Here is a 996,961-nt window from a genome sequence, read left to right on the forward strand (position 1 = left end):
AAACCGAGGAAGGGAGGCAGCAGGCAGAGACCCTGAGCTGATCTGTCTGGGCCAAAGCTCAGGATGAAGTCTATTTACACTCAATTAGTCACTTAAAAAAACAACAGTCTCCACTGTCCTTCCACCTGCCACTGGGACTGGAAACTGTATCCCCACAAGGTCACAGTGTCTGGTTATGTCAGTCAAGGGCAAAGGGGGTGAGGGGCAATCAGTCAAACCATTAGTTTTAAATAGGCTAGCAAATTTAAGCTATAGGTGTGTATAAAAAGTCTGCATTGTTTTAAATACCAATATTTTGTACTCTTACCCCATTAGTTCCAGCTTAAAAACTTTTAGTGTCATTTAAAAGCATTCTGAACCAAGTCTACACTCCTTAGTCTACCTCTAAGGCTATGCACATCTGCACCCAACCATTATCTCATCTCCGGCTTCTCCCATCCCCACACACTCCTCCGTGCCCAGCACACACTGTTCCCTCCGCAGTCATGCCTGCCCTCTCTACCTTATCTGATGAAGACCTTGAAAAAAAGATACCTCCAAATCCCCGCTTGGCTGCTGCCTCTTCTGTGAAGTTTCCCTGGTCTTTGTAGGTAGCCCACAGGACTTGAAGCTAACCGGGAGCAATCCAGCTGTGGCGCTTTTGAGTGCTCTGTTATTGTTTGTCAAATTACGGAATAAAAGCACTTACACTCTGTTGTCACATTTTGCCAGTTTGTTGTCCTAATGAGCTTTTCTATTACATGGTCCGGATTTTTCATCTGTAAAACTGCCCTAGAGCCTGACCCATAGAAGCTACTTAACAACCACCACACACACCTGTGGTTCCCATCCCTGGCTGCACATTAGAATCAGCCGAAGGAACTTTTGAATCAGCCTAGCACCAAGTCCCACCTGAGGACACCTAAGACTGTTTGGGGTGGGCCTGTTTATTAGCATTAGTATTTAAGCACCCTGTGCAGTCAACAGTTCAGAACCATTGTTTTATATTTATCAGGAGGATGCCTCAGCATCAAGTGAGAAATTCTGAAGACAAGAGGATGGTGAAAGATTATAAAATTAGCTAAATGTTGATGAGAGGACAGAGGACTCAGGATCTTTTTGGTTTTGTTTTGAGACTTAAGAGAGTATTAATGAAGACTCAGTTTTTAGCACCAGGCTATAAAAAAGAAAAATGAAACAATACCAAGATTTAATTTAATGATTCCCAGTCCTTTGAATTTTAAATTTGGGGAAAATGACAAAGCTGCCAACTTATAATTTTGATAATAAGGACATTTTTTAAAAGACCTAATGGCCATACACTGTCTGCATTACTGGGGCTTCCCAGACAGAACTAGTGGTAACGAACCCGTGTGACATAAGGAGACTAGGCTTTGATCCCTGGGTCGGGAAGATCCCCTGGAGAATAAAATGGCAACCCACTCCAGTATTCTTGCCTGGACAATCCCTTGGACAGAGGAGCCTGCTGGGCTACAGTCCATAAGGTCACAAAGAGTCAGACACAACTGAATTGACTTAGCATGCATGTACACATCTGCATCACAACAAACTGTGGAAAATTCTTCAAGAGATGGGAATACCAGACCACCTGACCTGCCTCCTGAGAAATCTGTATGCAGGTCAAAACGCAACAGTTAGAACTCGACATGGAACAACAGACTGGTTCCAAATCGGGAAAGGAGTACATCAAGGCTGTATATTGTTACCCTGCTTATTTAACTTATACGCAGAGTCCATCATGAGAAATGCTGGACTGGATGAAGCACAAGCTGGAATCAAGATTGCCAGGAGAAATATCAATAACCTCAGATATGTAGGTGACACCACCCTTATGGCAGAAAGTGAAGAAGAACTAAAGAGCCTCTTGATGAAAGTGAAAGAGGAGAGTGAAAAAGTTGGCTTAAAACTCAACATTCAGAAAAATAAGATCATGGCATCTGGTCCCATCACTTCATGGCAAATAGATGGGGAAACAGTGGAAACAGTGACAGACTTTATTTTGGGGGCTCCAAAATTACTGCAGATAGTGACTGCAGCCGTGAAATTAAAAGACACTTGCTCCTTGGAAGAAAAGCTATGACCAATCTAGATAGCATATTCAAAAGCAGAGATATTACTTTGTCAACAAAGGTCCAGCTAGTCAAAGCTATGGTTTTTCCAGTAGTCATGTATGGATATGAGAGTTGGACTATAAAGAAAGCTGAGCGCTGAAGAATTGATGCTTTTGAACTCTGGTGTTGGAGAAGACTCTTGAGAGTCCCTTGGACAGCAAGGATATCCCACCAGTCCATCCTAAAGGAAATCAGTCCTGAATATTCATTGGAAGGACTGATGCTGAAGCTGAAACTCCAATACTTTGGCCACCTGATGCGAAGAACTGACTCATTTGAAAAGACCCTGATGCTGGGAGAGATTGAAGGCAAGAGAAAGGGACAACAGAGGATGAGATGGTTGGATGGCATCACCAGCTCAGTGGACATGAGTTTGAGTAAACTCCAGGAGTTGGTGACGGACAGGGAGGCCTGGCGTGCTGCAGTCCATGGGGTCACAAAGAGTTGGACACAACTGAGCGACTGAACTGATGCATCTGCATTATTACAAAAAAGAAAGAACTTTCTGAATAAAGGATAGTCCCACCCATGAAATGAAAGTGGATGACTATATCAACATGTACATTTTCTTTCTTCCTCTTTTTCTCCATTTCAATGCAGACTTTGAAACTTTACTTCTGAATCTGGCTACCTGACCAGAGTGCATTCAGGAATCACTGGACTATTTTACACTTTACCAGGGGCAAAAAGTATAGATCATATTTGATCTAATCATCAACAATTTTCTCCAACATGCCCAACTCAATGTGCTCAACTAACTGAAGATGGTTTTCTCTTATTCTATATTTAATACAGAAAGAAAATATACAGCTCAGAGAGAGAGTGGCAAAGGAATATGGAAGAGAGCACCAAAATAAAAGTAGGTACCAGATTTGTATCCATCTCTGTCAGCAACTAATGTGTGTCCTTGGACAAATCCAGAGTGGCAACATCTTGAAATTCATCTCTGCTCTTACTAATTTATTATTGGCTTACCTGATTCCCAAAAGGTCATTGTTTTTGTAAATAAAGTTTCTAAAGAACTGATGAAAGAGTGAAACTTCTGAATATGTTTTTTCTTACGCATCTTTTAATTATAACATATTTATACATATTGTCATAGAAAGTGTGGATAATAAAGAAAAAGGGGAGAAAAGTAAACAGAAATTAGTTGTAAGTCCTGACACCGAAAGATAATATGTTGGCAAGTATTCTAACTTTTTACTTCAATCAATATTTCTATTGTGGCTGAAGTTTGGGATAAATTTTTCAGCTAAGGAAACTGAAAAGTAACTTACTAGCACTAACCAGAATATTCCAACTTCTCAGACAGCTTGTGTGTATGATATCTGTGTGATAATCACTCCAATTTTTTGATAGAATTGCAGACAGAGGGCCTGAATGAGCCTTTCCAACTATAAGGTTCTCAATGCAGTCCACATCCCATCATTCAAGTTAGCAAGTCAAAAACATTTTAAAGGCAGTCGAGAAGGTCAGCCTGGTGAGCAGTTTAATCTGCTTTACACCTTTCCCAGGATTAGTAATAAAACTGCTTGTGGGAGACCATGGTTGAGAGCTTGCTTGTTCATAACAACCTTGGCCAGAAACTTCAGGGTTGGGATTGGGTTCATTTGTATAGTTCCCAAATTGCCCTGTACATGGTATTAATAAATGATGTTGAGTAAAATAAAAAGTTAAGGATCTGTTATCTATTTGCTTATCTTATAAAATTCATTTGCTTATCTTATAAAATTCATTTAGCAGACTGTAAACTTCCTAAGCTTAAATATTTTCTGTATACGGTCATATACATCATGTGTGCACGCTCCATTGTTTCAGTCGTGTCTGGCTCTTTGTGACCCTATGGACTGTAGCCCACCAGGCTCCTCAGTCTATGGGATTCTCCAGGCAAGGATACTGGAGTAGGTTGCCCATGCCCTCCTCCAGAGGATCTTCCCAACCCAGGAATTAAACATGCATCTCCTGCAATGCAGGCAGATTCTTTACCCACTGAGCCACCTGAGAAGTCCCATATACTTCTTCACAGGCATTCATTCAACATATGAAGGTTGGATGAATACATTCCCTAACCACTGTAAAACTGAGTTTTCTAAAACCATTTTTTCTAAATTATGTATGTTTGTTGGAGAGTTTTTAAACATTAACATTTTTTAAACATTAACATTAATGTTTTTAAACATTTAACATTTCAGCGTTTGATCAATGGGTATGTTTTATTTATTATATACTACATTTGGTTATATATATATATATATATATATACACACACACACACACACACACACACGGGCTTCCCAGGTGGCTCAGTGGTAAAGAATCTGCCTGCCAATGCAGGAGGCTCAAGAGACGTGGGTTCAACCCCTGTGTCAGGAAGATCCCCTGGAGTAGGAAATGGCAACCCGCTCCAGTATTCTTACCTAGAAAAATCCATAGACAGAGGAGCCTGGTGGGTTACATACAGTCCATAAGGTTGCAAAGAGTCAGACATGACTTACGACATATATATATATGTCAGATCAGATCAGATCAGTCGCTCAGTCGTGTCCGACTCTCTGCGACCCCATGAATTGCAGCACACCAGGCCTCCCTGTCCATCACCAACTCCCAGAGTTCACTCAGACTCACGTCCATCGAGTCAGTGATGCCATCCAGCCATCTCATCCTCTGTCGTCTCCTTCTCCTCTTGCCCCCAATCTCTCCCAGCATCAGAGTCTTTTCCAATGAGTCAACTCTTTGCATGAGGTGGCCAAAGTACTGGAGTTTCAGCTTTAGCATCATTCCTTCCAAAGAAATCCCAGGGCTGATCTCCTTCAGAATGGACTGGTTGGATCTCCTTGCAGTCCAAGGGACACTCAAGAGTCTTCTCCAACACCACAGTTCAAAAGCATCAATTCTTCGGCGCTCAGCCTTCTTCACAGTCCAACTCTCACATCCATACATGACCACAGGAAAAACCATAGCCTTGACTAGATGAACCTTTGTTGGCAAAGTAATGTCTCTGCTTTTGAATATGCTATCTAGGTTGGTCATAACTTTCCTTCCAAGGAGTAAGCGTCTTTTAATTTCATGGCTGCAGTATATACATATATACGTACACACACACAGACATACACATACATACACACAGGTATATATATACTTATATATATATACATACATATACACACAGACTTGAAACCACACCCATCTCAGTTTCTAAGACCAAGAAGACCATACTTTGAGGAAATCCTCCTATTCCCACAACTACTTTAGCTACCCACTTCTGCAGTTTGTGACCTATTATAGTGCTCCATGCGGCTGACTTCAGTAGCCCATGTGACTTGGCATATCTACTAGCTGGGACTGATATCTTCCTTTTTTTCCATTGCGCCACACATCTAATGATAATCTTTAGTAAAGAGTCTATAATGGCTCCTGACTCTGCTTCCTAAATCTTAATTGATGATCTAAAATAACAACTCCAAGTTCAGTTTATTTGTAGTTTGTAGTATCTAATCTATGGCAAGGCAGAGAGATTACTGTTCACCAAGTATTCCCTACGTTCCCCTATATTTCATAGCCTTCCTTTCAATTTGGTTAGATCATGTGGCTAGTTTCAGCCAATGGACTCTGAGCAGAAGTGGTATGTATTACTTCTGGGTCAAGGAAGTTAAGAACCAGGGTAGTGGTTCTCCATTGCCTCTCTTTCCTTGCTGAAGCATCTCAGAAGCCATGTGTTCCAGACAAGAAGCTACAAGTTGGCAGAGCCACTATCAGCCTGGACCCCTGAGTAACTAAATGGAGAAGACTCCCCAGATCCCACAATTGGGTTTAGTGTGTAACAGGAGAAATAAATTTTGTTGTGTTAAGCCAAAGAGATATGTGTTGAAGTGTGTCTATTACAGCAAGCAGTAGAGTTGCAGAACCTAAATTAATGTATTTCCTAAGTGCAGTACTTTACAAATACCTTTTTAAAAATCTTAGTGTCATTGAGGTAAAAACACTTCCCTCCTCACTAATTATCCTTTTTCTCCAAGCACCCCAGCTGACTGCCCATTGACCAGGGTTGTGATGGATATTCAGATATATCATATTATGTTGGATTTCCCCCAGAATGCTTTAGTGAAAGTGTCGATGAGATGAAGGGACTGAAACAGTGGATCCAGGACTTCCCTGGTGCTCCAGTGGCTAAGACTTTGGGCTCTCAGTGCAAGAGCCCCAAGTACCTTCCCTGATCAGGGAACTAGGTGCCGCATGCTGCAACTAAGACCCAGGGCAGCCAAATCAATAAATGGATATATTTATTTAAATCTTAAAGATACAATGCTTTTTTTTTTTTTTTTTTTTTTTTTAAAGGATGTGTTTCTCCATGTAAATAAAAACTATGGAAAGTCTGGGGCGGTCGTGTCGTTCTCAGGCTAGAATCTACTGTATTTCTGAACACAGTAGAAACACTAAGTTGGAATCACTTTACTACTTTAGCATGGCTTTGTTGGCTACCAAATAACTAATTTTGTCACCACTGTAAGTTGAATTTTTTTAAATATGGGTGTTTCTTGGAAAAACTGCTGCTTCTTAAGAGAAAGACATTCTGCCCCAGTCCACTCCGCATCCTTTTTTGCAGTCTCTCAGCCTAGTCTTGAGCTCTAAGAAATGACAAATGATACAGGAGCTGATTTGCAAGGTGGCTAGGAGAAGTGCATTTTGTTCCTGTCAGTTAAAGAAGGGGGACTCATGTTGGGCATGGTATTGTGTAATTCTGTGGCTCCACTCAAAACCTCTTAGGATAAACAGCGTGGGAACACGGGATGCTGAAGTGGACTGCGGGAACATGTTGGCTGAGCATGGCTTTTAAGTGCTTGGCCTAACAATATTATTAATAACAGCTACCACTTACAGAGTACTTACAGGGCTAAGTGATTTCCCTGAATTGGCTCATTTGATCCTCACAAAAATCCTCTTTAAATACTGCTATTATCCCCCATTTTACAGACTAGGAAACTGTGGCCTTGAGGTGCTGAGTGGCTGTGTGGAGGTCAGAAATCCCTTTACCTGTCCCTTGATGGAGTATGAACTCAAAGCCGGGCCTCCAGCCACTGCTCCATAGGAGTGGCCCTGTGAGGCTGTCTAGGAGTCCAGGCAGCCACTGAGCAACCTGCCCTCCTAGCACTGCCAGCTCAGCGCCTGTGCAACAGAGGCAACCCCTGAGGTGCACACGACCTCACCCAGGCACCCAGGCCCAAGGCTCTTGGCCAGAGAGGAAACTGGCTCCACCAAGAAAGGGAAGGCACGGGAAGGCTGCAGGCCAGGAAGGCGAAGCAGCCTCTGGGGCAGAAAGAAGGATTCCTGGCACTCGATGGAGAGGAGAAAGTGACAGAGAAGAACCTCCAGATTAGGTCTCCAGGAGTCCAGAGGCCGAACCACTTCCAGGCTGTGAGAACATAGGAATACCACTTTCTGGTATGCCAAAGCCTCTCACTTAATTTCAACAAGAATATTTTTTAGAGAGAGGAGAAACGAGTGAGGATACTAAGCTCCTAACAGGTGGGTGCTGAGGCAGGGACTCCGGGGCGCAAACCCGTGTCCGTGGCGCTGTCCCCCACCAGCTACTGGGAGACACTCTGCACCTTCATCATTCCACATCCCACAGTGCCATCTACGTCACTCCGCTGTCACAGCCAAGCCTGGGGTGGCTGGATACAAAGTAACTCCGGAGAGACCTCCCTGAGCAGGGGCTGGGCTCAAAGGGATGGAGCATCAGCTGCTAAACTAACTAAAGTTGCTAAACTAGCCCGGTGGTTGTTTTGTCTTTTAGTGTGAATTCACCAACAGGTTGTGGATGCCTCTGCAGCATGTGAGCGAGTCTCTTTCTGAAAGAATTCACCTTGCTGAAGGGCTGATGTCTGGCAGAGAAAACTCACAGGGCTCAGCTGGCTTTGACAGGAGCCTTCCCTTCCCTGCTCGGTTGCCTCCCGGAACCCCACACCACATGCCCCCACCTACCCCAGAAGAGCCAGCCAGGCAGGGCCTGGGGCTGGCATGGCCTCTGCAGTCCAGGATCCTGAGCCCAGACTTCCCTCCTGACCCTCCCTGGTGGACATGACCCCAGTGGCCTGTACAGATGGAAGCAGGGAAATCAGCCAGAAGGTTCTGGAAACTGGCAGGCTCCCTCCCGGACAACCTCTGCTCCGTTCTGAAAATGTGCCTGCCTCTGGCGGGGTCCAGCCTGAGCGTCATCACCAGCCTGGCATCAGCCATCATGTAGAAAGGGTCATTTCAGGGAGGATGATCCCAGATAACTGTTACTCTAGCAGAAAGCAATTAACATGTGGATGGGACATTATCCTACGTCCTATGGGTTTGTTTAAGCATCACATCCAACTCCTTGCTGCCACCTTTCTCAATATGAATGTACTTAGTTTCTGCCATGGTCATCCCATCCTCCTCGACTTGGATCTCCAGTGTAAAGCCAAGGACATGGGAGCAGGCATAACCCATCCGGTTGCCTGGGCGGTTGCTTTAGCCAAAATGAGCCAGTGTTCTTACGGAGACTAGATAGGAATTTATGTGATACATTTTTAAAGAAAGTTTGATATATTTTAAAGAATATATAGTCCAACATGAATACTTTAACAAATGACAAAAGGCTTCCCTGGCTCAGTGGTAGAAAATTCACCTGCCCATGCAGGGGGACACAGGTTCAATCCCAGGTCCAGGAAGATCCCACATGCCAGGAGCAATTAAGCCCATGTGCTGCAACCACTGAGCCTGTGCCCTAGAGCCCACGCTGTGCAACTAGAGAAACCACTGCAACAAGTAGCCCATGCACCGCAACTGGAGAGTAGCTCCTGCTCAGCACGGATAGAGAAAAGCCCGCACAGCAAGGTAAACCCGGCAGAGCCAAAAATAAATAAACAAACCTGTTTTAATGAGGAAAAGTATAAATAGCTAATAGGCATATAGAAAATGTCCAGACCTCCTAGTTATTGAAGATGTGTGAGACCCTATTTTTCCCTTTCCAAATAAGCAAAATGAAAGCATGGAGTCCCCCGACACTGGCCTGGGTGTGATAAGTGTGACACTCTCTCTGGGAGCATAAACTGACGTGAAGTTTCTGGAAAATATCTGACAGCGTTTATCAAGAGCCTTAACAATGCTCCGTGCAGATGAGCGGACTCTAAAGCAGGGCTGTGGGAGCCAAGCAAGTGTGAGTCCTGATCCCACCATTCCAGCTGTGTGCCCACGGACAAGCCACTTTGCCTCCTTTACGCTTGTTTTTTCCAGTATGAGAACAACGGGCGCTTCTCCCTGCCTCACAGGGCTGTTGTGAGGCCGAAGGGAAAAAACAGAGGGCTTAATACACAGGGATGCCGCAGTGGCTGTTATTCTAAATTCTCTTTGAGCCAGTAATCCGGACTGTCCCAAAGAAATAATCTGACATGTAGGCAAAGATTCATGTACAAAACATGTCTATCCAGTATTATTTTTTTTTTGCCCTTCCTTGCAACCCCAGCATGTGGGGTTCCCCGACCAGGATCAAATCCATGACCCCATGCAGAGGAAGGGCACAGTCTTAACCACTGGATTGTCAGGGAAGTCCCTCCAGGATTGTTTATGATCATAAAAACAGGGACACAATGCATCCAGCATTAGGGGAAACGTTAAGAAAGTTATGGTCCAGACATGTGGCTTCAGATAGAAACTCAGCTGATAGCGTATGATACGCCTGGCTCTGTACCTTGCTTTTTTTCACTCAACTGTTAACATTCCGCAAATTCTGTGTCTGTAGGGTAAGTGCCTAGCATTGGGATTATTGAATCAAAAGATGTGTATTTAAAAATGTACACTTATGGCCAACTTGCCCCACAGAGGTTCCAACGCACTCTTGGACAAAGATATCAGAAGGGCTGTTTCTGAAGCTCTCATCAGTGTTGTCAACCTGCGTTCTTGGCCAAGGTGAAAGTGGTATTCTATTGAAATTTCAATTTGCATTTCTTTTATTGTGAGTGAGGTTGAGCACCTTTTCATATGTTTAACAGCCATTTGTGTTTCCTTTTCACTGAATTGTCTGCTTTTGGCCTCACTTTCTATTGAGTAGTAGGTCTCTTTTTTTTTCTTCATTTAGCCCTTCAGTTGAAACATATGCAAATTTTCTCCTCTGGTTTATCACTTAGCTTTTAATTTTTTGTGTGGTTTTTGCCATTCAGCTTTAAAATAAAAAACATATTGTCAAGGTTCTAGGAAATTGCTCTTTCTGTGCTGTGACACGCTGTATTGTCCTAATCCATTGACTCTTCTTGCTCTTTTTGAGCTCCTTGAGGGCTGGGACTGCGAATATCTGCTTCATCACTCGAACCCCTGATAAGCACCCAAAAGAACCTGTTCAGTGATTGTGGTTACACTTAGTGAGTAAGTGCCAAACAGCTGTGCCTCCTAGGTAAATCTGCATAGTACACAAGGGAAAAATATTCTCCTGCCCTATCCACTTCTGCCACAAAACAGTCATGGTCAACTTGTAACAAAATGTGTGAATTTCAAGGTATTACCCCAGCCTCTCTGGTGGCTCAGACGGTCAAGAGCCTGCCTGCAATGCAGGAGATCAGGGTTCAATCCCTGCATCGGGAAGATCCCCCGGAGAAGGAAATTGCAAGCCACTCCAGCATTCTTGCCTAGAAAATCCCATGGACAGAAGAGCCTGACGAGCTCCAGTCCAAGGGGTCCCAAAGAGTGGGACACAACTGAGCAATTAACACTTTACTTCACCTCAGCCTCAGATGTTGGCAGCCTCAATATTCAAGGTCACACTGAGAGTTGACCAGTCCACCCAGCCTCCCACCTGGCCCAGCCCCAGCCCACCATCCAAGTGGGACACAGCCCCTCAGGGACTCACTGTGCTGTGGCTCCCAGATGAGTGGGCTGGGGCTGGGGGTGGAGGCAAGTGCTCCCCTACAGGGCCTGAGGCAGCTTCAGAAGACTCTCTACTCTTCTCAGGGACCTAGGAGGAAAAGCAGAATTCCTTTCCAACAGCAAAGAACAGGACCGCCCAGACTGTGCTATGCAAATGATTGACTCCAATCCATAGAAAATTCAGAGCATTCCTGGGCTGACAAGGAAGAATCAAGAAAATTCAACATTAAAAAAAAAAAGGAAAAAGAAGAGTGTACAGAACAACTGTCCACTTTTGGCAGAGGTGGGTCAGGTTGCTGTCAGGGTTTCATTCACTGCTTGCTGTTCAGGGGCAATATTGGGCAGAGGCAGAAAGTTGCACCTTGGCCCCACTGATTTTATTTTGCAGCTCAGCCACTGGTATTGTTTTTTTCTAACAGCTATAATCCAAGAGCAAGGGGCATCGAAGGGCTGTGTTCAGGCATCCAATTCTGCTTTACTCAAATGGTTAGCCTCTTCTTCCCAGAAAGCCTGATGGAGCCACTCTAAATAATGATCTCTACCATACCAGAAATATTGGAAATATCTTTCTATCTTTACATACCCTAAAGGCTTTTTTGGGCAGGTGGCGTGTCGGGTGCAAAGGTGGCAAGAAGAAGCACCTGAAGCAGCCCAAAAAGCAAGCCAAGAGATGGACGAGATGAGGCATGCAAGCAGAAACAGGAGGAGCAGCTACTGCTGCTGCTGCTAAGTTGCTTCAGTCGTGTCCAACTCTGTGCGACCCCATAGACAGCAGCCCACCAGGCTCCCCCGTCCCTGGGATTCTCCAGGCAAGAACACTGGAGTGGGTTGCCATTTCCTTCTCCAATGCATGAAAGTGAAAAGTGAAAGTGAAGTCGTTCAGTCGTGTCGGACTCTTTGCGACCCCATGGACTGCAGCCCATCAGTCTCCTCCGTCCATGGGATTTTCCAGGCAAGAGTACTGGAGTGGGGTGCCATTGCCTTCTCCAAACTAAAGGAGCTAAAAGCCAAAGTCTCAGAGAAAGGCCCCCTGGCCACAGGTGGAATCAAGAAATCTGGCAGAAAGTAAGCTGTTCCTTATGCCTGAGGCAATGATGATTCTTAGTCCCATTCCTGTTTAAATATCTGGATTGCCTGCCATAACATCTATTGCCATCTATAGCTAGAATGAAGTGTTGTCTTGGAATCTATTGTATACTTAAGAGTAAACTTGTGTGGAAAAAAAAAAAAGAAGGCTTTTTTATTTTTATTTTTTTGGCCATATGGCACAGCTTACGGGATCTTAGTTCCCCAATCGGGGATTGAACCCAGACCCTGAACAGTGACAGCAAAGAGCACTAACTACTGGACAGCCAGGGAATTCCCAAGACTTTTTAATTTTTAACTTCTTATTTTGAAAAAAAAAAAAAGTAAAATTTACAGAAATGTTGCAAAAACATTTCAGTGAGCTCCCAAACCCTCCTTATCTATTTTCACCAATTGTTCTTATTTTTGCTACATTTGCTTTACCATTCTTGATGCAATATATTAGGGGGTTTTCCCTTGTGGTTCATCTGGTAAAGAACCTGCCTGCAATGTAGGAGACCTGGGCTCAATCCCTGGGTTAGGAAGATCCCCTGGAGATGGGAAAAGCTACCCACTCTAGTATTCTGGCCTGGAGAATTCAGTCCATGGGGCTGCAAAGAGTCAGACACGACTGAGCGACTTTCACTATTCACTATACACTATATACCATTATTATCTTTTTTTAAATTATCTTTTAAATGAACTATTTGAAAGCAAATTGTAGACTTTTACCCCTAAACATTTTCATCTTTGCTGTTAACAGTGAAGACATCCTCTTATAATCACAATACAGTTATTAAATTCAGAAAACTTAACATTGTTAAATTACTGATATCTAATCTGCAGTGAAACTCCAATACTTTGGCCACTTGATGCAAAGAACTGACTCATTGGAAAAGACCCTGATGCTGGAAAAGATTGAAGGAAGGAGGAGAAGGGGACGACAGAGGATGAGATGGTTGGATGGCATCACCGACTCAATGGTCATGAGTTTGAGTAAGCTCCGGGAGTTGGTGATGGACAGGGAGGCCTGGCGTGCTGCAGTCCATGGGGTTGCAAGGAGTAGGACACGACTGAACGACTGAACTGAACTGACCGGAATCTGTAGTCCACACTCAGATTTCACTGAGATTTCACTGAACTGACCGGAATCTGTAGTCCACACTCAGATTTTACTCAGCAACGTCTGACTCTTTGTGATCTCATGGACTGTAGCCCACCAGGCCCCTCTGTCCATGGAATTTTCCAGGCAAAAGTACTGGAGTGGGCTGCTACTGCCTCCTCCAGGGGATGTTCCCAACCCAGGGATTGAACCCGTGTCTCCTGAGTCTCCTGCATGGCAGGCGAATTCTTTACCACTGAACCACCAAAGAAGTCCCTCAAATTTTGCTAATTGTCCACATAAAGCCTCCAACAGCTCCTTCTTTACCAGACCAGGATCCAATCTTGATTGCATTTAGTTTTTCTCTCTTAATTTCTTTTAATATAGATGAGTTCCTCCACCTAGATTTTATGATCTTGATGTTTTCAAAGATTGCTGGCCAGCTGCTTTGTAGAATTTCCTTTAGTTTGGGTTTTCTGATGTTTCTCTATGGTTAATTTCAGTTTATACATTTTTTATAAAAATATTTTTAAATGCTCATGATTCTTGTATATTATAACCAAATTATCAAATGAGTCATATTTTGAAGCAAGTTTTTTCATTATAGTTCATATTCACTTGTGGCTAACTTCTTAAAACATTATTTCTTATATTTTTGAACTATCTCCTTTTGGTAATTTTAAACATGGTAATTTTTTTTGTTGTTGTTTGCATTTAGTATTTGTTCTTTTGAACACAGATCAGAGAGTCTCTCTTGCTGGTTCATTCTCTGTCAGTTTTGTTTTTTATATCTGTTTATAGTAGGGATACTGACATTTTATTTTGAAATAGAAGTCATTCCTCCCATACCATACCATGCACGCATGCATACGTGTGTGCTAAGTCGCTTCAGTTGTGTCTGACTCTTTGTGAGCCTATGGACCATGGCCCACCAGGCTCCCTGTCCTGGGATTCTCCAGACAGGAATACTGGAGTAGGTTACCATGCCTTCCTCCAGGGTATCTCCCCAACCCAGGGATCAAACCAGCGTCTCTTCTGTCTCCTGCATTGGGAGGTGGGTTCTTTACCACTAGCGCCATCTGGGAAGCCCATACCACACCATAAGTCTCTCTTATTCTCCTTTGTATCCCTTTATCTAGCAATAATACCTGGTACCACTCAGGAAACCTCTGGGAAACACTGGTTGGATGAATTTAGTGGCTACATACTGAATTTTCTGAATCCAAGTCCTATACAAAAAATAATTTTGGTTTCTATTAATTACTGTACACATTGAGAAGTACAGGAATTCAAGTATTACAGTTTAACAAAAATGTCTTCTACTAATGATTTAAGTGTCTCAATCTTAGTATGAGCCCAAAGTCCACCATCTTTGGCTGAAATTCTGCTTGAGTCCTGGTACATTTGAGGAGGGGGTGGGGGTTGAGAGTACTCGTGGTCTGAAGGCAGGCTCTGGGGAAAAGCCTCTTTATAGAAATGAATGCAGAGGCAGGCTGGAGGCTTTCAGGCTCTCCTCAAGGGCACCAAATCTTGAATGTAGAGAATTTGACTTAGTTACTCCTTGGTCTGAACCTTATAACTTGTAGTATGGTCCAGCTACCTTAACCTGAAGTTCAACACACCTGCCATTGAGAATCTGCCCACTTCTCCAGGCTCAGGCTCTCCCTCTGCCACGTTCCTCTGTCAGTAACATGCTGTCTCCACCTCCTCCCTGGAGTTTTGATACTTGGTTAATAGAAGGAAAGAGGCTCAACTTAGAATCCTATAAATTTATATCATAATGAAATAGTTTAAATTTATCAATTTGGCAAAGACAAGACAGATTAATTATATGTAAGAAAATGACAAAATAAGTACTTTTATATACTTTTCATATTTTACAGCATGTTTAAACTTAAGCAACTCAACTTCTGGGATTCTTTCCTATAAACATACTTGCACAAGTGCAGAAATAAATATGTAAAAGCATGCTCACTGTAACCTTTTTGTAACAATGAAAAGATGGAAACTGCTCTCTCAACTGTCCACCCATAGGGGCTGGTTAAATAGATTACAGCAAAGCATATAGTATAATATAATCTGATTGTTAGAAAGAATAAGATGGATCTACATGATCTAATATGGAACCTGTCAAAAATATATTGTTGAATGGAAAAACAATTTGCAAAGCAGATTAAATATGGTTATTTATATTGTATAATATATTCACAGCAAAAAAAAAAAAAAATCTGAAAACGTTCACCAAACTGTGAACAATGATTATTATCTGAGGAATGTGGGATTTTGGAAGGCTGTCACATTCTTTGTACATTTGTGATGTTTCAAATTTTTATAAGAAATATTATTTGAAAATCAGGAAAGAAAATAAAGAATTGAAAACCTCACAAACCAAAAAAAAAAGGTAGTGTGTGGGGAGCTGGAGGAGGTCCAGATGCAACAAAACTGATCATTTGCTGACAACTGAGGCAGGTCTATAGGGGTTCCTTGTACTTTTGCATGTGTTAGAATATTCCATAATAAAAAGAAAAAAAGGAAAATAAACACCCCAAATCCTAGGACAGGCAGGTGAAGAGGAAGCACAGCCTGTGTCAGTTGGAAAAGGATAGAGTTCCACAGAGTTCATTAAACACCTGTGTTTACATTTCAGTAGGTAGAGAACGAGATATTGTTAACTTTTTTAAAGTATGAAAACTGATTTTAGATAGATTACTTGGTATAATTTGGTTGGAGGAGAGAAGCATTACAGGTAAGGAGACAGACTAGTCATAGAAATCACTTTGCTACAGTTCACTTTGCTACAGCAATAAGGTAGAAAGGAAGGGTCTGTTAGAGGTGCGATGGAGGCTGCATGAAAAGTCATGGTGACTGCTGAGGAGTGGGGAGGTGAGAGAGGAGTGCCACGTAACATCTCCGTCCTTCTTCAGAGCCCCTGGGATGCTGCTGGGGCCAACAGACCCAGACAGAGATCAATTTCCTAAGCGCCAGCTTTCATCCACTTCCCCATCAGGGAAACTGCCCAACCTCTGCAGGGGCCTTTTAGCCAGCTCTTGCCTGGCTCAAGCGTGACTGGAACAACTGGCCTCGAACTTGATTCCACTATTTCCTCTCCATTTCTCCCAACACCACCTTCCACTTCTTATAGGGCTCCCTAATGGAGAAGGCAATGGCACCCCACTCCAGTACTCTTGCCTGGAAAATCCCATGGATGGAGGAGCCTGGTGGGCTGCAGTCCATGGGGTCGCTGAGGGTCGGACATGACTAAGCGACTTCACTTTCACTTTTCACTTTCATGCATTGGAGAAGGAAATGGCAACCCACTCCAGTGTTCTTGCCTGGAGAATCCCAGGGACGGGGGAGCCTGGTGGGCTGCCGACTATGGGGTCGCACAGAGTCGGACACGACTGAAGTGACTTAGCAGCAGCAGCAGCAATGGGCTATGCATGCATGTGTGGGCTAAGTCGCTTCAGGTTCTTTATCACCAGGGCCATCTGAGAAGCCCCTAATGGGCTATAGGAGTTAGCTGAAGGATTTGTTTTCTAATGTTCATTTATTCATCTAATGTTCATTTATCCACTATCTTTAAGTAGGGGGCTTCCCAGGTGGCACTAATGGTAAAGAAACTGCCTGCCAATGCAGGAGACTTAGAGATGCAGGTTCGATCCCTGGGTCAGGAAGATCCCCTGGAGGAGGAAATGGCAACCCACTCTAGTATTCTTGCCTGGAGAATTCCATGGAGAGAGAAGTCTGGCAGGCTACAGTCCATAGGGTCACACACAGTCAGACATGACTGAAGTGACTTAGCACGAACATACATCTTTAAGCAGCAACGAGACCAAGAGCGGAGCACACACAGTAATGAACAGAGAAGACGTCACTGGTCTCCTGGTGCCTACAGTTCATTCTTCCACCATCACATAAGTAGCTTGTTTGCTCTCTCCTTTAACTATTTATTATTATTGCAGTAAAATACATACAACATAAATTTTACTATTCTAACCACTTTTGAGCATACAGCTTTGTGGCATTAATTACATTCATATCTTTCAAGACTGATATTCTATACCTATTAAATAGTAACTTTTTATTCTACCCCTCCCCCCGGCCCCCAGCAACCACTGTTCTACTTTCTGAATCAAAAAATTTGATTATGGGAGGTACCTCGTATAAGTGGAATTAAACAACATTTGTCTTTTTATGTCTGGCTTATTTCACTTAGCATACTGTCCTTAAGTTTCAACCACACTACAGCATGTATCAGAAACTCCCTCCTTCTAAAGGCTGAATTAACATTCCATTGTACATATATACCACAATTTCTTGAACTGCTTCCACCTTTTGACTGTAGTGAAAATGCTGCTATGAACATGGGTATACAAACATTTCTTTAAATCCCTGCTTTCAAGTTGTTGGATATATACCTAGAAGAGGAATTGCTGGATCAAATGGTAATTCTATTTTTTAATTTTTTGAGGGACTGCCATATTGTTTTCCATAGCAACTACACCATTCTCACCAACAGGCCAGCACAAGAGTTTCAGTTTCTCACATTTTTACCCACACTTGTCATGTCATTTTCTTGTTTGTTTTTAGTAGCCATCCTAATAGGTATGAAGTGGTAGAAAGGGTTTTAAAATACAAAAAATTTTTTTAAACTAATATTGCTCAAGCATATTATTTTCAAGTCAAAGGTTATTTTCCTCTCCTATTAAGCCACCTTAATCAGAGATAGAAAACTCTGAGAAGGACCAGCAGTTGTAGAACCTTTTTTCCAGGGGTCTAATTCTGCTATTCCGAAAGCAAGACAGCTGGAAGGTTCAATTCACTCAGTACAGGGCTGTCCTTCAGCTTAGTTCCCTCATCTATATAACAGGAATAATAAAAGTATCCACCTCATGGAGTTATTATGGAGAGGCAATGAGTTAATTAATATAAAGCATTTAAAACAGGATTTGACATATTGTAAGCTCTGTACAAACACCTATTAAATAAAATAATAAAAAGTTTTCCAGTTTTGTGGATCCTTTGGAGGTGCTGTCTATTACACTGGAAAGAAACATGAACTGACCAAGCCTTTACCGAAAGCCTGTGTCTAGGATTGTTCTGGCCACTGGGAAGGGACATGGGAGATGCCCCAGGACTCCCTAGGCCTGTGGCTACTCAGTAAGAACAGTTTCTGAACTTCAAGTTTCAGCTTCTCCAGAATTAAACACACAACAGCTCAGTTTGCCCACCACATCTGGGTACTGTCCTGGGCATTTTCTATGCCATTTCTAATTTTTCCAACAACTTCATAAAGTAGGGATTATTAGTACCAGTTTACATATAATGAAATTAAGGCTCTGAGAGGTTAAGTGACTTGCCACCATGATGGGGAACATGGTGGGAGCTGAGTCTAGGAGGGAGGCAGGGCCAGTTCATCCCAGAGCTTGAGACCTCCAGGGCTAAAGAAGATTCATCTTTTACTTAGCCCTTCCACATGCCAGGTCCAGGTCAAGTCTTCATACATGAGACTCATCATGACACTCACCATTCATGGAAGAATTCTTCCAGGGAGATATTTTTATAAAGAGGAATCTGAGGCAGAGAGTGGCTAAGTCATTGGTTAGCAAAAACTGGGTTCACTGCAAAGTTTTCAGATACCTGGAAGGGTGGCTAAGCACTGCCAGAGGTGTTCAAAAGGAGACTTTCTGCATCAAAATCACCTGGACTGCATATCAAAAATGCATATCCCTGGGCCCCACTCCAGGCCAATCAAATAAAACTCTGCCTAGGATTTGGAAGTTTCAGTAAAGCTTTCCCTGGAGCCTGGAAATAAGAATACAATTGCCCACAGAGAGTTAAACCATGAAATCAGCATTTAAGAATCCAGGCAAGATATGCCAAGTCACCTCTGAGGGGACATATCAATCTTCCCTTTCCCTCTTAACACCAACCAGACTGACTGTATTAACAAATATAAAGGAATAATGAACAGGAGAAAATATCATGACCTCGGCATAGAGAAGCACTTCTTAAACAAGATGCAAAAAACATGAGCCTTGAAAGAAAAGAACTCAGATATTCAACTGTCTAAAAATTAAAAACTTCTGTACAACAAAAGATGTCATAAAAAAAAAGTAAAGACAAGTCAGAAAAGGGGAGAAGATATTTGCATTACATATAATCAACAACAGATTGTGTATAATCAACAAAAGATTAGTATCTAGAACATATAAAAAATCTTTAAAAAATCAATTTAAAAAGAGGGAGGAATATCTCTGTAGAATAGTGATCAAAGGACATGAACAGGCAATTAGAAGAAAAGCCTAAACCACAAATAAACATGTGAAAAGGTGTTCAATTTTACCAGGGATAGGGAAATGCAAATTAAAACCACAAAGAGATATTTCACGGACTGGTGAGGCTGTGCAGCAACTGAAATTTCTACATACACTGGGAGCCAGTGTAAAATGGGATGTGCTCTTTGCAGAGCAGACTGGCAATAGCTAATAATATTTAAGAAGAAAATACCCCCGCAATCCAGTAATTCCCTTCCTAGAAAAATTCTCCCACATGTGCTCTAAGGGACAGATTTTTAAATTTCCACTGTGGCATTTTGTATAATAAAAAAGGAGGTAGAGAATTCCCTGGTGGTATAGTAGTTAGGACTTCATGCTCTCACTGCTGAGGCCCTGGGTTCAATCCCTGGTTGGGAAGCTAAAATCCCCACAAGCCATGCAGTGCAGTCAAAAAAAAAAAAAAGGGCAGTGGGGGCGGGCGTGGGGGGGAGAGAGAAAAACAGAGACAGTTTAAATGTTCATTGTTAACCTAAAACAAAAAAATAGCCAATTATTTTTTACCAGCAAAATGGGTTTATTTAGGAGCAGCTAAGAACTGTAATTCAGGACATGCAACTATGGGGAACTATATGCAAGTCCAGTAAGGCAAAGGAGAGGAAACTTACAGAGGAGAAGGAAAAGTTGGGAGGGGATGTTAAAAACAACAAGTTAATTGGAGGAAACAAATTTGAGGGAGGGTGGCTTTTCATTGGCTGAGTTATGACAGTCTCTCATTGGCTGAGCTGTTGCCAGGCAAGGAGAAAATCTTTATTCTTCCTGCTGCTGCTGCTGCTGCTGTCGCTTCAGTCGTGTCCGACTCTGTGCGACCCAATGGACTGCAGCCTACCAGGCTTCTCCGTCCATGGGATTCTCCAGGCAAGAACATTGGAGTGGGTTGCCATTTCCTTCTCCAATGCATGAAAGTGGAAAGTGAAAGTGAAGTTGCTCAATCGTGTCCGACTCTTAGCGACCCCATGGACTGCAGCCTCCCAGGCTCCTCCATCCATGGGATTTTCCAGCTGGCACTAGTAAAGTCATGCTACTTTCTGCTGGAGACACAAGGTGTATTTCTCCCTGATGGGATTTGTGTTGACTTGAGTGATACGTGTGTGAGAGGTCCTCTTCCTGACCTCCTGACCCGATAAATACCCAGGTGGGTAATATGGTAGTTCTATTTTTTTATTTTTTTGAGGAAATTCCATACTGTTTTCTATTGTAACTGCATCAATTTACATTCACATCAACACTGCACAAGAATTCCCTTTTCTCTACATCCTTGCTAACACTTTTTATCTTTTTCACAAAAGCCATTCTAACAGGTGTGAGATGATATTGTATTGTGGCTTTGGTTTGCATTTCCCTGATGACAAGGGATATTGAACACTTTTTCCTGTATCTTTTGGCCATCTGTTTATCTTCTTTGTAAAAATGCCTGTTCAGAGCCTCTGCCCATTTAAAAAATTATATTGTTTGTTTTTCTTGCTATTGAGTTGTATGAATTCTCTATATATTTTGGATATTAGCTGCTTATGAGAGACATGATTTGCAAATATTTTCTTCCACTCAATAGGTGACCTTTTCATTTTGCTGGTGGTTTCCTTCGCTGCTCAGCAGCTTTTTATTTTGATGTGGTCTCACTTTTTGATTTCTGCTTTTGTTGGTTTTTGCTTTTAGTATCAAATCAAAAAATAAATCACTAAGACAATAGCAACGAGCCTGTTTTCTAGTAGTTTTATGCTTTCAGGTTTATATTTAAGCCTTTAATCCATTTTGAGTTAATTCTTGTGGATGGTGTAAGGTAGTGGTCTAGTTTCATTCTTTTCATGTGGCTGTCTGGTTTTCAGTTCTTAAAAGAGATCGTCCTTTCCCCATTGTATATTCTTGTCTCCTTTCTTGTAAATTAACCGACTGTAATATGTATGGGCTTATTTCTAGGTATTATGTTACATTGATCTATGTGTTGTTGTTTTTAATGCCAATACTATACTGTTTTGATTGCTATAGCGTTGTAAATACAGTTTGAAATCAGGGAATATGATACCTTCAGCTTCGTTCTTCTTTCTCAAGGTTGTTTTGGCTATTTGGGGTCTTATGTGTTTCCATACAATTTTAGAATTGTTCTGGCTCCATGAAAAATGCCATTGAAATTTTGATAGGGATTGTACTGAATCTGTAGATTGCTTTGGTAATAAGGATAATTTAACTATTAATTGTTTCAATCCATGACCATGGAACGTCTTTCCATTTATTTGTGTCTTCAATTTCTTTTCTCAGTGTCTTATAGTTTATAGTTTACAAGACTTTTACCTCCTTACGTATATTTATTGCTAGGTATTTTATTCTTTTTTGAAGCAATTATAAGTGGGATTATTTTCTTAATTTCTCTAATTGCTTATTATTATTGTTGTTTTTGACTGCCCCCATGGAGCATGTGGGATCTTAGTTCCCTTGCCAGGGATTGAACCTACACCCCCTGCACTGGAAGCATGAAGTCTAACCACTGGGGCTGAGGAAAGTCCCCTGATTACTTGTTATCAGTGCATGGAAATGCAACCTGTTTCTGTTTTTTGGGTTTCTTTGGCCACACCACACAGCTTTTGGGATGTTAGTTCCCTAACCAGGCCCTTGACAGTGGAAGTGCAGAGTCTCAACCCCTGGACCACTAGGGAACTCCTGATTTCTGTATATTGATTTTGTATCTTGCAACTTTACTGAATTCATTTATTAGTTTTAACTTTTTTTGGTGGAGTCCTTGGGGTTTTCTATTTGTAGCATTATGTCATCTGTAAGTAGTGACAGTTTTACTTCTTCCTTTCCAATTTGGAAGACTTTTATTTCTTTTTCTTGCCTGATTTCTGTGGCTAGGACTTCCAATGCCATGTTGAATAAAAGTAGTGAGGATGGGCATCCTTGGCTTGTTCTTGATATTAGAGAAAAAGCATTCAGCTTTTTACCACTGAGTATAATGTAAGATATAGGTTTGTCATATATGGCTTTGCCTATGTTGAGCTATGCTCCCTCTATACTCACTGTGTTGAGAGTTTTTATCATGAATGGATGTTGAATTTTGTTAAATGCTTTCTGTTCATCTATTGATATGATCATATGATTTTTATCCTTCATTTTGTTAATGTGGTGTGCCATATTGATTGATTTATGGATGTCAAATCATCCTTAAACCCTTGGAATAAATGGTACTTATCATGGTATATGATCTTCTTTAAAAGTATTTTTTTTCCTTATTAAAAAAAATTTCTTTGACTGTGCTGGGTGGCATGTGGGATCTTAGTTCTTAGACAAAGGAACAAACTTGTGCCCCCTGAAGTGGAAGTATGGAGTCCTAACCACTGGACCACCAGGGAATTCTCTTTTTAAAAAGTCTTCATTTTATTTATTTTCAAATTAATTTGATCCTTTTAATTATTGTTGAATTTGGCTTATTGATATTCTGTTGAGAATTTTTCCATTCTATATTCACCAGAGATAGTGATCTGTAGTTTTCCTTTCTTGTCTTTGGTTTTGGTATTTTTCTCATTTCTTAAGGTGAAAGGTTAGGTTATTAATTTGAGATCTTTCTTCTTATTAATATAGGAACTTAAAGCCGTACATTTCCTCCAAAGCACTGCTTTCATTGCATTCCATAAGTTTTGGTATATTGGGCTTTCATTTTTATTCATCTCAAAGTATTTTGTAATTTCCCCTGTGACTTCCTTGACCTACTTGTTGTTCAAGAGAATATTTATATTTTCCACATATTTGTGAATTTCCTAAATTTCCTTCCGCTATGGATTTGTACTTTCATTTCATTGTGAAATGAAAATATGATCAGAAGCATATTTGTATGATTTCAAGCCTTTCAAATTTATTGAAAAAAATTTTATGGCCTAACATATGATCTAATACTGGAAAATATTCCATGAGCACTTGAGAAGAAAGTGTATTCTGCTATTGTTAAAGTATTTTATAGATGTGTGCAAGTTCATTTATAGTGTTGTTCAGGTCTTCATTTTACTTGATCTTCTACCTACTCTTTTCATTATAGAAAATAGGATATTAAATTCATCAACTGTAATGACTGAATTGTCTATTTTTCAATTATGACTATTTTGCTTTATGAGTTTTGGGGCTCTGATAGGTGTATATTTATAATTATTATGTCTCCTTTATATATTGGTCATTTTTTAATTATGTAATCTGCTTTGACTTTAGTAACAATTTTTATTATAAAGTCCACTTTGTCTGACAACTATATGGACATTTCAGCTCTCTTTTGGTTACTGTTTGCATGGTATGTCTTTTTCCATCCTTTTTCTTTTAACTTATCTGCACCTTTGAATCTAAAGTGTATCTCTGGTAGACAGTACATAGTTAGTTCTTTACTCTTTTGGAAAATCTTGGCCTACTGAGTGGAGTATCTAGTCCATCTACATTCAACTACCTTATAAGGTAAGCCTTGGGCTTTCCAGGTGGCTCAGTGGTAAAGAATCCACCCGCCAATGTAGGAGACTCAGGAGATGCAGGTTTGATCCCTGGGTTGGGAAGATCCCCTGGAGGAGGAACTGGCAATCCACTCCAGTATTCTTACCTGGAAAATTCCATGGACAGAGGATCCTGGCAGTCCATGGATTTGCAAAGAGTTTGACATGACTGAACAACTAAATGAGCACAATCCCACACAGGTAAGATTTACACCAGTCATTGCTATTTGTTGACTATATGTCTTATTATCATTATTTTTTATTTCTCTATTTCTCCATTACAGTCTTCTTTTCTGTTCAGTAGACATTTTCTAATGTTCCATTTTAATTTCATTTCTTCTACTATTTTTTTTGAATTATTTTCTTAGTGGTTTCCTGAAGACTGAAGATGTTTCACATCTTGAAACAATCCAGTTTGGAACTGTTCCAAGTTAATTTCAAAATTATACAAAACTTTGTTTCTACATAGCTCCAATTCCTCCCCTTCCTTTATGCTATGATTGTCAAGCAAATACATCTTTCTATAATATATGACCGTCAACATATATTTTGAATCTTTCACAATTAGTTTATAATTAGTGCTTATGTAGTTGTCTTTTAAATCAGATTGGAGAGAAAAATGGTTACAAACAAACTATACATATATACTGTCTTTCATACATACTTATTTAGTTACCTCTTCCAATGCTCTTTATTTCTTCATGTGGATTCAAAGTATCCTCTGGTGTTCTTTCATTTCAGCCTGAAGAACTCCTATTAGTATTTTCCATTAGATAGGTGTGCTACTGACAGATTCTATCAGTTTTTGTTTATCTGAGAATGTCATGCTACTGCTAAGTTGTGTCAGTCTTGTCCGACTCTGTGCAACCCCAGAGATGGCAGCCCACCAGCCTCCCCCGTCCCTGGGATTCTCCAGGCAAGGAGACTGGAGTGGGTTGCCATTTCCTTCTCCAATGCATGAAAGTGAAAAGTGAAAGTGAAGTTCCTCAGTTGTGTCCGACTCTCAGAGACCCCATGGACTGTGCCTTCCAGGCTCCTCTGTCCATGGCATTTCCCAGGCAAGAGCACTGGAGTGGGGTGCCATTGCCTTCTCTGAGAATGTCATAATTTCACCTTAATTTTTTTTGCTATTTTAATCTAACATTGTATTTTTTCTTACTGTGGCAATATATACAGAACATAAAATTTATTATTTTAACCATTTTAAAGTGTACATTCTGTGGCATTAAGTATCTTTACATTATTGTGCAACTATAACCACCATCCATCTCCAGAACTTTTTCATCTTCCCCAGTTGAAACTCTGTGTCCTTTAAACACTAACTCCTCAATCCCTCTTACCCAGCCCCTAGAGAGCACCACCATTCAACTCTGTCTATGAATTTGCCTACTGTATGTACCTAATATAAGTAAAATCATACAGTGTTCTTCTGTGTCCAGTTTATCTCAGCATAATGCCTTCAAGGTTCTTCCACAGTGTGTGTCAGAATTTCATCTGTCTGTATACTACATTTTGTTGTCCATTTATCTGTTGATAGGGGCTTTCCTTGTGGTTCAGATGGTAAAGAATCCGCCTGCAATGCGGGAGACCTGGATTCGATCCCTAGGTTGGGAAGATCCCCTAGAGAAGGGATAGGCTATCCACTCCAGTATTCTGGCCTAGAGAAGTTCATGGGGTCGCAAAGCCTCAGACACGACTGAGCGACTTTCACAGCTGTTGACAGACATCTGGTTTGTTTCCACCTTCTGGCTCTTATGATTAATACTACTTGAACATTGGTATACAAATATCTTGAGTTCTCTCTAATGTTTGAAGGATAATTTTGCTGGATATGCAATTCTTGACTGACAGTTTTTTCTTTTAGAACATTGACTATGTGTTCCCACTACCCTTTGGCCTCCATGGTTTCTGAAGAGATGTTAACTGTTGATTTTATTGAGGGCCTTTTGTATGTGACTGTGTATTTTCTATCATGCTATTTTCCAGGTTCGCTCTTTATTTTTTGTTTTCAACTGTTTATTATGAGTCTAGATTTGAACCTCCTTGAATTTATCCTATTTTGATTTTGTAGAGCTCTTGGTTATGTAGATTATTGAATTTTTTCTCAAACTTTGGAACTTTTGAGCCACTATTTCTTCAAATATTCGTTCTGCCCATTTCTCTCTCTCTTCTTCTTGGAATATCCTTATGCATATGTTGATATAATTGAAGGTTTCCTACAGGTCTCTGAGATTCTGTTCTTTTTCTCCATCATTTTTCTTTCTGTTCCTTAGGTTGGATAATTTCAATTGACCTATCTTCAAGTTCTCTGATTCTTTTTTTTTTTTAATAACAACTTTATTGAGATATAATTTACATATCACACAGTTAACCCAAAGTATACAATTCAGTGGTTTTTAGTATATTCACAGAGTTCTACAACAATTACCATAATTAATTTTAGAATCTTTTTTATCACTGAAAAATAAATCCTGTACACATTAGCAGTCACCTGTCATTTACTCCAAAGCCTCCAGCCATGGGCAACCACAAATCTATTGTCTTTCTCTGTATATTTTCGTACTGTGAACATTCCATGTCTTCAATTTAAAGGGTTTTGAACAATGGATTTGGCATTGTCACCATACCCAGCCCACCCCCTGCCTGAGTTGATTCGAGTTTTCCTTAATTCCCCCATCACAGAGATACAGGTTTTCTGCCCCTTCCTTTTCCTCTTCCTTTATCTGCTTTCCTATTCTTCTCATCCATTCCTTGACTTCTTTTTCCTCTTTGCTTCTCCTCCCTTATTCCTCCTCTTTGCTCCACACTTTAATTCCACTTCCCTACTCTCTCCCTTGCTCCTCCCACATCTGCTCTAGTGAGGCAACATGACTTAGTGAATATGCTCAGGTTCTGGCAGCAAGAAGATCTAAGTTTGAATCCCAGCACTGCTGTGTGAGTTTGAGGATGACTATTTGCTCACCTGTAAGATGAATTTCGGAGAAGGTAATGGCACCCCACTCCAGTACTCTTGTCTGGAAAATCCCATGGACAGAGGAGCCTGGTAGGCTGCAGTCCATGGGGTCGCTAAGAGTCGGACACGACTGAGCGACTTCACTTTCACTTTTCACTTTCATGCATTGGAGAAGGAAATGGCAACCCACTCCAGTGTTCTTGCCTGGAGAATCCCAGGGACGGGGGAGCCTGGCGGGCTGCCGTCTATGGGGTCGCACAGAGTTGGACATGACTGAAGTGACTTAGCAGCAATAGCAGCAGCAGCAAGATAAATTTAATAACAAGGAACTAGCAGTGTTGTGGTAAGGAATAAATGAAATAATATATGCAAAGAGTATTACATGCTAAAGGCTCTATATTGAAACATTATCTTTGTTCATTAATATAATATTATACACCATTATTTTTGCTATGAATATATTATCGTTCTTTTTCTCACTGTTAAATATTTGTATAATTTACTATCCATTGTTTTAAAGCATCTAATTCTTCTGTTACTTAGCCTTGATCCTTTTTTCTCACTTAATGGCATATGGTCCCTGTCTCTTTATTTTTAATTTATTTTTTAAAATATTTATATTTACTTGGCTGCACAGGTATCATTTAGGCATATGGGATCTTTTAGTTGTGGCATGTGGGATCCAGTTCCCTGACCAGGCATTGAACCAGAGTCCCCCTTATGTTGGGAGCACGAGTCTTAGCCTTTGGACCACCAGGGAAGCCCCCCACTGTCTCTCTGTTTGTATCCCCTCTAATGTGGAGCTCCTTCAGGACAGACCATTTGTTGTTCACCATCAGATGCCAGTGAACAGTGTCCAGACATGAAAAGCACCTAAAAAACACTTGCTAAAAGCCAAATGAATGAATGAAAGAAACTCTTCCCACTCTGGGACAAAAGGACATATCCAGAAGGTCCACGATTTCTGTTTTTGTTCTTGTTTCCCAGACCTCACAATGGGGCATCAGTGTCTCTGTTTTACTATTAGCTAAGGGCTGAGCATGCCATTATTTACTAGAAGTTTAATTTAAATGAACTTGCTGCTTTACTGAAATGTAGCCAAAAGGAAACTTTTATGCCAATATCATAAGCTGAAAAGCCAGTATCACTTGTCTTTGTTCATTAACATACACATTTGAATTGTTCCAAAGTAAAAAAAAAAAGAAATTCTTAAAGAACTATTTCAAACAAATAAAACAACCCCCCTAAAAACAGATTCCTTTCTGTATCCCCTAAAGTGATCTTGGGGACCATATTTTGGGAAATATTACTTTTCATGAAGCATTTTTCCACATCCAACACACTGGCCATTTACATGACATATGAGAATTTCTGATTTTTTCCTGTCCTCCTTCCCCAGGGTTGAAATGCTATATCCTATGAAAAATGACGTTTTTTTTCATTTCACCTAATTTGAATTTATTGGGGTCAACTCAGGATGGTACAGTGGAGCCACCAGGCTTTGCTGCCAGATACGCGTTCTGCTGCCCTTGGGGGCTTGGCCCTTGATTGTTCTTATTTCACTGCACTCCTCTGTTGCTCACCCCTGGGTGAAGTTGCCATGACCTGCCTCTGAGCACATGAGATTTTTAAGATTTCTAAATCTGATTACCCAAAAAGATCTAGATAAGGACTCAGATGAATACTTGGGCTCACTGGGGGGAACATTCATTATTATGTACCATGCCATTGTTTCCAATTAGCCCTGGATTTGTGTTTTATGTTATGGAACATAAAGTATCTCTAAACATGCTAAGAGAATTTTTTCTTGTAAAATATCCTTCATAATTATATCATTGCTGCTGATTTATAATTTCCATTATGCACAAGTTTGCTGAGAGGTTCATAACTCGGCTTTAGTTTCCATAAAGTGCCTTTTTGGCAGGTGGATTGTTGAATTGGATGCAAATCCTATCTCTATATTAAGTGAAAACTTGTTAAGTCACTTTATTTAGATCAAGGAGAGATTTTGATCTGTTTTTGGAGAGGGTACAGACACTTTTTGATCTCTCCACTTCTGACAGTTATAGAAGGCTGTTTTACAAGGAGAAACTCAGGAGGTTTGCGTTCATCCACAGGAATAAGTAATGCTGAACACTGGAAGGCCCTCCTCCTTCTGGGATGCAGAGGAGCAGAACTGCTGGGCCACAGGGAGCTTAGCACCTGTTCTCCTGTGCTCTGCCAGGGAAGAGATGAAGCCTGCCTGTAACTGTGTCCTCTACCTGGGGTCCTGCCCTTCATTCTGCCCCCACTCCCTGGCCCTGGTCACCATAGTTCAGTTCTGGCATGGAATGGCCACAGCATCATTAGTTCTCGCCTCTTGCATAATTTGTTTGGAAAATCTCTGAGGTCTTTGTGAGAGGGACAGGGCCTCTGGCCAATCAAAGTGTCTGGTTACTCTGCCAGTGTCCCAAACTGGCAAGTGACTATGGCAAATAAAACAGTCACTAATCATGAAATATAAAATCTAAACATTCCATCCAGGGAATCCCCCAGAAGTCCAGTGGTTAGGAATCCATGCTCTCACTGCCGAGGGCCCAGGTTCAATCCCTGGTTAGGGAACTAAGATCCCATAAGCCATGAGACATGATTTAAAAAAAAAAAAAAAAAACAAATAAATAAAAAAATTAAAATTCCTTCCAGACTTTGAAAGACTACGAGCCAGAAAGTTTTTTTTTTTTTTAGGGGGCCAGTGATGTCAATGATAAAAGTGGTTTTCTGCTTTCCTCATGTAGGTCTTAAGTGGGTGAGAAGGGGAGGGTGGCTCTGACACCTTCTATTTGCATCTGTCCTTTTGAGCACTTTTGTTCCTGGTGACAGCAGCTCAGTGACCACACAAAAGAGCAGAGATACTGCCTGTGATCTGAGTCGTACATCTGTGCTCACATTTTGGTGTTTACACAGAGTAATTTCTATGAAGAAGAATTCGCACATTCCTCATTAACACACTAGTGATTCCTTCTCCCAACTCTAGATGCCAATGACCCATGTTTCAGGAGGCTGTGTTTACCTGGGCTGGTGCCTTTTGTCATTCTGTTTCATCTTCCTGGAAAATCCACTCCCTGTTTCAACTGCACATCTCAGACACCGTCTTTTTCAGGTTGGTTTTCCATCTCTCCCTACTTTAAACACCCATAGCACTCTGTGAGTCTCTTGTAGCGCTTCCCTGACTCTGATACTGGGGTTCTGTGTGGCCTGCGGTCTCTCCCCACTGGGCTGCTGTGTGCACCCTGCAAACAGGACCCGTGTCCTCTCACATCCTGTATCGCAACCCCCATCTCCTCCCCCAGAAGGCTGAGTACATTATTTGTTGAATTAAGCCAAATTGCATCTATCTTTGTTTTCCTGTTTTCTATTTTTTCCCTCCATTTGAAACCTTAGCTTCAGTCGTCACTAGTTCCTGGATATACCTTCTCTTTCTCCTCTTCTACCTCTTCATTTGTTGAGCATTTAATCTTGTACCTTCTAAGTGTCAGGCACTGGGCTAGGCACTGGGGGGTGCAGAGGAGACAGTGTTACAGTGAACAAAACACTGTTTCAGGCGCCAAGGAGCCCTGGTCCAAGGAGAGGGATGGGGGCGTGCAGAGGCAGACTTCAAGAGGGCTGAAGGTGCAATGGAGAGAAGCCAGGGAGGGTTTCTCAGGGTGCCATGTCTAAGCTGAGACCCTCTGGCATGCTCATGTATTCCCTCTGCCTGGACATACCCTTTAACCCCGGGACCAAATCCATATGGCTGCCCTCCTCTCCATACCCTTGTCCTGGACGTGCCCTCCTGGTCCTCTGACATCTTGATGTCTCTTTTCATTGTCTGAGGCCATTGGCATTTGTCCTTGACATTTTCCCCTCATTCTTCCTGGCTTGGTTCTCAGCTCAATGCAGATGACTTTGAACCTATGTCTCTCAGCCTGCTGGATCCAGCCCTCTGGAAATTCTGCTTTCTCAAACTTTGGCACATTTAGAACATGGTATTTTCCTTTTGAATCCCAGTTCCTGAGACATTCAGAGGTTTTGGGCTGGAGCTGGGGAGAATGCAGGCTTTTTTTTTTTTTTTTTTTTGTCTTTTTACATAACCTGCTACAAAGTTTGCCCTCGTCATGTTCTCCCTCTTAGACGTTCTTAGTGGTAGCAGAAGTACAATGGCTGGGCTCAAGCATTGAATTATGAGTATGAGACCCTTCCAAGATGTTATGTGACTGGTAATGTTTCTGACAACAGCTGTTTTCCCAGACCGGGCCCTAGAATGAGGACATGTGGGGCAGTAGCCCCAGCCAGCTCATGATAGACCTGTAGATGGAGTGGAAATAACCTTGTTGTTATAAACTACTGAGATTTGGGTTGTTGGCAACATACCTTATCCTGACTAGCACCCTGCTATGTGGAGTGAAGTCATATTTAGCACCTTTTCTATTTCAAGCATGCATTTGGGTTTTATAATAGCTCCCATATCCATGTCCACAAACTGTGTAGATGAAATTCCCTAAAGCAATAAGTTTCTCTTTAAACAATGGTTGAAAATATATACACATTGATGTCACTTGTTTTATACAATCCCTAGCTCAGTTGGTAAAGAATCCACCTGCACTGCAGGAGATCCTGGTTCAATTCCTGGGTCGGGAAGATCCCTGGAGAAGGGATAGGCTACCCACTCCAGTGTTCTTGGACTTCCCTTGTGGCTCAGCTGGTGAAGAATCTGCCTGCAATGCAGGAGACCTGGGTTTGATCCCTGGGTTGGGAAGATCCCCTGGAGAAGGGAAAGGCTACTCACTCCAGTATTCTGACCTGGAGAATTCCACGGACAGTCCATGGAGTGGCAAAGACTCTGACATGACTGAGCAACTTTCACTAACCTGTGTGAGGGGCTTCCCAGGTGGCACTAGTGGTAAAGAACCCGCCTGCCAATGCAGGAGACAAAGAGATATGGGTCCGATCCCTGGGTTGGGAAGATCCTCTGAAGGAGGGCATGGCAACCCACTCCAGTATTCTTGCCTGGAGAATCCCATGGACAGAGGAGCCTGGAGAGCTACAGTCTATAGGGTCAAAGAGAATCAGACATGACTGAAGCAATTTAGCACAAAAGCACACAACCTATGTGAAATCAGAACAGGTTCCACACTTAATGAGTAAATGCATTAGGCAGGAGCCACACTTACTGTCGAGTTTGCCTTAAACTGCAGCTGTCTCTGCTGTCACACCACACACTGCATCCCATGCGCTGTTCTGAGTCTGCATCCATAGCACACGGAACCGGGCGGCAGCCTCGGGCTTTTTCGTGTCTGCTGTCACTCACTTTGACAAGTCAGAAGTGGCGTTTCCACCGGTGTCAGCCCCTGCAATCTCTCTCATTCCTGTCCCAACCTGCCACCGGGTCCAACCTGCCACCAGAGTTCCAAGTCAGAAGAGCTCCTAATGGTCACACCTCTCAAACTCCAAGACAGAGAAAGGGAAACCAGGTGGGCCCACTTCTAAGTGGCAGAGGACAGACACCTCGATTCCAGCCAAGGTCCGTCCTTGCAGATCCTGTTCCCTCAGCCCTGGAGACTGCTTCCTTTGCCTGAGGCCGGGTGGCTGACATCCCATCTTCAGGGCTAGTCTTCCTACTGCGTAACCCAGCCCCTGAGATTTAAAACTGCAACCAGCTCCTCTCACCTCTCTTAACTCTGCATCTTCCTCGCCTAACATCTTGCTCCATAGCACTTAGTTCCTTACAACATCCATCAGTCAGTCCAGTCGCTCAGTCATGTCTGATGCAGTCACCATTTACTAATTATTGTGTTTATTCTTTTTGTTCCTCCACAAAAGCACTGACATTTTTGTCTTTTGGGGGGAGGGTCAGTCTTAATTCGAAGTAAACAGAATAGTGGCTGGCACACAAAAAAAGATGCTTACTGAATATTTGTTGACTGAATGAACAGGGTAGAGCCAGGTACCTGTGATTTTGACAGGATCCCTGAGTGAGTCCAAGCAGAGTAGGGTAGAGAACTACTGTCCCATAGACCCTAGTTCACTGCTGATGTGTAGTAGTTCTTGCTCTTTTCTTGACAAGGACCTAAGTGGCCAAACACGTTCTGGCTTATTCCTGCTTGTCAAGGACAGCATTCCTCCCACAGCTTTGGCAGAGCAAGGAAAGACGGTGCTATGGGAGCCCGTGATGACTGCTTTTCCCAGTGCTTGTATTCTAAACGGACACATACCGAAAAAGAACAGATCATGGTGACACAGAATAACTCTTAGTGACTAGTAAGTTTGGAATGAAAGTAGAGAATGCATTTTTTTCTCCTAGTTAAATTTTTGGAGCAGAGGTCTCCCTGGCTTCCTGAGGCTGTCAGGAGAGCTCCTGATGCCTGTTGTAGTATTGCTCTTGTCCCAAGCATCTGAGTAGCGACAAGGAGACACAGTGCCATGACATCATCTGTCCTTTGCAAGAGAAGACACGTCATAGTTGGCAAGCACGTAGACTCTATTTATAAAAACACTTTACTTAGATATGATTGCCATGTAAAAAAAGCTGTACCTACTGATGTATACAACTCAGTGAGTTTGGAGATAAATATACACCCCTAAAACCATCACAACAATCTAAGCCATAGGCATATTCATCACTTCCCAAAGTTTCCTCTCACCCCCCTTATTTTTTTATTATTATTATTTTTGTGGTAAGAACACTTAATGTAAGATCTATCCTCTCAGCAGTTTTTGAGTAAAATATTGTCAGCAGCAGGCACTGTGTTGTGTGGATTTCCAGAACTTATCTTCATAACTGAAACTTTGTAACCTTTGACCATCGCTTCCCTATTTACCCCTCTTTCCAGCCCCTGGCAAACACCGTTTGACTCTGTGCTGGCTTAGATGGTAGAGAACCCAGCTGCAATGCAGGAGACCCAGGTTCAATCCCTAGGTCAGGAAGATCCCCTGGAGAAGGGAATGGCTACCCACTCCAGTGTTCTTGCCTGGAGAAGTCCATGGACAGAGGAGCCTGGCGGGCTACAGAGCAGGGGTCACAAAGAGTTGGACACGACTGAGTGACTAACACTTTAACTTCTACGAGTTTGGCCTTCTTAGATTTCACGTATAAGTGATACTATATGGTATTTGTCTTCCTCTGTTGGGATTATTGGAGAAGGCAATGGCAACCCACTCCAGTACTCTTGCCTGGAAAATCCCGTAGTTGGAGGAGCCTGGTGGGCTGCAGTCCCTGGGGTCGCCAAGAGTCAGACATGACTGAGCAACTTCACTTTGACTTTTCACCTTCATGCATTGGAGAAGGAAATGGCAACCCACTCCAGTGTTCTTGCCTGGAGAATCCCAGGGACGGGGGAGCCTAGTGGGCTGCCGTCTATGGGGTCGCACAGAGTCGGACACGACTAAAGCGACTCAGCAGCAGCAGCAGTTGGGCTTATTTCACTTACCATAATGTTGTCATAAATGGCTCCCTTTCTTTCTTTTTTAAAGGGTGAATAATATTCCTTCAGCTGTATATACCACATTTACTAATCTATTCCTCCATTGATGGACATTTAGATTGGTTTCATATCTTGGCTCTCGTGAATAATGTCGTAATGAACGTGAAAGTGCAGGTATCTCTGAGATGCACATAGACTCTGAAGAAAACTTTAAATTCTTTTTAATGTTTTTAAAGAGTACCATTTGTTCATATTTTGGGGTCTGATTTGTACTAGTCTTGTGTATTTTTAATCTGTTTTCCACATTCATTCCTTGTGTGTGTGTGTCCTTAGTTACTCATTTGTGCCCGACTCTTCACAATCCCATGGACTGTAACCCGCCAGGCTCCTCTGTCCATGGGGATTCTCCAGGCAAGAACACTGGAGTGGGTTTCCATGCCCTCCTCCAAGGGATCTTCCCAACCTAGGGATTGAACCCAGATATAGGCGGAATCATCTCTACCATCTGAACCACCAGGAAAGCCCAAGAATACTGGAATGGGTAGCCTATCCCTTCTCCAGAGGATCTTCCTGACCCAGGAATCGAACTGGTGTCTCTGGCATTGCAGGTGGATTCTTTACCAGCTGAGCTACTAGGGAAGCCCATATTCATTCCTTATTTTTTCTTTAATCAATAGACAATTTTTTAGAGCAGTTTTAGATTTATACTAAATTCAGCAGATAGTAGGGAAAGTTCCCATATATGCTCTTCCAGCACACACAGTTTCCCTTATAATTAGCCTCTTGCATTAATGTGGTATACTTGCTAAAACTGATAAATCAGTATTGATACATTATTATAAACTGAAGTGCATAAATTACATTAAGGTTCACGCTTTATGTCGTATATTTTCTATGGGTTTTGACAAATGCATAATATCATGCATCTACTATTATGCTATCATAGAGAATAATTTTACTGCCTTAAGAATCTCCTGTGCCCCACTCATTTCTTTTCTCCCTTCCATCCCCAAACTCCCAGCCACCACTGATCTTTTTACTGTCTCTATGTGTGGCAATGAAGCTACTCAGTTGTGTTCGACTCTTTTGTGACCCCAGAACTGTAGCCTGCCAGGCTCCTCCATCCATGGGCTTTTCCAGGCAAGAATACTGGAGGGGTTTGCCATTTCCTTCTCCAGGGAATCTTCCTGACCTAGGGATTGAACCCGGGTCTCCCACACTGCGGGCAGACTCTATCATCTGAGCCACCAGGGAAGTCCCTACTGTCTCTACAGTTTTGCCTTTCTCGTAATGTCAAATAACTGGAATCATATACTGTGGTGCCGTCTCCAACTGGCTTCCCTTACTTAGCATTCTGTATCTCAGGTTGTTTCATGCTTTTTTTTTGAGGCTTGATCAGTCATTTCTTTTTATCACTGAATACTATTCCATTTTACAGATTACTGTAATTTATCTGCTCACCTTTTGAAGGATACCTTGGTTGCTTTCAGCTTTTAGCAATTATGAATAGAGTTGCTATAAACATTCATGTGCATAGTCTTACCATACTATCCAGCAGTCACACTCCAAGGTATTTAACCTCATGAGTTAAAAACTAATTTCTGCAGATTTCTGTGCAGACATTAGTTTTTTGTTTTTTTTTTAATAGTCAAATCTTTATTTAAAAATCCACTCTGCCAACTTAGCGTTTTCCACCAACTCAAGGAGCAGAAACCTTCACAGGCTTCACAATTTTTTGCTTAGGTGCTGCCTTTGTGGGAGGCTTTGCAGCAGCCATCGCTGTCTTTTTAGATGCTTGCTTAGCCTTTTTTGCTTCCTTGGCAGCCCTGATAACGTGTTTTCGTTGAGCCTTCCTAACTTCAGGTTTCTGATTCCTCTTGGCCATTATATCAGCAAGAGAAGCACCAGTTATGGCCCTTTGGAATTTGACTGCACGGCGAGTTCTTTTTTTTTTTAATTTCTTCCGACTGTCCCTTTCTGTGTTTTCTTCTGTAGAGGACAGTCCAGTTGATCTGACGAGGATTCCTCTTGGAAAGGAATGCCGACTCACATTTTGCATTAAGAAACTGGAAAACCTTCCCGTCGGTCCGGGCGTAGCGCCTCCCGTGTCCTGGGTAGGTCTTGTACCCGCTGAGACTGCACAGCTCGACCTTCATGGCTGCAGTGGTGGGCCAGACATTAGTTTTTAACTCCTGAGGTTAAATACCTTGGAGTGTGACTGCTGGATAGTATGGTGAGACTATGTTTAGCTTTGTAAGAAAATGTCAAACTGTATTCCCAAGTGGCTATACCATTTTGCATTCCCACCAACAATGAATCACAGTTCTTGTTTCCCCACCTCCTTGCTAGCATAGCATTTAACACTGTCTGTTCTTTGGATTTTGGTCATTTTTAAAGGTGTGGAGTTAATTTGCACTCTCTAGTGACATGATATTAAGCATCTTTTCACATGCTTATTTATCATTTGCATAACTTATTTGGTGAGGATCTGTTCAGATCCTTTGATCATTTTTAAACTCAGTTGTTTGTTTTCTTATTGTTGAGTTTTAAGAGCTCTTTGCATATTCTGGATATAATCCCATTCTAGGTATGCATTTTAAAGCTGTTAAAATGTAACAACTTTATTGAGATATAATTTGCAAACTTTACAATTCAACCTTTTAAAGTGTGTAATTTAATTGTTTAATATATTTAGAATTGTGCAAACATAACCACAACCAATTTTAGAACATTATCACCTCAAGAAAAAACCCATGACTATTAGCAGTCACTCCCCATTTCCCCCCAACACCTCTACCCTTAGGCAACCACTGCTTTACTTTCTGTTTCTGTAGAGTTGCCTATTCTGGACATTGCATGTAAATAAAATCATATAATAGGTGATGTTCTGTGAATGGCCTCTCTTATTTAGCATAATTTTTAAGGTTCATCTGTGTTATAGCTTTTATCAATACTTTACTTCTTTATATGGCTGAATAATATTCAATTGTATGTGTGTATCATATTTTGTTTATCATTCATCAGTTGATGGATATTTAGGTTTTTCCCACTTTTTGACTATTATGAATAAAATTGCTGTGGACATTTGTATACAACTTTTTGTGTGGACATATGTTTTCATCTCTCTTGAATATATACCTAAGAGTGTAACTTCTGGATCATATATGGTAACACTGTGTTTAACTTTCTGAGGAAATGCCAACTGTTTTCCAAAATGGCAGCACAATTTAATGTACCACTATCAACATGTGAAGATTTCCATTTCTCCATATTCTTGTCAACACTTATTACTGCCCATCTTTTTATTAAGGTCATCTTAGCGAGTGTGAAGTGGTATCTCACTGTGATTTTGATTTGCATTTCCTAATGACTAATGATGTTGAGTATCTTTTCATGTATTTATTCACCATTTGTATGTCTTTTCTGGAGAATTATTCTCTGTCCATTTTTAAGCTGAGTTGTTTTTCTTTTTGTTATTTAGCTATAAGAGTTATTTATATATTCTGGAAACTAGACCATTATCAGATCTACAACTTGGAAACATTTTTTCTCACTTGCTGCATTGTCTTCTTACTTTCTCTTTGAATCACAAAAGTTTTTAATTTTGAAGAAGTCTAATTTGTCAATTTTCCTTTTGTTGCTTGTGCCTAACCCAAAGTCTTAAAGATTAACACCTATGTTTTATTATCAGAGATTTATAGTTTTAAACTTTACATTTAGGTCAGTGATCAATTTTGAGTTAATTTTTACACGTGGTGCATGAGAGGAAGGGGTTCCGTTTCATTCTTTTAGATGTGAATATCCAGTAACCCCAGGGTCATCTGTTGAAATGACAGCATGTAGACTCTTAATGAAAAAGCGAATGTTACATTCGAAAGAGGCAGAAGAAAACGTAGCCAGTTCTTCTGACTTCATGTTTTCCTTTGGGGCCACCAAAGTGATGGTGAGTCACTCTGGTGATGAATAGTCACTCTGAAGTCAAGTGCTATGGTGGCCATGACCAACTGACCCCATCTTTCAAGGCTCATCTCCTCTATTTCACACCAATTTCCTTCATCTTCTGGCGCACTTAGAACAGAACAGAATCTCCATGAAAGGTCCTGATAGGTCTAGCCTGACCCAGTCTTTGAGTATTTCTCATGGAATCCTGGATCAACTGCTGCCCTCTCTCTGTTTAGATACCTCCTAGTAAGAGGAAACTCACTAGTTTCTAAGTTACAAAGTGCAACTGGTGGATGGCTTGATAATGATAATAATAGCAACACCAACACCAACAACTATTTTTTTAAGCCCTTTAATTTTGATGATACATCATAGTTTAATTCTTCTAACAACCACTCTCTTGTTTTCCTGTTGCAGCAACCCTGGAAGCAATGTTTGGAAATGGTGGAGCGATAAGGTGAGAGGTGTCTGAATGCCTAAATTCACTGCAGGGCAAATAGCTACTTTGGCCTGCATTTAACCTTGCGTGAGCAAGATACAAACTTCATGTTAGGCCTCTGAGACTTCAAGGTTGGTTTGTTCTTGTAGTGTAGACTAATCCCATCCTGAGCGTTAAAGCTGAGTACTGTAACTGCTTCCATTTATTTTCCTCTTGATAAGAGTTCTGCCTTCTAGGGTTATACAGGTGTACACAAGCATATGCCACGTAATCTCAGTTTCTGATACTTGCCATGTTGTTTTATTTGTTATTGTCTCCTGTGTGCTGATCTCATGGCACTGATTAGTTATAATCTCCTTAGCAGGTCAGAGATTATGTTTTATATTTCTTCTTTATCCTGGCTGCTCTAGGCACAAAATTAGTGCTAAAGCAGTGCTAGTTAACTGTTGAATCTATATTACCCATGAAAAACTATTTATATTTACTCTGGCTTTTAAAGGTTAATATTAATTAGACTTTTAAATTCAGTTGAAGGCTTTATTCTATTTATAAGTCTAGCACATTTTAGTGATTACTTTAAAAATAATAATTTGGCCCCATTTATAGATTCCATTAAATACTTTGAACTATTTAAAACAGCATTTATAAATGTAATATACTCTATTTCCTTTTAAAAGTATTTCAATTATTTAACTGATAAACCCTTCCAAGTACCTAAGCAATTTTTATAAATCTAATAAATTAAACAAATAGATATGGTGAACTTAATTCTTCTGAAATGTTTCACTACTATATATAAACTTGGTAATATTTCTACTTAAAAATTATAAATCTAATCAATTACCTGATTACACATTTTTAATACAAACACAAATTTATAGAAAGTTTGAAAGTACAATTTAAAGAACTTTTTTCCAAACCATTTGAGAGTAAGTTGCCAATCTGATGCCCCATCACTTCTGAATATTTAGTGTGTGTTTTTCTACAAACAAGGACATTCTCCTGTGTAACACAACAGAGCCATTAAAATCAGGAAATGAACACTAATATATTCACCATTAACTCCTCAGACTTCAAAAGAATTTTGTCCATAGTCCTAATGATGTCCTTTATAGCACACAAATCAAACTCAGAATCATGTGTTCACTGCTAGCCCTAGAATCATTTCTTCCTCCAAGAAGCCATGGAAAAAGTAGTGTTTAGAAGCCAGGTTCTGGGCCTTAGGCAAGCTCTGTGCCACTGGGGTGATGCTGCTCTGGGTCCTTGCAGTAGATAGAAATAGAGGGAATTCTAGCTTCCATTACATTTAATATGTTTCTCTATTTGACTCATACCTAAGTACACAATTAATCTTTCCCACCTGGGCTACCTCTTCTGTTCTCTGCTGAGATTCTGACGCTCTACCCTGAGCTTCTCCTACAGGGCTCCCCACTCATCCTGCTGGGGCTCTGATGCTCTGCCTTGGGCCGCTGCAGCCCCTCACTCTTTCTGAAAGCACGACCAATTCTCGTTCGAGGTAGCTGTGCCCTATAACGTTGGCACAAACACTGAATTAGTGAACCAGTCTTCAGGGAAATACAGAATTAGGTTCCCGAGAGCCTCTGGTCATAATGGGTTGTCACCTGATCCATACATACCTAGTTTTATGTGTATTTCTGTTTAAAGTACTTTATTTAATAGATACTGTTGATTCACTAACATTGAACTCACAACCAATGGCACTATAATCCACTCCTGCATGAAATTTATCTTCATGTTTTCTCTGTGAGGCACATCAGAGCCTTCTTGCTCTCAGGAAGAGTGGACAGCACTTCAGCACTACACTTGAGGAACCGACCATTTTAAAAAGAGAAAACAGCAACCAAAGGGGTAAAAATGGAAGAAGTTGGCACTTAATACAACCAGAAAGGACACTTATTTAGAGTTGAAGCTGAAACGAGGAGGCATCACACTAGCTTGTTCAGCCTCAGCTGAGAAGGTGAGCTTGTGGTGACTCAGACTTTTCACCTTTGTAACCACTCGCCCAGGCTCACAGGAGCCAGCTGCACAAGCACTTCCCAACCCCACATTCTGAGCCTCCACCAAGTAGTTTGAAATTGACCATGGTGAGTGTATTTACACCACAGAAATCTGCAAATGCTACAAGCCAGGGCTTTTTTTTGAGAACTGGTTGTTAAGCTTTAACCATCACACCATGGCTGGAACCCCATTTATAGCTGCTATACCGATAACTTCAAAACCCCAAAAGGGACAACTCATGTAGCCAGAGACCCTTCCATCCCCTACTCACAAAAGTCTCCAACCCTTCTATCACTTGTGCGGATACTGCCTTTCTTTGTCTCTAAAGAGTGGTCTCCAACCTTTTTGGTACCAGGGACCGACTTTGTGGAAGGCAATCTTTCTAGGGACTGGGGATGGGGGGATGGTTTCAGGATACTTCAAATGCATTATGCTTATAGTGCACTTTATTCTAATCTAATGCTGTTGCTGATCTGACCAGAGGTACTGACTGGTCCACGGTCCAGAGGTTGGGGACCCTGTCTTAAAATATGTAACTTTTGGAATTCCCTGGTGGTCTAGTGGTTAGGGTGGCTTCCCTGGTGGCTCAGATGGTAAAGAATCCGCCTGTAATGTAGGAGACCCTGGTTCGATTCCTGGGTCGGGAAGATCCCTGGAGAAGGGATGGGCTACCCACTCCTGTATTCTTGGGCTTTCCTGGCGGCTCAGCTGGTAAAGAATCTGCCTGCAATGCGGGAGACCTGGGTTCAATTCCTGGGTTGGAAAGATCCCCAGTATTCTTGCCTGGAGAATTTCCATGGATTCTCCTCCCCCAGAGGGGCCTGGTGGGCTACACTCCATGGGGTTGCAAAGAGTCAGACATGATTGAGTGACTAAGCACAGCACAGCACAGCCAGTGCTTAGGACTTCACGCTTCCCACTTCAGGGGGCACGGGTTTGATCTCTGTCCGGGAACTAAGATCCTATATACCACACGGTTTGGGAAAAAAAAAAAAGTAACCTCAACTCTAAAGATTTACTTTGATGGATTCCCGTCTTCTTTCACCTTCCTAGGACTGTGCAACTCTTACAACAACGGAAATAAAATCTGATTGAGTCTAGGCCATTTTTCTCAGCTTTGTCCCATTCAGTCATGACCTTCAGGTCATTCTACTTCCCCACCCCCCTTTCCCCAGCATCCAGCCCGAAATCCTCATGTTATAAACTTTCCTCATTTCTTTTTTCCTGTTTAGGATCCAGATGAAGGCTCCTTTTGCAGACAAGCCCCCTGGCTTGACAGCTTGGAGCACAGGCAGCCCCTCCCCCATCTGCAGGTCTCCTTAAGCAGAGTGAGCCAGTTCCCTTAACACCTGGCACCAGCATGTGGACAAAGAACTCATGCTGTTGTGCTGAGCCTGGTGACTTAGGCTGTAAAACTGTAGTCCAAGTTGTTAAACCCAGATTCAGGTAGACAGCCAAACAGGGCCAAGGCTGCCCTGAATCTGGGTTTTGGCAGACAGAGCAGTTTCCCCATCTGTGGAGCCTTAGTGTGGCCTTTCTCTCTAGGAGGCAATGCCAGTATAATTTATTGGGCCATAATTGTTGAAAGGAACAGTCCTTCAGGCCATTCATTCAGGCCAAAAATGTTTCTTTATTGAGCATTCTCAGTGTTCTCAGCCTTGTGCTATGTGGGGCGTGCATGCGTGTGTGTGTGTGTTGAGGGGAGACTCACAAAAAAAGGCCAAGATCCAGTCCCTCTTCTGTAGCTTACCAGTCAAGCAACAACAGAAAGCAGAACATGCTAAGGCCAGGTAAGTGGTAGAAACAGTAAATGCTAAAGAATTTAAAACAAGAACTTCTCACAGTAGACTTGAATTTCACAGGGTTTTAAGGATGAATGGGATTTAGTCAGTGAATGGCAAGGTGAGGGCTTCTTACCTGGGAGATGAGCTCATAGAATGAGTACAAAAGGTCCTGGGACACATCCAGGGAGTGGCAAGTTGTAGGCAGAGAGTTCCTAAGGTGAAGGCCCCTGGGGAAGTTCTCCCGATGGAAGAGCTGAAGCTGTGGGCAGACAGGAGGTGGGAGAGAACCTTAAATCACAGGCAAAGGAGTGTGAACTCCATTCTGCAAGAAAGAGGAAACGTTGACAGTTTTCAAGGAGAGGAACAGCATGATCTGGTGTGTGTCATATGGAGGCAAAATTGAGATTTCAACTCTCACCATTGGAGCTATTTTCTCTAAGAGGAGCTTTAGCAATATGCCAAGGTTTCCAGGCTGAGGGGGTCACGAGTGAAGGACAAAGGCTGAAGATATTTCCAACTTCCAACTGTGCTCACTGGGTTGTTCTTCCTGTCCAGTCACTACCTATAGAATGTGTCAGATATAATAATGTGATTCATATCAATAACAAAGTACTAAGTATATAACTGTAAAAGTAATAAATGTAGGTAAAATTCATTGAACAATTCCTATGTGCTAGACCCTGAGCTAAGCATCCTATAGGTATGATTTTGTAAAGTACTCATGTTAACTCGCTTTAGTAGACACTATCATCCTCATTTTACTTAGAGAAAACTAAAGCACAGAGAAGTGAAGGAATTTGCCCAACGTCACACAGCCAGGAAGTAGACGGGGAAAGATGAGATCCCAGCAGTGCCTGGACTCTGCCTACACTGTACGTATTCACTTCTGAAATGAAACACTTCCTCTATGGAGCAGTCCCCAGGGTATCTGGGCAAGATGGCAAGTGAGGGCTGGATATCAATCCAGGTAGATGACTTAATAAGTGGCTGAAGGACCAGGTTCAGAGGGGGCTGGGGAATGAATTCAGAATGCCTCAGAGGGTAGTTTCTAGTGATGTCACAGCCTCTAACTGTTCAATTACTTTAGTGTGGAATTAATTGATTGCAAACTGATGGCCCACAGGACACTTGTTCTATAGATACTTTTATCCCATATGCTGGTAAAAATAGTCTGTGTTTTGAAATCAGTAGATTTAAAAAAAAAAAAATCCAGAATTCCAGATTTTAAAAGAAGCTGGTGATCAGGTCATAGTGTATTTGCATTCCTGTAGAGCAACAGTCAGCTGAAGTAAGTAGTAGCTGCTCCTCTGCCAAGGGACTCTTGTTCCCCTGTTCACAGAGCCCACATCACTCAGGGTGTACACTTAAAACCAGCCCCATTGATCCACTTCTGGGCCTCTACAGGTATTTGACTTTTGAAGTCGTGATGACAGATGCTTTCCCAAATTATCACAGATGAAGTGAAAGTGAGAGGCATAGCAAGAAAATGGACAAAAACATCAAGATCCAGAAAGACCTAGTTAACAGATGTGCATCTTTAATAGAGATAAACGTCTTGTAATTTTCTATTACAAGATAAACCTTTAATAGAGATAAATGTCTTGGAATTTTCTATTAAAGTGACTGCATTAGTAGGGACACAGAGATATGGCTTAACAGTAGTAAGTTTAAGAAAAGCCCCACAAGTTTTAGCTGATGAAAGCCTCAATGTGAATCAATAGTATAATGTGAGTACCAAAAAAGGCTGTGATTTTAGGCTATGTTAATAAAAGTATAGGACAAATATTTGGCTTCCCTGTAACAGGGATTAGATGTACTGCATAGCCTCCCAGGAAGAGTATGAATTAATTTCACAGAGTAGAGCCTAAGTGAGGAATGACATTGGCGGAGTGTTAGGAAGCTGCTCAAAGCCACTCAGAAACAGAAGAGCTGTTCAGGGGCTAGTGTGTTCTCTGGAAACTGGAGTGTTCAAGCATGAACAGAATGACCACTGGGTAAAAAATGGGGCAGCAAGAGAACCATCAGAGGATGGTGGGTCTTAAAAAAAAAATCTCAGGTCCATTTTGATGCTCAACATTCCATGGTTCCAGGTACTAGATGTCTTTTTAAAGAAAGGAAAACGAGTATTAAGCTATTTGTGCCATTTCATATGTGGGTGGGTACTAGTTTAGAAGAAAGCACTGGTTAACTGTGAAAGCATATGGCAGTATCTCTGAGAGCCAAGCAGGCCCTGCCCTAATCTCATCCCCTGAGGTCTTCAGATTAAGTTGGGCTGAAGGTGGCATTTTGTTCCATCACCTGGGTTTGTGGGATGGCTGAACTTGCAATGGAGACATGACACACACTGAGGAGAAACAGAGGTTTTGAAGAATTGACAGCTGCCACGTACAACAGTTTGCCAGTCATTGAGGGGCACGGGTCGGGGTGGGGGAGCTGCACAGTCTCAAACCAAATCTGGAAGTCTGCTCTCTGACAACACTTTGTAACCGCTGGGCTAGCAATGAGCCTGTAGTATCCAATACACATAATCAGCACACAGGAGGTGATGCTCTACAGTGGAAAAGAACACAGGTCCTGGCGTCAGACAGCCTGGGTTCAAAGCAGGATGCAGGTTACTCATGTGTAAAAGGATAATAACACCTATGTACCGGATGATTTATATGTATATGTGTGTGTGTGTATACATATAATGTGTGTCTGTATTTAGTAGATGATCAACAGAAAATGACCAAGGACTTATTTTTCTTTACAGGTATTTTTAAGACCAGACTTGTTTTTCTTTTTTCATTCTATTGTGGGTTTTTGCCTGTGAAGCAGCTTAGACTGTAGCAACTTTGGCACTTTGAAAAAACACATGTTGAGGAGACTGGATGGAGGGATTAGAAGATGTGAGTGCACATTATGGGTAGGATCAACCCCCCACCCACATGCAGAGAGCACTGGCAATCTTAGTAAGAAAGCCCTTATTCGCCACCCAACTCAGTTATCTCCTGTAAGAGGCACCCCAGGAGGAATTTCTGTCACCGGCTCCTCAGAGTGTCACCTTTGGGTCCTCAAACATGCCAAGCATATCTCTAGCCAGGACTTTTTTCTTGCTGTTTCTTGTGCCTGAAACTCTTGCCTCAGATATGTGTGTGACTCAACCTTCATTCAAATACTGCCTTGTCAGAGGAAACTTGTCTAAGCAGTCTATCTAGGATAGCATCTTTCCCCTTGTCCTGATTTATCTTTCTTACCCTGAAAACCACATGATACATGATGTAATTATTTATTATTGTTCCTGTCTCACTAAGTGTGTGCTCCACGAGAGCAGGGAGCCCATCCCCGGGACCTGGAACTTGTTGGTATATATTAGGTCTCGAGGAACATTTTTTGGGTCGTGTGGTTTACAATGGCTTCCTCGATAGCTTTATTGCTTCCCAGAAAAAGTCTACCCTAAACCACCCTGAGATCACTCTGAGTAATGGATCTGTAGCCAAACAGCAATTCCTACACAGAGAACACTAACCACTTGGCGCTGGGACCGGCCTGTTTTGTGCTTGGCTCTTCTACCTTTTGCTTCTCTGCTGCTGCTAAGGCTAAACAGTAATGGGCAGAGACCGAGAACAGGAGCAGGGGCCCCTAAAAGAATGAGACACTGATTCCCATAATGGGGGACAGGACCAAGTGCCCTGCTTTTATAGAGCCACACAGAATAATCCTTGCTAATAGGCAGGACTTACCATCCTCTCTTTCAATTGTCCAACTGTCTAGCACCACAGAGCTGGCAAAGCTGTTTATAGATAGGCTTTGATACCCTATCCACAAAGTCGGTCCCTGGTGCCAAAAAGGTTGGAGACCACTCTTTAGAGACAAAGAAAGGCAGTATCCGCACATGTGATAGAAGGGTTGGAGACTTTTGTGAGTAGGGGCTGGAGTCTATTTTGACTGCACCACTGAAGGTAAGACTTGAGTGTGTCTCATCAATATGCAGCCACTGCAGTTCACTCACATGGAAGATCATGTTTACTCCTCTGGCCCTCTACAGGGCTGAGTCCATGGAAGCAATTCTTCATCAGCAGTTCCCATTCTATCTAAACTTGTATTTCAAAGCTGTGTTTGGCATAGAGATAAACTTAACTGGTTTGAAGGGTGGCTTTGTGTGTTGGCATTTGGCCTTGCTGGGCAGTGGGAGCTTTTGAGCTGACAATTCAAACAGCTATCTTCTGATGGAAAGTGGTCACATGGATAGGGCTGTGGGTCAAATGAAGAAACATTTTTGGATTAATATGAATGGAATTTTTTTTTTGCATGACGTTGATTTTAAAAATCTGATAAAAAAGCAGCTCACAGGGTGGGGGAGTGAGGGCTGAAAAATAACATTTGGACTTTAAGATAATTAACTCAGCACTCAGCTATCTTATGTATCCTCCATTTGTCCTTCACAACTTGCAGCCTGTGCCACACGGCAAGCATTTCTCCTTGTCACTAGGGCTTGCCGGCTCGGGCACAGAGAACGGAGTGCGTCCCCCCTGGAAACTCCTTTCCTTCAGGATGCGGGGTGATGGAAATGTGGTGAAAATATGTGTTTGGTGAGTCAGTGCATTTACTGCCCATTTACTGAACCAGAAAAATGGCTGAGGCCCAGACAGGAGACAGGCGGAGATCATAACCTTTTATTAAGGACCTTCCGGCAGGTTATAAACCAACTCTGGAGAAAGCATACACACCTGTTTCCATCTTTGTGACTCACTCAGTAAGATGGTGGGTCCAAGAGTCATTCTCCTGGCCCTAGAAAGTGCCTGGCACAGGATACTCAATAATGGTTGCTTAAAAGAATTAAATGACCACAAAACAGAATTTCAGAAATGGAGGGACTTCAGAGATCGAGTCCAAGAACCTGATTTCATAGAGAAGTGTGTGAAGAGCTGAAATAATCTGCCTAAGATCCCATAAGGCTGACAGCTACCAACAATCAGGGCTTTTGGTTCCTTGCCAGACCTTTTTCCACTAGAAAAACAAACATTTCAGAGCTGGAAGTGGTCTTGGCACTCGTGAAATTGCTTTATGTTTTGTGTGTCTGTGTGTAAATGTGAGTATGTTCTGGGTCACAACTGATTTCTTTCAGCTTGTGGTATAAAAAAAGAAAAAAAGGAAGTTGTCTTTCTAATGCTCTCATTTTACAGATGAGAAGACTGAGGTCCACAGTCAGGACTCTGGGGTTCTCCTGAGTCAAAGTGCCAGGCTCTCCAGAGCTTAGCCAAAGTGCCTGTTGGGAGGAGAGACTATGTCACCCGATCACAGTAAAACACTCCACGAGGACCTTGAGCTTGTGGCAGTGCTTATTAGCACAGTCAGTGCTCAGAAAGTGTTGAATGAGAATAGTACTAAGGGTATTTTGAGGTGGGCCATGTAAAGAACAGTTACAACATTACAATGTCAAAATACACTTTAGCAGAACACTTACATCTAAATGTGTTTCCAACTATCCAGGCTGTGTACATTTATTTCAATATGCTGTTGCTGTTCAAAATCCTTCTGAAAGCTTTCCTTTGGCATTTCCTCCTGAGTTCTTGAAGTCCTATAAAACCAAGGTCCCATTACTTTAGAGCCACATCTTCTTTTTGACCTAAACACAACTTTTCCAGTAAAATTTCCTGTCATGTTCATCATATTTATTCAAAGATGTTTATTACATGTCTTTTGTAGGCCCGTATTACTGACTTCAACTCTGTATGAGCAGAGCATATTCACTGAATGCCAGGCATTGTGTTTATAAGTACATTTTATAAATGATTCATTTGATCTCCCTCAACAACTTTAAAGGGTCAGTATAGAAACTGAGGCTTAGAGAGAGAAAACCGTCCCATAACACAAAGCTGGGAAGAGATGGATTTACATCCAGGTCTGACTTTAGAGTTCAATGGCTTCAACATTCTGGTATTTACCAAGTTAGAATGTACTCTTCAACATAATTTTTAAGGGCTCTGTGGTATTCCATTGTACACATGGACTGATGTACCAAAACAGCCTTCTTCTGTAGAACATTTCTATTATCTCCATTAATAACTTTTTAAAAATTCTTTGATGAATATCCCTGGATATAGATCTTTACACGTGTCCCTTGATCTTTTCTTCAGAAGAAAATTCTAGATACATGTTTTTAAGGCTTTTTAACTGCCTTCTGCAGTATATGAGGTCATTGCTTCCCAGTAGCTATACTATTTTCATTACTGTCAATTTGGGATATATAAAAAGATAACTTCATATGTTTATTAGTGAGGAAAACATTTCTTTTTTTCATTTGTATTCTACTTTTATGAATTGCCTTTTGTTGCATTTTTTAAAAATTGAGATATATGTCTTTTCCCTTCTGTTTTGCACGTTTTTTTCTTTTTTTAATGATTTCATTTGTTTTTGGTTGCACTAAGTCTTTGTTGCTACACGCAGCCTTTCTGCAGTTGTGGAGTGCAGGCTTATCCTTGTGGTGACTTCTCTCGTAGAGCACAGGCTTCAGTAGCTGTGGCACAGGGCGTGGTGGCCTCACAGCCTGTGGGATCTTCCTGGAGCAGGGATCAAACCTGTGTCTCCGGCTTTGGTAGGTGGATTCTTTACCACTGAGCCACCAGCGAAGCCCTGCAAGAGTTTTTAAAATTAAGGACATTTAGCCTTTGTCTACATTTCATAGTGCCAACATTTTATCCTTGTTTGTGGTTTAGCTTTTCATTCTTTTAAATTAAATCTGTTTCAAACTTTTATGCAGGCACATCTACGTACCTTTGATGATTTTTGCTTTGAAAAACATTTATGACTCAAAATTATATAAGCACTTTCTATATTTTCTAGTTATTTTCTTTAAGGTATTCTAAAAAGTAACTCATATTTGAAAATTTATATTGATGATTGGTATGCAGTGGAAACTCTAGCTTAATTTTTCCAAAGAGAAACCAACTATCCCAGAACTCTTTGCTTGAATAATATTTTCCCCCTCTGATTTTTAAATTGATATATCTCATTGTATTAAAGTATAGAGCATAATGATTCAGATTTGTAAATACTGCAAAATGATCACCACAATGAGTCTAGTTAACATCCATCACCATAGGTACAGATTTTTTTTTCTTCTGAAGAGAACTTTTAAGATTTACTCTCTTAGCAACTTTCAAGTATGTAATACAGAATTATCAACTATAGTCAACATGCTGTACGTTACATCCCCATGACTTACTTATTTTATAAATTGAAGTTTATAAAGATCCGTCTAGTCAAAGCTATGGTTTTTCCAGTAGTCATGTATGGATGTGAGAGCTGGACTATAAAGAAAGCTGAGTGTCAAAGAATTGATGCTTTTGAACTGTGGTGTTGGAGAAGACTTGAGAATCCCTTGGACTGCAAGGAGATCCAACCAGTCAATCCTAAGGGAAATCAGTCCTGAGTGTTCATCGGGAGGACTGATGCTGAAGCTGAAACTCCAATACTTTGGCCACCTGATGCAAAGAGCTGACTCATTTGAAAAGACCCTGATGCTGGGAAAGATTGAAGGCGGGAGGAGAAGGGGACAACAGAGGATGAAATGGTTGGATGGCATTACCGACTCAATGGACATGAGCTTGAGTCAGCTCCGGGAGTTGGTGATGGACAGGGAAGCCTGGCATGTTGCAGTCCATGGGGCTGCAAAGAGTTGGACACGACCGAGTGACTGAACTGATGACTGATGATACCTTTTAACCTTCTTAACCAATTTTACCCACTGCCACTCTACCTCTGATTTAAATGCTATTTTTATCATATACTAAACACATGTATATACTAATACTTACGTCTGTTTCATGGCTTTAATTTTACTGATCTGTCTAGTCTATGCCAAATCTTGCTTCATAACGAATTTAAGAATTAAAAAAGTAAAATATCAGTTTAAGGTGTACAACTTGTTGATATGATATTCGTATATGGTAGAAAATTATCACAATCAAGGTAACTGACATAGTCGTCACTTCACATAGTTACTTTTTTCTTTCCTCTTCTCTTTCATTTTTGTGGTAAGAAAACCTAAGATCTACCCTCTTAGCAATTTCAAGTGTAAAATACAGTACAGTAACTACAGCCACATTGTTATTCGTGTATTTATCTTTTTCAATGTACCTTGGTAAAGTTTTGTTCTTTCCTTCAGGTAGATCATCATACATTTAAAAATTCTTTTTAAGTTTATTCCCAGTGATATATATATACATGTACATACATGCAAATATATATGCACACATATATCCAGGGATACCTTGGAGATACTATGCATTCAGTTCCAGACCACTGTCATAAAGTGGAAGTCACAATAAATGAGCGACATGAATTTTTTTGGTTTTCTGGTACATATAAAATTACATTTACATACTATAGCCTATTAAATATACAATAGTATCATGTATAAAAAGTACGTATCTTTATTAAAAATACTTTACTGTTAAAAAGTGCTATCATCTGATCCTTGCGTGAGTAGTAATCTTCGCTGGTGGGGGGTCTTGCCTTGATGCTGATGGCTGCTGACTGATCAGGGTGGTGGTTACTAAAGGCTGGTGTGGCTGTGGAAATTTCTTAAAATAAGGCAACAACAAATTTTGTCACCTCACTGGACTCTTCCCTTCACAAATAATTTTCTATAGCATATGTGCCATTTGGTAGCATTTTACCCACAGTAGAACTTCTTTCAAAACTGAAGTCAATCTTCTCAAGCCCTGCTGTTGTTGTATCAAGTTTATGTAATAGTCTAAATCCTTTGTTATCATTTCAAGTTTTATCCATTAAGGTTTTATCATGAGGTTGCAGCAATTCAGTCTCATCTTTAGGCTCTACTTCTGATTCTAGTTCTCTTGCTATTTTCATCTGCAGTTACTTCTTTTATTGAAGTCTTGAACCCCTCAAAGTCATCCATGAGCAAACCAAATCCTCTGAAACTCCTGTTAACGTTGATATTTTGACTTCTTCCCATGAATCACAATGCTTTTAATGGAATCTGAAATGGTGAATCCTTTCCAGAAGGTTTTCAGTTGACTTTGTCCACATCCATCAGAGGAATCATTATCTACTGCAGCTATAGCCTTACAAAATGTATTTCTTAAATAATAAGACTTGAAAAGTCAATTACTCATTGATCCAAGGACTGCAGAATGGATGTTGTGTTAGCAGTCATGAAAACAACACTAATCTCTTTGTACATCTCCATCAGAGCTCTTGGGTGATCAGGTGCATTGTCAGTGAGCAACAGTATTTTGAAAGGAATCATTTTTTCTGAGTAGTAGGTCTCAGGAATAGACTTAAAATATTCAGTAAACCATGTTGTAAACAGATGTGCTATCATCCAGGCTTTGTCTTCCACTTACAGAGCACAGGTAGAGTAGACTTAGCATCATTCCTCAAGGGCCCTAGGACTTTCAGAATGCCAGATGAGCACTGGCTTCAACTGAATGACACCAGCTGCACTAGCTCCTAACAAGAGCCTGTCCTTTGAAGATTTGAAGCCAAGCATTGACTTCTCCTCCCTAGCTATGAAAGTCCTAGGTAGCATCTTCTTCCAATAAAAGGCTGTTTCATCTATACTGAAAATCTGTGGTTTAGTTTAGCCACCTTCATGAATTATCTTAGCTACATCTGCTGGCTAACTTGCTGCAGCTTCTATATCAGGACTTTCTGCCTCACTTTGAATTAATGCTTTTATGTTACAGAGATGGCCTCTTTCCTCAAACCTCAAGAACCAGCCTCTCCTAGTTTCAAACTTCTCTTCTGCAGCTTCCTCATCTCTCCCAGCCTGCACAGAATTGAAGAGAGTTAGAGTCTTGCTCTGAATTAGGCTTCGGTTTAAGAGAATGTTGTGGCTGGTTTGATTTTCTATCCAGATCACTAAAACATTCTCTGTATCATCAATAGGCTGTTTTTCTTTCTTATTATTTGTTTTCTCCGGAGTAGCACTTTTAATTTCCTTCAGGAATTTTTCCTTTGCATTCACAACTTGGCTAACGTTTGGCTAAAGAGGCTGAGCTTTCAAGCTGTCTCAGCTCTTGACATGCCATCCTTACTAAGCTTAATCCTTTGATTTAAACTGAGAGAGGTGACTCTTCCCTTCATTTGAACAGTTAAGAGGCAATTTTAGGGTTAGTAATTGGCCAAATTTCAATACTGCTGTGTCTCAGAAAAATCCAAGAGGAGGGAGAGAGACGGGGGAATGGCCAATTGGTGGAGCAGTCAGAACACACAAAACATTTATCAATGAAGTTCAGCATCTTACATGGGTGTGTTTGTAGCATTCCCCCAAACAATTACAACAGTAACATTCAAGATCACTGATCACACATCACCATAACAAACATAATAATAAGGAAAAAGTTTGAGATATTGTAAGAATTACCAAAATGTGATGGAATAAAGTAAATTGCAATAAAACAAGGAATACATTTTTATGTATTTATGTAAATTATGTATTTATGTAAGTTTTAATATTTATATGTATACATTTTATGTATTTATATAAAATTTCTGTAATTGCTACTTGAATGGGATATGTATCTTCTCATTTTATTTTCAAATGGATTATTGACAGCGAATACTAATTTAGTCTTTCAACAAATACTGTGTGCTAGGCACAGTGCTACATACCAAGATTATACTAGCACATGGTCTATGTACAGTATTTATAAATTGTGAAGTATTGATCACCATCCTTGCATTTCTGGGTGATGATGGTAGGATGGAATGGAATGTTATGGAATGCTTGGTGATGGAATGTTATTTTAATATATTGTACTAACGGATTAGATTTGGCAGTATTCCATTTGGAATATATGTTTATAAATTCCATATAAGTAGCTTAAGTCAGACTAGTCTGATCTGGCGTGTGTGTGTGTGTATTTTAACTTCATAAAATAAGTTGAGAATCTTGCTTTATTTCTATAGCTTATATAGCACTGGAATTAAGTGTTTCATTCTTACTCCTTGACAATCACATTAAATCATAAAGTTCAAAGTAGAAGATTAGAACTGAGATAAGGCACTGGTTTCTTGAATCTCAGACATTTGAAAGAATTTATAAAATTGGGCGAGAACAGAGATTTGTACAACAATAATTCAGATGACAAGAAATGTATTTCTTGTTTTGGTTTGGTCCCCAAATGGGATAACAGTGGTCTTGTATGTTTACTTCCTGAAAGAGCTAATTTTTTTCATCCAGGGAAGACACCAAATATGCTCTCATCCTACAGCTGTTCATACTCTCTGCCAGTAAACACGTGACTGATGCTTTGGGACACGAGTGATCGATTTGCTATGTATGAGGTGAATAGAAAATTCCGGTGATGAACCTAGGGTCAAAAAGCAGCATGATCGTTGTTTCTTTCTCAAAGAATCTCTCAACATCATATACAAATTAGAGTCACACTTCTTGTCTTCATTTTCTGAGTCCTTGTGAATTTGTACAATTGTAGTTAAATCTATCAGGCCAGTTCCATCCCTGCTGCAGAATCCAATACACAACCAGGCACTGAGCCCCAAACCCTGATTCTGAGATATAATATCAGTTCAGTTCAGTCGCTCAGTCATGTCCGACTCTTTGCGACCCCATGGACTGCAGCACACCAGGCTTCCCTGTCCAGCATCAACACCCAGAGTTTACTCAAATTCATGTCCATCGAGTCAGTGATGCCATCCAACCATCTCATCCTCTGTCATCCCCTTCTCCTCCCGCCTTCAATCTTTCCCAGCATCAGGGTCTTTAAAATGAGTCAGTTCTTCAGATCAGGTGGCCAAAGCATTGGAGTTTCAGCTTCAATATCAGTCCTTCCAATGAATATTTAGGACTGATTTCCTTTGGATGAACTGGTTTAATCTCCTTGCAGTCCAAGGGACTCTCAAGAGTCTTCTCCAACATCACACTTCAAAAGCATCAATTCTTCGGTGCTCAGCTTTCTTTATAGTTCAGCTTTTACATCCATACATGACTACTGGAAAAACCATACCTTTGACTAGACGGACCTTTGTCAGCAATGTTTCTGCTTTTTAATATGCTGTCTAGGTTGGTCATAACTTTTCTTCCAAGGAGCAAGTGTCTTTTAATTTCACAGCTATAACCACCATCTGCAGTGACTTTGGAGCCAAAAAAATAAAGTCAGCCATTGTTTCCACTGTTTCCCCATCAATTTGCCATGAAGTGATGGGACCGGATGCTATGATCTTAGTTTTCTGAATGTTGAGTTTTATGCCAACTTTTTCACTCTCCTCTTTCACTTTCATCAAGAGGCTCTTTAGTTCTTCTTCATTTTCTGCCATAAGGGTGGTGTCATCTGCATGTCTGAAGTTATTGATATTTCTCCCAGCAATCTTGATTCCAGCTTGTGGTTCATCCAGCCCGGCATTTCTCATGATGTAAGTTAAATAAGCAGGGTGACAATATACAGCCTTGACGTACTCCTTTCCCGATTTGGAAACAGTCTGTTGTTCCATGTCCAGTGTTAACTGTTGCTTCTTGACCTGCATACAGATTTCTCAGAAGGCAGGTCAGGTGGTCTGGTATTCCCATCTCTTGAAGAATTTTCCAGTTTGTTGTGATCCACACAGTCAAAGGCTTTGGCATAGTCAATAAAGCAGATGTTTTTCTGGAAGTCTCATGCTTGTTCGATGAATCAGCCGATGTTGGCAATTTGATCTCTGGTTCCTCCGCCTTTTCTAAATCCAGCTTTATAATATAATCCTGCTCATAATGTTCTTCTTTATATCCCTGAATGTGTTTTCCAGTTTTTTAATTTATGAGCCTTCTTACCTTACCTGAGAACCTTTGCAGCACTGGGGTTCTGAAATCCTTTCTAATAGCTATTGTATTCATTTTCTATGGTCATGTAGCAAACTGCCACAAACGTAAAACGAGCTCCATTTATCATCTTACTGTTCTGTAGTCAGAAGTCTGGTAGGCTTGGCAACGTACGTGCCTCCAGATCTCAAAATGTCAAAAATCAAGGTGTTCACAGGGCTTTGTTCCTTTCTGGAGACTCTGGGTAAGAATCCACTAGCACGTTCACTTTGGTTGCTAGTGAAATATGGTTCCATGTTTGTAGGGCTGAGGTCTAGTTTACTGTCTGGCTGATAGCCTGGAGCCCCCTCAGCCCCTTAAGTTTTCTGATATTTCTTGTCACGTTGCTTCTACATCTTCAAAGCCAGCAATGATGCACTGAGTCTCCACGCTTCAAGTCTGTCTGACTTTTCTTTCTGTTCTCTGCTTGTAAAGGCTCATGTGATTAGACTAGGCTCACCCAGATCAAAGAGAATAATCTCTTTATTTTAAAGTTTGTAACCTTAGTCACATCTGCAATGCCCTTTTACCATTTTATATAATATACTCATATGTTCTAGGGATTAGGGCGTAGGCATCTTTGTGGGATTATTATGTTTATCAAAGTTTTTTTTTTCATCTCTTTATTTTCTACACAGGATATTTTGGAATCATCATGTCCCTTGAAGAAGACAATTCCATCCTTTTGGAAAAAATAAAACTACTGCCCACATCATGCCCCAAACTCACAATAGACATCATGCTTTCAGCTTATTATCATAAAGCTGTTTGATTCTGGCATCAGGCTCATTTGGTGGATTTAATATTTGAGATCACCAAATATTGACACACCATTAAGTGGCACTTGATTAGAAAGCTCGCTGCTGTCTAAATTTTTCCAAGGCCGTGATCTGCAAGATGCAGAGGAAACTCTGATGTAGATGGTGGGCAGAGTTGGGGATGGCATTCTTAGTGATGACAGGAAAATCCTTAAAGGCACAAATTATCCAAGACATGAATGTAATTTATATATGCAAGCTGATTTTAGATAATTTAATTATTGCTTAGCAAATGTAAATGGAGTATTTAAAATCTTTCACACATATTTAAAAAAAAATCCTGCAGTCAAAAAATTCCCTCTAATATATTTTTATTACCTATAGCATTTGTTCTACGTTAACAATTGAGTAAATATTCATGGAAAACTTCATATGTAGGGTAGTCATATAATGAGCACCACTATGCTCTCCTATCTACCTTTGGCCCATACTTTGCACCAAGCTGTGTTTCTCTGAAACAGCACTGTCCAACAGAAATAGAATGCCAGCCATATATGTAATTTTTCACAGCTTTTTTTGAGACATAATTTACATACCATAAAGTTCACATGTTAAAGCAGATGATTTAATGTTTTTCAGTATATTTATAGAGTTGTGCAATCATCACATAATCTAATTTTAGAACTTTTTCATCATGTCCAACAGAAAAGTTGTACCCATAAGCAGTCACTTCCCATTCTCCCCTACACAGAGGCCTAGTCCACTGTTAATCTACTTTCAGTCTCCAGAGAATTTCCTATTCTTGACTTTCCATACAGATGGGATCATACAGTATGTGGTGCTCTGTGATGGCTCTTGCACTTAGTATAATATTTTTAAGGTTCATTAATATTGTAGCATCCATCAGTACTTGATCCCTTTTTATGGCTGAATAATATTCCAGTGTGTTATTATAGCATATTTGTTTATCCATTGATCAGCATATGGACATCTGAGTTGCTTCTGATTTGGGGCTATTTTGAATATGCTGCTATGGAGCATTCTTTATGTAGAATGTGGATATGTAGAAGTGAAATTGCTGACTACAGATAACTCCATGCTGTGTCAAAAATGGCTGTATCATTTTATATTATCAACACATATGCAATTTAGAAAAGTTTTATTGAGGTATAATTGATATACAATGAAATGTACTAATATGAAGTATATAATTTGGTAAGTTTTGACATGTATATATCTGTAAAGTCATAACCATAATCAAGATAATGGTCATAAGCCATCACTCCAAAATTTGCCTCATGCCTCTTTGAAATGCATTTCCCCCATCCTTCCACACTCCATGACCCTGTTATTCCCAAGCAGACACTGATCTGCTTTCTGTCACTATGGTTTAGCTTACAATTTCTAGAATTTTACATAAATGGAATCACCTTTCAACAGGCTTTTTGCAGCATAAGTATTTCAAGCTTCATGTGTTGAACAGATCAATGATTCATTCTTTTTTATTGATGAATAGCATATATATATTTATATATATTAATTTGTCCACTCATTACTGATGGATATTTGGGTTATTTCCAGTTTTTGTTGGTGTTCAGTTGCTAAATCATGTCCAACTCTTTGTGACCTCATGGACTGTAGCATGCCAGGCTTTGCTGTTCTTTGCTATTTCCAAGAATTTGCTCAAACTTATGTCCATGGAGTTGATGATGCTATCTAACCATCTCATCCTTTGTCACGCACTTCTCCTCCTTAGGGCTATTACACATAAAGCTGCTATGAACATTCATGTATAAGACTTTGTATGGACATATGTTGTATTTTAGGGGGGAAAATACCTAAAAGTAATATTTGGATTATGTGGTAGTTACATATCTAACATTTTAAGAAACTTCCAAACTTCTTTCCAAAATGGTTAGATTTTATATGATTCAATGTGACTTTCTTTGAGCTTACCCTACTTAAGATGGCTGATTTAAAATCCTTGTCAAGTTTAATGTCTGGCTTCTTCAGGAACAGTTATATTATATTGACTGCTTTTTCTTCCATGTATGGGCCATACTTCCTTATTTCTTGCATCCCTTAGGGTACAAGAAATGGGACTCAGGCAAGTTAAAATGCCACAAAGCTTACTGTTTTTATCAGGATGCTACTGTTTTTCTTAAAAAAAAAAAAATGCTTCCCAAGCTGCTTCAAGCTTTTGATTACCATCCAGAGTTCTGAAAAAGTTGATTCTGACAGTCTTTGCCAGTTTATAGTTGCACTTTTAGAGGTGAAAGCTTTAGGTGTTTCTTACTCTATTATTTTCACTGATGTCACTCCTCTAAATTTTAAAGATCTGGTTTACTTTATACTTGCAACCCTACTCTTCCAATCAGCCACATTTCAAGTACTCAATACCTACATATGGCCAATAGCCAACATGTTGGACAGTGTAGGTTTATAAGAAAATTTCTAAGCAGAGTTATTTAAAGGAATATAAATGAAAAGTAAGGTCTTTAATTGCTTTTTTATACTTTGCCATGAAACGGTTTTCATGGCAAGGTAGGGACCCTATGAACCACAGGTTGCAAATAATAATAGCTACCACTACTTAAGCACTTTACTTAGTGCACGCAACACTTTAAGATGTACATGTATTAACACTTTCATTCTTTATAATAACCTAATGGAGTAGATATTATTGTGCTTTAAGAATGCAGAAAGCAAAACATTAAGAAGTTAAACAACTTACCCAAAGTCTCAAGTTAAAAGGTGGTAGAGCCCAGGTGCAAACCTTGAAAGTCTGGTTTAAAGTTCATGCTGTTAGCTACTACTCCATGCTACTTAGCAGACCTTAAAGGAGGAATTCAGAGAAAAATTATTTTGGCCAAAAGAGGATAGGATGGGGAGGAAATAGTACTATATAGAATATTTAAAAATTAAGAAATTCTAATAGACACTTATAAAAAAACATATTCATTGAGGGCTATAATATATCTGTACCTAACCTATTACTTGATATTTAGTAGGCCCCACTCCAGTACTCTTGCCTGGAAAATCCCATGGACGGAGGAGCCTGGTAGGCTGCAGTCCATGGGGTCGCTAAGAGTCGGACACGACTGAGTGACTTCACTTTGACTTTTCACTTTCATGCATTGAAGAAGGAAATGGCAACCCACTCCAGTGTTCTTGCCTGGAGAATCCCAGGGACAGAGGAGCCTGGTAGGAGGCCGTCTATGGGGTTGCACAGAGTCGGACACGACTGAAGCAACTTAGCAGCAGCAGCAGCAGCAGATACTAGATACTTTTTACATGAATTTAAAAAAGTATGAATACTTAGTGAATATTTGTTGAATAAATGAGTTATTGTTGCATATACATACATTACACTAGGTTTTCACAAATGGCTCACTCCAAGTCATTTTTAAAGGAGAGACACTGAAGCTCAGAGTTGTGGAATCACTCCCCCTCTCTCACTAGCTAGTCAGTGCAGGGATTAGACTAGAGATCAGTCCTCAAATTCCAGATCTTCTACCCTCGACCTTTTTCTGAGTTCAAAAAGGATCAGAGTTACAAAGGATAAAAGCTTATTCCATATCACATGATCAGGTTTCATTTATGTGCATGCAGATTTTGTGACTGGGGAGGGGGAGAGAAGGTATTTCAACTGTGGCAATCTGGATACTCTTTTCACTTGCCTACTTAGTAGTCTTTGAAGAATGGAGCTAAAAAGAAAGGCAGGGAGAGTTCAATTATGGAAAACGTGAGCAGAAGTATAACTGAAGGAGGAAACAGACAGAACAGGCTCCATCTTGAAAGCTGGACTCCGTCTTGGGCTGGACTGGGCACTTTGAGCTATATGCCCAGTATCTGTGGAAACGACATACCAACTGGAAAACCAGGCCCCCTGGATGGAAGAGCCCCAGGGCTTGTACCTAGACTCTCTGTTGCCTAAAAGAATACCCTAATTATCTGTGTAACCAAATAGAATCATACATTCTATTATGCTTATTGGGGTATGACCACAGGCCTATTGATAATTGTCCACTGTTAACTACCTAGGCTTAAGGCATATGAATCAGGGATTAACTCTGATCATATCTTTCTTTTCCTTTGTTCACACTAGTTTCAGGGAATTTAGGGAGGTGGGTTTGGGCACGTACACTTAGGGTATATAAGGTTTTCAGAAAAACTGGTCAGGGTCCTTGGCTAAGAGGAGACTTTCCTTGGGCCCGCCGGTGGAATAAACTGCACTCCACTATCTGCACTGTCCTTCTGAGTGAGTTTGTTTCCCAGAACGCGTGGCTACAACATAACCAGATAGTAACAATTAATAGTTGTTGTAGTAGCGGATATCCTTGGTGACCCTGCCATCTCTAAGCTCTGACTCACTGCAGAGATCTGGAGAACTGAGAAAGGCCTTCCTTGAGCAAACATTTATTAAGCATGTACTGTGTGGCAGTGGATAGTTCTACCTTGCTGCTAAGTCGCTTCAGTCGTGTCCGACTCTGTGCGACCCCACAGACGGCAGCCCACCAGGCTCCCCCGTCCCTGGGATTCTCCAGGCAAGAACACTGCAGTGGGTTGCCATTTCCTTCTCCAATGCAGGAAAGTGAAAAGTGAAAGTGAAGTTGCTCAGTCATGTCTGACTCCCAGCGACCCCATGGACTGCAGCCTACCAGGCTCCTCTGTCCATGGGATTTTCCAGACAAGAGTACTGGAGTGGGGTGCCATTGCCTTAGAAGAAGACATATACACCAATAAAAATCGTATGATACATTGTGATTGTATAAACTACAATAAGGAAATCTGCAATGTACTTTGAGAGGAAAAAAAGGATGGAGCAGGAACTAATTGCCTGGGAGGTTTACAGAGAACTTTTTAAAGGACACACTTATTCCAGGAGTGGAAAGGCTGAATCGAAGAATAGGTGTGTTTACCTTTATACGAAACTTCCATGCCTTTTGCCAAAGTGGTTGCTCCATTCTGCACTCTCACTGGCAGTCGGGCTTCACATCCTCTCCAACATTTGGTGTTGTCATTTAAACTTTTGACTTCTGAGGTTGGATTCTTACACATGAGTAGTTGTAATGGGAAAACAACAATCTGCATAGAGGCAAGAGTGCAGTTATAAGGCATATTTGGGCTCAGGTGAAGGGTTATAAAGAGGGATGGCGGTGGGAAGGCTGTTAAAGTGATTAAGGGTGGATGGCCAATGACCAGACCACGGAGTGTGACTGTTTCTTCTTAGGAAGGCAACCCCCGTGGTGAGAGAGGACTGACTAATGGCCAATAAAGGGGAAGAACTAGAGTTGGGCAAATTAGTTAGAGATGATGAAAGTCTAAACCACACCTGAGAGCAGGAGGAGGTGAGGAAGAGCTTTAGGAGAGGTAGAACCGACAGAACTTGGTGATCAGTTAGATCAATGGGCAAGGAAGGGGAAAGTTGGGAATTACTTCTATTAATGGAGATAGAAAAAGTAGAAGTAGACTGGGCTGGGGAGCTCAAGAGAAGGGGAGCTCTGTTTTGATAATCAACTTGCCTGCAGAATATCCCAAGGGGCTGACCTATATAGGTTTTGAGCCTAAAGCTCGGAAGGCGGTCGGGGTTAGAAACAGAGATTTGAGAGTAATTAGATGATAGGTGAATTCGTGGCAGTCAAATTGAACACCTAGGAGGAGCTTATAGTGACAAAAGGCTTGTGGGGGTGGAGGCACCTTGACACAAGAAAAGGACAGAGGTGTTCTGAAAGCACGCTAAGAAGAGGAGGTGAAGGAGGCAAGATAATGAGGAAAAAGTGGCTGGGTGAAAGCTAAGGGGATAAGAAGTCAAGAGAGCATGGTCCTCCAAGTCAGATGGTAAGATGAGGTAGGATGAGGACTGAAAACTGGCTGTTAGGTCTGACTATTAGGAATTTTCTGGTTATCAGGAGAAGGGATGCTACAGAGAAGGTAGGGGCAGATTGCAGTGGGTTTAGGAGTCTGGGTGGGAAGAGGTCTGGTTGGTGTTTACAGAGGTACTTTGTGAATATTCCAATAGCTAGGTGGGTTAGGGAATGAGGAGAGGGTGTTCCATACTCAGAAGAGGAGCTTGGAGGTTGCAAAAAGCCCCAAGAAACCTTGCAGCAGCCCAAGGATTGGCTAATTTTGTCAGAGAATTCATGTGAAACTTACATTTTGAAGTAAATAATATGTGGTTTTGCATCATGTGCTGTTTTACCTTCTTCATGAAATGTTGCTATCAATCATATTTAATCAGCAAGGCAGAAACAATCCAAGTGCCCATCAACAGATGATTGTCATCTGTGTATTCCATACATAATGGGATATTATTACTCATCCATAAAAGAATGAACTATCGCCATTATATCAACATGGATGGACCTAAAGAATATTATACTTAGTGAAATAAGTGACACAGAAAAAAATGAATATTACATGACACCACTTACATGTGAGTCCAAAAAGTAATGATAATACAAATGATATTCCAAACAGAAACAGACTCACAGTTATAGGAAGCTAATTTATGGTTACCAAAGATTAAAGGTAAGGGGAGAGAAAATGAAGACTATGGGATTAACGGATACAAACTGCATAAAATAGATAGGCAGCAAAGATTTACTGTATAACACTGGGAATTATATTTGATGTCTTGTAATAATCTATAATGGAAAATAATCTGAAAAAACATATAACTGACTCACTTTGTTGTATACATGAAACTAATACAATATTGTAAATCAGCTATACTTATTTAACTGATTTTCCTATTTAAGGAAAATCCTATATTTTTTTGAACATTAGGACAAATTTCAACCATAAGGAAACATTGAAAAGTATTATACAGCAAACATCCACTTCCTTCTATATTCTACAACTAATATTTTGCTATATTTGACTTATCACTTATTTACCCATTTATCTTATTACTTGATGCACTTCACTGTAAGTCAGACATTAATACACTTCATATCTATCAGTATGCACATCATTAACTAGAGTTCAAAATTAGCTTAGTTTGTGTGTGAGAGTTTCAAAAACCACACAGCTTAAGTGGGACATTCCCTGAGTTTCGACAAATGAATATACCTGTGTAACCCCTATTATCGGAGTAGGCAATGGCACCCCACTCCAGTACTCTTGCTTGGAAAATCCCATGGACGGAGGAGCCTGGTAGGCTGCAGTCCATGGGGTCACTAAGAGTCGGACACGACTGAGCGCCTTCACTTTCACTTTTCACTTTCATGCACTGGAGAAGGAAATGGCAACCCACTCCAGTGTTCTTGCCTGGAGAATTTCAGGGACGGGGGAGCCTGGTGGGCAGCCGTCTATGGGGTTGCACAGAGTCGGACACGACTGAAGTAACTTAGCATAGCAAACCCTATTATGACATCACTGTCAGCTTAGAAAGTCCCCTCATTTCCCTTCCCAGTCAGTTTCCACTTCTCCCCTCTCCCACAAAGCAGCTCTTGTTCTGAACTTTCGCGCTGCAGGTTGGTTTTACCTGTTGTAGAACTTCATACACAGGGAACCTTACAGTATGCACTCTTTTTCGTATCTGGTTTCTTTCACCCAGTAAAATTTTTTGAGATTGATTCATATTGTTTTATCAGCAGTTTCCTTCTTTTGCTGAGTATTATTCCACTGTTTGACTACACCACCATTTTTATCTCTTCTCTTGCTGTTGGGCAACTAACCCAGTTTCCAGCTTTTGGCAACAATGAATAAAAATTCTACAAATATTCTAATACAAGTCTTTATGCAGACATATGCTTTCACTTCTCTCATATAAATACCAGGAGTAGAATGGCTGCAGCAAAGAAGAGGCGCATTTAACTTTTAAGTTTCTTAAAACTTACCCGTTTTTTCCCAAAGTGGTTGTTTCATTTTACACTCTCACTGGCAATGTTGCTTCACATCCTCTCCAACATTTGGTGCTGTCATTTAAATTTTAGTCATTTTAATGCAGTAGTTATCTTACTGAGGTTTTAATGTTTATTTGTCTCATGACTAATGATGTTGAATACTCATATACTTAATGACTATTCACGTATTTTCTTTCATGTTTGTCTTTTCATTATTGAATTAGTTTTTTAGTATATTCTGGATATAAGTTGTTAGATATATGTTGTATTTTATCCTAGCCTATAGCTTGTTTATTCATATTCTTAATGGTATCTTGATGAGCGATAGGATTAAGTTTTTTTGAATGTATCAGTATCTTTTTTTCATGGTTAGTGCTTTCAAAGTCCTCAACAAGAAACTTTTGCCTATCCCCAAGCTGTGGAAATATTATTTCCTTATAGAAGTGTAATAGTTTTAGCTTTTATTACAGCTGTGATTCATTTTTAATTTTTATGTATGGTGTAAGGTAAAGGGTCAAAGGTTCATTTTTTTTACCCCATAAAGGTATCAAGTTGTAATAGCATTGTATATTGAAAAGATTTTCCTTCTCTCATTCAGTTGCTTTGGTGCTTTTGTAAAATATCAAACCACATATTCAAATTTATTTTACTATTGATAAAATTGTCTCATTCTCCTATTAACACTCTCTTACTCACTATTCTCCTCATTTTGAATTGAGAAAACCAAGGCTTAGGGCAGTTCAAGAACTTGACCAAGGGGACACAAAGTGAAGGACTTCTGGAACTACTCAGTTCAGTTCAGTTCAGTTCAGTTGCTCAGTCGTGTCAGACTCTTTGCAACCCCAGGAATCACAGCATGCCAGGCCTCCCTGTCCATCACCAACTCCCGGAGTTCACTCAAACTCACGTCCATCGCGTCGGTGATGCCATCCAGCCATCTCATCCTCTGTTGTCCCGTTCTCCTCCTGCCCCCAATCCCTCCCAGCATCAGAGTCTTTTCCAACTAGTCAACTCTTTGCACGAGGTGGCCAAAGTACTGGAGTTTCAGCTTTAGCATCAGTCCTTCCAAAGAACACCCAGGACTGATCTCCTTTACAATGGACTGGTTGGATCTCAGTCCAAGGGACTCTCAAGAGTCTTCTCCAACACCACAGTTCAAAAGCATCAATTCTTCGGCATTCAGCTTTCTTCACAGTCCAACTCTCACATCCATACATGACTACTGGAAAAACCAAAGCCTTGACTAGAAGGACCTTTTGAATCATAAAGAAACTGTTCACATTTTAAACCTACTATAGCCAGTGAAAATATTATTAAATGGACACTTTTTCTGAGGGTAATGGAGTAACAAAAATGAGTAAGTGCATGTTTTTATATTTCAATACAGGTGGTATTTTCAGACTGCTAGCCAAACACATGCTTCTTTTGTAGGCTTGTGTCTATCTAAAATGATCTAGGACTACCCGGGTGGTCCAGTGGTTAAGACTCTGTGCTTCCACTGCAGGGGGCTCAGATTTGATCCCCGGTTGTAGAAGTGCCTCGTGCTGCGTGGTGTGGAAAAAAAAAAAACACTGCCCCCAAGCCCCCAAATAATTATGCCCCTAAAAACCCAGACAAAATAAAACAAAATCCCCCCCAAACTCATAAAAACCCAATCTATAATATGCATCCTTTTTTTTTTTTAGAAAAGATACAGAATTATAACAGTTGCTTTACATAACTGAGTAAGAACAATAGCTTTTAGCAAAGGTTGCTTGGACTTTAAGATAAAGAATGTATTTCTTTCACCCTGATCTAAAATCAGAATTACTCTTCCGTGATTCACAGAAACAATACTTAAAGGTATATGCCATGAAGATAGATATGAAAATGAGTTGTTGTTGAGTTGCTAAGTCTTGTCTGACTCTGAGACCCCATGGACTGCAGCACACCAGGCTCCTCTGTCCTCCACTGTCTCCTGGAGTTTGTTCAAATTCATATCCATTGAGTCATTGATGTTATCTAACCATCTCATCCTCTGACACCCTCTTTTGCCTTCAATAAAAACTAGAAGAAAACTCAATAGCCACTCTTGTTTTTCTCTTTCTCTCCTCTTCTGCTATACTAATACTTGGGCACCCAGCCTGTTTCCAAATGTTTGGTATTGTTTTCTTTTCCACATCATGGCAGCAGTTTTCAGGCAAACTTGATCACCTGCTGAGACTAGGCCAGCCTCAATAATCTAATTCTCTTACGCAAAGAAATGCATGTGAGTCCGTTCTAATGAGGTGGATGAACCTACAGCTTATTATATAGCGTGAAGTAAGTCAGAAAGAGAAAGAAAAATACCACAGATGGTACTGACAGTCCTACATACATGACAGCAAAGGAGACAGAGACATAAAGAACAGACTTTAGGATTCAGTGGGAGAAGAGGATGGGATGATTGGAGAGAATAGCATTGAAACATATACATTAGCCTATGTAAAATACATAACCAGTGTGAGTTTGATGTATGAAGCAGGGCACCCAAAGCTGCTGGGTGGTCTGCGACAACCTGGAGGGATAAGGTGAGGAAGGAGGTGGGAGGGGAGTTTAGAATGGAGGGGACACACGTATAACTATGGCCCATTCTTATTGATGTATAGCAAAAATCATCATACTATTGTAAAGTAATTATCCCCAATTAAAGTAAGTACATGTATTTTTTAATCTAATTTTCCAGATCACCTAGGTTCACCCCTGAGGCATGGGTTTCCTATGCCCACCCAATTCACCCAACTGTAACAAGCAAATGAATGGCTTGTAAAGACCATCTTTTCCCAGATTCAGGAAAGCAGCCTTGTTAAAACCATTCATACATAATATCCTTTAGGAATGTCACAACCAAAGCATTTATATTTTCATAATTATTGGTTTGACCAAAAAGTTTGTTTGGGATTTTTCTGTAACATCATACAAAAATCCCAAATGAACATTCTAGCCAACCCAATACATAAAATGAGAGTCACTCAACTATTTGAAGCCAACCTGAGACCAGAACCCATGTTTTCTTGACAACTTCACTATCCCTTCCCCCATTCCCAGTCCTGTATGTCTTCCCTCAGCTATCTGTTAAATCAAGATGTTATAAAGGGGAACTAGGTTAGCTATTCATCATTCCAAGATAGAAAAATTTAGCCAAGAGAAGAGGATGCCTGACAGCCAGTTAAGAGGCAGTTTTCTTGAGACCTGGTCAGCAAGGCTAGCAATTATTTTTCCCTTGTCCTTTAATAAAACAGAAAACTAAAAAAAGTATGCCATAAATCCAAGAAAAAAAAACACACATCCCAATGACTATTTTGCTAATACAAGAAAGTTATGTGATCTGTGTGCATGTTAATCACTACCAGAAAGCATGCTTCTGGAACCTCTTAAAAATAGTGACTGTCATAAAAGTCTAGCCAGTGAGTGGTACTTATCAATAACCTTGGGGTAAAGGACTTTCTTATCAAAAAAAGAATAGGAAAGGTTTATCAGTGTCAGAACTACTGATCTAAGAGGAAGACATTCTGTAGTAGTTTTAATATGATAAAGATACTCTAACACTCAAAAACTAATTGTCCTTGAGAGACAAAGTTAGAGGACTTTGATTTCAAAACTTACTCAAAGCTCCAGTAATCAAGACAGTCCCGATTGGCATAAGGATAATATACAGACATACAGACTAATGGAACTCAGAGTCCAGAAATAAAACCTTATATTTATGGCCAATAATTTTTGACAAGGGTGCCAAGACCATACGATTAAAGTGAAAGTAAAAGTGTTAGTTGCTCCGTTGTGTCTGACTCTTTGTGACCCCATGGACTGTAGCCCATCAGGCTCCTCTGTCCATGGAATTCTCCAGGCAAGAACGCTGGAGTGTTCTTTCTCCGGGGGATCTTCCCGACCCAGGCATCAAACCTGGGTCTCCTGCATTGCAGGCGGATTCTTTATCATCAGGGAAACCCCAAGACAATACAATAGTGGAGAAACTAGTCACTTCTAACAAGGTATAGGGACAACTGCATATCCAGAAGCAAGATAATTAGACCTCCCAACTCAAATATATGCAAAAACTATAAAACTCTTAGAGGAGAATATAGATGTTAATTGTTCATGACCTTGGATTAGGCAATGGTTTCTCAGACATGAAACCAAAAGCACAATTGACCAAAAAAAAAAAAAAGAGAAACTGGCTTTCATACAAATTAAAAACATCTGGGGAATTCCCTAGCGGTCCAGTGATTAGGACTCCATGCTTTCACTGCCAAGGGCACGGGTTCAATCCCTAATCAGGGAATTAAGATCCCTCAAGCCATACGCGTGTGCACGTTCGTGTCTGACTCTTTGTGACCCCATGGACTGTAGCCAACTAGGATCCTCTGTCCAAGGGATTTGCCAGGGAAGAATAGTGGAGTGGGTTACCATTTCCTCCTCAAGGGAATCTTCCTGACCCAGGGATCAAACCCACGTTTCTTGTGTCTCCTGCATTGGCAAGAGGATTTTTTACCACTGGTACCACCTGAGAAGCCCAATCACAAGCTGCAGAGCCCAGCCAAAAGGAAAAAAAAAAACAACTATGCTTCACAACCCAAGCGGTGGAAGACAATATTTGTAAATCACATGACTGATAATATACAGAACATACAAAGAATGCTTACAACTCAACAATAAAAGGACAAACCACTCAATTTAAAAATGGACAGTACAGTCCAGGTTTGATGCACAATACTGGATGCTTGGGCCTGGTGCACTGGGACGACCCAGAGGGATGGTACAGGGAGGGAGAAGGGAGGAGGGTTCAGGATGGGGAACATGTATATACCTGTGGCAGATTCATTTTGATATATGGCAAAACCAATACAATATTGTAAAGTTAAAAAATAAAATAAATTAAGACAAAAAAAGAAAAATGGGCAATAACTTTGAATAGACATTTCTCCAAAGAAAGAAATCCAAATGGTCAGTAAATACAATATCATTAATAAATAGGAAAATACAGATTAAAAACACAATGAGATATCACTTTATACCCTCCAAGATGGCTATAATCAAACGAGAGTAGCAAGTGTTGGCAAGGGTGTGAAAAATTGAAACTCACAAACCTTTTCAGTGAGAATGCAAGATGAGGCAGTCCTTTTGGAAAGGTCTGGCAATTTCCCAAAAAGTTAACCATAGGATTACCATGTGATCCAGCAATTCCACTTCTGGTATATACCCCCAAAGAATTGAAAACATACATCCATATAAAAAACTTGGACATGAATGTTAATGACAGCATGATTCATAATAGCCCCAAAGGGTTAACTGGGTCATTAACAACTGAAATGTCCATCAACATGAATGGATAAACAAAATATGGCATATGTATTCAAAGAAATATTATTTGGCAAAAAAAGAAGTACTAAAAATATCATAGGATAAGTAAACTTTGAAAACATGCTAAGTGAAAGAAGCCCGACACAAAAGAAAACATTATTATATGACTCCATTTTTATGAACATCAAGAATAGGCACATCTAGAGAGACAGGAAATAGATTAGTGGTTATCAAGAGGATGGGGATTGAATTGGGAAGAAAAGGGTTTCCTTTTGGGGTGATGAAAATGTTCTTGATTTAGATATTGGTGATAGCTACACAACTTTGTGGATATACGAAAACCTACTGAATTGTATACTTTAAAATAAAAAATTTTATGGCCTATGAATTTTATCTCAACAATGATAAAAAAGATTAGCACAGGAGACCTAAAAGTCTTCTTAAACATAAAACAAAAACCTGAACACTTTTCTATGAATTCCGTTTTATAACTATGATTTTCTTCTTCTTCAGTAACAATAATCATAACAATAGTAGGTTCTTATTAGACTTGTAACAAGCATTTTGTACCTAGTATCTCCTCTTGAATCATCTCAATGACCTCATACATAGGGGTTATGATTCCATTTTATAGAAAGGAAATTGACGTTCAAGAGGCTAAGCTCTTATCAAGGTAAGTAAGTCTGACTCTAGAGGTTCCATTTTTTTAAGATTTTTTGGGGGGTGGGGGGTATGCTACCCAGCATGTAGGATCTTAATTCCCTGACCAGGGACTGAAGCTGTGCCTCCTGGAGCAGAAATATGAAGTCCTTACCACTGGTCTGCCAGGGCATTCCCCATAAGTTATATCATACCATTCCGTCTTCCTGAAAACAGTGGCTTACTGGTCTCCAATACTAAGTTATTTTTTGATGTGTTATGTTGTTTTTTCTATCTCCATAAACAGATCAGCTATTTCAGGACCCAGGATTAGACAGTTATCTTTCTTCCTTAGTTTGCTGAGTACAGGACAAAGACAGAAAAAAAGCCCTTTATGACAAGTTTTTATTTGTATCAAATACAGAGTACCATAAGTAAATATAAGATTATGACTTGAATATTGTAATATAGCTTATAATTTGGCAAATTAATTATCCAAAATTTATTACATGTTTGAGTACACACTGATGAACTTGCATAACTTGCAAAGATAAATATTTCTGCACCTTATTTAACCATTTGTCATGTATATATGTGGTACATATATGAACACATGTGTGTATATGTGTATAAACACACTTCTGAATTAAATATATTTGTATAAAAGCTAAAGATTTATGTATTATCTTTAATTCCTTTAAAAAATCTATTATATTAAATTGCATCTGCATTCAAAGCAGAAATGTAAAAAAATGATCACTTTGCTTAGTACACATGAATTTACAATGCAATGGAAAATGAAACAAAAATCAATTGAAATACTATATTTCTGTTTAATTGACATTTACCTGGCACTATCAGACTATGGAAATAAACCTCCTACTTTAGGTTGTTGAGAGAACAAAGATTCTATTGTGCATTACTGTACCCCCTAAATTAAGAATCAACATTATTATAGTAGGAAAGGTGGCATTTCATTTTCTTTTTTATTAATATGGGAATTCTCAGGAAACAATCAGGGCAGTGTCTGTACTCCTGGGATGCAGTTTCATGCTTTTCCATCAGTGGAAGTCTGGCTTCTCAGGAAAGGTGCAGCCAGTCCTCCTAATTATGACACTTGCAGCATAGTGGCCAGCACGGACGCATTCAGTGAGAGGCTTGTCAGAGACCAGCTGAGACAGAAAACCTGGAACACAGACAGAAGGGAGAAACATGAGTACTGTGTAATAGCATCAGAAATGTCATATGGTCAGAACAAAATATGGTCTACATACCTATGCCTTTCTTTAGTCTTGATAGTGAAGTGTCAAACCTCCGGGGTTAGAGGGTTCTTCCCTAAGAATTCTTTTAAAGAGCTCAAGTTGGGACGTAACAACCCATCATCAAGTCAGTCTAGTCTTTCTAGGCATAAACGCTCATGCTTTCCTTTAACTTTGACAATAAAAGGTTGTAAGAAAGAATTACTGGCCAAATAGTATTATCTTTGGTCTTTATAGCTGAGAAATTATGAGCTCTAAATAGGTTTAGAGCAGAGCTCTAAAACCTCTGCCTATCTCTCTAAATTCCTTCTGTATTGCTGTTATTCCTAGAGAACTGTTATTTGGGAAAAACTCTCTCATCTGGATATCTCTCCAAGAACAAATCTGAGAGTTGAAAAGTTATGAAGGACCTTTTATATACCTTTTTCACTCCCAGAAGTATCAGAGAAATAATATGTAGAGTCAAGCACCATGGATCAGTTTGACATTAAAATAAATATGATTAAATAACAATGCTGAGGCCTTTTGCTTCCAATCAAGATGAAATAAAAGAATCAGATTTACCCTTTCTTCAGAAACAACTTTAAAAACAAAGTATATGAAACTAAGTTTTTCAAATATAGTACATCAGTCACAAAAGATACATGAAAGAAGGGAAACAAATGAGGAAAACTACCAGGCCATGATTCATGGAAGGAAAACCCAGGCAGAGCCTGACAGTTACCGAGTTAAGAAGATGGAAATAGGAATCAAAGTACGATAAACATTTACACAGACTGAGAAGGAAAAAAAAAGAGGAGAGACATAAATGGTCACTACTGATAATAAGAGACATCATATCACCATAGCATCTACGCACGCTAAAAGGATAAGGAAACGTTATTAACAACTTAATGCCAACAAAGTGTTATAGAACTATAAGGTGTTCAGATTTGACAAGTAAGACAAACTTCTGGAGATACACAATCTATCAAAGCTCACTCAGGAAGAAACAGATAATCTGAATAGCCTTGTGTTTACTAAACATTTAATTTTAAAATTAAAAAGCTTCCCATAAAGAAAATTCCAGTTCAGATGGTGTCACTGCTGAATTCTACCAAACATTTAAAGAAGAAAAATAATGCCAATGTTATACAAACTCTAGAAAACTAAAAAGGATATTTTCTGACTCACTCTTTGAGGCCAGCTTTACTCTGATAGTATAATCAGAAAAGATGCAAATATTTTAGCAAATCCAATCCAACAGTATATTTAAAAAGATAGTAATTCATGATAAGGTGAAATGCAAGGTTGGTTTAACTTTCAAAAATCAATCAATGTAATCTACCATATTAATCAGGAAAATCATAAGGTCATCTTCATAGATGCTGAAAAAGCATTTGATGAAACCCAAGATGGATTTCTAAAAAAAACTTTCAACAAACTAGTAACAGAAGGGAACTTCTATGAAAACCTTGCAGTTAATATAATTCTTAATAGAGGATGATGAAGTGTTTCTCCCCTTAGAATTGAGAACAAGGAAAGAATGTTTGTTCTTAAACGTTGTAATGTAGACTCTAGCCCGTGCATTAAGGCAAACAAAAGAAAGAAAAGGCATCAAAATTGAAAATGAGGTAGAACTGTCTTCATTTGCAGATGGCATGACCACCTATATCTATGGTTCTCAACAGTGGCAATTCTGCCTCCTGGAGAACATGTGGCAATGTCATATTTGTGCCAGAGGGTGCTAATGGCAACTAGAGGGTAGAGCCCAGGGATGCTGCTAAATATCCTATGATGTCAATAATACCCAAACTGAGAAATCCTAGTCTATCTAAAAATTCCTATGGAATCTAGAAAAAAGTTAACTTGAACTACTAAGTTAGTTTAGTGAAGTTGCAGGATGATGTAAGATTCCTATACAAAAATCAACTGAATTTTTGTACTAGTAATGTGTGTATATATAGCAATTGTACATGCCAGCAATGAACAGTTAGAAATTGATATTAAAAATACTCTTCACCATACTACCAAACATGTGAAATACCTAAATCTGACAAAAGCTGTGTAAGACCTCAACACTGAAAATGACAAAATAATGCTGAGAAAACAACCCAAAACAAACAAAAAACAATGCTGAGAGATAAAAAACAAGCTAAGTAAGATGAAGAGCTATAAACTATTCAGAGAACAGAAGACTCAATATTGCTATCACCTCTACTGATTCAATGTAATATCAACCAAAATTCCAGCAAGCTTTTCTAAAAGAAACTGACAAGCTGATTCTAAAATTTATGTGGAAATGCAAAGAATTTAGACTAATTAAAACAGAACTCTGAAAACAAGAGTACTTGATTTAAAAATTTACTATAGAACTAAAATAATTTAGACACTGTGGTACAGGCATTAAAATGGACAAATAAATCAGTGAAACTGAACAGACAATCCAGAAATAAACTTACTTCTATATGGTCAACTGATTTTTATAAAGGTATTAAGCAATTCAATGGAGAAAGGATAATCTTTCTTTTTTTCCATGTTATTATAATAGACTTCTTTTTAAACAAATGTTCTTAGAAGAGCTGGATGGGCCATATGTGAAAACATAAAAAACACATACACTACTACCCTTCTTCACACCAACCACAAAATTAACTTGAAATGGATCATAGGTCTAAATGCAAGAGCTAAAACTATAAAACTGAAAAGAAAACTTATGAGAAAATCTTTGTGATTTTGAACTTGCCAAAGATCTTAGGACATAAAAAGTGTAAACTTTTATGAAAGAAAAAATAATTTTGACTTTGCTAAATTAAACACTTTTACACAAACATTTTAGTGAAGAAGATAAACATGTCAAACAAGCACAGGAAAAGATGTTCAACATTATTATCTGTTAGAAAAATGCTAATTAAAGCCACCATGAAATACCACTGCCCATCCCTAGAAAGGCTAAAATGAAAGAAGACTGACAAAGCAAGTGTTGGCAAGAGCACAGATGAACTGAAACGCTCCAGTACCGATCGCCTGTGCGTGTGCTCAGTCATTCAGTTGCGTCCGACTCTTTGTGACCCCATGGACTGCAGCCCGCCAGGCTCCTCTGTCCATGGGATTCTCCAGGCAAGAATACTGGAGTGGGTAGCCATTTCCTCCTCCAGGGGATCTTCCCAACCCAGGGACTGAACCTGAGTTTCCTGCGTCTCCTGCACTGGCAGGCAAATTCTTTACCTCAGAGACACCGGAAAGCCCAAAATACGGATTATGAGACTATAAAGTAAGACTCTTTTTGAAAACAGTTATCGGTGTCTTAAAACATACACCTATCAAAAGACTCAGTCTTTCTATTTCTGGGTATTTAACCATGGTTTGTATTTGAATGTTCAGACCAGCTTCATTTGGCATAGCCCCAAATTGGAAGCAATCCAAATAGTACGGACGCAGTAAATGTGTCCACAGTGATGGTCCATGGGTGTATACATATGTCAGCATTTGTAAAACTGTACACTTTAAACATGTGCAGTTTATTGTATGTCAATTATACTGCAATAAAACTACATAAAAAATTGTTGTAGTTACAAATACCATAGTCAACAACAGAAAAACCTGGGGCTACTTCCCCTCTAAGGAAAACCCAAGATGCTATAGCAGTACTCTACGCAGAAGAACAGATGATAATGAGGAACTGTTCTGTAGCCAGACTTTTAGGCCTCATCGGCCCTGGGCAGCTGAGGGGTTAAGGTTAATTTAAAAGCTGTGGTATAGTGACCTGTAGAGAGCATTATAAGAGATTTATGTTCTTTCTCTTCTACCATTCTGACCACACAGGCTTCTCCCTTGTCAGATTTGGGGAATGCTGTATCCAATAAAATAAATAAGTACGCCCAACCAAAGAATAATTAATTTGGTTAATGGAGTGATGTATTTTGAAGACATTTGCTTAGAATGTGAAATCATTCTCTCAAGAGGTTTAGTAAGAGTATTTTATCATTGAGTTTTCAGGTAACAGTCAAAGGTCAATATTAACTTTCAGCCAAACTGTGAGACTAAACGGTTCAGCCCACACAGTGAATGGAGCAGATGCCAAATTCAGTCAGATCGGCTTACAATGGAAACACGTCTATTAGAAGACTTATAAGGAACATCTGTTTTCCTCATTCCTCCTGGTATGTTCTTTCTGAGAAAAAGAAAGCTTGTGTTTATGAAATATTTTTGAGAAGCATAAGTACCAGCATCCTCTTTATAATAGAAGAGCTAGTTGATGATTGAAGTGAAGTCCCCTGAAGAGACATTTGCTTTGACAAGTGGAAAACCTGGATGGAGAAAAAAAGCTTAGACCTTTGCCCTGAGTGAATATCAGTTCTTTAACAAACTATTTTTAATTCTAACTGAGATGAACTACAGATGTTATATAATCAGTTATAAGTTGAACCTTCATAAAGTAGCTGATATGAGTCTTCACAAGTTGTACAAAATAGTTTAAAAAAATAAAGAAGCTTATATTTAAAGAATCATAGGAAATTATTTCATAATAAGAAACATTCCCAAGATACCTTTTTTATTGCATAAAATATACATAACCTCAAAGTTACCATTTCAACCATTTTAAAGTGTACAATTCAAGGCATTAAGTTTATTTGCAGTGTAGTGTAACCATCATTTCTATCAATTTCCAGAATATTTTCATTATTCCAACAGAAACTATACTTTTATTAAACTCTCCATTCCCTCCCACCCCTGGCCTTTTGTATCTGCCTTAGTTTGCTTAGCATAATGTTTTTCAGTACAATTTTTTTAAGTTTAGATTTTTATTGTTAGCTGACCTAAAATGTATTTTTTAAAAACTACATTTGGAAATAATTTCGAATTCAGAAAACTTGCCAAAAGAAAGAAAACTTGCAAACAATGCCAATAGTATCCATACATCCTTTACCTGGATGTACTTACTGTCAACATTTTGCTCTTTTTGGGCCCATCTTCTCTTTTTTATACAAATTTCTCCACTGAACTAATTGAGAAGAAGTGGCATTTGTCATGCCCTTTACCTTTAAATCTATCTATGCATCTTTCCTGAGAATAAGGCTAGTCTCATGGATAACCATAGTCATCGACTTCAGTAGTACTGTTAGAATACTGTTATCTAATTGCCTGTTCATATTCCAGTTTTGTCAATGACCCATTAATACCCTTCATAGCATTTTTCTTCCATCTAGGATAGAATTTAGTCTAGGATTTGTCATCTTTTTAGTTTCCTTTATCTTGAACATTTCCTTCGACTTTTGTGACAAGGACATTTTTGAAGAATACAGTCTTCCCCTACTCCGTATTTAATAGAGTAATGCTCATTTTGGTTTGTCTGATATTTCTTCATGATTAAATTCAGATTATGCATTCCTGGCCAGAATACTAGAAAAATTATGTTGTGTGCTTCTCAAGGGTATCACATTTAGGAACACATTGTGTCTGGCTGCTATTCACTGGTGATAATTTTGATCACCTGATCAAGATGTCCTACTTCTCCACTGTATAGTTATATTTTTCCCTTGCATCTAACAAGGAGTCTGCTGGTAGACACTTTAATACCATGCAAATATTCTGCTCCCTATAAAGAATCCCAATCCCTTCTCCCAAATTTAGTATTCACTCATAATTCCTAACTGAAGCAACTTAAACCATGATGATTTTCTAACTCCAGCACTCCCTTCACATTTACCTGTCAGCTTTCAACATTCTATATGTAAGAGCTTATCTCTTATCTCATTTACTATTTTTCATCTATTTATATATCAATAAGGAGGCACAGACTTTTATTTTTTAATCAATAGTTTATAATTCAATACAGCTCTATATGGTGCTCAAAATGTCCCAGTTTTTACCAGTGGGAGCACCTACAAGCTGGCTCAGGTGCCCTTGGATATGCCCTCATAGTATCTTTGAGTACTTCCTTACTTTTTGGAATTATATTCTTGGCTCATCTTAAACCCACCCTATCTCAGCCTTAGAACCTGCCATTTTCCCAAGGATACCTATTTCCTATTAGGGTAAAATGGTATTAGAGACCACAGTGTGGGAGGTAGGTGCATTCTTTGCTTCTAGACCCTGACAGCAAATGAAGCTAGGAAGTATGTACTTATACACATGTACAGATACACATACACATACATACATACACATTTATGTACGTATTATGTGTACACACATAAATGTGTATGTATGTATATACATGTGTACACAGACCTATTTTAGATATTGAATTGACACCAATACTTTCAGTTCCAATCCATCCTTATAGCGCTCTTTCTTACCTTTCTCCAGTCCATTATTATGATTCTGTACTTTTTTCCATAGTGAAAACCCTAGCTTTCAACAATATCAAAATATTTATTGGCTCAGTTTTATACTATCTCCAAAATAGCTTCAAATTGCTTCACTACTAATTTTACAAAACCCCAAATCTATTAAAAACAGTTTAGAATTGGTTTGCTGTTCTCCAATGTGCTCAAATACTGTGTTCAGTACGCTCTTTACATTGGTTCTCCTTTTTACTCCACTTCAGAATTGACAGGTTGTTGCTGAACCACGAAAGACACCGGGACTCTTGGCCTCCAGAGAAGAATTTAATCCGGGGCCAGAGACGAGGCTTGATCGCTCAGAGCTTTTGTGTAATAAAGTTGTATTAAAGTATAAAAGATAGAGAAAGCTTCTGACATAGACATCAGAAGGGGGCAGAAAGAGTACCCCCTCACTAGTGTTAGCAATGGAGTTATATACTTTTAATTAGCTATTACAGTGAATCAAAAGAATGTCTGGAGGTTGTAAAGACCTTACTAGACCCACTCCCATAATTTACATTTTAAGATAACAGGATTAGCCTGAAGGTTTTTTCCAGAAACTGTCCTCAAGCAGGATACATTATTGTTATATAATCCTAAGGAATGTAGAGGGAAAAAATGTTTGTCCTTTCCTCCTCCTTGAGAATTCCAGACCCCTCTCTCCTTGGGAACCCCCAAACTTCTTATCAGCCTGCCTAGGAACTGACTCTTTCAGAATGGTTCACTTACTTAAGACCGAAAAAAATGTGGGGGTCACGATTTCAATTTTCATCCCTCACTTTCATCCTTATTAACTTAATATTTCTTTAAACATATGTAGAATATTAAAAATTCTAAAAAAGGTATGCTCAGAGAAGTGTCACTTTCTTTTACCCTATGTTCTCACCATTGGAGGTACCCAATTTCACTGTTTTTTGGTTTGTCTTCATGAGAAATGCTGGACTGGATGAAGCACAAGCTGGAATCAAGATTTCCAGGAGAAATATCAATAACCTCAGATATGCACATGACACCACCCTTATGGCAGAAAGTGAAGAAGAGCAAAAGAACCTCTTGATGAAAGTGAAAGAGGAGAGTGAAAAAGTTGGCTTAAAGCTCAGCATTCAGAAAACTAAGATCATGGCATCCGGTCCCATCACTTCATGGCAAATAGATGGGGAAACAGTGGAAACAGTGGCTGACTTTATTTTTTTGGCTCCAAAATCACTGCAGATGGTGGCTGCACCCATGAAATTAAAAGACGCTTACTTTTTGGAAGAAAAGTTATGACTAACCTAGACAGCATGTTAAAAAGCAGAGACATTACTTTGCTGACAAAGGTCCGTCTAGTCAAAGCTATGGTTTTTCCAGTAGTAATGTATGGATGCAAGAGCTGGACTATAAAGAAAGATGAGTCTCAAAGAATTGATGCTTTTGAACTGTGGTGTTGGAGAAGACTCTTAAGTCCCTTGGACAGCAAGGAGATCCAACCAGTCCATCCTAAAGGAAATCAATCCTGAATATTCATTGTGGAAGGAGTGATGCTGAGGCTGAAACTCCAGTACTTTGGCTACCTGATGCGAAGAACAAAGGACTCATTTGAAAAGACCCTGATGCTGGGAGAGACTGAAGGCGGGAGAAGGGGACGACAGAGGATAAGATGGTTGGATGGCATCACCAACTCAATGGACATGAGTTTGAGTAAACTCTAGGAGTTGGTGATGGACAGGGAGGCCTGTTGTGCTGCAATCCATGGGGTCGCAAAGAGTTGGACATGAATGAGCTACTGAATTGAACTCCTGTATTTATTTTTGTACAAGTAAGCAGATAATCTGTGCATTTTATTTCCTCTTTTTTTATTACAAAAGGAGTGGCACAGAATATATGCCCTTTTTTCACTTAAAATATCTCCTGACATCACTGCATACTAATACATAAGAGATTTTCCCCATTCTTTTTTACAGCTGCATAGCAGCTTATTGTATGGATACACCACAGTTCATTCACTCCATCTCCTATGTGTGAATGTTCACCAGTTTTTAATGCTTTGAAATTACAAATAATTCTGTAATGAATAACATTTTGCATGTGTGCTTTTGTGCTATTGGGTGTGTGTGTGTGTATCTTTTGGGTAAATTTCTAGAAGTGGCATTTTTGGGGTTGAAGGATAAATACGTAAGTAGTTTTGTTAGATACTGCCAAATTCCCCTTCCTTGGGGTTAAACCTTTTGCATTTCCACTAGTAATGTTTATGAGCACATGTTTCCCCACAACCTCAATAACAGAGTACACTGTCAAACTTTTGATTTTTTGCCAATCTGATGGGTTAGAAACATATCTCAATGTAACTTTAATTTGCATCTCTCTTACTATGGGTGAGATTGAAGACCTTGTTCTATGTTTAAAAAACTAACCTCTTTCTGTGAATTGTTTTTTCTGATCTTTTGCTTATTTTTCTGTAGAATTTTTGGCTCTCCCACCCCAGTTTTTTAAAGTTCTCTGTATTTTTAGGATATTATTTCAATAAAGTATTTTTAGGTAGGAAAAATACAATATGCTGTGAGTATATACAAATACTGTGCCAGCAGGTAAACAAAGTGCTTATTCATGTTTCATTCACTGAATGTGATGAATTACAAAGACTGCAGCTAGCAGACACTACAGCAGATAAATATGGCTTGCAGATAAATTAAAAAAGAATTTTGTACTGTTTCAGTAAAGACTCTGGGCCAAAGAAGAAGTAAAATTTTAAATAACTGACTTGGCATGGGTGTTCAATATGAAAAAGTACTTTAGAAGCTCTTTGTGGGGAGGCCATTAGCTTATGGTCCTTGTCAGTATATCATGTTAAAAATGAATGGTAAGGCTCTGTGTATATGCCTCGCAAAACAACCATGAGAACAGGAACAGGAGGCATACAACTGGTGAACGAGAAACAGCAGTACAGGTTTCCAAATCAAGAACTCACATGCTGAGGCAGTGGTTGTCCCTTTTAACTTGAGTGCCTTCTCTCTGTGACTCTTAACCTCTCTTTGATCCTTTCATGGATAGGCTTACTCCAGGGCCTCTCCCACTTTTGGTCACGTCATGGACCTTAGGTCTCGGGCTGCTGAGGCACAGTAACTGAAGGCTTCTCACTGACACTGAATTTGGTTTCTAGGGCTCTGAATCTTGGAGCAATCACAGACCCAGAGTTCTCAGAATAAACCTCTGTCCATTAACAACCAGAATGGTTTACTATCTTCTGGTTAATTTCATGTGGACTTTTCTTTTACTGCTGTTAAAGAGAGTGGTCAATTTTAGCATTCAATCAGCATGAATTCAGTGTCTGAGATGAGACCTGACACATAATTTAAACTGTGCTGAAAGGAGTACTAAGTTTTTTTTCTCAAAGCACAGAGAGGCGTGATGGCTAGTGTGGGCAAAAGGCAATGAGATTTCCTAGCTCAAGTTGTCCATTCCATGTAGTTACTGTAGAAAACATACAACATGTAGAATTTTCTTAGTGTCATCCACAGAAAACAGAAATACTGTCAGTAATTATGAAAGTCTTAAAGACACGTAGCAGCCAGGAAAATTTTAGAAGGAAATGAATGAAATCTACAAGTCAGTATTTTCCTTTTCATATATAGTTCCTTTACTAATATTTTTCGTGGTGGCTGGAACTAAAAACCCAGTAGACTCCATTACTGTTCATTCAACATTCACAGTAAAAACACAAGTTAGGTTTTCTGATTATCATCACATATGGCTATATGGTTTATGTAAAAAAAAAAAAAAAAAAATCCAACAATTTGAAGAGGTGACCAGTTAAATCCATGCGACGGAATTATAGAAAGCAGTTAACTAAAATGAGTTAGATCTTCATTAAGCTGCTATGAGACAATTTCCAAGATAAAAGTAAATGAAAACTCAAGTAAGCCCTGTATACTCTCATTTGATGAAAACTAGGATATGTATACATATACAAACTTGCACAAACACAGAATATTTATGGATGGATTCAATAAATACCAGCAACCAAAGCTACCTCACAGAGGGGAATTAGAGGCCTGGGGTGGAAGCAATGCTTACCTTTCATTACATATAAATATAGTACTTCTATGATATATATACATTTCCTTTTTGTGCTGTTGTATTTTCTACTGCTTACAGGTATTATTTCTGTAATAAAAACTTTATTAGAAACATTTTCCCATATCTTTAAATATTCTTAGAGACCATGCATTTTAAATGTAGATGCAGTATAATTTACTTAATCCTATTATTGGATATTGCTGGGAGGGATTGGGGGCAGGAGGAGAAGGGGACGACAGAGGATGAGATGGCTGGATGGCATCACTGACTCGATGGATGTGAGTCTGAGTGAACTCCGGGAGTTGGTGATGGACAGGGAGGCCTGGCGTGCTGCAATTCATGGGGTCGCAGAGAGTCAGACATGACTGAATGACTGAACTGAACTGGACTGATTACTGGATATTTAGGTGTATTTCTAATTTTTTTTACTACTATAAATAACATTGTAGTAAATATCTTTATAACATTTTAGTAACACTTATTGTGCACAATTTAAAATTTTAATTTTCTTAGGATATATTTCTTGAAAGGTAATTAATTTTTAAAATTTATTTATTTATTTAGATGCATCAGATCTTGGTATATGTGGGATCCAGTTCCTTGACCAGGGATAGAACCCAGGCCCTCTGCACTGGGAGCTCAGAATCTTAGTCACTAGACCACCAGGGGAGCCCCAAAGGTAATTAATTTTAAGGCTTTTTATTCATATTGCCAAACTCCTTTTCAAAATGATGTTATTAATGTATATACCCAACAGCATTCTTGCTATAAAAAATCTGTTTGATAATTTAAAAAGTGAAAGGCCGAATTTTGTTTTAACTTACAGTTCTTTGTTTATTAGGGAGGTTGAAAACTTTTTTTGCTCATATGCTTACTAGCCATTTGTAGTGCTTCTTTTTATGAGCCGTCTGATGACAGCTTTTACTTGTTCTCCTACCAGAGTATTTCTCTTCTATTATTGATTTCTAAAAGACATTCTTCCAGTTTGTCTCCTACTTATGTTGAGAGTACTTCCTGTTATTTTGTCACTCGCCTTTTATTTCTATTGCTACATCGATATATTTATCTTTTAATAGTTTTTTTCACTGAATTTGGGTTGAGACAGGTCTTCATACCATGAGTTCAGATAAATATCAGCTCATATTTTCTTTTAGTTCACTTATGGTCATTCAATTATTTACTCCATTTAGAAATTGAGTGTCATGATTGGTAGTAACCAACTTTCATTTTTCCCAGACTTACATTTTTGTTCCACCACCATATTTTAAGTAATCCATCTTGTTCCAAACATTTTCAAACATTTTATTTTGAAATAATTTTAGGTTTACATAAGAGTTGCAAAGATAGTAGAGTACATCTGTACTCATTCTGATTTTATTAAATTCCTACATGTGTTTCCCTCCATTTTTACTCTTTGGTCAGATCTTTGCAATGTATTTTAGAAACATGTTTATTCAAAACAGTAAAAAAGCAAAATTCTTATATGTCTGAAGAATTATGATCATTTCCAGATTTCGGAGATGATTTTTACTTCCTGTTTCCTTTTATTTCCTAAATATTCTATAGTAAGTAATATTACTTTTATAATCAGAAAAAAATCAATAAACATTTTAAAGGATAACATGGAACATTTAATTATTCAGAAAATGTTTATGAACAACTCATTCAAGAATTTCAGCTAAGTGATGTTTTATTCTGATAGTTTTCCATTCATGCTTTTAGAATTTATTAATAATTGTAGCCACTTGGGAACAGCTTTCTGTAAAGTAAATCAGTATGAGTGTTAAGTACAATGAAATTGGTCATTATTCTCAGAAGGATTTCTCAAGAACTAAAGATCTTCACTACCTTCTATATTCTCAGGTTTAGGGAAACACAGGCAGTGTTAGAGGAGGCACCTTAGAGAGTTTTTGAGGCAACCTTAGTACAGTATTTCTTCCCCACATGAAGACTGCATTTGTAGATGGCATATGCCAAATACATCAGTCTGCATCTTTTGAAATGGAAATTCAGGGACCAATGCTTCCTTAGCAGGGATTCTGGGAGAATTCCTGCCAGAATTAAGCAGAAAGGTTCACTGTACTTGGATAGAGTGGTCATTATGTGATATCAATCAGTTCAGTTCAGTTCAGTCGCTCAGTCCGGTCCGACTCTTTGCGACCCCATGAATCGCAGCACGCCAGGCCTCCCTGTTCAGCATCAACACCAGGAGTTCACTCAGACTCACGTCCATCGAGTCGGTGATGCCATCCAGCCATCTCATCCTCTGTCGTCCCTTTCTCCTCCTGCCCCCAACCCCTCCCAGCATCAGAGTCATTTCCAGTGAGTCAACTCTTCGCATGAGGTGGCCAAAGTACTAGAGTTTCAGCTTCAGCATCAATAGAATAAGCTTTTTTAGTACAAATGGTGAGATCACTGGCCATAGGATACTGGCCTTAGAATCTCAGAGCACTGTAACTGATAAAGTTGGGAGACTTAAGGCACACACACAAACTGAAGATACTAGTAAAATGAGGTGGGTGGGAGAAAGGTCTTTCCATTTTGGCCTTTTTTTTTTTTTTAATTTAAAACTCAACAGTAAGTACAGGGCTCCTATATACACTCTCATTGCTACATCCCTTATTTCCCCTATCATTAACGTCTTGCATTAGTGTGGTATGCTGTTAACAATTAATGAACCGATAATGACTCACTGAAGTACATGGTTTATATTAGGGTTCACTTTATGTTGTTCATTCTATAGGATTCAAAGACATATTAAAAAAGAAAATGTCTAATGATTTGTTACACACCATTACAATACTACATAGCATAGTTTCACTGCTCAAAAAACCCCTGTACTCTATCTATTCATACCTCTCACTCCCTCCTCACCCCTTGACAATCACTGATGTCTTTACTCTCTTCATAGTCTTATCCTCTCAGTAAAGGATTCATACAATCTGTAGCCCTTTCAAATTGGCTTCTTTCATTTAGTGTGGTATGTCTGAGTTTCTTTTGTGTCCTCCTCATGGCTTGACAGCTTGTTTCTTTTTATGACTGAATAATATTCCATGGAATGGATATACTACAGTTTATTTATCCAGTCATCTACTGAAGGACATCTTGACTGTTTATAAGTTTTGTCAATTATGAATAAAGTGCTATAAACATTCGTGTGCAGGTTTTTATGTAGGTATAAGTTTTCCATTCGTTTGGGCAACCAAGGAGCACAATTGTTAGATCTTACAGTAAGAGTGTGTTTTTTAAGAAAATGCCAAACCGTTTTCCAAAGTGGCTGTACCATTTTGCAATCCTATCAGCAATGAATGAATGAAGAGTTTCTGGTGCTGTACATCCTCACCACATAGTCTGCACGTACAAACTCAAGATGCTGCTTAATGATATGGGTGAAAGAACGTCTTTTTTCATTAAAAAATAAATCTTAATACTTACTTAAAACTAAAAACCTCTCAAAACATGAAAGTATATGCCTTATGTCCTATAATCACTTATCTATTTCACTGCTCACAGTAAACTTACTATATTTTATGTATGTTGTCTTCAAAGCCACATGATTCATTTTAGACACTGATGGTATTCTCCACAGCTTTGGTTCAGATCCTTGAGGACTAGGTCAATGAGCTAATGAATCATTTGCATTCTAGATATTTATAATACTATGCTTTCTCTACTATCTTCATCGCTCATCCCACCCCAACTCATCATCAATGTTCTTTATACATGAGTAATATTGAACTACACACTGTATGGTAGTGATGAGTTAATCACATAGTTATTAAGAGATAATATGGGAATAGTAACATAAGTTATCATGTAATTACCTTTGTTCTCAGAGGCATTACCATGTAATTAAAGCAAACCTGATAATAATATTTTACAGCAACTAAGAGTGCTGAATTTTATATTCTCCCTGTCCTTTTCTTTGTGAAAATTTTGCTGTCATTTCTAGGTCAATTTGATTTTCAATATTTGGTTATTTTCCATCTTTCTTAGGTATCTACACTTCAGTGATGATTTTATGTGCTCTCTTAGACTGGTCTGCTATACCTTCTAAACCAATGGTTATCAGATATATGCTTCCACACGGCAAATGAGACAGTCAACTTAAAAGCTGTACTTTTATTTTTATTACCCATGCCTGCTCTAAGAGAGGGAATAAGCTATAAATTAAAACACTGACTAATGTGAATCCTCAATTTATTAGACTCATGCCACTATCACGCTAACACTCATATACTTATACAAACTTGTATAAGAAGCAAATGAAAATAAAAACCTAGAATGCTATCAAAAGTATTTTGATTGATTCAATCAACCAACAGCTACTGAATACCTGCCATTACTAGGTAAGGTGCTAGACATCAAAGGATTCAAAGATGGATAAAACAGTGTTAATCCTTGAGGATTTTACAGTTTTTAGGAAAGCCATATAAATACTTTAAAAATAATCCTGGCAGAAGTGAGTAACATGAATTCACTAGGAAAGAGAGTGCTGGCAGAGAGATCACATAGGCATCTCCTTCAGTATTCTGGGAGTGTTTCTCTAAGTGCTGTTCCTATACCAGCAGCTTTAGCGTAACCTAATCCCCATCCCAGACGTTATCAAATCAGAAACTCTGAGGACAGGACCCAGCAACTTATCTTTTAACAAGTCTTCCATGGGTTTCTGAATTCTAATGCACGCTCAAGTTTGAGAACCACAGGTCTAAAGTGACAGATAATAAGGGTAGGAAGGAGAATAAACAGTGATTTGATGTGGGTGCTGATGAAAGTTAAAAAGTTAAGAACAATTCTGTGGCTTAAAGCTTAGGTAACTGCGTAGAAAATGAAACAAGGGTTATGCCCCAGGCATACGTATGTATGCTCAGTGTACGTCAAACGCTCTTCATCGGAGTCTCATTGCTACTCCTGTGGAGAAGCTGCATTTCACAACACTTTCAGTAAGAAATAGCAGTAAAGATCCTAGGTAGGACATGACAAAGGCACTGTTATTGGAGACACTGGACATCCCAACTAGGCACTTTAGCAAATCAAATTTAGACATCTACTGGGTAACTTGAGTACACTCTGTGAAATCTTCCTGGGAGCCTCTGGCTTGTATGCTATTGCCTATTAACACCAGGAACTGATGTTCAGGATTATGATCCTGAGAATCAGTTTTCATATTCTGGCACTAGAGGTAAAGAACCTGCCTGCCAATGCAGGAGATGTAAGAGACGGAGGGTTCAACCCCTGGGTTGGGAAGGAAGATCCCCTGGAGGAGAAATGGCAACCCACTCCAGTATTCTTGCCTGGATATTCCCATGGACAGAGGAGCCTGGCGGGCTATAGTCTCTGGGGTTGCAAAGAGTAGTATACAACTGAGCATCCACACATTTATAATAGCAAAGTTCAATCTTTTTTTTTTGCTTTTTCACTTTTATTTATTTTTTAAAAACTTTAAAATTTTGTATTGTGGTATGGCCAATTAACAATGTTGTGATAGTTTCCCGTGCACAGTGAGAGGACTCAGCCACACATATACACGTATCCATCCTCCCTCCAACTCCCCTCCCATCCAGGCTGCCAACAAACAGAGCACAGTTCCATGTGCTACACAGAGGTCCCTGAAGGTTACCCATTTTAAATATACCAGTGTGTACATGTCCATTCCACATTCCCTAACTATCCCTTCCCCCTGGCAACCGTAAGTTCATTCTCTAAGTCTGTGAGTCTGTTTCTGTTTTGTAAGTTAAGTTCATTTCTATCATTTCTTTTTAGATTCCACATATAAGGGATGCCATATAATATTTCTCCTTCTCTATTGGACTTACTTCACTCAGTATTCACTCAGTATGACAATCTCTAGGTCTATCCATGTTGCTGCACATGGCCTTATTTTACTCTTTTTACTGGCTGAGTAATATTCCATTGTACATCTTCTTTATCTAACCTTCTATCAGTGGTCATTTAAGTAGCACAGTTTAATCTTAGGTGAAGGTGCCCTGATACTAAAGTATGGTCTAACCTGCTATTTCCTGACTCATTCCTTTTCTGACAAAATCCCTCAATAGCCAAGTTCTTAGATATACTAAGTTTATTTGATGTAGGAGGTAAGTTGGTTCTAACTATGTGTGTGATTAACTGACTTTATATCATACAGTGAATATTTACTGTCTATTCTCTGCCAGGTACTGTGGTGGATCCTGAGGATACATTGGAGAATAAGACACATAGAGACCCTATTCTCTTAAAGCTTGTATTTTAATGGGGGAGATTTTTTAAGAAGCAATAAGTCAGTGAGTAAGTTAATAAGTAAGATAATTCCAGAGAATGTTAAGTGCTATTAGGAAAATGACTGTGTGCAGCAGTACAGAAGAGTGAATGGAGCCATGTCAGACAGAATGATTAGAGAAAACTGTTAAGCTGAGACTGAGGATGGCAAAGACACTGCCATGCAAAGTAGGGAAGAGCATTCCAGGCCAAGGGAATTCCAAGTACAAAGTGTCTAAGGCCTGAAAGAAGGCTTGCATAGCTAGAGCATGCAAGCAAAGGTGAAATTTATGCAGATTTTCTTCAGAATGTTTTTTTAAAAGTGCAAAACCCTTTAAAATGTTTACTAGTTGTATTAGTTTCCTTACAAACTAGGTGACCTAACATATCAGACATTTATTCTCTCATGGTTGTTGTGGCCAGATGTCCAAAATCAAGGGCCCATGATCCCTCCAAAGGCTCTAGAGGAAAATCTCCCCTTGCCTCTTCCAGCTTTGGGTGGCTATTGGTATTCCTTGGGTTATGGCCACATCTCCCTGTCTGCTCTGTCCTCACAGTAACTTCTGCTCTGTGTATTTAATCCCCCTATGCCTCTTTCTTATAAGGACATTTTTGTTGTAATTTCAAGCCCACTGAGGTAATCCAGGATAATTTCATATGAAGAGCCTAAACTTAATTACATCTGTAAGACCCTTTTGCCAAATAAGGTAACATTCCAAGGTTCTGGGGATTAAGATATGGACATATCTTTATGGAGGTGACCTTTAGCCCACTACAGTCTGCCTTCTGGACCCCAAAATTTATGTCTGTCCCCTGTGCAAAATATATTCACCCTACCCTAATATTCCCCAAAGTCTCAAACCTAAAGTTTAAACTCTCGTCCAAACATCATCAGTTCAAAAGTCCCAAATCTCATCTAGATCATCTAAATCAGCAACAGGTCAAACCCTGGGGTAAAATTCCTTTGCATCTGTGAATCAGAGAAACAAGACATCAACAGGGCTCCTGCTTTCCAAATGCAGTGGTGGGATAGGCGTATGATAATAGTTATAGACATTCCTATTCCAGAAGGAAGAAAATGGAACAGATATAGAAAGGAGTTCCTTGTCTTGACGATTTTCAGAATTTGGCCAGGCAGAATTCCCTCCCCTGGTGGCTCAGATGGTAAATGCCAAAGACCTAGGTTTGATCCCTGGGTTGGGATGATCTTCTAGAGGAGGGCATGGCAACCCACTCTAGTATTCTTGCCTGGAGAATCCCATCGACAGAGGAGCCTGGAGAGCTACAGTGCATGGGGTCACAAAGAGTTGGACATGACTGAGAGACTAAGCACATGGGAAGCTACTGTAGTAAGTAAAAAACAGGCCTGAGTTAAAGTGGTAGATCTGATAAAGCAGAAAAACAGATGGATTTGAGATGAGTTGATATGAGATATATCCTTAAAACTGAGTCAAAAGAACTCACTGAAGGTTTGAACAGAGGGAAAGGAAAATATTGAGTATGATCCCTAGATTTCTAGCTTAAGATATAAGGTGTTTGATGTTTCATGTGTTGTGTGATAGATGGATCATGCTGTAGGGAACATTTTCAGAACTCTAAGTACGAGAAAAAGGGTAAAGACAAGGCATGTATGTACACGCAGCCCTTTAAAGGCTCCATCCATCACCCTTTTAAGAAAAACTGCTTAGGGAGGGAGGAGGGAGGAGGGTTCAGGATGGGGAACACATGTATACCTGTGGCGGATTCATTTTGATATTTGGCAAAACTAATACAATTATGTAAAGTTTAAAAATAAAATAAAATTAGAAAAAAAAAAAAGAAAAGAAAAACTGCTTCACCTTCAGCATTGTTGAGGTGGTCAGTTGATGTATTTTGAGCATACAAATCAACCCCTGGATCAAGGCCAGGACATCTGACCCAAGATATTCTTCCAGTGTCCTATTTATGAATGGCACAAGAAGTAAATTGAGCTAACCTGGTGTTCTCTTTGAGGAGCCAGAATGGAAAAAAAAGAAAGACCAAGAAGGAAGAAGCAGAGATACAGTGAAGCTGAGTAACATTAGTGCATAAGCACTGGAGTAAAGATCCATGAATTTCTGCTGTTGAGGTCTCTAGAACTGTTGGGTTCTAGAATCATCATCTGGCTCCATTCTCAGCAAAAACCTGTCCAGTCATGGTTCTTGCTTGAGATTCCTTTTATGACAGGTAACACTTAATGAGTCCTTACTAAGTATTATGTATTGTGCTTTGTAAACATTGTTACATTCAACCTTTACAATAACCCAAATGAGAGTTACTTTGTCCTCTGTTCATAGATGTGAAAACTGAGGCTCAGAGATGTCAAGTAACTAGTTCCACAACTAGTTAATGGCAGAACCAGGACTCAAATCCACATCTTTTGACCCACTGTCTTAACCACTATGTTATAATGTCTCCTTTAATGCTAATGTGCTTCCTTAAAAAACAATCCTTATTCTGAGCTAGATGAAATGGGTTTCTGTTCCTTTGACCAAAGGAGTCAGATGAAGCCAAAGTATGGCTGCCCTACTAGATCCTGCACCACTCCCTGCTTCCATGACAACAAGCTTCCTCATATAGCTATCATTCTCTAGAAACGAAGAGAACAAAATTAATTACTGTATTGTAGGGATTTTAAAATATAAAAAACAGAATGATATATTATAATCATAAATCTATATCCTTTCCTTTTCCTCTGTCTTTGACTACTTCAACATAGAATAAAGATGGAAATACAGCTGTGAAAAATCAATTTCTTCCTCTACCCTCTGAAAAATTAAAAGAAGCAGCTCTAGTGGTGCCCAGTTACATAACAAAATTTTACAATCTGCTACTTCAAGGTTTAAAAGTTTAACTCAGGGTAGAATTTGGCTTATAACTATATAGCATTTCAAAGGCAAAGAAAATGCTTCAATATCTTTCACTGTTTTTTTGACAGAGTCTGTTACTCCTAGGCTTTAGAAATGGTCATTCCTTAGATATCATCATTTTAATGAGTCATTTAGGTAAGCTGGGCAGTAGTGCAAGAAAGCATGAGTTTCTTATAAGGCAGCAAATAAATGACTGTAGATGATGGGGAAAAGACTAATTAAAAAAATCTATAATGGTAAAACTTATTTTTGATAAATTTTCAGTTTATGTTCATCATCCTAGGTATAATTCATTTCAACTGTGACTTTTTCTAGTCATTTGCAAGGAGGCAAGTAAAGTATTTATATGACCACCTTTTATCAAATTCAATAGCTCATATAGTTTTTATAGAAGGTAAGTAACTTCTTAATCTGACTCTTGTCTTTTTCACAGTTGTGCAATCAACTTTTATCTTCAAGATAATGACTTACAGCAAGCTAGAATATTTTAGATTCTTCTTTAATGAAGGAAGGTATTAAGAAACAAGGGTGGCATTTACAGTTTTATGCGTCCAGGTCATGCTGCACTACAAAACCATTTAGGTTTACTAAAGATGCTAACTGGGTAATTTTTTTCCTTAATAGGATGTGTTTTAATTACTTTCTAATTGCTTTACTGTTTCTTTAAAATTGATTTTTCAGAAAGACCACGTATGTCTGTTGATATGAGTACAGATCACTGTCTCCTTACATTGTGTTCTAATGTTAGCTTAAATTACAAGAATGAAAAAAAGTCTGAAAAACCCTTAGCCATTAAATTTATATATTTAACAAGTCACGACCTTGAAATCTTGCTCTATCTGAAAGCACCATTAAAAATGCTTGATTATTATTACTAGAGGAAATTTTAAATAAAAGTTAATTAAGCTACAAAACTCCCAGGCGGTTAACTGATTTTAGGGGCTAAATTTCTGGTACTTCTAATTATCCTCTGATGGCTTTACTTAGTGTCTCACAACCATGACAGATGACAATGAAAACCTGCAGTGAAATTCATCCACCCTGACACTGTGCTAAGCACCAGCTTCTCCCTCTCCAAGTAAAATCAATACTCTGTTTGAGTAAACACATTTACAGCTTTATTAGGATGTCTTGCTTGTTCTGTAACAGCTACTTGAAGCTGTGGTAACAAATCGACTCAACTCAGTTAAACCTAGAGAGCTGGGTAAGAGGCCCATCGATAAGGTTGTTATAAAAATAAACTGCAGGAGATCAGAAAGCTGGAGCAAACAGTCTGGCAAATGTCAATATTTTCCCTTACAGAGGATGACAAAAACAGTGAGATCATGTGGAAAGCCTTTTTTTCCCCCTTAAAAATGTCTCTTGTTTCAAATGGATGAAGCATTTCTACCTTTTGTGCACAACTCTTCCGAATGAAATTTTTACCTCCTAATTCCCATGTGCATTTGAATAGAAAGCTGATGTAAATACTTGATATTTCTTCTGCCTTTTCAGAATCTTTATTTTCCTTTATATTAAGTGGCTTATTTTGGTCTTCATTGACTTTATAAAATAACCTTATTCAAGTTATCTGGAATACCCATGGTGATTCAGTCTTACCTTCTTTTTATTAATGAAACAAAACTATCACCAAAATTTGGGAATTCACAGCGTTCACTCTTGCCATAGCATCTGAGACCTGATGTTCTACCTTCCAAATTAGGTCTTCCAAATTAACGTATTTAACAAGAGCAAACACTGTTAGCTATAGACAGATGACACAACCTCCTGATGAGTGGCAGTACATAAAAATGTCTGCTACCTATTAGGAGCAAGCCTCCACAGTGGCTACAGCTCTACCAAACAAGAACTCATATACCCTCTTTTAGATGTTCACAGGTTGCTCAAAGAACTAACATATGGCAGGAAATTCCCACTTCAATTTGGCTGGCTTAGACTACCCAGATGTGACAAAGTAATGGTTTCCCCCTGCTGAAAAAGCCTGAGACAGAAGCTTTTTTTTTTTTTCCTTTCATTTTCTATGTAGTTTAGTTAGTAAAATTTTGTTTTGACTTCATATTGACTACCAGCTAGTCATGAACTTAAACAACTTGTGACTCATATGTTAAAAAACACAGATTTTTCTGGAAAAAGGAAATCAACAAACATTAAGTTTTGAAATAACTTAAAAAGCTACTGTGCCTGTCAGGGTAAGGTCTGACCTAGCAGATATTTGCATAATGAAAACCAAAGCCTAAGTGGTGTCAGATGGTGTAGTGACTGACATGGACAGGAAGTCAATTCAGAGCGAAGGTTCCTTTATGATAGCTCAGCACAATATGCTCTCCCACACAAAGACAGCGACTGAGCAGTATGGTATAATACACAGGCAGTGATCAGTGCTGTAACAATGAGGATAACTTATTTCCTCTCTCTGGTATCTGAAAATGGAAACTTGTCAAACTCTATTAACATGGTGTGGGATATTACATTTGAATTATTAAAAAAAAAAATCCCAAACCAAGAAAACCTTTCAGTGCTCCTAATTCAGAAAATAAGCTCCTAAAGAGTACCAGAAAGCAGTATGATTTACTTGTATGGATAAGGTGCCCTTACACCCCAACCCCTTTCAAAATACTGCTGTAATGATCATTACTCCTTATGGAACAAAAACGTACACGATGAGATTAGAATCTGAATTCTAAACCTAACCTGTGAGCTCTTGATGTGGTTCCAAAAATAAAAGTTTAGCACATGCTTCTCTTTATTGTGAAAGCTTTAACATCTTGGATACCCACACACCAAAAACAAAAAAAACCTACATCAAAGGCTTCTATCCATTTGGGGTATTGACTCTTGACCTATATATTTCCAAAAGGCGTACTTAACTGACAACTTTCATTTGGCTTATGAACATATGTAATTACTGGATCATGAATTAATGAATTAGGAGATCTAGCTTCTAGTATTGCATATTTGCAATTAACTCCCTTTCTTTGGTCTCACTTTCCTCATCCATCAAATGGGGGCTTTTTAACAGATCATGTTAGGTTTTCATAACTAACATCAACCCATTCAAGGGAACTCTTTTATGAACTGCTAAATAAAATGTGGATAAGGTCATATGGGGGATTTGTTTAACCTAATTTCATTTTGATTCAGATAAGACCTCATTTGAACATGGTTTCACTATTGAAAACAGTTTGAAAACCTGAAAACCAGGAAACATGATTTAAAAAAATACTCCCTTTCAGCACTAACATCTTAAGCAATAATAATTAAAAACAAAAAGGCACATCAGGACAAAGTCATAGCTGTGGGAATAAGGAGATGATAGTAAGATTATTTATGCTTCAATTCATATGCAAGATAAGTAATTTTGTTACTATTTAACTCAATTCAAAAACCTGTGTTTGATCAACTGACAATTCTTCACAGCAGGGTGGTTTTAAAATTCTAAGAGCACTTGATGACAGAGACTGGTTTTAATTTGCCATTTATTTCATGGGCTAGAAATAAAAGGTACATATCTTAACTTCATAAAACGTCAATGTAAACTAGATAATTAAATGAAAAATAAATTAAGATCCTGTGTTCATACCACAGGTTTGGGAACTCATATCTGATGGGATAATAGCTGTGAATTTAGTGATCATGTCGATAAATTTTTGTTTTATTCAGACTTCTGTTGACAGTAAACAGCCATCTGACAACAGAGGTTAGACTTCATACAAGTTTTCATATAGTTTGGATGTTGTTTCTAATAATTTATTTGATTATACTAATAACAAAGCCAATAAAGGCACACGGTAACAAATCCAAACATTCCTGAGACAAGATTTCCAATTGAATTATTTAGCTTTGTGAAAACTTACTATACTGCTCCTACCTTTTTTTTCATTTTGCTATTGACTGATGAAATTTCTGTCGACTGGCCCCAGTCTACAGACTAGTGGTTAGAAAGGCACTTTGGATATCTCTCCTCATTTGGAGGGGAAGACGAGGATATACTAATGGAATTGAGTATAACAAAACGATCAGAGTTAAGAACTTTGCAGTCAAACTTTAAGTTCGAATCCTGGCTTTCACTGTGACCTTGGGCAAATTACTTAATCTCTCGAACCTCTGAGACTAGAGGAACTCCCAGTTGAGCCTGGGCCCAGCTGTCAATTCACAGATTTGTGGAGCTAAATAAATGGTTGTTTTTCAGGTCACTAAGTTTTGAGGCTGGTGTGTCACACAGCAAAACCTAAATGATACTGGCTGTATGAATCAGACAGATAAGGTAGGTAACACTGACCAAATCCATATAATAGCAGCATAAACTGCTGCTGGATTCAAATTAGTTCTATTTGACTCACAAACGTTAAAAGTTGGAAAACTTACACACATAAATTTTGTCATGTCACTTCTAAGAAAATCAACTTCAGAAAGTTTTGCTTAGGATATTTCTTCTGCCCTTTTCCACCAAATGAAATCTTATAAATACCAACGCTGTTTCCTTAGAATAAGCATTTCTCAATAGCCTTCAAACACAGGAAATGTAAGGTTGATCTTTGGGCTTCCCAGGAGACTCAGTGTAAAGAATCCACCTGCAATGCAGGAGACGTGGGTTTGATTCCTGGGTCATAAAAGATACCCTGGAGAAGGAAATGGCAATCCACTCCAGTATTCCTGCCTAGGAAATCCCACAGAGAGAGGAGACTGCCAGATTCTTTTTGGAGTCACAAAAGAGTTGGACATGACTTAGCAACTAAACAATAACAAGGTTCATATGTAAGTTTCAGGATCTGATAGCCTACACGGCTCAGCCTGTCTCTAAATTATCCAAATGGAAGACAAAGTCCTTTGGATTCCATTATCTATTAACAATTGCTTCTAGATGGAGGCCATCCAAGATACTATATCTTTGAGGGAACATTTCTAATGGTGAGAAATTTCAGACTTTATCCTAAAATCATCCTGTATCCCATGTGAATGAAAGTTATTTCTCTTTTTTGTTAAGGCTTGAGGATCATCTTTACCTCTTTAGACAAACAAAGGCTTAAATAATCTTTGGCAAGGTTCATGAAATTTGGTCCTGGTCCAATGTCAGCTTATTGAAATCTCTAGATGTGAAACATCAGCATAGCATGTCATGAAGAATCCTAGGACTGTGCAAGGTGTGAATCTCTTTTCCCTTCCCCCTTGCATGAACTTGAGCTGATGTCTGTGTTGTGTGTCAAATTCCTAATGACCAAGTCTGGTGTGCTGCCATCAGGGCATCACAAAGAGTCAGAGACGACTGAGCAACTGTACAACAACAAATGGCCAAGTGTATTCTATTCCTCATTTAATGGTTTTAAGGGAAACTGCTTAAGAAATTGAACACTAAAGACATCCTGCTAGAGATAAAAGACAGAGAAGGGATTGTTGTTGCTGTGGGACATGGTAGGAATATGCAGCAATCTTCTCGGTTACCATGCACAAGTAAATCTTCTGCATTCAGTGCGTCATATGAAGGTTTTGGTTTTTGAATAAAGAAGTGTGAGAAATGATATATTCAACATGTACCAAGCTATTTTCTAGTCCTCTGAGTTGATAGCAAAGGAAGGGGGTTGTGCAGGAAAAAAAAAATCATAAGAATTCTGCATCACTTCTTTGTGTAGCATAATGAAGCAGCAGTTTAGAAAAATGGGAGAGTAAGCTATTAATACAAATGTTTGGGAACAAAAGGCAAGGTGAGAATAGAAAATACAAACATAATTTAGATTCCCTATGGTTTTTAGAAATATAGACAGGTGCTACTTGAAAAGGAAGTAGTATCTCTGCTCTAGAAACTTAAATCATTTAAAAAAAAAAAACCATCTTTTCTGAACATAAGTTAGAAAGTGAAGTTAATGCTCCTGTTTATTAGATGAGAAATAGGATAATTATTTACAGTGTGATTGCTAAGTAGCTTTAAAAGTTATTTGCATATTATAGGTAATATCTTTTAGGAAAATTCATTTTCCCTGCAAAAGCTGTCATGGGAATTTGAAAATAAAAATATTAAAGGCAGCACAGTTACTCTACTATCATTCCAAATAAACTGTTCTAAGCTATATATGGCTTTTAACCATTATTTAATGAAGCTTTTTAAATCCTAAGAATGCTGGCCCTTGAGTGAGGTCTCTAGTCTTTTATCTGAGAGTTATATTAATATATATGTGCCTGGGAATAATCTGTCAAAGGTGTACTCAGTCTAAAAATGATTAGCAAATCTAGTCCATATTCCTACAGCTGCCATGAAACATGACTAAATCATATTAGATTAACACAAGCTGGTATTGATAGCCCACTGGGAACATATTGATTAGGTCCCCTTTCATGGTATTTGTTATGATTTTTCTTCTCAGTTTCATTTACTGGGAAGACACAGGGGAAGGGATTTCACTGGGAACAATGACAGTGCCTGTCACAAAATGTTCTCAATGTTTCCATTTGTTACTATGGCAGTGACAAAGAGGGTTCCAAATGAAAAGGCAGACCTGCTGTGACAAAGCACAGCAGGACAACAGGAAGAAATTTTCTACTGACCTGGGAAATTAGGAAATCATACTTAGAGATTATAGAATTGTCTCCATTTCCAAGGGTACAATTGTAGTGCTTGGGCTTTTGAGGGAGAATGTGAAAAGGGCAGTTCCATCAGGGCTGGCTAGTGACACATAAGAAAAGTGCTTAAGATCTACAAACAGAACAAGGAGGTATGCTTGTAGAGGTCAGAGGTATTTGTCACTGTCACTAAACCCTTAAGATGGAACTATGAATTTAATTTATGTACATTTGGGGTAGTCATTTTAAAATTATACATCAATGATGTAGTCATGTCCCTTTTATGTGGCTAATAAGAATACATGGCACTCTGGTATTGTGATATGCAATATCACCACATGGTAGGTGAAGTCATCATTTATCTAAGAACTTAAATTTGGGACTGGAATACAGTTATGCAAATTCACAAAAGAAAGAAATGCTTTTAAGCCAGCAAAACTTGAAAGTAATAGGAGGAATATTTTAACCATCTAAAGATAAAATGTGTCAATCAGAAAGGAGGTATATTAATCAGGCAATAAAGCACAAAAAAGAAACTACATAACACACGCAAATGTTGCCACTGCCTCTCCATTCATGTTCAAGCCAAAGGAGTATGCTTTCCCAGGTACAGAGATGGAAGTAGGGGATTTTAACCAATGGATTTTTTACTTTTCAAACTAACAGACCATCTCTATTGTAAGACAGATGCATCAGCCTGGTGCTGTTAAACAGTTGGTTCATATAACTCCCTCCATTCAGATTCCATGCTGGCCAAGCAAGTTTATGATCTGTCTTTCAGTACCTCTGTAGCGCCATCAATTCCACTGCTTAGCAAGAAGTTCCCGGTTCAAACTCACCGGGGATTCCAGTCCTTTGATTCTCTTCCCTTTCTCCTCTTTCTTTTCTGCAACAATCTTACCCTAGAGTTCTCAGAATCCCATCAGATAACAAGAGCTCCTGTTCAATAAATGAAGTCATCGATGCAGACGACAGGAAAATTCTCTTCGGCAAAACCAATTATTATTAGTAAGGCTGGTCTGTGGTTCTGAGTCCTAATGATGAGAATTCCCTAAACGTTTACAGAAGCAGAACAGTTCATACTGCCTATCTCTGCTAATTTCTAGCTATGAGACTTTGGGCAAGTTACCCAACCCTTCTGTTTCTCAGCTTTATTATCAGTAAAATGGGGTTAAATATGACTTATCCAGGAGCTTTTATGAACACTAAATGAGTTGATACACGTAAAGTGCATAGGATATCGACTGGCTTGGGGCACTACATGTCACTTATTGCTATTACTGTATTGCTTGACTTAAGTAAACAGAATGTGCTGAACTAGCCAACATTAGTATTCTTTGTTAAGTGAAGTGAACCCGCTCAGTCGCGTCCGGCTCTTTGCGACCCCGTGGACTGTATCCCGCCAGGCTCCTCTATCCATGGGATTCTCCAGGCAAGAATACTGGAGTGGGTTGCCATTTCCTTCTCCAGGGGATCTTCCCAACCCAGGGATCAAACCCGAGTCTCCCACATGGCAGGCCGATGCTTTATCCTCTGAGCCACCAGGGAACACTTATTAAAATTCTTATTAAAGAATTCAGGGAATTTAATAACTCTTATTAAAATTCAGGAAATTCTTTGTTAAAATAACATTATTTATCTCATTGCATGACTCAGTCTTTCAGGATCTGATTATCTTGTGAAGCAATGAGAGTAGGTTAAATGAAAAAATGGATACCTAATTGAGATATGCAGATGACATGATCCTTATGGCAGAAAGTGAAGAACTAAAGAACCTCTTGATGAAAGTGAAAGAGGAGAGTGAAAAAGTTGGCTTAAAGCTCAACATTCAGAAACGAAGATCATGGCATCTGTTCCCATAACTTCATGGGAAATAGATAGAAACAGTGGAAACAGTGGCTGACTTTATTTTTGGGGGATCCAAAATCACTGCAGATGGTGACTGCAGCCATGAAATTAAAAGACGCTTACTCCTTGGAAGGAAAGTTATGACCAACCTAGATAGCATATTCAAAAGCACAGACATTACTTTGCCGACAATGGTCTGTTTAGTCAAGGCTATGGTTTTTCCAGTAGTCACGTATGGATGTGAGAGTTGGACTATAAAGAAAGCTGAGTGCAGAAGAATTGATGCTTTTGAACTGTGGTATTGGAGAAGACTCTTGAGAGTCCCTTGGACTGCAAGGAGATCCAACCAGTCTATCCTAAAGGAGATCAGTCCTGGGTGTTCATTGGAAGGATTGATGTTGAAGCTAAAACTCCAATACTTTGGCCACCTGATGCGAAGAGCTGACTCATTGGAAAAGACCCTGGTGCCGGGAAAGATTGAAGGCAGGAGGAGAAGGGGACGACAGAAGATGAGATGGCTGGATGGACATGAGTTTGAGTAAACTCTAGGAGTTGGTGATGGACAGGGAGGCCTGTTGTGCTGTAATCCATGGGGTCGCAAAGAGTTGGACATGAATGAGCAACTGAACTGAACTGAATTGAGGTTTTATCAGTAAAGTTCTGCCTAGTTTCAGCCTGCCTTCCACTTTCTCTATACTGATTTCAACAATCTGTAGTGAAATCCAGGGTATGATGAAAGTGAATCAAGCGAGGAAGCTGCCAACATATTACAAAAGAGGTTGGCAAACCATAGCCTAAGGGTCTGACCCAGCCTGTGGTCTGCTTTTTTACAGTTGGAGAGAGAAGAAAGGTTTTCACAGTTTTAGAGTACTGTAAAAAATGAAAAAACAAAACAAGAAACAAGCCAGAAAACAAATGAGAAGAATATGCGATATAGCCTGTATATGGTTTGCAAAGCCTAACATATTTACTACCTGGCCCTTTAGGAAAAAAAGTTTGCAGGTCCCTGTTCCACACTCTTTCCTTTTTATTTACCTCACTGTACCCCAACCATAAGTATATACTGAGCTTGAGTAAGAAAAACAAGATAAACAGGCTGAAAATCCTCGAAGAGCCCAAGTGCTTTGATGATATAGTTTATTTATCACTCTAACCATAATACAAATGGGTACTGGCTGTTCCTACTTTCCTATCCTAAGAATGACTTTTCTCTTCCTCAGGAAGTCTACATATTCCTACCTTGTACTGGAAACATTATAGGAGGTTAGGGGTCTATGGAGAAGGCAATGGCAACCCACTCCAGTACTCTTGCCTGGGAAGTCCCATGGATGGAGGAGCCTGGTGGGCTGCAGTCCATGGCGTCACCAAGAGTCGGATGCGATTGAGCAACTTCACTTTTCACTTTCATGCATTGGAGAAGGAAATGGCAACCCACTCCGGTGTTCTTGCCTGGAGAATCCCAGGGACGGGGGAGCCTGGTGGGCTGCTGTCTATGGGGTCACACAGAGTCGGACACTACTGAAGCAACTTAGCAGCAGCAGCAGCAGCAAGGGTCTATAATGGAATTGCTGTTGCAAGGCTAGGAAACCCAGGTCTGAGGATCAGAAGTAGTGGCTAATTAGGCCACCATCATCATATCATCATCATTATATTTATGGTGGCCTCAGGAAGTACCAAACTAAATAGCAAAGAAAGAGAATTCTAACTGTTTTAAGTATTTTTAAATGCTTAAATAATACACACAAAAGTTATAAGTTTATAAGTTTCTGTACTAAGATTACTGGTTTAACCAATTTTTAACCAGGAAATCAATAGTGTCTCCTTAAGGTATTACAGAATTTGAACCAATTCTGGATAAGGTGTTTTTAGGTTACATGGTATTAGATTTTACATGGTATTAGACTTCTGAAGCAGCATGGAATAGAAAAAACAGCTGCAAAATACTCTAATCAATGGTGAAAACTTTCAGAGCAAAGAAATAAAAGATACATGAATGACAGCAAAGTAGCACAGTATTTGTTGAATGCACATGTACTCTTTCCAAAGAACAGGGCATGGTGAATGCTACCAGTATTATGGTTAACAGTTTAAGACTAGTAATGAAAAGTTTCAAAGAAGGAAACATGAAAAATTCATGCTAGTGAAATAGAATATTAAAATAAAAGAATATAAATATTTTAAACAATACTAAGTTAAAACCGTTACATAATCTCAAATAAGTTTCCCACAATTCAAATTATACTCCAAGGAAAAAAGGACAAGGGTCAGTTCCATTTACCTTTCTTTCTTTGATGTTATGAGAACTAAAGATCAGGAGGGACTCTTCTGGGCTATCATTCAGGAATCTAAAGCTTTCTAGAGATCTTAACCTAGCTTAACTACACTTAGCTAGAAGGAGTTCAGAACTTATGAATCAGATTTTACATCAACCTAAGTCAGGAAGCCAAGTGAAAATGAAGTTGCTCAGCTGTGTCTGACCCTTTGCAACCCCATGGACTGTAGCCTGCCAGGCTCCTCTGTCCATGGGATTTTTCATGCAAGAATACTGGAGTGGAGTGTCATTTTCTTCTCCAGGGGAATCTTCCCGACCCAGGGATCAAACTGGGGTTTCCTGCATTGCAGGCAGACCCTTTACTGTCTGAGACACCAGGGAATCCCTAAGTCAGGAAGCCAAGACTCTGCCAATTTTCTTGATTTTATTTTTGACTACTCACTCCAAAAAAGACTTAGCTCTTATAAACATCCAACCATTGTTTTAGAAACAGATGATACAATCAAAGGATATAATCCAAAGACATCATTCTTAGTTATTAGCATACTATTAATATTCACAACTTGTTTTAAAGAACAACAATGTGTTAACATTTCAGCTAGAAGGGCTATGAATATACTATGTACTATACTTGATGCAGCTTGTTTACGCAATATTCTGACAGACACAATTAATCTTGTGAAAATGACTGGGCTATAGCCTAACAGTAAATTACCTTTAAGCCCAAAATATGTATTTTTCTATAGTAATATACCCTTCATAAAAATTATAGAAGCATATGGAAAAAACACCAGGAGTTAATTCTTTAAAAGAAGAAATTAAAAGTTATTAAATTAAAAAATCTTGGCCATGTGGCAAAGATAGGGTTAAAGGAAATGTTTAACTTATAAGTAAGAATCATATAAATGAGTCTGTACCTCCAACAAATGCATCTCCAGCTCCATTGGTATCAACAATTTCTGTCTGGTCTTGATCCAAGACAGCAAAAGCGGTGACTTCACTTTCTGCAATTAGAGCCAAAGCAAGGCAGAATGACTTCTCTTTGTAATACTCAATATACAAAGTAACCCAGGAAAGCTTAAAGCTCCTACATCATTCAAAGAGAGAGATGGAACACGAGGTCCATATTCTGTACACGAGCACTTGGGAACCAAGGTGAAAAGCCAGCTGTAAGCAATGTGCTTCTGGTAATTTTCAGCACACAGATGCCATGTGTTTTGTTAAGAGTTATACTGAGAGCGGTTCACATTTTTGAGGAACGATTGCAAATGGCAGCAGCACCTTTTTGGACGGAAAAAATACTTGAACAGAAGCTATGAACTAAAGGAAGTGCTTTTAAGTACTATATCATGGGTCTCTAACAAAACATCAAGCCTGGCCTACAATCCTGCCAGTGAAATCCTATTGTTCAGTCCCTTGGTCATGTCCGACTCTTTGGAACACCATGGACTACAGCCTGCTAGACTTCTCTGTCCATGGGGTTTTCCAGGCAAGAACATTGGAGTGGGTTGCCATTTTCTTCTCCAGGAGATCTTCCCGGACCAGGGATTGAACCCTCAAACCCTCATCTCTTGCAATGGTAGGCAGATTTTCTAGCACTGAGCCACCAGCAGAGCCCCGGCAGTGAAATCTTGGATATAGTTAAAGAGCTATAAATTTAGAAAATAGAAATAATGAATCTTGGGTGTTTCTGTATAGAAAATCACAATGGCACAATAAAAATATAACTACTGTTCTGAATAATACTTCATGCCAATGGCAAGGATTACTGATATTAGTTGGTTTATTACAAATAACCTAATCTGGTTACTTTTTACAAAAGAGCCACTATTTCCTCCAAACTATCAGTCAAACAACAAAAGGAAAAGCTACCTCTGCCTGGGCAGAACAAAAGGGGCAGTGCAATGAGCTCTTGTCTTACAGCAGTCTGGACTAGGGCTTGGTTGTTTTGACTACAGAGTAACCGAATACACGACTTTAATCCTGGCAGATGACAGTGGAATGACATTACCGTAGTCTCCCTTATCCACAGTTTTGCTTTTTGTGGTTTTAGTTACCAGCGGTCAGCTGAAGTCTAATGGAAAATTCCAGAAATAAACAAGTCATAAATTTTAAGTTCCATATCATTTTGAGAACTGTCCCAATTTATGCTGCCCTGGATGTGAATCATCCCTTTGTGTGATGTATGCCTCCCATATATCATTCAATAGCCCCCTCGGTTACCAGATTGACTGTCACTGTACTGCAGAGGTTATGTTTAAGTAACTCTTATTTTACTTATCAGTGGCCAAGAGTAGCGATGCTGGAGATTTGAATATGCCAAAAAGAAGCCATGAAGTGCTTCGTTTAAGTGAAAAGGTTTCTAAGATCTACAGTAAGAATGAATCTTCTATCTGTGAAATTGTGAAGGAAAAAGAAAATCTATGCTAGATTTGATGTTGCACCTCGAACTACAAAAGTTACGGACATGACTGAGTGACTGATCACACCCACACCCAAAGGAAGGTTACACAGATTCAGGAACAGATCTAGACTGAAAAATATAAAAATTACTGGAGAGGCTGAGTCTGCTGATGAAGAAGTTACTGCCACATTCCTGACAGTGTTAGAACTGATTAAGGAGAAAGGATACCATAAACGCAAGTCTTCAGTGGCAATGAAACTGGGCTCTTCTGGAAGAAGATGCCCAATAGAAGCTACATTCATAACAGTGCAAAGAAGGTACCAGGGTATAAAACATGGAAGGACAGATGAACTCTGACTATGTGGCAACACTGCAGGGCATGTGATAAAGTCCAGAGTAATATGTGGAGTGTGCAGGACAAAGAACTCACTTGCTCTCAAAAACTGTCAAAAAGCAGGGGTGACAGTCGCCTCATTTATTGGATGGTTTTTTTACTCATGTTTCATCCCACAAGTGAAAAAATATTTACAAGAGGAAAGGTTGGAACTTAAAGTCCTATTAATAATGGATAATGCACCTAGTCAACCTGAACTGTTATAAACATGAAAATGCTGAAGCTAGAAGTTTACAACTTCAAATACAACTTCACTGCTTCAACCCCTTGACCAGGGCATCATTCAGTTTGTCAAGGCCACATATACCTTCCTGGTATTTGATAATATTCGATCAGCAATTGATGCAGACTCCAATCTAGACACAATGCCATACTGGAAATCATTCACTATTACGGATACAATAATATTCATCAAAGCTGCAGTGGATTAATTAAATTAGAAATTGTAAAGGCCTGCAGTCATGAGTGATTTTAAAGGCTTCCTGGGAATCAACAGAAAAGTTAGGAAAATCATTTACACAGTAAGAAGGATTTGCCAAAATGCTTGATGAAGCAGCAGAACACATAGAAAACTATGGAGAAAGAAGTGTTACTAGATGAGAAACTGTAAGAAGTTGTTGAGTCATCAACAGAGAAAGAGAAAGATTACAAAGAAGAGAGTGAAACAGAACCAGCAATTCAGATGATACCAAAATTTGCTAAAGTCTTTGAGATTACACAGACTTTAAAGGATAAAATTAGGGAACAAGATTCTTGGATGGAATGCAGTATTAAGTGTTACCCTTATTATTACTGAAGGATTCAACCACGGCAGCAAAACTTTGATATGTTAAAAAGAGACAACTTCCAATTACCATGTTCTTCTAAAAGATTTCAGTGAAACAAACACAAACAAAAACAAATACCCTTCAACTATCAAGGATCCCCAATGATGGACATCGTCTGCTGTTGACACCCAACCATTGACATCATGGCTTGATATCTTCCTTCTGATGTTATCATCAGAAGGTCAATGTTAGCTTAATAATACATCACAGTATGTGTCATTCATCTCACCTCATTTCATCACACAGGCACTGAATCATTTCCTGTCATCATAAGAGGGGTGAAGACCGTACAATAAGATAACTTTGAGAAAGAGAAAGAGACCACATTCATATAATTTTTTTTGTTTTTGGTTGTGCTGTGAGGCTTATGGGATCTTATTTCTCCAACAAGGGATCTAATGTGGGTTCCCTGCAGTGGAAGCATGGAGTCCTAATCACTAGACCACCAGGCAATTCCCATACCATAATTTTTATTACAGATTATTAACTATTATATTTTATTATTAGTCATCGTTGTAAATCTCTTACTATGCCTAATTTATAAATTAAACTTTATCATAGTTACGTATGCACAGGGACAAAAAACATAGTATATATAGGGTCTGCTACTATGCAGGTTCAGGAATCCAATTTGTTGGAACATACCCCCTGCAGGTACGGGAAGCTACTGCATTTGTGATGAAATCTGGCCTTGAGGACATTTGTAAAAGACTGAATAGTGCTTTTTATTGGTGTCTGGAACTTCTCAAACCACAAATTTGCATCCTTTCTGGTGACAGATGTGGCCAAAAATCTGTAACCTTCAATCTCACCTAAGATGAACAAGGAGAGAAAAGGAGATCTTGGAAACTTAAAGGTCTTAATGAAGAACTTAAGACTTTCAAAAAGCATGTTCTGCCTGCTTTTTGCTACCTGCTACTAATGGATACTTTCAGCAAGAGATAAACAATGTTAAGATAATGAGAAAAAGATCCTCCTGGAAAGACTGATACTCCAGAAGAGGACTCATTCACTTAGTGATCCCTATGACTATAGATGCTAAGAAGACTTCATGTTAGACGTATCTATCTAAAAACTCTAAGTACTACCTTTCCACACTTTATAACACGAGACATACATGAAGTTGACAAGGTTTTGATTAATTGGAAGTTAAGGCATAAATATCCAGGATTAAATTTCCTAGGGAGTATGTAGTATAGACTGCTATACAGGCCAAAAAAAGAGATATAAGTAGAGTTTATTGGAAATAATTAGGAAAGGAAAGGGCGACAGTCTGGTTTATGGAAAGGTCTGTACCATAAATATTTATAAAGAAATCTGATTTTATTACTTCCAAGTACAAGTCCTACTATAAAGGGAATTAACAATTATAAACTAGAACGAATAGGCACTAAACAAGTAAAACGAGCTAAGTTAATGACACCATTACAATTTATAATAGGGTTACATTATGTAATAATATAACATGTCTATAAAACATTTTAGGTAATATAAGAATTAATATAAGAATTAATTACTGGATTAGAGATTTGAAAATAATTATCAATAAATGGTAAGTAAGCCACAATTAGATATAATTCCTTGATTTCCTATTTAAATAAGTTATTGATTTTTAATTGGATAAATCTTTATGAATAAAACCTAATTCACAATGGAAGAGTTTATCTGAATTATGTTCTTAAGAATCACGACTTTTGGTCTACATTAGCAAAAATTCTAAGTGAATGAAATTTTACTATACTTTTTCTGGATGTATGTGTAGATTCTTAAAATCTTTTATCCTTAGGTGTCATGTGAAGTTCAATTTCCTAAAACAAAGTAGAAATATTTTCTACTTTTTGTACTTATTAATAGAAATAAATATGTAAGAATATTAAGAATGTATAGAGCGCTGTCATAAATTGGTATAGACGTAGTCCAGGCTCTATTATCTGCTGCACCGTGTGTGCTCAGTTGCTCAGCTATGTCCAACTCTTTGCGATTCCACAGAGTATACAGCCCACCAGGCTCCTCTGTCCATGGGATTTTCTTGGCAAGAAAAATGGAGTGGGTTCCATTTCCTCCTCTAGGAGATCGTCTCGACCCAAGCATTGAACCTGCATCTCCTGCACTGGTAGGTAGATTCTTCACCACTGAGCCACCTGGGAATCTTTTATCTGCTGCATACGGAGAGCTATATTATGAGAACTCTTTTCAAAATAATAACCCCCCAAATTCCAAGACCTTGAATGGTGTTTCAAATTATTGAAAGGGGATTAAGCAATGTTCAATAATATTCAATTATATTTTCAGTAAATTCTTATTTTGAAAGACAATGACCTAAGCTGTTTTAGACAGCTATTTTTTTTAAAAATCCACAAACTAAGTAAATGGTTTTTTGCCAGCATGATCTATTTCATAGCCATCTAGTCAATTTATTGCATGAAAATACAAAGTATTTAACTAAATCCAAAGACCCATTTATACGCATGGGCATTATTCAGCTAATGAGGCCCAAGAAACTCACATTACTCTACCTGGGACCTAGTTTTCAAAGGTGTGAAATGGGTCTGGAGTAGCTGTGGGAAAAGTAGTAAAAACAGCCGTTTGCCTTAGTTATAGAAAAATGACACTGTTAGTTCTGATCAAGTACGAGCTTAAGTGCTACTGTCTCTCAATTCCTCCCAATTTTTTTTTATAAAGTGAGAAGAGAAGGGGCTGGGAATTATTATTATTTTTAATTGATTTATTTTTAATTGAAGGATAATTGCTTTACAGAATTATGTTGTTTTCTGTCAAACCTCAACATGAATGAGCCATAAGTATAGATAAATCCACTCTCTTTTGAACCAACCTTCCATCTCCCTCCCCATCCCATGGGAATTATTATTATTCCTATTTTCCAGACTTCTACAGTACCACAAAATCATGTGCTTCCCTAAACAGACAGGAAACAAACACTAACAATTCAGTTGATACTAGATTTGTTTAGCGTCAGTGTCATTTATTAGATAAGACCTTAGGGTATTTTCACTCAGAACAATCAAATTTAACATACTTAAAATACAAAGCAATAAAAATCAAACATTCTCTGGACAGTTTATACAAGCAGATAATTTACTCCTCACTTTACTGTGACATATGCCTTACTTCTCAAGCACTTAAGAGGCCAGTCTGGCTAGAATCAACTATAATGTTAAGTCATTTATACTAGAGATGGTAGTTCATACAAATGCCAAAATAGCTAACTCAAAAATAATAATACAAATTCAGTCACTCAATGCCACGCAACCAGACTAAATGTTCCTGTAGCTTTACCACTACAAAATGAACTATATATTTTAGCCCTATACACAGAGTGCCAAGACAGTTAATATCCTTAGGAAATTTTGTTCAAGGAATATTAAAATGCAATGTGTTGTCACTGTATCACAAATGTCACCTCTAAGTTGTAGTGAAGATAAACTGAAAAAGACAGAAAGCAGGATAAGAAGTAGACAGGCAGATGGTTTTCAGCCATAAAGTAGACTGTAGTCAGTCGCCACTTTTGCCACTGCCTCTTGATGAGCATTACCAGTCATGGAAAAAACTGATGGCAAAAATTTCACCAGAAAGTGATAAGCACTACTGTTTAAACATCTGAACTTCTAAGATTCTTTGCTTGTTTTTTATTAACCTTTTTTTTTTGGTGGGTGGGTGGGGGGCTGTGGAGATAATTTGAAACTGGGCTTCCCTGGTGGCTCAGTGGTAAAGAATCCATGATGTGGATTTGAATCCTGGGTTGGGAAGATTCCGTGGAGAAGGAAATGGCAACCCACTCCACTGTTCTTGTTTGGAAAATTCCATGGAAAAAAGAGCCTGTCGGGTTAGTGTCCATGAGTTGTAAAGAATCAGACATGACTTAGCGACTAAAAGACAATTTTAAACTAGCAGAAAAGTTTGAAGAGAAATACAGAGAATGTTTATTCAGATCTATCAGTTTTACATTTTGTCAAAATTTATCAATCCTCTGATACGTATGTATATACACATACATACATATTTTTATTTATTCTTTCAGGTCATTTGAGCATAACTTGCATATATCATGTCCTTTATTCCTTAGTAATTCAGTGTGTATTTCCTAAGAACAAATATATCCTTTAAGGTAACCATGGTATGGTTGATAAATTTAAAAATTTAATATTGTTATTTCCTCTAATCTATATTCCATAATTGAATTTTATTAACTGTCCTAATAGGCTTTTTTTTTTTTTGGGCTGTTCCAGGTCTTAGGTGCAGCACTCAGGATCTTTACTTGTGGCATGCAGACTCTTAGCTGTGGCATGTGGGATCTAGTTCCCTGAGGAGGGATCAAGTCTGGGCCCCTGGCCTTGGGAGCATAGCGTCTTAGTCACTGGACCACCAGGGAAGTCCCTTAATGTTTTTTATAGCACTTTTTTTAAATTCTATAAGATGCAGTCCAGAACCACACAATGCTTTTAGTTATGAGTTTTTTTTTTTTTAATTTAACCTTTCAATTTTTACTACAGATAATATATAACCTATAGACCCCAAATATTAATCTGTGAAAAGAAAGACATGGTATACATTCCACTCCCTAGTCTCTCCCATTTCCCGTTTCTAGTCCTACTATTTTCCAATCTGGTTATCACTGTTATTACTTCCCTGTATATCTTTCCATAATTTCTCTACGTACACACAAGCAAAATACATAGTTATTTTTCTTCTTTTTATTTTAAACAACAACAACAAAAGAATAACACTATGCAGCCTGCCCTGGACTGTGTTTTTTCACTAGGTGATCTTTCTATGTTGGTAAGCAGACAATGTCCCCATTATTTTTTATGGCTGCATAATAGTCCATTAAATGGACATACTATACTTTACAAACAGTCCTTTACTGATGGACTGTTAGGCTGTTTTCAATCTTCAGTTATCACAATGTTTCAAAGCACTAATGCTTTTAAGTAGACTCTAAATCTAATTATTTGACTTAATAGCCAACTCAATAATATCATTCCTACTTTATACTGGGAACTGACACAAGGAAATTAAGTTGTTAAACAAACAGCATGAAATATGCCTGTGTCACAGAATAGGAAAAAAAGAGAATCTAGGAAATATTTAATTTTTCTTTTCACTGTGATACACAAACCAGGATATGAGCAAAGACACCCTGCTCAGACTGCTCTAATAAACAGGATAATGAAACAGATGACAAATTCTGCTAATAATACAGATTTATAGAACACTCCTAATTAACAGGGACTTTTGGGGGAATGAAGAACTCTGGGCTAATTTAATTTTCTGATTAAAGAAAAAGCAGAAAGTCTCTTTAGTTGGAAATCTTTCTAAATGTACTAATATAATAACATACCATGACATCCCTGCTTTAATTAGTTTAGTTTATTGAACTCAAATGAAAATTTTCTTTGATAATAGAGAATCTTATAGCACATGTTAATGTTATTATTCTGAACATCAATCCTTATTGTAGTTCCAAACGTATAAGTGCTTTCATGAAAGGCAGAATAAATGGAATGATGGCAAGTACACTGCATTAGGACTCAAAGGGTCCACTGTTTGAGTCTGGTTTTGGCTCAGCTACTTTACTCAACAAATACTTATTAAGAGCTTATCATCTGTCAGGACCTTTGTTAGAGAGGGAGAATACAGATGTGAATAGGACAAATAAAATCCGTGCTCTCACAGGATCTACATTCTAGTCAGGATAGATAATATATAAATAACACAAAAATGAAGAAGATAATTTGAAATACCAATAAATTACATTAAGGAAACAAACAGGATGAAAAAGTATGACTGGGGAAGAGAGTTAATTTAGATGGGTGCTACTTTCTCACTGAGGAGGTGATGTTTGAATTGAGACTACAGTAGCAAGAAGTAGCCACATCAGGGGTAGAATACTCAATATAGAGGACCTGGGCTATAAAAAGCTTGGTTACCCTCCATGTGTGGTATTTTGTTATATCAGCTCAAATGGACTGAAATATACATATTAAATGATAATTATCATATTAAATATCACATACACATTAAAATATGATAAATGTAGAAGTTGTCATTTTACACCGGGAGAAGAAAGTTTGTTCAACAAATTGTGATGCAACTATTTAGTAACATTCTGGAAAAAATACAAACTTGTAGAATTATTTTTCTATACCCCATAGTTCATATATAAGTTCCCTACCTGAAGTGTGCTTTATCTACCTTTGATTGGAGAAGCCCACTTATCCTTAAAATTTTAATTCAAGACCCCCCCCCACCTTCCCCTTCTCTCTCTTGCTGAGCAACTCATCCTTATAATTAGGTGAGATTGATCAAGACAGGCATCCATGACAAGGGGGCTTGGAGCCATAGTGGGCCAAAGTGATATTAGAGGTGAAGTAGAGATGAAGAGGCGGTGATCAAGACCATGTCCAAGAGAAAGAAATGTAAAAACAAAAACTGGTTGATTGAGGAGGCCTTACAAATAGCTGAGAAATGAAGAGAAGCGAAAGGAAGGCAAAGGAGAACAGGAAAGATATACCCATTTGAATACAGAGTTGCAAAGATTAGAAAGAGAGATAAGGAAGACTTCCTTGGTAATCAATGCAAAGAAATAGAGGAAAACAATAGAATGGGAAAGACTAGAGATCTCTTCAAGAAAATTAGAGATACCAAGGGAATATTTCATGCAAAGATGGGCATAATAAAGGACAGAAACAGTATGGACCTAGCAGAAGCAGAAGATACTAAGAAGAGGTGGCAAGAATACACAGAAGAACTATAAAATGGAGAAGGCAATGACACCCCACTCCAGTACTTTTGCCTAGAAAATCCCATGGACGGAGGAGCCTGGTAGGCTGCAATCCATGGGGTCGTTAGAGTCGGACACAACTGAACGACTTCACTTTCACTTTTTGCTTTCATGCATTGGAGAAGGAAATGGCAACCCGCTCCAGTGTTCTTGCCTGGAGAATCCCAGGGACGAGGGAGCCTGGTGGGCTGCCGTCTATGGGGTTGCACAGAGTCGGACACGACTGAAGCGACTTAGCAGCAGCAGCAGCACCAGCAGAGATCTCTTCAAGAAAATTAGAGATACCAAGGTAATATTTCATGCAAAGATGGGCATAATAAAGGACAGAAACGGTATGGACCTAGCAGAAGCAGAAGATATTAAGAAGAGGTGGCAAGAATACACAGAAGAACTATAAAAAGATCTCAGTGACCCGGATAACCACGATGGTGTGATCACTCACCTAGAGCCAGATCCTGGAGTCTGAAGTTAAGTGGGCCTTAGGAAGCATCACTATGAACAGAGTTAGTGGAGGAGATGCAATTCCAGTTGAGGTATTTCAAATCCTAAAAAATGATGCTGTGAAAAGTGCTGCATTCAATATGCCAGCAAATTTGGAAAACTCAGCAGTGGCCACAGGACTGGAAAAGGTCAGTTTTCATTCCAATCCCAAAGAAAGGCAATACCAGAGAATGTTCAAACTACTGTACAATTGCACTCATCTCACATACTATCAAGTAATGCTCAAAATTCTTTAAGAGGCTTCAACAGTACGTGAACTGTGAACTTCCAGATGTTCAAGCTGGATTTAGAAAAGGCAGAGGAACCAGAGATCAAATTGCCAACATCCATTAGATCACAGAAAAAGCAAGAGAGTTCCAGAAAAACATCTACTTTTACTTTATTGACTATCCCAAAGCCTTTGACTGTGTGGATCACAACAAATGATGGAAAATTCTTAAGGAGATGGAATTACCAGACCACCTGACCTACCTCCTGAGAAATCTGTATGCAGATCAAGAAGCAACAGTTAGAACTGGACATGGAATAACAGACTGCTTCCAAATCAGGAAAGGAGTATGTCAAGGCTGTATATTGTCACCCTGCTTATTTAACTTATATGCAGAGTAAGCCAGGGTGGATGAAACACATGATGGAATCAAGATTGCTGGGAGAAATATCAGTAACATCAGAAACACAGATGACGCCTCCCTTATGGCAGAAAGCTAAGAGAAACTAAAGAGCCTCTTGATGAAAGTGAAAGAGGAGAGTGAAAGAGCTGGCTTAAAACTCAACATTCAAAAAATGAAAATCATGGCATTCGGTCCCATCACTTCTTAGCAAATAGATGGGGAAACAATGGAAACTGTGACAGACTTTATTTCTTTGGTCTCCAAAATCACTGCAGATGGTGACTGCAGCCATGAAATCAAATGAGCTCGCTCCTTGGAAGAAAAGCTACGACCAACCTAGACAGCATATTCAAAAGCAGAGACATTACTTTGCCAACAAAAGTCCAGATAGTCAAAGCTATGGTTTTTCCAGGAGTCATCTATGGATGTCAGAGTTGGACTATAAAGGAAGCTGAGTGCTGAAGAATTGATGCTTTTGAACTGTGGTATTGGAGAAGACCCTTGAGAGTCCCTTGGAATGCAGGGAGATCAAACCAGTCAATCCTAAAGGAAATCAGTCCTGAATATTTATTGGAAGGACTGATGCTGAAGCTGAAGCTCCAATACTCTGGCCCCCTGATGTGAAGAACTGATTCACTGGAAAAGACCTCAATGCTGGGAAAGACTGAGACAGGAGGAGAAGGGGATGACAGAGGATGAGATGGTCGGATGGCATCACCTACTTGATGGACATGAGTTTGAGCAAGCTCCGGGAGTCGGTGATGGACACGGAAGCCTGGTGTGCTGCAGTCCGTGGGATCACAAAGAGTTGGACATGACTGAGTAACTGAACTGAACTGAGTAGTGTTATGGGAAAAATTGAGCAATCAAACATTGATGGCTTTCTCCCTCCCTCCATCCTTCCTGTCCTTCTTTTCTTGTGGTTTAGTCCTAATCACTGCAGTAGGGGGATATAAGATACTACTGGTATTCTAAATGGACCCCTTTCTAAAACCATGTATTTCTTCCTGAGTATAACAGTAAAGATTTTCAAATGGATATGGATGTACAAAGCTATTCTCCATTATCAATGAAGATGTTACTGATACCATTACTTCTAATCATGGGCTTTCTATTGGTAAGATTTCTTTTTGAATTGCTGGTGGTGGCAATGGTAATGTTGTTAAGTTTGCAAAGGAAAAGCTGTATCAGATATGAGGGAACCAATGGCTCCCTTTTTATCCTATGGATTAAGAAATCTTAGAGCAAGAAAGCATTAACAAAATATCACTAATGTTTAGTGCAATCTGGTTTGCAGGGATGATAATGCTTTAAGGTAATGTCATAGGTTTAAAAGGAAACAAAAAAAATTAAAGTCTATTCTATACAATAAAATTAAACTTCCTCAAAGTATGGAGTGAATTTCAGAGGGCTCCCTGACAAATACTGATAAAAGTTATGAGTTCTATTTACTGTCCAATAAACTAAATTGGATTCACAGATCACTTGACTACTTGGAGTACAGCGATAAACACTAGTAAACAACAATTTTGTCCAATTTAAACAGAACACTTTTCTTTATTGAGGCATTTACCAATCTCTCTTGCACTTAAAAGTAGATTAAAATGTATAAACGTATGGTTAATTACCTGTTTGAAGAAAACCTCTCAATTACAATATTTTATATTGCTCTTTAAGCTTGGTTATACTCCTCACTACTCTTTATGAACAGAATTTGTAGCATCAGATTTTTGAAAAGTTGCAGGAATAGTTTAAGGATCATACTCATACCTATAAGTAGATTAAAAAGAATGGCACAACCCTATTAAAAAATGATAAAGACCCTCTTTCCAAACAGGCTTGTGTCTGTCATCTAATACTGAGCCGATTACTGCTAATGCCTCTTAGAACTGGTTCTACTAATAATCCTTAGTTGCTGCTTCCATTTTCCTGTCCAAAGTGTCATTCTAAATGTCTATTACTCTTCTGAAGTCACCAAATAATTTTCACCATGAGAGGATAGAACAGAAGCCATTAGGTGTCAGGTCTTTATACTTTGCTAGTTATGTTAAACTACTAGATAGTTCTTCAAATGATACAAAAAAACCCCCCAAAACCCAGCATCTTTGTTTCTGAGACTGGAAGAAGATGAGAGATAATTCAATTTAAGAAAACCATCTTGTACAGCTGCAGCGGATACTATTGATACTCTAGTTTATGTAAATGGCACCTGCTAGACTTGGTCTGTTTACAGCCCACAATACCACTTATACTTCCTCAGATGACCCAGAGACAAGATACAAATTGGCCAGGCTGTAGATGTCAGTGCTACAAGGCTGGTGTCCTTAATTGTGTGGGGTGTGACTTCTTGACATTGGTTATATCTGGACAAAAGAAATTTAGGCCTTGCTATTAACAACAACAAAAAAAAGTCTCTGTTTTAATACTGACAAATTGCACTAGTATTCCCAAAGAAATAAAGAAGCATCAATAGGCCAGGTATGAATTTATTCACCTATTTTAATAGCACATTTTAGTTAATGTTAAGTAAATGTTCTCTGTGAGCAACATTTGCATCAGCAGTTTAGTTTTTATTTTACCATAGTGGTAGCTGATAAGGAAAGGGAAAAGCCTTTATGTTTCGCATGAAGCACATTCTGAAAGCTTAGAATTTGAGCATCTGTGGCTACGGTTCACATTTTCTGGTAGTGATGGCAATACCCTTAATATGCTGAGAGTGAAGGGAACACATACTGGATCATATAGGTGCCTTCTACCTACATCCAGGTACCCTGGTTTGAAAGGTATGCAGACAGAAACATCTTTAACACCTTCAGGGAAAGTCATGGGCACACGTTTTCACATTCTTTACAGAATAAATGCCATTAAGAAATATGAAAATGTGAAGAGCTTCCCTAGAGGTCCAGTGGTTAGGAATCTACCTGCTAATGTATGGCACACACAGGTTCAACCCCTTGTTGGAAAGATCCTGTGTGCCATGAGGCATCTAAGCCCAAGACCTGCAACTACAGAAGCCCATGCAGCCTAGAGCCTGTGCTCCGCAACAGGAGAAGCCACCACAGTGAGAAGCCCACACACTGCAGCTAGAGAGTAGCCCCCACCTGCTACAACTTGGGAAAGCTCATGCACAGCAATGAAGACTCCAGCAGAGACAACAGTAATTTCTTTAAAAAGAAAGAAAATGTGAACATTTTATCTAACATATTCCAAGTCTATGAAGTCACTCTAGACATCATATAACAAGTCTTTCTTGATTATATGTTTATACATTTAGTGGGAAGAAATGGAGATAATTATTGAAATGTAGCAGAAACCCATTATTAGGTACATAATAAATATTTGGTGATTGACTAATGGTAGAATTAAAAGACTTCTAAGCTAGCAAACAAATACATTTTCTCATAAAATAATTTTTAGATACTATTTTAATAAAATAGAGGAAACTTCTGTATTTCTCAAATATTTTCTTAGTGGGTACAACAGGGATTACAATTAACATTCTAAATATATAACAATCTAATCTGAATTGAAACCAAATTAGTTTCAACAACACACAAAACCTATGCTTCCATATTGTTCCTTTTCCCTATTATGATGGTGCTACAGTTGCATCTTATGCAGATGTGTCCATTAACATATATTTATAATTACTGTTAAATGTATTTTTTAAGTCATGTATGAAACAAAAGAGGAGTTAGAAACTCAAAACACAAGAACACTGGCTATTCACCTATGTAATTCCCTTTACTGGAATTATTTCTTTACATGGCTTTGAGTACTGTCCAGGATCCTTTCATTTCAGCCTGAAGGATTTCTTATAGGGCAGGTCTACCATTAATGACATCCACTGGATCATCGAAAAAGCAAGAGAGTTCCAGAAAAACATCTACTTATGCTTTACTGACTACACTAAAGCCTTTGACTATGTGGATCACAACAAATGATAGAAAATTCTTAAGGAGATGGAATTACCAGACCACCTGACCGGCCTGTTGAGAAATCTGTATGCAGGTCAAGAAGCAACAGTTAGAACTGGACATGGAACAACAGACTGGTTCCAAATCAGGAAAGGAGTACGTCAAGGCTGTATATTGTCACCCTGCTTATTTAACTTACATGCAGAGTACATCATGAGAAATGCCGGGCTGGATGAAGCACAAGCTGGAATCAAGATTGCTGGGAGAAATATCAATAACCTCAGATATGAAGATGACACCACCCTTATGGCAGAAAGTGAAAAGGAACTAAAAAGTCTCTTGATGAAAGTGAAAGAGGAGAGTGAAAAAGTTGGCTTTAAATTCCACATTTAGAAAACTAAGATCATGCCATCCAGTCCCATCACTTCATGGCAAACAGATGGGCAACAATGGAAACAGTGACAGTCTTTATTTTTTTGGTCTCCAAAATCACTACAGATGGTGACTGCAGCCATGAAATCAAAAGACACTTGCTCCTTGGAAGAAAAGCTATAACAAGTCTAGACAGCATATTAAAAAGCAGAGACATTACTTTGCTAACAAAGGTCTGTCTAGTCAAAGCTTTGGTTTTTCCAGTAGTCATGTATGTATGTGAGAGTTGGACAATAAAGAAAGCTGAGCGCCGAAGAATTGATGCTTTTGAACTGTGATGTTGGAGAAGACTCTTGAGAGTCCCTTGGACTGCAAGGAGATCCAACCAGTTAATCCTAAAGGAAATCAGTCCTGAATATTCAGTGGAAGGACTGATGCTGAAATTGAAACTCCAATACTTTGGCCACCTGATGCAAGGACTCACTGGAAAAGACCCTAATGCTGGGAAAGATTGAAGGCGGGAGGAGAAGGGGACGACGAAGGTTGAGATGGTTGGCTGGCATCACCGACTTGATGGACAGGAGTTTGAGTAAGCTCCGGGAGTTGGTGATGGACAGGGAAGCCTGGTGTGCTGCAGTTCGTGGGGTCACAAAGAGTCAGACACAACTGAGCAACTGAACTGACTGACTGACCAGTAATGAACTCCTCTAGCTTTTGTTAACTGGAAATATCTTAATTTCTCCCTCATTTTTGATGTACTATTTTAACAGATATAAAACTCCAGTATATATAAGCCCTTGTTTTCAGATGGTGAATTACAAATTACCAAAAAAGCTAACCCACCAAGTAGATTTTCCATGATTCACATTGCCTTTTAATTTACTGAAGGTCCAGGAAGATAAAATTGTAGTGTGGGCAAAGATCAATGTTGAACTCAAGCTAGGAAAGCTTTTCAGAAATTGGTTGCTGATTGTACTTTGATAATTAAATACACAAACCTATGATCCTTTTAGGCTCACCTAATTAGTATCAAATGAGTTTACTTAATTATAGTTGTAAATTAAATGCACAGGGTTTGCCTCATCTCAAATAATTACATGTGCATTGTAATGTGAATTATGGAACATTAATTTTTAGTTTATCGATTACTCCCTAAACAGAGACCAGGACTCATTATGATAGAGTTATTATCATAGCAGTTTTGATAAATAGCCCCTAGAAAAGGTTCTGAATAATGTTTGCATATAAGTTCTTTAAAGGAAAGGTGTGCAAGTGTCAGAATTGGCACTACATATTTACACAAAGCCCCAGCATAGACAGATGTTTTCCCTGAGGTATTTTAAGTGAGAGACATATATATATGGATATGCATGTATATCTATATATATATGCATGCGTATAAAATCTCCACTCTCATTCTTCAGAGCTAGAACTTTTTCAAAGTTTATAGCAGAGGTTGTAACTACTTAAAACTTAAAAAAAAAAAAAAAGTTTCTAGGCATAATGTTATGTAATTACAGGTCAAAGCATTACCTCCAGCACATCCGTTCTTGGAATCCCTCAGGTGGAGGAAATGATAGGTCAACTGTCATGTTAAGAAAGCTTCAGTTATGTTCACTATACCCAGACCAACCAAAAAATGGGACAAAAACTCTATATATTCTACTCTGTGGATACTTCACTATAGCAATTTTTTTTTCTTGGAGAAAATATTCTAAATATTGAAATGTTTCAGACCTAATTTCATGAATAGGCTTCTGGTTTTCCTCATACACAAAATAAATCTAAGTAAAAATATGAGATTTTCTTGTTTAAAAGATATAAACTTTTCAGACCAGTCCCTTGCCTGACTTACTTCAAATGTACCTCTTATTTTTCACATTTTCCTGCTCGTGTTTTATTATGAGACAACTCCCACTGACCACACCAATAACTGTTACCGGACTTATATTATTTCCTCTCATTTTTCTTGGCTATTTTGCAGTGTGTGCCAAAAGAAACTCCCTGCTTCCGCAGAGCTTGAAGAATGCACTTGGTTGCTTGCTACAAACACTCAAATTTTGCTCATTAGGGATAGTGATGTTATATGGCTTCAAAAAGCAACAAAGGCGAAGACTGAACAGATATGTCAAGTCTTCCTCTGCATTTACAATTTCTAACTTTGGCCACCATAGTTTTTTTCTCAGTATACTTGTAGTTTTCTGCCATTTCTCCCTTTAAGTATAGAGACTGAGAGGAAGACCTCAGCATAATAATTCTGTTTTAATTCAGCCCAATTTTGGCCTAAAGCAAACATCTAATTACTTGTGATTAATTCTAAAGAACATAACCTACTTTCATGTTCAATGGATCTATGTTAGAATCTAACTAGTGGCTTCCCCTCATTTTTCACTGCCTTTCAGTCTTTTCTGTGTTAACTTAATCCCCAAAGTGACTGAAAAATCATAAACTGCCATTCTCCTACTGCACAAATTATCTATATTATACAACTCACATTTCAAAGGACTTACATTATTAGTCTTGAATTGTGTGTTCAAATTCAGATTGAATTCAGACCTCTCTGTGATAAATGACAAGATGCATGAGGGTTGCCTATGTAATCTAGGCAACCATAATTATACAATTATTGATGAAGTTCCTGTTGATAAACAATGCAAACATTAGGAAATACTATTTTGCAATTAAATGGTGAAGAAAGCTGTTTATTGCCTTCCATTCTCTCCACTGTTAATAAGATTGAAGTTGCAGATGTTCTTGTATGCTGCATTGATGTTAAATGGTGCATGATGCTCTAGGTGGTTCCCATAACCTTGCTTTGTCTACTATGAACTGACTCAATTGATATGATAATAGAGAAAAGAGCTGGGCTGAACTGGCACAATTTGCATAGCCTTGAAATTTGCGATCCTTGGACAGCCAACTGCTCCTAAAAGTTCTTATTCAGTTGTCATTGACAACAATGTGTTAGACAAATAATATTTTGGAATTAATCACTCAGGTGGGGACATCAGTTTACTGAAGCTTTTATCCCATCAAGCAAGTTACTCATCAAGGCATTTCTAGAGCTAATGACAGGGGATTTTATGATAGTCCTTGGGATCATTTACTATTAGATTTAACACAAAGAAAGCAGACATCATTCAGGGTGTCACAAAACAGTAGAAGCACTTACAGCTTTTTGACACAGGAATTATATCTCATAAAGCCTGTATTTTCATCTCATTATTAAATAAATGTTATATTTTAGAGTAAGGAATAATAAAATCCTGATGCTGCTCAATACTTTCCTCATTTAAAAAAATTATATGAGAACCCATACAAATATAGTAGCAATTGGTCTGATGCATGAAAATAAAAGGACACGTTCAGTTCAGTTCAGTTCAGTGTTAGAGAACCTCAAACACTGAAGAAAATCCCAATACATCACAAAAACATTTTGAATAGTAATAGGAGAACAACTAGAGAAACACTGTAACTATAAAAGAGGACTGAGAATCTCTGAGTTTAGAATTTAAGAGCATACATGATGAATGAAAAGATAAGAGACAGTACATATATCTTTGGTGGGTGGACAATGAAACAATCAAGAAGAGAGAAGATGTGCAAATAAATGGGGAAAATGTTATTTAAAGAATAAAAAAAAAAACATAAAAATAAAAATCCTAGGAAAGCTAGGATGAAAAATTTAGTGCTAATGAAGGTATAATTCAAAACAAGAGAACAACTGGGCTATGCTGTAATACCGAGAGGTCAATATGAAAGATTTAACTCCCTGAAAAACAAATTCCATTATCACTACTGGGAAAAGAGGTGGGGTGAAGGAAGTTAGAGAACACCAGATGAAAGAAACTGTGCACACACAGAATTATGTTTTAAAGAAGGGCAATGCAAGTGGCTTTTAAAACAAACCCCACTCTCTACTTTAATTTAAGGTTTAAAGAATAGCATGTTCTGACTTTTTTGTTGTTAGTGTAATTTATGATAAATTTAGGATATAACCCCAAATTACAATAAGACCATTAGTTTTATCTCAAGAAGACTAGACTATATTTCAAGAAGACTAGAATATAAACCCAGGACGGAAAACGGGTCCACGGATACATCGTATTCACTGCTCCTCCTTACTGGGCTCATTCCTGGGGGGAACTATTATACGTTCTGTAATAAGGACTGTACTTCCTACCTGATTATTATCAGGCCACATGACTTGCTTCAGCTAATGCAATGTGAGGGGAGATGATGCAAGAGATGTAGCAACTACTGTGTAGTATTTCATCATGCCTTTACCCCTCTAATGCAAATAACATGTCCCTGATTGGGACTGCCCTTCCGTGTTGATCCCAGACAGGAGAAAACGTGGAGGAGGGCCTCAGCTACCAAGTGAAGAAAAAGAATGCAAGAGAAAAAGAAATATCTATTATTGAATGTCATTAAGATTCTGAGGGTTATTTGTTAGTAGGCTGCTGCCTTAGCCTAACCTGGCTAATAAATATATATATAAAAAGGGTAGCACTGCATTATTAATCTTAACATTTCAAAATTATGAGATGAAGACTACAGAATAACTGCTTATTTGAATTTGATAACACCTTCACTGTGTCTGAAATGAAATGCAATATCAGATTAAACATTCAACATGTGTTCTAAAGAGCATCTGGATAAATGTGGTACAGACGGTAAAATGTGTCTATGAGGATGCCCTTTCACGGTTATCTCTGCTCCCTAACAGTTTCTCTAGCAACCTAGAAGAATAGAGAAATATTAGTATGAGTTTAAGCAGGTTTTAGGGGCTTCTGATAGTAAGAGATTAAGCAATTTGGACCAACCATCCCATGAAGAAGAATTAGAATGGGCAAAAAATATCCTTAAAATGTGCTTGAAGGTACTGATGCCCTAACAAAAGAGTGAAGAATTACCAGGGTAGGACATAAGGGATAATAGAGCCCAGAGAGGTGAGTCTGATGTTTGATATTGCTGGAGGACAAAACTTGGAATCTAGACCCTATAAAGTGAGATGGCCCTCCAAAGAACTGCAGGTTTAGGGTATACAGGAGGTAGACAGGCCTAAGCAATGGACTGTGGTTTATACTCCAATCATCTAAATACCTAAACTTAGATCAAGATGCTTCTAGTATGCCAGTGGACTCGTGCTTGCCAAAAGAAAACACGAATTAGCCTATACCTCAAATTATTTCCACAAAGAATTTTCCAAATACAAAGTCTCAAACACAATAAAAAATAGTAATATAAGAAAAGCAAGAAATTAAAACCACCAGAAATTATACAACAGAAAGTAGCCCCAAGTGGTCCAGATAATGAACCCATCAAACAGAAACTCTGAAATGACTGTACTTACTGATTATAAGTTAAAAACTGAAGATTTTAGCAGAGGACTATAAAGTATGAAAAACAGATAAGAATTTCATTGGTTTAAACAAAAACTGAAAATAAGAATTCAATGAATACTATTTAAAAGAAACTCAGATGCAGCTTACAAAAGAATCAGTGAACTGGAAGATAGGTCAGAAGAAAATATCCAGGATGAGACACAGTGAAGATAGGTAAGATGGATTCTACATAGCTACTGAAAGTGAAATTAGAACCAATGCAGAGATTTATAAGAAAGTAAATTTCTGTTTAACAGAAAGAAGAATTTTCTAACAATTTAGGGTTTATAAAACCAAAATGAACAATCTGCTAGGCAGTGCATGTTTTAGAAAGGATTCTTGAATTGAGTTGGGAATGAAATAAGGTGCTTCCTATGCCCTTCTAAAGACCTTAGGATTTTATAAGAATTCAGAGAAAAAGTACAATATAATCCTATATATATAAAATTATGTACTGTAGGCATGCAAGCACTCAGTAAAAAGATGTCTGAAAGGATAAGCACTACATTCTTAACATCTGTTGGCTGAATGGGGAAATTTCAGTTGACATTTTATGTATGAAAATATGCTGAGATTGTTATTAGTAACTGGGAGATATACTTTTGGGTTCTCGGACATATACAATACTTTTAAAGATTGAGGACCCCAAATGCCATTTGTTTATGTAAGTTATATTTATCAATACTTACTGTATTAGAAATTTTAAAAGAGGGTGGAAAAGTTTATTAATATACCTATTAAGTTTTAACATATTTTTATAAAAATAATATATTCCAAATAAAAATATTATTGAAAACTTGCATTTTTGCTAATCGCTTTAATGTCTGATTTAATAAAAGACAGCAGGGTTTTCATATCTACTTCAGTATTAAATCTGTTGCTGTATTACACATTATGCACTCTCTGGAAAACTCTACTGAAATTGAGTCATAAAGACAATGTCTTAGTATTATTGTGAAACAGTTCTGCCTTCATGGAAGACACTCTGAGAGTGTCCTGGATACCTCCAATGGGTTCACACCTTGAAAACTGCTGTATCAAAGTAACGGCTATAGATGTTCCTATGCTGGGATGGTACAACTGCTCATTCTGGACAAGCTGTAACTCAAAGAATATGTCAGTTCTGCTGTGCTCACAGCTGTGTTTAGTGGGATAGGCCAGTAAAGAGTTCATGCTCTGCAGCTTAGAAAGTAAAAGATCCCAAGTGTTTAGATGAAAGCAAGCTGGCTGAGAAGAATGTTTTAGACTTCCCTAGGAGAAGGCATGGAGAAGGCAATGGCACCCCACTCCAGTACTTTTGCCTGGAAAATCCCGTGGACGGAGGAGTCTGGTGGGCTGCAGTCCATGGGGTGGGTCGCTGGAGTCGGACACAACTGAGCGACTTCACTTTCACTTTTCACTTTCATGCATTGGAGAAGGAAATGGCAACTCACTCCAGTGTTCTTGCCTGGAGAATCCCAGGGAGGGGAAGCCTGGTGGGCTGCCATCTCTGGGGTTGCACAGAGTCAGACACAACTGAAGCGACTTGGCAGGAGAAGGCAATGGCAACCCACTCCAATACTCTTGCCTGGAAAATCCCATGGACGGAGGAACCTAGTAGGCTGCAGTCCGTGGGATCGCACAGAGTCAGACACGACTGAAGCGACTTAGCAGCAGCAGCAGGCAGATAAAGTATCACTGTACTGATCCCTTTATATAATAATAGGCCTGAGTTAATTAACCCAACCTATGATTTCTTTGTTGTTACAGCAAACAAAAGTATACAGTTTGCTATAAATGCTAGACAAAGTATACTGGATGAGGCCTAACGTGGGAGAACTAACAAAGGTCTCCAAAGTGATCATACTCTGATTTCCATGTTGGAATCCTGGTAACCTAAGACTGAGATATATAAGCCCAACACAAGATAGATGGAAATCTGAAGCCTGCCTAGCATGGCAGTTGGCCTTTTCTAGAAAAGTGCACACACACACACGGTCTGAAGTATACACTACCATGAAAGGACTGATTTAGCCTATTTTATAAGAAACGATATTAACAGGCTGTTGAACTTCTCTCCTACTAGGTTGACAGTTTTGAGGATTTTAAAGAATCTAGTCACAAGTATTATAGATACCATTTCTTCCTTAGTTGGGAATCACAGGGCTCCTCTACTCCAGATAATTTACTATAATAGTTTGATGACAAGGTATTTTATCCTTTTCTTCCAAGCTGTTAAACACTGACTTTGAAATATCGTTTTATTTACTTATTTTTATCTTAGTTTCCCAACCAGGGAATGAAACCAGGACATGGCAGTGAAAGCCTGGAATTCTAACCACCAGGCCACCAGGGAACTCTCTGAAATACCATTTATGTTTCAGTAACCTTAAAAGTAAAAAATCTGAGAGAATGGTCCCTCTGATACAAGGTTTATGTTGTAGCCCCCTAAGAATTCTTTTAATACTTACATTACACTAATAAATAGAGCAGGGCTTCCCTGGTGGTCTAGTGTTAAGGATCTGCCTGGCAATGCAGGGGAAGATGCCACACGCTATGGAGCAACTAAGCCCTCGCACCACAACTACTGAGTCAGTGCACTAGAGCCGGACAGCTGCAGCTGCTGAGCTCCTGTGCCTAGAGCCCGCGCTCTGCAACAAGAAAGGCCAGCTCAGTGAGAAGCCTGCACACCGCAATTCGAGAACGGTTCCCACTCAGCACAACCTGGGAAAACCCGCATGTAGCAATGAGGACCCGGAGCAGCCAAAAATATATAAATCTTAAGACAAAATCTAGACCAGAGGTTGTCCAACTCTGGCTTATGGGCCAGATCTAGCTATTTCCATTTGATTATGTATTGTTATATAGGGATACTTTCAAACTAGAGGCAGAGTTAAACAGCCTCAACTGAGATCATATATCTTGACCCTGTACAGAAAGGTTGCTGACTCCTGATCTAGACATATAGACCATTAGAGCAATCTGGACACAGAGACCATTAGAATTGAAAGATACAGTAGAGATTTTCTCGTCAGTCCTTTCATTTCATAGTTGAATAAAATAAAACCCAGAAAATAAAAAAAGCAGCGCACTGAGCACACAGAAGACGAGTGGAAGCTTCCTGGCACATGGAATTCCCACTTTGCTATTTTCTAGCCTACTCATTCCACACTAGGAATGCTCTGCCTAAATCAAGAGTCCTGCCGAGTCTCTTAAAAGCCACATATGGTCTTGGCACAGAAATTGTTTTTTTAACACCTGGGTAACCAGGCTGTGTAGGTCCCAGGAGCACAGCAGTGCCCTTAGCATCAGCTCTAGCTAACCCCTGAGGAGTCAGATCTGAGACAGAGCTACTTTCAGGGCCCTGCCTCATTAGTCCCTGCTGCCACCAATCTAGCTCAGAGAAAATTGATCCTTCCCTCATGTCTGCTGAACCAAGGCCAGTCTTGGGGAAAGAGGTTTTGTTCATCGAGGATTTGTTAATTAAGTCATCACTGTACTAATGAAACCCCAGAGCTTCAGACACTAGTAGTCTATATTACTTTAGGGTAACTAAATTTGTATACTTAATTAAAAGGCTTGTGTTCTTTTAAAAACAACATAATTTTAAAAATATATAGAAATAAGATATGGAAAACACACAGTACTTATCATCTTACCCCCACCTCCAACATAATCACTTTTGCTGTTTTGACTGTAGTGGCAGGTAATTTAATATTCTGATTTTTGTATACTATTGAAAAGTCCTCAAATTTTAAGTAATGATGTTTCACAAAATGAACAAACACTTTGCATTGTTCATCTAACACAATATGTAAGGATAGTCTAAAATTGCAGTATCATTTTTAATGGTAGCCTTAAGTAAATAACATACTTTATCCATTCCATCAAGTTTTGTTTAATTTTTACTATTATGCATAAAAATGATGTAACTGTTTTCACATATAGTCTTATTTTGATTAAATTTTAAGAACTGAAAATACTGTATTAAAGGATATGAATATTTTCACTTATTTGTATTTTAGTAACATTATATAGGCATCTGATTGACTACACCCCCAAGCATCAAATACCAATTCTTTTAAAAGATCCTCTTATATCACATATCCTCAGTTGATCTTTTATCAGAGTCCTTATGTACTCTAATACATCTATGTTCTACCAATAGAATTAACCTTTAAAAACTAGAGTTCAAAGAAAGAAAAAAAGAAAAACCAACCAACCAACCTAGAGTTCACATTAGTCTCAACCACAATTAGGATGATGGACTTTCCTGGTGGCTCAGAGGGTAAAGAATCTTCTTGCAATCCCTGGGTTGGGAAGATCCCCTAGAGAAGAAAATAGCTACCCATTCCAGTATTCTTGCCTGGAGAATTCCAGGGACAGACGAGCCTGGTGGGTTACAGTCCATGGAGTGGCAAAGAATCAGACATGACTGAATGACTAACACTTTCACTTTTCACAGCTAGTATGACACTGGGAGAAAGCCATTAATAGTTCAGTTTTTTTTTTTTAAAGCTCATTAATAAAAGCAAAAGTGTATAAAGGTAAGAAAAGTATTTAAAGTATTTATTATGATCTGGGGCACTTGAGACATCGATCTTTCTGCATCTCTCATAAGGAAAAACTACTCAAACTAAGGTGGTACTGATGTATTATAAAACCTACTTGAAGGACAATTTAAATATCCAGTCCACAGAAATACATTCTCAAAAAAAAGAAATTATCCAGAATCAGCCGCTAGGCTTCCTCTGCCCGTGGAATTCTCCAGGCAAGAATACTGGAGTGGGTTGCCATTCCCTTCTCCAGGGGATCTTCCCGACCCAGGGATTGAATCTGGGTCTCCTGCATTGCAGGCAGATTCTTTACCACCTGAGCCACCTGGGGAGCCTCAGCACAGATTCACAAACACACAAATCTATACTTAATAAAGCATATTATCTTAAGACTCTAGTTAAAAAATTACCACACTCAATTCATTATAATTCAGGTAACCTAGATTAGTTCAAATTGTGTATATCCACTTAAAAATGACTAGATCTTTTAAAATATGAATAATGGTGCTGCTGCTGCTGCTGCTGCTGTGTCGCTTCAGTCGTGTCCGACTCCGTGCGACCCCATAGACGGCAGCCCACCAGGCTCCCCCATCCCTGGGACTCTCCAGGCAAGAACACTGGAGTGGGTTGCCATTTCCTTCTCCAATGCAGGAAAGTGAAAAGTGAAAGGGAAGTCGCTCAGTCGTGTCCGACTCCTAGTGACCCCATGGACTGTAGCCTACCAGGCTCTTCCGTCCATGGGATTTCCCAGGCAAGAGTACTGGAGTGGGGTGCCATTGCCTTCTCCGGAATAACAGTGCAGGATCCCAAATATTATATCCGACCATTCTAAGATTAATTTCTTTTAATAACAGCTGCACTAAGCTATGATTTGAGACATACTGAAACCTATGGCTCGGAACCCTCTACTGGAGTTTTTGTACAAGGACAAATGTTTCCTAGAGCAAAAAAATTCAAAGAAACACTAAGAAACTAAAAATGCATGCATGCATAGCTGGGGCAAATTATGAACAATATACAAAAAAGCCAAGTCCCAGTTGGTACTTCTGAGGTACCAGAGCAAAAGCAGGGTAGTGCACGTGATCCCTGCCCACAGCACCACCAAGGGGCTGGGTAGACCACTTAAGCCACCCCTTGAGCCCCAGCCACTGCCCCTACCCTCACTCCATTAACAGGACCAGCTCACCCCCACATTGGGCATTGGGGAGAGATAAAGGGAACTTGTTTTCATTCCCTGTGCTGCGGTATGAGTCCTAGTAAATCTTGGCCTGAATTTCTCCTCTGACCTCTTATCAATTTCTATTGATTAAAGAGTCCAAGAACCTAGGTAGGTAACAGATTGACATCCAGTAAACTGCACATATTAAAGTGTATAATTTGTTAAGTATGTAGTATATATATGAAACTATCACCACAATCAAGACAATCAACATATCTATTACTTTCACAATTACCCCTTGTGTTTTTTAATAAGCTTCTATCTCTTTCTGCCCCCTAGTTCTCAAACACTCATAATGGATCCATAGTATCAAAGTTTGATTTGGATTTTTAATCAATTATTGTGTAATTTTTCAGGTAATACTGACTGTAGTCAGTGGATTGTGTCTTCAAAAATGGATGTGTAACCTGAACAATAGAGGTTCTTTGTAGGAAAATTTCTGAGCTACAGATTCATTGGACCAACAGCAGATTCGAGCATCTGCTAAATGCCAGTCTTCTGTGGAGACTGCCAGCCTTGTCATATATTAACACATAATTATAGATCTAGCATTAGCTGATAATTGGTGGTTCTTGAAACAACAGTATTTTAAAACAAATGAAAGAGGAATTAATTTGATAATTTAGATCCAAACCTTTGGAACATTTGTAACAGTTCTGTTTCTCATTTAGTTACCCTATTTCTTTTCTTCTGAGTTAAGAAAAATTCAGGTAAATTTTCTTTTATTTTACATATTGTAATTTTGAAAAAAAAACTATGCCAATGGTCAATAATCAATTCTAGGTTGTTTGTTGGCTTTAAAAACCTATGATGAGTGTATGATATTCAGAATTTCACCGATGAAACACATTTAGTGTTCAAACATACATAAAAAAAATACTCTCTGGGTATTTCAGGTACACTCAGATGAAAAATATCTATAGGCTGCATAATTCTTAACATGGAGTTCCCATTTGTATTATCATTCTTCTAGTTACTCATACTCTTCTTAGGGTAATTTTTGCCTACTTACGTTGTCATGGCACCTTTTGCCCTTGGCCATGGAATCCTTCCTTTGTCTTTCTAGCTCCTCGTGCCTGTGGCTTCGCCTGGACACACAGACATACTCTGCCACGTCCTCAGTGCAAGATGCTCTCCTCTTCTTTACTTAGGCTTTTGCTCGCCAAACTGCAAATACTCACCTAATGTTTACTCTTGTATAAAACATGTATTAGACTCTTCCATATAATTAGTTGATTCCTCATCCTGTGTCCTTAACCCCTTAAGCATTCATCTGTTAAAACTCTGATTACAACAAACTGTGATTATTTCTCTATACTTCTATTTCATATATTGTGAGTTCCCTACCCAGTGCCTGGAACATAGTAGGTCCTCAATCCCTGTATATGGAATAAATAAATTTTATTACCTTCTTTCTCATTAAATTTCCACCATTCTAGTTCAAATGCTTATAGGTACACATCTGAATCGTTGCTTCCAAACAAGTCTGCCTGATTATAACCTCTCTCTCCTCCATTTGATCTTATACACTAGCATGAAATTATATCACCTAAACTACTGTTCTTATCACACGAGTCCTCTGCTCAAAACTCTTTTAACAGCTTCTTACATCCTTTGAAGTTGGAGCCATCTAACTGCAACCTTAAGTTAAATATTTTTTTTCTCTGTCATCTATTAATTTTCCTTACAAAAACTTTACACTAGACAGATAGGAAATACTTGTTTTCTCTGAAACATTCTGTAATAACTGTGTTTGCTACATTATTCTTTAACAACTAGGTTTTCCACTGATTGTACCCCATTTGAAAGTAAACTTTTTATTGAAGTATAACACATATTTAAAAGGGGTATAAACTGTAAGCCTGAGGCCGGAAGTACTGACTCTAAGACTAAACGGAGACAGAGAGGCTTCCAGGCAACCCTAACAAATCCAGCTTGCAGGCAACACACTAATTGAATGCAGTCATACAAGTGACTACTGTCAAGACCAGTAGAAGAATTGCTCACTTGAGCCTATTCTTGATTACAGAATCATTAATAAAACTTTTTTTTAAGCTACTAACTTGTCAGGTGGTATGTTATGTGGAAACATTCCCTTCGTGAAATTACTAATCCCCTCCAAAGATAACCTGACTTCTATCTCCAATGACTTGAAGATTTTCCATTCTCGTTTGACCCTCAACACTTCTGATGAGAAACCTGCAATTATTCATTGAATGTTTCCTCTGTATGTAATGTGCTATTTTGCTTTAGCAACTTTCTCTCTTTATCGTTTGTTTTCAGTAGTTTTATAATATGTTTAGTTTTGATTTTCTGTGTATTTATTCTGTTTGTGGTATACATTGAGCTTTCCAAATCCTTAAATTCATGGTTTTAATCATGATTATGAAACGTTCAACTATTATTCAATCAAACATTTCTCCTGCCCCATTTTCTCTCTCCTTTCCTTCTGGGATTTTAAATACACATACACTAGGCCCTTTGATATTGTCCCACAGGTTACAGAAACTCTGTTCATTCTGTTTCAGTCTTTTTTTCTCTCTGTTCCTCAGACTTGATAATTTCAATAGATCTGTATTCAAGTTTGCTAGCTCTTTTATCATCTCTAAATTGCTCAGAGCAGGTAGTGAATTTTTAATTTCGGAAGCTGTACTTTCAGTTCCAGAATTTCTATTTTTAAAAGCTTCTATATCTCTGCTGAGATTTTTCTAATTAGTTCATTCATATGAGCATATTTTACATCTTGGAGTATACAGTTAAAACAACTGCTTTAAAACTCCTATCTGCTAATTCCACATCCGTGTCATTTCAGAGCTTGTCTCCATTGATTGTTTTTGCTCTTCAGCGTGAATGTTTCCTTGTAATCTGAGATTATATCCTGAATACTGTGCACGGGATGTGAAACAGAGGTTGGGCAATCTATAACCAGAGGGACAGTCATTTACTTTTCTAAATAAAGTTTTAGTGGAATGCAGCCAAGTCCATTTGTTTACAGATTTTCTATGGACAGTTTTGCATTACAATGGCATAGTTGAGTAGTTTCAACTAAGACCACAAGGCAAGGCCTACAACTCTATAAAATATTTACTCCTGCGCCCTTTAAAAATAGTTGGTTGACCTCTATTGTAAAGACTGGTCATTTACGTATCTTTGAAAAGGATTAATTTTTTTTTTTTTTAAGTAAGCAGTTGGTGGTGGTGGTTTAGTCGCTAAGTCCTGTACAACTCTTGCAACCCCATGGACAAGAGCCTATCAGGCTCCTCTGTCCATGGGATTCTCTAGGCAAGAACACTGGGGTGGATTGTCATTTCCTTCTCCAGGGGATCTTCCCGACCCAGGAATGGAACCTGGGTCTCCTGCATTACAGGCAGATTCTTTACCAAGCTATGAGGGAAGCCCATAATTATTATTACCCTATTTTTTAAATGAATGTACGGAAAGGACAAGACTTTAGTCCCCAACTTGTGGCACTAAAGCAGCGGCAGAAAGCAGGAAATGGGTGTGGCTGTGTGTCCACTAAGTAAGCAGTTAAACTTAGCTAAACTCAAATTCTAAACTCCTGGTTCCAGCAATGGACAATAACAGAAATTGTCATTCAGTTCTTTTAGCTTTGGTTGAGCTCCTGGAACTTCTCTGTATATGTGTAATTCAGGGGTCATACAAATCTCTTCCTTCTCCACAACTGCAGGACCTTTATGCAGAGTTTCAGGCTACTTTTCTATGGTTCTTTCCTTTCAGGAATTTCTTTGCTCACTTTCTACCTGATGTAGTCACCCCAAACTCTTTATCTGCTCCAGAAGTCTGTAAGACTGCATGTATTCTCTTTCAGTTTCCACCTGATTTTCATTGTTTTCCAGTATCTCTCAGTAATTTTTTTTAAAGAATATTTATTTATTTATTGGTTGTACTAGTCTTTGTGGTTGAATCAAGTTTTTTCTTAGTTGTGGTGATGAGGGGATACTCTCTAGTTTTGGTGTATGGGCTTCTCACTATGGTGACTCCTCTTGCTGCTGAGCACTCTAGGGCACATGGGTTTCATTCGTTGTGGCTCAAGTGTTGTAATAGTGGCTCCCAGGCTGTACAGCACAGGCTCAATAGTTATGATGAACGAGCTTAGATGCTCTGCAGCATGTGGGAATCTTCCCAGACCGGAGGTCAAACCCACATCTCCTGAAATGGAAGGTGGATTCTTCACCACTAAGTCGCCAGAGAACACCCTGGTATTTTCTTTTCTAATATTTTTCCAGAGTTACAATTGCTACCTGAGAAAGGATTGGTTTGATAGGAGCTATTCCTATCTACTCTTTTGAGTCTGACTACAATTGGTAGGGCCTCTGTGAAGTAGTATGGAGCAATATCCAAGTTATATACTTCAGTGATAAAAGCAAAGTGCAAACGAGTATCAACAGTATGCCACCTTTCACATGAAAAGAAAAGGAAATAATAACATTCATGTATCTGTTCCTTTGGGCATAAAGAAGTATAAAAATGAAATGTCCATCAACCAATGAATGAATAAATAAAATGTGGTATCTTCCCGACTCAGGGATCGAACCCAGATCTCCCGCATTGCAGGCAGACGCTTTAACCTCTGAGCTACCAGGGAAGCCCATATTTATACAGAGGTACATTGAATAGCACCCCCCCAAAATTCACATTCATTTGGAATCTCAGGCTATAACCTTATTTGGAAATAACATGTTTGCTGATTATTTAAAATAAGATCATACTAGACTAGAGTCGGAGAAGGCAATGGCACTCCACTCCAGTACTCTTGCCTGGAAAATCCCATGGATGGAGGAGCCTGGTGGGCTGCAGTCCACAGGGTCGCTAAGAGTTGGACACGACTGAGCGACTTCACTTTCACTTTTCACTTGCATGCATTGGAGAAGGAGATGGCAACCCACTCCAGTGTTCTTGCCTGGAGAATCCCAGGGACGGGGAGCCTGGTGGGCTGCTGTCTATGGGGTCGTGCAGAGTCGGACACGACTGAAGTGACTTAGCAGCAGCAGTAGCAGACTAGAGTAGGTCCAAAATTCAGTGACTGAAGTCCTTATAATAAGAGGTGAAGTGAAGTGAAGTGAAAGTTGCTCAGTCATGTCCAAATCTTTGCGCCATGGACTATACAATCCACGGAATTCTCCAAGCCAGAATACTGGAGTGGGTAGCCTTTTCCTTCTCCAGGGGATCTTCCCAACCCAGGGATCGAACCTAGGTCTCTTGCATTGCGGGTGGATTCTTTTTTTAAAATTAATTTTTTAGAACTGAAGGATAATTGCCTTATAGAATTTTGTTGTTTTCTGTCAAACCTCAACATGAATCAGCCATAGGTATACATATACCCCTCCTTTTTGAACCTTCCTCCCATCTGCAGGCGGATTCTTTACCAGCTGAGCCACAAGGGAAGCCCAATAAGAGATGAAGATGCAGAGAAATACATACAATAAGTACACGTGAAGACAGAGGCAAAGACTGGAGTGATTCAGCTACAAGCCAAGGAATGTTAGCAATGTTGAAGATTAATTGCCAAGAGCTACCTGAAGCTAGAAAGAGGCAAGAAAAGATTTTTCCCTATAGTCTTTGAACGTGGCCCAACTAATATCTCTACGGCTCTATATACTGATATCTGGAGACTTCTAAGTTTCAGAACTATAAGAAAATAAATTTCTGTTGTTTAAGCCATCCAGTTTATGGTAATTTGTTATGGCAGTCCTAGGAAACTAACATGTCATGCAATGCAATATTATATGGCAATAAAAAGGAATGAAGTTCCTTTAGAAAATTAAGGAAATGAAGCTCTACTTTTAGAATTTTAGAGATACCAAGGGAACATTTCATGCAAACATGGGCACAATAAAGGATAGAAATGGTATAGACCTAGCAGAAGCTGAAGATATTAAGAAGAGGTGGAAAGAATACATGGAAGAACTATACAAAAAAGATCTTAGTGACCCAGATAATTGCAATGGTGTGATCACTCACCTAGAGCCAGACATCCTGGAATGTGAAGTCAAGTGGGCCTTGGGACGCATCATTATGAGCAAAGCTAGTGGAGCTGATGGAATTCCAGCTGAGTTGTTTCAAATCCTAAAAGATGACGCTCTGGAAGGACTGCACTCAATATACCAACAAATGTGGAAAACTCAGCAGTGGCCACAGGACTGGAAAAGGTCAGTTTTCATTCCAATTCCAAAGAAAGGCAATGCCAAAGAATGCTCAAACTACTGCATAGTTGTACTCATCCCACACTCTAGGAAAGTAATGCTCAAAATTCTCCAAGATAGGCTTCAACAGTACATGAACTGAGAACTTCCAGATGCTCAAGCTGGTTTTAGAAACGGCAGAGGAACCAGAGATCAAACTGTCAACATCTGCTGGATCACAGAAAAAACAAGAGAATTCCGGGAAAGTATCTACTCTGCTTCACTGACTATGCTAAAGCCTTTGACTGTGTGGATCACAACTGTGAAAAATCCTTCAAGAAATGGGAACACGAGACCACCTGACCTGCGTCCTGAGAAATCTGTATGCAGGTCAAGAAGCAACAGTTAGAACTGGACATGGAACAATAAGCTGGTTCCAAATTGGGAAAGGAGGACCAGAAGGCTGTATACTGTCACCCTGCTTATTTAACTTATACGCATGGTATATCATGCGAAATGCTGGACTGGACAAAGCACAAGCTGGAATCAAGATTGCCAGGAGAAATATCAATAATCTCAGATATGCAGATGACACCACACTTAAGGAAGAAAGCAAAGAAGAACTAAAGAGCCTCTTGATGAAAGTGAAACAGGGTTGAAAAAGTTGGCCAAACACTCAACGTTCAAAAAACAAAGATCATGACATCCAGTTCCATCACTTCATAGCAAACAGATGGGGAAACAATGGAAACAGTGACAGACATTATTTTCTTAGACTCCAAAATCACTGCAGATGGTGACTGCAGCCATGAAATTAAAAGATGCTTGCTCCCTGGAAGAAAAGCTATGACCAACCTAGACAGCATATTAAAAAGCAGAGACATTACTTTGCCAACAGAGGTCTGTCTAGTCAAAGCTATGATTTTTCTAGTAGTCATGTGTGGATGTGAGAGTTGGACCATAAAGAAAGCCGAGCGCCAAAAAATTGATGCTTTTGAACTTTGGTATCAGAGAAGAGTCTTGAGAGTCCCCTTGAGTGCAAGGAGATCCAATCAGTCAATCCTAAAGGAAATCAGTCCTTAACATTAATTGGAAGGACTGATGCTGAAGCTAAAGCTCCAATACTTTGGCCACCTGATGTGAAGAACTGACTCATTGGAAAAGACCCCGATGCTGGGAAAGATTGAAGGCAAGAGGAGAAGGGGACGACAGAGGATGAGATGGTCGGATGGGATCACTGACTTGATAGACATGAGTTTGAGGAAGCTCCGGGAGTTGGTGACGGACACGGATGACTGGTGTGCTGCATTCCATGAGGTCACAAAGAGCTGGACATGACTGAGTGACTGGACTGAAAAAGGAATACTGATAGATGATATTACATGGATAAACCTCTAAAATACCATACTAAATGAAAGAGGACTGATATAAAAGGGAATGTATTGTTTGAAAGTATTATATATTGAGAATATAAATTTAAAAATTTACAGCAAAAATATATTGTGTATATCTTTCCATGTTAATAAAAACACCTTCATTACTAAATCAATTTCTGCCATATGGATGTATTAATAAATTAAAAAACTCATAAGACAAAAGGCATAGATAGAGAGACAGGTTAGTGGTTGCCTAGGGCTGAAAGAGAGAGGAACTTAGGAAAAATGGTATGTTTTGGGGTGAAGAAAACTGATTGTAAATAATATTAAAAGTTGACTGTAGTGATGATTGCACAACTTTATGAATATATCCCCAAGACAAAATTACACATTTTAAATGAGTAAATGGTATGGTATGTGAATTCTATCTCAATAAACTATTAGGAAAAAAAGATGAAATACAGGAAGAATAGTCAGAAACTAAAGAGCTCTGCTGCCTACTGGTGGGTACAAAAAGTATGAAAGAGAGTGAAAACTGGAATGTGGAAAAAAGGATGAGTGGGGAGAGATACTTCACTGAGTATGTAGTCATGGTAACTTTCAATATATCAAAAAAAAAAAAGTTAACATGAACCAGGATGTGCAGGGAAGTCTCCAGTGTTGGACTGAAGTAGACAATACCAATATGAACCCATATTTTAAAAATACATATACACAGATATAGAAGTAGATCAGATCAGATCAGATCAGTCGCTCAGTCGTGTCCAACTCTTTGCGACCCCATGAATCACAGCACGCCAGGCCTCCCTGTCCATCACCAACTCCCGGAGTTCACTCAGACTCGTGACCATCGAGTCAGTGATGCCATCCAGCCATCTCATCCTCTGTCGTCCCCTTCTCCTTCTGCCCCCAATCCCTCCCAGCATCAGAGTCTTTTCCAGTGAGTCAACTCTTCGCATGAGGTGGCCAAAGTACTGGAGTTTCAGCTTTAGCATCATTCCTTCCAAAGAAATCCCAGGGCTGATCTCCTTCAGAATGGACTGGTTGGATCTCCTTGCAGTCCAAGGGACTCTCAAGAGTCTTCTCCAACACCACAGTTCAAAAGCATCAATTCTTCAGCACTCAGCCTTCTTCACAGTCCAACTCTCACATCCATACATGACCACAGGAAAAACCATAGCCTTGACTAGACGGACCTTTGTTGGCAAAGTAATGTCTCTGCTTTTGAAGATGCTATCTAGGTTGGTCATAACTTTCCTTCCAAGGAGTAAGCGTCTTTTAATTTCATGGCTGCAGTCACCATCTGTAGTGATTTTGGAGCCCAGAAAAATAAAGTCTGACACTGTTTCCACTGTTTCCCCATCTATTTCCTATGAAGTGGTGGGACCGGATGCCATGATCTTCGTTTTCTGAATGGTGAGCTTTAAGCCAACTTTTTCACTCTCCACTTTCACTTTCATCAAGAGGCTTTTGAGTTCCTCTTCACTTTCTGCCATAAGGGTGGTGTCATCTGCATAGCTGAGGTTATTGATATTTCTCCCGGCAATCTTGATTCCAGCTTGTGTTTCTTCCAGTCCAGCGTTTCTCATGATGTACTCTGCATATAAGTTAAATAAACAGGGTGACAATATACAGCCTTGACGAACTCCTTTTCCTATTTGGAACCAGTCTGTTGTTCCATGTCCAGTTCTAACTGTTGCTTCCTGACCTGCATACAAATTTCTCAAGAGGCAGATCAGGTGGTCTGGTATTCCCATCTCTTTCAGAATTTTCCACAGTTTATTGTGATCCACATAGTTAAAGGCTTTGGCATAGTCAATAAAGCAGAAATAGATGTTTTTCTGGAACTCTCTTGCTTTTTCCATGATCCAGCAGATGTTGGCAATTTGATCTCTGGTTCCTCTGCCTTTTCTAAAACCAGCTTGAACATCAGGAAGTTCATGGTTCACATATTGCTGAAGCGTGTTTATATATTCACACAGTTTTTAATCTTACCACAGAAATCTAAAAATAGAGACAATCCAGTAGAAATGAGAATGGCCAGTGCCAATAAAAAGATCAAAGGCTTCTTAGAGAAATGGCTGATCCCATGGCTAGGGCTAAGTACAAGATGATCTTGGAATATCTTGTGTGAGAACATAAGGAAATAAAGAAATGATAGGAGCATGTTGAAAGGGCACAAGAGACAACCTGGAGGTGCTTCCATTGGCCAAATCTAGAACTATCTGAGCAACAAATAATGATACTAATGAATGTGCATCCACAGAATAAAATAAATATCTGTAAGCCCATGCTGATATAAATAAGTAAATGAATAAACAAATGGAGAGAAGAGAAAGCTCCTTCTGATGACAGAATTCCAATTAATAAATATATGACAAATAATAAAAATTAAAAAATCATTATTTGGCTGATACTATAGTAATCATTATTACTAATCAATCAATGAATGTTAAAATTTGAGGGCAAAAGTATAATGGGGGGAGGGGAGATGAAAGACACAATCTCAAAGTATCATCCCACAAAATACTTTGTTGATTAAGAACAGAAAAACATTAATTTACAATGGAGAAATGTGAGAGGCACCATCTTACGTAAGTAATCAATGTTAATGTCACCACCAATGAGGCAAACGCGTATCATATGCCTCCTGATATGATGTACTGAGGAGAGCAAAATATTATCTGTGTGGTATTCTTGCCTAAAATGCGTAATGTGAATTTTATCTTGAGGAAACAGTCAAACTCAAATTGAGACATTCTACAAAATAGCTGGGCAGTACTTTTTAAGAGTGTCAAAGTCACAAAAGACAAAAGAAAGACTGTAAAACTATGCCAGACTGTAAGAGAATAAGAGGAATTGACTAATGACTAATGCAATGTGGGATCCTGGATTGTATCCTATGCCAGAAAAAGAACATTACTGATAATTGGCAACATATGAATAAGGCCTGTAGCTTTATTAATACTATTAAATCAGTATTAGTTTCCTGGTTTTGATCATTTTACTATAATTACACGAAATATTAAAGTTTAGGAAAGCCGGGTAATTAATATATGGAAGATATCTATTATTTTTAACAATTTTGCTGCAGAAATTGAGAAGTTAAAAACTTAAGACCAATGCTGTTACAATCATCCTTGTGTATAAATCTTTGTGCACATGCTAAATTATTCCACAGAATTACTTCTTATAAGTAAAGATACTGAGTCAAAGGTATACATTTTTTAAAGATTTTTGATATGCATTTCCAAGCTATCTTCCAGGAAAGTTGTACAAAATTTCTCCCACCAGCTGCTGCTGCTGCTAAGTCACTTCAGTCGTGTCTGACTCTGTGCGACCCCATAGACCGCAACCCACCAGGCTCCTCTGTCCCTGAGATTCTCCAGGCAAGAACACTGGAGTGGGTCTCAATTACTTTTCAAATTTCTAAGATGTACCAGATGATCTCTAAGATCATCTCTAGTTCTTATTTGCATCAAAATCTTATTTACATTCCACAAGTTAGTTTACATGTTCCCTTTAGAATATATTGTTTCCATGATCACTAGTATAAAATGAATTCATGCTTGCATTATTTCTACAGTGTATTTTTGGGTAAAATTCATATAATCCTTTCTTATTCTGTTTTCTAGTATATATCTCACCTGCCTTACTCAAGAATAAGGTCTGCCATAAAGGCCGTTTATCTTTGTTTCCAACATTACCTCAGCACAGTAGGTTACACACAGCAGTGGTTCCCTTTAGCACTGTAATAGTTCAACAGGTTCCAAGTTGCTTTCTGCCATGACATGTTCAGACAGCTATCTGCTGACATTTTAAGTCCTGATTTTGCTTGCATGAGGTCCTTCTTCATTTTGCTCTACTTATATCTTTGCTAGTTTTTTGTAGTTTAGGTTGCATTTGCAGAGCTGGGTACCAAGTTTCAGCTAATTCTAATAAGGGTAGGATACTTGTCAAGAGTAGAACATGGACTAACAGACATTCAGATGTAAGCTGTGGTGGCCCAACTGTGACCACAAATCTTTTGTTCTATCTTAATAAGTTGTCTTCTGCATCAGTCAATCCTAAGAACTAAACTGAGATTCGGTCTAGATTCCCTATCTTTAGCCCTGAGTATTAGCCTTCCTAACACTCTAGTCTCTATCTTCTAAATCTAGATGGCTTTCACTCCAAGGTGTTTGCTAGGAATTTTAATATGTGCCAGCTCCTGGGAACCTTCCATTTTAGAAGACCAATGCAGCTTTTATTGGAGAAGGAACTGGCAATCCACTCCAGCATTCTTGCCTGGAGAATCCCATGGTTAGAGAAGCCTGGTGAGCTTTCAGTCCATGGGGTCTGAACTGGAGTCTCCATCTCCGAAGAGTCGGAGATGACTTAGCAACTAAACCAGAAGCTTTTATATAAAAATAAACCTCTGTGAATGACACTGATTGACTCCTGAGAAACAGTTCTTCCATTTTCCTGCTACCATTCCCAGCTCATATAATATCTTAGTGGATTCATACTAGAATTCCTCAGGCTGTTGTACTCCTGTGGAGACTATACCCAAACTGACTTGACACCAGATTTGCTATCAACTTGTGTAACCAGGACATCTTTTTTAAACATCTGCCTCATCTGGGTTAAGTATTTTTTAGTTCTTATTGACTTGGCTTTCCTGAGTTTCCTATGTAACTGATCTACTGTGCCTCCTTCTTGGATCATTAATCAACTTCCCATAATTTAACTTACAACAGTTTTGGCTTGTGAATTACAAAAACAGCACAAGAGGTCAATGCCCAGAACTCTCTGGTTGGCATAACTCATCTGGAGAAAAATAATCATCCAAACAGTATCTACTTAATATTTCTGTTTTCCTCTGTTACATAAAATTCAGAATAACTTGATAGACAAAGCTATGCTTTGAAGCTGAATTCAGACTACCATATACACGGGAACACATGGAAAGCTGAGTTGCAAACAGATCCCAGATTAAATGTCAGTACTGTCAGTGGTGACAAATGCCTCCATGCTTTACAGATAAGCTTACAAGTGGCATGCTGGATTGGGTTCTTGCTATCATGTGTCAAAGAAACCTATTGACTTTCTTTATGATCCACTTCTTAAGTTGATATACCAATGAATATCAAGAAGTTTACTACAGCCAACTGTTCCATTAAGGTTGAAAACACACACACACACACACACACACACACACCTCCTTCTCTCCCTCTCCTCTTTCTCTCCTTCCTCCCCCTGCCCCGCCCACCCAATAGTTTTCTGTACTTACAAAACATCCAACCAAACTTGAATATAGAGATTCTTTATAGAGTAGTATAATATAAGAATAGAGATTGATGAACCTGAGGTCATTTCAAAAGAAATCTTTTAAAATTACTCCCTGTGTCAAATTTTCAAAGTAGCTAGAGTCCAGGTTCTAAAAAGTTTAAATCTCTATGGATTTGCTATGAGGGCTTAAGTCTAAATGTGTCAACAGATTCCAGAATAGTTGACTGGAAAACTGTTTATTTGATCCTAACAAATTACACTTTTGATCTTTCAAATAATCACACTACAATTTCTAATTTATGGTAAAATCTACTGCAAGATATGGAAAGTGAAGGCCATGGTTTACTTTCTAGAGCTCATGAGCACATTCAGTACAAATAGCAGTTTAGATTGAAATAGGAACCTTGCTAAGGGAACTATATAATTGTCCCAGGGAACTACACTTTTTTTTTTTTTTAATGGGTACGGCCCGGCGCGAGATTCATCCCTACATTCTTCAGAAAGAAGGCCCTTTGCCTGGGATGCCATCTCAGCTTTAGGAAAAACCAGGCATAAAAAGTGCTCGGAACTACACTTTTGCCTAGACCTCCATCCACTGTTCCTCACCTAACTTCTTAAGACCTACACATCCTCCTCTAGGTATCTAAACACCATCAAGAGGGAGTAAGAATTTTAAAATAATTCCTTCATTAAAATGTGAGTCTCAGAAAGAAATGTTCTACAGAAAATTCAGTGACAAAGATTTATCTGAAAAGTTTCACAAAAAATCTTCTTTGAATCATAGAATATACATTATACATCATATAAATGTAGACTCTTCAGTGAAGACATATTCCTACAGGCCTACATTTTAGGTGTCTCTACCATTCAGTTCTTTTCCTAAAAAAAAAAAAAAAAAAATTTAAGTGGTTATTTATGGCTATGTTGGGTCTTTGCTGCTGTGCATGGGCTTTTTTCTAGTTGTGGCGAGTGGGGTCTACTCTGTAATTGAGGTGAATGGGATCCTCATTGCTGCGGCTGCTCTTGTTGTAGAACATGGGCTCTAGGCAAGCAGGCTTCATTAGCTGTGGCACATGGGCTTACTTGCCCTGCAGTGTGGACTCTTCCCAGGCTAAGGATCAAACCTATGTCCTCTATATATCAAGGTGGATTCTCAACTACTGGACCACCAGGGAGGTCCTACCATTCAGTTCTTAAAACCCTTAAACCAAGAATATCTCCTGGAAATGGAGACATTTCTCAAATGCTACCTGCTGCTTCTATGTGGGTTTAAAAATGGGAAACATATAGCTTATCTTATTTTAAACACTATTTTGACCTTCTATATCCAACTTACAGTAATTATTATTATCAGAATTTCCATCATTTTATTAACAGAGACAGTATCGCCTAATTCAGTATAAATTGCAAATTTTATTAATGGGTTACTTATATTTTCCCTCTAATTTAAGGGAAAAATGCTTAATAAAAACCAGGCCAGCAGCAATTCTTTTTGAGAGCACTTTAGTATAAACTTTCTTCATGACTGAATTCATTAGCCTCTTGCATTAGTCTTTGTTTATCATCTTTAAACCAAGCCAATCTTTATTAATTTTCTCAGTTTATATATAGCTCCTTTTCTCTACGATTTTTCTAACCCTATCAAATCTGTCTCAGTCTAACCCCATGGGATTGTTCATCACTAATACGTTTTAGAGGGATTATCGCAGCTTTTATTCTTTGGCATTTAATTAAAAAAAAAAAAAAAAGGATCTTCATCTTTAGTATTTGTTGATCCCTCTGAAACAGAGCTTTATAAACAAATGTAAGTATAGTTCCTTTCTTTTACTGAATTATGATAAACTGACCACAAAATGTTTCTCAGCCCAAATCTCTTTCTTCTCAGTATGTACTTTAAGCACTTAATCATGTCCTGTGCAGTACAGCATTCAAAGGCCTATTACAACTTACCATTTCATGCTTACCCACAACCCATCTCCATGATATGTAACTTTCTTTGTGATACATCATACCCTTTAAGGCCTCTTTGCCTTTTGATCTTAGTGCTCCATTAACTTAAATTCTTTTGTAATATCAACTTGCCAAAACTGTAAGTATTCTTCAAAGCCTAATTCAAACACCACTTCCTCTGTGAAACTTATAAATTTCTTCATTCTTTATCCTATAAAAATCTGCTCATAAAAGTTGTATACAACTTCTCATGTTGTATTAGTGGGCTGTGTCTCTTCTAGATTCCAAGAAAAGGAGATTTTGTCTTATTTTATCTCTATAACTACAAGTTTTGACATATAGAAGGCATTCAATAAAATAACCTTGACTTGAATTCGTTTGTACTGCTACTTTACTGTTTTAATCTATCGGTATCTTGCCCCTCCAACTTGTTCTTCTTGGAGTTAGATTCTCAAGACTTAAATTCTATATTATCCGGCATATTCTTAGCACATGATTTGTGAGTTGGAAAAAATGTCAGAAATAACATAAATCCAAAACATCAACCAATGTAGTAATTCATTTAACTAACTACTTTCGTTTAAATATCTATAATGACTTCCATGACCACATTGACTGGTTTACCCAGGATAGTCCTATTACAATTAATAGTACCCCCTTCCATTTCCAAAAGTATGTAAGTTTTGAAGACAAGTTTTACGGTTATTCAAATAATGAAAAACTATTTCCTCACAAGTACTGGACAGCTGAACAAGCCCTAATTATTATACGTTTTGAATTCTGAACCATGTGAATGTACTGCTTCCTCACAAGGCATTTAAAACATTTTTCCCTTTGTTATAGGTGAGTATGGGTGAAATTCTAGGAAATCATTAAGAGTACAGCCAAAATGCATTACAATGAGTAAATCATATGAACTAGGAGTCCCTACCTTTGGAATCTACTGCCTGATGGTCTGAGGTAGAGCTGAAGTGATAACAATAGAGATAAAGGATACAATAAATGTATAGTGCTTGAAACTAACACAACATTGTAAAGCAACTGTCCTCCAATTAAAAATAAATTTTTAAAAAGGGTTCATCTAAATTTTAATATATGGAAATTAAAATTTATGTCAAAGAATATTAATAATTAAGGTTGTAGAAAATTAAAAAAAAAAAGGACTGCGCTTCAATCATCCCTAAACCCCCACCCCGCCCCTGGCCATGGAAAACCTGTCTTCCATGAAACTAGTTCCTGGTGCCAAAAAGGTTGGGGATTGCTGATATTAAGTGCAAAATAATGAGACAAAAAAATAGGCCACTTTCTTGGGACAAGAAAAGCTCTAAATATAGGAACTTAAAATAGTTTGATAGAAACAGGGAAAAGCTAAATAAACTTTATGGACCAAGATTAAACAAAGGGGGAAAAGTCCTCAGGAATACTGGCTGCTGTAGGGCTACTTTAAAAATCAATGATGCAAAAATGATGTGAGCTTCTTAAGACATTTAATTGGGATAAACTGTCTGATCCTAATAATAGGAACAAGGCAACAGTTAAGTCTGCATTTAAATAAATTTTTCATATTAAATGTAAAAACACTTTATTCCTTTTAACTGAGGAAAAATTTAGCTGTTCAATTATCTGAATTATACTTATCTGCTACCCTTCCAAAGATCTTTATCTGAGCCAAAAACTTGCATGTGGTGTTTAAGCCAAAATAAAATTTTGCCGCCAAATTATAATGTTCTGAAAACTGAATTTTGGTGTCTAACTGAACTGCAGAAAAATAACTTACTGGGTATAATCAATAATTACTCTGAAAAATATTTGGTAATATACTTCTTAGGTAAATATCCATTTGTATACTTTCAAGAGCTTTAAATTATAGAAATTGATTATATATAGTCTTAAAACACAACGGATACATTCTCTAAGAATTATTTAAGCTAACGTCTATCTATCTAGGGCTTCCAAGTGACTCTAAGGTAAAGAATCCGCCTGCCAATGCAGGAGACACAAAAGACATGGGTTCAATCCCTGGGTCAGGAAATGACAACCCACTCCAGTATTACTGTCTGAAAAATTCCAAGGACAGAGGAGCCTGGTAGGCTACAGTCCACAGGGTTGTAAAGAGTCGTACATGATAGAGTGACTGAGCTCACTATCTATCTATCAGTGTGTAGCTAAACATACCCATTCACATACATGAAATGCATTTATATGTACACACTCTTTTTCATCAGAATGTTTTCTAGCTCTAAGAGGTTCTAACTAAAGAGTATTGGAGGGTATTTGGGAGAAACTCTAAAAAACACAGTATGGACTAGTTCATACACAGATGCTTTCTTAGATTAAGGGGCCCCTGGGTGTATTCCTACATGAAGATTTATTGCTATTGATCTTACAGTTAAGTGTGTAATGGGGAAGGAGACAGTGATCATTTAAATAAACATTCTGAGGTACACTGTGAGCCAGGGTTTTTCCAAACCGGGTGCTATCCATATTTTGGGTCAGATAATTCTTTGTTGTAAGTTGCTATCCTGTGAATTAAAGGATATATAGTGGAGAAGGCAATGGCACCCCACTCCAGTACTTTTGCCTGGAAAATCCCATGGACGGAGGAGCCTGGTAGGCTGCAGTCCATGGGGTCGATACAGTCAGACACGACTGAGCGACTTCACTTTCACTTTTCACTTTCATGCATTGGAGAAGGAAATGGTAACCCACTCCAGTGTTCTTGCCTGGAGAATCCCAGGGACGGGGAAGCCTGGTGGGCTGCCGTCTATGGGGTCACACAGAGCTGGACACGACTGAAGCGACTTAGCAGCAGCAGCAGCAGCAGCAGTGGCATCTCTGGCCTCTATCCATTAGATACTAGTAGAATTCCCTAACCCTCCTCTACCTATTCCACTGTGACAACCAAAAGGAAAGAGAACAACTGCTCCAAGTTGAGAACCACTGCTGTAATAAATACATGAGGCACCACAGTACAGAATAGATTACACAAGATTAAGAATCAAAAGGTTAGGTTCTAATCCAGCTGTTTTTGCCTCTAACTTTAGTGTCATGGGGAAATTACCTAATCTAGCAGTTTTCAAAGTGGATTATGGAGTGCAGTATTACCAAATCAGCTAACAACCTTACATAACAAATAGATCAGCCCTCTTAACTTTCCAGGACCATATACTTTTCGAATTTATAATAAAAAGATATTTTTTAAGGACATTAGGTTCTATTGCTATTGCTTGTAACAAACCAACTCATACATCATAAACAACTAGAACAGTTGAAAAAAATTTTTTTTAATTTTTAAATAAATGAAGGTATGAGAGCTGCCAAAGTAGCCAAGACTTGATGGGACAGGACCTCTGAGAAAAGAGAACCTTAAAGAGCTATCTTGATGTGCTAAAAGTTGACTTTCTCCTTCAGGGCCTGGCAATTCTTGGTTCTGGTGAATGGCTGAGATTCTGGGGAACTGGCTTATGCTAAAAGGGATTCCCCTTAGCTCAGCTGGTAAAGAATCTGCCTGCAATGCAGGAGACCCCTGTTTGATTCGTGGGTTGGGAAGATCCCCTGAAGAAGGAGTTCAGTTCAGTTGCTGAGACATGTCTGATTCTCTGCTATGGACTGCTATGGACTCCACAGGCTTCCCTGTCCATCACCAACTCCCGGAGCTTGCTTAAACTCATGTCCTTTGAGTCAGTGATGCCATATGACCATCTCATCCTCTGTCATCCCCTTCTCTTCTCGCCTTCAACCTTTCCCAGCATCAGGGTCTTTTCCCAAGGGTCAGTCCTTTGCATCAGGTGGCGAAAGTGTTGGGGCTTTGGCTTCAGCATCAGTCCTTCCAATGAATATTTAGGACTGATTTCCTTTAGGGTTGACTGATTGGATCTCTTTGCAGTCCAAGGGTCTCTCAAGAATCTTCTCCAACACCACAGTTCAAAAACATCAATTCTTCAGTGCTCAGGTTTTTTATGGTCCAACTCTCACATCCATACATGACTACTAGAAAAACCAAAGCTTTCACTAGACGGACCTTTATTGGCAAAGTAATGTCTCTGCTTTTTAATATGCTGTCTAGGTTTGTCATAGCTTTTCTTCCAAGGAGCAAGTGTCTTTTGATTTCATGGCTGCAGTCACCATCTGCAGTAATTCTGGAGACCAAGAATATAAAGTCTGTCACTATTTCCATTGTTTTCTCATCTATTTGCTATGAAGTGATGGAACCAGATGCCATGATCTTAGTTTCCTGAATGCTGAGTTTTAAGCCAGCTTTTTCACTCTCCTCTTTTACTTTCATCAAAATGCTCTTTAGTTCCTCTTCACTTTCTGCCATAAGGGTGGTATCATCTGCATATCTGAGGTTATTGATATTTCTCCTGGCAATCTTGATTCCAGCTTGTGCTTCATCCAGCCCAGCATTTCACAAGATGTATTCTGCATATAAGTTAAATAAACACGGTGACAATATACAGCCTTAAAGTACTCCTTTCCCAATTTGGAACCAGTCCATTGTTCCATGTCTAGTTCTAACTGTTGCTTCTTGACCTGTATACAGGTTTCTCAGGAGGCAGGTCAGGCGGTGTGGTATTCTCATCTCTTGAAGAACTTTCCACAGTTTATGGAAATGGCTATCTAATCCAGTATTCTTGCCTAGAGAGTCCCCATGGACAGAGAAGCCTGGCAGACTACAGTCCACAGGGTCGCAGAGTCAGACACAACTGAGCGACTAAGTGCACAAGAGGCAACAGAGCCAATGGAGTTTCTGGCCATCTGCAGGCCTGGTGAGACTACCTGGAGTGAAGGCAATCTGAATTGAAGTGTCATGATCATGAAGGGGAATACAGTGGAGTAAGACTGGTACTCAGGGGTTTTCTCCTTTGAGGTATCTGCCAAATTTGTAAGGCAGCAGGACAAGAGGTCAACAGATTAAGTAGAAGATCTCTAAAAGGCAGAGTAATGTTTTTGGTAGTTATATGGTGCCAAAGAGAACCTACTGGAGAGTAGGGATCCTAGCAAATACCCCAGGATTTTTGGAGACCTGAAGAATTTCAGGAGTCGGGTGGGGGGTCGGGGGGGGTGGGGACAGAAATAGATTGAGCCTTATAAAAACTGCAACAAACCCTTGTGTTGGTTCACTTTCTGATCTAGCTTTACTCTAGCTGCCTTCTACAAAAAGACAGTATCACCAACAGAAATGCTATAATTTATTAAGGATAAAAGAAACAGATCTACAGATAACTGAGATAAAGCTTTTGGACATGCAGTTTACTTTTACTATAATTAACATGTTTGAAAAATTAATGACAAGGTAGAGGATAACATTATAAAACTAAGATAAATAAAAAAGAAACAAATAATTTAGAAAAAGAAGAATGTGATTACTGAAATAAGGAAATCAACAGATACGTTGAAATGCAGATAGGAGAAAGCAAAAGAGATAGGATTCGTGAACTAAATGCTAGGTCACTGCAAAACACACAAGCTGAAGCCTGAGGGAAGAAAAAGGATAAAAGATACAAAAAAGGTAAAAAAGACATATGGGACACAATGAAAAAGGCCCAAGATATGTGATTGGTCTCTAATTGGAAAGACAAGAATGCAGTATCTAAGAGATAATTACTGAGAATTTCCCCAAAGTGTTAAGCAACATTAAGAAGATGATCCAGAGTCAAAGATGAAAGAAGCACTAAAAATCCCAACAGGATAAATACAAAACCAAATACAAAATTAAAGTCAAAGAACTGGTGGTTCAGATGGTAAAGCGTTTGCCTGCAATGCGGGAGACCTGGGTTCGATTCCTGGGTTGGGAAGATCCCCTGGAGAAGGCAATGGCAATCCACTCCAGCACTCTTGCCTGGAAAATCCCATGGACGGAGGAGCCTGATAGGCTACAGTCCATGGGGTCGCAAAGAGTCAGACACGACTGAGCGACTTCACTTTCACTTTCACTATAGAGAACAAACTTATGCTTGCCAAGGGGGAAGGATCAAAGTCAGAGATAGTCAGGGAGTTTAGAACTGACGTGTAAACAATGCTAGATTTAAAATGGATAACCAACAAGGTCCTACTGTATAGCACAGAAAACTCAGCTCAGTGCTGTGTGGCTACCTGGGTGGGAGTATAGTTTGGAGGAGAATGCTGCTGCTGCTGCTAAGTCACTTCAGTCGTGTCCAACTCTGTGTGATCCCATAGACGGCAGCCACCAGGCTCCCCCATCCCTGGGATTCTCTAGGCAAGAACACTGGAGTGGGTTGCCATTTCCTTTTCCAATGCAGGAAAGTGAAAAGTGAAAGTGAAGTCGCTCAGTCATGTCTGACTCTTCGCGACCCCATGGACTGCAGCCTACCAGGCTCCTCCATCCATGGGATTTTCCAGGCAAGAGTACTGGAGTGGGGTGCCATTGCCTTCTCCTGGAGGAGAATGGATACATGTAATATGTATCACTGAGTCCCTTTGCTGTACACCTGAAACTATCAGAGTATTGCTAATTACCTATACTCAATACAAGATAAAAAGTCAAAAAACAAACAAACCTAAGTTAAGGTCAAAGAGAAATCCCAAAAAGCATTAAGAGAAAATGAAAATATGTTCAAAGGACCAAGAATAAGACTAATTGTGGCTTCTCAACAAAGACAAAAGAATCCAGAAGATAATGGAAGGTGATTATTAAAGAGCTCAAGTAATATAACCCAGTATATCGAGTTCCATAAAATAGAAACATTTTCAAGCAAAAACCAAAAGAATTCACACACTAAGTGAAACACTAAAAGGGGGGCTGTTTAGGCAGAAGAAAAATTATGTAATAATTTGTAAATACTTAGATGAAAACATAGAAATGCAAAAGGGAAAGAAAAAAATGGAAGGAGTATATTCAACTGCAAAAGATAACAGTATTTTGTCACTACAAGGCATTAAGATATATGCAGAATTAAAATGAATGAAAACAATAATACAAAAGATTAAAAGGTTTAGATGGATTTAAAACGTTCTAAGATCCTACTATTTTTTTTTTTTTGTATGAGAAGTGGCAAAAGTTATGGTTTATATTTGACTTTAATAGGTCAAGGATAGATTCTGTAATCTTTAGGGTACACATTAAAGATATACCACTGGCAAACATATAGAGATAGAAATGAGAATTAAAAACACCTGATTAATCCAAAAGATGCAGGAAAGGACAGAAAAAAGAAAACAAATATGAGAAAATAGAACATGAATCCAATTATATGAGTTATTTATATTTAATATAAAGATTCCAAAAGATAAAGATTGTCAGAATTGCAAAACAACAAAAAACTATATGCCAACTGCAAAAAAATCTTAAATTAAGACCAAAGAAAGGTAGAAAGTAAAGGAATAGACATACACCAATGCAAATAATAACGCACAGAAAGTTGGCATATTTACACTAATAACAGATACCACAGACATTGAGGCAAGAGGCATTGTTAGAAGTAAAGAGGGACATCTCAAGATGATAAAACATTCAATTTATCATGAAGATAAAAGAATTCTAAACTTATATACAGGACTTCCCTGGTGGTCTACTAGTTCAGAATTTACCTCCCAATGTAGGGGACATGGGTTTGATCCCTGCCCTGGGAGACCCCACAAGCCTCAGAGCAACTGAGCCCACAAAGTCTGCATGCCTAAAGCCCATGCTCTGCAAGAGAAGCCACCACAATGAGAAGTCTGTGTTCCACAGTGAAGACCAGCTCTCGTTCACCGCAACTAGAGAAAGTTCATGTATAGCAAAGAAGACCCAGCGCAGTAGAAAATAAATAAATATATAGTAAACAAAATAACTTATGTGCATGTAATAGGATACCTTCAAAATACATAAATCAAAATTTGATAGCACCAAAAGGAGAAATACACAAATTCAACTCAGAGTAGGACTGTTTAATAAACCTCTCTTCATAACTGATAAAACAAGCAGACAAAAATAAACAAGAATATAAATGGTCTGAACTACAAACTTGACAAACGTGACCTAACTGTATATATAAGGCAATATATAAGAATATCAGCATTTACATCTTTTTAATGCCCAAAGAATATGTATAAAATTAACCGTATGGCATGCAGTAAAAACAAAATTACAACAAATTTTGAAGAACTAAAATCATCCAACATATCTGATCACAATAAAATTAAACAAAGTCATAAACAAAAAGATAATTAGGAAATCTCCAGATATTCAGAAATTAAGCAAAACTTTCTAAATAGCTTAAGGATTTAAATTTCAAAGATGAAAATTAAACTAGATAATTGAGAAAAATCAATGAAGACAGACTTGATTCTTTATAAGAATAATAATAATTGATCAACCCTGTGGAGGCCATCAAAATGTGCCTCTCAGATCTGCCATGGGCCATAACTGACCGATGGAACTAGCTATGTTCTGAATCCATCACTGCTTTCATGCTGGGTCCATGCTTCCCAACAGCAGGGGACTGAGCACAGCAGGAAGGCAGTGGAGTTTTTGTTTTTTTTTTTGCTGTCGCTTCATTTATTTATTTTTTGGCTGTGCTGGGTCTTTGTTGTTGTATGGGCTTTTCTCTAGTTTCAGTGAACAGAGTCTACCCTCTAGTTGGGTCGTGCAGGCTTCTCACTGCTGTAGCTTCTCCTGTATAGAGCACAGGATCTTAAGCATGCAGGCTCTGGGTTGTGGCATGCGGGCTCAGCAGCTGTGGCTCCCAGGCTCTAGAGCACAGGCTCAGCAGTTGTGCCACATGGGCTTAGTTGCTTCATGGCACGTGGGATCTTCCTGGACCAGGGACTGAACCCAAGTCTCCGGAACTTGGCAGGCAGATTCTTTACCATTGAGTCACCAGGGAATCTCTAGAATCCTATTCTTGAGAGGTGGGACTCCGTTCGACAGCCTGGCTTGATGAGCAACTATGGATTGAGGAATCCTCACTGATGCTGTCAAAACTTTACTGTATTACAACCTAAGCCTCTTCCTACTTTCCTTCTTTCCTACCTACTTTCCTTCTCTCTAACACAGGGAACAGACCTGCATCAGAATTTGACAGGTCTCTTTGCCCCCTCTGACTGCCATCTTATTATCCTTCACAGGTGTTTCCTTCAATAAATCTTTTGATGTTTAACTTCATCTTTTCAAAAATGTAAACAATTAATTATCTGTGGCTGGCTGGGTCTTTGTTGCTGCCCACCAGCTTCCTTTAGTTGAGGCGAATAGGGGCTATTCTCTAGTTGCGGTGTGCAGGCTTCTGTTTACAGCGTCTTCTCTTGTTGATGAGCACAGGCTCCAGGGCACGCAGGCATCAGCAGTTGTAGCATGCCGGCTCAGGAGCTACTGTTCATGGTCTCTAGACCACAGGCTCAGTAGTTGTGGCACATGGGCTTAGCTGCTCTGAGGCATGTGGGATCCTCCTGGACCAGGAATCTAATCTGTGTCTTCTGCATTGGCAGGTGGACTCTTAACCACTGGATAACTAGGCAAGTCTCTCTAATTTCATCTTGGCATCTACTTCTTGGAAAATCCTAACTAAAGTAAACTTCTAGGAAGTGATCAAGGAAAAGAGCAGAAATTTAATTCCAAGATCAAGAATTTTAAAAACATTATAAATCCTATAGTAAGCAGGAAGGTGAGAGAATAGTATGAATGATTTTATGCTAATAGATTTTAATATTTAGATGAAGAAAATTCCTAGAAAAAGCACAATTTATCAAAACTAGCATAGAAAGAAATGGAAGCTACACATTCTGATTCAATGAAAGAAGCTGAATCTGCAATGAAAAGTCATCCAACAAAGTACTTCCTAGGCCAGGACATTTTGAAGGGTGAATTCTTTATAATATTTACATAAAACTAACATCAGTGTAATAAAACTCCTTTAGAACAGAAAAAGGCGCTTATCTAATTCATTTTATAAGATCATCATAATGTTCCTACCCAAAGTAACAAAATGTTACAAGAAAGGAAAATTATAAGGCAAACTCTCTCTAAGCAACACTGCAAAAATCAGAAACAAAACATAATTAGATCAAATCCAATGATCTAATAGAAGAATATCACAATTATATTGGGATTATCTCAAGAATGTGAAGGTGGTTTTACCACTCCAAAACCAAGCTATAATTCACACATTAAAAGGAAAAAAAAAAAGAAAGAAATCATACAGCAATCTTAATAGATCAGGACAGTTATTGGATAAAATGCAACATTCCTTCATGAATAAAAAATAGTCTTAACAACAATAAAATTCTTAGTAAACTATTACTGGAAGGAAACTTCCTTAATCTGATAAAGAATATCGACAAAGAGAATATAGCAAATATCATTTTTGATGAAGTGCTGAAATGAGACTTCACCTGTTAGAAATGAGACAAAAATGCTCAAAATAACTATTTCAACTGTATTTATATTTGATATGCTGTACTGTGCTAGATAATACAGTTGATAAAAAGTCTGAAAGAAAGCAAACATCTGTGGGACTTCCCTGGTAGCTCATTGATAAATAATTCACTTGCCAATGCAGGAGACACTGGCTCAATCACTGACAGGAGAAGATCCCCCACGCTGCGGAACAACTGAACCTGTGTCCTAGAGTCTGTGCTCCATGACACGAGAAGCCACCGCACTGAGGAGCCCACACATCATAACTAGAGAGTAGCTCCCGCTTGATACAACTAGAGAAAGCCCATATAGCCAAAAAAAAAAAAAAAAAGTAAATATTTGGGAAAGAAGCAAAATTGTAAATCTCTAAATATTCACAGATGATATCGTTATATATATAGAAAATCCTACAGAACCAACAGATACATTACTAAAATGAAAACAAGGTCACTATAAAAAAAATCTATACATCAATAAAAAACAAGTAGAAGCTGAAATCTAAAAGGATGTCATTTAAAGAGGGGAAGCAACTTAGCAGCAGCACCAGCAGCACTAAAAGACAAAAAACCTGGAATCTTACAAAGATAGATATTATAAGATGATTACACTGAAAATAACAAACATTTTGAGAACAATTAAAAACCACTTAAAATATCAGAGGGAAATACTCTATGGATTAGAAAACACAATATTATAAAGGTATCAATTCTCTCTAGCTGAAATGCAGATTCAATAAAATCTCAAAAAAAATTCTATTAAGAATTTGACACAAAAAATAAAACTTGAGAGGAGGTGATAATAAACAGATTCTGGAATTTATGTGGAAATGCAAAGGACCAAGAAGAACCAAGAGAGTCCTGAAGAACAAAGTTAGAAAGCTGATAATAATCAGATAATAAAGGTGATTATATAAACTAAGTAAATGACAATGTAAACCAGTATAAGAATAAAGAGACAATGGAATAGAATAGTCAAGAAAAAGAATCACAGATACAAGATCATCTGAAATATGACAAAGGTATCAATTTAGTGCAGTTAGGAAGACGATGATGGGTCAACTGGTTATTCATATGGGAAAAATGAATGAATCATGCCTTCTGGATCACATCATATACAAAAACTAGCTCTAATTCTAGATGGACTGTGGATCTACATGAAAACTTTTTTTAAAATAAAACATTAGGAAAAAATAACAGGAAAATATGAAGACATGAGCTTGGCATATGTAAAGATTTTCCTCAAAAAAACAGCAAAGTTTATTTACCACAGAAGAAAACACTATAAATTTGACTATATTAAAATTAAAGGCTTTTCTAAGATACTTGCATCCTAAGGTTCACTGCAGCACTATTTACAACAGCCAGGACATGGAAGCAACCTAAATGTTCATCCAAAGAAGAATGGATAAAGAAGATCTGGTATACATACATATATATATATATATAATGGAATATTACTCAGAGTAGTCATAAAAAAAGAATGAAATAATGCCATTTGCAGCAACACAGATGAACCTAGAGAGTGTCATACTGAATGAAGTCAGAGAAAGAAGGACAAATATCATATGATATTGCTTACACGTAGCATCTAAAAAAAAAGCGTACAAATGAACTTATCTACAAAACAGAAATACAGTTACACATGTAGGAAACAAAACTTGGTTACCGGGGGAAAGGGCAGGGAAGATAAATTAGGAAATTGTGATTGGTATAACACACTACTATATATAAAATAGATAACTAATAAAGATCTAACTGTAATTGAACTCGATTCAATGCTCTTTAATGGCCTTTATGGTAAAAGAATCTTAAAAAGAGTGATATATGTATATGTATAACTGAGTCACTTTGCTGTACAGCAGAAACTAACACTACAGTGTTAATCAGCTATACTCCATTAAAAATTACATTAGTTTCAGGTGTACAACAAAATGATTTGATATTTACATACATTGTGCTACAGGAAATAAGAATACAAAATAGAATTTTACAGTAAATAAATAAAGGCTTTTCTAACCAAAGACTTGCATGTTGACTGTAAGAATTATAATCAATAAGACAATCAAATAAGCACAAAAACTTAAAAGAACTTCACAAAACTAGATATTCAAATGTTAATAAGCAGACGAAAATGTGCCCCACCTCATTACAATAGGAAAATTTTAATTAAAAGCACAATGACATACTAGTATATACTCACCAGAATGACAAAACTAAAAAGATGGATAGTATCAAATGCTGGTGAAAATGTGAGGGGGAAAAGTCATTCTATATAAATTAGTACCGTCAGTTTGGAAAATTCTGAATTGTTAACTATGGTAGTGGTTACATAAACATATGCATTTGTCAAAACACAGAAAGTGACACTATAAGGAGTAAATTTTTTACTTATTTAAAAAACAATTATCCTTCAGTTAAAAAATAAATTAAAAAAAAAACCCAGATATGAAAGGAAATCAAAGTAGAATACAAACTCTAATAAATATAACTATTACAAATGAATAATGTAACCATATTGAAGTGGATGGAATAATAAGAACTAACTTAGAGTTACTTTTGGATAACACCATCTTGACTGCAGGGAGATCAAACCAGTCAATCCTGAAGGACATCAGTCCTGAATATTCAATGGAAGGACTGATGCTGAAACTGCTATATTTTGGTCACCTGAAGCAAAGAGCTGACTCATTGGAAAAGACCATGATGCTGGGAAAGATCGAGGGCAGGAGAAGGGGATGACAGAGGATACGATGGTTGGATGGTATCACTGACTCAATTGACATGGTTTGAACAAACTCCGGGAGTTGGGGATGGACAGGAAGGCCTGGCGTGCTACAGTCCATGGGGTCACAAAGAGTCGGACACGACTGAATGACTGAACTGAACTGAACTGACTAGATACCACAGGGTCAAAGACAAAAATAACTGTAAACTAACACTGTATGTCAAGGATATGTTTCACACAAGGGTATGGGAAAGCAATTAAAAACTACTTTGTTGTTTAGTTGCTAAGTTGAGTCCAATTGTTTTGTGACCCCATGGACTGTAGACTGCTAGGCTCCTCTCTCTATGGGATTCCCCAGGCAAGAATACTAGAGTGGGTGGTCATTTCCTTCCCCAGAGGCTCTTCCTGACCCAAGGATTGAATATGCATCTCCTATATTGGCAGGCAGGCTCCTTACCACTGCGCCACCAGGGAAGCTCAAAAACTACTTTAGGATAAAAAAAATAGTAAGTATAGCTTATATAACAAAACCAGAAATTTCAATATCAGAGTGAGAAGTTATAAATAAGGAAAGGAAGACGGTCAGAAAGAACTTTATTGTGCCAACAATAAAATGGAATCAAAGGTATCAGTCTGAACTCATGGAATTTAAATATATACATGGATAGAGAAATAAATATAAACAGGTGTAGAGTCATGGGTCAGAGAAGGCAATGGCACCCTATTCCAGTACTCTTGCCTGGAAAATCCCATGGACAGAGGAGCCTGGTAGGCTGCAGTCCATGAGGTCGCCAAGACTCGGACACGACTGAGCGACTTCACTTTGACAGGACTGAAGCGACTTAGCAGCAGCAGCAGCAGCCAATCTATTTGTAAGAGGGCCTAGAAGCAATGATTCTTAAGTAGCAATGAGCATATCTAGTACCCAGATTTGGGTTTCTAAAAACATGTGCTAGTAAAAGGAGCTGGGGTTATTTGAAGAAGTAGTTGAACATCTTATGTTGTGAAAAAGGAAGGTAGTGCTTAAAAAAGTATGGGGACAGAGCAGGATAAAAAGCCTATATATTGGGTGATTCTATTTTAAAAAGAAGCAAAACAAATTGTGAGCAGTAGAAGTGAAAATAATGGGTAAATTTGGTGGGGGTAATGATTTAGGAGGGGAGTACAAGGTGTGGGTTCTAAAGCGCTAGAAGGGTTCTTCTACTTGATTTGATGGTCACTGGCATAGGTATGAAAATCGTAGGTATGATGTGCCAACATAATGAAAATCTGAACCAGTTGTGTATCCGTACTATATTTCAAAACAAACCATATAATCTATTTTATATTTTGATTACAGTGGCTGTTCCATGTTAATTGGTAAAATATATGTGCATTCTACCATATGTAATCTATACCTTAATAAATCTGATTAAAGGTCCTTTAAAAATAAATTCTATGATGAGGAGAACATTTGCCTAGTGTAGGCTGTCTTCCATTTTGCTTTCTAGCTTTGATAGAAAGGTGGGTGTTCAAAGAAGTCTCATTTCTTGACAAGCCTGAGATCACTAAACCATACAAACCATGCCCCAAAGATAATACTTTGTCAGGAACAAGACAGTTTCACATATGTCATTTTAAATTATTTTGAACCTCTGGATTAAAGAACTTTGTCTTTTGTGGTTACAAAACATTTTAAATGGAACATGAATTAATAAGTTACCTTTTTACGTTAATAGTTAAGAAAAATACATATTGTGTAAAACCTTATCTGGTAAGAACTTTTTCCTAAGAATGCCATGCATAGATGTTCGGAAAGAATGCTACTTAATTTGTTCCATCCACATCATTACCAGTACCTATGCCAATAAGAACAAGATTTAAAATTGGTTTGGCTGTAGTGGAGAACATTTTCAAAGTGATTTATAATAATCTTTTATAGCAGTAGCAGTTGTGATGATGTGCTGACATTATTCTTTCAGCTGCTGAGATTGTTTTTCCTTTAGAGTTCGCATTTTCTTTTGCACACCTTCTGTGCTTTATGCCTACCAGAATTGCAAATCACACTGAGCTTTTCTTAGAGAGTAATAGACAGCCTTGAGTGTTTTCAAAGAACATGAAAACTTAACTAGCAAATGGGGTGACAAGTTTAAGGACTCAAGAACATGAAAACAAAAAACTTCAATAACCCCATTTACTCATAAGAAAATGACAAAAGACACTATGATGTGTCTATCCTAAATTACGAACTTCCCAGAGGCAGGAGACTATTTAAAGTAGTATGTATATAGATTGCTTTTTATTGTGGATGAGTCCTTGTTACTTTGTGATTTATTGAGAAGGAGAAGGATTCAACAAGGCCTGACTTATTGAGGCATCAGATGCTTAGCTGCTAAAAGATTTTGTTTCCATTATCCCACAGGATCATAGAACTTGAAGCAACGTTATCAAATCACCTAATCCAGTGGCTCTCAAAGTGAGAGAAGAGGATAGTAGCATTGCTATATCACCTAAGGGGCTTCCCTGGTGGCTAAAACAAAAAAGAATCCGCCTGCAATGCTGGAGATCTGTTTAAGATTCCCTGGGTCAGGAAAATCCCCTGGAGAAGGGAATGGCTATTCTAGTATTCTTGTCTGGAGAATTTCATGATCAGAGGAGCCTGGCAGGCTACAGCCCATGGGGTTGCAGAGTCGGACTTGACTGAGTGACTAAGTGCACACACATTATCACCTAAGGGAGTTTTTTCAACAAATTCACAACCTTGCACTTCTCTTCCCCCAGACTCTATCACCTCCATTCTTATACATCTTCTTGAGGATATATATTCTAACTCCTCACAGGGATGTATCAGGTTGAGGGGAAGGTGTTTTTATGAAGGGAGGGCAATATTTACCAAAAGCCCATTAGGTGATTCTAATATAACAGCACCAGTTTTCCAATTGAGAACCTCTGACCTAGTCTGTTTTTTTCTTTTAGGGCACAATTACAATTCAAACAGATCAGAAAGCATTCTGGAAGTATTCAGAAAAGTCTACAGCTTATTCTTCAGTGTCCCTATTTTATTGTCTCATAACAGCTACTGTGTAAAATGTGTTATTTTCAATTCAGAACAAAAGTCCTATTGCTTCTTCCAATTTTCTATGATATATTTAGTACAGAAACTTGGAAAATCTTAAACTTGCTATGAAGATATAAATATGTATATATGTGCATATATGTACATATTTATACATGTGTATGTAGAAAATCTTTTTTTCCACTACAATCCTTATTTTAGTAAGATTATATTTATGTTAATATTTGAAGACCTTATTAGCAGCTGCTTTGCGGTAGGTAATCTTCAGTCTTAGTTTTTCTAAAGTTTATAGACACAGAAATGATTTCCCTAACCTGACTCCCATGTTGCCAACAGGTTCATTCAACATTTATTAAAAGGATCAAAATGGATAGAATCAACTTTTCTTTCCTGCCTTCATCCCTAGTCTCTTGCTCATTATTTTCCAGTCCCTCTCCAATCCCCTCACTCCCCAAAAAGCTCAGAACTCAATTAGCCTGCAAGCAATGAACCAATGATTACTATGTGACAAAACCTCTGGGCTGGAAGGATAGAGGATGGATTCCCAAATGAAATAGAAGTGACCAAAAACAAAACAAAACAAAAAAAAAGGAGTAAGTGGAAAAGTCTTTAGATTCACAAGCAATTTATGGAAGAGGAATTCAAAGAATTACATTTATAATATAAGAGAAAACAGTTTATTGACTCTATCTCAAAAGGAGAAAGGTCTCCAGAATTAAATACCAAGAAACTAATTTTGTTACATTATTGCTAAATGCCACAAACTTAGCAATGATCATTTAAAAGTACTCTACAGCACAAGGTTTAAGGAACCATGATTCCTAATTAGTGTTTTAATAAGTGTGTCAGCATTGCCTTGTAACATTCTGGAATGTCACTTACAGTAAATTAAGGGATACTTTCTTTCCCCATCTTCCATTAGTATTTTAATGCTAGGAGGTGGGAAAAAGCTGATCCATATTCAAGAGGGAAGGAGGAAAAACAATAACAAATTGGCATCTCTTCTGTGAATTGCCCCACAGGCCAAGCATTTTTATGTTCTTAATCATTATTAAATGACTTAACATGACACCCAGAGCCTGGCAAATGATTGCATCCTGACATAAGAACGAATTACAAATGAAATGAAAGATCAAGCCGTATTAGAGGATTGCCTCTGGGAAATGAAAATCTTTAATTCTCTTTTATTATTGACATTTATTTGGCTGCCATGAATAACAACACAGCAAAGAGATTCAGCTATGCTTCTGCATTGAATAGCTTATCCCAGGGCTCAAAACTGCATTAACATTTATCATGTTTGCTTTTGTAGCTGACACCACTGAACAGATTCTCTATCCATCTTGTATTTATCATGCATTGCAGATATAGTGCATCCTCTAATTTAAGTTCATTTTCATAGAGTAGGAACAGCAAAGATTAGCCAGTGTCTTTCCTCAAATAAATTCCTGCTGGTAAGCATCCCTAAGCATGGTTTAATAGATTTAATAAAGAACAAAATGAGTTGACAAGGAAATTCAGTCATAGGAAGGGGAGGCTAATTTTAAAGGTTTCAATTTTGGGAAAATTGTGCAAATTCACAATGAGGAAGACACTTGTACAATATGTAGATCTGGAATATATAAAGCCTTAAAATAAATGTCTCCATAAAGAGCAACAAATTGCATGTTTTGAATCTGAAGGCAGTATACCAGTTCCTGTAAGATAAAAAAATCTGCATGTTTTTCACTTTTCCAAAAAGAGTTCATTGCTAAGACAGGAAGAGGCCACATGGTATAGGAAGACAGCAATCCAGGTAGTTATTATTAATGCAGGGCTATCTTTTCATGACCCTTTTCTCCCTTGTACACATTTACAACATAGCTTTTCCTGTCACAACAATTAAAGATTATATACTACCTGGTGCCTTTGCTTACATGATCCTCTTTGACTGGACTGCCCTCCTTTCTTTAAGTTTCTCCCAAAATTCAAGACTTAGCAAGGATATCAATGTGTCTTAGGAAAGGTCCTTAATAACTCTGAATTTTGTCTGAAAAATTTTTTTTTTACTTTTCTTTCTGTTTCATTTACTTTTAATTATGGAGACTTTAAAACATATGAAGAAGTGGAAGTAATAACATAATAACCATCCCCCATATATCCATCACCCAGCTGCCACAATTATTAACTCATGACAAACCTATTTCTATAACAGTTATAAAATAGATGGCTGAGTAAAAACAGAAATGAGGTTTTCTTCTTGAAGTTTAAAAATAAGAAAGTAACTTATTTCTGAATTCTACTTGCTCATAATCAGATAAGTTTATTTTATTCAAGCATGATACTTGGTAAGTAAAATTTATTTATTTATCTATTTTCAGGAAAGACATTTCTAGACTGACAATATCTCCAAAATTTCAAAACAAATAAACAAAATCAAAGTGGATTTACTCAACTGAATTTTAATAAATATAAGTTCTTGAAAGATTTTTTTACTGGGAGAAGACAGCTGTATTTATTAAAATAAACAATAAAAGGTACATTTTTACAGACATAGAACAAACAGTCCTCAAATTTGCAAAGGACCACAAACTACCCTGAATAGCAAAGCAATCTGGAGAGAAAGAATGAGGCTAGAGGCATCACACTTCCCGATCTCAAATGACATTACAAAGGTAGAGTAGTCACAGCAGTACAGTTCTGCAGAACAAGACACACACACAGGCCAACGGAACAGAACGGAGCCCAGAGACAAACATGCGCATAAAGTCAATTCATTTATGACAAAAGAGCCAAGAGGACACAAGAGGGAAAAGATAGTTTCTTCACAATAAGTGGTATTGGGAAAACCAGACAGCCATAGGCAAAAAGAATGAGACTGGACCACCATCGTGCAACATACATAAGCATCACCTTAAGGTGAATGAAAGACTGGAAGCCAAGACTTGAAATCAAACAACTGTTAGAGGGAAACAAAGGGAGTAAGCCCTTGACATTGGTCTTGATGATGAATTTTTGGATTTGACACCAAAAGCAAAGGCTAAAATAACAATAATAAGTGGGAGTTAAAACTAAAAAACCTCCTATATAGCAAAGGCAACTATTAACAAAGTAAAACGCAACCTACAGAATGGGAGGAAATATCTCCAAGTCATATACCTCATAAGGGGTTAACATCCAAAATACATAAAGAACTCATACAACTCAACAGCAAAAGAGCAAACAATCCAATTTAAAAAGGGACAGAGGATCTGAACATACAGTTTTTCAAAAGAAGACAACAGATGGCCAATAAGTACACGAAAAAGGTACTAAAAATAACTACTCATCAGGAAAATACACATCATGCTTGGGGCTGGTGCACTGGGACGGCCCAGAGGGATGGTATGGGGAGGGAGGAGGGAGGAGGGTTCGGGATGGGGAACACATGTATACCTGTGGCGGATTCATTTTGATATTTGGCAAAACTAATACAATTATGTAAAGTTTAAAAATAAAATAAAATTAGAAAAAAATAAATAAATAAAACACTTTAAGAAATTAAAAAAAAAAAATTATAATGAGGTATCATCTCAGACCTGTTAGAATGGCTAAACTACCATAAAGATAGGAAATATCTGTTGGCAAGAATGTGGATAAAAAGGCACCTTTTTGTACTGTTAGTGGAAATGTAAATTGGTGCCGCTGCTATGAAAAACAGTATGGAGGCCCTTCAAAAATAAGTAGAACTACCATAAGACTCAGCAGTTCTACTTCTGCGTCATGAACGAAACAAAAACACTAACCCAAAGAGATATCTGCACCCCCATGTTCGCTATAGTGTTATTTATAATAGCCAAGACATGGAAAACACCTATGTGTCCACTGATAGACATTTAGGATGGACAGACTTCAGAATGGATAAAAATAATGTGGTATATATACATCAGCTCACGCATGTGTGCACACACACGGTGAAATATTATTTAGCCACAAAAAAGGAAATGCTAGTATTTGAAACAATATGAATGAAACTTGAGTACTCTACACTAAGCAAAGTAAGTCAGACAGACAAAAACTGCATGATCTCACTTATATGTAGAATTAAAAAAATAATAATAAAAAACTCCAAGTCACAGATACAGAGAACAGATTGGTGGATGCCAGCAGCAGGAGTTGGAGGAGGGGGTGACAGTGCGTAAAGTACATGGAGGAGATTTTAAAAAGAAAAATGTACACTGCTTTGAGTAATTTATAATAGAAAGTATATAACATTTTAAAATAATGATTAATCTCCATAATACCGGGTTTTCCCCACAGCTTCCCCACGTACCTGTAGCCAGTATGGTGTCCTCTCTCCCTTGGGTGAAAATCACAATTCGCTGCCTCTTTGAGTTGACTTTTGGCAGAGCCTGTGTCTTTCTGGCTATTTCTTTAATGTCTTCAGTCTATTAATAGAAAGGAGGAAAAATATGCTCATAACCAATACAATAAACTAAAATTTTATAGTAGATTAAGGATTTAGTTTCTCATGCTCAAAATAAGAGAGACTTGATCATAGAATTACATAAAAATTTTAACTACATACAGAAGTAAACAGAATAGTACAACAATCTTCAAGGAACCTATCATCAAGCTGCAATGATTTGAAATTTATGATGAATCTTATTTCTATTTATCTACCTACCTTTCATATTATTCTTAAGGAAATCTCAAATACTATATAATGCCACATGTAAAATGCTTTATTATGTATTTCTAAAAGGTAATGATTCAAACATAACCATCTATTATATTAAATTTTTAATTAATGATAATTCTTTAATATCAACAGAAGTCAGTTTTCAAATTTCCAATTAATGAGAGATTTGTAAAAAAGAGTATTACTGAATTATTTTAGAGGCTTACAGAGAGAGCATAATTATGCTGATTCCGGAAATAATGCAGTTAATATAATAAATTTTTCAAAGAACTAAAATGAGATGCTAACCATTTTCTAGAGACTTAGCTTTTTTAAAGATAAAGTTTAAAAAAGTACAAATTAGTTCTAGAAACCCTCACGCTGTTTTTCATGATCACACAGGCTGCAAAGTTTTACATCATAAATGTTCTGTCTTGAAATCTAATTCTTGAGCTATGGGTTAGATTTTTAGAATCATGTTTTCAACTTTTTTGAATTAAAAAATGTATTTTCATTAGCTTTTTAAAAAACTAATTTATTTTTCTGGTTACGCTGGGTCTTCATTGCTGCGTGCACGCTTTCTCTAGCTGCAGTAAGCAGGGGCCATCCTCTAGCTGTGGTGTGCAGACTTCTCACTGCGGTGGCTTCTCTTGCTGTGCAGCACAGATCTAGGCACACGGCTTCAGGAGTTGTGGCTCCTGGGCCTAGAGCTTGCAGGCTCCAGTACTCGTGGCAGGTAGGCCCAGCAGTTGTGGCACGTGGGCTCAGTAGTTGCAGTGAACAGGCTTAGCTGTTCCTCGGCTTGTGGCATCTTCCAGGACCAGGGGCTGAACCTGTGTCTCCTGCATTGGCAGGCAGATTTCTTATCCACTGTACCACCAGGGAAGTCCTCAACAATTTTAGATAATTTAAAAACCCATGTTTGAATTCAGAGGGCTGCTAAAATTGTGCAGGGTCTGGAGTTTGTTGGTAGCTTCTTCTATCACTGTGCAAAGTTTAAAAAAGGTATGGAGAGAGAAATATATACCAGAGTGGAAATATATCTAATAAAAGAAATTAATTAGGATATATAGGACAGAAAAATTTAGGTAGGCAAAGCAGAAAAGTTACAGTGGCTACAGACAACATCAGAAACCATTATGTTTTTAAAGGTATGACAATCTTTAGTGAAATATTTGTATGCTGTTTAGTCACAAAATACTTAAGATTCTGGATGATATATGAATCTAAGCTTCTCCTAAACCTAACATCATGATTCCTGAGGACTGCTATTTCTGAAAAAAAAAAAAAAAAAAAAAAATTGTCTTTTGTGGTTGGACAATGCTGCTGACCTTTTAAACATGCTGACTATTTCACTTTTGTTTGCTTATTTTAGAAAAGAACTATGCCTGAAACTCTGATAAGATGAGAAAAGAAATTCCCTCAGTTTGAGGGGAAAGACTATTAAAAATGACCAGTAACATTTGAAAGTGAAGTTGCTCAGTCGTATCCAACTCTTTGTGACCCCACGGACTGTAGTCTACCAGGCTCCTCTGTCCATGGGATTTTCCAGGCAAGAATACTGGAGTGGGTTGCCATTTCCTTCTCCAGAAGATTTTCCCAACCCAGGGACTGAACCTGGGTCTCCCGCATTGTAGGCAGACACTTCACCGTCTGAGCCACCAGGGAAGTCTATCCCCCCAAATGACAATGTCTTATAATAATAATGCTTCTAATAAATATATACATTAAAATTACATATAGTATTCAAATCTCTTTACTACAGACATATTTCACTAATATAAGATTTTTGCTTATGATTGAGTACAGTTCATTTTTAGTGAAGATAGGAGGCAAACTCCAGAAAGATTCACTTTACCACCTTAGGAGTAGAATTTTATGCATGTACTGGATGGTTTTTAAGTAGAGATCCTTCTTAAAAATGGTATAAGGAATAAATTAAGAGTGAGATTTGGTTGCCTTATACCAACCCTGTGAAAAAAGAGAATGTTTTGTGGGAGTTTTGGTAACCTAATCAAAGCAACATTTTTAACCTGCCTCAAGTTAAACCTTATAAAAACAGCAATTCAAGATTGAAACAAACTTTTCAGATATAAAAGATAAATTTTCACAGAAAGAATAAGCTTTATTCTATTTGTATCCATATCTATACCTTCATTGTGCACCAAATCAAAGTATCCCACACTAAGCTTTGAGGAGTCATTGTTTTGCCCTCAACAGATGATTCCCATCTAGTATAAAAGCTTTTCTTAAAACTTCAATTTTGTCTTCCTAACAACATATATTTCGAGTTCTGTAAAACTTGAAAACATGAACCTCTTCCTTATCTCCTGGTAGTTCTTTCTCCCATATATCTGCTCTAACATATCTTAACAGAATGATGAAATTACAAGGGATTTTAGAGTATGACACAACTGGATTTACTAATTTTGATGTTGTTGTTCAGTTGCTCTGTCGTGTCTGACTCTTTGCAACCCCACAAGCTGCAGCACGCCAGGCCTCCCTGTCCAACACTCCCGGAGCCTACCCAAACTCATGTCCAATGAGTCAGTGATGCCTCAACCATCAGTGAGATCCAACCATCTCATCCTCTGTTGTCCCCTTCTACTCCTGCCCTCAATCTTTCCCAGCATCAGGGTCTTTTCAAATGAATCAGCCCTTTGCATCCGGTAGCCAAAGTACTGGAGTTTCAGCATCAACATCAGACCTTCCAATGAACATTGACTATAGGAAAAACCATAGCTTTGATTATATGGACCTTTGTCAGCAAAGTAATGTCTCTGCTTTTTAATATGCTGTCTAGGTTGGTCATAGCTTTTCTTCCTATTTGTGTGACCTCAAATAGTAAATTTTTATACACAGAAGATCTGTATAAAAAAGATCTTAATGAACTGGATTACTACAATGGTGTGGTTAGTCACCCAGAGCCAGACATTCTGGAGTGTGAAGTCAAGTGGGCCTTAAGAAGCACTGCTGTTAATAGAGCTAGTGGATGCGATGAAATTCCAGCAGAACAATTCAAATCCCTAAAGGATGATGCCATCAAGGTTCTGCATTCATTATGTCAGCAAATCTGGAAGACCCAGCAGTGGCCCCAGGACTGGAAAAGGTCAATTCTTATCCCAATCCCCAAGAAGGGTAGTACCAAATAAGATGCTAAACACTGGACAGTTGTACTCATCTCCCATGCTAGTAAGGTCATGCTTAAAATCTTGCATGCTAGGCTTCAGCATTATGTGAACCAAGACCTTCCAGATGTCCAAGCTGGGTTTAGAAAAGGAAGAGAAACTAGAGATCAAATTGCTAACATTTGCTGGATTATAGAGAAAGCACGGGAATTTCAGAAAAACATCTATCTCTGTTTCACTGACTATGCTAAAGCCTTTGACTGTGTGGATCATGATAAACTGTGGAAGGCTCCTAGAGAGAGAGGAATACCAGATCATCTTACCTGTCTCCTGAGAAAACTGTATGTGGGCCAAGAAGCAACAGTTAGAACCCTTTACAGAACAAGTGATTGGTTCACGATTGAGAAAGGAGTACGACAGGGCTGTCTGCTGTCACCCTGTCTGTTTAACCTATGCACTGAGCACATCACGAGATATGCCAGGCTGCATGAGTTACAAGCTGGAATCAAGATAGGCAGGGGGAAACATCAGCAACCTTAGACATGCAGATGATACCACTCTAATGGCAGAAAATGAAGAGAAACTAAAGAGTCTCTTAATGAGGGTGAAGGAGGAGAGTGAAAGAGCAAGCTTAAGACTAAATATTAAAAAACTAAGATCATGCATGGCATCCAGCCCCCCTTACTACATGGCAAATAGAAGGGGAAAACACAGAAGTAGTGACAGATTTCCTCTTCTGGGGCTCCAAAATCACTGTGGATGGTGACTGCAGCCATGAAATCAGAAGACGATTGCTTCTTGGCAGGAAAGTGATGACAAACCTAGACAGTGTGTTGAAAAGCAGAGGCATTATACTGCCGACAAAGGTTTGTATAGTCAAGGCTATGGTCCTCCCAGGGGTCATGTACAGTTTTGAGGGCTGGACCATAAAGAAAGTAGAATGCCAAAGAACTGATGCTTTTGAACAGTGCTGCTGGAGAAGACTCCTGAAAGTCCCTTGGACAGCAAGGAGATCAAACCAGTCAATCTTAAGGGAGCTCAACCCTGAATACTCACTAGAAGGACTGAAGCTGAAGCTGCAGTATTTTGGTCATCTGACGCAAACAGATAACTCAGTGGAAAAGTCCCTGAATGCTAGGGAAGATTGAGGACAGAAGGAGGAGAGGCTATCAGAGGATGAGACAGGCTGGATGGCATCACCGACTCAATGGACATGAGTTTGAGTAAACTCTGGGACTTGGTGATGGAGAGGGAGGCCTGGCATGCTGCAGTCCACGCAGTTGCAAAGAGTTGGACATGACAGGGCAACTGAACAGAAAAGCAGGTAAATATACCTCTCTGAAACTCCATTTTCTTATCTACAAAACTAAGACAATAGTAATTGTCTTAAAAGATGTTGAGAGTGAAGTATGCTAAAATTGGTGGGCAAAAGTCTGAAGAGAAACAGGGTATTTGCTTAGTCTTATAGTATCTCCCTCTAAACTTATTCATTACAGAAGGAAAAATAGAAATGCTAATAGTGAAGAAGGTTGACAGACATCCCTTTACCCCAGGGATCAACTTTAGTGATGCTTAAATTAGTGGGTAAAATGGGATATCTACACAGGTATCACCCCCAAGATATTTTATCAACTACAATGGGAAAATACTTAACTTCATAGAGCATAAATACCACCTTAACCTAGTGATCACAGTTAACATCACCAACAGTAAGACATTGGGATATCATGTATATCCCTGTTATGATGCACTGATAAGGGCACAATGCTGCTGCTGCTGCTAAGTCGCTTCAGTCGTGTCCGACTCTGTGTGACCCCACAGACGGCAGCCCACCAGGCTCTGCCCTCCCTGGGATTCTCCAAGCAAGAACACTGGAGTGGGTTGCCATTTCCTTCTCCAACGCATGAAAGTGAAATCGCTCAGTTGTGTCCGACTCTTTGCAACCCCATGAACCGCAGCACACCGGGCTTCCCTGTCCATCACCAACTCCCGGAGTCCACCCAAACCCATGTCCATCGAGTTGGTGATGCCTTCCTACCATCTCATCTTCTGTCACCCTCTTCTCCTCCTGCCCTCAATCTCTCCCAGCATCAGGGTCTTTTAAAATGAGTCAGCTCTTTGCATCAGGTGGCCAGAGTATTGGAGTTTTAGCTTCAATATCAGTCCTTCCAGTGAACACCCAGGACTGATCTCCTTTAGGATGGACTGGTTGGATCTCCTTGCAGTCCAAGGGACTCTCAAGAGTCTTCTCCAACACCACAGTTCAAAAGCATCAATTCTTCGACGCTCAGCTTTCTTTATATTCCAACTCTCACATCCATACATGACTACTAGAAAAACCATAGCTTTGACTAGGTGGACCTTTGTTGGCAAAGTAATGTCTCTGCTTTTTAATATGCTATCTAGGTTGGTCATGAATTTCTTCCAAGGAGCAAGTGTCTTTTAATTTAATGGCTACAGTCACCATCTGCAGTGATTTTGGAGCCCCCAAAATAGTCTTCCACTGTTTCCCCATATATTTTTGCCATGAAGTGACGAGACCAGATGCCATGATCTTAGTTTTCTGAATGTTGGACAAACCTAAATTGAGGGACATTCTACAAAATGACTGACAGGCAGTCTTCAAAAGCATGAAGATCATGAACAACAAGGAATGCGTGAGAAATTGTCTGATAAGAAGAGACTAAGAAGACAAATATATGCAATGTGTGACCCTGGACTAGATTGTGGAAGAGAAAAAAAGAAATTAGAGGAAAAACTGGTGAAATGAGAATAAATTCTATAGTTCAGTTACTAACACTGTACTAATGTTAACTTCCAGGTTTTGATCATTATACCTTGGTTCTGTAAGATGTTTACATTAGGGGAAGCTAAGTGAAGGTATCCAGAAATTCTCTGCACTATTTTTGCAAATTTTCTGAATCTAAAATTGTTTCAAAATAGAAAGTTTAAATAGTTTTGTGTGTGTGTGTATGAGGAGGAAAAATAAGGTAAGTGAAAGAGCTGAATGTAGTATTTAGCACATGCCAAGTACTTAATAAATATTAATGTATTTCCTATATTTACTGTCATTTAAATATGCTCCAAAACTGTCAAATCCTAAGTTGCCTGAAAATCCCTAGAAAGGACCTCAAGAATTTTTTTTTTTGGCTGTGGTGGGTCTTCAGTGCTGCCCATAGGCTTTCTCTAGTTGTAGCAAGTGGGCTCATATTTGTAACACATTTAGTTGCTTAGTTGCTCAGCAATAGGTAGGAACTTCCTGGACCAGGGATCGAACCAGTGTTCTTGCATTTCCAAGAGGTGGATTCTTAACCACTGGCCCACCAGGGAAGCCCTCTGAAGAGTTCTGAGTATTGAGAATTCAATTATGTTATCCAGTAAGGGAGGAGAAAGAGAAAAAAGGAAGAAAAAGTAGAAGGAAGCTCACAATTTAAATATGAGCCATGTATAAACAGCTATGAGCACTCTAAAATACTCATTACCTCTTAACCAGTCTAGACAGTATGTATTATTACTATGTCCCTATTTTATAGATGCAGAAAGCAAGAGCCATGTATATAGCTCTAAAATATTCATTAAATCTTAACTACTCTAGGAAATAGGTGCTATTACTATATCCCCATTTTATAGATGAGGAAATTGAGTCACAGAGAGGTTAAGTAACTTCCCAAGGTCATAAACATACTAAGAAGTGGAGCCAGGACTAGCATCCACAAAGTCTTGATTCCAACACTCTTCCCTGTTATCCACAGATCATACTGCGTCTATGAATTCTGGTTATGTGATTTCTGTTGTGATCACAAAACTAAAGCATTTTCACGTTAAATAATTATATGGAACAGTCACAAGTCACTGCTGATCCTGCATTTAAACATGATATTTTTCTTAATTATTCTGGTTTGTATTTTACCCTAGTGAATTTCAACTTCTGAATTTCCAGATATTTCTCATTTTCCAAGGTCATTTGAAAATCTGATTTCCTCCTCCAATATGTTAGACTGTGAGAAAGAAGTTTAGTTTATAAAGATTACCAGATTCAAGACAGCTGAGCTCAGATTCTGATTCCATTATCTGTTAGCTATGTGACTCTGAACATGTTATGTAGTTTATTTTTTTTCTGTTCAACTGATATGGCAATACATGCCCTACCTACCCCTCCAAGGTTTGTATGAATATTAAATGTATTAATGATATGTTAGAAAATGTTTTGTAAACTTTGAATCATTTCATAAATGTCAAATTATGCTTTTATTGTCATTGGTGGTCACACACTTTAAATTTAGCATTGTTTTCCAAATTAATATATTGTCTTCATTCCATTTTTAACAAGCTGATGATACAAATGTAAAAGAATACTGTCACCACCTATCTACTCCTATAGAAAAGCAAATATGGTGTTCATACATATCGCCCCATTTAATCACACATATTCTGCTTCGTGTAATAATCAGGGTGGTCATACGATGTGTCAGTCTCCATCCTGTCTCATACCACTTCCTCGCCACTCATTCCATTGCAGGTGCACTGGCCTCCTGTCACCACCTGGAGTGCACAGTACATTATGCTCTCTTGTGTCTAAAGTCCTGCGAACTCTTGTTCCCTCTGTCTGGTTTGTTTCCCTGTTGCTTGTTTTGCTTTTTTCTGTCATAGCTAGATATTTGTGTTTTTTAGTTTTACTTCCTCAGAGAGTCACTCCAATGATCAGAGTATCTAAAATAGGAGACTCCCACCTTTTCCTTTACCGTACACTTTCATTATTTCTATCTTGTTTTCAGGGTCTATCGAAGTGCTAGGCACAAAGTAAGTGCTCAGCAAGTATTTGTTGAATGAGTAAGTGATTAAATCAAGAGAATCACGACTATTATATCTCTTTCTGTTAACTGAGTGCTTTTTTAACTGTTATCACTTGGGACTCAGTCACTTAGGGAAGCAGCACTGTACTCTATCAACAAACATGATCTAATTTAGTGTCTCATTTCCAGAAACTCTTGGCGATCGTTCACTGTGCATTCTTTCTATTTGTGAGGAACACAGGAACATTAGAAAAATCTTGGAGAACTTTTGGTAATCAATACCTTCTGAAACTCTCTGTGGACTTACTATCCAGTGCTAATCAATGGAAGTTTCTGTGAGGATGTCATGATCTACATCTGTCCAATATGGTAGTTACTATCTACATAGGCATGCACTTGAGATGTGCCTACAGACTAAGGAACTGAACTCGTAATTTTATTAAATTTAAATAGCCACACATGCCTTGTGGATGCCTATTGGATAGCACTTTCAATACTTTCTTCTCTCAGTGGTATAAGATGATAGAGCTGTCATTGGTCAGAGAAAGACTACAAGCCTGGAAGTCTCTGGGCAGAGTCATGGGCTGCAGGGAAGTGGGAAAATGGAAAAGGATTGCTTTATTTCCTCTACGGTTAGAAGTATTATATTTTAGAGCTCTAAAATAAGAAAATTAAAATTTGCTGCTTGGAGTAAAACCGAGTAACTGATACAGTAGAAAAGGTGTGAATTCTCTTCATCGTTTGGCATATACTCTATTGCACTGAGAATGAGAACACAAAGAATAGTTTTATTTAGGTTTTGGAGGTATGTTCTTCACTTTAATTTAAATCAATTTTCAATAGTGCTTTTAAGAGGTTTCATAATGAAACATATTGCTAAGTGCCTCATTTCTATTTAGGTTCTAAAAATACAAACCTTTAATCGGTTCAACTTAAGATAAGGTTGGTTTAAAAACACACTGCAGTCTGAACCGATTTTTCAAAATAATAAAAGGCCCCGTGAAACTTTTTACACCAAGAATTGTCATTTTAAATTCTTAGCAGGTCTATCATTTAAATCAGGCACTATGCAATTTTCCCTCAGCCTACATATATATATATATATATATTCGTCTCTCTTCTGCTTTGTGCTCTGGCCAGTTCCAGTTTTTATCTCATTCTCCAGTGTACTCCTAAGCTGCTGCTTCTTACTGAAAATTGCCCAATTCACTTTAAAGATTAAAGATTTTTTTCTTAAAGAAAGATTATCTGAAATTTGCAGAGAAGCTAACCAGAATATCATAAACAATGTCACTGAGGATATTTCCTGATGATAAACACTGGTTATTTTTAGAGGCATTTGGACTGGTCTCTTAGCAGACAGATCACTAGTGGCAACACTCGGTGGCTTTGGGAACTGATTGGGATTTATAACAGAAAATGAAGGTAGGACTTACGGGAAGAAAAAGTGCCCACCTTTCCTTGCTCTTTAATTTTTTCACTTCTCTCCTCTCATTCACGTCCCAAATTAAGAGGTAAAATTAAAGTTGGGAGGAAATAGATACAGATTTTGTCTAGTTTGTCACAAGACTTGAAAGCACTGACACATTCCCACAGACATTAAACTGTTAAATGATTTATTCTTGTTTGAGTCTTTAAAAATACTGAGATTCAAATCTATGCTTTCATATTACTATCTAACCAACGAAGGAAACTTCAATGACATTTTAAAATCATTCAGTTTCTCTAGATAGCATTCAGTACAAGGATTATATTCTATTAAAAATACCGACTTCGGGGTATTCTAATCAAGGCTCTTACAGATTCTGAAATACTTATAGTATTTTAGGGAACCCATGAAGGGATACATCAAGACACTGTATGCTTTATACAATCTAACACATCATTGTCAAATTACCAACTGAGTTTTGCTATGTCAGGAGGTAATAAGGTATACTATTATAATCATCACTTTGTTCATATGTTGTAATCAGTTATGGCAGATTTATGGTAAAAAGAAACAACTTTAGAGTCAATAAGTAAGAACTAATGGAAAGGTTAATATGGTGCTGGTTAGTAGAAAATAGAAAAGTAGCTTGTTGCTAAGACTGAATTTAAACCAGGCATATTCAAAGCATGTAGCTCAAAGGGACAATAAAACTATGAATTAGTAAGGTTTAATAAATTATTAAAATTATTATCAGGTACTACAGAATCATTTGTTATACAACATGTTACATTTCTAAAAGTGGTTATTTTTTAGAACTGAAATACATTTCTAAATGTTAGCACATAAAATAGGACACAAATTTATACTCTATATATGTTTTATTTGAATAATTTTTATGTAACAACAGAGAATATAAATTGTTAATACTGAAATTTAGAATCAGTGAAACTTTTAAAACATGACTTAAAATATTTACTTATAGTTTCATGATCAAAACATTTGTCTTTCTAAATTGAACATTCCCCTCATTACATTTAGCCCTCTACAGCAATTGCCAGTTTGGGAAATTACAAAGGGAAACTTAAATTAGATAAAAATTACTTGGAAATCTTTATTGCTTCTTCATGTGACTCAACCTTATATTCATGAGAATATGTTAAAATAAAAACAGGAAACTCCCAAGAAACGATGATAGTTTCCATTAATTGAGCACTATGAGGCAGCTTCCTGCCTTGATAGTTTTTATATAGGACTTTGAGAGCAGAATACTTATACCACATGCTCACTATCTTCCCCCAAGAAAAAGAAGCACCTTGGTTGTCAAGTCCTACGACATGGATAACATACACATGTATCACTTTGTTGCTTAATAACGAATCTGTCTTTAGTACATTTAAATAACATTTCCTTCACAATTTTATAAAACACCTTTCTCTAAAGAGTTCAAAGTGAGCTTACTAATATATCCAGTCAATGCTCACAGTTTCTGTACATGGTAGACAATACTGAGTATGCAAATAAGGAAAGAGTTTCTATATATTCCAGATCTAGTCAGGTTAAATTTAAAAAAACTTACATCCATCAAACATTCCAAGTTGCTATATAGAACATAATATTCTACAGAGTTCTGGCTAAATAAATATGATAGTCATAAAAATCACACACTCAGTTAATCTCTGTCAGTTAACCTGGGTTTAGATTAGTCAGTGTGTCCCAACAATCCATTGGAAGGTAGATACTACATATGTAAACACATGGTCTTGGCTATTAATTTTGCCAACAACAACTATATGGAGTTTGGAATCTCAACAGGATAATATTTCTATAAGGAAAACAGAATTCATTATCTGAAAATTAAATCAATTATCAATTTTGTGTTTCAGAAAATGTATATGTTTTATGCTATCAAAGAAAAGAGGAAAAAGAAAAAAAAGATTCAAACAGGAAGTTCATATGAGAAGGATTTAAACTAGTCAGTTCCTAACAACAGTTAAGTATAACCTTTGGAAATTAATTTACATAATGATAATCTACATGTGGTAAGGTTGAAATTATTTAAATGACATTATATTTCACTATTTAGTGTTGCTCCACCACTGCTTTAGCAGTGAATTCTTATGAAATGTAATGCAGCTAATGAGGTAGCTTTTTAACTGAACAAACTGACAGGCCCCATATCTGCAGAGGCAGCTTGAAACCGTGCCCAACCTCTTGGCTTCCCAAGAGGCTTTTCAAAATTCAATAAATAACATCTGTAGGCGATGTTGGGTGCAGACCTAGCAGAGTGCGTCATAACACTGTGCTGGCAGAACAAAGAAACCATGACGACTGCCAAGTTTCCATGGCAACTGCTGCGAGGCTCTGAGAGTATAATAGCACATCAATCACTGTCCAAAAGAACTTCATTATCAGCTAGAAAAAACCTTTAGGATCTGTTTAGTGTGCAATTGTGGGTTAACTCACCTCAAAGCCTTGCTCTCTAGCAAAAGTGGCAGCTTCCTGAAATAAAAAAAAGAACAGTTAATTATAAAGTGCTAGGTAATGAAGAAATAATCCATTTTGAAACTCATTCAAACAGTCTTCTTTTTACACAATTATCTCAATATACTCACATAGTTCAATTTTTATTCTTACACGGAAAAAAAAGATTTCCTTTTTCCTTGGCATAAAAAAAAGGCAGCAAATGTCAACACACTTCACAAGCTGAAATAAAGAAGATGTACTACATATTTTTACTGTAGCTGTCACCATGAGTTCAGATGTTTTGACCCCGACAAAGAAAATCATTTGAAACCTAAGGAAGATGCTGATGGTTATGTTTTTAATTAAAACAATACCTTTCAGAAAACTCTTCTGTAAGAAGAATGTTTGCTAATAAATGTATAGATTAGATTCAGAAAACCCACCTTTTGTAATCTCTGATGAAATTTATTCAGGCAAAGGTTATCAATGGATGCTCAATTCATTAGGTTAAAGAATGATGGGGAACTGCTTATTTCATGGAATCGAAGTATCAAAGATCATATGCTGGTCACGAGGAGCAAAGTATAACTTTACAGCGGAAGAATCAAGCAGTCATCACTTTAACCCAGTGATCAATCTTATTACCTAATATTCTGATCACCAAATAGTCTGTGGCTTCTGTCATAATGTAGTATAAGGTACAGAGCACCATCTATAAAGTTTTTAACATGAATTAATCAAAACTTTATTCAATAACTTGTAGTCTACAGGAAATATATAGAGGATAGAAGAACAAGTTAAATGATACACTGAGAAGGCTAATAAACAAATCCATAAGGTAGGACATTAGACAGGACAAGTACCTTGGTCTTTGTAGTAAGTCAACATCATGATAAAATGTACAGGAGTAATGTACAGATTTTAATCGGAAACTGTTTTGAACACACCAGTTATAAAATACATTTTGGGTAAGTTTGATTATGAAATGGAAATCAAATAATATTAGGAATTATCAACTTGATATGAAAAAATCCTAGATTTTCAGGTGTATCCTGAAGTATCCTGGGATAAAATGGCATGGTATATGTAATTTATTTTAGAAAACTTAAAAACAAAAAAAAGAAAGTGAAGCAAAAATGGCAAAATATTAATGTATCTAAATGTATTCAGTATTACTATCTTTTGCCTGTTTGAAAATTTGTGTAATAAAATGCCTACCCCCTCATTTCTCTCTGATTTAAGATGACAGGGTAACAAACGCTGAATATTTTTTAAAATTTAGTTAAAAATTTTTAAACAATGTTTTTCTAGATATTAAATATATCTTAAGGGCATAATCTGATGAACATTATTATATAATCTAATGCCCTTATAATAGGCTATCAAATGACAAAACCACATCTGTGTAACCAAATCCTTTCCTTTTCTTCACTCCCTGCTTTGTGCATATATTTTCATTTTAGTACTGATACAGAAAATGGAGGCAATATTACTTTTCAATTCCACTTCCCTCTTGAAGATGGAAAAAAAAAACTGCAGACAACTGTCAAGAGTCTCTACATCTTAACTTACATTCCTCCAAAATTATCTTTGCCAAGAGATATTAATAGAAGGATGGGATGTGAGCCTGAGTAGTGAGCAGATCCAACTTAACTAAAATGACTGCTGCACCAAACCATGTAAGGCAGAAACTACAGTTAATGTCTCCAGCACAAATCTGGGTACTATCTACATGTTAAGGAAAACACAGAGAAAAGAAGTATGTATGCACTTATCGTCCAATATACTAATACCATGTAAGTTTAAAGAACCACTCTGAGGGTCTGAGAAGATTGAAAAATACTATTACAATCAAACACTGAAGTTAATAGAAAGTGATAAGCTGAAAGTACAATTCCTTAGGCTGTTCACTAGAGAAGCATCAAACTGATTGAGTTAACCTTAGTTGATACAGATAAAAAAATTAAATCATGATCTTGACAACTGGTGTAAGGATGGTTAGCCTTCTTGACAATTTACTTACACCAGAATCTTGTATACCAGACAGTCAATAATATTTACTAGCTTGGATGTCAAGGAAAAGGATAGGGTTCAAAAGATAGCAATGTAGAATTTTTCCAAGTTGTCCAACTCAAGAATTAACCAAGCTAATTCTTATATGAAAAAAACAATAAAATAGCTTTGTGAGAACTACTTATTTATATGGAGCTTTATCAGAGGCATGAAAGAAACCTAAAGGACTGTAAGACAAAGTTAATATGACAAGTCTGTACAACTAAAATTGTACTAAGACATAAAGACTCAAAAGTCACATACAGTAGATGTTGCCTTTTTAATGTCCAGTTTTGCTCCCCAAAGTAAGACGCAATAGACTGTGATCTGTTATGGTACAATAGAACTGACTAATTGCAAGAAGGCACATTTACCAATGTCAGATCATTATTCTTCAACGAAACTGAGCCCTAGGACTCTTCCACATCTGTAAACTATTCCAAGCACTAACGTATTTCTGACTGAGGAAGGACATGCTGAAGAAGTCTATTCAATTTTCTATCTTAGCGCCCCCTCACACAGGTTTGCAGAGCTGTGCCCTATCACTGAAAAGCTAAGCACTTGTTCTATAGCTTAAAAAGATCTTATCTCCTGACTTCCTCCCACCTTCCTTTGATCTTGGGTTGGTGCCCCCAGTCAATCCATTAGTAAAGGCAGCTGGCTCACATCACTGCAGACTTTCCCACAGCTAACCTCTGATCTGAAGGTGTCTGTAGATACAACGATGGAACAACATTTATTTTTCCCTCACAGCAAAACAAATAAAACAACACAGAGGAACAGTTTGACCCAGTAAGAATCTGAAGGAGAATTTTAGTCCTAAGATTCACTGCATGGAGGGATAAAAAGAAAAGGCATTAGGTCAGAAATCAGGGAAGAAAAAAGGCATAAAGGGTGGGCAGAACAGTAAGGCAGGTTCCAAATATCAGGGGTAATTCCAAGTGAACTGATCACACTAAACTGAAAAGGACTTTTTAGCGTGCCTTCGCAGTAAAAGTGAGAAAAGAAAACAAGCAAGTCCCCATCTGTGCTGCCCCAGGGCGCCACGTACTGAGTTTCACAAATCTAATGAAGCAGTCAGGTTAAAATCCAACCGCAGAGTGGATGTGACATGTGGAGAACAGCTAGGGTTAGAATAGAGGAGCATGGCGGTTCCTAATGCAGGTGATTATCCATGTGATAATCATTATATTTACAGGCTTTCCATTTTAGATCTGACATCAAAAATCACAAAGGAGGAGGGATTAAGGAAATAAACAACCGACACAGAGGCTTTCCTGCTCCCCTGAGAGTGTAGCACTTTCATTCATGCATGACAAGCAACAAAAGCAAAACGAAACAGGCCAGGAAAGAGTATTTCTGAGAAGGCTGGATTTCACATTAACACTACTTTCCATTTTGATAACTTTCACTATTATTCAGTTTCTCACACAGGTCACAATTTCAAAATCAGTTCCCATTGTTGTCTAAGCTATAATACAGTATCATTTTTGGTTTACAATGAATGATACTCACATATGTCTTTTTACAACAACAAAGTCATTTTTTTCCTTCCTGGAATTGAGTGTTGTGAATAAAATGACATATAATTAAAGTCTTAGGCTCTCATCTACACCACGCTATTTAGGATTTGCAGTAGGCTCCCTGCTTCACCGACCAGGCTAAAAGGATGAAACAACCACCAAGTACAGGTTTTGAGCAGAGGTTTAAAAAATAAAGCTGAAATTCATGGTTAATGAAAACTATGGAATACTTACATGAAGAACTATTTAAAGGGATTAGCAAACCACTATTAAAAAGCACCGTTCTCAGGGTATATAGGAAAGGAAGGAACAACTCCAGTGTGTGTCTGTGTGTATGAAAATACAACAATTTCCTTTATATCTAAGAAGAAAACTATTTTCTTTGCATTTTGCCTGATAACACCTTGATTTTAATTTATGTAGAATTATCTGTAGTCACTGTAAAACTAAAACCATAAGTAGGCCATATTGTTATTCTAATTATTTGTTACTAGTTACATTGAAATACAAATGATTTCTGTATTATTGGCCTTATATCCTGAGACTTTGCCAAATTAACTTATTGCTTGTAGGAACTATCCTTTTCCTTCAGGGAAACAAGATGTTCCTACTACCCAAACCACAAAGTTATTTTAAGAATTTAGCAACATGCCTTAAAATCCTCTCTCCATGCCTTAAAATCCTCTCTCTTTCCTCCAGGGCAATCTGAAGGGTGTAACTACTAACTACCCACCACTATCTTAGCTCATAACCCTTGCTCTCCTACTTCTGGCTCTACATTTCAAGGCACTGAACACATCTCGAGCTATTATCTGCTTGCTTATGTTACCACTCTGTTTTTTGATATTGGACACGAGGGATCTTGGGTGTTGACTGAAACTAACTTAGGACCAAAGAAAGATAACTTCTGACTATCCACAGAAGGCAGCTCATCCATTCAAAACAAGCTATTTTGCTGCTCCAATGCAAACAGGAAGCAGAAAACTCACTGGAGTTTGCATGGTCTTCACTCAAGTCATAGGAGTCCAACCAGAGCTCTGGGAAAAGCCAAGGGAGAATGGAACCACCAAACAGTTCTGCTATTTTGTTTGTTCATCTCTCCATCCAACTAGTATTTACCCTGCAAGGATAGTTTTAGGCTAACAGATATTATAATGCTAGAGATACATCAGTGTTACAGCTGTTATACACCTTATTAGACTTTGACTTGCAATATTTGAAACAATACTGTAAATCCTAAATGGTATGGTGTACATGAGAGTCTAAGATGGAATGATATCTATGTCTGTCTCTATATAAATCTATGTATAAAAATCTCTGCATATAAAGAATATTCATATATTTTTATACAATTATATGTATGAAGCCTTTTTTGAAGGCTTTAAATGCAAGATAGTACTGGTCAGGAAGCAGTTACAGCCAAATGGAAAGAGTAGTTGGCTTAGAAGACCTACACTAAGGTTGTCATTTTATAGCTCATTTGATATGTAATCTTGGGCAAGTCACTCAGTATATATTAGTAAAACTGAGGCCAACAAAACTGACTGGATTATTACTAGGAATAAGGAAAATATTTAATGTGAACTATAAAATCATATCACCTATGAAATTCAAGCTTTTGGTAAAATCTTAGGAAAATTTAAGCAAATGAATTTCAGAGCATCCAGAGTACATTCCATGATTTGTCCTATCTGTGGATCATATGTGTATGTAGCAGGAAGCCTCTAAATTGGTTGCCTACTGTGTAGGTCCCTAACTGGTGGTATTCAAGTCCTTGTAAAATTTCCTCCCCTATGTGTGTTGTCTGGACCAAGAGACTCACTTTTAACAAATACCTGACCAAAAGTGATGGGATGTCTTGTTTGTTCGTTCTCTTGCTCACACGCTCTCTCTCAGCTCTCGCTCTAGGGGAAATAAGCCGCCATGATGTGAGTTCCCCCATGGAGCGGCCCATAACTAACCATCAGAGAGGACCTAGGGCTTGCTAACAGCCACGTGAATGAGCTTGGAAGTGAATCCTCCCCAAGCAGTGATAGGAATACAGCCCTGGCTGACATCCTGACTTCAGCCTTGTAAGAGACTGAATTGAGAGGCACCAAACTAAGCTGTGCCCAGTTTCTCTATCCACATCTTATACATGAGGAACCTAAGCCTCTAAGAGGTTAACTAACATGGTCCAATTCAGAAAATCTCTCTATTCAGATTATGCTAATCCTTAAAAAAATCCTCGCAAAAGTCAAACCAAACAAGCAGGGCTAACAGATCAATCACAGGTGAGAAAATAAAGGAAAGATAATTTAGAAACATATTATCTAAATGGTTTTCTATACTTGATTGTGATGAACCATTTCTTAGTTGTAGCAGTGATACACCTCTGAGTCATGCTGACATTTAATGATAAAGAACTATCTGCTGTTTATTTTTTTTCCCTAAGTCAGCTCAGTTAAGTTGCTCAGTCATGTCTGACTCTTTGTGACCCCATGGACTGTAGCACTATGAAGACTTATATTACTTAAATCCTAAAAGATGATGCTGTAAAGTGCTGCACTCAATATGTCAACAAGTTTGAAAAACTCAGCAGTGACCACAGGATTGGAAAAGGTCAGTTTCCATTCCAATCCCAAAGAAGGGCAAAGCCAAAGAATGTTCAAACTACTGCACAGTTGTACTCCTCTCACATGCTAGCAAAGTAATGCTCAAAATTCTCCAAGCCAGGCTTCAAAAATACATTAACTGTGAACTTCCAGATGTTCAAGCTGGATTTAGAAAAGGCAGATGAACCAGAGATCAAATTGCCAACATCTGCTGGATCATGGAAAAGCAAGAGAGTTGCAGAAAAAAAAAAAATCTACTTCTGCTTTATTTATTACTCTCAAGCCTTTGACTGTATAGATCACAACAAACTGGAAAATTCTTCAAGACATGGGAATACCAGACCACCTTACCTGCCTCCTGAGAAATCTGTATGCAGGTCAAGAAGCAACAGTTAAAACCAGACATGGAACGACAGACTTGTTTCAAGATGGGAAAGGAGTACGTCAAGGCCGTATATTGTCCCCCTGCTTATTTAACTTATACGCAGAGTACATCATGTGAAATGCTGGGCTGGATGAAGCACATGCTTGAGTCAAGACTGCTGGGAGAAAAGTCAATAACCTCAGATATGCAGATGATACCACATTTATGGCAGAAAGCGAAGAAGAACTAAAGAGCCTCTTGATGAAAGTGAAAGAGGAGAGTGAAAAAGCTGGCTTAAAACTTAACATTCAAAAAATAATAGGCTTATGGCATCTGGTCCCATCACTTCATGGCAAATAGATGGGGAAACGACGGAAAGAGTGACAGACTTAATTTTCTTGGTCTTCAAAATCACTGCAGATGGTGATTGCAGCCATGAAATTAAAAGACACTTGCTCCTTGGAAGAAAAGCTATGACCAACCTAGACCGTATATTAAAAGGCAGAGACATTTCTTAGGCAACGAACACCCCAGCTATGGTTCTTTCAGTAGTCATGTATGGATGTGAGAGTTGGACTATAAAGAAAGTTGAACATCAAAGAATTGATGCTTTTGAACTGTGGTGTTGGAGAAGACTCTTGAGAGTCCCTTGGATTGCAAGGAGATCAAATCAGTCAATCCTAAGGGAAATCAATCCTGAATGTTCATTGGAAGGACTGATGCTAAAGCTGAAACTCTAGTACTTTGGCCACCTGATGTAAAGAACTGACTCATTTGAAAAGACCCTGATGCTGGGAAAGACTGAAGGTGAGAGGAGAAGGGGACAACAAAGGTTGAGATGGTTCGATGGCATCACCAACTCAATGGACGTGAGTTTGAGCAAGCTCTAGGAGTTGGCAATGGACAGGGAAGCCTGGTGTGCTGCAGTCCATGGGGTCCCAAAGAGTCGGACACAACTGAGCGACTGAACAGAACTAACTGATACTGCTTAAGCCTCTAAATATTTCTTCATGCTATCCTTCACACTGTGAGTTACTTTTACCTTATACTATTTACAAAATGTACTTTGTACTTATTTATAAAAATATTTACATATTTTCCTATGAGACTGCATTAATGGTATACTACTTTTAATATTAAATTATTTGTGAAGAGTAAAAGTTTTAACTTGTAAATAAACAAAGGCTGGAGAATATTTTTAAGTAAATATAAATCTGAGAAACCCCTTTTAAAATGTTTCATTCATGAAAATATCTGTACTGGTTTTTCAAAGAACATACAACTTCTGGGAGATTTTCAACCTGTGCTCTGGCATTTATTACCATATGCTTCCTGCCTGCAGAATGCTGAATAGAAATATTATTTAACATTTATTGAGTGTCAAAAACTCTGTGGGGCGATGTATAAGCTATAAAGACAAGCATGGCCCCTATCCAATGATAAAAATTAAACAGTGTATAAAGTATACCTTCATAAACATGACTGAAAAAAATTACTTAGCTGAATTATAAGCCAAATAAATTAGGTTCAGTTTAGAACATACTTAATCCTTTCACAAAATGATTTACTAGGTGATGTGTCTGTTTTACCACGGAAAGCTGTTCATCACTCCCACTGTTATGCATATTTAATGATGGTAGGTAAAGGAAAGCAAGTTTAGGAAATGTATTTCATCAAAATTTGATTGACTAGCTATTTGGGCTAACTTGTAGAATAATCCAAGTCTTTCAGCTGCTAAAAAAAAAAAGGAGAGGTGATAGGATAAGAAAACGATTAGGGGAGTAGGCCTCTTATTGGGTGTTTTATTTCCATTTCTAGTGAGATACCACGTGCGAGGCATAATGAAGACACTCTACAGGTGTCAATTATTTTCCTTATTTCATTTGATCCTCATAAAAATCCCATAAAATAGGTATTTTTCTCCTTTCATAAATAAAATCTGAAGGTTCAGAGACATTAAAGTACATATCCAATACCAAATAAAATGTATTCATAATAGCTGGCATCTGGATCTGATGATTTCTGAATGGTTTGTGCTGGTCCGCTACTGATGAACTCTTTTAGCTGTTTTATGTCTTTACCTCATTTTCATTTCTGAAAGATATTTTTGCAGGGTATAGAATTTGAGATTGACAATTTTTCTCTGAGTTTCAGCTTGTACTGTTTCAGATGCATTCTTTTTTTTTCGTTCTGGGCTCTAGAACACAGAGTCAATAGTTGTGGCACGTGGTTAGTTGCTCTGCAGCAGGTGGGATCTTCATGAATCAGGGATCAGACCCATGTCTCCTGCATCAGCAGGCAGATCATCCCTGAGCGACCAGGGAAGCCCTCAGATGCATTCTTATCTTTGTTTCTCTGTATCGAATGTATCTTTAAATATCTGTTTTAAGATTTTTTATCACTGATTTTATGCAATGTGATTATAATGTTCCTTGGTGTAGTTTTTTTCCTTGTTTCTTTTGTGGTTTGTTGAGCTTCTTTGATTTCTGGGTTTATAGTATTCTTCAAATATGGAACACTTTCACTCTTTTTTACTTCAAGTATCTTTTTGTTTCTCCTCTCCAGGACTCCAAATATATATGTTAGGTCACTTGAACTTGAGCAATCCCTGTATTATGCTATTAGTAGAATACTTATAAGTTTTAAAACAGACATTTTTCTTCTTTACTGCATTACCAGTGAAGAACTGAAGGGCTATGGAGACCAGGCTACAGCTTGTTAACCTTAAGATAAGTAAAATGTATCTTTAGACAGATCTTACTTCCCTCATTTACTGGAAAAAGAAAAAAATCTAAAACTTAAATCACTTACATTAATAAAAAACAGTAAAAGACAAGATAAATAATTAATTCTTACAAGTTTAGATACATGTTTATGTGGGGAAATGAGAAAGGTATTACTGATCAGTGTTAAAAATTAGATCAAAAAAGGAAAGGAAGACCTTAGGATGGGGAGAGATTGGCATTTTTATTAAGTATCTTTTATATAATTCTTTTCTCTCATATGTGCACCAATATCCTTTATTTTTTCTATATTTCATGCATTAAGCTTCTTAAAGTTCCTAAGCTTCCTATCACACCTTCCTAAGGTCAAGGTGTGATAATCACTGCTACATAGATTCCACCCTCTATGGCCACCCTAATGACCCTAACAGCAGAACCTATCATAAAAGCTCCTCTATTCTTTGAGTCTCTTGGTCTTTTGAGGGAGAAGAGGAAACAATCAGAAATCATAATAACATTCACAATCCAAAATATTACTGATTAACTTAAAAAGAAACTTATAGGACCACATTGTGACTTAATAACATAACAAAAAATAGTTAAAAAACAAACAAAAAAACCCATCTAATTAGCTGCTGAGAAGTATCTAATATCCTACCTCTGGTTGGGGATGGCGGTCAGGGGTGGAAAAGGTAGTTCTTCCTCAGGTCATAATTTTTAAACTACGGATATGTATATAACACATTCCATCCAAGTATCACCAAAACCCAGTATTATTTTCATTTTTGCCAGTTGACTCACAATAATTATGCAGAAAGTATACAGAAGCACTATGCCTTAGAAACAAGTCTAATATAGACAAAATTAGAATTTTCATAATGGCCACTGGGAAGAACAAGGTTAGGCATGGTGGTAACAATCAATACAGGTCTCTCAAGGAAAAGAAAAAAGAAAGCGAAGAACACACCACCACCAACAAAAAAAACCCACAACAAAAATGAAACTACATAGAAGTCAAAGGAAAAAAAGTCAGGCTATTAAAAAAATAATTACAGAAAGATGATAGGAAACACCCAACATAATATGTATCTCCATAAATATTTAACTGAAAGCATAACTCCCCTACCCTTCCTCTAGGATAAATAGGTTTAAAAAGATACTTTTGAAAAGCCAGTATTGCATTTGATAGTGAAATGGGAGACAATCATCTTAAGTCTACAAATTAGAACCAAGAGATATTTATCTACCTTGAAAACCTTTCTTTTTTTTCCTTTTGGGCCACCCCATGTGTGATGGAACCTGTTGTCCCCTGCAGTGGAAGTGAGGAGTCCTAACCACTGAACTGCCAGGGAATTCCCTTCCCCCACCTCCTCCTCGCAACCCTTTTGTCAGAATTTGAGACAACACATTTAATCCAAGTGCTTGCCTATGTGCTTAGGAGTCTCTGTAACAAAGTATGAGTTTTCATTAGATACCAACAACACACTGGGAAATGAAGGTAATTCAGCACAGAGGTAGTGACAACGTAGGGCATTTTTATTGTACTGAACATTATAAAGTGATGGGCTGACAAATGGGATTTTTGTTAAAAGTATTTTTGACTTACTGTACATAGTATTATAAATCGGCTTCTACCTATATCCATTTCAGAAACTTTTCCCATTGGTCACCAATCCTGGCTTTCTCCTTCACCTTTCTGAATAGGACTTGATCCCTTTTCTAGAGTGGTGAAGGATTTCTCCATAGTGTAAAAGTTAGGAATACTTATTTTAAGAAATATTTGTTTTCTATTTTAAGAACAGCCATTTCCTTCTGTTTCTTCAGAAACATAATTTTAATCCCTGTCCAAATTTCTTTGCATCACCAATTAGTCTTCATTTCCTGAATAAATATTTTCCCTCTTTCTAGTCTTTGGTCAGTCTTCCCACTTACTCCTACATATTTAAGCCCTCTTGCTTGCATTTTTCCAATTTTATTGGATAATTTAACAGATGAAAAACTGAAATTCTTTTTTTTTTTTTGATGCTTTAGAGTGTGAATTTTTCCACCCTCTCCGAGAAACATCCCTCCCTACTTTTCTGTTACATATATATCATCTTTCCCTTTCTCTCTCACCTTCCCTGTTGCTTATCTTCAAATTCATTAACTTCCCTAAACGTAGTCTTACCTAGAAATTCAACTATCAACTTTTCAATCTTTCCTCTCTTCACATTTTTTAGGGGTAATTTCCTTTATTCCTTTCTTTTGGTATCATCCTCAGATATACTTCCTCACTTCGAGAGTCCCTTTGACATTTTCTTTCTCTTCACATTTGACAGCTTCCAAGTTCTGCCAAGTACATTTTATAAGCACAATGCCTATACAGTCTTGTCATTCTTACCCACAGAAACCTAGGTCAGGCCTGTATTATCTCTTGCCTAGATTGCTGCTATAGTCTCTTAAATGCATATTTGAATGCATCCTTAAACCCAATCATTAGATCCACCTTCCTAAATATCAACTCTAATTAGCCTTTGTTCAAAAAGCTACCTACTGCTTCCTGTACTTTAACTGATAAAAGTTCCAAAGCCTGACTTTCAAAGGTCCTCCATAAAGTGTCCCTACTTTTTCTTTCTAGCCTGATCTTTTACTATTCCCTTGTACATGTACCAGATGCCACTCAAACTAGAATACTTGTTATTCTCTGAACATGCCTCAGGCTTTTTTGCCTTCATGCTACTTTGCACATGTAGGCACTAAATGAATTAGAATACCCTTCAACCACCCTTGTCAAAATCCTACCAATCCCTCCAGGGTTAGTTCAACCATCTTCTTAATGGAAGCCTTCTTGAATTGTTCATGGTCTTTCCTTCCCATCTCCAGAAGTGGCTTTCTGCACTGCAGAAGAGTTTTGCTAAAATTGTAAAGGTTTCTTTTTTTGGCAGTTATGTACAGACTGGAAATAGTTATTTGTATAGACAGCTTATCTATCTTACTAGATTATAAATTCTTAGCACAGAAACTTCTTTATTTTATCTCCTCAAAACATCTAGTATATTGCTCTGCCCAGAACAGATAGTAAATCTTTGTTGATTTACCAAATGATAAGGACAAAGCACTCACCTACATTAAGCAAAGAAGAACTACCTCTACATTAAATCAATGACTTGATTTGTTGTGCTTCATACTTCTGTTTTAGAGATCTTGGTGCTCTGTATATTTCTCTGTTATTTCTTACGCTGCTTTACAATTTATTTACCTGGTGTATTTTCTCCTCTAGCTTATGAGTTTCTTAAGAACTAATTTTTATATCGTATCTTAGAATTATGCCTCACACAGAGTATGAATTAAATAAATGAGAGCTGGAATGAGTTAAGCTGTTTTAAAAGAAACATATTTTAAAAGGTAAAAGATCTTTCTACTCATGTATATTGAGCTTATCTGGAATGAAATCTAAGATTTGGCCAGCAAATTGCTGGCCTTATGTGTTCCGTGACAGTATTCATTTAATCGGTATATCGTGCTATTTCTGCAGTTGTCCTGCTCTGGGAAGTTACCATTAAGGATTTTGGCACTTGTCTCTTTCCAAGTATGACACAAATAATCACGGAAATAGTTTTTCCTGGAAGAATGGTTAACTCTGAAATATTAAACTATGTTTTCAAAGATAGGCACAGTCTAGACGTCACTGCCAGATAGAGGATATCAAAGGGTCTAATACAGCTCAACAAAGATAAGCACCAATATTTATAATGGAAGTAGCAAGAACAGCTACAAAGAAAACCAACAAAAATAACTAAACAAAATCCACAAAACAACCTCTTCCATACAGATTAAATAACAGGGATAAATAGCAAGTCTCAACTCAGGTCTGAGGACTTGATAAGTTATCTACTAGGTGGTTTTATGATAAGCTACTATTTTACTTTGCTGACATATGTGATAATTAGAGAATTTATAGCACATGGGATAGAAATAGAAGTCTAAATGAGCTTACAACCAGCAACAACCCATTATGGTGGATTCACAACTTTAAAATGGTATTTTTTTCCTTTAGTAAATGAATGCTAATACATCCAATGTAATACATATCATTTTTCACTGTCAGTGCACATATCATTATAGATAACACCCCATTCATGTGCAGTTCAAGACCTAATGTTAAATTTTCTGATTTCAAAAGAAGAGAAACTGATCTTCATAAATTGATCTTATGTGTTAAGTTTTCCAAGTGTTAGCTGCTTAATCATGTCCAATTCTTTGCAACCCTATGAACTGTATGTAGCCCACCAGGCTCCTCTGTCCCTGGAATTCTCCAGACAAGAATACTGGAGTGGGGAGCTCTTCTTTTCTCTAGAGGATCTTCCCTTCCCAGGGATCAAGCCAGGTCTCCCACATTGCAGGTGGATTCTTATCCATCTGAGCCACCAGGGATGCCCAAGATTTCCAAGAACAAGATCTAATTTATATAGTGAACCTTTGGAAACAGAAGCTAGAAGCAATGATAACATACCTAAAAACTTCATTGTGAAAGGAATGATCTGAGTTACACTTCTAATTAACAGGCACTATACCTCACAAAAAAGGAAAGTCAATTCTTCACTAGACAGAGCAGATTAGACATGGTTTGGACACAACAGGGGCCTGCCTGAGATGTGCTCACCAACTCAGAAGAGTCTGGTAATTAGGCAATATTGGATTAGCAGTTGCAAAATGAAGGCAAGGAGCACATTGCTATATCTCTCACTTCCACTTCAAACAGAGTAATTCACTATATCACTGCCATGGTTAACATTCACTTGGACAACCAACACTAAACAGTAGATTTATTATTATAGAGATTTTCAGTTATCAATAACTTCTCTTCCTACTCTGATACCTTTACATTCAATTCAGTTCAGTCGCTCAGTCATGTCCGACTCTTTGCGACCCCATGAATCGCAGCATGCCAGGCCTCCCAGTTCATCACCAACTCCCGGAGTTCACTCAAACTCATGTCCACAAGTTGGTGATGTCATCCAGCCATCTCATCCTCTGTCGTCCTCTTCTCCTCCCGCCCCCAATCCCTCCCAGCATCAGGGTCTTTTCAAATGAGGCAACTGTTCGCATGAGGTGGCCAGAGTACTGGAGTTTCAGCTTTACCATCAGTCCTTCCAATGAACACCCAGGACCGATCTCCTTTAGAATGGACTGGTCGGATCTCCTTGCAGTCCAAGGGACTCTCAAGAGTCTTCTCCAACACCACAGTTCAAAAGCATCAATTCTTCAGCACTCAGCTTTCTTCACAGTCCAACTCTCTCATCCATACATGACCACTGGAAAAACCACAGCCTTGACTAGACAGACCTTTGCTGGCAAAGTAATGTCTCTGCTTTTGAATATGCTATCTAGGTTCGTCATAACTTTCCTTCCAAGGAGTAAGTGTCTTTTAATTTCATGGCTGCAATCACCATCTGCAGTGATTTTGGAGCCCCCCAAAATAAAGTCTGACACTGTTTCCACTGTTTCCCCATCTATTTCCCATGAAGTGATGGGACCAGATGCCATGATCTTCGTTTTCTGAATGTTGAGTTTTAAGCCAACTTTTTCACTCTCCTCTTTCACCTTCAAGAGGCTTTTTAGTTCCTCTTCACTTTCTGCCATAAGGGTGGTGTCATCTGCATATCTGAGGTTATTGATATTTCTCCCGGCAGTTTTGATTCCAGCTTGTGCTTCTTCCAGCCCAGTGTTTCTCATGATGTACTCTGCATAGAAGTTAAATAAGCAGGGTGACAATATTCAGACTTAACGTAATCCTTTTCCTATTTGGAACCAGTCTGTTGTTCCATGTCCAGTTCTAACTGTTGCTTCCTGACCTGCATATAGGTTTCTCAAGAGGCAGGTCAGGTGGTCTGGTATTCCCATCTCTTTCAGAATTTTCCACAGTTTATTGTGATCCAGGCAGTCAAAGGCTTTGGCATAGTCAACAAAGCAGAAATAGATGTTTTTCTGGAACTCTCTTGCTTTTTCCATGATCCAGCAGATGTTGACAATTTGGTCTCTGGTTCCTCTGCCTTTTCTAAAACCAGCTTGAACATCTGGAAGTTCACGGTTCACGTGTTGCTGAAGCCTGGCTTGGAGAATTCTGAGCATTACTTTACTAGCATGTGAGACGAGTGCAATTATGTGGTAGTTTGAGCATTCTTTGGCATTGCCTTTCTTTGGGATTGGAATGAAAACTGACCTTTCCAGTCCTGTGGCCACTGCTGAGTTTTCCAAATTTGCTGGCATACTGAGTGCAGCACTTTCACAGCATCATCTTTCAGGATTTGGAATAGCTCAACTGGAATTCCATCACCTCCACTAGCTTTGTTCGTAGTGTGTTTTCTAAGGCCCACTTGACTTCACATTCCAGGATGTCTGGCTCTAGCTGAGTGATCACACAATCGTGATTATCTTGGTCGTGAAGATCTTTTTTGTACAGTTCTTCTGTGTATTCTTGCCACCTCTTCTTAATATCTTCTGCTTCTGTTAGGTCCATACCATTTCTGTCCTTTATCAAGCCCATATTTGCATGAAATGTTCCCTTGGTATCTCTAACTTTCTTGAAGAGATCTTTAGTCTTTCCCATTCTGTTGTTTTCCTCTATTTGCATGATCGCTGAGGAAGGCTTTCTTATCTCTCCTTGCTATTCTCTGGAACTCTGCATTCAGATGCTTAAATCTTTCCTTTTCTCCTTTGCTTTTCGCTTCTCTTCTTTTCACAGCTATTTGTAAGGCCTCCTCAGACAGCCATTTTGCTTTTTTGCATTTCTTTTCCATGGGGATGGTCTTGATCCCTGTCTCCTGTACAATGTCAGGAACCTCCGTCCATAGTTCATCAGGCACTCTATCTATCAGATCCAGTCCCTTAAATCTATTTTTCACTTCCACTGTATAATCATAAGGGATCTGATTTAGATCATAGCTGAATGGTCTAGTGGTTTTCCCTACTTTCTTCAATTACCCTCTGCTAATTAATAGGTAGACAGTAATTTATTTTTCTTCTTTGAAAGGATGGCAAGAAAAGTCAAGATTCACAAAAAAGCAACGGTACATTCTTAAGAAGCAAACTACATAAACTGCATATATGAAAAAATACTAAAATCAAGTTCTATAAAATCAAGTTCTATTTAAGGCTTTTCAGGAGCATCCTAAATTCCTCAGTGTATTATCACGCACAGCATCTGAAAACATAGCTGCCACAGAACATGGCATAATTTTATGTGTAACTGCATAAGAAAAAAAGCCCTCATGTTAGTCCCTCCAAAGCAAAATATAAACATTGTATATTTTACAGTTTTTGCATAAAATGTGAAATTTGGTGACTGTAATAGGCTTAGAACAGGCATTTCATAACAGGTATTTTGTATCTCCAGCCTCTATGTAATCACCATGACAATGTTAGTCAGATACTATTGATTGCTGGATAGGCATGGGAGTTGTTGGACTTCTCTTGGTTCTAACGACCTGGACAGATTTTTGACTACCTATTGTAGGAATATAGGGAGGGTAGCAATCCCTATCTTTCATAAGAAATTTAGCAACCCTATCTTTCATAAGAATTTTTAGGTACTTTTTATTTCCAAAGTTATAAGGCACTGTGCAAGAATATGAGGATTCTGTGCAAGAATTAGGAAGGATAGGAGGGTACAGAAAATGACAGGTGTGTCCTGTCAGCAGCAAGTGGTCCAATTTGGGTGGATCAGAAGGTATGAATACAGGACTCGAAAGCACTAAGATTTGAAAGGTAGATTTACACTGTAATGAGTTAGTAGACTGGATTTAATTCATTTAACTATGTGGTAGACGGAGGAGGTGAGAGATATTATAGTTTCTGAGTGGATAGGCACCCTAATTAGGACTACACTTTAGAAAGAGTGATTTACCTAGTGTCAATATACAGACTGGATATAAAAGGGAAGACAGGAGAAGATTTTTAGATGGCAGATCAGAGAACAGGTGATGAATACAAAATAATGTAACTCAAAGAGTAAAGTATAGAAATGACAAGTTACAAAATATACACAATATAATAAATTTTGGGCAAATCTTTTTATTTAGGCTTTCCTTCCAAGTTACATAAAATAATGAAATAAAATCAAAGAATCCTGGACTTGGAATCAAGAAACTTGGATTCTAGTTCTTTCTTTGTCTTACTTTGCCTCTAGTGTGACTGTGGGCAAGGCAAACTCTCTGTTTCCTCATCTTGAGGATAAGAGGCTTAATACTTTCTAAAGTCTATCTAAGTCTAAAATTCAATTACTATACAAATGAGTTTTTGGAAGGTCCCTAAGAACTACAGAAAGCCTATTAGAGAAAGCTCCTTAAGCAGAAGGTCCAGAAACTCTACCAAGAAATGACTGGACTAAATCAGTGAGATTTAAATATCTGTCAGTTTTTACTGCTTATATCTTTTTGCTAAAGGTAAAGCAACATTTTATAAGACAATGTGGGGCTTCCCTGATAGCTCAGTTGCTAAAGAATCCGCCTGCAATGCAGGAGAACCTGGTTTGATTCCTGGATTGGGAAGATCCGCTGGAGAAGGGAAAAAGCTACCCAGTCCAGTATTCTGGCCTGGAGAACTCCATGGATTATATGGGGTCACAGAGTTGGACAGGACTGAGTGACTTTCACTTTTGGAGAAGGTAATGGCAACCCACTCCAGTATTCTTGCCTGGAGAATTCCATGGTCAGAGGAACCAGGCATGCTACAGTCCATGGACTCAAGAGTCAGACACGACTTAGTGACCAAACCACCAGAAGGCAGTAAAAGATTCATTCCTTCTTTCTGAAAGCCAAAATTCAAGACACCTTTTGCCTTATTCATGTATATGAAAACAAACTCTTGCCAAGAGAAACAAATTGCAAAATACAGAGGTTGGAAAATGTGAATCATCACTGGTATTAAAATCAACATTTAATAATTATGTTGCAGTTTCAAATGACTGCTGAATCCCACTAGGTTTAAACATAAATTTAATAAGAATTTATGACTGCATGAATGGCATTTAAATGTATTCAGAAGTAGAAACAAGAACCATCTGATAGAGAAGTGATGGTGGTTAAAATGAAAAGAAGGTGAAAGTAAAGACATAAGGAGGCCAGGTGAAGGAGAGTAAGGATGTAGAAATAGGCTGCAAGTGAATGTACACTGTAGTACACTGAGGCAAATGCTTACAAATTTATCTTTTGTACTATGCATTTTCATACTGTATGGATTCTGAGTTAACACTACAATAAAAGATGGGACACCTGTCATTTAAAAAGCAGAAATTATTTTAGCAGAACTTTATGCCAAGTTCTTAAGGATTTTTAGAACATATGGAAATATGCACCACATGACTGAAAATAACAATTTGGCCTTTATTTCACATCCAATTTGGATTTTAGTTAACCGTTTTCTAAAGTTTTTATCTTATTTTTAATCATATTCATTAATCTGAAAAACAGAATTACAAGTGGTGCCTTATTAAGACAAGATTTATGCTTTATTGTTGATATGATCACTTGTTTAAAAATCGCCAGTCTCATAATCAGCAATCTTGAATTGTTAAAATATTTAACTCTCTCCTTCAGTTAGCTGGGAATAGTATAGAACTCAACAAGCCCATAGAAAGGATACAGTAATGTTCCTGGAGTTAGGCTATATTCTAAGACCCATCATTTGACTTTCCAGGCTCTAATCTGCCCCCTCTTCTTTTTGAACTCCTCTACTTTCACCTGATCTTGGGGCTCCCAGGGATTTAAAACCATATTTTAAAAAATTCAGGGCCTCACAAGGACCTTTTCTCTCCATGCTACCAATACTCAGCAATTTTCTAAGGATCCTCGGGCACAAAATAGGGAAGGGAAAGAGTAAAAAGTCAATCTTGAAGGGTCAACAGAAAATATCCAACAGAGAAAATTAAATATAAGCTACTAAAGCTACCAACCTTAGCCAAAACTTTCATGCAGAGGAAGCAGCAGAGCCGCTGAACTTCCATAGCTAACGGCTAGGGATCTCAGCAGAGCCGATGTGGACAGAAGATAGAGGGTGGAGATTGGTGGTAATTCCCTGAGTACTATACTTTGTGTAAGAACTCTGGGTAGGTGAAGGAAAGCACCCCAATAATGATGTGTGCTTAATATCCCAGGAAAGCAATTTAAAATTGCACTAAATTTAAGGAAAATAAGATTCAAGCGACAACTTTTTGGGTGGAGACAAATGTGAAATTAAGGAGTAAGAATAAAACAAACACAGAAAAGCCTACATCCAATACAAAATAATGTTTATATAACCAAGAACATGAAGGTATAGTACATAAAAATTGAGAAATATATATACCAAAATGGTGAGAAAATTCAAAGAGCTTTAAAAAAATTAGAAGGGTTTGTTGGAGAAAAAGGATTTCTCTGCTAGACCCTGAAAGATCATCCTGAGAAGAAAAACAAAGTAAAAGCATAAAAATATGAAGTATTATAGAATTGTAAGAAAATCACAGGATGGGGCACATGGTCCAATAAAGAGAACAGATGAAATACCATTAACTTTCCTAGGCTTGAGAACGTTTTCAGGTTTTGAAAATTAAAGGTAGAATGTTATCCAGTGTTTCCTTTTTTTCAAGAGGCTTTCCTCCAAATTTTGATGGGCTCATTGAACTTAATATTAATAGCATTTTCTGGGAGATTTCTGATTTTGGCTTTTGACTCTAAGCAAACAAATGTGAGAAGCCAAAGCTGTAGAAACAGAGAGATGCCTGGGGAAGTTGATAAGTGAAATAGATTGCTTTTCTGGAAATACTTGTTAGGAAATTATTACACAACAGCATCCACTAAAGTGGTAGCTTTCAAGGTTTCTTGACAGCAACCACAATAAAATATTCACTTTACTTTGTAACATGCCACACACAGACACAGGTATACATGTATTTACATAAATGTACATTCTTATATCTTTATACTTACTCCATTCAGAACTGGTAATTTTGTCCCATAAAGTGAAACTAAGAATATCATTTACAGAGTAACATGGGCCTTTGGAACTCAGACTTAAAAGTTCCTTGAGGGCATTTTATATTGATTAGAGCATAATAAGTGCTCAGTATACTCATCCATCCTTTCACTTACCACTATGTACCAGGAACTAATAGCAACTCAAAATACAGAAGAAACTATTAAGCAGGATCTAACTAAGATTTGGTGGTGTGAATGAAGAAGGAATCTTTAAAGAATGAATAATTTAGTGGGTGAATAAAAGTTAATACTACAGGTCAAGGCAGAGGGAAAAGAACATGAAAGAAGTCTGAGACAAGAAGAGAAATAGGTCAACAGTTTTTAAAACTGCAAATAGGCCACCGTGACAGGAGATTGGTTAGTGGAAAGATGGTGTGATGGATTCTGAATTTTGTTCATGAAAAAAAAAAAACAAAAAACCAAATCCTCAAAACACAACAGAACCAAACAAAGAAAAAATGGTATCTGTTGAATATAAAACCAAATACAGAAATCAAATTTAGTTTTGCCTTTGACCTGGTTTGCAAGAACAGCTTTAAAGTTATAGAGCATAAAATATAATTCAAGTGTACTTGACACAAAGAAGGCTGATTTAATTTCTTGCCAAAGCAGGCATTTATTGAAAACACATGTACCACACTAAAAAGGATCCTAAAATTTTATGTGCCACATTTGATAAGAGATTTAATTTATATTCTGGAATTTAGCTAGAAGCCTGGATTAGTGATGCAGCAACATAATAAGGACTTCAATTTTTTTTAGTTATGTTGTATTCACTTGGTCACTGGCAGTTTCAATTAGTTCAAACCAATATACCGATCTCAAAACAAAGGTTAAAGGTCAGGAACAATGAGACTAAGAGCATGAAATGAAAGAATCAGCCTGCCAATGCAGGAGGCTCAGGAGATGTGGGTTCCATCCCTGGGTTGGGAAGATTCACCTGGAAAAGGAAATGGCTACCCATTACAGTATTCTTGCATGGGAAATCCATGGACAGAGGAACCTGGTGGGCTACAGTCCATGGAGTCCCAAAGAATCGGACATGTATGAGTGACTAACACACACACACACACATCAGGAAGTGGCCAAATTAAAAAACAAAAACCATGAATCACGTCTCTATACTTTCCCAGTACAGATACTTTCCATAATTAATGCTGGTGTTTCCTGTATCATTTTCCTACTAGACTATCCATCTTGCTCACCACTGCATCAAGAGAAGTGTTAGGCACATAGCAGTCATTTACATATTTTTGAATTAATATACGGTCTTTACGGACCTTAAATGGGAGGTTATGCAAGTACTCAAGAACATCATATATACACTGCTAGGTCGCTTCAGTCATGTCTGACTCTGTAAGACCCCAGAGACGGCAGCCCACCCGTCCCTGTGATTCTCCAGGCAAGAACACTGCAGTGGGTTGCCATTTCCTTCTCCAATGCATGAAAGTGAAAAGTGAAAGTGAACTCGCACAAGTCGTGTCCAACTCCTAGCGACCCCATGGACTGCAGCCCACCAGGCTCCTCCGTCCATGGGATTTTCCAGGCAGGAGTACTGGAGTGGGGTGCCATTGCCTTCTCCATCATATATACACAATTAAGCACACAAAAAAAACTCAAAACCAAATTTCAGTTAAACTTTAATTATACACCATAATATCAAAGGGCAAACTAGGGATCCAGTATAAAAAATTACAAGGAAAAGGTAGCAGGCAAGGCAATGGAGAAATATTAAAACTGTGTCACTAATCCTTATGAGAGCACTTAAAACATGTTTTTAATCCTCCAAAGAGGACAAAATTCATTCTCATAAAAGCCATCTCTACAAATTTCATTAAATATCCAGATTTTAAGTTGTATACTCAAAGAAACATATATATAAGTACCAAGATCTCTCATATATAATAATATTACAAACTGACAATTGAACTAAAAATGGAGTATTTTCAGTGCTCTATCTACACTCTTAGATGAATCTTGCAGGGCTTTAGGTGAAAGACTAACTCAACTAAAATATATCCCTAAATGAGATGTTTCAAGTATTAAAACAAAATTAAATTTCACAGTCTTTCTGGGCCTTAGATTTTACACCTGCAAAATGAAGGGATAGACTGATTACTTCTTAAGGAGATCTATTTTAAGACTACCAACAAAGGTTAGTTTCTGAGTGTGAATGGTGCTAATGTAAATGATTCTTGAGGTTACCAGTTGTAGGGGAACTATTATTTTTGTGAATTACAGCCAAGATAACAATGATTGCTTAATTATGTCTAAATGATTCTGATGGCTGACACGACTGAAGGGACTTAGCAGCAGCAGCAGCAGCAGCAGCAGCAGCAGGGGCACATCATCTTGCTTAGGCTGAACTATTTTTCCCAGTTATTCAACCAAGCACTAATCTATCTGCTGCTGGGATGGAATTTTGCAGATGAAATTAGAGTCCCTAATCAGTTAAAGTAAATCCCAAGTGGGACATAATCAGTGAGCCCTACAAAAGAGAGCTTGTTGTTTAGTCACTAACTTGTGTCTGACTCTTTTGCGACTGCATGGACTGTAGCCTATCAGGCTCCTCTGTCCATGGGACTTCCCAGGCAAAAATATTGGAGAGGTTGCTAATTCCTTCTCCAGGGGATCTTCCCGACCCAGAGATCAAACCCACATCTCTGGTATTGGTAGGCAGACTCTTTATCACTGAGCCCCCAGGAAACCCAAAAGAGAGCCTAGGCTTTCCCTAAACAGAGACTCTATCCCACATACACCCGTAGGATTTTAACCTGCTCATCATCTTCTGTTCTTGAGTAGACTTTAAACTTTAGTCAGCCTTCAGAACTGTATAAGCCAATTCTTTGTAAGAAATCCATATTATCTATATGGTTCTACTGGTTCTGCTCCTCTGCTTCAATTTTGATTCATATAATGACATCACATAATGATGCTGTATAAGCTACAAAGAGTGAACACTTTAAAATATTTTAACTGTTCCCATCAATTTCAATGAAATGTGTAGATATGAGGAGTAGACACATATACAATGTGCAGATAAAGGGTGTATTCAGATGTCACTCCAAGGTGTACAAAGGTAAACAAACCTAGACTCTCATGGTTCATCTTCTCCCCAGACTTTTAATTTTTTCATTGTCTCTCTCCTTCCCTATCCAAAACTAAGATGAGGAGAGGATTAAAATTTATTCACACTGAAGTATTAATATGTGACAACACTTGGTATTTAAAATTTCCACAAGGTACGTCTACTTTAATAAAAGTGAAAGCTTCAACACAAAGGAGTATCTGGCAAATGGTGAAATAAGCAAGCAAATAAGGATATTCTCCAACACATATAAATTCACAAACTCTCAAATGACCACGTATTCTGTCTATCTATAAACTGGCTACCTCCAGGTATCTTTTTTTTAATGATTTATTCATTTTGTGATTCTAGAAATGATCACAGCCAAACCTTTCACACCAGTAACATTTTCTTACCATATATTACTTCTACAGAAGAAACTTATACTTTTTATCATTCTGTATTATTTTGGTTTGGGTAGGGAGTCTTTGTATATTATCGGGCAATTATCATTTTATTATTTAACTTTTGATGTACTTATGCCATATATTCCAAAGAGATCATGAGCTTCTTGAAGAGAGGGTTACAACTCAGACTTAAAAAAAAAAACACACAAAACACAAACCAACTAGTGTTTTTTCTTTTAAGAGTGTAGCAATAAATCAATAAGTATTTATTAATTTGATAATTTGCAGAGTACTATGCAAAATAAGGATAATTGTGGTTTGTCTCTTATCTAAAGGAATTTTTTTCCTGTTTATGAGAAATGCTAGTACTCATGTTTTCATAATAAGACCATAACTTGGAAAGACATACATGTTTTAGCCACAAAACTAAGAGTAAACATAAAGACACATAAGAGACAAAATCAAATTTCAGAAAAGGACAAATCATTTGTTCCATATAGGTTTTTACTTTGGCTTTTACATGTTACATGTTACCTTAACTTTAAGGCAATATTCAGAAATGATTAGTAATAATTCTTCAGAATTTGATTATGTTACAAGTTACTCTGCTTTACCACAATATTTAGAAGAAGCTGCTAGTCATTCTAGAGACTGTGGTCTATTGCTAGCCTAAAACCTCACTGCTGGAAGTATGAGGATATTCCTTGATTGTGCATGCAGTACTGACCAATTGTTTCCAGACACTTGGTATGCGATAGGACTCGAATGATTAGATTCTGAAAATAAGTGAATAAAATGGATACTTTAGACCCAGATGAATACAATACTAAAATTTAAAGGTTATAAGCTAAAAAGGAAAACCAACAAATGTGATTACATACAAATGAAAAATTTCCATATATAAGCAAGCACCAAAAATAAAGTGAAAAGACAAGCTGTGAGAAATATTTACAAGTCAGGAATGTATTAGGTATTATTTCCCTAAAAAACAAAGCGGGGGGGGCACGTGGATAAACACTGTAGTAAAAAACGCATCATTCAAAAGCAAGCTGAGCAAAGAATTTGAGAGATGACAGATTAAAATAGAAATGGCTCTCAAACTTATGAACTTCAACAGTAACTCCAGAAATGCAAATTAAAACAATGAGATGTCACTTTAAGTTGATCCTTTTGGCCAACCTTAAAAACACACTTAAATTCGGAATATGATTTGGCAGAAACTCTCAGGAGGGCAACTGGAAAAATTTAATATAACTAAAAATCATTGGCAATTCTACTTCTAGAGATTGGTCCTATAGAAAAACGCACACTTAAGTACACAGACATATATTCACTACAACACTATAACAACAACAAAAAAATAGAAAACACCCCACCAGCCTTCAATAGGAAAACAAACTATAGTGTATGCATACAATAACATGAGTACTATAAAAAAAATACCAAAGAGAAATCAGTACTAACAGGAAAAGAGGTCTATGTATTTTGTTAGGCAAAAAGCTTTAAAGCAGAATTACAGTGCAACCTCATTAAAATGAATATTAAAAATACTTTTCAAGATAAAATAATTTGGAAGGGATACCTAAAATTAACAACAGAGATTATCTCACGAGATGTGGTGGGATTGTGACAGAGTTTCCTTTTGGCATTATCTAGTTTTGTAAAACCCAATTTCTAAACAATGAGTAAGCAAAAAGAAAGTTCAATATAACCATGACATCCTCAGTCATTTGTTCTACCTTGTTGTATACTATTTGGGTATCTGATACATAAAGTTTATGTAATACTAAATCACATTTTTTAAATTACAAGGGGGATGAAAGGGCAAACGCAAATATACCCTCAACATATATCCCATCAGTAATAGGTAGTCAAATATTGATATATATATGCTTATTTAGCTTTTTTTTGGGGGGGGAGAAGGCAATGGCACCCCACTCCAGTACTCTTGCCTGGAAAATCCCATGGACGGAGGAGCCTGGTAGGCTGCAGTCCATGGGGTCGATAAGAGTCGGACACGACTGAGCGACTTCACTTTCATGCACTGGAGGAGCAAATGGCAACCCACTCCAGTGTTCTTGCCTGGAGAATCCCAGGGACGGCGGGGCCTGGTGGGCTGTTGTCTATGGGGTCGCACAGAGTTGGACACGACTGAAGTGACTCAGCAGCAGCAGCAGCATTTAGCTTTTTTAATTGACTAATTTGTGTCTGAAGATCAATGATTCACCTGCTACAAACTTCAGTCAAGAATATAAGGTAAAATAGGTGGAAAATTAAGCACTACGTTCCTCTGTTATTTATGTGCTGTGTTCAGTTGCTTTAGTCATGTCCTACCCTTTGCGGTCCCATCAACCGTAGCCTGCCAGGGTCCTCTATCCATGGGATTCTCCAGGCAAGAATAATGGACTAAGGTTGCCATGCCCTCCCCTAGGGGATCTTCCCAACCCAGGGATCAAACCTGCATCTCCTGTGTCTCCTGATTCTTTACCTGCTGAGCCATCAGGGGAGCCTCTACTATCTTATATTATAGCTATTTCTAGTAGTTTCAACAAAGAACTTTACAAGTTTTTAATTCATACTTCCAGTGAAATAGGTGTAATGCAGCTGGCAGCTCATGTAGAAATTCATTTTCTTATTTTGTACGTGTTAGAGGTTGTTACAGAGCAGCACCATTCTCTAATGTGTCATAGTTCTTGGGACTGTTGAAAATAAATATCTGGTAAGATCCAGAGTAACAGGCATGTGCTCCTATTTTATTTCTGAGGTCTGACAGCCTTCTACATACTCTAAAGAATGCAAGAGTAGGGGAGAAGTGGGGACCTGACAGCATCAATCACGAAATCTAAAGTCCTTTTTTTACAGATACACTGCGGTGTAACCTACACTTAAATCTCACAGAGCAATTAATGGTCCTAAAAGGGAACTAACTGCATGCCTCCAGCTGTGCCTGGCATCCTTCTCTTCTCAAATTCTAAAACAGACTCCATTTTTTTAAACTTAGTACATAAAAGAAGACAGTGGGAGAAAAGCTAAGATTGGATAAGGACTGGTCAATAAGACTGAAAAATGTTTCCATGAATGCTATATACATGCCCCTCGGTCAAATCTTCTGAGTAGTAGTGATGCTCCATAGAAGACACTTGGTTAAATATACAATAGCAGAGTCCCTGCTGGTCAAAGCTAGTGAAGCTGTTCTTTTAGTTCAGTGGCAAAGAATACAAACTATATAGTACAAGAGAGGTTGGAGACTTGAAATACTCTCCTGCCAACTGCTTTTTACTTTGAAAGATTTCTAAATCAGTGATAAGCTATCTGCACTGAGAAGGGAATGGAATATCCTCTAGTTGTATATGCAGTCCTTATGTACAAAATAAGCATGGTTCATATGGCATATTGCTGTTCTCTATTTTAGAACTAGCACAGGAACCATGTGATGTGTTCATTGCTATGGTAACTACATTTCAGTGGCGAACAGAGCAAACAGGCATGTAAAACATGTATAAGTTGTCAATATGTAAGTAATTGCTGCCCTGGAGCTGCAATAACTTAAATTCCCTTGTTGCATGACTTATCAGAATAAAACTCTACACCTTCTATTTTTTTTTTAAATCACATTTAATAAGTGTTCACTCTCTCTAATGCCTGTTCCGTTCAAGAAAACAAATGAATATTGTCTTTCATCCTAGGGTTTTAGTTGCTTCATAAAGAACTACTGATATAACTATTGCTACCACTATTACAGATCTAGGCTTCTAAAAAACAAGTGCAACGTCCTATGTGATTTAAGGCTGGATGAAGTCTCAGTCTTGGTCAACAGGAAAAATGCTCCGACTATCTTCTCTAGGGTTTTGAGTCTACTGTTAGGACCAGCTAGGTCAAGTTTATAGTTGATTATAGGGGAAGAAATCTCTGATTTGGCACCAGTGTTATTTAAATCTTCCAAGTGCTTTCTTACCAGAGCAATCTAGAAAAAAAAGATCATCCAAAGATTTTGACTACTTTTAGAACAGTCTTATTGTCCTGTATTTTAATGAGATATTTATAATATTGTATACTTAATTTTAAACTTTCTGTATGATGTCACTTAGGAATGTAAACCTTAACAAGTTTCTCTGACAATTCTCTCTCCCTCACCCTTTCCCTTCCTCCCTTCCTCTCTTTCAATCCATCATTCTGACTTTGTGGTGTTTTTGCTCAGTCCCTAAGTCATGTCTGATTCTTTGTGACCCCATGAACTGTAGCACGCCAGGCTTTCCTGTCCTTCACTATCTCTTGGAGTTTGCGCAAATTCATGTCCATTGAGTCAGTGATGCTATCTAAGCATCTTATCCTCTGCTGCCCTCTTCTTTTGCCTTCAATCTTTCCCAGCATTAGGATCTTTTCCAATGAGCCGGCTCTTCACATCTAGTGGCCCAAGTACTGGAGTTTCAGCTTCAGTCCTATTAATAAATATTCAGGGTTGATTTCCTTTAGGATTGACTGATTTGATCTCCTTACACTCCAAGGGACTCTCAAGAGTCTTCCTCAGCACCACAGTTCAAAAGCATAAGTTCTTCAGCACTCAGCCTTCTTTATGGTCCAACTCTCACATCCATACATGACTACAGGAAAAACTACAGCTTTAACTATACAGACCTTTGTCAGCAAAATGAGGTCTTTGCTTTTTAACATTTTGTCTATATTTGTCATAGCTTTTCTTTCAGGGAGCAAGTGTCCTTTAATTTCATGGCTGCAGTCACCATCCACAGTGATCCTGGAACTCAAGAAAATAAAATCTGTCACTGCTTCTACTTTTCCCCTTTCTATTTGCCATGAAGTGATGGGACTAGATGCCACGATCTTAGTTTGCTGAATGTTGAGTTTTAAGCCACCTTTTTCTTTCTTCTCTTTCACACCTTAATCAAGAGTCTCCATAGTTTCTCTTCACTTTCTGTCATTGAAGTGGTATACTGTGCATATCTGAGGTTGTTGATATTTCTTCCAGCAATCTTGATTCCAACTTGTGATTCATCCAGCCCAGCATTTTGCATGATATACTTTGCATAAAAAATAAACAAGGTGACAATTATACAGCCTTGTTATACTCCTTTTCCCATTGTGAAGCGGTTCCATTCAAGGTTCTAACTGTTGCTTCTTGACCTGCATACAGGTTTCTCAGGAGATAGGTAAGGTGGTCTGGTATTTCCAATTTATCAGCTTGCTGTGATCCACACAAAGGCTTTCACATAGTCAATGAAGCAGAAGTAGGTGTTTTTCTGGAAATCCCTTGCTTTCTCTATGATCCAATGAATGTTGGCAATTTGGTCTCTAGTTCCTCTGCCTTTACTAAACCCAGCTTGTACATCTAGAAATTCTCAGTTAACATACTGCTGAAGCCTCGCCTGAAGGATTTTGAGCATAACCTTACTAGCACAAGAAATGAATGCAATCGTCCAGCAGTTTGAACATTCTTTGGCATTGCCTTTTTGAGGACTGGAATGAAAACTGATCTTTTCCAGTTCTATGACCATTGTTGAGTTTTCTAAATTTGCTGGCACATTAAGTGCAGCAGTTTAATAGCATCACCTTTTAGGATTTTAAGTGCTCAGCTGGAATTCTATCACCTCCCCGAGCTTTCTTTGTAGTAAGGCTTCCTAAGTCCCACTTGACTTCACACTCCAGGATGTCTGACTCCAGGTGAGTGACCATACCATCATGGTTATCTGGGTCATTAAGACCTTTTTTGTATGGTTCTTCTGTGTATTCTTGCCTCCTCTTCTTAATCTCTTCTGCCTCTGTTAGGTCCTTACAGTTTCTGTCCTTTATCATGTCTATTCTTGCATGATATATTCCCTTAGTCTCTCAATTTTCCTGAAAAGATCTCTAGTCTTTCCCACTCTATTATTTTCCTCTACTTCTTGCATTATTCAAAGGCCTTCTTATCTCTCCTTCCTATTCTGGAACTCTGCATTCAGTTGAGTATATATTTCCCTTTCTCCATTGTTTTTTGCTTCTCTTCTTTCCCCAGCTATTTGTAAAGCCTCCTCAGATAACCACTTTGACTTCTTGCCTTTTTCTTTGGAATGGTTTTGGTCACTGCCTCCTGTACAATGTTACGAAGTTCCACCCAAAGTTCTTCAGATACTCTGTCTACCAGATTTAATCCCTTGAATCTATTAGTCACCTCCACTGTACAATCATAAAGGCTTTGATTTAGATCATATCTGGAGAGCCTAGCAGTTTTCCCTACTTTCATCAACTTAAGCCAAAATTTTGCAATAAGGAGCTCATGATCTGAGCCATAGTCAGCTCCAGGTCTTATTTTTTCCTGACTGTATACAGCTTCTCCATTTTTAGCTACAAAAAATACAATCAATCTGATTTTGGTATTGGCCATTGTGTGATGTCCATGTGTATAGTCATTTGTTGTGTTGTTGGAAAGGATGTTTGCTATGACCAAAGTGTTCTCTTGGAAAAACCCTGTTAGCCTTTGCTCTGCTTCATTTTGGACTCCAAGGCCAAACTGGTCTATTTTTTCAGGTATCTTCTTAATTTTGCAGTCCTATCCCCTGTGATGGAAAGGATGTCTTTCTTTGGTTTATGAGACAGCTAAAGGGATCTCACACCAATGACTTAAATTATGCTTTTATATAATACACACTTCGGGGTTCTTTTATAAAGAATCATATTCTGTGGGAAATAAAACACTGCTAAATAAACAAATACTAATACCAAGATGGACTTCTGAAAAAACCCATCAGAACTGTTTACTATTCATAGTAAATGACAATGTTATAAGCTTAACCACATCTTATAACTTGCCATTAACTTAGACCTGGAGGTTGTTATTTTTTTTTAATTGTAATAAACTTAGAAACTATAGTATAATTTTATTGGAACTTGGAGAAAAAATACAGGTTAAATAAAGCAGGTTATATTTATAATCAATACATTTTATACATACAACTATCATACATAAATTAAGTTGGAAAGACAATAAACTTGTGCATAAAAGAGTAATCCACTTTCTGCTATATCAGCAATAGCAATGTTTTCTTCAAACTCATTGGTTCAGTTGCACCATACAGAGCATACTGATCTTCAGACACCAAGAAATGTCTCGAAGATCCACTTCATTCTACTGTGTTAAAACTTTCTACTCTGCAGCTATTGGTATAAGTATATAATTCATATTCTACTATAAAAATGCAAATCATATAGCTTACTATACTTACAGAAATAGAAAGTATTTCTAATGGTATCTGTATTTCCAAGTCATAATTTCAACTTTGTTAGAAGTTTTACATATATGTGAAGTCACTCATGATTTTGCTGATTTAACTACTACTACAGATTGTAGTTAAAGGATGAGAAAGAGGGTTAAGAAAAAGGGACCAATTTTTTTTTCAACAATATTATATAGCAACATAAATTAATAAATTTTAGCTACATATAGCAACATGGATGAATATCAGAACCATTTTACTGAATGAAAAGAAAATTCAGGAGACTACATTTATATCATTTCTATAAAAATAAAACAGAACAACAATATATTGTATAAATATATACATATGTATACATACACATATATATTCCAGATAATGTAGAAGTCAAAATATAGGCAGTAGCTTTGGAGGAGACTGAAAAGAGTTTTAAATGTATCAGATGAGGAAAGAAGCAGAGGCATTTACTTGTAAGATATACGTTCTATACATTCTTTGATAGATATTAATTATTTATAATGAGAAAAAAGGAAAAGAATAAGAAAAGAAAAAGAGTAAACTGATGTATAATTACTCTTTTATGGGCAGCACATCACAGTTCACGTTTTACCACAAGCAAGCATTAGAGAACAGAGTGTAGGAGGCTACCACAGGAAAGCAACCTGTTTCACTAAATAGAAGACCATACTCAATAAGACAAATAATTCATGCTTTTTCATAGAGAATATTTATCCTATTTGCTTATATAACCTGTCATATGTAAGCATATGTAAAATAGCATTAAAAAGAACTGTTTCTTTTTTCAGAAACAGTTGGGGATTTACTTTTCCTGTTAAAAAATGATGAGACTTATTATGAGAGATGCTTGCTTGGCTTGCAATTGGCTGTCATTTATAGCACTTTGTATTTTCTTGTAATTGAGTTATAGTTTGCAAACAACAAGATGTACCCGTCTTAAATGTTCACTCAAAACAAGATATAGAACATTTCCATAATCCTAAAAAGGTCTCTGCTGCCCTATACCAGTCAATATATACTTACTGATTTATATCAGATAGCTTTTGCTTATTTGGATGGATTAATACAGAGCACAAATATTATATTATGGATCTTACTTCTTTGAGATTTATCCCTGTGGTGGGGGGAGGAGTAACAGTAGTTTATTCCTTTTTATTGTTGAGTAATATATTACTGTATGAATATATCACATTTTGTTGAAAAATTATCCTTCTGATGGTCACCTATTTTCTGTTATAATATTTTTCTGCAAGTCATTTTGTGGACATATATTTTTGCTCTCCTTAGGTAAGTAACTTGCTGGGTAATAGGGTAGATGTATGGTTAAGATTATATATATATATATAAACCCTTCCAAGTAGTTTCTTAAATTTGCGATACTACCAGCAAAGAATGAGAGCTCCAATTGTTCTACATCCTTTCCAACACTTGGTAGTTCTTTTAATTTCAATCACTAAAGTTGGTGGGGAATGGTATCTCATTGTGCTGTTGATTTACATTTCCCTAACGATTAATGATGTTGAGCCTCTTTTCAGATCCTTATTGGCCATTACATTATTTCCCTTTGTGAGGTGTCTATGTCTTTTGTCCACTTTTTTCCTCTATTGTGTTTTTCTTATTTGTAGAAGTTCTTTATATATACTATATACAAACCTTGTCAGATACATGAATTGTAAATGCTTCCGGGAACTTGCAGTTGGCCTATTCATTATATTTATGGTGTCATTTAAAAAAGAAAAAGCAGCTTTATTAGGATATCAACTTAATTGTAAAAGTCACACATTTTCAGAGAACAGTTCAATGGTTTTTGCAAACATTTGCAAACATCACAATTCAGATTTAGAACACTTTCATTAGCCCCAAGAGATATTTCCACCTCCATTTACAGTCAATCTCTTTTCCACCCCTAGTTTACTATTTGAACTGCTTTAGGCATAGAAGACATTTTCAGTTAATGAGCCATTTAAAAAATGTAAGTAAAAATAAAGAACAAAATGTCTTTATTTCAAATAAATTTAAAATAATAGCTCCTAGCAGTGACTTATGAAAACAATTCGTATTAGGTTTGTCTAACATTACCACCTAACTAAATCTTTTCAATCAATGTAAAAAATTAGTGGAAAGGGCTAAGGTATCTCACTATTTAACGAGGATAAATGTGGCATATTTCATAGTTGGCTAGGAATTAAAGAGTAGGGGAGGAAACCAAGTTTTTTCTAACCATTAAAAAGACCCTAAAATATGTATGCAACATATATCTGAATCTGTAAGCCTAAGGTATGGATACTTACTAAGTAATAGGCAGAAGATCAGAACAAATAAGGATTCAAAATGTCTTCTAGCTTTAGTTAAATGTAGGTTTCTCTACTTTTCATATTCTTTACAGTGTGGAAAAAAATTACACATAACCATATTTCCTTCCACTAGCCTTCCCTGCCAAACTTCTCATAATTCTTAAGTCCACTTTGTACTTTATCTTTTCCCTTTCATTAATGACGTCTTTTGATGAAAAGACCTTAATTTTAATGATTCCAACTTATCTTTCTTCCTTGTTAGCACTTTAGCACTTGGTGTCTTTCATCAGGCATGGCCTATTAAGACCATATTTTCCTGAGTTCTTCTGGAAGCTTTACTGTTCTATATTTATTTACAATCCATATACAACGGATTTTCGGTGTAAGGTAGGAATCAAAGTTAACTTTGTTTTACCTGAACATTCAGGAGATCGCCAGCACCATTCTTTCCTCTCAAGTTGCCAGTGGTGCCTTTTTGTAAATTAGGTGACTGTACATGTGTGGGTCTATTTCTGAACCCTATCCTTTGTCTATTAGCTTATCCTTAAGTCAACTCCACACTATCTTAAACATTTTATATAGGACTGTGTAGACAAAATGAAAACTTTACCTAAAATCACTATGTAACAGGAACTAACATAGTCTTGTATGTCAATTATACTTCAAAAACAAACATACAGAGAAATACATAGAAAAAGAGACTAGATTTGCATTTACAGAGGCAGGTGGCATGGTGGGTGGGGACAGAGGGAAAATGGGATGAAGGAAGTCAAAAGGTACTATAAACTTATACTTATAATATAAATAAGAACTAGGGATGTAATGTACAGATAAATACAATGAACATTGTGGTATGCTATACACAAAAGTTGTTAAGAAAGTAATTCCTAAGAGTTCTCATCAGGAAATTTTTTTTCTATTTATTTAATTTCATATCTATATGATGATGAAAGTTCACTAAACTTACTATGATAATCATTTCATGATGTATATAGGTCAAATCATTATGCTGTACACCCTCAGTTCAGTTCCGTTCAGTCTCTCAGTCATGTCTGACTCTTTGTGACCCTGTGGACTGCAGTACGCCAGGCTTCCCTGTCCATCACCAACTCCTTGAGCTTGCTCAAACTCACGGCTGTAGAGTCGGTGATGCCATCCAACCATCTCATCTTCTGTCGTCCCCTTCTCCTCCTGCCCTCAATCGTTCCCAGCATCAGGGTCTTTTCAAATGAGTCAGCTCTTCGCATCAGGTGGCCAAAGTATTGGAGCTTCAACTTCAGCATCAGTCCTTCCAATGCATATTCAGGATGGATTTCCTTTAGGATGAACTGGTTTGATCTCCTTACAGTCCAAGGGACTCTCAAGAGTCTTCTCCAAGATCACACTTCAAAAGCATCAATTCTTTGGTGCTCAGCTTTCTTTATAGTCCAACTCTCACATCCATACACGACCACTGGAAAAAACATAGCTTTGACTAGATGGGTCTTTGACGGCAAAGTAATGTCTCTGCTTTTTAAAATGCTGTCTAGGTTGGTCACAGCTTTTCTTCCAAGGAGCAAGCGTCTTCTAATTTCATGGCTGCAATCACTCTGCAGTGATTCTGGAGCCCCAAAAGATAAAGTCTGTCACTGTTTCCATTGTTTACCCATCCATCTGCCATGAAGTGATGGAACCAGATGCTATGATTTTACTTTTCTGAATGTTGAGTTTTAAGCCAGCTTTTTCACTCTCCTCTTTCATCAAGAGGCTCTTTAGTTCTTCTTCACTTTCTGCCATGAGGGTGGTGTCATCTGCATATCAGAGGTTATTTTTTTTTAAAGGCTTAAAATGTATTTTAATAAGTTCATGTTGCATTATTTCATTTCTCAGAAAAACTTCAAAGGTATTAGGGACAAATCAAACATGATACACCAATAAAAAATGCACAGCATAACTACCTAAGATAGGCAAAGCTGAGAGCTACCGTCTGACACTCAGCATACAGCAGCCCTGTTCTCAAGATTGTACTAGGCCTATCCAGAAAGCTGTGAATGGCAACATCACAGACACAAAAGGGCCATTTCTGGGTTGTCCTTACCCAAGAAAAAGATGGAGGCAAGTTTAACACAAGATTTTTTAAAGATACACTAAATGAAAATCTCTAAAAGAAAATGTCTTCCTTGGGACATGAAAGGGTAATATATGGGACATAACAGAACCGTATGTATGTTGTATGTCACCTCTGTGGACATGTGCCTGAATTCCCACCTGGGAGTGATTAGAACAGTGGGGCCAAGGTCACTGGGGGATGTTTGGTTTTTGTGGTATATGTGGCAGGATCTCTGGGGTGAGACATTGCACTAAGTCGTGTCCGACTCTTGCGACCCCATGGACTGTAGCCTGCCAGGCTCCTCTGTCTATGGGATTCTCCAGGCAAGAATACTGGAGTGGGTTGCCATTTCCTTCTCCGTATCTGAGGTTATTGATATTTCTCCCGGCAATCTTGATTTCAGCTTGTGCTTCATCCAACCCGGCATTTCTCATGATGTACCCTGCATAAAAGTTAAATAAGCAGGGTGACAATATACAGCCTTGACGTACTCCTTTCCAGATTTGGAACCAGTCTGTTGTTCCATGTCCAGTTCTAACTGTTGCTTCTTGGCCTGAATACAAATTTTTCTGGAGGCAGGTCAGGTGGTCTGGAATTCCCATCTCTTTAAGAATTTTCCACAGTTTGTTGTGATCCACACAGTCTAAGGCTTTGGCACAGTCAATAAGGCAGAAGTAGATGTTTTTCTGGAACGCTCTTGCATGAACCAGAGGATGTTGGCAATTTGATTTCTGGTTCCTCTGCCTTTTCTAAATTCAGTTTGAACATCTGGAAGTTCACGGTTCACGTACTGTTGAAGCCTGGCTTGGAGAATTTTGTACACCCTAAACTTATATAATTCTGCACGTCAATTCTATCTCAATAAAAATAGATAAGTTTACTTAAAAAGCAATTCAATTACATTTGAGTATAACTCATTATAAACTAAGGTTCAAATGTATATTAATAAGCAACAAGATGCAAATTAAAAAGAGTAATATTGCTATTGAAAGTGAAAAGTGAAAGTTGCTCTGTTGTGTCTGACTCTTTGTGACCCATGGACTGTAGCGCACCAAGCTCCTTGTTCCATGGGATTCTCCAGGCAAGCATACTGGAGTGGTAACTTTTCTCTTCCCCAGGGGATCTTCCCGACCCAAGGACTGAACTCGGGCCTCCTGCATTGCATGTAGAATCTTTACGATCTGAGCCATGAGGGAAGCCCAACATTGCTGTTAGTATTTTCCAAATCAATCCACATTTACTCTATCCCTATACCAATCTATTGAACACAACATACTTCTGTCAAAGCATGATCTAATAATGTTACTATCACTGCCTTAAAACCTCTAATATTTTTCTGTTGTTGATGCAAGGTGGTAAGACCTGGGGAGTGGGGAGCAGTTACTAAGTCTATTGCAATAATCCAGGAAGTGATAAGAGCATTATGAACTAGGAAGAAGTTAGAAGAGGTGGTATCAGGTAATTAGACTTTCAATATAGACTGACCGTAGATTCAAACACAACTATTTTGATTAAGGCGACAATGGATACCAAAGCTCCTTGACTGCAAACCACTGGATAGATACCTCTGACCTAAAATTTCCACTTCAGATTTATAAACTAAGAATGACAACTAGACATAAACGTCCTCAAAGAATCCAGAAATAGTCTCAATCTTAATGTACATGGCATATCTATGGCTATTAAAAGCTCCATTATAACTTCAATGAGTTAACATATAAATATACCTATTATAGGTATAAATTATACCTCTTTGTGACAGCCCAAAGAGAGTTCTATAAACTCAGGGGGAAAATTAATGAATGAAGGAAAACTTCATAGAATAAATTACATCAATCCCTCGAGATACAACATGTCCCTCGAGACACAATGTAGAGACAACTCTACATTCATCATGGTCAGGTATTTAAGAACACACCCTTATTTTATATGAATTCAGAACAAAGTACTTTCTCTCCATAATATTTAAGTCTGTACTTATAAATTAAGAAGTACTTTAATAATGTCTGTCACTCCCACTAGACTATAAAATCCTTAAGGGTAGGGACCATATCTGTTCTTATTCAACTAAGTATCCCTAATATTGGATATGTAGTAGACACTTAATAAATCACTATGAAATAAATGAATAAAAAAGGGAGGAAGTTAAAAAATTTTTGTGAGGTTTTCCAGCATCATGGAAATTTGATCCTCATCAACTTAGTTGTAACAGGTAACTCTTGTTTAAAAAAGAAAAAAAAGAGTCCCAGTTGTATTCATAGTGAAAATTCATTTATTCATTCAGAAAATACTGAGTGTCTACAGTGTGCAGATACTGTTTAACGGGTTGGAAATACAGCAATGAATGAGACACAAAGCTTTCATCCTTGTGGAGCATACTCCATTCTTGCATTCATTCAGTGGCTTTCTGAAGCCATTTTTTCTGTGTAAAACATCTTTACTCTATACCATGAAGGTTTCCTGAACATTCAATCTTCTGATATGCTTGCCAGGTAAAATACTAGATTACCAGTTAAATTTGAATTTCATATATGCAATTAATTATTTTTTAGTTTAATTATATCTCTAACATTGTGAATTCCATCTGAAATTCAAATTTAAACGGACATCTTGCATTTTCTAAGCTGTTTCTCGCAATCTTGTTAATTGGTAATTTTCCCCCTTTCCAAATTTCCATTCTAACTATGTTCAGGATCACAGAGTTTAACACTCAATCATTGTCTTCTGTAGGAATTTTGTTTTGTTGCTACATGTTATAAGCACTTAAAAAATACTTGATAGATGAAGAAGACAGAAACGAAAATTACACTGAAAATTCATTTACAGAGATGTTCTTCAGAATGGTACTTGCAATACTGAAACAATCAGAAACAGTAAAAACGTTCAACAATACAAGATTAATGAAAATAAATGACATTATACAGCAACCTAAAATGATAACTGAAAGAACAATTAATGACACTGGAAAATAATGAAAGTTTAATGCTAAGCGGAAAAGGAGAAATAAAGTTACAATAATGGAAGTAATTTCAATTCGTTAAAACTTTGCATATGCCCAACAGTTTGCTACATTCTTTACAAACGCCAATATCATGACAGGAAACACTAAGGAACTGTTTCAGATGAAAGGAAACCAAAGACATAGGACAAATAAAGGTAAGGCACAATCTTGAACTGGGTCTTGGAGTAGGGAAACAAAATTACTAGAAAGAACATTCCTGGAAGACAAGAAAAATCTGAATATACGCCGAGTATCATATGCAAAAAGAGAAGACGCTCAAAGCTTATGGGAAAAATTTATTTGTATTCTTCTTACAACTTTTCTTAAATTTGAAAATCATTTCAAAATAAAAACTTTAGGGACTTCCATGTGGTCCAGTGGTTAAGATTCTCTGTTCACAATGCAGTGGGTCTGGGCTAGATCCCTGGTCAGGACCCTAGATGGCACATACCTCAACTAAGAGTCTGCATACCATAATAAGATCCTGAATGCTGCAACTAAAAGATGCCACATGCCACAATGAAGACTGAAGATCCTGAGTGCCACAACTAAGACCCAGTGCAGGCAAATAAAAAGTAAAAAAATTTTTAAGCTAAAAAATATGTATGAAAAAAACACTGTGAGGAACACACAAAAATTGTTTAGAATAAGTAATGCTGAAATGAAAGTTAATTTATCTTTGACTGTTTCTACATTTTATTCTCTATATGAGCATGCATTATTATTATAGTTGGAAAAGAGTTAAAAATCACTTAAAAGGTGGTCTGATAAAATATATAGTCCATGACTTGTTAATTTGTCTTATTTATCGACTTTCAGGATAAAAATTTATTTTTAACATATTAAAAAAAGATCATTACAAAATAAATTAGAAGACTGAACACATTCATTTCTAAGAATGAAGGTTCCCAAAAAGTATCCGATCATCTGGAAGTTTGTCCATATTCTCTCCCACTTCTATTTCTACTCTTCTCTCTACTATCCAAGATGTTCTATTTTCTTACAACACAGCTTTTCTTAATTTTTAAAAGCTCTACTATAAAACTAATCTAGGCATGAGTAATCTTTTTAGAAATGTTCCCTGGACTTGTTACCTATTATACAAAGAGATAAAGGGACTATGATAACTAAATCAATGACATCATGGGAGTAATGTTCTGATTGTTTATAACAAAAGAAAAAGAAAATACAGAACTCAGTATAAATCTGAGAATAGCTAGACAAATAGAGATAAAAATATTTAAAAATTTTTTATTTGGAGTAATAAAGTTTGGTTAAGTTCTACAGTACAGCAAAATGGATCAGCTATGCTGCTGCTGCTGCTGCTGCTGCTAAGTCGCTTCAGTCGTGTCTGACCCTGTGCGACCCCATAGACGGCAGCCCACCAGGCTCCCCTGTCCCTGGGATTCTCCAGGCAAGAACACTGGAGTGGGTTGCCATTTCCTTCTCCAATGCATGAGAGTGAAAAGTAAAAGTGAAATTGCTCAGTCGTGTCTGACTCTTTGCGACCCCATGGATTGCAGCCTATCAGGCTCCTCCGTCCATGGGATTTTCCAGGCAACTGTACTGGAGTGGGTTGCCATTGCCTATACTTATACATATATTCCCTCTTTTTTGGATTTCCTTCCCATTTGGGTCACCAAAGAGCAGCTATACAGTAGGTCCTCATTAGTTATTTACTTTATACATAGTATCAACAGTGCGTATATGTTAACCCTAATCTCCCAATTCACCCACACCCCCTCTCCTCCTTGGTGTGGGGTGAATTGGGATCCTCTACAATTCCCTAGGGCTTCCCTTGTGGCTCAGCTGGGAAAGAATCTGTCTGCAATGAGGGAGACCTGGGTTCTATTCCTGGGTTGGGAAGATCCCCTGGAGACGGGAAAGGCTACCCACTCCAGTATTATGGCCTGGAGAATTCCATGGACTGTATACGCCATGGGGTTGCAAAGAGTCAGACTCGACTGAGCAACCTTCACTTTCACAGTTCCCTACTTCTGTGTCTCTATCTCTTCCTATGCTCTTGCCATACAGATATTAATATACTAAAATCACAATTTAAAAGGCCCCTTCTAAATCTTCCCCTCTCCTAAAGTTTCCACTTCTTTCATTTGTTATTTGAAAACTAGTGCTAAGTACCATTCAGTTGTGACAACATTGCTTCATAGGTTTGTATCTTTTCACCTATTTTATAGCTGGTCTAAATTGTTCTGAGCAACAAACAGAAGTTCTACTGATTTATTTTGTGGTATTCCTTGTAGTGCATTTTAGGGTTCAATATATCAAGAAATGTAGACTCTGACTTTACATAACAAATGTGAAATTTGATTAGGAAGGAGTAAACTGAATTTATCTCCAAGCCAGAATTGCCCCCTTGAAAGAGGTAGATACTGAAGAGGTCATTTTTAAACTAATACCATGCTGAGAGAAAGAAAACTTATGTTTCCCTGTGCTATAAAAAATTAATTTTGTACAAATTATCAACCCTATTTGGCTTGATGTTGTAATAAAAGAACTTTACTTGTCAAATTAAATATTCCACCTTAATATGACTAATTAGTACTAATATGAATAAATTAGTACTAATATCCACTCTATTAACATATGTCTCCACACTTAATATTTAGTTTCATTCAGGTCAATTACTGAAAATACACACTGCTTCTTAAAAGGTATTTTTCATTATAGTTCAAAAGGAATAGTAACATTTATAACAACAGTCAAGGGGGATACCATATCTATTTGGCTTAAAAATATCTAACATCAATCCTATGAGCGTCATATTTTTGAAAAAACATTAGGACACTCTTCCAAAGAAAAAGAATTAAAAGTTGGAGGAGCCAATCATTTCCTGAGTATAGAAAAAGATGATACGTTTAAATCTTGTTTCTTAGGGAGCAAAATCTGACAAGAGGGAGCTGAAGTTTCAGTTCCCTTGTCTCCCTTCTCTACACTATGAACTGAAACCAGAGAGTAACAAGAGGGCTGACAAAATGCTTCTGGTGGAAACTATGGTCCCCTGGGCTTGTGAAGTTAGTACAGGGTTACCACAAAACTGAGGCTCTTAAAACTATTCATATGAACTGGGACCCCTAAGCCAAACCTGAATTTCATATTGTGAAAACATACTGCAGATTCTTATTTTCAAAAAGTTGAGAGAAAAAGGATGGTGATAAGCAAGTGACTGTGTAATAGCACTGCTGACATTCTAAAAGGATTTTACAATACAGATGTAGAACACAGTGCCTGATACAGAATATTCTCTTAATAAATAGTGGTCAAATTGAAGGACAATATTTAATTACCTAAAAATAGTTTAAATGTGTCAAATATAGCCTAAAATAGCTAAAAGTTTAGTTTGGGGGATTCATATTTATGACCAATTCTTAAATTCTAAATCTTCCTAAGATCAAAAGTAATGATTAAAACAAAACAAACAAAAAAAAAAACAGCGGTTACTAAGCAGGAAAATCGTATTTAAAAAGACAACCATTTTATACAATTTGCAAAGATTTAAACTCCCAGCAACGGGGGAAAAAAAACCTCACCCATTCATTTATTAAATGTTTAGTAAACGCATATTATTTGTTAGGTGGTAGTACTATAATAATGAACAGAAGTCTACTGTGAATGAATATATTAGCGTAAAAGAAAATAAACATGTAATTACTAAACTATGCAAGTGTTAAGAAAAATGTGTTATAATTACACATAAAATATCACTAAATCAAATTTTTAAAATGACTAAGTGAATTGGGATGGAGGAGAAGAGGAGGAGAAGGTAAGGGAAGTAATGCAAGTTTTAATGGATAATTAGAAGTTTGCCAGAAAGAATTAGAGACATTAAAGATAAAGAAAGAAGGACTGAAAGATGAAAAAACATGAAGGCAAAAATTAAATGGTGCACTCTGGAAAATCTGAGCAGTTAGGAAGTTCAGGAGAAAGAGGGATTTGCAGGAGAAAAGAAAATAAAGATAAAACTATTAATATATAATGAGGATTCATTCATATTCATTGAATGATTTTACACAAGCAAAAATGAGATGTAAGTCTTTAAAGTTCATATCTTAAGAAATGATCATTTTTTAATTTACTGGATTATTTTTATTGTGCTAAAATAATAGGCTGATAGGTGCTGAGTCAATTATAGTCTTAATTCAGTTTAATTCTTGCAGCAACCAACTTTTTGAAATAAGGCTAAACTCTGACCCTTCTAATGAATTCTATTTGATGGCAGTGCCTTAAAAATAGTCAATAACCAAACATTAAAATAACTCCATTAGAAACAACATTCATGTATACAGCTGTTGTGAGTGAAAAGTATTCCAAATGTGGACATTAAACATAACCATTTTAAAAACATCAAAGCTAGGAAATTACTGTTGATAACATACTATAGAACCTATTAAAAATTCCCCAATTATCCTCTTAATGTCAAACAAGAAAGCTACAGAAAAAATTTAAGCTGAGTCAAAAAACAGACATTTTAAAAATTCTAAAAATAGCTGTAGGCTCCTTTATATGTCATATAAATTTAGCTTTTATTTACAAGTCAGTCAGTTTCATTATAATTTTAGTCATAAGAAAATATTAAAATTCATTAAGCAAAAGTTTAAATATTGTCATTGCCTTTATATCATGGCATACCAGACAAATAATACTATAATAGTGCCACATTTATAGAACAGTAATTAAAACATTCTTTGGCATTGCCTTACTTCCAAGCCAGGCTTCAACAATACGTGAACCGTGAACTTCCAGATGTTTAAGCTGGTTGTAGAAAAGACAGAGGAACCAGAGATCAAATTGCCAACATCTGCTGGATCATCAAAAAAGCAAGAGAGCTCCAGAAAAACATCGATTTCTGCTTTATTGACTATGCCAAAGCCTTTGACTGTGTGGATCACAATAAACTGGAAAATTCTGAAAGAGATGGGAATACCAGACCACCTGACCTACCTCTTGAGAAATCTGTATGCAGGCGAGGAAGCAACAGTTAGAACTGGACATGGAACAAGACTGGTTCCAAATCTGGAAAGGAGTACGTCAAGGCTGAATACTGTCACCCTGCTTATTTAACTTATATGCAGAGTACATCATGAGAAACACTGTGCTGGAAGTAGCACAAGCTGGAATCAAGATTTCCGGGAGAAATAACAATAACCTCAGATATGCAGATGACACCCCCCTTATGGCAGAAAGTGAAGAGGAACTAAAAAGCCTCTTGATGAAAGTGAAAAGAGGAGAGTAAAAAAGTTGGTTTAAAGCTCAACATTCAGAAAACGAAGATCATGGCATCTGGTCCCATCACTTCATGGGAAATAGATGGGGAAACAGTGGAAACAGTATCAGACTTTATTTTGGGGGGCTTCAAAATCACTGCAGATGGTGATTGCAGCAATGAAATTAAAAGACGCTTACTCCTTGGAAGAAAAGTTATGACCAACCTAGATAGCATATTGAAAAGCAGAGATATTACTTTGCCAACAAGTCTGTCTAGCTAAGGCTATGGTTTTTCCAGTGGTCATGTATGGATGTGAAAGTTGAACTGTGAAGAAAGCTGAGCGCTGAAGAATTGATGCTTTTGAACTGTGGTGCTGGAGAAGACTCTTGAGAGTCCCTTGGACTGCAAGGAGATCCAATCAGTCCATCCTAAAGGAGACCAGTCCTGGGTGTTCATTGGAAGGACCGACACTGAGGCTGAAACTCCAATAACTTTGGCCACCTCATGTGAAGACTTGACTCATTGGAAAAGACCCTGATGCTGGGAGGGATTGGGGGCAGGAGGAGAAGGGGATGACAGAGGATGAGATGGCCAGATGGCATCACCGACTCGATGCACATGAGTTTGGATGAACTCCAGGAGTTGGTGATGGACAGGGAGGCCTGGCGTGCTGCGATTCATGGGGTCTCAAAGAGTCAGACATGAATGAATGACTGAAATGAACTGAACTAAAAAATTCAAATAAAAAGTAACTGAAATCCTGAGTAACACAGAAAAGCATTACTGCCTAAAATATGATCATCTCCACAGCAATTCAAACCATTTCAAATCACAGAATTTTTTTTTTTTTTTAACAAATGATGAGTTTAGGAATGATTAAAAGACCTTTCATCCTTACAGAGGCAATGTAGTTTGGTGATGAGAGGGAAATGAAGGGAGGAGGTATTTGGTGGGAATCAGAAGAGAAAAAGAGGAAAGGAAGGAAAAGATGCACAGAACTTACAGTTAAATAACTTTTGGCTCTTTCCAAATCCTTTCCACAGCCTATCTTTACAACATGTCACTGACATTAGAAGACTCCCTTGTGCTGTAGTAAATCTCATTTTTTTTCCAGGTGAGTAAAATACATCAGAAAGACCCTGAGTAGCAAGTTAAATCTAGAAACTGAGCAGCATTGCAATGCCACAGCATCATCTTAATTGAAATTTCATTATCCTTAACAGAAAATAAATCAGAATCTTATAAGAGCACCATACGTTTTAATTTTTATGAAGGGGTTATGTATCTTCTCTGAAACATCATTTCCTATTTGCCTGGACTGACCTTATAATAACCTTAGATTTTGTCTGTATCATAGGCTCCTCTCACTTTCTTTGCTTATACTGATAGAAAAGAGACAGGAATGGAAAAACCTATACAAACAGTCAGAGGAAGGTGACTTCCATGTTTCCTTGGAAGAAACTAGACACTTTTGTATACTTAAAAGGGTAGGATTACCATTTTAGATACAGCCTTATTTCCCATATTCATGTTGGAAATACCTTAATATGAGGAAAGAAAAGACCATCTCTTACATTGTCAGAATATGGATCTGGTGACAACCTGGCTCTCTGAAAGTGTTTGGAAATCATGTTATCTTAAAGAATTAATTTGATAAAAAGATACAAGAACTCAGAAAGGAATTCTTTGAGGATAAAATGTGCACAGACTTGAGAGAGAAAGGAAATTTTCCCCCAAATTAAAAATAATACCTTTATAAAGATAGTCTTCTAACCAAACAGAGACTACATGGATGACGATGTATGCCTGTATAGCACTTACTATATTTGGTGCACATAATTTAAAGATTTACACAGATTTTCACATTGAAATTGCAAATGACGTCTTTGCATAGACACTGACAGAATACTTCAGATAAGATAGAGTTTACCAAAAATTATTTACAATTAAAACTATTTCTGTTTTCCAATTCTTATTTTTTATAACGTAATTTAAAAAAGAAAAAAAAAAAAAAAGAATCAATGGCTTTTAGAAAGATTGTTGTTGTTTAGTCGCTAAGTCATGTCTGACTGTTTGTGACCTCATGGACTATGCCTGCAAGGCTCCTCTTGTCCATAGGATTTCCCAGGCAAGATTACTGGAGTGGGTAGCCATTTCCTTCTCCAGGGGATCTTTGTGACGCAGGGATCAAATCTGTGTCTCCTATATTGGCAGGTGGATTTTTTTTTTAAACCAGTGAGCCACCAGGGAAGCCCATTAGAAAGATAAAGAAGAATTATGTCAATAAAGGTCCCCTTCCTTTCCAGGCAAAAAGAAGAAAAAGTTAGCCTATTCCACCTAGTTTAGTAAAAAAATGATCAGGATTTAAGCTTAGAAAACATGGATTGAAATAACAAAAGCCAATTTTACATTTCTTTCAGTGTCCTGATGCATCAAGTAGCATTCCTGTTTTTGGCTGCACATCACTGACGTAAGATGATTTAAGAGCTAGTAAGCCACAACAAAAACTACAACAAAAAAGTGCAGAGCTGTATTTATTATTTTATAATTCATTGATTGATAAAATATTTTTTTAAGTTAAATCATCACTTACAAAAGAGAGTCATTTCAATTTTCCTGGTCAGCACTAGAGATTTTTAATATACTGAATCCTCTGTAGGATCCATAGGTTTAAAATGAATTTCCCTGTAAGAAAATGTACAGTGTGGGAATATTGCCAGCAAAAGGATGGATGAAACCGAGTAACACATAATCTTTATAAATAGAAATCATCTGTGAGATTCAAAACACTAGGTCTATGAGGAGGAGTTTTATCTAAAATGTAGCATTCTTAATATCTATGAAATAATGTAACTGAATTCTTCTGCCCAATTTTCTACCTGTATTTCATTATTTAAACTCTATCTTAAAGCACACTGTACCAGTAATGTGACGTTTCACTGTGGAATTAAGTGGTAACTCTTGACAAAGCAGTTATTATCATGAGATAATTGACCTTATTTGAGAGTTAAGTATCCTGAAGCAAAGTTGAGGGTACTTAATCCTGGCAGGTTAATTATCCAGTGATTACAGAGACTTGAAAGGTATTATTCTTAAGAACCATTTGCAAGATGACACTATTCAAAAAAAAAAAAACAAAAAAACCTTAATTTAATAAAAATGAAAACAAGAAGAAAAATCAAATTCTTTAGTCATGTACTGCTAGATAATGACTACAAAGCAGACTGCATTAGCAGGCATCAATGAATATAATTACCTGCATGCAGAATGTCCTTCATTAAGCTGATTACATGTGACTCTAGGTAACAAATGGTTGTGGCTGAAGGGAAATGCTTTAAACTTTGAAGATGTCAGAAACAAATTAAAATACAAACATTTAAGTAATTTATATATTAAAACTATCTTAACAACAACAACCAATAAATTCAGGTGTGCAGTTTAAAAGTACAAAATGCAATTCAACAGATTATCAATATTTTTAATTGAGGTATCATAGAAATTTATCACTATGAATTTCTAAAAGTAAATCACACAAATCAAAATTACAATGAGATAATGAGATGCTACATTACACCAATAGGATGCTACTGCAAAAAAAAAAAAAAAAAAAAAAAAAGGAAAATAACAAGTGCTAGCAAGGTTGTAGAGAAACAATAACCCTTGTGCATTGCTGGTGGGTATAAAACAGTGTACCTGCTGGGGAAAACAATTTGGTGGTTCCTCAAAAAGTTAAAAGGAGAATTATTAGCATATGACCTAGAAATTCCACTTCCACTTATCCAAAAAGCATGAAAGCAAGGACTTGAACAAATACTTGTTTACCAGCATTCACAGCAGTATTATTAACAAAAGTCAAAAGGTAAAAACAAACTGAATATCCATCAACAGATGAATAAACAGACAAAGGGGAAACTCTGATACAACACTGATGAACTTTGAAAATATGTTAAATGAAATAAGCTGGAGAGACAACTATGGTATGATCCCACTTTTTGAGCTACCTAGAGTAGTCAAATTCATAGAGAAAGTAGAAATGTGATAACCCAGCACTGGCAGAAAAGAGGAATTAGCAGTTATTGTTTAATGAGTACAAAGCTACTGTACTGGAAAGATGAAAAAGTTCTGTGACTGGATAGTGACGATGATTGCACAACACTGTCAGTGTACTTAAATGAATTATACACTCAAAAATAGTAAATTTGTTATGTACTTTTTTACCATGATAGAAGAAAGAAAAAAAGTCACATCAGTTAATACTTTATACTTTCTTTTTATCATATTAATGGAGCACTGGTATTCCTGTGAACACTTGTACTTTGTTTCAGAATGAGCTCAACCGAATATTTTCAGATATCCCTTAGAGAAGAATATTCTTTTCCCAGGGCATATCAGACAGAGAAAAGAAATAGTAGAAGTAAAAGAAGGGGGAAAATCTAGCTTATAAAACATTATAGTCAAGCCTATTAACAATGAAAAAGACTATTGAAAGTTAATGTTTGGGACTGAAATATTCTAGATTTCAGAACAAGGACCTGCTGATTTATAACAAAACTGGTCAGTGTTACTGAATATCAGAATGATTCATTAGAAAATGAATCCATGGTTTTTGAAAAAAACATTCTTAGGTTATAAGGAAAATTTTAAAAGATCATCTAGTATTTCTATATAAATCCCTCACTTTACCTATCAGGAGAGGAAAGGAACAGTGGTTGGCTAATAAATCAGCAAATTGACTAAATTTAAAATTTTTAATTGAAAAAATCTATCGACATTTTCTTAATACATATAAAGATACATCATTTGTTAATATTTACAGTAGGGTCAAGGATTTCAGTGTATATATGCTGACTGATAGTCCAGAGTCTATCCTACAGAATCAGATCCACAATTCTTAGTTCATGAATTCCACTTTCAGTTTCTTTAAAGCAGAATCAAAACTTGAAGACTTCTATGAAACACCCCTGAGTGCAGATATTTATGGGTTCTTCATCCTTTACTCTTTCAAACTTTGTGTGCTCACACCTAATTCAAGAAGCTTTTTAAAAATTATTATTAATTTAGTGTTGGCGCCACAGGCTCTGTTTTGTGTGCAGGGTTTCTCTAGATCTGGTATGGGCTTCTCTTGTTTCAGAGCAAAGGTCAGAGGTATACGAGCTTCAGTAGTTGCAGCGAGTGAGCTCAGTAGTTGTGGCACATGGGCTTAGTTGCCCCGTGGCTTAGGGAATCTTCCTAGACCAGCAATCAAACATTGGCAGGTGGATTAACTATTGGACCACCAGGGAAGTCCTCAAGAACAATTTTTTAAAGGAATTTGTCTTTATTGAGTTTTGTACCTGAACTTAATTCATTAAATTAATTCACATTTCAAAACATGAACTCCTTATTGCCAAATTCAGACTTAAATTGAAGAAAGTGGGAAAAACTACTAGACCATTCAGGTATGACCTAAATCAAATCCCTTATGACTATACAGTGGAAGTGAGAAATAGATTTAAGGGACTAGATCTGATAGACAGAGTGCCTGATGAACTATGGACGGAGGTTCGTGACACTGTATAGGAGACAGGAATCAAGACCATCCCCAAGGAAAAGCAACATGGCTTTCTGAGGATGCCTTACAAATAGCTGTGAGAAGAAGAGAAGCGAAAAGCAAAGGAGAAAAGGAAAGATACACCCATTTGAATGTAGAGTTCCAAAGAATAGCAAGGAGAGATAAGAAAGCCCTCCTCAGCGATCAATGAAAACAATAGAATAGGAAAGACTAGAGATCTCTTTAAGAAAATGAGAGATACCAAGGGAACATTCCATTCAAAGACGGGCTCAATAATATTTAACTTATATGGAGACTACATCACGAGAAATGTGGGGCTGGAGGAAGCACAGTGGCTGACTTTATTTTTTGGGCTCCAAAATCACTGCAGATGGTGATTGCAGCCATGAAATTAAAAGACGTTTATTCTTTGGAAGGAAAGTTATGACCAACCTAGATAGCATATTAAAAAGCAGAGACATTACTTTGCATACAAAGGTCCGTCTAGTCAAGGCTATGGTTTTTCCAGTAGTCACGTACTGATGTGAGAGTTGGACTATAAAGAAAGCTGAGCACCAAAGAATTGATGCTTTTGAACTGTGGTGTTAGAGAAGACTCTTGAGAGTCCCTTGGACTGCAAGGAGATCCAACTAGTCCATCCTAAAGGAGGTCAGCCCGGGGTGTTCATTGGAAGGACTGATGCTGAGGCTGAAACTCCAATACTTTGGCCAGCTCATGCGAAGAGCTGACTCATTGGAAAAGACCCTGATGCTGGGAGGGATTGGGGGCAGGAGGGGAAGGGGACGACAGAGGATGAGATGGCTGGATGGCATCACCGACTCGATGGACATGAGTTTGAGTAGACTCTGGGAGTTGGTAATGGACAGGGAGGCCTGGCGTGCTGCAATTCATGAGGTCGCAAAGAGTCAGACACGACTGAGCAACTGAACTGAACTGAACTGAACTGTATTTTATAACTGCATAAAAATAAAATTATTCAAGTCAGTCAATCAAATAATTGCAGTAAAAAGGCTTAGGAACAAATAAATTGACTCTCGATCAGAAAAAAAAAAATTTGTAGGAAAAAAAAGCTGGTCGATCAGAAAATAGTCTAAATAGCTTAACATTTTTTCCTTATTCACTTGGTACTACTTATGATGTTTTAACAATGGAACAGAGGGTGCATGTTTTTCAAGAAAGTTAAGTGAAACTTGAGAGGCAGAATAGTAGTACTCCAAAGGACACCTTCAACAGTACATAACAAAACCTCAGTACAGTTGACCCTTGAACAAGACTGTTTGAACTGTGGAGGGTTCCATACAGGGGCAGATTCTTTTCAGTAGTAAATACTGGACCACTACTCGATCTGCCTTTGCTTGGAACCTTGGGTGGGGAGCCAACCATAAACTATAAGCAGAATTTTTATTGCCTTTACAGTTGGCACCCCTAACCTTTGTGTTTTTCAGAGGTCAATGGTACTTACTATGAATCAAGCCAAAACTTCCCGTGCATTAGAAAACCAGCCACAGTACTGATGTGCAAATTAAATGATGATTATTGTGGATGCCCAATGTAATTTTAAAGTATTATTTAATGATAAAGTATGATAATTTAAAATAATCTGTCAAAATTAAAAGTCAGGACTATCAAAATACTCCTCCTCTGACTTGATACTGCCCTTGAAATACAAGGGATCTTTCATAGAAATAAAAGAAATTTGGTATGTGGTGAACCAAACAAAAAATTGGCAATTCATTTTTTAGGGGAGATACCTCAACTTCCTTCACCTATTTCATGTCTTCATTTTAACACTGATTCTTTAGAGCTTTTTATTTGAATAACTCAAGGTTAATTTTCTCCATTTTTAAACTTATGTAAACAGAATCACACAGTACATATATTTTCAAAACAGCTGTATAAGATATAATTCAAATATAATTATCTGCACAAATTAAAGTATCTAATGTTTTGACACAAGCGTGAAGTCCTGAAACCACAACCACAATCAAGATAAGGAATAAATTCATCACGTCCATTTGTGATCACTGCCTCACAGCATAACTCCTTCCCAAGCAACCATGAATCTACAAATTTTGAATTTTCTAGAATTTAAATGGAATCATACAGAATGTAGTTTTTGTCTGGCAGCTCATCTTTCACTCAGCATAAATATTCAGATTGTGTTGGTGTATGTATATTCATCTGTGTTGGTGTATGTATAAATACATTTCTTTTATAGAGTAGTATTCTACTGCATAGATATATCACAATTTATCTAGTCACCAGTTAATGAACACTATGTTGCTTCCAGACTGAATATAATAAAAATTCCTATAAGCATTTGTGTATGTGTCTGTATGCATATATATTTTCACTTCTCCTGGGTGTATACCAAGGAATAATACAGCTAGGTCAAATGGTGGGTATATATCTAACTTTATAAGACACCATTTTTTCAAAGGAGTTGTACCGCTTTACATTTTCATCAGCAGTATCTGACAGTTCAACTAGCTCGTGCAAATATTTGGCATGGTCAAACTTTTTAATGTTGAACACTTGAATAGCTACTGTATGCTGTATTCAGTTGTATTTTGTATGGCTTGAAGCTTACTTTTTTGGGTATGGATATTCAAGTGGTATAGTATAATTTGTTAAAAAGACTGTTCTCTACAGAATGGCTTCTGAAATTTTGAAAAAAAAATCAATTGTTGGTCTAATGGATCTATCTGCCTATCTTTATTCTATTTTAGCATTTTTATCAAGGAGTATTTATTTTGATACAGTTTCTTTTAAAATTATTTTTAATTGAAGGATAATTACTTTACAATATTGCTTTGCTTTCTGTCATACATCAATATGAATCAGCTATAGATATACATATGTTCCCTCCCTCTTGATGAAAGTGAAAGAGGAGAGTGAAAAAGCTAAAACTCAACATTCAAAAAACTAAGATCATGGCATCCAGTTCTATCACTTCATGGCAAATAGATGGGGAAACAATGGAAACAGTGATAGACTTTATTAGCTTGGGTTCCAAAATCACTGCAGATGATGACTGAAATTAAAAGATGCTTACTCCTTGGAAGAAAAGCTATGACCAACCTAGACAGCATATTAAAAAGCAGAGATATTACTTTGCCAATAAAGGTCCATCTAGTCAGAGCTATGGTTTTTCCAGTAGTCATGGATGGATGTGAGAGTTGGACTAAAAAGAAAGTTGAGTGCTGAGGGACTGATGCTTCTGAACTGTGGTGTTGGAGAAGATGCTTGAAAGTCCCTTGGACTGCAAGGAGATCAAACCAGTCCATCCTAAAGGAAATCAGTCCTGAATATTCATTGAAGGACTAATGCTGAAGCTCAAACTCCAATACTTTGGCCACCTGATGGGAAGAACTGACTTACAGGAAAAGACCCTGATGCTGGGAAGACTGAAGGCAGGAGGAGAAGCGGACAACAGAGGATGAGGTGGTTGGATGGCATCAGCAACTCAATGGACATGAGTTTGAGCAAGCTCCAGGAGCTGGTGATGGACAGGGAAGCCTGGTGTGCTGCAGTCGATGGGGTCGCAAAGACTCAGACATGACTGAACAACTGAACTGAACTGAACCTCCCTCTAGAATCTATCTCCCACTTCCCACCCAGCCCACCTTTCTAGATTGTCACAGAGCACTAGTTTGAGCTCCCAGAGTCATACAGCAAATTCCAACTGGCTAACTATATTACTGCGATTCATGGGGTTGGAAAGAGTCAGACACAACTGAGCGACTGAACTGAACTGAACTATATTACACGTGGTAGTGTGTATGTTTTCATGCTACTCTCTCCATTTGTCATACCTTCTCCTTTCCCTTCTAGCGTCCAGAAGTCTGTTCTCTATGTCTGTAGCTCCACTGCTGCCCTGCAAATAGGTTTGTCAGTACCATCTTATGCATTCCAGATATATGCATTAATAAACGATATTTGTTTTTCTCTTTCTGACTTACTTTATATGATAGGCTCTAGGTTCATCCACCTCATTAGAACTGACTCAAATGCATATCAGTCTCATCTTATGCATTCCAGATATATGCATTAATAAATGATATTTGTTTTTCTCTTTCTGACTTACTTTACTCTATATGATAGGCTCTAGGTTCATCCAGCTCATTAGAACTGACTCAAATGCATTCCTTTCTATGGCTGGGTAATATTCCTATATACACACACACACACACACACATATAATATTCCTATATATATATATATATATACACATACACCACAGTTTCCTTATCCATTCATTTGTTGATGGATATCTAGGTTGCTTCCATGACCTAGCTATTGTAAACAGTGCTGCAATGAACACTGAAATACATGTGTGTTTTTCCAGTTATGATTTTCTCAGGGTATATGCCCATAGTGGGACTGTTAGATCATATGGTAGTTTTATTCCCAGTTTTTTAAGGAATCTCCATATTGTCATCCACAGAGGCTATATCAATATACTTCCCACCAACAGTTTAAGAAGGTTCCCTTTTTTCCACATCCTCTCTAGCATTTACTGTCTGTAGATTTTTTAATAAAGGAAATTCTGACTGATGTGAGGTGGTATCTAATTGTAGTTTTGATTTGCATTTCTCTAATCATAAGAAATGTTGAGCATCTTTTCATGTGTTTATTAGCCTTCTCTATGTCTCTGGAGAAATGTCTGTTTAAGTGTTCTGCCTACTTTTTGATTGAGTAGTCTGTTTTCTGGTATTGAGTTGTATGAGCTGCTTGTATATTTTGGGGATCTTTACTCAGTTGTTTCATTTGCTATTATTTACTCCCATTCTGAGGGTTGTCTTTTCACCTTGTTTATAGCTTCCTTTGTTGTGCAAAAGCTTTTAAATTTAATTAGGTCCCACTTGTTTATTTGTTTTTATTTCCATAATTCTAGGAGGTGGGTCACAGAGGATCCTGCTGCGATTTATGTCATACGGTGTTCTGCCTATGTTTTCCTCTAAGAGTTTTATAGTTTCTGGTCTAAAACTTAAGTCTTTAATCCATTTCAAGTTTATTTTCGTGTACACTGTTAGGAAGTGTTCTAATTTCATTGTTGCACATATAGCTATCCAGATAAAAACCATGTGATAATCTTAACAGATGCAGAAAAAGCTTTCAGCAAAATTCAGCACCTATTTATGATTAAAAACTCTTCAAAAATGGGCAGAGGGCGAGTTACCTCAACACAATAAAGGCAATGTATGATAAACCCACAGCAAACATTATTCTCAATGGTGAAACACTAAAAGCTTTTCCTCTAAGATCAGGAACAAGACAGTGATCCTGAACAGTGTCCACTCTTGCCACTATTATTCAACATAGTTTTGGAAGTTCTAGCCAAGACAATCAGAGAAGAAAAATAAATAAAAGGAACCCAGACTGGGAAAGAAGAAGTAAAACTCTGTTGGCAGATGACACGATATGACTATACATAGAAAAACCTAAAGATAATGTTCAGAAAAGTCATGGGATACAAAATCAATACACAGAAATCACTTGCATTCCTATAGACTAATAATAAAAAATCAGGAGAAATTAAGGAATCAATTCCATTTACCACTGCAACAAAAAAGAATAAAATACCTAGGAATAAACCTGCCTAAAGAGACAAAAGAGCTGTATGCAGATAACTGTAAGACACTGATGAAAGAAACCAAAGATGATATAAACAAATGGAGAGGTATCCAAGTATCCATGTTCTTCCAATATTGATTGGAAGAATCAATATTATGAAAATGATAATACTACCAAAAGGAATCTACAGATTCAATGCAATCCCTATTAAATTACCAATGGCATTTTTCACAGATTTAGAACAAAAAATTACAATTCATAGGGAAACACAAAAGATCCCAAATAGCCAAAGCAAGCTTGAGAAAGAATGGAGCTAGAAGAATCAACCTTCCTAACTTCAGACTACACTACAAAGCTACAGTCAATACAGTATGGTACTGGAACAAAAACAGAAAGACAGACCAAACCCACACACCTATGGGCACCTTGTCTTTGACAAAGGAGGCAAGAATATACAATGGAGGGAAGATAATCTCTTCGATAAGGGGTGCTAGGAACCTGCCTATCTTTAGGCAGGTGACACACTGCATTGACAGCTTTCTAAGTCCTGACGCCATGTAGCGCAGGTCCTCTGACTTTTTTTCAATCCTGTGTGACTATTCAGTCCAATGTTTTTCCACATTAATTTTAGAATAAGCTTGTTGACATCTACAAAACAAACAAAAAAACCTGTTGGATTTTAAATTAAATTATGTTGAATCCATAGACCAATTTGAGAACTGACATCTTCACAATTGACTCTTAAAATCCACAAACAGGCCTTCTCTCTCCACTTACTTAGCTCTTTAATTTTTCTGAACAATATTTGGTAGTAACTGGTACACAAGTGTTGCACATCTTTTAATTTATCCCAGAGTATGTTATACATCTTTTTGGTAATGAAAATAGTGATTTAAAATTTCTGAGTGTTTGGTGTTACTATATAAAAATACAAGTGCTATTTGTGTGTTTATCTTATATCCCACAACCTTGCTGAACTCATTTTTATTTCTAATATCTTTGTAGATTTAATAGGATTTCTATAAAGACAACCATTATGTTTAATAATAGAGATAATTTTTCTTCATTCTTTCTAATCTGGATATTTTTCATATGTTGTTAACATTGGCTAAAACATATATGACAATGCTGAATAGAAGTGGAGAGAGCGAACATCCTTGCTTTGTCCCTGATATTAGAGAAAAGTACTCAGTTTTTAATCATTTAAGTATGATGTTAGCTGTATATTTTTTGTGAATGTTTCATATTGGGTTGAAGAAGGTCCCTTCTAAGTACTATGAGGGCTTTTTATCAGGGATGGATGTTGGATTTTGACATCTTCTTTTATGTATCTACTAAGATGGTAATGCTTTTTATTTTTACTAAGTTGAACTATATTGATCAGTAAATCAACTGAATATTCCTGGTCACAATGAAGTATCCTTTTTTTGTATTATTGGATTGGGTTTTCTAAAATTGGGGTGGGGTGGCAATGTCAAAATCCAACATCCATTCTAGAAAAAAGCCCTCAGTATTCTGAATATGAATAGAAGGAAACTTCATACCAATACAGGGGACCATATGCATGTTGGGATAATATTGTTATAAGGGACAAAAGAAGACACATTCTAGACTAATTTTGCCCCAGAGATGTTCTAAGTACTCTATCTGAAGCCCATGAATTATGATAAGAGTCTCAATTCTAGCTAGTACAATAAGGATGGTTACAGGCTGTCTGTGCACTCTGAAGATTATGCCCAAAGATCTTCTCAAGTGTTGGTTTTTTCCCTCAGCCTTCATTAGTTTCCTCATGGCTGATCAGTACTCAGCTCAAAGACTTGGGTGGGACTCCGCAAATCTCCTGTGTTCTTTGTCTATGTAGCTCTTTCCCTTCAGGTACTGTGAACTGCAAACTAGCTGGCTAGCTGTTAGACTTCCCAAACTTGCAGCTCCATTTTCTCAACTGAAAGAGACTGTTGAATTCTACGTGGGTTCTCCTCTGCAATGAACTGGGAACCCTCTTCAAGTGGTAAGCTGGGTTAATCAAAGGGCACACATCCTATGAAAGAAAAAAATGGCACTAGGTAGAAAATAAGGGCCAAGTGTATTTAGTTTTGGCTAGGTATTGGCATTTTGAGGATTTATATTAAACACAGTAGATTTGGGGGAGAGGTTTGAGGGATAAAGAGGTGGGGGGAAGGACAGAGCAATCCTGAATGTATACGCTGAGAAATATATTTCACACTTCATTGCAATTTATAAGTTAAATGCCCCCTTTTTTCCCTAGAGAACTGAAAATAGTTTATTATTACTAGAATATTTGAGGAAAACAAAGAAAGATGAGATCAAAGAGATAAATCTTATAATACCATATTTTTTATAATCAAATATGATATCATTTTTATTTATCCTTATTAAATTTCATCACTTAACTGGTATTTCTAATCTATTAAAATTGTCAGAAGTCTCATTTTGACATTTAATTTATTTGATAATTTATTAACATGTTCCATTATTTGCATTCTCTATATCTACATTATCCACAAACACAAGTTTACCTGAATCATTTATAGTGAAGCATATCAGTATTAATTTGTCAGAAGAATTTTTTGAGACTGGTTCAATAATTATCAAATATATCAAATTGCCCTATATCCAATATTCATTATTCTATAATCCATATTATGACAAATCATCTCAAATATACTATATATGTATATCACTGCTTATTGGACTGTCATACAAGTACTACATATCTAGTGAAATGAATTCATATGAATAACAATCATATCAGAAAAGTTAAAGTCATCCTGACATGATTTGGAGTTCTGTTGTTGTGTTGTTTGGTTGTTGTGTTTGGCCCTTTGCGACCCCATGGACTATAGCCTGCCAGGCTCAGGATTTTCCAGGCAAGAATACTGGAGTGGGTTGCCATTTCCTTTTCCAGGGAATCTTCCCAACCCAGGCGGAGAAGGCAACGGCACCCCACTCCAGAACTTTTGCCTAGAAAATCCCATGGACGGAGGAGCCTGGTAGGCTGCAGTCCATGGGGTCGCTAGAGTCGGACACGACTGAGAGACTTCACTTTCACTTTTCACTTTCATGCATTGGAGGAGGAAATGGCAGCCCACTCCAGTGTTCTTGCCTGGAGAATCCCAGGGATGGGCAAGCCTGGTGGGCTACCATCTATGGGGTCGCACAGAGTCGGACACGACTGAAGTGACTTAGCAGTAGCAGTCCCAACCCAGGAATCAAACCTGCATCTCCTGCATTGCAGGCAGATTCTTTACTACTGAGCAACCAGGGAAGCCCTTTTTGAGCCATGTAGTAGCTTGTAATTTGACTACTTCCTCTTCTAGGTAAGGAAAAATAATTTCCCTAATAAGCTATACTAAGTTCTAGTCAAACTTTAAAGTTTACTGATTTGTAGAATCAATTTTTAAAACTGTGATAAAATGTACATAAGGTAGTAAACTTTTACCATTTTAACAATTTTAAGTGTTAAATTAACTGACATTATATTCACAATGTTCTGCAATCATTTCTACTATCCATTTCCAGAAGTTTTCTGTCATCCCAAACAGAAGCTTTGTACTCATTAAATAATAACTCCTAATTCCCTTTTCCCCTCAGTGCCTGGTAACCACTGTTTTGCTATCTCTCTCTGAGTTTTTCTATTTTAAATACTTCATTTCAGAGGAATTCTTATAGGAAAATCCAATATGTGTCTGCTTGTACAGGTAGGGCTAATTTCACTTAACATAAGTGTCTTCAAGGTTCATTCAGATTTTATCATGTATCAGGTAAAAGATTTTATTTAATTTATTCTGTATTTTACCAAAATCCATTCCTTTTAAAGACTGAATAATATTCCACTGTATTTAATATATCACATTTATCTATTCAACCACTGAAAAACATTTGCTTTGCTTCCAACTTGTGGCTACTGTGAACAATGCTGATAAACACTGGTGTAAAAGCATTTGAATCCCTGCTTTGAGTTTTTTTTTTTTTTTTTAATACTTATAAGTGGAATTGTTGGATCATATGGTAATAGTAAAAACAAAGAATATGGCATCTGGTCCCATCACTTCATGGCAAATAGATAGGGAAACAATGCAAACAGTGACAGGCTACTTTTTTGGGCTCCAAAATCACTGTGGATGGTGACTGCAGTCATGTAATGAAAAGACATTTGCTCGCCAGAAGAAAAGCAATGACAAACCTAGACAGCATATTAAAAGCAGAGACAGTGCTTTGCCTACTTCGCCTACAAAGGTCAATCTAGTCAAAGATATGGTTTTTTCAGTAGTCATGTATGGATGTGATAGCTGGATAATAAAAAAGGCTGAGCGCTGAAGAACTGATGCCTTCGAACTATGATGCTGGAGAAGATTTTTGAGAGTCCCCTGGACAGCAAGAAGATCAAACCAGTCAATCCTAAAGGAAATCAACCCTGAACATTCATTAGAAGGACTGATGCTGAAGCTGAAGCTCCAATACTTTGGCCACTTGATGCAAAGAGCCAAGTCATTGGAAAAGACCCTGATGCTGGGAAAGATTGAAGGCAGGAGGAGGGGATGACCGAGGTTGAGATGGTTGGATGGCATCACCGACTCAATGGACATGAGTCTGAGCAAACTCCAGGAGCTGGTGAAGGACAGGGAAGCCTGGCATACTGTAGTCCATGAGGTCACAAAGAATTGGACATGACTGAGTGACTAAACAACAACAATGGTAATAATTCCCTGTTTAACTTTTTGAGGAGCATCGAATTGCTTTTCACAGCAGCTGCATCATTTACATTCCCAGCAACCATGCACAAGGGTTTCCATTTCTCAACATTCTTGGCAATACTTGTTATTTTCCATTTTTTGACAATAGGCATCCAAAAGGGTACCAAGTAGTATCTCATTTTGGTTTCATATGCATTTCTCTAGTGATCATTGATGGTGAGCATCTTTTCATGTGTGCTTATTGCCAGTCTGTATGTCTTCTATGAAGAAATGTTTAAGTCCTTTGATCATTTTTAAACTGGATTGTTTCCTGTGTCGAGATATATTTGAGTTGTTGAGATATACATTAATCCCTTATCAGATGTATTTATTTTCTTCCATCCATGTGTTGTCTTTCACTTTCTTGATAGTGTCCTTTGATGCAAAAAGGTTTTTAATTTTAATGAAGTCCAATTACTTTTTTTGTTGATTGCACTTTTGAAGTTTTTTTAAACAATAAAGAACATTTTTATATTATCAGCATTTTCTGCAAAACTAATCATTCTTAGGCCTCTATTCTTTTCTATTCTCCTATATCTCAGCCAAACTTTCAGCACTGCTCCTTCATTCTGTAAATGCGTTCCATCATTTTTACATATGTTTTACAAATGTGAGCTCTTATTAAACAGCTTTCTGTATGTTCTCCAAGCTTTTTATTCTTGTTAAGGCTCTTCTTTATTTTCCTTTTAATTAAGGTCATTTGAGATTTTAAAGTCATAACTGAATTTTTGCTGGTATTCAACCCTCTCAAGTTTTACTTTCCAAACCTCATTCTTTAGAATGACATTTATCTTTTTTAAAAGTTTTAAAGTTTGTCTTCTTAAAGTCTAAGTATTGCCATTCTACTGTTTCTGACTATAAAGGACTCTGGATTCAAGTATCAACTTCTCCCAAGCACTCTCAGACTGCTATACTAATGACCAACTCGTTAACATTATTTAAAGAGTCTAGAATAGCACTTTTCTTAAGAGCTTCCTGTACCTAGAAAATAACATTGACAATACGGAAAATCTGAAACATAGATTTCAGTCAAATGAGACCTCTAGCAGATACCTAGGAGATCAAGGTTTTTACCACTATTTTTTCCCATTATGTCAGTTTGTTGGTCGTTAAGAATGTAGCATGTCCTTCAATTGGTTAAGGGCCCTTAGAAGATATCCACACCATATGATTTCCACACCAATAACCCACAAGTTACTTCCAGGTCAAATTTTATGTTATTCTAGGCAGACAATATAGTTATTTTATTTAGATATAAAATTGGTGAATATAATCAAACTAAGTTAGAATCATAGAATCTGAATCAGAATGGACTTCTGAGGTAATTCACACAACTTCACACATTCATAAAAGGAAGATATAGCAAACGTCTCCTTTTTTTCTATTTCAAGGATTTTTATAGTCCACAAGTATTTATGGATTTTTATAGTCTACAGGTAAGACAGAAGGTATGAATATTAAATAAGAAAAAAATTTTGTTTTTCACTAAAGTTTGAATGAAAGAAATTATAATCTCGATTAAACACATTTAACTACAAATTACAATATACAACCATATAGTCATAATTTATTAAACTGACTCAAGACCTTGAAAATGTACTTAACTTCATAAAACATTTATTTTAACTAGATATCACGTATCTTAATCCATGAAAATTTCAAACAAAAACATTATTTTACAGTTCAGAAAACAGTTTATGTTAAGGGCTAAGGATTAGGGGAAGGCTTGACCGACAAAGATGATGAAAATGTTTTTTATCTTTCTTATGCTTACAAGTCACATAACAGGTATACATTTGCAAGAGCTCACAGAAATGTTATAGGAGCTCATAGGAGTGAATGTTACCATGTGTAAATTATCAACCTGAACAACCAAATTTTTTAAAAGACTAATTGTTTATTATGTAAGGAATTAGTATATTCTAAAGGAAATACTGAAAATAATGAACTATATTGGACCAAACTGAGGCCATTTTACTGTGTAATTCTCAAGTGTACTTATGCAGTTATTTAAGTTTTTATTTATGTATTTCTAAACACATACACAAACAGAAACCAAAAGCAAGGTACTTTTATCTAAAAAAATTACTCACCATCTCGTTTCCAAAAAGTATGTCAACAAAAGGCATAACTTTCATCAATGATTCCTTGTAGAACTGACTAATAAATGGTGCAGACAGATTCAAAGTGAAAATTCTGTTGTTTTCAGAAGCATGGTGAGCCACTTTTAAAACCGACTCTGGAGAAACTGTGAGGAAAAAACCCTGGGTAAAGAAAAAAAGGAGAAATTAGAAATGCTATCTCCACAGAATCATTCTCAGTGAGAATACAAGTAAATCTATACAAAATACAGATGAATCACAAGCTGGAATCAAGACTGCCAGGAGAAATACCAACAACCTCACATATGCAGATGCTATCACTCTGATGGCAGAAAAGTGAAGAGGAAATTAAAAAGCCTCTTGATGAGGGTGAAAGAGGAGAGTGAAAAAGTTGGCTTAAAACTCAACATTCAAAAAACTTAGATCATGGCATCTGGCCCCATCATTTCATAGCAAGTAACAGATTTTTTGCCCTGGGCTCCAAAATCACTGTGGACGGTGACTGCAGCCTTGAAATTAAAAGACGCTCCTTGGAAGGAAAGTTATGACAAACCTGGACAGCATATTAAAAACAAGAGACATCACTTTGTCAACAAAAGTCTGTATAGTTCAAGCTATGGTTTTTTCAGTACTCATGAATAGATCTGAGAATTGGACCACAGACAAGGCTGAGCGCCAAAGAATTGATGCTTTCAAATTGTGGTGCTGGAGAAGACTCGTGAGAGTCCCATAAAATGCAAGGAGATCAAATCAGTCAATCCTAAAGGTAATTAATTTTGAATATTCATTGGAAGGACTAATGTTGAAGCTGAAGCTTGAATACTTTGGCCACCTTACGTGAAGAGCTGATTCACTGGAAAAGACCCTGATGCTGGGAAAGATTGAAGGCAAAAGGAGAAAGGATTGGCAGAGGATGAAATGGTTACGCAGCATTAACAACTCAGTGGACATTAATCTAAGCAAACTCCACAAGACAGTGAAGGACAGGGGAGCCTGGCATGCTGCAGCCCACGGGGGTCACAAAGAATTGGACATGACTGAGCAACTTAACAACACCAACAACATACATAATACAAAAGCCTCTACAAGTGAAAGTGAAAGTGAGAGTTGCTCAGTCATGTCTGACTATTTGCAACTCCACAGACTATACAGTCCTGGAATTCTCCAGGCCAGACTACTGGAATGGGTAGATGTTCCCTTCAATAGCAGATCTTCGCAACCCAGGGATTGAACCCAGGTCTCCCTTATTGCTGGCAGATATTTTTTTACCATCTGAGCCACAAGGGAAGCACAGCCTCTACAATGTAAACCTTAAAAATGCAATTATAAAATGCAAAGCAGGAAACTATAGCATTTGATCAGAGAAAAGTTTATCATATGAGTAGTGTATGCTTAATATGTGCCATTTCATTAGAGAAGAAGAGTTACCTTAAGTTACAAAAGAGCTATTGAAATGCTCACTTATAATGAGAGACTAACGACATCCCTCTTGCAAACTCAAAAAGTTTAAAGAGAAAATAAGATTTTGAACATTAAAAAATCAACTTTCTGGCAGAAGTCATGTGTACTGGGGTATATTTTTGAAGGGTATCTCTCCCTTAAAAATCTTGAAGTATTTAGAAAGAACTTTATAATTATCTCTTACTAAAGTATTGCTAATAAAATTATAAGAAATATGTTCTCCAATCAAAATAACATAAAATTTTCTCATCATTTAAAATTCTAATCCATTAATTCTTTACCAATATTCAACTCTTTAGAAAGGTAACATCATTTATTATTAGGTAATATCATTTAATCTTTTCATCTTCATTTTTTAACCAAATACCATGTCACTTGCAAACTATGAGCATTCAAGCTGCTTTGCTATTTTTGTCACTTGGAGAATTAAGATGAGCAGTGTATATTGCATCTTGTCTCCATAGTAATATGGATGTATTTGCTCTTTAGTCTTTCATTTAATGAGGAGAGTTTAAAACTCTCCCCTCCTCCTAATTCTCCCCAAACTGTTTCAGCATGAAATAAAAACCTCCCAGAGTTAGCACTCTGCCAGCTGTGGATTAACCACAGACAGCCATAGAATGGTCTACATAAATAGTAACCTGGTCAAATAATTAGGCTTCTCACCAACTTCAGACTGAAAATTTGATCTGTGCTAAAATACATCTGATTGTAATTTAAGGTACAGAACAGTATGCCCCTGGAGTTTAAATTTGGCCTCATTCCAAATGTGTGTATGTTGTGTATGTGTTAACTTTAAAATGCAACATAAGAGCATGTGATGTGGACAGCAGAATTTCCATTTTGTCAATTTTACAAAGAATATACAAAAAAAGGTCAGTTTTTAATTGAGGCAAATTCACAATTTAAATTAATTCCATTTTTTGAATTGTTTCTTGTTTCTCTTTAAGTAAATATTTAGTATTTGAGCAATTATGGATTTGTGCTCTGTTAGAGTGCAAAGACCTAAAACTGATGCCAACCATAATTTTTCTTTCTTGATTTATATCCATTGCTAAGCCACATGTTTCAGAGTATAGTATCACCAAAAATAAAAACAGTGCCAGTATAAATTTTTTTTTCAAGTAACAGGTCTGTAATAAAAACAGACCAATAATTTAGAGAGCTATAGTTTAGAAAAACACTCTATAGAATCAACAAAACTCTTGTAATATCCTAATTAGGAATTTCAGTCAGCACAACAGTTAGCCCTGCTACTCTTTGGCCATAAGAACAATGAAAAGCAAAGCAGATCCTAACTCTTAGAGACTGGCTAATATTAATCAGAACTGAGGGTGAAGTGAGACAATTTTATCCATTAAAATGAAAACTGAAGCAGAACAAAAAGGCAGGAGGAAAAGGAATGGGGAAGGCCCAAGGCAGAGCCAAAGAACCTTTTTTTTTTAATCAGAGGCAGATATAAAATTTGGAAATCCCAAGTATGCAGATTTGTCAGTCAGCCACTCTGAGGATTTCTCAGGGTAGCTTAAATATGGGGGAGTGTAAGGAACTGAAGTGTTTAAAATACTAAAAGAAAATAAACTGCTCATTTAAAATCACATCAAAAATAATATACCCACAACTAAACTTAACCAAGGAGGTGAAAGAGCTATACTCTGAAAACTATAAATCACTGATGAAGGAAAATGAAAGATAATACACATACAATAAAGGAAAGATATTCCATGTTCATGGAATAGAAGAATTAAAAAGATTAAAATGTCCATATCACTAAAACCAATCTATAGATTCATTGTAATCTCCATCAGACAACTCAAAGCATCTTCTACAGAGCAAGAACAAATAATCCTAAAATTTATACGGAATTATAAAAGATCCCAAATTGGCAAAGCAATCTTGAGAAAGAAGAAGAGAGCTGGAAGAATCTTGTTCCCCGACTTCAGACTATACGACAAAGCTACAGTCATCAAAACTGTATAGTACTGGCACAGAAAGAGAAACATAGATCAACAGAAAGGAATAGAGGGCCCAAAAGAAACTCATGCATTACGTTTAATTAATCTATGAGAAAGGAGGCAAGGATAAACAACGGAGAAAAGACAGTCTTTTCAATGACTGGTGCTGACAAAACTGGACAGCTACGTGTAGAAGAAAGAAATTAGTACATACTCAAACATCATATACAAAAATAAACTAGGAATGTATTAAAGACCTAAAACCTAAATGTAAGACTGGATGCCATAAAACTCCTAGAGAACAACAGAGGTGAAATACTCTTTGACAGATATTATTGCAATTTGGGGGGAATCTGTCTCCTAAAGCAAAGGAAATAAAAGCAAAACTAAACAAATGGAATTTAATTAAACTTAAAATCTTTTGTACTGCAAAGGAAACCATCAACAAAATAAAAACACAATCTACGGAATGAGAGAAGTTTGTAAATAATTGACCAATAAAGGGTTAATATCTGAAATGCTATATAAATAGCCTATATACCTCAATATCAAAAATATAAGCAATCCAATTTTAAAAATGGGCAGAAGATCTGAGTAGACATTTCTAAAGAAGATATACAGATGACCAATAGGCACATGAAAAGATTCTTAATCATTAGAGAAATGCAAATCAGAGCCACAGTGAGATATCATGTCACATCTGTCAAAAGGGCTGTCATCAAAAGGTCTATAAATAATAGATATTTGCAAAAATATGGAGTAAAAGAACAATTGAACATTGTTGGTGGGAATGGAAATTAGTACTGGCACTACATAAAACAGTATAGAGGTTCCTCAAAAAATTAAAAATAGAACTACCATATGATCCTGCCATTCCAGTGCTAAATATATATTCAAAGAAACCAAAAACACTAATTCAAAACAATAAAAACACTCCAAAGTTCAAAGCAGCTAAAAGCAACTAAATGTCCATCAAAAGATGAATGGATAAAGATTACTCAGCCATAAACAGGAATGAAATTCTGCCACTTGCAACCATGTGGACAGACCTAGAGTGTATTATACTTCATGAAATAGGTCAGACAGAGAAAGACAGATACTTTTTATTATCACATATGAATGTAATAATCATAGATATAAAAAGACAACTGTGGTTACCAGAAGTGGGGCAGGGCAAGATGGCAATATGGGATTAAGAGATATAACCTATTACGTATAAAATAAATAGGCTGTAAATATATGCACTGTACATGACAGGAAAATGAGCCATCATTTTCTAATAATTTAAATGAAATATAAATCTATTAAAAAATAGAATCAGTATGTTGTACATCTGAAACTAATGTAATATTGTAAATCAACTATAGTTCAATCAACAAAATACATAGAATATAAAATCATTGTAGTAACTTAATGATGAGGAAAGGTTGCTAAAAATCACTATATTATTCCTGCTGATGGGAGTGCAACTGACACTTTTCCAAGAAAATAAACTGAAAATATTACGAAATATAAAATTCATATTCTTTGATGCAATAATTCTAAGAGTCTACCTCAAGTAAATAATTCAAAATATGGAAAATATTCATTTAGGAACACATCAGTATACTATACATGTGACTTAAACATAAATATTCAGTAATAGAGGAATAAGTAGTCAAGTAAGAATTGGCATATACACCCATTCTAAATTTGGCTATGGATCACTTAAAATGTGGCTAGTGCAACTGAAGAATTGAATTTCAAATTTTATTTAATTTTAATTTAAATATAAGAAGCCACATGTCGATAATGAGCATATGAAATGTGGTTAGTGTGACTGTGGAACTGAATTTCTGATTTAATTTTTTTGAAATTTCAAAATGGAAGGAAGGAAAAATATTCTTCTATTAAACACATTTTTATTGTTTTGGTACGGTTACATTTCATTTTGACCATTGACAATTTAGTGACTGTGCTGTGTTACAAATGTAAAACAGATACCAATTTCAAAGAAAAAAAGATTAAAAATATAATTAATAATTTTATATGAATATGTGTTGAAATGATAATTATTTTAGATATTTGAAGTTAAATATATTGTTAACATTAATTTACTTGTTTCTTTTTACATTTTCAAGGTCTCTACTAGAAAATTTTAAATTATGTGGGTTTTATTGTATTTCCACTAGATAATGCTATTCTAGAGAATACTTTGAAGATATTAAAAGGGAAATTATGAAGCAAAGCGGCAAAGTGGAAAATGTTTATGCCACACAAGTGTTAAATGAAACAGAAGCTATACAAGCAGTATATGCAAAATATGGTTATAAACTATATTATATCAATAGGAAAAGAATCTACTAGGGAATACTCCAAAAGCAGATATGGTCAAATTTCAGTAGAAAAATTATGGGTGCTTTTCATGTTTTTATTTTTGAAATTTTGGTGAAGTGGTTTGATCATTCTCTTTAAAAGAGGGACCTCCCTGGTGGTCCAGTGGTTAACAATCTGCCTGACAATGCAGGGGACAAAGGTTTGATTTCTGGTCCAGGAAGATCCACAAGCCATGGAAGAGCTAAGCCCCTGAGCCACAATGACTGAACCTGCGCAGTCAGAAGCCACAGCTACTGAAACTGCACCTGCCCCCGCCGGGCCCCCGCCCCAGGCCTGTGCTCCACACCAAGAAAAGCCACTGCAGTAACAAGCCTGCTCACAGCAACTAGAATAGCTCCCCCTCAACGCAATGAACGTCTTCACGTACCAATGAAGACCCAGCGCAGCCAAAAATAAATAAATAAATATTTTAAAAAATAAGAATATACCATAACATAAAAATATTTGGACAACTAGAAGCCCTACCAAATGCAGACTAGCACTGATGAGGGATGGCTGAGAGTACCAGATGCTGTATCTCAAGATGTACGACTGTTGTCTGTTTTAAAGAACATAATTAGTCTGTTTTCCACACCATAACGAAAGTGCCATAGTAACACTAGTCAAGACTAGTTGAGAGAATGAATAAATAAGAAGCCAAAAAAAAAAAAATACAAAAATCATACAGCGTGTTTTCTTCCTTTTAATGGGTCCTATGTGTTCTGCAAACCTCTTGGAGTATAAAATGTATTTCCTTGTAGGATCAAGTATGAATTATTACAAAGCATAGTTGCTATATGATTGTAAGAAAAATACTGACTTCGACCAACATTAGGATAATGTATAAATTGTTTACAATTACAATGCTATGATATGCACTACTTATAGCAACAACAGGAAAAGAATCACTAAAAGAAGAAAGTCAGAAAAAATATACTAGTGATGCTGTAACGCTTATTTTACCATTGACTAAATGTAACCCAACAATGGAACAGGATAATTCACCTAGTTCTTCCCGCCTTTTGGCTCCTTTGGGAAGCATAAATAAAATCACTCATCCCACAAATACATTAATCTTTTTCAGGATTAAAAAAACATGAACAGGTGAAAAGATGTCAGGTTTTCTTCCATACGAAATAAACACCTCCAAAAGCATGTAATAGGAGGAAGCAATAGTAGAAAGAACATGGATTTCAGGGAGATACATGCAAGGATATTTAACACAGCTTTGCTGAAAGTAAAAGGAAATGTGAAGCATTCTGAAAGTCCCTTTCTAGGGAAAAAGACACAGAAAATATGGTGAATACATACTATTATACAAAGATATAAAGTAATATACTAGAAACATATGCATCAGATTGTGTATAGTTCATCCTTTTATATATTGTGTACAATAAACACACACGTGCACACACGTAAAACATGATGATTCATTTTTCAAGCATGCAAGACACATATCAAACACATTGGAGTATCCATAGAGTGAAGAAGAATTAGGAGAGATCAGGAATGATAGGGAAAAATAAACTAACAAAAAAGAAGACATACTTAAGAAAAATAATAATAATTTGTCAAAATCTGAGATGGATTCACTCAATGCTCAGAGCCAGAGGTTAAATGAACTAGTATTCAGGTATGACTTAAATCAAATCCCTTATGATTATACAGTGGAAGCGAGAAACAGATTTAAGGGACTAATGTGATAGACAGAGTGCCTGATGAACTAGGGACAAAGGTTCATGACATTGTACAGGAGACAGGGATCAAGACCATCCCTATGGAAAATAAATGCAAAAAAGCAAAATGGCTGTCTGGGGAGGGCTTACAAATAGTTGTGAAAAGAAGAGAAGCAAAAAGCAAAGAGAAAAGGAAAGATATAAACATCCGAATGCAGAGTTCCAAAGAATAGCAAGGAGAGATAAGAAAGCCTTCCTCAGCTATCATGCAAATAAATAGAGGAAAACAACAGAATGGGAAAGACTAGAGATCTCTTAAGAAAACTAGAGATACCAAGGGAACACTTCATGCAAATATGGGCTCAATAAAGGACAGAAATGGTATGAACTTAACAGAAGCAGAAGATATTAAGAAGAGGTGGCAAGAATACACAGAACTGTACAAAAAAGATCTTCATGACCAAGATAATCATGATGCTGTGATCACTCACCTAGAGTCAGACATCCTGGAATGTGAAGTCAAGTGGGCCTTAGAAAGCATCACTACAAACAAAGCTAGTGGAGGTGATGGAATTCCAGTTGAGCTATTTCAAATCCTGAAAGATGATGTTGTGAAAGTGCTGCACTCAATATGCCAGCAAATTTGGAAAACTCGGCAGTGGCCACAGGACTGGAAAAGGTCAGTTTTCATTCCAATCCCAAAGAAAGGCAATGCCAAAGAATGCTCAAAATACAGCACAATTGCACTCATCTCACACTCTAGCAAAGTAATGCTCAAAATGCTCCAAGCCAGGCTTCTACAGTACGTGAACCGTGAACTTCCAGATGTTCAAGCTGGTTTTAGAAAAGGCAGAGGAATGAGAGATCAAACTGCCAACATCCGCTGGATCATGGAAAAAGCAAGAGAGTTCCAGAAAAACATCTATTTCTCCTTTATTGACTATGCCAAAGCCTTTGACTGTGTGGATCACAATAAACTGAGGAAAATTCTGAAAGAGATGGGCATACCAGACCACCTGACCTGCTTCTTGAGAAACCTGTATGCAGGTCAGGAAGCAACAGTTAGAACTGGACATGGAACAATAGACTGGTTCCAAATAGGAAAAGGAGTACGTCAAGGCTGTATATCGTCACCCTGTTTATTTAACTTATATGCAGAGTACATCATGAGAAACGCTAGACTGGAAGAAGCACAAGCTGGAATCAAGACTGCCGGGAGAAATATCAATAACTTCAGATATGCAGATGATACCACCCTTATGGCAGAAAATGAAGAAGAACTAAAGAGCCTTTTGACGAAAGTGAAAGAGGACAGTGAAAAAGTTGGCTTAAAGCTCAACATTCAGAAAATGAAGATCATGGCATCTGGTCCCATCACTTCATGGCAAATAGATGGGGAAACGGGAAACAGTGTCAGACTTTATTTTTCTGGGCTCCAAAATCACTGCAGATGGTGACTGCAGCCATGAAATCAAAAGACGCTTACTCCTTGGAAGGAAAGTCATGACCAACCTAGATAGCATATTAAAAAGCAGAGACATGACTTTGCCAACAAGGGTCCATCTAGTCAAGGCTATGGTTTTTCAGTGGCCTTGTATGGATGTGAGTGTTGGACTGTGAAGAAAGCTGAGCACCGAAGAATTGATGCTTTTGAACTCTGGTGTTGGAGAAGACTCGAGTGTCCCTTGGACTGCAAGGAGATCCTACCACTCCATCTTAAAGGAGATCAGTCCTGTGTGTTCATTGGAAGGACTGAGGCTGAAGCTGAAACTCCAATACTCTGGCCACCCCATGCAAAGAGTTGACTCATTGGAAAAGACTCTGATGCTGGGAGGGATTGGGGGCAGGAGGAGAAGGGGACGACAGAGGATGAGATGGCTGGATGGCATCATTGACTCGATGGACGTGAGTCTGAGTGAACTCTGGGAGTTGGTGATGGACAGGGAGGCCTGGCATGCTGCGATTCATGGGGCTGCAAAGAGTCGGACATGACTGAGCGATTGAACTGAACTGAACTGATACTTAATTTAAAAACAGTCTTAGTACTTCTTATGTAACCTGAGCTATGTAACTTCCCTAGGTTTTTATCTATAAAATGGGAATACTAATGCCTATTAAGGTTGTTGTGAAAATTAAATGAATGCTTCATATAATGCCTGGCTTGAAGCATGCACTCCACACATATTAACATTTTATTAATATTATTTCTGCAGTAATATCAAGAGCGTTACAAAGTTTTGTTTTTCTATTAATATTGAGTTCTATTTTATAGCTCTTAGTTATAATGCTGCTCAAAAATATGCTTTTAAACTTGAATATAGAGCTCGGTATTTCCTTTGAAATACAAATACATAAAACAAAATCCATCATTCCCTTTCCAAAAGCTCCTTGCCTCCTATCTCTCCTTGATTTAATCATCCTATATCCTGCTGACAGATTAATCACCCCAATCAGTCTTCTTTTACTAGCAAATTAAATCCAAATGTCTCACACCCCAGCATTCAAAGCTCTCCACAATAATATTCCAACTTGCAGAGTATATCAGCTGTAACCTTTACTACTCTACAAGGTATGTCCTTCCTTCACTCATATAGAATGAATTGCTTCCCCCAAAATAAATCTTCTTAGTCATTATGGTTTTGTTTGTTTAAAATATCCACCCCCTCTACCTGTTGGACTTTTACCCCTCCATCAAGGTCCATTTTAAATTGAACATTCATCCCACAAAGTCATACTGCATTCCTACCAACAGATATACTCTTTCTTCTTTGAACCTCCATAATATATACTATAAAATAAATAACCAAGACTATTTATTTTACTTAATAATTTAAGCAATTTATATTTGTCTTACCTAACCTGATTGTAAAGTTAAGGTTAAAAGTACTTTTTATTACTGGAAGAAACACAAGCTGGAATCAAGATTGCTGGGAGAAATATCAATAACCTCAGATATGCAGATGACACCACCCTTATGGCAGAAAGTGAAGAGGAACTCAAAAGCCTCTTGATGAAAGTGAAAGTGGAGAGTGAAAAAGTTGGCTTAAAGCTCAACATTCAGAAAACGAAGATCATGGCATCCGGTCCCATTACTTCTTGGAAAATAGATGGGGAAACAGTGGAAACAGTGTCAGACTTTATTTTTCTGGGCTCCAAAATCACTACAGATGGTGACTGCAGCCATGAAATTAAAAGACGCTTACTCCTTAGAAGGAAAGTTATGACCAACCTAGATAGCATATTCAAAAGCAGAGACATGACTTTGCCAACAAAGGTCCGTCTAGTCAAGGCTATGGTTTTTCCTGTGGTCATGTATGGATGTGAGAGTTGGACTGTGAAGAAGGCTGAGCGCTGAAGAATTGATGCTTTTGAACTGTGGTGTTGGAGAAGACTCGAGTGTCCCTTGGACTGCAAGGAGATCCAACCAGTCCATCCTAAAAGAGATCAGTCCTGGATGTTCATTGGAAGGACTGATGTTGAAGCTGAAACTCCAATATTTTGGCCACCTGATGCAAAGAGCTGACTCTTTTGAAAAGACCCTGATGCTGGGAAAGATTGAGGGCAGGAGGAGACAGGGATGCCAGAGGATGAGATGGTTGGATGGCATCACCGACTCGATGGACGTGGGTTTGGGTCCACGTCCAACTCCGGGAGTTGGTGATGGACAGGGAAGCCTGGCGTGCTGTGATTCATGGGGTTGCCAAGAGTTGGACACGACTGAGCAACTGAACTGAACTGATGGGGGTTTTTGACTACATGGGATGATGGCACCATTACATTCCCACACTGATCAAGGGTAAACTCTGTATTTTCTGGTGTCTTCCCCTGAAATAAGAACATATAACTATTTTCTGAGGTAAGCACTAAATCAAGGCTAGTTACCTACCTACATATGAGTATAAAACTCAGTTTTAAAGGACATAAGTTATGTTGTGTTAGCAGTTGCTGCTCTGTCTATACCCTTTAGTCCCACTCAGTATTTCTCCCTAGGTGCCTCTGAGGATAATGGCTGTAAACAGAGCCTTTGGCCACCATAAGGTAGGCAGGAACATTTAGTTTTTATACCGTGAATATTCTTCTGTGTTGGAAAAATTAAAATTGTCAGTGGTAAAAAGCTAACAAAAATTTAATAGTTTTGAATTTTTAAAAATGAATCATAATAGTGATAGAACCATAGGGTTCACAAACCAGGCAACTGTGGACTAGCATTAAAATACAGGGTGCCTTCTTTTAGGTACTGCAGAAAATAACCCTCTTTTAACTCAAGCTCTGGTCTGCTTTTTGGGAAATTACTAAAACAAACACCTGCTATGAAGCTATGTTTCTTTGTTGTTATTTTAATGCGTAAGTAACAAGTGGAGTAGTATTTCACCTAAAATATTTAACCTGATAAAAGATAATAAAGCAGCAAGTCCCACTTTTAAAAAAGTGGCTGGACTAGAAATTCAGACATTTCAAACTCTGGTCTATGTTTTGGACAAGCTACATGTAAATATTTGAGTGAGAGTCCTAATGAACTTCAGTTTCTTCATGACAGGAGAATGGGTAGATGATCTTGAGAAGCCCGTCCATGTCAAAAATTCTGGAATTCAGTTAGGTTTCAAGTTACCCCATTTTTTTCCTAATTGAGGTGAAATTTACATAAAATAAAACTAACCATTTTAAGGTGACCAATTTAATGTCATCTGGTATGTTCATAGTGTTGTACAACCATCACCTATATATAGTTTCAAAACATTTTCATCACTTCCAAAAAGAAATCCCATACCCGTTAAGAAGTAACCCTACATTGCCCCTCAGTTCAGTTCAGCTCAGTCGTGTCCAACTCTATGCGACCCCATGGCCTGTAGCACACCAGGCTTCCCTGTCCATCACCAACTCCTAGAGCTTATTGAAACTCATGTCCATCGAGCTGGTAATGCCATCCAACAATCTCATCCTCTGTCATCCCCTTCTCCTCCTGTCTTCAATCTTTCCCAGTTTTAGGATCTTTTCCAGTGAGTCAGCTCTTCACAGCCCCTAGCTCCAGAAAACTACCAATCTATTTTCTGTTTTTCTGAATTTACCTATTCTGGATATTTCAAAAAATGGAATCATACATTATGTGATCTTTTATGCCCAGCTTCTTTTACTTAGCATAACATATAGGAAGTTTACTCATAGTATAGAATGAATTTAGTACACTGATTCCTTTTATTGCCAAATAATACCATATTGCATGGATATAATACATTGTGTTTATATATTTATAGACATTTTTCTTGTTTTCATACCTGATTTTAAAATACCTTTGGAAGCATTAAATAACATAAAAAACATGTACATATGAAAAGTGTGTTTTAAAAAACATTTGAAGGGATAGTCTGAAGGAGTCCCTTTCATCCAGAAACTGATAGGTCTCAGTGAGCTAGAAATGTAACTTATTATAACTGCTGATTCATGTAACTAATTAATTGAGGGTTTAATGAAAAATTAAAAATTCTATCTAAGATTAAATTTTACGAAACACATAGATCAGGCTCTGAAACACAAATACTAGAGAACACAAGTGATCTGTAAGAACCTATGGTGAGACGATCGTTCCTTTTGGTTATATTTTGTCTTGAAGTGATCCTCTGTTGTTACTTTAATGCAATGCAAACTAGTGATTTCTCCCCATTACTTCTGGACACAGTTGTTGTAAATCTGAGTTTAGAAATGATGAAGATGAAACTACGTGAAAATAAACAACCGCTTGCTTATTTCTATAAAAGTGCTTTATAAATGGAAAATGACTAAGCTGAAAGCTATTGCTTTATCATTCTAAGTGGTCGGTGTTTCTATTTTTGATAAAAGCCAAATTTCAACCCATCTTCTGTGACATGGCAAAGAGCTAAACTGTCAGTAAATGCACTTATATTGACCCTGACATTTTCTGCTTAGGTGTCTCCAGTACGTCAATAGGAGAAGACCACTTTTAGACTTGAATAATTGCTTTATAGCTGAAGCCAACTCAGATTGCTGCTGGATTGGTATCTATCCACTCATAACAGTAGTACAAGTCATCAGAAAGGTGTGGAAAGCCCATGTTGCTAGATATGACAGCTTCATCACATCAGAAGCTTTGTATATTATTTAAATATTATTTTACATATTATATTATACATTACTTGTCTTGGCTGTTATCAAGTTACACGATCTGACATAATTTTTAAAATAAGAAAACTGACTAAAATGCATTTTTAACAGACATAGGACAGTAATTCTCAAAGTGCAATTCCTGAATCAGCAGCTTCATTAACAGCTGGAACTTCCTAAAAAATGCAAATTCTGAGTCCTAACCTAGACCTATCGAAAGAGAAACCATGGGATGGATGCAGCAAACTGTGTTTTCACAAGGCCCCTTGTGACTTTGGTGCATGTTAAAATACAAAAACCACCGCTCTGGAATAATGAAATACCTACTCATTGTTCTTAAGACTTCTACTCCATCACAGAGAAACTCAAAATCTTTATGAAGATTGGAGAAAGGGAGATTGCAGCAAAATATAAAACTTGGCCGTAGTGAAATAAAGTTATGCTTTTTTGTTCCAAGAGGTAACTGACTATTATATCTAGATTAAGAAGATATCATAATTAGCTTCCCTGCAGCTGTGGCATAGGGCTGAACACACACTGGGCTGCAGCTATGGCACTGGGCTGAACTCAAATTACATCTGAGTAATTTCCCATGGAAATACGGTTCTATAGTTAGAAAGATTTGATCTATAAACCCATTCTGCAGATGTGGAAACTACAGTCCAGAGAGGTTGCTCTACTTCCCTAAGGTCATACAAATAATCAAGTGAGGAGGTGCTTGCACTCCAGTCTACTGACTCGTACATCTGCTTACTTGTTTATATGCTCCACAGTCACACTCCATAATTAATGAAGCAACTTTGAGAAAAAGGGTGAGGGAAAATATCACTTAAAACAGGTTAAGATTGAGGGAAAAAGAAATACATGGCACAGGAGTCTTGAATTGGCTTGAATTGGCTCTGAACTGGGTTCTAAGTTTCTTGAGAGCCAAAGCTAAAAGTAAGACACTCGCTTACCTGGCTTTCATTCTTGAAGAGATGAAAAATGCTACTTTCGTATAAGAACTGAGAGAGTCAATTCCTAGGCAGGTTGATAAGAAGTCTGGGGATCCCTGAGGAGAAAGAGGTCTGGGGCTCTTGAAGCGGAGATAGGGGTCTGGGGTTCTCAAGGAGGAGGAAAGAACAAACTTGGGTTTTTTTTTTTTTTCCCTCTACATTCCTTGGTCTTAAGTCACATAAAACAGTTTTTTCTTTAAGCCTGGAACTGATGATTAGACAACAAACAACTCAGTTTAAAATCTGTACTAAGGATTATATAACAACAATGTATCCTGCTTGAAGACAGTTTCTCCTTTCTAAAAACCTTCTGGCTAATCCTGTTATTTTAAAATGTAAATTATGAAAAAAATAAAAAAATAAAATGTAAATTATGGGAATGGGTCTAGTAAGATCTTTACAAACTTTAGACATTTTTTTGATTTAACATCTGCTGGATCATAGAAAAAGCAAGAGAGTTCCAGAAAAACATCTACTTCTGCTTCATTGACTACGCTAAAGCTTTTGACTGTGTGGATGACAACAAACTGTGGACAACTCTTTAAAGAGATGGGAATACCAGACCACCTTACGTGCTTCCTGAGAAATCGGTATGCAGGTCAAGAAGCAACAGAACCAGATGTGGAACAACGGACTGGTCCCAAATTGGGAAAGGTGTACGTCAAGGCTGTATATTGTCACCCTGTTTATTCAATTTATATGCAGAGTACATCATGAAAAATACTGGGCTGGATAAAGCACAAGCTGGAATCAAGATTGCCAGGAGAAATACCAGTAACCTCAGCTATGTAGATGATACAACCTTTACAGAAGAAAGCAAAGAGGAACTAAAGAGCATTTTGATGAAGTGAAAGAGGAGAGTGAAAAAGCTGGTTTAAAACTCAACATTTAAAAAATGAAGATCATGGCATCGGGTCCCATACTTTCATGGCAAATAGATGGGGAATCAATGGAAACAGTGACAGACTTTATTTTCTTGGGCTCCAACATCACTGCAGATGGTGACTGCAGCCATGAAATTAAAAGATGCTTCCTCCTCAGAAGAAAAACTATGACAAACCTAGAAAGCATATTAAAAAGCAGAGCCATTACTTTGCCAACAAAGGTCTGTACAGTCAAAGCTATGGTTTTTCCATTAGTCATGTACGGATGTGAGAGTTGGACCATAAAGAAAGCTGAGTGTTGAAGAACTGATGCTTTTGAACTGTGTTAGACAAGATTCTTTAGCCCCTGGGACTACAAGGAGATCAAACCAGTCAATTGTAAAGGAGATCAACCCTGAATATTCATTGGAAAGCCTGATGCTGAAGTTGAAGCTCCAATACTTTGGCCACCTGATACAAAGTGTCAACTCATTAGAAAAGACCCTGATGCTGGGAAAGACTGAAGACAGGAGGAGAAGGGGATGACAGAGAATGAGATTGTTGGATGCATCACTGACTCAGTGGACATGAGTTTGAGCTCCGGGACAGGGTGAAGGACAGGGAAGCCTGGTGTGCTGCAGTCCATGGGGTCGCAGAGTCAGACACGGCTGAGCAACTGAACAACAGCAATCTTTAGGATTTATATGAAGTAAATGCTAATATAAGGAGATGTACATTACTGTTCTATAACATAATTTGCTCAAATAACATTTCTTCAGAGGTCTTCATCAACTATTGTACAAAGTATTACAAACTCCTCAGCCTTGTCATTTCTGCCTGGCTTAATGCATTTATTTTTAAACATACTATCCATCACTATGTAACATTATATTATATACGTCTTTACTTTCTTTCTTTCTTCTACTGGAATGATATATATATGAGAGCAATAACATCTGCTCTGTTCATTACTGCATCCCTAGAAGACTTCACATACAGAGATAAAAATATTTTAAATCCTTTTTGAATGAAGGAGTCTAGAACTTCACGTGAAGACAAGCAGGGAAGAAGAGATGGTATATAAAATTAAAACAAATTAATTTGAGAAATGCCAGGTAGTTGAAGCAGTAGTTTCCATGTAAGTCTTGTCTCCCTCTGAAATATTACAGTGCCAGCATAGAAAAATAAATCTACCCAAACAACATGTCCTTAGCATAAGATGAGAAAAACAATGCCTAAAGTAGAAAATAACTGCAAATAAAAGAAGGATCACCATATACCACTGCAAGATTTTCTTATATTCATGCCCACCTCCATTCTACCATGAGGCCTTGTGGAGAGCAAAGGTAGTTTGACAAAAAATATTGGCTAACAAGAAAGCTGGTAACTGGGACTAAGGTCAACATAAAACCACTGTCAGAAAGATGACCTCCATCCTAAATATGAAAGTATTTAATAGGTGTCCAGGTAGATCAGAGGAGGAATTTAAAAGCACAGAAATGTGAAGGGCCATTCTATGAAATGAATAATTTCTAAGTGAGGAAAAAAGGTAAAAAAAAAAAAAAAGAAGAAGTCCCTTTGCCAACTGAGTCATGAAAAGAATAAGAATCAAAGGGGTAAATTTTTAGAGTTTTGAAAGACAGCACAAAGTAGGGAAATTCATAATCCCTAATCCCGTCTGAAACAAATCCACTGAAAACAACTCCTGTCTCTCCCAGTGCCTCCACAAATTTACTAACAAATTTGCACTTTGACCTACTGATGGAAGAGGGCACTATTATACCAAGAGTTATTTAAAGGACCATAATAACATACTCACTCTCTCTCTCTCTCTCTGAATAAGAGACAGAGGGACAAATAGCAAACTGTTAGTGACAGATAGTAACAAACTCCAGGAGATGGTGAGGGACAGGGAGGCCTGGCACGCCGCAGTCCATAGGGTCTCAAAGAGTCAGACACTACTAGTGACTGAACATCAACAACGATAGCTGCTGCTGCTGCTGCTAAGTCACTTCAGTCATGTCCGACTCTGTGAAACCCCATGGACGGCAGCCCACCAGGCTCCCCCGTCCCTGGGATTCTCCAGGCAAGAACACTGGAGTGGGTTGCCATTTTCTTCTCCAGTGCATAAAAGTGAAAAGTCAAAGTGAAGTCACTCAGTTGTGTCCAACTCCTAGTGACTCCATGGACTGCAGCCTACCAGGCTCCTCTGTCCGTGGGATTTTCCAGGCAAGAGTACTGGAGTGGGGTGCCATTGCCTTCTTGGCAACAGATAGCTAGGAAACATCAAAAGTGAAAATCAACATGTATCAACCAAGGGAAGTGAAAGTAGAAGTCGCTCTGTCATGTTCAACTCTTTGCAACCCCAAGGACTGAAGACCACCAGGCTCCTGTGTCCATGGAATACTCCAGGAAAGAATACTGGAGTGGGCTGCCATGCCCTTCTCCAAGGGATCTTCCCGACCCAGGGCCAGGTCTCCTGCATTGCAGGCAGATTCTTTTGTTTGAGCTACCTGGGAAGCCCCTATCAACCAAGGAAAGCTCCACAAAGGAAAACCAACCATGAATCAAAAGAAAATAATTTAGTACCACAAAAGGAATTAATTATACTCAAGAAAGCATTTGAAGATATGAAAACCTACCATGTAACTGAAATTTAAAAACTAATAAAAATTAAGAAAACAAGAAAAGAGAGTGGACTGAACTCAATAATGAAGACAAAAGACAAAGACAGGTTGCTTAAGAAAGAATAAACTCAAATGAAAATGTAATAAGGGACACTAAAAAAGGAAAAAATACGGAATATTAAGAGAATGATAATGAAATAAGTAAAAAGAGAAAAAATAATGGAAAAAGAAGACAGAAAAAGGAGTAATAACATTCACACTGTTTGAATCCCTAAAAAAAAGTACTAGTAAATGGAATTAATTTTTAAAACTATAATCCCAGGAAACTTCTGAAAAATAAGACAGATCTAAATCTAAACATGGAAAGAGTCCATCAGATATCTGGGCAAGTTAGTAACACAAGAACAACCTAGAGATATATCAGAGCAAAACCACTAAATTTCAAGAATAAAGACAAACTCCTCCAAACATCTAGTCAAATAATGTATAAAAGGCAAAATAATTAGAGTGGTATCAAACTTTTCAAAAACAACACATAAAGCAAGGCAACACTAGAACGGTAAACTTCAGAAATCTCAATGAGTCAATCAAAGATTTTTATGTCCAATTAAGGTATCCCTTAAATATATTAAGACTACAGAAAAACTGTTTCAACACAGAATTTAGGGTATTGTGTACTCACGAGTATTTCTGAAGAATTTTTTACAGTTTTAAAATGGGGCTAAACATTAAAAAAATATATACAGGTACATCTGTGACTAAAATAAAAATAAAGATGAAAGACTAATGTACAAATTTTACATTGGGAGAAAGTAGAAATAATGTAACTAACAAAGGAAAGAAAAGACAAACACAGAAGGAAATATATAAGCTCAAAATAGGTGACAGATGAGAGTTAAAGGGTATCAATAAAACCAGATAAACCAGATAGTAAAAGGTTAAATAAGACTTATAAAAGAAGATAAGAAATTGTGGAAGTATAAAGGTAATCACTAAAACAAAAGTATAAATAAACTCAGTAAACACACACAAAGTATTTAATTTTTAATTTAAAAACCCATAATTTTGTTTTTTTCATAGGCAAAACTTACTAACTGAACTGAGTGATCATTCAAAAGTCATTTCTTCTCTCAAAGCAGGACTACACATACTCAAGGAACAATAAATGTCACCATTTCTGATGATTAATAGTAAGTGATCAATAAATGCATATGCAAATAAGATAGATCATTATTTTTGGCAAATGTTAATAGTATGTTATTATTTTAATCTGGAAATGCTGCCAAAATTAATGCCATACTTTTGCCCTGATCAAATAGAATATTATCTATCTTCAACCATAAAATATTATTGATTCTTTTTTCTCCTTCACTTTGAGGATGCTGTACTAAGAAGGAGTGAATTAGGCTAAGGGATCTCATGATATTACAGTTAAAAATCATACCCAGAGGTTGTTCGATTCAGCTTGAGTTATGCATATGGATACTTTGATATTTAAATATGACCTTCTGTCTCATTTCTTTATCCTCCTAAAAAACCTGAAATCTGCTTCATTCTTTGGAGAATCACTTTCAATAAAATAACAAACAATTTACCCAATTAAATTGTAAAAGTAAGATACCCAAGGGAGAAAGAATGCATTTGCTTGAGTCTATGGAGATGTAGCATCTAGCAATCCAGAGGCTCTCATGACTTAAACAGAATTGGTTTGCTTGATCCTAGTAGTCAGTGGAGGCTTCTGGATTTCAACATAGAAAGCTTTATCAATATTACTGATTCTTAAATACTTATTTATATGAAGTAGATTATTTAAAATTCAGACACTAAGGAAATTTTCATTTATTATAATCATTTCCAATTATTCACAGACTTTAATGAGAGAAAATGGAAAGATATGGAGTTGGTTTTAAGATAGCAATTCTGATGCCAGAGTGTAGACATTTCTAATGTACATTCTTTGCCAAAAACTACCTCAAAATAATATAGAGGAGAAACTAAAACAAAACACCTTTGTAAATAAAGGTAGAAGAACCTATCACAGGTTACAATATCTGAAGGCAGAAAGCATAAAGAAAAGTAGTACCTAGGTGAGCAGAGTACAGAAAGCTACAGTATAAATGCTGGCAGATATATTAGTAAGAAACAAACTACTTCATCCAAAGAACCCTGTGAAGTTCAAAAAGTGGTAGAACCACGTATCTAGTGGGGCTGAAAAATTGGGGAAATGACTTAAGAGTTGTACTTTCAGATTCCCATTCACATCCCACAGAACCACACATTCCCTTGCCTCTGAAGGATAATGGAGAAAGAACTATGAAAGAACTACAAGGGCTCAGATTCAGGAACTCCCAAGTAGAGAGGAAGACAGGATTCAGAATGAAGTGCTAGGCTGAAAATGGGCCAAGGTGAAGGTGATTATGTGAAAATTTACATACTACAAATTGTCAGTCCTTAAGACACTTTCCCTGACTAGCATTCAGGTTCAAGTTCACTTGAACAGAAAACTGGAGGATCAACATTACACTGGAGAAGCTATGAATTGTTATTGTTGTTTAGTCTCTAAATCATGTCCAGCTCTTTTGTGACTCCATGCACTGTAGCCCACTAGGCTCCTCTGTCCATGGGATTTCCCAGGCAAGAACACTGGAGTGGGTTGCCGTTTCTGTCTCCAGGGGATCTTCCAGACCCAGGGATGAACTCCTACCTCCTGCATTGCAGGCAGGTTCTTTATCACTGAGACACTGTGCTGGCACAAGCTACCTTTCCCATGACAAAGTGGTCTTTTACTCAAATACTCTAAGATCAAAATGTCTCACTTGTGTAAAGTCTAATGAGATATTTAGCACATCATTCCTAAATATAAATGGACAACCAGCATGACCAGATATTTGAGAAGAGTCTCCAACAAAAAGTGAAGCTATAAAAAAGGAATTCAAACGAACAGAGAAAATGCTGCGGGTGGGGTGGGTGGAGGGGATTGAGAGAAAAATAATGAGAATAGTAGACAGACATTCCAGGAAGCCAAATTTCTATCACATATTCCAAAAAAAAAAGAATAGAAAAATTGAAGGAAGGAAATTACATAGAACAGCATTTACATTTGCATTTTAAAGTGCACCAAAACTTTCTTATTGTCTAGATTTCCAGGAATCAGTGAGTTAATACAAGGAACTAAAAGAGACCTCTGTCATTATAACATTGTTAGGGAATTTTTAAAAATCAAAGATAAAGATAGATTATAAATGCTTGTAGAGAAAAACCAGATCACAAACAATGGCTTACAAAATAAATGAACTTAAACTTCTCAAAAGCAACATCTGAGTGTAGAATATAATAGAGCAAATATTTCAACATTAGAAATGAAATATTCTTTCTAGAATTCCATATGCAGCCAAACTATTAATCTAGCATGAGAGTAAATGGTAAAGACTGAAGTATTTAGGTTCCAAATATTTATCTCCCTTGTATTTTTCTCAGAAGATTAACAGAGGATGTGTACCTTTCAAATAAAGATTTAACTAAAGAAGAACTCATGAGATTCTAGAAACTAAGGATTCAACACAGATCAGAGATGAAAGGAATTTCAGGATAATAGTGAAGAAAAGGTAAAAAGCTTGAAGCAAAGAAATGAAGGGCCTCAGAAATGAGGTCTTCAGGAATAGAAAAAAAAAAAAAAAAGACTACTTTCTTTAAAATACAAAGAATATAGCGTAAAAAGGAGGGGGGTCATATATTTTAAGGGAAATCTTTGAATGTAAAAATGTTTTTAAAGGCAAGAAGGCAAAATCCTAGTAACTGCTGAATCTTAGTAATGGGTAGATGTGGCTACATTACATTATTTTTGCAATTTTGTGTCTTTGAAGACTTCTGTAATAAAATAAAAATTTAAGGAAATGGAATATAGCAAATTAAATCACATTTTATTTACTTAACAAAAACTCACTATGTATCTTCTGTCTACAAGGCACTGTGGACAAAAGGCTGATCTTTGTCTCAAGTTAGAACTATGAAGACTTTTATAAATAGCTTTGTAAACAGACATCTTTTCCTCATGTTCATTTTAAGCAATTTAATATTTAATTTAAAAAAACTTACTACTAGAATTCTATAGGGTTATTATTTTGAGTGACTAAATGTGTCATATTTTTGAAATAGACATTACATTCCATAGAATTACATAATTCATATAAATAAGTAAAATTTAATCACAGATCTATGGGTGCAAATATGGTTGAATAGCTGATATCTCAGTGTGTACAACACTACTTCCATCCTGGGAAGCTATCTGTGAGTTAATAAAAGAAAAATCAACAGAATTTTCAACCTGGAGGGAGCACTAAAAATTACTGAGTTCAATCCTAACAGTTGAAAATTAAGACAATTAAGACAAAGATGAACTGATGCCCAAGGACAAAACAAAAGCAAAAAACTTCGTTATTAGGCAGAAATGAATGTATTGACTGAAATCTTTGAACTTTTGGATCATTTCAATTAGAAGATTGACAGTAAGACACTAGATCAGAGTTTTTTCTTGTTATTTAGTATTAATATAGCACTATGAAAATAATTTTAATTATTAGGCACTGAAGCTTTGTCCTAATTCAGCAACATATGCTGGAGATCATATACTACATAGGGATATAATATCTCTGCTGCTGCTGCTGCTGCTGCTACTAAGTAACTTTAGTTGTGCCCAACTCTTCCTGACCCCATAGACGGCAGCCCACCAGGCTCCCCTGTCCCTGGGATTCTCTAGGCAAGAACACTGGAGTGGGTTGCCATTTCCTTCTCCAATGCATGAAAGTGAAAAGTGAAAGTCAAGTCGCTCAGTCTTGTCCGACTCCTAGCGACCCCATGGACTGCAGCCTACCAGGCTCCTCCGTCCATGGGATTTTCCAAGCAAGAGTACTGGAGTGGGGTGCCATTGCCTTCTCCTATAATATCTCTGGTACCATCTAAATATACAGAGAGAATGTAAAAAGACAAAGGACTGCATTTTCAATTGCAATTTTTTTCAGTATAATTAAGTTTGTGGCTTTTTGTAAATCTCTGACGATATTTTATGTGTTAACATAGTTTTATGCTATCATTAATTATGTAATATATACCATATGTTGAACTTTTTCAAAATTACTATAAAAGTATCTTTTCAGAAACACATTGATAAAATCAATATTGAAATGAATTCATAAAGATTTTATTTTGTCAAACATTTTTATCTAATTTGGAAAATCTTTTCTAACACAATTAAAAATGCTTATATTCCTCCTTATTGATATATTTTCCAAATATAGGTGCTATGAATTTTAAAGAAACAGAATGAATTTTTTTTTAAGTAGTAAGGATTCTTATTGTCAAAAAATACAAACATAACAGAAGACACAAATAAATTAATTATTCTGATCATTGTAGACTCCAGGGCATCCCTGCAGGAAGGTCAGCTCAGCTCCTTGTGTAGATACAGTACTCTCCAAAGCAAATGACAGAAGGAATGGGAGACGGTGTTCAAGACAATGGTTGTAAATGTACCCAGTGAAGAGAAATGGTGGTTTCCCTAATTAATGGAAGGAATTTTTAAGTACAGAGATTATGACTGGAAAAACAATTCATTTTCAGAATAATTGGTTAAATGCTCCATCATGTTGAAAAATATGGGTTAAAATTTTATTGTAACAAGGCAACATTAATGTGGGCCATTGTAATCCAACAAACTTATAGAAACTCAAATCATTTTACATGATTCTTAAAGGAATTTCTAAGAGCAATTCAAACCCCAGTATATTATTCCAATTTACACAAGACTTTTTCTCCCTGACTTTTGGTGGTTTCAGTATGTTATATATATTAGCTGTGTGTTAGGCCTAAAAAAACAAACTATGAATTCCATTTTGACAAGTAAACTGGAAATAGTTTTAATTCTGAGTCTGTATTTAGTAACTATGCACAGAACTTAGGTTGATCCAACTGGAGGATAATCAGAAAATTATCCTCTCTTGTTCTAACTGTGGTGGAATAATAGCAGCATTTTCAGGATTATATATATATATATATCCCTGTTTCAAAGTATGACTTAGGAAACAGAATGCTATCAAAAATAAGATGGATATAGAAAATGAAGTCTTAAAATCAGAATTTAATTCAAATCTAAACATTCTGAAGATTATTTTCCTATATAAATACACACATACACATTCAAATCCACTGGAGGTACTACATGTATCTGTGCCCTTCCCCAAGTCATTATCCCAGCTCGCAGTGTCTCCTTTCCCCATTTCTCTAATCTCTATCCAAAAATCATGAGCTTTCTTTACGGATGCCAATTTGTTAAATTTCTCTGAGTAGTATTACTGTGACACTTAAAAACACTCTGCAAAGTATATTCTTACCTGTCTCTTGAGCTGAAAGCTATGCTTTATATCGTAGAACTCAGTACCTGATTGAAAACATGACTAAACAAATAAGCAATGCTCTATATGAACTTCTAATATAAAATGTAAAATTACCTTCTCTTTGAGTCAAACTACTGCACTGTGAACTCCTCAATGGCAGTCCAGTCTTAACAGTCTTACTCACATTTTCTTAGAAAAGGGCCGGGTTATAACAAACACAACAACAGCAGGAGCAACAGCAGCAGGTACACTTTTTAAAATACTTGTATGTGCTCCAAATAGATTAACTCATTTAATCATTACTAAAACCCTAAGATATAGGTATTCTTATTTCCCTATTTGATACCTGAGAAGACTAAGGCATAGATATGTTAAATGACTCATCAAGATCATGTAGTTGGTAAGTTGTAAAATCAGTATAAACCTGGATAATCATAGAGATTAGCTACTTTACTACAACACCTAAATGTTGAATACAATCTGATGGTCAAAGCTAAACAATGAATCCCAGTTAGATAACTTAAATGACTTTAATGTTTTAAAAGGTCAGTTTTCATTAGCATTCAGATGTGAAATAAAAGGGCTTCCCTGGTGGCTCAGAGGTTAAAGCGTCTGCCTGGAATGTGGGAGAGCCAGGTTTGATCCCTGAGTCAGGAAGATCCCCTGGAGAAGGAAATGGCAACCCACTCCAGTACTCTTGCCTGGAGAATCCCATGGAGGCAGGAGCAACATTTTTTGGATTTCTCCATTCCCAGTATATAAAGTTTAGAAAATTATTTTTTAAAAGTTATCAAAAGGGAAAAAACTCTGCCATAGAAACTTGATTTCTAAAAAAGTAACTCATAAAAGTTAAAAAAGCATATTTAGTGTATTAATTTATTATTATAATTGCTACCATTTTTTAAAATGTGTTTTTTCCCCTGCAGAGTATTCTTCAATTTTCCTGTTTGAAAAAATAACAAACTGGGATTTCTTCAGTAGTCCAGTCCTTAGGAATCTGCACTTCCAATGTAAGGGGTGCAGGTACCATACCTGGTTGGGGAACTAAGACTCCACAAGCTGCATGTTGCAGCCTCAGGCAAAAAGCTCAACAAACTTGTAGAAAAAGTTGAAAGAAAAGTGCAATGAACACTCCTAGAGCATCTATATTTACAAACGGGAACATACTCCACAAACGACTTTTTCCCCCCTTGAACTGCTGGAAAATAATTCCAAACATCACGATCCTTAAGTCCTTCAGTATTTCTCTCCATAAAGATCAAAAACATTTTACTATATAAATATAAGATATAAGTGATATAATAATATTATCTAACACACAGTTCATAAAAAATATTAGAATATTTTTTAATCATTTCAAAAATGCTCTTTGCAGCAAGTTCCTTTCCTCTACTGAAAAATTTTGGATTCAGGTTCAATCAAGCGCTGTATTTGCTTGTCAAGTCTCTTCACTGTCCCTAATTCTGAAAGTATTCTCCCACCCTCTCCCCTTTGTCTTTAATGACAGTGACATATCTGAGATGCCAGGTCACTGTCTTATAGAATGTTCCACAGTCAAGACTGGTCTGATATTTCAGTGTTTTCAGTTCAGTTGCTCAGTCATCTCCAACTTTTTGCGAACCCATGGACTGCAGCACGCCAGGCTTCCCAGTCCATCTCCAACCACTGGAGCTTGCTCAAGCTCACGTCCATTGAGTCGGTGATGTCATCCAACCATCTCATCCTCTGTCCCCTTTTCCTCCCACCTTCAATCTTTCCCGGCATCAGGGTCTTTTCCAATGAGTCAGTTCTTAGCATCAGGAGGCCTAAAATTGGAGTTTCAGTTTCAGCATAAGTCCCTCTAATGAATATTCAGGATTGATTTCCTATAGGATGGACTGGTTGGATCTCCTTGCAGTCCACGGACTCTTAAGAGTCTTCTCCAACACCACAGTTCAAAAGCATCAATTCTTTGGTGCTCAGCTTTCTTTATACTCCAACTCTCACGTCCATACATGACTACTGGAAAAAACATAGCATTGACAAGATGGACCTATGTCACCAAAGTAATGTCTCTGCTTTTTAATATGCCTTCTAGGTTGGTTGTAACTTTTCTTCCAAGGAGCAAGCGTCTTTTAATTTCATGGCTGCAGTAACCATCTGCAGTGATTTTGGAGCCCAAGAAAATAAAAGTCTGTTACAGTTTTTATTGTTTCCCCATCTATTTGCCATGAAGTGATGGGACTGGATGCCATGATCTTAGTTTTTTTAATGCTGAGTTTTATGACAGCTTTTTCACTATCCTCTTTCACTTTATCATGAGGCTCTTCAGTTCTTCTTCACTTTTTGCCATAAGGGTGGTATCATTTCTGTATGTGACATAATCTGATATTTCTCCTGTCAATTTTGATTCCAGCTTATGCTTCATCCAGCCCTGCATTTCGCATGACATACTCTGCAAAAATTTAAATAAGTAGGGTGACATTGTAGAGCCTTGACATACATCGTTCCCAGTTTGGAACCAGTCTGTTGTTTCATGTCCAGTTTTAACTGCTGCTTCTTGACCTGCATACAGATTCTCAGGAGGCAGGTAAGGTGGTCTGATATTCCCATCTCTTGGAGAATTTTCCACAGTTTGTTGTGATCCACACAGTCAAAGGCTTTGGAGTAATCAGTAAACCAGAAGTACATGTTTTTCTGGAATTCCTGCAGTTTTTCTATAATCCAACAGATGATGGCAATTTAATCTCTGGTTCCTCTGCCTTTTCTAAATTCAACTTGAATACCTGGAAGTTCACAGTTCACGTACTGTTGAAGCCTGTCTTGGAGAATCTCGAGTATTACTTTGCTAGCGTGTGAGATGAATGTAATCGTGTGGTAGTTTGAACATTCTTTGGCATTGCCTTTCTTTAGTATTGGAATGAAAATTGATCTTTTCCAGTCCTGTGGCCACTGCTGAGTTTTCCAGATTTGCTGGCATATTGAGTGCAGCACTTTAACAGCATCATCTTTGAAGATTTGAAATAGCTCAACTGTAATTCCATCACCTCCACTAGCTTTGTTAGTAGTGATGATTCAGTGTTTTAAAGGTGATGTAAATAGGTGATGCTTTGTATTTCTCACTGTATGCCTTGGGAAACACACTAAGTTATTATTAAAGATGCTATATTGAATCACTTGGTTGGGCTAACTTCCTAAGTTTAATATGAGGTTATCTTATTAAATGATAAGATTACAGTGTGAAGTCACTCGATCATCTCTTGACTCTTTGCAACCCCATGGACTGCACTCCATCAGGCTCCTCTGTCCATGGCCTCTATCATTGGAATTCTCCTGGCAACAATACTGGAGTGGACAGCTATTGCGATCTCCAGGGGATCTTTCTGACGGAGTATCCTGAATTGCATGCAGATTCTTTACCATCTGAGCCACCAGAGAAGCCCTGGCATATATATTCAGGAAGCACTGATTATATATAATGACTAAAAATTCTGCTTGGTTAAAAATATATGATTGTTAGATAAACAAAGTAATATGTTGACTGTGAAAGACAATTTTCTGTTAGAGCTTCAATGTACTCTTTAAACTATTCTATTTCATCCAAATTTATCTTTGGAACTTCCCTTACTTTCATTATTGAAGACCTGATAAACCTCTTCACCTTGGGACACTGCTCAATACAGTGAAGTCTTTCCCAAAAGATCTGACAGGAAGCTAAACACAATACTGATAAATATGTAATTTATTTATCTTATATTAGATAAAATTTCTCAAGAGCAAATACTATCTTTAGCATGTACAAAAACTAGGTTCTACTCATTTAATTACTATAACAGGACTTATGATAAAATAGAGCTATCCCTTTTTGAATATTTTTTAAAACATTAATCATTTGAGGGTTTTGAATTTTCATTATGCTACAATAATCAGTGTTTATATAGTGTTACCCTGCTTATTCAACTTATATGCAGAGTACATCATGAGAAATGCTGGGCTGGATGAAAAAAAAAGCTGAAAGTAAGACTGCAGGAAGAAATATCAATAACCTCATATATGCAGATGACACCACCCTTATGGCAGAAAAAGAAGAACTAAAGAGCCTCTTGATGAAAGTAAAAGATCAGAGTGAAAAAAATTCACTTTTAAAACACAACATACAGAAAACTAAGATTATAGCATCTGGCCCTATCACTTCATGGCAAATAGATGGAGAAACAATGGAAACAGTGGCAGACTTTACTTTCTTTGGCGCCAAAATCACAGCAGATGGTGACTGCAGCCATGAAATTAGAAAACACTTGCTCCTTGGAAGAAACGCTATGACCAACCTAGACAGCATATTAAAAAGCAGAGACATTACTTTGCCGACAAAGACCCATCTAGTCAAAGCTATGGTTTTTCCAATAGTCACGTATGGATGTGAGAGTTGGACTATAAAGAAAGCTGAGCGCCGAAGAATTGATGCTTTTGAACTGTGGTGTTGGAGAAGACTCTTGAGAGTCCCTTGGACAGCAAGGATATCCAACCAGTGCATCCTAAAGGAAATCAGTCCTGAATATTCATTGGAAGCACTGATGCTGAAGCTGAAACTCCAATAGTTTGGCCACTTGCTGCAAAGAACTGACTCATTAGAAAAGACCTTGATGCTGGGAAAGATCGAAGGTGGGAAGAGAAGGGGATGACGAAGGTTGAGATGGTTGGATGGCATCATCGACTAAATGAACATGAGTTTGAAAAAGCTCCGGGAGTTGGTGATGGACAGGGAAGCCTGGCGTGCTGCAGTCCATGGGTTTGAAGAGAGTCCCATATGACTGAGAAACTGAACTGAACTGATTCAGTGTTTACAAAACTACTTTATGAATACAAGGCAATAATAGGCTTTTCTTAAACCATGAAAACTAATCGTGAATAAAAATCCAAATGGATTAGGAGTATCATATAACAACAACAACAACAAAATTACCCAATGGCAACCATAACAAAAGAGGCTATTTGGTAAGCTTAAATATAATAAATAGGATATCCAAATTTGTGAAACATGAATTACATGAATTCTTACCAAAAAAGAAAAATTTTCATGGTTTCTGAGAAACATAATAAAAAGTACCCATTATCAATACCAAAATGTGCTGGGAGGATTATATTTGTTACTTCTGTCACCAAAATCCTGAGAGGGAAATTTTAGTATTTTATATTACAGATAAAGAAAATCAGACTAACAATGATTAAATAACTGCCTTCACACAAATAGCTAAGTTAATACATGACTGAACTGCGACCTAAACTCAGATCATATTTCAAAGGCCATAATTCATATCACTCAATTTCCCAAGGAAACAGATTTTGATTAAAAGAATATGTACATACTTATGATAAAATCTTAAACATTTATTGAAAGTTTTTACCACATTTATTGCAACATTTACCACATTAATAAAAATGAAAGACTCTTATCTGTTGGTGTGCTTTCAGATTTTGTACTCTATTCCATTATCATCACAGCAATATCAAAATTACTATAACTTTACATCCAAAATTAACTTCTGCCATTTTGTTAATTTTTAAGAGTCCCGGATACTATAAATCCTTTGAATTTCCAGAAGCATTTAAGAATCAGTTTGTCAATTTACACACAGATACATTCCGTGTGCTAGGGTTTCTACTAGAATTGCATTGAATCTACAAATGAGTTTGAGAACTGACAATACTGAATCTTTATAATACAGATTTTTAATGCAAAAACAATGTTAAAAATGTACCTTAGTTTATTTAACTTTTCTTTTAGTTCAGATTAGATTGTTCGCTCAGTCGTGTCCGACTCTTTGCAACTCCATGGACTGCAGCATGCCAGACCTCCCTGTCCATCACCAACTCCTGGAGTTTACTCAAACTCATGTTCATTGAGTGAGTGATGCCATCCAACCATCTCATCCTCTGTCGTCCCCTTCTCCTCCCGCCTTCAATCTTTTCAAGCATCAGGGTCTTTTCAAATGAGTCAGTTCTTCGTAGCAAGTGGCCAAAGTATTGGGAGTTTCAGCTTCTGCATTAGTCCTTCCAATAAAACACCCACACTGATCTGCTTTAGGATGGACTGGTTGGATCTCCTTGCAGTCCAAGGGACTCTCAAGAGTCTTCTCCAACACCACAGTTCAAAAGCATCAATTCTTCGGCGCTCAGCTTTCTTTATAGTTCAACTCTCACATCCATACATGACTACTGGAAAAAACATAGCCTTGACTAGATGGACCTTTGTTGGCAAAGTAATGACTCTGCTTTTTAATATGCTGATTAGGTTGGTCATAACCTCTTTCCCAAGAAGTAAGCATCTTTTAATTTCATGGCTGCAGTCACCATCTGCAGTGATTCTGGAGCCTAAAAAAATAAAGTCTGACACTGTTTCCACTGTTTCTCCATCTATTTCCCATGAAGTGATGGGACTGGATGCCATATTCTTTGTTTCCTGCATGTTGAGCTTTAAGCCAACTTTTTCACTCTCCTCTTTCACTTTCATCAAGAGGCTCTTTAGTTTTTCACTTTCTGCCATAAAGGTGGTGTCATCTGCATATCTGAGGTTACTGATATTTCTCCCGGCAATGTTGATTCCAGCTTGTGCTTCTTAAAGCTCAGCATTTCTCATGATGTACTCTGCATATAAGTTAAATAAGCAGAGTGACAATATACAGCCTTGACGTACTCCTTCTCCTATTTGGAACCAGTCTGTTGTTCCATGTCCAGTCCTAACTGTTGCTTCCTGACCTGCATACAGATTTCTCAAGAGGCAGGTCAGGTGGTCTGTTACTCCCATCTCTCTTTCAGAATTTTCCAGTTTATTGTGATCCTCACGTTCAAAGGCTTTGACATAGTCAATAAAGCAGAAATACATGTTTTTCTGAACTCTCTTGCTTTTTCCATGATCCAGCAGATGTTGGCAATTTGATTCTGTTTCCTCTCTGCCTTTTCTAAAACAAGCTTGAACATCTGGAAGTTCACAGTTCACGTATTGCTGAAGCCTGTCTTGGAGAATTTTAAGCATTACTTTACTAGCGTGTGAGATGAGTGTAACTGTGCTGTACTTTGAGCATTCTTTGGCAATGCCTTTCTTTGGGACTGGAATGAAAACTGACCTTCATCTTATTAATTCAAACTAGTGGAGGTGATGGAATTCCAGTTGAGCTATTTGAAATCCTGAAAGATAATGTTGTGAACGTGCTGTACTCAATATGCCAGCAAATTTGGAAAACTCAGCAGTGGCCACAGGACTGGAAAAGGTCAGTCTTCATTCCAATCCCAAAGAAAGGCAATGCCAAAGAAAGCTCAAACTACCACACAATTGCACTCATCTTATATGCCAGTAAAGTAATGCTCAAAATTCTCCAAGCCAGGCTTCAGCAATACGTGAACTGTGAACTTCCAGTTGTTTAAGCTGGTTTTAGAAAAGGCAGAGGAACCAGAGATCAAATCGCCAACATCCACTGGATCATGGAAAAAGCAAGAGAGTTTCAGAAAAATATCTATTTCTGCTTTATTGACTGTGCCAAAGCCTTTGACTGTGTGAATCACAATAAACTGTGGAAAATTCTGAAACAGATGGGAATACCAGATCACCTGACCTGCCTCTTGAGAAACTTGTATGCAGGTCAGGAAGCAACAGTTAGAACTGGACATGGAACAACAGACTGGTTCCAAATAGGAAAAGGAGTACATCAAGGCTGTATATTGTCACCCTGCTTATTTAACTTATATGCAGAGTTATCATGAGAAAAGCTGGGCTGGAGGAAGCACAAGCTGGAATCAAGATTGCTGGGAGAAAGATCAATAACCTCAGATATGCAGATGACACCACAGTTATGCAGAAAGTAAAGAGGAACTAAAAAGCCTCTTGATGAAAGTGAAAGTGGAGAGTGAAAAAGTTGGCTTAAAACTCAACATTCAGAAAATGAAGATCATGGCATCTGGTCCCATCACTTCATGGGAAATAGATGGAGAAACAGTGGAAACAGTGTCAGACTTTATTTTTGGGGGCTCCAAAATCACTGCAGATGGTGACTGCAGCCATGAAATTAAAAGACGCTTACTTTTGGAAGAAAAGTTATGACAAACCGAGATAGCATATTCAAAAGCAAAGACATTACTTTGCCAACAAAGGTCCGTCTTGTCAAGGCTATGGTTTTTCCAGTGGTCATGTATGGAGTGAGAGTTGGACTGTGAAGAAAGCTGAGTGCTGAAGAATTGATGCTTTTAACTGTGGTGTTGGAGAAGACTCTTGAGAGTCCCTTGGACTTCAAGGAGATCCAACCAGTCCATTCTGAAGATCAGCCCTGGGATTTCTTTGGAAGGAATGATGCTAAAGCTGAAACTCCAGTACTTTGGCCACCTCATGTGAAGAGTTGACTCATTGGAAAAGACTCTGATGCTCGGAGGCATTGCGGGCAGGAGGAGAAGGGGACGACAGAGGCTGAGACGGTTAGATGGCATCACTGACTTAATGGACATGGGTCTGGGTGGGCCCCGGCAGCTGGTGATGGACAGTGAGTCCTGGCGTGCTGCAACTCATGGGGTCACAAAGAGTAGGACATGACTGAGTGACTGAACTGAACTGAACTGATACTGTGTAGGATCGCCCAAGACAGATGGGTCACGGTGGAGAGCTCTGACAAAACGTGGTCTACTGCAAAGGGAATGGCAAACCACTTCAGCATTCTTGCCTTGAGAACCCCATGAACAGTATGAAAAGGCAAAAAGATATGACACTGAAAGATGAACTCCCCAGGTCCGTAGGTGCCCAATATGCTACCAGAGCAGAATGAGAAATAGCTCCAGAAGGGGCTGAGTCAAAGAGTAAATAGTACCCAGTTGTGGATGTGTCTGGTGGTGAAACTAAAGTCCAATGGTGCAAAGAACAATACTGCATAGGAACCCGGAACGTTAGGTCCATGAATTAAGGTAAATTGGAAGTGGTCAAATAAGAGATGGCAAGAGTGAACACTGGCATTTTAGGAATCAGTAAACTAAAAGGATAGGAATGAGCAAATCTAATTCACATGACCATTTTATCTAGTACAGTGGGCAAGAGTCCCTTGGAAGAAATGGAGTAGCCCTCACAGTCAACAAAAAGAGTCTGAAATGCAGTACTTGGGTACAATCTCAAAAACAACGGAATGATATCAGTTCACTTCCAAGGCAAATCATGCAAATTCACAGTAATCCAAGTCTATGCCCCAACCACTAATGCTGAAGAAGCTGAACGCTTCTGTGAAGACCCACATGACCTTCTAGAACAAACACCAAAAAAAGATGTCTTTATCATCATAGAGGACTGTAATGCAAAGGCAGGAAGGCAAGAGATACCTGGAGTAAAAGGCAAGTTTGGCTTTGGAGTACAAAATGAAGCAGGGCAAAGGCTAACAGAGTTTTGCCAAGAGAATGCATGGTCACAGCTAACACCCTCTTTCAATAACTCTACACATGGACAACACCAGACAGTCAATACTAAATTCAACTGGTTATATTCTTTGCAGTCAAAGATGGAGACACTCTATACAGTCAGCAAAAGCAAGACCAGGAGCTAACTGTGGCTCAGATCACGAACTCATTGCAAAATTCAGAGTGAAACTAAAGAAAATAGGGAAAACCATTAGGTCATTCACCTATGACCTAACTCAAATCCCTTATGATTATACTCAAAATTCTCCAATCAAGGCTTCAACAGTAATGCTCAAAGTTCTCCAAGTGAGGCTTCAACAGTACGTGAACCAAGAACTTCTAAATGTTCAAACTGGATTGAGAAAAGGCAGAGGAAACAGAGCTCAAAAGGCAACATCTGGTGGACCAAGAAAAACCAAGAGAGTTCCAGAAAAACATCTACTTCTGCTTTATTGACTATGCCAAAGGTTTTGACTGTGTGGATCACAACAAATAGTGGACAATTCTTCAAGAGATGGGAATAACAGACCACCTGACCTGCCTCCTGAGAAATCTGTATGCAGGTTAAGAAGCAACAGTTAGAACCTGACACAGAACAACAGACTGGTTCCAAATTGGGAAAGGAGGACATCAAGGCAGTGTATTGTCACCCTGCTTATTTAACTTATACTCAGAGTATATCATGAAAAATGCCATGCTGGATGAAGCACAAGCTGGAATCAAGACTCCTGGGAGAAATATCAACAATCTCAGATATTCAGATGATACCACCTTTATGGCAGAAAGTGAAGAGGAACTGAAGGGCCTTTGATGAAAATCAAAGAGGAGAGTGAAAAAGTTGGCTTAAAACTCAACATTCAGAAAACAAAGATCATGGCATCTGGTCCCATCACCTCTTGGTAAACAGATGGGGAAACAATGGAAACAGTGACAGACTTTATTTTCTTTGGCTCCAAAATCACTGCAGATAGGGACTGCAGCCACCTTGCTCCTTGGAAGAAAAGCTATGACAAACCTAGACAGCATATTAAAAAGTAGAGACATTATCTTGCTGACAAAAGTTAGTTGCAACAAAGCTATCATTTTTCCAGTAGTCATGTATGGATGTAAGAATTGGACTATAAAAAAGCTGAGCACCAAAGAATTGATGCTTTTGAACTGTGGTATTGGAGAAGACTCTTGAGAGTCCCTTGGACTGCAGGGAGCTCCAACCAGTCAATCCTAAAGGAAATCAGTCTTGAATATTCATTGGAAGCTCTGCTATTGAAGCTCCAATACTTTGGCCACCTGATGCAAAGAACTGAGTCATAGAAAAGACCCTGATGCTGGGAAGATTAAAGGCAGGAGCAGGAGAGGACGACAGAGGATGAGATAGTTGGATGGCATCACCAACTCGATGGCCATGAGTTTGAGCAAGCTCCAGGTGTTGGTGATGGACAGGGAACCCTGGTGTGTTACAGTCCACAGGGTCGCAAAGAGTCAGACATGACTGAGTGACTGAAGTCAACTACGATTATGTAGTGGAAGTGACAAAAAGATTCAAGGGATTAGATCTGATAGACAGAGTGCCTAAAGAACTATGAACAGAGGTTCATAACATTGTACAGGAGGCAATGATCAAAATCATCCCCAAGAAAAACAAATGTAAGAAAGAAAATGGGTGTCTGAGGAGGCCTTATAAACAGCTGAGAAAAGAGAAATCAAAGGGAAAGGAGAAAAGGAAAGATATACCCATCTGAATGCAGAGTTCCAAAGAATAGCAAGGAGAGATAAGAAAGCCTTCTAAATGAAAAATGCAAAAAAAAAAAGAGGAAAGCAATAAAATTGGAAAGACTACAGATCTCTTCAAGAAAATTAGAGATACCAAAGGAACATTTCATGCAAAGATGGGCGAAATAAAGGACAGAAACTATATGGACCTAACAGAAGCAGACAATGTTAACAAGAGGTGGCAAGAGTACACAGAAGAAGTATACAAAAAAGATCTTAATGACCCAGATAAGTACAATGGTGTGATCACTCACCTAGAGCCAAACATCCTGGAGTGTGAAGTCAAGTGGGTCTCAGGAAGCATCACTACAAAGCTAGTGAAGGTGACAGAATTTCTGCTATTTCAGAATTTGAACAATTTCAAATCCTGAAAGATGATGCCGTGAAAGTGCTTCTCTCAGTATGTCAGCAAATTTGGAAATCTCAGCAGTGGGCACAGGACTGGAAAAGGTCAGTGTTTATTCCAATGCCAAAAAAGGCAATGTGATAGAATGTTCAAACCACCATAAAATATTACTCATATCACATGCTAGCAAGGTAATGCTCAAAATCCTTCAAACTAGGCATTAACAGTATGTGAACTGAGAAATTCCAGATGGACAAGTTAGATTTAGAAAAGTCAGATGAACCAGAGATCAGATTGCTAACACATGCTGGATCATAGAAAAAGCAAGAAAATTCCAGAAAAACATCTACTATTACTTCAATGACTATGCTAATGCCTTTGATTGTGTGGATCACAACAAATTGTGGAAAATCCTTAGAGAAAATTCCTCATTTTACCTGCCTCCTGAGAAACCTGTATGCAGGTCAAGAAGCAATAGCAGAACCAGACATGGAAGAACAAACTGGTTCAAAATTGGGAAAGGACTATGCCAAGGCTGTATACTGTCACCCTGCTTATTTAATTTATATGCAGAGTACATCACACAAAATGTGAGGCTGGATGAAACACAAGCTGGAGTCAAGATTGCCAGGAGAAATATCAACAGCCTCAGATACACATATAACACCACTCTAATAGCAGAAAGCAAAGAGGAATTAAAGAGCCTCTTTATGAAGGTAAAAGAGGAGAGTGAAAAACCTGGCTTAAAACTCAACATTTAAAGAACTAAGATCATGCTATCCAGTCCTATCACATCATGGCAAACAGATGGGGGAACAAGGCAAATAGTGACAGCCTTTATTTTCTTGGGCTCCAAAATCACTGCAGATGGTGACTGCAGCCATGAAATCAAAAGATGCTTGCTCCCTGGAGGAAAAGTTATGACGAATCTGGACAGCATATTAAAAAGAAGGGACAATACTTTGCCGACAAAGGTCCATATAGTCAAAGCTATGGTTTTTCTAGTAGTCATGTATGGAAGTGAGATTTGGACCATAAAGAAGGCTGAGAATGAAAGAATTGATGGTTTTGCATTGTAGTGCTGGAGATGACTCTTGAGAGTCCCCTGGACAGCAGGGAGATCAAACCAGTCAATTATAAAGGAAATCAACCCTGACTGATGCTGAAGCTGAAGCTCCAATACTTTCGCCACATATGAAAAGAGCTGGCTCATTAGAAAAGACCCTTGTATTGGGAAAGATTGAAGGCAGGAGGAGGAAGAGGGGACGACAGAGGACAAGATGGTTGGATGGCATCACCAACTCAATGGACACGAGTTTGCGCAAACTCTGGGAAATGATGAAGGATAGGGAAGCCTGGCATGCTATAGTCCCTGGGGTCGCTAAGAGTCGAACACGACTGAGCGACTGAACAAGTAATGAACACTGACAGAGACTCTTGGAATTCAGTAGTGATCAAGTCAGACCAAATCTCTTCATTATTGTTATTTTCATTCTATGGGATGGAGACAGACAACAAATAAATAAGAAATACATACACCAGACCATAGAGTAATGAAACTGCATAATGTAAAAGAGAGTTACCAATGAAGAAGGAATACATCTATGTGAGTATGTGGATACTTCAAAGCATCATCGAAAGATGTAAGATAATGAAGCAATGACCATACTCTCCTCAAGGAAAGAAAGTCTAGCTAAGAATTTTATTTGTGACTAAATTAACATGTAAGTAAAACTGAAATGACAACTTTTTTGAACATAAAAGAATTAGAGGAATATAATGTCTATGTGATTTTCTGAAGAAGTTGCTGAGAATAAACTTTTGCAAACCAGAGATGACTACTATTAATAAAAGTCTGGCAATGAATGTTGACTCTTTTTAACTATTAAGAAAAAAACAAAAAATTTGGGTGGATGAGTGGTTTTGGTTATAGAACAGAATGTAAATGTTATAAAACCTCTTTATGGATGCTTTCTCTCTCCGTAATTGAGAGTGAATGGTGAGAGACAGTGTATTAACTAAGATTTCCTCTTCTTTCATAGTCAGGGGTCAAGGAGCTTCTGAAAAGCTGATGAACCATGCAACTGTAGTCTACATTTGCTTAAAAATACAAAAGGGGGATGGGAACACTGTAAGAAAAGAGATTGAGGAATTTCTAAGAATCAACAGTTAATATCTTAAAAAAATTAGTTTATGTGATGTTACAGATTACAAGGGAATCATCAGAAGAAAAATATAAGCCTAAAAATTTATGGAAAACAAACACATACAAAATAAACCAGAGTGCAGGCATGGGGTTTAGGGGGAAGAAGAGACCACAGGAAAGATTTAAAACAAAAACAAAACAAATAACCTCAGAAACAGAAAGAATATAAACTGACAGAACTCATTTATAAAATAACTATTTTACATAATAAATATGACTGATTTCACACTACAAGAGTAAATCTTAAATGCATTTTGCCAATGTTGTTGTTTAGTCATCAAGGTTGTGTCTGACTCATTGAGACACCTGCTAGGCTCCTCTGTCCATGCGATTTCCCAGGCAAGAATATTGGAGTGGGTTGCATTTCCTCCACCAGGGGATCATCCCAACCCAAAGATCGAACTTGCATCTCCAGCTTGGCAGAAGGATTTTTAACCACTGAGTCACCTGGGAAGCCCAAAATGTAGTATAAAAATGCGATAAGTATGTACAGTGGAAAACTGTGTGTTAAGTTGCTTCAGTTGCGTCCAACTCTTTGTGACCCTATGGACTGTACCCTGTCCGGCTTCTCTATCCATGGGATTCTCCAGGTAAGAATACTGGAGTGGGTTGCCATGCTCCCTCCAGGGGACCTTCCCAACCCAAGGATCAAATCAGTGTCTCTTCCGTCCCCTGCATTGGCAGGTAGGTTTTTTACCACTAGCACCACCAGTGGAATACTATTCAGTCTTAAAAAAGAATAGAGTCTTATCATATGGTGCAGCATGGGAAACTTTGAGGATATTATTCTAAGAGAAATAAGCTAATAACAGCAACATAAAAATACAGCATGATTCCACTCATACCTGGTATCTAAAATGGTCAAATTCTTAGAAATAGGAAGTAGCATGATAGTTGCCAGGAGCTGGGAGAAGAGAAGCTGTTGCTTAATGGATAGAGTTTCAGTCTTGCAAGATGAAAGAGTTCTAGAAATCTGTTTCACAAGAATGTGCTTACAGTTAGTACTACAGCACCATACACATAAAAATGGTTAAGAAGATAAATTTTGTTAGGTGTTTTTGAACACACACATACAAGTCAAAAAAGCTAGATGATAAACACACACACCTTATTTGGATTATGATTTGAATAAAACAATTATACAATGAAAATTATTTTTACTGAGATGATATGAAAATTTTAGCATGGACTAGATATTAGAACACACTAGGGATTACTGTTAATGTTAAGATATGAGTGTAGGTAATGGGAATAGAGGAGTTCATTGTGCCATTTCATATCTGTGTATGATTTTAATTTTTCCATAATATTTAAATAATTACACTTTTTAGAGCTGAAAACAACTTTATAGATAATCCTATTCACCTTTCAATTTTATTAGTAGTACAGGTCTAGAAAGTTTATTAAACTTGCACATTATATAAACTAGTGACAAAACTATGATTAATATTTGAAACACAATTTGCCATCTAATGCTCTCTCTAGTATACAATACTGACTCCTTCATAAAAGCTCTATCAAATGAACACAGAATATATATTATACGTTTCAATGACAGCCTCTACAGCTAGCTAAAATACTGAGAATTGTCCCATTAACAATTATCACTAAAAACTCACATGACAGTATGTCATATTTGAGAGTATTGTTAAACATTCCTTTGAAGATTTGGAGAACACAAGTTTATTAAAACTCTGAAATTCAAGGATCTTTGGTTCATTTTTTTTGAGTTCCTTACCTCAACAACATCAAAAACAGCCCAAAGCTGAACCTAATAATGGGTGGCTTCAAAAATAAGAATGGCAGTAAGTCAGTTAAGGTACAGCCTTTGACTTGAGAAGGTGAGAGCAGGCTCTTTTTAATGAGGTATAACAACTATACAGCTACCCACTTTCCTAATGGTCTTTTAATCCCACTAGCTATACCAACACCCACTCCCTCTCCCCAATCAGAATAACTGACCACTTGGGAACCCTGAATAGAAACAGCACTGAATGGAAAAGGGCAGTTGGAAAGAGAAGTATAGTTCTACTTTAACAGAGTAATAAAATACAAAAAGTTAAGAGGAGGAAATTGCCCATAGAGTATAGTGCAAACTAATGAGGAAATGTGGTATAATACAGGACCTGGGTTTAAGAACCAGCTGTCATTGTCAACAGATCTAATCTCTGTCTAGTGCCATAAAGAACAACAGTGATCAATTAAGACTTCAGACTCATACGAAAGTAACTTTTTATATAAACTGTGATGCCAGGTTATCAATAAGATCAGCTGATGTTTAATATATAGTTTTAAACAAAAATAATAAAATTAATACTGTCCTTACTAAGGTGTTTTGTCAGGAAAACTGCTTAAAATAGAGAAAAACAAAATAGATTTCTTTTCCCTTATCTATCTTCTGATTTTTGCTTTATGTATCTTTGTTTCTTTCTTTGGTGTCTAATGGTTTATGATGTCTATCTTCTCTGTGAATTGTACCTTATTAAAAATATTAATCTCTGTGTCATTAAAATGAATTTTTAAAAAACCCCATAAAATAGAAAGTGAAAAATTGTCCATAATCCCACTTCTTAGAGATAACAATAAATGGCTTTACTAGTAATTCTCAACTACTACAAAAGAAAAAAAGATTTAATATATTATTACTCTATAACTTTTATTGTAATGTAGTACTCAATGTAATATGCCAAAATTTTTTATTTTATTCTTTTGGATTCTGAGTTATCTATGACTGACAATCTGGACTGTGGAATCAAAGACAGAAGGCAAGTCCTGGAGATACAGATAATTCATAATTTTTAGTTAATATTTGTTGCGGCTTTATGTACTATCAACTCAAAAAAGAAGTGTCCAGAATGGAAGTTTATAGTTTTTCACTGTACAAAGTCTATAGTATGCTCGTAGCTCACACTTTCTTTGATTCATTAAAATAGTGATATAGGGACAGAAGGTTATTCAAAAGGTAAAGAAAGAAGAAAGAAAAGAAAGTGTTAGTCATTTAGTCTTGTCAGACTCTTTGTGACCTCATGGACTGTAGCCCTCCTCCTCCTCTGGAATTTTCCAGGCAGGAATACTGGAGTGGGTAGCCATTCCCTTCCCCAGGGGATCTTCCTGACCCAGGGATGGAACCCAGGTCTCCTGAATTGCAGGCAGATTCTTTACTGTCTGAGCCACCAGGGAAGCCCGTTCAAAAGGTAAAGGGACCAGTAAAAACATCTATGAATTTTAATTTAATGCTAAAAGATTAATGTCCTTTCTTCAGTGAAGTTTACTTTCACTGAAATAGTATTTATAATAGATAAAATATGTTTTTAAAAGAGATGGGTAATACTATGCTGGATCAATAACTTATACTAACAAAAAGGAAAACTTTGACTTCTATCTTTTCCTTCTACATTTTCCAAAAATATCTAAAATTTAAAAAATACAAACAAAATCATATACATTCACTTATCTTACCTTGGTAAGATCTCCAATTTTAAAAATTAATTTCTTTTCTTTATCTACATTTGTTAAACTGGATTGAGGATTTCATTTGTTGCATGTAAATACTACTAAATCACTAAATGTCTCATGTAACAGATAATAAATGAAGACATGACATTTCAACTAATGAAGCAAAGCCATTTATCTTGAAATTTTCTTGCTACAGAAAGAGGAACCTTTAAACATGGCCTTAAGTTTGCAAAAATCAGCAAGTTTAATCTATCCACTTTCTTTTGACCTTTACACTCAACCTCAAAAAAAATGTTCAGCAACATAAATTCGATCTCAAAAGGCTGCTGCAGATCTCATTTTCTGCTGTTTTTCCATTAGGTATTTATGGGACTTGCTAGTGTTACAAGGGACTAGTAAAACGCCAAAGTAATCCTGCAGTTCCTGTGTATGAATTCAGCTTTTCCCTTTGAGATGGTAACTTTTTTGCCTCTTGCCAAGACCTTTTCAGAATCGAATATAAAACTAAGCCTATAGGTATAATGTGCTTTTTTAAGAGGTAGGATGGATGAGTTGGGACAAGGCATGGGGAAAGAACATTAACTAGGTTTAACAGTTCAACTATTGAAATAAAATAGTTTTTAAGCCATTAAGGTAGCTTGTTACACATCTGTACTAATTGAACTTACAACATGATCACACAAGATAGAAACTGAATCCAATGATTCTGAAGTTTGAAGATCTCAGCTGTGTGCACGCCCTCTCTTAACTGCACAGGAAGCCAGCTGCTTCCATTTATGAACTGTATTGAACACATGTGCTCTAGTATACCCATGACATAACGTGTAACACTATACTTTCAAACAAGTTTGCCAAGAAGGGGGAGGGTGTACAAATACGTTAGTAAGACAAAAGACATTATATATACTTATTTTTTAAATGTTAGTAAGAAAAGAAAAGAAAAGAACTTCAAGTTGTATTTCCATTAGGGTGCCTCATATTGCATCATAAAATAGAAACAACAGAATCAATAAACTAAAAAAGACCAATTTCTTCATCGTAAATATACAAATTTATCAAGGTCTAAGTCTAAACTAAGTTTGAGACAAAATGAAATATTAAATGACCTATCACTCATTCACTGTGGACAAGGGACTATATTAATCACAGGCCACTGGGCTATGAGACTAAAACTTCCCATAGTTTGTGTAAAATGGAACCAAATTCTTCCCAATTCCCTTATCTCAGTTAATGGAATTTCCATCTTTTATCATGTAAATAATATATATAATACTTCCTTCTTTCTCTCATATCTTACTTCCAATCCAATAGCATATTCTATTACATCTACCTGCAAACTATACTCAGAACCTGACCACATCTCACCACTTCCATTGCCAGCATCCAAGTTCATGCCACCTTATCTCTTTCCTGTATAACTGCAAAGCCCTCCAAATTAATCTCCCAATGTCTATCTTTGTCCCACTCAGTTTCTTGTCCACAAAGCAGCCAGAATAATGCTACACTAAAATAAAGTCAGGTTATGTTGCTCTTCCACACAAAAGCCTCTAAAGACATTTTATTCGTTGAAAGTAAAACAAAAATAAACTCTTTACTATGGTGTGTAAAGTCGTTCTCAATACGCCCCTCAAATCTTTGCCTCTGTAACTACATCTTCTACTTCTTTTCCCATTGCTTACTCCACTCCAGCTGTATTAGTCTCCTTGCTTCTGAAATATGCTATGCTCCTCACTCCTCTCAAGTATACTGTAGATATACTTGGTATCCATTTCTTGTGTCTAGATTGTTTTTATCCCTAAGATGTATGTGACTGGCTCATTGAACTTCTTCAAACTTTATTTAAATTCTACCTTCTTGGGTGAGGCTTTCTCTAATGGGGCCATTTGAAAGTACAAACACTCTCTGCAGACCCAACACTCCTTTTCCATTTTATTTTCCTCTATACTTCTTATTACCATCTAATACACTATATATTTTGTTTGAAGTCTTTATACACTAAAATGTAAGCTCCTTGGGGACAGCAATCTTTATTTGTTTTGGTCACAGCTGTATTTTCAGCACCGAGAAAAAGTGGCAGATACATAGTAACTCAGTATTAGGAATGAAGTAAACATATAAAACAATATTTAAATTTAACTACATTTGTCATGGTAAGGTATCTTTTGAAATTATTTCATGTACCTCTTAAAGACAAATGATTCAAAGTTCATGAAATATTCTCTCAAGGTATGACAGAAACAATTTAAAACAAAACTATAATATAATATCATTCCATAAATTGTTTACAGATTCTTACTTACATAGAGCTAAGAAAATATTTATGTACTGCTGTTAAAAAAGTGAAACTTTCTAAAACTAGAACACAAAGGACTCAGGAGAAGCTGTCACATATAAAATATATCCTAGGTATATTCCTGAAAATTTTCTTGCTAGTCATTTTTAGTACAAACTCTCTATAACTTTGGAAGCATGCAAATAACTCTTATATACAAGAATCTTTGGGTATCTATAAGAATACATCAATTCAGAGTAATCATAACAGTAACAGTACTTTCTAATTATGTAAAGACCATGAAGTGTTGCTCATGATTTTTCTCTTATATTTAGGATCTATATGTTGGCAAGTAAGAATCTAAGAACATTCTCTTGAGTTTTTTAAGTATTTCACTTACACTTTACCGAATTCTTTGAGGATTAAGGTGGTTGAGAAGGATGTAAAAAAGATAAGACCATGATTAAAAGGTACTGGTAAAGAAAAAAACAGAATAAACACAATGTCATAAGCTGCAAAACAGAGACTTACTTGCAGTTTTCTAATAACCATAGGAAAAGGAAAAATACACTGAAAAACTGAAAATACTGAAAAGACTAGGAAATCTGTATAGAGGTTCCTTGTTTCAAAAATAAGACAACAACATCACTTAAGGTAGAAATTTCTCAAGGATTTCTTAGAAATATACTTTTCCACGTTCATGATATTTCCAGGAGAAATATCAATAACCTCAGGTATGCAGATGACACCACCCGTATGGCAGGAGGTGAAGAACTAAAGAGCCTCTTGATGAAAGTGAAAGAGGACAGTGAAAAAGTTGGCTTAAAACTCAACATTCAGAAAACGAAGATCATGGCATTCAGTGCCATTACTTCATGGCAAATAGATGGGGTAACAATGGAAACCATGACAGACTATTTTCTTGGGCTCCAAAATCACTGGAGATGGTGACTGTAGCCATGAAATTAAAAGACACTTGCTCCTTGGAAGAAAAGCTATGACCAACCTAGACAGCATATTAAGAAGCAGAGACATTACTTTACCAACAAAGGTCCATCCAGTCAAAGCTATGGTTTTTCAGTAGTCATGTATGGATGTGAATTGGACTATAAAGAAAGCTGAGCGCCAAAGAATTGATGCTTTTGAACTGTGGTGTTGGAAAAGGCTCTTGAGAGTCCCTTGGACTGCAAGGAGATTCCAATCAGTCACTTGTAAAGGAAATCAGTTCTTAATATTCATTGGAAGGACTGATGCTGAAGCTGAAACTCCAATACTTTGGCCAACTGACGTGAAGAACTGACTCACTGGAAAAGGCCCTGATGCTGGGAAAGATTGAAGGCAGGAGAAGGGGATGACAGAGGATGAGATGGTTGGATGACATCACCAACTCGATAGACATGAGTTTGAGAAAGCTCCAGGAGATGGTGAAGGACAGGGAAACCTGGCCTGCTGCAGTCCATGGGGTCACAAAGAGTGGGACATGACTGAGTGACTGAACTAAACCGAACTCATGTTTATTTACGAAATCTGAGTCATCACTTTCTTGGAATCCAGAAGACACTTTGAGACTATCACAAATTCTTAAATCTGTGAATTATGAGGAAGTTAATTAAAAATACTAAATTTTGTGTTTCAGTCATCTTTCTTTAATGTGTATCTCTAAACTTAATCAGTTTCTATCTTTATAGTAATCTACTCTTCTCATTTAAAGGTAAGTTTTCAGAAAGAATCCAAATTCTCATTAGTTCAGAGGGGCAACTGACATTTGATAAGCTCTAGGGAAGAAAATATGTCACATGGATGCTAGATAGTTTACTAGATTCATTCACGACCTAAAATCGTGGCAAATGTGAGTCAAATTATGAAAGCTAAATTTGTGATGAAAGGGCAAGAACTATCTTGTTCTTTCATTTTGAAGTAGATGACACACTCAAATATGACTGAACTGTAAGGCTCTACTTGGTAGCCAAAACACAAAAATTACTTTGATTTTTGAAACTAGATATGAACTATACATTATTTAATAAATTACTTCCCAAAACTTCAGAAGTTAGTTTTAGAAGAAATTGTGGTCTCTGCATATTTTTTAAAAATTATTTTTCTTATACTTTTTTTCTCTATAGATCAATCTACAGAATTATAGAAAAGTTCTTCAAATGTACTCTTAAAGAGATTTTATTTTTCTTGGGAGTACCATGATAAAATAGGTTTTTTTAATCTTAATATGCTGTATAACGTCATTTTTCAAAACTTAAAATTTTTGTCATGTCCCCATGTCAGTAATATAGGTAATTTTATCCAATATCAATAATACCATATAATATAAAGCCATGTTTTAAATTTGGGAGTGCTTAGGACATCGAGTTCTGATATAAAAACAAAACAAATAAACCAAAAAGACATACAATGAAGAAATTAGACTCTTCTCAAAACCTGTAGAACATTTGTATAAGATTTAAAACAGACATACGCTTTTAGAGTCAAGAACTTTTAAACACAACAGTTAATCCACATAATAATTCAACAAGCAAGATAGGTTCAAAGTTCTAACAGATACCATATGCAACCTGTAATAAAACCCAAGTTAAGATATTTTCAAGCAACAGGATAGTTTTATTTTCCATTTGGGCTATTTTTAGTTAATGGGCTATGATACAGCACTATAAAATGCTGTAATTATTGTGTAATAAAACTCTAGTACAGATAAGATATTTTACTATTAGTTAGGAAGCCATGATTTGGGGAACAATATTGCAAAAATATTTTTCTATATTTACTATAGAAGATAGTGCATAATGAATTTACCACTAATTGTAAAACGTCATGAAGTCTAGTTAAAAATAAATCTAGCTAAGAAAGTAGATGAAACAGCAGGAGGTTATATTTAGCCAAGAAAATGTGTGAGTTCCAAACCATCCTATTATATTGCATACCTGCTATATGTAAAGCTTTGTGTCAGGCATAAAGGGGATATGTGTTTGGAAGATGTTATACTATTGCAATATGAATTACCGAAAAAACTAGTACTCAGGGAAAGATCAGAGATGTATCTAAAATAGTTCATATTTTAAATTGGAAGGAAACAGTTAAATGATGTGCAAATAGTACTGTCAGGATATTTTTCCTTTCCAAAATAAAGAATCAAAATCTTTGTTCTGACAATCAGAACAATGGAGGACTACATAAACCATTCAGACTAGGAACGTGAGAAAAGTTTTAAAATGGAATTAATGTGCAGATAAAATTAGATGTTAGCTGACTAAAATAAGAAGTATATTTATTGTTTTTTTCTAGGAGCTTTTGAGACAAAGAAACAAGTGTCTGGTAACTGAATTCAGAAAAGTTGGGAACTTAAATGGCATTATTAAAAGGAAATATCATTTTCTATTTCTGGCTTCTCAAGTTTAGAGTTGGTTTACTCTAAGGATTTATTTTAAGTATTTCTTACCTTAATCACATAAGATATTCTGTAAATTTAAAGACAGAAAACTGGCAACCCCCTACCAGCAGTATTTCAATATTACAACAGAGTCTTTTATTAGAATCTCAGTACTCCTAATTCATTCATCTGCTAGACAGAACTTCCTGGCTAACAGTCCATTGTGATGACATAATTTCTGACAAAGGCATTCTCAGTAAAATAGAGACTACCAGGAGTAATCATTACAGTTTTAGTTTAAATATTTTCTCAAGCTATTTGTAATCCATGGAATAAAAGGAACACTTCACTAGAACGTTCACATCATATTATGTTACCCTGAAGTAACAACTTCACAGAGAAAAAGATACAACAAACAAAACTCTTTCAGATTTCACCTTTGTTAGGAACAATTTTGCTTATACTAGTCACTGGCATAGAGTGTTTAAACTGTATATGGCAGGGATAAGGCAAATAGAATAATCTGGCACTACAGATGAAATGGAATAAATTACACTGAATATAAAATCATAACTGAAGTTTTAAGAAAAATAAACCATCCTTGAATAGAAATCTCTTCATTATTAGAATTATACAAAACCTATTGGGGTTCATGTACATTTAAAAAAACTACAATCTTTTTACACGCATGCATCACTTTTTTTTCAATAGCAACAATAGTACATGTGTTAGGTAATAAATGAGTCAAATCAACAACAAATTAGACATACTAATACCTGAAATTTCACAACTATAGAATAGCAGACTCATAAGCACAACAAATGAAATAAGCTCCACCCTTCCCATTTGCAACAATCAAAATGAGTTTGTGTACATGTGAATATTAGAATTATACAGTTTATGTCAAAAGGACCTTTTGGTACACAGGTATCACAAGGCTTTGTTTTTTCCATTAAAAAAAAAAAAACAAAACCTGCTTTATCTGGAAGAATAATGTTCGAAGAGCACTTAATACCAGGTGTTCTTTCACAGTATTTTCCCCCTGGGGTAGGGGAACAGTTAGATAGCCAGAGAAACAGATTCCAAACCCAAATCTCTTCCCACTCCAGTACTCTTGCCTGGAAAATTACATGGACTGATGAGCCTGGTAGGCTACAGTCCATGGGGTCACAAAGAGTCGGACACGACTGAGCGACTTCACTTTCAACACATGGAAACTAAGCTAGGGGAAAAACAAATCTGCCTCATTTTAGCTGTGAAAATGTTTGACTCTTGGGTATAGAGAGCTGATTTTTTGTATTGGTATTTTCCAGATAGTGTCCTGCTGAACCCTAGTGTCTCCTGATATGTAAAAACATGTTCTGTGAAAAAAGGGTTTTGTTTCACAGTAAAGAAATCTGTTCAATTTTTGCCTATCTTTACATTTATTTTCCCAGCAATTTGGAAATGAAACTCTTCTTTCATTTAGGAAAAACTGCTTTTCACTATATGTTAAGGTAGGGTATATATGTGTATGTTTAAAGAAAAAAATCTTTTAATCAAGTTTCCTTTATCATTTCTTGATATTTCTCATGTTAAATCCTAACTAATCTAAAGAATTCTATGGTTAGGGAAGAACCACCAGGTGGTCTGTAGGCTGGTCCCAGAAGAAAGGTAGATGAGTATTCAGAAAGAAATATGAAGGAAAAAAAAGCTATTTAGTTAATTGCTTTGGGAGCTGAGACAAATGGGAGCTGATAGTACAGGTGTGGTAAATGGAACAGCCTGTACCAATCTGAAACTAGATGACCTCATTAGATGTACGGTACAAAAAAATTTCAATGCCAAGCTGATGATACACACCTTTCTTTTGGAATAGGTCTCAATGTACTCACTCCTGAATGACAGAAAAGAGCACAAACTTAAAAACTGGGATGTGGTGGAAACATGAGGAATCTGAGGGATAAATCATAAACTAAAAATTATTGGTCATCATTTTTAAAAATTATAAGAATTCTGTATTGAAATGTTTACAAACAACATTTACTCCCAATTTTATAGCCAAGAAAATGTGACATACTCCTGATATTTTTCAAGCCAGTTTGAAAGACAAGGTCTTAAGCTGATCAAAAGAACAAGTTTCTAAATAAACAATCTGTTTTTCTAGGAAAATAATGATCTGGGCCAGTGTTTCAAATATCAGTCCATAAATTCAACAGATATTTACTGGCTATGTGCTAACTACTGTTTAAAGGGCCACAAAACATTGCCACCCTTCTCATCACAAAGGTTTTTTAGTCCTCAAAAATATCAAGCATGCTGTACTGTCCATTCTATCTGCCTGGAACATTCAGATATATACATGATCTTCCCCTCAAATAATTTCTGTCTCAAGTAAACATCCTCTCCTTAAAGAGATCATCCAAGAATATCATGTTTAAAAGAGTACACTACCAATCCCTACCTATCAAGTGCTAATCAATTTCCCTAATTTATTCTTTTATAAAATACTTATTGTCATGTGACTTCCATAAACTATTATTACCACCTGATATATATATAATATGCTATATGTGTTGGGCCCTACCCTCTTTCCCTGCCTCTCTGGAATGAAATATTACTGAAAGCAAAAATTTGTATATACATATGTATATACAAATATATACATGGTATCTAGCACATAGTATGGACTCATTTAATATTTGTTAAAAGTGTAAATATTGTTAGGATAACAAAAGTACATTAAATGGAACTGATGAAGGAAGTGATGATTGAGACAAAATCTGATGGAACTATAGAGTTAACTAGGTAATGGAAGGTAAGAATATAAGAACTGTTTTATCAGAAAAGAATAAAACCTGAAACAAGTCCAGTGTGGCTGAAACTCAGAACACTGTTTGAAAACAGGCAAGAGAGCTAGGTAGAAATCAGCCAAGGAAAGGCCTCTTTTGGATGTCAAAAAGATGCTTAAATTCTTGGTTAAAGAGATATGCAGCTAAAATTAAAAATAAATAAATAAAAACCTTGGGGAAAAAAGAGATTTGCTTAGAGGAAGAGGGAGATAATAGTTTTGTGCATCTTAGAGTCATGCCACTGCAATGCAAAGTAACAAATCATTTCAGAAATATTCCTTTAATTTAGATTAAGCAACATTTTTTAAAAAAGAAAGTTAAATATTTCCTATGATACACTAATGAAATTCACCTATGAATAATGAAATCAAACCTGAAGCTTCTGATCATATTGTTCAAATTAACAAATCACTTTATTTCTTGTAAAAATGAGAATGTCAACTCTCTGAAGTGTTCCTGATCAGCCAAGAAATAAATTTTATCTACTCGATATAACTTGACCATAAATCCAAGAGTTAACTACATTTTCTAAATCATGAGCTTCCTTTGTACACAGTTCTACTTCAATGAAGTATAAAGAACAGGTTGTTGGTTTTTTTTTTTTAAATACAAAAACACTACTTGAAAAATATATTTCTTTTAACAACTCTTTGATTTTCTTTTTGTTGGGATTCAAATTCTCTCCTTGGTATAGCTTTAATTTTGGAATAAACCTGTATAAAATTTAACATAAAGTCTGAAAAATAATAAAAACATCTTCATAGTAATATTTGGAGAAGGCAAAGGCAACCCATGCCAGTACTCTTGCCTGGAAAATCCCATGGACGGAGGAGCCTGGTAGGCTGCAGTCCATGGGGTCGCAAAGAGTTGGACAGGACTGAGCCACTTCACTTTCACTTTTCACTTTCATGCACTGGAGAAGGAAATGGCAACCCACTCCAGTGTTCTTGCCTGGAGAATCCCAGGGATGGCGGAGCCTGGTGGGCTGCCGTCTATGGGGTTGCACAGAGTTGGACACGACTGAAGCAACTTAGCAGCAGCTGCAGCAGCTGCAGCAGCAGCAGCAGCAGCAGCATAACAATATTTGCCAAGTGTTTCCTGTGGGCCACACAATGTTCTAACAACCTACACATAATTATTTTATCCTTATGAGATATGTATTATTTTGAAGTGAAGAATATGATGTTTAGAAGTTAACTTGCCCAAGAGAACACAGCTAGTAATCAGTGATACTTGGATTTATATCCTGATAGTTTAACTTCAAGGCATACTTTCTCAACCAAAATAATATATTCTTACCTTAGCATGAAGTTCCTATTAAGTGTCTATTATTTTTACACATATTTTCAAGTTAAAAAATGGAAAACATAAAGAATGTCTCTATAAATGAATATGATATTTCAAATACTGATAGCAATACTTTGACTTTTCCAAGTTACCTGAGATACACTCTAGTGATGGTTTCTTTACATTAATCAAGTATACTAACAAAACAAATTGAATCAAGTAATGTAATTGAAACTTTGCTACTGACAGATACCACTTTTTGCCACACTGCATGATAATGTGGGAACTTGGTTCCCCAACCAGGCATCCAGGGATCAAATCTGCATCTCTTACAGTGGAAGTGCAGAGTCTTAACCAATGGACCACCATGGAACTGTCGAAAACAACAACTCAATAAATAATCTTTTAAATGGAGGAGGAATAAAGAAATGATACCAATGATTCCTAATATTACAAATAAAGTAAAAAGATTTTAATTTAATCAATCCAATAAGAGCATTCCTTAAGACTCAGGTGGTCTTCAACATTTCTTACTTCTGATGTATTCAAAAAAGGTCCATTCACTGCAAAGGTTAAGGAGCGAACACAGGCAACTACTAGCTATGAGAAAATTTTAAGATATTAATATAGCTCTAATTTTGAAACAAACTTGCCTCATTGAAAAACAAAAGTTTGAAATATATGTATGTATATATATACACACACACACATATATATGCTTTTGCTTTTAGCAGTTACTAAATAATTTTGACCTCCAATTCCTGTCATTGTTCTCCAGATTCATGCTTCTATTATGAATATCCATATACTTAAACAACTATTTCAAAACAAAAAATTTCATTAGTCCTTTAAAATTGTTAATTAAAATACTGTTATTGAATTACAAGTTTATAAATTGTTGCTTTTTATGAAATCTATCAATGAAATGGTTGTTTCAAATCTTTTTTTTAGGGTTTTATATGTTGGAAAGGGGAGAGAAATGAGAAGGAAAGGAAATAACTATAAAATGATGAAGTAATTTTGAAAAGCAAAATCACTGAAAGGCCACTAATAATTTCAAGTGAAATGCTATATAAAAGCTTTTAAATGCCTTAAATTTGTGAAAAACTACCCAGGAGATCAACAAATTCACATCAATGAGCTGCATTATACTAATAAGAGACCCTTGGCCTCTAGCCAGAGAGAACAAACAAAATGAACCATTCTCACATGGCTGCAAATTATCCAAAAGGAAGAGAAAGAGACAGAGTCAAAGTAACATGTTTGTATGGTGGGAAAAAGATCAAAAATTGATCAGTCCAAGCTGAGGTAATTAGAACCATAGTCAACGAGATGGGGTGCATGTTCTTAGTCCTATAGAAATGAATCTTAAATGCTGAACAAATTAGCTATTCAGTATTTGGATTCTTGCTTTAAAAAAAAATTCATAAAACATCTGGATGGTACCAGGTGTTCAAACTTTTAAAAATTAGTAACTTCTTGACCCTGTAAGAAATTATCTCGTTTGTGTGATTTTCAGAAAGATTTATAAAATTTGATTTTTAGTTAAACTTATCTCTGTTAGCATGAAACTAATCACCTGCTCCTATGTTGAACTATGGTTTGCACAAAAAGAAAAATAACTGCAAAGTGAAGACAATTTAAAAATCAGTGTATCTATCTGATAAAGTATCTTTACATACCTATAAAGCATAAAGCTTACATAACTTTTTCTAAATTCTATTATAGTAAAAACCTCCATACCTATCACCATCATCGTTGTAAACTTGAGAGGTTATAGTAACCAAAAACAAGTTGAGAAAAATTCCTAATAAGTCTACGGCAACAGGCAAACCAGAAATGTGTCCACTGTTTGTTCAAAATAAATTCTTTTAATTTAAGAGCTATTCTAATCATCATTAAGTGTATCTGGTAAACTCAAACGTTTATTTTAAAAACTTGTGGCCAGTCATCAGATAAACTGGAGTTAACATGAATATGGTCACCCACAATCAGCTGGCCAGGAAACAGAGTTCTTAAAAACCTCTGGAAAGAATTCTTATTACTACTATTCTGTAGCAAAATCAAGCTCTCATTTATAAATTTCCCAAAATACATCTGAAGTATTTTATTTCTATATCTATTTATAAATTCATGGTTTTATAGTGTTGAAATAAAAACAGAGGTTATATGCCTAATCTCATTTCTTCCTACCACATTCATGTGTGTTGATCAATTAACTACAGACCAACTTCAAACACTGTTTTAGAAACAGCAAATCATTAACAGCTATAAAGCAAGCAGCACCACAAAGCTTTACAACATAAATTCAGTACTTTAGAAGCTGTCAATAAGTAGAAGGAATGACTAGCTCCACATTTCAGCTAATGATATAACCAAATACAGATAAAATTATAGGTTAATCTGAAAGTTTTAAATTCATTTATCTAAAATATATTTTTCATATTTTGTCAACCAAGTCCATTTCCTCAGTTGCAAATTTACTAAAACAAATAGTATTAACTCAAGTTAAGGTGTAGCTTTCTTTTAATTATACACAGGTTAATTTTTGTGAAACATATGTCTATACTCTGAATTATAGCTGATACACCGTTAATAAGCAAAACAGGCAATTGAGACGTTTAATCAACGTATTGGTTCTGATCAAGTACTTTCAAGTTCCTTTCCCAACAATGCCACTTACAGGAATAAGTAAGCAAATAATCTCTAAAATAATTCATTTTTATACATTGAGTTATATTATTATTCTTTAAAGAATACAGTATTTAGTTTTCTTTTTACTTCCATTCTTCCTGGCATTTACTCCTTCATTTTAGGATGGCTTGATCAATCCTTTATTTCTTCATAAAATGAAAAATAATTACATCCATTTGTGTCAAATTCGTGATATCCAGTATAGATGGAATGAAAAACTCAAATAGTCACTTTAGTAGCTTTGCTATATATTAGGCCCCCACTCTCACCTTTTTTTTGAATTGCTAGAAAAAACAGATCAGGTCATTTGTTAAGAAAGAACTGCATATCTAGATGTCACCTCAGAAAAACAGGTTTCATTTCTAAATTTCTGGTCATATTTCAACAAATAGATATTATATTCATTTTTCATCATTAGCATTTTTGTATATATCTATGATCATGTGATAAAAGCCACCAGTATTTGCCAAGGAAGAACACAGGTAGCAAATTATTCCACTGGATAACAGACACTGCTTTTATTGTCTCTTTGGGAAAAGGTGGAAAAGTAAATATACTGTTTTGCATTTTGTTACCTAGTTTTCAGACAAGTTTACTGAGTAAAATAAACAATAAAGCAATGTTTCACATTCTAGCAATAAAACCACTAAAAAGCCATCAGAGTAAGAAATTCTTTGATCCCTACTGTTTCCCACAAGAGACTCTCTATAATATCCAAATGACTAGATATTATAAAATGAGGATAAACTCAAAAGAAAATCATTAAATAAATGGAATTAGTATTTTACTTTTTCCACAAGATCCCGGTAAAAAATAAATTTAAATAGCAGTGGAGCTGTACTTCTTAAAAATTTTAAAAGCACAAAAAAGTGAAAAGATGTCCAACTGTTTTTTCCTTTGACATTTTTCTGATACTTGGTTAGAAGTGAGAACAAAATGGGAAATAAAACAGTTTCTAGGTACTAACAGGTAACTTTCTGCCTCTTGATGAAGGTGAAAGAGGAAAGTGAAAAAGCTGGCTTAAAACTCAACATTCAAACAACTATGATCATAGCATCCGGTATCATCACTTATGGCAAACAGATGAGGAAAAAGTGGAAAGAGTGACAGATTTCATTTTTGGGGGCTCCAAAATCACTGTGGATGGTAACTGCAGCCATGAAATTAAGAGGCCTACTCCTTGGAAGAAAGCTATGACCACCTAGACAACATATTAAAAAGCAAGGACATCACTTTGCTGACAAAAGTCTGTCTAGTCAAAGCTATGGTTTTTCCATTAGTCATGTATGGATGTCAGAGTTGGATCATTAAGAAGGTTGAGTGCTGAAGAATTGATGCTTTTGAACTGTGGTGCTGCAGAAGACTCTTGCAAGTACCTTGGACTGCAAGGAGATCAAATTAGTCAATCCCAAAGGAAACCAACCTGAATATATACTGGAAAGACTGACGCTGAAGCTAAAGCTCCAATACTTTGGCCAAAGAGCCAACTCACTGGAAAAGACCCTGATGCCGGGAAAGATTGAGGACAGGAAAAGAAAAGGGTGACAGAGGATGAGGTGGTTGGATGTCATCACTGAGGCAGTGGACATGAGTCTGAGCAAACTCCAGGAGATAGTGAAGGACAGGGAAGCCTGGTGTTCTGCAGTCCATGGGGTTGCAGAGTCAGATATGACTTGGCAATTGAACAATAGATGACCGATTTGTTATAGGAAAGTAAAAGTGAAAGTCGCTCAATTGTGTCCAACTTTTTGTGACCCCACGGACTGTAGCCCGCTAGGCTCCTCTGTCCATGGAATTCTCAGGGAAGAATACCAGAGTAGGTTGCTATTCCCTTCTCCAGGTGAACTTTCTGGCCTAGGGATCGAACCCAGGTCTCCTGCACTGCAGGTGAATTTCTCACCATCTGAGGCACCAGAGAAGCTCTATAGGAAAGTAAAAAGATAGCACAGTTAATTAATCTTTAAACCATTTAGGGGAAGTTTAAAGGTGGCCTGGTGGTTATGATTATAGACTTCTACTGTTTTGGGCTGAGTACAGTCCCTGGTCAGAAGCAGAGGGATGCAGCAAAAATAGAAAACTTTAAGCCATTTATACAATAAACCTTTAATCCCCACACAAACAGTTTTCCTTTATATTCAACTGCTTTCTCATTACACAGAAAAGCATTGAAAGATATCAACCAGAGAAACTTTATAATACTTTAAAGACAAAACAAACTTGAAATATATAAAAGCACAAACACTGAGAATATGTTTATTACTTCTTATTCAATTACATTATATACTTTAAACATAAAAAAGTCCACATAATACACAAAAATAAAGAGGAAATACCTTGAATTTGCTATTTCTTTCACCAAAATTTATCCTCTATGATGGTTTTTTTAATGAGATCAACTTGGCTAGGCTACAGATTCCAGTTTTTCATTCAAACATTAATCTAGGTGTTGCTGTGAAGGTATTTTTCTGATGTAATTAAAACCCCTAATCAGTTAACATCTCATAAGGATATATTCTGGATTATCTGGAAGGGCTGGACTGAATCAGTTGAAAGGCCTCAAAAACATAGCCAAACGTTTCCCTCACAGAATAAATTCCACCTATGGAAGATAGCTTCAGCCCATGCCCATGGAGTTCTAGCCTGGTGGTGATCATTCTGGTTGCCTGTCCTGTAGTTTTTTGACTGCCTAGCCAGTTTCTACAAGGATAAAGGTCGAGTCCTTGAAATTTCTCTCTCGATCTCTGTATGCATGTGTATCAAATGTATCTATTGGTTCTCTTTCTCTGGTTGAACCCAGACTGATGAAAATCTCATTCCAAATCACACAATTATTATACTCAGACATTTTCAAAGAATGTGTGTCTCTGCTTTTCAACTGAAAAAATGGGCATTTTATCAATTAAGGAAACCAATATACATTATTGAAAGTGAGTATATAAAATACACAAGTCTGAACTGCGCTGAATGTGTCTAACAATTCTTGGCTTAAACATCAACTTTCAATGAAAGGGGCCTAATCATAGAGAAAAACTGAAGAGGAGTTCTAAATTGTCAATGAAAACTTTATTTTATGAACAGAGCACTTCACTTGGCACTGAGGTGTGTTACAAGGAAGGAGAGGACACAGTTTTAACATAAAACCTGCTTAACACCTGGGGTAAGACAAGAAGCCTAGAAAATTTATACAGAAGAGGAAGTGGCATATAATGAAACTTATCATATGCCTGATAAATGCTGCCTCACTTAATGCTTATAATCTAATGAACTAAACATTATCATTTCTATTTCCAGATAGGAAAGCTGAGGTTGAGTTGTCCAAGGTCATATAACTAACAGGTGACAGAATTAGAATTTGAATACAAGCCTATCTAACTCTAGGAGATCCAACTTTTTCTTCTGCACTACAGACTCTTAGAAGGAAATGATTATTAACAGCATTATGAATCATTCATTGGGCAGTTAACATGCGTTAGGCCATTTTATTAAGCATTTTTATATATTTCTTTTTTCTTTGTTTCTTTCTTTCTTTTTAGGCCATGCTGCCTTGAGGGATTGTATTTCCCTGACATGACCCGGGCTTTAGTCAGTAAGTGTGAAGTCTTAACCACTGGACTGCCAGGAAATTCCCATGTATTTATTAACTTTTGACAGCTTTTTGAGCGAAGTGCTAACATCACCTCCATTTTATTTATTTATTTATTTTTCACCTCCATTTTAAAGATGAGGGAACTAAAGCTGGAAATTGACAGAGTAGTAGGATATTAGCCAAATCTTAAAGTGCATCTTCATTCAGCATCCTAGTATTAATGAGTAGCCTGTAGCCAATTTCTCCTACAATCTTCTGGCGAATACGGAAACAGAAAGATGTTTAAATAAAGTTAGCAAATAGTATAGCTAATAAGTTAATATTCATTATGAACATAATAATAGATGTCTGATAGAAATTATTACTGGAAGGGCAGATGATGTGAAATGCTTTCACTAAAGCATTAAGGAAACAAAAACAACACCCCAAAGCTTTCTCAACACAAATGAGGAACATGAGGTGTTTTGAGAGCAATCACTTATACTTTTGGCTTATAAAAATCAAGGTAAAAGTATGCTTAAAATCATTGTAGTATATAAAATAGAGAAAATAATAGTTGATGAAACAGGTTTAAAAATATCTCAACGTATTTCCAAGCTCTAAAAGCAACAAGAAACTGAAGAAAAGCTGAAGCTTTTTCTTCTGTATTTCATTCATTTTACATATTTGGGAACCACTAGCATAAATGGTTAAAAACAAATGGACAATTATCTAATGTCTCACAAGTATTCTTCCAAATTAGTCTTATACCACATTTCTCCTAAAAAGATTTCATGGTCCCCAAATGCTTATACTTTTAACCATGAAATATAAGGTCCTTCCAACTTTTATATTTTCTACCATACTCCATTTTTCTACCACAACCTCCTACCCATTCTTCCATATACAACCTATCTTAGCATTTCACAATCTCTTCCAGAGGAGAGGTTAACAAGCTCTCTTTGGGAAAAAGGCTTGAGTGGCAAACGAATTTTAAGAGCTGCATAGCTCCCTCTTACAAATTCAAAATGAACATTAGCATATTAAGGAGGGGGGAAGGTTGGAAGGATTTCTGAGAAATAACTTACAAAAAGGTTATACAATTAGTGGCAGGATGCCCCCCCTCCCCAATTTCAAGTAATTAATGAGTAAGGAGATAAATTATCAATCTTAAATCAGTATAAAAGAAAAAGTTAAAGCCCTTCAAAGTATGTACCATCCATTTTATGGTTCATCTGGCAGAACCTATTTCCAAATTCTTTACTGGGTTTTGCTAATCTACTATTTAAATGTAATAATAATAATAAAATATTTATGCTGTATGCTTTAATTAATTCAAAATCACTATTGAGATAACAAAGCAAATCTTTTATGTATTTTTATTTAAACAGCTCTTTTTGAAAAGGTAGAAGTTTTAAAAATGATAGTTCAATGACTCAACTGCAATTCCTTTGAGAGAGGAGAGCAGTTATAACTCTTTCATTTATACTTGACATTTTCCATTACCCTTTCTTAGAATTCTCAGTAAACAATTACTTGCACTCACTTTATGATTTAGGTATAAAGCTCAACAGCCACTTCCTCTAAATAAGGAAACCAAGGTTAAGAGAGGTTAAATGCCTCAGAGCAGATCAGAGGTGGGACTAGCTATGTGACTGTGGGGTTCTCAGGAAATAATTTACTCTTTCCTTCAAGCAGGTGTAAACACACTAGAGCATGTGATATTACAGACATTCCAAGTAGCTTCTTTTATATTTCAACCACTTTTGTTCACTCAAAGACACTTAAAATATGGAATAATAGTGGACAAATACATAAAAGAATGAATAGAAAAGCATGTTTAAACTTATATATGAATTAGTAGTACTACCAACAGCATCTTACTCTTTATTAAATTTTAAAAATATAATTGCCACTTAGCTATAAACTGGAAAATTCTTCATCTGAGGAATGAATAATAAGAAACATGAGGTGTTAATAATGAAATTAAATGTAGATACATTAATGATATTCACACTTGTTATTAAGATATTAATCACTCTATGGGGCAGCTGATTTTAATGGAAGGTTTTTTCAACAGAGGCTATGTATTACATCTGTAATTTTCATGTGATAATAGGGAGAGAAAAAAACTTTTTTGGGGCAAGTGTATAAAAATTAAATGTGCATGCAATGAACTAATTCTTTAGAAAAATACTGAACAACACATTTACATCACTTTTTACTTTTATTTTTTGAAATTAGTAACTATGCCATTGAAGAAACTAATTCTACCAGGATATTTATTCTCAATGTCTTATTACTTCTTTTCTAATCCATATCTTTAATATTCTGTGTGTATATGCCCTTATAAGCAGAAGTTATGAAAATTATTATACTCTCACACAAAATGGATCTTGTGATTTCTGGTGGGAAATAAAGCAGTCAGACAAATGAACCAATACAGGAAAAATGTCGTATTTTTCATGAAAAGTAATGGATCAGGATTAATGACCATCACCTCTTTCTCTTTTTGCTGAAAAAAAAAGGATGTAAATCCCTTAACTCTGAATTTCGAAGGAATAACTTCTTTTAAAAGTTCCGAGGTGGCGCTAGTGGTAAAGAATTCACCTGCCAATGCAGAAGATGCAAGAGATGTGGGTTTGATTCCTGGGTTGGGAGGATTCCCTGGAGAAGGAAATGGCAACCCACTCCAATATTCTTGCCTGGAAAATTCCATGGACACAGGAGCCTGGGGGCAGAGGAGCTACAGGCCATGGGGTCACAAAGAGTCAGATACAATTGAGCACACAAACATCAGTTAAATGGAGATTTCCTTGTGGCTCAGACTGTAAACAGTCTTCCTGCAATTCTGGAGACCTAGTTTTGATCCCTGGGTAGGAATGATCCCCCAGAGAAAGCAATGGCTACCTACTCCAGTATACGCGCCTGGAGAATTCCAAAGAGGAGCCTGGCAGGCTGCAGTCCATGGGGTCACAAAGAATCAGACACGTCTGAGCAATTAACACAACACAACAAAATCAGTTATATGACTGGGATGAAACAGAAGACCCATGAGTTTATTTAACTCCCAAACATGTGTTCATCACAAAACAGACAAATATTTCCCAGTAAAAGTGTAAAACCTCAGAGCCAGGATTTATCCTCAGGAAAGAGGCTTTTCTTCCTCCTCTTTCACTGCCTACCTAAATAATGCTTTAAATTAGTTATATTAAGTATTTATGAAATATTGTGGGGAATTAACCAGCTTTTGCACAGGGTGATAATTCCTGTGGTGAAATGCATTTTAAGCTCTAAACAACAAAATTACAAATATACTTTGGCTATACTGATCATTTGCTCACATTGGATAATCTGGCAAATGACTGACGAAGGGCCAAAGAGATCATCATATTAACAGTCAGGTCACCTGCACATGCCTGAAATGGAGAGGCAAGTGACAGATGTTCTACGAAGTTCTGATATGAACTCTTTCCTCAATGGATTACCAATATTTGACTCATTCTAAGTACTACAGTCTACTTAACCAATGGGACTACAGAGAATAAATAAATTAACACCACCATGGTTTTGATGAATAAATATAATAACAATAATACTTTTACATTATACATTTCTTCAACGTGCCCCTCTCTAATTCTATGCCTTTAATACAACAAACAAGTATACTTCTAAGTACGAATGTTTTAGATACTTTGTTCTTAGGTGTGCCAACAGGTCTAAGTAGTCTAAACATTCTTAACATCATGTTTTGTTTTACATTTTACTTTTTAAATCATAGCTTTATTGAGATCTAACTCACAGACCAGACAATGCACACATTTAAAGTACACAATCCAGTGGTTTTAGTACAGTAACAGAGATGTACACTCATCATCACAGTCAATTTTAGAATGCTTCTGTAACCTCCGAAAGAAAGCCTGTACCCAGGAGTCAGTCTCCATCATCCATCACTATCTCCCCAATCCCCATAGTTCCCCTCCACATCCTGCCAGGCAGCTACCAACCTAAATTCTGTCTCTTATCAAATTCTGGAATTCTCATATAAGTGCAATTATGCATCTATGGCATTTTGTAAATTGCTTCTTTCACTTAGAATAATATTTTTAAGGTCTCCGTCCATGGGGTCACTAAGAGTCGGGCACAACTGAGCGACTTCACTTTCACTTTTCACTTTCATGCATTGGAGAAGGAAATTGCAACTCACTCCAGTATTCTTGCCTGGAGAATCCCAGGGACAGAGGAGCCTAGTGGGCTGCTGTCTATGGGGTTGCACAGAGTTGGACACGACTGAAGCGACTTAGCAGCAGCAGCAGCATGTTGTAGCATGTGCCAATATTTGATCCTCTTTATTGCTAAATAATATTCCCTGGTAGCTCAGCTGGGTAAAGAATCCGCCTGCAATGCAGGAGACCCCGGTTTGATTCTGGGTTGGGAAGATCCCCTAGAGAAGGGAAAGACTATTCACTTCAGTATTCTTGGGCTTCCCTGGTGGCTCAGCTGATAAAGAATGCACCTGCAATGTAGAAGACCTGGGTTGGGAAGATCCCTTGTAGAAGGCAACGGCTACCCACTCCAGTATTCTGGCCTGGAGAATTCCATGAACTGTAATCCATGGGGTCACACAGAGTCAGACACAACTGAGCAACTTTCACTTTCACTCCAGTGTATAAATTCAAAGATTATAATACATTTATCAGTTTATGGACATGAATTATTTCTAATTTTTGACTATTATGAATAATGCTGCTACAAACATTTGTGTACAAATTTTTACATAGACAAAAGTTTTGATTTCTCCAGGGTATATATCTGGAGTGGAATTGCTGAGTCATATGGTCACTCTATGTTTAGCCTTTTAAGGAACTGGCACACTCCCAGCAGTATTTCATGAAGTTCCACTTTCTCCACATCCTTGTCAACACTTGATGATCTACCATTTTGATTATGAAAATGCTGCGGAGTGTGAAGATGAATCTCATTGTGGTTTTGATTGACATTTCTCTGATCCTTAATAAAGCTGAACACTTTTTCATGTTCTTATAAAAACCTCTGCTTTGAGTATATGTACGTGTATGTGTTTTCAGAAAGTAGACGTAAGGCCTTGAGTTTACAGAGCTATAGATTAGTATAAGCTGATGGAATTATACTTGTTACTTTTCACAGATTAGCTAGGGGGACCCTCACATATACTAAGTAAGCATTTGTCAATTTATACTGCCAGATCTCATTCTTCCTAAAAAAACTGGTAGTCCAATAAAGACAGCACCCATGTTTTCTACATCTTTGTACCTGTCACATTACTTAACAGAATACACACAGTAGGCAGACTCAATGAATAATGCTTCAATTACTAAATTTAACATGACATCTCATACTAATTTCTCAAAATCCTCTAAGATAGAATGGATAGTATTCAAACTCCTTTTGAAATATGATAATCACAGATAATTGTACTTCGAATTAATGAGACAACAACAAAACTCCAAATTCCCTAATCACAAGTTTAATGCTCAGTGTATCTCGGATTGGGCCAGAAATTCTTCACATTCAGATGATCTACATTTTAAACTATTCATTTCAACAACAAAGCAATGTCTGTATTTTGGTTTATGAGCATGAATAGATAGTTCACTTATTTTAAACAAAATGAACATAAAACTAGGTATCATCTCATTAGAATATGGTAAAGCTTTAGCAATTTTCTCATTAACTATGAAATAGGTGGTAAGTAGATTCTTTGTTCCTGTCAGGTATAAAAGGCAGGATCAGGAAATGACTGTCTACTTCTATAAATCTATAATGAGGCCATGAGTTCCAGTCCCAAATCTACCACTTACTAGTTGGGTGATCTTGAGCAAACTATTTAACCTCTTTTAACTTCAGGTTCCGTATTTTCCAAGTGAAGTGTGACAGATGCTCAGTCATGTCCAACTCTTTGTGGCCCCATGGACTGACTGTATAGTCCTTTGAATTCTCCAGGCTAGGATACTGCAGTGGGTAGCCGTTCCCTTCTCCAGGGGATCTTCCAAACCCAGGGATCAAACCCAGGTCTCCCACATTGCTTGCAGATTCTTTACCGCTGAGCCACCAGGGAAGCCGCATTTTCCAAATAGGTAACAGAATTTAAAACAGAGAAGTATCAAGGGGAGTAAATATGTAATGTATTACTGTGTAGTAAGATGTGTTAAAATAAGCTATTATTATTCAAGAAAACATTGTAAATATGTCCAATGTGGAATCAGTTTTGAAACAAAATACATTCTTCAACCTATAACAAAGTACTAGGATTAATCTAAACATCTTAGCCCAGTGGGTAGGTGGCAGAAATGGAAAAAGACGAACTTTTACTTTTTGAATTACCTATTATTTGCCTGCTTTATATACTCAACGTCCATAATAACACAAGTAAACAAATAACTTTGACTATTAAACAGAATATGTTGTTATGAGGAAAGTATTTATATAAGTTGATAGAAGACTTTATATGACCTAATAACATGAATTACTAATACCAAATATAAATGGTTATAGGAAATTATACATGTCTATATACTAAAATTAAGTCATATTGATTCGTTTAGAGAAGCTGTGGTTATTTCAAATTGGGACATTAATTTGAACACTAAGAAAAAATGTTCTAACATTTAATTTTATGTGATGCCCTTAATATGTTGTCTTGATTTACTGTGTATTACACACTTTATAAACATGAAAACTGTATTTGCTGAATTAAGTAAACAATTTCAATATGAAGGAGAATTTTCTCTTTTGGAAGCCAAGACAGATTATAATCCATTAATATATCTTTCAACAAAAAGGATGAAATCTTCCACTGGTTAGGCTGATAAACTCTTTCGTGTCAAAACTAAGCCTCTTTATCATGATAACCCAGAATAATGGTCGGCTGCTCTAGGCACTTTATCTACTTTACAGATGAAAAATCAGCTCTACTTTCATGGAATTAGATTAATGCCATAACAGGAAATACTTCTAGGCCTGAACTTGCTTCATGCCTTCAAAGCTGCCTGTAAATTTAAAGTACTTCCTGAACTCAAAAGATAAGACAGGAGAAGGAAAAAGAAAAACAGTACAGTGACCCTTTTACTGAAGGAAAATATTGCTTCCTGAAAAAGCTGTTGAAAGCTGCTTGCTACGGGCATTATGCTCTAGAAAGCCTAGGGCAAGGTGGTTTTAGTTGAACATGGGGATTCTGGGCATATATCAGACAGCTGCTATAAATCTGTTCTTTCTATAATCCTTTTTGATAAATTTTAAGTCATCTTGGGAAAAGCCAAAGTAATAACTTTCTCAGCTTTTAGTAAATTCAAAATTACTCACTATTTTACATATAACATTTTATAAAGGATTACAGTTTAACACACTTGGAAAATGCTGACCCTAAGCTCTAGAATTAAAATTTTGGTTCAGAATGTGTGCCAAAGGCAGCAAATTTATCTGACACCTAATTGGGCAGTCTAACCTAACAACAAGAAAAAAACAAGAGGCGTTCTGTGGAACATATAAAAGGGTTCTTTAAAAGGTGATCACGATAGAAAGTTGAGAGTTTTTATTCAAAAGACTCATACTTAGGGAGAAAAGAACACTGACCAAAGGCACCATAGGCATGTGAACATGCCACATGAAACCGAAGACACATCAGTAATATAAATGATTATATGATCTAAAAAAGGGAGAAAGGAGGGAATAGACCCACTATAAAACAACAAAGAAACTCAAAAGAGATACAGTATCTGTTGTATCTCTTTTATATATTTATATATATATCAGTTCAGTTCAGTCGTTCAGTCATGTCCAACTCTTTGTGACCCGATGGACTACAGCACGCCAGGCCTCCCTGTCTATCACCAACTCCTGGAGTTCACCCAAACTCATATTCATTGAGTTGGTGATGCCATCCAAACATCTCATCCTCTGTCGTCCCCTTCTGCTCCCACCTTCAATCTTTCCCAGCATCAGGGTCTTTTCAAATGAGTCAATTTTTTGCATCACGTGGACAAAGTTTTGGAGTTTCAGCTTCAACATCAGTCCTTCCAATGAACACCCAGGACTGTTCTCCTTTAGGATGGACTGGTTGGATCTCCTTGCAGTCCAAGGGACTCTCAAGAGTCTTCTCCAACACCACAGTTCAAAAGCATCAATTCTTCGGCACTCAGCCTTCTTCACAGTCCAACTCTCACATCCATACATGACCACAGGAAAAACCATAGCTTTGACTAGACAAACCTTTGTTGGCAAACTAATGTCTCTGCTTTTTAATATGCTATCTAGGTTGGTCATATCTTTCCTTCCAAGGAGTAAGCGTCTTTTAATTTCATGGCTGCAATCACCATCTGCAGTGATGTTGGAGCCCAAAAAAATAAAGTCTGATACTGTTTCCACTGTTTCCCCATCTATTTCCCATGAAGTGATGCATACTGAATATAAATTAAATACTCAACACTGTGCTAGCCGCCAGAGTTAATGTGGTTATTAAGACAGGCAAGAACTTTGTTTACCTTCTCATCTAGTTAGGATCTTAGGAGAAATAAAGATAATTACCAACTGAGATGACTCAAAAAAGGTAACAAATATGATTATATAATGAATGGGGAATATGTTACATGTATGTAATAACAAAGGCAGGAAGAAGCAGCAGAAGCAATCTTACACAGGTAACCAGAAAGTGTCTTGCTAAAAGAATGCTATCTGAGTTGAAAGCTGAAGAGTATGCATGAGTCGGCTCTTAGAAAACGTGACTCAAGAGCAGGGATCCCCAATCTCTGGGCTGCAGACTGGCACCTTCATCAGATCAGAGGCAGCATTAAATTAGAAATAAAGAGCACAATACATGTAATATGCCTGAATCATCCAGAAACCATCCACCTAACCTCTGATCCAAAGAAAACTTGTCTTCCACAAAATCAGTCCCTAAAGCCAAAAACGTTAGGGAACACTGGCCAAGAGTATTCTAGAGAGAAGGAATAGGAGGGAAGGACTTGAAGAAGACAAGAGTTTAGGTGTTTAAGAAATGGTCAATGAGGGAGGAATGGAATAAGATGATATGACCGTTAAGAGAAAGCAATAAAACATGTAGGATCTTATATATCATTGCATAAAGCTCAGACTTTATTCTATAAGCAACTGGCAACTATGCAAGGAACTTAAGCAGTAAATGACTTATACTGATGTGCATTTTAGAAAGATAACTCATATTATTCTGTGGAGAATGGTTTAGAAAGAGTTAAAAGGTAAAACCGGGGAGACCAGTTGTTGCAGTAGGCCTACAGTAAAAAAATAAAATACTAAAGTTTTATAATAGAAAGGTAGTTGCAGATACAAGAAAAACAGATGCATTCCTGATAAACTTTAAAGACAGATACTTCTTGAAGGAAAGGGAATAAACAAGGATGACTTTTAGGATTTGGCCAGAGAACATTGAGCCAAACCTTATAGTGATGCCATGCACAGAAATGTTTTAGATGAAAGGGAGAAACAAGATCAACGGTGTTTCAAGACTACCACTGGCATATATCGACTAACCATTGGGTATTGCTGCTGCTGCTGCTAAGTTGCTTCAGTCATGTCCGACTCTGTGTAACCCCACAGACGCACCTCACCAGGCTCCCCCGTCCCTAGGATTGTCCAGGCAAGAACACTGGAGAGGGTTGCCATTTCCTTCTCCAATGCATGCAGTGGGTATTACACTTGGAAATTAGAATACGCCAAAAAAATTCATTTGGAAATCACAACTCTCTATGAAAGGTATTTATAGCCATGAGTATGGCTAAGTCTAACTATGAAGATAATATATAAGATAAATGAGAAAATTTCAGAATGTATCAAACTTTTAAATATAATGGCCCCAATTTTCCCTCTCTTTACTGATTAAACATCATTTTCATTGCTAATGGGCTCTTTTCCTGTTTTTCACTTTATTAGTATTTTCAGATAATATTATCTATTCTGATTACTTTTTAAAACAAGTAGGTTTTAGGTTTAAGTCTGTATTATTTTCTATTTCATTAACTTCTAATTTATGTTTATCATATCCTTTTCCTCTCCCCACACCCCCCTTACTGGATGCCTTAAAATTCTCTACATGAGAAATCACATCCTATCTTCAAATACAATGTCTTTAGTCCATTCAGACTGCTATAAGAAAAAACCAAAGACTGAGTGGCTTGGAAAAAACCAAATGTATTTCTTACATTTCTGGAATTTGGGAAGAAGATGAAGTGTTTGATGAGGGCGTGCTTCCTGTTTCATAGATGGGCATCTTTTCATTATGTCCTTACATGGCAGAAAGGGCAAGGGATCCCTCTGGTGCCTCTTTTTTTAAGTGCACTAATATCACCTGTGAGGGCTCTGTCCTCATGGCCCAATCACCTCTTAAAAACCATACCTCTAAATACATTGAGGATTAAATTATTAGCAATCAACATATGAATTCTGAAGGGACACAAATAGTCTACAGCAGATAGTTTTACTTTCTCTTCTAGCTGTCCATTATTTTTCCTGCTTAATTGATTTGATTAGTACTTCTAGTACAACATAGAACAGAAATTTGCTTAGTCCTACATTGATAAGATTTGCACCCATTTTTTTCCCTGAAAGTTTTATAATTTCCTTTTTACATTAAAGCCTGTGACCCATTTTGACTTGATTTTTATATAAGGTATGAGGATTTTTGTATAAGGCTCATTTTTGGACCTACGAATGTCCTATTTCGGCTGCAATGTTTTGAAAAGACTATCCTTCCTCAAATGAACTGATTTTATGCTTTTGTCAAAAATCAGTTGAACATACTTATATGGGTCTTTTAATAACTTTAAATTATAACTTTTGTGACTTTCTCCTTGGTTGCTCTAAAACTTAGAATATACATCTTAATTATATCTACCTCAGATTCACATTAACTTAATTCTAGTAAGATATAGAACTTTATTTTTGTACATCTCTATTTACTCCTCTCTCTTATGCTATTATTATTACATATTAAGCCTATATGTATGTGACAAACCCAGGAATGCATTTTTATATGTATTATTTTATATAATTTTATGTCTTTCAGAGAAGAAAGGAGAGCTAGTAGGTACTAGAGTGGGTTGCCATGCCCTCCTACAGGGGATCTTCCCAACCCAGGGATCGAACCCAGGTCTCCTGCATTGTAGGTGGATTCTTTACCATCTGTATTCTGGTCTCTAAATCTTATTGGTGTTCCCTTTTATGTGATGACTATTTTTTCCCTTGCTTTTTTCACAATTTCTTTTCTGTACTTGTTTTTCAACATTTTGACTATTACATATCTTTGCATTTATACCACCTGACATTCAGTGAAATTCTGAGACATGTAGATTAATGTTTTTCAACAAATTTAGGAAGTTTTCAGTCATTATTTCTTCAAAAATCTTTTCCTATTTTCAAACATGATAGTAATTATTAGTATAAAACTAGGCATCACAATATTTCTATTCTCTGCTCCTGCTGCTGCTAATTCGCTTCAGTCGTGTCTGACCCTGTGCGACCCCATAGACGGCAGCCCACCAGGCTCCCCCGTCCCTGGGATTCTCCAGGCAAGAACACTGGAGTGGGTTGCCATTTCCTTCTCCAATGCATGAAAGTGAAAAGTGAAAGTGAAGTCGCTCAGTCGTACCCGACTCTTAGCGACCCCATGGACTGCAGCCTACCAGGCTCCTCCATCCATGGGATTTTCCAGGCAAGGGTACTGGAGTTGGGTGTCATTCCTTCTCTGATTTCTATTCTCTAACCATGTGATAATGGATAAGGCATCTGAACTTTTTTCCTTTCAGGTGAAGAGCCAGTTATTCATAAACTAAATTCATTATACCATTTATTTATAATACTGGAGTGGGTAGACATTCCCGTCTCCAGGGGATCTACCCAACCCAGGGATCAAACCTGGTCTCCTGCATTGCAGGCACATTGTTTACCATCTGAGCCACTAGGGAAGCCTCAAGGAACCTGAATTTTTTTCTCCATTTTCTTCCATGTAAAAAGGAATGAATTATAAAAATTATACTCTGCCTAACTCACTGGATTCCCGTGAGGACCAAAATAAACACCTAATAAAAACAACACACAAAATATTAAATAAGTATAAAATTTCCTCCAACAATAAAGCCTTCATCTATATGCCTTTGATTTCATTCCATCTATTAGTTATAATTCTTCCATTTCCATCATCAGACTTCTATCATATCTTATTCAGATAATATACAAACTCAGATCTATTATGTCTTTAAACAAACTTTTATTCTCATCCAACACTCTTTATGTAATCTGTCTACTATCACTATCTCTCCGGTGGAGTCCATATCAAACTCTTCGTGGTGAAAGCCAAGTTGGATTTTTAAGCCACTCCAATATGAACTCTAATATGGCACTACTGTGTAAGACTTGGGAGAAGGCAATGGCACCCCACTCCAGGACTTTTGCCTGGAAAATCCTATGGACGGAGAAGCCTGGTAGGCTGCAGTCCATGGGGTCGCTAAGAGTCAGATACAACTGAGCGACTTCACTTTTCACTTTCATGCATTGGAGAAGGAAATGGCAACCCACTCTGGTGTTCTTGCCTGGAGAATCCCAGGGACGGGGGAGCCTGGTGGGCTGCCGTCTATGGGGTGGCACAGAGTCGGACATGACTGAAGTGACTTAGCAGTAGCAAACTGAAGTAACACTGCTGACTAATGTTCTTGTAACTAATGTCTCTTAGTCCAGGTCAGGTTAATGTAGATAATGTAGACAATCTATTCAAACAAAGATACTGTATATGAAATCTTGAGACATGGAGAAAACAATTATATTCACAGAACTGATAAAGAAAGATCATGAATTTATACAGCTACATCTTTATCTGAAAGAGTAAAAATCCATTCTGAAGGAGATCAGCCCTGGGATTTCTTTGGAAGGAATGATGCTGAAGCTGAAACTCCAGGACTTTGGCCACCTCATGCAGAGTTGACTCATTGGAAAAGCCCCGGATGCTGGGAGGGACTGGGGGCAGGAGGAGAAGGGGACAACAGAGGATGAGATGGCTGGATGGCATCACTGACTGGATGGACGTGAGTCTGAGTGAACTCCGGGAGTTGGTGATGGACAGGGAGGCCTGGTGTGCTGCGATTCATGGGGTCGCAGAGTCAGACACGACTGAGCGACTGAACTGAACTCAACTCAACATTTTGCTTGTTAAATGCACTACTGTCCTTGACAATTCTGGATAAATGATATATCACTAAACAAAGTTTCAGCAATACTAACTGCAATTGCCACAAGGGAAGCCCTCAAAGCCAACTGATGTCTCTTACTCCAGGTGAGGTTGATGTAGTCAGTAAAGTTTTCATCCTACTACATTCCTATCTATTCAGAAATATTCAGTAATATTTCATTGCTTTAGCACAGCATGATAAATCACCAATTTCAAATTTTACCACTAATTTATACTAATAATCAATTTTGAGAAGTCAACAATTACCTTAACATACTTAGCAAGTGTAAAAATCAGTAAACAGTTAATGAATAACTAACAAGTGATTTTAAAAAATCATTCCCTATACTTAATAAGATTATATCCTTTTATATTACTATTCACCTTTTATTAAAACCACTCCATAACCAATGCTATTTTCACATGTCTAATAATACTGCTGCTGGTTTACTTTTGAATGAACTACATTCTAGCCTCCTGCTGTTACTGAGAAATGCAGGTCACGTGGTTTTTCCCCTCATGTCAACAAATGATGGCTCAATTAGGGAGATAAGTATCTACAGCCCTCAGCAGAATCTTCAGTCCATTCTCAGCAGTTTAGAAAAGCACTCTGGTTAGCATTAGAGCTAAGAAAAGGAACACTTATAATTCTTTAAGCATTCAATTAAATTTTTAAGTTCAAGAGTGGCTACTGAATGTTTCCAAACACAAACAGTATGGAAGCAGACTTTCATCATGAATGAGTACTCTAAAATCTGTGTGTATGTAAATTTTTTAATGAAATGAGACTATGACATTTCTGATACACTGTTTGCAGTATAAACAATTATGGATGATCCAAATTGCTCATTTTCTCATCAACAGAATATGTCAGGTTGCTAATAATGGGCAGTATTTGCTTCCACGGAACGAAAGGACTTCAAATTAAACGACATATAGAGATATTCCTGACTTACTTTGTAAAGCCTTTCAGGAATGCAGAGTAGAAAAGAGAATCAGGGAGCTGAAAAGGTCCCAGAGTAGTCAAATACCTAAATTATTTAATATTTATTTCCTCTTTTCTAAAAATTCTACGTAACTAGATTTTTCATACCTGCCCTAAAAAATTAGAAATACATTCATGAAAGGGGGATGGTTAAGGATGATTCATTGCTACAAAAGTAGCAAGTCAAGAAACACCTGGAGTAACAGGCAAATTTGGCCTTGGAATACAGAAAGAAGCAGGGCAAAGGCTAATAGAGTTTTGCCAAGAGAATGCACTGGTCATAGCAAACACCTTCTTCCAACAACACAAGAGAAGACTCTACACATGGACATCATTAGATGGTCAACATCGAAATCAGATTGATTATATTCTTGGCAGCCAAAGATGGATAAGCTCTATATAGTCAGCAAAAACAAGACCAGGAGCTGACTGTAGCTCAGATCATGAATTCCCTATTGCCGAATTCAGACTGAAATTGAAGAAAGTAGGGAAAACCACTAGACCATTCAGGTATGACCTAAATCAAATCCCTTATGACTATACAGTGGAAGTGAGAAATAGATTTAAGGGACTAGATCTGATAGATAGAGTGCCTAATGAACTATGGACTGAGGTTTATGACATTGTACAGGAGACAGGGATCAAGACCATCCCTATGGAAAAGAAATGCAAAAAAGCAAAATGGCTGTCTGGGAAGGCCTTACAAATAGCTGTGAAAAGAAGAGAAGCAAAAAGCAAAGGAGAAAAGGAAAGATATAAGCATCTGAATGCAAAATTCCAAAGAATAGCAAGAAGAGATAAGAAAGCCTTCCTCAGTGATCAATGCAAAGAAATAGAGGAAAAGAACAGAATGGGAAATACTAGAGATCTCTTCAAGAAAATTAGAGGTACCACGGGAACATTTCATGCAAAGATGGGCTCGAGAAAGGGCAGAAATGGTAGGGACCTAACAGAAGCAGAAGATATTAAGAAGAGGTGGCAAGAATACACAGAAGAACTGTATGAAAAAGATCTTCATGACCCAGATAATCACGATGGTGTGATCACTGACCTAGAGCCAGACATCCTGGAATGTGAAGTCAAGTGGGCCTTAGAAAGCATCACTATGAACAAAGCTAGCAGAGGTAAACTTAATACAAAGTATCTATATAGAAAAGCAGAATATATTAAGAAGAGGTGGCAAAAATACACAGAAGAACTATGCAAAAAAGATCTTCATGACCCAGATAACCACGATGGTGTGATCCTTCAACTAGAGCCAGACATCCTGGAATGCAATGTCAAGAAGGCCTTAGGAAGTATCACTACAAACAGAGCTAGTGGAGGCGAAGGAATTCCAGTTGAGCTATTTCAAATCCTAGAAGATGATACTGTGAAAGTGCTGCATTCAATATGCCAGCAAATTTGGAAAACTCAGCTGTGGCCACAGGACTAGAAAAGGTCAGTTTTCTTTCCAATCCCAAAGAAAGGCAATGGCAAAGAATGTTCAAACTACTGAACAATTGCACTCATCTCAACATGCTAGCAAAGTAATGCTCAGAATTCTCCAAGCCAGGCTTTAACAGTACGTGAAATGTGAACTTCCAGATGTTCAAACTGGATTTAGAAAAGGCAGAGGAACCAGAGATCAAATTTCCAGTATCTGTTAGATCACAGAAAAAGCAACAGAGTTTCAGAAAAATGTCTACTTCTGCTTTATTGACCGTGTTTCACAACAAACAGTGGAAATTATTCAAGAGATGGGAATACCAGACCACCTGACCTACCTCCTGAGAAATCTATATGAAGTCAAGAAGCAACTGTTAGGACTGGACATGGAAAAACAGATTGATTCCAAATAGGGTAAGGAGTACGTCAAGGCTGCATACTGTCACTGTACTTATTTATCTTATATACAGAGTACATCGTGAGAAATGCCGGGCTGAATGAAACACAAGCTGGAATCAAGATTGCCAGGAGAAATATCAGTAATCTGAGCTATGCAGATGACATCACCCTATGGCAGAAAGCGAAGAAGAACTAAAGAGCCTCTTGATGAAAGTGAAAGAGGAGAGTGAAAAAGTTGGCTTAAATCTCAACATAAGATCATGGCATCAGGTCCCATCACTTCATGGCAAACAGATGGGGAAACAATGGAAACAGTAACAGACTTTATCTTTTTGGGCTCCAAAATCACTGGAGATGGTGACTGCAGCCATGAAATTAAAAGACACTTGCTCCTTGGAAGAAAATTTATGACCAACCTAGACAGCATATTAAAAAGCAGAGACATTACTTTGTCAACAAAGGTCCACCTAGTCAAAGCTATGGCTTTTTCCAGTAGTCATGTATAGATGTGAGAGTTGGACTATAAAGAAAGCTGAGCACTGAAGAATTGATGCTTTTGAACTGTGGTGTTGGAGAAGACTCTTGAGAGTCCCTTGGACTGCAAGGAGATCCAATCAGTTAATCCTAAAGGAAATCAGTCCTGAATACTCATTGGAAGGACCGATGCTGAAGCTGAAACTCCCAATACTTTGTCCACATGATGCGAAGAATTGCCTCATTTGAAAAGACCCTGATGCTGGCAAAGATTGAAGGTGGGAGGAGAAGGGAACGACAGCAGATAAGATGGTTGGATGGCATCACCAACACAATGGACATGAGCTTGAGCAAGCTCTGGGAGTTGGAGATGGACAGGGAAGCCTGGCATGTTGCAGTCCATGGGGTCGCAAAGAGTCGGACACGACTGAGCGACTGAACTGAACTGAAAATACATAGCTGCTTGGAGCCACTTAAAAGCACACAACAAACCCATATAACAATAGATACTGCATATGAAATCTTGAGACATGGAGAAAACAATTATATTCACAGAACTGATAAAAAAGATCGTGAATTTATACAGCTACAGCTTTATCTGAAAGAGTAAAATTTTAAAGATGCTCTTACTCAGTATTTCGTTTGTTAAGATGTAATACTATCCTTGACAATTCTGGATAAACGATATATCACTAAACTAAGTTTCAGCAATACTCATTGCAATACTAAATTTATACAAATAAAAAACATGTTTATTGTTTATCACTATTGCCATTACAATGATACCTGTAAATAAGGAATATTCATACCACCTTTTAGTAAACCATAACAAAATCAGAGAAGCAATATAGATTGTTTCAATATATTAACAAATCTATAGAAAGGTTATGTTGAAGTTAGGAGTTGTGTTAGTGCTGACAGGTCATAAAAGAGAGAGAAAGGCAAATGTTAATACTACCTATTCAACAAGAGCTCAGGAACTATGGACAATGGACTTCACATTTTCAGGTCCTAATGAAGAGATGAAGTTATCATGTGCACATGCTACTAAAGACTGAAAGTCTCTTTCTTCTGATTCTATGTCATCACAGAGAAAATATTGAGCTCTAAATGCAAATTTATCTATGGCTAGAGAATATGCAGGTTCAGTTCAGTTCAGTCGCTCAGTCATGTCCGATTCTTTGCAACCCCATGGACTGCAGCACACCAGGCCTCCCTGTCCATCACAAACTCCCGGAGCCCCAAAAAATAAAGTCTGACACTGTTTCCACTGTTTCCCCATCTATTTCCCACGAAGTGATGGGACCAGATGCCATGATCTTTGTTTTCTGAATGTTGAGCTTTAAGCCAACTTTTTCACTCTCCATATTCACTTTCATCAAGAGGCTCTTTAGTTCTTCTTCACTTTCTGCCATAAGGGTGGTGTCATCTGCACATCTGAGGTTATTGAGATTTCTCCTGGTAATCTTGATTCCAGCATGTGATTCATCTAGCCCAGAATTTCTCATGATGTACTCTGCATATAAGTTAAATAGCAGGGTGATAATATACAGCCTTGATGTACTCTTTTTCCTATTTGGAACCAGTCTGTTGCTCCACGTCTGGTTCCAACTATTGCATCTTGACCTGATTTCTCAAGAGGCAGGTCAGATGATCTGGTATTTCCATCTCTTTCAGAATTTTTCACATTTTATTGTGATGCACACAGTGCAAGGCTTCGGCACAGTCAGTAAACTGAATCATCCTTCCCTCCTCTCTCTCTCTCATATCCAATAATCAATCTATCAAAAATATATCCAGAATCTGACCCATCTTAAACAGCTCCACCACTAGTGCAAGCCACCATCATGTATTTGCCAAATATTATTGTAAAAGCCTGCTTATTGTTCTCCCTGGCTCAAGTTTCATCTATTTTCCTTAGGAGTTACAATGAGTTTTCAAATATAATACAGAATATGCCACTCCTTTACTCAAACTCTTTTAATAGTTGCCTGTTTCATCTTAGGAAAATTTAAAACCTTACATATCTTATAGATTTGACTCATAGCTGCCTTTCAGAGTTCATCTGCTTTCATTCTCTTTGTGGTGTGTCTCAATGTCCTCCTTTGCTGTGCTGTAAATACTATAGGCATATTCCTTCCTCAAAGCCTCTTAACTGCTCCCCTCTGCTAGAAATGTGCTTTCCTCAAATAGCTACATGGCATTTTTCCTTAATTCCTTCAGGCCTCTTCTCAATGTCACCTTGCTGCTGCTGCTACATCGCTTCAGTCGTGTCTGACTCTGTGCAACCCCATAGACGGCAGCCCACCAGGCTCCCCCGTCCCTGGGATTCTCCAGACAAGAACATTGGAGTGGGTTGCCATTTCCTTCTCCCAATGTCACCTTACCAGCAAGTTATTGTCTATTCGGTTTACTAAGAGATATGAAGGGATGGATAAAGCTTAGAAGTAGCTAAGAAAAATACAAATATAAACAAATGTTTATAGAAACTTTTTTATAATAGCATCACACCTGGTGGGCTGCAGTCCATGGGGTCGCTAAGAGTCGGACACGACTGAGTGACTTCACTTTCATGCACTGGAGAAGGAAATGGCAACCCACTCCAGTGTTCTTGTCTGGAGAATCCCAGGGATGTGGGAGCCTGGTGGGCTGCCATCTATGGGGTCACACAGAGTCGGACATGACTGAAGCCATGTAGCAGCAGCAGCAGAAGCCACTTAGAGGTCTTCCAATGAGTAAACAAACTTTGGCATTTCGTACCAAACTATGTATTAATAAAAGAGAATGAACTATTGATATATGCCAACAATCTAGATAACTCTCTACAGGATTCTGCTGAGTGAAAAAAGCCAATTTGAAAAGTGAAATACTGTATGATTACATTTATACATTCTTGAAATGTCAGAATTACAGAGAAAGGTTTGTGGTTGCCAGGGTTAAGGGGGTATGTGAAGGGGTTGGGATAGAAGCTAAGTGGGTGTGGCTATAGAGAGACAACATCAATGGTATATAATAAATGTCTACGTCCCTACAATTCTGTATGCTGAAGCCCTGATTCTCAGTGCAATGTTTCTGAGGTAAGGCTTTTCAAGGTAATTAAGTCATGAGAATGGAAGCCTCATGAGAAGGATTAGTGCCTTTCTAAGAATAGACAAGAGAGACAGTCCCTTCTCTACAGCAATGTAAGGCTACAGCAAGAAGGTAGCCATCTGCAAGTCAGAAAAAGACCTTCATCAGAACTCAACCATGCTATGCTGTCACTCTGATCTTAGACTTTCCAGCCTATAGAACTGTGAGAAATCAAATCCTATTTTTAAGCCACCCAGTCTGCAGCACTTTCATATAGCAGCCTAAACTAAGACCATGAGAGATTCTTGTGATGGATCTGTTTGGTACCCGGATTATATTACCATCAGTATGTTGGTTGTGCTATTGCAGTATAGTGTTTTGGGGGAACTGTGTAAAGGTATATGAGATCTCTTTATATTATTTGTTACAATGACATAGGAATTTTCAGTGATCTCAAAAGTTTTATTTTTTTAAAAAAAGAGGGTTGGACACAGGAGCCTATACAATGTGTTCAAATTCAAGGTTGGTCATATGCTAGCTGTGAGACCTGGAGTAAGTTAAGTAACATCCCCATGTTTCTGTTTCTTCAACCATTAAATGGAGGTGATAACAGTGGCAATATTCACAAGGTTAATTAAGGGAAATTAACTAAAATACATAAAGATCTTAGAATGGTATGTGTCACTACACAATGGTATGTGTCACTACACAAATGTGATCCATTATTAACAATTCTTCAGAGAACATTTTCTGCTATATTGTCTATTATAAATACAATTCTTATTCACAGTTATGTTCTAAGTGCCTAAAACACCGTCCAGCACATGATAAGCACTTAACAAATGAATGGTCCTGAGAGATATATTTGCTTCCAGTGCACGGATAAAATCACTCTTCTGAATATCCAAGTTTGAGAATATCACATGTCAAAACTTTCTTTTTATATTTGTATAATTTGTATAATTGATTATGGATGACCACAAAAATTCTCCTCTGCATTAGAGAATTTCTCCTCCTTTCTTTCTCATGAAATCTGCCTTGGCTTAAAATCCATTTGTATTATATCGATCTTGATTGAAAGAGCTGATGGATATATTGTTAATCTCTTCCTTCTCTATCTCTATAATATTACAGATATGAATAATGATTAATAAGGCCACTAGTCTTATAAGTTTATAGGTTTCTTCTAATAACTCTAATGATGTCTTTTATGCATACAAAAATTGATTGGAATTAATGGAAAGAATTGAGATACTTTGCTACAAGTTGTATGTATTAACCATAGAGCCAGCCTTCTGTAAATGTAGATGCAGAAATACCTTGATATTAATACCTTGATATGACAAATACCTTGATAGGACTGACTGTTCCATACCATTTTATATAAGGGATTTTAGCATCCAAGGATTTTGATGTCCTTGGAGGGGGATATAGTTCCTGAACCAATTCCCCACAGATACTGATTATGTATCTATAATATATAGATACTAATTATATATTAACTATAATTATGTATAAGTAGGTTAAATCTCAAAGAGATTCTAGGCATCATAATTTAATGCTTTAAGAAGCATAAAGTCAGTGTAATAAGATATTTCACAGTTAACACAAAATCAGTTTCTTAGTTAAAAAGTTTGAATAATATTCACTAAAAAGATTGGCTAATTGTCAGTTGGGACTGTACACTATCTGAGTCCAATTTAAGATGGTTTTCTCAATTTCTTCTCAGTAACCAAAGAATTTTGTTGTTGTTAAGTTCCTAAGTTTTGTCCAACTCTTTGAACTGCAGCATGTCAGGATCCTCTGTCCTCTCCTAGCTCCCGAGTTTGCTCAAATTTATGTCCGGTTAGTTGGTGATGCTATCAAATTTATGTCTTGTTAGCTGGTGATGCTATCAAACTCATCTCCTTCTTCGCCTACCCTTTCTCCTTTTGCCTTCAATCTCCTTTTGCCAGCATCAGGGTCTTTTCCAAAGAGCTGGCTCTTCGCACCAGGTAGCCAAGTACTGGAGCTTCAGCTCCAGCATCAATCCTTCCAATGAATATTCAGGGTTGTTTTCCTTTAGGACTGACTGGTTTGATCTCCTCGTAGTCCAAGGGACTCTCACAAGTCTTCTTCAGCATCACAATTTGAAAGTATCAGTTTATTGGCACCCAGCTTTCTTTATGGTCCACCTCTCATATGCATACACGACTACTAGAAAAACCACAGCTTTGACTATATGGGCCTTTCCCGGCAAAATAATACCTCTGATTTTTAATATACTATGTAGGTTTGTCATAGAGTTTATATGAATTTTCAGTTGGAAATAATTTCAAATGTAGAAAAATTCCAAAAATAAAAATTGTACAAAAACCCCATATACCTATGCTTTTTACTCAGGTTCCCCTGTTAACATTTTTATTTTATTTGCTTTATTTATTTGCACTTGTTAGTATTGTCTTTCTCTATTTGTGTGCATTTTCTAATGTTTCCTGGTTATTATGTTGAGATAATGCACTCTAGACAGCATATTGCATAGGCGACATTGTGTCCTCTACATTGGCCATCTGACTCTCATTGGTGATAATTTTCATCACTAGGGCTTGACATCTCCGATGCATTACTGCAATTTCTTTTCAACCCTACAACTAATAAGCATTCTTTGGGAGCTACTTTAAGACCATGCAAATATCCTCCTCCTCATCAACCTGTTGCCTCTACTGATAATTTTTACTTGCTCTAATTTTTACCCTGGAAGCTGCAAAACAATGTCAGGTTTGTTTTCAGTTTTGCTTTTTTCCAACTCCACGACACCGGCCACATCTGCCATTCAACCTGCAGCATTCTACTGTAAGCAAGATACCTTCTTTTTCTTGTTTTCTTTCTTTTTCTTCCTCCCTCCCACCTATGATTGGCATAATCTCACAAAATTCTTTTTTCCCAATGGTTCATAATTCATTATGGTATTTAATTATTTTGATGCTCAAATTGTCCCAAATTTGGCCAATGGGAGACCTTCCAGCTCTTTCCTATATAGTTAAGATAAACCATCCATCATTATTTTGAATGCTTCCTTTGTGACGTTATACTTGGCCCTGGAACCTGCCATTTCAACAAGGAGTCCTGAATTTTTTTTTTAAGTGGTGCCGTGGGTTGAACTGTGCCCCACAATAAGATATGTTTAAGGTCTAACTGCTGGTATTGCTTGTGAATGCAGGCTTACTTGGAAATAAGAGTTTTTGCAGATATAACCAAGAGGAGACTACCCCCTATGGGACCTAAGCCAATGACTGGTGTCCTTATAAGAAAAAAGAAATCTGGACATAGAGAAAATGCATGCGACAATGGAGGCAGAGACTACAGCTATGTTGCCACAGGGCAAGGAACTTCAAGGATCACAGGCAACCACTAGGAGCTACAAGAAAGGCATGGCAGAGATTCCCCCTCGGCGCCTCTAAGATCAAGACTTAACCAAACCCTGCCAGCACATTGATTCTGAACTTCTAGTCTCCTGACTTGTGAGAGAATAAATTTCTGTTGTTTTAAGTTTCTGGTAATTTCTTACAGCAGCCCTAGGAAGCTAAAAGAATGAGATATGGTGCTAGCTGTGTCATTACTACCTGAGCAACTTTCTTCCTTTGTCCACTTGGCAAGAGCACTAGGGCATAAATGTGTATATATTCACATAAACAAATATATAAGTACACACACACACATAAGTCACTTATACACAGGAATGTAGATATTTACACAGACACCTCCAATCCAATCCATTCCCACAGCATTCTTTTCTGTCTTCTCTTATTCTGTACTTGTATGTCCATTTTTCCACAGTGAAAATACAGGCTCCAAACAATATTAACTAAATTACTCATTCACTCAAAATAATTTCAGCATTAGCTTGCTCAAACCACCAAAATAAACAAACAGAATAAAGAAAAAAGTTCAAGATTTGTATGCAGTACTGTTTGCCTCTCCCATTCTGCCCCAAACTGAGGATGCTGCTGCTGCTGCTGTTGCTGCTAAGTCACTTCAGTCGTGTCTGACTCTGTGCGACCCCGTAGACGGCAGCCCACCAGGCTCCTCGGTCCTATCATCCAATATTGTGTTAATAAATTACTTGAATTATTCCTCCCTTCTTTCTTCTTTACCTTTCAGTATACAGTATTCATTTGACTTCTGATAACCAATTATGTTCATTTGTTTTAGTATGCTTAGTTTTAGATCTGCTATCTCACTGATATCATTTTTCTTTAACCTGTTGAATACACAGCAGTGGTTCAGTTGCTGTCATGTCCAACTTTTGTAACCTCATGGGCTGCAGACCACCAGGCTCCTCTGTCCATGGGATTTCCCAGGCAAGAATACCAGAGTGGGTTGCCATTTCCTCTTCCAGAGATTCTTCCCAACCCAGGGATCGAACCCGTGTCTCCTGCATTGCAGGCAGATGTTTTACTGCAGAGCCATCAGAGAAGCCCTTTGAATAGGCAGGATATTAACACAATTTGAAACTATACCAAAAAATAAACTCCAAGAAGTGTCATGTGAGACCCATATCTCTTCCACCACACTTTCTGCCACATATGGATTACTGATTTTATTGTGTTCTGCTTTACCCTTCCTGCATATATGCATGTTTTATTTTCCCTTTTTCTTACACAAAAAAATAACACTACATGTGCTCTTTTGTGCTTTCATTTTGTATCTTATTTCCTGGATATCAATTCATTTCTATTTATAAAAAAGCTGCATTGTACTCTATAGTGTGCATGTACCACGGTTTATTCAATCAATCTCCTATGATTGGTCATTTACATACATTCTAATACTTTTACAATTATAAATACTGAAATAAATAATCTTCGCAAATTATTTTAACATACCATAAGGCCTGGATTCCCAGTTTAACTAATTCATATTTGTGAAGATGTTTTTCTTTACTCTTGTGTAATGGGGTATGGGCATCTTGTGGAGGAATTTTTAATGACATGAGCAAACATTCCTTAAACATTAAGAAATAAAAATCATATTATGAAACAAGATATAGTATGATGCAAATTATATATAAAAACTCAAAGGGACACATGTATGTACAAAAAGATAAATGTGTAATGGGATTATGGGTGTTTTAATATTCTTTGCTGTACTTTTTGTATGTCTCAAGTTTAATGTAATTGTCATGCATTATGTTTATAATACAAAAAAAACAATAAATTATATTTGCAAACAAGAAGTTCTATTTTTGGTAGTCAAACTGACTTTAGGTACCATAATAACAAAGCCCTTTTGCTGAAAACAACAAATGATGAGTTAAAAATCAAAAGAAAAGAATCTTTTTTGTTTTGAAATGCATTGCTAGGTTGACACAGAACACTCAGAAAGCTAAAACAAAGTAAAAATGGAAATCCAGGGAGGTAAGCAAACAGCCAAATGTCTTTCATTCTAGAGACATGTCAAATTCCATGAATTGAGCTTTACTTTTTACAGCCATGTGCAGAGTTGGCAGCAGTACCCTGGAAATGACTTGTGGGAGCAAACTGTACATATCTCTTCCCAAATTCATGCTCACTGACCTCACATTGGTAGTCTGAAATTAGTTGTAACATAAAACTGAAAAATACTGCAAATCAAGACTTTTTTTTCCCTCTAGATAGCAAGTTTTAAAATCCTTACCAGCACACTACTGAACCTAAGGTTTAGAAAAGAAATCTTAGGTAAACTGAAGATAGGGAGACTACAGATCTCAACATAAAGCTGAAACTCTAAAGAGTTGCACACTTTGAGTGTAAGAGTGAAACAGAAGTAAGCCTATCCCAGAGAAAGAGGCAGCAAGGAAATATGCTTGTTTCAAACTTGCTGATGGGTGAAGGTAAAAATATCTTTCCTGAAAATTTAACCACAAGCCCACCCTCATAGAAGTTTAAAGGTCTAGAACTCATACTACCTATGCAGCCCACAAAACTTTAAGCCTAAAATTTATCTGAATGTGTCTCCATGTTGACTGTATTCCTAGGGTTTTGGCAGATTCCCATGCAAATCCTCTCTCTGGAAACTCACCTTCATCTCAGCCTCAAAAATACTACAAATAATGAATGTGAGCTCACACATAAAACATAAGGGAGTCTGAGCAAGAGCCAGAAGAAACAAAAACAACAAAATCAGAACTGCAAAAGATTTAACTATTAGGCTAGGCACAAAATAAAAAGTTTAATATATTTTAAAAAATAAAAGAAAGAAGTACAAACAGGAGAAAGGAGTCAGAGTTTACCAAAATGATGAAACAAGAAGCAAATCTGAAACAAATAAAAATGAAAAATAAAGTTATGTATACTAAAATTATGGAAAATTAGTATCCATACTAAAGTTATGGATACTAAAGGAGAGGCAAAACAGAATACTAGACACTATTGAAGACATAATCAGAAACATCAGAAAATACATCATAATCCGGAAAGTAGCAAAGACAAGACAGGGAAATTATGCAAGTGATGAAAGGTTTTGCGAATAAGTGATCAGGGATACAAATATGGTTAAATTATCAAGCCCACAGGAATAATATTCATAAAACTCAAGATAATGGTTACCTTGGGGCTGGAGAGAGACAGGGGATCATAAGGATCAAATAGAGATTTAAAGATACTGACAAATTTCTGTTTCCTAAGATGGGTGATAGGTATACAGGTTAATTTTTATATAAAGTTTTATTGGGGAATAATTTTAGATATATAGGGAAACTTCAAACATAGTTAAGAGTTTCCAGATGCTCTTATTCCAGTTTGCCCTAATGTTAACATTACCATGGTATATCTGTCCAAAGAAAGAAACCAACCTATTGTACTACTATTAACTAAAGTCCACACCTAATTCATTTTCCTTTTCTGTTCTGGTTCCAATCCAAGAAACCACTCTGTGCTTAGTTGTTATATCTCTTTAGTTTCCTCTTATCAGTGGCACATTCTTAGTCTTTCCTGATTTCTTCAATCTTAAAGGTTCTGAGGAGTACTCGATGGTATTTCTTAAAAGTTTCCATCAGTTGAGATTAGTCTGATGTTCTCATGATTGGATGGGGGTGGAAGAATACAAGATACTACAAGTTTATTTTCCCTGTTCCAGTCACAGAATCAGCCATTTCTCCAAAGAACCCTGGGTTCTTTCAGTGGAGAATAGTATTTTTCAACACAGGTCTGGGTGCTGAGTATGTCTGTTGCTTGGGGTATCACTGCTTCTAAGCTTTCTTAGTTGACAGATCTAGGAAATATATGTATGTACACTAACTCATGTACACACGTGTATCTGTAATTATTTCTATATATTAAGCTGAATAAGAATTCATACTATTATCTGCAACTCTAACTCAGTACCAAGAGTTTATTCTAGTTTCCCTCCGACCCCGGGTTATCTTGTATATCTTTAACATCTCTCTCCGACAGTGAGAAACCTGAACCCCACCATCCATCATCTATTTCAATAGTTGTCCAACTCCAGTATATATACAAAGTGGGCTCAGAATTACTAACTCATACGCCTGTAAGAAACAAATCTGCAACTACAGTGCTTCTATAGTGCTCCTTTGTATGTAACTTAACGTTTTCCAGTCAGGACACCATTTCCCAAGTTACTTATGTCAGCTCCTTTTTTCTGTACCCTTCCAGTAAGGTAATATTATATATCTGGAACACAGATTCATCTCTCAAAGTCTGTCCTAATTCTAGGATTCCTTACATTAAAAAATATTTTCACCTTAATTCCTTGTGATGTACAGTTCTCTGGGCTTTAATAAACGCATAGCGTCATGTACCTACCACTACAGTACCATCCAAGAACAGTTCTATCACGACAAAAATTCATCTCCATGTCTTCTGTAGTCAATGATTTTCTTTGCCCGACATTTATAATTTTAATATCTCCATAATTAAAAATCAAAGTATAAGAATTAAAACTGATGATTCTTCACAGAATAAAACACAAAAGTGTGAGGAAAGGCCATGCTTAAACGTTATGGGGGAGTGTTTACATTGTATCACTTTAGAGTTCTAGACTGGAGAAGAGACATGAGATCAACTTTGACATTTTTCATGGTTGGGAGCTGGGGTCTAGTCCCAAGCACCTATTTTATACGTTTATAAAGTATTCTCCAGGGAAAGACTCTGTAAGCTTTGCTCATACAAATGTTTAGTATTGAACTGTAAATGGTTAACTAGAGAGATATTAAAACAAACCAACCAACCAACACCACAACTACAGTGTAGGGACAATAAACTAGAAAGCCATCCCACAGACTATTCAAATTTGGTATATCAATCATGTGAATATTCGATTTTAGTAGATTTCAGAAGGATAGCTCAAGTAGACTGACAGTTAAGAGAAAAATAATAATAAAAATCTTCAACTTGTTTATTTGTATCCTCTCTTTAAAAAATCATGCAGTACAGGAGTTTCCATTTAATTTACATTTAGGTACTTAGTTAAGTTAGTATAGATTTCGTATACATTTGATTTCATATACAAACTGTATATGAATCATGACCCCAAAGGCACTGTTATCTGGAGATATGATTAACTATATAGGTCTAAGCAGCACAAGTCACTTGCTGGCAGTGTTATTATCAAAGACTTTTTAGCTTTCTCCCCCTGGTGGTAATGTATGCATTAACACTTTAAATAATATTTGGATAGACTCTTAATGCTTTATGTTTATGGCTGCTACAGTCAATTATAGGTAGCCAATTTTAGGATAAGAGTGGATTTAAATGAAATAGAAACAGATCTCAAAACTCTTCTAAAGGAAGCACTTTTCTCCTATACTTCCTCTTTTGCCCCCCCAAAATGCAATTACAACCATTACATCATTGTAAATTACATGCTGGAGTTATCTCAGTAGGTATCTGCCAAATGTAAAACTTACAGAAGGTATTCAATGTAATAATAATACTTTATCATTTTAATTACAAACTCTTAAAAAAAAACTCCCTAAAGTGTACCAATTGGGGTGGTCCAAATTAACAGTAACTTAGTAGCTCAAGGGTAGTAAAAATAGATTGAACTACCAAATTTTATCATACTTATAGCAGCTGTCTTCCTGCCTCTAGGAAGCTAAGTATTTAACAAAGCAGACAGCTTGGCACTGGCATCTGATTAGCAGTGTGTGTATTGTCAGATAGAATGTGCTTGGCTCTTTTGTTTCAGGGTTTGATTAGAAATCTGGAGAGCAGTGGCATCATGTAACTTTATTCTTAAGGTTGTAAAAGGTAAATAAACTGTGATGCTTCATCTGTACATGAAAGACTGATCAATGTCATTCTGGTAATATACTTTATCAAATTCTAGAAAATGTAAAGGAATTCTTTGTCTATATATAAATACATCAAACATTTATTCAAATAGGCAGATCTTAAAATCTTTTTAGTTAAATATTTTATATATTAAAAATAGTTTTACAAGAGGGTCTTTGAAGCATAATGAGTCCTATAATTAAAATACTGTTGGTGGAGAGGAGGATTAGTCATTTTAAGCACATAAATACAAGATTCTATTCCTAAAATTATCAACAGTATAAATGAAGATTCATAAAATTTTTTTAAATGCCTATAAACATCTTTATTGGGAAAATAACGCTTTCTTGAAAGAATAATATTGTTTTGATGCAGATACCCACACATTAAACTATAAAAGGGTGACTCTCATTACCTTCTCCCCACAAATTTCTTTGAAAATTTATTACAAATGATTGTGCTTATTGGCAGAGTTCAAAATCAGTAGAGTCTATGCAAACAATCTACTTCAATGAGAAGTACATTCTTTTACTCTATCAAATCCTTCAGAGGTAATCGGACTAGATGTTTTATTCAACAGGGCTGAAGAAAATTGTTCTACAATAGGTTAATTCAAAATGGCAGCATAGAAAATGCATCTGTCAGTGGGGATCAAATTACAGGGCAAGCTCCTCTCAATGCTTAGAAAAACAAGTCTGCAGTTCTACAGATTATGTGCCTGTGTGTGTTTAAAGGGGTGGGAAAGGAGCTAAATATCTGAGCTAACCTCCAATTAAAGTCAATCATAAAAACAGCCAATTTAATGAGTGCGGATTTCTTTGGGTAATTATAACACCAACCACTTTTTTCTCTTTTAAATCTGTAATTCTGCCTTCTTGTTATTGCTTGCTTTGTCATTAATCGCCTCAGGACCTTGATTTCCTAGCAACAGACTGCCACCAAACATTTGGCTCCTGTTCAACATTTTCTTTGTGAAAAATGGCACTGCTGTTGCCGCCTGGGCTGCTGCAGCTAGACTGGCTGTGTAAGTGCTCTAATAATGTATTCTACTGGAAAAAAAAAAAATCACATGATATGGGGTGCAGTGACTGAGCTCAGTTAATTACTGAGCTGGGAAGTTTATCTACAATCAAAAAGCTGTTGAGGAGAAGGAGGATATAAGGATTTAAAAGGTGCTCCTTCTATTATCAATAATTTGCAGGTGAAAATTTACAAAGAAATATTTTATTCTTGAGTTGACAGGTTTCTGTTTAAGTTTATTTAGGAAAGGGTACACAAAAGGCCAATGTCCCTCAAATGCTGCTTGGCAAATTCTTTCTCCACAAAACGTGTGTTTTGTGAGTCCCAAACACACAAAAGAATCATAGAACAGTTTGCTGCAGTTTTAAAAAGGAAATTAATCTATGTATCTGTCAGTTGTTTCCCTTCTACTTAAGGCAAAAATCATATGTATACGTAAATATACTATGAGATGAGAGAATGAGGTTTTCATTCACAATATGAACACTAGACATGATAAAAACAGAAAAAGATGATACTGTGTTTTGATATATTATATACCTAAATAACTATTGTATAATCCATGATAAGAGAAAAAAAGATGCTTATCATTATTTTTGAAGCAATTCAATTAGAACTGAAAGAAACCAAACCTCATAATTGGAAACCCAGGAAAAACGTAGCTATTTTCTCATTTTTTACTTGGTAGATTTATCAAGACTCTCCATGCCTTAGAAATACTACTGCCTCCAGAATGATAGTTATGGAAATTAACATGGCATGTCAGATATGGTTCGCTGCAACCTTGCTTTAGTTCTTAGAAACATGGCTTTATAGGACTGGAGTGTTTCAGGATTGCTGTCAGGATACGATAATTTAATAAACCCAAGGGTACACTAAGTATTATGGAAGCATCTGTGAAACTAGTAAGTTAGTGGACATGATCGATTCTCACCCATGTCTACATACTGTATTAAAAAAACCTTCCCACAAAGCATAGTCCCAATTTGGCTCATATGAGGAAGCAAAAATGTTGTGGTCTATCTGAAAACATCACAATGGCCACTTTGGCAGACTGAATGAATTAAAGATATTTGAATAATTTTATAGAATTCTGTTCTTCTATCACTGGCACTAAACTACATCATTTCACCACTGGGCACGATTCTCCATTTTAACACCTTTTTACAAAATCTAAGTCTTGAATGATATAAGAAAACAAGCATATAGACACGACTAGAGAAGCTTTAGAAATCCAGAATGGACATTTTTAATATGGAACTATAACTGGAATTTTATATCACTTCATTCACTATTTACTAAACAGGGGTTACTGACCTGGGCTCCATTAATTAGGAAAAAGTCTTCTTATATCCATGAACTATCAAAAACTCTACAAAAATTTTATGAGTAAATGTATCTTTCTGGAATGGTTCAAAACTCAGAAAAAATGAAAATTTACTATACTAAGCAGATACATCTGCCTGAGAAATGCTGGTCTACATTTTTAAGCGAAATAATATTTTAAAGATTTAATTTAGTTTATTATCACTATCAAATTAAATAAATATTAACCTTAGAAGAAACTACATATCTGTAAAAATATTTATTTTTGTAGGATGAATAATGGAATATATGGGACTCTTTTAGTTTGTATATATATGTCTTTCTGAAAAGACTGAGCCAAGATATTTTTGGTGGGTTACTATATATTCATATTTTATTTTGATTGTGACTACTTCTGTCATGTTCCTTAAACTTAACAATAACAATATAAGTTGGTCCTATATTATTTATAGAATGAAGTAAGAAATAATAATTTGAAAAATAAATACATAAAAGACTAGTCAGGACAGCAGGGTTAAACAGAGGTGAGAGATTAGACAAAATTTGTGTTTGGGCTAAAGGTATTTATAGGGGAAGATGTGAGATAGAAAAGTGTTCAAGGGTTTATCAAAATTTAAACAAAAACTTGTGCCAGTAATCTGTACATGAGGAATGCAATTTGGAAGAGTATTAATCTATCTTTTAAAACATCTTCAATTATTTAGGATTTGCTAATGCTCCTAATTATATTAGGACAAAGTCAGTGAAAAAGTTAATATGAATATACCAAGGCATAGGGAGAAAACACACGATAGACATAAGAAGTTAGAGTCAAATGAGCCCTGTTACGTAGTTTAGATGGAGAAGGCAACGGCACCCCACTCCAGTACTCTTGCCTGGGAAATCCCATGGACGGAGGAGCCTGGTAAGCTGCAGTCCATGGGGTTGCTAAGACTCGGATACGACTGAGCGACTTGACTTTCACTTTCCACTTTCATGCATTGGAGAAGGAAATGGCAACCCACTCCAGTGTTCTTGCCTGGAGAATCCCAGGAAGGGGGAGCCTGGTGGCCTGCTGACTATGGGGTCGCACAGAGTCGGACACGACTGAATTGACTTAGCAGCAGCAGCAGCATGTAGTTCAGAAACCTATACTGATCTGAAATTATACTGATCTGAAATTGGATGATAGCAAATATGAATCTAATAGGTCTAAGTAAGTACTGAAAAGGAAGAAAACTTTTCTCATGTTTTCATCCCACTTTACCAAATATAGTTTTTAAAGCTTCACCTACTACACATCATCTACTCAGATCAGGAAAAAAAAAAAAATTAAGTGCTATTGTAAAGAACTGACTCCAAAACATTTAATATTATATTTAGAACAAATAAATGAGCACAAAAGATTAAAAGCCACTCTTTATAGAGTATCTGGCAAAGGAGAAATAGGTAAAAGGAAGAAAACAAAGAAGACTTATTATGACTTCTACTATGTGTGTTAAAGAACAAAGAAATAAATTCATCATCTAATTAGGAAAATTATATAATTTATAGCCATAATACTTGAATCATACAAACAATTATAGAATATGGATATAAAATTGAATACTGAAACCATGGAGAGTAACTGCGAACGGGTACAAAGTTTCTTTTTGTGGTGACGTTAAAGTTTTAAATTATAGTGATGGCTGCAGAACTCTGAATATATCAAAACTAACAATCACCGAACTGTACACTTTAAACAGGTGAACTTTACAGGATATAAATATCTCAAAAAAGCTGCTATAAAGAGATTAAGTTTTATTTATCCATTGTAGAAGAACAGACACAGCAGAACATACGGCTTAAATCATATTAAGCTAGAAAGAATGTACAATAAAATATGTTAGAAAAAAGATATACATCTACAGATACTAGACTGTTTATGTCCAATTTATATACAATATCAAAGACGTGACAACTAGCATGTAAAAATGTATACTGTCATCACAATGCTTGTAAATTTCCCCTCTTAAACATGTTTATTAAAGAGATTTAATAAACATTTTCTCAAGCAATTGCTGATTGACCTGAAATATAAACTGAAGCAGAAACACTTCAGCAGATGGTTTATTAATTCATTTGGGGTTCTGTAAAAGAACCTACTGTCTAAACAATTAATTGTTATACATATGGTAGCTCGGTGATAACAAATCCACCTGCCAATGCAGGAGACGCATGAGACACAGGTTTGATCCCTAGGTTGGGAAGATCCCCTAAAAGAGGAAAGGGCAACCCATTCCAGTATTCTTCCTGAGAAAATCCCATGGAAAGAGGAGCCTGGCAGGCTACAGTTGCAGGGATCACAAACAGTTGAACATGACTGAGTGCACACACACCCACATATAAGAACCTACTGTCTTAACAATTAACTGCTATACATATGTTTATTTTCTTACCTTCTAAGGCAATTAGCACACAGTGTGCTTTCCAACATCACATAAAATTCCAAGACTTAATTATAAAGCCACAAGTTTTAAACACAAATACTTTCAATCTTTATCTTTCTATCTTTAGAGTCCAAAGCTTCTTTAATCAATACTATCTTACCTCTACTAAGCAAGTAAAAAGATTATTCTGTTTAGTTGAAGATAACTTTACTTTAATATTCCATATATTCATCCCCCTACTATAGAGTTTTACTTTTGATGCCTGCTAAAAATGAAACTCAAGAAAAATTATAGGCATATAGGAGTAAACTGGCATTTCAGGTGGTGCTATTGAAACCACCTGTCAATACAAGAGACATAAGAGGTGCAGGTTCAATCTCTGGGTCGGGAACATCCTCTGGAGGAGGGCATGGCAATCCACTCCAGTTTTCTTGCCTGGAGAATCCCATGGACAGAGGAGCCTGGCGGGCTACAGTCCATAGGGTCACACAGAGTCGGATACAACTGAAGCGACTTAGCACAGTACAGGAGTAAATTGCTCAACTTGAAGAAAATATCTCTATATATTTTTCACAAAGTATTAGTCTAAGAAGTGATACTGTTAGAGTTTAACTTGCCAGAAAAAAATTCTAGACAAACTGAAAACAAATACAAATAGAATTTCTAAAAATCACATTCTCATTTGAAAAATGTTCTAGTATGAATCAAAGATTCTCTCTAATAAGGAAGAAGCAAGAACAGTAATCATTTGTGTGACTCACTGGACAGATAGAACATTCAGAAAATTTTCTCAGCTTAAAAACTGAACTCCAATGCTAATGTTTAAGAAGCAAAAGAATTAACAGTCTTTTTCTTTCTGTCTATCCTGTATCCAAGTTAAAGATGGATGTCTTTTACCACACAGTTGGGAGTTTTACTTGAAGAGATGTCAAATTGGTCCATAAAACTCTAAACTCCTGAATGACACAGATTCATGTGTACAGCATCCCCCTTATATGTGGAGAATACATTCCAAGAATGTCAAGGTATACTCGAAATTGCCAATAGTACTAAACACTTTATAGACTACATTTTTCTCAGCATCACTATTCTTGCACTTTGGGGCCATTATGAAATACGGGTTATTTGAACACAAGCACTGCGATACTGCAACAGCTGACCTAATAACTGAGATGGCTACTAAATTACTAACAGGCAAGTAGTGTACAGTGCCGATGTGATGGACAAAGGACAGAGCAAGACAGCGCAAGACTTCATCATCCTACGCAGAATGGTGCACAATTTAAATTTATAAATTGTTATTTCCAGAATTTTCCATTTACTATTTTCAGGCCAAAGATGATCATGGGTAACTGAAAGCACAAAAAGGAGAACCACAGATAAGGGTTGGGGGTGAGGTGGGGGGGACTACTATACTAAATGTCAGAAATTATACACAAACGTGTAATACTCCAGATAAGACAGGGGAAAATGTTTCTTATTTTATATTTTGACTTTATAAATGTTAATAGTTAATGTCACCTATGAGGACATTGTAAAAAAAACTTTTAAAGCTTAAAAAGTCATAGTTACTTCCTAATGAAGTCAGTGAAACAAAACAGAACAGTATAGTCAAAACCTTTCAATATAAAAATTCAGGAATAGGACTTCCCTGGTGGCACAATGGATAAGAGTTTCCCTGCCAATTCAGGTAACACAGGTTCAATCCCTGCTCTGGGAAGAGCACACATGCCATAAAGCAACCAAGTCCGTGCGCCACAACTACCGAGCCCACACCCTGGGGCCCAGGAGCCGCAACTACTAAAGCCCGAGCAGCTAGAGCCTGTGCTCCACAAGAAAAGCTCGAAAACTGCCACTAGAGAAAGCCTGTGTAAAGCAACGAAGACTCAGCTCAACTTAAAATTGAATTCAGAAAATTTTTAAAGTTTCTAAAAAAAATGCAGGAGTAAAACCAAATGATGGTGTTTAATTTGACCAATGCAATGGGAGTTTCAATACATAAGCACTGAAAAACTGCGTTTAGAACACCGATAAGATGAAAAGAGATAGTTCAACCATCCCAACTCCTTAACTAATGATCTCAGAAGATTATGACAAAGATTAATAAATTTCAAAAATGCTTTGACTTCATTCATAGCTAAATGTTTTATAAACAGCTTATTAAGTGACTTATTAAATCAATTCTTGCATACAAAATAGCTTAAATTCTTTTAAAAAATACATTTATTTATTCTATCAAAGTTCATTCAGTATATTAGCACATTTTTCAGAAGATGATATTACAAAGGCTTTTTCTATAGTATAATAAGTGTATGCTAACGAGTTTAAGTGTCCATACTTGAGCAAAATTTTTCTATTTTCACCTATCCAGATATTTTGGGGAAGGAATATAAATCTCACATATATATATATAAAATATATTACTATATATTAAACTAATAGGTGTCTTTCATTCCTTTGTACATTAATTTCTATTAGGTTACAATTACAACACAAATTCATTCCTTTTCATTAGAATCTCTCTCAAATTTTTTCACAACATTACAATATTAGATGACGCTAAATAGAGTATAATCAAAATGTCTTTAAAATTCTAATCATGTTATACTAAGTGTATTTTTTTTAGCAAATGTTATCTGAAGAAAACCAAATCCTGAAAAAAAAAACAGCAATTATCTTATTCCATTATACATTCATTCTAATTTGCTATTCAACATGCACAGAAAAAATTTCTAATATGTAAAATCTCAAAATTATGATCTCCTAGACTACATTTTTTATAATTTATCACACTTCATTTTTTTTTGAAATTACAGCATTATTTATTTTATTAAATTTTGAACACATAATTTAAAATTTTGTTTCTTTCATATATTTGTTTCTTCCCGTAGAGCTGATTAACAAGGAAGAATTTTAATACTATCTTCTTTTTTTTTTTTAGGTTTAATTTTATTTTTAAACTTTACATAATTGCACTAGTTTTGCCAAATATCAAAATGAATCCTTCATTTTAATGACTTTAGTTATTGCTTTCACAATATCAACAAAGATATTTAATTGTAACTGAGTCCAAGTAACAGTTCTATTAAGATAAATTATTACTAATGGCGTTATTAAGAATTTTAGTAGAAAACGCAACCAGGCCGAACGAAGTTACGACCTAAATAATTGTCACTGAATACTAGTTGTCCATTATGTGCAAAAGATCCTATTTCTTACCATGTATTAACTCTATTCCTTTTCTCTAAGCATGTACACTTCTTCAAACCATGTTTCCTCCAATCATCCATAATCATATCTCCCATCATTCTAGAAGCAAACCTTCAGATCAGATCAGATCAGTCGCTCAGTTGTGTCCGACTCTTTGCGACCCCATGAATCACAGCACGCCAGGCCTCCCTGTCCATCACCAACTCCCGGAGTTCACTCAGACTCAAGTCCATTGAGTCAGTGATGCCATCCAGCCATCTCATCCTCTGTCGTCCCCTTCTCCTTCTGCCCCCAATCCCTCCCAGCACCAGAGTCTTTTCCAATGAGTCAACTCTTCGCATGAGGTGGCCAAAGTACTGGAGTTTCAGCTTTAGCATCATTCCTTCCAAAGAAATCCCAGGGCTGATCTCCTTCAGAATGGACTGGTTGGATCTCCTTGCAGTCCAAGGGACTCTCAAGAGTCACCTTACTAACACTTAAAACCTTACCTTCACAAAAAATATATTACCCAAAATGGTAAGACTGTAGGCTGTAAAAGATCTATGATAAGCCATTAAAACTGAAAACATCGCAGAAAGAGGAAAATATGCACAGGAGTCAAAGGATAATTCAAATTACTGGCCCTGCATTCTCAAACAATCACTGACAGACTATGATTCACTGTTTTTTTTTCATTTATAGTGCTTCATTTTCAATCAGTAAAAAAGAACACACACACGAGGTGACTCAGTTTACACGAAGTTAAGTAACATGGCACTGGAAGCTTTTGTTAACCTATTTCTTAAATATCACTTTGATCTCTAAAGTTAAAAATTCTCCCTGTATAAGCCTAAACTTGCAAGCTGATTAGTGTTTTACAATGTATTTGACATACAGAAACTTTTTCTCATTAAGAAGTCTTCAGAAATAATGCATAAACTTCTATGCAAAATCCCACTGTACTCACAATGCAAGCCAAAACACTACTAAGAATTGACTGAAAATGTTAGAAAAATTACCGTAACATCTTAATTACACATGGATGACAGTTATATATTAGCTAAGAACTTTTACATTTTTAAATAATAAAATACACAGCTAGAGAATTTTACAAAATCTAGAACAATAACTTACAGAGTTTCCTAGGCTGAATGAACCTTAAAATTGTTCAAATTCATAAAGAAGCTTAGGTAATCTTGCAGAAAAATAAAAGTCATCTAAAAAAAGGAAAAACAAAGCCAGGAGATTTCTAATTCTAACCAAGATGAAAACAATGAGAAATGGATTTATAGTCCCATCTTAAACAACTATAATAATGAGCAAAACATATCAAACAACAACTTTGAGAAACTGGACAACAATCATATGACAGACAAGATCAAGTGATCTCTACAATTTTTAAACTTAATTACTAGAGATAATTTCCAGGTTGCAGTCAAGGCAGAGAGAACCTAAACAGAGTCCACTAGTCTGCGATCAGAAGACAGCCATTTGAAGAAAGAGGTACAAAATGAGAACTTGAGATCTGCAAGGCTTTCCCATCAAGTCTTTAGCATATGTGCATGAAGAAAAAACCCAATGTCAAGGTAAGAACCAGAAAAAAACACGACAGAACTTGCAGACAAGAGTATTAAAACCCGTATTATAATTATATCCCATAAGTTTAGAAATGGAGGTAATTTCTAAAATTTCATACCTTTTACTCAGGTAAAAAGTATGAACATGTAGAGTAAACAGAGCAGGAGTTAAAAAGGCCCATTATCAAACTTACAAAGGGAAAACTACAATGTCTGAGATAAAAAATACATTGGGTGGAGAGAACAAGATGGTGGAGGAGTAGACAGATGTGAAGTACATCTCTCTCCACAGATACATCAGGAATACACCTTCCAATACAGAAGTACATGTGGAACACCAGCTGAGAGCAGACAGGAGTACCTCACCAGCGGAAAAGAATATATGGAACCATGTAAAACTCAGCAGGACAAAGGAACTAGAGGGGAAAACACGGGTGTTACTAGGACTGGACGTGCCCTCAGTGGGTGGAGGAACTGAAGCAGGGGTCCAATCCCCACATCAGGGCAACTGTCTGAGTCAGAAGAGAAACATTTAAGGCTGAGAGTGAAAAAGATTATCTGCAGCCTAAATGGAATGAAAATCAGACAGTCCTTGCCACAGCCACATGTATCCCAGACAGGGACACAGGTCCCCTAGAAGGTGAAGCAGCTGGGAGCCGGAGCTTAGGGATTGTGGATGCAGCAATCCCAAGGCAAGGGCTGCTGTTGACTGTGGACAGATGGACCGAGGAGACATGAGGGAGGAGACTGAGGTAGGAAATGCCTGCGGATGAAAGCCAGGCAGCCATGGAAGCAAGGCAATACTGCTGAGTGACACACAGTGGGTAGAGCCACCACCAGAGCCTCTCTCCCCACACGCCAGCATTGGCATCTGAACAACAGAGAGGCTGGCCCATCACGGGCCTGACACACTGAACTACAGAGCAGGAGCCCCCCTTTAAGTGCCTGATGTGCCGATCTACAGAGTGGGACCCCAGCCATGGGGGCCCCTCTATCTGCCTGATGCACTGAACAACAGATAAGGACCCCAGGTAGGGGAGCCCTCTAAGTGCCTGAACAGGTAGAGCTATGGAGAAAGACTAGCCAAAGAGATCTTCTGATCGTCAGCTACCAGAGGTTCAAAAAAAGGCTGATAGGGCCGTAACTCCAGAGGCTGAGGTACTCCGTGTCCCTGCACACTTGGAGCCACCAGGGTCCCCATGACCCAAGCAGCTGCACCACCTTCATGTTCAACCCTCACTGGGCAGAGCCACCACAGGCAAAAATAAATGTCTTGCTTCTATGCACACAGGGTCACTTTGGTCGTGTCCAACTCTTTGCGACCCTCTGGACTGTGGCCTGTCAGGCTTCTCTATCGGAGGGGTTCTCCAGGCAAGAACACTGGAGTGTATTGGCCAGTACTGGTTGTCATACCCTTCAGGAGCACTGTATTTCCTGCCGCCCTAACCGCCAACTCCTCTGAGTACCTGGTGCTGCCAGAACCCCTGCGACCCAAGCAGCTGCACCTCCTCCACACCTGGCCCTCACTGGGGCAGACCCAAGTCCTCCAGGGCAGCCTCGGGAGCAAATCCCAGTGGACAACCCACATGCAGAGGTGGAAATAAAACCACAACTGAAACCCAGGGCAATATGGCTAAGGAAGAAGACCCAAAACCTTCCCACCAGCTGTACAAGCTACAGATTAAATCCACATGATCAACTAGGCAGACTCTGTGTCTACGGAATATATAAAAGAAGACTGAGAGCTCTCACAAAAAAAAAAAACACACTAGCTCTGATAGCTGTGGACATTGGAGGCAAGAATACACAGGAGTAGGACCAGATTAGAATCTGAGCTGCCCCCACAGCAGGTCCAGAGACCAGCACAGTGTTGGAGGGTATCCTAGGGAAGTGAGGTGGGCTGTGACTCCCAGTGAGGCAAAGGACTCTGACAGCAGTGACTCCAGAAAAATTTGTTATTCTTATATTCTGACTTGTTCTGTAGTGTCTTTTGGATTTTTTTTTTTCCTTCACTGCTGCCCACTTCCACTGTAGTTGTCGATTTTAAGGGCACTATGAAGTCTATTAAGCTTTGAGTTTTTTTTTTTTTTTCCCCCAATCACACTTTTTATTGTTGTTATAAACCTCTGCCTCTGCATTGGGCTTTTGCAGTTCTGTGGAGTTTTCCTTTTTTTTCCTTTTCTTTTAATTTTTTAAAACCTATTATTATTTTTTCTACATTCAGTCCTTTGTCTGCTTTTCCTACTGTTCTTTTCCCCTTGCAGTTAATCTTTAATGTATATAAATCTTCATGTACCTCTATTTAGCTTTGCATATCTATTCTTTCTTTTCTTTCCTTTCCTCTCAACATATTTGCTAGTTTTGCTTTCATTGCTTTATTCCCCAGTCAGCACCTTGCTTTAGTTCTGTTTTCCAGTTTGTGCTTTAGCTAGTTTTTGTTATTAACTAACAGATATAATTTTTGGTTTCCTTTCTTTGCTGGGTCAATCTATTGTACTTTATTTTTGTAGGACTCTTTTGATTTTGCTTATGGATGGATATATATATGTGTATATTCCATTATTTTAATTATTATTATTTGCCTGATTTCGTAACCATCATTTGTCTGGGGATCATCTTTGGTTTCTCGTTTTGGGGTATGTGTTTTAATCTCACTTAATGCCATAACAAACCACTTGTAGAATCTTTGCTCCTGACCAGAGATCAAGCCCTGAGCCTTTGGAGTGGGAACACTGACTCCAAGGCCTGAGACTACCAGAGAACTAACTCTAGGGAGTATCAAGTAGTGAGAACTCCCACAAAGGAAACCACCTGAATACAAGACCCAGCATCTCACAACCACCAGTAGCACCCTGTGCAGGACACCTCATCCAAACAACAAACAAAATGAAAATACAAACCCAATCATCAGCAGACAGGATTACCATGTCACCTAGCCTTGCCCATCAGAGGAGAAACAAAGAAAAAAACTCAGCATAAATCTTACCCTATGTGAAGCTTAAGCAAGCCACTGCAACATCCTTAGTGGGGCAGAAAGCAAAAAAAGAAAGAATTCAACCTTGAAGCCTGCAAAACAGAGACCTCAAACACAGTACATCTAAAAAAATAATAATAATAATGAAAAGGCAGAGAAATACTACACAAACGAAGGAACAAACCAGAAACACAGACGTCCAAATAAATGAAGACAAAATACACAAACTACCTGAAAAAGAATTCAGAATAGAATAATGATAGTAAAGATGATTAAAAACCTTGAAAACAGAATGGAGAAAACACAAAAATAAATTAACAAAAACCTAGAAGAATTAAAGGATAAACATACAGAGACAACACAATTACTGAAATTAAATTACTCTAGAAGAAATCAATAGCAGAATATCTGAAACAGAAGAACGAGTCAGTGAGCTGGAAGATAAAACGGTGGAAATAACTTCTGAAGAGCAGAAAAAATTATGAAGAATGAAAAAAACTGAGGACAGTCTCAGAGACCTCTGGGACAACCTCAAACTCACCAACATTTGAACTATAGTAGTCCCAGACGAAGAAGAGAAAAAGAAAGGGTATGAGAAATTTTTTGAAGAGATTGTAGTTGAAAACATCCCAAACATGGAAAAGGAACTAGTCAATCAAGTCTAAGAGGCACAAAGAGTCCCATACAGGATAAACGCAAGGAGAAACATGATAAGACACACACTAATCAAACTAACAAAGATTAAACACAAAGAAAGGACATTAAAAGCAGCAAGGGAAAAGCAACAAGAAACATACAAGGGAAACCCCATACATTTAACAGCTGATCTTTCAGCAGAAACTCTGCAGGCCAGAAGGAATGGCAGGATATATTTAAAGTGCTAAAAGGGGAAAATCTACAACCAAAATTACTCTACAGGCAAGGATCTCATTCAAAACTGATGGAGAAATCAGAAGCTTTACAGACAAGCAAAAGTTAAAAGAATTCAATACCACCAAACCAGCTTTACAACAAATATTAAAGGGACTTATATAGTCAAGAAATACAAGAGGAGAAAAAGATATACAAAATCAACCCCCAGACAATTAAGAAAATGGTAACAGGAACATATATATGTATAATTACTTTAAATGTAAATGGATTAAATGCTCCAACTAAAAGAAACAGATTAGCTGAATGGATCAAAAACAAGACCCATATATATGCTGTCTACAAGAAACCCATTTCGGGCTTAAAGACAGATATAGACTGAAAGTGAGAGGATGGAAAAATATATCCCATGCAAATCGAAAGCAAAAGAAAGCTGGAGTAGCAATCCTTATATCAACAAAACAGACCTTAAAATAAATATTACAAGAGATAAGGAAGGACACCACCTAATGATCAAGAGATCAATCCAAGAGGAAGACATAACAATTGTAAATATCTATGCACCCAACACAGGAGCACCTCTATACATAACACAAACACTAACACACAAAAAAGGAGAAATTGACAGTAACACAATAATAGTAGGAGACTTTAACACCCCACTCACACAAATAGATAGATCATCAAAACAGAAAATGAATAAGGAAACACAAGTCTTAAATGATACACATGAGATGGATCTCATGGCTATCTTCAGGACATTCCATCCATATGCAAAAGAATACACCGTCTTCTCAAGTGGACATGGAACATTCTCCATGATAGACCACATCTTGGGTCACAAATCAAACCTCAGTAAATTTAGGAAAATTGAAATTATACGAAGCATCTTTTCTGACCACAGGCTATGAGACTAGACATCAATTACGAGAAAAAAACTGCAAAAAACACAAACATATGGAGATTAAACAATATGTTTCTAAATAACCAACACGTCATGGAAGAAATCAAAGGGGAAATAAAAAAAATTCTAGAAACAAATGACAATGAAAACATGACAACTCAAAACCTCTGGGATGCAGCAAAAGCAGTTATAAAAGGGAAGTTCATAGCAATACAAGCCTATCAAGAAACTGAATAGACAGCCTAACTTTACAACTAAAACAACTGGAAAAAGAAGTCCAAAAAAAAAAAAAAAAAATAGCAGAAGGAAAGAAATCATAAAGATCAGAGCAGAAATAAGTAAAAAAGAAATGAAAGAAATGATAGCAAAGATTAATAAAACTAAAAGCAGGTACTGTGAAAGATAAACAAAATTGACAAACCTCTAGCCACACTCATCAAGAAAGAAAGAGAGAAGACTCAAATCAACAAAATTAGAAATAAAAAAGGAGAAGTTACAACAGACAATGCAAATATACAAAGGATTATAAGAGACTATTACAAACAACTATATGGCAATAAAATAGATAACTTGGAAGAAATGGATAGATTCTTAAAAAAGTTCCATCTCCCAAGGCTGAACCAGGAAGAAACAGAAATTATGAACAACTAAATTACAAGCATTGAAATTGAAGCTGCAATCAAAAATCTCCCCAAAAATGAAAGCCCAGGACCAGATGGCTTCACAGGAGAATTCTATCAATAATTTAGAGATGAGCTAATGCCTATCCTTCTAAAACTCTTTCAAAAAATTGCAGAGGAACATTCCCAAACTCATTCTATGAGGCCACCATCACCCTGATATTGAAACCAGACAAACACTACAAAAAATAAGAAAACTACAGGCCAATATCACTGATTAACATAGAAGCAAAAATCCTCAACAAAATTTTAGCAAACAATTCAGTTCCTTTCAGTTCAGTCACTCAGTCATGTCCGACACTTTGTGACCCCATGGACTACAGCACACCAGGCTTCCCTGTCCATCACCAGCTACTGGAGCTTGCTCAAACTCATGCCCATTGAGTCAGTGATACCATCCAATCATCTCATCCCCTGCCATCCCCTTCCCCTCTGCCTTCAATCTTTCCCAACATCAGGGGATTTTCAAATGAGTCAGTTCTTCACATCAGGTGGCCAAAGTATTGGAGTTTTAGCTTCAGCATCAGTCCTTCCAATGAATATTCAGGACAGATCTCCTTTAGGATGGACTGGTTTTGGAGACTCTTGGAGAAGTCCAACACCACACTTCAAAAGCATCAATTCTTTGGCACTCACCCTTCTTTAGTCCAATTCTCACATCTATACATGACTACTGGGAAAACCATAGCTTTGACTATATGGATCTTTGTTGGTAAAGTAATGTCTCTGCTTTTTAATATGTTGTCTAGGTTGATCATAGCTCTTTTTCTTCCCAAGGTGCAAGTGCCTTTTAACTTCACGGTTGCAATCACCACCTGCAGTGATTTTGGAGCCCCCAAAGCTAAAGTCTCTGTTTCCATTATTTCCCCATCTATTTGCCATGAAGTGATGTGACCAGATGCCATGATCTTAGTTTTCTGAGTGCTGAGTTTTGAGTTCAGTTCAGTCGCTCAGTTGTGTCCAACTCTTTTCAAACCCATGATCTGCAGCACACCAGGCCTCCCTGTCCATCACCAACTCCCAGAGTACACCCAAACCCATTTCCATTGAGTCGATGATGCCATCCACCATCTCATCCTCTGTCGTCCCCTTCTCCTCCTGCCCTCAATCTTTCCCATAATCAGGGTCTTTTCAAATGAGTCAGCTCTTCGCATCAGGTGGCCAAAGTATTGGAGTTTCAGCCTCAACATCAGTCCTTCCAATGAACACCCAGGACTGATCTCCTTTAGGATGGACTGGCTGGATCTCCTTGCAGTCCAAGGGACTCTCAAGAGTCTTCTCCAACACCACACTTCAAAAGCATCAATTCTTCGGCGCTCAGCTTTCTTCATAGTCCAGCTCTCACATCCATACATGACCACTGGAAAAACCATAGCCTTGACTAGACGGACTTTTGTTGGCAAAGTAATGTCTCTGCTTTTTAATATGCTGTCTAGGTCAGTCATAACTTTCCTTCCAAGGAGTAAGCGTCTTTTAATTTCACGGCTGCAGTCACCATCTGCAGTGATTTTGGAGCCAAAAAAAATAAAGTCAGTCACTGTTTCCACTGTTTCCCATCTATCTGCCATGAAGTGATGGGACCAGATGCCATGATCTTAGTTTTCTGAATGTTGAGCTCTAAGCCAACTTTTCACTCTCCTCTTTCACTTTCATCAAGAGGCTCTGTAGTTCTTCTTCACTTTCTGCCATAAGGGTGGTATCATCTGCATATCTGAGGTTATTGATATTTCTCCCAGCAATCTTGATTCCAGCCTGTGCTTCATCCAGCCCAGTGTTTCTCATGATGCACTCTGCATATAAGTTAAATAAGCAGGGTGACAATATACAGCCTTGATGTACTCCTTTCCTGATTTGGAACCACTCTGTTGTTCAATGTCCAGTTCTAACTGTTGCTTCCTGACCTGCATACAGATTTCTCAGGAGGCAGGTCAGGTGGTCTGGTATTCCTATCTCTTTCAGAATTTTCCACAGTTTGTGGTGATCCACACAGTCAAAGGCTTTGGCATAGTCAATAAAGCAGAAGTAGATGTTTTCCTCGAACTCTCTTGCTTTTTTGATGATCCAGCAGATGTTGGCAATTTGATCTCTGGTTCCTGTGCCTTTTCTAAAACCAGCTTGAACATCTGGAAGTTCACGGTTCACGTACTATTGAAGCCTGACTTGGAGAATTTTGAGCATTACTTTACTAGCATGTGAGATGAGTGCCATTGTGTGGCAGTTTGGACATTCCTTGGCATTGCCCATCTTTGGGATTGGAATAAAGACTGACCTTTACCAGTCCTGTGGCCACTCCTGAATTTTTCAGATTTGCTGGCATATTGAGTGCAGCAGTTTCACAGCATAATCCTTTAGGATTTGAAATAGCTCAACTGGAATTCTATCACCTTCACTAGCTTTACTTGTAGTGATGCTCCCTAAGGTCCACTTGACTTTGCATTCCAGGATGTCTGGCTCTAGGTGAGTGATCACACCATCGTGGTTATCTGGGTCATTAAGATCTTTTTTGTATGGTTCTTCTGTGTATTCTTGCCTCCTTTTCTTAATACCATCTGCTTCTGTTAGGTCCATACCATTTCTGTCCTTTATCGAGCCCATCTTTGCATGAAATGTTCCCGTGGTATCTCTAATTTTCTTGAAGAGATCTCTATTCTTCCCCATTCTATTGTTTTCCTCTATTTCTTGACGTTGATCTCTGAGGAAGGCACTCTTATCTTTCCTTGCTATTGTTTTGAACTCTGCTTTCAAATGGGTATATCTTTCCCTTTCTCCTTTGCCTTTAGCTTCTCTTAAACAGAATTCAACAAAACTGAATTAGTTTACTGCCTTGAGAGAGTTCCCAGCCCACTAAGTTGAGGAGATAGAGCTGAGAATCAAGGAAGACCAGAGCAGGCAGACATCAGAGGCCAGATATCCTAGAAGAAAAAGCTTTACAGAGAATCCCAGAAATGTGCAGAGGGTTTGCTTTTGAACATTCACCAGACCAGAGCCCAAGAAAGAATGATCTAAAAGTATTACAGGGAAAAAGATTATACAATAGTTAGGCACACAGACCTCTGGAAATGGTATTTATTTCCATCATCTAGAGCAAAAAAACTCATAATTAACAGGGCACTGCACCAAGTATAGATAAATCTTGCTTCAGTCATAGGGATTATTTAGCCTTAGAACAGGGTTTCTTAAACCCTGGCTGTACTGATGTTTACCACTGGATAATCCTTTGTTGTGTGGTTCTGTCCCATGTATTGCAGGATGTTTAGCAACATTACTGTCCTGTACCTACTAGTAGCAATCCTTAGTCATCACAATAAGAAACTGCAAGTGTCCTAATACAGAAGTACTCCGAGACCCAGTAGGAGGTGATGGATGTTGAGGCAAAGAACATATTTAAAGAAATAATGGCTGAAAACATTTCAAACGTAATAAAAACCATAAATCCACAGCTCTAAGAAGTTAATCCCCAAGCACAATAAACATGAAAAGAAAACTAAAACTAAAAACTGAAGCACAATAATCAACTGATCAAAATCAGCAATAAACAGGAAATCTCTAAGAGGAGACAGAATCAGGGGTGTGTGGCATGTGACATCCAGAGAATCAAATTTTAGAATATCAGATTTCTCATCTAAATAGCGCAAGTGACAAGACAGTACAGCACCATTTTCAGAGTACTAAAAGACAAAAACCTGTCAAACTAGAATTACATACCTGGCAAAAGTTTCTTTTAAAATGAAGGTGAAATAAAGACTTTTCAAGCATAAAAAAACAGAACGAATCCATCATCAACAGACCAAAACACATGTAATGCTAAAAAATGGTTTTCAGTCAGAAGGAAAATCATACCAGGTGGAAATCTGATTCTAAACAAAAGAAATGAAGAGCTCTAGAAATGGTAATTAAACGAACATATATACATTTATTATTTAAATCACTTTAAAAGATATTTGATGATTTCAACAAATATGTTATAGTGTTTATCACATGTAAAACTATAATATGGCTGTGTATGGTAAGCGAATAATGTATTAATAAAGCTGTTTTCAAAAATAAACACAAAATTAGAAAATAAAATGTGTTACAGTAATAGCATGAAGACTAGGAAGGATGAAACTGAAGTGTACTACTGCAAGGTTCTTATACCATGTGTGATGCCATACAGCATTATCTGAAGGCAGATTACAATGTTTTAAATATATATAACATCTGAATCAATTGCCAAAATAACAACAACAGAAAGTTAGAGATATTAAGCCAACAATGGAGATAAAAATACTAGATTAACCCAAAAAACAGGAGAAAAGAGAAAACAGACATTAAAGAACAGATGGGACAAATATCAAGATGAAAAACTCAAATCTAACCATATAATAATTATATTAAATGGGAATGGTATAAGCATTCCAATCAAAAAGTAGACCTTGTTAGGATGGACAAAAAATAAGACTCAGTAGCATGTTGCCTATAAGAGATCCCCTTTAAAGAGACAAATAAGTTACAAGTAAAAGAGTGGGAAAAGATATACCATAATATCAACAGTCAAAAGAAAGTTATATTCGTTATACTAATATTAGACAGAGTAGAACTGAGGACAAAGTATATTATGAGAGATAAATATTTCAAAATGATAAATGAGTCAAATAATCAACCACATCCATTTATGCCCCTAATAAAAGAGTTTCAAAATATATGAAGAAAAATCAGAATTGCAAGGAGGAATACAAAAACACATAATGGTAGTAGGAGGAAGATCCTTGGAAAATCTCTATATTTAGAAAAAAAACAACACATTTCTAAATAATCCATGAGTCATATACAAAAGCCAAAGAGAAAGTAGAAAGTATTACAAACTAAATGAAAATGAAAACATATCAAGATTTGTGAGAGACAGTCAAATGAATGCTTTGAGAGAATTTTACAGCACTAAATGTCTATAGTAGAAGAGAAAAGTCTCCAATAAATTATTCTTCCAAAGCTGGAAGCGGGGTGGAACAGAATGAAGGAAGAGGAGTAAATGAGTGGCAAATGAAATTCAAAGTAAACAGAAAAAAAGAAAGTAATAGTAAAGAACAGAAATAAAAACCAACCTGACCTTACACTTCCCATAAGAAATGTTAAGGGACAATGAAGAAATGTCCACAAGGCACTTTGTTTCATGAAATATTACACCAAACAAGGTGTCATTCACATATAAAAACAACATGAAAATAAGCTCAAGAAGAGAGTTCTTAGTCTTTCATTGGTTGGGAAATGTTTAATGAATGCAGCCAATTGAGGGACAGTCAAAGTAAACAATAAAGGAATGAGGTAAATGGAGTAAAGAAATGGATGGTAATCACTTAGATCATTTAAACACAGAATAAGTCTGTAACAATTATGGTTATAGAACAAAATGTAAATTTTTAAATATTTAAAATATAAAAATAATTATAAAAAACCAAGAAGGAAGATGAAATAAAGCACTAATTTGCTGACTTTTCACAGCACATTAATATTGCTTAAAAAGAAAACACATGGTTTACAAAATTAATGGCTCCAATCTCATCTTTTTCATAAACCTTTCCTAAATATCACAGTCTTAGAGGGCGACTGTAACAATATTTCTTTCAATAAACAGACATGTCAATCTGATTCTAAGGTAAAGAGCAACTAAGGTTTATGTTTTAAAAAATCAATTAGCTACTAATATAACCAAGAATTCCTAAATATCTACTAAGAATTTGGTTTAAACATGGAAAATTTGAGTTTATATACCATAAGTGGGACAGTTTACACTAAAAGAGAATACTGGTGTATGCATATTCTATACTTCAATTTTTTATAAGACAAGTTTTTGCTTTCAATTATAGATTCAATGCATTATGTGACAGAGAAAATGAGGAAAAGTTTTAAATTTTCTTAATGCTTCTGACCATTAATAATTCATGGAAAAGTGAGGAAAAAGTCAAGTATGTAGATTTAGATTATTTTGTATAATGCAGACAGACATTTTACTTATGGAAATATGCTGGATATACTGAACCGCTTCTTTAGATCAAGAACCTTTTGTATTTAAAAGAGCTCCCACAATTTCAACTTGTTGAACCTCCAAAGTTTACGATGATGATGTGAGATGACTACAAACCCCTTTAGAACCTGAAAGTGTTAGAAAGCCCATTTGATTTCTTGAAATAAGTACAGATATATCTATCAACTCAATCTAAATTTGCAGTTTTCTAAGACTAGACCGGATACTCTGAACACAAAGGAAATTAAATATTTAAAAGAACAGCTGAAAGTCTGTAGAAATAACATTACATTTCTGAAGAAATATCACAGATTTTAATGAATAATAATTATCTTCTTAGTTGTTAAGCAGGATAAATATTTGTTGAATGTTCACCAAGAATATATAGCATTCTAAGTATCCAGTATGAATCTACTATTTCCAGAACTATTTAAATAGCCAACTCTGAACAAACAATAGATTTACCTGGCAGTGTGAAAGAGCATTCTTTCACGAAATTGCTGACACAGAAACTAAGAGATAACAGCTACAAACAGATCAATCAACTGCAATCTGTTTTGATACTTGTTTCTGGCTGAATACACCACACAAGTCTCAAAAGTAATTCAATTGTATTATTTAGACCAAAACTGATCGCTCTACACTTTATAAAAAACTGTACTCGAATAACTAGTTAACACTACTAAAAAAATTCCATCTACCCAAAGTTGGCTAGATGTATTACAGTGTATAATTGCTAGAATTATTTGTTGGTTGCAAATAGGTCTATACTGCTACAAAAATTTCATTCATACAAAATTGGCTAGATGTGTTATATGGGCATAATCATTAAAATTATGAGTTGTTTCCAAGTTAGCTCATAACTTGAGGTCCAATTAATATATTGACATACCAAGAATTATAACTGTCAGGGTAAAAATATTTTGTATCATTATATATTGCCAAATTTTAGTCAGTAAATATAGCATAAATAACAACAAATTTTAAACCATGTGCTCTTTGACTTTCAAATACAAGATGGTTTAAGATAATGCATAGACCCCCTTACAGCTATACTACAAACACTTGCTACCAAGACATTAATGAAAAAATGAGACAATTTTGAGAAATAAAACAGAAGATAACACAGAAAATTTTTTAAATTTTGAGATGGTTTTCTTACATAATAGCAGAATACATAATGTGACTTTCCTCTATATAATCCTCTCAATGTAAGCATTTACTTGACAGCTATAAAAGGGACAGGATTTGCTATACAGAAGAATCAATACCAACCTTGTAAAGCCTACAGCAGAGCACATAAACATGCTGTAGGAGACATTAACACTAGACTGAAAGAAATAATTATATTTTCAATAAACATGTTCTTATTGGATAATCAATTTTTTACACATCTTACCAGCTGTTTCACAGCTCAGGTAGTAAATGGCAGCAGCTGTTATATCAAAACCATATATGCATATGAAGTACTTATAATTTTCAGAGGTATCTACTTATTTTTCATCAGTCACATTTAACTCCTATTAAATAAAAACAAGATTTTCACAGGGTGATTAATTCAGGAGAATTTTTATTACAGTCTTATTTTAGAAATGAATTCTTAACCAATTATTTTTATGTCAGAAGACTTAATAATTGAAATTACATGCTGCCCTTATTCTGATATTTAACAGATTTGTCATGATCAATGTCTCTGAAATATTAAATTAAAAGGTGTCATGGTAATTACTATGGAATAAATACTAATTAAGATTTTTTAGGCAAATAAGCTCTAACTGTTTGCAGTGAACAATTATATTACTAACATTTTCCCACACAACGCATGCATCATTCATATGCAGCCTATAAATACAACTGGCTAATTTCCAGAATTACTTCCTTAACATTTAATACAGAATTTGACACTTGGTTAAAAACATCTATATGTAATGTATCCAAAAGGAGGTACACTTAAAGGTAAATAATTCAGATTATGTTACCACAGAATGATCATATTTCTGTTCTTAATTTTTAATAGTGAGCCCAAAATATGCTTTGAAATGGGTATATAATTTGCAGGATGAGACAATTATTTTTAAATGTACATCAACAAACAACTATAATTTATAGTAAAAATATGTACCAGAAATTTGAATTAGTCAAATACTTACTGCTATATAATAAACTCTTGCTTTGTCTACCAACATCCAGTTTTTCTCCATATCAAGATGTTTTTCCTTTTTGTAACAGTTGGCAGCAGCAAGATTAGCTACAAGTGATCTAAAACAACAAAATGTAAGTAGGCTTTTACTTACAGTCTTATTACTTATTTACTTAATTATAATAGTTAATTATAGAGTTAACTATTTTTGAAACTTTTGTTTTCATTTTAATTCTTTTTTAATTTGTTTAACACCAAAAACATTTTGTATTGAAGTATAGCCAATTAACAACGTTGGGACAGTTAGAGGTGAACAGAGAAGGGACTCTGCCACACATACACATGTATCCACTCTCCTCCAAAACCCCCTCCCATCCAGCCTGACACGTAACACTGAGCAGAGTTTCATGTGCTATACAATAGGTTTGTGTAATTATCCATTTTAAATATAGCAGTATATACACGACCTTTCCAAAGTCCTTAACTATTCCTGGACTATCCCATGGAACCCCCACTCCACCCCACAACCATGAGTTCATTTTGTAAGTCTGTGAGTCTTTTTTTGTTTTGTAAGTAAGTTCACTTGTATCATTTCTTTTTAGATTGCACATGTAAGGGATGTCATGTGATATATGTCCTTCTCTGTCTGAAATACTTCACTATGACTTTCATTTTAATTCTTAATTCTTCAAACTGCTGTATATTGATTTTACTAATGTTAATTTTGTTTTAAAAATTTTGTAAGACATCTTGGTTACCTTGATAAAAACACAGACATTAATCTAAATATCTGGTATTTCGAGAAACTAGCATTTAAGCTTCCTTTTGATACTAAAATGATAAAATTATCTACCCTCTACATTTTAATAGTTCAAAACGCAGGTAAGAAATAGCTACTATATAGTGATACAGAAAAAATACATATGCAACGAAAACCTTCAGTTTTCAAGTATCAACAGAATATCCATTGATATTTAATGCTTTAAAAGCCAAGCATGAGATTAATTTTGTAAAACACACATATATATGTAGACCATATTTACTATGAGAAATTAATTTGCAATTCATTACATTTTATGCACTATAATAGATTTAAATTACTTTTTATAGTTTAAAACTCCCTGTGCTGGTCCAGTTTTGAAGCTGAAAAATCTAACCACAATACTACACTTAAAATTCTGCTGCCAAGTATCACATACAACTTTTTATTATTGTCCAACAATTAAACTTAACACAATAATTGTTTACATTATAGACAAAAATACTTTTCCTTTCCTACTGATCCAGAAATAAGAAAAAACAACTTGCCAATTTTTCCAACTTTTTTTGGTAACAGTTGTGATTAAAAAAACAAAAAGAAACCCACAAATATATCATCACTTAAGATTTTGATAACATGGTTAGATTCTCTTTTGAAAAAATCAATTATCTTCAAAAACATATTTCTACTCACCCATATGCCAACTGAGTGACTAACTGAAGGATACATTCTGTTTATGTTCAATTGGATTAATGAAAATAAGCATGACGTGCATCAATACATGCATATACAAAATAACTATATTATAAATTAAGAATAACCACTCAATCTATAAAATATATTTTAGAAATCATGACTCCTGCAAAATTTTGGCATAAAATGCTTACTAAATAAAAGCAAATACTTTTAGTATGAGCTACTAAACTCTATTCTGATAATAAAACTACTCTTCAATAGAAAACTAGTCCTCCAAAAGAAAATACACGTATTCTTACTATCCAAGTGTATCTGGTTCAGAGTTTGGAGAAAAAGAACCTGGGTAAGAAAAATACTGCCTTAATCTGAGTTTGGGATAGTAGAAGTAAGAGTTTCTAGCTCTATTTAAAAGTTTATCCAAATTTATTAAGTTCTACAACTTGGAAAATGAGTTAGATTGCAAAGGTTTCCCTCAGTTTCTGACTTCCAATATTACCTAAATAATACTGATAATGCAATTCATATGAGTATATAAATTAAGCTGCTGACATCTGGAAAACCTTGTATTATCACAAATACTCTTTAAAAACCCACCAGGCCTGCACTCCAGTTGCCCACAGTGGTAACTCACTCATTAACACCCTGTTGACTCTTCTCCCATCTGGTGAGCTTTCTTTGCCCCCTCATCTGTGCTCCCTTGTACCCTTTCCCAAATACTCTACCTGCACCAAAAGCCTTGTCTCAGGGTCTAATCTATTAGGGTCTGTTCCCAAAACTTCTCAAACTGAGGTACAGATGTAGCTATCTCTTTCCCCTTGGATGATATTATCATCCATGAGCATGAAATCTAGAATTCTGGTGGCATAAAAAAAAAAATAACAACATATAAAAACAATTTAGCAATTTTACTGTAGCTTGAGTGGTAAAACAGGCAAAAGCTGATCCATTTCTCACTAACAGGAACTCTCTGCACCTGCCTACTAAAGGTAATTTTAGAAAAACTGAAAAGAGGAAAGGTCTAATTAAGTATATCTCAATATCTCAACAATTGATGGTTTTATTTATTACAAATACTATTTTTTGTTGGTAGGAGAACTTTAATACTTTTCTGTAACTTTATTTTTAAAAATGGCTTTGGTACCATAACTATTTCTGAAAGTTTTATTTTAGCTATTTCATGACTACTGTGTAGAATATTGTCAAGTTTTTAATACATGTTTGTGAAGTCAAAAGTGTGCAAAAATAAATGAGGTAAAAAGAGGGAATGGAGCAAGGGGAGGAGAGATAAGGTAGGAAATAAGGAAAAGAAGACAAGAGGCAAGAAAGAAGAAAAAGGGAGACAAGAAATGGGGGAGGACATACTGCATTTCTAGCTATAAGGTATGTGAAGTATCGAGTGAATTGTTATTTTAAAAGAGATCACCTTTGTGGATTCTAACAATAACAAAAAAAATCATTTTTTTCTTTTCCAATGGAGGAAAAAAGCTTGTGCTGATAAGCAACATGGTAATGTTGATGTTAGCAAAGCATGAAGGTACAGAAGATACACCCCGATATAACTGCAAAAGGCACGGAAAGAAGCAATGCCTGGCAGGCTCTGACAGACAGCATTCAAGTTCATAGAAAGAAAAATCTTCTGATAAGCAAAGCTGTTTAGAAATGTAATGGCTTGTTTTTTGAGTAGTACACTACCCATGACTGAAGTTGTTCAGTATGGACAGATAACTATTTGCCAGAACTGCCTTAGATGATGTAATCCATAAGAGACTGCATATAATGTAATATTTTATACATGATAAAATACATAAAAATATTTTTATATATATTAAAATATATATATAAATATTTATTTTAACATTTCAATCTCAGGATATGTTGAAAAGGACATTCTTCTTAATGTCAGGTTGGCAAGAACCTAGCTATAAAACATTGAATAAAACGTGCTTCATTCTTAACTCTAATTCTCTGGTGGCTCAGCTGGTAAAGAATCTGACTACAATGCAGGAGACCTGGTTAAATTCCTGGGTCAGGTAGATTCCCCAGAGAAAGGAATGGCAACCCACTCTAGTATAATTGCCTGGAGAATTCCATGGACAGAGGCGCCTGGTGGGCTATAGTCCATGGGGTCTCAAAGAGTCGGACACAACTGAGCAACTAACACACACACACATAAAAAGCACAGGCAAGAACACATGATCTCCAAATTTCCATTTCATTATATTTCATGGAGACAATAGCAGGTTCAAGAAAGGAAAAAAAAAAAAAACTTAAGGAAAAGTGATATAAGGAAGAAGGGTTTATTAAGTATTAAAACCATTATAAACACGAAGTCTAAATTCCAAACTCAGATTTGAACTCAGATTTTACCGGCGGTTAAACAGTCAATTGGTACAGAGCTCGCCTTCAGAGAACACTGACCTGTTGCCACCGGTGATGCATGCAGCACAAGTTCCTGTTGGCTGCTCATTCTGTTCATAGTAATGAGCATCCACGTGGGCTTCAGCAGCTTTTTTCTTCAGGATCTCCCCAAATTTATCTATCCCAATGCATCCAAAAAATGTTGCTGCTTTGTGTGGCTGCTGAATCATCCACTGAAAAATGGAAACATAAATAATTTTAATGGGTCAGAAAAATGGAACACATAGTTCAGTATTCTGCCATGGGTGGTGGCATAAAATGGTTTCTTTGTGAGCAGCTGTTGCTGTTATGAACAGAATTCTATTCTTGTATCACCACTTATGATAACAAATTTGATATAACTAGAGAAAATCTTAATATACTTCTTTCAAGGAAAGAAACAGAGCAGAGCAATTGATTAAGAACTCAGAATCAAAGTCATATAGAATGTTAGGTTACTAATTAGTCTTAATACAGAAAAATAATACCAAGTCCAATATAAGTAGTGAAGCATTGTCATTAAAGTCCAGAATCTATAATGAATACCATGTGGGTTCAAATCTTGCCTTTGCCACTAATTAGCCCACCAGGCTCTGCCGTCCCTGGGATTCTCCAGGCAAGAACACTGGAGTGGGCTGTCATTTCCTTCTCCAATGCATGAAAGTGAAAAGTGAAAGTGAAGTCGCTCAGTCGTGTCTGACTCTTCCCGACCCCATGGGCTGAAGCCTACCAGGCTCCTCCTTCTATGGGATTTTCCAGGCAAAAGTACTGGAGTGGGTTGCCATTGCCTTCTCCAAATTAGCTGAATAAGTAATAGCATATCACTTAATATTTCTATGCTTCACTGTCCTCATCTATAAGTGGCAAATAATTATATCTCATAAGGTTGCTGGAGATTAAACTAAGTAATTTAATGTATATGTATTGTTGGACAAGGTACACAGCATACAGTATATGATGTATAGCTGTTGGTGTCTCTGTTATATATGTAATTCATATATGTGTGTGTATACATATATATATATACACAAATATAAATGCGAAACTATGTTCAGGTCTAGTAAGTTGCTTTAAAGACAACTTACTTATTCAGAACTAAAGAGTATTACAAATTCTAATTCATTAGTCTCATAAACTTTATTTGCTATAAATTAATGACAATGTCTTTTAAAATGAATACTTTCTCTTGACTTGTTATCTTTTCCAATTAGGCTACAACTCCTGAGGTGTTTAACACTTGTATTAGTTACAAGAGTCATTTTGTTACTGTAAACATTTATTTTGTTTCTACAACTTTTTAGCTAACTACTCAATACACAAAGTCAAGATGTCAAAATCATACCATATTCCCAAATATTTGGAGGAGAAAAAGAAATGCATGTATCAATATATTTAGTGTAAAACGGATGAGGAAAGTAAAAAAAGATAAAGAAGAGAAATCTGTAAGATAAAGATACACTAACTGTCTAATGATTTAGCAGTCTAATTCTACATATAGGGATTTATCCTGAAGATCAGTTCAGTTCAGTTCAGTCACTCAGTCGTGTCCGACTCTTTGCAACCCCATGAATTGCAGCACACCAGGCCTCCCTGTCCATCACCAACTCCTGGAGTTCACTCAGACTCATGTCCATCAAGTCGGTGATGCCATCCAGCCATCTCATCCTCTGTCGTCCCCTTCTCCTCCAGCCCACCATCCCTCCCAGCATCAGAGTCTTTTCCAATGAGTCAGCTCTTTGCATGAGGTGGCCAAAGTACTGGAGTTTCAGCTTTAGCATCATTCCTTCCAAAGAAATCCCAGGGCTGATCTCCTTCAGAATGGACTGGTTGGATCTCCTTGCAGTCCAAGGGACTCTCAAGAGTCTTCTCCAACACCACAGTTCAGAAGCATCAATTCTTCGGCGCTCAGCTTTCTTCACAGTCCAACTCTCACATCCATACATGACCACTGGAAAAACCATAGCCTTGACCAGACGGATCTTTGTTGGCAAAGTAATGTCTCTGCTTTTGAATGTGCTGTCTAGGTTGGTCATGACTTTCCTTCCAAGGAGTAAGCGTCTTTTAATTTCATGGCTGCAGTCACCATCTGCAGTGATTTTGGAGCCCCAAAAAATAAAGTCTGCCACTGTTTCCCCATCTATTTCCCATGAAGTGATGGGACAAGATGCCACGAGGATACATGTCCACAAATACAAAACAACATATGCCTAAGTATTCTTTGAGACATTATTTGTTATGAAAAATTACTGGGGAAAAAATGTCCCTCCACAGAAGGCTGGTTTAATAAAATATAATAAATTCAATCAATGGAATATAAAAATAAAAAAAAAAAAAAGACAAGCAAAAGTATTTGAAATACAACAAATATTTAAACGCAATGTGTAATCCTTACTGGACGCTGGATTGAAAATAAAATCAAACAGCTATAAAATTATTAGAATAATCACTGAAATTGGAATATGTATAATATATCAGAAAACAGTATTGTATAAATTCTAAATTTCTGAAGTAGAGAATAAATAATGGCTCAGAAAAAATATATATATTTATGTAAAAAAAGAGAAAGTGAAAGCTAAAATGCTAAAAGTTGTTATATCTATATAATAGGTACAAAGAAATTCCTTTTACTTCTCTTTATACTTTTTTGTAAAAAACCAAGACAGCATATTAAAAAACAGAGACATCACTTTGTTAACAAAGGTCCGAACTGTCAAAGCTATGGTTTTTTGAGGAGTCATGTGCGCGTGTGAGAGCTGGACTATGAAGAAGGCTGAGTGCCAAAGATTCGGTGCTTTCAAACTGTCCTGCTGGAAAAGACTCTTGAGAGGCCTGTGGACTGCAAGGAGATCAAACCAGTCAATCCTAAAGGAAATCAATGCTGAATATTCATTGGAAAGACTGATGCTGATGCTGAAGCTGAAAGTTGATACTTTGGCCACCTGATGTGAAGAGTTGACTTATTGGAAAAGACCCTGATGCTGGGAAAGACTGAAGGCAAAAGGAGAAGGGTGCAGCAGAGGATGAGATGGTTACATAGCATCACTGACTCAATGGACATGAATTTGAGAAAACTCTGGGAGACGGTGAAGAACAGGGGAGCCTGGGATGCAACAGTCCATGAGGTTGCAAAGAGCTGAATATGACTTAGTGACTGAACAACAAATATTTTTCTGTAAGTTAGAAAATTTTTGAACTTAAAGGAAGGGACAAAGATATTATGACTAAATCAGTCATTAAATTTAAAAATAATAATTTAAAATTAACTTATTCAAACTTTGATGATATCAATTTATTAAAATACGTCAACCTCATGAAGCATTTTAATATCTTAAAATGCATCAATAGCCATACCTAATAGATTTTAAACCACTCTTAGGTAAATTATAAATTTAACAACAGAAAATACCTGTGGGGTTTTTTTAATAATTTACTTTTACTCATGTAGAAGCATGAATGAATGATCAACCATGTTTGCTTTAGGTAGTGAGATAAAAAAGGGAAAGTCAATAGCAAATTTTACTCTGATCATTTAAATAACTTAAAATGTCATTAAAACATCAATGATAGTAATCACAATTATAAGCAAATTTCATATGTTAAAAACTAGTCTGAAAAAAGGGGCTATATCACTTCACTATGGAGGTTAAATCTGATTTATAATTCTTCCCTAATCAGAATTTAAATAAATTGAAATGTTTCCATTTCAAATCAATATTACTTTAACCTTCAAAACAAAAAGAATGAACAAATAATAGAACTATTCAGCAGGTTATGTTATAATTCCACTATTGAATATTTCATCATAAGCAACTGGCTAATATTCTGGTAATATCTGATATCAGCATACTGACAAAGAAAAGAACTTTACTCTTGGATCAGTTATTTCCACTTAGAAGTTAGCCAATCTAAAATGAGAGTTTAGTAAGCCAAAGTAGACACATAAAAGAAACAGAAGCCATGCTCACTGCTAGAAAGTATTTAGTAAACTACCTGAATAAGTCAAGATGTTATAATCAAGTAAGTTGGAAAAGATTAAAAAATCAATTCTTAAACATTTAATACATGTATACTAGAGAATAAAATGATGAAAATAACAGTCCCTAAAACAAAGTCAAAATCATTACATTCTCAGTGTTTCTACAAGAGATTCAACCTTCAGTCATAACTTGATTCAATCATTACTGCTTTTTTAAGGGCAAAATAAACTGCCCCCATTTTTTGTTCCTGTAAGTACAGTACATCATTAAACACATATCTTTAATTTCCAACCTAGCTCTGAGGGAGAAGCACGGTTCAGAATTACCCTTGTACTATAATTAACTAAAAAGAAAATCAAAAGGGGAAAACTATACAATTTTAAAACAGTGGCCAACAGGAAGAGCTGCACTGCAATCTTTGATAGAAAAGACTCAAGGCAAGCCCTGACATCATGCAGTCTCTCTGCCAGTAAGCAATTTACAGACTATGGTGCAGGGAGGAAGAAGACAAACACAACCTGGCATTCTCACTGAAATGAGCAGACAGAGGCTCAAGGAGAGTCAAGAGACTAGAAATTTTGCAAAAGAGTTTCAAAGAGGAATGAGCTGAAATCCATGTAGAGTAATTACTGAGACTTTGGCTGGGGACCAATCTGTGCATGTTTAAGGAATATCTGAGATCACAAAGAATCTCATATAAATGCTTTAGGATTAAAAAGTGACTTTATCAAGGTCTCAGGAGTCAGTTCAGTCCAGTCATTCAGTCGTGTACGACTCCTTGCAACACCATGGACTGCAGCACGCCAGGCTTCCCTGTCCATCACCAACTCCCAGAGCTTACTCAAACTCATGCCCATTGAATTGGTGATGGAATCCAACCATTTCATCCTCTGTTGTCCCCTTTTCCTCCCACCTTCAATCTTTCCCAGGATCAGGGTCTTTTCAAATGTCAGTTCTTCACATCATGTGACCAAAGTATTGGAGTTTCAGCTTCAGCATCAGTCCTTCCAGTGAATATTTAGGACTGATTTCCTTTAGGATTGACTGGTTTGATCTCCTTGATGTCCAAGGGACTCTCAAGAGTCTTCTCCAACACCACAGTTCAAAAGCATCAATTTTCGGCACTCAGCTTTCTTTATAGTCCAACTCTCACATCCATACGTGACTACTGGAAAAACCATAGCTTTGACTAGATGGACCCTTCGTTGGCAAAGTAACGTCTCTGCTTTTTAATATGCTGTCTAGATTGGTCATAGTTTTTCTTCCAAGGAGCAAGGGTCTCTCAATTTCATGGCTGCAGTCACCATCTGCAGTGATTTTGGAAATCAAGAAAATAAAATTTCTCACTGTTTCCAGTTTCCCCATCTATTTGCTATGAAGTGACAGGACCCGATGACATGATCTTCATTTTTTCAATCTTGATTTTTAAGCCAACTTTTTCACTCTCCTCTTTCACTTTCATCAAAAGGCTTTTTAGTTCTTTTTCACTTTCTGTCATAAGGGTGGTGTCATGTGCATATCTGAGGTTATTGATATTTCTCCTGGCAATCTTGATTCCAGCTTGTGTTTCATCCAGCCCAGCATTCTCATTAAGTATTCTGCCTATAAGTTAAATAAGCAGGGTGACAATATACAGCCTTGACATACTCCTTTCCCGATCTGGAACCAGTCTGTTGTTCCACGTCCAGTTCTAACTGTTGCTTCTTGGCCTACCTCTCAAGAGGCAGGTCAGGTGGTCTAGTATTCCCATCTCTTTAAGAATTTTCTACAGTTTGTTGTGATCCACACAGTCAAAGGATTTGGTGTAGTCAATAAAGCAGAAGTAGATGTCTTTCTGGAACTCTTACTTTTTCAATGATCCAGTGGATATTTGCAATTTGATCTCTGATTTCTCTGCCATTTCTAAATCCAGGTTGAATATGTGGAAGTTCACGGTTCACATACTGTTGAAGCCTGGCTTGGAGAAGCCTGACTTGGGAGTCAAGATCATTATAAAAAAAAAAAAATCTAATGTGATTCTATATACTACCAAGGAACAGCTGAAATTTAAAATTAAGAAAACAATGTAATCTACAATAATATAAAAAAATGAAACATACTGGGATAAATTTAAGAAAACGTGCAAAATCTATACAGAGAACACTATATATGTTTGCTAAAGGGGAAAAATACCTATATAAATAGAGTGCTATATAATATGTGTATGGATTAGGAAAAAATATGTATACACACACACACACACATTTTTGGCCATGCTGTGTGGTTTGTGGGGCCTTAGTTTCCTAACCAATAGACTGAATCTGGTCACTCAGCAGTGTTGAGTCTTACCACTGGACTGCCATGGAACTCCCCAAAACTCAATACTTGTTAAAAAAACAATTCTCCATTAACAGATTCAGAGAGCCATTGCAAATCCTAATCAAAATCTCAATATGAGGATTTCCCTGGCGGTCCAATGGTTAAGAATCTCCCTGCCAGTGCAAGGGACAGGGGTTCAATCCCTGGTCCTGAAAGATTTCACACGTTGCAGGGCAACTAAACCCATGTGCAGCAACTAACGACGCTGCCTGCCACAAGTACTGAAGCTTGCTTGCCCTAGAGCCATACACCCCAACAAGAGGAGACATGGCAGTGAGAAGCCCGCACACGGCAACTGAAGAGCGCCCCACTCTCTGCAATCAGAGAAAGCGTGTGGGCAGCCCTGAAGACCCAGCACAGCCATGAACAAATAAATAAAAACAAACAAAAAACTCAATAGAATTTTTAAGGATATATCAAAAAGCTGGTTCTATCAATAGGAAAAGGAGAAGTAACTAGAACAGTCAAAGGTTAGGAGGTAGGCAGTGTGACAGAAATTAACAGTGATTTAAATTCCAATGTCTTCACATACAAAATGTGGATAATATAACCTGTGATCTTATAAGGATGCTTTAAGAATTAGAAATAGGCTTAAAAAACATGCACTTTAGTTCTGGAAATGATATGAAATAGCTCTTACTATACTGTAAGTAACTACACCTAACAGGAGAACCAGAAAGTCATCACTGTTAACTTTAAATAAACACATGAATTAGTTGAATACAATTTTGAAAGCAATAGTAAAGATACCATGTTACCAGGAAACACCCAGGAGAAAGATTAATTGCAGCTGAGAGGATCAGAAGAGCCTCCCAGGGATGAGTGGTGACATGATCAACTAGTCTGAAGGATAGGTATAATTTTCAAAAATAGCTATAAACTGGAAAGAAAACAGAAGCATAGAGCACATGCCTCCTTTACTGTGTTAGGAAAAAGAAGTTTTATTTATTAAGTAGTTAGTTCTAAACAACATAGTATTTATTTCATAACAATTCAGTCCCTGTTGAGCACTACAAAATTCTCAAACCTTGGAATCAGACTGGTCACCACCACACTCATTTCCTGTCTCACAGTGATTTTTGAGCAGTGCTTTTTTTTTTTTCCCCAATCACAGAAACCCAATTTTACAAAGTTTATGACACCACCAAAAGAAAGATTGCAATCCAATTTTAAAATGGAAGTATCTGAAGCAAGTGGTTTGTACTATGTCTAATAGATATCACTGTTTCCCTAGAAAATTTAAAATATACTGTGGAACCAAACTGTGTCCACACAGATGAGACCTTGCACACAGTTTGAGAAATAAGAATGGTGTTAATAAAAATAATGAGAAAGAAATAAAGGAAAATAAACATTTGTCAATTAGAAATATAATTACAGAGCATTATGTGTGAGGATGGTGTTATCTGCATATCTGAGGTTATGTCATCTGCATATCAGATACGGAGATGACACCACCCTTATGGCAGAAAGAGAAGAGGAACTAAAGAGCTTCTTGATGAAGGTGAAAGGGGAGAGTGAAAAAGTTGGCTTAAAGCTCAACATTCAGATCATGGCCTCTGGTGCCATCACTTCATGGCAAATAGATGGGGAAACAATGCAAACAGTGACAGCCTTTATTTTCTTAGGCTCCCAAATCACTGCAGATGGTGACTGCAATCATGAAATTAAGACACTTGGCTCCTTGGAAGAAAAGCTATTAAAAAGCATATTAAAAAGTAGAGACATTATTTTGCCAACAAAGGTCCGTCTGCTCAAAGCTATGATTTTTCCAGTAGTCAGTTACGGATGTGAGAGTTGGACCATAAAGAAGGCTGAGTGCCAAAGAATTGATGATTTTGAACTGTGTTGTTGGAGAAGACTCTTGAGAGTCCCTTGGACAGCAAGAAGATCAAACCAGTCAATCCTAAAGGAAATCAGTGTTGAATATCATTGGAAAGACTGATGCTGAAGCTGAAGCTCCAATACTTTGGCTACCTGATACGAAGAGCCGACTCATTGGAAAAGACCTTGATGCTGGAAAAGATTGAAGGCAGGAGGAGAAGGAGACAACAGAGGACGAGATGGTTGGATGGCATCACTGCTTCAATGGACATGAGTCTGAGTAAGCTCCGGGAGATGGTGAAGGACAGGGAAGCCTGGAGTGCTGCAGTCCATGGGGTTAGTCACAAAGAGCTGGACATGAGCGAGCAACTGAACAACAACAAGTATGTGAGGAAAGAGACTGATGAGAGCAAATATCTAGGTGAGATCATTAAATGCCACTTTAAGAAGTTTAGGCAACATTCTATAGGTAGAGGGTGCACAGGAGGGATTTTTAGCAAAAATGAGAGGATAAGAGATGATATCTCATCAGGTAAGAAATCAGGAGGAGGAAATTTACAACTGGATTTAAATAGGAGCTGAATAAATGACATATTAAGCTTCACATCAAGAGACTTAAACAAGACATGCAAAGATTTCTATTAACTTCACCTATCAGATGAATTTTCTCTTTGTCACCTAAATGTAATATTTAGGACAATATAAACGACAGTGATGCTCAAGAACCAGTCACTTCTAAAATAATGCTACTTTAATTCAATCCATGAAGAACGATGAAGAACAACACCTAGATACTAAAATACTTGCAAGATAAGCCTAAAGATAAAAAATTTTGTAAGAGAAAACCCAATGAGGCATTTCAAGAAAACCATAAAGCACAACTATTAGAAATTAAACGTCAAAACTGGGAAATAACAGCAACAAAGCAGATTGCAAAGGGTGATGAGGAAATCAAATTGAGGTAGTTGGTTAGGAAAACTGCATATATCACAAAGCTTAAAGGATTGATTCTCTGAGATGACTGCTATGCTACCAAGTGAGTCAGGGTGAAACAAAATTTTCATAAATATTATCAAGAATCCATTCTTCTTCAATGACTAATACTATTCTCCTGTCCTGCCAAAGCTGCTTCATTTGCACCTACTGGTATATAACCCATTAGTAAAAACTGATTCCCAATAATCCTACTATTATCCCCCAAATAGGTTTTTAGTTATTTCTGTTGTTGCTGCTAAGTCACTTCAGTCCTGTCCGACTCTGTGTGACCCCATAGACGGCAGCCCACCAGGCTCCCCCGTCCCTGGGATTCTCCAGGCAAGAATATTGGAGTGGATTGCCATTTCCTTCTCCAACGCATGAAAGTGAAAAGTGAAAGTGAAGTCACTCAGTCATATCCAACTCTTAGTGACCCCATGGACTGCAGCCTACCAGGCTCCTCTGTCCATAGGATTTTCCAGGCAAGAGTACTGGAGTGGGGTGCCATTGCCTTCTCCAATTTCTGTTGTTAAATATGTGTTAACATCTATTTCTCTGAAGAGATTTTGGGAAACTTTGGCCTACTAGAAAAATCAAACAAACAAGCAAACTTTAGACTCAGACCTACGTAAGTTCATTTAGTCACGTGATGATAAATTATATACTTTATGAAAAATTATATTTCTTGTAGAATTATTATGAGAATTTAATAAGATAATGAAAGTAAAGTGCCTAAAGCAGTACCTATTGAAGAGTACTAGTGAGGACAATAACAGTACACTGAGATATAATAAAAATAAATTTTAGTGTAACTTCATTTAGCTCATTTGACAACTATTTCTGATCAATGAACACCTGCTGAACATTACTGTAGTAAATAATAGATAAAGAAACAATTCTCTTTTTAGTAGACTTGTTTTCGTTTTCCGATCCCCGAGTATTAACCAGCCTGGAATCTACTCTTCCGATCCTATCCATTTTTATATATATAAAGTGTGACAGCGAGTGAGCGAGTGAGCAAGAGAGAATAAGAACGTGACTGCAGCACATAGGAGTAGCATGTATGTTAGGCTTTGTGGAGTGACCAAAGAAGATATCCTAAGGGTAATTTAAGAACTTGAATCCAAACGGAAATTTGTAGGAAATAAGGGACATGTGGGTATGGGTCGGATAGTTAATTTTCAGCAGCAGAAGAATGACAAACAGGCTCAGAAGCAAAACAGAGACTACTGAAATTAAAGAACTAAAAATAAATTCAGTATTCCTAAAAGGAATTTTGTGTAAATGCAGTAAATGAAGATAAATCAGCAAAGGTCTTAGAATCAAAATGCTTATAATCTACTCTTTAAAATTGTATTCTAAAGATACACTATTTTCTAAAGCACACAATAAATGTAAACTGGATAAGTCCATTTGGAGATATCATTAATAATAAACCATTAGTATGGGTTAAAGGTTTAACAGAAGATGGAGTATAACTTTGGCACAGAATAAAATTTTAACTATTCTTTTAATCACTACTATTGTAATTATTATATGGGTATCAATAAGACTATTATTTCTAAGGTGAATTGTTAAATACTGAGATTATTAGAAAGGAGTTTGAATTTTATTTTCTAATGAAATTTGTGGCCTATCTGAGGTCCATGGGCTTCAATCAGGTCAAGGTATACATGAGAGAAAGCAGGGAATCCATGAACTCTCTGAAATATAAGGAAATTCTGATACATTTTTCAGAAGATAGGATTCACAAATTTCATTAGATTCTTAAAAGGGATTAGACCACCCACACCAGAGAGGACGGAGGGGGAAGAGGAATGGTGTAGGGAGAACACAGATATAGCTAAGGTAGATGCCTTTTTCTTTTCAAACATAAGGGTAAGAAGGCTATAGGACAGCAACAAATGAACCAAGAAAACCACTGATCCAAAACTATTCATCTAAATTTTCAAAAACATTTTTAAACAATTTATATTATTTGAAAATTGTTACTCAATTTCTTCACTTATCAAAAATAAGTAGCCCAGATTTATTTCCAAAAGACTCTAAAATCAGATGATAAAAAGATAACACAGGACCTGAATACAGTGCTGTAACAGGATTCAGGTTTTTATTCAACAAAGGTCTTTGGGAAATAAGATTTCTACCAAACAGATAATTTATACTCTATTTCTATGTTCTCCCAAGATTTTAAAAATTAGGCCTACCTTTCTTTTATTTTCTTGCCATGCACAATTAAGTCTTACTTTTAAGTCAAAATAGAGATGTCTTACAAGGAGAAATTTGATTTGTTAAAAAAAAAAATCTTACAGAAAAAGTCTTCAGAAAGAGAATTCAATATAACATTTCCATGACATTACCTGAACTTGTTATATTCCCTTACAAAGTGAAATGATGTTGTAAATATATGTAGCCAATACACTGAGGGGGTTTAAGACACACTACTCCAAGTTATGGCATAGTGGCTAAAGGAATTTGAAAAAAAAGGCAGAAGCAGGAAAATGATCACTCTTACCATCCCTTTCCTCTCCTGAAACAGGTCATACAACCTTCATGTGTGAAGCGCCCTCCCTGTATCTGAAGGAAAAGAGCACCTTTATCTCCAAAGACAAAGGGACACTGAGAAGACTCCTAATAAAAAGACCTTGCTACATTTCCTCAAGTTAACACTTGCTCACACTCTCTGACCTATTGTATTTCTGCAAGATTTCCCTTTCTTCATTAAAGCTACCTACACAGGTCAAACTGTTTGCTTGGATCTTCATTGCCTTAAGAAAGCTCTCACGTCACATACAATTTATATTAAATAAATTTGTATGTTTTGTCAGTTTGACTTTCAAACCTAGCCAGGGACCCTATGAGAGTCAAGGAAAATTTTTCATCTCCTACAATTGCCAAGAAACTTCAAAGTAATGGAGATAGTAGCAACAGCTGCTCTAGTTTAAAGGACATTTTATTTATCTATATTTTCTACCATAATTTAAAAATGATGTCTAAAATCAGTTTAATTTTCCCCATATAGTCTAAATACTTTCCTCTGACAACCTAAGAAAAAACTGCAATCAAAAAAAAAACCTCAGCTAAAAAGCACTATAATTAACGGACAATGTTGTTCAGTCGCTCAGTCATGTCCGACTCTTTGCAACCCCATAGACTGCAGCACGCAAGGCTTCCTTTTAGAAACAAAAATATAATTGAGGGTTAAATTAGTGGGCCCTTACTTTATGTTAGACAATATGCTAATACTTTACCTACTTATGTAATCTCAGCTAATCTGAACTACCAAGCACGATATAGATACTTACTATTCCAATTTCACAGATGAGGAAAATAGGTCAGTGGCAAGTTCCAGTCTGGATTATTTTAGAAGGTGTACTCTCAATCACTACTCTAGATATAAGAAAGAAAGTGAACTAAAGAAAATTTTACTGGGAAGAGTGTCATCAGTTCTCAGACATGCAGCCAGCTTTGAAAAGAGTAACCTTGAATAAGTAACTTAATCTCTCTAGCTTTCACTGTTCCCAATCGTAAAAGTCAGCAAATCATGATGCTTTTCTAAGATATCCATCACTTCAAACTACAAAAAAATATATATATTCAGTATATGAAACAAGAAAAAAAATCACCACAGAAGCTAACTGTGGCCAATTAAAACTGGGACAGAAAGGTGAGGAGAATAATAAACTTTTGGAGAAAAACCACTGAGGGTCTTTAAAGGTAAAAATGTCACTCAGATGTATTCGTGCAGAAATTCTACAAAATCTTCAGAGAAACAATCCAAATAATAACCAAAGAGCAAAAGAAGAATTGAGAAAAATCCTCCTCCTTTACGATTTCTAGCATACATGTTATAGAAAGAAAAATCCCTCAAGGCAGTAAACATCTGCCCATCAACGCTTATCAGAAGCAACATCAAAAACATGAGGCAAAGGTCAAGTCAAAGTTTATTGACAGTGATGAACTACGACAGCCTCGATTAAATTACCCCTTCTTTCAAGGTGTGTGTGATCAAAGCAGCAAAGATATTTTCACTCAGTCACATAACAAGCTATTTGTTGAGATTGAAACATCTGGTCAATATCTCCAAACACTGCAATTTCATGCACAGTTAGCATTAGGGCACATTTCTTCTCCTCTTCTTACGGGGTCCATAAGGGTGGCACATATGGCTGATCATTTCATTCGAAAAGGATTCAATTCAAGGCATTACACACAATCGTCTGTGCTTTATGGTGTTTTAAGTCTACCTGCCATCGTTTTCCATCATCACTGCTCACTGCGGTTCTCTTCGACTATAAAAGCCTGCCAATATGACAGAGCACTTAAAGCTTAACAGCCTTCCTCCACTGGAGTTAGAAAGCATTTAAGGCAAAGGAATATATAAAGTGGCAGGTCATTTTCTATTGTCAAAAACTCCCAATATATTAAACTATTTACCATTTAAGCAAAGATACAGTACAGGTTAGAAAAGTAATTTTTAATGTCAAATTAAATGCTTAACTTTCTGTATGACAGATCCATGAAAGTATACTGTTTTGGTATAGTTTTAACTCATAATAAATTACTTTAAAACAATATTATAGGACTATTTTATTAATTTTAGTAGGGGATTTCAGAATTTTTTTTACAACTTGCCAAAGAGCAATTCTATACTAAGAGAATAGGGATGCTACAATTTTATCAGTTTCCTACGTTGAAAATTTTCCACTTGAAATTCATCCATTTGTTGTCATGGTAACAGGGGGGCCTTCCTTATATACTTACAGTAGTAAACCTGAACTCACACCATAAAGTTCTCTTTTATCCTTTTCTTCCTTTAAGATAAGGGCTTCAAGGGGCAAAAGGGGTGGGGGTAGGAAACATCTTTAAAGCTACTATTCACATTCCTTTCACACATCATTGTAACAAGCAGTGTAACTAAATGACTACAGCTATCTTCTGAAACATAAGGATTTGCCTAATTTTAATAACAAAATGAATTTCAAGGAAAAACTTTCTTCTAGTGATAAAGAATTATGTATGATTACCTTACAATTAGCAATATGCAATGGCTGATTAAACAAGGAGAGCAGCAAAATAACAAGCCAATAAAAATCTAAGTTAGGTGTAATGTTCAGGGCTGGTAACTCTGGCATATAAAGTAAATATTTTGGTTGTTCATTTGTGCATTAATCAGTCAATCCAACCTGAAGTACTTACTGAATGAGTCTATGGGGCAGACACCAGACTAGTACTGAAACACAAAGTTAAACAAGTTAGAATCAGTTCTTACCTCAGGGAGATACCAAAGAAAAGAAAAGAAAAGAAAACAAACAAATGCAAAGCAAATAAAACAAAAACACTGAACAGAGAAATAACTCTAAGAAATGCCAAAAAGGAACAAAACAAATGGCTGAGAAGGAGAAAGGCATGGGAGAGAGAAGCAAGGAAATAATTTACCTTAAAATGGGCCTGCCTAAGGAACAAGTTGAGACATAAAATACGTAAGTACGCTAAATAGGCAAAAAGTGAGGTAGGGGATGGGGACCCTTCCAAACAGGAAAAGAAGCAAGTGCAAAACTTCTAAGGCACAGAAGTTGGCATATATTCAAGAAACTGAAGAAAAAATTGTTTATAGTAGCTAAGTTTTGACACATATGTAGGTTCCAGATAATGCACACCTTATTGGCTATGATAAAGACAATAAATTTTATACAGAGTGCAACAGAATGTCACTGAAGTGTTTTAAACAACAAAGCAAAATTATTGAATTTAAATGAGAATCAATATTACTATTACATATAAAGGATTTTTAAACCATAGATAAACAGACAGGCAATAAAGATATCAGTTGTGTGTCCATGCTCAGTCAGTAAGTCGTGCCCGACTCCTTGAGACCCCATGGATTGTAGCCAGCCAGGCTCCTCTCTCCATGGGATTTTCAGGCAAGAATACGGCAGTCAGCTGCCATTTCCTGCATCTCCGGCATTGGCACGTGGATTCTACACCACCGAGCCACCTGGGAAGCCTAAAAGATATTAATTAGGATGGTATAATTCACGTCCTGCATCCAGCCCTTTGGAAAAGCTAATTGCTTCTATTCTCATTTTATTTCCAAATTTTAACTACTTTTTTTTCCCCCCCAAGAACTTTTAGTTGATTTCACTGCTACCACTCATCCAAGTTACCATAATCTCTTGCCTGAACTGTTGCAAAACTTTGCTGATGTCTTTGCCTCCTTTCTTGACAGCCTCCTTTTAAAACGTACATCAGCAAATGTCATTCCTTTGCTTAAAACCCTGTAATGCTCTTCGGATCACTCAGTAAGAAGCCAAACTTCTTATATTAGTCTGTGAGGCCATACAGGTTCAAGCCAATCTTCTGTACCTCCTATTCCCTCTCTAACCTCATCTTCTGTTACTCTTCATATCCTGCTGCAACCACAATGAACTCCTTGCAGGATTCTGAAACATGCCAAGCATGCTCTCCCTTAGCAACTACTGACACTCTACTAGACTGGACTTTTCCAGTGAGCCAGATTTCCCAGTGATTCCCTCATCTAAAAATTCTTTACACAAATCTAAACAAAACAATTCCACACACACTCTATTTATAAAACATTCCTTTTGTTCCAACATTCCCAATACTCTCCCAATTCTCTTTACTTTTAATTATTTGCTTTTATAAAATTTAATAAACAGAAATCTCAGTTAAAATAAGAGTGTGGAGACCAGTAGGAGGAACTGGTCCTTTTCTTGCCTGGCAAGAGGTCAGCCAATGAGAAACTGTTATCACTCAGTCAATGAAAAGTCACTTATTTTGACCTCTCAGTTCCCCCAATGGGCTCTTCTTTTACTAAAAACTCCCAATTTATTTTCACTTCCTTAAGAGTCCTCCCTAGGGGCTGAGTGGTAAAGAATCTGCCCGCCAATGGAGACATGTGTTCGATCCTTGATACGGGAGGATCCCACAGGTCTCAGAGCAACTAAACGTATGTACCACAGCAACTGGGGCCGTGTTCTGCAGGCTGGGAGCAGAAACTACTGAAGACTGCGGCGCCCTAGAGCCTGAGCTCTGCAGCAACAAGAGAAGCCACCTCAGTAAGAAGCCTGCGCAGAGCAACTAGGAAAAAACCTGCACACCAATGAAGACTGAGAACAGGCAAAAACACAAATAAATAAAAGAGTCCTCTCCTCCTTCCTTTGTAGGGACCTGCATAAGGCTTGTCATGGTTGCAGATCCCCAGTTACGATAGTTTGTTGATCCTGAATCAACACATTTTTCCTAAAGAAAAGTTTTTAAGGTCAACACCTAACACATTACATTATTTGTATGTCTTCCTCCCACTAAAATAAGTTACATGGAGGTTGTTGTGGCTGCTCTGTTGCTAAGTACAACTGCTTGCAACTCCATAACCTGCAGCACACCAGGCTTCCCTGTCCTTCACTCTCTCACAATAGACATGAGTTTGAGTTAGTCAGTCAGTGATGTCATCCAACCATCTCATCCTCTGTCACCCGCTTCTCATCTTGCCCCTAATCTTTTCCAGCATCTGGGTCTTTTCCAATGAGTCTGCTCTTCGCTTCATGCAAAGAGCATGGAGTTGCAAGGAGTTGTAACTCACTGAAAAGTACATGGAGGTAGAATTTTTATTTGTTCTGCTCATCAGTGCATCCTTAGAAATTGACACATAGTAGATATTCAATTTTCAAGGAGAAAATAAGAGAAACCAAGGGAAAATTTCATGCAAAGATAAACACAATAAAGGACAGAAATGGTATGGACGTAACAGAGCAGAAGATATTAATAAGAGGTGGCAAGAATACACAGGAGAACTCTACAAGCAAGGTCTTAATAACCCAGATAAACATGATGGTGTAGTCACTCACCTAGAGTGAGATATCCTGGAGTATGAAGTGAAGTGGGCCTTAGGAAGCATTACTACAAACAAAACCAGTGGAGGCGATGAAATTCCAGCTGAGCTACTTCATATCCTAAGAGACTATGCTGCTGAAGTCCTGTACTCAATACACCGGCAAATTTGGAAAACTTAGCACGGGGACATGACTGGAAAAGTTCAATTTTCATTTCAATCCCAAAGAAGGAAAACGCCAAAGAATGTTCACACTACTGTACAATGGTGCACATTTCAAATGCTAGCAAGGTTATGCTCAAAACCCTTCAAGCTAGGCTTCAACAATACATGACCTGAAAACTTTCAGACATACAAGCTGGATATAATTGGTTTATGTTGTAATTATCCCCTTTGTCAAGAGAATTGGTTTGAGGGACTTCTTCAGCTTTCACATTTGCATGTTACAATGTGCCATGTCTTGAGTAGTACATGAGTAATAAAAAAATAAAAATGGAAACAAAAAAAAAAAAGAAAAGAAAAGAAAAGGCAAGGAACTAGAGATCAAATTGCCAACATCCACTGGATCATAGAAAAAGCAAGGGAATTCCAGAAAAAATTTTACTTCTGCTTTACTAACTATGCTAAAGCTTTTGACTATGTGGATTACAACAAACTGTGGAAAATTCTTCAAGAGACGGGAATACCAGACCATCTTACCTGCTTCCTGAGAAACCTGTATACAGGTCAAAAAGCAAAAGTTAGAACCGGACATGGAACAACAGACTGGTTCCAAATTAGGAAAGGAGTATGTCAAGGCTGTACATTGTCACCCTGCTTATTTAACTTATATGCAGAGTATATCATGTGAAATGCCAGGCTGAATGAAGCACAAGCTGAAATCATGATTGCTGGGAGAAATACCAATAACCTCAGATATACAGATGACACCATCCTAATAGCAGCCATGAAATTAGAAGATGCTTGCTCCTTGGGAGAAAAACTATGACAAACCTAGACTGCCTTTAAAATGTATTATTTCACAACTGTAACTGGTACAAACACAGAAAGAAATCAGTGGGGGATAAAAAAGAGTTTCAATTCAGACTCATGTACCGATGGCAACACAGTATAGGCTACAGATGATATTTCACTGAGTTGGGGGAAAAGGGGATTATTCAGTACACTGATCTAGGATAAGAATACAGCCTTTGGGGGTAGGAGTGATTCCTTCCCCTTACACTTAAACCAAAAACATGTAAAAAATAAATAAATAAAACCAGAAAATTAGAAAATCCAGCGACTTCCAAAATAACTTTAAGACAAAGGCAGATTTCCTTAAGGCAAGAACATCAAATACTATAAAGGAAAAATCTGATAGCTGTGACTTGATTTAAAGTTAAAATCATTATAGAGAAGCAAAGAAGTGTGTGCATGCCAAAAGGGTAGAGAGAGGTCAGTATCTTTAATGTACAAGGCACTCTCAAAAATAAGTACGAAAAAAATATGCAAGGTTGTGATAAGGATGGTGCTTCATAGAGTAATGCTCATACATATAAGGACTCCCCTGGTGGCTCAGTGGTAAAGAATCCACCTGCCAATGCAGGAGACACAGGAGATGCAGGTTCAATCCCTGGATCAGGAAGATCCCCTGGAGAAGGAAATGGCAACCCACTCCAGTATTCTTGCCTGGGAAATCTCATGGACAGAGGAGCCTAGAGGGTTACAGTTCATGCGGTCATGAAAGAGTTGGACACAACTTAGCAAACTAAACGAGAACAACACTACCAGTGTTCTATCAGTATGTTCAATTTCTGTTTCTCAATTTGATACCTTGGGCTTCCCAAGTGGCACTAGTAATAAAGGATCTGCCAGCCAATGCAAGACACACATGAGACGTGGGTTCAATCTCTGCTGGGTCAGGAAGATCCTCTAGAGTAGAAAATGGCAACCCACTCCAGTATTTCTGCCTGTAAAATGCCATGGACAGAGGAGCCTGGCAGGCTACAGTCCATGGCACCACAAAGAGTCAGACACGATATAAGCAATAATACACGTTCCTTTCATTTAAGTAAAGAACACTAGCAGTCTGTACAGAATAAGAATAAGCAGCACTCTGAAAAAAACAAAAGAACTCTTCACTGGCTTTCAAATCTGCATTAAGGAGGCCACTGTTGATGTTGATAAAATTTCCTGTTCCTAGTGAGGAGGCCATACGTCTTTGAAGAAGGTACTCTTGACATTCTCAACATACTGCTGAAGTACTTAGGCAGTTCTAGCCCCTTTTGACTGACTCTAATACGAGACTTTAGCTTTGAGCCTGTCTATCCAGTGAGTCTTAGTGGTAACAACTATATCATAGTCCCAAGTGCAGATGTGAATCAAAGGACAGTTTTTCAGGCATATATGTATTTCTGATAGACCTACATTTTATCCCACCTGTACCTACACTTACAATGAAATATTCAATAGCAATGAACAATAAACGGTATTTTTTGCACAGTAACATCAGATAATTACAGAGTAGCACAAGATAATTAAAATAGACAGAATTGGGGGGGGCGGGGGAAGATTTACATGCAGAGATTGCAAGGAGACTCATTCAGATCAGATCAGATCTGATCAGATCAGTCGCTCAGTCGTATCCGACTCTTTGCAATTCCATGAATCGCAGCACGCCAGGCCTCCCTGTTCATTAAGAACTCCCGGAGTTCACTCAGACTCACGTCCATCGAGTCAGTGATGCCATCCAGCCATCTCATCCTCTGTCGTCCCCTTCTCCTCCTGCCCCCAATCCCTCCCAGCATCAGAGTCTTTTCCAATGAGTCAACTCTTCGATGAGGTGGCCAAAGTACTGGAGTTTCAGCTTTAGCATCATGCCTTCCAAAGAAATCCCAAGGCTGATCTCCTTCAGAATGGACTGGCTGGATCTCCTTGCAGTCCAAGGGACTCTCAAGAGTCTTCTCCAACACCACAGTTCAAAAGCATCAATTCTTCAGCGCTCAGCCTTCTTCACAGTCCAACTCTCACATCCATACATGACCACAGGAAAAACCATAGCCTTGACTAGACGAACCTTTGTTGGCAAAGTCATGTCTCTGCTTTTGAATATGCTATCTAGGTTGGTCATAACTTTCCTTCTAAGGAGTAAGCGTCTTTTAATTTCATGGCTGCAGTCACCATCTGTAGTGATTTTGGAGTCCAGAAAAATAAAGTCTGACACTGTTTCCACTGTTTTCCCATCGATTTCCCATGAAGTGATAGGACCAGATGCCATGATCTTCGTTTTCTGAATGTTGAGCTTTTAGCCAACTTTTTCACTCTCCACTTTCACTTTCATCAAGAGGCTTTTGAGTTCCTCTTCACTTTCTGCCATGAGGGTGGTGTCATCTGCATATCTGAGGTTATTGATATTTCTCCCGGCAATCTTGATTCCAGCTTGTGTTTCTTCCAGTCCAGCGTTTCTCATGATGTACTCTGCATATAAGTTAAATAAACAGGGTGACAATATACAGCCTTGACGTACTCCTTTTCCTATTTGGAACCAGTCTGTTGTTCCATGTCCAGTTCTAACTGTTGCTTCCTGACCTGCATACAAGTTTCTCAAGAGGCAGATCAGGTGGTCTGGTATTCCCATCTCTTTCAGAATTTTCCACAGTTTATTGTGATCTACACAGTCAAAGGCTTTGGCATAGTCAATAAAGATTAGTAGCTGAATTATATCATCATCAAAATAAAAATATTATTGGGCACCTGCCATGGAATTATACACTTATTAATTCAATAAACTTATATCAAGCTCTTATTATATCGAAAGTACTCTGTGAGGGAACACAATCTCAAATTAAGACCTTGAAGAGTTCAAGTCCAGTGGAAGAGGCAGCATGGAAACAGAAACAATGAGTGTTATAAAAGATGTAGACACAAAATATTCTGAGAGAAGCAAGAAGTTTGGGGAGTAATGAGAAAGTCAAACAGAAAATGACAAATAAGCTGGTTCTTGAAGGCTGAAGATCTTATCAATTTGAGAACAAGAGAAATAAAGTAAGTTATACACAAGAGAAACATATGGGCAAAAACAGAGGGAAACTATGTCCATGGCTTACTCAGGGGATTAGTAAAACATGGGTTCTATAACAGCATACTTTATAAAGGACCAGCAATCCACAACACGGAAAAGCAGGCTGCAATCACTGAGCTACATGACAAAAATGTATTTTAGTAAGACGATTTTGGCAACAGTATCCAGGAAACTAACCAAAAAATATTGAGAGACAATTCACCATGGGTCTATCATGTCTCTGTAGGTCGTATCAGATTTTGTTTTCTCTTTTTAAGGATGTTAATATAACAAAGTCTTCAAAGATAAAGATAGTGGCTTTATGTCAGGGTAAAGGCTGGGCGAGTTTCAGGGAACATATTTAAAGATTGTGATTTCTTAAATTCAGGATTCTTCAATTGTGATGCAAGCTCTGTGAACACAGCTTCTCCTCCACATTGCCTCTCAGTGACTGAGGAATCAAACAGAACTAATGAGAATAGAAACTTAATGCTGCCTGCATTGTTATAAGTAAAAAGAAAAAGAAAAAATCCTTTGTCTCTGAGCCAGGAGCTTCTCGGCCTCTGTTAACAACTAAGAAGCTGTGGCAGACCAATTTGCTAGCCTGCAAGAGGTATAAAATCCAAGACATTTCACAGTTATTGACAAAAAGAAGAGGATGATCAGGAACAGGATACAGGAAGACCGATTAGCTTGCTATGCAGTACTGAAGAAGAGAGACAAGGATCTATTCTCAAGAATTCTAAGGAAAGCAGGACACAGATATAAAGAAGGGTTCTTCTGGAGGCCAAACGGATAAGACGGGGGACTGATTTTGAGTTCACGTGTGCTAAGTCACTGAAGTCATGTCTGACTCTTTGTGACCCTATGCACTTGTAGTACTCCAGACTCCCCTGTCCATGGGATTCTCCAAGCAAGAATACTGGGGTGATTGCCTTGCCCACCCCTCCAGGGAATTTCCTGACTCCGATCAAACCCAGATCTCTTATGTCTCCTGCATTAGCAGGCGGGTTCTTTACCATTAGCGCCACCTGGGAAGCCATGAAGGCCTGTTTAGTTATGGCAAATGAAGGACAGGGTATGTTGAAACTGACTATAAAGTCTCTAAGTGGATGACTGAGTGGGGATTACATTACTAATAGAGAAAAACTATATGCAGAGTACATCATGAGAAACGCTGGGCTAGAAGCACAAGCTGGAATCAAGATTGCCGGGAGAAATATCAATAACCTCATATGCAGATATGCAGAGGACACTACCCTTATGGCAGAAAGTGAAGAGGAACTCAAAAGCCTCTTGATGAAAGTCAAAGAGGAGAGTGAAAAAGTTGGTTTAAAGCTCAACATTCAGAAAACGAAGATCATGGCATTTGGTCTGATCACTTCATGGCAAAAAGATGGGAAAACAGTGGAAACAGTATCAGACTTTATTTTTCTTCTGGGCTCCAAAATCACTGCGGATGGTGATTGCAGCCATGAAATTAAAAGACACTTACTGCTTGGAAGGAAAGTTATAACCGACCTACACGGCACATTCAAAAGCAGAGACATTACTTTGCCAACAAAGGTCCATCTAGTCAAGGCTATGGTTTTTCCTGTGGTCATGTATGGATGTGAGAGTTGGACTGTGAAGAAAGCTGAGTGCCGAAGAATTGATGCTTTTGAACTGTGGTGTTGGAGAAGACTCTGGAGAGTCCCCTGGACTGCAAGGAGATCCAACCAGTCCATTCTAAAGGAGATCAGTCCTGGGTGTTCATTGGAAGGACTGATGCTGAGGCTGAAACTCCAATACTTTGGCCACCTCATGAGAAGAGTTGGCTCATTAGAAAAGACCCTGATGCTGGGAGGGATTGGGGGCAGAAGGAGAAGGGGACGACAGAGGATGAGATGGCTGGATGGCATCACGGATTCAATGCACGTGAGTTGGGTGAACTCCAGGATTTGGTGATGGACAGGGAGGCCTGGCATGCTGCAATTCATGGGGCCGCAAAGAGTTGAATACCACTGAGCGACTGAACTGAACTGAACTGATATAAGAATATAGGATGAAGTACTATGTGAGAAAACTAGAAAAAGGTGAATTTAAACATTTGGAATTAGGAGAACATTCTTGTAGAATATCTACTGGTATATTGGAAAAACCAGTTTCTAGTACCACAAAAGGTCACGAATACTGAAAAAGCATTGAAAATGAGCTATTCTTGAAACAGTCTGCAGACCCTTGGAAGACCCTAAAAACATGACAGGGTATTCACAAAGTCAATTCAAGTTTCAGACTATATGAAGATATTATTTGCATTCTTCACTATGCTGACATTTGCTTTTAAAGTGCAAACTGCAAATGACGGGTAAACTCTTGGTATCTAAGATAAATAAAGGAAGTGGAGCCATAGCACAGTAGTCACTGAATTCTTCACAACCTTGTGCTCATATTAAAAAGATACCAATTTATTAAATGAACAGCATGGGTAATATATTCAATAATGTAATACCTCTGTATGGTGACAGATGTTAACTAGTCTTATCACAGTGATCCTTTTGTAATGCACAGAAACACTGAATCACCAAGCTGAGCACCAGGAACTAACATAGTGTTATGTTGTTCAAAAACAAACAAACAAACTCATAGAAAAAAAAAACATCACATCTGTGATTATTACAGGTGGGGGAGTGGTAGAAGGAATTGGATGAAGGCAGTCACAGGCACAAACTTGCAGTTATAACATAAATAAGAGTATTAAGGATTTAACGTACAACATAATTAACAGTGCTATTTTTTATATATAAAAGTTAAGAAAATAAATCCCAAGAGTTCTCATCGCAAGAAAACATTATTTTTTTTCTTTTTGCATTTAGATGAGATGATGTTCCCTGAACATTTTGCAATAATCATTTCATGATGTCTGCGAACCAAATCACTATGATGCACACATTAAACTTATGCAGCGCTGGAAGTCAATTATATTTCAATAAAATTGGAAGGAATTGTTTTCTTTTTTAAATGATACCAATTTAAGAATTTTTTGAAGCAGCAAAAGTTATCATTGTTATTAAGCACTAGCCTTTAAATACACATCTTTTAAATGCACTGTTTAAGAAACTGGAAAAGTATGAATGAATAAAATGGTTTCCTAAGGAAAAACTCTTGTGATGTTGAGTTTCTACACGAACTAAATTGCTTTCTTTAGGAAAGACTACTTTGAATTTAAATAATGATGGACAGACAAATGACAGTTACTAAAACTTGAGTATTTGGCAGATAAATTCTTAAAAATGAAAAAAAGTCAGCCTGTCACATAAAAAAATTAACTCTCAGGATTTATTCTTAATAATGAAATTTGAGCTTTCAACTGAAAATTATAATTGTATAAATCACATACTCACCACTGTGAGATTCCCAATACATAAAAGACTGTTTTCTCGAAACTGTGAGTGATACTGACAAATGAGAGACATTTTAAAACATTTGAAAAATCTGGATAATTTAATGAATAAAAACTATGCAAATGAATAATTCACCATAGTAAAAGTCACACGTGTGAAGAATTTCTATACAAAGAGTTAAAACGACTGATGGATACATATATCTTTTAACACACTATCTTTGTTGATATACAGTCAACACATATATAATTTATATTTAATGTGAACAATTCAATAGAATTTGGTATATTCAGAGCAGTGCAAGGATCACCACATCAATCTCAGAACATTTTCAACACCCTAAAAAGAATCCCACATCACTTAGTCACCATACCCCTAAACCCCCATTCCCACAAATCCTAGGAAACAACCAGTGTATTTTCTGTCACTATAAATATGCATATTTAGGACATCTCACAGAAATGGAATCATAAAGTATGTAGACTTTTGTGAGCAGCTTTTTACGCTTAACACAATGTTTTCAAGATTCAGCCACATTGTAGCATGAATAAGTATTTCATTTCTTTTTATTGACAATATACTATGGTACAGATATTTCACATCTTGTTTATTTATTCCTCAATTGGTGGACATGTGGTTTTCTCCCACTTTTTTGCTATTATGAATAACACTGCTATGAATATGCATGTACAACTCTTTATGTAAAGATATATTTCCATCTCTCTTGGGTATATACCCGGAAATGTTGAGTCATATGATAATTCTATCTTTAGTCTTTTGAGGAACTGAGAGACTCTATGCCAAGTAAGCTTCACAATTTTGTAATCCTACCAGCTCAACATCCTCATCACAATTTTTATATATGCTGTGAGACAGGGTACGAGTTCATTTTACTGTATGTACCTTCTGCAGCATCATTTGTTGAAAAGGCCATTCTTTCTCTGTTTGATTCTCTGGATATTCTTGTCAGAAATCAATTAATCGTAAAGGGATAAATTTCTTTCTGGACTCTAAAATCTGTGCAAACTAGATTGGATGAAGATACAAACATAATTCACTGGAGAAAGAAGAGTTTTTAAGCAAATAGAGCTAGACCAGTTCGGTTCGGTTCGGTTCAGTCGTTCAGTCGTGTCCGACTCTTTGCGACCCCATGAATCGCAGCACGCCAGGCCTCCCTGTCCATCATCAATTCCCAGAGTTCACTCAAACTCATGTCCATCAAGTCGGTGATGCCATCCAGCCATCTCATCCTCTGTCGTCCCCTTTTCCTCCTGCCCCCAATCCCTCCCAGGATCAGTCTTTTCCAATGAGTCAACTCTTCTCATGAGGTGACCAAAGTACTGGAGTTTCAGCTTTAGCATCAGTCCTTCCAATGAACACCCAGGAGTGATCTCCTTCAGAATGGACTGGTTGGATCTCCTTGCAGTCCAGGGGACTCTCCAGAGTCTTCTCCAGCACCACAGTTCAAAAGCATCAATTCTTCGGCACTCAGCTTTCTTCACAGTCCAACTTTCACATCCATACATGACTACTGGAAAAACCATAGCCTTGACTAAACTGACCTTTGTTGGCAAAGTAATGCCTCTGTTTTTGAATATGCTATCTAGGTTGGTAATAACTTTCCTTCCAAGGAGTAAGTGTCTTTTAATTTCATGGCTGCAATCACCATCTGCAGTGATTTTGGAGCCCCAAAAAATAAAGTTTGACACTGTTTCCACTGTTTTCCCATCTATTTGCCACGAAGTGATCGGACCAGATGTCATCATCTTCGTTTTCTGAATGTTGAGTTTTTAGCCAACTTTTTCACTCTCCTCCTTCACTTTCATCAGGAGGCTTTTTAGTTCCTCTTCACTTTCTGCCATGAGGGTGGTGTCATCTGCACATCTGAGGTTACTGACATTTCTCCCTGCAATCTTGATTCCAGCTTGTGCTTCTTCCAGCCCAGCGTTTGTCATAATGTACTCTGCATGTAGTTTAAATAAGCAGGGTGACAATATACAGCCTTGACATATTCCTTTTCCTATTTGGAACCAGTTTGTTGTTTCATGTCCAGATCTAACTGTTGCTTCCTGACCTGCATATAGGTTTCTCAAGAGGTAGGTCAGGTTGTCTGGTATTCCCATCTCTTGAAGAATTTTCCACAGTTTATTGCAATCCACACAGTCAAAGGCTTTGGCATAGTCAGTAAAGCAGAAACAGATGTTTTTCTGGAACTCTCTTGCTTTTTCGAAGATCCAGCGGATGTTGGCAATTTGATCTCTGGTTCCTCTGCCTTTTCTAAAACCAGCTTGAACATCTGGAAGTTCATGGTTCACGTATTGCTGAAGCCTGGCTTGGAGAATGTTGAGCATTACTTTACTAGCATGTGAGATGAGTGCAATTGTGTGTTAGTTTGAGCATTCTTTGGCATTGCCTTTCTTTGGGATTGGAATGAAAACTGACCTTTTCCAGTCCTGTGGCCACTGCTGAGTTTTCCAAATTTGCTGGCATACTGAGTGCGCACTTTCACAGCATCAACTTTCAGGATTTGAAATAGCTCAACTGGAATTCCATCACGTCCATTAGCTTTGTTCGTAGTGATGCTTTCTAAGGCCCACTTGACTTCACATTCTAGGACGTCTGGCTCTAGGTGAGTGATCACACCATCGTGATTATCTGGGTCGTGAAGATCTGTTTTGCACAGTTCTTCTATGTATTCTTGCCACCTCTTCTTAATATCTCCTGCTTTTGTTAGGTCCATATCATTTCTGTCCTTTATCGAGCCCATCTTTGCATGAAATGTTCCCTTGGTATCTGTAATTTTCATGATGAGATCTCTAGTCTTTCCCATTCTGTTGTTTTCCTGTATTTCTTTACCTTGATCACTGAGGAAGGCTTTCTTATCTCTCCTTGCTATTCTTTGGAACTCAGCATTCAGATGCTTATATCTTTCCTTTTCTCCTTTGCTTTTCGCTTCTCTTCTTCTCACAGCTATTTGTAAGGCCTTCCCAGACAGCCAATGCTTTTTTGCATTTCTTTTCCACGGGGATGGTCTTGATCCCTGTCTCCTGTAGAGTGTTATGAACCTTCGTCCATAGTTCATCAGGCACTCTGTCTATCAGATCTAGGCCCTTAAATCTATTTCTCACTTTCACTGTATAATCAGAATTACTAGACAGTTACATACAAAAATTTCCATCCATTCCTCACCTGTAAAGAAAAATACTTCAGAACGGATTATAGATCTAAATGTAAAATCCCTTACCAATGGATTCTTAAATATACAGCTTTAATATAAAACTGACATTCTATAAATGCTAGTGGTATTATAATTTTTTACCATTGGAAAATTAGCATTCCATACACAGATAATAGTATATCATAATGACTATAATTTTCCCCTATTGCTGAATGTTTACCTTGTTTTCAGTCTACTTTATTATAAAAACTGCCTTAATATATTTACATATTCCTTATTTAAATATCTAACTACTACTATAGGATACCAAAACTAGGAATTGCTGCATCAAAGATTATGTGCATATAAAATGTTTTAAAATGCTGCCAAATTGCTCCACAATAAGGTATACCTAGTTTTCACTCCCATACAAAAGTGTATAAAAGTATCCTTTGCTTTTCAATCTCCCCACACTGAATTCTGATCAAATTATTTACAACTAAGTGATACACAAATCTGGTGACTTCTTGCATTTTTATTGCTAACTGGGTTGAGGTTTACTTATTAGCAATTCATATTTCTTCTTATATGAACTGAATTACTCATCATATCCTTTGTTTACTTTTTCAGTTTGGCTTTGCTTTTCTTAGTGCTGCCAAAATTCTAAGAATTGTTTAAGACTTTAGGAACATTAATTCTTTGACTGATAAATGTTGCAAATATTTTCATTTCATCTTTGTTTATTACGTATTTCACCTACCACTTTTTGAATTTAATGTACTTTAAGACTTACAGATTAGAAACAACAGTGAGAAACTGACAGAGAAAGATAAGCCAGTAAAGGGTACAGATAGCTCAAAGTTAACATGAACGAAGAAAGAGTGCTATTTATTTGTCTTGAAAGCCAATGTAAGAAAGTTTTAAAACTGAGGAAGTAATGAACAAATGAAATAACCCTGAGTGGGTCAATTAGAATTCATATTTTTAAATGGTCTCTGGTTTCAGCCATTATATTATTAGTGATTTCTGTAAAAAAAATAAATAAATAAATGTTTCCAAAGAGAGATAAAGGTTAAAATCTTAAAAGTGGGAGGTAAAGCAGTGGTGATAATGAATATAAAGTCTTCTACCTAGACTAGGGGTAGTGAAGGGAAGGTGGAAAGGTAACAATTTGCAGTTTCAGAGAATGAGAAAAAAAAAGGAATAGAACCTAAAAATTAAAATTATATAAACAGGTTTGAAGACAATAAGGAGAGAATGTGAAAAAGTTGAAACCTGATGATTTCTGTTATATGTATTGAGAAGGATATGTAGTAACTTGCTGAGAATAGGGTAATATGTTAAAAGAGATTAAGAGAGATCTAAACAAACAGGAGGGCTTCTCTTGTGGCTAAGCTGGTAAAGAATCTGCCTGCAGTGCCGGGAGACCTGGGTTTGATCCCTGGTTGGGAAGATCCCCTGGAGAAGGGAAAGGCTACCCACTCCAGTATTCTGGCCTGGAGAATTCCACAGATTGTAAAGTCCATGGGGTTGCAAAGAGTCGGACACAGCTTAGCAACTTTCACTTTTACTTCAAACAAACATGAAGGGAATAACAGTTGGGAGTAGAAACTCAAATTACTGTGGATACAGACATGTCTGAGTCCTTTAAAATGCCTAGAAAATGCTTGCATATGGACAAACTCAATGAATACGTATAAAATATGACCAGATTTTGGATAACTAAAAAATATACATGCTTCAAGAAATTTAGTTTTTATATGACTTTTTAATAGAAAAATTTTATATAAATCAGTATACACTAATATGATAATTATACAGTGACATGATTTCCAAAGAAGAACATATAATTCTATTTGATTTAATTTCTACAGAATCAGATTAAAACTTTCATACTAATGGTTGGCAAACTGATGAAGTGGCACCTATTAAAATTTATATTTGTAGTATATGACCAAAAATTTGTAAATATCACTAAAAATGGAATTTTTATCAAGACATATAATATTTTCATACATACATAACCACAGAATTTAAAATCTTATGATGTAAAGTATAACAAACTTTCAGTCAAATTATATCTAAACTATATCATTTGCAAAATAAAATCAAAAGTAAAAAGTACTAAAATTGCTATTTAATGTTAAAGCTTATATTTAAACAGAGTTAGAATAAAGACTTTAAATGTATTCAGCTCCTAAACATACACTGAAAATGATATTTTTATTTAATAAACTAACAATGAGAAGAAATTAGGTAAGGATTACATAGGAACTCACCCGTATTACTCTAAAATTTTTCTGTAAATCTAAAATTATTCCAAATGAGAAGTCCACTCTCCTACTACGGTGGGAATGTAACCTAGTGCAGTGACATGGAGAACAGTATAGAGGTTCATTAAAAAAATTAAAACAGAGCTACGGTGTGATCTAGCAATCCTACTCCTGGGCATACATTTGAAGTAAACCATGGTTCAAAATGATACACAGATAATGTTCATTGCACTGCCATTTACAATATCCAAGACCAGAGAGCAACCTAAAAGTCTATCAACAGATGAAAGGATAAAGAAGATATGATACTTACATACAATATAATATACTCAGCCATGAAAAAGAATGAAATTATGCCATTTGCAGCAAAATGGATGAACCTGGAGATTACCATACTAAGTGTAGTAAGTCAGACATCAGAAGACAAATATCATACGATACACTTAATATGAACAATCTTAAAAAATGATACAAACTTATTTACAAAACAGAAACAGAATCACAGACTTAAGAGAACAAACTTATGCTTAGGTAGGGGAAAGACGAGGATAGGGATAGATTAGATTGGGAATTTGGGGTTGAAATACGCACACTACTACATTTCAAATAGATAACCAATAAGGATCAGTCCTGAATATTCATTGGAAGCACTGATGTTGAAGCTGAAACTCCAATACTTTGGCCACCTGATGCGACAACCTGACTCATTTAAAAAGACCCTAATGCTGGGAAAGACTGAAGGCAGGAGGAGAAGGGGACGACAGAGGATGAGATAGTTGGATGGCATCACCAACTCAATGTACACGGGTTTGAGTAAACTTCAGGAGTTGGTGATGGACAGGGAGGCCAGACATGCTGCAGTCCATGGGGTCGCAAAGAGTGGATACAACTGAGTGACTGAAATGAACTGAAGGAACTACTATATAGCAAAGGTAACTCTGCTCAAATATTCTGTAATAACCTAAAAGAGAAAAGAACTTGAAAAAAATAGATATATGTACATGTAGAACTGAATCACTTTGCTGTACACCTGAAACTAACACTGTAAATCAATTAAGTCCAATAAAAAATAATTTCTATAAAAGTTTATTTTAAAAAACTAAATATAAAATTACTTTTTTAAAATTTTTACCTTGAAATAATTTTATACTTAAAGAAAACTTACAGAAATAATGCAAAGAATTCTTATATACCCTTCATGTTATATTAATATACTATAATAAAATTAATATTATATAACAATAATAAAATTATCACAATCATAATATTGCTTTCTTCTTTTGAAGTCATTATTCTGCAAATCAAAAAAATCTACTCTGTGTCCAAAACTAATTATTTTTTGGCAAAATTTTGACATGGTTTGTTGACTTTCAACTCAAGTAATAAATAAAAAGATACATTTCGATTCGAAAGCAGGATAAAAAATAAGAGTAGTGTTTTCATTTAGCAATTGCAGTTGACCCTTGAACAACATAGGTTGGAACAGCATCAGATCAGATCAGATCAGTTGCTCAGTCGTGTCCGACTCTTTGCGACCCCATGAATCGCAGCACGCCAGGCCTCCCTGTCCATCACCAACTCCCGGAGTTCACTCAGACTCACGTCCATCGAGTCAGTGATGCCATCCAGCCATCTCATCCTCGGTCGTCCCCTTCTCCTCTTGCCCCCAATCCCTCCCAGCATCAGAGTCTTTTCCAATGAGTCAACTCTTCACATGAGGTGGCCAAAGTACTGGAGTTTCAGCTTTAGCATCATTCCTTCCAAAGAAATCCCAGGGCTGATCTCCTTCAGGATGGACTGGTTGGATCTCCTCACAGTCCAAGGGACTCTCCAGAGTCTTCTCCAACACCACAGTTCAAAAGCATCAATTCTTCGGCGCTCAGCCTTCTTCACAGTCCAACTCTCACATCCATACATGACCACAGGAAAAACCATAGCCTTGACTAGACGAACCTTTGTTGGCAAAGTAATGTCTCTGCTTTTGAATATGCTATCTAGGTTGGTCATAACTTTCCTTCCAAGGAGTAAGTGTCTTTTAATTTCATGGCTGCAGTGACCATCTGTACTGATTTTGGAGCCCGGAAAAATAAAGTCTGCCACTGTTTCCACTGTTTCCCCATCTATTTCCCATGAAGTGGTGGGACCAGATGCCATGATCTTCGTTTTCTGAATGTTGAGCTTTAAGCCAACTTTTTCACTCTCCACTTTCACTTTCATCAAGAGGCTTTTGAGTTCCTCTTCACTTTCTGCCATAAGGGTGGTGTGATCTGCACATCTGAGGTTATTGATATTTCTCCCAGCAATCTTGATTCCAGTTTGTGTTTCTTCCAGTTCAGCGTTTCTCATGATGTACTCTGTATATAAGTTAAATAAACAGGGTGACAATATACAGCCTTGAAGAACTCCTTTTCCTATTTGGAACCAGTCTGTTGTTCCATGTCCAGTTTTTTTCAATAATAAATACTATAGTACTGCACTATAGTTTTTAATATAGGATGATTAAAGTCATTCAAATTTAATTCAGATGACCATTATATCTACTACAGTGGCCAAGAATCCCTTAGAAGAAATGGAGTAGCTCTCATTGTCAACAAAAGTGTCCAAAATGCAGTACTTGGGTGTAGTTTCAAAAACAACAGAATGATCTCTGTTCATTTCCAAGGCAAATCATTCCACATCACAGTAATCCAAGTCTATGCCCCAACTACTAATGCCAAAGAAGCAGAAGTTGAATGGTTCTATGAAGACCTACAAGACCTTCTAGAACTAACACCCAAAACATATGTCATCATAAGGGACTGGAATCCCAAAGTAGGAAGTCAAGAGCCTGGAATAACAGGAAAGTTTAGCCTTGGAATACAAAATGAAGCAGGGCATAGGATAACAGAATTTTGCCAAGAGACCACACTGGTCATAGCAAACACCCTCTTCCAACAACACAAGAGACAACTATACACACCAGATGGTCAATACCAAAATCAGAGTGATTATATACTTTGCAGCTGAAGATGCAGAAGCTCTATACAGTCTTCAAAAATAAGACTGGGAGCTGACTGTGGCTAAGATCATGAACTCTTATTGGCAAATCCAGATTTAAATTGAAGAAAGTAGGGAAAACCACTAGACCATTCAGGTATGCTGCTACTACTGCTGCTAAGTTGCTTCCGTTGTGTCCGACTCTGTGCTACCCCATAGACAGCAGCCCACCAGGCTCCTCTGTCCCTGGGATTCTCCAGGCAAGAACACTGGAGTGGGTTACCATTTCCTTCTCCAATGCATGAAAGCGAAAAGTGAAAGTGAAGTCGCTCAGTCAGGCCCAACTCTTAGTGACCCCATGGACTGCAGCCTACCAGGCTCCTCTGTCCCTGGGATTCTCCAGGCAAGAACACTGGAGTGGGTTGCCATTTCCTTCTCCAATGCATGAAAGTGAAAAGTGAAAGTGAAGTCGCTCAGTCATGTCCAACTCTTAGTGACCCCATGGACAGCAGCCCACCAGGCTCCTCTGTCCCTGGGATTCTCCAGGCAAGAACACTGGAGTGGGTTGCCATTTCCTTCTCCAATGCATCAAAGTGAAAAGTGAAAGTGAAGTCGCTCAGTCATGCCCAACTCTTAGTGACCCCATGGACTGCAGCCTACCAGGCTCCTCTGTCCATGGGATTTTCCAGGCAAGAGTACTCGAGTGGGGTGCCATTGCCTTCTCCGATTCAGGTATGATCTAAATCAAATCTCTTACAAATATACAGTGGAAGTGAGAAATAGATTCAAGGGATTAGATTTGATAAAAGTTCCTGAAGAACGATGGATGGAGTTTCGTGACATTGTACAGGAGGCAGTGATCAAGACTATCTCCAAGAAAAAGAAATGCAAAAAGGCAAAATGGTTGTCTGAGGAGGCCTTACAAATAGCTAAGAAAAGAAGAGAAGTGAAGCAAAGGAAGAAAGAAAGATATACCCATATGAATGCAGAGTTTCGAACAATAGCAAGGAGAGATAAGAAAGCCTTCCTCAGTGATCAATGCCAAGAAATAGAGGAAAACAAGAGAATGGGAAAGACTAGAGATCTCTTCAAGAAAATTAGAGATACTAAAGGAACATTTCATGCAAAAATGGGCTCAATAAAGAACAGAAATGGTATGGACCTAACAGAAGCAGATGATATTAAGAAGAGTTGGCAAGAATACACAGAAGAACTATACCAAAAAGATCTTCAGGACCCAGATAACAACAATGGTGTGATCACTCACCTACAGCCAGACATCCTGGAGTGTGAAGTCTAGTGGGCCTTAGACAAAGCTAGTGGAGGTGATGGAATTCCAGCTGAGCTATTTTCAAATCTTAAAGGATGCTGCTGTCAAAGTGCTGTACTCAATATGCCAGCAAATTTGGAAAATTCGGCAGTGGCCACAGGACTAGAAAAGGTCAGTCTTCATTCCAATCCCAAAGAAAGGCAACATCAAAGAATGTTCTAACTACTGCACAATTGCACTCACCTCACACACTAGCAAAGTAATGCTCAAAATTCTCCAAGCGAGGCTTCAACAGTATGTGAACTGAGAACTTTGTGATGTTCAAGCTGGTTTAGAAGAGGCACAGAAACCAGAGATCAAATTGCCAACATCCACTAGATCACATAAAAAGCAAGAGAGTTCCAGAAAAACATCTACTTATGCTTCATTGACCTTACCAAAGCCTTTGACTGTGACAATCAGAACAAACTGTAGAAAATTCTTCAAGAGTTAGGAATACTACACCATATTACCTGTCCCCTGAGAAATCTGTACGCAGGTCAAGCAGTAACAGTTACAACCGAACATTTAACAATGGACTGGATCCAAATTGGGAAAGGAGCACAACACGGCTATACACTGTCATCCTGCTTATTTAATTTATATGCAGACTGTGTATCATGTGACATGTCAGACTGGATGATGCACAAGCTGGAATCAAGACTGCAGGGAGAAATGACCAATAACTCCAGATATGCAGAAGACACCACGCTTATGGCAGTAAGTGAAGATGAACTAAAGACACTCTTCATGAAAGAAAAAGACGAGAGTGAAAAAGCTGGCTTAAAACTCAACATGCAAAAAACCTAAGATCATCCAGTGACATCCAGTCACATGGCATCCAGTCACATCATGGCAAATAGATGGGGAAATACTGGCTGACTTTATTTTGGGGGCTCCAAAATCACTGCAGATGGTGACTGCGGCCATGAAATTAAAAGATGCTTACTCCTTGGAAGGAAAGTTGTGACCAACCTAGATAGCATATTCAAAAGCAGAGACGTTACTTTGCCAACAAAGGTCAATCTGGTTGAAGCTATGATTTTTCCAGTAATCGTCTATGAATGTGAGAGTTGGACTATAAAGAAAACTGAACGCCAAAGAATTGATGCTTTTGAACTGTGGTTTTGGAGAAGACTCTTGAGAGTCCCTTGAACTGCAAGGAGATCCAATCAGTCCGTCCCAAAGGAAGTCAGTTCTGAATATTCATTGGAAGGACTGATGCTGAAGCAGAAACTCCAATACTTTGGCTACCTGATTCGAACAACTGCCTCACTGGAAAAGACCTGGATGCTGGGAAAGACTGAAGGCAGGAGGAGAAGGGGATGACACAGGATGAGATGGTCGAATGGCATCACTGACTCAATGGACATGAGTTTAAGCAAGTTCTGGGAGTTGGTGGTGGACAGGGAAGCCTGGCATGCTACAGTCCATGGGGTTGCAAAGAGTCAGACATGACCAAGTAACTCAACTGCACTGAACTGATAGTACTACACAATCCACTGTTGGTACACATCCAGGGTAATGGAGAGTGAACTATAAGGTTACAGGTGAAGGGTTGGCAAGCCTAACCCCTAAATGTTCAGGGTCAACTATTCATCAACTTTCTAAAATGTATTCCTAAGCTAGAACTCAGTATCCTCCAAGTGGATGAATAATGACGTATTCACATAAATTATATAACACTTTAACACTAATCTTCATTAGAATTTCTAAAAAGAAAAGCTACCATTTCCAAAAATACTACAGAAAGCCAAGTGTGGGTTTGGAGACCAGGAATTTGAAATAGGACCCATGCATATAGTAGTGCTGTGATTTGCATTCAACAATCTCAATACCAAGGAATAGACTGGCAGATACTAAGTTAGACTGACCTAGGCTGGTGGCTAAGCACGGTAAATTAAAAGAACACAAAAAGCGAGAGAACGTGTTTACATAAGTTTGAGAGAAAATTAAGCGTACTTAAATGCATTAAGGGCAATGAAATGCCAGATTTGGGGGGCAGTGACATGTAGAGGTACAAGGGCTAGGAAAATTCTATATCATCACAGAAAATGAGTCATAGATCTCATATATAGAACTGTAAGGGATGACGATTTACAATACTGACATAATAAAGAATTATTTAATAAGAATCAAGTTCAACAAACTCTAAAAGGGGAAGATGCATGGTTTATACCAGTGAAATGATCCCTTACCTACTGGTTGGGAAACTGTAGACAGATCTTTACAAGTTACAAGAAAATTCATTTAAATGCCTTTAGACTTCAAAAATACAAAAAGAAAATATTAAAATGTGTATTTTTCCTGCTTCTGTTTGATCAATAGGAAATATACAATTTTAAAAATGATTGCCAAAAGAGGGGAAATGTTAAAATTTTCTTGAAAAGGTATGTTAGGACAGCATCACCATTTCACAACATTTTACACTGTTTTTCAAATAATGCCTAGTGTTATTACCTTGAACTGAAAGTACTAAGATATTCATAAAAATTTTTATTTCTTCAAAAAAGTAAGGTATGTGATTTGAAAGTACTTAAAAAGTTAAAAAAAATATTCTAAAACAATGTTATTAAGAAATACTAATTATTCAATACATGCCTGCTGACTCAATATAGAAGGATATGAAGCATATGTACAAAATCATGCTGGGACTGAATATCGTCATTATTCTGAGGAGAGCAAGGAAAAAAAAAACTAACAGTGTTAAGTGATGTAGAATATTCACTTAAATATGAATGGAATTTTTACTAAAATACAGAGAATAGTACCTCATAGTGGTTTTGATTTGCAGCACTGTTTATAATAGCCAGGACATGGAAGCAACCTAGATGTCCATCAGCAGATGAATGGATAAGAAAGCTGTGGTACATATACAAAATGGAGTATTACTCAGCCATTAAAAAGAATTCATTTGAATCCGTTCTAATGAGATGGATGAAACTGGAGCCTATTATACAGAGTGAAGTAAGCCAGAAAGAAAAACACCAATACAGTATACTAACACATATATATGGAATTTAGAAAGATGGTAACAATAACCCTGTATATGAGACAGCAAAAGAGACACTGATGTATAGAACAGTCTTATGGACTCTGTGGGAGAGGGAGAGGGTGGGAAGATTTGGGAGAATGGCAGTGAAACATGTATAATATCATGTATGAAACGAGTTGCCAGTCCAGGTTCGACACACAATAGTGGATGCTCGGGGCTGGTGCACTGGGACAACCCAGAGGGATGGTATGGGGAGGTAGGAGGGAGAAGGGTTCAGGATGGGGAACACATGTATACCTGTGGTGGATTCATTTCGATATTTGGCAAAACCAATAAAATATTGTAAAGTTTAAAAATAAAATAAAATTTAAAAAAATAAATAAATAAATTTAAAAAATAATAATAAATTAAAAAAATTAAGCTCAACATTTCTAAAGAGGAAATAGAGTCCTTCTAAGTGTTCATTTGAAAACCTGATTCAGCTGCAACTTCCCAAATATGATATTTCTTTGGTGAATCAAACACTTCAAAATTTTGAAGAAAAAGAATTCAGTGAGTATTGAAGGAAAAAAATCTATTGGACTATTATGTTCAATGCTGATTTTTCAATAAACAACTATGTTTATTGAAAAAAATTGATAAATAAAAAAATAAAATACAGAGACTACATAGAAGAACTATACAAAAAAGATCTTTATAACCCAGATAACCAGGATGTGTGATCACTCACCTACAGCCAGACATTCTGGACTGCAAAGTCAAGTGGGCCTTAGGAAGCATCACTACAAACAAAGCTAGTGGAGGTGATGGAATTCCAGTTGAGCTGGAATTCAAAACGATGATGCTGTGAAAGTGCTGCACTCAATATGCCAGCAAATTTGGAAAACTCAGCAGTGGCCACAGAACTAGAAAAGGTCAGTTTTCATTCCAATCCCAAAGAAAGGCAATGACAGACAATGTCCAAACTACCATACAATTGCAGTCATCTCACACGCTAGCAAAGTAATGCTCAAAATTCTCCAAGCAAGGTTTCAACAGTATGTGTGTGAATCAAGAACTTCCGATGCTCAAGCTGGATTTAGAAAAGGCACAGGAACCAGAGATCAAATTGCCAACATCCAATGGATCATAGAAAAAGCAAGAGAGTTTGAGAAAAACATCTACTTCTGCTTTATGGACTATGCCAAAACCTTTGACTGTGTGGACAACAAGAAACTCTGTAAAATTCTTCAAGAGATGGGAATACCAGACCACCTTACATGTCTCATGATAAATCTATATACAGGTCAAGAAGCACCAGTTAGACCGGACATGGAACAACTGAAGCTCCAATAGTTTGGTCACCTGATGTGAAGAGCTAACTCATTGGAAAAGACCCTGATGCTAGGAAAGATTGAAGGCAGGAGGAGAAGGGGACAACAGTGGATGAGATGGATGGATGGCATCACTGACCTGATGGACATGAGTTTGAGCAAGCACCAGGAGATGGTGATGAGCAAGGTAGCCTGGCGTGCTGCAGTCCATGGATTTGCAAAGAATTGGACACAACTGAGCAAATGAACTGACTGACTGATCAAAAATGCCCCATTTATCACATAAGTTAAGGACTTAGTTAACAAATGATCATGGGACACTTAATAACAAAAAATACAGTACAAAATATAGGCAACTACTACTTAAAGAATTATAATTCTTCATTAAGTTAACTTTTAACAACTAGAATCCCAGGAGTCAAATGATACCAAAAATTACCAATTAACAGACATCAAAAAAAGTCTATTATTCAGAGAAGCGGTTTCTAGGCAAAGTGGAAAAAAAATGGAATATTTTTTTCCAAATAATTTATTGCCCATTTCTAAGAAATAATTGGTACATGCTGATAATTCCCTGAGAGCTAAGAAACACACCTTATTAAAAGATGTAATTAAACAAAAACCACAAACCAAAAAACACAAAACAAACAAAAAGATGTAATTAGTCTCCAGAAATTACATGCACTGACAGAGAACAGACACTCAAATTAAGCTTGTAGAGTAAGCCCTTTAGATAAAGCAGAAAAATGTTGTGTGTAAAAACCTTTCATTTAGAAAGTGCATGCGAGTGCAAAGTCACATCAGTCGTGTCTCTCTCTTTGTGACGCTATGGACCATAGCTCATCAGGCTCCTCTGTCCATGGGATTCTCCAGGCAAGAATACTGGAGTAGGGTGCCATTACCTTCTTCAAGGGATCTTCCTCCCCGAATCTGCATCCCTAAGGTCTCCTGCATTGGCAGGTGGATTTTTTACCACTAGCACCACCTATGAAGCCCTTGGAAAGTAGATTTCAGGTTTGTTTCATCTTTGAAAAATTTGGGGGTAACATAAAAAACATTAACGGATATACGTTCTCTCTTGTAAAACCCAATCTCTTTCATACATTTAGCTTTATGGCTAAACCTTCCAGTTCTCTCAGAATATAAGTTAAAATAAATATACGATCTTTAAAAATGGGGATGTTAGAAATCTAATCTCAAACATTCAGAAAGTTAAGGGAAACTGCCTATCTTTGGAGTGGTGGTGGTAGATAAAACTTCAGATTATAATTTTTCCTTGCCAAACTGAAAAGTAACAATTGCTAATATATAACTTCCATTGTGGATTCACTTTTCATCATGATCTGTTGCTTGAAAAGCAAACACTATGATTTAAAATACTAGACAATCAGTAAAGGTACCCTCAACAGTTTAGCATATCTCCATGATAATAAATACAAGCTTATTTTCAAATTACCTCAAAATTACTCCATATGGTCTTCAAAAATATTAATCAAAGATTCTTATATTCACATAAGCATGACTGCAAAAAACACACTTATACCTTATATTTACATTTATACCTGATTGTCAACTGGAACATTAACCTGGTATATGTTTATTACGTACTCACAAGAAAGCAAACAATATTTTTTAAAAAGAGAAAGTAGTCAACAACAGAGAATATAAGGTATTCTTATATTTCGTAACTGCCTTTTCGTAACTGCTCATTAAGGTATGAAGAAGTGCTAGGTGGAAATATTCTATATTGAAATTTTTAAAAAGTCAAAGCACAAGCTGGAATCAAGATTGCTGGGAGAAATATCAGTCACCTCAGATATGCAGATGACACCACCCTTATGGCAGAAAGTGAAGAGGAACTAAAAAGCCTTTTGATGAAAGTGAAAGAGGAGAGTGAAAAAGTTGGCTTAAAGCTCAACATTCAGAAAACTAATGGCATCTGGTCCCATCACTTCATGGCAAATATATGGGGAAACAGTGGAAACAGTGGCAGACTTTATTTTTGGGGGCTTCAAAATCACTGCAGACGGTGATTGCCGCCAGGAAACTAAAAAATGCTTACTCCTTAGAAGGAAAGCTATGACCAACCTAGATAGCATACTGAAAAGCAGAGACATTACTTTGCCAACAAAGGTTCGTCTAGTCAAGGCTATGGTTTTTCTAGTGGTCATGTATGGATGTGAGAGTTGGACTGTGAAGAAAGCTGACTGCTGAAAAATTGATGCTTTTGAATCAATCGATGCTGTGGTGTTGGAGAAGACTCTTGAGAGTCCCTTGGACTGCAAGGAGATCCAACCAGTCCATTCGGAAGGAGATCAGTCCTGGGTGTTCTTTGGAAGGAATGATACTGAAGCGGAAACTCTAGTACTTTGGCCACCTCATGCAAAGAGTTGACTCATTGGAAAAGACTCTGATGCTGGGAGGGATTGGGGGCAGGAGGAGAAGGGGACGACAGAGGATGAGATGGCTGGATGGCATCACTGACTCGATGGACGTGAGTTTGAGTGAACTCTGGGAGTTGGTGATGGACGGGGAGGCCTGGTGTGCTGCAATTCATGGGGTCGCAAAGAGTCTGGCACGACTGAGTGACTGAACTGGATATTTTAGTATTAAGATTAAAAAACAACTTGCTGCATTTTAAGGACAGAGAGTCCAGAAATGCTGGTAATATTCAAGCAACTATTTAAAATGATAACGTGATAAGTTGCTCAGTCGTTTTTGATTCTTTGTGAGGCATAAACTATAGCCTGCCAGGCTCCTCCCTCAATGGAATTCTCCAGGTAAGAATATTGGATTGGGTGGGCCATTCTCTTCTCCAGGGGATCTTTCCCACCCAGGGATAAAACTGGGGTCCCCTGCGTTGCTGGCAGATTCTTTATCATTTCAGCCACCAGGGAAGTCCCATTTAAAATGAGACCATAATAATAAAGAACTTCTAAGGTCAAAATGTAAACTCTTCTTTGATGATCATTAAATCCAGAAATATCTTGGATCTGATCATTTAAAAGGTATTTCTGATTCAAAAACAAAAGACAATCAGCCTAATAATTACCCCAAAGAAAATATATAAATGTGTAACAAGTGCATAAAAAGATGTTCAATACCATTAGTCATTAGGGAAATAACAGTGATGAAATACCACTGTATGTACAAGATTGGTTATAATTTTAAAGAAAAGAAGGAAAAAAAAAAAGGGTGAGGGGATAAATTCTGGCAAGGATCTGTACAAACTGGAACCCTTAATATATTTCTGGTGAGAATGTATATTGTTGTTGCCACTGTGGAAAGAGTTTGGTAGTTCCTCCAGAAGTGCAGATTTACCATACGAACCATCAATTAAATCCCTGCAGGTATATACTCAAATGAATAAAAAAGAGGGATTCAAACTCTGTGGACAACCCAAATATTCATGAACTCATGAATAGATAACAGGACACAGCCATATAATGGAATTATTATTCAGTTACAGAAAGGAATCAAGTGCTAATACATACGACAATCTACATGAATCACAAAAATATTATTACCTATAAGTAAAAGAAGCCAAATAAAAAAGGTCATATAAAGCAATGATTTCATTTACATGAAACATTCAGAAACGGCAAATCCATTGTAACAGATAACCTATCTGTGGGTGTCAGGGGCTGACAGGAGGGAGTGAGGAACAACTGCTTTCATTCTAGGGGTTCCATTTGGAGTGATGAAACACATCCTAGAACTAGACACGGAGTATGCTTGCACAGTATCGTGAATTAAGTAAATTCTACTGAATTGCACACTTTAAATGATTCATTTTATGTTATGTGGATTTTACTTCAGTGAAAAAAGAACACACAAAAAAAGGAAAGACTCTTTATCCTGTTAACGTTACCCACTGAGGCATTCTAAAGAAGCAACATCACAAAATTTGTCTTTTAGTAGGGTTTTCAGCAGCTCTGTAGAACACAAATTGGTGGAGAGACAAATAGCTGTAGCGAGAACAGAGGGAAATCATCCTATAATTGAGAAAAGAACAAACTAGAGTAAGGAAGGAAGGAGTATCAGAGAATAATAGAGGGGAACAGTGAAACCCAGGGGAGACTTTTCAAGACTGTCAAGCAGATAAAGGAGAGGAAATCACAAACAGTGCCTGTGACACTCCAGCTGAGTGTCAGAATATGTCAGAAAACGAGCTGGAAGTCATCTGTTAAGGGGCTGTAAGAACCCAAGAGAAAACAGTGGGTAAAGATTTAAAGGAGAAGGAAAGAAACACTGCAAGAATTAAAAGAAGAAGATCCAGCTATGGAAAAGGAGGGAGAGGAACCAGAAAGGAAGAAAACCTGAGGAACAGGTATCACAGAAGCGAAGCCAGAGAGGAAAAAAGCTTCAAACTGGTGGTAGAGTCAACACTGATAAATGAGTCAAATGAGATGAGAACTATAAAGTGTTCAGTGGATTGGATGACCAAATCATAATCAGTGGCTCCTACTACCTGAGTTTCAGAGAAGTGGTAAGAATAATGAAGAGATAAAGAAGTATAGACTACATTTTCAAATATTTCAACTGAAAAGGAAACTAGATAGATAAGGATTTTGGAGAGAGATTTTCTTATTGGGATGGGAGAGAAATTAAGCACATTTATAACAAAGATAGTGAAGACCAGGGAGGGGATAAGATTTGAAGGTAGACTCAAGGGTGAGAAGAAAAGCACAAATGAAGGATGTTAGATATAAAATGAAAGTGGAATAACTAATTCTCAAATATTAGATAGAAACAATGAAATAAAGATATGGATGCAGTTAAGCATGACTACACAACAAGACACTGAAAACACTTCTTGAAAGCCAAAACAGTTGCTCAGTTGAGAAGCTGGGAAGGTATCTCCTGGTAGAGGGATAAGAGACTGGGTAGATGTGAGGATATGAAAAAATTATTAACATAAAATCTAGAGAAAAAGAGAACGCTAAAAGCAAATTAAAGAACTGAAAAGAAGTTTCACCACCTACACTGTTGCTGAGAATATAAATTGGTGCAGCCACTTACACGTAATGGGGAACATTACAAAGGTTCCTTAAAAAACTAAGAATAGAGTTGCCATATAATCCTGCAATCCTACTCCTGGGAATATATCTAGGAAAACTCTTACTTAAACACCGTGATGTTCACAGCAGCGCTATTTAGAGTAACTAAGAGTGGCTCAGTCATTCAAGAACTCGCCCGCAATGCAGGAGACCCGCATTCGATCCCTGGGTTGGACGATTCCCTGCAGAAGGGAATGGCTACTCACTCCAGTTTTCTTGCCTAAACAATTTCATGGACAGAGGAGCCTGGCGAGTTACAATCCACGGGGTTGCAAAGAGTTGGACATGAGTGAGCCACTAACAAGATGTGGAAGTAACCTAAATGTCCAGGAAGTAAGTCAGATAGAGGAAAGCAAATATTACATGATGTCACTTATTTGTGGAATTTTAAAAGACGATACAAGTGAACTTACTTACAAAACAGAAATAGATACACAGACATAGAAAATAAGCTTATGGTCACCAACAGGATAAATCAAGAGTTTGGAATTAACTTCTATACACAACTACATAGAAAACAAGCAAACAACAAGGATCTATTGTACAACACAGAGAACAATATCCAGGATGCTGTGATAAACCATAATGGAAAAGAATCTAAAAAAAGAATAAATATATATAATAAATAAGTTTTATATATATAATCACTTTGATGTACACCTGAAACTAACACAACATTGTAAATTAATAACTCAATTAAAAAAAGGAAAGAAAAGATATTTCAGGGTGCAACTTAGTTTGGAAAACTGAGTTATTCTGCCTATTTACAAAGAGTATGGTTTTATACAAATTTCTACTCATCACTGGAATCAAGATTGCTGGGTGAAATATCAATAACCTCAGATATGCAGATGATACTACTCTAAAGGCAGAAAGTGAAGAGAAACTCTTAATAAAGAGCCTCTTGATGAGGGTAATAGAGGAGAGTTAAAAAGCTGGCTTGAAACTCAATATTAAACAAACTAAGACCATGGCATCCGGTCCCATCATTTCATGGCAAACAGAAGAAGAAAAAGTGCAAGTAGTGACAGTTTTTCTTTTCTTGAGCTCAAAATCACTACAGGTGGTGACTGCAGCCATGAAATTAAAAGACACTTGGTAAGGCAAATGGGCTTCGGCGGCTCCTTGGCAGGTGGCAGCAGTGGCCGTATCGCTTCCTCCTGGCCTTGTTAATGTCGGGGCCAGGCCTTGTTAATGACGCCCTAGAGCCCGGCCTTTCCTGGGGTAGGGGTGGGAGGGGACGGGGTGGGGACCAGACATGTCAGACATGTCAGAGGTGACTCGAAGTCTGCTGCAGTGCTGGGGCACCAATTTTAGGAGAGGCAGAAGATCTGAAGAAGCTAGAACCAATCCTAAAGAATATTCTTACATATAATAAAGAACTCCCATTTGATGTTCAGCCTGTCCCTTTAAGAAGAACTTTAGCACCTGGTGCAGAAGAGAATTCGGAATTTGAAGATGAAGAAGAGGGTGGTGCTGGAGCAGGGTCTCCTGATTTCTTTCCTGCCAGAGCTCCCAGTACTTAATTACCAAGGCTGCCATCAGAACCAGGAACGACATTACTACCAGAATTGAGAAAACTGGCCTAAAAGATGCCAGGCAATGCACTGATCCCTATATCACAGTTAGGGTAAAAGACCTGAATGGCACAAATTTAACTCCTGTGCAAGATACTCCTGTGGCTTCAAGAACAGGAGATACATATGCTCATTTTAATGTAGACATTGAGCTCCAGAAGCATGTTGAAAAATTAACCAAAGGTGCAGCTATTTTCTTTTAATTCAAACACTACAAGCCTAAAGAAAGGTTTACCAGCACCGAGTGTTTTGCTTTCATGGAGATGGCTGAAATTAAACCTGGGCCAACTGTAACAGAACTATACAAGAAACCCACTGACTTTAAAAGAAAGAAATTGCAATTATTGTCCAAGAAACCATTTTATCTTCATCTGCATCAAACTTTCCACAAGGAATGATCCTGACATGAGCACCCTGGAACTTCTGTGAATCTCACCACTCCATAGAATCCATCATAGCTCTGTGTAGCATACGAACCCCTCAATAGGCAGGAAGCAAGCCGGACACAGGTTGACAGACCAGAGTGAGTTCATTACAAGCTTTAGCACAGAATTCAAAGTCCAGCATCACTGACGAAACAGACTCCTTTGGATACAGCTTTATTGTAGATCTTGAAACATTTTCACTTTCTTATTAATTGCGCAATTAATAGTCTCTTTTCTAATCTACGACTACTCCCACCCTGCTTCCTGGAACAACACTGTTGTGGGTGGGATGTTCTTGTCTTCGAACGTAATATAGCAGTAAGAATGTGCTAGAATGTCCATTTCTGCTCCAATATGCTCTTTAGCAAACTTGGGGTTGATGTGGGGAGGAGAGCATGAGACTGCGTTAGAGGAAATGGGACCAATTATGCTGCCCAAGGTCAGTTTGGAAGTTTATAGCCTGCTCCTTAGAGACAGCCTCAATTCACCCCGATCTCATGGCTTTCCTGCCTAGAAATCATGTGCCTTGGCCAGTCTCCCACATGGGAGTATTTGCAGGTTGTAGCTGGGATTTTTCCAGATGACCAGATTGTTCTTCTGAAAGTGACCATATTTTTACTCATGTTGATTAGCTTTTTTCCTATATCATATTGTTACTCTTTCTGATAGTGATTCTAGAGTTAATGATGAAAGCATCTCAGAATAATTACAAATTCTTAGTGGAGTTATAATGTCTTCTAAATCATGTAATCTAAAAATAATTTGAGTCAGATGCTAATGAGATATTGCAGGAATAACTGCTATTTTTCTGACAACTGATTATGAAACCTTAAAACCTGCATACCTCTTCTACAGTGATGAGTATGCAAATCTGGAGATATTCTATTTTTTTTAATATAGGTGGATAGTATTGCAATTTATTTCCTATTTAGATATACTGACATTCATCCATATGGAAATATACAAGTCATTAGATTATTATAATATGACTATTTACATTCTTTTGACTTAATAATGGAGCCCAGATAAAACTTTCATAGTACATACACAGTGGATATTTTACACAGAACAAGAAGATTTGGGGTGGATGTTCTGTGGGTCAGACGTGGAGCCCACATGTTTAATATTCATTGTTTTAAATGACCAATGCTAGAATGCACAAAATGCAGTGCCAGTACGTGGCCTATTTTTAAATGAGTGTAACAAGCCTTACCTTGGACAACAGGTATCTCCTCACGGTAAGGAGCAGTGGCTGCATTTTGCTGGAGCAGCCTTGAAGAGATACCCCACGTCCAAGGTAAGAGAAATCCAAGTAAGACGGTAGGTGTTGCGAGAGGGCATCAGAGGGCAGACACACTGAAACCATAATCACAGAAAACTAGTCAATCTAATCACACGGACCACAGCCTTGTCTAACTCAATGAAACTAACCCATGCCCTGTGGGGCCACCCAAGACGGATGGGTCATGGTGGAGAGATCTGACAGAATGTGGTCCCCTGGAGAAGGGAATGGCAAACCACTTCAGTATTCTTGTTTTGAGAACCCCATGAAGAGTACGAAAAGGAAAAATGATAGGATACTGAAAGAGGAACTCCCAAGGTCGGTAGGAGCCCAACATGCTACTGGAGATAAATGGAGAAATAACTCCAGAAAGAATGAAGGGATGGAGCCAAAGCAAAACAATACCCAGCTGTGGATATGACTGGTGATAGAAGCAAGGTCCAATGCTGTAAAGAGCAATATCACATAGGAACCTGGAATGTCAGGTCCATGAATCAAGGCAAATTGGAAGTGGTCAAACGGAGATGGCAAGAGGGAATGTCGACATTCTAGGAATCAGTGAACTAAAATGGACCAGAACAGGTGAATTTAACTCAGATGACCATTATATCTACTACTGTGGGCAGGAATCCCTTAGAAGAAATGGAGTAGCCATCATAGTCAACAAAAGAGTCTGAAATGCAGTACTTGGATGCAATCTCAAAAACAACAGAATGATCTTTGTTCGTTTCCAAGGCAAACCATGCAATATCACGGTAAACCAACTCTATACCCCGACCAGTAAGGCTGAAGAAGCTGAAGTTGAACAGTTCTATGAAGACCTACAAGACCTTCTAGAACTAACACCCAAAAAAGATGTCCTTTTCATTATAGGGGACAGGAATATAAAACTAGGAAGTCAATAAACATCTAGAGTAACAGGCAAATTTGGTCTTGGAGTACAGAATGAAGCAGGGCAAAGGCTAATAGAGTTCTGCCAAGAGAATCCACTGGTCACAGGACACACCCACTTCCAACAACACAAGAGAAGACTCTACACATGGACATCACCAGACGGTCAACACGGAAATCAGGTTGATTATATTCTTTGCAGCCAAAGATGGAAAAGCTCTATACAGTCAGCAAAAGGAAGACCGGGAGTGACTGTGGCTCAGATCATGAACTCCTTATTGCCAAATTCAGACTTAAATTGAAGAAAGTGGGGAAAACCACTAGACCTTTCAGGTATGACCTAAATCAAATCCCTTATGAATATACAGTGGAAGTGAGAAACAGATTTAAGGGACTAGATCTGATAGAGTGCCTGATGAACTATGGACGGAGGTTCGTGACACTGTATACAAGACAGGAATCAAGACGATCCCCAAGAAAAAAAATGCAAAAAAGCAAAATGGCTGTCTGAGGAGGCCTTACAAATAGCTGTGAGAAGAAGAGAAGCGAAAAGCAAAGGAGAAAAGGAAAAATATAAGCATCTGAATGCAGAGTTTCAAAGACTAGTAAGGAGAGATGAGAAAGCCTTCCTCAGCAATCAATGCAAAGAAATAGAGGAAAACAATAGAATGGGAAAGACTGGAGATCTCTTCAAGAAAATGAGAGATACCAAGGGAACATTTCATGCAAAGATGGGCTCGATAGAGGACAGAAATGGTATGGACCTAACAGAAGCATAAGATATTAAGAAGAGGTGGCAAGAATACACAGAACTGTACAAAAAAGATCTTCATGACACAGATAATCACGATGGTGTGATCATTCACACTCACCTAGAGCCAGACATCCTGGAATGTGAAGTCAAGTGGGCCTTAGAGCATCATTACAAACAAAGCTAGTGGAGGTGATGGAATTCCAGTTGAGCTATTTCAAATCCTGAAAGATGATGGATTCTTTACCACTGACCCACCAGAGAAGCTCCCGTGACAAGCCCAGATAGCATATTAAAAAACAAAGATACCACTTTATCAACAAAGCATGTGAGATGAGTGCAATTGTGCAGTAGTTTGAGCATTCTTTGGTATTGCCTTTCTTTGGGATCAGATCTGATCTGATGCTAATGCTAAATCTAGGGATTTTTCTAAAATGTTCTATAACTTACATTACAAATGATTCCTCAAAACACAGGATTAAAAATACCCAAAATATCACATAAGGAGTGTCACTTAAAATCAATATTTGTGGATATTCAGTTCAGTTCAGTTCAGTCGCTCAGTCATGTCCGACTCTCTGCGACCCCATGAATTGCAGCACGCCAGGCCTCCCTGTCCATCACCAACTCCTGGAGTTCACTCAGACTCACATCCATCGAGTCAGTGATGCCATCCAGCCATCTCATCCTCTGTTGTCCCCTTCTCCTCCTGCCCCCAATCCCTCCCAGCATCAGAGTCTTTTCCAATGAGTCAACTCTTCACATGAAGTGGCCAAAGTACTGGAGTTTCAGCTTTAGCATCATTCCTTCCAAAGAAATCCCAGGGTAATTCTACAACAAGTATAAAGATACTCTCTAATTTTTTTTTTTGGCCAGCTTCATGGCATGCAGGATCTCAGTTGTTCAAGCAGGGATCAAAACCATGTCCCCTTCATTGGAAGCATGGAGTCCTAACCACTGGCCTGCCAGGAAATTTCCACAACTTTTATTCAAGGTCATTGTGCTTTTACTTTTCAATGTGTTCTAATTACACAAAACCTATATTGTTATAAAAAGAATTTCATCCTGAGATATTCCAGCCACAGCCTATCACATTTTTTAGTGTAACGTATGGGGATGAGAAGGAAAACATTCAGACTGCTCATGAGTCAAAGGTGAAAAGTGAAAGTAAAAGTCGTTCCATCGTGTCCGACTCTTTGTGACCCCATGGACTACACAATTGGTGGAATTCTCCAGGCCAGAATACTGGAGTGGGCAGCCTTTCCCTTCTCCAAGGGATCTTCCCAACCCAGGGATCGAACCTAGGTCTCCCATACTGCAGGCAGATTCTTTACCAGCTGAGCCACAAGGGAAGCCCAAGAATACTGGAGTGGGTGGCCTATCCCTTCTCCAGCGGATCTTCCCGACCCAGGAATCAAACTGGGGTCTCCTGAACTGCAGGCGGATTCTTTACCAACTGAGCTATCAGAGGGAGAGTCAAAGGTAAAAGAATGCAAATGTGATATAAAATATGTATTTGTCTCCTTTCATCAAATTCTAGCCACTAGCACAATATTTTCTGGTTATATTATCTACCTATAAAAAATGCCTCAGTTCAAAATACAAGTCTGCTACTTACTAACCATGAGACCCTGCACTACTTCTATAAAGAGCCATTAACTCAAAAACTATCAAGGGTCTCCTATTTAACTGTAGGTACATGGTAACAAAGTAGTCAGCCAGTGTTTGCCTGTTCATCTCTTTCTCCCTTTTTCTATATCCAAGCATGTGCATGCATGCATACTCACACACACACACTACGACAGAAGGACATGAGACCTCCAGATCGAGGCAAAAATGGCAGCAAAAGAAATATCTTAGTGCTGCCTTTTTGAGCACCAGTCCTCAGGGGACAGTGCAGTAAGGACAGGATGCTACTAGTGCCAGCGAAGTGCATCAGAGGACAGTAATTCCAAAATTTAGAAACCGATCTACATGCGGCAGCTGTTCCAAAGTGAAAGATTATTCATTACTATAGTATTACAGACAGTCCTTGACTTAGGATGGCTTGGTCTACAATTTTTGGACATTATGATGGTGGGAAAGCTATACTCATGCCTGGTAGTCCAGTGATTAGACTCCACGCTTCAATCTCTGGTCAGGGAACAAAAATCCCACATATGGCCGTGGACAAAAAGAGAAAGAAACTACTATGAATTCTGAATTTTCCCCAGGCTAGCAATGTTGTTCAGTCACTCAGTAATGTCCGACTCTTTGCAACCCCATTAACTGCAGCACACCAGGCTACCCTGCCCATCACCATCTCCCAGAGCTTGCTCCAACTCATGTCCATTGAGTCAGTGATGCCATCCAACCATCTCATCCTCTGTCATCCCCTTCTCTTTCTGCCTTCAGTCTTTCCCAGCATCTGGGTCTTTTCTAATGAGTTGGAACCTTGCATCAGGTGGCCAAAGTTTTGGAGCTTCAGCTTCATCATCAGTCCTTCCAATGAATATTCAGGGCTGGATTTCCTTTAGAATTGACTGGTTTGATCTCCTTGCAGTCCAAGGGACTCTCAAGAGTCTTCTCCAACACCACAGTTCAAAAGCATCAATTCGGCTCTCAGCCTTCTTCATTGTCCAACTGTCACATCCATACACGACTACTGGAAAAACCATAGCTTTGACTAGACGGACCTTTGTCAGCAAAGTAATGTTTCTGCTTTATAATATGCTGTCTAGGTTTGTCATTGCTTTTCTTCCAAGGAACAAGCATCTTTTGATTTCATGGCTGCCGTCACCGTATGCAGGGATTTTGGAGCCCAAGAAAATAAAGTTTGTCACTGTTTCCATTGTTTCCCTATCTATTTGCCATGAAGCGATGGGAGCAGATGCCATGATCTTAGGTTTTTTGAATGTTGAGTTTTTAAGCCAGGGTTTTCACTCTCCTCTTTCACCTTCATCAAGAGGCTCTTTAACTCCTCTTTGTTTTCTGTCATAAGGGTGGTGTCATCTGCATATCTGAGGTTACTGATATTTCTCCTGGAAATCTTGATTCCAGCTTCTGATTCATACAGCCCAGCATTTCTCAGTAAGTTGTATAATAACTCTCTCTAGATGCTGGGCAACTGCAAGTTGAGTGAAGTTTTAGTTACTTACTGCAGTGTTCTGCTTGGACTTAAAAAAATGCATTACAAATGCATATCGTAAACATAATCACAAAAAATGGAAGCAGTGGATGAAAAACGAGAAGCAATAACATACCTAGTAACTCACCTACAAATAGATCTTTCCCGTCAATATAATAGTTGCTTTTACTTAGATTAAAAAACAATATAAAATAAAATGGAGCAATGCCATGAAATTCAGGAGCTATATGGACCACAGAAATCAAGTCTAAAATAATTATCTATTTTATAATTATCTAGCTGATCCTGTTCACAGCACCAGTTGTCTTGCTGTTCACACTGAGCACACTGTTCACTGAACCCAGGGTAGGTGAGGCAGGAGCTAAGAGGCTGGAAGAAGACTCGAGGAGACGCAGGAACTGCTGCTGTGCTTAGTTGCTCAGTAGTGTCCGGCTCTTTGAGATCACATGGACTATAGCCCGCCAGGCTCCTCTGTCCATGGGCATTATTCAGGCATAAATACTGGAGTGGGTTGCCATATCCTCCTCCAGGGGATCTAACCAACCCAGGGATTGAACCCAGCTCTATTACATTGCAGGAGGATTCCACACCATCTGAGCCACCACTGAAGCCCAAGAATACTGGAGTGGGTACCCTATCCCTTCTCCAGGGGATCTTCCCAACCCGGGAATCATACCAGTGTCTCCTGCACTGCAGGCAGATTCTGTACCAGCTGAGCTACCAGGGAAGCCCAGGAACTACAGACACGTTTATTCTCACCTGGCTGGCACAGCAGCCATAACACAGCCTCTCTCCTGGCTGATGCAGCAGCTATAACATAACCATAACATAATTATAACATAGCAAAAACATAGTCCCATATAACATATCTACGATGTAGCTCCAATGTAGCCATGATGCAGCAGCAGCCAGGGCTTTCATGGTGAAGCTCATGTAGGCATATGGCACAAAGCCCCCATGACCAAGCGAGTACCTCGTGATACACATGTGCAGTGTTATAAATGACCTCAGCTGTTACACAGCTGTGCAAAGTCAGTGTTTCCAGAATATGGGGCGAGAGGGCGTGAGAGCGTGGGGCAACAGAGCCTGACTGGCACCATCTTGTTAATTTCCCCACAATAATCATATCTAATTAATTATGAAGTATTATTAAATTATTAAATAGTTGAATCACTTGCCCAAGATCACTCAGCTACTTGCTGGCAGAGCATGGAGTAGATTTTCTACTTTGTGAGTTCCCATCAGGCCTTTGACTGTTTCTATCATCCCAGATATTTATAACGTTTTCCATAAGACTATACAAATAATGTCTTCAGCTCTAAATAGCCATAAAAGAGTTAAAGTTCATCATGTTTTTGATACGATATGACATTCATTTAAAAACAATAATTCTTTTCATACCTACTTTAGGACTCCATGGATAATTATCAAAGCATACTAAGGATGAAGGAACTGTGTTATAGGGGTATCTTTACTATTTATAAAGGAATTGTATTGAGGCCCAGAGATGCAATTTATCCAGCTAAAAAAACTCACATAGGCACTAGAATATTTCTGTGAGAGTCAATGAAGCTGTGCATGTGATTCATTTCAGGGCAGCATAGGATTTGCTGAACGGATAAGAATATAGAAATTACCAGCTTGCCTCTGGCAGTAAACTTACTCCAGATGCTCAAGAGAATGATGAGTTCATTTTTTCCTATTCCCATATGAAACTTCTGCTTAACAGTGGTAATCAGTAGAAAAACTAAAAAAGCCACAGGTTTACTTGCCTGCATTACAAGTCTTACACTAATTTGTTAAATACATATTTTGACCACTATTTTAAAGTGAGGATTTTTTGAAAAAGGAAAACTTTTTTAATGTAGAATGATTAACAGTGTTTATAAAATCTTACTTCTTCTCCATACATAAAAATTTTTATGTATGTAATCCAGAAAAACTATTTTTTTAATCCCTAAGGAACTCTATACACAAAATTAGACATTTCAAAAACAAGATTGCTTCTTTAAAACATTATGAAACACTTTTATAATTTGTATTTAAGTGATTTTAGTGTTCTCAGTTTTTAAGAACTTTTTTTAAAGGAAAAAAAATGTAAGAAATGTATCTCAGAAGCAACTGATTAGAGACTGGAAATCAGTGAAAATTTAGACTAGCTTGCAGTAACTACAAGCTAATTAAACAATTACATTGGATTAGGCCAATCCATGTTAAATTACACACTATTATGACTTAAAAGCATTTATCAATATGCAACAAACTGTCAATATAAAAATTTAAACTATCAGAGAAAAATCTAAATGATACATAAATTCAACTAAAAATATATTTAACATTATAGTATTTCTCCATGCCAGAAGATCACATTATAAGATATAACTATTCAATATAATAAAAATCCAGTGTTCAGGAAACTTCAAATCACTATTTTTTAATTCATTTCATGACATGAAAATAAGGGAAATGAATTTACAACTCGAAAAATAACAGAACTTTCAAAATACAATGAAACTTAATATTATTAAATATTTCTTTGATGGCCTTAGTAAAAACAAGCTGAATTTTATAGAAAAAGTAGGAAACAATTTGTGGACTAGTATACTGATTCATGGAAATAAAATAATGAGACAAATCTCACATTTTCATATCAATAGTTCTGATACTTTTATATAAAAATATTTATGTTTGTCTAGAAGAACCACACCTTACATCAAAAGCTACAAACAGATTGAATGTAAAATGGTGGGAAGTGATGTATCATGCAAATATCCAGAAGAGACCTGAAATGGCTATTGTAATGAAAAAACAGACATAAAAATTAATTAGGTAACTCAGATAAGATGGGTAATATAATGAATAGAATGACCACAAACTACTGAAACTGACTCACGAATAAACACGTAATCTTTAAAAACCAATACAACTAGTGAAGTAATTAGTAATCAAAAACTACCCACAAACGAAAAAGATCAGATGACTTCACCACTGAATTCTAACAAATATTTAAAGAAGAATTTTAAAATTCTCCACAGATTCTTCCAAAAAACAGAAAAAAAAGACAAACCCCAATTCATTTTATAGAGCAGTATTACCACGATACCAAACCACAGACAGAAATAAGGTAATTACAGACCAATACGTCTTATGAATATAATGTAAAAATCCTCAGTAAAACATTAGCAAAAACAAATCCAGCAATGTATAAAAATGAATTATATAATATATCCAATGAGATTTAATCCCAGGAATGCAAGATTGGCTTAACATCTCAAAACCAACTAATGTTATATATCATATCAACAGTATAGAAAACAAAACTCATATGCTTATGACAACAAACGCAGAAAAGACACCTGGCAAATCTAACACTCTTTCAAGTTTAACAGATTCAACAAACTAGTAATAGACAGGAACTTCTTGAATATGATAAAGAACATTTAAGAAAAATACACAGTAAACATCACTGTGAATGACAGGATACTTGGCCCTCAGACAAGGAACAACACAAGGATGTTTACTCTCATCACTTCAACATTATACTAGATCCCTGCTTATTTAGCTTATATGCAGAGTGCCTCATTTGAAATCCCAGGCTGGATGAAGCACAAGCTGGAATCAAGATTGCTGGGAGAAACAGCAACAATCTCAGATACGCAGATGATACCACTTTAATGACAGAAAGTGAAGAGGAACTAACAAGCCTCTTGATGAAGGAGAAAGAAAAGAGTAAAAAAGCTGGCTTAAAACTCAACATTCAAAAAACAAAGATCATGGCATCTGGTCCTATCACTTCATGGCAAACAGATGGGGAAAATGTGGAAACAGTGTCAGATTTCATTTTCTTGAGCTCCAAAATCAGTACGGATGGTGACTGCAGCCACAAAATTAAAAGATGCTTGCACCTCGGAAGAATAACTATGACAAACCTAGACAGTGTATGAAAAAGTAGAGACATCACTTTGTCAACAAAGGTCTGTACAGTCAAAGCTATGGTTTTTCCAATAGTCATGTATGGATGTGAGAGCTGGACCATGAAGAAGGCTGAGTGTCGAAGAACTGACGCTTTCAAACTGTGGTGCTGGAGAAGACCCCTCAGGGTCCCTTGGACAGCAAGGAGATCAATCCAGTCACTCCTATAGGAAATCAATCCTGAATATTCATTGGAAAGACTGACATTGAAGCTGAAGCTTCAATACTTTGGCCACCTGATGTGAACAGCTGACTAATTGGAAAAGACCCTGATGCTGGGAAAAACTGAGGGCAAGAGGAGAAGCGGGCAACAGAGGATGAAATGGTTGGATGACATCACTGTATTCAATGGACAAGAGCAAACTCAGGGAGATAGTAAAGGACAGAGAAGACTGGGGTGCTGCAGTTCATAGGGTCACAGGAGTCAGACACAACTTAGCCACTAAACAACAACAACAAAGAGGCACTAGTCAAGGCAAGTAGGCAAAAGAAACAAATAAACAAATGGGTTCCAAACTGGAAAGGAAGAAGGAAAAGTATTTGTACTGTGTTGACCAAAAAGTTTGTTTGGGTTTTTCTGTACAATGTTATGGAACACTCAAATGAACTTTTTGGCCAAACTAATAGATAACATATTTAGTACATTGAAAACCGTAGGGAATTCACTGAAAAATATAAGAACTTAGTTCAGAAATATTAGAAATGAGTTCAGAAAAGCTACGGGAAATAAGATCAAAATTTAAATAATGAATTCTATCTCTATACACTTGCAATGAACAACCGAAAAATGAAATTTAAAAAGTAATTCAATTTACAATAACACCAAAATGAAAAAATATGGACGTCCTTGGTGGTCCAGTCATTAAGAATCTGCTGGTCAATGCAGGGAACACGGGTTTCATCTCTCTGCTGGGAAATTCCCACATGCTTGGGAGTAACTAGGCCCATGAGCCCAATAATGAGCCTGTGCTCTAGATCCCTCGGGGCACAACTACCGAGCCCACAAGCAGAAACTACTCAAGCCCACGCGCCTAGAGCCTGTGCTCCACAACAAGAGAACTACCACAATGAAAAGCCCAGGCACTGCAGTGAGAGCAGCCCCCACTTGCCGCGGCCAGAGAAAGCTTGCACACAGCAATGAAGACCCAGCACAGCCAAAAACAAATTATTTTTTTAAATAAAATATATTTGGAAATACTTTCTTTTAACGTGAAAAACTTCTGAAAACTATAAAACACTGTTGAAAGAATTTAAAGATCTAAACAAATGAAAAAACATCCCACTTTTTCAGAGTCAGAAGACTTCACACAGTTAATATGGCCAGCAATACCCACATTGATCCTAATCAGAGTCCAAGCTGTATTTTTTGTAGAAATGTGCAAGCTGACTCCAAAATTCATGTGGAAAACACATGAAGGAGAACCAGAGAGTGATAGCTGAAGAGTATGGGGTTTCTTTTTGAAGTAATAAAAAGGTACCAAAATTGACACTGGTGGTGGCCACACATATTTGTGAATATAGGGAAAACCATGGAACTGTACCCTTTCAATGATTAAAAGTCTGGCAGACGAACTATACCTCAATAAAATTATTTTTTTGAAGCAGCATGAGAACAAAGGTTTAAAAAGTTAAAGCACAGTTTTAAAAGTACCAAAGAGTGGTAAAATTTGTGCTAAGTACATATTTTACTGTTCTGAGTCTTTTAAAATTTGAAAATACCCATATAGCAACAATTAACTATAACAGCACAAACTGAGCGTGCTAGTCTTGCATTTTTCATAAGTAAACAACTGTCAAACAATTTTCAATAAAATGACAGTCAAATAAATACATATACAAAACCCCAAGAATAGTTACTTGTGTTATGTAAGGAGCTGCATGACATGGGGAACTATTAGGAGAGCTAACACATGGTGGATTTTCCAACAAGTCAGTCCAAACATATATAAAACTCTGAAGAGGCCACAAATAGCAAAACAAAACCAGAGACAGCAAGAAGCAAAAGTAATAATTTTGGAAATTATTTCAATGTACACAATATAGTATGGCAAGTGTAAGAAATCTTGGGAAAAGGATGATAAAAATTAAAATTTAAATGTTAAAAAAACATTAGGACATTGCATCAAATATACTTGTGTTAGTATACTATAAAAGGAAGAAAAAAACTGTAACTTCGGATATCACAAAGGTCATATGTGTGCATGCTAAGTCACTTCAGTCGTGTCCAACTCTTTGCAACCGTTTGGACTACAGCCCACCAGGGTTCTCTCTCCATGTGATTCTCCAGGCAAGAATACTGGAGTAGGTTGCCATGACCTCCTCCAGGGGTTCTCCTCAACCCAGGGATAGAACCCACATCTCTTATGTTCCCTGCATTTTCAGGCAGGTTCTTTACCAGTGGTGCCACCTGGGAACTGTACCTTTGGATATCACAAAGGCCAGAGCACAAGAAAATGAGGACAAATGTTCATCATTCAGGCCAGTCATAAAATTTTTCTTATTGTAAATTTCTGACATAAAGGATAATGGTGTATGTCTAATGAATAGTTTATTAAGAAATATTTCTTATGGAAGAAGGTTGTACTGTTTTTTTAAAAAAGCATTTGAAAGACAGTGTCCAATGTTCTGCATATCACATTAATCCTGGTATAATTAGCAAATGGACAATTAAATTGCTCTTACAAAAATCTGACAGTGTATTTTAATTTTTCAAAATTATATACAATACTTAAAATTCATAATACATAACATGTAATAAAAGTGATTAAAACAGTAAGAAAGCACATGAGTAGAAAAAAATTCTCCCACAAATAGTAATTTCTTAGTTTTCCTCCCCTGGCTGCCAGTTTTATATATTTTCTTCCAGAATTTCCAGTGTTATGTTTATTTATTTCTTGACTCTATTTTGATCCCCTGGTCTTTAATCTATTGTATCTAGATATACATAATAAAACTATATATTCTAGACTTCCCAGAATAATCCATATTTCTACTCACTTTATCAAAACAAATGGTACATAGGCCCTCATTTTCATAAAAGATGAAAATGCTTAGTTTTGAATAGTAATAGAGTTCCCAAGGAGAAGGCAATGGCACCCCACTCCAGTACTCTTGCCTGGAAACTCCCATGGACGGAGGAGCCTGGTAGGCTGTAGTCCATGGGGTCGCGAAGAGTCGGACACGACTGAGCGACTTCAATTTTACTTTTCACCTTCATGCACTGGAGAAGGAAATGGCAACCCACGCCAATGTTCTTGCCTGGAAAATCCCAGGGATGGGGGAGCCTGGTGGGCTGCCGTCTATGGGGTTGCACAGAGTCAGACATGACTGAAGCGACTTAGCAGCAGCAGCAGCAGAGTTCCCAAACTAGGAACCAGAATACATCTTCTGAAACCTGGTTCAAACAATATTTTTAGAATGAAAAGTCACTAGGTGCAGAAATAAAAACTATCGTACTTGTCAAAGTGTCAAAAAGTGTATGAGAATATAGGGAAATAACCAAGTTTTTCCTCATATAATATAAGCAGTGCAAAATTCTGACACACGATGAAACACTGAAAACATTTCCTTAGATAATTAACCATTATCATATACCTTTTTCTTTTCATCATACCAAAAAACACTATTTATTTTCTGGTCAGTAGATTTGAATCCTAAAATTATACTTAATAAATATAAATTGACAAATACTTTTTTTAATCATAGATAATTTATAGTAATAGAATATGTTAATATCAGCTCAAATAGTTTAAATTTCCTCATACGCAGGTGAAAAATGGTCCTCCAAAACGGAAGGGAATTTCATCAAGTCGTTTAGAAATAACATTGAAATAAAAAAGAGAGCAGACAAGACTTACTGTTGACCTCTGGGTTCCTTCAATATAGAAGTATTATAAAGGAAGAGGAAGTTAGCATTGATATAGTAAAGAAACTTTCACTTTAATATATCATTTTTTCAGAAAAAGGGAAAGTCTGCAAAATCTGAAAAAGTGATTTATCTTCAGGTGAATAAAATGAACAGCAATTGATCTTACACTCAGGGAGTGATATTTCTTCTACCACTTACAAATACATCTCTGTTAAGTATCACTAGAATAGGTTGGGTGCTCTCATCTTTTCAATAATTTATTAATATGTTTTAAGATTTAGGATGTACTCCAAAATTTTATACCAAATGACACTGTTGGTTGATTAACTTTCCCATTATTTGATCACTCTGTACATATGTAAAATGAATTTGACTTGGCATAGAAGCATATATCTGAGTAGAAACAAAGATTTTGAAAGAAGAGTGTCAGAGTAAGAAAGACTTCCACAAGAAAGTCACATTTAAGCTGAGATTCAAGAAATGGGCACACACAGGTCAAAAAAACCCAAAAAGAATGTTACAAGTAGGAAAGATTATAGATTTATATCAATGAGATGAGTGACCAAATGTTTTAATTTACAACCTAGAATTCTTAAGAAATCATGAGTGTTCTCTAATTTAGTCTATGAAGTAGATCATTTAAAAATGAAATTATTTTATTTATATTTGCAACCTTGAAATTCTGTGAAAAGGTTTAAAACAGACAAGGAAACACTTGATAAAATTAAATTTCATACAATTAGTTTCATAGTCTTTTAAGCCCTAACTTAAAAAACACTTTAAATTACATACTATGGGATTACTCTGTAATGAAGAATCAGCTTACAAGATGTAAATGAATGTCAATAAATAAAACATACCGAGTAACCAAATACTAATTTCAGATTCACAAGAAATTGCAAAAAATAGTATAGAAGGCTCCTACATTACCTTCACCCAGTTTTCCCTAAAGATGATGTATTATATAACCATAGCTCATTTTCAAATCCAGGAACTTGACATTGGTACAATCCTAAACTACAGATCCAATTAAGATTTCACTAGGTTTCACACGCATTCTTGTTTGTGTATGTGTACAGTTTACAAAATCTTAATGGTGTACAGATTTGTACAACTACCACAATCAAGATATAGAACCGTTCCATCACCACCAAGACAGCTTTTTGTGAAGATTCTTTCTATTTACACTGTCTTTCACCTTCATCCCTAAACCTCTGACAACCATTTTAATATATTTCAAAACTACATATATTTTTAATTCCAAGGATATTATATAATTAGAATCACATAGAATATAACCATTTGCAACTGGCTTTTTACCTTCAGTGTGACCCCCCTTGAAATCCATGCAAATTGTTGTCTGACTGCTACTGCTACTACTAAGTCACTTTAGTCGTGTCCGACTCTGTGTGACCCCATAGACAGCAGCCCACCAGGCTCCCCCGTCCCTGGGATTCTCCAGGCAAGAACACTGGAGTGGGTTGCCATTTCCTTCTCCAAGGCATGAAAGTGAAAAGTGAAAGTGAAGTCCCTCAGTCATGTCTGACTCTTAGCGACCCTATGGACTGCAGCCTACCAGGCTTCTCCATCCATGGGATTTTCCAGGCAAGAGTACTGGAGTGGGGTGCCATTGCCTTCTCCGATTGTTGTCTGAAGCAATATTTTACTCTTTTTTAAAGCTGAGTAGTATTTCATCGTACAGATGTATCACAATTTAGCCATTCATTTGATAAAAGTTATTTGGATTGCTTCCAGTTTGGGGCAATAACAAAGTGCTATGAATACAGTGTAGGAAGCCTTTGCAGGAACTTAAGTTTCATTTCTCTATGACAAATGCTCAGGAATATGACTGCTGAGTCATGAAAATGTATGTTCAATTTTAAAAGAAATGTCAAGCTGTTTCCAGAGTGGCTGTGTCATTCTATATTCCCACCAGCAATGTATGAGAGAGCCAGTTCTTCTGTATTCTCATCAGGATTTGTTACTGTCATCACTTAAAAATGTTAGCTAATTAAAGATGTGCAATGCTTCACATGTTTTTAACTTGCACTCTTCTGATAGCTAAAGATAATGAAAATGTATTATACACTTATTTGCCATTTTAACAGATTTTAAGATGGAATAAACAATAATATTTCCAAGTGTGTAGTTAATAAGGTCTCTCACATAAGTAAATAGTATGACAAGGATAATTAAACAAAACTTAATGAAGCTTTATGAATAAAAAGTGGAGACAGACACTTAAGTACAGAAAGTGTAATCTAATTTATTTAGGAAATATCACTATAGGGATGATCTGATTGAAGTTATTTATTACGATAACCCAGAAAAGGGACTTAGAAGTCATAGAGCATGCATAGGACACAGATGCTATCAGTGTCCCTGCGTGTTCTTTGAACCTAACAGTTTACTCTGGCTCAAGGCTTCTAAATGCCACAAGCTTCCTCTCTGCCCCAGAGGGATCTTCTCCTGAACTGATGAAAGCTACTGTGCCCATGTGGGCACTAGGCAGGTGCACAGTCTTCTAAACCACACAACACAATCAGTAACAGGAAATATACTTGCATTTTCCGTGAGTTAATTCTGAAAATGATATCAACACTGCTGCTGCTGCTAAGTCGCTTCAGTCGTGTCCAACTCTGTGCGACCCCATAGATGGCAGCCCACCAGGCTCCCCCATCCCTGGGATTCTCCAGGCAAGAACACTGGAGTGGGTTGCCATTGCCTTCTCCAATGCATGAAAGTGAAAAGTGAAAGTGAAGTCGCTCCGTCGTGTCCGATCCTCAGCGACCCCATGGACTGCAGCCTTCCAGGCTCCTCCATCCATGGGATTTCCCAGGCAACAGTACTGGAGTGGGGTGCCATTGCCTTCTCCAATATCAACACTGATTATTCCTAAAGTTTCCCCACAGGATAAAGCCCCAGTATCCTATTGTGATAGTAGGCTTAATGACTTTTTATGAGCTGCTCTGTCTTCCCTGAATCACCTCCTGCCACCCTTTCGAGAGACACCTGCATGTCCCAAATTGGCATTTTAAAATTCTTGTCCTAGGTTCTGCTGCTAGGAGAACCTATAAAAATTAAACCACCTATGAAAACAAAAAAAGTCTCACTAAAAATAAAAATATTTTTCAAAAGTAGTGACAACTAGCAACATGTATAAGTTTTCCCTTTTCTATTTAATTTTTCTACTTACTACTATTAACTACAGTCACTATTACAAAATTCTCTTCAACTGTAAGTTAACAACACTTTGGATATTGAAAACAATTTCTAACATGTACATTAATCAAAATTCAATAGTGAAAATTTATAGATGTTTATGACTATAAATGGGCTTCCCCAATGGTTCAGCGGTTAAAAGAATCTGCCTGCAATGCAGGAGACGTGGGTTTGATCCCTAGGTTGGGAAGATGCCCTGGAGCTGGGCATGGAAGTCCACTCCAGTATTCTTGCCAGGAGAATCCCATGGACAAAGGAGTCTGGCGGGCTACAGTTCACAGGGTCACACAGAGCTGGACACGACCAAAGTGACTGAGCATGCCTGCACATGAATATAAATGGGAAACAATTTCAACCTGTGAAATGTAATAATTTCAACTTTTAGATTCAACTTAATATGATTATAGAGACCACAGAAAACAAATACATCAAGGGTTACTATAAAGCTACAGAAATCACCACAGCATATTGGAAACAGAGTAAGACATGTAGATCAATGGGACAGAACATACAGTACAGAAAAACAACCACAGAATTGATTTTGAAAAAAGTACAAAGGCAATTACAGTGATTTAAAAAGATTTCAGCAAAGGGTAATGGTTGGAACAAGTGGATACCTATATGCCAAAGTGAGGATTAAAAAGAAACATTGCTACCTATCTCATTCTACAAACACAAAAACTCAAATGGAATACAGACCTAAATGTAACAATTAAACAATGAAATTTCTAGAAGAAAATATAGAAGAATATCGTTCTGACCCTCAACTAGGGTCAAAAAATGAACATGATTTATTTTTTTTAAAAAAAGATCTGAATATTGCTCTAAAGAAGGTATACAGATAGTTAAAAAAAAAAAAAAAAAGAATAATATGCTCAAAATCGTTAGGAAGTATAAATAAAACAATGAGAAACTACTTTACCCCTGTTACAGTGGATAAATAACAAAAGCCAACAATACCAAGTACTGGCAAGAATGTGAAGCCACTAAATCTCTTAATATACTGCTGGTGGGAATGTAAAATGATAACAGCCACTTTGACAGTTTCTTATGAAGCATGTGATCCAGCAATTCCACTTCTAGCGAAATGAAAATGTTTGCTAATAAAGAATATATACAGAAATGTTTATAGCAGTTTATCAGGAATCACCAAAACTGGAAACAATCTAAGTATTCCTCCATTAGGGATAGATATACAAGCTGCAGTACATCAACATGATGGAATATTACTCAGTCACAAAAGAAACAAACTACTCATACTCAACAAAAGGCATGATAATCTCTGATGTACTTGCGCCAACTAAAGCAAAGAAAATTCAACAGTTATGGACTAAATGCAGCCATGAAATTTAAAAACTCTTGTTCCTTGGAAGAAAAGCTATGACAAAGCTATACAGCATGTTAAAAAACAAACACATTACTTTGCCAACAAAGGTCCATCCAGTCAAAGGTATGGTTTTTCCAGTGGTCATGTATGAATGTAAGAGGTGGACCACAAAGAAGGTTGAGGGCCAAAAAATTGATGCTTTTGAACTGTGGAGTTGGAGAAGGCTTTTTAAAGTCCCTTGAACAGCAAGGAGATCAAACCAGTCAATCTTAAAGGAAATCAGCCCTGAATATTAATTGGAAGGACTGAGGCTAAAGCTGAAACTCCAATACTTTGGCCACCTGATTAGAAGAACTGACTCATTGGAAAAGACCCTGATGATGGCAAAGATTGAAGGCGGGAGGAGAAGGAGACAACAGAGGATGAGATGGTTGGACAGCATCACCAACTCGATGGACATGAGTTTGAGCAAGCTCCAGGAGTTGGTGAAGGACAGGGAAGCCTGGCATGCTACAGTCCATGGGGTCACAAAGAGTCAGACATGACTGAGCGACTGAACTGAACTGATGGACTAAATGATTCCATTTATATGCGTCAGGAACTCAAGTGAGTTGAAGAAAGATGGTCTGTCAGATATCAGCGTAGTTGATTAAGACAAGCCAGGAATTACCTGGTGATCCAGGTGATTAACAGGGCTTCCCTGGTGGCTCAGCAGTAAAGAATCTGCCTGCTAAGTAGGAAACACAAGTTTGATCCTGAGGTCAGGAACGTCCCCTGGAGACACAAATGGCAACCCACTCCAGTATTCTTGCCTAGGAAATCCCACGGACAAGGCCTGGCAGTTACAGTCCACGGGGTCAAAAAGATTCAGACACCACACAGCAACTGAGCATGCACGCACACCAGTGGTTTGGATTCTATCTTTCAAGGCTGCGAGCAAGGGTTTAATTCCTGGTTAGGGAACTAAGAACCCATAAGCTGTGCACCAAAAATTAAAAAAAGACAACAAATCAAACTGAAACTAATTAAGTCTTTCATCACTTACAGTGATACTACAAGAAAGAGACTACTTTGCAGCAACACGGATGGACCTAGAGATTGTCATACTGAGTGAAGTAAGTCAGAGAAAGACAAATACATGATACAGATTATATACAGAATATATATTTTCTGTATATATTTTGTTCTTCTTATAGAAGAACAAAAAAAGGTACAAATGAACTTATCTACAAAACAGAAATAGAGTTACAGATGTAGAAAATAAACTTATGGTTACCAGGGGGCAAAGGGGAGGAGGGATAAATTGGAGGATTAGGATTGACATATAAACACAAGTATATATAAAATAGATAACTAATAAGGACCTACTGAGAACTCTACTCAATACTATATAATGACCTACATGGGAATGGGAATAGATTCTAAAAAAGTGTGGATAAATGTATATGTGTAACATTCACTTTGCTTTACACCTGAAACAATATTGTAAACAATTACACTCTGATGAAAATTAAAGAAAAAAAAAAAGAGGTTAAATTGTAGAAAGTGTCAGCTCCCTACTGCTCCATATGTTCCCCCCAAAGACCAGTACACTGATCAAAGATCAGGTGAATCTTAACCAACGTGGGGGTTGCTTCACTTCCAAGATCAGATCAGATCAGTCGCTCAGTCGTGTCCGACTCTTTGCGACCCCATGAATCGCAGCACGCCAGTCCTCCTTGTCCATCACCAACTCCCGGAGTTCACTCAGACTCACGTCCATCGAGTCGGTGATGCCATCCAGCCATCTCATCCTCTGTCGTCCCCTTCTCCTTCTGCCCCCAATCCCTCCCAGCATCAGAGTCTTTTCCAATGAGTCAACTCTTCGCATGAGGTGGCCAAAGTACTGGAGTTTCAGCTTTAGCATCAGTCCTTCCAAAGAAATCCCAAGGCTGATCTCCTTCCGAATGGACTGGTTGGATCTCCTTGCAGTCCAAGGGACTCTCAAGAGTCTTCTCCAACACCACAGTTCAAAAGCATCAATTCTTCGGCGCTCAGCCTTCTTCACAGTCCAACTCTCACATCCATACATGACCACAGGAAAAACCATAGCCTTGACTAGACGGACCTTTGCTGGAAAAGTAATGTCTCTGCTTTTGAATATGCTATCTAGGTTGGTCATAACTTTCCTTCCAAGGAGAGTCTGCAAAAAAAGGCTCCAGTAGTTTTAAGACCTTGGGTCTGGAATAAGATGGAAGGAGGGCCAGGTGTAGAAAAGTATTGAGTACTAAGTCACAGAACAGAAAGGTGTCTTCAAAATTCTTTAACTTCCCTAATAAGAAGGTCTTCACATAGAAATATAAGCCAGGTCTCAATGAAAGCCCCAGTCAAGTTTCCAAACGAAGGTACTTGGCCTAGGAATACTGACATGTGTAAGAATGAGCATGGTTGGCCATGTGGGACGAGTCCTTGACTGCAACTCCCTTCAGAGACAGTTGATTGGCTTTGTACCAAGTGAGGAGTAGGGAGGGCAGCTTTCCCATTTAAAGCCCACCATATAAAACCTTTGTCGATCTCTATGACACCTTGAAAAATCACACATGGGTTTTCAGCCAGGAGCTGGATCTCTCAATATGAAACACTGTAAAAGGTTAAACTATAAAAACAGAAAACTATGAGATATGGGATTTGATTTTATCATGTTTTAAAAGCTAATTAGAAAAAAAAAAAAGTCTGGTACTAATTCATTGACAGAAGACATGAGACTCCTGAGTCAAAGGGAAAGACTTTATTTTACTCAAGGCAAGGCATTCAAATATAGGCATATTTGCACTATTTCCCCTTGCTCCAAGTCCTATGGAGGTAATAGGATATGGTTCAGAGAGATGCTATATATGCTCTGGGTTTCCACTGGCAGGTGAGGAACATAAAGCTTGGGGACTCTACCAATTTTATAGCAAACAGTAACTAAGTCTGCTCTTTGTCTGGCAAGAGACAGTTACCTCATGTCTTAAGTCCACCAGCTGTATAAATAATACTGAGAAATGTCCCAGGAAAGAGAGCAATCAGAGCCTTATGGTCTTGGCACACCAGCCAAGGAGGTCTATATCTGCCAACAAAAACAGAGCACTGATTGCTAGGAGCTGAGGTGGGGAAAAGGTTGACTACAATAGAGCACAGGGGACATTTGGGGTAGGCGAACTAAAATATATCTTGTACCCTGGTACTGGCTACATGACTGTGTGCATATGTCAGAACTGACACAACCGTACATTAAAAAGTCAATTTTATTGCATGTACTTTACACCTAATTTTTACACCTAAAATTTTACTTGTTACACCTAAAATTTTCTAATGGTTAAAAATATTAAGGGAAAAGAAAAGGTAAATCTTTTTTTTTTTTTTAAAAAGGAAAGATATCTAGCACCTTGTGGTAACATCCCCAATGTCCTTCTCTCCATATGTCTTCTTTCCATTGTCAACTACTTAACAACGTTTCCAGCATTCATTTAATTAATTAAAACTTTTAGATATATTTAAATCACCTCCTCAGACATATTAAATCAGAACTCATAGTTTCTAAATCTCTTGTTGGCTTTTACAATAATTTGAGAAAGAAACGAGCTTAAATGTGTAAAATAAATTAAAAACAAATATAGTTCACTGCTGTCCTTCAGCTTTGTAAATTAAGATACCCAAAATACAATAACATTTAGCAACCTTCCCTTCACCCTCCCTACCACCAATATTAACTGACAAATGGAATAAATTTTCAAAATCATTACACTGCCATTGTTCATGTTTTTCTTATTGACCAGTGATCTAAACATTCATTTTAGTTAAGGAGGTTTTTAATAGAATGTAACATCTGTTTTATGTTACATGCGAGACAGCAGAGTTCTTCCTCTCTGACTGGATTATTAATGCTCATGCCTTCTATGGAGTTATTCTCTTCATCTGCATCCCCACACTAGCTCTCTAAAGTGCAACATGCCCCCTGATGTAATACATTTTCCTGCTAACTGTATAATACTGTAGATACCATAACTTTAATGCGACATGCTGGTATTTCTTTTTTAAACCACAAATGCATTTCTTATTCTCAATCACAAATTTAAATTTCCTGTATATTCCCAGCCCACCAGCCATTTTTTGTTTAAAATTGCTGAATAAAAATAGATGAATTCAATTTTTTGACTTGTCATCTCATTTTTTATAGACCTCTCTCCAACTCTGAGAATGGAAAAGTAAAAAGACATTTCTTTTTATCCTTTTATTATTAAATCAACTTAAGCTTAAAACACTGCAAACTGCTACTCCGGAGAGTGACGTAAGTCCAGAACACATGTAAAATTATTTAATATAATGTTTGCATTAAATCCAAGACAAGTATCTTTAATAAAGGCATTCTCATCTCTATAATTATTTTAACATGAATATATTTTTGCTTTTATTTCAAAAGCCCTCAAATTTGACATACATTCCTCATCTTATTTCTGAGGTTTACACCAAGATTTGAGACCATCCTAACATTTCACTGATTAAAATGAAAATAAAATATGCCAAATGGAGTTACTGTATTTCTATGACCTTCAGTTTTTCTTGTACAGTATTTTGTTCTTTATGAATGAAATTCTGACAAAGTTGAGACAAACCACATAACTACTAATGATTCTCAATTAGTTCTTTAGTTCATTTCCCTTGCCTAATTCTAAGAAAACTACATGTGGTTTAAACCACTGGTATTTCTTGCTTTCTGCCAATACACAAACCTTCCTTTTTTGTGTGTTGAAAACACTTCCATGAATAATTATAATAGTCTCCAAAGAGACCAGATGGTAATAAACTCTAGAGCAGATTTGGAAACTAACCATAAATTTACCTTTTCATAGTCTCACCATCATAATATAGCTCTTTGTGCTAACCACTAAAAGAAAAATACTGGTGATAGAAACAATATGAGTATATTTTAAACTTAAATAAAAAGATACACAGTAATGTTAAGATCATTCAAAACTACATATACCTCTCATTTTATATTGCTATCATAAACAATTTTTAAGAGAGCATCAGCTTAATAGAGTATGGCATTACTAATCCCATTATATAGCATTTTTTTACATTAGCAAATTATTATTAAAGTAAAATTCAAGAAATATGATCCAGCTAAAGGCAACAAATGATTTCAAAGTTAAAGAAATAGAAATATAGGCTAATGTTACATAGAATTACCACTGATTTTTATTCCATTATTCTTCTGGGAAATTAAATTATTCTGGCCTGGCTACTTTGATTGAAGTAAAATTACTTAAATAATCATTTATCAATGTATTTAGAGTATCATATTTCTGAGAAATAAAAATCAAGTATGGTTTTCAAAACTAGAAGCATGATTTAAAACTTGGAAAACACATCAATAAGATTGAAATTTAGGCATTTCCCTGCATCTGTAAAGAACAAAAATTAGCCCATGAATAGCTTATTTTTGTACTTCTTGATGTAAGCAACAATAGTAAATTATAATAATAGTAGTATTTTCTGTACGCATTGTAATATTCCTATCTGTAATGTCTCTGGTATTAAATTATTCTTATAGCTCAAAGTAATGAATATATAAAGTCACACAACAATGGGAGTAGAGAGAAAACAAAGAGAAATAAAAATAAGGGCAGAAAAAAAGAATGTTTAAATAAAAACAGGAAATATCAAAGAATATTGGTGGCAAAGAGATTGCAGAAAACAAAAATAAAGACCAATGTCTGTCCAAAAGCTGTATTATCTTTTAGTTTGCTATTGTAAATGAGGTTTAGTTTATAGCATTGTTTATATAAGCACCTCAACATTTTACTTTTAAATGCAGCTAATGTATTAGTTCTTTGTTGACAACAGTATTTACTTCATTCTATTGAGGTTTTACACAAAAGACACAATAAACGTGCGTGTGTGCTTAGTCGCTCAGTCGTGTCTGACTCTCTAACGCCATGGACTGTAGTCCGCCAGGCTCCTCGGTCATCATTCTCCAAGTAAGGATACTGGAATGCGTAGCCATTCCCTTCTCCAGGGGATATTCCTGACCCAGGGATGGAACCCATGACTTCTGCACTGCATGTGGATTCTTAAGAGTCTGAGCCACCAGGGAATTCCCTCAACAAAAGTAGTGCTAAATTATTTTTCCATTTTATCTACAAAATATGATACTGTCATTAGAAATAAAAGAGGCAGACTGTACTAAGGAAACATACACCTGTTTTCTTTAATGGAAGTTGTTTCAGCATCTCCAGAGAAGATCCTATTTTTCCTTTGTTTTATTACTATGGGTCCAAATTATAGATTTTGTCACAATGAACCATCCTTGCATTCCCAGAATTAATCCTATTTCTCAGTTTGGTCACTGACAATTATTAACATGGTACTAAATTTAAACTGAAATTTACTTCCAAATATTGTACTTGAGGCTTTTCTTCACAATAGTCATAAATAGTATTAATCTACACTTTTAGTTTTATGTCTGCTTCTTTCTTTTTCTTTCTGCTTTCCTTGTTGGGTTATGGTATCAATGTGAGACAGGCTTGAAAGAAAAGAATCTATAAGGTTTTTTCGCCTACACTGCTCAATGGTTTATCTTCAAATAATCTACTCTTCACAAGTCTGGTATATTGTCTAAGCAAAATTATCTGGGATTTTCACACTTGTGGAGAGAAAGCTTGTTGATAATCTGTATTTCTCATATGAGCATTATACCACTCAGATTTTTTTCTTTTTAGAATGAGTTTTGGTGATTTATTTCTCTCAGAAAATAGTTTACTCCATCCAAGTAATTCATGTCATCCAGAGAAATGGAAATGTAAACTTTCAATGAGATCTTCTTTTTATATAGCATATTGATAAAGAAGATCCCAATTATACTCTGAATGGTAAGGATGTACTAAAACAAACATGTTCATTCAGTTCTGATGGAAATAAAAATTGGTAAAATGTTTATGTGGACAAATTTGCTTATTTGCATAAAAATTTACCATGTCTATACTCTTTCAGTCAGCAATTCTATTTCTAAAACTAAATTATAAAGACATACAAATGGAAAACAACATGTATATTAAGGCACTCCTAAAGCATCTCTATAAACCATTTAAATGTCAAGAAGTAGTAATTAATCAAATTATAATACTATCACAGAATGGACCATTATAGCCATTAAAAAGAACCAGCCAGATTTATTTCATACTGATATGGAACGATCTCCAAGATATACTATTAAGAAAAAAATTGAAAATACAAAACTGTATATATAGTATAACACATGAAGAAAATACACATTGACAGATATGCACATAGTTGTAAAAGAATAACATATTTCTAGAAGGATACAAGAAATCTGTTATAGGAATCACATCTAATTAAATGAGCTGGGTGAGCAGAGTATGGGAACAGGAAGAAAACCTACTTTTCACTACATAGTCTTGTACATGTAAAAATTTGGACTCGGTGACTCTTGGTTATCTGTTGCTACCAAACACAGTGGCTTAAAATAAGAAACATAACCTTATGAAGTTTTTAATGGGTCAGGAATTTGGGAGTAGCTTAACAGAGGAGTTGTGGCTCAGAGTATCTCATTAGGTTATGGTGACTGGGGCTGGCTCCTGCACATGGCTAGCATGTTGGTGCTCCTTGGTGGTGGAAACTTTAGTTCCTTCCCATGTGGACCTCTCCACTGACTGATTAAGTATCCTCATGACATACCAGTTGACTTTATTACTATGGGCATCCAAAAGAAAATAATGTGGAAGCAATAATACCTTTAAGGGCCTAGCCTCAGAAATAGCACATCATCAATGCCATACATTCTATTTGTTAGAAACTAGTTACTAAGTTTGGCCCATATTTAGGAACAGGGAAATTAGACCCCACCTTTTAAATATAAGAATGTCAAAGAACTTGAGAGCGATACTTTTAAAAAGCCGAAACATACATATTGCATTTTGGGAAATACAAATAGAAGATTAGAAAATTAAATAAAAAGATGCCTATAACTGTGTAAGACAAGTTTTCTTTTTTGGCCCTGTCTTATGGCTTTGTGGGATCTTAGTTCACTGCTGCTGCTAAGTCGCTTCAGTCGTGTCTGACTCTGTGTGACCCCATAGACGGCAGCCCACTAGGCTCCTCTGTCCCTGGGATTCTCCAGGCAAGAACACTGGAGTGGGTTGCCACTCCCTTCTCCAGTGCATGAAAGTGAAAAGTGAAAGTGAAGTCGCTCAGCCGTGTCCCACTCTTAGCAACCCCATGGACTGCAGCCCACCAGGCTCCTCTGTCCATGCGAGTTTCCAGGCAAGAGTACTGGAGTGGGCTGCCATCGCCTTCTCCCTTAGTTCACTGACTAACCTGGGCCCTCAGCAGTGAAAGCACCAAGTCCGAACCACCAGACTGCCAGGGAATTTCTGACAAACTTTTATCATTTACCTAAAGAATGACAGAGAGAACTGGAATTTAATTTTTATGAGATAACAACACATATCTCAATCTTTACATTTGTATCTAAAATAAGAAACAGCAATTGAATGTATAACTAAAGGACTATTTTGAAAATGGCTCTGAACAGTGCCAATATGTCAGTGTGTACCACTTATTCATACAAATATGTTATGAAAACACTGAAAAATTAAATCACATAATCTTTAATGATGATACTGAAGTTTAAGAACATCTGTGAAATGATTTTATGTGCCAGCACCTTATTGAGTAGTACATACTCTTCTTATATTTTACATTTCACCCTCACAAAGCCAAGTGTACAGTGTGCTTTTACAGTGGACAAATGAGCCAACAGAGGCACAGGAAAGAGTGAAATTCAGTCAGTTGCGTCTGACTCTTTGCGACTCTATGGACTGTAGCCCGCCAGGCTCCTCACTTCACGGAATTCACCAGGCAAGAACACTGAAGTGGGTTGCTATTTCCTTTTCCTGGGAATTTCCCCAACCCAGGGATTGCGCCCAGGTCTCCTGAATTGCAGGCAGATTTTTTACTGTTTGACCACAGGGAAACCCTAGTGGTCCATAAATATTCTTTACCATTTGAGCCCAGCAGGAAGCCTTGTTTGGATGACTTGCCCAACGTCATCCAAACAAGTTTGTCATGTCATCTAAATATATATATGGTTACCAGAACTAAGCACCATATTCAAGAAATACACTGTTCGTAGTCCATTTTCCTTCATTTTCAATATTCTTTTTACATTACTCTCCCTAACATTGTGTTTTGGTCATTCTATAAACCTACATGACACAAACTGAATTTCCCTTAAAAACAAAGCAAACGTTTTCTCCTCCAAGTTCTCCAATTGTAACAACTATATAAACACACACACCGACTCACATACAACTGGAAAGAAAAAAAAAATTGTCATTTTTTTTCTTTTCTTTACATTTCAATTTTCTAACATGAGTTCTAAGTTTAACAAAGCCATTTGAAAAAATGTTAAGGAGCCCTTAAGGGGGTGAGGATAAAGCATCAACCTGCTACAGCTTCCTATATGAAAGGTGTAATTATACACAGAAGAGCCCAATGGCTGAGCTTGCTACTCCACTTACTACATAGTCAATGCAAAAGTATGAGCCCTCTCAAGTCAGCTATGTACATGTCCCAAGCCATGTACTTGCAGTCACTGCTGCTATAAAATTAAACCTCAACCCTTAGGTGCTTAAAGGAGATGGCTAAAAATTGATAGTTTCTGCTTTTAAAATAACTGCAACACTAACTACATTATTAGTGACTATGATCTTTCACATTTAGTGTAATCTTCCACAGGGTAGGATTAAATCTGTAAGTTTAGGGAAGGAAAAATGAACGATTTTAAATAATTTAAAGTTGTATTCTATATACTTAGAGGTTTAAAATCTTTCACCATTTAAGATAAATGATATATTTATGTAAATGCTTCACATTTACATAGTAGCAAAGTAGTAATAAAAAGTAGTTTAGTTCCCCAGTATTTTTAGATAACTCTTAGGGTTCAAAGATTACTTTCAAATGTGAATTGCATTAGTGTACCCAATGAACATTTCATTCAATTTTTAACACAAGAGAAAGTGATGACTTTACATAAAGTGCGAATACCTAGTGCTCCATAAGTAGGAAAACTTACTTTTCTGAACTTAACTGAAAATAACCTGATCTATACAAGGAACTATTATTTAATTGCTCATATTTGCATAAACTGTATGCCATATTCATAAAGCATAATACTTGGTATTGCTTTCATAAAATCAAACCTAAGCTCATTTTGTCAGATCGCAAATTTTTTAATTATAAAAATGTTATTTTTCTGTTACATATTGTTAAATCACTTCTAAATACACAAAGATTAAACAGCAAAGCTCATCAATTGAACTATACACCACCTGCAATCAAACTGCCACTCTTACCAAGAACAGAGCTTCTCAATGGTCAGCTAACTTCCAACCAACCATCCAATCTTCTTCCTGCTTATTTGAAAGCTGCTAATTTTCATGCAGAGACTTTATGAAAAGTTGGAAATTATAGCTCATGATAGAATGGACAGCAATTACTACCAAGTAAGATCTATGAAAATGAGTTCAAGGATTGTATCACTGCATACTGGATTCTAAATGCTTTACATGGGAGGGATTCAGGTAGGAGAATAGAATGAAATAGGGTTCCTTAGGTCAATTCTTCATTTATCTCACCAACCCCTGTGTATACATGCATACATATTTATCTTTACGGCCAACCATACAAGTGTCTAATTTTAAAAAGAGAAAATATTCCTTATCTTATTTACCTTGCACTTATTTCAAATTCCATTAACAAAAAACTCAGGCCTTTCATTTCTTAATAATATATTGTTGCTGTTGTTTAGTTGCAAAGTCATGGTCAACTCTTTTGCGACCCCATAGACTGCACCCTGCCAGGCTTCTCTAACAATGAGATTTCCCAGGCAAGAATAGTGGAGTGGGTTGCCATTTCCTTCTCTAGGGGATCTTGCAGACCCAGGGATTGAACCCATGTCTCCTGCTTGGCAGGCAGATTCTTATCACTGAACCACCTGGGAAGCCCAATATAAATATTAAACAGATACATAATCAAATAATTTTATAAATCAATGTTAATACAATGTCCTGAAAATGTCAAAGAAGGAATGAGTATCTTGACTGGTACAGGAATAAAATTAGAAAATAGGAAGTTATTGGCTCTTAATGGATGGCAACAATGCCTCTGAGGGGGAAAACAAAAGAAACAAGTGGGGAGTGGGGAGTTCAGAGTGTGTCGTCACCTAAAAAGCAGCAATGCACAAGGTAGGTCCTAGGAAACAAACAGTTTAGTTCACTCTTTTTTATGTTTTAGCTGTGCCACTCAGCTTGCAGAATCTTAGTTGCCCAATCAAGGACTGAACCCAGGCCCCAGAAGTGAAAGTACCAAGACCTAACAACTGGACAGCCAGGGAATTCACTTAGCTCACTTTCTTACAGTAAAGATGAGTATCAAGCAAATAAACAGAACCTGGAAAGTACTATCACAGATTCTCAATTTAACAATTCATTATTATACACTGTAAAGTTGACAGTGAACTACAATACACAGACTATATATGAAGAATGAAGAACAATTTCCTAAGATTTAATATGAACTCTAAAGATTTTAACAGATGATTCATTTACAAATTCAAAAATTTTATCAATAAGCTATTATATTCAAAAGCCTATTCATATAGTACTGTTAAAATAAAAACTCTGTCTTAAGAATTTTCTTTTACACACTCTGAATTTCTTCTGGTGGAAATAAGAACATTTTGCAATTATACTCAACTAAGACTTTTAAAAACTTCTTTTCCTACACTTAACTTTGGATATTATCAGCTAAACTGAGGGCTTAAAGGGGAACCCTAAATGAGCATGTCTTAGAAATGCTTTAAAATTCCTTATTTACATAGCATAAAATGTGTTAAGCAAAATTCAGACCTTTGATTTAACTCTCAGAAGTTAGCTTATTTGCCCACTAACATAAGTAAAAATCATGACATTATTTTATTAGGTATGGTGAATATCTTATGGTATCATGTATTCAAAAAGACTATAAACATCCTGAATACCAACTTAGATAAGGGTATTTTAGGGTCCCACATTTTACTCTATCATATCTATTATTAATGTGATAAATCACCATCACATTACATCTGTGAGTCCTTCAAATCAAAAATAGTTACGTAAAAGCTAAGCTTGTTTTTTTTTTTTAATTTATTTACTAGTTTTATTTGGCTTTGCCAGGTCTTAGTTGGAGCAGATGGAATCTAGTTCCCCAACCAAGGATTGAACTTGAACCCTTTGCATAGCCACTGGACCACCAGGGAAGTCCCAAAGCTAAGCTTTTTGATCACTTACTACGCATCAGGCACCTTGCTAGGTAATTTATGCCTATTATTACATTTAATTTTCTTAATAAACTATAAAGTTATGATGTTTTGAGTTATCATATCATTTCACTTGTGAAGAAACTAATGCTCAAAGAGTTGAAGGCCACTCAATATGAAAGTGAATAACCAGGTCTAAAATAAAGATCTTTGCCTCTGAAGATTATACTATTATAAACTTTATTTATATTGCAGTCAAAACATTTCAATGCATGACATTAAAAGAAAAAAAATTAATAATTAGATTAAAATAAATATTTATGCTTGTAAAGATGCTACGTTTTCAGCCTGTCCAAAAAAAAAACAAACTAAATAAAATTAGCACAAACCAGAGAATCGAGCACTAAAGAAAAATAAGTTTTCTCATATAGGGTTATGTCTCTTAATCACTTCCATCACTCAAAGTTTGTTCACTGAAGTCTTTTAAGTCACACAGATTGCTGGAGATACTAAGGACACAGAGCAAGGAATAAAACAAAGTGCCTGCCCTCATAATGCTTATATTTTAAAGAATACACAATAGTAACAGAAGAAAAATATTACAATAATAAATTGTAGTAACAGGCTAAAAAGGAAAAATAATTATGCTATCAACTCAACAATTATTCTTTTCTAATATTTATTTACTTACTTTATCTTTGGCTGTGCTGGGCCTTCGTTGCTACCAATGGACTTTCTTTAGTTGTGGTGAGAAAGGGTTACTCTCTACTTGCAGTGTGTGGGCTTCTCACTGCGGTGGCTTCTTTTGTGGCTCCAGGGTACAGGCTCAGTAGCTGTGGCACACAGGCTTAGCTGACCAGCCTCATATGGAATCTTCCTAGACCAGGGATCCAACTCATTGGATCCAACTCATTGGATTCCCTGCATTGGCAGGTGGATTCTTTACCACCAAAGAACTTGTCAACAGCTCTTCTTAATAAAATTTGTGAAAATATAAAGATTAGAATTATTCTTCCCTAACATTAATTATAGGCTTCGCAGGTGGCTCAGTGGTAAAGAATCCATCCGTCAAGCAGGAGACGCGGGTTGAATCCCTGGGTTGAGAAGATAGCCCGGAGCAGGAAGTGGCAACCCCCTCCACTGTTCTTGCCTGGGAAATCACATGGACAAAGCTAATCCCAAGGTGGGCTACAGTTCATGGATTTGCAGAGTAGGACAAGACTAAATAGCAGCAGCAACATGAAGTACACATCATATTATCACCTTTTCAGGAGTTTATAATTATATATTATATATAGCAATAATTATTATCTATAAAAATAAAAAATTAAAATCAATAGAGATGAAAACTGAAATGTCACCCCATCATCGTCGTATTTATAGACTTATTCCCTGGACCACATGTATCTCCAGTCCTGAATTCTCCTTAAAATAAACTGCAACATCTTACCTGTACACTAATTAACAATGAGTTAAATAAAATTGTTGGCATGTGTTTATTTTATATCTGAGAGTCATGATTTTCCCTTCTAAGAATGTTAGCCTGTAAGAGTACTACGATTATTCCCATTTTACAGAAAAGGAAACCGAAACTTGAAAAGGTCAGGTAACTAGTCCAAGTTTACACTTCTCCAGCTTTCTTTACTGCACAAAACATCACTAAGCCCCCCACCACTACGCAATATTAAGCTAAAAACTTACTATCTTGTTTTTCACTTTTACAAAATACCTTATCACCAAAAGTACCAAAGAAAACAGAAATACTCTAGAAAAGCTTGTCTTAAAATACACGGCAGTTGACAGTACCACTGTACCATTTAATCGGCAAAGACCGTCTTCACTATCCAACTAATCAAACAAAAAGTCTGGTGGTCCAGTGGTTAAGAATCCACCCGCCCATGCAGGGGATACAGGCTTAATCCCTGCTTCGCAAAGATCTCACATGTTACATGGCAACTACGCCCCTGCCCCACAACTAATGAACCACTGCTCGGTCTTACCACCACAACTACTGCAGCCTGTGTGCCTAGAGCCCATGCTCAGCAATAAGAGACACCACAGTGAGAAGTCTGCACACCCACTTGCTACAACTAGACAAAGTCTGCACACAGCAACGAAGATCTAGTGCAGTCAAAAATAAATAAATAAGTCTTAAAAAAAAAAAAAACCTTCCCTATTAAAAAAAAAAAAAAGTCTAGGCACTCACCTGTACACCAGAAGAGGTCCCAACTTTGTTTTTCAGTTCCAAAAAATTAATTAATTGATCAACAAGATACTTATTTAAATGTAATTACAAATAGAATAACAGGAAACAGAATCAAGGCAAAAAATTTTATCCCCTGGATGAAATAGTCCTGCTATTTCCAGTTTTCCTTACTGAAGCACTTGCTGCTTTACTATTAGGCAGGAGAAACACAACATCAAACTGTAACCATGTTTAATTTCATACCACGGGACAACGCACCACATTAAGGTCCATACGTGTAAAAGGTACACTTTTTTTTTTTTTTTAAGTGCATGCTTTACGATATGTAGGTATAGATTTATACTATACAACCTCAGAGCACACCAAAACTACTGAGACAAAACCAAAGGCATGTTTTACTAATGGTGGCAAAAGAATCCCTAAACACAGTCATAAATTAAGTCCTAAAGGACAAAAAATACAGAAAGAAGGAAAGAGAAAAAGAGGATGGGGAGCTAAGGAAGAAAGAGAAAATATCGGGTTTTGCTTTACATTAAAGAATCTAACAACATAGAAGGATGTCACAAACACATGAAAAATATCATTTAGGAAAACAAAACACTACTTTTTTCACCTCAGTTTACTACAACAGTCATTCACAGTCTAATTCAACAAAGAAAAAGATTACCAAAGAAGCAAGATATTAATTCATACTTAATTTTTTCAATTGCAAGGAGAAATTCACAATATAAAGAGTCAACTTTATTTTGTAAGATTCAAGTTAAAATTATTAAAATAGGCACTAAAAGAAACCTTCTTTTTAGGGACATAAAAGTTTGACAAGATTCTGTGTTGCATCACCATCTGCCACATTCTGCTCTGATATTTATAAATATAGTTGTGCTATTGATGTTTCTACAACTGCTCCAGGTGTAAGGCATTAGAAGGGAGAACTCTCTTTGATCACTCCAATGTCATTTCTTCTCTTTAGATCTAAGCAGTCTAGACTGTTCCCAGATTCCCAGAGATATATCTACTAAAATGCCTTTTAATCTCTAAATAGTTTATTCCAGTGAAATTGGTCAGAAAATGAAATAATCAGAATACTATTTATTCATATAGGAAAGCCACATAGACTTGTTTCTTTAAAAGAAAAAAAAGTCTACAAAAATAAAGATGAGGATCTCGATTTTCATCAATTTTTATTTCTAAACGCTGTTGTTACTAAAACACAAGCCCGTGTGCCCAACACACACTGAGTCCAAACAATACTAAATGTCAGAATGTGGAACAAAGAAAGGTTTACTGAGGGCCATGCAAAGAGATGGGTGCTTCATGCCTTAAAAACCCAAACTCAGGATTTCTCTGCTGGTCCAGTGGTTAAGAGTCCGCCTGCCAGTGCAGGAGACCCTGGATCAACCCCTAGTCGAAAAGATCCCACGTGCACTGGTGCAACACAGCCTGCACTCTAGAGCCGGTGAGCTGCAGTTACCGAAATCCGAAACCCACACCCATGCTCCACAACGAGAGAAGTTACTGCAAGAGAAGTCTGCACACTGCAACAAGAGAAAGCCCACATGCAGGAATGAAGATGTAGCACAGCCAAAAATAAATATAAATAAACAATTTTTAAAAATAAAACAAAAAAACCCCAAAACCCAAACTCCCCAAAAGCTTTCAGCAAAGCCCTTTTCTATGAAAAGTGAGGAAGAGTTTAGGTTAGTCCTAAACTTCTTGGTAGTAGGTCATGGTCAGGTAATGACATTCTTTTAAATCTCCACCAAAGAAACATTATTCTATGTTTTGACAAGAAAGGACCAGACCCCAAGGCACAACTTTGACCCTCTGAGATCAGGTCCTGGCTAAGAGGCGGCAGCTCTCAGTTGGTGGCTCCCTCAGGGCAGGGTTGTCAAACCCTGCCCAGCTGACATCACTGGGAGAGACAGGTGCCCAGGACCCAACTGGCCCTCAGGCTCCACAGGCCACCCACACAGAAGAGGCAGGTTCTGTAAACTGTTACATAGGCAGATGGCAGCTCCCATTAGGTGGCAGAGGCAGAGACTGGGGAGAGGTTCACTGCCGCCTCAAGGCCTGCGCCCGGCCAGTAGTGGAGCCCTGCAGGACAGAGCCTTCAGCCTGTTCCCTGGGCACCCCAGCTCACTCACTGACCTGATGCTGGATGAGCTAAAGAGCCCTGGGGAGAGGGCCAGGGTAAACTCTTATCGTACTCTCTGACTGGGGACCACCACTCTGTTGATCATAAGGTGAATGGGCCCACTAATGGTCCCTCAGTGATAGTTAATCACCTGGGGGAGGGAACCACTGCAGCACTGACCAGTGGGTGAACAGGACCACTAACAGTTCAAGGTAACCACAGCCTGGTAACAACATGCCAGGAAAACCTGCTGTGTGTTAAGGGCTGTGCATAGCTGTGCTCTATTATGCTATGACCTAATTGGAAATGTTACAAGGTTCTTAAAATACCAAGCCTACAATTCTGGGTTGAACATGTTTCTATTCAATCCAATATTAACTGTAAACTTTATAAAAAATGTTTTTAGGTATTCAATATATAAAGAGTTTGGGAAAGCTTTAAAACAATTCTGAAAAGTGAAAGATTAAGTGATATTTGTATGAAAAAAAATGTACCCTTCCTAATACACACCCCTCATAGTCATACTGTATAAAACATAAAAATACTGAGAGAAAAAAGATTTCTCTCAAAAATTAAAACACACACACACAGCTTGGTTAAAATTTCAATACAAAGGCTTAACTAACTGGGAGAAAGATGAGAAATACAAAGACTAAAAAGTCAATAATCAGAAAACCATGTGAAGAACTAGAAGGATATAAGAATTCAAGAAAAGATCAAGCGAAATGTTTAATGCTTATGTGAAGAAGAGAATCAAATCTATCACTGATGGATTTATATCTATGATTAAGGAAGAAAATTTATAATCAGAAACATATTATACTTTCTAAAGAAAAATGTAGGAGAGAGGGCTATTTGACAAGGAACATATAGAAATTTAGTAGTTTTCAATAAATGATTTAAACTACAGCAAAGAAAGAAGCACTATTTGATGCCCAAGATCTTTGCTTCAAATGAGAAAGAAAAATATATTTAGGAAAATGACAGTTATTAAAGTAATAAGAAAATGATTACCCTTTATTATTGAAGAAAGAATTATAAAAATCCATATAGCCTTAACATTTCAGGGGATGAAAGAGAGAATTAATTGATTCCAAAGACATTATATTCCAGGTAACAAAGACTGAGAAGGCACTTAAAATCCTGACTAGATACCCAGAATATATCCAAAATGACAAAATTTTAACAAGTATAGAACATTAGAAAAATCAGTAAATCAATTTGTGAGAGCACTTCCCTAGTGGTACAGTGGATAAAAATCCGCCTGCCAATGCAGGGGACATGGGTTCGATCCCTAGTCTGGGAAGATTCCATATCCTGTAGAGCAGCTAAGCCCATGTGCCACAACCACCAAGCCCACAGTCTAGAGAACCTCAATTTCTGAAGCTGCAAGCCACAACTAATGAAGCCCATGAACCTAGAACCTGTGCTCCAACAACAAGAGAAGTTACTGCAATGAGGAGCCCTCGCACTGCAACAAAGAGCAGCCCCTGCTTACTGCCATCGGAGAAAGCCTGCGCTCAGCAACAGACACCCAGTGCAACCAAACATAAAAAATAAACAATCTTTAAAAAATGTACAGGAAGCTTAAAAACAGTGGATTTATATAACTTAAAAACCATACAGGAATACCACATGTATCTGGTCATCAGACTTCTGAAAAATTCAGTAAGTCCGAAAAAATATGAACTGTCAAGAAGCAAAAAGATATCCAAACAAGAAAAACTGCTGTCCCTAAGAAGCATGAAAGAAAGAGCTGGTTTACTCAGAGCTGTATTTAAAATGATGGCTACTTGATTCTCTGACAACCTCCAACTCTTCCCAAATTGAAGCAGACTGTAAGAAGTAGACAACATGTGAAGTGCAGCATACGAACAAGTCAAAACTAAAGTTCACTAAGGAGGAGAGAAAAATCTCCAGTAAGGAGAGCAATCAGATGTTTCCAGTTAGAACATCTGAGTTCTAGTGCTGACCTGCTTTGTTAACCACTATGACATTTTATCTATGTTATTTAATTAGAATCTTATCATTAAAACAGAAACCACATGTTTTTTTCTGTCTCATAGGCTGTCTTGAGGATCTAAAGGTTGAGCAAGTATACAACACTGGTATACAATAAAGATTGCAAAGAAACAATAGTTTACAAAAACCAATAGCTCCAGTATAAGAACAGAAATCAATAGACCATTGGCCTTAACAGTGACCAACTTTTTAGAATTCCAGCCCAGGAACAAATATATCAGACTTTTATATATGTAAATATATGTATTTTATATATATGTATATTTACTATATACATATATATACACATATATATGTATGTATATATATATACATATGTATATATATACGTATGTATATAATGGCAAAACAATAATTAGGGAGCAATTGATGAGACAGGCAGCTCCAAACTCTAAGAAGTATTAGGGGAAAAAAACAACCATCAAGAATACCAAGATATTATGTATTATAGGAATCACAGAAAAGAGGAAAGAGCAGAAGAAAATAACTGAAGACATAATGGTCAAAAACATCCTAAATTGATGAAATACATGCACCTATACATCAAAGAAGCTCAACAATGAAAGAGATCCGTACCAAGATTTGACTAAACTATCAAAAGACAAAGAATCTTAAAAGCAGAGAGAGGCAATTTGTCAAGAATAAAGGGTCCTCAATAATTGTAAAAGCTGATTTCTCATCAGAAACCATGGAGACTAGAAGGCAATGATACGACATATTTCAAGTAATGAACTGTCAACCAAGAATTCTACACAGAGCTAAACTATCCTTTAAGCGTAAAGCACAGTGCGCTCCCTGGGGGCCTGCTGGTTACGATTCCAGGCTTTCACTGTTGTGGCCCAGTTTCAATCCCTGATCAGGGAACTAAGGTCCCTCAAGCCACATGGTGCAACTAATAACTAAATAAATAAGAATAAAGGATAAATTAAGACATTCACAGATTAAAAACCAAAGTGGAAAGAAGCTGCTGATAGTAGACCTGCCCTATAAGAAATGCTGAAAGGAGTCATTCACACTGAAGTAAAAGCACATCAGGTAGTATTGGGTTGTCCAAAAAGTTTGCTCATGTTCTTCTGTAAGATGTTATGGAAATAACATACAACAATAACTTAAAAAAACATATCAAGAAATAAAAAAAAATGATGAAGGTAATTACACAGGCAAATATAAAAACCAGTATTACTATACTTTTGGTCTGCAACTCCTCCTATAGGATTTAAAAGGTAAGTGAATTAAATAGTGACTATAAATCTATGTTAACGAGCACACAATGTATAAAGATATAATCAGTGACAATAATGTAAAGATGGAGGATAGAGATATAAAGGGGCAAAGTGTTCATACTATTGAAACTAAGTTGATACTATTTAAACTAGGTTGTTATAAGTTTAGAATGAAACTCTAATTCCCCAAAGTAACCACCAAGGAAATAACTAAAACAAATATAGAAAAGGAAAGAAGATGGGAATCAAAATGGTACACTACCAAAAAAGATACATAACAAATGAGGACTTGTCCTGAACTGTCTTTCCAAAATTCATATGTTGAAGCCCTAACCTCCAAGATTTCAAAATGCAACTGTACTTGGAGGTTAGGGCTTTAAAGATGTCATTAAGTTAAAATGAGACATTTATTATAGGCCCTAATCTGCAAGGAGATCGAACCAGTCCATCCTAAAGGAGATCAGTGCTGGGTGTTCATTGGAAGGACTGATGTTGAAGCTGAAACTCCAATACTCTGGCCACCTGATGCGAAGAGTTGACTCATTGGAAAAGACCCTGATGCTGGGAAAGACTGAGGGCAGGAGGAGAAGGGGACAACAGAGGATGAGATGGTTGGATGGCATCACCGACTTGATGGACATGGGTTTGGGTAGACTCCGGGAGTTGGTGATGGACAGGGAGGCCTGGCGTGCTGCGGATCATGGGGTCGCAAAGAGTTGGACACGACTGAGCAACTGAACTGAACTGAATCTAATCTGACTAGTGTCTTTTTGTAAGAATTAATAGAAACACACAGAGACACAAGGGGTATGCACAGAGGGGCAAATATGTGAAAAGGCAGCAAGAGAAGAAAGGACCCAAAAGAAACCAAGGAGCCAACACCTTGACCTTAAACTTCTAAGCTTCCCTGATCTGTGAGAAAGTTAAATTCTTTTTTTAAGCTGCCCAATCCATGATGTTATTATGGCAGCCAGAGCAAACCACCATAGTATTTAATTGAAATTGTATACTTTTCTTAACTCTTTATTAGATATTTAAATTTTAATAGGCCATACTGTATATTCTTAATGTACATAAATGTAAGATTTTTAAAAAGAAGAGTTAAGTATACTTGAATTGAACAGATATTAACAAAATTTAGAAAAAAATTACAATAACCTGTTCCATTTTGTCCCATAAAACAAAAGAATATTTCAAATTTCTGTTTCCAATAATACTTCTCTGAACTGATTCAAAAACCATTAGAACATCTCCTTTAATGTGTGATAAAACTGGGTACAGTTAAATGTAAATTTCACTCTGACTTACAGCTCTACTGTTATCAAGGCCACATTCGTGATGTCCATCCAACATGATGACATGAAACTAAATATTCTTTGAACAAAAGCATCTGAACATGTAATACTTTAGATTTTACTTATTAGCAATAACAGACATTGAGATGTATAAGAATCCATTTCTAGCTCTGCAAAATATTTATCTACCTTGAATCTAAATGCTTGTTTTAGCATTCCAAATGTTTATTCAATCATATCCTTTGCATCGATAGATTCATTACATATACTATCCATGCCTAAGATGAACATTATTTCAAAACACTTCAAAACACAATGGTCATTGCAGTTTGGGCTGTCAAGCTGGATTCCAAGTAAGTCACAGTTTTAGTAAAGTCATTGAGAAAGTCCTATTTAAGCTAGCTGCCCTTTCAAAGTGACCTTCTATCCCTCTTGAGATAAAAAGCAGTCCTATCACACAACAATGAGTCATTTGTCTGTTGTATGAGTTTTTCTTAGCCTCTTTATGGCCTCTTCAAGTATCATCAAACACTTGTGGAGAAATGGCATATAAATTTTTGTTTTACTGTAATCTTTCTCTGCATTCTCTTCAATGTACATCAGACAAGGACATTCTTCTTGTATCACATCTTTAAAATATTATACTGCAGGACATATTTTCTAGGTCCAGCAATAATTATAGCCATCTTTTAGGCACATGTTCAAGGAGGCAATCCTCTTCCATTTTTTTAAAGTCAAAAATCACATTAAGTGCATCGGTACACTTAAAAAAACTGAAAAGTGACCAAACGTCCTCTATGAAAGTACCAATCTCATAGGTAAGCAAATCACATCACTTTTTTGTATACAACATGTGTAGGATATTTAGAAGATAAAATCTTTTTATTTTCATTAGTAAGTTTACAATGAACAGAATCTGTTAAAATTTAAATTTGCACTGTCTGTCAAATATGCAGATAAGAAAAGTCTAAAAAGTATATTTGGGCATGATATCAACAATATTATGATATCTTAATTTGTTTTATGCTGCCTGCAGTTTGATTAAAATCTTCAAAACATGTTTTAACAAATTAAATTATCTAAGAGCTAATGGAAACATTTTCCTGTTGACATGATTTGTCACATCACTTATATCAAAGTGTGATTGCTGATAAGATCTGACAGAATGAGTTCTACATCGTCAAATGTTAACCTTTACTCTCCATAGGACTTTCAGTTCTTCTTTAATAGCTGTGATGATTATTCCAAGTAACTTTGCCTTTCAATGTTTCAGCATATCTTTAATATAGCTACCATGCAAGCTGTTGTTGTTAAACTACTGAATAAGGAGAAATCGACCTAAACCTGGTGTTGTGTGGTGAAATTACCTTAAAGCCCTGGTAGACTTCAAGTACTTTATAAGCAAGCTATACCACAGGACACAGAACAGAAAGGGCCTCCTGACCAAATTAAGATGTTGAAATCATAGATGCATCCATCTAAAATACACACTAAGAAGCAAGGGAAAGTGTTGGAGTAGGTTAATGCTCACGTGCAAACAAGGGTAAGGACCACACCACCTGAATGTTCACACATTATCTGCCTTTAACCTCATCTGACGGATGATAATGGTATAGGTAGGAGAACAGGGCCACAGTTTGAGCAACGGGGCCTAGAGATGGGAGTCCTTGGCAGATATTATAAAACAAGGAAACTAAATCTTAGGAAATAACCTGAGTAGTCATGGCTTTATTTCCCTTTCCGAAGTTATATACCTGTGAGGCCAGAAATAAGGACATAGTAAGTTTCACTAATGAGTGATCTTTCAAGGGCAGGTGTAACTGTCAGCCTAGTATTATATGATCATAATATGGTTTTTCCATCCCTTTCTAGCTGTAAGTAACACTGTTTGTTATAGCATAGCATTTTATTACCTCTTCGGCAGTCTTACAGGTTACAAACTTAGTTGCTATTTATATTTAACAAATCATATCAATATTGCCTGTTTCTCAAGCTACTTGTTTACTACTTATATTTGGCAGTCCAGTGGTTAAGACACTGTGCTTCCACTGCAGGAGACAAGGGTTTGATCCCTGGTTGGAAACTAAGATCCCAAATGGTGCACGGCACGGGCAAGGGAAAAAAAAAAAAACCTGTTTTACCTCAATCTTAAAAGCTATCAGTTTACTATCTATGAATTTCATCTATCTTTATTTTTCCTATCTTTACAGAAGAACTGAATTATTTTCAAAATACCCATTACAAAAGATCACACAGGAAACACATATTACACATGGTATGTACTAACAAAATCTATATAGAATTCAATGGTTTATGAGTACTTTGATGAGGACTGAATTCCTATCATAGAGCTCGGCCCTATTTTAGATCTACAGTTCACAGGACCTGGAAGACATTCAGTTAGCATAGTTACACTAAACTGGTATTTGTTGCCCAGTATTTGTTTCTCAGTCACCTAGAATAATAGAGAAAATGGAAGAGCAATCCAGTTGTTCTCTGAAGTGAAGGAGAACACAAATGGATAAGAAAAGAAGACGAAAGCCCAAAACCAACGAATCAAATGCACTAACAGAAAACAAAGTCTGAAACCTGTCCTGATGGGACATCTCTAGCTAGACTTTTTAAACAGCTTACAGTTCAACCTCATTCATTCATCACATTAGATTCAAGCAAGGCTTTATCAAAACCGTTCACGTTAAGGTTCTAAATACTGTATCAAATTTTACTTAAACTTTAGAAGACACAGCTTATACCAGCTACTACCAAGCACAATGATTAGCACATAGCAGATGCCAATAAATATTTACTTTACATATAAAGCAATCAATTATTTCCATTAATGACTGCCATGGAAAATCTGAAGAATTCTCCTTCTAAAGAAAAGTACTTCTATAGGAACATTTTTCAAACCTCTCTGGCTACCCCAAAGATAAATTATAATTGGGCAATTATGTAGCTGAATCATCAATCAGAAGGAAAGGAAAAGCACTCTCAAAATATTAGGGGAAATAAAAAGCCAAATAACATGTTTAACTGAAGACTAGATTGAAACAGTATTTTTAAGTGGATGAGAGCCACAAATCTGGTTGTTCTGTCCATGGATGCGTAAGTTTAGTCTGTTAACTAAGTAAAATGGGGGGAGGGGGAGAAGCCCTGCAACTCTGGTGGTTTCCAAACTTTCCCTTAAAAAGCAGTATAACTTTTTAACATGTTCATTATCTCATTAATCCTTATGACTTTCATTTGAGATATGCATTAAACTCCACATTTACAGATGAAAGGCTCATAAAAGTTGCTCATGGTTTCACAGCCAGTAAAGCAACAAAGTTTGAACTCAAACCCAGTTTAATGGATTCCCATAGCCACAAGAGCAAGCCTACGTTCTTGTTGCCTCAGTGATTGTTAAATAAGCAAAGGAAATATAAAACTTGAATAAAGTTGATACTACACCCTACAGAAGCATTTCTAGAATCTATTTTTCAATTTATTTTTAAAAACGGTAAAACAGACATACACAAAATTTATCTTTTTAAATAATTTTTAAGCATACAGTGCAATGGCATTAGATATATTCACACTGTTGTACAACCACACTATTCACCTCTAAACTCTTCATCTTGTAAAACTGAAACTCTATGCCCAGTAAGCAATAACTCTTCATTTCCTCTTCCTATAACCCCTAGAAACTACGTTCTACTTACCATCTCTATGCATTTGACTAATTTGGGTACCTTATATAGGTGGAATCATCAATATTAATACTCCTGTGACTAAGTTATTTCACATACTGTATACACTCAAGATTCATTCATATTATAGTATGTGTCAGAATTTCCTTACTTTTTAAGACTGAAAAATATACCACTGTATGCATGCACCACATTCTGTTTAGCCATTCATTCATTCACTAAAGGACATGTGGGTTGCTTCCACTTTTTAGCTATTGTGAATAATTCTGTCATGAACACACATGTACATATATGTCAATACCCTGCTTTTAATTCTTTTGGGTATATAACCTGTCTCAGTGTGCTCTGCCTGATGTAACAAAATATCATAGACCAGATGGCCTGAACAATAGAAAACTTTTTCTGGAGGCTTGGAAATCTAAGATTAAGATACAGTTGATGTGGCAGCCTGAGAAGACTAATAAAAACACCTAAGTACAAAAAGTAAACTGTCTTTTTTCTGTTAACCTGAAATCACAAAATGACTACTGGAATGTTAAACAAACAAACAAACAAAATCCACTGATAAACACAAAAGATCTCATCTCCTCAGGCCACTGAACACAGTATTTTACAACCTAAAATATTTTAACACTTTAAATGATCAAATGATTAAATTTGAGCTTTGACAGTATGCAGGATAACTACAGTAAATATCTAAATTTAATAAAAGTTCAATCTTTGACAATTCTCCACTTCTTCAGCCCATAATTAAAATTGCAAGGGAAAGCATTAATCAATTAAAAAAAAAATCAAAATGACCTGAATCCATGAGAGTTAACACTTGTGACTGCAGTTAGAGGGATTCTGAGCTAGTTTACAAATCGCAGAGGTAAGAACAGAGATTTATAAAGCTCTTCCTGTTCTTCATAATTGGAACTTTAAATAGAACACTAACATTACCACTTAAAATTAGGTTACACTGGTAACTTGAAAGAGTACATGTCAAAATAAGTTTGTCCAGTTACCCACTGGAAGATGTATATAGATACAGACACAGATGCATAAACTTATACATAAATATACACAAATATATAGATATATATGTATTTATATATACTACAAGAAAACTTATAGTATCCATAAGAACATCCATTCTAAGAACTATAAGAAAGCCATCAAGTTTAATTATATTAAAAAAACTAAGAACTTTGGCAGAGTAAAAGATGTGAAAAGTCATTAAAGTATAAATGACAAATAAAAAATACTTCCAATTCCAAAAAAGGAATACTATTTATAAAATATGCAGACCTTCTACAAATCAATAACATGAAACATGATAAAATATAACCAAAGGATTCCACAAGTAATTAAGAAATATATACAAACAATAAACATTTAAAACCAACAAAAATATTCTATAGCAAACATATAGATTAAAATACTTATGAACAATGACCAAAAGTATCAAATCATTTTAAGCCAATTTCTTTTACCACCTTTAAAATAATCAACTAACCTGGGCCACTTTAATTGAATTCTGGGTAGAGCCACCAGCATGATATTCAACTTTGAATTTTTTTACAAGTTCATCAAACCTAGAAGGAAATCACAGTAGAAAAAAGTTAGCATTTGTCAGTTGTCACAATGCAAATTTTTCTGATTAGAAGCTCATTAAATTACATTTAGTGAAATTTTTGAATTACATAATTATGTTGAATAAATGAATTAAAATGCTATATGAAAACAACTTTCCTAAATTTCCATACTTAACTAATTGTTTTCCACAAGTGTACAATTATGAGACTTTAAAATACATAGGGTGACCATAATTAGACATTAAAAACAAGGTAAAAATAAGAATTTGTAAGTTATTAAATATTTATAAGCAATGAATATTTTCCTACTTTAAATGAACTCTAAAATTCTTACAAATGTATGCCCTAATAAGTTCAAAAATTTTAAATATCATAAAGGCTACTGTTTTAAAACTTAAAGAATTACAAAACTACATGGAGTTGCATGATTCTTAGGAAAATTGCTTGGTGACAGTTTCTGTATCTGCCAAATAGAGAGGGAGAGAGAGATGATCTAAAGCTTTCATACTTCATTACTTTGGCATCTGATAAAGGAAGATATATATACTAACTACACATAGTACTTTTCATACAAGGTGATGCCTGTAAATCCCTAGTATTACACTCAAAGGGCTAAGTAAACTGATTAAAATGTCTCAAATTACATGGTGTTTAATAATCTAGATGACAAGTCAATATTCCCTACTACACATTTCTAACATGTTGGATGCTGTGGGAGATAACCAAAGGGCATAGGCATAAACTTTATTTTAAAGGATTTATATGTTTTGGAGGGACAAGGATGAATATGCATGAAAAAAGAGAAAATTTAAAAATACCAAGTTATCCACAAACAAAATGTATGCAATACAGACAGCAAGGGTTACAGAAGATCAAAGAAGAGAGACTGGGATATGAATACAGTATTCAGGAAAGATACCGGTCCTAGTGCTATTTTCACAACTTTAAAATTTTAAGCTCAGAAGGAGGTTTTTTACTCAAATGAAACCTTTCACACAACTTCAAAATGCAAAAAGGGATAAATACAGAGATGGTTACATTAGGAATAGGGAAAACAGAGTTACTATACCCACTTCTATACTTCCAATTGCCTTCAAATCCCATCTATAAAACCCTGAGATGTCAATAAACACAACTGGCAAAGCCCAAACTGTGGACAAGGTGGCTCGGTGGTAAAGAATCCACCTGACAATGCAGGAGACACAGGAGATGCATGTTCGATCCCTGGGTGAGGAAGGGATTTCTTACCTATAAGAAATGGCAACTCACTCCAGTATTCTAGCCTGGGAAATTCCATGGAGAGAGGAGGCTGGTGGTCACAGGAGCCAGACGTGAGGAGCACACACTAGAAAGTTTTCACAACAGTACCTGTATACCTCTAAGAAGAACTTACAAAAAACAATCTTAAAGACCCAGATAAGCACAATAGTGTGCTCACTGATCTAGAGCCAGACATCCTGGAGTGCCAAGTCAAGTGGGCCTTAGGAAGCATCATTACAAACAAAGCTAGTGGAGGTGACAGAATTCCAGCTAAGCTATTTCAAATCCTAAAAGATGATGGTGTTAAAGTGCTGCAGTCAAAATGCCAGAAAATTTGGAAAACTCAGCAGTGGCCTCAGGACTGGAAAAAGTCAGTTTTCATTCCAATCCCAAAGAAAGGCAACGCCAAAGAATATCCAAACAACTGTACAAGTGCACTCATCTCACACCCCAGCAAAGTAATGCTGAAAATTCTCCAAGCGAGGCTTCAGCAGTATGTGAACTGGGAATTTCCAGATGTTCAAGATGGATGTAGAAAAGGCAGAGAAACCAGATTATCAATTGCCAACATCCACTGGATCATAGAAACTGCAAGAGAATTCCAGAAAAATATCTACTTCTGCTTCACTGACTACACTAAAGTCTTTGACTCTATGGATGACAACAAACTGTGGAAAATTCTTAGATGTGGGAATACCAGACCACTTGACCTGTCTCCTGACTTCCCTGGTGGCTCAGATGGTAAAGTGTCTGCCTACAATGAGGGAGACCTGCGTTCAATCCCTGGGTCGGGAAGATCCTCTGGAGAAGGAACTGGCAACCCACTCCAGTACTCTTGCCTGGAAAATTCTATGGATGGAAGAGCCTGGTAGGCTACAGTCCGTGGGGTCGCAAAGAGTCAGACACGACTGAGTGACTTCACCTTACCTTATCTTTTTGACCTGCCTCCTGAGAAATCTGTATGGAGGCCAAGAAGCAACAGTTAGAACTGGACATGGAACAGAGTGGTTCCAAATAGGGAAAGGAGTACATCAAGGCTGTATAGTGTCACCTTGATTATATAACTTATATGGAGACTTCATCATGTGAAATGCCGGCTGGATGAAGCACAAGCTGAAATCAAGACTGCAGAGAGAAATATCAATAACCTCAGATATGCAGATGACACCACCCTTATGGTAGAAAGGGAAGAGAAACTAAAGAACCTCTTGATGAAAGTGAAACAGGAGAGTGAAAAGGCCTGCTTAAAACTCAACATTCAGAAAACAAGGATCATGGCATTGGGTCCCATCACTTCATGGCAAATAGACAGAGAGACAATGCAAATAGTGAGAGACTTTATTTTGGGGGGCCACAAAAGCACAGCAGATGGTGACTGCAGCCATGAAATTAAAAGATGCTTACTCCTGGGAAGAAAAGCTATGACCAACCTAGACAGCATATTAAAAAGCAGAGACATTACTTTAAAGACAAAATTCAATCTAGTCAAAGTTATGGTTTTTTCAGTAGTCATGTATGGATGTGAGAGTTGAACCATAAAGAAGGCTGAGCACCAAAGAATTAATGCTTTTGAACTGTGGTGTTGGAGAAGACTCTTGAGGGTCCCTTGGACTGCAAGGAGATCAAACCAATCAATCCTAAAGGAAATCAACCCTGAATATTCACTGGAAGCTAGAGGTTAAGCTCCAATAGTCAGCCACCTGATGCAAAGAACCAACTCACTGGAAAAGACCCTGATGCTGGGTAAGATTGAAGGCAGGAGGAGAAGGGGAAGTCAAAGGATGAGATGGTTGGATGGCATCACCAACTCAATGGACATAAGTTTGAGCAAGCTCCGGGAGTCGGTAATGGACAGGGAAGCCTGGCGTGCTGTAGTCCACAGGGTTGCAAAGAGTCGGACGTGACTGAGCAACTGAACTGAATGGAATAATACTAATCTATTGGAAGGACTGATGCTAAAGCTGAAACTCCAATACTTTGGCCACCTCATGTGAAGAGTTGACTCACTGGAAAAGACCCTGATGCTGGGAGGGACTGGGGGCAGGAAGAGAAGGGACGACAGAGGATGAGATGGCTGGATGGCATCACCGACTCGATGGACATGAGTTTGAGTAAACTCCAGGAGTTGGTGACGGACAGGGAGGCCTGGAGTGCTGCAATTCATGGGGTCGCAAAGAGTCAGACACGACTGAGTGACTGAACTGAACTGAACTGAACTGAATACTTACAGGACAGAAGAAAAGTACATAGTCCCAGATGCAGATACGTGGGAGTTGTGGTAGTCTAGGAAATGTTCTCTTCGAATTACTTTCTAAACTATATATCAGCTAAGAATGATACTGGAGATTGGAAGAGAAAGGAAGAATCAGTGGACAAAATAAACATTAAGTGATTAATTGCTCTATCTGTCTGAGGTCATTCCACTTTCAAAAGCCAAGTTATCTAAATATCAGAACCTGTGAATGTAACCTTATTTGGGAAAAAAAAAAAAGTGGGGGGTCTTGCAGGAAGTAAAGATTTGGGGATCTTGAGGAGGTAAAATCCTCCCTCTTGAATTACTCAGCTAAGTCTCAGACCCCAATGCCAGTTCTTCTTACAATGGACAAAAGAGAAGACAGAGGTGAGGATGGAGACAGAGATTGGACAAATGTGGCCAAGAGCCAAGGAATGCCAGCATCCATGAAAAGTTGGAAGAGACAAACATTCTCCACTTCAGAAGGAGTACAACTATGCTAACACCTTGATTTCAGACTTCTGCTTCCCAAGAACTTTAAGAGAATAAATTTCTGTTGAAGGCCACCCCAGTTTGTTGTTGCTACAGCAACACCATCCTTTCTCACTCTCTCAAGAATCTTTCCTTAAGTTATGTCTTACCTACTCCATCATTAGTTTCTTCCTTCCAACAACAAAGAATCAGATATAATATTTTGGTAATAACTGGGGGGTAGACTTAGTACAGACACTAAAACCACAGTAGACCAACAACAATCTGTACTGTTTACTTTGTTTTTGTTATCAATTCCCCCAGCACCATCCAAAGGAACTTTCTGTTCATAGTGAAAAGTTCTGTATCTGTGCATCCAGTCTGGCAGCCACTAGCTAGCTACTGCATGCTTGGAAGGTAGGCAGTGTGACTGATGTTTTATTTCAAATAAAAATTTAAATTTCATTTAACTTTATTAACTTACACTTGAACATCTATAGCCTCAAGGCTAGCGGCTACCTTCTAGACTATTATGGTTTAAAAAGAATACCAGCTTTTCAAGATGCTCTAGAGAAAAAGGATTACAAGACCAAATAAGCATAGGAAATTGTGTATTCTATTCTCATCTTGAAGATTCATATTGTATATCAGCATATTAAAAGCACTGAGATATCTGAAACAAAGAAACATGTTTTATTTATTGAACATACAGGATCTTAGAACCCTCTGAGGTTCTAGGGTTAGTTTCCATAGCTAACATTTATGTAATATTTACTACATAAATATTAGTACATAAAATTAGTACAAAAAAAAATATTTACTACATAAATAATATTTACTACATAAATATACAGAATCAACTGTTTTAAAATTTTACCCAAATCATTTTTTTATTTTTTTATTTTTTTTTTTTTTTATATTTTACATGTTTCAATGCCATTCTCCCAAATCTTCCCACCCTCTCCCTCTCCCACAGAGTCCATAAGACTGTTCTATACATCAGTGTCTCTTTTGCTGTCTCGTATACAGAGTTATTGTTACCATCTTTCTAAATTCCATATATATGCGTTAGTATACTGTATTTATGTTTTTCCTTCTGGCTTACTTCACTCTGTATAATAGAGTGAAGTATTTTTTTAAATGCTCAATACAAGTTTATAACATGGGTACTACCATTAGCTCCTATTTTTTTTCAATTTCTTTTCAACAAATACCTACATGCTACAGTATGCAGTATTTCAAATTTTGGTCTGATAAATCCTGATGAATTCTGATAGACAAGGTACGTCCATTTCAAAATGTTTAATTTTTCATTTTGATTTTTTACTGTGTGTACGCACTGATTCTCAGTTCAATTCAGTTCAGTCACTCAGTCATGTCCGACTCTTTGCGACCCCATGAATCACAGCACGCCAGGCCTCCCTGTCCACCACCAACTCCCGGAGTTCACCCAAACTCATGTCCATCGAGTCAGTGATGCCATCCAACCATCTCATCTTCTGTGGTCCCCTTCTCCTCCTGCCCCCAATCCCTCCCAGCATCAGGGTCTTTTCCAATGAGTCAACTCTTCACATGAGGTAGCCAAAGTATTGGAGTTTCAGCTTCAGCATCAGTCCTTCCAATGAACACCCAGGACTGATCTCCTTTAGGATGGACTGATTGGATCTCCTTGCACTGATTCTACTAAATAGTTGAACATTCTTCAACATTCAGTCTACTTCTTCAAAGTAGACTTATACTACTGACACTTTCCATATATTTCAATTGAGAAATATTAAGTAACCAAAATATATGTACAATATAACCCAAGAAAATTACAATATGTATGTGTATCCTGCAAGCAAAATTACCCAATATATATGTGTACTAAAAAGGACCTAGAAGATTACAACCAAGGTGTTAAGAGTGGTTTACTCCAAAGTAGAAGCAATTACAGACCTTATATACTTTTTTTTTATTGTGTAATAAGCATAGAAACTGTTCGTAATAAAAACATTTAAAAATCTACTTCATCTTATAATGGAAGAAAATAGCAGTTTTTCCATACAACAATACAAATAGAACTATATACAAATCAAAACACAGAGCAGAGAAGTGAGTGGTTCTGAATGAAAGAGGCAGGGGAAGAGTAACATCTGAAGTGGAATTTGACAGATATGGGAGAAAAAATATTCAGGGCTAAGGATAAAACAAAACTCTAACATATTCAGGGAAATAAGTTATACACAGACTAAAATGTAGGTAAAAATCAAAGTAGTAAAAACTGACAGAAGCGAACTCTCTCTGCCAGACTAATAAGCTTCAGTACTAGTCAGTAGGCAACTAGGAATTATTAAAATCTATTTACTGATAGTGTGAAAGGTAGATTTTATTTTTAAATGATAATAGCACTCCTCTAAGAACAAGGTAGATTAAAGGGAGGCAGACTGGGACTTTCCTGGGGATCCAGTGGCTAAGACTCCACACTCTCAATGCAGGGGGCCTAGATTCAATCCCTGGCTCAGGGAACTAGACCCCACACACAACTGCACAGCCAAATAAACAAAATATTTTTTAAAAAGAGTGGAGAGGGAAAATCACATCTTTTGAGGGCAAAAAAAAAAAAGAACAAAGAGTGAGAGAGAAAGAGAGACAGGCACATCGCAAGCCTTTGGAAAAGTTCGTAAGTCCGATGCTGAGACAAGGGGCTAGAGGGAAGTGATCAAGCTAAGGAATCATTTCCGAAGTTGAAGACATCACATGTGATAAATAACTGGAAGTAAAAGATGTGTCAGAGGGAAAACAATCCTGAGACTTCTACTTTGGATTACCAGTTGGATGGTGTTAAGAAAGGAAATACAAGAAAGAAGAAAAATCATATGGAAAAAAGGGAACTCCTAAGTATGTGATTATCAAACCTAGAAAGATTTCTGTTTAGGGAGCTAACTGCACAGAGGAAAAATTTATTTTCTTTCATCTCTTGCATGGATTGGGCACATCTTCTCTACACAATTTTCTAGTTGATACAAAATCTCCTGATTTTATATGAATGTTCCACATTGTCTATGACAAAACTATAAATGCACTCAGTGGAAAATGCCAGGAAAAGAAGGACTGTATATCTTTAATGAAAGAACAAAAAAGTTAAGCTAAAATATTAATAAGCCTCAAAACCATGATTAAAATTGTATAGGGAAATAATCAATTATACAAAAACCCTAAATATTTTCTAGGTTATTTAGAAATAACAGAGTTTATGATACCTTTACTTTTGATGGAGAACTTCAATATATTTCAGAATGTGATTTTTTTTTCTATAGGAGCGATGTGTCTATTTCTGTACTTTATAGATACATTCTTACTTTTTCCTTTCTTTGAGCTTCTTTGTCTGAATGCAGTGAGTGTATCAAACACCTCAATAAAAAACAGAATTGAAATTAACAGCTGATCCATGTCATAATGAAACTATTTTCATTAAAGAAAATTTTAAATAAAAATTGATGTCACTGGGATATAATTCAGAATTTCTCAAAGACTAACCTTATGGAAAAAACAAGAATGCAATATACCATATACTGCTAAAGAATTTTAATACTTGTGTACAGTATTAAGCTGATGGTGTACAGGAGAACTTAAATTTTCAGTAACACTCTCAGCTCTCATATCACATATTATTAAATACTTCATAAATATGCTATCTATATATATATGCTTTGTTTTTGAGAAGAAAAGCAAAAAAACAATAGAGTAGAGAGAAGACTTCAAATACTAACATGGCAGGCAGAGATGTGACTAAATACTAGTCTTTTAATCCTGGTTTAATATTAAACCATACCTCAGAGTGGTAATACGCACAGAAAAGTTATCATAAGAAAATGATCAACCATGAAAATTTTAAGTCTATTAAAAGATAACAGAGACTTCTGATAAAAATAATACTGATGATCATAAGCATGCTACTAGCAGGAGCAAAGAGCTTCTAATTTTGGAACAGCTGGGCAATGACTAAATGACCAAAGTAAACATAGTCAACCAAACATAATTCATCCTTTAGTATAAAAGCTCTTTTGGCATTGAGGTCAAGCCAAGTATTAATGGAAAAGAATGTAGGAGAGTATACTACAAAGAGATTCACCTTTTCAAAAACAGTGATTACTATATTAACTACAACATGGCTAGCAGAGCTGCCACGATCGCCCTGAGAAATATAAATAACCTCAGACACAGATGACACCACCCTTATGGCAGAAAGTGAAGAGGAACTAAAGAGCCTTTTGATGAAGGTGAAAGAAGAGAGTGAAAAAGTTGGCTCAGAGCTCAACATTCAAAAAAAGAAGATCATGGCATCCAGTCCCATCACTTCATGGCAAATAGATGGGGAAACAATAGAAACAGTGAGAGACTTTATTTTCTTGGGCTCCAAAATCACTGCAGAGGATGACTAAAGCTATGAAATTAAAAGACGCTTGCTCCTAGGAAGAAAAGCTATGACCAACCTAGACAGCATATTAAAAACCAGAGACATTACTTTGCTGCGGGGAGCGAGCTCCGCCTCTGGCAAAGGTCATGAGGAAGGAGGCTTGGCATACGCAAAGGCGGGATCAAGCCTCAGGAGTCTCCCTGGAAATTCTCGAGCAATCTACCCCCAAAACCAGAGTCTGCCTACTTTCTGCTTTGTGCTTTCACCTACACCTCTGACTTTACGGGGGGCTGTCCCCCACTACCTCTCTCTGAAAAAAGAGTTAGCTTACAGCTCCAGTTAATAATTCCTGGGTGTGACAGTGTTTAACCTACAAACTCCTTTGGAAATCCTCTAGCCTGCCTGAATAGGTTTTTCCGGCCACATGTGATTGTTCAGAGCCTCCCAACTGTGAGAGGCAGGAGATGTTCTAAACTGTCTAAATACAGATTCCTTTGAGCAGTTAAAAGATTGATTAGAAATTGTATTGGTGAAGGGATTTTCACTTGTTGGGCCAATGTTTGCTGCTAAGTTTCCATATCCCTTACCTGCTGTGTCCCTGGCAGTGTATTGATTAATATAATTGGTGTAAGTAGTAGCTTTAATGTTTGTAACCTGGGACCCTTGAGTTAATTCTTTTTCTTGTTGTAGCCCACCACACCTTTGCTCTGTAGGAATGCAACTTTATCTAATGCTTTTGGAGGGTGGCTCCTGACCAATCACCTTTAGAGAAAAATAAGTTTTCTGAAGAAAAGGTCTTAAAATGTTAACAGGCCTCCGGGCCAGAAGATGATGCAAATCACCTAACTTTTGCATATGCTAAGTTTGCAGGAAGAAAGCCTGGCTTGCTGCCTGACTCTACCCCTTCCCCCATTATCCTCTATGCATAACTTAAGGTATAAAAACTACTTTGGAAAATAAAGTACGGGCCTTGTTCACCGAAACTTGGTCTCACCATGTCGTTCTTTCTCTTACCTTCTGGCTGAATTATTCAGCCTCTTTTCTACACTGAATTTCCTCACTGAGCTATCCTTATCTCAGCCTCTTTTCTCCACTGAATTTTCCTACTGAGCTATCCTCATTCTATTACTCTTTATATCCTTAATTAACATTTAATTAAGCAATTGTTTCCTGATCTTCGCCTACGCCGTCTCTCCTTCGAATACCCTGGATCAGCCGGGGCTGGTCCCCGGCAACTTTGCCAATAACAGTCCATCTAGTCAAAGCTATGGTTTTTCCAGTAGTCATGTACGGATGTGAGAGTTGGACCATAAAGAAGGCTGAGCATCGAACAATTGATGCTTCTGAACTGTGGTGTTGGAGAAGACTCTTCAAAGTCCCTTGGACTGCAAGGCGATCCAACCAGTCAATCCTAAAAAAAATCAGTCCTGAATATTCACTGGAAGGACTGATGTTGAAGCTAAAAGTCCAATACTTTGGCCACCTGATGTGATGAGCCAACTCATTAGAAAAGACCCTGATGCTGGGAAAGATTGAAGGCAGGAGAAGGGAATGACAGAGGATGAGATGGCTAGATGGCATCACTAACTCAACGGACCTATGGTTGAGAAAGCTCTGGAAGATGATGAAGGACAGGGAAGCCTGGCGTGCTGTAGTCCGTGGGGTCACAAAGAGTCAGAAATAACTGAGTGACTGAAAAACAACAACTACAACACGGTCAGATAAGACTATGGAGAAGTCAACAACTGAAAAGTTTAATGGAAGAGAAATATGGTGCTATCTTTAAGACAGTATCTAGATTTTGCTGCTTATTATTATACTAAACTGTTCATTTCATAAAATTTCCAACTAGTATCCACTTTACAAAGTCGGAATGAGGAACAAACACTAAATGATTTTTCAATGAGTTTTAAGAAATAAACACAAGCAGAGTCTAACTGAGAAAGTTAAGCACTCAAGAATAAAGAATAACAACCACACAAAAGTAAAAATCAGGAGTGTAAAGGTTAAGGAGAATAGTATTTATCGGAGGATGATAATAAAACAATGTATATATACACTAAACCTTAGAAAAAACAATCATAAGACTCTTAATTCCACTGACAGTGATTCACACATAAGGATATGAATGATAAACTAAGTTTTATCCCTTATAACCTGGGGCTCAAATATAATCTAGTTCAAATTTTTAAGATTCAAAGAAAGTTTTAGAATGTAGGGCATTTTTAATTCCTATCTTTACTCAGTTTTTAGGTTAAGAAATTTCTTTCAAATAAACCTCTTTTTTAACCCTAAATAAATTACCCTACCAGCGATGTAAACTGGTAAGACAAATGGGAAAGACACAAATGTGAGACTTTTAAAGAAAAACTTTAGAAATATGAACTTATTTCCTGACATTCCTGAAAAAAGTACCAATCTAGATATTTTTCATATTACATAACATTAATCCCTGACAAGTTTGGAAACCTATACTCAGTCTGAATATGTCATTGTGAGGCTAGTGACTAAGGATGCTAAAGCGTTGTTTAGCATTTCTGACTTAAACATTAACTGACCCACCATTTCAAAGATATTGTTATAAAAATACTCATCAGCATTTATTATAAATATTAACTCTGAGAAGTATATACTTTTCAGGATTGACTGCATCTGCTCTTGAACTCTGTTCTCCACATCTTTCCCTTCTTTTTAATAGGCTCTTTAAGGTCCTCCACCCTCCAACCTTTTTCTCCAGAGGTAAAGATATACAGGAGTAGTTAGAGCTCTATTGGAACCTGATGTTTCTTCCAGTATTTACAAGAAATTTCAATTCTTAGTATGATCTGTCGTCTAGCAATTCTGAATTGCAGGTTATGTGATTCTATTTACGTGCCTTGTTTTAAGAAGACCAAGGAAATTCACTTTCATTATCCTCCAAGTCCAGTTAAATGATTTTTGATTAATTTCTCTTAGTAAGTGGCAGACTCAGGACTAAGAGATCCATCCAAAAATTAAGAAAACATTAAAAGCATATAAAGTAAAAATAAGATAATTTAGAATAAAATACACCTTATTGGCTTGAACCTAAGAACAGAAAAATTACACATTAACATTTAAGGAGCTATTTCTGTAACTTAATTTCTTCTCTCCTGTTGTGTTTTTTTTTTTTTCCTTATCATTCTTTTTATTTTTATGACTCTTTAGAAGGATTTTCTGCATGCATCTTGAAATCATAAGGAAAATTTCACATATACCCTATAACTTAGGATCAATCATTCTTAAACCTCCTTAAAAAAGTTCTTGTAAGTAAAATAAAAGAAATATCAACAGGAAAATGTCCACAAAACCATCCTTTATAATTTCTAGTTCTATCTTAGGGCAATTGCTTCCCACTTTCACAGCAACTAAAGTAAAGTCTCTTTTATCCCAGTCTTGGAAGGAAAAAGAGTGAGCTCAGAAGATAAAGAAGACCTCAGATTGTGCTAACATCACAGCATAGAAACCAAACATTAAAAATTTCGAAAACTTCATAAAGAAGACATATGAAGGATAAGATACATGTAAAATCTTTATAGTAAAACTCAAAATATTTAACTTCCTTAAGAAAGCATTCATAACTGCCAAGTAGGGTTCTGATGAAGTTCCTTTCCTAAACTTCTCATCTAAACAAATAATAAATGAAAAAACATCACTAATTCTAAACAGGTTATACTTATTAAGACCAAATGTTAATAGAATAACACAGTGGGGAAAAATCCATAGGCCAGTAGAAAGATTCAAAGCTTTGAAATCTTTTACCACAAATGTTTAGTGAGGTTCAAAAAAATCCACTTAAATGTCAGTTTGATAAAAGCCAAAAGAACATTTCCCACATGTGTTTATATTTAAGCATATTTTTAAAAGATGGAAAAAGTAACAGTCATTCAAAACCAGGGTTAAGTTAGCTCATGAGGATCGTAATTTAAAGGTATTTCTCTAACCTCTAATTTTATTTTCCTTGATAAGAAAGCAGTTTTAAGCATGCATTGCTTAGGTAAGTCTTTATTCAATTCTAAAACGTTTAAAAGTTTTAATTATTCCCATTTATAACTCTGAAGATGAATGAAGATGTCTGCACGAGAAATAACTGTTGAAAAGTACTTTGTATAGAAGATGATTAAGATAAAATGAATTATTCCTAAATACAGATGCACAGCATACACATTATGTATCCCCTCCTTATAAAAATATACAAGGAAACTTCACTAAACCAGTGTACAAGTTTCATTAAATAGTAAAACTGTTTGACATTTACTTTTAAACTATGCAAGAAAAAGTCATATATAAGAAAAAGAGAAATACTGTAAGATAGTGTTTCTCAAAATGAGACAAACAGTCTCCTGATAAACTTAAGAGTGTCACCCATATGTCCACAGAAAGTTCCAAAACACAAAATACTCTTTTTCATCCATTACTGCTTTGTTATTTCTATCACAGAATACATGGTTTATAATGGGGCCTTAGTTTCTTTAATACAAACACTTCATAAACATATGTAACAGATATGGATATGGACAGTATTTAAGCAACAAATTAATCATTTTTCTCTATCCAACTATAAAAAGTGTCATTTATCAGAAACACTCAAACATTCAGATTTCTTATCAAAACATAACACATAGAAATTTTGATTCTGAGTCATAAATAGCATTTCTACTGACAACAACTAGTAAAGTCATACATATTATAAATCACTAAAGGTACAAGAGATCTTTGGAAGCAACAATCACCAAATGAATAAATTTCTATGGAGGTGAGAACTGTTTAGAGTTGGCCAGAACCAGCAGCTGTTTGTCTGACCTGTCCAAATTTGTACTCACCAGCTTTAGGCCAGAGAGACAAAATTTGACAATTCAGGAACCACAAACATAGAGCTGGTTTGTCCCATAACACATTTGCTGAATTCTGAAAATGAAATGCAAACTAAGGAGGTTAACCAAAATCACCTGAAAACCAGGAAGTCTGCCCAGTCTGGCCGTGCTTACAAAACAAAGGCCAAGAGCAAAGGAACTAAAAATATGTTAGGCAAGAAATGAACTCCACAGGAAGAGGGGAGAATAAAAACTAAAGATAGACACTCTTCTACTGGGAAGCAGGAGAGGATGTGTGGCTATCCTGGTTCTATCTCGAAGCTGAAAATTCAAACTTTGGGTTTAGCAGAACAATGGTATGGGGGTGGAAGGGAGGGGGATTAAAAAAAAAAGTTGGATAATTTTATTCATTACATAGTACTAAGTGATAAAATTGGAAACTTAAGAGTCTAAAACAAAATATCAGTTTCCTAATGTAAACCGGTACAGCCATTACGGAGAACAGCATGGAAGTTCCTGAAAAAACTCAAAATAGAGTTACCATACAATACTACAATCCCATTCCTGGGCATAATTCTGGAGAAAACTTTTATTAAAAAAGGTTATATATAATACACAATGGAATATTACACAGCCATGAAAAAGAATGAAATAAGGTTATTTGCAGTAACATGGATATACCTAAAGATTATCATACTAAGTGAAGTATGCCAGATGCACAAATATCATATGCTATTCTTTTATAAGAAATCTAAAAAAAAAGATACAAATGAACTTATTTACAAAACAGAAATAGACTCACAGACACAGAAAACAAATTTAGGGTTACCAAAAGGGAAAGGGGAGAGGGGATAAATTAGGAGGTTGGTATTATCATATATAAACTATTACATATATAATAGATAACTAACAAAAAGCCCTACTGTATAGCACAGGGAACTATACTCAACATTTTGTAATAACCTATAATAGAAAAGAATTTGGGAAAGAATATATGTATAAATCACTGCTCTGCATAGGTGAAACTAACCTAACATTGTAGATCAACTATACTCAAATTTTAGAAAATATATATATATTTCAAATGTCAGTCTCCTACTCGAGATATTTGTCAAATTTTGAACATGTACTGGGAAGAAAGCTAAAGAATTAAACTAAAAACCTCTGAGAGACGTTCTGGTGGACTGTTTCATAGCTGAGACAAAGACCCCAGGGGTCTAAATTAAGAATCTTAGAGAGTCAAGCTCTAGAAACAGAGGCAAGCAGTGTAGACCAAGTCTATTAAAACCAAAAATCAACTCTGACCTAGATTTAATTCTTAACCTTGTTACAGTGATCAGCTCTCCTTTCACTTCACATCAGCCTCATAAACAAATGGGTGAACAGTCTGGTAGAATACACAATCTGAAGGGTCAACAGCTCTTATATAAAGTGAACAGCAAACAGTGAACAACTGATAGTTATGCAAAGAGGCAAAGTAATTTGATTGACAACTAAAAATGAAAAAAACAATAAAGAAGTTTCAAAATGATTTAAATACTGGAAATAAGAAAAGAGACTTTATAGTAACTATAATATTTTCAAGGAATTAAAGGAAAGAATGCATAAACTAGAAACACTGGAGAATTTAGAGGATTAGAATTATAAAAAAGAGTAAACATTTAGAACTGAACAATTTGATATATGTGAGTTTAAGAATTTATTGTTCAAATAACTATAAGTTTGAATATAAATTCAAGCTGAGAATATTTTCTCTGTATCTTCCTATTACTTAGCCCAAGACAAGTCTGAGTCTGAGGCAGAACTGGGAAAATAAAGCCCCAGATCTGTGGCTAGGAGACCAGAAAGGAGAACTCCAGAAAACAAAAACTACTAGAACTCTTTAAGTATCTAGAAAAAAAGGAACGACTCAGCAAAGAAATAAAAGATATAAAGAAGATCAAATAAACATTCAATAAGTGAAAATTTAAAATTCACTAGATGGACTCAACAACCCCACTCCAGTACTTTTGCCTAGAAAATCCCATGGACGGAGGAGCCTAGTAGGCTGCAGTCCATGGGGTCGCTAGAGTTGGACAGGACTGAGCGACTTCCCTTTCACTTTTCACTTTCGTGCATTGGAGAAGGGATTGGCAACCCACTCCAGTGTTCTTGCCTGGAGAATCCCAGGGACGGGAAGCCTGGTGGGCTGCTGTCTATGGGGTCACACAGAGTCAGACACGACTGAAGCGACTTAGCAGCAGCAGCAGCAGTAGTAGATGGACTCAACAGAAAAATTAAAACTCACTATACTTGAAGACCAATCAATACAGTCTGAACAATAGAGAGAAAAATGATTTTTTTTTAAATGAGAAAATACTCAGATACCTATGAAATACTACTAGAAGATCTAGCATTTATGCTATCAAAGAATCAAAGGGAGAGAAAAATGCAGTGCAGAAAAAAATTTGAAGAAATAGCACCTTAAAACTTCCCAAATTTGATTAAAGACACATTCTTATAGGCTTAAGAAGCTAAAAAAAATCCAAAGAAATCTATGCCTAGACAAATGAGAAGAACCCGGAGGGTGGAACCAGATGGAATATCAGTATTTAAAAGGAAAAGATTTAAAAGGGAGGAAGAAGTGGGGAGGGCAGATATCAACCTATAGTTGAAATTCCTTACCAAGAACACAAAAGACAAGTCTGATACCAATATGGTCAAATTAGGATTTTACATAGCAAGTGATCAAGATAGACAGATTCCTTAAGTAAAGGCTCTGGTATAGACAGATCTGGCTTTAATTTCATATTCATCTAATTGTCTGAGATGGGGCAAGTAATTTATATTCTCCAAGATTAAGTTTCCTCATGCGTAATGGCAACCTACTCCAGTGTTCTTGCCTGGAGAATCCCAGGGACGGGCGGGGGAGCCTGGTGGGCTGCCATCTATGGGGTCGCACAGAGTCGGACACGACTGAAGCGACTTAGCAGCAGCAGCAGCAGCACGCGTAAAGCATGGTATTAGAGACTGTTTTGCATTCTGCAGTATTTAAACATAGTGCCCGACAGATACTGGGCACACACAAGCGCGCACGCACGCCAAAAAAAAGAAGGGGGATAAGTGGATGGATGACCTATGGAAGGATTAAAAGAGTCTTTTTGCTGCTGCTGGTGTTGAATTTTTAAGAAGGTACAGACTGCCAATTTGTACACATTTTAACAAAATTAAGTTTTTCTTGAATATTTGTAGGAAGAACTTGACATTGATGGCAATTTTGCCTATGTCACAGATACCTCCTAGACATGAGGTGGAAAATTAAATCAGAAGAACTAAAACAAATGAGAATGTAGAACATTGTTACGAGAGAAATTTAAGTGTAAGACATAAACTTTAGGTTAATATTTATATATGATGCTACCTGGTAAGAAAAAAATTTGTTTATTTATAAACAGTAGAGATCAGATAAGGTGCTCCTACTTGCTTCCTTTACAACATGTTTAAGATGACAAAAGTGTGTGTGTTTGTATGTAGTACACTACTGTACTCATTTATTAACCCCTTATTATCTTTCAATTTGTACAAATCATGGTTACTTTGTCCTGACGTGAGCAATATGCCACTGCCTTGAATACAGTAAGCACTCAATAAATGTTACCAACTATTTTTATAACTGGAGAAATACTTTAGTTGCTGATTTCGTACAGAATATGCAATTTGGCTATCCTCTAGAAAAAAAAAAAAGAATTAAATGATTGACATCATTAAAAAAAAATTCAAACTTCCCAACATTTTGGATAAACACTTGAAACAAAACATCCTCAAGCTCTACTAAATGCTGCAGCTATAAAAAACAAAAACTAACCACATAACAGTGTTGATTGAAAAGCACATACAACAGACCAATATTATTTTTTACATGATTGTTAATGCAATTCCCAGTTTGATAATTAAATTTTAAAGGAAGGATTCTAAAAAGTTATCAGTAATAGAAGTTTTATCTTATCCATGTCTTTGCAGCACAAGACGTTAAAACCAGTATGAAAAGTGTTTGGAGACTGAGGAGATGTTTTCTTTCATCTTCTGAGTACTACAAACAGAGATTCCAATAAAGAAAACCGCAAGTTTGCTGAAGTTTAAAACATCTGGGGTATATCTTAAGATATTCATTTTAAGAGCTTCACGTTAAAGAACAGCCTGAAGGGGAGATGATAAATCTGCTCTAAAAGTGGAAGTGTGTTTTTAATCCCATTGAATATAAACAGACTTTAAAAAAAGAGAGAGAGAGAAAAGAAAAAAGAAACTATAATTTGGAAGCAAAGTACCAAGGGACAAAAATGCTCCATAAAAGAAAACTTTAAAAACAAACACTAGTGCTCAAATATAAAATACATAGGACTTACTTGTAAGAGAATATACTAATTTTAGAGGGATCAGAGACCAGAAAGTAACTATCAATAATCCTTTGTAATTGCTAACAAATATATTGGGTGAAGGGTTCAGATAACAAATATTTCCTTTGGTCAAAGATGGCAACTCTCATGAGATAACAATAAACTCTCAGAAGATTATGGTAAGGAATAAATGGGTTAATTTCTATTAAAATCCTGAAGGTGCATTTTTCTTTTGCATGAAGTTAAGCTGTTAATGTAAAAGCCTGTTTCATAAGCAATTATTTACCAAAATACATATTATAAAATGCATCAAGGCATGTTATATGGGATCTTAAAATATGTACTGCTCACAGAATTTAAACTAAAACTGTCCATGAAGCTTATTAACTTGAAAGTACTCATATTGTTCTTTAAGTCAACTGCCAAAAATAGATAAATAAAATAAAACACTGGACTCAGTACAACGTAGACGTCCTCTACTGACATAATTTACAGGTGAATTTCATTTCCAACACTTCAAAGATTGAAATTATATTAACAGGCAATAAACTGTCCCAAATTTGAACATTTTTAGTATTTTCTAAAGGCAAGAACTCTAAAATGAGAATAAAGGACAATCGATGCATAACTGGTTTCTAACTAGAAATATATTTTTCCTTCAGGAGGAGAGTGGCTTCAGAAAACTTTCTCTGTAAAGAGAAAAACACATAATAACAGTATTATTGAGGTAGTTATAAAATAAGAGAGAGAACAAATTTCCAAAAAACTTTTGGCAATTCAAGTCTACTATTAGTAGTAGAACATAATTCTTTTGGGGGGAATAACATTTCATTTAATGGTGTTCAAAATTACTGTTCACCATCATCAAAAATGATTGCAAATGTTCATCTGCTAACACTGATCTATATGAGATTTTACATATTTCAACTTTGAAAATGTCTTTTCACACAGATATACTGCCAAATACCGATATCAATCCACAAGCATATGATTTTAATTGAGTATATTCATCACTTATAAGGCATTTATAGAATTCTATTACAAAAGTCTCTTGGTATTTGCCTTTTAGCATGTCACTATAGATCAATCACTTCTAACTTAAGGTTAGGTAGAGGCTCCTCAATCGCACTGTTAGAAGATTTTGAAATAAGGAAGCTTCTTTGCACCTCCATCAAGGTCTGAAAAATACTGTTGGAACTATAGTTCCAGCCTGGAAAATATGTCTGCTGTCTGTGTGTGAATGGAGATATCACTCCTTGCTTTACCTTCTGACAGAATGACATATATAAAGCAAATTGACATTACTTGTGATTCAAGCTGCCGTGTGTGTGTGTGTGTGTGTGTGTGTGTGTGTGTGTTAGTTGCTCAGTTGTGTCTGACTCTTGTGGACTACAGCCTGCCAGGCTCCTCTGTCCAAGGAATTCTCCAGGCAAGAAGACTAGAGTGGGTTGCCATTCTCTTGTCCAGGTCAAGCTGCCTTAGTTGCTGTCAAATGATTACCATGGTCTAAGTTTCACATATAAGAGTTGGTTTGCCTCATAATTAGAAATATTATCAATTAAATCAGTAAGAAGCAATATGAAGATTGAAGCAAAAGGTAATGTTCAAGCCATTCAATATTTCAAGAGTAGTAAAAGGAGTGTGTTCCTGTCTAGAAAACTTTTAATCTTGACTGCAAGCTCAAAAAATTGCAATGATCAAACTTATGGGTGCTAGGTTATGTCAAACAGCTCAAATTTCTTACAAAAACTACAACCAGTTCTTTATGAGATCAAATTATGTTCACTATTATTTCTGGCTCAATAATAAATGGCAGTTACAAACGTTTTCCACAATTCTGTAATCATAAAAATTGAGAATAACCATAGGCTTTAAAAACTTTACATTTTCACAAACTTTGTAAATTAGTCTACCTTTTTTTCTGCTCCACATATATTTTTATCACCATCACTTGTAACATATCTTTCGATTCTACTTCAGACTACACTGAAATAGTGTTGTCAACTTCATTGAAAATAATCTTGCCTGAAGTTGTTCTACAAACACTTCTTAGGGAGACTAATTAATTCTTCAGTCACTTGAAACTCAGCATTGCCTCTTTGAATACACAACTGAACAGTGTCAGTAAACATCTGTTGACTCATCAAGAGTCAGGAAAACCACTCAAAATCATTATCCTTTTTTACATTTGACTACTGATGTTGCTACCAATGTCCTCAATTCTTAACACAATTATTGTCATCAAAAGGCTAATAATCAAACAAATTTATTTTTTCTGAACACATTTCTTTACTGCAATAAAACACAGTTTAATTAAATAAGCTCACCATTGGTAACTGGCTCTCTTTGCCTAGCTAACAAATGAGCCACTCCAAACCTTACTTTGAGAGCCAGCTCATTTTCACCTTTTTTATACTTGTGGGGAAAAAAATCTGCTATGATGAAATTTTTTAAAATTTCTAATTTTTATGAGAGTTGCTTTCCTGCATTTGGAATACTGTAATACTTAGGCTGGTAAGGGTGACATATATTATATATTCTTTTAATAGAACATAATAAACCCAATGTTTTATCATCTAATTTAATAAAATAATTCACAGTCCACACTCCCTTAAAACCGTAAGTTTCAAAGTCCCCTTTTTTCTCCTTTTCTTGTTTTGTCATAATGGGATATGCAACAGTTACAAAAAAAAAAAAAATGTTATGGTACAGAAATACGTGTGACACTTGAAACACTACTGAATCACAGCTGCATCACTGAGCTGTGCAGTGTGCCAAGTAACAGTGTGAATGAAGCAATGAGAATGCCACATCGAATCTCTGCCGCAACTATTCAAGTCAGCCACAGCGGCGGGAAGGCAGCCACAGAAAATACAGAAATAAATGTTTATGATATCTCTTAATAAACTTTAATTATGCACACTAAAATTTGAACTTTATAAAAGCTTCCTGTCATATAATATTCCCCCTCAGTCATTAAAAATATAAAAACCATTCTTAGCTTATGGATCATACAAAAACAGGTGAAGGGACAGGTGTGGTCCCCAGGCTTTACCAATCCTTGTTTCAGAGAAATAATTTATTCACTTGAGCTCAGTTCACTCTTCTGTAACATGAAAATTAAATAATGACTGTCCCATCCATCTACCACATATGCAACCATGACCAGGTTCAGAAAATGTAAAAGAAATGAATATTTGTGTGTGAACTAATTCTATTTTGCATTCACAAAATACTGTCTGTACAACATTCAGTGTATTATGATGGGCAGCGTGGAGCACATAAAGAGCATGTAACATGGTCCGTATCATCTATTTTCAATGAATTTATAATATGAGTGAAAAATTACAAAATAACTAAGAGAAATGCTGAATATCCTGTGTTAAATAAATACCAGATGAAGTCAGTTCAATTCCACAGACATAAAACAAACACTTAGCATTTACCTTACACAGGATACACAGCTAGGCAATACAGAAATTCACTATGCACACACAAAACCCACACTTCACCCTCAAACTCTTTAACAAGATACATTTTTCAGCAAACAGTCTTTCACAGAGTTTGTTCCATAACAACCAGCACCTTCAAACTACCTCCCTTCAGTGGTTTCACAGCTTTACATTGCATAGCTACAATCTAATCTATAGAATAAACATATACTAACAGATGTTTTCCAGGATTTTTTTTTTTTTTTTTGGTTTTACAGGTAATATGAGAACAAATATACGTATGGATACATAAAAGTCAAAGGGCATTTAAAATTTTGATAAATAATATAAATTGTTCCTTTAAAAGGTTGTGGCAATTTATATCCGACCATAGTATGCAAGTACCCATTTCCCATATCCTTGCCAATAAATTATGTACGAATTTTCACAACGCATTTACTTTGAATTCCTCTTAGGAGAGAGGATGAACATCCTTACATATGTTTAAGTGCCACTGATATTAAATTTTCTGTCCGTTATCTGCTCACAGACATTGCTCATTATTAATATGTAATTGTTGCTCTTTTCATGTTGACTTCTAGAAGCTCTTAACATATTAAAGAACTTGGACTTGAACTCTGATTTAATTGGCAATTATTTTGATCAGTTCGTGAACTGTCTTCTGACTTTAGGCAAACATTTTGTCATATATTTTAAAAAATTATTTCTTATGGTCAAGTGTCCATTCTAGAATACAAAACAAACAAAAAGCCTGCAAACTAAACCTAAAGAAAACAACAAAGAGGTAAAATAAGTAGATACAGAAAACAAATAGGGCAACAACAAAGACGAAGCTGGCTCTTTGAAAAGGTTTATGAAACTGATAAACCCTTAGAAGCAACAAACAACCATTAGCAGAAATGCAGAAGGGTACATTTTGTAATCCACAGATGACATACAAATTAAGAGATCACAGGAAGACATTACGAACATGGGTTGTATAAACAACACATTTAACTATTTAGACAAAATGTATGAATACTTATAAACACAAATCTTACCAAAGGTGGCATAAGAATAAATAGAAAACTATAAAAAGTCCTTTATCTATTTTTAATGGAATATTCCCACAAAGAAAACTCCAAGTTGAGAAAGCATTATCACTGAATGCTACAGAACATTTAAGAATGAAATAACACTGACTGTAGTCAAAATCACAGAGCACAAAAAGAGAAGAACACCAAAAGGGAGTATCCACATTAAAATGAAGAACATTTATTCACAAAAAGATACCTTTAAAGAGTGAAAAGGCAAGTCTCAAAATCACAGAAGGCATTTGCCAACCAAAAAGAGCCATAACATAAATATATAAAAAATTCCTATGAATCAATCAAATATTAACCACCACCCAATGAAAACTGGGAAAAGACCTTAAACATGCAGCAGTTCACAAACAAGTATACACACATACAGTAAATAAACAAATAAGAAAATGCTCAACTTATTATTGATTATGGTCAAGGAAATACAATTAAAACTGTAACGAAATACCACTACTTACACAACCCTCTGGCTAAAACAAAAGTTTTAAAGACTGAAAATAACAGTAGAAAAACTGGAATTCTCAGTCCTGCTAATGGAAATACAAAACTTTGGAAATCTTTTTGTCAGTATCTAGTAAAAATTAAGACAAGCATACTCAGTGACCCAATGCTACACATAATTCCAAAAGAAATGTGTGTACATTAACGCTAGAAGATATATACAAGAATGTTCACCACTAGCATTGTTTATAACAGAGCCAAACTAGAAACAACACAAATATTTATCAACAGTAGAATACAAAAGTAAATTGAGATTGATTTATACAGTGGAATAGCACAGAGAAAAGAAAATGAATGAAGCAGTACTACCAGAATTGATGTGGATAAATCACACAAATAAAGATGAGCCAGAATGGTATGAGAAAGAAAAATACACACCGTACGATTCCATTTATTTAAAGTTCAAAAACAGCAAAGCTAATCTCTGTGTTGTAAGTCAGGACAGTGGATACTTTTCGGGAACAAAGAGCTGGGACAGGAGTGCTTCTAGGCTGCTAGCCAAGTTCTATTTCTAGAACTGGATGGCAGTTAAACCAAGTATGTTTACTCAGATAATTCCTTTAGCTGGACACTTGTGATTTGTACACTTTTCTATGTGTGTTATATTTCAATTCATAAAAAGTTAGTAAAAGAAGAATAAACGTTGAGTTTTGCAAATGTGTTTTTAGCCATCTATGAAAAAAAAATATAAAATTTCTCCAAAAATCTACTAATATGGTTCATTAGTTTGGTTCACTAAAAAGATTAAAACCACAGTAAAATTAAACAGGAGAATTTTAACATAAAGAATTAACTATGATAAAAGAGTAACTAAAAGATATAAGAATGCCCATATGATATTCAAGGGGAAGGAAAAACATGTAAAGAATCAGACTTCATTTGACAAGGTGTGGTTCAGCCACCAGATAGCACGGTGCATTGGTTTAGCTGGTCTGGAGCTGATGAGCAAATAATAGTAACCTCTGGGAAGCAGCTAGGGAAAAACCATGGTAAACCGTATTCAAAGGTTCCCTAATTCTGAATGATCCTTTCATTTTAGAATAAACCCCACTTGTGCTAGTCTCTTTACAATCTGAGCTACTAGGAAAGAACCTCCACTTGTGCTAGTCTCTTGGTATGTAGTTCTATTCTGTTTATGTTGCTGCTAATTTATCATTTGCAGTTTCCCAGGTGCCTCAGTGGTAAAGAACCTACCTGCCAAGGAGGAGATACAAATTCGATCCCTGGGTCAGGAAGATCCCCTGGAGGACGAAATAGCAAACCACTCTAGTGTTCTTGAGAGGATAATCCCATGGACAGAGGAGCTTGATGGGCTACAGTCCATGGGGTCACAAAGAGAGACAGCTTAGCAACTAAAATAACAATTTATCATTTATGGTTCTTGGGAAAACTCAGCAGTGGCCACAGACCTGGAAAAGGTCAGTTTTCATTCCAATCCCAATGAAAGGCAATGCCAAAGAATGCTCAAACTACGGCACAATTGCACTCATCTCACACGCTAGTAAAGTAATGCTCAAAATTCTCCAAGCCAGGTTTCAGCAATATGCGAACCGTGAACTTCCTGATGTTCAAGCTGGTTTTAGAAAAGGCAGAGGAATCAGAGATCAAATTGCCAACATCCGCTGGATCATAGAAAAAGCAAGAGAGTTCCAGAAAAACATCTATTTCTGCTTTATTGACTATGCCAAAGCCTTTGACTGTGTGGGTCACAATAAACTGTGGAAAATTCTGAAAGAGATGGGAATACCAGACCACCTGATCTGCCTCTTGAGAAATTTGTATGCAGGTCAGGAAGCAACAGTTAGAACTGGACATGGAACAACAGACTGGTTCCAAATAGGAAAAGGAGTTCGTCAAGGCTGTATATTGTCACCCTGTTTATTTAACTTATATGCAGAGTACATCATGAGAAACGCTGGACTGGAAGAAACACAAGCTGGAATCAAGACTGCCGGGAGACATATCAATAATTTCAGATATGCAGATGACACCACCCTTATGGCAGAAAGTGAATAGGAACTCAAAAGCCTCTTGATGAAAGTCAAAGTGGAGAGTGAAAAAGTTGGCTTAAAGCTCAACATTCAGAAAACAAAGATCATGGCATCCGGTCCCACCACTTCATGGGAAATAGATGGGGAAACAGTGGAAACAGTGTCAGACTTTATTTTTCTGGGCTCCAAAATCACTGCAGATGATGACTGCAGCCATGAAATTAAAAGACGCTTACTCCTTGGAAGGAAGGTTATGACCAACCTAGATAGCATATTCAAAAGCAGAGACATTACTTTGCCAGCAAAGGTTCGTCTAGTCAAGACTGTGGTTTTTCCTGTGGTCATGTATGCATGTGAGACTTGGACTGTGAAGAAGGCTGAGCGCTGAAAAATTGATGCTTTTGAACTGTGGTGTTGGAGAAGACTCTTGAGAGTCCCTTGGACTGCAAGGAGATCCAACCAGTCCATTCTGAAGGAGATCAGCCCTGGGATTTCTTTGGAAGGAATGATGCTAAAGCTGAAACTCCAGTACTTTGGCCACCTCATGTGAAGAGTTGACTCATTGGAAAGGACTCTGATGCTGGGAGGGATTGCGGGCAGGAGGAGAAGGGGACAACAGGGGATGAGATGGCTGGATGGCATCACTGACTCGATGGACGTGAGTCTGAGTGAACTCCGGGAGTTGGTGATGGACAGGGAGGCCTGGTGTGCTGCAATTCGTGGGGTCGCAAAGAGTCAGACACGACTGAGCGACTGATCTGATCTGATCTGATCTGATAAAGAAAAGTATAAAAAATATTTTTGTGTATTAATTCTATAATCTCCTACCAAGTTCAGTTCAGTTGCTCAGTCATGTACAACTCTTTGCAATCCCATGGACTGCAGCACTCCAAGCTTCCCTATCCATCATCAACTCCCAGAGTTTACTCAAACTCATGTCCATTGAGTCAGTGATGCCATCCAACCATTTCATCTTCTGTCGTCCTCTTCTCCTCCTCCCTTCAATCTTTCCCACCATCAGGGGCTTTTCAAATGAGTCACTTCTTTGCATCAGGTGGCCAAAGTATTGGAGTTTCAGCTTCAACATCAGTCCTTCCAATGAATATTCAGGACTGATTTCCTTTAGGATGGACCAGTTGGATATCCCTGCAGTCCAAGGGACTCTCAAGAGTCTTCTCCAACACCACAGTTCAAAAAGCATCAATTCTTCAGCACTCAGTTTTCTTTATAGTCCAACTTTCACATCCATACATGACTACTGGAAAACCCATAGCCTTGACTAGATGGATCTTTGTTGGCAAAGTAACGTCTCTCCTTTTTAGTATGCTGTCTAGGTTGCTTATAACTTTTCTTCCAAGGAGCAAGCGTCTTTTAATTTCATGGCTGCAGTCACCATCTGCAATGATTTTTGGAGCCCCCAAAAATAAAAATCTGTCACTGCTTCCACTGTTTCCCCATCTATTTGCCATGAAGTGATGAGACTGGATGCCATGATCTTAGTTTTCTGAATGCTGAGCTTTAAGCCAACATTTTCACTCTCCTCTTTCACTTTCATCAAGAGGCTCTTCAGTTCTTCTTTGCTTTCTGCCATAAGGGTGGTATCATACGCATATCTGAAGTTACTTGTATTTCTCCCGGCAATCTTGATTCCAGCTTGTGTTTCTTCCAGTCCAGCATTTCTCATGATGTACTCTGCATATAAGTTAAATAAGCAGAGTGACAATATACAGCCTTGACGTACTCCTTTTTGATTTGGAACCAGTCTGTTGTTCCATGTCCAGTTCTAACTGTTGCTTCCTGATCTGCATACAGATTTCTCAGGAGGCAGGTCAGGTGCTCTGGTATTCCCATCTCTTGAAGAATTTTCCAGAGTTTGTTGTGATCCACACATCAAAGGCTTTGACATAGTCAGTAAAGCAGAAGTAGATGTTTTCTGGAACTCTTGCTTTTTCGATGACCCAGCGGATGTTGGCAATTTGATCTCTGATTCCTCTGCCTTTTCTAAATCCAGCTTTAACATCGGGAATTTCATGGTTCGCATATTGCTAAAGCCTGGCTTGGAGAATTTTGAGCATTACTTTATTAGCATGTGAGATGAGTGCAATTGCACGGTAGTTTGAACATTCTTTGGCATTGCCTTTCTTTGGGATTGGAATGAAAATGACCTTTTCCAGTCCTGCGGCTACTGCTGAGTTTTCCAAATTTCCTGGCATACTGAGTGTAGCACTTTCACAGCATCATCTTTTAGGATTTGAAATAGCTCAATTGAAATTCCATCACCTCCACTAAGTAAATTCTTACCAAGTAAATGTTTCTAAATATTTGTTTGTTGGTATTTTTTGAGTTTTACAAAAACAGAGTCATTTCACCTACAAACTATAGTTTCCTTTCTTTTTGATTTCTATACCTTATTTTTTATCAGAGCATCATGATCTGACTTGATGTTTTTAAAAATTCAACACATCCTGCCCTGCTAAGAATATAATGAAGGTGAGAAGGGTAGAAAAAGCAAAACTGATAGAGGCTACTGCAGTAACCAAGGCAAAGAATGATGGTGGCCTAAAGCAAGGGACATATGACAATTGTGGTATCAACGGTTAAAAACTGACTAGACTCAGGATGTATTTCAAAGTGGTCCAGTAAGATTTGCAAAGTATTGGATATGTGCCATCAGAAAAAGATAAGAATCAAGAATAATGCAGTCCCAAAAAAATGGAAAAAGTTGTCATAAAGTGAAAAAAAGAAGGCTATAGGTGGCACAGGTTTTGGAGAAAGATTAAGAGTTCGATTTTGGATATGCTGAGTTTAGGATACGAGCTATGCCACAAGACATTCTACTTCACTGCAAAGAAATGATCCATGAGATCCAGAAAAAAGTATAGAGACTTTACAGCAGTTGCCATCTTTCCAGTTTCTTTTCAGGTAGAAACTGTCCTATAGCTTGACTGCCATGTACAGGGTTGTACATATCAAAAACCAAAATGCAGGCTTTACTAAGGCAGAACCAAAAGATAAGCTCTTCTTTATCCCATGCTATCTCCTTTCACTCCTGCAAGAAAAGTCATGAGAAACAAAATATTCCACAGATGAGAAAATTAAAGTATGCAAATATTGTGACATGCATAACATAAAGGTAACCAAAATTAGAATCAGTATCTTCCATATCCTTTGCTACTCTCTCAAGGAGTTTCTAATATTGCAAAGCTGTCATACTAAACCAAATATGAGGTAACAAAGAAAACTATAAAAATTTAGCACATATCAAAAATCCTAATGACCTTTTTTTTCAGAAATAAAGAAACATACCTTAAAAATTCATGTGGGATCTTAAGTGAACCCAAACAGCCAAAACAGTCTTGAAGAGAACAAAGATAAAGGACTCGTATTTCCTGATTTCAAAACTTCCTACAAAACTACAATTATCAAATAGTATGAACTCGCTTAAAGACAGAAATATAGACCAACAGAATACAATAAACAGTCCAGAAATGAATTCTTGCATATATGGTCAATGATTTTTGACAAGAATGCCTACATCATTTAATGAACAAAAGAACAGTCTTTTCAACCAATTGTGCTAGGAAAACTGGATATCTACATGCAACACAATGAAGTTGGACATTCATCTAACTCTCCGCTGTTGCTGCTGCTGCTAAATCACTTCAGTCGTGTCCGACTCTGTGTGACCCCATAGACGGCAGCCCACTAGGCTCCTCTGTCCCTGGGATTCTCCAGGCAAGAACACTGGAGTGGGTTGCCATTTCCTTCTCTAATGCATGAAAGTGAAAAGTGAAAGTGAAGTCGATCAGTCACGCCCAACTCTTAGTGACCCCATGGACTGGAGCCCACCAGGCTCCTCCATCCATGGGATTTTCCAGGCAAGAGTCCTGGAGTGGGGTGTCATTGCCTTCTCCATCTAACTCTCTCTATATATGTAACTAACTCAAAATTGATCAAAGACCTAAATTTAAGAACTAAAACTGTGAAGTCTTAGAAGAAAACACAGGGAAAAACTTTGATGATAGTGTATCAGGCAATGACTTCTTGGATATGACACTGAAAGAGCAGGCAAAAATAGACAGACTTCATGAAAATGAAAAACTTTTGTGCGTCAAAAGAAAATATCAACAGAAGAAAAAGACAACCCACAAAATGGGAAGAAATATTTGCAACTCATGTATCTGATAAAAGATTAAGACCTAGAATTTATACAGAACTCCTAATAAGGAAAACCAAACAGCATGATTCAAAAATGGGCAAAGGACCTGAATAAATGATTCTCAAAAAAAAAAAAAGACCAAAAAGCACAAGAAAAGATGTTCAACATCAGTATCATTAGATACATGCAAATCAGAATTATACTACCTCAAACTTACTATTAGGAAATATTATTAGCAATTATTATTATTATTAGGAAAGCTACTATCAAAAAAAAAGAAAATAGTAACTGTTTGACCAGAACAGAGAGAAGTTGGAGCCCTTGTACACTTGTTGGTGGGAATGTAAAATGGTACAGACACACAGTGGAAAACAGTATAGGATTTCACAAAAAATAAAAGCAGAATTACAATATATTTCATCAATTCTACTTCTGGGTATGTATTTTTGTTCTGTCTTTATGACCAAAACAACTGATACCAAAGAGATATTTGCACATCCATTTTCATTGCAGCATTATTTATAACAGCTAAAATGTGGAAATAATTCAAGTATCCATCAATAGATAATGCATAAGCAAAATGTGAAATATAAGCACAATGGACTATCTGATACTACAATGTAATTAAATCTCAAGAACAAGAAAGAAGCCAGTCATAAAAAAAATATATACTATATAATTCCATTTCTATGAGGTACTTAGAGGTAATCAAAACCATAGAGTCAAAAAGTAGAATGGTAGTTGCCAGAGGCTAGGGAAAGGGAAAAACAGGAGTTAATGGGCATATGTTTAATGGGCATAGAGACTCAATTTTATAAGATGAAATGGATGGTGGTAATGACTGAACAACTATATTCAACACCACTGTACACTTAAAAATGGCTAAGATGGCAAATTTTATATTATATGCATTTTACCACAATTTTTAAGTGTGGAAAAAACTAAGCAGATATAAGATTTGAAAAAAAAATAAGTACATCAATAATCACAATAGTTTCCTCAATTACTAACAAGTACTTGTTTGACCACTGTAATATATCCTGTATATCAAAGAATTTCAGAGCTAATCTGGCTTCCCATGTGCCTATAACTGATAATAATCTATATAACGCTTTGGTAAAAAGGAAAAAAAACACACCTTTCTTTCTGCTATATGGAACATCAGGATTATTTTTTATTTTTATCAGCTGAAGATAATAATGAGCAAAATGCTTATATATTCTTTAGCTTATATCTTACATATGGACAATAAAATGTATTACAAAACATTTTCCATTTTAAGTTTGTAATTTGGCAGAAAATCTCCCACAGGGTTTAACTCATTATTATTATTTGCTACAGACTCTTCCTAAAAGCAAGAGACCGCCCATTTTCTCCAGATGACTCATTAACTAAAGGCAAAGTAGAATGAAGTGTTCCAACTTGAAATACCAACAGCTAAATATAACCTCTTCAACACTGGAAAATTCAGTGCCTCTCCTTAGTCTATAAGGGCAATCTTAAAGGGTCACCTTAACAAAACACATTTAGCACATTAGTTGATCAGCAAGAAGAAAAACCTGAAACAATGTGAAGTGTCTTTTTTTAAAAAAGCATTCAGCAAAAATGGAGAAAACACTGCAAATTACCAAAAAAAAAAGGGAAAAAGACATTCTTTAAGTAAAACAGTTAACTTCTTTCATAAAAGCACTTTTAACACCTCAGAATATGAATACTAATGCCACAAATACTAAAATTTATAAGCAGGTCCCTAGGGTAAATTCAAAGGCTTTTTCACAAATTAAACAAATGAGATTCCAGTCATGGTTATTTCATTTGAAATTACTCTTCTGAGGACAAATAATGAAACACACCATAAATCTTACAAAACTATGAAACCAAATTATTTTTCTGGATATTTGTTTTACATATAAAATAAAATAAAAATGTAAAAACAGTATCTGCAATTACTAATCAAGAGTACTGATAACTTTTCAAACAAACAAGAAGGAAAGCTAGCAGAAGACCATAACACACACAGTAAGTCAAAGTAAGAAAAGAAAAGTCTAACAAACGGAAGCAAAATCCTGAAGGTAACTCTTGGAGAAAACTGAAGAAAAATCTGACAGCTTTTGACTCCGTAAATTTAGTCATTCCTAAGGCCCAACTTGTACCCATATACTTTTGTGTGTATGCAGTTTTAGCGACTTAAGTTGCTAAGTTCCTTTTCTAGACTAAGCTAGTGCTAGTTAAGTTTCCTGTCACATGTAGCCAAGAACCCTAATAGAATGTAAAAGTATCAAGAAAGAGTAAACTACTAACTGCCCATGTATTTACAGAAATGCGTCAATTTTCACATGTATGATGACATATATATATTCCATCTTCTCTCCTTCTTCCAGGAAGGAGAACTTTATTTCCTTTATTTTAGGTGAAGGGGAGAGTTTTTTTTTTTAAGCATCAAAATAAAATTCACTACAGCAGAAAACTTCAGAGTCATCTTTTTTGAAAAGCACCAATGTAAGAAAGTAAGTAGATAGTAACTTCCCTGAAGTACTCCTCTCTTTCAAAACTGTAGTACCATTTTTTTTCTCCCAGCTTTACTGAGATACAAACGACAAACAGCACTGTATAAATTTAAGGTGCATAGCATAAGGAATTGACACAATAAGTTAGTAACTATCTTCTCATATAGATACGAATTAAAAAAATATTTTTTCTTGTGATGAAAACTCTTAGGATATACTCTCTTAATAACTTCCATATGTAACATATAGCAGTTTTAATTATATTAATCATATTATACATTATACCCTTAGTACTTATTTATCTTATAACTAGAAGTTTATATTTTTTGGCTATTTTTATCCAATTCTCCCTCTCCAACATCCTCTTCCTATACCCACCTGCAATAAATCTGATCTCTTTTTCTGCTTGTTCATTTGTTTTTTTACAGTACAAGTAACCTACAACACTACATTAATTCCTGATACACAACACAGTGATTCAACATTTCTATACATTAAAAATTATCACTCCAGTAAGTTTAGTTACCATCTTTTATAATATTATTATATTATATATTGGCTATGTTACATATTATATTATTATTGGCTATGTTCCCCATACTGTAAATATCAGCCCCATGATTTATTTTTTTTAAGTGGAAGTTCATAGTGCCATTTTCACAGAAAAATTAGTTGAAAGAAAATACAAAATGGCAACATAAGTACTCTATTCATGTGGAATTACTGACGATCTTTATATTTTTGTTGTATTTTTACGTATTTTCCAAATTCTCAACAATCAGAAAGAATCATTACTGTTTAAGAGTATATTTTATGTAATTTTAACTTTCATCATGGTTCAATTGACATTTTTACTTAGGCTTAATCTTCACACAGCTTTGACAAATAGTATTTAGTTCAATTCAACAAGTATATCAAATGCCTACTATGTGTAAAGCAGAGTGTCATAAAAAAGTAGCTATAAGACTTCGGTGAATGTACATGTATTGAGAGACAGGGAGAATGAGTATGTGTGTATCTGTGTATGTACGTGTGTGAAGCATGTTTGAGTTGTAATAAAGTTTAATCCAGAAATTAATCCACAACGTTAGGACTCAATTCAACAATGAAGTGTAAACTGGTTCATTCTGATATTTTCATTTTCTACATATTGATATAATTTTCAAAGTACCCCCCACCTCATCACTTGTGATGCTTACAAAACATTACTTGCTTTTCATATAAATAAACTCTTAAATAGTTTAAGGCCAACTAACTTCTATGAGTATTAATAAAGAAAAGTAAAGTAACACTGTTGCCCATTTTAGATCCTACTTTCTACTACACTAGTTATCAAGGTTCCATTCTAGACGTATGTAAGGAGATAGATGTTAATACAGCTCATCTTCACTGTATTTTAATAATGTATAAATTTTGGTAAAAAAAAAAAAAAACAAAAAACAATGAGACCTTCAGGTAAATGTCTTTGTAGTTAAATTTTAAAAGTTTGCTTCTATATATTACGGTCACTGTTTTTTTAAACCATAATATTGATTTATATGATCACAAGTAAAAAAAAGTCTGCTTCCAGTACTGGAGAAAATGAAAACTGGAAGTTCATAAGTTGTTTAAATTCAAGAAATTCAACTAGATGGACAAGTCCCAGAACTTCTATTGGAGCCCCCACACCCCACAGGAACCACAGTATCACTGGGCCCTAGATATTTAGTTAAGGCTTGATAAATGAAAGGGTCTCAATGGTCACAGTTGTTCAGATGTTTAAAGAACACACTCCAATAAAAAAAACTAGAAGGCTATTTAGGAAGCAGCTTACACAAATATTTATTCAGAGCCTATTAATGCCTTAAGCATGTCTACATTACATACTATATATTATTAACATGCTTTATCTTAGACTGACACAACCGCTCTCCCACACTGAATATAACCTGAGAAATCACTCCTCTCAGTTTTTACATCAAGTCTGTTGATTTCAGCTTCCAAACAGGCTTTAAATTCCACCTCTATTCCCTTCAATCTCATTGGGACATGCAGGGCGCAGGGCCTCCATATTTAGTATTTAGGATATTCCAACAGTCTGACATGTCTTTACGATTGCAGAAAGGCCTTCCTTCAATCCATTCTCACACTGTTTAATCAATTAACTCTCCTATTTAAAATTATTCCCATCACCTACTGAAAACAAATCTAAACGTTTTAGCAGGGTATTTAAACATATATAAACCAGGTTGCATTTAACATCTTTTATCTGCTAACTCACTCTCAGGTCCCTCACTCATGTCCTATGTTTCAGTCATACTGTGGTGTATCCATAAAATGCTTTCTCAAGTCTCTGCATGTTTTTTGCAAAGGCTGTTCACAATACAACCATGCCACCCACACACCTTCCTATTTATCAGTTTCTTTATCTAACTTCATACTAACATCATCATCTCTATTGCAGTCAATCTTAATCGTTGATCTTCTAATCCTTTTAACCAACATATCCCACCTCAAAGCTCTCAGAGGTAATTTTTCAAGTACTTATCATAACATTTATCACGTGTTTATTACTCAGAGTTCACTGGGACTCAGTTTGCTCATCTACAGAGTGACTAACAGTATCTACACTGAAGGACTATTATAAAGACAAGTTCAAGAAGTAGCTGGCACTTAATAAAAGTTCCACTAAATGATAGATGTACTGTGACATTAATATTTCTTTCAAAGGCAAACACCTTAGCCTTATTCCAGCAACTAATATTGCATGGCCAAAAAAAAAAAAGTGACTGTACATTTGCAAAGTGAGTTAAATCCATGTTTCAGGGAGTTCCCTGGCAGTCCAGTGGTTAGGACTCAGCACTTTCACTGCTGGTACCTGGGTTCAATCCCTGGTTGGGGAACTAAGATTCCACAAGCCATAGTGCAGCTCCAAAAAAAACAAACCAACCAACCAAATAAACAAAACCATGTTTCAAAAAGACAGTTCCTGTAGCACTACAGATTACAGAATTAAGGAATTTCTGCAATAGACACTTTAGGACCTCAGAAGAAGAGAATCATTTTTAAGGTGTTTTCAAAATCAAATAAACATGCCACTGAGACATAGACGATTCGGCACCTCAAATGAGAATTACTACTGAAGGGACGGCCTCCTTGGTGGCTCGGCAATGAAGAATCTCCCTGCCAATGCAGATTCCCTGGATCCCCTGAAGAAGCAAATGGCAACCCACTCCAGTACTCTTGCCTGGGAAATCCCATGGACAGAGGAGCCTGGTGGGCCACAGTGCATGGGGTCCCAAAGAGTCGGACACAACTTAGCAACTAAACAAAACAACAACTGATGGGTGACTCGTAATTTAGGGGGAAAGGGTTAGATGAATATCTAATCTCTCATATATTGTTGAGAGAGAAAAAGTGGAAAGCAAGAACCACTGCAGAAATAAAACCAGAGATGACAGGGCTACAGTACTTAATCCAAGAGACGATATGGGCAATAAACATGAAAGTAGCAAAGAAGGAGAAATTTTAGATCCATTTCAGATGGTAATAAGAACAGTTTGCTAGTGCTGAACAACAACTTGCTAACAACAAGTAGTGAATAACTTGCTTACGAAGGCTTAAGCAGTAGGATCAAAGATGGCTGAAAATGTACAGTATGACAAAATAAGTTAATTGTGATTAAAAAAAAAAACGTCAAAAAACAAGGCATAAAATTAAATTAACAAAGGTTTAGATACTGGCTTGGTCAAAGGGAACAGAAAGTTGAAGATCATGGTAAGAGGTAGTTGAACTAACTGTCCATGCCACTCAGGCTAGATAAAGAGAATAAGGTGAAAATATGAAGAAGCTAAAAAGGAAAACACAGATTATTTTGTATAAAACAGTTCTGGGGATTGAGCAGGTTCAGAATGTGAAAAGAGGGTTGCTCAAGTGAAATGAACATAAAGGTAGTTATAACAGAGGAGTTTAATGAACTGTGTGACTGCTACTCATGCACAGCAGAACTAAGAAGACAGTAAGAAAGAGAATATTTGTAAAACAGATACCAACGTCTTTAAAGAATTTAAAAAAAAAAAAATAAATGAAGAATAAGGATGGGGAACAAATGTATACCTGTGGCAGATTCATTTCGATATTTGGCAAAACTAATACAATATTGTAAAGTTTAAAAATAAAATAAAATTAAAAAAAAAAAAAGAATGAAGGAGTCTAAAAAGGTGACGCAGATCAGAACCCCAAAAGCTTCCCTTTGCGTTATTCACTTAAAATGTTAAATAAAGCTTCTTCCTGCTTCCTCTAACCTATCACTGCCTTCCAGAAGAAGTCCCTATTTTCTAATTTTTTTCAATAGATATTTGACAGTTTGTCACAATCAGAAAAGTTCATTCTACATCAGGTGGCTAACATATACTATAAAACAGAAACAGAGCAAAAAAAAAAATTGACTTTACACTAAAAATGTTTACTTAATAATCTTATACTAGAAAATATCAATGAACAATTATTCATTCTACAGGTTTTATTAAGACTATGACTTAAATGAAAAGAAGAAAAAACTTGCCACGTTTATTTGATAAAGCTGTGAACACTTTTGTAAAAATACATGTTTTCTAAGAAACTTCAGCTGTTCTTACCACCACACTGTATCAAAGGCTATTCTTATCACTATGTACAGCTTTAAAAGGGGCTTCCCGGGTGGCACTAGTGGTACAGAACCCGCCTGCCAATGCACGAGACGTAGAGACCCAGGTTCGATACTTGAGTCGGGAAGATCCCCTGGAGGGGGAAACGGCAAACCACTCCAGTATTCTTGCCTGGAGAACCCTCATGGACAGAGGATCCTGGCAGGCCACAGTCCATGGGGTCACAAAGAGTCAGACATGACTGAAGTGACTTAGCACATAGCACAGCTTTAAAAACAACAAAGCAATTTATTATTAAGGTGGTAAAATCCAACAAAGGAATAAAACTAAATCTTACGACCCTTAAAAGCTTAAGGTACTTATTACAATTTATGGCTATTCATAATATTCATAATATTTTAGTACATTTTAAATGATCCAACTACAGTGTCTTTTCATAAGTACACTGGTATCACCATGCAGTTTTAACCCATATGCTTAAACCTCCTTCACAGTTTACAGGAACAAAGGAGTTTTGATTCACAAACAATGCCCTGCAGTCAAATACACTCATGAGGTATTAATTTACAACTTCATCTGTGATCAGTTAAACTGCATGTGAAATCTTAAACATCCTTAAAAAGCTCACCACAAATAGTTCAATAAGAGATTTTTTGGTAACATTACTTTAACAAAAAACATGTAGGATTAAATTCTATTGTAAAATAAAACCAAATGCCACTTGCTTTTAAGGATAAGTCACTAACAAAACAATCCTTTAGACCGTCACCTTTTGCATTTAAGTATTAATTAAAAATGTAACACCAGTATCAAAAACATAGAATCCCAAAGCTTTGGCAAGGCAAATCACAATTTTTTTTTTTAATTTCATGAAGAAAAATGTACATATTTCAACAAATAAGTTGTTCCTTTAATCAGTCCTAGGAGCCAGATTTATTAAAATGTCATGTCAACCTGAATCACACCAAAACAAAAGAATAAAATTACCAGTTTTACCAAATAACTAAAATGTCAGAGTTACACAAGCTATGGGCAAAAATAGTAATAATGAAAGAATACAATATAAATTCCCAATTTGGCTTGTTTTAGTGGGGGGGGGGGGGGCGGGCTACTAACTTCTCAGAAACCTGCAGTTTTAACATTTATGTAATTTGAACTTTAGAATGTTTATTTATTTAGGATTTTTTTTTCTAACTTGCTAAGAATAATGGTTAGTTTGATTACTTTTAAAGACAATTAGAAGAATTACCATCTCACATTAAAAGTACCAGAACTAGAGCAGTGCTCCAGAGTTAGTTAATTTATGACTCAACATCATCATCACTGACATCGGTTGTTTTCATGTTTTCTCCACGCCATCCTCAGCAGGATGACTTTTGTCCTTTAATGCCCCAAGATAGCTGCAATAGTTGTAAGTATCATTTTATCTAAGGTCCAAAGGAGAAAGGCTATCTCTTTCTTATGTATCATAAAAATAAGAAAAGAAAAACCTCCCAAATAAATTTCAAGTGTCATTGGCCAGTCATTACTAAATCAATCAAAAGGAATGAAATAATGATGATTAGCTTAGACTAATTCAAATTCAGTCACTGAAGGTAAAGAAGAACCTAGTCTCCCATAAAGTACATGGGCCTTTGATAAGTGATAAAAACTGAAGTATCAAGTGAACTCTATAAAATGTGAAGAATCAAATTACACTATTTTCATACATTACATATAATATACAATTGTCATTATTTCCTTTACATACTTCAAATGAACATTATATGTAACAATGTGGAAAATCCTTTTATATACCTCTTAAAAATCTCAATCCTGATAAATGAATATCTCACTAGAAAACTATATAATGCAATAGTTTTCCATCTAAATTAGTAGACCAAAATAAGAAAAAGCAGCAATTCAAAACATGTGTCATACATTCAGAAAAAAGAAAAAGGAACTGTATACTTAGATAAACTTCTGATTCATTCTGAACGCCACTAAAACTATTCTCAAGGACAAAAATTCCAGAAAAGAAAACAATGGTGGCAAAATTTTGGACACTATAAAACAGAATGGACCCAAGGAGCTCAACAGACCCAAGGAAGTTAAATCAAATAGCAGTGGAGAAAGGTAGAAGGAAACTGAAGGTTATCAAATTTACACTGCCATACTCCCAGAAGGCATCAAACTAGATAGCATTGGGAATCTCTATGAATCAGAGTGAAGCTAGCGCATAAAAGTCTGCTTAAGATCCCTCCCTGTACTTTATGGGACTTCCCTAGTGGCTCAGACGGTAAAGCGTCTGTCTACAATGCGGGAGACCCAGGTTCGATCCCTGGGTCAGGAAGATCCCCTGGAGAAGGAAATGGCAATCCACTCCAGTACTATTGCCTGGAAAATCCCATGGACAGAGGAGCCCGGTAGGCTACAGCCCATGGGGTCGCAAAGAGTCGGACAGGACTGAGCAACTTCACTTTCACTTTCTGTACTTTACATATCAGGGCAAATGTCCTTTTTTTCTCGGCCATGAAGAAGATTAGAGGTCCGTTTTCTAAAACGGATAAGAGTGCTATAAAAGTATACTGAAAACGTAAGGAGGATTAACCAAAAGTTGATACACTAAACTTTCGGACCTCTAATTTTCTTCTCCTTCTTCACTCCAGAACCAGGAAGTTGGGGAAAAAACCTTCCTATAACTGACCTAGTATAAGAAATGATCTCATTAACATCAAATGGAATTCTATTACAAAACAGCACAGCAGATCATTTATCAGTGATCAACTCTTATCCATGCACAGTTATCATCTTTCAATTTTCCACTCTTAAAATAAGCAAAGAGGCTAATATTACAAGACATCTGAAACTCTCTGTTGTGAAAGACAGAAGTCAAAACAAAATTAATCGCAAACTTGGAGGAAAGGGAGACATACATTAGAAAAAAACCTTGATATGAAACCTATCTTATTAAAATCCTTAGAAAGATAAGATACTGCATCCATGAGACATGAACAGATGCTACTAAAAAAAAAAATGTAGCAGAATAAGAACCTTTTGAAATTAAAAATATGACAGTAAAAACCAAAATTCCTCAAAAAGGGAGAATAAAATTTTAAATTAGAAGAGAAAATTTAGAGGACCTATCCAAGATGTCCAATATCCCAATAACTGGGGTATTGAAGAGAAGAAAGACAAATAGGAAGAAATCATATAAATGACTAAAGAACATTATTCAGAACTCCAAGAAAGGGACTTCCCTGGTGGTCTAGTGGCTAAGACTGTGCTCCCAATGCAGGTGGCCTCGGTTCTAACCCTGGTCAGGGTACTAGATTCCACATGCAGCAACTAAAGGTCCCAAATGCCACAACTAAGACCCAGCACAGACAAATATAAATGTTAAAAAAAAAGAAAAGACTCCAGGACAAGACCCATATCAGAAGAATCCCACCACCAATGTGTGCAGCAAAACATATAAAAAGAGACTCACAAAATAAGCCTAAAGGCTTTTTTGCAGGGGGGAAAAAAAGTGTTTCGAACAAAGGATAAAGAATCAGAATTCATCAGAGCAACACTAGAAAGCTAGAAGATAATGGAGCATTATTGCCTTGAAAATACAAAGGTGATTTTGGCAAAAAATACACTGCTGAGATTTAGAATACTTTGTACCAAAAATGTTTGCTTCAAGTAGCTGGTTATACAACAGCCAGTACTCCAAGAAAGGACTAAGAGTACTCAAATCTCAACAACTCTAAATATTTCAATTCTATACAGAGAACAAGAAAAATGGAGCTGTGGTTTAATTAAGGATGCTCGCAAGTCTGTTAGAAACTTCTGACTAGAACTTTAATGTTCATGGAACATTCTCTTCCTCCTATTGGAAATCATGCAACATCAAGGATAATGAAAACGGCACCTTATTTTTAGTAAAAGTAGGAGACAAATATAGGCAGTGCACGCTTAGTTGATCAGTCATGTCTGACTCTTTGAGACCCCGTGGCCTATAACCTACCAGGCTCCTCTATTCATGGGATTTCCCGGGCAAGAATACTAGAGTGGATTGCCATTTACTTCTCCAGAGGATCTTCCCCACCCAGGGGTCAAGCTCACATCTCCTGTGTCTCCTGCATTGCAGGCAGATTCTTTACCCCCTAAGCCACTGGAGAAGCTCTAATAGAGTCAGTAGGTACTACAAACTAATAAGAAAAGGCTAGAGTAATCAATGATGGTATAGAACAACTATAAATACACGTGGTAAGCTGTCAAAAGCAGCTGTCATGCAGTAGGAAGAAAAGCACAAAATGTGGCAAGACCGTTCACTGGTGGAAATGAGTTTGTGAAAATATACTTTTTGAAGGTGGAGGAGTACCGTGAAAGGCAGAACATACCACTCTAATGTGCTAAGTTAGAAATAAGACAAGAAAGTCTATTATCACCATTTACCATCATATTGGAATACTAGTCAACATCGCTAGCAAAATGAAAGAAATTGGAGCTATAAATATTGGAATATGTTATTGCATAGTTTAATAAAGTGCATAGTTTAAAAATTGAAAAAAGCAGTAGAAAACTTATGAACAATAAGAGAATGTGGTAAGAGACATGGGTTAAAAAATTAATACATATAAAAGTCCCCATAATCAAAGCTACAGTTTTTCCAGTAGTCATGTATGGATGTAAGAGTTGGACCATAAAGAATGCCGGAGAATTGATGCTGTTGAACTGTGGTGTTGGAGAAGACTCTTGAGAGTCCCTTGGACTGCAAAGAGATCAAACCAGTCAATCCTAAAGGAAACCAATCCTGAATATTCATTAAAAGGACTGATGCTGAAAATGAAGCTCCAATACTTTGGTGACCTGATGCAAAGAGCTGCAACATTAGAAAAGGCCCTGATGCTGGGAAAGACTGAAGGCAGGAAGAGAAAGGGATGACAGAGGAGATGGTTGGATGGCATCACTGATTCAATGGACATGAGTTTGAGCAAGCTCCAGGAGATGGTAAAGGACAGGAAAGCCTGACATGCTGCAGGCTATGGGGTCACAAAGAGCTAGACACGAGTTAGCAACTGAACAACAACATCTTAAGTGCAGTGTTCTGTAAGTAAATGTCAATTAGATCATAAAGCATAAGGACATCTAATGCTCTGAAGAGTATGGAACAACTAAATAACCAGCTATGAAAAAAAAGGATATACTGATCAAATGTAGAGTCCACAACCCATACTACATATGAGGATAAATAACAAATCGATCAAAACTTGAGTAAAATACTGAATTAAGAAGTCTTAAAAGAAATAGTAAGATCAATAATATAATAAAAATAAAATTAGAAAAACAAAAAAAATCTAAATTATAATCTTGTAAAAATGTCTATAACACAAATCTACACAGTTTATAGTTCCTAACATATAAAAAGCTCCCAGAAATCAGTAAAAAGATCAACTACTCACCAAAAAAGGAAGTGTGGTGTAGAATATATGAAAAATGTTACATAGTAACAGAGAAGCAAATGGTTTTGAAATAAGAGCCTCAACTTCACTCATTATAAAACACACACAAATTAGAAGTAGGCTGAAAACCCTTTTTTAGAGATTAAATTGAGGGAAAACATCCAAAGTTTAACAGCTCTGTTAGTGAGACTCCAGGTTAAAGACACTTCTTTTTTAAAGGCAAGAAAAGAGGAAAAAAAGACAAGCAAGACAAATTTTAAAAGTCACAATTATATGCTAAAGGAGAAAGATGTTAAGGTAAAGAAAAAGTTCAACTAATGGCTGTTATAAAAGATACATCAAAAGCATAAGGACATCTAATGTTCTGAAAGGAAGAAAAGGATATACTGATCAAATGTTAATGAAAAGAAGTTTAATTGTAACCGTTGTCAGATAAACATTAAAAGTAAAAGAAACCAATTAGGACAGAAAGGATCACTAATAATGATTTTTTTAAAGCTACGTGTATAAGAAGAACAGTAATTCTAAAAGTACATGCATCTAATAAAATATATATTAAACAAAAATAAAATAATCTGAAATTTACTAATCTTACATTGCAACAGATTTCTACACACCTCTCTACATTATTGATCAGGCAAGCATATACACACGAGTGGATAATACAATGAATGACATATAGAACACATGGATTTTTTTCATCCAACAATTAGAGAGTGCATATCAAGTACACATAAAAAATTACAAAAGTAATTGTATACTGAGTAAATGTATACATAAGATAAATTACAAAAATTTCTAAGAGCAAATATCATACGTAACTTTTTAACTACACTTTGGAATTAAAAAACAAACAGATAACTTCTTTAAAGTCCATATTTCAAATTTTTAAAAAGAATTTCCAATTAAAGAATAAAAAAGAAATTGCTAAGGGAAATTTAAAATACTTATAGACGAATGATAGTTAAAACACTATCTCAAAGTCTACATGATACCACACAAAAAGTGTTCTGAGAAAAACCATATAGCTTGATTGTAAGTCTTAGAAAAAAAATCTGTAAATTAATGAGTGAAGTGTTCACATGAACACACTCTTAGTTCATATTACGATATTAGGAAAGTAACAATAGATAACCAAAAGAAAGGAAATAAAGAGTACAAATTAAGGAAACAGAAAGCAAAGTACGACAAAGATCAATTTAGAAAATACATACACACAAAAAGAAAAACCCAAAAGAGAGAAAATACACATATATATAACTACAGAAACAACAGAGATTAAGCAGATACAAGTTTGTGGCCAAGAGCAAGCAAGCAAATGGGACCACTGCCCTACAACTCCAAGTAACTGAACTCAGCCAACATCTTGAATGAGCATGGAAGCATTCATCCCTAGAGTCCCCAGAAAGGATGCAGTCCTGCCAATATTTTGATTTGAGTCTGGTGAAAACTGAAGCAGAGAAGCAGTTCAGTGTGACACATGGTATCTACTTCTGACTTATAGAACTATGAAATAATAAACAGGTGTTGCTCTAAGCTGCTATATTTGTGTCAATTTGTATGGAAGCAACAGAAAACTAATATACCTTCCTTGCAGTTAAGTACTGCTCTCGAGGTTTTACTATTCCAGGATCTCCTCATCTTCTTCACTACTACAGTCCAATTTTATAAAAGTATCTATTTTGCCCACCTGATGCAAAAAGCCAACTCACTGGAAAAGACCCTGATGCTGGGAAAGACTAAAGGCAGGAGAAGAAGGGGACCATAGAGGATGAGATGGTTGGATGGCATCACCTACTCGATGGACATGAGTTTGAGCAAGCTCCAGGAGATGGTGAAGAACAGGGAAGCTTGGTGTGCTGCAGTCCATGGGGTTACAAAGAGCTGGACATGACTGAGCGACTGAGTGACAACAACCACCATCAGCTTCCGTCTACAGTAAATAACCACTGGAAGCTTCTCTATGATGCTGGTACCCTCATCGCCATCACACTTCCTGATTACATTATTGATAAACAGCAGCTCTAACATACCGACTTCAATTAACATGGGCCATCACTTTTCCCGAGCTTCTAAGAGCCATTGCAGCAGCAAATGAGAACCAGCTCCAATGGCTTCTGCCAGGGTGCTATACTGCTGTGTCATTAGAGAATGTTCCCCAGTCAACAAAGCTCTGGCTCAGTTGTTAGCCAAAATTAGAAGTTCACAATATTTAGTCTGAACCTGAATCCCAAAAAACTAAAAAGAAAGCCTTTCCTTCTTAATTCTTGGATAAAAAAATGACCTGTAGCTTTCAATCTGGCTTTAAAAATAGGATGAAAGCTGTAGACCCTCTCAGAATGATACACACACACACACATATGCACACGCACACAAATTTGCATAAATTTTATGAAAAATTCAAGGACGAGACCCATAGACCTCCCTGTTACAACTAGAATTCTCTAAAACCAGACACTGAAAGAGTTTGGGATGCAAGATGTTTACTAGAGATCATTCCTGTGAAAGGAAGGAGGGGAAAGCAGAATTGCAAGGCAGAAGTCAAATTACAATACAGACCTCATAAAACCTCAGGCAACCTGGCAGGGATCTCTGGAGGTAGTTACTTATCAGGGTTTTCTCAGTGTGAACAAAAAGGCTGGGCTTTTACACCTCTGCCTTGCTCAGGTGCAGGATGAGAGCTGCCCTGGAAAGGGTTGAACCTTAGGCAGGAGGTTTTCTGCACCAGAAGCTGACCTTGAACAAGCTGACAGCTGAAAGCTTTCTGATTACCTTCTTCTCCCCCTGAAGGGTGTGGCTGCACAACTCCATGTCCACCACACTTCCACTTAGGAACCCATTTCATCCATTCTCAAAATCCCCTCCCCTCTTCCACTTTACTCCCTTCTTCTCTTTTCTACTTCTTCTAATTATATTTGTGTGCTTGCTTAAGGTGAAAGCACAAGCAGAGATCTGCACTATGAACACCTTACAGAAGGGACACTATACATTGTGGGCAGACGGAAATTGCATATGGGTAGAAGGAGCAACAGGAGGCCCTACTGACCTAAGTTTATCTGTAAATTGTTGGGAAAGGCTGTAAATGAACTACGTAATTACATGGGAATAGTTGACAAAATGATCTAACAGCAAACTTCTGAAAGTGGAAAACTTTTCCACCAAATCCAACTAGAATTAAACACAGGATGGCTTATAATTTATTCATCACAACAAGGAGCAGTAAAATATCACAACTTGGAGGTTATAAGATTAAGCATTTATAATAATATCTTTTAAATTATAATGAGAATTGGGAAACAAGATATTTTTAAATGATTTCATCTTAAATCACTTAAATATAACCTTCCTTCATACAACAATATTTAAGGTCCTACTATGTACCAGCCACTCCTAGGGGCAGGATATAGAAATCAATTGGGCACAGATCCTGCCTTCAAGGAGCTTATATTCTAGACAGATAATAAACAAGAAAATAAAGTACCTCAGATATTGGGAAGTGCAAAGAGAAATCTCATTTAAACTGAGATCTGAAAGAAACCCAAAAGAACTATACAGAAGAGTATTCCGGAAAAAGGAAACAGATGCAAGGCCCCGATATAGGAATCAGCAGCTGTTCAAGAAACAAGACAAAGATCAGCGTCCTTGAAGCATTGTGAGCAAGGGCGCTTTTACATGAGGTTAAGTGTTAGTCGCTCAGTCGTGTCTTTGCAACCCAAGGACTGGAGCCCACCAGGCTCCTCCTCTGTCCATGGGATTTTCTAGACAAGAATACTGGAGTGGGTTACATGAGGTAAGAGTTATACTCAAAGTGTCTCTGTCAGGACCAACCATTCTTCCTGCCACTTAATCTGCTGCTAGTTGTTAAAAGAATTATATAAATACTTGAGACTGAAAGCTGATAAGCTGGCACTTTCAGATCTTCCCACAAACCAATGCTGCTTGCCACATTTGTTCTACTCTCCTTGTATTATAAAAAGATCAAATCTACATTTTCATAGAAATTGAAGAGAAGAAACAGAAATGAAGAATGAAAAATTTCGCACATCTCTTAACAAGGAAAATTAATTTTACATGTAACATTAAGTAATGTAAAAGATATTAGCAACACTTCCCTTTTATGCAAAAATCTACATATATTTTGACTGAGTTACATTAAAGATAGTAAACAAATCATCTATACTTCATAACATAAGTGTATTCTGAATAATTAAGGTTTCCCTGCATGTTAATTCTTCACAAATAATTTAGTATCAATGGATTTACAGTGTAGTTGAGTCCCACTCAGGAAAAGCAAGTATTTATTTGGACATATCAAAGGGAAGCTTAAGCTAATAGGACAATGCCAAGTAGCTCTGTCATAACAAGTAATTGGTTTTGATAAACAATAACTATTAAAACAAATGATATACTTAAAAGAAAACTGCCTTAAAACATACTTGATAAAAATGGAGAACAGAAATACTTTGTCTTTAAGCAAGAAAACATGAATGTTTAAACTGTTTAATACGTAGTATTAGAGCTAAAATTTCCAACATTAGAAATTACAATTACTGCAAGATACTAACCAACGTGCGGTTTGTCTCCATGCCTCAGCTGAACAACTGCCAACTGGAAGGTATCAAAATCCCCCACAACTTGATATTGGGGTGAATATAAGTTATACTAAGAAAGTTCTCTATATAGAAGCCTGTATATGTAAGTAGGTTAAATCCCCTTTGTTTCTCAATCACACATGACCAGTCCCTATATGAGTCCTTTCAAATAGAAAAATACATTGTTATCCTCTATTCCTAACTTGCTCATCCATGTATTTTATTTGCTTCTTTCTCCAAAATAGTCCTGGTCTGTCCACATAAAAATTAGTCATGAAATAATTTCTCTCTTCTTGATGATTTCTGCACAAGTATCCTAAGAAACCTTTTAGCAGCTATAACATCCACAATAGCTACCTTGCCATTTAACTGAGTATCAAATAAATTTAAAGAGCCTTAACCCTAAAGGACTATTCCTGGCTGCTACAAATTTGATCAACAGCTTTTACACACTGTGTTAAGACTTAAAATTCTCAAACTCCTGGTCTTTTAACATAAGATCAATAGATATCTGATACTAACTCTTAAACTTTACTGTAAATTAAGAAGAATTTCTACCAACACCTCACAGCGATTGTTTCCAAGTGTGTAGGCTAGGAGTTCTCAACATATGGTCCATGGACCACAAGGGACCCTACAATTCTTTCAGAGAATCCGCATGCAAAATTATTTTCATTTTATAATCTATTCTTGCATGATTATATAGCAAAGTTTTGCATAGGCTACATAACATAATGATATGACTCTGGTTAGCTAATGAAATGAATGATTATATGTTTGTGTTCCATTTTGTTTTGAGAAGTTTGTTTTTTAAGGTAATAGATCTAGGATGTTAACATGGACATTTTCACAAATTAATTTGTTCTTGCCACTTCCATTATACACTCTTAACTAGCTATACATGCTATAATCTTGGTGTAAGTCCATATTTCATTCATATACTTCAATCAAAACAATATACTGCAACAGACTGAATGGTGACAGTAAGAATCCACCTGCTTCTACTAATTCAGACATTAAAAAAATTAGCAAAAATGTAAAACATAAAAAGTAAAACAATATAAATCTTTTTATATTATTTTCTGTTTTAGAAAATATCATTTTTCACAAAAATATGTTACTTATATTGATATACAATGGGTTTATTACAGCTATCTTTAAATGTTTAAATAAAAATTTTAAATGTCCTCATGTTAATTTCTGATACAGTAAAATATCAAGAAATATAACCAAGAAGCAAGAACTCACTGTGACAAAGAAATAATACTTTGCACATATTTAATCACCAACTTTGTTTTCAAAATAATTTGTTATTGTACAAATCAATTTTTCACCATTTTCAATCTAAAAAATTTTCTGTACTTTTAATTATCATCAAATTAATATCTCTCATTAGCATTTTGTTTTTTAATTGTTTTTACATATACATAATACAGTGCTTTAAAAAATAAATTGGAATTAAAACAAACAATAATGAACACAATAACCAACAATAAAAGATGGGCCACATGAGTTTTCAATATCTTTTGGTCTGATGTAGCTTTATTTTTGGTTACAAAATTTTATACAGTTAAATATTTTTATATTTGCTATCAATACTGTCAATTCTGTATAAAAGATACCAGTACTGTACTATATTACAAAGAACACAATTAATTCTATGTCAGCACTATCATGAGTTTTATGTATATTGCTAGAAATGTAGGTTCCCAAATAGCTAATGTTTAAATAGTTTAAAAACCATTATGAAGGTTCTTTTCTTGAGACTACACACCAGTTAACCTAAATGGATTATAAAAGTTAAGGCTGGTGAAAAAATATTATGATAAATGTAAGTAATATTTTCAAATAAAGATTAATGGTAGTTGAAAAATTAATGTTACATTTAAAAATACATTTCTGAATACTGTACGCAGCAATGAAGTACCTTAATTAAAAAACAAGTTTAAACCATAATCATTCATCTTTGTCTCTTGTTGCCAACTTCTTTCTATTCTTCAAACACATGAAACAGTTTATATTATTTCCCCAAACAATAAAACCATTTATCACAATTTAACTATATTTATTGCTGTCTTTAAAGATAATTTATATTTCCCAGCATAGATTAATTACAAAAGTCTTCATAAGCTAAATCTATACATTCAATAGAATATAAAGGTACAGGTAAGTCATGACTAGGACACTGTCTATCAATTACCATTTTAATCACTGAAGGTGCTAATCAATAAATTACATTGAGTTTAGAAATTTATCAATAAAAGTTACTACACTTGCAATACTTACTGACTACAGACTACTATGAGACAAGACAAGCCAGAAACCCAAAAGTTTCTAGCTTAGGCCATGCTTAGAGGTGAACTAACATTTCTAATATATCTAACATATGCCAGGCATTCGGCTAAGTATTCCACACTTATTGTATTTCATCATCACAATAACCACAGCAATAGGTGTCATATTCCCCCTGACAATGACGAAATGGATTCTGAGAAGTTGCACAACTAAGTTATAGCATAAACAGAATTAGAGTCAAAACAAACTCTAGCAAAATAAAATCAAAAGAATGAAAGCAGTTTTAAGTCCAGTTTCTTAAAGGAATCACTATCATTTTTATAACCATTCTTTATTCCTATAACAATCTTCAAATCTGCTTTTGAGAAACTACCCCTCCGAAACTCTTAATCTCTAAATTTCCAGGAGAGCTAATTCTACCCCCAGTTGCAGGAGTAGACAGGCAGCCCAAGACGAGCCAAACAGACCTAACATGATTTAATGCCAAAACTCTTCTTGGAGAGATTAGATGCAAATAAAAAAGAAAAAATTAGAAGGATATAAACCTGCTGCAGCCTACCCTACCTCCAGGAGATGAGAGCCTATTTGCAAAAGAAGCTAAAACCAAGAGAAACACAGTTAACAGCTGAAGAGGACCCAAAGATGTTATTTAAGTCACTGGATCAAGCTTTACCTGAAATCGGCCATGTCATATCTTTTTAATTATGTGACCCAATAAATTTCCATTTGCTTAAGCCAGTCTAAATTAGAGGTTTCTGTCACTTGTTCAATGCACATATCAATAAAAAGTGGTATGTATCATTCATAAAAGCCAAATAATGCATTTAATTATTCTCAATCTGGAATCTTAAAGGAAATTAACAGGAATCTTTTAAAAAATCAACAGGAATTAAATTATTTTCAGTATTTTAGAAAGTTTAATGGAGTCATAATCCGATCTGAGGTAAGGTCACTAAAACTTAACACCAAGTTCCTTCTGAGTTTATCATCTCAAATGAAAACTTGTTATCTAGTTTCACCATGAATTCTAAATAGACATACATTTTTATATATAATCTTTAATTTAAAATTAGAAAGAAAAATGGATTGTCCATCAAATAAACTATTTAAAAAGTAACAAACTACTTCAAAACAGAAACATTTTCACAATGATCACTTGAGAAGAAAATCAAGAACTATCACATTACTTTGAAACGTACTCTTAAAAAAACAATTCACATCTTTAGTTCAGTTCAGTCGCTCAGTCACGTCCGACTCTTTGTGACCCCATGGACTGCAGCACACCAGGCCTCCGTATCCATCACCAACTCCCCAAGTTTACTCAAACTCATGCCCATTGAGTCGGATTCCTGACTTTCTTTTACCCTGAGGCTGTTCAGCCTCCAGTGACATCAAATAAACAGTCTAGACTAATGGCACCACCTAGCGCCCTGCACCGGTCACATCTGAGACTCACTGTCTTTCTACTTCCTTCACAGCACAGGCACGTCTCCTACTGTTTTTCTGTATTCAATAATATTTTCAAAATCCATTCCTCTGTACATTCCTTTGTACAAAATCCATTCCTTTATTCATATGTACATACATGTTGTCTTAAGTCTCCCGTCATTCCTCTCTCAACAACTGTCTTGTTACTTTTGGAACAACTGTTTAGAATGCCCCTCACCTTTGCCAGGCACTTAGTCCTTAATGCAGGTCATCATCACAAAGACTTTAGAAAAATTACTACTCTGAGTATCCCATTCACGTACCCAAGATCACAAATTATTGGACAGGCTAAGACTCCAAAACCCATTTGCTTAATTACTACTCATACTGCTTTTTCTTCTTTTTCCATACTATGGCCAAACCACAAACCCAATTTATAAAATTGGGAGTGAGTGATTCAGTTGCATACTAAAAGAAAACAAAAAAAAGCTATATTGCAAAAGAAAATAAAAGTGAATATTAATTTTAAAAAATTTAACCTACCACTTGAAAGTGTCTAGAAGTACTGACTTTCCAAATGTTATCCATTTTTTTCAATTCTTCAAAAATGCAGGGCTAAGAATGAAACGTAATTAAAACCCAGAAATGGACTCACACATATACAGAAAACTCAATATATGACATTGGACTGTTCAAAAAATTATACCAAAATAACTGGTTATCCATTTATGAAAAATTCAGTCTCAAACTCTACCTCACACCATACACAAAACTTACATTCAATTGGATGAAAGATCAAACTCTGTAGGGCACATATAGAAATTCTTTGACTTGGAGGTAGAAGAAATTTCTTAAAGCAAAAGAGCATAAAGTATACAAGAAAAAGATTGATAAATTTAGTTAACATCAAATTACAAAACTTACATGAAACAAAAGACACCACAAAGATAAGTCACACACAGGACACAGATACATGTAAATGAATGCAATCAAAGAGTTAGTATCCATAAAATATAAAAAACTACAGTCACTTAAAATATCACAGCAGAAAAAAAAAAGTGAGCAAATGACACTAACAGGCAATCACAAAATAGGCAAATAAACATGTAGGAAAACATGCTCAACTTCACCATTTTTTAAATGTCAGTGAAAACCATACTGAGACACATTTCACACTTATCGGAGTAAAAATAAATTAAAATTTCTATTGACACCAATTCTTAGCATGACAGTTGAGAAAGGGAATACTCAGATGCTGATGGCAAGAACAATTCAGCAATATCTAGTAAAGTATAAGATGCGCATGACTGACAATTCCACACACAGGTATAAATCTGAGTCAGTGCTGTCATACAGAGCTTTCTGGGAAAAGGGATATGTTTTGTATCTATAATATCCAGTACATTAGCTGCTAGCTAAATATGGTTTCTGAGCACTTGAAATGTGGCTAGTTTAACTGAGGAACTTAATTAAATTTACTCAATTTTAATTAAACATCAACATGCTACTGCAGCAGACAGTACATCTGAAGAGAATATTCCACATGTACATACATAAATACAAGAATTTTAATTGCAGCAAAGTTTCTAAAACTGAAAAACTTCTAAGTCCTCAACCGGAGTATAAACTGTGACACACTCATACGGTACTACATAGAAGAAAATAAATATTTATTTTATAACATTTATGTCCATGAAATTTAAATGCATTATATAACATATAAGGCTTTCCTGGTGGCTCAGCAGTGAAAAAAAAATTCATCCTGTAGTGCAGGAGACACAGGTTTGATCTCTGGGTTGGGAAGATCCCCTTGAGAAGGAAATGGCCAACCCACAACAGAAATGCCATGGACAGAGCAGCCTGAGGGGCTATAGTCCACTGGGGTTGCAAAAGAGTCGGACATGACTAAGTGACTAAATGCATAATACAACATATAAATAATATTTAAAAATATAAATCTCAAAAAGTAATACTGCACAAAAAACCATGAAAGACAGACACAGTAAAACAGCATTTACATAATGTTTTACAACCTTCTAATCAATTCACTCATATTGTGCATGAATACACGTGTTCACATTAAACATAAGAGATATATTATAGCTTAAAAACATGAAGAACAATTAAAAATTCCCATGACTTGGGATAACAGGGAGAATGGGACTGCAGAGTGGTACATACGAAGTCCTAACTATACCCGTCTGTTTGGTTCCTCTCCCCACCACACTAAAACCTTCAACAAATATAGCACAGTTTTAATATATTGGGTACATGGGTGTATGTTTCAGTACTGTTCAATTCTTCTATATACTTAAGATATTTTATAAGGAAAATATAAAGAAAATCCATGATACAAACTATACAACACAACCACTTGAAAAGTGTGACAGTTCCTGTTTAATTGCTTCCCATCTCATTTAGCTTACTAACATTCATCACTGAACACAGTGAAATCAAATTTGTGAAGGCCTCAAACAGTTGTATTTTCATGATGAAGCATCGTCTTTTACTAAAAATGTTCTCTATGTCCTAGTTAAATCAGTAAAAAGGCAAGGCTTCTCTTTTTCTTATGACTTTTTGACTTCTTACTCAATTCCCTTGTGCAGTATTTGTAGAAATCAAGTATTTCAGCATGAAAACAAAACAAAAAGCTCTCCTATATAAGAATTACCCTTGGGATAATTCATAGATTCCTGAACCAGGCCATTTAGCCATGAGGTCAACTATAACATATGTTTTAAATAACATTTAATCTACTTTGTTGAATGTCTTATTAAATGTTTATGTTTTGCAATAGTTGAGAAACTCATAAGGATCACATATTAGGTCTTTCTTCCAAGACACTGTTCTCTCCTAGCTTTAAAAATCAAAAGCTAAGAAATGTACTTATGAAAATAGAAACAAGCAAACATGACATTCTACTTTAAAGTAAGCCTGTGTTTGAATTCTAAAGTTTTTTTGAATTATTCAATCCTTCTATTGTTAAGAAGTACAAAGTACATGTTTTATGGTTAGACTCCAACCAATCCCTAGGACTGTATGTTCCATGAGATCAAATATAGTGTCACTGTAAGTGACTGAATGAATAAACGAATACTCAATGAATCCAACTATCTGTTATCAGTATCAAAATGTCCCCTATTTATTTGTTATGATTCATGACTACGTAGGACAAAAGAAAGTGAAGAACTGAAAATAAACATGCTTGAAAAAGCAATTCCAAATGTTGGAGCTTCACACCAGAATGTCAGTAGAACCACGAAATTTCTTCTCACAGCTTTCTGCCACCCACCTTCCTTCTCTCAGAGGAAACGATGAAAAACAGTATTAAAGCCCAATCCCAATTTTAAGGTGAAAATCTCATGTCTTCTGAAGGCGTTCTGCTTTGCTTGGTACATTTACATTTGGGAACAACCCCTCTGTCTGAAAAATGACAAAGCCAGGACAAAGGCAAAATACATGCTTAAAAGTGGCCAATAAAACTGTCCTCAATATCAAAGAAAATTTATTAGAACTGCTGTCATATTTTCCTCTATTGCATTGGTTGCATGTGTAAATAAACACCATTATGCTCTATCATAAGTAAATGATACTTTTGTGAAAGACAATTTGGCATCTTTGAAGAGTTAGAATGTGCATCCCTTTAAGCTGTTGTTGTTGTTCAGTCACCCAGTCGCATCCGACTCTTTGCAACACCATGGAATGTAGTACACCAGGCCTCCCTGTCCCTCACCATCTCGTGAAGTTTGCCCAAGTTCATGTCTATTGCATTGGTGATGCCGCCTAGTCATCTCATCTTCTGATGCCCTCTTCTCCTGCCCTCAATCTTTCCCAGCATCAGGAAAGATGATACTTTCCCATCCAATGAGTCAACTCTTCACATCAGATGACCAAAATATTGGAGCTTCAGCTTCAGCATCAGTCCTTCCAGTGAGTACTCAGGGTTGATTTCCTTTAAGATTGACTGGTTCAATCTCTTTGCTGTCCAAGGGCCTCTCAGGAGTCTTCTCCAGCACCACAATTTGAAAGCATCAATTTTTTGGCACTCTGCCTTCTTTACAGTCCAACTTTCACAGTCGTATGTGACCACTGGGAAGACCATAGTCGTGACAATACAGACCTTTGTTAACAGAGAAATGTTTCTGCTTTTCAAAATACTGTCTAGGTCTATTATAGCTTTCCTGCCAAGGAGCAACCATCTTCTGATTTCATGCCTGCAGTCACCATCCACAGTGATTTTAGAGACCAAGAAGGGCATATTTGTCACTATTTCCATTTTTCCCCCTTCTATTTGCCATGAAATAATGGGGTTAGATGCCATGATCCTAGTTTTTTTAATATTTAGTTTTAAGTCAGCTTTTTCTCTCTCCTCCTTGACCCTCATCAAGAGGTTCTTTGGTTCCTCTTTGCTTTCTCCCACTAGAGTGATATCATCTGCATATCTAAGGTAGATGTTTCTCCTGCCTATTTTGATTCTGGTTTGTAACTCATCCAGCCCAGCATTTTTCATGACATGCTCAGTGTGTGGGTTAAATAAACAGGGTGACAACTGACAGCCCTGTCATACTCCTTTCTCAATTCTGAACAAATCAGTTGTTCCCTATAGGGTTCCAACTGTTGCTTCTTGACCCGCATATGGGTTTCTCAGGAGACAAGTTAGACGGTCTGGTATTCCCATCTCTTTAAAGAGCTTTCCACAACTTGTTATGACCCACACAGTCAAAGGCGTTAGCTTTGACTTTAAGTTACAGCTTACTAAAACTGGCACAATTGCGTAAAGACAACGTGCAAAAAGATAACAGACATACTTTGGCAATGAAAAACTCAAAGTGTTTATTAATAGAAAGCTGGTTAATAAAGATAATTTACAGTTCATACAGAGAAAGAACAGAGAAAATGGTAATGAGAAAATTGCCAAAAATGTTTAACAAAAATGGCAAGAGGAACATTAAAGTCTCTGGATGATAAGGTTTCATCACATGCTCCTAAGAAAAACCGCATAAAGACATTTCCGAATACTAGAGGGAAAGAAAAAAATTCTATCAAAATGTTTCCAAAGAGAAAAAACAGATTACATATAACACTCATGGGTAACAATAGCTACCAATGAAGCAAGGCCTTCAAATTCTTGAAAAAATTGAAAATTTTTGAATAATTTAAAATAACTGAAAAATTATTTTCAATCTACAGTTCCATTCCTTAGATCGTTGAAATACTATCTAAGGTGAAGAAAGAATGAAGATATTTAAGACTTCCAAGTACTCAAAAATTTCACTTTTCAACACATTTTTCTTCAGCAATCTTTGAATGATATGCTTCAGTAAAATATGAGAATAAACTTCAGTAAAATGAGGAAATAAACTAATAAAGGAGAAAACAGCCCCAAAAGAAAATAATCCAAAAGAAAAGTCAGAGGATCAGGATCAGGGCTGTGAAACATTTAAAAAAGACCGAAGCAGAACATTAAGTTGAGAGAAAGCTCTAGAAAAAAAAAAAAAAAATGAGCTTTTAGACCTATACTTAAACTCTGGAAAAAAATTGAGCAGGGCCTAAGAGATTTGTTGAAACATAGGGAGAAATAAGCAAATTAACCCACAGAAAACTAAGTAACTGAATAAGCAAAGCAATAAATCATAGAGGAGGGGGAAAGGACAAATATTTGTTTAAGTAAATGGCTGTAATATAGTGCATTATGTTATTCAATGCTTACATGATCATTATAATGTAAACATTAAGTATAGACTGTTCACAGATTTACCCAAAATTATTATATTTTTTTAAACTAGAGAAGAAAGAAGTAGGTGTGTTTTATGATTTGACTCACAAATCAACATTAAAAAGTCAATAATTATAGCCAAAATTGGTCAGTCAAGAAAAGCTGAACAACCATATTATTTAGAAATAAAGTGGTATCATAAGAAAGAAACTATCAATAATAGCATTAAATAGTGGTTACTTCTAGAAAACTGAGGGGCAGAAAACTGCTGTATTTTATTGTAAACCTGGCACTAATCAGTCTTTTACCTACATGCAACAATTATTTTAATACAAAAACATTCTTAGTATTATCAACTTTGATATTGTTAAAAGAAGTTGAAAGAAAGCAGGGAACAGCCATACAATGTAACATTCTTATTGTTATCTGAAATACAAAGTAATCAATTTAAGAGCTGAAACAGCTAGGGAAACACAGAGATTGTATGAGATAAAGATTCACCCCATCACAGAAGAATATAGAGCAGAAATACCAAGAAATAATACACAATCCCTACTATAGGTAAAGATAACCACAATAAGCAGTCAAAACAGATTGAGTTAAAAGTAGTTGCCTTTAGGGGAGTGGGAAGGGGAAACGTGGGATATGATTTCTCTTGTTTTTCATTATAAGACCATCTGTTCTATCTGAATTCTAACCATGTGCATATATTAACTTGGAGTTTTTTTAAAGTGGTCCTGAGATATAATGGATCAAAGGCCCATGGGATTCCCTGAAACTTGCTACCAAAAATAACTTTCTCAAAAGGGTAAAATGCATTTAACATAGTCTTCATAACCTAGAAACCCCCATCTATATAACATTCTTACAAAGAAATAATTTATTGGAAAGAAAGGTGGGCAGGGCAAGGAGTATTCCCTAATATGAACATGCAAAGAATGAGTAATGAAATGTAATCTGAATCATTTAATTCAATGAGCAGTTAATTGAGAAAAGTTATTACACTGAGTTTATAACTCATTCCTAAGACTTCTGAAGCACACTTAAGTCACTACCTCAACAAGAATAAAACCATAACAAAAGATTACTTTACTAAAGATTTAAGTTAATTACATTAAATTATCTTATTTCTTTAATATAATTCTAGAAACAATAATTATAGCACATGTTTACACATTTAAAACCAGCTACTAATAAATATTTTGTGTGGGCCATGACATGAAAAAGCTGAAAACCAATGAATTAAGGTATACTCTTGTATTACATATACATATAATATATATATAGATAAAACCATGGTACAGAAAGTAAGTTAGTAACGTTAAAAATTTAAAGGACAGAATATAAAACAAGTATATTGTTAATATCTGACACTATTTATATAATCACCCTGACAGCACTCAACAAGGAACATAAATGGCAGCTGCATGCTTTCACTGTTAAAGTGATAAACCACTTAGTTTAGCAGATATGTGAATTATTTGACATTATGATCCTTCACTTTTTCCCAGCTAAATAAAATACTTTAAATTTTGATTACTTGTAAATCTGTTGTATTAGGTCTGAAACCAATTAATGATGTGCCATACCGTGCTAAGAGGAATTAAATTAGTGTATAATTGATTAGTGTATAATTGAAGAAGTTGTAGATTTACCAACTTTAATTAGAATGACTTACTACAGATAATTTACACTATAATAAAGAAAACAGAAGAAGTTCATCAAAACCTTAAATTATTATTACAGATACAGTATCACAGATTTGAAAGGGCTATATGCTAATATCTAGTACTTTGAAAGTAAAGCATTTTAGCCCAAATTCTTTAAAAGGAGAAAATTGATTATTAACCTTTAGCCTAGATTTTTCAAATAAATACTGTATTTATGGTAATCTACTGTAATAGGTGATGCTAATTTATGTGGGTCAATGAAAGTGTATCAATAATACTTTGTCTACCTATAATCCTAAATAACACTAAAAAGAAAACATATAAAAATATTTAAATGTTTCCTTTAACTCCTTTAAAGGGTATTCAAGTAAGAGAAAATCTCTTGTCTTTACCTAAAAATAAACAAAAACAAATTTACCAGCAAAGAAGCAAATAAGGAGAAAGAGTATCTCAGCAACAAAACAGTTCTGCAGTTCTCTCAATACCCATGTGGGTGGTAACTACAGCCCCCAAAGTTCCACACATAAATTGCTAATTCCCCTGAGTTTAAAGCCATGGTAATTAGGTTCATTATCTTACATGCTAATGACACAGAGATAATAAGTTTTCAGTGAATAATTCATATACTACCAGCTCTCACTGTGATGCTCATTACTAATAGTTTATTTACAGTACAAGTTACATTGCATTTTTTTTCTATAGTTTAAATGTATTGCCTAAATAAGCAGGAATAATTTAGTATGGAAATCTAATTTACTATCAGTAAATGATGACAATCCTAAGCTTATATTAATGTTATATTATCCCCTTCTATTATATTAGCTTGCACATTTTAAAATAAAATTTTTACTCAGTATTCATTATTGGGATAACCAAAATACCACAAAAATGTGCTACATAAACATTAAGTTACATATATCTATATGATTATCCTAATTAATTTTATAATGATGATTATCTAAAATGATTACATGATGTCAATAAAGTGTGAACTGCTTTAGTAACTCTCATGCTGTGTTCTGCTTAGTTGCTCAGTCGTGTCTCACTCTTTCGCAACCCCCGCGTGGACGGTAGCCCACGAAGGCTCCGTGGTCCATGGAATTCCCAGGCAAGAAGTGGAATGGGTTGCCATTTCCTTCTCCAGGGATCTTCCTGACACACAGATTGAATCTGAGTCTCCTGTATTGGCAGGCTGATTCTTTACCACTGAAATGTTACCACTTTACCATCACAAAATGTACATGTAGATTATTTTGGCACTCTGAATATCAAAGTACAAATAAACCCCGTAAGTTTCCAATTATGTAAATACTTACTGGAAAATAATATGTAGTGTAAAATTAACGCTGTGACATAAAATTGCAGTTATCTTCACTTTTTACCTAGTTTGTAATGGATTTATATCACATTAACTATATTTATGTTAAAAATTAAAGATAACATCATTTTAATCTCTTTTAAATGACTTTTCTTATAGACACAATAACTCACAGTCTACATATATCATGAAAACGTTTACATTGCCACATATATGAATTATTGTGATTTAAATATCTCTAAATCAGATAGGAAAATTTTCTTTACCTATTTTTATACTTCTTTGACTCCTCAAATAATTTTATTTATAAGCTAAGACTGCTTTAATATACAGGATGTGCATCAGTGAAGAGAGGTCAGGTTAGGATCAGGTAACAACTGCAAAATCTCAGTGGCTTAAGACAATCAGGTCCTTTCCTCACTTTTACTAGACGTTCATGGGTCTTCTAAAGGCTCCACCTCATGTCTATTCATTTCACTAACCAATATGATGGAGCAATCACAATCTCAAATCCTGCCAGTCATCACAATTAACAGAAAGAGAGCTCTGAAATGACCTGCACTGGTAATTAAATGCTCCACCCAAAAAAAACACATTTCACTTCTGCTCATAACTCATTAGATCAATTATCTGAGAAAGATAAATCTTCAAAAAGTTTAAATTTCAGAAGAAAAATTTTTTTTCTTAAAGACATCTAATTCACTAAGTAGGCTACGAAGATAGGTTAGATAATGTTCATAAAGATTTCTGAAAACAAAGAGAAATCCAATTTTTTTGGTATTAATTTATTATCAAATCTAAACAATCAGCTCCAGCCAAAACAGTCAAAACTACAACCAGGATAGTAGCAACTACCCTTTCAAAACTACAAACCTGAAAACATCACCAACTTAGATTACTCTAATTTTCTCAGACTCACTCCCCTACCCCATGAACTGACCCCTGCCTGCTTTTCTGTCCTGTCAGAATACCCAATACAAGTTACAAAATGCTCCAGGGAGACAAAATTAGTACAAATGTTGCACTCAGTCTTCCCTGCCTTTTCACAGGCTATCTATGTCAGAGGGCTCTCTTTCACCTCTACTTGATGAAATCTTACTCTTCTTTCAACTAAGCTTAACCCCTCCATTATGAAGCTTTGCCTGACTGATAAAACAACCAAAGACTCTGTACTCCCTTAAACACTCCCTTAATTTCACATCTCCACTCTGACTGTTCATTGGCTACCCAGTAGACTGTTATTGTTGTTCAGTCGTTAAGTCATGTACAACTCTTTGAGACCCCATGGACGGAGGCATGCCAGGCTCCTCTATCCTCCACCATCTCCCAGAGTCTGCTAAAATTCATGTCCTTTAAGTCGGTGATGCTATCAAACCATCTTATCCTCCGTTGCCCCCTCTCCTTCTGTCCTCAATCTTTCCCAGCATCACAGTTTTTCCCAATGAGTCAGCTCTTCACATCAGGTGGCCAAAATATTGCAGCTTCAGCTTCAACATCAGTCCTTCCAATGAACAGTCAGGGTTGATTTCCTTTACGCTGGACTGGTTTGATCTCTTTGTAGGCCAAGGGACTCTCAAGAGTCTTCTTCAGTACCACAACTGGAAAGGCTCAATTCTTTGGCACTCAGCCCTCTTTGTGGTTCAACTCTCGCATCTGTACATGACTACTGAAAAACCATAGCTTTGACTATATGGAACTTTGTTGGCAAAGTAATGTCTCTGCTTTTTAATGTGCTGTCTAGGTTTGTCATATTTCTCCTTCCAAGGAGCAAGCATCTTTAATTTCTTGGCCACAGTCATCAACCTCAGTGATTTTGGAGTCTAATAAAATAAAATCTGTAACTGTTTCCAGTTTTTCCCCTTCTACTTAATGATCTTAGTTTTTTGAATGTCAAGTTTCAAGCCAGCTTTTTCACTCTTCTCTTTCACCCTCATCAAGAGGTTCTTTAATTCTTCTTCACTTTCTGCCATTAGAGTGGTTATTATTTGCATATCTGAGGTTGTTGATATTTCTGCTGGCAATCTTGATTCCAGCTTGTGCTTCATCCAGCCCAGCATTTCACATGATGTAGACTACATGCAAGATAAATAAGCAAAATGAGGATATACAGCCTTGATGTACTCCTTTCCCAATTTTGAACCCTCAGTTGTTTCACGTAAAATTCTAACTGCTGCTTCTTGACCCACATATATGGTTCTCAGGAGATAGGTTATGTGGCCTGCTACTCCCGCCTTTTTCAGAATTTTCCAGTTTGTTGTGATCCACACAGTCAAAAACTTTACTGTAGTCAGTGAAGCAGAAGTAGATGTTATTCTAGAACTCCCTTGCTTTCTCCGTGATTCAACAAATGTTGGCAATTTGATCTCTGATTCTTCTTCCTTTTCTAAACCCAGTTTGTACATCTGAAAGTCCTCGGTTCGTGTACTGCTGAAGCCTAGCTAGAAGGATTTTGAACATAACCTTACTAGCATATGAAGTGAGAATAGCTGTACAGTAGTTTGAACATTCTTTGGCACTGCCCTCGTTTGGGATTGGAACGAAAACTGAACTTTCCAGTCCTATGGCCACTGCTGAGTTCGTCAAATTTGCTAACATATTTAGCACCTACTAGAGTAGAAACCGGAGAAGGCAATGGCACCCCACTCCAGTACTCTTGCCTGGAAAATCCCATGGACGGAGGAGCCTGGTAGGCTGCAGTCCATGGGGTCAGGAAGAGTCGGACACGACTGAGCGACTTCACTTTCACTTTTCACTTTTATGCACTGGAGAAGGAAATGGCAACCCACTCCAGTGTTCTTGCCTGGAGAATCCCAGGGACGGGGGAGCCTGGTGGGCGGCCGTCTATGGGGTCGCACAGAGTTGGACACGACTGAAGCCACTTAGCAGCAGCAGCAGACTAGGAACACTGCAAAAGAAGACAGTCTTATCTACCTCTGAATCCCTTGCAATTGACATCATAGGTGATTAATAAAAAAATAAATGTCCAGAAAAATAACTACCATTCTATAGTGACAAATGAATGGTCTTAAAGAAAAGCAGAATGTTTTGATAAATGAAGAATACTGTTTTGATAGTTCATGGAGATGCAATTGCAAAAGCAAGTCATCATTTAGTGGCCAAACTCATCACAAAAGCAATGACACACAGTCACTGAACATTTTTCTACTTTTAGCATTGAAGAGACACGGGGGAAGATGCATTTTTTTAAAAAGCTGATACATTAATAGCTATATCTTTTTATAATGATATACTACTAAACTACCTAAAATCTGTACTAATACAAAATATCAAGAAACCTCTCAATTTTAGTATGGCATAAATTTCATGAAATAACTGGATAAGAACTCCATCAACTTATGTCAGATACATGTGGGAAGATAATTTAATCTAAGATTTTTACATTGCAGCAATATTAAACTCTCATACAACTAGCTCACTGTGACAGCGCATGAGTGGCCGAGAGGAGCTACCCCAGGTCCAAGCTCGGGGTGCTGGCCAAGATGAGCTACCCCACGTCCAACGTAAGGAGTGGTGGATGCGCTTTGCTGGAGCAGCTGTGAAAAGATGGCCCACGTCCAAGGAAAGAGAAACCCAATTTAGACAGTAAGCGCTGAGAGAGGGCATCAGAGGGCAGACAGACTGAAACCACAATCACAGACACTAGACAATTGGATCACATGGACCACAGCCTCATCTAACTAAATGAAACTAAACCATGCCCATGGGGCCACCCAAGACGGGCGGGTCATGGTGGAGAGGTCTGACAGAATGTGGTCCACCAGAGAAGGCAATGGCAAACCACTTCGGTGTTCTTGCCTTGAGAACCCCATGAACAGTATGAAAAGGCAAAGAGATAGGACACTGAAAGAGGAAATCCCCAGGTCAGTAGGTGCCCAGTATGCTACTGGAGATCAGTGGAGAAATAACTCCAGAAAGAATAAAGAGATGGAGCCAAAGCAAAAACAGCAACCAGTTGTAGATGGGACTGGTGAGAGAAGCAAGGTCCGATGCTGTAAAGAGCAATATCACATAGGAACCTGGAATGTCAGGTCCATGAATCAAGGCAAACTAGAAGTGGTCAAACAGGAGATGCCAAGAGTGAACGTTGACATTCTAGGAATCAGCGAACTAAAATGGACTGGAACGGGTGAATTTAACTCAGATGACCATTATATCTACTACTATGGGCAGGAATCCCTGAGAAGAAATGGAGTTGCCATCATAGTCAACAAAAGAGTCCGAAATGCAGTACTTGGATGCAATCTCAAACCTGACAGAATGATCTTTGTTTGTTTCCAAGGCAAACCATGCAATATCACGGTAAACCAAGTCTATGCCCCAACCAGTAACGCTGAAGAAGCTGAAGTTGAACAGTTCTAGGAAGACCTACAAGACCTTCTAGAACTAACACCCAAAAAAGATGTCCTTTTCATTATAGGGGACAGGAATATAAAACTAGGAAGTCAAGAAACACCTGGAATAACAGGCAAATTTGGTCTTGGAGTACAGAATGAAGCAGGGCAAAGGCTAATAGAGTTTTGCCAAGAGAATGCACTGGTCATAGCAAACACCCTCTTCCAACAACACAAGAGAAGACTCTACACATGGACATCACCAGATGGTCAACATGGAAATCAGATTGATTATATTCTTTGCAGCCAAAGATGGAGAAACTCTATACAGTCATAAAAGCAAGACCGGGAGTGACTGTGGCTCAGATCATGAACTCCTTATTGCCAAATTCAGACTTAAATTGAAGAAAGTGGGGAAAACCACTAGACCATTCAGGTATGACCTAAATCAAATCCCTTATGAGTATACAGTGGAAGTGAGAAATAGATTTAAGGGACTAGATCTGATAGACAGAGTGCCTGATAAACTATGGACGGAGGTTCGTGACACTGTATAGGAGACAGGAATCAAGACAACCCCCAAGGAAAAAAAATGCAAAAAAGCAAAATGGCTGTCTGAGGAGGCCTTACAAATAGCTGTGAGAAGAAGAGAAGCGAAAAGCAAAGGAGAAAAGGAAAAATATAAGCATCTTATATTTTTAGCATCTTATATAGCAGAGTTCCAAAGAATAGCAAGGAGAGATGAGAAAGCCTTCCTCAGCAATCAATGCAAAGAAATAGAGGAAAACAATCGAATGGGAAAGACTGGAGATCTCTTCAAGAAAATGAGAGATATCAAGGGAACATTTCATGCACAGATGCGCTCGATAAAGGACAGAAATGGTATGGATCTAACAGAAGCAGAAGATAGTAAGAAAAGGTGGCAAGAATACACAGAAGAACTGTACAAAAAAGGTCTTCACAACACAGATAATCACAATGGTGTGATCATTCACACTCACCTAGAGCCAGACATCCTGGAATGTGAAGTCAAGTGGGCCTTAGAGCATCATTACAAACAAAGCTAGTGGAGGTGATGGAATTCCAGTTGAGCTATTTCAAATCCTAAAAGATGATGCTGTGAAAGTGCTGCACTCAGTATGCCAGCAAATTTGGAAAACTCAGCACTGGCCACAAGACTGAAAAGGTCAGTTTTCATTCCAATCCCAAAGAAAGGCAATGCCAAAGAATGCTCAAACTACCACACAATTGCACTCATCTCACATGCTAGTAAAGTAATGCTCAAAATTCTCCAAGCCAGGCTTCAGCAATATGTGAATCGTGAACTTCCAGATGTTCAAGCTGGTTGTAGAAAAGGCAGAGGAACCAGAGATCAAATTGCCAATATCCGCTGGATCATCAAAAAAGCAACAGAGTTTCAGAAAAACATCTATTTCTGCTTCATTGACTATACCAAAGCCTTTGACTGTGTGGATCACAATAAACTGTGGAAAATTCTGAAGGAGATGGGAATACCAAACCATCTGACCTGCCTCTTGAGAAACTATATGCAGGTCAGGAAGCAACAGTTAGAACTGGACATGGAACAACAGACTGGTTCCAAATAGGAAAAGGAGTATGTCAAGGCTGTATATGTCATCCTGCTTATTTAACTTATATGCAGAGTACATCATGAGAATGTTCCTGGGTGGAGGAAGCACAAGCTGGAATCAAGATTGCTGGGAGAAATATCAATAACCTCATATATGCAGATGACACCACCCTTATGGCAGAAAGTGAACAAGAACTAAAGAGCCTCTTGATGAAAGTGAAAGAGGAGAATGAAAAAGTTGGCTTAAAACTCAACATTCAGAAAACGAAGATCATGGCATCCGGTCCCATCACTTCATGGCAAATAGATGGGGAAACAGTGGAAACAGTGTCAGACTTTATTTTTCTGTGCTCCAAAATCACTGCAGATGGTGACTGCAGCCATGAAATTAAAAGACGCTTACTCCTTGGAAGGAAAGTTATAACCAACCTAAACAGCATATTAAAAAGCAGAGACATTACTTTGTCAACAAAGGTCCACCTAGTCAAGGCTATGGTTTTCCCAGTGGTCATGTATGGATATGAGAGTTGGAGTATAAAGAAAGCTGAGTGCCGAAGAATTGATGCTTTTGAACTGTGGTGTTGGAGAAGACTCTTGAGAGTCCCTTGGACTGCAAGGAGATCCAACCAGTCCATCCTAAAGGAGATCAGTGTGGGTGTTCAATGGAAGGACTGATGTTGAAGCTGAAACTCCAATACTCTGGCCACCTAATGCGAAGAGCTGACTCATTTGAAAAGACCCTAATGCTGGGAAAGATTGAGGGCAGGAGGAGAAGGGGACGACAGAGGATGAGATGGTTGGATGGCATCACCGACTCAATGGACATGGGTTTGGGTGGACTCCGGCAGTTGGTGATGGGACAGGGTGGCCTGGTGTGCTGCGGTTCATGGGGTCACAAATAGAAGGACACGACTGAGCAATTGAACTGAACTGAACAACTAGGTCAAATACATTTACTGAATTATAAAATGCAGCATTGGCAAGAGGAAAACAGGAGTCTCTTGAAAGAGAAGAGGTGGGGTGGGGCCAATGGAGACAGAAAGAAGTGTGTGAACTTAGAGCATTTTGAAAGAATGAGTAGGCAAAACATGCTGTTGGACTGGAGGTGGGGAATGAGAGAGAGTGTAGTGCCATGGATAGTTTCCAGTTTTCTGCCCTGGAATTATCTATCAAAGTGAGGCAGACTGTGGGAGGAACAGGTTTGGACATGTTAAATTTCAGATGACTGGGTTTATTACAAAGGCATTATTCAGAGGTGGCTCAGCCATCTGATGTGATAAAGTCCAATGCAATCAAGAGAAATAATTCACCCAATTGCTTTGGCAACACTTAACAGCTTTATAAAGGTTTAGTTACTTATTTGTAGAACAGGACCTAAAAGAGTCTTGTTCACTTTTTTGAGTTGTAGTTGGTTTCATTTTATGAGTGACAATATATGCTAGAGAAGCATTTGATACTTTGGAGTTTCATAAAGATAACAGGTATAATACTCATGAATATCAAAGGTCTACTAGAGATATAATACACAAAATATTCAGGACAAATTACTAGAATAATTTCCAGTGAAACTTTATGGAAAATGTAAAAAAGAAAAACAAAAACTTTTAAATAAAGTGATCAGCATAAATTAAAATTTTATAAATTTACAGGAATTATAAGTGATGGAGCAGCATATATGCTTGGAAAAGAATAGCTATTCTTACAAACTACTAGGCTACTAAAACAAAGAGTTGGTTGGACTCATTATTTTATGTAGTAAAGCTTTAACACACAAATTCCATCAAATCTCATGGGTAAAATGTAATAAAATCTGTTAATGTAATGAAAGGAGGCTCATGAATAGCTGACTTTCTAAAATATTTTGTTTAGAGATTAGAACTAACCGTACCCACTTAGAATTATATTTGAAGAGCGCTAATTAACTGTTGAGAAAGAAAATACTAAGAGAAGATGGTATGAAATGAAGGAAGAAGATATCCTTTTCTAAAGTGAATAAAAATCTTTTCAGGCAAGTACTTTTGAAAACTTGGGGGACAAAACAGGTATCTTTGATTATTTTCAATACACTTAGAAAAATAAATGTCAAACTATAGGGAACAAGTAATGATATATTTTAATACAACAGAAATACCCATGGATAGCAAAAGGCATTGTTCCCTTACTGAAAAGAATATTAATGCAAACAAGTTTGAATTAAATTGATGTATTATAAATTCTTACTTCTCTGTGTAAAACATTTCATGATTAATTTTTGAGTAAGAAATTTTAAACTTAAAAGAAAAACATTTAGAGAACAGATTCATTTTTTAATCCTTGAATCAAACATTACATTAAATTTGGTGCTCAAACAGCATGAATTATTATAGAGTAGGACCAAAAAGACATTTCTATTTCTACGTAGAAAGAGCATATTACCACTGACAAAAATCTATTAGTATGAACAAAAATTTCAACTTGACAATTAAAAACACTAGAAAACAACAGGTTCAACAGTGTGCCATTTAAACACTGCTCTTCTACGAAGTGAACTGAAAGCGATTTATGAATAGGAAAGAACACCCGTAATAAAAACTTCCAAAACTGTATAAATATTTCCAAAACAAAACATTTATAAATATTCATTTTTCACTACTCATTCTGTAGATTTTAAAATCATATTGTCATTAACTTTTTATATTTATTATATTTAGTAACAATAAATAGTGAGTTTCAGTTGTAAGAACATGTGTCTACATGCATGCACTGAAATATAAAATGTGTTTCTTGTTCCAAGCTGTAATTCACAGTATTTTGATAAGTACTACCCTAAATAAACTATTGCATATGTACAAGAGGAGTCTCATATAAGATAATTTACAAAAATACTGTTCATAATTACAAAACAAACAGAAATGACATAAACATCCATTAACAGGTGAATGGAAAAATAAAGTGATATATGTTCATGCAATCGAACACAAGTTAACAATGAAAATCAATGAACTATATGTATCAACAACAATCAATCAGAGAAACATACAAAAATGCATTAACTTTATACAGTTTCCAAACAAGTAAAACTAAAGAACATACTATTTAGGAATATACATTTAGAAGAAAACCATTCAGAAAAGGAACTGTAAAAACAAACCCCACTCTCAAAAGAAAAACTCTACCTTCAGGAGAACGGCTACCTCTGTAGGGAATTTGAGAGAATAAAATCCTTAGGGAGTACATAGGGATTCTCAAAGCTATTAAAAATATTTTATTTCTAAAATTGGGATGGGTTTGTGACTGTTAGTTTCATTAGTAGGCTTCACAAGATTATATATATATATATTATTTTTATGTGAGTGATTTGATATTTTTATGCACCATACAAAATTCTTACAGTATTATTGACTGTATTCCCTCTGCTGTACTGTTGCTGTTCAGTCGCTCAGTAGTGTCTGACTCTCTGAAACCCCCTGGACTGCAGCATGCCAGGCTTCCCTGTCCATCACCAACTCCCAGAGTTTGCTCAAACTATGTCCATTCAGTCAGTGATGCCATCCAACCATCTCATCCTCCGTTGTCTCCTTCTCCTCCTGCCCTCATTCTTTCCCAGCATCAAGGTCTTTCCCAATGAGTCAGCTCTAAACATCAGGTGACCAAAGTATCGGAGCTTCAGCTTCAGCATGAGTTCTTCTAATGAATATTCAGGGTTGATTTCCTTTAGGATTGACTAGTTGGATCTCCTTGCAGTCTAAGGGACTCTCAAGAGTCTTCGCCAGCACCACAGTTCGGAAGCATCAATTCTTCGGTGCTGAGCCTTCATTATGGCCTAACACTCACATCCATACATGACTACTGGAAAAACCGTAACTCTGACTATTGCTGCTGCTTAGTCGCTTCAGTCATGTCCGACTCTGTGCAACCCCACAGACTGCAGTCCTCCAGGCTCCTCCGTCCATGGGACTCTCCAGGCAAGAACACTGGAGAGGGTTGCCATTTCCATCTTCAACCTTTGACTAGACAGACTTTTTGTCCACAAAGTGATGTCTCTGCTATTTAATATGCTCTCTAGGTTTGTCATAGCTTTCCTTCCAAGGAGCAAGTAAGTGTCTTAATTTCATGGCTGCAATCACCATTCTGCTGGATTTAAAAGGCAAGAGGAACCAGAGATCAAATTGCCAACATCTGCTGGATCACTGAAAAAGCAAGAGAGTTTCAGAAAAACATCTATTTCTGCTTTATTGACTACGTCAAAGCCTTTAACTGTGTGGATCACAAAAAATTGGGCAAAAATTCTTAGAGATGGGAATACCAGAGCACCTGACCTGCCTCCTGAGAAATCTGTATGCAGGTCTAGAAGCAACAGTTAGAACTGGACATGGAACACGGACTGGTTCAAAGTTGGGAAAGGAGGACGTCAAGGCTATATATTGTCACCCTGCTTATTTAACTTATATGCAGAGTACATCATGCAAAATGCAGGGCTGGATGGAGCACAAGCTGATATCAAAATTGCTGGGAAAAGTATCAAAAACATCCGATATCCAGATGACATCACCCTTATGGCAGAAAGTGAAGAAGAACTAAAGAGCCTCTTGGTGAAAGTGAAAGAGGAGAGTGAAAAAGTTGGCTTAAAACTCAACATTCAGAAAACTAAGATCATGGCATCCGGGCCCATCACTTCATGGAAAATAGATGGGGAGACAGGGGAAACAGTGGAAACAGTGAAAGACTTTATTTTTGGAGGCTCCAAAATCACTGCAGATGGTGACTGCAACCATGAAATTAAAAAACGCTTGCTCCTTGGAAGAAAAGCTATATCCAACCTAGACAGCATATTAAAAAACAGAGACATTACTTTGCCAGCAAAGGTCCATCTATTCAAAGCTATGGTTTTTCCAGTAGTCATGTGCAGATGTGAGAGTTGGACTATAAGAAAGCTGAGCACCAAAGAACTGATGTTTTTGAACTGTGGTGTTAGAGAAGACTCTTGAGAGTCTCTTGGATTGCAAGGAAATCCAACTAGTCCATCCTAAAGGAAATCAGTCCTAAATATTCATTGGAAGGACTGATGTTGAAGCTGAAATGCCAATACTCTGGCCACCTGATGCGAAGAGCTGACTCATTGGAAAAGCCCCTGATTCTGGGAAAGATTGAAGGTGGGAGGAGAAGGGGACAACAGGGGATGAGATGGGTTGGATGGCATCACCGAATCAATGGACATGAGTTTGAGAAAGCTCCAGGAGTTGGTGATGGACAGGGAAGCCTGGTCTGCTACAGTCCATAGCATCACAAAGAGTTAGACACAACTGAGCGACTGAACTGAGTCACCGTCTGCAGTGATTTTTGGGACCCAAGAAAACAATCTGTCACTGTTTCCATCGTTTCCCCATCTACTTGCCATGAAGTGATCGGACCAGATGCCATGATCTTAGTTTTCTAAATGTTGAGTTTAAGCATCCTTTTACTCTCTATTATATCCCTATGACATTTATTTTATAACCAGTAGTCTATACCTCTTAATCCTCTTCACCTATTTCACTCATACCCTCATGCTGCTGCCAGTTCTGGCAACCACCAGTTTGTTCTCTGTATCTATGAGCCTGTTTCTCTTTGGTTATTATTTATTCATTTGTTTTGCATTTTGCATTCCACATATAAGTGAAAACACACAGTATGTGTCTCTCACTGTCTGACTTACACATATTATTTTGTTTATATCAAATACTTTTTAGGAAAATGTTTGAAAAATATATACCAAGTTATTGGTATTGGTTATCTCATGGATAAGAAATTCTGAGGGCCTTCTGTTTTCTATATATATTTAGGAATCACTTTGATCTTGCACAAGGAACATGCAATTGGCTAATATCTGAAATCGAAAAATAAATTTTTATAACTTTATAACTGTAACTTAAAACAATTAAAAAATAATAAATAGAATGAGAGAGTCTCCTGCATTCTCCAGACACTTTCTGCACTCTCCAGACAGAAAGATGTTAAGTCTAGTTATACTAGTATTTTTCAAATGTATAAAAAAATCCTTTCACATACATGTTCAGGACAAATGCATTTAAATAGATTTTATAAAATTACATAATTTATGTAATACAAAAGTGACCTAAAAGCCCAGATATTTTAGGAAAATTATACTTAAAAATAATGATTATAGTAGCTCTTTATATATTTAGACATACAGAAATAGTGACAAAGTATGTGCAAGTGAATATACTACAGTAAAATTTTTTTCATGTTAATATTTACTATTTCCAGTAGAGATGAAAGAATCAAAATAGTCTCTATCTTCAAGTAATATACAATTTTTAGGATGTGACAAATGAAAACAGCTTAAATATAATGGAAAAAAAAAAGCATTATCATGCTGTGGAAATGCAGGAGAGATTAGCATGATGGAAGGAGGTGGATAGAGGAAAGACTTGTAATCTTTTAAGGAACTGTGAATTTTCAAGGAAAAACAGATATGAGTCTACAGGGAGAGGAAGAACTTCCCAGACAGAAAATTATATATACACACTACAGTCGGGGCACAATCAAACTGCAAATAGAGTACCTGAGGCTAACCAGAATATGAATAAATAAGCCTGAATAAATAAGAGGTTAAGGAAGAAACCAGATAGAGGATTCCAAATCATCTGAAGACTGTCCTGTTGATCTTGAATCATTGATCCTATCCCAACAAAGTTCATCGTTCCTTCTTGAAAGCTGGCTCTATATTTAATACAAATCCCTTTATTATTTCCTTAAGCATACCATATAATTATCTTACTGCTGTCTGTTTAAATTAAAGTCAATCACAGTTCTCTGATTACGTCATCGGAATTATTGCCACTTTTGCATGCTCCTAATCTACCCCATTCAGAAATCACCTTCTCCTTAGCCGCCTTCCCCAAGAGAAGCCACTATTTGATGCCTGCTATACCTTCAATTTTACAAGCTGCTTTCTTCATTCATTATAAACTCCAGGAGGTCAGGAACTGGGTCTTTTTACAGACTATGCTAAGGACAGGACCTCTAGAAGACTTAAACATATTAACAGTCACCATAAAGAACCTGAAAATTGAAGCCAGCACAGAGAAAACAGAGCTTGGGTTCCCGGTTACTATTAAGCTCTTACACCAATATGGACTAGCTAACTTCTAGATATCTTTTACATAAAAGAAAAATGAAGTTCTATCTTGTTTACGTCACTGTGATTTTGGGCTTTCCAGTACATGCAAACGCAATTCTAATTGACATAACATGTGATGTCATGTTTTGGTGCTGCAAACCAACAAGTCCTAAATTGTGTTCAGCATTTTCGCACATGGTTTCCCCGGTGGCTCAGTAGTAAAGAATCTGCTTGCCAATGCAAGAGACTCAGGTTTGAGCCCTGGGTTAGGAAGATCCCCTGGAGAAGGAAATGGCATCCCACTCTAGTATTCTTGCCTGGAAAATCCCATGGACAGAGGAGTATGGCAGACTATATAGTCCATGGGGTCACAAAAGAGTTGGACATGACTTAGCGACTACACAACAATTTTCACACATTATTTTAGAATTTGCCTTTCTGGAGGTATTGTCTTCCAATCTCAACTGGGAACTGCAACTCAATTCTGACACCAACCACTCAGAGTTAGGGCAGACCCCACAAGTTAAAAGACACTTCACAGCAGGATTCCCTCTCATCAGATGCCACACACACTTCTGACTGACAGCCTACAAATTTGGGGGTTACCATTACCCTTTCAGGTTGAATATTTCACAACAAGACTCACACTATTCAAGGAAAGCAGCATACTCACAGTTATCCTATAATTGATAACACTCAAACAGTCAAATGAAGAGACATAATAAGGTCTGTAAGGATCTCAGAGAGCTTCCATGTCCTCTGCCTCTGTGGAAGCAAAGCTGGACACATTCCTGGAACCTACTTTGTTTACAAACAAGGAAGTTCCATTGAGCTTCAATGTCCAGAGTTGGGATTTCATTTACAATGAATGATTAAATCATTGGCCACATGACTGAACACAACCTACGAGCCCCCTCCCCAGAGCTGGGCTGGCTCTAAGTCCTTACCCTGTAATCACATGATCTGCTCTTTCTGGGTGACCAGTGCACCCCCACATGAGGTTTTCTAGGAGCCCACCCTTAGTCACTAGCATAATGATAGCCATAGTACAGTGATTCAAGCAGCTCGTGAGTAACAACAATATTTCCATCACTTGGGAAATTCCAAGGGTTTCAGTTGCTCTGTACCAGGAACCCAGGACAAAAAAACAAACAAATTCTTTATTATACAACAGAGAGTGATTCTGTCTATTCTTCATTAGCTGCCGCACGGTAGTGGCCTTCTTTCCATTCCGCAAATCTCTCCCATTCCAATTCCTGAAGACCATTAGCAAAGACAGCATCGTCAAGGCTGCCACTGCCATGCACCAGAAATAATCTGATAAAATGTTAAGGGAAAACATTGTCATTCAAACCCACTATAGCTATTAAAACCCCAATTCCCTGTGTTCATTTCAAACTTTTTACCTCTATCTTACTCTGCCATAATAATGAAACATGGTACTTGCTTAACTGTCATTTGACTTTATTGTTTCAACACTTCTACAAAACAAATCTTAGCTTTTGTTTCCTATGAGAAATGGATCCATGCTTTGTGGGCCAAAATCTTATAACAAGGGGAATTCTTTTTAAGAAATAAAATACAAAATTAGGTATGAAGTAAACATTTAATTAGAATGTGAAAATAAATTACAACAAATCACACACTTTAAAAAACTAATGCCAAAAACATCAAAAATTTCAGAAAGAATGGCATATTTTTATTCATTACCTGACCCACCTCTCTAATACTCATATTTCCTACATTTCTGGCTGCATGATCTATTGTCCCTTCATACAACACTTTTGTAATATCAAGAAAATAGAAAGACAATTATTTCCGCCAGTCTATCTGATCAATGATTACAATTAATAATTTAAGAAAGTTTATATCATTTTTACAACATATTACCAGTAAGGTCATGTGCATTGTTAGAACTGTCAGATTGAGGAAAACTCCTATTAAGTTTCTTTCATATACATGCTCTCAGATTTGGAAATTTTTTCCAGACAAGCTTCTGACTCCATATATTAATACTGAAATCATATTCCCCTTCCTTTGTCTAGATAATTCTGGTACCACAAAGAACATATTCATATTACTCTAAGACCCTTGGCCCTGCATCTATGTATCAGTGGAAAGTAAGAATGTTCCTAGAAGTCATCCCTATGTCAGAATGACTAGTAATAACTAAAGTATACACAGAAAAACTTCAAAGGGCGCTTCCCTGGTGCTCCAGTAGTTAACAATCAACCTTGCAATGCATGGGACACCAGTTCGACCCCTGGCCTGGGAAGATCCCACACGCCGCAGAGCCATGAAACACACATGCCACAACTACCAGGCCCGCGCTCTCGAGTCGGGCAGCTGCACATGTGAACGCGCCTCCTACTAAACTTCCCCTTAACTAGATCCCAGCTCAGTGAGGGTACCACTGAATAGATAGCAGGAAGTTCAAAATGAAAGAGACAACGTTTCTAACTGTTTAAATACCTAACTTTTGCAAATTTTACCCCCCTCCAAAAAAAACTATGAAACATATTGCTTGGGATCCTCTCAGGGCCTTGGAAGGGCCTGTATATACCCTGAAACAAGTTAGCTGACTACAAAGTAAAGCTAACTCCATTCCCTACCCTAATTTGAAGGCCTATTTTCTATTCCTTTTAACTACAGAAATTGTTAGGATAAACAGGCTTATTTCCTCAATGACACTTTCCTACTTTAACCTATAACATCTATTCTCCAGAATATAATCATCATGAGAAACACTGGACTGGAACAAACACAAACTGGAATCAAGATTTCCGGGAGAAATACCAATAACCTCAGATATGCAGATGACACCACCCTTATGGCAGAAAGTGAACAAGAACTAAAGAGCCTCTTGATGAAAGTGGAAGAGGAGAGTGAAAAAGTTGGCTTAAAGCTCAACATTCAGAAAACGAAGATCATGGAATCTGGTCCCATCACTTCATGGGAAATAGATGGGGAAACAGTGGAAACAGTGTCAGACTTTATTTTTTGGGGCTCCAAAATCACTGCAGATGGTGACTGCAGCCATGAAATTAAAAGACGCTTACTCCTTGGAAGGAAAGTTATGTCCAACCTAGACAGCATATTCAAAAGCAGAGACATTACTTTGCCAACAAAGGTCAGTTTAGTCAAGGCTATTGTTTTTCCTGTGGTCATGTATGGATGTGAGAGTTGGACTGTGAAGAAAGCTGAGTGCCGAAGAATTGATGCTTTTGAAGTGTGGTGTTGGAGAAGACTCTTGAGAGTCCCTTGGACTGCAAGGAAATCCAACCAGTCCATTCGGAAGATCAGCCCTGGGATTTCTTTGGAAGGAATGATGCTAAAACTGAAACTCCAGTACTTTGGCCACCTCATGCGAAGAGTTGACTCATTGGAAAAGACTCTGATGCTGGGAGGGATTGGGGGCAGGAGGAGAAGGGGACGACGGAGGATGAGATGGCTGAATGGCATCACTGACTCGATGGACATGAGTCTCAGTGAACTCTGGGAGTTGGTGATAGACAGGGAGGCCTGGCGTGCTGCGATTCATGGGGTCGCAAAGAGTCGGACACGACTGAGCGACGGAACTGAACTGACTGATAGATTCTACCTCAATTAGATTAGGCACATTTGCCAATAAAACTGTCTACTAGTCCTGTTTTAATTGCACCTTAATAGTAATGCAAGTCTTACAATGCTTTCTGTTGTACTTCAGATCAAGAGTAAATAATCTGACCCCAGTTAGGTTTCTTTCAGTGGAAATTATGGAAAAAAAAAAATTCCGATCCAAAATGGCCTAATAAATCTTATTTTTTTTTCCACACAGCCTACGAGACTTACTCTAATTTCACGTAATACTTAGTCCTGAGATAGAGTAGTTTTAGGGCTGGGCAGTCTAGCAGCTCAACAAAATCATTAAGGATCCAGGTTCTCTCCATCTTTTCACTCTGCCATACAGTGGGGTTTTTTTGTTTAATTTTATACTCAACTAGCCCTCAAATAGTTACAAAATAAATCCCACAATTCCAAGTACCCACATAGATGAGATAACATCCAAAAATAAGTGGGGAAAAAACTTTCTCCGAAGCCCCTCATCAAGCATACCCTCTCATTGGCCAGATATGTAGTCACACACCCATATCTTAACTAATTACTAGCAACAGAAGAGCGAGAGAGAGACAAACATGACTGGCCTAGACTGATATGATTTTTCTCAAGTCACAGAGTAGAGGGGTGAGCCCATCCCCACACACACACATACAGAGATCTGCCACAAGGACAACAGCAGTAATGAATGGCTGCTGGGTAAGCTTTTTATTAAGTAAATTGGACAGCTAATCTTGACATTAATTACAGATTTTAGCTATGACATATATTTGATTATAGGGCAGGGCTAGATAATGTCTTTAGATCTATTACAGCTCTCATGTTCTACAAAACAGGCAATTAGCATAGTGGTTAAGAGCCTGAATTTTAAAGTCAGACTAACCTGGATTTCAATACCCAACCCTTCACTTATTTATTCTTGACCAACAAATCATCTCTTCTGAAAATCCATACAGTATAATATTTAATCATGCTGCCATGAGAATTAATAGGATGATGAACATAAAATGTTTAACGTTTCAGCTAAGCTTCACAGGAGCACTCAACTTTAACTCACTCGATAAATCTTAACTAATATTATTAGTCTGTAACATACATAATTATCATTATGATTTCTGCACCATTAATTTAGAACTTGTGATAACAAAAACATTGCTTATTTCCAAACCATAAAAATAACTGATCCCACCTGCCATATTTTATAAATCACAAACTGAGAATTTAAGAGATTCAATGACATACCTACAGCTAACCCTCTCTCTCCTACTTCTCCTATCTCTGTTACAGGCATTTCCTCAACTTACAACGTAAATGCCTCCAACACTCCTCTTAGGTTTACTTCTCCAAATTTAACATTACAAAAACAAATTTATTACATCCCCCAAACCATGTTGCTTTCCCTTTCAAATTTAATAGCACCATCATTTATCTATACACATGACAAAGACAAAAATTCAAAATCTTCCTGGATGTCTTCTCTCCTTATCCACTACTAAATTCTGTCAGTTCAACCTCTGAAGTATATTTCAAATGTTCTAAAGTCACTGCTGCTGCTAAGTCACTACTACTACCCTATAAGAGACCCTCATTATCTCATTCATATCTAATATGAGGAGTTTTAAAACTAGTACAACTGTTTCCAGTCTCACCTTTGCTCTACTTCATCCTATACAGTATTCTATCAATTATCTTTGTAAAATATAGTCTAATCATGCTTGCCAGCTTTAAAGCCTTCCACAGGTCCCAAACAGCTCTCTATTTTACCGAACAACTTAGCCTAGTATATAAGTCTATTATATGTATAATGCTTTTGAACTGTGGTACTGAAGAAGACTCTTGAAAGTCCCTTGGACTGCCAGGAGATTAAACCAGTCAACCCTAAAGGAAATCAACCCTGATATTCAGTGGAAAGATGGTTTCTGGAGTTGAAGCTCTAACATTTTGGCTACCTGATGCAAAGAATCAACTCATTAGAAAAGATCCTGATGCTGCTGCTGCTGCTGCTAAGTCGCTTCAGTCGTGTCCGACTCTGTGCAACCCCATAGACGGCAGCTCACCAGGCTCCCCCGTCCCTGGGATTCTCCAGGCAAGAATACTGGAGTGGGTTGCCATTGCCTTCTCCAATGCATGAAAGTGAGAAGTGAAAGTGAAGTCGCTCAGTCGTGTCTGATTCTTAGCAACCTCATGGACTGCAGCCTACCAGGCTCCTCTGTCCTGATGTTAGGAAAGATTAAAGGCAAAAGGAGAAGCAGGCGGCAGAGGATGTAATGGTTACATACATCACCGACTTAAATGGATGTGAATTTGAGCAAACTCCGGTAGACAGTGGAAGACAGAGAAGCCTGGCAAGCTAAAGTCCACGGAGTCAAAAAGAATTGGACGCGACTTAGCAACCGGACAACATAAGACCTCTCATAATTTGGCTCCGACCTACATGTGTAGCTTCTTCTGTTACCTCTCCTTCCATAACATACCTAGAGTTATAAACAGTACAAAATAGTTTATCATTCTCTGCATGAAACTTGCTCATTCATGTTCTGTGCATTCATGGACATCCCTCTATTGGGCTGGGTACAAGCCAAAGAATGTTACTCACCATCTGGTTCTAAAGAATCAAATCCCTAGCCAATGAAGTGACCTTTGACACACCCTGAAAGGATTTTTCACGTCGATGGACGTGAGTCTGAGTGAACTCCAGGAGTTGGTGATGGGCAGGGAAGCCTGGCGTGCTGTGATTCATGGGGTTGCAAAGAGTCGGACACGACTAAGCAACTGAACTGAACTGAAAGGATTTTAGCATGGAGATCAGGAATGAGGCACTCTGTACTCTGGGAAAAACTGGCAGAACAGGTCTTCAGCTGGTTAGATATTTTAAGGAGAAAATTCTATGAGTCCAATTTCTTGCATATTTTCATACCTAGAACAGCACTAAAATCATTAACAAAGACATCTGTTCCTTGTGACTGGCAGTAACCTTCTGTTTAGATGTGTGCTTAGTTGCATATACCCCCTTGATCAAAATCACATATATTCAGTATAATGACCTTCCCCAGGACCTCTTCGCAGCAGTTCCTCAGAGCTATCTGAGACTGTCTCCAGGGCTACAGTCTTCAGTGAGTCCCAGATAAAGAGAACGCATAGCTCTCACATCATGGGCTGTTGTTCCTGTGTGTTTTGTTTTTCAGTCAACAAGGGTAACTCCTCCTTTGTTCATACTGGTTCCTCTGCTCCCAAATAATTTCTAACCATCCTCAAGGCCTAGCTCAAATATCAGTCTTCGAATTAGGTTCTTGTATCCCTCATAGCTAGAGGAATGTACTACTCCTTAAGGATTTTATACATAATTCAGTCATAGCATTTATCACCAGCTATTAGCTGTCTGTAATCCTCGAGAGACTGAGTTTTTTTCAGGGCAGTTATATCTTACTCATCTCTACATTTCTGGTATATACAATAAACAGTTAATAACAAGCATTAACTGGATGAAAAGCTAAACAGTGTCTGAATAAGAACTCAAATCATTAGACTCCACGTTCTAAGCTTTTTTACTTTATGTTTTACTAGAAATATTTATTGAATAAGAAATGTAATGTTCAAATCTGTCTTTCCCATCAGACTATAAACTCTATGAGTAAAGAAAAATTATCATCTGATACGGTATCCAATGTCTGAAGTAGGCTTTACACACTGTAGGAGATTAATTAATGCTAATTAAATGAATAAACACATGAATTAATTAATAAATAGAAGAAAACCTCAGCATTCTTGAATAATGGGGAGATTAATTTGTACAATGACAATTTGACCAAGAAGTCCTTGCACTCAGTTCTGCTAGAATTTCTTAACTATTTAAATATCAAATACAACAATCTTATTTACACAGTGTAACAGAGGGCAAGATTCCACAGTGCCACAAATTTTATTTTGAAGAGAGAATACAGTCTACCTATCAACCAAAAACTATTTCTCCAACTTGGCTCATTTCTCTCATTCACTTCCTACCTGAGCCCTGTAGTTGCCAGGTCTTCAATAAATGTGTGACGAATAAATCAATCACTGTGTACGTCTGCATGTGCGAGTGCGTGCATGTACAACAAGACATTATAAAATCTCAGATCATTTTTGAAAGTATTAAGAATACACATGTTATACAGAGAAAGATACATGCATAGACAGAAAGACAGACACCCACTCACAAATGAAAATAAAGTCGAATATTTTGCTATAATCCATTTATTAATACTTCTAATAATAGTAAGAATATGTCTTTTCCTCTAGTATAACCCCCCCCAAAAAAAAGAGTTAAAAATATTAGACTCAGATCCCTCCCAGGCCAACACTGTTAAATTAAGAATATGTTTTAATGCTGCCATCATTTTGATTATACTACAAAGCAGCCTATAACTTATAAAACCAGCAAATTGAAAGAATTTCACAAAAATACTGATTATAGAATAGTTTATTTTGTAGTGATACTTGGAACAGATATGGAAAAAATGGTAATAAGAGGCAGAAAATATTTGTGATCATAATAATAAAACAAAACATATCTCAAAGTATCTTCAATTCAAAGTACATCTTCAAAATTGCTTTCATCTTCCTTTCTAATGTTTATCATTCCTTTCGCTTCTAAACTTCTGGTACCAATCTCTCATCTTTTCAAATGGCTTGTAATAAAAGGAACAAACAAAACACACAGTCCTTCAAGGAGAATCGATTATACCGCTCATGGCAACACCACAGCTCCATGAAGTTTACTGACTAGTTAATAATATAAAAGTAAAATACATCTGCTAAGCCAATTACCTTTCTAAAATAAATTCTTATCATTTAACAAGGTATTTTCAACAAGTATATGCAAACACATAATAACAGAAAGAATCTTATGAAAGATCATCTAATTCAATTAACCTTAACTTCTCAATTCATTTGCCAACATTCCCACCACGCAATCTGGTCCACAATTTAACACCTCCTGACACAGGGCACATAGTACCTCCAAAAGAAACTGATTATATTTCTGTACTTCTTTACTACTAAAGAGTTTTCCTTTATCCAGCTAAAATGATCCAGTCTGTGTCAACTACCCATTGGTTCTTCTATACTTGAGGTTTTACAAATAAATCAATAAACCTAATATTTCCAAATGAAGAAAGTCCTTCAAATGACGAGGGCTATCATATATATCTCCTGATCCTCTCTCTTCAAGCTAAAGCTACCCAGGTTTTCCACCCATCTTCATGGTATGAATTTAAATTTCTTCAACAATTAAAAAAAAAAAGAGAGAATGTTTTACAATTCACTCTTTCAAGCATGAAATTCAACATAAGAATAATGCATATCCACCAAAAGAGAATGTGGAATTATTATCCTTTTAATTTTTCAAACCTAAGAAGAGAATACCTCGTTATTCTACGAGTAGACTGCCATAAATGTCAAGGGAAGCTTGTAACCTACGTTTTATTGTGGATGAATGGCGAACAAACAAGAGTAGTAAAAGACTCTCTAAAACACAAGAGGCTACCTCTTTGACCTCAATTTTATTTTTTTGACACTAAGGCTACACTTTTTCATCTATCAATTCCCTTTTCTTTCTAGAAAGTTCATACTTTATAGCAAAGTCATATTAGAAATTTAATGTAAGAAAAATTTTTATTGTAGCTAAAAAATCAGGTCAATATTCCCAATTTACTCATAGACTTAATAAAATCAGTTAAAATATCAAACTACAAAACAGTTTAAGAAACTCAAGAGTTGGTATTAGGTTGGAAAATATCTAAATAGCAAAACAGCTAATAAAATAAATCAAGGCAGTCAGAAATCAGTGACATAAGTATCAGCTAAGCCAAAAACTGGTTGAGTATACTTGATTAAACTACTTCACCTCTCTAGAACACAGAGTACTCTCATCTGTGAAATGAAGATGAAAAATTAGGATCAGAAGTGCTCATAAACTTTGATCTCAGAACCTCTTTATACTTAAAAAAAAAAAGTACTGAATACTTCAAAGAGCTTTTATATCTATCCCTGGTTACCATATTAGAAAATTTTTAAGATTATTAAATTTTATTAATTTATTGCCTTTAATAATAGAAGCATTAAATACCAAAACAAATAACATTTTATGGGGGAAAAAAACTATTTCCAAACGAAAAATCTTTAAGTGACATGAGTTACACTGTTTATTATTTTTGCAAATCTCTTTAATGTCTGGCTTAATAGAAGACAGCTACATCCTCATATGCTTATGCATTCAATCAATATCACATATCATGTAACCTCTGGAAAACTACTTACATTCATGAGAGAGTATGAAAAAGCAAGCAATATCTTACTATCATTTTGAAAATAGCTCTACCTTCATGAACCCCTGGAAAAGGTATTACGAACTTCTCCTCAACAAAGAGGCCCTGAACCACACTTGGAGCACTATCAGACTAGACCATTTCTAATTCTCAAGATCCACATGAAACTAGACTGATGACAAGATTTGATATTTATTAAAAAAAAAAAAAAAAAAACCTGAAAATACATTATCTTCACCATGATAGAATGTATCACTAATATCATTTTAAGAGAGTTCAATGAGATGGTCCTTTTAAAACCAACTATAAAAAGTCATATAAGAAAAGATGTTGAAGATTAAAAATAATGCAACAGAGTATACTATTATTATGGAAATCACTACACAGAGGAAATAAAATACAAAGGGAGTTATTATATTATGATGATTCACAATCTTCAGGTTGTAATATCAACTACATTAATATAATCATGATTAAACTATTCATTTGCAAAGTCTAAAAATACAAGAAAATCTACCATCTATATTTCCTAGCCTAAAGAGCTAAGTTTCATTCACTGACTCTGAAGTTGAAGGGGTTCAGAACAAGTCTCCCCAAAGATGTGTCACTTGAGCATTTGGATTATTTTGAGCTGGAGACAATCAATGCCCAAAAGACTCAAGAAGAGCTTTTTACCTCTCCCTTAAGTACCTAAAAAACATTCAGATAAGGGGCGTGGCTCAGAGACACAGCTACCAGAGATAATAGTTTATCTGAATGGACTATCTGTAGGACATACAATTACCAAACATCTGCTCTTCTTATTGTCCTGTGAAATACCCTCCTCCCCTTTAAAGCCCCAGGCCCCCATCCCATTCCTTACCTCAAGAAGGCCTCAACTGCCAGGCTTGCCCTTGGGTTTCATATTTTATGGGGATCCCATACATAAGTAATTAAGTTTGGGGTTTTTTTTCCTGTAATCTTTCAACAATTGAATTACCAGACCAGCCAAAATAACCTAGAAAGGTATAGGAAAAAATTTTCCCTTCCTACAAAGTAATACAGGTATCTTTCCACAGAAGAAAGTAAAATATAAGAAATAAATGCAAGTTTAACCTCTAATTTCACATAGGCAAACAGAATCATTGTTGGCACAATCCTTTGGCAAATCCTTCTAACAGGACCTATATACCTTTATGTTTCAATCTCAAGGCCAGACACAAATATGGAGTGATAGTAAAACCAGAAAAAGTAAAGTATATTAAAATCCTAGAAATGCTCACTGATCTTTCCTATGTCACTGAAAAGTATATTTCATTAGCTAGCCATTTTATCTACAATGGATAGTCAGTCATTCAACTGCAGTATCTAAATGACTAGTGTGCCACACGGTTGCTTTCTTGTAATATACAAATTAACTTGGATCATTGTTATCCCTTATAAAACTAATGAATTCAAACCTAATCCTCTCTTCTCGATCTGAGAATATTTAAGAATATATAAAATAATCAAAAGGTTTGCCTTACTTGTCAATAACTATGTAACTCAGTTGGGCAGTAATACTATTTACTTCAAAACAAAAAGAAAACTGAAATATAAATTTTGTTTTCATGCTTATGGAGTTATGACAGTTGATAGCATCACATTATGTAAAACTTAAGAATATCTACTTAATATAAAATAAAATTTTAAAAAAAAAAAAAAAAAAATAAATAAAAGGTGCTAAAACACAGAAGGCCAATAAAAGAAACAAAGAGAAAAAAAAAAAAAAAAAAAGAATATCTACTTAATATTTTTACACTAAATAGAAAGTTCTCTGCCATATTAACTGTAGCAATGGTCTATAACTCTATTAAAACACATTACTATAACTTATATATGTAAACTTATTCTATATTCTATAAGCTTACAATACTTGAATACTTCTCTTCACTGAGCACTGAGATCTTCCACTTTTTAAAAATTTCTATATTCATCTTTCCTTTTCCCCCACAAACAAAACAGGCGAAATAGCACCATCTGGTGGATATCACCTTAGTTTTAAAATAAATTTCTACATTTACCTTATTAACTCTATTTTGGGAAAACTGCACAACAATAGGGACTCATTATAAAGTACTATAAATGAATAATAAACAGTGGCTTGATTAGCAAGCAAAAGTATACTTGAAAACTGAAATGAGATAATAGCATTGTTTTAATTACTAAGAAGTTAACCATTATTCTCAGGCCATTAAGGATAACATCTCCTCAGAACCTTTGGGTCTTTGTTTAAAAAGAAGGAAATGTCAATTTGTAATATAAAAATAATTTTATTTTTGATATAATCAATTCAGTTCAGTCGCTCGGTCGTGTCCGACTCTTTGCAGCCCCATGGACTGCAAAACACCAGGCTTCCCTGTCCATCACTACTCCTGCAGCTTGCTCAGACTCATGTCCATCAAGCTGGTGATGCCATCCAATCATCCTCTGTCGTCCCCTTCTTCCTCCTGCCTTCAATCTTTCCCAGCATCAGGGTCTTTTCCGATGAGTCGGTTCTTCGCATCAGGTGGCCAAACTATTGTAGTTTCAGCTTCAACATCAACGAATTTTCAGGACTGATTTCCTTGAGGATAGACTGGTTGGATCTCTTTGCAGTCCAAGGGATTCTCAAGAGTCTTCTCCAACACCACAGTTCAAAAGCATCAATTCTTCGGCACTCAGCTTTCTTTATACTCCAACTCTCACATCCATACATGACTACTGGAAAAACCACAGCTTTGACTAAACAGACCTTTGATATAATACATGTATACTAAATGAAGAGGATGAGATATGAGATACGAGATATGAGGATGAGATATGAGATAATCTTCAGAAAAAATAGGGAATTTGTTGGCAGTACAGTGGTTGGAACTCCAAGCTCTTGCTGCTGAGAGCCCAGGTTCAACTGTTGGTCAAAGAACTAAAGTCCCACAAGTTGCACACCACAGCCAAAAAAAAAAAAGTATAAAAAAGAGAAGATAGTGCTCTGTGTTGTTTGTATTTATACTATGGTTCCCCACCCCACCCCCCACCCTGAACATGCTACAAGGTTTGTGGGATCTTAGTTCCCAGAGAATGAACCCAGGCCATAGGCAGTAAAAGCACAGAGTCCTAACCACTGGACCACCGGAGAATTCCCAGTGTTGATTTTTTTTTTTTAATAAGTTTATCTAAATAATCAACTAAATTAGTAAGGCTGATCTCAAGGCTGATTAACAATAAAACCTTTCTGAATACTAAGTACTGTGCTGGATAATGGTCAAAACATAAACTACATCATAATTTTATGAGGTAATGGTAACAACTATGGAAAGGAAAATAAACTAAAGACAAAAACCAGGACATTAATTATAGGCTTTCAAGGGTGAAATGGAGAATGAGAACAGGATCAAAATATTAAAAAGTCCCGAAAAAGGTAGCATATTTCTTGAGGCACTTTTTTATCTAAAAAGATAAAAATTGCGTGTTACATTTTTTCAGTAATTATTGGTTAACACACACACACAGTTTAACAAGAAAAAGGAACTACTGGTTACACAAAGTTAAGCACTATATACACAGTGGAAAGGAAACACAAACACACTGAAACATAAACCCATTTTCTCATGAGACTTACAATGCAGCTATCATTCTCCCCACTGACTAAGCATCCTGCAGATGCAGCAATTTTTCTCCCTTTTAGTTATGCTGTTGTTTCCTAACGTAAAGGAATTTAACATCTCAATTTATACAGCTTTTATATTAAAGATACCCCGACCAGTATTAACTTGAACTTAAATACAAAAAACTTAAAGCAAAGCTCATCTTTGTTCCTTCCACTAAAATGATAAGAAACTTCCAAGGACATTTTTGGTACAAAATATCCATAATACACTGAAGTCTTTAAAGCAACAGAAATATTGAGCTGAACTATACCACCACACAAAGCCTGAGGAGGAAGACAGGAAAGAAGAAATTCTCTCTCTGTCTCTCTCAGCCCCCAACACACATACTCACATATCCACACACAACTAACTCTACCCTCTTCCTTCCCCTCTCCCTACCTTTCTCTCCATCTTCCCCCTTCCCCACTTCCTGACCTTTACTTGACAACAAATAAGGTGGAAGGATGAAATCAGCATGGGAATAAAATTATGCTCTAGAAATGTTCTGATAATTAATTCTATTTTTAAAAGGATTAAACTACAGACCAATCTTTTTCATATTTTCCTACAACATTCAAAACAAAGAAATCAGAATAATTTTATGCTGTTTAAAAATCCTTCTATAAATAAAAATTAAGAATACTATCATTCTGGATATCATGCTTAAAAAACTAACACTGTTTGCCTAAAATTCCTAAAGCATCATTTTCTTGAAAGACAAAAACAAGCAATTGGACCTTAAGGGAGCTTAAAGCAGAAGAAAGCTCTCGGCAGGTGATAGAACTAACGGGGGAAAGCCAGTTTCAGATCAACTGCTTCTGAGTCATGCGCTGCTGCTGCTGCTCAGTCCCTCGGTCTTGTCCCACTCTTTCCGACCCTGGGTACTGCAGCATATCGGGCTTCCCTATCCTTTCTCATCTCCCAGAGCGGGCTCAAACTCACATCCACGATGTCATCGAACCATCAGTTATGCCAACCAACCTTCTCATCCTCTGTAGTCCCCTTCTCCTCCTGCCTTAAATCTTTCCCAGAATCAGGGTATTTTCTAATGCATTGGCTCTTCTCATTAGCTGGTCAAAGTATTGTAGCTTCAGCATCAGTCCTTTCAATGAATGTTCAGTGTTGATTTCCTTTAGGATTGACTGGTTTGATCTCCTTGCAGTCCAAGGGACTCTCAAGAATCTTCTCCAACACCACAGTTCAAAGGCACTAATTCTTCAGTGCTCAGCTTTCTTTATGGCCCAACTCTCACATCCATACATGACCACTGGAAAAACCATAGCTTTGACTATATGGACCTTTGTCCACAAAGTAATGTCTCTGCTTTTCAATATACTGTCTAGGTTTGTCATTGCTTTTCTTCCAAGGAGCAAGCGTCTTTTAATTTCCTGGCTGTAGTCACCATCGACAGCCATTTTGGAGCCCAAGAAAATAGTCTGTCACGGTTTCCATTGTTTCCCTAGTCTGTTTGCCACAAAGTGATAGGGCCAGATGCCATGATCTTCATTTTCTGATGTCGAGGTTTAAGCCAACTTTTCCACTCTCCTCTTTTCGCCTTCATCAAGAGGCTCTTTAATTCCTCTTTGCTTGCTGAAATTAGTGTGCTGTTATCAGCATATCTGAGGTTATTGATATTTCTCCCGGCAATCTTGATTCCAGCTTGTGCTTCATCCAGCCTAATATTTCGCATGATGTGCTCTGCATATAAGTTAAATAAGCAGGGTGACAATATACAGCCTTGACATACTCCTTTCCCAACTTGGAACCAGTCTGTTATTCTGTGTCCAGTTCTAACTGTCCCTTCTTGGTCTGCAAACAGGTTTCTTAGGAGGCAGGTAACATGGTCTGGTATTTCCATCTCTTTAAGAATTTTCCACAGTTTGTTGTCATCTACACAGTCAAAGGCTTTAGCATAGTCAATGAAGCAGAAGTAGATGTTTTCCCGCAATTCTCTAGCTTTTTCTATGATTGAACAACATTGGCAATTTGATCCCTGGTTCCTCTGCCTTATCTTAATCCAATCTGTATATATGGAAGTTGTCCTTTCACACACTGCTGAGGCCTACCTTGAAGGATTTTGAGCATTTCTTTGCTAGCATGTATTCCCTGGTGGCTCAGATGGTAAAGAGTTTGTCTGCAGTATGGGAGACCTGGGTTCAATCCCTGGATCAGGAAGATGCCCTGGAGAAGGAAATGGCCAATCACTCCAGTTATCCTTGCTGGAAAATCCCATGGACAGAGGAACCTGGCAGGCTACAGCCCATAGGGTCGCAAAGAGTCAGACACAATTGAGCAACTTCACGTTCACTTTTCACTTTGCGGTAGTTTGAACATTCTTTGGCAGTAGGCAGAGAGCAATTCATCCAATAGCCAACAGAGAACTATTAATGTGCCTTAATAACATGGTCAAACTAGATGGGACAAACTAGTCTCTTAGAAAGGTGGACAATCAATAGGACAGGAAAAAAAAAAAATACTGCAACAAACATTAAACAAAGAATGTGAGCTGAAGATAAAGGGTGAGAACAAGGCAGGTGGTCCTAAGGTGCTACTGTAACATTCTAAGAAGAATTATGAAAAAAAAGAATATAGACGGTTAAAAGTTGCTAAGAGAGTAGCTGGCTAAGAGAGTAGATCTTAAAACTTCTCACCACAGGAAAAAAATTTGCACCTGTGTTGGTGATGGATGTTAACTAGATGTGATCATTTTACAATATACACATGTATCTTCAAAATCCGGTGATAAACCATTAAGGAAACGGACGTTAAAAAAGTATATATATACATATATAACTGAATCACTCTGCTGTACAACAGAAATTAACATTGTATATCAACTATATAATTAATTTTAAAAATATACATATATTGAATCATTATGTTGTACAGCTGAAACTAATACAGTGCTATATCAATTATATCTCAAGTTTTTTAAAAGATCATGAAGAGTATTGCTATATCAATAAAATAGTTCAATTATACTCTTTCAAATAATTCTGTTATCAAATTCAGTGAAGCTCAATAAATATAAAAAAATAAAAATCACCCCTGATGTTTTTTGTGCCACCATAATGTACACCTGTGTTTCTATAAACTATATTATACTTTAACAGAATAAATACGCTCAAAATTAACAAAAAGTGTTCAAAGATAATTAACTTACAAAATTGTTTAAAAGCCGATTCATGCATCATCCTAATAACGTCCCTAGCTTTAAAGTTGACATCAAATTTGCCCATTTTTCCAAATTCATTTTGGAAGCTAGACACATTCACTTTGCCCTCATTCTAGTGGGGAAAACTTCCCTGAAGAGACAATTATACAACTCAATATTTAAATTTAAAATAATCTGAAGGAGAAAGGAGAAAAAGTAGAGGTTAAAGAAGTATCCACATTTCAACAAAGGAAAATTGGTGGTAGGATTTGATAATAAAGGATTTTCCCACAAGAACATAAGTTTATGAAAACTATGTATGTATTTCCTGCAAGTCTTTGGATTTTTTTTTTGTTGAATTCAATTTGAAAAGAAATGAATCCTTCTAGCGTGCAGAAATTTTGTTTGTGCCCTTTCTGCAAGACCCCTCCCCCCAAATTTCCCTTAATGACCATTTTCTTATCCAATTTAACACTGAAAAAGCTCTTTTAAAAAAGATAATTTAGAATATGATATATGGAAACCAGTTATACTTGCAGAAAATTTTTTTTTCAAAATCTTCCATCAGGTTTTTTCCTATCTCCTCTGGTCTTATCCCACACAGACCCTACAGACCTAGAAATCAAAAGTATCTCTGGCTTTCACAAATTAAATAAACATTAAAGTAGTAGGAATATTTGGGAAAGATGGTTTCCCTTTGTACTTGCTACTAAAATTTAGTATATACAAAGTGAGACTTTTCATAAAGGTAACATTTTCACACATACACACACACACACACACACACACCAAAAAAAAAACAAAACACTTAGAAGTGATTAGAACATAAAGCACAAGTTTTAAAGGAAAATTTTAAAATGTATTCTGGATAATGTTTCAATCATTTTGCAAAATGAAATAGCCAAGTTGCAATCTGAATGAAGTTCTACAGAGGGAGCTAGCATCACAAGGAAAAAAATTTATAATACACAGAACTTCAAGAAAAGACCTACTCAGTTAGAAATATTAGATTTCTATTCATCAACATAAACTTGGATTATACTCTAAGGGTTTTATACCTTGGCCATCAGCCAACTCCGCAAAAAACCACAATATTATCTACAAAGTATGGTATTTCTCTGGTAAATCACATTAAACTAATGAAATATAGCATCCACCACAACCAGAGTGTGTAGAGTAAATGTTTGTTTTAAATAACATCATTCTTCTAAAGAATTTCTTTAAATACTCTTTTTCTTAAGTCACTGAACTTAGGCAACGAAAAGGCAATTAAAAAAAAAACTGAAATCAAATTGGAGCCTACCCTTTTCTACTATAGAACAAGTAATAGAGTCTCACCAAGCTTTAGTTTCCTGTAAAATGGGAATGACTGTATCTACCTCATAGGGTTGTTGTGAAGATTAAATTAGCACGTAACAGTTAATTGAAATAACTGCTCTCATCCCTTACTCATGTTATTCAATTTTTCAATATTTTCTAAAAAGAAATCATTATAGATACTAGAGAAAATATTAATTATAGTCAGTAGTTTTCAAGAGCTACATTAGCTGCTAACAGACATTAAAACTTCCCCGAAACTTCTAAATTCATATCATTTCCAAATAGTCTGACTCAGTTCTTTAGGGAACTATACACTGTGTCAGCATAATCCTTTCATTATTTTTCAAGTTGATATCTGTCATAGCTTCACTCTCAAAATATTCTTGTCTGCCATAGACCAAGAAGAAAAAACAATTCGACACAGTAGTTTCTACTCTCTAAGACCCAGGTTGACCCTAGTAAGTATTTACCCAATTGATATCACATAGTAAAATGATGTCAAGTAAGTTCAGTCAGTTGAGTTCAGTCGCTCAGTCATGTCAACTCTCTGTGACCCCATGGACTGCAACACACCAGGCCTCCCTGTCCATCACCAATTCCCAGAGTTTACTCAAACTCATGTCCATTGAGTTAGTGATGCCATCCAACCATTTCATCCTCTGCGTCCCCATCTCACACCTTCAATCTTTCCCAGCATCAGGGTCTTTTCAAATGAGTCAATTCTTTGCATCAGATGGCCAAAGTATTGCAGTTTCAAGTTTCAGCGTCAGTCCTTCCAATGAACACCCAGGACTGATCTCCTTTAGGATGGACTGGTTGGATCGCCTTGCAGTCCAAGGGACTCTCAAGAGTCTTCTCCAATACCACAGTTCAAAAGTATCAGTTCTTCGGTGCTCAGCTTTCTTTATAGTCCAACTCTCAAATCCATACATGATTTCTGGAAAAACCACAGCTTTGACTAGATGGATCTTTGTTGGCAAAGTAATGTCTCTGCTTTTGAATATGCTGTCTAGGTTGGTCATAACTTTTCTTCCAAGGAGCAAGTGTCTTTTAATTTTATGGCTGCAGATGGTGACATCTGCAGTGATTTTGGTGCCCAAAGAAATAGAGTCTCTCACTGTTTCCATTGTTTCCCCATCTATTTGCCATGAAGTGATGGGACCAGATGCCATGACCTTAGTTTTCTGAATGTTGAGTTTTAAGCTAGCTTCTTCACTCTCCTCTTCCACTTTCATCAAGAGGCTCTTTAGTTCTTCTTCACTTTCTGCCATAAGAGTGATGTCATCTGCATATCTGAGGTTATTGTTATTTCTCCCGGCAATCTTGATTCCAGCTTGTGCTTCATCCAGCCCAGCATTTTGTATGATGTACTCTGCATATAAATTAAATAAGCAGGGTGACAATACACAGCCTTGACGTACTCCTTTTCCTATTTGGAACAGTTCCTACATGGAGCTGTTGTTCCATGTCCATTTCCAACTGCTGCTTCCTGACCTGCATACAGATTTCTCAGCAGGCAGGTCAGGTGGTACGGTATTCCATCTCTTTCAGAATTTTCCACAATTTATTGTGAGCCACACAGTCAAAGGCTTTGGCATAGTCAATAAAGCAGGAATAGATGTTTTTCTGGAACTCTCTTGCTTTTTCCATGATACAGTGGATGTTGGCAATTTGATCTCTGATTCCCCTGCCTTTTCTAAAACCAGCTTGAACATCAGGAAGTTCACGGTTCACGTATTGCTGAAGCCTGGCTTGGAGAATTTTGAGCATTACTTTCCTAGCATGGGAGATGAGTGCAACTGTGCGGTAGTTTGAGCATTCTTTGGCATTGCCTTTCTTTGGGACTGGAATGAAGACTGACCTTTTCCAGTCCTGTGGCCACTGTTGAGTCTTCCAAATTTGCTGGCACACTGAGTGCAGCACTTTCACAGCATCATCATTTAGGATTTGAAATAGCTCAACTGGAATTTCATCACCTCCACTAGCTTTGTTTGTAGTGAAGCTTCCTAAGGCCTACTTGACTTCACATTCCAAGATGTCTGGCTCTAGGTGAGTGATCACACCATCGTGATTATCTGGGTCATGAAGATCTTTTTTGTATAGTTTTTCTGTGTATTCTTGTCATCTCTTCTTAATATCTTCAGCTTCTGTTAGGTCCATACCATTTGTGTCTTTTATTGTGCCCATTTGCATGAAATGTTCCCTTGGCATCTCTAATTTTCTTAAAGAGATCTTTAGTCTTCCCCATTCTATTGGTTTTCTCTATTTCTTTGCATTGATCGCTGAGGAAGACTTTCTCATCTCTCCTTGCTATTCTCTGAAACTCTGCATTCAAATGGGTATACCTTTCCTTTTCTCCTTTGCCTTTCGTTTCTCTTCTTTTTTCAGCTATTTGTAAGACCTCCTCAGACAACCATTTTGCCTTTTTGTATTTCTTTTTCTTGGCAATGGTCTTCATCACCACCTCCTGTACAATGTCACGAACCTCCGTCCATAGTTCTTCAGGCACTTTATCAGATCTAATCCCTTGAATCTATTTGTCACTTCCACTGTATAACTGTAAGGGATATGACTTAGGTCAAACCTGAATGATGGTATTCCCTACTTTCTTCAATTTAAGTCTGAATTTGGCAATAAGGAGTTCATGGTCTGAGCTACAGTCAGCTGCTGGTCTTGTTTTTTGCTGACTGCATAGGCCTTTTCCATCTTTGGCTGCAAAGAATATAATCAATCTGATTTCATTATTGACCATCTGGTGATGTCCATGTGTAGAGTCTTCTCTTGTGTTGTTGGAAGAAGGTGTATGCTATGACCAGTGCGTTCTCTTGGCAAAACTCTATGAGCCTTTGCCCTGCTTCTTTCTGTACTCCAAGACCAAATTTGCCTATTACTCCAGATGTTACTTGACTTTCCACTTTTGATTTCCAGTCCCCTATAATGAAAAGGACACCTTTTGGGGGGTGTCAGTTCTAGAAGGTCTTGTAGGTCTTCATAGAACCATTCAACTTCAGCTTCTTCATCATTATTGGTAGGGACACAGACTTAGATAATTGTGATATTGAATGGTTTGCCTTGGAAACGAACAGAGACCATTCTGTCGTTTTTGAGACTGCATCCAATTATTGCATTTCGGACTCTTTTGTTGACTATGATGGCTACTCCTTTTCTTCTAAGGGATTCTTGCTCACAGTAGTAAATACAATGGTCATCTGAGTTAAATGCATCCATTCCAGTTCATTTTAGTTCTCTTATTCCTAAAATGTCAATGTTCACTCTTGCCATCTCCTGTTTCACCACTTTCAATTTGCCTTGATTTGTGGACCTAACATTCCAGGTTCCTATGCAATATTGCTCTTTACAGCATCGTATTTTACCTCAAGTAAATTATTTGCAACAAAACATCAATGAACTTAACTTGAACTAAAAAGCTCTGGACAAAGTTTTAGGTATCTTATCCTTCCCCACTAAAAAAACAAAGAGGTATAAAGGAAAAAAAGACTATTACCATTTTTTTCTGAACTATTTTATACTAAAACTCAGAAACTATATTCAGAGGAATTACAAAACAGACTAAAAGAGAAGTAGTTAAAGAAACTATTTGCTTAATGGATAATAATGAAATAGCAAAGCACTAATCTTAGTCCAGTCCATTCTCTTGGCAAAACTCTATTAGTATTTGCCCTGCTTCATTCTGTATACCAAGGCCAAATTTGCCTGTTACCCAAGGTGTTCCTTGACTTTCTACTTTTGCATTCCAGTCCCCTGCTGCAATTCATAGGGTCGCAAAGAGCCTGACATGACTGACCGACTGAACTGAATTGAATCTTAGCCCGCAATGACATGTGAAAGACAGCTAAGCTTCCCTAAGAGCAGAAGCTAGTTCAAGAGTATTTTTATGAACATTATCATACTCAAAAAAACCTACTTCACAACTAACGTTTATGGTCCCTTATAGTTCAAAAAGTTTTTCACATACATGTGGCAGCTGTGCTCAATCATGTCCAACTCTTTGTGACCCCATGGACTGTAGCCCACCAGGCTCCAGTATATATTTCACATATATAATTTCATCTAATCCTCATTAAACCTAACAAGATAAAGCAAAAGTATCTTTATTTTACAAATGAAGATGTTATATTCAGGAGATGAGGTGATTAACCCAAGAATGGTAGCGTACCAACTAAACTACATTTCCCAGAATTCTTTTCCCTGTGTGGTTTTAAGTTGGGATTAACTACAAGAGATATTTATGTACAATTTGGGAGGTACAAGTGAAACATCAGCCGTTTCACTCCAAAGGCAGCTACTGGTTTAGAGGTAGTGAAGACAGAAAGGTATGGGTAGAATTCCAACTTATTTTTATTTATCCCCACTCCACCTCCAGCTCACCTTCCCAACCAAGCCCAAACTCATCACCAAATCCTCTACTGAAAATACACTGAAGTAGTAGCTTCAGAGAGCCAACAATGCACCAACTCTTCACAGTTCACTCCAACAGCTGGGCGTGCCTAGTTGCTTCTTGAAAGCTCCAATTCCTTAACCTACACACCACGACTGGTCTGTGATTTTTCTCTAATCCTTTTTGGCCCTTTATTTCCCTAGTTTTCCTCACAATGAACAAGGTTTACTCCCTATAATAGGTTTCTTATTACTCATAGCAGAACTGAGTCTTAACTGATACACCAAGGTTACAATCTGTAGCAAAACATATGTTAACCCTGTTTCTTCTAACACTAAGTCTAGAGCACCATATATTTCATCAAAACAAAAGGCGGCAATTTAGGATAAATCCTTTGAGGCTTTAAGGTTTCACCACTAATAACATACATTTTTCATTCATCTAGCATATACGCATGAATATATGACCAAGTCTAATACTAAAATTATCTCATAAAGGAAGAACTCATAAAGGAGCTCTCCTTTATGATAGGGCTAATAATTTTCTTTTAAACAATAAAACATTTACACAAACATTTCAAAAGTTTCATAATCCAAGTATAACAACAGATAAGAAGAAACTATGAAATTCTAGAATTCTAAACTGATAACACAGTCAAAAATTCACCAGAAGGGTGAACTCAGGTCACAGATTAGTTTAGAATCATTTTTTCAGTTCAGTTCAGTCGCTCAGTTGTGTCCAACTCTTTGCGACCCCATGAACCATAGCACCTCAGGCCTCCCTGTCCATCACCAACTGCCGGAGTCCACCCAAACCCATGTCCATTGAGTCGGTGATGCCATCCAACCATCTCATCCTCTGTCATCCCCTTCTCCTCCTCCCTTCACTCTTTCCCAGCACCAGGGTCTTTTCAAATGAGTCAGCTCTTCGCATCAGGTGGCCAAAGTACTGGAGTTTCAGCTTCAGCATCAGTCCTTCCATTGAACACCCAGGACTGATCTCCTTTAGGATGGACTGGTTAGATCTCCTTGCAGTCCAAGGGACTCTCAAGAGTCTTCTCCAACACCACAGTTCAAAAGCATCAATTCTTCGGCACTCAGCTTTCTTTATAGTCCAACTCTCACATCCATACATGACCACTGGAAAAACCATAGCCTTGACTAGACAGACCTTTGTTGACAAAGTAATGTTTCTGCTTTTTAATATGCTGTCTAGGTTAGTCATAACTTTCCTTCCAAGGAGTAAGCTGTAACTGGAGAAGGAAATGGCAAACCACTTCAGTATTCTTGCTTTGAGAACCCCATGAACAGTATGAACCATTTGTAGTTGCCTGAAATAATTTCAATCAATGCTAGTTTGGGATTCTTACAAAAGTCACCTGATTAGTTTAAAAAAAAAAAAAAGGGAACAAAGAATCTGAAATTACATTTAGTAATTCCTAGAGGCACAGCTTCAGAAGCACACATGATAATGTTATTATATGGCACCTTTTAAAGATCAACTTAAAAAGCAATATAGTGAACAGTTACTGTACAAAGATCATGACTATACATTAAAAAATCAATTAAAAAATATTTCCCAAACAACAACACAAAATGTTTCCCATGTAAGAGGCATTGGTAGCTTAGAATAAAATGTCCTATGAAAGTATTATACATGAAATTAAACAACTTGGATCAAAGAAGACTGCTGTGTTCTAGAGAAAACAGTTCCAGTGGTGATTAGATTATGAAAATTCTGGATATTCAAACAAATAACAAGTAAAAAAGGAAAAATAATTTTAATATCATTTCACTTTATATGTGATTATAATATGTATATAACGAAACTAAATTACAAGTACAAATTTGACATTTTGTAAACTTCTCTAAAAGTTTTTAGAATTGAGTTGGCCAAAAAGCTTTGTATTATACCCTCTCCTTGGAAGAATAAGTGCCTTGTATTTGGAATTCAGATACACGTAGCATTTATTTGATTAACTGTCCTCAACTCACTCAGTGAGTCTGAGGTAGTTCATAAAGCCATAATACTGTAAAATTAATTAGCCATTGAGCCTTGATACAGTTGAGTTCATTATAATCAGTGAATCTGCCAATGAGTATCAACCCCATTTATTAAAAAAAAAAATCATATTCTCAAGGAGCTGCTTGGTGTGATAAAAAAGCAATTAATTGGGAATCAGGAGATTTGGATTCTGGTCCAGTGCTGTAATTAAAGGGCAGGGTAACCCAATTCTAGGGCTCATTTCTAGAATCTTGCATTCTATAATGTAAAAGATATAAAACATTAACCATGTAACCTCATTGCTGGTCCTAGATGTTCTTTATTTCAGTTTTGACTTTTCACTTCCCAGGCTTTCTTTTATCTCTTTGGTATTTGCAATGAACAAAATCTATCAACTTTATAGGCAAACATTCTTATATTACTCTTACAAAACAATCCTGATATTTTCAAAGAATTACTAAGTCACACCATTAATAATAATGAATTTAGGAACATATCAGACAGATGCTATTGATTGTCTCCAAGGGCTCTGAACATGTTTTCAAACGTGCCACTTAAATACTTAAAAATCTTCCCTACTGGTTAATAAACTGGGCATTGTTAACAACTCTAAGAAATTCTGATGTTTTGACACTGAATCAAAGATTAAGGTCTAACAGTGTCTTTCCCCAGTGCCTCAGACAGTAAAGAGTCTGCCTGCAATGCAGGAGACCCAGGTTCCATCCCTAGGTGGGGAAGATTCCCCTGGAGAAGGAAATGGCAACCCATTCCAGTATTCTTGCCTGGAAAATCCAGGGATGGAGGATATAGTCCATGGGAGGCTATAGTCCATGGGGTCACGAAGAGTCGGACACGACTGAGCGATTTCACTTTCTTTCCAATACTTCTACTTCATACCTCTTACGTAATTCATTCATTTTCTCCCATTTCATCATAACCCTAAACTGATAAAAACTTAAATATATTATACTTATTGCAAGACAAAAATTTTTTAATTCAAGGACTAATTCTAACAAATTAATACAATTTTCAACACAAAAAAACAGTCAATAAGGAGAATTCATTCAGTAACAATAAGTAAAATATGCTCCATATCTAGAAGAGCATGAACTGTTCTAGAGGTAAAGGTAAAAATTCACCCTTTATCTTGGCAACTATATTTAAAAGCCAAGTAAATAAATGTGAATCTCTCTAAAAAGAGGCTTTCCCCATGCTTTATGGAGTACAGGAAACTGAAAAACAATTCTCAGATATCAAGTTACTTCTGTATGTGCTAAATAGCATGAATTCTTTTGAATTTATTTATATTTGCCTTTGAAATTTATCTCTTACTCAAGCCAATTTTTATCTTTCCTTATCTGAATCTTTATGATCTGATCTCAATATTCTGTTCAATGTAATATAGATTTATATATTCATAAATAAAAACAAGAGTTCTATTTCCTATAACTGTAGATGTCCAACAGTAAGAGAATGCACTATTACAAAGTCTCCAATTACAAAACTTTTAAAATGTGAACTATTAACTGGGGAGTAAGTCTACATTGATCAATGTTTCACTTTAAACACTGCCTAGCATAGCAATTGGTAAGTAGGTGAAAAAAGACTTATTCAATGAAATAGTGATATTTTTCTCATTTATTTTAAGTATCTCCACCTAGAAAACTAAAACTCTAGAAGACTGAGGAAAATCTGTAGAAGACTAATGAAACCAATTCATTATTGGATCACATACAGTGCAAAGTATAAATTCTATAGTTGTGGATTAATCAGATCCCAAATTTAATTTCTTGGCCTTCCCCACTTAAAAATCACCTCTTAGCATCTTCAGTACACAGAAAAACAGCAACTTGAGAAAAGCCATTATGCTTAAAACAAACAAGTGTCACTTTCGTTGCTGACCAATCTTCCCTGTTTTCGTGCATGTCAGTCTTCCCCAAAGAAGGAAATAACAAGTACACGTGACTAAATGTATATGGAGTCTGAATTATGACATCTTGGGTACTAAGAATATTTTAAGTAAAAGCATACTTAATATTTACCACAAAGTAATATCAAAATAATGTTATTATACTCTCCTATTGGCATATAAGGAATTAATGTAGACTTTCAATAGGTCAGTTAATTTAATGTTGCATTTTTACAACTTAAATCAAGATTTTCAGCAGATTATAATCAAAAAGCAAATAATACTGTTTTATAGGAATAAAGCATGGAATTATTAATTTGGATAATTTTATTTGTTTTATAGCTACACCTCTTATGATATTTTTAAAAGCTTGGTCTTAAACATAAAGAGATCTCAGCTATTTTAAGTATAAAATACAAATGAAATTATTTATAAGCAGCTTTCATGAAGGGCTGCTGCTGAGTTTTTTTAAATTAATATTCTGTTCTGACAGTGGCATACCCAACTGAAAGTTTTCTTAGGTGTACAGGTCAAAAACTACAGAGAACCAGCAGTCAAAAGAATTAAGATAATCAACCAATGTCAAATCAATCAAGCATGCACTAACAAATGTAAGATTGTTGTTGCATAAGCACTAGTTATTAAGAAAGAAGACTTCATGTTGCACTAAAAAAAAAAATTAAGTTGTGTCATTTCAGCCTTTAGACCCTCATTTTTATGTTTCCTAACTTAGATCACCAATTATGATCATAAAGTTGAAAAAGTTCATCCTGAAACAGATAATATATTTAATAACCAATTTAAATTTACGGAATTTATCACTTTCATTCTTTTTTCTGGTTACAGAATTAACACAACCCGTTAGAGAAGATTTAAAACACACATAAAAGGACAAGGAAAAAACCCAAAAGTCACCCACAACCGTACCACCCTCAGTCCTACTATTCTACCACAGTTCTCTTCTATGATATCTGTAAGCAAGCTTTTTCAATTACTTAATCATTGTGATATTAAATATTTTCCTAAAAACATGTTAACAACTGCATAATATTCTATACAGTTAACTATTTAACTGCACTGGAAAAAGAGAATAAGTCATTTAAGATTAATCCAAGAGTATGGCACTTGCCTTTTAAAACAGTTGAAAAATTTGTGTTTTCTGTAAAATGTGTATATATTATTTAAATCCTAGTAAGATTCTAGACTCCTTTCCGACATCTTTTTTAAATTTAAATAAAGAAAGTAAAGCAAAGAGTAACCTAGAAAACATGCAATTTTTTAATGCTAAATAGTGACAAAAGAAAAGGTCTAATCAAAAAATCTGCTTCAATCAATAAAGCAACTGTATTTTCCTGTCATATCATACAATTTTTTGTAGAGTATTTGCATTAAATTAATCTTTCATCACACTACACACCTTGAAGAGTTTCTCTACTAATTATGACAAATTTGAGCTAAATACCTACCTCTCTTTTCCAGTCTCTGGAATGGCCTAATAATACTCATTTTAACCACGGCTGGCAAAGATTAGGAATATACCTAATTTTCCTACACAGCTAATTATGGAGAAATGGTAGAAAAATAGTAACTCCAATATACTTTTAGTGATAAATGTTAACTTACAAAAATAATTATTATGTAATATATTCAAAGAGAAATAATCTACAAGAAGAATGCAAATACAGAAGATTTTCCATTGCGAGAAGAAAAAATCATCTATCCAAATTTAACACATTCAAGGGGAAAATATAATGTGAAACCCTCAATCTTTTGTTTCTAAATTCAGTCATAAAGAGTGGTATTAAAATTCATGTAGCCTAAAGTCACTGAGAACTACAACGCACTGCTGAGAATTAAAGAAGAATTAAACACTGTTAAGATGTCACTTTTCTCTGAAATAGATTCAACACCCCCATGATAATCCCAAAAGGTCTCTGTGAGGAAACTGATAAGCTGATTCTAAAATAAAAGCCAATGTAAAGGATCTAGTATATTCAAAGTAATCTCATAAACAAAGCTGAAGGACTTACAGCAACTGACTTCAATATTCACTATACTGTGTTACTGGCATAGAGTGACAAGTAAATCAACAGAACAGAATAAATCCATATTTCTAAGGTTATTTGATTTTCAGCAAGGGCATCAAAGCAATTCAGTAGACAAGTAAAGTCTATTCAGCAAATGGTGCTGAAGTAACTAGATATCCATCCAGGTAAAGAAAAATGAACCTCAACATCTACCTCACATCATAGACAAATATTAACACATAACAGATCACAGACCTAAACAAAAGAAGCTCAAATCACAGTTTTTAAAGAAAAATATAAGAGTATCATCATAAATTGAGGGCAGGCAAAAGTTTTTTAGAGGAACATAGAAAGCAATAATCATAAAGGCAAAAACTGATAAATTAGACTTTATAAAAATTTAAAACTTCCTTACCAAAAGAAACTATTAAGGGGAAAAGGTATGCCTGGGACTGCTGACATAGACTGGTACCCAGACTATATACAGAATTTCAACAACTCATCAATAAAAAGACAAAACAATCCAATGTTTTTCATCAGCAAAAGATTTTACAGATTCTTCACCAAAGAAAATACATATGGCCAATTAGCAAATGAAAAAATGCTCAATATCAATTGTCACCATGGAAATGAAAATTAAACCACAATGAAATGCAACTACATATCCACCAAAATACCTAAAATTAGCAAGACCATCAAACACCAAATGTTGATGAGGATGAAGAGCAACTAGAACTCTCACATATCGCTGTCAGGAATGTAAAACAGTCCTGCTTCAGAAGAAAATCTAGTCGTTCCTTATAGAACCAAATATAATGTTACCCTATATCCTAGTGACTCAGCAGCAAATCTACTCGAGTAATTTTCCATGAGAAATAAAAACATGTTCACCAAAAGACTTGTACAAAAATATTAACAGCAACTTTATTCATAGCAGCCAAAATAAAAGTAAACAGCCTAGATGTCCACCAATAAGAAAGCAGATAAACCATGGAATGTTAATATGCAATAAAAACAAATTAATTCATACAACATGAAAGAAGCTAAAAACATACTGAGTGAAAGAAGCACTATATAAAACAGAACAGACATATGACTCCATTAGTAAGAAATTTCAGAACAGGAAAACCTTAATCTATAGTTGAAAAAGAATCATAATATTCCTTTCGGAGGGTAGGAGCAGAGAGTGACTACAAAGAGGAAGAGGGGAAGAATTTTCGGGGGTGGTGATAATGTTCTTCATAGAGAACTGGGTCACGAACATTCATGTATCTGTCAAAACTCAGCAAATGTACAGTGAAGATTTGTGTGTTTCAATATATGAATATTTTTACATGTAAATACAAAAAACTTTAAAAGACTGAACTCTAGGTGACGGTATGCATGTTGAAATACTTATGGGGAAACATACTGATGTCTGCAATTTACTTTTGAGATATATTAAAAAAGCAGATGAATTCATGGATGGACAAAAGAATGGACAGGTAAAAAAGTAAGTAGAGTAAAATGTCAATGATAAAATCTAGGTGGTGAGTATATGGTTAATTATATACTGTACATTTTTCATAATAAAGTCAAAGAAAAACATCAGTTTATCCTTGAGGGTCAACTATATCATAGATGGCTAGAGAAATTGTAAATGAATGACATTAATGTGGGTTACATATTAAATAATATCAAAATATTTACACTATTGCAGTTTTCTGGTATTTTTAATATTGGTCATAGTACTGGAGTAGGTAGCCTTGTCCCTTCTCCAGGGGATCTTCCCAACCAGAAATCGAATCAGGGTCTCCTGCACTGCAGGCGGATTCTTTACTAGTTGAGCTACCAGGAAAGCCCCAAAGAACTTCTAGGTTGACCACCTAATTCCCAAACCAAAAAAGCTCTGCTATAAGACCTATAAATAACAAGCAATCAACCAATGGTACAGTTACAATCATGTACCCTCATTCACAATTTCTAGTTATAAAGAAAAAAATTATATAAAACTCCTTGACAATAAATTTGAGAACCCACTTGGAGATCATAATTAAATGAATTATAACTAAATGAATCATAATTAAATGAATTTTATAACAAATATAAAAACACTGGTAAAAGGCTAATATTAACAATGGGATATACCAACATTAAGAACTCTTAGAGAAATCCTTTCCCTACACATTGAGCCTACCATTTTATGATTAATATGATGGAAGGCTAACATAATAATGAGATATATCAATTGTAAGAACTCTTAAAGAAATCCTTTCCCTGCACACCGAGCCTACCGTTTGATGATTAACACTTTTCTACAATCTCTTCAATAAGAGAAAAGGAAGAAAATAATTTGGAAAAGATCCAGGACACAGTTTTTTTAAGCAGTTAAAAGTACTCAGAAAAATCATTACTTAATCTTGGGAAGAAAGTAAGAGTCTTGGAAAGTACTTAATCTACAGAAAGTTATTCTCCATACACATGGGTACAAATGAAGATTTCATTTAAACTAAACAGCAAGGGACTTGAATTAGATGTCAAACATCAAGGAAACAACCAAGAAGTCTGTAAAATTCACCAATGTATTTATAAACAGGATAGAACCTTAACTATCACTGAGAGTAAATGTGGTCTGCACAACACTGTAAGTCAACTATACTTCAATTCTAAAAACATATAATAATAATACTAATAATGTTAAGTCCAACCTAAAGGTACAGTAAGCCTCAAACTCTTAGCTCTACATTATTACTTGATATTAAATACTTGCATGATAATTAATGTTATCAGAACTTTCTTATTGCATGATGGAGAAAAAAAGGTAGACTACTAGAAAAGAGAACCATATAATTTTTTTTTTAGCTTCCATCCTGGAACAATCCTATGATATTGAAAAATAAGAGATGAATTTTTAAAACTACCAAGTCTGTAATTTTTAGCTAAAAACCTCACAGTTCCTGTAACACAGTAATTTTTTTTAGATACTACCATAGGGCAGAAAAACAGCAACAGAGATATTCCAAAATCATGTATACAGTTACTTTACCTGAAAGAGAGAATCCTATGAATACCAAAAATTTTTAAAGAAACAAAGTTATATTCACATCTACAATTTTAAAGTGTTTTTTTAACCTTGTGCTAAACAAGCTTAAGCATTTACTTTTTCGTAAGGTGACAAAATCATGTCTCCACCTTAAGCACAGGGTGGAAGTCAACTGAGCAAGAGTCAAAATTAACAATGACAATTTAATACTTTATCTGGGGAAAGAAACAAAACAACTTATTTCCCAATATGCCCTTAGTCCAGATGATGGGATCAGTTCAGTTCAGTCGCTCAATCGTATCCAACTCTTTGCAGCTGCATGAATCTCAGCACACCAGGCCTCCCTGTCCATCACCAACTCCCGGAGTTCACCCAAACTCATGTGCATCGAGTCAGTGATGCCATCCAGCCATCTCATCCTCTGTCGTCCCCTTCTCCTCCTGCCCCCAATCCCTCCCAGCATCAGGGTCTTTTCCAATGAGTCAACTATTCTCATGAGGTGGCCAAAGTATTGGAGTTTCAGCCTCAGCATCAGTCCTTCCAATGAACACCCAGGACTGGTCTCCTTTAGGATGGACTGGTTGGATCTCCTTGCAGTCCAAGGGACTTGCAAGATGATGGGATACAATAGTATTAAAACATATTATAATGTGCATGTGGTAACAACTTTGTTAACCTTATGTAGTATAAATTATCCTAATCCTACTAGGATTAAGAACATACTACTAGTTACATCTTTAGATTTTAAAACCTCATGGAATTTTAAAAATCAGATTGTTTACACATCTAATCCACAGACAGAGTCTAAATTATGGATAGCCTAGGGTTTAATGCACTTACAGTTCCTTATGTTTCTCTTCAGCCAAAATCTGGTCATTAGGTTTAAGAGAATATCTGTAACACAGAAACAAAAATATACTGGTAAAATAAACATATGAGTACGTTTGCCTCATGGACATCTGACTGTAGTCTCTACATACAGCCAGTTGAACCCAAGCAAATAAACACTACTACACTGATAACAGGTCTCTATCTTAATTGAGAAAACATGTGTGAGTTCTTTGATGCTCTATTAGTCACTTCCACCAACACCACCTCAGTAAGGAAAGGGAGATGTACTTGACCATGCTTTTAAAAAATGAGGTATCTTCAATATTCTTCTGTAGTGACTCATCCATAATGTTACATTTATCCAGCAGTACAAAATTCAAGAAACTACTCCAAGGTTAAGATTTAATAGTTCACAAAACAATACAAAGTTATTCTTTCATTAAATATATAGTAGGGCTAAGAGTCGGACACGACTCAGCGACTTCACTTTCCCTTTTTACTTTCATGCATTGGAGAAGGAAATGGCAACCCACTCCAGTGTTCTTGCCTGGAGAATCCCAGGGATGGGGGAGCCCTGGTGGGCCGTCGTCTATGGGGTAGCACAGAGTTGGACATGACTGAAGCGACTTAGCAGCAGCAGCAGCAGCAGGGACTTCCCTGGTGATCCAGTGGTTAAGACTCCACGCTTTCAAAGCAGGGGGAGTGTGGGTTCTTACTCTGGTCTGGGAACTAAAATCCCATATGCCATATTGTACGGCCAAGAGAGGGAAAAAGGCAATATACAGTAAACATTTATTATATACCAGACTATGTACTAAGTAATGTAACACAGGAGGAAAAATAAGCTTTGGAATTCTTAACTAAACCATTAACTAGCTTAGTGACCATAGGCAATTGTTTCAACTATAAGTTTCCCTGACTATAAAATAGAGGCTACCATAAATATAAGAACAGGGATATTCCAATATCATATAGTTCATACTACTAAAGGTCACAGAAATAGGCAAACAACAAAGGACAGGTCTGCAATTTCCACTTGTACTCATCCTTTTCCTAAAACTAACTGTCTGACAGCAGAGAGGTCATCTAAATCTCCTTTCTTGCCTCCCCTTCCACAAGTGCCTTTATTCACTTTATAAAAAGAATGGCACACATCTTTTCCATCCTGAATGTAACCATACTGCAATGCCTATGTATAAAAATCTCTGAAGTATTAAACAAGGAATGATTCATAATACTTGGTCTTCAAGGCCTTCTTAAAGTACTACAAACTGACTTTATGGCTTCCTGTTTTACACACTATTACAGTAAACAATGAAGACAGAAATTTAAACTGAGGAATTGGGATAGAATGTTCTATTTTCAGATATATTCAGAAGTTGATTACAATTTTCATTTTAAAAGTTCATCATTTCTAGCCCATGTTCATCATCAGAGAACACATTCCTTTTCAAGTAGAGTTCTGTGAAGCAAAGCTAAGAGAATTTCTAAAAAGGAACAAGAAAGACAAAGTCAATTTATTTCTTCCAAGCAACACTCTTTAAACAAGTCTTCTTGCCTTACATTTATCTACCAAGGATTAAGATTCAAAGATGGTTGTTACAGGAACATGAATCAAATCAATTTATTTGAATTGAAAAAATGAAGTCAGACTTCTTACATCATGAAAGTAAATCTCATTGGTGTGACAATGAAAGAACAGTTTTGCCAAAAAGGTTTCAAGATAGACAATGGCTTTAAACTGAATAAATGGTTTTGGTTAAAACGTGTTTAAGTCATCTGATAAAAACATCTTACCAAAGAAATATCCTTTGACATAGGTATATTGAAGTTAACAAGATTTAGCTTTTCTCAATACCGCCTGAACAATGCCTATGAATAAAATACCAACATATAATTACTACTTAATATAATTACATTAAGAAGCTTTAATAAAGCCTTTTTGGTATACTTCCCAGAATTTCAAGTCTTTAATGACTCTAATGACTCTGGCAAGTCAGGTGATTTCTATTCTTTGCTTCCAACAAAACTGAAAAAGGTCTTAATCAAATTATCAGCTGATAGATAAATAAAAATAATTCTGATGATAAATCATTTGACGTTAGAAAAGTTCAAATAATTGAGTAAAAATTTCTGAAACAAAACTGTCCATTACCATTCAATTAATTATATAAACAGAGTACTCAGAATTTAGATCTCTAAAAGAAAAAAAGGGGGGAAATAAAACTAATGCTGAACATTGTCTTACTGTAGCACTGGGTATTATTTATCCACAAAAGGTTCAATTAATTGAAAAAAATTAAAGATCAGCTTCATCCATCTCATTAAAAGATGCATTTCCAAAAACTTCTCATTTTCTTGTTTAATACTGATTTAACATTTAATACATTTACATTGTTTTATTAATTGTATGCTAATTAAAATAACTAGAAAAAATATTTTAAACTTGACTTCATACATATAGTTGTTCAAAGACATACGACAGGGTGATCAATATGCAAGAAAGCCTTGCATGCATAAAAATACATTGCCTTCATAATGTATACATAATATATTATGTGCAAAACATAATCCATGCATAAAAAACACATCACAAAAGGATGAAACCTGGTGGGAAAAGTATAATAAAAATACAAATTTAAACAGAGAAAGGAATATAAATTTTTTAATGTTAAGAAAGAAGTTGTTTGTATCTTTTTATAAATGTATAATGAATGGTAGGTATCAAACTACTATGGTATTTAAGACTCCAGTAAAAGAATGATTTACCAGTTTTATTTAACATTAAAATATAAAAATCATAAATACTTAAATGACTGAGGAAGTACTTACTTATCAAAACATTTTCATGGAAGTTAAAAAGTTTGAAACCAGTGGATTTGATGATATCTCTCAGCAAAGTGCTTGATATATACAAAATAGGAACTCAATCAATATAACTTTCCTTTTTTTTTTTAACATGTATCGTGTACTTAACAATGCTGTGGCACAGCATTAAACACCTTTAATATTAGCTCCTTTTTTAGGGGGCCATACCACGAGGCCAGTAGGATCTTAGTTTGCTGACCAGGGATTGAAGCTGTGTCCCCTGAAATGGAAGTAGGGAGTCCCAACTATTACAGCACCAGGGAATTCCCTTACGTTCCTTCTCTAGATAGTGAAAGAGAAATAACAAACATGTCTTGCCCTTATGTGTGTGCTAGTCACTCAGTCGTGTCCAACTCTTTGTGACCCCATGGACTATAACCCACCAGGCACCTCTGTCCATGGGATTTTCCAGGCAAGAATACTGGAGTGGGTTGCCATTCCCTTCTCCAGGGGATCTTCCCAACCAAGGCATCAAACCCAGGTCTCCTGCACTGCAGGCAGATTCTTTAGCCTCTGAGCTACCAGGGAAGCCTGTCTTGCCCTTGGGATCTCACAATTCAGTAGACAAATCAGAATAAAAGTAACCACTCATAGTGTCATAAGTATTGATATTACAATACAGTTAAGTACAGTATAGAAGAGGGAGTACTGTCTCTTTTGTAAGAGTCAAAAAAAAGGACATCTTTTATCTGTTGCCCAACTTTCTCTTCCTCTCCCATTTCATCTCTTCTGTGCTCCTTTCCCATAAAAAACCTTTCCTCCTTTTAAAGAATTGTGGTGCTGGAGAAGACTCTTGAGAGTTCCTTGGACAGCAAGATCAAATCACTCAATCCTAAAGGAAATCAACCCTGAATATTCATTGGAAGGACTGATGCTGAAGCTGAAGCTCCAAAACTTCGGACACTTGATGCAAAGAACCAACTCACTGGAAAAGACCCTGATGCTGAGAAAGATTGAGGGCAGGAGGAAAAAGCGGAGACAGAGAAGGAAATGGTTAGACGGCATCATTGACACAATGGATATGAATCTGAGCAAACTCCAAGAGATAGTGAAAGACAGAGGCCTAGCGCACTGCTAGCGCACTGCAATCCATGGAGTCAGACACAACTTAGCGACTGAACAACAACTTTTAAAGTCTCAGGGTAAGAATTTAAAGAGAATAGTGAAGGTAGCCCATAAAAAAGATCCATATTATAGGCAAGAAGAAGCCAAGGACAGCTTAACTGTGATCAAATCACCCAAAAGACATTCTACTTTGCAGATTCAAGTACATCTTCAGGTCCTCAACAATAAATTTACAAGATCCATTATTTTTCTTTTTTTATCTTTTAAATTATGAAAGTATGATAACACATCTACAGGAGACTTGGAAAGTACAGAACAAAGTTACATGTAGTTCCACTATATATTACAATTATTTTCTTAAGTAGATAAATCTTAATTTAGTTGAAATTTCAGTATCAAACTCTCAAAAACTAACAGAATGAATACATAGAAAAGTAGAAGGATAAGTAAATCTGAAAAGTACTATGAACCAAGCCAAAATAATTAAGATTTATATAATTTTCACACAACAGTATGATAAAAATTCTAGTTTCCACAGACTATAAATCAGGAGACACTGGAACATACCCAGGGACATAAAATAAGGTACAAAAATTTCATGGTCTAATATAGTCTATTCGGTTATCATGAGGAATTATGTTAGAAATCAAAGATATCTGAAAAGAACCCACATATTTTTAAGTACAATGTAGCATTCACCAAGAGAGACCTTTGATTATCTACTGAAAGCCTCAATAAAGTTAAAAGACTGAAAAAACACAGAGGGTTACTACAGAGAAGAAAGCATTTAAATGAGAAATTAATGTCAAAATGCAAGATCCATTTTAAACTATTCTACTGGCAGATTAGCTCTCTAATCCCAAACTTTAAAATGTTCAGTCTCTCCTTAGTATTTCTTTCTCGGATACGATTTTCCCCTGCCCCAAGCCAGGTAACTTTCCATCAGATCTCAATAACCTTTATTTTTCTTTGTCTTTGCTGGTTTAGTCAGTTTTATCTTCCTTATTTCTTCCTTGACTCTTGCACCCTCCTTCTTAAGAACCTGACCTACCACCAAGAGCAAGCCAAACTGCAGGGTTTGAGGACACAGTTATATACTTAAAACACTGCCTCAAATTCATTTTGGAAGGTAAGATATAAATTACAATTATAAATGTAAAAGTAAATATGCCATCAGGTCCACAATCCTTACTAATAAAATGGAGCTACTTCTCAATGAAACATTTAATGTTAATATTTGCTTTTAAAATGTCTGTTTAAATGTGGGACTAAATTAAATGCAGTTCTCTTTTTCATTTAGTGGATCTTGTTCTGCCAACCTAACTTCTGTTGGCAGAACAAAAGATACACAGATTTTTTAATCTCTTATTACATTTAACTTATTCTCTGAATATTCAATGTTTTAAATTAATAAACTTGAAAGGGAAAATTCAGCTTAGTAAGAAGAAGAAAGGAGAGCTATACTTGAACTTTCTACTCTGTCTTCTCCAGAATAATACAACACATAAACTATTTTTCACTTGAGTTTTGTTTCCTAAAGACATGATTAAACAAATGTTCTGCTTTTATATCATTTGTTAGATTCAAACATGAACATAGTTCCTAAAAAAGCCAGAGACAGCATAAGGGTACTGTGGTATTTCTCAACCTTTTTTCTACCTGAATTTACCAGAGGGAAAAGACATACACTCCAGTCATCAGGAGATGAAGAAGCAGGAGAGAACACAGGCAAGGGCCCTCTCTATCTTGCCTGTGGTCTCCACAAAGTCTGAGTCTTCTGTATGAGACTGAAACAAATATTATTCATTCAAATATGTTATTTCCCTGAAGATTAGCATAACTTAGAACTTAAGGCTCAGAAAGGTCTTTGAAGAGATTGTTAAGCCCCAAAACACCTCGGTCATAAATGAAATGCCCTACCAATGTCAGATAGTTAATGCCAAGCTAAGACTTGCTATACAGAAGGATGTTAATAACTAGTCCATAAATATTTGCAACTAAGATTGCCTTCTTGAGAATCAAACAAGTAAAATTCTAGAAATCTACAAATATTACCATATAAACCAAAGAACCTTAATGGTATCCTGCAAAGTTCTATAAAGTTGACAGAATCAATCAGATAGTGTGGATAGAGCAAGATTTTAAACTTAACATGCTTAAATGGTTCTTGCAACTGAAAACTAAAGGTTGATTAAAACATATTAAGGGAATTCCCTGGCAGTCTAGTGGTTAGGACTTCATGTTCTCACTGCCTGGGGTCTGGGTTCAATCTTTGGTTGGGGGACTAAGATCCCTCCAAGGTGTGCACTTTGGCCAAAAAAAAAAAAAAAAGAAATGTTAGAAAGCACAGAGAACTATATTCAATATCCTATGAGAAACCATAATGGAAAGATTATTTTTAAAAAACGACCCAGCAATTCCCCTGCTGGGCATACACACCGAGGAAACCAGAATTGAAAGAGACACGTGTACCCCAGTGTTCATCGCAGCACTGTTTATAATAGCCAGGACATGGAAGCAACCTAGATGTCCATCAGCAGATGAATGGATAAGAAAGCTGTGGTACATATACACAATGGAGTATTACTCAGCCATTAAAAAGAATACATTTGAATCAGTTCTAATGAGGTGGATGAAACTGGAGCCTATTATACAGAGTGAAGTAAGCCAGAAAGAAAAACACCAATACAATATACTAATGCATATATATGGAATTTAGAAAGATGGTAACGACAACCCTATATGCGAGACAGCAAAAGAGACACAGATGTATAGAACAGTCTTTGGGATTCTGGGGCGGGGGGAGGGGATGATTTGGGAGAATGGCATTAAAACATGTGTAATATCATATAAGAAACGAATCGCCAGTCTAGATTCGATGCAGGATACAGGAAGCTTGGGGCTGGTGCACTGGATGACCCAGCGGGATGGTATGGGGAGGGAGGTGGGAGGGGGGTTCAGGATGGGGAACACATGTACACCCGTGGCGGATGCATGTTGATATATGGCAAAACCAATACAATATTGTAAAGTAAAAAAAAAAAAAAGAATATTAAAAAAAAAAGAAAACTTGAAAATAGGCAAGTACTTAGGTCACAGATATTGTTCTGAGCCCTGAGGATACAGTGATGTACAAAACCAGACGTAGTTATTACGTATAGAGATTATAACTATTCTCATGACATTACAGTCTCTTGAGGAGGTAATTATAAATATACAAATCATTCCAATAAATGAAAAAGTTAAAAAAATAAAAAAATAAATTTTGTTCTAAAAAATAAATAAAAATTAAAAACCAATGTATATATATGTACTATTGAATCACTTTGTTGTACCGCAGTAATTAACATAACATTGTAAATTAACTATATTTCAACTTAAAAAAATACAAAAAGACCCATACTAGAAAGAAAAAGGGGATCAAAAGTGTTAATCTACTAACCAGTAAGGCTGAAATTTAAGAGGCTTGTAGAGAAGGAAATTAAGAGTAAACCACGGAGTTAGAATGCAAAAAATAGCAAAGTTATAATGTTTGTGAAAATAATACTTTAAATTCTCATTAGAAAACTAGATGAGGATTAAAATTCAGCTAGATGAATTCTACCAAAAATTTACAGAAAGGCTAACACCTATCCTACTCAAACTCTTCCAGAAAATTGCAGAGGAAGGTGAACTTCCAAACTCATTCTATGAGGCCACCATCACCAAAACCAAACAAAGATGCTACAAAAAAAAGAAAACTACAGGCCAGTATCACTGATGAACATAGATGCAAAAATCCTTAACAAAATTCTAGCAAACAGAATCCAACAACATATTAATAAGATCATACATCATGACCAAGGCAGCTTTATCCCAGGGATGCAAGGATTCTTCAACATTTGCAAATCAATCAATGTGATACACCACATTAACAAATTGAAAGATAAAAACCATATGATTATCACAATAGATGCAGAGAAAGCCTTTGACAAAATTCAACATCCATTTATGATAAAAACCCTCCAGAAAGCAGGCATAGAAGGCATATGCCTCAACATAATAAAAGCCATATATGATAAACCCACAGCAAACATTATCCTCAATGGTGAAAAATTGAAAGCATTTCCCCTAAAGTCAGGAACAAGACAAGGGTACCCACTCTCACCACTACTATTCAACATAGTTCTGGAAGTTTTAGCCACAGCAATCAGAGAAGAAAAAGGAATCCAGATTGGAAAAGAAGTAAAACTCTTCACTGTCTGCAGATGACATGATCCTCTACATAGAAAACCCTAAAGACTCCATCAGAAAATCACTAGAGCTAATCAATGAACATAGTAAAGTTTCAGGATATAAAATTAACACACAGAAATCCTTTGCATTCCTTTACACTAACAATGAGAGAACAGAAAGAGAAATTAAGGAAATAATTCCATTCACCATTGCAATGAAAAGAATAAAATACTTAGGAATAAATCTACCTAAAGAAACAAAAGACCTATATATAGAAAACTATAAAACACTGATGAAAGAAATCAAAGATGACACAAATAGATGGACAAATACACCATGTTCATGGATCAGAAGAATCAATATAGTGAAAATGAATATACTACCCAAAGCAATCTATAGATTCAATGCAATCCCTATCTAAAACTAGAACAAATAATTTCACAATTTGTATGGACATACAAAAAAACCTCAAATAGCCAAAGCAATCTTGAGAAAGAAGAATGGAATTGGAAGAATCAACCTGCCTGACTTCAGACTATACTACAAAGCTAGTCATCAAGACAGTATGGTACTGGCACAAAGACAGAAAAATAGATCAATGGAACAAAATAGAAAGCCCAGAGATAAATCCACACACCTATGGACACCTTATCTTTGACAAAGGAGGCAAGAATATACAGTGGAGAAAAGACAATCTCTTTAACAAGTGGTGCTGGGAAAACTGGTCAACCACTTGTAAAAGGATGAAACTAGAACACTTTCTAACACCATACACAAAAATAAACTCAAAATAGATTAAAGATCTAAACATAAGACCAGAAACTATAAAACTGCTAGAGGAAAACATAGGCAAAACACTCTCCGACATACATCACAGCAGGATCCTCTATGACCCACCTCCCAGAGTAATGGAAATAAAAGCAAAAATAAACATATGGGACCTAATTAAACTTAAAAGCTTTTGCACAACAAAGGAAACTATAAGCAAGGTGAAAAGGCAGCCTTCAGAATGGGAGAAAATAATAGCAAACAAAGCAACTGACAAAGAATTAATCTCAAAAATATACAAACAGCTCCTTCAGGTCAATTCCAGAAAAATAAACGACCCAATCAAAAAATGGGCCAAACAACTAAACAGACATTTCTCCAAAGAAGACATACAGATGGCTAACAAACACATGAAAAGATGCTCAACATCACTCATTATCAGAGAAATGCAAATCAAAACCACAATGAGGTACCATCTCATACCAGTCAGAATGGCTGCTATCAAAAAGTCTACAAACAATAATTGCTGGAGAGGGTGCAGAGAAAATCGACCCCTCTTACATTGTTGGTGGGAATGCAAACTAGTACAGCCACTATGGAGAACAGTGTGGAGATTCCTTAAAAAACTGGAAATAGAGATGCCATATGGCCCAGTAATCCCACTGCTGGGCATACACACCGAGCAAACCGGAATTGAAAGAGACATGTGTACCCCAATGTTCATCTCAGCACTGTTTATAATAGCCAGGACATGGAAGCAACCTAGATGTCCATCAGCAGACAAATGGATAAGAAAGCTGTGGTACATATACACAATGAAATATTACGCAGCTATTAAAAAGAATGCATACGAATCAGTTCTAATGAGGTGGATGAAACTGGAGCCTATTATACAGAATGAAGTAAGTTAGAAAGAAAAACATCAAAACAGTATATTAACTCATATATACGGAATTTAGAAAGATGATAACGATTACCCTATATGCAAGATTGCAAAAGAGACAGAGATGTAAAGAACAGACTTTTGGACTCTGTGGGAGAAGGCGAGGGTGGGATGATTTGAGAGAATAGCACTGAAACATGTATATTATCATATGTGAAATGGATCACCAGTTCAGGTTCAATGCATGAGACAGGGTGCTTTAGGGCTGGGGCACTGGGATGACGCTGAGGGATGGGATGGGGAGGGATGTGGGAGGGGGGTTCAGGATGGGGAACACATGTACACCCATGGCTGATTCATGTCAATGTATGGCAAAAACCACTACAATACTGTAAAGTAATTAGCCTCCAATTAAAATAAATTTATTTTTTTAATAAATAAATAAAATTCAGCTAGAGAAAACAGGAGGAAAAATAATAAAGCTACATTTAAGCCTCAACACAGAAATATACTCTTTGTATTTTAAAAACATCACTGATAATTATTCATAATGACTAGCTAGATATTTTCATTAAAGGAAATTTTTAACATTTGGTACTTGTAAGATATCACCACGTGGCTCTTGAACCACTTCAACAAAGCTAGCCAACTTTGTATCACACTTTCAATATACTTCTAAGTACATTTTAATCTGGCTTCTGTCCCTCTGTATCATTCCATTGTGATTTACTTAGCTGAGGTCACCATTGATATTGTACTGCTAAATCCAGTGGACTCCCTGTAGGTTTTATATTACCAATCTGTTACATCTGATACTATTCACTACTCTGTCATACAAGCTCACTATTCTTTGTGAGACCTGGTCTTAGTTCTCCCAAGAAAAGTTCGCCACCTCCTTCTGTAACTCATCTACCCATTCCATTAAATGCTTTATCCTCCACCCCACTTCTCTTTTTATTTCATGTCTTTCGTGTAGAAAGGCTTATCTATTAGCTGCTTTAAACACTACCTATGGGAGAAGGAAATGACAATCCACTCCAGTATTCTTGCCTGGGAAATATCATGGACAGAGGAGCCTGGTGGGCTACAGTCCACAGGGTCACCAAGAGTGGGAGACGACTAAAGTGACATAGATGCAGGCTCTAGCTGTGCCTCTCTCATGGGACTTAGGCCTTCTGACCAGTATTAAAATAATTTTTGGAGGTATCAAAAAAAATTAACACTGCCTATATAATGATGGTGGTATTGGTGGTGATAATGAGGATGATAATGGTAATAACAGGTAACATTTATTGAATGGCATTAGGTCAAAGTACAATTAAATATAATCTTTATTTATTATATGTCTCTCCCACCGTGAATCCTCTACCAACCAGACACATAAATCACAGATGCTCCTAAATATGCCCATCTAGATAACACATATTTATCTCATCCATGAACAAACCTGAACCCAATCTCTTCATCACCTCTAACATGTCCTTCCTCCCATACTCCCTAATTCAGTTATAAATAACAACATCTAGTCATTCACCAAAACTAAACATTGGAACATCACTCCTGACTCCTTTGCTCTTTTCATTAAATCAATCAAATCTTACCTTTATAACACTGTATTATTGAACTTTCTCCTGACCATTTTCTAACTATAATGATTGGCAGGCAGATTCTTTACCACTGTGCCATCTTACCTTACCTTATACTTAACCAAATTCTGTAACGCTACAGTAATGAGTTGATTTCTTTCTACATTTGTTTCCTCGATTACACTACTAGCTGCTTAAAGGAAAGAAATTTATTTGGCAAAAGCTGACCACAAAGTAGATGCTCCAAAAAATATGTACTGAGTTCAAATCAACTGCTAAAAATGAACCTATGCTTAGGTAAGTCTTAAGAGTACCATTTTCCTCAATATTCAAAATCAGGTCTAAATACCAGAGAAGCCACAAGGAATACCATCTTATAATATCTGGGTCAAAATGAGGTCTTCATAAATGAGTCTGTGTTCATTTAGCATCAGTATTTTAGGTCTTATTTGAAGACGCTCCAGAGCAACTCACAATCAGTTACTTAATATGAAATAATATAAAGATTCAGAATCAAATATCAGTTTATTTCAAATTCTAAGAATATAGAATTCATTTTTTTTTAAATCAAAATGGCCAAGATCATCTTTCTTTTAATGAAAAGCAAAGGTAACTAGGCTAAAGGAAATATTCAAAATTCAGCAGCATTTCCAAATACCAGCAATAATCTAAAAAAGTGAATGGATTTCCCTGGTGGTCAAGTGGTTAAGAATCTGCCTGCCAGTGCAGGGGACATAGGTTCGATACCTGGTCAGGAATATTCCACATGCCACAGAGTAATGAAGCCTCCGAGCTGCAACTACTGAGGTCACGCACCAGATGAAGCCCATGAGCTCGCATGCTCTGCGACAAGAGAAGCCCCCGCAGTGAGAGCCTGCAGACACAACTAGAGAGCAGCCCCGCCTGCTGCAGCCAGAGAAAGCCCGCACGCAGCGAGAAGACCCAGCACGGCCAAAGATATATACATAACTTTTTTTAAAAAAAGACTCAGTATAAAGCTTTACTAGCAAAACAACTACAGGGCTATATAAGCTCAAGGACAGAAAGAAAAAACACTGAGAAGCTAGAAACCAAACTATAGATAAATTTTAAAATCGGCACTGCAGATCAGTGCGTAAAGGTAGACTATTCACAATACAATAATATAATATTTGATTCCAATAAAGATTGGAAAACTTTTAAAAACCAGATCCTTACCTCACATCATATACAAAAATCAATTTAGGATCAATTAAAGACCTAAATATACAAAGCAAAATGATATGACTTGCGGAAGAAAATATTGCAAAATAGCTATATATAGATTTAACTACAAAAATGTCAGAGCATCTCACAATTAGTTTTAAACAAAACAATGATAGCTTTTAACCTTATATACAGTCTTACTTGACACTCCAAATGTTTCACCTTCCAACTAATATACACTCATTTATCGAAGTAATTCATCATAAATTACACAATGATTCACCTATAAATTCTGACACTAAATAATCAGCAGTGAAATTTATGACCAACCCTTATTACTCATAGTATTTTTAGAGCAAACATTAAGTAATACCTTTCATTTTTGTTTACATTAATCAAGATTTACCTAAGGTTCATATCATTATTAAGGATTTATATCCATGAGAGAAACGTATTTCCTGAACTACTCTAGCTTCCCTTTTTAAAACTATTTTCATTGCAAATGATGATTTTTATTTCCAAGTACCATTTCATTAATTCTCTCATTTCTCTTACTTCTGTGGGTATTTATCTGGTGTCAGGGAAAATTAAGGCAAATCTGTCTTACAAATTCCTTCCCTCTGTTTTCCATCTCTATTTATACATTCCTTTTCCTTTACTCTCCATAATTACACCAATATCCATCTGGAAGTATTTATATGTTCCGTATTTCCTCCTCTCCTCACACCCACTGTGTCTCTTCAAGATGCTGGAGAAGATTATTTTCAATAGTCTACTTCCTATAACAAGTGTTCCTACTTAATTTCAGTTATAATATTTACATCAAATAATTACATCAAAACTAACTTAATTTTGCTTTTCTTTTAATTAGATAAAGATTCTAGTTTTTTCTTACTCAAGGGAACACCAGCTTTATAATCTTCAAGAACAGAAACTCTAGAAGAAATTTAATTTTTGAATATCAAATAATTATCTAGTTGATATTTCCAAATCATGGCAATGCTTGCTCTATTCTGGAAACAGGTCAATTGGAGGCAACATATCATCCTCCCAACACAGAACTTCATTGTTTTCAAACCTCAGCCAAAAAGAGAATTCTGGAGTCTTTCTGTTTTTGTTGTTGTTTCTTTTTTTTTGGCTTTTTTAAAAATTAATTTATTTCTTTTAATTGGAGGCTAATTATTTTACAATACAAAGAAATTATTAATATACTGATAAACTAATTAAAACTGAACGTTAACAATGTTTAGAGCAAATAACACACATTTTTCTCATCTACACTATATCTATAATTAAAGGAAAACAGAATCACTCCAAAAATCTGGATGTATAATTGAGTTTTTCAATTTCAAATTAATACTTCCAGAGTAAGATAGCAGAAAATATAGAATACAGGTTTACAATTAAAACAAGCATGTATTTCAAATTACTGCACAATGCCTGATACATTTTTGGTCATGAACAAATGTCTTAAGCTCTGTTATTTTTTATGAGGATAACTACCTCATGAAGTTGTCATGATGACGAAACTAATATTATATAAAAAATGTACCTAATACACAATGAATAAATGCTTCATGGTCAAATAATAATTGTCAAAAATAAATGTATTCTTATTTTTCTCCTTACCCTTGAAATTTTTTCAGATGGATTCTCCATGGCCCTTCTTTAGATCCAACCTTTGTGTACACCAGTCCAAAGTACAAAGACCACTGGAATATGATGGGTTCTTGTTCTTTAAAAAACTGCGCCGAAAAACTTGACAACATAGCACATGAAAAATGTATCTTCACTGAAATATATGTGAAGAAAATACCAATTCCCTCATTAGGTTTCAACACTGAACACAAAAGTCCACTTTAAAAAAGGCCTTTCATAAAATATTTCTCAGTCAGATGTTATCTACCAAGTTGCCTAACATATATCCAGCTCTGTGCTAAGAGTCATGTAAGAAAAAGGTATCGTGCAGTTCCTTTGCACCAAGAGCTGAGCGCATACAGAAAAAATTTACTAAGATACTTTTCTTAATTGTCTCTCTCCCCAGCAATGTTTATAAATGCTGCATGTGAGGCATATGCTATAGGTATTTAATTATAAACCTATACAACAGAAAAAATATTGAGCTTCCTCTCAAGAAATGAGAAAGCAGAAGACAGTAATGAGAGTCAAGAAAGTCAAAGGAAATCATAAATTAAAGGAAAAAAACCTCTCATTAAATTAAAACCACCACTTGTTTGACAAATTGTAAGTTGAGATCATCACATAAATTATACAAACTGCTAAACAGTTAAAGCAAAAGATAAGATCAGCAATCAAGAAAAGAATTGAATTAAAAGTAAATAAGAAATTGATTTTTATTAATCCAGAGATTGCTCTGACAAAGAAACCAGGCTTACTCATTTTGAATCCCCCAAATCGGGTATGTAGTTGTTAATTCTTAGTTTATACAACAGGTTTAAATTACCGATAATTTAATAATCTAATTAAAAAATAAAGGTAGTGAGTGTGGCATTGTAGAAAAAGAAACAAACAGGGTCAGGACATACAGATTCCATCTCAGGCTTGCACTGCTAACTATAATCAACAGCAAAAGCAGTAACTTCACTGAGACTGTTCCTTTGTTGTAAAATGAATAAAGAGATTTAAATTATCTCCAAAGTCCAGTTTGTCTCAAAATTCCTGTGATTGTATATGTCCTGCTACAGTACATACAATAACAGTGAAATACACACAGTCATACCCCTGGAACTTCCACTTAAATATGGCAGAAAGATTATCTACTCTTCCATCTAAGACTGTTAAAATGATGACAAAGGCACAGACACGCAAAAAAGCAAACATCTATGGGATCAAAAATAATATAAAAGAAGTAACTAAGCAGTACTGGCCAAAAGGTTTCCACAAATTTTCAGAAAAAGGAAAACAGATGAGGAACTCAGCAGTGCTAAAGAAACAAAAATCTCAGTTACAACTGAAAGAAGCTGCTTATGATAAGCAAGCCTAGTCCATCTGCAGAAACCCTAATCTCAGAAGATACACATAAGAAATGGAGCCACAAGTAAGGGAATGAACTACTACCATCACCATCACAACCTACAATTCCTGAAATAGAGATAAATTACCAGTTTATTCCCTCAAGAAACCAAAAAGAAGCATCTCTGAATGAACGACAAAAGGCAAAGCAGAGGAAGTAAAGAGGGACAGGTGAAACTGCCGACTTAATTACGGTACCCCTCTCACTGGCCAACTCAGAAAAAAGCAGCCAGGCTGAAACTTTCAGAAAGCAAAATTCAACACTTTTCTGGAAAGAAACTGAACAGATTCTTTAGACTTCCAGATATTAACATTAAGGGTCACACACACACCCTCAGAAAAATAGGCTTTTAGCATAACCAAGCCTTTGGTAGAGCCCAACATGAAAGGGACAGAGTAAAGGGACAAAGCAGTTAAGCAGTTAATCCTATTAGAGGATCGTAAGTAAAGAAAAAAGTATGGGAGACCCCTGTAAGTTACTGATCACTCAGTAAAGCGGGTTTGCTTAAGCACAAAGCTAAGCAAGCTTGATTAGCAACAGAAGCACGAAACATGCCCCCAGACAATAAAACACTGGTGGCATGAGATCCACATTCTGCCCAGTGAGCTCATTAAATTAATGATCCCTAGGGCAAAGTCTCTGCACATATAAAACAATAATTTATGGAAGGGTGACATGTCAAAGTGAAAGACCCTCACTGTACTGAGACCTGAAATAATTTTTCCATAGTGCCATGACAGTCCTGGCTTGACCATGTAGGGACAAGAAAACGCCTCCACCTGACCGAAAGGAGCTGATGATGGAAGCATGATGTGTACTCAAGAATGTGGAAGGGACTTCCCTGGTGGTCCAGTGGTTAAGAATCTGCCTGCCAATTCAGGGGACACAGGTTTGACCACTGGGCCAGCACGATCTCATATGCTGTAGAGCAACTAAGCCCATAAGCCACAACTATGGGAAGCCCGTATGGTCCAGGGCCCACACAGGGCGCACGTGCCACAGCTACTGAGCCCGTGTGTCTAGAGCCCACGCTCTGCAACAGCAAGCCTCTGCCATGAGAAGGCCTCACACCACAACAAAGGGCAGCCCCCACTCGCCACAACTAGAGAAAAGACCATGGGAAGCAACGAAGAGCCAAAAATAAATAAATAATTTAAAAAAAAAAAAAAAGAATGAGGAAAAAGGTGATCTTTCCCCCTCCCACTTTTTCTTTGATTATAAAACTGTAGCCCACGAAGTTCTTAGAACATGATACCATCTCACTTGCCCACTTGTAAACTTCACAAGCATCCTATTCCAATAAATCACTTGTATCTACCACCTTGCCTCTCATTGAAGTTGTTCTGCACTGAGACATAAAGAACTGGAGCTCCAACTCCAGAAAAATAAATGACCCAATCAAAAAATGGGCCAAAGAACTAAACAGACATTTCTCCAAAGAAGACATACAGAGGGCTAACAAACACATGAAAAGATGCTCAACATCACTCATTATCAGAGAAAAGCAAATCAAAATCACTATGAGGTACCATTTCACGCCAATCAGAATGGCTGCGATCCAAAAGTCTACAAGCAATAAATGCTGGAGAGGGTGTGGAGAAAAGGGAACCCTCTTACACTGTTGGTGGGAATACAAACTAGTACAGCCACTATGGAGAACAGTGTGGAGATTCCTTAAAAAACTGGAAATAGAACTGCCTTATGACCCAGCAATCCCACTACTGGGCATACACACTGAGGAAACCAGAAGGGAAAGAGACACGTGTACCCCAATGTTCATCGCAGCACTGTTTATAATAGCCAGGACATGGAAGCAACCTAGATGTCCATCAGCAGATGAATGGATAAGAAAGCTATGGTACATATACACAATGGAGTATTACTCAGCCATTAAAAAGAATACATTTGAATCAGTTCTAATGAGGTGGATGAAACTGGAGCCTATTATACAGAGTGAAGTAAGCCAGAAAGAAAAACATCAATACAGTATACTAACGCATATATATGGAATTTAGAAAGATGGTAACAATAACCCTGTGTACGAGACAGCAAAAGAGACACTGATGTATAGAACAGTCTTATGGACTCTGTGGGAGAGGGAGAGGGTGGGAAGATTTGGGAGAATGGCAGTGAAACATGTATAATATCATGTATGAAACGAGTTGCCAGTCCAGGTTCAATGCACGATACTGGATGCTTGGGGCTGGTGCACTGGGACAACCCAGAGGGATGGTATGGGGAGGGAGGAGGGAGGAGGGTTCAGGATGGGGAACACATGTATACCTGTGGCGGATTCATTTCGATATTTGGCAAAACTAATACAATATTGTAAAGTTTAAAAATAAAATAAAATTAAAAAAAAAAAAAAGAACTGGAGCTCCTTGGAGGCCCCCAAAACACCACCTGGCAGTTTCGAACCCACACATATCAACACGCCAATGTGGTTTTGAATGTGGGATATGGGTGTGTGCATGTGTGTGGGTTTGGAAAAAAATTTTTTTGCTTTATTTATTGGTGCTCTTTGCCTATGTAACAAATTCACCCAAAAACTGGCAGGTTAAAACACAAGTCATTATCCCACACAGTTTCTGAGGGTCAGGAATCCAGGAGTAGTTTAGTTGAGTTTTTCTGGTTCAAGGTCTCTCACATGGTTGCAGTCAAGCTGTCAGCCAGAATGGCAATCATCTCAGGGCTTAAAAGAGAATGGAGAATCCACTTCTGAGGCTCACGCACATCACATGATTGTTGGCAAGTCTCAGTTCCTCACTAGTTATGTCGAGTTCCTCAGAGACAGAGGAAGTAGCCTCCATCTCCAGCCATTTGAGCCCCTCATAAGATGTCTGAATGTATGAGAGAGAGAGAGAGAGAGAGAACACTGGAGCACAAACAAGAAAGCACTCACAATGGAAGACAATTTTTACAATTGACTACTGAAGCTTGTAACATGGTACAAGAAGCGGTGACCAGAACCATCCCTAAGAAAAAGAAACGCAACAAGGCAAAATGCTTGTCTGAGGAGGCCTCAGACAACCAAAGGAGAAAAGGAAAGATACACCCATCTGAATACAGAGTTCCAAAGAACAGCAGGAGAGATAAGAAAGCCTTAAGTGAAGAAAACAAAGAAATAGAAGAAAACAACAAAATGGGAAAGACTAAAGAGCTCTTCAAGGCAATTAGAGATACTGAGGGAATATTCCATGCAAATATGGGCACAATAAAGGACAGAAACAGTATGAACCTAACAAGAGCATAAGATATTAAGAAGAGATGGTGAGATTACACAGAAAAACTGCACAAAAAAGGTCTTAATGACTCAGATTACCACAATGGTGTCATCACTCACCTAGAGCCACACATCCTGGAGTGTGAAGTCAAGTGGGCCTTAGGAAGCATCCTACAAAGCTAGCGGAGGTGATGGAATTCCAGCTGAGCTATTTCCAATCCTGAAAGATGATGCTGTGAAAATACTGCACTCAATATGCCAGCAAATTTGGAAAATTCAGCAGTGGCCACAGGACTAGAAAATGTCAGGCTTCATTCCAATCCCAAAGAAAGGCAACACCAAAGAATGTTCTAACTACTGTGCAATTGCACTCATCTCACACACTAGCACAAGTAATGCTCAAAATTCTCCAAGCCAGGCTTCAACAGTACGTGAACCACGAGGTTCCAGATGTTCAAGCTGGATTCAGAAAAGGCAGAGGAACCAGAGATCAAATTGCCAACATCCACTGGATCATCGAAAAAGCAAGAGAGTTCCAGAAAAACATCTACTTCAGCTTTATGAACTATGCCAAAGCCTTTGACTATATGGATCACAACAAACAGTGGAAAATTCTGAAAGAGATGGGAATACCAGACCACCTGACCTGCCTCATGAGAAATCTGTATGCAAGTCAAGAAGCAACAGTTAGAACTGGACATGGAACAACAAACGGGTTCCAAATTGGGAAAGGAGTACGTCAAGACTGTACACTGTCTCCCTGCTTATTTAACTTATATGCAGAGGACATCACACGAAATGATACGCTGGATGAAGCACAAGCTGGAATCAAGACAGCTGGGAGAAATATGAATAACTTCAGATACACCACCCTTATAGCAGAAAAGTGAAGAAGAACTAAAGAACCTCTTGATGAAAATGAAAGAGGAGAGTGAAAAAGTTGGATTAAAACTCAACATTCAAAAAAAAAAAAAAGCATCCAGTCCCATCACTTTCTGGCAACTAGATGGGGAAACAATGGAAACAGACTTTATTTTGGGGGGCTCCAAAATCACTGCAGATGGTGACTGCAGTCATGAAATTAAAAGACGCTTAAAAGACCTAGGAATTAAAAGACCTAGGAGGCATATTAAAAAGTAGAGACATTACTTTGCCAACAAAGTCAAAGCTATGGTTTTTCCAGTAGTCATGTATGAATGTGAGAACTGGACCATAAAGAAGGCTGAGCATCGAAGCATTGATGCTTTTGAACTGTGGTGTTGGAGAAGACTCTGGAGAGTCCCCTGGACAGCAAGGAGATCCAACCAGTCCGTCCTCAAGGAAATCAGTCCTGAATATTCACTGGAAGGACTGATACTGAAGCTGAAACTCTAGTACTTTGGCCATCTGATGTGAAGAGTTGACTCACTGGAAAAGACCCTGAGGGTGGGAAAGATTGAAGGGAGGAGGAGAAGGGGACGACAGAGGATGAGATGGTTGGATGGCATCACCAACTCGATGGACATCTGTGTGACCATGCTCTGGGAATTGGTGATAAACAGGGAAGCCTGGCATGCTGCAGTCCACGGGGTCACAAAGAGTCAGACACAACTAAGCGACTGAACTGAACTACGTCAAGGCTATATACTGTCACCCTGCTTATTTAATTTATATGCCGAGTGGTGGTGGTGGCTCAGTCACTAAGTCATGTCCCACTCTTATGACCCCAAGGACTGTAGCCTGCCAGGCTTCTCTGTCCATGGGATTCTCCAGGCCAGAATACTGGAGGTTGTTGCCATTTCCTTCTCCAGGGGAATCTTCCCTACCCAGGGATCAAACCCAGGTCTCCTGCATTGCAGGCAGATTCTTTACCAACTGAGCTACAAAGGAAGCCCTATATGCAGAGCACATCATGCTAAATGCCAGGCTGGATGAAACTAAAGCTAGAATCAAGATAGACAGAAGAAATGCCAATAACATCAGATATGCAGATGACACTACCCTAATGGCAGAAAGTGAGGAGGAACTAAAGAGCCTCTTGATGAAGGTGAAGGAGATTGAGAAAGCTGACTTAAAACTCAACATTCAGAAAACTAAGGTCATGGCATTCGGTCCCATCACTTCACGGCAAACAGAAGGGGAAACAATGGAAACGGTGACAGACTTTATTTTCTTGGGCTCCAAAACCACTATGGACAGTGACTGCAGCCATGAAATTAAAGGACGCCTGCACCCTGGAAGAAAAGCCATGACAAACCTAGACAGCGTATTCAAAAGCTGAGACATCATTTTGCCGACAAAGGTCTGTATAGTCAAAGCTATAGTTTTTGCAGTAGTCATGTACAGATATGAGAGGTGGATCATAAAGAAGGATGAGCAACGAAGAACTGCTTTCGAACTGCAGTGCTAGAGAAGACTCTTGGGAGTCCCTTGAACAACAAGGAAATCAACCCGGAATATTCACCAGAAGAACTGATACTGAAGCTGAAGCTCCAATACTTTGGCCACCTGATGCAAAGAACTGACTCATTGGACAAGACCCTGATGCTGGGAAAGATTGAGGGCAGGAGGAGAAGGGGACAACAGAGGATGAGATGGTTGGATGGCATCACTGACTCAATGAACATGAGTTTGAGCAAGCTCTGGGAGATGGTGAAGGACAGGGAAGCCTGGCATGCTGCAGTTCATGGGGTCACAAAGAGTCAGACATGACTGAGTGACTGAATAACTTTGAAGAAGCATATCATCACCTCTGCCATATGCCACTGGTTACATGGATCAGCCATGGTGCAATGCGGGAGAAGGGAACTATTCAAGGGAAAGCCAGGAAGGGAGGATCATCAGGAGCTATTTTGGAGGCTGGCTATCACAGTCTGCCTTCCGGCCCCCAACGATCCCCGCTTCCTAGTCTTCAAACCCATATGCAGTGCCCTCCCACATTATACCAGGTTTGGTTAGTATGACCAACAGCAAGCTTCTGGAAAAAATGATAAGATGTTGCTTCGAAGAACAGGTTTTAAAATAGACGGAAGATTCCATCTAGGAAAAATGACTATTACTCTCTCTCAAATCACTGGCAATAGGGCAAACAGCTGCTACGTTTTTAGGACACTCAGAGGTTTATGAGTGAGGAGCTCTTAAGAAACTGAGGCAAGCCATACAAATGAGCTTGGAAACCACAGTTGAGCCTTGAAATGATCACATACGCACATACACAGAAGAAACCAATAAAGAAGATGACATGAAGGCCAACAGACTGACTACAACTTAATCAGGGACCCTAACCAGAACCCCCCAGCAATGCCACACGCTCAAATTCACACCCTCATATACTATGTGAAACAATAAATCTTTGTTATTTTAAGCAGTCAAGTTCTGTGGTAATGTATTACATACCAATAGATAACTCTTATTATACAACAGTAAATAACTTCATTAAAGCTTCAAAAAAAAAATCATAGAAACAATTAAGGATTTTACAAAAATATAAATAAAAGTATCCACCCTAGCCAACCTACCCTCCTACGGCTGCCCACGTTTAGAACATATCCTTCCGGACTTTTTCTTATTCTTTTGCAAATAAACAAAATAAACTTCTTTAATGTCTCACCCTTAAATAAGAACAGACAGCCAACAATCACCTACAGCCAACAATCACCTAATATTGGAGGAAACTCTCCACTGTGAAGACCACAATAAGCAATTAGAAAAGAGCAATCTACAGGAACAAAGATGAAGTAGGAAAGAAAAGTGAAACATTCAAGACCAAACAAAACCAAGTCTAATTAATATGCTTAGAAAGACAAGGCAAAAACGCATCCATAACACAAGAACAAAATGTTATATAACGATAATTTGCTAACACCAAGGTCAAAAAAAAAAAATTCTCAAAGCTTCCACAGAGAAAAAACTGGTGATATAAAGAGATCCACTGGTGCTGAAAGACAATGGCACATGCCTTCAAAATTCTCAAAGAAATCTCTATACTAACCAGTCAACAAGGTGTGAGGGGAAAAATATTTAAAAGGTCAGACAAATACAAATATTAAAAAATCCTATTGTACAGGTATTCCTGCAGTTTTTCTCTGAAGGAGAGGTTATACATACACACACACACAGAGGAAACCAATAAAGAAGATATGAGATGAAGGAAACAAGAGATCGAAAAGGAGAAAGTCAAAAGGAAGTTCCAGGAAGACTGCTATTTGAAAGGAGAAAAAAAAGAGACAAGTCTAGCAACACAACCAGTTCAGTCTGGACCACAAAGATGGAGAACTGAGGAATGGACGTCACCAGGGAAAAGAGGTTGACACACTTACTGATTCTGAGAAGGAGGGATAAGGGGAAAAGCGGTTCACAGGACCAAGACAGACTTAACAGAGTGTCTACTGAAACTCTGTGTTCAGAAAACAATGCAAATGAACACATGATGCAATAATAAATCACTGAAAGAAAACCAAAAAGTTTTGTAAGTAATCACAGTATGCAATTTTGTTCACAATGATTACTGATTTATTTTTATTGATTTTTTCTTGGAGTATGGTTGATTTACAGTGTTGTTTTACATTCTGCTATACAATAAAGTGAGTCAGTTACACATATACCTACTCTTTTTTAGATTCTATTGCCATAGAGGTCATTACAAAGTATTGAGTACAGTTTCCTGTGCTATATGGTAGGCTCTTATTAGTTATCTATTTTACATATAGCAGTGGGTATAGATCAATCCCAATCTCCCAACTCATCTCTCCCATTTTCCTCCTTGGTAATCATAAACTTGCCTTCTACTTCTGTGACTCAATTTCTGATTTGTAAATAGGCTCACTTTGTACCATTTTTCAGCTTTATTTTAATGTAATATAGTAAAATGGGGAATATGAAATAGAGGAAATGATATAAGTGAAACAGAGCTAAATCCTTAGCTATCATAACAGAGACAATACACAATATCTAAAATTGACAAACCAAGAAATAGCTAGAGATACAGACCTCAGGAAGCCCTAAGCTTAGGGTATGCTTGAGACTTTAACCTTCAATTCACCTATTCTCCCAGGAAACATTCAGGAATGCACAGGGGTTTTGACAAGTAACTAGAACCTGGTCAGCAAGGAGGTAAGAATTAATCATCAGAGACTATCCAACAATTAAAAAAAAAAGAAAAAGAACATAAAAAGTCTGTTAAGAATGGCAAAAGCTAAGTTCTCAGAAGCTCAGAAGGAATCCTCTCCACATTCACTCAATAACAAGATTTGGACATCTACTCTCCTAGCAACTTGAAGACCAAGGGTGCCCCTCCACACAGACTGCTACTGTATCCTCTACTCCAGAATCCATCTCAATGGAAACATGTTCTTGTATCTTTTCCTGACTTTAAAGGAACTTTTATCCTTTGCCTCTCCAATCAACCATCCTTATGAAAAGTCACATAAAACAGTATTAGCACATTATTTAGAAACAGGCAGATACCTGGGGGAAAAAAAAGATAAAATGGTTTCTTCTGGAAAAACAGCACTTATGCAGAAGGGAAGAGGGGATATGGAAGATGCAGCAAAGAACTGACTTTTTCCTTAAAAATCTTCAGCACTAGTTTACTTTTTAACTAGTACTAGTTTTACAATGATAAGCTTTTTTAAATTGAAAAGCCCAAATACTTTTTAAAAAATCAAAATCACAAATATACTTTATCAAAAGACTTTTAACAGGTACCTCATTTTTATAATGTAAGATACTGATAAGTCCATATTTAATTCATTTATCATAGTACCTAGCAAATTATTCCTGGATTATTTATTTTTACACAGTACAAATATAAAACACTCATCTAAACATGGTCTAAAACATAAGTTAAACAGTCTTTTAATGATATTCTGAGATGATAAGGAACACATTCAAGTGTATTTCGGAAGAAGTGGTCAGGGATATAAGAAAGGAAATGCTCCATTTTTTATGATTTGGGTTCGAGAACTTGTTTTTTATCTCCAAGTACTGATTTCAAAAGTCAAGGTTAAATTAAACAACCCGCCCCCACCAAAAAAAAGACTTCAACTGGCCATTTAGAATCAGCTGCTAGTGGAACAAAGAAGCTATTTGAGTTGCCAAGAGTGTCAGCACACAGCTGCCAGATCATAATCATTCTGATCATATTTGCATGAACCTTAAAAAAGACAGTATAGAGTGAAAAAAAAGCCAATTACCTAAGACTACACATAGTATTATCCCATAAACACAAATATATATATATATATATAACATCTATGTAATAATGTAACTCAGATATATATATATATATATATCTGAGTTACATTATTACATAGATGTTCAGGCACATGTTCATCAAAACAATTTAAGACTGGTTACACATGTCATAAAATTTCACATTTTTTACTTTCACTTTGTATTTTTATTTGCTATTAGAATTATTTTTAAAACAGTGACAATCAATTAGTTGATTTCCTGAATAAAACATCTCACGAAGCAAAGGAGCTCTACCTTCAAACTCCTGAAGTTCATGTTCAGTTGACTCTATTTTGTTTTACTTATAAAGCTTTCCTGATACGTAACTGACATACATCTTACATATTTAAAGCATTCAATTTGGTAAGTTTTGAGACATGTATATATACTCATGGAATCATTATACATTTAAGATAATAAACACACTCCTAAAAGCTCCCTCATGTCTCTTTGTAATCTCTCCTTCCTGTCCTCCAGCACACCCCAGCACATGCACGTGAAACCAACAATCTGCCTTGTGTCACTATAAACTGAATTCCCGATAATTTCAGTATAAACGGAATCATACAGTATTCTTTTTTGTCTAGCTTCTTTCAATGAAAACAATTTTTCTAAGTTTCATCCAAACAATATTCCTTTTTAATTTCTGACTAATATTACACTGCATGGGTAAACAATCTGTTTAACGATTCACCTGTTGACATTTAGGTAACTTCCAAGTCCTAGCTATTAAAAACAAAGTTACCATGAACATTAGTGAACACATCTTTGTGTGGATACATACTCTCACTTTCTCTTGGGTAAATATCTAAGAATGAAATGGCTGGACTGGGTAAATATCTAAGAATGAAATGACTGGATCAAATAGATGTGTGTTTAACTTTTTAGACTGAAATTCAGTGCAGCATTTTAATATTTCCATGAGAAGAAAGCTGCAGTTCCTTCATTAACTAGCCAACATTTGGTATGCTCAGTTTTAAAATTTTAGCCACTCTAACAAAAGTGTGGATATAAGTATTTCACTGTATCATTAATTTACATTTCCCTAATAATGAAAGAGACTGAGTACCTATTCATGTGGTTATTTGCCGCCCATATACCTTTGCTGAATGTTCAAATTTCTTGTCCATTTTTATTAGGCTGTTTCTTTTCTGACTGAGCTTTAAGAGTTCATTACATATTCTTACTGGTAGCTCTTTATCAGACATATGCTTTGCAAACATTTTCTCCAAACCTACGGTTTGTCCTTTCATTCTTCTAACAGTATCTTCCCAATAGTAAAAATTTTCATTTTGAAAAAGTCCAGCTCATCACTTTTTTCTTTAATAGAACAGACTTCTGGTGTTCTGTATATAAGAAATTCTTGTTTAAATCACAGTCACGAAGATTTCCTGCTACATTATCCTAAAGAAGTGTTATACTTTTAGGCCTGAAATTTAGCTCTATCAGTTAATTTTAAATATGGTACAAAATACAATTTCCTTTTTATGCATGTTGATATTCAATTGTTCCAGCACTACCTGTTGAAAAGACAATCCTTTCTCCACTGAACTGACTTGCACCTTTGTCAAAAATCAGTCATCCATTTATGTGTGAGGCTATTTCTGGACATTCTATTCTATGCAATCAAACTTTACACTGACATCACTGCTTGATTACTATAACTTTAAAATAATTCTCGAAATCAGGCAGTAGCTTTTATGAAGATTCCATCAGTTATTCTACATAAATGATCATGCCTTTTGGAAATAAAAATAGCTTATTTCTTCCTTTGCAAGCTGGATGTCTTTTACTTCATCTTGACTGACTGCTCTGAATAGAATCTCCAGGACCACTGTATACATTCTGAAGTGGTAAGGGCCAAAATCCTTGAATTGTCTCTGATCTTAGGGAAAAGTATAAAGACTTTCCCATTAGAAATTATGTTATGAGGCTTTACTCTAACCAAACTTTTATGAGAAATAAATAAGATCCCTTCTATTCTAAGAATCCTATACAAAACTGTATCAGGAATAGATAGTGGTTTTGGCAAATGGTTTTTCTGTCTATTGAGATGATTACATTATTTTTCTTTTTCTATTGTTAATATAGTTAAGCACTCTAATTACATTCCAAATATTAAACCTACCCTATACTCTAAGCACACTATTTCATTCTGCAAAAAGGAATAAATACAGTGAGACTGTGTAAGTATGGATAAGTGATTTTCAATCTTCACTACCACTTTGTCTTCAAAGATGGTAATGTAATTATAGATAGCTAACAGAATGAAAACATATCAATCTTAATATTAAAATAAAAATATAATTAAACAGAATTTATAAAGCTAAAAGTTAGAGCAGTAGTCAGGAGTTAAAGTAGAAAGTTAACAAAACTTAGAAAGTAGAGGAGAAGAAACAGAGGAAAGAACAGGGGCACTGGTAAATTCACTGTATATAGGGAGAAGTCAAGGGCTTCCATTGAAAGTTGATACAAGAAAATTTTTCATGTATGAATATTATGTCATTAAAAAGTACAAGGTAACCAGAAGTAAACCTATTAATATAAGTGTATGCAGGAGTGTTTCTGATTAGCAGAGTGTATTTTAAAATTTGTATCTGAATGTCTTACGATAAGACACATTCTCCAGTTTGTCCTTGGCTCCCTAACCTACTTCCTATTACACTGCAATAAGCCAAATTCACACAATTATAAACCTTGCCTGATCCTGTGACACTTGAGTTTCTACAGATAAAGAGTTAATCTCCAAGACATTAAAAAACAGAATTTGCTAAAAATGGTTATTCCTCAAAATCAACTGTATTCTACATATCAGCAATGAACAAAATTGAAATTAAGAAAATGATTCCATTTACAATCCCCAATCAGGAATTGAACCTGTGACCCCGGAAGAGAAAGCATGGAGTCTTAACCACTGGACATCTGGGGAAGTCCTAGGATGGCTATAATTTTAAAAAGGGAAAAGACCAAGTTTTGGTGAGCATATGGTTCTTCAAAGAACTAAACACAGAATTACCATGTGACTTAGCAATTCCACTCCAATATATAAACCCAAAAGAAATGAAAATATCTATTCTTACAAAAACTTGTACACAAATATTCACAGCAGGTTTCCTCATAATAGTCAAAAGACAAAACAATCTAAGTGTCCATCAACCAATGTCTACATCAACTGATGAATGCATAAACTGTGGTATATACAAACAACACAGTATTATTCTGCCTTAAGGAATAAAGCACTGATACATGCTACAACATGGAAGAACCTTGAAAAACATGTTAAGTAAAATAAGCCAGACAGAAAAGGCCACTAATTGCATGCTTCCATTTATATGAAATAAAATATCCAGAATAGGCAAATCCATGGAAACAAACTAAACTGGTAGACTGGGGCAAGCTGGGGAGGGCAGGTGGGAATACTGATATGACCGCTTACTGGATACAAGTTTCTTTTGACCTGATGAAATGTCCTTGGTTTAGATTGTGGTGACAGTTGTACAACACTGCCAATGTACTAGTAGTCACTGAATTGTACACCTTAAAATAGTTAAAATTATGAATTTAATTTTAAGTAAATTTTGCATCAATAATATTTTCTACAAGTGGTTGTCCCTGGGCATAGAACTTGGGGTGTTTAAGAGAAAGGGGATATTAATTTCTCATTATTAAGTCTTTTTTAGTACTTAACTTTTCCCTCGTACCAAATGACCACAGATAAATAAACATAAAATGATTTCTCAGCTAAACTAACAATATCAAAAGTTACTATTGGGGGAAATAGGGAAGATTCATAGTGTTTGAATTATGTTCTACATATTCTTTTTCTCTCTAATCCTATTCCTTCTCCCATACGGTATGGTACCATTACTGATTTAGTTTGTTGACAGTTAACTTTAAAATGTGGAAATTAAATCATATACTTCTTCCTTGCAAAGAATAACAGAATCAACTTCAAGTGAAAGTTGCAACAGGAATGAACAAAAGTACCAAAGTTTTCCCAGGGAAAATTGTGGTCAATTACTCAATAATAATGATATTGCACCTGCCATTATCAGGATTAAATTTCCTGAATTTTCCTTCAACTGAAGATGTTAAACAGCAAATTCAACTCTAACATTTTCAGTTTTTACTTAGATGTATGTTTTACATAGTAAATATGAAGAGCTCAATACTTACTTATCAAGGAAATCCTTATCCACTACAGCAGAGATGTCAAGAAGAGGATTTCCCATTCCAAAGAGAATATTTTCACTAAAAAAAAAAACAAACAAAATACAAGCAAAAGTTAGAAATATCTCTGAAAGTAAGGTGATGTATAAAATGCACACAAATATAAAAATATCTTCACTTTACCCTGAAAATAAACCTAACATACTAGATTATTAAACCTTTGATTTGCCTATTACATACATGTAGAACAAACTTTAGCGGTAGCACAAAGCCATTCAGAAAGGACAATGACTTTTAAATTGGTCCAAATAAAACCTAACAAAAGAAGAAACCAGATCATGTGATTTTTTTCCACAGTATTTAATAGCTAATGACTAAAGCTAATTAAATTCTATGTTCTTTTTTTCAAGGTTTAATAAAGTTTTATATATTCAACAAACTTGATGAATACTTAACTCTATCTATGAAGTGAAGTGAAATGAAGTCGCTCAGTCATATCCGACTCTTTGCAACCCCATGGACTGTAGCCTACCAGGCTCCTCAGTCCCTGGGATTTTCCAGGCAAGAGTACTGGAGTGGGTTGCCATTTCCTTCTCCAGGGGATCTTCCTGACCCAGGGATCAAACCTGGGTCTCCCGCATTGTAGGCAGACGCTTTACCGTCTGCGCTTAACTAATGAAAGTTTATTACAGAGCACAGAGCAAGTCCTGGAAAAATTCAAGCAACAGGCTTACCTCTGAAAAACTGTGAATGCCTAGAGTGGGACCTTTGTGTCATAGACAGTGTAATTTTCAATTACATTTAACAGACTTTGAGCAAGTCTGTTTTCCATAGTACTACAGTATCGCTCAAAACTAAGGGAAAGATAGAACCCTGAGAACCACAAGCAATACCAACTGACAGCAAGAAATGGACTAGAGGCATAGCTGGGTCAGCCTCGATGAGGGGCATTCTTCTAGTTACTGCAATAAAACTCACCCCTGCATAATTTCCCACTGGCATCTAGTTTGCTCAAGCTCTTTTCCAGTTGCTTCCAAACCAGTTACCATCCTCACCACTTGGAGATTATCATTAATACCAATAGGACTGATACACCAAAGTTTCCTTAGGAGAACAAAGTACAGCCTACACTTACAGTCTAAAATGATTTAGAAGACTAAAGTAAAATCACAGATTGGGCAACTATGGTTGAATATGCAGTAAGGGGAAATCTGTCCCTTTTTCTATTTAAAGAAAGCTGATGAGGGAGGGATAAAAGACAATGAATTTATTTATTCACATTGGCATTTATAATCAAAAGTCTAATAAAGAAATTAAATGCTTAGAAAATGAAGGATCAACAGGCAGACACAGTAAAATGTGACCATCATTTCATTAGGAACTTCTCTGCCTAATTTGTGTATTATTGAGCTTCCCTGGTGGCTCAGATGGTAAAGCGCCTGCCTGCAATGAGGGAGACCAGGGTTCAATCCCTGGGTCAGGAAGATCCCCTGGAGAAGGAAATGGCAACCCACTCCAGTATTCTTGCCTGGACAATAAAAACCCTTCACTTCACTTCAGTTCACTCAGTCATGTCCGATTCTTTCTGAACCCATGGACTACAGCACGCCAGGCCTCCCTGTCCATCACCAACTCCCAAACTTTACTCAAACTCATGTCCACTGAGTCTGTGATGCCATCCAACCATCTCATCCTCTGTCGCCCCCTTCTCCTCCTGCCTTCAATCTTTCCCAGAATCAGGGTCTTTTCCAATTAGTCAGTTCTTTGCATCAGATGACCAAAGTACTGGAGTTTCAGCTTCCGCATCAGTCCTTCCAGTGAATTTTCAGGACCGATTTCCTTGAGGATGGACTGGTTGGATCTCCTTGCTGTCCAGGGGACTCTCAAGAGTCTTCTCCAACACCACAGTTCAAAAGCATCAATTCTTGGGCACTCATCTTTCTTTATATTCCAACTCTCACATCCATACATGACTCCTGGAAAAAACATAGCTTTGACTGCATGGACCTATGCTGGCAAAGTAATGTCTCTGCTTTTTAATATGCTGTTTAGGTTGGTCATAGCTTTTCTTCCAAGGAGCAAGCATCTTTTAATTTCCTGGCTGCAGTCACCATCTGCAGTGATTTTGGAGCCCAAATAAATAAAGTCTGACACTGTTTCCACTGTTTCCCCATCTATTTCCCATGAAATGATGGGACCAGATTCCATGATCTTCGTTTTCTGAATGTTGAGTTTTAAGCCAACTTTTTCACTCTCCTCTTTCACTTTCATCAAGAGACTCTTTAATTCTCCTTCACTTTCCACCATAAGGGTGGTGTCATCTGCATATCTGAGGTTATTGATATTTCTCCTGGCAATCTTGATTCCAGCTTGTGCTTCTTCCAGCCCAGCATTTCTCATGATGTACTCTGCATGTAAGTTAAATAAGCAGGGTGACAATATACAGCCTTGATGTACTCCTTTCCCTATTTGGAACCAGTCTGTTGTTCCATGTCCAGTTCTAACTGTTGCTTCTTGACCTGCACACAGATTTCTCAGGAGGCAGGTCAGCTGCTCTGGTATTCCCATCTCTTTCAGAATTTTTCACACTTTATTGTGATCCACACAGTCAAAGGCTTTGGCATAGTCAATGAAGCAGAAGTACATGTTTTTCTGGAACTCTCTTGCTTTTTTGCTCTGCCTTTTCTAAATACAGCTTGAACATCTGGAAGTTCACGGTTCATGTATTGCTGAAGCATGCCTTGGAGAATTTTGAGCATTACTTTACTAGCGTGTGAGATGAGTGCAATTGTGTGGTAGTTTGAGCATTCTTTGGCATTGCCTTTCTTTGGGACTGGAATGAAGACTGACTTTTTCCAGTCCTATGGCCACTGTTGAGTTTTCCAAATTTGCTGGCATATTGAGTGCAGCACTTTCACAGCATCATGTTTTAGGATTTGAAATAGCTCAACTGGAATTCCATCACCTCCAGTAGCTTTGTCTGTAGTGATGCTTCCTAAGGCCCACTTGACTTTGCATTCCAGGATGTCTGGCTCTAGGTGAGTGATCACACCATCGTGACTATCTGAGTCATGAAGATCTTTTCTGTACAGTTCTTCAGTGTATTCTTGCCACCTCTTCTTAATATCTTCTGCTTCTGTTAGGCCCATACCATTTCTGTCCTTTACTGTGCCCATTTTTGCATGAAAATTTCCCTTAGTATCTCTAATATTCTTGGAGATCTCTTATTTATTTAAAAAAAAAAAGCACAGGGAAAATATTATTGAGCTGCTTGGCTGTTTCTTTTTATTCACACTTTCTAAGTGTTTAGTTCAATATAGACAGTAATGTAACCACCGTAAAAATTAAAACACAAAACATTTCCATCATCACAAAAAAATATCCTCCTGTCCCCATATCAGTCTCTCCACTCCCAACTGGTTCCCTCCTGGTTTTAAGAAATATAACAGTGATACTTCTTTTTAAGAAGTCAGTCCTTTGCATATCTCCTGCACTCTCAAAATGGTTTATTACACCCTACTCGAAAATTTAGTAGAAATAATATTATCAAATTAATGCAACCTCTCTAGGCCCATGGCTTCTACAGTCAAAGAATTATGGTGGGAAATGAGAACAATGAATCACAATAACCATGTTTAAACTCATTTCTAAATCTATTTATCCAACAAAACCTTTGCTTATGAACAAAAATGGATAAGAATATGTGAAATGTTGATCTTAGAGCTCCCTGTATAAAGGACAAAAGGGGAAGAACTTAAATACCAATTACTGTTCCTTACTGCAAGAATTATATAGCATAGGCCCTGATGAGAGATGCTGTCAAGCTGGCCTAGTTGGAACCCACTGCAGCAAGCACGGCTAATATAAGAGGTAACAGACAAAAGAATTTAAAATAACACATAAAAGGTGTCTTCATACAGTAAGTTAAGTAAAAACTATACAATTATTTCCAAAAGCAAATGAGTTTAGACTACTCACATCATTTTCCTCTCCATCACTGTATATAACTGAGAAGCTATTAAACAACTTCATTGTAATATGACAGATCAACTCTGTTAAAAACACTAATGCTGGATGATCAGTAACTCAGTTTGGCGGTGGAAGCGTTTTTCTCCTAGACCTGCCCGAGGACTTATATATCACCTGTGATAAATGCCGTATCGTGTAAGGTGCTCCTAAAATTAAAATTGGGTGCAGTTCAGAAAAAAAAAAAAAACACTAATGCTTTAAAATGGCTAATTTCCTAAATACACACTAGTATCCAGGCCAGTAAATACTGTACCACCCTTCTCAAATAATGAAAATACTATTTAAGTAAGCATTTATTTTTATCTTTTCCTATTAGATGTTAACAAGATGGACTGGTCTGTAGCCAAAAACTATCTGACTCATACTAGGACTATTATTTTGTTAGCAATTTAAATGTTAGCAATGTCTTTTTCCTGGAATGGATGCTAGGATGAAAGATTCTGAATGACTGGTTTTGTTGGGGTTTTTTTTTAGTCAGTAATTTTACATGTCTCATAATTCAGATGCCATCCAACACAAACCTATAATTATTATTGTTAGACAACCCACAAGTTTTATGCACTAACACAGATATGAAAGTAAAAGATACTCATAAAACTTTGTCTACTCTATTGATACATTATTATTGATTAGCTCTTTGGTCAGCAAAAATATTTAGTTACACTATGCTGCCAGAATAAATACTAATGATGAGTATCCTTAACTATTACAGCCATCGTCCTCTCTTTAAATTCAGAAGCCTCATCTTCATAGGTGATTCTTCTCTCTCCATCAATAAGCACTATTCTTAGTAATAACTGCATGTTCTTAGCTTTCGCCAACAGTTTACCTGCCAGGAGCCCCCACAACATCCCACTGGCACTGCCTTTAACTAGGCCCTCTAGGCCATCTGCTGCTGCTACTGCTAAGTCACTTCAGTCGTGTCCGACTCTGTGTGACCCCATAGACGGCAGCCCACCAGGCTCTCTAGACCCTGCCTAAATTTCTACACTGCTGCTATTTTTTTAGCCACAATAAATCCGATACAGTATCACCAGAACTATATTATTTAAACAAATCCAGATGTTCAAGCTGGTTTTAGAAAAGGTAGAAGAACCAGAGATCAAATTGCCAACATCGGCTGGATCATCAAAAAAGCAAGAGAGTTCCAGAAAAACATCTATTTCTGCTTTACTGACTATGCCAAAGCCTTTGACTCTGTGGATTACAATAAACTGTGGAAAATTCTGAAAGAGATGGGAATACCAGACCACCTGACCTGCCTCTTGAGAAACCTATATGCAGGACAGGAAGCAATAGTTAGAACTGGACATGGAACAACAGACTGGTTCCAAATAGGAAAAGGAGTACGTCAAGGCTGTATATTGTCACCCTGCTTATTTAACTAAAATGCTGGACTGGAAGAAACACAAGCTGGAATCAAGATTGCTGGGAGAAATATCAATAACCTCAGATATGCAGATGACACCACCCTTATGGCAGAAAGTGAAGAGGAACTAAAAAGCCTCTTGATGAAAGTGAAAGAGGAGAGTGAAAAAGTTGGCTTAAAGCTCAACATTCAGAAAACGAAGATCATGGAATCTGGTCCCATCACTTCATGGAAAATAGACAGTGGAAACAGTGTCAGACTTTATTTATTTGGGCTCCAAAATCACTGCAGATGGTGACTGCAGCCATGAAATTAAAAGACGCTTACTCCTTGGAAGGAAAGTTATGACCAACCTAGATAGCATATTCGTATACATTACTTTGCCAATAAAGGTCCGTCTAGTCAAAGCTATGGTTTTTCCAGTGGTCATGTATGGATGTGAGAGTTGGACTGTGAAGAAAGCTGAGCGCTGAAGAATTGATGCTTTTGAACTGTGGTGTTGGAGAAGACTCTTTAGAGTCCCTTGGACTGCAAGGAGGTCCAACCGGTCCATCCTAAAGGAGATCAATCCTGGGTGTTCATTGGAAGGACTGATGCTGAAGCTGAAACTCCAATACTTTGGCCACCTCATGTGAAGAGTTGACTCATTGCAAAAGACCCTGATGCTGGGAAAGATTGGGGGCAGGAGGAGAAGGGGACGACAGAGGATGAGATGGCTGGATGGCATCACCGATTCAATGGACATGAATTTGGATGAACTCCGGGAGTTGTTGATGAACAGGGAGGCCTGGCGTGCTGTGATTCATGGGGTCGCAAAGAGTGGGACACAACTGAGCGACTGAACTGAACTGATCTTAGAGGCAGCAGTGAGTAGTCGCAAGAAGTAAGATCTTAGTTCCCTAACCAGGAATTGACCCTGTGTACCCTGGATGAAAACCAGGAATCCTAGCCACCAGATCAGCAAGGGATAGAGGTTAGAAGCAAATTTTCCCTGGCTCTTACCCCCACTGAGAAATTCGTTTCTCATGAAGGCAAAAACTGTACAAGCAGGTACAAAGTTTCTTATTAGAGCACAGCACCATAACAAGTGGGTGAGCACACAGAGAAACAGTTAAGATAGGAGCAAGGCAAAAATACACACCCAAGGGAAACGGTGTGGGCGTCCCCCCTAAAGAGGAGGAGGGCAGTAGAGAGGTAGTTAAATCATTCATACAGGGCAGTTCTTCTGGGTATTTGTTTACCTTTGGCCAATTACATGGTTTCTTTTTCCACACCTGACTTACTCTAGGACCCTCCCCAACATGCATGTGCAAATATTTTTCAAAATACATTCCAGCCCAGAGGCCTATAGGGTGGCCTTGGCGTCACATATTACAGAGTGACAAACTCCTCCTTTTGACCCCCAAAGGAGCCTTTCTGTGCACGTGCAATGTATCCCTTGCCCCAAGGATGGGAAATATATGACCTCTTGATCTTTTACACAAACAAGGTTTAGCCCCTTTCTGTTTCTGACTGTTGTTATCTTAAAGTGTCCTCAGGAGACAAAGCCTGGCTATTTTACTCTATTTCTGTTGTTATTTGTATTCTGAAGTGCAAACAGGAGACTGACTGTAAATATCTAACCTGGAGCCCACCCACCTCCTGTCTCAAGAAATGCAAACAGAAGGCTAATTGTAAACGTCTGGACTGTAGCTCATCTTTTTTTGCCCCAAGAAATGTATACAGGAGGCCAGTTTAAATGCCTAGCCTGGAGCCCATCTTGTAATACTACTTCTACTGGTAATAGTAAAAAATTGGAAGCAACCCAAATGTCCTTCAACAGGTAACTAGGTAAACAAACTGTGGTACACCCGTACAATGGGCTAATATTCAGCATTAAAAAGAAATGAACTATGATACAACCTAGATGGATTTCAAACACACTGTTGTGAGTGACCATTTAGGGATAACACAAAGGAGTTTCTTTTGGTGACAGAACAGTTTAGTACGCTAATTGTGTTAATATGGAATCTGTACATGATAAAATTTCACGGAACTATACACCGCCACCACGCCAGTAAAATGCAGTGTAAGCAAAGACTGGTGATATTCTAAAAACATTCACAGTTGACTTAATAGTACTATACGTGCCAAGCCGCTTCAGTTGTGTCTGACTCTTTGTGACCCCATGGACCGTAGCCTGCCAAGCTCCTCTGTCCGTGGGATTCTCCAGGCAAGAATACTGGAGTGGGTTGCCACTGCCTCCTCCAGGGGCTCTTCCCAACCCAGGGAACGAACCCGCATCTCTATCTCCTAGAACTGGCAGGTGGGTTCTTTACCACTAGCGCCACCCGGTAAAGTACTATACCAATATTAACTTCCTGGTTTTGGTACTATACTATGGTTATTTAAGATTTATTACTGGCGGAAGTTGGGTGAAGGGTCATAGGAACTCTCTGTACTCTTCTTGCAACTTCCTGTGAGTCAAAAAAGAAAAAAAGAAAATCGTAAAGTATTCAAAAGAAAAATATATTAAAATGTTTAAAAAACAATTAGGGTGACATCATCAAGAATGGTAGAATAAGGGCCTCCAAGAATCCTCTCTTCTATAAAAGCAACAAGAACAGTAAGCAAAAAAAAAAAAAAAAGTCAAAATCAACACTTTCAGAGCTCCAAAGGCTTGCAACATCTGAGGAGCATTTTTCAAAGGGAAAAAAAAGGCTGAATCTCTGCAAAAACAGCAAGCTTTGTGGCACTCTAACTTGCCCAATTCCCATCCCCCTCCCAGCTCCATGGCAGCCTTAAAAGCAAGAGCCCCAAAAACACAGTGGAAAGCAAGAGTCTATCAGCCACTGGAGGAATTGGAACAGAACTGGAGCTCTTTCAAAGCCCCATTTTCAGAGACCGTTATTATCGAGCTTTTGAGTAACCAGCAGTTACCCGAAAAACCCCTACTCCTAACACTTCTCATCATTTGACCTGACTCACAGTTTCCCCAGTGCTCACATCCTTTTCCCCAGGGGCATTTGTCAAAAACAATCATCTGCAACTGTTTAACACTCCAGCCATCTGAAGCAGTTGGGAGCAAACCAAAAAGCTTAAAAGTAAAAGTGTGGACGTGAGATGTCCATAGGGGTTTTGAAAAGTTCTGAATATTCCTGAGAATCTAGGAGACCACGTACATGTGCCCTGGCCTGTGTGCATGCTCATGAAAGACTTGAAAAGGCACTAAGCAATCATCTCTGAACATGGGGCTCTGCACAAGCAGGAAATAAAGGCTATGGCAGCACTGTAAGCCTGGCTAAGCATTGAAGTTACACCTTATCAAGCACAGACAGCCTCTCAGCAAACATTGGGAGAAAATAATAAGTATTGGAAAGAACACAGAAAAACTGTAATCCACACTGCTGGTGGAGATGTAAAATGATGCTGCCAGCTTGAAACAACGTTTGGCAGTTCCTCAAAAGAAAAAACAAATGTAAAATTCCCCGGTGGCGCTAGTGGTAAAGAACTCGCCTACCAACACAGGAGACATAAGAGATGTGGGTTGGATCCCTGGCTCAGGAAGATTCCTTGGAGAAGGAAATGGCAACCCACTGCAATATTCTCGCCTGGGAAATCCCATGGACAGAAGAGTCTGGCAGGCTATAGTTCACGGGTTTGCAAGAGTTGGATATAACTTAGTGATTAAACAAAATAACCATATGACCCAGTATAAGTATATACTCAGGAGAAATGAAAACACGTGACATCACAAAAACTTGGACATAAATGTTTATTGTATCATTACCCTAATGGTCAAAAAGTGGAAATAAAAATACCTATCCACTGGCAAATGGATAAACAAAATGTGGTCTATACATACAATGGAATATTATTCAGCCATAAGAAGGAATGAAATACTGATACCTGTAGCAACATAGGATGAACTCTGAAAATAATATGCTCAGTGAAGGAAGCCAGGCACAAAACCCCAAATACATGATTCCACTCATGAAATGACCAGAGAATGACAAATTCACAAAGTAGATTAGTAATTGCCAGGATAGGGGCAGAGGAAATAGAGAGTGACTGCTAACAGGGACGAGGCTTCACCTGTGCCCTGTGCTCAGTCACTATGTTGTGTCCAGCTCTTTTTGACCCCAAGGAATGCTGCCTACCAGGCTCCTCTGCCCATGGGATTTTCCAGACATGAATACTAAAGTGGGTTGGCATTTTCCTCCTCCAGGGGACCTTCCCGATCCAGATATCAAACCCACATCTCCTGTATCTCCTGAACTGCAGACAGATTCTTCATCCACTGAGCCATCAAGGAAGCCTGAGACTTCATTTGGAGATGATGAAAATATTCTGCAATTAGATAGTGGTGATGGATGCACAACACTATGAATATCCTAAAACCACTGAGTTGTACAGTTTAAAATGGCAGATTTTGTGGCATGTGAATTATGTATCACAGTAGTCATGTATGGATGTGAGAGCTGGATCATCAAGTAAGCTGAGCACCGAAGAATTGATGCTTTTGAACTGTGGTGTTGGAGAAGACTTTGGAGAGTCCCTTGGGACTGCAAGGAGATCCAACCAGTCAATCCTAAAGGAAATCAGTCCTGAATATTCACTGGAAGAACTGATGCTGAAGCTGAAGCTCCAATACTTCAGCCACCTGATGCAAAGAACTGACTCACTGGAAAAAGACCCTGATGAAGGGAAAGACCTTCTGAAGGCAAGTGGAGAAGGGGAGACAGAGGATGAGACGGTTGGATGGCATCATAGACTTAATGGACATGAGTTTAAGCAGGCTCTGGGAGTTGGTGATGGACAGGGAAGCCTGCACACTGCAATCCACAGGGTCACAAAGAGTTGGACACAACTGAGCAACTGAACTGAAATGAATAACGCAGTAAATAAAACAAGCAAACTAATTGGCATTTATAGAACAATACACCCCAACAACTGCAATATTCATTTACTGAATAAATGATGTACAGAACAACTACACTGAAAATCTCAAAATATTGCTGAGTGAAATTAAAGACTTTAAAAACACATGTAACATTCAGCAAAACAGGCTACAGGTAAGACCATAAAAATCTCAGGAGGTATCAAAGGGCTGAAACTTAACAATGTATTTTTTCTCTATACATAAAAAGGGGGCTTCCCAGGTAGCTCAGTGGTAAAGAATCACCTGCCAATGCAGGAGCTACAGGAGACATGGGATGGATCCCTGGGTTGGGAAGATCCCCTGGAGGAGGAAATGGCAACCCACTCCAGTATTCTACCTGGGATAATCCCATGGACAGAGGAGCCTGGTGAGGTCACAAAGAGTCAGACTCAACTAAGCACGCATGCCCACATATACAAAATACAGATATATGCTTATAAAGTATAAACAATATATTTTCTGTATCATGGAATTAAATAGAAAATCAACTTTTAAAAATAACTGTAAAACCCCCAAATATTTAGAAATTAGACAATAAACCTTTAAAATCTGTATATGAGAGAAATCACAACAGAAATTAGAAAATTACTTGAACTGATCACGCATGTCAAAATTTTATGTTGAAGTTAAAAGAAGTACTGAGAGGGAAACATTTATATATATGAAACATTTTATATATGAAATGCACATATTAGAAAACAAGAAAAGTTTAAAATGAATGGTCTGAATTTCTAACTCAAAAGAAAATGGAAAAGGAGTAAATTAGGTCCAAAAGAATAGAAGCAAGAAAATAAAAATATGACAGCAAAAAATAAACAAAATAGAAAATGTAGTACCAAAACAGAAGCTCAACAAAACTCAAATCTGGTGTTTTGAAAAGATTAATACAATTGGTAAACCCCTAACAAGACTGAGCCCAAAAAGTTAAAAAAGAAAAAAAGAGGAGGAGGCGGAATACCAATATCAGGAATGAAAAAGGGGACATAAAACAGTTCCCGCAAGCAGTAACAGAATACTATGAGTAATTCTATAACAATCCAGCAATTTAAAACAGATTTCTTTAAAAATTCAAAACTGACACAGGGAAAAATGGTAAATCTTAATAACCATTTATCATATCTTTAAATATTCTAGGCCCAGATGGCTTTACTGCTGAAAGCTATCAAAAATTTAAAGAAACAACACCAACCTTATAAAGCTACAATAATTAAGTCAATGTAGTATTGGCATAACACGATACAAACAGACCAACAGATCAGAATAGAGAGTCTGAGAAAAGTCTTATACCTATCGAATCTATTGACTGAGAATCCTTTTAAGGAAACCTTTACACTGTAGCAAAAAAATTAGCTTAACATGGATCACAGACCTAAATGTGAAGGCTGAAACTATAAGGCTTCTAGAAGAAAACATAAGGGAATAGTTTCATAACCTTGAGATAGAAAAGGAAAGATCTCTAAGAACCTAAAAGGTAATAAACATAAAATAAAAGGAATCAAATCAATGAATTCAATATTACATTTTAAAACTTCTGCTCCCAAAAGACACTGTTACAAAAATGGAAAGACATGGCTCAGAGAGAAAATATTTGCTAAACATGAAGGTATATATGCTTATGTGTAAAATCTGACAAATAACTTTTATCTAAAATACCAAAAGAATTAACAAACCAGCAACAAAAAAGACAACCTATACTTACAAATATGGGTAAAAGACCTGAACTGACAGTTCAAAAGAAAAGATAAGCAAATGGCCTATAGTCACATTATTAGCCACCAGTGAACTATTAACTACAATGAAATAGAATTATATACCCACCAGAATGGCTAAAATCCAAAATGCCAAACATTTTGGTATTTGGAAAGGACAGAAAAGGAGTAAAGGATGGAAAAGGAGTAAGTGACATCAAAAATGTCAAGAATGCGGAATAACTGGAACTCTTATAATACAGAATGTTGAATGTATTCCATTTTCTATTTTGGAAAACAGTGGTGGTTTCTGAAGTTAAACACACATCTACCCTAGAACACAGCAATTCCACACCTGGGCATTTACCCACGTCCACACAAAGGCGTATACAGGAAGGTTCACGAAGCGTCACTTAGGGTAACCAAACCCTGGAAACAAGCCAAAGTCCATCAGCAGAACTGTTATAATGTTCATATCATGGAATCTTAGCTGTGAAAAGAAGCAAACTACTAAAACGCATGTCAAAATGCATGAATCTCAAAACTGTCACTGAGCAAAAGTAATCAGACACAAACAGTACTTACCCTATGATTTTATTTATATGAAGTTTAAGAATACACAAAACTAATCTTTACTAATAGAAGCCAGAAAACAATTGCCTGGATGGGGCAGGAGAAAGAGACTGATTGAAAAGAGGCAAGAAAAAACTTTCTGGGAGATGAACATGTTTTGTTAAGTTGATCTGGGTGGTGTTTTACAAATACTTTTCTTTCCCCCAAAAAATTCAGTGAACTTAGGATCTGTGATTTTACTATATATGAATTACATTGTTGGCATTTTTTAAAAAGTAAACAAACTAGGAAAGTCTTTGTTTCCCTTAGGCTATGGAAGCCAGTCCTTCATTTAAGGCTGTCCATATTAGCATGCTGTCTTGCACACTCAAGGAAAAAAATCTCTTCCCTCTGCCCAGCATCATCTATTTTTTTCTTCCCCTTCATCCCCAAAATCCTCAACCATACATATATCTCTAAGTATTATCTCCCTACTCCCCATGACAGCTAACACTTCCAAAAGACTGCTATGAAATAGTAAGGTTCCCTAAAGTAGATAAAATTATTCATTTTAAATTCAATTTTCAGAAGCACATGTGTGAGATACTAATGACTGCTGCTGCTGCTGCTGCTGCTAAGTCACTTCAGTCGTGTTCGACTCTGTGCAACTCCACAGACGGCAGCCCACCAGGCTCCCCCGTCCCTGGGATTCTCCAGGCAAGAACACTGGAGTGGGTTGCCATTTCCTTCTCCAATGTAGGAAAGTGAAAAGTGAAAGAGAAGTCGCTTAGTCGTGTCCAACTCTTAGCAACCCCATGGACTATAGCCGACCAGGCTCCTCCATCCATGGGATTCTCCAGGCAAGAGTACTGGAGTGGGGTGCCATTGCCTTCTCCAATACTAATGACTAACACACAGCAATTTAAAGCTTACAATGCATTTTTATGTATGTTATTGCCTTTAAATCCTCACAAAAACCCTATAGTATAGGTTTTGCTATTATCTGTGTTTCTGGAAGCCTGGCAGGGCTACAGTCCATGGGGTCGTCAGAGTCAGACATGACTTAGCAACTAAACCACCACCACTGTTAAAGAGAATAAGAAGCTTGGCAAAGTTTCATAACCTGTCAAAGGTCACACAACAAGTAAATGATACCTAACTTCAAATCACATACTTTCTTGTTTAATATGCTACTCTGAGACAGTAAGAATTCTGTTAATAAAAGTGTCTGACCGATGAAAAATATCCAAATCTAGCCAAAATAAGCTAATATTCCATTATCTTATGGTCCTATGTCAAATAACATTTCAACAACCCAAATCTACTACCACAAAATTACTACAGTGTGTAAGTAAGTGACCAGATAACTTATTATCCAAGTGGGACACTTCTGAGAATAAAGGAAGAGCTATTAATAATTATGCTAGGATAACAGGCATGATCCAGGACTGTCTTGGGCAAACTGAGACATATGGTCATTCTATTTATAAGCTAGCTGTGCTATGTGAAATTAAGGATTCAGACTTACATTTTATTACAGTATTTTTTAAAGTGACAATTTTAAAACCAAGTAGAAGAGGTAAATAGTCATGAGCATTAACCAATGTTACAAGAAAGGGTTAACATTTCAAACTGTCTAGACAATCATTCTGGTTCCATTTCATCTTTGACAGTTCTGCTTAATGTAGCAATACTGTGGCTGGAAAGATCTGGAGTTAGAAAACCTTGTATGCCTTTTCAAATAAAGATGACCTATTTATAAATATGAGTATTAACAGCTGACAACACTGCAGTTCTCCAAGGAAAGGATTCCTGCTTTAGTTCTTCAAAATATTTCATAAATGAAACAATTTCATTTTATTTTAAAAAGCTCATTAGCTTCACTAAGAAGCCTCATGGAATAAAAAAGTTTGTGTAGGAATATAAAATTTATAATTCTTATAAAAGACACAAGCCCTGAAATGAGTTTGAAAAACTTTAAATATTCTAAAGAAACCAATTCAACAAAGTAACACACTTCAATCTCAGCCAGAATTTAGTCTCCATATGAATGTTCTCCATCTGAGTGGCTTGGCAGATCCTACTAGACGTACCTCAAAGTCTTGAGTGTTACGAGAAAAATACCCCAGTACTCCACCCACAGCCCACATAAATTTTCCAATGTAGGCTTAACCCACAGAAGTGGTTACAGAATTATCATGTAGGCCATAGTCATGTCTAGTCCCAGAATAGTCCTAAACCAAATCTGACCTGTCTGGGCAGGCCAAAGAATAGGTTCCTCAGCTCTACAGCAAACACTCTCCCTGACTCCCTACCTCATTTGCCCAATCTTCCATGGCACAAACTCAAGCTGTAAGCAATTTTCAAAACCAGACCAGACATTCATGTTGGAAAAACAAGGCAATATTCATAGGAGTATTTTGAAATACTGTTGGCTTAGTACTTATAAAAAGTGCATAAAGTAGAAGTCAGGAGACCTAAATTCCCTCTTACGTTCTATTGCTACCAAACTAGGACATAGCTCTTCATTTGGGCCTGAAGGTCCAGTACCAAGAAAGAAAGAGTAAAGTGCTCTCTACGATTCTCTTATACTCCTAACATTCTACATTTTCTTGTGTGTCCTGAATTTTAACCCAAGCATCAACTTTCCTGTTAGGCCAATTAAAAATGACAAAAGCATCAGTTTATCAAATATGTTCCATCATTTCTCAGGTGAAGACCAGCTGGAATCTGATATATCGGGATGGCCAAAAACTTTGGGGTTTTCGTTAGCCATCTTACAGAAAACACCAAATGAACTTTTTGGCCAAGCCAATACACACTCTGATAATTGGTTTAAGAGACTGCAAACTTGGACTCTTCATTAGTAATGGTGTAGCAGAGTAGAACATAAACAATAAAAGTCAGAGTCAAATTCTCCAGCCAAAGTTATTCAAAAATCATAAGCTTTTTTTAAAATTCTTTTTATGTAAATATTTGGGAATTCATAACAGTGGGATGCTGCACTGGAAAGGGCACTGAATCAGGTATCTAGAGATCTGGGATCTAGTTCAAGACATGCAACTACTTGTTATGAGCCCAAACAAATCACAGTATCTCTTGCCTTCAGATTCTTCGACTCTAAAATGAGAGAATTAGGTAAGTCCACTTCCTATTTAAAAATCTAAGATTTAAACATTTTCCGATGACATCATTCTCTAAGGAGACCAAATTGCATTCAACAATGTTCCATTTACAAAATGCCTTAAAATATAAAAAAGTTTCGTATCTCCTCAAGAACACTGTGGAATACATATCTGTATTACCATCACAACAGGCCCCATGCTGTGAAGATTAACACTCTGGTCTCTGAATCCAGCGATCTAAGTTCAAATCTCAGTGGAACCAGAGATTTGTTTGAGGGCTTCCCCAATGACTCAGCTAAAGAATTCGCCTGCAGTGCACGAGACGTCAAGATGGGGGTTCAATCCCTGGGTGGGGAAGATCCCCTAGAGATGGAAATGGCAACCCACTCCAGTATGCTTGCCCAGAAAATCTCACGGACAGAGGAGCCTGGCGGGCTCAGAGAGTCACAAAGGGTCACAAAGAGGTGGACACGCCTGAGTGACTGAGCATGAGCACACATTACCATCACTATTTCATAAAACCAATGTTCAGAGAAAAAGAAAAAGATCACTAAATCAGCAAAATACTGTCAGTTAGAACCCAGGTATATTGACCACTGGCCCTCACTGGTTTCCATTTCTATATTCTGTCATAGTCACTGTGAAGAGTCACATATTACTATATTTACCAGCAATTACTTTAAGTGTGGTGTAAAAACAGCACTGGACATAACGTCAGCTCGGTGACCTTGATCATTCTCCTCATCAGTAAAAGCAAGTCAGCAGTCCCCATCCTCTGGGCTACTGTCAAACTGAGTACAAAATGGGAACGCACGTAACATCATAAATGTGAAAATTAATAAACATAAATGTGAAAGGTATCATAAAATTGCATTAAATGTTGTATTCTTTGGGAACCAGCTGGTATCTGTAGGATTACCAACCCATTTAGAACTGTCACCACATATACAAAGTTGCTTCAACTTCAGCAGTCCCCACACCTACTCTTAAACCTAAGTTATTAAGTTCTTTGGAGGACTGTGGGAAAGCAAGAAAGTTACTATAGTTGTCCCTCACAATACTTAACAATTTTTGTTCCCAGAAGCAGTTTTTATCTTTATTTTCTGTATATAATTTTGTAGTTTTCTAGGCTGCGCCATGTGGATGCAGTACCTTGGTTCCTAAGTTCAAATCCATGCCCCCTGCACTGGGAACACAGAGTCTTAACCACTGGACTGCCAGGAAAGTTCTAGAAACAGTCCTTTCAGGAAATTTAAGTAGTATGTTGTTTTTATAAAGGTATCTTGCAGAGCACTAGATTATGGATATCTGGATTCCGTTCCTAACTCTGTCACTAACTGATTTTACTCAAGGCACTCAACTTTTCTTAGCCTCAGGTATAAATGTGGCAACTGGTTTTAGGTAATATCTAAAAATCTTTGAGTAATGTCACTATAGCTGAAGACTATACAAAATGTAGACTAATTATCTGAAGATACAAGCATAAATGTAACTATTATTAGTTATCTACCCTTCCAGGAGTCAAATAAGACTAGCATTAACCTTTAAATCAATCTTTCTGGGACTTGCCTGGTGGTCCAGTGGTTAAGAATCTGCCTTCCAATGCAAGGGACATGGGTTTGATCCCTGGTTGGAGAGCTAAAATCCCACGTGCCTCAGGGCAACTAAGCCTGCCACTACTGAGCCTGTGCTCTCTGGAGCCTGAGCACCACTCAGAAAAGCCCATACACTCTCAATTAAGACCAGAGGCAGCCAAAAATATATGTTTAAAAAAAAAAAATCAAGTCTTTTTAATACAACCACCATTCAACTTCTACATTAAAAAACACATCCTATTGTCACTAGCCAAGCAGCAGAAGTTTTAGATTTGGGTGCTTCTCCACCAAGAAGTAGCAAGGATTATGATGATGGATTAAAATTAAGTCTACACAAGAGACCCTTAACATAGCAAGTATTTGCCCCACACTCTTAATTAGTAGCAGACTGAAATGATGGGATTTGAAAGTGCAAATGGGGAGATGGAGCATAAACTAGGTTTAACAGCATAATCCTAATTCACCCTAAATACTGTTAGCATTAAAAGCTAAATTTATACATCCCAATATAATTTACTGTGAAATCTTTCCATGTGGATCTCCACATTTCAGTGTGTGTGTGTGCTCAGTTGTGTCAGACTCTTGGCAACCCCATGGACTATATAGCCCACCAGGCTCCTCTGTCCTTGGAATTTTCCAGGAAGGAATACTGGAGTGGCTTGCCATTTCCTCCTCCAGATGTTCTGGACACAAGGATCAAACTTGCATCTCCTGGGTCTCCTGCATTAAGAGGCAGATTCTTTACAATGAGCCACCTGGGAAGCCCCCACATTTCAGTACTGTATTTCCATCCTCCTTCTGCGTAATTAGGTAAGTACTCTGAGTTTACATAGAATTATGCAATTTAAGAGAAACTGCATCCAAGTTCAACAGTTACATCCTAAATTACCTGAGGGTTAGGTTCTAAAGTAATTTCTAAAATACTGTGTAGTCAAAATCACCAGTGACAAACCATTAAATCACCAGGACTTAGGCTGCTAGAAGCTTGCAGAGCAAAATTTAATTTCATTTATTCTCTTCACATTTGTGCTGGGGCCTCCCTTTCTCTGGGACAATGAAGGTCAAAAAGTGAAAAGTCACTTAGTCGTGTGGGACTCTGCGACCCCATGGACTATACAGTCCATGGAATTCTCCAGACCAGAATACTGGAGTGGGTAGCCATTCCCTTCTCCAGGGGATCTTCCCAACCCAGGGAGAGAAACTAGGTCTCCCACGTTGCAGGTGGATTCCTTCCCAGCTGAGCCACCAGCGAAGCCCATGAAGGCCAAGGTCTACTTTAAAAGAGGCTGTTCAGAACACTGGGTAAATAAGGCAATTTATCTCTCTCTCTTTTAGATTTATCTCTTTTTATAAATAGTTGCATTAGCATAAGGTAACCATTTGGTCAATGCTACCCACAGGCACTGGACCGGGCCATTAACAATAAAGAACCTTCCAAACTCTGGAAGAGCAACTGAGGTGAAGTTTTTCGTTTATTGCTCTCATTGTATACTATGAAACTCATTCTGCTGGAACTCAGATAAAAGTAGGTAAACAGATGGTACCTTGGGAACCAGAGTACTAATTCCAGTCATAAGCAAACATTGTGAGGACAATTTCAAAACTTGGGGGCAATCTACCTGCATCGAAGGACCAACACTGCAGGTCTGCACTGGGCCACCAACGAAGTTGTCAGAAGGCAAGACACGCGGGCAAGGACACGCCCGGTGCACGTCACACTTCCCCAGGCCTCAGGCCATTCGGGGGGTGGGGGGAAGACAGCTACATTTTCATAAGAAATCCACTAGACTCATCAGCAAGCTTCAAATCCTGGAATCTGGGCGAGAGTCACCTCAGCTCTGCGGCTACTCAAAGGTCTCCGCCACGTGCCTCAGCCCCCAAAACTTCTGAGGAAGGCATAAATGACCAAATGAAAAGTGCAGAAAGCCTCCACATGAGGGGGACTGGTGGCACCGGGAGGCTCCAGAACACCCAAGAGAAGGGGCGGGCGGCAGTTCTCAGCAGCCGAGAGGCTAATGCCTACCTAGCGCGCAATTCAGGCTGCCGCCCAGATTAATTACCTGATGGCCGTCATAGCTTCACCTTCCAGCCCCAAGCGACAGCGCTCGCGTCCGATGCTCTGCGTTCGCACGGGTGGCAGCAGCAGGTACCACAGCCACGGCTTCTGGGCTCAAGCACTCCGCGACCCGGGAGCGCGTCCTCACACACCCCGCGCGCGGGCCGCCCCCGCCTAGCCGGTCGCTCACGCTGATTGGCCGCGCCCGGAAGGGGCGGGCGCTCCGCCCCGGGCTGCCGGCCCAAGGACCTAGCCAGGGCGCCGCCGGCCACGGCAAGCCGCCTGTGCGTCTCGTGCCGGCATGCGGGCTAGCGGGCTGGCTAGCGGGCTCGGTGGCCATCTTGAGTCCTGGTAACTGCCTACCCCCACTCCCGGCTTACGGTGCACGAGGTTGGGTGCCCGCCTCAAAAATGGCCGCCCCGAAAGGCAACCGGTTTATCAGTCACATGGCGCGGTCTACCTCGGCCAGCCCAGGTCGCTCTAACAGGGCTTGGGACGGGGGCGATGTCAGGGCAGTCTTCGGAGAGGGGGTTTAACAGCCTAAAAACCCATCTGCAGAAAAACCGCAACCGCCTGGCAACCTCAGTCCGGGGAGAGTCGATCGCGTGGCAATAGCAGCACGATGTGTTAAATTAGAACTCGCAGCCTTCTAAGAGTCAAGTGCCGAGTATGGTGGTCCCCAAACGTTTTGGACTTTAAAAAGTTAGGACAGCTTATAAGGAAGTGTCCAGGGTCTCAGTGTAAACTTGCGAATCAGAACCTAGAAAAGTGAGGCCCGTACAATGGTATTTTTAGCAAGTTCCCGGGTTATCCAGGTACACGTGTAACTTTTAAAACCTCCAGGCCAAACTAGCCCAGACTATCCTGCTTGACACACTAATTGTCAGACGTCCTCCCTTTCCTGAAAAGGATGCAGCGCTCTGAAGCAAGCATCTAGTCATAGAAAACTGGAAGAACCTTGACTCTTGGCGCTAACTTTGCGATTTAGCGGGGGTAAAAGAACTTAAAACTGAGTCTGAACCGCTAATAAAAGACAGTAAATCAATTCCACCTGCAGGAAGGACTGACATGGGGGCGTTAGAAAATAAACGTTTTATGATCTAAATAGCTTTTGTTTATTCCCTCTTTATTCTGTGTACAAATATTTATATAAACAGACAGACCATAACCTCCGGTGGCATTCATTTACTAAGCATTTTGGATGGGGTTCAATTCCATAATCTGAAATCAGTTACATTAGAAACACCCTAACACGTAACATTGAAATGTGCATTCTGTGACTGAAGGAACTAAATATTTATTTCCTTTTAATTAGTTTAAATTTTAAAACCAAAAGCAAAGTAAAACATTATTCCATTAAACACAGTATTTTTCACTGCATACGTTTCAAGGTAGAAAATTTAGCATCCAAATTGAGACACTGCACAGATAAATATGTACTTTTTCAAGACAGTACAAAAAAATACAGAATATCTCAAGTCTTTATATATATCTTGACTACATGTTAAAATAGTACTTTGCTACACTGGGTTAAATAAAACCTATTAAGATTAAACTGTTTACTTTTTAATGTGGCTAGAAGTTTAATTTTGTCTTACATTACATGTCTACCTGACAGTGCTGTTCTGCTAAGCCAGCCTTGCTTTTCTTACCTACCACTGTCCCTGTGACAGAATAATTATGTTCACAAAATGAAATTAGTAGATCAATTTACACAAATCTGTGGTTTCTTACAATCTAAAATATAAGTATTCCAAAAGATTTCAAGTCTTCTTCAAAAATGCTTTTAACATTATTTTCTTTAATTTGGAAAATGCCTATCTAGAAGGAAGCCCTGCACTATAAATCTGAAGTGTTCAGTCCATGAGTAAAGGCTATTAAAAACAAGAGTCTTGGCTGATTGAGACTTTGACCAAATGTCCACAAGCAGAACCAGCCAGTTGTTGCTCAGGAAGTGAATCAAAGCAGCAGCAGGATAGCAATTTGAAGCAGTGGAGACATTGACTAATTCAACAGTTTGCCTTCTCCACTAATGGAAAATGTTAATAGATAACCCGCATGAGTCGGACACAAGTTAGCGACTGAACAACAACCGTAACCCGGATGAACTAAAGTAAAACCAGGAATAATACTCAGAACAAACTTCAAAATCTCCATGCAACTTTTAATATGGGATGCACTATGGTGCTTTTCAGACTTTAATACATATCACTTGAGAGATCTTATTATTAAGGATTCAGCAAGCTCTGTGGTCAAGATTTTGCATTTCCTTAAGTTCCCAGATGTTGCCAGTTGCTTCTCCTGTGGGCCATGCTAAGTAGCAAGGCTGTAAAGGAAAGTAGCAAGATTATAAAGGTAGCAAGACAGAAGTGACTTGGAACCCCTACATGACTTCCTGCATGAGTTTACACATTACATGCTTTTCATGGCATTGAGAAGATCAAAACTTAATTCATTCTAGTAAAGTGTCTAATAGAGTCCTTAGCACAAGACATGATTACTACTTTGTTATTACCACACTTGTTAAAATTATATCTCTGAGAAGCATGATACGAAAGCTAACCTGAACTTGGCCCTGTGAAAAATAAATGAACTTTTACTCATGCTTTTGTTGACACTTACTTTTGATTTTTAATAATAAAGGTAAAGAAAAAAAGGTGGTACACAAAAAAGCTAGATTTGAAACCCTGCTTTTAAACAAATATATTGTATGTTATTAAGGGATGATAAAAGTCTGCTATGTTCAAATATTCAATAAAATTGAAGTCATATCAAATTCAAAGATTTCTTTTTAAAAAACCCAACTTTTGAGAAGTGACACTTTGCATCTAACAATCAATAATTTTGTTTTGTTTGTACTCATAACCAGTCAACACAACTTTTAAAAAGTGTATTATTTAAAATGTACTTAGATAATAGTTCATTTTGGCAGGTATAAATATAAAAATGTTATTTCAGTAAAAAGGGTTCATGTGTGATCGTTCTTTTAGAGTCAATCAGGTAGAGATAAAATACATGTTTTTCCAGATAAAGGCAGCAGCTTTTTTCATTCATAGCATGTTCCTTTCCTCAGCTTTTCATGCTCCTTTCCTAATCTTTCCCTACCCTCTCTTCCACCCAGTTTTTTTCAACCATACACATAACAAATACACACACGGTTAGCTATTGAGTAACTACTAAAAAACTTTTGATCAATTTTCTAAGCAATTTATTTCAATCCTATTCAATTTATTTCCCTATTCAATCCCTATTTTCCGAATAGGGAAAAGCAGTCAATTGGAATTTTTAACTTCCACTAACCTTCTTCCAATTTAACTAGTTGAATCAAGATCAGTGAGTCAGAATAATTTACTCATAGAAAGATAGATAAGCAAACATTCTATTTATCTAATCATGTGGTTAGTTTGCCACTAAAAGCACGTAGATAGCGAACCCCCAAATAGTTAAATAAATACATTTATGGATACCATAACAAATATGTAGACTTACCATTTCAACAAATGCTTCCAACCCCAAAACAATAGCAAAGTTCTCTTCAAACACAACCAGTTTGTTGTTAAGGGTTCAATAACAAGTATTTCCATATAATGGTACATTTCTAGAAAGCTCTGTGGCAATACATGTCACCAATTCCATGTTTTAGGCAACTATCATAAATAAAATAGAGCAAATGTGAACAAGGATTTGTATACTATTTATTTCACATTAACAGTAGCAAAAATTTATTACATCCCTAACTAAGCAAAAATAGAATGCCTGCGTGCTAAGTCGCTTCAGTTCTGTCCAACTCTTTGTGACCCTGTGGCCTATAGCCTGCCAGGTTCCTCTGTCTATGGGATTCTCCAGGCAAGAATACTGGAGTGGGCTGTCATGCCCTCCACGAGGGGATCTTCCAGACCCAAGAATGGAACCTGTGTTTCTTACACCTCCTGCCTTGGCAGGCAGGTTCTTTACCACTAGCACCACCTGGGAAGCACAGGAATGAGGAGGTGGGAATTCTAAGCCTAGGCCTACCAAAAAAAAAGTATGCCTTTTGACCATTAGTTTCCTTATCTGAAATGCAAGGTCATCTGTTACAGTCAACATCTCAGGGCCCTTTCAGTTCTTACTGGAAAGTGGGGGAAAAAAAAAAAAACTGTCCACTTGTGACTCAATACAAATTGAGTAGATTTTTTTTAAGAGGTGGTCAGTTTTAATGAAAATAGAACGTATACAGTTTTACTTAGCTTTCATTATAGTCAAGGTTATTCAAAGAAACATTGCTAAATGTATTACCTCAAAAGATATAAGAGGTTCACTATTTTTATTTCCTTTAAATTATTGTCCGTAGATTCTAATGTCACATTTCACTTTACCATGACATATTCAAACAGAACCTAATCTTTAAATGGAAACTGACAATTTCCCAGGAGAGTTTGAAGAATATAATAACATTTGATTGATTGAACTTTATTTAGTAAGAATTCTTAGCAAAACTCCCTCCCAAGAACACCCACACAGTGCTTCTTTATTTTCAGTGAACCACAAATCTCTAAAAGTCAAAGAAAACTTCCAACCTAAAAGTATAGGACAACACAGCTTCCCAATTATTTATGCTGCCAAGAATATATATTTAAACTACATAATTGAATACAGCACTATCATTTCATAAAAGGGCATTTTAACATAAAAATGTAAAAAGGCCATCACAGAATAAATAGTGCTACTCAAAAGTATTGCTGGTAATCTTATGAAGTATAGTTTCTATGTAAAAGATTTTTTCTTATTTTTATTTTACCATAAATCTGGTACTTCACAAACAAGCTTTTAGGACTGACTCACTCGGAAATTTCCTAGTGGTCCAGAGGTTAGGACTCCATGCTTTCACCACTGAGGTCAGGGGTTCAACCCCTAGTCAGAGAATTAAGACCCCACAATCCAAGGCATAGCCAAAAAAAGGGGGAAGGAGATCAATCACTCATTAGCTCAACAAATATTTACTGAGTTCTACTCTACTACTCAAAACACTGGAGACTAAGCAACGGCCAAGAATATGTACTGCCCTTAAAGAACTTACATTCTAGTGAGGGGATATGGATGAATAATCAAATAAATAAGATCATTAAATGCTCATAAGTGCTATTCAGAGAATTAAAACCAGCAAATCAACACAGAGAAAGGCTCATTTAGAGTCAGTGAAGGCCTCCAGTAGGAAGAAACTGAATAGCAAAGAATAGCAAAGTGGGGAAGGGATTCCAGACAGATATGACTAAAATAACTGGAAGGCCAGTGTGAAAAAGGGCAAGGAAGAGAGGAAAGGCTGTAGTCAGAGAAGAAGCAGGCTGTCTTAGCTTTGATGAGCCTAAGAAGTTTAGATTTTGTTATAAGCAAGACAGGAATTAAGTTTTGAACACTTAATTAAGTTTTAAACAGAGGAATGACATGATCTGATATTGTTTTAAAAGAGAATGTGGTTACAGTGCAGAGAATAGATCACAGGAGCATGAAGGCAGAAAGACTAAATTAAAAGCCTGTGACAGGGATTTCCCTCGTGGTTCAGTGGCTAAGACTCTGTGTTCACAATGCAGGGGGCTCAGGCTCAATCCCTGATTGGGGAACTAGATCCCCCATGCCACAACTAAGACCTGATGCAACCAAATAAATAACCTATTACAGTATTAAAGATGACAAATAATTCTGATCTGAACCACAAAAATAGTGGTGGACATAGAAGTAAATGGACATTTTGGAGGTAGAATGACAGGACTTGCAAAATACAGGGGAGTAAGGAAAATAAAGGAATCAAGAGTAACTCCTAGATTTTAGACAACATTGGGTAAATTTGGGCTAAATTGAGTAAATGGTGCTGCTATTACCAAGATAAATGGAAAAGGCAAGAATCAAGTTCAAGGGACAAGTTCTAGTAGTGGTCAGGGATAGAAATAAAAACTTGGGAAACAGATTTTTCTTTCTAGTCGTTCTTACTCTGTAGTGCCTACTGTTTTCTATTAATAGACTAAATAGTTGTCCACAATTGTATATGCAGTTTCATTTGAACAACACCCTAAGAGGGGAACCATTCTACCTTAGCAGTCACCTGCTAGCAATCACTGTCTAAGTTGCTAAGTCGTGTCCAATTCTTGCAACCCCATGGACTGTGGCTTGCCAGGCTCCTCTGTCCATGGCATTCTCCAGGCAAGAATACTGGAGTGGGTTGCCATTCCCTTCTCCAAGGGATCTTTCCAACCCAGGGATGGAATCCAGGTCTCCTGCATTGCAGGCAGATTCTTTAACCTCTGAGCTACCAGGGAAGCCAGCAGCCACTAAATATGTATATAAGAAAAATAATAGGTACAACTTGCATGCATGTGTGCTCAGTCACATCCAACTCTTTGAGACCCTATGGACTGCAGCCCATCAAGCTTCTCTGTCCATGGAATTCTCCAGGCAAGAATACTGGAGTGGACTGCCATGCCCTTCTCCAAGGTACAACTTAATGAGTGGTTAGTATGTGCCAGGAACCACGCTATATATATCTTTCAAGTACTATCTCATTTGAATTTACAACAACCGTAATAGAAGACATTTTATTATCACCATTTACACTTGAAGAAACTGAAACTCAAAGTGGTTAAAGAATTTGCTGAAAGTCACACATTACAGAGCAGAAATGCAAACTCTGGTAGTATAACTCCAGAACTGGGACTAGTTACCACTATACAGTGTCTGATCAGAGTAAACCCAAGATAGACTGACGTAAGTCTGAGACTTTTACAAATATCCAAGTTTCAGACCACTATACTGTGACTTCAACCCATGCAATATAATAGTCCAGAAAGAGCTTTCTTATTAGCTGGAGCATCACAGGAAATACTTTCAGAAGTTGCTTCTTTTTTTTCCATGTGTACTTATTCATAGTTAAATCTAAGCAGACAATGAATCTGCCATTTTTATCTTTAATTTGGCCAAGACTCCTAATTGCCACCAAGAATCATCTCTTAGACCTCTTCATTTTTTAAATTTCAATCACAATTTCATTTCTGTCAAAATCACAACACTGATTTTTGACAAAGAAAAATATCTTTTTTACCACTCTGCAAGAATTCAGAGGCACACAATGAGTACAAGGGTTCAGTTTACTATAAAACTAAGAAAATACCCCATCTCAGCCATTCGTCTTGTGCAAATCAAATTTAGGCTTTAGGAAAATTACAAATTATTTCTTAGCAAGATCTTTCAAGACTCAGAAATTGAAACCACAAATGTCCATAAAAGGCTCCTCTGTAAGAAAAAAAATTTTTTATATATTCATGCTGTCCTTGGGTATGTCCTCTAACTAACCGGTGCCTATCATTCTCTAAATAAGAGTAAAAAATATGCAGCTTTATCCAAAGAGTTCTAAGGAACAGTAGTTTCTATTGAGTTTTTTAGAAATGATTAAACTGGTCTCTTATTTAGTAGTCCCAGTGTTTTGGGGCTTTTTTTTCCCCCTAAGAGGTATTCTAACAACGGTAACCAGCAATCTCATAGTTTCCACTAATGAGGACTAATCTAGATCTGAAGGCCCTGTCTTCAACCCTACTACATGGGCAGAGGGCCATCTTCTCCCACAGTCTATAGGACAGGACACAGACTGGCATTGGTTCTCATCAGCCTAAAGACTGACCTCAAGGAAACAGTGCAACCCCTCCTTGTGGAAACAGGGCAGACTGCTTTCCTGCAATAACGAAGCATTTAAAATTGAAACACGTGGAAGTTTTATACAGCAGTGATGGCGGTGGAGGCGGTAATGATAGTGGTCTCATTGTTATTGGGAAACCAGGGAGGGGGAGATGTGCCCACCAAAACTGTTGTATTGGGGAAAATGTAATCTTTGAAGTGTCTTCTCTTAGTTGGCACAACAGACATTCTAACTCAAGTGTAATTAAAACTATATACGTATAAATACAGCACACACACCATAGCACTCTTTGGAGTACTTTCAATGGACATACTTCACCCAGTGGTTATTTGATGTGATCACGTAGTCTCAAATGAAAGGGAAGGACCACTAGCTTTTGCAGTGGGTTGCTGTACAGATTTTCTAATGTTTCACTGCATCTGAGAGAATCAGGCATAAGAAACCTTAAGAATAAATTATTTTATTGCCTCAATAGTTATAAAAGTTCATAGAGAACTGCAATGTGATAGAACTACTATCATCAGGGTTTGACATATGTTTACATACACAAAGTATGTACATATGTATGTATGTACATATGTATGTATGTACATATGTACATACATAGGTATGTATGTATGTGTGTATATATAACATTATTTCAAAAGGGTAAAGCATCTGTCTGCAATGCAGGAGACCCGGGTTCAATTTCTGGGTTGGGAAGATCCTCTGGAGAAGGAAATGGCAACCCACTCCAGTACTCTTGTTGGAAAATCCCATGGACGGAGAAGCCTGGTAGGCTACAGTCCATGGGGTCGCGAAGAGTCAGACACGACTGAGCGATTTCCCTTTCTTTCTTTCAAGCATCTATAACATATCACTTTGCCAGGGGTTGAGATAAGACATTTATCTTCACAAGCCTATTTACAAGCTTAAAATATACCTAAGTACTCCCACTCTCATTTCATTTGAGGGTGGGTTTTAGTATTTATTTTTAAATACTGGCATTTAAATGCACAGAATTTCATTCTAAATTATCATTTTCCGCATTCTCCTCCTTTATTACTTTGAAGGAAATCTTGATTGTCTTCATGTCTTTCTTGGTAGGAAAGAATAGCCTGGGGTAGAGGAACATTTAAAATGAATGTGGTTTATCTGAAAAACAAGACATTTGTCTGCAGACAGAGGCGAAAAAACAATTACTCTCCAGTGCAACTTGTCAAATAACCAGCCCAACCCATTCCCAAAAAGCCAGGGGTTAAACTCAAACACTGCTTCAAGATCTGGGATTCTAAATAGCCAAGGGTATGGTAAGATAAATCCCTTATATTTATATCCTAAGAGACTGCTATTAATATTCCAAATATAGGCAGATACGCTAACATGGACATTTCTTCAAATCCCTACAGCTCTTAGAGAGGAGGATGGAGGGAAGTGAGAGGGAGTTTGGGATGGACATGTACACACTGCTAGATTTAAAACAGATAAACAACAATGACCTATGCACAGCATATGGAACTCTGCTTAGTGTTAGGTGGCAGCCTAGATGGGAGGGGAGTTTCAAGGAGAATGGATACATGTGTACGTATGACTGAGCCCCTTTGCTGTTCACCTGAAACCAACACAACACTGTTAATTGGCTATACCCCAATACAGAATAAAAAGTATATATACAAAAATCTCTACAATTCTATCATAGGGAATAGTCCTATTCTAGAAAGTCTCTATCAGCTAAAAATACATCACAAAATCTACATTTTACAAAAATGAATATATTTTTTGCAGGTAAAATGGACACCTAACATTGTATTAGCTTCAGATGATTCGGTATTTGTATATATTGCAAATAATCACCACAATGTCTAGTTAACATCCATAACCATACACAAAGATTTTTTTTTTCTTGTGATAACAACCTTTAGATTTATAACAAAAACATTTAATGGTTTTGTTTTCTTTACTGTGGGGTGGAATGGGGGTTGATGGGAACAGATTTCGCACTTTCCAGATTTTGACAAAAGCATAACAGCTCCAGATTGACTATATGTGAAGGGAAGAAGTAATTAAATCCAAATGGAATCTCCAAACATTATAAGAAGGCAGTTCTTTTTAGGTAGCATTAGGTAACAAACTTAAGACTCCACAGAAATGGTTAGACCTTAAATTATTTCTCCAAAAACCTAAAACTCACTATATACCATGGGAAAATAATATACATATTTAAACTCCGCACTTCGAAACCAAAAGTTAACACATTTTCCAATGTTATTTGTGCAAGTGGAGGGGTAGGAGAGTAGATTATTGAAATGAATCATCATTCAAAGGACAGAAGCAGAATTAAAAGCTTAGATAGACAAATTCGGTCAAGCTTTAGCCATAAAGGACTGCCAGCTCCTGCCTTGGTCTCTTGGAGACCTGAGCTGCTCTCAAGGAGGTCCAACTACCAGGATGAAGAAACCACAGGAGAGGCACTCAAACTACACAGACAAAGAGGAATCCAGCCAAGATTTCCAGTCACCTCTACCAAAACAGACCAGACCTATTATCAGCTGCTGCTGCTAAGTCACTTCAGTCATGTCCGACTCTGTGCGACCCCATAGATGGAAGCCCACCAGATCCCCCGTCCCTGGGATTCTCCAGGCAAGAACACTGGAGTGGGTTGCCATTTCCTTCTCCAATGCATGAAAGTGAAAAGTGAAAGTGAAGTCGCTCAGTCGTGTCTGACTCTGTGCGACCCCATGGACTTCAGCCTACCAGGCTCCTCCATCCATGGGATTTTCCAGGCAAGGGTACTGGAGTGGGGTGCCATTGCCTTCTCCATATTATCAGCTAAATACTTTCAAGTGATCCTAGCCAATACCACATGGAACAGAAGAATTAACCAGCTACTCCTGACCCATAAAACCATTAACTCTAATAAAATGGCTGCTCTTTTAAGCCACTAAATTTTAGGACAGAAAAATCAAACTCATTGTGAAAATACATTTTGCACTGCAACTAATACTCCATAAATACACATAACAGAAATACTTCACAAAGCAGTATTTATCCTTACCATATTCAGTGCACTGGCACTTTCTATTTTCCTTTTATAAAATACCACTTTTTCTACACCCAAATTGATTCATGATCTAGTTTGAAAAGCTTTTTAATCTAGACTACTCACTTCACAGGTGTATACACAAACCTAGACAGAAACCTTAATAGGACCCAAGTGCTCTGATTAATAATGCAAAGCTCTTTTTCCTTATATCATCCTAAGAGACCACAGGTACTATAGTTCATAACAAGAAGTTTCTCATAAACTCACATACACTCTTCAGAGCTGAGTGAAAAGCTGAAAAGCAGAGATGTCTGATGTTGGAAGTGATGCAGAAATCAGAAATAGCTAAGAGGGACTGAGTCCTTTTTTTAAATCACTTCCTTTTACTTCCCCTCTTCTTTTCACAGATCTGCATTTTCTTACTCCTACTTCCTTCTTCCTACGGTTATCAAGCATTATAAAATTGAGCTGTTAAGTATCAGTCGAATTTAATGAAATGTTATAGTCATATCCTTAAAAGTAGGCTAACTGAACATTTTACCATTTCTTTAAAAATGTTGCTTTTTTTCTGTTTGAGGTCGAAGACTAATTGTGGCTGCAGGCCTTTTCTAATGAAAAAGAATTCTCACCACTGCCATCTCAGATTTGGTAGAATATTTTTAGAAAATTTTAAATTATTAATAATATTAAGATTAATTCATAGATTTTTAGATTACTAGTAATAGTTTCACATATAATTTAGGAGTATTTTTGAAGCAAAGGGCTTGCTTATTTTTTTTAATCCCATAAATCACTATTGATTCCTGCTGTATTGTTTATATAATACCTGAATATTTGAGCTAATTACTAAACGTTAAGACAGATTCAGGTTTGAACCCTATCTCTGCCATTTATTGTATAATCTTGAGCATATTAAATTCTGTGGACAGTAATGGTTATTCCATATTATTATAATAATTAATAATGCTAAGTCATAACATTCAAATCGTCAATATCAGAGAAAAGTACAAAATTTCCAAGGTAAATAAAAACTTATCAGAAATTGTTCTCTTAGTTGGAACATTTTAACTCTCAAAACATAAGCAAAATTGGCTTATGCCAAGCAAAAAAGGCTTTTAATGGAAAACACAACCTGCTCAAAACTGAAGTTCAATGAGTTAATCCACTGCAAAGCTTACAATTAAGTATATCCCACAAGTTTATTTTAGGGGGTGAGGAGGGCTGGACACTTACATATGTGAATAACAGAACTTGAAAGACAAAAATCTAAACAAGGTTACTAAACAGAAAACAGAATTTCCTTAAATAGTGTGCTTATCTCTCACATACAGAATTTATTCTGACAAGTTCTCAATTTCTGTCTTCAGAGTGTAATACACACACCAAGAAATGTGAATCACATGTCCTGAGTGTGAAATGAGAGCTTACTACTTAGGGACGCTTAACCTCCCTGGGTCTATTTCCTCAGCAGAAGGTAGTTACCTGGTGGCCTTGTGAGGATCTAAGTGAAAGTTATTGACGTATTCATATGTTATTTTTATCTTTAAAAAAAAAACTGATGCTTCATTTCCTGTTCTAGAAAGTAGGACAATGAGAAATTATAAGATTTGGCATCAAATTTCATTTCAGATACTTAATAGCTATGTTACATGACTCATATTTAACCTACTGGGCTTCAATTCTCTAAACACAAGGTAAATATGAGACTGATTTTAAGTACCTCCCCAGGCACTGACAATCTAAAGGGTCTAAAACATGTTCAGAGTTTTCAAAAAATTCACGTGAAATTGTAAATTATCATTTCAAAACCACATCTAATACTGAGATTTGCAGGAAACTTCAACTCTATGAGATCCTACCCTACCTTAGGGTTTGCACACCTAGACATCTCTTCCCACCCCTGTTCCTACTCCTACTCACACCAGCATTCCCTGGCCTTCTTTGGAAATACCAAAATAGCTCCTAAAAGGGAAAGCCTAAGAAAGCCTGCTTTAACCTGTTTTATGAGTAAAAAGAAGCAACATCTTGTTCAACAAGAGAGCATTTAAAGAGCTTTGAATCTGACATGATAGTCACAGGATACTAACAAGTCTTCTCAGGAATGTAGCTTATTCAGGCTTCACATAGAAGTGAAGTCGAAGGTCTAGTAAGCTCTGCATAAGAAAAACAATTTCTGAAAAACTCTATTTTAGGAGGAACCCAAGACTTCCTCAGCCATGACTACAAAATAAGAAAATGTTCAAATCTCTAATGCGGTTAACTTCAAAGACAACACATTTGAACTGTTTGTTTAAAAAGATAAACAAATTGTTTAACTTACTTAACTCAGAAACTTAACATGGGTTTCCAAACTTTAGCTCAAGGGCTCAAAGGGTAAAACTATTTTCTTTGCTACATCAAGCTTAAAGGAATTTGAGAACCCTAAGACATCTGAATTTGATTATTTTGCTCTATTTCAATAGTTTTCAAGTGACCCCTCTTGGATGAGTCAATAGAGACAAGTTTCTTAAAAAGACCATTTTGCGATATCACTTACTGGTTACATAGTACATTGTTACACAGTATGTTATGAAATCAAGAACCAATACTGCTAACCTTCAGTGCTTTTGGAGTTCATTACAATGCAAATAATCTCACTAAATGTGGACTTGCAAACCCATAGGGAAAAGACTGACCATTCTGATAGGTCACTGAGTTCTTTGTAAATTCACTCTTTCAGAAAATTCATTTCTCCACCAAATAAGCAGTGGTACTATATTTATTTTAAGAAAGAAAACACTGACAACATGGCCTTAATAATACGTTTCTATTAATATAGTGTTGTTGGTTGGTTGATTGTGTGTGCTTAGTTGTATCCAACTCTTTGCAATCCTATGGACTGTAGCCTACCAGGCTCCTCTGTCCATGGAATTTTCCAAGCAAAAATACTGGAATGGATTGCCATTTCCTCCTCCAGAGGATCTTCTGGACCCAGGGATCGAACCCGAGTCCCTTGCATCTTCTGCACTGGCAGGCAGATTCTTTACCAACTGTGCCACCTGGGAAGCCATTAATACAGGAGAAATATATTTCTTTTGAGGTAATTTTCCCTATGGACAAATGCATGAGATGATTATTACAGTCAAAGCTTATTATAGTCATCAGAAAGAACAGAAATGCAGTCTAGAGTGCATCTCTTGGCCTCTGTCCTCCAGCACTGGATTTATTTCACACACAAGCTCACTCCCCATGACAATAAAAAACAAAGGTCCAAGAACCATGAAACATTTTCATTAAGAGTTCTGTCAACTCTTCTGAACAGATAACAATTTACAGTCAATATATGATTCCATTTTGCACCACTGAATACTACAAAGCTTCAAACCTCTTTAAAGAGTTAATTAATTCATTGAACAAAAATTTAGGGCCTATGTTGCAATGAAGTAATTAGTTATAAAGCATTGAGAGTTGTTCAACTAGTTTCCTGACTTCAAGTAGCAGTAGACAAGATGAAACACGCACACACTGCGCACTGCAATGATACGAAGCATAAAGCACCAAGCAGCAGACAGAGCCGTTCCCAGGCCTGGCGATTAGGAAAATTTTATAAGGGAGATAGACTTTGTCTGGACCTTGAGGAATGAGGTTTCCAGTGGCAGCAGGAGACAGGAGAGGATTGTTTGTTCATTTTTGTAAATATTTTCTTTAAGTGCCATAATGAATTTTTCTCTTGCTGAGAGAATGACACCACCTCCTGCACCCTTCAAGTTCCTGGTAGAGCTGTTGATTATAGTGTCTTCCTCAACATCCATACACTCCCCAACATATATAAACACACGCACACAGGAAAAAGAGTAAGAGTACCTCCAAGGCTGGCCAAAATCCCCACCTCTGAGACGCTAATTGGTTCAATGGTGGGTATGTAACCCAGGCAGGGCCAATCAGAATATTCTCAAAACCGTTAAACAGATGTGGAAAGTCTTGCCTTTGGGCTCATGAGATTGTGGGCTTAGGGATGAAAAATGCTGTCTTTCTTACTACATTTAAGATGGCCTGTGTGAGAAATAAATTCAATACCAGAGGATAATAGAAGCTAAGGATGCATTCCTAGAATGAGTCATATTTGGCTAGACTTCCCATTCTTTGAGTCAACTGAGTCTCTTAGAGAATTAGAAATGGTTCTACTATGGATACACCAAAGTCCAGCCTGAGCCTCTAGACGGCAAAAAAGCCAAGTAACTACTTCAATATCATTTCCAATAATCGCTAATTTTGTGAGTGATCAGTGATCACATAGGCTACTTCCAGACCTATAATCTTGTATTTGCAGCTAACACAGAAAAATAGCTGGGTTTACTAATGACTAAGTGCGGCTTGCTGACAAAATTGTGAGAGCCTGTTAATAAGTAAGCAAACTGGGTTTCTTACATAATTGCTGTACACAATTTCTTATTCTACAGAAGGTGCTGAAATCGGCATGCATGCGATGAAAGCCAAATTCCAAGTGGAAATTTAGATGTTCTTATGTTGAAAACTAATTATTGTTTTCTAAATGGAAACATTTTTAAAGAAATCATGTGAGGGCACAAGTACAAACAAAAACACCAGAAGTAAAACATAGAAGAGAGGGCAACAACTTTAAATCTGCTTTGGAAAATATTCAAAAGGTATCATCTTCAAGTAGTATGTGAAACTTGAGTTCATGAGACCACTTCCAGTGAAATACGCCTTCTAAATCTTGAAATTCAAAAACCTGAAGTCTTTACCTTAGTCAGTTACTATCAGAAACGGAAAAAAAACCTAAGAACTCAATGACATAACCAGCACAAGTACTATGGAAAAACTAGCCAAATAAGACCTTTGAAACAAGCATTGACTTAGAATTATCAACATGTAGAATGGGGACTGCAGGAATATTTTAGCAAGTGATTCTGATGAGAAACTGTTGTTTCCTCACAATCAGTTCAGTTCAGTTCAGTCGCTCAGTCGTGTCCGACTCTTTGCGACCCCATGAATCGCAGCACGCCAGGCCTCCCTGTCCATCACCAACTCCCAGAGTTCACTCAGACTCACGTCCATCGAGTCGGTGATGCCATCTAGCAATCTCATCCTCTGTCATCCCCTTTTCCTCCTGCCCCCAATCCCTCCCAGCATCAGAGTCTTTTCCAATGAGTCAACTCTTTGCACGAGGTGGCCAAAGTACTGGAGTTTCAGCTTTAGCATCAGTCCTTCCAAAGAAATCCCAGGGCTGATCTCCTTCAGAATGGACTGGTTGGATCTCCTTGCAGTCCAAGGGACTCTCAAGAGTCTTCTCCAACACCACAGTTCAAAAGCATCAATTCTTCGGTGCTCAGCTTTCTTCACAGTCCAACTCTCACATCCATACATGACCACTGGAAAAACCATAGCCTTGACTAGACGGACCTTTGTTGGAAAAGTAATGTCTCTGCTTTTCAATATGCTATCTAGGTTGGTCATAACTTTCCTTCCAAGGAGTAAGCGTCTTTTAAAATCATGGCTGCAGTCACCATCTGCAGTGATTTTGGAACCCTAAAAAATAAAGTCTGACACTGTTTCCACTGTTTCCCCATCTATTTCCCATGAAGCGATGGGACCAGATGCCATGATCTTCATTTTCTGAATGTTGAGCTTTAAGCCAACCTTTTCACTCTCCTCTTTCACTTTCATCAAGAGGCTTTTTAGTTCCTCTTCACTTTCTGCTGTAAGGGTGTTGTCATCTGCATATCTAAGGTTATTGATATTTCTCCCGGCAATCTTGATTCCAGCTTGTGCTTCTTCCAGCCCAGCGTTTCTCATGATGTACTCTGCATAGTAAACTTTAAAAAACTGAATTTTTAAAACAGAGTTTGATGAGATGGTTGGATGGTATCACTGACTTAATGGACCTGAGTGAGCAGACTCCAGGAAATAGTGAAGGACAAGGAAGCCTGGTGTTCTGCAGTCTATGAGGTCGCAAAATCAGACACAATTTTGCGACTGAACAACAACAAAAAATTGAGTATTTAAATTTTTCAAAAGGCCCTCAATCCTTTTATTGAATCCTTGGGGCAAGGTATGTTTTAGGGCCAGAATTTTATGAGATTCACAAGTTTGTGAATTTTAGGAAGGTAACACACTCTATGTACTATATTTTGTAAACTGCCCGGGAAGGTTTCATGCAGCATGCCATTAACAAGCAGATATATCTACAGCAAAACACACACATTTGTGTCAACAAATAAATACTGTAGGGAGCCTCACACCCGTTCAAGTTTTGCTGGCAAATTAATTCTATCTCAAACCTTTTTTTTTTAATTTCCAGTTTTCAGAGCTTTGGGGATTTCAGAAATAAAGATGAAAAGACTATAACCTATACGAAAATCTTAACGCTTATTTTACAAAGTTTCAGATTTACTTAGTATCCCAGAGGTCCATTCTATAATGATGATACTCAGCCACTCAGCACTTGACCAAAATATGTATTCAGTATACATCAAGTTCCTCCAGCTTAAAATCAAGTCCTAATATATATGTTCAATTTAGAACAGTTGGAAAATACAAAAAAATAAAAAATAATAAACAAAAATAACCCACTATTTGAATGTAAACTGGTATAGCCAGTAGGCAGAACAGTATGGAGGTTCCTCAAAAAATTAAAAATAGAGTTACCACATGATCCAGCAATTCCAATCCTGGGCACATATCCAGACAAAACTGTAATTCAAAAAGACACATGCACCCCTATGTTCATAGCAGCACGATTTAAAATAGTGAAGGCATGGAAACCAAAATGTCCATTGAGAGAAGAATGGATAAATTAGATGTGGTGTGTGTAATATTACTCAGCCATTAAAAAGAACGAAATAATGCCATTTTCAGCTACATGGATGCCTAGAGATTATCATACTAAGTGAAGTAAGTCAGAAAGAGAAAGACAAATACCATATGATGTCACTTAAACGCATCTGGAATACCCTTTCAACCTGAGGGCTTTGATCTTTCTTAAATTCTGGAAAATTCTCAGTCATCATTTCTTCTAATATGTTTTAGGGAAATTAAAATGGAGGCAGTCTGGTTCAGGCTTCAGAAGTAAGGGAGCAGACCTCTGACCAACTTCTGATCTTGCCTGGACTTCCTGCCTGTAATCGCACAATTGCTACCACCAAGTCAAGTGGCCTGTGATTATAAGCAGGAGCCTCCAAAACTGCAATTGAAGTCTCACCTATGGGGTCGACACACCGCCCAGGACCCTATTCCCCACTAGGACTCTAGACTGCTGTTACTCAGGACTTCCCAGTGCTGTTCAAGTCTGGATGTAGAATTTGGCCAACGTGGTGATGCATATGCTACTGCCTCTATTGTTCCTGTTTCTTTTCTTTTAATGACTATATGGACTTTCCAGGTGGCTCTAGTGGTAAAGAAATGACTATATGTTGAGATTAAGTCAAATAATCCTGTGTTAAATATTGAAATTATTTACTGTGTAACTAGTGGTTTATTAATGAATCCTTCAATCCTAAATTGAAAGAAAACTTTCAGCAAAACAACATTGCCTCTCCACTATTCACACTCTTTCCTCTTTTCGGAACTCCTAATTAGACATTAGTTGATGCCTCAATTTTTACACATATGTATGTATTGCCAGGGAGAACTTCCAAATGTACAAGCTGGGTTTAGAAAAGGTAGACGAATCAGAGATCAAATTGCCAATTTGTTGGATTATAGAGAAAACAAGGGAATTCCAGAAAAACATCTTCTGCTTCATCAACTACACTAAAGTCTTTGACTGTGTGGATCTCAACTAACTGTGGAAAATTCTTAAAGAGATGGGAATACCAGACCACTTTACCTGTCTCCTGAGAAACTTGCATGCAGGTCAAGAAGCAACAGTTAGAACCTGACATGGAACAATGGACTGGTTCAAAATTGGGAAAGGAGTATGACAAGGCTGTATATTGTCACCCTGTTTATTTAACTTACATGTGGAGCACATCAAATGAAATGTCGGGCTGAATAAATCACAAGTTGGAATCAAGATTTCCAGGAGAAATATAAAAAGCCTCAGATATGTAGATGATACCACTCTAATGGCAGAAAGTGAAATGGAACTAAAGAGTCTCTGGATGAGTGTGAAAGAGGAGAGTGAAACAGCTGGTTTGAAACTAAACATTCAAAAAACTAAGATCATGGCATCTGGTCCCATCACTTGCTGGCAAATACATAGGGAAACAATGCAAACAGTGACAGACTTTCTTTTCTTCGGCTCCAAAATCACTGCGGATGGTGCCTGCAGCCATGAAATTAAAAGACCTTTGCTCCTTGGAAGAAAAGCCATTACAAAACTATATAGCATATTAAAAAGCCGAGACATCACTTTGCCAACAAAGGTCAGAATAGTCAAAGCTATGGTTTTTCCAGTAGTCATTTACAGATGTGAGAGTTAGACCATAAAGAAGGCTGAAAACCAAAAAATTGATGCTTCTGAATTGTGGTGCTGGAGAAAACTCTTGAGAGTCCCTTGGACTGCAAGAAGATCAAACCAGTCAATCCAAAAGGAGATCAACCCTGAATATTCACTGGAAGGACTGATGCTGAAGCTGAAGCTCCAACATTTTGACCACCTGATGCAAAGAGCTGACTCAGTGGAAAAGACCCTGATGTTGGGAAAGATTGAAGGCAAAAGGAGAAGGGGGTGGTAGAGGATGAAATGGTTAGATAGCATCACCAACTCAATGGACATAAATTTGAGCAAACTCCAGGAGATAGTGAAAGACAGGGATGCTGGCATGCTGCAGTCCATGGGACTGCAAAGGGTCAGATACGACTTAATGACCGAACGTAACACACACGTGTATATATACATATAATATATATATTCTCTTGATTTTTCTTGATTTCTCTGTACTACAACTGGGAGAATTACTCAGTACTATCTTCCAACTCATTAATTTTCATTTTAAATGTGTTTGAACTGGAGTTTAACCAACTTTTGTTAATTTCAGTAACTATTTTTTATTTTACATAGCCATTTACTTCATATTTACTATTTTTTATTTATAACATGTTTTAAATAACTATTATTTCTTTTATCTTTTTAAGGATCTTTAAAAATACTTAAAATCAGTCTGAAATTGCTCTAACAATCCAGTAGATTTTAAGGGAGTTTATCTCCTGGTAGTTGTGTTTATTTTCTAAGTAATGGTCTTCCTTATCTGTTTGCCGGCTCAGACTTTCCCTTCCTTTTTCCAATGGTTTTGAGGTAAGCTACCCCTCTTCTTTGCCAACAAAGGTCCATCTAGTCAAGGCTATGGTTTTTCCAGTGGTCATGTATGGATGTGAAAGTTCGACTGTGAAGAAAGCTGAGAGCCGAAGAATTGATGCTTTTGAACTATGGTGTTAGAGAAGACTCTTGAGAGTCCCTTGGACTGCAAGGAGATCCAACCAGTCCATTCTTCTTCATTCTGATGAAGATCCATCAGTCCTGGGTGTTCTTTGGAAGGAATGATGTTAAAGCTGAAACTCCAGTACTTTGGCCACCTCATGCAAAGAGTTGACTCATTGGAAAAGACTCTGATTCTAGGAGGGATTGGAGGCAGGAGGAGAAGGGGACGACAGAGGATGAGATGGCTGGATGGCATCACCGACTCGATGGACATGAGTTTGAGTAAACTCTGAGAGTTGGTGATGGACAGGGAGGCCTGGCGTGCTGCAATTCATGGGATCGCAAAGAGTCGGACACGACTGCGTGACTGAACTGAACTGAACTGAACCCCTCTTCTAGATTCATGACCTCCAAGTCTGGTGCTCTTGTACCAGTTGATAATGGAGAAATTACAGTTCCCAACTTTAAGCCATCTGGCAGCTCAGCCACTTCTGTGTCACCACTTCAGATTCACAGCTTTTTAAAGCAACAGCCAGGAACAGAGGCTTTCAGCCTTCTTTTCAGTCAGCCCCAATCCAGCTACAAGATTCACTCAGGGTATCTGACTCCAGCTCCCCTGCACAAAGTTATTTCCACTTGCTCCTGAACCCAGAATCTAAATGCATGTTTCCTTTTCATTTCAGTCCCTGGAGATGTTTATCTTGTTCTTGAGTATACCTGGATCTTTTCTTTTTCTGCTTAAATGTGTAACTGCAGTTCGGAACAGGGTAGGGAGCCAAAAGCAGGATAAACACTACCACAACAGCAGTAGCTAACATTTACTGCAGACATACTATGAGCCAACTTTATATTTATTTTTTAGTGAAATCCTCTCAACAATCTTTTATGGTAAGTACTTTTATTATATCCATTTAAAAGGTGAGAAAACAGAGGAATGGGGCCATTAAACAATCTTACCAAGATTACCAGCTAATAAAGACCAAGGACCAAAGGTCTGATTCCAGAGACCATGCTCTTAACTACGCCTCTGCTGGCTTCCATTCTGACCAGAATGCTCGACAATTTTGATTTAACTCTGAATATTTTGCATACAGACAGGATTTTATTGTCTGGAAGGGAAGCCAAGCCATATTCCAGGTAGAAAGTAGCATACTGGCTTCATGTTTTATTTAGTGTTATTCAGTCTAGGCCTATACCTAATACCAGAAACTTAGTTTTCAATGCCTTTTTACCAAAAGTCCTTCCGACTTTGCCTGGGCTCCACACATTTCATGTTTATCTCTAGACACCTAGGACCATCCATGGAGGCTTTCCTCTGACTCTGCCTTTTCACCACCCTCACTCTGCCCTAATTTATAATGCCTAGGAAAGGACTTTATTAAGGCATTCATACAAAGTACCTCCAAGAGTTCCATTTTTCATTTTCCTTCATAGTCAAAAGCTTTAATATTAAAGGATTAAATTTGTAATGTAAGCAACATGCAATGTCACCTAAAAAGAGCCAAACTCGATTTTAGGCTGCACTGTTAAAAGCATAAGATCTAAAAAAGTAAAACTCAGTAGTCTCACTCTACGCTGTGCTGATAATTCACTCAAACATTAACTGAATAGCTCCCAAGGACCAGGCACTGAGCGACACACTACGGACACATGATCAATCATCCTTTCTCTTTTCTACTATGCGTACATTTTCCACATTTAATCCTCACCACAGGCCACCCCGGGAACAGTATGCTCCATTTATAAAAATCACATTTCAGAGAATTTTCTGAAATTAAAAAAAAAAAGTGTTTATTGTTGCTTTGTCATCCAAAATACTTACAGACTTTTCTGAGGTTTAATACACAATTTTAAAACAGAGAGATTAGTGAAGTAAAAGACAGAAGGAAAGACTAAAAGGAGCCCATAGAAGACAAATGGTTAGGCAACAATAACTTGAGAAAAGTTCAGCATTTGCTGACTGGAGAAGTGCTGTTTGTTTCCTTTTTAATCAAGATTAAAATTATATATAATTTATATGCATAAGTTATATAAAAGTCATGACCTAGAACAATGTGTAATTGTTAAACCACGACCCAGAACAATGTATAATTACTAACATCAGAAAGAGTTACAATGGCTCTTCAGATTCAGCCTTTCCTAACATCAACTTCAGAGCTTACAAGTATTTTCTATGATGAATAAATCGAGCTATTCTTAATGAAGCTTAGGTAGAACTTGAGACTGGTGAGAAAGTCAATACAAAGTCTAAGCAAAATAAAGTCTTAAACTTGAGTTGTGGCAGCAGGATGGAAAAGAAAAGGAATTTATCAGACATAATTGAAGAAGACCAACTTTGATAACCATATACAGAGGGAAAATGAACCACGTATCTAGGCTCCAAACTTTGGAATAAGAGAAGTTAGTGGCGCCATTAACATACATACAGACCATGGAAAAAGGTGCAGATTTAGGACAACAGGTGAATTTAGCTTGATATGTATGACTTTCAAGTGTCAGCAAGACACTCCGAAGGAGATATTCAGCAGTTCAAATTAGGTCTGGGGGCTGAAGGACATAAGATAAAAAGATCACACAGGTGAAAGTGTTCAGTACAAAACCGTGACCCCTTTATACCTTCCAGCTTTAGTCAGACCAAACAGATGCAGTTCCCCAGCAGAGGCAGCTCTCTCCCATTTCTACCTCCAAACAAACTTTTCTTTAAAGCCAGACACCCTATTTTCCACCTGGTTAGCTCTCTGTCACCTTTTGGAATACGCAGGTGTCATTTTCCCACCAAGAAGATGGTACCGGTTCTTTGCTCTCTCACTTCGTGTACCTAGTTTTCAGCACCATGCCTAAAATAACAGGCACTTGAAAGACTAAAAGAATACACTTGGCATGTGCTCAAAAAGCCTGGGAAGAAACTCTATCCTCTCAGAGGTGACCGCTCAAGAAATGAACTTGGATGACATTCCCAAAAGAGAGAAAAGAAAGTGGTCCTAAATACAGGGAATCATCATGGAACATCTTTATCAAGGGAACAGTTCCCCAAAATGCTTCTGGACTTCTTTCAGGCCTACATACACCACTGTAACACAAGGCTCATTCACAGGTTGCTGGGAAGATTAAATGAGATAGCATATATAAAGCACCTAGTGTGCCTGGCACTCAATTAATGTTCCCTTCTGTTCCTTGACCCAGTGTGAAAACATGATAAAGCTAGCTTATTTCCAACTTCAGTAACCCTAAAAAGCCAAGAAAAATATTTTTTGAGAAAGGGAAACTAGACTTGTCAGATGCTCTCTCTAGAGCAGAGTTTTTACAACCTCCACATTATTGTCACTTTTCCCTGGATAATTTTTTGTTTTGGGGACTTCCTGTATAAGAGGAGAAGGGGGTAACAGAGGATAAGATAGTTGGATAATATCACCAACTCAATGGACATGAGTTTGAAAAAACTCTGGGAGATAGTGAGGGACAGGGAAGCCTGGTGTGCTGCAGTCCATGGGGTCATGAAGAGTTAGACACGACTTGGTGACTGAACAACAGACTTTATAAGCCATCCTCTTAAAAGTTAACCAAAACTGGTAGCTAACCTCTTAAATGTCAAGCAAGTCATCATAAATAATGCACACAATCTAACCACTCAGTACATTATCACAGAGATCCTTAAAGACAAATGAATATAACGAAAGTACGAACAGCCAATCACAAAAGGTCTTCACACAAAATGAAAAGATTTATTCCAGTACTCAAGTGTCTAATCCTACCTTCATGTCTACACATAGTAAAGACTTACAAGTTTTAGGTAGACAGACACTGATGACCTGTAAAATAACATTATACACGTTTAAGAATTATTAAGTATCATATGCTCATGTATTGCAACAACAAAAAATTATACACACTAACCAAAAAACAAAACAAGAAAAAACAAAAGCTGAGTTAACAGTTCACTAGGGCTTTTGATCAAAATGTGAAGTCAATAAAGTTGACCTCGATAAAGTTACTTCTCTATACCTGTTTCCTCCTTGGTAAAATGGACATATAGTGTCTACCTTGAAGAGTTGTTGAGGGATTGAATTGAGTTAAAATAGGTAAAATGCTGAAACAATACATATTAAACATTATTTTTTATGATTATTTTTAAGGCTGCATGTCAGAGAGAAGCATATCTTGGGTGACTGTATAAAAGCAGGCACGGTGAAGTCAGATAACAATGAACTTGCACCCAGATTCTTTGCGTTCAAACTTCAGTTCCTTTACTGTTTCATCTAGGCTTCCATTTTCTCATCTGTAGAAGAGGAAAGCACTTTGAAAATGGAGGTGCATAAGAGAAAAATCTAAAGGCTGCATCTTTAGTAGGATAGGAGGGGAAAAAGTTGGAGCTGTCTTCAATTTGGTAGAGGAAACTTTGTTAAGAAGGTGCTTTTCAAGGAAAGCATATGCCTTTGTTGCAGGAAGGGGGACCCCTTCCAGGGCCCAAAAGTGGGCTCTTGTCTAACACTCAGAAATGAATTATCTGAGGAGACACACATGCTGACAAAGCAAGGGACTTTATTGGAAAGGGACGCCTGCCGGAGAGCAGTAGGTTAACAGAACCCAGGAGAACTGCTCTGCTGTGTTTCTTGAAGTCTGAAGTTTTATGGTGATGGGATTAGTTTCCGGGTTGTCTTTGGCCAATCTTTCTCATTCAGGGTCCTTCCTCCCTGGTGGAACAGGCATTGCTTAGCCAAGATGGATGTCAGTGAGAAAGATTCTGGGAGATGGTTGGACACGTGGTGTCTCCTTTTGACCCTTCCCAAATTCATCTGGTTAAAGGTGGCTTGTTAATTCCGTGTTCCTTACCACGACCTCCTATGGTAAAATAACTCACGGCAAACGGTTACTACATTGCCTGGCCAGAGTGGGCGGTTTCAGTCAGTTTGCTTCTCCAAACAACTCAAATCCAGGTAGGTCTGACTCAAAAGCCTTTGCTTTAGTCTGTAGTTTGAAAGCTTAAAACGAAAACAGAACATCCTGAGTCGTGGCGGGGGAGGGGGGGGGGGAGTTTATTTTCTTTATATAAGGTAGGCACACTAACACTTTGGCCCTTTGAAGGTAATATGAATATATTAAAGGTACTGGCAGGGATTTCGTCACCATCCATTGAAAACAGCGTGAACAGACCACGGGACTCCTAAGTGATCTTTTCAAACATGAAAGATTAGTTCTTTCAAAAGTGAAGAAGGATCATGTTGGAAGAAACGAAATTTGTATAATCAGGAGTGTCCCAATAGTTTTAAATCAGTTTTATATATCTAGCTTTACATAGAAAACCCACTGCCTTCCAAGGAGCATTTCAAAATCATCAAGAAACGTGCATATTGTAAGTAAAAGTTGCAACATCAAATCATATGTTAGGTGTAGAACTATCTCCACTGCTGCCAAAAGTGCAAAGAAGAAAAATTAACCTTTCCTAACCATTTTGGCAAATGCCATCCCCACATCCCCGACCCCACTCCCGCAAAGCCTCGGAGGCGGGGTCTTGGTTCCTGGTAGAGGATTTGCAAAGGTACCAGCATTCAGATCCACCTAAGTACTAAAAGGAAGGTCAAAGCGCCCTTCCGCGACCTTTACGAAAAATACCCCAAATTTCTGTCTTTGCCTCAGGGTAGGCCAGTCGCTGGGCATTCTCCTCATCATCCCCCAGGGAAGAGGAAGTGGCCGCGATTGACTCGGCTCAGATCGGGTCCGGTCCGGTCCTCCCGGGTCTCACAGCCAAGCGGGGGCGGGCTCCCACGTGGCGCCCGCAGCCTACCCAAAGCCGGCTCCGCACCCCGGCCGGCGCTCTGATTGGTCAAGGGCGGCGGAGCGTCTCCGGAGCCTGAGGCGACTGGGCCAAACTGGGCGGACAGCGGGCAAAGGGTCGCAGCCAGGCGGGCAACTACCAGAGCTACCCGTCCCGTGCGTTGGCCCCATACCGGGGGTTGAGGTTACCACCCAGCGCCTCGGTCGCGCAACCCTACGTGGCCCCTGGCTAGCGGCAGCTCGTCGCCCTCCACCCTATGTCAGGTAGGGCTCACCTCAGCGCCGGAGGCTCTTCCACCTTCAGCTTTTTGGGCTTTGGCTCCTCCTCTGCCGCTGCCATCTTCGCGCTCCCACCTCACTTACGCTCCAGGGCTCGCCCCACCCCTTCGGCTCCCTCTCCCCGCCCCCTCGCCGCATCACCGCCTCCTTGTCACTAAACCCCGCCCCCTTTGGCTCCTCCCAGTTTGTGCCTCTCCCAGCCCTAGTCTTTTGGCCCTACCTCTTGGCCTTACCCATTGGCTAGTACACAGCTCTTCCAGACCCCGCGCGCTCGACTCCAGGGACACCCCAGACTGGTTTAGGCTGCAGATGAGCGCCTGAGTCCAAAAGAGGTGAAAGCTCTCATTCTTCTAGACCTGGATGATTCAGAAGATAATATCCTAAAATTCAAAAGACGTCTTCTCATTCAGCGTCTTCCCGCTCGTTTACTCTTCCTAAAACTATTGGTTATATTGACGCTGTTAGTCAGGCAATCTACTGGGCATCCCAACTGCAGGGTCCTCACGGCTTTCTCAGCTGTCTCAGCTTCGGTCCGGAGAGGACCCCGCGTCTAATCACTGACAGGCCCAGGAGCCGGGGTGAGTGTGAGGGGCGGGGGAGGGGGGGTGGTCTACGGACAGGGGACATCACGAAAGCTGGGAAGTAGACTGACTAGTTAGACCTCCGCTTCCAGCCAGGGGTGTGGAAGCGCCTCCGGTGCTGTGGACCGGAGCCGCGCCTTCCTCCCGGCCTTCCGGTCTTTCTTGCCAGCTAGGCCGGAAGGGAACGGTACACCTACAGCCCAGTGTTCTCAGGCCTCAAGCTCAAGAGGTTCAGGCTCATTGGGGTCGCTTGTCGTGCTTCGGCGCGGCAAAAAGGTCTTGTCACGCACGGAGAGCTGGAGAACCGACAACTCGGACCTCAACCCCAGGCTTCTACTTTGGAGGACAAAATCCCTAACTGACGCGAGCGGGCGTCCTGTTAGAGGGTGGCACCTGGATGAGCCTCGGTGAATACGGTGAGAAGGGTGTTGCAGTTCTTCAAAAATGAGTTAATAGGAATTTAAACTGAGGAGGTGACAGTTGGATTTGGATTGAAGTTGGAGCTCAATTAAGAAGTTGATAGCGTAGTAGTAGTTACTCAGTCGTGTCCGACTCTTTGCGACCCCACGGACCCCGCCAGTCTCCTCTGTCCATGGGATTTTCCAGGCAAGAATACTGGAGTGGATTGCCATTCCCTTCTCCGGAGGATCTTCCTGATCCAGGAATCGAACCATGGTCTCCTGCATTGCAGGAGAACTCTTAACTCTTTGAGCTACAGGGAAGACTTGTTGATACTTGTTTCAAATTAGTAGTCTTCCTGAGAAGGGTTTCCCAAGTGGCTCAGTGGTAAAGAATCTGCCTGTCAATGATGGAGACCTGGGTTCGATCCCTGGATTAGGAAGAAATGGCACCCCACCATTATTCTTGCCTGAGAAATCCCACGGACAGAGGAGGCTGGTGGGCTACAATTCCATGAGGTCTCAAAAGAGTCGGACACGACTTAGCGACTAAACAACAACACGTGAGAAAGGAGGAATTTTGTAGGACTTGGGCTATATCCATTTTGAGACAGTAGTTTAGATGGAGATGAAAGGTTGAAAAAAAACTTTCCAGGTGAAAACCAAAACAGGTGAAGTTTCATATAATTTTGGTAATAAGTGTTTGTTTTGTTTGGCAGACACTTAACAGTGACATGAAATGCTGCAAAGATCAAAGGAGGAAGTTGAAGTCTGAGAATAGGTTGTTGGAGTTGATGATTAAGAAGTCATTGGGTCATTTGCAAGAACTGCTTTAATAAGAGTCAGTTATTGAGAGGAGAGACTGCAAGTGTAGACTAATGCTTCTTCATGTGGCGCATGAAGAGAAAAATTGTTTGCAAGCTCCCTAAAAGGTTTGGGGTTTGCTTTAAAGGATACAAGGCACTTTATGAGCAAGTAACTCATGTACAAGATTAAAGATTGAAGAAAGAAGAAGACCTTGGAAGAGAGGAGAGGGGATGGGATCAGAATTAGAGTGAAAGGATTACTGTTGGAAAGGACAGAGGACACTTTCAGTTGAACCATAGGAAAAGTAGAGGATTGAGATGAGAGAAAAATTATTGGAATCCTAATATGCCTTTAGTTGGGAAGCTCTCTTGGCAACAAGATTAGCTTTTCTTACTGAATCTTAGGATTTTACAAGTTTTACGTAATTTTACAATTATGTTGACTGTTTTTCTAAATAGTCAACATACTAGACTATTGGAGTTCCCTGCAGACTAGATATATTTAAGTAGCTCAGTAATATTTTAATTCACACACAACAAATGGTATTTGTAGAGAGGAGAAATTCACTTTCTCAACAAATGACCTTCTCTCCTCTTGCACAGAAAAAATAGAAGCCATCATCTTGCAACCAGGTATACAAATCTGCTTTCCTTCTGTTTAAAGAGGGAAAAGTGCCCCTTCTCCTTAGGAAAGACACATGCTTTCACCAAGTTTCCCAGTGCCATCCTCCCCTAGCTTCTCAGAGTCCTCTTTTTTTTTTTTTTTTTTTTAACTTATTCCCGCTCTCCCATCATCAGCCTCCCTTCTACTTACATTTTTCCTTTAGCATTTAAAAATATCCTTCCTTAACTTTATGAACTATTCCCCTTTATTTTCTTGCCTTCTCCTTCACAGCTATAGTTCTTGACTGTATCATCTAGTCTTCTTATCTCTGTTTTTCCCACTTCTTGCTATGTCCTTCTCAGCCCACTGTAGTATATCTTTTTGCCAGCATTCCACTGAGCTACAGTGAAACTTCTTTCACTGAGATCACCAATAGCCTCTAAATTGTACATTCTCATCAGGGACAAAATTTGCTTCTTATGAGGAAAAAAAAATCATACTTTCTATGTATAAAGCACAGATATGGTACATAAAGAGATATACAGAAATATTCTGTGATTTTAATAATTTTATGGAGGAGGGGTATGAATGAATGGGGCTCTGAAAAGGCCTCTTCAGATGCAATAATGAAAAGAAAGTTGAGGAACACTGTAAAATAACAGATATTTTAAGTTTCTCTTATAGCTTGACCTCTTTGTGCCATTTAAAGTGTTTACCACTCCATTGTTCTGGAAACACACTGACTGACATACTCTAGTTACTTAAAAAACTCTGCTCCCTTTTTTTTTTCTTATCCATCTTCAGCCACATTTTCTCATTCTTTTTGTAGGCTGACTTGATCCATATGCTTCTCAAATGTTGAAGTTCCTTCTATAGGTTCTCTTCTACTATATACGTTCTCTCTTTGCAGTTTTACTCTCCTTTTGTTATAATTTCCATTAATAAAAAATCATGGTTACAGTACTCACAAATCTATCTCCAGTTTGGCTTCCCTCTGAAGCACCAGACCTCTGTATACAGTGGTGTTTTGAATATATCCATTGGGGTCAAATATATCCAGAATTGGGTCAGATTATATAGGACCAGAACTAAATTCCTTTTCCCTCTCATGTCCCCTGCCCCGTCTCTACCCCCAAAACTTTGCTCAACCCTAAATGTTTCTCTTACCTTTTCATTTTGCTTCATCTGTATTGTCAGCACTCTAGATAGGCCCCCACATAAGTCATCTCTCAGCTAATGTCACAATATTCAATTGCCCAATTATCCAATTTCTATAGTGCGATCTTTCTTAAAACTATAAATTGGATTACATGAATCCCTTGCATAAAACCATTTAAAAAATGACTTTTTGCATTGCACTGGGGACAAAGTGAACCAATATCTGCTTTTCTCCATTTTTATCTCACCACCGCCATCCACCTTCTGAAGTTGCTAAATTTGTACTGGGTTTCTTTATCTTATGTTCTTTCTCACCTTGAAGCCTTGTGGATTTTTATAGCACAGTATTTCCCCTGTTATCTTACTGTATTAAATTGTTTGTTTTCTTTGCTGAACTCTAAATGCTTTGAGTTCAGAGACTCTGTTTTGTTCAACTTGTATCCCCATTGCTTAATATAGAAAACATACAAAACTTTGTTGAATGAACAATGGTCAGAATATTGGTTAAAAATCAGAATGACTAAAATATTTTCTGGTTTCATTCTCTCACCTTAGATACACGCCCTTCTGTGCCTCCATTCTGTTATATACAGAAGGAATACATTTTCTTTTTTAGTCACTCTCTTCCAAGGGTATTTTGACTATTGTGATTGCATTGTTTGTGAGTCATCAGGCTGCATGTGTTCAACATTCAGTAAAGAGGGTTTATGAAATATTTAAGCTGCAACTGAAGCTCTGATGGAACTGCCTCTAAACACAGTTTCTTAAGTGGCTTTAATATAAGCTGGGAGAATTCTGTTTTCTGACTCTGAAGTCACTGGAACAAAAGGATAGTTGTGGTAGCTTTCCCAGAAAGTTTATTAAAATAATGGAAGAAGTAACTGCGGCTACTCAAAGGGTAAGTAGCTAAAGAAACACCTTAATTTACACAGCTGCATGCAGTATTTGTTTTTTGCACTAGGCCCTTGGTCTTAATATGGATAGAAGAAATAAGCTCTCTTTCCCTATAGTAGAAGGTTAAGATCGGTTTTAAAGCTGCGCACTTTGAAAGCTGCAGGTACTATGCTTCCATCTCAGCGCTCAGGACAACAGCAGTAAATCCAGATGGTGGTTTGACTTACTCTATTCTTCTGAGACCTGGACGGTGCCAATAAAAACAGCTTTGGTGGAAACTTTTCCTGGAAAGAATTTTTCACCAGCTTAAGACGACAAGTAGGAATTGGCCCTTCAAATAAAGAAACTACGAAGTCACTTATTCAACAGCAGCTTTTTTAGGGTATATTGTAAGAGTAAAGTAGCAAAGATCCATGCGAACTATACTTTCTTTAGGATAAATAGGTGAAGATAACTGTCAGCTCTCTCAAACATAATGTCTGCTGTACGTAATTTATTAGAATACATTTGGCTTCTAACTAAACAAGAAACATATCCTTCAACTCATTCTCTTAAATTTTAAGTTCAAACAGCACATTTGCTGTCCAGTCCAATATGATAACCATTAGCTCCGTGTAGTTATTTAAATTTGATTAAAATTAAAACTTCAGTACATCAGTTGCATTAGCCACATTTCAAGTGTTCACATGTGACCAGTGGCTGCTATATGAGACAGCAGAAGTAGAGAACATGGCCATCAGTACAGGAAATATTACTGGACACTACTGCAGTAGAGTGTGTTCATGATAATTAGCTTCTGGGAGGCAAGTAAGAACAGGAGCTCAAGATTCAACTGGATGTGGGTTTGAATCCTAGCTCTGATACTTACTATATGACCTTAGATAATTATCATAATTATCATTTCCAGACATTCTTGTCTAATCTGAAAAATGGGGATAAGTATTTATAGCGTTGATTATGAGGATTAAAGAAGATAATGTAAGTAAAGTGCCTAGGATAGTGCCTGGCCCACAGTAAGTATTCAGTTTTAGATATTATTAATTCATTCATCTTTAATGAGTAAAACACTTTGAAGCTGAAAATTAGTTATTGTGAAAGATGCTATATTCCATAGATGGCTCGCCTGAAGTCCTCAAGCCTGGGTCTCATTGCGTTCATTACAAAAGTTCCACTTTAATCCGTACTTTATATTTCAGGTGAAAATTTTATTCCACAAAAGGTATATAATGCAACTTTAATCGCAGATCTTATTTCTGGATAGCCCTGTTCCTTTTTTTTTTTTAACATATCAGAGAGCAGAGGTAATAGTTAAAAATCAGTAGGTTCTGAATAGTAAGTCTCTGTATCCCAGTGGTGCTATTTTAACACTCAAATGGAAACTGACACAAAGCAAACTTACTAAACAAGACATCTGACTAGATAAAGTGGAAAATTTTAGCAGGTTCCAGATATTTATCTGGAAATGGCTACCCACTCCAGTATTCTTGCCTGGGAAACCCTGTGGATTGAGGAGACTGACAGACTATAGTCCATTGGGTCGCAAAGAGTCAGGCATGACTGGGTTGACTGAGTGTGGGTATTAATCTGGAAAAATTTAGTAGGTCCAAAGCCTTAGCTGTCAGGGTTTATTGCTGCCAACTCAATCAAGGTTGACTACTTGGCTAAGTAGAGATGCATTTGAACAAAGAAACATTTTCTAATAAATAGGAAGCCTAAACCATTAACAGCACCCATATTTATTAATACAGTAATTACTAAAGCACATCTTATTAATTAGTATTATTTAAATTAGTAACTATTGAGCATGCACCACATGGGAAGAGAAAATTATCAGATAAGTCTTTAAATGTCAACTGCTTTCATTAAGTAAATGACTTCCTCTGAAAAGAACTGGTCAGGTTGTCATCGTTTTCCCTGTCGATAGAATTGAATTCATTCTGAAAACTCTTCCTTTCCTCTTTGCAGTTTGTCTTCATGCTTAGAAACTATATTAATAGATTTTACATTCTTTCTCCTTAGGCTACATTTATCATTCAGCACTGTAATTTTGAATGAATGGACCTCTAAGACTAAGTTATTGATACTGATATTATTCATATAAAAGAAAGCGAGTTAACGTAATTAGATATTTGTCCAGTGTCTCCCACATTACAAGGACAATAAACTCTTTATTTGAAGTATAACTAACACTCAGAAAAGTATTCAAGCTTTTAACAAAAAACCCAAAAAATTAACACAGAATGAACACAACTTGTAACCATCATCTAGATCAAGAAATAAACATTACCAGTACCTTAGAAGGCCAACCCTGTGCCTCACTTAAGTCACCACCCGCATTCTCCTTCATAATAGAAACCGTTTGATTTTTCTTAACTATAGTTTTGTCTGTTCTAGAACTTAATATAAATACTGCATGTATCCTTTTGTGTCTGGCTTTGTTCAGTATTGTATTTGTAAGATTTGTCCATATTTGTTTCATGTAGCAATAATTCATTCATTTTCATTGCTGTTTCATTTTAATATATTAATTTATTTTCCCATTTACTATTAATAACCAGTAATAGTCTTCACTACTACAGTATATTGTTATGCATGTTTTTTGTGTACATTTGTACATATTTCTGTCAATCCACCTGGGGGTAGACTTCTGTGTTGCAGAGTATTAAAGAATACTTTGTGTTAATTGAAATAATTTAAATTAAAACTTAACCTTTTTTAAGGTAAGTTTTTAAGGGCTTCCCTGGTGGCTCAGAGGGTAAAGCACCTGCCTACAATGCTAGAGACCTGGGTTCGATCCCTGGGTCGGGAAGATCCCCTGGAGAAGGAAGTGGCAACCCACTCCAGTACTCTTGCCTGGAGAATCCCATGGACGGAGAAGCCTGGTAGGCTACAGTCCATGGGGTCGCAAAGAGTCGGATATGGCTGAGCAACTTCACTTCACTTCATCTTTTTTAATACTAAAAACTAAAGTGCACAGTATTCTAAAAATGTGAAGTTTAGTAGCTTTTAGTATAGTCACAAAGTTGTGCAACCATCATTTCTAATTCCAGAAGATTTTTATCACCTCAAAAAGAAATGCAAAACCAGTAATTCCCCATTCTTCTCCCTCTACCCAACCCCTGGCAATGGCTAATCTACTTTGTCTCTATAGATCTGCCTGTTCTAGACATTTCATACAAATGGAATCATACAATCTATGGTCTTTTGTATCTGGTTAGCATAATGTTTAAAGATCCATTCTGTTGTAGCATGTACTGGTACATCACTCTTTTTTATGGCTAAATAATATTTTATTTCAGATATTTATCAGTATTATTTATCCATTAATTGGTTAATGAATCCATTCATCAATTGATATACATTTGAATTATTTCCACTCTTTGGCTGTTATAAATAATGTTGCTACAACCATTTGTGTAAAAGTTTTTGTATGGGCATATGTTTCCAGTTTTCTTGAGTATGTTGCTGCTAAGTCACTTCAGTCGTGTCCAACTCTGTGACCCCATAGACGGCAGCCCACCAGGCTCCCACATCCCTGGGATTCTCCAGGCAAGAACACTGGAGTGGGTTGCCATTTCCTTCTCCATTCTTGAGTATAAAGGAGTACAATTGTAGGGTCATTTGGTAACTCTGTCTTTAACTTTTTGAAGAACTCAACACTGTTTCCGCACATAGCTGCAGTGTTTCGTTTTCTTGCTTAGTTGTCATGGCTACAACCTCCAGTACCATGTTGAAAAGAAGTAGTGAAAATGGAGTATTGTTTGTTCTTTATATTAAGGGAAAGCTTTTGGTCTTTAAGCATTAAATGGTAGCTATAGGATTTTCACAGATGCTCATTATCAGGCTGAGGAAGTTTCTTTCTGTTGCTAGTTTAAATGCTTTTATCTCAAAGGTGGTTGGATTTTGTCAAATGATACTCTGCACCTCTTGAAATAATTGTATTTTTGTCTTTTATTTTATGAGAATTGTATATTGATTGATTTTCACATGTTGAACCAACCTTGCATTCTCGAATAAATCCCACTTGGTCAGGATTATAACCTTTTTAAATGTTGCTAGATTCAGTTTGCTAGTATTTTATTGAAAATTTTTACATCTGTCTACAGATGTTGGTCTGTAGTTTCTTGTATTGCCTTGGTCTGGTTTTGGTGTCCAGATAATACGAAGATACTTTTCTTTGATATATACTAAATTTAAACATTTTCCTCCCACAGAAAATGATCCACAGTCTGTTTCTCATAAACTGTTCCGGTGACATATTTCTAGAGAAGCACTGGAAGAGCGTTGTGAGCCAGTCTGTCTGTGATTATTTCTTTGAAGCTCAAGAGAAAGCTGCTGATGTTGAAAATGTACCACCTGTTATTTCAACACCTCACCACTACCTCATCAGTATCTACCGGGATAAGCTCTTCTTTGTCTCTGTCATACAGACTGAAGTACCACCTCTCTTTGTAATTGAGTTCCTACATCGAGTTGCTGACACTTTTCAGGTTGGTTATTCATCAAGTCTTTTGAATTTGGATTATTCAAGTTAGTTCGAGGTGGGACATAATTATATTCTTTAATTTTGATGTACAGTCTGTTTCCCTCTCTCTCTGTCCCTCTTCTTTCTAACTAAGCATATGTTCATAAAATGTAAACCTTTTTAATAGGGCATACAAGTAGCACACACGGCTGCCCCTATTTTATGAGAACAGAACAATCTCATGGTCACAGAAACTGTATTTTTTTTAATGTATTATAAATTATGTCATCAGGAAATAATAGTGCTCTCGACATGCAATTCTTTGAATGGCACCAAAGTTTTTATAGGTTATGAAATCTTGCATTACTTAAATTTTATTTTTTTTCTTATCTTGCTTAATGTACCAGTAGTTTAAAACTAATCTGTGTTTTTTGGAGTACCTAATCAGGGAAAATGAAGTTTATAGTTCTTATTCTGTTTTAACATTTCAGTGTACTTTCTGGCATAATTTGTAGTAGGAATTCAGTTCAATCTAAAAATATTAAGAAAATATTGATATAGTATATAGAATTATAGAGGGCTTTTTTCCCTCTGGTTTACATATTTTCAACATCTTAAACAGTGAATTATGCTACTGTAAATATACCCTTTATAATAGAATAAAAAATATTTAGCAAACCTTTTTCGTGCCTTCCATCGTGCAATACTATGTATATTTTATTAGGACTACTTTGGTGAGTGTTCGGAGGCTGCAATTAAGGATAATGTGGTCATAGTATATGAGCTCTTGGAAGAAATGTTGGACAATGGATTTCCACTGGCTACTGAATCTAACATCTTGAAAGAATTGATTAAACCACCAACAATTCTGCGTTCTGTCGTCAACTCTATTACAGGTAAGGTAAAACAGTCTATTAGGAACTGAGCCATTAAAACTTCATAAACAATTCATTTTTGCTTGTGATCTGGCAGATTATTAAGGTAGTCCATTTTGGCCAGAATTATAGTTAGTGGTAATGTTAAAATGGATATATCAGTATATTTCTTTTCATGAAAAGAACCTATATCTTAAATGATAAGAGTTTTTGGTTATTACTCTTTTGTTATAAGTTTTGCTTCAAGACTACAGCAATATTATTGCTATTGTTTAACACTGAATAGTAACACTGAATAAATTATCCCAGTTAACCATAAGCCAGTGTACTGGCTGCTGTTAACTGTTGTAGTAATCACTTTGTAATATATATATACCAAATAATTATGTTGTATACCTTAAACTAATACAGTGTTATATGTTAATTATATCTCAGTAAAGCTGGGGAAAAAAACAAAAAATAAAATTTAAAAAGTAGCATTTTAAAACTGGCATTACCCTGTGTCAGTCGCTAAGTTGCGTCCAACTCTGCAGCCTTATGGACTGTAGCCCTCTAGTCTCCTCAGTCCATGGGATTTACCAAGCAAGAATAGTGGAGTGGGTTGCCATTTCCTTCTCCAAGGGATCTTCCCAACCCAGGAATTGAACCCATGCTGCCTGCATCTCCTGCATTGGCAGGCGGATTCTTTACCACTGCATACCACACAATTATTAGAGTATAGAAAGTTTAAGACTCTGCACCATAGAGTATATCTTACCTCCTTCAAGTCTTTATTTTACATATATAAAAGATGTATTAAAGAGAGAAAATTAATGTATTTGTGAGATTTTATGCATTATGGGCCTTGTACTTGTGTTGCAAACTTCTAATTTTGCTTTAGTTCATAAGTATAGCTAGAAATTAGAGCTATTCAGATGACAATATTGTTTTGAAAGTATCAAAGTCTTCTAGAGAAAAATTTCTATGAACTGTTATATGCCACTCCATGTATGTACTCCATATATACTCCATGTATACTGTCCACCATTGCAAACTCCTTTCCAAGTGCACTGACCTAAAAAATGGGTAAACAAGGTCTATAAGAATGTGGTCTTTCCATTATTCATCCTAATCCTCAAGAATAAGTATCAGGAGAAATTTAAGGAAAGATAAGACGAGATTTCTTTGCTCCTAAAATGTAAACTCTGGATGAGAAACTGAGGGAAAAAAATAAACATATAAATAACAGTGTAAGATTCTGAAATACAATTCCATAACTTTGTAGACAGTGTCGTGACATTAGAGGGTACACATCATGTGCTGTTAAATGAAAAAAAGAGGGGGTGTGGAATACCTTGGTGGGCCAGTGGTTAGGGGTCGGTGCTTTCACTGCTGGGACCTGGGTTCATTCCGTGGTTGGAGAACTAAGATCCCACAAGCTATGCAGCACTGCCAAGAAAGAAAACACACACACACACACACACACAACCATAACAGGTTGCCCATAATTATAAATAAGTTCAGTTCAGTTCAGTTGCTCAGTCGTGTCCGACTCTTTGCGACCCCATGAATCGCAGCACGCCAGGCCTCCCTGTCCATCACCAACTCCCGGAGTTCACTCAGACTCACGTCCATCAAGTCAGTGATGCCATCCAGCCATCTCATCCTCTGTCGTCCCCTTCTCCTCCTGCCCCCAATCCCTCCCAACATCAGAGTCTTTTCCAATGAGTCAACTCTTCGCATGAGGTGGCCAAAGTACTGGAGTTTCAGCTTCAGCATCATTCCCTCCAAAGAAATCCCAGGGCTGATCTCCTTTAGAATGGACTGGTTGGATCTCCTTGCAGTCCAAGGGACTCTCAAGAGTCTTCTCCAACACCACAGTTCAAAAGCATCAATTCTTCGGCACTCAGCTTTCTTCCCAGTCCAACTGTCACATCCATACATGACCACAGGAAAAACCATAGCCTTGACTAGACGGACCTTTGTTGGCAAAGCAATGAATGTCTCTGCTTTTGAATATGCTATCTAGGTTGGTCATAACTTTCCTTCCAAGGAGTAAGCGTCTTTTAATTTCCTGGCTGCAGTCACCATCTGCAGTGATTTTGGAATCCTAAAAAAATAAAGTCTGACACTGTTTCCACTGTTTCCCCATCTATTTCCCATGAAGTGATGGGACCAGATGCCATGATCTTCGTTTTCTGAATGCTGAGCTTTAAGCCAACTTTTTCACTCTCCATTTTCACTTTCATCAAGAGGCTTTTTAGTTCCTGTTCACTTTCTGCCATAAGGGTGGTGTCATCTGCATATCTGAGGTTATTGATATTTCTCCCAGCAATCTTGATTCCAGCTTGTATAAATAAATATTCCCACCAAAAAAATTTTAAAGTTTATAATACACAATAAAGATCAAGAGAGTGGTTCAGTGGGTGAAGTAATCTCTCTTGAACTGTAGTGGGTGGTCCTAGGGCAGGGACCTGGAGAATCAAAAGAATTTAGGAAGGGAGGGGAGGAATAAGAACATTCTTCATAGATAGAACCATATGAGAAAAAACACACAGTGGAAAAATCTTGAATTGTGTTAACCTGTTTAATAGAAGCAGAGCTGTTTTTCAGTTGAGTCATGAAATAAAAAGTTAAGTTGAGGAAGTCCTTGAATTCTAGGCTAAATATTTAGCTTTTATCATAAAACCAGTGGGATAGCATTTCAAGGTTTTGAGAAGGAAGATTAAAGCAGTATTTTTTAGAAAATTCTGGAAAGCAGCAGGGTTGGAGACAGGCTCATCGGCATAATCACACTACAAAGTTGTATGTGTGATTGGACTGCAACTACAACCAAACATGGGTTTGAACGGCAAGAGTCCACTTAAGTCCAGATTTTTTTCAATAAATACATGTTATAGTACTACACAGTCCACGCAGTTGGCTGAATCTGTTAATGCAGAACCACGTTTTGAGAAGGCCAACTGTAAAATCATATATGGATTTTCATCTGCACAGGAATCAGCACCCCTACACCCTGTGTTGTTCAAGGGTCAATTATATATTTTAAAGTGAAATCAGAAAGAAAGCAAAATTATCAAAATAGAAGAAAAATAATAGATGCAACCTGCTTTGAGGGAGATTGTGTGTATGTGTGTGTGTCGCTAAGTCATGTCTGACTCTCTGCGACCCATGGACCGTAACCCACCAGGCCCCAGGCTCCTCTGTCCATGGAATTTTCCAGGCAAGAACACTGGAGTGGGTTGCCATTACCTTCTCCAGAGGGAAATGTTTGAAGAAATATATATACCAAAATGTTAATAGTAGCTATATTTCTATAATAGGAAGATAGTTTTTAGCAACTTTTCTTAATTTTTCACATGTCATTGTTGTTGTTAAACATGTACTACTTTTGAATTGGAAATGTAAATTAACCAGAATGTTAAAGTGTCGCAGCTCAAGGGTGTATGTTTTGGACAACCAGACTTATTTTAAGATATATGTCAGTTTACCAGGAAATTAGCCAGACTTTGAATATTTTCCATATCACATATGGGTATGCCGTATGAATGTGCTGACCTTAAAATGTTAAAAGGCCAGAGTATGTTCTTCATCCAGTTACTCCACATCCAGTTACTCTCCACATGAGAGACCTGTTTGGCAGCATCTCATGTATAATTTAAGCTGGATACCAAATGGCCTACTTATCACTCTGCATTCTCAGTACAAACATTTAATCAGCAAAGGGTTTTGAAACATCTAGCCTGTTTTCATTACTGGCAGCAGGAGGAGATTCTGTTGTTAAGCCACTGGAATTAGGTTAGGTTACTGTAACACACAGGAAGCAAAAGATAAGTAAATGAATTTAACCTGGTTTGGCAGACACACACAGGACCAGGTGGCCGATTTCTGTCTTCTAGAAATTTGATCATGTTGGTATGGATATGTCTCTGACAATTCTGTAAACCATTTACACTCAGTGGAGAAAAACCCAAACACTGAACAAGCAGCTAAACTATTTGAGGTTTTTTTTCTGCTAATAGCTTTTCTGGTGACCATTTTATCTGTTAGCTTTGCTTTCTGTTTTTCTGATTTCTAGGCAGTAGCAATGTTGGGGACACACTCCCCACTGGGCAGCTGTCCAACATTCCATGGCGCCGCGCAGGAGTAAAGTACACAAACAATGAAGCCTATTTTGATGTGGTTGAAGAAATAGATGCAATTATAGATAAATCAGGTAATTGTGTGCGTATTTTCTTATCGGGGAAAAACCATTCAGGTGACATAAGCTGAATAGAAAACTGATATCCCCTGGCAGTATCATTTACCGGAAAGGCATTCGTTTTCAAATCTGTTTATTTTGCCCAGAGGTTACATACAATTTTCATAACCACTAGTTGAGAAATGCCAAACGTTTGTAAATCAGAGAGTAAGTCAGCTTACTTTAAGCCAATTACCGTATATTTATTTACCTTGCCATTCATCCAGCCTAATATGTGATGTGTATCTACTACGCACCACACCTTTTACAACCACATTGTGTGCAGTCCTTCTAGTAAAGGCCCCAGACTAAAGAACAGTACTGTATTAGAATCGTAGTATTTTACTAAAAATATCTAGTCCAGCTCTCACATGTTATGTGGGGGAGACTGAGACTTAGAAGAGTTAAATAATCTGTTAAAGGTCACATAGCTAGTTGGTATGTCAAAATGACTTACTGTGAATTACAGACACTATCTCTACAGGGAGTTTCATTCTTATTATAAAAATTCCATTGTATGGAACAGTTGCTCTACTGTTAAAGAATAATGGTTCCTACTTCTTAACATTTCATTAGAAACTTGGCTAATTTTATTTAAAATATTTGAACTTCGAAAAAAAATGTTCAAACCAACATTATTTACAGTTGCCAAGATGTGGAAGCAGCTTAAGTGTTCATCAACAGATAAATGGATAAAGAAGATGTGTATATATACACAATGGAAAATTACTCAGCATAAAAAAGAATGAAATTTTGCCATTTGCACAACATGGATGAACTTGAAGAACATTATGCTAAATGAAATAAGCCAGATAAAGAAAGATAAATACTATATATCACTTATATGTGGAATCTAAAAAAATACAACAAACGAATGAATTTAACAAAAAAAAAAGCAGACTCACAGATACAGAGGACAGATTAGTGTTTACCAGCGTGGAGTGGGGCAATAAAGGGGTGGGAGAATGGGAGGTACAATCAGCTGGGGTAAGATAGGCTCACAAGTATCTGTAAAGCACAGGGAATATAGCCAATGTTTATAATAACTAAATGGAAAATAACCTTTAAAAATTGAATAATTTTTTTTAATTTTAAAAATCAGTGGGAAAAAAGTATTTTAACTTCACATCCAGCAGTCTTACGAGGCTAACTCTATAAAGATAAGGATGGGTTTCATTTTCCTTAGAATCATCATATTCCAACCAGAGATAGGAACAGGCCATGGCACTCAGTAAAGAAGTTGTCTGAACTGGTGTAATGGATCCTCTGTCCAATAACCTTTTAATAGATGTGCAAAGCTTCAGTATGTCTGACACCTGGGAGATATTTCCATTACTTCATATATAGTGATAGCTCTAGTAAAGTAGAGCTATTTTACTAGAATACATGCATATTCCAGTGATACCTTTATTATTCCTTTAGGATCTACGGTCTTTGCAGAAATTCAGGGGGTCATTGATGCTTGCATTAAGCTCTCTGGAATGCCTGACCTTTCCCTTTCTTTCATGGTAAGTTTTTTTCTGTTTTGTAACTCCTTCATGCCTACTATATATGAAGTACTAAATGAAATGATAAATACTGATACATGTTTCTTTTAGATCGCAGTGGATTATGTAAGAAATATTCCTAGCACAGCTTCCAAAGACAGTAGCTTACATGATGAGCACTGCCTTTATGGATAGGCTGCGGAGAGGGCTTTGCCTCTGAGTATATTAGAAGTAGCTTAAATGTCTGGCTGGCTTCTGCAGATCTGTGGTGCAGCTTTTACTGAATTGTTATATGCTTTGTTGATGTGAAAAGGCATTGATCTTTCATCATTTTAGATTCAGCATGCTACACCACTGAGAACTACAAAGAGAACTGAGCTCTGAGGCTGTCTCTGCCTCTAACTTGCCCTGACCTTGAGCTTTCTTTGAACCTCAGTTTTTTCATCTCTGAAGTGGAAATGAAACCACTCACATTTTCTACCTCATGGGAATTACTGGAATTGAATTACTGAAATTCAAATAATAATGTATATAAAATATTTGTACACTTGAAAGCATTGTGAAACGATAAGACTGTGTTGATATGGTCATGATAATAAACTTACATGACTGCTTTATCTTAAGGAAGCATATTTCTCAGATCTCATAATATATCTGACTGGAGTTGTCCTATTCATTACACTTTATGAATATGGTTGTCTTCTCTTTTCCATGGCAGAATCCAAGGCTTCTGGATGATGTCAGCTTCCACCCCTGCATTCGGTTCAAGCGTTGGGAATCTGAAAGAGTTTTGTCATTTATTCCTCCAGATGGAAACTTCCGACTCATATCATACCGTGTCAGCTCACAAAAGTATGTTGTTGCATCAACCATAATCTTCTGTCATCTATCAGTGTGCTGTGTAGAACTCACTTTTTCCCTGTTTCATTCTAACAGTTGGTTACTTCAATTCACCATTGCTCCCTTTAGCCATCGCTCACCAGGAGACCCAGAACAAACTGGTGAAAATACATGTGGAAAATATAATTAGTATGGTTTGAATCTTAAGAGTATAGAGTAATAGTAAATATATACCTGAGAGCAAGCATTTGGGACCATGCATAACCTGGATGAAACCATGAACCCATGCCATAATCTTACTATGATCTGTGGACATTATGGCTGATAGAAGGACATAGACTTACCTGTAGCTCTCCAGGACATCCCTCAACTAACTGGCTTGAAGTCACTCTTCTCTGCACTGAGGTTTAAATGAATGATTTAGCATCCTGGGTTGTAGCTGGTTTGTCCCTTGAAAACATCAGAAAGTATTTGGACAACATCAAAACAGAACTTAAAAGCAGAGGAATTTTTTCTTGGCTCTTACCACAGAGAAACTGATATATTTAGTTTGTGTAATTCTAAATTATCTTTCTCTGGGATCTTAATTCATTTCTTGAAACCAGGACTGTTTGTGCCAATTGTTGATGCTGTAATTTTATATCTTGATTTGTATACTTACTGCTCAGAAATTGTATAATTTCTAGCACAGTGGTTCCACAACACTGTGCTATATTCAACTGCCCTGGCTCAGATACTGAACCTGCAGTTCTGCAGGTATTAGATATTGTATACTAGGGTTTTCATGCCACCTCCACAGCTCACACTATTAATTATATGTTTTTTGTGGTTGTGTCTTTCTTTCTCTTTTTAGTCTAGTGGCAATACCAGTGTATGTGAAACATAGCATCAGTTTCAAGGAGAACAGTTCTTGTGGTAGATTTGATATTACAATTGGACCAAAGCAGAACATGGGGAAAACTATTGAAGGAATCACAGTGACAGTTCACATGCCAAAAGTTGTGTTGAATATGAACCTGACACCAACACAAGGCAGCTATACATTTGATCCAGTTACCAAGGTACAGTCACCTAAAATCAGGAGTGAGCAAGTGTTTCTGCAATCCTCATTTTGTGATCTGGGGACATGGGAGGACAGAGGGAAGGGTCTAATATCTTGGTTGAAATTAAAGCTCTTAACAACCTAGAATGCAGACTGTGCTGTGCTCTGCCACAGGAGAGAATCCTGCATCTGCTGCTAAGTCGATGAACAGAAAAGTGAGACATTCCTTCTTCCTTCAGAGTCTGCCTTTTCTTATCCATTGATAATCCAGAGGTTCACTCACTCTTCAATGAGGAAGATGTAAAAACTTTTTAAAAAGAGAAAAGCATTATGTGCATATAATAATCTATTAATGGTTAATAGATATTACAACATATCAATTGTTAAGAAGTTAAGACCTTTCTCTTCCTTTTTAATTTTAAAGCATTATTTCATACTCTTCCACAGAGGATGCTCACTAGGAAAGTTGCCTTCTCACCCTCCATACATTTGCCTCTAGCAGAGGGAGTTCAGAGAAACTGTAAAAGATGATTTTTCTCTCTGCTTCCTGCTTGGGTAAAAGAATATGATTCTTTTCCTCAGTAGAGTCATTGAGCTGCATAGTAAGTGAAGTCTTTTTTTATTTAACTATAAAATCATTGAATGTTAAAGATCATCTAATCTAGTCCTAAGGAGTCAAAGAATCTCCCCAGAGACCACACAGGGCTGAGAAATTAAGCAGGAGCTCCAGATCCCTGGCCTTCACCCCAGCTTCAACCGTAACAGCTTTACTTTCTCATCTGTTACTGAGCTTCCTCACTCAGTAACTTCAAATAAGTATTTCATTTGAACAAAGGGTTCCATCACTAAAAGTTTAAAAGCACTAATTTAGGCCCATCTTCTCATTTTACAGAAAACTAAACTTAAGCCCAGAGAGAAACAGTAAAGATGGCATAGTGGAAAGGGTGTTGATACAAGATAGCCTTAGGTTCAAATCCCAGCCTTTCCTCTAAGTGACCTTCAGCAATGCATCTGACTCTAGCTTTAGTTTCTTTGTTAAAATTAGACAGAGTTTTACATCATAGACTTCTGAGACAGCGTGTGAATAGTGCTGAGCAGAGTATTATATCCAAAAGTAGATGCTCAGCAAATGCACCTACTTCTTTTTTCACTCTCCATTCAGAGTCACAGAACTAACTAGTGGTAAAACTCAGTGGAAATCCCAGGTCTCTTATTCCAAGACACTGTGCTTTATTTTGTACAGAAGTTTATTGTCTTTGAACATTTGTCTTTAATAAATAGTTCCAAAAAATAAATAGTTCAGAATGTTTTTGGTTTTTTCCTTTTTAAGGTACTAACGTGGGATGTGGGGAAAATCACTCCACAAAAGCTCCCCAGTCTTAAAGGACTGGTAAATTTACAGTCTGGGGCACCCAAGCCAGAAGAGAATCCAAGCCTCAACATACAGTTCAAGATCCAACAGCTTGCTATTTCAGGTAAGGAGAAATCTGATGTGTGTAAGGGTAACTGAGTTTTGCTGAGGTCAGCTGCTAGGAGCTTAGAAGAGTAACTGACATCCCGTCTCTACAAAGAGCAACAACTCCAGTATGCCTCTCACTCTCCTTGATTTATGAGAGTGATTTTGGAGAGCACCTTATTTCACATAGCTTCCCTTCACCCCTACCCTCATTCAAGCACAAAGAAAGAAATCATTTATACTCAGAGTAGAATTATCCTTAAAAGACATTGCTTGTCCATATGGGAATCTGAACTAAAATCATACCCTCCTAGTACTTGAATCTGTGAATGCTAGAAGGAACATTGCTTCCAGATCTTGAAACGGACACTGGCTAATGTCAGATTTACTGTATAGTAAATTCTGTTTCGTAAGCAAATATTGTATTGGTTGATGTGACCAGGATTGTAATTTGTGCCTTTCCTTCCGTGTTCTTTTTGACACAGGCTTAAAAGTAAACCGCTTGGACATGTACGGGGAGAAATATAAGCCATTTAAAGGAGTCAAATACGTCACAAAAGCTGGAAAGTTCCAAGTGAGGACATGAGAAGAGGCCAGAATTCCTGAAGATGTATTTGTTTTCCAGGTGTCATCACAGTGTATTACTATTAGGTACCAATTGGGTGGGAATACATATTCTAGTTAGAGCATTTGTGTCAAGCCACACACCGCTAACAAAGTTGCTTAGTTATCGATGTAGGGTTCTTAAGGAACTTTAAGCTAAGGAAACTTCTGAATGACTTAGCTTATTTGTACCTTGCCACTTAGGAAAATTTTAGAGGTGATTTCCTCCATAGGAAGGCACCAGCTAGAGGCTGCACATTTTAACAGTCAAGGCAGAAGTCTACAATGATAACCTCTCCCCTAAAACAAGTGAACTGGTCTCAGCCAGCAGACGCTGTCTTAGTCTGAAATGTGATGTATCAAGTGGAGCGGAATGTCATATTCGATCGTAGCCATCCCCAATCATCTGTCCCAACAGAGGAATAATTCCTCCCACCCAAGAAGTTTACAAAGAACTGCCTCTTCGAGTGTTTGCCTTATTCAGCTTTTCACTTGTGCCATTAAGCAAGCACTGTAGCAAAAGCCACTCCACATGGCCCTGGCAGGGAGCACTGCTGCTCCGTGCTCCATTCTCACTGTACTTGGTATTGTATTTTTTATAAATGAGATTTTTATGTAAAGCTGATTTTGGTTTATGGGGACCTTGCTGCAGTAAGTACAAGCTCAGTTTTGTGCCACTTAGTTCATCTGTTAGCACAGTAGAAGTCATTTGTATCAAAGGGGCAAATGCTTTAAGGTAATAAAAGGGAACACTACTTCTACTTCTGCTTTTAGGAAGTTATTGCAAGCACAAGCATTGGAGATTTTGAACAAACTAACGTAGTAAAAGAGAAACTTAAGTGAACCTTTGCTGTCTTCATGTTTTATAAAGCTTGTCTAATACGACTTATAACCAATTAGCCTAAAGCCCTCATGCCCTAGTTCAGATAAAGGAAGAAAATGTGCCTGCCTCAATACTGTCAAATTATTATTTTTTTTTAATCTTTTATCTTTTTTTCTTCCTGTTCTTAATGGTTTCAATTTGCCTACATTATTTGCTTTCAGGGGGACTCCCTTTGCATAGTGCTACCCAAGGCTATAGTCAAAAGATTCCTCTCTGAAACTATTGTTGAAACTGTCACTGGAGTACTTAAATATCTCTACTCTACTGACCAAGTAGGTGAAAGTACATATAAAATGAGGCAGAAACAAAATCCTCAGTAACACTCATAAACCTGTATTGATCTTTATGGTTGGCAAGTCAGCCCACAGTTATCATTTAACTTGGCTGACTTGGAAGTCCTTGCCCACTTATTTTGGTTCATTAGACGTGAAGAATAGAGAAAGTTAAGATCTAAGTGCTTGTTCTTGCTATTAGTTTTCTCCCTGTAACTCCATTCGTTTTGTTCTTCTCAACTTATAATTCCCTTTCCCATATGCTAACAATAGCCCTTACACTCACCCCATTCTTGTCAAGGGCTGGTGGTTGGTGCTGATGCAGGGAGCCCACTGCACAGCAGCGTTCTCTGCCTGCCTATGGCACCAAGCCTGCCTTTCATCTAATATGAAACATCACGTTTTGCAATTTCTAGGACAACCAGTATCAGCTTGGCAGCTAAAATTAAGATCTTGCCAAATGTGTATTCCCTTTGCATAAGGTTGGTTACCCAGTTCAGTTGCTTTTCATTTTTAATGTCTTCCTTTTCAGAGTTCATACCTCAAAAGAGCGATCGGTACATTTGCTTTTCTTTCTGTAGAATCCCTCATCTCAACCATCCATATATGGACTAATTTTCTTTCTCTGCTACCCTCCCATATCCCAGCAGATTGTATGCCAAGAGTCCCTTGCCTCTAGTAATGTCTGCTAAAACTTCCAAGGAGACTGTTTCCTTTTGCAATTAAATTATTGTATTTATTAATTTGATGGAATCCAGTAAGTCCTTTCTCTAGCTCTGGCTACACTGTCAATAAAAAGATGAAAACAACAAGTTGATTTTTTTAGCTTGACTGTTAATTGAGCATTCTCAGATAGGCATGCCTCAGTGTTCAAGCAGGCTGAAAATGAAAGTCCCTCCGTCGTGTCTGACTCTTTGCAACCCCATGGTATACAGTCCATGGAATTCTCCAGGCCAGAGTACTGGAGTGGGTAGCCTTTCCCTTCTCCAGGGGATCTTCCCTACCCAGGGATCAAACCCAGGTCTCCCACATTGCAGGCGGATTCTTTAGCAGCTGAGCCATGATCCCATTTTACTCGGCATCATCACACAAGGTGTGAGGGTTGCAGCAGAACACTTCCAAATGCTCCTCTCTTGACTGATTATGTTAATAGCCCTGTATCTAAGATTCACCCTTCTAGCCACAGACTGAACAAGAAGTGATGGAGCTCCTCTCCCTACCACCACCTGCTGATGACTAAGATCCATGAATACTTAATCGTAATGAAGTATTTTTCAAGCATAGAATTCCAGATAGACTCTTGTTCTAACTTCTTAAGGGAGTATAACCCAAAAGCTTATTTTCTGCATAAAGGAGTCACCATCATTTTATTCAAAGGGAGTTCATGTGATGAGTTTTCCTTAAGTGCCACTGTAGAAGAATCCGTGGAAGATAGCAATCCTGTAGTCCTTTGAGTCATCTGACTTGAGAATAATGATAATGCAGGAAGAAGGCCGCACCAGTGAACATATGGTGAGTAGCAAAAATGAGGCCATGACTACTGTTTCCAGATACTGCTGAGCTAATTCAGTAGCCTTGGGCATTTCCCTGTGAGTTGAATACCCAGAATCTGCCTCCCCTAGTCGGCAGCTTTTCTAAGTTAAAGCAGTGATAAATGTAGTCAGCGGTACTCTCCCTCTTTAGTGATATTTAGATCTAAAAAATCAATCAAAAATACTGATGTCCCAGCTCCACCTTAAGAACCTGTTCCTACTCTTTGAGCTTCCTCAGGAAGAGGAAAGCTATCTCTGCCTCACAGCCCTGTTTGGATCCCTGGACTTTGGACTATGACATGTAGACTCGCAATATGCCTGCACATGTAACAGCTTTAGCTTCTTAGGGGATAGTGATGGCCTCCTCGGAGAGCTGGACTCTTCTAAGACAGACTCCGTCAACCAGGGGATGGTCTGTACCATCTGCCTGCTTTCCTCTTACTGTTGCTGCTGCTAGGTCACTTCAGTCGTGTCCGACTCTGTGCGACCCCATAGACGGCATCTCACCAGGCTCCCCCATCCCTGGGATTCTCCAGGCAAGAACACTGGAGTGGGTTGCCATTCCCTTCTCCAATGCGTGAAAGTGAAAAGTGAAAGTGAAGTCACTCAGTCATGTCCAACTCTTCGCGACCCCATGGACTGCAGCCTACCAGGCTCCTCTGTCCATGGGATTTTCCAGGCAAGAGTACTGGAGTGGGGTGCCATTGCCTTCTCCGCCTCTTACTGTTAGCCTTTGTCAGTTCTGCTCCTTCTAGTGTATAATCCCCAGAGTTGTCCTTTATTACACAGAACTTGTGAAGTAAATGTATTACCACTGGTTTCTACTTCTTCCAGTACAATACTGGGTTAAATAAAAATCTTTAGTTTCTTCATTTTTGAGGATTAGCTTCACTTGCTGTTCTTCAGAATAAAACTGAAGCCTGATCTAAAAGTTCTTGCTGAAACTAAGCCTGTGTGCCATAACTGTGAGAGCCCATGCCCTAGTGCACTAGCCACAACCACTGAAGCCTGCGCACTCCAGAGCCTGTGCTCCCCAGCAAGAGAAGGACCGCAGTGGCCTGCTCACCGCAACCAGAGAAAACCCTCGTGCAGCAACGAAGACCCAGCACAGCCAAAAGATAAATCGATTGGTTTTAAGTTCTTGCTGAAATAACGTACCCATCATTTAAAGCTTTATACAAATGTACTTTATTGTTTTAAACAGAAGAGGCAGAAAATATTTGCATATAACAAATCCTAGCTTATAAATGTAGTTTTTCAGTGGTGATATCTCTAATCAGCATTCAGGGATTGTTTGTTTGTTTGTGTCACTGTGTCTTGAGCACTGATATTAGAGAAAAGCACATTGGCGTAAAGTGTAAACCAGCGTCTCAACACTGGAAGAACTTGGAGAGCAAACATGATTTTTCTTACTTCCTCTAAGTAGTCTTAGTAAAACAAAAGGTGATCTTTGGCATAGATTCATACTTTAAAGGCATTAATATTGCATTTATATCAGTTAAGCAACTATACAAAGATGCTGAGGGCCTTGAAAATCATCAGTTAAAAGGTAATAGAGGAAGCCTGAGTGTACAGTACCAACTTAAGACAAGTTTTACACATTCGATGTTAGGATCTAACACACATTTGAGGTGGGGAGACATTCAGGCAAGGGTCTTACTCCTTTACTCATCCAGTTCTGGCTTTGGGAAGAAATACAGTTTCATGTGCTGGGGAATGCTTAGACAGCAGTGAAAAGTACAGGAAAGGAAAAGCTCCCTTCTCTCACTTTGCTAATAGGAACCTTACGGTGATAATTAAATATTATACCTATTACTCCCTTGAACAGCTGTACTTGGGAGGGAGGGGAGGTTGCCAGGGACTTGGTTGGTGTTGGCTGAGGGAGGTAGGAATTTCTGAGGACTGTTTCCCATTGACTCATCCCCCAGAGTGCCAGAATTCCAGTCTGCAAGTACCACCTCCCTTAGGTAGGAAGCATCCTTCAGACAGGATTGCCTTTGCATTAAACACTGCTGGGGGCAAGCACCAATTCTCAGGACTGAATTTCAAAAGGATAAAAAGGATCTTCCAAAGTTACAAAACAAACATTTATCTTTAAAATCTTGTCTAGGAAGGGTTTGAGGGAAGAATACAAAAGCCAGGACAGGAGACATGATTCAGTTAAAAATAAAATGCAGCATTTCAGCTCAGAAAGAACAGTAAGAGCTAAGAATGAATGAATAAGGCCTCAGCGTAGACCTCTGCAGGCAGTGACAAAGCGTGGAGTGGCCCCGCCAGGAGGGTGGGCAGAGCCACGCCCCGGCTACTCTGCCTCTCCAGTGGCAGAGAGCACCAGGGCACACAGTGTGTTCTGGGGATGCTGCCTTGGCGGGCCAAGGCAGGGTGTGGGACGGAAAGGTTCCCTAGCACAGACACTGCTCTGGGGTGAGGTAAAGACAGAACCACATGATACAGTGATTTCCTCCTGACAAAGTGAAATTTGGCTGTGTACTGTGGGAAACTAGAAGGATTGAACTAGGGAAAGGAAGGAAGTGAGTTCAGGCCCCACAAGCTGGGGCTCCCCAGAGGCCACCTTCCCCTGCCGCAGTGAAGCTCACATCTGAAAAAGACCCAGGAAGCACAGCCAGGAGAGGCAGGCAGGGTCAGCAGCAACATGGAAAGCCCAAAATGTTGGAGGCACAGTGATTTCCTTAACTGACTTGCCTGGGCCCTGGGTCTTGGGAGCCTAGTGGAAAAAATGAGGGGGTGGAGGCGGAAAGGGAGCTGTCCTCTAGGGAACAAGGGCAGAGCAGGGTGTCAGGCTAGTGTTCACTCTTGGATTTTGAGCTTATGTGAAGTCCATGGGCTAGAAACCCAGTCTGCCTATTGGGATAGAGTGTGCATAAGTAAAGCCGTGTTTGAGAATACAGGCCTTATACGGAGACACATTTCAGTGTCCATAACAAGAGTATAAATGTTTTCTAATTTGTATGTCAGGCCAGGATGGTGGCTTTCAACCCCCCAGCAATCTTGGGTGGCTCCTGGGACCACATCATTTTCGTTCTGTGCAGCAGGGGCTTGCTTCTGTGTTAGCCAGGTTCAACCAGGTGTCTACTGGTACCAGGGAGTCTTTCTAACCCAGCGCAGAGTAAACCCAGCATCTGTTCGAATTTTGATTGAAGCTGCTTCTGCTTCTCGAACAGTCTCCTTCACAGACTGCATGAGGTTCTGGGCATTGTGAACCAGCATCTCTGTGGCCTGCAAGGAAAGAGGAGCTCTCCATTACTCAGAGTCCCTGATGGAGCCCTGCCTCTGAAACAGGCTTAAGCCAGGAACGGAATGCGGTTTACCCTACCTGCGCCTGGCGTCACTGGTGGTTTATAGCTGGATCGCCAAAAAGAACCCCAAACTGGACCATCAATGATTGTGGACTGCACTCTCAGATGGCATCTAGTGTACACTCCTTTGCCGATGTTTGAACAAGCCCCTGCCTTGGGCTCCCCCTCTGCCTAGAATGCTCTTCCCTCAGGTATCCCAATGGCTCACTTCTCACCTCCTTCAGATCTCTCTGCCCAGTTATCACCTTATTGAGGCTTTTCCTGCTCACCTTATTTTAAGTCACAAACCACCTTCCCAACTCCCAGTGTGCCTCACCCTCGAGTTCTGTGTTCATTTTTCTCTACAGAACTCGTCATCGCTAGCTGATAAACTATATGTTTTATCTAGGTGGTTCATCTGATGTTTTATCTAATTTTATCTAAAATTTAAGTAACATGAGGGAAGCAATTTTGTCAGTTTTGTTCTCTACTGTATTTTGGTGTTATGTCAGTGCCTGTCACACGAGGCATTTCATATATATTTAATGAATGAATGAAAAAGTAATCAAGTAAACCAACCACCTTATAAATCCATGAAAATCTAAGTAAGTCTTCTAAACATAAAAAATACAGGACTGAGATCACATTAGTAACTTATCAATCTACTAACCCAGTAGTTTTTTTAATTCTGATATGTTTTTGAGCTATAGATCCTTTGTGAGATTAATGAAGGCTGTGGATTCTCCCCAGAAAAAAAAGCTCAGATGCACAAAATTTGTGAATGTGATATCAGAGGGTTTATGGGCTCTGAGAGGCATAACTATGGACTAGAAGTCCCAATCAGTTAATCTTTTCACTTGATCAATAAAGAGGCTGAGGCCCAGAAAGATTCAGAGACTTGCCAGCCAAACTCACACAGCAGTCAGGATGAGGCCTCCAATTTCTACCTTGCAGTCCTGTGTCTCTTCCGTTCTACCACATTGTCAGTTTCTTTTTCTACTAGAATAATGGAACATAGTAGACACTCCCAAGATACATTTTTGTTGGTTAACTGATTAAATGATAAGGTTGGAAATTCTTGAGTCTTCCCCTTCCTTCCTTGTCTTTTCTATTTCCTTTCCTTGGGGCAGAAGAGATCACCTGACAGGAAATAGCCGAGTGCCCAAACCCTGCCTAGAATACACGGAAGTTACAGGTGAAGATCCAGTTTGCGTGGTTTAGGGGACGAGAGGGTTAAGGTGAGAGCTAGTGAACTAAAACATGGTAGTTAAGGCAGCACTGTTGACCCCAAGAGAAGTAGCCTCCTTGCCTCCTCTCAAGTGCTCCTTCCCTGTCTCCTGGCCCAGACTTCTCCAAGGAGAGGGACTGTGTCTTTTGTTAACTCCTCTACATAGCACGTTATGCAGTGCCGCATACATATTCCAATGTATGATAAGCCTTGTCTGGGCAGTTCAACAAAAGATGTGCTATCTTCCATAAGAAGAAATTGGAAGTCTGGCTCACAGCACAGCCTATTGGAGGGAGTTTAGGAGAGGAAGAGGTGTTCAAATGATGGCTTTCTGAAAGACCTGAGCCACATTTCCAGGAGGCAGGGAAGAGAACAAACTGGGATTGCCAAAATACATACAAGAAACACTTTAAGCAAACATTCCCACCATCTTTATTTCAATATCTGTCAAAAAAAAACAAAAGAGAAGCACCTCCTTTGAGATTTCATTTCCACCTCACCACAGGCCTAACCACCTCATGCCCCTGAAAAGACAGTGCTGTTCATCCTCCCTGAGGTACTTATAATCCAGAGGGCAAGGAAGCAGGAATTCTCCAGCCGAAAAGGTCCAGTGGGCAGGACTGAACACACCCTAGAGGCCTCTAAAGAGCCAAGCCTATTCCAGGGAGAAAAAGAACTGAGTGGAGTCCTAACTGCTGCTGATTCACTCAACCTCCCTAACCCTCAATTTCTTATTTGTAAAATGACAGAAGTTGCACAAGAGCTTTTCACTTTCCTTTCCAAATTTCTGATGCATCTCTCCAACACAGATGCCCTTTTGAGAGAGCTGAAGACTCCATACCATGTACTGAATACTCATTCCTCAAGGCTGAATTAAATCACCCTAAAGGGGCACAGAAGCTGCTGGTGAGAAATCAGAAGCAGCAGGTACGTACCTGCTCGGACTCCTCGTCGCTTATGTTGGTCCGACCCAGCATGGTGGCCTTCACCGTGGACAGGATTTTGAGCTGGGTGCTTATGGTTGGGATTCGCTCGCATACCTAAAAGAGAAAACTCAATTGAGTATGTTTCTATGTTTTTCTTGCCTGCAAGCTCCTTGAGGGCGAGACTTATCCACCTCTTACTCTCAGTGGCTGGCATGCAGAAGGCATTCAATGTATCAGCAGCAGAATTCCATTTGTTTTCCCCCTAGAATCAGTCTAGTCTCTTTGTCCAAAAATGGAAGCATTAAAATTCTTTCATTTGATTCAGAAATACACTTTTCCAACTCTGTCTTTCCCAAACTCACATGCATATTTCCCCTTTCTGCTATTTCTTTCATGAGGTGCCTCTTCCTCCTTGCTCACCCGGATTTCTCTCTCCTGCTTTTCTCCCTACCCCTGCCACTGCCCTCCTCCCCCCCTCCCCCAACACACACACACATACACACACTTTTCCTGAGTACCTGTAAAAGGTTGGTTCTAATCCGCTTATCTGTGCACTGCTTGGCAACCTCCTTGGCCAACCGAGTCACCTCATCTGAGGCCTTGGCGATGTCCTTGGCACACTGAATCAGTGCCCGCTTGGTGCCGCTGCCCCCTCTGACCAGTCGAGACATCTCAGCCATCAACAGAGCCATGCGCTTGGCTGCTGCAATGATGTCATTGCCCTGGAGAGACGCGAGACACAGAGTGAGCTCAGCCCATACTCTGGCCAAGTTAGGGAGCGAAGTAGAAGCAGAGAAGAGGGGAGGGAGCCTGCTGCTCTAGCAGCCCTCTGGGAGGTGAGAAGAGAATACACAGGCTATTCTTGAGTGAAACGGACAGCAGAGGAGAAGTAAAGAGAAGAGTAAGCCAGGGCACTCACCCTAGCATTCAGTGAGAGTGAGAGAGACAGAGAGAGATCACTGGACCGAAAAAAGGAGGACTTGGATATTAATCTGAAAGGGCAACATGTGAGCCCCAGGCATAGCACTAAACAAGCACATCAGCATCTCCAGGTTAATCATGTCAATAAAATGGGAGTGGGCCCAAGGAATGGGTTAAACAGGCATTTTCCTCTCTGTGGGGGGAAAGCAGTACAGTTGGCCTGAAGGGAAAAATACAGATGAGCCTTTCCAGATGCTGAAATCATCCTCTTCAACCTGACCCTTCTTACAAATAGCGGCCAAGGATTGCCGCTGCTGAACTAGAATTTAAACCAAGTAACTACTATTAGCCTTGGTGAAAAAAATTTTTCTGACCTAAACAGCTCCTTCCCTCTGTTTACTGCCTCTTGTTTGTACTGTCAGCCTAAAGGAGCATGTTATTTTCATTCTTCATGTTTAAAAAGACCAAAAATCAATTCTTCAGTCCCCTCAGCTAAGTGGCTTCAATTAAAGAAACTTTCAGCTAAGAGGATGCTGGGGGAGGCTTTGGGAAAATAAAAATCATGTGTCAAGCTGTAACTGGAACTCCGGCAACTAATAGCAGCTTATCTTAGATTTGGCATTTTGGTTCATTATAACCCTCATGGGTCATAATGTACAAGTAATTTACTTTATGCCTTCAAAAGGCTCATCTTTTGGCTGATAGCAAGCAAAAATAATAAATGCAGTGTTCAAAACTACCTAAAAGGCCAGGCCCTCTGCATTTCTCCCCTCATGCTTTCCAGTTTCTAGACAATGCAGTGAGGCATACACAAACCATGCCACGGCAGGGTGCTCTGTGAGAGGCATCCACAGGCACCAGGAAGTGGCTGATTATTTACACGAGGGGGTGCGTAACCTCCCAGGCAGTCGTCGAGGCCAGAGAGAACACAGTTTGGGAAGAACTCATGAGAACAGGAGTATGTTAGACAAGGTTGGCTAGGCCCACCTCTTCCACTGCAGACCTGGGATCATTCCAGGATTTCATGACCTTGGTTAGAGGATAGTGTTGTGCCAGGGTTAGTTATTTATCACCCATCACTCCTCAAAACCTTTCTTCTTGCAACATGCCACCTTCAAAGGGGAAAATGTAATGATCCCCATCCTCTACTCCCTAAGGCCAGAGCTCTGTTGGTTCCTGTCCTGCAGCCTTGAGCCCTCTCTCTTCCCCACTCCCACACCCTGGCCCACTGAAACCCCTGATCAAGCAGTCAGTGAAGCTCCCTTCCCTGTGGGTACCCCTTAAGGCCAGCATCTGCCACGCAGCCAAGTGCAGGACAGCAAGCAGTCCTCCCCAGAAACCCTGCCATGTAAAGCTGCTTCTCACCCTGATCAACTCTGCCGGAGCCATCAGTGAGAGGTCAGCGGAGAGGAGCTGGGGATGGGGGGCAGGCAAAGCCCAATGATCAGGCCGGATGACCTCTTAATGGTCTATAGTGGTTCCTGACCTGAAAGTCATTGAGAGACGCATCCACAGCTTCCCAAGGGATTTAAGGTTCCAATGTCGGCCACAAGGTCAATAAGAAAAGGAATCCTTTCAAAAAGTGACCCTATCTCTCTCTAACCCCTAAACATGAATGCAATCCAATTAATCTGGCATTCGCAGACCTATGAAACTTGTGAAGCCAGTCCTAACAACAAGGTGCAAACAGACAGATGCCCACCCGGCCCAGACTCACAGGACCCGCACAGATCATGAGTGATGCAATGTGTCAAGGCTGCACATGGCCGGATGCATAGGGAGCAGCCCCACTGGGGGGCGCTCATCAGTACCTTACTAGACCACTTGGTAGCTTCCCGATGCAATGACTGAGCCGCGGCCAGAATGGGCTGGTTGACCGGCTGATTGGATGGCATTAACAGCAGCTCAGGTTCGTAATCGTCTTCCATGTCAGGGGGGACAGGGAACCCAACAGCATCAGCCGCCTCTGCCTCAGCTACAACACTTATACCCACCTTAGCGGCTGGGTTACCCGGCTTGGTCGATGGCAGGAAGGATGAGAAACAGGGACAGTGTTAGTAAGAGCAGTAGGGCTTGGGAAACTGAGCTTCAGCTGATTTAGTAACCCAAGCTCGCCTAGGATGGGAAAGAAAATGGATTCCCTCCAGGAGTCCGATGAGCCAAGCTCTGCAGAAAGGGAATTCTCAGCCTCCAGCACCAATCTGCTCATAGCAAGGGAAAGAGGCTTGCTTACTCCAGTAGCAAAGGTTTCCAGAGACATATTTATACAAAGAAAGAAAGTGGCATTCCTTTTTAATACACTTACTACCAAAGAGTAATTCTCGGGTCAGAACATTTTTGAGAAGCCAAACAAACAATCAATAGTAGCTTATTAACTTTAAAAGGAATTCAGAGGGGAAAAGTAAATGCGGCCACACAAGTTGCTTTGAACAGAACAAAGTGAAAACCTGCTGACTCATATGGACACTGTTCTACAGTTTCCTGGACACAGAAGGTATCTTGGGTCAGCTCTACCAGACACAAAATTTTTTTTTCTTGCTGGGGTTAAGAGTCCCAGAATCTAAAATAATAAACTGGAAGCAACAGATATCAAATCAGGAAAGAGGAAAGGAAAACACAACGCTGAGTGAAGCGGGCTTATCAAATACCCCATAGTCACCCAGCTAGAAGTAGCCTCGAGAAGACACCTCATCTAGCATCCACCTTAGGGAAAACATACTTCAGAGCAGTTGTCCCTATCTGAGGTCCTCAGAGACAACGCTTCACAATCTCACTTTGCATCCATCACTAGAACTGCCTCCTCAAGCTACTCTTTGGGTACAACCTAAATCTCTCCAATTGCACTCAGCCCAAACTCAGTTTACACAGTCCACAGATAATTAATGCATGGCCTTGTCAACTGACCAAGGCTGAGTTCAGAGGAGCTCTAAGTTGATGCCCATGAGAGAATGGGACCTGTGTGTGTTGGGGGAGACAATTAATTTAATACCAGGGATGGGATTCTGAAAGCCCAGGGAGGAAGCAGGGAGATCAGATGCTAAAAATAGGTTGAGGGGGAAAGAAAATGAAAGGAACTGCCCCCAGTGAAGCCAAACCACTGATATAAAGAATGGCAAAAAAAAAGAATGACAAACACGGGTTCTTTATATCAAACATCTCAGAGTATGTAATCTCAGATTACAAACATCTCTAACCAAGAGAAAGTAAGAGTTTGTGTCAAATTTAATTTGAGGTTGCTATAACTCCTAAAAATCTTAATCCGCACAGGAAGCCTGCCTCCAAAAAATGACTAATAACTTGGAGGACTCAGCGCCAACATGTGGTGTAGGTACCTTCTAAATCCTTTCACCTAAACTGTCTCAACCAGGACTCATCCCCATTCCTTAGAGGTAAGGCCAGCCCACTCCTGAGTGGGGTTCAGAGTCCCAGAGTGTACAAAGACAGACTGATAGAAACAAACACACCCCACTCCTCACCTCCCTAAACACACATGGTTCAAGTAACTACTGACTTCACACAGCTTGAAGTCAGCAACCCCCAGAGGCAAACCAGCAGACACAGTCAGATTTAAGGACTTCTGGTGACAAATGGCAGAGTGGGGTAAACATCTAGGCCAGTGCTGTCCACCCCTCAAGGTTTATGTTTATCTTTACAATTCATGTATATTTTGTGTTCCTATGAACAATGTACTTGGGTTTATTGTAATGAAATTTAAATTTTCTTTAGGAAATTCCCTGGCGGTCCAGTGGTTAGGACATAGTGCTTTCACTGTTGGGGACTGGGTTCGATTCCTGGTCAGGGAACTAAGAGCTCACAGGCCATGAGGTATGGCCAAATAAATAAATAAATTTTCTTTAAAATCTTTACGTAAAACCAACCTTCACTGTCACCCCCACTCAACTCCCCCACATGCACTGGGACTCTGCTAACGGTCCCAGGGGTATGCATGCCCCTGTTGGAGAGATATGATTGTAAGTAAGTCCACAGGTCAAGACCAACACCAGCAAGGTCACCATTCCTTCTGTGAAGCTGGACTCACAGCTAACAGTTCAGAAAAATACAGAGTTAAAAAAACCAAGGGCAAATTCCCAGCCTGAAAAAAACCCAAGATCAGATGCATGTGCGGGAGGTCCCTTGGGAACTACATTCAATACAAGAGCTTGAGATGACGGAGAGTGTAAAAGAAAAAGAGGAAAATAGATGTTGGGAATAAAGATGTAGGGTCATAGTAGAAACACAACTGACTTAAAACTAACAAATAAATTTAACTCTTATCTAGAAAGGTTACCACTCACTTTTCATCATTTAGAGCCAAATAGGGGCTTCCCAAGTGACTCAGTGGTAAAGAATCCACCTGCTAATGCAGGAGACACAAGAGACACAGACTTGATCCCTGGGTGGAGAAGATCCCCTGGAAGAGAAAATAGCAACCCACTCCAGTATTCTCGCCTGGAAAATTGAAAGGGCAGAGGAGCCTGGCAAGCTACAGTCCATGGGACTGCAAAGAGTCAGACACAACCGATATGCACGCAGGCAAAAGTTATTCATGGGGCATGACTGCTATAGCATCCAAATGTTCACCAACCACCTTAACATTTACACTTCCAGATCTGTTGGAGTTAGCCTGAAGCTGTCTTGAATTGAAGGGTAAGATGATTCTGATAACAGGACAAAGGACAAAGCTTTTAAGATACCAAATATCTGCTTCTATGAGAAAAGAGAAGGAAAATGAAAATATTTCATATAGCTATAGCAGAGCCCACAGAAGACTGTGCCATGTTTAGAGTGTGGATAATTACCAAGAGAGCATCTAAAAACATTCAGTGACCCCAAGAAAGAAGAGAAAGTTCTTAGAGACTAAATGTCCACCATCAGGGGAGCTGATACTCCAGAGGAAAGAGGAAAGGAACCTTCGTCTCAAACCACAGGTGTCCTAGCTCTCACTTGAGCTGCTAGAAGGAGAAACCATCAAGTACCAGAAACATCTCACTAAATCACAAGAAAGAAGAGGATCCTGCTCCTGGCAGCAACACAAACCAAAGCAGAGAGAGGGTGATTTTCCAAAAAGACTTCCTGGGCTGTGTGTCGGCTCTTCATCCTTTCTCAGCAAGAAGAGCGTCACTACTTACCTTGCTGGACCACTTGCGAGCTTCATCGTGGAGCTGCCTGGCAGCCATCATCATTGGCTGGTTAATCACCTCCCCGGCTTTCTGCTCAGGGAATTCTTCATCCTTCTCCTCCGGTGGTGGGGGCCTGGGTGGAGGGACCTCACCCTCAGGCAGAGGTGGTTTGGGAGGAGCAAGCTCATCTGTCAGCTAAGAAAGAATTGCTAGGTTATAAGTAAAGTCCTAGGAACTATCCCACTAGAATCCTTTCCTTTCCTCTAAAAAGCATCCCCAGCATATACCCTGAGAAAACCATAATTGAAAAAGACACATGTTCCCCAATGTTCACTGCAGCACTATTTACAAATAGCTGGTTCATAGAAGCAACTTAGGTGTCCATCGACAGATGAATGGATAAAGAAGCTGTGGTACATACACAATGGAATATTACTCAGCCATAAAAAAGAACACATTTGAGTCAGTTCTAACGAGGTGGATGAACCCAGAGCATTATCATACAGAGTGAAGTAAATCAGAAAGAGAAAAACAAATATCATATATTAACACATATATATGGAATCTAGGAAGACAGTAATGAAGAACCTCTTTGCAAGGCAGCGGTGGAGATGCAGACACAGAGAACAGACTGTGGACCCTGGGAGGTCGGGACGTGTGGACACGGGATGAATGGAGAGAGTTGCATGGAAATATACACACTACCATATGTAAAGTGGATAGCCATGGAAATTTGCTGTATGCCTCAGGGAACTGAAACTGGGGCTGTGACAACCTAGAGGGGTGGGATGGGGTGGGAGGTAGGAAGGAAGTTCAAGATGGAGGGGATATATGTATACCTATGGCTTATTCATGTTGATGTATGGCAGAAACCAAAACAATACTGTAAAGCAATTATTCTTCAATTAAAAATGAACAAGTTTTTTTTTTTTTCTTAAATAAAAAAAAAGTATCCCCAGAAAAGTCACCCACATTCACAATCATCCACACTGAGCACGAGGGCCACCTGCTTCAGTCTCAACAGAAGCATATTTTCCTCCTTTTTTCTTCACAAAAAACTAGCAGCTACTGTCTTGGACATATCCCAGGGAGGCATGCATGGCAATACCGAGCCAAAGAGCCTCAAAGAAGATCTAAATTCTGGTCTTAACTTCGGACCAGAGTTCAGGGGCAGCTGCATAAGCATGGAACTTCTCCCCAGGGCCTTGGGTTCCTCATTTACCAATGAGGAGTGCCTAGACCAAATGACTTCTAAGTTCTTGATTCCAAATGTCAGGACTCTGTTGATCCCGTAAGAATCCATTCCCCAGAAGAGCCATCTCCTGACTCTAACCACCCACCCACAGTCCATCAAATGGAAAGAATCAAGTCAAAAAAGAAGTGTTGGTGGCTAGGGAAGCACTGGTCATTAGCTCTGGGCACAATCACTCAAATTTGTCCTCAACAAACTCAGAAACTTAAATACGGGAAAGCAAATTTGGGACATTAAATATGGGAAAGTAAATCAGGACATTAAATCAAATTATTGCCTTGATAAGCTATTCCTAAGGACAAGCTATTTCCAATACAGCTATTTTCCCACTCCTCACCAACCTACCCCACTAACTCATCACTCATCACATTCACACTGACCATAGCCAGCTCCTCTGCTCCAGTCACTCCCCATCAAAGCAGACCAACACCACAGACTCTCCACTTACCCAGCACACCCAATGCATAGGCACTGGGTTAGGACTCCTCTAGATTCAAGAATGAAAGCTGAGTTGTGCCTTTGAGATTCAAGTAAAATAAAACAAAGCCACCTAGTGACAGAGGCTCCGGAGCAGACTACCTCTCTGCCACTACAGTCCCAACACCCTGCTGCTCAGTTCTCCCCGTGTATCTGGATTTACTTACTCGGAGCTGTTCAAGGTCTGGTGGAGGAGGCGGGAAGTCAGGCTCCTGTGGTTGGAAGGCTTCTCTGACCTTGGCCACAGCTCCTAGGATCCGGTATCCTGAGTCCAGGAAGCTCTTTTGCAGTCCTAAACACAGACACCCTCACTTTCAGTTGGGTAGGTCAGTACCCTGGAGCACTGTCTGTCCAGAAGAACTGGTTTTCAGTAACAAAAGCTGGGTGTGAAGCTGCCAGTAAGTGGCACAGGCAGTGACTGAAAGGGAAGGGAGGTAAGAGCAAGGCAGATGCCCTGAGTCCTGCAAACAGTCAGAAGCAGCACAAACCAGCTGTTCCCTGTAGTGCTCAGGGGACCTTCTTGCCTGGACAGCTGACAAGCACTCGGGACACTCCTGGGCAGGAACACTTTGGGATCAGGTGGTGCTCATCACCTCTCATGATAAAGCAGTCAAGAGATAAGCAGCCCCACTCAGAACAGGGGAGATGTCACTTTCAGATGGGGCAGACTTTCCCTGGAGTACTTCTCACCTTTCTCCCTCCCTACTCCTTTGCTCCATTTGGCATTCAGCATATTAGCCCTTACACTGAGCTGCTGCTACTGTATCCAGTCACCCAGAATTAAAGAATTTACTCAAACTATTTCTGTTGTTTAGTCACTAAGTTGTGTCCAATTCTTTCACAACCCAATGGACGGTAGCGCGCCAGGCTCCTCTGTCCGTGGGATTTTACAGGCAAGAATACTGGGGCAGTTTGCCATTCCCTTCTCCAGAGGATCTTCCCAATCCAGGGATTGAACCCATGTCTCCTGTATTGGCAGGCAGATTCTTTACCACTGAGTGTCACCTGGGAAGCCGCTCAAACTATTAGAAACTCCAATTAGGAAACTGAGCACGTCTTTAGTGATGGTGGGTTGGGAAAACGAGGTAGACTTTGCCTGGGCTAGGGATGAAGAGGGCAGCCCCTTCTTCCCACTCTCTCACACTGAGTGGGTCCTACTCAGAGAAGAGGCTAGAATCACTGGAGGTTCACAGAAGGAAGGAATTCAGATGGTTCCTACCAGAAAGGAGTGACACATCTTCAGCAGCAAAGAAAACATGACCAAAATTCAGCTAATGAAAACCCAAATTCTTTGGTGTAGGATCAAGATAATCACCTAGGAGACCCACAGGTCAACTCAGGTCCTCCAAATTTGACAGAAATAAAGAATGTTGTCTAGAGAAAAAGCATTTTAAGAAAAGCAGAAGTTATGCAAGTGATATAAGTTAAATGGTTGATAAATTGGTTATTATGCATCTTTTGAGAAATTTCCAAAATAATGATTCAATAGGAGAAGGAGCTATTTAGTCAGACTACATGAAGAAAGTGCAGAGAAGCTGCTCCAGAGAAACTAACTTATGATAACCCTGCCAACACTTCAGGAAATATTCTGTCCAACATATTTTGAACAGAAAAAGATTAATCTAGCATTCTCAAACTAGCAGGCTATAGTTTTTCCTCCAAGACTTTGCATGTGGGCATTTTGGGGTGCATCTTCTTTTCCCTCCCTATCAGCTGCCTGAATTAACCTCTCAGGTGAGGTGAACCACACCATGCATTGCTTACCAGGGTCAGAAATGTTTCCTGCCACGGCCTTTGCATCCACCACCATTGGGGAGATGGTTTTGCTCAATTCATCAGAGGCAGCTTTCACAGCCTCACGGAATTTGGGATCCTCAGAGTTCTCCACCTCCCTCTTAGCCACCAGCAGGATTCGGTTGGCCCGACGAGCAATGCTGGTTGCCCCGGCGACCAGCATCTGAGGCTGAATGTTGGCCATGGCAACTTTACACTTGTCCAGGTCTTTTTTAATTGCTTCTTCGGAAGCATCCAACAGAGATTTAGTGTCAATGGCTTCGTCCACCAGCCCTGTCCAGAGAATAGAAATGGAATTTAGTTTCTATTTTACAAGAATAGAGACTCCAAAACCCTGATGCCCACTCACGTGAACGGACAACACTCATAATTCTCACCTTCAGCTCAAAGTCCTTCTTACACAATCAAAAGCACCACTGGAGGGGGGTCGGTGGGGGAGTAAGAATGTAGCCCAGGAGGCCAAACAGATTCAGAGCATTTTTACCAACCGTGGTCCCAGCCTTCTTATATCTACCACAGACACCCAGAAACGCTTTCACATCAGGAGGAAACCAGAATTGTGTCTGAAACCTTCGCTGCATCAGCACCACATTATCTGTTAAGAATGTTTTCTCCTCCCGTCTCACTCCCCAGCCATCTGTTGCTTGTTGGCAGCTTGTGGTGCCCAAGATGAGCCACGCAGTGGATTCCAGTAACCTTAACAGCCTGTTTCTTGTTTCTGTTACCTGTCTTCATATGCCCAAGGAGCTCCACTTTCATCACTGGCTGCTATGGACCCCTGTCCCAGCAGGTCGTGCAGGGAAGCTGGAGCGCCTACCTTCCTCATCTCTTCCTCTCCCATCCCTCCCTCCACAGAGAATGAAGAAGACTCAGAGATGCCACTTCTACTGCACAGACACAGGTCTGTTGGTTGTTGGTGTCTCCTTTTTAAAAAAGAAAAAACTACGTAGTCGATAAGTTGGAGGAAATTCTGAGACAAGTTGTATTAAATGGTAGCTATTGTGGTTCCTTGAAATGTGAACCCGTTGAAAATGACAGGGACACTTACTGTATCCACAAACACTGCCTCTCAGCCTCTGAAACCAAACCCCAGCTCAGACAGAGACAAGGCACTATTCAGAGAAGATAGGAACTGTAACAATAAACATCACACTGGGAGGGCGGCATTAAAATCAAAGGGGCTCAAAGAGTCTCTCTTTGGACAAAGTTGCAAGGCTTGAATGAGAAGCCACCGCTGCTCAGAGGCCTTAATCAGGGCCAAGTACACTGTCAGGCACATGACAGTCCCTTTATCCAATTACAGCTTAGTAACATAACCGGTCCTGCCTGAGTTTCTCAGAACTTGTTTCTCATGGATTAGACAGCAAGATTTTTGCACACAACGCTACCTGTCATTTTTTCAACATTATCGATCCACTGGTTCTTCATGGTCTCAAAATGTTCATAAGCAGCTTGATTTCCAGGATTCCTAAGTAAGATGCGAGCGGCTGAGACCACCTGGGAATAACAAAGCAACCTTGAAACACCAAGAGCACCTTCCCTCTCAAACACAAGCCTTGAGTGAAGCTTCCCCCTCTTCACCTGCAGGTGGCACTCTAAGGCCAAAAGTCGGCGAGTCTCCTTTAACGCCAAACACTTTAGTCTTGGTCTGATAAGCAGCTCAGCTAATAAAGTAACATAGTAAAGGAGTGTTTGCTTGATACTTCCAAACATACACAAAACAGACAAATACTTAAGCCCTCCATGTCCTTCCATCTAAAAAAGTACCATTTAAAAAGATACTATTAACAGATTTATGAATATTTACTAAAAACAACTGTCTATAGTTAACAAAGTACTTTCACATCCATTATCAGGCTGAATCCTCACAACAAGCCTGTGAGAGAGACAGGACAGTAATTTCTCCATTTCACAGCTGCAAAAACCAAGACACAGAAAATTGAAGTCACTTGCTCAAGAGCTCTTAGCTAGTCAGTTACAGCTCTAGAGGAAGGAACTAACATTTACTGAGTATTTGATAAATTATAGGCTGTATAACATATAAACATCTGAATTTTCAAAGCAATCCACTAGGAAAGAGTTCCCTCTGTTTACATATGAGGAAAGGATTCAAGTCCAGATCTGTCTCCAAAGTCCTGGTTCTTTTTACAGTTGGTGTGTTAAGCCTAATGCTGTGTTTCTGTTTTTTAGGAATCTCGGTTTTATACAGAAATTCTGTATTTTATTCTTCATGTTTTATGGAACTTTTTCACGAAAGTTAGATACACTCATGTTTTACGGACATGTTTGATTTTTCAAGAGACTCTAACTTTTAACATGCCACATGGATAAAAGCTGAACAATGAAGGGACATGCTAAATGTCCCCTGTCTCTGCTTACAAGCTCCCACCACATCTAGTATCACAAATCTGTAAAGCCAAGACAGTTTCTAATGTATCACAGGCATTTAAGAAATATATGCTGAGTAAATAAGTGAAAAAATAATAAAGTTTCTATAATTCAACTGAAAGAAAAAAAATGCACAAACATCACACTAAATGACATTGAACTGATTTTTTTAAAGAACGTCTATCATGTACTAGAATTTTAATTCCTGTCCGATTTGTTTTCTTTTGTTCCCACTCTTCCAATATTCTGTTCACAGTCTGGTATATCTTGGTTATATAATTAAAGAGAAAAGAAAACTAAGTATAAAACAACTAAAAATGTTTAAATAGCCTCAAAGAGACGTATGGAAAGGCATAAACTCTAAAATCAAAACCAACTAACCTCTCAAGATTATCAAATTTTTCTCTAATTCTGTATGGGAGGGGGGTACTTTACTAGTTTCTTCTACTTTCAAAACTAATCATATCATTGTAAAAAAAATTCAAACAATATAAAAATGATTTTATTGACACTAAGGGTAAATGTGGGGTTTCTTCATGATATTTTATAATAATAAGTGTTCAAAAATGTATAGAAACTGTTCTGTAGTTAACCTCCTTTACTCACTACGGTGTGAACTTACATGATAAAAAGGGAGCGAAACTCACCTGGGGTGTAAGTTCTCGGGCTGTCTTCACTGAGGCCTGAATGCCTTCCACTGTTGATTTATTAGCAGTTCCAACAGCAGCCGCCTTCTCTGCTGTGGCCCCAAGCCTTCCTGAATGGTTTTCAAAGTTAGCTGCCCTCTCATCAAATACCTTGAGGAAAAAAAACAAAGATATTAAGTAATTTTATTTCAATAAAACAGGTCAGACAGCCTAAGGGAAAAGTCTCTCTTTTTAAGTAGAGGCAGCAACTGCTTGAGCAAAGACTTCAGCAGATGACATCAAACCCCAGCTAATAAGACAACAGTCACACACTGAGTCCTGGCCTTGCCATATCTCCTCAGAGATTTGGTCATTAGCTCCACATGTATGCAGACACACACACATCCTTGAATTTCAGTTCAACTAATGCTTACCAAGTGCAAACAAGACATACAGAGCCATGTGGTCTACAAGAAGAAGTTCACAGCATCCAAAGACTTAATCCCCCTTTCCCAAGGCTTATCCTCTAGTTTGAAGAGGTCAGAAAAACCTACTCCAGGTTGGTGGCTGAATGCGTTAAAGATCAAGACTATCCACAGAGTCCTAACCAGAGCCCATCCTCGGGCAGCTCCCCTCACATATCCCGTTACCATTAATGTTGTAAAAGTTCTGCCCCTGACCTCCGTAGGAAAAACGATAGCTGGTGCTCACACCCAGGCCTGACACAAGGGAAATTCGCCTGATTTCCATCACCCAAAGCCAAACTATCCACTGAATTGTTCATTCAGTTCACACATCTGCTTCAGCAGGGATATTTTTCAAAGTCGCATACCTCGAAAGGGACAACTGAACTTAAGAGGACAGGAGTTCCTCTGTCATTTGTCTGAATAACATTATGAGCACTGACGCTCAGCAGCAGTCCTGGGTGACGTTTATACACAGAGCACGTCAGGACTGCCGAGCAGAGTCTACCCTCCTCTTTACCTCCTCCAGAAGGTCTACCTGCCTGTACTTGGAGTCAAGTTCTGGCTCCTAGCAGACACTCTCTAAAGGTCTCTTGGCCCAAAAACAGGCTCCTCATTGCCAGGGTTCTATGTTTACCTGACTCAAGTCTCTTCTCCATCCTGGCCTCTTCTCTGATTCAGCCATTAACGGGTTCTTGCCATTTTTAAAGCTCAGAATCTCTTCCTAAATCTCTGATCTCCTGGTCCTCTTCTCCTGGCCTCCATCCTTGTTTCTTTCCTTGTCTGGTCTCCCTACTCTGAATACACAAGGCTTTTGCTGACTTTGTCGACCATCTCAACCCCAGACCATGTCCGCTGCTCCCTTTGACTTAATCTACTGCTTAGCTTGATTTTCTTGTCATGCAACCAAAATTTACTAAGCACTTACTATGTACCAGGCTCTGGAACAGGTGCTGAAGATACAAAGATGAGTAAGACATTATTTCTGCATCTCAAGGAGCTCACATCCTAGCAGGGTTTAAAAGGCCCATAAACAGATGCCTATAATAGTTGTGTGCTATCTGCAATAATAAATTTAGGCATTGATACTTAGGAGGAAAAAGGCACATAACCTATCCAGAAAGAAAAGGATACTAGAATAAAGGATAAATAGAAATTAGCCAAAAGAGATGATGGGGAAGATAACTAGGTAGAGACAGAGAGAGAACAAAGACACAGAGAAAAGAAAGGACAGAGTAGGCAGGAAACTATAAGCAAAGAGGTATTTATTGCTGGGACATGAACTGAGAAGCAGGGCTTTGTGCAAAACAAGGGTAAGGAGAGTATTAGAAGCCAGATCACAGAGCCCTGGCTTTCTCCTATGCGAAAAGGAAGGACCACTGAAAGGTTTAAGCAGGAAAATATCAGGCTCAGACCTTTAACTTTATTTGTGCCTTAGTGACCAATTCAAAGACCAGTTACAGCTGCATAGTCACTCAGGCAGCAAGGGACAAGGATCAGAATTACAGCTGTGGCAACATGAAGAGAAATTAGAATTCAAGACATATTTGTGAGATCAAATTAGCTTGTCTTACTTTACTGATGACGAGAAGAGTCAGTGGCAACTCACAAATTTCCAATAGGAAGAAGACAGGACAATACATGCTGTGGTACCCAGCAGTATCTAGGTAGAGATTACCAACAGAGTTTGCCTACTCATCCGACACCAAGAGATGTCTGGAATGAAAAAATAGCAAATTACCCCAGCCTAAGTGGACCATGAGCTGAACTGCCCAGGAATCAAGGCCACAGAACGAAAATGGGGGTCATTAGCAAATAAGAATAACACAAACCTCTGCCCACCTGTTCTACACTGTCTTGGGTGCCTGACCCAACTCCTCCTTCACTGCCAGTACTACAGAGTCTAGAAAACCAAATACTTGCTTTCCTAGATTCCTTTGCAGTCAGGTAGCCTTGTGACAGAGAAGGCAATGGCACCCCACTCCAGTGCTCTTGCCTGGAAAGTCCCATGGACGGAGGAGCATGGAGGGCTGTAGTCCATGGGGTCACTGAGGGTCGGACACGACTGAGCAACTTCACTTTCACTTTTCACTTTCATGCATTGGAGAAGGAAATGGCAACCCACTCCAGTGTTCTTGCCTGGAGAATTCCAGGGACGGGGGAGCCTGGTGGGCTGCCGTCTATGGGGTCGCACAGAGTCGGACACGACTAAAGTGACTTAGCAGTAGTGGTAGCAGCCTTGTGACAGAGTTCCAGTCAATGAGACATACACGAAAGTCTCCTGGAGGATTTCTGGGAGTGTTTACTTTCATTTATTCAGTGCCAATGATGTGCCAAGAATTGTGCCAAGAAATGGGAATAAAGTAATAACAAAACAAAATCCCTGCCCACATGGAGCTTTCATGCTAACATGAGGGAAACATACAAAGAAAAATGAGGTAAATATGCAAATGTTGATAAACACAAAGGAGAAACAGGATGTGGAGATAAGGAAATTCCTTGGGCTGGGGCTGCGCTCTTAGGTGGTGACCCCAAAGTGATGTTTCAGTAGAAAGCTGAAGAAAGTGAGTGAACAGTGTTTGCAGTTATCTGTGGGAGGACCAGAGAAGACAAGAACAAGGGCTTCAAGATTAGAACATATAAACATAAACAAGGAATACTGGGAATACCACACAAGAAGGTCAACGCAGAGACAGGAGCATGAGAGGGATGAGAGGTACCAGATGAGGTCAGAGAAGTAGATGGGGGACCATCTCAGATGCAGTGGTGTGACAAAGATGCTGGTATCAACTCACACAAACTCATAAAAGCCAGAAGTGCCCATCTCTTCCCAATTCTGCTTACAGTGACTTCACACTGAACCAGTCATCACGGGAGTATTTACATCATGAAAGTCAACAAACTTTACAAATCAGAGTCTTTTGGTTTTTGTTTTGTTTTCTCCTCGAGAGCTGGTCTACCAGCACATCACTGGCCTTACTGTTCATTGTAAGTACTCTGGCTTCACTCTGGGACAGAGAGGAGTAATCTGAAGGGTTTGAGTAAAAGAATGACATCAAATGACTTAAAAGAAGTGTCCTGACTTCAGTGTCAGGAATAGTGTCCTAAGGACACACTGAAGGGACAGCTATGACTAGAGGGACTGTTATGGCGGTTACGACTGGGGTGTCCCCCTTCCTCATTTCTTACTGCCTTGAACATAATAATGCCCAGGGCTGCATCAGCCATCTCTATCAGGAAAGATCATGAAAATCACAGAGATGCCAGCTTTCAGGGTGTCAAGCTGCTGAATCAATGCCAAGGCTACCTAGCTCCCTGTTTCTTATTATATGATAAAAATAAAACCCATTGTTTTCATCTCTGATAGTCAGGTCTTCCCCTACTTGCAAGTGAAGACATGTCCTAAAGAGATTTCTAGCTGAAATACGTGGTGACTGAAATAAGAAGTGGCAAGGCCTTCCTTCCCTTTTGTACTCTTCATCCACAATTTCCCAACCACCCCTGATGTACACTGTAGTCACATTTTACCTTCACACATGCACACACACACACACGGATGGCCAACAGAAGAAATGGAAGCCCTCGGACACCCACCTCTTCCCTATTGGGTGCATCAGGAGGAGCAGTGGCTGCCACTGCCAACAGCTTGATGGGAGTCGTGGTATCACTGAAAACATCTGACACCTCCTGAGTCATGGCCTCCTGCATCCGGGCTTTCAGATCCTTAAAAACATTGTTTACAAATGAAATTTTCCATAAATATCCAAAAAGCACATCGGCCACTGTCCTCTCTTCCCACTCGATGTGCCACTGTCCTCTCTTCCCACTCATTCCTTCAGTGTTTCTTTCAATGTTATCAACTGTGAGTATCAACTGTGTACAAAGCACTGAGCTAGCATAAAACAGGTATAAGAAGTGAATCTTGCCCTCTAAGCAATTAAGGACATAACTCACATTGCCCTAGAGACTGTTCCACCCAAGCAAGAAATCTTACTTCATTTCTTGATGGCCTCTAAGAAATAATACTAAGAACCAGAGGGTTGAGCCCAAAGACCATGAGATGAGATAATCCCTCACCAGTCCCAATGCTGGAGCGGCCTGACATGATCTCAGTAACTGTAAGATACTGTGGATACAGTGCCAAATTTCTAAGTAATTTCTTATATTTAGAGGAAAGAAATCAATAATGGATTTTTTTGGATACATGATATTTCAAATAAATTTCAAGAAAAACTCAATAACCAATGTATGTATCCATTTTCCAACATGGATCTAAAGAAGACAATTCTCAGAAGTCATGAAAAAAACTCCTTTTTATAATTCACATTTAGTCCAATCTAAGGTTTTTCTTTGTTTGTTTTTTAGTTGCACCATAAGGCATATGGAACTTCTCTGACCAGGGGGATGAGGGATTGAACCCATGACCCTTGCAATGGAAGTGTGGAGTCTTAACCACTGGACCACCAGGGAAGTTCCAATCCAAGTCTTAGAATAGATTTATACTCAAAAAAGTTTCAGTCACCTCCACTGTTTCTCAAAGTGGGAGGCATGCAATGGCTGGTGATATCTAAGAAGATTTTAGATGTTATACAGAAAAATGTTTTTATTGTAATAACTGTTTCTTTTACAGAATATTAGAAAAAATATAACTAGCTCATCAAGCTCCTGACTTCAAAATTATTATAAACTTTTCTTTTAAATAAGTTTAAAAAAGGAGTCCATTTTAAGAAAAAAAGCTGGCTGACTAAACAAGTGTAAGTGATACATGGTAGAGCAGATATGAAAGAGCTCTTGTATTTCTTGGGAAACAACAATTTTAATTGCTATCACACACTGATAAGCTTTTTCCTAATAAACTCTGGATTTTCTTATATTCTTGATCACATCTTTTTCACTTTCCCTAGACTCAGGAAATTATGTATTTTTAAAACTCTCTCCCTCCCTAGTTTTTCAATTATAGTTAAGCATAAGAAATGCAATGATACATGCTCCCGAGCTCTACCTTTAAGGAGTCTTGGAGCTGAGATGCAAGAGCTCTCGCCTGAGGGCTCTCCCCTTCCCCTCTGGCAGCCAGGTCAGCCAGCTGGGCTGTCAGCTGGTCCACTCGGTCACACTTTGCAAGAAGATCCTGGCGATAAGGCCCCATCATGACATTAGCCAGACGATGCCCTTCGGCCACAAGCCCTCGGATGGCAGCTTGACCTGTACCAGGAGAGAAAACACGGACACTCACATGGATATGGAGAAGCCAATCACTGTGCCATTCTGGTAAGGGTTTTTTTTTTTAATAGTAACATTTAGTGGTCTGTTTTTTTTCCCCCCAGTAAAAAGACAAAACATTTGAGAAATATAAAAAATGTAAAAAAATATAAACCACCCATAATCCCATCTCTCGGAGACTAATATATTTGAACATTTCCTTCCAGTTTTTTTTTTAATGCATTGCATGCTCCTCTATATACATACATATATTTCTCTTTTATAAATCTGGGATAAACTATACATTAACTTTTATCCTGTGCTTCTTTTTATTTAACATGAGCATTTTTCTACATCATTAAAAATTATTTAATGATGTAGATCTAAAATTTATGTAATATTTTATAATATGAACCTAATTGTTGGCAATTTACTTATTAAATATTTATGTTGTTTATATACATTCTTGTAACTCCTTAGAAATATCTCTAATTATTACTTAAAATAAATTCCTATAAGTCAAATTGCTGAGTCAATGGGTATGAACTTTTTTTTAAAGCTCTTGCCATACAATTCCAAATTGCCATTCAGAAAATTTGTACCAATTTATTCCTCCACCAGTAAATTATACATCTGCCTGATTAGCCAACACTGGATTAATTAAAATAATTAAATTTTTTCCAATGAATGCAGCAAATGAAATAAATATATCTTTCAGCTTCAACAGGCTTGCTATCATAATTTGACCTAAATTCTTATAGTTCCATTCCTAAAATCTCTCAAAAATCAAAATTTTAGGTTATCAATTCTACAGGTGATTATGTGATGCAGGAGACTTCACAACTGAAAATAACCTTGGAAGTTAAGTACCTTTTATTTCGTTTTAAGAATTATATTTAACTGTCAACTTTCTAAGGACTGTAATAACAGAAAGAAATATAATAGAATGAAAGTATACATAAACTGGAAACAATTAGCTCAAAGTTTCAATTGCAACATGAGGACTTTTCTATTTGCCTGCAACAAAATCATTTATTTGCTAATACTTTTGATTAAATCAAAGAAATACTACTGGCTACATTTAGAGATGGAGTCATACTGTGGAATGACTTACTCACCAGTGACTAAAGAGCCCCTCAGTACCTAATCACAGATGACACAGGATCTCTAGCAACAACTTGCTTATCTTCACTGAAATAAGTTTAATGAGGGCTAAGTGCACTAATAGCCTTACCAACTCCCCGGTCATCCACAGTAGGATTATCAATCCACCGCTGCGCTTGCTCAATCTTGCCTTCAAGGTGGACCGCTGCTTTGGCAGGTCTGCTGTTGGCTACGGCCCTGTTTGTTTTAGTCTGTAAGTTCTGTAGGGCTGTGGCCACCTGTTTGGCTAATGCTCGGGCCTCTGGGGAATCTCCTTTACCTCTGCAGAGAGAAAAATAGTCACTCTGTCACACCAAGATACTCTTTACATCGAGATGACTCAATTGATAACAGTAATGCTAATGAAATGACAAATTGCTAATGATTATTATTGACTTGAAAGGAAAGGGATTTATCTATTTGGCCCTTAAATAAATTAATACTATAAATTCTGATTGTTTTTCCTAGTTAAGATAGTTTAATATGAGTTTGGTCATTCTGGCTCAACCAAGCTCAACCATTTGGTAAGCTGAGCTCAGTCAGTCATCAATAGATTAGGTGATCCTTCCCTCCAGCCTGCCACCTCAAGAGTATGACTCATTTTATAGCTCAAGTCCAGTAGGTCATAGAAAAGTAAACCAGGAGAAGTGTACCTGTCTCACTGATAAAACCGCAAATATTAGCCTACCTGACAGAATGACTAATTTAGATACCATCTTAAGAGCTCCTTTATGATTCTAAATTTTTATACTTTCTCCATTTTTGTAAAGCTGGACAAAAAAGGTAACTGCCCTGTCAGGAAGTTTTATATAAATACATATATTAGATATATATTGTAAGTAATGATGGCATGTGACCAAACACGAAGGTCTGCTGTTATCATAGTCATCATTAATTCTCTCTTCATTAAGAAACATTAATGAGTGCTTGCTATGTATATGGACTTGTGTTTAGATCCCGAGAACACAGTTTCCTACTCTGTGTATTTTTATATCTAGTAAAAATGTAAGCAGACTGTACTAACAAGCTAATATTAATAAACAGATACCTAAATTTGTAGATATTGTATTTTGCGTGTGTGGGTGCTCAGTCGCTCCAGTCGTGTCTGACTCTTTGAGACCCTATGGACTGTAGCCCACCAGGCTCCTCTCTCCTTGGGATTCTCCAGGCAAGAATACTAGAGTGGATTGCCTTGCCATACTCCAGGGCATCTTCCTGACCCAGAGATCGAACCCGCATCTCTTATGTCTCCTGCATTGATAGGTGGGTTCTTTACCACTAGCACTACCTGGGAAACCCATTGTATTTTACAATTGTCTAGTTATACATTTTCCCACCTACATAATTTAAGACTTGGGGTATAAAGCAGTGACCCCCCAATTGACTGAGCTTGATACCAAATCAAATCTCAGCTATTACATAAGCTGCTCTCTATCACCACAACCTCCTGCCTAAAAATTATGTCCACCCTGCTCTCACTCATTTCTATTTCATGGTCTGAGGCCGGAGTTTGCTTTCTTAGCCAATATTGCTCTCTTAGCCAGTGTAAGATTTGAAAGAACTCTAAAGTAGCTCTTTGGGAAAAAGGTAGGCACTCTCCCATGGAAGAACAGGAACTGAAACATACAAGTTAAATGAAACACAGAAAAACAGGAACTGAAGCATTCAAATATCTTAAATCTCTCAAGATACTGGACTATCGTTATCCCTGGAGAAGTGGCTAGAGGACTGAGGCAGGAGAGAGAATCACCTCTTAACTTCTGCCACTGTACGCTTTCTTAATGTTCTTTTAGCATGTGATGCGGTTGCTTTCTTTAAGACAGAAAAATATCTTCCAAAAGGAGAAAGCAACACCTTTTTTCAATATAATCAAAGTAGGTGCTAAGAAGGCCTTATCTGTTTCAATGATTTAAAAAAAAAAAATCTTCAAAAGAAGCTGTGGTGAGAATATCATATTTAAGGATCTTTTATAATTGCTACATAAAAAATACACTGCTTAGGAAGGAAGAAAATATTTTCTTATGTCTCCTCAATCCCACCCCCCACACACCCCTATCTTTTCACAGCTAGCCACAAGTTATTTTCCTCATATGTCTGGGAAACAGAAAAGTCACAAATATGGTGTAGCAGGATGTCCTAAGAAATTTAAAAAACAGATCCCAAAAAAGGTGTTCTTGGTATCCTAAATTAATTAATTAATTTAAAACCATCTGCCCTTACCATGTCACACAGAATCAATGAGAATACAGGAGAAGAGCATCATATGTGCATTTAACCTATAAAATTCAACTACATATGTGCTAAGGGGGAAAAAGGGAGGAGTTAAAGCATAATTTAATTGATTAAATACATACTGTCTTCGTAGATCTCCTAATTTAGAAGTCAGAGCAGATATTTCTCCAAGAGAACGCAGAATGTCATCTCTCTCTTTAGGATCATCACATAATTCTGCTATTTTCCGAGCTTCAGCCAAAGCCCCTCGAATCTGTTCTTCTCCTTCTGGTCCACCATTTGGATCTGCAAGCCAATTCTACACACAGAAATGAAAAAGAAGCACACTGTGATTTACTCATAAACCAATTTTATTCAACTTAACAAGGGCGTCAGAAATATTTCAAAAGTAATCACAAGGCATATCAGCAATAATGCTAGTTAGTCCTTATTATTTTACATTGGTTCTTGCTAAGGTAAAATCAAATCAATCCATCTTGTTAAAAACTGACTTTTTTTGTTCTCATCAGGATAAAATATCTTTATGAGTTTTATCTTATCTTTGAATTAATCATACCTTATTAATTCTTCAGTTTCTTAAGCATTTTTCTTCATGAAATACTTGAAAATCATTTTACAGTAGAGTAGTATCAAAAACTTTTAACCCTTTAACATTGCTATGACCAAATACAGTTGTGAATTCTGAGATGAAGAACAGGTTTAACATACTGTAATCTCCATCAGGAACTAGGAGAATGGTACTCAGAACACTTATTTTTAACTAACTGAAGTATTCAAAATTAAGATCTCCATTTCAAAATATAGATAAACATTAGTGTTAAGCCTGTGGTAGTAGGAAACATGTTAACAATGACAACTGCTGGGAATCAGTCACCACTTAGAAACACCCATTATCCACCCACAGAAAATCGGGGGGAGGGAGATATAGGATATTTATGGAACACTTCTCTTTGTCTTTTATTTCTCACCCCTCCTGAAAATCACCATCACTACCTGAGCAGCATCAATCTTCTTTGCAATGCTCTGCTTTGAGTTGGTCATGGCTTCCAGCTTGCGGGCTGCATTTTCCACTTTTGCTGTGAGCACATCCAGACCCTGAGACACTTGCTGGGCTTTCTGCATGGCCACCGGTGAGGCTCCTTGTCCTCTACTCAAACAGACAGATGTGTTACTGTTGTACCCTCTCAAAATCTTAATGGCAAAATAATACTAAAAGCATAGTATATATCATTTTGCTAACGTATTTGTCCTTTTTCCTTTTCTCCACTAAATCTGGGATAACACAAGGAAACAGAGAGAAACAAAGCAAAACATCCAAACTATCTTAAAACCAGTAGCAGAGACTTTTCTGGCAGTTCAGTGGTTAAGACTCTGAGTTTCCACTGCAACAAGCATGAGTTCGATCCCTGGTTGAAGTATTAAGACCCTACATGTCGTGCAGCATGGTTCAAAACAAAACAAAAAAGAAAACAACGATATCATACAGAAGCTTTAAGGAACTGAATAACTGCTATAAGACTAGACCTGCAAATTTTGATAATTATAATTTTCCTCTTGGTGGTGATTACATAACCAAACCTAATCTTTAGAGGGGCAAATGCACTTGTGATCTTATTGCTGTGGAGGGTTTGTTACCATAGTAGGTATGCTTTAGAAATAAACAGCCCATTAGATTGTCTTATTTATGGGCAAATGGCAGCCCACTCCAGTACTCCTGCCTGGAAAATCCCATGGACGGAGGAGCCTCGTAGGCTGCAGTCCATGGGGTCGCTAAGAGTCGGACACAACTGTGCGACTTCACTTTCACTTTCACATATATTGAAAATGTTTCGGGAGGCAGCGTGCATAGTGTTACTGAAAGCACACCGTACCAGGACCAAGGAGATCTGCGTTCAGATCCTGGCTCCTGTATCTGTGGGACCTTATGATGTATAACTTCTTTGGGCTTCAGTTTTCTAACTTAGAAAATGAAGAGTGGGTAGGTAAAAATACTTGCCCTGCTTATCAAACAGAGTGGTGCCAAACAAAAAGTAACAGTTGAAAACAGTTTGGCAATAAACCAATACACATATATAACTATTATTACTACAGAATTGTCATTATCATAATCTAATGGTAATCTTAAATATCTACCTTCCATCCCTATGCATCCTGTACGTATCAGAAGTAGTTAGTACTGAGGGAAAGGGGCACAGAGTGACAAGTTCTCACCAAGTTCCTAAAGAACTAGTTTCTTCATTTTCCTTTCTCAGAAGTGGTATGCTACTACTACAAAAAATGATGCGAGTTACTAGAAACTTGTTTGCCCTTTGTAAGAGACTTCCCAAGTCATAAGAAAGTAAGATATGGCATCTTTTTATATCCATAATTTTTAGTCCACCCAGCCTGGTAAATTCAATGATAGCGAGCGACAACTCCATCATTTGGTCCAATAGCATGGCTGATCATAACCTGAGCTTCTGATTTTAGGATAATCTCCAAAAATCTTTGCTTCCTTTAATGATAGTATGGATTATGGACTTATCATTCATCTATCTAACCTCTTTTTTAAACTTATGTTTCTCATGTATACCAATATTTGAGGTAGTGAACTCAATAATATTTATTGCCAATAATATTTGTATATAAATATATATACAAGTTTTACTTATGCTTGACACTTCCGTTTTATGGCAAAGGAGTCTGAGACTTTTGGAAAGATACTTTTTATGTTTTAACTTGCTTTTTTCTTTCAAATCTAAGAATTCATGATGAGGAACCTTGTTTGTGTAAGAGTCCAACTGTGAAAAAGTAAAAATATTTACGGGCTACATAATTTTTCATTCAAAAGAAAAAGCTTATTGAGTCCCATGGAGAGGAAAATATACATTAACAATCCTAGGTGACTGAATAAAAGAATACTAAAGAGGAAACTGTTACTGAGTTTCAGCCACTAAACTGTTAGAAAGTTAGGCATATCCAAGAAAGGATAACAGGGAGACAGCTTTGCAGTCTTTCATTGTGAAAGGAGATTGCAGGCACCAGTGTGAAGCAGACTCACTGGGGCTCCTCACTGCTTCAACCTTTTCTCTTTATAGATTTATGGTCGATCCTGTACAGCAACTACCTCGTTCTCTTGTTCAGATTCATCTTTCTCTAAATACATACAACTGTGTACTTGAGAATTCCAACTGAAAGCTGTCTACCACACTGTGAAAAGGCTGCAGACAAAAGAGGCGGCAGAGAGAAATTAGAAGAGCCAAGAGAAATTAGAAGAGCCAAGAATCTTGTCAAAAAGGCATTGGCATTTCTCCGAATGGGAACAGAACTTCTTTTTGTCCTTTCTGTAAAGTTTCTGTCAGGCTCATGACAGAGGAGACTGCTTCACAGTAGGAGAAAAGGCCCACTGCACTCAATGAGATCACATTTATTTATGCAGTTTCTTCCTTCCTTCAAGGTAAAGACTCTTCCCTGAAGCCTACGGAGCTTCCAGGGCTACAGTGAATCCATGAGCTTCTGGCAATTACACATGATATTGTATACACATGTTTATATGCATCTTTTTTAGGTAGAGATTGATAGTCTTCATCAAATTATAAAAATGACCTGGGTCCAAAACAGGTTAGGAACCAATCCTTAAGAACTGTATTTAGGACTTCCCTGGTCGTCCAGTGGTTAAGACTCTGTAATGCAGGGGACGCAGGTTCAATCCCTGATTGGGAAACGAAGATCCCACATGCCACATGGCATGGCCAAAGGAAAAAAAGAACTATATTCTGAATTCCATTATGTTAATACATTTGAGGCCATGTGTAATGGTGTGCAACACATCAAGGAGTGTTCCTGAGGTCTTAGTTTGTAGGTAATTCCAATTACCTTGAGATGTGTCATGACAATCTTGAAGCAAAATTAAACTCTATCTATATCTCAACTTTCTCAATATCCATAGCATAACATTTCATAAAAATTGAAGATCTTTTAAAACTTCATTAACTATATGTATGAGTTCCAAACAAACCTATTATACTGACTTTTCTTACCAGCAAACTAAATACAGTTTGGGGAAATGGAGTTGCGATTCTAAAAGCCAAAACTTGAAGTGGTTAAGAGATAGATAAAAGAATTATAAAACTAAATGAATAATGATTAAATAGAAACTCAATAGAGCCTAGATATGACCAACACAGAAGATAATCTATTTAACTGATTTTTTAAATGATATGTGAAATAACTCCAATTTGTGTTTCTTTTTCTCTCCATCATCCTTCATAAAAGACATCTATCCACTATACCTTGTTTTTCATAAGCCTATGACTAGAAACTAAAAAAACAGATTTCTATTTCAACTTCAACTTTACTACAAGGCATCTACATATTTTAAAAGTTCATCAGAAGGAAAATTCACTCCAATTCCAACATAGAATGTAATACCTTTGTTATCTATTAGCCAAAGAGAACTCAGTAAAATTCACAGAAACTTGCTTCTGAATCACTTCAGCAGAAGCAAGATCCCATTTGTTACCACCAGCGCTCTGGTAAGAGCAAAGGAACTTTACCTGGCTCGGAGGTCAGCCACTTGGTCAGTCATCTGCCCCAGCATTTTGCAGGTTCCCAGGATCTCCCTGCGTTCTTTGCCTGCACAGAGTTCACCAACTTTTCCAGCTTCATCTAAGATCTGCCTGATGGCCTGTTCACCAGCATCACCTAAAACAAAGAGATATTCAAGGGAGTGCCCTGGTGCCCTAGTGGTTAGGATGTTGGGCTTTCACTGCCATGGCCTGAGTTCAATTCCTGGCTGGGGAACTGAGACCCCACAAGCCAGGGGCAGCCAGAAAAAAAGAGAGAGAGAGAGATTCAATATCTACATTACAGATCTATTAATTATTTAGAGAGGATGCTTTACAAGTCATTTCATTCATGACGGAATGGATGGTTTTAAATGACTAGTGAATAGAAGGCAATACATCTCATAGTTAACAGCCAAGCAGTGCCCTTAAACCGTAGGGTGAGGTTTCAACCACAGAGACTGCAGAAAAAGATCCTTGGAACCATAAACAGCTGGAGATAATAAGCAGCTTGTGGTAAGCATATGGATGAGATGAAAGTAGGCTCTAACAATTTAATAGTACTTAACACCTCCAAACTCTATTAGGCTTTATACATTCATTCAAATATTAATCTAAAACTGAATAAATAATAGATTAGAAAATCCATAAAGCCTAGCTCAATAACCTATTTGGGTCTTATCTTTATACAAGTCAACTTTGCTTCCCAATTCTTATTAGCATCATCATTTCATCTGCTTAATTAAGTATTCTGTTGGCATAAATGGAAATCTGCCCAATGGGAACTAGAAGAAAAGAGCTTTTTTGCAAAATAATTACCTTTCTGATTCAGGGAAAGGGTGAACCAATAATCTGGCAAAGAATGCCCAGTTCACTTTGGTTTATTCCTCTGTGATGAGAGGTAATTAATTCATGCCCTTCATCCTTTAGAGGACCAGAAATGCTTCAATTAGTCAAAACTATCAGAGAGTGGCATATGCCCTAAATGTTGCAGTAGTTATCTCAGAATTATGAGATTATGGAGTAAATTCTTTTTTTTTTCCTCCCCATTTTCTTTCTGCCTGGTTTAAGTTTTTTTATGTATCTATCAGAAAAGTAAAACCAGAGGGTTACCTGGGGAGGCATTGGGATCACGGAGCCAACCTTTAGCCTGGTTCAGTTTGGAGTCTATGGAGGCCAATGCTCTCTTCATGGCTTCAGTGTCCTTTTGAAGAAAACTATCAATTATTTTCTTTGCAAAAACTGAGATACCATGATACAAAGTAAGACAGAGAAGAAGTTACACCATTAACATACAATAGCTACAGTAGTCCTACAACAGCCTTAAAAATATTCTCATCACACCATAACGCTTATTTCTGTCAAAATGCAACATCTGGCATGCAAATCTTCAGTTAATTCTATTTTCTGGTCTCCCTATTACCAAACTATGAAAACTGGTAAAACTGCTCAAGTCAAAGCAGTTTAATATCATCAGCAGGAAAAAGCCCTTTTGTCACATGCCTCATTATCAGCCTTTCTACTAGTCAACGTTCATACACTGCAGCCCTGCCAAAGCCTTCCTGGCTTCACAGAAGCCTCATTAGGATGTGGTGCCACAAATCACAGTTTCTCTTACATCTTGTTTTGAAATATACACATTGGATGATATTTCACCATGTTTAATTAACCCGAGGAACCTGAAATTACTGGTTAGAAGAAAACTGAAAATTTTAATCTAGCAATTTAGTTTTAATTCCACAAATAAACCACTGAATGTATCACAGGAAAGAAATACATTCAGCCTTCTCTGCCACTCCTCATCCGTAGTTCCCTCACCACCCCTAACCTGGAAGAAGAGGCAGGACAGAATAAGGGGGTCTCAGTCTATTGTTTACAATCAGGATTCATAGTGACTAGCATAAAACCTCCCAGGATATAGCATGAGAAGTCTAAACAGACTAATCACTTTTAAAATGTACACATATTTTAATAGGGTTTTTTAAGCAAATAAAAATACAGAAAACAATATAACAAATATGTATGAACCCATTCTCACAACTGAATGGCCATCTCTTAAGTCTCTAACACCTTAAAAGTCAGTCTCTCTCTCTTTTATTAACACTCAGGGAACCGGCTATTACAGAGTCCATCCATCAAAGTACAGAGTTGCCCTCTGAAACTCTGCTAAGTCGCTTCAGTCGTGTCCGACTCTGTGCGACCCCATAGACGGCAGCCCACCAGGCTCCCCCGTCCCTGGGATTCTCCAGGCAAGAACACTGGAGTGGGTTGCCATTTCCTTCTCTAATGCAGGCAAGTGAAAAGAGAAAGTGAAGTCGCTCAGTCGTGCCCAACCCTCAGCGACCCCATGGACTGCAGCCTACCAGGCTCCTCCACCCATGGGATTTTCCAGGCAAGAGTACTGGAGTGGGGTGCCATTGCCTTCTCCAACTCTAGGGAATGTCTTAAATCCCCACCTTTTTTCAATTTCCACTGTCCTAAATCGGGGTTCTTAAAGGTGTGGTGCCACCAGTTTTCCACTGGGGGGCACTAGGAGCATCCCCACTTTACATGCAAACAAAACCCAGCACTAGCACCAGTCAGTACAGGGAGCATTCATAATTAGGCTTAGAGTTTCAGCAGAACTGACCCCAGCTTTTCCGAAGTACTCAGTCAAATTATAGAACTCACAGCTTTGGATTCCCTCTTTCCCCATCTAAACAGATACAGACTGTTCTCCTGTTATAAATTTGTCTACCTCAGGCTCTAAATAACAAATTCTCCTCCACAGCAACTAAAAAGAAGTGAACTAAATCACTGAAAAAATGGAAATAAAATATTTTTATTACTGAGGTGTATGAAATTATGATAGCTATCTATCAATAAAAGACTGAGTCATAGGAGGATCTATTTTAAAATCCATTTGTATTTATGCAAGTAGACAAGTGGCGTTTAAGTGCTTTGATTCTCATGTATTTGTTCCTCCTCCATCTTGTTCTAATCACTCTGTACAGCAAACCTTGCCTTCAAAAGTCAACTTTAGTTCAATTCCAAATTGGCAAGGCCCAAATTATTATCATTTTAAAGAAAGTCTCAGGCAATACTCAACCTCAGAGCTGGATAGCCTTCAGGGTCTAATACAAGTTACAGGACTTTGTCTAGATACAGAGTTTTTAAAAATTCACAATCCCTCACCTAGGAAATACTGTGCACACGCTGAAGAGGAGAAACTGAAGTCATGTAAAAATACTTAATTTAAAATCTCTTAATAACCATTTCTCTAATACACATATATATTCAGTGAAAAATTCAATAGATATTTATTATATTTCAAAATCTAAATTTAAGAAGAAACAAAGATCAGAAATTTTCTAGTGTCTACTCTAGCATTAATAGCTATTAGTTGGGAAACTAACCTTAATTGAGCATTTCTTGCATCTTAGGTTCTACTTTAGCCATTTTTTCCCTCATTGCTTCATTTAACTTCAATTTTAAATTAAGGGGCTCAGTTCTAGAAGCCCCATTTGATCTCAAATCTCATTATTTTCTGTTAGATGAAATTCAAGAATTTTTTTCTCTTTTACCAAAGAGAGTTGTCAAAGATTCCACTAACCTTTTACAGTAGTCAGCAAATCTTTTGCTTTGCCAATTTTGGATTGATTAATACTGCCACTGCCCAGAAAATTAGCTCTATAAATCAAATTCATAATTCTTACTAACCTAAATGACTGCTTTTACTCACCACTGCCCAAAAATGATTTGAAACACAATAGAAAAACCGGTTTTGCTCAGCATTCAGTATCCTCAAAAATCACTGTTTTTTCTCTCCCTAATAGAGCATGGCTACTACACTTCAAGGAAAGAATCTGACTCTAAGGATGTGACTAATTTGGTCCTGAGGAGATGTGACAATATGAAGAAGTTAACATTATTTCTTATAATTACTATCATTTTCTCCTGAAAAGAATCAATGGCAAATATGCAATGAAGATGCATTTTTAAACTGGGAAATTCAATTAGTTAGCAAAACTTTAACAGAATAAATTTTAGACAATTTTGGAGATTTAAAACAGTCAATGGGAGGGCCACATTAAATTCTTTCTGGAATAAGTTGTAAATAATCATTTAAACACAATACATTTAAATGTCATATCTATTGGGTTGACCAAAAAGTTTGTTCAAGTCCCCAACAACCTTTTTGACCAACCACATTAAAAGCAAAAATGTCTATAGGAACATACATTTTGGTGTCCTAAGAATGTCATAAGAATTTCTTTTGAAGGGGATTGTTTATTATGGAAGTAACAGAATTCTGACATAAGCAACAATAGAAGTATACTAACACTAGATATAATATAAACAAATTCAACTACAAATCAAATTCATTTTTGAGACATTTTTGAGAAGCAATTTTGAGACATTTATAAAGGATGAAAATAACCATAACTCTGTGGCCAACTACATTATGTACCACAGAGCTTTTAGTTAAACCTTGCCATGTAGGTCTAAGTACCCAGAGTACACTCTGGGTATGAAATAGAAGAGAAAAAAACTGCACCTTCACTAAGTACTTTTCTCTATAATATCTCAAATTTGGGAAAGAGAAAAGTCTTCACCAACCTCTTCTCTGTTTGTTGTTGTTGTTGGGTTTTGTTTTGTTTTGTTTAGTGAATACAAAAAAGATCAGATATAGTTGTGCAGCTCTGGGGACAGCTAGCAGGGTTCTGGCCCTTCCTGCTCTGGTTCCTTTTATTGTAAAACTCTCAGGAGTTCAGGTTTTAAATGAAAAGAAACACAGTTCCTTGAAACTCTGCCACACATACTGAAAGTCAGAAGGTCAACCTAAAAGACTCCTTTTTCCATGCTTTTCCAGGAACTGAAATACTTCTGAAATTTAATACAGAGTTAGACCTAAAGAACACTGAATAATATTAATACCAAGAACCACTGAGTTCCTCCCACAAACAGTCAAGAGGACGTGTGGTAGGAAAAGTGAGCTCCTGCAATCCCATGCTCTTGAAAATTTTAAATATGGGACTAAGGACCCCTCTCATTCACTGCCCAACCTACTCTCCTTTTTCCACTAACACCTTCTGTCCCCACCCTTCCCACTCCATTCCACTTCTGACCACATCTCTAACTCCAAATCCATATTTTAAACAAAGATGTTTTTGGAAAGTTAAATTGGACAGTAACACAAAATCTTGTAAACTACATTTAACCATGGAGAGAAAGTTGTCTAGCCCTGAATCTCCAGGCAAGCCTCCCAGGCACCAGTTCCTCATCTCTAAGAATACCTTCTCAGTGCTACAAGTCCGCACCACCTATGTGCACACAATCTGTTGTATCAACTAAAAGATCACTTGGATCAGAAGGGAAATGTCAGTTTAACGTGGTGGGCTTTGCTCCTTTGGTTGGGGGAGAGGGTAAGATATATAAACGCTTAAATTAACTATTTGTTTCAGACTCTAAGAGATAAATCCTTTGTTGTGTTAGCTGCATACTAGAATACTAATATTGTATCACATTAAAAGACTCATAAAAACCTCATATGTAACCTTATTTTTTCAAAATTGAAATAAAAATCAACACTTAAACCCCAATGGTCTGCAGTAAGGGAAAGTATTATAGGATCACATGTTCTAAGCAGTATTTCCTTCTTTGGTACTCTAATCTGCACAAAGACATCTGAGTCACTCACTACATTTACCCACCACCAACCTAGGCCCACAGTGGGAGGAGATACACCACAGGGACAAATTCTGAATAACTGACTCAGGGTGCAGTAACAGGAACACCTCATAGGGTTCAAAAATTCTCAGTAACGAAACATTTTTAAAATTTTTCTCACTTCCTCTTTATTCTCAACATGCGTCAAAATACAAGTAATATAAACACCAAAAAAAGATTAATATATATTGCTAAATTTACAAAGGGTAAAATGTGAATCCTGTTCAATCCCTAAACTTTTTTGTCGCATAATGTATACTCAGAAAAAATGCTAAACTAGTTTTTAATAATCATTATAAGATGATTATTGACTTCGGGGGGGGATTTTTATTTTCAAAATAAAAGGAAGGGTTTAAAGTCAAAGTACTTTTAAATTTGTAAATCTGCCATCTGAATGTAGGTATAAAACATAAAATAGTCAGCTATTGCACTGCCTCTTTAAAATCTTAATTTATTCGGCAAAACGCACTTTTACCAAGCATTTTTTCCACTTACTTTCTTCCCCCACTTTTCTAGAGGAATCATCACTTTCCAGGAGAAAACTGCACCAATGGGGAGGCATGAAACAAGTATGGTAAGACAAAGTTAATTCTTTATAGGTAGGGCGTGAGAGGAGGTAAAAATATTTCATGTATTAAACAGAATGGGAACCCAGGGGTCACAGACAGACACACGGTCTGATTAATTCACTGCTTACAGGTGAGCAATGAAAGATGCATAACGCTACTGAACTGAAAAATAACTAAAATCCTAGTTACTGACTTCCATTTTCAGGGTAAAATTTTTTTCTAAATATTCTTGCAACTAATAAAAACAATTACTCTTAGGGGGTAAGTGAGATAGAGTGGAAAGGGATTGGGATGAGAGTTAGCTATGTCATATATATCTTTTTATAGCATTTTGATTTTTGAATCAGGTAAATGCATAACAAAAGCAAAAAGAAGTTAAAAAATAAATATTCATTGCTCATTCTGATGTCATTTTGTACTTAAGTTTCTTTTGGCTGGGCTAATTTTATTTATTTCCTTTAATTCTGATAGTTTTACAGTATCCTAACAGTCTGATTCCTTCCAGATCAGCATAAAACTGAGACGGCTATTAGACTGTGACACAGTGGGGACCAGGTCTATTTCCCTTGTATATGCCCCCAAGTGCCTAATCTTCCTCCTGAAAACCTCAACTGACCACAGTTTTGGTTTTGGTCTTTAAAGAAGCAGCTCTCAAATTTTCACAAAGTAAAGCTCAGTGACTTATTCTAATTGATGGATGACTTTCCCCCTCTGAAAATAGAAACATGATGGTTGCAGTGCCTGCTCCTCATTTTTTACTATTTCTCATCTGCTAGAAGCAAAGGGAAGAGAATAGGGAAAGAGATTAGGTTAGGGGAACATGAGGTCATAGAGAACGATGGCTGATTCACAGCTCCGACAGCAGAACATGCAGTGAGCCAGGGACTGAAGTTAGGAAAAACTTTAGGTACACCCGACTTTTTCCTTTTGATTCTGCAGGCTTGGATTACTGTGAAGGACAGGTGCCTCACTGAGACTCTCTAACCTACTTATTTTCATTATGGCTTAAAACCTCAATGATGCATCTCCAAAAGCCAAGTTCCAGAGCCTGCAAAGGAAACTGGCACGAGAGGCAAATACAGAGATGGCATCAGCTGGAAGTTTCCTTTGCTAAGAGCAGGATCCACAGATAACTTAGGGGTCACCCTCATGGGGAAATCTGCCCCTCAAAAGAAGTCAGTGGGAATGACCAGGTCAAAGCAGTTCCCAGGAGCCTGCTCAAAGAGAGGAATTGTTCAGTTGCTCAGTCGTGTCCGACTCTTTGATGGGCCATGGATTATGGCCCATCAGGCTCCTCTGTCCATGAGATTTCCCAGGCAAGAATATTGGAGTGGACTGCCATTTCTTCAGGAGATCCTCCATCTCCAGGAGATCTTCCCAACCCAGGGACTGAACCCACATCTCCTGCACTGGCAGGGGGATTCTTTACCACTGAGCCATCAGGGAAGTCTCCAAAGAGAGGAAAGCACCCACCAAATACAGAAAGCCTTACATCCTATATTAATGTCTTTCCTCTTGCTTCCCCCCAAAAAACAGCTTCTTTTGAGCTAAACAGTCTGCCCAGCACAGCCCCGAGTCCCATATTAAGTCACATTCTGACGCATAATCGAGCACAGTGTTACACACCGGCACACGGGATAAGGCATGGCACACAGCACAAGAAAACCTCACAGACATGCTTTTTCTCTTTTTAAGCAAGAAAGAACTAAAGGGCAAGAGAAAGCTTACCTTCTAAACGTGAGAAAAAGAATAAAACAAACAAGAGAACAAAAAAAAGATGCATAAAGAAGTCATAACAGGGAAGTGAAAGTTGTCAAACATGCAAAAGCAAAATTAAGTAAAATATCAAAGATTTTATATGATTTTACCATATGGATTTAAAATATAGTCTCAGGACTTGTTCAATAATTTCATGCCTCTGAAAACAAATCCATGGTTAAGATAATCTAACTAATTTCTCCTACACATTTAGTTTAACTTCCTGGGCAATAAAAGAGACAGAATTGGTAATTCTAGGCCCAGCTTTGACCTTAACTTTTAGGTGTCCTAGAGGACAAACAGAGCCCTACTGGACACCCAGGGGAAATCATACAAAATCCCTTCTGCAGTCTGCTACCAGCCTGCTGGGTGGCCCTGGAAATACCATTCGGGCCCACACGGTAGGGGAAGCTGGGTCCTAGAGACAGTGGGTTCCCCCCACTGCCTGATCTTGGGCTCCTATAAGAGAAGTGTCTCTGTTTCCAATCACTAAACAGGGAGAAGCAGGCCAGAGCAGCACCTCAAACCCCTGCTGCTGGGGTCTAGGAGGAATCCACCAGCCCTTGTAGAGTCCAACAGGAAATTATAGACCAAGGAGAAAGGGACCCCTCAAACTAAAAGACAATGTGAAAACTAATATTTCAGTGAAGCTTTTTTAGGGAGAATGGAATGATAAAGGGACACACCTAGAAATGCCTACATTTTCCTTTGTAGATTTCTCTGGGTCAAAAGCTGATTAAGAAAAGTTTCCCATAAAATTCAGCCGTAGGCATATTCTGTATCTTGCTTAGTAACCTAGCAATAACCACCCACATGAAAGGCAGGGCTCCTACCCAGGGGAGTATACACCACAGCAGAACTCCTCCACCAACTCAATAAATGAGACTCCAGTTTGAAAGAAAAGCTACACATCTCAGCTTTTAACCAACATTCACCACATACCTATTTATTTGCTCTATCTGAAAACAAAGGAAAAGTGCAGAACCAGCAAGTAATTCATGAAATAAAGAAGAAATCACTTTCATAATATCTAAGTAGTCTTATGCTGCACGAAATTACAAGATAAAATGTGAGACAATCACACCCCTAAGAGGGGAGAATTGGGGATGTTGCTTATTTCTTCCCCAATAACACTTACCTTGCTGGCCCAGGCATCTTCGTCCCAGGAAGTGAGTTGTAATACACGAATAATCTCATTAATTTCAGCGCTCATCTTTTCTACAGTAAAATTGCGATTTTTCAAAGCTTCTTCAATTCCTTGGTTTTTGGAATTTTTAGTTGTTACAAAAATCTTCATAGCTGTAAAAATAAACAAAAGATCAGAAACTAAGTTTGGAATGTAATCTTGCTGTATTACAATAGTCACACAAGATGCTTCACACTTTGAACATGTTTTGGGCTTCTAAGGTCTTAAAAAGAATATGAAAATAAACGCTACAAGTCTGCTATTAAAATTCCAATATCAGCAAACTTCACTGTAAAGAAAACTGAAGTTACAAAACATCACCACATCATGATCAGGGAACTAATTTAACATGCATGTACTGAAGATCCAGAGTCAAAATATCCACTATTTCTAAATCAGTTGCCATCCCAGGCCTAACACTGGTCCCATCTAACACAAACCTAATGGGACAAGATAAAAACTGTCAGTTAAACTGTAACCAAAGTATGCTGCTGCCTCAGTCCTAGTGGAAGATCCCAGTGTTGAGTTATCTTCCATAATTTCTCTTAACATATAGGAATGACTATCTAACCCCTACAAGTAAAGAAGAAAATAATAACGAAACATTGGAAAAGAAAATATCTTCTCATAAACTAATAAAATTATAAAAACAAAGATTAATCAACATTTTATTGAGTTACCCAAATTAGAAAGAAATATTTTTCCCAAAAGCCTTCCTGCCACATAGAACAGTTGGCCTCAAAAAACATATTTTTGAGAAGACTATAAGACTCTATTTACAATTTTTTATTTTCAAGTTTATATAAGGGCTTTCTGAACTCTTATACTCACATCTCCTATTTTAATCACTACCTGAAAAATGACAAAGCAGGAAGGCAGTAGCTGGGGAATTACAGTGACATGCCTTAAAAGATTCTGAAAATAAAGAAACCCTCTTAGAGTTAAACCAACTAACATATAACCTGACTAAGAAAATTTACATAAACCACGAGATATGTGATACATACTAGAGATATCTGATACATACGAGACTCTTAATAAGCACAATTCTCTTTTGCTAGTTGAGAGAGCAGCCATCATGTTTGCATTTCTGGGCTCTGCCCAATGGGTAGGTGATCCTAGTTGGTATAGACCATCAGCTCTTCAACATAGAGAAGAGCTAGGAAAGGATTATGGACTCACTTCTCTACTATATAGTGTTCTAGATCTATTCCAGCTCCTAATTTTTTTTCCCAAGTACAAATAAAGGGGTCAAGATCCATACATCCAAAACTAGAGTTCCTAGAGAAGAAAAGGAGCCTGATAGAACTTCAAGAGAACAGTAGTAGGCAATAGGAGAGCAGTTTCACACAAAGAGCACGAGGAGAGCATTAAAGAAAATGAATCCTGGCTCTTAGCTAACCAGCTGCATTTTTACCCAGGCTGAAGGACATGCAACTAAACAGAAAAGAAAATGAACACCAGAGTTTAGAACATATAAACACTTTTTTTTTTTTCTTCTGTAAGATAAAGTACAGACAGAAAATACCTGAAATGAGAACTGGCAGCAACTCTTTCACAGTGTTCATTGAGTTCACCAACATCACTCGATGCTCCTGATGAGTCAGTTCCTGCTGCCTCTCGTCAATCATTTTGGCCATCTTAGTCATTCCTGGGGCACAGGAAATAAATTGTACAGGGTGAGTAGTGAAATAATTCAGAGTCAGGCTTTCTGAACCTATATCCACTATGAATTACTATGAAAGTCCAAACTGCCCACTTATTTAAACATACATACTATCACTGAACTCTCTCATTTATGACATTGAGTTTTGCAGAACAGTTCTAACTTAAGACAAATGTATTCTTCTCATTAAAATTAATTTAATAAATATAAATCCTAAATGTGACATACTTTCCACACATTTGACATACATTCACAAATATGTTTAAACTGTTGAAATTAATAAATATATATTTGAAAAAAAACAATTCGCAAGTGGTGAGCGGGGGAATACCTTGCCTGGCTTCCATATCAGTTTTCATGCCATGTACCTGGCCACTGAGCCTATATGTATAAGAACCTCATGTGAGCCTACTACAGGCACGCCTCAAAGACACTGTAGATTCAGTTCCAAACCACTGCAACAAAGTGAATATCACAATAAAGTGAGACATAGGAATGTTTGGGTTTCCCAGGGAATATAAAAGTTATATCTCCACTATACTGTAGTCTATTAAGTGTGCAGTAACACTGTCTAAAAACACAAAGTACATACCCTAATTTAAAAATTATTGCTAAAAAATGCCAACTATCATCTAAGCTTTCAATGAATCATGATCTTTTCAACAGTAACATCAAAGATCAGTGATCACAGGTCACCATAACTAATAATAATGAAAAAATTTGAAATATTGTGAGAATTACCAAAATATGACACAGAGACATGAAGTAGAAAAATGGCACCAGTAACTTGCTTCAGATAGGGTTGCCATAAACCTTCAATTCGTAAGAATGCAGTATGTGTGAAACACAAGAAAGTGAAGCACAATAAAATGACGCGTGTCTGTACTAAGAATCTAGCAGCTGAAAAAAATGTTAAGAATTACAATAACATGTTTTGTTTTCATCTATAAATTTTTCTCTACTTTCCAATTTGCCCAAAATAAGGATGGGGTCTCAATTTCATAATTAAAAACAAACAAAAATGCTATAAATGTAATTATGGTGATGACAGCATTTGAAACAATCTGGTATTTCAGAGTTAGCCTGCTAGAAACTTTTGTTTACTTTGGTTATTATTCAAGGGTGCTATGTGAGTCTCTAATACTTTGATTTTCAAACTGCTCTTAGAATTTCTTAACTAGTTTCACAGATTCTCAAGGGGTACCCAAAGGGAGATGGAAAGGTGGGGATACCCCTGCTTGATCCACACAAGCTCCATTTTTGTCTTTCATATGTTGAGATTTTACATTAGATTTCATCTGAAGAAATAAGATTTCTTCATAGTTATGAACAAGTTTAAAGGGTACTTCTCTAAAGGCATTTCTCAGTGATCTTCAATGATAGCTCAGAGAAATTCTTAATTGCCATTAAATGTACAGAATGACTGCACTGGAACCTCCAGAAAATGCTATTAATTAAATATCATTTTATGTCAGAAAAAAGAATTTTATAAAATGATATGTGATCCTTAAAACTAACAAATTAAACATCTAATATGTCTTATCATTAGTCTCATTTATACTTCAAGGAGCCTCAAGTTCATGTTATATGTCTATAACACCAAAAGCTGGTATCTGTTCATGTATTTTGAATATTTAATTCTCAGATGACTACACAATCAGAGATTTAGCTACAGAAGCTCTTCTCTCCTTCTAGGTCTGATTATATTATGCAGTCTTGAGCAAGGGCATGAATCCATAATAGCAGGCGGGCTAATTAGCAAGCTAAGAGGTCACAGAGAGCTCAGGCCAGCTGGCAGACAGTGAAGGAATGCTGTACAATGTGGAATGAAGAGGTCAGGATTCAGGGTGGCCTTAAGCATTGCAGTAATAGAAAAGTATTTCCTACATTCTCCAGCAACATTTGCAATGTCTAGTTCAGTTCATTAGACAGAGCCAGGATTTGCAGAAAGCAGATTCAGCTTTCAGAGACAATGATTTCTCTTCAGTAGAAGCACAGAGTCAGCTCCATTAAGAGAGCAGAGATAACTAAAAACCCAAAGCATCATTACCTACCTTCCACAAAAAAAGCAGGGAGGAGTGCCCCTTTCCTCTTGATCAACCAAGAACAATTCATAGAACATTGTATTATAAAAGTAGCATATGACTAACCTGGTCCAAGATTCTTCGTGTAAGTGACCAAATCTTCCATAGTTTCTACCACCTCTGCCACTGTAAGATATTCCAAAATTCCTTTGCAAACTCTAATAATTTTACGAACCTGAAAATATATTTCATAGTATTCAATCAATTGTGTTAACGATAAGTAGAAAACACAGTGATTCAGATGTGTAGCTAGTCAACGTTTTCTCATCCTAAACAATCCTCAATCCTCCATTATTATCTTTACGACTGGGCTTTTTGTCAGGAAGAGGTCTGCTTGGGCCTCGGGGTGCCTTACCTCAGCCTCGTCGAAGGTGAGGAGCAGGTCTGATGTGCCAGAGAGGATGCCCCTTGATCCATCAATTAGATAATCTCGAGCAGGCACTGAGTAAGGGTCTGACTGCAGCATCTGGGCTGCTTGGACAAGCTTGGTGCAAGCATTCTCCACCCTGTGGGGAGGGACACGGAGTTAACTCACTGGCAGAACCAAGCAGGAGAATATCACATGCAAATTCAATGGATGTCAATGGAGATAAATCCACATTTTTTTTCCTATATGGAAAATAGACAAGAGTTTCCAGCTTTTAAAATTGGCAATTAAGGGCAGCACATTCATTCACTCACTGCATTAAGCCTTTGTTCTTCATTATTTCCTGACTACAAAACATAACAAAAAGAAATTCTGGACCTTTTACTTTAGGGGGCTGTATCTCTGTAACTCCTTCGTTTCCTTACTATTCACCCTATACACGCTGCCCTTAAAAAACACTGACAACAGTTTCAGATTCGACATCTGGAAACAAAATACCAAAACACTGCGCTAAATGAAAAAAATAATAATCAGACGAACCAAAGAAATAGGAGGCAACGCAAAGAAAAACCATGAGGTAATGTACAAATTTTTCATTCATCTAGTCAAATGGATTTGTTTGACAAACTAGACTGTTTGAAAACAGCCTTATAAAACAGTGGTGTTAATTAAAATGTCACTGGTGTTCAGTTCAGTTCAGTTGCTCAGTCATGTCTGACTCTTTGCAACCCCATGAATCGCAGCACGCCAGGCCTCCCTGTCCATCACCAACTCCCGGAGTTCACTCAGATTCATGTCCATCGAGTCAGTGATGCCATCCAACCATCTCATCCTCTGTCGTCCCCTTCTCCTCCTGCCCACAATCCCTCCCAGCATCAGAGTCTTTTCCAATGAGTCAACTCTTTGCATGAGGTGGCCAAAGTACTGGAGTTTCAGCTTCAGCATCATTCCCTCCAAAGAAATCCCAGGGCTGATCTCCTTCAGAATGGACTGGTTGGATCTCCTTGCAGTCCAAGGGACTCTAAAGAGTCTTCTCCAACACCACAGTTCAAAAGCATCAATTCTTCAGCACTCAGGTTTCTTCACAGTCCAACTCTCACATCCATACATGACCACTGGAAAAACCATAGCCTTGACTAGATGGACCTTTGTTGGCAAAGTAATGTCTCTGCTTTTGAATATGCTATCTAGGTTGGTCATAACCGTCACTGGCATTAATAACCAGTAGTTAATAGTTTAATATAATTTAGTTTAATAGCATGGATGACCTGATCAGTGAAGTCAGGTGTCTTTTGGAGGTGGGAGATCATTTTAAAAGGGAATCCAAAATGCATAAAGCAAATATTCACCTTGATCCTCTTGTACTACTAATATGTATTCATTTACTGAACTATTCTTCTACATAGAGGTGAAAAGGACCTACCAGATCACTTCCTCTAATTTCATACTCAATAAACGCATTATGTTATCACAGAGTAACTTATAAACACATGCAATAAATTACTTTAAAATATTAAGCCAAAATTACACATTTTTATTTGAAAACACAAAAAAAAAAAGTCCCACACAAATAAAAGCCCACTCCACAGGCAGTTGTGAGGATCAAATGAAATAATATAAAAGTCCACAAGTACAAGGCAGTCTTGCACTGTTAATAAATAGAATTAAAACAACATATCAATTTCAACCACGTAAAAAGCATTGGGCTATGGACACTGTAAGTATGTATATAAAGATGCAAAAAACACTAACTCTCAAGAAGCATACTCTGGTAAGTCACAAACATCAGAGCCATAAGGCAGCACATTATAAATATCAGCAAAGAGCAAGACCTCACTGACGTGGCTTTTGATCAACAATGTTAGATGACTGGTTATATTTAGTTAAATTTTTTAATTAAAATTAACATTTAATTTTAAATTATATATATATATACCTATACATATGAAAAAACATACACATATATAAAACCCTAAGGCATACAGTGAAAATTTTTCTTCCCTCCACTATCTCCTAGGCATTCAAATGCCATCTCCTTGCAACCAATGTTACCCATTTCCTCTGTATTCTTCAATAAAAAAGATACTTTATGCACAAAGAAACAAAAACACAGACTTCCATTTTTTTAATATAAATAGGATCATATTATGCATACTCTCTGCATTCTGATTTTTTCACTTAATTTAACTTGGAGATGTTCTAATAGAAGTATCCAAAGAACCTCCCTATTCTTTTAAACAGTTCCATAAGTCCATAATTTACTAGACTGCTGCAATGAACCACCTTGAATAAACATCTTTTCTGTTGTTCCTGCTGTGCAGCTTCCAAGGTATTAGTCTCCTGACCAGGGATTGAATTTGGGCTCAGAAAAAGAAATGCAAAAAAGCAAAATGGCTGTCTGAGGAGGCGTTACAAATAGCTGTGAAAAGAAGAGAAGTGAAAAGCAAAGGAGAAAAGGAAAGATATACCCATTTGAATGCAGAGTTCCAAAGAATAGCAAGGAGAGATAAGAAACCTTCCTCAGGGATCAATGCAAAGAAATAGACGAAAACAACAGAATGGGAAAGACTAGAGATCTCTTCAAGAAAATTAGTGATATCAAGGGAGCATTTCATACAAAGATGGGCTCAATAAAGGACAGAAATGTTATAGACCTAACAGAAGCAGAAGATTAAGAAGAGGTGGCACGAATACACAGAAGAACTGTACAAAAAAATATCTTCATGACCCAGATAATCATGATGGTATAATCCCTCACACTCACCTAGAGTCAGACATCCTGGAATGTGAAGTCAAGTGGGCCTTAGGAAGCATCACTACGAACAAAGCTAGTGGAGGTGATGGCATTCCAGTTGAGCTATTTCAAATCCTGAAAGATGATGCTGTGAAAGTGCTGCACTCAATATGCCAGCAAATTTGGAAAACAGCAGTGGCCACAGGACTGGAAAAGGTCAGTTTTCATTCCAATCCCAAAGAAAGGCAATGCCAAACAATGCTCAAACTACCACACAATTGCACTCATCTCACACGCTAGTAAAATAATGCTCAAAATTCTCCAAGCCAGGCTTCAGCAATACGTGAACTGTGAACTTCCAGATGTTCAAGCTGGTTTTAGAAAAGGCAGAGGAACCAGATATCAAATTGTCAATATCTGCTGGATCATCAAAAAAGCAAGTTTCAGAAAAAACATCTATTTCTGCTTTATTGATTATGCCAAAGCCTTTGACTGTGTGGATCACAATAAACTGGAAAATTCTGAAGGAGATGGGAATACCAGACTATCTGACCTGCCTCTTGAGAAACCTGTATGCAGGTCAGGAAGGAATAGTTAGAACTGGACATGGAACAACAGACTGGTTCCAAATAGGAAAAGGAGTACCGTCAAGGCTGTATATTGTCACCCTGCTTCTTTAACTTATATGCAGAGTACATCGTGAGAAATGCTGGGCTGGAGGAAGCACAAGTGGGAATCAAGATTGCCGGGAGAAGTATTAATAACCTCAGATATGCAGATGACTCCACCCTTATGGTGGAGAGTGAAGAACTAAAGAGCCTCTTGATGAAAGTGAAAGAGGACAGTGAAAAAGTTGGCTTAAAGCTCAACATTCAGAAAACTAAGATCATGGCATCCGGTCCCGTCACCACATGGCAAATAGATGGGGAACAGTTTCTGACTTTATTTTTCTGGGCTCCAAAATCACTGCAGATGGTCACTGCAGCCGTGAAATTAAGACGCTTACTCCTTGGAAGGAAAGTTATGACCAATCTAGATAGCATATTCAAAAGCAGAAACATTACTTTGCCAACAAAGGTCCATCCAGTCAAGGCTATGATTTTTCCAGTAGTCATGTATGGATGTTAAGAGTTGGACTATAAAAGCTGAGTGCTGAAGAATTGATGCTTTTGAACTGTGGCATTAGAGAAGACCCTTGAGAGTCCCTTGGACTGCAAGGAGATCCAACCAGTCCATCCTAAAGGAGATCAGTCCTGGGTGTTCATTGAAAGGACTGATGTTGAAGCTGAAACTCCAATACTTTGGCCACCTGATGCGAAGAGCTGACTCATTTGAAAAGACCCTGATGCTGGGAAAGATTGAGGGCAGGGGGAAAAGGGGATGACAGAGGATGAGATGGTTGGATGGCATCACCGACTCAATGGACATGGGTTTGGGTGGACTCTGGGAGTTGGTGATAGACAGGGAGGCCTGGCGTGCTATGGTTTATGGGGTCACAAAGAGTTGGAGACAACTGAGCAACTGAACTGAACTGAACGAAAACCAAGTACTAACTCACTGGATCACTAGGGATTTCATCATTTTTAAATGTATATATCTGTAGGACAGTATCTAGAAATTGAACTGCTGAGTCATATGTGTGGACATTAATAGTTTTGACAAACATTGCTATATTGCCATCCACAGAAATTATCAATTTACATTTCCACCACAATGGATAAGAATACCTGCTTCCTCACAGTCTCAACAACTCAATGTATAATCAAACTTAGGTATCTTCACCAATATGACAGCCCAAAATTGATAAATCTCAATAGTTTGAGATGATACTTATATAACATACAATTAGTAATTTTAAAGGGTATAATTTTCTATGTGCTTGAAAAGAATAAGTTTGCTCTTAATTTTTAGGTGAATTATATATTCATTAACTTAAGCTTGTTAACTGTGCTGTTCAAATCTTCTATATGTTTGCTGATTTTTTTTGGTCTGTTTTATCTATCAATTACTGAGTGACAAAAATCCGACCAGAACAACAGATTTGTCCATATCCCCTTGAAGTTGTTTTTGTTTTACTGAAGCTAACTTACTAGGTACATATAAATTTGCAATTATTATATCTTTCTTATAATTTGAACCTATAAATCATGAGGTGACACCTCTCTATATCTCCAGTAATGTTTTTTGCTGATATTAACATTGTAAACCAGCTTGCTTTGACTATTGTATTCGATTGGATATAACTTTAACTCTCTGTATCCTTATATTTTCAGATCAAAGGTGGCTCAGTGGTAAAAAAATCCACCTGCCAATGCAGGAGACAGAGGAGACTTGGGTTTGATTCCCAGGTCAGGAAGATTTTCCCTGGAGGAGGAAATGGCAACCCACTCCAGTATTCTTGCCTGGAAAATTCCATGGTCAGAGGAGCCTCGTGGGGTACAGTCCAAGGGTTGCAAGGAGTCAGACACAACTGAGCACATACACACACATCCTTATATTTTAGATGTGTCTTTATGAGTCTGCTAGTGACAAAATGTATTCATTTTGGTTTGTTTGAAAATGCCTAAAAAAAAAAAGAAAGAAAAAGAAAATGCCTACTTTGTCTTCATTCTTCAAAGACTATTTCAGTAGTACAGAATTCTGATTGATTACTATTTTATCAACACATTGAAGGTATTATCTCACTATGATCTGAAAAAAGAACCAAAAAGAGATGTAATAGAAGTAGAGGTTGGAGTGACATGGGGCTATAAGTCAAGGAATTCGGACAGTGTCTAGTGGCTGGAAAAGGCAAGGAAATGAATCCTTTCCTTAAATCTCCAGAAGGAACCAACTCTGCTAGCCTATTTTGGACTTTAGACCTCCACAACTATAAAATAAAGCATTGCATTGTGTTTGTTGTGAGAGTAACAGGACACTGGCATCCAGTTGAAATTCACTAGGCGTACAGAAACACATGAAAATACTACCTATTATGAACAGAAAAAATAATCATTCAAAACCAACCCAGAAATGACAGATGACAGAATCAGTAGACAAGAAGGTTAAAATAGTTACTATGTGTTTCATATGCTCAAAAGCTAAAGGAAAGACTGAGTAGATAAATGAAAATTATATATTAAAAAAAATACTCAAATAGATCAACTAGAGATGTGTCTGAGATACAAAACCATGCTGGATAGATTACTACTAGATAAGATATAGCACGAAGATTTTTTTTTCTTTTTTCTTTTTTGCACGAAGATTATTGAAACTGAAGTCATAGCAATGAAAATTATTTAAAATAGGAGAAAACAAAACTTAAAAGAAAATGAGCAGAGCATCTATGAGTTGTGGCACAATTCCAAGCAGCCTATATGTGTGTGACTGAAGTCCCCGTAAGAGAGAAAAAGGGACAGGAAAAAAATTTGAAGAAAAAATAGCTACAAATTTTTCAAATTTAATGAAAAGAATAAAGCACAAGGTTCAAAAAGCTTCATAAACCTCAAACACAAAAAACATCAGAGGACTCACAACAAGCTACATCGAAATTGCTTAAAACCAATAATGAAGAGAAAATATTAAAAGCAGCCAGAGAAAAATGAGACACTTTATATTACAGAGAAACAAAGATAAGAATAACAACAGACTTCTCATTGGAAACAATACAAGCCAGAGAAGAGTGGAGCAAAGCACTGAAAGAACTTTGGGTGGATACAAAGAAAATATTTCAAAAATTAAGGCAAAATAAGGACTTTTCCAGCTATGCAAAAGTTAAAAGAATTCATCACCCAGCAGACATGAACTATAAACAAAGTTAAAGGAAGTCCTTCAGGAAGAAAATTATAACAGATAGAAGTTTGGATTTACAGAAATAAATGAAGAGCACAAAATGGCAACTATGTGCATAAATATAAAAGCACATTTTTTTCTTATTTTTAAATCTTTAAAAGATAATTGACTGGGTAAAGCAAGAACTTTCTAAGACACGAAGTTTAAAAAAAGTAAATCTGATTTGCTAGTTAGACAATGAGGACTGGTTTTTGCCAATATTGTGGCAAATGTTTTCCACAAATTAGAGTTAAATTAACATGGAAACATTTGAGATGTGTACAAAATACATAATATGGCAGAAAACACATACTTTGCAACTAAACTTATGATTTTAAAATATTTAAATTAAAATAATTAAATATTTAATTAAATAAATATTTAAATTTATTTCTAATTTAAATTTGGAATATTCAAAGTATTCAAAGTATCTCAAAAATCCTTTAGGAATAGTCAGGCTTCCTCTATGGCTCAGCTGGTAAAGAATTCCGCCTGTAATGCAGGAGACCTGGGTTTGATCCCTGGGTTGGGAAGATCCCTCGGAGAAGGGAAAGTCTACCCACTCCAGTATTCTGGCCTGGAGAGTTCCATGGACTGTATAGTCCATGGGGTCGCAGAACTGGACACGACTGAGCGACTTTCACTTTAGGAATAGTCAGATGCTTACTAAAGACCACTAGTTGAAGAGCACTGGCCATCTGCTTCAAGGTTTCTTTGTTTGTTTTTTTAACAGCCATTCCTTCTAGCTGAAACGCCTCTTTCTCTCTCCTCTCTTTTGCTTGACTAACCCCTATGTATTCTCTTAGGTGCTGCTTTTTTTTTTTTGAGCTTTCAAACTTTTATTTTATATACAAAGAGCTAGTATTGTTTCTGCATATGGTACATGTGCTGGATGATCCATTACAGGGAGTTCATTTAGGCCAAGTTAAAGAAGCTCATGTCCTTCAAGTACTGGCTGCACATCTTCAGTTCATTATTTCCAGATCAGACCCCGCTGGTTTGAGTAGACCAGCAAGAGTGAGAACCCTGGCCAAATTTTCTCAAATGGCTCCAGTAGAGCTGCTGGTGACCCACATTGCTTTCTCGGTGGCAACAAAGCAAAAGGAATAAGAGAGCACACACGTGTGCTCTTCAAAATTTGAGGACACAGTTGACCCAGAAGGCAGTGTTGACAAATGACTAGATGCTGCTTTTAAACGACTCTTCTTTCAGAAAACCTAGGCAAATCTATATAATACTATATAATATGTGTCACTTATATAATATATAAGTGACACTATATAATATAAGTGTCTCTCTTATGTGTTCACGAGACAAACCCTCCTGGCTTTGTTTTTCCTATCTCCCACAAGAGTGTAAGTTCAGCAAGATCAAGGACCTTACTACTACTACTACTACTACTACTACTACTACTACTACTAAGTTGCTTCAGTTGTGTCCAACTCTGTGCAACCCCATAGACGGCAGCCCACCAGGCTCTCCCGTCCCTGGGATTCTCCAGGCAAGAATACTGGAGTGGGTTGCCATTTCCTTCTCCAATGCATGAAAGTGAAAAGCGAAAGTGAAGTCACTCAGTCATGTCCGACTCTTAGCGACCCTATGGACTGCAGCCCACCAGGCTCCTCCATCCATGGGATTTTCCAGGCAAGAGTGCTGGAGTAGGGTGCCATTGTCAGCAAGATCAAGGACCTTATCTTTCCTGTATTCACAGGGTACAATCCCTGACACATAAGAAATATTCAGTAAATACTCAATAAACACTTGTTGAATGAAAGAATGGACTTTTTTCAAGTACAGGATATCATGAAATCATCTGGCCATCAAAATCATTAACTTTAAAAGGTCACAAACTTATTTCTAGGTTAACTGAACCTTGATGAAATTATAGCAAACATAAACACTACAGAATGCAACTACTGCACTGCACTATTTGAAAAGATAGTTTCTGCACAAGTGTTTCAAATTTGGAGAAAGCAAAATATAAATGAAAGGAATAACCATCATGGAGAAAGGAAACAGGAAAAAGAAAAGATGAAATGGAAAAGCTTTACAGGAATCAATTTGATTCTCCACTAATGGTTCCCTTGTGTGGTAAAATGATAGGGCCAAAACAGACACTGCATCCTTTCCTTCTACCTACAATAAGACATCCGATCTGTACATTAAAATTTAATGAGATTCATAAAGCCAAACAAATCCCACCATGACTAACCAGTAGGCAGAAACAGGAAGGAGTCTGTCTTGTCTATGGAAAGTAAGATTTTACTTAAACATTCAACCTGCCTGGCTTCTTAAAGTGATCTGCTTTTTAATACAAATCTTTTTTTAAAAGCATGTTAGAGAATGACAGTAGGGATAAAGTCTATTTCTTAAATAATTATAAAATTTTAAAAAATAAATCTTGACTATATATTAATCATAATGAGTTAGCTACTTTGAACCAATTAGCTAACACATTTTAAGGTTTCTCTCTGCCTTTGAGTCTTCAATCTAAATTAGTAGAAAGCTCTTCTGCTTTAGATCAATGAACCAATGACAGCCTCACAGGACCCACTCATAACCCTCAAGTCCATTCTTCATAAAATTACTACATGATATAACACCATATCATTTAAGAGATGGAAAGGTTCCAAACTATTCAGTTTCATGTGATTTCAATTATCACTAATCAAGATGTTTTAACTTATGCTGAATTTTTTTAAGAAAAATAAGAGAAAAACAGATTTAGAGACTATAAAGATTCACTGCCACAAGACATTTTTAAAGATTCTTCTAGACTGCATCCAGAAGTGAGTTCAGTTCAGTTCACTGGCTCAGTCGTGTCCAACTCTTTGCGACCCCATGGACCGCACCATGCCAGTTTACTCAAACTCATGTCCATTGAGCTGCTGATGCCATACAACCATCTCATCTTCGGTCATCCCCTTCTCCTCAAGCCTTCAATCCTTCCCACAATCAGGATCTTTTCAAATGAGTCAGTTTTTTTGCATCAGGTGGCCAAATTATTGGAGTTTCAGCTTCAGCATCAGTCCTTCCAATGAATATTCAGGACTGATCTCCTTTAGAATGGACTGGTTGGATCTCCTTGCTGTCCAAGGGACTCTCAAGAGTCTTCTCCAACACCACAGTTCAAAAGCATCAATTCTTTGGCACTCAGCCTTCTTCACAGTCCAACTCTCACATCCATACATGACCACTGGAAAAACCATAGCCTTGACTAGACGGACCTTTGTTGGCAAAGTAATGTCTCTGCTTTTGAATATGCTGTCTAGGTTGGTCATAACTTTTCTTCCAAGGAGCAAGTGTCTTTTAATTTCAAGGCTGCAGTCATCATCTACAGTGATTTTGGAGCCGCCGAAAATAAAGTCTGTCACTGTTTCCACTGTTTCCTATCTATTTGACATGAAGTGATGGGACTGGATGCCATGATCTTCACTTTTCTGAATGTTGAGTTTTAAGCCAACTTTTTCAGTCTCCTCTTTCACCTTCATCAAGAGGCTCTTTAGTTCTTCTTTGCTTTCTGCCATAAGGGTGGTGTCATCTGCATATCTGAGGTTACTGATATTTCTCCCAGCAATCTTGATTCCAGCTTGTGCTTCATCCAGCCTGGCATTTCACATGATGTATTCTGCATATAAGATAAATAAGCAGGGTGACAATATACAGCCTTGACGTACTCCTTTTCCTATTTGGAACCAGTCTGTTGTTCCATGTCCAGTTCTAACTGTTGCTTCTTGACCTGCATACAGGTTTCTCAGGAGGCAGGTCAGGTGGTCTGGTATTCCCGTCTCTTGAAGAATTTTCGACATTTTGTTGTGATCCACACAGTTAAAGGCTTTGACATAGTCAATAAAGCAGAAATAAATGTTTTTCTGAAACTCTCTTGCTTTTTTCAATGATCCAATGGATGCTGGCAATTTGATTTCTGGTTCCTCTTCCTTTTCCAAATCCAACTTAAACATCTGAAATTTCACAGTTCATGTACTGTTGAAGCTTGCCTTGGAGAATTTTGAGCATTACTTTGCTAGCATGTGAGGTGAGTGCAACTGTGTGGTAGTTTGAGCATTCTTTGACATTGCCTTTCTTAGGGATTAGAATGAAGACTGACCTTTTCCAGTTCTGTGGCTACTGCTGAGTTTTCCAAATCTGCTGGCATATTGAGTGCAGCACTTTCACAGCATCATCAAAGAAGTGAGTTATAATCTTAAATTCCTTTAGTTTAATTCTTTCATATATTTGTTCATCTAACATATTGAGGACCTACTACATGCTACATGAGTCCTAGAACTAAACTGGAAGGAAGGTGCGCTACACAGCTTGCAGAATCTTAGTTTCCCAACCAGGGACTGAACCCAGGCCACAGCATTGAAAGCATCAAGTCCTAACCACTATACTGCTAGGGAACTCCCTAGACTTTTTTTTTTTAAGTCCCTATTTTTAAGGGGTTACCACCTTGGTAAGACGAGGCATATATATAAACAAATAATTAGTATTTAGAAGTATGCCCAACACATGCTGAGGGGATACAAAAGTAGAAGTAGTCTTCTTTCTTAACTGAGAGATTACAAGAGTTGTGATAGAAAAGGTGCTTCTGCCCTCAGAAGCTCAGCACTACTTATAATGACAATTCTCCTAGTAGCATCTCTTTGAGTTCTTTTTTCCATGGAATCATATTCTCCCCATCTCCTTCTCTCCCTCCCTGTCTTTCTTTCTCTGTGTGTGTGTGCCTCTCTCACTCTCTCACAGGGACACAGTCAAGTGTCCTTTCTGTGAACAATAATAAACATTTGCAGTAGACCCGCTTTGACTAGGGAAGGGCAGTTAACTACTACAAAGGACGGGTAAATCCCTCGCCCTGAAGCCAAATAATCTCAATCTACTCTGTCAAAATCAATTATCATATCCCAGCTCACTGATTTAAATGAGGAAGGGAGAGAAAGAGAGCTGGAAAAAATAATATAAGCACGCCTTGGAGATATCGAGGGTTTGGTTCCAGACCACTGAAATAAAGCAAATATCACAATAAAGCGAGACACACAAATGTTTTGCTTTTCCAGCACATATAAAAGTTATGTTTATATTCTATTGTAGTCTATTAAGTATGCAATAGCATGATTCCCAGAAGAAAAACTACATACTTTAATTTTAAAATACTATATCACTTAAAAAAAAATGCTAACCACCATCTGACAATGCAGGGTTCCCATAAACCTTTGTGAAAAACACAGTATCTGCAAAGCACAATGAAGTTAAATGCAATAAAACAAGGTATGCCTCCCTAAAGGAGAGAGTCTTATGGGCCTATTTAGACATATATTGCTCCATAACTTTAAACCAGAAAGCTCTCTAAAACACTCAGCAAGTTAAACTTTCACCCCACCCCTAAAACACATGTTGAGGGGTGGTGGAAACTATCCCATATCAAATTCACTATTTGAATAAAACCTAACCTTAGACAGTACAGTCACTTAGGTTATAAACACTATTACAAAAAATGTGTTCTGTTTGCTAAAGACTGCAGTGCTGTGGAGCAGAACACCTGAAAATATGATTTCATGGAAGTCGGATTAGCCTGGAGCACATCCAAGGAAGCAGGTGTTTACATCTTGGGACCTGTCCTCTCAAGAGAGAGAGAGCTGGTCAGATCACAAGCACATCCGATCACTTGAAGCACAGACAACACTTGGTAGATGGGAAGGAAACAGGTGGGAGGAAGAAAGAACACAATCAGCTAGTGATGAGGTTTCCGCCACTGTAGCCATGGCACCCAACATGACCATTTCCAACCAGGCGGACCCTGGCATAATGACCTCACAGGCAAAATCGACTGGCCAGGCTCTTCCTGCTGTCTTCTTAATGCATGTTCAGACCTCCCCTCCCTTCTTATCTGGGCAGGGTCTCTCGGAGATCATGAAAGGGCCAGGTCACTTCCATTTGAGAAACCCATCAAAGAAATGCCAAAACAAGGTTATAAACATAGTAGAATATTTAAGTCTTTACATTGAGAAATTTTAATTGCATGATAAAGATTTTCTTTTAAGACTGCCTTTTTTCCTCTGGGACTATATACATGGTATCATTTGAAGAAAATATTGAAGCCCAGGCCCTTCACAAATATAAGGCCTGGGTGAGAGGCCAGGGGTTGAGGGTAAGGGGTAAGCACTCAAATATCCTCTGCTTTCCTAAATTTAGAACCTAACCCAAGATCAGTAAAAACGATTGCTGATGCCTCAAAGATTCCGCCTTTCCTAGGTATTCAAGCATTTAAACTGTTAACCTGACAAATGAGCTCTAATGAAATTCCAGGCATAAACAACTGAGAGTACAGTCCTTCTAGTTCCCCTCAAACAGGAAGAATGGCCTGTAGTCAACCCAGTCTATCCTCATCTCTTTTGTGCATATACATAAAATTTTTAAGAAATGACAATAATATATATACAGATTTCAAAAGACTCTGGGAGATATGAGAAAATATTCTTTTATATACTCGCCATTTGGCACAAATTTTACTTTAAAATAGCAAAAGCTAGACTCATTCTGTGGCAACCCAGGACAAACCAATATGCTTTGCTCCTGGCATTGCCATTTTGAGAAAGGTCAGGGAGCCTTAGCCATTAGTCATCCAGAAACCTGAGTGAAGGCCACAAGCAGTTACAGTTTTTAGGAGGGAGTCAGGAACACTGAGTTCAATGATAAACTCTAATCTAGCTCAAGTAGCAAATGCCCAGCACCAACTGACCCACGTGTACGCTGCATGGTAACACACTGTTCCAACCCTGGGCTCCTAGATTTGAAGATCCTACAGGGCTTATCCACAAATCATTCCTTTCCTGACCTAACTCAGTGACAGTAATTTTGACTAAAATTAAAAACCACAATGAGTCATGAGTCATACTGAAAAAATTCAAAACCCTTTAAGGGCAACACCAAACTGTTTTTGCTAGAACATGTACATTGAGATAACAGAGCTAAAACACACATAAACATCAAAGGCTCACTAAATTCTTTTATTTCATATGATATTAGAAGCTATGCAGCCAGTTTCAACTTCCCCTTCAAACAAAACCAAAGCCCAGAGATAACTGAAAGAGAAGCAGCGTGGTGGGGATGAGAAGGTTTGAAGTGTCACTGCTGCCCAAGTTACATCCTCCTCAAGTTTTGGTGGCAGGTTATTTGAAAGACAGTGTGAGTCACAACCTTTTGTATCCTTTAAAGCCTGAATGACTAGTCCTAGTCTTTCTCCCCATCTTCTTTCACCTCCTGTTCAAATCTAGCATCTGTGAAGGAAGAGGGGATTCAGAGCCTACAAGGTTCAATCAAGAACACTGCTATTTACAGGTCCATCAGCTCCTCTGGTCTTTCTTCCATCTCATGCTAGGGTTACGGCAGAAACAGATAAACATAGAAATAAGTGTGTCTTACAGATACTGCTGCTGCTGCTGCTGCTAAGTCACTTCAGTCGTGTCCGACTCTGTGCGACCCCACAGACGGCAGCCCACCAGGCTCCCCCGTCCCTGGCATTCTCCAGGCAAGAACACTGGAGTGGGTTGCCATTTCCTTCTCCAGTGCATGAAAGTGAAAATTGAAAGTGAAGTCGCTCAGTCCTGTTCGACTCTTAGCGACCCCATGGACTGCAGCCCACCAGGCTCCTCCGTCCATGGGATTTGCCAGGCAAGAGTACTGGAGTGGGGTGCCATTGCCTTCTCCATTACAGATACTAGTAGTTTTCAAATAGTAGTTTTCAAATGTATGTTGATGTTGTCACGATAAGTAAAATCAAAATCTACTTTAAAACATTATAAATTCATTGTAACCTTTATTCTTATATATTCTTAATTAACTCGTAATAGTTTACCATTATTACTTGAAGGTCTTATGCTGAAAAAAAGTTAACAATCACTATTCTACACCAGTATGTAATGACTGCTAATGTAATGACACAGCAGAAGTGTAAATACCTAAACACAAATGAAGTGGAATAGACACCATAAGAGATTCCTAGGTGGTTCAGTGGTAAAGAACCAGCCTGATAATGCAGGAGAATCCAGTGGGTTCAATCCCTGGATTGAGAAGATCCCTTTGAGGAGGAAATGGCAATCCACTCCAGTATTCTTGCTGGGATAATCCTGTGGACAGAGGAGCTTGGCAGTTTACAGTCCACGGGGTTGCAAAGAGCCAGACACAACTGAGCACAGACACAATAAGAAAATATTTTTACTTATGAAAAAAACTTACAAAATCTAAGATGTGGTTTAAAAAAGAAAAAATCTGGAAATAAAAGTCAACAGTAGGCTTAACATCAAGCAACAGTCATTCTTAAGAAAGGCTAGTAACAAAATAATGAACATAATTTAGGACCCAGAGAATCATAAGCTTGTAACGACTAAATAATACTGCTTTGAAACATATAAAGTTAAAATTGACAATTATGAGGAAAACTGACAAATCTACAATTATTGTAGATTTCAACAGACCTTAATCATAAACAATTTATGATCTATAGTAAGACTATATAACAAGTCAGATCAATAATATTTATATGTTGGTCTAATTGATAAAAAGAGAACTCTACACCCAAGCAGAAGAGAATACACTTTCTTTTTAAACACACACAGTATACTTACCAACAGTGACCACTTATTATGTCACAGAATTTCCAAGAATCAATAATACATCTTGACTGCTGGTCATAAAGCAATTAAATCAGAAATATTAACAATCAAAAGATACAGACATATCTCATTTTACTGTGCTTCAATTCACTGCATTTAGCAGATACTGTGTTTTTTACAAATTGGAGGTTTGTGGCAGCTCTGTGTTGAACAAAACTGTAGGCACCATTTTTTCAACATCATTTGCTTACTTTATGTCTCTGTGTCACATTTTGATAATTCTAACAATATTTCAAGATTTTTCATCATTATTATATTTGTTATGGTGAACTTTGATGTTATTACTGTAATTGCTTTGGCATTTTTTAGTAATAAGATTTTTTAAATTGAGGTATGTACATTGCTTTTTTTAAGACATAATGTTATTGCACAATTAACAGACTATAGTGTAAATGACTTTTATATACACTGGGAAAAAAAATTCATGTGACTTGCTTTATTGCAAATACTGCAATAATCTGGAACTGAACCTACAATATCTCTGAAGTATGCCTGTAGCAAAAGGAATTTTTAAATGTACTACTAAATAATACACATAGGTAAGAGGAATTCACATCAAAACTACAAAATATTTAGGGCTGAACTACTATATGTAAGTGGGCTTCCCTTGTGGCTCAGCTGGTCAAGAATCCACCTGCAATGCAGGAGACGTGGGTTCAATCCCTGGGTTGGGAACACCCCCTGGAGAAGGGAAAGGCTACCCACTCCAGTGTTCTTGCCTGGAGAATCCCAGGGACGGGGGAGCCTGGTGGGCTGCCATCTATGGCATCGCAGAGTTGGACACGACTGAAGCAACTTAGCAGCAGCAGCAGCAGCGTAAGTACCTATAAGCTGTTTACAAGCTTGTAGTCAGACTTAGAGCAAAACTGAGAGCTCAAAATATATTTATTAAAAACAAGAAATACTGAACATAAAAGAAATATTGAAAATAAGATATTCATATAATAAACTTAACTAAACAATGAATATAAGAGCAGAATTTAATGAAACAGATTTTGGAAAAAAATAATAAAATATAAATCCCCCCATAAGAGTGATAAGAAAAAAAGCAGAAGTCAACAATACTGAACAAAAAAGGAGAGATGAAATGGATAATTTCTTAGAAAAGAATCAGATTGCTAAAGCTAACTCAAAATGAATTTAATAAAACCTGAATTAGATAATAAAAGGAATCTGAAAGAGTAATCGAATTTCTTCTTCCTCTAAAGGACACCAGACCCAGAGAAAGTTTTAGAAACAAGTTTTGCCAAACTTTCAAGGATAGACAATCCTTTTGTTACATAAAATGTTTCAAAGACTAGAAATCTTATTTTATGAGATCAAAATAACCTTGATAACAAAACAGGGTAAGAAACAGAATAACAAAAGAAAATTATAGATCAAGACCCCTCAGGAACTAAGAAGCAAAGCCTTTTAAAAATATTAAAGTTGAATTTAGCACTGCATTTTCTTTTCTAAATCACAATCACATAGTGTTTGTCTCAGAAATGCACAGGTGGGATAATTCCCTGGGGGCCCAATGATTAGGCCTTCATACTTTGACTGCTGGGGCCTAGGTTTGATTCCTGGCCGGGGAACTAAGATCCAGCAAGCTATGCAGAGTGGCCAAAAAAGAAAAAGAAATGCATATACAGGTCACCATCAGAAAAGCTGATATTTATGGAGTAGACCAAAGACCATCTTACAGAGTAAAGGATAAAAACCACATGATTATCTGAGCAGATACAGAAAAAGTATTCAATAAAAACAAGCAATCATGACTTTTATTTTTAAAAAAAGGTCTTACTACAGGAGAATAAATTAGAGGAGACTCTTCTATGAAAAAAGCTTAAAAAGTAACTGAGTTTATTTGGAGAAAATGATTGAGAAAAAAAGATCGAGAAGTTCAAGAAGGAAGCTAATAATCAGGAAAAAATTTTTTCAGGTATTTTTACATATATTATCTCACTCATTTAAGCCTCACAGTAACTAATATGTTATGAGAAGAGATTCTTACAAGGAAGGGCAAAAAACATTCTTAGCATGCTAGATTGAGTACAAGCCTGGGAGTCAGATAGTCTAGGGTTTGAATCTTAACTCTGCCATTTATGTACTGTGTAACTTTCAACAAATTACTGTGAACTACTGAGTCTCAGCTTCCTCATCTGCAAGATGAGGTGCATTAAACAACAAAAGAAAGTACCAGCTCATAAAAGGTATTCAAGAAATAGAGCTATTTTTTTTTCAATTTGTTAATGTCGGAATTTTATTTATTTTCCATAGCTAAAATGTATTTACATTATTTATACATGCATTTCAAAGGCATTTTACTTTGTAGCACAGAAAATACACAAAACAATTATCCTCCAGGTATAGTTTCTGAATATTATTTTATAAATAAATCTTGTCTCATTTATATGCATATTGTCCATAACAGAAATAGAGCTATTTTTATAAGGTTCTCTTGCATCTACTAAGAAAAGAACAATAAAGATTTTAAGTAGATGGGGAAAAAAGCGCTAATTTTGCGAACGTCTTAATTTGAGAATGGACCTTTATAGCAATAGTGAAGGTAATAAGTAAGGGAATTTTAGTCACTAATTACTTTTAGTGTTTCTGTTTATATTTGCAGGGTAGTGTTGGGGTAGCCAATGGCCTCAATTCATCTATATAATAAAGCAGTTGGATTATATAATCTCTATGATTTTTTTTAATTTTAAAATATTATGACTTTAACTTCTATATAGGTTAAGAACTGTGTGTGCAGTACATCACAAATTACATCCGTAAAATTCCTCCTTTGGAAATACTTAAGAAAACTGTAAATAGTTATCCTCAGAGTTGTATAAAGTTAGTTAAAAAACAAAAGGAGGCTGCGCGAGCTCCTCGCCTGTGCCCAGGCGGCGTCACGGCTCAGGACCACCATGTTCCGCAAGGTGGGGTGGCTGGTCCTGTACAGCCTTGCAGTGTTGCTGCTCAGCTGCCTGTTCTTACTGATTAAAAAAAAAAAAAAAAAGGAAAATGTGAAAGTCACTCAGTCGTGTCTGACTCTCTGTGACCCCATGAACTATAGCCTGCCAGGCTCCTCTGTCCATGATTCATGATTCTGCAGGCAAGAATACTAGAGTGTGTAGTCATTCCCTTTTCCAGGGGATCTTCCTGACCCAGGGATCCAATCAGGGTCTCCTGCATTGCAGGCAGATTCTTTACCATCTCAGCCACTAGGAGAGCCCATAAAGTTATTACTGCCTAAAAAAGAGAGGGGTGGACTACATGACTTCTTGGAAGTCAGATTATGAAAAGAACACACACTTGGACACCACAAGACCATCAACAGGAAACATGCTCTTCCATTTACATGAGCAAACTTAGGTGAGTTAATGTTTATCAAACCTAGACAGCAAAAGAGACACTGATGTATAGATCAGTCTTATGGACTCTGTGGGAGAAGGAGAGGGTGGAGAAATTTGGGAGAATGGCATTGAAACATGTATAATATCATGTATGAAACGAGTCGCCAGTCCAGGTTCAATGCACGATACTGGATGCTTGGGGCTGGTGCACTGGGACGACCCACAGGGAGGGTATGGGGAGGGAGGAGGGAGGGGGGTTCAGGATGGGGAACACAGGTATACCTGTGGCGGATTCATTTCGATATTTGGCAAAACTAATACAATATTGTAAAGTTTAAAAATAAAATAAAATTTTAAAAAATGTTTATCAAACCTTAGTTTTCTTATCTATAAAATGAATGTATTAATACTTTGAAGTTGGTGTTCTCAGAATTACATGACAAAATAAAAATACGTAAGTACCTCACCCAATAATACATAATAAATGTGAGTCCCCTTGGCCCCTTGAGTTTTCCTCAATCATGTTACTATGACTAGTCTGTTGGCAATGGAAACCAAAGTATTGCATGTTTCAAGTATTACTTGTTTACCTCTTAATTATTAAGGTATACAAAGTAAAATGAGGGTTAAATCCCTGCCAACATGTTTAGAACTCTCCCACAAGTTAATAAAATACTCAGAGTTCATTACTGAGAAGACTCAAAATTTCAATCATTTTTGTTTGAGAAAGTCTATGAAAAACAAGTAGTACTCAACTATGTTTAATATGGCAAGTTCAAAGGTGAACTATTTAAAGTCTAAATGCTTGCTCTAGGTCAAAGGTGCAATAAATCAGCTGGCAGATGCTACTTGGTCAGCTATGTTAAGTGACAAAAATCTCTTAAAGCAGCAATGGAAAGGATCACAAAAACACTTGGAAAAAAAAATTAGAATCACACCTTAGCCCCAGAGAAGCAAAGTGCATTGAGTATTAATCAAAGAATTAATACTTTAAAAAGATGTGCTGGCCACTTTCACCAAGAAGAGTGTTTGAAAATTCAGATTTCGTCACAAATTATTCAGAGTGTTCAAGATCAAAGCAATGAAAAAAGCTAATTATGAGGGCTTGTGATCTAAAAATACAGCACTACTACTTTTGGTCAGAAGAGACCTAAATTAAGTGTAAGCATGTTTAAATCCTTTAGAAATTTCTTTGTACATGAATATCAGTCAAGATAAAATTATATCAAATACAGACTATAATTGTGCTTACCTAATAAAGTTTAAGGGTCAAAACAAGACAATTTCCTAGGAAATATGATTAATGGCCATTCTGTACATTTCCAATACCACATACACCCTTTTACAAAGTATTTTAGGAACATTCTTTTATTTGATAGGCATAAACATTACAATATGTTTCAAAAATAGTCCAAACTAGTGACTCAATCCAAGTTTTGATGATTTCAAGCAGACTGTGCAGAACAGCCCTGAGACAGAGTGGCGACACCTCCCAGCTCTAAATGAAACTGTCATCTGCCTGCCAACAGACAAAATGCACTGTGCCCTTTTAAATAAGTTCATACCGCAAGACTACCTCACAGGTAACACTTTTGGACATGCTCAGACACTTTTGGACGTGCTCAGACACTGAACACCCCTGGGTAAGAGTCAAGAACTGCCTTCCTTATCCATTTCTGCTCCATTGCAGAAATAAGAATGAAATTCCACTGTATACCACAACAGCAATTTTTCTGAGGCAAATAAAATAGTTTGACATAAACATTTTTTTACCTACAAGAAATCAACCTGAAGCAAATCCATGCTGACAGAAAATGAATCTGGTCGTTTTGACATACAGTTTACTCTCCTTCACTAACACCTACCTATTATTCACCTTGTATCGGCTATGAATCTTCCTGAAAAACTGCCTTCATTTTGTCATTCTACTTACTGTTCAAGAAGTGCAAAGTTTCCCTGCACCCAACTCCAAATTCCCCTACCTGGCCTCCAAGGGCTGCATCATGTGGCCCAGCTACCCAAGCTCAGTTCCCATCACTCCCACTGTGACTTCCTTTCCTCACAGCCCCCATGACTGACTCATGCTATTCATTCCACCTGGAGTATTTTCCTTTCTCACCACACCTGTCCCCATTTCCAGTATGCTCCTTTTTCCCTCCCGCTATCCACCCAAGTCCCACTTCCTACATGAAACGTCTTCCTACTATTTCTACCTAAAATGATAGCACTCCTCAGAACTTCTATTACAGTTGAATCAGTCTGTTTTACACCTCTTCAATTTGAAACTTCTTAAAGCATTTTCTCAAAAACCTCTTTGCAGGGACTTTCCTAGTGGTTCAGTGATTAGGAATCCACCTTCTAATGCAGAAGATACAGGTTTGATCCCTGGTCAGGGAACTAAGATCCTGCATGTCTCAGGGCAACAAAGCCCATGGTCAGCAACTGGAGAGCCCTCATACCACCAACTAGAGAAAGTCCATGTGCTGCAACAAAGACCCAGTACAGCCAAAATAAATAAATATTAAAAAAGGAAATAATACAATACTGTAAAGTTTAAAAATAAAATAAAAAAATAATAATAAGAGAGCAGGAAAAAAAAAAAAGGAAATAAAAAATCTCTTTGTAATAGCAGGTCACCTTATTCACTCCATGATACACAGAAGAATAAAACTCTCATATATGACCTACCCTCTTGGGTATACCTGGAATTATGCACAGTTTTCAGCCACAATATCTATATTTCCACTAATTTCTCCCCCACTAAAGAAAGCATAATAAAAAGCTGGTGAACATATTATACTTCAATAAAAGGTAAAAGGAAAAAACTGAAACCTAGTGAGTTGGAATGAGAGGGATGTTATTATATATGTGATCTTGAATATGATCAATTTACACTGAAAAAAAAACCAAGCGCTTGTAAACTTTGGCACTTTATCACTATTACTAAATAATTTGTAATACATCTTACCAGTGATCATTCATAATAAGAATGATACAAACTGCTATTCTATGTAGGACTTAGCACACGACACACATAAAAAGTCATCAGTAAATACTCAATTAACCAATTAGTGTGTCTAGCCCATTAATCAATCAATTGCACATAAATATTATCGCTGCTGCCACTGCCTGATAACAGTGATTGATGACAATGACACAAAATAAAACATGGAGTACAGCAGCTGACTCTCCTGCTGCCAGACTCTAAGGGAACAAATGACTTCTTATAGGGTGAGTCTAAGCAATATTTTAACAGTATAGCATGACCATGGCACTGCTGAAGTCCATGAAGATCACACTGTCTATGGCAACCATCATGCAACCCTACACCTCTTGTGCAACAGCGTGGCTATTAATGCAATCTTCGGTAAAATTAGTAAATTGTAAACTCTATCTGCCAGTGCAGTCAGGGATCAGATAACTTTTGCTCCACCCAAGAACAAGTCTTCGTGTGACAAAGCAAATCTTGTTATATATTAAAATGGCCTTCAGTTTTATAATAACAAATTGCCAATCATTAGAAGTCCCTTATCCATAGTTACAACCCAAATGTATAATCTTTAGCTGATACTAAAACATTCTGTAACATTCCAGCATGCCCCCTTAATTGCCAGTCACACAATTAGACTATGATTTTAAGATCCCCTCAAAACCTGATAAAATCAAAGAATCTGAAAATGACATCTTTCCCTTTAAAAATCTCTACATCTACATCAGATTGCTTAGGTATAAATCCATCTATAGATCACCAGTCTTCTGTTTTCTTTAGCCCTGACATTTTAACAATCTAGAAGAGACTGATCTAAGAATAAATTTTTTAACTTATTTTTTAGTGTTCCCAAAGCAGACACTATTTAGAAATGCTTGTGAAAGTGGAGGCAGAGGAAGCACCAGTCTATCATGCCCTGGAAACTTCCAAACATCAACCAAACAGCCCAAAAGAATGTCCTACTCAACAGTTCCAAGGATGTCATTAATTGCTTCCATCTGTTTCCCTCTCTGTCCCCTCCCCATCCTAGTCAAGGCATCTACTAAAGCTATTTTTTGCTTCATTTTGCATTCCAAAGAAAAGTATAAAGAGGCCTGATGTTTTAAACCAAAGAATATTTATTTTTCTCCATATCTGGTTGATAACCACAGTCATATTATTTCTGTACTCCAGGTTATTTTCAGGTAACATTTCAGAGAGTGGCATATTAAGACATGTACTTTTAAAAAACTGCTCAGTAATTACTTCAGTTGGTCATAACACAATGTTTTCTTCTGACTCCTCAAGGAAACCAGGGATTTCCCCCCATAGTATGATAAAGGTTAAAACCTCTAAATGGTTTCATCCATTGATGATCCTTTCCTAAATCAATGGTTTCATTAAATGTTACACAAAGACAACTTCTAATTCGTCATTTATTCCACATTTACTGGTTAGAATTCCCCTCATCAATTAGGGCTATTAGGTTACTGTGAAATAAAGTACACATAGGAGAGAAAGGATAGTTATAATTTTTTTTCTCTTTTGATGAGAACTTTTAAGATCTGCTCTCAGGAACTTTCAAATATACAATACAGTATTGTTAACTATATTCACCATGCTCTACGTTGTATCTCCATGACTTATTTATTTTATAACTAGAAGTCAGTGCTTTTTGACACATCCCTCCACCTCCCCACCTCTGACAACCACCCATCTGTTCTCTTTACCTACGAATTCATTTTTCAAAATATTCCACATATAAATCATACAATATTTGTCTTTCTTTGACTTATTTCACTTAGCATAAGCCCTCAGGGTCCATCCATGTTGTTACAAACAGCAGACTTTTCTTCTTTTCTATGGCTGAATAATATATATCTCACATCTTCTATATCAATTCACCCATTGATGAATACTTAGATTGTTTCCATATCTTGACTATGTAAAAGATGCTGCAATGAACAAGGGGTGCAGATAGATTTTCAAGATGAGTAATTTTGTTTCCTTAACATAAATACCCAGAAGTTGAATTGCTGGATAATGTGATAGTTCTATTTTCAATTTTTTGAGGAAGCTCTTAACTCTTTTCTTTAAATTTTCCATTACCAGAGTAAGGGGCTGGGGACCTAGTTACCACCAAGGGTGATCAACGAAGTTTTGCTTTGTTTTAAAGTTACCTACTCTTTTGAGAATGTCATCACAACTAGGGTACTCCTTAATTTTTCTAAGTCCCCAAGGAAGCCTGTGAGACAGCACACAGTGTATTTCAAAAGTTTATCTCTGGAAGTGAAGTGTGAACTGTTAGTTGCTCAGTCATGCCCGACTCTTTGCAACCCCATGGACTGCAGCCCGCCAAGCTCCTCTGTCCATGGGATTTTCCAGGCAAAGATACTGGAGTGAGTTGCCATTTCCTTCTCCAGGGGATCTTTCCGACCCAGGGATTGAACCTGGGTCTCCTACACTACAGGCAGATTCTTTACAGACTGAGTTCTGGGAACAAGCAGAAATCAGTTTCCTAAAGAAATTCATTTACCAATCAAATGATATTCAAAGACTTGAATGTGAAGGGTTAAAAGTAACTTTTTATAGGTTCATCAAGTCTAACTTACCAGATATTGAATTTCCCTATACACTATCTCATCAAGCTCTGTACCTTCCAGGGGGTGAGGGATAAATGGGTATAAGCTAGAGTTGTGTTTTTATTATAAACTAAATACAAGTTTAATTATAATACATTTAACTGCCAGCATTGGACTCTTAATTATTACCATGATGATGAAATGGCACATAAAGTAGGCTCATACTGGTCAGACCCGGAAGAAACCTAGGAGGCCACCAAGTCCAAGGAAGGCAAGTTTGAAAAGATACTCCCACAAAACAGACTGCAAAAAACAGATGCTTCTGGTACCTTACTTCCTAACACATGAACATTCTGCAGAATTAACAAAAACATAGTTCTGTAGAAGCACCCACTCAAGTAAGTTAGAAATAAGGCACCAATATGGGTGAAATTTTGCATCTGTTCAATGAAAATAATAAAGCATAAGGGAGATAAAAATAAAGGAACACTTTTTGCTTTATTTTGAATTGTGATATATCATATAGATACAGAAAATTGCAAAAGCCTATGTATAATTACAAAATAACCACTCATGTAACTGAACAGTTAAATCAAGAAATGGAACATTATTAACACTTTAGAAGCCCCTGCATTTCTCTCCCTCATATAGCCCTCCTTTTTCATTCTCAAAACACTACTACTCAGACTTCTGTGTTCATTATTTCCTTGTTCACCTTTATCTTTTTACCTTACAGGCATCCTTAAACAACACAATCTATTTCTACATGGTTTTGAACTTTAAATAGATGGAATCTACCTACATATTATGAGATGGTTAGATGGCATCACCAACTCAACAGACATGAATTTGCGCAAACTCTGGAAGACGTGAAAGACAGAGAAGCCTGGCATGCTGCAATTCATGAGGTCGTCAAAAGTCAGACAGGACTTAGAGACTGAACAACAACAACCTATATATCTCTGTCTCTATCATTCACTTCCCTAATTATTTTTGAGATTCATTCATTCTTTTTTTTAATTCATAAAATTGACCATTTTAAAATGAGATATTCTCATTACTTTTTACTACTAATATTCAACGGATGACTATACCATGATTGTTTTTATCCATTCCAATGTAGATAGACAAATGATATCATGAACAATGTTGATATCAGTATTCTTGTATATAGATCCTAGTGTACCAGGGTATAAGTTTCTTTAGGGAACATACTGGGAGGCAGTGAAACTGCCTATCTTCTGCTTTACTAATGACACATTGTTTCTCAAAGTGGTTGTACCAATTTACATTCCCAACAGCAGCATAGGGGTGTTCCAGTTACTCCACATCCACACCAACAACGGACAACATCAGACTTCTTAATTTAGGAGCTTATAATAGAACAATTTGTACTTTTCTGGTGACTAATGACATAGAGCACTTTCTCATCGGTTTAGTGGCTATTTGGATTTCCTTTCGTTTGAATTGCCTATTCAAATTCTTTGCCTCTTTTGTTTTTTAACCGAATAGTCATCTTATTCTTAATGACTTGTAGAGGTTCTTTTTTTTTTTTTTTTTTTGTCTTATGCATCAGCCTTTACTTTTACTTAGGACTTGACTGTCATAAAGAAGCTTTAACTAATCAAAAGTTAGTAACTCTGCTTACTTTAGATAGGATCGGTCAAAATGCTTAGAAATTTAAATTTAAAATGCTACTGAAATATGTTACAATATTTTTTTTAAGTTTATATCTACAGTTATTGCTGAGCAAAAGTATTCAGTACATAATCCAGACTCATGCATGCTAAAATCAGAATGTTTCTAAATCATTTCCACTCTGAAAAACAAAATTCAGAAGTCATAGTTTGATTAAAAATTATGTCAAAAATGTTTAACACCAATGAATAAAATCAACAGTAGAAAACTTGAGTGTTGAAAAATGAAAAACTGAAACTTCAACTGTTACCAGAGCTTTATATATTTTAAAATTTCCTTCTACGATCACTATTTTTCCTTTCCTAACAAAAAGACTATTCTGCTTAGCAATAGAAGAATGTTTAATTACTTACTTAATAAATGCTGGTGGCATATCTCTCTTCAAAATCTGATCCTCAGTGGTTTGAACAGTCTCTTTTCCAACCTACAGGGAAAAAAAGATTCACAATTCAATTATAAATTCTCAGACTTTTAAAACTATTACTTAAACATATGGGAAAAATCACAAATAATCTATCATTTAAGCTTCTGGATTCGAAGATAATTTCTAGTTTTATTTTTAAATTATCAGGATTGATCCTGTATTTCCTTCCGTAATATACTTGGATAACAATATGGAGTGCAAACATAAAATATAATCCTTTCTCTAGAGTAATTAATTTGAAGGCACCATTGAGCACACTGAGTGAAAAAAAGAAATTCATCATTGAGAATATGTATGTGTGTATTTATTTATGTTTAATCATAAACTGCCACATCTCTCAAAGACTACACGAAGTACATGAATCCAGTTAGGTAGGTTAAAATGTCTATTCAGAAAATAATTGACATTACTGGAACTGGGAAAATATATCAAGCAATTATAACTCTGAAACTAGAACCAAATATATGAAAATACACAGCTTAACTAGTAATCAACATGATGTTTTCCCTAATCATCAGTTCAGTGGCTCAGTAGTGTCCAACTCTTTGCAAGCCCATGGACTGCAGCACGCCAGGCTTCCCTGTCCATCACCAACTCCCGGAGCTTACTCAAACTCATGTCCATCGAGCCAATGATGCCATCCAACCATCTCATCCTCTGTCATTCCCTTCTCCTCCCACTTTCAATCTTCCCCAGCATCAGGGTCTTTTTCAAGGAGTCAGTTCTTTCCATCAGGAGGCCAAAGTATTGGAGTTTCAGCTTCAGCATCAGTCCTTCCAATGAACATTTGGGATTGATTGGTTTGATCTCCTTGCAATCCAAGGGACTCTCAAGAGTCTTCTCCAACACCACAGTTCAAAAGCATCAATTCTTTGGTGCTCAGCTTTCTTTATAGTCCAACTCTCACATCCATACATGACTACTGGAAAAACCATAGCTTTGACTATTGGAAGCTTTCTTGGTAAACTAATGCCTCTGCATTTTAATATGCTGTCTATTAAATTGCATAGCTTTTAATAGACAATAGGTTGGTCATAGCTTTTCTTTCAAGGAGCAAGCGTCTTTTGATTTCATGGCTGCAGTCATCATCTGCAGTGATTTTAGAGCTCAAGAAAATAAAGTCTGTCACTGTTTCCATTGTTTCCCCATCTATTTGCCATTAAACAATGGGACTGGATGCAATGATCCTAGTTTTCTGAATGTTGAGCTTTAAGCCAACTTTTGCACTCTCCTCTTTCACTTTCATTAAAAAGCTCTTTAGTTCTTCTTCGCTTTCTGCCATAAGTGTGGTGTCATCTGCATATTAGATGTTATTGATATTTCTCCTGGCAATCTTGATTCCAGCTGGTGCTTCTTCCAGCCTGGCATTTCACATGAGGTACTCTGCATATAAGTTAAATAAGGAGGGTGACAAAATACAGCTTTGACATACTCCTTGCCAGATTTGGAACCAGTCTGTTGTTCCATGTCCAATTCTAATTGTTGCTTCTTGACCTGCATACAGATTTCTCAAGAGGCAGGTCAGGTGGTCTGGTATTTCCATCTCTTGAAGAATTTTCCACAGTTTGTTGTGATCCACACAGTCATAGAGCAACTTGAAATCATATATAATGCTACATGCTGTAATGGAATAGATAGTTTTATCCCCTGCTGGTGGCAATGTAAAGTGGTACATTCTCTTTGGAAAAGCATTTGCTAATATGTGTTAAGCGAAAAGCAAAGGAGAAAAGGAAAGATATTCCCATTTGAATGCAGAGTTCCAAAGAATAGCAAGGAGAGATTAGAAAGCCTTCCTCAGCGATCAATGCAAAGAAAAAGAGGAAAACAACAGAATGGGAAAGACTAGAGACCTCTTCAAGAAAATTAGAGATATCAAGAGAAGATTTCATGCAAAGATGGTCTCGATAAAGGACAGAAATGGTATGGACCTAACAGAAGCAGAAGATATTAAGGAGAGGTGGCAAGAATACACAGAAGAACTGTACAAAAAAGATCTTCATGACCCAGATAATCATGATGATGTGATCACTCACCTATAGCCAGATATCCTGGAATGTGAAGTCAAGTGGGCCTTAGAGAGCATCACTACGAACAAAGCTAGTGGAGGTGATGGAATTCCAGCTGAGCTATTACAAATCCTGAAAGATGATGCCGTGAAAGTGCTGTACTCAATATGCCAGCAAATTTGGAAAATTCAGCAGTGGCCACAGGACTAGAGAAGGTCAGTTTTCATTCCAATCCCAAAGAAAGGCAATGCCACAGAATGCTCAAACTACTGCATGATTGCACTCATCTCATACGGTAGTAAGCAATGCTCAAAATTCTCCAAGCCAGGCTTCAGCAATATGTGAACCGTGAACTTCCTGATGTTTAAGCTGGTTTTAGAAAAGGCAGAGGAACCAGAGATCATGCCAATATCCGCTGGATCATTGAAAAAGCAAAAGAGTTCCAGAAAAACATCTATTTCTGCTTTATTGACTATGCCAAAGCCTTTGACTGTGTGGATCACAATAAACTGTGGAAAATTCTGAAGGACATGGGAATACCAGACCACCTGACCTGCCTCTTGAGAAACCTATATGCAGATCAGGAAGCAACAGTTAGAACTGGACATGGAACAACAGACTGGTTCCAAATAGGAAAAGGAGTACGTCAAGGCTGTATATTGTCACCCTGCTTATTTAACTTATATGCAGAGTACATCATGAGAAATGCTGGGCTGGAAGAAGCACAAGCTGGAATCAAGATTGCTGGGAGAAATATCAGTAACCTCAGATATGCAGATGACACCACCCTTATGGCAGAAAGTGAAGAGGAACTAAAAACCTTTTGATGAAAGTGAAAGAGGAGAGTGAAAAAGTTGGCTTAAAGTTCAACATTCAGAAAACGAAGATCATGGCATCTGGTCCCATCACTTCATGGGAAATAGATGAGGAAACAGTGGAAACAATGTCAGACTTTATTTTTTGGGGCTCCAAAATCAACGTAGATGGTGATTGCAGGCATGAAATTAAAAGATGCTTACTCCTTGAAAGGAAAGTTATGACCAACATAGATAGCATATTCAAAAGCAGAGACATTACTTTGCCAACAAAGGTCCGTCTAGTCAAGGCTATAGTTTTTCCATTAGTCACGTATTGATGTGAGAGTTGGACTACAAAGAAAGCTGAGCGCCGAAGAATTGATGCTTTTGAACTGTGTTTTTGGAGAAGACTCTTGAGAGTCCCTTGGAATGCAAGGAGATCCAACCAGTCCATCCTAAGGGAAGTCAGTCCTGGGTATTCAATGGAAGGACTGATGCTGCAGCTGAAACTCCAATATTTTGGGCACCTGATGCAAAGAGTTGATTCATTGGAAAAGACCCTGATGCTGGGAGGAACTGGGAGCAGGAGAAGAAGGGGATGACAGAGGATGAGATGGCATTACCAACTCGACGGACAGGAGTTTGGGTAAACTCCGGAAGTTGATGATGGACAGGAAGGCCTGGCGTGCTGCAATTCATGGGGTTGCAAAGAATTGGACACGGCTGAGCGACTGAACTGAACTGAATATGTGTTAAGAAACGAAACTGTTCTATCTAAGAATTCCAGTTATGAGAATATACCCTATAAGCAATAATACCAAGTGTGGTAATCACAATATTTCTAAAAATATTCACTATCGTGCTAGTTAAAAAAGCAAAAACATTTTTAAAAAACTTATCCAACAATGAGGAACAGTTAATTAAATTAAGATATATCTTTAGACTTAGTACTATGCAGCCATTAAAACAATGGTTATAAAGACTCAGCACTATGGGAAAATGTTTATGATGTTATAATTCATTCAAAAGGATAAATAAAAAATAATAAGTACACTATGATTAAAACAAACCCCTAAATCATTATTATAAGGCCAAAACCCTGAAAGAATATAAAACAAAATGTGTTTATTAATGCTTGCAAAATTTTGAGTGAATCTGTATCTGTATACTCTGTCTTCTAATTTTCTGAAATGTGAATATAAAATTTTTATCTTTTAAAAAGTAATATTAACATATTACTCTGGGTTACTTAGGTGCAGTTATTTCCTATCAAATGATTTTAGTAATTATCTGTCATTTTATACTAAAATCTTTCCAAAAAGTAATGGTTAAAAATTTTTTTTTAATTTAAAATACTGTCACATTAACCAGATTGTGTGTATCTTTATATGTTTTTACTATACTACAAATGGTATGTATACTTACCCTTTCTTCAAAATCATTCCTATGTAGGGCTTGGATGTCAATTTTTCTTTAACTATATCATATTACAAAGTAATATAGAAGAAGCAAACTTTTATATAAGGGGTAGTGAAATTTACCCTATTATCAATATAAAACTATTTAGGAGTGTTAAATCACAAATATGAACCAGATTTCAATGCAGAAATTTATGAAATTTTTAAAACCCAGAATGGAAATTTTCTCAATCCTATTATTTAACTTTTTATTGAGTTTTAAGAAGAAAAACTAGTTTAAAAAATCCCAAATGCACAGTAAAGCAGCTACAATAAATAATACAATAAATAATTCTCAAGAATTACCAGTCAGGCATGAGTTAATGAATACAAGTTTTTTTCTCTCAAGTTAATAGCTCAGAAAAAAGCAAGACACATATACCACTGTGTAATAGCCAGTGCTTTTGTAGACAATAGACAGTCTGTATCATAATAAAAGCCTTTCAGATCAGCAGCTAGTTCTCTAGAGTTTCTCAGATCAAAACATGACAGAATATTTCCAGATGTATTGTTCACCAGAGTTTCCAACAAAACTTAGCCATTCAAAAAGCTGTAGGCCATGACTTCATGAAGGAAAAGATGAAGTTCAGGAAAAAAGTCACTAGTTCATTCTAAGCATAAAGGGCTTAGAAAGATACTCACACTTAGATAAATGACAATCCCTTTTATCTTACACACCATGTGTACACATACAGAGCGAGAGCTAGAGAGAGACAAGAGCAGAGAAAGAGTGAGCAAACTGGGGGAGTGGGGGGAGTTCCTCTTATATCTCCTCTGGAAAGTATTGAGATATTCAACATTATTAACATATACTGAATGCAACTGCATGTGCAGTCACTGTCTAGGTACTTTACACAAAGCAGAAGTAAAAATAAAGTTTACTGCCCTCATGGAAGTTATATCCTAGTGGGAGTAGACAGAGATAGCACAAAACTAAACACAGAAATAAACAACAACAACAAAAAATCATGCCAGGTATTAGTAAAGATGATGCTATGAAGATTATGTGGTTGGAGTGAAAAGAGAAAGAAAGTGTAAAGTGAAAGTGTTAGTAGCTCAGTTGTGTCCAACTTTTTGCAACCCCATAGACTACAGTCCACCAGGTTCTTCTGTCCATGGAATTCTCCAGGCAAGAATACTGGAGTGGGTAGCTGGGAGCCACAGAGAGGACAAAGTAACACTGGAGCTGAGACTCTGAAGCTGAAGAAGAACTACATATGCAGGAGCTGGGAAAGAATAATCCAGAGGGAGAAGCAAGAAAATGACCCAATGCAGGAAAGTTTGGGTATACCCAAAGAGCCCTAAACAGGCCAGAGTGGCTAAAGCTCAGTGAGGAGGGGTGTGGTGATAAGGCTGGGTTTTCAGAAGAAGGCAGGCGGGTTAGATCACAAACAGCTTTTTAAGGTCAGGTTAAGATATTTGGAATCTTTTCTAAGTACAAGAAGCCGGAGAGCTAAACAACAGACTGACTTGATCTGATTTCTTTTTTAAGCTTTGGCTGCACTGGATGGAATCTTCCCAATCCAGGGATCAAACCCGTGTCTCTTGCACTGGCAGGTAGATTCTTATCCACTGGGCAACCAGGGAAGTCCTGATTTTTTTTTAAGGTCATTTTGCCTGTTATAAGGAAAAGTGATCTTTGCAGGCAAGAGGAAGCAGAAGGACCAGTTAGGAGGCTACTATAGTCATCCAGAGGAATGACAGCAGTGACTTAAGACATGAAAGTAGAAATGGAGAATTCATTTTCTTCGAGGAAGAGTTAATGGGACTTGCTCTTGGAATGGGTGAAGTAGGAATTAGGGAGTGGACTGAGAGAAAAAAAATTTGAAATGACACGTAGGTCAATTAAGTAAAATGTCTTCAAAGGCAGCAATGCCAGAAGGCTGATATATAGCAAAGATTTAAGATAAAAAGATAAAACAATCATGAATATACCAGGCAAAACAATGAAATAGTTTTTCAAATAGCAAGTATTCTGACCCCAGTAGAGGTAATTACTAACGAATGAATCCTATTGGGACTTCTCTGGTGGTCCGGTAGCTAAGACTCTGAGCTCCCAATGCAGGTGGCCTGAGTTCAATCCCTGGTCAGGGAACTAGATCCCACATGCCACAGCTAAAGAACCCACATGCTTCAGTGAAGACAGAAATCACACATGCTGCAACTAAGACCTGGCAAAGCCAAATAAATAAATAAATTTTTTTTAAAAAATGAATTCTATTAAAATATTTTGTCTCTTTTGTAAAGATAAAGGTACAGGAAGAAGAGAAATAGACAATAAAAACATACTCAAGGGCTACTTATTTAAAAGCTATTTTTAAGTACTGAAGTGATGGGTACTAAATCTGATTATTTTAAGCTGCATTCATAACCGCAGTAATAGTATCCATAATTGCTCTGATCTTCAATACACTCAGCCTATAATTAGGTTACATACAATGAATGGCTATTTTTAAGGTACACATAAAACATGTTTATGTAGAATGAATGCCATTTCACTTGGGGAATTGATTTTTGGCAATGCTGTCCAATAGAACTTTCCGTTACAATGGAAATGCTCTATTTATGTTCTATTTAATTTGTGCCACCCAATACAGCAGCCATTAACCAAGTGTGGCTACTGAGCACTTGAAATATGGCTAGTGTAAGTGAGGAACTGAATTATTACTTTTATTTCACTTTCATTAAATTTAACCTTTTTTATTAAGACTTTTTCATTGGAATATAATTGCTTTACAATGTTTTGTTCCAAACTGGGAAAGGAGTACATCAAGGCTGTATATTATCACCCTGCTTATTTAACTTATATGCAGAGTATAAGAGTACCTCAGAGTACATTTCACAGAGTACCTCATGTGAAATGCCAGGCTGGATGAAGCACAAGCTGGAATCAAGATTGCCAGGAGAAATATCAATAACCTCAGATACACAGATGACACCACACTTACGGCAGAAAGTGAAGAAGAACTAAACAGCCTCTTGATGAAAGTGAAAGAGGAGAGTGAAAAAGTTGGCTTAAAACTCAACATTCAGAAAACTAAGATCGTGGCATCTGGTTCCATCACTTCATGGCAAATAGATGGGGAAACAATGGAAACAGTGACAGACTTTTATTTTCTTAGGCTCCAAAATCACTGCAGATGGTGATTGCAGCCTCCAAAATCACTGCAGATGGTGACTGCAGCCATGAAATTAAAAGATGCTTGCTCCTTGGAAGAAAAGTTATGACCAACCTAGATAGCATCTTAAAAAGCAGAGACATTCTTTTGCCAGCAAAGGTCCATCTAGTCAAAACTATGGTTTTTCCAGCAATAATGTATGGATGTAAGAGTTGGACTATAAAGAAAGCTGAGCGCCAAAGAATTGATGCTTTTGAACTGTGGTGTTGGAGAAGACTCTTGAGAGTCCCTTGGATTGCAAGGAGATCAAACGAGTCAATCCTAAAGGCATCAGTCTGAATATTCATTGGATGAAGGACTGATCCTGAAGATGAAACTCCAATACTTTGGCCACCTGATGCGAAGAACTGACTCATTTGAAAAGACACTGATGCTGGGAAAGATTGAAGGCAGGAGGAGAAGGCGACGACAGAGGATGAGATGGTTGGATGGCATCACCCACTCGATAGACATAAGTTTGAGCAAACTCTGGGAGTTGGTGATGGACAGGGAAGCCTGGCGTGCTGCAGTCCATGGGGTCTCAAAGAGTCAGACACGACTGAAGGACTGAACTGAAACTTGTGTTAGTTTCTGTTGTACAATGAAGTGAATCAGCTCTGTGTATACATACATACAACTCCCACTTGGACCTCCTTCCCACTCCACGCCACCCATCTAGGTCATTGCAGAGCACCAAGCTGAGCTCCCTAGGCTATGCAGGGAGCTATCTATTTTACACATGGTAACGCTTTACATCTGGGATGAATTGGGAGATATGACTATTTTTTAAACAGTCATTTTAGGTTTACAACAAAATTAAGGAAAAGATATAGAGATTTCCCATACACTCCCTGCCCCCATACCCTCCCTGCCCCCATACCAATTCAATTCATTTCAGTCACTCAATCATGTCCGACTCTTTGCGACCCCATGGACACCAGGCTTCCCTGTCCATCACCAACTCCCAGAGCCTACCCAAACTCATGTCTATTGCGTCAGTGATGCCCCAACTATCTCATCCTCTGTCGCCCCCATACCAATAGCCTCCCCTATTATCAACACCCCCCACCAAAATGGTACATTTGTTAAAACTGATGAGTCTACAATTGACACATCATAATCACCCCAAATTCATAGCTTACATTACACTCTTCTCTTGGTGTTACACATTCTATGAATTTAGACACATGTATATTGACAGGTATCCATCATCATGGTATCAAGCAGGATATTGCCCTAAAAATCCTGTGTTCTGCGTTTTCATCCCTCTTTCCACCCAAAACCCCTGGAAAATACTGACCTTTTTACTGTTTCTACAGTTTTGCCTTTTCTTTTGAACATCATATAGTTAGACTCACATGGCATGTAACCTTTTCAAACTGTCTTCTTTCATTTAATGTGAATTTATGGTAGCTGTGGCTAGCAGCTACCATACTGGACAACTTCAGTCTATGGAACTTGCACTGTTTTCTAAACTGGTCTTCCTGCCTCCAGACTTCCTTAATTCACTCTTCATACATCTGGTAGGTAAATGTTGCTTTTTGCCTTTGCTACTTGGTGTCTTCACAGAAGAAGCGAGCTGGGCCTGGAGAGACAGCAGTTGCCAGGTGGAGGAGAGAGGGATCAGACAGACCAAGCACAAAGAAGAGCACAGGCCAAGGCTCAGAAGTGTTTGAGCACACGGTTAACTAGACAAGAAAAACAGGCTGGAAATGAAAGGCTAACTGGAGTCAGCCTGGGAAGGGCTTTGTATGCCAAAGTGAAGGCAGAGAGGAGTATGTAACTTAACCTGCCCATTTATTCAAAGGCTGTCATCCTTTGTACTAGATCTGGATCTTTTCAATTCGGTGTTCCATCACTTTATCAAGTATCAAGTCAAGAACTTCAAAGAAGCCAGTTTCTAAAGATATGCAGGACCATAAAGGTATCTCCTATATGTAAACAGCTGACAAAAGTCTACGGAGGAGAGCCAGAGACAAAACTTCCTGTTTTTAAGCCATCAACCAGGAGATAATACTTTTCCTTCTCTCTCCCCACACTATCAAAACAGAAACAGTTTCTACAGGAGGCATTTTTTCCAAATAAAAAGAATAGAACAATTCAGAAAGGGATTCACAAAATGCCCTTTGTTAACTAGCAAGAATCTTCACGGCTCATAGGAAAACATTATTCCTGGAGATCAACGTTAATATGGGGAAGCGTATGATTTCCTAATACAGACTACAACTGAGCAAACAGGAGGGTCAGTGGTAATCTTGACAAATGCTTCTTGAACCTGTGCAGTACCAGGTCATCATAATTCTTGACAAGTTATGTCAAATGTTTGCTACATACATGTTAAGAGCACATGTGTGGGAATTTGGTGATTTGATTTCTAGTTACAGCTTTTCCCAGGCAAGAATACTGGAGTAGATTACCATTCCCTACTGCAAATAAATGACTATGTGACCTCAAATAAATCATTAAATTACTCAATTATTTCTTCCATACTACATGATCTCTTTAAGTGTCTCCCTACTTGTCTACTGTGTGCTGACCAAACTCTCTTTTAGCTCTCTGAGGTAGAAAATCTATTTTCTCTACCTTATGATCTCATTTTCTACCTCAAATTCTTTGAAGGTATAAAACGATTAATAAATACAAAATGTAATAGCTCTCATTTCCTACACATATTATACGTATGTTTTATGACTGTGAGATGCCTAAAGTAGATGCCTGATTTTTTTAACCTTAAAATAAGCCTTATTCCCTCTGGAAAAAAAAGACCTGTATGGTAAGGGTTTTTTTTTTTTTTTTAATGAATAAAAAAGAATGACATATAAGGTCTTAGTTTTATATTATAGTCTTAAATTCTGAGCAGGTTTTTCAGGTCAGCATTCAACAACAACCCTTTCAAAGTAATCCAGCTTTACAGTAAATACATTTTATGGCTTCCAAACTGCATTCCTTTGCTTAAACTCAGATTTTTGGTTCTATTCAATGCTAAAATAATTTCTTTTATTTTCTTCTTCAGAGAACCGCGTCTAACTCTTGAGGCCCAATTCCACTTCATTCAATGAATAGGCAGTAAGTGCCAACTATGTGTCTGCTAGGTGGTGAAAGAGAATGAGATAAGAAATAAAGCATCCTTAGACATATAAACTGAAATAATGGTAGTGAATGAGTAAAAGACCTGGGGGCATTTTTAGGGGCTTGGCAGGAAGCCTTGTTTCTTTTGAAGAGCTCTTACTTTGTTCCATAGTTAATTTAAATATCTTTTGTTCATTCTGTGACTTTAGTGCCAAGTTACTTGCAAGAAGCCTTTTGTCTTCAGCTGTTGTTATACTCTTTTATCACTATTTATCTCAATTTGGTTCAATAATAGAGATATGGTTTCTTTTTAGCAAAAAAAAAAAAAAGCTTGGCTGATTCAAGTCACTTCCCAGACTAAAAAGTATGTTAATGCAGATGTCTCCCTTAGCGAGACTAAGTGTAAGAAAACTGGAAGACAAAACACAGCAAGTTGGACTTGTGTTAGTGATTTGTACTGTACAAGCGGTAACTATAGAGCATTATATTAAAATGGTGGCAGGGAGATGGTAATCAACAGAAGTTGCTAATGTATTTAGACAAGAAGACACAAATGATGAAAACGTAATCCTGACTTACAGTTAAGGTGACAGTGGGCCGAGCCAAGGTATGAGGTCAACTGACGGACCTATTGATTGTGACCAGACAAGGGAATATGCATTCATCTGCCTTTTAGCTTGGCTCAGTATGAGGCTGATCAATCTATTATTTGGAACAGCCATTCTGATAGGTTGTTGTTGTTGCTGAGTCACTAACAAAATGAAAAAGCTGATATGACACCAGAACAACGACATTTCCGATTCTTTGAGACCCCATGGACTGTAGCCCACCAGGTTCCTCTGCCCATGGGATTTCCCAGGCAAGAATACTGAGGTGGGTTGCCATTTTCTTTTCCAGGGGATCTTCCCAACCCAGGGATCGAACCTGCATCTCCTGCTTGGCAGGTGGATTCTCAACTACTAAGCCACCTGGGAAGCCCATTCTGATACATAGCCATGTCCAATACTATCTGTGGGTCATACAAGGGTAGTAAAAATGTATGTGTTTCAATATCAGCAACACTTTTGATTGTTTTCCTACAATGGTTGGTGACGGACTTGTGATCCATCCACTCGCTCACTGGTTCCTTTTGTATCATTCAAAGATGACACACCAGGGACTTCCCTGGTGGTCCAGTGGTCAAAACTCCACGCTTGCAATACAGGGACTGGGAATGCAATCCCTAGTCAGGGAACTAAAATCCCACATGCTGCCCGGAGTGGCTAAAAAATAAAAGCAGAAGCAGGGTTTAAAAAAAAATGACACACCAGAGCCAAATGTCTATGTATTTAGTTTTAAAATTTATTTTTGGCTACACTGGGTTTTCCATGCTGTGTACAGGCTTCCTCTAGTTGCACTGAGGGGGACTACTCTCCAGTTGCGCAGGCTTGTCATTGCGGTGCCATCTCCTGTTGTAGAAAGCATGGGCTTTGTAGTTGTGGTACAGGGACTTAGTTGCCATGCGGCATATGGAATCTTCCCAGACCATGGATCTGGATTCCTAACCACTGAACCAACAGGCAAGTCTCAGAACCAAGTTTTTAAAAAGCCACATATACCAGAAAAATTAGGACTCTTTAACCTACTGTGATTTCTAACTCATTCATTTAATCAAGCACTTACTGAGAACTTCATACATAATAGCCATGCACAACACTGAGTGTGATGGGAACCAAAAAAATAAGTGAGACGCAGGCCTTGCCCTTCACAGACAAGACAAATGCTTAAATAAATCATTGTAAGACAAGATAATGCTCTAACAGAGTTACATCCAAGCTTCACAGAGGAAAAGAAACTCTAAGAAGGCCAATAAGAGTTCTCCAGGAGTGATGGGACTTGGGGAAGAAAGAAGAGGTTTCCAATGACGGAGAAGCATATGTGAAATTATGGCCAGTTCAGGGGACATAGACCTACCCAGCTGGAACAAAGGGTATTGGGTGGAGAAAAGGTATAGAGAGTAGGAAGCTGGAGGAAAAAAAATGCCACATCAGGGAGGGCCCTATGTGCAATGTACTTAGACTTCACTCTCTAAAGCAGTGGGAAATTATTTTATGGTTCTAAGGAAAAGACATATTAGGTTTATATTTCAACAAGAAAAACTCAGGAGAAACAATGGACAAGAGGGAGAAAAACTAGAAATACAAGTTCATTTGTTAATTCATTTATTCAATCAAATATTTATATAACATACCATGTGCCAAGTATTAAGACAGTGATGAAGAAAATACACATGGCCCCTGACCTCAGGGAGCTTAGAGTCTCAGTAAAAGATAAACTAAAAGTGAACTAAAGCAGCAGCAGTACAGATGGATATGAGGGCAGATGTAAGAAATCCATCTAAATCCATCTACATGACACTCAGTCCAAATAGAGGGCAACGGACATGCCCAGACTTCTGAATCAAGTGACTTGGTAATGTCAGGGGAAGCACACTGACAAACTGCCCATCCTGGCCAGGCACCATGGTAAACATTCACATGAGTTATTTTATGACAGGAGGTCTCAGAACACGGAACTAATAAGCCACCACCAAACAGAAGAATTTGGGAAAGGTCAAAAGGAGAACCACATGTTTGACCACCTCCCAAAATCCTTCTTGCTGGCATCCATCTTGGCTAAGCAATGTGTGCGCCACCAGGAAGGCCTCTAAGTCAGAATGATTGGCCAAAGACGACTAGGAAACTAATCCTATCACCATAAAAACCGAGGCTGCGAGCCACGCGGCAGAGCAGTTCTCCTGGGTTCCCTTACCCTACTGCTCTCCAGCCGGGTGCCCCTTCCCAATAAAATCTCTTGCTTTGTCAGCTCATGTGTCTCCTTGGACAATTCACTTCCAAGTGTTAGACAAGAGCCCACTTTTGGGCCCTGGAGGGGTCCCCCTTCCTGCAACAGTCATACCTGTAACGGAGGACGACAGCCAGCTCCAAGACAGAAACTAATTCTTATCTATGGGATGTTCAGACGCAGATAAGCAAATGTTCAAGGAGAAATCATAGAGATGATTCCTCAGTTTAATTAACTGGGTTGAAGAAATAGGTTGTGGCTGGTGGAATCAGCTGATGAAAAGAGCTGAGAAGGGAATGTGTGAGTGCAGGGTCAGGGAATGGTAGAATTGTGTCATGAAAATCAAAGGGATAGAGTTTCAAGAAAGTGAAAAATAGTGTCAACTCTAGAGAAAGGTTAATGGTTTCCAGTACATTTACAGAGTTGTACAACCATCACCTGTATATTGTCACCCTGCTTATTCAACTTACATGCAGAATACATCATGTGAAATGCCAGGCTGGATGAAGCACAAGCTGGAAGCAAGATTGCCAGGAGAAATACCAATAACATCAGATATGCAGATGACACCACCCTAATGGCAGAAAGTGAAGAGGAACTAAAGAGCCTCTTGATGAAGGTGAAAGAGGAGACTGAAAAAGTTGGCTTAAAACTTAACATTCAGAAAACTAAGATACGGCATCTGGTTCCACCACTTCATGGCAAATAAATGGGAAAATCACTATGAACAGTGACAGCAGCCATGAAATTAAAAGACACTTGCTCCTTGGAAGAAAAGCTATGACAAATCTAAACAGCATATTAAAAAGTAGAGATATCACTTTGCCAACAAAGGTCCAGATAGTCAAAGCTATCGTCTTTCCAGTAGTCATATATGAATGTGAGAGTTGAACCATAAAGAAGGCTGAATGCCGAAGAATCGATGCTTTCAAACTGTGGTGCTGGAGAAGACTCCTGAGAGTCCCTTGGACAGCAAGGAGATCAAACCAGTCAATACTAAAGGAAATCAGTCCTGAATATTCACTGGATGCTGAAGCTGAAGCTCCAATTCTTTGGCCACCTAATGCGAAGAGCTGACTCACTGGAAAAGACTCTGATGCTGGTAAAGATTGAGGGCAGGAGCAGAAGGGGGCGACAGAGGATGAGATGCTTGGATGGCATCATCAACTCAATGGACATGAGTTTGAGCAAACTCAGAAGACAGTAAAAGACAGCAAAGCCTGACATGCTGCAGTCCATGGGGTCGCAAAGAGTTTGACAAGACTGAACAACCCAACCATCACCACAATCAATTTTTGAACATTTTCATCACCCCAAAAAGAAACTGATTAGCAGTCCCCCCTTCATTTATCCCCAACCCTTTCCCACCTCCATCTAGCCTTAAGCAACCACTAATCTACTTTCTGTCTCTATAGATTTATCTAGTGTAGGTATTTTATATAAATGAAGTCATACAATACGTGGTCTTTACTGAATGGCTTCTTTCACATTGTAGCATGTATCAGTACTTCATTGTTTTTCATTGACAAATAGTTTTCCATTGTATAGTTATACTACATTTTTATTATCACTCATCAGCTGATGGACATCTGTATTATTTCTACTGTAGCTATTATGAACAATGCTACTATGAACATTAGTGTAAATGTTTTTGTGTGGACATATGTTTTCATTTCTCTTGAGTAGATACCTAGATGTAGAATTAATTGCTAGATCATTCCCACAAGCAATGTATGAGAGTTCAAATTTCTCTACATCCTTGGCAACATTTGTTATCATTTGCCTTTCTTATTACTATAGCCATTCTAGTACAGTGGTGTTATGACCAACCTAGATAGCATATTGAAAAGCAGAGACATTACTTTGCCAACAAAGGTCCGTCTAGTCAAGGCTATGGTTTTTCCTGTGGTCATGTATGGATGTGAGTGTTGGACTGTGAAGAAGACTGAGTGCCGAAGAATTGATGCTTTTGAACTGTGGTGTTGGAGAAGACTCTTGAGAGTCTCTTGGACTGCAAGGAGATCCAACCAGTCCATTCTGAAGGAGATCAGCCCTGAGATTTCTTTGGAAGGAATGATGCTAAAGCTGAAACTCCAGTACTTTGGCCACCTCATGCGAAGAGTTGACTCATTGGAAAAGACTCTGGTGCTGGGAGGGATTGGGGGCAGGAGGAGAAGGGGACGACAGAGGATGAGATGGCTGGATGGCATCACTGACTCGATGGACGTGAGTCTGAGTGAACTCTGGGAGTTGGTGATGGACAGGGAGGCCTGGCGTGCTGCGATTCATGGGGTCGCAAAGAGTCAGACACGACTGAGCGACTGAACTGAACTGAATGGCTAATCATGTTGAACAACACTACATGTCCTTACTGACCATATACATATCTTCTTTGAAGAAATGTATATTTAAACCCATTATTCAGGGGAATTCCCTGGCTGTCTGTTGGTTAGGACTTTGCATTTTCACTGCCAAGGACAGGGAACTAAGACTCCACAAGCCAAGTTGTACAACCAGTAAATAAATAAAAATAATAAATTCTTAACTCATATTTTAATTGGTTGATATGTCTTTTGCAAATACTTCCTCCCAGTCTGTGAGTCTTCTTTTCACTTTCTTGATAGTGTCTTTTGCAACACAAAAGCTTTTTAATTTTGATGAAGTTTAATTTATCTTTTTCTTTTGTTTTTTGTGCTTTTGATAAAGTATCTTAGGTTTTGACTAACCAAGGTCAAAAAGACTTATTCCTCTTTATTTTTTTATTTATAATTTAAGCTCTTATATTTAGGTCCATTATTTGTTTGGTATTAATATTTGTGTAAGATGTAGGGAAAGTGTTATTTATTTTGTTTAAATAGGAGTAAATCAAGCATGTTGACAGAGTGAAAAAAAAGAGGCAGGAAGCAAGACTCTGGTTATGAAGCAAGGTTCCTGAAAAGGTAGGGATAGACTCTGAAGAGCAGGTAGAAACCAGCCTTTATCAGAAAGCCACCTCTTTCTCAAGAGACAAGAAGAGTACTGGGGGAAATGAGTGGAGACAAGACAACTGAAACTATGGAGTCTATGAGCTGCGTGTTCTTCTTAGGAATTTACAAGGCATGTCAGTATATTAAAGGATCTTAAATAACCTTCAGTCAGAGGAAATCTGCTTCATTTTGTTTAACCCACATTTTCCAAATTCATTTGACCAAGAATTATTTCTTTCTTAATACCTATTAGCCTATGGCGGAACTAGGATTTGTAGGATACTCAGGGAAACTGTTCTAAGCTAGAAGTTGCAAACTAGCGGCCTTTGTGCAGAATTTGAGTCTGCACAAATCACAGAAGGGTGATTTTTGTTTGGTCCTTAAAAAAAAAAAATAAAACTTCACAAAGATTCAAATTTCTGACATCTCTTAAAATATCAAAAGCTTTGGCCATATGAGATCTGAATCTCAGTAAGAAAACAATGTGTAGGAACCCCAAATGTCCCATATGGGGAGTATACTTTCTGCATCACTCCCTAAAATGTTAACAACCAGACCATTTCACTCATTTCTGTCACTCTCTGGTCCCTGTGGATATCAGAGTTTTTCACTCCTATACTAGGCAACCCTCTCAGTATCTACACAGAGTTAAAAGTTCCTAAAGCCACTCTTAGAAATTCCTTATCCAACTCTTCTCTAAATATTTTCTAAAAGTGCTCTTATGAGAGCTATGAGAAAGACTGAGAAGTATTTATATCAGGAATGACAAAATGGGAGTGCATGGGACAAGTGCAACCCACAGACCTATTTTATTGATTATCAGGAAAATCTGGAGACATTAGGCCCTGTTTCTAGGTGGCAACAATAAGCTGAAGATAATAACAGTATTCTTCAATCAGGGCCTGTACTTTCCAGTTGGCCACAGTCTCTACCACTCCCTGGTGTCCTATAACTCCCCTGATTCACTCATTTTCTACTTGACTCTGCAGGTATTTGAGTTTGCGGCACCTGATATAACAAAAAGACTCCATTTTAATTAGCACAGTACACAAGGCAAGCTCCCCAATATCAGGAGAATCATGTAAAATTTTACCATGCCTCAGATATTTCACTAATAATGAAACACCTCAGTCACTCCCCAATATATATCCACTTCAAAAAACAAAAGAAAATGACTGGAAGGAATTACATCATGGAGAGTAGAACTTCAGATGATTTTTATTTTCTTCTCAATCCTTTTCCATACTTTTCAGATTTTTTTTTTAAATGAGTATGCAATGCTTTCATATCAGAAAAACATAAATTAAATTTTTAAAACATGTCAACAATACTCTTGGTATGAAACAATCCATAAAGTAATGAAACAACACCAGCACCTAAAAGGTTCAAATTTTGACCAATTGCCCAAAACTTAAATGTGCATTAATAAGAATACAACCGAACAGGTTAAAGAGCAGGTGAACTACATCAGTGGCAAATTCTAACGGCAAACAAGCTCACCTGATGCAACATGCTTTCCTTAGAACTCGGGTTAAGCTGCCTTGGCAGCAGTTGCTTGTTTTAACACAACATGAGATTGAGTGTATCAATTAGGCTAGATAAATGTTAGTAGAGCAGCCTTGCTCACTAGATCTCTTATTTATGAAGATACTGTGGACAGTCTTCCAATTCGCAAATACTGCATTCTCTCCCTCAACTCCAGATTCTTCTGTGGACACAACCATGGACACCTGCGCACTGGGCGGCCACCAATTTCTTAATAACAAGAAAGCAGGTCATCAGCACAGATAACTTTCCACCACCCACTTTCTCCCACAATTAATTCAAAAAGATCCTTCATTCTTTTCATTATTTATTCGACATATCTATAAACTAGTCCTCTATGGCTCTATTAAGGTGACTAGCTCCATGGATTAAAAACATGTAAAAAAAAAAAGGAAAGCTAAATATTGCTAAGAGAAATTAGGTCAACTCTACCACCTATCCTATGTATCTCAAATAAGATTATAAGGAAACAATACGTACGAATGTGCTTTGTACACTATGGAAGTGTTACAAATGCAGGCTGTCTCTGTGCCATAAATGTTTAATCCCTTAAAGTATCCTAGAGGCCCCATCAGCATCAAAACAGTCTTTAAGACTTTCCTGGTGGTCCAATGGTTAAGAATCCGCCTGCCAATGCCAGGGACATGGGTTCAATCCCTAGTCTGGGACGATCTCACATGCCATGTGACAACGAAGCCCAGGCGCCACAACTACTGAGCCTGAGTACCCAGGGTCCCTGCTCTGCAAACAGGGAGGCCACCACAATGAGAAGCCCTCGCACCTCAATGAAGAGTAGCCCCTGCTCACCGCAACGAGAGAAAAGCCCACACAGCAACAAAGACCCAACACAGCCAAAAAAAATAAATTACTCTTCAGGAAAAAAACAAAACAAAAAACAGTGTGTATTTTCCTCACTGCCCTCTAACTAAATCTGCTTTTCCCAAGCATTCCACAGAATACACTCTTATTTTTCCTGTTTTTCTACTTTAATAGCTAGAATTGCAAATGTGTTTTTTTCTTAACAGATTTAGTTCATTTGTAATACTGTCCCTACGGAAAAACACTGTCTTCAAACCAATTTGTAAACGAATTTTGAAACATTACCCGTTTTTATGTTGGAAAACGGGGACCAAGGGCCCATCCTAGACAGTAACATGGAGAGGTAGGAAAAGAACTGGGGCTTTTGAATGAATCTTCAAAGTTTTAGCTGCTTAGTCATGTCTGACTCTTTGCGACCCTGTGAACTATAGCCCACCAGGCTTCTCTGTCCATGGAATTCTCCAGGCAAGAATACTGGACTGGGTAGCCATTCCTTTTTCCAGGGGATCTTCCTGACCCAGGGATAAAACCCAGATCCCCTGCATTGCAGGCAGATTCTTTACCACTGAGCCACCAGGGAAACTGTTGAAACTAGTTCTGTATCCTGGGGCAAGGAATAATCTCTTTGAGCCTGAATCTCTTTATCAGTAAAAGGGAAAAAGTAAAATGTCTCTCATGGCTGAAGGATGTAGCAATACACATGTAAATCACCTAATATATACGCATCTGTCATGGCCTGGAAAGATAACAGATACTAAATAAATATTAGTCCCTTTTTCTTTCCCTCTGCCATTGCAGTACTCATTTGTGACTTCCATTTTATCCTTAAAAAAATTATTTTTTAATTAAGAACATTCTACAAGTCAGGAGCCCTTTACTACTTCGTTAAATCCTTTTAAACAACCCTATGAGGGAGGTACCACTGCTATCTCATTTCACAGATGAAGAACAGAGGCACGGAGAGATTAACTGACTTGCCTAAAATCACTCAGTTGCGCAGTTCAGTTCAGTTGCTCAGTTGTGTCCGACTCTTTTGAGACCCCATGAACTACAGCACACCAGGCCCCTCTGTCCGTCACCAACTCCCTGAGTTTACTCAAACTCATGTCCATTGAGTCGGTGATGCCATCCAACCATCTCATCCTCTGTCATCCCCTTCTCCTCCTGCCTTCAATCATTCCCAGCATCAAGGTCTTTTCAAATGAATCCGTTCTTCACATCAGGTGGCCAAAGTATTGGAGTTTCAGCTTCAGCATCAGTCCTTCCAATGAATATTCAGGACTGATTTCCTTTAGGATGGACTGGTTGGATATCCTTGCTGTCCAAGACTCTCAAGAGTCTTCTCCAACATCGCAGTTCAAAAGCATCAATTCTTCGGCCCTCAGCTTTCTTTAGAGTCTAACTCTCACATCCATACTTAACCACTGGAAAAACCATAGCTTTGACTAGATGGACCTTTGTTGGCAAAGTTATGTCTCTGCTTTTTAATATGCTGTCTAGGTTGGTCATAACTTTTCTTCCAAGGAGCAAGCATATTTTAATTTCATGCCAGCACTCACCATCTGCAGTGATTCTGGAGCCAAAAAAAATAGTCTGCCACTGAGTTTCCACTGTTTCCCCATCTATTTGCCATGAAGTGATGGGACTAGATGCTATGATTTTAATTTTCTGAATGTTGAGTTTTAAGCCAACTTTTTCACTCTCCTGTTTCACTTTCATCAAGAGGCTCTTTAGTTCTTCTTTGCTTTCTGCCATAAATGTGGTGTCATCTGCATATCTGAGGTTATTGATATTTCTCTCAGCAATCTTGATTCCAGCTTGTGCTTCATCCAATCCAGCATTTCTCATGATGTACTCTGCATATAAGTTAAATAAACAGTTGTGTCCTACTCTTTGAGACCCCATGGACTACAGCCCACCAGGCTCCTCTGTCCATGGAATTCTCCAGGCAAGACTACTAGAGTGGGTAGCCATTCCCTTCTCCAGGGGATCTTCCCAACCCAGGGATCAAACCTGGGTCTCCTGCATTGCAGGCAGATTCTTTACCATCTGAGCCACCAGGGAAGCTGGCTTAAAACTCAACATTCAAAAAACAAAGATCATGGCATCTCGTCCCATCACTTAATGGCAAATAGATGGGGAAACAGTGGAAGCAGTGACAGACTTTGTTTTTTGGGGATCATCACTGCAGAGGGTGACTGCAGCCATGAAATTAAAAGATGCTTGCTCCTTGGAAGAAAAGCTACGACCAACCTGAGCAGCATATTAAAAATCAGAAACATCACTTTGCCAACAAAGGTCCATATAGTCAAAGTCATGGTTTTTCTAGTAGTCATGTACAGATGTCAGAGTTGGACCGTATGGAAGGCTGAGCACCGAAGAATTGATGCTTTTGAATTGTGGTGCTGGAGAAGACTCTTGAGAGTCCCTTGGACAGCAAGATCAAACCAGTCAATCTTAAAGGTAATCAACCTTGAATATTCATTGGAAGGACTGATGTTGAAGCTGAAGCTCCAATACTTTGACCACCTGATGTGAAGAAGACACACTGGGAAAGACCCTGATGCTGGGAAAGATTGAGGGCAGGAGCAGAAGGGGGCGATAGAGGATGAGATGGTTGGATGGCATCACTGACTCAATGGACATGAGTTTGAGCAAACTCTGGGAGATAGTGAAAGACAGGGAAGCCTGGCACGCTGCAGTCCACAGAGTCGCAAATACCATTATTCTGTGTTTTTCAAAAATGTGGAAGACACATTCAATGATGTCTCAAGTTTTCTGCTGTAATTCTGCATGATTTTACAATTCTTTGGAACTTTCAGATGGCAAGAGGGACAAGAAAAACTTCAAGCTCACAACAGGCAAATATAAACCATCAAGATGAAGTTTAAACAACTGATGTTGTTTGATTTTCCTTCCCAGAAGTTGGAAGATTTACACAGCAAACAGGGGTCAAGGTCATTAGGGCTTCAGTTGCTTAAGCTTCTTAACTGTTACTTGCTTAGAGATGATCAACTGAGTCAACCTGGCTACAACTAGCTTTCAAATTTGAATCAGAAATGATCAACAATATAGCCCTTTAAAACACACACACACACACACACACAGTACAGTCAAACTTGAAGTAGTAACCCAAAGGCAAAAATAAGTATTGTTACTACTGTTGGGAACCATCCTGCTTGGTAACTGGAAATTATTCAGTCACTTTACAGTATAGTAATTTAATTTGGCTCTAGGCTGCAAAGACACTCTGATCCATTCAATTAAGGCCATAAGTAAAACTATTCTATTTCTTACCTCAAGCTACAAACACGCTTCTTACAAGCAACCAGAACTGGAAATTCAATGTTTTGTAATATTAATGTGTCAAATGGTTAAGGCTCCCAATATAATGCTTATAGGAAAAACTCCTGTGTTATAGTACCTATAAAACCCCCAAAGTTTTACCTTTAGGCTTTTCTTAATGTTTTTATTTTTCTTCTCAACTATTATAAATATAACTTAGTGAGATTATATATGGGCTGAGCACACTTAGTTTTAAACTTGTTGAAAAGTGAAATAAACTGGCCCAAGATGTATAGATAGAAAAAAGTTATCAACCATCTACAGCAATACTAGTCATGTCTATGCCTTTTGCAGATTGCATTTCATCACTGTTCTTCATATAACAGTAACAAATTAGACAAAGCCTTGGTCTAATCAGTCTAATCAAAAAGACTTTGACAAGAATATTAAAGTCAATTTCCTTTTGCTTCATTTGCTTCCTAATACAAACTATCTATACTGCAGCCTAGATATCTATCTGTTCAGCAGTTGCCACAGACAACTAAACCCATTAGGAAGTTCTGGCGCTATCATCTTAGGAAACTTATTCCCAGTTGGGCAAAAGGAAGAAATAGAACTGAGAGAATTACACTACGATGAGAGTCCATTCATCCATCTAGTTTGTTTTTTTTTTTTTTTTTAACAAAACTAAAAACAATGCTGGCAATACACCTAAACATTAAATTACAATCTTCTTCTCTTCAGTCCTTACTAAACATCAAGTATTCTCCTAATGGTTCATTACAGGGCAATAAATGTCTATATTTAGTTCATAAATGGAAGTCATCCCAAATTGAGAGTTCGTATGGAAAGCATGACAGAAGAAAATCCCTGGAGATTGAAAGAGAACATGGAAGGTTTTTATTGTTGAATTTGTGTGTTTTCCTACCTTAGCAGAAAGTTTCTATAAGCCTATGGCTGTGCTTAGTCGCTCAGTCATGTCCAACTCTTTGAGACCCCATGGACTGTATGTACCCTACCAGGCTCCTCTGTCCCTGGGGATTCTCCAGGCAAGAATACGAGTGGGTTTGCATAACCTACTCCAGGGGATCTTCCCAACCCAGGGATCAAACCCAGGTCTCCCACATTGCAGGCAGATTCTTTACTATCTGAGCCACCAGGGAAGCCCTGTTGCTGCTGCTAAGTCACTTCAGTCGTGTCCAACTCTGCGTGACCCCATAGACGTCAGCCCACCAGGCTCTCCTGCCCCTGGGATTCTCCAGGCAAGAACACTGGAGTGGGTTGCCATTTCCTTCTCCAATGCATTAAAGTGAAAAAGTGAAAGTGAAGTCGCTCAGTCGTGTCCAACTCTTAGCGACCCCATGGACTGCAGCCTACAAGGCTCCTCCATTCATGGGATTTTCCAGGCAAGAGTACTGAAGCCCTAGTAATCAACAAATATACTAAAGGCTTAAATAATCATCACACAGTTAGATAATCCTCCTTAGGACAAACCCAAGTTCTCTTCCCAGGGTGTATATACTTCATTAATAGCCAGGTGAACATGGTGTAGGTAAATTCCCTATGAACTCTTCTATATAGCTGATCCCATCAAAAATACTACTCAGTTCTGTTTCATTTTTTCTCTTTCTTTTTTAATAGAAGAGAAGTAAATTAGAGATCTTGAAAGTGCCTCTGGATCTTGACATTTTTAGATTGGTTCATTACGTCCTCAGAATTTTGTGTGTAAGGCAATGTGCTGGTGACACTTCCTCAGGTGACATACAGATGCACTGTTACTAAGTTTATGGCCTGGAAGAGCATCAGAACTAAATGACTCTGGTGAGTTCTATCGGGGAGCTATAACTTAGTATTACTGGGGGTAGGTGGACAGAGAGCTCAACCAGTTGCTGAGATAAGGGCAATCTTCAGTATTTGAGATGAGCTTTAAGGTATGAATGGATAAAATCTCTGGAGGGAAGAAGGCATCTTGGAAGGAAATTCAGCATATGCATAGAAGCGGAGGTGACACAAACTGGAGTTTGTTCATGAACAGCCAGCAGTCTCAGCAGGCTGGTACAGACTTCATGGAAGGGTACCATGGGAAAACAGGGCCAGCAGTGACTCTGATCATGGCTTTCCCACTGCCAAAGGGACCTTGCTTTAGACATACTGTTGACTGCGTCTGAGAATATACTTTCTCATTTTTAAAATGAAGAGTTGGAGCAGAATATCTCTGAGGTCTTATTTCCAACTTTATAAATCTATGACTCTAGGTCAAGGGTTGGCAATTTTTTCCATGAAGGGCCAGAGAGTAAATATTTTAGGCTCTGTGGGTCATATGGCACAGCACTTCTGTGCCAGCACTTCTCACCACTACTGCAGTGTGAAAGCAGTCATAGAAAACATGTAAATAAGTGTGCAAGGCTGTGTTCCAATACAGTTTTATTTATGGATATTAAAATTTCAATTTTATATAAATTCATGCGTCACAAAATATTCTTCTTCTTCTGACTTTTCAAATACTTCAAAATTAAACACTATTCTTAGCTCCTGGGCAGTATAAAATTTGGCCCACAGGCTGTAATTTGCTAGTTTCTCTACTCCATAAAGAAATATGAACAAAAGGGGGTAAAGTGTAATAACCATCAAGAGCTAGAATAAGATAGACAAGATTGTACTATAATTATAAGTGATAAATAGTACTAAACAGCAACATATTGCAATATATGAACATATAAAATATATTTCTTTGATAAGAAACATTGTATGCCTAAAATTTTAACAATGTTATATGTCAAATATATTCAATTTTTAAAAAGAGCTGGAAAAAGGAATTTAGATGAATTTAGAAAACAATGGGAGGAGGTGCCGGTTTCTGGACAAGAAAGTGTTGAGATCAGAGTTGATCCTAGAATCTTTACTTGCCAGTAATAGATGAGAGTGAGAAATTAGTAGACAACTCTCAAGAACAGGTAATATTAAAGCCTAATCTAGGCAAGTAGCTTTAAGAAAAGGGGGGTGGGGAGATGATATGGAAGGATCAACAAAACACTACTTTTAAAAATGATGAGGAAAAGGTTTATTTCACAAACATAATAAAAGAGGTCAATTTCCAGGGACGGGGAAAAAGGTTATTTTTGCATTCCCATTCCTCAGTGCCTGCAGTCGAGTTCATGACTGAGGAATTTGCCTTTCTGTGGAAGCTTTCAAACAAACAACCCAAATTAGAATTTCCAGTTCCAAGATAAAAGTTCTCGGGTAAAATGTAGCTTTTATGTTTTGGTTTTAGAGATCCAATAGATACAGCAGTTATAAAGGTGATTTTATTTATTTATGGCTCCTTTCACTCCAGATATTTTTCAGCAGCCTTCTTAAATTAGGAAAGAGTATTCATCCAGTGTACATAGATATATCATTGCCCTCAGAATTTAAAAATCACCCTGCTGATTGTGACTCAGAATTTATATCTATCTTTGTTTGCTCTGACAGAGGAAAATATTGCACTGCTACAAATACAACCAATTCAACATTCTAGGTTCCATCAAGTGTGAGCAATCAGAGTCAATGGGAACACTGCATGTTTCTAGAACTCAAATTTGGAAGCTGGGTGGAGTTGGAAGAAGAGGGGTGCAAACAGGCACGCACACAGTATAGCAGCTCTAATTCATGGTGGTATTTAATAGGAAACATGGCCATGCCTCGTGGAAACATAGCAAAATTAGAGACTAATTTCAACTAAGCAACCTAAACAGAGCTTCATGGAGAAGGTGACATCAACACTGGACCCCTTCTAAACAGGAGAGGAAGAATAATTCCAGGCAGTGAGAATAATGCAAACAATAATGATACAAAGATGTGGGAAAATACTTGCTTATCTCTTTTTTTTTTACTTCAAAAGTTGTACATGTTTACTGTTAAAAGACAAACATGAATTAGGGTAAGAAAAACAAAAAATTTTAACCTGAAATCCCACGACTCAATCCCACCACATTTTAGTATATGCTCTTCCATATATAAAATAATACAAAATGGGATCATTCTAAACATATCTGTCTGCTGTTTTGTGCATAACATCTTAGCATACAAATCTTTCCATGCCATCTTGGAATACACATTGGAGTAATTAAAAACCATTGGCATACCTGAGTTCAAGGGTAAGTATAGTCAGTCCTTCCTTTACAGACCTTTCTTTGAGCTTCCAATTTCAATTAGATCTTTTCTTTCTGTCTTCTCTAGAGTTTTCCTGCTTCCACATGAGATCAAAAAAGTGTGGATACAACTTGCTGTGTCAATAAAATTGTTGACTTCTTTGAAATTTGATAAGGATTCTAGTTATTCTGTCATGCAGTTCAAAGTGATTTTATTTGCATAATTAAAACTGGCCCTGCCACTTACTAGCTCAAGGTTCTATGAGCCTTAGTTATCCCACCTATAAAATGGGAATGATAAGCACACAGTATAAATAAAATAATTGAGGATACGTAAAATAGTTTTAAAAACATTTGTTTTACTGACATATTGTTGAGAATACTATGAATCCAAATGTAAATTACATAATAAAGACGCTCTCTCTAGAATGTCCCCTCTTTATCTGCATCCCTCCCGCTGCTTGAAGGCAACCTTAACCATTTTTAATGGGTGGCTCTCCAACTCCTGTGTCTCACTTGCTGATCTATCTCCTCACCACTACCAGGGATGTCTTACTAAAGCTCAAAACTATCCATGTTAAACGTCAGCTTAAAATCCCTCCACTGCCTAAACATCCAGGGCTTAGAATGTTCATGAAACAGAGTTCATGAACATAATATAACACGAAAATAATTCCTTTCTAAAAATTATCCTATAAATGTACCTGCACACATATAAAATGACATATCTATGTCATTCACTGCCACACTGCCTGAATTAGTAAAAGATCATAAGTAACTTAAGGTATTTCCACAAGGGTCTAGTTAAATAAACTGTGTTACAACCATCAGTGAATCATCATGTAACTATCAAAAGAAGAGAAAGCTTGGATGGAGCAAGTTAAAAGGATATACTATTCAATACAGAAAATATTCCCCATATCTTATAATAACTGTAAATGGACTATAACCATTAAAAATTGTGAATTACTCTACTGTATCTATAACACTATATCTATAACATATAATATTGTACATCAACTATACTTCAATTTCAAAAAAAAAGGAAGATAGGACTTTTTTGGTGGACCAGTGGTTAGAACTCTGTACTTCCACTGCAGGGGCCTGGGGTTCGATCCCTGGTCAGGGAAATAAGACCGCTCATGCCACGTGGTATGGCCCAGAAAGAAAAAAAATGTAATTTAAAAAAAGAGAAAGTTCTACATAAACTGATAAGAAATGTTCTTCTAAACAGGTTGCTGCTGCTGCTGCTGCTAAGTCGCTTCAGTCGTGTCCGACTCTGTGCGACCCCATAAACGGCAGCCCACCAGGCTCCCCCGTCCCTGGGATTCTCCAGGCAAGAACACTGGAGTGGGTTGCCATTTCTTTCTCCAGTGCATGAAAGTGAAAAGTGAAAGTGAAGTCGCTCTGTCGTGCCCAACTCTTAGCAACCCCGTGGACTGCAGCCTTCCAGGCTCCTCTGTCCATGGGATTTTCCAGGCAAGAGTACTGGAGTAGGGTGCCATTGCCTTCTCCATCTAAACAGGTTAAGGGGGGAAAAATCAAGGAACAAAACAAGGTAATAGGTCACCATTTGTATAAGAGGAATACAACTGCCTGAATATGCATAACTATCTCTAGAAGCACACTCAAGACATTTGGTCTCCTTTATCCATTAGTTTCCTCTGAGGAGGAAACCAAGGTGGCTGGAATTCAAGGGTGGGACGGAGACAATTCACTATTTTAAATTCTGAACCAGGGTAAAATTTTCACTTATTCAAAAATTGAAGGTTTGTTCAGTGATTATGGCATGTAAGTCCCTTCACAAACTAGCACAATCTACCTTAACAGTATCATCACTAAAGCTTCCCCACTCCCTACGGCACACTCACACTCTTCTATCTTTTCATTCTCTCTGCTCAGAAGGCATTCCAGGTTTTCTCTGGCTGGAGCACTCTCTCATGCTTCAAACACTGCTTCTCTGTAACACAGAATGAACTTCCCCTCTTGTCTTCTTTCCACGTTACTCTTTAAAAGGTCCTTCAGACTTTGATTACAAGTTTGCTCCCTTATATTAGAAGTTGGGTTTGCAGTCCCCCATGAGTTCGTCAGTTTATACCCCTCGGGGACAGAATCCAGACCTCAGAAAGCATTAAAAGTGTGATGAAATAGCAGCATTACTTGCCTTAGCCAAACGCTGGAAGCCAAATGTGATGAAATGGAATATTATTCAGCCTTAAAAAGGAAGGAAATTTTGATACTTACTACAACATGGATGAAATCCAAAGATACATTGCTAAGTGAAATATGCCACTCACAAAAGAACAAATACTGTTCTTACAGTATGATTATACTTACATAAGGTACCTAGAGAAGTCAAATTAAGTGGGATGGATAGTGGAATTGCACTTACCAAAGAAAGAAATGGGGAGTTAGGGTTTAATGGGTACAAAGTTCCAACTGAGAAAAATAAAAGATTCTGGAAATCATGGTGATGGCTAAAGAAAAATGTGAATGTACTTAATGCCACAAAACGATATACTTAAAAATAGTTAATACAGTAAATTTTATGTATATTTTACTACAATAAAAACTTTTTAAAAGAGGGAAAAAAAAAAAATGAATCAGTGACTTCAACAGTAATGATTTCCTGGCATTTCAACAGATTTTATAAGTGCCTTTCTACTCTCATAATTCCTTACACTCCAAGATGTTTTTCATCAAACAAAATGAAAATAAAAGCAATCTTTTTAAAAAAGTATGATGAAAGAACAAGAGACTACCAATACTGACCAGATTTGAAAAAGATACAATTCTAAAAATGAAAAATACTGCCATTTAAATTAAAAACTCAAAAAAAAATTAAAAACTCAATGGCTGAATTAAATGGCATATTAGACCCAGTTGAATGAGAACGAACAAACTGGAAGAGCTGAAGAAATAACGAAATGGAAAATATAAGCAGTTCAGATATACAGAGGATAGAGTGAGAAAATCTCTACGCTTCCAAAGGGTGAGAACAAAATGAAGAAAGGCAAAAATTCAAAGAGATGATAGTTAAGAATTTTCTAGCATTGATAAAAGAAACTGACCCTCAAAATCAGGGAGCCCAAAAAATCCCAAGAAAGATAAATAAGGACTTTAAAACTCACTAAGGAAAAAAATCATCATCTGGAGCAAAATAACAATTAGACTGATGGCAGATGTGAACGCAGAAAACACTGGAATAATATTTTCAAGGTGCTGGAGAAAAATTACTACTGGCCTATTTTTGTATATCCAATGAAATTATCTTTCAAAAAACAGATGGCAAAATAAAAGATATTTTCAGATAAAAGAACTAGAGTGTGTACTGCCCAAAGACCCACCTAAAGATATTAGTAAAGGAGAGACTTCAGGAAGAAGGGAGATTTGTTCACTGTTTCTCTTATATCACAAAGAAAACGGTGAACACATAGGTAAATGAGGGGGAAAGCAACAGTATAAGAGAACAACAGTGTCTAATTTACGGGGTGAAAAAAATCAAGAGAGAAACAAAATCTCATACAACCATATATAAGGGGACAGTGGGATTACAAATACTTTGCCATTTTATTCAAGTAAACAGTAAAGGTGCCAATTAATTTAAGATTTTGAAGCTAAATATGCATGTTAAAAGAAAACCACTGAAACATTAGAAATAATAGTTTTTTCTAACTCACTATTTCTTCTGGCGGGGGACGGGGGCGGGGGGGAGAGAAGGGCTGTGCTGGGTCTTTGGTGTGGCACAGGGGCTCGGTAGTTGCAGCACACTGGCTTAACTGTCCCAGGGCATGTAGGATCCTAGTTTTCCAACCAGGGATCAAACCCACATCCTCTGCATTGGAAGGTGGATTCTTACTCACCAGGGAAGTCCACCTATTACTCTTATATTGATGGGACATTTGAAGAGATTCTATCCTTCCTTTCAAGCTAGAGATACTAACCTTTTCCAGTATCCAGCATAACATGTAGTCATTAAATATTTGTTAAATCAATTTGGCTGTTCCAGAACAAGATGAATTCTATCTCACAAATGCATGATAGTTTTCAACCCCACCTGTAAGAGCCAATTCCATTTATTTTAGTGACTACCCCTTCAGTGTTTTTCTTTTTTAGAAAATAGGACAATGAATGCTTGGAATACAGCTCAAATCCTAAGTCTCAATTTTTGCTTTTAAATTGGGGTGGGTACCCTCACTATTGCTCCAAATAAAGGGGATATCGATCATAAATTTAGATGTCTGATTTAAATCGCAACAAACTGGCAATCAAAGGCTCAGGCACCTAAACTGTGAGATATATTTTCCCCACAGTTGATAAAACTGTATATTCCACAACATATGGAATTCTATGGAAAGCTTTCACTGGCACTTTGCCTTGTTCAGTGAAAGTTAGGAGTTAGACATTAAAAAAAAAAAATCAACATTGCCTTTTCATTAGACTAACATTTAAAATATAACTTAAAAATCATGTGAAAATATATTAATATATCTAACACTCACTGAGCTCTTACCTGTCAGGCATAGTTCTAAACATTTTTATGAACTCATTAATCTTCACAATACTACACTCTAAGTCAGATACTAATATTAGCTTTGTTTTACAGAAGAGGACTATGAGAAACAGAAATTAAATACTTTCTCCAATGTTATATATGTTGTAGGTGTCAATCAATAGCAGGATTTAAACCTTAAGTGTTTACTCTTAACCATTATATTCTAGGCTGAATTACCTTGTGTGCGTGCATGCATGCTAAGTCACTTCAGTCATGTCTGACTCTTTGTGACCCTATGGACTATAGCCCACCAGGCTCCTCTGTCCATGGGATTCTCAAGGCAAGAATACTGGAGTGGGTTGCCATACCCTTCTCCAGGGGAGTACCTTATATCTATATCTGATTTTGGTATTTGCTAACTCATACTAGATGCACATTGCCAAAGCTGTTCATTTACAAAGCATCAAAACTAATAGAGAATCCCAAACCCACGCTATATTTTTATTTACATTTACATACCCTGCATGATTCTGTGCTGAAAAGGATTATCCCCATCTGCATCCAGGACTCTATGCCTAGAATTTATTCATTCAGGAAACATGAATTGGATGATCCTACTGCATGCAATACCCCATGCTAAGCAATGATTTACAGCTGCTTTCCTAATTGACAGCTAAATTTTGCCAAGATTCACCCACGCATGATATACATTTTTCCAAAGAAGCATAGAACAGTCTAGGGGTAGGGAAGCAGCAAGTGGTCTTCCCTCTTGTTCATTCAACAATCATTCCTTAAGACTCTTCTATGTGTCAAGCACTTCAATGGGTGCTGGAAATTCAGGGGCAAACACAGCAGAGCCAGTATTTGCCCATGGGACTCTAGAGGGAAAAAGATGTTAAAGAAGTAATCATCACACAAATAATGACTTATAATTATAAAAAGCACAATAAAGAAAAAAATAATCATATGATAGAGTGACCTAACATAGTTTTGAAGGCAGAGTCAAGGAGGTCAACCTTTGACTTTTTAGAGTCAACCCTAAAAAGCTGATATTTAATATGGATTAACAGAAATGATCCAAGTAAAGAACAGCTTTACTTCGAAATCCAAGTAAAGAGTAGCTCAGGCAGAGGGAACAGCCCATGTGATAGCCCACAAGCAGCACCCAGCTTTGAGGAAATGAATACCCACTGTGCCTAGAGAATCACAGGAAGAGGGAAGCTGAAGCCAATGATCAGAATTCTTTTCCTAACTGGGGGCACACCACCTGAGCGTTCTGCTGCTAGACCACTCATACTTTCTCCATGGCTCCAAGGAATAAAAACTATTGTTATCAACACACAACCCTTTAAGTAAATAATTTAAATTCCACAATAATTTGATGCATGGAGAGAATGTGGATAAGCTAAATCTTTTATAAGATCATAAATTTCACCTGTGTTTTAACAACTTGAGGCCACAGACCATATCTGAGTGTTGGACCATAAAGAAGGCTGAATGCCAAAGAATGGATGCTTTTGAATTGTGGCACAGGAGATAACTCTTGAGAGTCCCTTGGACAGCAAGATGAAACTAGTCAATCCTAAAGGAAATCAACCCTGAATATTCACTGGAAGGACTGATGCTGAAGCTGAAGCTCCAATACTTTGGCCATCTGATGTGAAGAGCCGACTCATTAGAAAAGACCCTGATGCTGGGAAAGATTTGAGGGCAGAAGGAGAAAGGGGACAACTGAGAATAAGATGGTTGGATGGCATTACTGACTCAATGGACATGAATTTGAGCAAACTCTGGGAAATAGTGAAGGACAGGGAAGCCTGGCATACTGTGGTCCATGAGGTGACAATGAGTTGGACACAACTTAGTGACTGCATGACAACAAATCATTCAGAACACCAGGCAATGTGCATAGTAGAGTCTGATAACTAATTTTGCTGTTGAGTGACAGCCACACAATAAGAAAATTGAGTGTTACTAGAAATTTACCGGCACATTCAGATATCCTTATCTATTTGAATTAAATGAATAAAAACGTGTTGTCCACCTTACAGATAAAAGATGATCCAGTTCTCCAGGGATGGGGTGGGGACAGAGAGAAGGCTGGAAATACAGGGAAGCTAGATAAGTTGCTAGTTGGTCCCTCAACTTTCAAATCTAAGAACAAATACACCATTTTTCTTTCTTCACAGAAAGCCTACCTATGGGAATAAGTTAAGCTTATTTCAAAAGAAGGAATGACTTTGGCTTGGACTGTGGCCAACTGCAATGAAATTCAGCCACTTTCCCCTTAAAAATCATTCAACTGGAAATCTTATCAGTGGGAAATTCTCTAAGGGCCAAGAGTCTATTTTCTGCAACTTAACAATACTTGTAAAACATTTTTAGTTCTAAGATTCACTTCTTCTCATCCTCTATACATACACACATCCCACATTCATACCAATCCAAAAAGCTGACTTCTGATAGAAGTTACAGTTTTTGGAATCTAAAGTTCCAATTATGTAACCAACACAATATAATATTTATGAATCTGTTTTTCCAGTGGTCATGTATGGATGTGAGAGTTGGACTGTGAAGAAAGCTGAGTGCCAAAGAATTGATGCTTTTGAACTGTGGTGTTGGAGAAGACTCTTGAGAGTCCCTTGGACTGCAAGGAGATCCAACCAGTCCATTCTGAAGGAGATGAGCCCTGGGATTTCTTTGGAAGGAATGATGCTAAAGCTGAAACTCCAGTACTTTGGCCACCTCATGCGAAGAGTTGACTCATTGGAAAAGACTCTGATGCTGGGAGGGATTGGGGGCAGGAGGAGAAGGGGACGACAGAGGATGAGATGGCTGGATGGCATCACCGACTCGATGGCCGTGAGTCTGAGTGAACTCCGGGAGTTGGTGATGGACAGGGAGGCCTGGTGTGCTGCGATTCATGGGCTTGCAAAGACTCGGACACAACTGAGCGACTGAACTGAACTGAACTGAACTGAACTGAAGGGCAGAAGAGAATACCAAGTCATCCAATGGAGGCAAGAGATAGTGAGCTATCTTTATCATCATGAATAAACCTAGGATGACTAGCGGCTACAGTGAATATCAAAGCACAACACATTTATCACAGGAATACTATGAGCACAAGATGGGATAAGTGTGCATGTGCATGTGCACTCAGTCATGTCTGACGCTGTGCTACCCTATGGACTGTATGGACAGAGGATCCACCAGGCTCCTCTGTCCATGGGATTTTCCAGGCAAGAATATTGGGACCGGTTGCCATTTTCTCTTCCAGGGGAACTTCCAGACCCAGAGATCAAACTCCAGTCTCCTGCACCAGCAGGCAGATCCTTTACCACTGCACCACCTGGGATACCACGATAAGGACAATGCTGGGAATATCAAGAAGAATATAACCAGTCTTTGCCCTCCAGAAACCAGCAGTCTTAGAGGGAGACAGCCTAGGGGAGTAGGGAGAGAGATAGTAACAAGCACACAATCAATCAAATCAATTATCCAAAGATTGATGACCCAGCATATAAGAACAGAAGATCTACAAAGTTTTACCAAGGGACTGGAAAGAAAGCAAGCACTCCCTAACTGCCTATATCTAATTATACAAGTCCTCTTTTATTCATTACTCTATCATACCTTATCCCTTTGTGTACATAAAATGCACAAACTTATTCAATGTAAAGACCCCATATCTTTAAAGAGGATGTTGAGATTAGAAGTTCTTTCCGGACCCAGCCCATTATTTTGAACTTATTTCATTCGTCACTCACTTAAAGAGCTGTTGCTGCTGCTGCTGCTAAGTCGCTTCAGTAGCGTCCAACTCTGTGCGACCCCATAGACGGCAGCCCACCAGGCTCCCCCGTCCCTGGGATTCTCCAGGCAAGAACACTGGAGTGGGTTGCCATTTCCTTCTCCAATGCATGAAAGTGAAAAGTGAAAGTGAAGTCGCTCAGTTGTGTCCGACTCTTAGCGACCCCATGGACTACAGCCTACCAGGCTCCTCCATCCATGGGATTTTCCAGACAGGAGTACTGGAGTGGGGTGCCATTGTCTTCTCCGAAAGAGCTGTTAGCTAAGTATTATGGCTCCCCAAACAGCACATAGCAGTGAAAATCCTGGATAGTTATAACAGACTGGGTTTCCTTGCTTTTGTTTGCAAATTTTTGAGCAGTAAAGTGAATTAAATGGTTTGGGAGGAGGGGTGTTAGTGGTGGAAAAGGATAAGAACTGGTGCATCTATATATAGTTAAGTTTGTATTTATATCTGTGGAAACAAATGGGTTTGGACTAGAGGAAAAAGACTGGAAAAGGCTGAGAAACACTGTAAGAAGACTGTGACTATAGATTTTTATAAATTTCAACAATAAAAAGTATAATACTGTTGTAACAAGAAAAACTATTCTTTTTGAAAGACTATATGAAGGTTCAGCATGACAAAAAATAATTATTGATAGTATACTATTCACTAGTATTATTTTAAATGAAAGATAAAACAGTTTAACTATGATAAAAATACAAATGAACAAAAATCCTCTACTTATATATTTATTTCAACTTCCTTCCCTAATTAACTTCTTTTGTAAATTATTAAGGAAAAACAAGTAAGATAGCCTTCCTCTCATAACCATTCCCAACAGAAACTGAATAAGAAAATTACAGAAAAAAAATCAGAGGAGTAGTCACCTAGATAACTCAAAACATATGTTATCTGAACTTAACTGTGTGGCCCAATATACCCAAATGTATACTGTAAGGATTCTACAGGTCCAGACAAGTAACAGAAAGACAGATGAAAGCCTCCAATGGGAGGTCCTTCCTCACATATATAAACTTTCATCTCTGGGTGTTTCAGAGTCTTATTACAGATTTGAACTTTACCCCTTAAAGCTCACTCTGAAATATTTATACTACATAGCACTGAAGGCTGTTGGAGCTTAAAAAAGCCAAGGCTAAAGTTTGTTTTCTTCTTTTAGTCCTTTCTATTTGGGAAGATTTAAAAGCAGACTGGCCTGAAAGCAACATGAACTGACAGAATAACCCTTCTCAGCAAGAGTCCTGAGCATGGAGCATTATCCTAGAGAGAAAACTTGCTGGGATACCAACTGATCTCTGACATTTGCTCTTTCCATACAGCTACTTCTTTTGATACTGCTCTAATGCTGGTTTATTATGTAAAAATATACCCCACCGTCGTGACCATGACATAAGGTTCACTGAAAAAGTTGGGCCGCAGATCAGCCAAAACACAAAAAAGAACCAGATCAACTTTCTGAAATCTTTGTCTTCTGCCATATCGTTCAAGGAAATAAAAATCTTTTAATGAGGCATTGATGACTCATGGTATGATACTGCACTGTAACTAGCAGAGCTCCAAACACTATATCAACCCCTGGACTAAACTGTTAAATTTTAAAAAGACAAAACAATTCAAAAAGAATGCAAAATCTCAATGCCACTTTCAGACAGGAGGCAACATATTCGCACATTATGAATTTAGTAAGTGGCCTGCATAGTTGAAATGACTCTGAAACAGAGAACCACAACCCAAAATAGCCTAACACTTTTGTTATCTCAAACAATGGGCAGTTAGCCATTCATTCCTCCCTCTCAGTATACATTCTACTTGTTTCAGATGAGGCCTATTATAAATTTGAAGAGACTGTTCAAATTCAGTACACCAGATGTTTAAAAGCTGGGGATGGAAGATATTTGCCACACAAAAATTTCTATTATAATATTTTGTGCATAAAAAATGAATGATATGTATTCAGTATTTTTTAAGTTATATTTCATACCTATTACCAACTTGACACTGGAAATAAAGAAGCAAACACACAGACATGGTCCCTGCCATTGAGAAACCTTCAACCCAGTGAAGACAAATACTGACCAAGTATGATGGCTGTCAAAAGAGAAAAACAATACCCGCTATGCTAGCTGTATACTGTATTAAGATGTTCCCATCCTACCCTCTTTCAAGGTGTGCCAGCAAGACCAGGAAGTTGTCAGAAAGCTTTTAAAATAATGACCCTCTCAGTTGTGATACATATAAAACATAAGTATTATAGATATATATGTGTGTGTGTGTAAAAATAACCAGTAATTAAGTATATAAAATTACCAGACTACTCTTTTAACAAATATACAAGAAATATTAAAATCCAAATTAGTCCCATATCCATAAAAGCAGTTGCCTTAAAGCTGTCCTTACTCCTGACAAGGGCAAAAGGAGTCAGTTTAGGATACTGTGGTTGACAGCACAGGACTTTAACTTTTATTTTGTCCATAAAATATAAAATAACTTTTATTTTGTCCATGAAATATGAAATAACTTTTATTGTGTCCACTGTTATACCAGTGCTATTTATAAAACAGCTTTAGAAAAGCCCAACTTTCTATAGTGTCAGTATATATATAAACAAATACTTAAACTGGGGCTCCACTAAAATTATAAACATAGTTGTAGAAACAGAGTCTCCAAAACTCTTCCATTCTCTCAGTCATGAGCAGATTTAAGTCCCATTTGTATATCTCTTTTGATCTGTTCCAAATGAAACTTCATAATTCCCCAAAGAACCCACAAGCCTACTTTAAATACTATTTAAATATAAAGAAATCCTACAAACCTACTTTAAATACTATTTAGTTATAATAGACTTCAAGCTAAGCAGCTAAATACACTAGAAAAAGTCTTTATCTTTTACAGACATAAATACTTTTGTACTATCTGTATCTATTTTTTTTTAAGCTGCAGAATTAAATGTCGCTGTGAAACAGAACACTACCTTCACATCATTTTTTTAATATAGGCCCTTCATACAGGCCATGCCAAAGGCAGGCTTTAAACAGATAATCTTGCCAGATCCAGGACAAGTGGACACAGCAAAGTAAAGTGAAAAAAGCAGAGGGTCCAGAGTGAGAGAAACAGAGTTCGAGTCCAAGCTCCACTACTAAGCAGCTGTGCCACTGCAGGCAGGTTACGTAACTGATTTACAGTATCTTCATCTGTAAAATTGGGAACATAGCAATATCTACCTTAAAGGATTGCTATGAGATTATATATATGTTTATATGAAAGCATTTTATAAACTATAAAGAATTATATATTCTTATTATTTACCTTAATTTTTCCTTAATATAGGAATGAATATTTCCATTTTAAAAATTAGAAAATACAGAATATTAAGAGAAAGATCACCCATAGCCCTGTCACCCAAACATTGCTATCTATTTTAAATGAAGTGAGTCCAACATCAACCAAAAGAAATTAAAGTAGGAATAATTTCAGATGTTAATACAGATAACGTATTAACAACAAAATAAACTGCTGATTTCTTTTTAAGAACAGAACAGTCTTTCCCATTTATCAGTTTAAAGACAATGCTGCTATTTGTCCCAGAGCTGGTCCCAACAGGGTATGATATATGGGTGAGGCTCATAAAAGTCAAAGCCACAAAACTCCCAAAATAAATATTTCATGAGCCCCAGGAGTAATTACAACACATGCCCTCAGATGCAATGGAGAAGGCAAAGTGTATGAACCCCATTAACAAAACTGGCATGACTTTACGGTCACAAAGACTCAGATTTCTATGGGCCACTTCAATGGGAAAAAAGAAAAATTTATATACCATGCTACAACACAGACAGCCAAAGACGTCTGAATTTTTCACATTGCTTTTATTTTTTTTTTTCACATTGCTTTTAGAACTTGTACCCCTCCTCTATTTTTCCTTTCCCATCCTTCTTTCTCCTAGGTCCCCTCTTTGTTTTATTACTGCATTAGAATCACTCTCTGTGTTTAAAATGGCCTTATTTTATACAATGGAATATTATTCAGCAACAAAGGAATGAATTTCTGACACATACTACACCACAGATGAAAACATTATGCTAAGTGAAAAGTCAGACACAAGAGGCCACATATTTTACGATTCCATTTACATGAAATGTCCAAAATGTGCAAATCCATAAAGACCGAAAGCAAATTGATGGTTGCCTAAGGCTGGAGTATTAGGGGATGGGAGAAAATCAGTGAATGTAATGGGTATGAAGTTTCCTTCTGAGGGAACAAAAATGTCCTAAAATTAGACTCTGGAGATGTTGTACAATTCTATAAATACACTGAGAAACAGGGAATTGTACACTTTAAATGAGTGAATTGTATGGTATGTAAATTATATATCAACAAGCTGTTTTTTTTTAAATGATCTTATTCACTAGAAAAAAGACATGTAAATAATCTCATCCTACCCTCTCTCTAAGGGTGGAGTAAAAGTGATGACTCAATTGTGATGATACATATATCAAGTGACCAGACTACTTTTACTTAACAAATAACATGAAAAATTGCAAATCCAAATGTTTTGCTTAATGATTCCCTAAGTCAAAACTTGGTCCTCCCTCAGATTCTCAGTAATTCTGACTCTGTTCAGGTAGTCCTTTCTACCTATAATGCCTTTCTTAAGCTAAGCTAAGCTAAGTCACTTCAGTCGTGTCCGACTCTGTGCAACCCCAGAGATGGCAGCCCACCAGGCTCCCCCATCCCCGGGATTACCACATCCTTAAATGTTCAAATACCATCTTCTTTAAGGCCAGTTCAGAGGTTACCTTCTCCATAAAGTCTTCCCCATGTTCTCAAGAAAAGTGACCTCATCTTCCTCTGAACTTCCATACATCACTTTCTCTGGGCCACTTATGACTTTCAATCCAATATTATACTTACTCTGGCCAACATAATACTTACTGCTTTGATGTTAAAAGGGGGTTCTCAATAAATACCGATCTGATAAGTGGATGACCACTGCTTAACAATGCAGAATTTCATCATCATTGGGTATATTTTCATTTTGGAAATATTCAAAAGTCACTTTAGACTCAAAAATAGTAGTAAGGTTAAGCAATACCCACTTCAGACAAAATTTTCTTGACCAAAATAAAACAAATTTATTTGTATATATATAATCTGTTAAAAAAAAAAAAAATCCCAAAGAGAAACATTGGAATAGGGATATAGCCTCCCAAGGTAACTGAAAGAAATGTGAATTGCATACATTTTGGAATACTTGTTCAAAAATCAGATTCATTAGAGGAACATCACATTTCTTCCCTGAGAGTTCTATAATCAGGCTCTACTAATTCTTCTTCCACTGTATTTCTAAAATAGTCCTATTTCCTGCTCCATTTTGCCTGCCAAACCCAAAGTCCTCTCATTTTCTTCATGACCAACCAATTTTTAGTCTCCTAATTTATCTGCCTTCCCATAGTTCCTTCTTTCCTTCAACAATATCAAGCCATCCCATGTGCCAATGTTAAGGGTAGGAACTGGGGAGCACATACATATCATATGAGACACAATCTAGTTAGGAACTTGACACATGTACACAATTCATCACAATATTCAGTAGCATATACTGAATATACATATACAAGGGCCACAACAGTCACCCAGAATTCCGAGCAATGGGTAAATCCTCTGGGCTCCCCAGAACACAATCTATACAGTTTCCCTCACACACTCTTATCCTCTCCCTTCCATTCTTTTTCATTTTATTGGACTTGTGTTAAACTGCCCATACAGCATGCACCAACTTCAGCTCCAGTTTCTCTCCAGCTTGCCTCCCTGAGCAAGTCAAGACAATCTACTTGCTGTAACCTGGAAGTGACTTAATCACAAGTACTTTTGTTCACCACTGACTATCAACACAATCCTCCTCACTTTCTCTCTGCTAACTCCTATCAAATTTCTTCTTTTGTAATGTATTGGAAAGTATGTAATAATTTTGTTTTTAGCTTATCACTGCCCTCGTTTATTCTGTTTGTCTCACAGAATCTATTACAATGTTTACTAAGGGACTGTATCACAGCCATCTATGGAGCTTCTTAAAAACACAAAGACCTTGACCCAACCTCCTCAGTAAGTCTGGGATGGGAACTGGACATCTTTATTTCTAAAAAGCCCCACTGGTGATTCTAATGCACATTTCAACCTGAAAACCTGATTTATTAAAATGTTCCCTATACAACAGACATTCAATTCTTATTAATTCATGCACTGAAGCTCATAAATAACTTTTCTCTAAATAGCCTAGCCAGATATCAGCCCCTAGACTACACCAGCTCTGTTCCAAGTGCAACATGTGGTTTTAAGATTTCATTTCCTGAAGTACTCCTTGGAGGGACACTATTACCTTGTCTCTTTACATTGTTTCCTATTTGTTGAAAAATGGAGGCCTGGAATGCAGCCATGTTAGACAACACTACATAAGAATGCACTCTGGAGCCTTAGATTAAAATAAGTTATAAAAAAAATAAGAACAATGTAGAACTAGAGATTTTGAGTGAACACAGTATTCTTCCTGAGTACAGTCTAACTAAATACAGGGAAAACAGATGGGGAATTTGGTCAGTAGTGTCTTCTAGTTACCAGTCTCCTGAACTGGGCCCCTGAAGACTGAGGAAGACTTTCAGCAGCTGAAGTGCATTGAAGTGCTCTAATCAGATAAGGAGCCCAAGCCGCACCCAGACTCACAGTGGCCTCGCAGCCTCCTAACTACCCTGACACACTCTATTTACACAGCTCGGTGGGGAAGCCTTAGGAACTTTTTCCGAAGTTGCTTCTCACAGGCAGCAGCCTTCTGAGTCACCCACCCAGGGTGGGAAAGAAAAGTGTGATATTAGCCAGCGGGGTGTTAGGAGACTGGGCACCTCTTTTCCATTTCAGAAGCGGGCTCTGCCTCCTCCAGGAACCACCTCAGTTACGAGTCACCGCTGTGGGCGACAGGGGTCTGCGGAGCCACTTAGCCATCCAGGAAAGTTGTGGCTTGGGGAGGAGACGCCCCGTTCTTTTCTCCGGCAGGGGCCGCAGATCCCAGATTCCACAGGCCTCTCCCGGCAGCTCCATCTTGCTTCCTGTCAGGAGGAGGGGCCGAGGAGGAGGGCCCCCGGGTCTGGAAAGGCCCCAAGGGGAGGAAGTCGTGTGACAGCAGGTAAAGCCAGGTGGAAATCTCCACAGGAGTTGGGGGAGGGGGCGGTAATGAAAAGCAGCGGGGTTAAGCGAAAGGGGGAAAGGGATTGGTGCCCACGAATTACTGCATAAAGAAGTCACCCGGCGTTTGTGAGTGCCAGAGGTGTGAGCAGAAGTAGACTCCTCAGGAAGGGAGGAGACAGACATGAGGGGTCAGTAAGACAAGTGGACAAAAGGACCGGACCCGCGGAGCTCTCGGAAGGGGTGGTGGGTGAGGCAGGTTTCAAGGTGAGGGGCAGAAGTATCAGAAGGGAGAACAACGTGGCTCCTATTTAAGAATCCCTGGAAGGAGAGGCAGGGAGTCAGTAGAGGAACCCGCCAGCCCAGAGGCCAGGCTGGGGAGGCCTAAAAAGGAGCTGAGAGCAAGGCTGTCAACGGGAGGGGCGACAGCCAGCTTAAGGAAAGGGGCTATCAGACAACCTAACACCTAGCATTTACTGAGCGGTTACTACAGGTCATAAGCTGGGCTAAGCACTTTATAAATACCACCTCACTGAATGTTCACAAGAAATCCGCAAGGCAGGCATTATTAGGATTGTCCCCATTTTATAGATGAGGAGACTGAAGCTCAGAGAGGCCCGAGGGCTCGCTCAAGGTCAGAGAGCGGGGGAGTCAATATTCAAACCTGAGGCGATCTGGCTCCCGAGTCCACGCGCAAACTCACAGGCAGTGACCGGGAACCGTGAGGCGAGCCAGGACCCCAGGAACGTCTCCCGCCCCCGATCCCCATCCCAGGCCCAGCGCACTCACCCGAACGAGGTTGCTGACCGCCGCCTGCACGGCGGCCACAGGCGCGGTGAGGTCAGGGATGGCTTTGCCGTCCACCTCGCCTTCCTCGTGCATAATCACCAGGTGCGAGATCTGCTGCGCCACCGGCTCCAGAATGCTCTCAATCGTGCGCGTATGAAACACCGGCATCGCGGCGGCGAGCGGGGCGGCGAACCGCGGGCTACAGAGAACTGAGAACCAGGGGCCGGGGACCCGCACGGAGACGGACTCGGAGCAGCGACTACAGAGTCGGGGCTTCCCTCAGTGTAACCAGCCTCACGGGCGCTCCGCCCGCTCCCGCCGCCGCGCCCAATGGAAGCGCCGCTCAGACCCAGGACTCCACTCCTATTGGTCCCTCTTTGATATGCTCCGCCCCCGCAACCGCGCCGCCAAGACCCCGCCCCGCCCCCATTCCCAAGGGAGGGGCCTGGGATTGGGGCTGCGCCGCAGGGATTGCGACCGGATTCCCGAGCCCTAACGCCGGGCGCTCCTTATAAGGGCATGGTGGGAGCGGAGCGAGCGGCTGGAGCCGGGGGCCCCGCCCCCGAGGCCGCCTCCCGCTTCGGCTCTGCAGAACTCCGCCCCTCTGCAGAATCACCTCAGTGGGGCGGGGTCTCCTCACCTCTGGCGGCGCTGGAGTCTGAGGAGACCCGAGAGCCATTAGTCTGTTCCCTGCTCCCCAAGTTTTCCCTTCACACGACGCCCTAAAAATACTCTTTCCACTTCCTCTCCGTAATGCTTTCAAACAGCAGAGGTGCCCAGAGGAACATGTGTCCCATTCATTCACACATAGCGCAGGCACACACACACACACACACACACTTCACCCACTCCCATCCTCAGAGATAGTCACTGTTAACAGTTCGGTGTGCAGGATTTACACCTTTGCTTTAGCCCTGTCTACTCACTATCTTGTACATATATATTTTCTGAGTAAGTGGCATTAAACATTTTCCAGGAATTTGATTTTTTTTTCCCCTTAAATAAAATCCCCTTGGTTATCTCTATCTTGGTAAATACAAGTCTAGGTGGATCTCATTCTTTTGATGGCTGCATGATATTCCATTGCATGAAATCAGTTTCCTAGTAATGGACATTTTGATTTTTCCCTATTCAACAGTTCTGCATGAATATAATGGTTCTTGCTTCTGTATTGTTATTTTTTAGTCACTAAGTCATGTTTGACTCTTTTGCCACCCCATGGACTTCCAGGCTCCTCTGTCCATGGGATTTCCTAGGCAATAATACTGGAGTGAGTTGCCATTTCCTTCTCCAGGGCATTTACCAACCCAGGGATCAAACCCACATCTGCATTGGCAGGCAGATTCTTTACCACTGAGCCACCAGAGAAGCCCCTCGATGTATTTAAGGAGAACCTAGAAATGAAGTGAAAAATGCAAAAATCCATACATTTTGATAGATAAGACCAAATTGCCTAATCTTCTCACAGCATGCTGTGTAGAAGACATCTTCTAAATGTCTTCCTCACCTCAAAATCTCTTGCCTAAGCTTCCCCATTCCAAGATGAAACACTTTCATTGATACCTCCAAGCAGAAGATGCTCAAGTCAAAGGCAAGTGTTTTTCAAGGACCTGCATTTTGCAAGAGGCTAAACTAGTGTGTGTTTCACTGTGCAATTCTTGTTTTTGCCTAGTAGTATACATCTTGTTTCTACCTTGTGTTACTAAGTCCTCTACTTTTCCTTCTCATAGTAGCTCTACGTTTTTGTTACTGCTTTCATGTCCTTATAGGCAATGGATTTCTCTATTTTAAGCTAACATTTATTTGTTATTTTCTAAGTTCTACAAGGAGATCCAACCAGTCCATCCTAAAGGAGATCAGTCCTGGGTGTTCACTGGAAGGTCTGATGTTGAAGCTGAAACTCCAATACTTTGGCCACCTGATGCGAAGAGCTGACTCATTTGAAAAGACCCTGATGCTGGGAAAGATTGAGGGCAGGAGCAGAAGGGGATGACAGAGGATGAGATGGCTGGATGGCATCACTGACTCACTGGACATGAGTCTGGGTAGGCTCTGGGAGTTGGTGATGGACAGGGAGTCCTGGCGTGCTGCAGTTCATGGGGTCGCAAAGAGTCAGACAGACTGAGTGACTGAACTGAACTGAACTGAACTGAAGTTCTAAGAAACTTAGAATTTGATACTTTGTAATTTCTAAGATCACACACAGGACCAGCTACTAAAGTTGTGGGGCTCAGTGCAAAATAAAAATGTGGATCAAAAAGCAGGAAAAAGTGCAGGTAAAGATGCTAAAATGTAAAGCTTACTCCTTTCTTTGGTGGTCTCTCTCTCAACCTGTCATAGTATTTTTATCTGCTATTTAATGTCACACTTCCTGGGCAGGGGTATACCTTTGGCATAAATTCAGATCCCCCCATAGGAAGTTGGGGGCCCATGCAACCTACTGGCTGCCTGAAGCCCCCACCTGCTAGCTGCTGGACTAACATGCTATTCCCAGCGAAGGACAAGGAGGCCAAGTCAAGCATCTCCCCTTCCCATAGGCCTGCCTCCTAAACTCACAGTAATTGGGTGACCTCCAAAGGTATTACAACCTCCACACTGAGACCCTCTCTGTAATGATAAAGAAAGGCAAGAAGCTCACCCCCACTGAGTTAAGTGCAAAGAAATGCTGCGGCATCGATATTAAATAGCTTAGGTTGAGAATAGCCACCCACTTGCCTAACCCTAGATACTATTGGTGGAACACACAGAGCCCTGCCCAAGGCAGAGTAAGGCAGAGTAGTAGGTAATAGTCACTAAATTGGGCAGGGGAGCCTGACTGGGGTCTAGGGGCCGTCGTCTAGACCACCAAGGGATGTGGTGGAAGGGAGGACCATGCAGTAGCTGAGGGCCAGCGTCTAGACCATCCAAGGGATGTGGTGGAAGGGAGGACCATGCAGTAGCTGAGGCTCCTAGCCCCTGGTGTCTGTTCCAGTTGTCCCAATGGACTTCTCTGCTAAAGTACAAACTCAAAGATAAAATTATTAAGAATCAAGACAGTGACTGCAAAGCATGTGGCCCCAAATATGAAGTTCTGAATATAGGGCACTGTGTAACTACACTGATTGTGTACCCATGAACCTGGCCCTAGTTACATAGCTGGTAACCTACATCTGACCATGACTGACTTAATTATTAAACAGCTCCCTAGGAACTCCCATTCCTTATGGAGCCTCGTATCAAATCTATTAAAACTGTTATCTAGTCCTACCACAGTTGGGCTTCCCTGGTGGCTCAGACAGTAAAGAATCTGCCTACAATGTGGGAGACCTAGGTTCTATCCCTGGGTCAGGAAGAACCCCTGGAGAAGGGAATGGCAACCCACTCCACTATTCTTGCCTGGAGAATTCCATGGACAGAAGTCTGGTGGGCACAGTCCATGGGGTCCCAAAGAGTCAGACACGACTGAGCAACTAATACACACCACAGCTACCAAAGCTATTTTCCTGTTTGTTATTTCACATTAGTAATAGCAATATTTGGATGATGAAACTGTATATGATTTGTTATCTGTAATCCTCCTTTTGCCTCCATTCTGCTGATTGTATACTTATGTGCAATTTAACATGTTCTTCTGTTCTGTGAACTTCCTGCAAGTTAGCAGTGAGATTCAGAGGCTTGGTCACGCAGTAGTCAACTGGAACATATCATCCCTGCCTACAATCTTGTCATCCAGGATCCTCCTGACTGATCAAACTAAAATACCATACTGCACAGCCAGTCCATGTGTTCCCCTCCATCCACATCCATATCTACTTTTCTCCCCTTCCTCTCCCACAATTCACATGTTCCTTCTAAAATCTTCCATGACACCTGTTAACACATGTTAACATCCATGCCTCCACAGACTGAGCTCAAACCAACATGACTGACTTCTGCTTTCCCATCCAGACCCACAGTCAGGTGGGTTAAGCAATGGAAAGAGCACAAACTTGGAAGTCATCCAGAGCTCAAGCCATAGTGCCAGCTTTACTACTTGATTGAAATAGAACTGTGGTGGGTGGCTTTTCCTCTCTCTGCCTGAATTTCTTTCTTTATAAAAGTGAAATAATACCACCCTCATAAAGCTGATATAAGGATTAGTGAATAAATTTGTGTCAAGCACCAAGGAGACCTCAGTAAAAGGAAGCTATTATTATTGGAGCAGTCACAAACAGACATTCTAATATCCAAGAATCTGTTGTGCAGTTTCTCTTTTGAGTTTTGCCTGCTTTTCTTCCCCATATAGAAAGTTCTCTCTGCTTGTCTATGTCTTATGGAGCTTCCCTATAACTAAGAGGGTTAGCCTGCAATGCAGGAGACCCAAGTTCAATCCCTGGGTTGGGAAGATCCTCTAGAGAAGGAAATGGCAACCCACTCCAGTATTCTTGCCTGGAGAATCCCATGGACAGAGATGGCCTGGCAGGCTGCAGTCCATGGTGTCGCAAGAGTTGGACATGACTTAGCATCTAAACCACCACCAAGTAAAATTCCAAGATGTTCCCCTAGATTTATGGCCCCTGGTATAATCCCGGTACAATGACTATAATAGGTTTTACTTACATGATTGACATTATATAATACAGCTGAATTTAAGATAGGAAGGTTTTCCAGGCAGGCCTCGCCTAATTACATTAACCCCCTTAAAGCAGAGGGCTTTCTCCAGCTGATCACGGAGAGGAAGTTAAAAATTAGAAGCACAAGAAGGATTTGACAAGCTATTGCTGCATTAAAGATACAAGAGGCCACATATCAAGGAATGTAGGCAGCTTCTAAAAGCTAAGCCTGGCCCTGGCTGACACACAGCAGGGAAATACAGACCTCATTCGCACAGCCACAAGGAACTGAATTCTGCCAACAAGAAGAATGATCTCAGTAACAGATTTACCCCAGAGCTTCCAGATGAGAACTCAGTCCAGTTGGCACCTTGATTATAGCCTTGTGATGCTGAGCAGAGAACTCAGCCACACACACAGGACTTCTAACCTATACAATTTTGAGATAATAAGTGGGTGTTGTGGGATAATTTGTTACATAGCAATAGAATAACTAATATACTTGTCTTCAAGGCCCACATCTAGTTTTCTCTCTTTGACTTCTTTCAAAGCCTGAACTGTTTATACAATCCTTCCTCCTTCATAGCATGTATCACAATTGTCCTTCTATTAGATGACCATTTTACGTTTATCTCCCATCTCTCTATGACAGAGGTTGCTAGATGTCTCCCAATGTCTGTTTTCCTCTTCTTCTACAACAACAGAACCCTAGATTTATAGCTAGGCACTTAGCCACATGGTTTCAAATTGACACTTGGCAAGTTACAAAGTTACAAAGCTTCAGTTTTCTCATCTCTAAAAGAGGATAAAATGTTTTCAATCTTATTGAATAGAAAGGATTAGCACCTAATAGCCAATCAAATGGAGAAGGCAATGGCACCCCACTCCAGTACTCTTGCCTGGAAAATCCCATGGATGGAGGAGCCTGGTACGCTGCAGTCCATGGGGTTGCTAAGAGTCGGACTCGACTGAGCGACTTCACTTTCACTTTTCACTTTCATGCCTTGGAGAAGGAAATGGCAACCCACCCCAGTGTTCTTGCCTGGAGAGTCCCAGGGTTGGGAGAGCCTGCTAGGCTGCCGTCTATGGAGTCGCACAGAGCCGGACACGACTGAAGTGACTTAGCAGCAGCAGCGGCCAATCAAAAAGTGTTGCCAGAGAGAAAGGTCAATTCATAGCCTGCACTAGACTAAGAACTGAGGAACACTGGGCTGGAGGAAGCACAAGCTAGAATTAAGATTGCTGAGAGAAATATCAGTAACCTCAGAAATGCAGATGACACCACCCTTATGGTAGAAAGTGAAGAAGAACTAAAAAGCCTCTTGATGAAAGTGAAAGAGGAGAGTGAAAAGTTGGCTTAAAGCTCAACATTCAGAAAACTAAGATCTTGGCATCCGGTCCCATCACTTCATGGCAAATAGATGGGGAAACAATGGAGACAGTGGCTGACTTTATTTTGGGGGGCTCCAGAATCACTGCAGGTGGTGACTGCAGCCATGAAATTAAAAGATGCTTACTCCTTGGAAGGAAAGTTATGACCAACCTAGACAGCATATGAAAAGCAGAGACAATGACCCACCTCCCAGAATATTGGAAATAAAAGCAAAAATAAACAAATAGGACCTAATTAAACTTAAAAGCTTCTGCACAACAAAGGAAACTATAAGCAAGGTGAAAAGACAGGCTTCAGAATGGGAGAAAATAATAGCAAATGAAGCAACTGACAAACAACTAATCTCAAAAATATACAAGCAACTCCTACAGCTCAATTCCAGAAAAATAAATGACCCAATCAAAAAATGGGCCAAAGAACTAAATAGACATTTCTCCAAAGAAGACATACAGATGGCTAACAAACACATGAAAAGATGCTCAACATCACTTATTATTAGAGAAATGCAAATCAAAACCACTATGAGGTACTATTTCACGCCAGTCAGAATGGCTGCAATCCAAAAGTCTACAAGCAATAAATACTGGAGAGGGTGTAGAGAAAAGGGACCCTTCTTACACTGTTGGTGGGAATGCAAACTAGTACAGCCACTATGGAGAACAGTGTGGAGATTCCTTAAAAAACTGGAAATAGAACTGCCTTATGACCCAGCAACCCCACTACTGGGCATACACACTGAGGAAACCAGAATCGAAAGAGACACGTGTACCCCAATGTTCATCACAGCACTGTTTATAATAGCCAGGACATGGAAGCAACCTAGATGTCCATCAGCAGATGAATGGATAAGAAAGCTATGGTACATATACACAATGGAGTATTACTCAGCCATTAAAAAGAATACATTTGAATCAGTTCTAATGAGGTGGCTGAAACTGGAACCTATTATACAGAGTGAAGTAAGCCAGAAAGAAAAACACCAATACAGTATATCGGAGGAGCCTGGTAGGCTGCAGCCCATGGGGTCCCTAAGAGTCAGACATGACTGAGTGACTTCACTTTCAGTTTCCACTTTCATGCATTTGAGAAGGAAATGGCAACCCACTCCAGTGTTCTTGCCTGGAGAATCCCATGGACAGAGAAGCCTGGTAGGCTGCAGTCCGTGGGGTCGCACAGAGTCGGACACGACTGAAGCGACTTGGCAGCAGCAACGCATATATATGGAATTTAGAAAGATGGTAACAATAACCCTGTATACTAGATAGCAAAAGAGACACTGATGTATAGAACAGTCTTTTGGACTCTGTGGGAGAGGGAGATGGGGGGATGATTTGGGAGAATGGCATTGAAACATGTATAATATCATATATAAAACGAGTTGCCAGTCCAGGTTCGATGCATGATGCTGGATGCTTGGGGCTGGTGCTCTGGGACGACCCAGAGGGATGGTACGGGGACGGAGGAGGGAGGGGGGTTCAGGATGGGGAACACGTGTATACCTGTGGCAGATTCATGTTGATATATGGCAAAACCAATACAATATTGTAAAGTTAAAAAATAAAATAAAATAATAATAAAAAATAAAAAGCAGAGACATTACTTTGTCAACAAAGGTCCGTCTAGTCAAGGCTATAGTTTTTCCTGTGGTCATGTATGGATGTGAGAGTTGAACTGTGAAGAAAGCTGAGCGCTGAAGAATTGATGCTTTTGAACTGTGGTGTTGGAGAAGACTCTTGAGAGTCCCTTGCCCTGCAAGGGGATCCAACCAGTCCATTCTAAAGGAGATCAGTTCTGGGTGTTCATTGGAAGGACTGATGTTGAAGCTGAAACTCCAATACTTTGGCCACCTGATGCGAAGAGCTGATTCATTTGAAAAGACCCTGATGCTGGGAAAGATTAAGGGCAGGAGAAGAAGGGCATGACAGAGGATGAAATGTTTGGATGGCATCACCAACTCGATGGACATGGGTTTGGGTGGACTCTGGGAGTTGGAGATGGACAGGGAGGCCTGGCGTACTGTGGTTCATGGGGTTGCAAAGAATCAGACATGACTGAGCGACTGAACTGAATTGAGACTAAGAACCATCATGAGAGTAAGTCAAAAATAATGTGGAAACGAGCATATGATCAAGTTCCAAGCAAGAGGAAATCAAATCTGGCCTCAAAGGAAGAATAATATTTGGTTAGGCAGGCAAGACACAGATATTCCAGAATGAGCAAGACCTGGAATGGAGCATGCTCCAAGACAGTGATTATATTAGTCAGAAGGAAGTAAATGTTCATACAACTCAAAGATAAAGATAAAAAGGTAAATTTCCACAAGATTATAACATACAGAGGTTAAGGACTCTGTGGCATTTGCTCGTGGTTGTGGCTAGCTCAACATCACTGTTTGCCATGTAATTAGTCCGAAGACCACTAATGATAGGGAACATTGTAAGATATGTAAAAATTTAGCATCGACAGTGGCTGTTTTACACAGTGTCCATGACATGGGAAACTTTAGTTTCTTTTAAGTCTATAACAGTTCTCTGAGGTAAGTGGAAAACAAGAAGTACACATCCTCTTTTTTTACACAGACTGGGAAATTGACAAATAATAGCAACTGTCAGTATGAGCACAATTTATAGAAACTTTAATCAGGGATAGAGAGACTTCTGTATTCAGTTGGGATGCTCAGTTTTGCTCCATGTTTTTGTGTTCTCCTTCTGATGAGGTTTTGGACTGCTGTATGTTGGTCATGTGTCTAAGGATTTGCTTACACCTTCTCAGTACACTCCAGTGCACTTCACGCCCACATGGGTGAATCTACAACTCACACGTAGACACACACACAGCGTTCCCCCAGCTCACCACAAATGTACCTTCTCTCTCTAGAACACATTACCAAGCCCTTCCCCAGGCCATCCCCACATACGAACCACACAGTGGCTCAGTCAGTAGTCCTTCCTTCCTTCCCTTCCCCAAATGCTGCATGTACACACCACCCCACCCGCCATCCCCACCCAAAACCACAACCACTTCCACCATCATTTTGAAAAAAATGTGGTTCTTTTTCTTTTTTTATTCCGAGCTTTGAGGTATAATTAGCAAATAAAAACTATTTATTTATTTATTTACTTACATAAAGCATATGGTATCATATATGTATATTTACATTTATAGTATAAACTGTGATGTTTTGATATACAGATATATTGTGAAATGATTACCACAATCAAGCTAATTAACATATGCATCATCTCATTTATTGATCATTAGCATTTTCCATGAGTGTTGAGAATACTTAAAGATCTACTCTCAGAAAATTTCAAGTATACAATATGTTATTATTAACTATAGTTAATAGGCTGTACATTAGGTCTCCAGAACTTATTCATCTTATAATTGAAAGTTTGTATACTTTTACCAGTATCTCCCCATTTCTCCCATTCCTTCCAGCCCTTCCCATAGTAAGTACCCTCTACCCTCTGTTTCTATGAGTTTGACTTTTTTAGATTCCACATGTAAATGAGATCATGCAGTATTTATCTTTCTGTGTCTGGCTTATTTCACTTAGCATAATGTCTTCCAGTTTCATCCATGTTGTTGCACATGGCAAAGTTTCCTTCTTTTTAAATGCTGAATAATATTCCACTGCATACATATACCACATTTTCTTTATTGTTGGGTGAACACTTAGATTCTTTACATGCCTTGGCTATTGTGAATAATTCTGCAATGAACGTGGAAGTGAAGATACCTCTTCAAGAACTAGATTTTGTTTCCTTTGGATATATTCCCAGAATTAGGATTGCATTTTCCAAAGAAGACATCCAAAAAGGTGCTCAGTATCACTATTCATCAGGGAAATGAAAATCAAAACAGCGTTAAGGTATCACCTCATATGTGTTAGAATGGCTCCTATCAAAAAGTAAAAAAATAGAGTGACATTGAAACATATACATTACCATATGTAAAATAGATAGCCAGTGGGAATTTGCTGTATGACATAGGGAGTTCAACCCGATGCTCTATGACAACCTAGAGGGGTGGGATGAGGTGGGAGGTAGGAGGAAGGTTCAAGAGCAAGAGTATATACGTATACCAACAGCTGATTCGTGCTGATGTATGGCAGAAACCAACACAACAGGATAAAGTAATTATCCTCCAATTAAAAATAAATGCATTATTTTTTTTAAAGGTGGGGTGAAAAATAAAAAAATAGCAAGTGTTGGTAAGGATGTGGAGAGAAGTCAATCCTTATACACTTTTGGGAGTGTAAATTGGTACAGCCACTATGGAAATCAGTATTGACGTCCTCAAAAATTAAAAATAGAGGGACTTCCCTGGTGGTCCAGTGGTTAAGGCTTCATCTTCCAATGCAGGAGGTACAGGTTCGACCCCTGGTCTGGAAGCTGAGATCCCACATGCCTCACAGCCAAAAACCCAAAAAACCCATAAAACAAAAGTAATACTGAAACAAATTCAATAAAGATTTTTTAAAAATTAAAAATAGAACTACCATATGATCCTGTTCTTTCTTGACCAATCTTTTAAAAATTCAATGTGAATTGAAATCTTTTTCCAGTTTTACACATTTTTTAAGTTTTCTCACTTTTTTATCGCATTTCAACCTTTTTCATTGTGTGACAAAGCTACAAAGAAGGTTATTAAATATTATGTAGAATTATAGCTCCCAGAGATAACTACTAATAACATTTAAAAGATACCCTTTTAGCCTTTGTTTCCTGTTCTCACATATTTTGTGTGTGTTCAATTTTTTTATCGTACAAAATTTTGTCTGAGATAATTTACATACTACAAAATTCACTCTTTTAAAATATAGTGTTCCAGGAAGCCCAGCCTGGCTGTGCTCCGCGATGACCTAGAGGGGGTGGGATGGGGAAGGGGAGAGAGGCTCAAGAGGGAGGTGATGTATGTATAATTATGACTGATTTGTATTGTCGTATGACAGACATCAACAGAATGTTGTAAAGCAATTTCTCCCAATTAAAAACAAATTTTAAAAAAGTAAAAATAAATTATGGTGTTCAATTTTTATTCTTGATGTTTTCACCTGAACATTATTATGCCAAGAACTATGCCTATGACATTGAGTATTCATCAAACCTTGATTTTTTTGTAGTTGTTTTATAGACATATTACATTTAAAGTGTACAAGAACCATAAATTATTTAATCAACTTCTTATTTTTGGAGAGTTAAGTTGTCTCTTGTCTCCAACTCTTTATTATTGTAAATAGTGCTTTAAAAAATAGCCTTGGATTTTTATTTTTATAGGCATTGAATTGTTGCTTTAACATCTTTGCCACTTATGAGATGAACAAATATCTATGCCTATTGGTTGCCTACTCAATAGGCATTTTCTCTTTCATCCTTAACTTGTAGAATCTTTTAATTTGGAGCAATATATCAGTTATCTATTACTACATATAAATTACTCCAAAACAATAATGTTTTATTCTTCCTCTTGTTTTCTGTGGCTCAGGAATTTGGAGGTAGCTTGGCTGGGAAGTTGTAGCTCAGAGTCTCTCATAAATTGCAGTCAGATAGTAGCTATAGCTGGGGTCATCTCAAAAGCTTCTTCGTTCATAGGTCTGATAACTGGACTAGAAAGACTCAAAGAGCTTGGGGGCTTAAATGATGGACCCATCAGGCATCTCTTTCTATTTCTGTGTGATCCCTCCCATGGTCTCTCAAGCATGATGACTTCAGGATAGCCAGACTTCAGAACTCCAAAGGCACATCTCCCAAGAAATCAAGAGCTATGCAGAAGCTGTATTGCCTTTTCTAACCTAGCCTTGCAGGTACCTAATATCACTTTCCACATGAATCATACATGAGTCTGCCCAGATTCCATGAAGGGAACATAGACTCACTTCTTGATGGAGAAGTATTCCATTTAAAGAGAACATTTGAAAACTATTATCTGCCAAAGAAGGCAAATATGCTCAGAGAAGGTGGGCCCCTCCCCAAACCTAAGGGATGAACCATGCTTTGTCTGAACCAACTATGATAACCCCAGTATTTGTTGTTAATATAAAAGACAGTGCTAGAGACTTCCCTGGCAGTCCAGTGGTTAAGACTCAATGCAGGGAGCTCAGGTTCAATCCCTGGTCAGGTAATTAAGATCCCATATGCTTTGCAGCATGCTCCTACCAAGAAAAAGACACTACCTGTTGCTTATCCCAAATTAATTTTCCTCTTCCTCCTATCAGAACTCAGCTAAGGATACAAAAATACTCAGACTTTCTTGCAACTAGAATAGCCAAGTGATCGATTCTGTTCAATGAAACAAAACTCAGAGATCTAAAAAATCTTTTGCTTTTCTGAGGTAGATACAAGCCTCTTTCTGATGCACAGGAACACCACTCCCTTAATGGGCACAAGTCAATCACTATAGTCTCTCCACCTGTTCATAGAGATTGGTTCAAGAATAAGCAATTGATCCAATTTGGTCCATTTTGAGAAAGAGGTATGACTCCCAGGTATAGGAGCTACCAAAGACATGCTTTCTTTTCCCTCAAGGTATGGTGTAAAAATGGAAGCATATGCAGCCATTTCACTTCCATGATGGGAGAATCTAGAACTCTGAGGAACACCATAAAGAGCTTGAATTTGAAGGCAACAATGTGGAGAAAAGAGAGAACTATGTCTTCAGTGAAACTTTTTATTTTGGACTCAATTCTCCCCTGAAGCCAGACTGCCCTGAGGATTTTTCAGTTACTGAATATATTGATCAAGATTCTCCTAAGAAACAGAGCTAATAGGGACCAAAGAGATTTATTAAAAGGAATTGATTCATCGTGGAGGAAGAAAAGTCCCAAGATCTACCAGTTGAATTGGCAATCTGGAGACCCAGGAAAGTGATTAAGTTCTAGTCCATGTCCAAAAGCTTGAGAACCAGAGGAGCCAATGATATAATTCCTGTCAAGGGCTGACTGGCTCAAACTCAGAAAAAGCCCATGTTTCAGGCAGGGAAAAAATTCCTATCCCAGTTGGAAGGCAAGCAGGAAGAATTTCCTGTTTCCAGGGTGGTTACCCTTTTTGTTCTATTCAGGCTTTTAATTGATCAGATGACGCCCACTCACATTGGGGAAGGCAGTCTGTTTGACTTAGTCTACCAATTTAAATGTTAATCTCATCCAGAAACACTCTCACAGAAACACCCAGAATAATGTTCAACCAAATATCTGGGCACCTCATGGTCCAGTCTAGATGGCACAAAATTAACCAGCACACTGAGGAAACCAATCTTGTGGTTTAAGTCAGTTTGATGTAGTTTCCTTTTCTTTCTTTCTTTTTAGTTTTTTGGCTGTAGATCCCCATAAGGGATTGAATCTGTGCCCACTGCAATGGAAGCACGGAGTCTTAACCGCTGGACCGCCAGGAAAGTCCTTGATTTGGGTCTTCTATCACTTGCAATCAAAAGAGGCGAACTCGATATAGGCACCTATTGTGTGCCAGACTGTGTCTGGTGCACAGAAATAGCGACTAAGACAGAGCTTATAGTAGAGCAATGTGTGTAGGAAAGTCGTGCGTGTGTGCTAAGTCGCTTCAGTCACGTCTGACTCTTTGTGACTCTATGGACTGTAGCCTATCAGGCTCCTCTCTTCATGGAGATTCTCTAGGCAAGAACACTGGAGTGGGTTTCCATGACCAGGGATTGAACTTGTGTCTCCTGCAGCTCCCTCATTTCAGGTGGATTCTTAACTGCTGAGCCCCTGGGGAAGTCCAGGAAGGCTATTGCTTTAAAACAAATTGTTATTAAAGCATAACATCCAAGTAATTGAAGCCTGGTTGATATTTTGAATGCAGTCTCACAAAAGACTCCAAAACAGAACCACCTAGATAAGCTGTTTCTAAATCCTGGACCCAGAAAAATTTATGTGAGATAATCATTTTTTTGTTGTTTTATGCCATTAAGAGTTTAGGTAATTTGATACACAGAAATAGATATCAAGTACACCCCTCCCCCAGAAGTCTTCACTAATCTGATTTCTATCATCATCGTAGATTAGTGTTGCTTGTTCTTAATGTTTATACAAATGGACTCACACAATATGTATTCTTTTTGTGCCTGGCTTCTTCAACCCATTGTTATACCTGTGAGATTCATCCAAACACATCCAGCAGTAGTCCGTTCTTTATTACATGGTATTTCATTTCATAAATATACCAAAATCTATCCTTTCTGCTATTGGTGGACATTTGATTTTTTAACCAAAATTTGGTCATATATGAATAAAACTTCTGTGAACACTCATATGTCTTTTGATCAGACAGATACACTCATTTTTCTTGGAAGCCATTTTTTCATGTAGTATTTCTTGCTTCTTCTAACTTTCCTGACCAACAGCCTGATCTGGTACTTTACTTGTTAATTTGTCCTGCTGTTATTTTGAAAATGACTATAAACTCAATCATACCTTTTAAACAGCTCCAAATAACCCTTAATTTGTACATTTTAAGTACTTATAATGGTAAAGGAATAATCAGAGGACAATGTTTTTTTAGCTGTGCAAATGAGTTCTTCATATCTTATTCATTCCCATGGGTTTTCTTAACCCATCAAGTGGAACTTTCAGTCCTAGATTTTTATGCAGAGAACTTCTTTCAGCAATGTTTTTTGCAGATCCCAAATTAACCCTAGTGAGTTAAGCCACCGCATAGCAAAAGTGCTGGTTAGCTAATTTCTGCATGTGCCAGTAGCTCTCAAACTTTTGGGTCTCAGGACCTCTATACATTCCTAAAAATTGTTGAGGACCGCAAAGATTTTTTTGTTTATGTGACTACATTTATCAATATTTACTGCTTTAAAGAAATTATCAAACTTTCATATATTTATTTAGTCATTTTTAAATAAACCCACCATATGTTAACATAAAAAACATATTTTTACTGTTAAATTATTGTGAAAAGTAATGTGGACACTCTGGAACTGTTTCAGAGACTCAAAGGGATCCCTACACTACACCTTGAGCCACTGGTCCATGCTGATGAGTTCCTTGTCCATACTGTAGCAATCATCTCTTATTTTTGACTTCCCAGCATCACAGTCATCTTTATTTGGTGACAAAACCCTTTTTTCCTAAAGAGATCCTATTTAAGATGGTCCAAATGAGGCTGAACACACCACTTTTCCAACTCAGTGATACACATGTGACTTCTGATTGGCCAAAGACTCTTGGAAACTATCGTGCTAAACTATTAGATAATTTCTCTCTCTCTCCCCCACAACCTGCCCACATTGTGAATCATAGCTTGACAACAGCTTTCTTTCCCATTACTTCGAGAGCTGGAAAGACCCAATCCTTGATGACATCATTTGAATCACTAAAGCAAGCCATGATTGAAAAACCTCTCCTTCCTCCTCTCAGTTGGGTCAGCCAGTTCACTTAAATTAGGTTTCTATCACTGACAACTGAAAGATCCGTAATTAAAACACACAGATAACGTTTGCACGTCAATTGTAATCTTCAGTATTTAAGTATTACATGAGAATTTCAAGCATTGTGGTAGGACAACAGCCAAAATTTTCAGGGGCATGGAGTCTTCCAGATATCTAGGTCAGTAGTTCTAAAATATGACTACACCTTGAAATCAACAAAGGGAGCTTCTTCAAAATACAAATTTCTAGGCTCTGCCCAGAATACTCTGACTCAGTAGTTCTGTAGTAGGGGCCAAAGAATCTGTATTGTTAATAAGATCCCTCAGTGATCCCAACACAATGAGTCCCAGATCTGGCATTTGCTAAAAACTAACCTAGGAAGCTACCCACTCCATCTGTAAGAACAATACTTGCTACAGTGTGGAGTTCTATGTGCCTATAAATAAAACCTCTTTGGCTGGTACAGGAATGCCATGATTTTCAGAAATTCATTTAAGAGAAAGCCTGAAATTTATAAATTTGGTAAAATGTTCACACACAGCATAGCACCCCCATGCTTCCCATTATTGCCTTTTCTTGCTTCTTTTCTAAGTAGCATTTGGTCAAAGCAGAAGGAAAGTTCAGGAAACTTGACTAGGGCTCTAAAAGTAAAATCCAATTCGTTTCTCACAGATTTTGTATCTTAACTTTAGATGCCACTGTCTCTTCAAGTCCAAAGGTAATAAGTTATATGGTTATTGCTAAGCTGAGGAATCAGGAAAGAGCAGTAAGTTCAAAAGCTATAGGAAGAAAAAGCAAAAGAGTATTTTATCATGTTGTTTGGAACTGAATCTCATCAGCTTAAGCAAATGATACTTATTAGCCTAAGAAATTGAGACATAGGGAAGACCAAAGGTAGAAAAATCTAGATTGGGCTCTGCATCTTACCCTCTGTGAGCTGTAATATTTAACACTCAATATGTTTCTTATTCTTCTAATGTACAAAACGTTTTGCTTTGGCATATTCCTCTCCTTCTTCATATGACTGGCATGCATGCTCAGTTGTTCAGTTATGTCTGACTCTTTTCGGCCCTTTGGATTGTAGACTGCCAAGCCCCTCTGTCCATGGGATTCTCCAGGCAAGAATACTGGAGTGGGTTGCCATGCCCTCCTCTGGGGGATCTTCCTGACCCAGGGATCAAACCTGCATCTCCTGCATCTCCTGCAATACAGGCGAATTCTTTACCACTGAGCCATTGGGGAAGCCTTCTTCATGTGATCGGGTGAGGCTCCTAATTACAGTTATCCCTTTTCTCTAACATTTTTCCTTCACCATTACCAAAGTAGAGTGACTATGACCCAGGATTGGCCAATCATAATATCCCACCTCTTTGGTAACAGTCAACCATTCAAGAATAGACACACTATCCTGGCAGAGTCAATCAGAATCCTTCCCTGAAATTGACATATAAGAGAAATGGACAGAGAGAGAGAGAGAAATTCTCCATTGGACTTACTGAACTTGAAAGATGTGAAATCGGAGTTGAAGACAGCGTCCCCAGAGGTCTATGTAAAGTAGAAAAAAATAAATAAAAAATAAGGCCAAACCATGGAGAGAAGCAGAGCACAAAGACAAGGAAAGAAGAAAAACTTGTCCCATTGTTTGAGCCCCTGAATCCAGTTATGGATTATGCTTAAAGCCAGAGGCTGCTCTAAACCGCTCCAATGTAAGGACCAATAAATTCCCTTTGGCTTTAGCTCAGTTAAGTTAGGATTCTCTCATCAGCAGTCAGAAGAGCCCTGGTTAACATACCCTGCTATTCCCCAGTCTTGTCTGTGTCCTTAGCCTGAGAAAAAGGAGGAAACAGTATACCAAATGATTTGCACCAGTTTGAGAAGATAAAGGTATTCAATTCACTCGAAGAGAAGAGGTCTTTTTTCCCTTTTCCTACCACTCCCAATACACACCCTTCAGCATCAGGCACATATTTAATATTTTTATTTGGGGGCTCGTTTTGAGGACAGCACAGTATTATAGTTTGGAGTACTGTGAATAACTATATTACTATCTTTTCTAAGCAAACTCTTTTTTTCTTTACAGTAATCTATACAAATGTTGCTTTTTTTTAAAGAAATTTTATTTTTATTTTGCCATGTTTTGTAAATACTGTTATAATCAGCACATTTTAGAGACCCCTGATTTGGCAATTTTTAAATGGAAATCAGTGAGAGAGTGTAAGCCACCTAGCAAAATTCCTAAAATGCTATTTATTTTCCTAAGCAAGGGGGACTTGTGCTATCCTTTATGTGCTCAGAAGTGATTTCTCCAGAAATTAAAGTAGATTTGTAAATAAAGCAACCCTGGAGCATGGCATTTTATAGAATGACAGAGAATCTTGGATAGTAGGTGGAAAATAAGTAGCATTAATTGTAGGCCTGTTAAGAAACCCTTACTTTATCTATCTAAGTAACCCAAATGCTTGAGCTTCATCAGCCTAAGTTTACAAATTTAAGCCGTGTGTCCATTAATACTAAAACAAATACTCAATACTCATTCATTGCCAAGAAGTCACCTTTTCAATATGACCTGGTGAGAAGGACTATCTATTGAGGGGTCAGGATTAGATCTGTAGGACTTTGTGACTTTGGTCTCCTTACCTCATGGTCTCTCTCAGGGACCTTGACCAGATCATCAAGGCAGGGGACACCTGTGTGCTCCCTGCTCTACTGCCACAGTTCTCTCCATGGGTATCCACAGTCTGGCATCAGGAAACGGGTGTTGCTCTGCTCTTAGCTACCTCTCTCACAGGTGGTGGTTCTTAGGAGTCAAATGCATTTAAATAAACAACCCCAGAAAAGGCATATGTTGCATAGATAGAAGATTATCTCACAGAATCAAAGTTAGGAGGTACAGCCTACCCTCGTCAGCCACAGAACAAAAGGAGTATGGAGTAGCCGAGTACAGTGGCAGAAATCTATCTCTATATTTTCCTGGGCTCCTGCTTCATTCCCCCCTCTCTGTACTGACTCTCTTTCCTTTTTCATCCACAGTATGAAAAATGACTGTCCCAGCTCTCAGGGTTCCTTCCCCATTTTCTCTCAGACATTTTTCTTAATACATTTCTTTCACATCTAATACCATCTGAGAGGGCCTGGAATAACACATCCAGCATCAATACATTCTAGATTATTCTGTCTTAAAAACTACTGTGTGAAAGTCTGTCACCGTACAATTCCTCCTCTGACCTGAGCTCAAGTTACACCCACAGTTCCTCCTACAGTTCTCAGGGTTCCCTCATAAAAAACAACTGGGAAAAAATTACACTGTTCTCCAAGAATGAGGAATAATTTGTAAACAAAGGGCAGCCTACATAGAAGAAAGGAGAGGTTCCCCATCAAGGTTGCTAAAATTATACTCTATTTACATTATCAAACACATAATTTCTTTATGGAAAACCACTATATTTGCGTTCTGTTACTGTTTTCAATTTTTTCCCCAAGACCAGTGGATGGCTAGTTTGTGTACATTTGCATAGTTTCAAGACAACGTGGCAACTTTTCCAGAAAAAAAAGGGCAGTGGATTCTCAATGTGTATCCAAATCTTCACGTCTTACTAGGAAGGAATTGCTTGTAAATTTTAAGTTACAGTGTCCATTCTGCTTTTCAAATGTCAAAATCCAGTCTCTATCAAGACAATCCATTGCATACGTATTGTCTCAGTTAATCCTAAAACAGTTATGTCTTCATCTCCATTTTACAGAAGAGGAAATCATTTCAGAGAAATTAGGGGATTTACCTAAGATTTCTCCACTAAGTCTTAGAGACAGAAATTAAACCCAGCTCCTTCTAGCTCACAATCTCATGTCTTTCCACTGCTTTCAGAGATGCCATTACAAATCTTGTTTGCTGAGACTTCAGTGATGGTCTAGTGGCTAAGACTCTTGTGTTTCCAAAGCAGGGGGCTCAGGTTAGATCCTTGACACCTCATCTAAAAGTGTTGAATGCTGCAACTAAGACAGGGTTCACCAAAATAAATACTTTTTAAAAAATCTTGTTTGCTAAAGCCTTTATTAATTATAATATATGAAGACTTAAGCAAATTTAATTGTATTTTTTTGTTGTTTAACAAAATGAGTAATCTGTGAACTGCATAGTCAAAATGGTTGAATATACATAAATATTTGCTTAAACTTCTGGCACATTGTGGAGGAACGCCTTTTTTTCTCCCTCTTACCCTTCATTGATGGAGGAGCCTGGCAGGCTACAGTCCATGGGGTGGCAGAGTCAAACCTGACTGAGCAACTTCACTTTCACTCCCCTTCATTGGGGCCAACCTTTGCACTGGTATCCAGTAAGGGGCAGAGGTTGGCATGTCTGGGGTTAAGAAATAAATAAATATCGATTTTTCACTGGGAAAGGAATTACAACTGTGAAAACTGAGAAATCTAGACTATACCCTAGAACGGTGCGTAAAAATTGGAGATGCTGGTATCATGGCCTGATTAGACAGACAAATATAGTTGTATGTGAGCGGGTGTGTATGTGTGTGTGTGTGTTGTTTGTTTGCTGGCAAATTCTAGAAGCAATGGCATTCCAATAACAGTGAGCATATTTAGATCTTGGTTTCTAGATACCGTTCTCCACTAAAAAGAAACAGGGCTCTTAATTAAATGGCTGACTCCAGAACTGGAGCAGGGAAAACACAAGGTATGTTAGTAACATTTCAGGACAATAGAAAGTAAAGATATCCCCAAAGAATGATGGGAACATGTCTACAAGTTATCAGTTTGAAGGAGCTCTCACTGGCAAAGTCTGGAACAATTGGAGTATTAAAGCAAAGTAATAATAACAGATTGCAGCCCTATGAGTGAAAGAGAAATCATGAGTCTCTACTGATATCAATTAATTAGGAGAAAGGAAAACTCTACTCCATCTGATAAATCTAGAAGGAAATGATAGGATTAGAAAACCCTCATTTTGTGACCATCTGAATAATAATTTATTCAAGTTGGGAGTCATTAATGGATGCTAAAACTGGTGAAATTTTTATAAGAAACAATAGAGTCACATGATCCCAAAGTTTTTGCTACAAAATAATTGTTCATTACTTTATAATGGAAAATCTGGTAGTTACCATCTTCACTAAGTGATAAAAGTTAACATCCCCAGTAACGGAACAAACTGACACCATGTGCCTCCTCATATGATGCCCAGAGACCAGCACAGCCTCACTTCTGTGACATTCCTGCTAAATAGAATAAGTTATAAAGAAACATTAGACAAACCCCCATATTTGTAGAACATTCTCAAAACAATTACCTTGGACTCTTCGAAACTCTCAAGATCATGAAATAAAACTGAGAATCTATTCCAGATTGAAGAAAACTAAAGAAACATGGCAACTAAAGCCAACATGCGACCCTATATTAGATCTTAGATTGGATCCTGGACCTGTAAGAGACATTATTGAGACATTCAGTTCAATTCAGTTCAGTCACTCAGTCATGTCTGACTCTTTGTGACCCCATGGACTGCAGCACACCAGGCTTCCCTGTCCATCACCAACTCCTGGAGCTTACTCAAGCTCATGTCATTGAGTCAGTGATGCCATCCAACCATCCCATCCTCTGTCATCCCCTTCTCCTCCTGCCTTCAGTCTTTCCCAGCATCAGGGTCTTTTCCAATGAGTCAGTTCTTCACATCAGGTGACCAAAGTATTGGAGTTTCAGCTTCAGCATCAGTCCTTCCAATGAATATTCAGGACTGATTTCCTTTGGGATGGACTGGTTTGATCTCCTTGCAGTCCAAGGGACTCTCAAGAGTCTTCTTCAACACCACAATTCAAAAGCATCAATTCTTCAGTGCTCAGCTTTCTTTATAGTCCAGCTGTCACATCCATACATGACTACTGGAAAAACCATAGCTTTGACTAGACGGACCTTTGTTGGCAAAACAATGTCTCTGCTTTTTACACTTGATCTTAGCCAAAAGGCTGAGAAGCTATGTCTCCGTTTTTTAATATGCTGTTTAGGTTGGTCATAGCTTTTCTTCCAAGGAGCAAGCGTCTTTTAATTCCATGGCTGCAGTTACCATCTGCAGTGATTTTGGAGCCCAAAGAAATAAATTCTCTCACTGTTTTCATCGTTTCTCCGTCTATTTGCCATTGAGACAATAGGGGATGTTTAAATTGGGTCCATAGATTACATGATATTGTTGGATCAATGTTAATTTCATGATTTTGATTGTTGTACTGTATCCTTACACTCAAGATATACAAACTGAGATGTTAAAGCATAATATAGCACATTGTGTCTACTACTCCTTCTCAAATGATTCAGAAATAATAAGCAGAGAACCAGGGTGAAAGGTATATGGAAGATCTGTGTACTATTTTGCAACTTTCCTTTTTTGGTAAATTTGAAATTATTTCCAAATTAAAAGTTTTTAAAGTGAAAAACTGTGATAGTTTATTCCCTGACTAGCTCTAAGAACATCAAAGCCCACAAACACTTGTGGGATTAGGAGGCTTAGGGAAAACAAAACAGAAATATTCATTTCAGTTATTTATGGCTGCATAATAAACCACACCAAAATTCAATGGCTTCACTGTATGATCTGTCATTATTCTGTGGATTGATTGGTGCCAGCTGGGCAGTTCTGCTCCATGAGGTGTCAGATGGGACTGCCATTATTTGGGGGATGCTTGAGGCTGGAACATCCAAGACAGCACAGTCACATGTCTGGTTCCTTGGTGATGATGGTTGGAAGGCTGGACATGGACTGCTGGGATGGTTGGGCCTCTTTCTCCATTCAGTCTCAGGGTCTCTCCCTTTCTACATGGCCTTTCTAAGTCCCTTCTCTAAGTGACCTCTCCAGTGGGGAGCCAGATTTCTTGCATGGCAGTTCAAGACTCTTCAAAAGTGCAAAAGCAAGAATTGCAAAGTATTCTGAAAGCTTATGTCTAGAACTAGTCATCGCTTTCACTGTACCGGTTAAAACAAAAACAAAACAAAGTGGGGAAATATTCAAATATACTATATAAGGATACGAGCTTTCATGTACTCATCACCTGGCTTCAAATTTTTGTATCGAAATCAAATTTAAATTATTAGTAATTGGGACTTCGCTGGTAGTCTAGTGGTTAAGAATCCACCTGCCAATGCAGGGGACACAGGTCCATCCTTGGTCTGGGAAGATGCCACATGTTGTGGGGCAACCAAGCTTATGTGCCACAACTACTGAAGCCTGATCGCCCTAGAACCTGTGCTCTGCAGCAAAAGAAGCCACCACAATGAGAAGCCAGTGCAGCGCAACAAAGAGTAGCCCCACCGTGACGCAGCTAGAGAAAGCCTGAGGGTAGCAACAAAGACCCAGAACAGCCAAAAGTAAATTTTTTAAAAATTTATTAGCAGTTTTAAAAAATGAATTACAGGGTCAGTCCAGATTCTATGTGGGAGAGGACTACACAAAAGCATGAATGCTGCTGCTAAGTCGCTTCAGTCGTGTCCGACTCTGTGTGACCCCATAGACGGCAGCCCACCAGGCTCCCCCGTCCCTGGGATTCTCCAGGCAAGAACACTGGAGTGGGTTGCCATTTCCTTCTCCAGTGCATGAAAGTGAAAAGTGAAAGTGAAGTCGCTCAGTCGTGTCCGACTCGTCCGACTCTTAGCGACCCCATGGACTGCAGCCCTCCAGGCTCCTCTGTCCATGGGATTTTTCCAGGCAAGAGTACTGGAGTGGGGTGCCACTGCCTTCTCCCAAAAGCATGAATAGCAAGAGTTATATCAGGATCTGTCTTTGGGGCTTAGCTGCCACACCATCACGGTTCATATACCAGCCATTCTGCCAAAAATGTGTTACATTTTAAAATCATGTTAAATAAGTATGTAGTCTGTTGAAAGCCAAATAAGATAAGAACCAAAGTAGTATAGATTAAAGCTGAGACATACTCTAGATTCTTGTACAAGTAGCCTCTTCTTCCTTCTACGTGACCAGTATGTAAGTTGTGGTTGCTTCTTGTGGTTTTTAAAATTTTGCTTTCTCTTCTCATTATAACCTTGACATATCTGAACAGCAAACTAATGACCTTGATTTATGAAGGTGTTCTTGATTAAAATTTTATTAATTATTTAAATTTCAAGGACAGGTTAAAATAATCAAATGGATTTTGATTATAATTCACTATCATGAGTGAAGTTTTAGCAGCTTTAATGAAATATAATTTAGGGCTTCTCTGGTGGCTCAGATAAACAATCCACCAGCCAATGCAGGAGACACAGGTTCAACCCCTGATCCAGGAAGATCCAACATGCTGCAGAGTAACTAAGCCCTTGCACCTCAGCTACTGAGCCTGTGCAGCAGAGCCTGAGAGCCTAACTACTGAAACTTGAGCACCCTAGAACCTGTGCTCCACGACAAGAGGGGCCACCACAATGAGAAACTCACGCACCACAACGAGAGAGAAGCCCAGACTCACTGCACCTAGGGAAAAGCCCACACAGCAACAAAGACCCAGCACAGCCAGAAAAAAAATAATAAACATTTTTAAAAAGCTACTTTCATTATTTAAAAAAAGAAACATAATTTAAATATTATAAAATTTATATATTTAAACTATACAATTCAACGGTTTCTAGTATGTTTGCAGAGTTGTGTAACCATCGCCACAATCAATTTTGGAATATTTTCATGACCCCCAAAAGAAACTTGCTACCTGTTTTTAGTCACTCCCCATTCAACCGTTCCCACCCACAGTTGTAGGCACCACTAACCTACTTTCCATTCCTACTGAGTTACCTGTTCTAGACAGTTTCTATAAATCAAATTTTACAATATGTAATCCTTTGTGACTTAGTCCTTTCAATTAGCATAATGTTTTCAAGTTTTACCCTTGTAGCACGTATCAGTATTTCGTTCCTTTTTATTGCTGAATAATATTCCACTGTTTGAGTACATCACATTTTCTTTATCAATCAGCAGTTCATGGGCATTTGAATTGTTTCCACCTTGGGGCTGTTATAAATAATGCTGCTATGAACATTCACATTTTTGTGCTATGAACATTTTTGTGTGAATCTGGTTTTTCATTTTGGGGGAGTTGATATCTGGGCCTGTGAATATTGTGATGTATTTTATAATACATTTAATTAATTTTACACAATTATATATAGTTAATTATATTTAATTACATTTATATGTTTAATTGGTTTTATATATTATATGATATACCTGGATCTATATACCTGGATTTGAATGAGAAAGCTAAAGGTTATTTTCCAGTTATTAAATTTCATCTTTCTAATATATGGTAAACTGAAAATAACAGTTAATTTGGAGGAAGAGGATTGGAGAAGTTAACGAGAACTTCACTCAATGTATAAAGGAACTTAGCTTAGATATTGAGGTATATAATTGCCTGGTTTAAAATCATGATTCTACCACTTGGAAGATGTGTGACCTTCAATAAGGTACTGAACCTCTCTTTAGTTTCTTTGTCTGAAAATGGAGGAAAATATGCCTCATAAGATGGTTGTGAGGATTAAAGTAGATAACTGTAAACCTAGTGTTTTACACTTTTAATATGACCATGCATTGCATTTGAAGTTTTAAAAGCAATTTTAAAATGTGTGAAGTCAATCTTAATTTTGTGTGTTTACTAATTTAAATATACTGATATTACCAGATCATGTTTCAAGCTGGAAAATAGAGATTCGATACTACTTACTTGGTATCTGCATTTTAGATTCACTGAGGAAATGGAAACTAATGACATAAGGTCTGAACTGTGCTTTAGTTAACTCTTTTCCATTTTACAAATCAAAGAGGGAGAATTTCTTGAGCAAAACAATAAAAATTCATGGAGATGGGGTGCCATTTTTACCAAAATTGATCCTGAAACACATACTATTAAATTTCCTAGGCTACAAAGAATTACCTTTATTATTCCATCAATCACTTGAATCTTTGAAACAAAGCAATTATAACTACTTTTTCTGACCCCTAAGGCTTTTTGTTTTAATGCAAAAGAATTATGTTAATAATCTAGCATCTTGCCAAAGATCCTTTCTCATCTCCCTATAGCTGATTTGAGCGTTCCATTTTAATTCGTTGCCTGTGGAATTAGTAATCATATGATTTCTCTAGTGACTTCAATCTTAAATAATAATATCCCTCTAATAAGGCTTATTCTATTTATAGGGCTTACAGAGAAATTAGATTTTTAAGAAAAAACAGTAGCAATACTAGAAGCCATTTTCTGGCCTATTTTCTACTGTTTATACATGTTTCCAGCCAGAAGACTAGAAATACAGAATGCAGAACTTGTGAAGTCCTCATCCTGTTCCTCCTATCCATGCTTGGACTCATAAGAGATCACTCCCTAGGATCTCCAAACAGGACACCAGGTTCATTTTCTAGAGCTTAGGAGACCTGTAGCCTCTTAACCAACCAATCTGGAAGTACCTACAAGATAACAAGTACTGTGCTATCTTTGTGTGTGTGTGTGTGTGTGTGTGTGTGTGGCGCACATGTGTATAACAGCTTTATTGAGTTTATGCTTTGGAGAAGGAAATGGCAACCCACTCCAGTATTCTTACCTGGAAAATCTCAGGGACAGAGGAGCCTGGTGGGCTACAGTCCATGGGGTCACAAAGAATTGGATACAACTTAGCGACTGAGCACTTATATGCTATACAATTCACTCATTTAAAGAGTACAAGTCAGTGGTTTTTACTTTATTCACAGAGTTGTGCAACTACCACACCAATTTTAGAACATTCTCATCACCCCACATAGAAACCCCATACCAATTAACAGTACTCTTGTTTTTGCCCCAGCTCTAAGGCAACCACTAATCTATTTTCTGTCTCTATGGATTTACCTTTTCTAGAAATTTCTTACAAATGGCATCGTATGGTATGTGGTCTTAAATAGGAATACTATTCCATTGTATAGATGTACCACATTTTGTTTATTCATCAGTTGATGAGAGTTTGGATTGTTTCTACTTAGCTATTGTGAATAATGCTGCTGTGAACATTCACATGCAAGTTTTTGTGTGAACATATATTTTTATTTTTATTGGGTATATACCTAGGAATGGAATTACTGGATCATATGGTATCTCTATGTTTAACCTTTTGAGAAACTGCCAGACTGTTTTACAAAGTATACCATTTTACATCAAGACTGTCTTAAGAGCTGCTTGGTCTGGGGCTAATATTTTTTCCATTTGGATATGGAATTGGGAACAGGTCTTTGCTGTTCAGGTAAGAAACTTTTGTCAAAGATACTAACCATAGAATGGTCTGGATTTACCAATCTAAAAGATTATGTGTTTTTTAAAAGTTCTTAAAATAAGATTTTTGGGGGCTCCAAAATCACTGCAGATGGTGACTGCAGCCATGAAATTAAAAGACACTTACTCCTTGGAAGGAGTTATGACCAACCTAGATAGCATATTCAAAAGCAGAGACATTACTTTGCCAACAAAGGTCCATCTAGTCAAGGCTATGATTTTTCCTGTGGTCATGTATGGATGTGAGAGTTGGACTGTGAAGAAGGCTGAGCGCCAAAGAATTGATGCTTTTGAACTGTGGTGTTGGAGAAGACTCTTGAGAGTCCCTTGGACTGCAAGGAGATCCAACCAGTCCATTCTGAAGGAGATCAGCCCTGGGATTTCTTTGGAAGGAATGATGCTAAAGCTGAAACTCCAGTACTTTGGCCACCTAATGCGAAGAGTTGACTTATTGGAAAAGACTCTGATGCTGGGAGGGATTGGGAGCAAGAGGAGAAGGGGAAGACAGAGGATGAGATGGCTGGATGGCATCACTGACTCGATGGCCGTGAGTCTGAGTGAACTCCGGGAGTTGGTGATGGACAGGGAGGCCTGGCGTGCTGCGATTCATGGGGTCGCAAAAAGTCGGACACGACTGAGCAACTGAACTGAACTGAAAATAAGATGATTAGCATTCCTCTGTCTGGGAAAAAAAAAAAAGAATGATCTTATTTATCAGACTTCCAGAATACTATAGACTCTCATGGAGCACTTGCTTCTTCTCACCTTAAGAGGTTGACAAGGCTTCATGGCAGGTGGACAAGGCATAGTGGTGTAAATTAAAGGCATTGCAAAATTAAATGTCCCCAGTGTCTCAAGGGAATTCTTTATAGCATTTACAATAACATCCCTGGTTATGGAAGTTCATATGGGCTAATAATATATTTTCACTGTAGTCACTCACACCTTACCACAAATTATTTTAATAATCACATTTCCCTCCTAATCCCTAATTAAGTACTAAATCAAACTAAGGTGTTTCTGATAGTAGAGGAGGTACTAGAGAAAGGATGGAAAAGGAGGACAGTTGATTCCTGAACAACATGGTTTGAGATGCACAGGTCCTCTTATTCACAGATTTTTTTCAATAGTCAAAACTACAGTACTATAGGATCCGTGATTGATTGAATACAAGAATGGGACACTGAGGATACAGAGGAACCGAATACACAGAGAGCTAACTATACCCAGATTTTTGACTGCGTGGAGGGTCAGTGACCCTAACCTCTGAGTTGCTCAAGGGTCAACTGTAATTTTAAAACCTAAAAAGGGGAATTGGGAACATACTATGCACATTCTGTTTATTTATTTACTCCTCATAACAACTCTGTAAGATAAGCACCATTACTTTTGCTTTTAAAGAAAAGTTGAGCAAATTTATAAGGTCACAAAGATTCTGTGTGAGGAGCTAGGGTTTTAAACTCAGATCTATCTGATTCCAAAGAATCAGAGCATCCTCTTTCTATTCTGAATAAAAGGTAGACACAAGCAGGACTTGTGCGCTGGGAAAGAGGGAGTGAGGAGAGCAGAGCTGTGCCCAAACCAAACTTTGCCTTCTCTACAAATCTATTTTGTGTCCCTGCCACACCACTTGCTGGCAACACCCCCGGCCCCCATTGGCTCAGCTGTACAGTACTGCTAATGAGCCCTAAGTGCTTTCCGGCTTAGTGGAGCTACTGTATTTGACTAACTTAAGACTCCAGCCACTGCGGCTGCCGGGGCCACACACTCTCCAGCAAAACTTCCTTATTTGGAAAAGTCTTCGATCCTCTTTGGGCAGAAAGAATACAATCTCACATTTAAGAAAAACAAAATGCTTTGACCTGAATCAGAAGGGGTACATGAAAACACTAAAACACAGAGAAATGCAAAAAAAAAAAAAAAGTATATTTCTAAACGATTTTTTCAGGTGGAAGGTGGGAGTGGTATGAGGGTGAGAATACTTCATCAGAGAGTTAAAAGAACATTCACAAATTCCTTTTTATTTCCAGAAGTTATTCCAGTTAGTCATGTTTTAAATCTCAGTTATATGAAATTTGGGCTTCCCTCACGGCTCAGACTGTACAGAATCTGCCTGCAATGCAGGAGATCAGGTTCAATTCCTGGGTCAGGAAGATTCCCTGGAGAAGGGAATGGCTGCCAACTCCAGTATTCTTGCCTGGAGAATCCCAAGGACAGAGAAGCCTGGTAGACTACAAGTCCATGGGGTCGCAAAGAGTTGGACATGACTGAGCAACTAACATATGAAATTTAGCATACTTTTTAGTGGAGTTAAGAAAAAAGTGCATTTTGAAATTGTTAATTTATGTCAGGAGGGACCTGAGTGGCAGGAGACTACTTTTTCAGAAGCAATGGTTTAGCATTGCTTTTTACACCCTGGGTAGAGGTTATATTTGAAAAGGCAGGACAGATATTTGTAGATATGGGCCAGTGAGATCAACCTGAGTATTGGCTCTTGTCATCCCTAGAAAGACAAAAAGAGGAGACTTAAGTCTCAACTCTGCCACTAACCTGCTGGGTGAAAGCGAAAGTGAAAGTTGCTCAGTCATGTCCGACTCTTTGCAACCCCATGGACGGTAATTCTCCAGGCCAGAATACTGGAGTGGGTAGCCTTTCCCTTCTCCAGGGGATCTTCCCAACCCAGGGATTGAAACTTGGGCAACTTAATCAACCTCTCAGATTAGACCTCAGTTTGCTCTTCTCCAAAGAGGAGTTGGACTAAGTGACTTCCAACAGCCTTTCTAGAATTGTCTTTCTGTTTATGGCTTCCATAATTGAGAAAAGGGCTTTTCTAGGCTAAAATATGCTATGAAAATCATGGTTTCCAATGCTGTCTAGACCCACCCCTCATTTCCTAACTTCCTTCTTGGTACTCTTACCCCCTCAGCCCTTCTGAAGCTCAGGGCCTTAGTTGCTTCCTGGCTTCTGGGAGGAACCTCCCAAAGGGCCCATTGGTATGCAAAGCACAATAAACTGGATGTTATCCTCAATGCTTATGAAATCTTATCTATCCCATGTTCCATTCCCCCAAAGTCTGCTTTCAACCACCTGGCCCTCAGCGATGATGGATTAAATCAGATAAAATAACCCTCATGGATATTTGCTAACATGTAACCCCACTCACAAATATACCTTAAAAGTAATCAGAATATAATCTCTCCCCATAGAGGTCCTCATTTCTGCATTATTTATTTATGTGGAAGGGGAGTATTGATGGAAGGGTCTTCCTGTACCCCTCAAATTTCGTGAAGGTTGGATTGTGCCTTCTCTGATCAGTGACACTTGGGAAAGTTGTTTTATCTTGGCAGGAATATGGTAAACTCGAGATGGAGATTTTGTTTTTCTCTGCGTTAATCTGCAGCTAATGCCAGTGAACATTATCCTTGTTTAATTACATTCACTAACCAACTGACACAACTTCCCCTGGGAAGAAGCTTATCCGACTCTGACTCATGCTTTACAGCATGTTGGATCTGAGGAAATGGATAATATACGCCCCGCTGGCTTTGGAATTTTAAACAGAAACCCACATGCCGCCAAGTCTCCGGCTTACTCCCAAATATGGGAGAATGTGTGCCCCAGCGTGGTTGCAGAAGGCATGCTCAGTGTGACAAAAGGCAAACTTCACGGTGTATGCTGAGCACCAGGCCAGATGTGAAGGGCCAGAGCCAGCATCCACTTAGCAGAAAATGAAAAGCCTTAGGAAAGGGGAGAGAGGCTACCACAGCTAAGGACTATCTCCGGTCTAGAGTTATCTTGATGATATCATGGCAGTGGCTATCTTATTAAAAGTAAGATGAATCCTGAGCTTCAGGGACTAATGAAGAGCATCTTCAAGGAGCTAACCTTTTAGGGCAATTTTCACAGACACAGCCTGTCAAACCAGGAGATAAAATCATACCAACCTTGTGCTGAGCTAGCTAGGTTACCCTGGACCCAGATATGGCAAGAAACCCTCTGCTAGCCAGTGTGTCTCAGGGTTCTATGAGAATCAGAGATGTTGCCAAAGTAGAGCTAACTGGAGCAGTTTGTCTCCAGTTATGTCTTTATGTCTGACCTGAGAGAGCAGGGGGCAGTGTCCCAGAACAGAAAGAGATGGCTCCTCAGCTAGAGTCCAAAGAAGAGGCTCACACTCCCTCCTCCACATCCGAGCCCCACCCTCCTGCCCAGATCCCTACTGCATCTGCACATGCCCTCTTACTCTCTTCCCCTAACAGCTATACAGCTATCTTTTACTTCTCTTAAAAAAAAAGTTTTTTTTTACAGCTTTTATTTTAAAAATATGTTTGTTGAAAAAATTTTCAAATAGTATAGAAATGTAACACCCAATGGCTTAGTGGGTAAAGAATCGCCTGCAATGCAAGAGACACAGCCCACATGGGTTTGATTCCCGGGAGGGGAAGATTCCCCTGGAGGAGGAAATGGCAACCCCCCCCAGTATTCTTGCCTGGAGAATCCCATGGACAGAGGAGCCTGGCGGGTTACTGTCTTTGGGATCACAGAGTCAGACATGACTGAGCGACTAACACATACAGAGAAAATACTCCATAAATGGGAGCTGTTGTTGTGATCATCTGTGTGTTAGTCACATCATTTTGTTCAAACTTCATAATATCCCTATGAAGTAGGTTTATTTTCATTCCCTTTTACAGGTAAGAAGATTCAAGTTCATACAGGAGAAGTAACTTGCTCAAACTTACAATGCTAGTACACAGCAAGGCAGAGATTTGAACCCTAGTGTTTTCTCTCTGAAGGTTGTGGTTTAAAGGACTTCCTTGGTAGCTCAGCGGTAAAGAACCTGCCTGCAATACAGGTGATGCAGGAGACCCAGGTTCAATCCTTGGGTCGGGAAGATCCCCGGAGGAGGGCATGGCAACCCACTCCAGTATACTTACTGGGGAAGATCCTATGGACAGAGGAGCCTGGCAGGCTAAGGTCTATGAGGTGGCAAAGAGTCAGAGTAAGCATGCACTCATGCTGCCTTAAAAAGTATAAAGAAAAAAAAAAAAAGTATAAAGAAGAGATATATCATCCTCACACCAGGACTCAAAAGACAACCTCTGCTGTTGTACTTCCAGACTTCTCTTTATATACATGTTCATAGTATTTAATATGATTTTAAGAAAATAAAGTCTGATGCTGGTTAGGCTTCTAGAAAGAGGGAGAATGAGTCACCTACTGTAATTGATCCAGATTTCTCTTGCCCTTAAAAAGCTCTAGCTCAGGGAACGTTGGCTGAGTCCCAAGCCTTCTGCTGGTGTCTGAGAGGCTCAGATATCTTCCTGGGAGTGTCACGCCAAGCATACAGTAGGCACTCAATTAATTTTCTCCAGGTATTGTTAGGGACAAATGCTTCTGGGATCCTTGGCCTCTGCTCCAGTGTAGGTATTTAGGAGCTGTGGGTTGCTTCCCTCTCCAGATGGTGCTGGTGCTAGTGTGCGAGATGAACAAAGAAAGAGCTGCCCCAGTGAGTCTAGAAGTACAGACATGTCACAAATCTGTACAGCAAAATGACAGCTACCACGCTGGACGACTAAAGCCCTTGCTGAACTTGTCATCCTGATTTGTCTCATGACGACTAATGAAGAAAGAAGCTTTGGGGACAGACATAGTCACAGGTGAAGCTGAATGTGTGTTGTTGGACTAGAGGGAGCAGAGTGGGGCCTGGATTCAGTGGCATTTCTGAAATTTGTAGTCACTTTTATCATTTGGCCCAGCCTGGCTTCGCGGGATGAAGAGTCACCTCCTAGTCAATGAAGGGACTGACTTCAGGGGGAGCAGTGACATTTCCCTGTTTGGTCACAAGACCTTAGGTTAGTAAGCAGAGCAGATGCTTGTCACATCAGGGCAGGCCATGGCCAAAGCTAGTCAAGAATTTAGGAAACCTGTCTTTCCTTCCCACTTTCCCCTAACAAGTATCATCCCTTCCACATACACAATCACACACATTCTCTTTAAAAAAAAACTTATAAAGAAATGGATTTTATGTTGTGGAAATTTTACCTCATTTTTTTAAACGATACCAACCCAGATTAAATATTCTATTTTCTCTCTTCATTCCTGTGTCTACATATTCATCAGGGTTTCTTTTTCTTTTTCCATCTGAGCACATTGTGGAATTTGATCTATTCAACTTGTGATATAACAAAAGTAGTTATCTTTAGTTCCCTAAGCCAGGGACTACTAATTCTTAAAAATTTTTGTGGAAGTATAACTTGTATACAGAAATGTGCACAAATCATTAACATACAGCTCTATAAATTCTCAAAAGGCAAATACTGCTATGTATCCAAAACCTAAATGAAGAAACAGAACATCTCAGAAGCCTCAGAACACCTCAGAAGCCCCCTTTTGACCCATTCCAGTCACTAATGGCTCAAGGCCAATCCCTATTCATAGATTAAAGGTATCTGTTAATTTTTCTTATTTTCTAACTCGACATAAATGGAATTAGAAGTATGAATTCTTTATGTCTGGTTTCTTCCACTTAATGTTATATTTATGATATTCATCCTTATTGTCGTATGCAGGTTATTATTCTCATTGTTGGATAGTGGATTATGTAAGTCCATCATGAACTATTTATCTATTCTATTACTGGTGGACATTTGAATTGTTCCTGTTCTTCAGCTATTACAAATAGTGCCGCTCTGAATATTTTTGTATGTGTCTTTTGGTGAACATATGTATTTCTAGAAATGTAATTGCTAATCATAGGGTACACATATGTTCAACTTTGGCAGATATTGCCAAACAATTTTCCAAAGTATTGATAGCTGTACTGATTTACACCCCCATGAGCAATGAACGCAGCTCCAGTTGCTCATAGTTTCACTAGCACTTACTGTTGTCCATCTTCTTCATTTTAGCCATTCTGGTGGATGTGTACGGATATCATGTTGCACTTTTCATTTGCGTTTTCCTACTGGTTAGTGAATCGAGTCTTTTTTCATAGATTTATTAGCCATTTGAATATTTTAGGGACTCAAAAGATTTTTCCTGGTTATTAAAGTAATATGGGTTAATTGAAGAAGGTCTGGCAAACACAGAAAGGAATCATGGTAAATTTGTACTATGTCCATCTAGCTAAATGTTTAAACTATGTTTTTCAGAATTGCTTTCCTTGTCTGGTTCTGGGCCAGGATTAGCCACAAAAACATTTGTATAAGCTCAGAAGATCTGTGTAGAATCAGGTGCTGTTGTAATTCACACACATTCTCACATCTGCTGGCTCACCTTGTTAGCCACAGGTAGCAATTAGGCCCACAGTTCCTTCAGTTCCCACTAAATCTCATGTGAAGCTTTTTCAACTCCTGGGCCCAGTGTGTGTTTAGCTCCATGACAAAGGACCCAATAAGAGATTGACAGAGCTTCCAATTCACCCTTGTGAGCACCATATATATTTTTTCTTCCAAGTTTGCTTTGCCTTTGCTCTCCCACAGTTCACATCTAGCTACACTTCCTGACCACCTGCCCTCCTAACTTCAGGCCCAGCACCAGAAGCATACTCTACAGTCACACTCAAGCTGTTTAACCAGCTCCCATAATTGCAAAATGTCAAGTCATTATAATAAACTCATTCTATGACATTCTTAGTAGCGTCTCTGATTAAACACTGGCTGATACAGATATTAATAAAAAAACTAAATCCACCTGTAATCCCACACCCAGGGAGGACCTCTGTCAACATCTCACTGTGTGTTCTTCTTGCCTGGAATATTTTAACTGAAGAGAACAAACACCAGAGAGGTTAAGGATTGCTCAGGGTTAGGCTAGCTGATGGCTTAGCCTGGCCTTGAGAAGGCTGTTTTTGTCCCTGCTAATTTGGTGTTGCTTCCACTGCATCTCAGAACCCCTTGAAAGTGTTAGTCGCCCAGTCATGTCTGACTCTTTGTGACCATGGACTGTAGCCCACTAGGCTCCTCTGTCCATGGAATTCTCCAGGCAAGAATACTGGAGTGGGTTGCCATGTCCTTCTCCAGGGGATCTTCCTGACCCAGGGATCAAACCTGGGTCCCCTGCATTACAGGCAGATTCTTTATCAGAACCCATTAATAACCACTTACTCTTCCAGCTTTCCTAGGGGCCTCCTAGCTCTGAGCACAAACTCTGGGCCTGTGAGAGCAGCTTTTGAACACATTTTCCTGTGTTTTGAAGCCACCTGCTTTTATAGTTTCCCCATTTTGTTCCGATTGCAGGAGTTCTACCTTCCTGTTCCTCTTAAAAAAAAAAAAAAGCAGTCTTCTAAGACTAGTCATTCTGTGTCATCTCCATCTGGAGAACTGACCGAGAAGTGATGGCCACCAGGGGGCCAGAGAGAGCCCAAAGGCCTTCGGCATCTGCCAAACACAGCTCCCCAGACGTCAGTTAGAGATGTAGTTCTTTAATTTAAGCATTACTATCTTGAGTTCTCTTTTAAAACATAAGCACTCCTGAGAGAGGGTGAACCTGAAATCCTTAATTCTTCAGAATGAATTATTTCCCAGATGGTGTATACTGGTGTCATAAAAGCTTTGGTGAAGAACAGGCTGGTCAGAGGAGAGCCAAGGGAATGAGAAGTCAAAGACAAACCTTGCCTCCTTTGCAGTTTGTCCAAGAGCCTCCTGGGCTCTAAGTTCTACAAGAACAAGAGTCAACAGGACTTTCCTGCTCAAGCCTGAAGCTTGGGCCTGCACTTTACTCCTTACCCGGAGGGTGGACTCACCAACAGGACAGATTTGCTTCCCTGAGGAGAACAGAACCAGAGAGAAGCAACTAGAGGCAAAGAGCAACTCAGAAACTAATGATGATGAGAAGAAACTGGCGACACCCTCTCTCCCATCGTGGCAGTTTTGCCTGGCTGGTTTCTTAAACAGGAACAAAAAGGGGATGTTGTGGTAAAGGTCTCTTGCTTTGTTTTGTTTTCTCTTCCAACGGCTATAGATACTGTTGGCCTCTTTCCCTGTTTGCGCATGTCACCACCCTCCCAAGTAGAGGGGACAGTTATCCCATAGGTTGACTGCTAAGCTGAGACCCCCCAGGCTGGTAGGGAGGCCCCGGTCCAAAATGCAGGAGTGCTCAGGGGTAACTTTATCCTGCCAGAGCTAAACAAGGAACTGAGTGTTTAGAATAACTTCAAGAAAGTCGTAGGCGTTTCCTCTGTCAGGGAAACAAGAAACCACAGTGAGATAATGGATAGCTATATTCAGGTCACAGATTATCAGCTGCCACTGCTGCTTCCTGTTCAGAACTCGATGAAGCTTCTTTCTAGTCACTAGAGCTTCATGGGTTCTGCAAGCATGACAACATTGAGTGTTGTTAGGGCTTGGGAGCGCTGCCTGGGGATCTCACACAATCCAGTGGTGTAACTGTTTTTTGAGGGGTGAGGCATCAGAGCCCTGTTCCCTTTTGGGTAATGGCAGTAAGTGGTGGATGAGGAAGCAACAGTGAGAATAACTTTTGCCAAACTCTTAGTTTTTTTCCAGGCTCTTGGACTCAGAGAGTTTGGGGCATCATCTCATTCCACTTTTAAAACCACCTTAAGCAAAGAAGAGTTAGCAAGGATGTGAAATTAGACCTTTGTACACTGTTGGTGGTAATGCAAAATGGTACAGCCACTAATGGGAAGCAGTGTCAAAATTTCTCAACATTTAAAAAGAGAACTGCTGTATGATCTAGCAATCCCACTCCTGGGTAGCTATCTAAAAGAATTAAAATCAGTATCTTGAAGAGATATTAGCACTCCCATGCTCACCATAACACTGTTCATAGTAGTCAAGTTGTGAAAACAATCTCAATGTCTATTAAAGGATAAAGGGATTAGGAATATGTAGTATATATATATACAATGAAATATTATTAAGCCTTAAAAAAAGGAAATCCTAAAAATATGTTACAACATGGTGGAGCCTTGAGGACATTGTACCAGTGGTACCCAACCTTTTTGCTACCAGGGACTGGCCTCGTGGAAGACAACTTTTCCATGGACCAAGGGTGGGGAGGGGTTTGGTCTTGGGATGATTCAAGTGCTTTACATTTACTGTGTTCCGATGAGAATCTAATGCCACCACTGATCTGACAGGAGGCAGAGCTCAGCCAGTAATGGGGAGTGGGCGTGACAAGCAATGGGGAGTGACTGTAAATACAGATGAAACTTCACTTTCTCATCCACCACTCACCTCACCTCCTGCTGTGCAGCCCAGGTCCTAACTGGCCACAGGCCAGGGTCCTTGGGGATTGGGGACCCCTACATTATACTAAATGAAATAAGTCAGTTACAGAAGGACAAATACTATATGATTTTACTTATATAAGGAATTTAAATAGTCAAACTCATAGAAGCCAAAAGCAGAACATTGGTTGCCAAGGGAGAGAGAGAAATGAAGAGTTGCTAATCAATAGGTTTAAAGCTTCAGTAATACAAAATGAATAAATTCTAGATCTGTTGTATAGTGTTGTGACTGTAACTATATTGTACTTTACACTTAAAAACCTCTTAAGAGAGTAGATCTCATATTAAGTGCTCTAATCACAGTAAAATGAAAATGTAAGAACCACCTTGTGAGAGAAGTACTATTATTATCCCCATTTTGTGGTTGAGACAAGGGAGTCATAAATAAAGTTAACTAACTTGCCCAGAAGCCACAGTGGTAGAACTGGGAACTAGAATCAGGACTTAAATTCTCTGTCTCTGTCGTCTGTCTCTTTCTCACATACACACATGCACAGAATACTTTATTACACTGTCACTTATATATACTTAACATGCATACACCTATGCGGCCGCCACCCAGATCGAGATTAAAACACTTCCATCCCTCTCAAACTTTCCCTCATGTCGCTTTCCAGCAAATACCCATGCCCCATAAATTTCAAGTAACCAGTAATCTGACTTCTATTCTCATAGATTTGATTTATCTATTCTTGAACTCATATGACTGAAATTATGCTCTTGTATCTGGCTTCTTTTGCTCAACATAGTATGTCTAGGGCTTGTCCACATTGCCATTTATATCAGCAGTTCCTTCCTTTTTATTGCTGAATAGCATATGATTTCATGAATATACCATTCAATTTATTTATCCACCCACTTGTTGATGAACATTTACATTGTTTCTAGTTTTAGGGCATTTTGAATAATACTGTCATGAACATTTTTCTTAGGTAGGAATGTATTTAATTTTATTAAATAACTGCCAAATCATTAGTTGCTCCACATTCTTGTCAACACATGGAATTGTCAATCTTTTCATTTTGCCATTAGAGTAAATGTGAGAATTAGCTCTTTCTGATTCCAGAGCTGATACAGCATCATCAAGCTCTGGATCTGAGCTACTGCTACATCCATGACTCTCTGGCTTCGGTGGGAACAGGAGGCCTAAGTACCACTTTCTTACATGCTGGCAGCAAGAATGGAAAGTGGCTCCCCAGGACAGCTAGGTTCCAGGAAGCTGCCTCCTCCATCATTTCTAAGGGGTACCCAGCAACTTCAAGACTGAGTGTACATATGTCCTTTTCCAGGAAAATCCCTCTAGAAAGCTCTCCTATGGCTTCTAGTACAAGGGTGTGCCAAGTGTGTGGCCACTGTGGTCAGAGCCTACTATGAGGTCGGCCCTGTTCTTCTTTGCTAACAAACTGGAGTGGTTCAAGCCAGAACATCAGAAGGCTCTCAAGGATAGGACCTGGACCAGGAAGCCCTGTAGCCTGAACCATGAAAGCCCTAGAACTATGCTGCAGCTTGGCCTCCTACCCTAATGTGGCCTTGGGCATGTCATTTCTGTGACACAGTTTACTCAACTATTAAATGGGACAACAATGCCAGCTCTATAGCTCACACAATTTCTTCAAAGGCTTCTTATTTTTCCGAGGGTGTCTTTCTCTGGCCCGTCTTCTCCCCATGTCCCCTGTGTTTCCACCATGCTGATCCATTTAATATTCATGAGCAGGATAGCCTCTTAGACTTCTCTAGATTTTTATAAAAGGTGTTTTCATGCAAGGTATTCTTTTTCTGTGGAATACCCTTCCTCACCTTGTCCAACTGGCAAACACCTCCTCATTCTTTAAGATTCAGCATAAGCAGCATATCCTCTCTGAAGCCCTCTCTGGTCATTCTATGGCTCTCCTGGCAGATGGGGGCCTGCCTAATACTTGGCATTATATATCCTCTCACATCACATTGCTTTTTTAAAAATTAATTAATTAATTTCACTGCTCCAGGTCTTAGTTATGGCATGTGGGATCTAGTTCCCTGACCAAGCATCAGACCCTAGCTCTCCATATTTGGAGCACAGTCTTGGCCACTGAACCACCATGGAAGTCCCCGCATTGCTTTCTTGTGAGTCTTCTCCACTAAACCATGAGCTCCGTAAGAAGAAAATGTTTTAGGGAATTTCCTGGCGGTTCAGTGGTTGGGGCTCCATGCTCTCACTATGGAGGACCTGGGTTTGATTCCTGGTCAGAGAACTAAAATCCCACAACTCAGATAAGAATCTGCCTGCCAATTCAGGGGACACAGGTCCAATCCCTGGTCTGGAAAGATTCCACGTGCCAAGGAACAACTAAGCCCGAGTGCCACAGCTACTGAAGCCTGCACACACAGAGCCCGTGCTCCACCACAAAAGAAGCACCACAGTGAGAAGTCTGTGCACCCGACTAGAGAGTAGCCCCCATTCTCTACAACTAGAGAAAGCCCATGTACAGCAACAAAGACCCAGCACAGCCATAAATAAAGAAATAAATACAGCAGTGTGTATATGTCCAAAAAATCCCACAGCCCAGTTTAAAAATGGGCAAAGGATTTGAATAGACATTTCCCTGAAGGAGACATACAAATGATCAATAAGAACATGAAAAGCTACTCAACATCATTAATTATTAGGGAAGTATAAATCAAAGCTAAAAAATGACATACTACTTCCCCCTACTAGAATGGCCAAATGAAAAGAAGAAGAAGAAAATTTCTAGCACTGGGTCAAGCTGATAGTGCTTGCTCAGTAAATATTTTCTGAATGAATGAATAGGAAGTATGGAATAGTAAAAAAAAAAAAAAAAAAGAACTTAACCCTTCATTATATATGTATACATATAGATATAGAGAGAAATAGATACAAATTGCAAAATATTCAACCAATAGAAGTAGAACTCAGGGATAGCTCTGTAAGCAGTTTTGCTCTGAGACCCTTTTCTATACACACACAAAATTTTCCCAGGTTTTCTGCCTCTGTGTTTTACTTATTATATCATGAGCACCCTTTGGTAATTTTTTAAAAATATTATTCAAATAGAGATTGAAAGAACAAGTCAGATTTGGTAAATAGATCAGGGAGAGGAACTTAAAGACTGAGTTTTGTTTTCCATTCAGCCCACTGAAAATCCTAAAAATTCCCTTATTCATTCATTCCTTCATTCATTTTAATTACAAAACTCACATCTGTGCACTGTAACATTCAGACAATGCAGAAATGTGTAAATAAAAACACAAATGTCTTCCATATATGTGAGTACACAATTTTTAAAAATAAAAGACTGTACTATATCTGTTCCGTAGCTAGCATTTTCCACCTAATAGCTCATGGGCATCTTTCTACATCAGTAAATATGTATCTACCCACCATTTTTCATGCCTGCATAGTATTCCATTAAATGATGTACCATAATTTAGATATTTTATACCTTCTGCTAATACAATATATCTGTTCAGTAAATACTCATTGAGCACCAGTGGGAAAGATTAAGTAACACTGTGGACCTTGTGATGACAGGTTTATCCCAGGATACTGCGGGACATACAGACTAAAAGCCCTGTATTTGACAGCACCACTCACAGCATCAAGGGTGTATCTGGGAAGTGTGACTTGAAAAGGCCAGCTGCCCAGCTGCCTCTTCCTCCCACACAGGCCTTGCATTTCATTGGCTAGAACAAGGAGGATCCAGAAGCCCCAGAGGGAGCTTCTGGAACATGAGCTGAATGGAACAAGCACTGTTTGCTTTAGATGAAGAAATTGGTTTTACAGAAAAAAAACAGGAAATTTCTTTCATACTTTAAGGCCTAAAATAGAATAAATATGCTGGGATGTGCAGGGATTTGGGGAATTTGGTTAACTTTGTGAAGTAATTTGATGTGCATATTGAATCTGACAATCTCTACGTGAGCTGTTACACACTTCTCAAAAAAGCTCGTGTTGAATGTTCATGTAATTATAGAATGGAGGGATGAAAGCACCTCTAAGCATTGCTGGTTTCAAGCATATAGGAAATGAAAGCTTCCTGCTCTGTTAGGGAGACTGATCAGGCAGCCTAGAAGACCAAGCATGGCCTGGTCCAGCCTTATTCTCAGCCTCACTTCCAGATTTTCTCCCCAACACTGGCCATGGTGTTCCTCGAACTTAGCCCGCTATCCACCTCAAGGCCTCCACATAGGACTTCACCTTTTCTGGAAGGCTCCTTCTCCCTCAATTGTCTCCCAGACCCTCACTCTTCCTCAGTTCAGTTCAGTTCAGTCACTCAGTCGTGTCCGACTCTTTGCGACCCCATGAATTGCAGCACGCCAAGCCTCCCTGTCCATCACAAACTCCCGGAGTTCACTCAGACTCACGGCCATTGAGTCAATGACGCCATCCAGCCATCTCATCCTCTGTCGTCCCCTTCTCCTCCTGCCCCCAATCCCTCCCAGCATCAGAGTCCTTTCCAATGAGTCAACCTTCGCATGAGGTGGCCAAAGTACTGGAGTTTCAGCTTTAGCATCATTCCTTCCAAAGAAATCCCAGGGCTGATCTCCTTCAGAATGGACTGGTTGGATCTTCTTGCAGTCCAGGGACTCTCAAGAGTCTTCTCCAACACCACAGTTCAAAAGCATCAATTCTTCGGTGCTCAGCTTTCTTCACAGTCCAACTCTCACATCCATACATGACCACAGGAAAAACCATAGCCTTGACTAGACGAACCTTTGTTGGCAAAGTAATGTCTCTGCTTTTCTCACTCTTCCTAGTGTATTCCTATTTATCTTTTAATTCTCAGCTTGATGACGCCTGTCTCTGAACCCTCAGTATAAAGTAGATTCCTCCATCTATATTCTCCAGCAGCCTTTTCTTTTCCTTCGGAGAAGTTACAATTGCAGTAATATATTGGTTTGTGTGGTGGTTTGTTTAGTGACAAGAGTCCTCTACTAGAAACTGTATCTGTTTTAATTCATAGCTGAATTCCTAGGGTCTGATACAAAATAATACCCAATAAATACTTGTTGAATGAACAAATGCTTTTAGAAGGAAATCTCTTCCAACATTGTAAATGTGTGATTCACATTTACATGGAAAATATTTCTCCCACAGAAATAGCAAGATTGCGCAAGATATATGTGCAAATGTTGGTGTGGATGTATTTGTACTAGCAGAGGCTTAGAAAATGCTTACAGCATGGTTGTTCTTGCTGTTGCTGTTTGGTTGCTACAGTATGGCACAACATTCAGTGGAATACTATGTAACCACTCAAAGGAATGACAAATATGTACATTTACTGATATGAAACATGTCAAGGAAGACATGAATAGGTGGAGCACAAAGGATTTTTAGGGCAGTGAAATTACTCTGTATGATATGAAAAACATGAAGACGTGTACATAATGACATGTGTACACATCATTGTACATTTGTCAAAACCCACAGGCTCATTGATTGTAACAGATGTGCCACTCTGGTGAGGGGTGTTAATACTGGGGGAGGCTGTGTGTGGATGGGGCTAGGGAGTATATGGGAAATCTCTGTACCTTCCACTCAATTTCATTGTGAATTTAAACCTTTTGTTTAAACAGTCTATTTTTGAAAAAGTTCCTGAGCCATATATGGGGATATTTCTTTTTTATTTACACATTTATGCTTTCTGAATTTTATTACAGTGCACATATATTGATTACTTTTGTAATTAAAAAAAATACTAAAGATCAGAAAAGAAAGAAAGAAACACTATCAGTCTATACATACAGTCCACACTCTGCATCTCCGTGTCCAGCAACAGGCAGAATGTGAGCATGCTCAGAGCTCTCTGACCACCAATATGCATCAGTGCTCCTCCCTAAACACTGGCAGAACCACACATTTTCACTGACAGCCTCATAGAAGGAGAAGGCTGCTCATCTGCTGGAGATTTGCTCAAACCAGGCCCTGGGAGAGGAGGGGCCTGGGACCTAGTAGGGGTTGGAATCTATGCAAGACATGCAAGGAAGTTTCTGAGTCAGACCCAGATGAGGTTTTTTTTCTCATAATTATGGCATTTATGTAAAATATATAATACAATATATTATATTGTATTTATATTATATTTGTAATTATATTTGTATTATATAATATGTAAAATATACAATAAAAAAAGTATAAAGAAAAAAATCAATAAGCTATACCATCCACATCCTAGTTATAATATGATCTAGAGGTAATAATAATTGGAGAAGGAAATGGCAACCCACTCCAGTGTTCTTGCCTGGAGAATCCCAGGGACGGGGGAGCTGGTAGGCTACAGTCCATGGGGTTGCACAGAGTTGGATACGACTGAAGTGACTTAGCAGCAGCAGAGGTAATAATATTTTGGTGTAAATTCTTCCAAATTTTAAAATTCATACACATATAAACACGTATGCGTGTTGTTATAGTGTTGTGCTCAGTTGCTCAGTCGTGTCCAACTCTTTGGGACCCCCTGGACTGTAGCCCACCAGGCTCCTCTGTCCGTGGAATTTTCCAGGCGTGAAACTGGAGTAGGTTGCCGTCTCCTACTCCAAGGAATCTTCCCAACCCAGGAACTGAACCTGCATCTCCTGCATTGGCAGGCAGATTCTTTAGCACTGCGCCACCTGGGAAGCCCCAGGTGATATGATGCATGCACGCATCTTCGATGTAATATATACCTGATTGATATATTTACTTATTTCCATTTCCTTTTAAGTGTCCTTGGACTGGAGCTTTAACTTTGAAAAAAAACTTTTTATTTCGGAAAAATTTTAGATTTACAGAAAATTTGCAAAGACAGAATTCCTGTCTAAACTTCACTCAGCTTGCCCTAATCCCTTATAGACACCTAACAATGGTCCATTTGTCAAAACTAAGAAATTAACACTAGTACTATACTATTAACCTAAATTCAGACATTCAGATTTTATGAGTTTTTGCACTTCCGTCCTTTTTATGTCCAAGGATAGTACATTGCATTGGGACAAAAAAGTTTTCACAAATTTCACCTGCTTCTTAAGTCTGCTCGTTTTCTTTCCCCACATATATCACTAACCGGGGTCACAGTGCCTGCCTTCATTTTTCTATCATCTTGCTTTCAGGCCAGACATTTGCTGTCCTTTTGTTCTTCTCAGTTGACTGCCTTTAAGGAACTCAGATATGAGATCTCTGGAAGGACTCCTTTAGTAAAGCAAATCCTGCTCACTCTGAGCAGGTTGATTCCAGGAACCAGAGAATTCCCATCAGGAGACATGTCACCCAAGATAAGATTAGATCCATCGTGTCTCACTTCCCTCCATGTACATCTTCCCTTTCCACTGTAATTTCATCCCATGACTTCCTTGGGCATGGCACTTGGGGGCCTAAGCCTTTACCTGCCTTCTCATTCATATAATTCCTGGGTCACCTTAAAGTGTCTCTAAGATGCCTGAAGAATTTTGTAACAATCTTTGCGGTCTTTCATTTGAACTGTCTATCCAAACTTTATACAACCAGCAACTATCGTTAGGGAAAGCTCCAGATGCACCTTATTTTTGACAGTCTGTATGAAAAGTTTTGACAGTAATTTTTTTTTTTTTTTGTCTCTGGAACAGAAAGTTGGACAAATCTCTTCAGCTGATGGTACATCATTTCATCATTAGTAGGTAAGTGCCTCTCTGTTGGAGAAGGCAATGGCAGCCCACTCCAGTACTCTTGCCTGGAAAATCCCATAGATGGAGGAGCCTGGTAGGCTGCAGTCCATGGGGTCGCTAAGAGTTGGACTCAGCTGAGCGACTTCACTTTCACTTTCATGCATTGGAGAAGGAAATGGCAACCCACTCCAGTGTTCTTGCCTGGAGAATCCCAGGGATGGGGGAGCCTGGTAGGCTGCCATCTATGGGGTCGCACAGGGTCGGACACAACTGAAGTGACTTAGCAGTAGCAGCAGCAGCCTCTTTTTTATTTATTTATTTTTCCTATTCATTCCCCTAACCATTTATTTTTCTCCCCACCCCATAAGGGGCACTTACTATAATATGTGTAATGTATATCCTCTGGTATATAGGTATTCCTAAAAGATACATAGTGCTCTTTTATGGAGAGAGATGACTTCAGTCTATGTGAATGATACTGTACCATAGATTTTACTGTATTTCTTCTTTACATGACTCATGTTTTTAAGATTGCTGTGTGACTCTAGGTACCTCTGGTTCATTGCGTCTGGTGTCTACACAGGGCACCCACACATTTCACTGCTCCATCTTTCCAGTGATGACACCCAGGTTTGCCTCCATAAACAATTCCCTGACAAATACACTTGCTTATGTTCCATTACGGGCTTGTGTGAGAGTTTTGGGGGAGCAATGTACCCAAGAGTGGGATCTCTGGCTCTTAGGTCATTGCGTATTTAAACTGATGGAAAAGAGTCAGATGGCTTCTAGAATGGTCTACAAGTTTATACTCCACCAGCATTTCCCTTTTTCCCACATTCTTGCCAACACTTGGTAAGTGATACATGACTTGCCTAATTTTTGCTAATCTAATGACAAAGTGATATTATGTTTTAATTTGCTTCATTCAGAATGCTTCTAATGTTGAACATCTCTTTACACACTTGCTAGCTTTTCTAATTTCCCTTCTATGATTTTCTAGTCTGTCCATTGCTTACTTTTCCACTGGATGTCTGGTCTCTTTTCTTGTTAATCTTTGGGAGTTTTCTGTACGTTGGAGATAGTAATCCTGAGTCTGAACAGATCTGACTCCTAGATACAGACTACTCTAGAAATGGGCTTGTTTTCAGTTATTCCAGATATGCTCTTCCTCTTTACTGTCCATAGATAAAAAACCAACCACCCTGTTGTGGTTGAACCATCATCTATGTCCTGTGAAATCCACAACCCTGATAAGGCCCTGTGCCATCGAGCAGCCCAGGCTGACCTGGGCATGTGAGTTGAGGAGGGGCGTCATTTCAGGAACCTCTTAACTTCCCCATGGCCTTGAGGGGTTAGCTCTGCAGCAGCTCTCCCCAGCCCTGTGCATGTGTGTGCCAAGTCACTTGAGTTGTATCCAACTCTCTGTGACCCTATGGACTGCAACCTGCCAGGCTTTTCTGTCCGTGGGATTCTCCAGGCAGGAATACTGGAGTGGGTTGCCATCCCCTCCTCCAGGGGATCTTTCCCACCCAGGGATCAAACCTGAGTCTCTAACGTCTACCTGCACTGGAGGGTGGGTTCTTTACTGCTAGAGTCACCTGGCAAGCTCCCTAGGCGGCCCTGGATAATAAACAAAACAAGAGAAAGAGGAAAGAGGGGGAGGCTGCTACCACTAGCAACTTAAGGGCCCAAAGTTCACACATAAGTGTTCTCAGGCCAGATGAAACTAAGCAGCTTTGTCTGCAGTATAAAGTTTCCATATACACTGTTAAATGGGAAAGAGAGCAAAGGGGGAAGCAAGCTATCGAGATATAAACTGCTTTCCTCATGATGACAACAACCTCTGTCTGTTTGAAGTGAGCCTTTGCCAGACCTAAAAGACTCTGTTTTCTCAATAACCCAATACCAGCTTCTGACACTAGCCACGGCAGCTGCAATAAGCTGTGGGCTCCCGTGTGCTATTTTTATTCCCAGTACTCACTGGGACTCACTTGGTCACCAGCAGGTTCAAAGAAGCGATCGGAGGCCTGAATGTTACCATCTACCTCCCAGGAATAAATGCCATGTGCCTAAGATGAAGCATTTTCATTAACTGCCTGGGTAAGGCTACTGCTTGCCCTCAAAACAAGGTCCTTTAGTAAAAGCTTCATCAGAGAACTCAGCTGTGGCAAGAGGCCTCCGGAGGACTTCCTGTTCTCTCTCTTTGAATCAGAGAGGTCATGACCCAACCCTGCTGCAGAGAGGAGAATGGGTGCCCTTTTCAGAGAGGCCAGGCCCTTTTCAGAGAGGCCAAGCCCTTTGTGGTCACTATATGGAGTCAGGGCTCAGAAGAGGAGAAACTGAGTCATGAATCCCCACTCAGCAATACAGCATTTCTCTCCCTGGGCTCAGCCATCTTGCCGTCATACCTAAACTTGCCTCCCATCCTCAGCACCGCTAACAGAACAACCCGTTCCAGCAAAGCATGGTACAAACAACCTCAAAGTCTTCGGATCTTATCTTCTTTGAGTTCCTTCTGACACCAATGTCCTTACACTGCCCACCAGAGCATCCCACCCAACTTCCCAACCAGGGTTCTGAGTGCCATCCCATCCTTGGTCGCCTTTCAGCCCCAGCCCAGCAGAGGTCGCTAGAGTGATGCAGATGAAGCCAGAGTTGGCAGGAGCTGTCAAAGGAGAGCCCAGGAGCTGGCAGAATATCCTGTCCTCTAGAAGCTGAATCCCAGCACACAGCTGGGAAGGCACCCTCAGCCTCCTGCCTGGGGCTCCCCTCATCCTTCTCAAAGGTGAAGATAGCACCAGATTATTTCCATTTTCTTATTTTAAAATGTTTACTACTTCCATTTTTATGGCTCCTGATATGTTTTTTAATTGCCAAAAACAGTTACTAAATTGTAACCTATTTCAAATGTTTATACTTAGCAAATTAAAGCTTATGACCCTCACCCCCCTGGACACACACACACACACACACACACACATACATACGAATATATAATGTAGCATGTGCTTAGTTGCTCAGTCATGTCCAACTCTTGGCGACCAGACTCCTCTGTCGTGGGGATTCTCCAGGCAAGAATATTGGGGTAGGTTGCCATGCCCTCCTCCAGCGGATCTTCCCAACCCAGGGATCGAACCCAGGTCTCCCTCATTGCAGGCAGACTCTTTACCGTCTAAGCCACCAGGGAAGCCAGTGGTGCAGTTGACAAACCATATGAAAATAATAATAGTTTATACCACTCCTGGAGATAGTGAAGGACAGGGAAACCCGGAGTGCTATAGTTCATGGGGTCACAAAGAGTTGGACACGACTTAGCAACCGAACAGCAATAAGAAGAAAAGTCTATTCATCAAAACTAAGAAATTAACATTTGTACTATACTTGTAACCTAAATTCAGACATTATTCAGATTTTAAGAGCTTTTGTATTTTTTCTGGCCCAGGTGGTTGGTCTGGTAATGGGACAAGTTTGGGATGCATGTTTTCTGCTAATCTCGGTGAATGAGGCTCCTCGTTGGATATGCAACCACACACATTTAAGGTCTGTATTTGAGACCCTTCACAAATGTGAGGCCCTAGCTAAATGGCCCTCTGATTCACTGCCCCCTCTCCACCTCCAACCACCATGGACCAAGCCATAGCGAAATATTACACTAAGTGCAGAGTAGATAAAAGAGGAAGGTGAGGAGGGCTCAAGAGTTACTGGTCCCCCTCCTCCAGCTCCCAACCTTCACCCTCAGTGGAGAAATGCTCTCAGTTGGCTGGAGGAACATAGCTGGCTAAGGAGGGGAAGGCTTCTCTGTATCAGGCTGTCCCATTCCAAAGTCTCTACTCTGGTCCACTATTCCCTCCCCTTAGGCCCCAGAGCCTTTTCCTGTGTTTGTGTTGTTTTTGTCAGAGCAGGAAGTCTTCCTGGAAATCTTCCAGAAATCCAACATCCTCCTCCTTACCCAGGGGACACTGGCCTTAGGCGTGCACCCTACTCTAGCCACCCCACCTTAGCTCTGGGCTGGGACGTGATGCCAGAGCAACGGGAAGCCTTCTTCCCAAAGACCCAGCATCAGCCCTGGGCCTGCCTTTCTCCCTCAGCAACACTCAGAACAATAACTCCTTGCAGTAGAAAAGAACAATCAGGGAGAGAAAAAAAGTGACATGTTTTAAGGAAATGAGGAAAATGTGAAAGAGTGTTAAGAGGCAAACTCGAGGCTGTGTTTCCACAGTGCTGTTCTTCCTCACGCTCTTTTTTTCCACCCGGGGCCTGAAGGTTGAGCACCATGACTCTCTGACCAGATCTGCTATGTCTGGTCGGAGCTTCGTCTTTTCATCTCTTCCTCCTCATTCAGTTATGAGAATCCCCATCTCATCCAGTTGTCCCCAGAGAAGATGACTAATGTGAGTACCCAGTGAGACGGCAGTGTGTCCCCTCCCCTGGGAAGGTTGCAACGTAGACCGATAGCTTGAGTGTCCTCCAGAGTCTGTGGATCCTGTTCCTGCAGGATGCCCCTGGAAAACAGGGATTCTGTGGTCAAATATGTTTGGAGTAGGGGGGCTTCATATACAGGTTCACAATCTTTTATCCATAATGTTGAAGTCTAAAAAGTCCTGAAAAATAAATGTTTTTTCATACTCAGGGACAGAACATGACCTAAATTGATATGTAACTTTTCAGATTCTTTATTTAACCTACTTAGTGTGAATATCCATATGTTTTGTTGCAGAAATATGTGATTACAGGGCCTCTCCCATTCTGCTGGGGATGCTATAGGATAAATCATATATTCACCGCATTACCGTATTGAAATCTGAAAAATTTGGAATTCAAATATATCTCATCCCAAGGGTTTGGGGTACAGGATTGTGAAGTGTATAAATGTCCTTATTGGATCTTTATCCTGAACATAATATATCGAGGGGTCTGAGAAACCTTGTTTTAGACAAGAAACTAAGACTACAGAGCATTCCCTAAACTTATTTGGCTACAAACTCTTTTTTCCACTTAATATAAGTTAATGCAGAATTTTTGTGTGGATGCTTTGATATACACAGGATATTTATAAGAACTTAACTCTCTAAGAATGGACTTTCAGATGTAGGAAAAGGTGGATCTTCCTGAGCGCTCTTAGAACCTAGACCCTGGGGATGATTTTACCTCACTCAGCACTACAACTATGGGCAAGATGAAAAATTATAATGGGAAGACAGAGGCAAGGCTTTGATGATTCACATAGGCCTGGAACAGAGATAAGGCCTGCTGGAAAGTCCAGTAATTAACAGGACAGATACCTCTGTCAAGAGTCAAACCACAGAGTCAGACAAGAACCAGGAGGGAAACAGTTAAGAGTTCAGCTAAAGGTCAGAAGGGGCTTCCCAAGTGGTGCTAGTGGTAAAGAACTCGCCTGCCAATGCAAGAGACGCAAGAGACATGGGTACGATCCCTGGAATATTCCCTGGAGGAATATTCCCTGGAGTAGGAAATGGCAACCCACTCCAGTATTCTTGCTTGGACAACCCCACGAACAGAGGAGCCTGGTGGGCTCAGTCCATAGGGTTGCACAGTCAGATACAACTGAAGCGATTTAGCACACAAAGATCAGAAACCAAGAGATATGCAGGATCAGGAGACCAAGTACCCATCATGAAATATCCTGGAAACTAAGGCAATATTTTGCCTCATCCTCTGAGCTTTTACAAGCCTCCTATAAAGATCCACTTTATAAGAGTGTGAAGTTTACAGGTAGAAAGACGAGTGGGCTCCCAGCCAGTGTGTTAAGTCGGTGAGCAGGCAGCTAACCCACTTAATGTCCTCTCTTGACTGAGGTGGAAGGGATACTTGTAAGAGTATCAGATTCAGGCAATAAGGTTTGCAATATTCTTCTTGTGTCTCTGTTCTCTTGGCTGCTGCTTGTTATCTTTTGCTAAAATTATGCATTGACCAAAAATGCTGGGCTCCAGTACCATGTGTTGGCAGGACCAGAGCTGGGAGCCCTGGCCTGTCACAATAGGTGACATAGGGGTCGCATGGAGTCCATGGGGTGGCAGAGTCGGACATGACTAAGTGACTAACACATACAGCTGTGTGCTTAAACATCTATACTATTTCCTGTGTGACTCTGTAATATTTCCCACTGCATTTAACCTTTCTGAGCCTCAGTTTCCTCACTCATAAAATAGAGGAAAAAATGATAGTAAATATCTTAGGCTTGTTGCAAGGATTAAATGAAGAAGCTTACTTAAAAAGATTATAGTACCCCAGCACAAAAGAGCATTCCAACTCTTCTATAGGTTATTATTAACCCCTGTCCCTCGGTGTTTCATCCCTGCATACAAAGTGACCACTAACTCATCTTAAAACTCACTTATAAAACACATCATGATCTGACTTTACCTCTCCAACTTTATTTCTCCAACACCTCCTCCAAACTCAACATTCCAGACCTATCGAGTGCTTGCAATTCCGGGGATGTAATCAAGTTTCTTTTTGTGGCCCCTACAGTCTTTGTACCTGTGTTGTTCCCTATGCCTCTCTTTCTCTCTTCTCCCCTGGCTAACTCCTAGGTGCTCTGAGTTTCAGCTTGGACAGCACCAGGTCCAAGAAGGCTTCCTCTCCCCAAGTCTGGGCAAAGAAACCTTCTTTGCACCTTCCCCATCATCACGCTTCTGACACTGCATGGTCAATGCCTGTCTCAATCGCTCTCCCAGCTGGAATCTCTGTGAAGCAAGGAACGCTGTATTGCTCTCTGCAGCATCTCCAGAACCTAGTACAGTGCCTGACATCCAACAGGGATGCCATAATGTTTATCCAGTCAATGACTAACATTGTGAATTATTTTAGCACTAATATGGAAAAGGATCCTCTTTTTTCTCTTCTTTCTTGGGTTATCAAGTATTCTTTCTGTTTGAATGGGGAATACTTGCAAATGGAACAAAATTTAAAAGTTATCAAAGGAGAGTAAGAGAAGAGTAAGGCTCCCTTTCCTGTTGCCCAATCACCCACTTTCCCTTCCTAGAGACAACTACAATAGCAGCTACAGAGATGTCCAATGATGCATTTTAAACAGAGCCTTCGTAATTTAACGCTGTCAGGACTCCAACTTAGGCAATCAGCCAGAGTCCTCCTCATTTCCTAAATCCCACTTTACATACTCAAGACAACTGACTCACTGAAAGCAGGAAACAAACTATAGAAGGTGAGAAAATCTGGTAGATCCCAGCATGACCACCACCCTCAAATCTCCTGAACTGCACTGATGTGCACACACACACACACACCCACACACACAGCCATGCGTACGCGCAGGGTAAATGCAGACGTATGGGCTGCTCTAGGGGACTGCCCTGGTGTGGTCACCTACAAAACCCAACCCTCTCCCTCACTATCTTGAGACATCTGAGTGAGGGGGAGGGCCAAGCCCAGCTTCAGGCTTCCTCCTCTCTCCCCAGTAAGAGGAAGCAAAGTTCAATGCTTAGTCACTTCCCATTGGGTTGGGCTTTACCTGGGGGTCTGAGTCACACACAGGTGCCAGAGAGGGAAGGCGCTGCCCCACACGACACATCCGCCTGCTCAGGAAGGAGAGTAGCCGCTGGGGGTTTCAAGGACCACCGCAAGCCTGATCATGGATGTTAAGAGCCCCTGATGCTCTGTGAAGGACTTCACAGTCCCAGGCCAGGGGCAAGGCCTTAGGGTAGAGAATTAACAATCCAGGGCTCCTTTGCTTATCTGAGTAACAGGCACTTAGTGGGCCCTCAACAAATGTCATTTCCCTTCTCCTTTCTCTGAATTGAGGGGAAAGTCTAGGGCCTGAGGAACACCAATGAGCATGTTCGACTGGCCAAACATCTCAGTCAGCCAGATATGACCAACCCAACCCTGGGAGAGGCTGGACTCCAAACTGGGCACCCTCACCTCTGCTTGACTTTCACTGTCCCTGAAGCAACTGTTTGCACTCCCATTAAGCTGTGCAAACTATAAAAGGTTAAATAGTGACCTCCCAAAGAGGTCAACATTCTAATCTCTGGGACTTATGAATATGTTACCTTACATGGCAAATGAGACTTTGCAGGTATGATTAAACTGAGATGAGGAGATGTTCCTGAATTATCCATGTAGACCCAATTAGTCACAAAGGTCCTTAGAGAGAAACAATGACCAGAGTGAGAGGAAGGGATGTAATGAAGGAAGCAGAGGTCAGAGTGATATGGGACCATGAGCCAAAGAACGTTGGCAGCCTTTAGAAACTGGAAAAGACAAGGAAATAGATTCTGTCTAGACCCTTCGATCCTGCTGGTTCATTTTGGACTTTTGACCTCTAGAACTATAATACATTTGTATTATTCTAAGGTACTAAGTTTGCGGTCTTTGTTATAGCAAAAATTGGCAACTAACGTAGATTTTGGTACCAGAAGTAGGGTACTGATGTAACAAATACTAAGAGGCTTTGGAGTTGGGCAGTAGGCAATGAAAGGAAGCATTTTTAGAGGTAGGATAGGAAAAGCCTAGGTTGGGACTTCCCTGGTGATCCAATGGTTAAGAATCCACCTTATAACTTAGGGATGTGGGTTCAAACCCTGGTTGGGGAACTAAGATTCCACATGCCTCAGGGCAAATAACCCTGCATGCCACAACTACTGAACCTCCCATGATGCAATGAAGATCTGATGCAGTCAAATAAATAAATTTTTTTTAAAAGAGTCTAGTTGTCTTGAATAGCCTGTTAGTAGAGCTATGGATGTTAAAAACTCTACTGGTGACGGATAAGAAGGAAGTGAAGAGCAGATTTTAAAAAATTATATTGTTTTAGATAATATTTAAATCATAAACACAATATTGGTGAAAATATAGACGTTGAAGGTATAGTGAGGGCCTGGAAGTGAGGAATATTTAACTGGAAACTGGGAGGAGGGGCTTTTGTTATATAATGACAGAAAACTTAGCTGAATTGTATCCTAAACTTTTATAGAAAGCAGAATTTGTGAAAAATGAACTTGAGTATTTAGCTTAGAAGACTTCCAAGCAAAATGTTGAAGGTACATCCTGGTTTATGTTTGATCTTTGTAATAAAATATGAGAGGAAAGAGGGAAATTGAGGGAAGAACTCTAAATAAAAAGGAACCAGGACTTAGTGTTTGGGTAGTTCTCTTATCTAGATTGGAAAAGATGTTAAAAAATTAGCATATTCACTGTCAGGAAAGAATACTCTAGATCAGATCATTTTAGTCACTCAGTCGTGTCCAACTCTTTGCGACCCCATGAATCGCAGCATACCAGGCCTCCCTGTCCATCACCAACTCCCGGAGTTCACTCAGACTCACGTCCATCGAGTCAGTGATGCCATCCAGCCATCTCATCCTCTGTCGTCCCCTTCTCCTCTTGCCCCCAATCCCTCCCAGCATCAGAGTCTTTTCCAATGAGTCAACTCTTGGCATGAGGTGGCCAAAGTACTGGAGTTTCAGCTTTAGCATCATTCCTTCCAAAGAAATCCCAAGGCTGATCTCCTTCAGAATGGACTGGTTGGATCTTCTTGCAGTCCAAGGGACTCTCAAGAGTCTTCTCCAACACCACAGTTCAAAAGCATCAATTCTTCGGCGCTCAGCCTTCTTCACAGTCCAACTCTCACATCCATACATGACCACAGGAAAAACCATAGCCTTGACTAGATGAACCTTTGTTGGCAAAGTAATGTCTCTGCTTTTGAATATGCTTTCTAGGTTGGTCATAACTTTCCTTCCAAGGAGTAAGCGTCTTTTAATTTCATGGCTGCAGTCACCATCTGTAGTGATTTTGGAGCCCAGAAAAATAAAGTCTGACACTGTTTCCACTGTTTCCCCATCTATTTCGCATGAAGTGATGGGACCGTATGCCATGATCTTCGTTTTCTGAATGTTGAGCTTTAAGCCAACTTTTTCACTCTCCACTTTCACTTTCATCAAGAGGCTTTTGAGTTCCTCTTCACTTTCTGCCATAAGGGTGGTGTCATCTGCATATCTGAGGTTATTGATATTTCTCCCGGCAATCTTGATTCCAGCTTGTGTTTCTTCCAGTCCAGCGTTTCTCATGATGTACTCTGCATATAAGTTAAATAAGCAGGGTGACAATATACAGCCTTGACAAACTCCTTTTCCTATTTGGAACCAGTCTGTTGTTCCATGTCCAGTTCTAACTGTTGCTTCCTGACCTGCATACAAATTTCTCAAGAGACAGATCAGGTGGAGATACCCCACGCCCCAAGCCCGAGGCCAGGGGCAGCGGGCGGGAGGAGCTACCCCACGCCCCTAAGCCCGAGGCCAGGGGCAGCGGGCAGCAGGAGCAACCCCACGCCTGAGGCCAGGGGCAGTGTCCGGGAGGACCAACCCCACATCCAAGGAGCCATGGCTGTGCAGGAGCAGGAGGGCCTAGAGGAGCTATCCCACGTTGAAGGTCAGGAAGGGCAGCGGTGGGGAGATACCCCTCGTCCAAGATAAGGAGCAATGGCTGTGCTTTGCTGGAGCAGCCGTGAAGAGATACCCCCACACCCAAGGTAAGAGAAACCCAAGTAAGACGGTAGGTGTTGCAAGAGGGCATCAGAGGGCAAACACACTGAAACCATACTCACAGAAAACTAGTCAATCTAATCACACTAGGACCACAGCCTTGTCTAACTCAATGAAACTAAGCCATGCCCATGGGCAACCCAAGATGGGCGGGTCATGGTGGAGAGGTCTGACAGAATGTGGTCCACTGGAGAAGGGAATGGCAAACCACTTCAGTATTCTTGCCTTGAGAACCCCATGAACAGTATGAAAAGGCAAAATGATAGGATACTGAAAGAGAAACTCCCCAGGTCAGTAGGTGCCCAATATGCTACTGGAGATCAGTGGAGAAATAACTCCAGAAAGAATGAAGGGATGGAGCCAAAGCAAAAACAATACCCAGCTGTGGATGTGACTGGTGATAGAAGCAAGGTCCGATGCTGTAAAGAGCAATATTGCATAGGAACCTGGAATGTCAGGTCCATGAATCAAGGCAAATTGGAAGTGGTCAAACAAGAGACGGCAAGAGTGAATGTCGACATTCTAGGAATCAGCGAACTGAAATGGACTGGAATGGGTGAATTTAACTCAGATGACCATTATATCTACTACTGCGGGCAGGAATCCCTCAGAAAAAATGGAGTAGCCATCATGGTCAACAAAAGACTTCGAAATGCAGTACTTGGATGCAATCTCAAAAATGACAGGATGATCTCTGTTCGTTTCCAAGGCAAACCATTCAATATCACAGTAATCCAAGGCTATGCCCCAACCAGTAACGCTGAAGAAGCTGAATGGTTCTATGAAGACCTACAAGACCTTTTAGAATTAACACCCAAAAAAGATGTCCTTTTCATTATAGGGGACTGGAATGCAAAAGTAGGAAGTCAAGAAACACCTGGAGTAACAGGAAAATTTGGCCTTGGAATACGGAATGAAGCAGGGCAAAGACTAATAGAGTTTTGCCAAGAAAATGCACTGGTCGTAACAAACACCCTCTTCCAACAACACAAGAGAAGACTCTATACATGGACATCACCAGATGGTCAACACCGAAATCAGACTGATTATATTCTTTGCAGCCAAAGATGGAGAAGCTCTATACACTCAGCAAAAACAAGACCAGGAGCTGACTGTGGCTCAGACCATGAACTCCTTATTGCCAAATTCAGACTTAAATTGAAGAAAGTAGGGAAAACCACTAGGCCATTCAGGTATGACCTAAATCAAATCTCTTATGATTATACAGTGGAAGTGAGAAATAGATTTAAGGGCCTAGATCTGATAGATAGAGTGCCTGATGAATTATGGAATGAGGTTTGTGACATTGTACAGGAGACAGGGATCAAGACCATCCCCATGGAAAAGAAATGCAAAAAAGCAAAATGGCTGTCTGGGGAGGCCTTACAAATAGCTATGAAAAGAAGAGAAGCAAAAAGCAAAGGAGAAAAGGAAAGATACAAACATCTGAATGCAGAGTTCCAAAGAATAGCAAGAAAAGATAAGAAAGCCTTCTTCAGCGATCAGTGCAAAGAAATAGAGGAAAACAACAGAATGGGAAAGACTAGGGATCTCTTCAAGAAAATCAGACATACCAAAGGAACATTTCATGCAAAGATGGGCTCGATAAAGGACAGAAATGGTATGGACCTAACAGAAGCAGAAGATATTAAGAAGAGATGGCAAGAATACACAGAAGAACTGTACAAAAAAGATCTTCATGACCCAGATAATCATGCTGGTGTGATCACTGACCTAGAGCCAGACATCCTGGAATGTGAAGTCAAGTGGGCCTTAGGAAGCATCACTACGAACAAAGCTAGTGGAGGTGATGGAATTCCAGTTGAGCTATTCCAAATCCTGAAAGATGATGCCGTGAAAGTGCTGCACTCAATATGCCAGCAAATTTGGAAAACTCAGCAGTGGCCACAGGACTGGAAAAGGTCAGTTTTCATTCCAATCCCAAAGAAAGGCAATGCCAAAGAATGCTCAAACTACCGCACAATTGCACTCATCTCACACGCTAGTAAAGTAATGCTCAAAATTCTCCAAGCCAGGCTTCAGCAATATGTGAACCGTGAATTTCCTGATGTTTAAGCTGGTTTTAGAAAAGGCAGAGGAACCAGAGATCAAATTGCCAACATCCTCTGGATCATGGAAAAAGCAAGAGAGTTCCAGAAAAGCATCTATTTCTGCTTTATTGACTATGCCAAAGCCTTTGACTGTGTGCATCACAATAAACTGTGCAAAATTCTGAAAGAGATGGGAATACCAGACCACCTGATCTGCCTCTTGAGAATACTCTAGAAAGAAAGTCAAAGTTGTGGCTGGGAAACCTTTCGGTAATGCAAAAAGTCAGCGTATTTACTAATACAAAGTGCTCTTAAAATGGATTGGGCATGTTACTCATTGGATCCCCACAACCATCTCAGCAGAATCCAGAAACAGAGAAGGGATCATCTAGAAAAATCTGTGGAGGAACTTCTTATCTAATGGAGAGAATGTTTACGATATATGTGGAAGACCCACAAGACTCTTGAGAATTTTATACTAGCAGAAACACTGCTAGTTTGGACTGAAAGTGACAGGGAGAAAACAAAATTAAAGATTGTCAGACTCCTAACATTCTACAGGTAGGAAATAGGGTGATAAAATTTCTTGCTGGGAATATATTATCCTCCAAGTAAAAGGAAGAATGACTTTGAGAGAGGAGGAGCAAGCCCAGAGGAGAGAGCTTTTAGCCACAGACGCTTATTCCCAGGCCTTGAAACCTAAAGGGAGTTTGTCTAGCAATATTTTGAAATTTCTTGGAACCAGTGACTTCTTTTTTCCTTCCATTTTCTCCCCTTTTGAATGAGAATATCTATAACTATTATCGTATACCTATTCCTAGCAGCAGATAACTTGTTTCTTGAGTTTCAGTGGCTCACAGATAGAGAGAAAATGGGCCTTAGAATTGATTATATTCAGTGCCTCACTCATACTGTTGCAGAAACCAGCACTCCAGAAACCAAGCACCACACTCGGAGAGTTGGAGAACTCAGGTTTATTACACCAGTGGGCCCAGAGGAGTTAACACTCCAAGCTCTGAGCCCCAAACAAAGGGATTACAGAGTTTTTATAGACAGACTGTAATGGGCAACACCAGCTGTTAATAGGCTGGTTTAAACTAAGGGGTTTTGAGCGCGTGGGAATAGCAGTCAAGATGGGGAGGGGCATGCCTGGCTTGGACAGGCATGATTAAGCAGGTTTGCAGGGGCCGGGCAATTGCAAAGAGCAGGACAAGGGTGAGTGAGATAAACTCCATTTCCTAGTATTGCAAGTCCCCACTTTCTGAGACTACATGATTTAGACTTTGCAAAGGGCAAGCTGAGTTACGGAGGCAGAAGAAGGAGTTTATGTAAAATTTTAACTTTTCCTCTTCATTCCCCCCTTTTGATGCTTCTATCACCCATTGTAGAAAGCATCATCTCATGTTTCTAGTAGTACACTCAGAGCTCCCCATCGTTTAGGGGGCTGTTTTGAACTATTATCATTTGTAACTTTATGGATTCAATCCTAGAGGTTATGAACTGAGTAATTGCATTGAGAATACAAGGGCCAAACAAGAGCATCACAAAGAGCATGAAGAGAGGACCTGTTAAACGGAAAAATCACGATTCCCAGCTCCAGATATTGTTCCAGTTACCCCAGGAATTAGTTTCTCTCTCCTTTTTGGAGAAGGAAATGGCAACCCACTCCAGTATTCTTGCCTGGAGAACCCCAGGGAGAGAGGAGCCTGGTGGGCTACTGTCTATGGGTTCGCACAGAATCGGACACAACTGAAGCAACTTAGCATGCATGCTTGCATTGGAGAAGGAAATGGCAACCCACTCCAGTATTCTTGCCTGGAGAATCCCAGGGACGGGGGAGCCTGGTGGGCTGCCGTCTATGGGGTCGCACAGAGTCGGACACGACTAAAGCGACTTAGCAGCAGCAACAGCTCTCTTTATTATTTGTTCCCTTAGCTGTTGGGCCATGTCCCTGACTATTTTTGATTGTTTTACATAAAAGCAGCATTCTTCATTCAAGAAGAGGCAGAGTCCTCCCTTTTCAGCTGTCAGTAGGTCTAGCCGTCTCGTATTTTGTAAAACTACTTCATCCAGGGAGTCTAGTTGGTCCTATAAGGCCACTAAAGATTTGGCCAATCTCTCAATGTCATCTGTGAAGTGTTTGGATAGTGTATGGTAAAAGGTGGTTGATGAAGAAATTCCTCCTATTCCAATATCTATCCCAGCCGTGATTCCCAGACCAGCTAGTAGGGGTATAAGCTGGATGGCTCTTTTTTGACCATGTATGTGCTGCCAAAGGTACTGTGAGAGTCTGGTTGTTAGGGACAATATTCATATGGGGAGTGAGGAAAGCTAAGGTGCAGATACTCATCTAATTGACAGGTAGACATAAGTAAGCATCTGTCCCACAAACAAAGAAAAAACCTTGATGGTGGCGGCACCATCTGTCACAGCAAGGCACACCAAAAGGCTGCAAAGCAGCCTGCACATAACAGATAACTGAACACTAGCAAAAGGTTTTCTCCCCATCTTTGGGTTGTCACGGCTATAGCAACTGAGACTCTCAGGGAGGGGGTTCAGCTATACTGTGGAGCAGTTTAGTTAGTAGGGAGGATCGATCATAAGAGACATCTAATAAGAATGAGCCTTCCCACTACAGTGAGATAACAGACAGTTAACCACAGCTTCTGACCCAAATCCCAGTCCTGGCGTGCGACTGAAGTTAGTCTTGTAGCGAAGAGCACAGAAATAATAGCAATCAGGGATAGAGTCCAGGGTTGACAGTGAAAATCCATTGATATTTTGATAGCTGGATCCTCCAGCCTCCACCACGCCGTTGACCAGCCAGCTGCCAGAATGTGGCTGGAACAAGGCTGAAGAATCCTCAAGCTTCTGCAGGGCATGGACTAGTCAGCTTCCAGAGTGACTAGAGCAAGGCTCAGCGTCCTTCATGGGTGAGGGCCATTGTTTTTGGAAGCAGACCTTGAGGGGGTTTTGGGGATCCCAAACTGCTTTCCAGGTGTCCTCATTATAGGAAGCTGCTGCCTTCTTGACTCTGGTGTGGTGGATCCAAGGGATGACACCTATAATTTTAACAGCAGTAGGGATTGCCAGGAAGACTGCGTGATGACCTGTCCAAACTGGCTGAAGTGGTTCCTTTTTCCAGTCTTTAACCCATACCTCATCTCCTGGCTGATAGGGATGAACCCAATTGCCCAGTGGAATGGGTGTCCTTTCTCGGGTTTCTTGGGTGATATGGCGGAAGACTTTCCCAGAGCCTGGAGGTGTTGGGAAATCTACGGGTCAGCTAGTTGTTCGTGGCGTCCCTTGAGTTTTTTATCACTGGGGGTGGTCTCCCGTATAAGATCTCAAAGGGAGAACAGCATGAGGACCTCGGGGTGTGAGGGCAATGAGAATTCACAGAATAAGGCAGCTTGTTCTAGCATTGCTGGGCATTGGCCGGGGGATATTCTTGTCGTACTACTACTTAGAGAAACAAACTTAACAAGAAAGTTAAAGATATTTGGCCCAAAGATTAATACAAGTAGGAAAGCTGCTGAGGGGCTAGCCAGGAGAACCAGGTCCAGACATATAGCTAGCAGTTATTAGTAAGGTCACAAGCAAAAATTTAAGTCAAGAAGTTTCACTGGGTGTAGCCCAGTATACCCCAGGTCACCTGCCTCAGTTAAATGATTATAGCCAAGTGTTAATCTCCTGGTTGTACATCATGGAACATCTGCCTTTATCCAAAGACTAGTTACTGAGATAAGCTTTGGAAACAATCTTAGAGTGTCCTTTTTAATAACTTAATTAAACCTTTTAGCAATATAACATAACAAGGATCTATCTCAGAAGTGAGTCTTAATAAGCACAGTCTAGTTCAGTTCAGTTCAATTGCTCAGTCATGTCCGACTCTTTGTGACCCCATGAACCGCAGGACTCCACGCCTCTCTGTCCATCACCAACTCCTGGAGTTTACTGAAACTCATGTCCATTGCATCGGTGATGCCATCTAACCATCTCATCCTCTTCATCCCCTTCTCCTCCTGCCCTCAATCTTTCCCAACATCTGGGTCTTTTCAAATGAGTCAGCTCTTCGCATCAGGTGGCCAAAATATTGGAGTTTCAGCTTCAACACCAGTCCTTCCAATGAACACCCAGGACTGATCTCCTTTAGGATGGACTTGTTGGATCTCCTTGCAGTCCAAGAGACTCTCAAGAGTCTTCTCCAACATCACAGTTCAAAAGCATCAATTCTTCTGCATTCAGCTTTCTTTATAGTCCAACTCTTAACATCCATACATGACTACTGGAAAAGCCATAGCCTTGAGTAGACGGACCTTTGTTGACAAAGTAATGTCTCTGCTTTTGAATATGCTATCTAGGTTGGTCATAACTTTCCTTCCAAGGAGTAAGCGTCTTTTAATTTCATGGCTGCAGTCACCATCTGTAGTGATTTTGGAGCCCAGAAAAATAAAGTCAGCTATTGTTTCCACTGTTTCCCCATCTATTTCCCATGAAGTGATGGGACCAGATGCTATGATCTTCATTTTCTGAATGTTGAGCTTTAATCCAACTGTTTCACTCTTCTCTTTCACTTTCATCAAGAGGCTCTTTAGTTCTTCACTCTCCACCATAAGGGCAGTGTCATCTGTATATCTGAGGTTATTGATATTTCTCCCAGCAATCTTGATTCCATCTTGTGCTTCCTCCAGCCCAGCGTTTCACATGATGTACTCTGCATATAAGTTAAATAAGCAGGGGGACAATATACAGCCTTGACGTACTCCTTTTCCTATTTGGAACCAATCTGTTGTTCCATACCCAGTTCTAACTGTTGCTTCCTGACCTGCATACAGGCTTCTCAAGAGGCAGGTCAGGTGGTCTGGTATTCCCATCTCTTTCAGAATTTTCCAATTTGTTGTGATCCATATAGTCAGAGGCTTTGGCATAGTCAATAAAGCAGAAATAGATGTTTTTCTGGAACTCTCTTGCTTTTTAGTAAGCACAGACCTTAATTAACAAAACTAGAACTTAATATTTAGTGAAACTTAATTTTTTCTATTTTTGGAGAACTCATTGTGAGGGCATTAACACTGTAGCCAGGTAAGGCTTTAACCCATCAAATAAAAATGAGGTCTGTCAGGGAGCCCGGAAAAGCCAAGCAGCCATCTTGGATTTCCCATAGCCCTGGCTCTTTGATTTTTAGCTGTTGTTTATTTATTTTTAATTTCCTGATTTAAGAGGAGACTATTGCCATGTTTTAAGGACATCAAGATGGCCAAAGTCTAACCATGAGGGGTTATTTTTTGTAGAAGCAGAATGAGCTTTGTCTACATGTACCATAATCTTAAATAATGTTTATTTACTTTACCAAAGTAACAAAAAGATTTTAAAAACAAATATAAATCATTTAAAGGCAAAGAAATTTATAATCTGTTATTGAAAGCTGGATTTTAAGAAAACTTTGTCCCCTAAACAGAGAGAAGACCAAATTCCAGACTGGATCCAGCTTACTGTTAGTAACAAAATTTGTTTATCTGTTTAGTCTTAGAAAGTCTTTTCCATGAATCTTGAAGAACTGGCAGTATTCTTCTAAAGGCATGAGAGTAAAACCATAGAAGGCATGTTTAAAATCTGATTCTATTGCAATTGACAAAGAAACCTGGTCATAACACTTTAATATGATAACTAGAACTATTATTGACCATATTTTATCAGGGCATATCAGATCCATATGAATTTCACATAATTTTAGAATATCTTTATTAGTAATATCAACTATACAGTGTACCTGAGAAGATTTTTCACCCTTTGAACAGTACTTCCATATAATTTAACATGTCCAATGAACCCAGGTAGCTTGATAGCTCTTTGGGATGTCTCAGGGGCCCTCTGAAGCATCCCAAAGTTAGTTAGAAGTCAAGTTATTTAGGAGGTTTTGTCAATAAATATCAAAAGGGTTTATACCACTCAGTCAAAAAGGATGATATAAGTTACTATGAAATAATAATTATTTACTTAGCCAAAGTTAAAAAGATTTCAAAGGTAAATATAGAACAGATCAATTAAGAGGTAAAGAAACTTAAATCTATTATTTAAAAGCAGTTCAACATTTGAAGAAAGTATGTCCTCTTAACAGAGAGAAAGGCCGAATTCAAGTTTTTGCACTAGCTTACTTTTAACTCATTTAGGTAAACTTAATTAAATTGATTTTAAATTAGTTAGTCCTAACCATGCTGCCGTCTATGGGGTCGCACAGAGTCGGACACGACTGAACTGACTTAGCAGCAGCAGCAGTAACAACCATGCACAAAACTTTTTTTCAGGGTTCACCTTCCACAAACCTTTTAATCACTTTCTGTAACAGCCACCTGGAAGTCAGACGTACTTTCTTTTCCCTTTATAAAATGTAATTTTATTTTTTTATATTTTTTATTAAAATATACATCCTACTTTCTTATTAGATTAGCAAACAAACATGAATACCGGATATTTAATATTGAATATTTCCCATTTCCTGGATTCAAATGAATCTGAAATTATTTAATTTTTCTTGTATTTAGAATTATTTGATTTGTAAGCGCTTACTTTTCTTTAGGCCAATTAGAACTCATTTACAACTTCAACAATATTATCGGAAAAAAAGACATACACTGAGACATACATAAATCCAGACAGACAGACTGACAGAGATCTTATAGTTTTCTGTTTGAAATTTAAAATATCTCTTTGACCCCTTCCCTTTTTTTCTCTTTGCTTGAAGTCCTAATTTGCCCAAGGCTGAGGTCTCTGGCAAAGCTGGCTGTGTATTTCAAGGACAAGGAAAGTGTTAACTTCAAGCTTTTCCCTGGGAAGGCCTTATAACAAGCTAAGTGAGTAAGTGTTAGTCACTCAGTCGTGCCCGACTCTTTGCAACCCCATGGACTGCAGCCAACCAGGCTCCTCTGTCCATGAGATTTTCCAGGCAAGGATACTGGAGTGGGTTGCCATTTCCTTCTCCAGGGGATCTTCCCAACCCAGGGATTGAACCCAGGTCTCCTGCACTGCAGGCAGATTCTTTACTGAGTGAGCTACAAGGAAAGCCCCTTATAACAAGCTAGTTGTTTTTAATTGCACAAAAAGAATTGATTTTGCAGTTTCCAAAAAGAAAAATTTCTCTCACTTCGTTCAATCAGCAATCATACACTCACAATCATTCAGAGGCTATCTCAATGCCTCCCTTCTCCTGAGTCCCCAGGTTTCCTTAACTGTTGCTCCCTTCCTGGGAGCTCCACGGAGGTTATCAGTCATGATGCTTCCCTTCCTCCTGAGTCTACAGGTTTCCTTAGTTGTTGCTCCCTTCCTGGGAGCTCTAAGGAGGTTATCATTCACGATGCCTTCCTTCCTCCCAAGTCCCTAGGTCTCTCTATCTGATGCTCCCTTCCTGGGAGCCCAAGAAGGTGACCAGTCTCCTCTTCTACCAGTTGGGGTAGGTTCCTGCTTGGGGACCATCCCCTGGGCCTCACCTTATCCTGTGGCCATTCCTGGTGAGTTGGTCTGTTCCTCCAATGAGTTCAGTTGGTGCTCAGTCATCTGGAGAGCAGGAACACTGGTTGGAAAGAGAACCCAGAATACCCTCAGGTGGCGCGCCTCCTTGTTCGTCTCGGGGGTCCTTCACTCCAGCCCTACCAAGCCACCAGTCCGGCTGCTCAAGGGGCTGGCATGGTTGGAATCTCGCTGGGGCCTCCAGAAATGTTGCAGAAACCAGTACTTGAGATACCAAACACCACACTCGGAGAGTTGGAGAACTCAGGTTTATTACACCAGTGGGCCCAAGGGAGTTAACAGTCCAAGCTCTGAGCCCCGAACAAAGGGATTACAGAGTTTTTATAGACAGGCTATAGTGGGCAACACTAGCTGTTAATAGGCTGGTTTAAACTAAGGGGCTTCACGCGAGTGGGAACAGCAGTCAAGATGGGGAGAGGGATGCCTGGCCTGGACAGGCATGATTAAGCAGGTTTGCAGGGGCTGGGCAATTGCAAAGAGCAGGACAAGGGTGCGTGAGACGAACTCCAGTTCCTAGTATTGCAAGTCCCCATTTTCTGAGACTACGTGACCTACGTGATCTAGACTTTGCAAGGGGCAAGCTGAGTTACAGAGGCAGAAGGAGGAGTTTATGTAAAATTTTAACTTTCCTCTTCGATACCATATTTAAGAATATTTAGATGATGAAATTTGGGGCTTTGGGGGTGATAAGATTTTAGACTTTGAGTTGGTGCTCTAGTGCATTGAGATTTGGGAGGATACTGGAATGAGGGTGAGTGTATTTTGTATATGTGATGATTGTGAATCTTTGGGGGCAAGAGGGCAGACTGTAGCAGGCCAAACAATGATCACATCTTAACCCCTGTAATCTATCACTACATTAGTTTACATGGCAAAAGGGACTTGGTAGATGTGATTAAGTTAAAGACCTTGACATGGGGAGATTATTCTAGATTGTCTGGGTAGGACCCATGTAATCACAATGCATAAGGGGCTCTCCTTATAAGAGGGAAATGGGAGAGTCAGAGTGAGAGAAGGAGATATGATGCCAGAGCAAAGGTCAGAGTGATATCAAGAAATGTGGGGGGCCTCTAGAAGCTAGAAAAGGCATGGAAATGGATTATGCTCCCCTAGAGCAGAATAAATGCAGCAGGAATGCAGCCCTACTGACCTATTTGGATTTCCGATCTCTAGAATTTTAAAATAATACCTTTGTGTTATTGTAAGCCACTAAATGTGTGGTAGTTTGTTACAGCAACAGTAGAAAATTAATACACTAACCCTTTTCCTACACTGAGTTCCACACCATTTGAGCCAACCTGCTCGCCCCCTCTGGAGAAGGCAATGGCACCCCACTCCAGTACTTTGCCTGGAAAATCCCATGGACGGAGGAGCCTGGTAAGCTGCAGTCCATGGGGTCGCTGAGGGTCGGACACGACTGAGCGACTTTACTTTCACTTTTCCCTTTCATGCATTGGAGAAGGAAATGGCAACCCACTCCAGTGTTCTTGCCTGGAGAATCCCAGGGACGGGGGAGCCTGGTGGCTGCCGTCTATGGGGTCACACAGAGTTGGACACGACTGAGGTAACTCAGCAGCAGCAGCAGCTCGCCCTCCCACCTGAGGCCCCTTCCACCTTTCCATTTCTAACTAACCTCCCCCACAGGCTTCCACCAATTGTTCCGTTGGCACTCCTTCACTTTCTCTTGTTTCCTGATTCTTTCCAGATCTGAATCATCCTTTTAAAAAAGTATTGATTTGTTTATTTGTCTGCACTGGGTCTTAGTTGTGGCATAGAAACTCTTAGTTACAGCATGTGGATCTAGTTCCCAGACCAGGGATAGAACCCAGGCCCCCCTGCACTGAGAGCGTGGAGGCTTAGCCACTGGACCCCTAGGGAAGTCTGGCACCATCCTTTAACCCGATGGTTCTTAACCCTAACTATATGTTAAAATCACTTGGGTGGGGGTGGGAGGAACAACTTGTATAAAGTACTGAAGCCCCGTATCTGACCAATTGTATCAGATTCTCTGGAGGTGGGGTTCAGATATCAGGTCATTGTTAAAGCTCCCCAGGTGATTCTAAAGTGCATCCATTGTTGAGAATGCCTGCCGACCTATCGTTCTAGAATTGTCAAACATTCACATGCATAGCAATAACCTAGAGAACTCTGAATATGGCTGCCAAGGCTTCAGAGCCAGAGAGTTTGGGTCACTACATCTGATACTCAGATTCTGCTTCTCTAACAAGCTCCCCAGAGGTTCTGATGCAGGTAGCATTTGGAACTTTGCGACATTTCTACAGCCTTCTGTCTCCTCCCTCCCCAGAAGATTCAGCTAACTGATAAAATGAATTCCTTAGATCAGTGATTCTCAGTCTTTGAAGAATATCAGGAAGCTTGCTAAAAATACAGTTGCCCAGGTACCAATCCAGTTTTGTTTAACTAGGCTATTGTTAACAAGCTTGGTGGTTCAGATGTGTACCGAAGTCTGAGAATAAATGGCTTAGATGGGTGGTTCTCAAACTTGAGTGTGTGACAGAATCATTTGGAGGTCTTGTTAAAACACAGATTGCTGGAGTTGCTGATTCAATAGGTCTGAGTGGGGTCCAATAATTTTGCACTTCTAACAAGAGCTAAGTCATCTGAAGTTGCTATTTGAAGGACCATACTTGGAGAAGCACTGCTTTAGATGGATGTTTTAAGAAAAGTGTTTATCCCACCCCTTGCCTGTATCCATCCTCCATCCTCATTCTCTCAGCTATGAAGGGGTCCAGCCAGGGGGAGAGAAAGAGTTGAGGTAAGTGCATGAGGGAGTCTTGACTTGACGGGACTGCTAGAGAGGGCTGTCAGAGCAGGACTTCTGGTAAGCTCACCACTGGGGCCTCCTGGCAGAATTCTAATAACTCTCCAAGGCCAAGGATGGTAGCCAAATTACAGTGGGGAATAAAAGTGATCGTATCAATAGCTGTTAACTCCACATACACATCCAGCTCCCCTGAGGCTCAGAAGCTTAGAGTTTCCCTGGCAGAGCCTCTCAGCTCATGATAGTAAGAGATATACAGGTGTGTGTGTGTGCTTAGTCGTGGCTGACCCTTTGCGACCCTATGGACATAGCCTGCCAGGCTCCTCTGTCCGTGGAATTCTCCAGGCAAGAATACTAGAGCGGGCAGCCATTCCCTTCTCCAGGGGATCCTCCTGACCCAAGGATGGATCCCGGGTCTCCTACATTGCAGGCAGATTCTTTACCATCTGAGCCACCAGGGAAGCCAGCAGGTGTAGTGAGAAGTAAGAGAAAATCTGAAGTAGGGGTTGACACTTATACTCAAGCTGCTGCTGCTGCTAAGTCGCTTCAGTCGTGTCCAACTCTGTGCGACCCCACAGACGGCAGCCCACCAGGCTCCCCCTGTCCCTGGGATTCTCCAGGCAAGAACACTGGAGTGGGTAACACTCAAGCTAGTTAGGGGGAAAGTCAAGTTGGAGCTAGAGTCCTGTTCACCCATGGTATTGACACCAGCTCTGGAGAGAGAGCTAAAGAGACTACAGAGCAAAGATGCAAAGAGCCAAGGGACAGAAGAAAGTCATTTCCTTTCCTTTATATTAACAGGGAGTGAGAAAGTAAAGGCAATTGGCAGGTCACAGAAAAGGGGGAATGGAGAGATTGGGCTGAAAACGCTATCAATCAGAGTTCTTACAAAATCCACTTCATTTTCACACCCTGAGCACAGAACTTGGTTATGTGCCAAGTGCGTATGATCCTCCCAAACACCAGAAGTCATGCCTCAGCTTTGGGAAGCTGGAAGGCAAAGAGCTAGATCCAGCACCTGCTAATCCCCTTATACACACCACAACCCATCCACCAGTTCACTGACAAGGCATCACAGGACTGTGAGGTTTTAGAGAAGTTCCTTCATTTCAGAACCACAGTCACAGGGTTGAACAGACCTGGGAAGTTTAGGGAACAAGTGTCAACCCCCACACATTTGGGTGCCACTTGCGGTTATGATGATGAGAATTTTTCTGATTGTGTGGACAGTCACAGAGGTCATCAGCAGGTCTAGCTTACCCTGTAGATGCTGAGCCCCAAAATTGCACCAGTAGTAACTCAAGTCTGGTCAACTACCTATTAGATGTGAAAGTGAAGTAGTGAAAATGTTAGTCACTCAGTCGTGCCCAACTCTTCGTAACCCCGTTGGCTATAGCCCACCAGGTTCCTCAGTCCATGAAATTCTCCAGGCAAGAGTACTGGAGTGGATAGCCATTCCCTTCTTAGGGGATCTTCCCAACCCAGGGACCGAACCCAGGTCTCCTGCATTGCAGGCAGATTCTTTACCATCTGAACCACCAGGGAAGCCCTACTTAATAGATATGGCTTTAGGGAAATCACTTACAGCGAAACCTCAGTTTCTCACCTGTAAAATTATGTGATATCTTGCTTATCGAAAGGCAGGAGGCTAAATCAAATGATACGTCCTTCTCCTCCTTTCACCTTAGCCAGACTCCAAGTCTACCCTGTGCCCCCCACCCCCAAATCTCCCGTATCTATACCCTCCACTCCCACACCACTGCCATTGCCCTGGTTCAAACACTCTTCAGCTTCTACTTAGCTGACTGTACTAGTCTCTAAGCTGGTTTTCTCTTTCCATAGTCTCATCTAGGCCAAAGAATCTTTTACTCAGTCTTTCACACTGCTACCACATACAGCAAACTTTCTAATGACTCTTCATTACAATGAAGTCCAAAGTCCTTCACGAGGCTGGCAGAGTCCTCTAGGCCCTCAGATTTCAGCTCTCGCCAATCCCTCCACCCAAATTGTCTCTCCAGCGTTGGCCCTATAGCCCATCCAGTTGAATCCAGTTCCTTGAGTGCCCCCTGTGTTCTCCTTCCTCTTTACCTTCCATGCACTGGTTCCTCTACTCAGATTGTCTTTGTCCCTTCCATATTTGCCCTTCAAGATTTGGCTGCAGCCCTCCGTGCCCATCTCTTACATTGTCGTATAGCTGTGCTCTCACTGTGCTCTGCTATTTGCACGTCTGCTCCTTACTTGACTTCTAGCCCACTGAGGCCACAACTAGAGCTTTCATCTCTACACTCAGTACATAGCATAATGCCAGGCCCATGACCAGCCCTTGACAGACATTTGTTAAATGAATGAGTGAAGAATAAATCAGCAAGTATCTTGAGTCCTCTCCTAGCCCCCAACGCTCATCAACTTGGCCAGAATGCCCTTCTTTTAGAAAACCTTCGAAACTCTTTGGGCTGGTAGCATGTTAAAGTTAATGAGTTATTTTAAACCTTAACTATGTGGTCAGGCAGAACAAGGGCACCGAAAAACAAAAAAATGCCCAAGGTAAAGAGGTATAAGGGTAAGGGTGGGGAGGGCACCAGAGAGAAATTTTACCTCCATTTCCTTTTAAATGAAAATAGTACTGTCTGATATGTACATATAGATTACAGATAACTTTCACATACCTTATCTGTGATGTCTCAATCCAGAAAGGTAGGTTGGATTAGTTATTATTAACTACATTGTACATAATAGGCTTGGAGAAATTTGTTATACCACAGGAAGTGTCTTATGATAAAATATGAAAAAGGCAAAGGACAAGATACAAAATTATGTATAGAATGTGAACATAACTACGTAAAAAAGAAGCAGAGGAAAAAAATGGAAAGAAATGCATCAGAATGCATTCATTCAGTAAACATTTGTTAAATGTCTGCCATATTCTAGACATCATGCTTAGTGCTGGGGATACAGTGGTGATCAAAACACATGGTCCCTCGTGGAGGTTACAACTTGGTAGGGAAAAGCAAACGTTGATCAGATACGATACAGCAAAAGTAAAATTGCAACACTGACAAGTGCATCAGAGAGGTGATGCATAGTGTAATGAGATTGTAGACAAAATAGTGGGATCACCTGTGTGTGTGTGTTAGCCACTTAGTCATGTCCCAATCTTTGTGACCCCCTTGGACTGTAGCCTGCCAGGCTCCTCTGTCCATGGAGTTCTTCAGGCAAAAATACTGGAGTGGGTTGCCATTTACTCCTCCAGAGGATCTTCCTGACCCAAGGATTGAATTCATGTCTCCTGCTTTGCAGGAGAATTCTTTACAGTCTGAGCCACCAGGAAAGCCCTGGGATCATCTATAGATAGAGGCAACCCAGGAAAAACTTCCTTGGCAAAGTGATCTCTGAAGCATAGAAAGAACTTAACCAGTCGAAAAAAACCACAGCCAGAAGGATCATGACGAACAAGGGCCCTGTGGTGAGAGAGGAACTGATGAGTAAGAGAATGGCTGAGTAAGGCAAGCCTGGAAGAGGTTGGTGTCAGGCAGAGCTGGAGAAGAGGTAGAGGCTGGACCGTGCCCAAGCTAGACAGCAGCAGTTATGGGAGTTATTAAGCCCATTTGCATTTTCAAAAGATTTCTTACTTCCAATGAGCAGAATGGATTGGTGGGGGTGTTCAGTTCGGCTCAGTCGCTCAGTTGTGTCTGACTCTTTGCGATCCCATGGACTGCAGCATGCCAGGCTTCCCTGTCCATCACCAACTCCCAGGGCTTGCTCAAACTCGTGTCCATTGAGTCGGTGATGCCATCCAACCATCTCATCCTCTGTCGTCCCCTTCTCCTCCTGCCTTCAATCTTTCCCAGCATCAGGGTCTTTTCAAATAAGTCAGCTGTTCACATCAGGTGGCCAAAGTACTGGAGCCTGAGCTTCAGCATCAGTCCTTCCAATGAATATTCAGGACTGATTTCCTTTAGGATTGACTGGTTTGATCTCCTTGCAGTCCAAGGGACTTTCAAAAATCTTTCCCAGCAACACAATTCAAAAGCATCGATTCTTCGTCACTCAGCTTTCTTTGTGGTACAACTCTCACATCCATAAATGACTAATGGAAAAACCATAGTTTTGACTAGATGGACCTTTGTTGGTAAAGTACTGTTTCTGCTTTTTAATATGTTATCTAGGTTGGTCATTGGAGAAGGAAATGGCAACCCACTCCAGTGTTCTTGCCTGGAGAATCCCAGGGATGGGGGAGCCTGGTGGGCTGCCATCTATGGGGTTGCACAGAGTCAGACACGACTGAAGGGACTTAGCAGCAGCAGGTTGGTCATAGCTTTTCTTGCAGGGAACAAGCATCTTTTAATTCCATGGCTACAGTCACCATCTACAGTGATTTTGTAGCCCAAGAAAATAAAGTCTGCCACAGTTTCCATTGTTTCCCCATCTATTTACCGTGAAGTGATGGGACCAGACGCCATGATCTTCATTTTTTGAATGCTGAGTTTTAAGTCAGCTTTTTCACTCTCCTCTTTCACATTCATTAAAAGGCTCTTTAGTTCTTCTTTGCTTTCTGCCATAAGGGTGGTGTCCTCTGCATATTGGATGTTATTGATATTTTTCCCGGCAGTCTTGATTCCAGCTTGTGCTTCATCCAGCCAGGCATTTCACATGATGTACTCTGCACATAAGTTAAATAAGAAAGGTGACAATATACAGCCTTGACGTACTCCTTTTCCAATTTGGGCCCAGTCCATTGTTCCATGTCGGGTTCTAACTGTTGCTTCTTGACCTGCATACAGATTTCTCAGGAGGCAGGTCAGGTGGTCTGGTATTCCCATCTCTTTAAGAATTTTCCACAGTTTATTGTGATCCACACAGTCAAAGGTTTTAGCATAGTCAATGATGCAGAAGTAGATGTTTTTCTGGAATTCTCTTGCTTTTTCAATGATCCAGTAGATGTTGGCACTTTGATCTCTGGTTCCTCTGCCTTTTCTAAATTCAGCTTGAACATCTGGAAGTTCATGGTTCGTGTACTGTTGAAGCCTCGCTTGGAGAATTTTGAGCGTTACTTTGCTAGTGTGTGAGATGAGGGCAGTTGTGCAGTAGTGTGGTAGTGGTGGGAGTGTGGAGCGAGTGAAAGAAGTAATAGAGTCAATGAGTCAAATTGACTCTAGAGTCAAAGCTAGAAGTCAATAGCTTCCCAACCTGGGGAGGCCATTTGGGAAGTTATTGTGGTGGTCTAAGCAGGAGTGGATGGTGGCAGGGGCTCAAGTAATGGTGGTAGTGAAAGTGGAGAGACATGCATGACCTCAAGCACTATGAGACAAAATGCCAGAATTTGGAGATGGATGGGATGAAGAGGGTGAAAGGAGAGATGCATTGAGATGACTCTTAGCTTTCTGGATGTGAATAGAGGTGGTGCCATCACCTGAGACAGAGAGTAATAGAAGTCGATCAGGTTGGGGCCTGAAGACAGGGCTGATTTGGGACAGGCTGAGTTTGAAGTGCCCTGTATGTGAAAGCCGAAAGGAGTGTCAAGTAGACAATAAAAACTAAGGGTTTGTAGCTCAGAGGAGATGTCTGGCTGGAGATAAGCATCTGTAAGTCAACTGTTGATTGATGGTAATTTACACATGAGTGTGAATAAGACTGTGTGGGAGTAAGTTCAGGGCGGGAAGAGGAACTGGTCTTAGGTCTGGTCTTGGGGAGCCCAATATTCAGGGCCAAGTGGAGGAGGTTGAGATGGCAAACCATTAAGATGAAATGTCCAGAGTAGGCAAACTCATAGAGACAGAAAGTAGATTAGCAGCTGAGGGAACTGGGAAGAAAAAGGGAGTGATTGCTAACAGGTATGGGATTTCTTTTTTTTATTATAGTTGATTTGTGATGTTGTGTTAGTTTCAGTTGTACATATATTCATTCTTTTTCAGATTCTTTTCTCATATAGGTTATCACAGAACACAGAGTAGAATTCCCTGTGCTATACAGTAGGTCCCCGTTGGTTATTTTTCATATATAGTAGAGTGTGTATGTTAATCCCAGGTTCTTGATTTATCCCTCTTCCCTGGTATGGGGTTTCTTTTTGAGGTAATGAACATGTTCTAAAATTGATGGTTGATGATATTTGCTCAACTCTGTGAATATACTAAAAATCATTGAGCTGTACACTTTAAATGGGTGAATTGTATGGCATGTGAATTAGTATATCCCAATAATACTATTGTTTAAAGTACAGCTCAGCAAACTCCTCTCACTGTGATTCAAAGGGCAGGCTCAAGTGTCTGCAGCTGGGGAAGAAGGTGGGCAAGTTGGGGTGAGGGTGGAAGCAGGGGTGTGGTTGTTGTGGGAGGTTGGCTTGGGAAAGGCAGAGCATGAGTGGAAATCAAGTCAGGCCCTGATAATGCAATGGGCCACAGACTATTTCAGAAGGTGGGGTTCTGGTGAAAGCAAAAACCACTTCAATGAAATCAGATTTCAATCAAAAAGGCTGAGGTTCACTTGAGAAGGGTGAAGTGTTATTTTGCAACTGGTGGTTGAATGTGATCTGGTCACTTGGCCTGGGAGTCTTTTAAGAGAGAAGAATTATAATCTAGGCCAGGGTTGAAATTCTGACACACTTAGCCTCCCCAAAGCCAGCATCCCTGAAGTAGGGAGCTTGAAAAGAGGGCTGCTAACCTTCCCTCAGGTGGGGCCCTGCTGAGAAGTCATATGTCATAGTGCTGGGCCTGTGTGCTCTGGAGCCAGCTGCCTGGGTCAGAAGCCTGGCTCCACAACTTACCAGCCACACTGCCTTGGGCAAGTCACCCAATCTCTCTGTGCCTCCATTTTCTCTACTGTTATATGGGGCTAAGGATGGCACCTTCCCCCATCAATAGGATAGTTACAAGGATTAAACCAGATCCTTGGGGAAGGATCTTTAGCACAAGGTCCAGAACATGGGGACACTAGAAAAAGGTATTCCCTAAAGTGAGTGTCAGGGTCATATCTGGAGCCACAAAACTGGTTGCTGGAGAAGTGGCTGATCCTTGCTAACCCCGAGTGAAGTCTGTGACAGGGAAGAGACAGCAGCTGGCTGGGGGTCAGTCAGGTGGCTGGGAAATGGTCTGAAGATTGTTAGCAGTGCATTGCTCAACTTGCCAGTGGGGTTTATACTTCCTGTTTTCAGTGTCTGGAGCCCTGATGCTGGTGCTGCTCGTGTTGGAACACGATCTTTCTTAGCCCCTGGGTGAGAATGCAGAGGCTGAGAAGCAACTCAGTGTGGGCTGGGCTCCTTCACACTGTGCCTTTCTCTCCTAGCAGATTTCAGCCTCCACAAAACACACGTATTCAGTCCTGGTGTGGAAGAGGGGGCGGCGGGTTCCTAATTCAATTCTATAAGAATGTACTGAGTTTTATGATAGTAGGCACTGTTTTATGAGCCTTTACCAGGTGCCAGGGTTTTGGCTAAGAGATTTTGAGTGCATGAATCCTTATAACAATCCTGGGAGGTAGATACTTCTTTTATACCAATGAAGAAGTTCAGCTCAGTTCAGTCACTCAGTTGTGTCCGACTCTTTGCAACCCCATGGACTGCAGCATGCCAGACTTTCCTGTCTATCACCAAGTCTCAGAGCTTGCTCAAACTCATATCCATTGAGTCGGTGATGCCATCCAACCATCTCATCCTCTGTTGTCCCCTTCTCCTGCTTTCAATCTTTCCCAGCATCAGGGTCTTTTCAAATGAGTCAGCTCTTCGCATCAAGTGGCCTAAGTATTGGAGTTTCAGCTTTAGCATCAGTCCTTCCAATTAATATTCAGGACTGATTTCCTTTAGGATTGACTGGTTTGATCTCCTTGCAGTCCAAGGGACTCTCAAGAGTCTTCTCCAACACCACAATTCAAAAGCATCAATTCTTCGGTGCTCAGCTTTCTTTATAGTCCAACTCTCACATCCGTACATGACTATTGGAAAAACCATAGTTTTGACTAGATAGACCTTTGTTGGCAAAGTAATGTCTGTTTTTAAATATGCTTTATAGGTTTGTCATAGCTTTTCTTCCAAGGAGTAAGCATCTTTTAATTTCATGGTTACAGTCACCATCTGCAGTGATTTTGTAGCCCCAAACAATATAGTCTCTCACTGTTTCCATTGTTTCCCCATCTATTTGCCATTAAGTGATGGGACCAGATGCCATGATCTTCGTTCTTTGAATGTTGAGTTTTAAGTCAACTTTTTCACTCTCCTCTTTCACATTCATCAAAAAGCTCTTTAGTTCTTCTTCACTTTCTGCCATAAGGGTGGTGTCATCTGCATATCGGATGTTACTGATATTTTTCCTGGCAATCTTGATTCCAGCTTGTGCTTCATTCAGTCCGGCATTTCACATGATATACTCTGCATATAAGTTAAGTAAGTAGGGTGACAATATACAGCCTTGATGTACTCCTTTCCCCATTTGGACCCAGTCCATTGTTCCATGTCAGGTTCTAACTGTTGCTTCCTGACCTGCATACAGATTTCTCAGGAGGCAGGTAAGATAGTCTGGTATTTCCATGTCTTTAAGAATTTTTCACAGTTTGTTGTGAACCAGTCAGGAAACTGAGGCACAAAAGGTTAAGAGTTGTTCCCAAGTCATACAGGAATTTAGTCTGGGCCACCTGACTCCAAAATCCATGCTCTGAACCACTGCATCATACTGAATGAAACAAGCTAGATTATGGGGATTAAAAACTGAATGCTCTGGGTCCTTGCCCTCCAGGGGTCCATGGTCTGGAGATTCTCTGAACAGAAAGGCTAGGAGACCTTGTACCTTCAAACCCTACTCAGAAATCTAACTGTTCATGCAGAGAATGAACAGAATATCCTGACCACATCTTGAATTTACTGAGTCCTTCACATAATCAGGCCAGTTGTCCCCAACAGATCTGAATCAGGGATGCATATCAGAAACACCTGGGGAATTTTTCTAAACTCACGAGCCCTGGCACCAGTCCTGACCTGAATCACAGCCTCTGTGGGTGGAGCATAGACTATCTACCTATTTTTAAAGTTCTCAGGTGACTTAGTAAAGAAACACTGCCAAAATTCACTAACATAGCTTGGAAATTTCAGTATTTTGGCATCCAGCTATAACTCCTGGCTTGCCTTCTACATCCAATCTTTAAGAAGTTGATGTTTGGTTCAAAATACATGTACACATACATTAGGATATCACTCAGCTTTAGATTCTGAACTTCCCGATACTGGGGATAGGAAAGGCTGGTCATGAACTTCATTAACACACCGGGGAAACTCAGCACCATCCTCATACACAAATTATGGGAAATTACGTTTTCTGTTTCCTGAATGCCACCAACTCAAGCTGGGCTGGGTTTTGGATCAGCAGCTTGTGCATGTCTCCCGCTTTGGTGAATTCAGCCCAAGGATCGTTGGGGATAGAATGAAGAGAATATGGTGAGACTAATCCTAAAGACCCTGGAGCAGGGCATGGCAACCCACTCTGGTATTCTTGCCTGGAGAATTCCATGGACATAGGAGCCTGGCTGGCTACAGTCCATGGGGTCTCAAAGAGTTGGACACAACTGAGGCGACGTAGCACACACGCAGTCCTAAAGAGGGATCACCGTGTAAAGTTGAATACGATGTGCACTGCCCAAAGGCATCAGGCTCGGGAGGGGAACTGAGAGTTGACAAAGCCTGCACACCATTTATCACGTTGTGGACTTCTGGCTTTTTTTTTTTTTTTTTTTTTTTTTTTTGGCCACACCACCAGATGTGGGACCTTTGTTCCCCAGGGATCAAACCTGCACTTCCTACATTGGAAGGTAGAGTCTTAACCACTGGACCGCCAGAGAAGTCCCTGGGGCACCTTTTTGTACCTTATGTGCTATGGAGGATCTGCTCTACAACTCTCCTAGATTCTCCTTCCCGAAGGCCCATTAGGTCCAAGATATAGCCCCATGGAAAACCCTGGGATGCATTCCACCATCGTCATCTTCTACTTTTTATGCTCCCAACTCCCTCCCATACAAGCACCAGGAAAGAGCCAAAATCTTCAGAAAAATCACATTTGATTGATCATATTTATTCAAAATTACAAAAATAGATATAAATAAAAATACCAGAATATAATCATTAAATATTCAGTGTACAGGAGTGGTCCTTGCCTCACTCAGTGAGGATTGGATGAACTCAGCTAGAAGGTCGGAAGGGATAACTGGCCAAGAAAACATCTATGTGAAACTGAAACTGCAAATTTAGTGCTTCTCACAGTCTGCCCCAAAATGATACATTTATACACATCATCACTTGGGAGGCCCAAGAGGCCCCAGGAGTGACCCACGACTTCTCCAAACAGGCTATTCTGTATGACGTCACATCCAGACAATTTGGGGAAGTATCTAGTCTTGCAGTCAGACACAGAACACCAGCTCTTACACTGACACAGCTTGCGCACAAGTGTGCAAACATACGCACGCATATATTACGTTTCCTGATACATCCATGGAATGTCAGAGCCCTTCCCTCAAGTTATTAGTGTCTCTACTCTCCAAACCATTGTTCTTTCATTGGTTGAGCTCTCTCAAGAGACCTCAGTTGTGTTATACTTCCTAATTGGGAAATTATTCATTTCCCAACAGTGGGCCTCATGAATGGCCCACTGCCAGGGAGCTGGGTCTCCTTCCACCTATGCACAGGAGATGCCATTTTTAACTCCAGGAAGCTTTAGTCCAGAAATGGACAATACCATCCCGGTTCAGGACCACCCTTCCATCCTGATCAGGAAGGATCTGGGCGTCCAGCACCCAGACTATATCTACTCATTAAGTAGACTTAGTGAGGCTAAGTCTACTGTCGTTCACCCTGGGGGTACCACAAGCAAAACCACCTCTGCAGAGTCCATCTTCCTCAGTTTCTTCCTTACATATAGCTGTGCAGCTGGCCCTACTGCAAAAATGACGGTCAGCATGGGAGTGGGTGGTGCTTTCCTTGGTTCTCTGGGGTCCTTCAGAGGACAAGGTTAATCTCTCCCCTGGTGTGAGTGTAGATCCAGGGCAGGAATTTTGAGACCCTTGTGTAGACTCCTGGCTTGTACTTCATGGCACAGTCACGGCCCCAGCTCACAATCCCAGTCAGGGTCAGGCGGCCTTGGATGGTACAGACCAGCGGGCCCCCTGAGTCTCCCTGTTAAGCCAAAGACACAAAAGGTGAATCCTAGGAGAAGTGAGAAGGGGGCCAGTCATGCCAAAGAGAGAAAAGAGAGTTTCCTAGAGTCAAAGTCCTTAGTGACTCCCCATTTCCTACCACATCAAATTTAAAAATCCTCTGCTTGCCTTTCAAAGTCCTGTTATCTACAATTCCATCTACATTTTCAGACCCTATACTTCTCCTTCCCATCCCAAGATATGCTGTGGTCATTCTCATTTTTATATCTTGCAAACTGAAATGCTCTCTAGACTTCCCTCTGCCTCCCTATGGATAAGAGTCACGTTCTTTCTCGCTAAAGCGCCCCCTGCCATGGCCATGGCCATCTAGCTGGTACTCACCTCCTTCTAAACAGCTGATCAATGATAATTCACACGACACTCTGAGCACTGCATTGTACGATTTTCTAATGTTTTCTCTTTCTTACGGTCTTAGTCCCTGCCCCTTTCTGAGTCTGAAGTGCCTAGCACAGAGCCAGGCTCTTGACAAATGTTTGGAGCCCCGGTCCTGGTCCTGGCTTCTTGGGACTTTGACTGGAGAGAGACTCCCCAAAGTAGATAGGAAAAAGCCCAGAAGCCCTGGGATAGCAGGGTGATGGAGAAAGATGCTTGGAACTCTCACCTGGCAGGAATCTGTTTCCCACTGTGGGTCAGCCGCACATAGCATTTTGTCAGTGACTTCAGCGCCATAGTAGTGGGGCTGCTGACACACCTCATGGGAAACCAGACTCACAAAAGTCATTTTCAGCTCATCTGAGTAGCGATAGTCAGCTGGATGGAGGAAACAGGGAGGAATTTATGTTAAGATGTGTCTGTCCAGTCTGCACACTGGGGCTCTGTCAGGGAGGGGACCAAAAAGTGTCCTTACCAGGGAAAGCCCTTATTTTTTTCCCACCCAAAATCTAGGTCTTTACCCCACCTGTAGTCCCTCACCCATTTAAATTTATGGCTCATCAGTTCCTAAATAATGCTCCCCACTCCATCCCTAGACCCATCTGCTGCTTCCACCGTGCTCCCATCTCTTTCTCCACAGTCCTCCCTTGATCAAGCTGAGCTCACTTCCAGGCTACAGCACTTTCTCCAGGACCCTCTCAGCCAGACCCAAATGTCACTTACAGGGATTCTCTTTTCCGAAGCCAGTGATCTCACACCTTGTGCTAGAATGAGCATCTCCCTGCTGTGGGGGCAGGCAGATGGTCTGTATGGACCGGGAGGGCTGTGCACACTGGCCTCTGCTGGTACGGATCTTCAGCAAGGCTAGGGGAGCAGGAAGGAGGCAGAGGAGAAAGATCACCACCTGGTCAGGGGGTTACCATCACTCCCCTCCAAACCCTGAGGCTGTCTGTTCCTGCATCAGTTAAGGTCAGAGGGCATCCTGGGAGGTCTGGTGGTAGCCTGTCACCTAAAACAAGCCTATTCTGTTCCATGCTTCAAGGGTTTTGTTCCAGTTGCTGACAGAGGCTTACACAGCCAGGGCTACTGCATACAGCTGTATGGATTTTTTCCTGCAGAAAGCCCTGACAGAGGTAGTTGGGCTGAAACCAGCCCCAGTACCCTCTCCAAGTTCTATATCCTGGGACGGACAGAGGCTCCATCCTGCAACGGAAAGGGCGTCCCAGTCCAAGCTATTGCCACCCAGCGGAGGCTCCCTGTTTGGAAATTCAGGGACTCTACAGAGGAGCACCAGGCCTCTCATGTTTTTCACTCTGAACCCTTCCCTACCGCTCCCTTTAAAGCAGGGTCTTCAAGTTCCCCTACAACCCCAACTTCCCACTCAGGTCTCTCCAGATCCCCTTCCCGCCAGCTATCATCATTGAGCAGATGAGGGTTTTCCACTCACCAATATCATTGTGGTGAGCAAGGCTCTCCGCACTATAGTCCTCATGCAAGATGAGCTTTTCCACCTCAAACTGCATCTCCCCACGTGTGTCGGAGTTAAGCCATGACTGACCCAAGTAGACAATGTAGTTCTCCTTCTTTGGGTGATCACTGTGGGGAGATCAGTCAGACAATCTGATCCTGTGAGAGCCTGTCACTCTCCCCTCCCCACCACAATGACCTGAGAGCATCACCTCTCCCCAAGGCCATGGGCCATGTAGAGAGAGGCTGAGGGATCAGAAATAAGGAGAATCTTTTGCTGGGAAGGAGGAAGGGATTCCTTTGGGCAGAAGGGTCAGGGCCAAGAAAGAAGGAACATACATGAAGCAGTGTGTGGCGCTGACCACCCAGCAGGGACTGATGAGGCTGCCACCACACAAGTAGGTGATGGAGCCTCCTCGATGCCTCCTGTAGATGGCTGCAAACCAAGGCTGGTTCTCGGCGTTGGTGACCTGTCCCCCAACAATCTTAAAGCGAGGCCTCAGAGCCTTCTGGCCACATTGGAACTCTTCTTTCTCCCTAGGAGAGGAGGGACTTTTTCCTGGAGAAGAAAGAAAGGGATGTCTTGGGCAGGGAGGTAGGATAAAGTGTTTTGCTCCTGGTCCTCTGACCACCCAGTTTTCAGGGCCAGGCAGGCCTCCCTCCTCATCCCTCCTGTGATGCAATAAGGGAACGTAGGAGTTTGTCACCTTCCACCCCACCATCATAAACAGGCCACTGACACTTACCAACAGAGCAGTCCTGCACCATGCAGAACTGGACAAACTGTTTTAGGCCAATTTGCACGTAGCACCAGGGCCTTCTCTGATTGTCTGGGTTCCTGGCAACATAGAGGGGAGGAGGGTGTCATTCCAAGCCAAATTGCCTTTTCTGTATCTTCCCCTTCAGAGAAGACTCAACCAATGGCCTTGATTTCTCATACTATGGCCAGCACTTGGCAAACAGGATAGTAACAGGGGTTTCTGTGAGGCCATGAGGAAGGTCCTTGTTACCCCCACTTACCACTTACCTGCAATAATTGTGCTTCCCCAGGCCCAGCTGAATGGCATCAGATCTGTGGGCATGGTACATTTTCAGAAGGACGGTGGGAGAGTCCCAGGCCAGGCAGGGCCGGCCACTGAGGTCTCTGTTGGCCTTCCCTCGGTAAGAGTGACCATTCCCCTGATAGCAGGTTTTCGATGTATCTGTGGAAGAATGTGGGGATGAGAAAAATATTAGAGAAGGAAGTTCAGACAGGCATTTTAGAGAACTTGCCAGGCCTCAGATGATTTCAGTGAGGTAGAAGGTCCTAGAAAGAGTCTCTTTCCACCCCCATCTTACATTTGTGCAGCCCCAGCCTCATAAGCTGAGAAGGCAATGGCACCCCACTCCAGTACTCTTGCCTGGAAACTCCCATGGACGGAGGAGCCTGGTGGACTGCAGTCCATGGGGTCGATAAGAGTCGGACACGACTGAGCGACTTCACTTTCACTTTTCACTTTCATGCATTTGAGGAGGAAATGGCAACCCACTCCAGTGTTCTTGCCTGGAGAATCCCAGGGATGGGGGAGCCTGGTGGGCTGCTGTCTATGGGGTCGCACAGAGTCGGACACGACTGAAGCAACTTAGCAACAGCAGCAGCAGCAGCAGCAGCTTCATGAGGCAGTGTGTGTTCACTGTACATCACATGGGGGTGAAGATGCCCTCCACTCCACCTCCTAACTCCTGCCTGCTCTTGCATCCTACCCATGTCTCCCTGTCCCCAAATCACTGGTACCCCTGTCCCCTCCCAGTTAGAGTCAGGACCCCCATACCTATCTCACAGTGTTCCCCTTGGAATTTCTTTGGGCAACTGCATCGCTGAATGTTGGAGAAGTACTTGTAGGTTACACATTTTCCTCCGTTCAGACAGCCACAGTTCACTGGAAAACACAAAGGTTGGAGGGGGTAAGCAAGGAGCGTGGGAGTAGGCCAGGGGAGAACCAGCCTTGAAGCAAGAACAGGGAGGGGCTGCCCCCTGAGGCTTTTCCAAGATATCTGCGCTCAAGCGGTAGATACTCACATTCACCAGACTCTTTATGAACTTCATTGCTGCCCTGGAAGAGAAGAGGAGTTGGAGAGAGAAAGTTCATCAAAGGTTCCATGTTCCTGAGACCCCAGAGTGAAGATGAACTGGCTCCAATCCCAAAACTCACCCTCCCTCCAGTTGCCTCTCTCCTCACCCTGTTCATGTCTAACTAGATCTCATATGGAAGATCATAGGTTTCCAGCAGGGAGAAATGAACTGACTCAAATAAGCTTCACAAATCAGGTGCCAGCAGGTTGGGGCAGTCCCTGCGGCTTCTTCTTCCCTTGCCAGCAAGTGCAAGCTCCCCAGTTCTCAAGGCCCCAATGCCACACCTGTCCTTTTTCCCTGTTTGGCTCTACTGTTGATTAATTTTGGAGGACTCGGGCTGCCTATGCAGCCCCTTCCTTCCCCTGCGCTGTTCCGGGGTCTTGCAAGCCGCCTCCCGCCACCTAGAGTCAAAGCAGGGAAGCCACTCACATCAGAGTCGCTCACGACCAGGGCACAGACGAGCAGGCATGCCAACAGGACCCTCATGGTGGCAAGGCTGGGGCTCTAGACAAAAGCTCTGCATGGGAAGGAGAAGTCAGGGGAAGAAGCAGAGGAGCGCGAAGGCGGACGGGGTGGATTACTGCAGTTCAGGGCTGGAGCCCCTAGGTTCCCTGCGGGACGAGCCCGCGGTGACCTGGCTCCCCGGGCCTGGCCCGTCTCCCCTCTCTGGAGGTTCAGGGGGTCGTAGCACAGCCTGGACCCGCCGCTGTAGGGGTATACATAGGCACGGGGTGCGGTGACTCAGCGCGCAGACGCAGCCGAGCAGGGGCAGACTGTAAGGGGAAGTAAAGCCGGCAGGATCGGGGTCCCCCGCCTCCACTCTGCGCTCTCAGGGAGGCTCACACTCACCCGCGGCTACGGCCAGAGGGGCGCAGGACCGGGACTGTGGGGACTTGTAGGCACTCTGATGCTCCGCCGGGGTCTAGGGCTCCAATCTCTGCGCTGTGCTGCCAGCCGGCACTGCAGGCTCTATATTAGGACTCGCCCCAGTTCTAGCCCCGCCCCAGCCCGGGATCGCCCGGTCCGCTCCCTTCCCTCCCCTCCCCTAAGGGCGCGCCGCCACTTGGACCCCGCAGGCTTCCACAACCGAAACCGTGAGGGGCAGCGCGGTCCCCAGGGGAGGGGACGAACCAGGTCTGAACCTAGACATGGAGAGGTAACTAAATTCACCGCCCCCTCCTTCCATTCACCTGGCCTGGGCCCGCCGGGTGCAGCACCCTCCACCTCCCGACTTGCCAAAAGGACAGGCGCTAGGGAGACTCTCCCCTCCAGTAAACCAGCTCTTCTCCACCCTCGGCCTCCAACTGCCTAGGACAGCGATTCGGACCCCTGGGCTTAGGGGCATAGCCCGCAGCTCATACAGCTGTGAAGTCTTTCTCAATGTGAAAATGCACGCTCGCTGAAAACACCAAAAAAAGCCAAAAACCCTGCTTACTGGGGCTGCCCCTGTAGTATGCCGGCTTCTCCAAAATCAACACAACCAGTGGATAAGACAAGCTGAGTTTATTGCTTACTGCAGTAAGGCAGTTTGGTCGTGTCAAGGGGTGGGGGAGGGCGTCGGATTTTATTGAGAATTTGTAGATTGGTTGGGCTTCCCTTGCGGCTCAGCTGGTAAAGAATCCGCCTGCAATGCGGGAGACCCGGGTTGGATCCCTGAGTTGGGAAGATCCCTGGAGAAGGGAAAGGTTATCCACTCCAGTATTCTGGCCTGGAGAATTCCGTGGACTAGTCCACGGGTCGCAAAGAGTCGGACACGACTGAGCGACTTTCACTTTTGCAGTTTGATTTAAGGGAGGTCTTTGAAAGTGAGGGCTTGATAAGGACTGGATAAGAATCCTGCTATGATTCTGTAGGATTGTGAGAACAGGGCTTCCCAGGTGGCATGAGTGGCATAAAACCTATCTGCCAATGCAGGAGACATAAGAGACTTGGATTGGATCCCCCCAGGGCATGGCAACCCTCTCCAGTATTCTTGCCTGGAGAATCTCCCTAGAGAGGACACAGGAAGGCTAGAGTCCATAAAGTTCCAAAGAGACACAATTGAGGCGATTTTACACTCACCCATGTGAGAATAAAGTCTCAGGGCACAAACTGTCGATGCTTTCTATTGAAGTTTTGATGTGTCTTCCAGGAAGTTCCTCTAATGAACCATCCATAGTATTGTCACTTAATAAAGACAGTGGAAGAATAAAGCCTTCTTAATGTAGAAACTTGTTTTAACCTCTGAGGAAAGGAATTGGGAAACTGGAGGACACGAATAGGAAGATTTATTTTTCACTATATGGCCTTTTGCACTGTTAAATTTTTGAAAATATCCTTGTATATCACCCATTCCAAAAAGATAATTACAGTTTTAAATGCATGTTTATTTAGTATTCTATATCATAAAACCTGGTTTCTAGTAAGGTAAAATAATTGCTCATCAAGTAAGATTGGTCTTCAGAAAGACCATGTGTAAAGAACTCTACTTATACTTCCTGCCTGAGGGCAAGTGCCCAGTTGTGTACACACACACAAGTCCATGCATGTACACCTGTCTCTCAGGCAGAGCTGAAGAACCACAGTAGGGACTCTGAAGTTCAGTCACCCCCATCCCTTTCCCCCTAGTGTTGGGAACCAGGGCTTGGAGTCACCTGAATCCACCCTGTCACCTCAGTGGAAGGGGAGAAGGCTGAATCCTCCCAAGGCTTAGGAGAAGGGACCCACGGAGAGGCCCAAAGAGGCATAACGCTTGGTCCCTCTCCCTGCCTAGTGTTAAAGGCTCAGTCATGTCTTACTCTTTGCCACCCCATGGACTGTAGCCTCTGTCCATGGGATTTCCCAGGCAAAAATATTGGAGTGGATAGCCATTCCCTTCTCCAGGGGATCTCCCCAACCCAGGGATTGAACCTGGGTCTCCCGCATTGCGGGCAGATTCTTTACCGTCTGGGCCACCAGAGGCCTACAGCATCTTGCTGCCTGGCAAACCTGGACCCTGGGTCTGGGTTCACCTGAGACGGGTAGGAGAGAGTACCAGGAGAGCAGGAAGAAGGGAAGCCTCTTTACTCTACTCCAGCCAGAGGTCTCAGGATTCCGGCCTCTGCCTGGGGAAAGTACAAGCTCACTATCCAGCTTGTGAGGCCGGTGACCCATCATCCTCTGGAGGGATTCTCTGTGCCCAGCTCTGAGCTGCCAGCCTCATGTACTGAGTCAGAATGCTAGAGGCCTCCGAACCAGTTTTGCTACTTCCTCTAGAAGATCGTGGTATGCTTTGTTTGGAGTTAGAACCCACTAATTGTAAATAAACGTGATCAAAATGTAAACAGAGATGTTGCAGCCTGAGGACTTACCCCGAAACTTGTAGGTTAGTTATCAGGAAATTCCCAGCTGACTCTTGTGATTCACAGCACTCTCCCGGCAGCTCTCATGACTTCAGATTACTTGGCTGGAGGCTGTCATGCTGATTCTGAGAGCAGGATGACCTCATTTCCTCCCGGACAAAGAGACTTGGAGACCGTTATGCACCATGACACTCCTCTTCCCCCTCCTTCCTGTTGTGGCCTCTTCACCTGGTTGAACAATCCTAGAGCTTCTGTGAAGATAGAATTTCTTTTCCACTCTGTGACCTTTGGGTGCTCTCTGAAATCTGTGTTCATCTTTTGGTGCACAGTCATCTTTTAATTCTTTTAGGGCAGACACTACATCTTAAGTATCTTTCTCTCCCTCAGCACCTGATGCACCTTGGTGCTTTATTATGAAGGAATCCATGAACAAGTGAGAACAAAGCATTCTGGGGCGCCCTAGAAGTTTCCCTCCTCCTTTTTGTCTTTTCTTTTTTGCCTTGCCATAAAAAAATAGTACTGACATAATTTCTGTCTTTTGCTAAAAAGCACCTTGATACAAACCATTCCTCTTTAAACTCAGAGCTGCCTTACATAGTTGGGAATTGTTTTTCCCATTCTGTAAATGAGGAAAATGAGGTGGAGAGAAGAGACATAACTGATAAGTGGGAAAGCAAGCACTAGAATCCAGATTTTCTCATCCTTGGTCCTGTGCTCTATACCTCACTGCCTCCAAAGAGAAGGATTCAGAACAGAAGACTCTGAAGAGAAGGATCAGATGTAAGATGTTCCTGCTTAGGGGAGCCCTCTTGCTGGCTTTGGAGACCTCCTTCTGGAAACACACCTTGGACCATGGACTTTGAGCTCCCGGGAGGCCCCGGCTATATTATGAGTTAGTCTCTTGCCTGAATTCCTGAAACTAACTTAGTGGTCTAGGGTATCTGAGGTTTCTATCAAGTGTGAGAAAATAAGGAACTGAATATATGTGGTTTCATTCTGTTCCTGACTCTCAGAATAAACCCACCAACCTCCTGCTTCCACATCTCAGCAGTCCAGACCCCTCAAGTTAGATGTGGCAAAAGAGACTAATGGAGAGGCGCTGTTTCCTGGAGAGACTCATAAAAAAGCAGGCGGAGGCCAAATGTGCAAGGAGGACCTGGATGCCGAACTTGGCCCTGAGACTGTGTCTAGGAAGCTGGCCCACTGAAGGGCTATTTTCTGACTAGCAGGACCCAAAGGGAAGTTCATGTAGAGTCACAGGATGTTTTCCTGGGATGCTATACCAAGAATATTCAACTTGGTACTGTGTATAAAGTACAGTGTCTAGCCACAGGTCAGCCACATCCAAGTCGAATGACCTCAGGCAAGACAGTTAATTCTTTGGGTCTCAGTTGACCACGTACATAAAGAGGCAACGCCTGCCCTGCCTGTGCCTCACTTTGAATGAGGTCATAGTTGTGTGTGAAATCATTTGTTCATTCCTTTATTAAATCACTCAGTATTTATCATGGGCCTTGTGTGCGTCAGGTATGGTTCTAGATGCTAGAGATTCACGGATGAAATTTGTAAACTATAATTCCTACCTCAAATGCTTGTCTTGCCTTCCTGTCTATGACTGTCCTGGCTCAGAAGTCCAGGCTATTCCTGGGACTTCATCCCAGGCTTCCAGTCAAGTGGCAATGCTATGTCCTTAGCCAACAGTTCCCAGCAACCGGCCAGCTGTGTGCGCTGCTCACCCCCACAGCGCTGACTCCCACTCTCTCCTTCTCCTCTTTAGTTGTCCGTGGCCTGAAACTCTTCTTTCTCTCACACTCGTGGGACAGACAGATTCCTCTGCAGTTCTGGGAAGGAGGTACTGAATGCTGGTCGCATAATTTCCTTGGGTCTGAAGATATGTTGGGTCTCTCTGCATGTTTAATGCTAAGGGGGAAGATACTGTTTCACAGTAGGCATTGGAAGCCACGTCTGGGGCCTGTAACATGATAGGGGAGGTGCTGGAGCTGCTAGGCCCCCAGTGGCCTGTGGAAAGAGTAGGGCGGGGGAAACCACATACTTGCTTCCTTACTCATGGAAAGCAAAAAGCCCAGGGGCTATACCCTGAGGTTATAGTCTTTCCTCAGTGAACAAAGGGGCCAAGTTGGACCCTCCAGCTTCATCTTACGATCCCTACCCATTCTCATCATTTCTGCCTCATCATGTCTGGTCCAATTTCTAGCCCCACCCAAGCCAGGAAGCTCAGACCTCTGAGTTAATTATTTTGAGCCTTGGCCAGATTTTCCTTTGTCCCTAATCTAAATCTGGTTACTTCCTAAATCAGGAACTTATTACTTCAAAGAGTGTTGGTCATGGCTTTCCAGACCTTCTGGATTCTGAGGCCACCTACCAGAAACAAAGCTAGGCCCTGGTCCTAGGACTTCTGCTTGGAGCCCAGAACACGTTATTGGATGGCAATAGCTTCTTAGCTGGAAGCTAAAAGGGATTCCAGGAACAAAAGACTAGAATGGGAAACCAAAAACTGATGGGTTTGCTAAAAACTGCCAAGAAGTCAATGCCGTTAAAGGAAGTATGTTCAACTAGGAGCTAGCATACTCAAAAATATTGTTCAGAAGAAAACCAACATAACATCCACAGCCTATATGAGGTATAATTTCATGGGTTTAGGACTCTCGCACGCTGCATCCTATAACTCTGCCTTTAACACAAATGCAGCACTTCCCTTTCCATTACACAGAGAGGAAAGTAGAGGGCTGAAGAAGGGAAGTGAATCATCTGAGTTCATTCACTGAAAATGAGATTCAGAATTCACCAATTTTGAGGAACCTCGTGACACATTTCCTCCCCCCCCTCCCCCTCCTATTCTGAATCTGCTCTCCTCCCTTCCTGACCACCCTCAATCCCTACCCTCAGTCTCTTTGTCTTCCTACCCACCTGTGGAAGGTGTTTCTTTTCTCCAAACGGTGATTGATAACAGTGTGATGAGGCAGCCAAATCCTGGGGAGAGGTCAGTTCCCTTTTAGAAGATACTAGAGGATGGAATGTATGGAAGTCTGTGAGAAGAGGGGACAGGCGGCATGGCAGGGAGCCCCTGGAAGAGATCTGTGTGCAGAGTGAAGAGAAGGAATAGTACGTAGACAATCTAACCAGGAGGCTCCTGTTTACTCTGAGAACAGTGATGGTAGTAATATGACAGAAACTAAAGAGGAAGTCAGTTCTCTCCAAGGGGATATTATAATCTATCCCTTGTTGAAGATAGATTATAATAGCCAACTTCTGTTGCTTACATTCATTTTCTTTTTCTGGCCTTTCCAGTGGCTCAGCGGTAAAGAATCTATCTGCAATACAGGAGACATGTGTTTGATCCCTGGATTGGGAAGATCCCCTGGAGGAGGGTATAGCAACCTGCTCCAGTATTCTTGCCTGGAGAATCCCATGGACAGAGGAATCTGGCAGGCTACAGTCCATGGGGTCACAAAGAGTTGAACACAACTAAAGCGACTGAGCAGCATCAGCATTTTTTCAGTGTTAACAACAACCTTTAAGGAAGGTACTATTAATATCACCCTTTTATGGATGAGAAAACTGAGGGTCCCAGAGTTTAAGCAGTTTACCCATGGTCACACTGCAGGCAAATGGTAGAGCTGAGAGTCACACCCAGGGTTGGTTGATTCCCGGGTTTGGAGAACTACCTCTGAGGCAATATCATATTCAGTCAGGAAGGTGGAGATGCTAGTCCTTATACCTAATATCCCTATTCTAACCCCATGATGCCATCCCAGAGTGCCCCAGTAGTCCAAGTCATGTCTGGGTTGAGTCCTATCTGTGCAGCTTGAGCCAGACTGAAAAAATATTCCTCCTTTTGCCTAATAAACCCAGCCATGGCTGTATCTGCAGGGTCCAGTCAGAGAAGTTCACTGGGTCTTCTGCATGTGCTTATTTTTCTGTGTGGCTCTCTGGAAGCATCAAAGGTGAGTTTTTTCTTTTTCAAAACTGTTATTCACGCATATTTATATGATGGAGATACCTAGGATTTTTCTGTGGGGAAATAACAATAGCATCTCTACACTGAGCATGGATTTTATTTAGCAGGCGTTGAGTAATCATCCTGTGTGCATTCTCTCATTTAATCCTCAGTGAAGGAGATGCAGTATCCACCCCTCAGATAAGGAAACTGAGGCCCTGAGAGGTTGAGGACACACAGCCAAGTCAATATCAATAGTCTTGTCCCTTTACCTCTTTCTGAGGGGAAAAAATATACCCTGTTAAGTAGGTTCCCCGAAAATCTGTAATAATAAATATTTACTAATGTTATGTTTTCCAACCTTGTCTTAAATGTTTTAAAAATTACAAAATCTCAGCTAACTTCCTAGGAAATTCTGATTCATTAAGTCCAGAAGTGGGTTCAGGAATCTTATTCTTTATATACATCCCAGAAGATTCTTACCATCAAACAAGCTTGGAGAAAATGTCAGTCAGTGCATGCCTAGGGAGTGTTACTTTATTTTTCCCCCTAAGAATGCCCAACTAAATCACACATTTTCTATCGACTGGGGCTTCAACTCTAACCCTATCCTTTGAGATGGAGGCCCGAAGAGAGCAGAGGTGGGAAAATCCAGGGCTGGAAGGCTGACTTTGGGACGGAGTTTCACAGACAGATGAATCAAGAAGGGGATGTACACCTGAGAGCCTTGTGCCAACCCAGTCACCCTGAGGCGATTTTTCTAAAGAATCTGTTCTCTGAAAGCTAATTGCTTCAGCACCTCTGTACTTGTTCCTTTTTTAGATAATAATGATAGTTTTAAAAATGCCAAACGTATGGCTAATGGAGGGACTTTTCCATGTAGAAACTAAAAGAACTTGGGGAATCAGAGTAACTGTCAAAGTCATGGGAATGGATAAGAAATTGACAACTCAAGGCTTCAGAAAAATTGGGAGAAGCTGAGTGACCCTGAGAACAAAGAAGAATTGAGAATACTTGTACTGACTGGTGCTTTTCTTTTTAAAAATTTGTATTTGTCTTTGTTGCTGTGCTGGTTTTCTCTAGTTGCAGTGTGCTGGCATCTCATTGCAATGGCTTCTCTTGGTGCAGAGCATGGGCTCAAGGCACATGGGCTGCAATAGCTGTGGCCCATTGGCGTAGTGGCCTCGTGGCATGTGGGATCTTCCTAGACCAGGGATCAAACCCGTGTCCCCTGCATTGGCAGGCATATTCTTGACCACTGGACCACCAGGGAAGTCTCTTACTGGTATTTGTCTGTCTGTGATATTTCCTCACAGATCTTATGCTGGCCCAACTTCTCAGCTTCCCAAGGTCAGTTTATTTGTTTATTTTCTTCTGGTTCCACATGAATAGAACTGGGTTTCCAGAGCATTATCCCTTTGCAGGGAGTGTGGGAACTATGCCTTTCAACAATGGACCCAGCAACGTATGGGATGACCGCAATGCTTGTATTTGTAGTCAAGAAGGAAGCAGCAGTGTCATTCTCCCCATGCACACCCTCTGCTCCTTTGCAAAGTGTCCTAAAGACTTATTCAGTCTGCATTGTCACAGTCAGCTTAGTCTAATCATAAAGAAAATTCAACGCCAAGTTCTAAAACTAAAAGAACGGAACTCAACTCAAACTGCTCATTTCATTCAATGAACTAAAAATTACTTTCAAATACCTAATGTATGCCAAGCACTACTCTAGGCCCTGAGACATGATCCCTGCCCTGAAGAAGTTTAAAATCTAGTAAAGAAGAAAAAATGAATATACATGAAATAATGTATGATGACTTATTAAAAAAAAAAACAAAGTAACACATGTTGGTAAAGGATATAAATTAGAACTCTTCTGCACTATTGGTGGGATTGTAAGATGTTGCAAACCACAGTGGAAAACAGTGTGGCAGTTCCTCAAAAAATTAAATCTAGAACTAGCAAATGTCCAGCAATTCCACTTCTGGGTATATATCAAAAAGAAAACTTAAAACAGAGTTCAAAGAAATTTGTATACCCATGTCATAGCAGCAGTACTCGCAATAGCCACATGGTGAAGTAATCTGTGTCCACTGACAGATGAAGAGAGAAGCAAAATGGTATAAACATACAGTGGAGTATTATCCAGTCTTTAAAAGGAAGAAAAGCTTGTCACTTGCTATATAACATGGATGAATCTTGAGGACATTGTCGGGCTCATGCTTAGTCACTCAATGTGTGCAACTTTGACACCCTGGTAGCCCACCAGGCTCCCCTGTCTATGGAATTTTCCAGGCAAGAACACTGGAGTGGGTTGCCATTTCCCACTCCAGGGAATCTTCCCAACCCATGGATTGAACCTGAATCTCTTGTGTCTCCTGCATGGGCAGAAGAGTTCTCTACCACTGCATCACCTGGGAAGCCTTGAGGACATTATACTAAGTGAAATAAGCCAGTCACAAAAATCACACATAGATATATAAGATTCCACACATATCTATAGATACAGAGGTATCCAAAGTAACCAAATTTGTAGAGACAGAGAATGGTGGTTACCAGAGATTGGTGGGAAGGAGAACTAGGGAGTTGTTGTGAAATAGCTATAAAGTTTCAGCCTTTTTTTTGTTTTTAATTGAAACATAGTGGTATACAATGTTATGTTAGTTTCACTGTACAACATAGTGATTTAACATTTAAATACACTATGAAATGTACACCATAATAAATCTAGTAACCATTTGTTCTCATACAAAGTTATTTTAATATTATTGATGATATTCTTCAATCTGTATATTACATCCCTGTCCTGTGACCTATTTATTTTATAACAGGAAATTCAAAACCTTAATTCTCTTTACCTAGTTCCCTCAAACTTTCCCTCTCTGGAAACCACCCATTTGATCTCTGTTTCTAAGAGCCTGTTTCCTTAATTAATTACTTAATTTTGGCTGCACTGATCTTTGTTGTTGCCTGTGGACTTTGTCTAGTTGCAGCGAGCAAGGACTGCTCTTTATTGCTGTCCACGGGCTTCTCCTCGTGGTGGCTTCTCTCGTTGTGGAGCATGGGTTCCTGGCATGCGTTTTCAGCAGTTGTGGTGAGTGGGCTCAGTAGTTGTGGCACATGGACTTGGTTGCTCTTGGCTTGTGGGATCTTCCCAGACCAGGAATCGAACCCGTGTCCCCTGCATTAGCAGGCAGATTCTTAACCCCTTGAAGGAAGTTCCAAGCCTGTTTTCATTTTGTTTTTATTTATTTGTTGTTTTGTTTTTTAGATCCCACATATAAGTTCAATCATTTGGTGTTTGTCTTTCTCTGACTTATTTCACTTAGCATGATACTCTCGAGATCCATCCATGTTATTGCAAATGGCAAGGGTTTTTTTATGGCTAAGCACTCATCTCACATGCTAGTAAAGTAATGCTCAAAATTCTCCAAGCCAGGCTTCAGCAATATGTGAACCGTGAACTTCCTGATGTTCAAGCTGGTTTTAGAAAAGGCAAAGGAACCAGAGATCAAATTGCCAACATCCGCTGGATCATGGAAAAAGCAAGAGAGTTCCAGAAAAACATCTATTTCTGCTTTATTGACTATGCCAAAGCCTTTGACTGTGTGGATCACAATAAACTGTGGAAAATTCTGAAGGAGATGGGAATACCAGACCACCTGACCTGCCTCTTGAGAAACCTGTATGCAGGTCAGGAAGCAACAGTTAGAACTGGACATGGAACAACAGACTGGTTCCAAATAGGAAAAGGAGTACGTCAAGGCTGTATATTGTCACCCTGCTTATTTAACTTAAATGCAGAGTACATCATGAGAAATGCTGGACTGGAAGAAGTACAAGCTGGAATCAAGATTGCCGGGAGAAAGATCAATAACCTCAGATATGCAGATGACACCACCCTTATGGCAGAAAGTGAAGAGGAACTAAAAAGCCTCTTGATGAAAGTGAAAGTGGAGAGTGAAAAAGTGGGCTTAAAGCTCAACATTCAGAAAACGAAGATCATGGCATCTGGTCCCATTACTTCATGGGAAATAGATGGGGAAACAGTGGAAACAGTGTCAGACTTTATTTTTCTGGGCTCCAAAATCACTGCAGATGGTGACTGCAGCCATGAAATTAAAAGACGCTTACTCCTTGGAAGGAAAGTTATGACCAACCTAGATAGCATATTGAAAAGCAGAGACATTACTTTGCCAACAAAGTTCCGTCTAATCAAAGCTATGGTTTTTCCTGTGGTCATGTATGGATGTGAGAGTTGGACTGTGAAGAAGGCTGAGCGCCGAAAAATTGATGCTTTTGAACTGTGGTGTTGGAGAAGACTCTTGAGAGTCTCTTGGACTGCAAGGAGATCCAACCAATCCGTTCTGAAGGAGATCAGCCCTGGGATTTCTTTGGAAGGAATAATGCTAAAGCTGAAATTCCAGTACTTTGGCCACCTCATGCGAAGACTTGACTCATTGGAAAGGACTCTGATGCTGGAAGGGATTGGAGGCAGGAGAGAAGGGGACGACAGAGGATGAGATGGCTGGATGGCATCACTGACTCGATGGACGTGAGTCTGAGTGAACTCCGGGAGTTTGTGATGGACAGGGAGACCTGACGTGCTGCAATTTATGGGGTCTCGAAGAGTCAGACACGACTGAGTGACTGAGCTGAACTGAACTGAATATCTCATTGTATAAATACTCCACATCTTCTTTATCCATTCATCTACTGATGTAGACTTAGATTCCTTCCATATCTTGGCTATTGTAAATAATGCTGCAGTGAACAGTAGTGTGCAAGTATCTTTTTGAATTTGTGCTTTTGTTTTTTCACGTAAATATTTGGAAGTAAAATTGTATAGTAGCTTCTTTCTTTCTTTCTTTTTTTGAAGAGCATCCATACCATTTTCCATAATGGCTAACCAATTTACAGTCCCACTAACAATACCTGAGGATTCCCTTTTCTCTGCATCCTCGCCAATATTTGTTATTTGTTGTTTTCTTGTTAATGGTCATAGTCATTCTGACGGGTATCAGGTAGTATCTCGTGGTTTTGATTTTCACTTCCTTGATAATTAGTGCTGTTGTGCATCTTTTTATGTGTCTGTTGACCATCTGTATGTCATCTTGAAAAAATGTCTATTTAGGTCAATAGACATTTTGACAATTTTTTAATTGAATTATTTGGCTTTTTAAAAGAAATACTGAGTTGTGTGAGTTCTTTATATATTTTGGATATTAATTCCTGATCAAATATATTATTTGCAAATATCTCTTCCCATTCAGTTGGAGAAGGCAATGGCAACCCACTCCGGTACTCTTGCCTGGAAAATCCCAAGGACGGAGGAGCCTGGGAGGCTGCACTCCATGGGGTCGTGAAGAGTGGGACACGAATGAAGCAACTTAGCAGCAGCAGCAGCTTCCCATTCAGCAGGCAGTCTTTTCATTTTTTTGGTGGTTTCTTTCACTGTACAAAGCTTTTTGTTTGAAGTAGTCCCATTTGCTTTTTTTTACTTTTGTATTTCTTGCTCGAGGAGACAGATCCAAAAAAATATTGCTGAGACTATTCTTGAAGAGTACACTGCTTATGTTTTCTTCTAGAAATTTTATAGTTTTAGGTCTTGAATTTAAATCTTTAATCCATTTTGAGTTTATTTTTGTATATGGCTTGAGAAAGTGGTTCAGTTTTATTCTTTTGCAAGTAGCTGTCCAATTTTCCCAACACCATTTATTGAAGAGGCTATATATTCTTGCCTCCTTTACATGCTAAGTCGATTCAGTCGTGTCTGACTCTTTTCGACCCTATGGACTGTAGCCTGCCAGGCTCCTCTGTCCATGAGATTCTCCAGGCAAGAATACTGGAGTGGGTTGCCATTTCCCTCTCCAGGGGATCTTCCTGGGATTGAACCTGGGTCTCCTGCATTGCAGGCGGGTTCTTTACCACTAGTGCCATCTGGGAAGCCCATGCCTCCTTTGTTGTATATTAACTGACCATATATGAATAAGCTTATTTCTGGGATCTCTATCCCATTGATCTACGTGTTTTGTTTTGTGCCAGTGCAGTCCTGTTTTGATTACTGTATTAGTAGTGTAGTTTGAAATCAGGGACTGATATGATCAGCCTTGTTCTTCTAAGATTGCTTTGGTTAACTGGGGTTTTCTGTGTTTCCATAAAAATTTTAGGATTATTTATTCTAGTTTGGTGAAAAATATTTTTGATATTTTGGTAGGGATTGCTTTGAATCTGTAGATTTCCTTGGGTAGTATGGACATTTTAATAGTATTAATTCTTCCAGTCTATGAGCATGGCATATCATTCCAATGGTCTGTGTCAGTTTTAACTTCTTTCACCTGTGTGTTATGGTTTTTAGAGTACAGATCTTTCACCCCCTTGGTTAGATTTGTTCCCAGATATTTTATTCTTTTGATGCAATTATAAATGGTATTATTTCCTTAATTTATCTTTCTGATAGTTTGTTATTAGTGTCTTAAAATGCAAGAGGTTCCTATATATTAATTTTGTATCCTGCAAGTGTACTAAATTCATTTTTTAATAGCTTTTGGAAGAGCCTTTAGGATTTTCTATATGTTGTATCATGTTATCTGGAAATAGTGACAGTTTTACTTCTTCTTTTCCAATTTGTATGCCTTTTATTTCTATTTCTTGTCTGTTTACTGTGGCTAGGACTTACAATATCATGTTGTCTTGTTCCCAAACTTAGAGGAAATGCTTTCTGCTTTTTATCATTGAATATGATATTTGCTATGGTTCTGTTATATACAGCCTTTATTGTGTGGAGGTATGTTCCTTCTGTACCATTTTTTAAATAGTTTTTATCACAAATGTATGTTGAATTTTGTCAAAAGGTTTTTCTGCATTTACTGTGATCCTTATATGATCTTGATTCTTCATTTTGTTAATGTGGTATATCACATCATTTCATCTGTGCATATTGAACCATGCTTGTGTACCTGGCATAGGGGAGTATAATCCTTTTAATATATTGTTGAATTCAGTTTGTTAATATATTGCTGAAAATTTTTGCATATATATTCATCAGTGATATTAGCCTGAAATTTTCTTTTTTATTTGGTGTCTCTGCCTGGTTTTGATATCAAGATGATGTTAGCATCATAGAATGAGTTCAGAAGTATGGCTTTCCTACCAACTTCTTGGAATAGTTTGAGAAGGGTAAGTGTTAACTCCTCTATAAATGTTTTGTGAAGTTTACCTGAGAAGCCATCTGGCCCTGGACTTTTGTTTGTTTTTTGATTACTGATTCAATGTTATTATTGGTAATCAGTCTGCTCATATTTTCTATTTTTTTCTGATTCAGTCTTGGGAGATTGTATGTTTCTAGGAGTTTATCCATTTCTTCTAGGTTGTCCAATTTCGTGGCATGTAATTTTTCACAGTAATCTCTTATGATCCTTTATATTTCTGGGTCAACTGTAACTTCTCTTTCACTTCTGATTTTATTTACTGGGGCCCTCTCTGTCTTAGAGCTTAAAACATAGAGCTTAATATTGCAACATAAAGAGGTTCAAGAGAGCTGTTGCACAGAAAAGTGAATATAATTAACACTACTGAACTGTACACTCAAAAAGAATTAAGATGGTAAATTCTATGTTATGTGTTTTTTTAAATTATTTATTTATTTATTTGGTTGTGCCAAATAAAGTTAGTTGTGGCACATGGGATCTTTAGTTGTGGCATGCAGGGTCTTCAATTGCAACGTGTGAGCTCTCAGTTACAGCATGTAAAATCTAATTCCTTGACCAGGGATCAAATCCCAGCCCCTTGCATTGGGAGCACGGAGTCTTAGCCACTGGACCACCAGCAAAGTCCCTGTGTTGTGTTTTGTTTTGTTTTGTTTTAACCACAATTAAAAAAAAAAAAACTGTTAACATTAAACATTATGTACACTGACCATAAATGAAGTAAAAACTGAGAACAAAGACACTGAAATTAGAGATTTCCTGGACCTGAACAAATCTTAAAGGATGAGTCATGTTACGATTGGTAGAAGACAGGAAAAAAGAAGTTCTAAGCAAGACAGGAGCTTAAATAAACATTGTATATATTATGGAGAGTACACTTTGTGTGTGTTTAACTCTGTGTGTGTGTATGTATGTGTATGCATGTAAGCAGTGATAAATCTTGCCCAATTAGGGAGCATTTACATTGAAGAGCAGTGAGAACCACATACAGATAGGTAGGGTGAAGTCAGATTATAAAAAGTCTTAAAAGCCAAATAGAAGCCTATACTTGATAACATAGACTCCAGGAAAAGCACTGTAAGTTCTTGAACAAGGATGTGTATAAGATTTTTAGTAAAGCTGAAAATTCACACCGGTCTCAATGAAAATAAATGAAGTTAAGAAAGCAACTTGCGTTTTGTCTGGGCTTGAGCTGGAGGGAATGGGGAAATGATAAACCCCCAGTGCTGGGTAAAGAGGGGGAGTAAGAACTGAAATAAGAGGACACCAAAGGGAAGTGAGAATTCAAGGAGGAAACGGGACCCAGACTCATGTGTAGCTGTCTTTGTTCCTAATCATTAGGGACTTTTGTTTTTCCAAACTTGCAGGGTCATATGTTTTACTTTATAAAGATCTTTAGAAAGTTCTTTTAAAGGGCTGAACCGTGAAATCCATATTTGAAGGCCAGAACAATAGTTTCAACAATAGTCTCAACTGAGGGCAGAGAGTCCCACTGTCCAGTCCCAGAGGCTCCTGTCAAGTACAAAGGCCGTGTCTCCAAGCATGAGCCGAGAGCTTCCTCTTAAGGAAGTGGGTGACTGCCATGTTGAAAGCTGTGGTTTCGGAGTCAGAGAATGGAGTTCCATTCCCGTCTCAGTTGCTGAATCCACCTTTGAACCTGGGTAACTCACTTCCCTCCGTGGGCCTCTGTTTCCTATTTTGTGAAAGCAGAAGGATGTCTTTTCCACCTGCTTCCATGGAAGAAAGAAGTGGCTGAAAGAAAAAGAATTTAAATGAGGGGGTGAGGTCTGGGCTGAAGCAAAGCCTGAGGACAGGGGGCCAGGTTTGACACACCCTCGCCCTTGACATCAGAGGTCTACGGAGAGGATGTAAGCATTAAACAATATAAACAAATGTTGCCCCAGAGAGTTTGGGTTCTGGGAATACGAACAGGGTATCATAACCAAAATTCCAGGTCTCCAAGTTCCCCTGAAGGAGTCACGAGGCTGATGAGGAGGTGAATCACCACACCCAGGATCTATCTTGAAGCCCTAAACCACCAAATATGAGCCTCAGCAAAGGAAGGGGCTCAGGGAAGTCCTGATTTATCCAGCCCCCGGGGTGTAGCTAGAATGTAAGTTGTTCCCTTAGGTCCTGGTAAGACCAATAAACAGTTTTGCTTGAGGCAGCTGGGTGGTGTTCTAGTGCTGAGGTCAGTGGCAGGTCAAAGTCATAAAGTTGGTCGCGTGGAGCCAGCACAGTTGTCTCTGGTCTGGAAGCTAACATGGAAAAAGCAGCTCAGAAGATTGTAGGGCCTAAAGAAATCTAATTTGTATTCTTCCCAAAGTCTGTGCTACTTCTTGGTCCAACTCTCCGTAAGCAAAAGGCAGAGACAAGGGCAGCATCTTGTCAGAGCCCGGAAGAGAGGCCAGAGGGCATGGAAAGAAAGAAGTGTGTTGGCTGGAAAGACCATTCTCAGAGCCAGGGAGCCTCGTGGGAGCCCCAGGGAGCAAAGCAGACCTTGGGAATCTGGAACACTTGGACTTGTGGAGTGCTGTGGTCCAAAGGGATCTCACATAGCACTTCACATCCATTAGGATGGCTTTTATCAAAATAGTGGAAAACGACAAGTGTTGGTGAGGATGTGGAAAAAATTAGAACCCTTGTGCATTGCTGGTAGGAAAGTAAAATGATGCAGACACTGTGGAAAACAGTTTGTCAGCTCCTCAAAAAACTAAACATAGAATTACCATATGGTAGAGCAATTCCACTCCTAGGTATATACCCAAAAGAATTGAAAGCAGGGAGTGAAACAGAATACTTGGCTCAGCCACGTTCATAGACTTCCCTGGTGGCTCATATGGTAAAGAATCCACCTGCCATGCAGGAGACCCAGGCTGGATCCCTGGGTGGGGAAGATCCCCTGGAGAAGGAAATGGCAACCCATTCCAGTATTCTTACCTGGAAAATCCCATAGACACAGGAGCCTGGTGAGCTACAGTCCATGGACTCACATAGAGTCAGATATGACTAGGCAACTGAGCAGAGTTCATAGTTCATGTTCATAGTGGCGTTATTCATGGTAGCCAAAAGCTGAAGCAACCCAACTGTCCATTGACAGATGAAGGAATAAACTGAAGGTGGTACAGGCATAGAATGGAATATTTTTTAGCCTTAAAGATGAATAACATTCTGACACATGGGATGATATGCATGAACCTTGACAACATTCTTTAGTGAGATAAGCAAGACACAAAAGCTATATATTGTATGACTCCACTTCTATGAAGTACATAGAATAGGCAAATTCATACAGACAGAAAAAGTAGAGGTTACCAGGTGTTTGGAGGAAATATTGTTTAATGGACACAGAGTTTCTGTTTCAAATGATGAAGAAGTTCTGGAAATGAAAGTTGGTTGCGCAACAAACTGAACGTATTTAATACCACTGAAATGTAAAAAGTGGTTAAAAATGGAAAACTTTACATTATGTGTATTTTGCAAAAAAATAATTGCAAAAAGGGGGGACCTTAGGACTCAGGGATCGACAAGGCACTGAGAATAAGACACAGAGAAACAGAACATGAAAAAGCGGCAGCACAGATGCTCAGAGTCTTGAGCTGAGATGCGCATGGGAACTGAGACAGAGACAAAGCAATCTGTCCATGAGGAAAATGGATAAAGTGTGGGAGTCAGAGCTGAAATACAGAGAAGCTGGCCAAAATGGAGCCCTATTATGGGGTAGAGCTGAGTATGGAGAAAGAAATGGGGATTGGCGGGCCTGGTTTTTAAAATGAGTCTTAAGTCTGCATGCTTCTTTGGGATGTGAGTTTAACCGCCACGGGGCTTGTGGTGGATGCTTCTGGGACCTTCATCCACTAGGCAGTGGTCAGCTGGCTGTGGCCCACTGAGGCTTCCTGTCTCCTTGTAGAGCCGACAGACACCACAGTGAGTCAGTCCTACCAAGGCTTGATTCATTTTTGACACAGTTTTGGTAATCAAACACAACACTCTGGAATCAGCAGTGCAGCCCAAAAGGTATGGTGGGAACACAGTTGCAAGACCCAGGCTCCTTGCTGCTCCTTGCTGCCATCTCAGTTCTTTGTAAAGTTTCACGTGAACTGCATTTAAGGTCAGAAAGACTTGGGTTCAAATTCTGTCTTGCCCCCCATTAGCTGTGTGACCTTGAGCAAATTACTTAACCTCCAAAAGCCATGATTTCCTCACTTGTAAAATGGGGTTACAGAACTCCATAGCCTTGTGGTGTGTACTAAGTAAGATAACCACATGGAGAGAGTTTTTCACTTTTCACAGAGAAACTGCCCAGTAAGTTAAGGTTATTATAATTATCAGCATTACTATTAGTACCCTGAAGTCTTTGATTATCTAGGATTGCTTTGCCACAATGGAGACCATATATGGAACTTCAGTAACCCACACTCCTGTAGCCCTGAATTTAGAGCAGGAAGACCTGAATTTCATCTGGGTTCCCTGATTCACTAGCTGTGTGACCTTGGGCATTTCAGAGTCTCAGTTTTCTCATTTGTAAAATAGAGATGATTACATAGAGTTATAAACATCAAATTAAATAATCTGTATAAAAGTTCTATAAATAAAGCCAAAAGAGCATAGATGTATAATATTATAATATATTCAAGGTCAGAAGCAAGGATGTGTCTGGGCCAAGGTTAGGGTCAAGATGAGAGTCAAGGTCAGGACTGGCATTAGGGCTGTAAAAACAACTGTGATCAAGATCAGGGCTGGAATTGGGTCAAAGCAAAGTTCTGGGTTAGGGTAGGAAGGGAGTCATGAGCAGGATCACAGTAGGGGGTTATGTGGAAATTGTGATTTGGCCTAGGAATCCATGCCGCCGGATGGTGTGCACAGTCTGAGCCCTAAGGGCTACAGCAGTGTTGTGCAGTGACTCACAGGTGGCTGAGCTGTCTGGGATAAGGCTCTAATCCAGAAATCTTGGTTTGGGGGAAAGTAGAGTGTGAGATTTACTGTAGAAGTGCAGGCCTTCCTCCATCATCCATCCATCCATCACCCATCATTCCACCATCCATCCAACAAATGTTTATTGAATACTTACTACATGTTCAGCATTTTGCTAGACTCGAGGATCCAGCAATGATGGAGGCAAGCATCTTGTCTGTCCTCATGGAAATTTAATCTAGAAGGAGAGACAGATAGTACGGTGGATTTTCATCTTCTGTGTGTTTGTGGGGTCGTAGTAGATTCTAAAATAAGTTCATGAGTCAAAGATTGCAAAATTATTCTTGAAGACCCCTTAATTCACCAGAACCTTGACATTTAGAAGCACAAAAGTCAAGCAATAACATCTATTTCTCTTTGCACTTTGTTCATGACCCTGGGGCAGTAGGTGTCAAGATCTGGTTTTAATGATGGAAAGTGACTTTAAATAAAGTAATTTCTTTGTTTCTAGCTCTTTTAGCTGCGTGTTTATAGTTGGGTTTACATAAGTTAACTGCCTGAACGATGGGACTCCAGTGTAAATACAAATTTTACAAATAAGTATGTAACCAGGCTTCCCTGATGGCTCAGACAGTAAAGAATCCCCCTGCAATGTGGGAGACCTGGGTTTGATCCCTGGGTTGGGAGCATCCCCTAGAGAAGGGAATGGCTACCCACTCCAGTATTCTGGTCTGGAGAATTCCATGGACAGAGGAGCCTGGCAGGCTATAGTCCATGGGGTTGCAAAGAGTCAGACACAACTGAGCCAGTTTCACTTTCATGTAATTATTGCAGATATGTTAAAGAGCAACACAATGCACTGTAAGAATGTATGGTGGAGGACATAACCTAGTGAGGGGTGTAGGGATGAATGATATGGAAGGCTTCACTGAGGAAGTGACTTTTAAGGTAAGTCGTAAAAGGGTGAATATGAGTTAGCCTATCTTAAAGAGTAAAAAGAACTTTCCAGGCAGAGGAATTGACCTGAGGCAGATGAAAGCCAATCAGGTTGGAGATGTTGAAGAGATAACCAAGGGCCTCCCCCCAAGTCAGTCCCCAAAGTGAGGGTCTATTTCACATGCTCTGAATCAGCACATGTAACAACATGGAGTTAAGGTGGTCTAAGACTCAGCACAGAGAAGCTAACAATTCGGAGTACAGGGCTACAGAAACAGAAGTAATCAGTCAGCGTCTGTTGGAATCACTGGGCTAGCTTCCCTGTGGGGTACAAAGAAGAATAAGAAACACCCTACTGGAAACAGAGACAGCGGGATTCACAGCCCACACGTAGACATAAACCAGAGGTCATAAACACAAAAACTAAAGCTAAGCAGGTAACATAAAGAGTAAAGCAGGCGGAGGGTAGGACGTTGGGGGTAGGCGGGGAGTAGAGACTATGGCAGACTGGAGATTTCTTGTCTCCTTTAAAGGAAGCAACTGCTCTTCAGCTACCACGAATTGTTGCCAAGTAGGAACTGAGGACCAATTTTGCTAGATCTTCCCTTTTGCAGCAGTTGTTGTCAGTTTCAGCTTCCTCTGGCCTTTGGAGCCCACTCCTGGACTATGGCTCAGAGGGTAAAAGCATCTGCTTGCAATGAGGGAGACCCGAGTTCGATCCCTGGGTAGGGAAAATTCCCTGGAGAAGGAAATGGCAACCCACTCCAGGACTCTTGCCTGGAATTCCATGGATGGAGGAACCTTGTAGGTTACAGTTTATGGGGTTGCAAAGAGTCGGACACGACTGAGCGACTTTACTTTTACTTCCACTTCCCTACCGTACAGCAGGCTGGATGTTCCCCAGGAATTAACACCACCAGTACCCCACCTCCCCCACACAGTAGCAGCTCCCAACCAATGAATGACTGATGGGTGCAGTGGATAAATATACTAATGCCCTTGCCCCTCAGTTGAGATAACTTTGACACATGTGTTCTACACTGTTTCCCTGAGTTCCCAGGGAAGAATTAAGCTCCAGATGCCCATACGGTAATTTCTTTGATAACTTGCCCTGGATCCCTTCCTTCCTCTATCCCACTTCTCCACTCCATGACAGGACTTTCCCAGGATTTCTTTCCAAAATTAACTATTTGCAACTGAAGCCTTGTCTCAGGGTCTGCCTCTGGGAGAAACCAAGGACACAAAATGTTAAGAAAGATTTGAAATGCAGATTTTTCTTTATGTTAAAACTTCCCAGTTAGAATTGTGCATGTCAACAAAAACAGGTTTAAGGGTTGGATTTAGGCAACAAAGCATCAGTTTGGGATTCCTGATGTAAGCTAAGACTTTATCAGTCACCCAGGAAAGGGAACATGTTTGCTAAAGGATGTTTAAGAAAAGAGATGAATGAGAAAATTCCTAAGGGTGGAAACCCATGGTGGGTGGCAGGGAATTGGAGAGGAGTTGGGCATCTGGTCCCTTCACTTCATGGAAAATAGATGGAGAAACAGTGGAAACAGTGTCAGACTTTACTTTTTGAGGCTCCAAAATCACTGCAGATAGTGATTGCAGCCATGAAATTAAAAGACGCTTACTCCTTGGAAGAAAAGTTATGACCAACCTAGATAGCATATTGAAAAGCAGAGACATTATTTTGCCAACAAAGGTCCATCTAGTCAAGGCTATGGTTTCTCCAGTAGTCATGTATGGATGTGAGAGTTGGACTGTGAAGAAAGCTGAGCGCCGAAAAATTGATGCTTTTGAACTGTGGTGTTGGAGAAGACTCTTGAGAGTCCCCTGGACTGCAAGGAGATCCAACCAGTCCATTCTGAAGGAGATGAGCCCTGGAATTTCTTTGGAAGGAATGATGCTAAAGCTGAAACTCCAGTACTTTGGCCACCTCATGCAAAGTTGACTCATTGGAAAAGACTCTGATGCTGGGAGGGATTGGGGGCAGGAGGAGAAGGGGACGACAGAGGATGAGATGGCTGGATGACATCACCGACTTGATGGACGTGAGTCTGGGTGAGCTCTGGGAGTTGGTGATGGACAGGGAGGCCTGGTGTGCTGCGATTCATGGGGTTGCAAAGAGTTGGACCCTGAACTGACTGAAGTGAATTGGGCAGTGCTGCGGCAGCTGGAATGGCAGCTCCTACCCACAGCTCCCTGAAGTGTGCTTCCTCATTTGAATGTGCCCGGCAGCCACCACTCCCACCAGGATAAATCACATGAAGGCCCCATGGGAAGTCTCAGAGCCGCTCGGCAGGCCCAGCAGCCGCCTACACCAAACTGGTTCTGCAGCAAGAGTGACAAGCCAGAGCCTGCCAGCTCCAGGATCCTCAGAATCAGACTCTCCTGGTTCCCAGTCAGCAATCCACCCCAGAGCCACGAGGCAGCTGCTGCTCTGCACCATCTTGGTCCAGCTCACCTGGCCTCCTGGCGCAAGGAGAGGTTCTGCGACTGTGTGTGAGGAGCTGATGCAGGAAGCCGAGAGCCCCTTCTTTTGGGACCTCTCGCCAAGCCAGCTTTCTGGTAGTCATCCAGTTCAAGCATCCAAAGTGCTGACTGGAGGCACTGTCATCCTGGTGCTGCACAGAGGAAGATACGCCAGGCCCCGGAGGGCAGAGGGCTGTGCCTGGCTGAGATGCCCAGACAGGTCCACGGGCGACAGGCACCACCTTACGCCAAGCCGTCTCCAGCAGTGTTCGCAGAACCTGTGCTATTTTAAGTTCCTTTGTCATCACTGCAAGCAAACTGGACTGAGGGAGTCTGATTAGAAGGGAAAGAACCGGTTTAACAGAGCTGGGGTAGTGGGAGCTGCATCCCTGAGCTGGGAACACAGCACCAGGCAGAACAGCTCAGTGCTTCTTGGGCTCAGGACTCGGTTAGGTGTCAGCACTGGCTTCTGAGCAACTTGTCCAACCAAAGAGCAAAGAGGAAGACTCTGAGATTCAGGGCCCAGTGGCTATAATGGCCATCACAGGAATAACCGTAGCAATATGCTATAAATGTGCTTCATAGTTTATGTTACCTTCATGGATGTGATCTCATTTAATCCTTACTGCAGCCCCATGAGGCAGGCAGGTATGATTTGTCCCACCTTAAATATAAGGAATCTAGGATTCACCAAAGCAAGTGACTTGCCCAAGGTCATAGTCAACAAAGTGACAATGAGTTGCCTGAATCAGTTGCAGAAGGGAGTTGGGAACCTAGCCCTGTACATCTAGAGGTCTTTATAGAGAGGGGAGTATAGAGAGAGAAGGGGAACCTTGGCCTTCTGTTGGTGGCCCCAGCAAATGTGGGGCTTAGTGCATCAGTGGTTGAGGAGTGGACCTGCCCCACATCCTGTGGGTGGTCTGGCACTACAGGGTGGTCACAACAGGCATCAGGGCAGCTCCATCGTCTTTCTTAGCTGGTGGGGGCAAAGGGTTTTTCACTCCCTTCATGCCGCCCCCCTGAGTCAGCTCTCTGGCATCGCCCTGGCATGTCTTGGGCCCCACGCCCAGGCAGTGAGGAGGCACTGGCAGATTGCTGCTGTCTTAAGCCAGTTCCCAGTGAAGACCCCCTTTCTGGAGGGCAGTCCAACAATGACCACATTGGGAGCTGCAACTTATAGGCAAGGGATGAGTCTCCCTCACCCCTGGATTTCCTGGCACAGGTGGCATTGGGAACATGCCTTAACCTGAGGGCCGCCGCCCAGGAGGGGATGTGGGGACCAAATACATTTTACAGACTGGCTGAGCCAGGCTCCTAACCAGATCCCTGCTTGGGTTTCTGGTCACATCCAAATAGCTAGGGAGGGAGTTGGTTTTGGACACAAAAGGGGAAAAGAGAGCCAAGACTCCAGCCTGAAGCTGCCTCAGCTGTTTCTGGGACTCTGACTCAGAAGCTGCTTCTCAGGAATGTTGAGCACATGGGCCTCTGAGCCCTTGTCCAGGCACAGTGGAATGAACAGCTGGGGTGTGGGGAATGTTTCACCCTTCTTCCTCTTCTCTAAGGATGCCTTTTCCAGAAAAACCCCACCACTGGGCAGAGTGAGGGCTTATCCTTAGCCTGGTCACTTTGTTCATGAAGGAAAACTCCCCCACCACCTGAGGCCCCAGGGATCAACCCTGACAATGACTGCCTGCAGCTACCAATTTTGCCCTTATCAAAATGCTGCATAGCCTGGGTGTCTATCTCTACCCATCTCTCTAGTTATCTTATCTACTCAACTCTGTTGCAATTTCCTTAATCTCATGTTTCCTGGTTTTAAAAAAAAAGTGCCCTGAACATACTATTCATCTGGTAAATATACTGATTTGCTGATAACCTGAGGACCAGGAACAAAGAAAAGAAAGAGGTAAAGAGAAAGCAATGAGAAAGCCAGAAGTCTGGGTCACACTCCAAAATCTGGGGAATCTACTTCCCTTCCCAAGCAAAGCTCCTAGGCTGCTTGGAGAAAGGAGACCAGAAAGGCTGTGGTGATGTGTCCTGGAACTTCCTTGCCCCCAGACACCCTCAGATGTGCTAGGAACCACTGGGAATCCTTCCACCTCAAGAGAGGAGGGGGCCCTACAGCGATTCTCCAAATACAGGCAAAGGTTCTTTTCTTGCCTGTATTCCCTTTCTCTAGATTAGGTAGATATCACATGGGTTGATCCACAGTGAATTGAAGACGCAAGGAAAAACTAATCCTGGAATTTAAACCATGTCTGCAGCTTATTTTAGATTTTATGTTTAATTGTCTCCTCAGATCATAAGAGCAGGGAGGGCAGAAACAGAGTCTGTCCTGTTCACTGAGATAGATCTGGAGTCTGGGACGCTGCATGGTACCGGGCAGGACCTCAGTAGGTCGCTCCATATACATTCCTTGATTTGGCTAATTCAGGGGCATCTGGAACTACTTGGTGCTTCTCCTGCTATCTAGCTGCCATCAGCAACTTTTTCTGGAGCTAACTTGTCCCACATCTGGGAATCTGATGACTTATCAGAAGAAACTGAAGCCAGAGACACTGATAGGCCCTCTTTGTGGCCTGGGTTCTAGAACAGACTTGCTGTTGGAAATGACTCCTGGGGGTGGGGTCGACTGAGCAAGCCACAGCCCTGCTGGCTCTCTAAAACCAGGCCTACCGCGGCCTCTAGTGGACAAGCAGAATCATTGCCCTTTTGGGGTAGAGGTCCAACTTCCACACCTCTCTGCCCCCAAGATCTCCAAGTTCTCCATCCTTAGACTCATGGTCAAGAGTACACGAAATGGCACCACTACCAAGAAAATGGACCGTATCAGAACCATAGACCAACCATCCATGTTGTATTTGGGGGTCCAGCAAGACATTCAAGTGGGGCTATCTGATGTGTGATCATCTGTAACTCAGGACTGGAATCTAAGAGCCTTGGGACCTGCTCTGGAGTCCAGAAAGTTGGACATTGGTCCTTCCTGAAGCCATCCCTACCTGACCTGTAAGCATATCCCCAGCCAGACACTATTTTCATCTGGCTGGTTCCTGTTCCTCTCCTTTTCATGCCCTCCCCTGACCACACAGTCACCCAAACATCTGCCAGGCCCTCCGTATCTCAAGGCCTGATTTGAATTCTCTTCTTTTTCTCTCCTCAGTTCTCTGACCAGAGATTAAACCCTTGAAGCCGGGCTGTGGCAGTGAAAGCCAGAAAACTAACGTTTAGGCCACCACGGCACCCGCTGCGTTCTCTTCCCTGCCAGCAATGCCCTCCCATCTCCACCCCCATCTGCCAACATCCTTTCCCTTCTTCTGTCTCTTCCATTAAGTCTTTTCTGATGGTTCCAACTGATCTGATTATTCCCCCTTTAAAAATCCCATGCATGGATGTGAGCTTCAGTCATTTTTGACTCTTTGTGACCCAGTGGAGCCCTCCAGGCTCCACTGTCAATGGGATTCTCCAAGCAAGAATACTGGAGTGGGTTGCCATGCCCTCCTCCAGGGGATCTTAGCCACCCAGGGATTGAACCCACGCCCCTTGCATCACCTGCATCGGCAGGTGGGTTCTTTACCACTAGCACCACCTGACAAGCCTCAAAGCCCCATAGTACTTTGCTTTTATCTTCTTTGCATTTACTGAGTACCTACTATATCCCAGGGGCTTTAGACATGGAGGATATCAGGATGAACATGAACACCCTACACAAAAGAGGTATAACCATACCGACAAATGTGAGATCACACTTGGGACCAGTGCTTTGAAGGAGTGGTGTGTGGACTTTGGGGGGCTGTCATGATAGGGATTTGATCTGGTCAAGAGGCCAGGGAAAACCACTCTGAGAAAGTGACAACTCAGCAGAGAAACGGAGGGTAGGCAGAGGAGGGAAAATGTGATTCAGGCAGCCCTTTGTACTGTGGTACTAATCTTTCATATTGTCCTTCTATTACCATGCTTATCTTCTTGTCCCCAGGGAATAAAGCTCCTTTAAGGCAGGAACTATTTCTGGCCCATCTTTCTATCCCTTAGAAGAGTTAGGACTGAAGCTTACCCATTCTGGGGAGATGGTTATCTAAATGGACTGAGGGGATGTTGAAACTGAACAAGACTCTAGAGCCTTCCTGGGTACAAGAGACCCTCTGTGTCTACCCATTTCTTGTTTATAGAAAAAGCTTTAGTCTCCTAGGCCTTCCTGGAATTTCAAAGAGCAGATTCAAGCTGTTAATGATTAGAATAATCACAGGACTCCTGGTTCCTCCAGAAGAGATACAGATAACAATTCGATGCATATCTTTGACTTGTTCTGCAGAAACTATCCCCCACCCTGACCCAGGTGGGGGATGGTGACTATACTCTGACCACAAGCTCTAGACCCCAGACTGGTTGGAACCAGAAAGTTAATGACGGAGATTCCCAAAACATCACCCTGTTACCTTACCACCAACCAAATAGAACAAAGTTGTTGAGCTGATCACAAAGCCTGCAACCCTCACCCCTAATGTTGCCTTTAAAAACCATTCCCTGAAAGCCATCAAGAAGTTCGGCTATTCTGAGCATGAGTTGCTTGTTCTCCTTGCTTGGCATCCTGAAATATTTGCTGTACTAACCTTCACCAGAACTCAGGGTCAGTAGATGGCTTTGTAAGAAGCAGAGTAACAACAGTGGTTATTTCTGCAAGAAGCCCTCTGCACACCACTCCCAGAGGCCCTAGAGGGCTGAGAGGTCATCCTGTGCTTATCTCACCACCCTCCTTTATGGTATCCAAGGAATATCATTCCCAGCTTCAGGCCCAGATTTATGTCCATCTCTGATCAAGGGATCTTCTCACACTGAGTTGGGGTTTGGGGTCTTGTGCCTCTGAGCACAGAGGCAGCCCGTCCTTGTGGACGGAGCACTAGGGCAGTGGTACCAGGCGGCGGGCTTTGACAAGGCTCTGAGCCCTGGTTTCCTCCTACTTCTCCACTTGCCCACTCCGCTCCCACCATACCAGTCTTCTTCCCGCCCCTTGAATATTTTTTCTCAGGCTATCACTGCTCTTTCTTCCCCTAGGAATGGTCTTGTCCCAGATCTTGAAGTGACCAGCTCCTTGTCATCATTTAGGTCTCCCTTACAAGTCACTTTCCGAGGGCAGCCAGAGCTAAGAACTTCAGCTAAAGGAGTTTTGTAATCCCTCCCCATCCCTGGCTCTCTGACCCATTGCTTTACTTTCTCTGTAGAATTCCAATCTAAAATGACCTCTTTCTAGTTTCACCACCTGCCCACAAGAATGTAAGTTCTCTGAGGGCAGGAGTTTTGTCGTATTGTTGTATTGTTCTCTTCTGTTTCCCCAGTGACTAGAAGAGAAAAAAGAAAGTGTTAATCGCTTAGTTGTGTCGGACTTTTTGCAACCACATGGACTGTAGCCCTCCGGGCTCCTCTGTCTATGAAATTCTCCAGGCAAGAATACTAGAGTGGGTTAGCATTCCCTCTGCAGGGGATCTTCCCAACCCAGGGACTGAACCTGGATCTCTCACATTGCAGGCAGATTCTTTACCATCTAAGCCACCAGGAAACCCAGGGAAGAGAAAAGGTGCTTAATAATGTGAAGAAATGAATGGATGGATTAGTGTCCCCTCTGAGTAAGTGCCTGGATTCAGGACCAGGTCTACATTGGGATAAATGTGGGTTAGGTTTAAGAATCCAATCTAGATCCTATAGGTTGGATATGAAAGTTGCTCAGTTATGTCTGACTCTTTGAACAGTCCATGGAATTCTCCAGGCCAGAATACTGGAGTAGGTAGCTGTTCCTTTCTCCAGGGGATCTTCCCAATCCAAGGGATTGAACCTAGGTCTCCTGCATTGCAGGCGGATTCTTTACCAGCTGAGCCACCAGGGAAGCCCCCATAGGTTGGATAAGCATATTCAAACTGAACCCCCATGCCACCCCACATCTCTTTCTATTCACTTCCCTTCAATCACATTATCCCAGCTCTACCACAGAGTAGCTATTTGCCCTCAGGCAAGCCGCTTTCCCTTTCTAAACTTAGTTTCCTCTTCTGTAAAATGGGGCTGCTGGCTCCTACACTCGCAGGGCGGTAATGGGGTTAAATGAAATAGCCTCTGCTGAGTGCTTTGTGCCTGTGTCTTCTGTGTAGCAAGCTCTCCACAGATGTTATGGAGAACTGTCATTTTTATCTTCTTCTCTGGCTTTTCTGTCTTTCCCTCCAAGCACCCTGTGCACCTCGGGTCTGCCCACCAGGGGGCCCCGCATGCCCAAGCCATACCTGCTGATGCAGGCAGCCAGCCCCTCGCCTCAGTTCCTTTTTTCTGTGATGACAATCTGTCACCTTTCTACCGGTGCTACCTCTTCACCCGAACTATCTCAGCCCCATGCCCCATACTTCATTCATTCCACAGTACATGCTGAGCACCTAGTATATGCCAGGCTTTGTGCTAGGAGTTGCAGATACTGGGAGAAAGATCTGATACCCTCTGTCCTCAAGGAGCACAGAGTCTGTGGGAGATAGTGGAGGGGAGAGTGGCTGAGAGGCCAAGGGAGCGCTGATCTGGACTTGCAGGACCCAAAGGCAGAATCTAACTGCCTTTCAGAACCAGCCCTCTAGCTGGAAAATAGAAGGCATTTCCTCCCTGCTGACCCCTCAGCCCCTCACTCCAATTATTTTGACTCCTCATAACTCGTTTGAAACCCACTCCTACAACTCACCTGAAATTCTGAGCTCCAAGCTCGGTATCTCAGACCATAGGTATTACAAATACCTCAGTTCTTCACACCAAATGCTTTAGCCCTCACCCCAAACATTCTCAGACTTTCACCCCAAAATCTCATTCCCTATGCCCAATAGGAATTGAGTCCCTCACTTAACCTCAGCTTCTCCGTTAAGAAATATTGCAGTCATTGATTTAGTCTGTGGTTCTTAACCCTTTTTTTTTCAGCTCTCAGTCATAGTGGGGATGGGAAAACACTCTCATCAAGGTCAGTGGCTTTGTTGGGAGTAGTTCTCATTGAGGATGGGTCATATCAACTTTTCTGTTCATGGTTGTGATTTGAAGTGTCTTCCAGGGGAGAGGGGCATCCCACATCCCCTCCTAGTTTGGGAATTACTTACTTAAATGTTTTCATTTGTCTTTCTCATTGTTACTTGTGCTCATTATCACATCTTCTCACTAGTTTCAAAAGCCTCAAAATAATAAATTTTCTCAGAGTCTGTAGAGAAAGGCCATGACCTCATCACTCCTAATTCTCCAAAGTTAATTATAGAATCTTAGAGTTGGAGGGGACCTCAGAAGGTCCAATGGGTTTCAAACTTCTTTCAGGGACTTCTTTTAGCCAGGGACTCTTTTCTTAACAAACTCTTACATGGAACCCCAGTATATTGAGCAGCTGCTGGAGCATGACCATGTAACCCATAGGGTTCTGTGGATTTCAAAACCCCTTATAGTACAAGAGTGAATTCTCTTCAAATTTATTTTACAACAACCCCTAACAAGCAGGTAATTATTCTTTGTTTTCAAGAGTGTCATCCCTCTTGCTTTGGTCTCCTACATTGGCAGGCGGGTTCTTTACCACTAGTGCCACCTGGGAAGCTCCCTCTTGCTTTTAAATACCTCATTTTCATGCCCATCAACAGAGGATTGGTTTAAGAAGATGCGGTATATATAGACAGTGCAATATTACTCAACCTTAAAAAAGAGAATAAAACATTGCCATTTGCAGCAACATAGATGGGCCTAGAGATTATCATACCAAGCGAAGTCAAAGACAAATATTGTATGATATCACTTACATGTGGAATCTAAAAAATAATACAAATTAATTTATTGACAAAACAGAAACAGATTCACAGACACAGAAAACAAATTTATGGTTACCAAAAGAGAAAGGAAGAGCAGAAGGGATAAATTAGGAGTATGGGATCAACAGATACAAACTACTATACATAAAATAAATAAGCAACAAGGATTTACTGCATAGCACAGGGAACAATATTTGGTAACTTGTAATAATCTATAATGGAAAATAACCAGAAAAAAATATAAAACTGAATCACTTTACTGTTTAATTGACACTCACATATCATTGTAAATCAACCATACTTCAATAAACAGAAACCATCACTTTGAACTGCTCCATTTTCCTCAGCTCAAGAGTAAGTACCTTTATGGGGCAATGGTAAAGAATCCACTTGCCAAGGCAGGAGACACAAGAGATGCGGGTTCAATCCCTGGGTCAGGAAGATCCCCTGGAGTACGAAATGGCAACCGACTCCAGTATTCTTGCCTGGAAAATTCCATGGACAGAGGACTGGTGGGCTACAATCCACGGGGTCACAAAGAGTCAGACATGACGGAACATGTATGTACAAACCCACTCTAAACTTGCCTTCCAAAACTAGGATGGGAAGTGTCTGTCAGTCAGGGGGCAGTCCTTGGTGTAATTTTCAGAGCCTTCAAAAGAAAGATCACCAGAATGACAGAGGGTTCACCTAGTGGGGCCCCTCTGGTGATTATCAGGAAATCCATTTCCTGTGTAATCCTTCCCTGTGCTGTGGGGGATTGAGGGCTGGAGCTGCCCGGGGGACCAACTGCAACAGAACATCACAACTCTTGGACCCCATGGGGTTGCCGTAGATACTGTTGCAGAGGGAGCTGGCAAGCTTGTTATTATTTATATGTATCTGCCCTCTAATTGGCATGCGGTGGCTGGAAGTTGCGTGGGTGCGACAGCAATGGGGATCAAGGAAGGTGCGTGCCAGGGTGTGTTTGTGTGTGCACATGAAGGCATGTATAGTCTCCGAATCGTCAGAGAGGCTGTTGAGAGCAGCGGGAGAAGCGAAGTAGTAGAGCCCTCACCCTCTGTCGAGAACAGGTCAGGTTTGTGATCCTGCTTTTCTGTTTTCCCCTGGGATACCCTAGGGGCCTCCTTAGAAGCCTTGATCTGTGCTTGCTCTGTGAGAAGAAGTGAGATGTCCCTTCATTTTCTCACTCTGCCTTACAGTAATGAATAAAAGTTTCAGCATCTGGAGGTCAGCAACCAAGTTGTCTTGAGAGCTCAGGAAGGACACATTGATGATTAACCACGATGCAGGCCTTGTTTCTGGAGTGCAGGCCAGCCTGCACTTCTGCCTTTAAGGTGGATGATTTACTGTCATCCCTGTGTGTAAAATCTCACTGCCCTGCCCCACACTGGCACTTGGAACCAGGCTCTTACCCCTGTGCTTCAAGATAGGAAGTGGCCTTACTCCCCAGCGCCTTACTTCCTGTTGCCCTGGGGAGGGGTGGGGCACGATATTCAGTCACCTCACCCCTTTCCTCCGGCCCTCTGCCCTTCTCCCAGGCAATCTATTAATTCTTTTCCTCTCCCATTCCCTTAATCACCCCTACTGGGCAGTCTGGTTCTCAAACCAGCTCCAAGGGCTGTTGGGTAAGGAGAGGAGAGGAGCCCTGCCTGAGAGCTTTGCTCCACCCACCCCCTGGGGGAGGAGGCCTGGGAGGCTGGGACACCTCTCAGCCTCTCAGCTGCCTTCTCCAGGCTGGCGAGTTAGCCTGCTGACAATGGAAGCCTGACTCCCAGTGGGCGTCCTGCTGTAATCAAGACTGAACAGCAGCAGTTGGCTGAGCTCTGCCCTGCCCAGTGGGGGCTGGCCTCTAGACTTGGGGGGTACAGCTGCCCAGGCAGGTCAGGAACCTGCCCAGACTGTTTCTCTGCCTCCAAGACAGTTATGTGTCCTGTTCCTACCATCCTCTGACAGTGGAGACAAAGAGATGGTAACTCCCTCTGCCAGCATCCCAAGGAGTCCCTTCATCCCACAAATATTTACTAAGGGTCTGAGGCTGAGTAGAGAGGTGAACAAAGGCAGCCCTGCCCTATTACAATTTACTGGGAAGCCAAATATTAAATAACGAGCACAGTTCTACTTAGGTACCAGGTACTATTCTGAATGCTTTATGTGCTTTAGTCCATTAATACTCAAAACTCTGTGAGGTAGTTAGTTACTATTCTTCCCTATTTTCAGATAAGGTAACTGAAGCACAGATGGACTACTTGACTTGCCCAGTGTCACATAGCTGGTCAGTGAGTCGTCCGGAAACCCAAGTCAAGCAGTCTAACCCGAGTTCACACTTAAGACAGCATGCTCTTGTGTGCTGCCTCTCATACCAGTAAACACATCATTATACAATGTGATGAGCCATAAATAAAAACAAAGGGTGCCTGAAGGAAAATGGGATTATTTTCTTCTTGCTTCCACTTGCTCTTCCAGCCCACACTGCACTAAGCCTTTTCTAAGTGGTTCTCACTTCATCCCTTTCTTTGCTGGCCAGAGAGAGAACATTCTCTCATCTCTAAGGCTGGAGTGCAGGAAGGCAGAGTTACACCTGCATCCTTCGCCCTGGCCTGGTCTCCCTGAACAAACCGTGCCTGAAGGATTTTATCTAATAATGGCCCTGACGCTTACACAAGTCTAGACTGTCAGCTTCCCGAGGGAAGGCTGCTGAGAGCTGGCTCTGCACAGATTGGGGGCGTCTCCCAAGTTTTCAGTGTGACACGGGCGTTTTTGACCTTGGCCCTCTCTCGTCGTGTGAGCCGGACTCGGGGCTTAGGACTCTACCAGAGGACTCGGTGGTCCAGACCTCTACACGTTCCCAACACATGCATACTTGCACTCACATCCTGAGCACTTGTAGGGTCTGTCCTGGGACAAGCCCACAGGTCAGGAACCTTCTAAACCCCTCCGGGTGGCTGGGGTCTGAGACCCCCACCCCCAACCCCGCTTTCGCTCCCCGGTGCCTCCGCCCAGCCCCAGCGGCTCCCCGGGCGGGGCGGGGCCGGTGGCGGGAGGCCCCTCCCCCGGGGCGGTCCGGGGGCCGGGCAGGGGGCCGGCGGGGCTGGGGGCGGGGCGGGCGGGCGGCGCGGGGGTGTCCCTCCCTCCCTCGCTCTCCCCGGTAAAGTCTCGCGGTGCTGCCGGGCTCAGCCCCGTCTCCTCCTCTTGCTCCCTCGGCCGGGCGGCGGTGACTGTGCACCGACGTCGGCGCGGGCTGCACCGCCGCGTCCGCCCGCCCGCCAGCATGGCCACCACCGCCACCTGCACCCGCTTCACCGACGACTACCAGCTCTTCGAGGAGCTCGGCAAGTACGGCTCGTCCGCCGCCAGCCGGGGCCCCCCACACCCTGCCCCTGCCGCCCGGGCGCTATGCGGCTCCTCGCCCCGCCCCCCGGCCCTGCACCGGCCGCTGCAGCGCCCCCTCGGCCCGCCCCACCCCCAGCCTTTCCCGCCAGCCGCCTCCCGGAGCCCCCTGGCCCCCAGCTCCCTGCCCCGCAGCCCCCTCCGCGCCCTGCAGCAGCTGCCCGGGCTGCTGCACCCCGCGCTGCCGCGGGGACTGCAGCCCCCGGAGCGCTCCTGGGCGCCCTCCAGCCCCGCCCCTTCCGCACCCTTCAGGCGCCCCCCCTAATCCCAACCCCGCCTGTTTGCTGCCCCCTCCCCACTCCGTTCAAGAGCTCACTCAGCACCCTGTCCCATGTCCCACGCGCCTGAGACTCAGGACCCTCCCCGGCCCTGCAGCTCCAACCCTGCTGCGGTGCCCGGGTGTGGGGGATGCTTGGTACCCGGCCCCGCCCCCGGCTAGTGCCGCTTCCAGGATCCCAGCCCCGCTGCTGGGCACTGCTGCAGCACCCCCGTCCCCTCCCCCCATCCCTGCAGTGGTCCCGGGAGCCGCGCGCCGCAGCCGCAGCATCCCCCTCCCCTCCGCACTGAGCTGGCCGCTGCACCAGCCCCGGCCCCCCACCCCCACCCGCGGCGCCGAGCCTGGCCACTGCAGCCCCCGCCCAGCCCGCCCCCCAGGATGTTTCCAGAGCTGGAGAGTGCGAGCCCTCATTGAGGGGTGGGCGGCGTGTAGAGGGAAGTATCATGGGGAAGGGGAGTTGTTGATGTCTGAGACCCACAACTGGATCCTCTCTTTCCCTGCTGTCAGTTGAGCTAGGATGCAGTGGGATGAAGCCGGCTGGGGGGATTTGAGCCTCACTTTCCTCCCCATGGTTGAGGGAGACATGTATTAGAAAGACATACCCTCTTTCTAATCTCTCCTTCCCCTACCCCAACTATTCCTGCTGAGAAAAGGGCAGGGTCTTCCTTTCTCCCGTCTTCTTGGCTGGGACTGCAGGGCTGTCCGTGAGATGCAGCAGGTGTGTGTTTTAAGCATCTCCCACCAGCTCTTGACGCACAGCCTGAGGTTAGGGCTGTTGCTTTACCCAGAACAGATGTGGGTGGGCGTGGGAGTAGCGTGGTCCTCCACCCACATCTGTTGAGCGGCCTGCAGAGGCCACATCCTTCTGCCCCAGGTTGGATGGTGATAGTCACTACGCTGGTATGTGTGTGTGATTTTGACTAAAGGTCTGGTGATGGGAGCATCACTGTCTTCAGACCTGAAGTGTGTTTGTGTTGCTCTGCTCTGCTCCGTGTCCCAGTTCTTTCCCCCTTCTCCCTCCAGGGGTGCTTTCTCTGTGGTCCGCAGGTGTGTGAAGAAAACGTCCACGCAGGAGTATGCAGCAAAAATCATCAATACCAAGAAGTTATCTGCTCGGGGTGAGTATTCCCCATCTCAGTCTCTCCCTGGGGTGCCTCCAAGGGCTAGTGTTCTGAAGAAGAACCAGTTGGGGGTTGTGGCTTTAGCTCTTGGAGAAGAGTTGGAATTTCAGGGTGGGTGACATTTGAAGCTAGGCAGAGAATTATATAGGGAACAGATAGAAAAGAATGAAGATGTAAGAGATGTTGATTGCTGCTAGGAGGAGTGGTCCCTGAAGGCTCAAGGGAGTTTGGTTTTTATGGAGGGGGAAGATATTGGGAGTGGTGGGTGGCTAGCTCTTCGTTTGGGGCATTTGGAATCTCTGTTTGGGGCAATGGTAGCCACTCCAGGCTTGCACTAGTCTCTGTGCCCCAGTGGTGACTTAAGATGGAAATGCAGTAAGTGAACAGCTCTGACAAACCCAGCCTCCCCCTACCCACCAGGCGGCAGAACAGACTCCCAAGGGAAGGGAATCTGTAAACATCAAGGGAGGCTGCTACTGGTGAGGGCTTCTCGGGAACAAATCCTGCCAGATGAACTTGATTGCTTTTTTGATCAAATTACAAAGTTGGTGGTGCAGCAGCAGATGCAGTCTGTCCTGGGTGGAGGGTGATGCCTCATGGTCTGGAAATCTCAATGGCCTGGTCTGAATATGAGCAGCTGGGCCTCAGGATCTGAAGATTGTGAAGGCCCAGGCCTGAGAGCCTAACTTGTGAGATGCTCCCAAGTGCCTGGGGCTGGGGAGGGTCAGGCCCTGTGCTTCACACCTTGAACCTTCTCTCCCTGCACCCTGTGCTGGGTGCTTGCCAAAGTCAACTCATCTGATAGGTATAGACCCAGCAATGTGAAGTCTTCTTCATAGCTGTGGCGAGTAGGGAGGTATGTGGATGGGTCAGGTCATCGAGAGCTGCAAAGTGTAGTCCTGGGACAAAGGTTATAAGACTCAGGAAAGAGTTAAGACTGGGCAATAGAATGCCCTGGAGAAGATGTGGGCCATGACTAGTAATGACCTGGGCATCTCTGGAGTAAGAGATATAATACATGTTTCTAAGCATTGGAGAAGCTGTAAACTTAAGTGGGCTTCTTGTCAGTTATTCTGGGACCTGTTTAGCAGGTCTGTGTCCGCCTCCTGGCTGGGAGGACCGCTCTCCATCCCCACAAGCAGGGGTTGACTCGTTGTCTTCCTCCCAGTCCCTGTCTCCTGCTGTTCCTCTACATTGGCTATTAAGTTGACTTATTTGTTTGTTTTCTTTCTCTCTGGGTACCTTGAGTCGGAGGCGATGGTTGCCATAGAGATATGTGAGCAGTCAGATGCCCTCCTCCTTTGGGGAGGGGGGACAGTGCAGTGGGTTGGGCTCTTTGGCAGACATCCTCTGGCCAAGGATGCAGGGTGCAGGCAGGGATGACGGTTTGAGAATGGATACCTCCCCGTGCCCACACAGCATAGCCCGTGTGCATCAGTAACGGGGCCGGTGTCTGATGTCTCCAGTTAATGATGCAATGCTTTGCTTTCCCAGTCTCACCGCTGTCCTCTGACCCAGGGGTGAGGGTGGGAGAGACAGCTGCGAGCTGAACTCTAGGGTGAGGAGAGCTGGTGTGGTGACTTTATGGAGTTGCCTGCCTTAGGCTATCTTTTTCTATTCCTTCCTTACCCACCTGAACTTCCCTAACCTGTGCAGTCACGTCCCTTTCCAGGCTTCACCTTCTTTCAACCTTGTCCCATCTTTCCCAGCTGATATCTTTTTTCCCTGCCCAAACTGGATGAGGTTTTGTTTCCCTTTGATTTTTTTTCTTCAAGAAGATTCTTGTGTAAGATCATATGCTTCAGGCAGCAACTCCCCCTCTCAAGATGGTTATGCCAAAACTGGGGCTCTGTTGTGTGGCCTGTGTGCCAGGTTAACTTTGGGACAAAGGCCTGGTCCTGGCTGGTAGGTACAGTGCCAAGACTGTTTGGAGATTGAGAGTGGGAGGCTGTTGTCTTGGAGATGGAGGGAGTTGTCCGGGGGTTGCACTGTAGGTGTGGGCGTAGGGGATTTGAGCTCCCGGGGAGGGTTGGGCCAGGGTGCCCACTAGGCTAGTGCCCATGGGGTTAGTGAGTGAAGGCCGTGGCTTTCCTGCAGCCTCTCAGTTTACGCTGTATATTTTATAAAGGTGCAGCGGCTGGGGCTGGGTTTCACTCATCACTGTCTGTCTGTCTAGGGCTCCACAGGTGTTGGATTTCTGTGTCTGGGAATGTGGTGGGCCCACCAGGGTCATCCATGAAGGTCTGAAGGGCGTATGCTGAGTCTCTCTGCCCGTTCCTTTCTTGTTTGTGATTCTCTGTGCTGCAGAGTGAAAGAGAGAGTGTCAGGCTGCTTCTCCTTGTCCTCCATGGTGAGGTGGCCCAGGAGGCATGGGGAGAGATCCCCTGGTCTTCTGGGGGGTCAGCTCTGGATAAGAACCCTTTTGCTCTGCTGTTTCTTGTCATGGTGGCCTCAGGGGCCCATGATGGTGGCTGTGCGACATGGTGGCTGTAGAGAGCTGAGGCGGCTGAGTGTCGAGCACTGTCTTCGTCTGCGGGTCTGTCTGCGTAAAGTCACTGAAAGTCACATAATGTCACTCCATTTGCTTTGGAACAGCAATAGGTGTGGAGTTGGGGCTCTTAAGGGAGCCCGCGATTCCAAGCTTAGCTCTCAGCTAGGCTGAAGGAGGCATTTAAAATAGGCTTGGATGCAGAGCTAGTGGGCCAGGTGATGGCAATGATAAGTCGTTATTTTAAGATTTAAGAGCACCCCCTCCCCCAGGAGCCTGAGCCCTTATGTCTTCTTTTATTTTTAAATCTTCAGATTCCCTTCTTATCTTTATTCATATGCATATAGATTTTCACCTCGTGGAACATAACATTTCATATCCCACTCTCTTGCTTATATCCAAACCATTTCTCATATTGCTACAGTTGAAGGGCAAATGGTCCTTTCTTTTTTCTACGTAGTTTAGGATTTATCCTTGGAGCAGTTTACATCATACGAAATTTCTCTATTTGGACCATTTATCTGAATTCCAGTTGCTTTCACTGGGAAGGGATGCTTAGCCTAACTAAGAGGTGCTATGGGAAGCAATATTATGAAATCTGTTAACAGCACTTGCCTTGTTTGTTTATTTATTTAATCTGTATACCCCATGTGAAGAAATTTCTATTGAAGTTAAATGTAAGCAAAAGCCTTCCCCTTCCCCAGGACCTGGGAGGTAAGGATGGGAATCATATCTGTTTCTTTACATATATGATTGATACATATTGATACAGGGGCCTGATACATATTGATAGAACAAAGTGCCTGATACATACTGAGCCTCCTATACAGGTTGAATGAATGGACTGTGTAACCAGCCAGATTGCCTTTTGGCTTTGGCTCTCAGGAAACTCATAGCCAAGTTGCTGGAACCCTTGTATCCTGATACTGGCTTGGGTTCTCTCTGATCCGTGGACCAGGCTGTAGTCCTGACACAACTGTAGGAGAGAACAGATGAAGTTAAAGACTTGTGCTTGGGGAAAAAGACAAGTGGGAGATATAGGAAGATATTGCAGCTTATCATCTTCCTTCCCTGTCATAAACGGCCTTTTAGGGCAATGTCAGGACTTCCTCTAAACAGCAGTTTTCAATTTTAGTGTGCAAGAGGATCACCTTGAAGACTGGTTAAGAATGCAGATTCCTGGGCTCTATTCAGAGATTCTACTTTGGGAGGTCTGGGGTGGAGTCTCAGAATCTACACTTTTAACAAGTGCCTTAGTGGATTTCATGCAGGTGGGCACTGAGCCACACATATAAGAAATGCTGTCTAAAAAGCGACAGCCGTGACAGTTGCTCTTGCCATGCTCTTTGATATTTACCAGACACACCTTGGCCCAGCCTTCTCCAGGTGGTGTCTCTACTGCTCTGTGACCATCTGTGCACACGGGCTGTTCTGTGATTAGGGGCCTCTTCTGAGCCCCCAGATTGGGGTGTCATTTCGCGTCCGAGGTTGTGGCAAGCTGAGTGGCTGTAATTGTGGCATGTTGGCCACCAGAAGGGCAAAGGCTGTGCCTTTCTTGGTCCAGCTGGCCCTGGGGACTGAAATAGGATCCCCCCGGGTGGTGCCAGCTGCAAGTCTCCACCCCCTTGGTGTTGGCCTGAGTAGCCCCCATGACATTTGTGTCCCCTGTGGTATCTCCAAGTGAGACTTTCCTGTTTAAGGATGAAGAGAGGGGAGGGTGATGCAGCGGTGAGTGGGGCGGGAGGAGGAGAGATCTATACAGCACTGGAACACTGGGACTCCGGGACTTGAAGCAGTTAAGGAGGTTAGATCCAAAACGGCGCTTTCCTCTTGAGGATAAAACAGACCAATTTCTGTGGACAGAGAAGTGAGCATCCTGTGTAGAGGTGACTGAGCTCCTCTGACTCTCCCCGCTGGATGAGGAAACAGCCTGGAGGCCCCTTCTTCATGCTAAGGGTCGGTTTCATCATCCAGCCATGCTGTGAGCTGTGTGATTTAGCTCCTACAACACTGGCCTGCCGTCCTGCCCACCTGCCCCTTCCCAGAGTGATTTTGGGTGCTAGCATCATAGAGTGGTGATGCAGGTTGAAAGGGGCCCCATTCTGTAGGAGAAGCCCCTGCTTGCTTCCTGCTGCTTGCTCTGGGCCTTGTCAGGAGCTGTGCTCCAAGCTTCGAGGCTGTGCTGAAACCCTAGAGGTGAGTGGCTGACCCCATTCTCTGCGGAGGCTGGAGGCAGAGAAGGGGTGGAGTGGGTGTGACCAGCTCTTGCCCCATCTCTGAGCGTGCTGCGCTCTGGACAGCCTTGGCAGGCTGACAAGGGCCTGATCCCATGGGTGCCAAAAGGGTGGTGACAGGAAGAGATGGGCACTTTGCACCTTTCGAGTACCTCTCAGCAGAAGCCCTTTGTCCTCTGTCCATGGGCCAGGCAGATCTCCCTTACAGCCGGTGGGGAAACCAGAACGCAAAAGACTGGTTTGTTTGTTTTGAGCTGTAGGCATGCCAGTGATATTGCCAGTGCTCAGATCCCAGCATCTTTAAGCAGTGTGGTCATCATTTACCCTTTGGCTCTTCCCTTTAAAATACAGATTCTGGATATTTTGTTTCTGTGCTAAATCCTGATAGATCACCTCCACACCTCTCCATCTAGACCCAGAGCTCTGAGCCCAGTGAAGCAGATCCTCCCTTCCACTGACTAGGTCTCGCTCTCGTCTGAACATACCTCTGTGGGTAGAGACCGCTCTATGGTAGGGATGTTTCCAGCCACTTCCCCCCCAAACGCCACCTCTACTTCCTGGGCCCTATCAGCAGCAACTTCCCATCTGCTCCCCTCTTCTCTCCTCCCTCTCTTTCCCCTCCCCCAGCTTGCTGCTGCCCTGGGAGGAGCTATTTTTAGGGGCTGCTTCCTGGGATGTTTTACTTGGGGCTGGTTACCATGAAGGAAATGTCACCAAAACAGTGGGCATAGGCTGCAGGCACCCAGAGCCCTGCTGGGGGCACGGAGAGCTCAGTGGCTGACCCTGTTCTGGCCTTCAGAGTGTCCAGAGGCAGAGCCTTGCCTTCTTGGGGCTTGCTAGTGACCCCATGGGGATTTTCTCTGTCCAAGCTGGTTTGGGAAGACTTTCACTATGGGCCTCTTCTTGGAGCCTCTCTCCTTGTCCTCCTTAGTTAAAGCTTTTCTTGTCTTAAGATCCAAAGACCAGAGTAAGGCTCAGGTCTTCGTGCCACCCAGTTAAAACTGCTTGATTTAGGGCTGACGAGAAGGAAAGGACACCAGTTCAAAGGACAGAGCCTTGGGGGTTCACATGGGGCCTTTTCAGGCCCCACTGGGCTGTTTTCACAGCCCTCAGCTAGTCCCCAGGTATATGGATATGAAGGAATTAGAAGCTGTGGCCCCTGCTCTTATGTGATACACAGACTTTTGCTCTTAATTGGGGACTTTGCACCTTTAGAGTGAGATTCAAAGAGGAAGGGCTATGGCATCACAATGTCAGGGTGAGGTCAATGGGATTGTAGCTTGGGATTCCCAAGGCTAGGGGCTGTTTATAAGCAGCTGGGGAATGTGGATTATGACACCAAATCCCTGTGCTGCCCTTGTTTCTTCTCCTCCGAGCGATGCCTCAGAGGGCCAGAAGGGGGAAGCAAGAGGAGACGCCCACACAGAGCATCTGAACTGGGTGGGCTGTGGGAAGCTTTTCCTGATCCACGCTGGGACCACAGGCACAGACCTTCGAAATAACTCCGAAAAGTCGAGGATGTCATTGACATCAGAACTTGGGGAGGGTCCCCCTAGCCAGAGCAGGGCTCTGTGTCTTTTCCCGCTTAGAGTGGGCTGTATGTTTAGATGTCAGCAGGATCTTAGTTGAAGTCCATGCTAGCGTTCATGGTTTTAGAGACGTCACTGAATCAGCCCGTGTGTTTCTGCAGGGCTGTGGAGAACCTGGCTGGCTCTCCCTGCGCTCCATCCTGCTGGGGCAGGAGTGTGAGTTTGGAGTAGGCATCATCCCTCGGGGTGCTAGGGGAGAGGTGTTTCGAGGTCTCCTCACTGTCTGCTTCCTCTGCTCTGTATCTGGTCACGCCTTTGCTTCCTTCTCTTCAAGGGTATTCAGCCTTTGTGGTGCCCTGACCCCAGTCTTAAGCTCTTGTGCAGAAGGCGGGGGAGGCAAGGGATCCTGGTGTCCAGGGCCTGGCCCTCACCTGAGGGTGCTATCAGGACGGCCTGAAGGGGGATCTTGATAACGGCCGCTTCTGCTTTCTGCTCCTGTTACCACCTAGCTCTTGAGGGGGAAATCCTTGCAGAGGGCTGTGGTTGGAGCTGGGCTGAAGGCCGGCAGGGGTGGGTCTCTCCATGGCAGTAGCACACAGGCAGGCAGGAAGTGGCCCTGTGCAAAAGCGGGAAGTGGCTGTTGTCAAACAGGAAGGGGGGGCTGGGCCGTGTGAAGGGGTGGGGACGAGCCCAGTCGAAAGGTGGGTGGGAAGAGGGTCAGCCTTGAAGAAGGTCTGGGCTGTTCTCTAGGAACAGAGCTCAGCGGTCACTGAAAGGAGGGGTGTCTCAAGGGAGAAGGCCGCCTTCGTGACGGGAGCAGTGGCTGATGTGTTAGCACCTTGGGATGTCAAGCCAGGGCCTGGACCTACCACTGTGGACCAGGCCAGGTCAGTGGCCTTAGCCCTTCGGGACTTGGGGATTCTGAGTTTCGGACTTCCCTGGTAGCTCAGTTGATAAAGAATCCGCCTACAATGTGGGAGACCTCGGTTTGATCCCTGGGTTGGGAAGATCCCCTGGAGGAGGGCATGGCAGCCCACTCCAGTATTCTTGCCTGGAGAATCCCCGTGGACAGAGAAGCCTGGTGGGCTGCAGTCCATGGGGTCACAAAGAGTCAGACATGACTGAGTGACTAAGCACAGCATAGCATGCTGAGTTTATAGGACAAACCCTGCAGCTGGAGAAGATGCTCTGCAAACCTGACTTGTTCCTGAAACATTGCTGCTGCTTATACAGAGCCCTGTGCTTCTTCCCAGACACACAGTGGAGAACAGGACAGGAAGTGAGGGGGAAAGGGATGGGAGACAGCAGCTGCAGAGGTTGGGGTGCTGGCCGCCTGAGCGAGGATCCTCCTGAGGATCAGGGAGAGCGTGGTAGGCAGAAACCACACGGCTCATTGAGCAGAGTTTCAGGATGGCAGGGTGCCACAGCCCATAAGGCTGGGGCCGAGGATGACCAGGGCTCCCACAGACAGTGGCTTTAACTGGGCCGTCCTCTCTCGGAGGTTACCCTGCTGGTAGCCTTCCCCTGCAGGCTGAAGACACCAATGGGCCCCACCCAAATGGGAGGCCTGTTATGGGGCCAGGTCGAGGGCTTGGTTAGTGTTCCAAGACCCCGTGACTGCCCAGGCTGATGGAGAGTGGGTCCAACTCTCTCCTGTCTCTGGTGATGGCCGTGGGCACAGGCCCAGCCTGGGAGACCTCGTCTGTCTTACTGCTGGACCCTTGCAAAGGAGGCTCTCCCTGAGTGCCAGGCACTCTGCGGAGCATTTACCCAAAAACGTCATTTAAGCCACAGATACCCCTGCCTTCATTTTAGAAGTGAGGAAACTTTTTCCCAAGCTATGTACCTGGCTCGCTCTGTCACCTCCGTTCCATCACATGTCACTCTGTGCCGAGGCTGTCCTTGACCATGCAGTTTAAGTGTGCACTCTCCCACTGCCCTGCTTTATTTTTCTTTATTGCACTTGCCATGACATCTAACATGCCATCCAGTTCTTACGGACTGTCCCCTGACCAAGCTCCACTAGCGTATCAGCTTGCTGAGGGTGGGGACTGTTGTCTGTTCTGTTCACTGCTGCATCCCCAGCATCTGAAACAGCACCTGTCGCATAGTAGGCCTCAGTAAGTATATTCTGAATGAATAAATGAGTCTCAGATGGGTTTGGGACTCACAGCTCTAGGACTCCATCTGGGGCTGTCTGACTCAAAACCAGTGGGTTAATAGCCAGACTCCATGACTGAGGGTCAGACCAAGGACCACGGCACAGCCTGGGGTTCAAAGAAGACTTGTGCAGAATGTGGTACTCAGCTCCGTGGAGTTAGGGTCAAACTGCGTGACTGTCTAGGACCCTCTGGACCCTGGGCAGCTCCTTCGAGGAGCTGGGCGTGTGACTGTCTCTTCTCTTCCCACTCTGAGTCACTGATAAAGCCAGAGCTCCCTTATTTTTAGTGCCGTTGCTGTTGTGGAACTGTAACCATTAGCCAGTAAGAGACTTAAGGGAGGAGATAAACATTAATCTTCTGGGCCTTCCCCTCAGCTGCCACCTCCGCATCGCAAGATACTGCTCTCCTGCACCTGCCCGGGCAGCCCAGCCCGAGAGTTGCGGGTTGGAGGGTGTGAGGTGAGTGGTGAGAGAGAGGGCTGGGGGGTCTTCAGCTTTAGTGGCTTGCTTGGTACCACCATCCCACGACCAGGGCTGGGGAGGAAGGTGGGGTCGCCCTGACATCCCCCAGTCAGGGCTGGAAGAAGCAAGCCCCCTATCACCAGGCAAGGCTAGTGCCGCTTCCTCAACTGCACCGCCTTCTGGAGGTCCCGGCCCCGAGGGGTCGCAGGCAGTGTGGGACTACCTGGGGCTTTCTTGGCTGCATCCCTGTCAGTCACCATACCGAACTCAAGGGTGGGACAGAAGGCCTGACCCAGATCTATGGGCAGCTGGGATAGATTAGCTGGGCAGCAGGAACTAATCTCTGCCTGCCCCTACCTCCTTCTTCCACAGAGCAGAGCCATCCCTAGAGGGAACGTTTAGGATAGAGCTGAGGGTGCTTGGTGAGACAGTAAATATGAGTTCCTTCTCGTCTGTAATCCATGTGTTATCTCAGGCAGGCCTGGGTTTGAATTCACACTTCTCTCCCATTCCTGCTATAGGACCTTGGGTGAATTATTTAACTTCTCTGGGCCTGTTTTATCATCTGTGAAATGCGGACAGTCAGTGTCCTGTCTGGTAGGATGGTTGTGAGGGTCATGGGAGGCTTTACAGAGGCTCTTTGCTGTTTAGGTAGAGGTGGGGTGGGCACAAGCCACTACCAAGGGACTCAGGACTCGCTTGGCAGGTATGGAAGGGACGGTACCCGCCTAGACCTGTTGGAGTTGGGGTGAACTGGACTGTGCCCCTAAAGTCTGGTGTCTTGACTTGATGCTCTCATTTTTCCTGATCCTGTCATCATAGCATAGCGATGGAGAAAGAGGGCTCTAGGCTCAGACCACCTGCCTCTGGTGCCTGTTTGTGTGACCTTGGGCAGGTTACTTGAAACTTTTAAGTCTCAGTTTCCTCCTTTGCAATGTAACTGAGCTAATCAGATCCTCCGTTTCACTGGGTTTCTGTGAGGATGAAATAAGATTGTCTGTGCCTCTGCCCAGCGTATAGTAAATACTTAGTAAAGAATAGTTTTTACTAGTACTGTCAATGTTATTGATAAACCATTATTAAGCCTCTGATGTGGAAGGAACTCTAGGAAGCATCACACAGGGAGGTGCCACTCTGAAGAGCTTGTGACCGAAAGATACGTGATTTAAATGTGTGATGTGAGAATTATAAGAGGTGCTGTGGGAGACAGAGCTGGGTCATGAGGAGAGAAGTCACAGTCTACTGGGAGGAACAGGGAAGACTTTGTGAAGGAGGTGGTTTTGTGGAGTTCAGCAAGTAGAGATGGGGGTAGAGTGGCTGGGGCTTCTAGGCTACCTTGTTTTAAGCAGTAGCAGCCTCTCTTTCTGTGCCTGGAGCTCTGCCTTCCTCTGGAAGGAATCAACTACCACATCTTGCTTAGATTTGTGGGCTCTTGGATTCTGGTCATTTCACCAAAGCAGCGTGACCCCAGAACATGCATGGCAATAGGCCAGAGCTCCCAGCAGTGGGCAGCCAAGCGGGTCCTGGGAAGAAGCAGGATTTCTGCAAAATGGGCATCGTAATACTACCAACCTCCAAGAGTTGTTTTGAGACTAAATTAAAAGATGTATCTGCCTGGTGTAGAAGTAAGCACTCAATAAACATTAGCTTTTTTTTTTTTTTTCAAATTATCAGTCTCCATTGTCAGCATGGTTATGTTTCAGGATTGCCATGAAGACTGCATTAGAGAATATATGCAAAACTCCTAGCACAATATATGTTCATGTAGTAGGTGTTCAATAAAACTTAGCCATTATTATTAGTATTTTCAACAAGGAAGAAATTCTGGACACCCTGGCCCAGTAAAATCCCTGCTGTGGTGGAAAGAGCACCAGAGTTTTAAGACTTGGATTCAAATCCTGGCTCTGCCGCTCACTAGCTTGGGAAGCTTTCCTAAGACACTGCTTCATGGCAAAAGGTTGTCATTAATACCTGTCTCCAGAATTGCTGTGACCTGCTATGTTAATTCAGCAAATTGTTTAAAAAAAAAATAAAGAAGAGGGCCATAGTAGGTGCCTAAGAATTGAAGGCATATGAATAGCCAAGTGGCCGCAAATAGAATGGATGTCTGATAGCTTTCGTTTTCTCTCTTCCACTTTTAGATCACCAGAAACTAGAACGTGAGGCCCGGATATGCCGACTTTTGAAACATCCAAACATCGGTAAGTGCCCTTATATAGAGCATGTCTTGGGCATTTTGTAGAAGGTGGCGAGAACAGAGATCCACTGTTTTTGTGTGGGGAACCACTTCTGTCCCTGGGCGTCTGCCTGGTGCCTTTTTTTACCCAAGCAGGATCGCAGCTTGGAATTCTGGGGTGTTCTAGTTTAGAGACCTGAGCGTCTCCCTTCCTGTGGTGCCATCTCAGCGCTGGGAGTGAGGCATCGGAATGTGTTTCAGGCTCCCTTTCTTCCCCTCTCCTTCCGTCTCTGGGCTGAGGGCTGGGTCTTCGGCGTGTGAGGCTCGGGGCGAGTGGCCTGCCAGCGCCCCTCGCCGGGGGCCTTCCGCGGCCATCAGCAAAGGGTCTGCACTTTGTTTCTGGCCTTGAAAGAGTTTTGTTCCTTGCTGCGGTGTCCTGTGCACTCTGGGGGTTTCCATGGCGCTCCCATTCGTATTCCCCGGAGCCAGGAAAGCAAGCTGCCCACCCGCCTGGCTTCCCTGAAGCAGGGGTGGCAGGAGCCACTCGGCTGGAGAAGGAGAAAAAATTAAGAGGATTTCTCTCGCTCCCACCCTGACTCGGGGGACAAGAGCACATTGTTGGTTGTTCTAAAGCCTGAGGAGGTTTGCCTGCCACAACCCACTCTGGCTCAGTTTTACATTGTTCAGCTGAAGTAGTCTTTGCCAAAAGCGTTGGCCCCGATTTGGTGCTTCTCTCGGAGGGGACAGAAACTGGGCTGGCTTCAGCGTCTGAGCAGAAACCCCAGGCTTGACATGAGGTGGAAAAGCAGGGAACATCTCCTAGGTTTTCCCTGAAAGCTCCAATTATCACAAAGGACAGTGAGTTTCTATGCTCGTCAGTTCAGTTCAGTTCAGTTACTCAGTCGTGCCCGACTCTTTGTGACCCCATGAATCACAGCACGCCAGGCCTCCCTGTCCATCACCATCTCCTGCAGGCATGGCCTAAATATTAGGGGTGCTCCAGAGGCTGCCTACTCTGCTGGGTTGGTAGCCAGCACTGTGAGGTGACTTGCTGAAGTTCAGTGCTCCCTCCTGAGCTACTCAGCCTCCAGCTTCACAGGCCTAGGACTGGGATTTTCACCATGAGCTCTGACACGGGAGAGTGGGGTCGTACTCCAGCCCGAGGGGAAGGGAGCGTTGAGCTAACCAGAACTGAAGCCACGCACAGCTTTATAGATGGCAATCAGCAGCTTGGCTTACACGTGACACAGATTGGCATAGCTGGTACTCAGTTCTGCCTGGTGCCGTCTTGCACGAAGCCAGCCCCTCTCAGCCCACGAGTCCTGGGCTGGGAACCTCTGAGCTCTCTGAAGTTCAACCCTCACCTGAAAACACCATGGTGGGGACCAAATTGTCGCCTTGGGTAGGAGAGAAACGACGAGAGAAACAGCTAAAACAGCAGTCACCAACTCAGGCATGTTTTGTTTGGCTGGCTTAGTGGTTTAAAAATATTTTTATTATTTGCCAGTATTTTAAAATGAGATTTCACATTTAAAAAAAAAAATTCTATTTCCCAATCTTTCAAATCAGAAGATTTGGCTCTGCTGAGCCCACATCCATGCATGGCCAGAATCAGCTGGACCTGGGCAGTGACTGCCCCCTTAGCCTGCTGGCCACTGTCTATACTGTTAACTTTCTACTGCTTACCTGGTCCCTCTGGGCTTTACGAGCTTGTCACTCTGAGCTAGCAGTGGCAGAACAGGAGAAAAAAAGCTGGTGGGTGACTAAAGCCATCCGCAAGCACAGAAGCATTTTGGTGTTCCAGTCCCAGGTCTCAGGGTCTGAGGACAACTTCCTTTCCTTACACCCCAAGTGACCAACTCATAGAGCAACGATGAATTGCCCGCCTGGAGGGAGGGGAGAACAAAGGGTGGGGTCCATGGTGCGGGAGGTGGAACCATGTCCTCATTACCTGCAACATGGGTGTGATTGACCACAGAAGGGTCAGAGTGGGACAAAGACAATTGAGAACCAACCAGGAAGTACAGAACTGGAATTCTAGCTGGAAAATACTCCAGCCTTCTTTTACTGTGCTTTTGAAAATTAGATATATACTTTTGAACCTTTTAGACTTGGTTTGGTAGCCCCTTCTTCTTTAACCACCAGTCCCCAGCGCAGAATCAAGGCAGATGGAGGGACTGTCTCCCCCAGCCATCTGCTCTGCTAGGGAGACAGCAAAACTCAGGGAAGACCAGGCAAGGCTCTCTCCCTTTGTCAGTGTCTCATTGCCTAGAACTGTGCTTTCATTTCATGATTGCTCCCAGACCCTGGGGGCCTTGGTCTGAGGCCCTATTTGGGGTCAAGGGAAGGGAGAAGGAAGGGTGAGTAGTCAGGACTATGTTCTGGGAGAATGATCTGGCCAGGCTGTCCGTCCTCCAGTGGGAACCGGGACTCCTAGAGATGAGGGAGCTGTGGGTCCAGGAGATGGGGGTTGCCATGGATCTTGACCTGGCTTGTGGCAGAAGAGGAGCCCATTTTGTCCGCTTAATTCGCTGTCCCTCTTCTCTCTCCACTGCTCCATCCTTCAGAGCGGTGGCCCTTTTGGCTTTAGCTGCTAATTGCATCCCACAGGGATACTAGTGGATCAGCCCAAGAGTGGTGCAGAGGTGAGGAAGCAGAGAGCACGTGGTCCACCCCTGATCGTTGTCAGACTCACCGGCACTTGCATTCAGAAGGGTATTTGGTACAAGGAGCCAGGCACCCCCAGTTTTTTCTCTTAATAGATACTCTACCCCAGGAGTTGACAGTCTGTGGGAAGAGTGGCCCCTAATGTAAAGCATGGTCTCTGGGTGATAATGCTGTGTCAGTGTAGGTTCGTCAGTTGTGATGAGCTTGCTTCTTTTGTGGAGATGGTGATAGTGGGAGAGGCTGTGCGTGTGTGGGGACAGCGGGTAGGTGGGAGCTCTCTGTGCTTCCCACTCAGTTTTGCTATGAACCCAAAATTGTTTTAAAAGATAAAGTCTTTTTTTAAAAAAAGCCTGTTGGTTTTGAGGCATACTGCAGAACCTAAAAGAGCCCTGGGAGAGTGGCCAGAGGTGAGAGTTGAGAGGAAGAAATGGCAGTAGTGCTGACCGTCTAGAGTCTGAATGAAGTGTCTTCTACCTGTGATCTGCTTGCTCCCTGCTCTGAATTCCTCTAATGAATAGACTCTGTCTTCCTTCGTGCTGAGCTGCCCCAGCAGTTTCGATCACAGCCTAGCATTGTGGTTTAGAGCAGTACTTCTCAAACTTTCATGTGCTTGTGAATCACCTAGGGATCGTGTTAAAATTCAGATTCTGATTCAGTAGCTCTGGGGTGGACCTGAGCTGCCCCACGTCTCCAGGTGAAGCTCCTGCTGCTGGTTCAGCATGCGGAGAAGCAAAGGTCTGTGGCCTTGGTATCCAGTCCTCTGGGTCTGAATCTGGGATTTGCTGGGCAGCTGTGACCCCTGGCCCATGATTTTACTTACCCGTGCCTCCGTTTTGTCATCTATGCCTCCTAATGGAGTTCTGAGAAGGTTGAGCAAGTGAACGAGTCCTAAGAAATAAATGGACATAATGAAACTGGAGATTCCAGCTCCCAGAAGTAGTCCCTCCAGCCCCAACTCAGTTGACACATGTTATTCAAGCCTGGCTGCCTTTTACGTTGGGCCCAGGCCACACACAGCTAATAAATAGTAAGTGTAGCAATAACAGTTGCAAAGAAAGAGATGGAAACGTTGGAGCATAGGCGAGCAGCTCCGAGATCTTGCCCACCTGCTCCTTCCTGGAGGGCAGCCTTTACTCCCCTGCTAGCCCCCTGGGATGACACGACCTCCTCCCCCGCCCTGTATTTTCATGGGCATGAACAGTGATACTTTGTCAGTGCTTTTTTGACCAAAGTTTGTTAGTTAAAATGTGGCATACTGTCGGGTGGTTTTTAAAGAATTGGAAATAGCCACAAGATTTGGGTTGTGGCTTTGTCAGTACATGAAGGTATAAGACACTGAGTATGTTGTTTTTGGCCTGTTCTTCCTTCCACAGTTTGTAAAGAACAATAACTAGGTTTACGACTGTAATGCAGCAAATGCTTCATGCTTCTTTTCCCACATCTTCCTGTCCAGGGTTGGTCTGGTTCTCTTGGCCTCCATACCCTCTCATGACTATGGAATGGCCTGGGTATTGGATTTTTTTCCCCCCATACATCCTTTACTTCTCCCCAACAGCCCCTAATGCTTGGTTATGTATTTGTATAAGTGCTTCTTTAAAGCCCGTCCCCCCTGAGGCTGCTGGGTCTCTCTTGTTCACAGCTGCGTCCATGGCATGAGCAGCCACGCCTGCTTCAGGGAGGCTGCCACAGGGACATCGTTGAGCAAGTCAGAATGGCCAGGGCTAAGAGGGACAGGTTAGAGCTCCTTTGCCCAGGAGGATGGAGAAAGTGACTCCCTCCGGGCAGTTCTACAAAATTAGGGATCTTAATATTGGCCTGCTTTGGCCTCAAGTCTCAGCTCTGCCACTCAGTGTAACTTTGGGTGGGTTTCTTTTGGAGCCTCTGCTTCCTGTCCTGTTACACAGACGTTAATAGAAGTACCTACCCCACAGAGCTAATGCAAGGGTTCAATCAAATAACATGTGTAAAGCTCTTGGCATAATGCCTGGCACATTGAAACAGCTCAACTAAGTGTTAGGTATTATCATTTGGATCTTTATTATTGCGAATCTGCTAGGTTGGCACTTAGAGTGGTGCAATCAAGTTTCTCCTCTTGTTCTCAGCCCCCTGTTCATTTTCTCTACAAATGGAAAGAGAAAGATAGCAGTCTTGCTCAGTGGTGGAGCCTTCCACACCTGTCCCTCCTTGCCTTGGCCGTGCCTGGCCCTGGGACACACATCAAAGCGGAGCTCTGGGCTGGGCGGCCTGGGAGGACTAGTCTTCCCTCGCTGCTCTGCTCAGCTGACTCTCCTCCCCGGCTCCTCACACCTGGACTCTGTGTGTGGTCTTCCTGGGGAAGGGCAAGTGCCGATGACTCCCTGTCTGGGCAGAGGCATGGGTGCCTGCCCTTTTTGCCCTTCTGGGCTCGGGGCAGGGGGTGGGGTGTGTGGGTCTGGGATCAGGGGTCCTGGGGAAGATAGCCAGTGCCAGGACTCCCCTGGGAGTCACTGTTAGCATCGTGCCTGCTGCCCTGTTAGTGCCTCCTGCCGCTGCTGTTAGTCACCTCCCTAATGAAGCTGGTCTTTAGCTTCTGGGACAGCTGATTTCCAGGGGATTATTTGTATTACACACTTTAATGCGTTTTAATAGCAAATTTTTAATTAAATGGAAAGTCCTTTTGGAAGCAAGGGAGCAGCAGCTGCAGCAGGGCTCAGCGTGAGCCACCCATTCCGGCCAGAGAAGCGCAAGTCAGGAGTGAGCCACCCATTCCGACCAAAGAAGCGCAAGTCAGGATCGGGGGTGACAGGGCTTTGGGGGAGCTCGCCTGAGCGCGCCTGGGTTAGTGAGGGGAGGGGGGAGGCAGGGGTCTGGCTGTAGCTTCTTCATTCTGTCACCCACAGGCCTAGAGAAGTATGAACTTGTTCGCCCAAGTACAGGAGAGAATCATTTGAGGAGGAGGGATCTTAGGAGTACCACCCGCCTTTGATTCTGTTGGGAAATCGCAGAAGTACTGAGTTCTGGTGGAATTTTGAGGTTGAGTAACCAGATCAGATCTAATAAGGTCGGCAGTATGAAGCATAAACAATTGCTGGGCCCTGGTTCTCGCCCTGGCAGACCCGAATCCTCATTTGTCAAGTGAGGAACAGCACAGGGCTCCAGTGATGGCTGAGGGCCTGGATTTTACATTCAGCCCATCTTGCTGTGGGGCAAGGGGAGGTAGGGAAGTGCCCCAGTCCTGAGGAGACGCCCTCACACTGGAAATGGAAGGTATCATTCGAGCTGGTGGGGCCTGACACACAAGAGATTTCTTTGTATCTAAGAGCTTCACTGGTCGGTTTGGTGTCAGGCCATTCCTGAAGTGAGGAGCTCCTGGAACTGTGTGAAGGTCAAACAGAGGGAGCCCTTTGGGACACAGGCTCTCCATCAGGCGAGTGCAGGTGAGGGAAGGGACCAAGCAGGAGGGTTGATCAGAGCAGACATGCGTTTGCATTAGAATGATGCTGAGGGGGGCGGTTGGCATTTAACCCCCTGAGGTGGCTTTGTGGGCAGAAGCTTGAAGAGGAGACCTCAGCAGCATCAGGTTGGGCTCTTGCCCAGGAGCTCTGGAGGCTGTGAGTGGGAAGAGATTCTGCTCACCAGCCTTTTCTTTCGCTTTTACTGCAGCTCCATGCAGTAGCCTCCCGTACCCATCTTGTGGGCACATTCGTGAGCGGTTTCTCTCCAGGCTCCACTGCTTTGTCGCCTCAGTGTGTGGGCTCCTCCACATTTCTTGTAGGAAACAGTGGTATAAACCAGTCTTTGGAGTCAGAAAGAGCTGGGTTTACATCTGGGCCCACCAGATCTTTGGCCTTCGGCAAGAAATTCTATGCCTTTGAGCCTCCATTGTCCTCATCTGTGGAATGGGAGTAATACGTATCTCGGAGTGGTCATCAGGAATAATAAACTCCTTGAAGTAGACACCATGTCGTTCCTAAATCCTACCATCTACCACACACAGCACTCGATACATACTTGTAGCTTAAGTAATGTATGCAAAGACCCTAACTCAAGGCCTGGCATGAAGTCAGCACTTAATAAATGGTTATTGTCGTTGCCTGAATCTGTGTGTTGCCTGCTGGGCTGTGCCTTTCCCACTTCTTCCCCTCCCCCCAGTTCTTCTGCTCCCATTTACTCCAGGGTCTCCCATCTTGCCTTTCTCTGTCCCTCTGCGGTCTGCATCCCTAGGTGCTTCTTACTCTGCACTGCACCCTCACACATCACCCTCACACGTCACATCCCAGGACCACCTTCGCTGAGACCAGCGCCTCTCAGAAGAAGGTTTCTGCTTTTCTCCGTCTTGCCTCACTTCTTAGCCACAAAGCTTCTGTCTCTCGCCTACATCTGAGGCAGTCTGAGATGGCGACCCGAGCCCTGGACCTGGGGTCTGGTCATCTCTGCTCTGTGGCTGCATCTTGGCCCCAGGGATGCTGGGCATCTGCCCCTTCTTGGGAAAGAGTCTGTGGGGCTGACAGGATGGGGCAGGGCTGGGGTGGCCAAGGAGGAGAGGAGTAGGCTTTCCAGGTTTTCTCTCTGTTAATCTCTGTCCCCATCTCCTCTCTTGCAGTACGCCTCCATGACAGTATTTCTGAAGAAGGGTTTCACTACCTCGTGTTTGACCTGTAAGTGCCACTTTCTGAGGGTGTGGGGGCCTTTCCCTTCAGCTGGCTCAAGAGGAAGGCTTGGGGAAAAAGCCCTAAACTGGGTCTTCAGCCTCTGCCAAGGGTTCCTCTCCTTTGCCCGTGGAGAGAGGTTTGATTTTGAACATCCTCTGGTCATGAGCAGATTGCCGAGGGCCTCCTTCCTCACTCAGTGGTTCTCCAGGGCTCTGACCCTGGGGTGGCATTGCTCTTGCATTTTCTGTTCAGCAGCACACCTTGTGCAGATGCTTTTTTTCCCCTTGTTTCTCAGTGTGTTGTCCTTAGCGGAGATACACAACGTAGCTCTTTGCCTGACCTTAAGAATTCTGGGAAATTGAAGGCACCTTTTATTAGTTGTAAACTGGGCTCCCATTGGTCTCTCCTCCACTCTGGTTGTGGTTTAATGTCTTAAAAGTAGTTCTTCACCTAATGGAAATGCCTCTTTGGTATTTTCAGGGTTGGGTCTCTGTGTCCTTGGTCTCATTGTTCTTCAGCTTCAGTAGTAGGTCAGTCCTTCTTGGGCAGCTGGATCTTAGTATTCATATTGGTCTCAAATAAAGCTAAGACTGTTTGAATAAGTCAGTTATTTTCTCTTAACTGCCTGTACATTCATCTCTACCAGAGTATTAGGTAATCTACAAATTATAGACAGAAATGTACAGGAGGTGGGGAGGGCTCACACTGTCCCAGGAAGAAGCTCCGTTTCATTGAAGGATTGGTGTGTTCTGAGCTTGCAGACGAAGCACATGTAGAGTTGCCATGTCTCTAAAACCGTTGTACAGTGTGGCTGTTGGTTACCTGTTGGGTGCTGCCTCCTCTGACCCTCTTTGTTGGTTGCAGTGTTACCGGCGGAGAGCTGTTTGAAGACATTGTGGCCAGGGAATACTACAGTGAAGCCGATGCCAGGTGAGACGAGGGCCCTAAGGTGTAAGTGTGCCTCTTAACCATCTTAGGGGGCAGGGCATTGTGCCTGTTGGAACCGTCTTTGGGAGCGGTCAGAAGAGCTCTTACCTGGACAAAGATTCTGTAGGGTTGGACTCAGGCTACATTCCATGGGCATGCTTAGAAGTTAATAATTCAGCACTCCCAGATCAGTTTTCTGCAAAGCTCTTACAAATCTCTTTCACCCTGTCACACCAGAAATACCTTTCCTTTGCACCACTGTATACTCATGAGGGCCCAAGGGCCCTCCCTATCTCCACTTTCTTCTTCTGACAAACTCTACTGCATACAAGGCATCCTGGGAATGATCCAGAGATGGGGAAAACATGGTTTGTGTCCTAAAGGAGTGTAAACGTCTGGGTTAATAATCCAACCAGGGAACTTCCTGGGAGATTTCAGCCACCATCACCTTATGTCTTGACCACCAGGACGAGCTTTTCAGGTTGGAGGACCTTTCCTCGGCCACACCCCTCAGCCCCCAGCCCTCTAAGAAACCCTGGCAGCTTCTCCACATGACGCAGCAGAATTCCTCCCACACCACAGCTCCTGGGCACTTGTTTGGTCTGCCTTTCCTGCCCCGGCTCCTCCCCCACCCCAGATTTTTTCTGAGGGTGATGTCCTGACAACCTGATTTTGAGTGTCCTGCTTGCAGCCTCCTCAGGCATATGTGGCAGCTCTGGCTGCCTCTGGGGGCGTGGAAGGGGACACACAGCTTCCTCACAGATTTCTCAACCCTTAGAGGCCAACGTTTGCTGATCAGCTTCAGATGCTTCAGCCTCAGGAAAAATTCTCAAGTGGGAGATGAATTCCAGTGCCAGCAGGGGAGGACCAGGCTCTGGGGCGGGAGGAGGAGGCGGCGATAGCTCAGGGAGCCTGCGGGGAGGAGGGGGAGCTGGGGCGGTGACTGTACCAGTGTGCTTGGCCTGGCTCTGCTGGGACACTTCGCACTTTTGCCATTTTTGGCCAGAAGGCTCTCCCTGCTAGCTTGGCTCTGTTCTAATTATATATTTCTGTGGAGACTCGCCTCTTCAGCTCAGTCTTAAAGTCTCTTCGGCCTACTCTTGGACCATGTCCTTATGGGGAGGCCTGAGCCTCAGCCTCCAGGAACCCAGCGAGACACTTTGGCTCTTGTGGAAGCCCCAGCCTCAGATTTCAGAGGAAGGAATACTGTCAGTCCAGGTTACTGACGTTCGGGCCGGATCATTTTTGGTCGTGAGGGCCCCTCTTGTGCATTGTAGGTTTAGAAGCATCCCTGGCGTCTATCTGCTCGATGCCAATAGCACCCTCCCTCTCAGTGGTGACTACCAGCAGTGTCTCCAGGCGTTGCCAGATGTCCCCTGGGGGGCCGAAATCAGCCTCTGGTTTTCTCCAGTGCTCTGGACTGCTGGTGCACTCCACCGGGAGTTGACCACAGGCGTGGAGGATGGTTTGGAAAGTGGACGGCCTTCTAGAATTTGAGAATCAGCTGCCGAATGTGACTCTAGGCTGGTTTGTCTTTTTCTGTGCAAAAGCATGATGAGAAGTGCTCTTTGGGGTGCCTCTTTGAAACTCTCTTAAGTGTCTTATTTCTCGATGATGCCTGTGTACTCATTTCTCTCCCCTACTAGATGATAAACTTCAGGGCAGGCACTGGGTCCCCTATACAGCTGGTGCAATACCCAGCCCAGTGCTTATAGGTGCTTGATAAATGTTTACCTACCCCCAAAACAACTTAGGCTTGGCTGGACTATCCTTCCTGAGTTGCCACCACAAGCCTCTTCTCCAAGAACACAGTTACTATAGGGGTTAAGAGGAAGGAGGAAAGGGTTGGATGGTGGGTGTCTCTTTCTCAGGAGTCTGAGGTATTCTTCCTTGGAAACAAATTGGATATGTTGAGCCTTCACAATCTAAGGAGGCTTGGTGGACCCTGTTCTAGTCTATCCTCTGCTATTATCTAGTGGAAGACCCTGGACAAACCACTTAGTCTGCTTGGGCCTCAGTTTTCTCTTTTGTAAAGTAGGTTGAACAGATGATGTCCAAAGTCCAAGGTTTTAGCTCCTCTTTCAGTGATGCTGTGTGAATCCGTTACCCAGAGTTAAGTGCTTTAGTCTACAGCATGTGGTTGTGGATGGTTTTACCCTGCACTGACCTTTCTTTTTGTGCTTTTGCAGCCACTGTATACATCAGATTCTGGAGAGTGTTAACCACATCCACCAGCACGACATCGTCCACCGGGACCTGAAGGTACCTACCTCCCGGGTCCCCTTTGCCTCTTGTTTGTGAACCACTGGCGCCACCTGGTGCCAGGTGATAGCACTGCATGGTCCCAAGCTAGGCTCCCTCTGGGCTGAGGGATTGGTCCCTCACGAGGCTCTCTGTCTTCCTTATACAGCCTGAGAACCTGCTGCTGGCGAGTAAATGCAAGGGTGCTGCTGTCAAGCTGGCTGATTTTGGCCTAGCCATCGAAGTACAGGGAGAGCAACAGGCTTGGTTTGGTAAGAGTGACCCTGTCTTCCTGGAATGCAGCTCCCGCCCTTCCTCCTCTTCCTGATCTGCCTTCCTCTTTCAGAACTGCAGGCCAGACCCTTAATGGTCCTGGCCTCCTCAGAGACTGGAGGAAGGGCGGGCACAGAGCTCCCCCTGGCCCTCCGTGACTCAGTACAGTGAGACTAGCTGCTGTCAGCACTGCGTTCTTGCTGCCTCTGGGGACAATGGAAGTTCCTTTAAGGCACACGTATTTGCCCTCTGGTTTAGATTCCGGGCACTGCAAGAAGCCCAGCCCGTCGTCTCTTGCTGCCCAAGTGCTGAGAGCTTATGTAGCCAAATCAACAGGAGTAAGAAGGGACTTGGGAAAAACTGCTGATGTGGATTTAATGAGAGAGAAAGTGGGTTCAGTGTGCCTCCGCTCTCTCTTCCGCTACAGGTTTTGCTGGCACCCCAGGTTACTTGTCCCCTGAGGTCTTGAGGAAAGATCCCTATGGAAAACCTGTGGATATCTGGGCCTGCGGTAAGCCCATTCCACACACTCAGCTTTTTGGTGTTAAGGGCGTTCAACTTCCAGTGATGACAAGAAAGAGGCATTGCTATTCCCTGTGGGTCCCACAGGCATCTGGTATATGTGAAGTCACAGCATTTGCTCTGGTGTCCCCCGGGATGGCTGTTCCTTTCACAATCTCCTCCCCAGCTTCCTAGATGATGATGTCTCCTTCTCAAAGAGGGATTTACCCATGCCTTAGTGGGTGGGTTGTGCCTGAAGAAGTCGTAGACGTGGCGTGGTGATGTGGGGCGTAAAGCACAGTGGCACAGCATTGTCAGCTGCCATCCACCTCTCTCTCTGGGATGGTCCTTGACTTTCTGGGTGGCTCAGAACCCCATGTGGCTTTTCTTGGTTCTTTAGCAAAGCAGGTGACTGACCCCAGTGACCTGTATTCTGTCTTGTAGGGGTCATCCTGTATATCCTCCTGGTGGGCTACCCTCCTTTCTGGGATGAGGATCAGCACAAGCTATATCAGCAGATCAAGGCTGGAGCCTATGATGTAAGGACCAGTTTGTTCCTGCCCCTCTGTCCAGGGGAAGGGGGTGTGCTGAGTGTGTTGCAGGGTGTGGGGAGTGTCAGGGATTTTGAGAACCATATAGGCCTCAATTCTTGTCACCACCTGTCCCAGGGAGCAACTTTTTTGCACAGCCATTGTTGGTGGCGGTAAAATCATGGAGTCCACTAAAGTCCTTTGTTCTGTTATTTGCAAAGAATGGCGTGGCTGTGTAGTGTGCCGAGTGACACAGAGATAAGAAGTGTGGCAGCTCCTCCCACTGCGGTGGGGCCTTGGGCACAGTGTTGAGCAGTGGGTTCCTCCTCATAGGGAGATAGAGTTGAACCAGAAGACATCAGGGTCCCCTGGTATGATATTCTGGCATTCTAACCATGATTGTTCTGTTTTTCTTCAATCTTTAAGCTGACTCAGGCCCTGGGATACCCAGTGCTTAGCCCACTTCATGCTAGGCAGCTTTCGATAGTTAACCAGGGTTAACCTTGTAACCCTGGTTACAAGGGGTATAAGGTACACAGATTTCATATTCCTCCTTCTCCTGTTCCCATTTCTTAGTTCCCATCACCAGAGTGGGACACAGTGACTCCAGAAGCCAAGAACTTGATCAACCAGATGCTGACCATAAACCCCGCAAAGCGTATCACAGCTGACCAGGCTCTCAAGCACCCATGGGTCTGCGTAAGTGTCTTCTCCTGAGGTCAAGGTGATCCAGGATATCTGCTCTCAATGTGCTCGTAACACTGTCTTTACCCTCCTTCTTGTGACTAGAGAATAATCATCTGGGGCCTTGAGCTAAGACGCTGCAGAGGGGACAGGGGACTGGGTGGGGCCCAGGGGCAGCATATGTCACCAAGAGAAGCCAGGGGAGTGAATGGGACTAACTGGCTTCTCTCTGACCTTCCCCCACTCATTTGGCAGGTATGACTTAGTTTTGCCATTGAATGAGGGCTTAGGTTGACCCTTGCAGGCTCTAGTTGATGACAGAAAGCAGCCAGCAGAACTCAAAAGTAAATTGCCATGCCTAGAATGCATATCCAGATCCCAAATCAGACAACTCTAATGAGAAGGTGATGAGACCCAACAAATAAACAAAAGGGGCCTGTGAGCAATGAAAAAGAGCTCCTGAAGTTCAGTCACAAAGCTCATCCTAGGAGAGCCCCCAGGCTATCGATGGGGTTGTCATCATGCTCTGTTTTTGTGTAAACTTCTATCTGGCTGCAATATCTTTTTTCAAACAGGGTCTGCTATAGTCAGGCCTCCTGACAACCATGATGCATGTATTTATTTGTTCTTTTCCATGTTTACTGAATGCCTCTTTGGTGCTGGTCCGTGTGTGCTGGAGATACAAAGATGAATAAGGCCTGGTGCCTTCCCCCACAGATCTCAGAGATGATCTGGGGAGACAGGCACCTAACGAATGTATAGGAGCCCCTGCCATCGCTGGTGGGCGGTGGGATTGCTGAAGGCCTGGAGGAGGTGAGCTCTGTCCTGGTTCTCGCAGATTACTGGAAGTTCCCCAGCATGATAACCTGCAGACTGAGGTTAGCACGAGCTAAGGTGAGAGGCCATGGGGAATTATGGCGAGATTAAGGAACGTTAAGTAGTTTGGTGGTAGATGAAGGTAGGACTACAGGAATATAAGAGAACGAAGCCAAAAATGATTCCAGTGACATACAAGTTTCTGCCTAAGGAGTTTAGGTGTTATTCTGAAAGCATAGGGAACCATTTAAGAGTTTCAAAGAGGGAATGAAATACGCAATTAAGAAAGATCACTTTGGAAGCTGTGTAGAAAATGGAATTGAAGAGGCAGGGGCAGAGAGAGCTAAAGAAGCTGTTGTGGTTGTCTAAGCAAGGCCAGACAAGGTTTCAGCTAAGGGTAATGATAGGATAGGTGGGGTGGCAAGGACTGGATACATTTGAGAGATATTTGAGAGAGGAGATAAAAAGGACTCTGTGACCTTTTGGATTTGGAAATCCAAATCCACTTTCTGGATTTGGAAAGTGAAGGTCTTTTAGAGAGGGATCTATGCGAATTGCCAGGTTTTGAGTTGGTAACTGAGTTGGAGGGTTGTACCATTCACTCACCCAGAGGAAACCTAGAAGAGGAACACTTTTATGAGAAGAGATGATGATTTTAGTTTCATACATGTTAAGTATGAGGGCCTCCAGCTGGAGACATCTCGTGGGGAGTTAGGAGTATAGAGAAGAAGTTAAAAATCAGAAATACAGGTTGTGGTCATTTGTGTATGGATGGTGTTGGGGCTATAGAAATAGATGGGATTGGTTCTCTGCTAATTGAATCCTTACTGTGCGTTGTTGTAAGAGAAGATATGGCCACCAGCATTTAGTGGCCCAGAGAGGAGCCAGCAAAGGGGGCTGCGAATGAGAATGTCCATGGGAGAAGGAAGATCAGGAGATCCTAAGAAACAGGAGGTCTCAGGAAGGGAGGGTCTGTAATCAGATGCTTCAGAAAGTCCATGATAAAGATGGAAGAGAGCCTGTTGACTGTGACCAGTTAAAAGCATTGTTTCATTATTTCACTGAAAGAGGCAGTGGAGGCAGAGAGACTGATGATACTGCTTAGAGAAGATGGATGAGTCAGGGAAATTTTTAAAATCTTGCAATTGATTATATTGTGTTGACTGCAGAGAATATTATCCAGAATAAAGGGTTAAAAATATTGGCTAAATTTTGGCTCAATGAGACCTGTAGAAGGTGTCCTATCTACTAATCTGGAAGATAATTTGACTTGTTTTAGAAAGTGAAGTTGTTCAGTCATGTCTGACTGCGACCCCATGGACTGTGGCCTACCAGGCTTCTCCGTCCATGGGATTTTCCAGGCAAGAGTACTGGAGTGGGTTGCCATTTCCTTCTCCAGTGTAAAAAAACATATATATATATATATATATATAGAGAGAGAGAGAGAGAGAGAGAGAGAGAGAGAGAAAGAGAAAGGCTAACTGAAGAACCAGTGTTTGGAAAGCACAAGAGAGGGGCTCCGGAGCCCAGGGCAGGGGGCCAGCACATGAGGGGTGATGCTTCTGAGACCTGAGATTAGGTTGCAGGGGGGTGAAAATCAGCTTGTGGGGGGAAGGCTGGAACTGAAGAAGTTCTTGCTTGATCATCTCTCACTTCTCTTGGTTTAGAAGTTTACACTTTGGAGGAGGAAATGAAATATGATACACATACATACACACCCCCACTCCAGAAGGTAGACAGAAGGGAGAGTTGCTTCGGGATCCAGGAAAGGCAGAAGCCAGGGATGAGGGCAGGGATGGCAGGGTGGTCCCATGGGGGTGTGGGCACCAGGCTACATTTTGTAGGTTTAATTTTTCTAGCAGACTAGCCAAGATATCTGCCATCTATGGGGTCACACAGAGTCGGACACGAATGAAGTGACTTAGCAGCGGCAGCAGCCAAGATATAACAAGAGCAGAGTAAAGGGATAAGCCACTTAAAACGGGTACTCAAGAATTGTGGGAATAGTATGTTCTGGGGGCACGTTTGTGGGCCCTACTCCCTATCATCCTGTATATCTCAGTAGCCCCGGAGGACATCTCTGTATTAGGGTATTATGTAATAATTGATGCTTGTATTGCTGACCCTGAGTCATCAGGGAAATGTAAATCATGTCCAAGGGACTCTGTTTAAAAGTTAGCAGTAATACATTGAAGAAAACTTCCCATCCAAAATGGTGAAGAGAATTGATGCTTCATGGTAAAGAGCCTCAGTGTCTCAGATCACAACTTCATTTAGGACCTTGTAGGGGGCTGCTGGAGAAGGCAATGGCACCCCACTCCAGTACTCTTGCCTGGAAAATCCCATGGACGGAGGAGCCTGGTGGGCTGCAGTCCATGGGGTCGCTAAGAGTCGGACACGACTGAGCGACTTCACTTTCACTTTTCACTTTCATGCATTGGAGAAGGAAATGGCAACCCACTCCAGTGTTCTTGCCTGAAGAATCCCAGGGACGGGGGAGCCTGGTGGGCTGCCGTCTATGGGGTCGCACAGAGTCGGACACGACTGAAGCGACTTAGCAGCAGCAGCAGTAGCAGCAGGGGCCTGCTGAGAGGAGCTTTTGGAAAGAATGAATGCTCTCTGTAGAGAGCAAGACCCCTTCCTGTTTTCTCACTGCCCAGAACCTGGAGTGCTTTAGGTGCTCGCTAAATAGTAGGTGAAGGAATAACTGCTCGCGGATCACAACACACAAAATACTCGCACTTTCCATTGCCTCCATCCCCTAAGGAAGATCGGAACGCTCTCTCGGGCACCCTCATCCAGCATCAATTACCAGCGGTGTTTTCATGTTCAAATTATTGTCCTTACATAACCTTGAGTTTTGGGTAGAGCTTTTATTGTAAAAGCATTTTCACATCTATGACCTCATCTTATCTTTGGAGCAACTGGGGTGGCTGAGCACAAGGCCACCGGTGCTGGGACTATGGTGAGGGGCAGAGGATGTGCCTGGGGGCTCACAGGCCTGTCTGTTTGGCTTCCAGCAACGGTCCACGGTGGCATCTATGATGCATCGTCAAGAGACAGTGGAGTGCCTACGCAAGTTCAATGCCCGGAGAAAACTGAAGGTGAGTTGTGCCTCCTGGGCCAGGCTGCCAGCGTCCTGAAATCGTATCTTTTGGCAGTGCGCCCCCTGCCCCATCACAACAGGAGAGAGAGAGTGAATCTTCGTAGTCATCACCCCCATTAATCGGCCGACTGGGACAATCTCTCATGGCTGGAGCTGAGCTATGAACATGGTACCCAAGGAGGGCCCCTCGCCAGCTGTTGCACTCTGCCTGAGAACAGAGCGCGCTTCTGGAGAGCCTGATGGAATTCACAGGACCCTCTTCTTTTTCCAGGGTGCCATCCTCACAACCATGCTTGTCTCCAGGAACTTTTCAGGTATGTGTTCAGCTGTGCACTTTCATTCTCTGAGGTGAGTGGGTCAGGATGGGCCGTTGCCAGGTATCATGCCATCCCGATGCTGGGTATCTCAGGCAGCACCTTGACCAGGATGGTGAGGATGCTGTTTGGAGGCCCTGCTATGGCTGAGTCTTGTAACCTGAAATTCTGGGGGGCTTTACTTGACTTCAGGTTTCTGATCGGCATTTCCTAGAACCTCGCAAAGAGTAGCCTGCCCAGTCTTCCATTTATGTTGTCCTTGGGGGTTCTTAATTCTCTGAAGACTCTCAGCACTTTAAGATTTTAGACAGTCTCAGGGGCACTGGAAGATGTTCTTGGGAAAAGAGATGAGATAGAGTGAATCTTCCCAGTTACCCGCATTAATTGGCCGACGGGGACGATCTCTTCGTCGTTGTGTCCAAGCAGCGATGACTAATAGAAATCATTCCAGATGTTTAAACCATTTACAGCGACTATGCTTAAAATATTCTCTGTGATACCAACTGTAAAAATGAAGAAACAGGCCAGCAGGATGGAGGGAAAGGAACTTGCTTAAATTTGTGTGCGGAATTGGGAGTCTTGGGACCAATAATTTGTAAATCACACTTGATGTTTCTTTTTAAGATGCAAGACACTCCACCTTCCCGAACTGCCCCCCCACCCCCGCCCTCATCATTGTTGGCCTTCCGTTGGGAAGCATCATGGCTTTTCTGTGAGGAAAAGAGTAATGACAGGACTTAAAAGACAGAAAGGTCTCTTCCCAACTTGCCTTTTCCCCTTGTCCTCCCTTCCCCTCCCTCCCAGCCCCACTGGCTTGACAGACTTCCCCTGCTTTCTCCTAACCAGACTCCTGCCCTTGCTTTCCCTCGGCACAGCCATGGTGTGGAGGGAGGGGGTGTGCAGGAGGTTCAGGTTCAGCTGGATGCTCCCTGGGCAGAGATAGCTCCCTTGAACTTGAGTCCATAGGCCTGGCTCTAGTAGTTCCTGGTAGCCTCCAGCCTTGCCTCTGGGGTTTCATGAACTCTAGACTGCGAGCCACAGGGCCCCGGAAGGTCAGGAATAGACAGTGAGGTGGGAGACTGTCCTCCTCAGAGGGACCTGTGACCCTGGCTGGGGCTCAGTCTTGCGTTGTGGGCACCCCAGAAGGAAAGGCTGTGTTTTGGCTTCACCTTGCAGATGGGGATAGGAGGGCGCAGTGAGCTACTTCCAGCAGAGGTGGCGCTGTTGTCCCGCGTCGGGCCTCTGGTCAGCTACTTCTGCTTACAGCTTCTATGTTCTGGGTTTAAGAAAGCCCTTCGAGAGGATGCTCAAGGGCAGTTCTGTGCCCACCCTAGAATGGGGTGATCTGTTCTCTCTCTGAGTAGAAGAGACGTGAAACAGGCTGCTAGGAAATCGATAGCATGTGCCCAGCCATGAGACAGCCTCCGCGTCAGCTTCTTCTGTCCATTTCAGGAAATTGGTGCCCTAGTTTCAGGAGCTCGGTCTCTGTTAGGACACAGCACCTTCCCTGGTCCCTAAAGAGCCTCCTGTCCTTGCTGCTCAGACTCTGTCTGGCCTTCACACTCACTTTGCCCTGGCTTAAGAGACACACACACACAAAATGTTGCAAGCATTCCAGGATAACCTCTTCTGCCCTGACTCTGGAACTGGTGAAGACAGAGCCTGTCTCCAGAAGCTTCTCTAGAAAGAGGTGCATACAGGTATAATCAAGAAGAAAGGGCACTTGGTGTGCTTCTTCAGGAACAAGTGAGGCTGTCTTCTGAGTTGATCCCAAGTAGAAAAGTTCAGCTTTTCCCTGGATTTGAGCAGGTTGGTTAATGGTGAAATCGGGGCTTCTAGAATGTTTTGCTTTAGCAGCCTTGATTTTCTTTCTGGGTGCTCATTTTTTGGGCATCTCCACCTTTGGAACACTGTGAAATACAGCCTTTCCTGGCCACCTGCCTTGAAGAGGGAAAGTGACCTGTGTCTCTGAGAAGCTGGGGGCTGTGGAGTATGGTGAACTAGGTCCACAGACCCTCCCTGGGCCCCAGGTGCCTGTCTCTCTACCATTTGGAATGTGGGCGAAGGAAAGGGCTGCCATCTGAAAATGTCCTTTTAGGTCCCCTCCGGAGGCAGGTCTGCAGATGAGATTCCGACTCCTCACAGCCTTAAGCTAGGGCTGGGCTGCCTCGGAAAGGACGGCCACCCCTCTCCAAGTCAGGTTTGGGCCTGCAGACCTTCCACCTGAGGTGGTCGCGGGATAGGCGGAGCCCCGGGATTTCCCCACGACCTGTCCGAGCCTGGCCCTCTCAGGTCCCCAGACTGCTGCAGGGCTGGCTGCACCTGCTCACCAGCCTGCCCCTGGCGCCTCCGCTCCCCCAGCTCGGCCGGCTTGGCCACGCCGCCCGGATCCTGCTGTGCGCGGCGGCAGCGGGTTCCTGCGCCTCGCGCTGGGGCATGCTCGCTGCTGACTGGCCTCCGTGGCTTTGCGGCAGCTCTGTGCACTGAGAGACTGTATCCCCTCAGTTGGCAGGCAGAGCTCCGCCCCCGCCTCGCCTGCCGCGAGCGCCGCCGGCCTGGCCGGGCAAGGTACGTGGCATGAGTCCTCCCCGACCGCCTGCCTCGGCTCCCTGCCACCCCACCAGGAGGGCCAGCATGCCAGGCCCGCTCACCAGGGAGGCGAGTCCCATGCTTGCGGGCTGAGATGGGCATGCCGGATGGACCACCTAACTTGGCATCTGCGAGCGCCTCGGTGTTACGGAGCCCCCTAACCAGCCGTGCATGCTGGGCGCTTGCCAACTCTCAGGAGGCAATAGCCTGGGGACGTGGAGCTGGGCAGCAGGAGGCTTTCCTCCCAACGCGCCGCCCGCCTGACAGCCTGGCCTACCTGTGAGGGCTGCGGCCTCACAACCCTGGCCTGGCCGGGACCTGCGCTGGGGGCCAGGACTAGGCTTCAGCCGCACTGGTAGGCCCCGCCCCGCCGCGGGGGAAGCCACGCCCCTCAAAATTGTGAGGTCTGGCCTTGCAAGCCTCTGGGTCTGGAAGGCAATAGAGTGCAGAAGCTGTTGCAGACAGCCGTCCCTGGGTTTGGATCCTAGCCCTGCCTCACCCTGAGCAAGTCACAGCAGCTCTCCCAGTCTTAGTTTCCTCATCTCTCCAATGGAGCTAATAACATAACAATTAAAATCATTTTTGACTAAGGCTCTCAACGCTGCCTGTAGGAGAAGACTTGTCCAAAAAATATTCCTGTGGCTGAGACCCCACCCCAGATAAATAAAATCAGATCCCTAGGGCATGGGATAGGCATAAGCTTTTTTTTTTTTTTTCCAAATTCCCAAGTGATTCTAATGGACTATCAGAGTTGAGAACTTTGATGTATGTAAAGCACTTAACACAGTGGCTGGTCAGGCATAGTAGTAAGAGCATAAAAAAAATTTTTTTTCAGATCACCCCAGCATTAACTGGAGATAGGACCGAAGTCTGTTTTTGGAGGTCAGAGTTGTTGCGATTCTCACTGGAGACCCAGCTTGGGTAGGAATGGCCACCTGAAGGGAGGAATGGCAACAGTGGTGACCGTTGTTAACACTTGCTGAGTGCTTGCTGTGTGCCAGGCACTCTGCTAAGTGCTTTTCATGCCACGATCCCATTTTATAGATAAAGAAACTGAGGTTCAGAGAGATTAAGTAACTCACACGGCTAGTAAGCAGTAGACCCAAGATGCAAGCCCATCAGAGTCAAGGTGGATCAGACAGTTGGACTGATTCCGTCTCCCTGGAATCTCCATCCACTGCCTGCCACCTTCCTGAGGCCTTTGTGGCCAACAGACATCACCATCCTTCCTAGTGGAGCTCATCAGCATCAGCCTGTCCCTGGCTACAGTCTGTCTGCCCAGTCCTTTCTGCTCAGTGGGTCCAGAGACTAGACTCTGAGGAAAGGGTGGCATTGAGGACCTGCCCAGTCAAGGCTTCAGCCCCCCGGCAAAACCCTCCTGTAGGTGGTCCTGGTCTCTGTGTGTGTGTCTGTCTGTCCTCACGTCTGGTCTCCTTCTTGAACTGTGACACTCTTGTTTCTTGAGAACACTCAGGAGATGTCTTGCATCCTTGCAGCTTGGCCATCCTGAGAATTTCCATGGCATCTGGGGGTGGAGCCCTCGCCTTTCACCCTGGCATTCTGCTTCCAGGCCTAGGTGGAAGCTGTTGAAGGCAGAGTTCCCAATCGCCCAGGCAGCCCCAGTGTTGATTGTGGTTTTCTCCTAAGCCCGGACTGTCCTTGTTTCTGCTGAGTTATCCTGGGGTGCCACCCTGTGGGTCTGACGCTGCCTGAGATGCCCTTCTTGCTTTGGGGCCTCAGGAAGGGCCTCATTTAGGGGTTTCAGGAGACTCCTGGCCCCTGTGTCAAACATATCAGTCTCTTGTGGATCCAGCTGCCAGACTTCAGGTTGAGGAGCGGGTACAATGCAGGAGACTTGATTTTTCTCTTTGTTTTCACAGCTGCCAAAAGCCTATTGAACAAGAAGTCGGATGGCGGTGTCAAGGTAGGTGTCTCCACTCCTGCAGCCCAAGTGTGGCCCTTCTCCCTGAAAAGTCACTCCTGGGACTCCTTGGCACTTTGTCTCCCCTTTCCCCAAGAACCTCCCTATCCTTGCTTTTTGCTTTAAGCCAGAAACCTCTGTGCTCAGAACAGCAGGTTCCACTGGCCTGGGAGGGCAGAGGGATACGTGCTTCACCTGACCCTAGCTTGATTGGAAAGACTCAGGAGGTGATTCAAACTATAGTTCGCTAGAACTGAATCCTGAACTTGACTTCCAGACACAGGTTTTATCTCCCGGGCTTGACTCTCTGGGTTTTTTAGGTTATTGGTTAATCTTATTTTCTTTTTAAAGCACAAATCCATTTAATCAAAGGAAAGCAAAGTTTGCCTGGTTGACTCAGGGCACAAGGCTTGGCACCTGAAGCTACTATCTTTTTTCTCTTTTTTCTGATCTCCAAAGCACTTCCAGAACCCAGCTCAGATACTGTTGAGGGAAAGCGTCTTGAACTGTCTTGAGGCATAGGTGCCTTAGAAACAGGCAAGGGACTTGGTTATCACAGCTCATCTTCATTTGCTGAGGAAACTTTTCTGGGGAATCAAGGCAAGAGGAGGGACCAGGCCCCATAAACAGGAAGTCTCAGTGGGAATGGCTACTTGGCCAAGGTAGAGGGGTCCACACAAAGCTCAAGGTGTTCTTAGATGCTTTGGGGGCAGAAAGCGCCCTGGGCTGGGGAGATAGATAGGAGTTCATGCTATCTTGAAACCTACCAACTTATATCGCAGAGAATTTCAAACCATTATCATGCAAATCTTTAAATTAAGACAAAAGTTTTAATTAGACTTTTCCCTGGGATCTTATGTTCCCCACTGAGATAGACCTGTGCCCCTTTCCCTGCCCCCATCCCTTCCTTTCTCTCTCATCTGCATGCCTGCTTCCGTGTACTTCTGCCCTAAGGAGGGGAGCTTGGGCTCCACACATGCCTGCTGACATAGAGCTGGGGTTGATGGCAGCCCCTCAGTTTCAGGGTTGTGCACTAGGTGGTGGAGCCAGATTAGGAAAAGCTGTATGTATGTGGACTTAGTTGCTCAGTCGTGTCCAACTCTCTGTGACCCCATGGACTATAGCTGCCAGGCTCCTCTGTCCATAGGTTATCCTGGCAAGAAAACTAGAGCGAGTTGCCATTTCCTACTCCAGATCTGCCTGACCCAGAGATTGAACCTGTGTCCCCTGCATTGGCAGGTAGATTCTTTACCACTGAGCCACCTGGGAATCCCTAGGAAAAGGTGGTCAGTTTATTTAGAGATTTTGCATGTGTCTTTCTGGAGAAGAAGCTAGAATCTGTCTTCACAAAGTGTTTATTAAACACCTATCAGAGGCTCAGTGCTAGGGGCACATAAGAGGTATAAGAGGAGATGCAGATCTCATTCAACCTCAAGAAGTTTCAAGGTTAATTAATTTAAAAGGAGAGTGGACACAGCTGGGATCAGCTAAGCACTGAATGGTATATGGACCCTACAAGGGATGGTTCAGTCCAAGAAGCTTCTGGGGAAGAAACTTATTGGAGAAAGCTACAGGATGTAGGAAGATTGGACCCAAGTCAGTGATTGCCTTTAGAAAATGGAACTGGAGGCAAGGGCAGGATGGGGAGACACACCATTATTTTTTTTTAACTTGTATACATGTTTCTTTAAAATGGGAGTGTATTACTTCTGTAACTTAAAAACAAAAAATATATATATTTTTATAGGTTCTATTATACATATTGATGTTCTCTGCTCAACTGAAACATGAAATATATGGTAAAGGGATACAGAAAACACAGCTGGACTGGTCTCGTTGGGCAGAGAAATTGGAGGTTTGTGTGTTAGACCACAGGAAACACCATAGGCCACTGAGCAGGGAAGGTTAAGAGTGATGTTTTCGAAAGACTTGGCTGAGTGTGTAAGGGTAAATAGAGGATGGTAGTGTCAACCACAAATTGGCACTTGCCATTGGTACTTACCATCTGCCTCTACAAGAATTAAATCTATGTTGCTGCAGGTACTAATTTCAACACCCCCTGAAAGGAGTTCAGGATGGAGAGCTGAAATGAGGCACTCTGTGCTCTGGTAAAAACTGGCAGAACAGGTCTTCAGATAGTTAGATATAATCAGGAGCCAATTTTATGAGCCCAATTCATTCTTATACCTTCCCATATCTAGAAAACCACTAAAATCCTTCATGGTGACCGGTGTTCCTCATGACTAGCAGAAACCTTCTGGGAAAAAAAAAAAAAAAATGTGTTTGATTGCATGTACTTCCCTTTTACCAAAATCACACATATACTGACCTTGCCCTCTACTTCTTTGGAGCAGTTTCTCAGAGTTATCTGAGGTGCTGTCTCCTGGGCTATAGTCCTCATTTTTGCCCAAATAAAACTTAATTCACAACTCTCACATTGTGCATTTTTAAGTTGACAGTAGGAGCTAGACACAGAAGTATCAACTAGGGCTTATTATAGTCTGGGTATAGGGTGAAGTGAAGATGATGAGAAATGTAAAGAGTTAACATTCAAACTAACCAGAGGAGCACAGGCCAACCGGCTGGGATAGGTGCTGCCTATGGACCATTGGTCCAGCTCTGCCCATGAGTGCCAGGCTCGGATTAGACATTAGCCCTGATAAGTATGACAAAGGATGTTCCCATTGGATTCAGGGATTAAAAGAGGGTCCGTCAAAGGTAACGTCAAAGTTTCAGGACTGTTAAAAGAAATGGTGGTATTTCTGCTGGAATGGGGAGCAGTGAAGGAATGTTTTAGAGGGAAGAGAGATTTTCTTTTGAACCACATTGAGACTGAGACAGGTAGAGATCTGGGTAGAGAGGTCTTTTTTGTTTGAGATTTATTTATTTATTTTTGGTTCTGCTGGGTCTTCATTGCTGTGCACAGGCGTTCTCTCGTTGTGGCTCCCAGGAGCTACTGTTCGTTGTGGTGCACGAGCTTATTGCAGTGTTTCTCTTGTTGCAGAACACAGGCTGTAGGGGCATTGGCTTCAGTAGTCGCAGCACAGGGACTCAGTAATTGGGGCCCGTGGGCTCTAGAACACTGGCTCAGTAGTGTGGCACATGGGGCTTGGTTGCTCCCCGGCATGTGGGAACTTCCCAGACCAGGGATTGAACCTGTGACCCTTGGCATTGGCAGGCAGATTCTCAATGAGTAGACCACCAGGGAATGGGTGGAGAGGTCGTTAAAGCTGCTGGTATAGCCCAGGGAGGTCAACACTGGATGTGCAAAGAGGGACTCCCATGAGTGAATCTCATGAGTCCACTTACTCAGCCAGTTCTGGGTCTGAGGAGCTGGGAAGGCAGCAACATGATCCATCCTTTAAAATGTTCACCGTGGGAGAGAGACAGGGAAACCACGAGTTCTGGTGTGGTCTGTTAAGGTCAAGGAGGGAGTTGCATGCAGGATAGCCACTGGGGAGCAGAGAGCCCAGCATCTGAGCCAGAACAGGAAACTGAGTTTGAAGGACTAGTTGGATTTTGCCCAGTTAAGGGGAGGGAAGAGAAAGACATTCCGGGCAGAGGGAATAGCGCATGTGAAGATACATGAGTTTGAAACAGCATGATGATTCTGGGAACTCTTGTTAGCTCTTGTATGGCAGAAGCAAAGAGTGGTTGCACAAAATAGGACCTGAAATAAAGCAGTGACAGCTGAGATGGTGAGAGGAAGGTTAAAGGTGTCATCATTAGGGAATAGGTTTCTAGCAGAACTTTGTAGTTCCTGGCCTCAGGCACAGCTATGTAAGACTAGCCTAAGGAGCTAGGTAAAATACACAGATGCCAAGGTCCAGCCTGGATTTCAGATTCAGGAAGCCTTGGGTGGAAGGAAGAATCCGACTAATTCCATTCCTCCATATGAATCCAAAGCACACAAAGGTTTAAGAGTCCAGGAAACTTCAGGGTTATCTGTTTTTAAGAGGCTGGAAGAAGAATCAGCAAAGGAAATGAAGAAAGAGGTAGTCAAAGAACAGAAGTGTACAACAAAGCCAGTCCTTACAGGAACACAGAAACGCAGGTTAAGGCAAACAGAATCAGCAGTTAAATTGCTTTGGGGAACCTAGCCCAGGGTCTGACCCTGATTGAGTGCTCCATAAATGAGTCTTATGCTTGGGAAAAAAGACTTTAAATATAGAGGTGAGACCAGAAACTAAGATGCAAGTTTTTAAGAAGGGCATGACCAACCAAAATTCAAAGGCCAATAAGAGATTGGGGAAAATATTCCCAGCAGGTGTGATGGGATGTGCTGTGCTTCACTGCTTCAGTCATGTCCTACTCTTTGTGACCCCATGGACTGTAGCCTGCCAGGCTCCTCTTCCCATGGGGATTCTCCAGGCAAGAATACTGGAATGAGTTGCCATGCCCTCCTCCAGGGGATCTTCCCAACCCAGGGATTGAACCCAGGTCTCCCACATTGCAGGCAGATTCTTTACCATCTGAGCCACCAGGGAAGCCCATTAATGGGATGAGTTAATATTATTTTTATGCAAAAGAGCTTTGTGTAATAAATAAGAATACCCTCTAAAACCTGCCAGATGAATGGTCAGTGAAGATGAACTAACAATATGAAACAGGAAGTAGCATGGGCCAACGAACGTGGGTGTTTGGTCTCACTGGTGTCAGAGGCAGGTTGAAATGCTTTACCATTTTCACTTTTTTTTTGGCCACACCATGTGGCATGGGAGATCTTAATTCCCCGACTAGGGATCGAACCTGTGCACCCTGCACTGGGAGGGCAGAGTCTTAACCAGTGGGCTACCAGGGAAGTCCCCATTTTTTGACTCTTAAGTTTGTGGTAGTGGTGTAAATCAGAAGGACTCCCTCCTAAAACAGCCTGTGTGTCAAAAGCCATAATAGTGTTCCTATTTTACCCTTTAGTTCTAATTCTGGGAATTTTTCCTAAAGGAATCATTCAAAATATGGAAAAACTGAAAGCAGAAAGATGTTCAACATGACGTTATTTATAACCATGAGAAGATGAGAAACATCAAAAGCTAACAAGATAATGACATGGGGAACATCAAAAGCCAATAAGATAATGACTAAATAATTATGGGAATCTAATTGACCATTACAAAGTTATTAATTTTTATGACTATATAATGACAGAAATGTTTTAAGTGGAAAAATGAGGTCCAAAGCAGTACATACACTACTATCTAAATTTTGTTTAAAAAAAGTTTTTTAGATTATATTCAGTGTATAATAGGTGAATAGAAAAAGAACCAGGAGAAAACCCACTGAAGTGTTAATAGTAGCTTCACTGCGTGATGGGAATTTGGAAACTTAATTTCATATATTTTTCTGTATTTTCTACATTTTTCACCTAGACTGTGTATTACTTTGATAATCAGAAGAAAAATTAAGATGCTATTTATTTTTAAAGTAAGGTATTAAAAGAAAGGAAGGATAAACTCGTATACAGCTTACAATGATGCTTTTTAATTGGATACACAAAAGACTGGCAAGAGTGATAGGACTCTGGGTGTTTTTTCCCCTCTTTTCCAAGCTGCTTGTAATGTGGTTGTGGTCCTTTTATAATCAGGAGTAAGTATCTAATAATGAACAGCGTGGTTGGATAAAAGTGCCGCAAAAGCGGAAGGAAAGGACAAGGCAAGGTGCGGGGTTTTTTCTTTTCTGGGCCTTGTTGAGCGTCAAGGTGATAATCTGTGTTATGAGGGAGACCTGTGAAGCTGCTCAGAAGATCCTGAGCTGTCAGCATCCCAAACCGTTCTTTTAGATCCCATCCTCCTTTCCCAGCCCCACCCCACTCCCCAGTTCCTGCTGGGAGTCCACAGGGAGATTTCTTTCTTGTTGTCCAGAAGTTTTCACAGATGCTCTCGGATATTAGCATTGGTTTGAGCAGAGAGTCTTCCTTGCGCACTTGAATTTGGGGACTTCAGGTTCTGCTTGTTGCTGTTGCTGCTGCTAAGTCGCTTAAGTCGTATCCGTGTGACCCCATAGACGGCAGCCCACCAGGCTCCCTCGTCCCTGGGATTCTCCAGGCAAGAACACTGGAGTGGGTTGCCATTTCCTTCTCCAGTGCATGAAAGTGAAAAGTGAAAGTGAAGTCGCTCAGTTGTGTCCGACTCTTAGCGACCCCATGGACTGCAGCCTACCAGGCCCCTCCGTCCATGGGATTTTCCAGGCAAGAGTACTGGAGTGGGGTGCCATTGCCTTTTCCGCAGGTTCTGCTTAGGTTTCTTCAAAAGTAGATGCCAGTGACCCAGGGTCTGCGGAGGAGCAGAGCCCCTTATGAGGACAGACTTCTCACTGAGAATAGCTCGTGCTATTCACTAGTCCCAGGCCAGCATGGCCATCCAGTCTTTAAGGAGAGAGGAGGGAGAAATAAGGAAAGGAAAGAAGGAAGAGAGGAAAGAAGGGAGAGAGGAAGGGAGGAGAAAGAAAAGGGAGAGAGGTCCTGTTATTTTCCTTAAGTACTGTTTGAATGTTTCAGTGTGGGAAGGACGCTTGAACCTTCTTTTGGTTTAAAATTTTAAACGTTTAGTTGTTAAACATAAGTGAGGTGTGGTTCTTTAAAAAATGATCTGGAAATTAAATAGTGCTGCTGGCTGCAGGGGAGGAGGCCTGCTCTGCACAGCTGCGGGCAAAGCCCTAAAGGAATGGAGAAAGAAATGGAAAGAAGTCTGCTCACCTGGTAGAAACTAACCCATGAGTAGAAAGGATTATCCTGGGTTTTCCTACAGGGCAGTTTAGGAAAAAGAGAGCCAGTTGGGAGCAAATTGGGAACTTATTCCTCATTAGTTGAAGCAGATGGAAGAAAGTGAAGGCAAGATGTGAGTGAAAGCAACCTGCATGGCCTTTGACAAGACCAGCCTTGGGCTGTGCCCCCGCAGAGTTTTCGGTGCTGGGATTCCAGGCGAGTTAGAAGCCTGTGCTCTGCTTTAACCCGGGGGAAAGCCACAGTCAGCAATCAACAAACCCAGTTTAACTCTGCAAACATTTGTTGATCGAATGTTAACTCTAAGACATTTTGCTTAATTGCCAAGACAAATAAGATACAGACCTTCCTTCAAGGTGTTACCCCTCTGGTTGGATAAAGTGATAAATATATATGAATGTAAAGCAAATCCCTCTTTTTTGGATAACTTGGAAGTAAAATCTCCTATGTGAGTATATATGAAAGGGTAAAAGCAAGAGGCCTCATTATATTTAGATTTTCTTTTTCCTTAGATCTATTTCTAAATTGTGAGCCATTCTTTTAAATACTTGTAGTCCCCTTCTTTTGAAACAAAACAAAACGCATTCTCAAAAATGTCTTCTCAAGTAGAATATCAACTTCTTGAGGACAGAAACATCTGTCTGTGTTCACCATGCCTATAACAGTCCTCAACAAGCATTTGTTGGGTATTATTAATGAATATGCAAGTCAAAAGACAGACAAACACGTTTAAAGAGGACTCCTGTCTCCTGGCAAGCTACTGATAAAATTCTTAATTACCTTTCAACTTTTAGACATAGTCTTCTGAGATGTATTTTCAGTGTTCCACACAATCTTTATTTTTCTTTGCATGTTTCATATCTGAACATAAAGCTTTTGAGCATCTAGTTGAGACTAAGGCATCCGTGCTTTCAGTGTTGCCCGTGGTTGGCATCTGTGTGGCCGTGTGATCACGTTTAACCACCTGCACTCCTGATGTTCTATTGCCCCCTAGTTGCAAAATGCAATAAAACACTGAAATCTTATAAATGAGCATGGCCATACCAACAGAGAAATGGGTGCCAAAATATGATGTTTGTCAAATGATTTTCAAAAGCCCAACATCTTTGAAAAGTTATCGACGTGCAGTGAAAAAGTCTAGGTTCCGAAGTGAAGTGCTGTTAAAGCAGCTTTGACTCTTTACCTGGTAACTGTTCGCTCAATTCTCAGGCAGACCTAGTAGTGAGAGAAATAATCCTATAGGTGAGCTCAATAAGCCGAAACCCATAAATTTGCAGCAAAATGTTACTTACTCTCATAGACCTGTGGCTTAATCTCCATTAAAAAAGTTCTCTGAGCAAAGCTGAGACACCTCAGAATATACTCAGTGTTTGTGAACGTCCCTTTCTCCGGGTCTGGAGGGATGTGTGTGCCTGTCCGTCTAGACGCTGTTTTAACCCTTCTGGTGCTGGACTCCAGGTCTCCTCCTCCTCCTTTCTCCTGAGGCAGAGCCCACGCTGGCACACTAACCTGCAGCGTCTCTGTGCTTCTCTTCTTACCTCCTCTTTCCCCTTCTCTTTCCCTTTTGCTGTGGTGTGTCCAGAAAAGGAAGTCGAGTTCCAGCGTGCACCTAATGGTGAGCCTTGCCTGCCCACCCATCCGCCCGCTCCATGCTGCCTGCGCCCGCCTGCCAGCCACGCAAACCCATTCTGCCATGTGCGTGTGCTTCCCTCATCCTCACTGCATGTCTGTGCCGTGCGGGCAGGTGTGGCCTGTCCTGCCAGGCGGGGTCCAGTGCCCGAGGTCACCCAGCGGCCTCAGAACTAGGCATTGGAAGGTGTGGTGTGGCACTCCCCGCTGCAGCGCTTGGACTGCCCCCAGCAGCCCTGGGGCAAGATGTAAATCTGGTAGGGATTCGGGGCCAGGTGGAAAGCACAGGGGGAGACCCTCACTCATGGTCACTCAGGAGGAGAGGCCCTGCTCCCTGGGCACGAGCACTATTTCCTACGGATCAGCAGCCAGGGGGCCTCCGTGTGGAGTGTGGAGGAGCCGGGTGGAGGCTCTGAGCCTCACTCTCACTCAGTGGCTTTCCCCTGTGCTGGTGCCCATTAGCCGGCTGTGCCCGTGTTTTGTCCTTCCCACCCCACCCACAGGGGCACCAGCTGAAAGGCTGCAGAGCTTGTCTTCTTTCTCAAGAGACACAGAGCACCCAGGGGAATGCAGCAGCCTGAATCCTTATGAAACATCTATTGGGTTGGCCAAAAAGTTCATTTGGATTTTTCCATAAGGTGTCATGAAAAACCCAAATGAACTTTTTTTGGCCAACTTGATATTAAAGCCAGAGGTGGGGCTACCTGTGTGACATCCCAGCCCTCCACAGATACGGCAGGTTTTACAGACATGATACAGTCCTTACCCCGGGTCAGGGTCTTTGTCTCAGCTTTGCAAACACAATGGCTTTGTTCAATTAGCCCCGAATAGGTCCATGTCAGCAGCTGAGTGAGGAGGGCTCTGCACTTTTTTGGGGGATATGGAAGAGAGCAGAGCTTTTGTGAGATTAGGCCCACATTCTGTCTATTCCTGGGGCCCCCTTCTCCAGCCTGCAGAGTTCAGCAGAGTCTTAAAGCACCTGGTACCTGGCTTGAGGTTCCATGCCGAGCCCCAGATTTGGGAACGTCTCAACCACTGATAGCAAGTTACAGCTTCAGGTGTGGTCCAAGGAGCCACAAAAGAGGCTTCCGGGCAAGAAGAAGTAGGGCAGTCTAGAGAGCTTCCTGGATGTGTTCTGGGGGAGAAAAAGCACGTCCTCGCTGCCAGTGTGCCCTCCTCGGCACCCCGCACATTGATGGTCGCTGGACATTTGTGTGTCTGCATGTTGAAGAGCTCACAGGCATCAGGCTGCTCCTTAGTGGCTCCTGGTTCCACACGGACTCCCAGTGAGACTCAGTGTATTTATTGGTTAGGGGATTCTAAGAGGCAGGGAGCATCAATACGGCTCCTTGCCCTGGAGATCGGCCTCCTTCCTTCCTCGCCGTCCTCTTCCTGCCTCCCTTGCTGTGCCACTCAGTGTGATATTCTGAAAGGCAAGGAGATAGCCTAGTGGCCTGCTGCTGTTGGCCTGCTAGGCAGCCTGCTGTTTCCTGAGGACTGGGACTGCTGACACAGCTCCCACCTGGACCCACCTGCTGCTCTTTGGAGTTCTGCCCTTATTCCCAGCTGATCACGTCTAAGATCAGTCAGACAAAAAGGCCAACAGCACAGCCCTGTGTCTGCTCCCCCGGGTCAGTGGTTGCCTTTTGTATCCAGAGTCAAATTCCACCCCTTTCCTCTGTGGATACTGTCTCCTCGACCAGGTTTTCTTTCTCTTCTTGTTCCTCTTCAGATCAGGCTTCAATCTAGTGTTGTAAGGGGAAGGAAATGCAGGTGGCAGATGGAAAGGGCAGCAGGAGGCTGCCCACAGGGACCCAGAGTTTCTGAATGTTGTTCTGCTTTCTCATAAACTACATTTCTTTCCCCCTATAAAGTGAGAAAATCTGAATTTCTCTGCGTGAAGTATGATTGTACAATGACAGGGCACCTAACATCAGCAAAGATTTCTGGAGAGATGCTTTTCAAACGAGTCTTTGGGCTCCTTCCACCTTGAGGATGCCTCCAGGGCTAGGTCTCTGGGTCCCTCCAAATAATCTCTGATCATCTGTCCAGCCACTGCTCCCACCCCAGAGTGTCACGGGAGTGTTAGCCCACCTCAGGTCTAGCGCCTCCGGACCAAGCTGGGGGACAAGGGAGGTCTGGGAGTCAAATCCAAGCAACTTTGGTGACTCTAGAGGAACTAAACCATCTGTTTTCTTGTCTCAGCCACAGAGCAACAACAAAAACAGTCTCGTAAGCCCAGCCCAAGAGCCCGCGCCCTTGCAGACGGCCATGGTACCTCCTGACTACGGCTTCTCCGCCCCTGCCCCTGGCTGCCTCCCGCTTCTGCCCGCTTCCTTCTCTCGCCCCCCTGCCAGGCCTCCTTGGCCACGTCCCTTCTCATCCCTGTAGAGCAGGTGGCTCTGTGTACTGCCCCCTCGTGGTCCCGCTTGGCCATGCTCCCTCCTGCATGGCATAACTGCTCCTGCTCCCTGTGCTCTTGGGGGGGAAGAGTGATCAGGGCTCTCAGCTAAGCCTCCCAGCCCCAAATGGGTCTGCTGGGGGGCCGGGAAGGTGAGCTGCTTCTAAAGGGAGAGGGTAGGAGCTTCCCTGGGCTCTGTACCTCAGTTCTTGAAGGCCTCCTTGTAAAATCTGCCTCAGCCCCTCCTTTACAAAGCAATGAATAGGAAGGGGGCCTGGAGTCCCCCACCTCTGGATGGTGCTGAGGTGTCTGGGAAGCCCCCATGCTGTCTGAGTTCTGTCCTGGCGCAGTCAAGGGCACTAAGTGCTCTCAGGGCCCCCTCTGCTGCTGGCTAAGTGGAGATGGCCAGGGGGGTGACTGGGAGAGAGGGAGGGGAACCGGTGCTGCTCCCCACCTCCTCCTCCCTGCACCCTGTCCCCCAGAGCTGCCTGCTGAGGACAGGAACTTGGGGAGAGGTAGGGGTGGGTGGAACAGGCAGCAGTCTGGGCTCAACTCGCTGAGGGCCACCTGTGAATCTTTCGGGGAGACCTCAGTCCACTCTCCCAGTATCCCTGTCTCCCACACACCCCCTGGTGAGCACTGTTGGCCAGGCCCAGCCTGTACCCTCAGCCCCACAGCTGCTCCAGAGTACTTGTCCCATGGGAGAAAGGACACTCAGGTCTGGCTGCATTTGAGAGCAGGGGCCCTTGTCCTCAGCTTCCCCAATACCTGCTTCCGTTAAGTACCAGGCCTCTCCTCCTAACCAGCCAGTGCTGTCCCCTAAATCTGGGCCTTCCAGCTGCCTGGGACCCAGTTGAACCAGGATATTTTGTCTTGTAAGAATGACTGGCGAGCAGGCCTCAGTGGTCATCATAGGGTCAATATTCGAGGGTTGGGGTCCCTCAGGGGAGAGCCGTAGGTCCGTTCCCAGGTCAAGAGGGTAACTTTCATCTTCTCTCACAGGAGCCACAAACCACCGTGGTACACAACGCTACTGATGGGATCAAGGTGAGTGGCTCCTGAGCTGGCCTCCTGCTTTCCAGGTCAGCAGGAAACAGGTGGGCTGGGTCACAGGGTCTCAGGGTCCTGGAGACAGCAGCCTAGAGGCTGCGCCTGGGGCCATGGTGTTTGCAGGGTCTAGGCTGGGGGCAGCAAATGGCCTGTCGCACAGTGTTCCGGGGAAGAACATCATACCTCAGTGATTCTGAGCTCAGGCTCTAGAGGCAGACAGGTCTGCATTTGCATCCTGGCCCTGGGCCACTGGACAAGTCACCCTCCCACTCTGCATCTCAGTTTCCTTATCTGAAAACTGGAGATGCTAATAATAATAGAATCTTCCTCCATGACTGGTGAAGCTTAAATCAGAGTAAACATGAGCTAGTAAAACAGAGGCAAAAATATACAAATCCTAGAGCATTAATTCTCCATTGCCTCGCTCCTTGATGTCCTCAATATCCTTGTCTCCTTATTTTTACTACCATTAGTAAATATTTATTGAACCATCCACAGCTCTGGTTTACAGAGGTGACAAGAGGAAATCTCTCTCCACAGGTGTAAGGGAAGCAGATGATAAACAAAAACTGTACAAATAAGATAAAATCCAGTAGCGATAAATGCTATAAAGAAAATGTCACAAAGTAAATAGAGAACGAACAGGGCCTCTAATTAAGTGGTCGGGAAGGGCCTCCTTTAGGAGGTGATATTTGAGCTAAAATACTAAACAACTGGAAGGTGGCAGCCGGGTAGACCCTGAGGCAGAGTGCCCTAGACAGTGAGGATGCGGGGGTCGGGGCCTGGCGCAGAGGAAATCAGAGCTCAGAGCATGGTGAGCAAGGAGAGGGAGGCAGGAGGGCGGTGAAGCTGGAGGGGCAGGCGGGACCTGCTTGGTCAGGTTGATATGAGTTTGTATTTTTTACCAGCAGCAACAAAAAGCTGTTAGAGGCTCTTAGCGGGGAAGTAATGGAGTCCAATTTACACATCGAAAAACTGGCCGTGTTATGGGCAAGAACTTTAGGGAAGAGGCAGGTGTGGAAACAGGGAGGCCAGGCAGCTATGGTATGAGTTCAGGTGCCAGATATTAGTATCTTGGGCTCAGCTGTGCATTGGAAGAGAGGAGGTAAGACGCGATTTATTTTGGAGGTAGAACTGACCGATTTGGTTTTAGATTGGATAATTGGGACATGAGGGGAAGAAAGAAAGGCATCAGCATCTTATAAAATCAGACCTCCAGATTTTAGCCTGAACAACTGGATAAGTGGTACATTTACTGAGTTAGGGAAGACTCGGGAGGGTGTTTGGGAATCAGAGTTTTATAAGAGTCACATGGCAAGGGTCTGATTCCTCCTTGCAGCTCCCATAGGAACACGTACTCTGCTTTTGTTCGGCTTGGTTCCTCTGGTTTCCAAGGGCCTGAGTTTATAGAAACTTGTTCTTTTTGGCCCGCAGGGCTCCACAGAGAGCTGCAACACCACCACAGAAGATGAGGACCTCAAAGGTAGGTGTTGGCCCATAGTGGGGAAGGGGCCCCAGCAGTGTCCCGAGGGGACACCTGCCTCATCTCCCCCAAGAACTGAGATTGGTGGCTCCTTGTACCCTAGGAGAGGGTTTGGCCTAAAAGCTACTTTCCATGGGCCCAGGGATGAGGCCCCTGTCTCGTGTTGCTGGGCTGGGCAGGTGGCTTCTCTTCTTTGACCCCACGTCTAGGATAGTTAAACGAGGGCTTTTCCTGAGCCTGTCCAGGCCCAGGGCTCAGAGAGTTGCTCCTGTCGCTGCTACAGTGTGATATCCCAGATCAGGGACATCTTGAGTCCCCGCAGAGGTGGCCTGCAGACGTCATGAGCCATTAATAAGGTCACCAGTGATCCCAGTTTCCCGGGCACTAAGGTAACTCCCCAGGATGTAGAACTTTGGGCTCTAAAACTAGAACAGTCCTGGACGCGTTGGGGTTGGTGGGTCACTCTCGTCACAAAGCCTTGGCATGAGTGACGGAGTCAGAGCCACATTTGGCCCTGCCCCAGTGGTCCCGTGAGAACACCAGCTTAAGTTTGGGCCTGGCCAGAGTGCCAGGGGACATGGGAAGGCATGGCAGGCCAGACCACTGTGAATCTCTGTCCGGCTCTTTGGTTTGGCCTCCTGGGATTGTTCCCTTTGCCTTCAGTAAGAGACCTTAGGCCAGGTTCTCAGAAAAGTCGGAGGAATGTTGCAGCTCACAGCTGAGCGAGCACACCCGAGGCAATAAGGGAGCAAGCAAACCTTTGGTAATCAAGAAAAGAAGAGAAAGCAGAAATATATAAGGCAGCAAAGAACAGTGCCTTCAGGGCTGCCGGGATTGAGATCAGGTCATTTCAGTTCTGGTGATACTGGCAGAGTAAGCGGCTCCTTCACTGCTGGGCTCTCGACCCTGTAGCCCTGGTCCCTAGAACATCTTCCCTGGGAGCAGGGCTCCTTGTACAGGCTGTTGGAAGGCTCCTCTGGAAGCCGCAAACCCAGGTCTGTGCCCCTTCCTGGGGCTTTCAGCTGGGAGGCCTCTCCGCCAGCGTGGACGTGGTCCCAGGTCCACAGCAACCCGAGGCATCGCCTTGCCTCGGTTCTTCAGTGCCACGGGCTCGGGTCCTGTCCGGCTTGCTCGCTCACCTGCCTTGTTTTGTTTGTTTTGGCTGCTCTGCCTTGCCCTGCCCTGCCCTGGCTGGCTAGCTGCCCCGCTCCGCACTGGGAATGGCAGCTCGATGCCTGAAGGACGGAGCTCCCGGGACAGGACAGCCCCCTCTGCAGGCATGCAGCCCCAGCCTTCTCTCTGCTCCTCAGCCAGTAAGTGTGAGGGAGGCACATTCTGGCTTCCGTCTCCCTGGCTCGTCCTGAAGCCCCTCAGGGATCCCCCCACCCACTGCCCAGAGCTGTCAGCCCAGCCCAGCTGTCATCTAGTGACTACAGCTTCGGGAGCTCAGCCTCTGCTGGGTGGGGGAGCTGATTGGAGGTGCTGTTAAGACCAGACAGAGGTCCTTGAGACCGGGGCCCAAAGACATGAAGAAAAGCGGGTGGAAGAATGTGGCAGGAGGGAAGGAGTAGAAAGCCAGTGGGGTATGCAGAGAGCCTTGTCTCAGTGCTGAGCAGGAAGAAAGGTGGAGTCAGAAGTCAGGCCCATGGTAGTGGGTGTGAGGTGGTGGAGAAATTCATAGTCAAGAAAACGTGTTCCCCTCAGTGCTTCTTGAGGGTCAGCATAATATCACACTAAGAGCTTGGGGTGAGACTGACCTGAGTTTAAATCTAGCTCCACTACCTTCAAAAATGCGTGAAGTAGCTTAACCTCCTGGAGCTACAGTTTCTTTATCTGTAAAGTGGTAATAAAATGACACCTCAGAAATGTAAATGGGATAGTGGAACATCTTGATACGATGCTTAGCTGGTTAGTGGTAGCTTGTATTTACATCTTCAGTTGTGTTTTTGTAGAGGATGCCTTCGTCTGCTTCTTTCCCTCCTACCATCGATACTTCTAGAGTTTCTAAACACGAGCCTCTTCACCCGTAGGGCCCCAGTCAGGTCTTGCAGATGGGCTTGGTGGGGTTGGAGAGGGTGTATGTGTGTGTGTGGGTGTCTGCGTGTGCACATACCTGCTTGCCTTTAGAAAGTGGATGAAGCTCTGTGGTTCCCCTAACCTCCTGCTTATTCACCCGAGCCGCCCTCCTGATGGTGCTAATGCCCGTGGGGCCCTGTGCTGGCTGTACCTGTGGCTCCACTGTCCTCTCCCAGTTGTGCCCCTTGGCTGTGCTGTTCTAATGCTCACATTTGTCTTGCAGCCTCTCGCTCATGGCCTGGGCCAGCCTGGGGCTCCGGTCAGGGTTAGGCTGGGCCCCCCTTGCCCTGGCAGCGCCCTCTGCTAATAGTGGCGCTCCCTGTAAGTGAGAAGGAGCGTGTCTCCTGCTCATGAGAGCGGGGTGTCATCAGCAGTCCCTTGGCTTGGAATTGGGGTGGGGGGCACTCTGAGGGCACCAACTCTGCCTGCCTGTCAGTCTGAGCCTTGTCCTTGGTTTTCCTGAGGGACACATCCTGGCTTGAGAGCTGGTATGAGATTTAGAGTTTTTCCAAGGGTAAATGGAGCTGGTAAGAGGCTCCATTTAAAAAGTGTTTATAGTTCCAAGACCCTTTACCCCAAAAAGCCCTGTGGAGGAGACGAATAAGGCGAAGAGAATTAAGCATCCATCCCAGGGGTCTATTCATTCTTTGGAGCCCTCCTCAACCCTGGCTAGAGTCTGCTTTCAGGCTGGCTGGTGCCCAGAGCTAAGTTTTGGACCACTCTGTGAGGGGTGGGGGGATGGGGGAAGAGCTGGTAATTGAGACCTGACTGAGCCCCTTCAGGTGAGAGAAATGAGTGGTGGAAACAGCCATATCCAGGAGATGCTTCTTTGAGAGCCTGAACCTGTGGGGATGGGATTCAAAGACTGAGGGCAGAGTATTCACAGGGTGTCAGCCTCCTTGGCTTTAAAGACAAGAGTGTTTTCTGCATCCTGGTTATTGATGGAGAGGGAGGCAAAGGCCAGAGGATCATAAGGTGGGCTTTAGGACAAAAGGGTCATTAGCTCTGTGGACAACAGAGGGCAAAGGGAGAGAACGGTGGGCTCGCTTTTCCAGAGAAGGGCCTTAAAGAGAGAAGAGGGATGTCTTTGTCAAAGAAATCACAGGGGATTCTCTGATGGATTGGGGAGGGCTTTGCGTCACTTGGGAGAATCCCAGTCTCACATGGGTAAATTGCTGGATTTTTCCCCCTACAGTGCGGAAACAGGAGATCATTAAGATCACAGAACAACTGATTGAGGCCATCAACAATGGAGACTTTGAGGCCTACACGTGAGTAGAGACCCATTTCCTTGAGATCAAAGTCATCTCTCAAGCCTTTCCCGCCTTTCAAAAAGCAGCTGGGATCCAGGGAAAAGAGAAGGCTGGGCCTTGGGCACAGCATCTGAGTTAAACACCAGGCCCCTGGGAGCCCTTCCAGGTAGACGTTGGTGATTGAGCCCACCCGTGGTGCCCGGGCTGGTGGGTTGAAAAGGTGGAGCCAAGCTGCTCAGCTGGCAGGGCCCTGAGATCTCAGCCAACTTGTCAGGCCCAGCCTACAGCTCACCTGCTGCCGCTGGAGGAAGATAGACAATAATTCTCATAAAAGACTGACGGGCTGCTTTTTTTTTTTTCTCCTCCCCTGTAGGAAGATTTGTGATCCAGGCCTCACTTCCTTTGAGCCTGAGGCCCTGGGTAACCTCGTGGAAGGGATGGATTTCCATAAGTTTTACTTTGAGAATCGTGAGTGGGTTCGTGCTGCCGAGATACTCCTGCCTGCCCCTCACCCCCTTGCCTCTGTCCCTGCTCACCTTCTCCTCTTCCCAGTCGCCCGCTTTTCCCTTACTGGGCCTGCCTGCCGCACTCTGGTCTGTGTGCTTGCCTCCGGGGCGCTGAGGATGGTCTTCAGCTGGCATCTCCAAAGGCCCTCCTCCCAGAGCCCCGTGTGCCCCTCTGTTCTGCAGCAGTGCCGCTGTATAATAATCAAGGCCACTGTATTTCTTTAAGCCTTACCTCTTTCCAAGGCACTTGGAAACCATGAGAGGTTAGGTTGAGATGATATCAACGAGTAATAATGAAGCTCTGTGTCTGCAGGTTTCACAATAGAGGAAATTAAAACCAGGATAAGAATGTGCAAGCAAGTAACAGGGCACCGTTGACGACTGTGAGGTCGGAAGTTGTGGCTAGGGTCCTCCTTCCAGCCACTGAGGGAGACAGGAGTCCTGGCTAGGGGTGGGTGGCTGGGGTGTTGTGCTCCAGACAGTTCCTGGAAGTCCCAGAGCATAAGAAGCTAATTCATCACCTCCTCCCATCTTTCTTTCCACTAAGACCATCCCTCTCCTTATTTTTTTTCCTCATCTTTCCCACTTTATCCTTGGCCTTCCCTATCCTGCCCTGAATTTTATTTTCTCACTGTTTTCTCTGCTAACTACCATTCTCTTCATGTCTCAGCTACAGTTATAAACCCTAGGTTATCTAAGTAAGTCTATTAGCCAGAAGCAATTCCAGAGCTCACAGAAATTCTCTGAAAGGTCTTGTGTAGCCCCTAACATTCGAATTGAACTAAAATGTGAATCTCAGTAAAAGCAACACAGTTCATGGTGTTTGCTGATAATGGCCACACATCTTCTTTTGGTTTCCCCCCAGAGGATCCTGGGGGCTCTGGGAGTACCCTCAGCTTGGTGCTTTGCTGACTTTATTTTTTTTTAACTTTGGACCTTTATAAAAGTCAAAAATCAATTTTGAATATTTTAAGTTCCTGGTTTTACTCTACAGCCCTAGTTATGGACAAGCCAACCCTTATGAGGGCTTCCCAGATGACTCAGAATGGTAAAGAATCCACCTGCCAAGACAGGAGACAAGGATTTGATCCCTGGGTCGGGAAGATCCCTTGGAGAAGGAAATGGTAACCCACTCCAGTATTTTTACCTGAGAAATCCCATGGACAGAGGAGCCTGGCCTGCTACAGTCCATAGGGTTGCAAAAGAGTCAGACGCGACTGAGCACACACAACGCTTATGAAATCTAAACCCACCTGTCGGGGTAGAAAGATCGTCACAGGCTTTCGTTAAGATAATCTAGAGTTCAGATGTTGTGTGGGCAAATTACTTCACCTCCTTGAGCCTATTTCCTTATCTTATAACGAAGAAAATAATATCGACCAAGGAATATGGCTCATGCATGTAAAACCCGCAGTACATTGTCTGATTAAAATACTAGCTGCTGCTAACACTGCTCCCCACCTTTCTCTTCCTTTTAAATAATTGAAACTAATCTAATGGGGTTTCCCAGCCTCTGGAGAGTGTATGGGGGAACTTGGCGACTCCCAGAATGGTTACTGGAGAGAGGGTGAGACTTGGGAAGTGCAGGCTGGGAGGAAAATGCCCGTCCCCAGGCCTGACGCCCTCCTACCTACCTCACCCCGCCCTGCCCACTACAGTCCTGTCCAAGAACAGCAAGCCCATCCACACCACCATCCTGAACCCACACGTCCATGTGATCGGAGAGGACGCGGCTTGCATTGCCTACATCCGCCTCACCCAGTACATCGATGGGCAGGGTCGGCCTCGCACCAGCCAGTCGGAGGAGACCCGGGTCTGGCATCGCCGGGATGGCAAGTGGCTCAATGTCCACTATCACTGCTCAGGGGCCCCTGCCGCACCGCTGCAGTGAGCTCAGCCACAGGTGCACCTGGTGGGGCGCGGGGGGCTGGGACACGTGGGGTCAGAGGAGGAGGAAGGGGCTGAGAGGTGGCCTTGGGGGAGGACATTCGGGCCGTCCCAGGAGCGCAGTGAAGGCCGGCAGTGTGGTGGGTGCAATAAGTTATGCTCTCAAGTCAGACAGACTTGGGTCTGGCTCCATGACACTACATTGGGTGACCTTGAACAGGTTACTTCCCCTCCCTAAGCCTCATTTGCCTCAGCTGTTAAAAAGAGGGAAGGAGCGAGCTGTGCCTGCCTCCTTTGTTGTGAGATTTAAATAAGGTCCTTTTAGGTAAAGCAGTCAGTAAGTGCTCAGCAAATGGGAGGCGATGTTCTGTTTAAATACTAGCTTCCCCCCTCATCCTCCACCTTCTCAGGCAGAGTTGACCACGTGTATAATTGTGTTTAAGTCTCTGGAACTCCTGTGTGCGTACTGTCCTCTGTCCTGTTACCACGTCTGTCCTGTTTGACAGGGGCATGAGGAGATCCCAGCCGGAGGTCAAACCTTCGCAGCCAGTGGCTCTGGAGGGCCTGAGTGACAGCGGCAGTCCTGTTCGTTTGAGGTTTAAAACAATTAAATTACAAAGCGGCAGCAGCCAATGCACGCCCCTGCATGCAGCCCTCCCGCCCGCCCTTCGTGTCTGTCTCTGCTGTACCGAGGTGTTTTTTACATTTAAGGGGGAAAAAAAGAAAAAAAAAAAAGATTGTTAAAAAAAAGTGGGATCCATACCATGATGTGTTTTAAAACCATCGACAGCCCTTGGGCTGGCAAGAAGGCAGGAGTCTGGGTGATGCCCATCCTGGCACAAGCAGTGGGCTCACCCACCAGCCCTGAAGAGGTGAGCTCGGCCTCTGGCCTCCATGGACTCGGGACCAGGCAAGAACTCTGACAGAGCTCTGGGGGCTGTGTGATGTGACTGCAGCCTCTGAGATGGCCTGCCTGCCCCAGGTCTCGGAATGGACTTCTTCAGAATTTGTATACGCGCCTAGAACGAGGCTTATGAGAACACCGTGGCCAACAGACCTTCTTGGGAGAGAATGTGGAGCTCCCAGCCTGCCGTGGAGGCAGCTGAGAAGCAGTGGCCTCAGGACTGAGAAGCAGGGCCCGGACGTTGCTGTACTCTACCATTTAGCGTAGAAGGGAAGAGAATTGGTGCTGCAGAAGCGTGTCTGCTCCGAAGCTGATGAGAAACCTCGTGTTAGTCTGACATGCACTCACTTACTCATCCATTTCTATAGGATGCACAATGCACGTGGGCTCTGATCTTGAGGCCCAATCCTAGCAGCTGGGAAGTGGGAGGGGTTGCCGCTTTGCTTTGTGTTTGTTTTCTTATAACTTAGCAAAGAGAGAGCCAGGCCTTGGTCTGGGCTCCCCCTGCCACCTTTGGCAGTTCTGTTTCCGTGCTGACTTGGACCATCTTTGTCTTGCCTTCTCTTGGTGGTGGTCCCTGTGTTGACTCTCATCTGGGCCTGGGCCCTCTGCCAAGTGCCCCTGTGGGATGGGAGGAGTGAGGCAGCGGGATTGAGTTGACGGTTGTTTCTATGCATTCAGGCTGCCCTCAGGGCTGCCTCCCTTCTTACTCTTCCCTTGCTGCACGCCAATCTCTTTTCCTGTCTTTGAGACTGACTTGACTACTCTGGCAAGAAGAGGTATCCTCTATAAAGAGACTTCTTTACTGACCAACTGAAGTATAGACTTACTGCTGGACAATCTGCATGGGCATCACCCCCGTCTCACCTGCATGTACCCAAAAGAGATATCCAGAGCCAAGGCTCCTACCTTCGTTGTCCCTCTCTGTGCTCAAGGAGTTCCATTCCAGGAGGGAAGAATGTATACTCTAAGCAGATAGCAGAGATGATAATGGAGGAGCAATTGGTCATGGCTTTGGTTTCCCCCCAAACAACTGTGCAGGTCTGTCTGCACAAATGTCTGCACTATTGGGGGAGAGATGGGTAGACCCCAGCTCCCTGGACTGCCTTAAGGAGGCACAGGAGCTGGGAGAAGAGGCAAAGCTACAGGTTTACCTTGGAGCCAGCTGAGAAGAGAGCATACTCACGGGTGCTGGTGCTTGGATTTAGCCAGGCTCCTCCGAGCACCTCCTGCATGCCCCAGCCCCCGGGTCCCAGCCGTCTCCCGCCCTGCAGCCTGCAGTACCAGCACGCAGACACCTTCACCACAGGGTTTGGTTTTGCTGGCTTGAAGACAAATGGTCTTAGAGTTCATTAAGACCCATAGCTTCATATGGCTGCTCCAGCCCCACTTCTTAGCATTCTTACTCCTCTTCTGGGGCTAATGTCAGCATCTATAGACAATAGACTATTAAAAAACAACACCACCACCACCTTTTAAACAGGAAATGGAAGGCATTTGATGCAGAATTTTTGCATGATGACATAGAAATAATTTAAAAATAGTGTTTGTTCTGAATGTTGGTAGACCCTTCATAGCTTTGTTACAATGAAACCTTGAACTGAAGATATTTAATAAAATAACCTTTAAACAGTCCATTGTGTTACTGCTGTGGGAGGCTTATGCCCAGAGGTTTAGATTTAACAGCCTGGGTTACAAGGCTTCTGGTGGAGAACTGGACCTTCTCCCACTCCTTTTGGACCCATTTTAGAATAAAACTTCCTCCTAAACTAATCGGCCTCCAATCACCCCACTGGATTGCTGAGGCGAGTTTGGGATTGGGGTTGGGGAGAATTTGCGCTCTTCGGAGGTGAGCTCCGAGGCTCGCCCCGCCTCCGGGCCCCGCCCCCGTCTAGGGCCGCCCCGCCCCCTCCCCCGCAGCCCCTCAGTGTGCCGGCCCGGCTCCCCCTCCGCCGGGCCGAGTGGAAGATCCCGCACCCTCGTCCCGCCCCGGCCTCGGGAGCCCCGCCGCCGACGCTCGCCAGGCTGTGCCACCGCGCGGGAAGGAGGGGGGCGCCTCTCCCGGGGGCGCGCGGAGCCGGCTGTCTCTGAGGTCGCGGCTCAGCCGAGCGCTGGGGAGCACTGTTCAGCAGCTCGGCGCCTCGGCCGCGCGGCTGGCAGGCCCAGAGGCGGCGGGAACCCGAGCGGGGCCGCGAGCGGCAGCGCGCCGCCTCCCCCTGGTGGGAGCGGTGGTTGGGCCCGGCTGCGGCAGAACGTTCGCTCGGAGATGGCGGAGCAGCCGCGACGCGGCCCGAGGCCCCGAGAGCAGGGAAGCCGGGCAGCCCCGGGACGTGGCGGAGCCCGGGGACAGCGGGGACGCCGCCCAGTCCGCCGGGTGAGCCGCCCTTGAGGAGACCCCCGCTCGGAGTGTGGCCCCCGCCCACGGTCCCCGCAAGCTCTCCCTTCACAGATTTCCCTCAGTGTGGTCACCGAAACCGCCCGCAGGGGCGTCCCCGGCGGCCCCTCGGGGCGGCCCGCGCTCCCCTCCCCCTGTCCCTTCCGCAGGCCGCCCTGGTCGTGGCCTTATTCCTCTTGGCTGGTCCCCTTTGCCCCGGGTGCCTCCTCGCCTCGGGGCTCTTCCAGCCCGACGCCCGCCCCGATGTCACCGCAGACTCTCCTCCGCGCGCCCCTAGCCCCTTCTTTCCCCTTGAATGCTTCACGCCCTCCTCTCTCCATACCCACCTGTGAACCCACGTCCCCCCTAGCTGGGCCCTCCGTCCATGACCCCAGGTGCCAGCGCCCCACGCTCCTGTCGCTGCTCGGTCCCCCTCCTCCCGCGGCATCTGCACTGCTGGTCTCCCAGCGCGGGGCCCACACCCCCGCCTTCCTCAGCCCCCACCTCAGTTGCTCTTCTCCCGCTGTTGCGCACACATTCAACAACCCCTCCCCGGCCGTGGTCCAGCTTCGGTATTTATCGTCCCACCTCGCGCCCTCCCCCAGGACTTTCTCATCACCCCTTCTCTGAATATTGGTGCTTCTTCTAGGTCCGAAGCTAAAATGCAGTGGTTAAGAGCAGGGCTGGAGCTTGACAGGCCTGACTTTGAATCCTAATTCCTCCATTGACTGAGCTGTGTGATCCTGGGCAAGTTACTAAGCTTCTCTGGACCTCAAATTACTCATATGTAAAACGGGGATATTACTTACCTCTTAGGACTGGTGTGAGCATTAAATATAGAGAAAGCTCTTGGAAGAATGTCTGGCAAAGATAAGCCCCCAGTAAATGTTAACTATTATCCTTAACATTATGAGTGATCACCCCCAGTATCTACTTCCCCCACTGTACAGTGATTTCTTCTCATTACTGTGTTTACTGCAAAAAGTTTCCTCTTAGGATTCACCCCTTCCCATCACCATTTTGATCCTTTCCCAGCTCTCTTTTCATGCCAGTTAGTTTTACTCAAGCCAAAGCTGAACTGTTCTTAAACTGTCTTTCTCAATTCTGAAGGACCCCTATCTCTGCGTAATCACCCCAAAATGTGTATGTGTGGGGAGTGAGTGGTAGAAATTGCCAGCCACTGGCCTTACTGGAAATGATTAAGATGGGGAGAGTGACAGTAAAGCTTCTAGTTGGTCTTCTTAAGAAAGTCTCTGAAATGTAGAGCTCTTTACAACTATTCTCCGATGGTACTTTCTCCTTTCTCTGTTATTGATTGGATACTACTTAAGCTCCTGTTGCTGTCTGCCACCCAGCCCTACTCAAGCTTGCTCTGTTTCTGTAATAGGACTCAATCCTTCATGTCTGTCTCGGCTGGCTCAGGACCCTTCTGAGCTGTTTAGTGATGAGGATGTAGTACCATCCAGGCTAGGTTAGGAAGGAGAAGCAGAGTGGGTAGGGAGACAGACTCTGGTTTCACCTCTCTAGCTTGTCTTAGGTGCCAGTGATATGGCCTACTCTGGGGCTGCATTTTTATCACCCCTCCTGACATTGGCACAGGTGAGGTAAAGAGCAGGGGTGAGTAATTTTTCACAAGGAGTGGGGAAGAGAATCCTCAGGTTCTGGGCTTGGAAAGTAATAGAATGATTAGCTAGCACCATTTGTCTTTCCTCTTGAATTCCCCTATCATAGTGTCCACTGAACTGCAAGTTCGTTAGTGCTGTTAGCCTGAGATGTTGGGTTTGATAGATGAGGGAGATTAACAGGCACATGAGTTTCCTCTTATCTGATATTTCGTTGGAACATGGGACTTCTGGGGCTTTCCTTCCCTTCTTCACAGGAAGACCAGACCCCCTACTGGCTGACCAACTGCTCAGTCACAGGCTGGGAACTCCTTTCAGAGCAGGTTCATTTTCAGCCTCCTGGGCTATTTGGCCTCTTACTGATGGGAGATTTGTTCTCTTCCAGACCATGGATATACTGCTTCAGTTCTGAACTTAGTTCAGGGAGGAGAATTTAGACAGCATTCTAAGAAAGGGAACAGGCTGTGAAGCTAAGGTATGAGACTCAGATTGTGTTGTTCTTCTACAGGAGCTTGTTCTTGGAGAACAGACCATCCTGTGAGCAGGAGGTAAGAGAGATGGGGTGAATGGGGGGGATGGATTAATGACAGTTTCGAGGAGAGAAGTAATGCACCAGTTTCTCTTACAGGTTGTGAGGAACTCTGTCTGACGTCTGATGTGACAAGCTCAGACCGGACCAAAGGTGGAGCCTGACTAGACTTGCATCCTGAAGGCATGGGCCAGTGGGCCATGGTGACCTGAGACCAATGAACTCTGTCCAATTGCCCCCTGTTGCCCTTTCTACCTCCTCTACCCTATACTAAGGGGACTTGTTTCCGCCTTCGCAGGGAGCTGACCCTGCGGGAATCCCTTTCCCCTCTTTTCATATCCTTCTACCCTCCCAGAGAGCCTCAGCCTATAGAACTCCTACCTCCCATCCCCTGAGGTGGTCCCCATCCCTGCCTCACCTCCCCGCCATGCTCAAGCTGTGGAAGGTGGTACGCCCAGCTCGGCAGCTGGAACTGCACCGCCTCATACTGCTGCTGATTGCTTTCAGTCTGGGCTCCATGGGCTTCTTGGCTTACTACGTATCCACCAGCCCCAAGGCCAAGGAACCATTGCCCCTCCCCTTGGGAGACTGCAGCAGTGGCGCAGCGGGTGGTCCTGGCCCGGTTCGGCCTCCAGTCCCACCCCGGCCCCCCAGGCCTCCAGAGACAGCGCGAACTGAACCCGTGGTCCTTGTGTTTGTGGAGAGTGCATACTCGCAGCTGGGGCAGGAGATCGTGGCCATCTTGGAGTCTAGCCGTTTTCGTTACAGCACTGAGCTGGCACCTGGCCGAGGGGACATGCCCACACTGACGGATCATACCCGTGGCCGGTATGTCTTGGTCATTTATGAGAACCTGCTCAAGTACGTCAACCTGGATGCCTGGAGTCGGGAACTGCTAGACCGGTACTGTGTGGAGTACGGTGTAGGCATCATTGGCTTTTTCCGAGCCCATGAGCACAGCCTACTGAGTGCCCAGCTCAAGGGCTTTCCCCTTTTTCTCCATTCAAACTTGGGGCTTCGGGACTACCAAGTGAATCCTACAGCTCCACTCCTACATCTCACACGTCCCAGCCGCCTGGAGCCTGGGCCACTACCCGGTGATGACTGGACCATCTTCCAATCCAACCACAGCACCTATGAACCAGTGCTTCTTGCCAGCCTTCGGCTGGCTGAGCCCCCTGTGCCAGGACCAGTGCCTCGCCGGGCCCGGCTTCCCACTGTGGTGCAGGACCTGGGGCTTCACGATGGCATCCAGCGGGTGCTGTTTGGTCACGGCCTCTCCTTCTGGCTCCACAAACTAGTTTTCGTCGATGCCGTTGCATACCTCACTGGCAAGCGCCTCTGCTTGGACCTTGACCGTTACATCTTGGTAGACATCGATGACATCTTTGTGGGCAAGGAAGGTACCCGCATGAAGGTGGCTGATGTTGAGGTCAGTCTTTCTTTTTCCTGACTCCAATTTCTTTCCTTACAAGCTGTTTCAGGCTCTGTCCTTTCAGACTCCCTCCCTTGATTCTAAGCTTGTCATAGGTAATGCTCCCTGCCCTTTTACAGGCAAGAAGAATGCGACTTCTCAATTTTCTCCTTAGATTGCTCTCTCCTGATTTCTCATGTTCCTGCTACTCTTCCCAGGCCCTGTTGACCACGCAGAACAAACTCAGGACCTTAGTCCCCAACTTCACCTTCAACTTGGGCTTCTCGGGCAAGTTCTATCATACTGGTGAGCTCGTTCGCCTGTTCCTTCAGCATATCAGTCTTAGTTTGATCTGTCCATCGTGGGCAGACAGGTTGGAGAAAGGGGGCAAGGTTTGGGGTCAGAATGCTATGAGGAGGGAATTTCAGTTAGCATGGGTGGCTGGAGGGCAGGTTGGCAATAGGGAGAATAGTCCTAGGTGGGCAGAGGTCAGCCATGTTGTCCCAAGGATGGAAAGCGGTTCATGTTGGTACAGAACGAAGGAGGACCAGGGCCTAACTGGCTGTGGTCAGTGGTCAGTGTGTGGTCATAGGGACAGAGGAGGAGGATGCTGGGGACGACATGCTGCTGAAGCACCGCCGAGAGTTCTGGTGGTTCCCCCACATGTGGAGCCACATGCAGCCACATCTGTTCCACAATCGCTCCGTGCTGGCTGACCAGATGAGGCTCAACAAACAGTTTGCTCTGGTGAGACCTTGGATCTCTTCCCCATACTTTTCCCCAAAGCTAATGCTTCCTTTTCAACCTTTCCCTAGCGGAGTACCCTTTCCTTGTCCTTTCCTATTTTCTTTCTGTAGAGGCATCCCCACCCCCTTTACCCTCTACTCCCCAAACCTCACCAGGTCCTGGTGAGAGTCTATGCCCCATTGCCAGGAACATGGGATTCCCACGGATCTGGGGTATGCTGTGGCCCCCCACCACTCCGGCGTGTACCCCATCCACACACAGCTCTATGAAGCCTGGAAATCTGTGTGGGGCATCCAGGTGACCAGCACTGAGGAGTACCCCCACCTCCGCCCTGCCCGCTACCGCCGTGGCTTCATTCACAATGGCATTATGGTGAGGGACTCCCAGTACAAACCTCAATCAAACTCCCACAATCGGCCAGCCTCCAACCTGCATTATCCAAGCTCGTCCATAATAATAGGGGGTAGAGGGGTGAAAAGTCATAATGCATAGAGCAAGAGCTTTATTGCTGTAACTTCAAGCTGTCCTCTATAAACCCAAGGAATCCTAAAGTGCCTCAAATCTTCTGTCCTTCATCTAGTTGTCATTCTACCTTCCAATCTCATCTCTCCCTGTTTTTTCTTTTTTTTCTTTCAGGTGCTGCCGCGGCAGACATGTGGTCTCTTCACTCACACAATCTTCTATAATGAGTATCCAGGAGGCTCTCGTGAACTCGACCGGAGCATCCGAGGTGGAGAACTCTTTCTGACAGTGCTGCTTAATCCGGTAAGGTGCTGAGAGGAAGGGCTAGAAGATGGGACAGCCGGTGTTTGCAGGCTGAGACTTTTGCTCACCAAGCCCGCTTTTGAAGTGGGGTAGGCTCTCCAAATCTGACATGCAGGCACCCCCTTTCAGATCAGCATCTTTATGACTCATCTGTCTAATTATGGAAATGATCGGCTGGGCCTGTACACCTTTGAGAGCCTGGTGCGCTTTCTCCAGTGCTGGACGAGGCTGCGCCTACAGACCCTTCCTCCTGTCCCTCTTGCACGAAAGTACTTTGACCTCTTCCCTCAAGAGCGAAGCCCCCTTTGGCAGGTAGAGGTGGAGCTCAGGCTGACCTAGAGACATGATGGGGGTGGCTGTTGAGGAAAAGATTATCTGATTATTGGCCTCCCCTTCAGAATCCCTGTGACGACAAGAGGCACAAAGATATCTGGTCCAAGGAGAAAACCTGTGATCGGCTCCCCAAGTTCCTCATTGTGGGACCCCAGAAGACAGGTGAATCATCCTTAGCCAAGTTCTGTTGCCTTGCCTTAAATCCAGAGAACTCTCTGGCCAAAGAATTTCCTTCTCATACCACCCCTCATTAATCAGTCCCTTGAGTGACTCTCGTTTCGGCTGTGCTGGGTCTTTGTGGCTGTGCGGGCTTTCTCTAGTTGCGGCACGTGAGCAGGGACTGCTGTCCAGTGTGGTGTGTGGTCTTCTCGTTGTGGCTTGTTGTGGAGCACAGTCTCTAGAATGCGTGGCGAGCAGGTTTAGTTGCTCCACAACATACGGGATCTTCCCCAGCCAAGAATCAAACCGGTGTCCCCTGCATTGTCAGGCAGATTCTTAACCACTGGACCACCAGGGAAGTCCCCTTGAGTGATTCTTAACCTGGTTGTATATCAGAATTATGTCTTTTTTTGTTGTCATTGTTTTTTTAAAGATCCACAAGTGATTCCGATGCACAGTCAAGGCTGAGAACCATTTTAACCCTTCCCTGGACCTCTCTCTAGCTTTTCTTTTCTCGCTGTAGTTTGGCTAAAGGGTGTTTTACTACCCAGAGTGATTGTTTTCTGACCTCTTTCAAGCTGATGTTGTTGAGCTGGATTCTCTTCCACCATGGCCTGGACTTTCTCTCCCATTTAGGGACCACAGCTATTCACTTCTTTCTGAGCCTGCATCCGGCTGTGACTAGCAGTTTTCCTAGCCCCAGCACCTTTGAGGAGATTCAGTTCTTCAACGGCCCTAATTACCACAAGGGCATTGACTGGTGAGACCTGGGATGCTTCTCAGAACATTCCTTTCCTCTTAAACCTCCCCCATCCTGCTTCTACCAGCACGGGCATCTGGCCCCTTCTCTATGCAAATTGTCTTCCTCTCCTCTCTACTACTTCCTAGGTACATGGATTTCTTCCCTGTCCCTTCCAATGCCAGCACTGATTTCCTATTTGAAAAAAGTGCCACGTACTTTGACTCAGAGGTTGTACCACGGCGGGGAGCTGCCCTCCTGCCACGAGCCAAGATCATCACTGTGCTCACCAACCCTGCTGACAGGGCATACTCCTGGTACCAGGTGAGTCTGAAGCTAGGGACACATTAGAAAAGAAGTGGTGACCGCTGGAGAGACAGGAAGGAGTGAGGGTCGGGAAAGGAAGCTAGCACCTTGGGGAGGGGTCTGTCTACCAGACCAAGAGGAAAGGCAGAGTAATTGTCAGGTCACCGATTCCTTCCCTTCCTATCCCTTGTCCTTCAGCATCAGCGAGCACATGGAGACCCAGTTGCTCTGAACTATACCTTCTACCAGGTGATTTCAGCCTCCTCCCAGGCCCCTCCAGCACTTCGCTCCCTACAAAACCGTTGTCTTGTCCCCGGCTACTATTCCACTCACTTACAACGCTGGCTGACTTACTTCCCCTCTGGACAGGTACAGTTCCCCAGTAGCCCTCACAGGGGTCCCCTTCCTTTTCCTGTCAGCCCAGTGGCTTCTAAGGAATATAGAGGGAACCACATCCCTGTCCCTTTAGTTGCTGATTGTGGATGGGCAAGAGCTGCGTACCAACCCAGCTGCCTCAATGGAGAGCATCCAGAAGTTCCTGGGTATCACACCCTTTCTGAACTACACACGGACCCTCAGGTGGGAGAGCATGACCCAGGGGAGGATGACTCTGGGGGAAATGGGGACGCAGGTTGACCATGTCTGTTTGGAAGAGAAATGAATTTACCCTGTCTTGCAAGGAGAGGCATGTGACCCTGTGGGCTGGGAGAGGTAGTAGTGTTCATTTGTGGGGCCTGGATTTCTTTTCTGTTTTATGGCCTTTTCCTGTTGAGCAGGTTCGATGAAGATAAGGGATTCTGGTGCCAGGGACTTGAAGGTGGCAAGACTCGTTGTCTAGGAAAGAGCAAAGGTCGGAAGTACCCAGATATGGACGCTGAGGTAAGGAAAACCAGGGACAGGGTTTCCCTCTCCACGTCTAAGAGCTATCTGATCCTGTCCACTCCTTACTATTCTTACTCCTCTGACTTCATTTTTTCTCCTGTTAGTCCCGCCTTTTCCTTACGGATTTTTTCCGGAACCACAATTTGGAGCTGTCAAAGCTGCTGAGCCGGCTTGGACAGCCAGTGCCCTCATGGCTTCGAGAAGAACTGCAGCATTCCAGTTCGGGCTGATGTATCAGCCTCTTGTACCAGCAAAAGCCCCCGGCTTCCCTAAGGGGCAAGCCCAGAGCAGGGCAGTCCCTCCCCCTTCTACCTCAGTGGCCTTCAGGCCTGGGATGGCTGAGAAGGGTAGGGCATCCCTTTCCCATAGTTTTGGGGTGTAATAAAGGGGATTCCCTTGATACCCTGCAAGATGGTACTAGGCACCTTTGGCCCATGGTCTTGGAAGGTGGAGGGAATGAGAGGGTCCAGGCAGAGGGTAGAGGAATGTATTAATCCAGTGCTTTCCCTCTTCATCCCCAGCAGTGTATCTACCTATACTGGCTATGGGAGGGACCCCTTACCGTGGGATCAATGGGATCTACCTGTGGCCCGGCCTCCCTAATGTCATTCACATTGAATGGGGATGAGGTCGGACGATGGCTCATAGAGCTGAGTATGAGCCCCAGCTGTGGGCTAGAAATGACTTTAATAAACGTTCTTATTTTTCTGTTTTGTGTGCCTCGCTGGAGTGGGAGAAACCTAGAATAAAGGAAGTATCCAACTTTTCCTCTGCCCTAGTTCAAGGTTCATCCACACATGGAGGGAAAGAAGGGAAAGGCCCAGGCAGACGAGAGTAAAAAAAGTTTATATATTTATAAATGCCAAATAAATACCAGAGGCCACCCAATGCCCGCTCCCAGACAGGGCTGTCTCCCCCAACCCTAGGCTCCTAGGGTCTGAGGCATCTTGGCCCCAAGCTACAGCCCAAGAGCAGCTGCCAGTCTGGGCTACTGGGGAACTGAGTGGGGATGATCTGTCCAGCCAAGACTCATTACCCCTTGGTGAGGGGCCCCCATAGCCACAGGCCTGTGTCCCCGTATAGGGCCCTATGGGGGTCAGACTCAGGGAGAGAAGGTGGTCATCTCGAGTGAGACCCGCTGCCACAGCTCCTTGGTCTGTTTGCTGCGCTTGAGATTCTGCAGGATGTCGTTGAACTGCATCATACCCATGGGTGTCAGGCAGAAGGCGCTGCGAGCGCTGCGGATGGCATTCACAAAGTCGTCGTAGTCGGCAGGGGTCAGGTGAATCAGGCGGTGGTGGATGTACTGGACGGGGTGAGGAGGATCAGCCACTGAGCACAGGATCAGGCCCCTCCCCCTGCCTGCCCAAGTGTTTCACCCTGCTCCGTACTGCCCAGGTGGTCACCTGCATGTATGCCTGCTGGCAGCGCTGCACCAGCTGGTGGAAGGCCGGGGCACGCAGGTGGTTGTGGGCGTGAGCAGGGCTCAGCCGCTGCAGCGTCTCCATGACGATCTCCTGCAGCACAAACGGGCTCAGCACCCCCTTGGCTGCCCCCACACAGAACTGGTGCACGTAGTTCACTCCTGGGGGGCAGGGGAGGGGCATGAGACGGGGGTGGCCACCTCTGCCCTAGGGACCCAGCTTTACTCTCTCAGCTCTGGCCTGGCAGAGAGCCTCCCTCCACCCCAGGAGCTGAGGTCACCCCCCGCCCCCCGCGCACGCACACATACCCGACCAAGGCCTCAACTCTGAGCAAGAGCTAGGAAGGAGGTCTGGGATAGGAAGGTTGGGGAAGCAGGTGAGGGCGGACAATGGTCCTGGGGAGGGGAGGTGTTACCCAGCTTTGCCGCCAGCCCCAGCAACCATTTGACATCATCAGTGTAGGGAGGGGAGCGAGAGAAGTTGTTGGGGTGATCGTTGTGTGCCCGGCGACCCAGCATCTCCAGTGCCAGCATTCCTGGGAGAAAAAGGTGGGACCATGGAGAGGGTCCATCCCCTACCCCTTACCTCAGCCTATCACCCAGCCCCCCAGTAAACAAACTAAGAGATCGGGTGGGGAAGGGCCACTGAAGAGCCTCTGGCACTGCTGGTCAGGGTGCAGAAAGGGACGTCCTCTCACCGACGCGGTAGGCAGCATGCAGGTGGTGTAGGCTGTGCGGGTTGACAGGCTGGCTGTGGGTCTCCTCCTCGGGTGGTGGAAAACCCCCGCTCACCAGAGGGCTGGGCTGTGTGGTCAGGGCAGGCAGTGAGGCACCCTGGATGGCTGGAAACGTGGAAGCTGGATGGACACTGCTCACTGAGGGTAGGATAAAGGCCATGTAAGGAACTTAGAGCCCAAAGGGGGACCGATTCCCTCCCCACCTCCCCTGCCCAGCGTGCCACCCCTCCATTCACCTGTTCCCTGTCCCCACAACTCACAGGCCACACTGGTGGGCAGTGGGAGCCCTGGCTCTGTGTGGTAGGGATGTACTGTGATGGGTGCCATGGAAGGGACGGGGAAAGACACAGCAGTGGCAGCAAGTGAGGGGGGAGTCACCGAGTAAGGGTACTGAGCCCCTAGGAATGCAGGATGCACACCCTAGAGGTGGGGAGAAGAAAAGGAAGATAACCAAATTGCGTTAGGATGGAGCTCTTTCCCGTTCATCCCAGGCCTGGGCATCCCTGCATTTCTTAGCGTAGTGGGGCTGGTCCCCTGACTCTCACCCCCTCACCAGGACTCTGGGACAGCCCCATCATCCTCCCGGAGTGCCCTCCTCCAACCCGTGAACCCCCAGTGAGCTCCCCAACATGCCCAGCCTCCCAGAACACTGGTCTCACCTGCGGGTATGCAGAGCTGGCCACGGGGAAGACGGCAGGCCGGGGCATATGAGGCATGGGGTGGGCGGGGTGAGCTGGGTGGGTGAGGTATTGAGGGCTGCAGGGCAGGTGGGGCTGTAGAGCAGTGTAGGGGTGCAGGCCAGGGGAATGACCATGCCCCAGTCCTGGACCTGGATATAAACTGGACCCCACCGAGATGACTGGCACCACCGTGGCTGCTGTCACTGCTGCCGCCGCCACTGTAACCGGCTCAGTCCCTGGGCCCCCCCTGCCCTCAGGCAGCCCCCGCCCAGCCTCCCCAGCTGCCCTGATCCCACTGGCACTACAGCTTGTAGCCCCTTCACGGGCTGTGGATGAGCCACCTGCTGTTTGCTCATATAGCCAGAACCACTGGTGAGCAACCTCAAACAACACTTCGGGGTATACGCCCCCACCCTTAGCCGCCTCTTCCACTGCCATGCAGGCCTTCTCCAACATCAGGTTATCCTGAAAGGGAGGGGCAAAGAGGGTTAAGGATGAAGGGCTTTACTCAGGGACAGTTTTAGATGACAAATGCTGATGTCTTCTTCAGAGTTGGCTGGTTCTGGGGAGGCAGCCAAGGTCAGAGCCAATGTTCAGAGTCAGTGTCAGAGCAGTGAATGCTTCACACAGACAATGAACAAATCTCTGTTGACCAGCAGAAGTCAAGACCCAAGTTGCAGTCCCAGTTCTAACCTAATGTAGCTACTCCCAGCCAAGTTCATCATCTCCCTCAGGCCTTCCCCAAGAACTCCACCCCCAGTGATAATCTCTCTGGTATAGGAACAGTCCCATCCTTAGAGTTGTAAAGGATGTAATGGATGTTAAAGCACGTTACTATGTCAACTGTCACCATGAGAGGACCAATCGCATAGTTGATGAATGCCAGGATTGTGAAATCAAGACCTGGGCCATCAGTTTTTCCCATGCCCAACCTTCCTGCCCAGATGTCCCAAAGCAGGTCCCCAATGGCCTCTAGAAATACCTGCTCCTTGCACTGCACCAGGGCCCGCTGGATCTCATTGGGGTTCAACGCATGGGCATGAGGCAGGCAGCTTAGGGCGAGTTCCGCCGCTGCCCTCACCATGTTGGAGTCTCGTGCCCGTGATGCCCTGTCAGCCAGGGACGCAACCTCAGGGGGCGTCAGGTGCCCATCCCAGCATTCTACCAGTATAGTCAGGGCTGCACTGCCAATCTCCATTGCCTGGCCTTCAGGAAAAGGAGAGAAGAACAGAATGTGGTTAACACAGGCAGTGGGAATGGGAATGGTATCTCTCCTATCGGGTCAGTAACTACAAGGATAAGGCTCTTACCACCATGCATTAATTCCCTTCCCATACCCAAATCAAAAGATACTAGACTTACCTGTAATCCAGGAAACGTGGGAAGAGTAAGTACGTGAGAGCCAGTTGGGAGAAACAAAGTTGTGCAGGCCAAGGGCATAAAGCCCGATCTCAAAGGCGCAAAGGTGCAGGTTGCGGTGAGGACCCTGGTGGCCCCCTGAGGAAGATGGGTGTGTGAAAATGGAAGTGCTGCTGTTGCCCCCTGCCTTGATCAGCACTGTCTTCGCCAGCTCGAAGTAGAAGTGTGCAGCTGCCTCTGACGGCTGATTGGGTACATGGGGGGCATGACTCTCGGGACGGCGGCCCTTGTACCTGAAGGGGCAATGGGGTAGGGACCGGGATTGGGGTTTCTCTGAAATGGGTGTCCAGGGAGGCTGGAAAAAACCAGGGAAGTGAGGACATTGAGGGGGACTGGTTGCATTACCCTAGGGATGTGGCTCTCGGGGTGGGCCAGGGCAGAAGAGAAGGGTATTTATTTCTTCCCACTGACCTGCCAACTTCAACAGTCTTCGCCCGGGCCCCTCCACTGGCACTGGCCCGGCGACTTCCACTGGAGGACGAGGAGCCAAGGGAGTCTGAGGAAGAGCTGCTGATGCTGTCACTGTCCTGTCCTCGACCCCAGGAGGTAGGGGCCCAGCCCCCTCTCAGCGGCCTCCTGCTTAATGTTGGGGAGCTATCCGACGTTGTTTCAGGGGCACTGCTGTCAATGCTGGCCATGCCTAACCCACAAGACAAGTCAGTCTCAGAAATGTGCTCCAGAAGTCAGACTCCAACCTTTAGGAATATCCTTCCCTCCACGTCATCCCATGGGTTGTCGTACCTGTGTGCTTCTTCTTAGGCCGCCCTGGTGAGCCCCAGCCCCGTCCGTTGTAGCCTCCACGGCTGCCAAGTGCCAGGCGGCTGGGGACCTTCCCCTCTGGCCTTGGGGTCAGAGCTGCTTCAGGTGGAAGACCCTCACAGGGGGAATGTGGGGAACTCTCTACATCGGGAAAATAGGACACCGGGATGAGCCTGGGAAAGGGGAACCCAACATGGCTCCAGACCATTCATCCCCCCTGCCCAGTGCCCCCACCTCACCAGGCACATTCTTCTCTGTGAAGCCCTCAGTGGGGCCTGGCCCAGCCCCTGCCACACTCCCTGGCTGAGCAGGCCCTGCAGAGCCTGAGGTCAGAGGCTGCAGGGCCCCTGGGGCAGATGGGCCCCCATGCTTTGAAGGAGACCTCTGGCTGGCTGTGGCCGGGCGGCTGGATGAATAGAACGAACTCAGTGTCTGTGGTTTATGCGTCTGGCTCTCTCGGTCCAAGAGTTTGTCTAAGATCTGAAAGAGAAGCGGTGACAGGAGGACCTTTATCTCCTGTCTTCTATTAACTTTTCTTTCTCCTTGTAGCAGCTTAAAACTTCCTCCTCAGGAAGGCTTTCCTCCACAGGAGAACCTTCTAGAAGACAGGGGCTGGCTTACATGTCTTGGTATGCCCTGTAACACTGACCCCAGGACTGAGTATATTCATATTCAATAAATATTGAAATGAATGAACGACTTTATGCCCTCTTCTCTTCTTCCACCTCAAGCCCAAGCATTCCTATAAGAACCAATGGTCTCTCATGTTCCTGACGAGGTGTTCCAAGATTCCCCCGTTATCTCCTTAAAGAATAGCCCTTTCTCATCATACTGGAAACCCCAAGAAAAGTAAAATGTGCTCTCTTTGCCTGTTAACCCCAGTGCCGCAGCCCCTCACCTTCTTGAGTCTGGCCTGGTCGTCTTTGTAAGTGATCATCAGGGCCAGGGCAAGGTCGCCCTTCTCCCGGCGTGTGCCTTCACACAGCAGTGGGTGCTCTGCCTCACTTACTGTTGTCTTCATGCCTGTGAGAAAAGAGGTGCCCAGGGGGTTGTGAGTGGCCAGAACTCCCAGGACAGGGCTCCCAGCCACCAGCGTGTGAAGTAAGGGGTTCAACTGTATTCCCTGTGGAAGATGCCCACTGCCTAAACTGGTCTGCTATCTGAGACTTTCATAGTTTGGCCCCTCTACTGTCCTGATACATCCATCACTTCAGGGAAGCTGGGCTCCTCACTCTCACGAAGACTTAACTGCCCCTGTGTCTTCATTCAGTGTTTTGTCCACCTACCTGGAACTTAACGGATCCTTTAACACATCCCACACTCTATCCCCTTCCTAGAGCTTTACCCTAGAGTTCGATTTTGCTGTCCTTGTAACACCCAATGTTCATAGCACACGTTTTTGCCCTAAATTCTTGACAGTCTTGTAGGCCCTACATCTTACGCTAGCTTTCCCCTTTCCACAGAGGGCCCATGTCTCAACGCCCTTCAAGACCTGGGCCAGGCTTAGCTCACACATGGGCTCAAGACACTGACAGACTCACCCAAGGCAGCAACTGCTGCTTCAAATCCCAGCTCCTCATCCCCGGGCATCTCGTTGTTCCAGTTGCGACTTGGGGGTCGGGAACCCGTGGGAGAAACCACTGGATAAAAGTTGGGGTAAGTTACATAGAAGTAACATGGGACAGAATAAAAGGGAAGAAACCCAAGATGTTCATCATTCTAGATCCTAAGAAGCTGTCCGATGTGTCTTAAAGGGAGCTCAAAGCCTTGGGGCTCTTGGTTTCTCTTTAGAGAAAGCTACCCTGCCCCAGTTCCCCACTTTCTGTTGAGTCAGGCATCATACCTGGAGCACAGAGCACATCAAAGATGAAACTGGCCAACATGAGAGGCAAAACTGGCCGATAATCACAGAGCGTCCCCTCACGAAGCTCCTCTGCCCGGCAGCGCACCGTACTCATCTCACTTGGACCCAGAGGGATCTTCTTGAGCAGAGTGGCCACCTCAGACTCCTGATAGGCCAGCTTCACCTGAGGGCACAGGGAGGAGCTCAGACCGCTAATACCTGATGGACATCAAGGTGCAAGGCTCTAAGGAGATGGCAGCACATGGTCCAGAGAGAACCTCTGACCTCCAAGGCCTTGGTAGAAGCTGGGGGCGCTGGAGCTCCAAGGCAAACATGCCCACTCGGAAGGCCAGGTTGTGGTGCTCTGGACGCTCACTTAGCACTGTCAATAGGAAAGCTGCCTTGGTCAGTGTGTTCGTAGCCACCCAGGTCTGGCGGCTTGTAGATACCTTATTCTTCTTGCCCTAGTGAGGGAAGCACAAGGAGGCAGGCAGATGAGTCTGACTCACCTTGGTGGAAGAAGAAGGAGACTCTCACCTGGGGGTGTGAGGGAGGGTTGGGGGTGATGCAGAGGGAAGGGTAAGGGGTCTCACCTTGGCGGGGGGCGGCTCTACCTTGAGGTCAGGTGGGTTGGCTAGCAGGTCCTGGGCAAGTTCCACGGTGAGGCGGGAGGCCTCACTGCTGTAGCCATGCGCATGCAAGGCCTCAGCACAGGCAAACAATATCTGGATAAAGGACATGGGCACCAGACGTGTTGAAGCCCTAATGCTCCCGAGGGGCAGGACACCACACTCACTCAGGCAGCACATCTCCCGTGAACACCGACTATCCACTGGGCCCTGTGCCAGTCCCACCAGAAACTCACAGCCAGTTAGAGACACAGACACATACACAGGTGTGCAGCCAGCTACTACTGGGAAAGGTCCAGAGGGGAGCAGATGGGGGGATGCCTCGCTGGGACCTGGGGCAGTCTCAGAGAAGACCTTCCAAAGGATGGGATCTCTAAGATCTCTGAGGCATGAAGAAGGAACAGGGGCTAACCAGATGAGGGAAAAACAGTCCAGACAGACCGATCCATGCACAAGTACGGATATAGGAGAGTATGGCAAGATATGGGAATGGCTCAACTGAGTATAGTACAACAGTAGCTAGATGAAGCTGGAGAGGCAGGCAAAGATCACAAGTGGAGCCTTGCAGGCCATGCCGAGGACCTTCACTTCCACCCTAAGGGCAGTGGGAAACCACTGAAGAGTTAAAGTAGCAGAATGACACAACCAAACATTCTAGGAAAATCAGCAGACAGAGAAGAGAATGGACTGTAGGCAGCGAGGCCAGTGAGGAGCCTGCTACAGGATTCTAACCATCGCACAACAGTCCTCTAACTCCCAGAGGCTGATGGTCCCTCTCCCAGCTATGGCCATGGGGCACCCTCAGAGTCCTGTCCAAGTCCCCTCACCTCCATGCGGCTCTCCTGCTCCAGCGGCTTCAGTCCAGCGAACAGGTCGTGCTCCTCCCCAGCCCCACCCTCGGCCTTCTCTTCCTCGCCCCCAGCCCCGTCCTGGGCATTCAGATAGTATGCCTGGTAGTCGTCATCCTCCTCGCCAACCACAGGGGCTGCCTCTTTGGTTTTAGGGAGTCCATTGCCACTCTCATCTGTGGAAGGGAGGTCGTCCCGGGTACAGAGCTCCCTGGGCAACAGGCCAGGGGGGCCAGCAGAGGCTGTGGGAGGCTCAGGCCCTTCTGAGAAGTACACGCCACCATCTTCTTCGTAAGTATCTGGAGGTTCAGGAAGGAAGGTAGAAGGGCCTCGCGAGCCACCAGGGTGGGGGCAGGGTGGCGGGCTCTCAGGGAATCCACCGAAGGTGCTGGCCTCTGCACCCAGGGCCAGGCTGCTGTCGTCCAGGCTCATCTCAGCCAGATCCGGCTCCAGGGAGCTGTCCTCACTGCTCAGCCGGCGCTTGCTCCCGCTGCCCACTGAGCCCTTGCCCCCACAGCCAGCCCCACCCAGCGTTTTGGCTTTGCCCCCACCTGGACCCATCTTATGCAATGCCTTATCTCCCCCCTCAGCCGAGAGGCGGCGGGGACCCCGCTGTGACGCAGGGACACCCTCACCCAATCCCTTGCGTTTGGCCCCCGGCTCCTTGGGCCGCACAGCTGGCTCTGCAGGAAGAGGCCGGGGCCGCTCCCGGGATTCTTCCAGGCCCCCATTGCGTGAGGCGCCTGGCCGAGGGGGCAGGGCTCGGGCCCAGCACAGGGCCAGCTTCCGGTCAGTGGCGCTGTAGGTGACACCGGGCAGTGGGTAGGCCTCTTCCCAGTTGAAGTAGCAGGCCTCCACCGCCGGCCGGAAGCCAGGGAAGAGCCGCTCCAGGGTCTTCTTGTGCTGTCCCCGCTTCACGTTCTCAATCACCTTCAGCTGCCACTGGCGCAGCTGCACACACAGTTCCCGGCGGCTGGGGGAACAAAGAGGGGGCACGCTGCTGGGAGGTGTGGGCGGCTACACTCTGTACCAAGGAGGGAGGGGTGCAGAGGGGGCGATGACGAACCCCAAAAGTGGGTTACAGGGAAGGACCCTGGGAAGCACTTCTTGAGCCAGCCCCACAGACATCACTTGAACACTCAGGGATTTGGGAGAGTGGGCTACTTACGGAAGGGCCTTCCAGGAAAAGGACTCATAAATCACTGGAAACCTAATGCTCAGCACCTCCCATCTCCCCAGGACTAGAAGAGTGGTAAGTGTGTGTGCATGAGGAGATGAAGGCTGGGTCACCCAGGGCTGGGCTGCCTCCGGACCGTGGTGAGCCTTGGGGGAGACTCACCGCTGGGGGCTGAGTGCGGGGTCCAGCACGGCCAGTCTCCACAAGGTGACCATCTCGTCACACATGCTGGCGCAGGCATGGGCCGCCACCTCGGACTGCCCATTGCTCCGGCCTGTGTGCCCACTGGCGCTGCTGTGAGAGGCTGAGGTGCGCACGCTGTACCACCAGCCTGTTATCTGGAAACAAAGAGGGCTCTGAGATGAACCTACTAAGTCAGAGAAAGACAGAGTAGCCCACTCCAGTGTCCCTGTCAGCAAGAAGGGGGTGCGGCTGAGAAAGGGAGAGGATGAACCAGCATGGGGTTACCTGGCTCTGGGAGAACTACCTGCTCATAGGTGAGGCACTGGTCAGTGAGGATTTCCAACAAGGGGGCAGCATTACTGTCCCTTCGCTTGAACATCTCCCGCACGATGCTAAGCAAGTTCCAGACGCCCTCTGGCTCACGGCCCCTCAGAGGGCGCAGCAGACATGCCCATTCGGCAGCGGCCGGAGGCTCCGTGGAAGACAGATACATGGAGTTCACATCACTGTGAAAGTCGCAGAGTGGAAAATGATGACCCTAAGATGGGGCTGAATAAAGCAGGTGAAAGAGCAACACGACTTTGACACAAAAGGGTTCAAAACACAAAGTACAGGGGAAAAGTATGACCCTGACAAAAATTCTTAATCGCTCTCTGCCTCAGTTTCCCAGTTGCTGAAAGGAAGAAAAGTAACGCATGCTCTACCTGAGGACAGACCACTCTGTGACTACTTAAAATTCTCACCACCCACTGATTGCACTAGTAACGTCTCCTCTGCACCAGGCAGGGAACCGACACAGGGAATGGAGGTGGGGGAGGTGGGCCCTGACGAAACAAAGGACCTGTCCACAGCCTGGAGGAAGTGCCCCTTCCACCACAGACACGGCACGAAGAGACCCAGTTTACCTGAACACCACAGGGGAGGGGCCGCAGAACTTGTGCAGTGTCTTCTTGATGTTGTCGGTGAGCGTCGACTCGTCCAAATACCACGTACTCTGATCGGAGGCGGAGGGCCCTGCTGTGGGGTCTGGGGGTAACAAGCAGTCAGTCACCTGGAGGCAGGGGCTTGGATCTGCCTTGGTAAGTGGCGCTCTGCATCCCCAGCTTGCTTGCTTCCTGCTACCCTTCTTCCTCACCACACTCACCCGGGGCTCCACACACTGTATTGATGGCTGTTGACTGGGAGGAGAGGAGTTCATCCAGGAGACGTTGGGCTGTGGGGAGGATCTGACCAGAGAAAGGGACACAAAGGCAGAAGTGACCTGAGGAGGCCAGGGCCTCACAGGAAGGCTGATACGCAGCCCTAGAGCTGGTTGGAGAAGGGCGTGCCAACCTCCCTCACCTGCTGTGGGAGCTCACTGATGAGGTACTGAGCAAATTTTTGCAGTTGGTCCCTCTGCAGCCGAGACAGGGACTCTGACACGGGGGCCCGCAGGCAGACTGCAGAAGCCTGAAGGGAGCACCGAGAGAAGTCAAACAATCTGAGGAAAGACTTGCCGACACCGGAGCTGGGGACAGAGAGGCAGAGTCCAGGAGGCAAAGGGGTTCACACTGTGGCCAGGGATGCAGCAGAGAAGGAGGGGATGGAGTGGAGGATAGGGCCAGGATAAATGGGGAGGGCCTCACGTTGTGGATGCGGAAGAGGCAGAGGGCCACGACATGGGTGCACCACTTGGCCCCAGCACCACAGGTGCAGCTGCAGGAAGTGACTCGGCAGCGGTCAAACATCACAGCCACGTTGTAGGCTCCTTTGGGGGGGACCATCTGAGGCGGCACCACTGTAGCACTCAGGTGGAACCCTGGGAAGAAACGTGGGTATGGCCAGGGAGGGCCGCCAAGACGCAGGCCTCTGCGTTTGAACCTGTGGTCATTTAGACAACCTGCTCCAGCTTCTTGCAGTAGTTCCTGAATTCTTAACACAGGGAAAGGGAGGAGCCAGAAGTACCACAAGGCAGGACAGGACCCATACCTATCTGCAGAGGGTCCTTCACAGCCCTCATGCGGAACAGCTGATCCCCTCGCTGGAACTCATCTGCACTGCCGTTGGCCAGGCAGGAATAGAGTCTGTGAGTGAAGAAGAGGACATGGCCATGTGTATCAAATACCCTACAGACCCTGTCAGAGACTGCCCTGCCCTGGGCACTCTCCCCAGTGTTACACCTTCTTGGGGAAAGTCCCAGGTACTCCCTGCCCCTGCTGTCTTTTTACCACAGCCCCAAGCACAGCATCTCCTCTGCTCCTTGGGAAGCCTGGCACACAGGCGCAACTTCAGGGCCCCACCCCTCCACCATCAGGCCTTTAGACTCACCGAATATCCTCTTCATTCTCAGGGAAGCTCCAAAAAGCAATGCGCAGTTGTAGCTGCTCAGGCACTGGGGGGTAAACTTTCTCCACCACTTCAAATGGGATATGAAATGCCACCTGCTTTGCTGACAGCTCCACCAGTGGGATCACCAGTCCATCTACGGAAACAAAGGTCAAGGTGAGGAGAAAGAGGAAGGGCAATGCAAAGGGCCATGATTATTCAGCACCAATGCCAGTCTACATCTTGGGGTCCCCCACTTTCACTATGAAAGGAGGACATCTGGATGAAAAACCAAGGGACCCCCTCTGTCAGGATACATTAATCCTTAAGACTCTATCTGAGGAAAGGGAGATAAACAAACCCCGGGCAACAGCCTACTGGAAGATGCCTGGGATGTCCCAGAAACTCCTGGCCAAACCGGTGTGTTCCAGGGTCCCTGAAAGTAATGAGTCTCACTTGGCTTGGCATCTAGTTTGCCATATACCTGGCACTTTAGATTCATATTACACTATTAATATATCTCACAGTCATTCTCTTCTCTAATTGCTTTTTTTTTAACTATCCTTTTTCTCTAAATGACTCCGTGCCTCCACCTAAGGAGGAAAGGCAGTCTAGAACCCAGAAGAGTTTAAGAGAGGAGCCTCCGGAAGCAAGAGAGTCTGCCCTTTCTTTGGCACTTGAACCCTGGCTTTCCACAACAAATGCCCTGGAGTGGGGGATTGGGAAGGGGGTTAGGTTATCCTAAGGTAATCTGACTGCTGCTCCTGGAATCACCTGGAGTTGAATGTAGTTATCATTCAAAGTGTAACACATTGTTTTAATCAAAAAGATACAAAAAACTGCATATTTCACCAAACTGATGGATTAAAACACATATTAGAAAATGATGGAGCTGAAAGGAACTTTTCTAAATAAGTTAGTTTCCTTTGGTTCTTCCAGTCAGTGACCGAAAAAGGGTCGGGTTGGGAAGGGGTGGAAATGACGTGTTTTCCTAGATTTTAACCTGTTCAAGAAGATACCAATATGTTGAAAACTTTTTTTTAAAACTGGAGTATAGTTGACTTATGTTAAAAATCTTCACCATCTTCAGTTATTTCCCTGAATGAGGGAGCTCTAAGCCCCAAGACTACCCACACATGCAAATATGAAAGAAGCAGAGCGGCCACAGAAGACCCACAGCGAAACTGCCGCCGTGCACGTGCGTGTGTGGGTGTGTGTGTGTGTGTGTGTACAGGGCATATGGTATCTAAGTGAAGATAAATATTATCACTTCTAAGTGGTGACACATGTAAGTTACTCTCTTTCCCTAAGGAGTGCTGGAAATCTCTGCAGGACAGTTTGAAAAACAGGACCTTAGAATGTCCACAGTAGAATCACAAATTAAACCCCTCAACTGGTGAAAAAAGTCCACTTCCAATGAAGCCCAGGAAAAAACTGTGCCTTGAGGAAGGCAAAGAAAGAATGTCCTGAGTCCTGAGCCTGCAGGACTTCTGCTATCACGACTCTCCTCTTCCATCCTCTTTAATAAAAACAAATCCTTCACAGCATTAATCAGTTAACTCACTGAAAGACCCAAGGATGGAAGAAACTCAAGCGAAAACAATGTTTCATGAGACTCTGGAACCAAGTATCTACACTCCTCCCCAGGCTCCAGGTGACGGAAATCTAAGTTTTTAATACATTGGTCCCAGCCATGGTTTCTGACTGGTATTCAATTCGGCCAGGAACCAAGCCTCTGATCTAAACCTATGTGACATCTGCTCTCACCAGCCAGTTCACCTCCACTTTCCTCTGGATGGAATCCCTTCTTGGTGCAGCTGGGATGAGAGATCATCACCTTGAAAAGCAGCTCCAAGTGCACTTTGCAATGGGGTGACACCTCAAGTGGTCACTTCTTCACAATCGGCCCCCTACTCATATTCATTTCTATTCTCTGCCCTGCCTCAGGCTGAACTGGATAAGTACTCCCAGGTCAAAGTGGGAATTCCCTTTTACCCTATCTCTAAGGCCAATGAACGACAAAAGATCTACTTTCTGTTGTTAATCCTATCCAACTCAGGATTCCCCAGTCATCACTCCAACACACATACACACACGCAGGTGTGGAGAAGACAGCCCCAGGAAGACCGGAAAAGCGCGCGCGCACACACACACACACACACACGCAGGTGTGGAGAAGGCAGCCCCAGGAAGACAGGAAAAGCGAGTCCTGAAGTCCGTTCTAAGCTTGGGACAGCTCCCCGTCCGGGACAGCTCCCGGTTAGGGACAGCTCTAGAGAAAGGCCGGAGCACGGCCAGCCCACTCTCTCACCTCGCATTCTGGTACCGCCACTGCCACCTCCGCCACCGCCGCCAGTGGGGGAATTGGGCCCCGCTGACTGTTTGCGCCATCCCCGCCAGTTCTGGCAGAGGCTCTCAGCCTCAGAGATGAAGGAACAGAGCGAATCCTCCTCAAAGCGGTCCGAATCCTCGAAAGAGAAGCGCTCTCCGTCCTCCCACTCGGCGAACATCAGCTCCATGGGGCCCGCACCCTGGAGCCGGGTCCCCCCCCGCGGATCCGGGGCCTGGGCCGCCGGCCGGGGACTGTGGGGACGCCCGGGGCCTGAGGGGCGAGCCGGGGCTGGGGGTGGCCGGGGCGCTCAGGGCGGCCGTGCCGGACGAGGATCTCAGGCCTGGGAGAGATATGGGACGGGGCCTTGCCCAACTGCTAGGTGTGAACAGGGATCGCAGCCAGACTCGGAGACTCAGGGCCCGGACGAAGCGCTCGGCAGCCGGGGCCTCTTAGAGGCTGCGGCGCCGCCTCCCCCATCAGCTGATCTGAACTTCCGGCCGCGCCGGCCACCACCACTTCCGCCCTCACGCGCCCAGGAACACGACCCGGTGCGCGCGGACAGAAGGGAGCCGTTTAAATGCTACTTTTATTTTCTTTCTGGAGCTCACCCCCAGTACCGTTAAGAGAAAGCCAACCCCCAAAAGTATACGAAATGACTGTAGATCCCAGCAATAAGTCGGCGCCCGTAACACTCCCAAGGAATAAGCAGCCGCCACGCATGTCGGGAATTGTAGGCTGTCAAGAGACAAACACAGGAACCATTGGGTGGGGTTATTGTCCTAACTCTGGATAGGCCCAGGGCCCCACCACCTTCTGGGAATTGTAGTTCAGAAGCCTGCATTCCAGAAGACTTTTTATGGGGCCTAATTGGCGAAGCACCAGGAAAAGAAGGCATTTGATTTCGGGAGGTGGTAGTACTGTTGTCAGTGGGGCCTTTGAGTCTAGATGTTCCTAACCTTTTCTGTGTGTGCCATAGCAACCTGGTGAAGACCCGGGACCGCCCCCCCCCGCCCCCCCCCTCCCCGCCACCGGCCCCCGCAATAGTATTTTTTTTTAAGTATTTATTTATATATTTTTGGCCACATGTGGAATCTTAGTTTCCTGAACAGGGATTGAACCTGTGCCCCCTGCACTGGATGCAGAGTACTAATCACTGGACCACCTGGGAGGTCCCTCAGATTGTTTATAAATAGAATAAATCAAAGAATTATAAAGAAAATATTTTATGTTGATATACAATTATCAAAATATTAATAAATTTAGTTCAGTTCAGTCGCTCAGTCGTGTCTGACTCTTTGCCACCCCACGGACAGCAGCACGCCAGGCTTCCCTGTGATGAGTATAAATATTGAGACATCTGTAACAAACTGTAAGGTATAAAATATTGTGGTTTCATATAGGTATTGCTAATAATAGTGTTGTTTCCCAGTGCTAACTGAAATACTCAATTTCAGTTGTGGTTAAAGATAACTTTTTCTGTTCTCATCCATATTCACAGACCTCTTACTGGGAGTCTATTGACCAAAGGTTAAGAACTTCAAGGCTAGTCCACAGTACCTAAGCACGGAACTTCTTCCTAACAGCCTCAGCCGGCGGAATAGGCAGTTGTCCAGTACTCCATCAGTGGGATATGTGGTGGTATGGGGTATGTGCTTCAAGGAGGCATGGCCCCTTCATTTATCTTAATAATTATCCCACTGGAGCTTTAAAACCCCCGCTGATCCCTTTGTACATTTAACGGGGATATTATGTGCTGTAAAGTACATAAAAAAGTTAACTCAGTTATGTCTAAAAGGGCAGGCTATAGAATATCAAGAGGTCACGAAAGCAGATAATGACACTACTGAACAGGTAATACATAAAGATGATAATTGCCAATTAAGTCTTAGTCTCACCACTTGGGGGAGTCCCATGACCAGATCTCTGGAGAATGGAGATAATCAACTCTATTTGATTAATCTTTATTTCCATGTGGAGATAAGAAACTAGGATTGTCAGATCTTTTGATTTTTTTTTTTTTTAAGGGAAGCGAAAAAGTGGACTTTTTATGACAGTTTCTATTGTGGTCAGCTAACATAAATTTTAACTGTGTGGGCCAAATAAAATTCATCTGCAGTAACTGTGGGTTATTAATTTGTGAGCCTCTGATTATTCCAGCAGCACCTTACAGAGGCTATGCACAAAAATAGGTCGTCTCTAAATATACTTACAGATGATGGCAAAAAACTGCACATACGGATAACAACCTTAACGCATCCAAAGGCAAGGGCACTAAATGGTATAAAGGACCTCAATTGCAGGACAACATAAAGGTTTTTGTCCTGCTCCTGGTGCAAATCAGGGAGCAAACACCTTTCAGAATGTAGGGGAGGACGCAAGGTTCAACTACGGTGGGAGTACCTAATCCACGACAAAAGGCCAAGTTCTCTTCAGAAGATTTTATTTCAAAATAAAGCAAAATTTCCACCCACATAATGTTTCCAAAGGGTAAAAAAAAAAAAAAAAAAAAAAGACAAAAAAAGACAGTGTTTTGCCTCTTTCTACTCTTCAAAGAGAGCATGGCAGTGCAAATATCTCTAAAATGCCTCTGTTTAATTCTCAGAAGCTAAGTCCAGTCACTGAAAATGCTCCTCCATTTTCAGCTGAGGTGAGGCTTGTTAGGAAACCTCTGTAACAGCTTATTCAACTTCCTGGGAGGTAAACTCCCCAACTCTCCCAGATCCTCCTGGATTGATCTCATTTTTCGGGCTGCCTGAAAACACAGAACAAAAATTAAAATGACAGCTCTGAAGTTGGCCCTGACCTAAGCTAATAGTTCTCACACAACCCAAATTACGCTAAGGTGTTAACCAGCCTGGAGATCTGTGTCATCTTCCCAGTTCCCTTTCATTCATAGGACTTGGGATCCACGAATGATTGTAAAATCTGAATTATACAATTTAGTATACAATTCCCAGTCGGCAATTTAGTCTGGAAACTAAACAATCTGTCCTTTACTGTCTCTAGTTTAAACAATAATGTCTATTTGAAAAGCAATTTAAACTTTAAAAAGTGGCTTTCCCATGCATGTCTTCACTTGATAAAAAAAAATTCTATAAAACGAATATTAATTATTAACCTCATTTTGCACCCGGTAAAGCTGAAAGCAATGAAACAAATCTCTCAGCATCACAGCGATTTCAAAACAGTAACCTTTCCCACTCTGGCGTGATCAAGTAGCTTCCAAAAATCTCCTCTCCCTTTCAGAATGAGAGGGACTTTCTTATCACCAAGCAAGAGCAGAAAGAACCACTACTGTATGCCCCCTATTTTCCTCTCAAAAGGGCACCCCAGAAGCCTCCTGTCACCTCAGCCCTCGAAGCACAATCGAAGAAGTCGCGGATCTCTTTTTTGCACGCTTCGTCGCGGAATTCATTCTGCTTCCAGCAAGCCATCATTATCGACATCTCCGTGATACAGGTCGCCTCTGGAGGAGCAGAACGGGAGGATCCTCAGTCACAAAGAAACCCTTACTTTCCGACCCTCCCACCCAGTAGCCTTCGGCACTATTCCAGCTTCCGCTCTGGGGCCTCCAAGGCTGAGGACTCACCGCCCTTCTCCCGGCGCCGTTCCCCGACATGGTTAGCTAGGATGAGAGGCTTATTGGGCTTCAGTATAGGCTTCCGCGGATTCCCAAGCCGTGCTAGCCGACCTCGGAGGCTTGGCGTCGCCATTGCACACGGAGCTCCCGGCAGGCTCTGCGGCGCCGTGCGTGACCCTGCGTGACCCCTACGAGCCGGATAAGGTTCGGCTGCAACCCACCCACCTCCTGCCCCGGGATGCTCTTCTTTCTTTTCTTGGCGGGGTCGCCTTGATTCCGGTTTCGGACCCTGGCTGGTGTAGACACTTGTGCAGGTTAGGAGGAGAATCTTTGGGGCTGTTTTGTGGGTCCACGCTGACTTTTGTGAGCTCTGGGCCCTGAAGTCTTGGGCAGTACTGGGCCAGGAACACCCAGGAAAGAGCCCAAGTTTCGGGTGGTAAAGTCTGCATTAGAGAGTGATTGACATAGGCAAGGACAGAGAGGATGGGAGCGGATCAAAATGTGAGACTTTAAGGTGCTAACTTGGGAATGATTTAATTTTAATAAACCTTAAAGAACTGTTGGTTTTGATTACCTTTAGAGCCACTTCGAAGCCGTGAAGAAAAATAGATTCATTTATTTGAACAGCTGCTGCGGCTTAAAGAATCGTTTTTGTAGGAGACAGGCCTACTAAAAGGCCTGACAAAAGAATTAAACAATCTTGCTGAGAGGACATGACTCAGTATGTGATTCCTGAAGGAATCCAAGAAGGAACAGAAAACATCTTGAAAGCAGGATGGACACCTGGGGTTGGAAAGCCATCAACAGACTGTTCCTATCCTTGGTGCCTGGGAGGCACATAAAGATTACCTGGGTCTCTGTCCTTGAGGCAGAAAAACAGGGATACAAAAATATTAAATGTTAACTGCACAGGATTATCATTGAAGGCCACCTGACCTGCTATGCTCATGTAAACACGTACAAGGAAGTCTCAAAAAGTATAATAAAGCAGACTTGAAATCAGTTTGGGCGCCTTCACCTCGTGGGGGTGTTGGTTCCCTTTCTTGAGTGTTTCTCATTCTTTTGCCACGGTGGCGCTTTGGGGAACCCGTGCTGTCGAGCTGGACTAGACAAGTGGCGCCCCAACAGGGACCTGAAAGGGAAACCAGCTTTCGGAGCTTCTCCTTAGGAGGCAAGGAACGCAGGGAATTCCGACCGAAGAGGTGGACGTGGAAAGTACCTGGTGAGTACACCCCATGGATAATTCAATCAGAGTAACAATGAGGCATGGGTTGCCATTTCCTTTTCCAGAAAATCTTCCCGACCTAGGGATCAAACCCTGATCTCCCGCATTGTGGGCAGACGCTTTACCGTCTGAGCCACAAGGGAAGCCCTAAGCATATATGCAAGTCTTTTTTTTTTTTTTTTAGAGAACTCCATGATTTAATCAGCGATAAATACATAAGTACATAATTCGAAAATCCAAACCTCCGACCTATATGCAAGTCTTAAAAGACTTTGTTGAAAAGCTTGGGAGTGCAAGTTTCTCATTCTGCTTTAAAAGACTTACTTTCTGCTATTGAAAAACATTGCTATTGACTTGATCCAGATAGAGGGACTTTAAGGTATAAAGAATAGCAAGAAGTTATGCGTTGCCTATGCAGAGCTTATCATAGTGGGGTATCATAGTGGGGAATGTAGTCCTTTGCCTGGTCACTGGGAAATCTTATTAGCACTGCGCTAGGACCTTTACATTCAGAAGCCTCTGATTCTGAAAATTCTGTAGAGACAACACATGAACAATCAGAGAATGAATCTTGTTTATATGAGAATAGTGATTCTGAAGGGGGAAAAGCACCTCTGTGCCCCAAATGAAAAGAGCGAAAGAAAATAAAATCATGTGGGAATAATGATCATTTTCCCATGGTTAATGTGGCTCATCCTTCAGCACCCTTAACAGAGCCACCCCCTTTAGATCTGCAGACTCCGTGGGATGACGGCATTTTGAACCTCATCTGACAGTGCCCAACCATATTTCTCCCTTTCAAAGGGGAATTAGACAGGCACAACTACAAGGGGATGAAGATGCCCTAGCCCTCCCTGTGGTGGTCACTCAGGTTTCCCCTGGTCCACAGTATCCACAAGGTGCTATTACTTATGATTATCACCCTCTGCCTTTTAAGACAGTCAAAGAGATAAAACAAGCGTGTACACAATATGGTACTAACTCTCCATATACTGTGGGTTTAATTCAAGGACTTTCACAAGCTGAAAGGCTGATCCCTTTTGACTGAGATACGGTTGCAAGAACTTGTTTTTCATCCTCTGAATTTTTACAATTTAAAACCTGGTGGAAAGATGAAACAAATCAACAAGCTCATAAAAATGCTGCTTCAAATCCACCTATTAACATTTCCTTGGAGCAGCTGATGGGGTCAGGAGGATATTTTGGAATACAGGCTCAATTACAATTTGACGATCAGGTCCTCTCCCAAGTACGATTTGTATGTTTAAGAGCTTGGGAAAAACTTAATCCTCCTGGACATACTACTCCATCATTTACACAAGTTAGACAGTCTAATGGAGACACTTATGTTGACTTTATAGCCAGACTTCGAAAAAATTTAATGAGCTCGGTATCTCACCCTAATCTAAGGGACATGCTTTTACAGCTGTTGGCTTATGACAATGCTAACTCTGAATGCCAAAAGGCTCTCCAACCTTTAAAAGCTCAGGAAAGCAACTTGGAAGATTATATAAAGGCGTGTCATGATACTGGATCAGAACCCTATAAGATGCAGTTACTGGCACAGGCCCTTTCAAAAGGAAAAAAGGACAATAAAATTAAATGTCATGGATGCAGAAAACTGGGACAAATGAAAAAAGATTGTAAAATAAATAATAATGATCGAAAAGGGGAAGCTAAAGCCCCTGGATTATGTTCTAAATTTCAAAAAGGAAATCACTGGGCTAATCAACGCCATTCCAAATTTCATAAAGACGGGACTCCTCTGTTGGGAAACACCTTTCTGGGCCGAGCTAGGGGCTCCCAAAACAATCCGTGTTCATGGAATGCAGTCCCATTCACATATCCCACTCAAATATTAGAAAACAATCAATCTATGATTTACTCCCAACAACCTCGGGCAATGGCAACCCACTCCAGTGCTCTTGCCTGGAGAATCCCATGGATGGAGGAGCCTGGTAGGCTACAGTCCATGGGGTCGCTAAGAGTCAGACACGACTGAGCGACTTCACTTTCACTTTTCACTTTCATGCATTAGAGAAGGAAATGGCAACCCACTCCAGTATTCTTGCCTGGAGAATCCCAGGGACAGAGGAGCCTGTTGGACAGCCGTCTATGGGGTCGCACAGACACGATTGACGTGACTTAGCAGTAGCAGTAACCTCGGGCAGCGCAGCAATAGATATTCCTGCCCTAGATAATCAATTATTGATGCCATCTATGAGAGTATGTAAAATTCCTATAGGAATATGGGGTCCTCTTCCAAAAAATACTGTTGGACTTATGATTGGTAGAAGTAGTCTAACTATAAAGGGCATTCAAGTACAAATTGGAATCATTGAAGACTTTGAAAGGGAAATTCATGTTATGATGAGTGCTAATATTCCATATCAAATAAATAAGGGAGAGTGAATTACACAACTCCCTTCTGTTGCCTTACATAAAGATTAATCCCCTAGAAAAAGAGAAGGAGGATTTGGAAGTACGGGAAAACAAGTATATTGGCAGACCTATGTTACTGATGAGAGACCAAAACTAGATACAGAAATAATGGGAAAGAGATTTTCTGGGCTCATGGATACAGGAGCTGATGTTTCAATAATAGCTATAAAACATTGACCTCATTCCTGGCCATTAAATCAGTTCCTACTGTTATAACAGGAATAGGGACTATGAATATCTGTCAAAGCTCTCAAACAATGCTCTGTAAAGGCCCAGAACAACAAACTGCCACTTTGCAACCTCTGGTTGCAGATATTCCAATCAATTTTGGGGGACGAGATTTATTAATGCAATGGGGAGCATATGTAACCATACCCACTATATCCCCACAAGCTAAACAAATTATGGCCAATATGGTGTATAACCCTTTCCAAAATCCAAATTTATCAGAGGGGCCACTGCTTCAAAAAAGACTGCATTAAAACTGACTTGGCTTTCAGAAAAACCCATATAGATGGAGCAGTAGCCCTTAACCAGAGAAAAATTGGAAGCATTATATGAGCTAATACTAGAACATAAAGAGCAAGGACATATAATTGAATCTACTAGCCCCTGGAACTCCCTAGTTTTTGTTGTAAAAAAGAAATCAGGTAAATGGAGAATATTAACAGACCTAAGAAAAATTAATGCTGTAATGGAACCCATGGGAGCCTTACGGTCAGGTATTCTCTTACCATCTATGATTCCTAAAAAATGACATCTTACAATAATATACTTAAAAGATTGTTTTTTTACTGTTTCTTTAGATCTTTCTGATGCTCCTAAGTTTGCTTTTACTGTCCTAGCATTAATACCAGTCAGAGATATCAATGGACTGTCTTACTTCAAGGATGATGAATAGTCCTGCTGCTGCTGCTGCTGCTAAGTCACTTCAGTCGTGTCCGACTCTGTGTGATCCCATAGATGGCAGCCCACCAGGCTCCCCCATCCCTGGGATTCTCCAGGCAAAAACACTGGAGTGGGTTGCCATTTCCTTCTCCAATGAAAGGACCTTAATGAAAGTCCTACTTTATGTCACATTTTTATTAATCAGCCCTTATCTATCATTAGACAAAAATATCCCCAGGCTTATGTTATACATTATATGGATGATATTTTATTGGCTTATCCAGATAATCAGTTATTGCACCATATATTTTTAGACACTCAAAATATATTGAAAGAATTCGGCTTAATAATTGCTCCTGATAAAATATAGAAAATAATTATTTGGGATACATTCTTAATCATCATACAGTATCCTCTCAAAAGATACAAATTAGAACTGATCACCTTAATACTCTGAATGACTTGCAAAAATTATTAGGAGATACTAATTGGTTATGACCTACACTGCTGCTGCTGCTGCTGCTGCTAAGTAGCTTCAGTCGTGTCCGACTCTGTGCGACCCCATAGACGGCAGCCCACCAGGCTCCGCCGTCCCTGGGATTCTCCAGGCAAAAACACTGGAGTGGGTTGCCATTTCCTTCTCCAGTGCATGAAAGTGAAAAGTGAAAGTGAAGTCTCTCAGTCATGTCCGACTCTTCGCGACCCCATGGACTGCAGCCTACCAGGCTTCTCTGTCCATGGGATTTTCTAGGCAAGAGTACTGGAGTGGGGTGCTATCGCCTTCTCCGATGACCTACACTGGTTATCCTTAATTATGCTTTGACAAATTTATTTAATACTCTAAAAGGAGATACAGATCTCAGCAGTCCATGAACACTTAGAGCTGAAGCCAATCGAGAATTACAAGAAATGAATCAAGGCATGCAACAAAAACAGTTATCTCGAATTGATATTCAACAACCTTTAACTGCTTTAATTATGCCTACACCTCATTCTCCTACAGGAATAATATGGAAAAATGAATTTATAATTACAACGGGTATTTTTACCCCATAAACAAACAAAATTATTGACTACCTATGTAGACCTTATTAGTAAATTGATTTTTAAATCGAGGACTCGTATTCAACAAATTTCAGGATATGATCCCAAATATATAATAGTTCCTTTAGCTAAAGGTCAGATAGAATGACTTTTTGCACAAAATATGGAATGGCAGATAGCATTATCTGATTTTATTGGTACAATTGATTGTCACTCTGGGATTTCTTTGGAAGGAATGATGCTAAAGCTGAAACTCCAGTACTTTGGCCACCTGATGCAGAGTTAACTCATTGGAAAAGACTCTGATGCTGGGAGGGATTGGGGGCAGAAGGAGAAGGGGATGACAGAGGATGAGATGGCTGGATGGCATCACTGACTCGATGGACGTGAGTCTGAGTGAACTCAGGGAGTTGGTGATGGACAGGGAGGCCTGGTGTGCTGCAATTCATGGGGTCGAAAAGAGTCGGACACGACTGAGCAACTGATCTGATCTGATCTGATCCATCTTCTAAATTAATTTTCTTAAAAAACATGTTTTTAAATTGCCTAGAATAACTAAAACAAAACCTATTGAGTGTGCTCCTATCTTTTTTACAGATGCAAATAAAGAATGTAAGGATGGATATTGTGGTCCAACCACCAAAATTTGGCAATCATCATATTCATCAATACAACAAGCTGAAGTAGATGCCATAATTACTGTCCTGTCAGACATTGTAATACCCATTAATATCATTTCAGATTCTCAATATGCTGTTAAGGTAAGTTTCCAGATAGAAACTATTCATATTCCTGTCTCGGACCTTCCCATTCATCAGTTATTTTTGAAATTACAAGATATAGTTAGGGATCGACAATTTCCATTTCATATTACTCATACCCGCTCTCATTCTCAATTACCAGAACCTTTATCAGAAGGTAATGACCAGATTGATGTTAAATTAACTACATTCCTTACTCCCACTTAGTTTCATGCTTTAACTTACATTAACGTCAGAGGATTACAATATTGATTTCAGTTATCCCGACAACAAGCTAAAAATATTGTTTCTCAGTGCCCTACCTGTCAGACTTCCACAATAGTGCCCATAAATCAGTGCCCGTAAATCCTTGTGGATTATATCCTAATGACTTACGGCAAACTGATGTTACTCATATGCCCTGTTTTGGTAATTTAGGTTTAATACATGTTTCCATTGACACATATTCTGGAATGATTTTTGCTTCAGTTCATAATGGAGAGTCAACTGTTCAATGTATCCCTCACTTACGACAAGCTCTTGCCTATATGGGCCTACCAAAAACTATAAAAACTGACAATGGGCCTTCTTATAAAAGTCATATCTTTCAAAAATTTTTAGCTGACTGGTCTATTAAACATATTACAGGCATTCCTTATAATCCTCAAGGACAAGCCATCATCAAACATGCCCACCGAACTTTAAAACTTATACTACAGAAACAAAAAGGGGGAGGACAGTATGGCTTGGGACCTGTTTCCCCTAAGGATAAAATAGCTTTAGCTCTTTTTACTCTAAATTTTTTGGACATAAGAGGGCTATATGAGAAACCAGCAGCTGAGGTTCACTGGAACTTTTCACAACAGACTAAAGATACTTCCCTTAAAGTTTCTCCCTTACAGGAGGTTTGGCAAAAACTATTGTGGAAAGAGGACAGGGAATGGAAGCTGGATATCATGCTTAAACAAGGAAGAGGGTATGCTCTTACCTTAATAGAGGAAAATGAACACCGATGGATCCTGAGGAGGAGAATCTGGTATTGGAAAGAAAAAAACATGATTTGATATAGACCCACCCTCCAGACTTCTGACGCATGCCATGCTGCACCTTACGTTAGAACTTGGGCCTGCCAAGACCAAGCGAACGTGAACTGCCACAATACCCACTTGGGGGCAGAAAAGTTATCACAGGAAGCTGAGAGCCTAGTTCATCATCATGGCCTTTCAAAAACATCTGCCAATCTACTACTGGCTATGGTAACCCTTATCACAATGTCAGTAAGTGTTCAGGCTGATCCAGTCATCATTATTGGGCATATATTCTCAATCCTCCTTTATTAAGACCCATTACATAGGAAGATTCAGTATTCCCATATTTGTCAATGATTCAGCCTGGCTTCCTGGTCCTTATGATCCAAGCCTTCCTTTAAAAGAGGAAGAAGAAGGACAATCTCTAAAAAATTATACAGTAAGAACAGACAGCACATCCATTTGTATAGGATTTGGAGAATTCTGTTTAAAGACGGGATTCTGGGGATGGCTTTCTATTGTAGAAAAGCCTGGAGAGAATAAGAACACTTTTTTCTTATTAACAGCACTTACTTTTAAAGAAAGAGAAAATTCCACCATACATTATCGTCCTCCTAATCTCCCAGGCTATGCTTTTAAGAATAGGACATGGTATGGATGGAGGACTGGATCCAGTGGAAAAATGGTAGAGGGTCTGAAGGTCATCTGTTACTAAATACTCCTGAGGGACAGATTATAGATTAGGGCCCTAGAGGAACCCCTAAGATTAAAGGAACAAGTATTTCTAGTCCATGGATATATCATAATAACACACTTGGTACATATGGAAATGCATCTTTGATATGGCATGGAGAGGGATTTGCTCCCCCCATTCCTCAACTTATCCATCACCCAGTACATAATGAGATTTGGAAGATACCTATGGCTTTAAAAACCCTTAAGGCTTGGAATGGCCGTTATACTGAATATATCTTAAACGATCCTAAGGCAACTTTTAATTTTATTAAAAATTCTACTCATACTATTCAGGCCTGTGTAAGATTACCTTTTGTGCTTATGTTAGGGCCAGCGATATGTAACATCTCTACTGGTCTCATAAATTGTATAAATCATTCTTTTTATACTTGTTTAAACAATACCATTCCTTTCAATGAATCTTGGCAAAGTATTTATGTTTTAAAAACTTGGACAGGTATTTGGATACCAGTGGATTTACAAAGAGGCTGGCAAGAAAGCCCTACTCTTTATGCCATAGAAGAAATTATAAAAGCAACTTTAAAAAGAACAAAAAGATTTATTGGTATGTTAAATAGCAGCTATTCTGGGAATTATAGCAATAACCACCACTACAGCAGTGTAGCATTGCATCAATCTGTTCAAACTTCATTTTGTACAAGATTGGCATAAGGATGCAGACGTTCTTTGGTCCACTCAACAAAAAATAGATGAAAAATTGGCTTCACAAGTGGCTGGCTTACAACATACTGTTATTTATTAGGAGATCAATTGGTAAGTCTACAAAAACAATTAAGACTAGAGAGTGACTGGAATTACACATCATTCTGTGTGACTGCACATAAATATGTATAATCAATTGACTTTTAACTGGGATAAAGTTAAACGACATTTACTAAATCAAGGAAATATTACATAAGATATACAAGAGTTACAATGTGACATTCTAGACATGTTTAATAAAAAACTTGATGTGATTACTGGCTCTTTGCTTAATGCTATAGCTGATGGATTGTCTTCCTTAAATCCTCTCAAACAAATCAAATCCTATGGTTATGGACTTATAATTAGTTGCAATGTCTTATTCCGTTTTGTCTCTGTATAGTCTGGAGAAGAACACGAAAGCAGCAGCAGCAACAGTTAGCCTTCTTGACTATATTCAGTTATCTACAGAAACAAAAAGGGGGAGATGTAGGAGACAGGCCTACTAAAAGGCCTGACAAAAGAATTAAACAATCTTGCTGAGAGGACATGACTCAGTATGTGACTCGTGAAGGAATCCAGGAAGGAACAGCAAACATCTTGAAAGCAGGATGGATACCTGGGATGGAAAGCCGGCAGCAGACTGTTCCTGTCCTTGGTGCCTGGGCGGCACACAGAGACTACCTGGGTCTCTGTCCTTGAGGCAGAAAAACAGGGATACAAAAATACTAAATGTTAACTGCACAGGATTATCATTGAAGGCCACCTGGCCTGCTATGCTCACATAAACACATACAAGCAAGTCTCAAAAAGTATAATAAAGCAGACTTGAGATCAGCTTGGACGCCTTCACCTCGTGGGGGTGTTCATCCCGATCCCCGCTGTAACTTTGAGTGTTTCTCACTCTTCTGCCACGGCGGCAGTTTGGGGAACCTGTGCTGTCGAGCTGGACACAACAGTTCTCATTTGTAGTGATCTCATTGGATAGGGTGAGGTTTAAGCACTTTCTCACATTCATTGTTTTATTTAATCTTCTCGCCAATCCTGCTAAGATACTTTGCAGTATCATCTCTATTTATACACTTGGCCCTTGGATTGTAATGCCTAGCTTTAACTAGACTTGGTTCTAAGTGACCTCTTCTACCCCCTGCCCCTCTGAAGTGACTTAGCTGTTTACAAAACTCAGTCCAAAGATGTACCACTGATGCTCAAGGCATTTACACATGATCTCCAAGAAATGTTTCTGGTAATGAAAGGATAACTTGGACAGTCTTATAGTTCATAAGATGATTACTTTGGAGGAGCAGTTTTTATTTGGTTATGTAAATTGAGTGTGCGCTAATCACTTGTCACATATTTAGAATCGTCCCATTTATCTCCGCATGACTGGCTCTTTTTGTTCTGTTGAGTCTCACTTGATGTCAAAGAGGAGTTCCCTGACTTCCATGCTAAACCACCATCAACATGTTTTATTTTCTTCATAGTATCTATCATACTCTGGATTATCTTATTCATTTATTGTTTGTTTACGGCTTTAACCCCAACACCCACTTAAAATGTACACATAATGAGAGAAGGGACCTTGTCAATCTTGCTCAGTGCCATATCCCAAGGCCTAGAGTAATGCCAATACATATTTGTTAAATGAACAAATGTTTGAAATATTTTTGCAAGTCTCCAACTTTACCATGTTCACCCCAGAAATAAAATCAAGCAGAAGACACTGTTTAAAAAGAAGCCATTTATTAATACAAAATTAAACCTGAGATAATAGAAAATAGCAACTCTTGGGAATTATAAAGGCATCAGCCCCATGCTCCACCCCCACTCCAGCAACACAAAGTTGATTCCTATTGGACACTTCTACCACTAATAACCTCAAGCCTGCTGCGGTATACAGAGCAGGCTGGGCCCCAAACCACAGAAAATTCACATTGCTGAGAAAGTGAAGCCTTTAGTTGGAGAGCCATGTGGCTACTTCTGGTTCTGCTTTCCCTTGTGGAAAGGTAGCACCTGGCTTACCCTGCTCTTTTGTGAATACTTTTGTGGTAAGAGGAATAAAGAAAGTCTCCGAAGCACTGACTACAAACCAGGGATGAGTCTCCACAATCATTCATAAACAACTGGCCTACTTTGTACATAAAAGTGCTAAGGTAATGCCAGTTGAACTGGTGTAATTAAACAGGAGAAGTAAGAATGATTCTACACCTTGCATAACCATTGCCTACCCATTTTATTGCACATAATGAAATTTGAGTCCTAACCTTAGTTTGCACTTGGTAATACTGTATTTTGTATACAATATAAACTGGTGTCTGCATTTAAATAGCTTGCACGCTTAGAAGTCTGAGTCCTGAATTTGGCTTTTGTAAGAGTCCGTACTATATCAAATTTTAACATTAAGTATTTCAAAGGTCTGTCTTGTTCTTTTCTGCAAAAGTCTAAACAGAAAACTTTCTATACTGTTATGAAGGGCCCTTTTTTTTCTTGGCTGCTCCTTGGGGCATGTGGGAACTTAGTTCGGGACCAGGGAATTAAGGATCAAACTTACCCCGCTGCATTGGAAGGCAGAGTCTTAAACACTGGACTGCTAAGGAAGTCCTGAAGGGCATTTTTTTTTAAATAAAATGAAAATAGGGAGTTCCCTGGTGGTCCAGTGGTTGGGACTCTGCTCTTTCACTGCCACGGGCCCAGATTCAGTCCCAGGTCAGGGAACTGAGGTCCCACAAGCTGTATGACACAAAAAAAGAAAAAAAGAATCACCCTGGCAGTGAAATCCAGCCTAAATTATAACTTTGGTTGGCTACATCTTCAAAGGTCACAATAAAGGGGCCCTAGTGGAAGCATCATATATGTATATATGAGAGTGGAAATCCAACTGCGACCCCATGAACTATACACAGTCCATGGAATTCTCTAGGCCAGAATACTGGAGTGGGTAACCTTTCCCTTCTCCAGGGGATTTTCCCGACCCAGGGATCAAACCCAGGTCTCCCACATTGCAGGCGGATCCTTTACCAGCTGAGCCTCAAGGGAAGCCCAATATATATATGAACACCCCACATATATAAATGTTTATTGTGAGATCTGTTGCAACATTTCCATTTTGTGGGATATTATATAGTTTCATGTCAGCCAAAAATTATAAAGTCTCTGATCTATACCCCATTCAAAGCAAGTGCCATTATGTTTTAAAATAAACACTTGATGTTAGCTTTGATGTAAATAGCTAGATTTTTTTAATTTAAAAACAAACTGGTATATCACACATAGAACAGCTTAGCAGGCTGTTCAAAATATTAAAAACAAAACCTTATAGAAACCCAAGGTCCTATTATACATAGTCTATACTGAAGTCATAAGCATCATCTTCCTCTTCAGTCTTTACAACCACATATATGTCTGTAAATAATGTGTGTATATACACATGCATACACACTAAACCAGATATATTGATAAGCTATGGGAGTTCTCTAGTGATAATTCATTAATACATTACAACCAGTGTAGTTCTAAGATCCAAGGTGTTCTTGTTCCACTGCCCCAGAAAAAGCAGATGATCTCCCTCTCCATTAAGCTGTATGTTTAAACCACAGTAGTAGAAGTGTTTGGCTACCTCCCCAAATCTAACAGCTTTTTATTTAGCCAGCCACTCATGATGGCTTAAATGGTCTTGCTTCATCTCTCATTCCCTTGGGTTTAGGGCCTTAGATGGACTTCATCAAAATGTGGCCTCGGTAAGTGCTATAAAGTTATGTACTGTAACAGTAATAGAATGGATGAAGTTGGAATGTTTATCCCACTTAAAAGTGCCACAGAATATGAGATAATATGAGATAATTACTAGAGCTATATTGCTGGGCTGATTCTTCCTCCATAATTTTCATGAGTTTTTGGGGGAAATGGACTTTTGTAGCATATAAAGATAATAAAATAGAAGAATTCATTAGGCAGACAGAAAAAGACCAAAGACCTATAACAATTTGTGCTTTGATTCACATTGACCTATTTTAACCTTTTGAAATGATGATAACTTTTTCTGCTATCATTTGCAGCCTGAGTCTCCATCTCTAAAATAGAGCAGGATGATTCCTTAAGTTGACGTGATATTTATTAGCCTCTGAATTTTGATATTCATGAGGTGAGAAGGAATTTCAGATATGCCCTAGATATGAAGCAAATCAGCACTAAGAAAAGGTGTCCAATCTCTAGCCAGTTTAATGCAGGTGGGAATAAGTGTGGGAATGGTGGTAAGGCTACTCCATCTCCAACAGAAATTGTGGAAAACCAGGCAAGAAAAGCCACTCAAAAAAGCTGACATGAAAGGCAAAGTAAGTGATATAAAAAAATTACAACTCCAGAGAGCCAGAATACAACCCACCAGGAGTTTTGCTTCACCACCAACATAAATAGTTTATAAAGCAAGAGATAGGAATAGAAATTAGGAAAAGGTATTGAATAATAGTGGTTTATGAGGTGGATGAAACTGGAGCCGATTATACAGAGTGAAGTAAGCCAGAAAGAAAAACACCAGTACAGTATACTAACGCATATATATGGAATTTAGAAAGATGGTAATGATAACCCTGTATGCGAGACAGCAAGAGACACAGACCTATAGAACAGTCTCTTGGACTCTGTGGGAGAGGGAGAGGGTGGGATGATTTGGGAGAATGGCATTGAAACATGTATAATATCATATAAGAAACGAATCGCCAGTCCAGGTTCGATGCAGGATACAGGATGCCCGGGGCTGGTGCACTGGGATGACCCAGAGGGATGGTACGGGGAGGGAGGTGGGAGGGGGGTTCAGGACTGGGGACACGTGTACACCCATGGCGGATTCATGTTGATGTATGGTAAAACCAATGCAATATTGTAAAGTAATTAGCCTCCAATTAAATAAATTTAAATTTAAAAAAAATAATGAGCAGTTTAAAGAATACAGGAGAGGTTTTCATACTCTAAACCTGGCCCGTCTTACCTCATTCACAGCCAAGAACTAACATGTCCCAAATCATGACTGAGAGGCTGAAAGAGCTAGAAAAAGAAGGAGTTCTTTAAAAATTCTGTTGATCAGCACCTTGAATCAAATGGGGTGTTTCAGGCTTCTGGTTCCCATTGAATCAAAAACTGGATGCCTCCATCTCTCGTGAGAAGAGGCTCTATTACCATAGGCTGAGACCCTGGCTACATATGATTAGAATAAAATATCAGTGGATATAACTTACTCCTTGGATTCATGGTAAGACAGTGTTCATTAAGGACTTGTGCATTGGATATCCTTCATGTCCCATGGTTGTATAAGGACTTCCATCTCCTTAGCTGTGTCAAGTTAAATACTTGTATGAGCAATTAGAGATTTTGGTTCCTTTTCATGAAGATCTCTGTTAGGTAATCCCAAAATTTCCCCTGAAGTGTCTCATTGTTGTGGATCATGGCAGTGAGAGCTTCCCCCTGGTCCAGACCTTGCCAATAATCTTGGAGCCACATCTCCTTCCAGCTGAAACATCAAAATGAGAGTTGGATTATGGAGCCTCAGTACAACTAGGAATCCTACCTTTCTCCCAATGGCCAAAGACATCTTCAGCAGATACATTGATTTCTGGTTAGGACCAAGGATCTGCTTTGAGGGAAGGAAATGTGAAGTAAATCCAGTACTAATCTAAGTGACAGGCAGTGAGCCAAAAACACAAATTCATTATCCAAGCCCCCCTACACACATACACATATCCCAGTGAGTTAAATTTCCTGACTTGCCTGCTCTTGGTCTCCAAATGTGGAGGGAATTAAGAGGTAGGCAGAGCAGGGGCCAAACTATGGAAACAGTAATCTTCCTAAGAAAAGCAAGTGAGTGTATTTAGATGGTTACTTTTTATGTTACACCTGTTTCAGTAATCAAGAAGTGCAAGAGTATCCAGTGTCTAGTATCCAGTATTTAGATGGTTACTTTTTATGTTACACCTGTTTCAGTAATCAAGAAGTGCGAAAGTATCCAGTGTGTAGATGAGCCATAACGTGAATGTTTCTCTTTTTTTAATGTTACACTTTTCTTCTGATAAATCATAATATGTTCTGCACAAACTAGATACAAATTACCTGATGTAAATTACTGGATACAAATCCACTCCACTCCCAGGACCAAACTGTGCCAGCCCTCTGCCGCCATCCACTGTCCACGGTGATCTCTGCAGGTCATTCTAGCAGTCTCTCTCAAACATTATCTCACCGCTCCCCTAACAGCTGTGGTTTGCTGCAAATGGCTTCAACGTTTTTATAACCCATCTCCTATGCTGACCTTGTTTCCAATGCCACCACCTTCTGCTGCCTACTTCAGTAGCCTCCTCACTTCCCTTCTAATCCACATTGGCCACAATCATTAATCATCTTTTGAAAGCATCCCTTCTATTCTGTCTAGGACAAACATAATTTATCATCCAAATCAGGGTAATTTTAAGAGTCAAAGGAGATGCTGTTAATAGTTAGACCAAGTTAACAGGCATAAACCCTGATTACTGCAGGCAAACCTCCCTGGAAACACTAATGTATTTCTCATCCACAGCCCCACCATGTTGAAGATGCTCAATAAACAGCTGATTTTCAGGACAGTCCAGCTCCAGGGCCTGGTATTCAGAATATGTATAACCTGGCCCAACTTTGTCCCTCATCACTTCCCTAAACAGGCCCTCTGCTCTAGTTGAAGCTTTTTTTGAATCACTACTACAAACACCGTTTATAAAAGCTGATTTTCGTATGTTGTTGCCCTCAATTACCTCTCACATTTTCTACTGCTCTTTCGCAATTTGTCTTCTCTTAGATTCTTGATACCTTAAAGGCACAGTGACCTCATGTCATAATTTCCTTATACAACATCCCCTCAGCACCCAGGGCTAGTTTATTGCCTGCAGGAAGCAAGTCTGTAACTCATTTGATTTGATAGCCCCAGGGGACCCCAGCTATCCTTACCTGTCATTCTCAGGAATCTCCTCCACACTGCCAAAGCCAGGTGTGGGCACTGGGCAGTCCATGTGTGAGGGCTGGGCAATATAAGGCTCAGGGACCGGGATGTTCCCAGGAGAGGCTGCGTGGGCCTTCTCGGCATCCAGCCGCGCCAGTTCGTGGTCACAGACAAAACACTCGAAGCCGTTAAGGTAGTTAGGTAGTAAGGGGTCATTCACTCCCCATTCGCGCTGCTTCAAACTATCCAGAAGGAACTGGTTAGTGATGCCCCCAGGTTGCTTGTATGCCAAGTATTTCATATATTCTTCATCATTTTTGTCCAGGAAGTCAATAAACTCTGCCAGCTTCTGCGGCGACTCAAAGTCGTCAATGAGGATGATGGAGTGATTGTTCGGCATCCAGTCCCTCACAGAGGGAGAGCCGCGGTACACGGGCACAGCACCGAGGTGCATGGGGCGCCACAATTTTTCTGTCATGTAGTCGTCGCAGATAGCATTTTCGAGAGCCAAATGGAATTTATAGCGGGACAAGAAGGCCAAGAGCTCTGGATCCTCGGTGGTGGCTGTGGCTGTGTCCCGTAACCGCGGCGCGGGCAGCTCCCGATTCTGCAGGCACTTCCCATAGGAGTCCACCTGAGAGGGGTAGAGCACGGCCATCAAGAGGGTACAGCACGTCGGCCAGGACACCAGGGGTCCCGGTCTCAGCCCCACGCGCCACCCTCCCCTTCCCGCTCCGTCCGGCCCTCACCCACCGGAATGTAGCGCATGAGCTCGCGCACGTAGCGGTCTCGGTCCGCAGGCACGTCGCAGTGGGACTGCAGATAGAGCAGCGGCGCATAGCCGCGGCGGCGCCACTCTGCGCGCTCCTCGAGCGGAGGTGCCGCGCGGCGCAGGTAAGCGATCCCTGGCAGCCACTGCAGCGGCAACGGGTAGTCCGAGTAGCGACTGAAGGTGGAGGTAAGATTGAAGAGGCGGATGCCCGGACCATGGCTCAGCAAGAAGTTGTTGAGGGGCGACTCCTCGTGCAGAAGCGCCCAGCTCTGGTGCGCCAGGCGCGGAAGCGGCGCCTCGGACGCGCGGAAGTCGGTGCCGTAGAAGAGCAGCGCCCGTGTCCGCGAGTCTCCCCGCACCCGTCGGTCTCGGGACGCCACGCACGCCCCGCGCGCGCACTCGATGCGCTCCGAGTCGCCCGGGAAGTGAGGAAACAGCCCCGGGCTCCACCACAGCAGCACCGGCAGGTCCACCGCCTCCTCCCTCCCGGGCCGCGGGGCCCCCGGACTGCGAGCCACCCCCACTGCGCCCAGCGCCGAGGGAGGCCGGAAAACCGCGCCATCCCACGGCTCCGCCCACTCCGCCTCCCCGCCGGTCTTCCCCTCCGCCGCGAGTCCTGGGCCTCTGGTCGCACAGACACCAAGCACTCCCAGGACAGCAAGCACAGACCCCGGGCGGCCGGCCCCCATGTCTACTCTGGCGGCCGACGCCCGCAGCACCGGTCCCCGCCTGGCTCTGAGTAGCGATGGGTCCTACGCCACAGGGGCATGTGGCGCATGCGCGGCTTAGCGGCCAGCTCAGCCGGCCACTTCCCCAGAGCCGCTAGTCCTGGCAGGAAGGACTAGAGGGAAAGTGATACGTGGCAGAGAAAAATGACGCTACTGGATACATCTTAATTTATTTTTATTTCTTTACAAATTAAAGATGCATTGAAAAATAAACCAATGAAGAGAAATGAGAGGTCCAGAGCAGGGGCATCCCAGGCTGGGAGCAGGCAAGCCTGGCCACCATCAAGCCTAGCCCTTGTCCTGCCCCAGCCAGCTCGGGTTGGAAGATAACTGTCAGCCACTCTGTCAGTTCCAAAGCCTGAGTGGTGTCCTAGCAGGAGAGACTAGCCACTTCTGCCTCTCTCCCCAACAGCTTGGAGAGCAGTGTTTCCAGCGGAAGCTCAGAGTGGTATATAGGCTGGCTCTGTGAGGTATTGCAAGTTGATGACCAGGCTCCCTACAGAACCATCCAGTGTTGGGGCCGCTCTGGCTGGAATGGAGGCTAATACCTCTCCTAGGTCTCAATATTCTTTGCAACTATTCCCAGGCTCCTTCATTTCTGATAATGTGTCTCTGTCCACCAAGGGATCATCAGTCATTGCAGGAGAAAGAGCAGTGGAAGCAGAGCAAGAAAGCTAATCAACCACCCTCAGTCACTTTGAGTTGGCTGTTGACTTCCAGGCCCAAGAAGACTGACCACTTTTCTACCATCTACGGCCTACAGCCCAGCTCTTGTGCACCTGTATGTATGTTTTCCCTAATATAGGAAGTCATTGATGACAATGAGCTGAATTAGCAGCCCCTCCCCCCGTAGTAACCCCCTGGGATCTCTGTGCCTTCCCACCTGCCCTTCTCTTCTTGGAGGCTGGTCCAAAGGGACACATAATATTGCCAGGGTCTGGGTGGCTTCAAGTCCCCCAACACCAAATCATATACAGTGAACTGAGAAACTACATTCATTACGACAGGATTAGCAGGAAAAGGAGGATAAAGTGAGGGGATAGGGGCACCTTCCAACAGCAGGACACGACAGAGTGGTAGGATACTTGAGCCCAGAAAGAAGGTGTCTCCTTATACTTCCCCCTCCCCCCAAAGAGACTGAGGTCAGCTTACATGACATATAAGATATGGAACTGTCCCAGTTTCTCTGCTGTCCTGGGTACTTTCTGGAAGCTGGCCTGGACCCTGTGCTGTTACCCATGTGCTCTAGCTCAGAAGCTGTCGAATCTCCTTGTGCATGTGACAGAGAAAGTCCACATAGGATGCTCCCCCGCTCAGGCTCTTGTCTTCCACCAGGAAGTGTTTGAACAGCATCTCCAGCTTGTCCTCTTGTTTCACCACAATAAGCTATAGTCAGAATACAGGGTCATGAGGCAAGGCTGAAGAGAATTAACCACACGCCCTGAAATCCCATTATCTAGTCGCTCACTCTCCCACCCCGCCTTCAGAGTGAGGACTTGACAAGGTAGGAAATGCAGGTTTGGATCACTGTTACCTTCATGTACCGCGATCTCTGTGCCCTCAAACTATCAATGAGGCCTCGCACCTTCTTAGACAGCAGATTATCCAGAACTGGCAGAACACTCTGAAACACAAAATTCATTTATCCTTATGGTAAGGTACGCTGAATCCAGAAGACAAGATGGGGCAGCACAGATTTACGCATTATCTGAAATATGGAAGCCTGTGAAGAATGACAGCACCCTCCCTCTCGGTGTCCCCTGCTGCTAAGAGAATGAGCGCACTAACTTTACTGGCTTCTGCTCTCATCACGAAGCCTACTTCCACACCCACATTCTCCTTGACGCCCTGCCCTCACCAGGCCACTGGTGATCTGACTGAAGGATGAGACGCCGAAGAGGCTCTGGACAACACCCTGCTGGACACTCGCTCCCACCCACAGGAAGAGGTTGAGCCCGTTCTCCAGCAAATATATATCCCCATTGCTCAGACGCTCTTCAGATGCTCGGACTGCTGGTGGTTCAGTGGTATTCTCAATGGGAGACTTTGTCTGGACAAAAGGAAGAGGGCAAAAGGTTACCAATGACTGTAAGACTTTTTTGCCCACCTGCACCCCCATACACACAAAATTTCTGAAAACTAAGCACCTGAGTAACTCTCAGTATGAAAATATTACATCAGATAATATAGATAAAAATGTATTAGTGTCAGATACAGACAATATTAATCCTTCCCTTCCTCCTCCTATGATGCCCCTTTCTCAGTACAGTGTCTCACACGCCAGCATTCAGTCGCACCAACGGTAGGAGCCGAGGATAGAAGAAGACATTGGTCTCAGCCACGTCCATGGAGGTAACCAGCTGCCGGACGTAGGCACGGTCATCAGTAGTGACTTCAGCTCCAGGCTGCAGGACCTCACTCTTCAATACACAGTTCAGATAAACAGGGAGGAGCTTCATGCACTCAGGAAGGATCAACTAAGGGAGTTATCAAAACAAAGTCAGTGATCATGATCATGAGAAATCCCTCCCAATGCAAAGGTGTATCCCAACACCTTCTCCACCAACAAGCTTGCCCAACCTGTCCCGCAGAGGAGGGGCTGGCACAGTTCTTTCTGTAACAGGCCAAGATCTGGGCACACTGAGTGATGAGAGTGTCACGAACAGTCTTCACAGGGCTGCTTAGGACCCCCCGGTATGCTGGATGGGAAAGGAGACAGCATGGTCACTGGTCAGCCACTCCATCACAGGTGCCTTCCCACCATCACACCCACCCAGGAATGCTGGATTGCTGTCCATCCTCTTAGCCCCGATTCCCCTCTGCCTGGCCTCTGCCCTCACCAAACTTGGCCATGTAGTTGATGAGCGTGTCAGTCTCACAGTTTCGGTACAGATCAGCCAGCTGAGTGCAGCAGTTGAGAGCCAGGTTGTGGATGCGGAGCCGTCGCTGCCCTGCACAGCTGGTGTAGAGCAGGGCACACTAGGGGGAGAGTAAGAGGGGCAATTCACACCCCTCCCTCACCAAGACCCTTGCAACACCTCCTCTTTGCTATTTTATGAAGCTAGAAGAAAGATGGGAGCTATCCCTTCTCCAGCCTCTTCTAGTTCTCTCTGCGCACCCCTCACCCCCTTCCCTATGGCCTACTTAATCCAGTGAAGTGACCGCTGACACTTCTTCCCCAACCCCTGCCTCCGGTCCAGCACCTGCAGGAGGGCTCCATTCTCTTCGTTGAGCCGATCATCATGCTTGAACTCCACAGTCACCGTCTTGTCCCCATCCAACCCAGCCAGCTCCACATCTGTGGTGTTGCTCATGTAGAAAGCCCCAAAGAAATCTACAGCACGGATACCTGAGGCCACACGGATAGGGACACGGTTAGTAGTATGACAGGTGCCCAGACCGAGGGCCCCCGCTCAGCTGCTCATCTCCAACCAGAACTGACCAGTGCTTGTCCGGACCCGCATCACAGCATCAAAGCCAACGACCTTCTGGACATCCCGACGCAAGTCACTCAGGAACCGTTCCTGGTCGTTCTCCACCTGCATCCCCAGGCCCAGAGTCACATCATCTACTACATACAATCCACCAACAATCCCTGTACCCTCTCCACTCTACAAGCCTGCAGAATACTAATGACAATAAGGTAAAGGTAATAATAACGATGTTATTATTTAAGCTTTTAAGCACTTATTACATGCCCAGTACTACATTAAGTGCTTTACATGTGCTCACTTAATCCTGATGACAAACCCTACTTAAAAGCTACTGAAAAACCCCATTTTATAGATGAAGAAACAAAGGAGAAAGTAAGTAATTTATCCTAGGTCATATAGCGTCTAAGTGGTAGAGCCAGACTATCAACCCGGTGCTAATTTCAAGCCCCGTGCTCCTGTTCGCTACACTCTTTATATTGTGTGGTCTTCTCAATGATACTCCTATCAATGAGTCAGCAGCTAAGGAGCCACTCCACTTGTAGGCAGGCATCCCAGTCCTGCCTCCACCTGCCACCCAGAGTCCCATGCCGTACCTGAAAGCAAGCGTATTTATAGACAGAGCCACCAGTGAGCTGGGGTACAACAGAGAGGGTGGCCACGTCCACATACTGGTTAGGGAAGAGGAAGAGGTCTACGCAGCAGCCTTGGGCCACACACTCTTTGGCCAGGGTCTGATAGGCACCTGACTGAGGCTGGAACAGAGTCTAGGGAGGAACAGAAGAAGATGTTCAGAGACCTGAGTTCCACCCTGTTTGAGTACTATGTATGTAATATGGGCTATTATTCAAGGACACGTAAGACTTCAGAGCTACCTTACAGTTTGCAATAGTAGTGGAATATTCTCTTTAAAAAGTCTACCAAGGGCTTTGGGATGAGATGAGGTAGAGAGGTGTGGGAGCGGTGGAGAAGGCTGGCAGCCACAGATATGAAAGGACAGAGGGTCTAGTCCCAGTACCCCCTCGAGAAAGTGAAGAGTATTGCACTGTAAAGAGACAGCACGTTCCTCTGTGATCGGAAGTCCTCCCCCCAGCTCCCAGTCCCACACCTTCTCCTTGTCTGTGTTGATCAACTTCCTGTCGTCTCTGTTCTTCAGTTTCCCTGGGGCCTCTGCAATGGGCAGGGAGGTGTGGAATAGAAAGAGCTTCCCTGCACACTCAGCAGCCTGGAAGAGGAGAGAGAGCTACTGGTCCATTCTTTCCTTTATTCATCCATTATTCATTCATCCCGTCCCTCGTCATTTATTCAGTGCCAACTGTGTCAGACAAGTTGACTCACTGGACAGTCACCAATCACTAAAGCAACAGGGGTTGTATCCCAGAGGTAAGATGCTCAGAAGAAAGCGTCACACAGGCGGCTGCCCAGGACTCTCGCCTTACCTTCAGAGCCTCCATCCCAGCCTGAACCACCGGGGCAAATACTGTCTCCGTCTCCCTTGTGTCTGCAAACATTTCTGGAATCTGATCCAATAAGCTGAAGAGATAGGTGATGGGAGGCAATCAAAACTGCTATCCAAATTTCAGATCCCTCAATTCCCCCAAAAAGTCATCTGGCCCTCAGACTCCGAGAACTCCTGAGGCATAGCCTGTGTCCATCACTGGCTTTCTGTGGTTGTACCCTGCCCTCCACCTCACTTTACCCCCACAATCTGACTCTTACCTGGTGATGACTGCCCGAGACTCGCTGACATTGACCAGGAAGCCATCCAGCAGTGGCACAAACATGTCACCCACATCAGATACAACCATCATCTGTGGCTGGGCCAATGAGCTCTTCACATTGTAGAAGTGGAGCACCTTATTATAGGTGACAAAGCCAACGCGGATTGCTGACTCTTCTGCCCCACCCTCCCTGCAGAAAGGGACGTTGTTACCCAGACTTGCCACCTTCTCCACCAGCCAACTTCATGACATCCGGATTCACGTGCTGAGTTATCCCAACCACCCACCCTTGCGCCCCCTCCCCAGCCATCATCATCCATAGGAGTACCTTGGCTCCTCACTCTCACCTAGGCAAAAAGTCTAACAGTGACTTGAGCTCCTCACAGAGGAGCCTGACAAGACCACTCCTGACGGCATTGTAGGAGACATCAATCATAAAGATGAAGGCAGGAGGGATGGGGAACTTATTGTTCTGCAAAAGAAGGAAATGTTGGAGGGGAGAGGGGTATCGGTGAGCAGGTCAGCTGACTAGAGATAAGTCATCATCCAAGGGCACAGTGACAGGGTGAGGGAAATGACCACAGCAAGTCTCAGCTGCCTCATTGTCCTTCACCCACGGCTCCTCCCCACACTACCCTCCCTCACCTTGCAGTAATCTACAGTGGCCAAGAATTCATAAGAGCCCAGGGACAGCTCAGGACGGTCATAAGCATCCACACGCTTGCCGGTATGATCCAGGTGTTGAAAATACTGGGGAGGAACTGTGGGGAGTAGGGCAGAGTGTTACTCATGGGTCCGCTTTCGGTCCTCATCTGGTCCTGGCTGAGCTCACTGTAATGCCCCACAGCCCCAGAGGCACTTCACGTCCCCATCCCCTAAACAACAGAGCCTCATCTATCTAACTAGAGAGAGAATAATGAAGATGCAGTCCAGATCCCCCAGCCCCAGGCTCTGTGAACGTACCATCGTTGATACAGCTGCAGAAGCAGCACTGGAAGCGTCTCCCTCCCTCAACGAACTGCATAAAGGGGCACATGTATGCTTTGCAACGATTGCAGCGCAAAGGGCCAGATTCCCCATGGTCGACAACATACGGTGAAGCCTAAGGAGCAAAGGGGAGGGGCTCAGACACAGAAGGAAGCTAGAGTGATATGTGGGAACAGATGAGGAGGAACAACCTGGAGGGAGAAGGACATGGCTCAGACAGTCTGCCTGCGGAGGGAGCAGAGAGAAGGGGTATGAGGACAAATGTCCCTAAAGGTCTAAGGACTAGAGTCCCTCTCCTTACTCCTCATCTCTAGAATTTCACTTCTTCAAAGAGAAGAGCAACAGTGGACCTGGCCCAAACAATCCAGGGGCTGACATGGGTGCATGAGGAAAAAGTCGAAGATTACCCAGGATTCTCATTTCTGGCCCAATCTTCAATCCCCTTCGTTCCTGCCCTAGGATCTTGACCCCTGCTTCCTTTCCCACCCAAGTATCTGTGACACTTGTCCTCCCCAATCCCTGGATTTCTGTGATACCTACTGACACCCCAGGCAGATGGTACCCTACAGATAAGAGACCAGCAGGCAAGTGTCCAGCCATCCTCACTGAGACCCAGGAAAGAGAAAGAGAAAAAGACAGAACAAGACAAAGAAGCAGGATGTAAGGTGAGCCCTGAATGTCCAGTTACAGAGAAATCCCCCCCAAGTTCATTAAGGCATGAACACAAAGGTATCTACACCATGGCATGGTGTAGCAGCTGCAAACACTGTCTCTTTTCATCCTGATTCCAGGTACTGGGTGACAGATTATAGCCCAAACCAGGTAAAAGAAGGACCCCTGGATTCTGTTTCTTAATATGCTGTCCTAATATTTCTAACCTACCTGGGATGACAGGACAGAGGATAAGAAAAACCAGAGTGACATGCCTCTCATCACCGGGTGATGACCATGCTACGGCAGGCTCCTGCCTCCAGCTGTCTTCTCCCCTACAAGTTGGCCTTGACTCTTTTAAAAGCGTGTTTCACGTGTGAACTCTGCTCCATCCAGCAATTTCTTGGGCTTTTGCTTTCCTCCCTATCACCCTCTTCAGGCATGGGCCCTGGGATAGAAAGCTATTGACGATACGCTCCCCTCCCGACCAACTAAGCCTTCATCTACTGTGACTGCCAGAATCACATCTAGGAAGAAGTCTTATCCTCGCTCCCCCTCACTTCCTCCCTCTTATTATACTCCAGTCTGTCCCTGACTCACCTCCTCTGGGGGCAGCCTTGCCAGTGGCTTGATGACAGCTGCCAGGGGCACCTGAGCCTGTTTAGCCATGTCAGAGGTGCAAGGGATGTTATACGATGTGCATCGAATGTACCGGGGACTTGCATTTCCTGAAGGAGAAGATGGAAAAGCTGAGTCAGATCACAGAGTCACTCCAGACACCAGCTCGCCGTTGTTGACCCACCCCATCACCCCAACAGATGCTAGAGGTGATGGTGGCTCTTTCCCCCTAGAGACCAATGAGGGACTGGTCTCTGACCAAAGACTGACAAAAGCCCCATCCATAAGCTGATAATGCTGGAGAAAAAGTCCCGCAGGGATGAGTGATTGCCCTTCTCACCTTGGTCTTTCACCAGGAAGTTGGTGGTGACTAAGGGTGGCACCTGGCCCCGTACTCCAGTAACAAATGGCTCTGAACCCCGGTTGTTCCTGTCATCTTCAATAACCTGAATCTGTAGGGAAGAAGTGAAATGAATGAAGTGACAGATGAAAAGGGAGAAGGGAGTACCACGTCCCCGAGGCAGAAGAAAGAAAGGCTGGAGCCGCAGCACAGAAACTAAGAATTTGCCAAGGAACACACCTCATGCACCAGGCCTGCTCTCCTTTTGGAGATCATATAAAATGCTGTAATGCCAATCTTCCACTCTATAGTCAGCAGCAACCTGCTGCATGGGCAACACTGAGAAAGGGCTTCTTTATGAATCGCCCTGACCCCAATAAACAGTGATCACCCTGTTCCAATACCTACTCCAGGAAAGCTCCAGCTCTAATCACAAGCCTTCAGACATGGTCAGATTCCACTTCCCTCCCCCATCGAGGCTTCCCCTCCCCTTCTCTCCCCAAGAGCAGGAAAACAGACAACAGTAACCATGTAAAAATGAAATCTACCTGGAATGACTCTACAGTCAATGAGAGTAGAGGGACAGGGTGAGGAGAGGATTACACAGCCAGAAATGATCAGGTAAGGTGAGGAAGCAGATGCTGCCTTATTTTCAGGTAAGCATCAGTGTGTAAATATGGGAGAAGAGGATCGTATAGCCCAATCCTCAGTCCCCCACATTTGGACAGACCCAGCGAAGGAAAAAAAAGAGATATTGCAAAGCCGGTGATCAGATCTTCGTGCAGACTGATAACCTTTGTCAGTTACTTCAAGATGGGTTTGGTAAAACCAGAAAAAGTAAAGGGAGAATAAGACTCTGTGTCCCATAGAATAAAGAGCTGAAGCTTAGAAATATATCAGAGTCAAACAGACTCTCCAGATGAGAAAGTGACCCACACTTTCCCAAACCAGCAGTCCCTTTCCCTGTAAGAAATGCCAGTTTCCCAGACTTGTACATTAGTAGCCACCTACCCATGTTTCTCCGCAACAAGCTGTAGACAAACCAAACCCAAAAGGGAAGGATCTACTGTTTTGTCCTGTTCCATCACATGTCACAGGCAGGCTCCTGGAGGAGCCAGCAGGGTTAAAACCAAAGCTTAACAAGCTACCTGATCCCGCCCTTCGAGCCTGACCTTCTACCATCCCATACTTAAAGGCACTGCTAACAGCTTGCTACTTCATTATATGGTGACTTGAGGCATGCATATCTTTCTAGCTTGTAAAAGCAAGGGTCTAGAAGGACTGAGGGAAGAGGATGGAGAGGGATGGACATGGTGGATGAGGTGAAGACAAGGTCATAGGCATGCACGGGTGATTTAACACAGGGATCACACACACACACCCACCCCCTGCACTTACTGGACTAGGAATGGCATCAGGGTCTATTCTGTGCCTGGTTTTCTGCTGAGGAGGCAGCTCATTGAGTTGCTTTTAGTGTTTTAATAATAAAGGCAGCAGGGGAATACAGGGAGGGAGACAAAAGAACAAGAAGCAGATGTTACTTCTCTCAGCCCTGATGAGTTAGACATGAACAGCTGGAGCCCAGCTCCTACTGCTGAAATCAGGCCCCCTCTCGATCAGAAACTCCAAATTTTTCTGGGCCAAAAAAGAGCCTTTAATGGCTTAGACTATGATGTAGAAAGATAAGGAAGGGGGCAAACAGGAGGCAAGAGGGGTTATATGGAGGGGCTGAATAGGAGAAATTTTAAGAAGGAAGAAGAGGGATGTTCCCTCCAAAAGGCCAAGCCTCCCATGTAAGAACTACTCTTACACTGAAAGAAGCCTCCCCTCACATCCAACCAGACTCTCCTTCTCACTAGAGGAGGAAAAAGGAAAGAGGCACTGCTTCATCCTCTAGGGTCCCCCTTAGCCAGCTGGGTCCCTCACCATGATGGTTCCCCAAAGGAAGAGGGAAGAGAACAGGATGGAATATGACAATGGCTAAGCATGGTGAGGCAACTGACATAGCAAATGTTGCAGACAGAACTATAAAGTGGCCTCCACTTGGGAATACAGTGTCAGCCTCTACTCTTGAGTGTGATGAGGAAGGTCTGAGCATTCTGATGGCTCTAAGGGTAAGATTCACCCTCTTCCTGGGAGAAGGAACTTCCCCACATTGCCCTTAAAACTGTAGATCACTTTTCTCCATCCACACAGCAGAAGACTAGCAAACAAAAGTATCGAAGGCTTTCTCCTAAAACACTATCCAGGTAGAGGCAGAAAGAGTCCAGAGAGGCTTTCCTTTTCTCACCAGTAACACCAGAGATTCCCCACCAGCTCTAACCATTAAGAAGACTGCTATCCTATCCTACTAGATCTTAGAGGACAACACGTGGACACGGCCAGTACTCCACAGAAGAGCAGAGGCTACCAGGCTCTGTCCAGTGGTGAGAGAACACTGCACTCAACCCAGAGCTCTGTGACACTGCTGATCACTCCTGGCCTCCCTTCCTTTCCTGCCCAGCTATGAAGTAAGAATACCCCTAAAATATTTCTGGGACGTCAAGTTCTATTTAGAGAGTCAAAAATTACATGTAGGCTCTACACCTGCAACATGACAAACAAAAGGGAAAAATAATCAGGAAAGGCTAGGCAAACATCTCATCTAGGTTGACTCACTTATCTGGTAGCCACAAGCTCCTTCCCCAGGACCATATAAGTATCTACTTACAGGGCTCGGGATGGCATCAGGGTCCAGGCGCTTAGGAGGCAATGGCTGAGGAGGCCCAGGCTGACTGCCAAAAGTGGCTGCTCCTGGGTAGGGACTTCCATAATTGGACTGAGGGCCCCGGGCTGGTCCAAAGGAACCTGGGAGACAAGGGCAAGGTTGATGAACAAAATATTCCTTCCCTATCTCTTCTTAAGGCCTCACGGAAATGACTAAAGTATTATAAACATAGAATTGAGAGGTACAGTAATAACCTTTCAGAGAAAGCCTATGTTATCTGAACTATGAGAAAAAAAAAATCTTATAAATCCCACATCTGAGTACCACATCTTAATACCCTGAAGCTGTCTATCTAGTTCACCACTTAGCAAGTAATACTAGAAGCAAATAACAACAACAACGAAAACACCTGAATAGCTGAAGCTTTTGGCTCCTAGGTAGTCCTTGGGAAAAACTCACCATTTTGCTGCAGCTGATAGCCTGGCTGCTGGGAGGAGTGCATAGGTGGTGGTGGTCCTGGGGGCCCAGTCATTTGGGTACCAGGGGGCAGAGCTTGAGGAGGAGGTGAGGACACATGGTTGGGCTGGCTCACTGGGGGCCCCCCAAAACTCTGTCCAGGCAAGAGTGGACCAGTCATCGAAGGCATCCGAGGACCCCCTGAGGCAGGGGGTGTGAAGCTGGAGGCCTGTGGTGGGACAGATCGCTGGGGAGGCTGGGCCCCTGGATGACCCTGGCCAAGGGGAGGAGCTTGGCCCTGAGGATAGGAGCCATACAGACCAGAATTAGGGAAACTTCCTGAGGCTGAGGCCAGTGATGTTGGTGAGCCTGAGAAGTAGAAGAAGCAGAGTCAGAACCCCAGTCATTCTGCCTCCTTGTTCAGTAAACCACCTTCCTTTCCACCCGAGGGGCAGGAATGACTTGTCCCATCTGCTGGGGCTCAGAGGAATAAATAAAAGAAATAAAAGGGATCCAGGTATACCCCAGAGACAGATGTCTCTAAAAAGGAAACAGTATTCCTGTGGTCATAGGTACTCACCATAGCCCAGCCCCGAAGCGGGAGGAGCTGGGGCCACAGCACCACTGATCTGCATTCCGGCCAGCTGAGCAGTCACCTGTGCACTTGTCGGGGGAGGCCCATAGGGCTGAAGCACAGCTGGCTGACTGACCACAGGGGCCAATGGGGCAGACGCAAATGGCTGAGACCCAGGGAGCCTGTGGGGAGATGGAAGGCAGAAGCTTCTAGTGGGCCAGGAATCCCTTCAAAGTTGACAGGAGCCCCACATCATATGGGAAACAATACTGTTTTACAGCATCTTACTCTCATCTGGGCTCTTATATGGCTTCATATTTTTATATATTTGTGAATAAATCACATTCCTCATAATCTACACTGTGATTATTCAGGGCAAACCTTGTTTTCCATTAGGTTCACTCCCAAAACACACGCCAAGCACCCTCAGATCAAACAGTATTTACTCTGGTAGTTAGATTATCACCTCGTCTGCCTTAATCCTTTGTTGACAAGCCACTTCGGTTCTGTATTCAAAAGCACTGAAGAAGTCGAAATGAAAGGTGCACAGAAGCATTAACACAACAGAAGCTTAATAAATGTGGGCTTGAACAAATATAGTTTGACTGTTTAACTTTTTTTTTTTAAAGGCTCAAAATGTATTTTAATAAGTTCATGTTGCATTATTTCATTTCTCAGAAGAACTTCAAAGGTATTAGGGACAAATCAAACATGGTGCACCAATAAAAAATGCACAGCTTAACTACCTAAGACAGGCAAAGCTGAGAGCTACCGTCTGACACTCAGCATACAGCAGCCCTGTTCTCAAGATTGTACTAGGCCTATCAAGAAAGCTGTGAATGGCAACATCACAGACACACAAGGGCCATTTCTGGGTTGTCCTTACCCAAGAGAAAGATGGAGGCAAGTTTAACACAAGATTTTTTAAAGATACACTAAATGAAAATCTCTAAAAGAAAATGTCTTCCTTGGGACATGAAAGGGTAATATATGGGACATAACAGAACCGTATGTATGTTGTATGTCACCTCTGTGGATATGTGCCTGAATTCCCACCTGGGAGTGATTAGAACAGTGGGGCCAAGGTCACTGGGGGATGTTTGGTTTTTGTGGTATATGTGGCAGGATCTCTGGGGTGAGACAGTGCACTAAGTCGTGTCCGACTCTTGCGACCCCATGGACTGTAGCCTGCCAGGCTCCTCTGTCTATGGGATTCTCCAGGCAAGAATACTGGAGTGGGTTGCCATTTCCTTCTCCAGGGAGATTGTTTAACTTTTAAACCAAAGGATCACTTAATCCTGGGAAAGGTATTAGAAAACTCTTAAGATCAGAAGAGCTGGTGAGCTAAGTTTGGCATTCTGTACTATGGAGAAAGATGATACTATCTGACCAGAGTTAAGGGCTAGACACAGAGGATATAAGCCAGGCAGCCTGCTAGCTGAGTCTATCCAGCAAAGTCTCGTCACTTGAATAGCTGCGCTGGACACTCCCATGGTACCAGCTGCCACATTAAAATACAAATACAGCATCAATGCAGTATCACTGCATACCAACTAGCCACTGCACCAGTGGTTTACAATAATATTACTGCAGAAATCTACAGCATAGATTATTGTACATAACAAGCTCCTTCTGGAATTTCAAGAATGAATCAAATTCTTCACCATAGTAGCCTGTTACACTGAAATCCTGATTTATCCTTCCTGTTTGTCTTTACTAAATAACTGGAACTTTATTATGTTTGGTCAGCTTCTACTGGTCCTGCAGTTTCACACTTTTCATTTGTTCATTCAACTGGTATTTTCAGGGCATTATGCTAGTGAAACTTACCTCCCTAAGCTCTTTGCTGGGTTTTGCAGTTTTTGCCTTCCATAGTAACAAACATACTGTTAGTCCATGGCAGATGCTTATAAATCCTTGTCAGAACAATTGTATTCCATGGTACTACTCTATTAACATGGATAATACTCTCAACTGCCTACTGGTATTCTATCATATAAACCAACACCTTATCTGCACATAGCTTTATAGTTTACAAAGGATCTCTAAATGCTTTAATTCTTACAGCAAATTAATGAAGGGAAGCGAGCAGATGGAAAACTAAAACACTAAGGGTAAAAGCAGCAGGCTAAACTGGAACTAGAACCCAGGTCCAGGCCCAATTCTTAGTCCAATGTACTTTAAAATTGTGAAATGTAACATAAATAGAAAAAAATACATAAAATATACATGTACTGCTGAATAACACAAACACCCATGTAACCAAAGGGCAAGTCAAGAAATGGAATACACCAAAGGCCCTGTGTGCCTCTCCTCACAACCCTTTCCTTTCTCCCAAAAGTGAAAGTGAAAGTCACTCAGTCATGTCCCCGACTCTTTGCGACCCCATAGGCTGTACAGTCCACGGAATTCTCCCGGCCAGAGTACTGGAGTGGGTAGCCATTCCCTTCTCCAGGGGGTCTTCCCAACGCAGGGATCCAACCCAGGTCTCCCGCATTGCAGGTGGATTCTTTACCAGCTGAGCTACTAGGGAAGCCCCCTTTCTCCCAAAGATAACTACTTTCCCAACTTTCTAAAAATTGTTCCCTTGTCTTTAAAACAATTCAGTTATGTCAGGTTTTCAAACTTCTGTAAACAGTATCACATCATACATACTTTGAGTTTTGCTTCTTTTGTTCAACCATATGTTTATGAATTCATCTATGCTTCTGCATTTAGCATTCTCTTTCATCACTAAATGTTATTCCATTAAATAAGTGTTATTCCATTAAATAAATATGCCACGATTTACCTAAGCATTTTACTACAGATGGATATTGAAGGTTTTCTAAGTTTTGGATATTATCAATAATGTTACTATGTTCAATCATATATTTAACTTATACATACCTGAGCTTTTTCTAAGGCATACAGCTATGAGTTTAATTACTGGTTTATAGGATATGATATCTTTAATTTTAACAGATAATTCCAAGTTATTTTCCCATAGTAGCTGTACTCATTTGCATCTGACCACCAGTGGATGAGGAGAGTTCCTGATAATCCATATGCTCAGCAATATTCAGTACTATTAGCTTTTTAATTTTGCCAATCTGATCAATACATAGGATAATTCTGTTGTGGTTTTTAACGTTTACTTTTTTCTTCATTTATGAGGTTGAACCGCTTTTTAATTTGTTCTTTGGCAATTAGTATCCCTTCTTTCATAAAATACTATTCCAGATTTTATTATTTTTTCAACTGAACTGACTTTTTCTTATTGACTAGTAGGAGTTCTTTACATATTCTGGACACTATTTTATGTTTTTATCTACTTTATGTGTAAATATCTTTTTTTATTCTGGAACTTTTCTTTCCAAAGTACTTCCCATTCAATGTCTTTCTCCTTGATCATTCCCATCAGCACAAAAAGATACAAATATCTCAAAAAATAACCAACTATTAGTGAAAACAACCCAAATGTCCATCAACAAATAAATGGATAAAGAACATGTAGTGGTATAATCATACAATGAAATACTGTAATAAAAAGAATGAAGTACTGATACATGCTACACATAAACGAACACTGGAAACATTATGTTAAGTGAAACAAATCAGTTACAAAATATATATGATTCTATTAAAATGAAATATCCGGAATAGGTAAGTCTATAGGGACAGAAAGTAGATTAGTGGTTGTTTACAGTTAGGGGAGTGACAGAGTTAAGGAAAAGCTGAATAGGGATAGCTCCTCAGATAAAGGATACTGTGTATCTTTCTGAGGTGATGAAAATGTAGTAAATCGGACGACAGTGATGGTTGCACATATCTGTGAATATACTTAAAATCGTTAAACTTGTGCACTTTAAAGGGTGAACTGCATAGTATATGAATTACATCTCAATGAACTGAGATGTAATTGGATTGGATTTAAAAAATCCAAACAAATAAAATTGCCCTAAAACCATGCATCCCCCTCAAGCTTTTATCTTTTAGCCAAACATTAGGGAAAAAATTGGTCTATGCTTTTTTTTCCTTTGGCTACACCATGCAGCTTGTGGAATCTTAGTTCCCACTTCAGGGATCAAACCCGAATCCCCTGCAGTGGAAATGAGGAGTCCTAACCACTGGACCTCTAGGGAAGTCTCTCTCTCTACTTCTTTAATTACTATTCCTATCTCTCTTTTTTTTTTTTCCTCCTATCTCTTTTAAAAGATCTTTCTTTCTAGGTTCTTCTTCCTTTTTTTCCCCTAGTCTATTCCCTGGTACTTTTCTCGGCCAGGGCCCATACAGGGTAAACTATCAATCTCTGTAAACGCCTTTATTTGCCCTCTCTTAGGGTAGGTACATAAAAATCCCATAGACCGAGAAGCCTGGTAAGCTACAGTCCATAGGGTCGCAAAGAGTTGGACACGACTGAGCGACTTCACTTTCACTTTCAGGTAGGTACGTAATCCTATGTTGACAGTTACAGTCCCTTAATCAATGTACTAGCCTACTATCTGCTCTCCTCTCATAGTCTAATCTTTTTTTTTCCTTTGAGAAATCCCTGAATTGAGGGAGAGTGGTTGTTAGCATTTGATTTGCTTCTGGAGGGTACTCCAATGATACTGCTGCCCAGTATCAAAGTTTTTTTTTAAGTTTAAGTTGTAATTTCCACATCATTAAATTCACTCCTTTTAAGTGTACAATTCAATGATTTTTAGTAAATTTAAAGAGTTGTGCAACCATCACCAGATTCCAATTTTAGAATATTTTCGCCACCCCAAATGACCCCTGATGTTCACATGCAGTCCAAAAACACCCCACCCCGCACTCCCCTGCAACTTATCCTCAGCCAGCCTGGGAGAATCAAGACTCCTTATTAACTCCCTCTGCCAGTATACAGATTTTTTTTTTTTTCTAGTTTACCTATTTACTGAAGTGTAGCCTAAGTCCAGATTTCATAAACAAGATTTCAGTTCTAAACCTCAGCTCAGAAATGCCCAAGTTACCTGCTTAAACTTAAGTTCCTAGGTTCTCAAGATAATTTCCACCCTTTGCACAGGCAGCCACAGTATCAACTTAACCACTCTGATTTTCAGTTCCCACTTGTTATCTGGCACTTGAGGATTTCACTTTCCTTGAAGCTTGATTATGCATTTGAAAAAAAAAAAAATTGTTTCTATTTCCTCTCCCCTTTCTAGATGTTTGTAGCAAAAGGGTTTTAGGTTACATTAGTCCACTTCCCAGCTGAAATTCTTTCACCTGCTCCAACTAGACAGCTGCCTTCATATCTCCACTGAAACTACATTTGTCAATGATGTCAAACCTTGCCAAACCCAACAGTCAATTCTTAGTCTACATCTCACCTTCAGCAGCAAGTGACACACCTGATTACTCTCTTGACTTCCTAAAATACTTTCCTTGCCTAATTTCAGGATGCTATGACACCTGGCTAACCTACTTCACTACTGGTCTTTCTCATTGCGTTTTGATGGCCCCTACTCTGAATGCCTTTTATAAGTTGGTAAGCTCCAAGGCTCAGTCCTCTGGTCTTACATTTGATGCTAAAAATGTATATTCTGGACACCTAATAAAAATGTCAGAAAGCAACTCTTCTACTACTACACACCCTACCGCAGTTATACTTTATTCTTTGTTTACCAAAAAATAAATAGCACTCCAATAGAGATGACTACCCTCCTTTAAAGGACTTCCACACAGAGACAGGGGTTTATTGGGTCACACACCACCAAGTTTTCATCATTTATGTAGTTTTCCTTTGAGGATCTTTCCTTTCATGACTGGTCACACCCAAACTTAACCAATAAGCCCCACTAAGTGCCTGTTCTAGAGGAAAAGGGGAAGTCAAAAGAGACAAATAATCCTAAGGTTCCTTCTTCCTGTTTCTTCCTTAGGGTAGGCTCTGAAGGACCATAACAATTATTTAAGATATATGTCTAGCCAAGGAAAAAACTCAAGTTCACAGAAGTGGAAAGAATATGCCAAAGAACACAGGTACTTAAATGAGTCAATAACCCACAGAGGCACAGCAGCAGCACCTCTAATCTGGAAAAATGAAAACGAACTATAATAAGATGAAGGGAAGAGGAAAAGGAATCTAAGAGAAAAACAAAGGGAAAAAAAAGAAAAGTAAAATAGGCCCTCATACATTCCTAATCCTTCCAGTCTCATCTGACCAATTTTAGGTTGACCCAAGTACATACCTCTGCATCTGAACACCGGAGCTTGGTCCATTCTGCACATCTCCTTGGCCAAACTGGCCATATGCAGTCTGGCCACAAGGGCCCTGTGCTGTCGAGGCTGGAGGTGCCCCTGAAGAAGCTGGGGCTCTTGAAACACCTGAGGGTGATGAAGAGAAGCTAAGAAATTAGGAAATGTCTCCTCCACCTTGAGCAAGGAATGCAAAACAAAGATCAATAAGCTCAAACCTTCACTGCAATATCACAAGTGTAATATCACAGCTTGGCAATGAAAAGGACACCATCAGGATGCAACTCCAGTTACAAGAGATTCTGAACATGGATGCCCAGCCAGAGAGTTTTCACTCTCTTAAACAGGTATAACAGGTATACTACTAGTGAAGCTGTAGTCAGAGCCACAAAAATGTAGGGCCTTCCTGTGATCACTATACACTCTCACTCAATCCAGGACAGTCTAATAAACCTACCCTAGACAAAACATCAACTCTTTTAAAGAAATGATCCCACCCTAGAAGTCAAAAACTTAGAACATATGTGAGGAATGTGGCTTAGAAGATGACCAAGTAACATGCTGAACTAGGCTGTAAAGAGATACCCATTGGGACTTCCTTGGTGGTCCAGTGGTTAAGAATCTACCTTGCAATGCAGGGGATGGAGGTTCAATCCCTGGTGGAGGAACTAAGATCCCATATGCCACAGAGCAACTAAGCCCCTGCATCACCACTAGAGAAATCCATGTGCTGCAATGAAAGATCCAGCATGATGCAATGAAAAACCAATGTAGCCAAGTAAATAAATAATTTTTTAATTCTTTTAAAAAAAAAAAAAGAAAGAAAGGCGCCCCTTAGAGAGACTATTCTGCCAACCTCTTCTTTATATATTCTACAGATCCTAACCATCTTCTTCTCATCCACTTCTAAATGTTGACACTCCCAATAGTACATGGCTCAGGGAAGTGTTAGCATGGGTTGGAGACTTTGTTTCCGCCCAATTATTCAGTCAAGACAGGTTGTACATGTGTGCTAAGTCAATTCAGTTGTCTCTGACTCTGTGTGACCCTATGGACTGTAATCTGTCAGGCTCCTCTGTCCATGAGGATTCTCCAGGCACGAATACTGGAGTGGGTTGCCATGCCCTTCTCCAGGGGATCTTCCTGACCCAGGGATCGAACCCAGGTCTCTTATGTTTCCTGCATTGGCAGGCAGGTTCTTTACCACTAGCACACCTGGGAAGCCCCCAGGACAGGTCTCCTGGCCTCCAGTTACTGCTGTCGCTTATGTCTTCACAAAAGCTGCACTACACGTGTTCTGCTCACCAGAGCTGCCATCAAAGCTACTTCTATGACTGCTAATCATCCTTTCCACATGAAATGCAGGAAGAAAGCAATTAGTTACTTGGCATATCACTTTGGAAATGCTGCTGACCCCTGTTCAAACTACTGTTTTTCTTTTGCTCTGCCTTCAGTAGAGATTCCAGTACTCTTGCTTGGAAAATCCCATGGACGGAGGAGCCTGGTAGGCTGCAGTCCATGGCGTCACTGAGGGTCGGACACGACTGAGTGACTTCACTTTCACTTTTCACTTTCATGCATTGGAGAAGGAAATGGCAACCCACTCCAGTGTTCTTGCCTGGAGAATCCCAGGGACGGGGGAGCCTAGTGGGCTACCGTCCATAGGGTCACACAGAGTTGGACACGACTGAAGTGACTTAGCAGCAGCAGCAGCAGCAGTAGAGATTAGACACTACAGAACCTGCCTGCAGGAATATGATTAATCTGAATTCACTAGCCATTCACTAGCCTGCTCACTAGCCATCACAGAGCCAGATATGTTTTCCTCTCAGTTCAACAGAGCTTCTTCTTGGGGCAATGCCAGCTCCATCTTGATAAGCCACAACTTGGCAAATCAGACATGGACTCTGTCCTGCCAAAGTCCCAACCCAGAGTAAGGCTCTTCCAAAGCCCTGAGACCTAATCTCATCACTCCAAATTTTTTCTTTCCCCAAAGTCATAACAAAAGTGGTAATAACTTTGGGACTTCCCTGGTGGTCCAGTGGTTAAGACTCTGTCTGAGCTTCCACTGCAGGGAGCATGGGTTTGATTCCTGGTTGGGGTACCAAGATCTCACGTGCCACATGGCAAAATTTAAAAAGGTAATAACTTCATTCATTTCTCAAATTTTACCAATGCCTCTTTAGTGCCTTCTTTTTCACATATCTCTTTATGGAATTAACTCTCTTAAAACGCATAAAGCATCTGGCATACCCTAAGGCCCTAACCCTAACCCTGACCCTAACCCTAACCCTGGCTTCTCTGGTAGCTCAGATGGTAAAGAGTCTGCCTGCAATGTGGGAGGCCTGGATTCGATCCCTGGGTCGGGAACATCCCCTGGAGAAGGAAATGGCAACCTACTCCAGTATTCTTGCTTGGAAAATCCCATGGACAGAGGACCCTGACAGGCTTGGCAGGTATAGTCCATGGGGTCGCAAAGAGCACTAACACTTTCCCTTTCGCCTAACCAAAGATCTATTGTCAACCATCTTCTTTTGCCCCCTATGAATAACCCACAGGTTATGAGCTCCTCTTCATGAAAAATGTAATATAAAAGCCAAACACTGACCCTAAGGACAAACAGTCTCCTTTAATTTCCCTGATATTAGACAACATCTAAGAAGCCAAAGAAACTTGAAAAGGAATGTTATCACCAAAAAGATATGAGAAGCACCAAAACCCAGGCATACAAACATCATACATTTTGTCCATGAACCAATTCCCTATGCCCCACAATCACGTATAAATAGAACCACGAGTCCGATGAGAGAAATTATCACCGGCTCTGGAGGAGTTATGACCACAGTCCTTCCATCCAGCTGTGAACAATTCAACCAGGTGAGGCTGCACAGGGTGACACCCATATGAAGTGAACTGCCATTGAACCTGGAAGATGAGGCGCCCTACTAGATGTTTTAAAGACACAGTCACCTTGTATAAAAACAGGAAAGGGCAGATGGCCCACAGGACTCTCAGTGACCAAGAGCCAGATTCATGTTCCTCAATCCCAGTCACCACAACCCTTTAGGCAGCTTAAGTAGGGCAATACCACCCAACCTGAAGATTACAAATTCCCTTCCTTAGCTCAAAGGAAGCTTGGAAACATACCTGGGGGAGGGGTTTGCTGATAGCCTGGTACTGGGCCATTGTAAGCTCCATAGGGAGTGGGGGCGGCTGTGGACCCTGGTTGCCCACCATAGCTGGATTGATGATACCCTGGGTAGACGGGCTGGGGCTGCCCAAATGGCGGCACAGGTGGAGCTGACTGGTTAACATTCATTATGAGAGCATCCCCGATTTGGTCTCACCTATTAGATGGGAGAGAAGATAGAAATTAGTCAAAATCAACTTTCTAAAGTGAAAGCACTATTCATGGTAGGAAGCAGAGCTAGAAAAGGACTGACCTTATCAGGCAGTGATTAGCCTAATCATTCTCATACTATTACAGGATCTTTGTAATTTTCTTCCCCAGACAGTAGACAGACTGCCTCCTCAAAGCAAGGATTTTGTTACTCTGAACCCTATGCTTTGTCACTGCCAAGAGGGTATAAATTTCAACTTCAGAGAGGCCCAGTGGAATGGAGCAGCAGCCTCCATTCCCTAGTGGTATGATTTCTAGTGTCTAGTCATACAAGGAGTCCTGCCACTGATGAACTATTGTGATATTACAGGTAAATGAAACAATGTTCCCACTTTCTGTTCATTCACTCTAGCATCCATTCACTCCACAAAACTGAATACCCTGCAGTGTGCTAGTCATTTTTAATCATTCAAACTGCATGTCTAAAACAGATCAACTAAATCCCCTCCCCCTCAAAAGACAAATTTTAGAGTGACCATTTAGAAAAACGACATTCTTAGGATAAACTGCAGTAAATCAGGTGCTTACTCCATCCTCAGTCTTCCCACCAAAAGAGTGTATGGACCTTAGTACTGAAGCATTAAAATCACTAAATGTAAAGGACAGCTGAAAACTCTAGCAAGATACCAGATTAGAACTGAGTGCAGGTTTGGCACAAAAACCTCACACAATAACCCAGAGAAACAGTTCAAAGATCAATAGCAAAGTTGGATTTCATGGGAAAAGATCATTCACCTTATCCTTCAAGCAGAGGGACTGTAATTATTCTAAATCTCAAGGCACTCCTCCAACTCTGTTTCTGCTCTCCTTATAGGCTTGTCATGAATCTAGGCCACATCCAAAATTATTACAATCTTGCCCAACAACAGAGGAATGAATTGGAGGGTCTTTCCAGGATCCTTCCAAGAACAGGACTATCTGATCACATCTACTCTACACAACCTGATCATTCCAACTATCCTACAGAAGAAGGAACCCAGGAAGCAAAAGAGCTCATAGCTGCTGCAGTGGAACAACGGGCCTCTCGCCTGTGCTAGGAAGGGCCATCTTAACTACAGAAAAGCTGAGCTGCACTTGCACTAGAACTTTTTAAATTCAAAGCCATCTCAGGAGCTATTCTTCCAAATCCTGAACCTTGCACAGGTCACAACATTAAGCTTGAAGGATGTCCCCCTCCCTTTTATTTTTCTGAAGTCGGTGTGGGGGTGGGGATGGGAGGAAATAGTTCCCTCAAACACACACAAGAGTTTGGAGTCAGGCTCAAGTTTCGACTTCACTCTGCGTGGACAGTCAAGGGTGGCAACCCAGGGGGCGGGGCAAGCTTCCCTAGAACTCTGAAAGTAGTCTAGCTGTGGAGGCTGGGAGTGCCGGGGATCAAGACCAAGAAACCAAACAAGCTTCTCGGGCCACGATAATAGGACTGTTGCTCTAAGTAGAAGATCGAGCGTCTTGCGCCCTTCAACAGGCTCCGGACAGGAAGCGGGAGCCGGAATCTGGGCCAGGAGAAAAGGAGGGTCTAGGACCGATTCTGGATTGTGAATGCATGAGGTGAGGGTCTCTCCCCGGGCTCCGCCCCCGATCCTCTCTCTTCCTTCGCAAACAGGACGCCGACCTGGCCAGTGATACCCCGGGATCTCCTCTGCTTTCCTACCCACCAACCTCCCGAAGCCACTCCTCACCCGGCTCCAGATCCAGGTTCGACTTCGTTCCTAACGTCAAGGCTCCCAGGCTCCACTTCCGGTTCCGAGGGGGCCGGCGCGTCGCCCCCGGAAGTTCCACCCCCACGCTCCAAGGCCACGCCTTCTGCCACGTCTGCAGTAGGCACGCGCCGAGGAACCCGGATTCCGCGCACGCGCTAGTTTCTGTTCTATGATGGCCGTCTGCGGGGGCTTCTGAGGATTCTTATGTATTTCCTTTTTTTCCCCCCCACTCTGAGATGTCGTGGTAACTTTATGGTCCCACCCCAAACCGAAATGCGACTGAACTATCTTTAGTAACTCTCCTTCCAATGGCATATTAGACAAAGTCTTGTAGCGACTTCCTGCTGACCCCCGGCCCCTTTGATTTCCGTCTTGGAGGTTCTCTCACCCATGACCTTTGCCGGTCATAAGACTTGCGGAATGGATAATGTTTTTTGGTTTGGGAATTTTAAAAAATTATGGTTATTCTGATATAGTATACTTTTTGTACATTTACTTCCTCTGGCCGGGCCATGTGCCTGGCGGGATGTTAGTTCCCTGACCAGGCATCCAACCCCGTGCCCTTGGCTGTGAAAATTCGAGAGTTCTAATCACTGAACCACCAGGGAATTGCTGCAGCACTTAGAATTTAAAGGGCAATAGTTTTGCTTTTAGGCAGCATGTGTTCCAGGTTCTGTCCCTGCAGTTCCCTAACTTGGGTAATTTAATCTCGGCCTCAGTTTCTTTCATTTGTAAAATGGAGAAAAGAGGAATGCCATTGTAATAACTTGTTGAGAGGATGGAATTAAGTCACACAGATTGCCTGGCACCATAGTAAGTGCTCAGTAAAGGGAAGCCTTTATTAACCTTTTTTTCATTATTAACCATTTTTATATAGCGCCTTGGTTTAGATGCAGAACTCTGCCAGAGGCTGATGGTTTGTAAGAATGCCCCCAGCCTATAGGAAGAGCTACAGTTCGTGAAATGATTACTACCCCATTTAATGAATAACAATAATTGTAGATAATATTTGTGGGAGTTTTAAAAATAAACGTAACTACATTTAATACTTTCAATCTTTTCATTTCATAATTATTTTTTAAGCATTGTTGTGTACCAAGCCATGTTCTTGGTTCTGGGAATACAGTAGTGAACAAAAAAAGCTTTTGGCCGATTTAAACTGTATCGTTTTGTAATTATATACACATGATAAAGCTATAAAGAAAAACAAAGTGAGAATTCTCTGGCGTGCTCTTTCGCAAATTTCAGTCTGTTGGTTACCTCTGGGGAAGGAAAAAGTATAATTTGGAGGAACATAATGGAGCATCAGTAATATTAACAGTGTTCTATTTCTTAACATTCACATGGATATTTACATTATTGTTATTTTAAAATAGTACATATGTATTATGTACAATTCATTTCAGAATAAAAATTTTTAATAAAAGAAATGAGGGAAAAGAGCACTGGTGGAATGGAAGCCTTAAAAAGGGAAAAAAAAATGTTCAATTAAGAGTTTTATAACCAATGGGGTAGAAAAGTTCTTGCTATCATATTGTTCATTAATCTTTCATTTAAAGGGGAAAAAAATGAAGAATTTTATGACCAATTTTGGGGGGGGGGAGGTTCTTGCTCTCATATTGTGCAGTAAATATTAGTTATTCTGAGGCACAAAATGGTTCATTCAATTTAAAAATTGCACTGTTAGTGTTTGCTGGGAGCTGTATTAGTCGTTGAGCATATTTTAGAAAACAGCAAGATTTTTCCTGTCCTCAGGAGTTTATAATGGAGTCAGATCACAGTTTGTTTCTCTATCTGTGATCCTGGTGTCAACAGTGTCCGTTTCACCTGGGAACCTGTTAGAAACACAAATTTCAGGCCCATCCAAGGCATACTGAATCAGAAATTCTGCAAGTGGGGCCAGCAAGCCATGACCTTCTAGATAATTCCATTGCACACTGAAGATTTAAGACCCACTAGTCTGGATTAGTAATTTGTGAAATTTAGCTAACATTTGTTGAGCAATTGCCACATCATTTATCCCAATGAACCCATGGGTTCATTAACCCAGCATTCGGTTCATCCCTCAGCACCAGTTCTGTTTACCAGCGCCACTGTTTACCAAAAGTGGCTCACTAGGCACTTGCATTCCACGCCCAGCTCCACGCCAGCCAGTCGGGCTTCTTACCCATTTAAAGTTCAAGAATAGGTTGAGATTGTTTTGGTCCCAAGACCTCTAATCATTTGCTTTACCGGATAAAACTGCATGGTTTGTGCAAGAGCGCCAGCTATCCTGAGGGAAACTTTAGAGGGAGCCAGCTACTAGATGGTTCAATTAGTCTTTCGCCCCTATACCCAGGTCGGATGACCGATTTGCATGTCAGGACCGCTACAGACCTCCACCAGAGCTTCCTGTGGCTTCGCCCTATCCAGGCATAGTTCACCATCTTTCCAGTCCTAAAGTGTGCTCATGCATAGGAAAGTAGATATCCTCTGTCTTGCTTAATGCACTCCTAGTAAGTAGTAGAGTTTAAATTCATAGTTTCTCTCTCTTTTTAAAATTAATTTGACTATGCCAGCTCTTCGTTGTAGCATGCAGGATCTTTAGTTGTAGCATGTGGGATCTAGTTCCCTGACCGGGGATCGAAGCGGGCACCCTCCATTGGGAGCACAGAGTCATAGCCACTGGACCACCAGGGAAGTCCTCAGTCGTGTCCGACTCTTTGCGACCCCATGAATCGCACCACGCCAGGCCTCCCTGTCCATCACCAACTCCCGGAGTTCACTCAGACTCACGTTCATCGAGTCAGTGATGCCATCCAGTCATCTCATTCTCTGTTGTCCCCTTCTCCTCCTGCCCCCAATCCCTCCCAGCATCAGAGTCTTTTCCAATGAATCAACTCTTCGCAAGTCCTAAACTCAGTTTTTTGAGAATACAGACTGATATGTTGCATTTTATTGGTTTCTGTATCCCTACTCTGGTTCTCAGTCTTGGCTGCACATTAAAATCACCTTCAGTGCTTTTAAAACTGGCCAGTAAAATTAGAATCCCTAAGGTTGAGGAGCCTGAATGTGTGTGTATATAATATATAAATTTATATAATATGTAAAATGCCATTATACATCATCTAATCCTATACACAGTTCTATTTTAAGGAACCAGTAGCTTTAAAAGTTTTCCAGGTGATTTCAATGTGTAGAGGTAATTGAAAGCCACTGATATGGCACAATGGCTTACATGTATTACTAGCTGCTGCTGCTGCTAAGTCGCTTCAATCGTGTCCGACTCTGTGCGACCCCATAGATGGCAGCCCACCAGGCTCCCCCGTCCCTGGGATTCTCCAGGCAAGAACACTGGAGTGGGTTGCCATTTCTTTCTCCAATGCATGAAAGTGAAAAGTGAAAGTGAAAACACTCAGTTCTGTCCGACTCTTAGCGACTCCATGGACTGCAGCCTACCAGGCTCCTTGGCCCATGGGATTTTCCAGGCAAGAGTACTGGAGTGGGTTGCCATTGCCTTCTCTGGTATTACTAGCTAATACTCAATAAATGTTTGAATAGTGAATGAATGGATATTTAGATACTCTTTTTACTGATGAGGTCAAGTGACTGCCCAAGGTCACGCAGCTAAGAAATAATATAACAAGAATCCAAGTCCAATTCTGACTCTAAATTCCAAGAGCTTTCCATGACTACATCATACACCAAGGCAAACAGCATTTAGCAGGCTAGCAGAGCACCTATTTCAGGAAACTCTGTAGCTTTTAATAATTACAGCACCATAATATTAATATAGGGACATTAATGTAATGGAAACCTAAAAATAAGTAAATATTGTATTATTAACATGGGTTGGCATGTTTAGGCACAGCTATCTATACCCACCTTTCCACGACCAACTATGTATTGTAAAAGGTAATTTATTTCAGCAAACATTGAGCACCTGTTACATCAGTCATTGCTCTGTGGGCTATTGATTGGCTGTTGCACACAGTCCTTGCCTTCAAGACTCTCACAATCTAGGAGGGAGACAGGTATATCAACAAACTAATATTGGCTGAAAACTACAACAACAGACATATAAACAAGCTACATATTTTGTCCAGAGGAAGGAAGGATTAATTCTAGAGGTAGGGAGTTGGGAGACAGTCAGGAAAACTTTACGAAGCAGGCAGTACTTCAGCTGGAGTGGGCTTGTCAGAATTTCTCTACATTGTATCCAGCAC

At 39.7% G+C, this 996,961-nt stretch overlaps 10 protein-coding genes, 1 long non-coding RNA gene and 3 pseudogenes across 39 annotated transcripts; 6 read left to right on the top strand and 8 right to left on the bottom strand.

Annotated features, from left to right (window-relative positions):
* The first annotated feature begins 9,939 nt into the window (after positions 1 to 9,939).
* LOC138986066 (translation machinery-associated protein 7-like) lies at positions 9,940 to 12,066 on the top strand (annotated as a pseudogene).
* A 23,966-nt stretch (positions 12,067 to 36,032) lies between these two features.
* On the bottom strand, positions 36,033 to 36,516 carry LOC102284950 (large ribosomal subunit protein eL24-like; annotated as a pseudogene).
* A 33,778-nt stretch (positions 36,517 to 70,294) lies between these two features.
* ADK (adenosine kinase) lies at positions 70,295 to 619,385 on the bottom strand. Of its 4 annotated transcripts, none has more exons than XM_070364703.1 (12): positions 619,247 to 619,383; positions 573,828 to 573,902; positions 544,621 to 544,674; positions 440,940 to 441,018; positions 422,891 to 422,968; positions 350,621 to 350,793; positions 346,757 to 346,865; positions 237,166 to 237,336; positions 175,639 to 175,674; positions 163,478 to 163,592; positions 102,262 to 102,348; positions 70,295 to 71,092 (listed from the first exon to the last, which is right to left on the bottom strand). In XM_070364703.1, the coding sequence occupies exons 1-12, from the start codon at positions 619,309 to 619,311 to the stop codon at positions 70,968 to 70,970; spliced, it is 1,167 nt and encodes a 388-aa protein (XP_070220804.1). In that variant the 5' UTR covers positions 619,312 to 619,383; the 3' UTR covers positions 70,295 to 70,967. The 4 variants fall into 4 exon arrangements, with proteins under 4 accessions (XP_070220804.1, XP_070220805.1, XP_070220807.1 ...); XM_070364704.1 differs by lacking the exon at positions 619,247 to 619,383 and adding an exon at positions 593,161 to 593,320; XM_070364706.1 differs by lacking the exon at positions 102,262 to 102,348 and having other exon boundaries at positions 619,247 to 619,385.
* Positions 395,263 to 396,073, top strand: LOC102277316 (axin interactor, dorsalization-associated protein-like; annotated as a pseudogene).
* On the top strand, positions 619,080 to 640,645 carry AP3M1 (adaptor related protein complex 3 subunit mu 1). 4 transcript variants are annotated; one of them, XM_070364701.1, is made up of 9 exons: positions 619,080 to 619,235; positions 627,906 to 628,181; positions 628,881 to 629,052; positions 633,089 to 633,226; positions 634,673 to 634,758; positions 635,456 to 635,589; positions 636,431 to 636,638; positions 637,950 to 638,094; positions 638,561 to 640,645. In XM_070364701.1, the coding sequence occupies exons 2-9, from the start codon at positions 627,909 to 627,911 to the stop codon at positions 638,659 to 638,661; spliced, it is 1,257 nt and encodes a 418-aa protein (XP_070220802.1). In that variant the 5' UTR covers positions 619,080 to 619,235; positions 627,906 to 627,908; the 3' UTR covers positions 638,662 to 640,645. The 4 variants fall into 4 exon arrangements, with proteins under 4 accessions (XP_070220802.1, XP_070220803.1, XP_005899994.3 ...); XM_070364702.1 differs by lacking the exon at positions 619,080 to 619,235 and adding an exon at positions 619,465 to 619,582; XM_005899932.3 differs by lacking the exon at positions 619,080 to 619,235 and adding an exon at positions 619,609 to 619,828.
* A 1,884-nt stretch (positions 640,646 to 642,529) lies between these two features.
* Positions 642,530 to 755,135, bottom strand: VCL (vinculin). Of its 4 annotated transcripts, none has more exons than XM_070364698.1 (22): positions 754,861 to 755,135; positions 712,464 to 712,534; positions 686,303 to 686,453; positions 686,014 to 686,122; positions 683,726 to 683,848; positions 682,150 to 682,310; positions 674,089 to 674,179; positions 672,967 to 673,114; positions 669,425 to 669,578; positions 668,554 to 668,729; positions 666,291 to 666,481; positions 664,860 to 665,059; positions 663,452 to 663,580; positions 659,415 to 659,564; positions 657,768 to 657,876; positions 656,350 to 656,652; positions 654,753 to 654,877; positions 652,866 to 653,051; positions 649,548 to 649,751; positions 647,334 to 647,537; positions 646,825 to 646,929; positions 642,530 to 644,602 (listed from the first exon to the last, which is right to left on the bottom strand). In XM_070364698.1, exons 1-22 carry the CDS (start codon positions 755,026 to 755,028, stop codon positions 644,456 to 644,458), a joined length of 3,405 nt encoding a protein of 1,134 aa, XP_070220799.1. In that variant the 5' UTR covers positions 755,029 to 755,135; the 3' UTR covers positions 642,530 to 644,455. The 4 variants fall into 4 exon arrangements, with proteins under 4 accessions (XP_070220799.1, XP_070220798.1, XP_070220801.1 ...); XM_070364697.1 differs by having other exon boundaries at positions 674,089 to 674,182; XM_070364700.1 differs by lacking the exon at positions 649,548 to 649,751 and having other exon boundaries at positions 754,861 to 755,134.
* A 77,132-nt stretch (positions 755,136 to 832,267) lies between these two features.
* Positions 832,268 to 838,360, bottom strand: PLAU (plasminogen activator, urokinase). Its single transcript, XM_070364590.1, has 11 exons — positions 838,231 to 838,360; positions 837,811 to 837,898; positions 837,328 to 837,361; positions 837,080 to 837,187; positions 836,296 to 836,470; positions 836,015 to 836,106; positions 835,608 to 835,827; positions 835,249 to 835,397; positions 834,525 to 834,665; positions 834,031 to 834,179; positions 832,268 to 833,388 (listed from the first exon to the last, which is right to left on the bottom strand). Exons 2-11 carry the CDS (start codon positions 837,865 to 837,867, stop codon positions 833,212 to 833,214), a joined length of 1,302 nt encoding a protein of 433 aa, XP_070220691.1. The 5' UTR covers positions 837,868 to 837,898; positions 838,231 to 838,360; the 3' UTR covers positions 832,268 to 833,211.
* A 32,762-nt stretch (positions 838,361 to 871,122) lies between these two features.
* Positions 871,123 to 926,562, top strand: CAMK2G (calcium/calmodulin dependent protein kinase II gamma). Of its 15 annotated transcripts, XM_070364461.1 has the most exons (23): positions 871,126 to 871,318; positions 872,673 to 872,767; positions 883,786 to 883,845; positions 891,070 to 891,124; positions 891,983 to 892,048; positions 894,235 to 894,307; positions 894,456 to 894,558; positions 894,987 to 895,070; positions 895,505 to 895,599; positions 896,167 to 896,289; positions 900,111 to 900,194; positions 900,468 to 900,510; positions 903,016 to 903,078; positions 904,980 to 905,023; positions 913,321 to 913,353; positions 915,573 to 915,641; positions 916,771 to 916,815; positions 918,253 to 918,301; positions 919,501 to 919,614; positions 921,573 to 921,648; positions 922,004 to 922,098; positions 923,795 to 924,039; positions 924,530 to 926,562. In XM_070364461.1, the coding sequence occupies exons 1-22, from the start codon at positions 871,254 to 871,256 to the stop codon at positions 924,025 to 924,027; spliced, it is 1,767 nt and encodes a 588-aa protein (XP_070220562.1). In that variant the 5' UTR covers positions 871,126 to 871,253; the 3' UTR covers positions 924,028 to 924,039; positions 924,530 to 926,562. The 15 variants fall into 15 exon arrangements, with proteins under 15 accessions (XP_070220559.1, XP_070220552.1, XP_070220562.1 ...); XM_070364448.1 differs by lacking the exon at positions 915,573 to 915,641; XM_070364447.1 differs by lacking the exon at positions 913,321 to 913,353 and having other exon boundaries at positions 871,127 to 871,318.
* Positions 926,563 to 926,924: 362 nt separating this feature from the next.
* On the top strand, positions 926,925 to 935,507 carry NDST2 (N-deacetylase and N-sulfotransferase 2). Of its 4 annotated transcripts, XM_005901513.3 has the most exons (16): positions 926,927 to 927,301; positions 927,951 to 928,048; positions 929,432 to 929,471; positions 929,552 to 930,884; positions 931,085 to 931,172; positions 931,459 to 931,613; positions 931,800 to 931,985; positions 932,250 to 932,378; positions 932,508 to 932,690; positions 932,777 to 932,873; positions 933,507 to 933,630; positions 933,759 to 933,933; positions 934,114 to 934,284; positions 934,385 to 934,494; positions 934,692 to 934,794; positions 934,902 to 935,507. In XM_005901513.3, exons 4-16 carry the CDS (start codon positions 929,880 to 929,882, stop codon positions 935,025 to 935,027), a joined length of 2,652 nt encoding a protein of 883 aa, XP_005901575.1. In that variant the 5' UTR covers positions 926,927 to 927,301; positions 927,951 to 928,048; positions 929,432 to 929,471; positions 929,552 to 929,879; the 3' UTR covers positions 935,028 to 935,507. The 4 variants fall into 4 exon arrangements, with proteins under 4 accessions (XP_070220547.1, XP_070220546.1, XP_005901575.1 ...); XM_070364446.1 differs by lacking the exon at positions 927,951 to 928,048 and having other exon boundaries at positions 926,925 to 927,301; positions 934,385 to 934,457; positions 934,902 to 935,041; XM_070364444.1 differs by lacking the exon at positions 927,951 to 928,048.
* A 245-nt stretch (positions 935,508 to 935,752) lies between these two features.
* ZSWIM8 (zinc finger SWIM-type containing 8) lies at positions 935,753 to 949,789 on the bottom strand. Its single transcript, XM_005901512.3, is given in 27 exon segments — positions 935,753 to 936,103; positions 936,204 to 936,382; positions 936,637 to 936,756; positions 936,919 to 937,095; positions 937,218 to 937,377; positions 937,617 to 938,102; positions 938,620 to 938,843; positions 939,000 to 939,289; positions 939,468 to 939,696; positions 939,798 to 939,956; positions 940,055 to 940,295; positions 940,714 to 940,838; positions 941,357 to 941,455; positions 941,659 to 941,842; positions 941,944 to 941,972; positions 941,975 to 942,122; positions 942,252 to 942,383; positions 943,115 to 944,108; positions 944,475 to 944,650; positions 944,800 to 945,001; positions 945,401 to 945,521; positions 945,640 to 945,721; positions 945,837 to 945,944; positions 946,121 to 946,293; positions 946,464 to 946,558; positions 946,803 to 946,956; positions 949,111 to 949,789. Coding segments are annotated over 27 exon segments (5,499 nt in total). The 5' UTR covers positions 949,319 to 949,789; the 3' UTR covers positions 935,753 to 935,899.
* A 1,765-nt stretch (positions 949,790 to 951,554) lies between these two features.
* CHCHD1 (coiled-coil-helix-coiled-coil-helix domain containing 1) lies at positions 951,555 to 952,881 on the bottom strand. The gene is made up of 3 exons (XM_005901509.3): positions 952,721 to 952,881; positions 952,479 to 952,597; positions 951,555 to 951,883 (listed from the first exon to the last, which is right to left on the bottom strand). Exons 1-3 carry the CDS (start codon positions 952,842 to 952,844, stop codon positions 951,770 to 951,772), a joined length of 357 nt encoding a protein of 118 aa, XP_005901571.1. The 5' UTR covers positions 952,845 to 952,881; the 3' UTR covers positions 951,555 to 951,769.
* Positions 952,882 to 952,901: 20 nt separating this feature from the next.
* On the top strand, positions 952,902 to 963,093 carry LOC106701123 (uncharacterized). 2 transcript variants are annotated; one of them, XR_001351643.2, is made up of 4 exons: positions 952,902 to 953,025; positions 953,292 to 953,933; positions 958,908 to 959,071; positions 959,939 to 963,093. It is a non-coding gene; the product is annotated as an uncharacterized lncRNA (long non-coding RNA). The 2 variants fall into 2 exon arrangements; XR_011463001.1 differs by having other exon boundaries at positions 952,945 to 953,933.
* Positions 963,094 to 963,236: 143 nt separating this feature from the next.
* Positions 963,237 to 970,008, bottom strand: FUT11 (fucosyltransferase 11). The gene is made up of 3 exons (XM_070364709.1): positions 969,227 to 970,008; positions 968,482 to 969,107; positions 963,237 to 967,018 (listed from the first exon to the last, which is right to left on the bottom strand). Exons 1-3 carry the CDS (start codon positions 969,932 to 969,934, stop codon positions 966,871 to 966,873), a joined length of 1,482 nt encoding a protein of 493 aa, XP_070220810.1. The 5' UTR covers positions 969,935 to 970,008; the 3' UTR covers positions 963,237 to 966,870.
* A 123-nt stretch (positions 970,009 to 970,131) lies between these two features.
* On the bottom strand, positions 970,132 to 992,851 carry SEC24C (SEC24 homolog C, COPII coat complex component). Of its 2 annotated transcripts, XM_070364707.1 has the most exons (24): positions 992,736 to 992,851; positions 990,804 to 991,003; positions 987,650 to 987,785; positions 981,465 to 981,640; positions 980,888 to 981,253; positions 980,432 to 980,568; positions 979,120 to 979,188; positions 977,722 to 977,833; positions 977,364 to 977,491; positions 976,089 to 976,227; positions 975,771 to 975,886; positions 975,473 to 975,597; positions 975,124 to 975,315; positions 974,844 to 974,937; positions 974,513 to 974,629; positions 974,001 to 974,171; positions 973,416 to 973,512; positions 973,177 to 973,322; positions 972,814 to 972,952; positions 972,554 to 972,672; positions 972,271 to 972,450; positions 971,832 to 972,023; positions 971,508 to 971,597; positions 970,132 to 971,359 (listed from the first exon to the last, which is right to left on the bottom strand). In XM_070364707.1, exons 2-24 carry the CDS (start codon positions 990,973 to 990,975, stop codon positions 971,219 to 971,221), a joined length of 3,354 nt encoding a protein of 1,117 aa, XP_070220808.1. In that variant the 5' UTR covers positions 990,976 to 991,003; positions 992,736 to 992,851; the 3' UTR covers positions 970,132 to 971,218. The 2 variants fall into 2 exon arrangements, with proteins under 2 accessions (XP_070220808.1, XP_070220809.1); XM_070364708.1 differs by lacking the exon at positions 979,120 to 979,188.
* Between the last annotated feature and the right edge of the window lie 4,110 nt (positions 992,852 to 996,961).

Source organism: Bos mutus, chromosome 28 (assembly GCF_027580195.1).
Source record: "Bos mutus isolate GX-2022 chromosome 28, NWIPB_WYAK_1.1, whole genome shotgun sequence".
Taxonomy (NCBI): Eukaryota; Metazoa; Chordata; class Mammalia; order Artiodactyla; family Bovidae; genus Bos; species Bos mutus.

Coding starts and splice junctions, on each gene's coding strand:
- ADK (XM_070364703.1), bottom strand. CDS start 619,311: ATGGCAGCGGCAGAGGAGGAGCCAAAGCCCAAAAAGCTGAAGGTGGAA. Junction 422,969..440,939: donor ATTCAATTAAAGTGGCCCAG/GTTAGTTGATTA, acceptor GTCATTCTTTAG/GTAAATGATAAAAGTTTGTC. Junction 163,593..175,638: donor CTAGAGAGCAAGGCTTTGAG/GTGAGTTAACCC, acceptor TTCTATTAATAG/ACTGAAGACATTAAAGAAAT.
- AP3M1 (XM_070364701.1), top strand. CDS start 627,909: ATGATCCACAGTCTGTTTCTCATAAACTGTTCCGGTGACATATTTCTA. Junction 629,053..633,088: donor TGTCGTCAACTCTATTACAG/GTAAGGTAAAAC, acceptor TCTGATTTCTAG/GCAGTAGCAATGTTGGGGAC. Junction 633,227..634,672: donor TGCAATTATAGATAAATCAG/GTAATTGTGTGC, acceptor TTATTCCTTTAG/GATCTACGGTCTTTGCAGAA.
- VCL (XM_070364697.1), bottom strand. CDS start 755,028: ATGCCGGTGTTTCATACGCGCACGATTGAGAGCATTCTGGAGCCGGTG. Junction 683,849..686,013: donor CACGAAGAATCTTGGACCAG/GTTAGTCATATG, acceptor CCTGTGCCCCAG/GAATGACTAAGATGGCCAAA. Junction 668,730..669,424: donor AGAAGATTGATGCTGCTCAG/GTAGTGATGGTG, acceptor TTCTGTGTGTAG/AATTGGCTTGCAGATCCAAA.
- PLAU (XM_070364590.1), bottom strand. CDS start 837,867: ATGAGGGTCCTGTTGGCATGCCTGCTCGTCTGTGCCCTGGTCGTGAGC. Junction 837,362..837,810: donor TGGTCGTGAGCGACTCTGAT/GTGAGTGGCTTC, acceptor CTTCTCTTCCAG/GGCAGCAATGAAGTTCATAA. Junction 833,389..834,030: donor GGGAAACAGATTCCTGCCAG/GTGAGAGTTCCA, acceptor TTGGCTTAACAG/GGAGACTCAGGGGGCCCGCT.
- CAMK2G (XM_070364461.1), top strand. CDS start 871,254: ATGGCCACCACCGCCACCTGCACCCGCTTCACCGACGACTACCAGCTC. Junction 872,768..883,785: donor CAAGAAGTTATCTGCTCGGG/GTGAGTATTCCC, acceptor TTCCACTTTTAG/ATCACCAGAAACTAGAACGT. Junction 903,079..904,979: donor CGCCGGCCTGGCCGGGCAAG/GTACGTGGCATG, acceptor TTGTTTTCACAG/CTGCCAAAAGCCTATTGAAC.
- NDST2 (XM_005901513.3), top strand. CDS start 929,880: ATGCTCAAGCTGTGGAAGGTGGTACGCCCAGCTCGGCAGCTGGAACTG. Junction 932,874..933,506: donor TGTGGGACCCCAGAAGACAG/GTGAATCATCCT, acceptor TCTCCCATTTAG/GGACCACAGCTATTCACTTC. Junction 934,285..934,384: donor CTTACTTCCCCTCTGGACAG/GTACAGTTCCCC, acceptor CTGTCCCTTTAG/TTGCTGATTGTGGATGGGCA.
- CHCHD1 (XM_005901509.3), bottom strand. CDS start 952,844: ATGGCGACGCCAAGCCTCCGAGGTCGGCTAGCACGGCTTGGGAATCCG. Junction 952,598..952,720: donor ACGGCGCCGGGAGAAGGGCG/GTGAGTCCTCAG, acceptor CTGCTCCTCCAG/AGGCGACCTGTATCACGGAG. Junction 951,884..952,478: donor ATTGTGCTTCGAGGGCTGAG/GTGACAGGAGGC, acceptor CTGTGTTTTCAG/GCAGCCCGAAAAATGAGATC.
- FUT11 (XM_070364709.1), bottom strand. CDS start 969,934: ATGGGGGCCGGCCGCCCGGGGTCTGTGCTTGCTGTCCTGGGAGTGCTT. Junction 969,108..969,226: donor AGCTCATGCGCTACATTCCG/GTGGGTGAGGGC, acceptor TACCCCTCTCAG/GTGGACTCCTATGGGAAGTG. Junction 967,019..968,481: donor GAGATTCCTGAGAATGACAG/GTAAGGATAGCT, acceptor TTGATGTTTCAG/CTGGAAGGAGATGTGGCTCC.
- SEC24C (XM_070364707.1), bottom strand. CDS start 990,975: ATGAATGTTAACCAGTCAGCTCCACCTGTGCCGCCATTTGGGCAGCCC. Junction 981,254..981,464: donor CGCTTCGGGGCTGGGCTATG/GTGAGTACCTAT, acceptor TCTACTTCTCAG/GCTCACCAACATCACTGGCC. Junction 979,189..980,431: donor CTGATGCCATCCCGAGCCCT/GTAAGTAGATAC, acceptor AAACACTAAAAG/CAACTCAATGAGCTGCCTCC.